General features: G+C 46.3%; 12 protein-coding genes, 4 long non-coding RNA genes, 1 other non-coding gene and 1 pseudogene across 55 annotated transcripts in view; 9 read left to right on the top strand and 9 right to left on the bottom strand.

The window, feature by feature from the left end:
* FOXO3 (forkhead box O3) overlaps positions 1-49,202 on the top strand; it is a 113,880-nt gene extending 64,678 nt beyond the window's left edge. The window contains exons 3-4 of the mRNA XM_051854457.2: positions 30,724-32,159; positions 44,490-49,202. Of these exons, the coding sequence (XP_051710417.2) occupies positions 30,724-32,124 (1,401 nt within the window). The 3' untranslated portion in view covers positions 32,125-32,159; positions 44,490-49,202. The remainder of the gene's footprint in view (positions 1-30,723; positions 32,160-44,489) is intronic.
* Positions 49,203-89,000: 39,798 nt separating this feature from the next.
* Positions 89,001-203,503, top strand: LOC138849624 (uncharacterized). The gene is made up of 3 exons (XR_011388594.1): positions 89,001-89,132; positions 166,511-166,647; positions 199,662-203,503. It is a non-coding gene; the product is annotated as an uncharacterized lncRNA (long non-coding RNA).
* An 8,137-nt stretch (positions 203,504-211,640) lies between these two features.
* On the top strand, positions 211,641-355,057 carry ARMC2 (armadillo repeat containing 2). Of its 10 annotated transcripts, none has more exons than XM_070073719.1 (18): positions 211,641-211,778; positions 221,272-221,532; positions 225,323-225,395; positions 234,950-235,121; positions 241,968-242,175; positions 257,478-257,641; positions 261,885-261,983; positions 265,618-265,793; positions 270,810-270,912; positions 272,138-272,361; positions 284,697-284,842; positions 291,854-291,953; positions 315,250-315,559; positions 322,456-322,578; positions 322,908-323,021; positions 325,914-326,046; positions 326,694-326,854; positions 353,533-355,057. In XM_070073719.1, the coding sequence occupies exons 2-18, from the start codon at positions 221,315-221,317 to the stop codon at positions 353,637-353,639; spliced, it is 2,631 nt and encodes an 876-aa protein (XP_069929820.1). In that variant the 5' UTR covers positions 211,641-211,778; positions 221,272-221,314; the 3' UTR covers positions 353,640-355,057. The 10 variants fall into 10 exon arrangements, with proteins under 10 accessions (XP_069929820.1, XP_069929816.1, XP_069929819.1 ...); XM_070073715.1 differs by lacking the exon at positions 353,533-355,057 and adding an exon at positions 331,481-353,125; XM_070073718.1 differs by lacking the exons at positions 225,323-225,395; positions 353,533-355,057 and adding exons at positions 241,429-241,604; positions 331,481-331,885.
* Positions 353,923-470,508, bottom strand: SESN1 (sestrin 1). 3 transcript variants are annotated; one of them, XM_070073725.1, is made up of 11 exons: positions 469,723-470,395; positions 381,393-381,462; positions 367,326-367,391; positions 366,348-366,548; positions 365,580-365,762; positions 363,656-363,898; positions 360,233-360,380; positions 359,353-359,465; positions 357,901-358,091; positions 356,152-356,296; positions 353,923-355,061 (listed from the first exon to the last, which is right to left on the bottom strand). In XM_070073725.1, the coding sequence occupies exons 2-11, from the start codon at positions 381,417-381,419 to the stop codon at positions 354,975-354,977; spliced, it is 1,404 nt and encodes a 467-aa protein (XP_069929826.1). In that variant the 5' UTR covers positions 381,420-381,462; positions 469,723-470,395; the 3' UTR covers positions 353,923-354,974. The 3 variants fall into 3 exon arrangements, with proteins under 3 accessions (XP_069929826.1, XP_008261562.2, XP_051710411.1); XM_008263340.4 differs by lacking the exon at positions 381,393-381,462 and having other exon boundaries at positions 469,723-470,508; XM_051854451.2 differs by lacking the exons at positions 381,393-381,462; positions 469,723-470,395 and adding an exon at positions 375,765-375,987.
* Positions 376,002-420,108, top strand: LOC138849623 (uncharacterized). Its single transcript, XR_011388593.1, has 2 exons — positions 376,002-376,167; positions 399,745-420,108. It is a non-coding gene; the product is annotated as an uncharacterized lncRNA (long non-coding RNA).
* Positions 390,248-395,179, bottom strand: LOC138849622 (large ribosomal subunit protein eL43-like; annotated as a pseudogene).
* A 536-nt stretch (positions 470,509-471,044) lies between the features above and the next one.
* Positions 471,045-532,529, top strand: CEP57L1 (centrosomal protein 57 like 1). 12 transcript variants are annotated; one of them, XM_051854455.2, is made up of 13 exons: positions 471,350-471,488; positions 499,947-500,109; positions 502,792-502,971; positions 505,243-505,364; positions 516,260-516,376; positions 518,346-518,423; positions 518,917-519,000; positions 526,062-526,139; positions 526,251-526,495; positions 527,313-527,457; positions 530,560-530,721; positions 531,736-531,790; positions 532,037-532,173. In XM_051854455.2, exons 2-12 carry the CDS (start codon positions 499,950-499,952, stop codon positions 531,763-531,765), a joined length of 1,401 nt encoding a protein of 466 aa, XP_051710415.2. In that variant the 5' UTR covers positions 471,350-471,488; positions 499,947-499,949; the 3' UTR covers positions 531,766-531,790; positions 532,037-532,173. The 12 variants fall into 12 exon arrangements, 11 of the variants coding, with proteins under 11 accessions (XP_051710413.2, XP_069929828.1, XP_069929829.1 ...); XM_008263348.4 differs by having other exon boundaries at positions 531,678-531,790; XM_051854453.2 differs by lacking the exons at positions 471,350-471,488; positions 531,736-531,790 and adding an exon at positions 471,045-471,181 and having other exon boundaries at positions 532,037-532,529.
* Positions 529,053-567,941, bottom strand: LOC103349861 (uncharacterized). 2 transcript variants are annotated; one of them, XR_001794273.3, is made up of 4 exons: positions 567,773-567,941; positions 549,449-549,567; positions 529,980-530,039; positions 529,053-529,268 (listed from the first exon to the last, which is right to left on the bottom strand). It is a non-coding gene; the product is annotated as an uncharacterized lncRNA (long non-coding RNA). The 2 variants fall into 2 exon arrangements; XR_517973.4 differs by lacking the exon at positions 549,449-549,567.
* Positions 567,942-569,428: 1,487 nt separating this feature from the next.
* LOC100346633 (uncharacterized) lies at positions 569,429-742,269 on the top strand. The gene is made up of 47 exons (XM_070073713.1): positions 569,429-569,588; positions 572,455-572,527; positions 572,790-572,900; positions 578,460-578,573; positions 579,417-579,611; positions 580,527-580,668; positions 582,637-582,794; positions 587,679-587,831; positions 590,827-590,928; positions 593,997-594,161; positions 606,267-606,379; positions 606,736-606,874; positions 607,562-607,744; positions 624,126-624,318; positions 626,239-626,366; positions 632,882-633,082; positions 633,759-633,886; positions 637,435-637,663; positions 640,884-641,086; positions 649,237-649,392; positions 651,845-651,938; positions 652,581-652,715; positions 658,367-658,506; positions 660,850-660,961; positions 662,398-662,447; positions 662,779-662,955; positions 663,778-663,780; positions 673,021-673,138; positions 675,265-675,430; positions 682,412-682,550; positions 690,163-690,316; positions 692,525-692,620; positions 694,617-694,772; positions 699,084-699,313; positions 700,174-700,312; positions 701,815-701,935; positions 715,516-715,625; positions 720,839-720,988; positions 721,545-721,598; positions 723,328-723,495; positions 725,584-725,736; positions 725,950-726,081; positions 727,727-727,879; positions 730,591-730,800; positions 733,986-734,091; positions 737,628-737,755; positions 742,070-742,269. The coding sequence occupies exons 1-47, from the start codon at positions 569,452-569,454 to the stop codon at positions 742,097-742,099; spliced, it is 6,447 nt and encodes a 2,148-aa protein (XP_069929814.1). The 5' UTR covers positions 569,429-569,451; the 3' UTR covers positions 742,100-742,269.
* A 12,523-nt stretch (positions 742,270-754,792) lies between these two features.
* On the bottom strand, positions 754,793-768,765 carry CD164 (CD164 molecule). Its single transcript, XM_017345316.3, has 6 exons — positions 768,430-768,765; positions 765,822-765,908; positions 764,642-764,710; positions 763,097-763,132; positions 759,527-759,574; positions 754,793-757,289 (listed from the first exon to the last, which is right to left on the bottom strand). Exons 1-6 carry the CDS (start codon positions 768,608-768,610, stop codon positions 757,123-757,125), a joined length of 588 nt encoding a protein of 195 aa, XP_017200805.2. The 5' UTR covers positions 768,611-768,765; the 3' UTR covers positions 754,793-757,122.
* Positions 768,766-769,033: 268 nt separating this feature from the next.
* On the top strand, positions 769,034-770,414 carry LOC138849788 (uncharacterized). The gene is made up of 2 exons (XR_011388959.1): positions 769,034-769,200; positions 769,874-770,414. It is a non-coding gene; the product is annotated as an uncharacterized lncRNA (long non-coding RNA).
* Positions 770,415-779,093: 8,679 nt separating this feature from the next.
* On the bottom strand, positions 779,094-817,556 carry PPIL6 (peptidylprolyl isomerase like 6). Of its 4 annotated transcripts, none has more exons than XM_002714890.5 (8): positions 817,274-817,556; positions 813,974-814,069; positions 810,133-810,321; positions 806,768-806,830; positions 806,517-806,664; positions 798,595-798,651; positions 787,500-787,635; positions 779,094-782,063 (listed from the first exon to the last, which is right to left on the bottom strand). In XM_002714890.5, exons 1-8 carry the CDS (start codon positions 817,406-817,408, stop codon positions 781,952-781,954), a joined length of 936 nt encoding a protein of 311 aa, XP_002714936.1. In that variant the 5' UTR covers positions 817,409-817,556; the 3' UTR covers positions 779,094-781,951. The 4 variants fall into 4 exon arrangements, with proteins under 4 accessions (XP_002714936.1, XP_008261578.1, XP_008261579.1 ...); XM_008263356.4 differs by having other exon boundaries at positions 817,334-817,556; XM_008263357.4 differs by lacking the exon at positions 813,974-814,069.
* Positions 817,557-817,608: 52 nt separating this feature from the next.
* On the top strand, positions 817,609-820,588 carry SMPD2 (sphingomyelin phosphodiesterase 2). The gene is made up of 10 exons (XM_002714893.5): positions 817,609-817,976; positions 818,193-818,289; positions 818,379-818,455; positions 818,760-818,853; positions 818,968-819,057; positions 819,276-819,358; positions 819,482-819,614; positions 819,698-819,802; positions 819,946-820,099; positions 820,186-820,588. The coding sequence occupies exons 1-10, from the start codon at positions 817,927-817,929 to the stop codon at positions 820,572-820,574; spliced, it is 1,272 nt and encodes a 423-aa protein (XP_002714939.1). The 5' UTR covers positions 817,609-817,926; the 3' UTR covers positions 820,575-820,588.
* Positions 820,589-820,720: 132 nt separating this feature from the next.
* Positions 820,721-831,735, bottom strand: MICAL1 (microtubule associated monooxygenase, calponin and LIM domain containing 1). 3 transcript variants are annotated; one of them, XM_051854441.2, is made up of 25 exons: positions 831,181-831,735; positions 829,369-829,697; positions 829,060-829,267; positions 828,719-828,823; positions 828,273-828,377; positions 828,001-828,156; positions 827,338-827,438; positions 826,462-826,719; positions 826,115-826,230; positions 825,803-825,929; positions 825,593-825,674; positions 824,987-825,134; positions 824,409-824,611; positions 824,205-824,293; positions 824,017-824,058; positions 823,749-823,832; positions 823,463-823,619; positions 823,114-823,190; positions 822,606-822,864; positions 822,388-822,482; positions 822,029-822,142; positions 821,814-821,907; positions 821,507-821,606; positions 821,321-821,394; positions 820,721-821,003 (listed from the first exon to the last, which is right to left on the bottom strand). In XM_051854441.2, exons 2-25 carry the CDS (start codon positions 829,624-829,626, stop codon positions 820,855-820,857), a joined length of 3,201 nt encoding a protein of 1,066 aa, XP_051710401.1. In that variant the 5' UTR covers positions 829,627-829,697; positions 831,181-831,735; the 3' UTR covers positions 820,721-820,854. The 3 variants fall into 3 exon arrangements, with proteins under 3 accessions (XP_051710401.1, XP_051710402.1, XP_051710403.1); XM_051854442.2 differs by having other exon boundaries at positions 829,369-829,694; XM_051854443.2 differs by having other exon boundaries at positions 824,421-824,611; positions 831,181-831,733.
* Positions 831,736-842,178: 10,443 nt separating this feature from the next.
* On the bottom strand, positions 842,179-859,516 carry ZBTB24 (zinc finger and BTB domain containing 24). 3 transcript variants are annotated; one of them, XM_008263359.4, is made up of 8 exons: positions 859,322-859,516; positions 857,422-858,410; positions 855,088-855,255; positions 854,483-854,566; positions 853,568-853,651; positions 844,593-844,674; positions 843,956-844,092; positions 842,179-843,818 (listed from the first exon to the last, which is right to left on the bottom strand). In XM_008263359.4, the coding sequence occupies exons 2-7, from the start codon at positions 858,380-858,382 to the stop codon at positions 843,993-843,995; spliced, it is 1,479 nt and encodes a 492-aa protein (XP_008261581.2). In that variant the 5' UTR covers positions 858,383-858,410; positions 859,322-859,516; the 3' UTR covers positions 842,179-843,818; positions 843,956-843,992. The 3 variants fall into 3 exon arrangements, with proteins under 3 accessions (XP_008261581.2, XP_002714942.2, XP_051710400.2); XM_002714896.5 differs by lacking the exon at positions 843,956-844,092 and having other exon boundaries at positions 859,322-859,514; XM_051854440.2 differs by lacking the exons at positions 842,179-843,818; positions 843,956-844,092; positions 844,593-844,674 and adding an exon at positions 847,170-849,470.
* Positions 859,517-862,649: 3,133 nt separating this feature from the next.
* AK9 (adenylate kinase 9) lies at positions 862,650-1,022,286 on the bottom strand. Of its 7 annotated transcripts, none has more exons than XM_008263360.4 (41): positions 1,022,203-1,022,286; positions 1,010,567-1,010,694; positions 1,008,912-1,008,975; positions 1,006,316-1,006,368; positions 1,006,120-1,006,216; positions 992,638-992,750; positions 986,576-986,764; positions 979,326-979,454; positions 975,038-975,112; positions 969,938-970,033; positions 961,874-962,013; positions 961,613-961,793; positions 948,096-948,240; positions 943,895-943,984; positions 943,732-943,806; positions 939,709-939,792; positions 938,049-938,194; positions 929,915-930,071; positions 928,453-928,567; positions 920,673-920,749; positions 918,575-918,724; positions 906,078-906,167; positions 903,343-903,543; positions 902,856-902,977; positions 898,379-898,591; positions 896,085-896,345; positions 894,542-894,666; positions 890,604-890,823; positions 888,467-888,532; positions 880,799-881,008; positions 880,259-880,477; positions 878,473-878,686; positions 875,325-875,526; positions 872,462-872,608; positions 872,146-872,366; positions 869,530-869,726; positions 867,776-867,945; positions 867,479-867,577; positions 865,399-865,501; positions 864,309-864,423; positions 862,650-863,376 (listed from the first exon to the last, which is right to left on the bottom strand). In XM_008263360.4, the coding sequence occupies exons 2-41, from the start codon at positions 1,010,681-1,010,683 to the stop codon at positions 863,174-863,176; spliced, it is 5,691 nt and encodes a 1,896-aa protein (XP_008261582.3). In that variant the 5' UTR covers positions 1,010,684-1,010,694; positions 1,022,203-1,022,286; the 3' UTR covers positions 862,650-863,173. The 7 variants fall into 7 exon arrangements, 6 of the variants coding, with proteins under 6 accessions (XP_008261582.3, XP_069929806.1, XP_069929807.1 ...); XM_070073705.1 differs by lacking the exon at positions 1,022,203-1,022,286 and adding an exon at positions 1,019,534-1,022,194; XM_070073706.1 differs by lacking the exon at positions 906,078-906,167.
* On the bottom strand, positions 942,033-942,313 carry LOC127493376 (small nucleolar RNA U85). Its single transcript, XR_007923429.1, has one exon. It is a non-coding gene; the product is annotated as a small nucleolar RNA U85 (small nucleolar RNA).
* Positions 1,022,287-1,023,012: 726 nt separating the features above from the next.
* Positions 1,023,013-1,148,911, top strand: FIG4 (FIG4 phosphoinositide 5-phosphatase). 3 transcript variants are annotated; one of them, XM_002714901.5, is made up of 23 exons: positions 1,023,013-1,023,369; positions 1,042,787-1,042,885; positions 1,044,796-1,044,919; positions 1,055,320-1,055,476; positions 1,063,546-1,063,596; positions 1,066,046-1,066,194; positions 1,068,578-1,068,706; positions 1,071,669-1,071,769; positions 1,072,980-1,073,142; positions 1,073,891-1,073,988; positions 1,076,408-1,076,541; positions 1,077,677-1,077,793; positions 1,081,582-1,081,627; positions 1,082,589-1,082,737; positions 1,086,095-1,086,261; positions 1,096,376-1,096,514; positions 1,100,029-1,100,087; positions 1,101,640-1,101,787; positions 1,104,249-1,104,332; positions 1,106,383-1,106,578; positions 1,107,489-1,107,571; positions 1,113,401-1,113,487; positions 1,148,596-1,148,911. In XM_002714901.5, exons 1-23 carry the CDS (start codon positions 1,023,304-1,023,306, stop codon positions 1,148,771-1,148,773), a joined length of 2,724 nt encoding a protein of 907 aa, XP_002714947.2. In that variant the 5' UTR covers positions 1,023,013-1,023,303; the 3' UTR covers positions 1,148,774-1,148,911. The 3 variants fall into 3 exon arrangements, with proteins under 3 accessions (XP_002714947.2, XP_051710399.1, XP_069929805.1); XM_051854439.2 differs by lacking the exons at positions 1,113,401-1,113,487; positions 1,148,596-1,148,911 and adding an exon at positions 1,109,256-1,109,507 and having other exon boundaries at positions 1,023,067-1,023,369; XM_070073704.1 differs by lacking the exons at positions 1,023,013-1,023,369; positions 1,042,787-1,042,885; positions 1,044,796-1,044,919 and adding an exon at positions 1,054,257-1,054,343.
* Positions 1,148,912-1,149,556: the final 645 nt, after the last annotated feature.

The following is a 1,149,556-nucleotide window of genomic DNA, read 5'->3' as shown; positions in this document are numbered from 1 at the left end:
CCTCATGGATTGGGAATAAGGAGGAAAGGAGTCTGACCTGCTGGTGGGACTGTTTTCTGCCCTGCACTCTGCTTTCGCACATTCCCAGCACGGACAGGCACAGGCTGGTCAGGGCTCGCTTGGGGCCTGAGGTGGAAGGAGCCAGACTGGAGGCCTGGGCAGGGCAGTGGAACTGGCAGTGAGGAGCTCCCAGCCATGGACACATCACACCAGACTCAGTGACTGATGACTCCCAGTACTGATGACTCAGTGAGGTACGAGAGGTGGTCCCTATGCCGGAGAAATGACACCTGGAATGTGGCAAAGTGAAACAGAAACTCAGGCAGTAAATTTTCAGCGTGGCCCAGTGACTAAGATGTTGGAGTCTGCATGCCTTGGTTTGAATTCTTGCTGTTCTGCTCGCCAGCTCTGTGACCTTGGGCAAGTCATTTAACAGCCAGTTCCTTCGGCCTCGTCACCTAGGATTAGCTGAGTCGCTCTGTGCGCATGTTTAAAGTGCTGAATATGGGGATTGTTACTTTACAGGTGGAGTCTTAGCCTTGGTTTCCTCTCTGGAATAGAGATGTTATGGGATTGTGGGAGTTTAGGGAAACGATATTGGTCAAGCATCCAGCAAAGTGCCCAGCGGAGGCCAGTGTAGTTCTTAGTTTGCTTCTTGCCCCTTGGTATGAGTTTGGCTCTCTCACCGCAGAAATAGGGGAGGATACCATGTATTTCAAACATCTGTTTTTGCTTTTGGTTTCAGAATCCACTCTTCAAAACAATATGCATCGGCTGCTGCTATGCCAAGAAAAATGGCAAAATTACCTTCACGTGCTCTGCTGCCCCCAAAGCTCCATATGAGCTTGTTTCCGGCGGTGCCTAGCCTGCATATTTAGGTCCTCACTGAGAACAGAGCTTGAGCCCACAGGGACTTCTATTGGCTGATCCACAGTCACCCATTTTAATATCTTTTTCTCACACACAAGAGCTCCATCAAGGACAGGACACTTTGGTGGCTATTTGAACAGAATGTCACTTGAGGGTTTTGGGGGAGATGGAGAGGAAGGAGCCATGTGTTGCCATTGGGTTTCTTTGCTCAGTGCACACTTCATCCAGAGTATGAGGCGAGATCAATAGGAGGAAGAAAGCAAAATGCTACGAGTTCAAACCCACTCTGCAGCCACTTACCATTAGGAAGAAGTGAAAGTTACTCTCCCCTGGGTTGGGGGGGTGGTTGACACCTCTTCCTCCCACACTGGGCACCTCGAGTCAAAAACAAAAAGTAGGGGCCAGCATTGTAGCATAGCAGGCAAAGCGAGCTGCCTGGGACGCTGCCGCCAGCATCCCGTGTGGGTACCTGTTGGAGTCCCAGCTGCTGCACTTCCAGTTCAGCTCCCTGCTAATGGCCTGGGAAAGCAGCATAAGATGGCCCAAGTGCTTGGGTCCCTGCACCCGCATGGGAGACGGAGAAGATGCTGCTGGTTTCGAATCAGCCCAGCTCTGCTAGTTGTAGCCATTTGGGCAATGAACCAGTAGATGGAAGACCTCTCTCCCCACTCCCCCTGCTCTGTAATTCTGCCTTTCAGCTAAATAAAGTCAATCTTTAGGGAAAAAAAAAAAAAAAGGACAGGAAGCCCTGTGAGTAGGTGGAAAGGTTTTCACGTGCTGATGGTCTTCTGACCCAGGTGCCTCTTTGCTTGAGGTCATGGAGTGGTTCAGAGTGTGGGCCCTGGAATGCGACAGGCCTGGATTCCTGTGTGAACTCCTTGGCCTGATGGCTGAGGGCCTTAAGCAAGTTCAGTCTCCTCTCTCTGCCCCATTTCTCAGAGGTAGTCTTAGTTGACGCTATGCATATTAAGTGCCTAGCGTGGTTGTTGGCAAAAAAGTTAAAAATGATCTGTTTCTGCCACTGGTGGTGGTGGGCAGAGTCCCCGAGGCTGAGAGGCGAGTTGCCTTCCGGCTTGGGCACCACCCTTCCGAGACTTCTCCCAGCCCTCTAGGAAAGGCCAAGAAGGTGGAGAGTAGGGGTTGTGTCGTTTTCTGTGTCATTTTCTTCTTCCCGGGGGTTCCTTAAGTTCACTGAGCCACAGTGACTCATGGGGGTAAGGTTTGTGGCTGGGGTGTCCATTTAGGGGAGGTTTTTGTCTGTTATTTCCCTTTTATGCCTACATCTATTCTGTACTTTGTCAAAGAATGATCATACTATAATCAAATAGTCTCTGTTTTCAGAGGAGATTAGGAGAGAAAAGCTTTAGTTAGGCGATATTTTTGCTTCCTAGCAAAACCTCTCTTTGAGCAGTATTATAATCTTAAAAAAGAAAAAAAAAACTTTTTTTTTTTTTTGGGCAGGAGACATTCAAAGAGTGAGATATCCACTCTTTTTTTTTTTTTTTTTTTTTAAAGATTCATTTATTTGAAAGGCAGAGTTAGGGACAGAGAGGCAGAGCTTCCATCTGCTGTTTTACCCTCCAAATGGCCACAATGCCTAGGGCTAGGCCAGGCCAAAACCAGGAGCTTCATCCTGTCTCCCACTTGGGTGGCAGGGGCCCAAGCACTCAGGCCATTGTTTGCTGCCTTTCCCAGGCCATTAGCAGGAAGCTGGCTGGGAAGTGGAGCAGCTGGGCTATGAACTGGTGTGCATATGGAATGTCAATGTGTCACAGGCAGTGGCTTTACCTGCTGTGCCGCAACACCGCCCTGTTAGACCTTAAGCTCTGCCACCCTTTGTTCCCTTTTTCTCTTCCCTTGCCACCAGAGACCATTGTATTCCTTCTCAAGGAGTCATTACAAAAAGGCATGTTTGCTAATTGATTAGGATACAGAAAATAATCCTGGGCTTTAGAATTCTTTATTGCTTTTCACTGGACACATGGTTTTTGATATTGTTGTTTTAAATGTATAAAGTGCCAAAGCCCATTTATTTTAGACATTTAATAGTCTTTCTAAAGCATGAAATTATTACTTTCTTGAACTTATTCTAGAACTTAGTTTGTCATTATGGACCACCAGTATTTTTTTTTTTTTTTAAGATTTATTTATGTGAAAGTGAGAGTTACACAGAGAGGCAGAGAGAGAGAGAGACAGACAGACAGAGACAGAGAGGTCATCCATCCAATGGTTCACTCCCCAATTGGCCACAACGGCCAGAGTTGCATTGATCCGAAGCCAGGAGCCAGGAGCTTCTTTTGGGTCTCCCACGTGGGTGCAAGGGCCCAAGGACTTGGGCCATCTTCTGCTTTCCCAGGCCAAGCTGGATTGGAAGTGGAGCAGCCGAGACTCGAACTGGTGCCCATATGGGATGCCGGCACTGCAGGTGGTGGCCCCCCACCAATATTTTCTAAATCTGTTTTTTCAAAACACAGAAGACTATGAAGGCTTGTGAGTTACATTTATTCACATTCAAGAGACACCAAACCTGCATAGTTAGAGGTCAATCTGTGGGTTCTGAAGGGTAGTGTGGACAGCTACAGTGTGGAAAGTGCCAGTCTGGGTTTCTGGATGGGATGGGGTTGTCAAGCTGCCTTCAGATAACGAATATTATTCTCTTAAGACCCTAGGTTTTCACATTTGGCCCTTTCTACCGCTGATTGACAAGTGCTTAGCCCCTTACTCCATTCACAATTTGAGGTTTTGTTTTCCTAGGGGTGGGACAGAAGGGAGTACATGTTCATTGACATGAAGGCTGGATAGTATTGATCCAGGATTTTTCTACTTACTAAATGATTATTCCCTAATCTATTTTTTTTTTAAAAAGCTTTTATTTCCTTGACAGAAGACATTACATAAGTAAGGATCCAGCTTTTGTATGTAGTTTTCTCAGGCTGCTTATGAATAGAGTAGAACTCGTCTTTAAGCACCTTTGATAGGAGTTCGGATAACCTGTGGCAAGTTTGGTTCTGTGCCTACAATAACTACCTTCTGATACCCTCTGCTGCGTGAATTCTGGTTTTTTAAAAAAAATACTCACTTACCTGAAAAGCAACATGAACTAGACAGACAGAGAGAGAGAGATCTCCCATCTACTGGTTCAGTTCCCAAATGCCAGCAAGAGCTGGGGCAGGTGTAGGTCAAAGCCAGGAATCTGGAATTCCATCTGGGTCTCCCTGCTGTGAAACAGGGATCAAGCACTTGAACCATCACTGCCACGCCCCATGGTGTGCCTCAGTGGGAACAGAGCCGGGACTGAAACCTTAGGAGTTCTGTTGTGGGGTGCAGTTGTCCCAGGCAGTTTCTTAACCACTGTGCCAAATACCTACCTCCTTCTCTTCTATTTTTGTCATCATCTGTCTTTCAGAGTCCCCTTATAAAAGGACCTGAGTATAATTGCTGTCCTTTCTGGTGTAGGAAACTGCCCAGTGGTCTGCTGAAGAGAGGGCAGAGAGCTCCTTCAAGGATTGAGCCTGCTGATAGAATCACTATCCATTAGTCACCAGACAGTATATAAAATGTTTTCTCCTGAGGCCAGTGCTGTGGCATAGTGGGTAAAGCCGCTGCCTGCAATGCCAGCATCCCACATGGGTGCCACCGGTTAGTGTACCGGCTACCGTACTTCCAATCCAGCTCCCTGCTAATGCTTCTGGGAAGGCAGCAGAGGATGACCCCAAGCCCTTAGGCCTCTGCACCCACGCGGGGAACCTGGAAGAAGCTCCTGGCTTTGGCCTGGGCCAACCTCTCCTTTGCAGCCATTTGGGGAGTGAACCACAGATGGAAGATCTCTCTCTCCCTCTCTCTCGCTAACTTTGCATTTCAAATAAATAAATCTTTATTTATTTATTTTTTGACAGGCAGAGTTAGACAGTGAGAAAGAGAGAGAGACAGAGAGAAAGGTCTTCTTTCCGTTGGTTCACTCCCCTAATGGCTGCCACGGCCGCACTGCATGCCAATCCGAAGCCAGGAGCCAGGTGCTTCTCCTGGTCTCCCATGCAGGTGCAGGTTCCCAAGCACTTGGGCCATCCTCCACTGCACTCCCGGGCCACAGCAGAGAGCTGGACTGGAAGAGGAACAACCGGGACAGAACCAGCACCCCAACTAGGACTAGAACCTGGGGTGCCGGTGCTACAGGCGGAGGATTAGTCTGGTGAGCCGCAGCGTCAGCCAATAAATCTTTTTTTTTTTTTTAAATTCCATTGGTGTTTCTTTTAAAAGGATCAATTGAAGCAAGGCCTACCCCTGGTGTTTGGATACTCTGTCTTTTAATCAAGAGCAGTTCCTAGCCACTCTTCCCTTTTCCCTGCTTTTGGCTTGTTGCAGAAACTGGGTCAGTTGTCCTGCAGAATGTCCCTCACCGTGGATATATCTGTTTTGTAGCAGTTGTTATCTTGTTCCCCTCTCACCTGAGTTTCCTGAAACTGGGAATTAACGCTAGAGGTTTGATTAGATTCAGGCTCAATCTTTTTTAGTTGAGAAGTGCTGTGCACCTGACATTGTGCAGCAACAAGGAAAGCCTCCTAAATTTAATTAAATAAAAATAAAAAATGTAGTGAGCCCTGATGGAGACAGGTTACTAAGTGCATTGGGAAGTTCAAAGATGAACAAAGTGTATGTAGGCCCAGTTGCCTTAAGTTTCTTTTTGGAAGCAGAATGTGACCAGCAGCATGACAGGGGATGAAGTAAGTGTGGCTGGGAAACAGGAGGGTGCCAAGAGCTAGCCAGTTGGTGGAATGTTTCCATATCTGGGAGATTGCCCTGGACGCCTCTGAAACTGTAGCACTCTGAAAAAAGTAATACGGAAATGTAATACTTCCCCACTCAGTAGCAGCTATCCTGTTTTCTACAACTAGTTTTATTCCATGCAGTTCCTTCTTGAGTAATTTTTCTCTCCTCTGAGCCACTGTGGGTTTCATTACTTGAGATACTGTAACATGGCAGTAGGTGGAATTCAGAGCACTTGGTTCAGGGTAGCACCTGCAGAAATCCCTGAAACTTCCTTATCTAGTCTGAAGCATACTGAAGGCAAGGGAAGTTCATGTCAGAGAGAAAGCTGGCAGCATGTGTGGTGGATTGACTGGTGTCAGCTCAACCCGGGTAAATCTAGAGAATAGGAATGGTACGTGCAGCCTGCCGGCCTGCCTTAGTGCTTTTTCTCTTGAGGGATATTATGGAGAGGTTCACACCTTACCCTACAGGAAGCTGGAATTTTAAAATAGTATTTGTGTGCATTATAAAATTGTTTTTCAAACCTGAAGAGTATGTTAACATTGTGGTCTTTTTACTTTCAAAGATTCTTTCATTTATCTGAAATGTAGAGTTACAGAGAGAGAAGGAGAGACAGAGATAGCTTTCATCTGCTAGTTCATTCCCCAAATGGCTACAACAGCCAGGACAGGGACAGGCCAAAGCCAGGAGCCAGGAGCTTCTTCTAGATCTCCCACGTGGGTGCAGCAGCCCAAGCACTCAGGCCATTTCCACTGCTTTCCCAGCCCCATTAGCAGGGAGCTGGATCAGAAGTGCAGCAGCCCAAGCTCAAACCAGTGCCCATGTGGGATGCCAATGTCACAGGCAGTGGCTAAACCCACTGCACCACAACGCTGGCCCCATTAAGCAGTCTTTTTAACCAGTCTGTCCTCTAACCAATCACTGCCTTGTAAATTTTTCTTTCCCACAAGAAGGTAAAATTTCAGCTGGAGGGTGTCCACTCAATTGAAGGCTCATAGGTCAGACATTTAAACAATAGAAAGAATTCCTCTGTATATTAAAACTGCAAAGCTCTGTGAGGAGTACCTTGTTTATTGTTGTATTTCAGCACTTAGTACAGTGTTCAATAAATACTGATTTAATAGATAAAATGAGATGGAGCAGTAATGTTTGTACTTGTTTAGAAATTGCAAGTAAACTGATCACAGGGAACAAGTCCTGCCTTGGATAAGGGAGCCGGGAGGCAGTGGGCCAGTAGAAGGATTTATCTTATCTACTTATTTTCTCAAGAAAGATCATATGCTTATTATTAAGAACATTGTTTTTGGGCTATACACAGAGAGAGCCTAAAAAGCTACTGAGAAGAATTCTGGATCTTGTTCATAAAAGAAAAATGACGTTTATTCCTTAAATCCCAGTGGCTATTATGAAAGTTATTAGGGGACCAGGCTTTGATGCAGTTACTGCATGAAGGTCAATTACTTAGGTCAGTATAACCCTGCCTCTTCTGTGCACGCAGCACAGTGAGCCCTTTGATTGGGCGGCACCACGTTCTCAAGATGAAGGAAGGTCCTGTGTTTCCAGGCATGAGGAGACTGCTCGACTCTTTCTCTGTTCCCTGTTATAAGTGGCTGTTGAGGGGAGAGGCTGGACTAATGAAAGGCTTTTGTCTACCTTTGTACTATTTTTTTCACTTTTCTTACACAGAAGTCAATTTGATGGCAGGCTCTTAAAGGAAACATTGGCTGTCAGAGCCGAGAACCCACTGCCCAGAGGAGTGCTCAGTTTCTCAGATGTTTATCATAGCCTTGCAGACAGCGTACTGATGGCCTCCAAATATCCAGCAATTATATGGCCTCTTCACATTTGCTGGAACTGGTCTTTTTACTAAGGTGGCAGTGTGATCCTTTCATGGGCCCTGGAGCCACTCCACCTGAGTTCAGTGCACCCTTCCACTTATTGGCTGTTTGAACTTGGGGGAACTGTTTAACTCCTATGCCACGGGTCTGTAAAATGAGTTAATAGTGAGGCCAGCGCTGTGGCATAGCAGATTAAGCCGCCGTCTGCAGTGCCAGCATCCCATATGGTTGCTGATTCAATTCCCAGATGTTCTGCTTCCAATCCAGCTCCCTGCTAAGATGCCTGGCAAAGCAGTGGAAGATGGCCCAAGCGCTTGGGCCCCTGCACCAATGTAGGAGACCAGGATAAAGCTCTTGGCTCCTGGCTCTGGTCTGGCCCAGCCTGGCCATTGCAGCCTTCTGAGGAATGAACCAGTGGATGGAAGACTCTTCTGTGTGTGTGTGTGTGTGTGTGTGTGTGTGTGTGATTTAGCCTTTCAAGTAAATAGATAAATCTTTAAAAAAAAAAAAAAAAAGTAATGTGAGGCATGAAAAAAAAATGCCTGACACAAAGGAAGCACTTGGTAAACATTAGCAACTGCTGTTAATGTGTGTCTGTGCAAATTTACTTAGAGGTGGTGTTCAGGTAGAGTGAGGACAGGGTTTCTCTCCAGGTGACAAGAGGATATTAGATGGATCAAGAATTCCGCGGAAAGACCGAGCTGGGGCGGGCAGTGGAAAGGTTTGGGGCTGGCCTCTTGCCTGCCCAGAGCCTCTGGAGGCTGGAGAAGGAGCCGCGTGTGCTCAGGGGAATGGGCCTGACCGTGGCCGGCATTCCCTTTGCCCTGTGCATCATCTGCTGATGGGTAGAGCTGTAATTGCTGGGGCGGTTGAGGTGCTGTGTTTAGACTTTTTCCCCTGTCTGCCTTGGCTTCTCTATAGAGTTCAGAGAAACCAGCTCTGATAGAAAGGCCGTTAGCTGTTTCTTGGATGTGGGACTTGTTTCTGAGCGATGAGAAGGCCAGAAGGGTGAGTGATGAGTGGGTTGGGAGTGGGTGTAAAAAATCTATAAGGGGCGGGGCCGGCGCTGTGGCTCACTTGGTTAATCCTCTGCCTGCGGCGCCAGCATCCCATATGGGCACCGGGTTCAGTCCCATTTGCTCCTCTTCCAGTCCAGCTCTCTGCTATGGCCCGGGAGGGCAGTGGAGGATGGCCCAAGTGTTAGGCCTCTGCACCTGCATGGGAGACCAGGAGGAAGCACCTGGCTCCTGGCTTCAGATCGGTGCAGTACACCGGCCGTAGCGGCCATTTGGGGAGTGAACCAACGGAAGGAAGACCTTTCTCTCTGTCTCTCTCTCTGTCTCACACTGTCTAACTCTGCCTGTCCAAAAAAAAAAAAAAAATCCATAAGGGACATAAGTTTTACCAGGAGGCTGGATCTTGAGTACCTGGGGACTTATTTTAATATTATTTCTGCTTTCGCATATGTTTAAAACCTTCCACAAGAAAAGGGTTTTATTTTAAGCCAAAAATGCAAGCTGCTTAACAATAAAGACAAGATGATAAAATATGAAAATAATAAATACTATAGGAGGTTTGTTAACTGGGAGGAAAATGGAAGAGACACACTGAGCATAGGTACAGAGAGTGTATCATCCAAATCTGTAATAGTTTGTTTCTTTACAAACATGTGTAAACCGACTATGGGAAAATACTGAGACTTGTTAAGGTTGAGCAGTGGGTAACATGGACATTTATTGCATTCCGTGGACATTTGTTGTCTGGTTACTCTTTTTTTATTGTGATATATTCTCAGGTGCCGCAGGTAGGTGACAAGAAGTGCTTTTAGACAGGCCTGGGACCAGGTGCTGAGAGGGGCTCCCCTCCTGGTTACCAGGGCCACCCTGCAGCTGGCATGATGAGTGACATGCTGTTTGGGAGGTAGTAGAGTTGGGGGAACAGCCCTCCAGGGCCAGGAGGGAAGGCGGAAGGTTGTGGGATAGAGCAGGATTCGGGGTCTCTGGTGCGGGCGACCTGCAGCCTTTGTCCGAGGGGTGGGGCGCAGTGCTGGAGGACAAGTCAAGTTGGTTACAGTGGCTCAAGTGTTTAGAGACAATGGAGAAAGGAAGGTTAGTTTTTAAAGCATAGCTTTTTTTTTTTTTTTTTTGACAGGCAGAGTGGACAGTGAGAGAGAGAGACAGAGAGAAAGGTCTTCCTTTGCCGTTGGTTCACCCTCCAATGGCCGCCGCGGCCGGCGCGCTGCAACCGGCGCACCACGCTGATCCGATTGCAGGAGCCAGGTACTTATCCTGGTCTCCCATGGGGTGCAGGGCCCAAGGACTTGGGCCATCCTTCACTGCACTCCCTGGCCACAGCAGAGAGCTGGCCTGGAAGAGGGGCAACTGGGACAGAATCCGGCACCCCGACTGGGACTAGAACCTGCAGCGCCGGCGAAAAGCATAGCTTTTGAATGTAACAACTAGTTCTGCTGATAAGACTTCTCAGGAAAGGGGGGAAAAAAGGCTGTTTCTACCCGATTGCCCAATTGGTTGCGTGTGTGGTGGCCTCGTCTGTCTTCCCTTACACAGCAGAGTGAAGCAGTGTCACGCCTTGGCTAGGGAGGAAGCCCCTGCTGTGGGGTGGGAGGAGATGCATCGTTCTGAGGGATGAGCTCTTAGACTACTTTCTTTTTTCTTTTCTTTGATATTTATTTAATTACTTGAGAGGTAGAGTTAGAGAATAAGAGACAGAGAGGGGTCTTCCATCTGCTGGTTCACTCCCTAGATGGCCTCAACAGCCAGGACTGGGCCAGGCTCAAGTCAGGAACCAAGAGCTTCTTCTGGGTCTCCCGTGCAGGTGCAAGGGCCCAAGCACTTGGGCCATCCTCTGCTTTCCCAGGCCATCAGCAGGGAGTTGGATCGGAAGTGGAGCAGCCGGGACTCGAAACCAGTGTCCAAGTGGAATGCTAGTGCCGCAGGCAGATGCTCCAGCACCCATAGACTGCTTTCAAAACAACCTCGGGGGAGGAGGACCTGGAGACTGGAGTTCTGTAGGTACTTTAGGTATTTATGGATGTTGGCGGTGATAAACAGGTGTAGTATGCACACCTGAAGTGTTAACTTGACCTCAGGGAGAGCAGGTATAAGATGTCCTGGTTTTTGGTATTTACTCACTAGGCCTCTCAACAAGTAATCCTTGTGTCACACTCTCACTTGGAAGAGCTCCTTTAGCAGAGAGAAAGGATAAACCCACTCACAGGGTAACCTTCTCCCAACTGAGCAAACCCTGTGTTGAGCCCGTGGAGTTGGAGGGGTACTTGAGGCAGGGGAGCAGGCAGGCGTCTCAGAGACCCTGCCTTTTTAGTGCTGAGATGCTGGTAAACGAGATTCTGAGGTCAAAGGTGACCAGGCCAGACAAGCCCTTGTCAGCCCTGGGCATCCTGGGAAGTAGCTTCAGTGTTCAAATAGGAATGGAGGTTTGCAGGGGTGTATTCTGAAAGTTTGTGAGGATGAGGACTGGAGTGAGTTCACCATCCAAGGAGGCACCTTCCTTTCGTGAGTGCCAGATGAGAGAGACCACCTAGACTGGCAGGTGCCGATGAGAGCAGTAGCTCATGTCCCCTACCAGTCCAGACTTACGTGGGACCCCGGTGCACTGGGCAGCTCTGTCTCCTGCTCCCCGGCTGAACTGCCGGTGTTTAATGCCTGCTCTCCAGAAGCAGCAGCCCTGTAAGAGGATCTGCAGGCCTCAGATGCACAGGGGTGACCTGGAGATAGAGGAAGACCCTCCACAGGGCGAGGGGCTTTCTGCGTGTGGCAGGAGTCTTTTGTCCTTTGTTTTAGTTTCCCACTTTGTCTTCCCTGAAAAAGGTTTTCCCCAAAGCTAGCAAACGCAAGATAGATTGATGGACTGAAGGAAGACACGTATTACAGATTATTTTTCTGTTACCTGTTTTTTTTTTTAATCTTTCTTTTTGGTTAGTTTCGCAGTCTCTCTGAAACAATGGTTTCACGTGTAAAGCTGATGAGATCCACATTCACGTGTGAATCGGGAGTTCCCAGAGTCAGGCAGCGCTCCAGGCAGAGGCCTGCCCTGTCTGTGCTCTGCCGTGGATTTTGAAGTACAGGAATGCAGCCCTGTTTCTCCCCTAGGAGAGTGGGGAGGCAGAGCTGGTGAGTTTTCATGAGTGAGGACATGTTATGCTAGAGTTATGCTAGCTGACTGAGGCCCGTGTGGGTTTATTCCACATACCCAGTTCCTGGCCAGATAGAAGTTGTTCATGTTAAATACCAAGTATTACATGAATAGGAGCCCTCTGCTGTAGTTCATTTGTCCTGAAATGAGTTTCCTGGCCAGAAACAATGTTGTGTGAAATACTATGATAATAAATAAAGCAATATATAAATTAAAAAAAAAAAAAAAAAGCGGTTCATGTTTCCAGGGCTGTGGTTCTGGGCGGCTCGTTTCCCAGGCGGCCCCTACATTGTCTCCCCACCTGGCAGTCGTCAGTGTGCTATTCCCTCCCGCCCTGTCTTTGCCTCTTCTCGCTCTCTGTCTCCTCTCCAGTAGCTTTTTGATCTTCTTCCACCATAGCTAATGTTATTCTCATTAAAATGCTTTCCTCCAGCTGAGTGATTATAATGTTCAAAATTTGTGTCATATTTCAGGAGGTAGTCATTTATCAAAAAGAACATCCTGAAACCCTCACAAGTATTAATAAAAATTTAATGTATTAGCAAATACATCTTCAGTGTCAAATAAGTAAAACAGGACAGAAAGTTGTGTCTTCAAATTTGTGAAACAAATAGAAGAAAAAAATGTATGGATGTCAACAGTCAAGTTAGAAGTGAAACATGAGAAACTTTCCCCTTGTGTGTTTATCCCCTGCTCACCTGCGGCATTGGTAGAAGTGAGGGGTCGGGGAGTGTGAGGTGGACCAGTAACTCAAGTTTCCTAAAAAAGCCCACAGATGCTTAGAGGGGCTTGGGGGCCTTCAGAAAGGAAGACTGAGTTGGAAGGAGGAAGCCCTATATCTTCCACCTCCTACTTAGGCATCACTTTGATCTGAGAGAAGGATTTTGCTACTGAACGCAAGGTGTGGTTTGTCTTCTGTTTTAAAGATTTATTTAAATCTTATTTAAATATTTTATTTAAATAAATCTTTAAAGTCTGAGTTGCAGAGAGAGAGGGGGAGAGACAGTGAGAAAGGTCTTTCATCCGCTGGTTCATTCCCCAAATGGCTGTGACTGCTGGAGCTGGGCTGATCTGAAGCCAGGAGCCAGGAGCTCACGTCTCCCATTGGGGGTACAGAGGCTAAAGCAATGGGGGCATCTTTCACTGCTTTCCCAGGTGCATTAGCAGGAAGCTGGATCAGAAGTGGAGCAGCCAGCACTCAAACCTGCAACCATATGGAATGCCAGAGGCTTAGCCAGTTATGCCACAGCACTGGCCTGGAAGGCAAGGTTTTAAAACCAGAACAGAGAAGAGAATATACCTGGGGTTTGAGATAGGAAACACGGATCCTGACCCACCTTCAGTGAGCAGCATAGCCCTGCCCGGTGTCCTTAGGTCTCTGGACACTTGCATCCCCACTTCTGCAGTGGCAGGCTTGTGCTGGGTGATGTTTTACGGTTACATTCAGGTGGTGGCAAAAGTAACTCCAGGTGACTCCTCCCACTGCCCCGACTCTTCTCAGGGCGCCTTGAAGTGGACAGCCTTGGCAAGCATCACATTGAGGAAGTTTTGCCTTTTTTAAAAAAACTTTGTTCTCTACTAGTACTGCGTCATTCTTGACAAGAATCACCAGCAGTCTAAGCCCCTGAGAAAAAGTGCTTGGTGATTTGACTTATCCAGAAGTTCTGCTCGTGAAAGCTGCAGGAAGAAGGGGGCCTGCAAAGTGGCACTGTGCTGGCTAGCAGTGTCCAGGGTACTCGCTTCCACGGGCTGCCACGGAACAGTCAGCACTGTTGAGATGGCCTTAGCTGGAGGCCGAGCTCCCTCTGGACTTCCAGCTCTGTAACTGGAGACCTTTCAGGTTAATGGACTAAGAGGAAAGATAACCCCAGGAACTGTGCTTTCTCCCTGGGATGCCCAGAGTCCTGTCTCTGGCTTGCCTGTCAGCCTACCTTTCACATACAAAGCATGATCCCTTCCCCATGACTCCCCAAGGAAGGAGACAGGAGCTCTGTGGGCTGCCACACTATCCAAGTGCTAGCTTTCTGACTTATGGAGAAAGATTTCATCTCCAGGTACTTAAAGTATATGGTGTTGTAAATAGAGTCAGCTGAGTTTGTTAGTCATAAGTGGGAGAAAAAAAAAAAAACAGATGAGAGCATCCTATTTTTTACTGTACTCTGCTCTCCACATTCCATAGTCTGAAAAACCCTGCTTAACCCTGTATGCAAGGACCTCAGGTGACAGCAAGGCCAGGGGCCTTCAGAAAGGAGCAGGTGGCTCTGGGTCCTGCTTCAGACAAGTTTGGATTTGCTCCTGGATGAGTTTAACTCCCGCCCTCTACTCAACCCCCTCCCCACCCTGCCGAAAACCAATCCATCTTCTGCAACCTCTCAGGTACCTTTTGTATTCCATTTGAATAAATAAATGAAAAGTACATATTAATTTAAGAGGGTGGAACTTGGATGATCAATACATGGTGGTGTCCCATAGCATAAGAAGCTGTCAGCTTCCTTTCTGAATGTTAAATTGAACACCACGTTCTCTGTTTGGCTCAAACTGTGTGGATCGCTTTGAGGTGCAGAAAGAGCAGACAGCTTACTCCTTGGAATTCGGCCAACTGTTGTTCTCAGGGGATGGCCCTGTCTTCAACACTCTGACTACAACCCAGCAAGTACAAACCTACCAACGAGTCCTTAGGGCTGTTTTCCCAGCATGTGTCTTACATATTGACTGAATTAGGCAGCAGAATTAAATACTTGTAATGCTGCTCTTGTTTTCTAAGTCTTCAGTATCCAGTGTATAGGTGTGAGAAATTGAGACAGTTTTATGGTCTCTTATTCTTGTATAGCATTTGTTATTCAGATATTAGAATAGCTTTATAACAGATTTCTTTTATAACAGATTTCGTCATTTCCTGCTTTTTGAAAATTCATTTTAGAGAAAAGTGACTTATATTTGGTTCTGTGGGAGAACAGAATTTTTTAAAGATGCTGTTTCTGGCATGGCCTACATGCCATCTCAGGATGTGTGGTTCGTGTCCCAGCCACTCAGCTTCCCATCCAGCTTCCTGCTGATATACAACCTGGGAGGCAGAAGGTGATGGCTCAAGTACTTGGGTCCCTGCTGCCCACATTACAGACCTGGATGCTTAGGTGGAGTTGCAGACTAAAGCCTAGCCCAGGCCTGGCTGTTGTGGGCATTTGGAGCATGACTCAGTGGCTAGAAGATTTTTTTTTTCTCTCTGTTTCTCCCTCTCCTTCTTCCACCCCCACCCACTCCCCCTGTGTGGGTGGGTGCTTTTTAAATAAAATGAGGAAAGTTAAAGAAAATACTGTTACTGGTGGTCATCCCATAACGTCCAGTATGAGGCTCTTCATTTTCTTACGGATAGCATTTTTATTCTTAGGATTCTGTGCTTGGGGCTTGAATGGACACTGCCTTTCTGCCCATTTCTTGTAGCTTCAAAGTCAGAAGAGCACAGCCTTTGTTCAGGTTTGCACATCGTGGTATGTCTTACGTATTCTGTGCCCCTTGGTCACTGGTGTTATTTTCTGATAGTTACATGAAAATTATTGCTAAGACAGTGGCGCAGAGAGGATTCTCATAATTGGTAGAAATAGTCTTATATGTTCTGTTACTATAAAATTAATTCCCAGTAGAAGTTAAACCATCCAAACCACCTTCCTAATGATTTATTGTTATGTCTTGAATCCTCCAAAGTGCTGTCTTTCTTGAAATCCAAGTTGACCACAAATAAGTATCAAGAGCCTCCCCGTAACACAGCCTTTACCTGAAGTTGTGCCGAGTTCCTGGCCTCAGAACTCGTTCAGCTTGGCGGCCAGGAGGACAAATGCCCGCCCTACCAGCCTGAGACACTGGAGGATAACAGCGTCCAGCCTGCGCACAGGCTTTCCATTGAAAAGTGCTCTCAAAGGCCCAATGGGCTGAGACCTGCACTACAGAGGGGGAGGGGAGGCACATAAAGGCCTCTCTTGCTGAGTGTTTCTGTTGCATTATCTGAATGTGTTCAGAAACCTCTGATTAAATAATTAATACTTGGAATGTTGTGATTCAACATTTTTGTTATAAGTTTATTATATGCAAAAGGAAAGAGAATACACACAGCTAATGAGAGCAGAAAGGTGAAGCTGTAAGGTGAGTTCCTAAACATAAAGTTGCTGGCAGGATTTGATTTGTCTGTGTTTGACGGACATTCCAAATTTGACAGTGAGTTGCTCTCACCTCAAAGGTGTCTAGAGAACATATGTTGCTGTAAAAAGTGCTCGAGGAGGGCACTGTGGCACAGCCAGTTAAGCCACACAAGGATGCCCACATCCCATGCTGGAATGCTAGTTCAAGTCCCAGCTACTCTGCTTCCAATTTTGCTTCTTGCTTATGTGCCTGGCAAGGCAGAAGATAATGGCTCAGGTGCATGGGTCTCTACTACCCACTTGGGAGAACTGGATGGAATTCCAGGCTCCTGGCTTCAACCTGGCCCAGCCCAAGCTGTGAGAGGCATTTGGGGAGCGAACCAACAGACAGAACATAGAAACATAGCATAGAATGACATTAAGATTGAGAGTTGTGCTTTTCTTAGCTATTTAACTCTGCCCTGTTTCTTTCTTACGTGATCTTATGTGACTTTTTTGTATTTTATGCACCTTTCCCCTCCCAAGAAATATTTTAACATGTCAGATAGAAGGACAGAAAAGGACTTTTATAGTATACAAGTGATATCTAAATTTTACACCTGGCTCTTTCTTCTATTTTTAGACCTCATCTATAGATGTAGATAAGCAAATTAAAACCTACTTAGTAAGAACGCTTCAGTGTAGCTTAAATTGTTGTTTTTAAAAATGGTGGATTTTGCCAAATTCTTTTGGCAACTACCCTGGACTGCAAGCACTGGAAATTGATCACTTGCAAGTTGTTTCTCAGAGTTCCTGATTTCTGCAGCCCTTGCCAACCAGCCCCGGCTGGGGTCCCTGGATAAGGCTTGTATCTGCGGTGCCTGCGCCAGTGACCTGCTGCCAAAGTGGAGTGCGTTGATGCTAATTTATCCCTGATGTGTGCATTCTTCTTCCATGCATGTTCACAAATAGCATCACAGCAAATTAACATAATTTTCTGATTGATGTATGGAGTGGAGTAACCCAAGAAAGCTTGTTGTGTTTGGTGGCCAAAAAAACCACACAGTGTGAGCTGAGTGGAACCACTGGCTCATTTTATAGCTTTCTAATTGATAATTATTTCTCAAAGAGCACATTATGTGACCATGTGGCAAGCATCCAGTATCGTTCCAGAGGCAGTGCACGTGAAGCTGCCTGCAAACACCGTGGTAAATGCACCCCTTTGGCCAAAATGGAAGTAGGTTATCCAAGAGGAAAGGAGAGGGAAAAGAAAATACCAGCTCCCACTGTGCCAGAACATGGCTGGCTTCAGATTGTGGCGTGTGGAATCTTAAAGGCTTTTCTATTTCATAGCAAAGGCTCCTGGTTCATAGTTAATAAGTTAGAGAATTAACTCTCTTCTTTGAGAAACATGGAGCCATATATAAGTACGTGTTGCATGTGGTTGCTATTAGTTCAGGGAGCTGCCTGATCTATTTCCGTTTTGTGGGTCTGAACTTGCTAAATGCTGTCAGGGGAGTGAAGGAAATTTATGTGGGAGAGCTAAAGTGGAAAGAGGAGAGAATTCCAGGTTTCTCTGTAGAAACCTGGAGCGTTCCAGTCACTGTGGTGAGGGCTAAGCCCTGAAAGGATTTCTACCAAGGTTAGATTGAGGTCAGCCCCACTGAGGAGAAATTCTTCCCCATGAGAGTGGCCCACGGCTCCACAGTGGAGACCTGGACCCTGTACAGACTCGACTGATGTTAGGCTGAGGATTGCCTTGACGTGGCCAGGGAGTCGGGGATTGCCGACAGGTGACCTGCTGTGTGTGGTAGCAGAGGGAGGTGAGGAGAAGGCAGCCTGCTCCTGCTGCTCCCGGTCTTCACAGGCCAACCTCAACACTGAGCAGGATCAGAAACCGACGGTGAGTGATGCAGATGAAAGCCAGCCGAGAGGCGGTATCTGGGTACCTCCCCCCAGCCCCGACACCCACACACACACACACACACACACACTCCATTAATGGGTTATTATCATAAAGCGAACATTCTGGGTGCCTCTCATGCCTGGTGGCCCTTTTCTTTTATCCGATTATCTTGTATTCCTTCTCCTTTATAAAGGACCAGAGGAGTAAGTTGGCCAGATACCTAGCCGTTTCATCTTTACAGTTAGGGAAGCGTTAGCGGTTTGTCAGGTGAAGCAGCAGACCATCAAGAACTGCAAGGGTCTGAGACTGACCCTGCCCAACTCAGGGCTCTGGGGCAGGGATTCTCTCAGGGCCCGGCACGCAGTGTGGGCGGCAGTGTGGTTTTCATCAGTTCCCTCCTTGCCCTCACATCCCAGGGGGTGACACACTGGGTGCAGGTTGATGCCCGCACACGTCATGCAGGCAGCGTGTCTCCCTCGCTCTGGAGGGAGACAGTGTCTCACAAGGCTGTTTGCTCTGCCCGTGCCGACCTGCTTGGAAGATGTTCCAGATCAAAGGGCCACTCGTACTGTGCTTGCAAGAACACAGAAACATAAGAGCTCCGTGGAGAACTGTCTCCAACGCACATTCGTTACCATTACAAGAAACTGGTACCCCACTTCCCTTTCTGTCCTCCAATTCACATCATAGCTCAGCTGTCTTGCTTACTTTGAAAGGCTGCTGAGGTCATAGCTGTTTGAAAGAACCAGTGGGATTTGTTTCTGAAGAAGCAGCGAATAATATTGGGGTCATGTTGTCCACAAGATGCCTCAGAAGGCTGGATGTGTGTTGCTGAAAATGGCTCAGCCATGTCTGCCCCCTCCCTGTGTGTTCTTCCTGCCTTGTCTTGATGTGAAAGGATCAATCTCACACTCCATGTGTGCGGTGAGTGGTGAGTTAAGCCTTGGATAGACTCACTACCCAGTCGCCCTGAATCGCACCGTCACCCCACACACGTTGCCTATTAGCGAATGAACAACCTAAGGAGAGAGCCTTGGAAACTTCCGGGATGATGGGCTCCAGGAAGTCGAGGGAGAAAAATCTAAGGGCTAAACCTGAAGAGTTACAGTCGATCAAGGAGGTAGGTACAAGTCCAGGGGTCCTGCACCCCCAGGAATGGCCTTGGACAGCCAGCAAGTAAGGGGACCAGTGAGCCTGGAACCCTGTGCTACCTGCTGTTTGAGGAGTGGACCCTCCCCATATTCTGGCCTCTCCTTTGACCCTCTGTGCCCTAAATACTGAGGCTCTGGAAGAACTGCCTCCCAAATTCCTTTAGCTCTTGAAGCTCCCAGTTACAGTCATTTTCCATTTCTTCTGTATGTTCAGCTTTTATCTCTCATGTGACTCTCCTTACCAGTTAATATTATCCCTCCGGCCCTGTGGGTGATAGACATTACACTACCAATACTGGCATTTCCAGTTTCTTAAGTGCTTTCAAGCTTACCTAGCACTGCACATGAAGTAGATAAAAGCTTAGTATACAGCAGTGCTAAAATACTGCATTCCTGTTGTGGCCTTTAGACAAGCTGTTATGCATCCCATGTGTGTTGAATCCGCTTCATTCATCCTAGTTTGGGGAGCAGTGCTAATGTTCACGTGCGCATTAGGGAGCAGCCTGGATCTTATGTTAAATTGCAGGGGTACCTGAGTGGCGGCTCAGGGGAGGCTTTTCCAGGAAAAGAGAACGAGTGCCTGGTTCCTCGGTCTTCTCCTGGTTTGATCATTTTGTGTGGACTTTGAGTGGTCTGGTGCTCACCTCAGTGTGTAATTGGCACCCAGGAGTGTCCTAGAAGACATGGTTGGTTCACTTTGCATTTGGCAATATCATTATATCGGCCATCAGCCACTTCTGCACCTTGTGGTTTTAAACAAGAAGAAAATCTTGCAAAGCCAGTACAGTGGAATATGCGCAGATAAGGTTTGAGGGAAAAGGAGGCAGATCAATTTGCTGAATTTCAGAGGAGCGTGGAGGGGACGGAAAAGCTGGCCTCGGTCATGCTGCAGAATCTGTTGTAGTCTTGATTCCCATAAAGAAAAAGTCTGCCGGTTGTTGTGTTTGCAGTAGCCAACAGGCAATGCGCTGGTAGGCGGCATTTATTTACTCTCTCTGATTCTTTCACCAGTAACACCTTGATGTATGGTGACTATTAAGATAATTAACACTGACATTTGGAAGGCAGACTGCTTCCAGCTGCATGCACACTTGTCTGTTTTGTAAATACCAGCCCCAGTTTTTCCCTTCCCTAGCTGAAAAACGTGTCTCCACCCATCCTACTCTTTGCAGGGTGTGGGCCTGTGCGTAGCTGGTTAACTGTGCCCACGCGCTGGCATGTGTTTCAGAGCTACCAAAAAGAAATTGATTGCTCTTTAAATAGCATGGGGGAGAAAAACGGGTTTTCTGAGCCATAACCTCTGACGAGCTAGAAGCCGTTGCGTGTGTATGGGTGATGCTAAAGCCAGTGAGTTTCCTGTGAAGGAAGGAATTGTAAACTAAAAACCGAAAAGCCGTTTTCCTGGATTTCAGATGTCAACTCTCAAGCTGTTGGGTTCACCCACTCAGCACCTCCACACCCATCCCTTCAGTGTGCTCGCATTGTCAGTGATTTGTGTTTCCGCAGGTTTTGATGCCAGAAGACAAATAATAAAATAGCATGCATATGCAGCCTGAAAGCAGTTTTCTCCCAGTTTTTAGTTGAGGTTAAACAGAAGCCTCCTGATCATGTTGTCAGTTGGCAGGCAAAAGGCATCATATTTTAAGATTCACATAGTTTTAAAGCAAGCTAATCCATTCTGGCTCAATAATAAACTAATTACATGTTTTAAATAGTATAGAGCTGAGTCCCTGTTTCAGATTAAGCCTCGTAATAGCAAGGTCCAGGCACTCACAGACATTTGTCTGATGACTCTGGCTGGAGGATCCATTGCGTGGTGCCAGCTGTTTGAAGGCCTGTGGCAGGCCTGCCAGGCACGACCAGGTACTGCCGGCCCAACTCAGTCCCAGGGGCTGCCAGATAAGCCACTGAGCAAGGCCTGGTTACTTCGTGGTTTCTTCACGTCATGTCTGGTCATTCCCAAAAAGTGGGGATTCCAGGTCGAGTTAGGGTATACTGGGAGTGACCCTTATGGGGTACGTCTGAGAAAAAAGCATCCATTCTGAAGCGGTTAGCTTTGGCAGATGGGCAGATCTGGTACCCACAAGGCCTGCTTCATGACCTGTCGTCCCCTCCCCTTTCGTAATCCCAAGGAACCACGTGCAGAACACTGAATTCAGGCCCAAGATCTTGCCGTCATCAAAACTTCATGTTTCCTCATCACCTGTATGTCCTTCCCTCCTTGGCCAGTGCATTGACTCCAGCAGGAAACGTGGTACTGTAGTGAGATCTTCGCCTTTCGGAGTTAACCTCAGGCCTGATTCCTACCCCTGCAGCCTGCTAGACAAGTTGTTTATCCTTTCTGCACCTCAGTTTCCCCTGACAGGCTACTGTGAACATACAGTGAGATGAAGTTTGTTGAGCACAAGGCAATGGCTGTGGTAGGCACCAAATAACACTAATTTCCTTCAGATTGCAGATGGATTTCCCTTGCTATCTGTGTGCTCACTGGGGGGAGCCTTGTACTCAGGGTTGGTTTCAAGTGAGCCTCTGAGGACTCCAAGCCAATACTTGTTCCCAAGTATTGGGGGCCCCGTGGCACCCCAGAACAGGCAAGCGGTCAGCTCTTTGTCATGGGCGGATCAGCAATGGCTTGTGCCAAGGCCTTGCTCCATCTTACAATTTCTCGTTATAGAAAACCATAAGCCTACTTGTTAAATTACATAGATCTTGTTTTTGGGAAATCGGGTTGCATAACTAGAGTTAACATCCAGAGCAAGACTAGCCAACTTTTTAAAAGAATTTTTAAATTTATTTTCATTTTATTTGAAAATCAGGCAGCCAGGACAGAAACAAGAGATCTGCCATCTGCTGGTTCATTCCCCAAATACCTAGAACACGAGGTCAAAGCCAGGAGCCCCAAGTCTCCTATGTGGATGGCAGAGGCCTAAACACTGGAGCCATCATCCACTGCTTCCCAGATGCATGGACAGGAAGCTGGATCTGAAGACTGGGACTGAACCGAACCAGCACTCCAATATGGGGTGCAGGTGCCCCAAGCAGCAGCTTAACTTGCTGCGCCACAGCACCTCCCCTGACCCTGTCCACTTTAAAGCAATCTAAATGCTACTTCAGGTTTCACAGTGGAGGCTAAATTCTGTGTTCACTCATGTGAAGATTAATTGGTATCGTTTCATCACATCTCTTTTTAAGAGCATAATTCAGGTCTGTTTTGTAACTGCTGCCCTCTCTTCCCCTAAATCACTGATTAATCAAAATTTATTTTTGAGCATCTACTATGTACCAGGCCCCAAACTGGGTGCAAAAACTGTAATAAGACATTTGGCTTAGAGGAGCTCAGATAGGTGCCTTAAGAGACTGGCTTCTGTTCTTCAAGTTACAAAGCAAGAAGCCTGAAGTGGAATAGGGCGCCTGGGATAAGTATTACCTACTCTGTCTCTTCAGCCGATGTGGAGATCCAGACGCCGGGGCTGATGCTGCATTTCCAGGTTTGCCCTCACTCCCACACCTCGAGGCCCCGAACCCTGAGTGCTCTCAGCTGTGTTGCCACACTAGCTGGTGAATTCACCTGTGACCCTGTGGCTCACTGTTCCTCAGCTCCCGTCACTGTAAAGTTAGGGTTACTGTCTCCCAGCACAAGAGAGTCCCAGTCCTCTTTTCCTGTCCTCATGGAGCCTCCTGCCCTGAATGCTTGTCTGATGTCCTGAAAAGGATTCTGCTCTCTGATGCGTGCCTGGGTTCTGGGTGTGTATCTCTAATGCCCTTTTCTTCTCCCCATTTCCATACACTGGAAAGAGGTGTGGCCTGATTGATTTTTTTAATCTAGGTGAATATTAGGTTAATAATAAAACTTTCAGCTCTTTGCAGAGTCAGTTTCAAGAATGTTCTGTAACTGCGTGGCTTTTTTAACCCTTTGAGGCACCCAGTGGCTTGGCCGACTGTGGGATCTCAGAAGGGACTTTCAGTAGATGGCGTTTGCCCAGTCGCTTACTGGAGGGGAAACATTGCAGTAACATCAGAGGGGAAGTTCAGAGAGAGGGAGCAGAGTGGGCCAAGCACAGCAGTTTTCCGGGGACTTGAAAAGCCGCCGGCTGCCTGCCCTCAGCTGCTGCCCCCTGTGTGGGGCGATGTGGGGGAGGGGCAGGCGCTGCAGGGAGTGGGTGTGGGCAGAAGCTGCAGGGCTGCCAGGGTTCGCTGTGTGCCGGAAGTGCAGGTTTGGCTGTGAGGAATGGAATGTTCCCTCCTGCCCTCCAAGAGCAGAAACAGCTGTGGAAGAGCTCAAAAAGATTGCTGGAAAAATAAAGATTAAAATGAGAAAACCCAGCAGAATGGCAATATAGCATAGCCATGGTGTGTGTGTGTGTACTGTTTAAGAGAACTTTTTTGCCATCTAGAATTTCTTCTTCTTTTGGAGGCAGGAAAAGTTGCCCAGCACCTCCCCTCACCCCTGGAAAGCCTAGGATTGTTTGGACAGTGAGTGGATTCCTCATGGTTATTATTTTATTCCTCCTAATGAGGGACCAGAGCCTGTCACTTGCCTACTGCATAACAACTTAAATGTTTAGTTTCCAAAGGAGATCTCTGTGGGTAGGGGATTATTGTCAACAAATTTAACAGGAAGTCTTGTTTCTAGCTGGAAATTTAGTCCTTCATCCAAGTTCTTGACAACATTTATTTTAGATCTTTTTTTAATAAAGCCTGTCCCTTAATAGTTTAACATTTCGAGAGTTTTAGACAAGAGTAAGAATGGGGCTCGTCTGGAACTTGTCTCACACTTCAGAGTTGGGTGTTCAGTCCTTTGTGTGGAAGTTTATTTATGCTTCCTTCTCCATCTGAAAGCCTCAGTCGTTTGCTGTTTTGCCATTATAGCCAATATTACATCTAAAATAAAAATCTTCTGACTTAAAGCCTATATTATGCTGTTACACTCTGTGTACTTACTTTTAAGCAACATGTTCATCCCAAAGTGGATCAAATCCAGACAAGAATAGGCAGCTAGACTCCGGCCCAGTGGCTGTCCGAGACAGCCTGTATCAGTTCCTGTGTCCTCTCCCACCCATGGCTGTGGCGGAGCATCCTGGGGCAGCCAGGTGGCTGTCCAAGGACAGTGCAAGGTCAAGGAGCCCTTCCCCCTGCGTCGTCACTTTCTAAGAAAAAGCAGATTCTGGCTTCAGTTATCTGGAAAATTGATCTAGTTCCCATTTTACCCAGTATAATGATTACAGCTTTCCTCTCCGACCGCAGTTCTCACCCTTGTCTTCTAACTGGGGAGAACTTGGACTTGAACGACAGCACTGTGCTGTGCCACCAGACCTGGGAAGACTGGGAATCATCAGGTTTTGGAACCAGATTCTCAGTGACTGGAAACGTTGAGGGGAAAGTTCCGATGGTTCCCGGCCCTAATCACATACCAGAATAATCTGTGGAGCTTTGAAAACCGTACCTGTGCCCAGGCCTTCCACCAGCTGAATCGAGAGCTCTGGGAATAGGGAGGGTTTAAAGCCTCCCCGGTGTTTCCAGTGGGCAGCCACCACTACTGAAGCAAGATCGCAGCACCAGCCCGGAGACCTGCCTGGGACTGTCCTCCTAGGCCGGGGGCACCCGCCCAGACCCTGCCCTGAAGCTGTCTCTCGGCCTCACTCTGCTCTGGCGCACAGGCCTCTGGGGCTCTCTGGGACTCCGATGGTTTCCACGGGGCCAGTCACATGACTGCTGTCGCCTGTGGCTTAGCAGAGGCCTGTGTTAGAATTCAGACATTTGGCAGCCTCATTCTGAATCACCAGTGCCCACGAGGCAGGCAGGGAGACCCACTTGAAACGCCGGTCCAAGACACAGGTGGATGAGCACTGTGTTTAAAGTGACCTGCTAAGGACCGAGAGAGGCCTACAGGCTGCAGGCTGCCTCCTGAACTGCCAGTCACAGCCCATCTTGCTACTCTCCAGGCAGCTTGAAAAAAGAAAGGGGAGGTGATAGTCTTTTTTTTTTTCCTTAAGAAAATGGAGGGAAGGGTGCGCTTTTAAGAGTTAAATTGCATAACTCCTTTTTATTTTTAAAGTGAGTAGATTTCTTGTTGCTGTTGCTGAGAAAGATAAATTGATACCACATGTTGCTTCCAGACAGAAACCTCTGTGTTGCAGGGGAAGCACATGCAGCTGGTGTCTGGGTTAGTGGACAGTCTCCACAAGGTAAACACGGCGTGGAAGGGGCCGGGGCGCACCGAGCATTGTGATGGTTGAGAAACGACCAGTTACTCTGCACTCGCAGAGCGCCTCTCAAATACTTTTGTAAAAAGTTCGAACTCCTTTCCTGTAAGGCACTGCCCCTTCACCTTCTGGCTTAAAGTACAGGACGCCCGGAAAAGAGTCAGTTCAGGTTGGTGATGCTTCCGTGCGCGGGAACCAGCAGCTGTCCAGGGCTGCTTTCATGCTTGGCGCTCCGCTGAGCACCAGTTTGCATGCAGAGCTTTTTTTTAATCTTCCCAGAGAACCTGGAGAGACTGTTTTTGTCCCCATCTCTTTCAGCAGTGACACGAGGCTGAGTAACCTGTGCAGGGTTGCTCTACCACAGAGCAGGCTGACAGCAAGGAACGGCGCATGGCCTCCCTCCATGGGCCACCTGAAAATTGCATGTGTGTTACCACTTTGCAAATCGCTGGTGGGATCCTTTTTTTATTGTTATGATTTCAGGCAGCTTCTTTTTGACGCCTGATCTGTTTTGGATCCATCTGTCTTTACAACCAACTGCCATATAGGTAGGGACCCTGGACACTTTAGCCTTAGCAATAAATGCATCTTGCGATAGAAAACTATACGTTATAGCAAGAAAAAAAAAAAAAAACTCATTTCCAGGTTCTGGTAAGTGCAGTCATCATTACGCTAGTGTCTTCAAGGTAGGCCAGGCAGTGGCCCACACGATGCAGTCACCATGACCGTGAGCTGTCACCTTCCTGTGCCTGCTACAGCAAACAGGGCTGCGGGTTACTGGTTCACTGCACCGTATGGGTTTCTGCCCCTGGCCCCTAGGCAGGACTTCGCTTCATTATAAACGGTTTTGTGAAAGAGAAGACTGACATAAACGAGAACAAGAAATACTCTTATTTCTGTTGTCCTTTCGTATGCATTTGTAACTGCATTGTTTTAAGGGTTCTCCACACCTTTTGGGGCCAAGTTGGGGAAAAGCTGATGTAGCTGTTCCTAGAGCTAAGGTCTTGGCTAGAGATGCATGCTTTCTCCTCAGTCAGCAGAATCTTGACTTCTAAATATTGGATCTCAATAAGCAGATGGCTTTGGGTTGGGGGTCGTAGTAAGGAAACATGAGGACAGGTGGCCTGCGCTGTAGCTGTAGAAGTCCCGGTTGGTGATTTGTACCTTACAATCTTGACAAAAGCATATCCCTAGTTCTTCGGCCAGTTAATCTTGGCCTGCCTCATGGGGTATTTCTAAATGTGCACCCGAATTTGGATGTGATGGGAAGAGTCAGTCTCCTTCTATCCGATTCCCAATTCCCACACTAATGTACATTTTGAGAAACTTAAGACCGTATCAGTAAGATAATGCACGAATCAGTAGAGACCATAGAATCAGTAAGATAATGCACGAATCAGTGGAGACCATAGAATACGTGCACGTACCTGTGACTGAGGTGGCAGAAGTTTTGTAGAAATCATATCCCCATTCTTTGTTACCAGGGCAGGTGTGGGGAAGGAACATTACAGCTCTGCAATGTTTATTTGTTTACTTTTCCTGCCTCACCAAGATTAGGGAAGGAAGCTAACCACCAGAATCCTGACCTCAGGAAAAAGCAATGCAGCATTTCTCCGGCATCTGACCTTGGTGTCTGCCCTGGGAATGGGCAGAGAAGCCGCCTGTGTTGGCCGTTGCCAGTGCCCCACTTTCAGCCGTGGACTTCCTAACTAGAAGGCCGGGCAGCCCGCGCTGCAAAAGCAGCACAGTGGTGGCACAGTTTCTGTCCCCACTGTCTTGGTTATGTAACTGGAAAAACCTGCCCGAGTGTTTTGTAGGTAATAAGCCTCGAGGAACGCATTCTGCCACTAATAAACCTCTGAGATGAGAGACCAGCCAAGATGGGACGCTGAAGCTAATCACGCATTTACGAAGTCGGGCTTTGTGTCCGATTCTGAGAGCAGCTAACGTGGGACATGGCTCCCCTCCTGGAATGAGTGTGGTGGTGGCTGCCTTCCTTAAAGGAAGCCACACATGTGCTGCAGAGCCAGCTTGTGCTTTTGGGTGTACTCTTCTCAGAGAGAGGCTGGTTTTGTTTTTGTTTTTGTTTGTTTGGTTTTTTTTAAGAATTTATTTAGTTATTTTGAAAGCTACATCTTCCACTCACTGGTTCAATCCCCAGATGACCACAATGGCTAAGGCTGGGCTGTGCCAAAGCCATCAGCCAGGAACTCCATCTGGGTCTCCCTCATGGATGCAGGGACCCAAGCACTCGGGCCATCTTCTGCTGCTTTTCCCAGGTACATTAGCAGGGAGCTGGATCAGAAGTGGAGCAGCTAGGACAAGAACCAGTGCCCATATGGGATGCTGGCATCGCAGATGGCTTTACTTGCTACACCACAATGCCGGCCCCAGGCTTTCTTTTTAGAAAATTCCTAGGGAAAAAAAATTTAAGGAAGGACAAATGAAATTATTACTACTATTTCATATGAAAAACAAAATTCCAGTAGTAGGATTATGTGCTTTTATATCCCTCTTCTTTCTGAAATGGTTGTTTCTTTAGATGTTTCTCTTTATTTTAATTGTTGGCACAAATAAATGAAATTAACTTAAATAATTTGGTGGTGGGCCTATGAAAGATTGTGGCAAAAGCCCTGGGTTAGTGTTGGGAAACAATTTCAGTTTTGGTTCATGTAGGTGCCAGCTGTGGGACCTTGTGTTAAGTTATTTAATATCTCAGTCTGGGCCTTCATATGTAAAATGCAGTACTGACCTATTAACTGCAGGTTTATTATGTGGATTGGAGACAATGAGTCTGAAAACCTGCTGATGCTGTCATCTGCCAGGCCCTTGCTGCTTCACCCTGGCAATTAGGGATCCGGATGCGTGGTCCTTCTCAGACCTGACACTCTGTGCTTCTGGTGCTGGATGTGGTTGTCCCAGCCCTTTTTACCATATGCCCTTCAACTCTTAATGTGTCTGAAAATCTGTCTGTAGATTTTAACTAGTTGTACCTTGCAATTGTATAAAATTATACACGTGTGTTGTTGGAGGTTAGAGTCAAAGTAGTAGATGCCTATCAGAAAATCCATATGGGGCATTTTAGAGTTGTATACAATGCCTGCCTCTCTCTCTCTCTCTCTCTCTCTCTCTCTCTCGCTTTGGAATTAATATTCTTATAAAAATATCATTCCCTAAACATTTTTAAGGAGGATGTGGCTGAATATAGCTGAATATTTACAACTGGTCTTCCTTGTTAATTCTTCCTTGTTAATTAGGGAGGGGTCCATATTCATATTGCCCCACATAGAATTTTTTCACCCAGAAGCTTAAGTTTTTGTTTAACATATCAAGTCATCTGAGTATGCACTTGCCTGCTTTCTGGACCCTGTAGAGTACATGATGATAACTGCGTGCTTCATACCTATTTCATAGAGAAAGTGTTTTTCTATTTATTTTTTTGAGAGGCAGAGAGACAGATAAAGCTCCCACCTTCTGGTTTCATCCTCCAAATACCCCTGATGGCTGGTGCTGGGCCAGGCTGAAGCCAGGAGCCAGGAACTCAATCCAGGTCTCCCACATGGGTGGCAGGAGCCAAAGTATTTGAGTCATCACCTGCTGCCTCCCAAGGCGCACATTAGCAGGAAACTGTAATGGGAACAGAGCCCAGACTTGATCCTAGGCACTCTGCTGTAGGATTCAGGCATCCTAACCAGAGTCAACCACCAAGCCAAACACCCACCCCTACTTTTTAAACAAATGTAATTTCTGGACCTTTGGTGGAGATGCCATTATTCTTTTTAAAAACCATTAGAGTGAAGGGGTGTGGAATATGTAGTCTCCCGGGCAACATTTGTTTCATCATACTCAGCACGTTGTCTATTTTCTTCTCTCAAATGGGTCTCCCTGGCAGTTGTAGGAATGCCAGCTTATGACCCGTGATTACTAATGCTCATTGCCTAGCCTGCACTGCAGTCCTGTCTTACACGGGAAACACTTTTGAGTATTTTGGGTTATTTACTTACGGTAAAATCCTGCTGACTTTCTGTGTTTTAAAAACATTCTGGTAGAACACATGTATTTGTATCTTCTACATAAATACAGTTGGTGATTGCCAATTTTTTTAAAAATATGGTAGCTTTTAGGATTGTCCATGTTTAATATACAGCATCAGGCAATAAATAAAGCCTCATCTGGCCTGCAGGTGCTGTTCCAGATGTGGTGAATACCATCAGCTGCTCTTTTTCACCGCATATGAGGCACTTTAGGGATTAGAGTGGCCTGCCCCAGGCCGTGGGCACTCTCCCCCATGGACTCTGTGCTTTATAAGGGCGGTAGGAACATTGTGGCTTCCTAGCGTGACTGGCTTCAGAAGTGTATTATCATCCATCGCCCTTACGTCATCCCTGTCAGGGAGGGGTGGTTGGGAGATGATTGTGACCATAATGAAGACGGGCACCGCAGCTGCGGCAGACAGATAAGCGATTTGTTCAGGGTCACATGGTTGGTCAGCGGCAGAGACGGGACTGAATCTGGGTCATCCGTCTCCACTGGGTGAGTCCACCATGTCGGGAGGAGGATGCTTGCAAGATGGGTGCAGCCATTAGAGTTGTGAGGGTGTTTTACCCTCCTGTGTTTTTAAAATCATAAACCTTTCATTTTAGAATAGTTTTACGTCTGCAAAAGTAGAGTGGCCAAGCTGCTGTGGAGTTCCCACATACCCAACATCGCACGGTCCCCTGTTGTTAACCTCTTACAGGATGGCACACTTGTCTCAACTGTTACTACAGGTCCCTTTCCTGTCCCAGAGCCTCAAGTGTCCCACAGTCCACACCACTGCATCTGGAGCCGCCCCTCCTGTCTCCTCAGGCAGCTCTTGGCCGTGACCGTTTTGAGGAGCACTGAACATACATTTTGTGAATGCTCCTCAGTTGAGGTCTTGCTCATGAGTAGACGGGGCCTGTGGGTTTTGGAAGCAAGACCACAGAGGTCAATACCATTTTCACCACGTCCCATCAAAGGCGCACGTGTGCTGTCAACAGGGTGCTGAGGCTGTGTGCGCAGGCCTCTCCGCTGTCAGTCCCCTTCCCCCACCCCCGTTCATATGGTACTCTGGGAGGAGCTGCTGAGCTCAGCCCATGGTGCTTTGCAGCGGGAGTGCAGCGGGAGACTTGCCTACCTTTTGTTGGCCCAACAAGTTCTGCTGGGTGTCACGTAACAAGGCGTGAAGTTGTGGCATGCTGAGATGGAGTGGTAGAGAGGGTGGGTAAAAATTTCGCACCAGTTCTCAACTCATGGAAGTGGTTAGGAAGAGGTGGCTGCTGCCCCTGGGTGCCTGGAGGAGGGGAGCAGAAGAGAAGCTAAGAGCCACCCAGGGGATGGGTTACCTTAAGGAGCCAGAGGGTGGTTGCAAAGTGCAGGGAGGAAGTGGTGTGCTCATAAATTACAAGTGGGAACCCCAGAATAGGAAATAGAGTGAAAGCTAGGAACTGGGGGGAGCAGCAGCTTTGCTCCGCAACCGTCTGTCCTTCTCCAGGATGGGAAGCCTTCCGTTTGATGTTGTTTTGGAGAGTGGTGCGGCTGTTGGTCTTCTCAGTTAAGCTTTTTAAGCCCCTGGTGTGAGAAGCGGCTTTTGCAAATAAGGAGTCTGCTGGGCTGGGGGTTCTGAGCCCTCAGTTCTGGACCGACCTGGCTCACATTCTGCGTTTTCCTTCTCCTCTGCAGAACTCCATCCGACACAACCTGTCGCTGCACAGTCGGTTCATGCGGGTGCAGAACGAGGGGACGGGCAAGAGCTCATGGTGGATCATCAACCCCGATGGGGGCAAGAGCGGGAAGGCGCCCCGGCGGCGGGCCGTTTCCATGGACAACAGCAACAAGTACACCAAGAGCCGTGGCCGCGCCGCCAAGAAGAAGGCGGCCCTGCAGACGGCACCCGAGGCGGCCGACGACAGCCCCTCCCAACTGGCCAAGTGGCCCGGCAGCCCCACGTCGCGCAGCAGCGACGAGCTGGACGCCTGGACGGACTTCCGCTCGCGCACCAACTCCAACGCCAGCACGGTTAGCGGCCGCCTGTCGCCCATCCTGGCGAGCACAGAGCTTAATGAGGTCCAGGACGACGATGCTCCGCTCTCCCCGATGCTGTACAGCAGCTCCGCCAGCCTGTCGCCTTCTGCGAGCAAGCCGTGCGCCGTGGAGCTGCCGCGGCTCACCGACATGGCGGGCACCATGAACCTGAACGACGGGCTGGCTGACAACCTCATGGACGACCTGCTGGACAACATCCCCCTGCCGTCCTCCCAGCCGTCACCCCCCGGGACGCTCATGCAGCGGAGCTCCAGCTTCCCCTACGCCGCCAAGGGCTCCGGCCTGGGCTCTCCGACCGGCTCCTTTAACAGCACGGTGTTCGGGCCGTCGTCTCTGAACTCCCTGCGCCAGTCCCCCATGCAGACCATCCAGGAGAACAAGCCAGCCACTTTCTCTTCCATGTCGCACTACGGCAGCCAGACACTCCAAGACCTGCTCACTTCAGACTCGCTCAGCCACAGCGACGTCATGATGACCCAGTCGGACCCCTTGATGTCTCAGGCCAGCACCGCTGTGTCTGCCCAGAACTCCCGCCGGCACGTGATGCTGCGCAATGACCCGATGATGTCCTTTGCTGCCCAGCCTAACCAGGGGAGTTTGGTCAATCAGAACTTGCTCCACCACCAGCACCAGACCCAGGGCGCTCTCGGTGGCAGCCGTGCCTTGTCGAATTCCGTCAGCAGCATGGGCTTGAGTGACTCCAGCAGCCTCGGGTCAGCCAAACACCAGCAGCCGTCTCCCGTCAGCCAGTCTATGCAAACCCTCTCGGACTCGCTCTCAGGCTCCTCCTTGTACTCAGCTAGTGCAAACCTTCCCGTCATGGGCCACGAGAAGTTCCCCAGCGACTTGGACCTGGACATGTTCAATGGGAGCTTGGAATGTGACATGGAGTCCATTATCCGTAGTGAACTCATGGACGCGGACGGGTTGGATTTTAACTTTGACTCCCTCATCTCCACACAGAACGTTGTTGGTTTGAACGTGGGGAGCTTCACTGGTGCTAAGCAGGCCTCATCTCAGAGCTGGGTGCCGGGCTGAAGGACCGCTGAGGCAAGGGGAAGTGGGCAAAGCAGGTCAGTGCCCAGTGCTTTGGTGGAGGTGATGGGCGGGGTGGGGGTGGGGGTGCCTGGGGGGAAGCCTGTCTTCTGTTTGCCTTGAACTTTACTCCATCTGGAGGCCCTCTCAAAGAGTCATCTGTTAAACCACACAGGGCGGTCCCCACAGCAACTCATAGGGACCCCTCCCCATGGTTTGCGGAGCTCAGAAACTTGCCTGCTAGTGAAAGCGCATACCATGGAGACACCTCACTCCTTGTATCCGTCCGTCCCGCTGGCCTAGGACACAGTCCCTCTACTTGATGGGTGGATGCATGAAAACAGAAGACAAGGGAGAGGAAGCTGGTGGGAGGCTTAGGCCATCCTTTAGGGTTAAAGACATGCAGCCAAAGGATCTTCTCAGAAAGATGCTCAGGTGTAGCACTGCTGTTCTCAGTCTTTGCTGTTATGGATTCTTCCTCTCTTTTTTCTGGTACAGTCATGATGTCCGGGTGCTTCTTTCTGTAGGATGTGGATTTCTGGATTCTTTCATATACAAAGGTTTCAATCAGAAGAAAGAGATGTCGGATCATTCTCATCATAGTGCTCAGAATCCTTAGTGCTCAGGCTCTAAGCATTTATGAAAACAGAAGAATTAAGCTGAAATCACAAGTTTCTGTGAGGGACATTTACTCACGGGCTACTCCTTGTTCCCCATCCTGTAAATAGTTTCTGATTTCAAACAGATTGACATGTCAGCTGTGAGAAGTGACAGGTTTTTTGTTTATTGTGGCTTTTAATGCTGTTGGAACCAGAAGGAGCAGGCACTGTGATGTGGTAAGAGATAAACTGGAATCAAGAGTTGGGGTTTTGGGGGCCTGGCATTGTGGCACAGTGAGTAGAGCCTCCGCCTGCAACACTGGCACCCCATACCAGAGCATTGGTTTAAGTCCTGGCTGCTCCACTTCCAATCTGCCTCCCTGCTAATGCACCTGGGAAAGCAGCTGATGATGGCCCAAATGTTTGAGCCCCTGCTACCCACATGGGAGACCAAGATATGAAGCTCCTGGCCACAGCCTGGCCCCACACCCGGCCAGTGCGGCTATTTGGGGAATGAACCAGCAGATGGAAGATCTCTTTCTCTTTCTTCCTCTCTCTATCACTGTGCCTTCAAATAAATAAAATGAATCTTTTTTTTTTTTTTTTTTTTTTTTTTTTTTTTTTTTTTGACAGGCAGAGTGGACAGTGAGAGAGAGAGACAGAGAGAAAGGTCTTCCTTTGCCGTTGCTTCACCCTCCAATGGCCGCCGCGGCCAGCGTGCTGCAGCCGGCGCACTGCGCTGATCTGATGGCAGGAGCCAGGTACTTATCCTGGTCTCCCATGGGTTGCAGGGCCCAAGCGCTTGGGCCATCCTCCACTGCACTCCCGGGCCACAGCAGAGAGCTGGCCTGGAAGAGGGGCAACCGGGACAGAATTCGGCGCCCCGACCGGGACTAGAACCCGGTGTGCCAGCGCCGCAAGGCGGAGGATTAGCCTAGTGAGCCGCAGGGCCAGCCCTAAAATGAATCTTAAAAAAAAAAAAAAAAAAAGAATTGGGGTTTCAGTCCCACTTCATCTCGTGCTGGCTGCCACTGTGGGTGTGTCACTTAGCCTCTGAGCTGTGAGTACGAGGATGGGGTGGGCCTTTAGCGCAGTGGTTGAAACACCACTGGGTCCTTAACAAGTCACAATCATGTTCTGGAGACACCATGCCTTCTAAAAGCTAAATACCTAAGGGTCTAAAATGAACGTGCGCCTGCGTTCCACGGGGGCCTGGTCTGCCTGGGAAGGCTGAGAAGGCGCAGCCTCACAGGGCTCCTGGCGTTCCCTTTCTACAGCTGGGGTGGGGGGGTGCTCAGTGAGCTCCCCGTGGGAGACCCTTGTAATTCCTTCACCAGGAGCAGAGGGTCCAACAGGAGAGGGTTTTTGTGACTCCAGCCTTCCACTTCTCTTTTATATCCTTCAAAGCAGGGGGGAAGCAGCTTGCTGAGACAGAAACAAAACAGAGAGGGAAGGGAGGGGATGAAGGAGGGAGAGAGGGCAGAGCCGAGCCCTTCCAGCCTGGGGTGTGTGTGGGGGGTGGGGGGCAGTGCTGCTGGCAGAAGACCTCAGCGTTCATCCTACTTCTTGAGGAGTGTTTCAAGGGCAAGCTCGCCTACTACTGCTCTGCCGGCTCCCGTTCTGAACACTTCCCAATTTCTAGGAAAATCAAGTGTAGTTCTAAGGAGACGCCCAAGTTCATCGGAAGGAACAAAATCAGAAAATGCACTGTCAGTTTTCGTCTGATTGTTCCAGCGAGTGTAGCTTTTCCTTTCCATTAACCAGCAGACCATTCTTGTGTATGTGTAATTATATAAGATTATACAAAATACCTTTTAAGGGAAATTAAGATACTTATGTGACAACCCATGGTTTTGATAATAATAAATTACTACTTTGGGAGTGATGCATTTTGTCAGGATGACCTGGTGGAACTTAGGGTCATTTAGTCACCTTTTCCTCAGAAGCTTGGGGGCACGCACCAAGGTAGTTTTGAGAAGTTATTTCTTCAGTTAAAAATGAAAATTACTTTTCCTGCAGGTTCCCTGGCTCAGTAGGACACCAGAGGAAGAATGTCCCAAGGACAGTGGGGCCAAGGACAGAGCCTGGTTTTCGGGATTTGGGAATCTCCCTTTTGTCTTAGAATGAATTGTTCCTCTAATCAGCCAGAAGCTCGCATGGCCCCAAGTGTATTTTTGTACTGTGAAATTTAACAGATAACTATCAGTCGACTAAAAACTCTTAAATATGCAAAACAGGCCTGAGGTCAGAATCTCACACATCTCCCAAGTTAACCAAACTGCTGTAATGATTATCTGGGTTTGCCCTCCCTTCTGCCCTCCCCTCCCCCCACCACCAGCTGTTTCCCAGACTGAGCCCGGCTTGCTAACAGGTCTGTGGCCCTGTTCTGCAGCCTTCCTGTGTTGTGGGTGGAGCAGTTCTGTCCTGGGGAGGACTGCAGTGCGCTGCTCCTCCAGTCAGCTGGGCATTTCACCCACGTCATCCGTTTCAGACACGTGTCAAAGTCCGCTGACCTGCGGGTCTGTCTGCAGAAGGAAAGATAGCCATACCTTTGTATGAGTGCCAGCTGCTGGGGTGTGTCAGGCGCTGTCTCCTCTCGGGGGCCGATAAGGCTGGGTGCACATGCTTGCATGTGGCTGCAAGGCCAGCTCCCAGTGAGCCCTCTGAGGTTGGGCTTGTCCCTCACCTCACTGGGGGAGGGGCAGCAGCTTCAGGCTCACCTTTTGATGGCAGAAGATGCCGAAATTCATAGGCTCGCTCATGCCTCTTCATGTTTTGACCTGCAGAGACCCTGCTGGGAGCAGGCCAGGATTTAGCTTTGTTTATTAAACTGCTTTATGATAAGGATTGGAAAACATCCTCCGGAGGGGTAGCTCTCTTCCTGTTTCTGCCACTGGACATGTCACTAATAAATCTCTGAGAATATCAAGTTCTTCCCTTGCTGAAAAGGGACAGAAGCAAGGTGCTTTGTATGTACAATTTTAAACTCAAAGCCCAACATTCTGTCTGTGTGTTGGCCCTAGTGAGGTGATACATGACAAAATATAGAACCACTCTGAAGCAGCAGTGATGTGCTTGTCTGGGAACCCCAGAGGCCACGTCTCAAAAAGTGGTAAATGTTGGATACTTGTTTGATATTTGAGTGCTGCAATTCTATTATATTCTTAAAATTTATGTTGGAAGATAGGACTAATGCTGACCAACTACAGGTAACAGAGGAAGAGTTCTATTTTCTCCTCCGTGTGGCTATTTCTGTTTTGGGGAATGTCACATATGGTAAACATACAGTAAATGTGGATCTATTGTGTATTGCACGTAGAACATACCCTGTTACTTGCACTAGTGACTAGGTTCTTCAGTTACAGTGTGCTGACCAGAAGAATTTTGCTCTGCAGGGATCATCTGAACTGTCACTCGCAGAGGGAGTGACTGTCAGGGTCTTTTTAGTGTTGACTGTTAAGGAAAATTTATACAGCTGTGAACAGGTGTTTTCTTTGTCAAAGCTGGTGCACTCCGCCCATGCGTTATTTTTTCCCTGGAAAGCAGTGACGTCTAGCACCAAGGCTCCTCTTCCTGGGCCTGTGGGTTTTGTAGTGCACCTGCACTCTCCTCTGGGCAGCCCGCTAAGCACAGGGACAGGGCCTGAAGGGCTCCTGTCTCAAGCACTTGCGTTTATACGTGACTTTCTGCAAGCTGTCTTTTGGCCACAGAGCTTAGGTTGAGCATAAATAGATGGGTGAAAAATCACCAGTTCTTGTCCAGTTTAAGTTCCCGTTGAATGCCATGCCCGCAATGCCCAACAGTCAACATCTTGTAAATAACATTCGCTGTAAGTGGATCCTGCCCCCTGGGGACCACCTGTGCTCCTCACTGGCTTCACCTGGTGTATGGAGATGGGGGCCACTTCTGCACAGAGCTCCTTCTCAATCTTGGGGCATGTGGCTGATGTTGCAGACTGCTTTATCCTCCCAGATTTGGAGATACAAGTTTTTTCATTTTCTTACCAAAATAGAGGTTGCCCACCTTGTAAAGACATCACCCACTCCACCCTGGTTTTGTCGATGTGTTCATTTGATTTCAAAACATTGCTTTTCCCCCTTCTTCAAGTTGGTTTTGAAGTTTAAAGTTTCAGAAAGTAATGTGAATTGGAAATTTGTTTTCTGAATTAGTACCTAGAGGTCCCAAAGCCCAAAATGTGTTATTTATCTTCTAAAAAAATTGTTTGAAAGGCAGTGTTCCCGTGGGCTGGCTCACACCCCGGCTGAAGCAGGGGGCTGGGAGCTCAATCCTGGTGTCCTACGTGGGTGGCAGGAACCCATTCCTTGAGCTATCAGCAGTGCCTTCCAGAGTCTACACTGCAAGGACACCAGAGTCAGGAGCCGGAGCCCAGCTTGAACTCCAGCACTCCAGTGTGGATTGCAGGCATCCCAACCAGTGTTTTAACTGCTAGACCAACGGCCTGCCCCCATTAGCAGTTTTATTTATGTATTGGATGGCAGAGTTAACAAGGAGAAGGAGGGAGAGACAGAGATCTTTCATCCACTGGTTCCCTCCAAATGGCTTCAATGACCAGAGCTGGGCCATGCTGAAGCCAGGAGCCTGGAACTCCATCCAGGCCTCCCACATAGGTGCAGGGACCCACAGACTTGGGTCATTTCCTACTGTTTTCCCAGGTGCGTTAGCAGGGAACTGGATCAAAAGTGGAGCAGCAGGGACTTGAACAGGCATCAATACGGGCTGCTGGCATTTTAGGTGGTGGCTTAACCTACTACACCACCACAAGAGCTGACCCTCCATTGTAAAGGATTGCTTCAGTTCTCCTCGGGTGGGTCCCTGGGGGGAGACCTCCCCTGCCTCTTCAGCTGCCCTGTAGCCTCCAGCCTGAGCCTGTCCCACTGATCATGACCCTTCCAGGCCACCCCAAGCCACTCAGAACTATATTGTTGCTCCAGTGCCTCTGGAGCTTTCTTGGAAGCTAGGGCTTTCCTGGTTTATGTAACACAGCTTGAGGTTCAAAAAAAAAAAAAAAAAAAAATAGTCACTGTACCTTTAAGGTCTCTTCCAACTCTAAGTTTGGTGAAAACCCAGAGCGAATAGGCTGTTCTCCAGGAGCTCTCCTAAAGCAGCAGCAGCCAGCCCCAGGCCTAAAATGTGCCCCTCTGTAAAGAGCTACTGGGATGCAGGTGTGTGTTTCTGTTTCTTTCTCTCCCAGTAATAGATGTGGACCTCACTGTAATTCTAGATTTTCTCTCTTTCTCTCTTTTTATTTATTTTTGGTAACTTTTTTTTTTTTGCTAAAATCTTTGACATTCATTTATTAAAGGATGGGAATGAGTTGGTCGTGAGGTTTCCAAGGGTAATTCCAGTGTTTCTGAAGGATAGAACTTAAATTGCCAGTCTGGGTTTGATTGAAGGTTTGCGTGTCAGTGTGTCTTTTCTCTCTCTCCCTTCCCTCTCCCTCCCTGATGAAGGAAGTCTGGGCCTCAAGATTTTTTTGTTGTTGTTTAAGTATTCATATCTGTGTGGAATGTTTGATTTGATTCCTCAGGGGAAATTGGTAAGCAGGAAGCAAAGGTCAGAGGGCGGAGTCTAAGAGTTCCAAAGTCAAAATCTTAAATTAATCCCCACTGAGCCTCCATTTGTATGTGTGGCACTGTAATTAATTGGAATTTCATGGGTCATCTATGTGTTCAGAAAGAGGCAGAAAGCATAGTTAGAAGCAGTCAGAAAACACATGTGGCCTGAAAGAAGGTTCCTATGCTTACCAGGAAAGGATGCCCACCGGCTGGGGCGGGGAGCTGAAGCACTCAGCCAGCATGTGCAGGCGGGGGCCGGGCAGCAAGCTGAGGCCCACGGGCCCCCACAAACACAGCTGACCTCACTCCCAGAGTCTGCACACCTGGCAGACCACCGACCTCAGAACAGGCTTCTGTCGCAGTCTGGGACCCACCCTCCAGTCCCTCCTTTCAGTTCCTCTTGGCCTCCTCGCCGCGGTGGGATGCTTGCTTCTTGGCCACCTGTGTATCCTGGTCTTACCCTACAGGGGGATGAGTGGCTCAGACTATCTGTGGGGCTCAAAGAGCTGATGTTGTGTGTTCAGTGTGAGTCAATCAGATCACTTCTCAAAACGCTGCCTACCTACAGCAGGAAAAGAGGACTTAGAGACCCCTCCCCCTTCTTTACTTGGTAGCCAGACCCTCAGATGGCTGGGGATGGCACCCACACTTCCACCCCCCCTCCCAGGGGTGCTGGGCATCCTGGCCTGCACAGTCCCATCATTTACCCTCTCCACTGCCCACACCCCAGTAGATGACGCAGTGAAGAGTCATGAAAGGCAGGGTTACACCCAGGGGACACACACGTTGTCACATTCAGGTCACGGGTTTGCGGCTGTGTTTCCTCCTAGACTTCAGTTCCCCTTTGTGTTTAAATAGGGAATAACTTTGTTAGTGGCAGCAAGTACGGCTCTTAATTTGGGGGCTGGACATAAAGTGGGGGTATGCAGTGGGATGTGCAGACAGGATGGGAGAATTAGTTGTTACTAAAATTACACCTTGGGGTGCTGTCATCTTTTAAAACATAGGAGTCCTAGAAACGTAATCATTTCTACCACCCACCCACCTAACCCCATAAGAACTATGACAAATCCTAGGTCTTGTCCCACAGACAGTAGGTTTTGCCAGGACTTAGTTAAGATGTGAGTGGATCATGGAAGCAGTAGCACCAGAAAGATGCTGCGTATGGAAATTGGCGGAGAAGAGCAGGCGCTTCTAGGAGGAAACTTCAGTTATTCTGCCAGCTTTTACCATGCATCTAGTTTTGCACTTTGAACTTTCCAAGCTGCTTGGGACATCAGGAAACCTTTTTGTTTCCCTGATTGGATTAAGTGCTGCTTTGAAGGCACACGCCATGCCCGGGACAGGGCTCTGAGAGCAGCGGGTGCTCCAGAAGTCACTGGTTCGATTTGAAGACTTCGCTGGCAAGGAGGTCTACCTGTCAGGAGCTCCAAGCCCAGGAGGAAGTAGCCATCTTGGGCCCTGTGTAATTAGGCGTCAGGTGCATGGCAGAGGAGTTCAGCAGAGGACAGCCTACTGAGGGTGGGGCTGGAAGAACATACCTCACACAGGTGTGGACCAGAGCGGTCCAGCGGTGGAGCTGAGCCTGACCCACCCGGTGAACAGAGGCTCCTTCCCAGTCCTGGGGGACAGAAAGGGTGGGTGAGAACTGCGGGACTCGATCCCCCAGGTCTTTGCCAGCTCACGTTTTTGGAGATTATAATTAAAGTTAAATTAACAATGAGGCCAAAGAGGATCCAAACCCCACATAAAGGCTTTTGCCTTAAAAAGGGTTCTTTGAAAGACAATAACCCAAAAGTCCTCATACTGTTCTCTGTGGTTTGAAGACCTGCAAATCTTCAGAAAAATATAAAATCTCTACCACGTTACTAATGACTATAGATAGATGCTTGTCCCGTCTCTGCCACATCGGCCTCCATGGTTATGCTGACTACGTGAAGAATGTTAGCCAAAATAGTTTCTACCCCATGTAGAGGCAGAGGCAGGACTTCCGAGTTCCGTTATCCTTCAGTCGTCACTAGGGTTGGGGCAGCAGGAAAGCTGGAAGCCGGGGCCTCTCGCAGGTCCCTGCACAGCTCTCAGGCTTTCAAGTGTGCTAGAGACAAAGGCTGCGGAGCGGCCCGTGGCCGACCTGCCCAGACAGGCCCACTGGAGCTCCTGGGAGGGGCCACAGACGGCGCTTCTGCTAGGCAAGCTTCCCTTTTACGCAAACTAAGTGTAGTTTTTTTGGTTTTATTTTTTAATTTTGTAGTAGTGTATCTAGGTGAGTGCCTTTCTTGTATTGTCCCAGCTGTCACCTTTGCCACTAAGAACTTTGCGTTATAAGCCTCACTCTCATACCTTGCTATCTCCATAAGAAAGGACCACGGGCAGGCCAGGTTTCCTGAAAATTAACTTTCCTTTTGGAGATTGGTTTTTCAGCCTCTAGCCGGGCTGAGGCTTCCCTACCTGTTCTGTTTCCCTCATAAACTATTCAGTACCTGAGATGGCAAGTGGGCAGCGTTTGCCAAAGTGCGTTTTTATAGAGCTTCCCCTCCTAAGGCTTTCTCTCTGGCCTGCCTCTCAGGCCGAGGGCTGGCTTTTCAGCAGCTGGCCTGCTGCCATCAGTGAACTTCCCCGGCTCCTCTTCATCACCTGTTCCGACCTGAAAGATACCGGAACCGAGCCGATGAGCCCAGAGTGCTGTGTTCTCCCGTGAAGATGCAGCACGGGGACCGCTGCCGTTCTGATGCTGGCCTCCACGCTCAGCACCAGGAGCAACCACGGTTCTCCCAGGGTAGCACCAATTGCAAAGGCCGTGGTGATGCTGGGACACAACTGCGGCCCATGATGGGTTTGTGTGTGTCTGTCCGTCTGTCCCCGGCTCCCTTGAATCCTCCTCGGAATGAAGCAAGCGTAGAGATGGTAGCCGGCAGGCATTGCTTTGCTGTGTGCTCAGGTGGGAACATTCAAAGCCTGAAACCCACACCTGTTCTGGGAACACCACATGAGGGTTCCCAGCCCAACTGAATGAGCATGGGTTCCTTTTCTATCCTAAATGTTCCGTGTGTAGTCCCCAGCTTGCCCGACGGGTCGCAAGTTTGACTTTTTTTTTTTTTTTTTTAAGAATGAAAAGAATGGTGTTTCACTTTAATTTTGTTTTTTAGCCAAACTTGCCTCCAAACATTTCTTAATTCAAACTAGGGCAACAGTGGATAATCTCCATGGGTTTGTAGATACGAGGGCTTCATCCTGCTGTCTCTTTTTTTTCCCTTCCACCTCATATTTCATACTGGGGTCTTGTTCTTTTCTTTTCTGCCAAGAGGATAAAAAGACTACTGGAAAATCTAAATGTTACACAATGGAATTAAGTTGTGGGAGGACAGCAAGCAGGAACATTTATGTTTTATTCCCAGATTAAAGTTGATCGGGGTTGTTAGGTTTTATGGAGTTTTCGGAGGCGTTTCCCTCTTAGAACGTCATGTGATTTAGTGGTGATCATTAAGGAGGAATTTGTCTTCCCCCCAGATGCCAAGGTTACAGAGGGCCTTACTCTCGCCAGAGACCAGATGACAGCCGGGTATTTTTAGACCAGGCCCCCTTGTTTGCATGGCCTCTGATCTCAGACTCAGTTGTGGGGCAGGCAGTGGGGGAGGGGGTGGAAGCCACTCAGGAGACAGGGCAGCCTTGTCTTGCTCCCTGCTGATCGGTGCAGAGGGACAGCTGTTACTGCACCAACTACACGTGCGTTTCCTTCCAAAAGTTCTACTTCATCTGATGGGTTTGTTAGCCAGAAGGGTATCAACATAGACACGCAAACCTCACAGTTAACAGACACATCAGACTCTGAACAGTGTTCTGAGGATGACATGAGCGTCCTTAAAATCCATGAATCTTGTCCCCACGCTAAAGATCCCTGAGTTCCCAGCTCAGTGGCTGCTTCCACCACTTGATGTGCTCCCACTGCTTTCCCCGTCCCTGATTTGAGTGGGTGAACACGTGGAGACAGGTGAGGTGCTGCCCTCCCCAGCATCCTCTTACTGCCCAGGCCCTTCGTGGTGAACTGGTGACACGGGTGTTCCGCCCAGGAGGGTACCTGTGTTTCTGCCCAGGTGTGTAGCCGGTTCCTTGATGCTGTCACTGTTTCCCTTCCACCGCAGACCAAGCCAGTCGGCGTCCCGTTCCGGGGAGTGGGAGTTTCTGTATTCGTCAGTCCCTTGTGAGAGCTGCCCCTGGGCCCTGGCTGCTGCCAGCCCAACCCGTGGGCACTGAAGAGGTTTCCCTGGGAGGGCATCTCAGAGAGCTGTCAGCAGAAGCTCTGGGATGCCGTGTCACCCACGGCCCAGGCCCTGTTCTGCAGGAAGGGGGAGGGCGTTGATGAGTGCTGCTGCTGCGGCTTAATGATGATGTTCCCTGAGGATTCTGGGCCTTTCGGGGAGGGAATGGTATTTGGCCTGGGGATTGTTGTTGCTTCAGATTGTCCCAAGTGGGCCTCCTGCCCCTGACTTCAGGGCTGATGGCCTGCTCTGCCTCAAAGGATGCCATGTCAGTGGCCTGGGCTCTCTCCCTCCACCAATGTCAGCCCAGCCCCAGCATGAGAGCAGACTGCCCACCCAGCCTGTGTCACTGGGGAGTGAAGTTTCCACTTCCCATTAGGTGCTGAATAATTAACACCAGAGGGAACCAGGGGTGGGGTCTGGATTAGGTAATCCTTCACAGCCTCTCCCTGGGCACTTACAGCAGGTCAGGACTGGGACTTGGGACCGAAGTCCCCTGGTGGCTAATTGCATAGTGATGTTAGGTGTCGTTTATTAGGTGTTACTGGGAAAGAAAAAGCCAGATCCCTTCCAAAGGGCTGTGTCTGCGAGCCCCAGTCCATTCGTGTGTCAGGGTCCCAGGTAGAGTGGTTAGAATAGCACAGGTTTTAGCAAGCATTCACGGACACTGAGATGTGGAGTCACTTTAGCTTTTTCTGCCTCCACTTTGTCGTCCAAGATAATACTGTCTAGAAGAAAGGCCCGCCTTTGCCCGCTCTCTGCCTCCACTGCAGCAACAGCAAAGGTAAATGACTGTGACCGTGGGGCTGTGACGTCCTGAATTCTGAGTCCTGCTGCCTGTGCAACTGTTGATTGGCAGCAAGTACAGAGTCACAAGCGCTGGCACACTTGTGAAACTCCCAGATGAACGCACATTCTCTCCTGCAAAGGTGGGAGAAGCAGGTGCCCCTGTAACGCATTTGTGTGAGTGAGCTCACCGCTGCTTTCCGCGGTGCGTACTTTGGTGAGAAGATGACGAGGTTAAGGTGCCACTCTCTACCCATTTCTTGGCCCAGAGCCAGTTTTTCCTCTCCCATGGCAGCCAGCACTGTATCCGTAAACAAAGGTGTTCTGTCGTTAAGCTGCCCCTTTAACTCTACCTCTGTGTGCTATGCTTCTATGCCAAGAAATGCACCCTTCCTGGGCTCAGTGCTCCTGTGGAGACCAATAAGCCTTGTATAAATTCAGATGCTTCGTGCCTTTCCCTTGAAGGCTGTTGGAGAAAAAACAATATTGTTTGTTGTTAATGGGATGGGGGGCGGGGGGCACGGTTGTTTGGCTGTGTGCATTCTATACTTTTTTTTTCACTATACATTTTTAGTATACAAATCACGTTGCTGATGCCCGCTCAGACATGACTCGCTGCTCTTAGGTAGGGGAAGCTGTTTATGCACAGCCAGCAGTGCAGACGACGACTCTAGAAAGTGGCTACTTCCTGTCCGCTGCTTACTGGGGTATGGTGGACAGGGTGTTGAGCAAGTTCAGTGAGTCCACACGGCCAGCAGAGAAGTACACCACTGCTGTCCTTAGGGCACACAGCCGTCCTGGCCTGGGCATGCAAGTCCCACATCCAGGAAATGCCTCGGTCCTAAAGCTGGAACAAAACCCCTCCGCAGCCTGGACGCCCCTAGCGTGCCTTGCCTTTGCTGACCTTCTAAACCGAATGACGTCGTTTCTTCTGGGGCTTTTCAACTTCAGAGCATTTTGTAATAAGGACAAACTAAGAAACGGGGTGAGTGACCATCCTGCCGCACCCTCAGATTTTCAGACCTCTGTCATTGGCACAGCCAAAAGGCTTTGCAGCTTGTGCCCTGGGCCGGGAAGCTGGTGGGGCAGGGCCCACTCTGGCTTGTCTGCACGCATTAATGATCTCGGGTTCTCTCTCTTTCCACCTCCAGACCCTCAGACTGACACACGATCTACAGAGAGAACCCTTTGCCAACTCTGCTCTCAGCAAGTGGACAGTGGTACCGTTTACAGCTTAACACCTTTGTGACGCCCGCGCGTTTTCCTGACCCAGCAGAGACTGCTCCTGGCCCCGACCCTGGGCGCACCACTTGCCCTGGAACAAAACTCTACAGTATGCAAAGCCTTCCTCAGACGGGGGCCGAGCCACCTGCCATCGAGGACAGCGCCCGCCCGTCGGCACCGCCCATCTGCCCACCCTCCTTCTCAGCACACCCAGAGGCCCCGTTGGCGAGTCTCTGAACACCGCGATGGTTGATGGGACATTTTAAGTGTTGTTTTTGTGTTTGTGTTCCTTTGACTTTCCGAGTCTCTCACATGCATTCACGTGCAGTGTTTCTCCGTTGCAAATGGTAACCGTCCTCCCCCTGGCCAATTTAAAAGCAGAAGGAAAATGTTGCACCAGTTACCGTTGCGGCTTTGGGCGCCACACGCTTTTGAGGCCACGGAACTCCATAAACTAGCACATTACATAAACCAGAGGGGGATTTTCTTTCTTCTTTTGTTGGGTAGAAAATTATCCTTTTCTAAAAACTGAACAATGGCACAATTGTTGGCTATGTGCGCCTGTCCAGGACTGAGCCGAGTGCAGGCGGGACACGCGGAGCACAGCGCCCTACCCAGTGAGTCTGCAGGTCTGAGTCAGGCTGGTCCGAGGACCAGACCCCAGCACCTGGCCTGCAGTGCCGGAGCAGTGGGGTGTCTGAGCCAGTGCAGTGAACAGCGTGGGTCTGTCAGTGAGGCACTAGCATCTTTTTCTTCAGGAAAGAAATCAGCTCAGCTATCCACTCATTGCCAAATGCCACTAAAGGGTTTAGTTTTAAGGAAAAAAGAAAAAGGGAAAAAAAAAAAAAAAGGTGTCCTGTGTTGCTTTGCAGAAGGGATGAGCTTACAGGGGAGCGTTAGGCTTGCAGTGAGAGATGCGTGAAGAGTACAAACCGAGTCCCTGCTAAGGCAGCTCTGACTTCCCTGTTCCTAGCTCCGTGTCCTTGGTGATTTTCAGCCTTGCTGTGTATGGTCTGATCTGCCAGCAGTGTATGAGTGAGAAGCAATAGCATACAAACTTCATATATATATATGTGTGTGTGTGTGTGTGTGTGTGTACATATATACATATATATATATAAAGCTTAGGTTGGAATACTACAAGTGACACAATGGAAGTACAAGATAAGGCAGTTTTAACTTTTTTTTTAACCTTCCTGCTTCTGTGGATTTCATTTATTTTCTTTTCAAAAAGTTATGGTGCTGTATAGGTGCTTTCTGTTAAACTTGGAAAGTGTGATCCTATTCGTTGCCCTCTTTGGTAGACAGAGTGGTTGGGCACACCTGCGGTACCTGGGAAGCTGGTGCAACAGCGCTCTGATTAGCACAGCGTAGGCATACTCCTCCAAAGCGATACAAAGACTCTTGGCACAGAAAGCATTAGGCATAGAAATGTATAGATATATTTTACCGTGTACAGTACAAAAACAGGCGCTAGGAACACAGGCTGGTTCTTTGAGCACAGACTCCCCTGCCTGAGGTCCCTCTGATGCTTGCAGTGTGGCCATGGACACCAACACAGCCGTGCCACCCTACTCCCTGCACCCGCCGCTGGCCGCCCGTGGCCCCCTGTGCACCTTCGCTTTATAACTCCCCTGGGGTGCTGTTGGTGGTGATCACAGCTCCTAGCACAATGAGCGTTCCATCTGGTGTTGTCACACGTCTCTTCCGCCTCACTTTGGATCCTCGTGTTTGAGCGATGGCCCTGTTGATTTTGCCCTGCCTTTTACCCACTCTGTAAATCGTCACACAGTTGTGGTTATCGTAGACCTGTAGCATATCAGCCTTTGTTAAACCGCTACATGTTTATAATCTTCATTTTAAAAGTATGTATAATTTCTAAAAATAAGTATTCCATTCCCATGTTCTGCTTGTCGGAGAGCCAGACCTGCTTACTGTATTGCTTTGTAACGATGCCAGCCGCTTGCTTGATTTTTCAGTAGTCTGCCATAGGCAAGAACTGTTAGGTGTCGCCTCGAGGGCTGCCTCCTCAGCTCCCCAAGTGCTGCCACTCTGGGCGGGACACAGTGCAAAGGCAGTGGCAGCAGCTGGGGACAGCGGTGGCAAGATACCAATCCAGGGGAATCCCAGTGCTTCCAGCCGAGGGCCGTCAGTACCAAGAAGAGACAAGCCAGTGAACCAGGGAAATAGCTCCATACCCTTGCCGTTTTGTTTTGCACCTGGCTGTTGCGTGGGGAGCGAGAGAGGCAGCCCTTCGGTGTGATTCAGGTTTAAGATGCTGCATTCCTTGCAGACCCGGGGCATCTCAAATGAATATTCTCTTCTTGGCCGTGTGTGTCGGGTTTCAGGCAGAACATCTTACAGAATGTCCCAGGACCAGACCACAGTTTCATCTGAAATAGGGGAGGGAGGGGCAGTGGGGTATGAGGACAGGGCAGCCACAGAACAGGTCAGGAAAATGGAGGGGGAATGCTTTGATTTTTGCTTGGTTGTTTGTTTCCTTTTTTAAATAACTCAGCTAGCATCTACGCAGAGAGTGTTGTGAAGAGCTGAGACTGAGACCGATCAAGGGCAGCATCAGCACTGTGAGCTCCAGCAGCCCCAGGAAAGGCTGGAATAAATCGTGCAGTGTCTCCAGGATCACACGGCATCCCCCCGCTCAGCTGGCCTCCCACACACACACAGAGGCCAGGCGCCCCTTCACTAGCCTGGGTCTGAGGCAGCCAAGCCTGGGCGCAGGTGTGACCTGAGCCCCTCCGGCCTTTGTAACAAGACCATGCTTTCAGCAAGGGCCAACTGGTTGCTGGCCACCATGTCACTCTCCAAATGTCATGGATCCCTAACGATGAGCTTTCTGATCGGGATCGTCTCAGCGGGGCCTGGCGGCGGGAGTGTCGGGAACTACCCAGGGCTACCCTGAACCTCTCCGTCAGCTGCTCCGGGGAACTGCCTGCTTGGTGGCGAGAAGTTAGAAGAGGACCTGCTGCTGGAGCTGTGACAGGCGCTCTGGGGCTCTGCGACTCTCCCGAGGGCTCCGGAACCTGACACCTTGTACCAAAGCTAGAGAAGAGCTCCGTCTCAAGCCTGCCCTGCCCTGGCGTGAGAACTGAGCGCCAGGCTCCCCACGCCCTGACAACTGGGAGTGAATCTGAAGCCAGCAGTGGAATGACGGGTGAAACGAACCTTCACGAGTCTGTCTGTCCCCTGAACGGGAGGGTCACGCGCACTTGCAGGGCAGGGCAGGCGTGGTGCTGGTTTCCAGTGTTGGTTTTTAGCACCGTGTGTGTGGCTTCCCCATTCTCAGGAGAAGACAGTGTGGCTCAGGACTCAGGACAGCTATGCCCTGTCTCAGGTGTGATTTCAGGTGGCTTTCAGACTTGCACACAGCTTAAGCAAGGAAGGAACAGACTTTGCCTCTGCCTGATGGTGAACGCAACCTAAGGAAAGAGGGACGTTTGACTCTTCGCAGAAAGACCGCCGAGGGCGAAGCTGTCTGCTCCACGTACTGCGCCAAGGACTGGACTGACGAGGGGAAGTAAACCATGGCCCTTTCTCCGTAAAGACGGAAAGAACCCCCTGACAGCTCAGAGCTCGGACTTTATTTTGCTTGGTGTATTTGGGGAACACTGTACAATTAGGTTTAATGGGTTTTTGGTTTTTTTTTTTTTTTCTTCCAGCAAATTTTTTGTAGAAATGCAATCACTGGTTAAGAGGTACGAAAAAACCAGCCTCTCCCCGGCGATTCAGGGGAGTCAGGGTACAATGAGGGGAAAGTGAAGTTCCCATGGGATCAAGTCTGTCCCACAAGATCCTAAAGCAGTCGCGCAAGTAACTGAAAAGAGCATATTGATGTGAATCTCAAGTGGGTAACACTTTATGCAGGTTGAATGAGTGGAGTATTTTCCTCTAGTTTAGCCTTACTTGTATGTATTTTTCTTTTGATGAATGATTGGTTACGAGGCCTCTGCCACACTCCAGAAATGCTCATGCAGCTGCTTTTAAAAACTGTGTGTCTGGTCGCTTAACGTCTCTCAAATTATACCATTGCCTGGCAATCAGTCTTCTCTCGTATACTTGTCCTAACACATTATGTACACGAGAAATGTGAACAGCTGTGAAGGTGGACCAGAAAAATTAGTTCTTATTAAAAAAAAATGTATTGTGCATTTTGGCTTCACATGTTTAACTTTTTTTTAAGAAAAAAAAGTTGCATGAATGAAAAAAAAATTCTGTATACAGTATCTGTAAAACTGTCTTATCTGTTTCAATTTCTTGCTCATACCCCTTACAAATTAGAAGTAAATATGGTGCATGGCCATATCCCAGCACACACCAGTCAAGCAGCCCGTAGTTTGGTTTGAAGCACCTCCTCCTTTCTTTCACGGGGAACACTATCACACTGCATTCTCACTGAGGATTCTGTCTAACCATCTGTTGCCACAAGTTAACTCCACCGCCTTTCTCCTCAAAGATCAAAACCAGTTTGATTTGGGAATCTCCCCCTTTCCAGATGAATTAGCGACGCAGTACTTACTTTCCTTGGTGTTTGTAGATAATGCCTTGTGTATTCCATTTAAAACCGTAATCTAGTTTGTAAAAGAGATGGTGACGCATGTAAATAAAGCATCAATGACACTCTATCTTACTCCTGAAAGTCTCCTTGTTCTCCCTCGCCTCATCTGTACCGCTGAGTTTATCTCAAGGTCTTCCTGTGGGATTTCTTCGCAGGCCGGGAGAGGCATGAAGCTGAGAGGCTGGTCACGAGATGGGTCAGCTCAATGAACCTTGCAAACTTGGCCCTGGCCCATCTTTCACCTTGATAGATCTATGGCCACTTAGGGTCTTTGGTGTACGTGGAATCACGTTGTCCTGGAGGCAGGACTCGGGCTCTGTCTCCGATAAGTGTCAGAGGCTTTAACCTGCCAGTGGTTGGACCCTAAGGAGGTCCTGGGGCGAGTCTGTCCCAGCGGCCATGCCTCCCCGTCAGGCCAGGGGAGCTCCACCCTGTTGTAAAACTATTTTTAGCCTAGGTGGTGGTTTTCGTTTTAATAGGCATAATATAAATATTATTCAGCTTATAGAACACTGCCCCCCCACCCCGCCCTGTCTCAGGATGTGGCTTAAAGAGCCCAGGCCACATGATGGGCCCTCATTTCAGATCAGGGAGGCAGGGAAGGCTTTCAGGTTGGTCCTTTGGGAGAGCCATGTTGTCACTTCCTCTGCCATTGTTTCAACTCCTTGGGAAGCACAGATCTCACTGTCTTCTAATGCCAAAGCCACCTGGGAAATGGTATTTCACTTGAGATTGCTTCTCAGTTTTGTCTCCCAAAAAGAAATGTTACCCCTGTTACCACAAGACTCTCAGTAGAGGATTCTGCAAAAGCAGGTAAAAGTTCATCCAAGAGCAAGGTCAAGTTAACTGGGTGATTGACAGTGATGAGAACGTCCAATGGGCAGACCTGTGGTGGGCACCAGGAGAGCTAGGACCTGGACCCTGCCCTCCATAAACCTGTGCTCTGTGTATAACCTACCCTCTCCACCTGGAGAAAGAGCCAGTTCTTACTGGCTGCCCTTCAACCTCTTGTTTGAAAAGAGGGAGGGTTTGTACTCATCCCTAAAACTCTTGAGGGATTTGATTTTGCAAATGGTCCAGTAGTGAGGACAAAACTTTCAGCCAGCTAAGTCACCTGTGCCATGGCTGGAAGAGGTGGATTTCACGCCACTGGTCCCCTGAGTCATGGAAAAGCATGGAGGGGCTGTGGGGTAGGGGTGGGCAGCGTTTGTCTGCATCCTGGATATGCCTCAGCTCAGCCTTGTGGGGTGGGGGTCAAGAGGGCAGCATATGGAACACGGTCCATTGGAGCCAGCATTGTGGTGTAGCCGGTAAAGCTGCCACCTACAGTGCCGGCATCTCATATGGACACTTGTTCGTGTCCCAGCCGCTCCACTTCTGGCCCAGCTTCCTGCTAATGCACCTGGAAAAAGCAGCAGAGGATGACCCAAGTGCCTGGGCCCCTGCACCCATGTGGAAGATCTGGCTGATGCTTGTGGTTTGGCTTGGCCCAGCCCAGGCTGTTGCAAGCATGTGGGGAGTGAACCAGCGAATGGAAGATGTCCGTCTCTCTCTAACTAACTTTCAAATAAATAAGTAAATATTTTTAAGGCAAAGGGCCCTCTAGCTCTGCCTCCATCTCTATCCAAGAGAGCAGCCAGGCACAGGGGAGCACACACATTTGGAGCTGGAGGAAGAAAAATCTTTCCCGTGGATTTTATTCATTTGAAAGCTGGAGATTGTCAGCAACGTTTAAGTCCTGAAGAAAAGTAGATTGGATGGGTCAGCCCAAAATCCATCACCTAGTAATGGCTCGGGACTGTTTTTGTCGTCCTCTGAGAATTTGCTAGTACTTCTCACTCCCACTTGGGGAAGAGAACGCTCAATGCCCTTCTTGTATTGGCACAGGTCTCCTCTGTGACTCCTGCATTCTTTCACCCACGTGCCAGCGCTGTGCTTGCCCCAGTGCGATGGCTAAAAGGACAGAGCTGAGATCTCCAGGCCTGCTGGCATGCAGTCTGGAGCGAAGGAATCCCACACATCCTGCTGAGGGTAGGATGGAGGGGCTTTGAACAGGAAAGCCAAAATGGGTCAGGCTTTCTAGCTGAAGTGATGAATCTTAAAGGCAGGAGACAAACGGTTGGAACAGGAAACGGCGGAAACTGGGCTTGTTCAGGACTTGAAGACAGCTGAGAAGCCAGGCTGAGAAAAGTAGGCTGCCTGGGCCAGCATGGTGGCTCAGCAGGTTAAGCTGCCACTTACAAGGCCAGCATCCCATATCAGAGTGCCCATTAGTCCTGGCTGTTCCACGTCCCATCCAGTTCCCAAATGCACCTAAGAAAGCAACAGAAGAAGTGCTTGGGCCCCTGCCACCCTCCTGGGAGACCCCAGATGGAGTTCCAGGCTCCTGGCTTCAGCCTGGACCAGCCCAAACATTGCAGCCATTTAGGGACTTGAACCAGTGAATGGAAGGTCTCCCTCCCTCCCTCCCTCCCTCTGTCTTTCCATTCAATCAATCAATCATAATAAAATATGCCACTGGAAAATTCGACATAGGAGCCAGGAGTGTTTGGTAGGAAAGCAGAACCCAGCAGGCCGGTGACCAGTTGGCTTTAGTAGACTGTGAGAGGCAGATTCTAGAAGAAGAATTTGAAAAAATGAACAGCCCCAGTAATCAAGAACTGTTTCCACAGCACGGCACCCACAGGAAATGATGTTGCTGTCGCCCATGGGCAAGGGAGAGAAGACCACTCTAGGCTGTCTCGGGCTGAGCCATCGGTGCCTTGCTCTCTTGTAGCTCCTCCACCAAGCTGAGAAGCCGCGGTGGAGAAGAACTCGCAAGAATCTTGGAAAAAATTCTAAGGGAAGGAGACCCTTGGCTTTGAGCTCTACCTTGTGTACTATTTCAACTCATCAGAATAGGGTGCTGCCTTCATAAAGACAAATACCTCTTCCGAAGAGTGGAGCTGGATTCGCTCTGACTGCTCTTCTGAGACTGGAGAGAAGAGGGAATGAGGTGAGAGGAGGGTGTTGAGGCCTGGAAGTGGAGACAATGAGATAGCTACACGGTTGAAAAGGAATTCGCTGATAGATTAATAGGACCATGGCAAATTTCTCTTCATAACTGAGTTTCCTTAACGGCTTCTTATTAATGTCTTGACTATTATATCATAGGAAGTACCTAATCAGAACAAAAGAATTACACATCTATTAAAACAATAATTATGCAAACTATTCATATATGAGGACATAGGAAATGCCATATCGGATGCACTCTTAGAAAATGTAATTATCTGTTGTTCTTGTAACCTTATATCTTGATATAATAAAAATAAGAGACGTGGCCGGTGTTGTGACATAGCGGGTAAGGCCGCTGCCTGCCGTGCCGGCATCCCACATGGGTGTCGGTTTGAGTCTTGGCTGCTCTACTTCCGATCCAGCCATCTGCAATGGCCTGGGTAAACAGCAAAAGATGGCCCAAGTCTTTGGGCCTCTGCACCTACATGGGAGACCCGGAGGAAGCTCCTGGCTCCTAGCTTCAGATTGGCCCAGCTCTAGCTGTTATGGCTATTTGAGGAATGAAACAACGGATGGAAGACTCTCTCTCTCTCTCTCTCTCTGCCTCTGCCTCTCTGTAACTCTGCCTTTCAAATAAATAAATAAATCTTTAAAAATAAAAATAAAAGGCAGGGGCTGGCAGTGTGGCAAAGCGGGTAAAGCCACCACCTGTGACACCGGCATCCCATATGGGAGCCTGTTCCTGTCCCGGCTGCTCCACTTCCGATCCAGCTTCCTGCTAATGCACTTGGAAAAAGCATCAGAAGATAGCACAAGCGTTTGTGCCAATGTCACCCACATGGGAGACCTGGACCAAGCTCCTGGCTCCTCGCATCAGCCTAGCTCACCCCTGGCCATTGCAGCCATCTAGGGAGTGAACCAGTGAATGGGAGAACTCTCCATCTCTCCTTCTGTATCTCTGTAACTCTAACAAGTCTTTTAAAAAAAACAGAAATAAATAAGCATAATACAAGTGCTATATACCAGTGTAAAGCTGTGGCTAGGGAGAAACACTGGAAGGGAAAATGTAGAAATAAACCTGTTTATTTTGGCCTCACCATTGGACTTGGGCCCTTGCTGTTGCCTAAAAAGGCGAGCACATCCGAGCCCCCTGTTGCCTGAGCCCCACTGGCAGCAGTGTCTTCAGTAGGGGGAGGGGCTCTTTTTCCAAGGGACACCTGTGGCAACACCCCCAAATGGGGCAGCACTCTTGCTGGACATGACCCCCAAAGGACACGTCCCTGGGATTGAAGCAGCTGGCCTGTGGACTCTCTCTTGTCAGAATTAGCTTCACTTTATCATACTACATTTTTTTTACAGGCAGAGTGGACAGTGAGAGAGAGAGACAGAGAGAAAGGTCTTCCTTTGCCGTTGGTTCACCCTCCAATGGCCGCTGAGGCAGGCACGCTGCGGCCGGTGCACCGAAGCCAGGAGCCAGGTACTTATCCTGGTCTCCCATGGGGTGCAGGTCCCAAGTACTTGAGCCATTCTCCACTGCACTCCCGGGCCACAGCAGAGAGCTGGCCTGGAAGAGGGGCAACTGGGACAGAATCCGGCACCCCGACCAGGACTAGAACCCGGTGTGCCAGCGCCGCTAGGCGGAGGATTAGACTATTGAGCCGCGGTGCCGGCCCATACTACATTTTAAAACTAGCTTTTGAAAGAGCAGACACTCGCAAATTCAACAGCTGGAGGCAGAAAAATGCACACACACAATGGGAGGCAGAGACAGAGAGAGAGAGGTCTTCCATCTGCTGGTTCAGTCCCCAAATGGCTGCAATGGCCAGAACTGAGCAAATCTGAAGCCAGGAGCTTCTTCCAGTCTCCCACGTGGGCACAGGGACCCAAGGACTTGGGCCATCCTCTGCTTCTTTCCCAGGCCATAGCAGAGCTGGATTGGGAGTGGAGCAGGCGAGACTTGAACCAGTGCCCATATGGGATGCTGGTGCTGCAGCCCAGGGCATTACTAGCTGCACCACAGCGCTGACCCCTCTGAAGTTCTTACACAGGTTCTTATTTTCCCCAGTTTATTATACAAATAGTTCATTATCCACAGGGTTGGGTATCTTGCTTTCTGAATGATTTTCTCCCACACAGAGGAGACAGCAGTATATAAAAAAAGAGAGAGAAAAAGAAAAAAGCCTTATCAATGGGAGACCAGGAAGAAGCTCCTGACTCCTGGCTCCTGGCTTTGAACAGGCCCAGTCCCGGCCATTGCAGCCATTTGGGGAGCGAACCAGCAGATGGAAGATCTCTCTGTATCTCTGTATCTCCCTCTCTCTCTGTAACTCAGATAAATAAATAAGTCTTTTTAAAAATATATATATAGAGGCCGGCGCCGCGGCTCACTAGGCTAATCCTCCGCCTTGCGGCGCCGGCACACCAGGTTCTAGTCCCGGTCGGGGCACCGGATTCTGTCCCGGTTGCCCCTCTTCTAGGCCAGCTCTCTGCTGTGGCCAGGGAGTGCAGTGGAGGATGGCCCAAGTGGTTGGGCCCTGCACCCCATGGGAGACCAGGAGAAGCACCTGGCTCCGGGCTTCGGATCAGTGCGGTGCACCGGCCGCAGCGCAACGGCCGCAGCGGCCATTGGGTGAACCAACGGCAAAGGAAGACCTTTCTCTCTGTCTCTCTCCCTGTCCACTCTGCCTGTCAAAAAAAAAAAAAAAAAAATATATATATATATATATAGAGAGAGAGAGAGAGAGAAATAAAAAGTCTTCTCATTCTTTTTTTTTAAGGGAAAAGGTTTATTGTTGGGCGGGGAAAAGCCAATAGGCTGCCTCCCCGTGCACAAGAGAACAGCCCTCATTCTTTTTTATGGTTGCATAGTAGTCCATTGTATTAATGTATCACCATTGATTGATTTATCAGAAGCCCTCTACTGATAGATATTAGGTTGTTTCCAAACATTTCTTATTCCCAGCACCCACCGCAAGGAATAATCATATATGTACTAGTTCATACATATGCAAGAATCCTTGTGATTTGCTAGGTGAGAATGTATATACATGAGTAATCTTTTTCTTCTTTTAAGACTTATTTATTTAAAAGGCAGAACGACATACAGAGAGGGAGGGAGTGTGTGCTTCGACCTGCTGGTTCACTCCCTATGTGATCACAACAGCCAGAGCCGGGCCAGGCTGAAGCCAGGAGCCAGGAGCTCCATCCTGGTGTCTGACAAGGGTAGCAGGGGTCTCAGCACTTGGGCCACCATCTGCTGCCTTTGGAGACACAATAGCAGGGAGCTGGATGAGAAGTAGAGCAGCTGGGACTTGAACAAGTGTTCCAATATGGGATGCTGGCATTACGAGCAGTGGCTCAACCCGCTGTGCTAGGACGCTGGCCCCTAGATTTGTAATTTTGATAGAGATTGACCACATAGCCCTCCGACAGGCCAATTCATAGCACTAATATATGAGACTCTCTTTCCTCACAGTCTCACAGGGTAATATTGCAAAAGTAAAATTGCAGATCTGTTCCTCCCGCTCTCCCTCTGTAGTTCTTTAAGTGCATACCTAAGGACCTGCTTGTGAAGGTGAGAAAGGGGGTGGAGGGTGGGAGGGAAGTTTAGGAGGTGGAGTCGGGTGACCTGGTGACTGCCAGGGAGGGCGGGCAGGTGATTTCACACACTGAGGAGTCCTGCTGGCAACCTGTCCATCCGGTCTGGCCACAGGCTCCTCCCCTCACGCCACCAGTGTGGCCCGCCCAGCGCCCAGCTCGGTCAGTAGCCTGGCCTCACAGCTGCGCTCCCTCACCTCCCAGGATTCCAGAGGGGAACTGTCACCCTAAAGGAAACAGTCTGGTCTCTTTGGCCCTGAACCACACACCCAGACCTATTCATAGCAAGGTTGCACAACCAGCTGGAGGACAGCCCAGCCGGGCATGGGAGAGCAGCCTGCTCCAGCGCCAGGCCCTGGCATCCGGGCACCCCCTCCTGCCCCGTGAGCCTGCCAACTGTCAGAGCAGGCTGTCACGGGGTTTGGGGGGTCTCATTGGCTCCTCCTCCCAAGTGGGGGGGATGTGCTCTTCCCACCTTCTCACTGCCCCACCTGGCAGGTTGGCACCTCGGGGGAGCACCCAGCTCACTGGTGCACACGGAAACCAGGTGGCCAGCTTATGCAGGAGAGCAAGCTGAGCCAGGGATTGGCCCCTTGCACCTGTGCGGAGCCCATGGCATGGGCGTGGGGAGAGATACTCAGCTTTGGGTAGAACAGATCTGCGGGTCACCAGCTGCTGACGGGTGGATCTCTGAGCTTCTCGGAGCCCGTCTCTGTCTTCTTCCTGGGTGACGTGCACGCTCCCTGGCCCACACTCCACAGGTGGCGCTGGTTTTGATCGTAGCACCCCAAACAGCAAGATCAATCTGCCACCTGTGAGCCCCATCAGTATAATTAGACTGCGCAGTAATTAAGGATGAAAGGTGACCAACTTGTAGGGTTCTTCTGCTCTGGTTGAGTCTGATGTTCTTCAAGATCTGCCTCCTGCTGCTTCCTCTCTGCTGTGTCCCAGAAATCACTGCGGTGCCCACACAGAACACAAAGGTTCTAGAAGAGAGGATTGGAAGACTCTGCCAGCCAAAGCCGTGCAGCCTCGGGCGCGTCACTCCCTTTCCTGGGTTTCGGTTTCCCCATTCTCTAAAGGCCGCTTTGTGGACATTGCACACTTCAGGAGCTGGACCTGATTTGCCCAGAAATGGAACACACACTAAGAGCTGCAAAGCAAGTGTCAGAACCACACACACCATCTGGAGCCTGGAAGTTGGCCAATGCTAATGCGTCCATTTTCCAGAAGAAAATGGGCCAAGTCCAAAGTGGACTCGGAGGTTCATGGTTCCTTGATGCCCGCCTTGCTCGGGGCCTCCAGAGCCATACGCTTAAGGCCGCAGGACCCTGGGGGAAGGAGATGAGCTACCGGGTTCATCCAGAGGGATGAAAGGGAAAGGGAATGGCAGAGGGAAGGGAAGGCTTGGAGATGGAGAGGGGGCAGGGAGGGCAGGTGGCGTTGGCGGGGGGAGGGGAGAACGGGGATAGGTCCAGGCTGTCTGTTTCAGAGGAGACGATGCACCTGCAAATGCGTGAGCTCCGAAACTCGCCTGGTGTTAACTCCGAGGCTCCTTAGTTCCTAACCTGAAGAAGAGAAAAGACTCAGGGGCCTGTCTCTTGCTGTAGGCAGGAAGTCAGGGTGATTTGCTGCGAGTTTGAAGGGGCAGAGAATGGCAGCCTGGCACTGCCCAGGGACAAGGGGAGCCCTGCACTGCTGCTGTTCTCCACGATGGGCCTGGACGCTGCTTCTCCAGCTTACCCCTTCCTTCCCGGGGCACTGGGGTGCCTGTGCCAGGTGTTTGCACAAGGCTTCAGCTAGAGGGACCTTCCAGGGTGGGTTTGCTGTATGTTTGTGCCTCCTGGGCTCTGCCCAGCACTGGCTCAACCTCTGGGGAAGTAAAAGCTTTTTCCCCAGGTACAGAATCCCCACTTGGGTCTGATGGAGTACAGCTGGGTTCTTTTTGATGGCAGCCACTTGTTAACCACAGAACCCAAAGCAGTTGAAGTTTTCTAACAGCGAGCCTCTTGAGCAGTAACAAATGCACAACTCCTTGCTGAGCTGAAGGGTGCGTGGGGCGGGGAACAGCATGTGGGCTCCGGAGCAGATCTGCTGTGGGGCTACATCCTCCCCAAGCTGCTGCATCCTTGTGTTTCATGGGGGATCATGATTAAGTCTCTTCCTTGCGGATCCTTGCCAACAGAGTTAGTGCATGTAAACCACTAAGTCTTCACCCTGTAATTCAACATGTATTCATTTATGAGAGCCTACTCTGTGCTGGCACTGTGATAGGGTTAGCGGTTGATGCTCAAGCTTTAGGAAAAGACAAGGAGGGTGATGGTCAGGCGCGTGTAACCATAAGTGGTTATCTGACATCCTGAGGTTTTATTGCCTTATCTGGAAACAGAGACGTTCAGAATAGCTTTGCCTTCATGGTGTTGTGGTGATGCACGGAGAGCACTTGGAATCCGGCACGCAGTCAATGACTGATAGACCCAGCTGCACTGGAATTGCCCGGTAAATCACCGATCACAGATTTTGCAACGAAGTTGCTAAAATGGAGCCATTGTGCCCTATCCAAAGACACAGGAAAGCAGATTTGGCAAATCGTGGGCTTTGGGTCATTTGTACCAGGAAGGCACAAGGGAGCCTGCCGAAACTTCAGATTCCCTGGGCCCATTCCAGAGCAGCACTGAGTCAGAATCTGGTGGCGCCTACCACTCCGTCTTCTCCACGCACTGCCGCCCCGATTCTGCAGAATTCTGCAGTCTGGAAATCTCTGGGGCCAAGGGATAGCCCCTGCCTGTGTTGGCAGAAAAATACCCCCCAGATATGGCCACCTAACCCCTGGAGCCCAGGGTTATTATTATTACTTTAAGATTATTTATTTATTTGAAGTCAGAGTTAGAGAGAGGAGGAGACACAGAGAGATCTTTCATCAGCTGGTCCATGCCCCAGATGGCTGCGACCAGCCAGCACTGGGCCAGCCTGGAGCCAGGAGCCAGCAGCTTCTTCCAGGTCTCCCATTGGGGTGCAGGGGCCATCCTCTGCTGCTTTCCCAGGTGTTAGCATGGAGCTGGATCAGAAGTAGAGCAGCTGGGGCTCAAACAGGTGCCCACATGGGATGCCAGTGTTGCAGGTGGCAACTTGACCCGCTATGCCACAATACCAGCCCCTGGGTTTGTTTATATAGCAAGTGGGAAGTAAGGTTGCTAGTCAACAGACTTTTCTTAAAAATAAGATTATGCAGGTGAGCCCCGTGTAATGGCAGGGTCCTGAATCGGGGCAAGGGAGGCGGAAGTGTTAGAACGAGAGAGATGGTGTTGTGCGCATGACCTGACTGGCCACTGCTGGCTTGGACGGCGGAGGAAGGGCCGTGAGTCAAGGACCAGAGCATGCCTCTAGAGGCTGGAGAAGGCAAGGATGTGGATTCTCACCCAGAGCCTCCAGAAACAACACAGCCCTGCCTACACCTTGAGGCTAGCCTGGGGAGAACCTTTCTCAATGTTTGGCTTATAGGTTTGTGAGAATGGATTTGTGTTGGTTTAAACCACAAAGTCTGTGACACTTTGGTGTAGGCACAGCAGGAAGCTTGCACCAGGCTGGATTCATGCCACTGAGTCTGCAAGACCCCCTGAGGTCCAGACCTGGGCTTGGGCCAAGGCCTTGCTGTGGCTCATGGCTGTGCTCATGGCTTGGCTGACCCTCCTCCACCATTTGTTCCTGTTCATTTACACACCAGCTCTCAGACATCTGATGAGCAAGACTCCTGGGCATGGAGAGCCTCAGGGGTCTCTAACCATCAACATCATGTCTCTCACCCCAACCTGAAAATGACCCTAGTGGCTCTTCCCAGACCCTCCCGACTGGAGTGGGGTACTCTCTTCCCCAACCCCAGATTCCCTTGATTTGAAAACATGGAGGGCAGCTCTCAAACCCATATCCCTGAGAGAGCAAGAGCCAGAGAGAGAAGGAAAGACAGAGAGAGAGAGAGAGAGAGAGATCTTCTATCCACTGGTTCACTTCCCAAAATGGCTGCAATAGCCAAGTCTGAGTTAAAGCCAAAGCCAGAAGCCAGGGACTCCATCCTAGTCTCCCACGTGGGTATCATGGTTCACCTTCCCAGGTACATTAGCAAGAAGGAAGCTGGCTTCTTTCACATAGCGTCAAACATTTAAGACGCATCCAAGTTTTTCGTGTAACAGTATTTCCTTCCTTGCTACTGCTGCTAATCCATTGTACCGTGGCTGCTTATCCATTCCCCAACAGGGGGACATTTGGGTTGTTTCTGCGTTTGGCCAACAAACTCCATGATCCAAATTTAATGAACTGACTCCTTTCCTTGGGAGAGTAAAATTCTCATTTAGTGCAAGGTGATGGGAAGGAGTGAGGAGTGGGTCCGAGAAAGTAGCTCAGATGTGGTTCTTGGCAATGGGTCACTGTTTAACCATCTAGTCTTCCAAAATCATAAAAATAGCAGAGTCAGGCAGGGGGCCTCCCAGCCCCTTTTTTCCAGATGAAATGGAGGGCTCTTGGAAGGTCAGTCAGGCCCAGATACTCACTCTGAGACCACCTGGTTAAGCCCCTCACCCTGCTGTGTTGAGTGTTGTCACCCTTCATCATAGCTCTACACAGTTTACAATGCTTTTGCCCACTAGGGTTCATTTGATCTTCCAACAAGCCCAAGAGGGGAAAAAAAAAAAACACAGATATTTGTTCTGGCACCATTTTGTTGAGAAGGAGGCCCAATCAAGGAGACTAGTACCTGCCCAAAGTCAGCAAACCCCTCTGGCTGTGGAGAAGCCCCGAGTCTCCCATCCTCAACACAGTGTGTTAGTTTTAAACTTTGACAACTCCTGCAGATCTGGAAGATGCTGGCCTCTTTGCTCCTTTGAGAGCATCTAATTTTGCTCCAGGTGATGGGGTGGGCAAAAAGGAAGAGGGGTGAGTTTAAATCCCTTCTCTGCTCGCTGGGCTACCCAGCCTCAATTTTCCCACTTCTGAGATGGGGGAAACAGCTCCCAATCCTGGTGTTGTTGCAAAGACAGAGAGGTGCCCCAGAGGGAGACTCATTTATGGACACTCCATGACTGGCAGCAATTATTACTGATTTGCTTTATTAAGAGACCCTGGCACGGGCACACCATTAATTCTATGTGTGTGTGTGTGTGTGTGTGTGTGTGTTGGGAGTGTGCTCTCTGCTTCTCAGCACTGCCCCGGCTTTCTGGGGCCTGATTTTTTTTTTTCTGGCAGAGATAGAGGACATCAAGGGGTTAACAGAGAAGCCTGGAAGTTGGCACAGCTGGGGATCATTAGTTCCTAAGGAGGGGCCAGCCCTGGGAGGGGCGTTGGGGGGGGAGGAGGGCCTACAGCTGTGAGGAGGGGCCAGGAGGGTGTCTCCCTTGCCGGAAACTTGGGCTGAAAACTTTGTTTTTCTGGTTTCTGAGTTCTGGGTGTGTGACCTCGGCCGGGAACCCTGGCGCTGGTGGTTCCCGCAGAAAATGCCCGGCCTCTTCTTGTGGGGCAGCGCTGCGACTGATGTGGGGCCAAGGTGGTTAGGAGAGGGATCTTCCGCTCTGGGACTGGGCTCCACCAGCACGGCCCGGCCCCAGGGCTGGGGCCGCCCCCACAGGGCGGGGCTCCAGGGTCCCTGGGTGTCTCCCCTCCCCTTTGATGCTGCAGGAAGAATGTTCCTGACAAGAGGCAGGCATTCAACAAGTTTGCAGAAAATGGAATGCAAAGAGAAGTTTACTTTGGTGAAAAAGGTAAAATCTAAGCATAGATTCCAAAAATGAATGGAAAATGCATGTTAGGGAACCAGTCTGCATGGGTTGCAATTTTATTTTTTTGCACTAAAATAAACTTCTTTTCATCCCATTTTCCATGGAATGTTTGAAGTGCCCTCATAGAAAGTGATGACTAAGGGGATCCTGCAAAGAATTAAAAGCATTTCAGCCAGGGGCCTCCAGTGCACCGGGTGTGGGGGAGGGGATGATGACTCAGGACTCCTGCCCCATGGGGTCCAGGGAGGTGGAGCTCAGTCTCGACCCAACAGTGTGAGAAGGAGGCAGGGGTGAGTGACAGCTGAGTTGCCCAACAGCAATACTGGTGACCACCCCGCCTTCCCCTCCCACCGCCCAGGCCTTCCCTTGCACCTGCTTTGTGTGGTTCCTTGCCTGCCCACCCGGGCAGGCTGACGTCTCTGCACACAGCGAGACTGGACGGGAAGATGCTCAGGACGATGAGGTCTCAGATCAGACTGAGCCGGTTACACTGGCGGCGGCAGCTTTTCTTCCACGCATCCATTTGTTGATGTTTTTCCTCATCCTCACCGCCTAAGAGGATGGTTCTGCTGAAAGTACGATGAGTGTTCTAGTATCTTCCAGAGGATTACCCCAGCTTTGGCCAGAGCTTGGCCTTCTCAGCTCCCTGGGACCCTGGAAGATGCGAAGGTAGTTCAAAGAGTTTGTGGGAAATCAAATTAAAAATGAGTTCATTTATGTGCAAAAAAAAAAAAAAAATCCATGCATTTGAGGTCATGGAACGTGTGTATTATGAAAAAAAAAAAAAAACCTATGAATGGATTTCAAAATTTTTTTTGCACCAAAATAAACTTATCTTCCAATTCCCTTTTCCATGAACTTTCGGAAGCCCCTTCACACTCTGCACAGGGCCCAGAAGTCCTGGATGGCAGTGCATTCTGGAGTCAGGGGCCAGGACGTCAGGTAGGAATGGGGGGACCGGAAGGTCCCAGCCCCTCGGCTTCTGCCACCTGCTTTTCTGCTCCTTGGCTCCCATGCTATCAGCCCTTTCCTCTCTTCCCCTCTGAGCTGGCAAAGGGGGAGACACCTTGTCACAGGCCAGGGAGAGGAATCCTGGGCCTATGCTATTTCCAGGACTGAAATTGAAGGCCATGGCTTGTTTCCTGGGCACTTAATTAGACTCCAGCAGCCTCCCAAGGCTGCCTCCTTCCCACCCACCAGGGAAGACCTGACCAGTGAGCGTGGAAGCTGAGGCCATGTTCCAGGCAGGAGGGCTGGGGCCTGGAGTATTTTTACATAGGGGAGGCTGTGCAGAACAAAACCACTTGGCCGCCTGCCAGGTAGACAAGTCAGTTGGGAGAGGGAGGGAGCAAGAAAGTTGATATATCATCCTTTCTCCTTTGAACTGCCCTCATAAGTCTGCTAGACAGGAAATGGGGGGCTGGGCTACCACCAGCCTCAGCCTGGTTCCCTGAGGCCCGGTCCTGGAGGTGGGGTGGGAGGGAGCTCCCAGGGGTCTGAGGACAGGCACCCTGGGCAGGTGCTGAAAGCCACTTGAGTCAGCTTGGGTATGGCTGACTGGATATGCCTATGCCTGCTTCAGCTCTTGCAACCAGAATCACTACCTGATTGGAGTTTCCAGGGCTGGAGGAAACCTCAGAGACCTTGTGTGAGGGCTTTGAGGACGACCAAGGGAATGTGAGTTGCCCATGGCGGCAGCTAAGGAGAACCGGAAGTAGGGATGGGATCTTTGGACTCTGTCTTCTTCTGGCTGCTGTTGGTTTTCGTGGGGGACACAAGCCCTTCATGCCAGAACGAAGGCAAAGCACAAAGTGCAGATGACCCTGGGCAAAACGACCAACACGGGCAGTCAGTTCACACTGACAGCTGAAGAGTTGATATTAGCACTTTACTGAGTAGATATTTTGATGAGCAGGGGGCGTGAGCTCTAACCCCAAGGGTGGGATGGCATCATCTACTGTAATCAGCCTTCACAGCCCAGACCTGTGATGTCCCTGGAACAGAACCAGTGCTCTCTCCCCAGCAGGAGTGGTCACAGGACACGTGCATAACAGCCACCACCCCCCCCCCATTCATAAACTTCACTCTAGATACCGGCCTTAGGAGCACCACTCCTATTGGATTCAACCGATGTCCTCCCGTGTGTCCATGAAAAAAAAGCTCTCATTTTCTTACCATGGCTTTCCCAGCTCCTCACAGTCCTGAGGCTGGCTCTCAAATGTGGGAACCACTCGGTGAGAACCGTGGAAGACCTTCCTACTCACTCCGGGACCCTGAATTAAGTTAAATAACAGCTATAGCCAACATTCATTTTGCTTTCATTTTTTGCCAAGCATGTCATGTCAAGCATGAACTTATGTCACGTTGATAACTATTATTATCACCATCCTCATTTCACAATGAGGAGATTAAGCTCAGAAGGGTTAAGAGACTTGCCCAAGATCACTCAAGTGTCAGGGCCAAGATCTGACCCCAGATAGACTCATTCTAGGGACTAAGCTTCAATTACCCTACACTGCTTCCAGGAGGGGAGACAAGACTCTGTGGAACACAGAGGGAGCGGAATAGAAATTTGGTCCAGGAGCAAGAATGAGGCACACCCAGGCTAGAGAGTTTTCAGCATGAGGTGTGTTGGTCCCCAGGGAGTGACCAGCTGGGACCTGAAGTTGGACTGGGGTCACCTGTTGAGTGCCGCGTGCTTGGGGTTTGGCATACATACCTGCTTTTCTGGGCGAACAGTCTAACTCTCTCCCTCTCTTCTCTTTGTCAGGGGCATGGGCCAGCAATACCCTATCACCCTTGTTGCATTCTTGTCTCTTTTCTGACACCTAACTCATTGCTATGGCCCACACCTGCAAGTAGTTGATGAACGCAAACAAAGCTGAATGCAAATAAAGCTGATTCTTGGTACTCAGGGAAAGCTGACACAAAGCCTGGGTGCTCCCTTGTCTCCTCCTCTTCATCCTCCTGTTATTTCTCTACTACTTACTTTACAGGTGTCATCGCCTCCCCTAGGCAGTGCATGGTGGAAGAAAAGCATGCTCACTGGCACTCCTTTGCTGTCGATTGATTTCTGCTTAGTGGTTCCCACTGCAGGGGCAGAGGGTTGGGGGACTAGTTGGGAGTAGCATGAGGCTTGGAGGCTACCTTTGAAAAAAAGATTTATTTATTTGTTTGTTTGAAAATCAGAGTAAGAGACAGAGAGAGATTCCATCTTTGTTCACTTCCCAAATGGCCGCAATGGCCAGGACTGGGCCAATCTGAAGCCAAGAACTTCATCCAGGTCGCCTACATGGGTGCAGGGGCCCAAGCACTTGGGCCATCTTCTGCTGCTTTCCCAGGCACATTAGCAGGGACGTAGATCAGAAGTGGAGCAGCCAGGACTCAAACCGATGCCCATATGGGATGCCAGCACTGCAGATGATGGCTTAAAACACTGTGCCACAGCGCTGTTACATTTTCACCTATGCGTGGCCTTTAACCTGAGAGTCTGGGCAATTTCTAAAGTTTTTCATGGTTGGGTGTTGGCTTTGTTTGTTGAATGACATGTCCCCTTTCACCTTTCACCCATCCTGGGTCAAGTTTTGTAACTAATGAATATGGATAGCACTAGGCTCTCGTTGCTTCTCATGAAATGAATTAATGTAAGGAATGTGTGAAGACATTGCCTGACCCAATGCAAGCACTCAATAATTGTTAGTTTTTGTTGATATTATGAGATGTGTTTGAAAAATAATACTCTCTATCCAAGGCATCAGTAATTTTTTTATCCTGAGATTTTTTTTTCATGATAGCAGCTCAGGCTGGATTTTAAAGCAAAAGTTACTACAGAGACAGGAACTGAAAAACATAAAATAGAGCAGCACCAGTTAACTCCCTAGCAGGAGGAAGACTTCTGCTTGTAGCCATGGACTAGCTTGCATCCAACGAATCCTCCCTGTGAGAACAACTAGAAAATCTAGGGTTTTAAAAGTGAGATGCATCTATTTGAAAGCACCAGAGAGCTACTAAGACAGGGTCTAAGGTGCTAGAGAAAGAAGAAACAGAGAAGTGAGCAGTGCGATAAAGCAGCTGCTTTGTCCATGAGGCATTTGCTGATTCGGAAGCTGTACGGAGATGCTAAGCAGCTGAGCTGGATTCTCAGTGGCCTTGCAGGGCCTAGGAACCAAATTTGGAATTCAGAGCTTGTCAAGAAAAAGGGGTCCTAAAAACACCCCAGTCTTTCAGCAGGGAACCTTGAAGGGCTATACACTGGTAGTAAAGTTAGCTGAGGAATAAACTCACACTCATAGATGCTGAATCTCGGATCTGAACCATTCCCACCGCAGATTAGATGAAGGGGTCATTCTAGTTAACTGACATGCCAGGAGCAAAAGTAAATCCACTCTGGAGGAGGAGATCATCTCTAGAACCTCAAATTATCATAATTTTTCATGCAGTCTCTGGCATTAAATTTTTAATAACTACCAGGCATACTATGAGATAAGACCAAATGACTGAAAACCAAGAGAAAACAATGTCATTTAAAGATACAATTGTGTGTCATTTAATGATGAGGTTCTGAGAAATACATTATTAGGTGATTTCATCATTGTGCAAATAGAGTATACCTACAAAAACCTAGAAAGCATAGCTTACTACACACCTAAGCTGAATGGTATAGCCTATTGCTCCAAGGTTGCACACCTGTACAGCAGGTTACGGCACAGAACTCTGTAGGTAACTGTAACACAATAAGTATGTGTGTATCTAAGCATAGAAAACATACAGTAAAATATTAGGTGATAGGAATTTTTCAGCTCCATTTATAGTCTATGGGGCCACCATAATTGCAGTCCATTGTTGGCCAAAACACTGTTGTGGGGCTCATGTGTGCATATGTAGAATCTGTTTTCAGAAGAATCCAATGTATATTCTAGGACTGAAATTAAGAATTCAGTAGAAAGACTAAAAAGCAGATTAGTCACAACTGAAGAGAAGATTCATGAAGTTGAATACAGGTCAGAAGAAGATACGCAGACTTCACTATAATTATAGCAAGATATAAGGTTCAGGATATACAGAAACAAGCCTAAGGGATATGAGAGACCCAGTGTACACATTTGCATAATTATAGTCCTGGAAAGAAAGGAGAGACCATGTATGAACAGTATTTAAAGATTTAAAAACTGACAAAAGTCATAAAGCCTTAGATTTGAGAAATGCTATAAAACCCCAATTAGATGAGTACAAAGAAAATCACAACTAGACACATCATAATAAAGCAGCTTAAAAACAAAGAAAAATTATAAATAAAGCTAGTATAAAGTAAAACAAAGAACATTATATGCAGAAACAATAGTTAGGCAGCTAAATTTTCCACAAAAGCAATGGAAGCCAAAGAATAATGAAGTGAAATCTTTTAAAAGCTAATAATAATAATAACTACTAACCTAAAATTCTATATTCAGAAGAAACATCATTCAAAAATGAAAGCTAAATAAAGACATCTGCAGCCAGACAAAAAACAGGTAATTCATAACCAGCTGACAGACACTAAAGGAGGAGCTATGATAGAGCTTCCAAAGTTTGTGGAAGATGTGAATTATCTTTTAATTCCGTTTTTCCACAAATCTTTTGAGGTACCCTCATGTTTTTTTTTTCAGGTGGAAGGAAAAGAATTCTATATGGAAGTAAATAAATGCAATAGGAACAGAGTGTTATAACAGGTGAATACATGGGGAAATCTACATCGACATTGACTGTATAAAGTAATACCTCCAGAGTTAGAGTATATGTGGAATACACAACAACAATAACTAAGAGATAAGAAGGAGGGAAATAGAGTTAGAGTGTTCTAATGTTTTTAACCTGCTCAAGAATTGAAAAATACACTAATTTCTATTGGAAAAAAAAGTCAAGAATGCACATTATATATAATCCTTAGGTCTAGGAGCGGCATTTTAAAAAAACTTGTGGAAAAATGAAATTGAAAGAAAATATGCATTTTCCATGAATGTTTTGAAGACCCCCTCATATTTAATCCTGTGGGAAGAGGAGACTCCTCTGCTTGTATTAGGAGGTAGCCTTGAGTCGTTGGCTTCCCTTGGAGAAAATTTCTTCCAACAGCCTGATTTTTGATGAGCACAAAAAAGATCAATCGAAGATTTTATTGCAGAAAAGAATTGACTGCTAGATGTCATTAACCCAAGTGGCAATGCAAGATTAAAAGATAAATAGGGTTCATTTAAAGTCAAGTTTTGGATAAATCTATGGATGCAAGATCCATAATCAAGTGTGAAAGAAAAGCTGGGATATCGGAGGTGTGGCTCCAAGCTTCAAAGTTGAGTTCCCTGAGAACAACCATGGGTTCCGCCGGTGTGGGAGGACTTTGGGTCTGACTCAGTGGAGCTGTTGGTAGGGCATTCAGAGTGAGCAGCCCAGCAGCCTGGCTCAGAAACACAGGCGTTTCAGCTACCTGGATGGAAGCTCCAAGTACCCAAGCATCAGCCGCTGCACAGCTATTGAATGAGTGGTATTTCACAGACTGTGTGTTTGCGTGCAGGAGAGCAGTCAAGGTCATGACAGTTAGCATGATGTTGGATTCGGTGGCCTGGTTATCCCTGGCGTTAGTGCCAGGTCTGCCCTTCACCAGCTGAGAGACACTGGGCACTGAACGTGCCATTAGTGTACCTGGGCCTCATCTGCGACCAGGGTGGGAAGATGGCTTCCCAGGGCTGTTTTGGGAGCTGAGTGACAAGTGGTACGGAAGCACTTGTTGAGGGTGAATTGCTGTCCAAATGGGAGGCATCGCTACTGGTTTAGTCTTCAAAGGCCAAGAAGTTGTGCGCCACAAGCCATGTTTTACTGTCAGAAATATTGGTCTGACTACAGTAGATGTCCTGGGATAGAAGGATTTGGTGATCAAAAAAGTCTTGGTGCACCGGTGCTGTGGTGTAGTGGGCTAAGCCTCCACCTGTGGTGCTGGAATCCCATATGGGCGCCAATTCAAGTCCCAGCCACTCCAACTTCCAATCCAGCTTTCTGCTGTGGCCTGGGAAAGCAAAGATGGCCCAAGTGCTTGGGCCCCTGCACCCATGTGGGAGACCCAGAAGCAGCTCCTGGCTCCTGACTTTGGCCTGGCCATATGGGGAGTGAACAAGCAGATGGAAGGTTCTCTCCCTCTTTCTTTCTCTCTGTCTCTCTCTCTCTGCAACTCTGACTTTTAAATAAATCAATAAATCATGGACAAAAAAAGAAAAGAAAATAGAAACTCCACTGTTCAGCCAGCCTCCTCACGTCCCTTCAAAAATGGAACTGTTGGGGCTGGTGCTGTGGCTCAGCGGGTTAACGCCCTGGCCTGAAGTGCCGGCATCCCATATGGGCGCCGGTTCGAGTTCCGGCTGCTCCTCTTCTGATCCAGCTCTCTGCTATGGCCTAGGAAAGCACTAGAAGATGCCCCAAGTCCTTGGGCCCCTGCACCTGCATGGGAGATCGGGAAGAAACTCCTGGCTCCTGGCTTAGGATCGGCGCAGCTCCGGCTGTTGCGGCCATCTGGGGAGTGAACCAGCGGATGGAAGATCTTTCTCTCTGTCTCTACCTCTCTCTGTAACTCTGTCTTTCAAATAAATAAAAATAAATCTTTTTTTAAAAAAAATGGAACTGTTTTAGTGACTTCTCCAAAGAGCTTCTTTTGCACTCCCGTGTAGATACATTTCAATGGTGGGTTGCCCACTGCCTGCCCCAGGGACCCACCCACCCACCGGGCTCTCAGAGTAGCTGTGACCCAGGACAGGAAGGCCTTATCTTTCATCTGTAAGTTAGTTAGGGGCGGGCGTATGGTGCCCCTGCATCCTGTATCAGAGTGCCTGGTTCTAGTCCCTGCTCCTCTGCTTCTGATCCTGTTTCCTGCTAATGGGCACCCTGGGAGGCAGCAGATGATGATGGCCCAAGTGCTTCGGTCCCTGCCACCCAGTTGGAGTTTCTGGCTCTTGGCTTTGGCTGTTGCAGCTGTTTAGGGGGATAAACCAACAGCTGGAGGCCTCTCTGTATCTCTGCCTTTCAAACAAAATGAAAGTAAATGAACCAACAAATGTAGGTGAATTGGGGGGTCTGTTGGTAGCACTGCTGCAGGTGCCCTTCTCCCACTGAGATCCCACCCTCCTGGCACACTGCAGGAAGGCGCTGAGGCCTCTGCTGGGGTCCCAGGCTGTTGTGAGAGCAAGCCCCGTCATGGTTCATTCCCTGCTGCTAACCTACAGGACACATGGGCAGAGGACCTTCTGCAGGAGGATAGACAGCTGCCCTGGCCTCATGGAGTTTCTGGTTCAGCGGCGGAGACTGTCATGAACCAAACACGTGCGTCTGCACACACATGGATGCAAACTGAGCGATGGCTTCACGGAGAGGCATGGGATGCCATGGAGAGAGAATGCAGCTGAGCTAAGTCAGGGTCTGGAGGAGAGGCCAGGGAACTGAGGCTTGAGGCGTGAGCAGGAGTCAAACCGAGTGGGGAGGAGGTGGGGCGTGGACGGGGTGACCTTGCTGGGCAGGGGAGCAGCCTGTGCTGGGTTCTCAGGCCGCCTGAGAACCGAACCTGAGCCAAGCAAGCCACAGTCCTCCACTGCACCAGGATCCAAGCAGAATGTTGGCCAGAGACCCTCCCTGCCATGGCCTGCCCTGCTCCCGTGATCCCTTACTGCTGTGCTAGTGGGAGGACTGGCAGTCCACACCTGCTATGGTGACCCCTCCTGGCCCCCCCCCCCTCGCTGACTGGCACTTTTGTTGGCTGTTCCCTGATGGGGTGACCCAGCCCTTGATCCCTGAGCAGTCGGGGTCCCTGCTTACCATGGCTATGGTTGCCACAGTGGCTGGGTCCCAGTTAATGTGAGGATGCTCTGTGCCTCACACATGGCCCCAGCCTCCCCCCACTGCAGCAAGGACAGCACCCCTCCCAGTGACCAGAACACATCATCCCTGCAGGTGAACCACTGCGAGGAGACCCCATATGCCCAAGTGATCGGGCGTCCTGGGCCCCTGAGTGCCAGGTGGAGAGGTCTCGCTTCTGCGGATTAGGACTTCCTGATCCACAGAAGCTAGGGTTGTGGCTATAGGAAGTACAGCGTCCCCCACGCGGGTCTTGGGTGACAACAGGAAGCAGGGCTGCCCCTACTTCCGCTGACTGCCCTTCAGGTACTCCTACCTCCTTGCTGTCCCCTCCCCCAGCACAGCTGACTCAGGCGTGTAAGCAGGGCCAGTCTGAGCTGCCCTGGGGAGCCTTCGCTGGGATCGTGCTGTGCTGGGCTTTCTGTCCTCCCCTGCTCCCTTCCCACCGCCATTACTTTCACCCCAAGTCTGCTTTCCCGGGAAGCCGGCCTAGGGCAGATCCGAGCGCCCCGGCGGAGAGCTGGGAAAGGAGCTCCAGTTCCCAGCACAGAAAATGGACTGAGGCCAAGGTTGAAGGGAAGAACTTTGAGCTCCTGGACAGACCTTGAACTTGGAAGTTGAGAGTCCTGCTACTGCTTCTGCACAAAAGCCAAAATCAGTGTGTGGAGGAGGGCTCAGCCTCTCCACATGTCTCACGGGGGCGGTGCTTTCAACTCAGAGCAGCGGAGAAGGGATCCCCTCCCAGAGCGCTTCTAGCACGCGTTTCTGTCGTGGGTTGCGAGACCGATGTGTTTGCAGGGGCTGTGTCAACAGCCAAGGCTTCCTGCAAGTGTTAGAAGCTCCACGGGCTGCTCACAAGCAGCAGGGATCGCGAGCTGCTGGTCCCACTCTACAGATGTGGAGACTGAAGATGGAATGAGCGCAGAGCCAAGATTAAACCCAGGCTGCCCCACCGCGGCAAGCAGGAGACGCCCAGGCCTTTCCCCTCTCCCTTCTGGAGGCACTAAGGATGTCTGTTCTGTGGAGGACCTTTGCCCTCACTGGGACCCGTGCATGCGCAGAGCCCCGGGTGTAGGAAGGGCTTCTTGGTTGGGCTCCCCAGAGCGGCTGGGGACAAACCCAGAACCTCCTTTGAGTCGACCCTGATACAGGAATCTGGCTGATACTGATATCAGCCGATAGAACTAACGGCTTCACTAGGTATTTCGTGAGGAAACCTTGGCTGGGCTTGCGGCTGGAGTCTGCGGTTGGGACTGGCATAGAGTAGGGCACACAGCGGCATCAACAGCTCCCCCTATCGGTACGGAGATTCAAAGGCCTCTTCCAAGGCCATTAAAACACAGCTTCCTTGGAGCCGTTTTGGTCATAGGAGATGCCCTGTGGGCTCCCGAGAAGTAGTTGGTGGTCAGCAACCTCTTGCTCACCAAGTGACTGCGACTTTGGCTTGGCCATTGGTGGGTCGGGACTCCCTCCTACACCGATTCACTCACAGGCGAGGCACGTGGTATCTGGAGTTAGCGTAGACTGAAGCTGCTGGCGGGGGAGACCTGTGTTTGGTTCACTGCTACTGGTGCCTCCTGCCAGCTAGCAGGCTCTCCATAACAGGCTGTTGGGTTAATCAGTGACCAAAAAGAAAGTCAGAGTGGTTTGCCAGTGAGAACCCAGACCAGACGCTGGAGCCACATACCTGGATTCAAATCCCAGTCGGCTATGTGACCATAGGCTGGTGACTGAACCTCTTATAGCTCGGTCTTGCCATCTGTTCAATGGGTATGACGTCAGTAAACCTCCCTCAAGATGAATGGGAGGATTAAAGAAAATTAACATTTTCAGAACAGTGTTCAGCGAGTTTTCTCCCTGCTAAGTGTGCCATCGGGGATGCCACACATCCTCCTTGCATTTTTTTTTTCCTTCTCTTCATGTAACACTGGAGGTAGTAGGTTTTGCTGGATCTATGTCAGCACAAACACTGTGGTGCTCATGGCTCATGTAAGTGTCTGTGTGTGGAGGAGTGGTTGGCCAACTGCAAGATCTCACTGTTTGCACCCAAAAGTGTGAGAGTCCTGAGGATCTCCCCATGAGTGGTGAGAAAGGATCACTCTTTTTCTGTTTAGTGCACCTGCCAAAACCGCCCTCAAAGGTACCACGTCAAAAACTTTTAGAACCCTCGCCCTGTCAGCCCGCTGGAATGACAGCATCCAGACGGGGTGGGATGGGGCCTGGAAGCCAGAAATAGGGCCACCACACCAGGGCTCACGTGCCACAGAGCCTCCCCGCCAACAAGTGGTGGCCATCGTGGGTCCCTTCAGCTCGAGGGGCTGCTTCCCACAGGCTTAGAAAGTGATTCAGTCCTTTATTTGCACAACCAAGTTTTATTGAGCACTTACTATGTGCCAAGAGCTGAGGAGGCAGAAGGAACCAGGGTCTCTGCCTGCCTGAAGCCTACGTTTTCCTGTCATCAGCGTTCTCTCGGCCTCCCGCTGAAAACACTGCCCGCGTGGGGGGCCCTCACTGAACACACAAGAGCTCCTCAGATGTTCCCCGAGACCAGGTGGCCATGTGCCCTTGGGCACACAGCAGGCCAGCTAGGATCACGTGGCTGCTTTGACCACGGGAAGAACATTCCAGAAACTCTTGCTGTCGTTTGCGACTGTCAGTTCTGGCACTGGACAGTCTGTGCAGGATTCCCTGCTCAAGAGTTACAGCGCCAGCCCTCAAATCTCTCAGGATGGCCACCATCAAAACCCCAAAGTAGCAGGCGCCTGCAAGGCTCTGCAGACGTTGGCACCCTGGGTACTGCTGCTGAGATTGCAAAATGGTGCAATGTCTGTGGAAAACATGGAGTTGCTGCAAAAAAGTTAAAAGTGGAACCACCATACAGTCCAAAAATCGCACTCTGGGTATGCAAAGGGACTTCAAGAACTTCATGGGGCCGGCGCCGCAGCTCACTAGGCTAATCCTCCACCTAGCGGCGCCGGCACACCGGGTTCTAGTCCTGGTTGGGGCACCGGATTCTGTCCTGGTTGCTCCTCTTCCAGGCCAGCTCTCTGCTGTGGCCAGGGAGTGCAGTGGAGGATGGCCCAAGTGCTTGGGCCCTGCACCCCATGGGAGAACAGGAGAAGCACCTGGCTCCTGCCATCGGATCAGCGCGGTGCTCCGGCCACAGCGCGCCAGCCGTGGCGGCCATTGGAGGGTGAACCAACAGCAAAGGAAGACCTTTCTCTCTGCCTCTCTCTCTCTCTCCCTGTCCACTCTGCCTGTCAAAAAAAAAAAAAAAAAAAAAAAAACTTCATGGAAAATGGAATTGAAAGCTTGAATTTTTTATTTTATTTTTATTTATCTATTATTCTTATTTTATTCCTAATGTATACAAAATACATATTATGACAAACTATGCATATTTTCTAAAAACTTTTTGCACCCAAACATACTTTAATTTCATTTTTCTGTGAATCTTTTTTTTTAAAGATTTATTTATTATTTACTTGAAAGGCCAAGTGACAGAGAACAATGGAGAGAGAGGGAGAAAAGAGAGAGAGATCTTCTATCTGATGGTTCACTCCCCAGATGACTGCCACAGCCAGAACTGGGCCAAGGTGAAGCCAGAAGCCAGGAACTCCATCCTAGTCTTCCACATGGGTGGCAGAGGCCCAGGCACTTGGCTTTCCCAGGTGCTTTGGCAGGAAGTTGGATCAGAAGCAGAACAGCCAGGACTCAAACTGGCACTCTGATGTGGGATGCTGGCAGCACTGCAGCTTACCCTGCTGGCCCCAATGCCGGGCGCCCCGCGAGTCTTTAGCAGGCTCTCATAGATGCGAAAGAAGTAAAAGCAGGGCCTCCGAGAGACATGTGTACTTTTGTGTTCATAATAGCACTGTTCACAATAGACAAGAGGTGGCAATCACTTACACAGCCATGGATGGATGACTACGTAGAGGAGATGCGGCCCAGCCAGACAAGGGAGAGATCAGCCTTAGAAAGGAGGGAGGTCCTGTCGCACGGGACAGCATGGATGAATCTTGGAGACATTATGGTAAGTGAAACAAGCCAGGCCCAAAAAGACAAATGCCGCATAATTGCACCCTATGTGAGCTATGTAAAGCAGTCAGATGCATAGAAAGCAGAATGAGGGGTGTCAGGGGCTGCGGGGTGGGGCGGGGCTGGGGAAGGAGAGGGCGCAGAGTTTCAGTTTTGTGAGATTAGACGCACGTGTGGTGCTTAATGATACCGCACCGTGTGCTTAAAAACTCCGAAGATGGCAATTCTCATCTTACGTATCTGTCACAATAAATCAATAAATAGATAAATAAATAGTTAAGGCTCAAGGGGCTGCAGCCTGGACCTCATTGGAGTGGGAGGGTGTGTGTGTATGTGTGTGTGTGTGTGTGTGTCTGGGTGTGAGAATAAGAGTGGGGGGCACATGTGGGAGCAGCGAGGGGCTGAGGGAGGCTCTGCCCTGCCTGCACCCTGCTGCCGAGGTCCTGGGAGCTCAAATGAAGCCGGTCACTGCAGGATTTGGGGTGAGTTTTCCTGGAGGAGTGAGCTGGGGCCAGTGGCTGGCATTGCTCCTGTCCAGTCCCCCGGAGTTCAGACCTCTTCTCCGGCATTTAGGCAGCTGTGTGACCTTGGGCGAGGTACCTGGTTTCTTCACCTGTCACCTGTCAATGCGGGCAGTGATGGTTCGCCCAGCACAGGCATGGGGTAGGGGGTCCCCTAAGTCATCCCCTTCAGCCCCCAGCCTCTGTAAGTGCTGGGAAGTTCTGGGGTTCTGGACAGGGTGGAAGCCCACATGAGTGGGGAAATTCACGTCGCAGGTAAAGACCTGGGCATCCAGGTGGCAGTGTGTTTGTTCATTATGCGGTCAGCAGCCTGAAAGGACCCTTCCCCAGTCACTGAGCGGAGTGGCACTGGACATTATCACAGCCAACCTGCTCGGCCTCAGAGACCAATCTAAGAGCAGAAGGAAGGACAGGAGGGTGGAGGGGTGCAGGGGCCGCCGCCAGGCACACTGCATCTGCTGCCTTTGTCCATGCCCACGCCCACAGCTTAGGAGTGTAGGACACGCCACAGCCACGTGCTGGAAGCTGCAGATGCCTGGGGCTGGGCTCTGGGGCCTGGCACCTCCCAGGCAGGCTCCAGTCTCCTCTGAAAACCCACCCCACCAACCTCCGAGGGCCACTTAGAAACCGGTTCTTCCAGCTCTTCCCCCCACCACCTCCCCAACCCTCCCCCACCCCCGGTCCAGGTGCAGCCAATTAGCGGGGGCTGGGCCATCAGGGACTCTAGGAATTCAGTGGCAGCCTCCCCCGCGGGTCACCCAGGGGCTGTGGGTGGGTGTCAGCTCAGAGCCCACCACTGCTGGGGGTGCTCTTGTCCTCTCACTGCCCCGCGAGTGTGTCCCCCCCCTCCAGCCTGCAAGGTAGGGACCACTGTGTGGTCATGAGGCTTAAAGGCCGGGACCTGTGAGCACTTCCACCATCTGTGATGCTGCGCCCCTGGCCTTCGTTATCTCCTGTGAGGCGAGTACAATGATTGTGAAAAACTGCTGAACTGGGATTCAGAGAGAGACCACACACGAGTGAGAAGCAAGCAAGCACTCTCATCTGCTGGTTTCCCCAAATGCCCGCAATAGCCAGGACTGGGTTGGGAGAGCTGGGAGCTGGGAAATCCATCCAGGTCTCCCACATGGATGGCAGAAACCCAATTACTTGAGCCAACACCTGCTGCCTCCCAGAGTCTGCATTAGCAGGCGTAGGGAGCCACAGCCAGGTATTGAACCCAGGTACTCTGATGGGGGACGCCACCATCTTAACTGTTAGGATAAATGCCCATACCAGTGGGTGTAATAATTATTCCCATTTTATAGATGAGGAAACTGAGGCTCAGAGGTGTTAAGGTGCTTATTTAAGGTCTCTTGCCTTTGAATTATGGAGATGGCATTTTTTTAGAGTTATTTTATTTATTTATTTATTTATTTGAAAGGCAGAGTTAGAGAGAGAGAGAGAGAGATCTTCTATCCACTGGTTCATTCTCCAAATGGCCACAATGGCTGGAGTTGGGCCAGAATGAAGCCAAGAGCTTCTTCAGGATCTTCCACGGGGGTGCACGGGCCCAAGGACTTGGGCCATCCTCTGCTGCTCTCCCAGGCACATTAGCAGGGAGCTGCAAGAGTGGAGCAGCCTGGACTTGAACCAGTGCCCATATGGGATGTCAGCACTGCAGGCGGCAGCTTTATCCTCTATGCCCCAGCGCTGGCCTCTGGAGGTGGTATTTAAATCCAGGTCTGTCAAGACTCCAAACCCCAGCGAGGGACGTTTTTAGTTACAAGAAGTCATGAGCAGCTGGGTGCGTAAACCTGACGCGGGCTGATCAATTGTAACTGAGGACGTCTCTGCGGCGAGGGGGAAGCAGTGCAGCTCTGCCCTGGGCCCTGCTGTTCTGGGCACTTGGACTGCATCAGATCGCGGCTCTGGGAGGGAGAATGAACAGCTTGGACCCAGGATCCAGACAGACTGACATAATGGACAGGATCCAGTTGCCCAAAATTTCAGTGGAACGCATGGAAAGTTCTAAACTTTGGTTTAATGATTCCATGGTACAAGGTGAAAAGGACTTAAGGTTTTAGCTGCCTAAAAGGCTCATTGCAAGTTCACAGACATCAATCCATGGCACACAGCTTGCCCTGGAGATGCCAGCTCCTGCCTTAGTGGGTGTGCAGCCTCCTCCAGGTGCCAATCGTTAGACAGGTTCTGGAATGTGCCCTGTGTTGGCCACCTCTGTACCTCTGTGCGAGGTTCGCTTCTCCATCTGCTTACCTGTGAGACTCCTACTCACTCTCTAAGCTCCATGCAGGGAGAGCTTCTGGGGGCCACCCACTCATTCATAAATGATGACGGGGTGGGGGAGCTGCCCCAAGACCATTCTGCGTTTGTACAGGAATGAGGGGCAGGACCAAGGTCCTGATTCGGCTCCGGGATGGCATCACAGGCCACACAACTGGAACAGGGGCTTCTGTTCTGGGCCTCCCACTTCAAAGGGGACAAAGAGACAGAGACAGAACAGGGCAAGGTTAGGGGCAAAGAACCTCACACAGGGAAGAAAGGGGGGTGGGGAGGTGTTTGGCGAAGGAAGGGGAAGGTGTGGGTGTTCACGTGAGTGTGGTCCTCAGCGGCCAGGGCCAGGGATTCCTTTGAGAGCTGGATGAAGCCCTGGGACATGGTGGGACGCACAGGTGCAAGGCAGGGCTGGGCGGTGCTGCAGAGCCTGGCTGGAGATTCAGCCCATGCATCTGGATCCCAGCTGTGCCACGGCTTGGCTCTGGGGCCTCGCCCAGTGCTCAGGAAGTTGAGCTGAGATGACACGGGCCACGTGTGCAGAGTGAAGTCTGCAGTGATCAATAAACCTCAGATTAAAATCAGAGGGCCTGCTGCTCCCCACCCCGGCCTCTTTTCCTGAGCCCCATCCTTTTGGAGCCCAGCCCCTGATTTAGTAAAAAAAAAAAAAAAACTAATTACATTTTAATCAATAATTAATAATTGTATATATTTATGGGGTACAGTGTGAAGTCGTCATACATGTATACATTACAGAAAAAATTAAATCAAACTAATTAATGTATCTATCACCTCACCAACTTATTTTTGTGTGTCTGTGAAAACATTTCAAATCTATTCTTGTAGCAATTGGAACTATACATTATCCAATCCCTGCTTTTCAAAGAACCCACTCCCTCTAGCCCAGGACTGCCCTTAACACTTATAGGGCCTGGAACAGGTGCACACACAGCAGCCCCCTGATACATGAAAGCTACAAGTCTTGTAAGATAGCCAACAGATGCTGAATAAAATGTGTTCGACGCTTGTAACTCAGCAGTTGCACCTCCATCAGCACATGGAAGGGCGGCTTCTGATTTATAGCTCTCAGCCTCCTCGACACTGGGTGCTGGATACCTGGCTCAGGAAGAGCTAAGCTCAGCCCCCAGCCCCAGGGCATGCAGCCTGCCCCCTTTCAGTCACACCTGCCAACACAGCCCTATCCTCCAGGGCCTTCCCAGACAGGTGTGTGGACTCCCAGTCCATGTGACGTGTAAGCTGCATTTCCAACCATGGACTTCCCCCTCAGATCCAAGGACACACCCTCTTAGGAGTGGCCCAGCCTGAGGAGGACAGACAGGGAGAAGGACCAGCTAAGACTTCGAGAGTGCTCGGTGCTATTTGGGCTGAGAATTCGGGTGTCCCAGACCCCCAGAGCAAGGGCCAGAGGTCTCCAGTTCTCCTTGGTTCTTGGAATCCTGGCTTTTTAAAAAAATTATTTGGGACCGATGCTGTGGTGCAGTGGGTTTAAGCTGCCAGTTGCAACCCTGGCATCCGATACTGGCATGCAGGTTTGAGTCTTGGCTGCTCTGCTTCCAATCCAGCTCTGTTGCTAATGCTCCTAGGAAATCAGCGGAAGATGGCCCAAGTACCTGCCACCCACACAGGAGACTCAGGTGGAGTTGCAGGCTCCTGGCTTCAGCCTGGCCTGGCCTTGGGTGTTGTGGCCGTTTGGGGAGTGAACCAGGAGATGGAAGATTTCTCTCTCTTCCTGATGCCCTCTTTCTCTCTGTCACTCTGCTTTTCAAAAAAAAAAAAAAAAAAAAAAGTAAATCTTTTAAAAAAATTATTTCAGAGAAACAGAGAGCTTGCCCAACTTCTGGTTCACTCCTAAAATGCCTGGCAGTGGTGGTGGGGGGGGGGGCCTGGAGCTGAGAACTCAGTCCAGATCTCCCTCCCCGGGGGCAGGTGATCTCAAGGTCTGATCAGCAGGATGTCAGAGGCAGAGCCAGAGCAGGGATGGAACCCAGGCAGTCCAGTATGGGACTTTAAAGGCGGGACCAGGGCCAGGGCTCCTCAGCCCAGGCCCAAGGGTAGCACTACTCTTTCTGGCCCTGGAGAGCCTATATGATAGGGCAGGGCTTGGCACAAGGGTGAAGATGCCACTTGGGACACCCACAGTACATATTGGAGTGCCCGGCTTTGAGTCTTGGCTCCACTCCTCATTCCAGCTGCCTACCAGTGCATACTGTGGGAGGCAGCAGGTAATGGCTCAGAAGTTGGGCCCCTGCCACCCACGTGGGAGACATGGATGGAGTTCCTGGCTCCTGGTTTTGGCCTGGTCCAGCCCTGGCTGCTGTAGGCATTTGGGGAGTGAACCAGCAGAAGAAAGAGCTCTGTTGGTCTCTGTCTCTGCGCCTTTCAAGTAAGAATAAAATTAATTTTAAAAAGAGCAGGGGCCAGCATTATGGTGTCTGGGTAAAGCCACCGCCTACCATGCCAGCATCTCATGTGTGTGCAGGTTTGAGTCCCAACTCCTCCACTTCTGATTCAGCTCCCTGCTGATGGCCTAGGAAGGCAGAGGAAGATGGCCCAAGTGTCTGGGCCCCTGCACCCATGTGGGAGACCAAGAAGATGCTCCTGGCTCCTGGCTGCAGCCTTATCCAGCCCTGGCCATTGCAGACATCTCGGGGGTGACCCAGTGGTTGGAAGGTCTCTTGCTCTCTGTCTCTCATTCTTGCTGTAACTCTTTCAAATAAATAGATAAATCTTTAAGGAGAAAGAGAGAGAGAGAGAGAGAGAACTAGCCTGTGCCTCCCCAGTAGCTGCTGCCCAGCATGGGGCTTTCGGGGGGAGGGGCTTGTGTTTGCCTTTGGGGAGTGCTGCTTAGAACAGGGTGACGGGACTGTTTGCCCAGAGTCAGTTTACAGGGACACCGAGGGTGTGAAAGCTTTAAACAGAAAGGGAGATCCGCAGCTGGGCTCCAGAGGGGCCCAGGTGGCCCCACGACTTCTGGTCTCCAGTGCGGGAGCCTGCAGATACATGCCCGGCCCTCCCTCTGCTCTGCACGGAGTGAGCCTGTGTTTCCCAGGATGCTGTGGCCAGAAGGGGGCTTTGGCAGGAGACTTGAGGGTGTCTGGGGTGGGGGAAGAAGCGCGGCGCTGGGGCACTGTGTCTGGCACCACTGCCTTTCCCTCCAAAGCTGGCTCCAGCAGGGGCTGCGGCATCCCACCCCACCCCGGCTCTGCTGCCTGGCCTTGGGGAGCCACCCTCGTCCCTGCAGCCTTGGGTGCTGGTGGTCACTGGGTGGCCTTCCTGCCCCCTGGTTGACTTCCTCAGTTTTCTGAATACATTGTCAATTCCTTGCTTTCCTTTCTGCCTGTTCTATGTCTGCAATTTCTTTTTTTTTTTTTTTTTTTTTTTTTTTTGATAGGCAGAGTGGACAGTGAGAGAGAGCGAGACAGAGAGAAAGGTCTTCCTTTGCCGTTGGTTCACCCTCCAATGGCCACTGCAGCTGGCGCACCTCGATGATCCGAAGGCAGGAGCCAGGTGCTTCTCCTGGTCTCCCATGGGGTGCAGGGCCCAAGCACTTGGGCCATCCTCCACTGCACTCCCAGGCCACAGCAGAGATCTGGACTGGAAGAGGGGCAACCAGGACAGAATCCGGCGCCCTGACCGGGACTAGAACCTGGTGTGCCGGCGCTGCAGGCGGAGGATTAGCCTAGTGAGCTGCGGTGCTGGCCCTGTAATTTCTAAATATTACCAGCTTCAGTGTTCAGAAGGATAGACATAGAGATCTATCTATATCTAGAGGATATAGATAAATTAGGGTTCAGAAGACCAATAACTGTCTCTGGTGATCAACCCACAAATGACAGGACAAGCGAGACAGGAGTCCCAGTTTACTTCCTCGCAAGTCTGTTCTTCTTCCAAGATGCCTCACCGCCTTCTGGAACTGCTTTTTTTTTTTTTTAAAGGATTTATCTATTTGAAATCCAGATTTACAGAGAAAGATGGGGGTTGGTGGGGAGAGAGCGATATCGAGATCTTCTGTCCCCTGGTTCACTCCCCAAATGACTGAAACAGCCAGGGCTTAGCCAGGCTGAAGCCAGGAGCCTGGATCTTCTTCCCAGTCTCCCAGTGGCTGCAGGAGCCCAAGCACTTAGGCCATCTTCCACTGCTGTCTCAGGCGCATTAGCAGGAAGCTGGATTGGAAGTGGAGCAGCCAGGATTCAAACCGGTGCCCATATGGGATGCTGGCACTGCAGGTGGCAACTTTACTCACTGAGCCACAGTGCCGGCCCCTGGAACTCTTTCTTAGTCAGCTGTCCCTGGGGAACATCCAAGGTGCTGTGAGAAGCCAGTAGAAGGCAATTGATGGAGTGAGGATGATTTCTGGCCCCCTAATATCATTCCAGCATTCATTTGCTCGTGGCTGGGGAGCCACAAGACTTTTCAAACGCCTACTTTAAATATTTTTGGAAAATCTGAATAGGAAGACATTTCACGGAGTCCATGGAGACTGTTACTGAGATGGCTGGAAACAGTCAGACGGTCAGACTTAATGGAAGTCTGGGTGAGACCCTATGGTTTCTTTGAGAAACAAGAAACCAGGCTGGAAGGAAATGCCTGCTATAACTAGACAATATTGAGATTTAATCCAGTTAATGCCAAAGCAAACAGCTCTTCTCTTCTCTCTGTGTGTGTTTTTCCCCTCACTTTTAAAACCTTAAACCAGTGGCTCCTTAGTGAAGGCTCTTCTTCACAAGCTCCATGGCGGTGGCTTGCTCCCAAGCTTGCAGTCAGTTTTAGTATTTAGGTCCAAATGCATTTTTCCCAATGTGTGTGTGTGTGGGGGGGGCATGGAGGGGTGAGGTGGGAGGAGAGTGCCCTAACCCCTGGTTTGGTTCAGAAAGCATCGTTGTTTTATGGAGAGGGAGCTGTGGAGGTTGGATGGGCCCCGCCAGGTTTGAGGTTGCTGATCTTGAGGCTGACCCAATCAATGTCTTCTTCCTCTCCATCATCCCTGGAACTCTCCCAGAGGCAGCCAAAGCCTACAGGTAGATGGTTAAGGCCCCTCAGTTTCACCTGCCCAGCCTGGGCACGGCAGGAAAGTAAACAGCAGCTCCAGTCCAGGGAGACTGAGGGAGACTGAGGTCCTCACTGCCCACGCCCCAGGACCCCATTGCCCCCTGACCCCTACTGCCACTGTTAGCTGGAAAAGACTCCCCTCAAACCAAGCACAACAAAGGCCCAGCCTCTCTAGCTGTGTGCTTCACCAAGGATGAAAACAGTCCCCCAGGAGGCAGAAACGGTGGCGCTTGAAGATCCCGTCCCAAAGCCCCATCTCATCAGACCGAGCCGTTGCGTTCAATATTTGCACCACAGCCAGGAGGGGTTAACGGGCTCTGAATCCATCCTCTAGGTGTCTTTTATCAATTCTAATAAGTCATCAGTATTGGCTCGTTGTAGGCCAATATTTTAGAGCAGCCAATATTTAACAGACTACTTCAGATGATCAAGTGCGATGATTTCTTGGAGTGGTCCCAGAGATAGATCTGAAAGTTGTCTCAGCTAATTATCTCACGACCAAAAGGGAGAATCATAGTGCCACTGGCCAGTTTCCATCTAGTGTCTGCTGAGATTAGGGCTTCTGAATCTAGGCTCTCCTTACCCAGAAAGCCCGTGGCTGGGCCACAGTGGGGGCGGAGCGGAGAGGCACACAGGAGCGCCTTAGATTTGCAAAGTTGTGTGCATCTTCATCCCCTTTCCGTGGGGTTCCCAAGTGAACCCGTCAGTCTACAGAGGATAAAACTACAGACCTGGATTTGGGTGCCATTTGTTTTACTCATCTGTTTCTCCAAGCTGGTTAATTTTTTATTTTGGTTTCTGCTTTTATCCTCTTCCTCTTGATGGCCTTTGCAGACGGGACACTGGCTCCAAGAAACCTAACTGATGGTTCATTCATTTTTTTTTTCCTTTTTTTTTGCAGCTAAGAAAGAGCATCATTTGTTTTGGATGCTAGCACCTCACTGGCCATTCTTCCCCGCCCCACAGGCCTGCCCAACGTTAACGCATTCAAAGCCGAATGTGCGAATAATGCGACGAGGTCCAGCGACTTCAAAATCAAGCCCTTCTGAGTTCCGAGTTCCCCCTCCCCTGACAAAGTGCAGTTAAAGCCAGATTGCCCAACAGCTGAGGACAGGGTCTGTTTCCCGTTTCAGCAGAGTTGCTCAATGACACTCAGCTTCCTCCGCGAGGTCTTTTCCTCTCCACACCCTGCTGATTACTTGCCAATTAATACAAGCGCGCCAGCACCTGGGGAACAACTGTAATTTCTGCATTCTCCCTGGCTCTCCCCCGCCCTAGGATGTCTGGAATTTTCAAGGCTGAGTTTTCTCCACGCCTCCTCTCATCATCAGCTTATGAGGAGACGGGGTGAGGGGTGGGGAAGAATACTCGCGTGTCCTCCTGTTCAAGGACTGCCGTCTGCTTCCTTCCTCCATGGCCGAGTCAGTGGCAAGCAGCAAGTCAGCGGGGACTGGGTCAGCAGCCGGAGAGATCTGGAAGCTGTGACATCAGAATGGCAGTTCTGTGTGACAGTTAGCCCCTGAAAATATCTGCCGGCTTTTGGTTCAGGGAACTCAAAGTTCTTGCACACCTACACATGCATTCCCTTTTCCCTCTAAACCCTGCCTGCGGCTGGCACTGTGGCACAGTGGGCTGGGCCTCTGCTTGCTGTACTGGCATCCTTTTTGGATGTTGGTTTGAGTCCTGGCTGCTCCACTTCTGATCCAGCTCTCTGCTGTGGCCTGGGAAAGCACTAGAAGATGGCCCAAGTGCTTGGGCCCCTGCACCCACGTGGGAACCTGGAAGAAGCTCCTGGCTCCTGGCTTCGAATTGGCCCAGCTCCAGCTGTTGCAGCCACTGGGGGTGAACCAGTGGATGGAAGACCTCTCTCTGTCTCTCTCTCTCTCTCTGTCTCTCTCTCTCTCTCTCTCTCTCTACTCTGCCTCTCAAATAAATAAATTAAAAAAAATCTTAAAAAAAAAAGTGCCACCTGAGAGCCAGGTTGGGTGGGGGCAAGCTACCTGCACCTGCACATTACTCTCTTACACGTGTCTGTCCATTTTTGTCCCTGTGACCTCACAGCTCATGGGTGCAGACCACTGTAAGGGCTCCGACTGCAGTGCCAGAAGCCTGGACATTTTTCTTCCTCCGCTACCAGCTATGTGACCCTGGACAATTCCTTCTATGTCCTCCCTCTGTTGACCAGTGGGGATAGTGATGCCTATGTAACAGAGACGTTGAGATGATTGATTTAGATGACATGCATATTCTGTGCTAAGTTTCTCCCTCAGGTATAAAATGGAGACAATAACACATACCTGTAGAGTTTCACACCTGGCAGCAGAAGTAATAGTGTCTATTGTTTAAGTATGTGCCAGATGCTAGGTATGTATTTTTTTAAATTTAGCCCTCACCATCACCTTTTAAGTTAGGTATTATTTCCTCCACCTTATAGGTAAGGAAAAGGCTGAGGCTCAAAGGTCAGATGTAGCACTGAGACCCAAAGGCCAGGTCAGCAGACTGCAAAGATTGTGTTCTTTCTAATCTGTTCATCACTGTACTGTACTGTTCCCCAAGATGTCTGGGCTTTCTATGGTGGTAATATTTTTTTAAGATTTATTTATTTGTTTGAAAGTTGGAGTTAGAGAGAGGCAGAGACATAGAGATGTCTTCCATCCACTAGCTCTTTCTCTAAAAGGCTGCAACGACCAGCGCTGGGCTAAGCCAAGGCCAGGAGCCGGGAGCTTCATGCTGGTTCCCACATGGATGGCAGGGACCCAAGCACTTGGGTCATCTTTCAGTGCTTGCCCAGGTGCATAAACAGGGAGCTAGATTGGAAGTGGAGCAGCCAGGACACAAACCTGTGCCCATATGGGTTGCTGGTGTTGCAGGCAGAGGCTTTACTGGCGAAGCCACTGCCTTTTCTTTTTTTTTACTTTTTTTTTTTTTTTTTTTTTTTTTTCTGACAGGCAGAGTGGACAGTGAGAGAGAGAGAGACAGAGAGAAAGGTCTTCCTTTGCCATTGGTTCACCCTCCAATGGCCGCTGCGGCTGGTGCACCGCGCTGATCCGATGGCAGGAGCCAGGTGCTTCTCCTGGTCTCCCATGGGGTGCAGGGCCCAAGCACTTGGGCCATCCTCCACTGCCTTCCCAGGCCACAGCAGAGAGCTGGTCTGGAAGAGGGGCAACCAGGACAGAATTCGGTGCCCCAACCGGGACTAGAACCTGGTGTGCCGGCACCGCAAGGCGGAGGATTAGCCTAGTGAGCCACGGCGCCGGCCGCCTTTTCTTTTTGTCCTAAAATTATATCTGTTCTTATAAATGAAGACAATCATTTGTGATCAATGAATGCGGAAAAAGCATCTGACAAAATTTTGCATTCAGTTATGATACAAACTCTCAGCAACTAGAATAATGTTCAAACTGAGAAAGGACATCCACAAAATAAAACCCCAGTCTCAAACATTGCACTCAGAGTGACAGATCGAATGATTTCTTCCTGAAATTAAGAACAGGGCAAGGATACCTGCTTTCGCTTCTGTTAAACATTGTGCTGCGGTCCTAGCCATTCCAATAAGGCAAGAAAAAAAAAGTGACATAATGATCAAGGAGGAACAAACGAAAATGCCCCTATCTGCAGGTGTTATGGGGTTTGTTGATACAATTTCAGAGAATCTACAAAATAACCAATAAAACTAACAAGCGAATTTAGTAAGATTGCAGGACATAAGATGATTATCAGAAAGTCAGTTGTCTTCTGTATGCTAGTAGCAAATAGCTTCACATTAAAAAAAAAACAATTCTATGGATAATAGCACCACAAAACAAAATAGAGATACCTAGTAAAATATATCCAAGGCTGCTGCACTGCCTTTTTTTTTTTTTTAAGATTTATTCGTTTATTTGAAAGGCAGAGTTACAGAGAGGTAGAGACAGAGAGAGAGAGAACTTCCATCCACTGGTTCACTCTCCAAATGGCCGCAATGGCCAGAGCTGGGCTGATCTGAAGCCAGGAGCCAGGAGCTTCCTCTGGGTCTCTCACATGAGTGCAGGGGCCCAAGCACTTGGGCCATCTTACAGTGCTTTCCCAGGCCAGAGCAGAAGGCTGGATCAGAAGTGGAGCTGCCAGGTCTTGAACTGGCACCCATATGGGATGTCAGCCCTGCAGGCGGCAGCTTTATCCACTATGCCACAGTGCTAGCCCCTACCCAAGGCTTCTACTGCAGATACAAATTATTGCTGAGAGAAATGAAATAAGACATAATTAAACGGAAAGTTATACTGGGTTCATTGGTTGGAATTATCAATGTTATTAAAATGACAGTTCTCCCCAAACTGATCTCAACATACTCTCAATAAAATTCCAAGATCTTTTGTAAAAATATTAGGAGCTGATTCCAAATGTATATGACAATGCAAAGGACATAGAACAACCAAAGCTAGTTTTAAAAGGAACAAAGTTGGAGGACTTTCCCTACCTGATTTCCAGGCTTTGATTTTAATTTTAAAGTAATCAAGACAGTTTTAGTATTGGTAAAAGACTGATGCAGAGATCAATGGAACAAAATAGAGATTGTGAAGCACAACTATACATATGGTAATAGAAGGCTCTTGACAAAGGTGCCCAAGCAATTCAGTAGAGTAGTGCAAAATGACTAAATGCTACCTATTTGTTTTAAAAAATCAGTGTCAATCCTTCCAACCACAAATAAAACTAACTCAAATGGACCATAGATCTAAGTGTAAAACCTAAAATGATGAGAATACACAACCTAAAACCCTTGGAGTCACCTGGGAGTAGCCAAAGATTTCTTGGATTTGTTACATAAATGACAAAATTAGTTGACTTCATCAAAATGTAAAGCTTTTGTTTTCAAAAGACACTGATGGAGCCAGCACTGTGGCGTAGTGGGTAAAGCCTCAGTCTGCAGTGCCGGCATCCTATATGGGCGCTGGTTCGAGTCCCTGCTGCTCCAGGTTCAAGTCCTGGCTACTCTACTTCCAATCCAGCTCTCTGCTATGGCCTGGGAAAGCAGTGGAAGATGGCCCAAGGGTTTGGGCCCCTGCCACCCACGTGGGAGACCCAGATGAAGTTCCAGACTCCCAGCTTCTAGGCTCCACCCAGCTCTGGCTGTTGCAGCCATTCGGGGAGTGAACCAGCAGATGGAAGATCCATCTCTCTCTCTCTCTCAGCCTGTCTCTCCCTCTAACTCTTTCAAGTTAATAATAAAAAAAGCTTAAAAAATAAATTTTTAGGACAAAAACTCAATTAAAAATGGTTACAATACTTCAACAGACACTTCTTGAAAGAGGACATAAAAATGGCCAATAAGTGCATGAAAAAATGTCCACCAGCATTAATCATTGGAAAATTGAAATTTAAACCACAGCAATTTACTGTTATGCTCCTATTACAATGACTAAAATTAAAGGTCGTTCACATTAAGTATTGGTGAGAGGTGGAGTAAATGGAGTTATTGTCCATTGTTTGTGGGAAAATCAAATAATGCAAGTACTTTGAAAAACAGTTTGGTAGGTTCTTAAAAAGTTAAATATCAACCGAATGACCCAGCCATTCTATTCCTAGGTAATTTTCCCAAGAAAAATGAAAACACGTCCACAGAAAGACTGTACATAAATGTTCATGGCAGCCTCATTCGAAATAGTCCCAAATGGGTGTCAACCCGAATGTCCATTACCAGGTGAATGAATAAATACATGTGGCATATGGATAAAATAGAAGGCTATTCAGCCATCAAAAGGAACAGAGCATTGCTCATGCAACAATATGGATAAGTCTAAAAATCATTATGCTGAGGGAAAGAAGTCACACATCTCCCAAATATATATAGTGTATGTTCCACTCATATAGAAATGCACATGAATCTATACCGTCAGAAAGTAAGTGCATGACTGCCCGAGGGTGGGGTGGAGAGGGGGGAGTGTTACAGAGGGGCACAGGGAAGCCTTAGGGGGAAGGAATTGTTCACTGTCTTGGGTGTGGTGATAGTTCATGACTGTGAGCATTTGCTAAAACTCATCAAATGGCATACTTTTAATTTTTCTACAATTTATTGATCGTCAGTTATGCCTTAATGAAGTTGAAAAACAATTTCACCTGCTCAGAACCCACCCAGTCTCTTGAGAATCAAATCACCAAGCGTTGAAATAATAAGAGGCTTTCGAGAAGTTAAGCAAGAGAGACCATTAAAAGCCAGGAAGGGCCATCAAGGCTAGGGCTCGTTTTCTCTTCATAAAAGGGTTCTTGGCTTGGGTTGGCAGAGGAGTGTGTAGACACAGGCGGAAGGGACTTCTGCAGGCATTCGATGTGTTCTTGTGGTACCTGGCGGACAAGAGCTGGAGGTAAGGAGATGCGTGTGGGCTGCATGTAGGTGCAGGTGGATGGCGTCGGGATGGTGAGTGACACAGGTGGTATAGATGAAGGCTCTTGTGTCCCCTGGAAGGCACCGTCTGCCCAGCTATCCCGCCTTGGCCCGCCTCTGCTCGACATTTGCCTCAGTGCTTGGATGAGACCAAGAAGGGATGGAGGGCGTGGGATCCAGGAGCTGGCGAGGGGAGGGTCCAGCCACTCCGGTTTGCATGTTTTAGTCCCCTCCAAAGTTCATTTGGAAGCGTAATCTCCTCCGAATTCAGGTGTTGCCAATGGGCTCAGCTTCAGAGGCGGGGCCTTTAAGAGGTGGTTGGGCCGCGGAGCGTTTCCCTGGTGCGTGCAATCAGGACTCTCTTGGGGGAATCTTGGCGCGGCCCTCGCTGGCCCAGCTCGCCGGCCTGCTCTTCCGCTGCCCAGCCACGCAAGGACGTGGCAGTCCTGCCCCCGACACCACCGAACGCCGCCCGCACCTTGATCCTGGACGTGCCAGCCTCCGGAACGGTAAGAAATCAAGTTCTGTTCTTTGTGAAGTACCCGCGGCGCCGACGGACTGAGGCACTGGTCTTGGACGACGGGGGTGGTCACATGGGTGGGTTTAATGAGTTTTCCTGAGAACTGGAAGGGAGACCTTGGAAGCCCAGGAGAAAGCGGACAGGCCCTGAGCTGGGCAAGGGGCGTGGCATGCAGGCACCACCCCCAATATGCGTCTCAGCCCTGGCTCACCAAGCTGCCTCTCAGGAAGGTGCAGGTGAAGACAGCAGCTCTCCCACCTCTTGTCCCCACCCTCTAGCCTTCTACTGCCCCTGTGTGGGGTCCCTCTGAGCGTCTGCCCCACTCCTCGGCCCCTGTGACAGCCTACCCAGGTGGCTGCCTGGAGAGCTGGGCTCCATCACTCACTAATTATGACCCAGGGCAAGCCGCTGAACTCACCCAGCCCGTTTCTCATCTGCACAACAGGGGTGAAAGCGTCGGTGTTGGTAGGATGATTGTGGGGGCTGCACAGGACACCCATGTGTCAAGTGCTGGGGAGCGCTGGGTTTCGGCACCGGGGAATCCGAAATACTGTGTCGATCCTCAGTTTTGGGGACAAGGAGGCAGGAAATGTTGGAAACGGGAAAAATCAGACCCTTCTAGGGCAAGGTGCCTGGTGCAAGCACAGTGTTCGGTGAGGATGAACATGGATCAGAATGCTTTGGGGGTGTCAAGGACCTCCGTGGTGCCCAGAGTGGGGACAAATAGGAGGGCAGTCGGGGGAGTCCCCTCCCCTGCAGGAGGGAGGCCAGCCTGTCTCGAGATTCGCTCACTCAGCGGTTCTCAACCAAGGGCCATCTTGCCCTCCAGTGTCACAGCCGAGGGGTGCTACTGGCTTGTGGTGGGTGGAGGCCAGGGATGCTGTCCACCTCCGCAAAGCACCACATGGCCGCCCGGAACCAAGAGTTCAGCTGCCAGACGTCCATGGTGCTGAGGCTGAGAAAGCCTGGGCCAGTAAGAAAACTGGGTTCAAATTCCAGCTCTGTCATTTAGAGCTGTGTGACTCTGGGTGAGTTCCTTAACTATAACTTGAAATCTATAAAATGAAGATGATAACGACAGTGTCTCATAAGGTTGCTATGTGCATTCACTGAGTTCATAGTCTGTGCTATATTTAGATCATAGCTGGGACATGGGAAAACCCCATGTTTCAAAAAAAAAACCAAGCATGTAGGAATTGGGTCTCACACGATCCCTCACTGGGACTTGCCACTGAAATCAATGCTGTCCCCCCAGGGACCACATCCTTGTCCCACCCATGGGTAAGTCCTCCCTGCTCTGAGCGGCACATCGCTGTTCTCATCAACTGACACTTTAGCATGCTGCTGTCTTTTCTGGAAGGCTCCTGGTACCTAAGCATCTTTAAAAATAATCCACCCAAGATCAGACCCGATAAACCCAGTGTTCAGAAGCCACAGAGGGGCCACACTGTCTCACCCCAGAGTAGGTGCAAGTCTTTGGTGAGTGTTGTCCAGCGTGGGATTGACTTTTGTTCCCAGAGTTGTGTGCTGCCCTTGGTTACTTACCCTTGGAGCAGCTGGTGCCTCCCAGCCTGCCCTCCGCGGGAGAGGCTGTCCTGGGAAGGCATCACAGGACGTGGCTCCCTGATGACACACGCCGTATTGAAGAAGCCTCTTCCACTTGGCCTGAGCGTTCCGTGAAAAGAGCTCTGATTCCCCAGAGTTGAAGGACAGCGAGGCTGGACTGGAAAGAACTTTCCAGAACGGCCGTCGCCAAGCAGGAGATGCTGCCGCCTGCGTGCTGCCCTCACCTCCTGCCCTCACCTCAGCTGGGTCGTTAGTCTGAGTCACCTGTGGATAGCATTTCCTAGACTCCCAGAATCGTCTCTTCCAAGGTCATAGAGGAGGTTCTCCTTGGCTAACAGCACCACCCCATAGCGGCCCGTGCCCCTGGTTGTTGGGTAAATGGACCAGGGGACCCCAGAACAGCCCCACTTCCAAACTTCCCCAAACCCTGGCGAAGAGCCACTCAAGTGTCCCCCATGACCTGCCTCGGAGGGAGCCTGGGAAGCCGTCATTTGGTTTCATTTGGTCTGACTGACCTCACATGGGGCTAACTCCTGCCCTTGGCTGTGTGTTGGCAACATCTGCTGACGCCAGGTACGGCAGTGGCCAGGAAACAGCAGAAAGGGCCTCGCGGTATTAGGGCAAGATGCTAGGTGCATCCTCCAAGCGTGCAGGGAATGAGGACCTGGCCAAGGCCTGTGGATGCACAGTGCACGCTCAGCCAAAGATGCTCCAGAAAAGCCCCCTCACGGGCAAAGTCCACGCCAAGTCGGCGTGCAAGGGAGGTGCTTGGTTCACGGGTTCGTGTCGCGTTCTCAGGTGTCCTTTATTTGTGGACTGTGTTGAATGGGCATTATCTGCCCCCCACCCCCACCCCAACTATAAACCTCAACCAGTTCCTTTCAAGTCTCAACAGCCTTCTCTTACCCGGTTCTCGTTGGGAATCCTTCACTCCAAGTTTCTTCTGTCAGTGAAAGACGGCCCTGTCCGAGCGGGGACCGGGAGGTGGTGCCCTCCACACGGGATTCATGCTCTTCTTCATGTGCCTTTTTTTTTTTTTTTTTTTAAGATTTATTATTGGTTAAGCTGCCATTTGCAATGCTGGCATCCCATGTGGACACCGGTTCGAAACTCCATTTCTGATCCAGCTCCTTGCCAATGTGCCTGAGAAAGCAGTAGAGGAGAGCCCAGGTGCTTGGGCTCCTGCACCTGCAGGGGAGACCTGGATGATGCTCCTGGCTTCAGACCAGTCCACTTCCAGCTGTTGCGGCCATTCCAACCAGCAGTTGGAAGATCTGCCTCTTCCTCTCCCTTCTCTTTCCCTTCTCTCCCCCTCTCTCTTTGTCACTCTGCCTTTCAAATAAAAAAAATCTTTATTTTAGAAAATTTTATTTTTCAATTTTTATTTGAAAGGCAAAGTGACAGAGAGGGAGAGACACATACAGAGATCTTCCACCTGCTGGTTCACTCCCTAAATGGCCCCAACCGCCAGGGCTGAGCCAGGCTGAAGCCAGGAGTTGGAACTCTATCCGAGTCTTCCATGTGGATAGCAGAGGCCCCGGTCCTTGGGGGCATCTTCTGCTGCTTTCTTAGGGAGCTGATTGGGAAGTCGGGTGGCTGGGTTAGAGCAGTGGTTTTGGAGGTTCTGGGTTGTAGCTAAGTCGTGGCAAATGGCAATAGAACGATAGGACAGGGATGGAGGTTTTCTGACCCAGCCTCTGTGCTGAATGGGAGAAACCAGAACCCAGATTCCCAATGATGCTCCCCAGAGGCCTGGGGTCCTTGGGGGGACCGAGGGGGATGCAGGAGGAGCTGAGCAAATTGTAGCCCCCACCCCACCCCGAAGCAGAGCTCTTCCACTTAGATTTGCAACTTTGCAGGCTTTGTGTTCATGCAGAAAGCCACACGGAGCCTAAATACACAGCTCAGGGCCTTTTTACAAACCGAACATTTCCTGCGCCGCCAACCCAGGTTGAGAGCAGAGCACAGCCAGCCCCCAGGACCCTGCCAAGCCCTCAAGTCCCTGTCCTGACTTGTAACACCATCTTATTGACACAGTTATACATGGGGGCGCCCATAATTATTTTGAAATAATTAAATTCATAGGAAATTGCAAAGAGTGTGCAAAGAAGTATGTATGATCTTAACAGTTTATTATTTTTTTTTTTAAATAAAAGCTTGGATACCAGCAGTGTAGTAGACAATGGATGAGTCTGGGACTGGGGGCTCATGGGACGGAGTCCAAGTTCTGCCACCAATATATGGCCCCAGGCTCACCCCTTAACCGTCCTGAGCTGTAGGTGAGCTTGCTATGCCTTTCCTGTGGTTGATAGGATTAAAATCGAAGTGAGGCAATGTGGGAGTGTGCCTGTGGGTGGCGGGGCGCTGCAGCCAGGTGAGGCTTCTCGAAGGCTCTAAGCAGAGGGAGAGATGGAGCAGGTGCACTCTGGCAATGCGTTTCCCATGGGCAGCTTCCCTTGGTTGCTGTGCAAGTACCCCCAGGCACTCAGTTGCCCAGCTCCCCCACCATTCCTCGGCCTCCCACGTCCGCAGCCCCGTCTCCCTCCAGCTGTTTGGCCAGGTGGGGTGTGGAGGCGTTCATTGTAGCCAGGGCAGGAGGACCAGGGAGGGCTGAGCAAGCAGGCCCAAGAGGTCATGTCCCTCCCCACCTGCCCTTGACCCCTCGCCTGTGCACTGGCCACTGAGAAGTTAGCCCTGCTCTCATGCCACGTGCAAAGGCCACCCCCCACCCCACTCCCCATTCTGAGGGCAAGGCGTGGCTCTCCACCCATTCCAGGAGACTTCCTGCTATGGATAGGTCACAAAAGGCAGGCCTCAAGGAGTGTCCTTACTAAATCCGAAGGAATCTGACCTCTTATTAGTGGGAGGGGAGCTGATGGCCACTGAGTCATCTCAGGGAAGGAGGCCAAGCTTGCATGACCCAGCTCAGAGGCCTGGCCCCGGGGCAGACAGGTGCCCGGAGCCACCTGGGAGAGCATCTGGGCAGGCTGGATCCACCAGCTTGAGCCATGGCCGTGGGCGGCTCCTCTCTGCTCAGCCCACCTCACGCTGTGCCTGCCACGCCTCCAGACCCAGGAAGGGGGCAGGTGAGCAGGCCCTCAGTGACGCCTCCCTACCAGCTCCTGTAAATCCTCACCATGGCCTGCTTCCCCTCCCAGGGCGGCATCCGGGTTCACCCCCTCAAGCTTTTCACTGGGCCCCTGGTTGCCATCCTGTCCATGTCACCTGTCCCTCCCTTCCACCTGCAGGAGATGCCCCTTTGTGACTCTGAGGGTGGAGCCTGGCCCTGCGTGCTTCCTCCCTGTCTCCAGGTGCCTTCTGCTTGAACAAGGGCCCTTGGGCCCGCCCTCTGGGGGCTGTCAGTCTCAGTGTGGAGGGAGGACCTGTTCTTCAGGTTGCCTGACGTCTTTCAAAATGTGGCACACACAAGTGCCACCCCTGGGGACCAGAGCGTGACGCAGCCTGCACCTTGAGGCAGCCCTGTCCTTCTAAGAAATTCTCGCCTTTCCACCCTTGGTGGTTAATGTCAAGGCAGCAGTTTGAAGCCTGAGGCCAAGAAGCTGTAGCAGCAGAGACCCTGGTGGTGGTGGTGGTGGTGGTGATAATCACAAGAATAATAGATAGGACAGCAGGGAGGGGCCGTGCGTGAGCAAGGCAGGAGTGAGGAGCAGTCCTGGGCTGTGGTCTCAGGCAGTGTGAAAGCTGTGCTACTAATGACGGGTTAGCTCATGGGACTCTATGAACCATGCATTGCGGCATGTCCTTTGCGTGTGTTGTGTCATTTAATCTTCTCATTAACTCCAGGGAGGTCATCATCATAGGGTTAGGATGTCCTTTAAGGAACCTGCCTGAGGCCATGCAGCTGCCGAAGCGTGGAGCTAGTGACTCCAAGCTCCTTTATCTCCCTCCTGGTTGCTCCTCATCCAGGTGGAGACTCTAAACCTCCCTCTCTCCTCTTCTGGAAAGGGCTTCTGCTTCCTTAAGCACCTGCTATGCCTCTTGAGAATGACCGACATCTGTTAAGGTTTAAGGCGTTACCCACCTTGGACCCCTTTGTGTTTGCTCCAGAGCCTTGAGTGACAAGACAGCGACCACCATTTGCGTAGAGCAGAGGTTCTGAGTGACACCGCACGTACTGTGGCCTGTCCACACTGCTCGTGGTCATCTTCTCCTGATTTCATAGCGGTGCTTCTCAAACTGTCAGCGGGGGCTTGTTGAAACACAGGTTTTCGGACCCCACCCGGAGTTTCTGGTGCTGTAGTTTTGGGGTGGGGCTGAGAGTTTGCATTTTATACCAGTTCCAGGTGATGCTGGTGATGCCACTCTGCCGTGGGAACCACAGGGCATTGTAGCAATCCCATTTGAGCATAGAAGACCAGGCTTTACTGCTTCTTTTTTTTTTTTTTTTAAGATGAAGAGATTGATGTGCAAAGAGGTTTGGTGTCTTGTGTTTGGGTGATGTTATGGTTGGGATGATAGCTTGAGTGGCTTCCCCCAAGGCCCGTGTGTTGGGGGCCTGATCCCCAAAGTCTTGTGTTAGTGGTAAATGGGTTAAGGGGGGAAGATTTGATCTTATGGTATCTAGAAAGTGGGCTGATGGGAGGTCTTTAGGTCACTGGGGCATGCTCTTGGAAGGTGATTGGAGAGTGAGGGTTGGTTGTCTAAGCTGAGTTTGACCCAGATTCCAGCACAGTGAGTCATTGTCCCTCCATCATCCTTTGGCCTCCCCAGATGCCTCAACCAATGGGGTCCCCTAATCTCAGATTGTGAACCTCCAAACTGTAAGCTCGATCATTAGATCCAAAGAACACAAATATTATCAAAGTAAAAAAGGTATTAAAAAAATCCCCACAAAGCACGAGGTGGCCTGAAAGGTGGTGGGGCAGGGAGGAGGGTGGCGGTGCCACCAAGGAGGACTTGGCTTTAGACGTAAAGGCAAAGGCGAGCTTGTGCCATTTCCAGCCACATGACTCCCCAGACAGCTCATGTAGCTTCTCAGCCTCAGTTTCATTGTCTATAAAGTGGGGATGGTGCGCAGAGCGCACAATTAAATGAGATAATGCAAGTGAAGCCCACGTAAGCGGTGACGTGCCAGACACGCGTCAGCCCTCTGCAGCTCTGCTTTCTGGAGATGCTTGCTGGCTGTCCCACTAGCTCTCGGAGGTCATGCTGCTCCCTCCCATCACATCCCTGCCCTGCTAGCAGTTGGAACTCCCCGCCCACCATGGGGGCTCGCTGCAAAGGAGCCACTTGCCAGGGCTCACCGGAGAGAGGCGATCCTATCTCGCTAGACCTGGGGAGGGGGTGTCTTCTGGTCCCCCCCCCCCCCCGCCCTGTAAGAGATGAGGCAGTAAAAGCAGAGACAGTGGATGTGACCATGGTCAGCGGCAGATCCCGGAACCTGAGTTCTTTTTCTAGGAAGCGCTCTCATTTTCCTGTTCTGCCCTTTGTGGACAAGGATAGGGAGAGGGGCCCAATTTTCTGGAGGCCTGAGGCCCATTGGGTGGAGAGGGAGGGAAGAGGCTGGCTGGCACCCACGGTGTCCAGGAGTGGGGGGAGGGGCAGGGGGAAGGGCTGGAAGGGCTGAGCCCCTGGAATGGTTCTAGGCCCTCAGAGGCCTCTGGGAAAAGGGCTGAGGCATTCCTGTTGAGGACTTACTCAGAACACCCTCTCTCCTTCCCTTAGTAGAGCTCATTTTTTCTTCTATTTTTGCCCATGAAAATGGTAGCTCCAAAAGATCACTTGCAAAGCGGGTGGGGGTGGGGGGAGGTCCTGAGAAGTGGAGTGAGTCTTCAAGAAAACTTGAATGGGGTGGGGGCGGGACTAATGGTCTGAAACAGGGAAGGGCCGGCCTTCTGTTGGTCATAGGATGTGTCAGTCATATCCCCGTGGCAAATGGTAATGAATCTTGAAGGACCCTGTCTACTGCAATCAGGAAGCTACTAAACCTTTGGTACATATTGAAGGTTAAAAGTTCTGGCTGGAAATTAAAATAAAAGTGAGTTGAAAGAGAAGCACTGGGATGTGCATTCGGCTTGGCAGCTGGGATGCCTGCCTTCCACATAGGAGCACCTGGACTGGGTTCCTGGCGCTGGCTCCTTGCTCCAGGTTCCTGTTGCTGCAGTTTGCAGACCTGGACTGAGTTTCTCTTGGCTTTGGGGAGTGACCCAGCAGATCAAAGACTCCTCTCCGTCTCACCCCTGCCCCCCCCCACTCTGTCTTTCAAATCAATCAATCAATCTTTGAGGGGGGAAAAAAAAAGAAAAGGAAGGAGCATTTAATTTCTTCTTATTTGTGTACCATCCCCAGGGGAACCTGTGTTTGGGCATTGCTGCTGCCTGACATTTTAACAGCAAGGGATTTTAGCAATTCAGATGCATAGATACATACATACACGTTGCCACGTGCCCACATGCATCTAGACCCCTGTCCTTCTGTGTTCATATGGGAAGCGCTCACCTTTCCCCTGCAGCCTCAAGTCAATGCATTCAGATGATTTCCAGCACAGCGAGAAGCTACGACCTGTGTTCTAACCGGATGGACGTGGATCCGAGGACTCCGCTTCCTAAACCTCCCAGGTTTCTGCAGCCCAACCCTTGCCTGCATCCAAATAGATGCATCTGCACACACTGTTAGGTCTTTCAAGTGCCCCCTAGACTGCTCAGGGGGGAGAGCAGGGGCATGAAAGAAACCCACCACCTCCATCACTTCCTCAACAGCTTTATTACCTGCGGGCGGCGTGCCCGCCATGCCCACCAGTCTTCAGAAAAGGATGTGACAGAAAACGAGCGCCCCTACCCATCAGGTGACCTCACTTTTTCTTGTTTAGGCCGACTATCTCAAATTTTGAGGGGTAAGCAGTTAGCTCCTGTCTAGTTTGTAAGCACTAATTGGCAAGGCAGTGGGATTTTGCTCAAAACCTCAGTCCTGACAGCCTGGTGGAGGTCTGAGCTGGGGCAGGAAAGTCAAATGCCTATCTGTTGGATGACCCTTCCTAAGGACCCAGACAAAGCAGCCACACCGTACTGGAAGGGGGATTGCAGCCTTTGTAACCGGCTGATGAACATAGCTCAGACAAGGCAGAAGAGGCAAGACCGGTGAGCCCCTGTCACGTGCCAACTCTGAAGAGCTGCTGGGGATTTCATGACAGCACTTGTCAAGAGGGTGCTGGGGCAGCCCGGGCTCACTGGAAAGCAGATCTGTGATTGTTTGGCTGAGTCTGCTGCAGGCCTGGGATGGAGAAGCCGCAGGGCTGGCATCCAGGTGTGCCTTAGACTTGAGTGAGAATTCTGAGACCAGCTCCTCTGGCAGCCAATCCAGACGGGATCTAACCTGGGCCCCAGTCTCTAGAGGTTTGCCTAGCATCCCACACCAACCAAGGGAGGCTACTTGGAGTCATGGATGAAGGAAAATGTTGGACGCCCATCACCTGCTGTGAGAGCTCAGGGGGAGTCTTTGAACCTTCTGAGCTTCCTCATACGAGTCACTCTCGGCACCCACCATCACTTTCCACGAAGGGATTGCCAGTAAGTCTTAAAGGGGAACAGATTGCGTATTTGCTTGCTTGAGGATGCGGCAGAAGACAGGAGTTGGGGAAATGGTGCCCCTGGCCCAGGAGCTGGTCCTGAGGGAGGAAACATACTCTTTGGTGGGGGTAGCAGTGTTTGAATGGAAAGCAAAGCAGGTCAGGTGGCTGGGGCCCCTGTACGGTAGAGGAGCTTGGAAGGTGACAGGTCATAGGGTGACTGCACAGGTGACAGTCTTGTGTGACTTTTTATTTTTTTTTAAAGCTTTATTTATTTATTTGAAAGTCAGAGTTACACAAAGGGGGGAGGCAGAGAGAGAGAGAGAGAGAGAGAGAGATGTCTTCCATCAGCTGGTTCACTCCCCCATTGGCCGCAACAGTTGGAGCTTTGCTGATTCGAAGACAGGACCAGGAGTTTCTTCCTGGTCTCCCACGTGGATGCAGGGGCCCAGGGACTTGGGCCATCTTCCACTGCTTTCTCAGGCCATAACAGAGAGCTGGATTGGAAGTGGAGCAGCCGGGACTTGAACCAGCGCCTATACTGGATGCTGGCATTGAAGGCAGTGGCTTAACCAGCTATGCCACAATGCCAGCCCCAACTTTTTTATTTTTAAGATTATATGGCACCTGTATGGGATGCTTGCACCACCGGTGGAGGCTTAGACTACTACACCACAGTGTTAGGCCTCTTGTGTGACTTTTAAAATTTCATTTTGCCAGCGCTGCGGCTCACTAGGCTAATCCTCCGCCTAGCGGCGCCGGCACACCGGGTTCTAGTCCTGGTCGGGGCGCCGGATTCTGTCCCGGTTGCCCCTCTTCCAGGCCAGCCCTCTGCTGTGGCCCGGGAGTGCAGTGGAGGATGGCCCAGGTGCTTGGGCCCTGCACCCCATGGGAGACCAGGAAAAGCACCTGGATCCTGGCTCCTGCCATCGGATCAGCGCGGTGCGCCGGCCACAGCGCGCCAGCCGCGGCGGCCATTGGAGGGTGAACCAACGGCAAAGGAAGACCTTTCTCTCTGTCTCTCTCTCTCACTGTCCACTCTGCCTGTCAAATAAAAAAAAATTTTTTCATTTTTTCATTTGAGAGGCAGAAAGACAGAAAGTTCCGATCCAGCAGTTGATTCCTCCATGTAAGAGCTTAGGGCTAGGCCAGGGGCCGAAACTGAGAGCTGGGAACACAACCCAGGTCTCCCATTTGGTTGGCAGGAGCTCAAGCTGCCTCCTGGGGTCTGCATTACCAGAAGCAGGACATGCCCTGGAGCTGAGTTGTGAACCCAGGTACTCAGATATGGGCTAGGAACATCTTAACTGCTAGGTCAACTGCTTGCCACTGGATGAATTTTTTTAATTGAAACTCTATTGAGACTATCTTCTGACTTTTCCCTTTATGATGATGAAAGGGAAATATTGATACTTTGATAATAAAAATGACCTGATCTATAGTTTAGGCAAAGAGGACTTCTGTGTAGGTGTGAAAATATCAGCTTTGCAATGGAAGAGTTTGGTTTTTCTCCTATGGAAATAGCTCCTAAATCAATGCATCTACACAACCACAGGAATGGACCACAGCCTGCTGAGGTGAGTTCTTCCAAAACTGAGAAACTCTGTGTTCTGGGGAAAACCATGAAAGCTACACCCATCTCTCTTTTTTTTTTTTTTTTTTTCACTCCTCTCTAATTGCACCATGAAAAGTTTATATTCCTGTTAAACTTGCTTTTTTTCATCATTCTATATTCCTTCTCAAGGCACAGTACCCAACTAGGTCTTTTAAGGAAATCCAGCATAATTTTTTTTTCATGGCCCACATGGTCTTTGAAGAAGGAAGAAAAACAAAATATGCCCATTTTCCTTGGAAAATTACCTGGATTATTTTATGAATTGAAACTCTTTTAAAATGAAATCATTTGGTTTGAAAGAAGCCAGAACACACACACTCATTCACAGACTTCCGGCCTCCTGGTGGCCACGTCCAGGGGCCCGCAGTGCCAAGTCCTCCACGTCTACGCTCCTCACACCCACGGCCCGAGCCTGCCCTGCAGTTGTTTGTGGAGACACAGGCCTTTCCTGGTACACGGGAACACGTCCAGTGTCAAGTTCCACGGGCTTAGCTCTAAAATTAGCAAGTTGAGGGCGGGAGGATGAGTGTACTTCCTTAAAAGCTCAGATGGGCTCGCCATCCGTAACTTGATTTCTGTAATATGTGTTTTATTTTCTCAAGAAACCCAGGGACTTTTGTAAGCAGAGCAAAGGAGTGATGGGCCCCCAGGGGTGTGAGGAGAAGCCTGTGGTCCTGGCTTGACAAACAAGAAGCACACCGTACCCCCATCCCTCCCGCCCCCAAAACACTCTGGACTGCCGCTTCCTTTATTTTTACTTCTAAAGCACAGTGAAAAGGGTGTGTGTGTGTGTGTGCGTGTGTGTATATAACTTTTGGCAAGTTTCTGAACACTTGCAGTTCTGCCTCTGCACTTTGCCTGCAAATCATCAACCTCTTACCGCCTGATTCTTCCTAGTGCACCTGTCCCACGGACAACAGCGGCGTGACTCCACCTCCCTGTGTTTCTGGGCAAAACCATGGAGAAGGGAGGGTTCCCATTGCCAGAGCCAAAGAGATGAGGCAGGAGAGAGGGAAGGACTCCTGTCCAAGTACATTCTGCTTTTGCGGGGGGCTGGGTTGCTGGTTCTCTTTTCCCTTTGTCTTTGCCAGATGGGGAAGAAGTCAGTAGAATAAGGCCTTGCCTGCATTCCCAGGAGATGTGGCCAGTTTTGCCCTGCCAACCAACACAAAGTTTTGCCAGACCCATACCATGCCTGTTCGTTTGCTGACTTCCTCTCTTGCTTAGGCCCTGGGTCACAGGACTGAAATGTTAGCTCAGCTCTTTGTGTCCTGTGTGAGTGTACGGGTTTCTGGAGTGCAGGCAGTAGCCTTTATTGATGAATCTTCTGTTCAGGGCTTGATACAATATCTGATACTTAATCTGGTGTTCAAGACACACCTGAAAGAGTGAGTTCTCTCTAGCGCAGAGTCACGGACACCCCCGGGGTGTGAGAGCCCTATCCCAGCACTGAGTCTGTGGTGGGGGAGGGGGAGCGGGGAGGGGCGAGCTCAGAGGTGACATAGGCAGCTGTGGTTGGCAAGGTCCCACAGGCAAGTGGCGAGGAGGACAGGGTTTCTGGTGCAGTGGAAGTGACACCCCAGTGCCTGCCCAGAGGTATGGGAGGAGGAGGTGCACTCCCATACACCCACACACACCAGTGCACACACGTGTGTTATTGAGTCTCTAAATCCAACACAGCGCTTGGCAACTAGAAGTAGATGCTTGTTCGTTACCTTTGCATGGTTTAAAGCCAAGACCTACTCACTTCTGAGTGGTGTTTCAGTTGCCAGGCTCCATGCTTTGGAAGTGAGCCAGCCACTGCAGAAGGTACACATGGCTGGGGCCTTTCTCTCACCAGTCTTCGTGGGCTTTTTTTTTTTTTTTTAAGATTTATTTATTTTTACTTGAGGGGCATAGATACAGAGAGAGGGAGAGACAGAGAGGTCTTCCATCGCCGGTTCTCTCCCCAAATGGTTGCAATGGCCAGAGCTGGGCTGATCTAAAGATAGGAGCCAGGAGCTTCTTCCAGGTGGGTGCAGGGGCCCTAGCACTTGGGCAGTTCTCTACTGCTTTCCCAGGCCATCATCCAGGAGCTGGATCAGAAGCGGAGCAGCCAGAACTCAGGTACCAGGATGCTGGTACCCCAGGCAGATGCTTAACCTACTACGCCACAGCGCTAGCCCCTTCAAGTGGGCTTTGAATGGGATCCCACAAATGGTCCCCTTGCCTCACCACGATTCTGGGGGTGCCTCCCCATTTCCTTTAGCAAAGAGCTTCTAATCAGCAACCTGATGCTAATGAGTTGTGCTGGCCACTGTTGGTTAGAGGCTGCAGTAGCACAGCTAAATCATCTCAGCTGGGGCCCGGGCATCGTTCGGGGAGCCTCTGCTGCTACTGTTGGTCTTTAGGACAGTGAGCTGGAGGCAAAGACCTGTAGGTCCGCCTGCTCGGGAAAGGCTGGAGGGCACGGGCTGAGCAGGAGAAAGCGGCCATGGATATCTTACAAAAGAGAAAATTGCAAACCTTCACTGGAAAGTTCTACCGTTTGCTGCTGGCGTGGTGGTAGGGGAGAGGCTGCAGTTTGCTTGGAGTCAGCGGCCAGCAGAGTAGAAGTCACTGGGAGAGTTTACTGCCTCGTTGGAAATGGTCGAGATGCTGCTGCCAAAGAAGCCGGTTAGAAGTTGCTCAGCAATTCTCCCTTCGTTCTTTGGATGTTCAAATGCAGTGGAAATAAACACCCCTGGTAGCTTGGGAACCTGGCTAGTGAAGATGGTCCCAACGGAGCCCCAGTCGGGTCCCAGGCTTCTCTCCTTTTCCTGTATGTATGTGCTTGTTTGAGAGGCAGCCAGACAGAGCAAGCTCCCATCTGCAGGTTCACTGTGCAAATAGCTGCGATAGCCGGGGCTGGGCTGGGCTGGGAGTCATAAATTCAACCCCATTCTCCCGCATGGATGGCAGGGACCCAGCTCCTCAAACCTTCACCTGCTGCATCCCTGAGTGTGCCTTATTAGGAAGCTGGAGTCAGAAGTCAGAGCCAGGAATTGAACCCAGGCACTCTGAAATGAGACTCAGGCATCTTAACTCCTAGGCTGAATCACCCCCTCCCCGCCCCGTCTCTATCTAAATGGCCAATATGCGTCCAGGGTGGGGAGCTCTCTGGCAGTCTTTTGTACCTGGCATTTGGGGTATAGATGGGGAGCTGGGGAGAAGGGTGGCTGTGAGCACCTCCTCCAGCCTGGCTGGGGAATGTGGTTCCAGAGCGATGAGATCTGTTCTGAGAAACTACCCAGAGTTATGGATGTATGAGGGATCTTCAAAAAGTTCATGGAAAATGTAGATTATGAAAGAACTAGATGTCGATTTCAAGATTCTTTGTACCAAAATAAAATCTTTTAAATCCATTTTACACAAACTTCTTTTTTTAAAGACTTATTTATTTGAAAAGCATAGTTAGAGAGGCAGAGGTAGAGAGAGAGAAGTCTTCCATCTGCTGGTTCACTCCCCAGATAGCCAAAACTGCCAGAGCTGTGTCGATCTGAAGCCAGGAGCTTCTTCCAGGTCTCCCATGCAGGTGCAAGGGCCCAAGGACTTGGGCCATCTTCCACTGTTTTCCTGGCAGGAAGCTGGATGGGAAGTGGAGCAGCTGGGACTTGAACTGGTACCCATATAGGATGCTGGCCCTGCAGGCTGGGGCTTTACCCGCTACACCAGAGCAATGGCCCTGTCTGCAAACTTTTTGAAGTACTCTTGTGTCTTTGTGGACACCCACGCGTACCCTTCATGACCATGGGAATGAGACAGTGTCAGAGAATTCAGGGGTCCTCTGGATCTATCCATGGGCCCCAAGAACTTCATCAGTTCTTTGCTTTCAAAGGTTATCCAGGCCCTGGCCATCACTCTAGAATCTAAGTAATTAGCACAGTTCAAACCTCCCATTGTACAGCCCCAGTATTCCCTCTGAGCCCAGGCCCCCCCTTGCATGTGCTAAGAATCTCGGAGCTGTTGACCACAGATAACCTGCGGTCCCACAAAGACATGAGAAGGGACTTGGTTGCCCGCAGGTGCCTGGCAGCACCCACCCTGCAGAGCCCCAGACCCCAGTAACTTGTGCAGGGCTAAAAGGCAAAGGAAAAATTCAGAGGATTCCAAATAGCATGAAATACAGTTAACAACAACAAAATGATATGCTTGTAGCGTACCTTCTTTGCACGTGGCATTGAGTAAAACGTTCTCTGGCGAAGGCTCCCACTGCTCATACTTCCTATAAACTCCAGCCCCATCCAGCGTTTCTGACTCTCACAGTCCCCTTCTCTCCTTCTCCAACCAAAGGCTTCTTTGCTCTTTACCAAACAATTTGGGCCTTGTTCTCATTTTTCATTCGGGATCTGAAAAATGCTCTTAGGGAACAGTCCTACCATTTAGAAATTCCAAATATATCCGTGAGCCTTTATTATTCTTCAAGGTTACAGGAATTTTCCTTGGAAACGCTTTGAATTTGAGTAGAATTTTTGCCTTTCATGTCTCCTCTTGCTTTTAAAATGAGTTTTGGTAAATGGAAGTCTCTGAGCTTATATTTACTGCTTTGTTTATTTTACCCGATTTAGTCTGTCTACATATGCTTTGTCCAAAAACAAAAACAAAAAAGGAATTTCAGGCCTTGCTCCTAAATATCCTTTTTCCGGCGCTGTGGCTTAGGAGGTTAAGGCATCCGCCTGTGGCGCCGGCATCCCTTATGGGCTCCGGTTCGAGTCCCGGCTGCTCCACTTTTGATCCAGCTCCCTGCTGCTGGCCTGGGAAAGCAATGGAAGATGGCCTAAGTCCTTGGGCTCTTGCACCTGCGTGGGAGACCTGGAAGAAGCTCCTGGCTTTGGATCGGCCCAGTTCCAGCTGTTGCAGCCATTTGGGGAATGAACCAGCAGATGGAAGACCTCTCTGTCTCTCCCTCTCTATGTGTGTAACTATGCCTCTCAAGTAAAAAAATAAACCTTAAAAAAAAAAAAAGAAAAAGGCACTTGGTGGCAGAGTCCAGTGTGTCATTTGTTACCTCCAGCATTACGCTGGTACTGTCATTGAAAAGTGAAGCCAGTTGAACCTGAGAAAACATCTCTGGGCGTTTCTTTTAACAATCTGAACAAAACCCTCAAAAGCCATGCCGCCTCCTGGTCTGAACTTCGTAAACCAGCCCCCTGAGTGTGCCGGATTCCAGGAGCTCCTTTATCTGTGAGCTGAGACCCTCCTCTGAAGACCACGAAAAGCACCAGAAGTCACCAGCAGAAGCCAACCACGCACGCGGGTGACACGCAGGAAGGATGCTGTGGGTCCCACTTCTTTTTGGAGCAGAAAATGACTGGGGCACAGTAGCCTCTCCCGTATGGTGAGTGTGTTCACCCTGGAGCTGCTTCTGGCTCCTGGAAGTCTGTCCTGTCCAGGCACAGTGCACGCCGTGGAGGTCCAGTTTGGAACTGGATTCGGCCCACGGGCTCCTGGGATTCAGGATGGTGCTGGAGCCACACTGTCACTCTTCCCAAGACCAAGAACCCTGCCTCGCTGGGGGCGGAGCTGAAGAAGCCTCTAGCAGGTGTGTGCAAACAGAAGGATGCCTGCCGTGCCACTGACCGAGAACTAAGGGGCATCTCGGCAGGGCCTGAAGACGCCCCCTGTGCTCTTGTTTGGTTGGACTTGACCAGGTGCGGCAGGTGAGAAGTCGCCATGCCTGCCTCCTTTAGCAGCCGAGAGTCTTCGAGCCCATTGTCTAGAGCCTGCCTGGAACTGTGGGGCGTGGTGAGATGTGTGCTGGGAAGAGTACCATGATGGCCGTGAAGCTGCTTGGCTGTGTGTAGACAGCACGAGGTGCAGGTGGTGGCATCATGGCCATCAGGGCTCTGTGCTTAGACTCTGTACTCTGAGAAGCACTCTGGCCTCCAGGCAGCTCACTTGCAGCTTGGGGGTGTGTGTGTTTACAGATTTATTTATTTGAAAAGAAAGGATACAGAAAGAGAAGGAGAAAGAGAGAGAGAGATCTTCCATTTGCCAATTCACTCCCCAAATGGCTGCAACGGCCAGAGCTGGGCCAGGCCGAAGCCAGGAGCTTCTTCCAGGTCACTCACGTGGGTGCAGGGGCCCAAGGACTTGGGCCATCTTCCACTGCTTTCCCCGGCATATTGGCGGGAGCAGGATAGGAAGTGGAGCAGCTGGGATTCGAACCAGTGTCCACGTGGGATGCCAGCACTGCAGGCAGAGGCTTAACATTCTGTCACAGTGCAGGCCCGCCGGCTTGTGTTGACTGGGACATTTGACTTCACTTACCGTTCCAGGTCCATCAGCCTGCTCCACCTCCTTCACCAAGGGACCATGGCCAAACTACCCACCTGCCTGGACCCCAGCCACACCCTCTGGAAAGGGGGTCTGGTAGCTGGGGAGCACCAGTTCATCAGCTGAGCCAGTGCACTTGGGGTGGAATGCTGATAGGACTCCTGCCTAGATGGAGACACAGATAGATGATTAGTCAGTGCCAGGGCCATAAAATCAAATGACAAAGGAGAGAAGGGGACAGGGCCATGGTGCTCCCTGGGAGCCCTGTCTTTAAATGGCAGGGTTGGAAGGGCTGTTCTTGCCAGCTTGATTTCAAGGATGCTGCCACCAAGAACTTGGGGAGAGAGGGTAAAAGTGGGATGCTGACCTCCCAGACAGGTGGGTCCCTGACAAACCACACAGCCCGGGGTGGGGGTGGGTTTCCACCCTCCCTACCATGTTTTCTGGATTATTGTCTAGGGAGCGTCCTGAGAAGCCCAAAGCAGAGACATCTTTATCCTTGTGTGGGACGTAGGGCCACGTCGCATCTGGACACCTGACTGACTTGTCCTCTGAAAGTCATTTCTTACTGGGGCCAAAGTGACACTGAGCTGTTATGATGTGTGATAAGGTGGTGGCGTACCTGGGAGAGGTCAGGAGCGGCCCGAGCTCCCCCTCCTCCCAGCCACACCTCCCAGGCCAGTGCAGCAGCCCCATCCTCCCCCTGGCTGCAGCTGGAGGGAGGATGTCCCCTGGGTTCTCGTCCTGTGCAGCATGGACAGGGACACTGACAGGTGGCCTTCGGGATGATCAAATCTGCAGAAGTTCGCTCATTCACTTATCGAATGGCATTGACTGTGTCGAAGGGGCTAGACCGGAGGAGAGAGAACCAGGAAAAATTAGCAGCTGCTTTGTTTTTCTCCTACTACAACCCTTCCAAGCTTCTCTGTCAGACCTTCTCAGTGCTCAGCAGCCCAGGCAGGTCCCATGACTGCTCAGCCTCTTCGGGGTATTAGGAACTGCTCTCTCTCGTTGGATTATTAAGGAAGCCCAGCCGAGGGTGCGTTTAAAACTGTTTCCCACCAAATCCAAGCCATTTTCCCTTGCCCAGACCTTAGGAGATTGCACCTGTCTCTTATCACTGCTCTGTCTCTTGCCTTTCACTCACTGTAGGGTAGAGAGGGGGAAAAGAAGAAGTGAAAGTGTCTTCCTCCTTAGCTGTGGCTGGTGCGACCTGGCCATTGGTGTCCCCTGAATACAGGTGTGCAGATACTGGCTCTTTGTCTTGGAAGGTGCTTCAGGGGGCTCCTAGGGTCCTCTCCCATCCCCCAGGCCCTGCGCCTTGAGAGCCCAGACTTGGAAGAGTATCCTCTCCGACAGTCACGATTCCCCTTCTGCTCAGTGCCGAGGACAGCACACGTGGCCACCTAATGCCAGGTTCTCCTCACCCGGGCAGTCGGAGTGCGTGCCTGGGCGTCTGTCTAGAGGGCTTCAAGCTCAACCACCATCGCCCATGGGAATACGCTCCACACACTGTCCCTGCAGGCTCTGAAGTGCCAGCCTGGGCCGAGGGCCTCTGCTCTCGCTCTGGCGGCAGCCAGGACAGGCCTTCAAGACCCCGAGAGCTGGCTTGGGGGACCCTGCCCCTGGCGGACTCCCCCGTCCTCTGAGGGATCCTCCTGGAGTCATCCTTGCCCAGCTCACCGGTGGGGGAAGAAGCCCAGGCCGTCCCTGTTGAGAGAAAAAGGAAAATAAATGCATGATACTACTTTCTAAAATGCCTTCCACCAAGCCCATACTGTATTTGTATCTACAGCTACATCCGTCTACTGTTTTGGTCAACAAGTCTTACAGGGAGGGTAGGTTGCACGCCTTTTTAGAACATGGGGCCGCTGGTTACCTGTGTCAGCTTTGGGCATTGGCAGGCATGGGAAAATTCCAACTTCCAATTCTCTGACTCCCTCATTGATTTCTCATACCATTCAGCAGACATTTGTCAGACTTGTACCACGTGCTCAGGACGCTGCCAAGGTGCACCCAGTTAGGAGCAGAAGGTACACAGACTTGCTCCTGTGCCAGGTGTGCCGGCCACCCCCCACCCCACTGAGGGCTGGCTGCCACTTGCAGACTCTCAAGAACATCTGCACCCTGTCTCCTGGAACTCTGGGAGTGACCGCAGACAGCTGCGGCTTCACGTTATAACATCTCTCTAGGCCGGCGCCGCGGCTCACTAGGCTAATCCTCTGCCTTGCGGCGCCGGCACACCGGGTTCTAGTCCCGGTCGGGGCGCCGGATTCTGTCCCGGTTGCCCCTCTTCCAGGCCAGCTCTCTGCTGTGGCCAGGGAGTGCAGTGGAGGATGGCCCAAGTGCTTGGGCCCTGCACCCCATGGGAGACCAGGATAAGTACCTGGCTCCTGCCATCGGATCAGCGCAGTGCACCGGCTGCGGCGGCCATTGGAGGGTGAACCAGCGGCAAAGGAAGACCTTTCTCTCTGTCTCTCTCTCTCACTGTCCACTCTGCCTGTCAAAAAAAAAAAAAAAAAAAAAAAAAAAAAAAAAAATTTTAAAAAATCTCCCTAAGCAGTAGAGGTCTCTAGCTGCCTAAGAGTCCTAAGTGCTAACTTCGTCCTCAGAGTTGTGTTAGTGCCGGGGATATTTTTGCTGATATCTGTGTCTTTAGCAAACTTAATTGTGCTTCCATTTTAACACTAAATAGACCCAGGCTACAGATAGAGAGACCGTTCTCTATAATCAGAATATTTGCTAGATACCATTTTGGTATTTGACCAGGCTGGGTTTAGAATGTTTTCTTCTTTGTTTCCATGTGGTTCATAATTTGGTGAAAGGTGAGTGTGTGTATGTGTGTGTGTGTGTGTCTGTGTCTGTACTTTTTTCCTTTTTTATGAATTTTCTCTTATGAACTGAAATTTCCCCTTTTATTCCCAAAAGTGCCCATTTTCCTGGTTTACATGGATAATTCACTGAGAAATGTGATTCAACTTGATTTTCTTTTAATCGCCAAGTCATATGTTTTTAAAACACTGCTCCTGTTCTTGGCATTGCCGATCAAAAACATTCAACTGAGAACGGCTGCCTTGTTCCTGAAGTTGGACTGGGGGTGTGTTGGTTTGGCAGGAGTTTTCTTTCATTAATGAAAAGTTTTGATCTCGTGCAGGGAAACACCAGAGAATCTATAGTTGCCAAATAGTACATTTATAAATCTTAATTCCAATCCCGGTTCCCTGCTGTAATGTATAAATCTTAACCTTATAAATACAATTTTTCAAGAGCAAAGAACTTCTCGTTTTATTATGTCTAATTTGCATACTAGCACATAATCCAAGTGTTGACAGATAATATTTTAAAGGGCACTCAAGTATAAGAATAACTACATACTTGCAGATGTGTTATGAAATATACTCATTAGTCACTACACATTTGAGAGGCAGGAAAACAGGCACCTTGTACCTCACGCCATCACTCAGAATTAGAGAAAAATCATTTTTTTTTTAAAAAACAAATCATTTATTTGAAAAGCAGAGTTAGAGATCTTCCATTCTTTGGTCTACTCCCCAAATGGCCACAACAGCCAGGGCTTGGCCAGGCTGCATGCAGGAGCCAGGAACTCCATCTGAACCTCCCGCCTGGGGCACAAGCACTTGGGCCATCTTCCAGTGCCTTCCTAGGTGCATGAGCAGGGAGCTGGTTCAGAAGTGGAGCAGCTAGGACTTGAACTTGTGCTCATATGGGATGCTGGCCTTGCAGGCCCTAAGAAAAGCCCTTTTACATCCAGGAGCTCTCACTCTCTTTACAGGAGTCCATGGGGAGGGATGTTGGGGAGGGGGGTTGCACCAGGCCAGTCCTTGGATTGCACGAAAGGCCCTCACAAAGAGACTGGGCTGTTAATTGTCTGCGTTTGTGGTGAATGGCAGTAATGCCATCCCCAAAGGATGGCTTGTGCCAGAGGAGCCAGGGCCCATGGGAAGCCTTCCAGAGAGGTCCCTGGGTCAGTCCTGTGCAGAGACCGGTGGCTCCTCTAGAGAGCTGCACTTTCCCTTCTGGAAGGAAGCCCACTCCCCCTCTCCATCAGGGCAAGGTCTGGGAGGGGATGAATCCTTGTCCCTACCCCCAACACTTAACCCTTTAATTTAAAGCTCAGGAGCTACATTTCCCAACATGCACTGGGGAGAGAGAAAACCTCAAGCCTCTGAGCTCACAGTAACACCCAGTCCAGTTGAATCTCCAGAGGGTTCTTTTCCCACCAGTTAAGACAGGTAGGAGGTGATAGGAGACAAGGAAAGGAGATGAAGAGGACGAGGTTCAAAACCTAACACAGGCCAGCACCGTGGCTCACTAGGCTAATTCTCTGCCTTGCGGCGCCAGCACACCGGGTTCTAGTCCCAGTCGGGGCACCGGATTCTGTCCTGGTTGCCCCTCTTCCAGGCCAGCTCTCTGCTGTGGCCAGGGAGTGCAGTGGAGGATGGCCCGAGTGCTTGGGCCCTGCACCCCATGGGAGACCAGGAGAAGCACCTGCCTCCTGCCATTGGATCAGCGCGGTGCGCCAGCCGCAGCGGCCATTGGAGGGTGAACCAAGAGCAAAGGAAGACCTTTCTCTCTGTCTCTCTCTCTCACTGTCCACTCTGCCTGTCAAACAAAAACAAAAACAAAAACAAAAACAAAAACAAACCTAACAGCTGGGGACAGAGTCCTTGGGGACCCTCTGCAGGTGCCGGCGTCTGGGCCAGGCAGTGCAGTGGGGAGTGCTGGCGGCTCTAAGACCACTCTGCAGACATGCACCGAACCCCTTGACAAATATGTGCACCCAGCCACTCGTAGCTCCCTTCTGTCTAGGAACTTAGCATGCGAAGAATGTCCCTGCAGACAGATATATTCTCATTTATTTTTTTCTCTCTCTCTCTGTCTCTGTCTTTATTAGAGACTTGGGAGCAAGCAGAAACTCCTGGAAGATCAAGGCAACCTCTTGCCTTCCCGTTTGGGCTCATGTTGGTCAGGCCAAGCGTGCAGAGCAGCACAGTGGGGATGTGCGTGCATGAGTGAGCCAGTGCTGGATGGAGACCCTTGAGCTTAAACAGCATCCACCAGAGTGCAGAACGGTGATTGTGGGGGTGAGAAAGGGGAGGTTGGATAACAGATGCCAAACACACATAGGAGGAACAAGGGGCAACGCTCCATGGCACAAGGGGGTCACCTCAGCTCACGATGAGCTCTTGCGTGTCTTGTGAAGAACTAGAAGGGAGGGCTGTTCGTGGGGTTGTAAACATAAGAAAACAACGAGGAGGAGACCGTGCCCGGAGTTTGTCAGTATGTGCCGTATGTCTGTGCTGAATTAGCACAATGTACCCAAGACATGCAAGTATGTGGAGTTAGAACATGTCAATCAAACGTCTGGAATTTGTGTGGAAGGAGAAAATGATCAAATAATGAGTTTCTAAGCACCACCATTGCTTTCTTTTTCTTTTTCGTTTTCTTTCTTTTTTTTTTTTTTTTTGACAGAGTGGACAGTGAGAGAGAGAGAGAAAGGTCTTCCTTTGCCGTTGGTTCACCCTCCAATGGCCACCGCAGCCGGCGCGCTATGGCCGGCGCACCGCGCTGATCCGATGGCAGGAGCCAGGTGTTTTTCCTGGTTTCCCATGGGGTGCAGGGCCCAAGCACTTGGGCCATCCTCCACTGCCTTCCCTGGCCACAGCAGAGAGCTGGCCTGGAAGAGGGGCCACCGGGACAGAATCCGGCGCCCTGACTGGGACTAGAACCCGGTGTGCCGGTGCTGCAAGGCGGAGGATTAGCCTAGTGAGCCGTGGCGCCGGCCACCATTGCTTTCATTTTGGCTTGTTTGTCTGCCTTTCTGTCTTCGTTCTGATGGGCAGGGCTGCGTGATTGTGGCGATGCGGCACCCCGGCTCCCTGGTGTTCCCCACAGAGAAGGAGTCACACGTTTGGTCTTGTGAGTGGCTTCCCCTTTTGACAGCCACATTCACAAATGGGACACTGTTTTAAAATCTGCCTTCTCATGTCTGACGTAGATGGTCCCGGGCTTCTTTCCCATGGAGGTACGAATACGATGGACTGGAGCAAGATTTCTCCCCTTGGATCTTTTCTCTATTCTCGGAATGAAATTGCATTCCTGGGAAGTAGATTGTGAGGATGACCAAGTCAGGTGGGGAGTTCGACATGAGTGACTGATGGAGGAGCAGCAGGGCCTGTCCCTGGGGGTCGACCAGGGACCCCTCTCTCTGCCTGGGTCTACCCCAGACCCTCCCCCCAACTCTGGGGTTTCCTCGTGCTTATAGAATCCTGTTAAAATGGGAGCTCAGCCAGACCAGGAAAATCCAGTTCATGCCACATGTGCAGAGTGTCCAAAAGTGTGTAATCCCCAGATGTCAATCACAAATGCCAGCCATGAGCATCATGGCCACATCACCAGCCAGCCAACACCCTTAAGCTTTAGGGCTAAGAGTCCCAAACCAGGAAAAATGGGTGCCATGTTTTCCCTGGGCTGGCCCATTCCTCTCTTGGAACATGCTTTAAATTTTTTTTTAAAATTTACTTAAAAGGCAGAGTGACAGAGAAAGCGAGCTTCTATCACTCTCAAATGGCTGCAACAGACAGAGCTAGGCCAGGTCAAATCCAGGAGCCAGGAGCTTCTTCTGGGTCCCCCATATGGGTGGTAGGGGCCCAGGTACATGGACCATGTTGTGCTAATTTCCTGGGTGCGTTATCAGGGAGCTGGATTGGAAGTGGAACAGCCGGGACTTGAAACAGCGCCCTGATGCGATGCCTGTGTTGCAGGTGGCAGTTTAACCCACTGCGCCACAGCTCCAGCCCCTGGGATGTATTTTAATAAACTTCACTATCCCTGCTTTTGTCCCACTGAACTGTAGTTCACGACTCCAGTGCAAAGTCTCGCCAGCTCCTGCTTCCGCCGTGGACTTTGTTTCCCAAGTCAGGCTCGTGCAGGCCACAGCCCCCTACTACTGAGCTGGAGCCGTCTTCCCTGTGAAGTATACGGAATTGCTTAGGCGTGCAGTCCGTCTCGTTGGATTATACCTTGGCGCCAGAGTCCCTTTTCCTGGAAAGATAACTCCAAGGTCCAGGGCTGTGGTGTGGCCTGGGGGACGCCTGCCTGCCTGCCTGGAACACCTGGATGAGCCAGCATGTCATCGCAGGGCTTCTCTGGCCATAAAATGCAGGTGCCACTGCCTGCCTGGCCTTCTCCTGAGAGTAGCGTGAGAAGCACAATCCAAATAAGATAATGCGAGAGTGAGCCGTGAATCACCGCCTTGGGGGAAGCTCCTCTGGGTGCCCCAGCACGTAAGCACAGTGGAAAGCATTGAGCTGGAAAGACAGGGAGACACCCCCCACACACACACCCCACAGCCGCGGCAGGAGGTAAGGCAGGGTCAGACCTGGGGTCTGGAGAGTGGACCTCCAGGCGGCTCACTCAGTGTGGCTCCGTTGCTTTCCATCTCTCTCCTCTCCCTCCCCCCTCGCTCTCCCCACCAGCCCAGCCCAGCGGCCGCTGTCCCCACCCCAGGGATGTCACCCCCTCCCTTCAAGCCACAGGCCCAGACTTCCGTGTCCCTTCTCTGTGGGTTCTTCCTGGGCTGGGTGTGCACTCCTTGTCCAGTGAGTCATGAGTGTGGCCAGGGGTCACACAGGCAACCTTGGTCATCGCTGACCATCCCTGTGGGTGTGAGCCGGTCACGACCAGGAGAGGTGCCTTTGCCAGACCTTAGGGCAACATCTAGTGGCGTGCGCACCACAGTCCATGGCAGAAGAGGAAGAAAGCTTTGATTCCAAGGACCTCATCTCCTGGGGCGGTGGGGAGGGGGGGCGGGCAGGGCCAGGTGAGCAGAGGCAAGGCTGGCGGGCCTCATTGCCGTGGGCACCCTGAGATCTGGCACCCAGTCCAAAGGGTGAGCGGGTTGTCCTGCTTGGGCCAGGTCTGTGTTCTGTCTCTCAGAAAACGTCCTGCAAATAGGGGGTGGGCTGGGGTGCTGCAAGCCACAGACACGCCTTTCAAGCTGCCTAAATGATCTTGGAGCCGCCTTCCCCGCCCCCTCCGCCCTGCGCCCTAGGAGCCGTGCTGTTGCTCCCAGCGTGCAAGAAGCACCAATGGTGGCCGATCTTCCCCTCCTTTCTTTTTTCTTTCAGTGCCTCTGGCCTGCAGCTACCCATTCCCGTCTTGGCCTTCATAGCTGTGAGAGGGTGAGCAGGCGTTGAGAGCAACTTTGTTCTTTTTGAGTCAATCTCATTTCTCTGGAGAGGCTCCAGCTCGCTCTGTGTAGCTGGCAGCCCCTCCGTGGCCAGGCCACTGGGCAGGCTTCCCAAGAGCTGCACTGGTCTGTTTGGTGTTGCAGGGGGCTCGGCCAGGCCTGCTGGTCTCTCCCCAACAGCTAGCTGCTTTTCCAGCAGACGTACACGTGATCAGACGCCCTGGTAGGCTGCAGCGGTGTCAGGAAGCAGCACTTGCTGCCTTGCCGAGAAGTGAGAACCCCGAGCTGAGGGCGCTCCTTCTGTCTCCTCATCACGTCTCCCCCACGTTGTCATCCCCTGTGGCCAGTAGCTGGGCCCCCTGGGCTTGCATGGAGATGCTGGTGTTGAGCAGGACATATGGAAGAGTGAAGAGAGGCATGCAGGAGACCTGGGGCCTTTTCCTTGTCTAGAACTTAACTGGGCAAACACAAGGCTGATTCCCGCAGAATTGAGCCCTCAGGGAGCCACAAAGATAAACAGCTACATGAGCACAAGGGGTCTTCAGGAAATTCATGGAAAATGCATATTATGGAAGCAAACTAGGCATGGATTTCAAAAAAGCTTGCACCACAATAAGCTTATCTTTGGATTTCATTTTCCGAAGTACAATTTATTTCAGAGATGGAGAAACAGAGTTCCATGCACTGGTTCACTCCTTCAGTGTTTGTGGTGAGTCAGGGTGGGAGCCAGGAAGGCAGTGCAGGTCTCCCATTCACCAGAGCCATCGCTGCTGCCTCCCAGGGTCTGCACTGGCAGGAAGCTGGAGTCTGGAGCCAGAGATAGGAGTGGAACCCAGGTCCTCTGATGCCATCCTAACCTGCCAGGCTAAACGCCTGCTTTCCTGTTTCATTTGGACATACCTTTGACCATGCATGGCTAGTTATTTGACAGTCATAGCTAGCACTGTTCTAATCAGCTTGCATTTGTCAATCCACTCAGTCCTCACCATGCCATGAAGTAGACTCTTCACTGTACCCTTTCGCAACCAAGAATGCTGAGGCACAGCTGGGCTAGACACCATGCCCATGTTCTCACAGCAAACTCCAGGTGTTTGAACCTGGCGATGGCAGCTCCAGGGTTTGAACCTGACAGTCCCTACGCTGACCCTCATCCCCCACCCCGCACTGTGTCAGCCTTGCAAGATGCAAATAACATACTGAAGACACAATGGTGTCAGCCTTTGCTCCTGAGTACTTGTGACCATTTTCATGACTAGAAGATCCCACTATCAAGACGACTTTTAAAAAGCAAATCCTTGGGAAAGCAAGCTTTAGGAGTATGCAATTCTCACTTCCTCCCTTGGTACAGCCAGCCGGCTGTTCCACTGCCGTGAACCTGCAGGGGCAGTGACCTCGGTGTGCAGGTGGCATCAGATGGGGGTGCTGGGAAATGAACAAAGGTGTGAATTATTCCGCAGCTGCTCACTCTGACGCTTATGGTGACTTTCAAATCTGGGAACATATGGTAATGGCTGGAAACACAGAGCAGCAGTTGGAGCCATGTAGACTGAAGGAAAAAAAAAAAAAACAGCCCCTCCTTCTCCCCACCCGGCTTCTCCATAGAGTAGTTGTCCTGACTGCCGGCTGTGCTCCCAAATCTGCAGACAGACCCTCCCTCTGGTTGACCCACCCCTCCCCATGCCCCAGCAGTGTCAGCATTTTTCTGGGCTGTGCCCTTCTTCCGGGTTTGTTGGGTCTTGCCACATCCCTCTCCTTTGTTTGCCTTGGCCCATGGGGAGCTGGGAAGGTTGGCACGATGTTCTGTTTGGGATCCGCAGGGATTCGGGCCAAGGGCTGCTTCTGTCGCCATCGAGGGAGCTCTACCTCGTGGCCAGGAAGCATTCACCCCATGCTCCCCTCCCCCTGCGGCCATCCATCAGACGCCACATCTTGTCCCCTTCTCTGAAAGCTTTGGGAGCCTCTCGAAGGTGCTGACTGCTCCGATCAGTCGGTTCTCCATGCCCTGAGCCACCCTGACGTCCCAGCTTACACGTCTCATCTCCCCACACCAGGAGATTCCGATGTCCTGTCTCCAGGAGCCATCAGCTGGTAGGGCCTTGGCTCCCTGCACCTGGTGGCTCTGGACAAGGAAGGAATCCACTGCTTTTCTGGGAGTGCCCCTCCCCGCCCCCATTTCCTGGGTCTCCTTTCCTATTCAGGTTTACAAAGGACTGGAATGGAAGTTAGCTTCACCGCCCTCAGGAGAGAGAGCCTTGGTGGTCAATTTTGTGGGTAAACTGAGGTTTGCTCCTCCCCCTCCTCCACATAACAAGCTCTTCCAGCAGGACCAGTTCTGGCTGCCTCTCGTCTGAACACCTCTCTAGAAAGCCCCGTGCACAGAGGTCTCATTTCCTCTCTGGCTTCGCCCGCGTCTTCTTTCTTTCTAACAGAGCCCGGTGCTGTTCTACTTAGCCGGTGTCCAGTGGAAAGGCTGTTTCCTTGCCTCTCTTGCAGGAGGTGAAAGTGGAAGTTGTGAGGTGGGAAAGCCTTGTTTGCCATCCCTTCCTTCTTAGCTCCTATTGTCTGGAATCTGGCTGTGATGGCTGGAGTTGCAACAGACGCATGGAGGCTAGGAAGAAAAGATTAACAGAGTCACAAAGACTAGCTCTGATTTTCTTGGGCCATTAAACCCATGCCAGCAATGACTCCTGGGTGCATTTCTCATGACAGGACCAAAAGAAACCTCTGTGCCACTGGAATCAGTTCTGTGTTCCTAGCAACCGGAAGGGATTCCTAAGTAGCGCAGTACGTTAGAGGGTGGGTTAGTGACTGTTCAAAGGCCTCAGCCACAGGGAGCTGAGCTCCATGAAGCTGCAGTCCTCAGAAGCCCTTCCTCTGCTCGCCCAGAGCCTGTCTTCTCTGAGTTCTGCAGGATGCTTTTCGCTGGTCCCAAATTTAACTGCTTCAGTGCAAGTGAAACCCGAAAGCCCCCAGGCTCCCTCCCTGCAAGCAGTTTTAGGAAAGCAAGTGAGCAGCTAGCTCCCTGTCACACGTGGTCACCTGCAGAAGTGTGGCTGGTACCGTGACCACGAGCTGCTGCGTGTCCAAGTTCTCCAACATCTGGCAGCTGAGCTGCTGCCTGCTTTTTTTAAGCACAAGTAAAACCAAGCATTCACATGTTCCCGATTTAGCATCGTGAGCAGGATGTCGGGCTCTCCTACCTTGGCCCACAGCTGCCAGCTCTTCAAAGCTGTCTCTCACACAGACATTCTCAGGCTTGGAGTCGGCGCTTTCTCTTCATCCCTGATTGGGAAGCCACAGCGGGAGGGGAGCCACTGCGGGAGGGATTCCTGTGGAGGCAGCCTCTGCTGGGTCTCGCCAAGGTAAAGTGTCCATGGGTTTCTTGGGAGCTGGGATGGCCATGGGAGAGGGTGATCCTCTCTGTGGCCAGGCCTCGTCTCCAGCAGCCATTGTCTCTGGTGGTGGCACATGGAGGTGGCGGTGCAGTTGGCAGGGAGAGCCAGCCCTGCCCCCCTTCTCCTTCCTGCCCAGGTCGGGTGAGAAGCCAGTCAGTGGGAGGGTGAACTCTGGAGCAGACAAATCCCATCCTCTATGAGCCCATTATGTGAGCATCTGCTCGCCTCTGCATGCTCTCCAGGACCGTCCCCCTTCCTCACCATTTCCTCCCGGCATGCCACAAGTTAGTGCAGCCTTCAGCAAGGAGTGTGGCAATCACAGGATACCAACAATGGCAGGGGCTTCTGACATTGTCTCGTCTCAAGTTCAAATTCAAAACACAGGTAAATCCAAATCTGTGGTAGATGGGAGATCTGTCTCGGGTCACATCACTTGTTAGTGGTCTAGCTTTGAGTCTTGTTTGGCACAGCCATAGCTTCAAGTTCATTGTGAAGTAACACCATGTGTGAGATGCTCTTCTAACCATGCATGAGCAATATAAGGCTGAGAGCACTAGGGTAACTTGCCCAAAGTCGCAGGTAGCAAGTGGCAGAGCTGGGATTTGAACCCAGGCATTGTGGCTCTGTTCTTGACCACTGCACCACCCTGATACATGGAAGCCTCTTTGGTGACTGTTGGCTGCAGAGCTGGGCGGGACGTCACCAATAAACCCCCGGGTCAGAGGAATCCTGGCTTAATTATCCAGAGGAGTAATTCCCCAAACATGATAGCAACAGTGTTCAACTCAGCACTGAGCACTTTGGACAAACATGTTTGCAACATTGTGTCAACTGGGTTTTTTCCTATGGAACTTCTCAGAGCCTTTAACATGTGACTAGACATGATGAATCCTCTAAGAGACTTAAAAGCACTTAACAAACCTTCTAGACCATAGATGTCTAGAAATAAAATGGATGTATTTATTGAAAAGGCAGAAGAGAGAGAGAGAGAGAGAGAGATCTTCATCTGCTTGCTCACTCCCCCAGTGGCCACAATAACCAGGTCCAGACCAGGCCAAAGCCAGGAGCCGGGAACTCCATCTGGGTCTCCCATCCCACTAGTTTCTTGTTTTTCTTTCTTCTCTAGTCATCCTATTTAAAAATCCCTTGTTCCGTAAAGGATATAAAGTAGCATAATGTTACTGTGCGCGTTCTTGTTGACAGATGTATTCTGTGTAGGTGCATGGTTTTATTGTAGGGGTCTCTTGACCTTTCACTCTATCTTGAAAGTTCTCCCCCACTAGCATCCAATAGGTCAACCCGAGACTCTTCTCATGAGCATTTTGTTTACCTAGTAAGGTCACGATTTTCTAGAAAGAGGCTAGAGTTGAGATAAGAGGCCAGAGTTGAGATACAATTTCCTTACAGGGAGTGCTATGAACACCTGTGGCTGCTCTCACCCCTGCTGTTCAATGAGATGAATGAGACTCGCACGTTAGAGTACCCTCTGCAAGTGCAAGTACCCCACGGTGGGTACTTGAATGGGGCACTAGAAAGTGGAGCGTCCTGCTAAGAAGTGGCCATTTTTTCCTTCTTAGGAAGGTGTTCAGCAACACACTGGATTTATTTAAGTTCACCTCAGACCTGCCCTTGATCAGAGGTCACGGTGTGCTCAGACTAGATCCGAGGTCTTTGACCCTGACCTAAGTCCTCATATCAAAATGCGGCATTTGTGACATCGCACTTGAACTGAAGAACGCAGAGCAGGTGGGGAAATGAAATGTGCTCCTGTGCTCACCAGGTAAGCAAACCACACGAGGGCCTCCAGCCAGCACCACCCAGGTCAGACCAGCATCACAGGCTGGAGGGACGCTGAGGCCTTTTCTGCCCCTGGACAACGCTTCCCATGCTCCTCTGTCTTTCCATCATGTGGAGGCCTGTCACTGGGCAACTGAGAGCATGTGCCTGCCAGGGCGGTGCCCACACCAAGCGCCCAGCTCTCGTTGGCACACCGCGTGCTGGTCCTCAGCTCTGACCGTGCACGAGATGTGCCCTTCCTTTGCCAGGAATGGGTCTTGCGAGGTTGATGTGCTCCTTGTCAGGGTGAGGCCGTGCGACTCAGGGTTTTATAAGCAACCAAACAGGTGTATCAGGAGTTTTGCACAGACACGAGTGACACAGGTGAATGTGAGCCAATTTGGAAAATACAGATTAGAAAATGGAGAAGTCATCCAGAATCCCGTCCCCAGAGGTCTGCGCAGGGTACTCTGCGTGTCAATCCTGCCATCCTCTTTCCAGCTCTTGCCTCACGTTGGCTGGGTGGGACCCTCATGTGGCCCAGGTTGGCACCTCCACACCCCAGCATGGATCGGCGGTGATGATTTGCTTAGGGGAAGAAGCTGGCTCTGTGATTCTGAGCAGAATTCAGTGCGGCTCATGCAGAACCAGGGCTCCGGTAGGCACGGCTCTCCTCTGCTACAGGAAGGGAGGAGCTGGGCATTTCTTCCCTTTTTTTTTTTTTTTTTTTTTTTTTTTTAGATCTATTTATTTGAAAGTCAGAGTTACACAGAGAGAGGAGAGGCAGAGAGAGAGAGGTCTTCTATCCAATGATTCACTCCCCAATTGGCTGCAACGGCCGGAGCTGTGCCAATTTGAAGCAGAGTCAGGAGCTTCTTCTGGGTCTCCCATGTGGGTGCAGGGGCCCAAGGACTTGGGCCATCTTCTACTGCTTTCCCAGGTCATAGCAGAGAGCTGGATCAGAAGTGGAGCAGCTGGGTCTTGAACCAGCACCCATCTGGGATGCCGGTGCTTCAGGCCAGGGCATAAACCTGCTAAGCCACAGAGCCAGCCCCGAGCTGGGCATTTTCAACCCATGCTGAAGCCGCTGGTTCCTGGGGGGCACACCCCTGTCCTGGAGGGGTCCTCGGGCAGGGCGCTGGCCAGTGTTCACCTCGCCAGTGCCTTGGGACCCTCCAGCGCTTGCCACTGATGTTGATTTGCTGTTCCTCTTATGTTTCCCAACGCGAAGTCTATATTTAGTCTCTTGAACATGCATTGCAGTTAAATAGGAAATCCGAGATGTCACGAAGCAGCAGCCTACTCTTCCCTATAAGAGGCGCTTGGTTTTCTCAGCTTCCCGCCATTGCTCCGGATTCCTCACGTTGTTTAGGGGAAGAGCCGGGCAGAGCTGGGCTCTTGCAAGGCAAACCCCAGCAGCCAGCCAGCCAGCCAGCCAGCATGAAGATGCTCTCTCTGCTGGCTCAGCTTCCCCCCAGGCAGCCCCTGCTGCTTTTCTGTTTATTTTGCAATTAGTGTTAGAAGGAGACCCACGGGGATATTTTTTGCTCGGGGTGGCAGGGGGAGGGGGGACCCATAATTTCTCTCTTGGAGCGCCTTCCCCTCCTCAGAGCACAGGCTCCACAAGGAGGGTTGGGAGACAACAGCTCTCAGCGCAAGGAGGCTCTTGATAACAGTCCTGGGTAATTTCGTTATCCACAATGCATCCCTTCCAAAATGCAGCCTCTAGGTTCCCCTGCTGGTCCTTCTCCAGCAACTGTGTCCTCCCCAGTACCTTGGCCACTCACTGCCATGGCTGGCCGTGCCCTTGGCCACAGCTGTGCTTTCTCCACAATCCTAATCTCAAACCTCCCAGTCTCCTGGCGGGGACTTCCTCCTTCCAGCTAGCAGCTTCTGTCTCCCATGCATCTTTGGCCACGTGGGTTCCGCAATTGACTGATTCTACCACCTGCAGGTGCTCCCTGCCCTCTCTACCCACTGACGTGCTGGGGTCTCGGCCTTTTGCTATCACCCTGCCCACCCATGTGCCATCAGCTCTCTTCTCTTCCTTTGTTGAACGTTCCTGGTGAAACTACAGCCCTGTGTGACTCCCACCCTCTGGCCACCATGTCTGTTACTGCCAAATTGGGTGTGGCTGCCTGGTCTTTTAAGTTCAGCCTCACTAACTGCAAGGGAGCCCCTGGGGTTGGCTGGCACTTCACTTCCTTTCTCTGTACCCCTTGTCCCGCTCTCCCTGAGACAGTCACTCTACCTTTTCTCTTCCTTCTTTGGTTCTGTACCGCTTTCTCCCCCACTTTTCCTCCACCCAATGACTGCTTCCTGATTCACTGAGCTAACAGAGCAGTCAGCTGCTGAGTCCCCTGCTCTGTCACCACCACGCCCACCAGCCACCTCCTCCCTACTACCCCCCCCCCCCCCAGCACAAAGACTGGATCTCCCAACTGCCCATGCGGACACTCAAATGCAAGCCCCAGCCCTGCCTGGCAGCTCCAGCTTCAGCAGGAGGCTGTCAGAAAGGCAGGTTCCCAGGTTCCCAGCCCCACCCAGAACTGCTGCATCGGCATCTCCCCTGGGGTTGGGCCTGGGAATCAGCCTCATGAGGCTCTCCCAGGGCTTCTTAGGCACCGGGCTGCTGGCTCCCTTTCTCCGTCACCAACTCAAGCATGTCCTTTCATGGCGCCCTCTCTGACCATTGCCACACTGCTCTCTCCCCTGGCTCATCTCTGTGGCCAGGCAGACGTGCTGCAAACAAAAAAAAATCCTCCTCTTCCTCCCAGACCCCACGTGGGCTGCCATCCCATCTCCCCACTTCCGTTTTCACTCTTGAACCCCCTTCAACCAGTGTTTAGCTTCTATCACTGCCCCCCACCACCACCAAACTCTTCCTGCCAGGGCTATCGTGGCCAAAAGGTCACCAACGGATTCCTCTCCCTGAGCACGCAACTGAAGGGCTTTCCCAAACTCTGTATCCAAGTGAGGCCGCATGATGGCTTCTTGCCACAGGAATGTGTGTGGAGGTGACATGCTGCCTCCAGGCGGAAGCACTAAAGCACAGATGTGCTATTATCCGCGCTGTCCCTTCCCCTTCCAAGGTGGCTGCATTGGCCAAACGCTGAAGATGGGAAGGCCCTGGGTACCCAAATCACCACACAGGAGGCCACCTACTGTCGCTCCCCCTCTTCGTGGAGGAACGACACAGGACCCTGCGCTGTTCTTTCGTCTGCTCGGCCTTCCCCGGGTTTGCTGCTGGTTCTTCCCGGGTTGGCTACTATCCCTTCCACCTCCGTGGAAGGGCAGTTCCCCCTGGCCACATTCCCCACTTCCGCAGGGGAGCAGCACACCGCCGGCTGGCTTTCTCGGGGGGCTGCACAGGTGTTCCTTCAGCCAGATGTTCCCCTTAGATGTTCCTCGTGCATGCCGTCTCTCTCCTCCTTTATAGTCCTCCTCCGCCAATCCCAACTCGGCTGCCCACACGCCGAGTACGCTGCTCTCCTCCAATCAGGAGCAGGTCCCACAGTTTATTGGTTGAACTGGAGGCAGCTGTGTAGAAGCTGTTTCCCTTCTCAGCGCCATATTGTGGGAAAGCAGATGCATAGAATAAGTCTTAATTCCAGTAACTTTAGTCTAGTCCGAGTTGCTCCCAGTTGCTCCCCACAACCTACTAAGTGGATTGCGACGTGAGAGAGAAATAAGCTTTCTTTGGTGTTAGGTTAATGCTTTGGGGGTTGTTAGAGAAGTGAGCCTGCCAGAATAAAATGACTGGTGACCTCCAAATTTCTAAGTCCAATGGTCAAATCTCAGTTTTTATCACAAATAGGAGTGTCGTAAAAACAAACGAAAACAAGTAGAAGTGTCTGGCAAACCTGGTCAATAGTACTTTTTTCTTTTAAGTTTTTTTAAATTTATTTTTAAAGAAATATAAATTTCATAAGTATAACTTCAGGAATGTAGTTATTCTTCCCAGCATACCCGCCCTCCCACCCACACTCCCACCCCTCCTCCTCCTCCCTCTCCCCTTGCCAGTTCCATTCTCCACAAGATTCATTTTCACTTACCTGGTCAATGTTAACTCCATCCATCCAGTTGCTAAGACCAAAAACGGTGGGCTCATCCTTGTGCCATCTCTCATTTCCCATATCCTGTAATTTATTATCAAATCCTCTAGGTCTCCTTCAAAACGTCCAGATCCTCGTGTCATCACTGCACGGTCATGGTCGCAGCCACCACGGTCATCTCTTGCCTGGGTTGTGGCATTGTCCCCCTCGTCGGCTCTCTGCTCTTGTTCCCTGCCTGCCTTGTCTCACTTCCTTCAGACCCCTGTTCAACTTTACCTAAACAGTGTGGCCTCTGCTGGTGCACACTCGTGCCCGCCCTCTCCTGCACACCCTGTGCTTCTCGACACTTGTCACCTGCTGGGTGCTTGTTGGGCTTCCTTGCTTGTTTGTCGTTTGTTCTCTCCCACCAGACTATAAGGAGGGCAGAGACTTTGTTTACTCTGCGTCTCCAGAACATAAAATGGTGTTAGGCACACAGTAGGTGCTCAATAAGCATTTGTAGGATGAATGAGGGAACAGGCAAATAAGTGGGTCAGCGGCAGCCCTGTTGGCCCAGGCAAGGAAGTCTGTTTTACCCGTTGAATTTGCAAGTGCGCTTCATTTCCCATGAGTCCACTCTCCTTTCTTGCTCTCCCAGTGACTTTCATCTCTAGAGTCTGGTCTTCAAAGCCTCCTGTGCACCCTGTCTGGGACTGTCCTGGGTGACGTGTCCATCTTCGCCAAGAGTTGGTTGCTGATGCCACAAGTGAGTCCCCAACACAGACTCCTGTTCAGGAGACTCCAGGAGTCGACCTGGCTGAGGTCTCACCGGGAGCACCAGGGGGAGGCATCTATCAGGTCTGACTTTTACAAAAGTGCAACATAGGAATCACAAAGCCGTCAGAGGAGAGGGCAGAGCCTGGAAGGCTGTTCTGCCACCGGATTCCTGAGGAGAGACGAGCATGAGTGGGCAGGTTTCTGAGCAGGTGCTGCTTCCTGAAGCCCCCAGCTGTCCCCGGCCTCTGACACTGTGTCTGGGAAAGGCGGCTGGAAGCAGAAAGCACATGGGCTTGGGTGGACGAAAAGTGTGTTTATTCCTAGTACACTGGACACTTTGTTCAGGAATAGTTCATCCATTAGAAAATGCTGCCCTTGGAATGGTGCCAAAGCCATTGCCTGCTGGGGTTATCAGCAGCATGTGTGCCAACTCCGACCAGGGTGTTTTAATAGGTGTATCACTTCCCTGCTGAAGTCATTGAAGAGCATTGAATAGTTAATTTGTGTTCAGCACTCTCCCTGCGTGACTTCTTAATATTTAGTTTTTGTTGGAACTTTAAGAGAAAGAAATGAATAAATAGGTTAGGATACAATGAACTCCTTCGAAAAGGAATTTTAAGTGGCACTGACTCACTCTGGAGTTCTCCGTGCCCACTTGATAATAACAATGTACCTGTCTTTGGAAAGCACATTGGATAGTTTTCAAAAAATTTTTATATTCGTTCCTTCCCTTGCTGCTCTGATCAACCCCTGAAAATTGAGGCTTGGGGAAATTAAATGGCTTCTGTCAATCAATCAAGGTCAAGGAATTAAGCATGATAGAGTAAGCGTTGGACTCAAGTCTCTTAAGGCATAGGCTGGACTATGTCCATCCCATCATGGTGAGCTGGTCAGGTACTGGGCAGTGGGGCATATGCAGGGGAAGAATCTGGCTGGACTTGGCCAGAGACTCTTGGGTTGACTGTAGAAGAGGACGCGATGTAGAACAACTTTGTCGTTGGTGATAGCCATCTAAATCAGCCAACACAAGGTGATAAAAGCAGCGTCTCACCCTGAAAAGCTTGTGGAGGCCCTACCTGCTGGATGAATGATGAGCATCTACTCAGGCGTGGCAGGTGTGAGGGTGGCAAACATCCATGCAGCAGCCCCATAGCATGGTGGGAAACTCCCCACCCTGGGCTTCAGATGACCAGAGTTCTAGTGCCAGCTCCTTGGTACAAAGATCCATTGTGTGGCCTTGAGCAGACAAGGGCTATAATCTGTAAGCCAGACTGAATCCCATCTGTTCACCTCCCTGCTATACACAGCCGAGTTTTCTTGCAATGTCTCAACAGCCGGAATAAAGAAAGAAAGAGCCTGCCCATCAGGTTTGTGAACACCACAAGGTTGGTGAGTGGAGCTAAGAATGTTACAAAGATAGATGTGATCTTTAGACAATCTCAAGACTGGTTGGAACACTCACACAAGACCTCCAAGGGATATGAACAGAATTGGACTTGGATTTAGCAATAATTGCAACAGAGATAATTGCTATATTCTTGACCCACGTCTTGCTTATCCATATAAAGGATTTGGGGAGGTTAAATACACTTGTCTGGGCTGGAGAAGAAGTAGGGGTATAGTGGATGTAAGGCTCAGTATGAGTGGGGCTTGACAGAGAAGTTAATGTACCTGTGGGCTCTCCCTGCAAAGGCCTGGGCCCCAGAAGAAAGGCCTGTGTTGGACTTGCACACACATGCAGGCGAGCAGCAGGCTCTGTAGGCTTGAAGTCACTGGCAGGCTGGAGTCAGGGTGAGTGGCTGGGGAATCATGGTCTGGTCAGGGTGATGTGATGACTGTTTTCATATCATTAATGGTCAGGAGAATGAGGACAGTCATAATGTTTGTGGCCAGCTCCAGGGCCAGAGTTAGGCTGGTGAATGGAAACAATGGGTGTGTGTTGGGGGTAGGGGGCAAGGTGTAGGGTTTATCTGCAAAGATGGGAAGAGGAAGCCTTGCAGGGCAATGAGCTCCTACCCGCCGAGACAACCCTCTCAGTGTGACAACCGCAGCCTGACCTCCTGGTGGGGGCTGGATGGGGCTTTCCTGTGCCTGTTAGGACTGGAGCAAAGAGAGGTCTCTGGACTGCACCAGCAATGTAGGAAATGGGAGACTGCGTGTGATGCAAAGGACAAGTGCCCTATGAACCTCAGGCTGCCCTGGCTGAGACAGCAGCTGCAGGGCTGGCTTCCCCCACCCCCGCTGTCCTCCTTCCCCAGGAGGGCACAGAATTATCTGTCTGCAGTCACTCTTCTCCATCTTACAGTTCGTCTCGTCTCAGTGCACTGCCCAGCTTCCACACATGTCTGGATACAATGATGTAGTTTGCTGAAATGTTTTTATTTGTTTGCTTACTTTATTTATTTGAAAGGCAAAGAGATAATGAGAATGCTCACATCTGCTGGTTCACTCCCCAGATGCCTACAGCTCAAGCCAGGTCTCCCACCTGAGTGGCGGGGGCCATCACAGCTGCCTCCCAGGAGAGACCATCCCCTGAGAACTGGAGCTGGGCCTGCCAGTCAGGGGGTCAGTGCTGGCTGAGGCAGAGCCAGGGCTGAGGCTGCCATTTTCAGACATGTGATTTCAGCCAAGTAAAAACTTCCCCCTGGGGGCAGCTTTTCAGCCTCTTAGTTAAGACACCCAGGCGCCACACTTAGTGCCTCAGTGCGATTCCCAGCTCCAGCCTCTGACTCCAGCTTCCTGCCAGTGCAGACCCTGGGAAGCCACAGGTGGCAGCTCAAGTAGTTGGATTCCTGCCACTGATATGGGAGACCTGAACTGAGTTCCTGGCTTCCAGCTTCAGCCCAACCCAGTCCTGATCTATTTGTCCCTGTCTTTGTCTCTGTTTCTGTCTCTTTCTCTGTCTCTCTCTCTCTCTCTCTCTCTCTCACCCTTTCATAAAAAAAAAAAAAAACCTCTCCAAAGGAGCCTTTTTTTTTTTAAAAAAATGATTTATTTGAAAGTTACAGTTACACACACACACACACACACAGAGTGAGAGAGAGAGGTCTTCTATTTGCTGGTTCACTCCCCAATTGGCTGCAACAGCTGGAGCTGCACTGATCTGAAGTCAGGAGCCAGGAGCTTCTTCTGGATCTCCCATATGGGTGCAGGGGCTCAGGGACTTGGGCCATCTTCTACTGCTTTCCCAGGCCATAGCAGAGAGCTGGACAGGAAGTGGAGCAGCCAGGACTAGAACCGGTGCCAATATGGGATGCTGGCACTTCAGGCCAGGGTGTTAACCCGCTGTGCCACAGCACTGGCCCCCCCAAAGAAGCCTTTGGGAGTTGATGAGGTTAGTCACTAACACAAGCCATTGACCCGGATGGAGGAGCCAGGACTCCAACCAGGCACTCCAATAAAGGATGCGGGCATCCAGGCAGCAGCTGGATCTGATGCACCACAACACCCTGCCCACTTGAGATTCGGAAGATGGTAGTCTATGTAGCACTGATGCTCATTATTGTGTTGAATTAAGCACTAAAGCTTTATTCTCGCTGCTATAGATTGAATGCTTATCTTTCCCTAAAACTGATGAGTTGCAATCCTAATCCCCAAGGTAGTGTTATCAGGAGGCAGTGGCCTTTTGGAAGTGATTGGGTCATGCAGGAGGAGACCTCATACATCTTATTACTCCCTTATAAAAGAGTCGCCACTTGCCACTCCAGCGTCCCATGTCATAATGCCAGTTCAAGTCTCAGCTACTCTGCTTCTGACCCGGCTTTCTGCTAATGTACTTAGGAAGGCAGCAGAAGATGGCTTCAATACTTGGGCCCCTGTCACCCATGTGGGAGATGGAGTTCCTGGATGGAGTTCCTGGCTCCTGGCTTCCACCTGGCCCAGACCTGGTTGTTGTGGTCATCTGGGGAGTGAACCAGCAGATGGAAGACCTCTCTCTCTCTCACTGTCTCTCCTCCTCTCTGTGTCACTCTGCCTTTCAAATAATTAAATAAATCTTTAAAAAAAAAAGAGAGAGAGAGAGAGAGAGAACCCAGAGAATTCTGTTCCCCCTTCTGCCATGGGAGGGCATGGAGAGAAGCTGGCCCTCATCAATGAACCAAGAGACAGGCCCTTCTGGACCTACCAGGGCCCCGATCTGCACCTCCCCAGCTGGCCGACTATGAGAGATGAGCATTTATTATTTAACTCACACAGTGTCTGGTACTCTATGATAGCAGCCCAAAATGCTTGCTAGCACTTACGCAAAACCCTAGAACTCATTCTGAAAGACTTTTTCTTTTTAATTTTTGAGAATGTGATTATACCAACACGGGCTTGCATGGGATGGAAGTTACAAGGACCTGCAAAGCAGGGCCATACACAAATGAGGGGCTAAATTTCTCCTGTTAAACAGCAGCCTTGAGAGTGGGCACGCAGGGCTTCATAAGGCTGTGAGGGCACTGGGTTCTCTCCGTCTCTCTTGCTCCCTTCCTGAGCCCGTATTTTCCATCCTCATGTCTGCCTCTTGGCCACCAGATGGCTACTGGGACGCTGGACAGCAAGTCCACCTTGAGAATGGGGAGGGTAGGCACAAACTCCGCACTCTAGTTGCCAAGTCTTTGCCCTTTAAAAAATTATTTATTTGAGAGACAGAGGGCTTCCATCCACTGGTTCACTCCTCAAATACCAGTACTGGCAGGGAGGCGGGGCAAAGCCAGAAACTCAATCCAGATCTGCCTGGATTGTGGGTGGCAGGGACCCAGGTACTTACGCCATCCCCTGCTGCCTCCCAGGGGGTGATGCGCAGTGGAGTTGGGACAGGGGATGTGAGCATTCCAAGCGGTGTCATGACTGCCCCTCCCCCTTTCAAGCAGCTTTCCCAAAGTCCCACCCAGCAGCACCTCTCTGGCTAGATTTAGTCCTGGGTCATTTGGAAAATGTTTCTTAAGAAACCACATCACATAAAATATCTGCTAGGGTTTCCTAGGCTGACCTACTGTTGCTTCGAACTGAAGCTACACGTTGTGTCACCGGGCCAACGCTTCCTGATTCGCTGATGTCCCTGTGTTGAAAGCCACGGGCCATTCTTTTCCACCCTCATCCTCATCTTCAGTCCGTCACCCATGTTGTCAGCCTGCTACTCGGGACATCTCTTGTATCTGTCTGTCCTTTTCTATCCCCGTATCGGTTGAACTGAATATCCACGGAGTAGGGCCCCGTGCTAGGCTCTGGATATGCAAAGATGGAGTTTCTATCCAGGGTTATGCACCTGTGCTAGGGGGCGCAGTTGGGTTTCCTCTCCCGGACCTACCACTCCTTGTTCGCATTATCCCTGCTCACTGTCCTTTTCATCCTGCAGGGTGAAGTCAGTATCTGTGCCCTTGTTCCCATTGTGATTGTGCTTCTCAGCTCTTCCCAGCCCTTTCAAGGGACAGTGGGTTCTAGAAAGATCCCTGTCCAGCCACTTGCTGCCACTGTGAGCTTGGGGCGAAATCTCCGGCTCCAAGCGGGGGTTGGACAATGGTGGTCGGGTAACAAGGACCGTGGAGTGAGTTTGCCAGAGCAAGCAGCAGTAAGAACATTTGAAAGCGCCTCCTGACTTAAGAAGGCACTTGAGCACCTCTGATCAATTCAGAGAGCCTTCAATGACTCTTAAGAGGATTAGGCAAAGGACTGTTGTGCTTTTGTTCCCCGGTGGGTAGACACCCTCCACAAGTGTTACACACAAAGAACACTTGGGATGGAGGAAGCGCTTTACAATGATTGGTCAAGGGGCCATAATACAATTCAGCATGTCCTTAGGGCTTCAGTCAAGTAAACATTTTCCAAATATCTCACTTAACCTTCCCAGGCATTGCAATGCTTGGAAACCACCCCCCCCCCCGCCCCGCACAGTTTAAACCACTTTAACAGCCATTCAAAAAGATGCCTGTCCCCATGTCTGTCCTCCTCTGCCTCTCCCTCTGTGAGACCGCCTTTGAGAGAGCTTTGCCCAGAATTAAGTAGAGTGGAGCGCATCGGCCCCATTTGCAGCGGAAGAGGCTGAGACTGGGAGGCACAGTGCAGGAGTCAGTGGTAGGGTTAGGAAGCTACACCTCTCCTCTACTCCCTGTGCTGTTGCGAAGATCAAGAGGGAAAAGGACATTGGTGAGACAGAGGGGATAAAAGCCTCCGGTCATTGCTAAGACCTCTGGGCAACAGCAGAACAGAACATGTCGGCCAGGTGGGGCTGGGGCTGGGAGAGCTGTGGATGTGTCCTGGCAGCCATTGGCATACAGCGTGCTGCAGAGGGAAGGCAGCAGGGGCCACAGCCTGTGGAAGAGACCTTGGAGGACAACCATGATCCTCCAAAGTAGCTTCAGGCAATGTGGTCGTAGATGGCAGACTTTTCCCGTGACGTGCACTTTTTACTCTTCGGCCTCCATTCATAACCCCTCACCACATCCCAGCTTGACGACTGCACCAACCCCATTTGTAGGGCACAGATTTCCACAGGAGCTGAGTCTTCCCCCAGCTTGGGAACTAGGAATGTGACCTGAGCCCAAGTGAATCAACCCATCTAACTTACCTCGGCAAAGTGATGGGCTCGGGCGTCGGCAGTGACCCAGTGAAAGCCAACGGGACAAAGATGCTCATCGCCGCTGAGCGAGGACCTGAAGGGTACAGTTCTGGGAGCTGCTGCCGTGGTCAGGAGCCTGTTGGAGAATGGCTTCAACAAACAGGAAGTGGAGCAGGGAGGCAGAGATAAGGTGGATCCTGGTGACGTCATTTGGAATCCTACATATGATGATTTTCCTTCTAAGCTCTTCAGTTATGTGAGCCGATACTTTTGCTTTGCTTAACCTGCTTAGGGTCAGGTCTTCTCTAAACCCTCCCAGAGTTAAGGTTTGTCACATAGATTTCTTAGCATGGAAATTTACAAAACTAGAATTGTGTTTGTGATGCTTGCAGAGGGCTCTGGTGCCTGAACAAAATGGAGGGGCGAGTATCATACTACTGTCTCGGCAAGAGCAACCATGAAAGCGGGGCGCACAAGGGCAGCTGTTTGATAGCACAGGGAGACGACAAGGCGGCCAAGCTCAGAGGAGACGGCGTCTCTCAGACAACATGACTCCAACCAAAAGGCCCGATTTGTGTGGAAAGTTACAAGCTAATCTTAAAATGTATTTGGAAAGGCAAAAGTCAAGAATAGTAAAGATGATCTTTGTTTTTGTTGTTTTTAAAGATTTATTTATTTGAAAGAGTTACAGAGAGAGGTAGAGACAGAATGACCTCCCATCTGCTGGTTCACTCCCCAAACGGTCGCAACAGTTGGAGCTGAGCTGATCCAAAGCCAGGAGCCAGAAACTTCTACTCAGTCTCCCACATGGGTGCAGGGGTCCAAGGAGCTGTGCCATCCTCCACTGCTTTCCCTGGCACATTAGCAGGGAGCTGCATTGGAAGTGGAGCAGATATGGGATGCCAGCACTGCAGGCCAGGGCTTTAACCTAGTACACCACAGGGCTGGCTCCTAAAGTCTATCTTGAAGATGAAAAAGATGTTTTCTTAACACTACCAAAAATGAAGATTATTACAAAGCTACAGTGACAGGGCCAGCATTATGGTTTAACGGGTTAAGCTGCTGCCTTTGATGCTGGCATCCCATATGGGTGCCGGTTGGAGTCCTGGCTGCTCCACTTCTGGTCCAGCTCCCTGCTAATGTGTCTGGGAGAGCAGAGGAAGATGGTTCAAGTGTTTGGGCCCCTGCACCCACGTGGGAGACCCGGAAGTAACTTCTGGCCCTGGATCGGCCCAGCTCGGGTAGTCACAGCCATTTGGGGAGTGAACCAGTGGATGAAGTTCTCTCTCTCTACATCTCTCCCTCTTTCTCTCTCTGTAACTCTGCCTTTCAAATAAATAAAAATACATTTTGAAAAAAAAAAAAAAAGCTACAGCGACTAAAACAATGGTATTGTCTCAGATATGGGCAATTAGACCCAGGGAACAAAATACAGAATCCAGATGAAGAAGCGCTTCTGTTCAGTCATTTGATTTTCAGTGGAGGTGCTGCTGTGGGGAAGAGATGGTCCTTTGAATAAACTGTGCTGAGTCAAATGAATACACACTTGAGGCAGAAAGGAGCCTTGACCCCTACCTCACACACGAATCATCTTCAGATGAATTATAGACCAAATGCAGAAGATAAGCAAGAAAGCTTCTAACAGATGTTAGCAAGGAGGCATTTAACCTGGCAGCTAAGACACCTGTGTCTCACACAGGACCGCCTGGGTTCCATTCCCAGCTCTGGCGCCAGCCTCCAATGCAGACCTGGGTGACAGTGGTGACACCCCAGCTGATTGGGTTCCTGACACCCACGTAGCGGATCTGTGTGGAATTCCTCCTCCTAACTTCACCCAGCCCAGTCCTGGCTGTTACAGGCATTTGGAAAGTAAACCAACAGATGGGCGTGCACTAGCGTGCTCTTTCTCTCTCTTCAAATAAATAAAAATGGTAACATTAAAGAATGTCTTGGGGTAGGCACTCCTTTCCCTCCCTCCCTCCCTCCCCCTCCTTCCCCTTCTCCCTCCCTCCCTCCCTCCCTCCCCCCCTCCCTCCCTCCCTCCCTCCCTTCCTCTCTCTCTTTCTCTCCCTCCCCCTTCCTCCCTCCCCCTTCCAGCCAGCCTGCCTGCCTGCATGCCTTCCTTCCTTCCTTCCTTTCTTTTTATTTAGTTAGTCACAGAGAGAGGGATTCCATCTGCTGGTTCACTCTCCAAATGGCCACAACTGGAGCTGGGCCAGTCCAAAGCCAGGAACCAGGAGCTTCTCCCAGGTCTCCTATGCAGGTGCTGGAACCTAAGCACTTGGCCTTCTTCTACTGCTTTCTCAGGCTCGTTAGCAGGGAGCTGGATCGGAAGTAGAGCAGATGGGACTTAAACCAGTGCCCATATGGGATGCTGGTCTCGGAGGCAGTGGCTTCACCCACTAAACCACTGTGCCAGCCCCCAGCACTCATTTCCAAACTGGCCAGAAAACACACTAATTATCTCAAAGGCAAATCATGGATTATATTGAAAATTTTTATTCAAAACACTGAGAAATCAGTCAACTGACTGAACTGGACTTCATTACAAACAAAATTTTTATTTATTAAAAGGAACAACTAAATGGAAATAGGGGCCACCACAGGATGAGAAATGTTTGCCATGTGTATATTTGAGAGTAGACTTGAATCTAGAGAGATTTGCAACCTTTATACACATATTGTACGTAAGTTTTTCCCGTGTGTTCATAAGCAGGTTGTAGATAGCTGTTTCAAAAACTGGAGAGAGGAGGCAAAGACTTAATTGCCTTTCACGAAAGAGAATATCTAATTGGTAAGCAAATATACAAAAAAATGTGCAACATCATTAGTCTCCAGGAAATGCAAATTTAAACCAAAAAGAGAGAAGATTCCACATGTGCTAGAATGTTTTGAGTTTGAAAAATGGATGACAGCAAGTATTGAAGAGTCCTTGAAGTCGCTAAGATACTCAGATGCTGCTGGCGGGCTGGGGATGAACACAGAGATCTAGAAAACTCTGCTGGTATCTACGGAGGCTGACAGTTCCTACGCATGCATCCAACGCATGCATTCAGCAATGATGTTTCACTTTCTAGTTCTTGTATTTTCTGTAGTTTTGCTTTGTGAGTCTGTTGCTGTGAGGTTAACTACCTATTTGTAAGTGCTAGATCTTCAGTGTGGTTTGTAACTATCTATTTTTCTTTTTTAAAAAGATTGGTTTATTTATTTGAAAGACAGAGTTACACAGAGAGAGAAGGAGAGGAAGAGAGAGAGAGATCGATCGATCTGATCAGTCTTCCATCCACTGGTTCACTCCCCAATTAGCCACAATGGCCAGAGCTGCGCTGATCCGAATCTAGGAGCCAGGAGCTTCTTCTGGGTCTCCCACGTGGGTGCGGGGGCCCAAGGATTTGGGCCATCTTCTACTGTTTTCCCAGGCCACAGAAGAGAGCTGGATCAGAAGTGGAGCAGCCGGTACTCTAACCAGTGCCTCTATGGGATGTGAGCACAGCAGGTGGCGGCTTTGCCTGCTATGCCACAGCGCCGGCCCCTGTAACTATCAATCTAAAGCACCATGTTTTGTCTTGCTTCATGCTTTGTGCCTTAAATTTAATCTTGTTTGTGTATATGCCAATCCTTATTTTTGTTGTAGTTATTTTCCTTTGCTTTTTTTTTTTTTTTTTTTTTTGACAGGCAGAGTGGACAGTGAGAGAGAGACAAAGAGAAAGGTCTTCCTTTTGCCGTTGGTTCACCCTCCAATGGCCGCCGCGGCTGATCCGATGGCAGGAGCCAGGTACTTATCCTGGTCTCCCATGGGGTGCAGGGCCCAAGCACTTGGGCCATCCTCCACTGCACTCCCGGGCCACAGCAGAGAGCTGGCCTGGAAGAGGGGCAACTGGGAAAGAATCCGGCGCCGCAACCGGGACTAGAACCCGGTGTGCCGGCGCCGCAAGGCAGAGGATTAGCCTAGTGAGCCACGGCGCTGACCCCTTTGCTTTTTTAAAACATGTATTTGTGTATTTGAAAGGCAGAGTTACAGAGAGAGAGAGGAAGAGACAGGGAGAGAGAGAGAGAGAACTTTCATCTACTGGTTCACTCCCCAAATGGCCACAACAACCAGGTCTGGGCCAGGCTGAAGCCAGGAGCTCCACCTGGGTCTCCCAAGTGGGTGCAGGGGCCCAAGCACTTGGGCCATCTTCCTGTGCTTTCCCAGGCACATTAGCAGGGAGCTGGATGGGAAGTAGAGGAGCTGGACTCAAACTGGCGCTCGCATGGGATGCCAGCCTTGCAGGCGGAGGCTTCCCTGCTGTGCCAAATGCCAGCCGCTGTGCTTTACCTTTCCTCTGAGTGTTTTTGGCAACCTCGCTGCCTCTGGATCCACAGCACCTTAGTGGAGCCAGGTCGTGCCCACCTCATGCTGACCTCACTGTCAGGTGCCGGGATCTCAGCCTTGACCTCTGGTGCTCACCTCTCTTTTCCACTGGTGGGAAAAGTTCCTTTCTCTTGTGTGTTCCTGCTCTTTGGGGCAGGATCTCCTAGCATAGTGGCTTACACCCCTAGTGATAAAGTTGTTCCTGTGTCATCACTCAGCTCTCCCTATCCAGGGTGCACAGGCATCTCCAGAATCCACGTCGGGGTGGACCTAGGTGGTCCCCTATCTGGATCTGCTTTTCTTCTTACTCTTCCCAGCCTTAGCTGGCCACCTGAAATGCCTTTCTGCCTCTTCCCTAAATCCTAGCCACCTTCTAAGGCACACAAGTGCCCTGTCTCACGGAGGAAACCACCCCTGATGATACCAAACCTTCAGAATCACTGCTTCCGTCATCCTCAGAGCTGCTCCTCCCCCAAGATTTTCTTAGGTGCAGGTAGTGGAAAACCCAGCTAAAATAGCTTAGGAAATAAGGAAAATGTCTCATATAACACACAGTCCAAAAGGACAGTGGTTTCAGAGTTGGTTAATTCTGAGCGTTAACCATGTCACCAAGCAGCCATATTCTCTTCATCTTTCCATTATGTCAACCTCAGCGTGTCGATCACTCTGCTCGTGGTTGCTCCTGAAATGAATCCAACAGGATCCAGTGGCCACAAGGAGAAGAGGTTGGGTACCTTTTAAAGGGAGAAGAAAATTTCCCAGGAGCCTCCAGCACACTTACCATCTCCCATCCATTAGCCAGAATGGCATCCACTGTGCATCCTTGGACGCACACTAGACACGGGGTGAAAGTCCCATACTTGGCTTGGATAAAATAAGATTAGACCAAGAGAAAGACCTAGACTCCCTTCGAGTACACAGACAAGCCAGTTTCTGAACCAAACTGTGGAGTTGCTAGGTAGGAAGCTGGGGGGAGGGTGGGCGTCAGATGAGCAGCAGTGGAGCCTGCCCAGGGTTTGTTGACTCATCTGTTACATTGTCACATCCGGCCTGCCACCATCTTCCAATGTTTCCTTGTGAAATCCTTGAAAACATGGACCAGGTGTCACCCTGCAGAGACTGGCACACATTCAGCACTTGGTAAACGGCCCCTACATGGACTGTGGAGTGGGGGAAAGTATGGCAGGGGGCTGGTGGGAAGACGGCACGGGCGGCAGTCATGGAGTCAGGAGAGAGGAGACGGTGCCTCGTCCCCGGGTGATTCTGAGTACAGAGCCACAGTCTTACATTTGGGAAAGTGGAAGCCGTGGCAGGTTTTGGGAAAAGGCGAACGTGGGTGAAGCCAGGGCGGCTCAGAGGCCAGCCAAGCCCATGGAAAGTCAAACAGTTCCACTTTCCCAAACATGCTGGGCTTTTATCTTCTGTAACTTCCTTCGAAACTTCTGTCCTTGTGTTTTGTAGCTATTTTAAGAGTTGGAATAACCTCACATTTGCCAATGCCTTAGTTCATTTTTCATTGCCATAACAAAATACCTGAGGTTGGGCACCTTCCTAAGGAAAAGAGTTTTATTTATCTCACAGTGCAGGGGATTCAAGGTCATGGCACTGGCATTACTCAGCCCTGGTGAGGACCTCGCGGCAGATGGCAGGAGCATGTGCTAGGGGGAGGGAGCACATCACCAGACAGGAAGCGAGAGAGACAGGCTTGACAAATCCCACCTGACGTAAGGACTTCCTACAGGGTCCCATCTCCCAGAAGTCCCTTCTCCTCCTCATGCCACCACAGGAGGGCCCAAGCTTCCAATAGGTGAACATGTGGAGGACAAACTCAATAACTCAATCATAATTCAAACCACAGCACTCAACAGCCTATGAATCTCACCCTTTCACCACCACTGCAGTTTCACTACCAATACGCAGTGTATGTAAGTTTGTATGAGTGTAAGTGTGATTGTATGTGATGGTGTGCGAGAGAGAGACAAGGTGAAAGTGAGGGAGAAGGTTAGACAGACCCCAGTGATAAGCAATGAGGAGGCTGGAGCTTTAGAACACGGCTGTCCATGCTTTGCTGCCTCTACTGTTGAGAGGTAGGGTGTATATCCCTTCCCTAGAATGTGGGCCTCACTGACTGATGACCAGCACTAGCACCTGGTTAGATAATGGAATAAGACAAAAGCTACACTGTCCATCTTCTGATACTCGATAAAAGGACAATGCAGGAGCAGGTGTTTGGCCTTGCAGTTAAACTACTCATTAAGATGCTGGCATCCTGGGTCAGAGTACCTGGGTTTTATGTCTGACCCTGGGGTCAAGGGAGAGAACTACATCATCCTTGAATATTTTTTTAGCACAAGATCCACAAGGCCAGCTCTGGGTCCTGACTCTAGCTCCCTGCTAATGCAGAACCTGGGGTGCAATGGTGCTAGCTCAAGTAATTGAATTTCTGCAGTTCACTTGGGAGACTGGACTGAGTTCCTGGCTCCTGGCTTCAGGGATCCACCCACTTCCCCTGTTGCTGTGGGCATTTGGGGATTGAACCAGTAGATGAAGGTTTGTTTCTCTTTCTCTCTCTCTCTCTCTCTCTCTCTCTCTCTTTCTCTTAAAAAAAAAATATGCTTTCGTCTAGTTCTCTGGGTGTACTTGGGAGCTGTGTTTGAAGTCCAAGGTCACCTAGCTTTGAGGCAGTCCTAGCCACACTGAGGGCCAAGTGTCAGTTTTGTGGCTAATAGGCCCAGCTGAACATTTGCCCAATCAATATTTGCCATAGCCCCCAGACACATGCGTAAAGATGGCACCAGATGATTCCTGTCCTCCAGTCGCTCCCAGCCTCCAAGTCTTTCCAGCTGAGACTCTAGGCAGCTCTGAAGGCAAGACGAGATGTCCCCATCTAACCTCTGCCAAATTCTTGACCCGTAGAATCTGGGAACGTAATACCATGCTTGTCTCTTCCAGCCAAGTTTTGGGACAGTTTGTTACACAACAAGAGGCATTTGGAACTGTTAGTTCAGTTAGTGAAGAAACTTCCATCTGAACAGTGTGCAGCAGCTAGAACTAGAAATAAATGATGACCGGGTATCTGAGCTTTTATTTGCCCTGAGTCAGTAGTCACCGATGACAACCTCAGGGATTCTGCACATGAAAAGGCACCAGACACAACGTCCCTTCCAGACCACATCCACTCCGAATGCCCAGTATGTGTACGCATGACACACGGGGTTTGTGTGAACGTTACTAGTGAGGCTGACGCAGGAGCACACCTATGAACCGTTCATACTTCTAACTGTTTTCACCCAGATCAGAGGGTGTGGATGGGGTCTAGCAGGGACCACGTGGGAAGGAGGCTGACGTGTCAGCTCACCTGAGATAGAACAGAAATGACAAGGGGCTGGTGGCGGAGGCAAGAGGGGAAGGGAAGGAGAAGGTTCCGGTGGTTTGGTTGGAAGTGGCCAGTCTCTGTGCTTAGATAAAAGAAAGCCTCAAACTAGATCTCGAAGGAATATATCCCATGGGCTACTCAGAAGACACACAAGTAAAATAACGTGCCTGTGAAAGCCTGAAAATGAAAAGATTGATTGAAAAAAATCATTCAAAGCAAAGAGCAAATAACAAACAAAAGGGGTTCTCATCCCCAGGAGCAAACATGGCTGGATTTAAGGCAGGCATTGAGTGAGACAAAATGGGATGTGTTAGAAACATAAACATGTAAACCACAATCTATTTATAATGTAGCCATTCTAAATAGATATAAGGTAAGACATATAGCAACAAATTCCTAAAACTGAGCTATAGAACATACAAAGCAAAATGGAAAGAAAAGTTGTAATGGTATAATATCTTAATTCTTCCATTTGAGCCCATGATTCATATATTTAAATAAGAGAATATTGAAGATCAAAATGTAATTAATAATATAGAATAAATGTTCAAATTCTATATTAGGAAGTATATCTTTTTTTTAAGAGTCACAAACTTGTGACTGGATTAGATTGAAACAATATTTATTAACTTGAAAAACATAAAAATGGTGCAGGTAAAATCCTTCTACAATCTTTCTATAAAACTGGAAGTTAATTTTTAAGTAATTATAAACTTTAAAACCTTACCACTTAGTGTAACCTGTAAGTTTTCGATTCTTCAAATATTTCAATGATACAATACTTATTCCAAAGTTACAATAAGTGACATATTTTTGTTCAATTTAAATTTTTTTAAAAGATTATTTATTTGAAAATCAAAGTTACGGAAAGAAAAGGAAAGACAGAGAAATCTTCTACCCATTGGTTCACTCCCCAAGTGGCCTCAATGGCCAGGGCTGGGCCAAGCCAGAGCCAGGAGCTTGTTTCAGGTCTCCCAAGTAGATGTCAGGGGCCAAAGCACTAGGGCCATTTTCCATTGCTTTGCCCAGGCCATTAACAGGAAGCTGGATCGGAAGTGGAGCAGTCAGGATACAAAATGGTGCCCATATAGGATGCTGATGTTGCAGATGGTGGCTTCACTTGCTGTGCCACAATGCCAGCCCCTCAATTTAAATCTTTATAGGTGTCCTATATGTAGGACAATGAGTTAAACTCACCATTAACTCTTTGATCATGGAGGAAATTTAAAAGTGTAGGAAATCTACAAAGTAAAGGCAGTACCTATATTTCAGAACCTATCAGACATAGCTACATCCAGCATTCAGAAATTCTAATCCTAAATGACAATAAGTAACAAAAATGAAATATCCACTTCTAGAAGTTTAAAAAGATAATAAAACTAAGACAAACGGAAAGAATATGCAATATAAAAGCTTCACTCATTACATTACAAAACAGGAAATGATAATAAAATCTAAGAACTAGCTCTTTGGGAGGGAAAATAATAAAATGTATAGATGTTAACAAAATCAAGACATAAAAGAGAGAAAGCATAAATACATAAATTTTAGGAAATTAAATTGAAGGAATCATAACTGGTTGCTCTACTCTGTAAATGACGGCTACTTGGATGTTTTCCTTAGGTAATAGAAATTGCCAAAATTGGCTATAACAGAAAGAAAACATAAATGGGCCAGTTAACATGGAAGAACTAGAAATGTTATTTTTTAAAATGATTTATTTATTTATTTGAGAGATCAGAATATTCTTTTAGAGTTACAGACAGAGAGGGACAGAGAGAGGTCTTCATCTGCTGGTTCACTCCCCAAATAGCCACAACAGCCCAAGCTGGGCTGACACGAAACCAGGAGCCTGGAGCTTCTTCCTGGTCTCCCACATGGTTGCAGGGGCCCAAGGACTTGGGCCATCTTCCACTGCTTTCCCAGGCCACAGCAGAGAGCTGGATCGGAAGAGGAGCAGCCAGGACTGGGACTGGTGCCCATATGGGATAGTGGTGCTGTAGACAGAAGCTTAGCCTACTGCGCCACAGCATGGACCCTAGAAAATGTTCTTAATGAACTAACCCCCGAATAGCAAAAGGCCCACCATGGAGTTTCTCAGACAAATGCTAGGAAGCTTTAAGGAGCTGGCCTCTTCACTGCTATTTAAACTGTTTCAGAACAAAGGAAACGAATGAAAGAATACAGGTTCTTATGGAGCCAGTGTAGCGTTGATATTAAAACCAAACAAATGACAACAAAAAATAAATCATAACCCAATCTCACCTATGAATTATTGATGTGAAATCGAGATATCAGTCCTATTAAAGTTGTAAAAGAAACATATATATGCTATCATCATTTTAACAATGTATTGGCAACACTAGTCAGCCCAATTAAATAAGAGCAGGGGTATAAAAACTTGAAAGTAGAAGATAAAATTATTATTTTTGGTAGATGATATTGTTTGGAGAATCCAAAAGAATAAACTAAAAATCTATTATAAGGCCGGCGCCGCAGCTCACTAGGCTAATCCTCCGCCTTGTGGCGCTGGCACACCGGGTTCTAGTCCTGGTCAGGGTGCCGGATTCTGTCCCGGTTGCCCCTCTTCCAGGCCAGCTCTCTGCTGTGGCCAGGGAGTGCAGTGGAGGATGGCCCAAGTGCTTGGGCCCTGCACCCCATGGGAGACCAGGATAAGTACCTGGCTCCTGCCATCAGATCAGCGTGGTGCGCCGGCCGTGGCGGCTATTGGAGAGTGAACCAACAGCAAAGAAAGACCTTTCTCTGTCTCCCTCTCACTGTCCACTCTGCCTGTCAAAAAAAATAAAAATAAATAAATAAAAATAAATCTATTATAAGACAATGTATTTAAGAAGTTTGGTACAGAGTTAATTAACATTAAGAACTAATGATCTAATTAGTTAAATAATAACCAGTTACAATGTGATGGGAAAAAAATGTCATGTAGGGGCTGGCACTGTGGCAAAGCGGGTAAAACTGCTGCCTGCAGTGCCAGCAGCCCATATGGGCTCCAGTTCGAGTCCTGGCTGCTCCACCTCTGATCCAGCTCTCTGCTATGGCCTGGGAAAGCAGTAGAAGATGGCCCAAGTCCTTGGGCCCCTGCACACATGTGGGAGACCTGGAGGAAGCTCCTGGCTCCTGGCTTTGGATTGGCGTAGCTCTGGCCATTGTGGCCATCTGGGGAGTGAACCAGTGGAAAGAAGATCTCTCTCTCCATCTCTACCTCTGTCTGTAACTCTGTCTTTCAAGTAAATAAAAATAAATCTTTAAAAAAAAATCTCATGTATAATAGAAGCAGAAATGTAAATTGTCCAGAACAAATTTTAAAGGAAATTGTGCAAGGTCTATGTGGGAAAAACATTTGTGAATTCCAGTGAAGACTTTAGAAATGGAGAGGTATATTATGTTCTTGGCTAAGAACATTCAACGGTGTAAAGATGTCCATTCTCTCTAAGTTCATCTATAAATGTGAAACAATAGCAATAAAAATAGGATCAGAATATTCTTTTAGAGTCAGATAAGCTATCTGGAAAACTAATTACTAGCCAGGAAAAATTCTAAAGAAGAATAGCTATAGGGGAGTATATTCATTTTCTATTGCTGCATAGAACATGAACACCAATGCAGTGGCGTTTTCAGTTCCCAGTCCTGCAGGTCAGAGGTCATGGAGGGCGAGTCAGGCTCCTGAGCTCAGGGCCTCTGAGAGTGAGATCCAGGCATCGGCTGGGCTTCCTTCTGTTCCAGAGGATGGACTGCGGAAGAACCATCTCCTGATTTCACTCCTTGTTGGCCAGATCTGGTTCCCTATGGGTCCAGGACTGAGGACCCTAATTCCTGGCTAATTGCCAGCCAGAGGCTCCTAGCTCCCCAGGGAGCTCCCATACTGCTGGCCACACAGTTCCTGCCATCTGTAAAGCCTGTGCCGACTGCCCATCACATCGTGAGTCTCCTGCAGGGAGGGCCGCCTGAATAATCTCCCTTTCCTAAAGCCAGCTGTGCCAGACGTAACCTACACATGGCCAAGGCTAATCCCGTCATTCAGGAATCCCAGGGATGGTAGGGGCTGTGTCTACCAGGGAGAAGGAATTTTGGGGATCAAAAAGCAACACACACCAGAATGCTGGAATGGTCACCGTGGAGTAATATTAGAGAGCAAACAGGAAAAGATTAACTGGTTGATAAATAGTAGACTTAGTACGTGATTACAGCTAGAGTGGAAGTCCAGGAATAAGTCGCAGGCTTATGGATACATAGAACATGGGGAAAGGTGATTTTCACAGTGAAGAAGATCAATTATTCTGTGAGTGATGTTGGAACAAATTGGTAGCCATCTAGAAAGCCATGATAGGCTCCTACAGCAGTGCTAAGCAAACAAACCCCAAGTTTCCAATGGTTTAAGACAATTAAGCTTTATTCTTGTATATGCAAAGTACCATTGGCTGTTTCTGTTTGTCTAGTCTTCTGTCTGGTCATTCAGGGACCTGAGCCCTGTTTATCTTGGCATTCTCTAGACCTGTGTTATTTGATATCTTGACCGATAGCCTCCTGTGGCCGGTGAGTGCTTGGAATGTGGCCAGTCCCAAGCGAGGTGTGCTAGGGAGTGTAAACAGTATATCAGATTTGGAAGATACAGCACGAAGAAGAGAATGTGAAATGGCTCATTAGGACCTTTTGTGCTGACTACTCGCTGCGTTGGTAACATTTTAGAATTGTGAGCCAAACTAAAATACAGTATTACAAATTAATTCCACCTGTTGCTTTTTTTTCCTGAATATTGCTACTAGAAATTTGAAGATTGCACATATGTCTCATGTTTATGGGCCACACTTTTCTCTGTTGCATGGAGCTGCCCTGGAGTCTCAAGCCTTCCCTAGTGTGAACTGAGGCAACAAGAGCAACACGATAACAGTATGTGAGGTATGGGGGTAGAGTGACATCTCGGAGAGGACCGAGAACTTGGACGGTGGTTGGGGCTGGAGGAAAGGGCTGCGGGACCAACTTCCCTTTTATAATATGTCTATTTTTAAAATGTCATGAAGCTTCTATGGTATTCCCCATTCACAAGAGTAAATCATATATATTTTTTTAAATTTTCGAAGCATATGCTCTTTGCCTCCTCTGAGAAGCAAACCTTAATTAAGATGGGCAAGTGACTTATTGGGGAACACGGCTGTGGGAGGAGTAGAAATACGGGAAGGAGCCAGAGATGGCAGGGGAGCCCTCAGCTCTGGCAAAGGTCTGAACCCTGAGAAGAGAAGGAAGATTGGACAAGGCCAATGGGAGTCCATGGGCCACAATGGCCAGTCAGAAGGGAATGGGTGTGCCTTAGTAACCCTGCCACTCTTCGTGGCTGGCTGGACAGCATGGTGTCGGCACTGGACGGACACCATGCAAGGCAGCAAGGCCCTTTACCCGTCATGCTCCATGCAGCAGGTTTCATGGCTGTGGAACTGCAAAACCTGAGTTTGCAAACACAGCTCTTACATGATGACATGCCTTGCCTTTACAGACTTTTCTGTTTCAACCATTCATTCATTTTTTTCCTTCAATCCTTCATTCATTTATTCACCCCATATCGATTCCAGGCTCATTACATGCCCTCTCTACACTTAGCTGAGTGGTGGGCCACAAAGATGAGTGGAACAGACATGGGTCCTAGATCTGTGGACCTTGTGGTGTATCAGTGGGCAGAGGTGAGTCAAATGTTCAGACAGCACATGATTTCCAACTCTCATAAATGCTAGAGAGGAAAAGTCTAGAAAGTCACAGTGCATTTCATACCAGTCTGGAAGGTAGAGGAAGGCTCCCTAAATAAAGGGAAGTCTTAGAAATGAACACTCATAGGGGCTGGCCCTGTGGCGTAGTGGGTGAAGCTGCCGCCTGTAGTGCCAGTATCCTATATGGGCACCGGTTTGAGTCCCAGCTGCTCCACTTCCAATCCAGCTCTCTGCTATGGCCTGGGAAAGCAATAAAAGATGGCCCAAGTCCTTGGGCCCCTACACCCACGTGGGAGACCCGGAAGAAGCTCCTGGCTCCTGGCTTGGGATTGGCGCAGCTCCGGCTGTTGCGGCCATCTGGGGAGTGAACCAGCAGATGGAAGACTTCTCTCTTTCTCTCTACCTCTGCCTCTGCCTTTCAAATAAATAAATAAATCTTAAAAAAAAAAAATGAACACTCATGAAGAAAACAGAAAAGGGTACAGTAAAGAAGAGTTTAGAGGGCAAAATTAAAATGACCTGTGATTCTAGAACCCAGGGACAAGCTCCCCTAGCAAATTCTTCATCTCTTTTTTTTAATGCAATTGTATAGTACAGCTCAGTCTAATAGAAATAGAATGTGAGCCACATGTGTAATACAAAATTTTAAGGCTCTTGAGACATTTTCCAAGGTTACTTTGGGAAGCGCTGTGCTCATATGCATTGCCAGCAGTCCTGGGAGTCTATGTCTCACTGCCACCAGTGCAATTGATGACTAACATAATTTCTTCTCAATTTGTTAATTTGATTTGCCAAAGCTGGCATTTCGTTATTTCCACAAACAAGTCTTTGAATTCTAGAGAAGCTGAGCATTCTGTGTCCCTCTCTTTATTAGCTAATTCATTTCTAGTTTTAAATCACCAATTTTCTTCTCAACAAAAAACAATGGTGCTTCTTACATTGAATGGGGTGGGAGTGAGCCTGATGGTTGTTGTTATTTTTGCAAGTTAACATGGTTTGACTTCAGATCCCACTGACATTTGCAGTGCTCCACCTGGAGGGTGTAGTTGTGCTGGGTATTAGAGGAAACACCCCGGGGTCATGCAGAGTGCACACAGGAAGTGCAAGATCCTGGAGGAGGAAGGCAGACACGCGTGCCACCTGCTGAGCCAGGAGGCTGGATGAGCAAAGGATGCCACAGTGCTTCCAAGAGTCAGGGCACCGAGTGGGTCTGGGGCACTCACTCCAAGGCATCAGGCTTCTTGTAGGAACAAGACTCTCACCAAGTCACCAAATCCAGTATCACGGGAGGAGCGCCTGGGCCGAGGTGTGGGCAGACACAGTGGAGTTGTGGAAATCCTCTTGGTTTTCAGGTCTGGGGTGAATGAGATGTTGGTGGGGGAAAGGAGGCTCTGCTGGACTCATGTCCCTGCAGAGTTCAAAGACTCTACCAAAGCTTCATTTGCTAGACGTTTTAGGGCTTAGTGATGCTTTTAAGCAGTTCTTTTCTTAAAAGATATATTTGTTTGAAAGGCAAAGGTACAGAGAGAGAGGAAACTTCCATCCGCTGGTTCACCCTCCAGATGGCTTGCAACAGCTGGAGCTGGGCCAAGCCTAAACCAGGAGCCAGGAGCTTCATCCAGGTCTCCCACATGGGATAGAGGCCTAAGCACTTAGGCCATCTTCCACAGCTTTCCCAGGCATATTAGCAGGGAGCTGGATGGGAAGTGGAGCAGCCAAGACTCCAATGGGTGCTCTTGTGGGGTGCTAGTGTTGCGGGTAGAGGGTTAATCTGCTGCACCACAATGTGGGATGAATTCACAGAGCCTTTCACAGGAAAGGGCCAACAGAGGGAAGACAGCTGGGGCTGGTGCTGTGATGCAGCGGGTTAAAGCCTTGGCCTGAAGTGCCGGCATCCTGTATGGGCAACGGTTCAAGTCCTGGCTGCTCCACTTTTGATTTAGCTCTCTGCTATGGCCTGGGAAAGCAGTAGAAGATGGCCCAAGTCCTTGGGCCCCTACACCCACATGAAAGACCCAGAGGAAGCTCCTGGCTCCTGGCTCCTGGCTTCGGATCAGCACAGCTCCAGCCGTTGTGGCCATCTGGGGAGTGAACCAGAGGATGGAAGACCGCTCTCTGTCTCTGCCTCTCTCTGTAATTCTGTCTTTCAAATAAATAAAATCTTTAAAGAAAAAAAAAGGAGAGAGTGTATGACATAGTGTATACTTCAAAATGGCTATGGAGAAAGTAGAATTAAAAGATGTCTTTTGGTGCAAAAAAATTGGAAATCCATACATAGCACTTTCATAATATGCATTTCCCATGCACTTCTTGAAGACCCTCGTAGGTTCTCACACCTTCTTCATCTTTCCCCACATTCGTGTGCACCCCGAAGTCAATGGAAGTGCAGAAAGGCAAAGGAGTTACACTTGACTGAGCTCTAGTTTGAATGGAAGGATGGAGTGAAAATTCTGTTTCTTTGCCTGTTTATTTTTTAAGATTTATTTTTATTTATTTGAAAGGCAGAATTACACAGAGAGAGAAGGAGAGGCAGAGAGAGAGAGAGAGAGGTCTTCCATCCGCTGGTTCACTCCCTAATTGGCCACAATGGCCGGAGCTGCGGCGATCCGGAGCCAGGAGCTTCTTCAGGGTCTCCCACGGGGGTGTAGGGGCCCAAGGACTTAGGCCATCTTCTACTGCTTTCCCAGGCCATACAGAGAGGTGGGTCGGAAGTGGAGTAGCCAGGATTCGAAACGGTGCCCATATGGGATGCCGGCATTGCAGGCAGCGGCTTTACCCACTACACCACAGCACTGGCCCCTGCCTGAGAGAGAGAGAGACAGACAGAAAGGTCTTCCTTTGCCATTGGTTCACCCTCCAATGGCCGCCACAGCCGGCACACTGTGGCCAGCACACTGCGCTGATCCGATGGCAGGAGCCAGGTGCTTCTCCTGGTCTCCCATAGGGTGCAGGGCCCTAGCACTTGGGCCATCCTCCACTGCACTCCCTGGCCACAGCAGAGAGCTGGCCTGGAAGAGGGGCAACCGGGACAGAATCCGGTGCCCGGACCGGGACTAGAACCCAGTGTGCGGGCGCCGCAAGGTGGAGGATTAGCCTAGTGAGCCGCGGCCGGCCCCTGCCTGTTTGTTAACCACCCTCTCGTCCACAGCAATTTTGCAAGCCTGGTTTCACAGTAATGATTTCCTGTGTCGTAAATTAATCTTGCCACAGAGACGATGGACCTTCCTGATCTCATAAATGACCACATCTTCTCACCTCAAAGTAACTAGTGTTGGCGGTGCGGTGACCTCAGCTCCCTTGTGGGTATGTGCCCAGAGACCACACTCCCTCCCCACCCCCGCAGCCTCCCAGGCTTCCAGCCACTCAGCTGCAGAGGAGGGAGGGTCTCCCCTGAAGCCCGCCCCAATGATGACGTCAGCTTGGCTTCCTCAGAAACACCCTGGGGAGTCGGTGTGTGTGCCACTGAGGCACACAAAGAGCTAAGACAGTGAGACTCTTGCAGACAACTCCTTGAGTGCCAGAGGCCCGCCCGTCGCAGCCACAGCTGCTCTCTGTAGAACTCCATCCAGAAGCAGGCTTCTGCGGGGTCTCCTTCCCTTCTACCCCACATCCTGCTTCCCTCCCTCCCCCTCTTCTTCCAACCCCTCCCACTGTACCTCCACAAGCCACCCCTCCCCCTCCTCCAAGACCTGTCCCTGTTCCTGTTCACCTTTATCACCAGACCATTGCCCCCCTCACCTACCCCAGGCTCCAGTCCTTGGAGGAACACGCTGACCCCTGTCTACCTCTGATTGGAGAATGCAGGAATGTGTGCTGTGACACCAGGACACCCTGCACCTGCTCTGCCCCATCACCTAAGCCCTGCGCTTGTCTAGGGAAGGGCCGGGGACAGCGATCCGGTGAGGGCTCTAGGCCGGAAAGGAGCAGGCAAGCTCCTTCTGTTGCCTTCAAAGAAGCCCCTCCATCGGGGGGGGGGGGGGGGGGTGGAGGTGGGTGCAGGACCCAGGTGTGAGAGATTTCAAAAGTATTCCGCCTGCTAATTCAACTGGAACTCACAAAACCTACCCCGACCTAGGTTCAACATTTTTTGTCAAGGCAGTTTTTGCAAATGCTAATGAACCACTCTGTTTGGCTTCTTAGGCGAGCACATTTTGACATTTTGACACTTGCTAATGGTTTAAACTCCCTTTGGCTCCATCACCAGTGGGGGGGGACCAACGTGTAGAGCTGGCTGATTAGAAACCCAAGGGGCAGCCTTATCCCCGAGGGCCTGGGGCTGGGGTCGAGGGCCTGGGGCTGGGGTCGGCTCCTCTCATGCAGGGGCACTTGCTTAAGGAATGGGAGAAGGTGGTGCTCCTGTTCTGACTCCCACAATCCTGGCAAATGAAGCGTAGGAGGGGCAGGAGGTTCACACGCACGCACACGCACGCTCCCTCTCTGCCTGTGACTGCTCTTGGGTTGAGTAGGCCCTGCCAGGGGCTGGGTGAAGGAGGAGGCCCATGGCAGGGTGGGGGTGGGGGCAGCGCCTGCTCTCACTCCTCTGCCAGAGGCGAATCCTAGACCTTGTGTGGGCGTGCTGGCAGGGAGGGAGGAGAAAGACTCGCATCAGCTTGATCGCTCTTCACAACTATGACAACTTGCAAAGGCTCTCCTCTCTGTTTGCAGTGAGAGATACTGCTTGCCGTTTACGGAAGAGTTCAGTGAGAGGGCTTTGGGGGAGATGCCAAAACTGTCCCCTGGAGAGGGGCACAGGCCACAGGTGCTGACTTCAGCGGGTTCCAGGTGGAGTTTCTTTTGTCATTTGCTCTACTCCCGTCATCTGGTCTCAGGCGGGGGTAGGGGGCGGGGAGAGAGATGGAGTTAGGTGGAAGGAACATTAAATATTAGCGCATCCAGAGAAAAGAGCCTAAGAACCCAGCGGCACAGGCTGCTGCTGAGTCCCACGGGCCAGGAGCCATGCAGGTAGCTGCCACCTATGGGCCAGGTTCCAAGGACCGCCCTTACCCCCCACCCCCCCCCCAAAAAAAAAAAAAAAAAAGCTCAGCGCAGCAGGGGATCTTTGTGGACCAGTCCCTCCGCGCCCCACTGCTTGCAGACAAAAGCCCTCTTAGCTCATTGGAGACCAGTGAGCATTTTCCTGATGTTTAAGAACAATCCGACGCAATCTTGGCAGCTAAGTTCCTGTATTCAAAGAAAATTAAACAGCAGACACCTCTGGACCTGTCATGAAATGAAGCAGGAACGCTAGGTGCCCAGACAGATTCCACTCGTGCACAGGACCCAAGATGGTATGGCTGTTTACTAGAAACCAATCGGCGGGATGAATCAGAGACTTGCTGGGCCAGCAACAAGCTAAGTAACAGTTGAGCAAATATCAAACCCATTGCAGTGATGCCTATGGGAGAAGGGGGTGGTTGGGAAATGAGAGTGGAATCGGGCACAAAGGGGAAAATAAAGTGAAGTATTAATAAAACCAGAAAGAGACTTCCTGTACCGTGATGATAATGGAAACAGAATGGAAGAGTTCAATGAAATCAACTCTGCTCCCAAAGTGTAAGAGAAAATGTCCAGGATTTGAGCTTAGGGGTAGGGGTGGTTGTGATGGTTCCAGGGGTGACATAGCATTGTTCTTTGGAATGTGAGATCTGTGTGTTCATGAAGAACATGATTCCCATTGTCTTCCACTGTAAGATCAGACCTGTCCCACAATATCGGATTTTGAGTGCTTACACTTCCCAGAAGGCTGCTGTGGAGAGGAGAGGGCTGTAGGTCCTTGTGTGTTTCCTGCAGTCTAGGAGTTTGTGCACATGTGTGCCCATGTGTTGTATGTCAACGTGTTTGCATGTATGTAGATGCAAGCGTGTGTATGTGTGTGTGATGGAGGAACTCAGGAACAGCTGAGGTTCTATCACTTCAAGCCAGTGGCACTGTGGCACCTCAAGGAAGTCCTCTCCTATCCAGGAGCAGTACAGGCTGCACCGATCGGAAAGGCAGAGCTGGGCTGTGGAGCCTTCCACTGAAGTCAGTGGGGTCCAGGCCTGCACTTCTGCTAAGTGCCTAACACAAGATGAATCCATGGGACGCAGAAGGGGGATTTTCCACTGCAAACCAGCCTGGGTGAGGGAGAAGCACCCAGGACTTGCAGAAGACAGGGGCTGGCCCAGAACCATTCCTGTAGCACCGGTGGTTGAGGCCTGTTACCGTCAGTCTTTAGTGAATTGGCGCTAGCTGTTGGTCCCAGACCCCACCAAGTGGTCTTCAGGGCTCTTTGTGCATAACCATGTACTGAATGCTCAGTGCTGAGTTCTCAGCTCTTCTCCCAAAAAGCCTATTTTTTAAAAAATATTTTTATTTATTTGAACCTCAGGGTTACAGAGAGAGAGAGAGATCTAATCTGCTGGTTCACCCCCTAGATGGCCACAATATCCCGGGCTGAATCAACCTGAAGCCAGGAGCCAGGAGCTTCCTCCGGGTCTCCCACATGGTGCAGGGGCCCAAGCACTCGGGCCATCCTCTGCTGCATCCCCAGGCCATCAGCAGGGAGCTGGATCATTAGTGGAGCAGTAAGGACAAGAACCTGGCAGCACTGGTGGCAGCTTTCCCCACTATGTCACAACGCCACCAGCCTCTCAGAATCCTCTCTTTGCCTTTGCTGAGTGTAAGTTCCAGGGCCCCTCCAGATGTAGCATTAGGCAGCTGGATCAGGAGTCTTCTCTCTCCCCTTCAGAGGTGTGAATCATAGCCAAGAAGATTTTGCTGTCATTAACATGTTGATAAATAATCTATATTATCTATGTATTAAGTTTCATGTATTTTGAATTTTGTGTAAGTTATATGCAAATTTCTTATTTTGCATCTAAATACTTACCATTCCCATGTACCTGGTACAGATCTCTTAGAACTGCTATGCAGTGTTGCACTGTAGGAATAACACACATTTTCTCTGCCAGTTCTATTCCTGAAGGTCAGATAACTTGCTTCCAGTCCGTAAATATTACACAGAGTGCTGAAAAGAACATTCTTTTGTATGTGTCTCCTTAGGCCCACGGGTCTCTTGGGAACTTCTAGACACACAGAGGTGGGATTGTGGGTCAGAGGTTAGGCGTTCACTCTCCCAGGAGTTGCCCAATGCTTGTAGCATTGCACACTTCCACTACCAGTGCTTGAAACTTTGTAGTTCTTCACTCTCGCCAACTGTTAGCATTGTCCGTATTTTTTTTTTAAATTCTGACTCTACTTGGTATGAAATATCATCCATTTGTTTTCATTTGCATCTCCTTGACAACTAATAAGATTGAGCACATTTTCATGTATCTATGAGCCATGAAATGGCCTTTTCTGCTAATTGCTTGCTTTTTACCCCTGAGTTCCAGTGCTTGCTTATTTCTCTTTCTCGTGCTTATTTGTAAGAACTTATGGTATGTCTTGGAGAATAATCCTTGGTTGAAAATGTAGGATGAATCCATAAGCTGTGCTTTGGAAATTTATATTCATTAAATAAAAGTTAAAAAAAAAAAAAAGAAAATGTAGGATGAAGCAATTTTCTCCAAGCTTGTGTGCTTCTCTTTTTTCTCCATTGGTACTGATCTTTGCTATTGAGAATTTTTAAAAAATTATGGGAGGCTGGTGCTGTGGCATAGTAGGCTAAGCCTCCACCTGAGGTGCCAGCATCCCATGTGGGTGCTGGTTTGAGTCCCTGCTGTTCCACTTCTGATCCAGCTCTCTGCTATGGCCTGGGAAAGCAATAGAAGATGACTCAAGTGCTTGGGCTCCTGCACTCATTTTGGGAGACCTGGAAAAACCTCCTGGATTCTGGCTTTGGATCAGCCCAGCTCTGGCTGTTGTAGCCATTTGGGGAGTGAACCAGTGGATGAAAGACCTCTCTCTCTCTCTCTGTCTCTCTGTCTTTCTGTCTCTGTCTCTGTCTCTGTGTCTCCCTGGCTCTTTCTGTAACTCTGACTTTCGAATAAATAAATATATCTTTTTTTTAAAAAAAAAGCCTTTAATAGTTTAAAAAAATTATGGAATTCAATCTATCACTTTCCTGTGATGAGTTTTGCCTTTGTCTTAGTTAAGAAATCTTGTCTGTCTTTGGGCCGTCAGTATTTTCCTACAGTTCTGTCTGAATGTTTACAGTTTTCCTTTAGTACATCTAAAATTTAGTTTTGTTCATGCAGTTAGGGAAGACTCTAATTTTTCCCTTTGAAAATATTATTAGCCAGTAGTCCTAGTGCCGCTAGTACTAGCCATTCCTCCCCCCTTTGATTTGTAATGTCATCTTGGTCCTGTTCCACATTCCTGCATATCTGTGACTGGGTCCAGGTTTTTCAGAAAACCGTCCCATTGATCTGCTGATCCAAATGCGGATAACAGAGTATTTTAATTATTATATTTCTGTCATAAGTTTTGGTATCAGGGCGACTCATTTTTCTTTGTACTGTTTCAAAATTGTTTTGGCTCTTCTTGGCAATTTATTTTTCTGAATGAATTTTTGATCTGCCTATCAGTGTCACTGGAAAAAAATCCTCAGGGATTTTGAATAGAATTTATTAACTCTATGGTGTAAGCTTAGGAAAGCTGCTGTCTTCCTGTACATGAGCAGTATGTGTCTCTCCATTCAGGTTACCTTTTATATGGTTCAATAAAGTTTTAAAAACCTGCTCCATAAAAGCTTTTCACATCTTTTGTTAGATTTATTTCTGGATATCCTATGGTTTTTTATGGTGGTATAAATGGTATATCTTTTCATTTCATCCTCAGCTCTTGAATGCTAGGTTAACTGCATACAGAATTCTAAGCTAAAAGTTATTTTCCTCAACATTGTAAATAGAATTTCCCTTTGAGAATGAAGATTAGGAGGACAATGCCTTAACCTGAAAAAAGGGCATCTATCAAAACTCTAACACAAATATTATTCTTTTTTTTAAATAGTTGTCTTATTTTTTTAAGATTTATTTATTATTTGAAAGCTAGAGCTACAGAGAGACAGAGCCAGAGAGAGAGGTCTTCCATCCACTGGTTCACTCCCCAGATGGCCACAGTGGCGGAAGTGAGGTGATCTGAAACCAGGAGCCAAGAGTGTCTTTCAGGTCTTCCATGCAGGAGCAGGGGCCTAAGGACTTGGGCCATCTTCTATTGCTTTCCCAGGCCACAGCAGAGAGCTGAATCGGAAGTGGACTTGAACCGATCCCCATGTGGGATGCCAGCACTGCAGGCAGCAGCTTTACCTACTAGGCCACAGCCCCACAAATATTATTCTTTTTTTTTTTTTTAAAAAGATCTATTTAAGTTATTTGAAAGGCATAGTTACAGAGAGGCAGAGAGAGGCAGAGAGAGGCAGAGAGAGGCAGAGAGAGAGAGAGAGAGGTTGGTCTTTCATCCGCTGGTTCACTCCCCAGTTGGCCACAACGGCCGGAGCTGCGCCGATCCCAAGCCGGGAGCCAGGAGCTTCCTCTGGATCTCCCATGTGGATGCAGGGCCCAAGGACTTGGGCCATCCTCCACTGCTCTCCCAGGCCACAGCAGAGAGCTGGATCGGAAGTGGAGCAGCTGGGACTGGCACCGGTGCATGTATGGGATACCAGCACTGCAGGCCGCGGCTTGACCCACTATGCCACAACGCTGGCCCTACAAATACTATTCTTAATAGTGATCTATTAAATGCATCCCACATGAAGTCAAGAACAAGATAAGGAAACATATTTGAATGCAATTGCATCCTAATTACCAGAAGTAAATAGTTAGAAAATGCAATTTTTTAAAAGCATGACATATAGCAGGATTTATTTAAAGTAAATCTGAGTCTCAGATGGATTCATTTGTGCTTTCTGTTCGTTTTTCTTTTTTCTCCATTTCTGCTTTCTATAGAACAGATCAGCTTTGTCCTTCAAATTATTATAGTTCTATTTTTCATGTTTACTTTTAAATTTAAGAAGTACTGTTCAGCAGTCATTTAAGTTAATCAATACCCCTTGCTTTTCTTCCAAACTTCGGTTAATTCCTAATAATTTGCATATTTCTTGTAATATTGCTATTGTTGCTCATAGAGCCAATGCTTGTTTAGATTTGACTCTCTCTCTCTCTCACCCTCCCTCCCTCCCTCTCTCTCCCTCTCCCTCCCTCCCTTTCTCTCTCCTTCCCTCCCTCCCTCCCTTTCTCTCTCCTTCCCTCCCTCCCTCCCTCTCTCTCTCTTTGAGATTTATTTATTTATTTGAAAGTCAGAGTTACACAGAGAGATGGAGAGACAGAGGGAGAGATCTTCCACCCGCTGGTTCACTCCTGCATGGCCATACCAGCTGAGGCTGGACCAGGCTGAAGCCAGGAGCTTCTTCCAAGTTTCCCACATGGGTTTACACACTACACCACAACGTTGGCTCCCTGACTATATATATTTTTAACTCTTCATTGCTTCTTTTTAAATCATCTTTATTGAGATATAATTCATATATAATTCACTCATTTAAAATATACAATCCAATGCTTTTAATATATTCACAGTCAACTTTAGAATAATTTCATGAACCCCAAAGGAAACCTCATGCCCATTAGCAGTCACTGCGTATTCCACCCCTCCCAGTCCTGGGTAACCATCTATCCACCTTCTGTCTCCCTAGGTTTGCCTACTCTAGATATTTCAAAGAAATGAAATCATACTATAGATGTTCTTGTGTGATTGTCTTCTTTCATAAAACATAACGCTTTCAAGGTTTATCCATGTTTTAGTATATATCAGTACTTCTTTCTTTTCTACAGCTGAATAATATTCCACTGTATAGATATGTTTCTATTTATTTATTCATTGCTGTGTCAATGGGCACTTGGCTTGTTCCTCATTCTTTTTTTTATTATTTTTATTTGACAGGTAGAGTTATAGACAGAAAGAGAGGCAGAGAGAAAGGTCTTCCTTCCGTTGGTTCACTCCCCAAATGGCTGCCACAGCCTGTGCCAATCTGAAGCCAGGAGCCAGGTGCTTCTTCTGGTCTCCCATGCAGGTGCAGGGGCCCAAGCACTTGGGTCATCCTCCACTGCCTTCCCGGGCCACAGCAGAGAGCTGGCCTGGAAGAGGAGCAACCGGGACTAGAACCCAACGCCCATATGGGATGCCGGTGCTGCAGGTGGAGGATTAACCAGGTGAGCCACGGTGCCGGCCCCTGGTCCTCCTCCTTGGCAACTATAAGTAATTATGCTGTGCACATTCATGTGCAAGTTTTTGGGAAGACATATGTATTTCCCCTCTTTGGTATATATATCTAGTAGTAGAATATTTTTTAAAGATTTATTTGAAAGGCAAAGTTACAGAGAGACAGAGGCAGGCAGAGGCAGCAGAGGAGGGGTGTCTTCCATCTGCTGGTTCATTTCTCAAATGGGCACAGTGGCCAGAGCTGGGCTGATCTGAAGCCAGGAGCCAGGAGCTTCTTCTGGGTTTCCCATACCAGTCCAGGGGCCCAAGCACTTAGGCCATCTTCTGCTGTTTTCCAGGCACATTAGCAGGGAGCTGGATCAGAAGTGGAGCAGCCTGGACTTGAACCAGTGCCCATATGGGATGTCAGCACTGCAGGTGGCAGCTTTACCTGTTATGCCACAGTGCCAGCTCCCTAGTAGTAGAATCAATGGATCAAATGTAACTCTCAATCGATGAGTATCTTTTCTCTTTAAAATTTTATTTACTTTCAGTTATTTGAACAGTGGAGCAAGGGGGTGGGGTGGGAAGATGTGCTGTCTGTTGGTTCACTCCCCAGAAGCCCTCAACAGCTGGAACTGGGCCAAGCTGAAGCCAGGAACTCCATCTGGGTGTTCCACATGGGTGGCAGGGTCCCAGATACATAAGCCATGATCTGCCGCATAGTGTGTGCACACCATCTGCTCCATGGTGTGTACCAGCAGGAAGCAGGATCAGAAACAGAGGCGGGACTCATCCTGGGCATTATGATATGGGATGCAGGAGTCCCGGGCTTAACCTGCTGGGCCCCAGTGCCTGCCCCTATGTGTTCATTGGCCTTTGGTGTGTTTTCTTCAGAGATTCAAATCCTGCGTGCATTTTTGAATCGGGGTTGTCTTTTTATTATGGAGTTGTGAGAGTTCTTTATATATTACAGATACAAGTCTGCTAGGATTAAGAATATTTTTCCCAAGGCTGGCGCTGTGGCACAATGGGTTTAAAGCCCTGGCCTGAAGCGCGGTTTCCCACATGGGTGCCGGTTCTAGTCCCGGCTGCTCCTCTTCCAATCCTGCTCTCTGCTATGGCCTGGGAAAGCAGTGGAAGATGGCCCAGGTCCTTGGGCCCCTGCACCCACGTGGGAGACCCGGAAGAAGCTCCTGGCTCCTGACTTCAAATCGGTGCAGCTCCAGCCATTGCGGCCATCTGGGGAGTGACCCAGCGGATGGAAGACCTCTCTCTCTGTAACTCTGTCTTTCAAATAAATAAAATAAATCTTAAAAAAAATTTTCTCTCATTCTCTTTGTTGCCTTTTCACTTTCTTAGCAGTGTTCTTTGAAACACTGAAGTTTTTACTTTTGAAGTCCAATTTATATATAAATTTTTTCTTTTGTTGCTTATGCTTTTTGATGTCATTTTTAAGGAAGCTTTTCCTAACCCAAGGTGAAGATGTAGCCTTATGTTTCTTCTGCAGATTTTATGGTTGGGGCTCTTACATTTAGGTCTGTGACCCATTCTTGGTGAACTTTCTGTGCACTGGACCGAGGAAGGGTTCCAACTCCATTCTTTTGCATGTGGCTCTCTGGTTATCTCAGTACCATTTATTGAAAAAGATTTTTCTTTCTCCACTGAATGTTGTGTATCTTTGTCACAAATCAGTTGAGTGCAAGCATAGGGTAAATCAAACAGGGTCAGCCTTTGACCCAGTGGCTAAGCCACTGCTTGGGATGCTTGTATCCCATTTCGGAGTGCCTGGGACTGAGACTTGGCCCTGCTTCTGGTGGCAGCTTCCTGCTACTGTACACCCTTGGGACACAGCAGGTGCGGCTTAAGTAGTTGGATTCCTGTCAGTTACATCAGAGAACTCAACCCAGAATGAGTTCCTGGTTCCTGGCATCAGCCTGCCCTAGCGGGCTGTGAGCATTTAGGGGGAGAACCAGGGGATGAAAGACCTCTCTCTGCCTTTTAAGTAAGTCTAAATTTAATAAACACATTTGTGATAAAATTTACTTTTATTTAAAATTATCTAATTGCTGTTCAAATAAAATTTTATTTAATAAAAATGAATTTTATACAAAAATAAAATATTTTGTACTTTAAGTCTATTAAATTGATTCATATGTTTATTTGTAGTCCAGTACCACATTCCCTTCCTTGCTATAAACCTGTAATAAATTTGGAAGTCTTGAAGTGTGGGTCCTTTAACTTTGTCCTTTTTTCTTTTTTAATATTGTCTTAACTTTTATGGGCCTCTTGCATTTACATCTGAATTTTAATATCATTTTCTCAGTTTTTGCAAAGAAAAGCCTGCTGTGGTTTTGGGAGAGTTTGAAACTAGGTAAACGTGGGAGAGTAGCCATTTTAACATCATTAAATCTTTTGAACCATGAACAAGGGCTGTCTTCTATTTACATTTAGGAATTTTTAAACTTCTTTCTGCAAAGTCTTATAGCTTTCAGAGTATAAATTTTGTGTTGCTTTTATTGAATTTATTCCTAAATAGTTCATTCTTTTTTATCTATTTTAAGTAGAGTTGTCTTAATTTCCTTTTCATGTTTTTTATAGCTAATTTCTTGTCTCTTGACTCTTTTCTAATGAGTTCATTTTTCCCATTCCCTGAAGTTTATCCTCCAGTATTTCTGTCAAAAAAAAAAAAAATCTATGGATGGAAAATTCCCTCAGCCTGTGTCTGAAAATGTCTTCATTTCAGTCTCCCTCTTGGATGGTCACTGAATTGGGTAGAGAAGTCTAGGTTGGCAGTTCTGAAGATATTTTCCTGTTACATGTTTGTCCTTAATTCTTTACTGAGGTGTCAACCCTCAGTCTCATTGTTATTCCTTTGTGGAAAATGTGCCTTTTTTCCTCCCTGGTTTTTCTATGGTTTATTGTTGAGTTTCTATAGCTTCACCATCTGCATCCAAATGAGGCTTATTTTATTTACTCTATTCAATGTTTGTTGTACTTATTCAATTTGAGCATTTGCGTTTTAATTCTAGAACATTCTCAGCTACTAACTTTTTATATATTGTACTCTCTCTCATTTCTTTCTTTATTTGAAAGTCAGAGTTACACAGAGAGAGAAGAAGCAGAGAGAGAGAGAGATGTCTTCCATTCGATGGTTCACTCCCCAACTGGCCACAACGGCCGGAGCTGCGCTGATCCCAAGCCAGGAGCCTCCTCTGGGTCTCCCATGCAGGTGCAGGGGCCCTCTTCCTCTGCTTTCCCAGGCCATAGCAGAGAGCTAGATCAGAAGTGGAGCAGCCAGGACTAGAACCGGCGCCCATATGGGATGCCGGGACTTTAGGTCAGGGCGTTAACCCGCTGTGCCACAGCACCAGCCCCTCATTTCTCTTTCTAGAACTCCTGTATTTCTTATTTTTGTCTCTCCATGTCTTTTTTTGCCATAAAAATATAATTCTGAAATTTTGAATACTTTTCAGTTCTATATTCTAGCTTTTTGTTGATTTTAAATTTAATACAAAATAAGGAAGTTAGCTCTCTTCAAAAAGAATAATAAACTTGAGAATGAAGACTGCAGCTTCATTTGAGAGAGAAAGTTCATTGCCATGAAAAGACCCTATTACCTCCCATAATCATGCTCTTTAAAAATTGAGAATTCTCCAAAGATGTTTCTGATGTTTTTTAATGTATATGTGTGTGTGTGTGTGTGTGTGTGTGTGTGTATTTGTTAAATGATTAGGATTACTCTAAGAAAAACTCTCTGACAGTGGTCGTGGGAAAAGATCACACATTTCCTGGTTATAATTCATGGTCCCACTCGCACTGTGGAAACTGGCAAGGCAGTAGGATACAAAAGAACGTGTGTTTTGGAGTCTACAAAATCTGGGTTCAAATGCCAGCTTTGCTATTAACTAGTTATGGAGCTTGGGCAACTGATTTCAACCTCACTGAGTTTGAGTGTTAATCATCTGTAAAATAAATCTGTCAGCATTGTCGTGGAGAACCAACGATATGTGTACGTGCCTTGGGCAAAGCCCAGCCAACTGCAAGTCCTTCGTGAAGGATTACCATTATTTATGGTATAAGACCCTTCATCAGAACTGATGACATCATGTGGTTATCTTCATTTAGTATTTGAGATCTTCTCATTAGTCCTATCCCATCCTACCCCTCTCAGTGATCCGACCTCCGTAGAATGCACAGATGAATAATTAATCCCCATCAAGGATAGAATAATTGCTTGTGGAAATGTCTGTGGTGAGTGATCTTTCACACACTTTTCTCCTGCAGTAGTCCCCTTGGACAGCTATTGAAGGCCTCAAATAAAACATTCTGGGGTCCTTCTTGCAGTAGATGGTATAATGCAAAATCTATCTGAGAGGCACACCCTGTAAGAAAGACCTCTAGGACTCTTAAAAGATAAATGCTCAGAAAATTGGCTCAATCAAAATGGAACTAACCGCTATAAACACACTTTCCCTGTAATTTTTCAAGCTAATATATTTAATTCTGTCTGGCAGTGTGTTTTAAATTGAATTCACATTAGATAGATGAGTCCACTGGAAGAATACAATATACGGATGACTCTGCCTTTGGTAGGATCAGTCAGTGTCTCCAAACACTGAGGCTGCCCCCTGCTTGGAGTGCAGTGGCAAATACAAGGCTACTTGAAAAAGTTTGTGGAAATGGAATGAAAAGACATCTATTTTGGTCCATCTATCTTTGAAATTTGTTTTTCACAATTCACATTTTCCAGAAAGTTTCTGAAGATTCCTTCTATGCATGGATTAAAAAAAAAAAAAACATATTCTGCTGCTTGCCCAGGTATATTAGCAAGGAGCTGGATTGGAAGTGGAGCAGCCAGGACTTGAACTTGCACCCATTTGGGATGCTGGTATTCTAGGTGGTGGCTTTACCTGCTACACCACAGTGCTGGCCCATTTTCATCTCTTAATAATGTGTCTGGAGGGGTGGCCGTTGTGGCACAGTGTGTTAAACCTCTGCCTGTGACTGGTATCAAATATGAGCACCTGTTTGAGTCTGGGCTGCTTATGGCCTGGGAATGCAGCAGAGGGAGGGAGAGACCTAGAGAGAGGAGAGAGAGAATCTTCCTTCCATCCACTAGTTCACTCTCCAGATAGCACAATGGCCGGGGCTGAGCCAGGCTGAAGCCAGAACCAGGAGTTTCTTCTGGGTTTCCCACACAGATACAGAGGCCCAAGCATGTGAGCCACCCTCCTCTGCTTTACTAGGCACATTAGCAGGGAGCTGGATTGGAAGTGGAGCAGCCGGGTCTTGAACTGGCATGCATACTGGATGCCAGCATTGTAGGCTGTGGCTCAACCTGCTATATCACAATGTCAGCCCCAATAAATAAATCTTAAATAATGTGTTGAGACGGCTCCCTCTCAGTCCAGTTGGAGCAGGCAACACAGTTTTCACCTGCATGGGTACTGCACCACATGCATACCAGTTCTTTGCAGAGAAGTTACAGGTTGTGTGCAATATTTTGTTATTTTTTTATTTGACAGGTAGAGTTATAGAGACAGAGAGAAAGGTCTTCCTTCTGTTGGTTCACTCCTCAATGGCCGCTACGGCCGGTGCTGCGCCGATCCGAAGCCAGGAGCTGGGTGTTTCCTTCTGGTCTCCTATGCTGGTGCAGGGACCCAAGCACTTGGGCCATCCTCCACTGCTCTCCTGGGCCACAGCAGAGAGCTGGACCAGAAGAGGAGCAATTGGGACTAGTACCCGGCTCCCCAACCAGGACTAGAACCCAAGGTGCCAGCACCGCAGGCGGACGATTAGCCAAGTGAGCCACAGCACCGGCCAATATTTTGTTATTATAAACAATGCTTTTATATATGTGTATCTATAGAGTAAATTCTGATAAGTGGAATTATTGGGTCAAATAGTACATAAATTCTAAACACTGTGAAATAGCTTACAAAAACTAAAAAATAACGTATCCAACACTCCACCCAGTGTTACTGCATCTCAACGAGGAAAGTCACATTTCCTTTAGGAAGCACTGAAGTGTCAAGTCACTAACTCATGGATGCATATTAAGTATTTGGAATAAGGAGGTCATTTGATTTTGCGCTCAGATCGAAAGCCTGCATTCAAAGTTTGCTGCATTGTAATGGATTCCATCCAGTGGCCTCCGCCACGTCCAAAGGGGGTTGTTGCTTCTAATCCATCACCTGCGTATTTCTGAATATGAGCGTGCTTTGGGATGAAATTCACAGCTTGTTTTGGTGCAGAAATGTTGAAGTCCAAGAATAACTTTTCATAATATGCAGTTTTCATGAATTTTTTTAACTTTTATTTAATATAAATTTCCAAAATATAGCTTTTGGATTACAGTGGCTTCCCCTCACCCCATAACTTCCCTCCCATCTCCTGCTCCCTTTCCCATTCCATTCCCATCAAGATTCATTTTCAATTATCTTTATATACAGAAGATCAATTTAGTATATATTAAGTAAAGATTTCAACAGTTTGCACCCACACAGAAACACATTCCATGAATTTTTAAAATATCCCTTAGATAGTTCTTGGGGTGCTGGACCTGGATCAAGGAGATTGTCAGGAGGCTTGTGTTGTGGGGGTAGCGGGTTAAGCCACTGCCTGCGATGCTGGCATCCCATATAGGCACCAGTTTGAATCCTAGCCACTCCACTTCCAATCCAGCCCCCTGCTAATGCACTTGGGAAAACAGCAGAGGATGGTCCAAATGTGTGGGCCCCTGCACCCATGTGGGAGACCTGGAAAAAGCTCCTAGCTCCTGGCTTCAGTCTGGCCCAGTCCTAGCCATTGAGCTCCTCTGGGGAGTGAACCAGCAGATGCAAGACCTCTCTCTGCCTCTCTCTGTTACCTCTGCCTTTTTTCAAAAAAAGAGAGAGATTGTTAGGCCTGGACAAGGTTGAAGGACCTGAATAAGCTAAGAGGTGGTGGCTTGGACCACGTGGAGTTCACCCCAAGAATCTATTCATGTAACAAAGTGGCTTTACAGGGATTGTTCTTATTCCTCATAAAATGAAATGAGCTTTCAATTTTATTCTTATCTTTGAAATTGGTTGTGGCTTAATTTCTTTGTGAAGGCATCCATGTGTGCATGTTCTGTAGTGCATCCACTACATTTATCTCATACTGCATGCCTTCTGCAAGGATTTGAATAATGGTTTTCTGAGCCCTCTCCCCTGCTCCCAATGTGTGCTTGTAGGGTTAAGGTTTTCCAGCTTTCCTTTGAATAACAATTGCAGTATTTAACACAGCCTCATAACTTTCAGCCTATTATTTGTGTAAATGGCTCTCCGGTGCTTTTAAATTTACTTAATTAAAATTCTGGAATGATATTGTTCCAATGGGTTACCTTTCTCTATTATTTTCTCTATTATATTTCTCTATTATTATTTCTCTATTATTTTCCATGTAGCCCTTCTCGTGGCCAGAGTTCTTATTGAAGACAATGACATCTGACCCATAATTCCTTACTTTAAAAAAAATGCTACAGCAATGAAAAGAGTTCATTGTCCAGCACAATGGAACGAAACTCTGCTTGATATTGATGCAATGTTGCACTGCCCCAACAATGTAGCCAACTTGTCCTTAAAATGAAAAGGGAAAGGCTGCAGTTTGGAGATTTCCTAGCCCTCTTTTATTTCTTTTCTTTCCTTTGTGCTGAAATTAGTCCATCAGTTAACCACTGAATTTGATTGTAATAACCCAGTTATGGCCGAATAGGAAGCAACAAAGGATATGCATATAGTAAGATGAACGCGACCCAGTTCATTGCCCAAAAATGCTGCCTCTTGTGCCTCTACATTTCTCCCTCCCTTAGTGACAGAAAGCCCAGGGGACTCCAAAAGCCAAGCTCCAGCAGCCCTTGGCCCCAAAGCTCCACCTGCCTTTCAGTAGCTGAGGCTCCCTGGGGAGGTGGTCGCTCAAGCAGTCTGCAGCCTGGAGAGCAGGGCCCAGGTCACTATTTCAATCCAGCTGGGAGGGGGGAAGCAGGCAGGACCTAAAGGGTTAGGAGAAAGGCGTGAGGGGAGGAGGAGTCTTGTCAGGCTGCATTATTTACGGTGAGCTGGCAGAGACTAAGCACTGCCACCTGTGCCCTCAGCCAACCTCCTGGCTGCCTCCTCCCAGCTCTCCGGAAAGGAGGGAATGGCTGTGGAATATCGTAAGATGATGCAAAATTACATGGGGATACGGGATGATAATATATATGTATATTATATAATGCATTTTTTTAAATGGAAGAACTGAAATAAAAGCACATAAAACTTGCTCTGGTTTGCAAATCACTAGGGTGTCACAGGAAAACCGGCCCCTGTCTTTCGCACTGATAAGAGCTTGCTTCTGTGGTCCTGATCACCCCGCCTGCGACTTTGCAAAAAAAAGAGGTCTCAGCTTGCATGCCGTTCTGCAGCGCGAGCATACGTTCAGGCGCAGGAAAAGACACGAAAGACCTTTGAAAAATGTACTACAGCTTGACAGCGCACTGGCACAGGATATGTGACGGGAAGCAGTGTGGGGAACAGTGATAACGGCTCCTGTGGCCAGGCAGAGCTGGTTTCACACCCAGCGCAGGTCTCCGAGGCGGAGGGGAGGCCCCCTACGCTGGGGCGAAAGCCCGGTCACCGCAGGGTGAAGGCGGAGATCTGGCCAAGTTAGAGGGACCTGGGCGGGCTAGGTGGGGGAGGCCCCGGAGAGCACTTCTGACCAGCAAGGACTTGCTGGCACAGGTGCATACACACACGCACACACGCACACACGCGCGCCTCCCCACCCCCGTCCTGCACTTGAAGAATTGTGAGCAGCTTGGTTGTTTCGGACCCACTCACACCTATTTTCCAAAGTACCTCCTGGCGACGGAGCTGGACAAAGCATTCGTCCTGGGATCTCTCAGAGAGGGGATGGCTAGGAATTAGGTGGACAGCACAATGCTGGGTTCTGTGCATGATGGGGTGAGTTAATAAAGGCAAGGTGCCAGTTTCTGGGAAAATGCAGCCCAAGGTGAGGGAAGCTGCGGCTGATCTGCCTAAGAGGGTGGCTTTTCTTCCAGGTGGCCATGGCTTTTGTATCACAAAAGGGCTTTCCTACCAAGTGTGGCGCTCCCTGGTTGTGATGCAGATTAGAAATTTTAGTGAACATGCTTCCTCCCCCCCCCCAAAAAAAAATTCTGAGCACATGAAAGAAAAGGCACTTTTCAATGCTGAGAGGGTTTTGCTTGTTGGAGTACATGTGGCAAGACCTTCTCTTAGATCATTAGCCCGCGTTCCGTTCCCGGCTGCAGCCCCAGCGTTGTTCTTAGAGAATAACCAGCGCTCGTGCCGTACGGCTCACACGGTAATTCATGCTGTGTAGCTTTTGCTTTTTAATGAAGGGAAAAGTGGACAAGGACGATGTGGATTTGGAGCACTGATGATATTTGGTTTGTGTTTCTCCTGCAGTACCACGGGAGTGACGAATCCCTATTTGCCATTGTTTTTTCCTTAATAGCATTCTTGCTGCTGTGATTCTAATGGCAATAGAAAAGCAGAACTATTCGAAAGTCCCTTTTGTCTGAATTCTGGAGAGGTGATCAAACTTAAATGACACAAAAGGAGCAACCCAGGCCAAGAAATGGCATGCAAAAAGCAGATTCCAGAACACCGGGGAATCAGCAAACGCCCTCCCACCTCCCTTGCACACTCCTAGGCTCGGAAAACAAGCAACTCACCTGCAGGTGCCTGCCTCCAGGTGCCCAAAATCTAGCAAAGGAAACAGAGATGTGTACAAATAATTCTAAGAAAGGCACAGATGTGACAAAGGGGAGACCACACGCAACGAGACAGCTGAGGAAGCAGGACTTGTCCTGATGATGAGGCCACCTGATCAGACTTTGAGATACAGGGGAGATGGCGCTCAGCGGGCAGAAAAGGGGTGCAGTCATCGCCTGGGGAATTCTACAGCCCTAAAATGAGGACCCTCTGCAAGGTATCAGTACAGAATGTGTGAGAAAGGATGCTAACCAGTGATAGGTACACAATTTCCTATTTTAGAGCTAAAAATACTGATGCATGTAGTTAAGCTTTTAAGCTCTGAAGACAGAATGGGTTAAAACTCCCAGCTCAGGACTTTCAGGGGATGGCGCTACTACGAAAAACTGTTTGCCCTTCTTCCTTGGAGGAGGGTTATCCTTGATCCCAGGCTGGACCTGTGACCTGCTTCGGTAATGAAATGAGAGTGGAAGTTGTGGATGCCCCCGCCGAGTAGCTGTTCCAAGAAGCCACCGTGTGTTTCTGTCCAGTTCCGTTTTCCCTGTAGTGCGATGCCAATCGGCGGGGCCCCAGAAAAAGTGCGTTCCTGCAGCCTGGGTTCTTCCGTGCAACACCGATCAGCCAGGCCCCCGACACATGGTGCTCCTGCGGCTCCCGCCTGGGGAGCAGAGCCTCAGCCGGCTCGCGGTTGACACGGTTCGTTCACACAAGCCAGAAACGCACGTGTGAGATTCTGTAGCAGCTTGCGCAGCTCAGCCTGCACTGACTGACACCTCTCCACTGGTGGGGTTTTACTTCACCTCCCTAAACCTCCATCTCCCCATTTATAAAATGAGGATAACAGCGCCTACTCTGGGGGGTGATCATGAAGCTAAAAGGAGTCACTTTTAAAGCCAATGGCACGAAGCTGTGCACTCTATAGTGAGAGTTTAATAAGGATCAGTGATCTTTAAATACTCACAGCACAGTGTCTGGAATAAGAGACAACAAGCTGTTGACAGTAGTTCTTTTTCTTCTTTTTAAGGATTTATTTATTTGAAAGTGTTATAGTGTGTGTATGGGGAAGAGAGATTGATTTTTTTAAAAGAAAGCTTTTTTTAATAAATATAAACTTCTTAGGTACAGCTTTTGGAATATAGTAGTTCTTCCTCCTATACCCGCCCTCCAACCCCCATTCCCATCCCACCTCCTACTCTCTCTCCCATCCCAAGACTGAGCCATACTGAAGTCAGGAACCAGGAGCTCCATCCTGGTCTCTCAGGTTGTGGCAGGGACCTAAGCACTGAGCCATCTTCTGCTGCTTTCCCAGGTGCGTTAGCAGGGAGCTGGTTCAGAACTGGAGCAGCTGGGATGTGAACTGGTGCCCATAAGGGATGCCAACATTACAGGCAGCAGCTTTACCACAATGCCGGCCCTGGCAGTTCTCTCTCGAATGTGAGATTACAGGTGAGTTCTTTTTCTTTTATTATTTGTTTCTTTAATAAAATTATTACATGGAGCACATTATTTTAATAGTCATAAGAAGTAGATATTTGGGGCCAGTGCTGTGGTGTAGCAGGTAAAACTGTTCCCTGCAGTGCCGGCATCCCAAATGGGTGCCAGTTCAAGTCTCTGCTACTCCACTTTCTGCTAAGGGCTAAGAATGCAGTAGAAGATGGCCCAAGTCCTTGGGCCCCTGCACCTGCATGGGAGACCCAGAGGAAGCTCCTGGCTCCTGGCTTCGGATCAGCCCAGCTTCAGCTGTTGTGGCATTTGGGGAGTGAACCAGCAGATGGAAGACCTCTCTCTCTCTCTTTCTCTCTCTCTCTCTTTCTCTCTCTCTCTGCCTCTCTGTAACTCTGCCTTTCAAATAAGTTAATAACTCTTTAAAAAAAAAAAAAGAGAGAGAGATGGTACTTCCACTTTGGAACTATAGCACCTTGTGCATTTATCTGTCACAATGCCTTTTGGTTCTCTGAAGGAAGGGGCAGTGCACACCGCCCTGTGCCGTTGGCCTCTGACCTACTGGATGGCATAGGACAGTTCCTCAGCATTCACTCACACGGGTGGAATTGCTCAGCTTCTCCTCCAGACCACCGGGTAAATCTGAACTGGGATGACCTACCACTGATGCTTCTTCTTTGAAAAAAAAAAAAAAAAGATTTATTTGAAGGAGAGACTTAAGAGAGAGAGAGAGGATCTTCCATCTGTAGGTTCACTCCCCAAATGACCACAATGGCTGGGAACAGGCCAGGCTGAAGCCAGAAGCGTGGAACTCCATCGGGCCACACACACAGGAGGCAGGAGCCCAGGTAATTTAAGCCACTTTCCTCTGCTTTCCCAGGTGCATTAGCAAGGAGCTGGATCAGAAGCGGAATAGACAGGACTCAACCGATGCCCATATGGGATGCCGGCATTGCAGGCTTGATGCAGTGCATCACCACACTGGCCCCGTGGCCTACTGTGACTAAGATGAGAAATACAAAAGGAGTGGGGTGTGAACTCAGAATGGGGGTTTTCTGAGCTTCTCATAGACATATTCATCTGGCAGCTAAAAATGAATTTAGAGATCCAAGCCATAGATGTGGGCTCATCTAAAATGAGGGGATTGGTTGAGTGTGTGGGTCTAGAGCAAGTGCATGAACCCCCTCTACCCCCGCCAGAATACACATTTCATGAATTTTTGAAGACCTCTCACATTTGGTGAAGTGAAGCTGATGTAATATGCTTGTGGATTTGCCATGACACATGAGAGAAAGAAAAATCAACATAACACAAGGCTTTAGCATTAGCGATTGGGAGGGTGGAACAGCTGGGAGGGGAAGACTTCAGGAGGGGCAGTGTGGGGCGGCAGGTGAGGACCTGGCTGTCAGACACAGTCACCTTGAGATGCCCTTAGATGCCCACGGACCGGCGCTGAGCAGTTGGTTGGCAGTGTTGGCAGTGTGTACCTGAAGTTCTGCGGAGTGACCTGGGCTGGACACACAGCATCTGAGGTTCTTAGCACTTCCCAAAGTATATGGTGGGGAAATGAGATTAAAAGAGAAGTTTAATTTAATGTAAAAGCATTTGCAAACTGTACATGTTTTTTTTTTTTTTCATAATATGCTCTTTTCATGAGCTTTTTGAAGATCTCTCCTAGGTAGTATTTAAGAAAGGATGAGATCACCTAGGGATACGAACAGGAGACAAACAGACCGGAGACTAAACCTGGGGGCTCCCCAGCATTAGCGCAGGGGAGATAGAGCAAAGAGCAAAGGAGAATGAGTGCGTAGCCAGTAATGGAGAATCCAAAGTGAGTAGTGACCCAAAGATAAGAGTTGGAGGAGGTGGGCATTTAGCCTAGCAGTTAGAACACCCACATCCCATGTGGGAATCCCTGGGTTGGAGTCCTGCTAATGGAGACTCTAGGGAGCAACGGTGATGGTTCAAGTGGTTGGGTTCCTGCCTGCCACCTACATGGAAGACCAGGATCTGGCTCTGGCCCTGGCCCAGCCCCACCTATTATGGGAATTTTAGGAGTGAACAACAGACAGGACACGTGCTTTCTCTGTCTCTCTCTCACATAAAGGTTTAAAGTGTTTCAGAGGCCGGCGCCACGGCTCACTAGGCTAATCCTCCGCCTTGCGGCGCTGGCACCCCAGGTTCTAGTCCCGGTCGGGGCGCCGGATTCTGTCCCGGTTGCCCCTCTTCCAGGCCAGCTCTCTGCTGTGGCCCGGGAGTGCAGTGGAGGATGGCCCAAGTGCTTGGGCCCTGCACCCCATGGGAGACCAGGAGAAGCACCTGGCTCCTGCCATGGGATCAGCGCGGTGCGCCGGCAGCAGCGCGCCGGCCGTGGCAGCCATTGGAGGGTGAACCAACGGCAAAGGAAGACCTTTCTCTCTGTCTCTCTCTCTCACTGTCCACTCTGCCTGTCAAAAAAAAAAAAAAAAAATGTTTCAGGAGGAAGACCAGCTGCTGCTGGGTCAGGGAGTAGAGGACCAAAAATTGTTCATCGGATTCAGCCAGGTGGCAGCCATGGTGGCCTGACAAGAACAGTGGCGCCATGGGCCTGGATGGGTAGAAGGCAGCAGGGTTTACTGCACAGCTGGAGAGAGTGGCCTTAGTCGGGTCCCAGCTCCCAGAAAGGAGACACAGAAGGGGGCTGCAGGTGTCTGGGCTTGGGGGTAAGTCTGTTGGCAGATGCAGTGGGAGGAGCATGGGACTGGGAAGCGTGCAGTTTCTCTACTGATTGTTTCTCTTTCCTCTGGGCACTAGAAAGCGAGGCCACCAGCTGAAAGGCAGGATGGGGTGCTGGAGATTTGAGAAGGGAGGAAAAGGTGTCCGTTAGTGACCCGGCCGAGGGAAGGTGCCGCTGGGTGAGAGTGTCAGGCCAGCCCTAGGGACTCCCCCAGTTCAGTGGCCACAAACTCACTTGAAATGGTCATCAGTTACTGCATGGGTGGAGAGGTAGATTTCAGAAGTGAGGAAATGACCTGAAAGACAGAGGCAGGAAAGGGATCGAGAGTAGGTGGGAAGGGCTAGGGAGCTGGAAAGAAGTGGAGGAGGCTTTTATTAGAGGAACACACCCGCCATCTACTGCTGTGTAACAAAACCACTACACCCTGAACAACAGAACACACATGGGACAGGTGTTCAGTCCAGCAGTTAAGATGGCCACATCCAGGGACTGGCCTTGTGGTACACCAGGTTAAGCCATCACCTGCAACACTGGCATCCCATAAGAGTGCCTGTTCAAGTTCCAGCAGCTCCACTTCTGAAACAGTTCCCTGCTAATGCACCTGGGAAAGTAGGGGAAAATGGCCTGAGCACTTGGGCTCCTGCACACTTATGGGAGACCTGGATATAGTTCCTGGTTCCTGGCTTCAGCCTGGCCCAGCCCTGGTCATTGTGACCATTTGGGGACTGAACCAGCAGAGGGAAGATAGATCTCTTTCTCCTCCCCTGGAACTAAAAATAAATAAATGTTTTTTTCAAAAAAATTTTTTTTTTTAAAAAAGATGCCCACTTCCATATCAGAGTCCCTGGATTCAATTCCTAGCTCCAGCTCCTGAGTCTAGCTTCCTGCTAATGTTGACACTGGGAGCAAGCAGGTGATGGCTCAAGTGTTTGGGTTCCTGCCACCCATGTGGGAGACCTGGATGAAGTTCCTGACTCTGACCCAGCTCAGTCCCACCTGTTGCAGGCATTTAGGAAGTGAACCAACAAATGGGAGTGCATGCTCTCTCTCTGGTCTCCCTCTCTATCAAATAAATAAACAAAATAAAACACAACCCCTGTTATCTCACAGTTTCTGTGGGCAAGTCAGGGTAGGACCTAGTGCGTCCTCTGCTCTGGGTCTCCCATGAGACTGCAATCAGATGTTGGCCAGGGGGCTGAGGGCGCCTCAGAGGCTCGGCTGGGGAGGGACCTTCTTGAGAGCTTGCATGGTCATCAGCAGGATTCAGGTCCTTGTGCATGGCAGACTGGGGCCCTTCCCTCCCTGCTACGTCAGCAGGTGCCTGTTCTCAGTTCTGGCCGTGTAGGTCTCTCCCTTAGTGTGGGTTATTTCATCAGAGCCGGCAGAGGAGAGGGCCAGCAGAGGCTGCCAGGGAGGCAGATGCTAGGATCCTGGTCCTGCAACCACACAGCGCCACCACCTGTGCCATGTTCTGTTGTGAGATGCAAGTCACAGGTGCCCCCACCCTGGCTTTACAAGGGAGCAAAACACTGGGAGCCTGGTAGGGGGGGTCATCAGGCACTCTCTGAGGATCTGTCTGCCAAAGGGGAAATGGATGGACTTCCAGGTTTTGAGCAGAAAAAGGCAGACTTCGGGAAGAAGCACAGCGGATGGCCCATCTCCCCTGGAGAGATGCAGGGCCTTGTGGGAGGGTGTGGGTTAAGCAGGAAGTTTCTGAGTGGCTTTGGGGCCCTGCGGATTAGATGGTGGGGATTTGGCACAGGGCCACGTGGCAGTTATGTGATTCACGCCGGCCCTTTGGGGCCCTGTTTTCAGTGAGAAAGTGAGGGGTGGAGGGTTTGGCCCAGGGTTGGGTGTGTGACAAGTTCAGGGTCAACAGCCTCTAGGGTGCTGGTTGAAAAAAAAAAAAAAGAGCAAAGCGAAACAAAAAACAAGTGACTGGGTCACTTGTGTACTTGCTGCATCCACGCTCTGCTCCACCAACTGTCCCAAAGTGTGCCGGGGGTTCCGGCCAGCCAGGCTCTGCCGTCCACGGGGTGCAGCCCCAGCTGCTGGCCCCACTTCCGGGCAGCCCTATGGGGGACATCGCAAAACCCAAGCTCTTTTTGTAGAGTCACCATCCCCCTGGGAGTCCTTGGGGTCTCCTCCCGGCCTCCAAGAGCTTCCTGGGGCTCCTGGGGCCTCCCCTCAAGTCTCTCCCTTGGACTGGGACAGCCTCGCTGTGCCCAGTGCACCTCACCCTCCACCTGAGCCACAGCATTCGCCGCTCTCGCTGGTGGCTGACCCCTTTCCGGATGTGGATTGGAGTGAGTTATTGACACAGTCAATCCAATGACCTCGGGCTCACACTGGCAGAGGAGGTTAAAAGGCTGAAGTGAGTCGGGGAGTCTGATTAGTCGGTTGAGAAATGTGGTTGTCAGGATGCAGGCTTAAGTGTGTGTGTGTGTGTGTGTGTGTGTGCGCGCGTGTGTGTGTCTTGTTATTGTGCTTTTGAATAGGGCTGACCAACGAAAGAGCCCCATCCAACGGCCCGTGCAGGTCAACCTGTGTAGCGGCCTTCCTTTAAGCGAGGACAGTACTTGAAATAATAACCCCACGTGGGAACACGGCGGCAGGACAGAAGCCCTCAGCAGCGTGAAAAGTATTTATTACAGCTTAGCATCCATGTGTTTTCTTGCTTCAGAAAAGTCTTAGAAAAAGGATCTTCATTTCCCACTACATTGTGCCCAGTGCCTGGCCCGCTGGGAGCCCACGACTCTAGTGTGGTAAGCATCTATGAGCTGAGCTGAGCTTATTCAATGGTGAGGCATTAGCGAGTGCTGAGCTGCCCTGAATGATGTCAAATAAGGGGAAATTAAAAGAAATCCGAGTGCTTCTACCAAGATATTGGATATTAACGCATGGAGACTAGCTCCTGTGTGGATTCACTGACAGCCTTCTTGTATAAGCCACTGCTTTTTTTGTTTAAGATGTATTTATTTAGTTGAAAGGCAGAGTTACAGAGAGCCAGAGGCAGAGAAAGAGAGGGAGGGAGGGAGGGGGAGAGGGAGAGGGAGAGGGAGAGGGAGAGGGAGGTCTTCCATTTGCTGGTTCACCTCCTAAGAGCTGCAATGCCCAGAGCTGGGCTGATCCAAAGCTGTGGTCTCCCACACATGTGCAGGGGCCAAAGGGCTTGAGCTGTCTTCCAATGCTTTCCCAGGCTACAGCAGAGAGCTGGATGGGAAGTGGAACAGCCAGGACTAAAACCGGCACCCATATGGGATGCCGGCACTGCAGGCGGTGGCCTAACCCACTATACCACAGCGCTGGCCCCGCCACTGCTTTTTAAAACACAGGGTCAGGAACTATTTTTAAGAGACTGAAATTTTGAGGGCCGGTGCTGTGGTGCAGCGGGTTAACGCCCTGGCCTAAAGTGCCAGCATCCCATATGGGTGCCAGTTCGAGACCTGGCTGCTCCTCTTCCGATCCAGCTCTCTGCTATGGCCTGGGAAAGCAGTAGAAGATGGCCCAAGTCCTTGGGCCCCTGCACCCATGTGGGAGACCAGGAAGAAGCTCCTGGCTCCTGGCTTCGGATCAGCGCAGCTCTGGCCATTGTAGCCATTTGGGGAGTGAACTGTTGGATGAAAGACCTCTCTCTCTCTCTCTCTCTCCCTCCCTCCCTCCCTCTCTGTAACTCTGACTTTCAAATAAATAAATAAATCTTTAAAAAAAAGAGAGAGAGAGACTGAAACTTTTAAATCCACACAAACATATAGATGATAACATTGATTACCCATATTCCCACCCTGCAGAATTAAGTACTGTTAACACTTTGGCATATTTGCTTCCTGCCTTTTAGTACTCTGTTTAAAAAAAAAAAAAAGATTTCTTTTTTATTTATTTGAAAGGCAGAGTTACAGAGAGGCAGAGGCAGAGAGAGAAGCCTTCCATCCTCTGGTTCACTCCCCAAATGACCACAATGGCCAGGGCTGGACCAGGCTGAAGCCAGGAGCCAGGAGCTTTTTTCAGTTCTCCCACCTGGGTGCAGGGGCCCAAGGACTTGGGCCATCTTCTGCTGCTTTCCCAGGAGCATTAGCAGGGAGCTGGATCAGAAGAGGAGCAGTGGGGACTCAACCCGGCACCCATATGGGATGTGGATGCTGCAGATGTTGGCTTAACCAGCTATGCCACAGTGCTGAGCCCAGTACTCTATTTTTAAAACCTACACAAAGGCAATTATGTGCTACAAAATATGCAGCATTTCAGTGCATGTCACACATGTGCATACTCTGGGACCACACATATATGTGCTCTCACAGTTGTACTTTTTGCTTGGCCTTCTCCAGTTTCTGAGTTTCGAAGGTGCTGCCTTATAAACTTCTGTGATGCTCATGGAATACTAAAGCCCTGGTTTTACATGTTCACATACTAGTGCCTACCCTAGTAACACATTTTGAAAGCATAAAAACTGAAAATAATGCATGCGCACACAAGAAAAAATTCCAACATGACCCTGTGGCCTTTGCTTTTTCTCTCCAGGGGCAACCAGCATTACCAGGCCCTTCTGAATGTTTCCAGAAATATTATTTGCATGCCCAAATGTGTGTTTTCCATTTTCCTACACAGATGGTCATATACGATATGTACAGTTTTGTACTTAAGCACAGGGTTTTGAAAATTGTGGAAGTGCTTTTTAGCCAAAAGCCATCTGAATGTGCAAATTAGCCAATCAAGGCCTTTCTTTGTGCCTTGGCTTCAGAAAAGGAAGTCAGGGACCAGACAGTGGTCTTCTCCTCGCTGGATAGGGCCTTTGGGATCACGACTTCCCCTGGCAGTGCTGGGCGCTGCGTTCTTCCTCACACTGGTGGAGCTTACCTACTCAAAAATTCGCAAGAGAGCCCTTTATATTTTTGGTCGCTGAAGCAAAATCCTGCAGAATACAACAAAGCCAAATGGAGGGAAATTTGGGGCTCAGCTTAAAATACAGCTGGCCAAGCCCACACTCGGTTGCTGGAATAACAACCAGCTGAGAGGGCTAAATTTAGCTTGCAGCCTGAAATCCGGTCCACAGCCCCCACATGGAGAACCCTACCCCGTCTGGAAAGTTGGTAGACCAGAAGGAACAATATTTGCCTAAAACGCTGACTTGGCAAAAACAATCTATTCAATCTGTGTGATTTAATAAGGCTGGAAAAGGTTTGATTTATAGGCAATTGATCCATAGGCAAGCAGTGTGATTTGTTTAAGGAACACAGGGCAAAGGAACCGAGATGAGGCCAAGCAGTGGGAAAGGTTGATTAACATTGTAATGTTCATTTTTAAGTTTTGGTTGGAAAAAAAGAAAGAAAAGACCAAAACAAACTGGGACTAGAAGGAGGTCCCAGGCTCAGGGCTGGCCTGAGGGACAGTGAACGGTGAGCAGAATCCATCTTCCTAGGAGCCTTCTGCACCTACAAGACCTTCTCCCCTAGGCGAGAGCTACGAAGGGCAGGAGACCCCCATACGTGGGCTCAAAACTTGAGTCTGTGGTCTGACTTGCTTTCCTGGTTTGTTCCAGTGGGGAGCTGGTACAGGATGAGCTCTGGGCACCCCCCCACCCCAACTCTCCAGATCTGCAGGCCTTAGTAATTTGTGCCTCTTGCGGGGGGCTTTCTCCCTACCCTCTACCACGGCTTTCGCCAGACCCAAGTGCCGGGTCAAGTGTTGAAAACCCAACCCACAATGGAGTTGCTTCAGGAACCTGAGAAGAGGCCAGCTCCTCCCTGGACCATGTAGATGGCACCGAGGAAGGCCTGGCACCCAGTCAGTCCCCCTAGGGTCAGCCTGCTCCTCTGGGGAGGCGTGGGGTGTCAAAGGGACGGGGACACCACATTCGGCCCATGGTTCTCTGACTCCCTGCGCTCAGGCGTACAAAGAAAACAGCTCCGCACTCCTGTGAGAGAGTCAGACACCCAGACTGATAAGCTAGGCTGAGTTTGACCATAAAAGACTGAGTCAGATACTGTGATTTAAATACTGCGAATCTTCTGTCTCTGTGGTTGAATTACTCAGTCTTCAAGATTCCTCCCCCCCACCTTTATTTTTTAAAAGATTCATTTATTTAGTTGAGAGGCAGAGTTACAGACGAGAGAGGGCAAGACAGAGAGAAAGGTCTTCTTTCTATCCTCTGGTTCACTCCCCATATGGCTGTGAAGATACAAAGCCAGGAGCCAGGAGCTTCTTCTGGGTCTCCCACATGGGTGCAGGGGCCCAAGGGCCATCCTTCGCTTTCCCAGGCCATAGCAGAGAGCTGGATTGGAAGTGGAGTAGCCGGGACTTGAACCAGAACCCATATGGGATGCCAGCGGCGCCACAGCTGGAGGATTAGCCTGCTATACCACAGCATCGGCCTCAGATCCGCCCCCTCTTTCCTCTGCCCCTCTCTTAGAAGGAATCTGGTGTGGGGGAGGTGTGGTGTGGATGGGGTAGGGGCAGAAGATTGGTTTGGTTGAGGTGGGAAGGGGCTCCCGGCTTCCTGCTGGTCTCCGTGTATGGACACTGTTGGCGACCCCCACGCCGGGATTGGGCCTGCTTGGTATTCAGCAGGTCCCAGCTGTCTGTGCACTTCTGGTGTGGTCCTTGCCAGCCTGCTAGGGGACCTGCCGGCCCTCCCTGTGTGTGCAGCCTCCCCCTGCCGCTGTCACTCATCACAGACCTGTGAGTCTGAGTTCCTGCCACTCTGTCCCTCCAGCCCAGGCCCAGGCTGCCCGCCATGGCCTTGGCTGTGGGGCTGTTTTGCTCCAGCCACCTGTCAGCCCTGGCAAGTCTCTGGCCCCTGGGAGCAAGAGGATGCCCATGAGTGCAAACTGGGGCCCCTCTTTCCCCCACTAGTGAGGCAGGGCTGTCCTGTTTGGGCCTCCCCAGCAGTTCCCTTCAAAAGCCCAGGTGCAGCGTGTGGCTTAGGCCTGCCACTCTCAGCGTAACATTCAAAATGACCTACCAACCTCAACCTGTGGGTCAAGAGCTGCGAGCAGCGGGCAGAGGCCGGAGCTGCCAGCCGGCCTTCCACTTCCGATTGTTCTTCTAGGTCCCAGGGATGGGATACAAGCAAAATAAAACCCTGCTCCTATCTACCTGCAGTTTCCATTATGCCAAAGTTCTCGATGTGGTATGCAACCACACGTGGCTCTTCATCCGCTCCACGGGAGCTGGCTTTTTTTTTTTTTTTTTAAGATTTATTTATTATTTGAAAGGCAGAGCTACAGAGAGGCAGAGGCAGAGAGAGAGAGAGGGAGAGGGAAAGGGAGAGGGAGAGAGACACACAGAGAAAGGTCTTCTATCTGCTGATTCACTCCCCAAATGGCTGCAACAGCCAGAGCTGCACCGATCCTAAGCAGGAGCCAGGAGCTTCCAGGTCTCCCACATGGGTGCAGGGGCCCAAGTACTTGGGCCATCTTCCACTGCTTTCCCAGGCCATAGCAGAGAGCTGGATCAGAAGTGGAGCAGCCAGGACTCAAACTGGCACCCATATGGGATGCTGGCACCGCAGGCCTCAGCTGCTACCCCTCAGTGCCGGCCCCCAGGAGCTGGCTTTTTAGAGGCAAACGACAATTGTTTTTAAGGCTTGACTTTCGAGTATGCTGTTTTGTTTCAAATCTTGTTGTGGATACTGGAAACTGAATTCTAGCTTTTTTTTTTTTTTTTTCTGTTTCATTCTTTGTGAAATAACCCTAATCCTTGGCTCCAGTCAGACATTAAAAAAAAAAAAAAAGTAAAGCCCATGAATCATTTTCAGAACATCCTTCTGCACGACAGTTTCGTGTGCTTATTTAAATGAAGCCTGCTGGGGTTGGCGCCATGGTGCAGTGGGCTGTCTCCTTCTGCGACACTGGCATCCCACGTGGGTGCTGGTTCAATTCCCGGCTGCTCCACTTCCGATGCAGCTCTCTGCTATGGCCTGGGAAAGCAGTGGAAGATGGCCCAAGTGCTTGGGCCCCTGCACCTGGGTGGGAGACCCAGAAGAAGCTCCTGGTTCCTGGCTTTGGCCTAGCCCAGCTCTGGCCGTTGTGGCCATTTGGGGAGTGAACCAGCGGATGGAAGACCTCTCTCCTCTGTCTCTGCCTCTCCCTGTAACTCTCTGCCTTTCAAATAAATAAAATCTTAAATAAACGAAGCATGCTGCCTGAGATGAGAACAGAGAGACATAACAGTGATAAGTTGGCCTCCTAAACAGGAGCCCAAAGGGATGGCAGGCAGGTGAGTGTGGACAGGGAAAGCTCGAGGCCCCAGGAGCGACTGGGAGAGGACGGTCCAGAGCTGACCAGACGCTGTGTTTACCCCGACAGCCGTGCGGAACGTGGCAAGGCTCTAGCGTGAGATCTGGCTCTACCATGAAGCAGCTAAGGAGAAGAGCAGGGACCTCCTCCGTTCTGGTTCCCCCAGTGGGTGCGTCTCAATCTTTAGCTGCCTTGAGGCCGCCCATGTTGGCTTGCTGAAACTCAGATTCCCGGGCCTCGCCCCGCAACTTCCGGTCCCTGGGTCAGGGGCGGGACCTGAGGCTCTGCAGGCTAAGCGTGTGTGTGCGTGTGTGTGTGTGTGTGTGTGTCCCCTTAGGGAAATGGATTAGAGACCAAGGCGGAGACCACAGAGGAGCCGGGCGCTGTGAGAGTTGCTGGAACCTTCCATTCTGCCAATTACAGGCAGCCGTTTGCATCCCACATAGAGAAAACAGAGACAGGATCGCGGAGGTGGTTTCCAGGGCTCTGAGAGGGGAGGAGGTTGTCGTGTCTGAGGGTCTGAGTCACGCTCTGGGCCGAGAAGCCATTCTTCTTCCCATAGCCCTTCTGAGAGGCGGTGGCTGCCGCTGGGCGGGGGAGGGGGGCTGTGTTGGGGGGGTAGGCGCTGCAGCTCAGGAAGTCCCTTTCTTCATCCTCATTGGTCTCCAGCTGGCAGAGGGGCGCTTTCTGAAAAGCAGCTGGAAGCCTGAACCATAGCAAAGTCTTCTGCCTGTGCCAGGGCACCTGGGGGGTGGTGCATGTGGACTGCTAGAGGCCATGTGCACACAGTGTGGGGGAGGGGTGGACCTCCCCCCCCCCCCCCCCAGTCGTGGGCCCAACCCCCAGGCCTGGCTGCACCGGTCTTTGTACTTGTCAGTGCTGTGGCTTTGTTTTTATTTAATTATTTGAGAGGTAAAGTTACAGAGTTACAGACAGTGAGTGGGAGAGGCAGAGAGAGAGAGGTCTTCCATCCGCTGGTTCATTCCTCAAATGGCCAGAGCTGCGCCGATCCGAAGCAGGGCGGGAACCAGGAGCTTCTTTCAGGTCTTCCACGTGGGTGCAGGGGCCCAAGGATTAGGGCCACCTTCTGCTTTCCCAGGCCATAGCAGAGAGCTGGATCAGAAGAGGAGCAACTGGGACTAGAACTGATGCCCATATGGGATGCCGGCACCACAGGCAGAGGGTTAACCTGCTGTGCCACAGCACCGGCCCCTTGCTCTAGGCAAGGCCTTCCCTGCTACAGAAGGAGCAGAACATGCGTGGTAGATGCCCTTTCCCACGGAGGATACCTTCCAGGAGCCCCAGCCTGGCACTGAACATAGCTTCGGACTATGTTCTGTCTGATACACACATGCCCATGATCAATTAAACCTGTCAGTCAGGCACCGTAAGAGATGAAGAACAATAATCTACTGTGGATCTTAGCAGCCTTTGCGCATGGTTTGTTTTTTCTTACTAACTGGAGAACTTTCTCCTCGCCGAAAAGAAGCACTCTTCACGGCTTCTCCCTGGCGCGTCTGAGCTGCCAGCATCACTACTCCTGTGCTTTGGGCCATCAGTAAGTGAAACAGGGGTTCCTTGGATGTGGCCACTGCAGTACCAGGACAGGCAGTCTGAGAGCTGTGAAGGCTGTGGAGTGGCCAGCGAGCAGGCAGCGTATACAGCCAGGAGAAGCTGCTCAAAGGGATGACTCACGTGCCTGGCAGCGCGCACCAGGACGGCGCACAATTAAAAACCTGCGAACTGTGGATTCTGCAATTTATCATTTTCAAACCCCAGCTGACTGCGAATAACGGAACCCACGAACAGGGAAACGCCTCAGATCCGGGGAGATAGCGGTAAGACCCTCCTTCCCAGGGACAGACACGATGACAGTAAGGGGACGTTTTCCGGGAAGCCTGTGGCTGCTGGCGTGAGGCGGCAGAGCTGGAGTCCACAGGAGAGCAGTGTCCTCTGCATCTACAGGGGGGCTACGGAGTGCTCCCTAAGAATCCTCATCTGGACTTTGACCCTGTTCCTGGGCGGCCTGCCCTCAGGGTGTGGCCAGGTTTTGCTTATTCTGAGTGCCTGTAATAATGTTTCAAATACTGATCTCTGATTGGTCAGTGAGTCCTCTGCCTCCACCCCCTTAACTGGGATGAAACGCTTGTTCTTCCAGGGAAGCAGTTTTAGGACTCAGAAGGGAGAGGTGAGGTCAGAGTGAGGTCTGGGCCAGTAGGTGTTTCTGGACTTGTCCCAGGCCAGGGTGACCTTGTGCCCTTTAGGGAACTGTGGGGGTGGGAGCCAGAGCGTTTCAGTTTTCTGCTTCCTCCAAGAAAAGTAGCCCAGCAGATGGGAGCCTGGTCCCCCAAAAGCCAACGAGAGGGAGAACTCCTGCCTCTTCCCTTCCAGCCTTGCACACGCACCTCCTTATCTGCAGACAAATTCATCACCTGCCTGCCCTTGACCCTGACACTGCTAGATGCACACATCAGCCTGCAGTGAGCACGCTTTAGATCTTTATTTAGTGGTCTCTGGGTGCCCAACTTCCTGACCTTCTTTCCTACCCCAACCCCACTCCCCTCCCCACATTCTTTTTACCCCTGAGAATGCAGTGCCAGCCCTGAAAGCTACTCTTGAAATCATCCTTCTGCCCACAGAGGGCTTCTTGGCACCGTGGGCATCTTGGGCACCTAGGATACAGCTTCAGTACCATCCCTAGAGCAGCAGGTTTGCCTGCAGAGTAGGAATCCCAGAGAGGATGAGAGACACACTGTTCCTCCAGCAGTGGTGGGAGCAGCTGAATTTCAGGGCTGCTCCCAAATTTGGTAGTGTCGGGAAAGCTGGGGATCAGAGGGAAAAGCCAGCAGGGCACCGGGAAGCTTGTGGTGTCACAAAACTATGACAGTCAGTGTCCCACCGGGAGGTTGACCCGGGCAACCCACACAAAAGCAGGGAGGTTAAAAAGTCGCACGACTGAGCTATGGGGAATGAACTGTCCTCCCAAACATGCTATTTGGCTTCTGCTTCCTTTGCTCCGTGATTCAAGTTATTTTTGTGCCTTATAGAATCAAAACAAGGCCTTGATGGCTCAAGATTAGAGCAGTTCATTCTCAGTTTGTAGGAGTAGAACTTGGGACGCCTGCTTTTCATTCCACTTCTCTTTTTTAAAACAATTTTTTTTATGGTTTTGGCATAAATCACGTAAAATCCTAATCCGGAACTAACGTGGCGTCTAAATCAAATAATGAGTTCTTTGCTGTCGGATTAAGCACGTCGATCTCCAGTAGCAAATTCCTCGGTGACTCCTGCCTGCATAACTGAGAACAAACGGGCTCTGTGAGAAGCCGAGGATCGCTGAGGCTCGCTCTTGCTGTTCTGTTTCTGTTCTTTGTAGGGCAGTGACAGCCACCTTCTCGGATGCTGCTGTGTCTGAGAAGCCGCCTCCAATGTCAACCGTCTTCTCTCTGCTTCCACAGTGCTCATCCGTCTCCCCGAGATCTCTCTGGTTTTGGCTTGCAATACTCTTCGTGCATTCGCTTACCTTCTTGTCCACCTCCCCCTACATACCACCTTCCAACTCCTACATTGCAGGCTCTTAAGGGGAAAGAATTGGGATTGCTTATCTTTGCAACCCCTGGAGTCCCGAGAATAATAGCTCAAACATAGTCAGCAGCTCACCAACATATGTGGATTGATAATGGGTCACAAAAAAAATGCAAGTATTTTTTATATGATATTATCAAGAGATTTGTGCCCAAACACTCTTGGGAATTGTTGGCACGAATAATCTCTCAAGCGTAACTTACCAAATAAGTCTACTGTTGAATAAACTTTTAGGACAAAACTTTCATTATTTTGGCAAAGCAAAGTATAATAGTTCTGCAATGTGTATCTTTTTTTTCTAACTTTAGCTTTCATAAAACTAGCATCTAGTTGATGCAAATAAATCAGCATTTTAAAAGGCTGGTAGAGCAATCTGGTCTAGAAAGACAAAATCCAAAAATGGCCAATTAGACTCAGCTTTGAGATGGGCAGGATACCACCAGGCACATTGAAAAATTGTTTTCCTATTTAAAAGCAAGGCTCGTGACTGAACCCATAATTCATTTGACAAAGGATACTGAACGGTTCCAGTTCTTCGTGCCAGATAAAGATGCATGCTCAGGCTATTAGAAGACCATCTAAAGAAGCCTTACTTATTTCCCTCACCTTATTCCCCAAGGGAGTTGAGTTGGCATTATACTAACACACACTATATAATCCAAAAACCATATGATCCAAAAACAAACCAAGAGACAAGGCAACAGAAAAAGATGGGTGAAATAGTAAGGTAAAGGCAGGAAAAGCCAGTGTGCAGCAGGGGATGCCGGCAAGTCTTGAGTCTCCAGGCAAGGCTCTGAATGTCCTGGTGGCCAGGGCAAAGAAGGGAATGTAGCTGATGGCAGATCCCACTGTGAGCTTAAGACCCAAACCTACTTCCCTAGTGCCTGTGTGCCAGAAACTGCACCCCATGTCTCCATGGCTCTCTTTAGTTAGGGTTAGCTAGTCTGGTGCCTGCCATGGTGGGCCACACGTGCCTAAAACCAGAGGACAGCAAGGGAACCCTCAGTTAAGCCAAAGCCATTCTCTTCTTGAGTCAACTGAACATTCTAGAACTCATCCTCCATGCTAGCATCCCATATGGCATTTTCAGCAGTGTTGGTGGTAGCAAGGCTGCTTACCACAGAGACCAGGGCAAAGTCCCATGCCGCAAAATAATCTTGAATGTATTCTTTTTTTTTTTTTTTTTTTTTTTTGACAGAGTGGACAGTGAGAGAGAGAGAGACAGAGAGAAAGGTCTTCCTTTTGCCGTTGGTTCACCCTCCAATGGCTGCCGCGGCCGGTGCGCTGCGGCCAGCTCACTGTGCTGATCCGAAGGCAGGAGCCAGGTGCTTCTCCTGGTCTCCCATGGGGTGCAAGGCCCAAGGACTTGGGCCATCCGAGTTGGAGGTTTTAAACAGTGGCACTCTCTGTGTTGCTAGAATCCCTTTAGTACCCACCTCGTCATCCATTGAAGGCAAGGGATTTAGCAACTTGACCTCTAACCTCGAAAAGCATACAGCCATGGCCCTAGTGGTATGGGAGACATAACCAGAGTTACGTAAGCCAGTTTTCTCTCTGAGCCTCAATCTTCAGTTGATAAAAGGGGAATAGTGATGGAGCATACCTGAGGATGTTTGACGTTGACAACAGTAGGCACTTGGGACCATTTCTTTCTTCTCCATCCCTCACTCCCTTGTCAAGTCTAGCAACTCGTGCGGTGCTTGGAACCATACATCCTTAAAAGCACTTTTCTTCCCATCCTGAGTGCAGTTGCTGTGTTTCTGGGTAGCATCTGGCGCCCGCTCAGGTATCACTCCACGGTCCCCCTCCCTCATAGGTCTTTTCTTTAGTGTTGTATCATCATGAAGGTGTCCGCCCACTGGCAGGCTGCTTCTGCGGAGAAGTTAGGTGTGGAATGCTCACCGCCCACCACTCAGGAGAGCCCAGCCACCTGCCCCAGACTGCGTTGTCCTACATCACCTTGTCAATAAGGGCAGAGCTACGGCAGCAACCATCAAGGGAAAGCTCCCTGTGAGGATATAGATTCTGTATATATTTTAGAAGATATTTATGGCCGGTGCCTTGGATCAATAGGCTAATCCTCTGCCTAGCGGCGCCGGCACACCGGGTTCTAGTCCTGGTCGGGGCGCCGGATTCTGTCCCGGTTGCCCCTCTTCCAGGCCAGCTCTCTGCTGTGGCCAGGGAGTGCAGTGGAGGATGGCCCAGGTGCTTGGGCCCTGCACCCCATGGGAGACCAGGAGAAGCACCTGGCTCCTGCCTTCGGATGAGCGCGGTGTGCCGGCCGCAGCGCGCTAGCCATGGCAGCTATTGGAGGGTGAACCAATGGCAAAGGAAGACCTTTCTCTCTCTCTCTCACTGTCCACTCTGTCAAAAATATATATATATTTATTTGAGAGGCAGCCACAGAGACAGAGAGACCTCCTCTGCCCTAAATGCCCACCACAGCTGGGGCTGGGCCAGGCTGAAGTCTGGATGTGGGAACTCACGCTGGGTCTCTCACATGGGTGGCAGGGACCCCTCTGTTTGAGCCATAAGCTGCTGCCTCCCCAGGTGCATTAGCAGGAAGCTGGAATGGGGAGCAGAGGCAGGATTTGAACCCAGGCACTCTGATATGGGATGCAGGCATCTTAACTACTAGGCCAAATGCTTACCCTGTGTTTTTTTGTTGTTGTTTTGATTTTAACCTGGGGTCTAAATGACACTTTATTTTGTCCTGTGTGCATCTGGGTTCCACATGTAAGCATTTGGGTAACTTTGAGCTTCTCAATAAACAAAGTCAATCTTTTTTATTTTTTATTTATTTTATTTTTTGATAGGCAGAGTTAGACAGTGAGAGACAGAAAGGTCTTCCCTTTCCATTAGTTCACCCCCCAAATGGCTGCTATGGCCGGCACGCTGTGGCCGGAGCACTGTGCTGATCTGAAGCCAGGAGCCAGGAGCTTCCTCCTGGTCTCCCATGCGGGTGCAGGGGCCAAGCACTTGGGCCATCCTCCACTGCACTCCCTGGCCTCAGCAGGGAGCTGGACTGGAAGAGAAGCAACCGGGACAGAATCTGGCGCCCCAGCTGGGACTAGAACCCAGGGTGCCGGTACCACAGGCGGAGGATTAGCCAAGTGAGCCACGGCGCCAGCCCAAAGTCATTATTTTTAACAGCCTTGGAAATACTAGCCAGTAGTGACAGGGTGCTTTGGTCAAATTCTCTCAAATTACAATTATGATACCTGGGGGGAGATGATAAAGATTACTGTTAGAAAGCACTAAAATGAAGCAAAATCTGTTAGAAACTAGACAGGAATCGACTCTGGCAAGATTTGCTGTTTTGCAGCAGAGTTTTACTGTAAATAACTTCTCAATCTGTGTTCAGCTTAGGGACAGCAGATATGCATGGACTTGCTGGGCAGAGTTGGGGGAGGGGAGATTTAGGGAGGGAGGGAAAGGAGACCCAGAAATGGTGAATACCCCATCTATGTAGTAGGATGAAATCTGAAGCTGACCATTGTATAATGCACGCGTGAGGAGGCCCCACGGTCCTGGTGAGAAACAGCAGCTGGAATTTAAATTTAGGCTGTTAAAAACCAAAATACCAGGGCCGGTGCTGTGGTGTAGCGGATAAGGCCACTGCCTGCAGTGCTGCCATCCCATATGGGCACCGGTTCAAGTCTCAGCTGCTCCACTTCCGATCCAGCTCTCTGCTGTGGCCTGGGAAAGCAGTGGGAAATGGCCCAAGTCCTTGGGCCCCTGCACCCATGTGGGAGATCAGGAAGAAGCTCCTGGCTCCTGACCTCAGATTGACACAATTCTGGCCTTTACGGTCATGTGGAGAGTGAACCAACAAATGGAAGACCTCTCTCTCTCCCTCCCTCTCTCTCTGCCTCTGCCTCTCTGTAACTCTGCCTTTCTAATAAACAAATCTTTAAAAAAAAAAAAAAAGCACACTACAGGAAACACACACTTTTCATCTGAAGTCCAGTTGTGTTAACTATCTTCTAAAATGAAAATCACTCTTCAAAATAACAGGTTCCCACGTTTGTCGTGTCTAGCTTGCAATTATAAAAAATTACCAGATATAAAAGAGGAAAATATGATCTGTACCTAACAGGGAAAAGGTAATAAATTCTGGTGCTGAGAAGAATCCAATGTTTTAATAGTACCTATTACGGCCTGCGCTGCGGCTCACTAGGCTAATCCTCCACCTGCGGTGCCGGCACCCCGGGTTCTAGTCCCGGTCAGGGCGCCGGATTCTGTCCCGGTTGCCCCTCTTCCAGGCCAGCTCTCTGCTGTGGCCCGGGAGTGCAGTGGAGGATGGCCCAAGTCCTTGGGCCCTGCACCAGCATGGGAGACCAGGAGAAGCACCTGGCTCCAGGCTTTGGATCAGCAAGGTGCGCCGCCCACAGTGCTCCAGCCGCAGTGGCCACTGGGGGGTGAACCAATGGAAAGGGAAGACCTTTCTCTCTGTCTCTCTTTCTCTCTCTCACTATCCACTCTGCCTGTCAAAAAAAAAAAAAAAAAAAATAGTACCTATTACAACTATGTTCAAAGACCAAAAGAAAAATAGATACGTAGTAAGCTCAGCAGGGAAATAAACTATAAAAATAAAATAAATGAAAATTCTTAAGCACAAAAACAAAGAAACTGAAAATTAAATTCATTCAACAGGCTGAACAGTGGATTGGCATTAACAGGAAAAAAACAGTCAATAACTTGGAGCTGGTTCAATAGAAATCTAATGTAGAGAACAGAAAAGAAAAATTGCAGAACAGAGAAAAGAAAAATAAACAGCTCCACAGACTTGTAGCATAATGTGAAGCACTTTAACATTTGTTTAATTGAAATTCAAGATAAAAAAGAATGAAGTAGAAGCCGGCGCCGTGGCTCAATAGGCTAATCCTCCACCTTGCGGCGCCGGCACACCGGGTTCTAGTCCCGGTCGGGGCGCCGGATTCTGTCCCGGTTGCCCCTCTTCCAGGCCAGCTCTCTGCTATGGCCAGGGAGTGCAGTGGAGGATGGCCCAGGTGCTTGGGCCCTGCACCCCATGGGAGACCAGGAAAAGCACCTGGCTCCTGGCTCCTGCCATCGGATCAGCGCGGTGCGCCGGCTGCAGCGGCGGCCATTGGAGGGTGAACCAACGGCAAAGGAAGACCTTTCTCTCTGTCTCTCTCTCTCACTGTCCACTCTGCCTGTCAAAAAAAAAAAAAAAAAAAAAAAAAAAAAAAAAAAAAAAGAATGAAGTAGAAAACAAATTAAGAAGCAAAAGTAAAGAAACTGCCCAATTTAGACAGCAACATCATTTTACAGATCCAGGAAACTGAACAAACTCTAAGTGGGATAAAGGCATAGACAACCACAGCTAAATGCATGAGACAAAACTGCTATAACCCAACTAGGAAGAGAAAGGTTTTGGAAGCTTCTGGAGTAAAACAACACGTTTCATACAGGGGAACAATAATATAGATGACATCTTCTAAGAGGAAGCAGTAGAAGCCAGAAGACAATGGAATAACATCTTTAATGAACTGAAAAGCGAAAACAAAACACAATCGCATTCTGGAGCCAGTACTGTGGCCCAGTGGGTTGAGCCACTCCTTGCAACACTGGCATTCCCATATCTGAGTGCCGGTTAAAGTCCCAGCTGCTCTGCTGCTAACCCAGCCTCCCGCTAGAGCACCTGAGAAGCAGTGGAAGTTGGTCCAACTACTTGGGCCCCTGCTACCTATGTGATAGACAAAGTTGGCTTGACTCAGCCCTGGCTGTTGTCATTTGGGGAGTGAACCACTGGATGTCAGATCTCTCTCTCTCATTCATTCTTTCTCTCTTCCTCTGTTGCTCTGCTTTTCAAATAAATAAATAAATAAATAAACAAACCATTTTTTTTAAAGGTCAGTGGTAGGGGCTGCACTGTGGCATAGCAGGTAAAGCCACCGTTTGCAGTGCCAGCATCTCATACGCGCACCGGTTCAAGTCCTGGCTGCTCCATTTCCAATCTAGCTCTCTGCTATGGCCTGGGATAGCAGTAGAAGATGATCCAAATGCTTGGGTCCCTGCACCTGCATGGGAGGCCTGGAAGAAGCTCCTGGCTTCTGGCTTCGGATCAGCACAGCTCCAGCCATTGCAGCCAATTGGGGAGTGAACCAGCAGATGGAAGACCTCTCTCTCTCTCTGCCTCTCCTTCTCTCTGTGTAACTCTGCCTTTCAAATAAATAAATAAGTCTGTGCCAATCTGAAGCCAGGAGCCAGGAGCTTCTTCTGGGATGCTAGCGCCGCAGGTGGAGGCTTTACCTACTATACCGCATTGCTGGCCCCTGTAATTGTTGTAAAGAAGGAAAACAAAGTAAAATTTATACATATTAGAAAAACCAGTAAAACTGTCTCTGTTTATGGTTATCGTGATTGTCTTAAATAGATAGAACCAAGGAGCTAGCAAAAATAATAGTGAAAATATAAAGCTACCAAGGAGTTTAACAAGGTCTCAAGATACAAACCCTACAAATAGAGATCATTGCTATCTTTCTTTTTCTTAAAGATTTACTTATTTTATTTGAAAGGCAGAGTTATAGACAGAGAGGGAGAGGGAGAGAGAGAGAAAGGGATCAGTCTTCCATCTGCCGGATCACTCCTCAGATGGCTGCAATGGCCAGAGCTGGGCCAGTCTAAAACCAGGAGCCTGGAGCTTCCTCCATGTCTCCCACATGGGTGCAGGGCCCCAAGCACTTGGGCCATCTTCTGCTGCTTTCTCAGGGGCATTAGCAGAGAGCTGGATCCAGCGTGGAACAGCTGGGAATTGAACAAACACCCATGCCGGGGCTGCAGATGGTGGCTTAACCTGCTGTGCCACAGTCCTGGCCCCTCATTTCTATTTCTGTATGCCAACAGAAACCAGTTAGAAAATAAAATTAAAATTTTTTTCATTTATAATAGCAATAAATTACAAAATATTAGGAATAATTTTAACAAAAGACCTCTACATGAATGTAAAACCTGTACACTGAAAACTTCAAAAGGAAATTAGGGGACCCATAAGGGAATGGAGAGTTGTACCAGATTTCCATATTTTGATGATTTCATATTTTAAGTTGTCAATTCTTCCATTTTTTTAAGACCTAAAACATCCAAACATTCATGAATGCGAACAAAGGATTTAACCTGTGGTCAACTGAACAGTGGCCCCAAAGATGTATGAGTCCTCATCCCTGGAACCCATGAATGTCACCTTCTAGGACAAAAGACATCTTGCAGCTGCACTAAGGATCCTGAGACAGGAGAATGTGCTGGATTGCTTGGTGGCATGAATCTGAAGATCCCAGAAAGAGAGAAGTGGCAGGATTAGAATCGGAGGAGGTAATCTGACAGAAGCAGAGATGGGGATGATGCAGCCATTAGCCAAGGAATGCTGGCAGCCTTTCGAAACCAAAAGAGCCAGGTTATGAATTCTGTTTTAAAAGATTTATTTATTTATTTAAGAGGCAAAGTTAGAGAGAGGGAGAGACACAAAGGTCTTCCATCCACTGGTTCATTCCCCAAATGACTGCAACAGCTGGAGCTGGGCTGATCTGAAGCCAGGAGCCAGGAGCTTCTTCTGGGTCTCCCAGGTAGGTGCAGTGGCCCAAGCACTTGGGCCTTCTTTTACTGCTTTCCCAGTCCATTAGCAGAGAGCTGGATTGGAAGTGGAGCAGCCTGGTTTCCAGCCGGTACCCATATGGGATGCTGGTGCCACAGGCAGGAGCCCTAACCTACTACACCACAGTGCTGGCCCCATTAATTCCTTTTTGGAGCCTCCAAAAGGAACCAGTCCTGACAGCTTCTTGATTTTAGTTCTTTGGCACTCACCTTAGACTTCTGATCACCAGAACTTTAAGAGGGTACATTACTGATGTGCTAAGTCGCTAAGTTTGTGGTCATTTGTTCTAGTGTAGCATTAGACTATGAATGCACCTGCTGGAGAGGATGTGGACATGAAGCTTCAGTCACGTAGACACTATGTTTTGACATAGAGTCTTGTCAACCAGTGGAATGGAGTGGGTTCTAGAAATAGAGCCCACACATGCAGTCTATTGGTTCTCCACAAAGGTGCCAGGGTAATTTCATGGGAAAAGGAAAGCATTTCCAAAACTGTACTTGAAAACTGGACCTCTGCACTTTAAAAATGAGCCTTGATCCCTACTTCACATAATACACAGAGGTAATTTTTAGATGAATTATAGGTATAAACAGAAAAGCTAAAACTACAAAGCAGGGAATCTTTACATCCTAGGACTAGCCAAAAATGACTCGGGCACAACACAGAAATTGATAGCCATAAAAGGAAATAATTAAACACTAGTCTTAATCAAAATCAGAATATTCAGTGCACCAAAAGACACCATGAAGAAAATGAATATGGGCAGGAACTTGGCTTAGGAGTTAAAACACAGGTCGGGATGCTTGTGTCCCACACTGGAATGCTTGGGCTCAAGTCTTGGCTCTGGCTCCTGATTCCAGCTTCCTGCAAACGTGGACCCCAGAAGGCAGTGACAGCTCAAGTAGTGTGTCCTGGCCACCCATGTGAGAAACCCGGGTTGAGTTCTGGGCTCCTAGATTCTCTCCCCGGCTGTCACAAGTTTTGGGGAAGTGACCCAGAGGATGGGAGCTCTGTGCGCTTGCTCTCGCTCTCGCTCTCTTGCTCTGTGTGTGTGTGTGTGCACCAGCCTCTCAAATAAAGAAAAATAGACAAACCACACACTACAAAATATTCATAAAATATGTATCTAACAAAGATCTTATATCAGAATTTATAAAAGAACTGCTACAACCAATAAAAAAGGAAACAAGGAAATATTTGGATACTTCACAAATGAAAATATACATATAACTGTCAACATATGAAATAGTGTTGAACTTAATTGTTTATCATGTGAATACAAATTTATTTATTTATTTTAAAGATTTACTTATTTATTTGAAAGGCAGAGAGGCAGAGGCAGAGAAAGAGATCTTCCATTCACTGGTTCACTCCCCAAATGGCTGCAATAGCCAGGGCTGGGCTGATCCAAAGCCAGGAGCCAGGAGCTTCTTCCAGGTCTCCCACATGGGTACAGGGGCCCAAGCACTTGGGCCATCTTCCACTGCTTTCCCAGGCCATTAGCAGGGAGCTGGATTGGAAGTGGAGCAGTGGGGAATTGAACCGGTGCCTATATGGGATACTGGCACTGCAGGCAGAGGTTTAACCTGCTATACCACAGTACCAGCCCCAGATTTAAAAAACAATGAGATGCTACTACATATCCACAGGTCTGGCTAACATGTAAAAGACTGATTAGCTAAGTGCTGCAAGGATGTGAAGTAGTAGAATTTGCATGTGTTGATGCATCCATGTTGGCATTGATCTATACAATGGTATTGATCTATACAATCAATATAGAGCTGCACTTTGATTTAGCAATTCCTTTCTGAGGTGTCTATCCAAGAGAAATTAAAACATATATCCACAAAAAAGTTTATACAAAAATGTACGAGCAGCTTTTTCATAACAGCCAAAGCCAGAAGCAACTCAGTGTCCATCCATCAGACAATAAGCAAATAGTCGTATACTAAAGGGAGTTAATACTAAAGAAAGAATGACCTAACGGCATGGATGAGCCCCACAAATGTTATGCTGAGCAAAAGGAGGAAAAGACTAATAACAGCACATAATGCTTCCAAAACAGACACAAATAATCAAAAGTGAAAATATAGAAACAGTGGCTGCCTGTGAATGGGGAATGACTGGGAAGAGACACAAAGAATCGTTCAGGGGAGATACAAGTGTTCTACATTGCCATAGGAGTGTGAGTTACATAAGAGTATTTGCTTGTCGGCCGGTGCCGCGGCTCAATAGACTAATCCTCTGCCTGCAGCGCCGGCACACCAGGTTCTAGTCCCGGTTGGGGCGCTGGATTCTGTCCTGGTTGCCTCTCTTCCAGGCCAGCTCTCTGCTGTGGCCCGGGAAGGCAGTGGAGGATGGCCCAAGTGGTTAGGCCCTGCACACGCATGTTAGACCAGGAGAAGTACCTGGCTCCTGGCTTCAGATCAGCGCGGTGTGCCGGCTGCAGCGCGCTGGCCGCGGTGGCCATTGGAGGGTGAACCAACAGCAAAGGAAGACCTTTCTCTCTGTCTCTCTCTCTCACTGTCCACTCTGCCTGTCAAAAAAAAAAAAAAAAAAGTATTTGCTTGTCAAAAGTATATGGTTCGAGCCAGCACTGTATAGTGGGTTAAAGCCCTGGCCTGCAGCGCTGCCATCCCATATGGGCACCGGTTCAAGTCCCAGCTGCTCCACTTCCAATCCAGCTCTCTGCTGTGCCCCGGGGAAAGCAGTGGAAGATGGCCCAAGTCCTTGGGCCTCTGCACCCACATGGCAGAGCTGGAAGAAGCTCTGGGCTCCTGGCCTCAGATCAGCCTAGGTCTGGCCATGTGGCCATTTGGGGAGTTAACCAGCAAATGGAAGATCTCTCTGTCTCTACCCCTCTCTCTGTATCTCTGCCTTTCAAATAAATAAAATAAATCTTTAAAAAAAATTGTATGGCTAGGATGTAACATCTTAATATATACAAATTTGCCTAATAAAACTAACACTAAGCATTAAAGTCACTGAGTCATTAAAGTCACTGAGTATATATGGAGTGGTGCGGGGAGAAAAAAATCATGCAAGAATGGCAGATTATGGTAATTGTTGAAGTTGAGTGTTAGGTTCATGGGAGTTCATTGCCTGCTTTGTTCATTTTTTATGCATTGGAAATTTTCCATAATGAAGTCTTAAGTATAACAGTTGATACATAATTCCTTTTGACAATAGCAGGACCTACTGAATATTATCTAGTATTTTTAATTGGCTGGAGGTTAAAAATGAGAAAATAAGTGGCTTTCCGCGGGAAGTGTGTCTCTATTTCTTGGATCGTTTTCAGTAGTTTCAGTGTTCAAAAATAGAAGCGAGGTCGTCTCTGTAATCATCTCAGTGTTAAGCTTTAGAACAACATTCTTCAGAGAACAGACTCTGAAGAATTTTTGTTTTATTTGAAAAATTCATAGGTCTTCGTGTTAGCAAATCATATGAGAGTATGTTTGATAAACCTGAAACATCAAATCCTCTCGTTTCTAGAAACTTTCTTGAGCTGTATACTTAAAAATGGTGCAGATGGTAAATCTTACAGTAGGCGTCTTTCACCGCAAATTTTTAAACATAATGTAAGTAGAATGAATTCTAAATGGAGGCATGAAATGGTTTTCCCTCCCCTCCATATCTCAATATGTATGTCTTTCGTCCTTGGAGGTCACCTGTTGCTCATTTTTACAATTGCTGGAAATCAAATACTTTTAAAAATGTTTCGAATAATTGTCCTTGAGTCCCCAGCAAGCAAACACTTTGAGATATTCCCCCAAATTGGAAATGCAGATGAAAGCCCACATTGAGGTATTATTTCACCGCCGTTAGAATGGCCGTTCTCAAGAAGAAAACCACAAATGCTGCAGACGATGTAGAGAAAGAGACGCTCTTATACAGTGTTTGTGGGACTGTGAGTTAGCACAGCCATTATGGAAAACAACATGGAAGTTCCTCAAGAAACATTGAGTACAACTGCGGTAGGATCCAACAACTCCATGACTGGGGGTATGTCCAAAGGAATTGAGATCAAAGAGACATCTACACTCCCATGTTTATTGCAGCACTACTCACAATAGCCAAGATGTGAAATCAACCTAGGTGTCTTTCAGTGGATGAATGGATTTTTTAAAAAGTGCGTGTGCACACACACACACACACACACACACACACAATAGGAAATATTCAGCCATAAAAAAGAATGAGATTCTGTCATTTGTATCAAAAGGATGGAACTGGATGATGCTATGTTAAGTGAAATGAAACAGACTCAGAAAGAAAAATACTGCAATAGTCTCACTTGTATATGGAAACTAAAAGGTTGATCTTGAAGAAGTATAACATAGACTAATGATAACCAGGGGCAGATGTTTGGCCTAGCAGTTAATCCCTCATTGTAGTGCCTGGGTTCATGTCCCGACTCCGTTTCTTGTCCAGCTTCCTGCGTATCCACATTCTGGAAGGCAGTAGGGACTGGCTGAAGCACTTGGCTCCCTGCTAGCCACACAGGAGATCTGGACCGGGTTCCTGGCTTCAGCCTGACCCAGCTCTATTGGCAGTCATTCAGAGGGTGAATCAATGGATGGGCAATCTCTCTCTCTGCCTGTCTCCCTCCCTCTCTGTCACTCTGCCTTTTAAACGAATTAAAACTTCCAAAATTTTGTAATTAAACAATTCCTTGAAATTTACAAGTATAAATGTTTCACGGACATTTGATTCAGCTGTACACTTGTCAGTGAGTTTATTTCATTTAGGCAGCTTGCTTTATGTCAGCCTTTCAGTTTCATAATTTGTGTACCCCCGATTTGATGGGAGGGTCAGAAGCAGAAATAGGAGAGCTCTCAGGTATAAAGAACACTTCAGTTTAAATTCACTGACGCTGTCCTTAGAGAAAGAGGTAGAACTGCACAGTTACATTTTCTCGAGTTTCTATCTGGATTTTCTGTAAAAAACGTCTCCGACTGGGCTGCTCGGGGAGGTTCTGAAACCTCTGTTTCCTAGGAGCACAGTGGCTGTGGAGGAGCACAGACATCCGTGCGGGGCAGCCCGGGGAAGGCAGGCCACTGGAACACGTCTGCAGGCGCCGCCAGGCACCAGGGCTAGAGCGGGAGTTTCCCGAGGTGAAGGAACTCCCCCACTCCTTTCTGTCCTGGAGTCACTTGGTTGGAGAAGTCAAGAATCTGGCTGACGGAACCTGCCCCTGGCTGCTCTGGGGCTGATAGGAGGAGTCTGCAGGACAGAGGCTCCGGGATGCTGACAGCCTTATCAGCGCTGGTGCTGCCCAGGAGCTGGAGATCCCACAGAGGGGCACAGGGTGTTGCTGCAGGGGGACGCTAGGTCCACCCGTGAGGACAAAAGCCTTTATAGCCATAGGCTCCTCGGGCCCTCGGAGATGGTTGTGCCCTGTGTTCCTGTCCATAGGGACCAACCATGCAGTGCTGGACAAGGAGCGAGCAGACCAGGATGCCCTGGCTATATAAGTGACAGGAAGATGCACATGACACACGTGCCTTGAACAGTGCAGAAACGTCTGCTTTCTTACAGAAGAAACATTTCTGAAATAGGACCAGACACAGACTGAGCCATCAGCCAGGTGATACCATCAAGGGTCCAGATCAAGCCCATCTTTCTGCTCTGTCATTGTAAGAGTGTCCGTCTTTGGATGGCTTCCCCAGATGCAGGCTTCAAATCCCCACACCCCACTCTCCGGAGGCAGAACAAAGGAATTAGTGTGTACTTGTGTCTCTTTTTAAGACCTAAGAAACCTTTTCTGGGAAATCCCTTGGTGATGTGTCTTCGTGACTCATTGGTCACAAATGGGTCACACGCCTCTTTCATGAGTTACCATCAAGGGAAATGGGATTTCCACAATTGGCGTAGCCAAGTTAGTTGGGAACCAGGCCAGGCTTCCCAAAGGCTCATGCCCGTAAAGAGCATAAAACTGATGAGCGGACAGAGTTGGATGATGTTTTCTTAGCAGATCGTGGAAGCTTGTCACCTGTGTGGCTCCCCGGGATTTGAGGAATGTCCCCCGCTATGAGATGGAAGCAGAAGTCACCGCAGTCGGCAGGTGCATTTGGGTGCAGAAATGTTACGGACTCCACAAACCAGACACACCTAGCTGCCTAAGACTGGAATCTGGAACAGAATCTGGAACAGAAGGGAGGAGTCAGGTGCCAGGCAGAGTCCCCTGCTTGGTGAAGGTGGAGGCTGCACTGTTTGCTTTGCAGGCCCAGCTGCGTGGCGACTTTTGTTCCCGGCATCTGTGTTGGAGGCAGCCCTGGATGCTGGCTTTCCGGGCAGTGGTTTTGGTATAGCGTGAGCGCTGCTCCTGGTTACGGAGCTTCCAAGCTTTGTCTGCCAGCCCTCCTGGGGACTCTACATGCTCCCCGTGCCCCTGAATAAATCCCTTTCCAGTGTAACTAGCTTGAGTGAGTTCTGCTGTTCCTGGCCAGGAGTTCTGCAAGGAGGAAGTGAGGGCTCACTGTCAGGTAGGCAGAACCCAGGCAGCCACAGTAGGGGTGGGTACATACGTGGCATTGCAGAATACCAGGGCAGACATGGGGATATGTGTCTGTGGAGCACCCGCTGAGCTCCTTACAGAAAGTAAAATATGGACTTGTACCCGGATCCTTTTCCGCCAGTATCTCCCTGGTGATGGCTCAACGACCTTTTTCTGGAAGTCCGCTCTCCTTGTCTCTCTGTCCTTAAGCATTGCCACTGAATGACACGATACTCTGAGGGGTTTCCCCTTGGCCTAAGGGGTGGCTGTAACTTAATAACTGTGTACAAGAAGTTACAGACCAGTCTAACCATGCCATGCAAGTCAAGTATAACCTTAAAAGTTTTAAAAAATGAAATACATAGAAGCTGGCATTGTGGCACATTGTGGCTGCTGTGTGTGATGCTGGCATCAAGTGCTGGTTCAAGTCCTGGCTGATACACTTCCAATCTAGCTTCCTATTCACGTGCCTGGGAGGTGGCAGGTGATGGCCCAAGTTTGGCCCTCTGCCACCCACATGGGAGACTATGACAGAGTTCTGGGCTGCAGGTTTTGGTCTGACCCAGCCCTAGCTGTTATGGATATTTGGGGAGTGAACCAGCAGATGGAAGCTCTCTCTCTCTCTCTCTCTCTTTTTCAATTCTTCTTTTAAAAAATGAAATGGATATGCTTGACTTGGTATCTTCATACATATAATTAAAAGATAATATATCTTCCCTGCAATTTATTTAACATTTTTATTAAACAAAAACCCTTATGGCAACATTAATGACACTTTAAAAAAATTTACTTATTTATTTGAAAATCAGAGTTCCGGGGGGGGGGGTGAGAGAGAGAGAGAATCTCACATCCACTGGTTGACTCCCCAGGTGGCTACAACAGCCAGTCCTGGACCAGGCCAAAGCCAGGAGCCAGGAGCTTCATCTGGGTCTCCCAGGTGGATGGCAGGGGGCCCCAGCACTTGGGCCATTCTCTTCTGCTTTCCCTGGCCATTCGCAGGGAGCTGTCTCAGAAAAGGAGCAGCCGGAACAAGAACCATTGCCCACATGGGATGCTGGCATTGGTGTTGCAGGTGGCAGCTTGAACCGCTATGCCACAATGCCAGCCCCTAATGACCCTTTAAATAACAGAAGGAGAAACCACATTTACAATTTCGGTCCTCCCCTTCCTCAACAGAACTACTTGTGCCTCTCAGTAGGGTAGCATCATACTATTATCTCCATGCCTCCACTTGACTTTGTAGACAAGTAAACCCACTGCCATCCTCATTGGCTATCTGGAGGTTTCTGGCTTCCAGACATTTCTATATTAATTTTGTATTAAACAGATTTCAAATATCATCCTTCTTGTGGATAATGCAAATCGCTGAATCATCCAAATATTTCTACTGGCTTTGCATGGCACTGTTGTTCTGCATTGCCACTGACAACGTGCCCATGGGTGAGCGTCCCCCACCACAGACAGCAACGGGTGCATCTTAACTATTTTGTTTCATAGAAGCCAAATGGAAGCTTATTACAGTTTGATTTTGTAGATTTGCATGATTACTGAGGTTTTCTTGTGATCCAGCTGGGAAAGGCCCCCTGGTTCAGCATCGTCACAGCCTTCCAAGACTTGCAAGGCTGCACCAGGCTCATGGTTTGCAAATGTAATAAAGATGTGCCCATGATCAAGAATGACTCAGAAAGTGCCATGTGGTTTTCTTCAGGAGCTGGTTTTAGGCAGAATTAATCCTTTCAGAGGGTGATTATGTTGGATTGTCCTAGTTATGTCCACGGAGGGCCTGGGGGAGGGGATTTCTTCGTTTGTCGAAACATTGCTGCACATTTCATCTCGAATTTTCTGCCTAGTGCGTGATAAAAAAAAAAAAAATCTCCACCAAAGTTGTGGCAGTCAGTGTAAGCTGTGTTCTCCGTGTTTGAAACATCTGACATGGATGAATGTCACAGCGCTACCTTGGCTCTTTGTGACATCTCCCCCCACCCCCAGGAGCAGTTGCTGGTTTTTTTTTTTCACCAGATAAATGCCTCCTCCTTTTCCCTCTTCTTTTCTGTGCTACAAATATAAGCAACCATTTTATGAAAAAAAATAGTCCTTGAAAGAAATTTACATTTTGGCAAATGTGGCTTGATTTAGAATGCTAGTGTAAAATTTCTCATACAAAGCCAGGGTCCTGGGAAACAGAATGTTCTCTTTTGAACTGCATTTGGAAAAACAAATTAATTGTAACCCTTGCTTTGCTCAGACCATGCTGTCCTGGGGGAGTACAGGCAAAATGTAGCAAAGATAGTTTTGGGCTCCAAGCATCCACTCCCTGCAAACACTGAAGGCCCTGTCCCTGAGTCCTTTCCTTCTCTAGCAGAGGAAGTGGCCCCTCCTGCGACACCGCACAGCATGGTGCCATTTAAGACACTGCCCTTTGGTACCCACCTCTGCTCCGCCCCCTGGTGGTCTCAGGCCGCCACTGCTGCCCCTCCCCACCCTCCCTATGGGCCTCAAGTGTCTGCGGAGGCTGTAGGGATGGAGCAGGTGCCACCTTCCTTTTCTCACCACCAAATATCCCTCGAATAAACTCTCCCGCTCAGGATCTTGCCATTTTCCAGTTCCCCTGGCCCTGCATCAAAGGACATTTAAGCGACACAACCTATGGTTGCCTCCAAAAAGTTTCTGCCTCTTCAACAGTGGGAACTCTTGGAAAGCTGCATGCAAAGAAATCAAGTTTGCCTGTTACCGACAGCATGTATAAGGGCACTTCAAAAACTTTGTAGAAAAATGGGAGTAGTATTTTGATGCAAAATTTTTTTGAAGTTCACACATGCCCTTTTCATAATACACATTTTCCATTAACTTTTTGAAGACTATTTATATGTGTGCGTTTCACAAATTCTTTTACACCAAAATAAACGTATCTTTAAATTCCACTTTCTGTAAACTTTTTTGAACTATCCTAATAGAAGAATTAACTCAAAATGGGTTAAAGAGTTAAGAAAGAGCTAAAACTACAAAACTTTTTAGAAGAAAATAGGAAAAATCTTCTTGAACTTGGCAACAAATTCTTACCTGTGATACCAAAAGCACAGCAATGCATTACAATAAAAGAAAAATTAGAGTTTATCAAAATCTAAAACTTTTGTGTATCGAAGAACACTATCAAGAAAGTGAAAAGAGGGGCCAGTGCTGTGGCATAGTGGATAAAGCCATTGCCTGCAGTGCCAGCATCCCATATGGACGCAGGTTTGTATCCTGGCTGCTCCACTTCCCATCCAGCTCCCTGCTAATGTACCTGGGAAAGCAGTGAAAGATGGCCCAAGTGCTTGGGCACTTGCAGCCACGTGGGAGACCCAGAGGAAGCTCCAGGCTCCTGGCTTCGTATCATCTCTGCATTTGGGGAGTGAACCAGCAGATGGAAGACCCCCCCCCCCTTTCTCTTTCTGCCTCTGTCTCTTTGTAACTCTGCCTTTCAAATAAATAAATATTTTTTTAAAAAGTGAAAAGAAAAACTACAGAATGAGAAAAAATATTTACAAATAATCTGTATGAAATGGACCTAATATCCAGAATCTAAAAAGAATGTGTATGACCAAACTACAAAAGACAACACAACCTATAAAAGTGGCCAAAAGACTTGAATTGACATTTCTGCAAAGGGGAGAAATAGATGACCAATATGCACATGAAAAGATACTCAACATTACTAGTCCTTAGGGAGATGCCATATGATCCAGAAATCCCACTCCTACATGGAATAAAGCCTCATGTCCACATGGAAGCCAGGGCACACTCAGTAGCGCTGCCCACAACAGCTAACACTTGAAACAACCCAAATACCCATCAACCCATGAACGGAAGAGCGCTATGTGTGTGTAGCCATAGAACAGAGTATTCTTCAACAGTAAAGAAGAGAGATGGTGCTGATAAGTATGCCACAATGTGAGTCAGCCTTGCAAACACTGTGCTAAGGGAAAGAAGTCGGACACAGGTCAGATACTGGTGGTTCCACTGATGTGAGATTCCCAACAGGTAGCTTTGTGCAGACAGAAAGCAGTTTGACCATCAGCCGGGGCTGAAGAGGAGGGGAAATTGGCAAGGACTGCCTAACAGATCCCTTAGGGGTGATGAAAACGTTTGGGAACCAGATAGGGGTAACGGTTGTACCGCATGGTGAAGGTACTAAATGCCACTGAAATATGTACTTTAAAATGGTTAATTGTGTCTTATTTAAATTTCATCTTAGAAAGTTAAAACCACATTTTTTAAAAATGGTTTCCTCCAGGGCTAGCATTGTGGTACAGTAGGTTAAACCACTGCCTGCAATGCCATCACCCCATACGGGTGCCAGTTCATGTCCCGGCTGCTCCACTTTTGATCCAGCTCCTGCTAATGTCCTGGGAAAGCAGCACCCACGTGGGGAGACCCTGAAGAAGCTCCTGGTTCCTGGCTTCAGCCTGGCCCAACCTTGGCCATTGTGGGGAGTGACCCAGAAGATGGAAGACCTCTCTCTCTCTCTCTCTCTCTCTCTCTCTCTCTCTCCCTCCCTCCCTCCCTCTCTCCCTCTCTCTCTCTCTCCCTCTCTCCCTCTCTCCCTCTCTCCCTCTGTCTCTGCAACTCTGAATTTCAAATAAATAAATAAATCTTTAAAAACCTGGTCTTCTCTATGATAGTATGATACTCATATTTTGGTTTTCATTCCTGGTTCCTAACTCGTAACTCTCATAGCCTTTTATTATTTCTGAACTAACTAGAATAATAATGCATTTGGCTTCCTGTCCTTAGCTCCTGAAGTCACTTCTCAGGGAGAAAGGTGAAAGACATGACTATTGGGGCACTTTGGGCCTCAGCAGCCAAAGTCTCTCCCTTTTTCAAACTCAGCCCTTAAAACTCTTCCTGTGCGGTTGGTCCTGCTGTGAGCACTCACAGCAACCTTGGTTTCCTTTCCCCCAGCGCAGGTGCAGCTAAGTCTCAATTCTGTGGTTAAAACTCAACAGAAAGGCAGGAACTCCAGGGCTGCCTTTTTATGGGCGGCCTTGAGAGCAGTGGAAGCGAATGAGTCATACCTGCCTTTCCTCGCTACACCTCTGAGGTGTCTGTTGCCTGTGCCCTTGCCATAGGCTTCCTTCTGTCTCCTGGGGTGGAAAGCCTCGTCCCCATCCACACAGTAAGTCCCCTGCCCTGCCTTTCTTGCCTGACCACTGAGCTTCCCACCCTTCTTCCTTCCTGTGCCTCCTGTCCTCTCTCCAGCGTCTCCTGGTGCCACAGACCCACAGGGTTCACCCAATCTCTCCCTGGCACAATGTGGTTAAGGGCAAAGGTGGAGGCTTTGCCCAGGAGGGAGGATGGTGACCCCTGCAGGTGCCTGTAGGCAAGAGAGATTTTGGCTCCAGCTGAGAGAACAGGAAACTTGTTGGTGTCTAGAGGAAGAAATGGAGAGACAAGAAAATGAGACAAATGTGTGGAGGAGGGATGCAGCCTGGCCTGTGTGAGGGAGAAGCCATGGGTACTCTGGCTGTGAATGGCTGACCCGGAGGCAGGTGCACCCAGGATGGAGAAAGCCCTCTCAAGGCTTCTCCCTCAAGGCATGAGGGTGGGGACATGGCCCTGCCCAAGGGCAGGAGCCGACTTGTTCCTGCACATAGGTGAGCTGGCATAGCCACAGACACTCCCAGAAATCACTGGTGGGAGACAGGAGTGGGGAGGCAAGAGGAGTCTGGGGGTTGGGTATCAGGGGAACCACATCCCAGGACATGTGAATGACACATTATGCACTCTGAGCCTGAATATCACATGCTCAAATTCACGTTCATTTGTTCACTTATTCAACAAATAGGTGTTGGGCATGTGTATTGAATAAACAAAGAGTTACTGACAATGTTCCAGCAGCCATCTTTGCATTGAGGGTGCCCAAAGGTGAGTGAGACGGGCACGCTGGCTGCTCCCAGGATGCTCCCCATCTCACAGGCTCAGCATCTCCATTCTCTTTCCCCCAAGCTCTCCCCTCAGGGACCCAATGTACAAAAAGTATAACAAATAATGGCCAGGGGTGGTGGTGTGGCACAGCGGGTTAAGCCACCACCTGTGATGCCAGCATCCCATATGAGTACCAGTTTGAGTCCCAGCTGCTCTACTTCTGATCCAGCTCCTTGCTAATGCACCTGGCCCAAGTGCCTGGGGCCCTGCATCCATGTGGGAGACCCAGATGGAGTTCCTGGCTCCTGGCTTTGGCCTGGTCCAGGTCTGGCCATTTGGGCCATTTAGGGAGTGAACCAGTGGATGGAAGATCTGTCTGTCTCTCTCTGTGTGTTATTCTGCCTTTCAAATAAATAAATCTTTTTTAAAATGGCCCTAACAGGATGCTTTGGGGCAGCTCTGAACCCTTCCTGTGAGACCATCATCTTTCTCCTTGGTCAGGTTCTGCGAACGAGGCCTGTGTCTTCGAGAAGCACTTCCTGTCCCGGGTGCCTGGCGAGCAGGAAATGATGCTGCTCCATCCCGGAAGAGCTTTTCTCGCGCTGCTGTGACATCAGGGTGGCTCCTGCTGGGAGACCTGCTGTGTGCTCTGTCCGGAGCTTTTCCAGGCGACCAGCTGGTGCAAGGTGCAAACGCATCGCTGCCTAAGAACATAAGCCACTTAGCACAAGGCCTGGCAGAGCTTTGAGTTGGGTGCTGGGCTGTAGTGAGAAGAGGCACATGGCGAGGGGTGGGGGTGGGGCCCGTGGTTGGTGGTGGAGGAAAGCTGGCCCAGCTGCCTAATTAGAGGACAGGGGAAGGTAGCACCAGCCGCAGATTGCAGCAGCTGCAGCCAATGGACAGCAGGCCACCAAGTCCTAAATTAGCCGGAGGTCTCTACTCCTGGTAGACAATGAGCTGCGTTGGGCACCAAAAATTCCTTATTTCCAGTGTGAGTTCTCCAAATTAAAATGAAAACAGAAAATTGTGTTTCCTTCCATGCCCTAATAAAAACAGCACTCAAGTCACCGTTCATGTGAACAATGAACTCAGGAAAAGCCCCGACAGAACAATTTCACTGAAGGACTTCAGTGCTGAAACTCATTTTCCCGGGGCAGCTGAAGCCGGTCTACAGGGCTTCCAGTCTCACAGAGAAAGTCTTACCCGCGTTGCATGGTGTGATAATCATCCTATGTGTTTCCCAAACAGTACTTCCTCTGTGTTTTCATTGCAACTTTTCACCTCTGAGCCTTGCAGGGGAAGCGAGAGTGTGAAATGGCTTATTTTAGACTTCTTATTTTGAGTTCACTGTCGAGTCCCGTGCGGTTGTAGGAAATAGTAGAGGGAGGTCCTGAAGGTCCTGAGCCCTCGTTGCTCAGTTTCCCCGACAGTAACTTCCTGCAGAACCACCGTGCAGGATCCACAGGCGGGATGGTGGCTGACACCTGCCCCTCAGCCGCATCTTGAGGGTCATTTAGTCCAACTTCCACACCTCCCCGACAAGAGAGCTGGCACAGGCCCACGGGGGAACAGCGTAGGGCTGCCAGAAGCGGCAGTGAAATTGAAGTCTCCTGCCTTCCAGCCCAGGACTCTTTCCACCAAGCCCAATCTCATTTCTCTTCCTCACATCACCTCCCGCACTGTACACCCTCGTACGCCTCTCCCTAACCTCCGAGATCATCCCTCTCTCTCCCTTTACTTCCCCGTGCAGCCTAGGCCTGCAGCCGGTCCCTTCAGATTTCTCCTCTGGCCACGCCCAGTCCAGTCATCCCCCTGTACATGATTTCTGCTCCTGGGCCACGGGGCGCTGCTCCAAAAAACCACAAAAGGTGGGCGCAATGGGACCCACCCACGAACTCGCCAGTGAAGACAGGAGGCAGGAGGCAATGGCAGACACACTCGATCCTCTCTCTCTTCTGGAGGCTACTCAGGGGTCAGTTCCTCTTTGCCATCCTTCCAGCTGGGTGCCCCATGCCAAGTCAGCTCCTTGCTGAGGCTCCTGGGGGGAGGGACCACCCAAAGCCAAAGCACGGAGCCGGAGATCATGTCCAGGGATGGGCAGCCAGCCACCGCTCTGGCTGAGCATACGGTGTCTGTGGGAACCTGGCTTGCAATGAGCCACGTTCAAGGTGGAGGAGTTGGGCTGGAACCACCTGTGTGACCCGGACAAGGAGAGATGCTAAAGCTTCATTTCCACGTGTGGGAGACGAGCGCAGCGGTAGTCCTGCAGGGTTGGAAGAGTTACTGATTTAAAGTCAGCGAAGCCCTCAGCTCAGGTCCCGTTACACCTAAGTCCCCTAAGCCCTAGTTACTATAATAAGATAGCAGTGCAGGCTCTCACGTAGGTCACGGAGACCTGCGATTTAGTTTGGTGGTCAAGGGGCTAACATTGAGGGCACCTGGGCAGTGGGGGTGGTGGGGACACACCCAGGACTGTGGTTCAGGGCACTCACTCTGTGGAGTGTAGGGCCAGCTTGGAACAGGAGAATCGGGTGGGGAGGGCGGGCCCGTGTAAGTCACGCGCACCATGGTTTGGTGACGGGAGGGGCAGCAGCCAGGACACATGGTGAGTCTGTGAGGTGGCTTCGCCCCTCTGGCTCCATGCATAATGAGGCTCTTCTCCTCGGGGAGCCAGGGGTACCTGTCACCGCTCTGCTGCCTGTCAGTGAAGCTGGCTTTGGAGCCCAGCTGAAGCTCTTCTAAGGGGAGCGCTGGCCTGCGCGAGAGCTGGGGTTCTCCATGCTGGCTGCGGCATGCTATGGTTTCCTCGGCAGCCCTAAAAGCCCGAACCCACCCTCCTGTGCCCCACTCCTCCAGCCACTGAATCAGAACATCGTGTGGGTGCTGGGCAGAGGTGGTCTCTGAGGTTCTCCAGGTGACTGTGCTGCACAGTCCATGATCATGGCCTCCCCTTGGGGGTCAGCACCAAGCCAGAGCACCCTGCCTTGGCCTGACACCCTCAGGGCTCTCGCTCCAGTCAGGATGAGCAGCTGTCAGCGTCTCTCCATCGTCAGGAGGCACTCTGCATCACTCATTCACCCAGACCAGCAGGGCAGTCACTGCTCTCTACCCAGCAGCCGCGGCCCCTTCTTCCTGCCTTGTTCAGGCAGTGGCAACAAAATGCCCAGAGAAAGTGGGCTCCTCCTCACAAACCCAGAGGTTGAACCTGCACTGACCTAAGTCAATCATATGATATGAACTTATATCAAAAATCCATGGAAAATGGAATCGAAAGATTACTTGGGGGGCTGGCTGTGGTGTAGCGGGTAAAGTCACTGCCTACAATGCTAGCGTCCCATATGGATGCCAGTTCGAGTCGCAGCTGCTCCAATTCCAAACCAGCTCTCTGCTGTGGCCTGGAAAAGCAGTAGAAGGTGGCCCAGGTCCTTGGGCCCCTGTACCCATATGGGAGACCTGGAAGAAGCTCCTGGCTTCAGATCGGTGCAGCTTTGGGGAGTGAACCAGCAGATGGAAGACTCCCCCCACCACTTCTGCCTCTCTCTAACTCTGTCTTTCAAATAAATAAATCTTAAAAAAAAAATTACTTGGGGCAGGCATTTGGCATAGCAGTTAAGATACTGCTTATCAGAGTGTCTAGGTTCAAGTCCCAGCTTGGGACTTTGAAATCTATGCACAGTTTTTTCAGAGTATGTGCTCTCTGTGAACTTTTAGAAGACTCTAGAATTTTTTGCATGAAAATAAAATCTTTTGATTCCATTTTCCTGGGACTTTTTGAAGTTCTCTGGTAGTAAGCTCTTTTTTTTTTTTTTTTTTTTGACAGGCGGAGTTAGACAGTGAGAGAGAAAGACAGAGAGAAAGGTCTTCCCTCCGTTGGTTCACTCCCCAAATGGCTGCCATGGATGGCGCTGCACCGATCTGAAGCCAGGAGCCGGGTACTTCCTCCCGGTCACCCAAGCGGGTGCAGGGGCCCAAGCACTTGGGCCATCCTCAGCTGCCCCCCCCCCCCCCCAGGCCACAGCAGAGAGCTGGACTGGAAGAGGAGCAACCAGGACTAGTACCCGGCACCCCAGCTGGGACTAAAACCCGGGGTGCCAGCACCACAGGCAGAGGATTAACCAAGTGAGCCATGGTGCCGGCCATAGTAATCTCTTTCATCACTGTCAGGGACTGGTGTGAGGCCAGGTGACATGGTTGAGGGGCTTCTGGGAAATGTTTTTCTTCTCAATATAGAGCTGTATATGGAAAAAGTCCTTTTCTCTGTCTTCCCTGATTAATTTTTTTAATTGGAAAGGCAGGAAGAGAGCGTTCCTGGTCACTGGTCCATTCCCCAAATGCCCACAAAATGGCTGGGGCTGGGCAGAAGCCGGGAGCCAGGAACTCAATTCAAATGGGTGGCAGGGACCCAAGGACTTGAGCCATCCCTTGCTGTTTCTCAGGGTGTTTGTTAGCAGGAATGCTGGAACTGGAAGCAGGGCTGGGACTGGGACCAGGCACTCAGATGTGGGCTACAACTGTCGTAGCCACCAGGCTAAATGTTGTCTTCCTCTCCCCTGAGTTTTGACAGTGCTGTGGGACAAGACACAGCTCAGCACTGCCATGGCTGGGCTGTGACCATGGTGGGAGGCAGGACCAACCCTGAGCACAGCCCAGTTCTGTTTTATTGTTCAACAAAACCATAAATGTCCTTAGCATTTCGGCTACTGTTGATGGGTTATTCTGCTATTTGCAGCCAACAGCTTTCAAATGATACAGGCACTAAGTAAAGACTCACAGGGAGTTGGACAAAGTGTGGCTTTCTGGGTGTCTTAGCCGGTCTCTTTGAACCTACAGGAAGTTCTTCAGCAGCTGGTTAGGACGAAGCCACCCAGAGTTACCGTCCCCGCTGACTCACCCCTGAGAACTAGACCCCTTCCCTCCCAGGGAAATGCCAGGTGATTAGGGACGCGTTGCCATCAGCTGGTAATTAAAGTGACCTTCGCACAAGAGCTTCCCTGTGGGCAACTTGCTGGTTCCAGGGAGCATAGTGGAGGTGACTTGGTAGGGATAATTTGCTTAAAAACAAGGCAGTACTGAAGATGCACAGGTAACATTTTAATGTACTCACGTCTTTAAAATTGTAAGCAAAGGTTGCATAGGTTATCAATTTGATGAGCTCCTCAAGGGATTGTATGATAAATATAATTACAGTATTGAAATTGTAAGGCCACCACAAAACACACCAAACCCCAGAGTTAAGGGAAAAGGTTTACTGACGGGGAAGTCTGATAGGCTGTAGGGAAGGGGCAAAGAGAGAGACCACGTGTACGGGAAGCAGGTCCTGTTAGACCTTTGCCAGGGGAGCAGGGAAGTAGGAGCAGCAAATCCCATTAGGGTGGGGGGCAGGTGGAGCTGACACCTGTGGTTTGGCCATCTGGTCACCTGGTGGCAGGGGCCAGCGCCTAGGATGGTGTCTGGGATGTAAACCGTGTGCCATTTTACTAACAGAAATTCCATATTGACAACAGCAGAATATTTTGAAATAACTATTACAGTTCTAAATTGGCATTTTTTTTCCATGCCAGAAACAAGTTTCCCCCATCACATCTCTGTTATAGTCATCAAAAAACATTGGGCAAACTTATATTAATAAAGTGTATGTTAAACTTCTATCTTTTCAAGAATATAGCTAATAGATAAATCAAGATGAGCCATAGATACTAAATATGAGATGTGTGACATAAACTACTATATAGGCTATAAAAACTAGTAGAATCTGGGGATAAATCTGAGTTTATCAACTTGTTTGCATTTTTGCATAACAATATTGTTACAATCTACTGCTTACATAATTCTTATCTTAACTCAAAATCCATAAATTCAGCAGGCATTATTTTTAAAGATTTATTTATTTTTAATAGAAAAACTTTTATTTAATAAATATAAATTTAAAAAGTACAACTTTTGGATTATAGCTGTTCTTCCCCCCATTACCACCCTCTCACCCACAAACCATCCCATCTCCTACTCCCTCTCCCATCCCATTCTTCATTAAGATTCATTTTTGATTATCTTTATATACAGAAGATCAACTCTATACTAAGCAAAGATTTCAACAGTTTGCACCCACACAGACACACAAAGTACTGTGTGAAGACTAGTTTTAGCTTTAATTCGCATAGTACAACACATTAAGGACAGAGATCCTACATGGAGAGTAAGTGCACAGTGTCTCCCGTTGTTGATTTAACCATTAACACTCTTATTTATGACGTCAGTGATCACCCGAGGCTCTTGTCATGAGCTGCCAAGGCTACGGAAGCCTCTTGAGTTCACAAACTGCGACCTTATTTAGACAAGGCCAAGCAGGCATTTTCAAGTGAGGGTAGAGACCCTGATCTTCCTCTTGACTCCTACAACCCCATACAAGATATGCTGTGGGACAGATGAGAGGAGAGACTAGAGACCATGTTTGAACCTCTTGATGCTGGGCACTAGCGCCGTTTTTAGGTATACAGCAGCAGGACGGCACCCCGGACTTGGGTGTCGAGCACGCCACACAGGGTGAACGTGCTCAGGCTTGATCCCCAGCCCCAGCTCCTGACTCCAGCTTCCTGCCGATGCAGACCCCAGGAGGCAGCTGCGATGGCTCAAGCCTCTGGGCTCTGCCACTCACAAGGGAGCCCTGGATTCATCTCTTGGCTCTTGGCTTTGGCCATTGCAGACACTGGGGCGTGCACGGTTTTGGGAGACTGAACTGATGGGGCTCTCTCTATTTCTCTCTCTCTCTCTCATAAATGAACAATTAAAAAAAAAAAAAAAAGAACATCCGGTCTCAGATCCTTTTCCTAGCTGTATGCCTGTGGGCAGACCACTTAGTCACTCTGAACTTCCATTTTCTCCGCTCTGAAATCAGACAATAATCCCTGAACTACCTCCCTCTCAGGCTCATTCCAAATTCCAAATAAGACAACAGACATGAAATGTTCCAAATTGAAAAGCAATTTGGAAACTATAAAGTGCTTTATAAATGTCAGATATTCAGAATTAGTATTTTGTCCTCCTCTTTCAGGTAATGTTGGCAATTTTGTTTCTTTTTTTTTTTTTTTTTTATTTTTGATAGGCAGAGTGGACAGTGAGAGAGAGAGACAGAGAGAGAAAGGTCTTCCTTTGCCGTTGGTTCACCCTCCAATGGCCGCCGCTGCAGCCGGCGCACCGCGCTGATCCGATGGCAGGAGCCAGGATCCAGGTGCTTTTCCTGGTCTCCCATGGGGTGCAGGGCCCAAGCACCTGGGCCATCCTCCACTGCACTCCCTGGCCATAGCAGAGAGCTGGCCTGGAAGAGGGGCAACCGGGACAGAATCCGGCGCCCCGACCGGGATTAGAACCCGGTGTGCCGGCGCCGCAAGGTGGAGGATTAGCCTATTGAGCCACGGCGCCGGCCGGCAATTTTGTTTCTAATATAATTCCTCTTACAGAGCTTAACTATGTAAAATTTTGTAAATTCTGTTAACCAGCCATCAGGTAACCACAGAAAAACTTCCAGGTCATTGCTGTGGGAGCCCAAATATTCTCCCATCTAGTGTCTTTCAGGGATGCAAGCTGGGTAGCTTTTTGCCTTCACGTAACTACTTTCCATAAAGCTGCCCCCTCCCTTTTTTTTTTTTTTTTCTTCCTCCTGTTCAGTTCTGACCAGCCTGGCAGGCACTTTCTGGCTGACTGAGCAGGTTAGCTTCAGGTTCCCGTAATGTGCTTATCGAAGTTTGTTCTGGACCAAACTCCTAGAAGCAAGACCATGGCTGGTCAGTGGTTGCACAACAGGTGTTTCAACCGGCGTTTCAGTTGGCATCAGTTCCAAGCCGAGGTGGAGCCGAGTTTCCATAGGGCAAGTCAAAGAACGACGAGGGAGTTCCAGAAAGTTCCAGGAAAATAGGATTAAAAGACAAGGCGGATTCTTCCATCAATTTTCTGAAGTCCGTCCTACGCAGCCTCCCCCGACAAGTCCAGACCCCTCACCCAGAGTGAGGCGGCAAACAAAAGGTCAGAGCGTGGAGACGGGAGCTGCGTGAGCTGTCTTTGAAGCATGAGGGTGCAGTGCTACTCCTTCTGGGCGGCAGCTTCCAAGGGAGCCTGCCACAGACTGCGGGCAGGGGGCCTGAGGCTTGGAGCCCAGCTCACTGCCGGGAAAGCTACAGCGCCATCCTGTGGCAGCACAGAGGAGTGCATGCGCAGGGGATCCGTGGGGTTTTCCTTTGGGACCCAGCTAAAAGGGCAGTGGCAACTGGAGTGGACCTGGATTTTTAGAGGCAAAGAAGTGGCCGCTAGCAACCAATGGCACCGCACTGCATCCACTGGAGTTCCCGGGAGAGAGGCGCCCCTCAGTGGGAGTCTCCAAAAGACCCAGGCAAGATCCACACGGATCACTTGGCTCCTAGGCCAGCACAGCAAGCTCCCGGCCGCTCAGCTCAAAGAAAGAAGTGCGCCATCTCCTTGCTCTCCCCTGCCTGCTCTGTGCCTACCTAAGGTTGGGCCTCACACAGCCTCTAGAGACCACACGAAATCCACCACATCCTTTTGGAAGGCCAACCACGGGCCTCCAGCCTGGCGTAGGGTCAGGCGATGCGGACTTACTTTCAAGCAAATCTGGTGCATATCTTGCACCCAACATTATAATTTTGGAATTTTGAGACGGTTGGTTATCTAAGAATAAACAGAAGGGGCAGGCCTGGTGGCGTAGTGAGTAAAGCTATCGCCTGCATTACTGCATTCCCTGTGGGCACTGGTTCTTGTCCTGGCTGCTCCCCTTCCAATCCAGCTCCCTGCTAATGGCCTGGGGAAACCAGCAGAAGATGGTCCTAGTGTTGGGGGCCTGACACCCAGTGGGAGACCCAGATGAAGCTCCTGGCTTGGGCCTGGCCCAGCCATCTGGGAAGTGAACCAGCAGATGGAAGATCTCTGTCTCTTTTAAAAATATATATAAAAATGGCCGGCGCCGCGGCTCACTAGGCTAATCCTCCGCCTTGCGGCGCCGGCACACCGGGTTCTAGTCCCGGTTGGGGCGCCGGATTCTGTCCCGGTTGCCCCTCTTCCAGGCCAGCTCTTTGTTGTGGCCAGGGAGTGCAGTGGAGGATGGCCCAGGTGCTTGGGCCCTGCACCCCATGGGAGACCAGGAGAAGCACCTGGCTCCTGCCATCGGATCAGTGCGGTGCGCCGGCCACAGCGCGGCGGCCATTGGAGGGTGAACCAACAGCAAAGGAAGACCTTTCTCTCTGTCTCTCTCACTGTCCACTCTGCCTGTCAAAAAAAAAAAAAATATATATATATATATAAAATGTTTTTTAAAAAAGAAACTTTCCATCCACAGGCAAACGATAACCAGCATTAAACATATTTTTAAAATGGCCGTGAGAGACCAATATAAAGTTGCATTTTATCAGCTCTCACAAGTCACAAATTCAATGCACCAGTTATGGTTTCATATGTGGAGTCCAGCGGGACTGGATATGAGCATTCAAGCTGACTCTGGAAAAGATGTCAGCCCTGAGAAACACTAAGATTTTGTTTCAGGTCCTAACATTAGCCAATCAATAATAAAAGTGTTTCTTGCTCATTGTGTTCAAAATCCTCTTGGGTACTCTGAGAATATTTGCATTCCTGTAGTAGAGATTCGCGTCATTGTCACTTAACACAATTCCTCCCACATAGTATATGTGGCTTAATTATTCTTTACAAGTGACTTCGCACCCAGGGAGGTGGCATCTTTCCAGCGTTGACAGCACTGGGGCCGACACATCTCCGTGTTTCTGCAAAGCGGCTGGAACGTGATTAACGTCTCCCTTGCACCTCCCGCCGTCAAGTGCTCAGGGAACACGATGGGACTTCTACCTTGACAGGTGCAGCATAACAAGAGAGGCCTGGCCTCGGCTCCGGCTCGCCTGTTATTAGCCCAGGGGCTCCCAGCTCCGCTGCAGCGTGTGCCGGCGGGCGCCCCTCCGCAACGCGGCAGTGCGGGCAGGCGCGGGGGCTGCCCGGGAGCCAGCCGGCCGAGCCTCGCGGATCGCAGAGCTCCTTACACCTCGCTCCATTTCTCCTCAACCCCAGATTTCCCTCCACTTCACATCGGAGGAAACACTGAGTCGCAGTCCGAACCAGTAAGTCCCGACTCGTACCCTCGGGTTCTCCTATCCTTAAGCCGCCGCCCTGCCTAGCGACACTTAACAGAGGCGCGGAGATGTCGCACCGGCTCCACCGAGGCGGTTCCCAAATTGCTAACTTGAAAGCAGACGCCGCCCCGCCGCGCGGGCCTCAAGCGACTATCCTCTTCCCTCTCTCCCATCTCGGAGCCCGCATCCCCGCCTCCAGCCCTCGCCAAGCTCCTCCCACAAGGCCGGCGCCACGCCCCGATGCTTCTACGCATGCGTTGGCGGCGCCGGCGCAGGCCCAGTGGCCCAGCGGCGACCCGCGACACGGGGACGACCTCGCCCCGCCCCGCCTCGCCCCGCCCTCTTCTTCGGCGCTGTCGCTCAGCTGGTAGCTGCGGCTGCTTCGGGAAAGCGGGAAGATGCGCTGAACCTCGGCTGCGGTGACCGTATCCAACGCTCCTCACAGGTGCTTTGCGTCCGGCCGGACGCCCCCTTCCCTGCGCCCCGGCTCGCCCAGTCCTCCCGGCGGCTGCCGGACTCTGCAGCTCCGAGGGCCCGGCGGTAGTTTGTGTACGGTTACCATGGAGACGCAGGCCGGCGGCTGAGCCGCGGGGCTGGCGGGCGCCGTGCGGATGCCGCCGCGCGGGACAGCCGGTATTGCCGGCCGTGGGCGAGCCGTGGTCCCCGCGGGAGGTGAGGCGTCCAGGCCGGTTCCCCCGGGGACCCCCTCCTGCAGGGGTTGGCTTTTCTGTCCCGGGAGGGGAGCGAGGCGAGGAGAGTATCCCGTGCGTGCTGTGCGGAGTCGGGCGCGGATGTCTTTAGTTCCACACATGCGTGGTGCTCGGCAGCTGGTGGGCAGTACTTGTTGAGTGAGGGGATGGTGGGCTGAGGGCCTTTGTCCAGGCAGGTGGTGACCTAAGGAAGGCCACGCAGATTGTGCCTGGACCCTTCCAAGCAGCAGCTAGGGCCTCAGCGGATGACCAGAAGCCAATGGACCACAGTGTAGCCAGTGCTGCTTATGATGCATTCCCAAGAGGATCACGGAAACCCTCCCATCTGCTCTGAAAGCAAGCAGCACCCTATTTGTATCCTGTTTTGTGAATCTATGAGATCCTCACTAGTTGATGAAGTTGATTTGGCATGGACATTCAATAAAATGCAGTAAATCCTTGTATAGTTTTTTCATGATACACATTTCCCATGAGCTTTTTATATAGAAGATTGATTTATTTGAAAGGCAGACCAACAAAGAGAGGGAGAAGCAGGGAGAAATCTTCCATCCCCTGGTTCACTTCCCCAAATGACCACAACCCGGCTGAGCCAGGCTGGAGCCAGGAGCTTCTTCCAGGTCTCCCACCTGGGTGCCGGGGCCCAAGGACTTGGGCCGTCTTCTGCTGCCTTCACAGGCACATTAGCAGGGAGCTGGACCAGAAGCAGAGCAGCTAAGACTGGAAACAGGCACTCCAGTTTGGGATGCCAGCATTGCAAGTGGCAGCTTAGCCTGCTGTGCCACAGCACCAGCCCCTCCCGGGAGCTTTTGGAAGACTCCCTATATGTGTGCATCTCAAAAATAAACAGCTTTCTTTTTTAAAAAGTATTTATTTGAGATGCAGAAACACAGAGGTCTTATTAGCTTGTTCACGCACCGAGTGCCTGTAATGATGTGACCCAAGCAGGAAGCTGGGAATTAATTCCACCCGTGTCACCCACGTGGATGCCAAGAACCCAATTACTTGAACCATCACCGCTGCCTCCCAGGGTGTGCTAATGTGGGAAGCTGGGATCAGGAGCAAAGCCAAGACTCGAGCACAGGCCCCTCCGGTAGGGGATTTGGGTCCCAAATAGCGGCTTGCCTGCTGAGCCAAATGCCCACCCCAACTTATCTTTTAATTCCTGTTTTTTGGTTTGTTTTTAATGATTTTATTTATGAGCCAGGAGCTTCTTCTGGGCCTCCCATATGGGTACAGGGGTCCAAACGCTTGGGCCATCCTCTGCTGCTTTCCCAGGCGCATCAGCAGGGGGCCGGATTGGAAGTGGAACAGCCAGGACTCCAACCAGCGCCTGTAGGGGATGCCGGCACCACAGGTGGAGGCTTAGCCTACTATACCATAGTGCCAGCCTGCCCATTAAGTTTAACAAGAATTCTCTGTTTTCATAAGGGAAAGCACCTCTCCCCTTTACATTTTAAAACTTACAAAATGTATGGAAAACTTGAACAAATGTCATCCTTTCTTTTGCAGTTTGGTTTTTCAGTCATGGAGGGAGTTTTTCCCCTGTCTTGGAACAGGTGGCCCCTGGGCGGTGGTTGTTAATATTTTTTTATGGGCCGGCCGACATACTGAACCACTTGGCATGGATTATTCCGACAGTTCTGTGGGGCAGATATTAACCCTGTGTACACCCTACAGATGAGGAAACCGGCTTAGGGATGTTAGAGGCCATGTGCGAGGTCACAGAAGACTGTGAGAGGGGGTATCAAGTTCAAAGGCTTTCCCAGTGCCTCCTTGTGTCTTAGGCTCTTGTTGACCCAGAAGTCATTCAGAGACCTGGAAGGGGCCCTGAGGATTTGAATAGCAGGGAAAAGAGTGTGGAGATGGCCAGCCTCCCCTGTGGCAGGCATTCTAATGGCGCAGTGTTGCATTTAGCAAGAAGGCTTTGTTTTAGATGGCTATGAACAGCAAAGATAAAGATAGGTCGTTATAGTTAGCTGTAAAGATCTATAAACGACTCTAAACGTCCCCCAACCCAGTAAGAAATTATGTGGGTTTTAAAACATTCTTCACTTTCCAAACTCTCCTGCTGCTGGCGGTGTTCAGCATCCCAGGGCCCAGTGGACGCCATAGACTCGGGGCAGCGTGCTGCAAGACAGAACTCGAGTTTCCTTCTTTCCCTTCCAAGCCTCCTCTCCTCTGGTCTTTGGGAAACTGCCCCTGCCCTCCGATCATCCCTTGCTTTGCCCGCCCGGTGTTGCCTCTGGCCCCCTCCTGTCTTCTCAGCCTGAAACCCTGTGAGTTGTCACTCTCTGTGCCCCTCACTCATCCTCGTGCCACGTCTTGCCCCTACGTGTGTCACCTTCACTCCCATGTCTCAGGCTTTCCATGCTTGATTCCTGACCACAACGTCCGCCCAGCCCTCACCCACACCAGGCAATCAGAGATAAAGTGAAGGAAGCCAACAGGGCAGGGGGGAGGGAGGCATCTGGACTCAGCTCACCCCATGGCGTCGTGAGTCAGATGCCGTGTGAGATCAAGTTCCGTGCACTCTCATAATCCACTGTGACATATGCCTTCGATTCAAGAAGCCATGCAGGCTCCGTCTGGAAATTCTTGGCGCCAAGTGTTGGCCTTCAGCTGTGGTAGGGAAGGGGGTACTGGGGGAGGGGGCTCTGAGTCTGGTAGGGCGAGGTCAGCTGCACGGTGGAGGGCTTAGGGACACAGGCCAGCTGGAACCCTCCTGGCGTCTGGAAGAGCTGCACTTGACCCAAGCAAGGAGAGTGGGCGAAGCTTCTGGGAAGTGACCTCCAGGAGTGAGGGGGGTGATTACCCAGGAGCCACCTGACCGCTCCTTCTGGCCTCCCTCACTAGATCACACCAGGCCTTAAAATCTGGTGGGTTGGGGGCAGGTAGGGAAAGGCTTTGTGGCACAGGGGATTAAGCAGCTGCTTGGGACTCCCTCGGCCCTGTCAGAATGCCTAGTTTGTGCCCTGGCTACCCTGCTTCCAATCCAACTTCCTAATAATGTATTGTGGGAAGCAGCAGATGATGGCCCAGGTGCTTGGGCCCCTGCCCTCACATGGGAGATCCAGATGGAGTGACAGGCTCCCGGCTTCAGCCTGGTTCAACCCTGGCCATTGAGGGCATTTGGGGAGTAAACCAGCAGATGGAAGATTTCTCTCTCTCTCATTTTCTCTGTCACTCTGCCTTTCAAATAAGTAAACAACAACAACAACAACAACAACAACAAAAATTACTTTTCTTAAAGTTACCCAGAAGTAATTTTTAAAAGAAATTTTTAATTTGTCAATTTTTATTTAACTTCTTGTCCTGTCATTGAGTTTAATTGGTCCAGATCCAATCTCTATCCATACATACCCAATATGTTCTTTATTTTTTTTTTAAAGATTTATTTATTTATCTGAAAGGCAGTTACAGAGGGAAGAGGGAGAGGTCTTCCATCCGCTGGTTCACTCCCCAGATGGCCACAACAGCCAGAGCTGGGCCAGGCCGATGACCAGGAACTTCTTCTGGGTCTCCCACATTGGTGCCGGGGCTCAAGGATTTAGGCCATCTGCTGCTGTTTTCCCAGGCACATTAGTAGGGAGCTGGATCAGAAGTGGAGCAACTGGGGTTTAACCAGCGCCCACATGATGCCTGCATCATAGGCAGAAGCTTATCCCGCTGCGCCACAATGCTGGTCCCGCCCCATATGTTCATGATGCTCTGCCCCAGCTCAGCCGTTGACTTTGCTGGAACATCCTCCTCTATGCCGTCCTCAGTGCCAGCCATGCTATTTGCTCACACTCAGCCCAGTTTTTCAGACCCAAGCCCAAGAGCTGCCCCTTCCAGGATCTCCCCCAGATGCCCTGTACTAATCAGAAATCTCTTCCTACTTCGTAATCACATGGCAATGCACTTCTGCTCTTTAAATTGCCATCATTAATGTCTTCCTTGTATTAAAATCACTTGGGTATAAGAAGTGCCGGTACTCAGCTGGTACATACCAGGAAGGCTGCTCCTGCTGTGAAATATTGATTTGTGTCCATACTGGTGGGTGAAGAGTTGCAGGCTCAGGGCTTCTCAGTACCCTGGCATAACTGGTCTGGTTGAATATCATCTCTAGGCATCTGTCTTTGCGTTTTGTTTTGTTTTGTTTGTCTAATAATACTTAAGGCTGTATCCACCTCAAACACTGTTGTGGGGATTAATTGAGATAATGTGGCAAGAGGCCTTAGCAGGGTGCTTGGTATTAAAGTCAGTGTGTAGTGTCAGGTATTAAAGTCAGTGTGTAGCATAGTGGTCCTTTTTGCTGGGTGTGAGGACAGTATCGTGTTCCTCCATGTTCCCAAAGATTTTGCACATAGAAACAGTTGATCAATACTCTTACTCAGGGCATTTGGTGCAGTGGGTAAGGCACTGCTTGGGATGCCCATATTCCATATTTTAGTGTTTGGTACAAGTCCCAGCTCTGGACCACTATGCTACACACTGACTTTAATACCAAGCACCCTGCTAAGACCTCTTGCCACATTATCTCAATTAATCCCTACAACAATGTTTGAGGTGGATACAGCCTTAAGTATTCTGATTCCCGCTTTCTGTTCACCAAAAAGAAAAAAAAATTCCCCAAAGCCCCACTTCTAACCTGGTTTGCTTGAATTATTAAATATTTCCATGTTTGAGTTAGTTAATAATGTATTAATATGACATCACTAGATTAACTGAGTAAATCTTATATTATTGTTCCAGTTTCTCATCTGTTTTTTTTTTTTAAGATTTATTTATTTATTTGAAATTCAGAGCTACACTGAGAGAGGAGAGGCGGGGGGGGGGGGGAGGTCTTTCATCCGATAGTTCACTCCCCAGCTGGCCGCAACGGCCGGAGCTGGGCTGATCCAAAGCCAGGAGCCAGGAGCTTCCTCCAGGTCCCCCACACAGGTGCAGTGGCCCAAGGAATTGGGCCATCCTCTACTGCTTTCTCAGGCCACAGCAGAGAGCTGGATCGGAAGGAGAACAGCTGGGACTAGAACCAGTGCCCACATGGGATGCCCGTGCCTCAGGCCAGGGCGTTAACCTGCTGCACCAAAGTGCAGGCCCCACAGTTTCTCATCTGTTAAAGTGAGATTTGGGTGGGGAGGGGAGAGGAAGGAGGATAGAAAAAACTGTACTAGAATTGGTGGCAGAAATTAATAACAAAAAAAGGTCTGTTAGCTCATTTTCTAGTTGGTCTAAATTCTGTATGCCAAAATAATTTACAAAACTTTTGGAATTTGACCTGAGTAACTGTTCCTGCTTTATTACTCTGAGAACAAGGATAGTTTTCAATGCAAACTAAAAGATAGCCAGAGAGAACCTTGGGCCAGGAATAGCAATACATTATTACTCCCCAGAGCACTCTCTCCCAATTTTATTAGTTTGACCAACTGCCTTTGGATGTCGCTAGACTGATTAGTGCCATATGAAGTCAAGGGGGTGGCAGTCCTGAAGCTCGTTCGTGTATGGGAACCTCTTCTCACTAAGAGGCATCATTTCTTACTGTAATGGGCCTTTTAAAAACAAGCCAACAGGGCCTTGCGTGGTGGTGCAGTGGGTAAAGCCTCTGTCTGCAATGCTGGCATCACATATGGGCACCAGTTCATTTCCCAGCTGCTCTACTTCTGATCCACCTCCCTGCTAATAGCTTGGGAAAAGTGGTGGGAGATGGCCCAAGTGTTTGAGCCCCTGCAACCCACATGAGAGAACTAGGTGAAGCTTCTGACTCCTGGCTTTGGCCTGGCCCACCCCTGGCCATTGTGGCCATCTGCAGAGTGAACCAATGGATGGAAGATCTGTCTCACTATGTCTCTCTCTCTGCAATTCTGACTTTCAAATAAATAAACAAATCTTTACAAAGAAAAAAAAGCCAACAGACCTGTCATGGCCACTTAAGTTAGATGTTGTAAGACTGTATTTATGTTATATATCCAAAAATAATAGATGTTGTAAGACTTTATTTATGTTATATATCCACAAATAGTATACCTATATACATACACATATAGGCATACCATATATGTGTGTGTATATACAGAAAGTTCATGGAAAATTCATATTATGGAAAAACTGCATGCATTCCAAAAACTTTTTATACCAAAATGTACTCATACTAACTTGTTATAATGTGTCTGAATAGGATCTAGTTTGAGGCACTAAGAAGCATAAGACATCAGCTTGAAAAAAGTCCCCTATCAAAGCAACATGAATTCTGCTAAATTTGAAGCAAAAACAAACATCCTATTGATAGAGAAGTTTGAGAAGAATGCTATAATCACTGATGCATTACAAAAAGTTTAGCGGGGGACAGTTCCCCCGACAAATCTGCTGTTTTACAAGTGGGTAATTTCAAGAAGGGAAGGGACATTGTTGAAGATGATGCCAATAGCCATAGGCCATCCACACCAATTTGCCAGAAAAAAATATTTGATCTTGTTCATATCCTAATTGAAGAAGACTGACAATTAACAGTAGAACAACAGCCAACACCATAAACATCTCAGTCGGTTCAGCTTGCACAGTTCTGACCAAAAAGTGGAAGTGGAGCAGTGTTTCTGCTCAAAATATATGAAAGCCCAGGTCAGCTGCAGACAAGAGCAGAGAGTATGATAGAAGTCTTCAAGTGAGAGCAAAGTTCTGGAACATTCCTTGGAAGAATTGCAACAGGAGGTGAAACCTGGCTTTACCAGTATGATCCTGAAGACAAAGCATGGTCAAAGCAGTGGCTACCAGGAGGTGAAGTGGTCCACTGAGAGCCAAGGTCACAGCAGATACTTATTTGAGATGCTCAAGGCGTTTTCTTGTTGGTTTTCTGGAGGGTCAAGGAATGACAACTCCGCTGAATAGAGAAGGTTCTGAGAAAGTGAGTGGAAGTTTCAGCAGAAAAACACCCAGGAAAGCTTCATTAGAGAGTCCTTCCCCACCATGACAATGCTTTCTGCTCATCACTCTCATCAGCAAGGGGGCTTTTCTGGGTTTTGGTCAGAAATCATTAGGCATCTACCATTTTAGTCTTCCTTTGGCCCTTTCTGATTTCTTTTTTGTTTCCTGATCTTAAAAAAACAATCTTCAGAGGGTACCCATTTTTCTTCAGTTAATCATGTGAAAACCACTGCATGACCTGGTTACACTGACCTGGCTACCTGAGGAATGGGCCCAGTGGTTCACACTATCACTTACAAAGGTGTCTTGAACTTGATGGAGCTTATGGTAAAAAATAAAGCTTATATACTTTTTCTTTTAGTTTGATTTCTCTGTGAAGTCCCCTCATACATTTTTTAAAAAGTAATTTTAAAGATGTATTTTTATTTATTTGAAAAGCAGAGTGACAGGGAGAGAGAGAGAGAGAGAATCTTCCATCTGCTTGTTCACTCTCAGAATGGCTGCAGTGGCTTGGGCTGGGCCAGGCTGAAGCCAAGAGCCAGGATTTCTATCTGGTTCTCCCATGTGGGTGGAAGGGGCCCAAGCACTTGGGCCATCATTTGCTGCTTTCCCAGGTGCATTAGCAGGGAGCTGGATCAGAAGTGGAGCAGCCAGGACTCCAGCCAGCAGTCCAGTCTGAGATGCTGGCATTGCAAGAAGCAGCTTAACCTGCTGCACCACAATGCCAGTCCCTAAAAAAAAATTAGCACTGAATATTGTTAAATATAGCCAATCATATAAAAAGTATTAGGAGTGAAACATGACTGCCATAGTTTGTAGTCATTAAGTATTAATGTATATAATTCTAGTCTTGCTTAAATTCAAAATTCTGTATCAGAAATTCCTAAAATACTATTGTGTATCCAATGGCTTTTCTGTTTAACTCAACACTTGGCCTTTGCATGTGAGAAGAATGACATATTGTTTGTAGTTTTCATCTTATGCTGTTCCCCAGAAGCTCTTCGGGTGGGGCCTGGGTGGAACTAAACAGATGTTCTTGTTGTCTGTGGTTGTGTAACAGTTTAATGCATTGCATCATAACAGGGCAAATCTTGGTTTGTCTGAGGACTCGCCTGTTGATTCTACTTATAGAAATGGGGTTTTTCAGTTTCCTTGGGCCTATATCACTTTTTTTTTTTGGCAGAAGTTGTTCTAAAATTGAGTAGCTGATATTTGTAAGTAATTTATGGGCCTCTGTCACTCTAGAGATAATCACATTTTTTTTAATGGGGTGAGAGATTTTTTTAAAGACATAAAAGCCTATTACCCTACTCTGATTAGAACTAAAAGTCTGCCCAGTTTTAAAGTTCATATTGTATTCGTTGGACATACTAGTATTTGAGGGGGATCTGTGTTCTCAAGGCCCTCGTACATTTCCTCTAACTGAGGAAAATGCACAGGGGAGGGACCATTTGATGCTGATATTGGACATATTGGTTTTCATTCAGGACACTTTTTTTTAATAAATTTTTTTTAAAGATTTATATATTTATTTGAAAGGCAGAGTTACAGAGAGGTGGGGGGAGGGGGGATCTTCCGTCTGCTGGTTCACTCCCCAGATGGCCACAATGGTGGGAACTGTGCAGATCCAAAGCCAGGAGCTTCTTCTGGATCTCCCACGTGGGTGCAGGAGCCCAAGGACTTGGGCCATCTTCTACTGCTTTCCCAGGCAGAGAGCTGGATGGGAAGTAGAGCAGCCAGGACTTGAACCAGCACCCATATGGGATGCTGGCACTGCAGGTGGCGGCTTTACCCGTTATGGTCAGCACCCCACCCCCCCCCACCCCCGGGGCACTATTTCAAACTAAAGGTGATTTGATTCAGTGGATTCAAATATATCAGGCAAATATGAGGCTGGACCATTCTCTAAGTTTAAAGTTTGTTGTAAAGCAGATGTAGGTTGGAAATAGGCCCCAGCTGTCTAAAATTTAACCTTATAGGAACATTTTGTGTGGAAGGCAGTGGGGAAGTGGAGGAGACCTTAGACACAAAATTTTAACAGAACCCCCAGCATAATCTTAGAGGTCGGAGATCTAAGGTGATTCCCAGTTCTTGTTCTGTCTTCTTTCCTGATCTGTCTTCCTCCCCAAGTTCAGCTTTGGTCTTGGTTTCTTCCCTGCACATCTCTCCCGTCCTGACCTTCTAACTGCCTGGTGGATTTGTAAGGAACACCTGTCCCTGAGTGTCTTCCAAGCTTGCTGAGGAGGACTGTGTGGACAGGGTTAAGCAGTCCTCTTAAAGTGCTGGATACAAATAGGTGATGTTTTTGTACCGTATCTTGATTCGCAGGGTGCGCTGTCTACCTGGAGAACATTTTTCTCTGAAGGAGAAGATGCTGTCCCCACATGAGAACAAGTTGGAAAAACTGGATCCATTTTATAGACCTTCAGCACCCAAACAGAAGACCAGTGCGGAGATCATAAGCGAAGCGCGAAATGCACTACGGATGGTTAAAACTCAAAGACCGTTTACCCCGCAGCAAGAGCAGAGAAAGCTGTTTGGAGCGGGATCTTCAAGAACGCCAGAAAACAGGCCTCCTTCCACCTTCAGGTCTGAGGACATTTCGCCTAGATGTGTGCTCAGAGATTTAAGTGCCAATAACAGCCTCCCTTAATGCTGGTTATGGATAGCTGTTTGTTTGTTTTTAATATGTTTGAGAGACAGAAAGAGACACACAGAGACAGAGGCATACAGATAAGAAAGGGAATTCTCATCTGCTCATTCAGTCCCCAAAGGCCCGTAACAACCAGAACCGAGCCAGGGCTAAAGCCAGGATCTAAGAACACAGTGGCAGTTTCCATTGCCTGGCAGGAGCCTCATTACCTGTCCTACTGCCTCCCGGGGTCTGCATTAGCAGAGGGGAGGTGGACCCTGAACCCTGGAATTCCAGTGTGTCATGTAGGCATCTTAACTCTGGCTTAACTGCTAAGCCAAAGGCTCGCCCTGGTGTGTTTCAGTTGTTGTTACTAACAGGCTTTACTTCGGAGAGCAGGTTTAGGTTCACAGCAAAATTTATGGAAAGTTATGGTACAATTACTCCCCACCCCGACACATGCAGAGTCCACCCCCTTGTCGACATCCCCCACCGGAGTGGTCCGGTTGTCACAGCTGCTGAACCTGTACTGATACGTCATTATCACTCAAAGTTCAGGTTCTCCTTCGGGTCCACTGGGCGTTGTGCAGGCCTTGCGTTTGGACAGCTCTATAACGACAAGAGGTGTGTACAGTGTGTTGCACTGTCCACTGTTGAGGTGTAATGCAGTGTAGTTTCACTGCCCTCAAAATCCTCTGCTAGTTATCCCACCCCATCAACCACTTTTTACTGCCTTTTCAGTTTGGCTTCTTTCACTCAGTAATATGCATTTAAGTTTCCCCTATGGTTTTTCATGGCTTGATAACTAATTTTTTAGTACTAAATAATACTCCGTTGTCTGGGTTTAGCACAATTTATTCATTCACATCTCCCTTGCTTTCAAGTTTTGGCAGTTACGATGCGGCTGCACTTATCCACGTGCAAGTTTTTGTGTGAAGTAGGTTTTCAGCTCCTGTAGGTGAATACCAAGGAGCACAGCTGCTGGGTCATGCGTAACAGTATGCTTAGTTTTGTAAGAAACTGACAGCAAACTGCTCTCCAAAGTGTCTATACCATCTTGGATCCCCACTGGCAATAAGTGAGAGGTTCTCTCCCTCCACATCACCACCACCGTTTGGTGGTGTTGGTGTTCTGGCTTTTGGTCATTCTGATAGGTATGTAGTGGTATCTCATTTTAAAATTTACATTTTCCGAATGACTTACAGTATGGAACTCCTTTTCATATGTTTCTTATCCGTCTGTATGTCTTTTCTGCTCAGATGTCTGATAAGGTCTGTGACCCACTTTTTAATTCATTTATTAAAAAAGGTTTATTTATTTATTTATTTGAAAGAGTTACACAGAGAGAGAAGGAGAGGCAGAAAGAGAGAGAGGTCTTCTGTCCACTGGTTCACTCCCCAGTTGGCCGCAACAGCCGGAGCTGTGCCGATCCGAAGCTAGGAACCAGGAGTTTCTTCTGGGTCTCCCACATGGGTGCAGGGGTTCAAGGACTTGGGCCATCTTCTACTGCTTTCCCAGGCCATAGCAGAGAGCTGAATTGGAAGCAGAGCAGCCTGGACTTGAACTGACGCCCATATGGGATGCTGGCACTGCAGGCGGTGGCTTTACCTGCTAAGCCACAATGCTGGCCCCAATCCATTTTTAATTAATTGTTTTCTTATCAAATTGTAAGAACTCTTTATGTGTTTTGTATAAGAATGCTTTATCTTACATATCTTATGCAAATATTTTCTCCCAGTTGGTAGCTTTTCTTCTTCTTCTCTTGGTAAAGCCTTTTGCAAAGCAGAACATTTTTAATTGTAATCTTAATGAAGTATGTCTAGATTACCACATCATTCTCATGTGGCTCATGCCTTTGGTGCTGTACATAGAAAGTCATCACCACACCCAAAGTCATCTGGACTTTCTCCTGTGTTGTATTCTAGGAATTTCGTAGATTCACACTTTACGTTTTGGTCTGTGATCCATTTTGCGGTAATTTTGTGAAGGTTGTAAAGTCTGCATCCGGATTTTTTTTCTTTTTTACATACATGTCCAGTTTTCTTGCCTTGTTAGTTGGAAAGGCTATCTTTATTTATTTATTTATTTTTTATTTTTGACAGGCAGAGTTAGACAGTGAGAGAGAGAGAGAGACAGAGAGAAAGGTCTTCCTTCCTTTTTGGGCCGGCAGTGTGTGGCAGGCTGCTCTTCTGTGCTGCTGGACACCGCAGGGACCCACAGCTTTCAGGCAGCCACACGGTCTCGAGGGTGCCAACCGAGTGGTGCTCTGTTGTGCTCTGCTGCTGAGCTAGGCTGTTCAGTAGGTTAGACGTATTGAATGCACCATGTCTTCACCTGATGACGGATCTGTTGGGACGTCACTCTGTCGTTCAGTTAGGGAAGATCCGTATTGCTTTTGCTGCTCTGTCAAAGTTCAGTTGACTGTGCCTATAGAGTAAATTTCTGGACTCTATTCCGTTCCATTGATCTGGGTGTTCTTACATCAGTACTGCACCATCTTGATCACTGTAGCTTTATACGATGTCTTCAAGTGCCAGTCCTCCATCTTTTTCCTCTCTTTGAATGTTGTGTTGACTCTACTGGGTTGTTTGCCCCTCTGTACTAACTTCAGAACCAGTTTGTTGAAATCTACACTTGCTTACTGGGGTTTTGATTGAGATTACATGAAACAAGTAGATCGGTTTAAGAAGAACTGACATCTTGACAATGTTTAGTCCTCCTGCCCATGGTTACTTTCATTGAGTCTTTTTGTTGTTTTCTTCAAACAGATCTTACATATATTCTTGCTAGCATTAAACCTGAGTATTTAATTTTGGGGGCACTAATATAAATGTTATGTATTTTCATGTCAGTTTCCATTTGTTCATCGCTGGTATATAGGAAAGCAATTTTTTGCATTAACCTTGTATTCTGCAACTCTGCTAAATTTATTTATTAATCCCAAGACTTTTTTTGGTCAGTTTTTTTAGTGTTTTCTGCATAGATGTCATCTGTGGACAAGAGTTTTATGTCTTCCTTCCCCATGTGTGTGTGTTTCGTTTCCCTCTCTTGTCTCACTGCGTTAGCGAGGATCTGCAGTGTGATGGTGAAAAGCAGTGGTGAGAGGACTGCAAGAAGGCTTCAGGGCATTACCCTGGAGTCTGGGGTCAGATCCGGACTTTGTAGTTATTCCTTAGCAAACTGAAGAAGTTTTCTTCTGTTCCTGCTTTGCTTAGGGTTTTATCATGAATGAGCATAGGATTTTGTCAAAAGCTTTTTCTGCCATCTATTAAAATGATCGTGTGATTTTTTTCTTCTATTGCCTGTTAGTTTGATAGATTACATTAGTTGATTTTCACAGTAGTTTTTTTTTTTTCCACTTTTTTTGGACTGATGTTCAAGGTTTTTGACTGATCTTCAAGTTTCCTAAAGGTAATTACAGACCTTGGGTTCAGAAAGTTACTTTGGAGAAAAATGGCTAATAATGGGTGTTATATCAGCTTTATAAAGTGATATGAACAAAGTTTTAAAATAATCTCTTTATATATTTCTTCTTTTCATTATTCAATACTCTAATCTTCCTGAAAGTGGTGAAAAGACTTGTGAATAGAGTGTTTTAAGTACTATAACATTTTTAATGTACTTTTTCCTCAAGTCATATGCATCAGATACTTTTACTTGCTTTCTAGCTGGAGTTAACTAACTTATAGTGGAAATAAAAGGGACAGTTCTCCCCAGACTAATACTCTGCACCATCTCTCATGCTAGCCTCCATGCGTCCAGCTTTGAGTCATCTGATTCCAGGCCTATCTCTGGCACACGTCTCAGCCCGCTAGAGCTGGTGAGTACTTTATATTACCACCAGTGCTGCAAAACTAAATTGACCAAAAATACTTGGAATCAGCACTAGCATGTACTAAGAAAATTATCATATGGACCTAAATGTACTGGTTAATGGAACACTTCTATAATTTACCTATAGTTCGATAATAAATTTCAAACATAGAAAGTAACTTGTAAACAGAATATTTAATGATATCTTTGCTTTCTAAGTAGTTATATATGATTATTTTTTATCAGTTATATATACATGTTTATACATAATTTATTATAAAATAATATATATAACTATATATATTATGATTAAGCATAAGTATAGCATTACATATAATATTATATATATTTATTCAAAGATTTGTTAAAAAACAACAACAAAGCCCAGTGGTCTCCTGTCTCCTTATTTTCCATTGTTCCTTCCCCTGTGACTTTCTGTTTACTGTTTTGGTCGTCACATCCACACTTTTGCAAATGCCACACAGGGTTGCTACTGTCCGGCAGGAGATTGAGAAATTCTCTAATGATTTCCTGCTATAGAAGATGAAGATTTCTCTTATCTGTCCCATCACCTCTACCACAACACATTCGCCCTTTCTGTCCCCGCTACTGCTCCCAAAACAGATACAGCGTAATTTTTGTCAGATCTGCTTTCAGTGTGATTATGTCAGTCCTGTTCATAGCGGATCCTTATTAGTGTTGATTAATGACGATTATTTCTTCATCCCTGTACCATCTTTTGTTTTCCCTGGCGTTAATAATTGCCTTACTTTTTTTCTGGAGATGGGGGGCTTTGTGTTACTACTATTTCAGCCACAAGCTCTTTGCCAGGGATCTAAATCTCCCTTGTGTGTTCAGACACAGGCAGTGTTCAGTGAGTTCACCTCCGGGGACTGCGCACACGTCTTGTCCACCTGCTGCCCTGGGCACTGGTGCACAGCTCCCGGGCATCCCTCACCATCATCTTGAGCAGGCGGCTCCTCCTTCTTGTGCTGTTTTTGTTTTTTCCTATTTCCTGTATCTCAGGTTCTTTTCTTTATTGATTTATTCTGGTGTTCATGGGGTATTCCCACATACAGTTTCTTGAGAAAGGGTGCACAAGGATGAATTATTTAAGACCTTGGTTCTTGTGTGTTACTCTCTGGAGGTTTGTAGAATGTGTTTCTTTGTCTCCAGTGCTCTGGAATTTCATAATGAGCCTTTCTGTGATTATATTTTCATCTATCATGCTGGTCGCTTGAAGGCCCTTTCTTTTTTATTTGTAAAAAAGATTTATTATTTAGTGAAAGGCAGAATTAGAGAGAGAGAGAGAGAGAGAGAGAGAGAGAGAGATCTTCCATCTGTTGGTTCACTTCCCCAGTGGCTGCAATGGCTGGACAAGGCTGGTACAGGCTGAAGTCAGGAGTCTGAACTCCATCCAGGTCTCATGCCAGTGACAGGGGCCTAAACACTTGGGACATCTGCTGCTGCCTTCCCAGGTGCATTAACAGGGAGCTGGACTGGAAGCAGAGCAGCCAAGACTCAAACAGGTCCTCTGGTATGGGGTGCCAGCATTGCAAGTGGCGGCTTAATCCCCTGCGCCCCAGCGCCTGCCATAGACGTGCCCTTTCAGTGTGGAATCTCATGCCCTCCAGCTCTGGAAGTTATCCTTGGATTATTTTGATGATGTCTTCTTCATTTTTTTTGGTATGTTTACTCTTTCTGGAACGTACCCTTCAGATGTAGGATCTCCTGAACCATGCTTCACTTTTCTTGTTTTCTCTCTTGGGTCTTTTTTGGAAGAGACTTTACATTCTAATTCCTTTATCGAGTTCTTTCATTTCTACTATTGTATTTTTAATTTCTAAAAGCTGCTTTTTCCTCTATAAATGATGATTTTTGTTTCATGTTTGCAGCCTCTGACCTGAGAATATTAGTAATCGTTTTGCTTTTTTTTTTTAAATGCAGTTTTCTCCTCCTTTGTAGTCTCTTGCATGTTTATGTTGGCTTTGGTCAGTTTTTCACACTGGAGGCTTGCTTCTGATGCCTTACACTGCTTCTCTGGCTGCTGCTAAGAGTGGGAGCATGTGGGTGGCGTTGGTAAGTGTGTAGGTTATGCCTTTGCACACCTGTGGTTGGAGGATCTGGCTGGACTGTGTTGTTGGTGACACTGCCGGTGGCATCATCTTTAGGACTAGGCAGAGCCCCATAGAAGAAGGATCTTTCAAACTCTTTCCTGGAGGAGAAAGGCTGGTTGACCAGCTTTCAGGTGGGGGAAGAAGGCAGGAATGCCTATTATTCAATATGAATATCTGTGTGTGCAAGTACCCTGACCCTCAACAATCAAGGTGCTGAATGTGGGGCAGGCATTTGACACAGTGGTTAAGATGCAGCTTGGGATGCCTGCATCCTATATTGGAAGGCCTAGGTTCCTACTAACTTCCGATTCCAGTTTCTTGCTAATATGCACCCTTGGAGGTGGCAGGTGGTATCTCAAATACTTGGGTCCCTGTCACCCATGTGGAAGACCCAGACTGAGTTCCTGGCTCCTGGCTTCGACCTGGCTGTTATGGGCATTTGCCAGGGAAACCAATGGATGGAAGTTCTCTGTCTCTGTCTGTCTGCCTCTGTCTCTCTTTGCCTTTTAAGTAAAATAAATCAGTAAAACTTTTTAAAAAGGGCACTTAGTGTAAGGTTACCCTCTACTTAGTGATCCTGCTTAGCGAACTACTGTTTTGTCCTCTTTAGGGAAGAAGCTTCCATCTTCTGGGTTCAGTAGTCTGGCTGCATGAGCTGGGGGGGGACAGAGGTTACCCAGACCTTCCGCTCACCCTTCTCATTTGTCTCCTCTCCCTTTATACCTCTCTTACCGGAAGTACTTGGTGACTTCTTTGGCTTCCATGGAGTTGAGGTGCTGGTCAAGCTACTCCTCAGTTTTTACTGTATTGTGCCTGTGTGTATGCATGCATGTTTGTTTATTTACTTTTTATTTATTTATTTGAGAGGCAGAGAGAGAGTGCGCGCTAGCTCCCATCCTGCTGGTTCACTCCTCAAATGCCCACAGTGGCTGGGGGGATCCTAAGGTAGGAGCCAGGAACTCAATCCAAGTCCCCCACGTTGGGGGCAGGGACCCAGCGACTTGGGCCATCACTGCTGCCTCCCAGGGTCTGCATTAGCAGCAAGCTGGAATCAGGAGCTGGAGGTGGGACTCAGCCCCAGGCACTGCAGAACACAGGCATCTTAACACAGTGTTTGAACTGCTGGGCTCAGCACTGCCCCTACGTTTGTTTTTGAAAATAAATTGCTGATATTTTGAAATTCATCCATAAAAACTTAAATGTGCATCTCATATGAATAAGGACAGTCTCCACACATAACCACCCTGCTATGATCACAGCTGCAGAAAATTAGCATTCCTTGGGACTGCTGTGTAATGCATAGTCCGTGTCCAAATGACCCTGATTGTCTCAAAATGCATTGCATATTTCTGAAGTATTTATCAGAACGTCTCTCTGAGGAACATTATTCTTATGTTACAGATAGCAAAAATAAGATCCCAAAGCAGTATGCAATGAATAATTTGTCTCCTGTTGTTGACCATGGCTTCCTCCATCTACAGCCTTGGAAACCATCTGGGTTTTGAGCCAGCCACACAGCAGGAGGGCACAGTGTGATAGTCTGTGGTTCTCCCTTATTGTATAGTCGCTCCTTATTCCATGGCGCTAAGAGTTGACTCCTATAAATTACTTTTAACGTTGCTATTATTTTGGCAGAAATCATTCAATTCGACCCACTGTTTCTTGGAGATGTCCATCTCTGGGGCTAGCTTGGTCCTGTTCAGGCTGTCTGGTTCTTAGACTCCATAGTTAGACATTAGGCTAAGCAGAGGCTGGTGTTTGCCTCTGCTTCTGGTCATTGATATTAAATTCCTATACTGTAGCATCACTAGGTTCCATGTTCAACATGAGAGGAATGTAGGAAAACCTCATATTATGTAAAATGACTCCTTTATTTAAGAGTTCTTTGTTTTTTACAGGGAGATACACAAAGGCAGAGGGAGCTCCTATCTGCTGGTTCACTCCCCAAATGCCCCCAGTGGCCAGGGCCATGCCTGGCTGAAACTAGGAGCTGGAAACTCACTCTGGGTCTCCCATGTGGATGGCAGGGACCCAGCTACCCAAACCACCATCTACTGCCTCCCAGGATTCAGGCCAGCAGGGATCTGGAAATGGGAACCAGAGCCTGGAGCCAAATCCAGGCATTTGAATTAAGATGCAGGCATTGCAACCACTAAGCCAAACATATACCCCAGAGTTCAGTTACTTAAGCCTTAAATATTTTCAGTCAACTTCTTATTGACACACAGAAGAGACACAAATCTTAAGAGCACAACAAGGCACAGTTACGCAAACAAATTGTACTCAATAACCAGCATTCACAAAGAAAAAATGGATCATTGCTGGGGTCTGAAACCACCCTAGGGCAACACCATGTTGACTTCTAACAGGGAAGATTATTTTGAGCTGTTTTTCATATTTTGCACTTGCCTGGCTCTAAGTATTTGACAAGAGTAAGAAAATTCAATATATTTTAGAAAGAAAGGGACTTAGGACCTCACACATGCCTTGGGGAATGAGAGGTATCTAGGGTAAGAAGAAGCGGAGTGAGGATGTCGAAGCCGCGTTTTCTCCTCGCGCTCCTTCTGAAGTGAACAGTAACACCACAGCAGAAGGTCCCATGGCTGAGGGTGACGGCGGATCCCAGAGTCCTGTGGAGAAAACCATAGCAGCAGAAATGCACAGGGGGCTGCCACATGGCAAAGAGATCTGCCTGGGAGCATTGCTGTTATCTGCTTTCTGACTTCTCAGAGCTCTGTGTGTGGCTGTGTGTGAATGTATGTATGTGTGAGTGTGTGTATGTGAATGTGTGTGTGGCTGTGTGTGAATGTGTGTGTATGTGTGAGTGTGTGTGGCTGTGTATGTGTGAGTGTGTGTGGCTGTGTGTGTATGTGTGAGTGTGTGTGTGGCTGTGCATGAGTGAGTGTGTGTGGCTGTGGCTGTGCGTGAGTGTGTGTGGCTGTGAGTGTGTGGCTGTGTGTGTGTATGTGTGTGTGTGTGGTGGTGTATATGTGTGTGTGAGTGTGTATGTATGTGTGTGTGAGTGTGTGGCTGTGTGAGTGTGAGAGTATGTGTGTGTATCTGTGTGTGAGTGTGTGTTAGCTGTGTGTGTGTGAGTGTGTGTATGTGAGTGTGAGAGTATGTGTGTGTGAGTGTGTGTGGCTGTGTGTGTGTGTATGTGAGTGTGTGTGAGAGTGTGTGTGGCTGTGTGTGAGTGTGTGTGTGTGAATATGTGTGTGTTTGAGTGTGTGTTTGCTTTGCAAATAAATCATGAGCAGCTTTCTGGGGTGGGGCATCCTTGACCCATCTTGACCCTTCTCGGTGTGGGATGCAGATAAACTTACCTTCCCTCTGGGGAACCAGAGGAGCCAGGGCCGCGGTGCCAGGAGGAGTCCTGGCCAGCACTTCCCGTAAATGTCCTATGAATTGTGTCTTTCTCGACTGGGTGCTCCAGGAAGGGAGCCGCTTCACCGAGTAGAACAAACCGGAACTCCAATCTTCCCCACGTCCCCATGACACCAGTCACGGATTAGTGTCATGAAATAGCGTGAGGGGGATAAGGTGCTCAAATGAAGACTTATTTAGACTTTGTTTAAATGTTTACAGCATTCTCTGGTTTCTAAAATGTTGTGGATTTTATAGGAAATACATACTTTTTAAGATTTATTTATTTGAAAGGCAGAGTTATGGGGGTTGGGGGAGGGAGGTGGGAGAGTCTTCCATCTACTGGCTCACTCCCCAAATGGCTGCAATGGCTGGAGCTAACTGATCCAAAGCCAGGAGCCAGGAGCTTCTTCTGGGTCCCCCACATGGGTGTGCCGAGGAAGCACTTGGGCCATCTTCCACTGCCTTCCCAGGCACATTAGCAGGGGATTGGATCGGAAGTGAAGCAGCTGGGACTTGAATTGGCACCCATATGGAATGCCAGTCTCATAGGCAATGGCTTATCCTGCGGTACCACAGCGCCAGCCCAGGAAAGAAAATTTTACTGGTTGTCTTCATAAGAGCCATTTTGCTCAACAAAGTAGAAGAACGTTTTATAGAACTTAGCTTGAGGGAAATCGCTAACTTGTCTGGTGTTTTTCTAAAAGCTTATTTTTATTTATTTGAAGAGTAGGGCGATGGAGGGAGGAAGGGAAGGAGACAGAGAGAGATCTTCATTCACTGGTTCATTTCCCAAGGACCCAACAACAGCCGGGGCTGGGCCAGGCTGGAGCTTAGAGCCAGGAACTCCATCTAGGTCTTCCATCCCGGTGGCAAAAACCCAAGTACTCAAGCTATCATCTGCTGTCTCCCACCTGTATTAGCAGGGAGCTGAATCAGAAACAGAGGTGGGATTTGAGCTGGCACTCTGATACAGGATTCGGGCATCCCAAGTGGTGGCTTAGCCTGCTGTACCATGTCACCCACTCCAATAATTTTCTTTCATTGCTTTTTTTTTTTTGACAGGCAGAGTTAGAGAGAGAGACAGAGAAAGGTCTTCCTTCTGTTGGTTCACCCCCCAGATGGCTGCTACGGCTGGCGCGCTGCGCCGATCTGAAACCAGGAACCAGGTGCTTCCTCCTGGTCTCCCATGTGGGTGCAGGGCCCAAGCACTTGGGCCATCCTCCATTGCCCTCCTGGGCCACAGCAGAGAGCTGGACTGGAAGAAGAACAACCAGGCCAGAATCTGGAGCCCCAACCGGGACTAGAACCTAGGGTGCTGGCGCCGCAGGTGGAGGATTAGCCAAGTGAGCCATGGCACCGGCCATATTTCATTGCTTTTAAAAGAATTTATTTTTATTTTATTTGAAAGGCATAATAACAGAGAGAGAGGGAGAGACAGAGAGAGAAAGAGATCTTCCGTCCTCTGGTTCATTCCCCAAATGGCTATAACAGGCAGAGCTGGGCCAGGCTGAAGCCAGGAGCCCAGAACTCCATCCGGGTCTCCCACAAGGGTGGCAGGGACCCAAGCACTTGGGCCATCTTCCTGTGCTTTCCCAGACCATTGGCAGGGAGCTGGATCAGAACTGGAGCAGTAAGGACTCGAATTGGTGTCCATGTGGGATGCCAATGTCACACATAGTAGCCTAATTCACTGCACCACAACTCTAGCCCCAGAGATTTTCTTTTGAAGAATTAAATTTTTTTAATTTACCCAAGGACTTGGGCCATCTTCAGCTTCCTTCCCAGGCACATTAGCAGGGAGCTGGATTGGAGGTGGAACAGCCGGGACTCAGTCCAGCACTCATATGGGATGCCAGCATTGTAGGTGGCAACTTAACCTGCTCTGCCACAACACTGGCCATGCAATAATTCATTTTCTCAAGGAGCAGTTATGAGGCTGCATCTTGCCCTCCAGAGAGAGTAAAAATACTTATCTGTTTGGTTGGGGGGGAATCAGCTTTGCACACCCTCTTTCCCTGTTTCACACAGTTTTTTTGGTCAGTCCTGGAGACATTGTGAGAGCTCCGGCATCTGTGGAAGGGGCGTTAGCTGTGTCTCTGCTATTGTTGGGCACACTTCTCCATCTCTGCATCAGTTTCAGGGCACCTGCAGAGAACAGACATTCTGAGCTAAGAAAATCTCCCATCTACCTTCGATATCAGCATTGTTCTCAGGTAGTTCATCTCTTTCAGAATTATACTTAAAGCACTTACTTTCCTAGATTATACTCTGAGCTTCTCTGTTCCTATTAGCATAAGTCATAACTTTGCAACCAACTAGAGAGACTAAAAAGTAGAATGACCACTTAATCAATGGGTATAGCACAATTTATAAGACAAATGAGTGTGCTCTCTGCATCAGAACCCATTGTCTCTGTGCCAGCAAGTTTGCATCAGAGGCTAAACCCTTGGCCTTTGGTAGATTAGCTGGGAGCAGCTTTCGTAGGAAACGGAGCCAGCACCTTCTGAGCCCTCACAGCCAGACCGTGTTTATGTCAGCCTCCCTGTAGGAATGGGACTGCTGTCTCCATGCCGTCACTGGGCAAGTGCAGAGAAGTAATGGTCTGCCCAAGTTCACAGGCGTGTCAGTGGATTACAGTCCAGATCTGTCTGCTCCCAAAGTGATTCATGTTTTCTTCTGTATTATTTTATTCACCCCTCCCTCCCCTTTTTAAAAGTGTATTTAGAAAAATGTAACTCTGAAGTCATAAAGACTAAAGTCTAAAAAACTAACTTCTTTGGACAAATCCATCCTGGATGCAAATGAACAGGAGGAAACAAAAAACGTTTGGAGGAAAATCATGGCTATTGAAATAAGCAACTTCTCGGCAGGAGAACTGTGGTGTAGATGTGTCTGTGTTCTGTGAGTATATGTGAGAACAGACATTTGGGCTGATGTGTTGTATATGCTATTCGACCTCACCCGTTGCTCCAAATTATCTCACTTAAATTTCACATTGGATTTTTTAAATTGTTGATTAACTTACTGGACAGTGAGTCATTCATTTCATGTGTTACAGAAATGACTTGACTTCCTTGTGATTGCGGTTGTGGTTGGAGAACTAAACGCATTCACTGCCATGAGGCTGCCCCTTCACAGGCCTGCAATTGTGCTGAAGTGGAGGCAGGAAGGGTATGACCATCAGGTGGAGAGCTTAGTCCCCTGGGAGGTGCTGGCACAGGGTCAAGGCCACTGCCATCTGGAGCTTAGACCAGAGGGGAGCTGCTAGGTTTTAAAATCTTTAAGGAACCAAATTTTGCCAGTAATGTTCCTTTTCTAAAAGGTGCCAACATAGAATTTTTGAAATATAAGAAATAAAACATTTTTATATTCTTGTTTCGTGACTTCTTAATCTGGTTATTTTAAAATGTTGACATCTAAAAAAATACTAAAAAAATACTTCTCATGGAATCCTGAGGACGTGAAGGTAACACTACTTAGATTCCACATAGTTCTTAGTACATGCAGGGAAAATGTTTTCCGAGCTGAATTGAACACAGATGTTTGTAACGTATGTTGACAGTACTGTACTTAATTTTACCATCTCTTTCTCATAATATTTGTTTGCCTGGTTTTTTTTTTATTTATTTATTTGATTGATAGATTTAGACAGAGAGACAGAGAGAAAGGTCTTCCTTCTGTTGGCTCACCACCCAAATGGCTGCTATGACTGGCGTGCTGTGCTATACTGAAGCCAGGAACCAGGTGCCTCCTCCTGGTCTCCCATGTGGGTGCAGGGCCCAAGCACTTGGGCCATCCTCCACTGCCTTTCTGGGCCACAGCAGAGAGCTGGACTGGAGGAGGAGCAGCTGGGACTAGAACCCGGCGCCCATATGGCACCATCTTCTGCTGTTTTCCCAGGCCGTAGCAGAGAGCTGGATGGGAAGCGGAACAGTCAGGACTCGAACTGGGGCCCATTTGGGATGCTGGCACTGCAGGCGGCGGTTTTACCTGCTATGCCACAGCTCTGGCCCCCTACAGTGAGTCTTACGTGAAACACAGACATTCTTGCCAATCCTTTCTTAAACTCTCTTCCCAGAAGCCGAAAGCTCCAGCATCTCCCAACACGGAGCAGGATCCCTGCCTGTCCTTTCCCAGACCCCCGGTGGACCCCGCGAAGATGAGACGGATAAGCAGCGCCCGGGCGCGCCTGTTCCGGGCGGCGTCTCAAGGGCCTCTGCTGCCGGACAGATCGCTTCCTCCCGCCGAGGGTAAGGCCACCTAATGTCCTTTGAACCCTGGCAGGGTGGGGGTGGGGGGCACCTGGAACTGGTGAATAAAACCACTTTCATACGATTTTTTCCCTCACTCTGGATGATTTTGACATGAAGTGAGACTTAGTGAATATTGAGCAAAAGGTGGTTAAGGATCATTGTTCATGCATTTCTCTGGGTGTTTATAAAGAACACCTAAACATCCTGGTTTCTTAAAAGCATCACCTGGCAGGAAAAGAATGCTAGGAAAAGCAATACGAGGACAGTCTCCTAATGGATGGTTCTCATGGATCAGAAATAAATTATTTTTAAATTGGAGTTGAAAAAGTTAATTCCATTATAAGTGAATGAGAATGAGAGTCTTATAATGCTCACTAAGCTTAGGTCTTTGAAATTACTTTTCTGATCTCATGTGAATATGTAAGCAAAGCTGGATGGGACTTTGCCAGAGATGCTGGCAGGTGTCTAACCTGGGAACATCCCCAAGGGTGTCATTGGAAGTTGGAATGCCTTCATCCAAGGCATCCAAAGGGTTTTTCAGACTGCCCAGAAGACCTGATAGAGAGATGGCAGCTTAGTGAACCACATCAGCAGTTTTTAAAAAAAAAAAAATGAGGGGCCGGCGCCGCAGCTCAATATGCTAATCCTCCGCCTGCAGCGCTGGCACCACAGGTTCTAGTCCCAGTCAGGGCACCAGATTCTGTCCTGGTTGCTCCTCTTCCAGGCCAGCTCTCTGCTATGGCCCAGGAAGGCAGTGGAGGATGGCCCAGGTGCTTGGGCCCTGCACCCGTATGGAGACCAGGAGGAAGCACGTGGCTCCTGGCTTTGGATCAGTGTGGTGTGCAGGCCGCAGCAGCCGTTGGGGGGGGGGGGTGAACCAATGGAAAAAAAAAAGACCTTTCTCTCTTTCTCTCTCTCTCACTGTCCACTCTGCCTGTCCAAAAAAAAAAAAAAAAAAAAAAAAAAAGAGGTAGAATAGAAATAGTGGAAGATAGGAGAATATATTGTAAAATATTGTCAAGTACTGCTGAGTTACATCAGTCTTCAGTGGGTGTTCAGGGTCTTGTTATAACTTGATTTGTTAGTGTGTGTGGTCACAAAAGTTGGGGAGCTCCCTCCCGAGGAGCTGACGGAATGGGCTGCCCCTCACCTGACGAGGGTAGGTGACCGAGGGAAGGCATGGGAAGGCAGAGTCAGAAGACAGATTCCTGGATGTCACACTTGTTTGACAGGCCTAGCATTTTCTTTTCATTAATCACCAAGAGTTGCAAAAGAGAAGAATCTGAGGAAAAATCCATATTTATGACTTCTTATGGGAAATCAGGAGATCTGGCAACACTGGGTCCCCATTCCGTGTAGCCTCAGTGGGAGTGATTGGCTCTGGGTGGTCCCCCCAAACCCCGCCCCCACCCCTCCATAGCCTGGGATCTGACTTGCAGCTCACCTTGTCTCCCCAGCCCACTTTACCATTCGCCTGTCCAGTGCTTGATAAAGGAGAGGGAGAAGGCAAGGAGCAAGTGCAGGGCATGTGCCTCCCTCTGTGACCTTGCAGCCAAGCGTATCATCAGGCGACTCGCCTTACCCCACCTCCCGGCTTGTTTCTTTCCTAACACAGTCAGTCAGTCTGGTATTTACTGAGCCCCTACTAAGTGCTAGACACCATCCCAGCCCCACAGAGCCCTCTCCTCTGTGAGCTTGCAACGCAGGGCAGGGAGAGAGACAACAGGACAGATGCCCAAGACCATTCAGGTTCTGAAGACGAAGGGAGAGAGTGACCGTGGCAGGGGTCATTTGTTTAGCACAGGTGGGTCGGGAAGGTGTCTTTGAGGAGGTGATCTCTGGGCTGAAATGTGAGCAGTGAGGAGGTGGCATTGTCTGAGTCTGTGGACCTAGTGTCCACACTGCAGGGAGAGCAGGTGTCAGGGCTGCACACAGGGCACACTCAGCCTGCCTGCTGGGAGGACACTGACAGGTGCTGCACCGGGGGTTGTGCAGGGCCCCAGAACGCTGGGAGTGGATGGGGCTTTACTCTGCTTGCAGCGAAAGGCCAGGGCCGGGTTTAAGTCAGGGGGACACCACACGGTCTCTGTGTTTTCTTTCCTGGCCGTCCTCCACTGCAACTGCACATAGGAGTCCCTGAGGAACTTTCCAGAAGTTCCACCTGCAGGGTTCCGTATCAGACCAGTGAGATCAGAACGAGCTAGTAATCACAGGAGTACAGGCTTGCCACCATGGGAGGGGACGGGCCCCGGAGCCAGGGTGCCTTTGCCAAGCTAGCGTCAGGGCTGCTGCCCAGGGTTTATGCCACATTCTTGCTTCTGAGCTTGAAGGTTGGGCACATGTTGGATGCATTTAGCTGGTGCTCCTTGTGCGTAGAACGATCGATCTCGCTGGGGCTCACAGGGATATGACGGCAACCACGAAGGTGGACACCTGCCCGCTGCCCTCGTGGTCAGCTCTGTGCTCCTGTCACACCCTAGCACGTCTTCTCTCCACTCGGTGTCTGCACATTCCTCCTCCAGACACAATGACAGTAAGCGCCACCGTCACTTCAAAGCACACCTTGCCCAAGTTAAAGAAACACCTGTACTCTCCCACCTTGGAATTCCCTTGCAAACAAGCGCCCTGGATTCCACAGCAGTAGAGTCTCTCTGCTGTTCCCAAAGGGCGGCTTCTGTCGGGTAACTGCCACTGCCAAGGCCCCCTGGTGCTGGAGACAGAGGGTGTGTCCCTTCCCTCGGTGGGTGGGTGTTATGTCATTTGTAGCTGGGGTTAGGGGTATGGCGGCAGGTTTAGAATCTCTGGTTTTAAGAAATTGAAAGGGGAGGAGTCCCAGGGGTCATGTCCACGGGGCTCATGTCCCTGTTGTTGCTTTGTGTTCAGATGGGGTCTGGGGCTGAAGGGGTACTGCTGCTGCTGCTGGAGGCCTCTCCCCCTTAACTGCAGCCAGACAGGGACCTTCAGTCGCCATCACGCTCTCCAACCACAAAGCCCTCCGCAGGCTTCCTGAGCCTATCCCGAGTCTGCTGTCCCCTTTCCCACTGCTGCCTTTCCTCTTGCTTCCTCCTTGTCTTGCTCCTCCCAAGCCTGCCCTTGGCACTCTGGGGTGCCGCAAATGGGCTGCAGCCCAGCAGAGCCTGGGGAAGCTAAGCTCCCAGGCCGAGGCCCCTTTCTCCCAGGGGACTGTGGAGAGCGAGCATTTTCTGGGTGTTTGATAAAGCACAAGCAGTCAGGAAGCACATGAATCAGAGCACCTGACCTCCTTGTTGAAACCCTGAAGCGCCCCCACTCAGCCTGTGCCATGTGGAGTAGTTGTCAAACTGAGCTCCGGGGGGTTCCAGGGAGCACTCTTGGCAAGATGTTCTTTGCTTTTCCTTGGAAAAGGGGGTCAGTGACCCCATGAACGTAGGGAAGCGCTCCCTCCTCCTCAGCACGCTGTGCACAGTTAAAGGGTGGGGGCAGCCCTCCAGGAACAAAGCCTGTTTAACTCTCATGTGTCACAAACTGGCCTGACTGTGGCTTCAGTTCGGAGGGAGCAGAGTTTGAGGAACACTGGCCTGCTACAGAGGCCAGCATACGTTTCTCTGTAAAGAGCCAGCTAGTCAATACTTCAGACCTTGTGGTCCATGGAGTCCCCGTTCAACCTGTTCAGCTCGGCCATTGCAGTGTGAAAGCCGCCATCAACTGAGAGCCACTGGAACTGGCATGTCATATACAGTCTTCACTCGTCACAAAATACTTCTTTTTTTTTAAATTCTTCCCAACTGTTTAAAATTGTAAAAACCAGGGTGATATTTGGCATAGCAATTGGGACTCCACTTAGGATGCCCACATCCCATCTTGGCGTGCCTGGGTTCGAGTTCTGCTTCCGCTTCCAAACTAGCTTCCTGCTATTGCACATCCTAGGAGGCAGCAGGTAATGGCTCAGGTGCTTGGGTCCCTGCCACCCCCATGGGAGATGAGAGTGGACTTCCTGGCTCCTGACTCCAGACTGGCCAGGCCCTGGCTGTTGTGGGCATTTAGGGGGTGAGCCGGCAGATACAGGAGCTCCCTCTCACTCACTCACTCTCTCTCTCGCTGCCTTTCATGTAAATTAAATAAATAAATAAAAATGAAAAGATAAAAACCGTTCGCATTTCACAGGCTATACAATAGCAGGAGGCGGGCCAGTTTCGGCCGGGGTGCGGTGTGCTGTGCTGACCCCTGGCCTCGGGGATGAAGGCCCAGCTCCTCCTCGTGCACAGCTCTGTTGAGATGTGGCCCCAGCCGAACGTCTCAGGCCCTCCTCCTGATGCTCAGAGAAGGGACCAGAACTCCTGCTCTTCCCCACACACATCCTGCCATCTCACGCCTCAGCTGTGTAACTGGCCGGGCCTGGTACAAGATGAAGATGTGGGGCTCCTTGTGCAGAAACCATTGCGAATCTCAACATGGCAAGTGTGCAGCATTAAACCATGTGTGGGGCCCTTTTAAAAGGAGGCACATGTGCGAGGCTGGCCTTAATTCCACACTTATATTCCTTTTTATTTGAACCATTTGCCTCCTGGGAACCCTGCCAAATGCTGCTCAGGCGCCACCTCCTCTGTGAGTCTATCCCCACCCATCTCCTAACCCCGCAGACTTCTCTACCATCTGTGCCACCTCCATACCTGGCTGGGGCCACACAGTACTTCATTGAAGTCTTCACCTCTGCCTCTGTGTCTCCCCAACTAGACCAAGAACTGCAGTGGATCTGTCATTTTCTGTATCTGTAATCTGAGAGCCTAAAACAGGGTATGGTATACAACAGGTGCCAAAGGAATGTCTACAAAATGGAGCTGTTCCTGTAGGGTAAATGCTGCTGCTAGCTCTGTCCTGTGGAGGTTTACCCACACTCCACTACACGACAGGTGCCATGTGCTGCCAGTGTCTGCCAGGGAGACCCAAAGCTTCACTACCCGGGGATGGCCATCTACAGGGAGTAAGAGAGAGCACCAGGACAGCTCTTCCTTGTGGTTGAAACCAACCAGCCCTGTCCAGTAGTTCGTGAAGATAGGAGGGTGCAGTTGTGTTTCTACCAGCTTTGTGATGGCTGGAACTTCTGGTTCAAGGTCAGCTACATGTGGAACAGCACCTGGTGCGTAGAGGGTGCCTACTCAGTACTTACAGAGTGAATGAATGAAAGAAACAAATGCTGCAACACAACAGCAGGCTAAGCACCCTCCCTTGGCAGTCTGAAACAGAATGTGTGCTTAGTAGCTCAAGAGTGAAATCAGCAAAGGGAGAGAGACCTGGACCAGAAGCGAGGCCTTTGGGTTTCTGTAACAATAATGACAACGACTTCTAGGTTTTGGAAGGGCTAGCACCATGTGAGTCACTGCGAGACCACATCTCTTCATTCTCACCACATCCCCAACAAGTGGGGACCACTAAAGAAGGTGAGAAAAAAGTTGAGCTGTCTGTTCCCAGCCCTCGGAGCTGGGGCCCCGGGAGTCTGCACTTGAACCCAAGTCTGCGGGATCAGAGGCCTCTGCTCTTACCATGACCTTTCCTCGCCTAAGCAATGAGGATGAGACCAGCCAGTCTACAGGTTCCTTTCAGCTATAAAATTCAGTGTTTTGGAAAAGGGGAGCTTGGTCAGAGGGGTAGAACAAGTGGTTTTGGATTTGGTTTGTTGGTTTCTAAATAAGCTCAGAAAAGGAAACCTTGAGTCATTCTGGAAAAGCTTACAAAGCAGTACTTTTCTATATGAAATTCCTTTCTCCCTGACCCCTCACTGCACCACAGGGGATCTACTCTCTTGTAGCCATGGACTTTGATAAGATCTTTTATCACAGACTGGAACCCAGTAGCAGAATAGCCGATAACCGACTTCTAGCATCAGTTTGCCACTGGAGTGAGTGTTGTTTTTACCCTAAGAATCTGCATTTAGAAGTGCAATGCATGTTTTAGTTGCAGGCAGGATGTTTTCTCTTATTTCTATCTTCTTCATCTTTAGAAAGCCTTATAGATGTTGTAGTGCCTTCCGCTTTCCATCACCTGGGAGTGGCCTACTGGGCCTCCACCACCTGCCCACTACTCCTCTGTCTCTTCTTCCCTTTGTCTTCTCTTCTTCCCTGCACACACTTCACTCTTGCTAATCTGCAAGCACCCCAAGCCCTCTCCTGCCTTAAGCCCTTCGCACCGGCTGGTGTCTGTCTGAGCATGTGTCCCGCCTCCATAAGGTTTGCCCTCCAGGTCCTACCAGGCCCAGCCTATCTTAGGTTGCTCCCTGTCCCCACTGCCATTCGGCTCTACTTACCTCTTCTTTTGCTTTTCTGCATAGACCTATTACATCATCTGCCTTATTTATCGTGGTCTATTGCCTGTTGTCCAACATGCCCTGTGGATGTAGACATCCCCTCCATGGCATGGAAGCTCTAGGAAGTCGGGGATTCCTGTTTTGCCACTGGTGCTCCCAAGAGCCCGACTCAGAGCCTGACGTCAGAGAGGGCCCACTCAGTAAGTATTTTTTGAATGAAAAGTTCAGGAGGAAGAGTTATTATTATGGGATACAGAAGTACTTATGTGGACTAGGTAGTTTATAAAACGAAGCTCAAGTTCTTTATCTTTTATTCCAGGTAGACCCTAAGCTAATGTAACATCCTATTCATTTTTACATGCAGAATTGATGGTGCCAAGCCTGAAACAGTTGATGAGGTCTCGTATGTTCAGAGAGATTTTGATTGTAAGATTCCGGACTTGATTATAGGCACTATATAACTGTTACAGAAGTCCTTTAAATTCAAAACAGAAAACCTTGAAAGGTAGTGATTCCTAAAATGACAATGCTTTGATAAAATACTTTCTTCTTGGTCATTACAGCCAAGAAGCTGGTGGAGTCCAAAGGAGCAGTTTTGATGGGGGACTCTATGGTGAACATTAATGGCATTTGCCTAACAAAACCAAAAACCCTCAGCCATGCCAGGAGTCACCCACTGCAGCTGACTTACGATGGAGGCTTCAGGGAAACCCAGGAGCAAGAAATGTTCAAAGAGGCAGCATCCTTGCCATCCCATCTCCAAAGCGGAGGGTCAGTATCCTGTTCACTTAGCTTTTAGTCCAGGTACTTGTATCATTTGTTCTGTATCTCACATAAATGATTGGTTTATCTTCCCTTCCCCTCTCCCTTTTACATAAGCAGAAGTGGACAAATGAGTAAGAGAAATTCCTGCCCGTGGCTGCGTGGAGGTGATCTCACAGCATCTCCTACTTAATCCTCAGGAAGCCCTTTATTCATAAATACCAAAGTGCAGCTCCAGTAGAACTGTCAGCAAAAGGTCTTGCAGGGCTGTGTCGGCCAGCCCTGAGTGACAGCCGATGCTTCTGTCTTTGTGTGACCTGGGACTCCTGCCCGCCCTGCAATCTTGGGTTTGGTTTGGTCAACTGTTGTTAATCCCACAAGAGTGAGCACTGATTTTCTCCTCTGGTAGAAATTCAGATTCAGTGCTGATTATGTAAAGTAGTGGTTAAAGTAGGAGTCTTTCCGGATTCCAGTTCTCTAAGATATCTCTGTAGTAACTGCTCATGTCATGTTCTCAGATGGGGCTTCCTTGAGAAGCAATTTTCCTACCATATTAAGGGTTCGTGGTCAGACATTCACTGTGTGGCCCATGTACCTTCTTACCCTGGTGTTTCACCAAAGTCTCGAATGATTGGAGCCAGGGAAAGGTAGGGGCTGGAGTAGGGAAACTAGGCTCTTTTTTCCAATTAGGACTGGAAATAGTGTTGCTGTAGGAAGAAAGTCTGAGACTGGACAGGTCACTCAGTTAAAGATTTTTTTTCTAGAACTTTCCATTGGGTCATCATGGACAATTGCCCGGTTTGAATTTGCTTAACAGGGCTCAATTCCATTTTAAGATCAAGTTCTCGTTGCTATCGCTTTAGATTCCGGGTCTGACGTTGCCTTGTACACATGTAGCGTGCATAAAATTTTTCCCTGAAGCGGCTGCTTGGCAGCTTGTTTAGCTGAACTGACCCCGTCTGCTAACACAGCCTCAAGTGTCACATATGCGGAATTTATATTAGGCAATTTGGTGGTCCTTGTAATGTCACATTGCGTTCAGAACATTTTTTAAAATTAAAGGCAAAATGAAATGTCTCCTTAAGTGGAAGAGAACAGCTTCAAACTGGGACGTGGGGACTTGAGCACAGAGCTTCAAACTGGCCACTGCTGCCCAGACCGGATCCTTTCCAGTGGGTGAATAAGAATAGGCCAGGGCCCTCAGTGCCCCTACATGAAAGGCAGCGGGGAAACTTGTGTTTCTTTAGAACTGAAGGAAGAAGGAAACATTTATCTTGCTGCACCCATCCTTACAGTAATGAAAGCTGACCAGAAAAGCCTGACCAGAGCGGCTTCATTGGTTTATTTATTTATTTTTTTTTGCAGACCTTCAGATGCTGCAGAATAGGCTGACAAGCCAGGGTTCGTTATGTTCTCTTCATTCAGACACAGCCAGGGCCTTTCAATTACGCAGCCCACCTCCCACCCTCTGAACAGCCGGGGACAGATCAATTAGGGACTGGGAGCACTCCTTCCTGCCCATGGGACGTGACAGTCACTGATTGTTTCCTTAAGGCGGCTCTGCCTCGTCCACTGGTTGTGTCTGAGCTGCCTTCACAGTCCACCCTGGCCAGTGCGACTTTCAACAGCACTTGTGCTTCCTGAATCCTTACCTCCTTTAATCACTGGGTGGAATGTTGTCGAAGTGGTGCCAAAATTAAAGTTTATACAGTAGGATTAAAACAAACCAGAAAGTGGAAACTCTTAGCAATCCTCTCATCAATTACATTTATGAATCAGTCTGGGACACTTGATAATTGTTTCTTGTAAACATTTCAGCGAATAATTCCAAGAAATGAGCTCTGCTAGTCAGTGGTGGATTCCCAGTTCTGATGCCAGAGCCCTTACCCTCAATTAACATTTGTTCATCTTCAGACCTTAAAGCGGGAGATGGAGATTTGTCAGTGGGAAGGGCTGTGGATGGGAAGAGGGAGAAGGGGACCGAGGTGAGAGGAGGCCAAGAAGGAGCCTGGGCAGATGGCAGAGAGGGGATGGAGCAAGGGAGGACGGCTCCCAGCACGGGCTCCCGCGGGCTGGTGATGCACAGGAGCAACGCCTCTGTGTTGAGTGGGTCTCCGGCTGGGGAGGGAAAGCAGCGGTTTCTTTCTGTGAGACTGCCCTGATGCGTACACCCTGAGTGTACATGAGGGGTAGTTCAGCGACGGGAGGGACCAGCATTTTGACCTTGTGCTCCTGGTGATGGGATTGCAGCAAGCTGTTGGGGGCCACTTAACCCTCCCGCAGAGGACACAGTGCCAAACACTCACAGAGCCGCCCCCTCGCACCGTGTGCCCATTACCTGCGTCTCCATGGGTCTGTTTGGCGACTCATTTGGACTTGGCAGGCCTGCTCCACGGCACTGCTCCACCGTCTCTCGCTTTGTGTTTCCAAATGCATTGGACTAAAGCCGCTGGTAACCAAAGGGGCCAGGGTCTGTCTCCAGCCAGCTGGTGGGCCCATCTGGTCGACCCCTCTATGGCGCTGCTTCAAAACCCCTGAAGGCTTTTGACGTAGGTGTCGCTCACCCTGTCATGGTCTGGAAATGGAGCCTGGGGTGGAAGCCCAAAACCAGTCCATTGTTGTGGAGAGTTGTGAGCTCTGCTGGAAGCCAGCATCTCTGGGTTTAGGTTTGGTTCTGTCCCAGCCACTTGATTGAGCTGTGTGCCTTTGGACAAGTCTCCTTAGCATTCAGGTTTCTAATCTATAAAGTGGAAGCGACTATGTCCCTTCACTCTCACCTCCCTCCAGCCCTCACCGTAGGTTGTGGAACAACCACTAACACGTGCAAGTCGCATTTGTAAACTTGCAAATGCCTTTAGTGGTGCTGCCATGAAAAGTTTTTAAAGGGAGCTTCTGGCTTAAGATGGCAAAGCAAAGCCATTCTGAAGAAACTCAAAGAAAGCAGCAAAGACTGGAAACCAGGGATAGGGGCCGGTGCTGTGGCAGAGTAGGCTAAGCCTCTGCCATATGGATGCCAATTTGTGTCCCAGCTGCTCCACTTCTGATCCAGCTCTTGGCTGATGGCCTGAGAAAGCAGTGGAAGATGGCCCAAGATGGCCCCTGCACCTGCGTGGGAGACCCAAAATAAGCTCCAGGCTGCTGGTTTCGAACTGGCTCAGCTCTGGCTGTTGCCGCCATTTGGAGAGTGAACCAGCAGATGGAAGACCTTTCTCTCTTTCTCTCTGTCTGCCTCTCTGTAATTCTTTTAAGTAAATAAATAAAATCTTAAACAACTACAAACTTTATTTTGCAAAAAAAAATGTTTATTTTCATGTATTTAAGAGAGAGAAAGAGAAGGATCTTCCATCTGCTTGTTCACTCCCTGGATGCTTGCCAACAGCCAGGAGCCCAAAACTCCATCTGGATCTCCCACATGGGTGGCAGGACTCAAGCACTTGAGCCACCATCTTCTGCCCACCCCACCCCTGCGTGCAATAGCAGGAAGCTGGATCAGAGTGGAGGAGCCAGGACTGAAGTCAGTGTGTGATGTAGGATGTTGGCATCCCCAGAGACAGCCTACGCTACTGCACCACGACACCCACTGCAACTATAGTCCACCTAAACATAAGGCACTTTTGGGCTTGATATTTTAACTGCCTGGCAGATTTCCATTGGGGAATTAGCCTCCTTGCACTGTATAATAAACTGCTCAGTCTGTGTTTGAAGTGGGTCACATGACCTTCCTTTCTGGGGCTGGTCATGTGACCCAGGGCTGGCCAATCAGAGACTTCCAACCCCCAGCTTCAGCTGTTGGTTCAGGGATGGGCACATGATCCAAGCTAGGCCAATTGAGTTCCTCCCTGAGACTTTTGCCAAGATCTTGGGAGGAACGTTCTCTTCTTCCAAGGTCACAAGCAATAGGAATGACGTGATCTTGAAGTAACACCAGTCCTTTCACTGCCTTGTGCAGGGAGATTCTGAGAGGGAAGTGTGTATAAACAGAGCCATGGAATGGAGATGCTGATCAGCTTCAAGGATAAGAAATAAACCCCTAGATCTACCTGTGTAGATCACGTCAGCACTGTAGACCTTCTGTTTTGTGAGCCGGGCTTCCTCTCTCTACTTTCTTCTTCCTGCCTGCCTTTATTTCCCCTCCTTCTTCACTCCGTTTTCTTTCTTACCTTTCTTATTTTTCTTCTCTTTCCTTCTTTCCTCTGCCTCCCTCCCTCCCTCCCTCCCTCCCTCCCTTCCTCCCTTCCTTCCTTCTCTCACCCCTCCCTCTCCTCTTTCTCTTTCTCTCTGATTCACTTATTTGAGAGAGTGACAGAAGGAGAGGGAGAAAAAGAGGTCTTCTATCTGCTGGTTCACTCCCCAGATGCCCACAACAGCCAGGGCTGGGCCAGGCTGAAGTCAGGAACTTTACTGGGGTCTCTCGTGTTGGTGACAGGGACCCAAGTACTTGGATGTCACCTGCTGCCTCCAAGGAATACCGATCAGAAGCATAGGGTAGCTGGGACTTGAACCAGACACTCTGATTTGGGATCTGGATGTTCTAGATGATGGCTCAACCCACTGTACACAATGCCCACCTTGCCTTTCTTCTTCTTTTCTTTCTCTCTTTTTTTTTTTTTTTCGGACTGGGACTTTTGGTGACATTTGTTAGGTTTCTGTTACTTAGAACATTGTAATCAATGTAATCTCATTAGCCTGCCAACTCCTTGAACTCTAGATGAAAGCGGGGGTAATTTGAAAGTGGACACATAGCTCTTGAGACTTTGGGGGGAGAAACAGATTTCACTCACTGTAAGCGAATCCTAGCTCAGAAAGGTGTACCTAACGGTCTGCTTAGAGATGAGGTCTGAGGCTGTGGGAGGCCTCCAGAGAAGTCAGGATACCCATCGGCTCTCCATTCAGGGTCCGAATCACAAAGTGGAGAGGCAGAGGGGTGCTTGGGGCCAAAGGTGGCCCCCGCCTCACTGCTTGTGAGCCAGCTAATTGTGTGTGTGTGGGTGGGTGGGTGGGTGCACGCGCACGTGCGTGCATGTTCTTTCAAGGAGATCATTTGATTGATGGGACTTTAAGGACCCTGCCACTTACAGCAACTTTCCTGTGAGTCAGTACAACCCAAACCACGGGAATAGCCACTCCCAGGTCCACAAAAATAGTGGATTTGGTGGCTGGATGTTCCAGAACACAGAGTACCGCAGCTCTCTCCCTCTGTGGATCCTATCCAGCTTCAACCAATGAGTGGCTCCATTTAAAGATGAGTCGCACTGGGACAAGAACTAACATGGGTCTCAAGCCTGGATATGTAAAGAACATATGACGGAACATATGACCCTCCAAAAACATGGAAACATGGAAAACAATTTCCCATCGCCTCAGAGAAATTACAGAATATGTGATCATTCCTTAAAAAAAAAAAAAAACTAAAAAGAGCTGTTTTTGGGGTTGCGAGAATTCATACTAGAGATTATAAGCCCAAGGAGATGAAAAAATAAGCTTACAGTACTCAAAACAGAAATCAAAGAATAGTGTATAAACTCAAAGAGAAAAGCTGTATTAGACATTTTTTAAAAAAAATGAAACACCAACAGCTGAAAATGCAGTGCGACATGATGGGCAGCCTAGAGGAAGCCAAATAAGAAGGAGCAAAAGTACTGTGAAAACGACTAGGAAGACTGGGGTAGCCGCGGAAACTGAAAACTCGCCTTCCTGAGGGAGCCAGTCCCCTCCTCCTCCCCGGCCTCTCCTGGCACTGCCTCACTTCTGACTGAGTGCCAGGCTCTCTTCTACATGATCTGCGTGCATTAACTCACTCAGCGGTCACAGCAATCCGTGGAGAATGGAAGAGATCAGAACAAAAAGAATGAGCAAAGTCTCTAGATGTGCTAGAAGACAACTTTCTGGAATAAAGGCTGACATGGACATATTGTATCTCCCCCTACATAGTATGGAATAATCCACACTAAGACATTTCCCACAGTGCTCAGCACTGGAGCACCCCCTAGTCCATAGTTGATAATTATTGACCGGATGGGTACATGGAGTGAAGTAACCTGTGACCATTCAGGCCGAACCAGCAAGGCACATCAAAGGAGGCAAAGGCAGGCTGGCCTCTGGCCTCACTCCGGCATCGCTCGCTGACAACACAGCGGAGCCACCTCTGTGAAATCCTAAGCGTAAGAAGAGATGATCCAAGAATCTCATCACCAGTGTCCTTCAGTAGAATAAGCACTTTCCAACAGACACTTTCAAACGTGGGTGGTCTGCTCACACACTTTCTAGGAAACCTTAGCAGCAGGACGAGTCAAAATTCAAAACCAGAACTGAAGCGCTCAGTGAAAGCACGCCTGGTGAGTATGGCCTTCGTCTTCTGGCTGAACTAAAAGCAGACAACTCTGACATGGTGGTTGTGGAACAGAAACCTTGACAGCGTAGGAGCAGTATAAATAACCCAAACTGGTGCTTGGGAGGAAGTGTGAGGACCGGTTTCTTCGCTTTCATAATGGAAAATAGATTTTTATCAGCAGCTACAGCCTAAAATTGAAATACGCAGTTTAAAAAAGAATGGTTTCAGCCTCCTAATGTTTCTCATTTTTTTTTTCCTCAACTTTAGAGAAATCTTTTAGCATCCTCTCTCTCTCTCTCGGGAAGACCCGCTCACCTGAAGTTCTGCAGCTCCTTCAGTCTCACCTCCGTTTCTGTTTCTCTCTTAAACTCAAGCAAATGTACACTGAATGATGCTTCACGATTAGTAACGAGGGTGATAGAGTATCACGTACATGGATCCACTTGCCTGCCCTCCCTCCCAGCCTTCTGTGTTTTTTAAAATTCTCCTTTTATCTGAATATATTCAAAAACATGTCTGAAATTATGTTTACCGCATATTAATGATGTTGATTTCTGGGTGGTGGGATGCTGGATGATTTTCTTAACCTCTTATTTGTACTTTCTTATATTGCCTAGCCTTGGAAATAATAATAAATATGTCATTTTTTCAAAAGCAGTGAAGTCGTTATTCTTTTTAAGGATGATGTGACTGAGAAACTTTCCATTTAGACAAAACAAGCTTTGGCGAGAATAATTTTGTAGAGGTCACCTTTACTTTATGGTAGTGTCCATTGGATTAGCATCCCTGGGTAGGCAAAGCTAGCTCTGTGTTGGAGGGTTTGAGAGATTAAAAGGACTCCTCCCTGTGAGATGCTTATGAATGTGTCAGGGCGTGCTGCTCAGGTGGTCCCCAGCCCAGCAGCGTTGCCATCTTCTGGGAGCTTGTCAGCAATGCTGGGTCTCAGGGCCAGCGCTGGAGTGCAGCAAGTTAAGCCACCCTTGGGACAAGGGCATCCTGGACAACCTGTATCTGCTCCACTTCCTATCCAGTTTCCTGCTAATGCACTCAGGAATGGAAGGGTAGATGGCCCAGGTCCTTGGGCCCCTGCCACTCCTGTAGGAGACCTGGACAGGGTTCTGGGCTCCTGGCTTTGGCCTGGAGCAGCCCCGGCCATTGCAGCCATTTGCAGAATGAAACTGCAAATAAGGGATTCATATTCTCCCTTCTCTCTCTCTCTCTCTCTCTCTCTCTCTCTCCCTCTCCCTCTCCCTCTCCCTCTCCCTCTCTCTCTCCCCTCCTCTGCCCTCCCCTCCCCTCCCCTCCGCTTCCTCCTTCCCTTTCTCTCTCTGCCTTTCAAGTAAAGTTAAAAAAAAAAAAAATCGAAAGAAAACAATGCCGCCTCCTGGGGCCCAGACCTGCTGAATTAGAATCTGCGTTTGTGTAAGTGTCCTGGTGATCGGAAAGCCTCTGAAAGCTTTGGAAGCACTGCTCGGTGGCGCACCCCAGTGCTGGAGGCTGGAGAGGAAACAGAGGAAAAGAGTTCAGCAATCAGAGAGAGCGCCCAACTCCGGCTTGAAGATCAGGGATTTCCGGGAGTGGGTGGGGTTTGCGGTGGCGCTCAAAAGCTGAGTTTCCTTAGGGACCGAGCCTTGTTCTCCCCGCCCCCCAGTAGGGGAGGTGGGATTTGAGGTGGTCCTGGTGGCAGGGCTACCCTGAGGCCATGAGCCTAGAGCCGAGCAGTGTGCCTGCTTGTGACGGCTGCCCTGCCGCAAGTGCCACACAGGCTGGAGAGTCTGCCCCCAGCAATGTGAAGGACCCCTGGGGGGGGCGGGGAGCGCCTGGGGCGGAGGAGACCCCTGGGAAGCAGCGGGGGAGGGGGGCATTCATGGGGTGGGGGAGTGGGGAGTGGTTGTGCTGCGGAGCCGGGTGCTGCGGCTGTGGGTGTGAGCGAGGGGGAGGGGGGAGTCGCAGGCCCGCGCGGCACTGGCGGCACTGGCACATCGTGTGTGCATGTGTGCGGTGCCTGCGACTATGGAGCTTTGAATGAATGTTAAGGGAGGCCTGAAGCTGGGCTTTCGCTCTGCGCCGAGGGAATTCACGGTTAACTCATTCAAGCTAACCTGGTTAGCTACAGAGCAGTCTCGAAATCAAGCTTAGAGAGAGAACGTAAGTAATAACCAGTTAGTGATATTGAAAAAGATTAAAGTGTGTGTGTGTGTGTGTGTGTGTGTGTGTGTGTTTAAATCCTGGGCTGTAACCCAACACGACCAGGATCTTGGAGAACTTTCTGAAAATTTTTCCTTGTAGATATCACTCTAAAAGTATGTCCTTTAATTTCATTGTGTCTATGTGTAACTCTTCAAGTAAAATTCTGTTTTTTCAATGTGTATTTTTATTTGAAAGGCAGAGTGACAGACTGGGAGAAACAAGGAGAGAGAGAGAGATCTTCCATCCAACTGGTTTACTCCCCAAATGGCCACAGCCGCCAGGACTGAGCCAGACTGAAATTGGGAACCCAAACTCCATCCAGGCCTCCCACGCGTGTGCAGGGGCCCACACACTTGGGCCACCTTCTGCTGCCTTTTCGGGTGCATTCTCAGGGAGCTGGATTGGAAGTGGAGCTGCTGGGATTTGAACTGGTGCTCTGATAGGAGACGCCAGCTTCAAAGGCAGTGGCTTAATCCTCTGCCCCACGACTCAGACCCTAGACTAGCATTCTGTTTTTAAGGTGAGTATTTGAGAAACAGTGGTAGGGCCAGTATTGTGACACAGCAGGTGTAGCCATTGCCTCCCAGATTAGAGCACTGGTTGCAATCCCGGCTTCTCCGCTTCCCATCCAGCTCCCTGCTAACGCGCCTGAGAAAGCAGTGGAAGACGGCCCAAGTACTTGGGCCCCTGCACCCACGTGGGAGACCTGGATGGAGTTCTGGACTCCTAAGTTCTTCCTGGACCAGCCCAGGTTATTTGTGGCCATTTGGAGAGTGAACCAGCCCATAGACGATCTCCTAGTCTTTCTTCTCCCCCTCCCCCCATCTGTCTATAATTCTGCCTTTCAAATAAATAAATGAGTCTTTTAAAAAAGTGATCATCTGTCTGGAAATGTTCTATCTGGTGCCGTGGGCCAGGATGACAAGGAAGCCACCGTCTCCCCAGCGCTCCACCTATCCCGGCGCTGGCATGCTCAAGTTGCACTCCAAGTCTCTGAGAGATGTTAAGGCAAGGATCAGCAGCAAGCTAAGGTCCACAGGCCGAATCCAGGCCATCACTTGCTTTTTGTGAAATAAGCTTTACTGGAACACAGCCACACTCACTTATTGTCCCTGGCTGAGCGGACACTCCTGCAGCGGTCGAGCTGAGTCTTGTGGCAGAGACCCCGTGACTACAAAGCCTAAAACATTTACCACCTGACTTGAGTCTGCAACTTGAACCCAAATCTAAAATTAAAGTGTCTTTTTCTTTAGGGCAAGGAAAAGTTCAGGATTTGCTAAAAATTTCTTTTCTTATAAGCATCCTTTAACATTTCCTTCTCTGTTTCCTTATGTGTAATTTTTTCCCAAAGTAGAAGTAAATTTGTTGCTTTGTTTCTTCATTCTAAATCTTTCTTGATTTTTTTTGTAATTCCTTTAAAGTAAGAGCAAACAAACTATATAAAACCCAGGAGCTGGGGTGGGTATTTGGCCTACCTGTTAAGATGCCAGTCAGGACACCCACAGCCCACTTGAAATGCCTGGTTTCAAATCCGGCGGCACTCCCAATTCTAGCTTCCTGCTAAACATGCACCCTAGGGGGCAGTAGGTGATGGCTTAAGTAGTTGGGTCCCTGCCACCATGAAGGAGACCTGGTCCAGCTCTGGGCATTGAAGGAGTGAACCACACATGACAGCATTGTCTCTCCCTCTCAAATAAATAAAATTCATAACACTAAATTTAAAAAGTTAAAGCCTAGAAGCCAAGTTTAGCCACCTGCCTGTTTTGTGTGTGTGTGTATGTGTGTGTGTTTTCAACCCTCAAGCTAAGATGGTTTTAAACATTTTAAAATCATTACTAATTTTAATTTTTATTAACTCATTTGAAAGGCAGAGAGACAGAAAGAGACACACAGAGAGAGCTCCCATCTTCTGGTTCCTTCCCCAAATGCCAGCAACAGCCATGGCTGCACCAGACCAAAGCCAAGAATTAGGAATGCCATCCAGGTCGCCTGTGTCGGTGGCAGCGCCCTAGTTATGTTGCCATCACCCATTGCCTCCTAGGAAGCCAGAATGGATAGCAGAGCTGGGACTCAAACCTAAGCACGCCAGCATGGGATGTGGGTGTCCCAAGCGGCAGCCCGACTGCTGTACCAAATGTCCACGCTAATCCTTACATTTTGAATGGTTAATAACCTTGACTTTGCCACCTGGCCCACTAAGTATAGAATATGTGTGTGATCTGGCCCTTTAAGAAAAAGTTTGCTGACCCCTGACCAAAGAACTTTCGGCATCCTATTTGGGAGGACACACCTAAAACCCACCCTCCCCTTCCACTCTGGGTTGTACAAGCTGATAAATTCCACTTAGGCCTAAAGTCAGTTAGAGTTAGGCTTTTGTTATTTGTGGATTGAGATGTCCTAACTAATAAAACGCTGTTGTGTTTCTCCGAAGAATTTTACAGAAGAGCTTTAAGGAATAAGTTCTGAAAATGTTTTATTTTGATGCATCAATAATCATGGTAAAAAATTTAATCATGGTCTTTAATAACATGGAACAGGAAGCTGGGAAGAACAGTTATACCGGATGACTAAATCAGGATCTAAAAACGTCTGATAGGCAGGAGCCCTTTGCCAAATGCAACCCTGTGGCATTTAGTAAGAGTGAGTAAAGGGCCAGTGTGGACGGGTACAATCTGCCCTAGCTGTGCACACAGACACCCAGGAGAACGGGCCACGGCAATGCGACCATCAAAACGGCTGCCGTGGCCTGAGGCTGCACCACTTAGGATATCTCCTCTGTGCTCCTTAGAGGCCATGCCTTAGCTCAGTACCGGGTCCCAGCCTTTGTAAGGGGTCCAGGAGGACTGACACTGAATAGGCAGGCCGGCAGAGCTGTGAAACCGTGACCTACTAGGAGCAGCGGAAGGAACTGCAGGAGTTTGTCAATGATGACAGCAGCAGCAACAGCTGACGTGTACTGCATGTACTGCATGTGTGCCTGCAGACCTGCCAAGCACGTCACATAATAGCGCGTGGTCCTCACTGGAACCTCATGCTGGGCGTAGTTATCTGCCACGCCCTCAAATAATCATAGGGATGAGGAAGCCGACGCTTGAGCTTATTCCCTAACCTGCACAGTTCTGCCGTCCTGTTCCTCCAGGCGCACCTTCTGTTCTTTCCTCTCCCTGGAATCTGCCACCAAGCCCTAGCAGCTCCTCACTGCAAAGGCTTTTTGAAACGCGTGCCTTCTGCTGCAGCCCCGCTGTCACATACCTCGAAAGATCTAGCCTCCTTACCTGAATCCAGGTCTCCTCCTGTGGTTGCCCAAGCCCCATCCTTGTGTGAGAACCTGTATCAGGTCTGTGCTCAACCCGCAGTTTCAGGCAGTCACTCTCAGTACTTCCCGGTGGAAACCTTTTGTGCCTTTCTCGCGGGCCCCAGGCCATCATCACCCCTGCCCTGGACATAGCACGGGCTCCCCAGGCCCCTCTGCGCCTCCACCCAGGCCGCTCACCTTCCGAGAGTGCTGTTGTCATTCACAAGTTTGGCTTCCTTCGAAGGCCCACGTGTGGTCAACTTCTCCCACTCATTCATCACTTCCTTCTCAGCAGCGGTTCTTGGATCCTGCGGAATTTCACATCTAGCACCCGGCTGGAGATCCTGTTGGACTTTTCTAGGTTAATATTAGGCTCTAAGTTCCTCAAAGATGATTTTAAACCTCACCAAGGTCACACCTTCTGGGCTCTGTAACTCAGCAAAATCCATCGCTGGACAGCTCAGACGTGCTTGTTGACTCAGAGGATGGAGAAGGATAATATTGACAGCTTACCAGGTTCTTCCAAGGTGCCAGTCACTGCACTAAGAGGAGACATTGCTGCCCTTGTTTTAAGATGTGGAAACTAAAGCCAATTAACTTGTCCAAGCTAAGTGCTGGACCCAGGATTTGAAGCCAGGCAGCTGGCGTCCAGAGCCTACAACCTCTGCACCCTGCTGAGAGCCACAACAGTGGCTCATCCCAGCCCCGGGGCCCTTCGTGAACACTGGCAGGTGCACCCAGCACTGCCAAGCTTTTACAAAAAATCAGAAACCTCCCCCCCGTTTTTTCTTTTATAAAAAGGGGTATACATGGATGTGTTTATGGAGGCAACCTCTTCTTTAGCCATGACCCGGGGAGAGTGTCTTGCAGACTTTGGAAGGCACTAAGTTGGAAACTGCCTGCTTTGGCTTCAGCAGTCATTGAGGACAAAATGTGTGTCTTGAAAGGAAGACCATACCTCTGTGGAGAAGTTTGTTCTCACTTCTAGCAGTGGCCGGTATGAGAACACCCTTGGCCTGGCACCCTGTGGAATGGTGTTTTACCTTTTGATGGGGTTCATCTCCTTCATGTTGGTCTTCGTTGAGAAGGCTCCCTCCCCTTATTCTTTGATTGGTCAGAGAAGTTTGCTACCAGATCTGTGTTTTTGTGGTGTGTAAGAGTAAAGCAGTTATTTCAGATTATTAATGAATTGGGCTTTTTAGGGGGAGGGAGGAGTTGCCTTGGTATTTTATTATAGCAGGAAGTGTTAAAGTCAAGTGTTTTTAAAAGGGCCAAGTTTCGGGTGGCATTCAGCCAAGCAGGTAAGACGCTGGTTGGGACAGCTGCATGCCACATTGGGTTCCTAAGTTTGATTGATGGCTCCGACTCTTGACTCCACCTTCTGGTGAATGCAGACCCTGGGAGGCTCTGGTGATGACTCAAGTAATTGGGTTCCTGGATGGTGTTCCAGCCCCAGGCTTCAGCACAGCCCAGTGTCTGCCGTTGAAGGCATTTGGAGAATGAACCAGCAGATGAGAGCTCTGTTTGCCTCTCGAATGAATAGATAAACAAAATTTTTTCAAAAGCCTGTTTATAGAAAAAAGTAATATTTGGAAAAGCTAAGCCTCAGGGCCCTGGTGGAGTGCTGACCATTTCACTGGGGAATCTCACTACTCGGGGAATCGAAGCACTGGATGTTCGCGGTCACAGGTGACCAGGACCTCGTGTGTGTGCATCCTTTGTGATGTCTAAAGCAAATATATTTGATGGCCATCAGAAATTTTGTTGTTGCCAGCACTGAGGCATAGCAGGTAAAGCCACTGCCTGCAGTGCCAGCTTCCCACGTGGGTGCTGGTTTGAGTCCCAGCTGCTCCACTTCCCATCCAGCTCTGCTATGGCCTGGGAAAGCAATAGAAGATAGCCCAAGTCCTTGGATCCCTGCACCCACATGGGAGACCCAGAAGAAGCTCCTGGCTCCTGGCTTTGGATCGCCCCAAGCTCTGTCCATTGCAGCCATCTGAGGAGTGAATCAGTGGATTGAAGACCTCTTTCTCTCTCTCTCTCTCTTTCTCTCTCTCTCTCTCTCTGCTTTTCCTTCTCTCTTTGTAACTCTTTCAAATAAATAAATAAATCTTTTAAAAAAATAAAAAATTTTGTTGTACAACCTGCACTCTCATGCTCTGTGGTTTTAAACTTTTATTTACTTTTGAAAAGTTTATTTGAAAGGCAGAGCAAGAGATGGACAGACAAATATGTCCCATCCACTGGTTCACTCCTCAGATGCCCGCACCTGCTGAGCTAGGCCAAGCTGAAACCAGGAGCCAGTAACTCAATCTGAGTGTCCCATGTGGGCGGCTGCCGTCACCTACTGTCTCCCGGCATGTGCATTAACAGGAAGCTGGGACTCAAACCCAGGCGTCTGATAACTGGATGCAGGCGTCTTAACCACCATGCCAAATGTCTGTCCTGCTCTGTATTTTTACCTTGGAATTTTGCTTGGATACTTAAAAATAAGAAAGCACCTTTTTAACTGTCAGCTCTAGCTAAAGGAAGGTTGTGTCCTGCAGACACAGACAGTCCCTATACTCAATGTGACTTGAAACAAGCCTGAAAACATAACCCTGCTTTGACTGGCCAGTGGTTTATTTGGGACACAGCATACTTGTCATCTGGGGGTCACTTGAATATACCTTTAATTTTTAGCATTTGAAATATTTCTAAGAAAATATTTTCAGAGAATATAAATCTATTTTAAAATAGAATTGACATACAGTGGTGTAGTCAGTGGAAAGAGCAGTCAGCTGAGAATTAATGAGACCTGGGCTCCAGGTCCGACCCTGCTGTGTGACCTGGGGCACATCGGAGCCAGTCTGCGACCTGTTCTCCATTGAGAGGGAAGCAGACAGGTCTCTCCCAGCTTTGGCAGGCCAGACTTCTTGAGTCAACTTTGCTTGAGTCCTTTCTCATTGAAACAGTGCCCCCTTGTGGTATAGACCCTTAATTGATTTTTAAAAATTATTTGCAAAGTAAACATTGGATGTATTCTTTGGTTTTCTATTAATTATATTTCGTATTGTTAAGCCAATATGACTTGCTTTTTTAGCGATTAATCTTATAAATCACAGATTCATGCTGGTGCTGTGGCAGAGCAGGTAAAGCTGCCACCTGCAGTGCTGGCATCCCATGTGGGTGATGGTTCGAGTCCCAGCTGCTCCACTTCCTATCCAGCTCTCTGCTATGGCCTGGGAAAGCAGTGAAAGATGGCCCAAGTCCTTGGGGTCCCTGCACCCATGTGGGAGACCTGAAGACGCTCCAGGCTCCTGGCTTCGGATTGGCACAGTTTTGGACTTTGTGGCCATTTAGGGAGTAAACCAGTAGATTGGTAGATTGAAGATATTCTCTTTCTCTCTCTTTCAAGTAAATAAATAAATCTTTAAGAAAGAAATCACAGGTTGATGGAATCAGGATATAGTGCGCAGATCCCATCTTCTAAAGTGTGCTCTGTGGTTCCTTCAGGAGCTGTAGCGAGCACACGCCCGTCACTTCCAGCAATGATGACGCTTCCGTTTTTGCGCTGAGTGTTTTCTGCATTCCTCCTCCTAGGGCCCAGGGGAAGAGGTGTGTGACGACTTCATCGTGCCTTGGCAGCTGGGACCTGGGCGGGTCAGAAACCAAAGCAGGTGAGGTGCTAGCGTTCTCAGGGGTCCTCGGCACTCCTCCACACCTCACCCCCTTCCGTAGGAAACACACCCGCGCGCAAGGTGTCTGCGCCGGGCTCCCGGTGTGACTAACAGCAGTCTTGCCATCCCTACCATCAGCCAGCTGCGATGCCTCTAACACCTGTGGATGACAGGCCACGAGGATTCTATAGGGATGTTGTAAAAGCAGAGCTGCCACATTAGACATCTGCATCAGTCTCGGGTCCACACCTTGAGGTCACAATTCAGTGCTCACTTAAATGAGACTATACTTACTATGGTGAGGCAGTCCACTGGGGTTCTCCTCTGGGAGGACATCATCCCCAGGCTGGAAATAATGCAGAACGTATTCATGCGGTGGAATAAAGCAGTTAGAAACCTGAGCAGTGTACACTGATGATGTTGAGGGAAAGGAGCGGGGACCTAAAACTAGAAGAAAAAAGTAAGTTATACAAACAGCGGCCTACATTGTGTATATACTTCTCTGGGCAGTAGACACATAAAGGCAAGTATGATAACAGTTACCGCGTGGGTCAGAAGGCTGGTAACATTTTGCTTTTTTAAAATAAGAGAAAAGATAGAAATAGGGCAAGCTGTTCATATTCAACCCAACCAGCTGTGAGTACACAGGGGCTTGCTGTGAGCTTTGATGACCCAAGACTAATACTAGGTTAAAAAGTACTACCTTAAAAATAATTTCTTATCAAGAAAAGGATTTCTGTGGCCTGTGGGGATTTCTGTAGTACCCAAGACCATCTTAAATATTTCCGACTCATCTCCGAGCCGGCAGTTGTTGCTAAGGATTTTATACTTCCGTGCTAAAAAGCGTGAGCCAGTCCTAACACGGTGTCAGGTTTGTGTGTCCAGAGCTGAGAGCTGTGGTTAACAGCTGTAACCACTGAGACAGCAAAATCTACAAAAACATGCTGAAATGGTCGCTCGACTTCCCCAATTTCCTGTCGAATCATAATTTTTATATTTAGCAAACAGTGGACCTAGATGAAAGTGCTTTCTGAGATATTAGATGTTTCCCCAGCTCCGAGACAAACTTGATGGTGGTGTGCGTGCGTATCCTCAATGGCACTCACAATTCCAGGCCTCAGTTTCTGCATTAACTTGGGGACAGCAGATAAATTGGGGGGTGGGAGGTCTGTGGGAGTGGGAGACATGGCTACCAGAGCCTTTCCTGGGAGAGGACAGGAACTCTCCGACCACAGGGTCTGGCTAACTTTCCATCCAGAAGAAACAAGTCTTAGAGATTTGAGCAGGACCCTGGAGGACGCAAGAAACTGTTCTGTGAGTTCTGGCCCACCTCTGTAATTCAGCTTCCTTGGGGTGAGCAAAGCTATTGATTTCACTTCTCCGATTTTTTAATAGAAATATTATATTAAAAATCATGTTGCATGGAAGGTAAAACATGCTGACTTGAACTTTTCAGTCTTAAAGTCTGTATTTCTGGTAAACTGAGGTGCATCATAAATATGCGTTCATTAAATTGATTATCTGTCTGACTTATCATCTGCTGGTCTTTCACTTGATAAGTGCTGGTTTTCTTCATGTACTTTGGACTTTGACTGGGTTAATTACCTGGGAATATCAGCGCCTCTGTTTTCTACTGCTGGAATACTGAGCTCACTTCGAGACTTCTGTATCTGTAATTTACTGAAGTTAAAGCAGACTCATCAAAGTTACAATCCCGAGGGTTGAGGTGGTGAATCCACACGCCTTTGTCTGCGGTTCTAAAAACCCCCAAAGCTGGAAAGTTGAAACACTCTTGAAGCTCATCTGGTGGCAGTACCTGACACAGGCTGATGGGAAGCCAGGTCCAAGGGAACTTCCACAAGTTCATAGAAAACTGGAATGAAAAGATAGGTTCATTTGGGTACCAAAAAATGCTGAAATCCATGCATTTTTTTTCCTAATACACATTTTCCATCAACTTTCGGACGATCCCTCATAAAGTCTTTGTTCCATCAGTATAAATAGTCAGTTTGCTGCAGGGGGCTGCCCCGGAAGACCCTGCCGAAGTGGTGGGTCACACACCACAGTGCCCTTCTCAAGTCAAAATGTTTCTGATCCGGCCCCAAGGGCTTTCAGATAAGCGGCTGTGGGCCTGACCCCATGTGGACTGGCTTTTGTTCTCAAGACAATTCAACTTTGTATTTTATGATGAAATCTTGCTTATGGGCCAGACAGATCCTGTGAAATCTCACTATTAAGACACAGCACCTTGGCCTTCGCTGTTTAATTACAGCTTTGTGGCCAGCCCCTCCCTGGACGCCCGGCGTGCGCCGTCCCCTCCCCTCTCAGCACCGACCCCTCTCAGCATGAGGAAGGTTTGGTAAAGAGGCCCTTTGTGGCACACGTGCGCGCTAGGGGCTAGGTGCCCATCCAGCTTCCCTGCCTCTCATGGGAGCCATCAGCATGGTCTGCTCGGAAGATTGCTCATTTGACGGCTTGAGGATTCATTTCTGCCGTCTCTGGATTCAAGTGAATCCAGGAACATATGCTGTTCTGGATTGCCCATGGATTTCTCTGCTTTTTAAACAGATAATTCAGAAGGGACTTTATTAAACTTTTTATTGCTGAGAATTTAATTTTAACTGTATTAAGAAAATACTAGATGGGGTGGGAGGGAGGTTATAGTGGTCTAGTGGGTTAGGCCCCTGCTTGGGGTGCCTGCATTGGTTCAAATCCTGGCTGTTCCACTTCTTTTTTTTTTTTTTTAAGATTTTTTTTTTATTAATTTGAGTTACAGACAGAGGTAGAGACAGACAGAGAGAAACAGAGGTCTTACATCTTCTGGCTCTCTCCCCAAATGGCTGTGATGGCCAGAGCTGGGCTCTGATGGCCAGGAGCCAGGAGCTTCTTCTGGATCTCCCACATGGGTGCAGGGGCCCAAGGACTTGGGCCATCTTCTGCTGCTTGCCCAGGCACATTAGCAAGGAGTTGGATTGGAAGTGGAGCAGCCAGGTCTTGAACTGGTGCGCATATGGGATGCCAGAGCAGCAGGCTGGGGCTTTAACCTGCTGCACCACAGCACCGGCCCTATGGCTGTTCCACTTCTAATCCAGCTTCCTGTTAATGCATCCTGGGAGGCATCAGATGATGGCCCAAGCACTTGGGCCCCTGAAAACCATGAGAGAGACCTGGATAGGGTTCAAGACTCCTGGCTTCAGCCTGTCCACCAGGTTGGAAAATCTCCCTCCCCCCAACCACTGTTGCTTTCCCTTTGAAGTATAAGAAAACATACAAATGAACAGTAAAAAATCAAGTACTAATATTGATATTTCCTAAGAAACATACATTGAATATTTGTTGTATATTCTTTTCTCTTCAAAAGTAACTCACCTGCTTTGGACAGCTTGGAAGGGCACATAAAAGAAATTGATAACCCATAATCCCAGCACTCAGAGGTGACTATTGTTGCCTCATTTCACAAAGGCGAGGCGAAGCACCTTGCCCAAAGCCAACCAGCTAGCAGGTGGCCCAGCTGAGGTCTACACCCACACAGTGACTCCAAACCTGCACCTCTGTGAAAGGCAGAGTGACAGAGAAATGGAAAGAGAGGGAGGGAGAGAGAGACAGAGAGAGATATCTTCCATCCACTGGTCCACTCCTCAAATAGCTGCAATAGCTATGGCTTGACCAGGAGCCTGGAATTCCATCCAGGGCTCCCACGTGGGTGGCAGGAGCCAAAGCACTTGGGCCATCTTCTGCTGCCTTCCCAGGGAGCTGGATCAGTGTCACTTGGCATGAATGACCCCAGCCCAGTAATCACGTGTGGACGTTTTATTTCCTAAAAGAAAAAAGTCCTTCTAGGTCTTCTGTTTAGAAAATTTTTCCCAAGGCATTTCTAAATCCTTCTTTACCTATTTGTAGTTTTCTGTTCTGTTTTCCAGAGGGATAAGTTTAGGTAAAAATAGTAATAATAATAATAGTAATAGTAATAAACTCCAAACTGTGTGCCTTCCTGGCCGTCATCAACATTTGCAGATCTCAGCGCTTTGAGCAGCACCCCAAGCTCACTTTCAGGTTTGGGCTTCTTGCATGATCTCTGAGTTCCGCTGGGGGTGGCTTGATGGGCAGACCTGCAGCCACAGTTGGAGTTTGTCGGGTACAGGGGCGAGGGATGGTGGCACCACGTGGTTATCAAGTCGACCGCGCTCTGTTACAGCTCCTTCTCACAGCCCTTCCTCCTCCTGTGGATTTCTTTCTTTTGCAGTCTCAAAAGGCAACTTGCGAGAGAAGGACGCCGAAAAAGCAGCAGACGAAGTCTTTTGGAATACAAGGATCATACCGCTTTTGCATGAATTAGAAAAGGGTAAAGAAAAAGTTCTTGTTTTAAATCAAAAATACCCAGAGTTATTTATATGTCCCCTTCCTTGCCCTGATATTTTTAGTACACTTTGCCTGTCATTTCTCTGACCGTGTTCAAAAACAACTGACGTCATCTATTTGTATTCAACATTATGTATAACCCGAATTTTTAGTGAGCAAAATCCTACTTTAAATGCTCCAGGAGAGCCCACTTCTAAAATTCCCCTCATGATACAAGCTAATTCCCACCTCCTCTGCTTGTGGAGGTGTTGGTTTAACCTCTCCAGGACGGCCGTTCCTACTCAACACAGTGGAAGCCACAGGCCTTGAAGCCGAGTCTCCTGGACCGGCACCCTGCACAGTTGAAATCCTGCTCTCCTAAGGTTGGGTCCAGCTGTTGGCGATGCCACCCCCAGCACAGGAAGTGGCCTAGGACATGCCCTGCCCTGGCGCTGGCAGCAAGGGCCGAGCATTGTCCAGTTCTGCAGGACTGGGGAAAGCTGTCGGGATGGCCTGCTGCTCTCTCCCCACTCGACAGCTCCCCTGGCATTCTTTTGCTGAAGTCAAACCAGCCTCTTCTGGGGCTGCAGCCATAGCTTCAGGGCCAAGGTCAGTGCCAGGCACTCAGCACACTGCAGACCCTCAGTAAGAATTGTCCAGTGACTGCCCCGCGGATGAGCAGACCGGCATGGTAGCCAGAGGAGCACTCTTCGAGAAGTGGGGGAATGAGGCCCTCCCAGCCACCCAACAGGAAGTGGTGCAGAAGACCCACTGCCTAAAGGGTTCAAATGACGTCACCCTTCCTTGTCTCCGCATTGCTGCTTGGCTGTGCTTGTGGTTCACGTGGGAGCCCTGAGCAGGGTTTCTGGTCCTGGTGCTGCTGTCCTCTGGGAATGTGGCCCTGGGGAGTCACCAAACTGTGCAAGTCAGCCGGGTGCAATGACCAGATCGTCTCCTAAGCCCCCTGCAGCTCAGAATCCCAGGAGTATGCAGTTGCTCCTCTGTGATTGCTAACCTCCATCCTTATAGTAATGTGCAGGGTAACACGGGCCCTTGCTTCCAGGAGGGCTGTGCAAAAGCCACTGAGGCGGACGTGGGGTCTGGCTGAGCTTCAGAAGGAAAGCCATTAGGAAAACGACCATGGACACTGGGAGTCAGGACGACAAAGTTCTCATTGGGAGGACACCTTCAGCCTGAAGGATTTTTAAGCGTGGGCGGGGGGCTCCGCTCACCCTGGAGCCCAGCAGAGAGAATCAAGGACCCCAAAAGAGGGGTGTGGGATTTGAGATAGGATGAATCTCCTTTCTCAGAAGGATTATTCAACACTGAAACATGGACTCTCTCTCCCTCAAGTATTTCAAGCACAACAAATAGTGATAGGGTTCCTTGAGCCTTTGAAATTCTTTTTAAAAACCTTTTATTTTGACATAACTTCAGACTTACAGAGAAGTTGAAAATCCCATATGTTCTTTGTCCAAATTCCCTTAATATTAATATTTTATTATATTTGCCTTGTCATTATCTCCCTCCACATCTCTGTCCTTCTCTCTCTACTCCTGCCCTGCACACACACACACACACACACACACACGCACACTTCTTTCTTTTTTGAGAGCAAGTTGCCAATGTATGCTGTCCAATATCCCTAAATACTTTGTCACATATTTTTAGAAACAAGGATGTTCTTCTCATGTATCTGGAAATTATCACACAGTACCATACAAATCCTACTCAGATCTTGTCAATTGTCCCTGTAATTTTCCCTATAAAAAAAGAAAATCCGGAATCTCCCATTTACATCCGCTGCTGGTCATGCTCTCAGGCTGATAGACTGCCCCACAGGTTGGGTGTGTCGGGGGATTCCTCACAGTGGGGTCCAGGTTAGGCACAGGGACAGACACACCACCAGTGCTGTGCTCTTGGCAGCGCTTTGTGTCAGGAGGCACCCAGCAGGCTGATTGGTTCTGTGACTGGTGACACGAATCTCGCTCATCTGCCTAAGGTGCCACCTGCCAGGTTTATCCTCCGTTAAGTTGCTCTGAGGTGATGCTGCTCACCCAGCTGTGTCAGCCCCTGCAGCATCCTCCTTGCTCTTGAACTCAGGTGGTCTCTCGAGGCTGTGTGGAATTCATGATAAACTGATCGGTACAAGGGGTTAACGTGAGTGATGGTTTAAAAGTTCACCCTTGAGACTTCCTGTCCAGCTCCTTTATAAGCTAACACAATCACTCTGGAGGAGAACTTAGCAGGCTGAAGAGTTTGTGAAGGAAAAGTGCCGGAAACATACCTGGATGACCACCCCTGCCCCTGAGCGACCCGGGGCCTGGATTTAGGGCTGAGGAAGAAGCCCACCAGTCACAGAAGAAGAAAAAAAAACAAACCCAAGTGCTCCGTACAATAGCGTTCAAGTCGGTCCCTTTATTTACAGTTAGTCTAAGTCATTTCCCACCAATTCCTTTATTTAAGTGCATGACTGAAAGGCATTGAAGGTTCCTTAGCTATTGAGGTTAAATGGTTTTTCTTAGATGTTATTGTTGAAAAGAGCTAAAAATGGCCCGAGTCGTTTCCTTCTGCAGGCACACGCTTCCTCGACGTGGCCTTCCAAGAGCACATTATGGTATTTATTTAAGATTGCTTTCCGACTTTTACATTTTGTGATGGGATCTTTTGGAGAGGATGTTTCAGCACACCTGGCTTCTCTCAGTCCCCTGTCACGTTCCATTGGCCCCTGCTGCTTTTCTCCCTTGTATGCCTATTAGCAGGGCTCTCTCTTTCAACAATTCCTTTCTCAGAGTCACAATTACAAAATAAGATGTTCCATGCCCCCTCCCCCCTTTTCCTAATTCAAACCTTTTTATTCTCGTTTCTAATAACCACCTCTAAACAGCGGTGCATTTGGGGGCATTGTGAGTTTTGGTACTGGAGCCCTGTTTTCTATTGTCGCCGAAGACTATTGATCATTGTTCTCATCAACAGCTGTATTAAGTTGATGCCGTGGACCTATGTGACAGGCTGTGCAGTATTCACACTGTACACGCGCTGTTGACACAGTGTCAGATGCGGCTCCTCCTCAGCTCCGCATGGCTTCCATCTGAGGGTACCGGGCATAGAACACAACACACACATGCCTGCATGAAACCCAAATGCGAGGCAACGTTTGCTGCATGTGCAGCAGTGCAGCCCGAAGGCCCAGCACTGGCAGGAACAAGAGAAGGAGGACATTCCCGAGCTTGGAACTGTGCCAGAAAGAGTTGAGGGTGGAGCCAGCAGGTTGTTTGCTTCCAGGAGACCCAGTAGAGCACAGGGCGAGGTAGAGGACAATCGGACTAAAGGAGATCAACTGAAGTGAAGTCGGTGTCGTTTCAATCTTTAACGGTCCCTTAGAAAGGCCGCCTATTCTAGATAAGCCAGCTGATTGATTGCGCCCTAAGTCATCCTGGTAGGAGATGGATCAAAGAAATGGGGGGATAAGCCAGAGATAGATGGAGGTGGTGAGGGGAGAGGATAACACAGTTCAGGAACCTGAAGATGTCTGGGGTGATCATGGGGTTTTTACTGCATGGCAGTGTCTGTGTCTAGGGTGCCTGCAAACTTGACCTTGATTAGTAAGTGTTGCCTTACTCTCTTTGCTCTGACAGAAGAAAACATTGAAACCATCTGTGCTGCTTGCACACAACTGCATCATGCGTTAGAGGAAGGAAACCTGCTTGGAAATAAATTTAAGAGAAGAAGCATTCTCCTGAAGACCCTATATAAACTAGTTGACGTTGATTCGGACTTGCTCAGCCTTAAACTTGCCAAAATTATTCTAGCAGTAAGTGTTGCTTTCCTCTGGTCTCGTAGACTGTGGCACATTCAAGCTTGGTGTAATTGCTCTATTTGTAAATAGTGCAAGGGATTGGGCGCCACAGCTCAACAGGCTAATCCTCCTCTTAGCGGCGCCGGTACACCGGGTTCTAGTCCTGGTTAGGGCGCCGGATTCTGTCCCGGTTGCCCCTCTTCCAGGCCAGCTCTCTGCTATGGCCCAGGAGTGCAGTGGAGGATGGCCCAAGTGCTTGGGCCCCACACCCCATGGGAGACCAGGAGAAGCACCTGGCTCCTGCCTTCGGATCAGCGCAGTGCGCTGGCCACAGCGTGCCGGCCGCGGCGGCCATTGGAGAGTGAACCAATGGCAAAAGGAAGACCTTTCTCTCTGTCTCTCTCTCTTTCTCTCTCACTGTCCACTCTGTCAAAAAAAAAAAACAAAATAGTGCAAGGGAGATTAGAGGTGCAGAACATTGTTTAGAATCTTGCAAAAAAAAAAAAAAAAAAAAAGGTAACGAACTGGCATCCCAGAATGTGACTGGAAAGTATCACCTAAGGAGCTTAAGGTTGAGTACTTAGAAAGTATTCAGATAAACGCTGACATCTGGGCTGAACTGAGCAGTTGCTCAAGTAGCTAACTGAAGATCGGTGTCACATGGCACAGGCTCTGGCTTCTGCCCTATAATATCTGCTGGAGACTCGATGCTGTCACATGATTTAATAAATAACCTAATGTAATTTGGGCCAAAAGACACAATGGCCAGGTGCTTTATGAACCAGTGTGAAAGAAGGAAAAAAACAATAGCTGTGTGAGGTCAAGGAAGACTCGGGCCCTCCACCAGGAGAGTCTGCTGACACCGTTTCCAACAGAACAGCACCATTGTCTCAGGGGAGCACCTTGTTGTCACAGCCACCAACAGTTGGGAGCAAAAGATAAGCCACACTGATTACAGAGGTTCTAAGAGAGCCGCTGGCCAATGTTTACCTGGTTTCCAAAGAGTACAAGCTTTGTGTTGACACCCTGGAATCGCTGGTGATAGTTTAGGAAGGGGGTCCGCTGAGGATGAAGCCCCTCACAGCCTCTGAGCCCATACTCCGTGCCATCTGGGGGCCAGGCCGCGTTCTGATTCAGCCATTGTCCTGAACATCCACTCTGAATGCAGTCTGCCTTTTGGGATTTCATTCTGTCTCACTCCCCAGCTCTGCTGGTGCAGCTGCCCTGGGCAGGACCCAGGCTGCTGGCTGCCCACGGATTGCCTTTGCTTTTTCATCCGGATCCCAGGTAGTTCGTTCCATGCCAAGCCCACAAAAGGAAGAGTGCAGGCCAGCCAGCCAGCCAGCCTGCCGGCCCTGAATTTATCAACACTTGGCAGAGAAAATGCTATCTTGGTTATAAATGGTGTCATTCAAATTAATTCTATACGTGGCACAATGTAACTATTTTAGGGCAAAAGGCTAAGTGACGTGCCAGGCAGTGAACACGTTCTGACCCAAGTGTGTGATTAGATACAGGCTTGTCCATGACATTGACTGCCTTGCTGGGTCCCAGGGCAAGGCTCTCCAGGGGAAACTCCAGCGAGCAGGTTAGAGCAGGGTGTGCTAAGCAGCCCCAAGGTCACAAGCAGCTCAAGAAGCTTCCAAGATAGTTTCCAGGCAAGACCCTTGTTTAGGTGAGGCCTTGGTTTACAAACCAAGAGAACCCTTCAAGAACCAGCCAGAAGTGCAGGTGCCCGGACTGAGCAGTGTTAACAAGTTGTCTTCCTTCTGCTCCTACGCCTTTCCTCTACTAATGCACTATTGTAATGCCGGCATTTAGAGAAACAGCACCTGTCCTGTTAGCTGTTCTCATTTCTTTGAGTAAATTGGGAGCTTGCCAGGCAGCTGTTGTAATTTTAACCTTTGTATCAAAAAGTCTGGTGAAAATATACAATCTATGTTAACAATTATTTTTTGAAGGCTTCAAACATACATACATACATACATACACACACACACGCACACACACAAATGCGCGTGCACGCAGTATGAATGCAACAAGATTCAGTAGGGAAAACCAAATCTAGCCCCTGTCTACGAGAAAAAAGAAAAGAGAAAAGCAGCAGCAGTATGCCCAGCATGACTGTGTGAGTATAGGGCGATAGTTAACTCCTCATGCTTTCCTTTAATTTGCCAAATTTGCTGTAAGAAGAATAAACAGCTGTTTTTCACGTGAAGAAGAAAACCACACCAGCTTGAGAACATACTTTGTGCCAGGGATTCCTCCTGGAACCCAGGGTTGCAGGCAAATAAAGTAGCTCCTGCTCCCCACATGCCCCTCATGGGGTCCAGCCCTGTCACATTAATGCAGCAAGTGACAGAGGGGTCCTGAGCCCCGAGGAAAGAAGGGAGGGGGTGGGGGGTGGGGAGCGAGCCCCTGTTTGTAAGGTAGTCTGAAGTCAGTACAGATACTACAGATAGAGTGATCAGTGCAGGGCTCGGAGGGAGTTGCTTTGAATGGAAACTGGGCATCTAGCAAGCCTGAAAACCATGGATGCCATCCTGATCCTTTGCTCTCTTTCTTTTCCTTAAAATCTTGATGAGAACGCTGCCCCTAGACTTATTTCTTTCCTTTGCCATTGTCCACTAAAAGTGTAAGACTTGGGTAGAGAGAGGGGTCGGCAGGAGGAGGTGGGCAGTGAGTCGTCTCTTTCATTCATTCAACAAGTTGCAGTAAGTGTAGACTGCACGCTGCACAGCCCATGTGCAAAGACATAGTAAGTCATGAATTAGCCCTCAAGCACTCGCAGCCCAGGGGAAGACAGGAAACTGGTTCCCACACCTCCCTGCATCTTAAGGACAACACATCTTATATTTCCACTGACATGCATGTCTTCTGTTTTCTTAAGTCAGCGTTACATTTTTTTTTTAAAGTTAACCTTCCCGTTTTCCACCTGAGAACAGAGGGGTTCTCCGTGCTACCAGGCTACAGTTTCTGAGGCTTCTGCAGCTGGGAGTCTCGTGAAAATGCAGTTTCTGGTTCAGTAGGGCTGAGGGGTGGCCTGGGATTCTGCATTCCTAATGCAGGCCTGGGTGATGCCAGGATGGCTCCCCAGCCCATCCCAGGAGCAGATGCCTCTGTTGCAAAATGGAAATGGCAACGTCTGATCCCCAGGCTTGTTCTGGGATCGCTTAGGCAGAGGGCTCAGGGCCCGAGAGCTGTGCTCCCCTTCCTCTGCCCACCAGCCTGGGACTTCCACCTTGGGACCTTTGCCAGCCACCAGCCAGGTGCCTGCCACACAGCAGGTGCTCAGACTGAACCTTTAACAGATACCCAACCAACTCTAGTATTGTTTTTAAAAGCAATCTGAAAGCTTTTAATTAATAAACAGTATTAAAGATAGTTTTAAAGATGGTTTTTTAATCACATACAAAAAATGGCCCATTTGCCATTCTTTTCCCACAGGAATTGTTCAGTTGGCCTCATTTCCAAAAACAGTTTTACACTGGGCCGGTGCCATGCCTCACTTGGTTAATCCTCCACCTGCAGCACCGGCATCCCATGTGGGCGCCGGGTTCTAGTCCCACTTGCTCCTCTTCCAGTCCAGTTCTCTGCTGTGGCCCGGGAGTGCAGTGGAGGATCGCCCAAGTGCTTGGGCTCCTGCAGCTGCATGGGAGACCAGGAGGAAGCACCTGGCTCCTGGCTTCGGATCAGCATAGCTCTGGCTGTTGAAGACATTTGGGGAGTGAACCAACAGAAGGAAGACCTTTCTCTCTGTCTCTCTCAAATGGTCTAACTCTATCTGTAAATAATAATAAAAAAAAAAGTTTTCCATTTTTAAACATAGTTTTCACATTTATGCTTTTTTTGTGACTACTTAGTATGAACAGTATCATATTATACAATTAAACTTTTTTCTAATATTGGCTGCTTAGGAGTTTTAAATAATTATCTTTATCTTTTTTAGATAAATTCATAGCTAGCTTACACCATCTGAGGCAGTCATCCCTCACTGCTTTTTCATGGTTAAAAAAAAAGTCTGTTTCCTCACTGCCTCTGTGCTTAAATTACTTAGTAAGCTACTTAGTTTTGTGTGGTTTAGAAGGTAATTTTCAACTTTGAACATTACTTGTGATTATCTCAGAGTGTTCCAGAAATAGCCTTAAAAGCAAATATATATGTGTGTTATCTAATCAAGCAGAATTAGTTTATTTTGTACAGTGATAAAGAGGATCCAACCTTTTCTCCTTCCCTGCCTTCCACTGTGTGGTCTCGTCTGAATTGGTTGAATCTGAAATTTTTGGTTCCCTGTCTTCCTTCACTCCTGTGTTTTAAAGCAGTCCCTCCATTTCATTCAGCTTGCTCACCTCGGCCTGCCCCACCCCTTCTTCCTCATACACTCTTGAAAAAGTTACTGATAACTTCACAGGTTTGTACAAGACACTGTAAAGTCAGAAATAAGTGATTGTCACCAAACTATCCTTATTCTAAAAATAGTTTATATTGCATTTAGTGTAACTGAGTTAATTGAATTCCATAGTTGGCAAATTTATGCCCCCCCCCTTTTTTTTTTGACAGGCAGAGTGGACAGTGAGAGAGAGAGACAGAGAGAAAGGTCTTCCTTTGCCGTTGGTTCACCCTCCAATGGCTATCGCAGCCGGCACGCTGCGGCCAGCGCACCGCGTTGATCCGAAGCCAGGAGCCAGGTGCTTCTCCTGGTCTCCCATGGTGTGCAGGGTCCAAGCACTTGGGCCATCCTCCACTGCCTTTCCAGGCCACAGCAGAGAGCTGGCCTGGAAGAGGGGCAACCGGGACAGAATCCGGCGCCCCGACCGGGACTAGAACCCCATGTGCCGGTGCCACAAGGCGGAGGATTAGCCTAGTGAGCCACGGCACTGGCCACCCTTTTCTAAAGTTGATTTCTTTAGAACTTTTCTTTGTGCTTAAAAATATCATCCTCTGCTTTTAAAATAGATGTTTGTGTTAAACCAAAACAATGCCCTGACTTTATTTCCCTCTGCAATGGGAATATTTTTTGTCTCTCTGCAGCTTAAAGTGAGTAGAAAGAATCTCCTTAACGCCTGCAAACTTATATTTAAAATTAGCAGGAATGAGAAGAACGATTCTCTGATTCAGAGTGACAGCATTCTGGGTGAGTATCATTGAGTGCCTCCCAAGTTTGGAGAGAAACGTCACAATGAATGATGGTGGGAATGGAGTCTTTTTTTTTTCCTAACAAAATGCAGAAGTTATGTGATGCTTATCTTTGCTTTGTCCTTCTCTGTGTTTTCCACGTTCTGTTTAATACATCCTTTGGGGCCTGGGGTGATAGTCAGCTTTAAAAGTAACAATGGCCTATAGTAACAGTAGGTGACTTTATTAAGTGCTATTTAAAAATTCATTTCCTGGACTTGGATGTACTTTTCAAAAAAAACACACTTGGGCAGGGTGCTGGGTGTAGCAGTTAAGACACCATTTGGAATGCCCACATCTCCTGTATATTGGAGTGCCTGGTCTGAGTCCCAACCCCACTTCCAATTCCGGCTTCCTATTTTATTTTATTTTATTTTATTTTATTTTTTTTATCTAAAAGCAAGATTGATTAAAGACCTCCAGCCAGAGTGGCATGGAGAGGGACTTCCAAGAGAAGAAAAAAGCCAAAGTAGTCCGTGGCAGTTTTTAAGCACAGTCTTGATTGACATTCAGTTACAAGGCAGGGACAAAATCCATCCAAAGACCTGATTTGCCACCCTTTATCCTGTCTGGCTTGTTCTGATAAACAAAGCGCCATCACAAGGGTGGGATTCCTAACTTGTTTACAGTAATCTGTGAGCTCAGGAGGATGGAAGCGCCACTTCCTTGCTATTCTTTTTTCTTTTTCTTTTTTTTCACTGAAAAATTATTTTATTTACATGAGCATTTTACAGTCAACTGATTAATTTAAACTGAAACATGATGAAATGAATGTTTACAGCTCTCATCATTGGTAAACCCCAATACATTTAAGTTAATATGTGATCATGTAAAATTATCTTGCCTTTTCTAATTTACTCCAGCAAATTTTACTCCAAAGCCATCAAATATATTTTTAAACATAGTATCAAAATTATGACTTAAAGGCAAGAAATGGCATTGGACTAGAAGAGTACTTTCTTATTTACATGTTCCTAATCCCATCTTTTCCTGTCATCGCTATTACACAGATGTGTTTTAGCTAAAATCAACTTCTCTCTTTGTCCTATGTGAATAATCCTTCATCACCACTCGAACGGAGGCTTTGGCAAACATATTTTACAAGCTGTATGTGATGTTCATGTACCAGTGCCTCAGTATTTCCCCAGCTGCCGCACATTGGCGATCGTTCGTCTCTCTGGCAGAGTCTCTCCTGGAGGTGCTGAGGAGTGAGGACCTGCAGACCAACACTGAAGCTTTCTTATACTGCACGGGAGCTATAAAATTTCTTTCCGGAAATCCAAGTTTCCTCAGTGAAATGATCAGCAGAGGCGTTGTGGAAATACTGATGAGTCTGATAAAGGAGATCAACGAGAACACGGTGGCGCGTGGCGCGTGTCCACCCGATTCGGGCCACTTGCTGGTGCAGGTAAGTCTCTGACTTGAAAAGCTTAGCTGTAAAGTGAGTTTGCACAGTACCATTTAAAAGAATGACAGAAGTTGTAGCCACACAGAGATGACACGTGGTCCCAGGGCTGGGCCACAGCCACCACACCACGTCTGCCCCACGGGTGTGCCCAGGCAAGGCCAGTCCACAGCTTCCCTCACCGTGTATTGTCACTGCCCAGGAGAGAAAGCATTCTTGGAAGAAGGAAAACAGTTGCAGGCCATTGTGAGACTTTAACAGGTAGTTTCCAGTTTTGAAGGCAGGGTGATTGGCAGTTGGTGTCCTGACTCTGGAGCCCAAGACAGAACTGGGCTTGACGCTGTGGCACAGTGGGCTAAGCCTCCACCTGCAGTGCCAGCATCCCATGTGGATGCCGGTTTGAGTCCAAGCTCCTCCTCTTCCAATCTAGTTCTCTACTATGTCCTGGGAAAGCAGAGGAGAATGGCTCAAGTGTTTGGGCACCCTGCACCCACGTGGGAGACCCGGAAGAAGCTCCTGGCTCCTGGCTTCAGATCAGCCCAGCTCCTGCTATTGCAGCCATTTAGGGAGTAAACCAGTAGATGGAAGACCTCTCTCTCTCTCTCTCTCTGTCTCTTCCTCTCTGTAACTCTGCCTCTCAGATAAATAAATAAAATTAAAAAAAGAATAGGCAAGCCTTACATTGTGTGGTTTGCACATTTAAACCAAAAGAAACTGAAGGTCAGCAAGTGGACAGTCGCTGAGTGCGTAGACAGCATCCAGGCCTGGGCTCCCGGGAAGGCAGGAGACAGAAGGGGCACGCTGAATTCATTCAGAGCAGGAGGAAAAGCTTTGCTACCTGGTAGAGTTCGATTACCTTTCGTGGTTAAATTATTTTTATTGGCACTGCTCTGGTGCTCGTATTCTTTTTCAGATGAGATTTTACTCTTTAATAGCATTTTTGATGTAGCAATTCATGAGATTTGAGATGTGCTGTCAGTTAATGAGGGCTGGTTGCACAGCCCGGGTGCTCTGAGCCACTGGGAAGAGTGTGTTAAAAATTAGATTTCGGCTCTGCTTTCAGGGTGCTCAAATATTGATGATGGTTATTAATTCTGGACTTCGCAGTCTGTCCCCATTTTGTAGAAAATTGTGAAAACCTCTTTTAGTTGTGAATGATGCAAAATTCTACTGGTGTGTTGTACTTTGGTGAAGAAGATTTAAAGAACATTATTTTCGTGTTCCCACCATCATTAAATCAATCAAATCTTTCCCTCATTAAAAATAGTTATTTCTGTTTCTTTACTAGTTATATTTCCAGTTAAAATGTAGGAAAGTATAGGGCAGAGTGTAAAAATCACCTGAAATATTTCCACCCTGAGATAACACCTGAACAGAATATTTTGTCAACCATTTATGTAAATGTGTATAATTTTATATAGTTCTTGCTTTTCAATGTAGGGCCTTTTTTTTAAAAAAAGAATTATTCTATTTATTTGAAAGTCAGAGTTGTATATAGAGGGAGAGACAGAAAAAAGAATGAGATCTTCCATCTGCTGGCTCACTCCCCATGTGGCCGCAACGGCCAAGACTGGGCCAGACCAAAGCCAGGAGCCACCTTCACTGCTTTCCCAGCTCATTAGCAGGGAGCTGGATTGGAAGCGGAGCAGCCAGGACTCAACCGGCACCCACATGGATGCCTGTGCCACAGGCAGAGAGGCTCTACCGGCTATGCCGAGATGCCCGCCCCGGGGCGTTTTTATTTTTAATAGTTTTAATAGTCACTTTGATTTTTTCCAGCACCTTCCTTCCTTCCCATTTCTCCCCCCAGTACGTGTTCCCGCTGATGTTCAGTACCTTTTCACGTTTCTGAAAATGGAAAATTCTGTGCATTTCTCTTTCCTCATTTAACAATACGTGGTAAAAATCTTGTGAGACACCTGTGTGGACTTATTTTATTCTTTTTAATGACTCCAAGATAAGGATAGAGCTCAGGTTCTCAGCCGTTCCCACGGCGAGATATTCACTCTGCTTTAAATGTCTATGCAGCAGCCTCTGTGCTTCTTGTCTAGTGGGCAGAAGCTCTTCCCAGCCCATCAGCTATGTGTGTGCGCATACAGGCACCCACAGGTGCCGTCTGGATACAAGCAGTTGGTATCCAGGAGCTTTGAGTGTTCCTGTGACCAGAAATGTATGAAACCAGGAAGCAGGACTTGTGATAAGCTGGTGGGACTGAGGGCAGCTCCCCGCACCCTGGTTTCTCCTACATCACAGTCACGCCCAAGCACCAACCCACTCCACCTGCCTCTCCCCGTGTCCCCTCTGTCCCCTGTGTCTGAAGAACATTGTGTACAGAGCCGCTCTGCTATAAATGAAAACCTCAGCAGAGTAACATTGACAGCTAGACCCCCACTGCATCAGCCCCCACTGAGGGCAACTTACATTTCTATTCAGTGGATGCTTTGTCTTTCCAACGTCTTTCCAACGTGTGTTCATCCTTGGAGAACTGCATCCTTTGCCTGCTTTAGCTACACCGTCTTTGAAGTTGGAACTCTTCTTAAGGGCATCCCTCCACGCCTCCCTCCTGGTCCCGCTCTCCCAGAGCTCCTGCAAACCCGAATCCACTCCCTTGCTCAGCCAAGCCTTCTTCCTTTTTTCAAATGCAGATCGCAGGGAGGTGGGTCATCCCACCTCATCAGGCTGGGCTTCCTTTCTTAACTGTGTTTAGAATTTTGGGGAAATAGGATTATTGGAGACTGGGTAATTAAGCAGAAAGAAGTGTTTTTTTGTTTTGTGTTTAGAACTTCTGTTCACTTCTCAAATGACTGCAATGTCTGGGGCTGGGCCAGCCCGAAGCCGGGAGCCCAAAGTGCTGTCCTGGTCTCCCTTGTGCATAGCAGGGGCCCGAGCACTTAGACTATCCATCATCCACTGCCTTACCAGGCATATTAGTGCAAGGTGTCCTGCGCGTAACAAATCTTCCCAGTCAGATGAACCAATTAATTCACAAGCTTTTATTGAAATGCTTAGAAACTTGTGGTACTGATGATCTCACGTCACAGCAACCTGTTGTCGTTGGTTTCTTTTGTGCCAAGCAGAGCCGTCCTCATCATGTCTGAGACTATATGAAACTTCTTGGGTTACCACATAGGTCCTGTTCTTGACACATGTGTGGTCTCACATAGGCACAAATCCAGAACCGGGCTGTGCTTCTGTTAATAGAGGGAGACGGGTTAGCCGGGGTTGGAAAACGCTGCGACTCTGGGCTTTACTGCGGCGGCTCTATGTGTCCTCGCACACCAGCGGCAGGAAGTGAGCCATTTTGCAGTTAAGATAAAGCTCAAGGGATTTTGGTTGTGGATATTCCACGTGACTGAGAAGTAAACTGAATGCGTTTAGAGACCCATGCCAGAGAGCGGCAGAGAGAACGGACAAGAGGTCGGGGTGCAGGACGCCAGCCCGTCCCGCAGCCAGCCGCCTGCTTCAGCTTTGCTTCCCTCACCTGAGAAATGAGCATCGATGCCTCCCTTGCCTGCCTCGTGGGGCGCGTTAGGGAGCAAACGAGAGAACATTCATGAGGTAGTTTTAGGTGGCGTGAAGTTGCTGCTCACATTATTTGCACAAAAGCACTCAGTGTAAATAAAACTGGATCTTGAGCTAGTTTTGGTTGAGGAGGCAAACCGTTAATGGTGCAGGTCTTTGTTGCTGTTGTTGTTTTAAAGATTTGTTTATGTTGAAAGTCTGAGTTACAGAGAGAGCAAGATCTTCTATCTGTTGGTTTACTCCCCACGGCCAGTGCAGGACCAGGCTCAAGCCAGGAGCCAGGAGCTTTGTCTGGGTCTCCCTTGTGGGTGGCAGGGGCCCAAACATTTGGGCCATCTTCTTCTGTTTTTCCCATGCCACTAGCAGGGAGCTGGATGGGAAGTGGAGCAACTAGGACTCGAACCGGCTCCCATATGGAATGCCGGCATCACAAGCAGTAGCTTTACCCACTATGCCACAACACCGGCCTCCATGGCAGTTTTCTTTCTTTCTTTTTTTTTTTTAACTTTTATTTAATGAATATAGATTTCCGAAGTACAGCTTATGGACTACATTGGCTTCCCCCACCCCACCCCCGATGACTTCCCTCCCACTTGCAACTCTCCCCTTCCATTCATATCAAGATTCATTTTCAATTTTCTATATATACAGAAGATCAGTTTAGTATACATTAAGTAAAGATTTCAACAGTTTGCACCCCCATAGAAACACAAAGTGAAATATACTGTTTGAGTACTCATTATAGCATTAAATCTCAATGTACAGCACATTAAGGACAGAGATCCTACATGAGGAGTAAGTGCACAGTGACTCCTGTTGTTGACTTTACAAATTGACACTCCTGTTTATGGCATCAGTAATCTCCCTATGCACCAGTCATGAGTTTCCAAGGCTATGGAAGCCTTTTGAGTTCTCCAACTCTTATCTTATTTAGACAAGGTCATAGTCAAAGTGGAGGTTCTCTCCTCCCTTCAGAGAAAGGTACCTCCTTCTTTGAAGACCTGTTCTTTCCACTGGGATCTCACAGAGATCTTTCATTTAGGTTTTTTTTTTTTTGCCAGAGTGTCTTGGCTTTCCATGCCTGAAATACTCTCATGGGCTTTTCAGCCGGATCCGAATGCCTTTAGGGCTGATTCTGAGGCCAGAGTGCTGTTTAGGACATCTGCATGGCAGTTTTCAATTGCATTATATTTCAAAGATGTCTTTGAAAGCTGCTTCTTCCTTGAAGTTGGGAAAATGTTTCTCTGAAGAATGATGTCATAATTGGTGTGAGGTTCCTGTGCTGCCCCCCAAGCTGATTTCATTTGGGACGCACCAACACCAACACTGGATAAGTTCTACTGTGGGCTGTGGGCTGTGGGCCCTGAGCCCCTCTCATCTGGAGCAGTGCTGCTGGCTGAGTGGCTACTAGCACAGAGTCTGGTGCATCCCCTAGGGGCTGAGGCCGCTGGTGGGAAGAGAGAGTCGTTAACTGGAGAAAGGAACAGGGTGCGGAGGCTTGAGTCTCCCCAGCAGCCCTCCCAGCTGGTCCCACGCCCTACCGCAGTAGAGACGGCCAGGAAATGGGCTCACAGCCTGTGTTCTGTTCTCAACTCCACTGCTTGGAATCCAGAAGGCCCTATGTTTTAAGACAAAAGTTTCTTACATTTACTAAGGTTTTTCAGTTAGTTCATCAATACAGGTTGAGCATCCCTACACTGAAAATCCCAAATGTGAAACTTTCTGAGCACTGACAGGACATCACAAGTGGAAAATTCCATACCATGAAATTTTGTTCCATGTGCAAAATTGTTTAAAATACTTTATAAAATTACTTCTAGGCTATGTGTGTAAGGTCTATATGAAACATAAATGAACTCTATTTTAGACTTGGATTCTATCCCCCAAGATGTCTTATTATGTATCTGCAGATATTCCAAAATCCAAAATAAAAAATATGAAATAAAAAAAGTAAAATCCAAAACACTTTTGGTCCCAACATTTTGGGTAACCTGCAGTTGCAAACAGAATTTGAAATATACAGTTAGGTATCTATCATCAACTCGAAAAAAATATGTGCTGAATGTTTTGAGTTCAAGTTTCCCTGTATTAAAATACTGTTTAAGGGCCAGCACTGTGGCATAGTAGGTTAAGCCTTGACCTGCAACACCAGCATCCTTATGGGTGCCAGTTCAAGTCCCGGCTACTCCACATTTGATCTAGCTCTTTGCTAATGATCTGGGAAAGCAGTGGAAGATGACCAAGCATCTGGGCCCCTGCACCCACATGGGAGACCCGGAAGAAGCTCCTGGCTCCTGGCTTCAGATTGGTCCAGCTCTGGCTCTTACAGCCATTTGGGGAGTGAGCTAGTAGATGGAAGACCTCTCTGTCTCTCTTTATCTGTAACTCTGCCTCTCAAATAAATAAATAAATCTTTAAAAAAATACTGTTTGAGCCTTTATAAGTGATCCAATCTCTTCTGAGTATAATCTTTCCCTTTAAAATGAGTCTCCCAATGTTGACTGCCCAATAGAACTTTGAGGCCCAACAATTTCCGTGAGACAGGCAACTCTGCCATCTTACCTGAGGGCATTTTCCCTGACGGAGGGTGGTTCCTCTTGGGCCAAGGAGTTCAGAGAGAAGAAGCTGTCTGGGAAGCAGGGAACTCTGGGCGGCTATTGGGGGCAGCTAGGCACCTGCCAGCAGATTCCTGAGCTAGACCACAGTGGAATATTCTTCCTTGATATCAACCAAAAATTTAGATGGCCTTTCCCCAGACATGCTCTAGTACCTGCTAATTATCAAGGACATGGACATGTTGATTAATCCTCTCTGTGGATTGTCAATTCCGTTACCACTTCATTTTTCTTCCCACCAGTGGAGCCTTCTGTCTCTGCCTCTCAGTCCCACAGGGCTGCAGATTAGGCAATGGGAGAAGTAAGAACCGGGATGTATGCTCTCTAGTTTGCCATTTCTTGGTAAAAATGACACCTAAGAGGTTGGGAATTGCTCCATTAAGGCTTTTAGGAGCCAAACAAGTATCTGTGTTTATTTAACTCATACTTTATATATACACATGTATATGATTTGAGATGGCTTCAAAGATTATTATATACAATAAAAAAGGAAAATGTATATTTAAGGAGTTCAGAAAAACATAAATCACAATAGGAATTTAAGAGAGATGTGGATAGATTTTTACCAAGCTTGAACTTGGATTCTCTAACTCCTGCTTCGGACATAGGCTGGAAAAGAGAACATAGGATTCATTCATGATTTCTGCAACTGTCCCACTCACTCTGTTCAACCAAGAGCTCGTCTTTGGGGTTGAATTTTCGTGTATATACAGTGAGCTCAGAAGCTGGAGTAAGGTTCCGAGTGAAGTGGGTTGACGATAATCTTGCCTTCACTGTGACCACACCATGTAGCTGGCGTCTTCTCCCACCGCCTACAACATGTCCCTAGAAAAGCTGGAGCACCCCGACCCCCAGGGAGGTTGGTGGCTCATAGATGAGTGGCACCCTCTGTAGCTGTCTCTGCCTGCCCATCTCTTCCTGGTCTTCAGCCCCAGGCTTTTCAGCTCTGCTGTACCCAGGTCTCTGCTTATCCCCTACACTTTCTTGCCAGGGGCTTCTTTTTTGGTTTTGGTTTTGTTTTATTTTCTAGGTACTTTTTTCTTTTCCCCAAAGAAACCTTTTATTTAAGGAATACAAAGTTTATGCATTTCATAAGTACAACTTAGGAATATAGTGATTCTTCCCACCATATCTGCTCTCTGTGGGACCCACAATCCCACTGCTCCTCCTCCTCCCTCTCCCATTTCCAGTCCCATTCTCCATTTTTAATTAACTTTATACACAGAAGACCAACTCTATACTAAGAGTTCAACAATGTGCACAAAAAAACAAAAACAAAACAAAACCCTGTTCCTCAACAGTCAAGACAAGAGCTGTTCAAAGTCATTGCATCTTTTTTTTTTTTTTTTTTTGACAGGCAGAGTGGACAGTGAGAGAGAGAGACAGAGAGAAAGGTCTTCCTTTTGCCGTTGGTTCACCCTCCAATGGCCGCCATGGCCGGTGCGCTGTGGCCGGCGCACTGCGCTGATCCGATGGCAGGAGCCAGGAGCCAGGTGCTTTTCCTGGTCTCCCATGGGGTGCAGGGCCCAAGCACTTGGGCCACCCTCCACTGCACTCCCGGGCCACAGCAGAGAGCTGGCCTGGAAGAGGGGCAACCGGGACAGAATCCGGCGCCCCAACCGGGACTAGAACCCGGTGTGCCGGCGCCGCTAGGCGGAGGATTAGCCTAGTGAGCCGCGGCGCCGGCCAATTGCATCTTGAAATTAATTTCACTTCCTTTTTTTTTGAAACTTAATTAACTTTATTTTTTAACTTAGTTAACTTTAAAGAAGCACCCAAGAATAATACATCTTTTGCAAGCACTTAGACATAATTATAATACAACTCTTCGAGGACAGAGGTCCTGCATGGGAAGTTAGTGCACAGTGACTCCTGTTGTTAATTTAACAATTAACACTCTTATGTATGAGGTCAGTGATCACCCGAGGCTCTTGACATGAGCTGCCTAGGCTATTTTTGAATCCACAAACTCCATCAGTATTTAGACAAGGCCATAAGCAAAGTGGAAATTCTCTCCTCCCTTCAAAGAAAAGTACATCCTCCTTTAATGACCATTTCTTTCCACTGGGGTCTCACCCACTGATGTCCTTCCTGTAGAACATTTTTTGCCACAGTGTCTTGGCTTTCTATGCCTGAAATGTTCTCATGGGCTTTACAGCCAGATCAGAATGCCTTAAAGGCTGATTTGGAGGTAAGAGCGCTACTTAAAGCAGTTGTCATTCTATGAGTCTGCTGTATGGACTGCTTCCTCTGTTGGAGCATTCACTCCTTTTAATTCTATCTGTCGTTATTACCAGACACTTAATCCTATCCATATGATCACTTCAACACTTCAGATGGTATTTTCACCACCCAACTTAGAGGAATTTGTGGGACACCAGGGGCTTCCTAGAGGGAAGACTTGCCTTTCCCTTCTCCCTGCCCCACCTGCTCTTCTTCCCCCTCCCTTGCCCCTCGTCCTGCCGTGCTTCCTGTGCCCAGACAACCTGCCAGCAGCTGAACACCGATGAGCTTCTTAGCGCCACTGTCTCTGTCCCCAGAGTGCAAAGAGCAATAAGAAATGGTTTGTGGCTCCCAGCAGGGGAGAAGCATGTGAGACTGGTGCTTCTGGTCTGGTGGGGGGTGCTGTGCAGGGTGTGAACAGGCTGGTTTGTCAGCACAGAGGCGGAGGCAGGGGACTCACCACTGAAGAGTTTTCACAGGGAAGAAAGGTGTTGGAGTGGGGTGGAGGGGATGTTCTGAGCAGCCAGGAGACCATGGTCTGTTCAGAGGTGTGCACTGGTGACGTCCTGGGGTGTGTACTCTGAATGCTGGCCTGTAGCAGGGAGAGGAGGGCCAGGATGGGAGCCCTGAGGGATGGAGAGGACTGAAGGGGAGGGAAGAGCTGCCCACTAGGCCCTGGGAAGTCCAAGGAGGGCTTTGGACAGGAAGGCTGGGCATGGAAATGCTTCCCGTGGTAGCAGGGAGCAACCTGGCAGGGGAGAGACTGTGCAGGGACCCCCACTTCAGGGCTACACCTGAGCCAGCCCCAGTGGTAGAGGGAACAGGCAGAACCTGTGACCATGCCATCCTGGAAAGCAAAGGGTGGAGTTTAGAAGTGCAAGGGAAGGAGCAGCAGTCATGAGCCGCTGTTGCTGTTGTGAATGAGATGGACCCAGAATCCTCCTATTATCCATTATTGCCAACCTCCCTCCCTGATCCCTTAAAGTCATCTCAAAACCTAGGTACCACAGAGACAGCGTCCTGCCCTTTCTGGTCACACCCAGTCTGTCCTTCGTGGCTCTTCATCCAATCATTCCTTTCATCAGCAAATGCCCTCTGAGTCAGGTGCTCAGCCCAGGACCTCGATCACATGGTGAATGACAGGGAAAGCACACACCCTCCCTGAAGTCCTGGGGCCAACTGCACCTGGCCCCGAGGTGCAGACAGGTGGGGGCAGGCGGAGATGACCTCTGAGCAGTTGGCCGGGACCAGATCACTTGTAGACAGGAAGCAGGGAACTGGATCTCAGCCAAGGAGCAGTAGACAGAGAGCCAGCAGGACTTCAGGTGACAGGAAATAGAGAGGCAAGAGTCTGGGACTTAGGGTTGGTGGCAGTATCACATATTTTGTGTATTAGTATGTGGTATGTGTCACACAAGCGACTTCTACCAGCGCCAGCAAATCTAATTTTCAAGGTGTCCCATCTTACTCAGTTGTGCACACCTCATACAAGGGGACACAGGCAGTAAATGGGGACTTAAATCAGACAACAGATCATGTGGGAGTGTCTGCCTCCACTCCTGATTTGGCCCATTCAATAAAAGTCAAGTATTTGGCACAGAAGAACCTTGCACTGTCCTTTTTCTTTTCTTTTTTCTTCTTCTTATTTTTTTTTTGTGGGGGGTAAATATTTATTTGTTTATTTGAAAGACAGGTTACAGAGAGAGAGAGGCAGAGAGAGAGAGGTCTTCCATCCGCTGGTTCACTCCCCAATTGGCCACAATGGCCGGAGCTGTGCCGATCTGAAGCCAGGAGCCAGGTGCTTCTTCTGGGTCTCCCACGTGGGTGCAGGGGCCCAAGCACTTGGGCCATCTTCTACTGCTTTCCCAGGCCACAGCAGAGAGCTTGATCAGAAGAGGAGCAGCCGAGACTTGAACTGGCACCCATATGGGATGCCAGCATTGCAGGTGGTGGCTTTACCCGCTGTGCCACAGTGCTGGCCCCGTCCTAACTTTCTCTAATGAGGTGAACAAAGGGGTTGCAGGGGAGCCAAAAGTGAGGTTGGAGTTAGAGAAGCCTCTAGTAAACTGTGACTCCTTCTGCGGCCGCTGTCCCTTGCTGGAGGTTGATCAGGGGAGCAGGAAGCCTTGAAGCCCCGGGCACCAGGGAAGGGAAGCTTTGGTGCACGCAGTGCTGGCGATGAGTGCTCCATGGTTACCCGGGCCGAGGCTCGGGCCGGGAGGCCCTCTGGCTTCTGTGTGGTTTGGCATCCATGGAGAGAAGTTGGCAAGTCTTGCGTTGGCCTGAGTAATGCCTGGCCTCTCCGGGAAGGGGAAGAGCAGGCAGAGCCAGGGTTTCCCACCTCCCTGTGGCAGTGGCCTGGAATTGCTAGAACAGCTGGTGAGTCTTCACTTAGCTTCGAAGTCGACCTTGTAGATGCAGCAGTGGAAGGAGCTGTCTTCCCCCTCAGTGTCTGGCACGCTGGCGTCTGCGGGGAAGAATTTGCAGAATTGCTTCTCACCGAATTGACTACAGATGACGGGTACACATTTATTTGGAAACACGTCAAAGTCTTCTCTGTATTTTCACTTGCAGCATCTTGTTCATTGTTTTTACAAGGGAAGGCTAATCCAAGATACGTGTCATCTTAGTCATTGTTTTAAAATGTTTATTGACTATGGCTATAGTGATGCTGTAGGTTTACATAATGTCTCCTGGGATACAGAAGCCTGGCTACAGATTTTCCCTTTGATGCACACAACTGCCCTGACTGTGGGCAGGGAGGGCAATGCCCTTTTTTCACAGGTGAGAAGATGAGGGATCCTCTCCCTCCCAACCCCCGCCCGGCTGTGTGAGTGGGAAGGAGGTTGGGTTTTGCTTCCCTATCCTCGACTGTCACTCCCTAGAAGTTCCTCTGTGAAGGCAGAGACTCGCTGGGAGCTGTGAACCCCCTGTCTCAGTGCCATTCACACACTCAGGGCGGTGAGTCCTCACAACCACAGAACTGCTAGCACCGCCTCCACTCTAGTGGTGGTGAGGCTGTGCCCAAGGAGGCTGCCTACCTCCCCTGGCTAGTGAGCTGAGGGGCTGAGCTGCCGGTGCCATCCCACGGCGTCTCAGAATTATCCAATACCAGCCACATTCGTGTTATGAGCTTACTAAATTGCGCTCTTTTTGACTCTTAGACAAAGGCTAAAGTAGGAAAGTTTCCTGAAATTTGTTTTCACAGTAAGACAGATTTGCAAGATCTGAGTACTTTGCTCTTGGAAGAGAATGAGACTAAGTGTTTTTATTTATTTGTTTGTTTTTAAGATTTATTTGAAAGTCAGTTACAGAGAGAGAGAGAGATCTTGTATCTGCTGGCTCACTCCCCAAGTGCCCACAACAGCCAGGACTGGGCCAGGCCAAAGCCAGTGGCCAGGATCTAGGAGCTTCTTCTGGGTCTCCCACATGGGTGGCAGGGCCCAAGCACTTGGGCCGCCCACTGCTGCTTTTCCCAGACTATTAGTAGGGAGCTGGATCGGGACACAAACGGGGGCCCCTATGGGATGCTTGCATCACAGGTGACGGCTTTACCAGCCATGCCAGAATGCTGGCCCTGAGACTAACAGCCTTAAGCATTTCTTGGCCACATCATTACTTGATGCTTCTTAGAAGAAGATAGAATGGGAAAATTCTAACCTGTGTGGCTCATTCAAGGTCAACTGAAGGTCTTAGCCACCATTAACAAATCCAGACATTAATTGGTTTCCCCCTAGGTTTGTGATAAACGAATTGCTTGTGCACGCTAATGCTCTAATCTACCTTTGAGCCAAGTCACGCTGGCTTTGTCTTTATTTCACGCTGCCTGTGCCTAGGCCCACAGCCTCTGCTGAGAGATGCACGACAAGACGTGGTCTGGCTGGTGATGTAACAAAAGCTGTGGGATGCACTGTGGGGTACTGCACAGTGTTGGCTCTGTCTTTGCGTTTCAAAAAACCACCCATGCTTTGACCCTAGGTGACAGCGACACTGAGGAACCTGGTGGATTCACCACTGGCAAGAACCAAGCTCCTGGGGATCAGCGCCCTGCCCCAGCTCTGCACAGTCATGGAACTGTGCATGGGTGACAAGGACGTCTGCACCAACGTCGCCAGAATATTCAGGTAGGTAGGCCAAGGGAGGAGACGCAGCCTTAGAAAAATGCTCAGGCTTAGATTTGGAGTTGTGAATATCTGTGTGTGTGACTGACAAGGAATCCTTCATTTAAAATGTTTTTGATTTTTCTTTTTTTTAAAAGATTTTATTTATTTATTTGAAAATCAGAGTTACACAGAGAGAGGAGAGGCAGAGAGAGAGAGAGAGGTCTTCCATCTGCTGGTGCACTCCCCAGATGGCAGCAATGGCCGGAGCTGGGCTGATCCAAAGCCAGGAGCCAGGAGCTTCCACCAGGTCTCCCACAAGGGTGCAGGGGCCCAAGGACTTGGGCCATCTTCTACTGCTTTCCCAGGCCATAGCAGAGAGCTGGATGGGAAGTGGAGCAGCCGGGCCTCGAACCGGTGCCCATATGGGATGCCAGCGCTTCAGGCCAGGGCGTTAACCCACTGTGCCACAGCGCCAGCCCATTTTTGCTTTTTCTTCACCTAGCAGGAATGATAAATCGACTGGCCTAAGATTGAAACAAATTATTTCGGCTGATGCTCTTTCCTGTGTGACTGTGGTGAGACTCTGAACTCACCGACCACTAGGCCACTTTAGCGCTCCCGCGAGTTGTAAGCTCGCCTCGTGCTTCTGTTTGTTTATGTGCAACTTCCCCTCCACTAATTGGAGATGCAGAACGGCGCAACAAACACGACAGCTTTCCAGTACACTTGGAAATGTCATTGAGTTGTAGCTCAACAGGGAATCCCTGATTAGGAAGCCTGCTCTGACTTCGTTTGTGACAGAAGGTGGTTTTATTTCAGCCGCTTATCAGTAATGTTTAGACTTTTGTTAGTGTGGAAGTGTTGGTTATTAGAATCCAGGTTCCCTCAAAGCAGTGGGATTAAATTTCAGAATTAAATTAAATTAAATTTCAGAACCGTCTTTAAATTTTTCATAGTTACCCTTCTCAAGAGAACTGGCCCCCCCCTTTTAAAAAAAAAAGATTTATTTATTTGTTTAAAAGGAAGAATTACAGAGAGACAGAGGCAGAGACAAAGAGAGGTCTTCCATCCACTGGTTCACTCCCCATATTGCTGCAACAGCTGGAGCTGAGCCAATCCAAGCCAGGAGCCTGGAGTTCTTCTGGGTCTCCCACATGGGTGCAGGGCCCAAGCACTTGGGCCATCCTCCACTCCCTTCCCAGGCCACAGCAGAGAGCTGGATCAGAAGTAGAACAGCTGGGTCTCGAACCAGTGCCCTTATGGGATGCCAGCATTGCAGACAGTGGCCTCACCTGCTACACCACAGCACCGCCCCCCCCCTTTAATTAATTAATTTGAAAGGAACAGCAAGACAGAAAGAGGGAGAGACAGAGAGTGAGATCTTCTATCCTCTGGTTCACTCTCCAGATGACTGCAATAGGCAGGGCTGGGCCAGTCCAAAGCCAGGAGTCAGAAACTCCATCAGGGTCTCCCACCTGGTGGCAGGGACCCAAAGTACTGGGGCCGTTATCTGCTGCTTTCCCAAGTGCATTAGCGGGGAACTGAATCAGAAGCGGAAAAGCCAGGTGCTCTCATATGGATGCCATCATAGCAAGCAGTGGTTTAGCCCACGGTGCCACAACACCAGCCCCCTGGACCTTTCTTGAGCTACAAAGTTGTAGTTGTTTAAAGAAATCCAAAACTTCATGAAGACAGAATTGGTAGCTGAGCCCCTGTGAGGGTATGAGTCCAGATTTGCTCTTCCCACATCCCATGTTCCCAAGCTTTGCTCTGGGTACTTACCCACTCTCGCTCTGAAGCGCTGTAAAACCATGAAGAGTTGAGTGGCATGTCAGAGTCCCATATACTTTTTTCCTTGGGGACACTCGGTCGTCGGGGCACCTGTTATTGAATACACCGTCCTTTTCTCGCTGACCTTGTCAGCCACACCTAAGTTTCCCCGACACCTGTAAGTCTGACTGTGGGCCTTCCATCCCGGTCAGCTCTACGCTCGGACCACACTGCTTTCCCCGTGATGGATCAAAGTCCTGATCCATGACAGATCCCTTCCTTTTTTCTATCTCCCTCACACTACAGATTCATCATGTTCTGCTCTCTTCCTTAGGAAGGGAGGAATCAGCTTAAGATCCAGGATTAGGATGTGAGGGCTTTTAATGGAACTCTGTAGAGCAGACAGAGGAATTGGGGTTGGTGTGAATTGGCATCTATATAATAATGAGTCTTTCATCCATAGACATGTATGAAATCTTCTTTTATGTCCTTCAATAAATTTTATATTATATATATTATATATATTTTATATATATTATATATATATTTATATATATATTTTAGCCAATATAATTTTCTCCGTAAAGGTCTTGCACATCTTTTGCTGGACTGGTCTTTCATGGTACTTGCTGTGATTATGAATAGAATTTTTAGAAAATTATTTTCTCATAGGTTGTTGCTGATGTATGTGAAGATTATCTATGTTTGCTTGCTAATCGGATACCCAGGAATCTTGATGTTCTGTTGAAGAGTTTGCCTTTTTAAAGATTTTATGTATTTGAAAGGTAGAATGACAAGGAGAGAAGGAGAGAGACAGATGGAAGGAGATCTCTGTCTGCTGGTTCACTGTCCAAATGGACACAATGGCCTGGGCCCAAGCTAGGAGTCCAGAACCTGCTCTGAGTCTCCTACAAGGGTGGCTTGGGCCTAAGTTCTTGGGCCATCTTTTGTTGCTTTCCCAGGTATATTAGCAGGAGCAGGATTGGAACAGAGCAGCTGGGACTTGAACCAGTTCTCTAATATGTTGCAGGCAGTTGGCTTAACTGATTGCACTACAACACTGGATCCAAGTTTGCTTATACATTCTCTTGGATTTTCGCTGCAAATTGTCTGCAATTAGAAATAATTACTGCACCCCCCTTCCAGCAATTCCTGAACCCCACCTCCCCTGCCATTTCCCCATCTTTGTTAGCATACAAAGCTGGGAGTGTGTTGGGTCTGCTGCCATTCTCCTGACTTTGAAGGAATTATTGTTATGGTCTCACCAGTTGAAAATAATGTTTGTTGAAGGCTTTCTTACAGGGGTGGGGAACCGATTTGCTGCCCAGAAACATCTGGATAATTGTAACATCATTCTCAGGCCATACAGAATTGCCGACTTAAAAATAAGCCTGCTAGAGATTTATTGAATTTCGAGTCCCGCCTACAGGTGCCTTGGCAGGGCCAGTCCAGATGATTTTGTGGGCCTTATACAGGCCAGGCCTGAATGTTTCCCATCCCTGCACTAAACGGTGAAGAAGGATTTTTTTCCTATTAGCAGATGTCAAGTTTTCTCGATGCCTCTCCTGAACCTCTATTGATTATATGGATTTTTTTCTTTAATCTACTAATGTAGTAAATGATAGTCATAGATTTTTCTCATATTAAACCATTATAAAAGAATATGTCAAAAACTTTGTGGAAATAGAATTAAAAGATTAGTTTAGTGCAAAAATTTTTTGAGATCCAAGCATAGCTTGTTTTAATAATGTGCATTTTGAGGCCGGCACTGTGGCATAGCAGATAAAGCCACCGCCTGTAGTGCTGGCATCCCATATGGGCACCAGTTTGAGTCCCAGCTGTTCCTCTTCCAATCCAGCTCTCTGCTATGGCCTGGGAAAGCGTAGAAGATGGTACAAGATAGCCCCTAATAGTCCCTGCACCCATGTAGGAGACCTGGAAGAAGCTCCTGGCTCCTGGCATCGGATGGGTGCAGTTCTAGCCACTGTGGCCATTGGGGAGTGAACCAGCAGATGGAAGACCTCTCTCTGTTTGCCTCTCCTTCTCTCTCTGTGTAACTCTTTCAAATAAATAAATAAATAAGTCTTCAAGTAAATAAATAAATCTTCTAAAAATAATATACATTTTCCATGACATTTTTTAAAGAAATATGAATTTCATAAGTAAAACTTCAGGAATATAGTGATTCTTCCCACAATACCCTCTCCCCATCCACACTCCCACCCCTCCTCCTCCTCCCTCTCCCCTTGCCAGACCCATTCTCAATTAAGATTCATTTTCAATTAACTTTGTACACGGAAGACCAAGTCTATACAAGTAAAAATTTCAACAATTTGCACACACACGCACACACACACACGAAACTATTTCAGAAATAGTTTTACAGTTAACTCCCATAACACAACTCATTGAGGACAGAGGTCCTGCATGGGAAGTAAGTGCACAGTGACTCCTATTGTTAATTTAACAAGTAACACTCCTATATATGAGGTCAGTGATCATCTGAGGCTCTTGACATGAGCTGCTTAGGCTATGGAAGCCTTTTGAATCCACAAACTCCATCAGTATTTAGACAAGGCCATCAGCAAAGTGGAAGTTCTCTCCTCCCTTCTTTGATGGCCACTTCTTTTGCTTGTGTCTCACTCACAGAGATTCTTCATGTAGAGCAATTTTTGCCACAGTGTCTTGGCTTTCCATGCCTGAAATGCTCTGATGGGCTTTTCAGCCAGAAGCAGGTGGCCTTAAGGGCTGATTCTGAGATCAGAGTGTTACTTAAAGTTATTGTCATCCTATGAGTCTGCTGTGTGGGCTGCTTCCCTCCAAGAACTTTTAAAAGATTCCTCATATATTGCTGACTTTGGTTAACTAATATTTTGTCTAGGATTTTTCATCTATGGTCATGAGTTAGACTGACCTGTGCTTGTCCTTTCTTATATTGTCATTGTCTGTTTCTGTGGCAAGTTCAAACCAACAATTTAAAGTGAGTTGGGAAGTATTCAATTTTTTTTCTCTTTTCTAAAGGAATTTGTGAAAATTAAACTTACCTGTTTTTTGGAAAGTTTGTAGAACTTGCTCAAAAGCTGTTCGAGGCTGGCGCTGCGGCTCACTAGGCTAATCCTCCGCCTAGCGGCACCGGCACACCAGGTTCTAGTCCCGGTCGGGGCGCCGGATTCTGTCCCGGTTGCCCCTCTTCCAGGCCAGCTCTCTGCTGTGGCCAGGGAGTGCAGTGGAGGATGGCCCAGGTGCTTGGGCCCTGCACCCCATGGGAGACCAGGAAAAGCACCTGGCTCCTGGCTCCTGCCATCAGATCAGTGCGGTGTGCCGGCCGCAGCGCGCCGGCCGCGGCAGCCATTGGAGGGTGAACCAACGGCAAAGGAAGACCTTTCTCTCTGTCTCTCTCTCTCACTGTCCACTCTGCCTGTCAAAAAAAAAAAAAAAAAAGCTGTTCGTATCCTGGTGTATTTATGTGTGAATCTTATTGGCTATTTATTTAATTTCTTTAATATTTATGTATTTACATCTACCCAGAGTCAAATATTCAAGTATTTATCCATAAATCAACTTCTTAAAAATAAAGATAAAGCCGCACTAAGTCTTCGAGCAAGGTTTTATCATTTTGAAAACATAGCAATGATATAAACACAGACAGCTCTCTGTCATCGACTCATATTTCTTATTTCAACTTGGATCTCTGTCTGCAAGTTATATTTTTATTTGTTAAATTTTCAAACAGTATGAAGTTCTAAATATTATTATTGTGCTTTAATCTGTTATCTTTAATTGTGTTCCCTTTTATTTATGTTACATAATTAACAAATATTTTATAGTGCTGACGACAAGCCAGACAATAAACTAATTCATTTAATCTTCACAACAGCTTTTTTAAAAAAACTTTTATTTAAGTTATGCAAGTTTCATATATTTCATATATACAGATTTAGGAATATAACGATACTTCCCAATCTACCTTCCCTCCCACAGATGCTCCAACCCTTCTTCCTCTTCCCTCTCCCATTCCCACTCTTATTTTTTACAAAGACCTACTTTCAGTTTACTTAATGATGGTAAAGTTAACCCTGCACTAAGTAAAAGTGAAGGAAAAAAAAAAACTGTTCCTCAACAGAAAAGACAAGGGCTGTAAGCAATCATCAAATCTCCAAATGTCCATTTCATTCCAATTCATTACATTTTAGATGCTCTATTAGTTACTTCAGATCAGGGAAAACATATGGATCTGTCTTTTTGGAACTGGCTTATTTCAGTAAGTTTCTAGTTGCATCCATTTTTGTTGCAAAAGACAGTATACAACAGATTTTTAAAAATAAGTACTGCTATTGTCATCTTCATGTGCTATTGAGGACACTGATTCACTCCCCCAAATGCCTACAACAGCCAGGGATGGGCCAGACCTAAGCCAGGAGCCTAGAACTCCTCTGAGTTTGAGTCTCCCACATGGGTGGCAGGGATCCAAACACTTGAGCTGTCACCTTCTGCTTCCCTAGATGTGCATTAACAGGAAGCTGGATTGGAAGCGGAGGCAGGACTTGATCCCAGGCACTCCAGTATGGAATGCCAAAATTCCAAGAGGTAGCTTAACCTGTTGTGCTACAAAACCTGCCCCTGAAAATGTATTTTTGAAGTTGGTTTCCAATTAAAACACAGTCTGACCAGAAAATACGGCCTATGAGAAACCAATGATCTGAAAATTTACCTAGACTTACTTAAAAATATTGATACTTACCTACTAACCTATAAATTAATAGGAAATTCATGAACATCTCCCAGTTTGGTGTGGGTTTGTCAGTATTGCCTTGTGGGTTTTATTTGTTGGTTTGCTTGCTTTAGAAACGTTGAGGCTATTTGCAGGGATTTTTGCCTTCAGGTCTATTTTGACTGAGTTTAGTGTTGCACCACCAACCTTGTATATTAGAGCAGGTTTACACTGGCTTCTAATGGGGTCCCAGGGGAGTCACTGGCATCCAACAGGACTCTGAAAATTTCTTACCTTGCGCTTTCTGAATCACAAGTATGGGGTAAGGTCACACCACATACGTGTCACAGGCTCCAGGGTTCTGGTCCCCTGTGTCCAGAGCAGAGATCAGGCCTCCTTGCAGGTTGTCTGGGCGGTGTGTGGAGTTATCTCTAGGTTTCTTATCATGAACTAGGCAACTCTTTGAAGGTCTGCATTTCAAAATGACACTATGTATGCCTACATTCCATAGAAAAATGCTGATTTCTCTTTCCCCATTTGCCATTCTGCAGCAAGCTCACCTCCTACCGTGACTGCTGTGCAGCCTTGGCCAGCTGTTCCAGATGTTATGCTTTGTTTTTGAATCTGATAGACAAATACCAGAAGCAGCAGGTCAGTTCTTCATGCATGTCCTGCTTCAGCGTGGTTTTGCACTGGTATGTTCATGTAAGGCCGTGTTGCGTGACTGTGTTTTGAGTGCCTGGATTTCTGCAAGGAGTTCCTGTAAGCTGTCTCCTGGGCTTCCCAGTAGGCAGTGAGTTACCTAGAAGGGTTGAGGAGGGAGTAGTTTGAGGCAGAAACGTCCTCACTGGGCTGCTGATGTCCCAGGAGGACTTTGAGTTAGGAAGAAGGAAGGTGGACTTCAGCAGCGTTGTTCCGTCTGAGTCAGCTAAGTGGGTCTGGGCCTGGACATATGACTTTTAACATAAACCACAGGGATTTCTGGCATAAATTTCAGCTTGTTCTAACTGTACCCTCGATGTGTTTAAAAGTTCTCATAGCCCTGGAAATCTGTAATTCTTTGGTCTTGCTGTCCTTAGAAGATGAAATTTCTAGGTGAAGTATTCAAATGAAATAATTTAGCTTTAATGAGTTGGGGGAAAATGTATATAGTTTTTTTGTCTTTATATGTATTTTATTTTATTTTTATAGTCAACTTTTAAAAATTTTATTTAAGGAATACAAACTTCATGCATTTAATGTATACAAATCTGGGAACATGGTGATTCTTCCCCCTCCTCCCTCCCACCTATACTCCCACCCTTCTTCCTCCTCCCGCTTCCTTTCCCATTCTTATTTTTCATGAAGACTTATTTTCAGTTAATTTTATGCTCATAAGATTAACCCTACACTAAGTAGAGAGTTCACTGAATAGTATGAAGAAAAAAGAACAAAAACAAACAAACAAGGAAAGCATTGTTCGTCAACAGTCAAGACAAGGTCTGTTTAAAATCATTGCATCTCAAGGTGTCAGTTTCACTCCTATAGATTACATTTTAAGTACTCTATTTGTTACCACAGATCAGAGAGACCATATGGTATTTGTCTTTTTTGTGACTGGCTTATTTCACTAAATATAGTGGTTCCCAGTTGTATCCATTTTGTTGCAGATGATAGGATTTCATTTTTTTATATATTCCATAGTGTATATATACCATAATTTCTTTAAACAGTTGATTCCATATATTAGCTATTGTAAATAGAACTGAAATGAATATGGGGGTATAGATCGTTCTTTCATATGTTGATTTCATTTCCCTTGGATAAATTCCCAGAAGTGGGGTGGCTGGATCACATGGTAGGTCTATATTCAGCTTTCTGAGGTATCTCCATACCGTCTTCCACAGTGGCTGCACCAGTTTACATTCCACCAACAGCGGGTTAGGGCACCGTTTTCCCCACATCCTCGCCAGCATTTGTTTGTTGATTTCTGTGTGAAAATCATTCTAACAGGAGTGAAGTGAAACCTCATTGTGGTTTTGATTTGCATTTCTCTGATGGCCAGTGATCCTGAGCATTTTTTCATGTGTTGACCATTTGAATTTCCAGTCTTAAAAAATGTCTGTTCAGGTCCTTTGCCCATTTCTTAACTGGGTTGTTTGTTTTGTTGTTGTTGAGTTTCTCGAGCTCTTAATAGATTGTGGAAATTAATCCTTTATCAGTTGCATGGTTTGCAAATATTTTCTCCCATTCTGTCCCTTGCCTCTTCACTTTGCTGAGTACAGAAGCACCTCAGTTTGATGTAATCCCACTTGTTAATTTTGGCTTTGATCGCCTATGCTTCTGGGATTTTTTCCAAGAAGTCTTTCCCTATACCAGTGTCTTGTAGGGTTTCTCCAATGTTCTCTAGTAATGTGATGATATCATCTCATAGATTCAGGTCTCTGATCCATTTTGAGTGGATTTTTGTGTAAAGTGTAGGGTAGAGGTCCTTTTATATTTTTAAGATTTATTTATTTATTTGAAAGACAGAGTTACAGAGAGGCAGAGGCAGAGGCAGAGAGATATCTTCCATCCACTGGCTTACTCCCCAAATGGCTGCAATGGCTGGAGCTGGGCTGATCTGAATCCAGGAGCCAGGAGCTTCTTTCAGGTCTTCCACGCTGGTGCTGGGTCTCAAACCAGCATCCATATGGTATGCCAGCACTGTAGGCAGTGGCTTTACCTGCTATGTCACAGCACCGGCCCCCAAGTTAGGGGTCTTGTTTCATACTTCTGCATGTGGAAATCCAGTTTTCCCAGCACCATTTGTTGAAGAGGCTGTCTTTTTTCTAAGGATTGATTTTAGCTCCTCTGTCAAAAATAAGTTGGTTGTAGATGCATGGATTTCTGGAGTTTCTATTCTGTTCCATTGGTTTATACATCTGTTTCTGTGCCAGTACCAGGCTGTTTTGATTATAATTGCCCTGTAGTGTATCTTGAGAGATGGTATTGTAATGCCTCCAGCTTTGTTTTTGTTTGATTGTTTTAGCTATTTGCAGTCTCTTGTATTTCCATATGAATTTTAGTATCATTTTCTTCTAGATCTTAGAAGAATGTTGTTGGTAATTTTGATTAGTATTGCAATGAATCTATAATTGCTTTCAGTATTATGGACATTTGGATTATATTGATTATTCCAATCCATAAACATGGAAGATTTTTCCACTTTTTAATGTCTTCTTGTATTTCTTTCTTTAATGTTTTGTAATTTTCATTGTAGAGATCTTTGACATCCTTGGTTAAATTTATTCCAATCTATTTAAATTTTTTTGTGAATGGGATTGGTCTTAGAAGTTCTTTCTCAGCTATGGCATTGTCTGTGTATATAAAAATATATATAGTTTTTAAAAAAGTAGAACTCACAGATGGCTTATTAATGAGATTATAACAGTACATATACTGAATTTATTATAAATTTTAAATATCCATTTAACACTACTTGTGTTCAACCTTATAAGAAATTAACATGCCATCAACTCGTCAGTGAAACATTTTGTATATGAATACAGTATTTATTCATTTCAAATGCGATAAATTTTCAAAATCACATAGTATGTTTCACCAGTTTGAAACCAAATAATTTATGTATATAGCAAGAATTAAAGCTAAAGGTTTGTGTTTGTTTATGTTAGCCACACAAAGACCACCTGCAAACATAATCCTTATTTGCCATCAAACATAGCACTGAACTTATTTTACCCAGCCAGTTACTTCTGCTGAGAATGACTAAACTTGGCAGATTTTGCACTATATTAGGTATTTATTAAAAGGTTAGTAGTCTGTTTTTAGTTATAGAAATGATAGGGAAATGTCTGTGCTCAAATCATTATTACATTTTCAAGGCTAAAATCTTGCTTGAAGAGTTAGTAAGGTTTTATCTATTTCTTTTTAATAAAGCTGATTTACAGATATGCACTTTGAATATTTGATTCTGGGGATTTAGATCACAAATACCTATTCCTATATATTTTGTATTTTCTGTAAATTACATACTCCTGAAGATGTTAAGGCACAAGAACTTTCCACATTAAGAATGAATTTCATGAATCTAATAAATTATTTACAACATGCTGTTCATTTAAGTGTCTGTTAAACATTAAGTATTAATTTAGATATTGGTACAATATGTTCTCAGAACTGTAATGTTTAAACAAATTAATTAACTTGATGAAAAACTTAGACATTTCTATTCCTGATTTTTTTTATATATATTTATTTATTTGAAAGTCCGCGTTAGAGAGAGAGAGGGAGAGACATATATTGAGACAGAGATCTTCCATCCACTGGTTCACTCCCCAACTGGATGCAATACCTGGGGCTAAGCCAGGCTGAAACCAGGCACCAGGAGCTTCATCTAGTTCTCCCACATGGATGGTAGAGGCCCAAGGACTTGGGCCGTCTTCTGCTGCTTTTCCCAGGCCATTAGCAGGGAGCTGGATCAGAAGCAGAGCAAGTTCTCGCCCCTCCCGATTTTTTTTTTTTTTTTAAGATTTATTTCTATTTGAAAGAATTACAGAGAGAGAGAAGGAGAGGCAGAGAGAGAGGTCTTCCATCCACTGGTTCACTCCCCAGTTGGCCGCAATGGCCAGAGTTGTGCCAGTCCTAAGCCAGGAGCCAGGAGCTTCCTCCGGGTCCCCTACATGGGTGCAGGGGCCCAAGGACTTGGGCTGTCCTCTACTGCTTTCCCAGGCCATAGCAGAGAGCTGGATCAGAAGTGGAGCAGCCAGGACTAGAACCGGAGCCCTGTGGGATGCCGGCACTGCAGGTGGTGGATTCACCCACTATGCCCCAGCGTGAGCCCCTTGATTGTTTTTTAAGGAAAAAACTTTACATGGTAGCAACGATAGTTTATCACAGCCCTAAAAGAAGCCTTTTCTTTATTTTTTTTTCTTCAGAAACCTTTTATTTGAGGAATACAAACTTCATATATGTCATTATTACAACTTTAGGAACATGGTGATTCTTCTCACTATACCTACCCTTCCACCCACTCTCCCACCCCTCTTCCTCCTCCCTCTCCTATTCCCATGCTTATTTTTTACTAAGATCTATTTTCAATTAACTTTATACACATATGATTAACTCTGTTAAGTAAAGAGTTCAACAAATAGTATGAAAAAAAAAAGTGTTCCTCAATAGTCGAGACAAAGTCTGTTCAAAGTCATTGCTTCTCAAAGTGTTAATTTCTACAGATTGCCTTTTAGATGCTCTATTAGTTATCACAGGACAGGGAGAACATATGGTATTTGTCCCTTAGGGACTGGCATATTTCACAAAGCATGATGTTTTCCAGTTTCATTAATTTTGTTGCAAATGACCAGATTTTGTTTTTTGGGGTGCTTTTTTTGTTTGTTTGTTTGTTTGTTTTTACTGCTGTGTATTGTGTATATCTCATCATTTCTTCATCCAGTCTTCAGTTGACAGGCATTTGGGTTGATTCATATCTTAACTATTGTGAATTGAGCTACAATAAACATAGGGGTACAGATAACTCTTTCATATGCTGATTGCATTTCCCTTGGGTAGATTCTTAGGAGTGGGATGGCTGGGTCATATAGTAGGTCTATATTTAGATTTCTGAGGTTTCTCCATAATGTCTTCCAAGAAGCCTTTTACATGTTATACTTAAAAAAAAAAAGATTTATGTATTTATTTGAAAGAGTTACACAGAGAGAAGAGAGGCAGAGAGAGAGAGAGAGAGAGAGAGAGAGAGGTGTCTGGTGCCTTCATCCGATGGTTCACTCCCCAATTGGCCACAACAGCTGGCTGCTGGAGCTGCGCCGATCTGAAGCCAGGAGCCAGGAGCTGGGAGTTTCCTCTAGGTCTCCCACGTGGGTGCAGGGACCCAAGGACTTGGGCCATCTTCTACTGCTTTCCCAGACCACAGCAGAAAGCTGGATTGGAAGTGGAGCAGCCGGGTCTTGAACTGGCGCCCATATGGGATGCAGCGTTTCAGGCCTGAGTGTTAACTCACTGCGCCACAGCGCTGGCCCCTAGATGTTATACTCAAATGAGATTTATGGGGACCAGCGGTGTGGCACAGTGGGTTAAGCCCACCACCTATGATCCAGCATCCCTTATGGATGCAGGTTCAAGTCCCCAGTGCTCTGCTTCTCATCCAGCTCCCTGCTAATGACCTGGGAAAGCTACAGAAGATGACCCAAGTGCTAGGTCCCCTGCCACCCATGTGGGAGACCCAGATGAAGCTCCTGCTCCTTCCTTCAGCCTGACTTAGCCCTGGTTGTTGCAGCCACTTTGGGAATAAACCAGCAGATGGAAGATCTCTCTCTCTCTCTCTCTCTCTGTAACGCTGACTTTCAAATAAATATGTAAACCTTAAAGAAAAAAAAAAAAGAGGGTGTGGGGAGCAACCGGACTAGACTGAGTTACTGGAATTAAGACTTATTCTATGCATCTGCTCTCCCACAATATGGCGCTGGGAGAGAAGTAAACAGCTTCCGCACAGCTGCCTCCAGTTCAACTAATAAACTGTAGGACTTGCTCCTGATTGGAGAGCAGCGTACTCGGCGTGTGGGCAGCCGAGTTGGGATTGGCGGAGGAGGACTATAAAGGAGGAGAGAGACGGCATGCACCAGGAACATCTATGGGGAACATCTAAGGGGAACATCTGTGCAGCCCCCAGAGAGCAGGCCGGCGGTGTGCCGCTCCCCTGCGGAAGTGGGGAAAGTGGCCAGGGGGAACCGCCCTTCCACGGAGGTGGAAGGGATAGTAGCCAACCCGGGAAGAACCAGCAGCAAACCCGGGGAGGGCCGAGCAGACGAAAGAACAGCGCAGGGTTTAGTGTCGCTCCTCCACGAAGAGGGGGAGCGACATAATGGTGCCGTGACTCGGATATGAAGCCTAGGCAGGGTTTAGTGTCGTTCCTCCACGAAGAGGGGGAGCGACATAATGGTGCCGTGACTCAGATAGGAAACCTAGCTTGGATAGGAAACCTGACTCGGATAGGAAACCTAGGACGGATAGCAAACTTAGGAGGGAAGAAATGGGAAGAAATGGGAAAATTACCGGAGAGAGAGACTAGCAAACAGCCTAGGGAAAATATCGGAGAGAGAGACTAGCAAACAGCCTAGGGAAAAGCCGGACGAAAAAGGTGCCGGAAGAAGCTATTGAAAGCCTAGGCATAGACTCAGATACGGACTACGGGGGGAAGCTGGGAGAAATCTCTAAGGTCGAAAGCGAAAGTGAAAGCTAGAACAAACAGACTCGGATACGGACTGTGGGGAGAGGCCAGGAGAAATGAGGGAGGAGTATTGTTGGAGGAAAGCTTGGGGAAACATACCGGGTAGAGAAAAATGTTAGGGAAATTGAAGCCGCGGGGGGCAGGCCGAGGCGGATACGAAAGCCACTTTGGGATTCTCAAGTTAGCCCGGGAATAGGGGGCGAAAAGTTGAAACCAGAAGCTGAAACGTAAGCCAGATTGGGATCTGTCTGATTAGCCCGGGGAGCAAAGGACGGGAAGCCAGATCGTGGGGCGGAAACGTGAGCTGGGTTGAATTCGCCAGGCTAGCCCGGGGAACTTAGATTGAATGCTAGTGGTGGAGACGTAAGTGACGCTGTGTGACTCGCGGAGGCTGCCGCGCGCAGACAGAGCGTGCGGGGCTCAAGTACACAGGGAACGCGGGGCTAGCGCGGAGACCGCGGAGTGTGCGCGCAAAGCCGAGCCGCGCAGAGCCGCGAAGCCGCGCGGAGCCGTGAAGCTGCCGGCAGGGCGAGGCGCCGGAAAGCTGCCGAGAAGCAGCCTCGGGGCGGGCGCAGCCGGGAAGCCGCGGGGATAAGAGAAACAGAAGTTTAGAAATGGAATGAGAGCGGGAAGCTGCGGGGATAAGAGAAACAGAAGTTTTAGAAGTAAAGTGAGAGAAATAGGAATGCTGGAAGATAGAAGTGGAATGGGAGAAATAGGAATGCCCGGAGATAGAGAAATAGAGAAATAGAAAGGCCTCCCCTCAACATGGCAATAAGAAAGCTTGGATTCGGTCTGCCTGATTAAGTGAGGCGATGAGCACCTGCGGCGGCTAGCAGCTTATGCGCCGCAGGTCACCGAAGACAGGCACGAATTAACATCAGTAAGGCTTCCCCCACAATACAACAATTAGGAGGCTTGGATTCGGTCTGCCTAATTAAGGCGGTAAGCGCCAGCAGGCGGCTCGACCAGAGTGTGAGCCGCAGGTCACCGAACACAGGCACGCATCAGCGCCTAAAAACCTCCTCACAACATGGCGAAGAGAGGACCCGGATTCGGTTTGCCTGATTGATAGGACTTGTAAGAGCCTGTGGCAACTCTAGCAAGTAGAGCAGAGTGTGTGCCGCGGGACACCGAAGACAGGCGCGTATCAACGCCAAAAATAAAAAGAAAGGGGGATCTGTGGGGAGCAGCCCGGACTGGACTGAGTTACTGGAATTAAGACTTATTCTATGCATCTGCTCTCCCACAATATGGCGCTGGGAGAGAAGTAAACAGCTTCCACACAGCTGCCTCCAGTTCAGCTAATAAACTGTAGGACTTGCTCCTGATTGGAGGAGAGCAGCATACTCGGCGTGTGGGCAGCCGAGTTGGGATTGGCGGAGGAGGACTATAAAGGAGGAGAGAGACGGCATGCACCAGGAACATCTATGGGGAACATCTAAGGGGAACATCTGTGCAGCCCCCAGAGAGCCGGCCAGCGGTGTGCCGCTCCCCTGCGGAAGTGGGGAAAGTGGCCAGGGGGAACCGCCCTTCCACGGAGGTGGAAGGGATAGTAGCCAACCCGGGAAGAACCAGCAGCAAACCCGGGGAGGGCCGAGCAGACGAAAGAACAGCGCAGGGTTTAGTGTCGCTCCTCCACGAAGAGGGGGAGCGACAGAGGGGAGTGGGTTTGGCACTGTGGATAGCAGGTAAAGCTGCCGCCTGCAGTGCCAGCATTCCATATGGGCACTGCTTTGAGTCCTGGCTGCTCTACTTCTGATCCAGCTCTCTGCTACGGCCTGGGAAAGCAGTGAAGATGGCCCAAGTCCTTGGGCTCTTGTACCTGTGTAAGAGACCTGGAAGAAGCTCCTGGCTCCTGGCTTTGGATTGGCCCAGCTCTGGCCCTTGTGGCCAATTGGGGAGTGAACCAGCAGATGGAAGACATCTCTCTCTCTCTCTCTCTCTCTCTCTCCCTCCCTCCCTCCCTCTCCCTCTCCCTTTCTCTCTCCCTCCCTCTTTCTCTCTTTCTCTGCCTCTGCCTCTCTGTAACTATGCCCTTCAAATAAGTAAATAAATCTTTAAAAAGAAAAGGAGAGGAGAGGGAAGGGAAGGGAGGGGAGAGAAGGAAGGGAGGGAGGGAGGGAGGGAGGGAGGAAGAAAAACAAGCAAGAGGGATTGATTTATGAATCGGGGTGGTGTTATGACACAGGAAGTTAAGTTGCCACTTGTAGTGCCGGCATCTTGCATCACAGTGCTGGTTCGTGTCCCAGCTTCTCTGCTTCCAATCCAGCTCCCTGCTAATGGCCTTGGAAGGCAACAGAAGATGGCCCAAGTACTTGGGCCCCAGCCACCCATGTGGGAGACCCAGGTGGAATCCTGGCTCTTGGCTTTGGCCTGGCCCGGACCTGGCTGTTGTGGCCATTTGGGAAGTGAATCAGCAAATGGAATCTCTCTCTCTCTTGCTTTCACATACTGTCTCTTTCTCCTCCTCCCTTTGTCTCTGTCTCTTCCCACCCCACCCTGCCATGCTCTGCCTTTCAAATGAATAAGCAAATAAATCTTTTTTAAAAAACAAGATTTATGTATTTTATGACAGTACTTGAAGAAAAAGTTCGTGGAAAATGGAATTACAAGATAAATTTATTTTGGTGCAAAAAAAATTGAAATCCATGTAGCTTTTGATAGGACACACTTTTCATAAACTTCTTGAAGAGTGCCCGTGTTTTATAATTTAATCATGCTTTCCCTTTGTCAGCATTATTCTCTTTGCACTGCTGTTCTGACCTTGAGTGATGCCTGAGTCACTTCAAAAGCCCTTACTGGAGCAGCCGGCTCTGCCTTGCACTAGGATTTTCAAATTTCCAAATGAAGGTGGGAGAAACACTTTGACTTAACAGCTTGATTTGAAGTTATGTCGTAGCCTATAATTTTCTAAAAGGAAAAAAAATCCATTAGCTGGTTATACTGTCAAACAATCCTAGTGCTTTATTGCATTATGCGTAGATACTGTTTTGTTTCTGTGGCTGTAGCTTGGATGGTGGTCATTTCAATAAACAGACCAAATTCCTGGCATCACACTAATACGAGAGGCTTGAATTAGTGTAGGGGTAAGAATATGCTTCTTCTGGCTCGAGGGAGCAAATGTCCTACATCACAATTTGCATGAAATTTTTTACCATACTTCTTATTGAACTAGTTGTCACCTTACTTTTATTTGTTATTTAGTTTGAAAGATTAAGAGAGAGAGACATACAGAGAGATTCCCTATCCACCGGTTCACTCTCCAAATGCCCACAACAGCTGGGGCTGGGCCAGCTCAAAGCTGGGAGCCAGGAACTGCATGCAGGTCTCCTACGTGGGTGACAGGGACTCCACCACTCGAGCCCTTACCTGCTGCCTCCCAGGATGGGCATTGTTAGGGAGCCGGGGATGGGGGGGGGAGGCAGGACTGGAACCCAGGCACTGCCGTACGGGATGCAGGAGTCACAAACTATGCCAAACAGCCATCCCTCCTTTTCACTTTAGACTGATAGTTATCTGTAAAGCAAAACTGAGGTTCAAACACCACACTCTTTTCTATTGATTTGAACAATTTTGTATTCCTATTGAAATTATTTGAATTTCCAAAGGAGAAAGAAGAGCATCTTGCTAACCATGTACTGTGGCGTGTTCATTGAGAATCTTCAAAGAAAAGCTTATTTTATCCCTTCAAACTCACTTGAATCATTGTGGTGGAAGTCATAGTCCAACACTTCGCAATCCGGAAGATATGACAGTGAACCTGACCCCTTTGGGTCAATTGTTGCTCCAGAGACTGTTTGTCTCATGCTGGGAGCCTGGCTCTGGGTATGAATTTCTTTCCCTGTCTCCCTTCTGTCAATTTTCTCTCTCTTCCCCTTCTGTTGGTTACTTACCTGTGCCTTTGCGATTCACCTGTCCTTATGGAACGATTGATTGGCTTGCATTTAGCAGGGGAACTGGGCCTTCCAGCTGATTGAAAGCAACACCTGCAATGTCTAAAACAACAGGCTCTTAGGGGTCAGGCCCGAGAAGGAAGGACCGGGATGAAATTTGTGTCGCTGCTTCTCATCTTCAAAAGCCAACTCATGTTTCAAGATGTAGCTCTCTTGTCCTCTTCCCAGTGAAGTCTCCGAAGACACGTCCATCCATTCCTCCTGCATCGGAGCATCGTTTTAAAGACTTTGCAAACACAGCTAGTACAGCTAGTGCTAAGGAACCAGCCAGCGTCCTCGCTCTTCTTAAGGAAACTACCCCAAGCTTAGAGGTGGGGTGTGGTGGCGGAGACAAGCCCTGGCAAGGTCACCCCGGGGCATTGCTTAATGCTCTGCCTGAGGTGCAGTTCTCAGGATCAGGTATCAGTGTTTGAATTTGCTATTTACCATTTGATTAAAACCCAGACACTATGAAGTCACACATTTAATTTGTAGATTTCTGTCTGGTACACAGGCGCACCTCAAAAGTTGTGGCTTTGTGACCTTATAGGCTATTAGCCAGGCGTATGTCTAACCTAGAAATTGTATGCTAAAGTTCTTCTAAAGGCATGTGAACTCCCAGTTCTGCAGTTGCTACTGGAATGAACTCTACCGTTGTATTGCTTCCCTCATTGATAACATAAATTTTTTAAAGATTTATTTATTTATTTGAAAGGCAGACACAGAGAGAGAGAGAGGTCATCCATCTGCTGGTTCACTCCCCAATTGGCCACAATAGCCAGAGCTGGGCCAATCCAAAACCAGGAGCCAGGAGCTTCTTCCAGATCTCCCACAAGGGTGCAGGGGCCCAAGGACTTGGGCCATCTTCACTGCTTTCCCAGGCCGTAGCAGAGAGCTGGATTGGAAGCAGAGCAGCCGGGACTAGAACCGGCACCTATATGGGATGCTGGCACTGCAGGCTTTACCCACTACACCACAACACCGGCCCTGAGATAAATAATTTTTAAAGGTGCTAGCTTTATATTTTAGAGCCATGTTTTTCACTTTTTAAAAACTTTATTTTGGATTCTGTACTGTCTTTTGCTTATCTGAAAAGCTGAAATGTTACAGGCTTTGAGCCATCACTTTTGTTTTTTTCTAGTAAGAAAAATATGTAATGTGTCATTGCCTCAAAACCAAAATACTTCAGAAGAGCAGGGAGAGAGCTCAGGCTGTAGGGAGGTGGTGAACGTGTCCCCAGTACTTCCTGAAGTCTGGCACCAGAGCCCCCGGAGTCTTTGTGCCCTTCTGCCTCCCGTCCCAGATCCCGGGCAGATTGCTACTGAGAGGGCTAGAATGTTATCTCTCCCATCTACTATTATTTTCCATTAAATGGGGAAATTCAGAATTATTCGAGAAACACCCACAGTAGAAAAGTATCCCATTATTTCGACAAGTTCTTCTGCGAGGTGAAGTCTGATTTTGGCATAGGAGAACAGGCTTTTTGACCAGACTTAGTCTGTTTCATTACCATCCCACTGATAATAAAGGGTAGGGAGGAGGCTGTCACTTTGTCACTTTTATTTTCTACACATATGTGTTGTAAGAAGCACTTACCCAGAACATGATTTATATTTTTTAAGGTTTTTTTAAAAATTTATTTGAAAAGCAGAGTTACAGAGAAGAGAGAGAGAGAGAAAGAGAGAGAGGAAAATCTTCCATCTGTTGATTCACTCCCAGATGGCCTTAACAACCAGGACTGGGCCAGGCCGAAGCCAGGAGACTGGAACTCCATCCAAGTCTTCCACGTGGGGGCAGGGGCTCAAGCACTTGGCCCATTCTCTGCTGCTTTCACAGGCGCATAAGCAGGGGGCTTTGGTTGTCTGGGGAGTGATCCAGCAGATGGAAGATCTCTGTCTCTGTCTCTCTGTGTCTGTAACTCTGCCTTTCAAATAAATAAACAAATCTTTCAAATAAAATAAAGTATAAAAAGCAATATTATAATACAGATCAAGGGTGTTAAAGTAGTGAGCTTTCTAAATTTTTTCCAGTTTTAAACCAGTGGCTCTCAGACATGGTCTTATCATCAGAGTCACCTGGGGAGCATTAGGGTCTGAGGCCCCACCCTGGGAGGTTCTGATTCACGTCTGGGAGGGGACCCAACGACCTGTTTAGAAAAAGCTCGGCAGCTGATTCAAAGGAGCCGCAGGTCTGGGAGCCCACGATATAAATTATTAAGGAGACCCCTTAAAAATGCTTTTCTCCAGTGTTGACAACAGAGGGTTCCCCCGCAAAAGCACAGGGATGTTAAAGTGAGGAATCCGTCACACATGGCTGGCGTGTGTGCACAGGCTCGGGGCTGGCGGCACTTCCCCCTGACAAAGCAGGAATCAAATCAAGCAGTGGGCCGGCCAGGTATGGATGGATGCTTTCCTGGGCAGCAATGGTCACCGTCTGCTGTTTGCACCAGCAGGTGAGCGACAACGTCTTAGCTGGAGACGATGGGAAGCTGCAGATTTCCTCAGCCAGGCTTACGTCCAAGCAAGTCACCTGCAGCAGGTGGCTCCCTGCCACCTGCATGGGGGACCTGGACTGACTTCCTGGTTCCCAGCTTCTGATCAGCCCAGTCCTGACCTCTGTAGACATTTGGGGAATGAACCAGCAGGTGCAAGCTCTCTTACTCCATCTCTCTGGATCTCAAAAATGAAGGGGGAAAAATCTGCAAATATTCCTACAGATGTCCTGTTTTGAGAGAGTTCCTTATGTCCCCATATACCGAACTTTGCAAGTTTGCAGCAATACATGTGAGAGTGATTGATTCATTTAAAATAAAACATGATCTGGCTTAAGCCACCTCCCTCTGAATGCAGTCCTCAATGCGTTCACAAGCCTCAGTCTGTCTGGAATGGCTGCGGGGGGCAGCTGGGGGCCTGGCTCCTCCACCCACTCTTCCCAGCCCTCGTAAAAGATCTCCGAAAGAAGTACAAGAGAAACATTGTGGGCTCCTACCTAAAAGGTTAATAATTTGTCCAAGGTCCCTGATACAACAGATAACTCCAGGGCCCATACATATGAGAATGGAGACAGAAACAGCATTGCAATCCCCTTGACACAGCTTGAAAGGTGAACTTCAGAGTTGGATCAAGTCCCTATCATTAAAAACGCTGACCAGAATCCAGTTACATGACAAATCTCGTTTAAGAGCTATGCGCTTTATGGTGTAAACTATGCACAGATGGACTTAATAACAGAAAAACAAGTCAGGCTGCTATCAGCCTTTGAAAAACAGAGCCTGCCTTAGGAGGTGCCTCTGACGTCAGTGTTGCTACATTTAGCATCCCAGCAAAATACGCTGGGGTTTGTTTTTTGGAAGAACATGAAGGGATTTCCCTCCCCCTCCCCCCACCCCCATTTCTTCTGTAAATATCTACTGGGCAAGAGATCTGGTGAAATGCCTCAAAAAAGTCTTTTACAAGACAGGCAATAGTTTGCAAAGGTCACCGTCCAAGAAGAACGACCTTTATCTGCATTTCCATCCCATGGGTCCACTGTCTGCTTATCCTTACTTTTAGATCTGGTTAGTTTCTTGTGTGTGTGTGTGTGTGTGTGCGTGTGTTTTAAAGCAGAACTCCTAGATGCAGAGCCATCCCCGGCGCTTTTGCAAACACTGTGTGGGAACGGCCAGCCCGGTCCTTGCCTCTGATGCTTTCAAAGTCACACCTCTGTCTCATTCCATGCAGACTCCCTCCAGGGCTGGCGGTCGTGTCTGGCCGCTGAGTCCCTACAGCGAATGCTGGTCTGGAATGCTTAGGCATGGTGGTGTCCGAAAGGAGACCTGACAAGTCTGGCCGGTGTGGGCAGAATGCGGGAACTTGCCCAATTTTCCCAGATCTCTGTCGCTAACACAGCCACAGCAGTCCAGCAGTCAGAGAGAACATGACACCCCCCCGCCCCCCATCCCCCGACCGGCCCCATCCTCTTAGGGACCCAGGAGGATTGGTTTAGGAATCCGCCTCCACCCCTTCCCCTGGCGCCTTCACAGGGCCGCCTCGCTGGCAGGAGCGTGCCCTGTGGCTGTCTTCCCAGCCCCTCTGCAGGCGCATTCCCAGTGGGTGCTGAGAGCATTTGGCTGAGCTCACTTTTTTTTTTTTTTTTTTTCCAGCCTTGGCCTTGGTCTGCACCCCTGACGGGCCAGGCAACACAATAAGCCCTGAGCTTGCTCATTCTTTCCAGCTTCTGTCTTTCTGCCCTTGTGGAACTGGCTCTTCCCCCGCTGAGCACAGAACCCAAATGCCTGATTTATGTCCTCTGGCTTTAAGGAGAACTAAGCACAGTCCTTATCCTGTTGAATGACAGCCGCGCTCAGAGGCACAGAGCGGGCGCTTGGTGAATGGTTGCTGGTAGAACGGATAGAGGGATGGAGGAACCAAGTATACTCCCTGGTGGTTTTAGCTTGGTTTTCTACCTGAATTCTGGTGTTGAATCTCTGACAGTTCAGCATTTCCCATTTCATGGAGCTAACCACTTATGCATACTGTGGACCCACTTTTGGTGCCCTGGGTTAATCAGCATTTTTACAGGAGAGCGCAGTCTGTCCTCCAACCTGGTAAAACATACCTGTTCTTCAGGCCGCCTGTAAGCTCAGGGCATGTTTGGGTTTTGGGCAAGTGTGGGAAGTTGAATAAACGATGCAGACTGCCAGTCCTGATCCAGCCCTTTGGCAGGAGGAGTTTGTGTGTGTGTGTGTGTGTGTGTTTAAAGATTTATTTACTTATTTGAAAGACAGAGTTAAACAAAGAGAGGACAGGTGGGGGGGGGGGTCTTCCATCCTCTGGTTCACTCCCCAGTTGGCTGCCACGGCCCAAGCTGCACAGATCCAAAGCCAGGAGCCAGGGACCTCCTCCGGGTCTTCCCACGTGAGTACAGGGGTCCAAGGACCTGGGCCATCTTCTGCTGCGTTCCCAGGCCATAGCAGAGAGCTGGATCAGAAGTGGAGTAGCTGGGACTTGAACCAGCACCCAAATGGGATGATGGCACTTCAGGCAAGGGCAATAACCTGCTGTGCCATAGCGCCAGCCCCAGGTGGAGTTTCTAATCACATTTTATGCCGGGCATTTTAATTCACTTGAAGGTTAAGACAGGACTCAGGTTTTAAGCCCCTTTACACTGTCTTCTATTCACTTCCATGCCATTCTTAAAATCTAAAATGCTTTCCTTCACTTAGAAGTAGTAGTCCCCTCCTGAGTAAATGGAGCCTGTTGAACTTGATTTATTCCTTGCCTGACAGCCTAATGCCATTCCTTCTCCCCAGTCAGCATTCTGCCCATAAGTCATCTTAAGGGACCGTGGGAGGGCACGGGACTGGGGGAGAATGGCTGTGGGCGGGGAGTGCACGGGTAGTCCCTCGGTGTATTAGGGGCTGGCTTTGCCATTTATGTCTTTATTTATTTATTAATTTATTTGACAGGTAGAGTTATAGACAATGAGAGAGACAGAAAGGTCCTCCTTCCATTGGTTCACTCCCCAAATGGCCACCATGGCCGGCGCTGCGCCAATCTGAAGCCAGGAGCCAGGTGCCTCCTCCCGATCTCCCATGCGGGTGCAGGGGCCCAAGCACCCAGGCCATCCTCCACTGCCCTCCCGGGCCATAGCAGAGAGCTGGACCAGAAGGGGAACAACCGGGACTAGAACCTAGCACCCATATGGGATGCCGGCACTGCAGGCGGAGGATTAACCAAGTGAGCCACAGCGCCAGCCCCTGCCATTTATGTCTTAAGCTATGGATGTTTCTGAGCGAAGGGCTGATGTGAGAGCTGTGCTCCTCTGTGGGTGGGCAGGAGAGGAGACTGCAGAGGGCCTCTGAGCACAGTCTGCGAGTTCCCAAGGCTGGGCTCGGGGAGCAGGGGGCTGGGGCAGGCTCTCAGATGGCACAGCGGAGGGGACTTGGTGAGGTGAGTGAGACAGAGGGGAACCAAAGATGGCGCTAGGGCCGGGGGCAAGGGGGAGGATCCTCGGGAAGAGTGCGTTGGGAGCCGCCTGTATATGTAGATTGTCCAAGTCCTGCCTCTTCCCCAGCGTCGTGCTGTGTGGTCAGTGAGTCTCCTGCAGCCTCAGTTTCCACATCTCTGATCAGGGGAGAAATGTCTTTGGCTGGCCTGACGGTCAGTCTCTCTGCCCCTGGAGCTTGACACGGCCCATTCTGTCCAGCAGGCTCCTGCTTCTTGTTTTGTTCCAGTTAAGAGTCTTTTCTTCCCAGGCCTGTACAGCCTGTCCACACTGACTCACAGGCTTACTCATCAGGGCCCAGCACACGCTAGACCGAGGACCGTATCCCACGGACTGTACCTGGAACGCTCGGCTGAAGTCAGGCCTCCTACAGGTGTGCCTGTTTGTCTGCACTCTGGTTGGCTGTAGCTGTTGCTAGGCTGATTCCATCTCGAGCAAAATTAGAAAGTCAGTATGAACGGGTTATACGAGACTGCCTTGTTTAGAAAAAAAAAAAGTGAATTATCCCGATTCATCTTCCTTCTGCTGCAGCAAAACCACATAGCTGCCCTATGAATATGCAACTTTGTGCTACAGGAAACAAAAATGCTATAAAAGAGGAGAGTGGATGTATAGATGCTGCTCAGATATTGTCTAGGAATAACAGAGACGCGGTGCCTTGATGGAGAACTGTGTGTTGGCGAAAAATGGCTCTCTGCCGCGGAACTGGTGACTCCGCAGATGGATGGCTTTGGTCTTGGTAGAAATGGCAAGGATATTTATAGGATATTTAGTGAAGTGATGTTTTGCAGACTTGAGATGGATTGGGCCATGGGATAATGGGCAATCTCTCCATGACCCTGCCCAAGGCACACCTCAGTTATGGGGGAAAGGATGGGGGACTTGGAAGGCAAGATTGAGGTACAGGGGTCACCCACAGGGAGGTAGAAGGGCCATGCAAAGCCCTCTGGCTTGGCCCCCTTCCCCAGGATTCCAGCAGAGTCAAGAGCAGCCCCAGCGTGGGAAGAAGGAAGCAGGACCCCTGCCAGGCTCCCGGGAGGCTGCTTCTATTTTGGCCGGTGCGGTGCTCCGTGGGTCCAGGGGGGAACGGATTGGAGAAAGGTGAAAAGAAAGGGTGCCTCAGCCACCACCCCGTGCTGGGGACAGAAGCAGTGAGCGTAGCAGTTGCTGAGAGGCTGGTGCTGCACACAGTGCAATCTGCCGTCCCATTTGCTGATCCCGCGTGCCATCCTGCAGTTGGCACTGTTGCTGCCAGGAGCCACCCCCTCCTTTTCCCATCGGAAGGCTGGGAAAGAGGGATTCGGTGTGAACTCTTCCTGCCCCTCGCCTCCGCGTTCTTCCCTCCCCACTTCAGGCATCCTCATCTGTGCGCCCTGGGACCCACAGAGGTGTTTGAGAAGTTTGCAAATGGGAGGGGCCCTAGGGAATGTTTAGAAAAAAGAAAAGCAGCATTTAGGTTTCCCAGATTACACCACATAGGGCTGGGGGTAGGGGTGGGGAGAGGGCTAGAGGAGGAGCCTGCGGGTGAGAGGAAGAGGGAAAGAAGCACAGGTAGGCGCAGGTGAAGCGACAGGGCACAGGAAGGGGGGGGGAACATCAGAGCCAGCTGCGCCCCCTCAGACAGACATTTAAAGTCACTCCTGATGTCCTCCCCGTCCTGCTGAATGTGTTCCTGGGGAGACGAGCACGGCCCAGGGCACACAGCAGAGCCGCAGGTTGTTCCCATAGCTGCTGCCACCCAGCTTGCAAGGGTGACTGAGTAGCTCTGTCCACATCACAGGAGTGGAAGTGGTCGCCTTAGTGAACCGGCTAATTTGCTACATAAAGGCTCAGCCCAGTGCCTGGCGCTCCCAAGTTCTGTTGTCTGAGCTGCTGCTTATTGTTCCTGTTGTTGCTATTGTTTCTGTTGCTGTTCTCAGGAGTAGAATTTGTACGGAGTGTCTTTCATCAGGAAACATCAAAGTCCACGTGAAAATGGGGCTCATAGTCCTCGCCTTAGAAAACGCAAAATGGGATTTTCCTTCAAGGAACTCTGTGCTTGGGAATCCCCTCTGTCCTGGTTGGAATACTGCTTTTCTGCTTTTCTGTTGGGTCTGCCCGGGCCATGGGAGAAGCCACTTTATAGGTACCCTCCTTTTAGAGTCTGGGAGAAGCCTCACTGTGGGGATTAGCTGCAGGAACCACTGGCTCAGTGTGAAGTGGGATTCAAGTGTCACAATCAAATTGTGTGCTTATTTCATTTATTTAAAGATCTTAGTTTATTTACTTATCTATTTATTTATTTATTTGAAAAGAGTGATAGAGACAGGGAGAGAGGAGAGAGAGAATCTTCCATCCATTGGCTCATTCCCCAGATGGCTGCAATGGCCAGGGCGGGCTTTGTCCAGGCCAAAGCCAGGAACCAGGAGCTTCAGTCGAGTCTCCCACATGGATGGCAGGAGCCCAGGCACTTGGGCCACCTTCTGCTGCCTCCCCAGGCACGTCAGCAGGGAGCTGGCTCGGAAGCAGAGCGGCAAGGACTTGGAGCAGTTATGGGATGTGGTGTCACTGGTGGCAGCTCACTGCGCCACAGCGCCAGCCCTGTGTGCTTGTCTCTCCCCACCTCCCCGCCATGGCTACCAGAAGTTCATAGCCTTGTCCAGGTTGAGCCCAGACACGTTCCACATCACTCTGCTGCCCCCTCACTGTTCCCTGAGCACCCTCGTTCCTGCCGACTGCAGCGCCATCCGCACCCTACTGGTGATGCACTGGCGAGGCCGTGAGCAGCGCCGGGATCGTGCTGTAGCCGTTTGATCTCCCCTGCTCTCACAAGCAGTGTTTTCCCCATTCTGCAGACGAGGTTACAGAGGCACAGGGGCTACGTCACGTCGCCCGTGCGAACCCAGACTGCCTGCTCTCGAGCCGGGACTCGTGTGTCTTGCGTGTCTCCCTTCTGGCTGAGCCACCTGCACCTGCTGTGTCCCCTACACTCACTGGCCCTCCTTCTCACATGGGTTATGAATCTTTTTATTTTTCCCAAAGAAACCATTTATTTAATGAGTACAAATTTCATGAGAATTTATATTCCTAAAGTCTTAGGAATATAGCGATTCTTCCCACCATACCTGCCCTCCCACCCCCACCCCCACTCCCATCCCACCTCCTTCTCCCTCTCCTATTCCCAGTCCCATCTCCATTAAGAAAAAACAAACTGTTCCTCAGTAGTCAAGACAAGGGCTGTAAGGCTGCTACAAAACACACCAAACACCGGAGTAAGGGAAAAGGTTTGTTGTCAGGTGGGGGAAACCCCCACAGGCTGCCTCCCCGTGCACAGAGAGCACAGCAGCATGTACTGAGAGTGCAGGGCTTCTATAGCTTTGCAGAGGGAAGGAAGAGGGAGTGGCAAGTCCGATAGGGTGGGGTGGAGCTGACGCTTGTGATTGGGCTGTTTCGTCACCTGACTTCTAGTAAGCCAGGCTGGGTGTAGAATGCTTATTGGGCTGGTACAATGGGTTCTAGTCCCAGTCGGGGCGCCGGATTCTGTCCCAGTTGCTCCTCTTCCAGTCCAGCTCTCTGCTGTGGCCCGGGAGTGCAGTGGAGGATGGCCCAAGTGCTTGGGTCCTGCACCCCATGGGAGACCAGGAGAAGCACCTGGCTTCTGGCTTCGGATCAGTGCGGTGCGCCAGCCACGCGGCGGCCATTGGAGGGTGAACCAACGGAAGGAAGACCTTTCTCTGTCTCTCTCACTGTCCACTCTGCCTGTCAAAAAAAAAAAAAAAAAAAAAAAAAAAGAATGCTTACTGTACAAAATGGCGACAGGGCCAGAGCCTAAGATGGTGCCACAGATAAGACCATATCATTTTACTAACAAGGGCTGTTCAAGTCATTGCTTCTCAAAGTGTCAATTTCACTTCTACAGATTGCCTTTTAGGTGCTCTGTTAGTTATCACAGATCAGGGAGAACATATGGTATTGTCCCCTTGGGACTGACTTATTTCACTAATTATAGTATTTTCTGGATGCATCCATTTTGTTGCAAATGACTAGGTTTCTTTTCTTTTTTACTGCTGTATAGTGTTGCAGAATACATATCCCATAACTTCTTTATCCAGTCTTCAGTTGGATTATGAACTCTTCAGAGCACTGTATCTCATGCTATTTATGTGTGTTGCTTCTGCAACCCACCAAGCACTCAAAAATGGTCTCTGGATGAATATTCTAGTCCCCAGGGTGCAGCCAGGGGCAGGTTCTCCTAACCGGACAACTGCTGGGATTAGGTGAACACTGGTGAGCGGGAATGTTTCCAAAAACAAATTCTGATGGTCCGGCTCCAGAGCTTGGGGCAGTGTTAGGCTCCGTCCGTTCTCAGTGTTGACCAGTGGTTCCCAGCGCTGCAGGCCGCAGCCTTGCTTCTTTGCCAGTGAGTGTCAGGGAAAATGTTTTTGTGTGCACACAGATAAGCAGGAACAGGTTGGCATTGGCAGAGCTGTCCTGGGCAAGTCCGAAAGTTGTCCTTTGTTCTTTCTTGGTCCTCACTGTCTCCCTGCCACAGCCTCTACCCTGTCCCGGCCCCTGGGATCCCCCTGGGCCTGTACTCCTTGAAGAAAGTGTGCCCCGCCCTTTCCCTCCCTTTCATTTTTCTGGCTGCTGATCTTTCCATACCCTTACTAATCTGATGAACTCAGTCAGGTTTATGGTAATCCCTTCTGCATATTTGCATTTTAAAAGGAGATAATTTCTTAACTGTTCTGCAAGGAGGCAGGAAGATAAAGTAAGTGACGCCCTGCTGTGGGAGATGGTGTGGACTAGAAAGGACTCTGGAGTCAGCTTAATCCTGGGTTCACATCCTGGCCACGCCCTCATCAGCTTCTGGCAGCTTCTCCAAGCTCCAGTTTCTCTTTCTTCTTTTCTTTCCTTCTTCCTCTCTACTCCCCTCCTTTCCCCCAACTTCTTTTCCCTCCTGAGAGAGGGAGATCTCCCATTTACTTCCCAAACCCCTGCAACACCAAGGGTTAGACCAGGCCAAAGCAAGGGTCCAGGAACTCAGTCCAGGTCACCCACATGGGTAGCAAGGACCCATGTACTTGAGCCATGGCCTGCTGCCTCCCAGGGTGTGCATGAGCAGGAAGCTGGAATCAGGAGCAGAGCCTGGACTTGAACCCAGGCACTCCAATATGAAGCACAGGTGTCCTAAGCACCTGTTAACGGCTTTGCAAACACCATTCCCCAACCCCTTGTTTCTTGCTAGTTAATATGAGCCCCTAGGCCAGTTGCAGTTCTTTAGTGTTGTGGCATAGTGGGTAAACCTGCTGCCTGTGATGCTGGCATCCCGTATGGGCACTAGTTCATGTCCCAGCTGCTCCACTGCCAATCCAACTCCCCCTAATGCACCTGAGAAAGCAGTAGGACATGATCCAAGTGTTTGGGCCCCTGCGCTCACATGGGAGACCTGGATGAAGTTCCTGGTTCCTGGCTTTGGCCTGGCCCAGCCTTGTCCATTGCAGCCATTTGGGGAGTGAACCAGCAGATGGAAATTCTCTCTCTCTCTCAAGCTCTGATTTTCAAATAAATAAATCTTATATATAATATAAAAAAAGGCTCCTCGTCCCATGACCTCAGCACCCATAAGGGAAGCATGAAGCTGATCTTAAGTCACATGTTTATGTATTATTGTCAAATTAGGAATCTAATTATATTTGTATCTTCTTTTATTTTAAAATGTTATCAGTTAAAAAAAGCTTATTTAATTGGATAATGTATCTTGCATAGAGAAAAGTGTATAAAGCACATATGTACAACCTAACAAATAGCTTTAAAAGTGTCCCTCGAGGCCACCACTCTGCAGAAGTGGCAGGGACTGTTTAAAGTGTTCTGTGTGTGTAACGCAGGAGGATTTTCAAAACGTTCCTGGGAAAGTGGAATTAGAAGATGAGTTTGTTTTGCTGCAAAATTTGAAACAGATGTCTGGTATTTGCATAATGTGCATTTTCCATGACCATTTTGAAGCCCCTGCGTCGGGGCTCTCCACTGGAGACATGTCCCCAGCACAAGATAGACATTGTTGGTTGTCACACCTGGAACAGGTACAGCAGGCAGCCGATGGGGAGAATCAAGGGGTGCTGTGCACGGCCCACAGTGACACCCACGGTGCCCAGGAGGCTCCCGCAGCTAAGACTTGCCTGGTCCAAAATATCAACTATGCAAAACATTCAGCTGCTCAGAGAGGACTCCTTGGTAGAAGCACTGCTTTCATTGGAGGTGAATTTTTAGGTAAAGATTTTGGATGCTCCAGAAATCTCTGAGAGGTGGGCATCCAATGTGAGCACCAGCCCGAGTCCCGGCTGCTCCGCTTCCTCTCCGGCTCTCTGGCAAGGCACCCGGGAAAGTAGTGGAAGATGGCCCAAGTGCTTAGGACCCTACTACCAACGTGGGAGACCTGGAAGAAGCTCCTGGCTCCTGGCTTTCTCCTAGCCCAGACCTGGCAGTTGCAGCCACTTAGGGAGGGAACCAGCAGATGGAGGACCTCTGTCTCTTTAAATCTTTAAAGAGAAAGCAGGCTGTGAGTGTCCCTACAGGTGGACGGGAGACAGCCTCAGAAACGCCATCCCACTCCGCTAATTGTTCTCTGAAGAAAATGGCAGGGGCGGCGGCCAGAGTTTCAGAGCCAGGCTCTGTGGTCTAGACCTTGCCTATGGCCTCAGTCCCTGTGTCCCCTTTCAAATGCTGCCTGTTCTGGGGTGAATGACTCAGACGCGACCACCTTCCTCCCAGCACCTGCCCCCCGCGGGCGCCCTAGCCCTCATAACCTTGTCTTTGTCCTCTGCAGGATGTCGTCGTCCGCGTCGTGTTCATCCTGGGCAACCTGACAGCCAAGAGCAACCAGGCCCGCGAGCAGCTGTGCCGGGAGCGCGGGAGCGTGCGAAGCCTGCTGGCGCTCTTCCGCGCCTTCCACCGCCTCGATGTGCGGGCCTCCCCGGCGCGGGCGCAAGGCGCCGCAGTGCCCAGGCCGCCATCCGAGGCCGAGGCCGTGCTCGTCAAGCTGACCCGCGTGCTGGCCAACCTGGCCATCCACCCTCGCGTGGGCCCTGCGCTGGCCGCCGACCCGCGCCTCGTGAGCCTGCTCCTGAGCACGCTGGGTGAGAGCCCCCACCGCGGCCCCCGGGGCCCCAGTGCCGAAGCTGTGCTTCTGTTCAGATGGCCTTGAACATCATCCCGATTTTTTTTTTAAGGAAAACACAGTAAGGTCTTGCATTACTAAAACCCAGTGAATTTTGCGGTTAGTAAATCATATCACATTTTAGAACCGTTCTACCCACCTAATGGGCAAAAATCGGTCAGGCTAATCACAGAGAGTTTAAAATACCATATCTTCCCTGGGACAATCCCCCTGGCTAAAGCTATTCTCAGCGTTCATCTTCAGCTTCCTAGAATATCCGTGATTTTGTCCCCAGTCATCCAGGCCCCCCCCCCCCCCACCCCGTTATTGGCAGCGCCAGCAAAACACGATAGGTTGGGCGACTGACACGACAGAGGTAGAGTTCTCACACCTGTGAGCTGTGGAAGCTGGGGAGGTGCAGGTGCCAGGCAGTCCAGTCCGTTCCCTGACGAAGGCTCCTCCTGGCATGGGGATGGCTGCGGACTGGCTGTGTGCTCGCCCGGCCTTTCCGAGATGAGAGCGCAGGGTGGCCGCTAGGTGTCTCTCTCTCCCCCTCATCCGGTCCGACTGGGACCCCCTACCTGGGGGCCTCCCTGAACCTCACACAGCTCCGAAAAGCCCCAGGTCCGCACACAGACATACTGTGGGTGAGGCGTCAGCGCAGGGGCGTGAGGGGACACCCATGCAGCCCATCGTACCCCGTTCCCCCTTCACGCAGCCATGTGGGCAGACTCACCGCCATCCGGGCCGTCACTTGGCGCAGAACTAACTAGACACGGTTAAGATTCCGTTGTTCAAGTGTATTGCCAACAAGAATGATGTGAGCTTCCCCTGGCCGCTAGTCAACCGAGGAGCCCTGTGTTGGGTCCTCACTGCGGGGTTGGCCCTCTGGGTGTGCCGCAGGTCTGAGTCTGCTCAGGCTCCCCTCGCAAACACCGCACCCCGGGTACTCAGGCAGCAGAAACGTGTTCTCCCGAGGTTCTCCAGACTGCGAGTCCAAGGTCAGGGTGCCAGCAGGGGCACTGCTGAGGGCTCCTCTCTTTCTGGCCTACAGACGCTGCCTTCTCACTGAGCCCTCACCCGGTCACCTGGTGAGGAGAGGACACCTTAGTGGCTCCTCCTTGTCTTCCTTCCTTCCTTTTTTTTTTTTTTTTTTTTAATATTTATTTATTTATTTGAAAGTCAGAGTTACAGGTAGAATAAGAGAGAAAGATCTTCCATTCTGCTGGTTCACTCCCTAGATGACCACAATGGCCAGGGCTGGGCAAGGCAGAAGCCAGGAGCCAGGAGCTTTATCTGGGTCTTCCATGTGGGTGGCAGGGACCAAAGCACTTGGGCCATCCTCCTCTGCTTTTCCCAGGCGCATTAGCAGGGAGCTGGGTCAGAACTGGAACAGCCAGGACGTGAACTGACTGACATTGCAGGTGGTGGCTTTACCCACTGCGCCACAAGGCCAGAAGTTCTTTTTTTTTTTTTTTTTTTTTTTTTAAGATTTTATTTATTTGAAAGACAGAGTTACAGAGAGAGGTAGAGGCAGAGAGAGAGAGAGAGAGAGAGTCAGAGGTCTTCCATCCGCTGGTTCACTCCCCAAGTGACCACAACAGCCAGAGCTGAGCTGACCTACAGCCAGTAGCCAGGAGCTTCTTCTGGGTCTCCCACACGGGTGCAGGGGCCCAAGGACTTGGGGCATCTTCTACTGCCTTCCCAGGCCATAGCAGAGAGCTGGATCGGAAGTGGAACAGCCAGAACTAGAACCGGCATCCATAAGGGATGCCAGCGCTGCAGGCTGCAGCTTTAACCCTCTACACCACAGCACCGGCCCCTTCCTTTTCTTGTAAGGACACCAGCTCGGTGGGATCAGGTCCCCATTTTTATGACCTCATTTAAGCTTTGTCACCTCCTCACGGGACGTATTTCCAAATAAAGCCACAGCCGGAGTTCGGGTTGGGGCTTTCACATAGGAATTGGTCAGCCCACTACAAGGTTGTAGAAATGTGGGCTGCTGTCTGCTTCAAGGAACTCAGTGTCTACAGCGCAGCAAAGTCAGGTGCACAGACAGGAACCATACAGATCACAAAAAGGTGCCAGAAGCAAGGTGCACCAGGGCATGAGGCGAGAGCCTGGAGGCGCAGAGCCCAGCTGTGGTGGTGTGATGTGTGGGTGACAATGCCCTACTCCCCACGGGGCATTAGGGTTTGGAAAGCACTTTGGTGTCTGGTCTCACAGAACAGTGTGAGGGTAGGGTTTTGCTGTTTCATCATTTTATAGATGGCATATAGTGACCTCACAGGTAACAAAGTTGGTAAATGTTAGAGTCACCCAGTCCCAAGTCTGTGTCCTCTGTCCAACATGTCACCTGTCCCAACAAAAGATTCTCACATGGAGATCTGCCCCCATGACTTACCCACTTATAATAGCTTGAAAATCTACGTGTGTGGCCTTGAACCCTCTCCCAAGCGGCTGGCTGCACGTGAAACCATCCGTGAGAAGGTGCGTCTGGCTCTTGCAGAAATGCCATCTCTGGAACCCCCTCCAATGTCTCAGCTTTTGGTTGTAACACTTCGCTATCTGCTGACACAACTTCGGGCAGCGCTTCTCCACCTGCCTGCAGAGAGGGCCCAGGGCTGCTTCGGACTATCCACGGCACACAGTAAGATGCCTTTGCGATTAGAATCTTACGGCCTGCCCCTGGTGAGTCCACTGTCCTTGACATGCCAGGCCCTAGTGCTTCAGGGTATATTCCCAGCCTCTCTGGCTCCTGAGGAGTGGTTGGAAGCTGAAACCCACTGGGCGAGTTCTCATCTCCTGCAGGCTCAGTGCCTTACATGGCTACAGCTACCAGGCGGGACTTGAACACCAGAGCTCAACACTGGATCAGGGCACGTGATCCTGAGCAGCCAAGTAAAGTAGTGTCGATGCATGCCTCATCACCCCACAGTTGGTGATATTCATGTATAAAATGCAGGAATTCCTCGTCTTACACAGTTTATGAGCTTGGCAATTTTATCTCTAGGGGCCAGCATCATGGCACAGCAGGTTAAGACACCACCTACAACCCCAGTGCCCCATAGGAGTGCCGGCTTGAGTCCCTGTTGCTCCTCTTCTGATCCAGCTCCTTGCTAGTGCACCTAGGAAAGCAGCAGAGGATGGCCCAAGTAGTTGGGCCCCTGTCACCCATTTGAGAGACCAGGATGGAGTTTCTGGCTCCTGGCTTCGGCCTGGCCCAGCCCCAGTCTCAGTCCCAGCTGTCATGGGCATTTGGGGAGTGAACCAGCGCATAGAAGATCATTCTCTCTCTCTCTCCCTCCTGCTCTTTCAGTGTAACTCAACTCTTTCAAATAAATACATTATCTTTGAAAAAAGAAATTATATTTCTATCTATAAACTTATTTGTTGACATTCTAACTCACAATATGATTAGATAGAAAGGTATTTGGAGGAGCAGTGCTGTGGCATCCCATATGGGTGCCGGTTTGAGTCCCAGCTGTTCCACTTCCAATCCAGCTCCCTGCTAATGGCCTGGGGAAGCAGTAGAAGATGACCCAAGTCTTTGGGTCCCTGCATCCACATGGGAGACCTGGAAGAAACTCCTGGCTCTTGGTTTCAGATCAGCCTAGCTCTGGCTGTTGTGGTCATTTGGGGAGTGAACCAACAGATGGAAGATCTCTCTGTCTCTCCATCTCTCTATCTTCAACTCTGCCCCTCAAATAAATAAATAAATCTTTTTAGAAAAGGATTTGGCCCTTGTTAGATAAGTGTAGATGAGGCCGTGGGGTAGGCTCCCAGGCATGGGATTCACGTACTTATGACATACAGCAGAGTTCTCTGTCTCTCTGTGCTGTGTGAGGACTCGGGAAGAAGCGACTTTCTGTGAGCTGGAAGGCGAGCCCTCACCAGAACCTACCGTGCTGGCACCCTGATCTTGGACGTCAGCCTCCAGAGCGTGAGAGAAGAAGTTTCGGTTGGTTCAGGCCACCTGGTTGGTGGCATTTTGATGCGGTACTTTGCGATGGCTGAGACAGGTGCACTCAGAGAATTAATTACTAGGGGTTTAAATGCTTGCAGGTGCACTTAAAGCAGTATTCATTATAAAGTTGTGGGGGTCAGATGCAGGCCAAGTGCTTGCCGCTGCTCTGTGTGCTAGCTGCTTAGTAGCCAGGAGTGCTTACCTTCTGGCCCCAGACATCAGATGTCATGCCATGGCATGCCTACCACCCGAATCTGCGCCCCTGCCTCTGGGGACACCTCAGAGGCTCCCTCATCACCTGGGTGAACTAACGAATCCCCTTACCAAGGCAAGAGGAGAAACAGGTCCCCAGACACACCCAAGATCGAGCATCATCGGGAAGGGCGTGTGGGCAGTAGACCAGACTTGCAAGGTGCACACGAGCCACTGGCCCAGAATTGTCATTCCGGGGCACCCGACATTTACTGAGTGTCCACTGTGTGCCACAGCCCCTTCGTAGCCCCTTACAAAGAACACCTTTCAGCTCCCTAGCAGTTCTCCCACCCACGTGTCAGCCAGGGGAGGTGGGGCCCAGGGAGGTGCTGCAGCTGGAGTCATGGAAAGCAGCAGGCTTCTGGCCAAAGCAAGCAGGAACACTTTTTGTAGGGGGTGGGGGAGATGTCCTGCATCCTTTTTTTTTTTTTTTTTGACAGGCAGAGTGGACAGTGAGAGAGAGAGACAGAGAGAAAGCTCTTCCTTTGCCCTTGGTTCACCCTCCAGTGGCCGCCGCGGCTGGCACGCTGCGGCGGGCGCACCGCGCTGATCCAATGGCAGGAGCCAGGTACTTATCCTGGTCTCCCATGGGGTGCAGGGCCCAAGCACTTGGGCCATCCTCCATTGCACTCCCGGGCTATAGCAGAGAGCTGGCCTGGAAGAGGGGCAACTGGGACAGAATCCGGCACCCCGACCGGGACTAGAACCCAGGGTGCCAGCGCCACAAGGCGGAGGATTAGCCTAGTGAGCCGCGGCGCCGGCATCCTGCATCCTTTTTTAAACATTCTGTCCCTCAGAACCAACAGAGATCCTTTCGTAGGTCTCCCCTAGATGCCTCAGACCACCAGGATATGTCCTTGCTGGGGAATGCATTCTGAAATCCAACAAAAGCTCAGTTCTTCATGCCCTCCGCATAAGCAGGCTGAAGAACCAGGACATGTCTCCCGCAGCATGACAAATGACAGAGCCCACTAGCCTCGTAAGGAGACTGTCTCTTCGATGAAGAGGAAGAGGCAGCCAACGGGCCAGCACAGTCCTCTCCCTCAGCCCCAAGTCCTCTCTTGTTCCCTGAGGAACTCTGCTTTCACACTGGAAGTAAGAGGCACTCCCTGTCCAACGAGATGCAGTGGGTGAGGCACAGCTGCAGATGTGCACAGGCACCCAGGCGGCCTCCCTCCCAGGCTTGGGTGCAGCTTCCCAGGCCAGGTGATGGGCAGGTGCAGGGGGCAGCGAGGGCCCCAAGCCTCAGGCAGACCCGTGCAGTGGGGGAGGTGAGAGGCAGAGCTCATTTGAGTTGCTGTGATGGGTTTGGTTCCCAGGCTCGGACTCTTCCTCTGATGGCCAGGCCCTTGCACCCACTGCCTGCCCCTCCTCTCCCAGGGCTGCCTCAGAGGCACCTCCGGGTCTCTAAGCTGACCTGTGACTCCCCCCAGCTCGGCCCTCTTCCAGAGCCCTTAGTTCAGAGAATGCGGTTGCCCTCCAGGTAATTACGTCAGCCCCAAACCAGGGACATCAGGGTGGGTCCTCTCCTGCACACCCCGACTGCTGCCTGTCCCTCGGCTCCATCTGTGTTGTCTGCCACGCCTGTGCCGCGTCGACACATGGCACACTGCGGTAGGCTCCAGCTGGCATCCCTGCACCTGCCCCTCTCTGGGCTGTGGCCAGAGCCATCGAGAAGCAAGTCTGATTGGGTGGGAGGCAGGCACATGATCGCTAAGCGCCTTTTGTGCCAAGGGAAAACTTTCGCCCATTCCTTTGTCCGTCCTCACCCTCAGCAACCATTCACTGAGTCCGCACTAAGTGCCAGCTGGTGAGGGGAAAGAGTAACAGGTGTAGTTTTACCTAGGGTGGCTGAGGAAGATATGTGCTCTATAGGCAGCGCTTGAAGCACGTGAGGAGTGAGCCGGGTGGATGCCCGGAAGAAGAATACCTGGGGTGGCACTGCAGAGGTTCCCAGGCAGGGTCCTGCCAGTGCACTCCAAAAAGCAAGGAGACTGGTGCAGTTGGCACAGGGGCCTGGAGGCTGGAGTAGCCAGGGAGGCCAGGGAGGCAGGGGCGGGGGCAGTCCAGCCAGGGCCTGTGGGCCAAGCGAGGTAGGACCATTGGTAGGCCGTGAGAGATGAGCGACTTTACCTGACTTCCGCTTAAAGCATCACCATGTTAAGAATAAGCTTATGGAGGCGAAAATGGAAGAAGAGAGGCCATTAGGAGTAAAGAGATGGGCCAGGCAGGTCGTAGAGGAGGTGAGAAAGGATCAGATTCTGTGCATCAGAAAGGTGGAGTGGATGGTTATGAATGGACCATGACCCAGGGATCCTTCTTTTGGGAGGTGGGGAGTGCAGATGCCCCAGTGCAGCCCAGGGCCCGAGGCAGGGTGAGTTGATGGGATCAGAGATGGCTCAGTGTACCGGGGCATCAGATTCCTAGCTTTACTTTGGTCACAGGGCCTAGCCCAGCCTGCTTTCCCAGCCCTCCTGGCTGCAGAGCTTAAGCTCAGAGCATCCTGCCTGCCCTGGCCCGGAGTGGGCCCTTGCATTTGGTGCACGTGGCTGCAGAAGAGTCGCTCCTCCAGCGGCCTGGCACAGATCCCACTGGGACAGAGGCTTCCTGCGGTGGTATCCCGGTTCTGCCCCTCCCTTATCCTCCTTTTGTTTCAGAATACAAGTCACTTGAGGATTGTGAGGAGCTGGTGATCAATACCACGGCAACGATCAACAACTTATCTTTCTACCAAGTGAAGAATTCCGTAATCCAAGACAAAAAACTCTATATTGCTGAATGTAAGGCTCACCCTTGGGTTTGGATAAGTGAGCGTTTGTTTAAAGTTGCGTCTTTATCATACAAGCACAGAACTGGAGGCATTCATATTTTCTCACTTCTGATACCAATATCTTAGAGCCTGATATGCACATGGAGAGATGAAAATACGGGTTGGGGGGAGGAATTCATTTTTTAGTTCTTACAGAAGTCTCTTACAGTTTGTACTTTCTTATCATTTTAATTTTATTAGCATTTGAATTTATCAGTGTTTAGTATGATATTGGTTTCCATTCGCCTTTCAGTTAAAACAAAAAGTCACTGATTTGATTTCTCTGCCCACCAAATCCAGTGCTCTTAAAGCTTCTTGGGAGCAGGAACATGGATGGCGTCCTGGAGGCGGTGCGTGTTTTTGGGAATCTCTCCCAGGACCATGAAGTCTGTGATTTCATCGTGCAGCACAATGGTGAGTTAAGGCCACTTGAGTTCGTAAACACACACTTCCTACCGCTAACCAGCTGCTAAGTGGCTTTGGAGCTTGGGTCATTGCAACGTGAAGCTGGTTTCTGCTTTGAGATGTGCGGGACTTTTTACTCCGATCCCAGCTCGGGCCGGTGTCCATGATGGAGTCCCAGGCGGTGTCCCCCTCTCCCTTGCGAATGGCCTTCCGAGTTCTAGGAGGATGGTGGTGACAACGATGGTGACGGCGCAGACGCGCGTGTGTTTCCCAGAAGACGTCCCCGCTCAGCATCTCCGCCCGTGGGAATGGGCACAGGAGACGTTCTCCTTCAAGCACCAGAATGTCCTTTACATTTGCTTGTAGGGGCAAAATGTGGAGCCAACTGCAGTGTCCAACAGACGAGAGGGTGAATGCGTTGTGATATCCATGCAGCCATTCAGATAAGTGAGTCAGGCATTCATGTGTCAACAGACATCCACCTCAGACACATCACGTAGAAGCAGAGAAGCTAACGGCAGCAGGATACACAGTCATGCCACTCACGTGGCATGGAAAACCACCTTGGGCGTTGATGTGCTCGTGTGTGTATTCATGCAGTAATAGTATAAAGCATAAACGCTGCTTGGAAGACAGAAGCTCCACATTTAAGACAAGAGTTGACGTTTGGAGTCGAAGGCATAAATTTGGATCTGTAGTATTTTATTTGTTTTTAATTGAAAAATAAGAGTTGTATGTATTTGTCATGTACCACGTATTATTTAATCCATAATGGCTTTTTAAAATATGTGAGTTTTTTTTAAATTTTATTTATTTATCTGAGAGGTAGAGTTACAGACAAAGACAGAGAGAGAGGTCTTGCATCCACTGGTTCACTCCCCAAATGGTCACAACAGCCAGAGCTGGGCCGATCCTAAGTCAGGAACCAGGAGTTTCTTCTGGGTCTCCCATGCAGGTGCAGCGGCCCAAGGACTTGGGCCATCTTTCACTGCTTTCCCAGGCCATCAGCAGGGAGCTGGATTGGAAATGGAGCAGCCGGGACCCATATGGGATGCCGGCACCGCAGGCAGAGGCTTAACCTATTATACCACAGCGCCGGCCCCATGTTTTATTTCTTAAATTTCAATGAGCAGGTACCCAGGTGTTTTTACTAACTCTACACTTTGTCTCAAATATTACATGTGGAAACAGTAACTTTTTTAAAAGGATTTATTTATTTGAAAGGCAGAGTTAGAGAGAGAGCAAGAGAATAAGAGAGGGATTTCCCATCTACTGGTTCTCTCCCCAAATGGCCAGGCTGAGCAGGAGCCTGTCACTCTATCTGGGTCTCCCCCATGGGTGCAGGGGCCCAAGCACTTGGGCCATCTTCCGCTGCTTCCCCAGGTGCATTGGCAGGGAGCTGGATCAGAAGTGGAGCAGCCAAGACTCAAACTGGCATCTTTGTGGGATGTCAGTGTTGCAGGCGGTGACTTAACCCAGTGTGCCACAACACTGGCCCCTGAAATAACAATTTTTAAAACCTAATTATCGGCCGGCGCCACGGCTCACTAGGCTAATCCTCCGCGCCGGCACACCGGGTTCTAGTCCCGGTCAGGGCGCCGGATTCTGTCCCGGTTGCCCCTCTTCCAGGCCAGCTGTCTGCTGTGGCCAGGGAGTGCAGTGGAGGATAACCCAAGTGCTTGGGCCCTGCACCCCATGGGAGACCAGGAGAAGCACCTGGCTCCTGCCTTCGGATCAGTGTAGTGCGCCGGCCGCAGCACGCCAGCCGCGCGGCGGCCATTGGAGGGTGAACCAACGGCAAAAGGAAGACCTTTCTCTCTCTCTCTCACTGTCCACTCTGCCTGTCAAAACATTAAAAAAAAAAAAAAACCCTAATTATCAAGAAAAAAACACACCTCTAATTATCCATGTTTCAGATGGAAAATTTGGAGAGTATAGATAGCAAATGCCGCCCACCCCCCTGCAGCCCAAAGATGACTCAACACATTGGGGTGCGGCCTTGAGATTCTTTTTGTCCCCCCACAACTTACGTATATTGATTTGAAAGGGAGAAAGAGAGAGATTCTCTGTCTGCCAGCCTATTCAAATGGATACAACAGTGGGGTCAGGCCAAGCTGAAGTCAGAAGCTTCCTCAGGGGCTCCCCCGTGGGTAGCAGAGACCTAACCGCTTGGGCCATCCTCCCCTGCCTTCCCTGGCGCATTAGCAGGGAGCTGGGTCAGAAGCTGGGTCAGATGCGGGCCTGGCAGCAGCCCTCTGATCTGGGCTGCGGGTGGCCACTGGGCCTCAGGGGGTTGGAGCCTTTGCCATGCTCACTGCCTGGCCCGGGCTGGGACAAGTGCTCAGAGCAGGAAGGGGCGGAGCACACGCTTTATCCTCTCCCCTCCAAGCATCTCCTCAGCCTCCGCCCTCGGGGTTGGAAAGGAGCCAAGCCCACGCATCTCCAGTACCATCTCCAGGGAGCGAGGGGCCCCGTCCGGGAGGTCCTGTCGTCCTCGTGGTCTTGGAGCCTCCTCCCTCTCCCCAGGCTGCGTGTTGGAAGGGCTCTTGCTGGAGGTTTCTAAGGTCGCGGAGGACCAGACGCTAGAGCCGAATAAGTGGCAGCTGTGTTCCTCCTCCCCCACCCGCCCCGCCACGGCCCGACTGCAGGGGCTCCATCACTGCCCTGGAAAGAGAGCAGCCGCCTGGGTCAGGGGCAGGCACGGGGCCAGACTCCCAGGGTAGTGGGTGCCACGGAACCCACTGCTGGCACGGATAAAGCCTGAGGCAGAAGGGGCAAGTCCTCCAGCAGGGTCCCCAGGGTCGCTAGCCACTCCCGGCTTCCTCTAGGCCATTTGTAGAAGGAGATGCACCTGGCAGTCCGGAGCCGCCGTCAGCGCATGCGTGTTCTCTGTCCTCGCAGTACACAAGTTCATGATTGCTCTGCTGGAAGTGAAGCATCAGGACGTCTGCTTTTCGGCCTGCGGCGTTCTCCTCAATCTCACCGTGGATAAAGACAAGCGTGGCCTCCTGAAAGAGGGCGGCGGCATTAAAAAGTAAGTATCAGGGCGTGGGGACCCAGCACACCGCTTTCCAGGGGGCTCAGGCCCCTCTGGTCTTTCCTCTGGGGCAGAGGTCATGTAACATCTGGAAGCCCCGAGCTGGTTCCATCCGACACGTTGAAGAATTCAGAAGTTGGTTTTGGCCCCTTAAATCTGTATATACAAAGTTACTTTAAATGATCCTTGAGTCACCTTTATCTGAGATGCCACAGAACGCCAATGAGCATCCTGCGAGAAACATAAACATTAAGACACATTCTAACCTTATAACTTTTTTTTTTTTAAGATTTACTTACTTATTTCAAAGTAAGAGTTACAGAGAGGGAGGGAGAGACAGAGAGTTCATCCGTTGGTTCACTCCTCAAATGGCTGCAAAGACCAGAGCTGGGCCAGGCCTAAGCCTGAAGCCAGGAGCTTCCTCCAGGTCTCCCACATGGGTGCAGGGGCCCAACCACTTGGGCCATCTTCTGCTGCTTTCCCAGGCTATCAGCAGAGAGCTGGATCGGAAGTGGAGCAGCCAGGATGTGAGCTGGCGCCTATATGGGATGCAGCAGGCAGCGTCTTAACTCGCTTTACTCCATGACACCAGCCCCATAACCTGATGACTTTTCAATTTGACTTTTTTTTTTTTTTTAACTCAGGTTAGTGGATTGTTTAAGAGAGTTTGGTCCTACTGATTGGCAGCTGGCCTGCTTGGTTTGCAAAACTTTATGGAACTTCAGTGAAAATATCACAAATGCTTCACTGTGTTTTGGAGATGAAGACACCAAGACACTCTTAGACCTGTTGTCCTCGTTTTTAGGTAAGACTTCCTATCAGCCTGTGAGTTTTCTCAGAGTAAGAGTAAGAAAGCTGTTTTCTGTGACCTGAGTGAACCAAGATTGGGATGTGTGAGGGTGGCTGGGTTTCTGTGAGCAACAGAGTATGTGAGAGAGGACTGCAGTTTGGAACTTTCTGGAAGAGGCTGGGTCTTATGGGAACAGAAGGACTTTCTAACTCACTGGGTACTGAGTGTTTTTATGTTTTGTGTGTGTGTGTGTGTGTTTTTTTTTTTTTACATTTTCTATAGACTGTGTAAATGCAAGTTCTCAGCATAAATATTTCTGTTACTTAAAGTATATAGAGAAATGTTGTAATTGAGAAAATACGGCCGAGAGCTACTTGGAATGAAGTCGCACTTTCAAAGGAATGTATAGATTTTCCTAAGTGGCGGGGGAGGGTCTGCAGAGCTGGCCTGGAAGGGGAGGGGGTCACCAATACAAAGGAAAGAGAAGTGTCTCTTCCGTGAGAAGAATATTTTTAGGACAATTTTTTTCACTCTGGCTTAAGTATAGAATCAGTGATTTGGGTCCATCAGGGAGCTGTTTTCCAGAACCCTTTTCCCACAGTGGCGGAACGTGCTGTCACTGCCATCCCAGCAGTGGGTCAGCGAGGTGGGGGGGGGGGGCTCAGAAAAGCTCAGGAGACTCCGGCACCAGAGGATCGCTAAGACGGGGGCACCTTGGTCCCTGTCCTGCCCCAGGGAGCGTGTGCCTCAGACAAGCATCCTGGGAGCAGAGTGGGGAGACCGAGCAGGCTGCTGCTCAGCCCTCACAGTGTCCTTGGCAGGTTTTCAGCCCTTGGGCTTGACCTCCACACATCTGTATGTTATCATCTCCTACGCGGAGGTAAAGAGTGCTCACCTGCAGGGTTGCTGACCTGGGAAGTAAGCAGATGGGAGCCCAGAGCCTAGCCCTCTCTGCAGGGTCATTGGCTAGGTGACAGGGGACTGTGGTTCTAGGAGGGTTGAGTGACTTGCCCAGGTTCACTCTGTAGAAAAGCCCCAAATCAGAAACCACCTCCCCCCACCACCACCAGGCCTGTGTTTCTCTGCTGTTGTATCACACAGAACACTTCCAACAGGAACCAGCACGGGGCTATCAGGGGCCCAATGTGCAGGACCTGGCATCACAGACCACATCCCATGGTCAAGAGCTGCTCCTCATCACCCCGAGGCCCAGGCTCCGTGGGCTCGGGGGTCTGCGCGCCAGTGTTGTCCTTCTGATGGGGTCGGGGCTGTGTGATGGCTGGGCAGCAGCAAGCAAAGGGGACTGTGGGTGGGGCAGCTCCTTTACAGGCTGAGCTGTGACGTCACAGGGGCTCGCAGTCAAGTGTGGGCTCAAGGGGAGCTATTGATTCAGCCTGACTCGGATGACCGCTCTTTCTTGCTGATGGGGTGGGGGTCAAAAAGCAGAAAAAAACAGCCCTGCACCCGGTGGGGATGCTGCCGGCCTTTCTGGGAAGTGGCTTTAACAGGACGTCGTCTTGAACACGCAGCCGTGCTGCAGTCAGCGCTGGTCTGCACGTTCCGACTGGTGGGCCCTGGCACCTGCTATGACCCCCTTGTGGGTGTTGGCGACTGGGGATGGGTGTGTGCAAGTTGTTCTTGTTCTGAATGTAAAGAGCACCAGGGACCCGTGTGTGGTAGTAAGGTGCTGGGGCGTGACCAGGGTACCTGCATTGGGTCCCGTGTTCCCACTGGAAGATCCCATCCCTCATCGCACCTAAGCCAGGGCACATTCAGGCACTTCCGGAACACGTGAGCTGTGCCCCTTAGAGCAAGCAGGGCGCTGGGAGCTCCTCACACAGCTCACAGCGGTGGTGCTGGGCGGCGAGCGAGGAAATACCGTGGCAGTGAGTAAGGAAGCTTGTGAACCCTGGAACTGGGAGGCTGACCGTGTTGCAATGCTCAGCGATGCATGTGTTGTTTTGAGTCTTTTACTCATGTCTAACCTTGCCCCAAATTTTCATACTGGGAAGTCTGCTGTGGACAAAGAAAGCTAAAGCACCTTTGTCATCGAACCCAGGGTTTTGCGGCCTCTGAGTTAGGAGATCCTTGTAGTTGGTTGTGATCAGCATCTTTAAAAAGAAAGTAGCAGAGAAGGCAAATATGAGTGTATTATGTGTAGGAAGGGTAAGTATTCTATTGTGAAGTATTCATTGTTGGTGTATGAATATCTAAATACGTATATTCCGAGTCATGATACAAAATGTTTTTCTTCTTACTGTCGCAGAGTTTGAAAACCATAGACCTAAATTGTCAAGGAATTAACCCCTGCCGCTCTTTGCAGTCCAACTTGTAAAATTCAGTGTGCAGTGTGATATGGAACTTTTTTTAAAAAATGTATTTTCTGTATGTTCTTTGAAACTTCAAACTACATTTCTCTTGCCTGGAGTCACTTGGCCATTTTTGTCCAGCCCAATCTAGAATTAATACAGCCCCAGGGTACATTAGCTTATTCTAGACTGGGCCCCAAGGAAAATAACGTAGTCGAATGTTAGATTTAAAAACAATCCAACAGATTTTGCTAAACTCATCAAATCAGTCAAGGCCATGGTCAGAGAAGGGGTCATGACTGCCTGGGCCACACTGCGTAGCCCTCAGCAGCTTGGGAAAGGAGGGCAAGAAACAAGAGAACTCAGATTTCAGCAAGCTCCCGGCTCAGAAAGTCCAGAAAAGAATGAACGGAAATACAGTCTTGAAATCTGAAATCTCCCAGTCCAGGGGCCCTTCTGGTCCGAAGTAGCCACAGAGGAAGGGCTATGGAGGCGTCCAGCCTGCTGTCTGCGTTCTGCTCCCGCCTGGGCCCGGGGCCTCTCGGGGGTGGGGAGTAAGGTGGAGGCTTGTGGAGCGCCTAGCTGAAGCAGTCTGTGGCTGCCTGGAGCTTACTTATCTCAGAGCTGCATGGCTGTCCCCTCGGTTGTGAGGAAGGGAGGGGACTGACTGGATTCAGAATCCCTTATCTTATTCTGGGTGCTGATGTGGAGACACACGCTGCCCAAGTACCCACGGAGAGGAGAGTCCTCCACTCCCCAGCGAGGGCGTCTGCTATCAACAGTGTAATGAGGCATTTTATAGCAGGGTTTCACTTGGCCTGGGGGGGGAAATGTGTGCACATTAGGAAGGGTGCAACATTGGTGGTCCCTTTAGGACCTGACGGGTTTTGAGAAGCCTGCCTCAGGCCACACACCTAGGACTTGGCAGGGCCAACCTGCTGGCCGGGAGGCCAGTGCACCTTCCCGAAGGCTGTCCCACGGGGTGTGCGGCCCGATATCCACAGGTGAAACTGCGGCGGCCCTAGGCCCAGAACCCTTTTGGCCATTTCTCTTGCTACGTGGGTTGGCCATTCTTAAGGTGTTCATGGAATTCCAGGTGCCCTGGATCAGAATCAGTTACAGTTTTGCATTTTACTTTTAGAATTTGCTTTTCTGCTTAATCCACGGGATCTTTCTTATCCTCTTAATTCAAAAGGGCAGTAACTTTTTTTTTTTAATTCTGGATTGAATTGAGCTTTCATTTCATTGAATGCTTTGGATGCAAACTCACATATAAAAACCTAAAAGATTATGATTTCTCCTAACAGTCAGTGCAGGAGTGAGCTACTTTTTCACACATGCATTAGAAATGCTTACTGCCTCATGGTTGACAGATACAAAGGAAGCCAGGAAGTCTTCGGGGATTCTTCCACTCCTTGGGCTTCTCCTGGTCCCCCAGTGTTGGAGCAAGTGGGATGGGACAGTTGTCTTTTTAAAGAAATCTATCCTGATGCTGTGAAGCCAGCAGAATGGTGATTTTTTTTTATGAGTTTGAAAGTGTCAGATTCAGCTGAGCTACTTTCCCTGAAGATTTCTTGTCTCCTTTTATATCTGCCAGCCATGGAAGTAATAACTTTTTATTTATTTTTTAAAGATGTATTTATTTATTTGAAAGGCAGAGTTAGAGAGGAGAGACAGAGATCGCCCACCCGCTGCTGATTCATTCCATCTGAAGGGGCCGGGCCTGGGCCAGACCAAAGCCAGGAGCTTCTTACGGGTCTCTCACATGGTACAGGGGCCCAAGGCATTGGGCCATCCTCCACCACTTTCCCAGGCACATTAGCAGGGAGCTGGATGGGGAGTAGAGCAGCCGGGACTCAAACTGGCACCCATATGGGATGCTGACGCTGCAGATGGCAGCTTAACCTGCTCTGCCAAAGTGCAGGCCCTGATATAATAAGCATTTCTAATGTACATGTAAGAAAGTAGCCTACTAATGCTTTGCTTCTAGTGAGGAATTGTAATCTGACTTTTGGTTGTAAACTCACATACAAAAACCTAAAGGATTCACTGAAAAAAGAGCTCAATTCAATCTAGAATTTTTAAAAAAGTTATTACCCTTTTGAATCAAGAGGTTAAAATATATTCATTGAAAAATAATTGTAAAGCCCAAAGGAAAGGAAAGCAGTTCTCCTGACAAACAAAACACAACAGAAAGCGCCTTTTAACCCACAGGTCTTGTCTTGGGTCTTGGTGCTTAGAGTGACCCAGGATGAGTTTCCCTCCTGTCTTCAAAACTTAAAGTCTCTTGCGTTTCCAAATAATTGCTGCAATTTAAATTTTTCCGATACAGATGAAGAATTAGCGCTGGATGGCAGTTTTGACCAAGACCTAAAAAACTATCACAAACTCCACTGGGAAACAGAGTTCAAACCTGTGGCACAGCAGCTTCTGAGCCGCATTCAGAGGCACCACACCTTCCTGGAGCCCCTGCCCATCCCTTCCTGCTGATCCACCCAGACTCGCCCCGGGAGCAGCAAAGCAGGTCTCCCCCTCGTTCCCACGAAGCGGTCACAGACGTGAACATTGTCGTCCACATTCACAAACACGGAGAGGTTTTCAAGCGCTGACGTTAGTAGGCTAAGTGTTGTGAAATAACACAGCTCTTGTCTCTTGTCGGGTATTACGGAGAAATGAACACATGTTATGTTTTCTACTATGAGAAGTGTGAGATGATAATATATGCACGTTTAAGTCAGAGACTTTTTCCTCGATTCCCTGTGAAATAATTTATTTCTAGCTTAAAAATCCTTATGTAACAACTTCGGGATCTGAGTGCCTGCCGGTGTGGTGGTTACATGGGCTGCCAGTGAAGACTGTTAGCTTTTGTGTAGGGAAAGATTGGCAATCAACATGAACGAACACGGCACTGAAGTTGTAATTCTGAAATGTATGAAGTTTGCATTCCTTAAATATAAGGTCTAATATAAGGTTAAATATAAGGTGAGCATCTGGATGGCTTCTTACTGCTTTTGAAACTACGTTTTCTGATCAGATGATGCTGGTCTTCAGGCTAGGAGAAGGAGCAAGCAGGAAAAAATAGAAGGATGCTTGGGACCTTCTACTTCTCATGCCATGAGTAAAACAGATGAAAAGGGGGAGGATTTTACCTCTTTGTTTTCCTTTAAAATAAATGGACCAGACCATTCTTCTAATTCTCTGTGTCTAAAGAGATGATAGAATGTCTTAGAAAGATTGCAGGCTTCTGATGGAATCCTGGGCCTCCCCCCTGCTGGCCATGTGGGCCTGGGGCAAGTGGCTTGCTCTCTGGTAAAACGGGAATGCTACCTATTGGTCATGGTGAAGTTTAGAGCAAACCATCCAATGGGAAAGTTGCCCAGCGCCCTGTGTGACGTGATTGGGGACTCGTCCTGACGTAAGACACCATTTGTCGTTGGAGACATTTGGCCATTCAATCCATGATTAAAAGAACAAATTGCAATTACCACTGCTATCCTACGCCAGCCAAATCAAAAAGATTTGGAAATAAAAGCAAATTTCCTCCTGTGTTTGGAGAGAAGCTGTTATTAACGGCTCATTTCAAATCCGAGACACATGCCATGAGGGCAGGCACTCCAGGCTGCATGCGGCTCTTGAAGCCTGTTAGAAGAAACCTGTATCCCCAGACCAAATGACTTTCCAGGGCGTGATCCTTGTCTGGGCCTCATCCCTGGTTGGGACTCAGTAAAATCCTCTAGGGGCATTCACGCCATCGTAGTCTGTAAGCCCTACGTGGTTGTTAGTAGTCCCACCAAAGATGGAATGTGTTTAAGGCTATAGGGCTAATCTCTAGAAAATGTTTAAGGACCTAAGTCTGCATTTTATTATTAGTAAACTGTATTTTCTACTTGCAGTGGACAAAAGAAAATGGAACTCATTCTCCTCCAGCCCCCTCCTCAGTATTTATAACTAACGCTGTAACTCGTGGTGGGATGCCATGGCACCTGTTCAGCCCCAGTGCCACCCCCTCTCCCTCAGGCTCGGGTGCCAGCTGACCTCTGTGATAAACACGTAACGTCAAATTTACCATTTAATCACTTCCAAGCAGTGGTAAGTATATTCACATTGCTTGGCAACAGAGCCCTAGAACTTTGTCATCTTGTAAACGGAAACTCTAAACCCGTTAAGTAACTCTTCTTGCTCCTCCGCCAGCCCTTGGCAAGCAGCAGCGGCCTTTCTGTTTCTGTGAATGTGACCGCGTCAGGTGTCCCACGTTAAGTGGAAACATGCCACATCTGTGTTTGCGTAACGTAGCTCATTCCCTCAGCACAGCGTCCTCAACATGCGTTCGTGCTGTAGCAGGGACGGCGTGTCCTTTCTTTTGAAGGCTGAATGTATACACCACGTGCTTATCCATTCATCTGTCTGCGGGTCCTTGGGTCGCTTCTGTTTCACTGCTGCCGGGAAGAACGCTGCCGTGAATATGGGCACAACAATACCTCTTTGAGATCTTCCTTTTATTTCTCTTGTAAATGCACCCACACCAGAAGTGGTTTCTTATTTCAGGCTGCTATGCCATGAAGACCACAGTTCAAGTGGCTTAGACAATGGAAATTTACTCCTCTCACCTCTGAGGGCTGGGCAGTTCAGGATTTAGGAGCTGGCTGAGGCAGGTCCCGGTGAGGGTCCTGTTCCTGGTCTGCAGAGGGATGCCTTCCTGCTGTGTCCTCACATGTAGAGAGACGGAGAGGTCCCGTCTGATCAGGGCACTAATCCTAATTACCTTGCAGAGACCCCACACGGCTTTAGCATGTGGATGTGGGAGGGCGCGTGCATGCGAGGGGGATAGCTGAGTCACATGGTGATTCTACAGGTCTTTGTAATTTTTGAGGAATCTCTATACTGTTTCCTGTAGTGACAATTTCATTTCACTTGTCTACCAACATGTGTCCAAAGGGTCTACTTTCTCCACATCCTCATCAGCACTTGTTATTTTTGTTACTTTTTTTTTTTTTTTTTGTATTTGAAAACATAAAATGTATTTATTTTTGGTTCTGTAGTCTGACACTGGCTCATTCCATGTCTGGTGAGTGCCCAAGTCCTGATTCCTAGACCATTGTCTGTGTTTTCAAGGTCTCTCTCTCTCTAACTCCAGAAACCTTATATTTAAGGAATGCAAACTTCATACATTTCAGAATTACAACTTCAGGAACATGGTGATTCTTCCCACCCTCCCACCCACTCTCCCACCCCTCTTCCTCCTCTTATTCCTATCCTTATTTCATTATTATTATTTTTTTTTGACAGGCAGAGTGGATAGTGAGAGAGAGAGACAGAGAAAGGTCTTCCTTCTGCTGTTGGTTCACCCTCCAATTGCCGCCACGGCTGGCATGCTGTGGCCAGCGCACTGCGCTGATCCGAAGGCAGGAGCCACGTGCCTCTCCTGGTCTCCCATGGGGTGCAGGGCCCAAGCACTTGGGCCATCCTCCACTGCCCTCCTGGGCCACAGCAGAGAGCTGGCCTGGAAGAGGGGCAACTGGGAAAGAATCCGGCGCCCCGACCGGGACCAGAACCCGGTGTGCCGGTGCTGCTAGGTGGAGAATTAGCCTATTGAGCCGTGGCGCTGGCCCCTATCCTTATTTTTTATAAAGATCTATTTTCAACTAACTTTATACATATGTGACTAACTCTATGTTAAGTAAGGATTTCAACTGAAAAACCTGTTCCTCAACAGTTGAGACAAGGGCTGTTCAAAGTCATTGCTTCTCGTAGTGTCAACTTCATTTCTGTAGATTATCTTTTAGGTGCTCTATTAGTTATCCCAGGTCAGGGAGAACATATGGTATTTGTCCCTTTGAGGCCAGCTTATTTCAGTAAGTATAATGGTTCCCAGTAGCATCCATTTTGTTGCAAATGACTGGATTTCTTTTTTTAACTGCTGTGTATGGTATACATATCCTATAATTTCTTTATCCAGTCTTTAATTGACAGGCATTTGGGTTGACTGCATATCTTAGTTATTGTGAATTGAGCTGCAGTAAACATGGGGGTGCAGATAATTTTTTCATATGCTTTGGGTAAATTCCCAGGAGTAGGATGGCTGGGTCATATGGTGGGTCTATATTCAGATTTGAGGTGTCTCCAGAGTGTCTTCCACAGTGGCTGTTCCAGTTTACATTCAGTGGATTAGGGTGCCTTTCCCCCCATATCCTTGCTAGCATTTGTTGTTTATTTCTGTATGAAAGCCATTCTAACTGGGGTGAGGTGAAACCTCATTGTGGTTTTGATTTGCATTTCCTTGAGAGCTAGTGATCCTGAGCATTTTTTCATGTGTCTGTTGGCCATTTGGATTTCCTCTTTTTATTTTTTATTTTTTTAATTTTTTGACAGGCAGAGTGGACAGTGAGAGAGAGGGACAGAGAGAAAGGTCTTCCTTTGCCATTGGTTCACCCTCAAATGGCTGCCGTGGCTGGCGCGCTGTGGCCGGTGCACTGTGCTGATCTGATGGCAGGAGCCAGGTACTTATCCTGGTCTCCCATGCGGGTGCAGGGCCCAAGCACTTGGGCTATCCTCCACTGCACTCCCTGGCCACAGCAGAGAGCTGGCCTGGAAGAGGGGCAACCGGGACAGAATCCGGCGCCTCGACCGGGACTAGAACCCGGTGTGCCGGTGCCGCAAGGCGGAGGATTAGCCTAGTGAGCTGTGGCGCCGGCCTGGATTTCCTCTTTTGAAAAATGCCTGTTAAGTCCTTTGCCCATTTCCTAACTGGGTTGTTTGTTTTGTCGCTGTTGAGTTTCTTGATCTCTTTATACATTCTGGTGATTAATCCTTTATCAGTTACTTAGTTTGAAAATATTTTCTCCCATTCTGTTTATTGCCTCTTCACTGTGCTGAGTTTTTTGTTTGCAGTGCAGAGCTTCTCAATTTGATGTGATCATATTTGTCAATTTGGGCTTTGATGGCCTGTGCCTCTGGAGTCTATTCCAAGAAGTCTTTGCCTATACCAATGTCTTGCAGGGTTTCCCCAGTATTCTCTAATACTTTGATGATTTCAGGTTGTAGATTTAGGTCTTTAATCAATTTTGAGTGGATTTTTGTGTAAGGTGTAAGATAGGGGTCTTGCTTTGTACTTCTGCATGTGGAGATCCAGTTTTCCCAGCACCATTTGTTGAAGAGACTGTCCTTGCTCCAGGGATTGGTTTTAGCTCCTTTGTCAAAGATAAGTTTGTTGTAGATGCATGGATTGTTGTTTTTTTTTTTTTTTTTTTTGGCATTTCTATTCCCTTCTATTGGTCTATCCATCTGTTTTGATTATAACTGCCCTGTAGTGTGTCTTGAAATTTGATATTGTGATGCCTCTGGATTTGTTTTTGTTGTGTAAGATTGCTTTAACCATTTGAGGTCTCCTGTGTTTCCATATGAATTTCAGCATCATTTTTTCTATATCTGAGAAGAATGTCCTAGGTATTTTGATTGTTATCACATTGAATCTGTAATTGCTTTTGGAAGAATAGACATTTTAATGATATTGATTCTTCCAATTCATGAACATAGAAGATTTTTCCATTTTTTAAACTTCTATTTCTTTAATGTTTTGTAATTCTCATCATAGAGATCTTTGACATCCTTGGTTAAGTTTATTCCAAGGTATTTAAATTTTTTGTAGCTATTGTGAATGGGATTGATCTTAAAAGTTCTTTCTCAGCCGTGGCATTGTCTGTATATACAAAGGCTGTTGATTATTGAGTATTGATTTTATATCCTGCAACTTTACCAAACTCTTCTATGAGTTCTAATAGTCTCTTAGTGGAGTCTTTTGGATACCCTGTATATAGAATTATGTCATCTGCAAATAGGGATATTTTGACTTCCTCCTTCCAAATTTGTATCCCTTTGATTTCTTTTTCTTGCCTAATGGCTCTGGCTAAAACTTCCAGGACTATACTGAATAGCAGTGGTGAGAGTGGGCATTCTTGTCTGATTCCAGATCTCAGTGGGAATGCTTGCAGCTTTTCCCCATTCAGTAGAATGCTGGCTGTGGGTTTGTCATAAATTGCCTTGATTGTGTTGAGGAATGTTCCTTCAGTACCCAATTTGCTTAGAGTTTTCATCATGAAATTGTATTTTAGGTATTTTATTTATAAAATTGTATTTTATCAAATGCTTTCTCTGCATCTATTGAGATGGGGTTTGTTCAGCAGTTTGTTAATGTGATGTATCACATTGATTTGCAAATGTTGAATCATCCCTGCATTCCAGGGATAAATTCCACTTGGTCTGGTTGAATGATCTATCTGATGTGTTGTTGGATTCAATTGGCTAGAATTTTGTTGAGGATTTTTGTGTCTATGTTCATCAGGGAAGTTGGTCTATAGTTCTCTTTTCTTTTGCATCTTTTTCAGGTTTAAGAATTAAGGTGATGCTGGCTTCATAGAAAGAATTTGAGAGGATTCCCTCCCTTTCAATTGTTTTACATAGCTTTAGAAGAATTGGAGTTAGTTCTTTAAATGTCTGGTAGAATTCAACATGAAGCCATCTAGTCCTGGCCTTTTCTTTATTGGGAGAGTCTTTATTACTGATTCAGTTTCCGTTGTGGGTCTGTTTAGGTTTTCTGTCTTCATGGATCAATTTAGGTAGGTTGTAGATGTCCAGGACTCTATCCATTTCTTTTAGGTTTCCTGGTTTGTTGGCATAAGGCTCTTTGTAGTAATCTCTGATGATTCATTTTATTTCTGTGGTGTCTGTTGTTACATTTCCTTTTTCACATCTAATTTTTAATTTGGGTCTTCTCTGTTTTTGTTACTTTGGGCAAAGGTGTATCAATTTTCTTTTTATTTTTTGAAATAACCAGCTCTTTGTTTTACTGATCTTTTGTAATTTTTTTGTTTCAATTTTGTTGATTTCTTCTCTAATTTTAATTATTTCTTTTCTCCTACTAGTTTTGGGTTTGGTTTGCTGTTGTTTTCTTAGATTCTTGAGATACACTGATAGCTCATTTATTTGGTGCCTTTCCAATTCCTTGATGTAGGCACCAATTGCTGTAACCATTCCTGTTAACACTTTTTTGCTTTATTCCATAAGTTTTGATACATTGTATTGTCATCTTCATTTGTTTCCAGAAATTTTTTTTAATTTCTCTTTTGATTTCTCCAATGGCCCACTATTTATTCAGGAGCATGTTGTTCAGTCTCCATGTATTTGCATATGCTCTAGAGATTCCTGAGTTGCTGATTTCCAGCTTTATTTCACTGTGGTCTGAGAAGATGCATGGTATGATTTCAATTTTTTTTAATTTGCTGAGACTTCCATTATGTCCTAGTATGTGGTCAATCCTAGGGAAAGTTCCATGCACTGGTGAAAAGGATGTGTATTCTGCAACTGTAGGTTGGAAAGTTCTGTAGATATCTGTTAGGTCCATTTGGTCTGTAGTGTTGATTAACTCTTTTGTTTCCTTGTTGATTTTCTGTCTGGTTGATCTGTCCATTGCTGAAAGTTGGATATTGAAGTTCCCTATTACTATTGTATTGGAGTCTATGTCTCCCTTTAGATCCCTTAACATTTCTTTTAAATAGCTAGGTGCCCTGTAATTAGGTACATATACATTTATAATAGTTATATTTTCCTGTTGAATTGATCCCTTAATCATTGCATAGTGCCCTTCTCTGCCTCTTTTAACAGTTTTTGTGTTGAAGTCTATTTTGTCTGATATTAGGATGGCTACCCCAGCTCTTTTTTGGTTTCTGTTGGCATGGAATATCTTTTTCCATCCTTTCACTTTCAGTCTGCCTGTATCTTTGTTGGTCTTGTCTATTAGGAATTGTATGTGCTTCCTGCACCAGAACATCTCTTTCTCCAAATTATAGAAGTTTTCTATAATTATTCCACTAAAAAGGCCTTCTAATCCATTCTCTCTTTTCACGCCTTCAGGAATTCCTAAGTCCCACATGTTGGGTCGTTTGATAGTATTCCATAAATCTCCAAGACTGTATTTTAGTTTTCTACTTTCTTCTTTCATTTTGGTCTGACTGTAAAATTTACACATATTTGTCTTCTAAATCAGATATTTTTTTCTTCTACCTTACCGAGTCTGTTAAACCTTTCAACTGCATTTTTTATTTATTCTGTTGACTTCTTCATTTCCAAGATTTCATTTAAAGATCTCAGTTTCATGGGAGAAGTCTTCTTTCATGTGATATATGGATTTCATTAGTTCATGGATTTGCTTCTGACTACTTCTAAGTAATCCTGTGATCAATTTTTTGAATTCCATTTCTGGCATTTCTTCAGTCTCTTCATCTTTGCATTCTAGTATTGAAATGTTGTGTTCTTTTTGAAGCATAATGTTGTCTTCCTTATTCTTATTTCTTGTATTGCTGCGTTTATTATTTGACATTTGTGGAGATGTTGTTGGTTTCTTTTTGTGTTTTCCCTGTGATGGCCTTAGTGGAATATCCACTTTTTCATTGAATACCCAGAGGTGTGTGGTGGGTGTGGCTAGGGGAGCTCTGTTCAGAGCTCTAGGGTGAAGAGAGTCTCCAAGGTGACACCCAGGTTGGGCATGCTAAATCTCTCTCTCTCTCTTTTTTTTTTTTTTATCAGAGGGAAGTTTGTTCTACTCTGTTGACATTGTCTCACTCTCTCCTCAGATGAGACCAGTGCCTGGGCACTAGCCCCATTGGGTACAATATTCATCCTTTATGCCCCAAGAACCACCCAAAGGATCTGTGCAATCCTTGGTGTGAACATGGATCCCACAACAACGACCTTCACCAGGGAATCAGGGAGCCCCAAACATGTGGAGCCGCCCACAGACCCAGTCACACCCTACGCCCTCCCACACAGCCACAGTGTTTTCACAGCCCCAGCACACAAGACTCCCACAGTCACAAGCACCCAGTCCCTCGTCAGTTCTCCCAGCCGGATTCAGGCCTTGCATCTCTACTGGTCGCTGGGTACATGGACATGAGCTGGCACGGCTGTTGTGTCTGTTCAAATTGGTGGTCACCCTTTCTTAGCTAGTTACAGGATGCCAGTGCAGGGTGGCTGGGGGGAGAGAGATGTGCCCCCTTTTTTTTCTCCTCTAGGTTGGCAGGTACGCTGTCTCCCACAGAGCTCCAAGCCAGATTCCCTCCAGGCTCTTCCTGCAGCTTTATCGCTGCTGGCTCGGGTTGCTGCAGGCCAGTATCGCCTGCTCCAAAGCTGGTGCTGAAGCTCTCAGCTGCTGGGGTGCTGACTTGTGCATGTCCACACCCTCCACATAGCTCCACAGGGCCCCTCTAATTTGTGTGGAGTTTCCTCTGCTGTTTTCTCTCTAACTCTTGCCTGAGACTGCACTATCTCCACTTTTTAAAAACTGTCTTCCTGTAGATTAGAGCAGCAGGCTCCCTCCCAATTCTGCCATCTTGGATCTCTCAGCTTTTTTTGTTTTAATAGTTAACTGACTTAATGGTTGTGAGATGATCTTATTGTGGTATTGATTAATTTCTCTTATAACTTGTCATACTGAACATCTTTCATATTTTTGTTTGGCCATTTTTTATATCATCTTTGGAGAAGTGTGTATTAGTCCTTTGTCTTTTTTTTTTAATTTGAGAAGCACACACACACACACACACACACAGAATTTCCATCTGCCAGGTCCCTCACCAAATGCCTGCAAGAGCCAGGGTTTGACAAGGCTGAAACTGAGAGCAAGACATTCAATGCAGATCCCTTATACAGAGGACAGGAACCCAACTACCTAAGCCATAATCTGCTATCTCCCAGGGTGCACAGTGGCAGGAAGCTAGCGTTGGGAGTGAAGCTAGGACTCCAACCTAAACATTCTAACGTGGGATGAAGCCGTCCTAAATGGCAGGTTAATCGCTAGGTCAAACACCCACCCTACCCATTTTTAGTTAGGTTAGTTGTGGGGTTGTTTTCTTGTTGTTGAGTTGTAGGCATTCTTTATGTATTCCAGGTATGTGAATCCTTCGTCAGCCATGTGATTTGGAAATATTTTCTCCTATCTCCAGGTCGCCTTTTCATTCTGTTGGGTCCTTCCCACGAAAGCTTTAAAGTCGTATGTAACTCCATTCGCCTAGTTTTTCTTTTGTTGCCTGTGTTCAGTGTCATATCTAAGAAATCATTGCCAAATCCAGTGGTAAGAAGCTTTCTCATTTTGCTTTTTCCTGGAAATTTTATACTTTTAGATCTTACATTTAGAACTTTTTTTTTTTAAATTTAAGATTGATTTATCTTATTTGAAAGGCAGAGTTATGGAGAAGGAGAGAGAGAGAGAGAGAGAGCGAGCAAGCAAGCGCACGAGAGAGCACGTGCAAGCGAGCGAGCTTTCATCCTCTGGTTCACTCACCACGTGGCTGCAATGACCAGGCTGAGCTGGGCCAGGCTGAAGCCAGGAGCCAGGTACTTCTTCTGGGTCTCCCATGTGGGTGGCGGGGAAATACTTGGGCCATCTTCTGCTGCTTTTCCAAGCGCATTAGCAGAGAGCTGGATAGGAAGTGGAGCAGCCAGGACTTGAACTGGCACCCATATGGGATGTTGGCAAGGCAGGCAATGGCTTTACCCACTATGTCACAGCAGCAGCCCCACATTTAGATCTTTATGTTGAGTTAATTTTTATGTGGTGTAAGGTAAGGATCTGACTTCCTTTATTAAGCGTGGATATGTAGCTTTCTCAACACCATTTTTGAAGAGGCTGTCTTTTCCCCGTTGCATGGTTTTGACACCCCTTTCAAAGCCCCTTTGACTGCACCTGTGAAGGGTGCTTCCTAGGCTCTCTGTCCTGTTCCGTCGGTCTGTATGTTTGTCTTTATGCCAGTGCTACACTACAGTATTTTTATTATTGCTGGCCCCTAGCAGTATGTGTTGAAATCAAGAAGAATGAGACTTCCAGCTTTGTGCTTTTTCAAGTCCTGTTGGCTACTCAAGGTCCCTTGAGATTCTGGGTGAATTTTAGAGTGGGACGTTCCAGTCCTACGAAAGATGCCGCGGAGACTGCTGGAGACTGCATTTGCTGTGTAGACGGCTGTGGTTAGTGTCAGCCTCTTTGAAGTATGAGATCTTCCGATCCAGGAGCGTGCGATGCCTTTCCATTTATTTGTGCTTTTACTTTCTCGCAGTGATGCGTTACAGTTTTCAGAGTACAAAGTTCTCATCCTGTCTCAGTCCATTCAGGCCGTTTAACAAACTACCGTGGACTGGGTCACTGAAATTACAGTAAAAATGTTCTGCTCATGGTTCTGAAGGCTGGGCAGTTCAAGGTCTCAGATGGTGCCCTCTGGCTGTGGCTTCCAAGGTGGGCAGGCAGAATAAGCTCCCTCAGGCCTCTCCCACCTTGGGGGCAGGACCCTGTTGACCTAACCATCTCCCAAAGCCACACCTCTCAGGACTGCGGGGTGGGGTGGCGATTAGATTTCAGCACAGGAATTTGAGGTGGGGGAGAGGAGAGGGTCACAAAACTTTAGCCCACAGCACATTTTCATCCTTTAGTTTATTCCTAAGTTTTGTTTGTTTGTTTGTTTGTTTTACTGAATTAGAATATTTTAAAAGGTAAGAGGGTGGCATCATACATCCTTTTCAAAATGAAAATTCGGAAGTCTTAGAATTTAGCAGCGGGTCTTCAGTATCACGAAGCTGTTCCCAGCAGTGGGGATAATCCTTGTGAAAGGTGTCGCAAAATCCAGATCACCACTTGGATCTCCAGTGTGTCAAGTGCTTTACCTTAAACAGTCAATTTTCAGGTAAAATTCCTCCGTTCCCGCCATCAAGGGCTCCCATGGTGGGATCCCTGTTGTGGCAATCCCACAGTGGTCATCTCATTGATGGTTTCTACGTAGCCGCCTGAGCCCCACTGTGGACCCCAGCTGTCCCTCACAGTCCAGTATTTAGTGATACCGGAAGTTGGTTCTTTGAAAGCCATAGGCAACCACCGGAAAGTCTCAGGTCATGGTGTTGTCTGCTGCCTGATCCACAGAACTACACGGACACTGGCCTGCAGCAGTAGCAAGAGCCACAGGCTCTGTGTGGCCATGGCCTTCATGGGGGCTGTCTCCCGCCCAGGGATGTCCACAAAGCCAGTGTCCTTAGCCACAGAATCGTTAGGTCACAGGTTTCACCCATGGCTTCCTGTGGGCGGGGTTCCTCCGCGTCCAGGCCTCAGTTGTCCTTGATGTACTGGAAGGATTGCGTGATTAGGCCACCGTCACAGCCCCGGCTGCCCTGCGGCCCAGAGCAGTGCACAAGGCTCTGCCCGCTCAGTGAGACTATGGTACCTGCTTTCCAGAATGGTGCTTCTTCTAGGGCATCAGTTGCAGTAAAATCCCAAACAAGAACCACGCTGCCACGGATTCTTTGCTGGAGTCACATGGCCTTTCTCCAGTCTACAGGGATGGGGACACGAAGCAGCAGGGATTCACGAAACACGTTCCCCTTCTTATGTGTCTGGTCTGGAGTGCCCGAGTTCACTGGTCATGTTGCCAGAGGAGTTCATTCCCATCGGGGAGCTGGATTTCAGTCATCTTCACGTTCTTCTCCCCCACGGCTCTCCTCCCTGCACCTCTATCCATGCCATACGGTCTCCTGTATGTTGCCCTCCACCAGTACCGTCGTGCATGTAAACTTTGATCAAGTTTGGAGTAGCCAAGACCATTCCCCAACGAAAGGCAGCGAGGAAGAAGAAAGGGCTCAGGGTTCAAACCCCTGGGGCACCCGCAGCCTCGCAGGTGCACCCTGCACATCCAGTCTGCAGAGGTCGCGGAGGTCCAAGGCTCTGGCCCTGCTGCCTACGTACTTTTTTATGCTAATGTAAATAGGATTGGACTGTTCATTGCTAGAGTCTACAGATGCAAATGAGGGGCTGCTGTCTGACCTGGAGGTTGAGACACTGGTGAGGACACTGCCTCCCACATCCAAGTGCCTGGGTTCGATGTTGGGCCCTGGCTCCTGGCTCTAGCTTCCCACGAATGCAGACCCTGAGAGAGAGAAAAAAAAAATGAACTTATTTAAAAGAAAAGAAAAGAAAGGCAGCTGATTTCTGTGTGTTGGTTTTGTATCCTGGAACCTTGCTGAACTTGTTTATCATCACAGTTATTTTGTGCGATCTTTGAGGTTTTCTACGTGTAAGATCACATCATCTGCATAGATTTCACTTCTTCCTTTCCAGTGTGGAGGAAGTGCTCTGACCAGGACTTCCAGGAGTGGGTTTTATAAATGAGGCGAGAGTGGGCATCCTTGTCTTGTCCCTGATCTTAGAGGAAAAGCTTTCAGTCTTCCACCATTGAATATGCTAATTGTTAGCTTTCCACATAAGGCCTTTATTATGTTGAGGTATTTTCTCCTACTGCTAGTTTGTTGAGTGTTACCATGAATGAGTGTTGAATTTTTTCAAATGCTTTTTCTCTGTCAGTTGAGAAGATCAACTGATTTTTTTCCTCCTTTATTTTAATATGATATACTATATCAACTGGTGTTTGTATGATGAACCATTCTTGCATTCCAGAAATCCCACTTGGTTATGATATATAATCCTTTTAACTTATTGTCGACTTCTATCTGCTAGTGCTTTTAAGGTTTCTGCATCAATATTCACCAGGGATGTGGGTCTACAGCTTTCTTTCCTGATAATGTCTCTCTCTGGCTTTGGTACCACGGTAACACTGGCCTCCTAGAATGAGCTTGGAAGTTTTTCCTTCTCCAAGTTTTTGGACAAGTTTGAGGATTGATCTGAATTCTTTAACTGTTTGATGGAATTCCCCAGTGAAGCCATTTCAGCCTGATTCTTTCTTTTTTGGGAAGTTTCTGGTTATTGATTCAACCTCATACCATTCAGATTTTCTATTTCCTCATGATTCCATCTTGGTAGGTGATATGTGTCTGGATTATCTATTTTTTGGTGTACAAAATACTCTCTCATAGTTTTTATTTCTGTGACAGCAATTTGTAATGTCCCTTCTCTCATTTATGGCTTTAGTTACTTGAATTTTCCTTCTTTCCTTTTCTTAATTTAGCTAAAGTTTGTCAATTTTGATCTTTTCAAAGAACTCAATGGTTAATTTCATTGATTTTTTTTCTAACTTTAAGAAAGGCAGAGAGACCATGAGTGAGCAAGTGTGAGCAAACTTTCTTCTACTGGTTTACTTCCCAAATGCTTGCAGTAGCTAGGACTGGGCCAGGTGAAGCCAGGAGCCCGAACACAATGACAGGGACCCTAGTACTTGAGCCATCACTTCCCAAGGTGCACAACAGCAGGAAGCTAGGTTTGGAAGTAGAGCCCAAACTTGAATCCAGGCACTCCCATATGAACCACAGTTCCAAGTGGCATCTCAACTGCTGTACCGAATGCCTGCTAGTTGATTTTTTTCCTGTTGTTTTCCTATTTCTTTTAAAATCAGTATTATTTCTTTCCTTCTGCTGACTTTGTTCTTTCTCTAGTTCCTTGAGATACAAAGTTGTTGATTTGAGCTGTTGTTTAGTGTTTTTTTTTTAAAAGATTTATTTATTTATTTATTTATTTATTCATTTACTTGAAAGGCAGAATGACAGGGTGAGACAGAGAGCAAGGGATCTTCCATGCAATGGTTCACTCCACAAATAGCTACAACAGCCAGTGCTGGGTGTGATCAGTAACCAGAAACTCCATCCAGGTACCCTACATGGGTGGTAGGAGCCCAAGCACTTGCGCCATCATTCACACATTAGCAAGGAGCTGGATCAGAAGCAGAGCAGGTAGGACTTGAACCAGCCTCTGATGTGGGATGTCAGAATTGAAAGCAGTGGCTTAAACCATTGTGCCACAGTGTCAGCTCCCTTCTTTTCTCATGGGGCTGCAAATTTCCCTCTTAGCACTGCTTTCACTATATCCAGTAAGTTCTGCTATGGTGTCTCATTTTTCTTTCATCTGGAGATATTTTCTAGTTTCCCTTGTTATTTCCACTTTGAGTCATTGTTTGTTTTAGGATATGTTATTTAATTCCTATATTGTTTCATTATTTTTTTTTAAGATTGATTTATTTGACAAGCAGAGTTACAGAGGGAGGGAGGGAGGGAGGGAGAGAGAGAGAGAGAGATCTTCCTTCCACTGGTTCATTCCCCAAATGGCTGCAACAGCCAGAGCTGGACTGGCCCAAAGAAAGAAGCCAGAGAAGCCAGGAGCTTCTTCCAGGTCTCTCATGCAGGTGTAGGGACCCAAGCACTTGGGCCATCCCCTGATGCTTTCCCACACACATTAGCAGGGGGCTGGATGGGAAGTGGAGCAGCTGGGACTTGAACTGGTGCCCACAATGAATGCTGGTTTTGCAGGCGGCAGCTTTACCTGCTATCCTACAGCGCCAGCCCCTCATATATGATTATTCAGGAGTCCTGACATTTGGTGCAATTATATTTATAAGTGTTGCCTATTTCTGGTGGACTGGCCTTATCGTTGTATACCAATCTAACAAGCCCCTCTTTGGCTTTTGTGACAGCTTTGACTAAAGTCTGTTTTGTTCAATGTGATGTAGTCACCCGACTCTCTGTGGCTGACATTCATGCAATTGTAGGCTATGTGTATTCTTGGCTCTAAAAATAACTATCTTCTGGTTAGCATATAGTTGGATCCTGCTTCCTTTACACATTCAACCAATCTGTGTCTATTTTTTAAAAGATGTGTTTATTTTTTCATTCCTTATCTACGGACACAGATTCAATCCACTTCCATTTAAGAAACTACGGAGAGGGAAAGACTTGCTGTTGCTGTTTTGTTCATTGTTTTCTGTATGTCTTGAAGATTTTGGTTCCTCATTTCCCCTCTCGTGCTTCATTGATTTTTTTTAAAGATTTATTTATTTATGTGAAAGGCAGAGTTACAGAAAGAGGGGGGCGGGAGGGAGAGAGAGAGCAAGCAAGCAAACTAGCTTCCATCCACTGGTTCACTCCCCAGATAGCTGCAATTGCCAGGGTTAGGCTAGGACAAAGCCAGGAGCCTAGAACTCCTTCCAGATCTCCCACATGGATGGCAGGGACCCATCACGTGTGCCATCTTTCACTGCTTTCCCAGGCACATTAGCAGAGAGCTGGATTGGAAGTGGAGCAACCAGGACATGGACCAGTGCCCATTTGGGATGCTGGTGCCACAGGTGATGGCTTAGCCCACTGCACCTCAATGCCAGATCCAGTTCATTTTTTTGTTGTTGTTAATGATGACATACTTTGATTCCTTTTTTGTTTTCTCTTAGGAAGATTCTAAGGATATTTTCTTTATGGTTATCATGGCGATTATATAAAACCTAAAGTTATAGTAATTGATTTTAAAATGGTAACACCTTAACTTTAACTTTAATTGCATATAAAAATTCTACTCACAACTCTACCTTCTCCAAACTTTTTTTTTTCTTTTTTTTTGGCTACACTTGTTATAGAGCTCTCCAACCTTGTGGGAGACACCATTTGTTTTCCTCCAGGATGCTTTTCAGTTTCATTGGGTATATTCCTCTGGGGAATTCATCCCCACTTTGTGTGGGACTGTGAATCAGGGTGTGTGCCTGTAATCACAACCCTAGCCTCAAACAGGCATGCAGGTACCACAGCTGGGGTAGAGTCTTTTTCAAGTCTTCTGGTTCTTTTTTGCTAGTGAGGTCTGGGGTCTGAGTGGCTAGGCTTTCTGTTACGCAGTATGGGAGAATAAAGCCAATAAAATGTAAGAAGTGAGGTAAGCAGAGCAGAGAGAGAAAGAGAGTAGGAGAGATGGAGCCTTACCACAGAATGTTAATACTAGATCTAGTTAATACTGGATACTCTACCTAAGGCCAGTGACTTACAACTTTCTTTTTAATTTGTAATTCCTATTTTTTATTTTTATTTTTGTTTGCTGGTGCAATAGGGCTTTTTTATAGACTGTATTTTTTTATTTAGTAAATATAAATTTCCAAAGTACAGTTTATGGATTACATTGGCTCCTTCCCCCCATAATTTCCCTCCCACTCACACCCCTCCCATCTCCCACTCCCTCTCCCATTCCATTCACATCAAGATTCATTTTCAATTATCTTTATATACAGAAGATCGATTCAGTATATATTAAGTAAATATTTCATCAGTTTGCACCCACACAGAAACACAAAGTGTAAAATACTGTTTCAGTACTAGTTGTAGCATTACTTCACATTGGACAACACATTAAGGACAGATCCCACATGAGAAGTAAGTACACAGTGACTCCTGTTGTTGACTTAACAATTTGACACTCTTTTTTATGGTGTAATCTCCCTAGGCTCTAGTCATGAGTTGCCAAGGCTATGGAAGCCTTTTGAGTTCACCAACTTCAATCTTATTCCGACAGGGTCATAGTCAAAGTGGAAGTTCTCTCCTCCCTTCAGAGAAAAGTACCTCCTTCCTTGATGGCCCTGTTCTTTCCACTGGGATCTCACTCGCAGAGATCATTCATTTAGGTCTTTTTTTTTTTCCAGAGTGTCTTGGCTTTCCACGCCTAAAATACTCTCATGGGCTCCTCAGCCAGATCCGAATGCCTTAAGGGCTGATTCTGAGGCCAGAGTGCTATTTAGGACATCTGCCATTCTATGAGTCTGCTGTGTATCCCGCTTCCCATGATGGATAGTTCTCTCCCTTTTTGATTCTGTCAGTTAGTATTAGCAGACATTAGTCTTGTTTGTGTGATCCCTTTGACTCTTAGACCTATCAGTGTGATCAATTGTGAACAGAAATTGATCGCTTGGACTAGTAAGATGGCATTGGTACTAGTAAGATGGCATTGTATTGGAATCCCCTGGCGCATTTCTGACTCCACCATTTGGGGCAAGTCCGATTGAGCATGTCCCAAATTGTACATCTCCTCCCTCTCTTATTCCCACTCTTATATTTAACAGGGATCACTTTTCAGTTAAAATTTAAACACCTAAGAATAATTGTGTGTTAATTACAGAGTTCAACCAATAGTACTAGAACAAAAAAAAAATACTAAAAGGGATAAAGTATTACATTGTATTTCAACAGTCAGGACAAGGGCTGATCAAGTCACTGTTTCTCATAGTGTCCATTTCACTTCAACAGGTTTCCCCTTTGGTACTCAGTTGTCACCAATCAGGGAGAACATATGATATTTGTCCCTTTGAGACTGGCTTAATTCACTCAGCATAATGTTTTCCAGATTCCTCCATCTTGTTGCAGATGACCGGGTTTCATTGTTTTTGACTGCTGTATAGTATTCTATAGAGTACATGTCCCATAATTTTTTTTATCCAGTCTACTGTTGATGGGCATTTGGGTTGGTTCCAGGTCTTAGCTATTGTGAATTGAGCTGCAATAAACATTAATGTGCAGACAGCTTTTTTGTTTGCCAATTTCATTTCCTTTGGGTAAATTCCAAGGAGTGGGATGGCTGGGTTGTATGGTAGGGTTATATTCAGGTTTCTGAGGAATCTCCAGACTGACTTCCATAGTGGCTTGACCAGTTTGCATTCCCACCAACAGTGGGTTAGTGTCCCTTTTTCCCCACATCCTCGCCAGCATCTATTGTTTGTAGATTTCTGAATGTGAGCCGTTCTAACCGGGGTGAGGTGAAACCTCATTGTGGTTTTGATTTGCATTTCCCTGATTGCTAGTGATCTTGAACATTTTTTCATGTGTCTGTTGGCCATTTGGATTTCCTCTTTTGAAAATGTCTATTGAGGTCCTTGGCCCATCTCTTAAGTGGGTTGTTTGTTTTGATGTTGTGGAGTTTCTTGATTTCTTTGTAGATTCTGTTTATCAACCCTTTATCTGTTGCATAGTTTGCAAATATCTTTTCCCATTTTGTCGGTTGCCTCTTCACTTTCCTGACTGTATCTTTTGAAGTACAGAAACTTCTCAATCTGATGCAATCCCTAATGTTAATTTTGGCTTTGACTGCCTGTGCTTCTGGGGTCTTTTCCAAGAAGTCTTTGCCGGTACCTATATCTTGCAGGGTTTCTCTAAAGCTCTCTAATAATTTGATGGTGTTGGGTCATAGATTTAAGTCTTTAATCCATGTTGAGTGAATTTTTGTGTAAGGTGAAAGGTAGCGGTCTTGCTTCATGATTCTGTACATGGAAATACAATTTCCCTAGCACCATTTATTGAATAGACTGTCCTTACTCCAGGGATTGGTTTTGGATCCTTGATCAAATATAAGTTGGCTGTAGATGTTTGGATTGATTTCTGGTGTTTCTATTCTGTTCCATTGGTCTATCCATCTGTTTCTGTACCAGTACCATGCTGTTTTGATAACAACTGCCCTGTAGTATGTCCTGAAATCTGGTGTTGTGATGCCTCCGGCTTTGATTTTGTTGTACAAGATTGCTTTAGCTATTTGAGGTCTCCTGTGTCTCCATATGAATTTCAGCATCATTTTTTCCAGTCTGGACCTTACTTCCTCTCCGCCTTCCAAGCAGGAGCTGGGGCCTCTTCCTGCACTGCACAACGTGGCGCCCTGTTCTCTCATCCGGCTTTCTTAGCAAGCTCTTGTGAAGGTGGCCTGGTATGTGAATGACCCTGCAAGGTGGGGTCCCTGTGGGAGCTGCTGGCCGGAGCATGGAGCATCTGGGCTGGTCACTGTCTTGCTCTGCCTCTCCACTTTGATTGTTCATCCTGCTTGCAAGTGCATTGGGCTTCATGAGTTACTGTGTCTGCTGCTTTCTTCAAATTTGGGAAATGTTTGCCCATTATTACTTTTATTAAAATATTTAATTAATTAATTTGAAAGGCAGAGATGGGGCAGGAAGAGGTAGCATGAAACATGACATCTGTCAGTTCACTCCTCAAGTGGCTGCAACATCCAGGTCTGGACCAGGCTGAAGCCAGGAGCCAGGAACTCCATCCTGGTCTCCTGTTTTGAGTGTCAAGGGTCCAAGCACTTGGGCCACCTTCTGCTGCTTTCCCACGCACATTAGCAGGGAGCTGGATCTGAAGCAGAGGAGCCCAGACTTGGCCGGGCACTCTGAAAGTGGATGCCAGTATCACAAGCATCCTAACTCTGCACCATGGCCTGGCCCCTGTGCTGTTTCTTAGATAAGCTCTCTAGCTCTTTCTAGAATTTCCCATAATGCGCACATTAGTGCACTTGATGATGTTCCATAATTCTTGTAGGCCTTGTCTCATTCTTTCTTTGCTCTGACCTGATTTCCAGTGACCTGTCTGGTTCGCTCTTCTGTATGAGTTCTGCTATTGAATCTCTTGTGAATTCTTTCAGTTCAGCTATTGTATTTTTCAGCTGCAGAATTTGTTTGCTTTTTTAGTTCTCTTTATTGACATTCTCATTTTGCCCATGCATTCTTTTTCTGACTGCATTTAATTGTCTCCATTCTCTTTTAGCTGACTATCTTCAAGTGGTCGTAGGTTTTCATTTCTGCAGGGTTAGTTTCTGGAGATCGGTTCCTTCGGTTGAGCCACATTCCCCATTCCTTTGTTTGCCTTACAATCTTCTGCTGAGATGTGGGCACTTGAAAAAACCACCACTCGCCCCAGTTTTCACAATCAGCTTTGTGCAAGGGGAGACTTGTACCCACGAGCCTGCTTAGACCTGCTGGAACCTCGCAAATCTTTTCTGGGGTGTGTCTTCTCCAGGCTGTGTGTTTCTGCTCCAGTACGGGGGGGTCTTACTGAAAATGAACCTTATCATCTAACGCTATTTTCCAGGATATTTTTGAAGTATCCTTGACCATATGGCTGCTTTGAACTGTCTCCACTCCCTTAAGCAGCTCCCTCCTGCCGCTTCTCAGGAGCTGTTTCCATTTCTGCTTCTAGGCCTCTGTCCTCTCTTCCTCCCCCAACACCACCTGCAGGACTGCACACTCCAGGCTGGTCGCGTGGGCCCACAGCAGACTCCAGGTGGCGAACCCTGCCACCACTCCCCGACCCACAGCTCCGAAGGAAGACAGAAATCAGTCCCTCAGGCTGCCCCCTGCCACGTCAGAACATCCAACAGAAATTCTATTTGTGTTCTGTCTCGAGGGAGGAACTGAGACTTGGGAAGATTCCTCCCGGTCACACAAGGCAGTGTTGAGAATGGTGAGCAAAATGCTGGCGCTTTCCAGCCATCTGCTGCAGCCTCCTCCAGGGCTCTGCCTTGGCCGGTTTCTAGAGTGCGCACAAAGGCTCGGGGTCTGCGTCTACTCAGGGTCTGGTGGAGGATGAGGACAGAGCTCAGTCTGCCTGCCATCTTGCTGCCCACACCTCCCTGCCCCCATCGACCTGCCTTGTACTGTCCCTTGACAGCTACAAAGATATGCTAATAAGCGTCTGGAGTATCTTGCCAATGGAAAATATGATTATCCACGAGCTGTAGTTACCTACCTACCTGCCAACAGTAGCAAAGTGGATTCAAACTGATATGGAATAGCTACACTCAGAATTAACACACCTTCACTATTAATTGTTAAAACATCAGCACTTTATGTATGAAGTTAAGCCTAAATAATTGGGAATAAATATGTCTTTGGAATTTAATCCACTTTTATAGTAAGACATACTTAATTAAGGTTGAGCTAATAATAAAGTTCTTCAAATTTTATCAATGAACGTAGATACCCAGATTTTAAGAAATTGAATTCTAGGAACTTCAGCCAGAAATATTTTCATGATTATTTTAGATAAGAATTTTCCTCTGGTCGGGGCGGGTTTTGATATCTCTTTAGAGCATTCTGTCTTCCCCAATTACCTTGGAAACTATTTGTTTCAAAAGATTCCATAGTAACATTAGAAATCCTGCATGCTGACTTTGAGAAAACAGAGTTAGAGGAAGCACCTGTTCCGTGGGAGGCACTGAAACATCAACTTCGTATCCCGAGCACTTTCATGGCCTTAGGTATAAACACCCTTTGTTATTCATTACAGTTTTTGGTTCCACTTTGGCTTCTTGAAAAGGGATCATAGGCATCAGTGAGCTAAGATGGCACAATCTATTGATCTCGTCCTGTTATCATTCTGTTGGTTAGAGCCTCTACTAAGTAGTCTATTTCCTAATGAATAAAAAGCAAGAGCAAGAGTACAATTCTGTGTCTGTTCGGTGCAGTTACTTGTTGGGTTCCCAGGTTTTGCTGTGGCGAGGCAGCCTGGCGGCAGACAGAACAATGGCGTGACACAATCCCGTGTACAGGACCACACATGTACTGCTGCTGGCTATCAAGAAACAGTTCTTTAAATATAAAATCTAATGACGAGAATACCGTTACCAAGGTCATAGTCCTGTCTGCTCACTGGCGTGTTGAATATGGTTTGTGTCCCCACAAGTTCATGTGCAGTTGCAACCTTAATTCCTTATTGCAGCTGTGCTAGGAGAGGGGGCCTAACGGGAGGTGCTGGGGTCACGATTACTCCTGTCCTCCAGGAATGGGTTAGCTGTCTGTGGGAGTTTGGCCCCTTTCTCTCTGCCCCATACCCATTCCCTTCTTTTTCCAGCACAAGTTGACATACCATACACCCATCACCAGAGGCAGCCATTGGATCTTGGACTTTCCAGCCTCCAGAACCGTGAGCCGAAAGACACTGCTTTTCTATGTAAATGAGCCAGTCTCAAGTAGTCTGCTACAGCAACAGAAAGCAGCGAGCACAGGACAGGCTCTGCCTCCACCTCCATGTTCTCGAAGCTCTGCCCATCCGCTCCTAAGCACGCAGCCCTACACCCAGCTCTCCTTGAGTCTTAGTCTGGCCCCAGGAGCTCTGTTTCCCAGAAGCCTCTTCCTCTGAAGACAGTGTGACTCTGCTCGGCTTAGGAAAGCGAGTAGAAACTCACCACCATTACTGATTTGGAAGTCATGACTTCCTAAGAGATTGAGACAGCAAATAAAATTGGAGAAACATTATTCTTTATTGAAAAATACCAATAATACTGACAGACTTCAAAAGCAATTCACGCTTCCAGAATACAAAGTTCTTAATACATTTTTTTCCAAACCTGTATTCCAAACAAAGTTAGCTTTTTTTGTAAATCAAATTTGATAACCTGACTAAAAATATTTTCCAGCTTTATTATTTCAGGAGCTGCATGCCCTTTAAAGTAGGGAGCACGGGGTGGCGCGCCCTGGGGCTGCACAGCAGTCCGCAGCAACGCTGCCGCGAGGGGACGCTGCCACCAGCGTCAGAGAACCTCGTGGAACAGCGTATCAAAAGATAGCCAGTTTTTCTTATAATGTGCATACTTTCATTTTTCTCAAAAAGCAATCTTAAAGAATGCCACTGTAATGTAGTTATCAGTCAATAACTGAGTTTAAAAAAAAAAAACTACAGAGAAAGAAATGAACTGTTACCATCAAAACGGTCTTTGCTGAGCTGTGAGTAATAATTCTATGCATTTTTCAGATGCAAAAAAATTAACATGTATGCGAGTTTAATTTGAAACCACACAAATTATGTATGAAGGCTCAGATAGTAGCAGTGTTCACGTCTATTACTAATAGCTTAACTGGAACAGCCATCTGTTCATTCCACCAGCCAGAGTAGCAGCACCAAATCTTCTAGAATTCTTTATGTATAAAGCTTGAGTCATTATCCAAGTCCCATTCTTTGCATGCTCCAATTCTTGTTATCTTATTTAACACAGAAGCAACAGGATTTGGAGTTACTGTCTGCTGTATTAACAGCTGCACAGCATCTTATACTGTCAAAAAGCAAAAACACTGGACGGCAGCTCTTCTTCACAGCTCGACACTTGAAGCTGCCAGGCACACACTGCTCGTGCCAGCAGTGGTATTTCCACAGTAAAATAGCAGAAACTAAAGGAATCGTGGCACAATGGATTTCTGAATTCTTTTGATCTACCATTGGTCCTGGGGCATGGTACCTTCCCCTTGTACACTATATCCGCTGATCACTCCCCACTCATCTTCAGCGAAGGAAAGGCCTCAGGTCATATAGCGAGTAATGGCTCTCAGAGCATAAAGGAGTTCTGCTTGCATCCGAGCTTCTATAAGAAGCAGATTAACATGAACCTAAATATGAAACACAACATCACATAAGGGAGAGGTGTAAGCATTCAGTTTCTCAATGCATCAGTGAACACACACCACAGATCAGTACAGGTGTTCCCTCAGGATCATGGCAAACTCGTTCCAGGACCCTGAAGTCTGTAGCTGCTCCCATCCCTCGTGTAAAAGGGCAAAGGGTTTGCACGGAACCCACACCCATTCTCCTGCATAGTTTACATAATCTTCAGCTTGCTTAGACATTTGTGGAAGATGGCTATTATGAAGAAATTTCATGGCTTTCAAAACTTTTTTGCTCCAAGGTAAACTTCTAATTAATGCCATTTTCCACCACTTTCCGAGGTACCCTTGTCCGATGTGAATGCTACGTACACAGCTGTCATACTGTCTTGTTTAGACACTGGCAAGGAGGAGAAGTCTGTGTATGCTCTATCCTTGAGAAGCGCACCACCAATCAGCTTCCACATCTTGGGTTTAGTGAAGAAAAACAAAAGCTGACTGATGTTCTTTTTAGATGGATGTTTTCAGCCTTTGTTTATATTGGGTATCTCTTTTCTGGGAGAGCTGTGACATTTCAGAAAACCTCGACACTGCTTTATGAGAACACCAACTTCCCTTGCCAAAACATCCTTCAGTAACGTCCACAAAGATATTTCAAAGAGCGTGGACACTTTTGGTTATACAAGGTAACTTATAGAATGGAATGACAGGTTTATTTTGGTGCAAAGAAAATTCTGAAATCTAGAATTTCTCTAAGACCCCTTATATGCATGGATTTCAAAATATTTTTGCACCAAGATAAATAGCTTTTGATCACTTTTTCTATAAACTTTTTGTTGTGGGCATCTAGGGAATCGGCCAGCCGATGGAAAAATCTGTTTGCCTTTCAAATCAATTAAGAAGAACTCTAAAGCAAAATAGTTTTCTTCTTCCTAAGTAGCAGCTCTGCCAGCTCTTGGACAGTGAGTATGCCCTCCTGCCTTTATTCTCCATCGCCACAATGAGGTTCCCTTCCCAGGGAGCACTGAGAGCCGACGACGTGTCAGGTGAGGGGGTGTCACAGCGTAAATGAGCCACGACGGGCACGGGCACGTACCTTCTCAGAGTGCTTGAACTGCCTCCAGAAGCTGTCATACATTCTTTTGGTAACCTTTTCAGGAGTGCAAACAACAGTTTTGATATAAACTTTAAAGCTACGATCCAAAAGCTGGTTAATTTCACCATAGTCATAGTCATCATACCTGTTAAAAGACATAGTGGGAATAACACGATTTTCAATGCATTATCTTTTTTCTTGTGAAATTATGTACATAAATAGAAAGTGCTGTATTCTTTCTCCCTCTCTGTGTAGGCAGCTACTGCCAACAATGATATCGCTTTCCGATGTTTAATTAAGGATGGATAAGTGAGTAGGAAGGGGATAAGAAGCAGAGTACATAGGGAGGGGAACAGAAAATTGTGCAGTGCCCAAGCAAATCACTGCTGGAAGTTGACACTGTAGCACTGGGTACCAAGCAGTAGTGTGTATTTACAGTCATGTGCAAGCAACCACATTGTGATGAACAAATTCTGGAAACAGAGCTTATGAGTACTGCTGTAAGAAATTAACAAATTATTACTGCTATTACCAATATGTTATAAAAATTAGAATTTTTTTTTGACAGGCAGATTTAGACAGTGAGAGAAAGAAAAGTCTTCCTTCCATTGGTTCACCCCCCCAAATGGCCGCTATGGCTGGCGCACTGTGCTGATCTGAAGCCAGGAGCCAGGTGCTTCCTCCTGGTCTCCCATGCGGGTACAGGGCCCAAGCATTTGGGTCATCCTCCACTGCCTTCCCGGGCCACAGCAGAGAGCTGGACTGAAAGGAGCAACTGGGACAGAATCTGGCACCCCAACCGGGACTAGAACCTGGGGTACTGGCACCACAGGCGGAGGATTAGCCAAGTGAGCCACAGCGCTGGCCCAAAAATTAGCATTTGTAAACTCACGTTTCCAGGAGTTTCTGTAGTTAGAACAGAAAACATTGTGGGGCAGGGGATGTGGCCTGGGTGTGACCTCAATGTCTACACTAAGCAATGGCTGTTCTGCTTCAAGTCAGGAGGTCACGTGCATCACCACTTGCCCTGCCCCACCAGGCGCTAGATTCTTGATCACACAGGCCCTAAGGTCGCCTACTGGGTTTTTAGTGGAAAAGGGGGAGAGTTCTCATCCTACAACCATTCGGGAGACTAAAAGTCAACAGTCTTGCCACTGATTCTGGAACTCGGTCTAAAATTGGTCAGATGTGCTTTAAATGCCGGAGCAGTTTAGAGTAGGTTAAATGGAGTTTGTAGATTTTGACCAGAGTCACTGATAAAGTCAAGCTTTCCTTGCTATTCATTTCATAGCTAAGATAACCAGGAGGCAGTGCAGCAAGGAGCTTGTGTACACACGTGAGTAGGCAGGCGGCTGCATTTCCTACATAACGTGGGGATGTGGCTGAGACCTAGGGGGAAGGACGATCCACAGGAATAGGAGCATGTCAGGAGATCAGAAACATGGAGTCGCAAGCCTGGCCTCTTCATCAGCTCACGGACCAGGCTTGCCTAGAGACAGCTGTCATTTAACTCTTGTCACTGTCCCTATCTCTCCCTGCTGCCTAACTAGGAGAGAGAAAGGAAAAAAAATATATATATATACACACACACACACACAGCTGCAGCCCTGTGGTTCTTTGAAGCATAAGAAACATAAAAATAAGCTTCTGGGGAGGGGATGGTGGTGTCTGTGCATGTGTGTTCTGTGTGCCTGCGTCATTGTTCCTAGCGGAAGACAGCTCTTTATAAACATAAGAAAACAGACTGACCTTATGCCAAACATGCAGTGAATATAGTTCCAAATAGCCCGTCTAAGCATTGAGGTATCAACATCTTTGTGCATTGCCATTGTGTTATAAGTAAGATTGTAAGCGATGTGAAATTTTTCATCAATCAACTGTCCCACGTCAGGGTAAAGGCGATTTACCAAAGAATAGCCGTGGTCTTCCCAGCAATAGTCCTAAACACAGGGGACAGAACAAACATGAGTCATCAAAAGGTGCCAGGTGAACGTCTGCAGCCCTGCAGGACGCCGAGCCTGAACCCAGGCCTTTCTCCCAGGCTCCCAGTCCCTTGTTCTCAGTCTCCATGTAGCAGCATTCAAAAGGTCACGTGTAGTAACTCTGCAAGTTTAAAAACCAGTGGAGGCCCTCTCTTCCCCTTGAGCCCAGGCCACTAATTTTGGGCTGTAGTTTTCACTGTCTTTCCACTCAGCAGCCAGACGAGGCCCATCTTGGACGTCCTCTCCTTTTCCATTGCTATAGCCTTTCAAATGGTCCTCAGATCTCTAGTTCAACTCCTCTGTCACTCAGTCCTCCTACCGCCTCCTGATTTCTGCCTTTTCACTGAGTCTCCTAGTTTTCCTACATAAAATTTCCTTGCTTCTTTTCACCTCAAATAAAACGTAGCAACCTCTGACTACTTCTGTGTTGCTCCTTACTTATTAAAATATCTCTGGCATTATGCCATGACTCTGGTCAGAACCTACAAGCCCCATTTAACCTACTATAAAATGCCTAACATTAAGGCACCCCCTCACTGATTTTAAACTAATTCAGCACTACTAGAACAATAGGATTCCTTGAAGTTCTCAGTTGCCCTGCCACTCTCTTTCTCATCCCTCCTCTCACTCCACCCCTCAATTTAAGCTTGGTTGTTGCCTATAATCTCCTCTACCTACAATACCCTTGGTTGCTGGCCACCCTAATCCGAATCTCTTTCCATAAGATTTCCAGCCCGGACAATCTCTTCAATTTCTGTTATATTTCATAACACAGTTAAACTATCAAAGACAAATATCCTGCAACTTTTTCTTGTGCCTAAATTTTACTCCTTTAAACAACATCTTAGTTTCTTGGGAAGAGAAACAAAAATGTTATGGTTCTCAGATGTTATAGTTCTAGGAAAAAACTTATTTAACATAGGCCTCTAACAATATTAATTAAATATTTTGACAAAAAGGATTTAAGGTATACATTGAAACTACAGTATGATTCTAATGATGGAATAGAAGTAATATTACAAGATTAGAAATAGAATAAATATTTGCTAATTAGTTGATGGGTCTCAACTTTTATCCAGTAACTGGAGGATACGGCTACTACTGCCCTTGAGCTACTTCTTGCAAGGCACTTAGCACAGTTCTCAAATCTAGATGGCTCTTATTTGAAGTCAGATGGAGCTATTTTTAATTGATCATGTACAAAGAGTTGCAGTTCTACCTGGACTCGAAATGTTGGAACATGCATCCCATGTCGAGAGAAATCTTTATAGCCATAACTAGTATCCTCAAAGTGACGAGACACATCTCTTGCTGGTGAAACTTCTTCATCATCTGAAATAAACAAACAAACAAACAAACAACATTGAAAGCTTTTCCATTACAGGTGCTAGTTAAAATTCATTTTGCCTATAACAAGTAAAAATAGGATAACCCTTTCTCTGACACCAAGTAACCAGTATCAGTCAAAATAGTCTGGAAACCATAAAAGGAAGTAGCTTACTTGCCAGTAAACAGTGTACTAAAAGGAGAGCCTCTCTATAAAATCCCCGCCCCTGTGTCCCAACTCTGATTTATAGATGTCAGGTTCTACTTGAAAAAAGTATGTAAAGTATGGACACCTCTCTGGATCATCATCATGTTTAGGAGCTGATGAGATAATGGTTTCTTATAAGGACAGTATCATATGGCAACTCCACAACTTCACGCACAGGAGAGAACAAAAACTCCTCCTTAGGAAAAACAAGTTAACACCCAACTTATTATGTCAGTTTAATGCTTCTTTGCTATTAAGAAATATGGTGCTTTTAATACTACTACTCTTTCTCCCATTCTATTATTGTCAATGTCTCCAAATATATTTTTTCCTTTTAAAAAATCCTGTAGTCCGCTTATAGATAAGGGCTAAAGGATTTAGGTTATTGGTAATTTAAGAAATAGTTCCTTTTAACGAATCATAGAATTTCAAAGCTGGAAGCAATCTGAAGGCTTTATGAACTGATAGAGGAGAAAAAAATGGACACTAATATTTAAGTGACTTACTCAAGTTTAAAAGCTCATTAGAACCCAAATTATATCGACTCTGTAACGACTGCTCTCACCTGATGAGAGGACCAGCATGCTCTCTCTCTTTTCTATTTCAAAACGTGAAGCCATCTCTTCTTGGCTTGCCTCCTCTTCATCTCTGCATTCCTGTAACTGCTTCATCTTTTCCATGAGGGCTTCCACCTCAAAGAAGGAATCACTTACCTACAGAAGAAACACAATCAGTGTTACATACGGCAAACACAGAATGAAGCTGGTGGGTATTCTTTTATTAAGTCTGGCTCATACAAATTTTTACCTTACAGAATACAGGAAACAGATTTTCTTACAATTAAAAAATCTTTATTTCTGTCTGTTTTTCAAATAGACAAAAAGAGGTCTTGCATCTGGTGGTTCACTATGCAAATGTCTACCAGTAGCCAGGGCTGGGCCAGGCAGAAGCCAGGAACCCAAGTACTTGGGCCATCACCTGCTGCCTCCCAGGGTACACATTAGCAGGAAGCTGGAAAAGGCAGTAGAGCTGGGACTTAAACCGAGCACTCTGATAAGGAATGTGGGTATCCCAAGTGGCAGCTCCATGACTGTGCCAGACACCCACCCGATTTTCTTCTGATTTTAATGTATGTGAATAGAAAGCAATTACATTAGTCTATTAGGTATACAGATATTCAGACTTTAAACTGTAAGAGAAAAAGGACTTTAAAAACACATTCTGGGGCCCGCATTTGGTGTAGTGGGTAAAGCCCTGCCTGCAATCCCGGCATCCCATATAAGTGCTATATGTGCTAGTTCATGTCCTGATTGCTCCACTTTCAATCCAGCTCCTGCTAATGGCCTGGGAAAGGCATTGAAAGATGGCCCAAGTATTTGGGCCCTGCTACCCATGTGGGAGACTCAGATAAAGCTCCTGGCTTCAACTTGGCCCAGTACTGGCCATTGCGACCATCTGAGGCATGAACCAGCAGATGGAAGATCTTTCCCTTTCTTTAACTCTTTGAAAATAAATGAATCTTTTAAAAAACACATTCTAATGCTTTTATAAAACTGATGTCATTACTATTTATACTGTGTTAGAATTATAAGTTGGTGTTAAATTGGAAACTAAATACTTAAAAGTCAATTTCTGGAGCTGGCGTTTTGGCATAGCAGGTAAAGCCACTGCCTGTATCCCATATGGACTGGTTCATGTCCTGGCTACTCCACTTCTGATCCAGTTCCATGCTAATGGCCTGGGACAGGCAGTGGAAGATGCCCAGTGCTTGGAACACTGCCACCTACATGGGAGACCTGGATGAAGCTCCTGGCTTCAGCCTGAACCAATGCTGGCTGTTGTAACCATCTAAACAGTGAACCAACAGATAGATGGAAGACCTCTCTGTCTCTCCCTTCCTCCCTCTGTAACTCTTAACTTTTGAATAAATTATATTTTTTTAAATTTCAACTTCTACTTACACTTTGTAGATCTTGTTGAACTGAGTAAGTGGTTTTGCATCTAATATGAGCATTGGGCATATTGTCACCTATGGCCATCTTTAAAATAGTAGTCCTATTATTAAAAATGAAACATTCTTACATGGCTAGGGTTGGCCACTAGACAGAGGCAGCTATCACTTCCTGGGATGACTACGGCAGTGTCGCATCTGTAAGTGGGGTCCAACACGTGAGAGGACTGGCCAGGTGACTAGTGAGCTGGCTGAACCACTTACATTTTTTATGTCCCATGTATCTTTTCTATGAAAGCTGATCAAATCCATGGACTGTATTTTATAAAATGGACAGACAACACATCTAAAAATCTCAACTCTGAGTGTTCAAATAAAGAATTACTGTTTCTCTTTTTTCAAATGTCATTTCCTTCCCCAGGAATGTCCTCAAGATCTCTTATCTCCCACTGTTTGCCTGGCTTCTACACACCGATCCTTCGGTGTGGCCTTATGTACCTCTCCTGGCCACCTGCCCCTACTGCACAGCTGAGAATTAACTCTCATGCAGCATTCTCCTCACTCCTTCAGAATACCAATCACAACCTGCAGTTGTTCTCCACATGAAACTGAGTCAGTGCTGCCCGCCCCCAACACACACACCCTGAACAACCTTTCTGAAGGGTAGAGAACCTGCTGTTTTATTAGTACATACTCAGAGCCCAGCACAGTACCTGGTCCACAGTAGATAGACAAGGAATACTTGCTGTAGAATGACTGCAGTGTCATTCCCTATTACGAGGCAGTCTGTGCTGCCTGTGCTTTATATTTTCATATGACCCAAACAGTTAGACCACAATACCCAGTATGAGTCCTTTTTCTAGTAATGTTATGATGGCAAGTCCTCCTGTGATGGTACTATTTTCCTAGGGCATACATTTCCATATTTATTGCCCTGATTGAGTCAGTAATCAACCCTCCACCCCTAGAATCCTCCTGCAACCTCCAGACTTTGAGACCCATCCAGTGGTTATAAGCAGGTCTGCTATGGAGGATGAAGCTGATGGTACTGAGTCCTGTCAATACAGTATTCCAGGATCAACCATGGTAAAATTAGCTTTCTTCATCTGCTGATTTCACTATGTGTAAATGCTACCTCTTATTTAGCACCTGATAAATGCCAAATGCTGAACAAGGCATTTCACCTCTTTAGAGGCACTTTTAAATCTCACGAAACTATGTTTCACCTTTAGACATGAAAGAACTGATGGGGCTCAGAGAGGCTCCGTGACTTGCCCACAGTCAAATATTTAAGTTGAAGGCAACTCAACGTGTCTGTTTCACAGTAACAGTGCAACTAAGGGCATGTCTGCAAAGTGTTCAGATGACTGCGCTGCTTCTCTGGTTTCTTCTGCAGTATAAAATAAAGCCTTGCTTTTACACGGCAGCAAAAGCACACAGAGGGAATTGACACTCACTGTATACAGGAATTAAAATGTGCTCACAGAATATTCAAATTGTTCTGTTTCAAAGGAGCAACAAAACTGAGGATAAAAGCCAGAGGGGAGAAAGGGTAAGGGTGGAAGTATTTAACAAATTTACCTTCTATATTTGGGCAACGTTGAGCATGAAAAAGAATTTTAAAGGGAGAAACTTCCAGATTGAAGCCAACTAAATCTTCTGAAAGAGGAAGAATTAAGAAGCCAGCCTGTTTCATTTGTGCAAAAGGGAAGAAATGAAATGTGACTGGCATCCCAGACTCCGCCACTGCCAGGCCACACTGCTGTAGCCATTCACTACTAGCTGGCCCTGATGGGCACAGGCTGTTGGTTCCTGATCCTAAAATTACTGGACTGCAATCTCCAGGGGGGGGGGGGCATGTCTCAGGATTTTGTACATCCCTCAGCACCTGGTGAAGGGCTTTTATCCTTAATGAATAAATAGAGGGGTCTAGTATCTCTGTGGACTTAGCAGGGTTGATTTTCTAAGAAGCCAAACAAAGAAATAATATCACAGCAATTATTGTGATTAGTCTCATAACAAATAATAGATACTTACCGAAACATTTCCTGCTGAGTTGACCTGCGTCTCATCCACACTGTGATTGCCATTTGTAATATCACAGATGCAGTAGTTACTCACAGAAGGAGGTCTGAATGTGTGGCCACCATCACAATGAATTTCTGGACTGATTCCACAGCCAAACGTGAATGAGGCAAGAGAATGGTAGTGTGTGAGCAGAACCACCGCGTGGACCAGTTCTGCAAGGGACCAGCTGTGCTCCTCAGCTTTTAAAAGTCCCTCAAAGGAAAAAAAAAAATTTTTTTTTTCTTTATACTGAGATCTGGTGCAATGAAAGTACAGATTTCATCTTAGTTAATCTATCTAAAATAGGATTAGTCACCATACAAAGCCTAGCACAAATTACAATTTGAAACATATAGAACCTATAATTTGCTAATTTTTATGAAAATGTATTCACGAATAGAGCTTACCATGTTAATGACACATTAGTTTGATTTTCTGAAATACTGATTTAAAAATTAATAGAATGCATATCTGTTAAAAGCAGTTGCTGCATTTCAGATGCTGGGTTATGAATAAACTCCTGTATTGTTAGTTCAAACTCTCAAACCAAATGTAATAAATTTGTGTTTTAAGAGCAAGTTACTATGTGAGTGTCATGTTTTGTTTATTAGCAGGCTTCCTTGAGGAATTTTTATGATGTGGCTTGAACAGCTTGACTCTGATTATTCCTAAATCATCAAATTAGTTTAAAAGTTACACATAAATTCTGTATTTTTTTCAGATTTATTCATTTTCTTATATTGTGTAATTTTTTTCTTACTTGAAAATACAGAATAGGCACTGTATTAATCATTCAAATTTTATACCTTCTGAATAATACCTTCAATTATATAACAATATCTAAAATGTTTAATAATAAAGAAAGACAAGACCAAAAAGATGTATTTTCAAGAATTTCTACTGCACGGTAGACCTTCTAATGAATATCAATCAATCCGCTTTTACTCGGTCACCTTTTTAAATAATTAGAAACAGAAGGAACTAGTTTCAGGTGCCATTTTAGAAATGAAGATGCTCCATGGTGAGATGCCACTTCACGTCTCAGGACAGCTTTAAAATCCATAACACCTGACCCCAGTGCTGGCAACAGTCTGGAATAACAGGAATGTAAACTGGTATAGCCGCTTTGGAAGACAGTTTCATAGTTTCTTCCAAAGTTAAAAACAGCCCTCCCATGTGATCCAGCAGTCACACTCCTATTTATCCAAATAAACTGAAAAGTTTGTCTACAAAAAAGCCTGCTCACAAATGAACATAGCAGCTTTATTCATAACTGCCCCAAGCTGGTTTTAACCAAGATGTCCTTTAGTAGGTAAATGGATGAACGCTGCTGTGTGCCGTCTAATGGAGCGTTCTTCAGTGATAAGCGAGTGGCTATGTCACAGAAAGAAGTGCGGGCACTTTAAATGAAAGAGACCAATCTGAAAAGGCATCATACTTTGATTCTACCTATATGACATTCTGGAAAAGGCAAATCTGTGAGACAGTAGAAAAGTTAGCTGTTTCAGGAGGAAGGGAGATGGATGAACCCGCTGAAGCAGGGGGCACTTTCAGGCAGTGACTATTAAGTATTTTGCATATCAGCATTAGGACATTGTAACATTCTGCACTTGTCAAAACCCATAGAACTGTCCAAGGTAGAGTGAACCACGGACTCCAGTTCATCGTAACAAATCAGTGTTCATTCATCTCTTACAACACATCTATCACACAAATCCTATAGGTTAATAACAGAATATGTATGTCTAGAGCAGAAGGCTGAAGCGGTTAAAGGTGGGGGGGGGGCGGTGTGTGAATTCTGTACCTTTTGTAACCCAAAACCGCTCTTAAAGAAGAAAGTCTGTAAAAAGTGTTTTTGAAAATGACACCTGAGATGCATTACTTCACTGCTTACCTCAATGTGCTCTTTGGTAATGAGCCAGGGTCTATGGGCTAACACTTTGTTGAGTTCTCCTAAGTTCTGCAGTTTGGGAGGCGCATTTTCTAAGCCGTTGAGCCACTTGGGGTCCCCACCAACATGGAGGAAGTCGCTCACATGCAGGTTCACTAGGTAGGAGCACCGATGTCTTGCTGCAGCCTGAAGAGAAAACAAAAGAGATTACGCTAATTCTAAATAGTGCAATCTTGAAATGCTACTCATCTTTTTTTCTGTAAATGTGCAAAACAGATGAGTTTTATTGTTTTCAAATTTTCCATTAACTACAGAAACGGAAGTTTTCAGATTAACATTTAAAAAATGCAAAAAACACCACAGAAAAGACCTCAGAAATATTCCAAGAACAAATTATCTAATAAAAAGTATTTGAACTTTAGAAACTATACCTATATAACAACTTTCAGGAACCTCAGATTAAGAGGAAAGTTCAATTAAAATAATGGAATATTATTTAGATTGGCTAGGATTAACACTTTTTGTCAATATAAACTTTGTATAATAATGAAATAGGTATTGTATTCCCTTAATGGCAAGTGTTTTTTCAGAATTGTATAAATATTTCTTTTTCTGTTATACTTGAAAGCAAGTGTACTTAAAAAACAGAGGCTAACAGGAATCCTAGTATAAGTCAGAATATAAGTATTTATTCCTGTGTTTTAAGTACTAACTGTACCTTAAAGAGGTTAATAAAAGCAAGCTGAAATAATTTTTCATTGATTTACAAACCATTATTCCAATGTAGTGCCGATAATGTAGGGGTAATGGCCCATCCATTTGCAGTAGATAGTGTTGAGTTTTTAAGAAACTTTCTAAATATTGTGGGTGGAAAACCATCACTAATGTGATGTTATCCAAACGACCCAAAGCAGCAAAAGAATCTGCAAATAAAGCATGCATCTGTGCGTCTTCACTCCCCACTTGGAGAATCTGTATAAATGAGAGAAAACTCTGGTTATATACATTGTGAGTTAGTTTTAAAGAAAGAAAATGTGTGGACTGAACTCTAAGTATCATTTAGAAGCAGATTAAATTAGGTTTAAGAGAGCAGAGTTTCATATTTAAACTCAACTGGTAGCAAGATAGAAAAAACAGGCAGTCATAGATCACATATTATCCAGTAGGGGCTAAACAACAAAGGCTGAACCTAAAGGCCATCTAGATAGGCTGCTTGCAGGCTTGGCCAGAATCCAGATATAGAAGCAGATTTAGATTATCAAACTTGCAGAGCCTGCAAACAGACAACTAAAGAATTTCCTGACAACACTTCCTACTCTCAAGTTACGCAGAACCAAAACTAACTACTTAGCAATCATTCTAAAAACTGAAGCAGAGACGCCTTTACAGATACAGCATCACAGGTGGGAGCTGGTACTGTGGAGATGGTCGAGACTAAGGATCTCTGTTTACAGGCAAACCTAAATGACATTCAAATGTAAGTGTTCGCTATGTTATTAGTCAAAACCAAGTCTTGGCTGCACTTGATTGAATGTGGGTGTTTAAAAAAAGCATCATGAAATACTAGAAATCAACACAAGCACGAGAGCTTTCCAATCCCACAGATTCACTGCCAAAGCATGATTAACTACAATCAGCTCTGCATAAAACAAGTCGCTGACCAACAGTTGCTCAGATGCCAAGATGCAGGTCATGAAAATTTTTCCTTAGAAGCATACAGCTCACTGTGTTCTTTCACAAACAACATACCTCCTTTTCTGGGATGAATCTGCTTGGTCCGTGTCCTAGTGGTCGAGGAATTCTAATTCCAAGTTCCTAGAGAAGAAAATGACACCATCTCAAGCCTCCAGCAGTAAACAACATGAACTCAGACTACAGGAATGGGAGGGAAAAACAACCTGTTACACAGGGACAGGCTTGTTTTGGTGGTTGGTTCTCATGGCCGTATATACATACCGCTCTTCTATTCGCATCACCTAGTTAACAACAACTTAGAATACGACTGACTAAAAACAATAAAACCCGTTTCACTAAAACCAGAGTTTTGCATAAAGTACTTGGCAGAAAGTCCAGAACAGAAAGTTCAGCACACAGCAGCCAACCCTGTGGGTTGTCAGAGAGACAAAATAAGACCAACGTGTTTGTACGTCCCAAACTCAGCCAAATACCAATCCCGAGCATCTTGTGAGGAAATGAGGCAGCAGCATCTCCACCTAGATGCTCTGACCTGGAAGAAGTGTAGTTATTACTACAGCCCACAGTAAGACCTTATGGAAAGGAGGGAAACATTATGAAAAATGAAAACAAAAGAGAAGGTATGAAAAGACGTCTGTCCCCGCTCACTAAAATAATTTCAGAGAAAACTCATTTTGTCTCCTAATTTGCCTTAAATTAAGCTTTGTGTATATGGGATATCATCAATTTTATATATTTTAGAAAAACTCAAGTATTTCAGTAATGGTTTTCTGCCTTTGACATAGTTAATCTGGAACTCTGTACCTCAGGTTGACAATGCAGTGTGGTCAACAAAAACTGATAACCTACTCTTAGCATCTCTCCCCATAACACCCTCAATATGATGTGCTATAGGAAAAAAAGGGGGTGGGGGTGGGGGCTGGTGCTGTGGCATAGTAGGTTAAACATCTGCCTGCAGCACCAGCATCCCGTGTGGATGCCAGTTCGAATCCTGGTTGCTCCTCTTCCAATCCAGCTCCCTCCTGATGGCCTCAGAAAGCAGTAGGAGATCCAGAAGAAGTTGGATCCTGGCTCCTGGCTTTGGATTAACTGGCCATTGTGGCCATTTGGGGAGTAGTTGGCAGATGGAAGACCTCTCTCTTGTCTCTCCCTCTCTGTAACTCTGCCTCTCAAGTAAATAAATAAGTCTTTATGAAAAAATAATTTTTTGGCTTGCTTTGAGGTCTAGATCGTATCAATCTTATTTTTCAAAAAGTTAATAGTTTATACAAGCAGAGAATAACTCTTCCTTATCTAATTACACAGAAATATTATTCCTATTTTCTCCCTACTGTATATAAAGGTTCTTCGTGATACAAACCAGATGCCCGCCTTTTAAAGAAAAAAAGGCAGGGTGAGGGGGTGGTAGCAGAGAGAAGTACATGTGGCAGCAGTTCAAGAAATCTGGTCCAAGTAAATGAAAGCCTTTTAACAAAATGGATTTTTAAAAATTAAGCAGGCAGGACAAAGTTTAGGAGAATCTTCATTAGTAGAAATCAAGATTCAAGTTCAAAGGAGGCTGTGGTTGCCAACTGAGTGTATAAAATAACACAATGAATCTTGCACTATAGATTAGTGATGTTTCACCCTGACTATTCCACACTTATACAGAGGACAGCAATATTTTAACCATATACTCTTCATTAAGGGAGGCACTTAATTCACTAGTCTGGCCATGGATGTGTCTTGATTTCAATATCCAGTAGTAAATGCCAAAACACATTCTTGTTACTGAATACATCATTTCAGTACAAATGCAGTCATTTACATAAGATGATGCCTTTCAAACTGCTGAATTTCTGATAATTACATACCTTTTTAAAGATTAATTTTTTAAAAATTTTATTTACCTGAAAGAGAGAAGTGGGGGCAGGGAGAGAGGGAGGGAAGGAGAGTGAGTAAGGGAGAGATTGATACTGATTTCCCATCTGCTGGTTCACTCTCCAACTGCCTGCAATACTGAGAGTTGGGCCAGGCAGAAGCCAGGAACTCACTCTGGGTCTCCCACATGGATGCCAGAGCCCCAACTACTTGAGACATCATCTGCTGCCCCCGTGCACATTAGATGGAGGCTAGAATTGGGAGAAAAGCCAGGACACAAACCCAGGCAACTCCAATATGAGATGGGGACATCAACTAATAGGCTAAAGACTGCCCCTACAAACAATTTTTTAAAAATATCTATTTATTTGAGTTACAGAGAGAGGGAGGGGGAGAGGAAGAAAGGAAGGGACGGAGGGAAAGGAGAGAGAGAGAGAGAGAGAGAGAGAGAGAGAGATGAATAGATCTTGATCCATCTTCTGCAGCTTTTCCCAGGCCATTAGCAAGAAGCTGGATTGGAAGTGGAGCAGCCAGGATGGGATCTGGTGCCCATATGGGGTGCCAGCGTTGCAGGCAGCAGCTTTACCTGCTACGCCACAATGCTGCCCCCTCTTCCCCCCACCACACTTTTTAAACAAAATATATTGGACAAAACTCTAAGGCTAAAATCAACATTATCTGATCTGATTTCTTTAATCTTTGGAAAATATCTGATTTAAACAAAATGTTTCAAGGAATTGTTGCTCATTTTCAATTAAGACATTACACTTGGCACTTCACTATATGACAACGTGTCATTTCAAACAGGGCAGAACTGGATTATTCAACAAATAATCCTGGGACAACCCAAGGGAGGACTGGAGTCTCTGACACTTGAGACTCTCATTACAGTATTTACCCAAGTTTAGTTCTAGGTGAAGTAGAATTTACCCAGCTCACACCTGGATTACTAGAGTCAACTTCCAACTACACTGAAGAAGTTGTGAGATGCCTGAGTCATCCCAAAAAAGCAGAAGGGGAAATGCTGGGGGTGGGGAGAGAAAGATAGAACAGTAACAGGAAAGATTAGGAGAAGAAGAAGGGAAGAGAGATGCATTATCCAAAATCAATTCTTCCTCAAACAGAAAGGGTTAATCAAGACTAACAAAACAAGAAAGTTACTGTAGTTCTAAAATCAAATAAATGCATATTCTTATATTTGGGGGCTAGAGTCAAAAGAGATTCTCCCCTTTTCTCAGCAGACACACTGGGTCATAATGGGACAAAGGACATGGTATGACTTTTCTACCTTATCTCAGACCCAGCAGAAAACAAAGGACTAATCTGGGTGTTCCCAGAGAGCTCTGAGATTGCATCCAAATTCATCCTAGTCCATACACTGGCAGAAAGTAGAGCACTGACTCCATCCAGCCTCCCACTGCACACAAATTAACCTCTGGGAAAAGTAAACAGGTGACAATTACCTTTAGATTACCCAATGGGTCTGGTTCTCATTGAAATTTTTTATAAAGACTCCTTATCTTGGAAAAAGTATAGAAAAACAAAACGAAGCTAAAAAGCCAGGACAAAAATGGAATGGTGTATCAAGTATGGATGGATAAAAATTACAGAGCAATCTTAGTCAAAGGGTTGGGTCAAAATCAGGAACCTGATGTTAGTAAGTGCACAACTGCCAAGACAGCATGTAACCTCTAAATTGAAGGGTTCTCTGTAACATATGGGTGGTGATGATAAAGAGCAATAATGTCATCAATCCCAACTACCTTATGAAAGACAGAACATTTTACAGAAGCTGGTGTTGTGGCACAGTGGAGGAAGTCACTGCTTAGGATGCCCAGAGTGCTGGCTTGAATTCCTGCTACTCTGCTTCTAACCCAGCTCCCTGCTAATATGCCTGAGAAGCAGTGGATGGAGGCACAAATACTTCAGTCTCTGCCACCCATTTGGGATACCAGGATGAGGTTCCTGGCTTCCGCCTGACCTAGTTCCAGCTGTTGTGGTGATGAGGGGAGTGAACTAGAGGATGGAAGATCGCTCTCTCCATCACTCTGCCTTTAAAGTAAAATAATACATTTTTAACAGTTGACTAAGGGGCCAGCTCTGTGGCACAGAAGGTAAAGCTGCCACCTACAGCTCCAGCATCCCATATGAGTGCCAGTTTGAGTCCCAGCTGCTCCACTTCCAATCCAGCTTCCTGCTAAAGTGCCTGGGAAAGCAGCAGAAGATGGCCCAAATCTTTGGGCCCCTACACCCACATGGGAGACTTGGATGAAGCTCCTGGCTTCGGCCTGTCTCAGCCCTGGCTGTGGTGACCATATGGGAGTATATCAGTGGATAGATGATCTCTCTCCATCTCTGCCTTGTCTTCTAGGTTGCTTTTTTAAATAAATTATCTTCTTTAAAAAAGTTGACTAAAAAAAGAGTATCTTACAGATTATACACACATGCATGTGAGTGCTTTAGATCTAGTCTGATTTTTAGTTGTTTTTATGTCTCAGAGGTGGAGGGGCTGCTGCACCCTGCAGTGCCAGCCTCCCATATGGGCGCTGGGTCAAGACCCAGCTGCTCCACTTCTGATTCAGCTCTCTGCAATGCCCTGGGAAAGCAGTAGAAGATGGCCCAAATCCTTGGACCTCTATATCCGTATGGGAGAACTGGAGGAGCCTCTGGCTCCTGGCTTCGGATAGGCGCAGCTCCAGCTGTTGCGGCCATCTAAGGGGTGAACCAGCGGATGGAAGACCTCTCTCTCTTTGCCTCTCCTTCTCTCTATGTGTAACTTTGACTTTCAAATGAACAATAAAAATAAATCTTAAAAAAAAAAAAAAGTGGAAAGAGTGGGACACATGAGCTGGTGTTCCCTGACTGTGACACCCTAATACTGGTCAGTGATACCAAAGATCAAACTGCCAGTTAGCTTTTTGCTTATTACTTAGCTTACATAAATGGGAAAAAAGCAAACTAGGGCTAATAATAGTAACAACAGCAACAGTTAGCACAAAGTATTTACTATGAATTAGAGCACTGTTTTTAAAGTTCCATTATCTGTAAATAATGAGCACAAGATGTACCCATGATACTTAAGTCTAGAAAGACTATGAGGCATTCTATAATTTCCATGAAAAAAAGTCAGTTTTCTAGACTGATCTTTACATTAGTGTATGAGGCAGGTACTATTACTAATTCTATTCCATAGCACACAATGATCAAAGCACTGGAATCTGAACCCAAGTTTTCTAACTCTAAGTGAGTACTAGTGAGTGTAGGATGGGGATTGAATCCAGGAAGTCTAGTTCTAGTGCTGGAATCTTTAATTATTAGTCTCAAGTCCATTTAAGAGCTCTTGATAACATGGAGATCCCTTTAGACACAACTGTAGCTGTATGATTGTATTAAGTTTTTATTTATTTGAAAGGCAGAGTTAGAAGGAGAGAGAGTGAGGCAGACAGACACAGATGAAAAGATATTCTCCATTATCTGGTTCACTCCCCAAATGGTCACAATGGTGAGGCTGAAGCCAGGAGTCTGAAACTAGATTTGGGTCTCCCACATGGGGCCCAAGCACTTGAGCCATCTTCTGCTGCTTTCCCAGGTACATTAGCAAGGAGCTGGATGGGAAGTGGAGCAGTATGGATTCAAACTGGTGGGATGCAGCTTAACCTGCTGCACCACAACACCAGTCCCAATATTCTCAGTTTTTAAAAGTTTAAAAGTTACAGTTTTCTGCAAAACTCACTTTTGAAACTCTTCTTAGTTACATGACTAATTACAACTTTATTTCTGGCCAGTGCTGATAATAAAAGGCATGGCAGGTGCAGGTGTTGTGGTGCAGTGGGTTAAGCCAGTGCTTGGAACACCCAATCCCATATTAGGGTGCCTGGTCTGAGTCCCAGCTTTCTGCTAATGTGCACCCTGGTAGGCAGCAGGTGATGGCCCAAAAACTTGGGACCCTGCCATCTATGTGGGAGACCTGGATGGAGTTCCTGCCTGGCCTGGCCCTGGTTGTTGTGGGCATTTGGGGAGTGACCAAATGGATGGAAGAGTTCTTGTTCTTTCCCACTCTCTGTCCCCACCCTCATCCCCACTTTTTAAATAAATGCATCTTAAAAGGCAATGCAGATATTCAACATGGTGACTATAGCCACACAAAATGCATTTCTTAAATTCCTATTTAGGTTACTTCAATTATTCTTTCATCTGTAGCTGTAAGGAACTGAATTACAGACTCTGAACAAATATTGGCCAATCTGGACTCTAGGAGGCAGAGCTGCCAACAGCAAATGGCTTTGGTGGAAAGCAGATGTAGATGCTAATCACAGCACAGACCTCACAGGCTCTCTGAAGGTGTGGCTGGAAAAACTATCCTGAGAACCAAAAGTCCTGTCCCCTCAACAACCCTCACAGCCATCTCAGAGAGCCAGCAACAGCCTCCACATCACAGTGTCGCTTCAAATCTCTGATCTCCTGTCTGTTTCCTCATCAGGGTCTAATCGTAACACATTGACTTTCAGAGCATGAAAACTCTCAGTGGGTGCTGACAGCACCACAGAAGAACTATGTATGTTTTGTATCTCTGCGTGAATCAGTGCTTGTGTACTGAAAGTACTGTTCTAATCAGATGTTTCAAGTTTGTTTATGGATCTGCAATATCCTTAAGAGAAAGGATGAATGACTTGCCACAAATGCAAAATTAAATCATTTGTTTGAGTTACGCTATCTACCCACCTGCAAAATTAGCTGGAAAGTAAAAATAAGCAAACCATTTGAATCATTTTATTTTTCTCACAGCACTTATCGGTACATCTTGCACAAAACATGTCTAGATGCTTCAGCATATTACTGATAATCACAATAATATATATATTTCTAAATCAAAAAAGCAGTATGTGTTTTTGGAATACATTTCAACAAAGTAAAGATACATTGTGTAAAAGGTGCAAATTCCCTTCCCTGGGAGAATCATTCCCATAGCCTTTTGACATGTAACCATTTTAAGTAGAAATCATTTTAAGTAGAAATGAAGAGATCTAGAAGCATTACAAAGAAATATCCTCACCATAACAAAATATACTAGCACTTCTCTAAAATTGTCATAAACACTACTACTAGAGAATTTAGATATACAGAACATCCAGGTGCCTCCCCCCCCCCCCAGGTTGGTCTTCCTGTGAACTATATTTTAGAAAAAATAAAATCCACAGATTTCAAAGGACTGCATTTGTAAGGCTGACATAGGCCTATGAGCGCTCCACATCCTGCTCAGGAATTCCATTCCTGGAAAGAGTTTGATTTAAAAGCATTATGGAAGCTTGCTCTTTGAAAGAATTGTGTTAATTCTTTTGTAAATGAATGGTTTTCCTGTAAAGCACTACTTCCTAATTTATCTTTGTGCATGTTGGGTGTATTAAAAATGAAATACAACTATATACAAAGTTTCCTGGTTTCCTGAACACAATCCCCTAGGCACTGGAATGCGCATGCAAGCTAACATGTCTCTCTTTATATTCCAGTTTACACGGCTATATTTAGCAATTCTAGATCTGGGCAAGAACCAGGATTCTGCACATCAACATCACCAGAAATAACACATCTATTCAGGCACCACGGTTGGGGCGCATTTCTACTCAAAATGAGAAAAGATCTGTTATGGTCTGCACACAGAAACCATACATGCTAATTCAACACTTTCCCACTGTTTTCTCTCTTAGGTAATAAGTGTTCTCAAAACAACCTTACACAAAATGTATAAAGGCTGTTCTATTATCTGTAAACGACGAGCATGTCATGTATCCACGAAGGTTCAAATCTAGAAAACATATTTGGTGTCCTATTATCTTCATGGGGTCCATTTAAGTTTGTATAAACATACTGATAAGAGACTACAGTTACCAACCAACCAAAATAACTATGGAACCAGAGTCATTTCAGTAGGCAAAGCTGCATAGAAATTAATTCATCTTCAGATTTCTTGAACCAAGGCAATACGAAACGGCATTCTGATTTCCATTCAAATTTTAATTGTGATTTTTCTACTTTCTCCCTTGTCATCTTCGGAATCAAAACGTTTCAAAGGTTCAAAGGCTGTATGAGCGATTCCCAAATGGTGTCCTGTTTGCGACCACTCAGGAAAACACAAAATGTGACAACTCAACAACTCTGAGGGCCGATTCGGACACAAAAGGGGCGGTTTAATCAACAGGGTAAACGCCGTGCACAATGTCACGGAGCTCGCCCAAGGCGTTTATTCCAGGCAACATCGTCTCGTAACGGACTCAGAGGGATTTCCCCCTGGTCTGAAGCAGGCAGCGAGGGCCCAGGCGGAATCCACAGGCTGCCCTGCGCCGCCGCAGCACGTCGCGGGCCCGGGCTTGCGGAGACTTGCACGGGGGACGACGTTTGCCTCTTCGGAGGCTTCCACTGGCAGGACTGAGGCGGCTGTGCCCGGGGCCGGCTCCGGTGGGGACGGTCCTCCTACCACCGCCAGCTGCCCCTGCCCCTTCCCCTCTCCCGGCGCCCGTCTCCTCTGGGGGCGTTTTCCGTGCGACCGCGGGGGAGCGACGCGATTCCGTGCAGCCCCAGGCACCTCGGCCGGGCGCCCGCCCACTCACCCAGCCCACCAGCCCCTCGCCCGGGTACCTCGTTCTGGCCGCGGCCCCCGCCGCACTGTTTGCAGCTCAGCAGCTCCGAGACGGCCAGCGAGGCCGTGTACGCCTCGTTCGCGGCGGTGGCCAAGCGCATATCGGCGCACGGACGTCTGCGGGCGCGCGGGGAAGGCGAGCGCGGGGCGTCGGGCCGCGACTCCGGGCTGCAGCGCCTCAGTCGGCGCGGACGGCGAGGGGGCGGGGCGGCACCGACAAACAAGCCGCGCGGTCCCGCCCCGCGCCCGTCACTCCGCCACCCTGGCGGCCATGCCCGCCAATGGGGGCTCGCGGCGCCGCGGAGCCCCTCCCCCCAGGCGCGGGAGGCGGCGGGTGGTCTGACGCCGCCGAGCGAAAAACAACCTGGAGGGCCCTGCTCCTGGCCATGAGCTAATTTTCAGGTTGGCAACAGGCTTGGTGGGTCGGGAGGGGGAGACTGCACCGAGGCTGGCAGGTGCAGTGCGCCATCGGGTTCACCTGGAGCCAAATAACAACTAGCTTCTGGACTGACCCTGGCAGCACAGGACAACCCTGTCCCCTCTAACTGTCATCAACGATTGTTGCTTTCCTACTTCCTTCCCAGCAATGCCCAGACTACGCTGGATGGGCCCGTCGCCTATATTCAATGTAAAGTTTATTTTTGGTAGGCTATTTCGAAACTATAAATATCACTCTCCTACATGGTTTGCCTGAGATCTCTTGAGTTGGCTTTTCTCGCCCTAAGTTTATTCGAAGGCTTTACAGTTTCTCATGTTCCTTCATGAATGCCCTAGGTTAAAAAGAAAGCATTTCTCTCTCTGAAATCTGATGAGGACCTTGGAAAAATCTAGATTATAAAACAGCTCACATAATTGACAGTGTTGGATCCATTTCTCTCAGGTTCTGTGTCAACACTATTTAAGTACCTCTACTGACTTTTTTTTTTTTTTAATAAACCCTGAATTACATCTCTTTTTTGCAGGTTTGCCCTTGTGTTTTCCAAAGCTTACATGCTGAGTCAGAACAAAAGGGTTGGAACTTTCTGAGAGAGGGAAACAAATGAAGTTTAAAGCAATAAAAACTGACAGACACTGAACCAGGACTTGAAAATAAGTTTCAGTCTTAGGAGCAAGATGTTACAATGTCTCAGAGAAGACTAAGTTACTCTTTTAGCTCTTGAATGGTCATATTTGTAACTCAGCAAGTTAAAAATGGTTACTTGTTATGTATCTCGTCAAGATGTTACCTGTTCTTATAAACTGCTTTTTTTAAACAGCTAAAGCACCCCAGTTTTTATTGGTTAAGAGAAGCAATTTGGGGTTAATGTTAACATAGAAGAAAAGGCTATAAAATAAACAGTCTAATCAAATGCCCACTCAGCCATAAACAAATACAGAAACAAACAAAACCCAGTTAATCATCCAATTTGTAGCCATATGACATTACCCTCCAAGATAAACTGGTTGTAAATTAATAACTTGCAAACATAAATGCACTGGCTATATGGGACTGTCAGCTATAAAATACTAGATAGAAAAAGAGGGAAGTACAGGAAAAATGATGACTCTGGTTCAGAAGAATTGAGCTGTGATTTCATTTTCCAAGGGAATAGAATAGTTCTAATTGTCTAGTAGGGCATAACCTTGTTTGTGACATTAAAGTCATGACATGTGTAAAATGGAGAATGCTTACCTTTCTAGTTCCTAATGAGAAGCAGTGGGGACAGAGGCCTTCCACTGACCCAAAGGTGGCTTAAAATGATGTAATACAAGTTAAAACTGCTAACTGCATACATAGGGACATGTTTAACACTTAGAGCTTGATAAATATTGATGGAACATTTCAGATATACTGAACTTGTAGAAGCAGCTCCAATTAGGATTTTCCCTTTCCCAGAAGTTTCAATCTATTATTTGCTTTAAGGCTGCCTTACATGAAAAGAAACTTGATTTTAACATATTCTAATTCAGTGGTTTACTAAGAACCTTCAAGCCATTAAATGTCAAGATTCCTTTATGGCTCTATAAAGACTGACCTAAATACTTCAAAGAGTACTAATTTCTGCTCTTGCATTCAGCAGTATGTGAACTAGTCACTCTATTCTCCAACATAAAAAGGTTGCTTCCAAATACATCTATAGTAACCAAGAGTTCCAACAAATGTATTAATTGGCCTGTAAATACTACTGTGTGGATTTCACTTCTGGAAATGTTTTCTTCCAAGTTCAATTAAACATTTTGTATTTTCCAAGGATTTTACTTCTGGAGTAGTCACAGGTCCTACTCTTATCAACAACCAGTACTGGGCACATCCAGGCACACTGCTGACATGGCAAACACAGCAGTGACTGGAAAGGATATGCTTTAGACACAGATCACAGGTTTGCAGAATAGACCAGCAGCTATTTGACAGAGCCTGCTTTTTCAACATTTTCTTTAAGGAATGATTCTAACACCTTATCCAAGAAGTCACAGTAATTTGGAAACATTTCCTTGACTATGAAAATGTTTTGGACCACATATCAGATCAAAGTGAGGTTTACTATGCCTGCATCTGTTCTTCCCAGGAATACTCTCCGCCTTATTTTCTTCAGTAACAAGTGGTGCATGTATTTAAAAAGCAGAGTGCTACAAAATGACTTGTTCTTACCAGAGAATTATGAAATATTAGGGGAGTCCTGAGTTGCAGTGGTGGTTCAAGCTAGGCTTCTTGGAGGAAGAGACGTGAGCTGGAGCTTACAGGATTAGTAGTAGTATTGAGGTCTTGGTAAGAGAATCAGAGGAAGGCTTGGGAAAGTAGAGATAGTGATCTAAGCAATGGATCTGGCATGTGCAAAGGCCCAGAGACAGGAGAAAGAGTGTGGTTCTTTAGGAAGGCTAAATAAAGGGAGTTCATTGGGTCTGAAGCAGAGTCATGGAAGGAGTTGAGGTAAAAGCTAAGCAGTAACAACCTGAAACATGTTGGAGCTTCATTAAGGAATATGACTTTAATTCTTAAGGGTGGTGGGAATTGCTGAAGCTCAGTTTTAACCAGTAGGGTGGTACCACATTTGCATTTCAGCTAAGGTTTAGAAAAATTAGTGGGAAGGGGCAAAACTGGAGGTGGGGAGACTTTTTGGAGGCAATCTCATCCAGGCAAGAGGGTGGTCTGAAGAACAATGGGAACCGAGTCAGGTATGGGATGATGGTACATTCTGGCATTATAGCAAGCACTCTGTTCCTTGAGGGAGGCAAGCATGCCTTCCCTTAAACTTGTTTTTGAAATTGAGGAGACAGATTTCAAGCTATCTGCTCTCCTGGCTAAGTGGCTTCCCTGAACCCATTTGGTCTCTAAAACAGATGATCAGTTTGTGAAAAGGAATAGATATATTTTGGTAGAAAGAATACTAATCAGGCTAAATAGCATAATCATGCTCTTATGGACTACATGTGAAACCTTTAAGTTTCTCATAAGGAGTTACATGAAAGTGCTAAAGATTCGCACATCTATTCATTGAAATCAGAATGATATTTAATAATTGTTCTAAAAACACACAGCAATGGTTTCAGCTATTAAGCCCCAAAACTCCTTGATTAAGAAGGAATGAGGGACCGACGCTGTGGCATAGTGGGTTAAAGTTCCAGTTTGCAGCACCGGCATCCCATGTGGGCACCGGTTCAAGTCCTGGCTGCTCCACTTCCAATCCAGCTCTCTGCTAATGTGCCTGGGAAAGCAGTAGAAGATGACTCAAGTCCTTGGGCCCCTGCACCCATGTAGGAGACCTGGAAGAAGCTTCTGGCTTCGGATCAGCTCAGCTCTGGCCATTGCGGTCATTTGGGGAGTGAACTGGTGGATAGAAGACCTCTCTCTCTCTTTCTCTGGCTCAGCCTCTCTCTGTAACTCTTTCAAATAAATAAATCTTAGAGAGGAAAAAAAAAAAAAAGGAAAAGAAAAAAAAAAAAGAATGGGAATGGGATTTGTTAGGTTTCTGTGGCTTAGCCATTTTCTTTGAAAAAAAAAAAAAACCCTCTTGTTACCTAAAACATTTCATTTAGAAATACATACGGGCTTACAAGCTTACTTCTGCTTACTAATTTTGTCAAGATTTTCCCCCCCAGTTCATATCTTCCTGTTTTTATATATACAGTTTGTCTGCGAAGCACTTTTTTTTTCCTTTTCAACATCATGTTTTGGGTACATTAAGATCCTTTTAGCACTGAGCTTTATATTCTCTTATTTACTCTCTACTTTTTCCACTTCTTCAATTTAATTTTTAGAAGTCTATTACTTTAAAGAAGCAAAAATGTTGACACACCTTTGGTCTCATCCTCTCCTTTGAGATTTCTTCCTTTAGAAATGCAGTGTTTAAATCTCTACATGCAACTTAGAAATATGGACCACCATGCATATTTATAAATAAGCAGTCTTCCAAAAAGTCTGGTTTTAAATTAGAATATTACTTTCACTTTAAAAAACCGGTGTACTAAACAAACAGTGATCAGGTTTTTCCAGGCTGATTATATTAAGACCAGTAATGCATCAACTCCTGCCTATCAGACACTAAGCACATTACATGCATAAAGCAGATCTAATTGTTTTCATTTTACAAATTGATGATACAGAAACATATAAGGCATGGGTAGCTTGTTCAAGGTTATGAAATTAAATGCAGCTTAGGATTAGAATCTAGGTTTGTCTGAACCCAAAGCAGCAGTCATTACTCCAGGCTGGTTCCTTTAATGAACATATTTCTTAAAATTTTTTGATAACTCTGTATTAGCCTAAGTTCTTGATTATGGGGGCATGAAAAGAGGGCAGTAAGAAAGTAAAATTTATCTCCTCTGTTTATTCTCAAGGTGAGATCTGATTCTTAAAAAGAAGGAAGAAATCTCAGAATAGGTGATCCTTGGTCTTTGAGAGCATCTCACCTCCATTTCTCTATCTCTGTCACTCCTCCCAGGGTCTTTCCATGCCCTTGGTGATCCCGGCTTTTCATAGCTTCCTCATTATCTTACCAGAGTCCACTGGATCTTCTAAGTGTTCCTAGCATTACCTCATACTTCTTAGAATAGGTGGTAGGCTTTAGGAAGAAAGCAGGTTTCTTAAACTGAATCACAATATTTATCATAAGGGACTGGTATCTCATATTTATTTATTTAGTTTGTCTTAACAGAATGTAGGTCACATAAAATCAGAATGTTTGCTTCTTTGTTCAATGCTGTATTTCCAATGCCCAGTGCCTAGCACAAAGTAGGCCCTCAAAAAGTTTTATGTTGAATGGAAGAACTGTGAAGAGATATTTCCATTAAAAAACAAATAACAAAATCCTTGAATCAATTGAAAGCATAATAATAAATTTCAAGTTCAATATTGTTTTTGAAGATACAGGCAATTAGGACAAATGTTTTTAAGAGACTGGAGGGCCACTAGATGTGCAGGCAGGCTTTGTGTGGGAATCAGCTTGTTCTGGGGTCAGATCTGCTCAACAACTTCTGCTTTTCAGAGTCTCTACCCTGCTTCTCTGTGGGAACCCACAGCCACTCCCAGGCTTGATGTTTCTGTGCCTACACCACCAGGACAGTAGCTGCATGGGTTCTGGCAGTGGCATGGATGGATCACTTGGTAAGTAGGCAGGTGTGCACAAGTCAGACACTGCCTGTATACATACCATTGTTTGACAAGCTCCATGGAACATTTTGTAATCAGATTGGCTTTAAATATCCTCAGAGCCATCTAAGCTGAAATGAGAGGAGAGAATGGCTGTCAAGATATCAAAACTAAGTGGGAGAATCCATTTAGAAGTATTGTTAACTTTTTGAAGGCTAATTATTTTTCAGCATCACTGATTTTTTAAAATTTATTTACTTATTTGACAGAGTATTCTCATCTGCTGATTTACTTCCCAGATGCCTGCAATAGTCAGAGCTGGACAGGCTAAAGTCAAAACTGGGGGCAGGGGGAACCACAAGCAGGGTCCAGGCAGAGGCCCAATTACTTGAGCCATCACTACTGCTTCCAAGGGTCTGCATTAGCAGGAAACTGGAATCAGGGAGCCAGAGCTGAGACTTGAATCCAGGAACGCCAGTGTAGGATTTGGACATTTTAACTGCTAGGCTAAATGCCTGCCCCAGGATCAATATTGAGTTAAAAAAAAAAAAAAAAAAGAAATGGATTTAGTATGGTATATTATGAGCTTCAGAAAGAAGGTGAGTGTGGAGGGACTCTATACCACATGTTCTTAGGAGCTACTAAAGGTTTTAAACTAAGAGAAGGGAATACTGAAAAAAATTCAAGAAGAGAAAACTGAATATATATATACTATATATTATAATATATGCAAGTAAAAATATAGTTATTCAACTATTGAATATACTATAGTATAAAATTTTGAAAATATTTTGAGGGGCTACATTTCATTTGTACCTAAAAAATGTGACCATATATGAAATATTTTTTAAATTTTCATACTGCTTCTGGTTGTGGGCAGAAGCATGTAACCTATGATTTCAGATACAAGGAGTTACACAGGCAGAATATAAAGAATTACCTTTTCAGAGTAGATTAAAACCAACCCCAATTATCTTTAACTTATCCACAGTCTTGATGGAAGTGAACTCTCAAGTTCTATTTCCTCTATAAAACTGATTTTACCCCTGGTTAAAATGTTTGGGCTAAATGCATACTAATAAGTCATTAGCATAATCAGGTCAGAATTTTAAATGCTTTACTCTGCCTCTCAAAAAATTTTTTTTTAAAAAAATTCTAAAGGCTTTATTCATACTAAAGATAATTCTGACTCAAAGAACAAAATAGTAATGACAATCTTCCAGGATTCATACATCAAGTTCCCTGTGGCTTGTGCCAGCATCCCAGTGCTCCCTCTGGAGGCCGCGGCCAGGTGGTGAGCAGAGCTCTCAGCATGTGCTCTCCTTGCGGGGCTCCAACAACGCCCACTCAGCTCTTTGGTCATAATCTTCTAATTGCAGGTTCTTTAATCCTTTAAATCACCTTCTTTCTTTGCCTCCTGAGGTCTCTGATTCTCCAAGAGGGTATTAGGTTGTAGATCTTTAACCTGGGCACAAAGTCCAAGGCCACATCTGGAGACTACTTGCATGTTGTTTTGCATCTTACAAAGAAAAAAGACTGTCCACCGAGTTTCCCATCTACTGTCCTCCCAAATCCTCACTGTGCCTCTGTGAGCTGCTTTCCCTTTGCCCAAAGGGTATGGGTATATTCAGAGCACTGGAGTTCAACAAATAAAAATGTTTATTTTTGCTTATCACTGCTAGCTTTCTGTTTAACTAAACATACTCTCAAAACACAGAGATAATACCACTTTACAAGCTATGCTTTTTACTGAATTTAAACTTGGACAGAATTCAAGATTATTCTATTTACAGTAAGAGTGTGGTTTTCCTAATTTTTGTGATCTTATTTTTTGGCAAACAATTGAGAAATACTAAAATAGGATTTTATTTGGATGATACAAATTGGAGAAGATAATATTTGCATTTAATTTCTTAAATTCCATGAAAAGCAGAAATATCTTGAGATTGAGATGTAATGTCTGATTTAGACTTAACCTCTCACCTAAATCATATAGATTGGCAGATAGCTTGGGACTCTGTTATGCAGAATTAACTGAGGAGTCATCTAGTTGATTACCAAACTATACAAACACATACACACACAACAACAACAACAACTCAGGTTGGAAATATCTTGACTAACTAAACCCTTCGGACTGTAGTTCCTCAAATTTAAAATGAACGATAATTTTTTTTTTTTGATAGGCAGAGTGGACAGTGAGAGAGAGAGAAAGAGAGAGAGAGAAAGGTCTTCCTTTTCCATTGGTTCACCCTCCAATGGCCGCTGTGGTTGGCGCGATGTGACCAGCGCACCGTGCTGATCCAAAGCCAGGAGCCAGGTGCTTCTCCTGGTCTCCCATGTGGGTGCAGGGCCCAAGCACTTGGGCCATCCTCCACTGCACTCCCGGGCCACAGCAGAGAGCTGGACTGGAACCAGCATCCTGACCAGAGCTAGAACCCAGGGTGCTGGCGCCGCAGGCAGATGATTAGCCTAGTGAGCCACAGCGCCGGCCAAAGGATAATTTAAGTTCACAATCTTTCAAACTTTATTTTAGTTCTTATATTCTACTCTTTTATATAATTCCTGATGATGTAAGCTTTAATCTAACTAGAACTTGCATCCTCCTATACTCTGGGCTTCCTTGTACATTTTCAGCAGCTTGAAATTATACTTTATAATGAAGCATTAGATTTGAATATTCTTTTTCAAAATAGCCTGCAAATATTTAATATTAAGTCCCATGGAGACCATCAAATAGTACTAATAATTCAGCTATTGGGTTAAATAGTTTCTTCCACCATCTCTGTAAGCATCTATTAAAAGTTTTGTTGGGGCCAGTGCCCTGGCTCACTTGGTTAATCCTCTGCCTGCAGCACCGGCATCCCATATGGGCACCAGTTCTGGTCCCGGTTGCTCCTCTTCCAGTCCAGCTCTCTGCTGTGGCCCGGGAGTGCAGTGGAGGATGGCCCAAGTGCTTGAGCCCTGCACCCACATGGGAGACCAGGAGGAGGCACTTGGCTCCTGGCTTCAGATCGGTGTAGCTCCGGCCATAGTGGCCATTTGAGAGGTGAAACAACGGAAGGACGACCTTTCTCTCTGTCTCTCTCTCTCTAACTCTGTCAAATAAATAAATAAATAAGTTTTGTTAATCTATCAGTAAGCAGGAAAGGTATAGTTAGTGTGCTCTAGTTTTTTAAAAAGATTACACCTGTCTACCTCTGCATCAGTGAATCTACAGCAGTGAATGGACTGTTACAGCAGGTGGGTACTTTCCTTTGAAAGTGCCAGAAGGGGTGGGCATTTGGATAGCCATTATGATGCCATTTGGGATGCCTGTATCCCATATTAGAGTGACTGGGTTCAAGTTCAAACTCCACTCTCTATTCCAGCTTCCTGCTACTGAGCACCCAAGGGAGGCAGCAGAAGATGGCCTAGGTAGTTGGGCCCCGGCCATCTATGTGGGAGTTCCTGGTTCCTGGCTTTGGCTTGGTCCAGCCCTGATTATGGTGGGCATTTGGGGAGTCAAGCAAGGGATGATGAGAGATCTCTGTCTCTTTGCTAAATTAATAAAATTAAAAATTAAAAAACTTAAAATAGAAGTGCTGGGGGAGGCTCAGGTGTGTTCCTGAAAGAGGATAAGTCAGTGTTGTAAATGTCAAAGGAAAAGATGGCACATCTCATTACAGTTCTTTAGTGTATACTGTACAGTTTGGCACTTCTTAATTTTTACATTTATGATGAAGAATGCAAGTAGTTGTTTGATATTAGTAATTCTTTTGATGTTTTTGTTCAAGTTTCAAGATGAATTTAACTATAGATTATCTTGATTATGCAAGGTAAATAAATTTTTTTAAATTTAAAATTACTTATTATTTGTGAATCCAGACTGTTTTGATTCTGTGCATCCAAAAAATATAAAAATAAAACCATGGCTACAATCCACTGCCCTTTAATTTCAAGTTTATTTAAAATCTGAAATAACCTCTATTGTTGTCACTAATTAACCATTTTTTTAAAAATTTTTTGACAAGCAGAGTGGACAGTGAGAGAGAGAGACAGAGAGAAAGGTCTTCCTTTGCCATTGGTTCACCCTCCAATGGCCGCCCCGGCCGGTGCGCTGCGGTTGGCACATCGCACCGAACCGATGGCAGGAGCCAGGTGCTTCTCCTGGTCTCCCATGGGGTGCAGGGCCCAAGCACTTGGGCCATCCTCCACTGCACTCCCGGGCCACAGCAGAGAGCTGGCCTGGAAGAGGGGCGACCCTGCTCAGTAGCCCTGAGCAGGGCTACTGGCTCCAGCAGAATTCTGGGGGGAATCTAGTTTCAAGTTCCCATCAGTGCCAAACAGAGCCTTCAAGAAAACAAGCTGAATTTCAAACCAGTTCCCCTTCCAGCAGAGCTAAACTGTCTTGTACCTGGCTCTGCACCCAAAAGGATTATCAATCCTTGGAGGCCTTCTCAGGAAAATGTGAATAAAGTCAGTTTCAACCTTCAGTGACACACATGCCAGTATGGCCAATAAATAGCCTTTTTCCCAAATCACAAAACTTTGGCCTAATAAACAACTATTTTCACATTACATTTTAATTGAGAAAAAAATTAATGAAGTTCTTTGGATTTGTTCTCATTTACAAGTTTATTATTGATATGCAGATAAGCTTTAATTCTTATAATAAGTAGGTTTTAAAATAATGTATTTGCTCTCTACAAGTTGCATTTGCTTTATGTCCATAAATTGAACTTTCAGGTATTCAACCAGGTTTTTAAAAATTAAACCACAATACTTTAGTTTGTGCATCACCCACATAAAATTTAGACCTTAAAATCTTAAAATACTGCACACTAAATTTACAAATGGATAGATTAAAAAAAAAACTAAACTTCAAAAGATGCCAGAAAAAAATGTAGTTCAGGGGAAAGAGCAAAGCGGGATCAAAATAGCAGGATGCAGTTCAAATAGGTCACACTCAACTTTTAACTTTCCCTAAGAAGAAAAAAATAAGCTTAGCAACAGCATTCAGCCAATCACAAAGCAGACAAACAGGTAATGCCTCAACTGCTGCAGATACCAATGAGGAACAACCTCCAATTTTTTTTTTTTTTTTAATGAAACAGTGTGAGAGAAGAACACAACAAAATATAAAACAGGATATATGGTCCTAGTTTACAACTAACTGATAAAATCTCTTCATCAGCCCTTAACAATATACCAGATTATAATATTGTTGTGACAGTTTATTTCATCTTATGTCAGACAGTATATAAAGTTATCATCAAAAGGTTATAGTATTTTAGTAAAATTATAGAATTTTGTGGGAAATACTTGTCTTTGCTGTGGACAAATTCCTGCACACCCAGTTTCCAAAACCTATAGGGGAGAAAACCCAAGAGTAAAAAGCCACAGTCCAAATTAAAAAATATAAAATAGGAGCATAACTAAGCACATAAAAATACAGCCTTCAAGACAAACACAGGATCCAGCAAGCTGAACACACTGCACAGTGCGATCCTATATAATACATATCCTTCTTTGAGAGAAGCTTTTCTGAGGATTTGAAAGAGATTTTAAGGAATTACAGATTTTATTACTGTCATGTTTAGTTTAAACTTTAGTATTTGCTCAAATTGATGGAGTTTGACTTGCAATACACTCACAAAAACACTCTGAAACAATAGTCAGCAGTCTTCTACAATTTTGCTTTGGCGGCCGGCGCCGTGGCTCAACAGGCTAATCCTCCACCTAGCGGCGCCGGCACACCGGGTTCTAGTCCCGATTGGGGCGCCGGATTCTGTCCCGGTCGCCCCTCTTCCAGGCCAGCTCTCTGCTGTGGCCCGGGAGTGCAGTGGAGGATGGCCCAAGTGCTTGGGCCCTGCACCCCATGGGAGACCAGGAGAAGCACCTGGCTCCTGCCATCGGATCAGCACGGTGCGCCGGCCGCCGCGCGCCAGCCGCAGTGGCCATTGGAGGGTGAACCAAAGGCAAAAAGGAAGACCTTTCTCTCTGTCTCTCTCTCTCTCACTGTCCACTCTGCCTGTCAAAAAAAAATTTTTTTTTTGCTTTGGCTTGCCAAATTCAGTCTTCTGAAGCAATTTCCAATATTTTCTGTAGAAACCTCCAAGAACCACTTTTTGTTTTCAAGAACTCGGACAGACTTTCAAGTACTGCATTGTGGCATAGCTGGTAAAGCCACCACCTGTGATGCTTGCATCTCATCTGGGCACCAGTTCGAGTCCTTGCTGCTCCAGTTCTGATCCAGCTTCCTGCTAATGGCCTGGGAAAAGCAGTGGATGGCCCAAGTGCTTGGGCCCCTGCTACCCACATGGGAGACTCGAAAGAAGTTCCTGGCTTCTGGCTTCGGCCTGGTCCAGCCGTGACTTTTGTGGCCAGGGAATGAACCATCAGATGGAAGGTCTCTCTCTGTCTCTCCCTTTCTCTAACTCTGAATTTCAAATAAATAAGTAATTCTTAAAAAAAAAAAAATAGGGCTTAAACCATTAGCTGGTTCTAGTTCCCTAAACATATATACTTGAAGTGGATCATCTTGACTTAACATTATGTCAGTATCTCCTAAACTCACCATACACTTGCTAATAATACTTGGCTTGCTAATAATATTAAAGAATATTGTCAGTAATACACCTGTGAACATTTTCCCTCAAGGGTTTATTGAACTCTGTACACTCTTAGAGGTGCGGGAAATTCACTCCTATTTGGGGAAGAGCCCTCATTTTTATTTTTTAAGTGATTTCCTTACTTCATCCCTCCACATTATCCTCAGTTGTAACAGATAACAAAGCCACCTTGAATCAAGAAAAGAAAGTAGTTTCAGTACATCATTTGGGAAAGGGATACTCTATACCACGCTCAGGTTTTCTTTGGGCTCTTAAACTCTAATAATTTAGAACAGTATCCATCCAAATACTGCTGAATGCTTCATCAGCAGATGTCAGATCTATATATCAAAGACTGGTTAAATTCACAAACCTGTTTGTATTAAAGGAGACATCGGTCCAATTTATTCAACATTTGTTCAGCCAATGCTACTTCAGCTCTTACTATGTGCCAGACATTTTTTTTTCTTCCCAGTCTACATTCTTTGAAAGCAAGATTTGCAACTTCTTCCTTTCCTTTTTTAAGATTTATTTTATTTATTTCTAATACAGAGCAACACAGAGAGAAGGAGAGATAGAAAGTGAGATCTTCCATCTGCTAGTTCACTTCCTGAAATGGCTGCAATGGCCGGGGTTGGGCCAGGCTGAAGCCAGGAGACAGGCACTTCATCTGGGTCTCTACGTGGGTACAGGGGCCCAAGTACGTGGACCAACCTCCATTGCCTTCCCAGGGGCATTAGCAGGCAGCTGAATTGGAGGCATAGTAGCTGGGACTGAAACTGGCTCTCCAGTATGGGATGCCAGCAGTATTGTAAGCAGTGGCTTAACTTGCTGAGCCACAACTCCAGCTCCTAAGCATCTTCTTCCTTTCTCCTCCCTTTTCCTCCTCATAATTTTCCATAGTGATTCACCCACTTAAATTTTTTGCTCCCAAAGGGGCACCTGGACAGAGGAATGCTTTGAACCATAAAGACAAACAAGGATAAAGGGCTTGGAGAACAGGATTTCTTGTTATGCTGAAAATTGACTTTTTACTGCAATAGATAAATGAGTGCCAATTTACACAGAGCTCCAAAACCAATAACTCAGATTTTTATCTAAGTTTTATTCCAGAAGTAAACAGATGCTATACTTCATGGTTTCAGACATAATATTAATATAAAAGCTGAAACATGCTGTGGTTAGTAGGCATCAAGTGCTATTCAGCATTTTACACATATTTTTAACTGGTTAACTCTCCTAATAGCCTGTTAGGTATCTGCTTACTTCATTTTAGAAATGGAACACTCTAAGAGAGACAGGTTAAGTACCTAGCCCAAGGATACACAGCCAGCAAGGGGACTGTGAAAGGTTAAAACTCAAGCAGAGCTGATTCCAAAGGCATGGTCTTCTTATTAGCATTTTGTGATGTTACCCGGTAATGTTTTTGTTTCCTTTCTCACCGTTGATGTGCCAATGACTGTGTGCCCATCAGGAGAGAAGCCCAAAGACCATAAGCTCTTCTTACTATCCCCTCTGACCTTCACCCACCTAACTGCTCACCCACCTTCTGTGACCACTCTCATCATTACTCCTGTTCCAGAAAATCTGGACAGGCCCCTCACCAAGCCCACTATCAAAATTAAAAATGTTCCAGCACGTCTCTTCATATCCCTTTGCCTTGGCTACTGCCCTTTTCAGGCCTGTGAATCCTACTCCAATTTCCTTTATTTCATTTACCGACTTGTGGATTCTCTGAACCTTTACCCATTGCTCTGACCCTTGAAGGCATTCCTTTTTTAAAGTTTCACAAAAGAGGGGCTGACACTGTGGTGCAGCTGGTTAAGGCCCCGGCCTGCAGTGCCAGCATCTCACATAGGTGCTAGTTTGAGTCCTGGCTGTTCCACTTCCAATCCAGCTCCCTGTTAATGTGCCTAGGAAAGTAGCAGAGGATGTCCCAGGTCCTTGGGGTACTGCACCCACATGGGAGACCCAAAGGAGGCTCCTGTCTCCTGCTTTTGGGTCAACTCAGCTCTGGCCATTGCAGCCGTTTAAGGTATAACTAGCAGATGGAAGACCTCTCTCTCTCTCTCCCTCCGTAACTCTGTCTTTCAAATAAACAAAATAAATCTTTTTTTAAAAAAAAGTTTCACTAAAGATACAGTATTATAACTTCCTTTAAAAGTTTTCCAAAATTTTACCTTCTGCACAAAAGCTGGTGAATCAGAAGTATCTTCCACCACTCGACACTTTACCATGCTAGTACTATCTCTGAACCTCCAAAATATAAACCATCCACTCTGCTTTATTATTTGTGGATGTGCCTATGTTGTGTGCATTGCCAGGGTACAACCACAAATATCTGTAAGTTCCTTCTATGTTAAGTACATTCTGTTTCAGATACAAGGATCTGGAAAAGCATATTTGTGGATGTATGTTCATCTTGCTTCTAAATTATAACTACAGCATACCACAGAAAAACAGGTAAAGGCTTTGCACATGGGACACTATTAAGAAAGCAACATGTTTGAATCTAACAAAGAAAAAAGTAAAGCTTTTTAGCACAAAATATAATATTTTGTGTAAAAGAAAAAATGAAAACATAAATAAACTGGCAAATAATCATTCAAAAAATTTAACTAATTTTTTTATTTGAGCAGCAGAGAGACAGGCAGACATAGTCAGCCAGCCAAAGAGTGCCAACCTGCTGGTTCCCTCTCCAAACACCCACAATGGACAGAGTAGGATAGACTGAAGCTGGGAGCTGAAACCTCAACCCAGGATTCTCATGTGAGTAGCAGATACTTAAGCTATCACTTGCTACTTCTCAGATGTGCATTAGCAGGAAGCCGGAATCAGAAGTAGAGCTGGGACTTGAACCCAGGTATTGTTACACAGGGTGTGGACATTCCAACTAGCATCTTAACTGCTAGTCCAAATGGCGATCCTGAAATAATCACTATTAAAGTACTTTTATATGCTTAAATGTAAGAAAACTGTCGGCTTTCCTTAGTGACTAAATGTAGTAATGTCTACTCAAAAAAAATGATAGGGGCAGTTGTTTGGCCTAGTGGTTAAGACACAGATTAAGATGCCGACATCTCATACTGGAATACCTGGGGTTTGATTCCTAGCTCTGGTTACCAATTCCAGCTTTCTGCTAATGTGCACTCTGAGTAGCAGCAGGTGATATCTCAAGTAACTGGGTCACTGCCATATACATGGGAGACCTGGATTGAGTTCCCAGCTTTGCCCCAGATGTTTTGGGCATTTGGGGAGTGAGCCAGTGAATGGGAGCTCTCCCTCTGTTTATCTGTTTTTCTGTCTCTGAAATAAACAAAAATATGGACAGAATTCAGAGTGATTTTTTTGGTATAATTAAACCCAATGATGACACATACAGACCCTGTGAAATGTTTTCCTGCACATTTGAAAACTAGTAATTTTAACCAAAATAGCCACTGACTATTGACATAGCAACATTGCACTATATCTGAATTGGCTTTTTTGACAATCTTATAAACTGATGCTAGGATAGGTCAAAACAAAACAAAAACAACAAAAACCAAAAACAAGGGAGAGTGAGAGACACAAAATAGAAGCCCCAAAGCTAATATGCCTAAGTGTGTGTACTGTGCTCAGAGGAAGCCTGGCTTGCCTCTCTTCAAGACAACCTTTTTACTTGGTAGAAAATTATAACAAGCTTGCATATATGGTTTCTCAGTCCACAGTAATTTAGAAGGGAATAGGGACTACCGTTAAACTAACAGCAGGGAGAAAAGGGATAGTTGACCATTTAATCACTGGAGAAGGATCAGAAAAAATGCTAGAAAGAAGAACTTGGACAGCACTGTAGAAGGAGGCCATTGGTTATAAATCGTGTCTTAAGCTTTAAGGAGCCCTGACAGCACTGTGTGCTAACATTTAGGTGTTTTTTTTTTTTTAAAGATTTATTTATTTATTTGAGAGTCAGAGTTACATAGAGAGAGGAGAGGCAGAGAGAGCGAGAGAGGTCTTCCATCACTGATTCACTCCCCAATTGGCCACAATGGCCGGAGCTGTGCTGATCCAAAGCCAAGAGCCAGAAACTTCTTCCAGGTCTCCCATGTGGGTGCAGGGGCCCAGGGACTTGGGCCATCTTCTACTGCCTTCCCAGGCCATAACAGAGAGCTGGATCAAAAATGGAACAGCCGGGACTAGAACCAGCACCCATATGGGATGCCGGCACTTTAGACCAGGGCATTAACCTGCTGCACCATAGCGCCAGCCCCCACATTTAGGATTTAAAAACTGATCTCCACACATGATTCCTATTCATAGCATGAAACACCCAGAAATATGTTACAAGAGATATCATTTAAAATGGCTGAACTGGTAAAGTAATAGAAATCCTGAGAAGCCACAAAATGACTGAAAGGAGAAGGTAAGCAAGGAGGCTGGCAGCCAGGGGTCCCCAGTAACTTTGGACAGCAGCATTGGCCATAAACCAGAGAACCCATCATGAAGCTGAACTCTCAGGGATTAAATGTTTCATGAAAGCAATAACTGGGAAAAACACCCCATCTTACAAATGAATGGAGAAAATCTGCCTGCTTCCACTGTTATTCTTGTTGGGAAGGGATCCTCCTGAAGTATTCAAAAACCTAAGATGAGTCACACATGAGGAGTTGGAGGCTAAATTAACTACTTTGTCTTAAAATAAAAACAAAGCAAGGATTTACTGAATCAGTTAAGGCCTTTAGGCTCCAGCCAGAAATTCTCTTCGAAGAAGACAAAATTCCAATGAATATAAGCTTATAATCATGAAACATACTATGTAACAAGGCACTATTGGTGAGGGTGAGAAGAAAACAATTCATTCCTCTAATAATTGCAAATATTAGAATTAGTAGATACAGAATACCAGTTCAATGTGTTTTAAAATTTTTAAAAATGAACAAGAGAATACCAAAAAATAATCAGAGTTGAAAATGAATCAGGGCTGGCATTGTGACATAGTGGGTTAAGCCACTGCCTGTGATGCTGGCATCCCATATGGGCACTGGTTCAAGTTCCAGCTGCTCCACTTCTGGTCCAGCTCCCTGCTAATGCACCTGGGAAAGCAGTGGAGGATGGCCACGTGCATGAGCCCCTAACACCCACATGGGAGACCCAGAGGAAGTTCCTGTCCCCTGGCTTTGGCCTGGCCCAGTCCTGGCTGTGTGGCCATTTGGGGAGTTAATCAGTGGATGGAATGTCTCTCTCTGTCTTTCCTTCTCCCTCTGTAAATCTGCCTTTCAAATAAATAAAATCCTTAAAAAAAAAGAAAATGAATCAAATACAGTTTTTATAATAATTGCAACTTAGAATTCAATTGATAAGCAGTATATTCAGCATAGATGAAGAAAAAATTACTAGTAAAACAGAAAGTAAATCTGAAGAAAAAATCCAGAATGTAGCACGTGAAGCACAGAAGTGGAAAATTTGAGTCAGAAAATAAAAGATATGATAAAGTAGAAAGTCTAATAGAAATATAATTGAAAGGAGAAATCAGAAGAAATGCACTAAAAGTAATATTCTGAGATGGTGGTTGAGAACTATCCATAAAAATGCCAATTCTTATTTTTTCAAGATTTACAAATGCAATTCACATACAGCAAAATGGAAAAAATCTCAAGAAAGAGGAAAGATCTTAAAGTCCACAAAAGAGAAAAGCCACATTCCTCACAAAGGAAAAAATAAACTGACATAGGGCTGGCATTGTGGCATAGCACATTAAGCTGCCATCTGCAATGCTGGCATTCCCTATATGTGCCAGTTAGAGTCCCAGCCGCCGAAGGCAGGAGCCAGGTGCTTCTCCTGGTCTCCCATGGGGTGCAGGGCTCAAGGACTTGGGCCATCCTCCACTGCACTCCCGGGCCACAGCAGAGAGCTGGCCTGGAAGAGGAGCAACTGGGACTAGAACCCGGTGTGCCAGCGCCGCAGGTGGAGGATTAGCCTAGTGAGCTGTGGCGTCAGCCTTAATTGCTCTAAATCTTCACCAACACTTGGCATGGTCAATTTAAAAAGTTTTAGTCAATATAATGGGTCTTCTAGGGTGGGTGGTAGGGATTCATTTACTTGAGCCATTACCTGCTGCTTTCTTGGGAGCATATTAGAAGGAAGCTGGAAATGGAAGCAGAGCTAGGGCTCAAACCCAGGCACTCCTATATGGGATGTGGTCATCCCAAGCAGTGCCTTGACCACTGTGCCAACTGCTTGCCCCTGCCCATTTTTTTCTGTTGGTTAGCTGTCTGTTCAATGGATTATAAGTGTTCTTTGCATATTCTGAATATGAGCACTTTTTTTTGTTTTAATTTCTTTTTTTGCTGTGTGATTTTTTTGGACTTTTTAAAAATACAAATACTTTGATATATGTGTTGCAAATATTTTCTTACAGTCTGTGGCTTTTCATTTTCCTAATGGCATCTTTTGACGATCACAAGTTTTTAGCTTTGATATGGTCCTATTTATCCATGTTTTCCTTAAAGTCTCATGATTACTGTGTTCCATCTAAGAAAGCTTTGCCTACTTCAAAGTTGGAAATAGTTTTCCTCTGTTTTTTTTTCTTAAAGTTTTATAGCTTTAGCTTTTAATTTAATAGACCATATAAATTTTACTACATCTAAAGACCAAATTGCTAAAGTATTTCTCTCTAGGGAATGGGATTACAGGTGGATGGCATTCTCTTTGTTCAATCTATGAGAAGTGACTATCTTCCTACCATAATTTTGAAAAATCCTAGAGTACACTTAGCTTTTTGGGGGTAGAGGAAAGAATAGGAGGGAAAATGACAGCTATAACAGGGCTATTTTTATTTTTTCTTGCTCTAGGGATCATGTTTGACCTTAAGCCCTTCTGGCACATTTGCATGTATGCATGTGAAATGAAGTACATTCTGATGATTTTTTTTTAATATAAATTAACCCATTTATTATAGGCTGCTGATGTCTCATATGGCACCTCTACTGGTCCTTCAATTCTTTCAGTCTTCTGATCGCAGACTTCACTGTGATGGCAGAAGTGGTGTTATATGTCCAGGCACCACCAGCCACTGTTTTCATGCAGGAGCCACAGTGCCAGATCCCCACGGCTCGTCTCTTCATCTTGGTTTTGCCGCAGAAGGAGCAAGTGTACTTGGCATGCTGGCTGATCTCAATCTTCTTCACCATTTTCCGGAGGGAGGCGCCTTAGCGGTCCCGTATTTACCCATGATCCCAACCTTCTTGGTGTGTTTCGCCATAGCGCTGCCACCTAGGTCCAAGCCCAGAGACTCTGATGATTTTCTATTACATTAAGTTCATGAAGCAAAAAAGTAGTCTTCCAGACTAGAGCAGTCAAATACTGGAGCGAGACAGGGCTAAATGAAATGGATCTACTTCTAGGAACCTTGGGTCCCGAAAAAATAATCTGTTAAGAGCAGTATTAGTTGATGTCATACAGAAAACTTGGCAGCATATATCACAGTGGCAAAGAATCCTCCACTTAATGTTCATTTGGTAAGTCTAAACTTCTTACTACTCAGTGTCCTCTCTTGGTATATAAGATGATTTCAGGATACTTGTCTGTCCTCTGCTGAAGGACATTATTGTCCGTGGAAGATTTGAAATAATGGAAGCAGTAAGTGGGGGACTACATGAGCAAGAATGGTTACATATTATAAGGAATTTCAGAAAGCTCTGATTCCTAATCATTACAGAGTTCTCTGTGTCCTAAAAAGACTTTTCCTGGCCACTGATGACTATGGACACTGATGACTATTAGGACCAATGAAAACCATCATTTAAAACACAATAACTAAACCAAAAAGTTGGTCTCCTGATTAAATGCACTTGCTTCATGCCAATTGTGTTACTCAGAAAAATTCTTATAAGAAATAGGGATGATTCTATTAAATCATTTTCTTGAGTGTGAATTATTGCTTAAGATACTGTGAATACTGAATATATAATGTGGCTATCTTCCTACACTGCCCCCTCCCAACCACTTCTTCCTCCCAATAACAAGCAGATTTGTCTGTGTGTCTTCTCAAGTGAGAAAAGAAATGTTCAAATTATTTTCCTATATAAATTTGTATCGAATTAAAGTCTATTTTGCTGAACTGCTTCAAATTCTCACTGAGGTTCTTAGATATAGGAAGACTGACAAAAGTTCTTAAGATATTTAGGTAAGCAGCCCTCAGACTGCTAGAAATCTCCCTGTCCCTCCAAATAAAGGTGACCAGCAAAAATGAAATGGCAATTTCACTTGCCCATAGCTTTTCCAGATAGTTGAGTCCTAGAGACCTGTGTTTGTTTTCTCTGCATCTCCACTGACAAACAATAGCATGAGCAAGAACCCTTAGTTCTGAAACACTCAGAATCGGAGCCTTAGTCCATGACCAGAAAGCCATTGCTAGGACTCCCTGACTTGGTCTAAGGACAGAAATGACAATCAAGAATAAGAAGAATGCATCTAGGAGAAGCAAGAATATTAGAAAAATTTCTTAGAACTGTGAAGGCCCATAAAGACATGACATGATCAATGCTCCATGCCCAGAGCACTGACGTCAAGGTACAGGTTGCTAATAATAATTTCCTTCCTATGCATGCAGAGTATGGCAGGGGAGAAAGACAGTGGGAGATTTCTCCATGTGCCAATAGATGAGGCACCAGCACTTCTTTTTCATGTCTCAAAATATTCTATTCTCAGCTGCCTAAAATTATTTCAGCTATAAGTTGGAAGATAGGGTGGGAATAGGTGAAACAGAGGAAGAATAAAAATAACCAGGACCTGAGTTAGAGAGGACTGAGTCACAAAGGGAAAAAAAAAGTCCAGAATTCTCAAGATCTTAAGATCTTGAAAGGAACCATAAAATCTCGTGTTAATTAATGAATATGGTTCTTCCTAAGAATTGTGGAGCAAAATATAAAATGTATACAGGGTTTTGCGGCCCATAAGTTAATTTCACATGGAGTGACTTGTACACTTTCAAACAACCCTGTGAGATGGATCTCTCTATTCCTGTCTCGCCCAAGAAGGAACCTGTCATACAGCTGAGCAGGGGCAGATGCAGGTCTGGTGCTTCAAATCCTGTGCCCGTTCCTTCCCACGACTCAAACGCAGTGTCAGAGCAGCTGTTAGGGAGCTTACAATCCAGCTAATTACAAGAGACTCAATCAGAGAACAGCTCTAGGCAAGGGGTGATTCTGTGTTAAATTACTCATACGTGCTGTATACTGCAAATATCCTGTAATGTCTTAAAAAGATGGGTTGAGGGGAACCCACACAGGGGAGAGAAACATCTGAATGAACTCAAAAGAGGCAGTGAGGAGGCTGCCTTGGTTCTGGCAGGGGGTGTGAGTTATCAGGTGCATGTTGGGAACCAGGGTCAGTTTTGGGGAGCCTAGAAAGCCAGTCAAAGAAATTGGACATGGCAAGGGGCAGTAAAAGAGCCACAGAAGACTTCTGAGCAGTGGGATGAAGTAATGAGAGCAGTGACCATGCCTGGTGGGCTCAGGGCAAAGGAACTCTGCACTTCGGTGGAGAACACAGAGAGACCCACTACCCTCCTTTGCCTTCAGCCTGCACACTCCACAGCCCACCCACTGGAATCATTCCTGGACTTGTTCAAGGACTCTTCCCTTAGACAACACATGCTGCCTCTCTAATCCCAGCCCACTCCTCAATTTCAGCCTAAAGTTAGAAGTCACTGCCTTGGAGAATCTTTCTGTGACTCCTCCCCCTCCCTGGTTAAAGTCCTGCCCTCTGTAAATTTCTCCTGTGATAGCATCACCTCTGGACTCTGTAATTACCATGGGGCTGGTCAGTCTCCATTATTAGACAGAAAGTTCCAAGGGTAGGAAACAGCTCAGCATTTCCAGTATTGAATTCATTTGTACATAATGGGTTAAATCAAAGTTAGTAAAAAGGAGTATATGATCAGGAAACAGATTCAAAGGTTAACTTCCCCCATGATAATATATGCAATGAGAAGATACACATACAGGCATGCCAAAATAATGGGGAATACTAATTGCAAGATGGCTTCAGTCTCAGTGAAGTGGACATTCCAAGCCTTCTTTTGTCTGCTCAAGCCCCTTACTGTAAAGGAAGATCAGATCAAAGTCAGCATCAAAGTAGGAAAAAGATAACCTTTATAATCATTGCCTGAGAACAACAGGCTCTTTTTTTCACACATTTTAGTTAAAGGGGCAAAAATATTCAACAAATTTCATTTAACAAATATCTAGAGAGCATAGTGCTTTGTAAGAGCCCACACAAGGCATTTCAGAGTATACAAAAATGAATCACAATTCCAGCTCTAAGGAACTTTACAATACACTAAAGAAGCAACTAAGGTAGAGTTACTTTAAAGATATAACCAGTGCTATGTATTCTGAGGCAGGGGATAAAGTCAAAGGATCATAAAACTTAACTGTTTAAAGCAGGGATACAAAGTGATTGAACTATGGTTTTAGAAGATTGGGATAATTTCTTTAGGATGGTCTGAATCATAGGGAGAAGCTAAAGGCAGGTACATTGTAAACTGAAGACAGTGTGGTGGTCTGGGGAAGAGGTAACGGGGGCATAAACCATAGTGATATGGTGGAAATAGAATGAAGGAGATACTAGATTTCAAAAGGTAGATTCTTAAAAATTATTACAAGCACTAATTATATTTCCTATGAAATGTTTTGCTTCTTTCCACTTTATGCCTAAATATGTATATAAGGCAAAGTGTTACTGACAAAGGTGGTTTTGATGGAGATGTTTATGAAAAGGGTTACTGAGGGTATTTTCACTTGAACTTGTTCACTTGTGGACACATACCTCCAGCTATTTTTATTCCTTAATGTCCCTCTGTAATTATCTTCAGGAATTAAGGCAGTACAGAGAAGTAGAAAGAATCTGAACTTAAAATGAGAAAATCTGGATTCTGAGACCCTGCATGTTATTTTATCTCCTCATATCTTAGATTTGTCATTTGTCAATGGGAGTGGTTCTAAGAACACAATTTGACAGCACAACCATAGCTGGAAACAAGAAAGCTACTCCATGACAGTCCCAAAATTTTGGCACCTTCCTATTATCAAGTTGCCATCTGAACTGGGGAAATATTTATAATAAATCAAGAACAAGCATTTTTGAAACATTTCTTCTCATAATTGATTACAGCTGTGTTTGTTTAGCAATAAGATGGCAATCATGTTATTAACTATTTATAAAGAAATAGAAATGAAGAACAGTGGCTAAAAGTATTGTCATTAGAATATAACAATCTGAGTTCCAAGGATAAATCCAATCTCTCAGACTTAATGTTGTCACCTATAGAATGGGAATGATAAATTCAGGGGGCTTAGAGTGCTACAGGAATACACGGGTAACAGTGAGGGGTCAGTGAATGTGCTGTGAGAGCTCCATGATAAAAGCTGTTGAGCCAATGCACTGTCTTACTTGGAAAGTAAATCAAACACCTGTTTAGTGTGGCATTTGTGAAATACCCATAATTTGCCCCTTGTGTGTTTTGGGCTTGAAATAACAAAGATTCTAGGAATTGATGTACTTTCTAAAATTTGGTATTTATAATGATATTCATTACTTTTCCTAATTATGTGTATTTATTAAATATCTGTAAATAATTTAGTGTTAAGTACAACCTAGTCTGATTTCAAATACTATACCCATAATGGAACCTATATTTTAAAAAGTAATGTTGAATATTTTCTCTAATTTAAGAGTCCTCTGGCTAGCTTTTATTATTGATGTATTTCCAAGAAAATCTATCATGCAACATGGAAGGGATAACTAGTTGTCCCCATTGTCCCTATCTCATGGTCACAGATACCTTCTCCCCAGAAACTTTACCTGGACAACTTGCCACTCAAGACAAGACTGCATTACCCAGTTCTCCAGTTCTCCTTGAAGTCAGGTATGACTCAGATACTGAGTTTGGCCAATGAGATGTGAAAGGAAATGGAGTGTGCCTAGAAATATTACTAAGATGAAAAAGCAGGTTCATTCTCCCAGTCAGTTTTCCCTTTTCTGAAATGTGGATGTGATGGCCACAGTTGGGACAGCCCTCCTGGACATCTGTCTCAGTGATGGAAGCCACTTCTTCAGGCTGTGGGAACACAGAAGGGCTTTGAGTTCTGGATGATTGTGGGGCTTCTTTTTTTAATAATTTTTTTTTTTGACAGGCAGAGTGGACAGTGAGAGAGAGAGACAGAGAGAAAGGTCTTCCTTTTGCCATTGGTTCACCCTCCAATGGCCGTGGCGGCCAGCGCGCTGCAGTCAGCGCACCACACTGATCCGAAGGCAGGAGCCAGGTGCTTCTCCTGGTCTCCCATGGGGTGCAGGGCCCAAGATCTTGGGCCATCCTCCACTGCCTTCCCGGGCCACAGCAGAGAGCTGGCCTGGAAGAGGGGCGACCGGGACAGAATCCGGCGCCCCGACCGGGACTAGAACCTGGTGTGCCGGCGCCGCAGGTGGAGGATTAGCCTATAGAGCCACGGTGCCGGCCAGTTGTGGGGCTTCTAACCCAGTGCCCTGGACTGCCTTCCTCCATGTGAGACAGAAACAAATGTTCCTGTTTAAGAACTTTCTGTCACTGGCAGCCTGATGTAATCCTAAATAATGCAGATATAATGAAATCTATGTTTCAAGTTCAGTTATCTTTTTAGTAAGTTTTTTCTCAACTTAACACACACCTGGTCTTTCTTCCCATCCCCACTGCAGACCCCTGGACCCCCATAGTTCCTGTGATTCATTTCGACAGTGTTAAAGGAGTTAGAAAGGGGCAAACGAATTCAGTCAGTTGTCCCACCACTGCCAGAGCTCCAATGGTGTTCCTAATCTATCCTTTATTCCACCCTGACTCATTCCAGGGCCCATTTTGCTCTTTTTCTGGTAAGTTCATCTACAAAATAGAACTGCTCTCAAAACAGCATTCATTTGTTCATTACTCACTCAACAAACTTCGTCTGAGTGTCTACTGTGTGCTAGGCATCGTTAGAGAGGGATGAGATAGACTAGGAAAGCCAAGTCAGGCACGCTTAATAAATTTAGATGGGTGAGGGAGGAGCCTGACGCAGCAGTTGACTTGCCACTTGGCATGTTACATCCCATGTTACGGGGTGGTGACTGGTTCAAGTTCTGGCTATGCTGTTCCTGTTTCACTTTCCTGCTACTGCCCTGGGAGGCAGCAGATGATGGTCCAAGTACTTGGGTTCCTGCCACCCACATGGGAGACCTAAATGGAGTTCCTGGCTCCTGACTTCAGCCTGGCCCAATCCTAGCTACTGTGGGCATTTGGAGGGTAAACCCGTAGATGAACAATCTGTATGTATGTGTGTGTGTGTGTGTGTGTGTGTGTGTGTTTGTGTCTCCCTGTCTCTCTGCCTTTCAAATAAAATCAAAACAAATATAATAAACATTTTTTAAAATGTAGATCAAATTTTGTCCTGTTAACATGCATATTATACCTCTATGTTCCCAAATTTTTCTGTAGGATCAAAGTGAAAGGTGACATAAGGGGTGGTAGGAAGAACCTTAATAGAGGACAGAGGCAAAGATGCAACACACGGCACAGGAGAAAAGGAAAAATGAAAGGAACACACATTCAGTGACTTTTCCTGGGCATCTCAGATGCTCACAACCTCTCACACATACTAATGATTAACACGGACAAACTTTTTTGTTAAACTTCTGGAACTTCCAGAGCATAGCAATTGCCTCTGTATTGTTACATCTGCTCTCTGCATTGCTAAAATCAAAGACCTTCATAAACCTTCCAAAGGCTTCCCACTTCTTCTCCTAATTCTAGCCCCATTCAGAATTACAAGCCCTCCCCCAGCCTCTCATTGGAACCTTCTACCAGGCCAGTGTCCTCCAGGGGAAGAGGTGATTCAGCAGAATGGAAAGAGAAGAAGTGCTGTTGGAATCGCCAGGTAAAAGGGAATTTGAAGGTTCACATAGAAAGTGTACTAAAATTCATGTTGCCAGGTCCACAGTTCAACAACCTCATGCAACTGATGCCAGATTTTGTGGGCTGGCTACAAGATTTGCCTAAGTGAGAAAACAAGTTCATGGTTTCAAAAGCCTAAATATAAATTTGAACTTTGGACTGTAGTCCTTTTGTGAGACTGGAAAGCTCAAACATCACTCTGCCTGTTATAAAGATGGCACCACCATTGTTAAGGAACAAACACAGCTTTCAAGGCTGGCACAGTGGCACAGGGGGTAAATCAGCCACCTATGATGCCAGCATCACATATAGGAGCCCCTTCCTGTCCTGGCTATTCCACTTCCAAACCAGCTCCTTGCTAATGTACCTGGGAAAGCAGCAGATGATAGCCCAAGTGCTTGGCCCCTGCACCCACCACATGGGAGACACAGCCAAAGCTCATGGCTCCTGGCCCAGCCTCAGCCATTGCCCCAGCCCCTGCTACTGTGGTCATGTGGAGAGTGAACCAGTGAATGAGAGATGTTTCTAACTCTCCCTTTCAAATAAAATGAATAATTTAAAAAAGAGGAGCCAGGCCGGCGCCGCGGCTCACTAGGCTAATCCTCCACCTTGCGGCGCTGGCACACCGGGTTCTAGTCCCGGTCGGGGCGCCAGATTCTGTCCCGGTTGCCCCTCTTCCAGGCCAGCTCTCTGCTGTGGCCCGGGAGTGCAATGGAGGATGGCCCAGGTGCTTGGGCCCTGCACCCCATGGGAGACCAGGATAAGTACCTGGCTCCTGGCTTCGGATCAGTGCGGTGCACTGGCCACGGCAGCCATTGGAGGGTGAACCAACGGCAAAGGAAGACCTTTCCCTCTGTCTCTCTTTCACTGTCCACTCTGCCTGTCCAAAAAAAAAAAAAAAAAAAAAGAGGAGCCAGTGCTGTGGCATACATAGTATATAAAAGCCACTGCCTGTCATGCTGGCATTCCATATGGGCACTGGTTTGAGTTCCACTTCTGATCCAACTCTCTGCTATGGCCTGGGAGAGCAGTGGAAGATGGCCAAGTCCTTTGTCCCCTGCACCTGTGTGGGAGACCCAGAAGAAGCTCCTGGCTCCTGGCTTTGGATTGACCCAGCTCCAGTTGTTGTGGTCTCTTGGGGAGTGAACCAGCAGATGGAAGATCTCTCTCTGCGCCTCTGTATAACTCTGCCTTTCAAATAAATAAATAAATATTTTTAAAGAGAGAGAGAGAAGAGAGAGAGAGAGAGAGGAGGGAGGGAGGAAAGGAAGGGAGGAAGGGAAGGAGGAAACATTGATTAGGAGGCCCACATCCCATGTAGAGAGCCTGGGTTCCATAACTGCCCTGGGCTCCTGCCTCCAGCTTCCTACTGATAAGACCCTGAGAGGCAGTGACAATGACTCAAGTAGCTGGATTCCTGCCACCCATGTGGGAGACTTGGATTGAGTTACTGGCTTCTGGTTTCAGCCTGGTTCAGCCCTAGCCATTGCTGGCATTTGGGGAGGGAACAAGCAAGAAAGGAATGCACTCTCTTTCTCCTTCCTTCACTCCCTTCTTTCCTCTCTCTCAAATAAGCACTTAAGAAAGAAAAGAGAGAAAAAAAGACAAGAGAGAAAGGAGGGGAAGAATGAATGAAAGGAAAGAAGGAAGGAGGGAAGGAAGGAGAAGGAAAGGAAGGGGGGGGGGTCCAAAAGAAGGAAAAAGAAAGCATCCACTGAGGTTGGGACATGATAAGCTTTGTGTTTGTACTTTATCTTAGGTTTGAGAGAAAGTGTACCTACTACTACTAAACTGGTCTGCAACATGTAGTTCTTAATGTTCAATAATGTGACATTATGAAAAACATTTTTTCTTAGACTGTGGTTTTAACACTTCACAAGCAGTTTCTTTTCCTGTGAACTTTCAGACTACTTTGCTTAAGCATGAGTTAAGTACCTGGAGGAAGTGCTGCCACAATTTTAGCTTTCTTGTTTCCAGCTGAGCTATTATTCTCAATTTTTTTACATTTGTAAAGTATCCTATGTTTGTGTACAGTTCTCTTTCTAACCTCATAAAAATGCTCTTAAAATAACTACAGCAAAATAATCAAGCAATCATAAATCTTAAGAGAAAAAGAAGCACACTGCCCCAGCAGCACTAGCAAAGGCTTAGAGACATTTCCAAACTGGCTCTGGTTCAGCACCTGAATCAAGAAATTTACTGATTCTTCCCTAGTCTTTTCTCTATAGGGCCCCTGCCCATAACATGCAGCCAAAAGACAACTTGTATTATACTGTATTTCTGATTCAGCATAAAAAAGCATGAAACATTCTAAGCAGTAAAGACAATCTTTCCCTCCCCAATGGGCCATAAGTCCAGAAAAACAAGTTACCTCATTTATGAACCATGCTATTTAGGACTTTATGATGCAACAGTATTACACTCTTTCTTATAAAGATGTACTTTTTTTTCCAATGAAAATCTTAGCAACAATGTTGTCCAGCAAGGTTCTAAAAATCTTGTTTTTTTCTCTTAACCTTTTAAATTAGATTTAAGGCAGAGGAAAAAAACTATGTTTTTATTTCATCTGGAAACCATCAGTAGGCCTTAGACACCATACATCTCAATGAGTATCTTTGCATATAATGTTTTATATTATATTCAGCACCTAGTCCATATCTAATATAATAATCATAGGATTTTAGAGATAATTATAAAATAAGGTGAAGCTAGAATAAGAATTTGAAGTGTCTAAGTGTTGATATTCTCTCTATAAAGAATTTGAGAACCGGAAGTAACATACATTATTTTGATGTTACTGAATTTATTATACGCTTTAGAAATTTGGACAACCATGTGTAAAAATCAAGGCTTGTCTTAGAATTTGCTAGAGTATATGTCTGCTTGCTTAGTATAATATCAGAAGTTCTATCTTTAAAAAAGCCAAAACACATAAAAACATGTCACTGGAAGTTTCCTTGGTGGTGAAAACGGTAAATGAGACTTGGTCTCCTTTCCTTCATGTATTTCATTGAGGGTCGGTGATGCCTGTAATTTTCTAACCAGATTGTTCCTACTGTCAAAATATAAATGCTCGATAAAAGAGAACACTCACTGTCACGGTGTGGATGGGGCCCGCCTCCCAGAGTCCCACGTGCCAGAAACCTGGTCCCCAGCATGGGAGTGGTAAGAGGTGAGGCACCATGAAGAGGTGGTATCTGGTGGGAGTGATGGAGTGTTTAGGCAGTGGGGCCCCGGCCTTGTTGATGGATTAGCACTGTCACAGCAGGGGCTCAGGTGTCCTGGGATCACAACAGCTCTCTGAGAGTGGATGGTTACAAAGCAAGGCCACAGCATGCCTTGGTCCCTCATATATACACTTAGTTCCCTTTCTGCTTCTCCGTCATGTTCTAAAGTAGCCAGGAAGCCTTTGCCAGGATGCAGGCACCAGCCATGATGTTTGGGCCAAAAGGTATCACAATCATGAGCCAAATAAATTTCAGAAGTTAGTTACCCACACTCAGGTATTTTGTTATAGCAACACAAAGCAGACTAAGATGATCATTAAGCTATATAAAGGTTTCAAATTTTATGTAGGCATGTAAGATCAAAATCATGTACATACATTAACTTAGAAAATCTCTCAGAAGGGAGCAGGCTGCAGACTGACAAAGTACTTCTCAGTAAACCTGAAGCAGACATTTAATCTTGCAGCATTACAACAGATGATTTTATTTCCTTTAGCATCTGTTGAAGGCCCTGGCTTGTGTTTAAGGACCTTGAATAAAAACGCATACACGGTTAAACCTGAGTTAACCTCAGGACGGTGAGATGCTCAGCCTGTAAGGGGCAAGCAGGAACTTGGACCAAAGGGAGTCAGCGGATTTGTTTCGCATTTCACACTCACTTGAAGGCATATGCTCATAGAGTGGGATGCTGGGCAGAACTGCCTACAGTATCTATATTACAAATATTTTCTGACCTACATTAAAAAACATTTGTTGAGCAAGAATAGTGAAGTGTGTGGAACTTAAATGTGTGACTGCTGTTAACTCCAGTGTAGGGATTAGCACGTTTCTGAAGCATAAGTTTTGATAGCACATTGCAACACCCAAAAAAGTCTTTGTGCCTGAGAGTAAAAAGGAGATTCCCTAGAGGGTAGAAGAAGACCGTAACTATGGTCAAAGATGAATTCTACCTACCTCACAAATTTTTCAGGATTTTAGATTGCATCTGATGCCCAAGACCTTTAAGTCATAATCACTTAATAAGAGCACCATCCTACATTTTCAAACATGACAGATAATTGAGAATTTTTTGTAATTTCTCTTCACTTTTGCAAATGATGACTACTAATGTCAAGGTGTCACTGCTATGCTACATTCTCATGTTTTCAGTTAAGGTGAATCTAGTTTAAAGCAACTGGAGAGACAGACTTTGGCACAGCAGTTAAGATGTTGCTTGAAAGCCCATATCCCTTATTGGAGTGCCTGGGTTCAAGTCCTGTTCTGTTCCCAATTCCAGCTTCCAGTTCATGTGCATCCTGGGAGGCAGCAGATTATAACTCAATTAATTAGGTTTCTACCACCCACCTGGGAGACCTGACTGAGTTCTGTGCTTCTGACTGTGGCCTGGCCAAGTCCTGGCTGTTACCCGCATTTGGGGAGTGAATCAGTAGTTGGAAGACCTCTGTTTGTCTCTTCAGTCTCTCTGCCTTTCAAATAAATAAATGAACACTTAAAAACATATTCATAATGCAATTATTTAAAATAAAATAAAGCATCGGAAGGCAAGAATCTCAGCTGTGCAAGTGCTAGCAGTGTCTTGTTATTTTTCTTACTGAGCACTGCCAGCAAGCCTGGCTATCTGAGTCTTGATAAGCACTGCTGAAGCAGCTCAAGTGTAGAGGTCATGGTCCTGTCACTGGCATTAAAAACCCAGTCACCAAGTTACATAAAGATGATTCACATTGGCAGATTCTACACTGGTGGACACAAGAGGCAACATGAGTCACTAGGAATGACAAGAAGTATTTTCATGAATTTACAAGCTGAATTTCTTATTAAGAATTCTTTGGCTACTAATTCAGTTTTTCAAAAATCTTGCTGATTTTTCCTTTTTCCTAGCTAGAACAGAAAATAAATTGAGTGAACTGCTGTGGCTTCACATCTGAAAGGGAAGCAGGGATGGCAGGGAGGAGAAAGCACAGTTGAGGAGGGTTGCTTCACCGCTGAGGACATCCCTGCTGGCACTGGGACTGCACAGATGTGTGTGCACCATCAGTCAAGTGGAAGACAGTGAGAATGGGGATGACTAAGCTCACCCAGGAACCACGATTGGGAAAGCAACTAACTGGAAACACATAGCCTATTGATACCAAGAACTATCTCTAGCATTAAGACCCCAGTCATGGGATTATAGGCTATTATTTGAATTGCTAGTCCAACAGTAGTTCTACAGAAAGTTATTTAAGTAACAACAAAACAACTGTCCCTTTCACAAAATAAATAATTTATTTGGCAGGTCTCTCATTTACATAATTTTTTTTAAATTATATTTAAACATACAATTTTGGAATTAATTAGGCACAAAAGGCTGAGGGCTGAGGGATTGTTAAAAGCTGAAAGGTTGTATTTAATATTTGGGCTTTTGACTTCCCCATCAACATAGTTGTTACATATGAAAAAGATTATGAGTTTATCAATTTGGCTGCACCACACTCATTCTTTATGTAAACATTTGTCCAAAGACTCTTGGGACAACTACAACAAATTACAGCAGGTGTTCTGCTACAATGATTGCATTAAAAAGAAGAATCACTAGTATCATTTCCTCAATTTTAGCTTCTTCTTCTTTTTTAATTTTCAATTATCTTTATATACAGAAGATCAATTTAGTGTATGTTAAGTAAAGATTTCCACATTTTGCTCCCACACAGAAACACAAAGTGTAAAATACTGTTTGAGTACTAGTTATAGCATTAATTAAACACCTAAGAGTAATTGTGTATTAATTACAGAGTTGAACCAATAGTTTTAAGTAGAATATAAAATGCATCTTTTGTATTGTTGTGGCTTCCCCCCTGACCTCCCTCCCTCCCGTGGCCCTCCCCTCACCCACACCCTCTCCCATCCTGCTCTTCATCACGTTTCATTTTCAATTACCTTCATATACTGAAGATCAACTTAGTATATACTAAGCAGGGAATTCAACAGGCTGCACTCACACAACCGAACCAGGTATAGGGTATTGTTCGACTAGTAGTGTTGTTTTTGAGTTTCATAGTTAAACATATTAAGGACAGAGATCCTGCGTGGGGAGCATGAACCCAGTGACTCCCGTTGTTGATTTAACAATTGGCACTTTTATTTATGATGTCAGCAATCACCCGAGACTCTTGCTATGAGCTGTCTAGGCTATGGAAGCCCCTTGAGTTCACCAACTCTGAATTTGTTTAGTCAAGGCCATATCACAGTGGGGGTTCCTTCCTCCCTTCAGAGAAAGGCGCCTCTCTCCTTGATGGCCTGATCCTTCTGCTGGGGTCTTGTTCACCAGGATCCTTCATTTAGATTGTTTTTTGCCACCGTGTCATGGCTTTCCATGCCTGCGAGACTCTCATGGACCTTTTAGTCAGATCCGAGTGTCCCAAGGGTTGATTCTGAGGCAGAAGTGCTGTTTTGGGCATTTGCCATTCTATGAGTCTGCTGTGTGTCCTGCTTCCCCCGCAGGATCATTCTCTCCCTTTTGATTCTATCTTTCATTGTTTGCTTACACTGGTCTTATTTGTGTAATCTCTTCGACACTTACCCTATCTTTTTGATCAGTTGTGTATTTATATTTGTCACTTTACCAAGTGTGCTGGCATTGGTACCTGCCTCCTTGGTAAGGTTGAATTGAAATCCCCTGGCACATTTCTAGTTCCACCATTGGAGGTAGGTCTGAGTGAGTATGTGCCGTCCTATATATCTCCTCCTTCTCTTATTCCCACTCCTATGTTTCACAGAGATCAATTTTCTGTTAATTTTTAAATGCTTAAGAATGGTTGTGCATTGATTGCAGAGTTCAACCAGTGGTCTTGTGTAGAGCAAACCGAGCAACAACAACAACAACAAAAATACTAAAGGAACAAAATAGTAAGTTGTTCCTCAACAGTCTAGACAAGGGCTGCTCATGTCATTGTCTCTCATAGTGTCCATTTCACTTCAAAGCAAATGAGGCCGGCGCCGCGGCTCAACAGACTAATCCTCCACCTAGCAGCGTCAGCACACTGGGTTCTAGTCCCGATCGGGGCGCCGGATTCTGTCCCGGTTGCCCCTCTTCCAGGCCAGCTCTCTGCTGTGGCCAGGGAGTGCAGTGGAGGATGGCCCAAGTGCTTGGGCCCTGCACCCCATGGGAGACCAGGAGAAGCACCTGGCTCCTGCCTTTGGATCAGCGCGGTGCGCAGGCCACAGCGCGCCAGCCGTGGCAGCCACTGTAGGGTGAACCAACGGCAAAAGGAAGACCTTTCTCTCTGTCTCTCTCTCTTACTGTCCACTCTGCCTGTTAAAAAAAAAAAAAAAGGCAAATGAATTGCTAACCACAACATGACAAACTAGCATACATTTTTAAGTAAGATATCACCAATTTACAGTGTGTATCATTTTAAGTTGAAACATAAAAGAGGCAAATAACCCTTTGTTATTACTCTTTCATCAAGAATAACTCAGTAACTATCTACCAAAACTCACATGAGCAAATACTTGGGCTACTAACAAGTTAATTATTAAGCCAAAGGAGGGATTTTGGAGGAATGAAAAAGTGGTAAAAATTTCCAGAATACAAGGAATCAAAGTTCAATACAAATTTTCTCATGTCATAGAAGACAATAGGACTCATAGTTAATACGTGAATACTATCAGTTACTTTAATAATGTAGCCATGATCAGTTTGGAGTAGATTTCTTAACTAAGAATACTGGGAGATCTTTTTTCTCTTAGATGTAATTGTTTAGATATTAAATTTCGTAACAAAATATTCCAATATATCGGGGCCGGCACTGTGGCATAGTGGGTGAAGCCGCTGCCTGCAGTGCCAGCATCCCATATGGGTGCCTGTTTGGGTCCCGGCTGTTCCACTTCCGATCCAGCTCTGTGCTATGGCCTGGGAAAGCAGTGGAGGATGGCCCAAGTCCTTGTTTCCTGCATTCACGTAGGAGACCTGAAAGAAGCTCCTGGCTCCTGGCTTTGGATCAGCACAGCTCCAGCTGTTCTGGCCAGTTGGGGAGTGAACCACCAATTTCATATAATATTCTTTTGAAAATGAGGTAGTGATACTTACAAATTCATTTTATGAAGCTAACAGTTACCTAATAGTACAAAATAGTACAAAAAGAAAGAGAGAAATGTAGCCCTCATGAATGTGGATGCAGAAGTCCTTTATGAAATATTAGCAAAAAGAAATCAGCAACATATAAAAACACTATATACCATGACTTAGTGGGATTTATTCCAGAAATTTAAGACTGGTTCAATATCAGAAAACCAAAGAACATACTCAATTATGTGAACAAGTTAAAGTAGAAAAATCCATTCAATCATATTAATTGATACAGAACAAGCATATGAGTAAATTCAATACCAATTCTTAATTTTAAAAACTTTCAGAAACCTAAGAATAGAGGAGGAATTACTTTAATAATAATAGTATTATTATTACCGCTGATTTTATACCTAATGGTGAAAGAAAATTACATAATAGGAATTAAATGTCAAAGCAAATATAAGCACCCAATGAAAAAGAGGTAAAAACTATATGCCTGACTTTAGTTTGAAACCTTTAGTAACAGCTTTAAAATAATTGCTAAAATTAAGCTGGCACCGCGGCTCACGAGGCTAATCCTCCGCCTGTGGCGCTGGCACCCCAGGTTCTAGTCCCAGTTGGGGCTCCGGATTCTGTCCCAGTTTCTCTTCTTCCAGTCCAGCTCTCTGCTGTGCCCCAGAAGTGCAGTGGAGGATGGCCCAGGTCCTTGGGCCCTGCACCTGCATGGGAGACCAGGAGGAAGCACCTGGCTCCTTGCTTTGGATCGGTGCAGTGCGCCGGCCGCAACACGCTGGCCGTAGCGGCCACTTGGGGGGTGAACCAACGGAAAAAGGAAGACCTTTCTCTCTCTCTCTCTCTCACTGTCTAACTCTGCCTGTCAAAAAAAAAAAAAAAAAGAAATGCTAAAATGTAAATTCAAAAACAAAACCATGTTATAGAATACCACAAAGGAGGGGCAGTAAGTATAGAAACAACTGATTTTTAAAGCCCTGTATTTGAAAAATTTGGGGGGCCAGCTTAGTGAAAAAGCCAAACTGGTTATTAGGTTATTATATTTTCACTCTCCACCAGGCTTTGTGGTATGTCACAACCTTGTTCTATTCATGGAAAGAAAAGAACTTCAAATCTAAACATGTCCGAACACAGCAATAACCAGCCCAACAGGGAGCTGCTCACAGAATAACCACTGTCAGCCGAGGGCCCATCTGCCTATAGCAGCACCATCAATGAACAGTAAACATGTTTGGGGTTCAGGAGTGATCACACCCCCAATGTAGAAAAGACACACAGAATGCTTTTTTAAAATTATTGGTTAAAAAAATTTTCTCAATTTGTAATGAGTCACAGATTTAACATCTTGCTAAGGATAAAGACAATATGGTAAATGTTTAAACACTAAAAATAAGACTTTAAAAACATAAAAGTTATTGAAAGAGGGATAATTAGCTGGCCCGAAAGACTGATGAGGTCAGCTTTCTAAGAGACGCAGGCAAATGCCTAGAAAGTCCAGGACTTTCCCCCAACAAGTTATCTATGCAATGGGCAAGCAGCAGCAGAGAGGTTCTATCCCATGCACCCAACCAGAACACAGATTTACACAATGCTTAGCCAAGGTCTCTCAGCCTAAGGGCAAATCCTGTTTTCTGGTCTGACCACAAGAAGAATAACTTTTCAAGAGATGTGTCTTGTAGAAAGCATAAGGAATGAACAAAGTATACACTGGTACCAACTAATAAGAAGTCACTCACCACTGGCCTCCTTTCCCCTCCATACCCACTTACCAGTCTTGCTATCTCAGTATAGCATGGGAAGGTGAGAAGGAACAGACAGAGTTTCTACTACTTAGGTGTGGCAAATATGGTCCTGCATATATACACACTTCCAGAGAACCAACACTGTAAGTGGTAGCTTGTTACAGCACAACTTTTCAAGTAAAAACGGGTTGAATACTTTGTGAGCTGATCCCTGGAGAAGTTGATTACCAGGTACTAATAATGCTTATACAGAGAAATGGGATCTGTGTTTTAGACAACTGACTTGCAAAGTAACTTCTGACATAAATGAGAAATCTCTTTTAAGAAAACAGAGGAACTCATTTCAGAGATCAGTTTCACCATGGTTTAAAAATTCTTTTGGATCAGCAGCTTTAAAGTTGATTTTATGAAGCAGAAAGGTATCATTAAGTTTCAAAGAGGATCAAAATATTTTATTAGAAAGGTTTAAACATTTTTTATTTACTGAACATTGAAACTGAGTCAGAATGGAATGGCACTACTTTAGTGAAAATGTAACAAATCACTTAGTTCTTTGTAACTTAAAAAGCGTTACAAGCTGCAACATTGTATATTAATGAGTAACACTACATGAATCTACTCTTTGAAGAAGAAAATGTAACTCTCTAAAGAATGTTTAAACTGGGTGCCTCTTATCACCTTTATGGTCACTGCTAGGTACATGATAAGGTTCTAAGGTATGCAAAATGTTCAAGAGTTTGTAGAATTGCCAAAAATCTGGGAATCTCATTTACTAGTTTTGTTCTATGAAAACAAGATTGAAATAATAAACCATTAATATCTTAGTCTGTTTTGTGCTGCTATAACATAATACCAGAGACTGTATAATTTATAAAGAACAGAAATTTACTTCTTACAGTTCTGGAGGCTGGAAAGTTCAAGACCAAGGAACTGACATTTGGCTTGGGGTTAGGGCCTTTTTTGCTACATAGAAAGGCAAAAAGCAAATTACCAAATGCTGTGTGATGCCTCTGCCACCAGGATCTCAATCTCATTTAGGAGATAACAGCCCTCATGGCCTAATCACCCCACCCCACCCCCCATACATATGGGCCTTTTTTTCCCCAAAAGATTTACTTTATTTATCTGAAACGCAGAGTTACAGAATGAGAGGAGAGAGATCTTCCATCCATTGGTTCATTCCCCAAATGGGTGAAACAGCCAGGCATTGAAGACAGGAGATTCTTCCAGGTCTCCCACATGAGTGGAGGGGGCCCAAGTCCTTGGGCCATTTTCTGTTCTTTCTCAGGTGCATTAGCAGGGATTTGGATGGGAAGTAAAGAGCCAGGAACTCCAACTAGATGCCCATAGGGGATGCCAGCACTGTAGGTGGTGGATTAACCTATTGTGCCACAATGCTAGCCCCCAACACTTTTTTCTTAAATAGATTTATTTATTTATTTGAAAGGCAGAGTTACAGATAGACAGAATAGTTTCTTCTTTTTTTTTAATATTATTTACTTATTTTTTGACAGGCAGAGTTATAGAGAGACAGAGACAGAGAGAAAGGTCTTCCTTCCGTTGGTTCACTTCCCAAATGGCCGCCACAGCAGGTGCGCTGGGCCGATCGGAAGCCAGAAGCCAGGTGCTTCCTCCTGGTCTCCCATGCCCATGCAGGGCCCAAGCACTTGGGCCATCCTCCACTGCCTTCCCGGGCCACAGCAGAGAGCTGGACTGGAAGAGGAGCAACTGGCGCATCCAGCACCCTGACCAGGACTAGAACCTGGGGTGCCGGTGCTGCAGGTGGAGGATTAGCCTAGTGAGCTGTGGCGCCGGCTGACAGAATAGTTTCTATTTGCTACTTCATTCCCCAGATGGCCACAATGGTCAGGGCTGGGCCAAAGCCAGGAGCTTCATCTGGTCTCCCATGCAAATGGCAAGGGCCTAAATACTTAGGTCATCTCCTGCTGCTTTCCCAGGTGCATTACCAGGGAGCTGGATCAGAAGCAGAGCAGCTGGGACATGAACCAGTGCTGTCGCTCCCCCTCTTCGTGGAGGAGCAACACTGAACCCTGCGCTGTTCTTTCGTCTGCTCGGCCCTCCCCGGGTTTGCTGCTGGTTCTTCCCGGGTTGGCTACCGTCCCTTCCACCTCCGTGGAAGGGCAGTTCCCCCTGGCCGCATTCCCCACTTCCGCAGGGGAGCGGCACACCGCCGGCCGGCTCTCTGGGGGGCTGCACGGGTTCCCTTAGATGTTCCCCATAGATGTTCCTGGTGCATGCCGTCTCTCTCCTCCTTTATAGTCCTCCTCCGCCAATCCCAACTCGGCTGAGTACGCTGCTCTCCAATCAGGAGCAAGTCCTACAGTTAATTGGTTGAACTGGAGGCAGCTGTGCGGAAGCTGTTTACTTCTCTCCCAGCGCCATATTGTGGGAGAGCAGATGCATAGAATAAGTCCTAATTCGAGTAACTTAGTCTAGTCCGGTTGCTCCCCACAGATCCCCCTTTCTTTTTATTTTTGGCGTTGATACGCGCCTGTCTTCGGTGTCCCGCGGTACACACTCTGCTCTACTTGCTAGAGTTGCCACAGGCTCTTACAAGTCCTATCAGGCAAACCGAATCCAAGCCTTCTCATTGCCTTATTGTGGGGGAGACTTATTAGTGTTGGTTCGTGCCTATCTTCGGTGACCTGCAGCTCATACTCTGGTCGAGCTTTGCTGGCGCTTACCGCCTTAAATCAGGCAGACCGAATCCAAGCTTAATATTGTTGTATTGTGGGGAAGCCTTACTGATGTTAATTCGTGCCTGTCTTCGGTGACCTGCGGCTAGCCGCCCAGGTGCTCATCGCCTCACTAATCGGGCAGACCGAATCCAAGCCTTCTAATTGGCATGTTGAGGGGAGGCCTTATTTTTCTCTATTTCTCTATCTCCGGGCATTCCTACCTCTCCCATTTCACTTCTATCTTCCAGCATTCCCATTTCTCTTTTACTTCACTTCCAAACTTCTGTTTCTCTTATCCCCGCAGCTTCCCGGCACCTCGCCCCGCCGGCGGGTTCCCGGCTCTGCGCCGCTTCAGCCCGCGCGCCTCTCTCATCTGCGCAGCTTCCCGGCTTTGCGCGGCTCGGCTTTGCGCGCTCCGCGGTCTCCACGCTTAACCCTTTCGCGTCTGAACCACGGCCTACGCCAGCGTTCCCTATCTATTCACGCCCCGTGCTCTCTCTGCACGCGGCGGCTTCCGCGAGTAACACAGCGTAGCTTGCGTCTCCGCCACTAGGATTCAATCTAAGTTCCCCGGGCTAGCCTGGCGAATTCAACCCAGCGTACGTCTCCGCCCCACGATTTGGCTTCCCGTCCTTTGCTCCCCGGGCTAATCAGACGGATCCCAATCTGGCTTACGTCTCAGCTTCTGGTTTCAACTTTTCGCCCCCTATTCCCGGGCTAACTTGAGAACCCCAAAGTGGCTTTCGTCTCCGCCTTGGCCTGCCCCCCGCGGCTTCAATTTCCCTAACATTTTTCTCTACCCGGTATGTTTCCCCAAGCTTTCCTCCAACGATATTCCTCCCTCATTTCTCCTGGCCTCTCCCCACAGTCCGCGTCCGAGTCTGTTTGTTCTAGCTTTCACTTTCGCTTTCGACCTTAAAGATTTCTCCCAGCTTCCCCCCGTAGTCCGTATCCGAGTCTATGCCTAGGCTTTCAACAGCTTCTTCCGGCACCCTTTTCGGCCGGCTTTTCCCTAGGCTGTTTGCTAGTCTCTCTCTCCGGTAATTTCCCAATTCTTCCCGTTTCTTCCCTCCTAAGTTTCATATCCGTCCTAGGTTTCCTATCCGAGTCAGGTTTCCTATCCGAGTCACGGCACCATTATGTCGCTCCCCCTCTTCGTGGAGGAACGACACTAAACCCTGCCTAGGCTTCATATCCGAGTCACGGCACCATTATGTCGCTCCCCCTCTTCATGGAGGAACGACACTAAACCCTGCCTAGGCTTCATATCCGAGTCACGGCACCATTATGTCGCTCCCCCTCTTCGTGGAGGAGCAACACTGAACCCTGCGCTGTTCTTTCGTCTGCTCGGCCCTCCCCGGGTTTGCTGCTGGTTCTTCCCGGGTTGGCTACCGTCCCTTCCACCTCCGTGGAAGGGCAGTTCCCCCTGGCCGCATTCCCCACTTCCGCAGGGGAGCGGCACACCGCCGGCCGGCTCTCTGGGGGGCTGCACGGGTTCCCTTAGATGTTCCCCATAGATGTTCCTGGTGCATGCCGTCTCTCTCCTCCTTTATAGTCCTCCTCCGCCAATCCCAACTCGGCTGAGTACGCTGCTCTCCAATCAGGAGCAAGTCCTACAGTTAATTGGTTGAACTGGAGGCAGCTGTGCGGAAGCTGTTTACTTCTCTCCCAGCGCCATATTGTGGGAGAGCAGATGCATAGAATAAGTCCTAATTCGAGTAACTTAGTCTAGTCCGGTTGCTCCCCACAAGTGCCCATACGGGATGCTGGATTTGCATGTAGTGGCTTTACATGCTAATGACACTTTGCTGACCCCTAATCATTCCTTAAATGTGCTGTCTCTTCATACTATCACATTGTCAACACCTGAATTTTGGAAGGGACATATATCAGGGTTTTTTTTTCTTTTTTCTTTAAGAAAAAAACACAGAAGAAAAGTTTAAGAACAAAGTAAGACAGGTAGCTGCAAATACATCAGAATGGAAATTCTACAAGGATTCTGCCAATTTTTATAGGCTCATTTCCTTGGTTTTTGAATAGTGCTTAATGCTCAGCAGATGCTCAGTAAATCCTTGTTAAATAAATGAATAAAAAGTGGTTTTCCTATAAATAGTTTTAAAAGCTTTAAAGATAATTTTTGTTAATATAAAACCAAGTTTTGCTGCAAGATAGTATAAACTCCATGTGGGCATTTGGCCTAGTGGTTAAGTTGGGATGCCTGGATTCAAGCCCTTGCTCAGCTTTTGATTACAGCTGCTAATGTGCAGCCTGGGAGGCAGCAGGTGACAGCTCAAGTACTTGGGTCCCTGCCACCCATGTGGGAGACTCAAATTGAGTTTCTTGCTCCTGGCTTTGACCTGGCCCAGGCACTGGCCACTGGAGGGCATTTGGGGAATGAACCAGTGGATTGGAACTCTCTCACTCTTTTATCTCTATGCCTCTTAAATAAATAAATTTTAAATGTATAAAAAAACAAAGTGATTAAAACTGATGAAAATATTACTACACAGAAAAATCATGGTTAACACACTGATTTATTTACTTTAGGCTTGTTTCATTATGCATATTTTTAGACAACTGAAATCAAGCATTACTTAAAATAGCTTAGCCTTCATTGTTCACTTAAATTTTTAGTGTAAACCATTTCCAATGTTATTGAAAATCAAGGTTTTCTTTATTTAACATCTTAAAAAATGTTACAATCCAAAAGGCCTGAAAACAATCTTTAGTGACAAGTAAATTTTAAATAAGGTACTTGTGCTAGGTCATTCTTAGTCATTGGCATGAAGTTTGTGATTTATAGGCATAAAGACAAGACTATCCTACAGGAAACACTGTTACTACCACGTAGGCAGTCCTGAAAGGAGACAGAACATGCCTCGAGTTTACTTGCTCACCCACTCAATAAATATCTGTTGTTGATTTAATATGGGCAGGGTACTGAGGACCTGGTGAACCAAACTACACAGGAAGACACATATTAATCAACCAAACTAAAAATTCATTTAAAAATCACAACTGTGCTAAATTGTAAAGGTTAGGAGTAACAGGAACATGGTCATATGTCACTACAAAATAAAGCAGTTGCACTGGACTGGTAGTGATATGAGTGTGTGAATTTGTGTCCATGTGTGCAGCAGGGAAATGGGAGCAGGAAATAGGTTGGCAATAATTCTATCTAGCATTTATTGAATACTTTATTCAATACTGGTCTGGCCCTGAGCGGAGTACTTTACATGGTTTATCACATTTAATAATCACAGTATCTTTTGAGTAAGGATTATTTTCCCTCATCTTACAAATAAATTCAGGCTCAGATACTTTCAGACTATGTAGCCAGTAACTGAACAGCCAGGATAGAAATCAAGACAATAAAACAATCAATCATATGCCATATATCCCACTGCCCTGCATAAATGACATTCATACAAAGCTGCAAAGGATAAGCCGATGTTGATACTACATGATTGAGGTAGAGTTCCATGCACACGCAGAATCCTGAGAAGGGCTCTGAGACAGGAGGGACTGCAGTGAATTCAATAAGGAGCAACAAGAACAAAGTCTGTGAACCAAGTAAGGGTACAGAAAGCATTGGGAAACATGGAGGTGAGACTGGAAGATGAGGCTGTACCACCTTGAGGATGCCGGCATTCCTAAGTGCAATGAGAAAGCAGAGGATGCCTTTACTGCTTTTATTTTATTCACTTAAGGGGAAGAAAATTCATAAAGGATAGATTTAATGAAGCAAGGACTAGAAGAATGACTGCTATATGCTCCATGCTCAACTTTGAAGTTGTTTTCGGGACCCATTATGTTAGAGTACTGCAAAAAAAAAAAAAAAAAAAAAAATCAATGGAAAATGGAATGAAAAGTTAAGTTTATTTTGGTGCAATTTTTTTGAAATCTATGCATAGTTTTCTCATAGCATACATTTCTCACAAACCTTTCAGAGTTACACTGAGAGAGGAGAGAGGAGAGAGGAGAGCAGAGAGAGAGAGAGAGAGAGAGAGAGAGAGGGAGGGAGAGAGTGAGAGAGTGGTCTTCCATCTGATGGTTCACTCCCCAATTGGCCACAACTGCTGGAGCTGTACCAATCTGAAGCCAGGAGCCAGGAGCTTCTTCTGGGTCTCCCACATGGGTGCAGGGGCCCAAGGACTTGGCCCATCTTCTGCTGCTATCCCAGGCCACAGTAGAGAGCTGAATCAGAAGAGGAGCAGCCGGGACTAGAACCGGTGCCCACATGGGATGCCAGTGCTTCAGGCCAGAGTGTTAACCTGTCGCACCACAGCACTGGCCCCTCTCATAAACCTTTTGAAGAAACCTGATATGCATGGATTTCAAAAAATTTTGCAGCAAAATAAGCTTATCTTTTAATTCTATTTTCCCATGAACCTTTTGGCATACCCTCTTTTTTTTTTTTTAAAGATTTATTTATTTATTTGAAAGAGTTACATAGAGAGAGGGGAGGCAGAGAGAGAGAGAGAGAGAGAGAGAGAGAGGGAGGGAGAGAGGGAGAGAGAGAGAGAGGTCCTCCATCTGATGGTTCACTCCCTCAAAGGGCACAATGGCTGGAGCTGCACCGATCCGAAGCCAGGAGCCAGGAGCTTCTTCTGGGTCTCCCAGATGGGTGCAGGGGCCCAAGGACTTGGGCCATCTTCTACTGTTTTCCCAGGCCATTGCAGAGAGCTGGATCAGGAGTGGAGCAGCCAGGTCTTGAACCAGTGCCCATATGGGATGCTGGCACTTCAGGCCAGGGCGTTAACCCACTGCGCCACAGTTAACAGTTCTTGCATACCCTCTTAACTGAAGTATTTTTATTAAAGATTTATTTTATTTTTTTGAAAGATAGAGTTAGAGAGAGCGATAGAGCCAGAGCAAGAGAAAGGTCTTCCATCTACTGGTTCACTCCTCCAAATGGTCTCAGTGGCCTGAATGGCACTATTCTGAAGCCAGGAGCCAAGAGCTTCTTCCTGGTCTTCCACACAGGTGCAGGGGCCCAAGGACTTCCCAGGCCATAGCAGAGAGCTGGATAGGAAGTGGGAATTGAACTGCTGCCCATGTGGGATACCAGTACTGCAGGAGGCAGCTTTACCCACTATGCCACAGCACCAGCCCTTGTCTGAAGTATTAAGTCTGAATACTTCTGGAATAAAAGTGGTGGCTTTTTAAATACCATTTAAAATAAATTCAAGTGGCTAGTGCTGTGGTACAGCAGGTAAAGCCTTGGCCTGCAGCATGGGTATCCCATACAGGTACTGGTTTGAGTCTTGGCTGCTCCATTTCTGATCTAGCTCTCTGCTATAACCTGGGAAAGCAGTAGGAGATGGTCTAAATGTTTGGGCCCCTGCATCCACGTGGGAGGCCCCAAAGAAGTTCCTGGGTCCTGGCTTTCAATTCAGCTCAGCTCTGGCCATTGAGGCCATTTGGGGAGTGAACCAGCAGATGGAAGATTTCTCTCTCTCTCTCTCTGGCTCTACATCGTTCTGTAACTCTTTCAAATTAATAAAATAAATCTTAAAATAAATTCAAATATAGACAAATACTTCAGGAATAAAGGTGGTGGCTTTTTTTTTAAGGTTTTTTTTTTTAAGGTTTTTTTCTTTTTTACAGGCAGAGTGGATAGTGAGAGAGAGAGACAGAGAGAAAGGTCTTCCTTTTGCCATTGGTTCACCTTCCAATGGCTGCCATGGCTGGCGCGCTGTGGCCAGCACACCGTGCTGATCCGATGGCAGGAGCCAGGTGCTTCTCCTGGTCTCCCATGGGGTGCAGGGCCCAAGCACTTGGGCCATCCTCCACTGCACTCCCGGGCCACAGCAGAGGGCTGGCCTGGAAGAGGGGCAACCGGGACAGAATCTGGCGCCCCAACCAGGACTAGAACCCGGCGTGCCAGCGCCGCTAGGTGGAGGATTAGCCTATTGAGCTGCGGCACCGGCCAAGGTGGTGGCTTTTAAATATCATTTAAAATAAATTTGAATAGACAAATTTAACAGAAGTTTGGTTTTTTGTTTGTATAGCACTGTGTAGCAAAGTGTCAACTACCAAAGAGAATTCTATAAAGAGAAAGAAGTAAACACTGGTTTTGGGGTAGGTCATGACAGGCGCAGATCTAACAGTCCCACAGCTGGTCTATAGTAGGGAAAGTTGATACCAACTCCACCCATGGAAGTAGTCCGAGAAGCTAATGGATGGCATCTTAACCAAAATGTGAATTCACAAGAAAATGTGGGTCTTAATGAAGGAATTTTTCTTTTATTTCCCACTGGACTAAAAGATAAGGAAGATAAAATCATCACCAAGACAGAACAAAATTTTCCAAATAAGTACAATCACAGGGCCACGTTGCCAGTTTAACTCTTTCTCCTACTGAACACAAAACACAATCTTTGCCCAGCCCTGTGTATTTTTCATAGCCTTGGTGACCCGAGATACACCTCTATTTTGGAGCTACTTGGTAGCAGACATATTTTAAAACCTCTGCAAGCTAGCAAAACTTTTTAATCTATTACAATGCCATTAAAAGGAGCACTGGTGCAAAAAAGGAGAAGTAGTTTGATGGTATTAAAGTTAAAATAATGGAAACCATGAACACACCATATAGAATAAGCTGGAAAAACTTGGGTTATTCATCAAAACATGAGATTACAGGAAAAGCAACAAAAAGTCTTTCCAAAATACAGTCTGAAAACATCCTCTCAAGATACCAACAATCATAGCAATGACAATATTGTATACCTTGTAGAAACCATGTCACTTTCACTAGGTTTGACCCCTGGACAATAAGCCTTTTGTAATCCATGTTAACATGCATGTATGTTGCAATATTCATTTATTTATGCAGTTCTTTGAATCCCATAGGTTCAGAATATTTTACTTCATTTTTATGCATTTTATTAATTAGAATTATACCCATAATAATTTCAACTAGAAAGTATTCTGTGAAGCAAATGAATTTTAGATTTTTTATATATAGTAACATTATATTCATTTTTCAATGCATAAATAAATATTTCAATTTTGTTTCCCAAAATTACTTTGGTTAAAATTTGTTCTTTTCCCATCAATTTCACAATGAAGATTTGATTCATTCATCAATTTTTTTGGTCTATATCAAACTTGATCAGTGATAGGCTGTAGTCATTATCCATCTAGGTTGATTTCACCAAATATGATGAGAAATTTTGATTTGTTTTTCAACTACTGGTAATAAGTTTATAGTATACAGTTATATTAATTTTCTCCCTTATTGTGACTATTTCTTTTTAAATATTTATTTATATAAAAGGCACAGTGACAGAGAAACAGGCAGGGTCTGAAAGAGAGGGAGAGATCTTCCATCTGCTAGGTTACTCCTCCAAATGGCCACAATACCAGGCCAGACTGAAATAAGGAGCCAGGAACCCATGCAGGTCTCCCCCAAAGATGTCAGGGCCCAAGTACATGGGCCATCATTTACTGCCTTCCCAGGCACATTAACGGGAAGCTGGATTGAGAGTACAGTGGCTTGGACTTGAACAAATAATCTCATATAAGATGCCAGCATTGTAAGAGGTACTTTAACCCACTGCACCATAATGCCAGAGTGAGGACTATTTCTTACCCTAAATTTATCCTTGTCAATTTGTCCTATTTTTAATTTTACTGGCAATATGTTTCTTTTGTAATTTATTTGACAGGTAGAGTTATAGACAGTGAGAGAAAGAGACAGAGACAAAGGTCTTCCTTCCATTGGTTCACTCCCCAAATGGCCACCACGGCCAGCACTGCGCTGATCCAAAGCCAGGAGCTTCTTCCTGGTCTCCCATGCGGGTATAGGGGCCCAAGCACTTGGGCCATCCTCCATTGCCCTCCCGGGCCACAGCACAGAGCTGGACTGGAAGAGGAGCAACAGGGACTAGAACTCAGTGCTCATATGGGATGCCGGCACCATAGGCAGAAGATTAACCAAGTGAGCCACAGCGCTGGCCCCTCTTTTTTTAAAAAAATTATTTTGAGGATCTAGGCAAAACTCCCTGAACACAGTTCTAATTTATGGTCAATTTAATTTTCTGATTATTCATGCCAATGCTGAGCAATTAATTTACTTAAATATAAAACTAAGACTAATTCTAAGAGTCATGTGTATGAAATAGAATTTAAATGCTATATATATATATATATATATTTTTTTTTTTTTTTGACAGGCAGAGTTAGTGAGAGAGAGAGAGAGAAAGGTCTTCCTTTTTCCATTGGTTCACCCTCCAAGTGGCCGCTATGGCCGGCGCATTGTAGCCGTCACGCTGCGCCGATCCAAAGCCAGGAGCCAGGTGCTTCCTCCTGGTCTCCCATGCAGGTGCAGGGCCCAAGCACTTGGGCCATCCTCCACTGCCTTCCTGGGCCACAGCAGAGAGCTGGCCTGGAAGAGGAGCAACTGGGACAGAATCCAGAGCCCCAACTGGGACTAGAACCTGGGGTGTCAGCGCCGCAGGTGGAGGATTATCCTAGTGAGCCGCGGTGCCAGCCAAATGCTATATATCTTAAGAATGAATAATAATACAGCTAACAAATATATAAGGCAAGAAAGAATGGGTTTATTAATATTTTCAGTTTATAAAGTTGAAACGGAATTTTAAAAGACTTTTTGTAATCCTTTAAAAAGAGTTAAGGAATTCCTTTAGTGATCTATTGTGAAAAAATATTATTTTTACTGGGGCCGGCACTGTGGCATAGTAGGCTAAGCCTCTGCCTGCAGCAGCAGCATCCCATGTGGGTGCCTGTTCATGTCCCAGCTGCTCCTCTTCCGATCCAGCTCTCTGCTGTAGCCTAGGAAAGCAGTAGAGGATGGCCCAAGTGCTTGGGCCCCTGCACTGGTGTGAGAGACCCAAAGGAAGCTCCTGGCTCCTGGCTTCAGATTGTCTCAGCTCCAGCTGTTGAAGCCATTTGTGGGAGTGAACCAGTGGATGGAAGACCTTTTTCTTTGTCTCTCCCTCTGTTTGTAACTCTACCTCTCAAATAAATAAATAAATATTTTTTTAAAAAAGAAATATTATTTTTGTTTTAAATGGAATTACTGAATAAAAATATATGGACAATTATGATGCTTTATCAATTATATACTTTTATGCAGTATATGAGAAAGCCTATCTTATAACATCTTGACCTACAGGGAAATTATATTTAAAAATAAGACAAAAAAATTCTGCCGAGGTCGAAAAAAAAAGTCTTCTTTAAAAGTTACTTTTAGTTATGTGAAATTGAAATTATTTGCATATTTACCAGAAATTTTGTAATTTATGATATTTTTCTGTTTTTTGATTTTTCTTGCTAGTTTTAAGAATTATTATACATTAGGACAACTATATATTACTTAATTTTTCCAATTAGTGGCTTCATTTATTTAATGGTATTTTTTTCATGTCCTTAATAATTATCAATTTAAGCTATCTTTTTTGTTAAAGATTTCTTCCTTCTTCCCTTTTCTTCATGCTTTTAAAGATCATCCCTAACTGGAATGACTAATTAGCAGTCATATCTGTTGGTGTGAGGCAGGTTCAGTCTTCACTAGTGTTCCCAGAAAAGAACACTTGTTCTTTTCTTTTTTTTAAACTTACTTACTTACATATTTATGTATTTATTTAAAACACAGAGTTACAGAGAAAGGAGAGACAAAAAGAGACACAGATCCTCCATCCACTTCCACTGGTTTACTCTCCAAATGGCCGCAATAGCTGAGCTGGGCTGATCCAAAGCCACGAGTCAGAAGCTTCCTCTGGATCTCCCAAAGGTGCAGGGGCCTAGAGATTTTGGCCATCTTCCACTGCTTTCCCAAGTGCATTAGTAGGGAGCTGGATCAGAAGTGGAGCAGCTGGGACTCGAACCAGTGCCCATATGGGATGCTGGACTATAGATCGTTGCCTAACCTGCTGCACCATAGCACCAGCCCCTGAACACTTATTCTTATACATTGATGGAACAAGTTCCCTGTACCAATGGGATATGTCTCTGAGGCATGATCCCATTCACTTTAGGGTGAACTTATTTCTACCTGCCTGATCTCTTGAGCACAAAGGGGAAAGTCTGAGGATAGGATAACTATGGTTCTTACCACCTTTTAATTTATTTTTTGCTTCCAACTTCCTCCACTATCCTCTGTAGTTTAAGTTCAGATTCTACTTTTCATGTTTTCAAGTTGCATGTTTTTCAGAAATGTAATTTGGTACTAACTACTGAAAGAATATATAGAAAACAGATTTGGTTACTCCAATCAACAGTACGGTTCTCAAAAGTCTAGTAATCATTACAAAGGAAATAATTGTCAAATGAAATAGTGCCTTGCAAAAATTATTGTGAATTTTCCAAACATTTTTCTAAGCTTTAAACTAACTGTATACAATTTATAGTAAGCACTCAATAATTGTTCATCATTGGGAAGAATTTATCTTTTTAAGTCTGAAAAGTATAGATATTGGATGTTGTTTCACATTTCAGAATTTCTACTGACAAATATCTTATGTAAACAAATGTAAAAGAATACAGAGGAGAAAATAACTCAAAATTTCCATATAAGAAACCATATTACAACTCATAATTTAATAAACTTTTGATATTTTATAGGAGCTATTCACCAGCAAGAGTTTTATTTCTATAACAATTAGAGAAATCTCTATACTAAAAAATAATAATTTTCAGTGATTCTTTTTTTTAAAGATTTATGTATGTATTAGAAAGAGTGACAAAGACGGGGTGGGGGGTTGGAGATTGATCTTTATTTGCTGGTTCATTCCCCAGATGGTTACAACAGCTGGGATTGGTTCAGGTCAAAGCTAGGAGCCAGGAACTCTATCCAGGTCACCCACATGGGTGATAGGAACCAAAGTACTTGAGCCATCTTCTGTGCTGTCTTCCCAGGCCCATTAGCAGGGAGCTGGATGGGAAGTGGAACAGCCAGGAGTCAAAAGCAATGCTCATATGGGATGCTGGTATCTCAAGTGGTGGCCTAACCCAATGCCACAACACTGGCCCCCAGGGCTCCTTTTAGTCATGTTCTTACTGATTGAATGTCACCCTAGGAAGCTAATTCTTAGTTCTCGGTGTAGGGAGTACAGGCAAATTCTAACCTGTCACCATTATCAAGTGCCCTCGTAGGGACAGACAGTGAACATTAGGTTAACCCAAATTCCACTTCCAATTCCCTTCTCCTGCCTGTCTCTGCTACAGAGGCTGTTCAAGTTATCAACACTTGATTTTCCGACATCCCTATGGAGACCAAGTTATACAGTTCCAGCCAATGAGATAACAAACAAGCACAAGTCCGCTAGAGCTGTCTCTTTCATTTCCTTCTTAGTACTTCTTGGAACATTTATGTGATGTATTGTAGGCAACCTCCAAGATGGCCCCAAAGGATCCCTGCCTCCTGACATCCATATCCTTGTGGAATCCTCTCCCATACTGTTACAGGGTTATATGACCAACAGAATACAGCAGAAGTGGTATCTCCCATCCAAGAGTAGGTTATAAAAGACATAGTTTCTTTCCCCACACTCCCCCTACTCTCTTGTACTCAAGATCTCTCTCTTTCACCTCATTGTCTCTGAGTGACGACCACTGCCACAGCTTGAGCCCTATGGAGAGGTCAATGTGGTGAGGAGCTGCATCTCCTGCCAACAGTCATGTGAGTGGGTTTGGAAGCAGACCTCCAGCTCAGCCAAGCCACAGCCAACATGTGAAAAGCAACCTCATGAGACCCAAAAAACCAGAACCTCCTAGCTAAGCCACCACTGAATTCTCAACCTTCACAAACTGGGTGACACAATGTTTATTGTTTTAAGCTGATATGTTTTGGGGTAATTTGTTACACAGCAACAGACAGCAAATACAGGGCTTCCTGAAGTCACAACAGCTCCCTGCAGCCTTGCACAGGAAACATACCTAAGGATGGCAGAAGGCCATATTTACATATTGGGCATCAGCAGCAACTCTGGGCTGCCCAATTAAGACTTCTTGTAGAGAGAGATCCATTATCCCTTTAATCACATAGTAGGTTTTCTGTTATTTGCAGTCAAGCACATTCCTGACTGACACACAATTCCCAAAACCCAATTACAGTTTCCAAAGGAAGATTCCTTTTAGTTAAGGATCTGCCTCTGCTCAGAAGTTCCTACTTCTCTTATCTTCTGGAACCTGACTGTTCATTTCCTGATCCAGAAAAAAATACCCAGGCTGTCCTGCGGGCACTCCTGGTATTAAAGGCAGAGGCTTGGATCATCCCTGTCCTTCAGCAAGCAATGATAATTCTTTCAGCAGAATGCCTACTTCTGAAAACATATCTCCCTTGGACACGTCATTTAAAAAATTCATTCAGCTATACCCCAAAACACAAAGAATTCAGGAATGGGTTCAAGTTGCTAGGTTATCTCATCCATAGGAAACTGGGTTTCCTTTGATGATATTCTACTTTAACATAGGATTCTAGGAACATGTTTCCCTCCAAGAGCAGAGCCTGCCTGTCTCACAGAAAACCCGCAGTGCAGCTCAGAAAAATCTCCTCTCCAAAAATCCCACACCCCTCTTCCTAACTTCAAATCACTTTCTAGATGCCAAAAGATGCCAAAGACTGTTAACACTTAACAGAAGGAGCATTTCACTTGGCACAGAAGTAACAGTAATTTAGATCCAGTGACCTTGCTTTGTTTTTTCTTTCCAAGTGTACAATTGCTTAGAGATAGAGGCAACACAGTCCCAGAAGAGGAAGAAAAATTACAGGAAATCCTGATCCATGCTTGTCCAAAATCATCAAACAATCTAGGCAACTGGCATTCACTCATATGATAGCTTTTAAGTTGTCAGCAATTCTTGGCAAATACAAGAATAGAAAATAATTTCAGTAAGACTCTGACTCTAACAGGCTTAACATTCTCACGGGTCTCTTGCCCTTGAAGAGATCAGGTGTAGGGTGCCTCAGAGAGGAAATTTAACCAGAAAATAAGCTTTCTGCTATAAGAGAACATGATCTAAGATATCAAGTACGTTATCTATTTGAGGAAACACTACATTTAATAAGGAATTTCCCAAGATTAACTCCATATATATCATTTCACATATATAAACTTCGTAAGTTTAAATATTTAATCAACTTGAGAAAGGCCTTTCTCTAAATGTAGTTGTAAGAAAATTTCATTGTAACTTCAAGACATAATAAAACTGTCTAGGATCTTTGAAGCCAGCTGGAGTGCCGTCCTGGGTCCTAACAGTAGAGCATCCTCATGGTAAAGCAGGCACAAGATGCTGTTTCACAGAAATCTGAGAGTTGCTGATCCAAAGGTCAACAGATTTGCTCTTACTGTTTTTTCAATTGTATATGTTCAGAACTAATATGCCACACATTACTAAGTCTGGAACAGATCCTTCATTCTTAAACAGGGGCACCTCCAGAATGGCTGCACTGTATAGAAAAAGGCAAGGCAGATGGATGAAACTTGAAATGCCAGTGCCCATCCCACAGAGGCCCATCCAGCACACCTTGACTTGTCCTCATGTACATTTTTGCTTCTGTGGTACGGAATACATCGAATTAGATTCAGTTCTAATTTTTATTCTTTCCTCTGCTGCCCCTATTGGCCCTCCCAGTAACTGACAATAACACTGTCAAAAGTTACTTAGGATATGCCTGAGACTTTTCTGCCATTTGAGTATTTCTCCCATTCACAGGAAGACAGGCCTAGACCGTAACAATGAAAGTGGACTCCACCAAAGGTAAAACAATGAGTAAACCCAGGGACTTCCCCTGTGCGACGCCATGGTCCTCTCTGACCTAGTTTGGTTTTCTACAAATCAACCCTTTAGTTCTTGGTGTAAAAGCACCAAAGGTGGGCCTCTGTAAATCGCTGTGCATTAATAACAAACAATAACAACAACAAACAAAAAGAACATATGTGTGTATGCACATACACATTTACACTAAGGAATAAATGCCATCTAATCTCTGGGAAAAGCCACACCACTGAATAAACCATTAACAAAGGGTGATTGAGGGTTTTTTGTTTTGCTTTTTCCTGGAATAGATTTTAAAACACTTAAAAGAAAACTTTTAAGAATTATAAGACATGCTGTAATAGCATTTAAAATGAATACCCTGTGTATGTGTTCCTGATCCACAGATTCCACTTTTTGTTAAAGCAAAACTACAGTTCCCAACTGGAATGTGAAGAGAACTCTGGCCTGCCTAATTTGACCTGCCAAGTCTTTTCTCCTTTGGGAGAAGATTAATACTGCTTTTTCCATTGATTAGTTCAGTACTGTGGAATCTTATAAAAATTTCATAAAAATGTCATATGAAAATAAACAGCAATGGCAGTGAACTAATCTATTTTAGCGGGAAAAATCCCTCAAAGGCAAAGCCAATTCTCTCCCTCATCTACCTTTATAGGTCAGAAAAAGTAGGCCACCAATGCCTATAATTAGAACAACTTCTGTAGGATGCTCAATTCTACTTTAAATACAGAGAATAATTTAATCTCATTTAAATCATGATTAAGTGAGATAATCAATGATTGTGTCATGGAACCATTAGGATGCCTCAGAAAATTTGTTGTTGCAAGGTAGAAATTTTTCTACCTAAGAGAATCAGCAATAACCACAAGCCCCTTTCCCTTTGTTAAATTTACGCCAGGTACCTTTTAGGTCTCAAGAGGAAAAACAGACACTGCCCTTTCCATATTACTTCCCCAATCTTTCTATCAGCACAGACTGACTTCTTTATGATTCAACTTGCTACTCAGGGGGTGGGCACGTGGCCTAGCAGTTAAAATGCCCATGTTCTGTGTCAGAGTACCTGAGTCCAACAGCCAGCTCTGGCTCCTGATTCCAGCTTCCTGTCAATACAGACCCTGGGAGGCAGAAGTGATGAATCAAATAATTGGATTTTTGCCACTCATGCGGGAGATATGGACTGATTTCCTAGCTACTGGCTTTTGGCCTCACCCAGCCCAGCTACTGCTAGCATTAAGGGAGTGAACCAGCAAATGGGAGCCATCTTAGTCTATTTATTTGTCTCTCAAATAAATTTTTTAAGAAATTGGGACTCAGAAAGTTAACATTTTCTTTATAAATGCATTTTACTGTTTGAAATAGTTCACACATATTATTTATAGGTCAGATGTACATCTGATTTTAAAATGTACATAATATAAAATTAAAACAAAGCAGTATGTTTCCTAGTTTGTACAATTCCCTTAGGGGGAAAAAAATGAACTAATAGAGACACTTGTGATCTACAACTGATTCCTTGGATAAAAACCACATCTGATTCCACAGAAAGGCTGGGGTAGGTATCTGGTGCAGTGGTAAAAATGCCTCTTGGGACACCTGTATCACATATCAGAATGCTTGGGTTCAGGTCCCAGTTCCACTTTTGATACCAACTTCTGGATGTGAATTCTGGGAGCAGCAAGTCTGCCCCAGCTTTAGCTATTGCAGGCATTTGGAGACTGAAGGAAGATCTCTCTATGTAGCTCTCTTTCTCTCTGCCTTTCAAATTTATCAAATACATACATATATACATACCTAAATAGAACATTGAAAGACATGTTATATAAGGAAAAACCAGCCTTGATCAAAGATTTTTTTCAATCATTTTTTTAAAAAAGGTTTGTTTGCTTATTTATTTATTTATTTATTTGAGAGGCAGAGTTACAGACTGAAGGGGGTAGGGTGGAGAGAGAGAGAGAGATCATCTATCTGCTGGCTACTCCCCAAATGGCCGCCAATGGCTGGAGCTGGGTTGATCTGACACCAGGAGTCAGGAGCTTCTCCTGGGTCTCCCATGTGGGGTCAGGGGCCCAAGTGCTTGGGCCATCTTCTACTGTTTTCCCAGGCCATTAGCAGGGAGCTAGATCAGAAGTGGACCAGGGCCGGCCCAGTGGCTCCCTTGGTTAATCCTCCACCTGTGGCGCTGGCATCCCATATGGGCACCGGGTTCTAGTCCCGGTTGCTCCTCTTCCAGTCCAGCTCTGTGCTGTGGCCCGAGAAGGCAGTGGAGGATGCCCCAAGTGCTTGGGCCCCTATACCCGCATGGGAGACCAGGAGGAAGCACCTGGCTCCTGGCTTTGGATTAGTGTAGCTTTGGCTGAAAGCGGCCATTTAGGGGGTGAATCAATGGAAGGAAGACCTTTCTCTCTGTCTGTCTCTCTCTCTCTCACTGTCTAACTCTGCCTGTCAAAAAAAAAAAAAAAAAAAAAAAAAAAAGTGGACCAGCCAGGACTTGAACTGGTGCCTATGTGGGATGTTGGCACTGCAGATGGAAGCTTAACTTACTATGCCGCAGTGCCAGCCTCCAAATAAATTTAATGAGTATATAATATATAACATATAAGAAGAAAATTTTCAAATTTTGAACACTTTCAACTGTAAATTTAAAACGTATTACTTATTTTAAGTAAACATTAATGAGATATATTTTTCATTTATTTATTTATTTTAACTTTTTTCATTTATTTGAAAGGCAGAGTTACAAAGAAAGGGAGAGATCTTCCATCTGCTGGTTCACTCCTCACATGGCCACAACAGCTAAGGCTGGGCCAGGCCAAAGCCAGGAACCAGGAATTTCTTCCAGTCTCCCACATAGGTGCAAGGGCCCAAGTACTTGGGTCACCTTCTGTTGCTCTCTCAGGCACATTAGCAAGTAACTGGATCAGAAATTGGAGCAGCTGAGACTTGAACCAGTGTCCATATGGGATGCTGGAACTGCAGGTAGTGGCTTAACTACTGTACCACAGCAGCCCCAGTCATGAGTACTAAGAAATAGCACATGAGAAATAATTCTACCTAAATATTTTGGCATACGCAACTTGATTTTTATTCTTTCTTAAATAACGTAACAAATATGATTTGGCTTTCACTGTGTGCCTATGGAGTAGCAGTGCAATAAATAATGAGAGATGGGACTGGCATTGTAGTGCAGTGGGTAAAGCCACCACTCCATATGAGCATCACTGGAGTCCCGGCTGCTCCACTTAGGATCCAGCTCCCTGCTAATGCATCTGGGAAGGCGTGGAAGATGGCCCAAGTGCTTGGGATCCTGCACCCATGTGGGAGATCCCCAAAAAGCTCCTGGCTTTGGTCTGGCCCAGTCCTGCCTGTTGTGGCCACTTAGGGAGTGAACCAACAGAATGAAGATCTTTCTCCCTCTCTCTGTAAGTCTGCCTTTCTAATAAATAAATAAACCTTTTTTTTAAAAAATGGAAAAATCCTGATATGGTCCCTAGTTACAACAAGACTCACTCTAGGGGAGGACAGACATTAACCCAAAAACCATCTAAATGTGAGAAGGAATGGAGTGCTGAGGAATAACAAGAGAGAATGGGTGTGGTCAGAGAAGCTAGAACTAAACAATACCAGAAAGATAAGGAGTTTGTTAAAAAGAAAGGTGAAAAAGAGAGCAGCTTTGACCAGGTAGGGAGAGGGAAAAGCTCATGCAGAGGCTCGCTACCATGAGTTATGCACTAGGAATCACAGTGTGCTTGAAAAAGGGACAGAAGAGGCTTGGAAGTCTAGAGCACGGAGCAAGGAAGAGAACATTGCAAGACAAGGCTGCAAGGCCAGCAGCAACCAGGCCGTGTCAGGCCTTAGCGGGAGGGGAAGTTCATCCTGGTTCATTCCTGCTGACCTGGAATAATCCCTTCTCTCACAAGATTCCAGTTTGGACAATAAATTATGGGAGGCCATATATAGAATGAGAGTTCATATATGAGAATCTTAAGGCATGTGGGGATGGACAGAAGGAAAGAGAGGGAGAGACTGACTGCACATAAAGTTACAGCAGAAACTCAAATATGAGAGTAAATAGAAGATGGTGGAATAGAGGGAGTTTACTGCTCTAGTCTAGGGGAAGATAGTTAAAAAAAAAAAGTGAAGACAATGCAATCTCCGGGAAGACTTAGGGAGAAAACTGCAGAGGAAATTCCCTCAAATTAGAGGGACACTATGGATCTACATGGAAGATATGGATGTGCACAACTCAGCACCCCAGCAGCCAAGAGCCTCAGCATCAGCTTTGGAGAGTGAGGTACCCTGTGGGGGACAATGTACCTGCCAACCCAGAAGGAAAAAAAAGGGGGCACTTTTGTCTTTCCCCAATCACCCAGGACTGGCATCCTGTAGCTAGCCAAGAGAGGTTAGCACCATTTTGGACATATGTTAACAGCTGTGCCAGCTCATGTCCATGCTCCCAGCAACAACCTGAGAGGAGATGCCTGAGTCTATCTCAGAGAACTGACAGAGAGCTGAGTGCTCATGACTGTGGAAGCCTTGTGCACTGGGACTGTGTAAACACTGTGACTGTGTGGGAGGATACAGGGTGTGGCTGGGTCTCTGGACAGTCACTGTGGGCGGCTCCACACACTTGGGGCTCCCTGATTCTCTGGTAAGGGTCCTTGCTAAAGGATCTGTGCTCACATTAAGGACTGCCCAGATTCTTTGTGTGGTTCTTGTGGCAGCATAGATAAAGACTGTACCCACTGGGGCTAACACCCAGGCATTGTTCTCCTTGGAGGACAAGTAAGCATGAGACTATACCAACAGAGCTGATTAAACCTCCCTTCTGATTAAAACAAAACAAAACAAAACAAAACAAAACAAAACAAAAAAAACACAAAATAAAACAAAACAAAAAGGTGCTAGGTTCTAGTCCCGGATGCTCCTCTTCCAGTCCAGCTCTCTGCTGTGGCCCAAGAAGGCAGTGGAGGATGGCCCAGGTGCTTGGGCCCCTGCACCCGCATGGGAGACCAGGAAGAGACACCTGGCTCCTCGCTTCGGATTGGTGCAGTACCGGCTGTGGCAGCCATTTGGAAAGTGAACCAACGGAAGGAAGGTCTTTCTCTCTGTCTCTCTCTCTCTCACTGTCTATAACTCTGTCAAATAAAAAAAAAATTTACTATGCCCAACTTGGGTGTCACCCTGAACATTCCCCTCACCCTGGAGCATTGAACAGAACACCATGGCCACACCCAGCACACACCTCAGGGTATTCACTGAGAGGGCAGACACTCTACTAATCCATAGAGGCATAGTCCAAAGATAAAAGCCATCACGGGGGAAAAAAAAAAAAGCAAGTATCTCCACAAATGCCTACAAATAAATGCAGCAATTCAAGAAACAAGAATAAGGAAGACAACATGATGCCCTCAAAGGAACACAACAACATGTCAATACTAGAATGTGACATGTGATGTGAATGGAAGGGGAGAGGGAGTGGGAAAGGGGAGGGTTGTGGGTGGGAGGGACGGTATGGGAGGGAAGCCATTGTAATCCATAAGTTGTACTTTGGAAATTTATATTCATTAAATAAAAGTTAAAAAAAAATAAAAAAAATACTAGAATGTGAAAATGAAGATTGAAGAAATGCCAGAAAAGGAATTAAAAAAATTGATTGTGAGATTACTTAGAATCAGAAGCAAATCCATAAATTAAAGAAATCCATACATGACATGAATGAAAATTTTTCCTATGTATGAAACTGAGATTTTAAAGAGAAATCAAAATGAAATATTGGAAATGTAGAATTCAATAGGTCAAATAAAAATGTGGTGGAAAGCCTTAATAACAGACTTGGTAGGGCAAAAAAATAGAATATCTGATTTAGAAGACAAATATCTGGAAATTTTAGTCAGACCAAAAAAGAAGAAGAAATCAGAAACCTAAAATACAGTGTTATAGAGATTTATGGGATACTATTGAATGACATAACATACAGGACTTAGGAGTTCCTGAAGGCTCAGAATGAGTGAATGGATTAGAAGACCTTTCTAGTGAAATAAAAACAGAAAACTTTCCTAATTTGGAGAAAGGAAGGAATGTTCAAGTACAGGAAGCACATAGAACTCCCACAAAACATGATCAGAAAAGACCTTCACCATGACATATTGTAGTCAAACTCTCCACAGTAAAACATAAAGAAAAGATTCTAAAATGGGCATGAGAGAAACACCAGATTACTTTCAGAGGATCTCCAATTAGACTCACAGCTGACTTCTCATCAGAAACCCTATAGGCAAGGAGAGAATGGCAAGATGTATTCCAAGTCTTAAAAGAAAAAAACTGTCAACCCAGAAAACTGTATCCTGCAAAGCTATTATGAATGAAGGCGAAATAAAGTCCTTCCATAACAAACAGAAATTGAAAGAATTTGTCACAACTCGTCCAACATTACAAAAGATGCTTAAGGATATGCTACACACAGAAACACGGTCATCACAATGAATGAAGGTGAAGACAGAAAACCTCTCAGTAAAAGTACAAAGGAAATCCAAAGTAAACAATAGGATCATTTATGGGAAAATGGCAGGGCCAAGTTGTTACTTATCAATAGTCACCCTGAATGTAAATAGCCTCAACTCTGCAGCTAAAAGATACAGAGTGGATGAATGAATTAAAAAACAAAACCCATCTATTTGCTGCCTGCAATTCACACATCTCACCAACAAATATACATGCAGACCAAAAGTGAAAGGATGGAAACAGATAGTCCATGCCAATAGAAACCAAAAAAGAAACGATGTAGCCATCCTAATATCAGGCAAAATAGACCATAACACAAATACTGTTAAGAGACAAAGAAGGGCACAATGTAATGACTAAGGGATCAATTCAACAGGAAGATGTGACTATAATAAACATAGATGTACCTAATTACAGGACACCTGGTTATTTAAAAGAAATTTTAAGGGATCTAAAGAGCGAGATAGACTCCAATACAATAGTAATGAGGGACTTCAATACCCCACTTTCAGCAATGGACAGATCAAGGAAACAACAGAGTTGATTGACACTATAGATCAAATGGACTTAAGGGATATCTACAGAACTATTCATTCTACAGTTGCAGAATACATATTCTTCTCACAAGTGCATGGAACTTTCTCTAGGATAGACCACATGCTAGGCCATAAAGCAAGCTTCAGCAAATTCAAAAAAATTGAAATCATACCATGCATCTTCTCTGAGCATAATGGAATGAAGCTGGAAATCAACAACTCAAGAATCTCTAGAATATATGCAAACACATGGAGACTTAACAACATGCTCCTAAATGAACAGTGGATCATACAAGAAATCAAAAGAGAGATAAAAAACTGTTGAGGAACAGTTCTCTTTTTCGTACTACTCGTTAAAATCTTTACTTAGTACAGAATTAATCTTATGTGTACAAAAGCTAATTGAAAATAGATCTTAGTAAAAAATATGAATGGGAATAGGAAAGGGAGGAGGAAGAAGGGCAGGAGTGTAGTAAGGTAGGAAGAATCACTGTTCTTAAAGTTGTATTTATGAAATGCATGAAGTTTGTATACTTTAAATAAAAGGTTTCTGGGGGTAGGAGGAGTAAATATGTGCTTTCTAGATCCCTTAACCTGCAAAGTCTGAAACACACTTCACAGCTAATCTTAGGGAGAACAAGACATCTGAAATTGTATCAAATTAGTGGGAAACAAACGCTTCTCCAGAAAAAGAGCAGTGCTTGAGCACTTAGTCATGGCCCTGTCTGAGTCCCCACGGCACGGGGAAGTAGGAATCAGTAAGCCAGGGTAGAGGAGGCACCTCCTGAGACAGAAGAGGAAGAGAAGACTGCTAGGAGCAGCCTGGGAGCAAACAAGTGAAGAGAAACAAGTGGGGGTGGGTGGGAAAAGGAAGCCTGCGCTTGGGCAGGGGTGGGGAGAGGCCAGCAGCTGCAGGAAGTAACAGACCCATGACTGGCCCTGAATTCTGCTGGGCCTTCCTCAGTAGGCAGTTCAATTACAGTGATGTGATGTGAGGGGATGGAGATGATATGGATATGTTCCCAGAGACAGGGGTGACCAGGAGAAAGGTTAGGGACCTATAGCTGAGGAAGTATCTGCACATCCTCACTGAGAACTCAAATCATGCCGATGAAGGGGAGTTTGCTTAATCCTTGAATCCTAAGGTATTTGAGATCAATACTGTTTACTTTTGTTTTCCCTTTGCATTTCCCCATGTACTTTTCTGATCCTTGTGTTTTTAGTTTTTTTTTTAAAGTCATTTATTTATTTACATTTGAAAGGCAGAGAGAGAGAGAAAGAATATCTTTCATCTACTAGTTCAATCCCCAAATGCCCACAACAGTTAGGCTGGGCAAGGCCAAACCCAGGAGCCAAGAACTCCATCTGGATCTCCAATGTGTGTGGCAGAGACCCAAGTACTTGAGCCATCATCTGATGCCTCTCAAGGTGCACATGAGCAGGAAGCTGGATCAGAACTGGAGGTAGCCACTCTGATATGGGATGGAGTCATCATGAGCAACCATTTAATCCACTGTACACCTGCATCCACCTCTGTTTTTAAGCTTTTGAGGACACTTTGTATAAGTTGTTTTACCATCTTTTAATCTGATAATCTTTCCACTCAATCAATAAATTCCTTAGTCAGGGAGTTTTATTGTTTTGTACACAAAACTGTTCATTATATAACATCAAGTTAATAAAGTACTTTGGGGGGGGGGAATTCCTTCCACAAGTTATTTGGTACCTAGGAAAACCTGAAAATAAATATAGTTTGAAAGAGAAATAATAAGTCTGAAAATCTAAAAGATTTCTGTTTTCATTTATTTCACCCCAACTTCCAGCCTTTTATTTTGTTCATATTCATGATGAATTACATAAAAGAAATAAAATTGATCTCTATGTATAATTTTGGATTAAAAAATTAATTGAAATTCATGACATGGAAATTAACAATGAATGGTAAAGAATAAAACATGGGAGGCTGGCATTATGGTGCAGAAGGTTAAGCTGGCATCCCATATTGATGGATATATTGTTGGAGTCCTGGCTGCTCTGCTTCTGATTCACTTTCCTGCTAATGGGACTCAGAGAGATGGCCCAAGTGAAAGGCAGAGTTCAGAGAGAGTTCTTCCATCTGCTGGTTCACTCCCCAAATGGTTGCAACAGACAAAGCCAGGAGCCAGAAACTTCATCTGGGACTTCCATATGGGTGCAGCACTTGGGCCATCTTCTGCTGCTTTCCCAAGCCATTAGGAGGGAGCTGGATCAGAAACGGAGCAGCCAGATTCAAACTCAAAGCCCATGTTGGATGCTGGCACTGCAGATGGCAGCTTTACCCACTGCACCATGGTGCTGGCCCCAAAAAATTCTTCTTTTAATTCCAGTTTTCCAAGAACTTTTTGAAGAATCCTTGTATTGTTATTTAGTTTCTCCCTTTCCCGCTTCCATATACTCTTCAATTTTTGGAGATCTGTTTCTATTACTAAATTTTAAAGAAAGAGCAATCCACTGTGATTTAAGTAATCAAAATGTAAACTCATTTGGTTTTAAGATCATGTTCTTCCTTTCTATGTGATTGTAGGGACATGGGCAGGAGAGTCTGAAGCTGAGTAGTTCTTTTTGAAGCAGCTTCAAAGGTAGAACAAGATTACCAGAGGATAAACAAACAAGCAAAGAGAAAAGATTACTGGACTTAGTAGGGACATTCTGCAAGCCAAAAAAGAGAGTACACATGTGTTCAAGTGTGGAGAAGGCTCTGGGTGACAGACTTGCCTTGCAGACATTTGTGGACACAGTGGTTCCAACATTCTTGGTGTCTTAATGTACTGTTTATTAATATCAGAAAAATATAAAGCAAAAATATTCTTTCTTTAAAATAAAGACCAAGGATGAGATCACTCTTAAATCTTGAAAAGAGTTAAGTTTAGGATGGCTATGCAAATTACTGATATACACCCAATGAAAGGCAAAATTACAAAACTAATACAATACTTTGGAAAATATAGCTTTGCATCAAATTAATTTTTTTTTGACAGGCAGAGTTAGACAGTGAGAGAGAGAGAGAGACACAGAGAGAAAGACCTTCCTTCCGTTGGTTCACCCCCTAAATGGCCGCTACAGCCGGCGCACTGCACTGATTCGAAGCCAGGAGCCAGGTGCTTCCTCCTGGTCTCCCATGTGGGTGCAGGGCCCAAGCACTTGGGCCATCCTCCATTGCCTTCCCGGGTCACAGCAGAGAGCTGGACTGGAAGAGGGGCAACTGGGACAGAATCCAGCGCCCCAACCGGGACTAGAACCCAGGGTGCGGGCACCGCAGGTAGAAGATTAGCCAAGTGAGCTGCGGCACCGGCCAACATCAAATTAATTCTGACACTCACACTGATAGGTCATAAGAACCATTCACTAGATGCTCTAACTTGATTTTTTGGCTTAATATCTGTAAACTAAGAATAAAAATATAAAAATTTATAATTTTGACCAAAATTTCTCTCTCCCTAGAACCTTTGCTCTGGCTTCTGAATGGAGAGAGATGCAAACCATAAGCCTGCTTGGGTTTGATGTGTTGTGGTGGGAGTGGGAGGGAGCCCTCTCTCTTTTTCCCCATGAATCTCTCCAGAAGAGAATGAGAAACAAAGCAGGTTTGAGTCCTACGTGGATCTACTCTATTTCCCTTAGGAAACTGTGACCACTCCAAATAAAGAAGATCTGGACACACTGTATCACAGCACGGGGGTCATCACAGGGCATTTAACTTTCAATAAAAGTGAGATGAGGCCAAAGAGGTGAACTAGACAATCTTCTGTTCTCAGGGATGTGTGCAAAGACTGGAGAAGAGCGGTCCAGGAAGACACCTCAAATGACAGAAGCTCCTGAGCATTTGAATAATCGACAGATACGAATGAATACTATTTTTAAAAAGCTTAAAATAACTAATAATGGCTACCCCCTCCCAAAAGGAACATGTGCCACAGTGAAGGACGGTGCTAAACTTTTAAGTTTTAAGGAGTCCATGCAGAGAAACATTGGTTTTTCTCGGTCAAGTGTCAAGGGAGACCTGCAGTGCAGCAAATCTAAGTCACAGCTCAAGCAGCCCAGAGACACCAGAATACAAAAGAGACTCACAGATCAGGAAGGAAATGTGAAAAGCCAACAGCATCTCATTATCTCACCAGGCCTAGTTATTCTGGTGTAATATTAACAAAATCAACTAAGTTTCCTAGAACAGGTTTATTTTTAAAGTGTATACTTCTTAAACCATTAATACCATTTCAGCTGGTTGGTTTTCTGAAGAATAAAAGGTTATATAACTCCCAAAGCACGCAGTCTAGATGTCCCACAAATCTCCAGTCCCTATTATTCAACAAAGCAGTGTGAACACCGAAGCCTCCTCCCCACCCAAACTCCCTCCCTATCTGCAGCCTGCCTGGGCCCTTCCACACTGGAACCCCTCACTTGAGCTCTCCCAGTACCCTTCCTGTGCAATGTCCATGTAGCCATTCAGTGTAGCAGTCTTTGATGGACATTTTAGAAGTAAAACATAGTTACAATGGTGGGGGTGGGGAATCCCCTAAAGCTGAATGCTAAATACGACAGTCCCCCAAATTTAAAGAGAACAAAACAGAATGTAAACCCTTCAGAGGGCTCCATCTTATTAGTGGAGCCTCATTCCCATTTCTTTCCTTGTCTCTGTGTCCTCAATCCTTTAAGAAATTTCCCCTCAGAACACTTGATTGCTTTTACCTCAACTACTCACTCCCCAGAGCAATTTATTTTTGCTGCTGCTTCCTTCTACCAGATCAGCCCCAAGTGCTGCTCTTGTCACAGCTTCACTCCATCCATCAAGATGACTTCTTATGGCTCAAGCACTTGGGTACCTGCCCACTCAGGAGACTCGGATGGAGTACCTTGCTCCTGGCTTCAGTTTGTCCACGCTCTGACTGTTATGGGCATTTGGGCAGTGAAGTAAACATTTTTTTTTAAAAGATGTTTTCCTAAACATCATGAAGTAGATACATGCCAGACCATCCTTATCTGCCTCTCCAAATCATCTCTCTACCTTACTCCATTTTGTGCAACCAAATGCTCACCCCTGTGGACTCTATTGTTTGGGTCCCTCATCACTGGGTTTAGGATGAGGTTCTTCCAATGGGAGGTACTCACAGATTTAAGGAAGGGGGAAGGAGGTCAGGATGTTTATTCTCCCAATTATCTTCCATCAGCCTGAGCCCTAGAGGCAGGGCTACTTCCTTATTGAAGCCACAGTCCCTACCAGGCAGGCAGCCTTCTCACAAGTATGGCTCTCTTCAGGCACTAGGAACAACTCCCAACCCTTGCCCCTTGAAGTTTGGGAGTGACAATGACTTTCAGCTGTTATTAGTTCCAAAGGCTTACCATCCCTTTTTGGCTGCCCTTAACCCTGCCTACACCTTTGTAAATAGTTCTTTCGTTAAACTCGTGTCAGTCACTGCATTTGAGTGCGCCATCCATTTCCTGCCAGGATCCTGACTGATTCAGCACGTAAGGAAAAAAGACAAATAAAAATTTAACTGACATTCTCAGAGAATAAAATGCTCATAATATAAGAATTGGCTTCTCTGAGAAAGGAAGAGTCATAGAATAAGAAAGAATTCTTGAAAATTAAAAACATGGCTGCTGAATAAACATCAGTAGAAGCTATGAATAGCAGACATGGCTAAAGGGCAAATTTGTAGTTGAAAATCTTTAAAAGCTTTTTTGTTGTTGTTGTTAATTTGAGAAGCAAAGAGACAGAGACAAAGACATGCAGACAGGAAGATCCCATTTGCTGGCTTACTCTCTAAATGCCTGCAACAGCTTGTGCAGGGTCTGACCAAAGCCAAGAGCCAGAAACTCAATCCCGGTCTCTTACAACATGGATCACAGGGCCCAACCACTTGAGCCATTATCACCTGCTGCCTCTCAGGGTGTGTGTACACCAGCAGGAAGGTAGAATTGGAGTAGAGCCCCAATGCAGAGGATTCAGAGCACATAGTCTGACATATACTAATGAAATTTCTGACTCTGAGGGGAAACAGAAAGAGCATCAGTTCCCAGAGTATCCTTGTTCATAGGTAATGTGTGATAAACTATTTAGGGATGAAAAGTTTGTAACTTTGCAACAGTTCAACGAAAGGAAAGGAAAAAAAAAAAAAACAGAGAAAGTCATTATACCAAAATTGTAACAATATGTGAATCTAACTGAAGGGTATATAATATTCATTGTACTATTCTTGGAACTCTTCTACAGGTTTTGTTTTTGTTTTAAAGCAAAAATGGGCTTCATACCAGAATGAGAGTCAGACTTGCATAAAACTTGTTATAAATACTAGCTGCTAGAGAATGAAAAAAATGTCCTCACAGGTGTTGACCTAATGATTTTTAACCTCATAGTCTTTCTCTTTATTTTTAAAGACTTATTTTATTTATTTGAATGGAAGAGTTACAGAGGGAGAGGGAGGGAGAGGGAAGGAGAGGGAGGGAGAGGGGGAGAGAGGGGGAGGGAGGGCTGGAGGGCGGGAGGGAGAGAGAGAGAGAGAGAGAGAGAGAGAGAGAGAGAGAGAATCTTCCATCCAGTGGTTCACTCCTCAAATGGTTACAATGGCCAGGGCTGGGTAAGGCAGAAGCCAGGAGCCAGGAGATTCTTCTGGGTCTCCCACATGGGTGCAAGGGCTCAAGTACTTGGGCCATCTTCCATTGCTCTCCCAGGCACACTGGAAAGGAGCCGGATCTGAAGTGGAGCAACTAGGACTCGAATTGGCACTCATATGTAGTGGGCTTGACCCACTATGCCATAACCCTGGCCCTCTAACCTCATATTCTGATATAGTAAAAAAAGAACCAAGTAATAAATATTTCCAACTTTAGTTTTAGTTCCCACAAATTCCTTAAAAAAAAAAACTGATAACACTGAATTTATGCAACTTAAACATAGCAATGAAATACTTAAAAACTAATCAAAATTGCATATTGATTACTACTACTCCAAGCATTATATCAACTATTGATGAAACACTGCAATAATCTTCTATTTATTTATTTATTTAATTTTATTTGAAAGGCAGAGAGAGACAGAGATGGAGAGCCAGACAGAGAGGTCATCCACCTGCTGGTTCAGTCTGCAAATGCTTGCAACAGCAGGATTGAGAACAGGCTGAAACCCAAAATCCTTAAAATGATCAACATGTTACTTCTCTAACTATAACACGCATAATTACCCAGGGATTCAAGTCTGATTTAGTGGAGAGTTGGGTGGGGCCTGCAATTCTTCATTTCTCATACCTCCCAGTTGATATGGATGGTGCTGGCCTGTAAGCCATACCTTTGGTAGAGAGGTCCTGGGTGACAGCAGTATTCCTTTTGAAGCTATGACTTCAGCTATTCAGCTGGGGAAGGAGACTCTCCTCCTGGCCTACCCATGTCACTGAAAAAGAGGAAGCTGCAGCTGGTCCAGGCAGATGGGAGGGAGGGTGGGTGGAAATTGCCAAGTAATAATAGCTAACATTTATTCATCCATTCAACAAATATTTATTGGACATCTGTTTGCATGTGCTAGCACTGGCCTGGGTGGGGGGCAGCCATGTACAACAACAAAAAAGTCTCCATCTTCATGGAGCTTTCAGAATCAACAGAAGCAGTGTCATATGGTGTCTGAGGCTAAAAGGATCAATCAAGGAGCTGGAGAGTAAGAAGAGGTGCTATTTTAGACAACTAAGGCATATACAAGGATATATACAAGTACCTTAAAGAGATCGGGATGCCATTAATAATGAAACTCAAGCTTAGAGGTAAGTGGCTTGCCCAAGGTTAGACAGGCGGAACCAGGATATGTACTCTGGCAGTCTAATACTAATTTCTTTATTAATATGTATTTCTTGCCCATGTTACATAAGGGCTACAGCTCTGCTGCGGTCATCTGGGCTCCTGTGTCATTTTCTGGAAGCCAGACTTGAACTTTCAACCAGTAAGCTGCCTGGTGTGGGCCTGCCAGTTTATGATCAGTATCATAAAAAAACTCAAGTACAAATAAATAATCACCAGACACCTCACCAGAGTATCAGCAGAGTGAGAGCAACAAGGTAATGTTTAATCAACAAAATTTTCCATTTGCTGGCTAAAAGCTCCCAAATTTCAATCACGTAAAGTATTCTCTTATTCTCTAAAGTTTAAGGAAAACACATGTAATTTGCAGCAGATCACCCTGGTTTTAGTGGTAGTTCTTAATTTTCTGAGGACCAAAATTTCTCTGAAAATCTGATAAACTTGGGTTCTCTCCCAAGAAAAATGCAGTTAATTATATATAGCTTTTGCATGCAAATTAAGGGCCACAGAAAACCCTTACACTGTAGCATCTTTCAAAATAAATCTATGTTCTTAAATTCTTCTTCTACTCCTTGTAAATTAGAGTGATTCTCATTTACTAATTATTCATTTAAATAATTATTTGCATATCAGAAACATACTTTTGTCATCTGAAACAGTTCTGCAGCAAAACAAAAAAAGGACCTAGCCAGTTGTTAAGAAGTACTTATTTCACAGGGGCTGGCCTTGTGGCGCAGGGGTGAAGCCACAGCTTGCAAAGCTGACATCCTATATTTGAGTGCAGGTTCAAGTCCCAGCTACTCTGCTTCCAATCCAGCTTCCGGCTAATGTGCCTGAGAAGGTAGCAGTTGATGGTCCAAGTGCTTGGACTCCTGCCAAACATGTGGGAAACTTAGATGGAGTGCATGGCTCCTGGCTTTGGCCAGGCCAACAAATGAGCTTGCTTTGTTTTTAATGAGATTTGTGGCATGGTCATGAACACAAAAATGATTCATTATTATTAACAAAGTAATTAAGTGATTATGACCTGGGAGGAAGAATAGAATCTTTTTTTTTTTTTTAAACAGATCTGTGTTTGTTTGTTTGTTTGTTTTCAAAAAGCAGAGTTACAGAGACAGAGGGAAACAGAGAGAGGTCTCCATCCTCTGGTTCACTCCCCAGATGGCTGCAACACCTGGAGCTGGGCCGATCAGGAGCCAGGAGCTTCTTCTTGGTCTCCCATATTGGGAAATGGGTCCAAGCACTTGGGCCAACCTCCATTGCTTTACCAGGCACATCAGGCACATCAGCAGGGAGCGGAATTGGAAGTAGAACAGCTGGGACCCGAACTGATGCCCATATGGGATGCCAGCACTGCAGGCTGAGGCTTAACCTTCTATGCCACAGTGCTGGCCCCTATAAATGCTTTTTTTTAAAGATTTTATTTATTTGAGAGGTAAAGTTACAGAGAGAGGTGGAGACAGAAAGGTCTTCCATCTGCTGGTTCACTCCCCAAATGGCCACAACAGCTGGAGCTGGGCCATTCTGAAGTGAGGAGTGGAGAGCTTCTTCCAGGTCTCCGATCTGGGTGCAGGGGCCCAAGTGCTGAGCCATCCTCTGCTGCATTCCTAGGCCATTAGCAGGGAGCATGATTAGAAGTGGAGCAACCGGGACTCAAACTAGTGCCCATATGGAATGCCAGCGGCACAGGCAGGAACTTAATACCTTTCTAAGCCATAGATCCAGCCCCTATAAATATTTTTTAAGAACTATTTATTTCTGCTTCCCTGAAAGCAGGTTTTATTCTCCAATTTTCTATACATGAATTAGTCATAAACATTTTTATTCTATGATAAGTGATTTTACCTCTATACTCAATGGCTTACAACAAAGATGTTGAATACAATTCTGATCCTTGAAAAACACAAATATAATTTCCTTAAGTCACAAATAAAATTTTTTAAGAGAAAGGTAAGCGTGTTCTTCCTCTAACCCATAGGTCATGAAATACATCCTTAGATTAAAACATTATTAAGGGTTCTATATTATTTTTCAACTTCATGGTGTGTTCTTGGCCTTAATCTATTATTACTACTACACAGGAGAGAGTAGGCAAGCAAAAGAGTAACTTTTGATATTTCATGCCCCATGTTTCATTATATAACAATTGAATCATAGCCTGGTAGAGTTGCCATTAATATAACAATTCCAAATTATCACATGGCTTATATAAAGAGTTAAAAATAAATACAGCTATGAAAAATGCGTATTATGAAAACACTATTAATGGGTTTCAAAAAATGTTTATGCTAGAATAAACATATCTTTGAATTCCATTTTACTGAAACTTTTTGAAGTACCCTCTTACATACTTAAACAAGACTAGCTGTCTGTGAGTCAATCTGAATTATAAGAGGCTAAGACAATATGAGAATATAAGAACAAAATGAGAATCATTTGAAAAGTACATTCGAGGGTCGGCATTGTGGCATAGCAAGTAAAGTCACTGCTTGTCATGCCCATCCCAAAGGGGTACCAATTCGAGTCCTGGCTACTCAACTCAGTGTACCAAGAGATGGAAGACATCTCTCTTTCTCTTGCTCTGCCTTTCAAAAAAAAAAAAAAAAAAAAAGCACACTATATCTAGTTGGTTTTTTTAAAAAATATTTTATTTATTTATTTGAGAGGCAGAGTTACAGAGAGAGGAAAAGACACAGAGAAAGGCCTTCCATCCACTGGTTCACTCCACAAATGGCCACAATGACTGGAGCTGGGCCAATCCTAAGCCAGGAGCCAGAAGCTTCTTTAGGGTCTCCCACATGGGTGCAGGGGCCCAAAGACTTGGGCCATCTTCCACTGCTTTCCCAGGCCATAAGCAGAGAGCTGGATCATAAGAGGAGCAGCCAGGACATGAACTGGCGCTGGTATGGGATGTTGGCACTGCAGGCAGAGGTTTAGCCTGCTATGCTACAGCACCAGCCCCATCTTGTTGATATTTTTTCAATATAAACAGTAACATTTGAATTGAGCAGAAGTAGGAAAATTATAAATAGGTAAATTTATAATATTGCATTTGATATAATCAATAACAATTTTCTTTTCAAAAGGCAGTATAGCATTGAATTTAATGGGACATATTCTGGAGCCCACATGCCTGGGTTTAAACACCAGCGCTGCCGTTTACATCAGTCAGGTGAACAGGGGAGTTAGGTGACTTCTCTGTGCTTCAGTTTTCTCTGATTAAATAGCTGAGCTCAATGAATCCACCTACAGAGCTTGGAACGGGACGTGGAAGAAAACCCCCAAGTGCTAGAAGAGAATGTAAGCTCTTTCAAACAGTGTTTTTTATTATTGTTTTAAAAGATTTATCTTTTGAAAGGTAGAGTGACAGGGAGAGCAAAAGCCAGAGAAAAAGAGATGTGATTGTCTCTTTTTCCAGCTGAGGTGTGTGTGTACCTATGTTCTACAGACAGTAGGTAGTTAAATACTTATGGAACGAACAACTGACGTCTCTTTGTTATTAATATAGCTGTTTTCTGGGTAGATGAAAAACTCAACCAGTTAAAGTCAGCTACTTAAACTTGGAAACTTTCCCTCTCTCTCTTGTTCCTCTAAAACAAGATATTCTTAAATTACACACCCAAGTCTTCTCCTGAGGCGTCCAGAATCAAAATGGGATTGGTAAAGATTTCAGCTGAGCAAGGGTGCCACCTAGTGCTCATCAAAGCTATAACAAGCTGAGAATTCAAAATAAATTTAATCCAGTATGATGGAAGACAAAGTGGGGGGTGGGGGACAAACCACAGAGATGCAAATTCAATTAGAAAAAATTTTTTTTCCATTAGCAGCCAAAGTCTTTAAAAGAAAGGTCTCCCTAAATGAAATAAATTAATTTTACCTTTTAAAATAAGCATAAAATTGCAGCTTAAAAAAATTCCCCATCAGAGGAAACATTTCAGAAAAGTATACTGAAGTTCTTCTTACCAGAAAGGCCATTTTCCTATGAACAGAAAATGGTGTATAGTCCCTATCTGCAGTCTTGCTTTTCATAGTTTTGGTTATCTGCCCAGAAATATTACATGGAAAATTCCAGAAATAAACAATTCTTGAGTTTTAAACTATGTGCCACTCTAAGTAGTGTGATGAAATCTCACCCTGTCCTGCTCCATCCTGCCTGGGACATGAATCATCCCTTTGTCCAGTGTATACGCACTGGACATGTTACTTGCCCGTTAGTCACTCAGTAGCCATCTGGGTTACCAGACTGTCAGGGACCGCAAGGCTTGTGTGCAATAATACATCACAAAGCCTGCCATTCACCTCACCTCACCTCACCACATCACACAGCACTATACCATGTGACATGATCACAAGAACAAAGATGAGTACAATATGATATTTTGAAAGACACCATGTCCACATACTGTTTATTAAGCCTATGATTGTAACTGTTCTCTATTATTGTTATTGTTAATCTCTTACTGTCTCTAAAAGTTTATCCTAAGTATGTGAGGAAAAACATATAGCGTTTAGTACCGTCTGGTTTCAGGCACCCACAGATGTCCTGTAACTTTTCCCCTGTGGCCAACAACTGGGGGCTGTGGTATTCAGTTTATTCTCTTTTAAATGTCATGTATTTGGTTTATAAAAAATAGATGTGCTCATTACAAAAATTCTGAAGAAATGCAGAAAAATATAAATCATTGCCAAGAGAGATAACATCTGTTAGGGGTGTGTGTGTGTGTGTGTAAAAATCTCCTTCCTAGATTTAAAATATACATTAAAATAGTTTGATAAGATATTTGGCCAGAGTACTAAAAATGAAAAAGTATAAATAACTAAAATCAAGAGCTTTCCCTATAATTGAAAAACTCTAGTCTTAACTCTACATTGTATTAAATGAGGTAAAATTAAAAAGAAAAGATTGCCCTCAATTATTTCATTATTGCTATATGGTTCTGCAATAGTCAAAACCGATAAGGATTAGACCTTATAAAATAAAATTGTTTAATCTGTTCCCTTTCAGAGAACACTAAATTGACAGTAAAGTATAGTCATAAGTGCTATATGTGGAAGATCTGAATAGAAATATGGGTTTGCACAATATTTAATTTCATTCAGTATTCATTTGAGAATGCCATAGAAGTCTTGGGATCTGTTTCATTTTTCTCCCTTCCCATCACAGACACAGGTAAGATTTGATTCACCGCTCACTGGACAATCGTTGAATGATGAAAGCAGCTCTCTGCCACTTCCTACCTTTTGGATTAATGCTGCTTTACTTTCAGTGTAAAGAATGGGAAGCAGGAAATTTCCTAGGATTACACAGGAATCATGAGGGAGAGAAGAGTCACGGGGGGAGGGAGAAGAAAGAGGAGGTGAAAAAGCTCTAGAGGCAGGCAAGGCCTCTCCCACTGAGACTTGGTGGACCCCAAATAATGAGGGAAGGGAGTCCATTGCCAGGAGGGTCCATCATCTGGAGAATGCCTGAAGGGCTGGCAGGAGTCAGAGACTGGGCTTACACATCACTTCTGGGATATTATTTTGGTTCCTGAGCATATATCCTAAATCACAATTCTTCCCAGGCCCCTTTCTCTCAACACCTAGCTTCAGAAGAGGTTACTATGGTAGGCCACTTTGAAAATGGTTTCCTGGGACCGGCGCTGTGGCATAGCAGGTAGGGCTGCCACCTGCAGTGCCAGCATCCCATATGGGTGCCGGTTCAAGTCCCAGCTGCTCCACTTCTGATCCAGCTCCCTGCTATGACCAGGGAAGGCAGCAGAAGATGCCTCTGTACCTGCGTGGGGGACCAGGAGGAACCTCCTGGCTCCTGGCTTAGGATCAGCACAGCTCCGGCTGTTGTGGCCAAGTGGGGAGGATGGAAGACCTCTCTCTCTCTGTCTCTCCTTCTCTCTCTCTCTCTCTCTGTGTTAACAGTTGACTTTCAAATTAAAAAGAAAAAAGAAAAAAAAAAAAAAAAGGTTTTCTGCTCCAAAACAAAAATGGCTCCCAGTGATTCCCACCTCCTGGTGTTCATCCCCTGAATCACTTCTCATGACGTGCTTCTAATGAAAAGATTAAGGCAGAAATGATGGGATGCCTCTCCCAAGATTAGGCTACAGAGGCTGTGACTTCTGTCTTGCTGATACTATCTGTGACTCTTACATTGCTTCTTCTGATGAAGCAAATGGAGAGGCCCACATGGCAAGGTTTCCAGCCACCTGCCAACAAGAAATTGAGACCTTTAAATCCATCCACCCTAAAGGAACCAATTCTGCCAGCAAACACTGAGTGAGTTTAGGAGTGCATCCTTCACTAGTGGAGCCTTCACATGTGACCACGGCACTGGCAGGCACCTGAATGCAACCTTGAGAGATCATGAACTTGAAGCCGAGATCCCCGCGAAACTCGTCAGATTCTGCAGCCACAGAAATTATGAGAGAATGTGGATTGTTTTAGGATGCCAAATTTGTTATGAAGCAATAACTAGTTCAGTTGTTAATTTAAAAAAAAAAAAAAAAGGCTCTTCAACATTACTAGACCATTTCAAAGGGTCCTCTGGCTTGTGGTGCCAACTGTAGTCACCACCTAAACCTGAGAGCCATTTCTCGCCCATGTCTCCCCTTAGCACATCTGCCTTTTTTTTTTTTTTTTTTTTTTTTTTGAGGAGTGGGTTCACAGATTAGGTTCTCCTCAGTTCATATGCATGGTCTTTCTTTTCTATCTGAGGATGTACCTTCTCCAACATCTGAAATAATTATTAATAGGATACCTGAGCAAAGTTCCTAGCTCCATGCTTCAATGAGACCAGCTTGAAATATTAGTGCCTGTGTAGTTTTTAAGATAACCATCCGGGGCCGGCGCCATGGTGCAGCGGGTTAAAGCCCTGGCCTGAAGCACTGGCATCCCAAATGGGCGCCGGTTCTAGTCTTGGCTGCTCCACTTCTGATTCAGCTGCTATGAACTGGGAAAGCAGTGGAAGATGGCCCAAGTCCTTGGGCCCCTGCACCCATGTTGGAGACCCAGAAGAAGCTCCTGGCTCCTGAATTAAGATTGGCGCAGCTATGGCCACTGCGGTCATCTGGGGAGTGAACCAGCGGATGGAAGACCTCTCTCTCTGTCTCCACCTCTCTCTGTAACTCTTTCAAATAAATAAAATAAATCTTATTAAAAAAAAGATAACCATCCATCTTCACTAAGTATTGTTAATTTTTATTGTTTTTTCTTGTACTTTCTATTTGCTATTTAGCAACTGGTATTAACAGGTCTCACTATTTTAACAAATATTGCAGTACCAATGCCTACAGGCTGAACATCAGTCCCAGTTCATGCTGCAAGGTTAACTCATTACACAAGAATCAAGATCTTAATTCTACTGCCTCTCAGTGAGTTTTAAAGTGCATGAATTTGATATTTGAGGGAAATCTCACTTATTTAATATAATTTTTACAACTTCCTTTAGCCATGCCAATCTTTAAGTTAAGATGGATAACACTACATTGAGAAGGAGCTGTGACAAAAGTTAGAATTACATGTCCATACATGAACTGACAGATGGGACAAGGAAGATAAAAGGGGGCCACTAGAAAGGAAACAAAAATGAGGCCAAAACTGTGTGCAGGAAAGCACAACAGAGCACTCATTACTTCCAGCCAGGCATCAGAGACTTGGTCCGGGCATGCTGGGGATAGAGGCAGTGTACACTTGTGTAAACGAACAGATAAGCTGAGAAGAAAAGTTAATTATTACATTAAAATTTATTTGCTCTATTTAACTGTCTTTTTTTTATCCCAACTCATCCTGATCTTTCCTTGCTCCGAATCACTTTAATACTCTAGATAGTATACAATTTTTCCACAATGATTTTGTCTTCTAATATAAAATACGTGCTCACTGCAAAAATAAAAATGAAAATAAAGGCAATTATAAGAAAAAAGATTCATGGTTAAAAAGAGACTTACAAATCAGAAATGGCTCCCGAGTCCAGAACTCACTATCTGAGTGAAGTTACTGGTTTTCTGGGTCTGTTTTCTCAGCTATAAAAGATAAAGCTCACCTCACAGAATTGTTGTAGCAATAAAATTACAAAGTACAGGGAAATGGGCCTTTAAAGGAAGTGCCCGAGAGCAGTGAAAATTCTCCAGAATACGACTATAAACCACAAATATTAAAAAGGCAATAGTATAACAAAGACTGGGTTTTGTAGGTGTGGCGTGACGCCTCCCCCCCACTACTCCAACCTCATGCCCAGACAATGTCACTGGCAGCGGTACCCCTTCAGGGAACCTGGGGATCCAAGGGAAGCAAGGGCAGCACAGGCTGCATGTGCTTCTTTTCTGTAAGAAACACCTAGCTTTTGAGAAGTTCCTGTGTCCTTGGCCAAACACATCGGGAACTGAATTTAATCTTACAGTGAGCAGGGGCATGCTTGTGCTTACTTGTTCTGTGTGGGGAGGATCTCTTCCTCCAGACCTGCAACCCACTCAACTGCTGCAAACGTTACATGCAAAATGCTTGCCCCCATGCTTAGCATATAGTAGACACTTAAATCACCCCTAACCCCACCCCAAAGAGCACTATCAGTAATACTTTGATGCATGAAAGCATCCTACCTTTCCCCAATAAGACATGTATAGTAGGCTAAAGCCCACTATTTAAAAAATGCCTTTCCCACTTTTCTTCTCAGATAAATATACTTCAAAAAAATTGGGGGGGGGGCAGTGTTATAAGCAGGTAAGGCTGCCACCTGCAGCACTGGCATCCCATATGGGCATTGGTTTGAGACCCGGCTGCTCCACTTCTGATCTAGCTCCCTGCTGATGTGCTTGGGAAGGCAGTTGAAAATGGCCCAAGTGCTTGGGACCCTGCACCTTCTGGGGGACCCAGAAGAAGTTCCTGGCTTTGGTCTGGCCCAGCCTTGGCTGTTGTGACCACTTGGGGAGTAAACCAGATGGAAGATCTCTCTCTCTCTCTCTGTAACTGTACCTTTCAAATAAATAAATCAATCTTAAAAAAAATTTTCATGAACAAAAGTAGTCCTTTATATGCATACCATAATTTAATTATTGCCTTACTATTGGGTATTTAGATTATTACCCATGATAATACATTTCTATCATAAACAGAACTATAGTGATTATCCTCATGTACAAATCCCTTTGAGATGGCTTCTTAGAAGTGGAATTACTATGGGCAGACTTTCAAGGTTTTGACGAATATCTAAACTGCCCTCTTTCAGGCTAGCTATATGATACACTTTCCCATCAGCAATTGCACTGTTACTAACATATTACCCTAAAATTTTACATTTTTGGTCACAGTCTTGATTTGTCCTTAATTTTTCCCTCTAAATCATTATAAAATATTTGAGGGAGGTGATTGCTTTTTTTTCCCCCTCCGAAGTGCCAGAAGAGTGTCAGACACAAAGATTTTTTTATTTTGACAGGCAGAGTTACACAGTGAGAGAGAGAGACAGAGAGAGAGAGAGAGAGAGAGAGAGAGACAGAAAGGTCTTCCTTCCGTTGGTTCACCCCCCAAATGGCCACTACGGCCGGCGCACCACGCCAATCCGAAGCCAGGAGCCAGGTGCTTCCTCCTGGTCTCCCATACGGGTGCAGGGCCCAAGCACTTGGGCCATCCTCCACTGTCTTCCCGGGCCACAGCAGAGACTAGACTGGAAGAGGAGCAACCGGGACAGAGCCGGCGCCCCGAGCAGGACTAGAACCCAGGGTGCCAGCGCCGCAGACAGAGGATTAGCCTAGTGAGCCGCGGTGGTGTCAGCCTAGACACAAAGATTTAAAATGACTTCTTGTGGCTGGCATTGTGTTGTGGAGTAAAAGGTTAAGTTGCTGCCTGCAAAACTGGCATCCCATATGGGCATCAGTTTGTGTCCCTGATGCTCCGCTCCTGATCCAATTCCTTACTAATGTGTCTAGGAAAGCAGCAGAAGATAACCCAAGTGTTTGGGCCCCCGCATCCACATAGGAGACCTGGATGTAGCTCCTGGCTCCCATCTTTGGCCTGGCCCAGCCCTGGCACTGTGGTCATTTGCGAGTGAACCAGTAGATAGAAATTTATCCCTCTAGCTCTCTCTCTCTTTCTGTTACTCTGCCTTTCAAATAAATAAAATAAAACTTTGGGGGCCGGCTTGTGTCATAGCAGGTAAAGTCGCTGCCTGCAGTGTCGGTATCCCATATGGGCGCCAGTTCAAGTCCTGGCTGCTCAACTTCCCATCCAGCTCTCTGGTATGGCCTGGGAAAGCAGCAGAAGATGGCCCAAGTCCTTGGGCCCCTGCACCTGCATGGGAGAACTGCAAGAAGCTCCTGGCTCCTGGCTTCAGATCAGCGCAGCTCAGGCTGTTGTGGCCAATTGGAGAGTGAACCAGCGGATGGAAGATCTCTCCCTCTCTGCCTCTCCTTCTCTCTCTGTGTAACTCTGACTTTCAAATAAATACATAAATCTTAAAAAAATTTTAAAAATAAAATAAAACTTTTAAAAAATGAATTCTTATTTTAATAAAGGAGATTGATTTTGGTTTTCGATGGAGAGGTAGATGAGCTATCAAGGTGCTATGGGTTTCAGGGTAAAAATGACAACCCTGTCATTAAGGATTTTAACAAAGGAGAAGAAACTAGCCATAATTTAGTTTCCAACCAGTAAAAATAAATATGTAGCACAGAAATGAAAGAATAGTTATCTCAGAGTTTGCATGTTAATATGTTACTACACATCTCCCTCCAAAGTTCAAAAAAGAGAGCCATCAAATACTAGTGTAGATTGGAATTAGTCCTTAAAATGAATAATTAGTACTAAGAGAATAACAATAAAACATATCTCTTATTAAGTCTCACTGTTTAATGGAAAGGTCAAGTAAAATTGAAGCCTGGGGTCAATTTTTGTTTAGAAAATTATTTTCTAGGGTGGCACTGTGGCTTAGCGGGTAAAGCTGCCACCTCCAGTGCCGGCATCCCATATGGGCACTGGTTCGAATCCCGGCTGCTCCACTTCTGATCCAGCTCTCTGCTGTGACCTGGAAAAGCAGTGGAAGATGGTCCAAGTCCTTGGGCCCCTGCACCCATGTTGGAGACCCAGAAGAAGCTTCTGGCTCCTGGCTTCTGATCCACACAGCTCCGGCCATTGCAGCCAACTGGGGAGTGAACCAGCAAATGGAAGACCTCCCTCTCTCTCTGCCTCTCCTTCTCTCTCTGTGTAACTCCGACTTCCAAATAAATAAATATTTTAAAAAAATGAAAATTATTTTCTATGTGATACTGAAAAAAAAAAAAAAACTAAAGTGTTTGCCTCCCGTTCATATTCCAATATCAACATGAGCCCAGTAATGCAAGTTATCTTTAAATCCTCAACATCTGAAGAAGCTGAACTGAGCTTTAAGGTAGCACAGTTATTCCCCAGTATCCACAGGGGAATGGATTAGTTGCAGGAGTCCCCAGGATACCAAAATTCACAGATGCTCCAGTCCCTACATGGCACCTACAACTATGAGTTGAAGCTATTTTATGCTTAGTGATACATCTACAATAGGATTTACATTTAGAAAATATGGAGTGTTCAAAAATCTACAGCACAAAACAGGCAACAAAGTTAAAAGCACTTGAACAATTCTCTTAATTCAGATATCCACTTCAAATTGCATAATTTGTTAAAATCATCACATAACTTAGGTGAGCTCACAATGTCAAACATCAAGATTAAACTATTCCAATTTAAGCAGGTAAATGCTGAATTCTGGAAAGGACATGGAAAAACTACTTTTCTACAACTGTTTAAACAAACACAATCTTTTATGTTTTTAACAACAATTTTCCAAAATAATTGAAAAAAAAAAAAAAAACAGAAGAATCTGAAAACTTTTAAGTATGCCTGGGAGACAATACAAATGGAAAAATCATTTCTATATGAGCTCAAGTGTAATTATACAATCTGGGCTTGATTTCTAAAAAAGACAATTGAGGCTCCTTTTCTTTTTAGCTGTAAACAACTTACTGTATGACATGTAATGCAATACCATATTTTGGGAGATTTTAAACATTCATAATCCACAGGAAAAATACTCAACACTCCTACACTGTTTTTTTTTTAAGCCCACAATAGTGCAGTCTTTCAGCTACAAAACTAGAAGCCAGCTATAAAACCAGTACTTTTCCACTAGAGTCACTTGCGGGCGGGGAAGGGGACGTTCAGCCCTGCAAACGTTAGGGTCTAAAATAAGATCATTGCAAGGAGTTACTACAACACTTGCACTGCCAGCACTGTCATGGCAACAATGAACTAGCTAGGAGAATGCTCTTTTAACATTCAAAGCTAATCTTGAGTCTATTACTCATGGAAATATACCAAATTTTCTTTGGGGTAGTGCATTAAAGAAGTCATCCTGCTTAGAATCTCTACAAGATAAATCTTTTATATACCCTATTTCCAGGATCACTGTCCAGACTCCTGGCAATCAGCTGAAATTGATAATGACAACATAATGAAAAGTACACACCACAGAGAAACAGGAAGATTCAGTAGGGTTAAGCTACAATTTCAGATGGGTCAGTGTTTAAATAAGAATTTGATATGCAATTTAACAACATCTGAGATTGTGGTTTCTTCTAGAAATATCAGAATTTTGAGTTTCATCTTGAAGGAAAAATAATATGGAAAAAGAGCAGTATATTTTCACTGTTAGGAATCTTTATTTATTAAATTTGTATTCCAATAATGTGATTTAATGATGAACAGACGGATTCTTCAGTCCCATGAATTGGGCTTGAAATTTGGCTCTTCATTTACTATGATATCTTGTGCAAGTTACTTATCCAAATTCTGTGCTTTGATTTTTCATAATACACAAATGGGGATAATAATATCACCTTTATAATGTGAAAACTGGATAAAATATGAAAAGGGCTAAGAACTAGGCTTAATGTACAGAATGCCTATTCTTTTTATAGCCAAAAGCATACAGACCACTGAAGACGATTTAAAATAACTTGGCACATTTTACAGTAGAAAGGAGTCAACTGCTACCACCACACTGCTCCTCATACTCCCCCAAGCCATATATCCACCCCGATATGTAAGAGATAATGAGACATGCATGGGAACTTAGGAGGGGCCCCAAAGGCACCTGCCACATGCTATTAAACAAATCTTAGATATCAAACATGAATACAAAATCTCAAGTCCTGTCACCTATTACAGGGTATATTTTTGGCAATGTAATCTTTGCTTACTTATATCACTCTAAATTATATCAAGTTCTCTGGTCTGGTGAGAGTGCAAAAACTGTTTGGGGGACTTTCTGCTTAATATGCCAGGCCCTCACTGGCAGCTCTTGTGTCCTAAGTAGACCCTCCAGGCAAGCACTGCCTGTAGACAGTGACTTGCTGGGAGTATTAGACATGAATCCACCAGCCTCACAGGATTACTGACAACACTGGCATACAAGCCCTCACTTGCTTTCCTATATCGTGTGTCCCTGAAGACATACTGAAAAAAAAATTTTTTTTATGTGAGTGGCAGAGAAACAGAGAAAATGAGAAGGGAGGAGGATAGGAGAGGGAGGGAGAAGGGCAGAGAGAAAGACAGCAAGAGCACTCCCCCATTTGCTGGTTCATTCCCCAAATGCCTACAGTGGTGGTGGTTTTGGTTGAGGGGGTAAGAGGTGCACTTAGTTAGGAGACAAGTACTCAATCCAAGTCTCCTATGTAGGTGGCAGGAATCCAACTACTTCAGCCACCACTGCATCCTCCCAGCATCTGCATTAGCTGGAAGCTGGAGTCAGGAGGTGAGTGTCAAACCCAAGTACTCTGACATGGGATGCAGGTGTCCTAACAGGCTTTTAACTACTAGGCTAAATGCCCATCCCTGATGATAAATTGGAAAGTCAAATGTTTCTAAGTGTAGTAACAGACATTAAATAAGGAGAACCCAGTCCCCAGAGAGCTAAAATATTTATGAAATCATTAATTTATGGTTCCTATGGGGTGCTATTTCTCCTAAGACAAGACAACTTGAAAAGCAGGTGAAAACTGTCTCGGTTGCTGGAGACTTGGGAAACTCGAAGGGCATACTGAGCCAGAGGGTTCAACTTCCCAGCCCCTCCCTCAGAGGGAGTACTAAGAGTTAACATTCCCTGAGCACTTACTGGTTTCCAGTAAGCACTGCACATGTTACCTCACAACTCTGTGAGAGAATTAAGGCTTAAGGAGGTTACGTAACTTGCCCCAAGTCACAGACTTTGGCAGAGCAGCACTTAGACCCAGGGTTGACTAATTCCAGCCTGTAGTCTTGCCTATAATCCTCTAAAGCTGTCCAGGCACTGAGGAGCAAGCTTTAGCCATGGACCTCTCAAAGTGTACTTGGCCATCTGGATGACACATGCAGCTGCCTGTTACCCCTTCCCACTGGTGCCATGCTGGCATACCAAAATGCTGCTAGCCCTCAATGAGGGAGTGGCTGTTACAGATCTGCCATCAGCCCATCAGCCCTACTGTAAACTTCAGACAGTGCTGACGTCCGTGCAAGTCCAACACTCACCCTGGGGCAGTGTCTGGTTAGGAAGACCCCAAGACACAGCTGGACATCACATCAGCATTATCAGCTAATGTACGGAAACTGAATTTAATGTGACAAAAGGCAATTAGTGGTATTGATATACACAGATACAAAATGTGGGATGTATGAAAATAGAATACATAAAAGGCAAGGCTGACCATTCCTAAAGTAATGCCAGTTTGGAATCCAGCTCATTAGCTCTAAGACTTAAGCTAACCATCATCACCATCACCAGTATTTATTGAGCACTTATTGTGTGCCAGGCCCACTTCTACATGTTCATTTTATTCCTTTTTCTTTTTTAAATATTTATTTATTTGAAAGGCAGACTTAGAGACAGAGAGAAAGAGTATGACTCACTCACCAAATAGCCACAAAATACTTCAGAGTGGTTTAAAGATCATGGGGGTTTACCAGCCATGTGCTCATGAATAAGTAATAAATAAACCTCCATCATCTCAGTTTCCTCATCTGTGAATTGACATTTTACTATCTACCTTGTGAGTAGATTGTAGAAGTTAGAGATGATATTGGTACAGCATTCTGTAATCTTCAGAATACGGTACAAGTTAGTTATGACTAACTCTTTGAACTTCTGTTTACTTATCTGCAAAATGAAGATGGCAATAACTCTAACCTCACAGAGTAGTTTTAACAATCAAATAAAAGGGGTCCACGTTGTGGCATAGTGGGTAAACCCGCCTGTGATACTGGCATCCATATGGGTGCTGGTTTGTTCCAGCTGCTCCACTTCCAATCCAGTTCTCTGCTAATGGCCTGGGAAGACAGCAGAGAATGGCCCAGGTACTTGGGGCCCTGCCACCCATGTGGGAGACCTAGATGAAGCTCTGGGCTCCTGGCTTCGGACCAGCCCAGCTCCACCCATTCCAGCCATTTGGGGAGTGAGCCCCTGGATGGAAGACCTGTCTCTCTCTAACTCTGCCTTTCAAATAAATTAATTAATTAAAAAAAAAAAAAAGGCAACCCTCAGGACCAGTGTTGTGGTATAGCAGGTAAAGCCTCAGCCTGTGACACCAGCACCCCATATGGGTTCTGGTTTGTGTCCCAGCTGCTCTACTTCCTATGCAGCTCTCTGCCAATGTGCCTGGGAAAGCAGAGGAAGAGGGCCCAAGTGCTTGGGCCCTTGCCAACCATGTGGAAGACCTAAAAGAAGCTCCTGGTTTCTGGCTTCAGATCACCCCAGCTCCGGCCTTTGTGGCCATGTGGGGTATGAATCAGTGGATGGAAGATGTGTGTGTGTGTGTCTAACTCTACCTTTCAAATACATAAATAAATAAATCTTAAAAAAAAAAAAAAAGAAACCTAGAGTCTGGGAGCATGCATTTGATTTAGCAGTTAAGACACCACTTAAGATGCCTGCATCCCATATTAGAGTGCCTGCAGTTAAGTCCTGCCCCTGCTTCTGATCCACTTTCCTGCTATTGCACACACTGGGGAGCAGCAGATGATGGCTCAAGTCTCTACTATCCATGTGGGAGAGGTTGACTGAGTTCCAGGTTCTTGGCTTTGGTTTGGCCCAGATGTCTAAAGCAAGTGGGGAGTGAACCAACAGTTGGAAGATCTTTCTCCACCTGTCTGTCTCTCTGCCTTTCATATAAGTAAACAAGTAAATAAAATTTTTATAAATTTTTTAAAGATGTATTTATTTATTTGAAAGGTGGAGTTACAGAAAGGGAGAGGCAGATAGAGAGAAAAGTCTTTCATCCACAGGCCCACTCCCCAAATGGCCATAACGGCCAAGCCTGGGCCAGAGCAAAGCCAAGAGTCAGGAGCCTCCCCCAGCCTCCCACATGGGTGCAGGGGCCCAAGCACACAGGCCATCCTCTGCTGCCTTCCCAGGCACATTAGCAGGAAGCTGGATAGGAAATGGAGCAGCTAGGACTCAAACTGGTACCCATATGGGATGCCAGCACTGCAGGAGGCAGCTTAAACTGCTATAGTTCAGCCTCATAAATAAATTTTTTTAAATGTAAAGTAAAATCTTTGTTAAAGGAAGTGAAACTTTTATTTCCTATGTCAAAAAAATAGTGTTTGGCATATAGTTGGTATACAATCAATATCACATGAATGAAATGAGAATAAATAATTCAGTAGGTTCAATGGTAAAATCTAAACGGCCCCATAACATTGCAATTATTTTTCATACTCAGAACCTCTGTCATAACAAAACTGAATAGATAGGTTATATTTCATAATTTGTCAATGTATTAACTTGTTAGATTAAAAAGCAGATAAATCTTAATTTAAAAAGTAATCAGTATCAATGATTTTGACATTTAATTTTATAAAAAACTGCATCATTTAATTTGCTTTTTACTTTTGAAAAGTTTCTCTTAAGTATGTCCTTCAAAACTATTGAACATATCACCCTACCACTATTTTGCAAGGCTTAGTCTTTATCACATGATCGGAAGAATTTCTTGCTGTGTTTAGGCTATGAATAGCATTTGAAAAATTACTCAGTTATAATTATAGACAGCTAACACCTGCCAACTTGCTAGAAAATGAAATCATTTAAAATTTAAAGACAAGTGTGTAATCCTTGTCAAACTGAAGTACCAAAACAGTCAATGCTCACTTTTTGTAGGGCAAACTAAGATTCTAATTAGACTTTACTGAATGTTACACACAGAATTAATAAATCATCCCAGCCATATGGCTTATTTTTAAAAGGCATATATATTTGTTAGCTTGTCAATTGAAACTATTTTTCTGTTAAAACACTGTGTGAATACTACTCACTAAATGAATGTTTAGTAAACAAATACATATGAAAGTTCATTTGGATAATGTAACTCACAAAGCTCACATATAAATTTTATTTCTCATTAATATGGCTTAAAAGTTTAAGAAGTTATCTTCAGATCACTTGATAATATATGAGTAAGTAATAATTTATAATTCTAGGAAGACCTTTCATTTTTTAAATTATAATTAGGGTAAGGAGTAGCCATTTAGCCTACCAGTTAAATGGCTAATTAGGATGCCCATTTCTGATGTCCCACATCAGAAGGTGAGATTTCAATACCTACCTTCTTAACTCCAGCTTCCTGCTAAGGCAGACCCTCAGAAGCAAGGTGATAGCTTAAGTAGTTGGGGTTCTGCCACCCATGTGGGAGATCTGGATTGAGTGCCTGGCTCCCTGTTTTGACCACAATGGCTATTTTCATCATTTGGAAAGTAGGCTAGAAGACTGAACATCTCTCCCCTCACCCCTTGAATACATAAAATTTTAAAATAGATTAAGATTGGGGTCAGCACAATGGTACAGTAGGTTAATCCTCCACCTGCGACGCCGGCATCCCATATGGGCACTGGTTCTAGTCCTGGCTGCTCCACTTCCAGTCTAGCTCTCTGCTATGCCCTGGGAAAGCAGTAGAAGATGGCCCAAATCCTTGGGCTGCTGCACCCATATGGGAGACCAGGAAGAAGCTCCTGGCTTCGGATCGGCGCAGCTCCAGCCATTGCGGCCAATTGGGGAATGAACCAACAGACGGAAGACCTTTCTCTCTGTCTCTCCCTCTCACTGTCTGTAACTCTACCCCTCAAATAAATAAATAAAATCTTTAAAAAAAAAAAAAGGGTAAAATTAAAATAAAATAAAACTGAGGCCAACACTGTGCTGTGGTAGGTTGAGCCATGGCCTGCAAGTCTGGCAACCCATATGAGCACTGATTTGAGTTCTGGCTGTTCCACTTCTGATCCAGCTCCCTGCTGTTGCACCTGGGAAAGCAGCAGAAGATGGCCAAAGTGCTTGGGCCCCTGCCACCCATGGGGAGACTTGAAAGAAGCTGCTGGCTTTGGCCTGGCCCAGCCCTGGTCGTTGTGGCCTTTTGGGAAGTGAACCAGTGGATAGAAGATCGATCCCTTCCTCTCTCTCTCTCTCTCTACCCCTTCTCTCTGCAAGTCTGCCTTTCAAATAAATCTTTTAAATAAATCTTTCAAAAATAAAAATATCTAGGTTTTCCAAGATAATTACATATTTCATTGCATTCCATGAGATTTTTTTACAAAGTTAAATAAAACATTAGAGCATGAAAAGATACACTTTTTACGTTGTCAAAATTCATTTTTTTTATAAATTCAAGCTTGTTTTTAATCTATTTGAAAAGTATGTCACAAACTGAGTTAAGCAGTAACACACACACAGCATTTAACAATAAGATGTCAATTAGGGTTGTTGAGATGGCAGGCATGGGTGTTGTGGCATAGCAGATTAAGCTCCAGCTTAAGGGACCCAAGTCCTATATTGGAATGCCTGGTGCAAGTTCTGGCTACACTGTCTTCCAGTCCAGCTTTCTGCTAATGCACCTGGGAGACAGCAAATGCTGGTCTATGTACTTGGATTCTTGCCACCCACATGGGAGTTCCTGGCCCCTATCTTCCGCCTGACCTAGCTCTGGCTGTTGAGGGAATTTGGGGAGTAAACCAGCAGATGGAACATGTCCTTCTCTCTTTGTCTCTCCTTCTCTGCCACTCTGCATTTCAAAAAAATAAATAAATATTGATGGGACACTGGAATCAGGAGCAGCTGATTATGGGATATGGGCATCTCAATAAGCATCTTAACCACTAGGTCAAACACTAACCTCCAAAACAAGCATCCTTTGAAAACTTTTTTCCTCTATATGCTAGCTTTATGGTAAATGTATCTTTATCAACAATTATTTAAGTGGGTATATTAATGAAATTTGTCAACATTGGTTTAAGTGAGTGTAGGAACCAAAAAAAAAAACAAAAAAAAAAAACAGCCAAGGATGAAATAATGTTCCCACACCGTGACTATCTGAACCATATAGCTTAATGCTTTATTTATTTATTTATTTTCATTCACTTGAAAGGCAGTGAGAGAAAAAGAGAGGGAAAAGGGGAAGGAGATGGAGAAGGAGGGGGGGAGGGAGAGAGGGAAAGAGAGACAGAGATATGGGATCTTCCATCAGCTGGTTTACTTCCCAGATGCCCTCAACAGTCAGGGCTGGGCCAGGCTAAAGATAGGAGCCTGGAACTCCATCCTGTCCCTCACATCGATGGCAGGGACCCCAATACTTAGGCCATCATCCACTGCCTTCCCAGACCCATTAGCAGGAAGCTGGATCAGAAGCAGAGTATCAGGGACTCAGATCTTTGCTCTATTACGGGATGCTCATGTCCCAAGGAGTGGCTTCATTCACTGTGCCACAAAACTGGCCCCAACCTGTTTATAAACATGAAAAATTCTTATGACCAACATGTAACAGTAAACAGAACCTATACTTTTCAATTTTTAAGTGATTTAGAATATTTTATTATATCCAAGATTCCACAGGCACTCTCTGCCAGCTCCAAGTTTCAATACATCTTTAAGTTGGTTGTTTGAATTATTTATTACCTATTCAAATGGTAAAAAGATACTTTACAAAGTTCTAAGGCTTGGAAAAAGGAAAATAAATATAGCTGTGAAACAAACAGAGCATCACACTTACTTTCTGAATTGTCTATTCCAGAAATAATCTGTATATATGGTACTTTAAAGGCTTATAACTAAAGGTGAAAAAAATTCTAACTAAGCAAAACTATTGTTTCAGAGGATCTCACGTGATGTCATGAACCACCCATTAGCTGAAAGGTAATACATGTTTAACATCTAATTTGCATATAAAATAGTGCATCCCATTTATAAGCAAAATTATGTTAGAGAAATATTTTTAAAATTAAACATTTTGGTTTTTTCATGTTAGAAGTTATTTGGGGCATGGAATAGAAATAAAATACACGAAATCTGAGAACTTGAAAAGGTTTCCTTGTTTCGATGTTTCTGAAGAGTCCCAACAAAAGAGCAGGATATATTTATATATATAAAGAGGACAGTAAGGGTAGACACTGCAGATATGATTCGTCCTGTATGCCAGAGTTTCTGGTTTTTGTTTTTTAAAGACTGCTTCTTTACTGAGTCTTCAAACCATTTAGGGGGAATAAAAAGATTTACTTTCAGTTTCTTCACACTGTCTACCCAAAGAACAACACCCCCCCCCCACACACACACACCTTCAAAAACAAAAACAAAAACAAAGCCCTAAGAGTAAACGGTGTTGTCCTCTAGCTCAAAAGCAGGGAAAGAAAGTGACCAAGGAGAAGGAAGAAGAGAAAGCACTGATTGGACAAGTAAGCCACGGGCTTTCTGAGGAAAAAAGATCAAGTTTTTAGGGCATCCATAAAATAAAAAAGGCCAGAAAACAGTGGATACAGAAGAGAGACACAAAGCGTAAATATTGAAAAAGGACTCTTATATTTGCTGTGATACCTAAGAGTCAGCAGTGAATGTTTGAGATGCACAACCTTTAGCTTTTGGCTTTGAGTAGATGGCAGTAAAAAAGAAATCAAAGCAAAGCAATCATTTCAAAAAACCAAGTTTGCTTCTAAAATGCCCCTATTCTGTTACAGGTTATATTTCATAGCTCTATTATAAATAAATGAAGTGCACTTTGAACAAAATCTAAATGACACCTAGATCAAGTGATAAATTAGTTAGATACATGTATAGCTTTGAAAAGGACACCTCTAAGTAGACCTTCTGTCCCCTTCCTTTCTCACCAACAGAATTCTCTGTTAAAGCAATCAGGGGTTGGCGGAGAGGGTCTCCTAGCCCTTAGGGTTGAAAACTCATTCGTCCAAATTAAAAATAGAAATGTTCAATTTCCTTGCCAGTGACTGGCTTTAAAAGGACACATGACCCAATCCTGGCCAATAGAAATCCAGAGGAAGTCTGCTGGAGGGTTTCTGGGAACAGCTTTTCTTCTTTGATAGACACAAGGGAAGAAATTATTTTCTTCTTAGCTGCAGATGGTCATGACTGCATGTGGGCCTGGAACTGCTGTAGCAGCCTTGCAACCATGAGGAGAGACATCAATTACCAGGCTGAGCAAAGGAGAACAAAAACAGATGGAAAGCAAAAGGGTAATGTAGCTGAGCCACTGAATCAATTAATCAAGCACAGAATTGCCCAACCTCCAGATCTATTTTGTGAAATAAACTTATTGTTAGATCTACAAACTTGAATTATCCAACTGGATACCAACTAGATACTCCAACTCCACCTGCAATTCTAACAACTGCAGAAGTACATCAAACTCAGCAACTGTTTCAATTACTTCACTAAATGACAGTCTTCCTACCCACCAAATAAAATATTTTGCTACTATCCTCAACTCCAAAACTTGAATCTATTGGCCCAATGTGCAGCAAGCCAATCACTGACATCAGGTTGGTGGAAGAAAGTAGTTATTTATTTGCAAAGTACACAGCAAGGAGTACTTGCAGCTGTCATTTAATTGCTGACTCCCTGAGATGTTAAGGATATAAAATCTTATAGGTTGAAGCTGGGGTTGACAGGTGCATGTTCAGTTCATGAATGGGTGTCTGGTTGGCCCACAGTACTCGTGTTCCTCCTTCGATTGGGCAGTGAATGAATAGCCATCCTGGTCTTTTGGGAATTGTGATGATGGCAAAGTGGGCTCCAGTGGGTCTGAGGGCTGTGTGCAGGTAATAGTTACTTTTTGCTTAGTGCCTGGGGTTCCCGAAAAAGAACGCCCAAGACAAGACCTAACATCAAGATGTTATCAATAGAGGAGATAAATGACCTTATGAGAGACCCTTATCTGAGATCCTATGGGACCAGCTGGACCTAATGCACTACTCCCTCAATTTGGTGAATTAATTTTAGTAGAGGTTGGTTTGCAATCATCAAAGCAGTGCAAAGAAAACTCATTAGTCAAGGGGAGCTAAGGGAATGAGACAGACACTGTGGAAGACTAGGGTCTGGTGGTGTGTAGTATCTGCATCAGAGGCACTCTATAAGGGCTCACTTTCATTACTTAAGTCAAAATTTTCTATTGTAAGCCAAATTACTTCCAGACAGTGCTAACTGCTTGCAAGTTTACACGAAAACTTAAGAGTTGTCCTTTTTCATACTATAGAAAAATGATTGAATGATTATTCCTGGAAAAGGACTTGGTTATTTAGGGTACTCATCATCTTGTAATACTCAAATGTACTTACATTTTCCCCATAATTATATGCATCACCAACACTATAGTTCACCAATGAATTATATTAGTAAAGTGGGCCAGTGTTATTATTTCTGATCCTTTAGGCAAGTAAGAGTATCAGAAAGGTGTTATGATTTTAGGTTTTTTTTGTTTGTTTCTAAATCCAGCATAAAGTCTCCTCTGAGAATAAAGGACCTTCAGTAACAAATAATGATCTTCCAGTCCTGACTACATTGGCACAAAACAGTTCTCAAAAATATGTGGGATGGATTTATATGTGTTGTTGATGGCAAGTCAATAAATTAAGAACAGGTGTTTAAACAGATGACACTATCTCCAAATGTGCCAATTCTTTACAGGGTAAGCTATTTGGAGTTGAATCCATCCTACCGCCTCTCTCCCATCTCCTCCTTCTCTACAGTGACCTAAGGCAAATAAAGCCTCCGGCAACAGCAGCAGAAACTACACATGTAGCTTAGCTTTTGCTGCGTTACTAATGAATAACAGAACGCATTATGGAGTGTACCTTTGGATTAATATTCCATTTCCCACGTGAGGCTGATGCTGGAGTGTGGGCAGTGAAGTTGGACAGGTAGTGAGAGTCAGATGATACTAAGCATTATGTGACATTCTCAAGAAGTCCAGATTCTATTCCGGTATAAAGGGCTTTAGGCAGGAAAGTATTATAGTCATTTCCTCACTTCAGATAAATGACTCTGCATCCATGTGGAGGATGGCTATAAAGGTGGTGTAAGCCTGGAGAAGTGAGAGATGATAAAAGGAAAACTAGAACAATTGGTAGTGGGGTGGAGGGTAGAAATCCACTTGCGAGCTGTTTCTACTCAGATGTCTCACAGGAGCCTTAACTGCAACATATCTAAGACAACTAATCTTTTCCTTAAGTGGGCCCCTGCCATTCTTGTGTCAGGACATATCTGCACTGTCCACCAACCAGTTCAAGCCAGAAACTTCAGAGCCATCCTTGATTTTATTTTCCTCATCTCCCTACTCCACTTAAATACTATATCCTGTGAATTCTAACTCATTGCTATCTCCCAGGCCCCTTCACCTTTTTCCACTTCTCCTACTACATCCTAGTCCATCATCATTTTTACCATAGACCAGCAGGACAACCTCCTAACTAAAGCTGCACCTCCATTCTTGACCCTGGACTCTAACTAGCTTCTAAAGTGATCCTTCAACACACCATCAATTATATCATCATCTTGCCAAAATCTTCATGGGCTTCTCATTGCTCCTAAGGTAAAGTCTACAACCTTGATTGTGGCCTACAAGCCCCTCTGGAGTCTAGCTCCTGCTTAATAAGAGTAAGACTAGTTGACATTACCAAGCATTTCTCATGTGCTAAGCACCATGCTATGATTTGCAAGCATTATTTTATTCTCACAGCAACTCTGCGAGGCAGGAATTATTCATCATCATACTCATTTTCAGATGAGGAAACTGAGTCAAGGAGAGATTATGTAGCTTATCCAGGGTTGGAGATCTAACAAATTACTGGATCCCAGTCTGCCTGACTCCACAGCATGTGCTCTTAAACTTTCATACTCCCCTCAAACTGCTTGTTTCAACCATACTGCATCCCCCCAGTTCCTAAAACTCATCTGATCTCTCTTGCCATGAGAGCCTCATACATGTTGTTCCCCAGGTCTGGAACATCTCCCTTACAAACTACACTTTGGTATGGATAGGATTTACTCACCAAGTCTCTGTTTAAATGTCACTGCCTCAAGGAAGTCTTCCCTATCTAAAACTAAATATTTTTGTTTACTTCTTTATGATCTGTCTTCTTTCGGAAGAATGTCAAGATTGGAACCACTGGTCCAGTCACCAGAGGTTTAATAAACATTTGTTGCATGAATGCACACATGAATGAATGATGTGGGGTGGAATCTCCCTAAACTGGAAACTTCTTCTATTCAGACTGATAAGAAACAGGAAGAAGGCAAATATAAACTCATTCATCCACTTAAATAATATTTATTTATTAGCTTCCAGGTCGCAGTCAATACTCTTGAGAACTAATAGCCCTCCTGGGGGAGGCAGACACATAAACATGTGATGCTAGCACAATATAACTGCCTGTTATAATTGTGGCAGGACTACAGTACAATAGAGGCAGACATGAAAAAGAGTGTAAGTCTATCAGAAACCTTCACAGCAGAGAAAATTCTTGAATCTTTTTTTGCAGGGTGAATGAGTCCTGAAATACATATCACACAGTTCATGTATTTCATCTCTGATAGAGGAGGGGAGCATCCACCATGTCTCATTTAATTCTCACAACAGCTCTGTGTTGTCACTCCCATTTTATAGATGTGGAAATCCAAGCTAAGAAAGGTCAAGAACCTGGCCGAAGGTTATGCAGTACATTAAAGAAGGAGTAGAATTTGATCCTAGGTCTGACTCAGGTACCCATTTACTTACCATAATATTGCAAACCCTTTACACTGTACTGCACAGACCTGCTTATTTTTATTTTCAATATAACTCTTAAAAATCTGTTATCTGGTTTCCCACTCTGCTATAAATTAGCAGCAAAATGAAAGGTCAGGAAAAGACCAACGTGAAGTAAACTGACAGCACGGGAAAGGACAGAAAACCTATAAAAACTGGTTACAAAAGTCCAAAAAATATGGTACAGTTCTATACACTTCTAAGCAGCACTTGATGTGCATAATGATGACCCCATTGTGAAAAAAAATGGTTGTTACACTCACTAGAATCTGATAGAAAAATAACTTTGTATGCTTAAAGGGGGTAAATTTCAGGTATCTAGAAAATCAATTCCTTTTGGTAACTTTGGATAACTGAACTGTAATAAAGTGTTCGTTAGAATAAACACCCCAAGACCTTAAACAATCTTCACCTGTGGTTATGATTATGTTTCTGTTGCTTTCAGCTAAATTCAAGCCATTACAGAAAAACTGGCAATTTTAGCTTACATACATACCCACGTTAATTATAAAAAAATCTGAAAACTCATACATGACTTTGAACCACATGTATGTGTGGATTGAGCAAATTATAGATTGACAAACAGATAAAGCATCACTGAACATTCTTAATACCTAAAAAACATTATTTTGCTTAAAGAAAAAAAAACCCTCCTAATAAACTTTCTAGTAAGACAGGATAAATTGAGTACAAAATGTGGGGAAATGAAATGGTTTTAATCTGCTGGACTCACAATATAAGTAGGTATGTACATGAAAAAGAAACAACTTAGGCAGACACAGAGAAAGCTGGTCAAGTAATTTATCATAAAAGTGTTAACTACCTTTCACCCTATTTGGGTCCAACTTTGCAACCTGAAGATGTTAGCTTCTTTATAACCAGAGGCTTTGCTATTTTCTATAATTTTTTTTCCAAAAAAAAAAAAAAAGAAAGGCTGCATTTAGAGCCTACATCCTGGCTTCTGGGGGTTTGTTTTCTTAACAAGAGAAAATTGTTCCACTAATTATCTTGCACAAGCTGACTAAGAAACATTTAATAAGCTTTATCATTTTAGAGGCTTTTCAACCTGAAACTTTCCACACATAACTGTAACAATGTGCAAAGCATATTGGCTACACTTGCTAGTAACATGTAAAAAGAAACAGAAAAACTAATCTGTGCTTGCAATTAACTGTAACTTTCAAGTGCTTTTTTTTTTTCCCCAGGAGCAATGCAGCTTCTGCTTAGCTCGCCCTACAAACAATACTTGTTTACTTGCACTTAAAAATCATTTTTACTTTAGCCCATCTTGTCCGGTTTGGGCCCCACACTCAATGTGCCACCGCACACCCTACTTTTCAGAGGTAGCGTCAATTCGTGAACTCACCAAACGACCCACGGGAAGCGACGGCCGAGGGAATGACCAAGAATAAAATGTCCCTGGACCACAGAGACCAACGTACTTAAAGTGCGCTTCCTTACCTGGGCGCTCTTCAGGATAAACTCACTCCTCTCTCTCACGTCTTTAAAGGGACACCTTTTGGAAAGCATCAGTAGCCGAGCGAGCAGCTTATTCAGCCCGTCCACAGAGGCGGCGTCCGAATGCCCGTCGGGTGGACGAGAAGGTGGCCCCTCCAGCGAACGCAGACACTCGGTCTTTCGCAAAACGATCTGCCTAATGTTCTCCAGGGCCGTCTCTCGGACAGCGGGATCTCGGCTGCACAGTCCGTCCCACCTCACTTCATTCTCCCCTTCAGCCATGGCAATCGGGCTTCTGCCTGGACGGTCTTCAGTCCCCCTTCGGCATGCCCCCCAAAGCGCCCCGCAGCCCTTACATGGGGCACGTGCGGCTAAAACCGGGGCGAAACGCAGCCGTCATAACACGACGTCTGCGAGACGCTGGGAACCAGAACCGATCTGCAAGACCGAGCACCCTTTTCACCCTTCTCCTTCACCCACGGGGCGCTCTTCGGGTCGGAGATGGAAAAAACAAAAAAGTTGGGAAGTCGCAGTCCGCCCAGCGCCAGCCTCGCGGCACGGGGAGTCTCGGGGAAGTGCTCTCGGCCTCGCGGGGTCAGCGGATATCCTCACGTCGTCGAGCTGTCAAATCCGCGCTCTGCCCAAAAACGCTGCTGGCAGCGGAACGCGCTCCAGCCATTCGGTTTTTTTTTTTTTTTTTTTTTTTTGTCTGTGCGGCCGCACGGCTCGCCCCGGCGTTCCCACCCCGCCCCTCCTCCGGCGCCTGGTCCCGCCCTCCGCGCGCGCCGCCCAGCGCCTCAGCCGCTCGCTGGACGCCGGCGGCGAAGGTTCGCCGGACCCCGGGCCCGGTGGCCGGCCCGGCCCGAGACTCGGGCGCTCCCGGCAGGGGGGCTCCCGCAGCCCCCGTGCAGAAGGGCAAGGAGAGCGGCCCGGGCCGCGGCCGATTCCGGACGCCCGGGAAGACGCCGCTTCTCCGGCCCCTGTGCCCTCGCCTACCGCCCGCCCAGCCAGAGGGCACGGGGCGGCCTCGGCAGTCCTCGGAGCTGCGGGAGCGGCTGGGCCCCGACCGAGGCGCAAAGCCCGCCCCTTCGTCCAGCCCCATCTGTGGGGTTCGGCCCAGAAGGCGGGAGCAGGGAGGGGAGATGGGGTCCTCACCCCCCAGCCCCTCCCCTTTCTCCGCCCGGCACTAACCGGGAGCCGCCTGCCCCTGCCCCAGCGCCTTCTTCCCCGCCCAGGCAGCGGCGACCCGCCGTGGCAAAGCCATTGGAAAAAGCCCCGCCCTCCGCCAGGCTACCTCTCCAGACCCCAAGTCCGCTGCGCGCGGCCGCCAAACCGCTGCCGGGTGCTACGCATGCGTGACCGCGGGCAGGGCGCATGCGCCTTCCCAACCACTTGGCGCGCGCCGAGGGGCGTTTTCCGTTCCTGAGCGTTTGGAGTCTGTCCTGGAGAAGAGGGAGGAAAAGTAAGGAGCAGGAATGTGCTGAGACTTGCTCACACACGAGTTATACACAAGCAGGGGAGGAGGACACGGACGCGCCCTTGGAAGAATTTAAAAATTTAAGATTAGCCTAAAAATAGCGCCGGCGAGCTCCAGGTTTAAGGAGGCAGGGCACTTTCGCATTGACTTCTGGGAAATGTGGTTCTGATGATGCCGGCGCTGTCTGTGTGCGACAGAAACTACAACCCCCAGAGGCCACTGCGACCTGAATGTGGCAGCCTGTGAACCAACTGGTTAGCCGAGGCAGCGGCTGCCCCAGGGCGTCGGTCTGGTAAGCACTGCGCGCTTTTTCGTCATGTTCCCCTCGATAGGGTTTTCTCCGTCCTCCATTTCCTCTGGAACCTGGGAAACCAAGCCGTCTAAGGTTGCGGTCCTTATCCGGGGACTTTTCCCAGTGACCTGCGAGAGAAGGACTGGTGCAGGTGCCCCGAGTCCGGGGGCGTGGTCAGGCGAGGCTTTGGGGGTCGCGATCCCGAGGGTCTGTGGGAGCGGCCTGATTAAGACCACGACGGAAAGATGCGTTGGAAAGGGGGCCCCGCGCTGCTGTCTGTTTTGCCGGTTCCTGTGGACACGCGCGGGATGGGTTAAAAATCCCTGTGCAATTGCACTGTTTTCTGCCTTTCTCCAGGGGTGTTCTGTGGGCTTATTTGTTTTGTTAAATAAGATCTGGGGTGGTGCCTTGGAGTAAAGCCGCCGCCTGCAGCACCGGCATCCCTTATGGGCGCCTGTTGGAGTCCCCCCGGCTGCCCCACTTCTGATCCAGCTCCCTGCTGAGGTGCCTGGGAAAGCCGCTGAAGGTGGCCCAGCGCTTGGGTCCCTGCACCCACGTGGGAGACCCGGAAGAAGCTCCTGGCTCCTGTCTGGTTGCGGCCATATGGGGAAGTGAACCACTGGATGGGAGATAACTCTCTCTCTCTCTCTCTCTCTCTCTCTCTCTCTGCCTCTCCTTCTCTGTAACTCTTTCAAATAAATCTTTAAAAATTTCAACAGCGCTTTAAAAGCAAGTAGTCAAATGTGCCTTATATAAGACTGAAAGGAAAAGTATCCTCAATATTCCTAAGTGTGAATTCTGGGAAGGCCATGAAGATGATGCATAACCCCACCAAGTTTAGTATCTTTAAAAGAGTCATTCTTTAAAAAAAAAAAAAAAAAGTCATTAAGCTTGAGAAAAGTTGAGGTTTGAAAGGCCATGAGTGGACCAATAATCTGAGTCGATTTTAATTCATCGTATTGCAGAATAGATGTATTTCTAAAATTTAGGCTTCCTAAGCATTGAGTATTTACAACTGAGAAAGGAACAGTCCTATCTAGTTAGAGAACCAGTGGTTAAATATGCACTTGCAATGCAATCTGGTATTGCTAGGATGGCTAGAAGGAGATCATGTAGCCCAGATGTGCAAAGTTAGGGAAATCTTTATTTCAAGGGAGGTAAAGGCCAAAAGAACAAGCCAGAAATGAGAGATAGGGTGCTTTGAGGAAACTGCAGTAAGCCAAATCGTATGTATTTGGGAGATGGGGACAGAACAGCCTTTTGAAGCTGCAGAGAGGTACTGTGAATTGAATTTTTTTAGACAGTTTGAGTAAGTGATCTGCCCTTGAGCCAGTTCAGCTAATTGACCTAATTTGGCTTTACTTTCTAAAGCTACTGGTTTGAATAATAAATTTAAAAGGGAATAACTTCTTAAGACTGATCTTCAAAAGCAAAACCAAAGCCATTTGTCACTCCCCCTCTTCACGGAGGAACGACACTAAACCCTGCCTAGGCTTCATATCCGAGTCACGGCACCATTATGTCGCTCCCCCTCTTCGCAGAGGAACGACACAGGACCCTGCGCTGTTCTTTTGTCTGCTCGGCCCTCCCGGGTTTGCTACCGGGAAGGAGGTGGAAGGGCGGTTCCCCCTGCCACTTTCCCCACTTCCGCGGGGGAGCGGCACACCGCCGGCCAGCTCTCTCGGAGGCTGCTCAGATGTTCCTCAGATGTTCCTCAGATGTTCCTCAGGTGTTCCTTCAGATGTTCCTGGTGCATGTTGTCTCTCTCCTCCTTTATGGTCCTCTTCCACCAATCCCAACTCTGCTACCCACACGCCGAGTATGCTGCTCTCCTCCAATCAGGAGCAGGTCCTGCTGTTTATTGGTTGAACTGGAGGCAGCTGTGTAGAAGCTGTTTCCTCCTCTCCCAGCGCCATATTGTGGGAGAGCAGATGCATAGAATAAGTCTTTTTTTTTTTTTTTTTTTTTTTGACAGGCAGAGTGGACAGTGAGAGAGAGAGACAGAGAGAAAGGTCTTCCTTTGCCGTTGGTTCACCCTCCAATGGCCGCCGCGGCCGGCGCGCTGCGGCCGGCGCACCGCGCTGATCCGATGGCAGGAGCCAGGAGCCAGGTGCTTTTCCTGGTCTCCCATGGGGTGCAGGGCCCAAGCACCTGGGCCATCCTCCACTGCACTCCCTGGCCACAGCAGAGGGCTGGCCTGGAAGAGGGGCAACCGGGACAGAATCCGGCGCCCCGACCGGGACTAGAACCCGGTGTGCCGGCGCCGCTAGGCGGAGGATTAGCCTAGTGAGCCGCGGCGCCGGCCTAGAATAAGTCTTAATTCCAGTAACAGTCTAGTCCGAGTTGCTCCCCACAGCCATTCCCTTTCTGTCACCTTGTTGAGCTTACTGTTTGTGCAGTTGCAAATGATAGGGTAGTTTCTTAAGGCAAAGTACCCTTTTTATGGCATAGATGGATGTGATCTCGATCTCATCCATACCCGTCTCATGGCTTCACCACCACTGATGACCATATTTCAGTTAAGGACACTACCATCCATCCACTTGTGAAAATTTGAAAACCAAGCATTATTCTTTTTTTTTTTTTTTTTTTTTTTTGACAGGCAGAGTGGACAGTGAGAGAGACAGAGAGAAAGGTCTTCCTTTGCCGTTGGTTTACCCTCCAATGGCCGCCGCGGCCGGTACGCTGCGGGCGGCGCACCGCGCTGATCTGAAGGCAGGAGCCAGGTGCTTCTCCTGGTCTCCCATCGGGTGCAGGGCCCAACGACCTGGGCCATCCTCCACTGCACTCCCTGGCCACAGCAGAGAGCTGGACTGGAAGAGGGGCAACCAGGACAGAATTCGGCACCCTGACTGGGACTAGAACCCGGGGTGCCAGCGCCACAGGCAGAGGATTAGCCTATTGAGCCGCAGTGCTGGCCCAAGCATTATTCTTTATTTATTTATTACCAAGTCCTGCTAGTCTCACCTCCCAAATATCCCTGATGTTATCCTTCCCCTCTGTCTGCGTAAGCAGTTTTGTTCCATACTGCCATGATCTCTTAAAACCACTACAGTATATTATTCCCAGTGGTCTTCCACCATTAGTTCCTGTAGCACCAGAGTGACCTTTTGGACATGCAGATCTGATCAGATTTTTCTCTTGCATGAAACTATCCAGGAGTGTCCCACTGCTCTTAATGTAAAGGCAATGCTCCTTTATAAAGCCTGTGAAGACAAAGGCAGTGGAGAAAAATGCAAACCAGCTGGGAAGGAGAGCAGGGAATGTCAGGTTGTGGGGGCATGGTTCACTTAAACAAGGGGGTCAGAGAAGACCTAATCATTAGGGGCCCTTTGAAAAGATATGGGAGGCCGGCGCCGGCTCACTAGGCTAATCCTCTGCCTTGCGGCGCCGGCACACCAGATTCTAGTCCCGGTTGGGGCACCGGATTCTGTCCCGGTTGCCCCTCTTCCAGGCCAGCTCTCTGCTGTGGCCAGGGAAGTGCAGTGGAGGATGGCCCAGGTGCTTGGGCCCTGCACCCGATGGGAGACCAGGAGAAGCACCTGGCTCCTGCCATCGGATCAGCGCGGTGTGCCGGCCGCAGCGCGCCGTCCGTGGTGGCCATTGGAGGGTGAACCAACGGCAAAGGAAGACCTTTCTCTCTGTTTCTCTTTCTCACTCTCCACTCTGCCTGTCAAAAAATAAAAAAATAAAAAGGAAAGATATGGGAGTAGGAGTGGGAGTAAGCCACGGAGATGCCTGGGGGAAGAGCATTCAGGTGCGGAGACCAGCCCAAGCAAGGGCCTGTGTGCAGGAGCTCTCCCACCCGTGCTGGAGAAGCAGCCAGGGGGCTACTGTGGCTGGAGCACAATGAGTGCAGGAGAGGAGGTGACAGTAAGAGGTCACATAGGTGGCTCAAAGGACTTTTTTTTTTTTTTTTTTTTTTTTTTTAAGAGTTAGTTATTTTCCAGAGTCGGAGTTAGAGGGAAATAGATCATCCATCTGCTGGTTCACTTCACACATGGCCACAATGACCAGCGCTGGGCCAGGCTGATGCCAGGAGCTTCATCCAGGCCTCCCACGTGGGTGGCATGGGTCCAGGGAAGCCATTGGAGGGTTTTGAACATGATCTGACTTTTTGAAATGATTACTTCATGTCTATTGTTGACACTAGACCACAGAGAAGCAAGGGTAGAAGCAGAGACTGGTTAGGAAGCTAAAGTAATAATACAGGTGAGAGAGAACTGTGGTGGTTTGAACCAGGGTGATAACAGTGGAGCAATGAGAAGAGGCCTGAATCCAAATATTTTGGTAGTACAGCCAACAGACTGAAGGCGAAGTGTGAGAGTCAGTGACTCCTTGTTTCTAGCCCAAGTAAATACAAGTAAGGAGTTGCTGTTTATTGTCCTAGGAAAGTCTTCAGGTTTGCATATGGGGAGAAGGGAAGAGGTCAATAGTTGAGTTTGTCTGTTATGTTTGTGATGCCTCCATTATGTTCAAGCTGAGGCATGGGGAAGGCAATTGCATAAGTGAATCTTGAGGGTGAGGAGGAACACCTGACTATAGATGGAACTTGGGGTCTCACAGTAGTGCTTTGGTGGTAGTTGTTGCTAGCACCAAAGGAAATACTCCATGGGGTTTGGGTGGATTTGGAGTTACCTGCAAGGGTGAAGAGAGGAAAATGCATAATGTAATATCCTAGAAGCCAAGTGAAGAAAGTAGTTAAGGAAAGAGTGATAAGTTGTCCTAAATGGTGCTGTAGGTCAAGTGAGATGGGCGTTTATATTTAGCAGTGTGGACGTTGTTAAAAATTATAGGAGACCATTGTTTTGGATTGAGTTCCTGCATTGGACCTCAAAGAGGTCAGACTAAAAAACAAGTGGGAATCACCTATGCTAATGTTCCGTGTCACCAAACTGAAGCCAAGTTGTTAAAGTGACTTTCTGAGAAATCAGGAGAATGGGAGAGCCAAATAGGCCAATGTGCCTTCTTTAATCCTTACAAAAAGTAGCCTGAAGATGATATAACCAGTTGTTTTCCTGTTGTTCTAACTCCCTGTTCCCACCCTACAGGAAACGTAAGATTTAAATGATCAATCTGCTTTGTATTCTTTGTATCTGCTCTCTTCTACCCTTGTCTGTCAATCAGTTCATCCTGTTTTGCGTAACCCATCAGAATAGTTATTCTATTTTAGGGAATAAAGTGTTGCCTGATTCTAGAATAAAAAATAAATCCAATGAAGATCCATAAACAACATTGTTGTAATTTTGTCTTTTGACAAGGTGGTTGGTGATATTGTTAAGAAGAGTTTTAGTGGAAGGAAAAGAGAATGAGACATAAGCTGGAGACAGTGAATATGGGTGCGGCACCTCTGCTAGCTAACTGCTTTCTTTGTCCAAACTGTGTTTGCCCCAGTCCTTGATTTCTCATCCTACTGATCTGAGCTCAAATCTGCACACAAGATCAGTGACTGTGGTAATTTCTCCTCATTGCATCTCTAGCACCTAGTGTGAACTTAATAAATGATGAATGAATGAATGAGTGAAGAAAAATGTCATGTAGAATTTTCAAAGGTATTGCATATTTACCTATCATCTACACAAACACAAGGTATTTATGGGTGGAAGAAAGTACTGTACAGTGGAAGCATTTTAGGGAATCTGTCTTATAAAAGAAAGCAAAACTTTTATTGCTAGTGAACGATAGTGCTTACCCTGATGAAATAGGATTTGCTAATAATTTTCCGTGTTCCTGCACACCTTACCTAGTTCAAGAAGTGAAAGGATGTTGCTGCTTTAAATGAGTAGTGTTCTAGTCAAAGAAAAAGCTGGTTGGTTGGTCTCCCAAGAGGTCTTTTATAGTGCCATTCATTATGTAAGTCATTGATCAATTTACTACTAAAAAAAAGAAACAGAGCTTCTAAGTCTTAAAAGCATAGAAACACAATCTTTCTAGTTCTCCAAAGTTTGTGACAGTTGGAAGTGTGTGTTCATGTGTGTATGCTGCACATGAGTCATGTATGTGTATGTACGAGTTACATTCACAGATGACTGATGAGTTTATCAGTGTGCCAACATATGTACTTTGAGATGTTTGCCAAGGAGGTAGCATACTGATTCTCTGACCAGGTTTTTCTGTTTGTTTTCTGTAGGAGAATTACATGAGCAGTCAGCAGGTTTGCTAGCTGCGTGGAATCAGAACAAAGGACATTAGATACGTGATGTGGTCACTCAGTAGTTTTAAACTGAGAGCTACAGCGGAGATTTAGCTATCTCCAGTTTTTGCCACCTGAGTTGTTTTTTGTCCACTCCCATTACTGACTAACTCTTCTTTTGAAAGAAGACATTCCTTCTTTAAATAAGTTCATTTATATGTATTGCTACCTGGTTTCTGTTCTTAGAGCTATTCTATTTCTGTAAAGTAACTTTGCATGTTATCTATTCTGGTCCATTATATGCTGATTTATAATTTAGCCTTCAGAGGTGTCAAAAGAGAAAATTTCAGCAAATTTAGTTAAATAATCCAGTTGGCTTTTATTTACAATTCACAAATTAGATAAAATGGAGAGCTGCTACACTGGACTTGTAGAACAGTTAGTCTTTATAAGATGTCTAGATCAGGGTGCTGGCGCTGTGGCACAGTGGGTTAAAGCCCTAGCCTGCAGTGCTGCCATCCCATATGGGTGCCAGTTCGAGTCCCGGCTGCTCCTCTTCCAGTCTAGCTCTCTGCTGTGGCCTGGGAAAGCAGCAGAAGATGGCCCAAGTCCTTGGGTTCCTGCATTCTCATGGGTTACCTGGAAGAAGCTCCTGGCTCCTGGGTTCAGATCAGCTCAGCTTTGGCCATTGTGGTCATTTGGGGGGTGAACCAGCGGAGTGGAAGACCCCTCTCTCTCTCTCTGGCTCTACTTCTGTATCTCTGTCTTTCAAATTAAAAAAAAAAAAAGTCTCGATCAGGAAAGTCACATGTGCAGGAACAGGAAATGGAATAATGCAAAAAGTAGATTGGTTAGTATGTGATCACTTTAATTCCTTGTAAGGGTTAAAGTAGAGGGTTCCTTATCATACTAGCCAACACTGGCCTGTTTGTAGATTTGGATATTACCTTTCTCTCTTTTCTTTTTTTTTAATTTTTAAATTTTTTTTATTTTTATATTTTGACAGGCAGAGTGGACAGTGAGAGAGAAAGAGAGAAAGGTCTTCCTTTTCCGTTGGTTTACCCCACAATGGCCGCTGCGGCTGGCGCACCACGCTGATCCGAGGCCAGGAGCCAGGTGCTTCTCCTGGTCTCCCATGCAGGTGCAGGGCCCAAGGACTTGGGCCATCCTCCATTGCCCTCCCAGGCCGTAGCAGAGAGCTGGACTGGAAGAGGAGCAACTGGGAAAGAATCCAGCGCCCTGACCAGGACTAGAACCCGGTGTGCCAGCGCCACAGGTGGAGGATTAGCTTCTTGAGCTACTAGGGCACCGGCTCTCTCTTTTCTTGAGAGGTCATTTCTTTTTATTGCTGATACTAACCCATTGTGTGGGTGTATCACAGTTTGTTTATTCATTTGTCCTTTTTTTTTTTTTAAAGGGTTGTTTATTTATTTGAAAGGCAAAGTTACAGAGAAAGAGATACAGAGAGAGATCTTTCATCTACTGGTTCACTCCTCAAATGGCTGCAATGGCCAGAGCTGGGCTGATCTGAAGCCAGGAGCTGGAAGTTTCTTCTGGGTCTGCCATATGGGTGCAGGGGCCGAAGCATTTGGACCATCTTCTGCTGCTTTCCCAGGCACATTAGGAGCTGGATAGGAAGTGGAGTAGCCGAGACTTGAACCAGCACCCATATGGGATGCTGGTACTGCAGGCAGTGGCTTACCCTGCTATGGCACAGCTCCAGCCTGTTCATTTGCCTTTAGAAGGATGGCTTGGCTGCTTCTAATTGGGACAGTTATGAGCAACCTGTTGTAAACATTCATGTGCAGGTGTTTTGTGGACATAAGTTTTCATCTCTTTTGGGTAAATAAGCACATAGTTGCTGGCTCACCTCCTAACCTTATATTTAACTTTACAGGAAACAGTCGTGTCTTCCAGAGTGGCTATGCCATTTTGTATTTCCACCACCAATGAATGAGAGTTCCTGTTGTTGTACATCTTGCTTGTTTTGGTGTTAGCCATGTTTTGGATTCTAGCCATTCTTCTAGAGATATAATGGTATCCAAATATTGCTTTCATTTGAGATTCCCAAATAATATGTTGAACATATTTTCATGTGCATATTTGCCACCTTAATATTATCTTTGGTAAGATGCCTATTCAGATCCTTTTCCCATTTCTTAATTGGGTTGTTTCTTAGTGTTGAGTTTCAAGATTTCCTTGGGAGAAAGCTTTTGGCCTAGCAGTTAAGATGTGGCTTGGGAAGCCCACCCTCCCTATCAGAGTGCCTGATTTTGAGTTCAGCTTATCAACTTTTTTCTTCCACGGATCATGCTTTTGCTGTTGTATCTAAGAAGTCATTGCCATATCCAAGGTCAGCCAGATTTTCTTTCATGTGATCTTCTAGAAGTTTTATATTTTTTGTTGTACACATAGATCTGTGATCCATTTTGAGTTAATTTTTTATGAAAAGCGTAAGATGTGTGCCTAGATTTATATTTTTCTTAGTAGTTTCTGCTGGGTCTGATTGATTATTTTGATCAATAATATTAAAAGGTAAAAAACTTCAAAAACAGCGTACTGAACCTTTAAAATTATGTAAGAGTTATTCTTCAAAACTGTTTCTTGGGAGAGAGGCTTGAAGTCAGCCAGGGAGAGCTTTATCAGGAACACATCAGGAGACAGGACTAACAGTTCCATTTCAGTGCTGCTTTGCTCTTATCTGTTGTGAACATGTGCATTTGGCTGAGTGCTGTAAGTGCAAATTGTTAGTGAGGGACACTTCCTACAATTAGGAACATTATTCTCCCATTGAATTACCTGATTTGTCTCCATTGCTATTTCTCTGCTACTTTTCTGCTTGGTCATGTCGAGTTGTAAAAATCCACCTGTGGTTTCTCCCCAGTCGTTTTGACCCTTTTATACTCTGGAGCAGTGAAGCTGTCTGAACCTGATGGCCACATACCCTTGTGTGGTGACTGGCTTCAAGTTTTTAAAGGGAATTATCTTGATTATCAACCATTTAATTACATAAGCAGTTCTGTGTCAAATGCTTCCTTGAGTTTTCTTCTTTTAGTTGTTAAAGGATATCTTGTCAACCGTGTATTTAAAACGTACCTTTGTATGTGTCTGTTGCACAGAAATCCTACAGGCTATTCCATTTTGAATCTTCAGATGTTATTTTGAAGGTTTCCTTACCAAGATCGATTTGAATGAGTTATTTTCAGCCTTTCAAAAACCTACTTTCTGAAACAGCCTTTCACAAACCTACTTTCATTCATACTATTCTCAGAATTAAGGATTTTTTATTATGTCATTTTGCTACCATCTTTCAGTAATAATTGAATAAACCACTTAAATCAAGTTTATTCTTTATTTTATCTAGTTTTTCTGTTTTTGATGTCCCCAAATTTATTGTACTGTTCTTTGCATGTCTAAATCCCCAGTATTACTGATTTAAAAGTCTAATGAGTAAAATTTTTTTTTTTTTTTTTGACAGGCAGAGTGGACAGTGAGAGAGAGAGACAGAGAGAAAGGTCTTCCTTTTGCCGTTGGTTCACCCTCCAATGGCCGCTGCGGCCGGCGCGCTGCAGCCGGTGCACCGCGCTGATCCGATGGCAGGAGCCAAAATTGTATTTGCTAAATCTATATTTATTTTGCCTTTCTTGAAATATTTGTGAACCAATTAAAGCACTTACACACAATTTATACCACGCATTTTACAAACCAGTCTCACTACTGACTTAGTTCTTTTTCTACTCATTTTCTTTATCTACATATTTTACATGAATATATAAGTAAAATATATATAAATGCATTAATATATGCATTAAATATACATGTATTAATGTATTAGAGGCATGATAATAAAATTCTGTATCATTTTAAAAAACATTAAAAGTTTCTAACAAAATATAATAAACAGCCTTTCATGCCACCCCTGGAATGAACAAATGTTCACATTTTGCCTCACTTACTATGTATTTTTTCAGTGAAATAAAATATTACATATGTTGTGGAAGTGTCTTTGGCACAGTAATGTATTGTCTTTGTGTTTTCAAAAATTTTTACATAGGAGACATCTTACCATAGCTTAAACTTGCTTTTTCATTCAACAGTATGTTTGAGAGCTTCTCTACGTTGGAAATATGGATCTAGTTTTTAAGTTTTAGCTGCTGTAGGTGTTTATTTTAGGAATATGACAATTTACTTATCCAGTCCTGATTAATGATGTTTAGTGTTTTTTTTTTTTTCATTTATTTCCTCTGTTGTAAACAACAGTACAGTGAACATCATTATCTCTCCAAAAGACATTCCATTTCTGCTAGGGTTCACTTATGAATACTTATGTGGAATTGTTGAGTTATAGGATATATACAGCACCACGTTTTCAAATTGTCCTTCAAAATTTTATACTGCTTCATATTCTTACCAGCAGTTCATGGGAATTTTCATTTTAAGTTGCCAAATCTTTCTTTTTGCATTATTTTTATTTTATTTTTTCTGGCTTTTTAATATTTTCATCTTTTCACCCCAATTTCTATCATTTGTCTGTTTATTAATTGAACAGTGTTATTCTTTCTTTTCTAACTTATTTGAGAGGCAGTAAGAGAGAAACAGCATGAGCTCCCATCTGCAGTATATTCCCCAAATGCCTGCAACATCCAGGACTGGGCTGGGCCAAAGCTAGGAGCCCAAAACTCAATCCAGGTCTCCCACATGGGTATATAGGAACCCAATGGCTTGAACTATCAAAGCTGCCTCCCAGTGTCTGCATTGCTGGAAATGAATTGGGAGCCATAGCTGGGAATCCATACTAGACACTAAAACCAAAACAGCATGCAGGCCTGTTAACTGCTGGCCAAATTGTACCACCAAAGCTGTGTTTTTCATCTGTTACATTGGGTGCTCTTTTTAAATTTTTCAGTTTGTTATTTTGTTTTATAGAAGTTTTAATTTTAATATAGATCTTTCTATTCTTCATGTAGAAATTGTTTAAGGATCTCTTGTTACCCAAAGTCTGAAACACATTGTATATTTTCATCTAAATAGTTAAAGTTTGTTATTCATATGTAGCTGTTCAGTCTAGCCAGAAGCTTTTTTTTTTTTGCATCAAGTAAAGATATATTTTTTTACAATGAAAATAACATGTATTTGCACATTGCAAAGAGCCAGTCTTCCACATGAAAGTGCCCTCTTTTTTTTTTTTTAAAGATTTATTTATTTATTTGAAAGAGTTACACAGAGAGAGGAGAGGCAGAGAGAGAGAGGTCTTCCATCCGCTGGTTTACTCCCCAAATGGTTGCAATGGCCAGAGCTGCGCCAATCCTAAACCAGGAGCCAGAAGCTTCCTCCAGGTCCCCCATGCGGGTGCAGGGGCCCAAGGACTTGGGCCATCTTTACTGCTTTCCCAGGCCATAGCAGAGCTGGATCAGAAGTGGAGCAGCCAGGTCTCGATGAACCAGAGTCCATATAGGATGCTGGTGCTTCAGGCCAGGGCGTCAACCTGCTGTGCCACAGTGCCGGCCCCATATAACGGATCTTAAAAACTAGAAAGCAGTCTCAGCTGCTTATTCTTTTTCTCAAAGAACTTACAACTTTTTATTATTATCCCTACGATTCCTGTGGTATCTGAACCTATTGTGTTGAATGTATGTTTTAAAATTACATTTTCCAGATTATTATCTTGGGTATTTTATGTTGGAAATCATATTATCTGCAGATTATAATTCTGTTGCTCCCTTTTCCATTCTTGTATATTTTATTTTCTTTTTCTGTTTGCATTGCTTTGCCAAGGTTTCCAGCTTGGAGTTCAGTAGATCTACCAGTGATGGGCATTGTTATCAATTGGTATTTTAAATATCTGAGGTGGACATTTCTTTGAAAAGGAATACTTTTAGTTTTTTTTAGTTAATATTTAGGGGCTGGCACTGTGGTGTGGTAGGTTAAGCCTCATCCTGCAGTGCCAGCATCCCATATGGGTGCTGGTTCGAGTCCCTGCTGTTCCACTTCTGATCCAGCTCCCTGCTAGTGACCTAGGAAAGCAGTGGAAGATGGCCCAAGTGCTTGGGACCCTGCACCCACATGGGAGACCCGGAAGAACCTCCTGGCTCCTGGTTTAGGATCGGCGCAGCTCTGGCCATTGCAGTCATTTGAGGAGTGAACCAGCAGATGGAAGACCTCTCTCTGTGTGTCTCTCCCTCTCTCTGTCTGTAACTCTGCTTCTCAAATAAATAAATAAATCTTTTTTTTTAAAGTTAATATTTAGCTTATTAAATTTTTAATTTTTTATTTTTAAAGAGTATTTATTTATTTGAAAGGCATAGTGACACATATCTACTAGTTCACTCCTCAAATGGCTACAGTAGCCTGTGGTGGGTCAGGCTGAGCCAGGAGCCAGGAACTCTATCCTGATCTCCTACATGGGTGGCAGGAGCCCAAGCACTTGAGCCATCATTGTCTGCCTTCCCAGACATATCCTCAGGAAGCTGGATTGGAAGCGGAGTAGCCAGGATTTAAACCAGCACTCTAGTGTTTAATGCTGGCATCACAATGGGTGGCTTAACCTGCTGTACCACAACAGGATGCCCTCAGGTTGTGATTTTTTTAATGTAATTTTTCCTAAACCCTTGTGTTTAACTTACATATTTTACTATATATATATATATATACTATAGTATATATACATCATTTTGTATATATTACTATATATACTATAGTATATATATCATTTTTATATATAAATATTTTATTTAAAATAATCTATATATTTTATTATGTGAGAAAGTATTACAGTATCTACTGTATGACAGCTATATCATAATTCTGTCAAGTATTTTTGTAGGTACATCATTTTTATACTTTTTATGTGTCATTTGGTCAAATACACTAGAATGGTTATTTACTAAATCAAGTGAGCTGAGCTACATGGACACTACAATCTTAGCTAGTTTTTATAAGACAATCTCTTTATTTCTCTTTCTTTACTCTCCGGCACTAGAAAGGAATTTCCATATAGTCTGTGGCAAAGATGCTTTGGACAACTTATTAGTTTTTTACTATTATCAGTTGTTATTTCTTTAAAAAAAAAAAACAAATTATTTATTTGAAGGTCAAAGTTACACAGAGAGAGAGAGAGAGAGAGAGGTCTTCCATCTGCTGGTTCACTCCCCAATTGGCCACAACAGCCGGAGCTGCACCGAACAGAAGCCAGGAGCCAGGAGCTTCCTCTGGGTCTCCCACATGGATGCAGACGCCCAAGCACTTGGGCCATCTTCTACTGCTTTCCCAGGCCATAGCAGAGAGCTGGATCAGAAGTGAAGCAGCCGGAACTCTAACCGCTGCCCATATGGGATGCCGGCACTGCAGGCACAGGCTTTACCCGCTGCGCCACAGCACTGGCCCATAGTTGTTATTTCTTGTTATCAATTACGTAGTTACCGTGTAGAGCCTCACTGAAGAGTCTGCAGATAACACCTGAAGTCTGTTTTCTGGCATGCTAATCTCTCAAGAAAAGTTTCAAAAAAAAAAAAAAAAGATTTCTGTTGCAAATAAGTTTGGGAAATGCATGCTTCATTCCACTTTGGGGATTCTGTTTAGTAACATATTAAAGATACCAGACTACACATAAAGAAACTGGTTAATTTTGTTTTACCTGTTTCCTCAAACGTATTTGCCTAGAAATTAAATTATGAAGTAACACCACTTAACATCCTGCAAAACTAGTATTTTATGGAACATGGTTTTGTAAGTATTGCTTAATGGTCTGAATCTTCAGTGGGCTGCAGATCTTAAAATATTAGAGGATGGGCAGGTGTTTGGTTCAGCGGTGAAGTTGCCTCTTAGAACACCCACATCCCAGTGCGGCTTCCTGCTAATGTGGCTGGAAGGCAGCAGATGATGACTCAAGTCCTTGCATCCCTACCACCCACGTGGGAGACCTGGACTGAGTTCTGACTTCTTGGCTTCAGTCTGGCCCAGCTCTGACTGTTGCAGATATTTGGAGAGTAAACTAGCTGATGGAAGATCTCTGTCTCACTGCCTTTCCAAAAATAAAAAAATAAATAAATAAATATCAGAACATAAGTATGAAAAATAAAAAAAAGAACATAAGTATGTTTTTATTTATTTAAGTCAACTTATAATCTAATTGTCTTTGTAGCATGGATTGTCTCACCTCTCCCCAACTTTTCCTCTTCTCAAATTGAAATTTTGTAATGCATTTCAAAATTTAGCTCATCTATACTGAGCCTTTAGCAGCACATACTAGAAATACAAAATGAATAAAATGCAGTTCAACCCCTGAAGACCTAACAATGTACTGTAAATCTATAGTACCAAAAATGTTAAGTTTTAGCATTATCTTATTACTGTAAAGAAAGAATGCTACCAAGTAGAGAGTTTAAAGATGAATCCTCATTTCAGAAACGCTAAGTGTGGGAAAATATATGCATCAGACACAGCAGTTTTTGTGAACTATTTGATGCACCTAGTTTTATGTATCTCTACTGCATTGGTTGGATTCATTGCAACAAATGCTTACTGATTGACTGCCATGTAATAAGTCTGGATAAGAGAATAATGAGTAAGATATGGTCCCTGCTGTTTAGGAACTTTAGGGAAAGGCACATGTAGTCAGACATTGCTAAATAAAGCTATATTTGTTAAAGCAACTAAAACAAAAAAACTATATTGGATAAATAATTAAAATATTGCTAATTTAATGACAGTTTGATGACTTTGTAAAAGTTATAAATCAACCTAACTTCCAAAAGCATCTGTTGCTAATTTTTATTCTTTCATTGTTAGAATAAGCTGGGGGGGTACAGCTGTTGGTTAGTGGATAGGAAGGAGAAATGGAAGGAAATATTTATTTATTGGTGAATATGTGTTGTTGTTTTTTAAGGATTAGAACAGTTTCCTCCAGAGTGTCATTTTATGTTTTTCTCGGTTGTGATCTCCACGGTAGGTCTATTTGTCAGGAAAACAACTCTAGTGGTTGTAATATTTGTTTTCTTTGGAAAATTTACAAACTGAATAATCTTAGCCAAATGTGTTTCTCTGTGTTGATTTCCATAATGGAAAAATGTTAACCTTAAGCTGGCATCAATCTGCTATCAGTGGTTCTGTTAGTTGGCCCACCCACTGTCAGTGTGTCCACTTAGGGATTTTAAATGTCTTTCAATTTTGGCCTGAATAAATAGCATTAAGGAAATTAATGTTACTTTTTGTTTAAAAAAAAAAAAAACTGAGGCCGAATCTAGGGAGAATTGGATTATCCACAATTTATGAAAAGCAGTGCAGAAACGGAAAGGCACCTCATTTAGGGTATGGAGACCCAAGTTTGAATTCTTTATTTTTTTCCTAAGATTTATTTATTTATTTGCAAGGCAGAGTTACAGAGAGGCTGAAAGAGAGAGAAGTCTCCCATCCACTTGTTCACTCCCCCAGATGACTGCAACGGCTGGAGTTGGGTTGATCCAAAGCCAGGAACCTGGAGCTTCTTTCAGGTCTCCCACATGGGTGCAGGGACCCAAAGACTTGGGCCATCTTCCATTGCTTTCCTAAGCCATATCAGATAGCTGGATTGGACATGGAACACCCAGGATCCAAACTGGTTCCATATGGGATACTGGCACTACAGGTGGTGGCTTCACCTGCTTTGCCACAGTGCTGGCCCCTTAAGTTTGAATTCTAGCTTTGCCATTTATTGGATGTGTGACCTTAGCTAAGTCACTCATCTTTTTGCCTTAGTCTCCTTATATGTTAAAAAAAAATTTACACTTTTTAAGTTTCTTAAGGCTAAATTTGAAAGATTTTGTCTTTAGTTACAGATATGTGGAACACTTGTATAATAGGTAAGACTATATATTTTGTAGAATTGAGTTCAACAGTTTTGTCTGTAAGTATTTGAGCTTTACTCAAACAAAGGAATATAAATTTATATATTCCTAGAATTCCAGTTTCTTATTATTTTGTATTTAGTAATTAGTTAATTTTATTTATTTTTTATTATTATTAATTTATTATTTTGTATTTTGTAATTAGTTAATTTTCATTTACTTGAAAGGAGTGTGATGCACATGTGAACACACACACAGAGATCTTCTGTTGACTCCCCAAATGCCTGTAACATCCAGGGCTGAGCCAGGCTGAAGCCAGGAGCCTGATATGCCATCCAGGTCTCACTTGTGAGTGGCAAGGGCCCAAACACTTGAGCTATCATCTGTTGCCTCCCAGGGTGCATTAGGAAGCTGGATCAGAAGTAGAGAGGCCAGTATTCAAACCTCCATTCTGATATGGGATGTAGGCATCCCAGGTGGTGGTATAACCCAGTACACCACAATGCCTGCTCCCCTATGAAGCAGTTTAGAGATTTTGTTGATAGTCTTGTAGGCGAGTTGATATATATGTTATTCTATTAATGCGTGTATACTTTCAATTTTTTTCTAGAATCTGGTTGTCATAAAGCTTTTGCTAAGAAGTTAACCAAGAGAATCTTTGTCTAAAATAGATTGGTATTGATTGGAGAAGTAATCTCAGGACATGCTAAGAATGTGAACTTTTAGGAGTTTTGTTTAAATCAAAAAAGCTCCAGAAATACCTTAATTTAAAACAGTCTCAGGCAATTGGATAATATCTATCAAAAGCATTAAAACTGTGCTTGACGTAACATATAATTTCTAGACCGTATCAAAGTGAAGAAAATTGTTAATTTACATAAACATTTATGTACTGTCATTAAAGAAACTGTCCTTTAAAAGAATGATACAAGGGGCTGATGCTGTGGCTTAGTGGGTAAAGCCTGTGCCTGCAGTGCCGGCATCCCCTATGGGCGCCAATTTGAGTCCCGGCTGCTCCACTTCCAATCCAGCTCTCTGCTATAGTCTGGGAAAGTAATAGAAGATGGCCCAGGTCCTTGGGCCCCTGCACCCACATTGGAGACCCGGAAAAAGCTCCTGGCTCCTGGCTTCGGATTGGCACACCTCTGGCTGTTGCAGCCATTTGAGGAGTGAACCAGCAGAAAGAAGACCTCTCTCTCTCTGCCTCTCCTTCTCTCTCTGTGTAACTGTGCCTTTTTTTTTTTTTTTAATTTGACACATAGAGTTAGACAGAGAGAGAGAGAGAGAGACAGAGAAAGGTCTTCCTTCCATTGGTTCACCCCCCAAATGGCTGCTATGGCTGGAGCTATGCTGATCCAAAGCCAGGAGCCAGGTGCTTCTTCCTGGTCTCCCAAGCGGGTGCAGACGCCCAAGCACATGGGCCATCCTCCACTGCCCTCCCAGGCCACAACAAAGAGCTGGACTGGAAGAGGAGCAGCCGGGACTAGAACTGGTGCCCATATGGGATGCCGGCCCCGGCCCCCCAACTGTGCCTTTCAAATAGATAAATAAATCTTCAAAAAATAAATAAATAAAAGAATGATACAAGAAAGCATTTATCTGGATCATCATGTAGCACAGTGGGTTAAGCAACCACCTGCGATGCCATCAGCCTATATGAGTACCGGTTTGAGTTCCAGGTGCTCCACTTCTGATCTAGCTTTTTACTAATGCGCGTGGGAAAGCAGCCAAAGATGGCCCCAGTGCTTGGGCAACTGCCACCCAGGTGGAGTTCCAAGCTCCTTGGCTCAGCCTGGCCCAGTCTTGGTCCTTGCAGCCATTTGGGTAGTGAACCAGCAGATGGAAGATCTCTCTCTCTCTCTCTCTGTCTTTTCAAGATTGTTTTTACTCATGTAGTGAATATCATGAGGTCACATATAATGTAAGTATAAGAAGTTGTAGACAGTGTTCATGTACATAAGAATATTACTTATGATTGAACTTATTGTGAATTCTTTTGCTGTGCCTTTTGGCTTTGCCACTGTATGGCCTTTCTTTTTTGATGGACTATAATTTGTAGCTGATAGGGAGTGTTTAATTGAAGGATAAAATGTGATCACATTTAAGGAGGCAGAGGCTATATTAGCCAGGGCTAGTCTGGGTTAGTTTAGCAAACTGGGCGAGTTACAGTGATGAAAACAGCTTTGGAGGGTCAACTCCACAAAAAGTATTTGTGGAGTATGAAGCTTTTATTGGTTTAGAGCAAGTTCATAAAATCTTAAGTTAGTCATGGTATTGGTTCTGCTCCCCACTTCTTTCTCCTCCCCTGCCCCCCACTCTTTATCTTTCCACCTGCAAATCTGAGCACAACGTTTGGCACATATTAGGCACTTAGCAAACAGTATTGGAATTGATATGGAGTAAAAATGGAAGCTATACAGATTTCTTATTGTTTTACTGAAAAGTCATGAAGTATATTATGCAGACGCAGTCACAGACAGCCTATATAAATGCAAGTGAAGTTCAAAGAGCAATAATGATCACATGGTTAGCTCACACAGGGCCTTTCTATGCCATTTCTGTTTCAGCTGCTAGGAGCACTTGGATGGCACTCAGTACTTTCAGCTAAGTAAAATGTGCAATTGGAGTCTGATGAAGAACTGGGACATTTAAGAGGAGGGTAATATAAATTTTTGTAGGTACATTTTATGTAACATATAGTCTGTCAACTTTATTTAGCTTTCTCTTCAGCTAGGCAGAGAAACTAGGGTTATGTCCTTTTGCCCTCTGTGTTGTTCAACAACATATGCTACTTTTCCTGTTAAGACCTTAACAGCTGTGCCAACAAGTCTAGCTTGACAAGAAGTAAGGGCTTAATGGTGTCTCTTTACAGATCAGCCTGTCAGCATCTCTGTCCATCAGTAGATGACTGCAGCCTGTCAGAACAGTTGTTCCCCTCAGACATCTGGGTCAAAAGTCAGTGTGATAAAGATCCTGCAGCTTGCTGATAGGAATGAGAATCAGGAGTTATGAGTTGGGAGCTCTCAATACGAAAGAGAACAATGTTATGACAAACCTACGTGTTTGTGTTGCTTTCTCACAGAATTGTGTAGACATTATGGTTGGTAGGTGGAACTCTCTCTGGTTTCAATGACATAGTCATCTTCCTTTTACCTCACATTGATGTGTCTTTTCAGTAGAATTTATCTTGGTTCTCTGTGTGGTTTTTAATTCAGTTTCACAACTATTAATCAAGATTTGAGTTAGGTACTAAGGTTGCAAAGATGAAAGAAACTTAATCCATGTCCCCAAGGCTTGCAGTTTAATGGGGAAGTCATGACCATTTTGTTTCAATATAATATGTTAAACATATAGGTATACACAGAGGAAAATTAATTAGCCCAACCTCAGGGAGACAGGAAAGGATTAAAAAGCTTCATGGACCAATTAACTGATAAACTACCCGGCATTAAACTACCCGGAAAAGAGAACTAGACACGTGTTCACGCAGTAGAGACAGGAGCAAGAACTAGACGGAGAACAGGTCATAGAGAGCTCTGTATGCCCTGATGAGGTTCTTGGTCTTTATTCTTGAGGCACTGAGAAGTCACTGAAGAATTTAAAACATTGAAATAACATGTCTAGATTGTAATTTCAGCTACATCACTCGAGAGGAACATTAAAGGATGGTTTTAGTTGACAAGATTAGTAGCAAATCACCTTAGAGGCCATTGCAGTGGTCCAGGCAATAAATGATGAAGGCCTTATCTAGGGCACATAATCAGCGATGTTGAAGGTGAGAGAGGGTAGAGGATTCAAGATGTGTTTTAGATAGTAAGGTTCTCAGGACTTGAGGGTTAGGGAGTAGGGGGTGGTATCATTAAGTGAGGAAAAAAGCTTTTAGGGGGAAGTTTTGAATATAATGTCAAGATGCCTTTAGGACACTCAAGTATATATGAACTCTGTAAAAATTCAGAGATAATTAGGAAAAAATAAAGAACAAATAAATCAGAGTAAAAAGATATAAAAAAAAAAGATATTGCCACTTAAGAAGGACTGGGCCAGAGTGGGCATTCAGCTTAGTGGGATTTTTTGTTTAAATTTTTGTTACTATAAAGAGAACAGATTTCATGTATTTCATAGGTACAATTCTAAGAAGATAGCCATAATTCCTTCCCTTCTTCTCTCCCTCCCTCATTCCCCTCCTTCCTTCCTTTCTTTTCTTTAATTTTTGCAAAAACATAATTCCTGTAGCTTAGTGGTTAAGGTGCCCATGCCCTATATCAGAGTACCTGGATTCAATTCCCAACTCTGAAAAATAAATTTTAAAAAAATGTAATAAGAATGGCTGGGCCTAGAAAAGGCATTAAGTGTAAAAATTGGCTTTGTGCAGTAGTAATGTAAAATTATAGATATTATGGGGATCAATTTTCTACTCTGTAAAAGTCATTATATATATAGTTTATGAATCAACTTTTGGAGACATTGAGATTATAGTATAATATAAATTAAAAAAATACTGGATATAATTTAGTTTTTCATAATTCAAATGAGATTTTTTAGATTCTGTGATTTCTTGGTATTGTGATTATCAGTGATTTTAGTGACAAAATTTTGTGGGTTTTTTTGTTTTTGTTTTTTTGACAGGCAGTTAGACAGTGAGAGAGAGAGACAGAAAGGTCTTCCTTCTGTTGGTTCACCCCCCAAATGCCCACTACGGCCTGCGCACCACACCAATCCGAAGCCAGGAGCCAGGTGCTTCCTCCTGGTCTCCTATGGGGGTGCAGGGCCCAAGCACTTGGGCCATCCTCCACTGCCTTCCAGGGGCACAGCAGAGAGCTGGACTGGAAGAGGAACAACCGGGACAGAATCTGGCACCCTAACTGGGACTAGAACTTGGGGTGCCGGCGCCGCAGGCGGAGGATTAGCCAAGTGAGCCGCAACGCCAGCCAAGTGACAAAATTTTGAATATCCAAAACATATAAAGATTTTTGGATGTCAGTAATATCTAACATTTATTGTGTGCTCAATAAGTAAATTACCCAGCTCTATTTTAGTACTTTCTGATGATGAATTACATATAATTCTCTGAATAGATGGATAGTCTTATTTTTCCCATCTTATGGATAGGAAATAAATTTAAAAACATGTCTTAGGTCATACAGGATTCATCATCAAGGAGTCTTACTGCATACTGTGCTATAAGTATTCTGTGTTATAAAATAATGTAAGTTACAGCACACTGGCTCATTAGGGAGAATGGAAGCATAAAAGTACTTTAACAAAAGTCCACATAAAGGCAACATTTCTAGAAATAGAAAGTTATAAAAGCTGAAGGAATAATTTAACATCAAGAATATATATTTAAATTCCAAGAGGGATTATGTTGCCTACTAGGGGGAATGGAAACCTAAAAATTCAGAAAAATTAGGAGAATAGAAGAAGGAAGTTGAATTATTATAGGGAAGGAAGGGAAGAGTTTATGCCAAAGATTGATATTTAAAGGCTGAATTCTAAGGGAACTGAAACTCCCAGAAAAAATAAATAATAAAAGGGTTTATTATCACTGTTACTTTATATAAAACTTTGTGTTTTTTAACACTAAAAGAAAGGAAGTGACTTCACTAAGATCACACACCGAGTGTCAGAAATAGGAAAGAACCCAGGTCTTCTGACTCAATCCTGAACCTTTTCCATTACATCATTTGCCTTAATGAATCCACAGATTCATTCCTGCCTCCAGATCCACAGAAATGCCTAAGAACAGGTTTAGCCCAGCAACACTGAATCCGAGAGAGTAGTAGCAGCTCAGAGGAATGTGATGGTGAGAATGAGCCAGAGGTACTCTAATCAAGAAGATTGCCATGCTTCTAGAATCTGAGCAGTCTTCTGCATTGCCTGCTGATTGGAGTATGTGATAGAAAAGTTGCCAGAAGAAGAATAGTTAAGTATATAAATAATTGTTTTTCTTCCTGTTTTTAATAACTGCTGGAGGTAGTTATCTTCAGAGAGTGGAGAACAGTGAGTGTAGCTGGGAATCAACAGTCCACAGTGGAAAATTTTTACTTTTTATTTTGTGCCTTTCTGTGCTATTTTTGTTACCTGTGGATAAATAAATTTAAAAAAAATGAAAAATGTTAAGGATTTACTGAAAAATGTTACTGAAAAAAATGTTAAGGATTTCTGTAAATGAGACTATAGGTCAGTTTTTAAAATACAAGATTACTTGAAAAAGTTTGTAGAAAATAGAACTAACATAAATGTTTTGGTGCAAAAAAATTTTAAATCCATTCATAGTTTTTTCATTAACTTTCTGAAGACCCTTGTGTATGAATGGATTTCAAAGTGTTTTTGCACCCAAATAAACTTACCCATTAATTCCATCTTCCACAAACTTTTTGAAGTATCCTCAAATTTTTAATTAAATATCATTTTGTACACAAATTGTGCTAGCAGATTTCATCCCAGTAGTTACTGAGAAAGTTGATGTTGACATTCAGAGTGAATTTTCCTCAAATTTACATAGAAAAAATAATGTTATGTAACATAGTAATATAGTTTAAAAAGCGATGGCATTATAAAGCCATTCCCTTCTTTCTGTGGGAAAGTACTTTATAAATTATAGCCAGGGATGTGGGAAACATTACTTCATTTTCTACAGAAATGAAGAAAGCCCCTCCTCTCATACGCGTACATACATATGTGTGTAGATACATGTGTGCATTTGTTCTTGGACTAGGACACAGCTTTCTTGAGTGAAGAAATGCTCTGGCAGGGAGCAGCAAGGATGGATGTCAGATTAGGATTCTTCTATCAGTTGCTTTTGGCAGAACTGTGCTGGGTGGAGGACTCAGCCTATCACCCACTAAAAGCAAGGAGAAGCTAGCAGTGGTGGTTTATATAGCTGGTTTGTTTGTAAGTCAAACAGTGATGAATTGGAGGTTGCTTTTACTCTAAAGCAATTTTAGTCCTCTAGCGATTTATTTGGATGGTGTGTGCAAGGTGTCCGACGCATAACAAATCTACCCAGGCAGACAAATAAATCAATTCACAAGCTTTTATTAGGATCCTGCTACCGGGCCAGGGAAGTCACAGGTCAGAGGTTGGGAGGGCTCCTTTTATAGATACAGGGCGTGGGGGTTAAAGGTTGAGGCAGGTCTGATCCTCATTGGTTGACCTTTAGGCACCCGTGGGGACCTTGACAAGGACTTTTCTTCCCTGGAAGTACAGGAAGGGAACTCTCCATTCCCGGAAGTATAGGCCTTCACTCCTTGCAGATCCCAAAGCTACCGTCGTGCTTGCAATACAATGAAATGTGCTGTCTTTTAAGATCCCAGAGCAACTATGATGTGTAATTTGTGCAATATTTATATTACTCTGAAAAGAGATGGAAAATGTATGTTTGAACTAGGAATTATAATGTTTTTCTGGAAAATTATAAAAATGCTAAAAGATTTTTTCCCATAGTGTCATTGTTGAAGATGAATTTTTCTTTCTTTTTTTTAAAGATTTATTTATTTACTTTGAAAGTCAGAGTTACACAGAGAGAGGAGAGGCAGAGAGAGAGAGAGGTCTTTCATCTTCTGGTTCACTCTCCAATTGGCCGCAACAGCTGGAGCTGTGCCGATCTGGAGCCAGGAGCCAGGAGCTTCTTCCAGGTCTCCTACTTGGGTAGGAGGGTGCAGGGGCCCAAGGGCTTGGGCCGTCTTCTACTGCTTTCCCAGGCCATAGCAGAGAGCTGGATTGGAAGTAGAGCAGCTGGGTCTTGAACCGGTGCCCATATGGGATGCCAGCACTGCAGGCAGCGGCTTTACCCGCTACGCCATGGTGCCAGCCCCCAAAGATGAATTTTTCTTACAAAGAACCAGGATAGAAGTGGATGCTGTGGTTCAGTGGGTTAAGCTGCCACGTGGAATATCCGCATCCCATACTGGAGTACCTGGTTGGATCCTGGCTGCTCCCTTCCATTGCTGCTTCCTGCTATTATTAGCACCTGAGAAGCAGCTGATGATGACTTGGATACTGGAGTGCTTGCCTCCCATGTGGGAGATGCGAATGGAGTTCTTGTCTCCTGCCTTCAGCTGGGCTGGGCCTTGACTGCTGTGCACATTTGGGGAGTGAACCAGTGGGTGGAAGATCTCTGCTTCTCTCTCTCTGTCATTCTCCAATAAGTAAAATAACAATAGTGAGGATATGATGAAACTATTAAGTCAGCATTTATGGCCTGTGAGGAAGGAAGTATTACCAAGAGTCAGACTAGGACTGTATATCATCATCTTGGCAGGAGTACAGTTTGCTCTTGATCCTGTTGCATGTGGAGTCCCTAAGCAGCTATGAGTATGAGTAGACTGATCTTGCTCTTCATTTTTACATGGAGGAGCCTTTTTAGGTTTAGAGGAATTATAAAAATGGTTACATGTGATAGGTAGAAAAAGGATTTAAATTTTTTAGTAGCCTGTTTATAATTCTTTTTAAAAGCAAATCAACATATGGAATATACTTGAGAACTGAAAAATAGCTCCTCCTTCATAGATTCTGGACATTCAGAATAACATGTTTTGCTTACAGAAAGTGAATACTTTGCATTTATAAACTGTGTTAAGTGGTTTAAATAACTCTTCTCATTTTATGTCATTGCAGAGACCTCATAGGATATTACAATCTTAAAGAAAAAAGTTGAAACCAAGAGAAGTAAAGTTTTCAGAAGGTCAAAGGATAGTGAGAGAGCTAGGATTTGAGCTGAGGTTCAACTCCATAGGCTTTACTTTTGAATCTGGATATAACTGCTTCTTGAACTTATTGTTCATTGACTACATCCTTCTGTGAATTAATACTTTATAGCCCTTTACCATTTTTTAATTTTGATGTTAGTATTTTTATTTATAAAAGCTCTTTCAGTAATAATGATTTTAACCCTTTATCCTACATTGTAAATTTTTTTTTGGTTTTGCCTTTTAATTTTTTTTGTGTTACAGTATTAATTTTAATGTAGCTTTTGCTATCTTTTCCTCTACTTTTAAACATAAAATATCTTAACCATTGTAAGATTAAATATTCACTGATTTTTATTTATTTTTTTTTAAAGATTTATTTTATTTATTTGAAATACAGAGTTACAGAGAGAGGTAGAAACAGAGTGAGAGGTCTTCCATTTGCTGGTTCATTCCCCAGATGGCCACAATAGCCGGAGCTGCACCGATCCAAAGCCAGGAACAGGAGCTTCTTCTGGGTCTCCCATGTGGGTGCCAAGGACTTGGACCATCTTCTACTGCTTTCCCAGGCCATAACAGAGAGCTGAATCAGAAGAGGAGTAGCTGGGACTAGGACTGGCACCCTTATGGGATACCAGCACTTCAGGCCAGGGCTTTAACCTGGTACACCACAGCACCGGCCCCTCTTCACTGATTTTCATAAAATTACTTAAAAAAATTTTTTTAAACCTAATGTATCTGAAGTTTGTATTGATGTATGGACTGAAATGAAGGCTTAACTGGATTTTTTCTCAAATTTTTATAACATCATTTATTGAATGATCACCTAATGAATCATTTGTTGAATCCCGTTGAAGTTCCTTGACCATAAGTTATCCTCAGTTGTAAGAGTAGTTTTTAAAGAAGTATCTATTGGTTAGCCCAACCTTTACTGTATTTGCTCTTAAGGTGAGCAAGATGCATACACAAAGAAAAAACCTCAGATAAAAGAAACTGAGTTATTGCTTTCTCTGGTTTCTCTAAGGAAAAAAAAAAATCCAAACATGGAAGACTTCATTCTTTAGGAAATGGAGATTCCCCTATTCTAAGAATCTGTTATACTATCTCTGACTGCCTCCTAATGACATCTCCCTAATAGTCTCATGGAATTATGCAATATGTATTTTCTTCCAGAAGGAGTGACAATCTTTACAGCACAGTATTTCTATCCTGAAGGGTAGTTGCTTTATGTGGTTTCTCCTTAGTTGCAGCTGTTAAGGTCACATAATTTTATAGCCCGTGGAGACTGTGGGTAATTTCCCTGGTTGTTCACAAGCTGTCAGGAATGGTTCCAACAATAAATTGTGTTTCCCTAGGTTTTACCAGCCTTGATCCAAATGAGACCCACATTTTGCAAGCTTTTGTCCCCTCTTGCAGACACATAAAATGAAAATGTTCCACAGCAATTCCTGAGGTCTCTTCAGCTACCCACTAGTGAGGCCCCATGTCAGGCATACCAGAGTAGAGATTGGGGTTAGGTAGTCTTCTTTATTGTCAAAAGTTTCTCTAGAAATTTCTTTCATACATGCTTTTGACTATGTTCCTTCTAGTGATGTTCTTTCTCCCTCTGTGTCTATCTCTCTGTCTCATCTTGCTCCCTTACCATGCCCAAGAACCCTCAAGATGCCCAAGCTGTGTTAGTGGGTCTCGGACAACTTCTCATTCTGTTGGAATATAATGTCTTAAAGCAGGGAGCTGATGCCACATTTTTTAAAAGAGATACTGCTGAAATATTTCTAAGTTTTCATTTGTATCCCTCTCTCTTCCTAGAACCAATGTATGAGTCCATGGAACTAGGTCAGAGATAAATTAGAATGAACATCCCTGTACTGTACTCAGGATACCGTCCCTTCTTGAACAAGTAGGCTTTTTTTGGATCCAATTTTTTTTTTTTGCACATATTTCATCTTCCTTCAAAGTGAGTTTTCCCCCAGGGTGCATCTGTTCTTTATGCAGATAAACTGCTAGTGAGCTTACGTACTTGTTCATGACACAGGACCAGATTGTAAGGTTAAGCTGAGACCGCACTGCAGTGCGAACCCTTGAGCTGTACGTCACAGCACAGCCTGTCTTCTCTCATTTCTTATTGTTTCTTTTCTTTCTCCTTACCTTATTTGTATCTTCTCAGTGAGTTGTTGCTCTACTTATGACCACTGTATTATGTATTTATACAGTTAATTTAAATATGCAGTATAATTTGTAACTTATCAGTAATCTTACTGGGTATTACTTCATATACATTTAAAAAACTCAAATTTGAGCCATTTTTAACTGATACACAATCCAGTTTATACAATAATATTATAGTGGGTTGGAAGAAGCAGAATCCTTTCAAGGACTGCAGTGTATAGCAACTAATGGCAAAATGTCATTCTTTGTGCTGTTGGAGAAAGTCTTCAGGAGCTGAGAACTGAGCAGAGAGCTTAGTAGCTCCAATGTCCTTGAGATAGCTTCAAACACATCCTTCTCCCTGAAGATGTAAAACCATCTTCAGAACTTAGGTACCTCATACGTAAGTGGAGGCCCTACCTTCACTCAATAATGAGCCAGACATGACTAACTTTGATCTCTTATTTTTTTGAAGGAATAGCAACTTGGATAGATGCAGGGTCCCATGGGAACAAACACTGTCAGAGCAGCAGCACCTTGGAGGGATGGAGAAATGATCAGTAGATGATATCTAGTGCTAATAACAATAGCAAGAGCTCCAAGTATTTCAACAGACTTTCTAGGTCTATATAGCCTCTCATTTACACCAGTCAGAATGACCAATCATGGCAATGATTAAAGCAAAACAGCCCTAGGGCATGAAGTCTTCCCCCTGCCCTTCCAGAAGTACTGTCATGGGAAGTGCCTTCCTTGTAAATGGAATCAAGGAAAATGCCCAATTCTAAAAAAATCAAAATAGGCTATTTTTATAATGCAAATATTGGGTTTATATTTCAAATTTTGCTTTCTTGCTTAAAATTGTGCCAGTGAGTTTTTTTTTTTTTTTATGTGAAGAATTGTTACCTTGTTTCTTCCATTGTGGTTCTGAAAAAATTTAATTAACATTGGCTAGAATCTATTAAGGATATGTTTCTAAAATATTTCAATTGTGGGAGGAAAATAAAATGATTTGGAAGAGTTAGATAAAAAATTACCTGCTAAAATTATTTTAAAAACTATACTACCAAAAAGAGAGAAAAACAAAAATAAGGATACTTTAGAAGAATCTTCAGATTTGGAACCTTTCTAAACTAGATGGTTAGAATGCTTTTGAATTAAGTAGAGATGTATCTTATTCAAGGGTTAGATTCAGAAATTTCACGCACCCAAAATTACCCTTGAAAGTCTTTTAGGAAGCCAGAACGTCAGAGGCCAATGAGTCGATATTAGAGAATCACATTATATTGTTGGCTTGTGTTTAAAAACTGTATTATGTTTTAGATTATGTACTTTCTCTTTAAACCCTAGAATCACACGGGTTGTGGAGAGGTACTGGAACTACGATAGGTAATGTGGAACTTAATAGTTACTGAGAAATCAGCAAGTTCATGTCACCCATTCATGCTTACACCGGAGTATATGTTTATTGAGAAACTGTCCATTCTGTTTACATAGTAAATACTCATTTATTGCAGAGCTTATTATAGTTGAATTTATGTTTATGAAGATATAAGGCTACAGCATATGATTATGCTGTTATGTTAATTTCACCCAAATTTTTGTACGTTTTTGTTCTTCAAATAGGAAAGAATGACACTATGCTATATCATTCCTTTATTCTTTTCAGATAATGGATTCTGAATTAATGCATAGTATAGTGGGAAGCTATCTTAGACCACCAGAAAGGGGGTTTATTCCATCATTCACCCAGAATGAGTCACTTCAGAATCACTACTCTGTGAACGAAGAAGTTACCTCTTCTAAAGTGCTTCAAAGCCCGAATAGCCAAGGTAATATTAATCCAAAATTTTCACATTGGTTTATAACAAAGTGGGTAACGTTTGCTGTGAGATGTGTGTAACCTATCATTAACTATGTGGTCTAAAGTGTCTAGCTGTCAAACCAGACCCCTTAGAACAGATCTTTTTGTCACTGAAGTTCTGAGCTAAACCTTCGTGTTTAAGAGAAAAATACTTGTTAAAATGGCTTGAATTTCATCTTATAACCTTTTAAACTTCCCCTATAGTTACTGTACCTGCATGTATTTATCCTCTAGAAATAGGTTAAACTGAAACAACTTAAGGGAAGAACTCTCCACAAGGCTTGTTTTCCAAAGTATTGTTAAGGGGAACAAAATTATAAACCTACTGAGGTGTGTTGTAAAGCTCTTAAAAGTAAGCCACCAAGGTTCGTGGATGGAAATGTAGTGCCCAAGTCATTTTTCTTTAAAAGGCTGTAACAAATACAGATGAGTCGAAAAGGTGTAATATATATATATTATGTATATAATATATGTAATATATATTATATATTATGCATATAATATATAATTATATAGGTAATATGAATATGTAATATAAAATATATAATATATAATATAAAATTAGAGGAATGGTACAAAGTATGTTATAAAAACATCACTTTTATGTAGAAAATTGTATGTGTATTTAATTCTAGATTCTTCATGTCACTTCTGTTGCTAAGTTTCTATGAACTTAGACAAGTCAATATTTTTAATTTTAACTTCTTTAGCTATGAAGATTAAGATAACCAGTTGGGTACATGTCACAGGTTTATCATAAAAACATCATTACAAAACATGAAAATACTCTGGAGAATGAAAGATCAGATTTGGAATCATTCTGAACTAGTTGATTAGAATGCTAGGGAATTAAATGAAATTGTGTCTTACTCAAAGATTAGGTTCAGAAATTGCATATATCCAAATTATCTGTGAAAATCCTTTAGGAAGCCAGTATATCCAAGTAACTACAAAATACTAATATTGTGACTTTAAATATGCACTTAGGAGAATCTTAAAATGGGATCAGGAAAATATTTATGGCTCTAGGCATAACTTAATACCATACAGAATACTTTCATAAACACTAATTTTTTCCTTATTTTTAATATGCTATAATAATGGTTATCATCTAGCTTTGTGGAATAAGCCACAAGAAATAATAGTCCAATTAATGAGCCAGCTACAGAATCTGTGTGAAAAGCAATAAATATGATCTTTATCTCATTTGTAAAAATCAAATGATAAATGTCTAGCAAACTTCTTTCTATTTGGATAACAACTATATGAAAGTTAATTTATAATATTTACATTCCATTCATCGCTAGTTTTATAGTTTGAACTTATAACTGAATAGAAAGTGTAAAATAGTATCTGAAAATAATTTCTTTATTTCTTTTTATTTATTTATTTTGACAGGCAGAGTTAGGGAGAGAAAGAGAGACAGAGAGAAAGGTCTTCCTTCCGTTGGTTCACCCCCCAAATGGCTGCTATGGCCAGCGCACCGCGCCGATCCAAAGCCAGGAGCCAGGTGCTTCCTCCCGGTCTCCCATGCAGGTGTAGGGCCTAAGCACTTGGGCCATCCTCCACTGCACTCCTGGGCCACAGCAGAGAGCTGGCCTGGAAGAGGAGCAACCGGGACAGTATCCGGCGCCCCAACTGAGACTAGAACCCGGGGTGCCGGCGCTGCAGGCAGAAGATTAGCCTAGTGAGCCACGGTGCCAGCCCTGAAAATAATTTCTTAAAAAGATTGATTTATTTATTTGAAAGGCAGAGAGAGAGAGTGAGAGATCTTGCATCTGCTGGTTCACTTTCCAAATGGCTGCAGTGGCTGGAGCTGGGCCAGCAAAAGCCAGGAGCCAGGAGCTTCTTCCAGGTCTCCTGTGTGGGTGCAGGAGCCCAAGCACTTGGGTCGTCCTCCGCTGCTTTCCCAGGCCCATTAATGGAGCTGGATCAGAAATGGAGCATCCAAGACTCACTTGAACCAGGGTCCATATGGGATGCTGGTGTCGCAGGCAGCAACCCAAACTGCTATGCCACAATGTGGCCCCGTGTATTTGAAGATTTTTAACTTTGGACTTAGCTGAGTCAGGAAGATATTATTAGTAAATTGAGTAAAAATCACAGTAGCACATGTATGTTACTGGCATCATAAAACCATTACATTTTAATCATTTTTCTAATGAAAGAAACTGATCTTATCTGTCTATATTTTTATCACAATTTCTTGGACAATTTAATATATGGTTGTACTTTGACTAAAAATGAGCACAAGAACTGAAAAAAACCTTTAGCTTTGAACCAAATTGCCATGTTAACTAGTGGATTGTACGTTTTAATTTTCTTCATCTGTACTCAGACTCCTCTGCCTCCTAGATCAGGCATTATCTTACATTTAAGAAATATTTATCTTCTTCAATTGTGTTCATTCGCTATCTCCATCCTAGAAATGACTAAATACAGTCATGCACATATTTATTAACAAGATATGTTGGAGAAAATTTGTTCCTCTTTAGAATTTTAGTCCTTATTCTCCATTATTTTGACAAATATTTGTTACTTGAATAATTTTTGACTCACTAACAAAATGTATTGCTCTTTTTTTATGTTACTGTAATTGTAAATGTTCAAAAGTTTTCACTCAAAGCATCAAACAATTTTTTTTCAACAGCTCTTATTTTAGCCTTAAGAACTCTTCAGGAAAAGATCCATCGTTTAGAGCTCGAGAGAACACAAGCTGAAGATAACCTGAACATTCTTTCCAGAGAAGCGGCACAGTATAAAAAGGCCTTGCAGAATGAAACAAATGAAAGAAATCTGGCACACCAGGAACTGATAAAGCAGAAAAAAGGTAAAAGCACGCAAACAAAAACAGTAGTTCTTAGAAATGAGGGGTTACCATAGTTTACAATTTGAAACAATGAATTTCAGTAGATTTACTCAAATACCTTTGTTCTAATAGACATTCAGACCTTGTTCTCAGATGTTTCTTTATTTGCAGAAAATGAATGTAACTTTGAATTTACTGCTATTATACCTATTATCTTAGTTTATAAATTCTTCAGACTAAAAGAAAAATTAAATTTTAGACATTGTATATAGAAATTAAAATATTTTCAGAATAACCAACAAAATCCAATTTAACCCATAATATAATTGAGATGCTTTACATTTTTGTTAATACTGATTTTCAAAATTTGAAATATAAAGTGACACTAGAAATTAAATGACATAAGAAACAAAGTGATTCAAAAATAATTTATCTACTTTGAAAGGAAAACAAGGTTAATTAGAGGAAATAGGTAGGTTGTGGCATCTGTGGAAATTAGGAAGCGACATCTGGACACAAGTTTTAGAAATGTGGAGGGCATGGCCGGCGCTGTGGCTCACTAGGCTAATCCTCCGCCTGTGGCGCCGGCACCCCAGGTTCTAGTCCTGGTTGGGGCACTGGATTCTGTCCCGGTTGCCCCTCTTCCAGGCCAGCTCTCTGCTGTGGCCCGGGAGTGCAGTGGAGGATGGCCCAAGTGCTTGGGCCCTGCATCCCATGGGAGACCAGGAGAAGCACCTCGCTCCTGGCTGCGGATCAGCGCGGATCAGCGCGGTGCGCCACAACGGCCGTTGGAGGGTGGAACAACAGTAAAGGAAGAAAGACCTTTCTCTCTGTCTCTCTCTCTCACTGTCCACTCTGCCTGTCAAAAATAAATAAATAAATAAATAAAAATTAAAAAAAAAAAGAAATATGGAGGGTATGCTCTCTATAGAATTTTACTTCAACACTTGGGACTTTTTCTTTTCTTGTAACATATAAACTTATAAATAAGTCTTGAATTTGTGTTTCAGCTTATAAGTAGAATAAAAGATGGGGAGAAAAAAATTCTGAGATAATTGGATGAAATTAGAGCTGAGGGAAGTAAAATGTTAAAGGATTAGAAAAATGTTGTTTAGGGGCCGGCGCTGTGGTGCAGCAGGTTAACGCCCTGGCCTGCAGTGCTAATATCCCATAGGCTCCGGTTCGAGACTCGGCTGCTCCACTTCCTTTCCAACTCTCTGTTGTAGCCTGGGAAAGCAATAGAAGATAGCCCAAATCCTTGGGCCCCTGCACCCACGTGGGAGACCCAGAGGAGGCTTCTGGCTCCTGGCTTCATATCTGTGCAGCTGTGGCCATTGCGGCCAATTGGGGAGTGAACCAGTGGATGGAAGACCTACCTCTCTCTCTCTCTCTCTCTCTCTCTCTCTCTCTTCCTCTCCTCTCTTTGTATAACTCTGATTTCAAATAAATACATAAATCTTTAAAAAAAAGAAAGAAAAACATTGTTTATCTCTGTGAAGGTAACCTGCTGTCAGTAGTCAAAAGCAAAGGAAAATGGGAATAATGGAATTGCATATTCCTGAGTTTCCTGGAAGAGAAGAAATGTATTGATAGGTAAGAGACTTGATAAAATAGGTTTCAAAATTGTTTTGTACCCAAATAAGCTCGTCTTTTAATTCTGTTTTCCATGACTTCTTCAAGTACCCTCATAAACCTTGTTATTTCCCAGAACATCTTGCAAGTCACTGTCATCCTCCTCTTTCAGAAATATGCCCTCTGGGTTTTGAGGGAAGGCAAAGTTAAATCAGTAACAGATAGTTAATGAGATACAGCATGAGGGCCAGCGCTGTGGCTCAGTAGGTTAATCTTCTGCCTGCAGCGCTGGCATCCATGTAGGCACCGGTTCTAGTTCTGGCTGTTCCTCTTCCAATCTAGCTCTCTGCTATGGCCTGGGAAAGTAGAAGATGGCCTAGACACTTGGGCTCCTGCACCCAGACCTGGAAGAAGCTCCTGGCTCCTGGCTTCAGGTCAGCTCAGCTCCGGCTGTTGCAGCCATTTGGGGAGTGAACCAGCAGGTGGAAAACCTTTCTCCCTGTCTCTCCCTCTCACTGTCTGTAACTCTGTCTCTCAAATAAATAAATAAAATCTTAAAAAAAGAAAGATACAGCATGTATATTCATAACTCTCAAGAGTCAGTACTGACAGCTAAAAGAAGCCTTGAACTTTCTGTTCTTGATTAAATTACCTAATGCGTTTCTCATGATAACCAGATATGTGATAATCAACTGACTCATTATTTTTTCTTGTTCATAGATATAAGTATACAGTTAAGCTCAGCACAGTCTCGTTGTACACTTCTCGAAAAGCAACTGGAATATACAAAGAGAATGGTTCTCAATGTAGAGCGGGAAAAGAATATGATCCTAGAACAACAGGTGAGCATGCTTTCTATAAGGAATGATAATGTAATTTAATATGTTTTTTGAAAAAACATCATGGGAAAATTGTCATAACCTTAAGTAAAGTAGTATATAGATGTCCACTTACAGTATTGGCAGAATAGATCATTTGGACCATTTTATTCTGCAGAATAAAATAAGAAAAAAAGTAGATAAGGCCAGCCTCGTGATGCTTGGGATGCCTGCATCCCATATTGGTGTGCCAGTTGGAGTCACGGATAGTCCACTTCTGAGCCAACCTCCTGCTAATATGCCTAGGAAGCAGCAGGTGATAAGTCAAGTATCTGAGCCCCTGCCACCCGCATGGGAGACCCAAATGAACTTTCTGGTTCCTGTGTTTGGTCTGGCCCAGCCCTGGCTGTTGCAGCTATTCAGGGAGTGAACTAGCAATGGAAGTTTTCTCTGTCACTCTGTCTTTCAAATAAATAAATATTTACAGGAAAGACTAGGTAGAATATTAAAAAAAAAAAAGAGAGAGAGAGAGAGATACACAAATGCATTAGAGAACTAGTAAGACACTAAAAATCACCAGTTGAAATCCATGTGTAGACTTAAATCCAGGGAATTCAGACTCCTTTCTTCTGAGGGCATTTTGGATTCCAGAAAAGATAGTTTGGAGACTATGCCTTTGACAGCCACCCTTCTGGAGCTAAGGCAATCAAAGTTAGGGTTCAAGGCCTACCAAGAGTAGAGGGGCCAGCGCTGTGACGTCGTGGGTTAAGCTGCCACCTGCAGTGCCAGTATCCCAAATGGGTACCGGTTCAAGTTCCAGCTGCTCCACTTCTGATCCAGCTCCTTGCTATGGCCTAGAGAAGCAGTAGAAGATGGCCCAAGTGCTTGGGCCCCTGCCCATGTAGGAGACCTGGAGGAGGCTTTTGGCTCCTGGCTTTGGCCTGGCCGAGCCCTGCCATTGTGAACATTTGGGGAGTGAACTAGCAGATAAAAGATCTCTCTCTCTCTCTCTCTCTCTCTCTCTCTCTCTGTAATTCTGACTTATAAATAAATAAATCTTATAAAGAAAGAAGGAAGGAAGGAATGAAAGGAGGAAGGGAGGAAGGAAACCAGATTACAACTCTGCTCCAGCATGTCTAGGTGGCCTGAAATTGGCCTGAAATATTCCTGAAGTACTAATATCCCCAGGGTCCCCAAATTATTTCTACAAATATTTCTTCTTCACTGCAGTGAGCAACTTTCAATCAAAGATGACCAGGCATAAGAAAGTAAGACCCTGTAAACAAGAAATAGCATATAAAACAGACTATATGGACATTCTCACAGCTACGTACTAGTTTGAATAGACTGATTTTAAAATCATTATGCTTGCTGTGATTAAGAATATTTTTAAAGGGTTGAAAATTTCAGCAGAGGAGCCTCTGTTGTGTGCAGTGAGCTGATAAACTACCATCTACAATACCCAGCATCCCATACAGAAGCGCTGGTTCAATCCTAGCTACTCTGCTTCCAATCCAAGTCCCTGCCAGTGCTTCTAAGAAAGCAGTGGAAGATAGCCCAAGTGCTTGCGCCACTACCACTAACATGGGAGACCTGAATGGAGTGCTGGGCTCCTCGCTTCAGCCTGACCTGTCCTGGCAGTTGTAGCCATGTGAAGCATGGGCCAGAGGATGAACGTTCCCTCTGTGCTCCCTCCCCCGCTTCCCCTCCCTATGTCCCTCTCTCCCTTCCTTGCTTTCTCCTCCTCTCCCACTCTCATCTCTCCATCTTTGAAGTAATAAATAAATCTTTAAAAAAATTTTCAACAAGCATTGGAAACCATAAAATGACAAAGCAGATTTGAGAAAGAACCAAGCAAAATTACAGTAACTGAAATTTATAACTCAATGGGTGTTTGTGAACTAGCAAGAGAAACCATGTAAGCCACTGAAAAGACAAAATGATAATAAATTTAGAAAACAGGAAAAGTGAGAAGGTTTAACTTATGTGTAATTGGAGTTTCAAAAGGGAAAGAAGAGGAGAACAAGGCAGAAGCAATAGCTAATGATATAATGGCTGAGAAATTTCTAAAACTGATGAAAAGGTAAGTCACACCACAGACTTACGAAGCTCTGAAAACTCAAGCAGGATAATTATAAATAAAGCTATATCCACACCTCTCAAGCAAAGTAAACAATGAAACAAAAATAAAATCTTATAAGCAGCCAGAAACATAAATCACATTCACATACAATTAAATAAATATAATAAAAACATAAAAATACAATAAAAAATCACATTCACATACAATTAAAGTGGTAATTAACTTCGCAGCTGAAAGTGCTGAATTGAGAAGACAACAGACTGATAGAATTAAGGTTTTAAAAGAAAATAACTGCAATCTAGAATTCTCTGCTTTAGAAAAATTTTTTGAGGAATAAACATTTCAAGACTCAACAGATACACAACTTGTTGCTAGTAGAGCCACTCTCTAAAGGGAACACTTACTGGGCATTATTCAGACAGCAGGAAGGTTCGAGGTGCAGGGAGGCATGAAGAGTAATGAAGGTGCTAAATACAGGGCTGGTGTCATGGCACAGCGGGTTAATCTGCTACTTGTGATGCCAGCATTCTGTATCAGAATGCCAGTTCAAGTCCCAGCTGCTCTACTTGTTCAGCAGCCTGCTAATGTCCCTGAGAAAGCAGCGGAGGGTGCCCCAAGTCCTTGGGCCCCTGCCACCCACATGGGAGACCTGGATGGAATTCTGGGCTCCTGGCTTTTGACCAGCCCCCAGCCTTTGCAGCCATTTGGAGTGTGAACTAATGGATGGAAGAACTCTCTCCCTCTCTCTCTCCCTGTCAGTCTGCCTTTCAAATAAATAAGTAAGTAAATCTTTGGGGGAAAAAAAGATGGTAAACTGGTAGATAAATCCACATGGACATTATATAAACTAATAATAATGCTTCATGTTGTTTAAATATATATACGTAAAGGATTAAAATCCATCAGAACAATACCTGGTAAATTAGGAAGGAATACATGTAGTTTATAGTGTTTAAAGTACATTGTCTTGGAGACACATGAATGGTGAGTCAAATATGTAATAGGTTTTTAAAGAAAGAGGTTGATCATAAAGTTTATGTGGAAAAGCAAAGGATCAAGAACAGCAAAACTATTTTGACAAAGACTGAGGGGAGAGTCTTGTTCTGCTGGATATTGAAACCAAGTATAATGCTGTTGGAATTGAGATACTGCGGTATTTGTGTGGCTAAAGAATGATAAGAAAGGAATGGAATATAGTCAAGAATACCCTCACTCATGTGGAAACCAAATATACAGCAGAGATGCCGTTGCAGACCATTAGGGAAAAGATGGAACTAATAAATTGTCCTAGGAAAATTAGTATCTGTGACAGAGAAAAAAATGCAGTTAGATCCCTATCTCACATTATATGCAAAAATCATTTCCAGATATATTAAAGGTTTAAAGGCCATTCTGGAAGCAAATGTCAAACAATGTCCTTTTGACCTCTTGCCAGGGGGTATTGCTTACACAAGACTCTAAATCTAGGAGGGTAGGCATGTGGCACAGCCATTAAACTGCCCCTTGGGATGCCCACATCCCATATCAGAGCGCCTAGGTTCCAGTACTTCCTCTGCTTCTGCTGCAGCTTCCTGCTAGTGTGCATCCTCAGGGAAGGCAGATTATAGCTCAAGTACTCAAGTCTTGCCACCCACTGGGAGGCCAACATGGAGTTCTGGCTCCTGATCCAGCGGGCTCAGCCTGGCTCTTGTAGCCATTTGGGAATGAGGAAGTGGATAGATCCCCCCACCTCTTGCTCTGCCTTCCAAATGAATAAAATCTTAAAAAATAATAAAAATTACATTTAAAAAAAGACCTCAAAACTAACAAAACAGTAGAAAAGTTTATGAAGAAATGTTTCACAGGAAAAGGGGATAACAAATGATTAAACATTTATAAAAAAGAAGATCCTTTTCATTAGGAATGGTGGGAAGTGCAAATTGAAGGCACAAGAAACTACTTTGTGTCTACCAGATTGGAAAGAATTTAGAGTCTGACAGTTCTGGGATAAATGAGGATAAGAGAACGACAGGAGTAACTACTTTATCTTAAAAAGTTCAGCATGCAAACTCTAATGACCTAGAAATTTTTGTTCTTGCCAAATAATGAGATCAGTGATTTTTAACAGGTTTAAAAATGTTTTCATTGAGGTGTAATATTCATACAGTGAAGTGCACACTGTAAATATACACGTCTGTACACTAAATACACACGCCTCATGGAACCTACATTCTTGTTGGCTCATAGAAATTGTTCATTCCCCTAAGGATTCCCCATCTGTCTCCCAATCCCCAACAAGACAACTACGTTTATTTACCTTAGATTAATTTTGCCTGTTCTGAAACTTCACACAAGTTGAATCATAGAGAATACATACTTTTTTATCTGGTTCTTTCACTCAGCATAAAGTTTTTGTGATTCATCTGTACTGTATGTGTCAGTAGTTCACTCCTGTTTATGCTGTATAGAATTTTAACATACATATGCCACAGTTTGCTGATTTCCCTTGTGTAAATATCAAGGAGTAGAATTGCTGAGTCATATAGTAGACATATGTAGATGTATGTTTAACTTTATAAACACTTTTCCAGAAGATTTTCAGTTTTTACTTTTCAATTTAGGTCTGCAATCCATCTGGAATTAATTTTTATACAGTGAGAGAATGTGCTTAATGTTTTAAAAACTGTAGACGTCCAGTTGTTCCAGCACTATCTGTTCAAAACTTTCCCTTTTCCCACCAAATTGCTATGGCAACCTTTTCAATCATCAGTCATCTGTATAGGTAGGGTCTGTTTCTGGGACTCTCGTGTATTGCTGTCTCCTTATGCCAGTACCATGTGACTTGGAATCAAGTAATGTGAGTCTTCTGGGTTTTTTGGTTTGTTTGCTTGTTTTTTTTTTTTTTTTTTTAAGATTATTGTGGTTGTTACAGGCCCTTTGCTCTTCTATATAAACTTTATAACAAGCCTGAAAAGAATTTTTTTTAAGATTTGTTTCTTTGAATGGCAGAGTTAGAAGGAAGGAGGCAGGAAAGGAGAGAGAGAGAGAGAATTTCTTCCATCCGCTGGTTCACTCCCCAAATGACCACAGTGGCCAGAGCTGAGCCATGCCAAAGGCAAGAGCCTAGAACAACATCTGCATCTCCCCCATGGGTGGCAGAGGCCCAAGGACTTGGGCCATCTTCCACTGCTTTTCCAAGGCACATCAACAGGGATCTAGATCAGAAGTGGAGCAGCCGGGAGGGGAACCAGTGCTCATATAGGACGCCGGCATCATAGGCTTAATCCACTGCACCACAGTGCAAGCACCAGTCTGGAAATTTTTACAAATAAATCTGCTGGGATTTTGATTGTAATTTTATTAAATCTATTGATCATATAGGGTAAAACTGACATCTCAAAAATACAAGCATGGTCTATTTGTCTACTTTCTCTTCACAGTAGTTTGTAGGTTTCTTTGTTTTTTAAGATTTATTTTGAAAGTCAGAGTTAAAGAGGATAAGACAGAGAGAGAGATCTTCTATCTGCTGGTTTACTTCCTAGATAGCTGCAATGGCCAGCCACTGGGCCAGGCCAAAACCAAGAGCCTGGAGCTTCATCCGAGTCTCCCACCTGTGTGACAGGGACCAAAATGTTTGGGCCATCTTCTGCTTTTTCCAGGGTATTAGCAGGGAGCTGGACAGGAACTGGAGCAGCCAGGACCTGAACCAGAGCCTATAAAGGATGGGAACATTGTAAGCAGCTGCTTTACCCACTGTACCACAATACTGGCTCCTGTAGAGTTATTATTATTTTATTGATTAACCAATTTTTTTTAATTTGAAAGAGAGACAAAGAGACAGAGAGAGATGATCCTTGCATCCACTAGTTCACTTCCCAAATGCCTAAAATATCCAGGAGCCTAAAATCTATGTCTCCCATGTGGATGGTAGGGAGCCAAGGACCTGGGCCATCACTCACAACCTTCCAGGGTGTGCATTAGCAGGAAGCCAGAATCAGAAGCCGAGCCAGGACTCAAGCCCAGCATTCCAATATGGGATGCAGGTGTTCCAGATGGCATCTAACCTCTGAGCCAAACACCTGTCCTGAGTTTGTAGTTTTTTGTTTGTTTGTTTGTTGTTTTAATTTTTGACAGGCAGAGTGGACAGTGAGAGAGTGAGACAGAGAGAGTTTGTAGTTTTTAATGAGAGGTTTTGGACCTCTTCTGTTAAAGTTATCTCTAAACATTTTATGGTTTTGGATGCTATTATGAACAATATTGCATTTTTATTTCATTTGTCTATTACTAGTACATACAAATATAATTGATTTTTGTGTAATCTTGTATTCTGTGGTCTTAATAAATTTGTTAGTTCTAGTATTTTCTAAGGATTTTTTATATACACAGTCATCATCTGTGAATAAAGACAGGTGTATTTTTTCCTTTCCAATCATTATTGCCCTTTTCTCACTGTGTGGTACTGGCTGTTACAGCTAATACAGTGCTAACCAGAAGTGGTAAGTACTGACATTCTTTCTTTGTCACTGATCTTTGGGGGAAAGCTACTAGACTTTTACTATTAAGAAGATTAGCTTTTCATGGCTACCTTTTATTTATTAAGTTTGGAAAAGTTATGTTCTATTCTGTTTTTTTTTTTTTTAAGTTTTTATAATGGTTTATTTGGTTTGCTGTTAACATAGTAAGTAAGTTACATTGATTGGTTTTCAAATCTTAACTAACTTTACATTCCTGATGTGGGCCCCCCATTGATCTTGATATAGTATTATTTTTCTGCATGGCTTGATTCAATGTGAGGAGATTTTGCTTACTTATTTTTATAACTTTTCCATGGGGGATCTCAGTGTGTAATTTTCTTGTCTGAATTTGGTGTCATGATTTTTCTGGCCTGATAAAATTAATTGGGAGGATTCCTTCTATTTTCTGAAAGATTTTGTGTAAGATTAGTATTATTTCTTCCTTAAATGTTTGACATAATTTAAAGTTTGATCGAAACCATCTGGGACTAGAGATTTCTTTTTGGAATGTTTAAAATTATGAATTCAGTCTCTAATAGATCGAGACCTACTCATATTTCGTTATCTTCTTGTGTCTTTGGTGATATCTCCTTGTTCATTCCCTATATTGTCAAATTGTATTTTTGCCTTATTTGTACCTATTACTTTATATTTTTACTGATTTTTCTTAGTGAAACTTTTTTCCTTTTTTTAGCTTTATTAATTTTCAATTGCATCAATTCCAACTTTATTCTTTTTTTTTTTTTTTTTTTTTTTTTTGACAGGCAGAGTGGATAGTGAGAGAGAGACAGAGAGAAACGTCTTCCTTTTGCCGTTGGTTCACCCTCCAATGGCCACCACGACTGGCGCGCTGCGGCCAGCGCACCGCACTGATCCGAAGGCAGGAGCCAGGTGCTTCTCCTGGTCTCCCATAGGGTGCAGGGCCCAAGCACCTGGGCCATCCTCCACTGCCTTCCCGGGCCACAGCAGAGAGCTGGCCTGGAAGAGGGGCAACCAGGAAAGAATCCGATGCCCCGACCGGGACTAGAACCTGGTGTGCCGGCGCCGCTAGGTAGAGGATTAGCCTAGTGAGCCGCGGCGCTGGCCTCCAACTTTATTCTTATTATTTCCTTCTGTTTCTATCAGGCTTATTTTTCTCTAGCTCTCTGATTGAAATCTTAGGTTATCAATTTTAAACCTTTTCTTTCCTTTTAAATATTTTGTGAGTAAAGCTATAAATTTCATGATACTAGCATTGTGGAAATAGAGGGTAAAGCCACTGCCTGTGACGCCGGCATCCCATATAGGTGCTGGTTCATGTCCTGGTTGCTCCTCTTCCGATGACACGCCCTGCTCATGTGGCCTGAGAAAAGCAGCTGAGGATGACCCAACTTCTTGGACCCCTGCATACATATGGGAGACCTAAATGAAGCCCCTGGCTCCTGACTGTGACCTAGCCCAGCACTGGCTATTGCACCATCTGAGGAGTGAACGAGTGCATGGGAGATCTCTGTCTCTCCCTCTCTCTCTGTAATTCTTTCAAGATAAATAAATCTTTTTTTTTCTTTTTTTCAACTTTTATTTAGTAAATATAAATTTCCAAAGTACAGTTTATGGATTACAATGGCTTTTTCCCCCCCATAACTTCCCTCCAGCCCGCACCCCTCCCATCTCCCGCTCACTCTCCCATTCCATTCACATCAAGATTCATTTTCAATTATCTTTATATACAGAAGATCGATTTAGTATACATTAAGTAAAGATTTCATCAGTTTGCACCCACACAGAACATAAAGTGTAAAATACTGTTTCAGTACTAGTTATAGCATTAATTCACATTGGACAACACATAAAGGACAGATATCCTACATGAGGAGTAAGTACACAGTGACTCCTGTTGTTGACTTAACAATTTGACACTCTTGTTTATGGCGTCAGTTATCTCCCTAGGCTCTAGTCATGAGTTGCCAAGGCTATGGAAGCCTTTTGAGTTCGCCGACTTCGATCTTATTTAGACAAGGTCATAGTCAAAGTGGAAGTTCTTTCCTCCCTTCAGAGAAAGGTACCTCCTTCTTTGATGGCCCATTCTTTCTACTGGGATCTCACTCACAGAGATCTTTCATTTAGGTCCTCTTTTTTTTTTTTTTTTTTCAGAGTTTCTTGGCTTTCCATGCTTATAATACTCTCATGGGCTCTTCAGCCAGATCCGAATGCCTTAAGGGCTGATTCTGAGGCCAGGGTGCACTTTAGGACATCTGCATTCTATGAGTCTGCTACTTTATCCCTTTTAGTATTTTTTTTTCTAGTTAATACTATTGGTTAAACTCTGTAATTAACACACAATTATTCTTAGGTGTTTAAATTTAACTGAAAAGTGTTCCCTGTTAAATATAAGAGTGGGAATAAGAGAGGGAGGAGATGTACAATTTGGTACATGCTCAATTGGACTTGCCCCAAATGGTGGAATTAGAAACGTGCCAGGGATTGCAATTCAATCCCATCAAGGTCGCATGTACCAATGCCATCTCACTAGTCCAAGTGATCAATTTCAGTTCACAATTGATCACATTGATAGGTCTAAGAGTCAAAGGGATCACACAAACAAGACTAGTGTCTGCTAATACTAACTGATAGAATAAAAAAGGGAGAGAACAATCCAACTTGGGAAGCGGGATACATAGAAGATAAATAAATCTTTTTAAAAATTATAAATTCCCTCCTAAACATTCTTTCACCTACATCCCACAAATTTTGCTACTTCATATTTTCATTATCATTCAGTTCAAAATATTATCTGACATCCTTGGATATTTTGTTAAAACTTTTGTCATCTTCCCTTTCCTTTTTAATTACTGCTACGGATGCTAAAATATGGATTCTGAACTTGCCACAGGCTGTCATGAATTAGTATTAAAATAGTTTGCATGTAAGGTTGAACATCCCTTATCTGAAACACGTGGGATGGAAAGTATTTCACATTTTGGAATTTCTTGGATTTTGAAATATTTGCATAGGCTTTACTGTTTGTAATTCCCTAATCCAGAAATCTGAAATGCTTTGAATTCAAAAGTTTTTGGATTTCATATTTTTGGATTAAGGATGCTTACCCTGTGTAATGCAAGACCCTTACTACAGTATGAGTCCACTTAAATCTCTCTGTGCTGCAATTTTTACTAAATATGTTATAAAACCCACATTATTATTGTTGCTTTTAATGATTAATTATCCTTTAAAGAAAATCAAGAAACAGAAAATATATGAGACTTTGTGTAGATATGATTTTCAGTCTGGGATCATTTTCTTTCAGTCTGAAGGACATCTGTGAATGCTGAGAATTCTCTTAGCATCTGTTTATCTGGAAAAGACTCTTTCGCCATCATTTGTGAGAGAGGTTTTTGCTGGATATAGAATTCTATATTGAGAGGGTTTTTTTCCTTTCAGCATATTAAAAATTTTGTTTTAGTTGTTTTGTTTCAATTGGATCGGAAGAGGAGCAGCTGGGACTGGGACTGGTGCCCATATGGGATGCTAGCAGTGCAGACGGAGGCTTAGCTCCCTACAGCACAGCGCTGGCCCCAACACTGTTTATCAACAGTATGATAATGATGTGCCTAAGTGTGGCTTTCTTAGTATTTATTCTGTTCGGGCTAGTTGATATTCTTTTTGGTAGTATTTTTCATTAAATTTGAAATATTTTTAATAATTACACTTCAAATAATTATTCTCTCCCACCTACTTCTCTCCTTCTCTGAGTCACCAAGACTGTGTTTATTAGTGAGTTTTTTGTTTTGTTTATTTTAATTAATAGACTTGGTTTTCTTAGAGCCATCTAAGATTTATAGATAATTGAGTAAATAGTACAGAGAGTTTTTCTTTGTCCCCTATTAGTTACCCCCATTATTAATATCTTCCATTAATGTGATATCATTATATCACAGTATTTAGATATGCATATCTGTGTATAACTTTTTTCTTTGTTCTCTATGCTTCATGTCTCAAATGCATGTTTTTCTTGTTATTAGAGAGAAAGTCAATGAGTTTGATCACTTTGTAAAGTTTTTTTTTTATTTAACACAGATTTTGCCAATGGTATATTCCTTCAGTAGAATTGTTGTGTAAAGATGTGTAGAAAAATTTGTTTCATTGATACTAAGATAGCTATCCTTTTTTGGCACATTGTATTTGTTACCTTAAAGTATTTGATTTAAGTCTTGTTTTTTGCCTATATGCACTTAAAGTATGTACATGTGTGTACGCGTTTCTTGTGAAAGACTGAAATTGTGCTTTGAATTCCCAGAAATTGTGTTATTCTTGATCCACTGGCATCCTTTGCCAAATCCAGGTTTTGTTTTTATCCTTTCTAGGCCCTACTTCAAAGAGAAAAAGAGCAAGATCAGATGAAGCTGCATGCAAAACTTGAAAAGCTTGATGTCTTAGAAAAAGAATGTCTTAGACTTACAGCAACTCAGAAAACTGCCGAGGTAAGCTGCCCCTTGTTTCTTTGAAGTGTTGATACCAGGAATATATATTTAGTGTTCAGCATAATTGGCATTGTATGTGAATGTACAGCAAATCTTAGCTTTATAAGGCTTCATTTGCAACAATCCAGATGTGAATGCCTGCCTATAGAGAGGAAGAGGTAATGCCAGTCATAGCATGAATGAACTTGTCTTTTGATGTGAAAATGGGATTTTGACTTCTAAGATGGCAGGACATGCTCATACCTAAAGGATGTTGAAAAGATTGCCTTTCACCAGTTGCAATCAAGTTAAGCCTGTCCTAGGTGTTCTCCCTAGCCCTTTACCTCCATACTCTTTCCATTTCATAGGATTTTTCTCTAATGAAGCCTTCCTTGAGTGCTCCCTCTGGAACAGTACAGTCCTTCTACTCTAAGATGTAATACTTATGGATATAAGGTCATATGGCATCAAATCATGTCCATTGCTTTTTGTCTTACTGTTTCATCTAAGTTACTCATGTTTCCCTAAGTACAATATAACCTTTTAAGTAACAAAGGCCATATCTTATATTTCTCAAATGTCTTCCTGCTCTTCTCTTCCCCAACAACTACCCCCTTTTCACATATGCAAGGTGGACACGGATTATTGTTCCCTGATTTGAATAAAACATTGAGACTCAAGCTATTCACTGTTGAACCTCTTAGACCTCAGCAGTGGCATCACTATGGCTTTGTTGCCGCAGGTTAATAAATCTTACGTGTGTGTCTGTTTTTGTGCTTTCCCTTTGTTTCCTTTATGTAATAGCGGGGGAAGCATAGAAAGAAAGCCAAGAAGAATACTAGCACCTTTTGCCATTCCTTTTTCTTAATTTTTGCTTTAACTTGTAAACTCTTAAGAATCAAGATCCAATGGGACTGGCACTGTGGCATAGTGGATAAAGCTGCTACCTGCAGTGCCGGCATTCCATATGGGCGCCAGTTCAAGTCTCAGCTGCTCCACTTCCAATCCAGCTCTTTGCTATGGCCTGGGAGGGCAGTAGAAGATAGCCCAAGACCTTGGGCCCTTGCACCCATGTGGGAGATCCGGAAGAAGCGCCTAGCTCCTGGCTTCAGATCAGCCCAGTTTCAGCCATTGCGACCAACTAGGGAGTAGGCCAGCAGATGGAAGAACTCTCTCTCCCTCTCTCTCTGTCTCTCCTCTCGCTGTGTAACTCTGGCTTTCAAATAAATAAAAAAGAAAGAAAGAATCAAGACCCGGAGGCTGGTGCAGTGGCGTAGTAGGCAACACCAGCATCCCATTTTGGCACTGGTTCATGTCCTGGCTGCTCCTCTTTCAATCCAGCTCTCTGCTGATGGCTTGGGAAAGCAGCAGAAAATAGCCCAAGTGTTTGGGCCCCTGTATCCATGTGAGAGACCCAGAGGAAGCTCCTGGCTTCAGATCAGCCCAGCTCTGGTGGTTGCAGCCATTTGAGGGGAAGGAAGACCTCTCTCTCTGTCTCTATTCTCCCCCTCTAATTTTACCTTTCAGTTAAATAAAAATAAAGTTTTTAAAGATTTATTTATTTATTTGAAAGTCATAGTTACACAGAAAAGGAGAGGCAGAGAGAGAGAGAGAGGTCTTCCATCTGCTGGTTCACTCCCCAATTGGCTGCAACGGCCGGAGCTGTGCCAATCCGAAGCCAAGAGCTTCCTCCAGGTCTCCCACATGGGTGCGGGGCCCAAGGACTTGAGTCATCTTCTACTGCTTTCCCAGGTCATAGCAGAGAGCTGGATCGGAAGTGGAGCAGCTGGGACTTGAACTGGCGCCCATGTGGGATGCTGGCACTGCAGGAGGTGGCTTTACCCGCTATGCCACAGTGCCAGCCCCATAAAAATAAATCTTTAAAAAGAAAAAAAGAACTAAGATGTTTCTGTTTGGAAAAGGAACAAGGCATATTTGGCTCTAGTTTTTATGTTAATACTCTCCCCCCTTTTTTTTTAAACTTTTTCAGGACAAGATAAAACAGTTAGAGGAAAAACTTAAGGAAGAAGAACATCATCGAAAGCTGTTTCAAGACAAAGCTTCTGAGGTAGTTAGACACTGTGTGATCTATCACAGTAAACTGTGTGTTTTATTCGACTTTGTTCTCATTAACTGAAGCCTATAATCTAGAATCTAACTGCTGCCTCCTAGGTTGTCAGTTTTGTCACTCTTTGCTATAATGATAAAATTCTGAGTCAGCCAATATATTAGCGTATCTTTGGATGCACTGCCAAGAAATCTTGCAGTCTTTTGAAATTCTGACAAATCCATATATTTTTAATTGAAAGAACTACTAGAATAAATTGTTTTCACCTTGGTAGATTTATGCATGTACTTAAAGAATTTATTCTCTTATAATAACAAATGATTATAATTACCCATAGACTTCATGACCTTCACACACACAAAATCCTATTTGTGGGTTTTTTTCCTTCCTCAAAAAACATTTCTCTATTTATAAACTGAGACTTGATTCATTAAAGTGTTTTGAGGAAGCTTGTTAGAAATCAGCTTCTTAAGTTTTTTCTTCGATATTATAGCTTCAAACTGGACTTGAAATCAGTAAAATTTTAATGTCTTCAGTTTCTAATTCAAAAATCTGCAAGGAAAAGAAGAAATCAAAGGTATGCATATATAAGAGTGGGAATAAGAGAGGGAAGAGATGTACAATTTGGGACATGCTCAAGCTGACTTGCCCCAAATGGTAGAGTTAGAAACATACCAAGGGACTCCAATTCAATCCCATCAAGGTGGCATGTACCAATGCCATCTCACTAGTCCAGGTGATCAATTTCAGTTCACAATTGATCATAATGAAAGGACTAAGAGTCAAATGGAGCACATAAACAAGTCTAGTACCTGCTAATACTAACCGATAGAATAAATAAAGGGGAGAGTGATCCAACATGGGAAGCGAGATACTCAGCAGACTCATAGAATGGCGGATGTCCTAAACAGCACTCTGGCCTCGGAATCAGCCCTAAAGGCATTCTGATCGGGCTGAAAAGCCCGTGAGAGTATTTCAAGCATGGAAAGCCAAGACACTCTGGCACAAAAAACAAAACAAAAAAAAAACACCTAAATGAAAGATCTCTGTGAGTGAGATCTCAGTGGAAAGAACCTCCTTCAAAGAAGGAGGTACCTTTCTCTGAAGGGAGGAGAGAACCTCCACTTTGACTATGACCTTATCTAAACAAAATAAGAGTTGGAGAACTCAAAAGGCTTCCATAGCCTTGGAAACTCATGACTGGAGCATAGGGAGATTACTGATGCCATAAACAGGAGTGTCAATTTGTAAAGTCAACAACAGGAGTCACTGTGCACTTACTCCTCATGTAGGATCACTGTCCTTAATGTGCTGTACATTGAGACTTAATGCTATAACGAGTACTCAAACAGTATATTTCACTTTGTGTTTCTATGGGGGTGCAAACTGTTGAAATCTTTACTTAATGTATGCTAAACTGATCTTCTGTATATAAAGAGAATCGAAAATGAATCTTGATGTGAATGGAAGGGGAGAGGGAGTGGGAAAGGGGAGGGTTGCGGGTGGGAGGGACGTTATGGGGGGGAAGCCATTGTAATTCATAAGCTGTACTTTGGAAATTTATATTCATTAAATGAAAGTTAAAAAAAAAAGGTATGCATATAAACCTTTTTCCCAAACAAAATTTTCCTATTTGCTAATTCATAATTACTTACCCTTTTAATGTGTATTACTACCCATTTCCAGAAAGGATCTGAAGAAATTTATAATAGTAAATATTATAATAGTAAATAATATAATATAATAGTAAATAATGCTGTGAAATGATGGAAGCCATTATGATTTGGGGTGTAAAGACAGAAAATTTCCTAGTGCCTAGATTAAAGAGAGTAACAGTGGTCATAGACAAAACTTAGCCCCTAGTTTGCTTGATAACCAAAGCAAAAAAGATCATAGAGTGGGTGGAAGAGCTGTCTCTGTGACCTATCAGGAAGCATTCCAGTTGTTCTAGAAAAACAAACATTTCCCTAGTTTCAGACTCTTAAAGAATATATTTTGTGATATTTAAAAAGCGCTAAGCACAATGGATGCTGCCAACACAGTAGATCTTGAAAGCTGTCTTATGTAACACATACACAATAAAACAGGATGTTGTTTTTTTACAGTCCTATGAAGTTCTAGGCGTGTGAAGCCATTCATGTAGAGAATTTATTATTTATTCTTTCTAGTCTCACGTCCTTTGAATTTATGTAAAAATAGTGGAGCGTTACTACTTTATAAATTGCCCAGTGCTTTGTTTTAGATATGACAGAATCTACTAAAAGTTCATGGAAAATAGAATTAAAATGTTTATTTTAGCGCAAAAAATTTTGATGCCCATACATATGAAGATCATCAAAATCTCATGGGAAATGCATAGATTTCCAAAATGTTTTCACCATTATTTTTTAAATTCCATTTTTCATAAACTTTTTGGAGTATCCTCAAATGTTGTATTAAATAAACCTTCTTAATTATATTTAGTGGTAGGAAAATATCTTAATCCCGTGTAGTCTTATAATTCTGGAATTATATTTTGATGACCATTATTACTATTTATTCAATAGGCAGGAAGTGAGTATTTCTGTGTGCAGTTGCTATGGAAGTTAGGGATGTTATTTGAGATATTTTGCCACTGCTGTATAATTATCTAGTGAATATAATATTAGAGAGAACATTATACTTAACTGTGGCTACTCTTTTACTACATAAATAAGAATTGCTAATCTTGATGCGAATGGAATGGGAGAGGGATCGGGAGATGGGAGGGTTGTGGGTGGGAGGGAAGTTATGGTGGGGGGAGCCATTTTAATCCATAAGCTGTACTTTGGAAATTTATATTTATTAAATAAAAGTTTTAAAAAAAAGTCACTTTTGGGTGAGCCTTTAAACCAAAAAAAAAAAAAAAAGAAGAAGAATTGCTTATTACTTATTTAGCACTGTGAGTAGGGTGCACTTTGTGGTACAGTGGCTTAAGTTGCTGCTTGGAATGCCAACATCTGATTTGGGAGTGCTGGTTCAAGTCCAGCTATTTTATGCTTCCCATCCAGCTTTGCACAGATGATGGCCCAAGTACTTGGGTGCTTTCCATCCATGTTGGAGATCTGAATGTAGTTCCTGGCTTCAGCCTGGCCCAGCCTTGGTTGTTGTGGCCCTTTGGGGAGTACACCAGCAGACGGAAGATTTCTCTCTCTCTTTCTCTGTCACTCTGTCTTTCAAATAAATTAATAAATAAATCTTTTTTAAAAAGAGGGGGCTATATTTCTCATACTTTTTTATTTTAAAGCACTTTGTAAGTATGATCATGAAAAAACATTTTCCCAGTGCAACTTTAAATATATACAGATACACATATATATCTTATTTTCTTCCCTAAATGTTGTTTTTTGTGCAATGAGATTCAAAGCTGCAAAGTCAAATAGTACTTGCAAAGTAATTTTTAAGTGGAACCAATACTGAGTTTGATGTTATTTATGTATGTATGTATGTATGTATGTATTTTTATGGCATTCTTTGATGAATTAGTGGAATTTTTTTAAAATTTACCTATTTGTTGTAAAAATTAACTAGGGTACAAGAGGAAGATTAAAGAAATAAAGGAAATAAAAAGTAGCTCCTGAAAGAGAAGAGAGTAATTAAACAAAAAAATCCCTTTATAAAAGTACTTAATTCAAATCCCAAGTCTGCAAATAATAATGTCTCCCTTTAAAGAAGGAAGGAGCGGGGTCAGCGTGGTGGCACAATGGGTAAAACCACTGCCTGCGATGCCAGCATCCTATATGGGCGCCAGTTCATGTTCTGGCTGCTCCACTTCTGATCCAGCTACCTGCTAATGAACTAGTAAAAGCAGCAGAAGATGACCCAAGTGCTTGGGCCCCTCCCACTCACTTGGGAGACCCAGATGAAATGCCTGGCTCCTAGATTCAGCCTGCCCCAGGACTGGCAGTTACAGCGATCTAGGGAGTGAACCAGCAGATAAAAAGAGCTTTTCCTTTCTCTGTAACTCTTTCAAATAAATAAATAAATATTTTTTTTAAAAAAAATGAAAGAAAGGGGCCAATGCTGTGGCAGAGCGGGTAAAGCCACTGCCTGCAGTGCCTGCATCCCATGTGGGTGCCAATTTGAGTCCCAGCTGCTCCACTTCCAATCCAGCTCTCTGCTGTTGCCTGGGAAAGCAGTGGAAGGTGGCCCAAGTCCTTGGGTCCCTGCAACCTGCGTAGGAGACTGGGAAGAAGCTCCTGGCTCCTGACATCACATTGGTGCAGCTCCGGCCATTGCGGCCATCTGGCGAGTGAACCAGCGGATGGGAGACCTCTCTCTCTCTCTCTCTCTCTCTAACTCTGCATTTCAAATAAATAAATAAATATTTTTAAAAAAAAGAAAAGAAGATGGAATGAACACTTTCAGCGTGGGATCAGATTTTAAGTAGCCTCTATGAGAGACTTCTTTGTTTCTCCTTATTCTGGACGTAATTCATTCAACTCATGCATCTTTCTCTCTCTCTCTCTCTCTCTCTCTCTCTCTCTCTCTTTCTTTTTTTTTTTTTTTTTTTTTTTAATTTATTTGAGAGACAGAGAGAGTCAGGGAGAGCTCCCATCTGCTGGTTCACTATCCAGATTCTTAAAGGCTGAGCTAGGCCAAAGCTGGAAATTGGGAGCTCAGCCCAGGTCTCCCATGTGGGTAGCAGAGACCCAAGTATTTGAATCATCATCTGCTACCTTCCAGAGTGTGCATTGGCAGGAAGCTGAAATCAGAAGCAGAGTCAGTCTCAAACCTCAACACTCAGGTGTGGGACACTGGCATCTTATCTACAAAGCCAACCGCCCATTCCTATTCATACATCCAAATGTACTTACACTGGTATCTCTAGATGATCTAAATAATTCTGGAATTTATAAAAAATAAATATACAAATATAAGACAAAATATAATGAAATTTAAAGTGGCAGTATTTTATAGATTAAGGAATATGTTAAGGGTGATGAAAGAAGCAGCATTGAAGTCAGCCTTGGAGAATAAAAGGGATTGATGGAGTGAGATAATGGGAAATGCAGTACAAGGTGAACTTCTCTGATCTGATAATCCCAGATCCACAATGCTCCCAAGTCCAGAACTTTGAGTACTGACATGCCCTAACTGGAAAATCCCTCATGTGACAGGTCACAGTCAAAATGCAGGTGCACTAAAAGCACTGTATAAAACTTACCTTCAGGCTGTGTAGATGAGATATATATGAAACAAATCCTGCGTTTAACTTGAGTCTCATTGCCAAGATACCTTATGTATGTATTCAAGTATGTATATTCCAGGACTGGCACTATGGCGTAGCAGGTAAAAAGCAGCCACCTGCAATGCCGGTGTCCCATATGGGCATCCCATATGTTGCAGTCATCTGGGGAATGGACCAGCAGATGGAAGACCTCTCTCTCTCTCTCGCTCTCTCACGATCTCTCTCTCTCTCTCTCTCTCTCTGTTGCTTTCTCTCTTTGCCTCTTTGTAACTCTGCCTTTCAAATAAATAAATACATCATTTTTAAAATAAAAAATATTTTTAAAAGTATGTATATTCTGAAAAAAAATTCTGAAATGCGAAACATTTGGTCCTCAGCATTTTTAAAACATTTTTTTCAAAAATTTATTTATTTATTTGAAAGAGTTAGAGAGAGAGAGAGAGATCTTCCATCCACTGGTTTAACTCCCCAGATGGCTGTAACAGCTGGACCTGCACCAATCCAAAACTGGGATTGATGAGCTTCTTCCAGGTTTCCCACATGGGTGCAGGGGCCCAAGAACTTGGGCCACCCTCTAGTGCTTTCCCAGGCCACAGCAGAGAGCTGGATCAATAGTGAAGCAGCTGGGACTCTAATCGGATTGCATATGGAATGCCAAAGCACCAGCTCCAGGTCCCCAGCATTTTGGATAAAGGTTCTCAACCTGTAAAACCTGAGGAAACTGTTGGTTTTTCCAGAGACCCAGACGTGAAAGTACAGTAGTGGGATCATAGTAAGAGTTAAAGTTGAAAATGTAGAGGTGAGCATTTGCCATAGTGGTTAAGATGCCACTTGGGATGCCTGCATCCCCTGTTAGAATGCTAACTCAACTTTTGACTCCAGCTTCCTACTAATGTGGACCCTAGGAGGCACCAGGTGATAGCTCAAATACTTGGGTCCCTGTTACCCATGCAGGAGACCTAGATTGAGTTCCTGGCTCGTGGTTGTTAAGTGCATTTGGAAAGTGAACCAGCAGTTAGAAGGTCTGTCCCTGCCCCCAACTTTTGTGTGCCTTTCAACTGAATGAATGAAAGAAAACATGACTTAGAGTGAGACTGTGGCAGCCCTTCAGTGCCATGTTAAAAAACTGAACTTTTATTCTGTATGTAGTTGGGAACTATTGAAGGTTTCTGAGATGAGTAGACACAGGATCAGAGCTGTACTTCTAGATGGTAACTAATAGCAGTGAGACTTTTAGAGTTTTATCACATGTTGATTCATGTAAGCATTATAACAATCAAGATACAAAACTCTCCCACTGCTGTAAGGTTCCTTTATACAATCCCTGTATACAACATGTCCCCCTTCCTGACCCTGGCAGTCACTAATCTGTTCACCATCTCTATCATTTTGTTATTTCAAGAATGTTAGATAAATGCAATTATACAGTATATAAGCTTTTAGGCTTGGCTTTTTTCCCATGAGATCATCCAAGTTGTTACATGTATCTGTATATTCCTTTTATTTCTGCATGGTAGTCCATGTTACAGATTTTACCATTTACCTTTCTGGTTCTTACAAACAAAACTGCTGTGAAATTTTATATGGATTTTTGTGTTAACTAAGTTTTCATTTCTTTGGGATAAATGGCCAAAGGTACAGTTAGTTGTTGGGTCATGTGATAAGGAAATGTTTAGTTTTATAAGAAATTGCCAAACTGTCCTCCAGAACTCTTCCAATGCTGTACCATCTTGTGTTCCCAGCGACAGTGTATGAGTGATCCAGGTTGTCTGCATCCTTACCAACACTTGGTGTCATCACTGTTTTCTGTTTTGGGTCTTCTCATAGTTATGCAGTGATATTACATTAGATGTTTTTGAAGTTTATTTTCATCTACTAGAAAGACTGAGAGGGAAAGAGGGGGTGTGGGGAGAGAGAGAGAGAGACAGAAAGAGAGACAGAGACAGACAGACAGACAGACAGAGAGATCTTCCATCCAGTTGTTCACCAAATGCCCACAACAGCCAGGGTCTTCAGGGCTAAAGCCAGAGTTCAGAACTCTACCTGGGTCTCCCATACAGGGTGGCAGGAACCAAGCACTTGATCCATCATCTACAGCCTCCCAAGCTGCATTGGCAGGGAGCTGCCTCAGAATTGGAGGAACCAGGACTCAATCAGCACTCCAAAAATAGAAGCAGGCATTCCAATCAGCAGCTTAAACCACTTTGCTACAATACCCCACCTCTGCATTGTGATTTAACATGTTTTCCCTAAAAGGTATCTTTTCGTGTTCATTTTTCCACCTCTGTGTCTTCTTCAGTGAAATGTTTGCATTTCTTTTGCCCATTTTCAAATTGCACAGTTTGTTGACTGTTGAGTTTTGAGAGTTTGTCGTATCATAAATATCTTTTAAAATAATTTTGTTTACTTTTTCCCCTGTCAATCTTTAGACAAATAAATGTTTGAAGAGAGGGCCACCTCAGCCAGTTTATTCAAAGTGTGGAGCACTGCCTTTTGAGACTGAAAGGGTAAGAGGAAAACATGAAGATAATTGTTCAAAAAAATGCCTGCTTTATTGTAAGTACTATTTAAATAGCACCATTCATTTAAAATTCTCAGCTATTTCTTTTTCCCTTAAGTCTGCCAGTGCAGGCAGTTCTGTGAATGCAAGTATGCAAAACCTTCTGCAAACAACGCGACGATCTGGGCCACGGATCCTACAGAAACCTTCTGAAGTCACTGAGCATAGGTGTTTGTGCAGGCCTACTAGAAAAACCTCATGGTGTAAAGCTGTCCCTTCTGACTCAGAAAAGTCTGATTCCTTTTGTGACAATTTGTCTGAACTTTTGATGGCAATGCAAGATGAGCTGGACCAAATGAGTGTGTAAGTATTTTTATTCTCTGTCAGGAGAACCAGTAAGTGATTTAGATGCCACTTGCAAATTCTGAAAGGCCTGACTTCATTATTTGTATTTATATATTTTTTTTGGTCTGCAAATTTATTATCACTGATTTTTCATTGTGTTTATTGATACTAAGTTTTCAAGTGTGCATAATTGCTGCTTTTCCATTCTACAGAGTTTCTGTATTCTCAAAATCTGGACTGACAGACAGATATTATTATTATCATTCTAACATCTATGGTATGGTGACCTTAGATTACAATTCACAAAGCTTTTAAAAGAAAAGCTCTCAATTTGTTTTTAGAATTTTGTAGTTAAATGAATGATTTCATTAAACAAGTAGAATGTAATGCCTCGTCTTAGGCCTGGCTGATCTGCGTTACACATTTTGCAGCATCCATAGTAAGGAAGATTCTGTATAGGCTACGTTAGATCATGCCCCATGTTTAAATGTATATCCAGAACCATGTGATTTGGCTGGCTCACTACTTGAACTGAGACCTCTGTAGAAGCTATAACTAGTTCTGTGAACAGTATTTCATTGACAAGGCCAAATCCTTCAGCAGTAATTCCAGAGTTGGAACTGAAGAGCCCTTTAATGCCTCCATCCAAGGACACCAGAACATTTTACTACGTGTTGCCGGGAGCCTCGAGAACTCAGATTTTTTTAAGGTTATTTGGCCATCTAAGTCAAAATCTAAATGTATCTAATCTCAGATTACAAGGGCTTAAGATTATTATTTAACTCTCAGTGAAACTTATGCTACAACTGAATTGTTTTAAATTTGCTTTTTCTAGGGAGCACCAAGAACTACTGAAAGAAATGAAGGACACTGCAAGCCATTCAGTCTATGGTGACATAGAATGTGAACTAGAACATTTAGTCAAGAAGATGGAAATTAAAAGAGAACAGATTTCCAAACTGAAGAAGCATCAAGACAGTGTAAGAAAGCCTTAGTAAAAAATTGCAATGAAAAGATAACATAACTGGTGTCAATGTTACATCTCCATGTGACCTTCCAAATATGAGGTTCTTATATGTGGTTTTGTGACAAGATAGACAGATAGGAATCACTTAGGCCTGTTATATACAGTACAGCTAGCCATCCCATTGGAATAACATGGGTTTCCTACCTGACTCTCCATGATAATGTAGAGAAAAAGGAGTAGGAAAAGTAAATTATGTGTTCAGAAACAGCTCTGGGAAAATTGTGAGGAGGAGAAATTTGACTGAGCAGCCCTCTGGTTACTCTTTTCTCCTGTTCCCCTTTTCTCCTCCCATGCCTTAATGATGCCCCTTTGTGTTAACAGATTTTTAATTTCCTACCACCCATAAGCCTGGCTTCTCAGGAGTACCCTATTCCTAAACTCAATGTCAACCTTTCCCAAAGCAAGCTGTGCTGTTTTTTGCTTTGGGGACCTGCAGTCAGCTAGCTATAATGAGTAGGATGGCGTTGGAGAGAACTCTGAATTTGGATGTAAAGTCTTAATAGCTATGACTGGCATAACAGCTTTAATATTTGAAAAAAGAACCCTAGAATATAATATTTTATTCCATGACAGTGACTCCATAGGTTGAACTTCGAGCACTCCTACAGCACAGGAGCAGAAGGCAGAGGGATCCTTTCCAGGAGCCGTCAGGTCACATCAGATAGCTCCCTGCTGTGGATCTAATCATCTTTCATAAAAGTCTGCAATGTGTTAACCTCACAGATATGAGTAAGCCTCCCCTGCCTCTTGTAGGAAAGTATTAAACAATGCAGAACATAGCTGCCTTTATTCTTCTTATGGCCTACTTTTGAAGCAAACATTTTCATTTTGCTAGCTTTTAAAGCTATAAGTACAAAGTTTTGTATGGATGTATTGGAATAAAGATTGTACAACTTCTGCACTTTCTTGGAATTACATAGGGGAAACTTGAAAGAAATGGAAAAATAAAAACTTTAACAAGTTAGTTCATACAGACTATATTTTGAAGGACATGATTTATATTCCATAATGACTATAGCAATATGCAGACATTTTATTATGATACATTTCATATTTGTAATAAAAATAGCCTCAAAGGCAAATAGACAACCCCGCACTCAGTGTCTAGGCTAGCTGTACCAATTAGAGCCATGTGTAAGTGAAAACAGACTATGGAATAGGTTCGCCTTTGAAGAAATTCAGCTAGTTGATAGATAATTATTTGTTTAATTCTATCTACCCCACTTTTACCAGACATTCCTGATGGCAATAGTTAGTCCTTTGATTTTTTTAAACTGACATTCAGTAGTACTTTATTGTTTAATTCAGAGATATTTTTATTATGATGATGATTATTATTATCATCATTATTATTTTTTAATTTGAGAGGCAGAGACCTCCTAAATGACTGCAATAGCCAGGGCTGTGCTAAGCTGAATGCAAGAGCTAGGAAGGCAATGCAGGCTCCCCACATGGGTGGCAGAGACCCAATTACTTGAGCCATCACCTCTGTCTCCCAGGAAGCTGGAATCAGGAACCAGAGCCAGGTATTGAACCCAGGTGCAGACATTTTTTTAAAGATTTATTTTGTTTATTTGAAAGATAGAGTTGCAGAGAGAGAGAGGTCTTCCATCTGCTGATTCACTCCCCAAATAGTTACAACAGCCAGAGCTGAGCCAATCTGAAGCCAGGAGCCAGGAGCTTCTTTTGGGTCTCCCACGTGGATGCTGGGGCCCAAGGACTGGGGCCATATTCCACTGCTTCCTCAGGCACATTAGCAAGGAGCTGGATCAGAAGTAGAGGAACTGGGATTAGAACTGGCATCCATGGGGGATGCGGAGGCTTTAACCCACTATGCCACAGCACAGGCCCCCAGATATCTTAAGTGACATCTTAACAAGCATCTTAACTGCTTAGCTAAACACACACCCCAGAAATACTTTACATATATATATATATATACTTTATATATAATATAAATATAAATATATATGTAATAATATGTATATAATTTTTATATAAATAAAATACTTTAAAATATATATATATAGGTACTTCAGAAAGTTCACAGAAAATGCTTATTATGAAAAAAAAACAATGCTTGGATATCAAAATTTTTAATACCAAATTAACTTACCTTGAGGCCAGTGCTGTGGCATAGCAGATAAAGCCACAGCCTGCAGTGCTGGCATCCCATTTGGGCACCAGTTCAAGTCTTGGCTGCTCCACTTCCTATCCAGCTGTCTGGTATGGCCTGGGAAAGCAGTAGAAGATGGCCCAAGTCCTTGGGCCCCTGCACCTATGTGGGAGACCTGGAAGAAGCTCCTGGCTCCTGGCTTTGGATTGGCCCAGCTCCAGCAGTTTCAGCCATATGAGGAGTAAACCAGCAGATGGAAGACCTCTCTATCTCTTTCTCTCACTCTCTCTCTCTCTCTGCCTCTCTGTAACTCTGCCTTTCAAATAAATAAATAAATCTTAAAAAATAAATAAACTTACCTTTTAATTATATTTTCCCACAAAGTTTTGGAAGGATCCTCATGGGTGTGTGGGAGACACCTTCAAAAAGTTTGTGAAAAAATGAATTAGAAGATAATGTGCATGTCTATGACCTGTTTGCAGCCCCCTCATACATGTATGTATACATTTTTTACTGTATAGATTCTGCTCATTCACTTTGCTGTTAGTGTCACCTGGAAAATCCTCTCCTGTGGCTTTTACAGTTTCATGTCACAACCCTTCCTTCAACTTCCCCGGCCTTTGTGGATCTTGTCCTACTTTGGCCTTCTCAAATAATACACCTTTTGCCCTACTCAAAATTAATCCAACTGAAGTTGCATACTTTTTTTTTTTTTCCTAATAATAATACCAAGCTCCTTGAAAGCAGGGACTATTTGATTCATTTTGTTTCTACCTGACTAGCGCAGTGTTAGGTATGTGATAGGTGTTCCATAAATAAAAACTCACTGAATTGAACTTTAAATTTAAGATAATTGGTAAACTTTCAATCCAATCTGTCTATTTAAGAGTACACTTTTTAGTGTATTTCTGACTAAAATTAGATTTTTTTTCTCTCCAGGTCCGTAAGCTGCAGCAAAAAGTTCAAAACCCAAAGATGAGAACAGCTCCAGGCGTTCAGCAAGAAGATAGCCAACCTAACGGATCAAAGAACAGAAAAAATAGCCCCAGAAAATGTTTGAATGAAACTAACTCTTTTCAGAAAAACAACAGCTTTCATCCAGTACGAGTTCAAAATCTTAAAGTGAAATTGAGGAAAGATGATATCATGTGGGAACAGTAACACAATAGCAAGGCTATCACCTTAAATGAACTTTGTCAATGAGACCTTGAATTGTCTAGAGTGGTTTTAATTTAATAATACCTTTGTGAAGTTTTGAATTATGTTTCTAGCTTCTATAAGGCCTGAAGTTGTAGTGTTTTAAAATTAATGCCCAGTCACCTAAGAGTCCCAAATGATAAATGATTGGTTTTTTGTTTTTCTTTTTGAGTAATATCCGTAACCTCATCATGTTATAGAAACATTGTTCACCTTGCAGGTATCTTAAACTAAAGTCTATGAAATTGTCCTTGATTAACAATATTCAAAGTTCTGTTAAATCTGAGGGATAAGTACTAGTCCACGTTTTCGCATAGTAGGCTTGTAACTTTCAGAACCACTGTTCAGTGAACATAAAGGTCTTTTAGCTTTCCTGATGCTTGCTTTAAAGCTGTGAAATGTTTTCCTTCCTTGGAGAAGGAACAGCTTAATAGTTCTTCAGTTTTGCTGAAGATGCCTTTGATCCAGGTTTTATACAGTTACAGATGAGAACTTACTGTGTAGTTTTTAGAAGTCAGTAACTCAACTGCAGAAATTTTTCTCTGCTATTCCCATTTTCTTTCACAAATATAGATGTTCTTAACACCAGTGATCTATTTTATCTTACTGCTTTATAATTTTTGATGAGTTGTATTCTTTGCATTGTATATAACATATTCATGAGGACAGAGTGTGAATTTTTAGGACCCATAAAAGTGGTGTTTTTTATAATGAAAGAAAATTGGGCATTTAATTACCTCATCCAGCAAAAATTCAGGACAGTGTGTTACACTTTTATGTTTTAAAATCAGTGATGTTGTAGATTTCCTTGTAAATGCATACTTTATAATAAATTTACACATGTTGACCTATCTTTCCAGAAGCCTTTGGAAACTAGCACAGCCCTTTTGAACCCTTGGTTTCTCTCTCAAATCTCAGGCAACTGGAGAGGTGGAGCCCATCAGCTGAAGGAGAAATAGAGGACAGACAGCAGGTGTAATAGAAGGGGAGGAACTCTGAGTTCAGGAGAGCTGTTCAAGAGCTCCCAGAGGGCCAGAGGTGGAGGGGCCCATTTACCAAGTTGGCTGAATTCTCGGTTGGAGGTGGGGTGGGGTGGGAGGCAGTGTGGGACAGGCAGATGAAGTTCAAGTTACAGGTGTGAGAGAATTTTTAGGTCTGGATCCCGGGATGCTAAGAAGAGCAGTTTTTTTGAAGATAGTCTTTCTTTCTGTTTCCCTAGGAAATTCTCAGAAAGTGTGTTAGGAGAAAGTGGGTAATTATGGACCTGCTGGGCAGGAAAACCAGATTCATGCTAACGGTGAGAAGAGCTGCCATGGAAGAGACCTTTCCATACCTGCAAGTGGGAGGCGACTGGAAATGGGCAGACTGAGACTTGAAATTCTCCTTGAAGGGCATTAATGGCAGAGATCAGGTTTCTCCCCTGGCTTAAACAGGATGTGTGCCCTTGGCTCTCTGTCACTGCCATGCTCACTAGCAGCTCAGACCTGAAGACGTTCCACAGGCATTTTCGCCTGAATTTCCTTGTATAACCTTACCTGTTTTCTCTGCTTTTCCCCTCCTCCTCAAGGATATGACTTCCACACTTTAAACTTTGCCAAAAACCCATCTAGTCCAAAATGCAGCCCTACATGTCTGTACCTACATTTCTGTACCATGTACTAGAAAAGTGGCAAATATATTTGGCTTATGAATAAAGGCATTACTTGTGAAAATGATTCCTAAAATAATTCAGTTAAGAAGTGAGAATTTTCTCATGAAATTAAGTATAGTACATTAGAAAAAAACACAAGACTTCAAGTTAAGAGATGAGTTCAGGGGCTGGCGTTGTAGCCTAGTGGTAGCTGCATCGTAGCAGGTAAAGCATCTGCCCGCAACACCAGCGTCCCTTATGGCTCCCTGTTGGAGTTCTGTCTGCTCCATTTCCAGTCCAGCTCCCTGATAATGCACTTGGGAAAGCAGCATGAGATGGCCCATGTACTTGGGCTCCTGCATGCAATGGGAGATTTGGATGAAGCTCCTGGCTCCTGGCTTCAGCCTGGCCCAGCCCTGGCTGGTGCAGCCATTTGGGGAGTGAACCAGCAGATGGAAGTTCTCTGTCCCTCTGGGTGTCTCTCCCTCTTTCTAACTCTACCTTTCAAATTAAAAAAAAAAAAAAATATCAGTTCTGACTCCATCCTGTAGTAGCTTGGACAAGTCAAGTCAAATATTTTTTTGAAGCCTCAGTTTCTCATCTGTAAAGTGGGGATTCTATTAATACCTACCTCGTGGGGTTGTTGTGAGGAGTAAATGAAGCAATACACGAAGGCACCCAGCCAGAAGGGTTAACTCAGTAAAACTCAGTAAATGTGTTTTGAATCTGAGTGACAAAATATATACACACACACACACACACACACACACACACACATATATATATATAAGTGTGTGTGTGTGTATAGAACACAAGTTTGCATGTGTTTAAAGCCTAAAAGCAAAACCCCAAATTTATTTGTGTTTTTGTCTTTGTTTTTCTCTGTGCCTAGAGAGAAACTGCTCTGGCTAGTTTCCTGGCCCAGGCTTCAGATGGGAGGGGTGAGAATACAGTCCTGCCATGGTGCACACTGCAGCTTGGCTTGGAGTCTGTTTTGCTTGTCGAGGTGGCATTTAATACCAAGAGACAATAAAGAATGGTGTCTTGTTGCCCCATCACAGCTGCTGGACTAAAAGTGTATCTCTGCGCAAACCCCACCTGCTTGCCATGGCCTTTGACTCCTCAGGGTGGAGCGAAAGATTTCTTTCCTGGAGCTGGGGGAGGGGGAGCAGTCTGTGATCAGTGTACAACAGTTGCTGTAGCAACCCCACAGCCCTGCTCCGACTAACAGAAGCGTGGTATGATTTCATTTTATTCACTAAAGTGAAAAGTAGAGTTGTTATCTATTTAATCAATTGGAAGTTGAAAATGGAATTGGAACTTTCTAGCCAAGGCAGATCTCAACTTTGATGAAATTTTGATATCAGAAAGTTCCATTGTTTAAGGCAGTAGGTATTGTGAATACTGTTAACACTGGAAATGGGAGTTGGAATCTGGAATTAACTGTATTTGGGTGGGTTGTTGCAAACTAGCCAATTTTTTTTAGGTGGTAGCTGAGGGTAGGAAGATCAGAGAGAAAGGGTATTGTCCAACAATGTGAGATTCAGGTGAGAGATACTTAGTATCATAAGCTGACTGGGATGGTCTGCCTGGCAATTGTATTTGAAATTTGGGGAAGTACCTGTCTTTCTTTAAAAGTATTTTAAGTATAAAGTAGTATTCCTAATTTGTGGTAAAATGTCAAAAAATGCAATAAGAATTTGACTTGTACTCTCATGGGAAGAGCCCATTGGTTATATTCAATGGGGTAAGTGTGTATCGTGGCCGAAAATGCACCAGCTGCCATTATTGCTGTAGAGTAAATAATGGAACTCCTGATGGAGCTTCCTGGAACTCTTTTCAGCTATAACTAAAGCTGTTCCTACTGAGAACATTTAGTTGTATGTGAAGCTGAGATAAGTCCAAGCTGACTCCCAGACAGAGGACAAGACAGACCTCGCTAAGGAAAAATAGCATCCGTGCCATAGAAAAGCTGTCTAGATGAACTGCAGTTTTTAATTACAGTGAGATGAGGCTAAATAAGATTAATATTGACTGCCTCTCATCTGAAAATAAATTTACTTCTTGGTCATTAAATTGACATTGTCAGTGCCTCAGCCTTTTTCTTCATGTCCTCACTTTTTTCCAACAAACTCTCCATTTTTGGTTTCTTTTGGTTTTGTTTTTTGTATTTTGTCATGTAAGGAGAATTGGGAAAAATTTATAAGCTTCAAGCTTTAGATAATGTTTGGGCCAGCATTTGTTTTTATAGCTATAGATTGTTTACTTAAAAGAATAGGTTGTGGGCCTGCGCCGCAGCTCACTAGGCTAATCCTCCACCTGCAGCACCAGCACTCCGGGTTCTAGTCCCGGTTGGGGTGCCGGATTCTGTCCTGGTTGCCCCTCTTCCAGTCCAGCTCTCTGCTGTGGCCCGGGAGTGCAGTGGAGGATGGCCCAAGTCCTTGGGCCCTGCATCTGCATGGGAGACCAGGAGAAGCACCTGGCTCCTGGCTTCGGATTTGCGCGGTGCGCCGGCCGCACTGCGCCGGCTGCAGCAGCCATTGGAGGGTGAACCAACAGAAAAAGGAAGACCTTTCTCTCTGTCTCTGTCTCTCTCTCTCACTGTCCACTCTGCCTGTCAAAAATAAAAAAAAAAATTTTAAAAAAAGAATAGGTTGTTTGTCCCCCCCACCCCCAATCCCTGGTATGTTTATTTAGAGTCTTATTGATACAGATTTTTTGAATTGCTACTTGGTGAGAGATCCTACTAGATGTCTTAGGCAGACATTGGAGATTCGCACCCCACCACTAAAATGTTTTTGTTATACATGCATGGTCCAGTGTGTAACTATGTGCTTAGCAATTTCAGCAGAAAATAGTAAAGAAAACTGATCTCTCAGAACTTTATCCTCTGGGGCAGCTTTGTGACGGACGATATAAAACCTGTTAATGGGTTGGGGAAGGGCTTGGGTGTTGTCTGTCAAAGGGCAGATAAAGGTTCTATGAGTGATAGAATCAGCTTTCTAGAAGCATCTTTGAAAACAAAGGCGGAGCTGACCATCACATTCTGCCTAGGTTTTTTTCCTCTTCCACCTTTACTCATCTTGCATTCCCCCTTCCATCTGGTCTCAGTTTACTTCCTCCTCTAAGAAGCCCTCTTAAAACCTCCTCTTACCCCATTGCCTCCTCCCAAAACTAACATGGCTGCCCCACCTAGGTTGTGGGGAGCAATCCGGACTAGACTAAGTTGCTCGAATTAGGACTTATTCTATGCATCTGCTCTCCCACAATATGGCGCTGGGAGAGAAGTAAACAGCTTCCGCACAGCTGCCTCCAGTTCAACCAATTAACTGTAGGACTTGCTCCTGATTGGAGAGCAGCGTACTCAGCCGAGTTGGGATTGGCGGAGGAGGACTATAAAGGAGGAGAGAGACGGCATGCACCGGGAACATCTATGGGGAACATCTAAGGGAACCCGTGCAGCCCCCAGAGAGCCGGCCGGCGGTGTGCCGCTCCCCTGCGGAAGTGGGGAATGCGGCCAGGGGGAACTGCCCTTCCACGGAGGTGGAAGGGATAGTAGCCAACCCGGGAAGAACCAGCAGCAAACCCGGGGAGGGCCGAGCAGACAAAGGAACAGCGCAGGGTCCTGTGTCGTTCCTCCACGAAGACGGGGAGCGACATAATGGTGCCGTGACTCGGATAGGAAACCTGACTTGGATAGGAAACCTAGGACGGATAGCAAACTTAGGAGGGAAGAAACGGGAAGAAACGGGAAGAATTGGGAAAATACCGGAGAGAGAGACTAGCAAACAGCCTAGGGAAAAGCCGGATGAAAAAGGTGCCGGAAGAAGCTATTAAGCCTAGGCATAGACTCAGATACGGACTACGGGGGGAAGCTGGGAGAAATCTTTAAGGTCGAAAGTGAAAGCTAGAACAAACAGACTCGGACGCGGACTGGGGGGAGAGGCCAGGAGAAATGAGGGAGGAATATCGTTGGAGGAAAGCTTGGGGAAACATACCGGGTAGAGAAAACTGTTAGGGAAATTGAAGCCGCGGGGGGCAGGCCAAGGCGGACACGAAAGCCACTTTGGGGTTCTCAAGTTAGCCCGGGAATAGGGGGCGAAAAGTTGAAACCAGAAGCTGAGACGCAAGCCAGATTGGGATCCGTCTGATTAGCCCGGGGAGCAAAGGACGGGAAGCCAAACCGTGGGGCGGAGACGTACGCTGGGTTGAATTCGCCAGGCTAGCCCGGGGAACTTAGATTGAATCCTAGTGGCGGAGACGCAAGCTACGCTGTGTTACTCGCGGAAGCCGCCGCGTGCAGAGAGAGCACGGGGCGTGAATAGATAGGGAACGCTGGCGTAGGCCGTGGTTCAGACGCGAAAGGGTTAAGCGTGGAGACCGCGGAGCGCGCAAAGCCGGGAAGCTGCGCAGATGAGAGAGGCGCGCGGGCTGAAGCGGCGCAGAGCCGGGAACCCGCCGGCGGGGCGAGGTGCCGGAAAGCTGCAGGGATAAGAGAAACAGAAGTTTAGAAGTAAAAGAGAAATAGGAATGTTGGCAGACAGAAGTAAAATGGGAGAAATAGAAATGCCCGGAGATAGAGAAGTAGAGAGAAATAAGGCCTCCCCTCAACATGCCAATTAGGAGGCTTGGATTCGGTCTGCCTGATTTAAGGCGGTAAGCGCCAGCAAAGCTCGACCAGAGTATGAGCTGCAGGTCACCGAAGATAGGCACGAACCAACACTAATAAGTCTCCCCCACAATAAGGCAATGAGAAGGCTTGGATTCGGTTTGCCTGATAGGTTTTGTAAACACCTGCAGGCAGTTCTAGCAGAGCAGAGCATGCGCTGCAGGACAGCGAACACAGGCACGCATCAGCGCCTAAAAACCTCCACACAATGGCGAAGAGAGGACCCGGATTCGGTTTTCCTGATTGATAGGACTTGTAAGAGCCTGTGGCAACTCTAGCAAGTACAGCAGAGTGTGTGCTGCGGGACACCGAAGACAGGCGCGTATCAACGCCAAAAAATAAAAAGAAAGGGGGATCTGTGGGGAGCAATCCGGACTAGACTAAGTTGCTCGAATTAGGACTTATTCTATGCATCTGCTCTCCCACAATATGGCGCTGGGAGAGAAGTAAACAGCTTCCGCACAGCTGCCTCCAGTTCAACCAATTAACTGTAGGACTTGCTCCTGATTGGAGAGCAGCGTACTCAGCCGAGTTGGGATTGGCGGAGGAGGACTATAAAGGAGGAGAGAGACGGCATGCACCGGGAACATCTATGGGGAACATCTAAGGGAACCCGTGCAGCCCCCAGAGAGCCGGCCGGCGGTGTGCCGCTCCCCTGCGGAAGTGGGGAATGCGGCCAGGGGGAACTGCCCTTCCACGGAGGTGGAAGGGATAGTAGCCAACCCGGGAAGAACCAGCAGCAAACCCGGGGAGGGCCGAGCAGACAAAGGAACAGCGCAGGGTCCTGTGTCGTTCCTCCACGAAGACGGGGAGCGACACTAGGTATCCCCACACTTACACACTTTGTTATTGCTGCTCTGTGTGTCTCGTAGACTAGAAGCTGTATGAGGGCAATTTCCTTCTTTGCCACCGCTGTAGCTCAAGCACCTAGCACAGTACCTGGCCTTAAAACAACCTCTCAGTCCATATTTATTTGATAATTAAATATGTTAAAATTACACGAGTCTATTGCTTTAGACTAAGTTCCTGCACTAGGCCCCAGTAGACCATTCTGAAAATGAAACTGGAAACATGCATAGTAAAGTCATCAAACCAAAACTAAGTTGGTACTTGCCCTGAGAAATGAGAAATTGGAAGAGAGAATCGCCACATATCCACCAAAGGGCCAGTTTTCATAATGATAATGACAATCAACTTCCTCTGCTTTAATCCTTACCCAAGAAAAAGGAGCCTGAAGCAATCTGATGTTAACCAATATTTTTCCATTCTGTCTTACCTGTCCTCACCTGCCAAGAAAAGTAGCTTTGAAATGATCAATCTGCTTTTTTGTTCTTGGTTCCCGCTTTGTTCATCCCTTTTGTGTCTATAAAACTAACCTGTGCTGAGCCTGTCAGAATACTGCTTCTGTTTTGTGGGAATGAATGTTGCTCAATTCTAGAATCACAAGTAAAATCAATTGAGATCTTGAGATATGCTGTAATTTTGTCTTTTTTGAGACACTGCACATGTTACTCTCACGTGGTGGTCTTGTCTAAGTGTGCATATTGGATCGGCCACCACCGTCCCAGGCACCAGTTCAGCGGCTCTGCTCTCACCTTTCGGGGACGTGTGACTTGATTTCACATAACCATGGGGTAAGAATAGCCTGATATTTTTTGTTTGGGAAGGGAAAGGGAGTGGTTTCACAGGCAACAAGTACTTGTAATAATGCTTTCTTTGATATAATGGTGCTATGAGGAAGAAGGATGAGAGCCAAGGGCTCTTTATTTGTGCCTTGGTATGTTTGACGTGTCCATTCTGCAAATATTTGTTGATCTCTAATAACCAAGTAGTTATTGATCTGAAAATACATACTGTGCTAAATGCTATGGGAGATTGAAAGATGAACTATGGACTCTGTCTTCAAGGTGGTTACAGTCTGAAAGTGGAAATAATTTCAAAATAATAGGTGATTAGGTGATGTAAGAGCTATAATGACAGCCACAGAACAGATATTCAATAAACATCGGTCCACTAGATGTTTGTTCTCATCTGTTAGTAACATGTTTTGAGAGTTAGCCTGTTCATGTAGCTCTCACCTGCTTTTCTGTTTAGTGGCAGTACTGTTCTAAGATTCTCACTTCATCAGGCTTGTGGATGGAAGCTGCCAATTTGTTCAGTAATTTCTTTCTGTCTTTTTTTTTTTTTTTTTGATAGGCAGAGTTCGAGAGAGACAGAGAGAAAGGCCTTCCTTTTTCCGTTGGTTCACCCCCCAAGTGGCCGCTATGGCCAGCGCATTGCGGCCAGCATTCTGCACTATTCTGAAGCCAGGTCCAGGTGCTTCCTCCTGGTCTCCCATGCGGGTACAGGGCCCAAGGACTTGGGCCATCCTCCACTACACTCCTGGGCCATAGCAGAAAGCTGGACTGGAAGAGGAGCAACCAAGACAGAATCCGGCGCCCCGACCGGGACTAGAGCCTGCGGTGCCGGCACCGCAGGCGGAGAATTAGCCTAGTGAACCATGGTGCTGGCGCCTCAGTAATTTCAAACACATGTTGTCCACAGCCAGTCCATAACCAGTATCAAATTGAAAGGCCTATGTGGGAAAAGGATGTGAACCATTGAAGGAAGTGCAGAGTAAGGGGAGAAAAAATCAAGCAGCAACAACTCAGGCTAAGATAGAAAAACAAAATAAATAAATATATATATATATGTGTGTGTGTATATATATATATATATACACACACAGATACAACAGTCATACTCTAGAGGCCAGTTATTGACCTGTACAGAATTATGCAAATGATCACCACTCCTCTTACGAACTTAAACCACTTGATTTCATCATACTTAAGCTTCCTCATTGGTTGGATCAAATCAGTGATTTTATAACTACAGGTCATAACCTATTGGCCATTGTCTGAGCCACTCCCTGCATTTTTAAAAATAATACAGAATAGCATTGCAAATCTCAGAGTATCACATATAATAACAGTAGATAACGTTCTATGAAACTTACTGGCACCCACATGGGATGCCAGTTTCACAGGCGGTGGCTTTACCCTCTATGCCACAACGCCGGCCCCCTGCATTGTCATATAAGTGTAGCCCTAAATGTTTGGGGAAGAAAAAGTCAGCTTTTAATATATACTCAGTGAGAATGAATTTGGAAGATGTGGGGGAAAGTAGGATAGCCAATTTGAAATAGCAAGACTCCCAAATCCCTTATGATGGCTTGTGGCCAACTACCAGTTTTCCTAGAAATACTATCATGAATCTGTTTTGTATGTTTTGCAGATGCAAGTCCCTATTAAATCAGTGCATTATATTTCTTGGTCTATAGAAAATTATTTTCAAACTCTAGCCCACCTATTGTTGCTAGAAATGTTGTTTTCTAATTAGATTTAAAAATATTCAACATGGATCCCTTAATAAATGATCTCATTATTCTGCCTCTGTGTCAGATCTAACCAAGCATGGGGTCTTATGGTTAGGAAAGATATTTGTTCTGCAGGTGCCTTAGGCTGTTTTACAGTTCATAAAGATGTGAGATCTGTGGCAGAAAAACTATGTGCATGTCTCCAATCAGAAATGAGCAAAGATTTGTCATTTGTGCAGCCACCGTTAGCAGCACCATAAAAATGAAAAGCCTAATAATAACACCAAGGTAGCATTCTACAGATAAGTCATTTTGCTATGCAATTAAATGGGGAAAGTAGATGAGCATGCTGCCTGTAAAATAGTTTTGTTAAATAAGGTGCTGAGAGGAAACTTGCGTTTCTGTGGCTTTTAATCTCCTGTTAAACAGATTCCTTTGTAGGCATTTTGCAACATCACTTTGCTCACAACATAGGATCTGCTGAAGGGAAGCAAGTCATAAAATCATGTTCATCATAATGCAGTTCTCCCCACTTGTAAAAGTTTACTCCCCGTGACAAGAGTTACTTGCTAAAGTTGCTTAAACTGTTAAAGAGATCTCAGTCATTCTGAAAAGAGGATTGTAAAGTCAGCCAGACCTTTCAGTCGTAACGAAAATAATGGACTCTTGTCCTGACTTTGCTTAATCTGATTAAATAAGTTTGGGGATAGGCTCTGTACAGCCTGGAAGATATTTTGTTTGTTTGTTAGTTTGCTTTCAAGTTAAACATTGACTTGTAGGCTGTTTCTTGGAAAAATCTATTACTGCACTAGTACAGAATGTGAATCATTTCTTGTCTGAAATACAAGATTGATGTTTACAGGGCAGCTGTCCAGAATCTTCGGGCTGAACTGGGAAGTAGTTCACTCTTCATCACTGTGTGTGCTTTTAGAGCATAAACCATTTTGGTACACAGGAAACCCACTTAAAATTAAATTTTAAGACACTCTTGAGAATTCTATGGAACATTTATGGTTTTGTGACTTTTAATTTCTAGCAGAACAAAAGAATCTTTACTGCCTTAAAAAATATGTTTGGATGAGAAATAGCTCATCCAAAATATATAATACATATAAAGTAATAGCACTATTTATATTTTAAGTATTGAAGTACTTGGACACGTAAAACCATTATTGCATATATTTTTGTGAAGGTGAGCCAAGATACAAATATGAAGATGAGAGACCTAGTACCAGAGTTAAAAGAAGTTATTTCTATATTAGGCACATCTGCTTTTTACTTTAGTCTCAAAAATAGCATCTTTTAAAAACTTATTATGTGTGTGTGTGTATGAAATTACTCTGTTCAGTAAGTCTGGAAGAATATATATATATCAGAATAACATACTTTGATTTTTCTCTTGTGGTATGATTTTAAATAGGGCTCTTTTTACTATGTTCTTTGGTCAAACAGCTCCCAGGTATTCAGGTAGGATTTTTTTTATTCTCAGAACATTCTTGTACATATGCTTCAAAAATGTAGAGCTTAAGCCCCTTAAACCATTCTACTGGGGCCAGCACTGTGGCCCAGTAGGTTAATACTCTGCTTGCGGCACCAGCATCCCATATGGGCAGAGGTTCTAGTCCCGGCTGCCCCTCTGGCAATCCAGCTCTCTGTTATGGCCTGGGAAAGCAGTAGAAGATGGTCCAAGTCCTTGGGCTCCTGCACCCACGTGGAAGACTGGGAAGAAGCTCCTGGCTCTGGCTTCGGATCGGCGCAGCTCCTGCCATTGTGGCCATCTGGGGAGTGAACCAACAGAGGGAGGACCTTTCTCTCTGTCTCTCCCTCTCACTGTCTATAACTCTACCTCTCAAATAAATAAATAAATATTTAAAAAAAAATTCTACTAAAATACTATTGGTTCATACTACCATCTACTTAAATAAAAGTAAAAATGGCTCAGGCTAAAGCATTTAGAAGAGAAAAGGGAAGGGGGTGGGTATTTGGCATGGTGGTTTAAAAGGCCACTTGGGCACATACACATACCCCTCCCTGTGGTATTGTGGCTTAGTGGGTTAAGCTATGCCTGGGATGTCAGCATCCCAAATGAGTGCTGGTTCTGGTCCCGGCTGCTCCACTTCTTCCTTTTTTTTTTTTTTTTTTTTAAGATTTATTTATTTATTTGAAAGCCAGTGGCAGAGAGAGTGAGAGAGAGAGGTCCTCCATCCACTGGTTCACTCCCCAAATGGCTGCAACAGCCAGAGCTGGGCCAATCCAAACCCAGGAGCTTCTTCCAGATCTTCCACATAGGTGCAGGGGCCCAAGGACTTGGGCCATCTTCTACTGCTTTCCCAGGCACATTAGCAGGGAGCTGGATTGGAAATGGAGCAGCCAGGACACAAACTGGCACCCATATAAGGTGCCAGCACTGCAGGCGGCAGCTTTACCCATTATGCCGCCCCACTCCACTTCTGATCCAGCTCCTTGCTAATGCACCTAGGAAAGTAGTGGAAGATAGTCCAAGTTCTTGAGCTCCTGCACACACATAGAAGACCCAGATAAAACTCCCGGCTCCTGCCTTCGGCCAGGCCCAACCCCAGCCATTGCAGCCATTTTGGGAATGAACCAGTGGATTGAAGATCCTTTTTCTGTGTGTCTCCCTCTCTGTAACTATGCCTTTCACAAAAAAAAAAAAAAAAAAAAGCCACTTGAGTCACCTCCATCTCATCTCAGCACCTAGATTTGAGTTCCAGCATCCTGTTAATCAGACCCTGGAATCAGCAGTGAAGGCTTAAGTACTTGTGTCCCTGCCACTCACAGGGGAGAGCTGGATTAAGAACCAGATTCCTGGTTTGGACCTGGTATAGCCTCAGTAGTTGTGGGCAATTTAGAGAGTGATCCAACTGATGGAAGGTTCTCTATGTGCCTTTCAAATAAAGTAAAAATAAAATTTAAAAAATTTTAAATATGAAGAGTATTTAAAGGGAAAAAATTATCAAAGTCACCACATTTAGTTATTCTCAATGGTAAAAAACAATTTACTCGAATAACTACTATATCCAAAAAGGTCATCATGTCCCTTCAGACATCAGCGTTGCCAAATCAGGAATATAGTTATTAGTAATGTATAGGAAAGACATGAGGTTTCATTAGCTTGGGGAATGTGGACTACACAGGGTGACTTGGTGCTGCCACTTGATTTCTGTGTTTCATCTCAGGTGGTCCCCAAGACCACACTGGGGTTCAGCAACTTACTAGAAAGGACTCAGCGAAGCCGTCATACTGCCCATGGTGCTATGTTGTAGCAGAAGGTTACAGATTAAAGCCAGAGAGTGGACAAAGGCACATGGAGCGGAGTCCCAGAGAGCAAGCAGGAGCTTCAGTCGTCCTCTGGGGAAGTCCTCCAAATAGCCCTGGGTTCTCCCAGCAACATACGTGACGGGGTGACTCAGGGCACCTCCCATTGGGGGTGCTCCCTGAAACCTTGGGGTCCAGATTTCTTCAAGTCAGTCCAGTAGGCAGGGGTGACCACATGACTGACTGACCTGCAGCCTCTCTGGGGCCTGCTGGCAATGGCCCAGGCCCTCACTGTAGTTCACTTGGTTGGCTTAGTCTATCTAGGCGTGGACTAAGGCCCCCCCCCAGGTAAACAAAACCACTCATACTAGATAGACAGGCTAGTCTAAGGATTTTGAAACTCCAACTTTAACTCTGGTACTGGATTTCCTGGCTTTATATTTGTATCCTGCTTCACTTTCAGAAAAATTAAGGCAGTAGTGGTTTTTACATATGTAAGATATTAACCCTTTATCTGTTGCATAGTTTGCAAATATTTTTCCCATTCTGTCGGTTGTCTCTTCACTCTCCTGACTGTTTCTTTTGCAGTACAGAAATTTCTCAATTTGATGCAATCCCAATAGTTGATTTTGGCTTTGACTGTCTGTGCCTCCCGGGTCTTTTCCAGAAATTCTTTGCCTGTGCCAATATCTTGAAGGGTTTCTCCAATGTTCTCTAATAACTTAATGGTGTCAGGACATAGATTTAGGTCTTTAATCCACGTTGAGTGGATTTTTGTGTAAGGTGTAAGGTAGGGGTCTTGCTTCATGCTTCTGCACGTGGAAATCCAGTTTTCCCAGCACCATTTATTGAATAGACTGTCCTTGCTCCAGGAATTAGTTTTAGATCCTTGATCAAATATAAGTTGGCTGTAGATGTTTGGATTGATTTCTGGTGTTTCAATTCTGTTCCATTGGTCTATCCATCTGTTTCTGTACCAGTACCATGCTGTTTTGATTACAACTGCCCTGTAGTATGTCCTGAAGTCTGGTATTGTGATGCCTCCGGCTTTGTTTTTGTTGTACAAGATTGCTTTAGCTATTCGAGGTCTCTTGTGCCTCCATATGAATTTCAGCATCAATTTTTCTAGATCTGCGAAGAATGTCTTTGGTATCTTGATTGGGATTGCATTGAATCTATAAATTGCTTTTGGGAGAATGGACATTTTGATGATGTTGATTCTTCCAATCCATGAGCATGGAAGATTTTTTCCATTTTTTGGTATCCTCTTCTATTTCTTTCTTTAAGGTTTTGTAATTTTCATCGTAGAGATCTTTAACGTCCTTGGTTAAGTTTATTCCAAGGTATTTGATTGTTTTTGTAGCTATTGTGAATGGGATTGATCTTAGCAGTTCTTTCTCAGTCATGGCATTGCTTGTGTATACAAAGGCTGTTGATTTTTGTGCATTGATTTTATATCCTGCCACTTTGCCAAACTCCTCTATGAGTTCCAATAGTCTCTTAGTAGAGTTCTTTGGATCCTCTAAGTACAGAATCATATCGTCTGCAAAGAGGGATAGTTTGACTTCTTCCTTCTTGATTTGTATTCCTTTGATTTCTTTTTCTTGTCTGATGGCTCTGGCTAAAACTTCCAGAACTATGTTAAATAGCAGTGGTGAGAGTGGGCATCCCTGCCTGGTGCCAGATTTCAGTGGAAATGCTTCCAACTTTTCCCCATTCAATAAGATGCTGGCTGTGGGTTTTTTATAAATTGCTTTGATTATATTGAGGAATGTTCCTTCTATACCCAATTTGCTTAGAGTTTTCATCATGAAAGGGTGTTGAATTTTATCAAATGCTTTCTCTGCATCAATTGAGATAACCATATGGTTTTTCTTCTGCAGTCTGTTAATGTGGTGAATCACATTGATTGATTTGCGAATGTTGAACCATCCCTGCATACCAGGGATGAATCCCACTTGGTCTGGGTGGATGATTTTCCTGATGTGTTGTTGCATTCTATTGGCCAGAATTTTATTGAGGATTTTTGCATCTATGTTCATCAGGGATATTGGTCTGTAATTTTCTTTCAGTGCTGCATCTTTCTCTGGCTTAGGGATTAAGGTGATGCTGGCTTCATAGAAAGAATTTGGGAGGATTGAGAGATCAAGAAACTCCACAAAAACAAAACCAACAACCCACTTAAGAGATGGGCCAAGGACTTCAATAGACATTTTTCAAAAGAGGAAATCCAAATGGCCAACAGACACATGAAAAAATGTTCAAGGTCACTAGCAATCAGGGAAATGCAAATCAAAACCACAATGAGGTTTCACCTCACCCCGGTTAGAATGGCTCACATACAGAAATCTACCAACAACAGATGCTGGCGAGGATGTGGAGAAAAAGGGACACTAACCCACTGTTGGTGGGAATGCAAACTGGTCAAGCCACTATGGAAATCAGTCTGGAGATTCCTCAGAAACCTGAATATAACCCTACCGTTCGACCCAGCCATCCCACTCCTTGGAATTTACCCAAAGGAGTTTAAATTGATAAACAAAAAAGCGGTCTGCACCCTAATGTTTATTGCAGCACAATTTGCAATAGCCAAGACCTGGAACCAACCTAAATGCCCATCAATGGTAGACTGGATAAAGAAATTATGGGATATGTATTCTTTAGAATACTATACCACAGTAAGAAACAACGAAATCCAGTCATTTGCAACAAAATGGAGGAATCTGGAACACATCATGCTGAGTGAAGTAAGCCAGTCCCAAAGGGACAAATACCATATGTTCTCCCTGATCGGTGACAACTGACTGAACACCAAAAAGGAAACCTCCTGAAGTGAAATGGACACTATGAGAAATGGTGACTTGATCAGCATAGCCCTGACTGCTAATGGACAACTTAATACATTATCCCTCATAGTATTTTTTTTTTGTCTGTTCTACTTAATATGGCTGGTTTAATTCTGTAATTATCACACAGTTATTCTTAAGTGTTGAAAATTAACTGAAATGTGATCCCTGTTAAACATAAGAGTGGGAATAAGAGAGGGAAGAGATGTATAATTTGGGGCATGCTCGGGCTGACTTGCCCCAATTGGTAGAGTTGGAAACATACCAGGGGATTCCAATTCAATCCCATCAAGGTGGCATGTGCCAATGCCATCTCACTATTCCAAGTGATCAATTTCAGTTCACAATTGATCATAATGAAAGGACTAAGAGTCAAAGGGAGCACATAAACAAGTCTAGTACCTGCTAACACTAACCGATAGAATAAATAAAGGGGAGAGTGATCCAACATGGGAAGTGAGATACTCAGCAGACTCATAGAATGGCGGATGTCCTAAATAGCACTCTGGCCTCAGAATCAGCCCTAAAGGCACTCGGATCTGGCTGAAAAGCCCATGAGAGTATTTCAGGCATGGAAAGCCAAGACACTCTGGCAAAAAGATCTCTGTGAGTGAGATCCCAGTGGAAAGAACAGGTCTTCAAAGAGGGAGGTGCCTTTCTCTGAAGGGAGGAGAGAACCTCCACTTTGACTATGACCTTGTCTAAACAAGATAAGAGTCGGAGAACTCAAGGGGCTTCCATAGCCTTGGAAACTCATGACTGGTGCATAGGGAGATTACTGATGCCATAAACAGGAGTGTCAATTTGTAAAGTCAACAACAGGAGTCACTGTGCACTTACTCCTCATGTAGGATCTCTGTCCTTAATGTGCTGTACACTGAGGCTTAATGCTATAACGAGTACTCAAACAGTATATTTCACTTTGTGTTTCTATGGGGGTGCAAACGATTGAAATCTTTACTTAATGTACACTAAACTGATCTTCTGGAAAAAAAAAAAAAAAGAAAGAAAAAAAAGAAATTATCAATTCCCAACTTGACTCTCACTGGGATTAAACATGACAATAGGTCTGATCTGATTTCATCATCATTTAAAAAAAATCATCTATTATTTTTCACTTTATGTTTCTGTGTGGGAGCAAACTGTTGAAATCCTTACTTAGGTATACTAAGCTGATCTTCTGTATATTAAGATAATCGAAAATGAATCTTGATGTGAATGGAAGGGGAGAGGGAGTGGGAAAGGGGAGGGTTGTGGGTGGGAGGTACGGTATGGGGGGGGGAAGCCATTGTAACCCATGAGTCGTACTTTGGAAATTTATATTCATTAAATAAAAGATAAAAAATAAATAAATAAATAAATAAATAAAAAAGATATTAATGAACTGTTCCTTCATATGCACTATATATTTTAGATAAGCTATTTCTCAAAATACTTTTTGAGGATTTAGAGATTTCCTCCCAGGAGCTGAGTGAGGACCAACCATTTCTTTGGAATGCAAAGGGTTTACGCAACCAGGGCCTGCTGTGTGGACCCTTAACTGTGGCTTTTAGTTTTCTGACTGTGGAATGTTATGTGCACGTTTACTTACGATGGCCACTAGTTGAAGTGTCGTATTTGCCACCAAGTTTCCTTCTAAAGCATGGGTTTCACCATTTAGTTGCTTACTAATTTTTGGATTTATTATCCTGATGTTCAGTTTTATGATGTAAGTGTGATAAAAGGTGATGCCTAGTACACAGGGTCCTTGTGGATAATAAAGCTAGAGTCGCGTGATTTGGAAACACAGGAGTTAACTCCGTCTGGAGGCTTTGTGAAATCTGTAAGATTGTCATTATATTATATGGAAGCTATTTCTGCTCATTCACATAGTGAAATCATGAACCAACAACCATCCACTTTGCCTCCACCATGCTTGGGCCATGCTGCTGACAAATGGGCTTGCTCTGACTGCTTGCATGAGATCTGTGGCATGGTCATGAATGCAGAAGTGATTTGTTAATTATACCTGGGAGGAAGGAGAACAGAATCTTTTTTTAGATAGGTATGTGTTTTGCTTCATTTTAAGAGTTGTTTGTTTATTTATTTATTTATTTATTTGACAGGCAGAGTTAGTTGGTTCACGTCCCAAATGGCTGCTACAGCCAGCGCGCTGCACCAATCCAAAACCAGGAGCCAGGTGCTTCCTCCTGGTCTCCCATGCGGGCGTAGGGCCCAAGCGCTTGGGCCATCCTCCACTGCCTTCCCGGGCCACAGCAGAGAGCTGGACCGGAAGAGGAGCAACCGGGACTAGAACCCGGGGTGCCAGTGCCGCAGGTGGAAGAATAGCCCAGCGAATCATGGCACTGACCAAGAGTTATTTATTGTATTCAAAAGGCAGAGTTAGAGATCTTCTATCTGTTGGTTCACTCCCCAGATCAACCCCGGGCCAGATCTGGAGCCAGGAGCTTCTTCTGGGTTTCCCATGTGGGTGCAGGGGCCCAAGTGCTTGGGCCAGCCTCAGGTGCTTTCCCAGGTGTGTTAGCAGGGATCTGGATCAGAAGTGGAGCAGCTGAGACTCAAACGGCGCCCATATGGGTTGCAGGTGATAAAGGCTAAGGCTTTAATCCACCATGCCACAGCACTGGCCTCAGAGAGCAGAATCTTACTGATCCTATGCACATGGCTATGAAGAGTAAAGGAAATTAGTGAAGGCACTTTTTATAATATTTAACCATTTTTACTATTGTTTTTTGTACTTTTATATTTTGTTCTCTACTGAATTAATTTTTTTAATTTTCCTGACAGTTGTTACTTATATTCAGATTTTCCAATGAATTTTTTCTGAATTCTAAAGGATCCATGGAACATACCATTTACAAGAGTGTTTTATTCCAGTTTAATCGACTACAGCCAGATAGAGAAGAAAAATTTTTCTTATCTGTCCTTTAGAAATAGAATTTTAGCCACATGCTATGGTTTGAATGTGTCCCTGCAAAAAAAAAAAAAATGTGTTAGAAACTTAGTTCCCAAGGCAGCAGCATCGAGAGGTGAGTCTACTGAGAGGTGATTGGGCATCAGGGCTGCGTGCTTGGGAGGGGATTAATGTCATGGCTGGTGCAGTCCTTACAGAAGGACGCATTTTGTCCTCTTTCTCCCTCCCTCTCCCTAAGTCCCTCACTCTGGCCCTTCTGCCTTCTGCCACGAGAGGACGCGGCAAGAAGTCCCTCGTCAGATGCCAGCACCTTTACTCTTGGACTTGAACTGAAGAGCTAAATCCAAGTTCTTTATGAATGACCCAGTCTGTGGTATTTTGTTACAGCAGCACAAAACAGACGCAAACACTGTACCAAACCCATTGAATCCTCGGTAACTTTAGAACTAGCCTGGAGGTAGCTTCTGATTTTGAATGAAACAATCAGTTTTCATAAAATCATCTGCTTCTGATTTTAAAATATCCTAGAAATTCTGGCTGCAACCATGGGTGCTCTGACAGGTAGTGGTTTGTCATGCTAACCACCAGCTTGTCCTGAAAAGTCTGTTCCCATGAGTCTACTCACTGCAGTCAGTCACAAATAGGATCAAACATTTAATGAGACTTTCTTTGATGTTTCTTCCTGAAGACTGAATTAAAAAAAAAAAATCAGAAGCTATCTATGGATGACATGACAAAACGATTGAGATGAACCTATAATAGCTAATAATACTAGAATATAACATCCTTTATTCTAAAATGACAGTTGTTGTATAAGGATTAGTCAATAACTATAACTGAAAGGAAAAATATAAATGGACAGAGCAAACATCTAAAAATCTCCAGATTCTTCAACTTCGTAAAATACTTTTAGATTATCATCCTGAAACAAAATATTCCCTTAAAAAAGAATGAATTTTTTAGCAGTTATTGTATCGAACTTTGTATATGGACTTCAGTAGACTTATGTCAAACCTGAGAGTTACACAGAGAATAAAGTATCTTGATTTTATATTTATGTTTATAGTTTTTACTCATATAATTAACAGGCTACATTTCTCTACATATTTGTAAAGTTCATATTGAGGACTTGTCAAAAGCAGAATGTATTTAATAGTTTTACACTAATAGAAAAACCTGCAGTATATCGAACTTTTTTTTTAATGTCTTTGAAAGAGTTAGAGGCAGAGAGAGAGAGAGAGAGAGGCAGAGAGAGAGGGGGAGAGAGACAGAGAGAGGCATTCATCCACTGGCTCACTCCCCAAATGGCCGCAACAACTGGGGCTGGGCCAGACTGAAGCTGGGAGCCAGGAGCTTCATCCTGATCTCCCACGTGGGTGCAGGGGCCAAAGCACCTAGGCCATCCTCCGCTACTTTCCCAGGCACGTTAGCAAAGAGCTGGATTGGAAGTGGAGCAGCCAGGATCAAGCTGGCGCCCATAAGGGATGACGGCATTGCAGGCAGCGGCTTTACTCTCTATGCCACAACACTGCCCCCCCCAAGCATTTTAAACATTTCAAATTAGATTTGGGAAATCTAAAAGACCATTTTGATATCAAAGCTATAGTAAAAGTGTTATTTAGAATCTGGGAAATGCAGTATCAAAAAAAGCCAACAGAGGAAGAGAAAGCTACAAGAAACCACAGAAGAAAAGTTGCAGGAAATACTAAACTAAGCACTAGGAGAGGACAGGAGTAGGAGTTTTGGAAAGATGAGAAACTTTTGTTTAGAAAAACATTTCAGAGGTAGGCGAGTGGTGCAGTGGTTCAGTTGTTGCTTGGCACTCTTGCATCCCATATCTGAGTGCCTTTTAATACTTTTGCGTTCTGACACAAGCAGACTGAATTAAATTTTTACTTTAAGACAAAAAATCTATTGTTTTTCATACTCCTATAGACACACAAAATTATAGTTCTTTTTGAAAAACAAAAAGCCTGAATACTAACATTTATATATAATTTTTTTTTTTTTTGACAGGCAGAGTGGACAGTGAGAGAGAGACAGGTCTTCCTTTTGCCGTTGGTTCACCCTCCAATGGCCGCCGCTGCAGCCGGCGCACCGCGCTGATCTGTTGGCAGGAGCCAGGATCCAGGTGCTTTTCCTGGTCTCCCATGGGGTGCAGGGCCCAAGCACCTGGGCCATCCTCCACTGCACTCCCTGGCCATAGCAGAGAGCTGGCCTGGAAGAGGGGCAACCGGGACAGAATCCGGCGCCCCGACCGGGACTAGAACCCGGTGTGCCGGCGCCGCAAGGTGGAGGATTAGCCTATTGAGCCACGGCGCCGGCCACATTTATATATCATTTTGTTACCGGGCAAATAATGGAGCCCTTGCTGCTAGCCGCTTAGGTAGCCAATTCACCAGTGAGGAGGGCTGCTTAGAGGAAAGAATTTATCTCAAGAAGCCAGGAGTGTTGGAGAAAGAGAGAGAGATCGCCTGATCCAAAATGTGCTCCTTCCCACCCAACAGGGCAGCAAAAAGGATTTGTGAGGGAGGGGAGGTTAGAAAAGGACATTGAGGGGGTTGGCACAGTGAGTTAAGTCTCCACCTGTAGCACCAGCAACCCACATGGGCACCAGTTCCAGTCCTGGCTGCCCCACTTCTAATCCGGCTCTCTGCTATGGCCTGGGAAAGCAGTAAGGATGGCCTAAGTGCTTGGGCCCCTGCACCTGCGTAAGAGATCTGTAAGAAGCTCACGGCTGCTGGCCATTTGGGAGTGAATCAGTGGATGGAGGACTCTCTCTCTCTCTCTTTCTCTCTCTCTCTCTCTCTCTTTCTCCCTCTCTCTCTCTGGCTTTCAAATAAATAAATAAATCTTTAAAAACTCAGTTGGTAACTAGGCAGAGTTTTCTGGCTTTGCCCTGAGGATCCAGGGCATCAGGGAGGTGGAGGTTTCCTGGACCTTATCAGCAGTCAGCTGAGCCAGGCGGGAGCTTCTTTCTGAGCCAGGGGTGGAATCTTCCCCTGCAGGTCAGTAGGCCCCTGACATTCTTCTGCAAACATTGTTATTCACAAGACTAATCACGGGTAGCTCATGAGACTAGTCACAGATAATTCACGATGCTTGTAATTGGATTCTCTGAGTTAAAACATGGAAAGGGAAAAACTTATGCCCTTATTACTGTTATGCTCTCAATGCAGTAACTGATCACTTACAATGTATAAAAGCAAAAGCAAGGTTCTATTAAAACTGCATTTGATCTCTCAGTATTTTTCCTTACCTACAAATTACTTAGACATTGTAATGTGTATCCAGAGATTATTAAGTGATAAACCTGATATAAGTTTAGAAATTAGGAAAATTTCTATGCAATTTAGTTAAGTAGGTGTTCTGTGGGAACATAAATTCAAATCCTGCATGTATTAGGCTGGTATGCTAACATTTTAGTTCACATTGTGATAGAACCAGGAAGGAGACAGAGAGCTATTAGTTATTTGTTCCATCTCCTTGAATCAAGAAATATTTATGGAGCATCTCAAAGATTTCAGAAGGTTGAATATTCAAAAATACAAAACTGCACAGGAATCATTTCTTTAAAGTCAAAGGGTGAGGAACAGAAAGAGAGAGTGCAGGCAAACACAGCAGGGCAGGGAGGGTCTCGGACATGAGCCAGGGAGCCAGCACTGTGGTGCAGTGGATAAACCCACCACCTGTGGCAGTGGCATCCCATATGGGTGCCAGTTCAAGTCCCAGCTGTTCCACTTCCAATCCAGCTCCCTGTTAATGCACCCGGGAAAGCAGCAGCAGATGGATGGTCCAAGTCCTTGGGCCCTTGCCTCCATGAGGAAGACCCAGAGGAAACTCCTGGCTACTCCTGTAGTTGAGACCATCTGTGGAGTGAACCAGCCGATGGAAGAGTCTTTCTCTCTCTCTCTCTCTCTCTCTCTCTCTCTGTGTGTGTAACTTTGACTTTCAAATAGATAAATAAATCCTAAAAAAAAAAAAAAATTAGACAGTGACAAATCCCCCATGTCCTTATTCTGACATTGGCCATCAAGATCCATGCAAAGAATTCTGATTTGGGGAATTTTAAAGAAGTTCCCAGTGGGAAATTTGTAGGCCCCTTGGGTCATGTGAGGGAGGAAGTCAAGTTGTCTAATTGAATACTGCCTTCTAAACTCCATAAATAAAACAACCAGTCCCATGATGCTCAGATTTTTAAAAAACACATTGTAATAGCTAATTGTATCAGCTTGGCCGGGTACCTACAGCTGTTTAAAAAAAGCATTATTAAATTAGTTTGTCTGAGGCATTCGGATCTGGCTAAAAGGTCCATGAGAGTCTCACAGGCATGGGAAGCCATGACACGGTGGCAAAAAACGATCTAAATGAAAGATTTTGGTGAACAAGGCCCCAGCAGAAGGAACAGGCCATCAAGGAGGGAGGCACCTTTCTCTGAAGGGAGGAAGGAACCCCCACTGTGATACGGCCTTGACTAAACAAGTTCAGAGTCGGTGAACTCAAGGGGCTTCCATAGCCTAGACAGCTCATAGCAAGAGTTTCGGGTGATTGCTGACATCATAAATAAGAGTGCCAATTGTTAACAACGGGAGTCACTGAGTACATGCTCCCCACGTAGGATCTCTGTCCTTAATGTGTTTTACTATGAAACTTAAAGACAACACTACTAGTCGAACAATGCCCTATACCTTGTGCGGTTGTGTGAGTGCAGCCTGTTGAAATCCTTGCTTAGTGTATACTAAGTTGATCTTCTGTATATGAAGGTAATTGAAAATAAAACTCGATGAAGGGCGGGATGGGAGAGGGAGTGGGAGAAGGGAGGGCCGCGGGAGGGAGGGAGGTTGGGGGGGGAGCCACAACAATACAAAAGCTGCACTTTGTAAATTCACATTTATTAAATAAAAATCAATCAATCAATCAATAAATAACTAGTTTGAGGATTCACCTTGACTAGGAATATGATAACTTGAACTTTTTAAAAAAATTTTTTATTGATTTATTTGAGAGGCAGAATTACAGACAGAGAGAGGGACAGAGAGAGAGGTCTTCCATCCGCTGGTTCACTCCCAATGACTGCAGTGTCGGAGCCTGGGCAATCTGAAGCCAGGAGCTTCTCCCAAGTCTCCCATGTGAATGCAGGGGCCCAAACACTTGGATCATCTTCCACTGCTTTTCCCAGGCTATTAGCAGAAAGCTAGATTGGAAGAGGAGCAGGTGGGACACAAACTGGCGACCATATGGGATGCCAGCACCACAGATGGTGACACCATAATGCTGGCTCCCTTATTCTTTATATTAAGTAAGAACTCTACAAATGTTTAAAAATACTAAAGTTTTCTTAATATTTTAGTCTATGCTATAAATTTACACTTCTATAAAATATTTTTTAAATTTATTTGAAAGGCAGAGAGAAAAAGAGAAACCTTCTATCTGCTAGTTCACTCCTCAGATTCCCACATAGCCAGGACAAGGCCAGGCTGAAGCCAGGAACTTTGAGCTCCATCCAGATATTCCACCTGGGTGGCAGGGGCCCAAGTATTTGAGCCATCCACCTGCTGCCTCTCAAGTACTAATTAGCAGGAAGCTGGAATTTGAAGAGGAACCTACACTCAAGTACTCTGATATGCATTTCTTATCTCATCAACTTGTAAACAAGCCGATTCATTTAACTCTTGGCTAACTTTTTTCTTCTGCCTGTAAACTTTATTAAGAGAAATTTCTCGTTAAGAATCAACAAGCTGAAAGCAACAAAAATTCAACATGGCTTCCTTTTCTAAAAATTCTTAGTTACAGAGGCATTTAATCATCTCTACAAGCTAACTATTAAAAAAAGACAGAATTTAGGAGAATTTTAAGTAGTTTTTCCCCAAAGCAGAGCTTCTCAGTTTCCATTCTGTTCACATTCTGAACAGATCCTCTGTTGTGCTTGTGTTTGGACGGCAGTGTGGCAACGTCCCTGACCCCTTCCCACTAGATGTACACACAGTTGTGAGAACCCACAACGTCACCAGGGCAGGAAGGGTTCAAAATTACTCCCTGTTGAGAACCAGAGAGAGGCAAAGGCACTCAAAAAAGGTATATTCTTCCCTTCCAAATGAGTTGTAGTGTTCTGGGCAGGCTTTGAACCGTGGCCAGGTAACAGCTGCAGTCCCCATTTTGTCCATATGTTCCTCTAGCCTTGCTTATCCGGTCATATGTGGGTTGAGCTCGGGACACAACCGCATCTTCTGGGATACCTTGTTTGTGCACACAGAGCTCTTTCTCACGTCTTTGCTCAGCTTCTCTGTGTATTTATACCCTGCTTGGTTGAGGGGAGAGAGTAGTTACATGCTGAGGACCTAGCAAATGGCAGGGTCTTGTCGCTCCCACCACGCCCCAGGCAGTGCTTCCCAGTGCATCTCACATCCACGCTCATTGTAGAATAATAATGCGTTAAAGCCCCAGTAAACCAATTTCAGATCTTATTCCATTCGGGTGCAGGGCCCAAGCACTTGGGCCATCCTCCACTGCCTTCCCAGGCCATAGCAGAGAGCTGGACTGGAAGAGGGGCAACCGGGACAGAATCCGGCGCCCCAACCGGGACTAGAACCCCGTGTGCCTGTGCCGCAGGCGGAGGATTAGCCTAGTGAGCCGCAACGCCGGCCAAAATGACAGCTTTTCTGACTGACGAATCTCCAACACCTTCCCAAGGAGAGAGAAAGTCAGCTTCAGAGAGTGAAAAGTGTCTGGCTGCAAATGGACAATTATAAAAACCCATGCCTTCCTGTCTGAAGAGCAAAAATGGCTGTCTAGAAATTCAGACATTAGGGTACCTGGGTTCAGTGTCCAGCTCTGCCTCCTAACTCCTCCTGCTAATGCACACCTCAGGAGGCAGCAGTGATAGCTTGAGTGATTGGGCTCCTGCCACCCAAATGGGAGAATTGGATTGGAATTCCTGGCTCCTGGCTTTGGCCTGGCCAAGCCCCAGTGTTGCTGGCATTCAGAGAATGAACTAAAGGATGGGAGCTCATTCTCCCTCCCCTCCCCCACTCAAGTGAATTAAAAAAAAAAAAATTCCATAGGAGAGACGTATTGACTACAGTCAAGCAGTCAAACATATATTGAAGTGCCAGAAGAAAAAGAATGAGGAAGGGGGCAGAAGCAATATATTTTTTTAAAGATTTATTAATTTACTTGAAAGACACAGCCACAGAGAGAGGGAGGGACGGGAGACAGAGAGAGAGAGAGAGAGAGAGAGAGAGAGATCTTCCATCTGCTGGTCACTTCCCAAATGGCTGCAATGACAGGGGCTGGGCCAGACAGAAGCCAAGTGCAAGGTTCCAAGCTCTTGGACCACCTTCCACAGCTTTCCCAGGCATATTAGCAGAGAGCTGGATCAGAAGTGGAACAGCTAGGACTCAAACCGGTGCCCATATGGGATGCGGCACTGCAGCCAGAGGCTTAGCCTACTTACCACATAGCGCCGGCCCCTGGAGCAATATTTGATGAGATAATAAATGAAGAAATTTTCAAGACTGATGAAAGACATCAGACATTAAAGCAGCTCAGTAATCCCTACAACCCAGCAAGGATGTATATACAAAGAAAATCATAACGTAAGCATATCATAGCTAAACTCTTTAATGACAAAGATTAAATCTTAAAAGCAGCAGGAGAAAAAAACCATTTTTTTAAAAAGGCTAAAGTAACCATGATGACCATGATGTTTTGACTGAAAAAAGTGGAATCCAGAAGGTAATGAAATCACATATTTAAAGTACTGAAAAAAAAAACTATCAGCTTTATGTCCTATTAAAATTTCCTTTATAAATGATGGAAAAATTAAATTTATTCATACAAATAAAGGCTGTGTGAGTTAATCAGCAGCAAAGCTATATTAAGAATATTAAAAGAAATTCTTCAGGCTGGAGGAAAATGAACCCAATGGAAGTATGGATATTCAGAAAATAAAAGCAGCAGAAAAATGTGGGAGAGGATTTTTTTTTAAAGATTTCAAAGCAGCAGTAATAAAATGTATTATGGGTTTTATAACGTGTAGAAGTAAAATAAAAGCAGCTGCACAAATTGTGGGAGGGAGATGAATGGACCAAACCATCATAGGTTTATTTTTTTCTTTTTAAAGATTCATTTATTTATTTGAAAATCAGAGTTACACAGAGAGAGGAGAGGCAGAGAGAGAGAGAGGTCTTCTATTCTCTGGTCTACTCCCCAGTTGGCCACAACAGCCGGAGCTGAGCCAATCCAAAGCCAGGAGCCAGGAGCTTCTTCCAGGTCTCCCACATGGGTACAGGGGCCTAAGGGCTTGGACCATCTTCTACTGCTTTCCCAGGCCATAGCAGAGAGCTAGATAGGAAGTGGAGCATCCAGGACTTGAACTGGGGCCTATATGGGATGCTGGCACTGCAGGTGGTGGCTTTACCCGCTTACACCACAGCACCAGCCCCAATCATCATAAGGTTTTTAGTTTTTGGATAGTGTTTTTTTTTTTTTTTTTAAAGATTTATTTATTTATTTAAAAGTCAGAGTTACACAGAAAGAGAAGGAGAGGCGGAGAGAGAGAGGTCTTCTATCCTCTGGTTCACTCCCCAAATATCTGCAACGGCTGGAGCTGAGCCAGTCTAAAGCCAGGAGCCAGGAGCTTCCTCCAGGTCTCCCACATGGTTACAGGGGCCCAAGGACTTGGGCCATCTTCTGCTTTTCCAGGCCATAGCAGAGAGCTGGATAGGAAATGGAGCAGCCGGGACTTGAACCGGCACCCATATGAGATGCTGGCACTGTAGTCAGAGGCTTTACCCACTACGCAACAGCACCAGCCCCTGGATAGTGTTTTTAAAAATGGCTCACTATCCAACTAACTGAGCACCTAAAAGGAAACCTCTGGAAGTGAAATGGACACTATGAGAAACAACGACTTGATCAGCCCTTGTCCTGTCAAGGAACAACTTACTATTTTATTCCTTTTAGTATTTTTTTTTTTGTTCTACTTAATACCATTGGTTGAACTCTTTAATTAACACACAATTATTCTTAGGTGTTTAAATTTAACTGAAAAGTGATCCCCATTAAATATAAGAGTAAGAATAAGAGATGGAGGAGATGTACAATTTGGGACATGCTCAACCAGACTTGCCCCAAACGTGTTAGAGTTAGAAACGTGCCAGGGGATTACAATTCAATCCCATCAAGGTGGCATGTACCTATGCCATCTTACTAGTCAAAGTGATCAGTTTCAGTTCATAATTGAACATAATGATATGATTAAGTGTCAAAGGGATCACATAAACAAGACTAGTGTCTTCTAATAACTGAAGAATTAAAAAGTAGAGAATGATCCAATGTGGGAAGCAGAAGTGGGATACACAGCAGACTCATAGAATGGCAGATGCCCTAGACAGCACTCTGGCCTCAGAATCGGCCCTTAAGGCATTTGGATCCGGCTAAAAAGCCCATGAGAGTATTTCAGGCATGGAAAGCCAAGACACTCTGGCACACACACAAAAAATGATCTAAATGAAAGATCTCTGTGAGTGAGATCCCAGCGGAAAGAACAGGCCATCAAAGAAGGAGGTACCTTTCTCTGACGGGAGGAGAGAACTTCCACTTCGATTATGGCCTTGTCTAAATAAGGTCGGAGTTTATGAACTCAAGAGGCTTCCATAGTCTTGGCAGCTCATGACAAGAGCCTCAGGTGATTACTGATGTCATAAATAAGAGTGTCAATTGTTAACAACAGGAGTCACTGTATACTTGCTCTCCATATAGGATCTCTGTCCTTAATGTGTTGTGCTATGCAAATTAACGGTATAACTACTACTCAAACAGTACTTTATACTTTGTGTTTCTGTGTGGGTGCAAACTGTTGAAATCTTAGTATATACCAAGTTGATCTTCTGTATATAAAGATAATTGAAAATGAATTTTGATGAAGAATGGATAAGAGAGGGAGTGGGAGATGGGATGGTTGCAGGTGGGAGGGAGGTTATGGGGGGGGGGGAGCCGCTGTAATCCAAAAATTGTACTTTTGAAATTTATTAAATAAAAGTTTAAAAAAAAGGTTCACTATCTTAGGGTAGTTTGTGACAAGTCAAAAAAATATATATTATAGTCTGTAGGTGAGTGTGGTCCCTTAGTTAGCAACATGTGCATCATCTGGGAATTTATTAAAAGTGCAGTTTTGTGTGGCAAATTCTCAGGTCTCTAAGACCTATGAAATCTGAAATTCTGCAGGTGGGGCCAGCTGTGTATGTGTAACAAGTCCTGCAGCTGATTCTAATGCACACTATTGTTTGAAAGCCACTGCTCTCGATAACTACCCAAGGAAACATACAGGTATCATGAAAAATCTAATAGAAAAGGTAAATATAATAATAAAAATATATCAGACTAATCTGAAACAATATGGTAACAGTGAATAAGGGGACAAAGAACAGGTGGAGCAACTTAAAAACTAAAATAAATACAACAAATAGAAAGACAGTGCACTTAAAGCCAACCATAACAGTAAACACATTAAATGGACATGAACTAAATGCTCCAATTAAAGACAATTATTTTTTAGGCCAGACTTAAGAGACACCCTTGAAGATACGGCCAGTGTTGTGATGCAGTGGGTTAAGCTGCCATCTGCAACGCTGGCATCCCATATGAGCGCTGGTTCAAGTCCTGGTGGTTCCACTTCCAATCCAACTCCCTGATAATGTACCTAGGCAATGGAAGATAGCCAAGGTGCTTGGACCTCTGCTACCCACATGGGAGACCCAGATGGACGTCCAGGCTCTGGCTTCCACCTGGCCCAGTCCCAGTCATTGTGGTCATTTGGGGAGTAAACCAACAGATGGAAGATCTCTCTCAATCTCTCTCTCTCTCTCTCTCTCCATCTCTCCCATTCTCTCTGTAACTCTTTCAATAAATAAATACGTCTTTTTTTAAAAAAGACACACTTAAAATATATATCATGCAAACACTAATTCCCCAAACAAAAAAGTTTGTGTGACTGTATTACTAATAGTAAGTTTGACTTTAAGAAGTCTTAGTAGACATGAAGAACAACAAGTTAAAATGATGAAAGTCTCATTTCAATAAAAAAGCATAATCTATGGTTGATGTACAATGTAATACTTTATCCATTTTAGTATTTTTTTTTGTTCTAGTACCATTGGTTGAACTCTGTAATTAACACACAATTATTCTTAGGTGTTTACATTTTAACTGAAAAGTGATCCCTGTTAGGAATTTGGAAAACATTATGCTGAGTGAAATAAGCCAATCCCAAAGGGACAAATACCACTTGTTCTCCCTGATAGGTGACAACTAACTGAGCACCAAAAAGGAAACCTGTTAAAGTGAAATGAACACTATGAGAAACGGTGACTTGATCAGCCCTCACCCTGACTGTTGATGAGCAGCTTAATATGTTATCCCTCTTAGTATTTTTTTTGTTTGTTCTACTTAATACTATTGGTTGAATATTGTAATCAATATACAATTATTCTTAAGTGCTGAAACAACTGAAAAGTGATCGCTGTTAAATATAAGAGTGGGAATAAGAGAGGGAAGAGATGTGCAATTCGGGACATGCTCAAGCTGACTTACCTCAAACGGTAGAGTTAGAAACATGCCAGGGGGGCCGGCGCCGCGGCTCACTAGGCTAATCCTCCGCCTAGTGGCGCCGGCACACCGGGTTCTATTCCCGGTTGGGGCGCCAGATTCTGTCCCAGTTGCCACTCTTCCAGGCCAGCCCTCTGCTGTGGCCAGGGAGTGCAGTGGAGGATGGCCCAGGTGCTTGGGCCCTGCACACCATGGGGAGACCAGGAAAAGCACCTGGCTCCTGGCTCCTGCCATCGGATCAGCGCGGTGCACCGGCCGCAGCGCGCTGGCTGCGGCAGCCATTGGAGGGTGAACCAACGGCAAAGGAAGACCTTTCTCTCTGTCTCTCTCTCTCACTGTCCACTCTGCCTGTCAAAAAAAAAAAAAAAAAAAAAAAAAAAAGAAAGAAACATACCAGGGGATTCCAATTCAATCCCATCAAGGTGGCATGTACCAATGCCATCTCACTAGTCCCAGTGATCAATTTCTGTTCACAATTGATCATAATGATAGGACTAAGAGCCAAAGGGATCACATAAACAAGAATAGTGTCTGCAAATACTAGCTGATAGAATAAAAAAGGGAGAGAACGATCCAACATGGGAAGTGAGATACACAGCAGACCCATAGAATGGCAGATGTCCTAAACAGCACTCTGGCCTCAGAATCAGCCCTTAAGGCATTCAGATCCAGCTGAAAAGCCCATGAGAGTATTTCAGGCATGGAAAGCCAAGACACTCTGGCACAAAAAAAAAAAAAAACCTAAATGAAAGATCTCCGTGAGTGAGATCCTAGTGGAAAGAACGGGTCATCAAAGAAGGAGGTACCTTTCTCTGAAGGGAGGAGAGAACTTCCACTTTGACCATGGCCTTCCCTAAATATGATCAGAGTTGGTGAACTCAGGGGGCTTCCATAGCCTTGGCAGCTCATGACAAGAGCCTAGGGTGATTACTGAGGCCATAAACAAGAGTGTCAATTTGTTAAGTCAACAACAGGAGTCACTGTGCACTTATTCCTCATGTAGGATCTTTGGCCTTAGTGTGATGTACATTGAGATTTAATGCTATAACTAGTACTCAAACAGTATTTTTCACTTTATGTTTCTGTGTGGGAGCAAACTGTTGAAATCTTTACTTAATGTATGCTAAACTGATCTTCTGTATATAAAGAAAATTGAAAATGAATCTTGATGTGAATGGAAGGGGAGAGGGAGTGGGAAAGGGGAGGGTTGCGGGTGGGAGGGACATTATGGGAGGGAAGCCATTGTAATCCATAAGCTGTACTTTGAAAATTTATATTCATTAAATAGAAGTTAAAAAAAATAAGCACCCAATAACATGGCTTAAAAATATACAAAACCAAAGTGTCAGGATAACAGAGAAATAGATAAACCTGAAGTCATTATTGAAGATTTCAATGCACTTATATCAATATGTCCTAAAAGAATCAGACTGAAAAGTTAGTAAGGACGTAAGAGATTTGAACAATGTGACTGACTTCACATAAATAACCTTTAGGGAGGCTGGTGCTGTGGTGCAGCAGATTAAAGCCCTGGCCTGCAACGCCAGCATCCCATATAGGTGTCAGTTTGAGTCCCGGCTGCTCCACTTCTGAACAAGCACTCTGCTATGGCCTAGAAAAGCAGTTGAAGACAGCCCACTGGGCCCCTGAACTCAGTGGGAGACCCAAAAGAAGCTCCTGGCTCCTGGCTTCAAATCGGCTCAGCTTCAGCTGTTGCAACCATTTGGGGAATGAACCAGCAGATGGAAGACCTCGCTCTCTCTGTCTCTACCTTTCTCTGTAACTCTGTCTTTCAAAGAAATAATAAAAATAAATATTTAAAAAACCCTTAAGACAACACTTGCCTCATCAGAATACATTGCTTTTCAAGTGCACATAAGCATTTATCAAAATGGATCTTATGTTGGGCCATAACACAAACTCAACATATTTTTAAAATTAAAATCATGCAGAAAATGTCCTTAGGCCATTTGGAATCACATTAGAAACTAATAACAGGAAAACACAACTATTTATAAATGACCCATAGGTCAAAGGAGAATCCCAATGGAAATTAGGAAATATTTAAATAAATCATGAAAATACAATATCCAACTTTAGTGTGACACAGCTGAAACAGCACTTAGAAGGAAATTTATTACAAGAAAGGTTAACAATTATTGGTCTAAACTTTCATCTCAAGACCTGGGGAAAGAAGAGCAAATTAAATTCAAAGTAATAAAAGCATTGAAATAGTAAGTGACTTGGGGCCAACGTCATGGTTTAGTGGATAAAGCTGCGGCCTGCAGTGCCAGCAACCCATATGGGTGCCAGTTCGAGTCCCAGCTGCTCCACTTCTGATCCAGCTCTCTGCTATGGCCTGGAAAAGCAGTATAAGATGGCTCAGGTCCTTGGGCCCCTGCACCCACGTGGGAGACCCAGAAGAAGCTCCTGGCTCATAGCTTCAGATCAGCCCAGCTCCAGCCGTTGTGGCCATTTGGGGGAGTGAATCAGCGGATGGAAGATTCTCTCTCTCTCTCTCTCCTTACTGTAAATCTACCTCTCAAATAAATAAATAAAATCTTTAAAAAAAGGAAATAAAATATGAAAGGATGACCTACAGAACGGGGGATAATATTTGCAAATCAATAGACATATATCTAGAATATAGTTGTATACCCTCAGCTCTCATATCTGTTAAAAAATTAAATCTGTTATTAGAAGCATTCCCATAAAGAAAGCTCCAGATCAAGTGTTTCATATATGAATTATTCCAAACATTTAAGGAAGAAATCATACAAATTGTAAATCTTTTTTTTTTAGAAAATAGAGAATAAAGCACTTCAAAACTTGTTTTATGAGGCCAGCATAACCTGTATGCCAAATTCTGACCAAAAAAAAAATTACAAGAAAATAACAGGTCAATTTCTCTCAGGAACCTAAACACAAAAACAAACAGAAAAACCCTAAACACCTAAACATCATTGTAGACAATTGAATACACTCAAATATATATAAAAAATGACTACTAAGAGGAGTTTATTCCAAAGGCACAAATTTTGGATTAACATTTAGAAGTATGAAGTTCAATTAACACGTATATGAGGAACAGCACAAGACCATGTTAATAGATCCAGAAAAACATTTGACCCCAATTAATACCCTTTCAAGAAAACAAACAAACAAACAAACATAAGACCTCAGCAAAGCAGAGGTAGACACAGCTTGTTAGTCAGTGCAGACCCCCAAGTGTATCTGCCTGATGTGCGCCACCCCCAGGGTCATGCGCTACAGTCACACTGAAGGGAAGGGCTGGAATGTTTGCCTGAACAACACCTAGCAGGTGGTGGGCAGACCTGGGAAGAACCTGAGTCCTTAAGTGACCAAGAGTGTCAGAGCCTGCTTCACTTCCCTGGACCATTTACATTAGCATCGTTGTGTTAGAGAAACTTAAAAATAGTTGTTCTTTTGTAAAATTTTCAGCTTATTTATTTTCACTTTATTTGAAAGGACTAGAAACAGAGAGGCAGAGACAGAGAGGAAGAGATCTTCCATCCACTAGTTCATTCCCCAAATGCCCACACTAGCTAGGGCTGGGCTAGAGTGAAGCCAAGAGCCTGGAACTCCACCCAGGTCTGTCACATTGGTGGCAGGGACCTGAGGACTGAGCATTACATGGTGCTTCCCGGTGTGTGCATTAGTGGGAAGCCGGGTTGAAAGTGGACCAGCGGCCGTCGCCGCGGCTCAATAGGCTAATCTTCCACCTAGCGGTGCCGGCACCCCGGGTTCTAGTCCCAGTCGGGGCGCCAGATTCTGTCCCGGTTGCCCCTCTTCCAGGCCAGCTCTCTGCTGTGGCCCGGGAGTGCAGTGGAGGATGGCCCAAGTGCTTGGGCCCTGCACCCCATGGGAGACCAGGAGAAGCACCTGGCTCCTGCCTTTGGATCAGCGCGGTACGCCGGCCACAGCGCGCTGGCCGAAGCGGCCGTTGTCGGGTGAACCGACAGCAAAAGGAAGACGTTTCTCTCTGTCTCTCTCTCTCACTGTCCACTCTGCCTGTCAAAAAAAGAAAAAAAAAAGTGGACCAGCTAGTACTTGGACCAAGCCCTCTGAGACGGAGGGTAGGCATCCCAAGCATAACTTAGCCACTAAGACAAATGCTTGCTCCAAAATATCTTTGTTCTGGGTGTGTCTTTTTTGCCAAAACAGCTTTGCTATACCTCTACTGATGCAGAAGTTAGCATGCAATATGAAACAGAAGAAATTTCAGTTGAAAATAAGAATATTTGAGGGACTGGTGCTGTGTTGTAGCCGGTAAAGCTGCAGCTGCTCCACTTCTGATCCAGCTCTCTGCTGTGGCCTGGGAAAGCAGTAGAAGATGGCCCAAGTCCTTGGGCCCCTGCACCCAGGTGGGAGACCTAGAGGAAGCTCCAGGCTCCTGGCTTCGGACTGGCACAGCTATGGCTGTTGTGACCATTTGGAGGGTGAACCAGCGAATGGAGGACCCCCCCCCTTTAATTCTGCCTCTCAAAAATAAATAAATATGTATATTAAAAAAATTTAATGATTGTGTTGGCCATGTAACAAAAATGTTTCCCCAAGGATGTTACAGAACCTCTATCCTGTATAGATCTTCGTGAAGAGGGTTGAGTCCCCCTGTAGTGATAGTGGGGTCTGTCTGCTTAGCAGTGTAAATTCTAGCATTTGCTAGAATAAAAATCATTGCTTTATGTTGCTGTATGTCACAGTCCCAAATCTTAGGGTCCTTGAACACACTTGGAGCTGTGCTGATTTATTTCTTTGGATAGGTAGGCTTCATGCGTTTATATTCATTATAATCCCCAAGCTACTTGACCTCATTTCTACTCTATTCCTTTTCGTTTCCTTTTTCCACCTCTTTCCCTGCTCTGGATTGAGTCCTGTCCCTCTGCCCTCATCGCCACTTGTCTGGGAAGCTCCAGGTTGCATTTCTGTCCTTCTAACAATCACCTTGACATTTGTAACATGAAGTACACGTTTCCAGGCAGAGTCTAAAGTTACTCAGTATTTCTCTTCTAAACATGCCTGCTTTATCTCTGTCTGCCTTGTCTATTTTATGTTGCTATGCGCAGATATCAGAGGCTGGGCACGTTATTTAAAAACAAACAAACAGAGGCTTAATTTGGCTCACAGTTTGGGAAGCAGGCTCGTTGAAGAGGGTGGCACCAGCGTCTCCTTGGTTTCTGGCAAGGATCTCGTGCTGTGTCACATAGTGGTGGAAAGGCAGGGAGGGGAAGCAGGCGCGTGGAGAAGGAGCACGGGTTTCCAGAGAAGGAAGCGAGGGACAGCTAAGCACGCTGAACTCGCTTCTAGCAGTCACCCCTCACGGTAACCAGTCCAGCTCCCAAGAGCAAGCACTCATTCCCTAAACTCCCCTGTTAACCACCTGACCCCCTCTCAACGCTGCCACCTTGGGAACCAAGCCTCACGAGGAGTTTTAGTGGCAACACAGCATCTCTAAGCCGTGGCACCATCCAAGCCCCCTCTCACCACCCATTAAACACCCTAGCCTTATCTTTCTAGCTTTGTCTTACAGTTAAAATGTGCCACTTTTTCAACACATAAAACAGGATTTTTATATAATTTTTATTTTCATTTTAGTTTTTAACAGATTCAGTGTGATTTGTAGGTATAATTCTAAGAACATAATGATATTCTTTCCTCACTCCCTCCTACCCTCTCCCTCTCTCACCCTCCTTCCTTTTCTCTCTTTATTTTAGTTTCTGAGGTAGTGTACTTTATTTTTTAAAGATTATTTATTTGAAAGTCAGACTTACACAGAGACAGGAGAGGCAGAGAGAGAGAGAGAGAGAGAGAGGTCTTCCATCCAATGATTCACTCACTCCCCAATTGGCCGCAACAGCCAGAGCTGTGCTGATCCAAAACCAGGAGCCAGGAGCTTCTTCCAGGTCTCCCATGTGGGTGCAGCGGCCCAAGCACTTGGGCCATCTTCTACAGCTTTCTCAGGCCATAGCAGAGAGCTGGATTGGAAGCGGAGCAGCTGGGTCTCAAACTGGCACCCATGTGGGATGCTGACACTGCAGGCCAGGGTATTAACCTGCTGTGCCACAGCGCCAGCCCTGAGATAGCATATTTTAAATACATTATAATAAAATACTTCTCTTAATAATGCTTCACTTATAATACTTCTCTTAATAAGAAGTTTAACAGGTAAAAAGCAAAAAGAACCTAGTTTCATGGGAATATGAACAATTGCTATAAACAATAATTGAATGGAAAAATGATCATTTCACCCAAATATTAAAATATTAAAGTAATCACAGATCATTACAACCATAAAAAAATCAGTATTTCTTTAATCAAGTTAGTTACATGTACTGATTTTTTAAAAACACGATGGAAGAAATTCCTGAGAATCTCTTTTCTGGTACTAAACGAGGGCCCACGGCTTGCCTGGCACACAGTAGGTGCTCAATAAATGAACCCCCCCATCCTTAGTCATTTGTCTCTTGGAAGTCGAACCTGCCCGCTCAGCAGGCGTGGATTCCTCTGGGTTGCTACCATTGTCCAAGACTAACTTTCTATGTTAGTTTTCTGAACACTGTACTTGACTGTGTAGCAAGCTAAACAGTGCCGGATTCAACGTTCTCGTTTCTGAGCCGTCAACGTGGACACTCACCAGGAAAGGAAGGCGGAGGGTCTGCGCTGGGGAGGAGGACCCGCCAGGCTGCGGGGCTGCCGCTCTTGGCTGCCAGTTGGAATGCAGCTGTCAAGGCAGCTGTTTCACTGTTTGTCCAACTTGAGCGGCCACTGCCAAGTGGCAAATATTTTTCCTGACAACATTTCACTTTTGCTAGGAACAATAACAATGCATTGTATCGCGGCCAAACGGGGCAGGTCTGTGACTCAGCAGGTTCACGGCCTGGGCCAAACATGGATGTTCCTTTTCGTGGCCAGTGCTTTTATGAAAAGAATAAATGGGCCCCCAAAGGAAGCCTGGACACAAAACAGCTTAATTATTTGTTGAAATGACAGCAGAGTGGAGAAACTGACATATCCCTGGAAGGAAAAAGTGACGATCTAGAAATTGGGGAAAAAAACCAGTCTCATTGCTCTCTGTGTAGTGTGACCTAGGAGTGACTTTACTCCAACTTGTCCAGGACAAGTGCAGGCAGCAGCAACGTGAGGAAACGCATCATCTGTTGAATCCCATGCAGCTGACAGAGCTCAGGACTTCTGGGTCACACAGTTAATCCACACTGTAAATTAGAATACCACAGCCTAGTACTTAGCAAACAATTATGTTGAACTTGACAGGGTGGGTGAGGTGAGAAGTCAGCAGCTATTTTTATTTAATGGTAAAATCAAGTATGCCAAATGTAGGCGAACAAAATTAAGAAAACATGCTGTGGCACAGCGGGTGAAGCTGCCATCTGCAACGTGAGCATCCTCTGTGGGCACCAGATTGAGTCCCAGCTGCTCTGCTTCCAATCCAGCTCCCTGCTGATGGCCTGGGAAAGCCGTGGAAAACGGCCCAAGTGCTTGCACCCTTCCACCTCCTTGGGAGAACTGGAGGAGGCTCCTGGCTCCTGGCTCCTGGCTCCTGGCTTCAGCCTGGCGCCAGCTCTGGCCATTGTGGCTACTTGAGGGGAGGATGAACCAGCAGATGGAAGATTCTCTCTCTCTCTCTCTCTCTCTCTCTCTCTCTCTCTCTCTCTCTCTCCTTTATAACTCTGACTTTCAAGTAAATAAATACATCATTAAAAAAACTGCATTCAGATGCGTAAGTACAAGTTCTTCCAAACTCAATTGTGCGTGGATCACAGTCAGGTTAGGTAACTCTCTGTCCTTGCTGGACTCTCCCTTGCCAGAATTGTGCACCTTCAGAAAAGCTCCTGGAGAAATTCTCTAGGTGTATAGAGAGTTCCTGTACACACTCGTTGCCTGCTCCCGTTGGAGTGATGTTGGAAGTCAGCTGTAACTGCTATTCACAGCCTTGAGTGTGTGACCCCTCCCCACCCCTGCCTTTGTGAAGACTGCAGAGGTGGGGAAGGGGATGAGCTCCCTTTAATAAACCCCTATGGTCAAAGCTGGAGCAGGCATTTCTGAAGATGAACTGGGCTGCGTGGTCGCTGGAGATTCCAACCTACTTTTTTTCCCTCTATACAACTAAATTGTCATACACAACAGCAGTCTGGCGGTTTCTTTAAATTGCAAACACACATGTGTCTACAGAGTTGACATAGCTTTTTGGACAAAGATCAAGTCCCACCCACTGGCTAGTGATCGCCGAGGAAATCCATCACAAGTTTCATGCTCTTGTTTTCCAGGGATGCAGAAAAACAGCCACCACAAGGCATGGATGAAACTCACAAGCTCGCATCCACGGAGAGGACCCAGCTGTTGGAGAAAGAACTGGCCGTGCGGCTGGCCGAACTGAAGTCTGAGCTAGAAGGGCAGGGGCCTTTCTGGGGAACATCTAACAGAGCTTACAGGTAGTCGCTGGCGGTGGGCAGGCGGGGGCTCAGGGCCTGTTCTCCGTGTGCTCTCCATCAGCCCCTGGCTGTCTTCGCGTGGACGGTGGACACCATCTCAAGCTCAGTTAAGTGGCATCCAAACAGCAGCGGCATCCAGTGCCCCTGAGACCTTATGGCATTCTACAATAGTCAGGGTGGACTGAAGCAATGTCTCACCAAAGAAAACCGCAAAGTGCTTCTGGCTTCAAATTCCAGGAGCTGACACACCGATCCTACTCAGTGCAAAGAGATCTCACTTTACCCAATGGTATTTCGAGCTTGACCTTGATGTTGATGAGAAATTTTGAAATCTGAGATAATGCTAGGGACCTGCTCATGAATTCTTTTAAGAGCTAGTCCATCATAAATGCTGCCAACGACAGCAATGAAATTCTTTTATAGAACGTGGCACCCAAATCAGCCCCTAAGTGACAGGCCTCCTGGACCTGCGTCCATTGTGTCTCTGTTCACGGTACGACCACTGTTGATCAAAGCAACACTGCTAGGCTGAGCAAGTGTGACGTGGATGGGGGAAGGGTGTGAGAGGTCAGGAGAAGAGGCAGGGAGCAGGTGAAGTGGCCCACCATCCTGAAGATGATTCTGAAAAACCAGCATTTGGCATGTTTCTGAGATGGGTATTTAAAGCCATTGGGTGCCTGATGTGTTCCCAGCACTGCCAAGCCTTGGGGTGTGTCTGACACAAAATCAGGAGAGCCGCGTTCCTGGGCCTGGGGTCCCACAGCCCAGTGCAAGTCCATGGTGATGACTGTGCCAGAGGCCAGAAAAGCTCCCCCAGGGCTAATCTCTGAAGAACCAACATTCAGTGTGTTTCTGTGATGGGTATTTAAAGCCATTGGGTGCCAAAGCAGAAAGTATGCTTAGGATCATTTCCAGAAGATTCCATGTTTTTTTTTTTTTTTAAAGACTTATTTTATTTATTTGAAAGGCAGAGTTACAGAGAAAGAGAGAGGTCTGAGAGAGATCTCCCATCCACTGGTTCATCCCACAAATGGTCACAATAGCCAAGGCTGGGCCAGGCTGAAGCCAGGAGCCTGGAAATCCATCCAGGTCACCCACATGGGTGGCAGGGACCCAAGCACTTGGGCCAGCAACTGCTGCTTTCCCAGGCACATTAGCTGTAGCTGGATCAGAAGTAGAGCAGCCGAGACTCGAAATGGCGTGCATATGGGATGCCAGTGTCACAGGCAGTGGTTTTACCTGCTCCACCACAGCAACGGCCGATCTGTGTTTAATATTTAAGGGTCGTTTTCATCCCTAGGTAATTCAGGAAGAATAGCAAGATAAAAACATTTGACTGCAATGACCAGATGCGGGTTTTATGTGTCAACCCAGATGAGAACGAAGTAAGGTTACGTGGGGCAGACAGATGAGGGAAATACAGCTTCCCATCACATGTGCCTCCCTGTACTCTGGAGTAGGAAACTGTGTGGTAGATCCGGGCCAGCAGGGAGGTGAGAACAACTGGCCCAGAGAAAGTTTCAGCAACCGTGAGGCACACCTGAGAAAGACTGTGACCAAGACAGAAGATCGTGGCCTTCCTGAGCCCCTGAGAATCCTGTGTAATTTGATGCCAGGGGACTTCTGAGAGCTCGTGGTAATGTGGAATGAAAAGACAGGTTTATTTTGTTGCAAAAGATGTTTAAATCATGCAATATTTTCATTATTTGCATCTTCATTTTAAAAAAGGATGTATTAATTTATTGGAAAGGCAGAGTTACAGAGATAGAGAAGAACAGAGAGATCTTCCATCTGCTGGTTCACTTTATTTTTTTGAAAGATTTATTTTAGGAGGTTGGTGCAGTGGCATAGCCGGTAAAGCCGCTGCCTGCAGTGCTAACATTCCATATGGGCGCTGGTTTGAGTCCTGGCTGCTCCTGTGCTGATCCAGCTCTCTGCTATGGCCTGGGAAAGCAGTGGAAGATGGCCCAAGTCCTTGGACCCCTGCACCTGCATGGGAGATCTGGAGGAAGCTCCTGGCTCCTGGCTTCAGATCGGTGCAGTTCCAGCCATTGTAGCCAACTGGGGAGTGACCCAGTGGATGGAAGATCTCTCTCTGCCTCTCCTTCTCCCTCTGTGTAACTCTGACTTTCAAATAAATAAATACATCTTTTTAAAATTTTTATTTTATTTATTTGAAAGAGTTACAGAGAGAAGCAGAGACAGAGAGAGAGGTCTTCCATCCGCTGGTTCACTCCACAAATGGCCACAATGGCTGGAGCTGTGCCGATCCGAAGCTGGGAGCCAGGAGCTTCTTCTGGGTCTCCCACATGGGTGCAGGGGCCCAAGGACTTGGGCCATCCTCCGCTGCTTTCCTAGGCACATTAGCAGGGAACTGGATCAGAAGTAGAGCAGCCAGGAGTAGAACTGGCACCCATATGGAATGCCAGCGCTTCAGGCCAGGGCTTTAACCCACTGCGCCACAGCACCATCTCCTGGTTCACTTTCCAAATGGCTGCAACAGCTGGGACTGAGCAATCCAAAAGCAGAACTTCCTCCGGATCTCCCATGTCAGTGGCAGGTCCCAAGCATTTGGGCCATCTTCTACTGCCTTCCCAGGAGCATAGCAGGGAGCTGGATTGGAAATGGAGCAGCTGGGACTTGAACACATGCTCATATGAAATGCCAGCATTGCAGGTAGTGGCTTCGTTCGTTGCACCACAACCTTGGTCCCCATTATATTCATTTTCTACAAACTTTGGTGATTTCTGATATTCCTATTTGTAAACAGGCAGCTGTGAAGTTATGGGTTATCCAGGGCCTACCTAAAACCTGCTCTAGTATACTCTCCATAATTACAGCTTCCATTGTATACATCTTTCTGCAGCTCTGTTCAGATACCGAAAGACATTTCTTACTTTAGAAGAGAACGGGAACTGGCACTCCAGAGAACCTTACAGGTGAGTAGGACAGAGGGCTATTTTATCCAAGAATGAGTTCAATTTTGTTAACATGTTGGGAACTTTTAGCAGGAAATGTTTATTTGTGCCAACATACAGGCAATGTTATTGGCAGTGGGTTCTAGAACAAGACAGCCCAGTATTCAGCTCCCTGCTGGGTTAGATAGGTCCACTACATCCTTGGAGATGGCTGATTTTTGTGATGTTTGGCATTTTCTGGTTTCTTGACCTGAAATGTTAAAGACCAGTTATTTGGGTTTAGGTGGCCACGGCGAAGCCCCTTGTTATTCAGGCAGATGTCCTGCAGAGGGAGCTAGAGAGCTGCCTAAGAAGAGAGTACACTCCGGAAAACCTACCTTTGCTTCTACTGCAGGTAAGGGTCATTTTGCAATCTGAGAAACACATCTGGAGTACAGCAGATATATGAACAAAGCTGGCTTCCTGGTGTATCATCTGGCTAGGGTAGGGTTTCCTCTAACATGTAGTTGGCAGAACTCGTTTAGTGCAAATATTATTATTAAAGAACAATACTGTAGTTCACTTTAAAGACACCAACTGGTGGACTGAGTCTCCACTGAAGGTTCCCTCTGTCCTGGGAGTTCCGGGCAATACAGCACAGGCTAAGATAGTCCCAGCCCTCAGAAAGCAGTTGCAGCCCAAGTCCTTGGGCCCCTGCACCCACGTGGGAGACCTGGAGGAAGCTCCTGGCTCCTGGCTTCAGATTGGCGCAGCTCCGGCCATTGCGGACATCTGGGGAGTGAACCAGCAGATGGAAGACCTCTGTCTGTCTCTACCTGTCTCAGTAACTTTGTCTTTCAAATAAATAAAATAAGTCTTTAAAAAAAAAAGAAAGCTGTTGGCTCATCTTGGGAAGGCATATCCTGTGCTGAGTTCTACCCTTTCTATGGACTCAAATTGGTTCTTTAGCAGCTACCTGTGGTTAGCAATTAACAAAGAGACAAAAGGTATTGAGGTTCTGTTTGCAAGTTCAGCCACTCATTGTTCAGGATTCTCCTCTTTGATGCTGGCATGCTTCATTCCTTTTGTGTCAGAGGTTCCCAGGGGAGAGAGGGGGAGGACTGCCCTGGAGGACATTGTGGTCCTTGGGGACCTTCAGCAATGTCCGGGAGAAGTCTTTGGCTCTGAAGATTTGGGTGGGGGGCTTTGATTGTTTGCTACTGGCATTTACTGGACTGAGACAAGGGACACCACTAAACAGTGCACAGGGCAGCCTCGCACACAGAGGTTTCTGGTCCCAAATGTCAATGGCATCAAGGTTGAGAAATCCAGTACAGTCTAAAGCCCTGTGTGATATCATTTGCTTCTTGTCTGAAGACCTTCCTTGAACATGGTCTGCCGGGGGAAATTCTCACCGACTATGCGGTTTTTTTGCTTTTTCAATGACAAGAGTCAATATATACTTTTTTATTTTTTAAAAGATTTGGTTTACTAATTTTTAAAAAAGATTTATTTATTTATTTGAAAGTCAGAGTTACACAGAGAGAGAGAGGTGAGGCAGAGAGAGAGAGAGAGAGAGAGAGAGGTCCTCCATCTGCTGGTTCACTCCCCAATTGGCCACAAGGGCCAGAGCTGTGCCAATCCAAAGCCAGGAGCCAGGAACCAGGAGCCAGGAGCCAGGAGCTTTTTCCGGGTCTCCCACGCAGGGGCCCAAGCACTTGGGCCATCTTATACTGCTTTCCCAGGCCATAGCAGAGAGCTGGATCAGAAGTGGAGCAGCTGGGACTAGAACCAGCACCCATATGGGATGCCGGCGCTGCAGGTGATGGCTTTACCCACTAAGCCACAGTGCTGACCTCGAGATTTTATTTATTAACTTTATTACAGAAACCTGGGGTGGGAAAACTCCCTCCATTCAAACAGGGGCCAGAAACAGTGGAGGATTCAAGCAATTTATTACGCCAGTGGGCTTGGCTGGAATCATTTCCCGAGAACTGAGCAACATTCCCAAGTTTCTTACAATATTTACAGGTTCATCAGCAACATACCTTAGCTGTTACAGCATTGGTGGGTTTAAATTGCAGCCTACATGACTTAGGACCACACTTCCAATGGTCGGTGGGCACGGTATGTTTGTAGAAGAGATACCAGGGGCAGATTTATTAGGACAGATTTATGACTGGAGTTTACAGAAGCAGAGCTTAGGACTTCTTCCCTCCCTAGACAAGATAACAGTGGGCAGCTGCTTCACTAGTTAATTGAGAGCAGCTACTTTTCAAGGTCTGTGTTGGGAGGAGGGGTCTGCTTCTCTTTCTGTGTCTCTGGTTGCAGCTGTATTTCCTCTACAATTTGAGAGGTGGAGTTACAGACAGAGAGAGGTAGAGACAGAGAGAGAGGTCTTCCATCCACTGGTTCACTCCCAGGACGGCCGCAATGGCCAGAGCTGCACCAATCCGAAGCCAGGAGCCAGGAGCTTCTTTCAGGTCTCCCACAAGGGTGCAGGGGCCCAAGGACTTGGGCCATCTTCTACTGCTTTCCCAGCCCATAGCAGAGAGGTGGATCGAAAGAGGAGCAGCTGGGACTCGAATCAGTGTCCATATGGGATGCTAGTGCTGCAGGCAGAGTATAGCCCCCTACGCCACAGCGCCGGCCCCCAACTCTGCTATTTTGAAAGAGGTATTTTACTCCCATTCCAGAAAGATACTTTCATTCAACTTAGAATTCTGTGTTGATGGATTTTCTCTTTCATCGCTTTGGAGATGTTGCTCCGTTTCCTTCTGGTTTGTACAGTTTCCATTTCTGAACAGAGTGTGTCTTGCTGTTCCCTGCTTGTTTTTGAGAGTTTTTCTGAATGATTTCTAGCCACTTTATCATGACACGTACGAATGTGGCTTTTCCTTGTGTTTCTCTCACTTGAGGTCGGTTGAACTCGGATGGTGGGTTTTGTTTACATCCATTTTTGCAAAATTGCAACCATTGTTTCTTCAAATCTATTTTCTGTCTACATCCCTCCTTCAGGTCTTCCAGTTACAGGTGTGTTAATCCACCTCGTGTCATGCCACGAGATTAACATTTTTTCACTGTTGTTTCTCTCTGCCTCATCTTAGATAGTCATTATTTCTCTGTCTTCCACTTCACTGACTTGTTCTCGTGCAATGTCCGATCCGCTCTTTATCCTGTCCAATTAATGTTCCCTTTCAGATAGCATGGTTTTCATTTCTAGGAGTTCCATTAGATTCCTTTTGATATTTTGCATGTTTCTCTTCAGTGTGTCTAGTGTTTCCTTTCCATACTCGGGCATTCTGTGCACGTTTATAGTAAGTCTTTAACAGTTCTTATTCGATCATTTCTTGACCTCTGTTGCTTCTTGGTCTGTTTCTCATGACTATTTTTTTTTAAAGGTTTATGTTATGTATTTGAAAGGCAGAGTTACAGAGAGGCAGGGGTAGAAAGGTGGAGGAAGAGAGAGATCTTCCATCCGCTGGTTCACTCCCCAAATGGCCACAAAGGCCAAGGCTGGGCCAGGCTGAAGCCAGGAGCCAGGAGCTTCTTCTGCACCTCCCACATGGGTGCCAGAGTCCAAGCACTTGAGACATCCTTGGCTGCTTCCCCAAGCACATCAGCAGGAAGCTGGACTGGAAGCAGAGCAGCCGAGACGTCAACTGGGGCCCATATGAATTACAGGCATTGCAGGCAGTGGCTTTATCTGTTTCCCCACAATGCTGGCCCCATGTGACTGATTTTTCTTCTGTGTATGGATCATTCCTTTTTTCTTCTTTGCATATCTAATACTTTCAAAAGTCATCAATTTTTCATTATTGAATGCCAGCTTTTTTTTTATATTCCACCCATTAGCTTACTTCTTTCAAGTCTTGATTTTAAACTTTGTTAGAATGAATTCACATTTATTGATTTAAGATTTATTTATTTATTTGAAGGGCAGAATGACAGAGGGAGACACACACACACACACACACCTCACACAGATCTTCTATTCACTGGATCACTCCCCAAATGGCTACAACATCCAGGGCTGGGCCAGGCTGAAGCCAGGAGCCCAGAACTCCACCTGGGTCTCCCACATGGGTGGCAGGAACTCGAGTACTTCATCTGTCATCTGTTGCTTCCCAAGCACATTGGCAGAGAGCCAGATGGGAAGCCGAGTAGGGACTCAAACTGGCTCTCTCCTATGGGATACCAGTGTCAAGGGTGGCAGCTTAACCTGCAATACCACAACACCTGCTTCTAGAAGGAGTTTAGAATGAACTTTATTCCAGGCATCATTTCCCATTGTTCCTAAGGCTGTTGGCATCTCCCTGAGGGTCCCAGGTTTCAAGGAAGACCCTTCACTCTGTGAACTTGGAGAATTACTCAGCGTGCAAGGTCTCAGTCACTTATTCTCTGCACACCTCCTGGAGCTCCTCCTTCTGTGTGCCCGGCTCAGAGCTCAGCCACAGGCTGAGAGGGAGCTCCTGCAGGTTTCTGGAGCCCTTTGTCTGCCTGACTTCCTCCTCCCCGACACTCTGCCCTGCAGGCTGCTGCTCACTCTGCATCCCAAACTTCTGTTTCTCTCGGATTAACTCAGAGATGTCTCCCACTCTGCCTACGATTCCCTTTCCTGCTCCAGGGCTCAGAAACCGCCTTCAAGAAGAAAACCAGTGTGATCACAGCAGCTTATATGATTGGTTTCCCTTCTGGCCCGGTCTTCCCCTTCCCTCCCAGGCCCCCATCTCAGTAAATGTCGAAAGTGATTGTCATGTATATGATGTTGAGGTTTCTGCTTCTCTAGGATGGAGGGCTGAGTCTGGGCCTAGCAATTCTATCATAGCCAGTGTTGTTTTTATTGTCAGAGAGAAAGCATTTTTAAAGAGTTGGCTTAGGGCCGGTGCCGCGGCTCACTAGGCTAATCCTCCACCTGTGGCGCTGGCACCCCGGGTTCTAGTCCCGGTTGGGGTGCCGGATTCTGTCCCAGTTGCTCCTCTTCCAGTCCAGTTCTCTGCTGTGGCCCAGGAGGGCAGTGGAGGATGGCCCAAGTGCTTGGGCCCTGCGCCCGCATGGGAGACCAGGAGAAGCACCTGGCTCCTGGCTTCGGATTGACACAGTGCGCTGGCCCTAGCGGCCATTTTGGGGGTGAACCAATGGAAGGAAGACTCTGTCTCTCTCACTGTCCACTCTATCCAAAAAAAAAAAAAAAGTTGGCTTAACTCTTTTTGAGGTACATAAAATTTGTGATCTGAGGTTACATGTTATAATCTTATCTGTAATATATTTTGTATTTTGACTAATTGTTTAAGTTTTTTTTTAGAGATTTTTTAATTTATTTTGAAAGAGTTACAGAAAGAGAGAAGGAAAGAGAGAGAGAGAGAGATCTTCCATCTCTGGTTCACCCTACAGATGGCCACAATGGCCAGTGCTGAGCCAGGCCGAAGCCAGGAGTCAGGAGCCACGAGCTTCATCTGGGGGCCCCCCCATGGGTGGCAGGGGCCCAAACACTTGGACCATCTTCTGCTTTTTCCAGGCCGTTAGCAGGGAGCTGGATTGGAAGGGAACAGCTGGGACACGAACTTGTGCCCCTCTGGGATGCTGTTGTCACAGATGGTGGCTTTACCCATTATGCCACAGTGCTGGCTCCACCATTTCAGTTTTTAATACAAAATGTTAAGTTCAGCTTCAGCTACTCTGACAGACTTTTATGTCAGGTTTAAAACTGTTGACTAACTGATAAATGAGCTTACAATCTACTGACTCAGCATCAGATCATAGAGATTTAGAAATGCCTCCTCGCTTTATTTAAACCTGAATCACATCCTGAGTCATGCTTCTCAGTTTTATGGTCTACACATAGGAAAATACACGTGTGCGAACCAACCAGTCACTGGTCTGGTTTACCTGTCGTTGCCATTCTTAAGAATTAACTGTCTCCCCACTGTAATTGTGTCGTGCCAAGTGTTTATTTTTGCTGTTGTTGTTAAAGCATTACACAGCGAGAACCGCCCAGCTGGTTCAGAGCAAACGCCTCCACGTGCTCAGATGGAAGAGGTTTTGCCGGCGCGGTCAGCCCATGGAGCAGCTTTTTCCGCTTTACAAGGTAGGAAGCTCACGGACAGAACGCTGGGCTGCTCTTCGGAATGCAGCCAAATGGCCGATGAGCTTGTCAGGTGTTTCAGGTCACGGCTGGGGATGGGCAAGGAACTGAAATGTGTATTTTCTTGCTCCTTCTGCCGGTGGTAGAAGATAATGCTTCCCTTTTTTTTTTTTTAAGATTTATTTATTTATTTGAAAGTTAGAGTTACACATAAAGAGAAGGAGAGGCAGAGAGCGAGAGAAAGGGGTCTTCCATCTGCTAGTTCACTCCCCAGATGGCTGCAACGGCTGGAGCTGTGCCGATCCGAAGCCAGGAGCCAGGAGCTTCCTCCGGGTCTCCCACATGGGTGCAGGAGCCCAAGCACTTGGGCCATCCTCCTTTCCCAGGCCACAGCAGAGAGCTGGATTGGAAGTGGAGCAGCCAGGATTCGAACCGGCACCCACATGGGATGCCGGTACTGCAGGTGATGGCCCCACCTGCTACGCTGCAGCACCAGCCCTCTGCTTCCTATTTTTGAAAAAGGCTGACAAGATAATGTTTTATATGATGGGAAATAATTTTCTTTTTATAGTCTTGGTCTCCTCTGTGCCAGGGAAAGGGCCCAGAAGCTAAAGCCAGTTCCTAAACCTCCTTGGGCACTGACTCTCTATTTGGGGTCTCTCTCCTTCCAAGTCCTAAGCGTAGAACCACTGCCCTTGTCAAACTCAGGAGATGGAGGAACCTTGGGATCCCAAGAGTCCCTTCTCTGGCCCCCAACAGCATTCCCCTACTCTTGGAAGCCAGTGATACAGAGACTAAGGAAGGTGGGCAAACACCAAGCTCTTCCCTTGTAACCCTTTTAAATAGAAACAAGTTGGCTACATTATGCAGGAGTGCAGTGATGCTGCTCAGAGAGCTGAAAGATTGTCTGTGGCTCGAGAGAACTTCCTGATGGGAAAAACCAACCCTCCTGAGTTAGTAACCCTGGAAGACCTAACCATCTACACCAAGTGGCTCGTGTGTCACCTGCACTCTCTCCGGACTGTCCACCGCTACCTGCAGGTAAGTGAAGCTTGGGGATGCCGTGGTGCCCTCCCCGGGAGTGGTCAACACGTGGTTTTCTCGCACTTGTTCTCTAGTTTGGGGTTGTCACAATTGTACACTCTACCTGCCCTACAAATGACAGGGAAGCGACAGTCACTGGCCCTTCTCTTGGAAACTTCTTGTTGGGAGAGTTTGCTCTCTGGACGTCACTCCGTAAGTCAGCTTTCTCATGAGGATCTAATATGTGCCCGGTACTCGTCCCAGACCCCACAGCAAAGATACAGTCTTTCTGAGAGACGGAGAGGTCTCAGGCTAGTGGGAAGACAGGTGAGGGCTTGCAATGGAAATGCAGTGGCCTAGGAAGGCGTAGAGGAAGCCAGAGCACAGGGCAGGGAGAGGCCCTGACTCCGGTGAGCAGCATCACAAAGCCCTACCAGGACTGCATTTCCATTTTAGACAGACTGTTGCTTCCCTACCTCAAGCTTTTCCTACTCAGCTCCGTGTTACACCATCCACAGAGTCAGCCAGCTCAGGAAGCCATCGCTGTGATTTGTGCCTTCCCCACGGCCAGTCCCACCCAATGGGCTCCACCTCCAGCCCATCTCTCCCGGGTCACACAGGCTCTAAACACCTGCTCACAAGTCCAGGTCCTCCATACTACTCACACCGAGGGCTCTTTGGGGTTGCCCCAGTCTGATCCCTTTTTGTAGCCCTCACCCCTCCACAGGGCCTTGTCTGCCTTGTGTGTTTGATCCCTGTGGACCGTGCTGGAGGTTGAGGCCCCCAGAGTGAGTAACAGGCACAAACTCAGCTCCCTCGTCCCTGGGCAGCTCACTGAGGTTCTGCCCCTCTCCTGCTCATCATGGGAGCAGAGTGCTCCTGACCCTACAGCCGGAAGCTTGACCATGGTGTCTTGGTTGTGCCTTTCTGCAGGCCCTCCAGAATCTACCCATCTCCAAGGTGCTGAGTGACACTGAAAAACAAGCCCCTGAAAATGAGAAGGTCAATGTCAATGACATCAACCCCGATGTCCAGGGTTCTGCATCTCCTGGCACTGTGGATACCAGCATTGCAGGTCAGAAACAGTCTTATTTCACCTAGGGTATTGGCTCATTCCCCAAATGTCCACAACAGCCAGATCTGAACCCAGGAGCCAGACACTCCATCTGGGATCCCACATGGGTGGCAGGGGCCCAAGTCCTTGAGCCATCATCTGCTACCTTCCCAGGCACATTAGCAGCTGGGACTCAAACTGGTGCTCCAATACAGAATGCCGGTGTTGCCAGTGATGGCTTAACCCACTGCATCACAACACTGGCTCCTGTCTTCATCTTTAGAATTAGATAATCAAGAAAGAAGGGGGGCAGTGCTGTGGTGCAATGGGTTAAAGCTCTGGTCTGTGGCACCAGCATCCCATATGGACATTGGTTCTAGTCCCAACTGCTCTTCTTCCGATCCAGATCTCTATTATGGCCTGGAAAAGCAGTGGAAGATGGCCCAAGTCTTGGGCCCCTGTTCCTGGCTCCTGGCTTCAGATCAGCTCAGCTCTGGCCATTGCAGCCATTTGGGAAATGAATCAGCAAATGCAAGATCTGTCTCTACCTCTCTCTGTAACTCAAATAAATAAAAAATAAGTCTAAAAAAATAAAAAAGAAAGACGGCAGGGCAATGGGCTTAGAAGTCATGAGTGCTGGGCTCAGGACTCCAGGCCCCACCGTGGGCCTGCATGTGGACTCCTTGGGCCTCAACCGACTCATCTTCAGAACCAGCCTTTCGGAGTACGCCATCCCTAAGGTCCCTTCCATCTGCATGTCACACAGTTCTCAAAGACTCCTCATCTGAGTCAGCACAGCCCCCCTGCCCTTCCCGGGGGTTCCAGGTGCCTAAGAGACATGAACAGGTCTCTACTCTGAGCAGCGTGCTTGCTTGCACTATGTACAGGGTCTCAGAGGAACACCTGGGAGAGGCAGCCAGCTTCTCGTAGGACAGCATGCCAGACGGGGTCCTCAGACATGAGTGGGAGTTAGAGGAAAGCAGAGGAAGACTGCTTCCAAGGTGTTGGGAACTTCTCTTTTTTTTTTTGGTTCACCCCCTAAGTGGCTGCTATGGCCGGCGGACTGCGCCGATCCAAAGCCAGGAGCCAGGTGCTTCCTCCTGGTCTCCCATGCGGGTGCAGGGCCCAAGCACTTGGGCCATCCTCCACTGTACTCCCGGGCCACAGCAGAGAGCTGGCCTGGAAGAGGAGCAACTGGGACAGAATCCAGCGCCCCAACCGGGACTAGAGCCCGGGGTGCCAGCGCCGCAGGCTGAGGATTAGCCTAGTGAGCCACCGCGCCAGCCGGGAACTTCTCAATAATATTCTCTCTTTACCCCAAAGGGTTCTCGTCAGTTCCTCTCCCACTCAGTCATTCTACAAACCTTCTGCTGGGTTTCTCCTACAGGCCGCGAGCCAGGCGAGGAGTCCCTGCTGCCTTCCTAAGACACCCAGCTCCAAGCACCTGTCAGACGTACCTGGTCAGGTGTGGCACAGACTGTCAATCATGGCAGGGCAGGCTGGGCAAGGAGCAGAGGGGCTTCCCTCGGCAGAGGGGGGTCCTAGCCCCTGTTCTCTTTCTCTCTCTTTTTTTTTTTTTTTTTGACAGGCAGAGTGGACAGTGAGAGAGAGGGAGACAGAGAGAAAGGTCTTCCTTTTGCCGTTGGTTCACCCTCCAATGGCCGCCACGGCCGGCGCACCACGCTGATCCGATGGCAGGAGCCAGGTGCTTCTCCTGGTCTCCCATGGGGTGCAGGGCCCAAGCACTTGAGCCATCCTCCACTGCACTCCCTGGCCATAGCAGAGAGCTGGCCTGGAAGAGGGGCAACCGGGACAGAATCCAGCGCCCCGACTGGGACTAGAACCCGGTGTGCCAGCACCGCAAGGCGGAGGATTAGCCTATTGAGCCACGGCGCCGGCCTAGCCCCTGTTCTCATAGGACTCCCTGCCCACTCCTCCAACTGCTCTTCATTGGTCTTAATGCTCTTGGTTTGGGATTTTTTTTTCCAGGTTCAAGGAGAGCAGAGGCTGCTTGTGTCTTGCCCCAACACACAGCAGAAGCAGAAGACCTGAAGCCTCAACTGAAGTCCCTCCTCTCCCATTTCCACATCCCATACGACGTCAAAGAGCTCAGGGATGCTGCAAAGGAGATGCAGCTGTTTTTCTTGGTACTTGGTGTATTCTTGCTTAATGCCAGCCTAGGTGTCCTTGAAAGAAATCAGTGGTATTGGCCAAACATTTCGTAGTTTTACAGCCAATGATTGTTTCCAGAGTGAGGAGATAGAATAGTAACAGGTGGAATTTAGATTGGCACTTAGGAGAATTTATTCTCTGAGCTATGGGACCCTCAGAAGCAAACCTCAGTGGCATAGTGGGATGCATTTTTTTTTCTGCAGAATTTGAAGAAAAAGGTAGGCTACAGTGTATAGTAGAAGATGTCAATGTAGCCAAGATTTGGCAAGTCTGCGTGGTGCAATGATCAGGTGTCTAAAGCCTTCCAGTTCTCAGAATGTGCTGCAATAGCTCTCCTGAGTGACAAGATGCCTCGTATTCAGAGTGCACACCTGCACTTCTGTTCACAATTGCACAGTCTGCTCTGCTGTAACACAGTTGCGCTTCCTTTAACAACTGGTGTTAGCAAAAGCAAAGGGAAAAATAAGACTGTGGGTAGAGAGCCCAGATGCATTGTAACAAATTATTTTAGCAGGAGTTTCAACCATAGAGATGTTTTTCCAGAAGCAGGTGCATTTGATTGGCAAGTATGCATACAGTCACTGGGTGGAAATAACAAATGGATTTATTCAAACAGGCAAAAATCAAATCTGAATGGTTTGGAATGCTCTGCGTGTCAGAAGCAGCCACCGTCTCCACTATCACCATTTGCTTGGCCTTGAAGGTTCACTTGCGTTTGTATTTGTTCCATTCACACCGACTCATTTTTTTTTTTTTTTAAGATTTATTTATTTGTTTGGAAGTCAGAGCTACACAGAGAGAGAAGAGGCAGAGAGAGAGAGAGAGGTCTTCTAACCACTGGTTCACTCCCCAACTGGCCACAACAGCCGGAGCTGGGCCAATCTGAAGCCAGGAGCCTGGAGCTGCGGGTGCAGGAGCCCAAGGACTTGGGCCATCTTCTACTGCTTTCCCAGGCCGTAGCAGAGAGCTGGATGGGAAGTGAAGCAGCGGGACTAGAACATGGGATGCTGGCACTGCAGGTGGCAGTTTTTACCTGCTATACCACAGCACCAGCCCCCACACAGACTTTTTAAGTTCTCTGGAACCAATGGTAGCATGTGCTGTGGGTTCTCTGCAGTTGGTGGGGTTTCGCCTTTTTCTCCCTTTCTAGGTGGGCAGCAGCAGCATCTTCAGCAAAGAGCTTCTGCGGCAGTGTCCTCAATTTTCTTATTGCCGAGTAGTATGACAGTAGAATCAACGTAAGATGCTGTTTACAAAGAACCCAAATGAAAGAATACATTCTGGTCGAGTGGGCTATATACATTATCAATCGGAAACAAACAACTAACTACAGGTTTGGCAGGGCACCCAGCAAAGCAGCCTTGTTCCCAAAGAGCAACCTGTCTCCCTTCGTGGTGACAATTTCTACTCTAATAAAAAAAATTCAGGGGCTGGTACTGTAGCGTAGTGGGTAAAGCGCTGCCTGCAGTGTCGGCATCCCATATGAGCGCCAGTTTGAGTCCCAGCTGCTCCTCTTCTGATCCAGCTCTCTGCTATGGCCTGGGAAAGTGGTAGAAGATGGCCCAAGTCCTTGGGTCCCTGCACCCACGTGGGAAACCTGGAAGAAGCTCCTGGCTCCTGGCTTTGGATCAGTGCAGCTCCGACAATTGTGGCCAATTAGGGAGTGAACCAGTGGATGGAAGTCCTCTCTTTCTCTGCCTCTCCTTCTTTCTCTGTGTAACACTGACTTTCAAATAAATAAATAAATCTTTTTTTTTTTAAGATTTATATATGTAGTTGTGTTTTTAAAGACAGAGAATGAGGTGGGGGGAGATCTTCCATCTGCTGGCTCACTTCTCAAATGCCTGCAACAGCCAGGGCTGGGCCGGGCAGAAGCCAGGAGCCAGAAACTCCATCCAGGTCTCCCACGTGGGTGGCAAGAAGTGCCACTTCTGCTGCCTTCCTAGATACATTAGCAGGAAGCTGTACTGGAAGCAGAGCAGCCAGGCCTGGAACTGGCACTCAGGGGATGCTGGTGTTGCAAGCAGTAGCTTAACCCACTGTGTCACGACACGGGCTACTATTTTTGATTTTCTTATGACAGTGTTATATGAAATCCCAGCTTCTCCCAAAGTAGCCAATCACATGGAATGGCTTTTTGTGTAGGAAGAGTTCCTGTATTTAGGTTCTGTGCTGGTTCATAATGCCCTAGAGCAGGGTTAGCAGGTGACAGCCTGTTGCTGCCATGTGTGTGTGTTCTGTTGGAATTATAGCTGTTATTTCAGCTGTTATAACCAAATGCCATAAACTCATGCTCATAAGCCAGAAACATATCTTTTATAGTTCTGGAGGCTAGAGCTGGATTGGGTATCTGGTGAGGGCTTGCTGTCTGGGTCAGAGACAGTACCTTCTTGCTATGCCTGCACGTGGGAGAAGGGCCAGGGTTTCTCTGCAGTGTTTTGTTTTTTTTTTTTTTTTTTTTTTTTTTCAGGCAGAGTGGACAGTGATAGAGACAGAGAGAGAAAGGTCTTCCTTCATAGCTGGTGCGCTGCGCCGATCCGAAGCCAGGAGCCAGGTGCTTCCTCCTGGTCTCCCATGCGGGTGCAGGGCCCAAGGACCTGGGCCATCCTCCACTGCACTCCAGGGCCGCAGCAGAGAGCTGGCCTGGAAGAGGAACAACCGGGACAGAATCCGGCGCCCCAACCGGGACTAGAACCCGGTGTGCCAGCGCCGCAGGTGGAGGATTAGCTTAGTGAGCCACAGTGCTGGCCCTGCAGTATCTTTTATAAGGGCACTAACACTATTCATCAGGCTCCATCCTCATGACCTAATCACACCCAAAGGCCCCCACCTCCTAATACCACTCCTCTTGGGGGTTGGGATTTTTTTGTTTGTTTGTTTGTTTTTTTTTTTTTTTTTTTTTTTGACAGGCAGAGTGGACAGTGAGAGAGAGAGAGACAGAGAGAAAGGTCTTCCTTTGCCGTTGGTTCACCCTCCAATGGCCGCCGCGGCCAGCGCGATGCGACCGGCGCACCGCGCTGATCCGATGGCAGGAGCCAGGAGCCAGGTGCTTTTCCTGGTCTCCCATGGGGTGCAGGGCCCAAGCACCTGGGCCATCCTCCACTGCACTCCCGGGCCACAGCAGAGGGCTGGCCTGGAAGAGGGGCAACCGGGACAGAATCCGGCGCCCCGACCGGGACTAGAACCCGGTGTGCCGGCGCCGCTAGGCGGAGGATTAGCCTAGTGAGCCGCGGCGCCGGCCTGTTTGTTTGTTTTTAAGATTTACTTATTTGCCTGAAACTTAGAGTTACAGAGACTTGGAGACAGAGATAGAGATGAGAGAGAGAAATATCCACTGGTTTACTCCCCAGGTAGCCACAATGGCCAGGGCTGAACCATGCTAAAGCCAAGGGCCAAGAGCTTCACCCGGATCTCCCACATAGGTGGCAGGGCCCAAAGTACTTGAGCCATCTTCTGCTGCTTGTCCCAGGCCATTAGCAGGGAGTTGGATGGAAAGTGGAGCAGCTGGGACTTGGATCAGCATTCACAAGGGATGCTGGTGTCGTGCCACAATGCTGGTCCCCTGGGGTTTGGGATTTTTTTTTTTAACACATGAATTTTATGCAGACACAGTAACACAAATACTTAGACCGTGCTCATTCATTTGTGATTTGTCTATGGCTGCTTCTACACTGCAATGGCAGACTAGAGTAGCTGCAAGTGAGACCCTGAGGTCTGGCAAGGCTAAAATATTTACTATCTGAAATATTGACAAGAATGTTTGCCATCCCACATCTAGACTAGCCATGATGGATACGTTCAGTCTCTGACCAACATGCTAACTGCCAGTCACACATGGCTACTGAGCATTTGAAGTGCGCCTAGTGCACCCGAAGCATTAAATCTTCAACTCTAGGTCATTTTAACAGATTCACATTTAAGTGGTAACTGGCCATGTGTGGCTGGGGGCGACATGTTGGGTAGCACAGCTTTGGAGATACCAGCATTAACTAGGAGATTCTTCAGCTTTGTGGCTCAAGTGCTTGCTCACCCTTGCAGACACAGCTTAGCAATGCTAGCCCCGTTGCAGGTTCTCTGTGTGTCCGTACGTGTATGTATGATGTGTGGTGAGGTATGTTTTAACCTGCTACCTCCCAGGGTGCACATTAGCAGGAAGCTGGACTCAAAAGCTGAGCCAGGACTTGACCCAGGTGCTCCAATACTGGTTGTGGATGTCCCAGGCAGGCTCCTTACAGTTGCGTCAGGTGCCTGCCCCTGTGGTGAGTTCCTGTGGGTCACAGTCTGTGGCCTTGAGTGGCTCATCATATGGTGGGAACATCACCACGCAGTGTGGGCCACCACCAGCTCACTGGCCCCGCCCACTCAGGTGGAGGTGGGGTTCTGGAAGCTGGACACATGTGTAAGGGAGCTGCGGAGGGAATGGACCAGGCCCCCGGAGGAGTTTCAGCAGCTCCGACAGCTGCACTCCTGTCTCTTGAAACAACCCAGTCAGGCTCTGGGAGCAGGATGTAATCATCCTTGCATTGTTTCCTTCACCAGGTGACCAGAAAAAGTGAACCTGTTCCCCAGAGTGGATCATTGTGTTCTCTCTTACCCTCAGAGTCTGGGTCAAAATACTACTCAATGAGTAGGCTAATCCATTTCCAAGTTTGGAGCAGGCATTCAGGATCAGTGCACACCCACGATGATGGTAATGAGCTGACAAACGCGCCTTTTTGAGCCCCCTCTTTCTCTCAAAGGCAAGCTTTAGGAATTAATTTTGGTCACAGGCTACTTCAAAGGCAATCAGCAGCTGTTTTCAGAAAGGCCTAATGTCCGACACTTTTTTTTTTTTTTCCGGGGCTCTCACTCCCATGCAGGTTTCCCAAAAATTTCAAAGCATCTTCATGGAGCAACAGAAGATGCAGACGTTTCCCGACTATGAAGCTCGGAAGGCAACTGCAGAGAATCTGGGTCTGGCAGGACCTCCTTCAGCCCTGAAAAAGAGAGCCAATTGGATTCCCTTTATAAAGGTAAGGGGGCCTGTGGTGACAGGCCCCTGGGGGTGGCATCAGCTGTGTCACTGTGCCCTCCAACCAGGCCAGGCTACCTGGCAGCACCAGGGTGGTCTGTCCCTGGTGGGCCCTCTCCTCACTGCCCTCTGGGACCAGTAGAGACACCTGCTTGTTGTCAGGTGTAGCCACTCAAGAAGTTGGCCTTGAACTATTGGCCAGGCTCTGCCAGCTCGCTGCCTGCTGGGACTCCATGCAGAAGTTAGCTGTGCTGACCCGCCTTCTCTGGGCGTTCCCCAGTCTCCCGTACCCTGCTCGATTTGATCAACACTCCCTTCCTGCTTTGGCAAGAATAAAGAGAAGGGTAATATGCAAAGGTGCAGCTGACTTTTTAGCTGAAAACAACTTGTTGGGTGTATACTGTGTGTTAGGAATGACCCTTGGAACTAGAGACACACAATTCACAAAGCAGGCCTGAGTAAGCAGAGTAAAGGATATAGTGGTGAGCAGGGCTAAATGCAACGCATTTTCACCGGACAAGGTAGTTGTGTTCTAGAAAGTTACCGAGAACTTTGCTCTAGTAAATACTGAATCATCTCTAGGGGAAATAGCGGGTTAGGTTTCCTGTGTCTCTGCTCACAACATTTTACTGATTTTAAAAGAAGTTTCATTTATTTGAGATGAGAGAGAGAGAGAGAGAGAGAGAGGGAGAACATTCCCATCTACTGTTTTATTTCCCAAATGTCTGCACTGTGGGACCAACTGGGCCAGGCAGAGAGCTGAGAATTCAATTTAGCACTCCCGTGTGAGTGGCAGGAACAGAATCACTTTAGCCTTGACAGCTGCTTCCTTGGTCTGCATTAACAGGAAGCCAGAGTCCAGAGCTGGACCCAGGCATTGAGCTCAGGTACTCTGATACGGAATGCAGCTGTCTCAACCAGTGTCTTAACCACTAGACTAAATGCCTGCCCCTGGTCACAACATTTTAATCGACTGATCGACACATAGCCTTGTCTTGGGTATGCTTCTGTTTAAAATTATCTAACTGAATATACATGGCTGACTCATTCATGCTGAACTCCTGGCCAACACCCTAGGCATGCCTGCCTCCAGGAGGCTTATCTAACACACCTGTTGTCTCTGTAGGCACGTCACGGCGGCCTTGTGTCCAGCAACACTAAGCAGCACCATTTGCAGCAGTGAAATCACCAACAAACACACACACATATGAAAACTGTTAATGCTACATCACAAGCAGGACACTTACCTGCAGGGTCGCCCTGGCCAGCCTTAGCTGGGGACACGATTTTTCACACTCTGCAAGTGTCCATGAAAGGTCCACCAGAGTTGAATTTGCAAGCACAGAACCCACAGACGGTGAGGTTTGATTGTGTTGTAAAGGGAAAAAAACATATGATTGTTCAAGTCTATTCAGGTTACTTAAACACACACACATTAAGTTGGGTATCTTATAAATGAACAAAATTGACCTCTCATTGTTCTGGCAGTTGAGAAATCCAAGTTCAGGGTGGCAGCATGGTTGGGTTCTGGCAAGGGCCCTCTCAGGGGCTGCAGAACCATGAACGTCTGGCTGTGTCCTCGCATGGTGGAGGGGATGAATAAGCTCCCTCTGGCCTCTTTCCTGAGGACAAAGTCCTATTCATGAGGGCTCTCTTTTCCAGATATACTCATTTTCCAAAAGTCCCCCGTCTAATACCATCACCTCTGGGACTTTGGAGGGGCACAATCATTTAGCCCATAGCAAAGCTGGACCAAGAGAAAAGAGGGGTATCACAGGTTATTCCTAGGGCTGGGGCTGGGGCTGGGGCAACAGGGCAGTTTTCCATCTGAGACTTTTACACTCGATGTTGCGTTACAGGTATCAAGGAGGCGGTTAACTGAAGCTTCAGGCTGAGATATAAATTTGAGAATTATCAGCAGATTGATGGCATTTACCACTCAAGAACCAATTTCTTTTTTTAAAATGAATGAATTAATTTATTTGAGAGGTGGTAGAGTTACAGACAGTGAGAGGGAGAGACAGAGAGAGAGAGAGAGGACTTCTATCCGCTGGTTCACTCCCCAGATGGCTGCAACAGCTGGGGCTACGCCAATCCGAAGCCAGGAGCCAGGAGCTTCTTCCAGTTCTCCCATGCGGGTACAGGGGCCCAAGCATTTGGGCCACCTTCCACTGCTTTCCCAGGCCATAAGCAGAGAGCTGGACAAGAACCAGCACCCATATGGGATGCTGGCACCACAGGTGGAGGATTAACCTACTGCGCCACGCACAGCACCGGCCTCAACCAATTTCTGAAATGCAGTTTATTAATGAGAAAGATGATATTAAATAGAGAGTCACGGCCGGCGCCGCGGCTCACTAGGCTAATCCTCCACCTTGCGGCGCCGGCACACCGGGTTCTAGTCCCAGTCGGGGCGCTGGATTCTGTCCCGGTTGCCCCTCTTCCAGGCCAGCTCTCTGCTATGGCCAGGGAGTGCAGTGGAGGATGAACCAGGTGCTTGGGCCCTGCACCCCATGGGAGACCAGGAAAAGCACCTGGCTCCTGGCTCCTGCCATCGGATCAGCGCGGTGCGCCGGCTGCGGCGGCCATTGGAGAGTGAACCAATGGCAAAAGGAAGACCTTTCTCTCTGTCTCTCTCTCTCACTGTCCACTCTGCCTGTCAAAAAAAAAAAAAAAAATAGAGAGTCACAAGGAGTCTGTGGATAACCTCTGTTGACCATAAAGCAAGGACAATGCCCAACACTGATGGGTTTTAGGATCCCTGCTGCTCAGTCACTGCAGTATGGCCCTGGGCGGAGCAACGGCGACTCGTACACCAGACACTAGCAGGGAGCCGCAGACTCGTGAGCCCAAGCAGCCTCGTGTGCTCCAGCAAACCTCCCAGCACTGAGGACAGGGCTCATTGCAGAGGATTTTGGAATCTCCATGCTTGCATGGAAACTTTATTGAAAGCCACTGTGTTAGGTTGTAGCTTTAGGTGAATGTTTGCCTCCTAGATCAAGCCAAAATGTGATCCCTGGCAAAGGAAACTTTTGATCAGACTAAAAGAACGGAGACGAATAGATGCACTAATGCACCTGCAAGCCAAGTTTTTGAAGGTAAGAAAATGATGTTCCCCTCCTGATAAGATTCTTGTGAAAATTGTCCTCCCCAAAATGGATTTTTTTTCCTTCTACTTAAAAAAAATAAAAAAGATGTTGGTATGGATTCATTCTGAAGTCTTCCCTTGGAATGTTCTGATCTTATTGCTAAACTTTAAAAATCTTGTTAGATTTCGGGGAAGAATAGAAAGTTGTCAGAACTGGGTTTTAGTTCAGCTTCAGCACCAAGTCTCTGTGTGAGATTGGGCTGGTAATGAAACCTCTTGGTGTCTTAGTCTCCTTGTCTGAAACAAAAACACTGCACAAAATGATGGTGTTTTTATTGTGGTAGAAACGCACAACATGAATTTCCCATTATGATCAGTGTTGCTGCCTCACAGACGTGAACCTCTGTGCTGGTAGGCCACTCCCCTCTGCCTCTACCAAGCACCATTCTACTTCCTGTTCCTAGGAATCTGGCTACTTGAAATACCTCGTATACATGGAATCACACAGTGTGAGTCTCTTGATGACTATCTGGCTTTACTTAGGGTGATATCCTAAACAGGTCCGAATTCCTGCTTTTTAAAGCTGACACATTCCCTTGTTGGTATCCACTACATTTTGTTGATCTTCTCATCTACTGATGGAAGGTTGAGTTGCTGTCACTTTGAGGCTCTTGTGAATGATGTTGCTATGAACATGAGTATGCAAATATCTCTTCAGGATTCTGCTTTCAATTCTTTTGAGTGTATGCCCAGAAGTAGAATTGCTGCATCATATGGTAATTTTATTTTTAATTTTTAAAGGGAAACTGCACTGTTTTCCATAGCACTTGCACCATTGTGCAATCCTGCTAAGAGTGCACAAGGATTTCAGTTTTGCTGCATCCTCACCAACAATTATTATTATTATTATTTTTACTATTTAGTTAGATTTTTTAGAGGGGAGGATGGAGGGAAGGGAGAAGAGAGACAGAGTGAGAGAGAGACAGAGCGCTCCCTACCACTGGTTCACTCCAGGTGAAGCCTGGAACTCAATCTAAGTTTCCCAGGTGGGTGGCAGGAACCCAACTATTTGAGCTGACACCTGCTGCCTCCCAGGATTCACATTAGCAGGAAGCTGGAGCAGAAGCAGGGTAGCTGGGACTCAGACCCAGGCATTCTGATACGGAATGAGGGTTCCTAATGAGCAGCTTAACTAGTGAGCCTACCAACCCCCCACTCCGTGTTCTTAATAGTAGACTCTTGGTGGGTATGAGATGATTGATATCCCACTGTGAATTGATTCACATTCTCTTATAATTAGTCATCTTGAGCATATTTTCACATTTTTGTTTCATATTTTTTATTTGGTTACCATTTTATATCATCTTTGAAGAAATGCCTATTCAAATCCTTTGCCCATTTGAAAAAAAAAAAAAAGCTATTTCTTTATTTGGAAGGCAGAATTACAGAGAGAGAGGGAGAGACACACAGGGAGGGATCTTCCATCTGCTGGTTCACTCCCCAAGTGGCCGCATCAGCCAGGGCTGAGGCAGGCTGAATCAGGAGCCAGGAAATTCATCCAAGTCTCCCATCTAGGTGCAGGGGCCCAAGGAGTTGGGCCATCTTCCCTGCTTTCCTAGGCCATTACCAGGGAGCTGGATTGGAAGTGGAGCAGCCAGGACATGGCGTCCATATGAGATGTTGGTGCTGCAGGCAGTGGTTTAGCCCACTGTGCCACAATTCTGCCCCCCTTGCCCATTTTTAAAATTGGATTCTTGGTGAGTTATTTTGTTGTTGAGTTGTAGGAGTTGTTCATATATTTTGACTACTAAACACTTATCATAAGTATAATTTACAAAGATTTCCCCCTATGCCATCAGTTACCTTTTCCAAGTATTGATTATTTCCTTTGGTGAACAAAAGTTTTTTTTGTAAATTTTGATGTAGTTTAATTGTCTCTTCTTGCTTTTGTTGCCTGGGTGTTAGGTATCATATCTATGAAATCACTGCCAAGTGTAATGTCATAAAGCTTCTCTCTATGTTTTCTTCTAATAAATTTATAGTTTTAGATTTTATATTTGTCTTGAATCCTTTTTGGTTCAATTTCTTAAGTGGTGTAAGATAAAGGAAAGACTTCATTATTTTGCATGTTAATATTGAGTTTTCTTGATATCATACATCAAAGATACTATCATCTCCTTCCTGAGTGGGCTTGGCACCCTGACCAGACATCTGAGGATTGAGTTCTAGGCTTGCTATTCTGTTCCACTGGTTAACATCATCTGTCTTTATGCCAGCACCACTTTTTTTTTTTTAATTACTCCAACTTTGTAATATTTTTTGAAATCAGGAAGTGTGACTGTTCTAATTTTGTTCTTTTTCAAAATTGTTGTGGCTATTTGGGACCCCTTGAGATTCCATATTAATTTTAGGATGAATTTTTCTATTTCTGCCAAAAGTGCTTCTGGGATGTTGACAGAGATTAGAATACACGATCTTTGAGGTTCTTGGTAACATTGAAATGACTGAAGGATATGTGCATCACTGAGGTAGAACTTGAAGTCTGGGGCCATCTGCCAGGTACTATCACAGCAATTTGAGGAGAAACACCCTTAGTATTCTTGGGAGATTGATCCACTGTGCTGTGAGTGGATCAGCCAGGACCCCTGCAGGGATGTCAGTCCTGGCCTGTGTCCTTAGGATGCCTGGGATCTGCCTGAGCTACCCTGCAGCCTCCTCCTCCATCGCTGGCAGCTTGCCCACAGCAAACACAGTCTGCACCCAATGTGATGAGTGTGCCTGTCTCCACTGATGCCACAAGGCTTTGAGGAGAGCACCTGCTATTGTCCGGACGGGGTTATCATGGAGTTTTAAATGAGTTGCTGTGGATATTTGAACGCATGTAGTGTTGCATAAACAGAGATATTTTGGGAGTCAGAATATTTGAGTTTAATTTAATTTTATAGATTTTTTGAGTTTAATCTTATTTTTTAACTGCATGCAGCCTCATTAGGACTTCACCTCTGCTCACGCATATGTGATCAGAGAAGAAGGAATGCTGCATTGCTTAACCATTCCTCCTCCTCTGTTCCGCCTGAGATTTCCGACCCTGAGCAAGTAATGCAAGCGCTTCGCGATCACGCTGCAAAGACAGCCACGCTGGCGCCACGTCATCACCCGTCTTTCGTGACTGCCCAGGGTGTGCCTCAGCGCAGCTATGACCAGATCTGGGAGAATATTTACAGCAACGTCCGTCTCTACCAGGTACAGGGGAAGAAACAACCCTTGTGTTGTTCTGTTCAACTTGCTACCCGAGCGTAGCCCTTGGCGATTTCCTTTGAGCGGTTTTCCTGGACCTAGAGAGTCTGATGAGGGGCAGTGAGTCGGTCATACAGCTGGGGTGTGGCATAGCACAGATCTCTCCAGCCTTTAAGGGTCCTGGCTGGCATGTGCCTGCCAGTGACATGCTGTCCTCAGCCAGTGTCCTGGAGGGTTCGGACACAGCCACATTTTTCCTGTGCCATTGCCATTCCACTGGGATGTAGGTGACCCTTCAGGAAGACCTTGTGCTAACATTGGCACATTTAAAAAACATCTGACTTTCCTGCTTCTGGGACCAACATCAGGGACTAGTGGGGAGTGGAGGAGGAAATGGGTAGGGGAGGCACAGTCAGCTGTGGCACCCCCAAACTCCGACTCTGCTTTTAGTTGCCCTGGGCAGTTTGGCCCTGATGTCCTTTATCTGGGTAGTTCTGGTAGAAGTATCAGGTCCATCAGCCAAATCTCTTTTCCTCCTTGGCTGAGAGAATAGGGTGAGTCCAACCCCTGGGGGTCAGTGAGGTGGGGGTTAGGGGGAATTGACCAAGAGGAAGAGAGAAGGAGGAGGAGGAGGTTGTTGGTGGTGTTTCCATGCGCTATGTGGCACAGGGGCCAGGGCGCCGCCAGGGACGTATCCGAGTAGCCGAGGACATGGTCAGCTTGGGGATGGACATGCAGGAGGCAGCTGCAGCCCCGGGCAGGAGGAGAAATGTGCTTTGAAGTCGGGCATGCTGCAGTGTGTGCTTTCCTTGCCCCCAGGGTGGGTCCTCAGGCTCTGACTGTGTCCCTGACACCCACCCAAGGCAGCAGCCTCTACCCCAAAGTCCACATCAACCAGTGGCTATAGACTTGGTCAAAGGCTTGTCACCAAGCTTGAAGGAAAAGTGGATCTTCCGGTGTTTCACCACCCCCCCCCCCATCACCTGCCCCCTGGGTGATTCCGTCACGGAATAGAGGTGGTTTGGGCTGGTGGCAGAAGTGATCATGAAGTCACAGATTTTCCCCCTAGCGACAGATCTACTTTCCCCAGGAGGAGTCTTCTGTTTAGTTACTGTGAAACAAGAGACGGGAAGCAGGTTTTGAAAGCGGTGAGGACAGAAGGTCTGTGAGGGACCACGGCATTGACATTTTCCAGGCACGCAGGCTGAGCAAGCCTTTCAGTGCTCAAGTTCGCCCAGCCCAGATGGACATGTGCATGGACGCTGTTAGAAGCTGAGTGCATTCAGCCAGTTTGGAAATGGAAGTCATTCCTTGGCTAGCAAGGGATTTTTTTTTTCAGAAGATATTGTAAAGAAATGAGGTGGGACATTGTGCCAGGAAATGAGGCCTGCAGAAGTACTTGCACAAGGGCAAGGCCACACGAGTATAATACTTAAGGTTTGCATTTTGCGGATGACAGTTCTGTTTCTGTTAGGTATGCAAGAACGCTCATTTCAGCATTACTCATAATAATAATAATAAAAAGCAATGGCACCAAACAAAAGGTCCACCAGAAAGGAGACTGGTTAAGTAAATGACAGTATATGCATTTCGCAGGGCGGGAAATGTGAGGCAGGGGTGGGGTGGGGAACGAGGCAACAGAGAATGGAGCACGAGATGAGGGGCTTCATGGTTGAAACTGTGGCAGCCACGAGGTCAGGGTGTGACTGAGTAGCACTGCCCCTGGGCACCTGGCGAGCAGAGGAGGTGACCTCGGTAGGGCCACTGTGGCAGTAAAAAGCAGAAGACATATGGTGAGAGCAGGAAGTGAGGGCTCCAGTAGGTGCTGAGTGGCAGAAAGCACCCAGTGCGGGTGACAGCATGAGACACTGTGGTAGGAGTGGAAGCAGGGATGGTTCCTGCAGCCCCTGGCCCAGCTGCGCAGAGCTGCAGGGGAGCCAGCCCTGCTTGCGGGTATCTCTGTGCTGCTTCCTTTCACTTGTGGTGCAGGCGGGAAGTTGGGGCTGCTGGGATGCAGGCTGGCCTTTCCCCAAACCCTGGTGCAGGTGTACTTTTCCAAAAGCTAAGCTGAGGGGCCGGCACTGTGGCGTAGCCGGTAAGGCTACCACCTGCAGTGCCAGCATTCCATTCAGGTACCACTTCGAGTCCTGGCTGCTCCACTTCTGATCCAGCTCTCTGCTATGGCCTGGGAATGCAGTAGAGGAAGGCCCAAGTCCTTGGGCCCCTGCACCCATGTCGGAGACCTGGAAGAAGCTCTTGGCTCCTGGCTTCAGATCAGCCCAGCTCTGGCCATAGTGGCCAACTGGAGGTGAACCAGCAGATGGAAGACCTCTCTCTGCCTCTCCCTCTCTCTCTGTGTAACTCTGCCTTTCAAATAAATAAATAAATCTTAAAAAAAAGTTAAGCTGGAAAAGGGAGGAAGGAGAGAAAGAGAGAGGAAAGAGACTGCTTCTTCTGGAAGTTTGCTGACTTGTCAGTGTTGTTCTTAGCATTGACTGAAGGGAGTAAGCTATGAGCATGGTGGATTCGGGTTGACATGTGGTAGAGACTCCATGAAGAGACTTAGCATATCTGCAGACTTTCAGATTCCAGAGATGATACAGAAAACAGATACACAAATCGCCCAACATATTAGCGCTCATGGAAGCTTTTCAGTTTCTCATTCGTTCAGCGATTATAACATAACGCTGCCTTTGTGCCAGGGATTGTGCTGGGCTCAGGGAGAGAAATGGACCAGACCTTGAGCCTGGGTCCAATATGCACTAACAAATGTGCAAAGAAGCAAATCTGTGTCCCTAACATGTGGGTGCCTGGGGCAGAGGACAGTAGGTGGAGAAGGGCACACTATTTTTTTTAAAGATTTATTTATTTATTTGAGAAGCAGAATTACAAAGAGAGAGAGAGAGAGAGTCTTCCATTCGCTGGTTCACTCCCCCAAATGGCCTTAATGGCCAGAGCTGGGCTGATCCGAAGCCAGAAGCCAGAAGTTTCTTCCAGTCTCCCAGGTGGGTACAGGGTCCCAAGGACTTGGACCATCCTCCACTGCTTTCCCAGGCCACAGCAGAGAGTTGGATTAGAAGTGGAGCAACCGGGACTCGAGTTGGTGCCCATATGGGATGCTGGCGCCACAGGCAGAGGCTTAGCCCACTATGTATCGTTCCAGAGGGGCACGCTTTGATAGAGAAAGGTCAGCCTAGGTCTCTTGGTGGGGGACAGAGGGGCATCTGAGCTGAAACTTAGTGAATGAGAAGGAGCCAGCAATGCAACCAGCCTGGAGCAGCAGAAAACAGCACCGGGTTTATGGAAAGAATGTTGAAGGCAATAGCCAGTCTTTCCCACTTTCTGTCACATTTTCCTGCGGGTGTTAATTGTGACCTTCTCAAGTATTTCTGTCACTTTGCGCTGTATCCCAGTCCCGGAGGTAACAGATAGCCACTCTGGAGGCTGGCTTCCAGTTGGATGAGATTTCGGATGAGGTAAGAAATGTGGCAGCTGGGCGAAGTGGCAGGAATGTGGGGCTGAGTCTTTGGTCGCTGCTTTGCAAGCCCACGGCAGTCAAGTGTGAATTTCAGCATCTGTGTGTCCCTCAGCGTTCTGATTCAGTGACAGCCGGTACCCGGTGGTAGAAAGCGTTCCACAGGGGAGAGCAAGCCGCTGGGGACTGTCCATCTCCCTGGCTCCGAGAGAGAAAATCAGAACATCTTCTGAGCACTTCTTTTGGGGCGGGGTGGGGGAGGACTTTTAAATTTTTCTTGAAGTTTAGAAAAGGTTGAGATTACGGAGAAGTTGTAAAGGGAGTAGAGAGTTCCCCGTCTACAGCCCACACCGACTTTCTCCTGTTAACATCAAACAGTTGACTGTGCTACGTTCGTCAGGCTGCAGGAACCCAGGCTGGGCCGCTCCTGTGATGCAGCTGCACCTGGAGTGCCCCCCTTATTCCACTAATGTTCTGTTTCTTTTTTAAGATTTGTTTATTTATTTGAAAGTCAGTTACACAGAGAGAGAAGGAGAGGCAGAGAGACAGACACAGAGAGAGAGAGAGAGGTCTTCCATCTGCTGGTTCACTCCCCAATTGGCTGCAATGGCTGGAGCTGGGCTGATCCGAAGCCAGGAGCCAGGAGCTTCTTCCAGGTCTCCGACATGGGTGCAGGGGCCCAAGTACTTGGGGCATCCTCTACTGCTTTCCCAGACCATAGCAGAGAGCTAGATCGGAAGTGGAGCAGCCAGGACTTGAACTGGCATCCATATGGGATGCCAGCACTGCAGGCAGCAGCTTTACCTGCTATGCCACAGTGCCAGCCCCTAATGTTCTGTTTTTGTCCCAGGAGCCTACCCAGGGATCAACACTGCATTAATCTCCACCCTACCTCCACACCAGCTGCTTGCTGTGTGACAATTTCTCACTCTTTCCTGGGTTGTCATGATCTTGACAGTCTTTAGGAGTAATGGCCAGCAAGCCTGCAGACTGTCCCCTGGTGTGAGCTTGTCTGATGTTTTTCTCGTGGCTACACTGGGGTTTTGAGTTGGAGAAAGAGGAATGCCACAGAGACAAGATGCCCTTCTTGCTGCATCCTTTCAGGGGCCATCAACATGACACCACTGATGATGACAGCTTTGCTCCCTTGGGTAAATTTGTGGTGTTTCTCAGTTTCTCCACTGTAAAATTACTATTTTTATCTTTTTTTAATAATTTTTTAAAGACAACGTTACAGAGAGAGGGAGAGACAGACAGATCTTCCATCTGCTGGTTCACTCCCCAAATGGCCACAACAGCTAGGGCTGGGCCAGGCTGAAGCCAGGAGCCAGGAGCTTCTACCAAGTCTCTCATGTGGGTTCAGGGGTTCAAGGACTTGGGCCATCCTCCACTACTTTCCCAGGCCCATTAGCAGGGAGCTGGATCAGAAGTGGAGCAGCCAGAACTCCAACCAGCACCCACTTATGATGCCGGCCCTGCAAGTGGTGACTTAACCCACTAGGCCACAACGCCAACCCCACCATTTTTCTCTCGGAGGAACTTTTAAAAATTCATTTGAAAGCACAGAAGTAGTAAATCAATGTGTCCTCCTTGTAAAACATTTGAACGCAAGTGCAAAGCGAACTTCCCCTTTGATTTTCCTTGCCCTTGAATACAATCCCTTCCATCTGCTCAGAGGGAAACACTGTTGCTGTTCCAGGCCTCTTGTCTGCATTTACATGCATATGCTTGTCCCCATAAACCATACACAGGGTAACTTCCTGTTTTAGTTTGCCATAGAAACAATATGTCACACCATGTGCATGTCTTTGGGCAACTCGCTTTTCCACACAACGACATGTCTTGAAGATCTGTCTCTGTTGCTCTTTTTTTTTTTTTTTAAACAAACGTTTTGCAATATTTCCTTGTTGACTACAGATTGTGCAGCAACCCTAGTGGGTTGTTGGAGTCAACAGTGGTGCCAACTGAACTTTGTTGTGCCTGTGTTTCTTGAGAGTGGATGCACAGAGTATTTGGGGTAGAGTTTCTGGGTAACAGAATATACACATTCAAGAGTTTTTCACAGATGCTGCCAAGATGATTTATATCATTCCCCCACCAGCCACTGCACAAGAGTACCTGTCTCCCCAAAAAAGCTATTTCAACATTGAATCCATTTGTCTGATCATTGATGATGCTTGCAATGTTTCCATCACAGTTGGAATTGGCCTCTTCCTTAGCACTAGCACAGAAAGATGGCCCCTCTCCTTTGTAAACACGACTTTCATTCCAGATGTACAAAAGATATGGATTTGGGGAAGAAAGAACAAATGCCAAATGATCTTACAATTGTTCATGTACAGCTAGCAAGAGGGGACCCTGGTCAAGATGTACCACATCTGTTTGGATATTCCTTTGGAAAAAGAAATTGTTTAACTCTTGTCCTGATCAGAAGAAAGAATGACCGATTTAGGCTTGGATGGAAACTCGCAATCTGTGCTCTGTTGGATCAGTTTACTTTGCCCCAAAGGAATCAGCTCTTTATTAAAATAGCTGTGCACGGTCATTCCATGTTGCTGTCAACCTCTGTGTTTTCTAAGTTCTGGTTTGAGTTGGTCTCTACTGTTTAACTTTATGGAGTGAATGGCAGAAGCTGCTCTCTGCAGGCTGCACAGTCATGGGTCCATGGTAGAGCCATTTCCTCGGCCTTGTCTCTGTCCCCACCAAGGAGGGCCGACAGAGCCAGCCACAGTACTTCCCTGTCTATGTTCCTCCTGCCCTCTGTTTCCAGGAATAAGCAACCAGTGAGCACACATGCATTTTCACTAACGTGGTGGTGTCCACGGGAACTCTAGTATGCACAAAGTACAGGAGAGCAGAAACCCTTTTTTCTGGGTTTCCTCATCCAACTCAGTACATTTATTTTTTTTAGGCATTAATTTCATTTATTTCACAGGCACAGAGACACAGAGAGTGCACATTCCCATCTATCTGCTGGTTCCTTCTCCAAATGCCCACGAGCTGGGTCAGTCCAAAACCAGGAGCTGGGAACTCAATCCAGGCCCCCCATGGCAATGGCAGGGACCCAAGTACCTGAGCCGTCACTTGCTGCCTTCCAGGGTGCGCATTAGTGGGAAGCTGGAGTCGGCAGCAGAGTGAGTCAAACCTAGATCCTCTGATCTGGGATGTGGGCGTCCCGGCCAGCAAGTTAACCACCAGGCCAAATGCTCACCCCACATTTACGATTAAAAATGAACCCTTGTTAATGACAATAGAAAATGTTGTGAATTGCAGAAAATAAAACTCGCCTGTTGTTGGTGCCACCCCAAATAACACACACTGTTGTTAATATTCCCTCTGTATCCTTCTCACCCTTGTTTCCTGCAAGTTTTGGGGCTGGGAAATGCATGCTAGATTTACTTTTCCTCTAATCATTCCTCCCACCCTATCTCCTAATCCACTGTCCCTGACAACTTCCCGGGGCATGGGGGGGTGGGAGAGATTTGCAGTCAGTGGGACTCTCTGACCTGTCAACATATATGAGTTTAGCCATGCTGATGAAGACCCAGGCAGAGGCAGAGAAAGGTCAAAGGATTTGGCGACCTGGCAAGAAGGAACAAACACAGACGGCTGCTCACCTGCCTGTCTGCAGCTCCCTTAGGAGAACACACCCGTGGGCTTTGGGTACTTCCTGTGCAGTTTTCCTTTTTGGGCTGTGTTTGGTTCTCATTTCCCCGAGGAGGCTGGGCTCGCTCCCTTTCCTCGTCCCGGCCGGCTGTGCCCCTTCCTTCCTGAAAATCTGCCCGTCAGCCAGTACTTATGTGGCTCGCTCAGTCACTCCTTCAAATGTCCTTCCTCGTAACCTCATGTCACCTTCTGTCCCTTCCCATGTAATTCTGGTCATTTGAGGAGCAGCTGAAAACGTCACCACCCCATCCGAGAAAGGATGCGGGTTAGAGTTTTCCCCCTGGGACCACATCAGACTGTCTGATGGGGAGTTGCAGCCTGAGTTCTTGCCAGGCCGGAAGGCAGGGGGCTCCATAGAGCTCCTCCCCAAGTTCAACAGCATTGTCAACTTGCAGAGGGTGCTCATGCTGTCCTGAGACTGTTTTTAAATAGTAGCAATTTTCTTCACTTTGGGATGATGATCTTCTGTTTCTGTTGTAAGGGGCAGGAGAGCTCCACGCCACCTCCCAGTGTCCTTTCCAGCCCTAGTGCTCTGGGAAGTTTGCCCAGAAATGCTCTGATGTGCACACTGACCTGCAGCAGGCGGGAGCTGACTTTATCTGCAGGCAGAACGGCCAACCTGTAGCCCTCTCACCTGTTCTTTCTAACATCCCTGTCAAAATCACCCTGTCCTGCTTCCTGCAGTGGAACCTGATGACCTACTGTAGTGTCTGGGGAACTGTATTTTTTTTTTAAGATTTATTTACTTATCTGAAAGTCAGAGTTACCCAGAGAGAGAAGGAAAGACAGAGACAGAGAGAGAGAGAGAGAGAGCGAGAGAGAGAGAGAGAGGGAGGTCTTCCATTTGCTGGTTCACTCCCTAACTGGCCACACCAGCCAGAGCTGTGCTGATCTGAAGCCAGGAGCCAGGAGCTTCTTCCAGGTCTCCCATGTGGGTGCAGGGGCCCAAGGAGTTGGACCACCTTCTACTGATTTCCTAGGCCATAGCAGAGAGCTGAATGCGACATGGAGCAGCCAGGACTTGAACCGGCGCCCATATGGGATGCCAGCACTGCAGGCAGCAGGTTAACCCACTACGCCAGAGCACTGGCCCTGAGACTGTATTTTTTTTTTTTAATTTTTTGACAGGCAGAGTGGACAGTGAGAGAGAGAGACAGAGAGAAAGGTCTTCCTTTGCCGTTGGTTCACCCTCCAGTGGCCACCGTGGCCGGCGCACCGCGCTGATCCGATGGCAGGAGCCAGGTGCTCATTCTGGTCTCCCATGTGGGTGCAGGGCCCAAACACTTGGGCCATCCTCCACCGCACTCCCGGGCCACGGCAGAGAGCTGGCCTGGAAGAGGGGCAACCGGGACAGAATCAGGCACTATAACCGGGACTATAACCCGGTGTGCTGGCGCCGCTAGGCGGAGGATTAGCCTAGTGAGCTGCGGCGCCAGCTCCGAGACTGTATTTTTAACATTCGGCTGGGCTGTTGACCTTGGAAAGATAAAATCACCCAGGGTTGCAGAAGATGGGAATCTAGTCCAGAGCCCGTGTGGCAGCTGCGTTCCAGGGTGTCCTGGGAGGGTGTGGGTGGGGGCTCAGCTCCATCTCTCCTGGGGCCCAGCAGATGCAGCCTCCACACATTGTCACAACAGCTTATCGTTTTCCTCCATCATGCCAAGTTGCAAGCATGGAAATAGGCTCAAGACTTTCAACTAAATCATATCACTAAGGAGCAGAGGGTTCTAATGCATTGATCTCTGTCTACATAGAACAAGTCCAGACTAGAGAGGTTTGGGGTTCCAAACATACACGTTCTTGAAAAAAAAAAAAGTGTGTATCCACCTTTTGTAAAGCGAATCCCATAAAAGGGGGTGGCTGCTACTTAAGAAATGTTAATACTTCCATCAAACAAAGTCTTGGTAAGTAAACAGTGACCCCTCATTTATAGTATAAATCTGGATTTTCATTTATTTATTTGAGCAGCAGAGAGACAGAGGGACAGGCAAGCACACACACAGAGCTCCCATCTGCTGACTCACTCCTCAAATTCCTACAGTGGCATTTGGGCCAGGCACCAGCTAGAACCCAGAACTCAACGTAGGTCTCCCACATGGGTGGCAGAAGCCCAAGAAACCCAACTACTCGAGCCATCACCACCACCTCCCCAAGTGTACTTTAGCAGGACTCTGGAATTGGAAGCATGTCGCTCCCCGTCTTCATGGAGGAACGACACAGGACCCTGCGCTGTTCTTTTGTCTGCTCGGCCCTCCCCGGGTTTGCTGCTGGTTCTTCCCGGGTTGGCTACCGTCCCTTCCACCTCCGTGGAAGGGCGGTTCCCCCTGCCACATTCCCCACTTCCGCGGGGGAGCGGCACACCGCCAGCCGGCTCTCTGGGGGCTGCACAGGTGTTCCTTCAGATAGATGTTCCTGGTGCATGTTGTCTCTCTCCTCCTTTATAGTCCTCTTCCACCAATCCTAACTCTGCTACCCACACGCCGAGTATGCTGCTCTCCTCCAATCAGGAGCAGGTCCTACAGTTCACTGGTTGAACTGGAGGCAGCTGTGTAGAAGCTGTTTTCGCCTCTCCCAGCGCCATATTGTGGGAGAGCAGATGCATAGAATAAGTCTTAATTCCAGTAACTTAGTCTAGTCCGAGTTGCTCCCAGTTGCTCCCCACAGATCCCCCTTTCTTTTTATTTCTGGCGTTGATACGTGCCTGTCTTCGGTGCCCCGTGGCACACACTCTGCTCTGCTTGCTAGAGTTGCCCACAGGTGCTCACAAGCCCTACCAATCAGGCAAACCGAGTCCAGGTCCTCTCTTTGCCATGCTGTGAGGAGGTTTTTAGCCGCTGATGCGTGCCTGTATTCGGTGCCCTGCAGCGCATGCTCTGCTCTGCTAGAACTGCCTGCAGGTGCTCACAAGCCCTACCAATCAGGCAAACCGAATCCAAGCCTTCTCATTGCCGTATTGTGGGGAGACTTATTGGTGTCGATTTGTGCGTATCTTCGGTGACCTGCAGCTCATACTCTGGTCGAGCTGCCTGCTGGTGCTTATCACCTTACTAATCAGGCAGACCGAATCCAAGCCTTCTCATTGCGGTATTGTGGGGAGACTTATTGATGTTAATTCATGCCTGTCTTCGGTGACCTGCAGCGCATAAGCTGCTAGCCTCCCGCAGGTGCTCACCACCTCCCTAATCAGGCAGACCGAATCCAAGCTCTCTCATTGCTGTGTTGTGGGGAGGCCTTACTTTTCTCTATTTCTCTATCTCCGGGCATTCCTATCTCTCCCATTTTACTTCTATCTTCCAGCATTCCCATTTCTCTCATTTTACTTCTAAATGTCTGTTTCTCTTATCCCCGCGGCTTCCCGGCGCCCGCCCCGAGGCTGCTTCTCGGCGGCTTCCCGGCTCTGAGCCGCTTCAGCCCGCACTTCTCTCATCTGCGCGGCTTCCCGGCTTCGCGCACGCACTCCGCGGTCTCCGCGCCCCCTCGCGCCCACACCACGGCCTCGCGCTAGCCCCACGTTCCCTATCTATTCACGCCCCGCGCGCTCTCTCTGCACGCGGCGGCCTCCGCGAGTCACACAGTGTAGCTCACGTTTCCGCCACCATTATTCAATCCAAGTTCCCCGGGCTAACCTGGCGAATTCAACCTATAGCTTACACGTCTCCGCCTTATGGTTTGGCTTCCCGTCTTTTGCTCCCCAGGCTAATCTAACGGATTCCAACCTGGCCCACGTTTCCGCCTCTGGTTTAACTTTTCGCCTTTTGCTCCCTGGGCTGACTTAAAGAATTCCAAGCTGGCTTACGTTTCCGCCTCGGCCTGCCCCCGCAGCTTCAATTTCCCTAACTTTTTTCTCTACCCGGTATGTTTCCCTAAGTTTTCTTCCAACAATATTCCTCCCTCATTTCTCCTGGCTTCTCCCCACAGTCCGTATCCGAGTCTGTTTGTTCTAGCTTTCACTTTCGCTTTCGACCTTAGAGATTTCTCCCAGCTTCCCCCTGTAGTCCGTATCCGAGTCTATGCCTAGGCTTTCAATAGCTTCTTCCGGCACCTTTTTCGTCCGGCTTTTCCCTAGGCTCTTTGCTAGTCTCTCTCTCCGGTATTTTCCCACTTCTTCCCGTTTCTTCCCTCCTAGGTTTCCTATCCGAGTCACGGCACCATTATGTCGCTCCCCGTCTTTGTGGAGGAGTGATACTAGACCCTGCCTGGGCTTCCTATCCGAGTCACGGCACCATTATGTCGCTCCCCGTCTTCATGGAGGAACGACACAGGACCCTGCGCTGTTCTTTTGTCTGCTCGGCCCTCCCCGGGTTTGCTGCTGGTTCTTCCCGGGTTGGCTACCGTCCCTTCCACCTCCGTGGAAGGGCGGTTCCCCCTGCCACATTCCCCACTTCCGCGGGGGAGCGGCACACCGCCGGCCGGCTCTCTCGGGGGCTGCACAGGTGTTCCTTCAGATAGATGTTCCTGGTGCATGTTGTCTCTCTCCTCCTTTATAGTCCTCTTCCACCAATCCCAACTCTGCTACCCACATGCCGAGTACGCTGCTCTCCTCCAATCAGGAGCAGGTCCTACAGTTCACTGGTTGAACTGGAGGCAGCTGTGTAGAAGCTGTTTTCGCCTCTCCCAGCGCCATATTGTGGGAGAGCAGATGCATAGAATAAGTCTTAATTCCAGTAACTTAGTCTAGTCCGAGTTGCTCCCAGTTGCTCCCCACAGAAGCACAGCCAGGAATTGAACCCAGGTGCTCTGATAGCGGATATGGGCAGTCCAACCCAGCCAACATCTCACCCACTGGGTCAGACTCCTGCCCCAGCATCCAGATTTTCCTATGTCAGCGTGAAATGCGTCAAGATGCTCTTCTACTTATTTGTCTAAATTTGCTCTGGCTCATGAGGTTTAATTTTGCAATGACTCAACTATGATTTGTTAATAATACTGCAAGTGCTTATGTAATTAAACTAATGCTAATGTTTTAACAGAATGGAAACACAAAGGATGATGACCTTTCTGTGGAACAAAATGAAAATGAACTAGCTCAAAGGAGTCCCAGCCAATGGACTGATAGGCCTGTCAAGCAGAGAGAAGAGACAGGGTAAAATTAAATCATTTTATTGGTGACTGGGGGAAATGGATTAGAACGCCGGGGGAAAGTTGAGTGACTGATTAATATGTAGCTTCCATGTTAACTCAAATACATTTGAAGTCAGAATGCAAGCAAGGCTGTTAAAACAGGTCAGACAACTAAATTAATGTTTCACTCTAAGACTGGGTCTTTAACAAGAGTAATTGCTAAGAGAAATGTCTTGTTGTATTTCTAGAGTGATGATTTTCCCTCCAGTGCATTTGTGAAGGGCAGCTGTTATGAAATGGTCTTGCATTTGTGTAGGTGAACTTTTTGAACCGCTTTGAGATGCAAGGTCTGTGTTATCTTTCTACTGCCTGCTCAAGGTACAACTACGCAATGACCCTACAACTGCTGGGCCTGGATGATGAGGGGGCTGAGCCCGGTGCACGGGATCCTGTCCTGATGAGAGGGGCCTACTTGTCCTTTCTGTATCTGCGCCACCTGCGGATCAGGGAGCTGCAGGTGGGTGGCCCCCCACACTGGTTTTAAGCACCTGGAATGTCTGGTTGTCTGTTTTCTGTTGCTAGAACAGAATGCCTGAGGCTGGGTAATTTGTAAAGAAAGGAGGTTTATTTATAAGCTCACAGCCTGAGAGTGTCAAGGGCATGGTAGGGCATTGGCTTGGCGCTGCTGAGGGCCTCACAGGCAATGGCATCGGCATATCACCCACAGTGGGAGTGTGTGCAACAGGAAGAGATGACATGGCGATAAAGGAAGCCAGACGCAGGTTCAGAGAGCAGTTTCACTGTTTGATAGCAACTCACTCTCAAGGGAACTAACCAGGGTCCATGAGGACTGCATTAATCCCTTCCAAGGGCAGCACCCCCACCTCCCCCAGGCCCCACCGTGTGGAGGGTCTACTGCCTCTCACCTTAACACACTGGGGACCAAGCTTCCAAGACGCAACACCCTGGGGGACAAACCATATCCCAAGATCAGGTGCTTGCCTGCTATTCCAGTGCAATGCGTTTCTATACTTTTGCTCTTTGTTCTGAGGTTTCCCATGAACTCAGCCCCTTTCTGGAGTGGTGCACTCCTCTCTCCACGGCAGGGGTGACCTGCCACCCTTGAGGCCCCCATCCAGCGTCGCTCTGTAGGCTGGGACGAGGCATAGGGCAGTGTCCTGATTCTGTTCCTTCTCTGTTTCAGCGCATCTGCTTGGGAATTCTGAACTATTTCAGATCCGTGGAGCGAACCTTGACCATCAACACTTCAGGCCTTACTGTGGCTTCAGGGGACATGGTCCCCACCACGGAAGACAGTTGCTGGGCAAACGTGGCCAAAGAAGGCTTGGGCGCCTTGCAAGGCCGCGGGTCCTCTGCCGAGCACAAGGTGAGGTATTCTGTCAGTTTTTCTTCCTGATGAGTCCCATCTCCCAAGCCATTTTTTTCCTAACACCTGGAATCCGATAACATGATGGAGTAACAGGTGGTAGTGGTAGTGGGTGTCATTTTTCTTATTTTTAAGATTTATTTTATTTATTTGAAAGGCAGAGTTACAGAGAGAGGGAGAGGGAGAGGGAGAGAGAGAGAGAGAGAGAGAGAGAGAGAGAGAGACCTGGAGCCAGGAGCTTCTTTCTGGTCTCCCATATGGGAGCAGGGAGGGAGAGGGAGAGGGAGAGGGAGAGGGAGAGGGAGAGGGAGAGGGAGAGAGACCTGGAGCCAGGAGCTTCTTTCTGGTCTCCCATATGGGAGCAGAGGCCCAAACACTTGGGACTCTTCCACTGCTTTCCCAGGTGCACTAGCAGGAAGCTGGATCAGAAGTGGAACAGCTGGAGCTTGAACTGATGCTCATATGGGATGCCGGTGCTGTAGGCAGCAGCTTAATCTGCTGTATCACAGTGTCGGCCCTGATGGGGTGTTCTTAGCAAAAAGGCTTTCTAAAAAATTATAGAGGGGTGGACACTTGGCCTAGCAGTGAAATGGCCAGTTAACAGGACTGCATTGCATGTGGAAATACCTGGGTTTGAACCTTCCTCCAGCTGCTGATTCCGGCTCCCTCCCAATGAGGACCCTGGCTGATGTCATGAGGTCCTGCCATCCACACAGGAGACCTGGATTGAGTTCTACCCAGCGCTAGCGCTGGCTGTCGTAGGCATTTGGCAAGTGAACAAATGCATGGGAACTAATGAATTCTGTCTGCACCACACCACCCCACCGATCTCTGTGCCTCTCAAAAGTAAATATAAACTTAACACAGTAGCAAAAGGGGAAATGGCTTTTTTAGCCACAATAAAATGCCGTGTCCATCTTATAGTGGGACACAGGAAGAAAGCACTCCGGGGGCCGCAGTAGGCAGGAAAACATTTCAGCTGCTGGTCCGTTGACTTCATAGTGAAGGGAGTGTGAGGGGCCCTTTCTGTTGTCCCAGCCTGAGAAGCAGCTGCCCCGACAGACAGGCCCTCGTGAGACCTTGGCATTGCCACAGGGACCTTGTTCTGTCTTCCAAGCCCGAATGAGAAAAACAAAGGCAGAAAAAATGGAAAGAGATCAACAATAAGAAGTCATTTATTCTGCCAACAACCAGTTTGTCCTTTGACGCTTTTGATGTCTCTTGAACATATTTTTTTTTAACTTTTGTTTAATGAATATAAATTTCCAAAGTACAGCTTGTGGATTACAATGGCTCCCCACCCATAACTTCCCTCCCACCCGCAACCCTCCCCTCTCCCGCTCCCTCTCCTCCTCCATTCACATCAAGATTCATTTTCAATTCTCTTTATATACAGAAGATCAATTTCCATTCACATCAAGATTCATTTTCTATTCTCTTTATATACAGAAGATCAGTTTAGCATACATTTAGTAAAGATTTCAACAGTTTGCTCCCACACAGAAACATAAAGTGAAAAATACTGTTTGAGTACTAGTTATAGCATTAAATCTCAATGTATAGCACACTAAGGACAGAGATCCTACATGAGGAGTAAGTGCACAGTGACTCCTGATGTTGACTTAACAAATTGACACTCTTGTTTATGGCCTCAGTAATCACCCTAGGCTCTTGTCATGAGCTGCCAAGGCTAGAGAAGCCCCCTGAGTTCACCGACTCTGATCATATTTAGACAAGGCCATGGTCAAAGTGGAAGTTCTCTCCTCCCTTCAGAGAAAGGTACCTCCTTCTCTGATGACCCATTCTTTTTTTTTAAAAACTTTTATTTAATGAATATAAATTTCCAAAGTATGGCTTATGGATTACAATGGTTTCCCCCCATAACGTGCCTCCCACCCTCAACCCTCCCCTTTCCCACTCCCTCTCCCCTTCCAATCACATCAAGATTCATTTTCGATTCTCTTTATATACAGAAGATCAGTTTAGCATACATTAAGTAAAGATTACAACAGTTTGCTCCCACACAGACACATAAAGTGAAAAATAGGCCGGCACCGCGGCTCACTAGGCTAATCCTCTGCCTTGTGGCGCTGGCACTCTGGGTTCTAGTCCCGGTCGGGGCATCGGATTCTGTCCCGGTTGCCCCTCTTCCAGGCCAGCTCTCTGCTGTGGCCAGGGAGTGCAGTGGAGGATGGCCCAGGTGCTTGGGCCCTGCACCCCATGGGAGACCAGGATAAGTACCTGGCTCCTGCCATCGGATCAGCACGGTGCGCCGGCCGCAGCGCGCCAGGGCTGCAGCGGCCATTGGAGGGTGAACCAACGGCAAAAGGAAGACCTTTCTCTCTGTCTTTCTCTCTCACTGTCCACTCTGCCTGTCAAAAAAAAAAAAAGTGAAAAATAATAGATGATTTTTTAAATGATGATGAAATCAGATCAGACCTATTGTGATGACCCATTCGTTCCACTGGGATCTCACTCGTGGAGATCTTTCATTTAGTGTTTTTTTTTTTTTTTTTTTTTTGCCCCCAGAGTGTGGGAGCAAACCGGACTAGACTGAGTTACTGGAATTAAGACTTATTCTATGCATCTGCTCTCCCACAATATGGCACTGGGAGAGAAGTAAACAGCTTCCGCACAGCTGCCTCCAGTTCAACCAATAAACTGTAGGACTTGCTACTGATTGGAGGAAAGCGTGTGGGCAGCCGAGTTAGGATTGGCGGAGGAGGACTATAAAGGAGGAGAGAGACGGCATTCACCAGGAACATCTAAGGGGAACACCTGTGCAGCCCCCAGAGAGCCGGCCGGCGGTGTGCCGCTCCCCTGCGGAAGTGGGGAATGTGGCCAGGGGGAACTGCCCTTCCACGGAGGTGGAAGGGATAGTAGCCAACCCGGGAAGAACCAACAGCAAACCCGGGGAGGGCCGAGCAGACGAAAGAACAGCGCAGGGTCCTGTGTCGTTCCTCCACGAAGAGGGGGAGCGACATAATGGTGCCGTGACTCGGGTATGAAGCCTAGGCAGGGTTTAGTGTCGTTCCTCCATGAAGAGGGGGAGCGACATAATGGTGCCGTGACTCGGATAGGAAACCCAGGACGGATAGGAAACCTAGCTTGGATAGGAAACCTAGGATGGATAGGAAACCTAGGACGGATAGGAAACTTAGGAGTGAAGAACTGGGAGCCAGCAGGCGGCTCGACCAGAGTGTGAGCCGCAGGTCACCGAACACAGGCACGCATCAGCGCCTAAAAACCTCCTCACAACATGGCGAAGAGAGGACCCGGATTCGGTTTGCCTGATTGATAGGACTTGTAAGAACCTGTAGCAACTCTAGCAAGTAGAGCAGAGTGTGTGCCGCGGGACACCGAAGACAGGCGCGTATCAACGCCAAAAATAAAAAGAAAGGGGGATCTGTGGGGAGCAAACCGGACTAGACTGAGTTACTGGAATTAAGACTTATTCTATGCATCTGCTCTCCCACAATGGCGCTGGGAGAGAAGTAAACAGCTTCCGCACAGCTGCCTCCAGTTCAACCAATAAACTGTAGGACTTGCTACTGATTGGAGGAGAGCGTGTGGGCAGCCGAGTTAGGATTGGCGGAGGAGGACTATAAAGGAGGAGAGAGACGGCATTCACCAGGAACATCTAAGGGGAACACCTGTGCAGCCCCCAGAGAGCCGGCCGGCGGTGTGCCGCTCCCCTGCGGAAGTGGGGAATGTGGCCAGGGGGAACTGCCCTTCCACGGAGGTGGAAGGGATAGTAGCCAACCCGGGAAGAACCAACAGCAAACCCGGGGAGGGCTGAGCAGACGAAAGAACAGCGCAGGGTCCTGTGTCGTTCCTCCACGAAGAGGGGGAGCGACATAATGGTGCCGTGACTCGGGTATGAAGCCTAGGCAGGGTTTAGTGTCGTTCCTCCATGAAGAGGGGGAGCGACACCAGAGTGTCTTGGTTTCCATGCCTGAAATACTCTCATGGGCATTTCAGCCAGATCCACATGCCTTAAGGGCTGATTATGAGGCCAGAGTGCTGTTAGGACATTTGCCATTCTATGGGTCTGCTGAGTATCTCACTTCCCATGTTGGATCATTCTCTCCCTTTTTGATTCTATCAGCTAGTATTTGCAGACACTATTCTTGTTTGTGTGATCCCTTTGGTTCCTAGTCCTATCATTACAATCAGTTGTGAACAGAAATTGATCACTGGGACTAGTGAGATGGCATTGGTACATGCCACCTCGATGGGATTGAATTCGAATCCCCTGGTATGTTTCTAACTCTACCATTTGAGGTAAGTCAGCTTGAGCATGTCCCGAATTGCACATCTCTTCCCTCTCTTATTCCCACTCTTATATTTAACAGCGATCACTTTTCAGTTAAGTTTCAGCACTTAAGAAGAATTGTGTATTGATTACAGTATTCAACCAAAAGTATTAAGTAGAATAAAAAAAATACTAAGAGGGATAACATATTAAGCTGCTCATCAACAGTCAGGGTGAGGGCTGATCAAGTCACCGTTTCTCATAGTGTTCATTTCACTTTAACAGGTTTCCTTTTTGGTGCTCAGTTAGTTGTCACCTATCAAGGAGAACAAGTGGTATTTGTCCCTTTGGGATTGGCTCATTTCACACAACATAATGTTTTCCAAATTCCTAACAGGGATCACTTTTCAGTTAAAATGTAAACACCTAAGAATAATTGTGTGTTAATCACAGAGTTCAACCAACGGTACTAGAACAAAAAAGAAAATACTAAAATGGATAAAGTATTACATTGTACATCAACCTGACGGTTGAACATATTTTTTATACAGTGTATAGAAGTTAAACACTGCCTGACAAAAGACCAATGAGACAAATGTGTTAAGTTCCTTTCTTCTTTTTTTAAAGAAATTTATTTATTTATTTGAAAGTCAGAGTTACACAGAGAGAGAAGGAGAGGCAGAGAGAGAGAGAGAGAAAGAGAGGTCTTCCATCCACTGGTTCACTCCCCAATTGGCTGCAAAGGCCAGAGTTGCACCAATCTGAAGCCAGGAGCCAGGAGCTTCTTCCAGGTCTCCCACGTGGGTGCAGGGGCCCAGGGACTTGGGCCATCTTCTACTGCTTTCCCAGGCCATAGCAGAGAGCTGGATCGGAAGTGGAGCAGCCAGGACCAAAACCAGCACCCATATGGGATGCCAGTATTTCAGGCCAGGACGTTAACCTGCTGTGCCACAGCACCAGCCCCATGCTCCTTTCTTTGAGAACAAGTTGCAAGTGCCTTCATTTTAAGACTATTGTTGACACTTTTGCAATATTTTTGTCACTGTCTCTAGAAAGTTTATTCCTCAATAAGAGCTTAATATGAATTTTATCTTCTTGAAAGATGCTAGATTGCCAATATGAAAAATATTTAGCCACTAGATCAATCCAATTCTAACCTGGTGTGGCCCCTCTCCTGCTGGTCATGCCTGGAGCAGCAGTGTCCTGTAGAAATACAATGTGTGCCACATACATAATTCAAGGATTTAGTAGATACATTTTTAAAAGTATAAGGGAACATATGAAATTAATGTTAATAATGTAACCAAATTTATGCAAGATAGCACCCTTTCCTTATGTAATCAGTATTAAGAAGCCAATTATGCAGTATATGTTTTTGTCAAAAGTCTTCAAAATCTGGGGTGTATATATATTTATATATATAATTTTCATTTATTTATTTGAGACACAGAGAAAGACACACAAAGAGACTCCCATCCACTAATTCACTCCCAAAATACCTACAATGGCTGGCACTGGGAACTCAGTCCGGTTGCCCACATTGGTGGCAGGAACCCAATCACTTTGTCCATTGCCACTGCTTCCCAGGGTCCTCGTTAGCAGACGCCTGAGTCAGGACTGGAGTCAGAACCCAGGGACTGCAATGTAGGATGCTGCCTTCCCATTCGGGGTCTCCACTGCTAAGTCAAACCTTTACCCCTGCTATAGGTTTTATACAGAAGCCACATTTCAACCCACACAAATCTTCTCTCTCCTTGGTAAATCTCTACTGTGGTTGCAGAAGCCATTCAAAGATCACCTCTCTTTTGAAATCCATGTCTATGAGGGGGTCTTCAAAAAGTTCATGAACAATTCATATTATAAAAACACTTTAGACTGGTGCCGCGGCCCACTAGGCTAATCCTCCACCTTGCACGATCAGCACCTCAGGTTCTAGTCCCGGTCGGGGCACCGGATTCTGTCCCGGTTGCCCCTCTTCCAGGCCAGCTCTCTGCTGTGGCCAGGGAGTGCAGTGGAGGATGGACCAAGTGCTTGGGCCCTGCACCCCATGGGAGACCAGGATAAGTACATGGCTCCTGTCATCGGATCAGCGCGGTGCGCCAGCTGCAGCACGCTGGCCGCGGCGGCCATTGGAGGGTGAACCAACGGCAAAGGAAGACCTTTCTCTCTGTCTCTCTCTCTCACTGTCCACTCTGCCTGTCAAAAAAATAAAAATTAAAAAAAAAAACACTTTGCATGAGATTAGAAGGTTTTGGCATCCAAAGAAACCTACCTTTTGTTTCCATTTTCCATGAACTTTAGAAACAATTTATTTGAGAGGCCAAGAGAGAATGAGAGATAGAGAGAGCCCCTTACCAGTCTGTGACAACAGGATCAAATGCACACAATGGCCAGGGCTGAGCTGGGCTCAGAGCCAGGAGCTGGGGTGCAACCCAGGCCTCTCACAGAGGTGGCAAGAACCCAACTACTTGGGTGTCACCCCGTCTCTCAGGGTCTGCATTAGCAGAAAGCTAGAGTCGGGAGCTGCAGCTGTGTTCTGAATCCAGGCACTCAGACATGGGATGTGGGTTTCTTAACTTCTAGGCCAAACACCTGTTCCCTCCATGTACCAGGTACTGTTCTAGGAACTGGGGACACCATGGTCAACAAACCCAACACAACTTCTTGCTGTCATGGGACTGATTCCTAGAGAGAGACAGACATTATAAAACAAGTAGCCTATATAGAATGCCAGGTGGTTTGGCACTAATGCTTCCCAAGGCTTCCTCACCACTTGCATTAGGCTGGGACCTTGTGACTAGCTTGGGCCAATGGGCTGTGAGCAGAGATGGCATGTGTCACTTCTGGTCCAAAGTACTTTGGAGCTGGTCCTTGACCTTCTACCTCCCTTCTCCTGCTGCGGCTGGTGGGAGGCACCTGTCGAGATGGAGGTCTCAGAGGGACATGGCAGGGTCATGGGGCCACTGTGGCCAGACAGCTGCTTAGAGAGCAGTGGGTCCTGTGGCAGGTTATACACAAGTGACATGAGTGATAAATCCATTTAAGTGTTAGGTCACTGAACTTTGGGGTGGTTTATCACAGAATGACCTAACCTTTGTGGACTTGGGAAGGTAGCATAGGTGCTGTGAGGAGACACTAAATAGGAAAGGGCACTAGAGAGAGCCGGGGCTTAGTGATGGGAGATTAAAGTTGTTGGATATCAGGTGGTCAGGGAAGGCCTTACTGAGTAGAGTCCTACCTTGACATTTGGAAAAAGAGTGCCACACAGGAGAGAGCCAGTGCAAAGGCCCTGAGGCAGGGCCATGCCCAGCAATGTTGCAGAAAGGGCAAGGGGCTCAGTGTGACCAGGGTACACCCAGGAGAATGCGGTGAACACGGAGCCTTGAGAGATGGGAGGAGGCTCTGTCAGGCCTTGTGGGCCACTGTGAGGACTTTGTTTCTGACTATGAGTGAGAAGGGAAGCCCTTGCAGGGCTCTGAGTGTACAAGTTATGTGATTTGATGGACATTTTGACACTCGTGCTGCTGGCTTAGGCACAGACCTGAAGATGGTCTCGGGCCAACGCGGGGAGACTAGCCAGGAGGCTATTGCATTCACCAAACCAGAGCCCATGTGTCTGAGAGGAGAGCATGGTGAGAAATGGTCAGGTTCTGGATGTATTTTATGTGTGTTTTGGTGGCAGAGCAAGGGAGCGACAGAGAAACAGAGACAGATGGAGACCGAGAGAGAGAAGAGACAGCTCCCATCTGCTGGTTCACTCCTCAAATGCCTGCAGTAGTCAGGGTTGGAGCTGGGAGCTAGCAACCCAACCCAGGTCTTCCATGTGGGTGTCAGGGACCCAGTTATTTGAGTCCTTAGTGCTGCTTCGTGGGGTCTGCACTGGAAGGGAACTGAGTGGGAAACAGAAGCTGGAAATCCAACTCCAGCTCTCTGATACGAGACACAGACATCTTAATTGCTAAGCTAAAAGCCTGCTCTCTGGATATATGTTTTTAAAGATTTATTTATTTGAAATGCAGAGTGACAGAGACAGAGACATAGAAATGCTTCCATCTGTTGGTTCACTCTGCAAATGCCTGCAACAGCCAGGGCTGAGTTAGACCAATGCCAGGAGCCAGGAACCCCATCTGGGTCTCCCATGTGGGTGGCAGGGACCCAAGCACTTCAGTTGCTTTCCAAGAGACATCGACAGGGAGCTTGATCAGAAGTGGAACAGCTGGGTCTCGAACACATTGCAGCACAGCGCCCGCGCCTCTGGGATGTATTTTAACTGAAATATGACTGCAGTAGATTTTTGGGAAGATCAGGGGATCTCAGTTCAGGACATGGGAAGTTTGTGATGCTTACTAGAGATGCAGGTGACAAAAGGAAGTGGAGAGCTGGAAATGTGTTGTTTGCATAGTGGATTTAATAAGTGTTTATTTGACAAGAGACGGATTGAGAAGAAGGTTAACTCAGCAGAGAAATATTATCTATATTGGCAAAAGGACTAAAATTCGCATTAGCAAGTGAAGGCAGAGGAGACTAGGGAGAAAAGAACGAATGATGGGTGATAAACTTCCCTGTGTTACTTTATTCAGAAAATAGGTATTTTGGCATTGGATCAAGTTCAGTCTTAAAAACATATGAATCATTCCAAAATCATGTTTCTCACCCAAACAGATCATTACTGCCCTCTCCCTCCTGCTACTACTCCGAGCACAACGTTCAAGGGCTGGCTCTGTAAACCCCAGACCTGCAGGAGGAGGGTCTTCCCCACAGCCATGGGGAAAGCTAGAATGAAAAGTGAACAAGCGGCCGGAGCCGCGGCTCACTAGGCTAATCCTCCGCCTTGCGGCGCCGGCACACAGGGTTCTAGTCCCAGTTGGGGCGCCGGATTCTGTCCTGGTTGCTCAGATCAGCGCGGTGTGCCCGCCACAGTGCGCCGGCCGCAGCGGCCATTGGAGGGTGAACCAACGAAGCTTTTCTCTCTGTCTCTCTCTCTCACTGTCCACTCTGCCTTTAAAAAAAAAAAAAAGTGAACAAGGAAGCATCGCAGGGACCGGACGCTCTGGCTGCCTGGTCTTCAAAGTGCATCTCCTGCACATTTCAGACGGTCCGAGGGAGGAGAAGAGCAAAGGACGGCAGAAAGAGAAGGAACATGGGTGGTGCCCGAACAATCAGCATGGGAGGGGAGACTGGGAAAACAACTATTTAAATAGATGACTGGGGCCTGCGCTATGGTGCACGGGGTCAAGCCCCTGCCTGCAGTGCCAGCATCCCATAGGGCCACCAGTTCAAGTCCCAGCTGCTCCACATCCAATCCAACTCCTTGCCAATGTGCCTGCAAAAGCAGTGGAGGATGACTCAGGACCTTGAGCCCCTACACCCACATGGAGACCTGCAAGAAGGCTTGTGGCCATTTGGGGAGTGAACTAGTGGAGGGGTGATTCTCTCTCTCTCTCTCTCTCTGCCTCTCTGTACTTTGCCCTTTACATAAATACATAAATAAATAAAGGTCATCAACCTAAAAATAGATTATATTAGGGCAGGTGTTTTGCACAGCTGTGAAGCACCTGCTCAGGACACCCGTATTCCATATCAAAGTGCCTGGGACCAGTTCCTGGCTCTGTTTCTGATCCCAGCTTCATGCTAACACACACCCAGGGAGGCAGCAGGCGAGGTCTTGGGCACTTGGGGCCTTACCATCCATGTGGAAGACCCAGACTGAGTTCTAGGTTCCTGGCCTTGACCTGGCCAGCCCCAGCTGCTGCAGGCAGTTGGGGGGTGAACCAGCAGATGGGAGATCTCTGTCTGCCGTATTTCTCTCTCAAATAAGTAAGATAATTTTAAGTTCATTACAGCATAGATAATGACATTAAAGTCGGCATCTTACTCTACTGTTGCTTCCATCAGCATCGGAACTCAACTCAGGAGCCATTTCTTTATAGACCTTGTAAAATCCCCCTCTATGGGAATATCAGCAAAGACTTTTATTGTAAAATGCTTAAATAATTTTTCCCTCCAAGAAAAGAGCTCATTATGCATAACAAGAGACAGGAGCCCAATCCCAACCCCGTAGTTTACAAATCTAAGAGAGCTGTGTATGCGTCATTCACGACATGTCATTTTCTCAGCACCTGTTCTGTTTCCCCGGGTACCGCTCCCTTTGTAAGAAGCAATCATTTCACTTTTGCAGTTCTAGTTAAAGGAGGCTCTGAATTATGAAAATGTTTTGTGACTAAAGAACAACAAAAAGCAAAGCAAAAGCAAACAAGCTGCTAGAAGAATGCTTTGCTATGAAATATCCCCTTGATAGGCCATTACATGCCACGATCACACGTGTACTTAGAAGGGTTCCAAGTTTCTGCTTGAATGCTTATGAGTCTAATTCATGACAGCACATAAGAACTAAGTACAGACCATGGGACGGAGGGGCCCAGAGAGTGTCCTGTCCACCTTTCTAATATTGGCCATCACCCACTTGTGTTCAGAGAGTGTCCTGTCATGTGCAGTGGGCAGTGCAAACCAAGCGACAGGCCTATAGAGAGCCAGGCACTGATGAAAATGTAAAGATAAATGGATTCCATACAATAAATGGTTATGGAGCAAAGTGTTTATGTTGTAGAATGAATAGGGGCCAGCATTGTGGTGCAGTGGGCTAAGCCATAGCCTGCCACTCCAGCACCCCAATGTCTGATATGTGCTCCCATGTGAATGAACCTTGAAGGTATTATGCTACATGAAACAAACCTCACCTATATGAGGTACTTAGAAGTGATAAAATTCGCAGGGGCTGGGGAGAGGAAGAAACTGGAGGCTACTGTTTAGTGGGGGACAGATGTTCAGTTTTGCAAGATGGAAGAACTGGAGATGGTGGTGGTGTTGCCTGAACAACATGGGGATGTATTTAATGCCACTGAGCTGCACACTTAGAAATTGTTGTAACATTTATGTTCTGTGTTACATATATGTGGCTTATATCCAGCCCAATGTTTCTTTTTTTTAAATATTTATTTATTTGAAAGGTAGAGTTTCAGAGGCAGAGAGAGAGAGAGAGAGGTCTTCCATCCTCTGGTCTACTCCCCAAATGGCTGCAACTGCTGGAGCTGGGCCCATCTAAAGCCAGGAGCCAGGAGTTTCTTCCAGGTCTCCCACGCGGGTGCAGGGGCCCAAGAACTTGAGCCATCCCCTACTGCTTTCCCAGGCCATAGGAGAGAGCTGGATCAGAAGTGGAGCAGCCAGGACTTGAACCAGTGCCTATATGGGATGCTGGCACTGCAGGCACCTGCTACACCATAGCACTGGCCACCAGTCCAGTGTTTCTTAAGCTTTTTTACATCATGGATCCCCCAGTGAATACCCTTTTTAAGCATTTTTCCCCCTAATCACTACTACCCAAGGAAATGTTGAAACCAGAGATAGGCCATCTGTTTGCATATGCACAGTATGTAGGTCTGCACATTATACATAAGATAATAAGAATTTTTTTAACCCTCCAAGAACCAGCAGCATTATCATTCCCGTAGAGAAGTGATATATATGCTGCAGGGACATGAGAGCAAAATCTTTGAGGGCAAAACACAGGATTCTTGACTATAGATATTAAAAGTACAGGTAGAAAGCCGGCGCCGTGGCTCAATAGGCTAATCCTCCACCTTGCGGCGCCGGCACACCGGGTTCTAGTCCCGGTTGGGGCGCCGGATTCTGTCCCGGTTGCCCCTCTTCCAGGCCAGCTCTCTGCTATGGCCAGGGAGTGCAGTGGAGGATGGCCCAGGTGCTTGGGCCCTGCACCCCATGGGAGACCAGGAAAAGCACCTGGCTCCTGGCTCCTGCCAGGATCAGCGCGGTGCGCCGGCTGCAGCGGCGGCCATTGGAGGGTGAACCAACGGCAAAGGAAGACCTTTCTCTCTCTGTCTCTCTCTCTCTCACAGTCCACTCTGCCTGTCAAAAAAAAAAAAAAAAAAAAAAAAAAAAAAAAAAAAAAGTACAGGTAGAGATCATAAATCATAGACTTGAAGAAAGCTATGTGCAAAAATAGCAAAAAAGCACTCATGTATTCATCCTTTCTCTTATTTAACAAGTATTTTCTGAGTGCCTCTATATGTAAGATGAGAACTAAGCAATAACACGGCCCTCACCCTTCCCATACTTTATAACCCAGAGGGAGAGGTAAATGTTAGAAGTCACACAGCGGCATCACTAAGAGTCTTCAAAGAGTGATGGTGAGATACATGACGGCCCAGGCAGGCGGTCGGCAGGGTGGGGTGGGGTGAAAGTGACAATTGAGCTGAGGTTGGAAGATAAAGAGAGTTTTTAGGCAGAGAGGAGAGGGAGCCTTTCCACTGACCGGGGACAGCCTGTGTTGTGGACCTGTGGCCAGTGCAAGCGTGACATCCACAAGAAACCAAAAGAAGTTGTGAGTGGCTGGAACACAGCAAGACAGGACAAAACAGGTGCAAAATGAAACAAGCCCAGGGTTTTTCAAGCCTGGCTCTAGTGATCAAAGATCTAGTGATCTTTGCTGTGAGAGGCTGTTCTATGCATTAAATGATATTTGGCAACACCCCTGGCCTCTACCTCTGTCAGGGGCGGGGATTGTCCAGGCTGTGGGCCATAAAAGGCCTGTGAAGTCATTTGGTCTGGCCCTGCTGAGGCAACTGTAAACAGGATTCAAAATTCAATAAGTCTACAGCAGTTTAATTTTTAAGTTGATAATTTTGTATGACCCACCAAAGATGTCATAATTAGGGCATATATATATAGTTGTGCCTAGATGCTACTCCCCACCACATGTCCTTAAGTTGTGACATTCAAAGTATCTCCACACCTGGCCAGATTTCTCTGGGGGATGTAAGCTCCCTCAGTTAGGAAGCACTGGACCAAAGAGACAGCTACAGGCCGGATCCTGCAGGCCTTGTTAAAAAGTGCTTTGTGGTATTCTATGAGCAATAGGAAGCCTTTCAGAATTTTTAAGGAGGCCTGGGATGACATAATCAGAAATGCATTTCTAGAAGATCCTCTGCCAACAGGGGGTGAGGTGGAGGGGATGTGGACCAGGCCAGAGGGGATGTGGACAAACCAGTTAGGAGGCCAGACCAGTTTAGACACTCCTAGAGGAGTCCCAGGGAAAGATAATAACAGCTTGGACGGGTGGTGGGTGGCAGAGATGGAAAGAAGTGGGTGGACGTTGAGAAATAGGAAGGAAACCCAGCAGGACTTGGTGATAGATTGGACATGTCGGGAAGGACTCTCACCAGAGCAAGTGGCCTAGCTTTGTAGGGGAAGATTGCACTGCTTGATCATGTTAAAGCTGAGGGCTGGGGCCAGGGCCAGTGCTGTGGTGTGGTGGGTAAGACCTCCACCTGCAGCGCCAGCATCCCATATGGGCGCTGGTTTGAGTCCTGGCTGCTCCACTTTCAATCCAGCTCCCTGCTAATTTTCCATGGGAAAGCAGTTGAAGATGACAATTCCTTGGGCCCCCGTACTCACATGGGAAACGCACGAGAAGCTCCTGGCTTCGGCTTGGCCCAGCCCTGGCTGTTGCGGCCATTTGGAGACTGAACCAACACACTCCCTCTCTTTCTGCCTCTGCTTCCCCTTCTCTGTAACTTTTTCAAATAAGTAAATAAATCTTTAAAAGAAAAAAAAAAAGTTGAGGGACTCCTGAGTTGCCCCAGAAAGGATGCCACAGATGTCACTGGGTACCCGGGTCCTGAGCTCCAAGAAGTCTGAATTAGAGATAGGAATTGGGGAGCAGATGACACAGGGTGGTGGTCAACTGAGCTATGAACGCAGAAGTAAGATGGGAGGAAAAGGTGAGGTTCAAGGACTGGCACCTGAGGGGGCCCTGAGACAGAAACACATGCTTCAAGGTGTCGGGGAAGGAGAATGTGGAGTCGCAGCTGCCCCAGGGGGAGAGTGAGTCAGGCGGCACGGAGCACTGAGCTGTGTCGGTCCTCCGTGGAGCCCCTGGGGATGACAAAGAAGTCTGTGGGTGGAGAGCGAAAAAGGTCACCGTCGGCCTTGGCCAGAGTGGTCTGGAGGCTTGGCAGGGCCGGGGACGGGAGGGAATGAAGGGGTTAAGGAGAAGGAGGTGAGGAAATGGAGTAGAGGAAATGGGATAGCCTCTTGGAGGCAGACCACCCGGAGGCCAGACCGGAAGCTGAGCGAGGGTGCGAGTGTGCTTCTCTGTCCGTGGGGAAGAGTCTGGTGGAGAGGAACTGGATAACCGAGGAGGACATGGGTGCTTCCAAGGGGGAGGGGACGGGATTCAAAGCACTGGGAGGAAAGTGGCCCTGGGAAGGGCAGTGGCTCAGTCCTATTGTGAGGAGGGAGGGAGGGAGGGGGTGATGTGGGGAGCCTGGGGAGTCAGCATGGGAGCGGGGGCGGTCAGAGGGAGTGTGAAACCAGGAGATGGTCACGCGGAATGATTCCCAGGAGCAGGGGTCTGAGCTGCCTAAGAAAATGGTCATTGTGCTGGAAGCCCCTGGCCTCAGTGAGTGGCGCAGAGCTGCCAGGACAAAGCTCCCCAGGCTGAGTGGCTCCCAGCAAGCAATTTGCTCTCTCACAAGTCCAAATGCGAGGTGTCCTCAGAACCACGCTTCTTCCGAGGCTCGAGGCTCGGAGGAGATCCTGCCTTACCACACCCAGCTTCCGGGAGTTCCCGGAAGTCACTGACCCCGCTTCTGGGTGTTGCTGGCCGACTCTGGCATTCTCTGGCTTGTATATGCATCACCCTAGTCTCCACTGCTGTCTTCCTGTGGACTTCTTCCCTGCAGGCCTGTCTCCAATTGTCCCTGTGTTTTTTTTTTTTTTTTTTTTTTTTAAGATTTATTTACTTGAAAGGCAGAGTTACAGAGAGGCAGAGAGAGAGAGAGGGAGAGATCGGTTGGTCTTCCATCTGCTGGTTCACCCCCAAATGGCCGCAATGGCTGGAGCTGAGCTGATCTGAAGCCAGGAGCCAGGAGCTTCTTCCGGGTCTCCCACACAGGTACAGGGGCCCAGAGACTTGGGCCATCTTCTACTGCTTTCCCAGGCCATAGCAGAGAGCTGGATCAGAAGAAGAGCAGCCGGACTTGCACTGGCGCCCATGTGGGATGCTGGCACTGCAGATGGCAGCTTTACCCACTACTCCATGGCACTGGCCCCCAATTTTCCCTGTTTTTATAATACCAGGGGCAGGCATTTGGCTTAGTGGTTATGATGCTGCTTGGGACGTCACATCCTGTATTAGAGTGCCGGGCTTCAAGTCCCAGCTCTTCTTCGGATCCCAGCTTCCTGCTAGTGCACACCCTGGGGGGCCGCATATGATGGCTCAAGTCGTTAGGTCCCTGCCACCCACACAGGGGACCCAGACTGCATTCCCTGCTCCTGGCCTTGGCTTATCCCAGCACCTGCTGTTGCAGGCATTTGGGGGAATGAACCAGTGGATGCAGCATTCTCTCTCTCTCATAAAAACTCAAAATCAAAATACCAGTCATTGGATTAGGGCTCACCGAAATCCAGTCTGACCTAATTTTAAGTTTCTTGCATCTGTGAAAACCCCATTTGCAAACAAGAGCTCATTCACAAGTTCTAAGAAGATGTGGATTTGTTGGGTGTGTGTGTGTGTGTGTGTGTGTGTGTCACCATTCAACCTGGTACATTAGTGAGACTCAGACATTGCTGATGCATATCAGAAGTACTTAGAGGAAGGAAATGAAAATGTTCACAGCTGAAGTCTGCGGACCCTACGTGCCTCACCTGCGTAATGTCACATCCCCCGCGACAGCTGTGGTAGTGTACATGGTCTCTGTTGTTCCCATGATACAGGCAAGGAAACGGGGGTACAGCCAGGACCTGAACCCAGGCACTTTAACTCCAGAGACCCCCTTTAAGACTAGGCTGGCCTGGCTGCCTTTTCCCAGTGACTTATAATTCATCAGAATAAGAACCAATCCTCTGTAGCTACCTACTTCAGGAAGTACGTCTCCCACCAACATTCTTTGTCCTTGTATTTTCTCTGTACGTGGCTTTCCAAGTACTTGCAGCTCCACACTGACCGCCAGATGTCTGGGGTCAGACGCCCCCTGCCTGGGCCTTTGGGGCTGGTGGATCATAGCCCTCCTTTTCCAGTAACTCCTGGACTGGCTTTTCTTTCCCCAGGCCCACAGCACCCAATTCGGGGAGTTCTCTGAAGTGGAGGACCAGGATGACTATTACAGCATGGCTGCTGGCTGCATCCACAGCCAGGACCAGCACGGGGTGTACGTCATGTATGATGAAGCCCTGAGTGACCTGCAGGGGCTGGAGGCTGAGCTGCTGCTTGTGGCCAGCCATTACATCCAGAAAGAAAAAGGTGAGAAGTCGGATTTTAGAAAGTCATCTGGGCAGGCAGACTGAAACCACGGAGGGTTCCACAGAGCACTCCCCACCCCAGCGTATGACATATATCCAATAGTATCTAAAAACTCAACAAAGCACACTCCACTACCAGCAGCACACACTCACTCTAGGAAAGATGCGGTTCTGTCTGCAGCTCCAGCTGCCTGCTGCCAGAGGAGACTGTGAGTACCCCCTCAGGCTGCACTGTGATTCTTGCTGGTGTGCAGACTCTGATGCCCCAGGGACCTCTCTATGTCCCCCACTGGGTGCAGGGTCCTTAGGGGAGCAAAGCAAGCAAGTGAAATGAGGGACTTTTCTCTAAGCAGCTGACCTTGAGGAAACTGACCCTGAGAGCACAGACATCCCTGGGTTCATAACGGCAAGTGCCCACCACACGAGCAGATCTGGATAGGACAGTGCCAGACCAGCCCGCAGGACAGGAGTATTGTGCAGGGGACTCTGGTAACCTCTACTCTGTGTTCTTCCTTTGGACACCAGCATCAGAAATTTCCAATTTTAGAAATAGATGAGGTAAGAGTTTTTTTTTTTTTTTTGGCAGGGGAACATGATAGCATTCAACTTACATTTGGAAAGAACTTAGAATTTCTAGACACATTGCAACACCTCAAGGGAAATTTAGCAAGAGTTTGAGCTATGGTGAAATATATGCAGACTGTAATTAGGGATAATTCATGTTCATATTGTTATAAAACACTTATCAAAGGGTTTAGACTAAGCAACTTTCCCGGTCCCAGACAATTAATTTAATATAGGATGGGACTCTTTGTCCTGTCTTTGCCACAATCATTGCTATCTGAATCATGGGATACAGTGATGGCACCCCACATTCTGGGGCATTTAATTTCAGTCACTAGCTTTTATTGTTATTGGTGACCCTACACACTAATGCATCATTGCTGTCTGTGCTAATTTATTATGCAACTGTTTCTAGCTGCAGAGAATTTAATTTGATTGAAACACTTAGTCACTTAGCCACACGGGCGTCTTTCAGTGCAGCTGGTCAGACCCTAGTCGTCCACTGTGACTTGATTTCTCGTCTGCTGAGAGAGCAGGTCCTGGTTAGAGTGTTGCCCTCACTTAGTGTCCATCGGATGTGTGGTAATCACTGAACTCACATCTCTTACTTCCTGCTATTTCATCCTCAATAGGCCACTGAAAAATTTAAAACAATAGCAATACTGGTACTCAAAACTAATATTAATATAGTAGAAAAATACTTCAGATAACAACACATAATAATCTAATGAAAAAATATTTTTAAAGCTCATAGAAAATGTAGGTTATGTAAAAACTAGGCATGGTTGTCAGAATTCCAATTTTAATTCCATTTTTCCACCACCTTTTGGAAGTACAATGTATTTCAGCTGAATAATCATGGTGATTACCTTTATTAAGTTAGCAACTAGCACATTTAAGAAATATCCTGGAAACAGCTCTGAAAAAATTTGACTTAGCTAATATTAATGGAACTACAAGGTTAAATTGGATTTATTGTTAAACCACCAGGGGTCTGTTTTTAGAAAAGGAGACATTTATGCTTTGCCTGAATATTATGGGTTTGAAGACATTTTAGCATCGATTTCACGTTAACTGAATTTTGGTTTCATGTCTAAAATTAGTCTTTCAGACTCAAATTAGAAATGAAAACAAAAACTTGGGTTGCCTTGGAAGTCTTCAGGTCTCAAGGCACTGAGGGCTTCTTCGGGCCTCTTTGTAGAGAGTTCCAAGGCCGGGTGTTAGGAGTCCCAGTGACTGGTTCGGTGTTTGCATCCCGAACGTGGAGCTGAAAATCCGAGGGGCCCATTTCCAAGGGGAGCAGCTTTGGTGAGAGGCCTGTGTCTGATCACTTCCACCTGCTCCCCCTTCTCCCCAGGTCACAAAGAGGGCAGTGAGGTGGAAAGTGGCCAGCACTGGGGATGGGCCCACGCGAGTGTGGACAGGTTTGCAGTGCTGTATCACCTGTGGACTTGGGAAGCCACTCTTCTGGAAAACAAGCGCCAGGTATTTTTTTTAAAATTAAAAAAGATTTATTTATTTATTCGAAAGGCAGAATGACAGAGAGAGAAAGACAAAGACAGAGAGGGAGAGAAATATCTCCCATCTGTTCATTCAAGACCAAAATGGCCATGATGGGCAGGGTGTGGCCAGGCCAAAGGCAGAAGCCTGGAACTCCATCCAGGTCTCCCACATGGGTGCTCCAGGTGTTTTTCATTAGAAGGCACAACACCTGTTAAAAACCAGTCTTAAAAACAAAGCCCGATAGTAATTGCTGTTGTTAAACCCAGTGGGAGCTTCAGGTCAGCTGTCAACAACTGAATACTTATTTTATTTCAATCATCTCAGCAAATTATGAGGACGTGAGTAGCAAGTTTTCCTCCCTGTGATTCTGCCTCACACACACACACACACACACAAATACAACGTGAAGGATGCACCTTTATCTTATGGTGTAACCTGTGAGATTGCTGTACAGTTTAGGCCTTTCTCATAAGATGTGTGCTTTAAAAAAAAAAAAAGATTTATTTATTTATTTGCAAACCAGAGTTACACAGAGAGAGGAGAGGCAGAGAGAGCATTTTCCATCCTATGGTTCACTCCCCAGATGGCTGCAACGGCTGGAACTGTGCTGATCCGAAGCCAGGAGCCAGGAGCTTTTTCCAGGTCTCCCACATGGGTGCAGGGGCCCCAGGACCTGGGCCATCTTCTACCACTTTCACAGGCTGTAGCAGAGAGCTGGATGGGAAGTGGAGCAGCTGGGAGTAGAACTGGCGCCCATATGGGATGCTGGCGCTCCAGGCCAGGGCATTAACCCACTGCACCACAGCAGTGGCCCCATGTGTGCTTTTAGAGAGGAGGGAGGATGGTTCCAAACGTGCCCATGGTCTAATCATAAGGACCAGCCTCACTTTGCAAGATGCAAGCTGACTGACCTGTTCGTGGCCTTTAGAAATACATGCGACGTGTGCGTGGGGGAAAGGAGTTGGACAAAGGGTGCTGAGTGCAGTGAATTACAAGGGATGCGTTTAAAGCCAGGAGGCAGGAAGTTACTAAATCATCGTAGCATCAGGAATGGCTCATGGTTCAGTAATAAATGCAGCACTACAGGTGTACTGCCCTTTGTTTGTGTGCTTAGGATGGATTGTTGGCCTCTCTGATGATCACCCGATGTTAGGAATTTCTCTATCAAGCACGAGTTTGTATCCTACAATGTGCCTTGGCATTAGGCACATGTGAATAAGAGAAGACTTAAGGAATTTTATAGCTTATGAAAGTTGATCCAATCTCTCAGCAAAAATTGCAACCCAGTGGCTAACAGTTTGTAACTGAGGCACATTTGAGGACCATGGGGAACATAGCAGAGAGAGGGGACACAAGGCACTAGAGGTAGAGGTGCAGGTTTGTAGTTGACGGGCAGGCCGTGGAACAAGAAAGGGTGGTGGAGTAGACTGGAGTAAAGCTAAGGAGGCATAGTCTTGTGAGCGCCAGCCCAGAGCTGTAATTGAGAGGGGGTGTTTACTAGTGTGGAACGGCATGAAACGTTAAGATGACTTGCAGCCCATGCAGTGGGGTCAGCCCTCAGGCCCCACAGGGCAGCCTCTGGGGTCTTTCCGGAGAGCACCAGGGCTGGGGGCCAGAGTGCAGCACCCTGCAATGTGGTCAGAAGATGCGGAAGTGGAAGTGTTTTCTCTGAATGGCTGTTCTGGTAGAATATCCAGCTTACCGTTTTGTGTCCTCTCATGGAGATGTAGGTCACTTGATTATTGTAAAAATAACTGGCTGGCCCCCAAAAAGTACGTGCCTGAAGCTCAAAAAAAAAAAAAAAAAAAAGTTCCTCTTTCCAAAGATAACTGGTCTCTACCAGATGTGTCTGCAACCCTGATCTGCCGGTTAAAAGCCTGTTTTGATCAACTAAGTAAAGCAGAGTTTTTAGACCCACAATGCACTCACCAGTAAGGCTGGGTTGGGTGGAAAGGAAACAAAATCCCTGGGTTACACAAGATTCTCGGTCCAGGCTTGAGTTTTAAATGCCACCCGCCTCTTCCTGTGCTGCCTTTCTGTCACTGCCTCTGGGAAGGTCTCGATGATCTTCAAGAGCAGAAGGGCAGAGAGGACTGGAAAACGAACCGGTTTCTCCACGCTTCGGTCCATGGTTCTGTCTGTGCGAAGCTATGAGGGATGTCCACTAGGTCCTTCTGTGGTTAATGAAACTGCTTTAACTGGAAGCATTCGTTGAGAATACCTCCCTCCTTTCTATCCTGAGAATAAGTTTCCTAAAGCAACTGAGCTGTTTGTGCCAAAGCTGTAAAGTCTGGCCTTCAAGTCAGAAACTGTCAAAAGAGCCCATTTTTAATGGACACACCAGATTTCTACCCAAAGCACAATTGATTTCCCCCAGACCCAAGTCTGCTGCCAAGTTTTCTCAGCTGTTTTTGATTGTTAAATATATTGGACTCGCTATAGTTAAGAATTGCTTAAACATACTCCGTCCCTTCAAATCTTCCAAACAATCACATTATGTATGAAAGCTCATAAAATTAGAACGGGTGTGAACTGTGGTGGATTAAGAGACTCAGAGAAGCCAGACATGAGCCTCACCTGAATGAACACGGCACCTTTTGCCGGTTCTCTCCACAGACACAAAAGATACATTGTTGCTCATTTTCACGTGTATTCTTTTGAAAAGCAAATATACAGTGACAGTTTATGTCTAGCATAGATTTTCTGTTTTGTGTTTTCATTCACTCTAAAATATGATTTTAAAAAGTTTTTAAGTCCCGGTGTGGCAGGGGCGGGGGAGGGGCTGGAATGTTAGTGATAAAAGTAATATAAACGCAGCAGGGTTTGGGATTATTCATTTAGTCTGTTTTCTCAATATATCATCCTTCCAACAGTGTGTACCCCAGGTAATTTTGTGGGAGAGCTGGCCCTTGACACACACAGGTGGCATCTGACAGGTTAGGAAGACATCTTGGATAAACACCAGCCCAGAGGTTAAAGGAAATGGGCCAGTTAGCAAACAGATAATAAATAGAACCCAGGAGGTGGAAAGAACCCAGTCCCACCCCTGCTGGGAAAGCATTCGTAATAAAATCATGCAAAGGCCCACCTAGGAGCACAAAGCTCCAGAAAGCCTGCTCTGCTTAAGCAGAGAGCCACGATTTCCTTTCCAGCAGCTCCCTAGGTCAAATATTGCAATATCCAGCACACACTTAATTGAAAAAGAATTTCTTTTACCTGAAACTCAAATTTGACTGGATGCCCCGTGTTTTCATTCGTGCAGGCTGACACCTGTCACCTGTCAGCAATAGTGAGCATGGCCACTGAACCTGGGCCTCGGCACTGTGGCAGGCTGGAACCAGCGAGAACCTTCCTCCCTCACTCCCTGTGACCTTCCCCTGCCAAAGGACCAAACAATTGGGCCCTTTGTACGGAAACAGGTCAAGGATGTATCAACGCTCTTAGCCAGATCCGGGGATTGCTCTGGCCCAGCCAAAAAGGTTCAAGTTAGCCCAGAATGAATTAGGAAAGTAATTGTTCCCTTCCTAATCTCTCCCTAGAGCCACTTCTTATCCCATCCATTCATTCCTGCCTTATCTTCTGCTATTTAATAATTGGACTTAATTCTAGAGCTTGGCAGGTGGAACAAGGCCTCAGAACACCCTGCTTGTTTCATTTTCCCCAGAGCTCCCTTAAAGAAATGGGATCCCCGCCTTCCGCCTCCACAGTTGGACCCCTTCCACTCATGTAGGGACCAGGATGGAGTTCTAGGTTCCTGTCTTCATCCTGGCCCAGCCCTGGGGAGTGAACCAGTGACTGCAAGAGCTCTCTCTCTCTTTCCTCTCTCTCTTTTTCTCTCTCTGTGTCTCTCGGTTACTGTGCCTTTTAAAGAAAGAAACCTTAACAAATTATTATGAATAGTGGTCCTCAGGTTTCACCAGACTGTCAAAGGACCCTTGACTTAGGTCAAGAATGGCGGATTTGGATGGCTGTGGCGCTGTGGGCCTGAGGTGGTCTGTTGGCTGCTGCAGGCTACTCAGGTTTCAAAAGCCTGGCACCCTGGGAGTCTGTTGTCGGTGTCTTCATTTCCTCCTGCTGCTTTTCCTGCCAGGGGGTCCTTTGCTCCCCTGTGCCTGTGTGCACTGTTGCCTGCATTCAAGTGGCACTTCCTCCTTCCCACTCTTTTTCCTGGCACTGCTGTCTTGCTCCATGGACTCTCCCCACAATGCGAGGGGCTCTCTTATCTTTTTTTAGGAAGTTCCTTTGTTTGTTAAGCGGAGGCCCGACTTCCTGGCCTTGAACCACCAGGACCAGCTTCCCAGGAAACAAGTGCGCTCTTTCTCTAGGGAGGCTGGGTTCCCAGGGTGGTTGGAGTGGCAACCTCAGCACTTTCCTGGCAGCCACAGCATGGCCGAGCCTGCAGACGCCTTTCCCAACAAGAGCGAAGCCTCTGGAAAGGAAGCAGCCGGCCAGGGAAGACCCCTGAGGGAGCGATGTCCCGGGGACAGTTCTGCGGAGGAGGCCTGTTAGATCGGCCAAGGAGAGAATGGAGTTGTGGAACCGGGAGAGGTCAAAGGTTAGGAGCTTCCAGGCAGGACCTATTCAGGTGCTAAGGTACTCAGGGTCTAGGAGCTTTTCAGGTACTAATTTTTTTTTCAGGTACTTTTGAAAATATTTGAGATCTGAGCCGGCGCCGCGGCTCACTTGGCTAATCCTCCGCCTAGCGGCGCCGGCACACCGGGTTCTAGTCCCGGTTGGGGCGCCAGATTCTGTCCCGGTTGCCCCTCTTCCAGGCCAGCTCTCTGCTGTGGCCAGGGAGTGCAGTGGAGGATGGCCCAAGTGCTTGAACCCACATGGGAGACCAGGAGAAGTACCTGGCTCCTGGCTCCTGCCATCGGATCAGCGCAGTGTGCCAGCCGCAGCGCGCCGGCCGCGGCGGCCATTGGAGGGTGAACCAACGGCAAAGGAAGACCTTTCTCTCTGTCTCTCTCTCTCACTGTCCACTCTGCCTGTCAAAAAATAAAAAAAAAATAAAAAAAATAAAAAAAAAATAAAATATTTGAGATCTGAAAACAAAACATGCCTGACTCTAAAATATGAAAATACAAGATAGGTGACAATATATCTTAATCGCATGTCTATACAATGTAAACACTTCAGCTGAGCACTTAAAAACATTTTACTGGGGCCGGCACTGTGGCATCTTCAGCACCACATGGGCGCTGGTTCAAGTCCTGGCTGCTCCACTTCTGATCCAGCTTTCTGCTATGACCTGGGAGAGCAGTAGAAGATAGCTTAAGTCTTTGGGTCCCTGCACCCACATGGGAGACCTGGAAGAAGCTCCTGGCTCCTGGCTTTGGATTAGCCCAGCTCCGGCCGTTGCAGCCATTTGGGGAGTGAACTAGTGGATAACCCCCCCCCCCCAATTTCTCTGTAACTCTACCTTTCACATAAATGAATCTTTTTTTAAAAAAAGTTTGCTCAAATTTCACCTACATAGCAATGATCAGGGCAGTAGAATGGAGGGTGAGGATGGCAGGTCCTCCTTCAGACAAAGTGGTGCACCCCAGCCCAGGCTCCTCTGGGAAGGGCCTGGCACACAGGGCTCACAGAGGCACCAAGTGTGCAGAGATCTAGCGGGGCTCCTGTGGCAGTGGCAGTCACATTACTTTGACAACCCGAAGAAAACTTCCAGACACTAGCAGTGGAAGGGGTCCCTTTTAATCCTGCTTTTACAGTGGTCTGTGAGCTGAAGGGATTTCTGTTCCATGCGTGAACTCTGTTTGTGTGTGGTTGGTCATGAGAATCAGAAAAGGCTCCCCAGAGATCACAGAGTTGAAATCCTAAGCTGGGACCCTGCTGCTATAGGCAGGCAGATAGGATTAAATCAGATTTGTGAACTGGAGACCATGCCTTCACCCTGCCCCCTGTGTGATCTCGTACCCTTATCTGATCTTACCTGCATGGAACCATGCCCCTTTGGAAGTAAATAAAAGGGTGGAGCACAGTGGGCCCCTCCCTTGTTGCCCTGCAGCCCCCTGGGCAAATGCTTAAAAAGAATGGTCAGAAATGGGGCCCAGGATGTGGAAGATGGGAGGAGACTCGAGAGGGAAAAATGCAGAGGAGGGTTTTTGGAGAAAGGTGTTGGAGTTAAATACATTTGGTGAAAGGCCTTTGAATGTGCTGCCCCATTGGCATATATAATTATGACACATGATTAATTATACAACACTTCTATTTGGGGTGACAGAAGGGGGAAAGAGGGGACAGAACCAGAAGCTTGGACTGCAGTGTGGTTCCTCTGTCTGCAAAGCCAGTGATTGATCTTTCCCTTGACCTGCTGGTTCTGCCTGGGGTTTCCTAACCACACTGATTTGTACTGGTGATGCACTGGCCTGCACCAGGGCCACTACCCAGAGGCCCCAGGCTTTCCGAAGCATAGGATAGGACCTCCCTCCTCCTTTTGAGGGATCCTAGGGCCACCTCTGCCCTTCCCTGACCATCTGCCTGGCTTGCAGCTTCTTGATAGCTACTTCGAAGCGTACCAGCACACGCTGGATCCTCAAGAGAGGTTGGCCTTAGCTCAAGTGATGACTGACATCATGCACCGGCGCCCCAGGTTCGATCTCGGCCACGCCTATTTCATTAAGGCCTACCAAGAGGAGTGCACCTGCCTGAGGTTTCACCTGCAGCTAGTGAGGTGCATCCTCCACCAGCAGGTAAGTGCAGCTGGGTCTTCAGCTACCCCGTGCGACTGAGGGGTGGGAAGCATGGGCCGGAAATGAAAGGGTGCTTTCTTCCAGGCAGTGTGTGCAGCATGTGTTTGTAGGCTCATTTGCATTGTTGAATTCCAGGCATAACTGTGACCTTAAAGGAAGGTTTCCGACCCTAATTACAGTTAATGGTCCACAGGGAATTCGATCACAGTGTTTTCCGGTGGTGGAAGAAGAACTAGCTAGTGATAAATCTTTCTCCAAGCCTGATTGTGCAAGTGGCATTTCTTTTTAAGCTTTTTGGGACTATTTTTCGGACCTGGAAAGAAATGATCCCATTCTCAGTCCTCCAGGGAAAAAGGCTACAGTGGGAAGCAAACAGGAGACGCAGGATATTAGAATCTGGTGGGAAGTTTTTTCCCAGAGAGTGAATGATGTGACTGAAAGACGTTTTCTTTTGCTCTTGACATTGGTTGCTGTTGCTTCCCTGGGCTGACCCTGGGCTCAGACTGAGAGTCCAGCAGCTCCATTGCAAATGACCTTCCAAGTAGTGTCTGGGTGAAAATTCGTCAGATGGTAAAGACGTGCGAAGGGAGATACCCTTCTCATGTCAAGGCTCATAACTCACACCCCTGGGAGGGCTCAACCTTTTCTAATTTTAATGCTCATGCTGCATTTATAGATAGAGTGTCAGCGGGAATATGTCCAGAGGCTTTGGCGAGAAGATCATCTCGATCTTGATGATAGGAATAAATTCGGCCTTCCCCTCAACATTATTTGCAAACAATTGATTTCCATCAACAATAGCTGGTAAGTTGGTGTTGGCTTAGGCGCTTTGCATTTTCTCTTCTAGATTGATTTGAAGGGGTGGTGTTAAATCTAAATATGACTCTAAGGGCCGGCATGGTGCCACAGCAGGCTAAGCTGCTGCCTGTGATGGACACCGATTTGAGCCCTGGCTGCCCCACTTCTGATCCAGCTCCCTGCTAATGCTCCTGGGAAAGCAGCAGAAGATGGCCCATGTGCTTGGGCCCCTGCACCCATGTGGGAGATATGGATGAAGCTCCTGGCTTCAGCTCAGCCCAGCCTTGGCTGTTGTGGCCTACTGGGGAATGAGCCAGCAGATGAAAGATTGCTTCCTCTCCTCTCTCTCTGTAGCTCTGCCTTTAAAATAGAATAATCTTTAAAAAAAAAAAAAGATTTATTTATTTGAAAGAGTTACACAGAGAGAGGAGGATAGGCAGAGAGAGAGAAAGAGAGAGAGAGGTCTTCCATCAGCTGGTTCATTCCCAACTGGCCACAATGGCCGGAGCTGCACTGATCTGAAGCCAGGATCCAGGAGCTTCTTCCAGGTCTCCCACACAGGTGCAGGGGCCCAAGGACTTGGGCCATCTTCTACTGCTGTCCCAGGCCATAGCAGAGAGCCGGATTGGAAGTGGAGCAGCTGGTACTCGAACTGGCACCCATACGGGATGCCAGCACTGAAGGTGGTGGCTTTACCTGCTAAGCCACAGTGCAAGCCTCAGAATAATTCTTTTAAAAAAAGTAAAATTTAAAAATATTTTGACTCCAGAAAGCACCCTTAAGTTTTGAGGTGATAAGAGACATGGGGATAAAAACCACAGAAGAATTCCCCTGTATATTGCATTTCTGTCTGTTTCGTAAATAACAAAGAATGGGAGGCTAGGATTTATGCTTGTGCCACGCACGCAGGACCATCATTACCTTGGAAAGTCCTAGGGGGAAAAGCAGGTGCTCTTGACACAACGAGAGAATTGAATCAGAGGTACCACATAAGCCCACAAATAATTCATGGAAAAATGGAAATAGGGGCAGACATTCGGCACAGCTGTTGAGGTGCCCCTTGGGATACAGCCCAGTATCACAGTGGCTGGACTCAAGTCCCAGCTCTACTTCCAATCCCAGCTTCCTGCTGATGCACACCCAGGAGGCAGCAGATGATGGCACAAGTGCTGGGCTCCCTGCCACCCATGGGGGAGACCTAGATTGAGTTCCAGGGTTCTGGCTTTGGCCTGGCTCAGCCCTGACTGTGGGCACTGGGGGAATGTAACAGCAGATGGAAGATCTGTGTGTGTATGTACCTTTCAAATAAGTACATTTTAAAAAAATTTTAGAGAAAAATGCAATTAAGAAGTAAGCTTATTTTGGTGCAAAACTCCTTGAAATCCATGCATAGTTTTTTCATAATATGCATTCTCTATGAACTTTTTGAAGACCCCCCTATATATGAAACTTGTGTGTGCTTGAAAGTTTCTCAAAAAGGAATTAGTTGATTCTAGCAAGCGTCACTAAAAAGGCGTCTGCAGAGTTGTCTTGTGACCAAGACTTCTCCAAGGAGCAGGATTACGTTTGCTGAGACTGCTCAGAGAGGGCACAGACCTTGTCACCCCCTTGACGTGACCAGCCCCAGCCTTACTCCCTTCCAGCCTTTGGGGACAGAAGGGACTGGGAAGCGAATGATAAGGCCTGGGTTGATCCATGTGGCTCTGGGTCTGCACCTCTTGCCTCTGAATTTGGGGAGAAGTTGTCCTGCTCTTTTCAACACCCAGCAAACACTTGTTGAGCACCTACACGTACCGGGAGGTGTGCTGGGCCTGGGGACCCAGAGGTGAACAGTGTGGGCATGCCCTTATGCCTCTGTGCAGTGTCCAGTCCAGCCATGATGGCAGACGACACATTGCTGTTGTGGATTGTGGTGTCGTCTTGGGGACAGGCAGCGTGCCGATGCTGAGACGCTCTCCTTGGTTCTGGTTGAAGAGCGCTGGGAATTCTAGGCACAAAACTCTGCGTTTTCTACATAGACCTTTCTCAGGACTGACTCCTCCACTGTACTGGAGCCAACGCACCAGCTGTGCGTGTGGGTTTTGGCAGAAGAGGCTGGGACTGTATGGCTGCTAAAATCCATCGAGAGAGTCTCAAAGGCGAATGTTATTTGCTTGATGAGATTCCTTGGCAGACTGTGGGCCGATGTCTTAGGGTGCAGGAGTAAGAAAAGTCCCGTTTGCATGGTTTAAAGGGCGGCATCCATGCTCTTCAGCCCTGTGTTGGTACAGAAGGGGCCATAACTTGGCCTCTGTCCTTTATTTCCAAAGGAAAAGCCTGCAGGCAAGTGTTGTGTTGGTTCTGGCCACATCCATTCCTAAAATACAGTATCCTCACAGCAAATATGAATGTTTCTGGCAGTTGTATACAGAATGTAAAAATTGTCTTTGTCTCTTAATATTTGGGGGGAAATGAGATGAATATTCAAGTGGAAAAAAAACCAGTAGCCATGAAAATTATTATTATTTTTCTAAGATTTATTTATTTATTTGAGAGGCAGAGTTAGAGAGAGAGAGAGAGAGAGAAAGAGAGAGAGAGATGGAGAGATGGAGAGAGGTCTTCCGTCTGCTGCTTCACTCCCCAAATGGCTGTAATGGCCAGATATAGGCCAATCCAAAGTCAGGAGCCGTGAGCTTCTTCCAATCTCCCACACAGGTGCAGGGAACCAAGCACTTGGGCCATCTTCTACTGCTTTCCCAGCCATAGCAGAGAGCTGGATCAGAAGTGAAGCAGCCAGGACTCAAACCAGCACCCATATGGGATGGTGGTACTGCAGGTAGAGGCTTAATCTACTATGCCACACTGTCAGCCCCAGAAATTATTTGCTTTTTATTTAGTCACCTTTATTTTAAGTTATTTTGTTTTCAGATAATTTACTAATTTTTAAAATAAACTTTTCATCTCAGGATAGTTTTGAATTTCTAGAGTGAAAATTGTGAAGAAGCACAAAGACTGCTCATATAACTCACACTCAGCTTTGATTACTACAAGGTTGACTGTGTTGCCATCCATGTATAGCCTTAATCTGATTCTTCTTGGGCTTTAAGAAATTGAGAGAGAGAGAGAGAATCTCCTATCTGCTAGTTCACTTCCCAAATGCCTACAACAGCCAAATAGGGCAGAGTGGAAGCTGGTAGGTGGTGACTCAATCCAGGTCTCCCAGGGACCCAGCTGCCATTGCTGTGCCTTTTACAGTGTGCACTGGTGGGAAGCTGGAGTCAAGAGCGAGGGTCAGGAGTTAGACCCAGCACTTTTCTTGGTTTTCAGACTACTTGCCTGTGTCTTGCAGCTTTAAAAGTGTTCAAATGAAAGCAAAGAGCATACTGTATAAGCCAGGGGGTCCACTGGATGGATTCTGAGGTCCCTCTGGGACCCCAGGTTTTTTTTTTTTTAATAATGCTCTGGACCTATAGAAACTATATTAGGGGTCTTTAAAAATTTCAAATTCAAATTATCTTCAGACGAGGTTCAAGTCTTCCTTGTGTGAATCTCACTTGCAGTTCCTCTTCTTCTAGCCCAGCTTTGGAAGACATTTATCTGCTGGAGTTCCATCCTTCTCTTGGCCTGGCTGCACTCATCCCCAAAGCCCTGGACTACCTCCTCCAGGAAGCCTGCCGGGCCTCTAGACCCACAACAGCCAGCGGCCTCGCCCTGCTAGAGCGACGCATCCTGCGGCTGGCCCTGGACCTGTGCTTCGTCCCGACCCAGCCTGAGACCTGGTACAGTGCACGGCTCCAGACAGAGGTAGGTCCTTTCCCAGGGGGTCTCTGGCAGAAAGAGTGTTTCCTTCCAGATGTTACTACTTAGCTTTGTTTTCTGTTTGGCTCTGTTCCCCTCTATTTGGCCAGAGAGGAATCATAGTCATAGGCTTTGCCAGAACTTTTATGTGATCCCCCACCCCCACTTTGGTCAATGTTTCTCATTTTATAAGGATATCGCTGCAATTAAAATTAAAAGTGGGACGTAGGCATGTAGGAAATGTTTTCTGGTTCATTATTGACATACATTTTAACAATGTCCATTTTAAATAAACAATTATGCATTTTCTCTTCCTGAAATTCCCTTTTTCCCCTCGTCTTGAGACAGGATCTGGGAGAGGAGACAAAACGCTGAGCACGGAGCTCAGTCCTGCCGTTAGCGTGCTGGGTGGCTCTGAGCAAGCATCTTAGCTTCTCAGAGCGTCTCTTTCTCTACGCCCTGTCCAGCTCTACCGCCCAGCAGCTCAGACTGGTTCAAACTACCGATTTAAGCGGTGTCTGCAGTTGAATTTCGATACCTTTCTTTGTCCATTAAGGCTGTTGGAGTTGAGCCTGGATTTCCAAAGAACTGAGCTCTGCACGAGTACTCGCTGTGGCGCGAGAGCTCTTTCAAGAGACCCAGAGGCCATAAACATCTGCTCTGTGGGGCTGCCCCAGCCTCCCAGCCCTTCCCACCCAAACCCAAATTCTGTTGTATTTCAGATCAATTTTAAATGGATGAAAATTACATAAAATTACAGAGAATCCAAGCACAAGAGGAAAGAGAGACGTATAACCTAAACACAATCACTCAGATATCTTCATGATTGTTATTTTGCTGCATTCAAGTGCACATTTTACATAGTTCTGATCACATCCTTCATATACCATCATCTCCAAGTTTGACCCATTCAGCATTTATATCTGATATTTTCATATTGCTCACAAGTCTTTGTGTTCCCTGCTATGGCCCAGTAATTCCCTTAAAGGATGAGTCATCACTTCTCTATCCATTTTCTTATGGATGAGCATTAGCGTGGTTTCAAATTTTTCATTATTATTTAAAATGCCGTCAGGGACATCTTGACGCTTATAGATTTTCCCCTATATTTTGAATTGATTCCTTTTGATAGGTTCTTGGAAGCAGAATCACTAGAATGAAATTGAAATCTCTGGATGCACATGGACAGAGTGCTTTCCAAAAGAGCTGTGCCAGCTTCTAACGCCAGCTATATCAGAGTGCCCAGACAGCACTGGGCAGAAGCATACCGCGCATGTGCTAGTGCGCTCAGAGGCGTGAGAGGTGGCCTCGTGCTGCTAATTTACATTTCCTTGCTGTTCACAGAGATTATGTTTTCTCCCAATTGTTCTGTTGCTCGTTCATTTTTTCTGTTCTTTCCTTTTGTTTGTTTGTTGGTAAATATTAACATCTGTCCTATCTACTTATATGAGTTTTTCTTATTCGTGTCTATCACATTTTCTGCTCCTATTTCCTCTTTGTCTAATTTTTAACAGAAACTCCTTACTTTCATATAGTCTGTCTGTGGTCATTTCCTTTGTGACTTCCACTTTCCTCCTAATTTCAGAAGGAAAATCTTCCTGTCAATGGTATATTTCTCTTATTCTATTCTAATTTTAAAAGTTTGATTTTATTTTAAAAATATTTAACTCCCTTAATGTTCCACTGGAATGGTGCTGGTGTGTGTGTGTGTATGTGTATGTATGTTGTGGGAGGTATAAGTTAAAACAGAATTTTCCCCAAATTATTGGCCATTTACCCTGTGATCATTTATTGAGGATTCATTTCACATTGTCTTACAGTACTGTTTCACAAACATAATTGAAATTTTCTTAGAAATTTACAGTGAGTGTCTGGGAATCCTGTTTAGTCTCTCACTGATACAACACAGTCTTTATTTATTTATTTATTTGAAAGGTAGAGTTATAGAGAGGTAGAGACTGAGACAGAGGTCTTCCATCCGCTGGTTCACTCCTCAGATAGCTGCAACAAGACCAGGGCTGGGCCAGGATGAAGCCAGGAGCCAGGAGCTGCCTCTGGGTCTCCCATGTGGGTGCAGGAGCCCAAGGATTTGGACTATCCACCCCTGCTTTCTCAGGGGCATTAGCAGGGAGCTGGATCAGAAGTAGAGCAGCCAGGACGCAAATGGCGCTCAGATGGGACACCGGCACTGCAGGCTGGGGCTTTAAAGCCTGCTGCGCCAAGCGCCAGTCCTGCCTCACAGTCTTAATTCAGATTATTTTTGAAATGTGTTTGAATTTGGGCCTGGAAATATGAATAAAAAAATGAATAACATTTGGACCAATCTTTTGTATTAGGTCAGAACATGAAGGGGCGTTGCCTCCAGTAAGCTACAGGAATTCATTGAATAGGTCTCTTGGCTACCACTTTGGAAGACTGTGAGAGTCTAGAAATTGCGTCCTTGAATAGGCAGGTCCTTTGGCTGAGAAATGGGTGGCTAAGGGGACTTGTGCCCCCTTGCGGGATCACCAGGACAGGCAGACAAGGATTCCCCAAGTGAGGTCCTTGCTGGGAGTGCTCCATTAGAACACAGGTGCCCACCAAGACATTACAGGACAATGCGGTGACTTTGTGAGTCACCCAGAGCCATTACAGCAGCATGGGCTACCACAGAACTCATGAACCTGGAATTAGGAAACCTGGTACTGCAGGGTGATCCCGGAATGCCTCTGCCTTGGGTCAGACCCCACCTTGCTAAACAGGTGTCTGTGACACCAAAGAAAAACAAGTTAGTAGATGTGAAAAAACTTGGAAATTTGAAAATTGCAATTAGAGGGCTTGATTTAAAAAAAAAAAAGTTGTTTTTCTTGGCCCCCAAAATACTTTCCAAAATCAGGAACTAATATTTCCATTTAGTTTGTCTTTGTCCTATTCTTCATTTATATGCAAACTTTATAAAAACAATAACAGTAACTGCAGGTATTAGCTCACTTCACATCCCGCTTAGGTAGTTATTGTCTGTGAGTTTTAGTAGGTATTGGTTATCATCTTTATGCCTACTTTACAGATGGAGAAACTGGGAGACGGTGGTATTGTGTACATTGTCCAAAACCTCACAGGATGTAAGTGGTAGAGCCAGAAAGTGAGCTCAGGAAATCTGGACCCAGAGTCTGTGCCACTGCCGATACTTTTCTGATATGCCAGATTTCGTCCTTTCTGTGTTAAAGAGAAGTGTGCTTTCTTGCAGCTGTTTTCGGCTAAAGTGATGGGAGATCCCTTTCTCGTGGAAGAGATAGGCCTGCTGGCTCTCCAGCCTGCAGCAGCAGCAGGACAGGAACGAGGGCCGGGGCCTCCTGTGCTGCCCCTGGACACGTTCGCCAGACTCCTGGAGCTCTTGACCCTCCGCCACCGGCTGATAGAAGCGAGTCTGCAGAGTGCGCACTTAGCTCGGTCAGTAGAGGCGTGGGTGCCGGGGCACCAGAAGCTCTGTGGGGAGCTGTAGACCACGGGGCTCCCTGTCCACAAACCTTGCCCCACTGCCCTGCCCCAGAACAGCCACAGTGGGTCATTTATTCATTTATTAAAGTTGTTATATAGGAATTACACATATTCATGGGTACAGTCACATTTCAATACCGTATATGATGTGTAATGATCAGATCAGGGCCATTGGCAATTGGCATGTCTGTCACGCTAGACATATATGTTTGTCTTGGGGACACATTCAAAATCCTCTCTTCTAGCTATTTTATCGTATTTCATTGACTGTAGTCAACCATCATTCTGCACTATGGAACTTGAAGTTATTCCTACTATCCAACCGCATCCCTGTACCCATGAATCATCCTCTCTTCATCCTCCCCTCCCTCACACCCTTCCCAGCGTCCGTGACCACCCATCTACTTCTTTGAGACCAACTTTTTAGCTTCCACATAGAAGTGAGATCATGTGGTATTTGTCGTTGTCTGACTTATTTGACTGAACACAGGGCCCTCCAGTTCCATCTATGTTGCTGCAAATGGCAGACTTTTGCTCTTTCTTATGGCTGAATAATATTCCACTGTGAATAAATGCCTGTTTCTTTACCTCGTCATCTGACAAAGGACACCTAGGTTGCTTCCATGTTTTGGTTACTGTCAGTAGCGCTGTAGTAAACATGTGCGTGCAGATGTCTCTTTGAAATACTGGTTTCAGTTCCTTTGGATATGAATCTAGAAGTAGCATTGCTGGGTCATACGGTAGTTTTGGTTTTTTAAAGATAACCCATTTTCTAAAAAGTTTCATATATTTATTTTATGCATTTGAAAGTCAGAGAGTAGGCCAGTGCCGCAGCTCACTTGGCTAATCCTCCGCCTGTGGTGCCGGCACCCTGGGTTCTTGTCCCGGTCAGAGCACCGGATTCTGTCCCGGTTGCTCCTCTTCTAGTCCAGCTCTCTGCTATGGCCCAGGAGTGCAGTGGAGGATGGCCCAAGTGTTGGGCCCTGCACCCCAGGGGAGACCAGGAGGAAGCACCGAGCTCCTGGCTTCCTATCAGCGCAGCACACTGGCCACAGCGCACCGGCCGGAGCAGCCACTTGGGGGGTGAACCAATGGAAAAAGGAAGACCTTTCTCTCTCTCTCTCTCACTGTTTAACTCTGCCTGTCCAAAAAATAAAGAAAAAAAAAAGAAAGAAAGAAAGAAAGAAAGAGAAAGAAAGAAAGGAAGTCAGCGAGATCAAGACAGAGACAGAGATCTTCCATCAGCTGGTTTACTCCCCACATGCCCATGGAAGCTGGGGCTGACCAAGACTGAAGCTAGGTCCCTCATGTGGGTGACAGAGACCCATCACCTTCTGCCTCTCAGGGTGTACGATAGTAGGAAGCCAGAACTGGAAGCAGAGCTGGGGCTTGAACACAGATCCTCTGGTATGGGATGTGGACATCCCAAGCAGCATCTTAACTGCTGCGCCATATGCCCATCCCATATGGAATTTCTATTTCTAGTTTTTTCTGTGTGGAAGTTTCATACTGTTTCCTGTAATGGCTAATTCATTATTATTATTTATTGCTTATTTTTTCTATAATGGCTAACTTATGATTTACTGTTTTCTATAATGTACTAATTTTTATTCCCACCAAGAGTGCAAAAGGTTCCTTTTTCCTCCACATCCTATCCAGCATTTATCTTTTTTGTATTACCCATTCTAACTAGAGGACGGTGATATCTCATTCTGGTTTTGACTTTCGGTTCCCTGATGATTAGAGATGCTGGGCATTTTTTCATATGGCCATTTGCGTATCCTCTTTGGAAAATGTCCATTTTTTAAGAAAATATTTATTTACTTGAGAGGTAGAGTTATACACAGAGAGAGGGAGAGACAGAGAGAAAGGTCTTCCATCCACTGGTTCCTTCCTCAAATGGCTGCAATGGCCAAGGCTGGGCCAGGCTGAAGCCAGGAACCAGGAACTTCTTCCAGGTCTCCCACTTGAGTGCAGGAGCCCAAGCACTGGGCCACCTTCCACTGCTTTCCCAGGCCATAGCTGAGAGCTGGATTGGAAGTGGAACAGCCGGGACTAGAACCGGTGCCCATATGGGATGCTGGCACTTCTGGCCAAGGCTTTAACCCAGTGTGCCACAGCACCAGCCCCTCTTCACTCTTTTGTTTACTTCCTTTGTTGTGCAAAATCTTTCTAGTTTGATATAATTTCATTTGTCAGTTTTTACTTTTGTTACCTGTGCTTTTGGGATCATATGCAAAAAAAAAAAAAAAAAAACTTTACACAGAACAATCTTCCAAAGAATTTCCTCTATGCTTTCTTTTAGTAATTTTATAGCTTTTGAGTCTTGCATTTAAGTTTTTGATTCACTTTGTGTTAATTTTTGTATATGATGAGAGATAAGGGTCTAGTTTGATTTTTTTTTTTTTTTTTGCCTGTGAATGTCCAGTTTTCACAGCATCACTTTTTTAAAAAGATTTATTGTTTATTTGAAAGTCAGAGTTATGCAGAGAGAGAAGGAGAGGCAGAGAGAGGGAGAGAGGTCTTCCACCCACTGGAACATTCCCCAGTTGGCCATAACAGCCGGAACTGTGCCCATCCGAAGCCAGGAGCCAGGAGCTTCTTCCCGGTCTCCCACACGGGTGCAGGGGCCCAAGGACTTGGGCCACCCTCCACTGCTTTCCCAGGCCACAGCAGAGAGCTGGATGGGAAGTGGAGCAGCCAGGACTCAAACTGGTGACCATATTGGATGGTGGCACTGCAGGTAGTGGCTTTACCCACTATGCTACAGCGCCAGCCCCCCAGCATAATTTTTTTAAGAGACTTCCCTTTCTCCATCATATGCTTTTGCTGTCTTTGTCGAAACTAAGTGGGCTGTAAACATATGTTCATTTCTGAGTTCTCTATTCTGTTTCATTGGTCTATATATCTGTTTTTACGCCAGTGCCAGGCAGCTTTGTGGCTTTTGCTTTCTAGTATGTTTTGAAATTACGTATTGTAATACCTTTGTTCTTTTTGCTTAAGATTGCTTTGACTATTCAGGGACTCTTGTGATTCTACACAAATTAGTAGTATTTTGCAGTTTCTGTAAAGGATGTCATTGATGGGGTCAGTGTTATGGTACAATTGCTTAAGCTACCTCCCACAGTGCCAGCATCCCATATGAGCACCAGTTCAAGTTCCAGCTGCCACATTTCCTATTCAGCTCCCAGGTAATACAACAAAAGATGGTCCAAGTGCTTGGGTCCCTGCCCCCACATGAGAAACTCAGAGGAGTTCCAGGCTCCTGGTTTTGGCCTGATCCAGATTCAGCCATTGTAGACATTTGGGGAGTGAACCAACAGATGGAATCTCTCTCCCTCTCTCTTTTTCTCTCTCTGTATATGTGTGTGTGTGTGTGTGTGTGTGTCTCTCTCTCTGTAACTCTCTCAAATAAATAAACAAATCTTTGAATAAAAATGAATGTCATGGGTATTTTGATAGGAATTCCATTGAATCTGTAGATTGCTTTGGGTACTATGGACACATCAACAATATTAATTCTTCTAATCCATGAACATAGGATGTCTTTCTATTTTTTGAGTTCTCTTTAATTTCTTTTATAATTTTCATTGTATAGAAAAATTCACTTCCTGGATTTAATTCATCCCCTAGAAGTTTATTTTGTGGTTATTGTAAATTGTGATTGCTTTCTTGATTTCTTTCTCAGCAATTTCATTATTGGTACATAAAAAAGCTGCTGATTTTCATGTTGATTTTGTATGTTGCACCCTTACTAGGTGTATCAGTTCTAACACCTTTTTTCCTGTGGAGTTTTTAGGCTTTTGTATATATAAAATCATGTCATCCATAAACAAGGATAACATGATCTCCCCCTTTCCTATTTAGATGCTCTTTATTTTTTATCTTATTAGTCTGGCTAAGACTTCTGATATGATATTGAATATTTTCTTGTTCTTGATATTGGAGGAAATGATTTTAGCTTTTCCCCATTCAATATGATGTATGTTATGAATTTATCATTAATACTTAATGTTTTGAGGTATATTCCTTCTATATATAATTTTTTGGGAATTTTATTGTGAGGAGCTATTGAGTCTTATTGAATGCTTTTTTCCTATATCTACTGAGATGATCAGGATCATGATGTATTGTATTTATCAATCTGTGGGTGTTAAAGTATCCTCAGTTCCCTGGAATGACTCCCACTTGATCCTGATGTACAATCTTCTTATTGCCATTAAATTCCATTTACTAGTATTTTGTTGAGAATTGTTACATATATGTTCATCCAGGATATTAGTCTGCAGTTTTCTTTCTTTCTTATGTGTTTGTCTGATTTGGGTATCTGGCTAGTGCTGGCCTCATAGAATGAGTTTGGAAAGATCTCCCCCCTTTAAATACTTGAGGAATAGCTTGATAAAAATTGGCATTAGATTTTTAAAAATATGTATTTATTTGAAAGGCAGAGTTATAGAGAGGCAGAGGCAGAGAAAAAGAGAGAGAAAGAGAGAGGTCTTCAAACCCCTGGTTTATTCCCTAAATGGCCACAACAGTCAGAGCTAGCCCAATTGGAAGCCAGGAGCCAGGAGCTTCTTCTGGGTCTCCCACACTGGTGCAGGGGCCCAAGGACTTGGGCCACTTTCGCTGCTTTCCCAGGCCATAGGAGAGAGCTGGATCAGAAATGGAACAGCCGGATCTTGAACTGACACCCATGTGGGATGCTGGCACTGCAGGCAGCAGCCTTACCTGCTATGCCGCAGCACTGGCCTTGACACTACATCTTTAAAAATCTGGTAAAAATCAGCAGTGAATCCATTTGGTTCTGGGCTTTTCTTTGTTGGGAGATGTTCTATTACTGATTTAATACTGTTACTTGTTATTGGTCTAATCAGGTTTTCTGTGTCTTGAAGTTTCAATTAGGTTATTTGTGTCCAGAAACGTATCCATTTCTTCTAGAGTTTCCAAGTTTTTGGTGTAGAGATGTTCATAATGGTCCCTAATGATCTTTGTATTTCTGTGTTAACGTTTCCTTTGTCATCTCTGATTTGTTTCTTTGGATATTGTCTCTTTTTACAATTTTTATTTGAGAGGAAAAGAGAAAGAGAATGAGAGACAGACAGACAGACATACTACCTAGGCTTGTCATTCTGTCATTGTTTTCCTGGTTATTTTGTGATCCTGTTTCTTCCTGTCTTGTTCATCTTTGTGCTTTGATGGTTTTCTGCATTGACAGCGTTGCATCCTGTTCTCTTTCTCATTCACGTGTCTGCTCCACTGTTGAGTTTCGTGCGCTCGTTCCCCTGTTTCCGTGGTGGAAGCCGTCATCCTTTCAGGTCTAGTGAGGGCCTCCTTACGCCTTGCTGGTGGGGCTGGTCTGCTGGGGACGAAGATCATTCACCTCTCTGACACTACCACTCCTTGCTCTCCATTGAGCTCTTGTAGAAAAAGTACCCAGAACTTGGAGTAATCTTGATATTCTACTCGTATTTTGTTTGTTGTAGGAAATCTTTACTTCTCCTTCATGCCTGAAAGATAGCTTTACTAGCTATAAGTATTCTTGGCTGGCAGTTTTTCCCCTGAAGACTTTGGCTATATCACGCTGTTCTCTCCTGGCTTGTGAGGTTTTTGCTGAGAACAGAATGGGTTTTCTAAATGGCCAAAATGATCAGCTCTCTGCTTTGCTTCTTCCTCCTTCCATGCCCCCTGACACGTGTCCTGACCACTCACCCGGCCCAGGCCCTCTTACAGCATCTGGGTTTTCTCTCCATTCAACACATTTCCGTTTAATTGGATGTTTAATTTTTTTAAGATTTATTTATTTGAAAGCAGAGAGAGAGAGAGAGAGAGAGAGAGAAACTGTTAATTCACTCCCCAAATGGCACACAGTGGCCAGGGCAGAACTCCAGCCAGGTCTCTCATGTGGGTAGCAGGGGTCCAAGCACTTGGGCCAGACACTTAATATTGGTGGATCCTGCTAGCATTATCTACTATTATATCCGCTTGCCTGGTATGGGCCCTGAGCCACCCCCCAGCACTCAAGGAATATTGGTTGAATTTTCCTTTGGATGTAATAAAGTTGAGTAGCAGAGGGCCTAAGGAGAGGAGTCAGAAACAGCACCCAGATCCGACAGAGTAGGGAAGGGAGAGATGAGTAAGTCACGGTGCAGGGGTGAGTGGGAGATGAAGGCAGAACCCCAGTGGGCGTGTTCAGTGGGCAGAAAACCAGGTAGAGTGCTGTTGGGTTCCGATCCCCCATGAGAGGCCAGCTGTTCACCTCCAGCCAGTGTCAGTGTTCTGGGCTTTATGTGTATCTCCTTTAGTTCTCAGAATATCGTTTATCCACAAGGAAATAGAGGTTGAGAAAAGTTAAGTAATTTGCCCCAGGTCATATAAGTAGCAAAGTGTAGAAGCAGCATTTGAACTATTAGTCAGGATATCATGACCCTCTCTGACACTGCCAACCCAGAATTTATGATCCTTGCTTTCAGGGAGCTCGTGATGTAAAAGTCACTCCAAATTTAGCATAATCATAATATTCTACTCTTATGAACGCAATAAAGAAGAGCACATGAGTACTTCATTCTTTCTGATGGGTCAGGGGAGTCTTCATGGAAAAGGAGCTACTATGGCAGGAGTTGTGTCCCTCCAAAATCCAAATGTTCAAGTCCTAACCCCTAGCACCTTAGAATCGCACGTGGAGGAAGGATTTTCCCAAAAGTAATCAAGCTAAATTGAAATGAATAGCGTGTACCCTAATCCAATGTGACTGGTGTACTTATAAAGATGGAGACATTTGGATACAGGCAAACGCAGAGGCAAGATGATGTGCTAGCACAGGGAGAGAACGGCCACCTGCAAGTCAGGGGGTGAGGCCTGGAGCAGATCCCTCCCTCACAGCCCTCAGAAGGAACCAGCCCCACCGACGTCCGGATCTCAGGCTTCTACTCCAGAGCTGTGAGACAGCACATTTCTGTGGTTTAGGCCACTCAGTGCTTTGTGTGTGCCTCCGTAACTCGTTAGAGCAGCCCCAGCAAGCTAACACAGGCGTCAGTAGAACCTAGCCTTATTGTGCCAGCTTCTTAAGAAGGAGAAGTCTCTTACGCTGGGGGTGAAGGTAAGTGGGGCAGCATCATGGACACGTGAGGCTGAGATGTAGAGGACATCTGAATGGAGCCCCCCACCCCATGCCATGGAAACGTGGGACTGAGCTCATAGTCAGTTCAGACAGAGGCAAGGGTCTTTTCTCTCTCTCTCTTTTTTTTTTTCCCCAAGATTTTTACTTACTTATTTGAGAGGCAGGGTTACAGAGAGACAGAGAGAAGGGTCTTCCATCCACTGGTTTTCTCCCCAAATGGCCACAACGGCCAGAGATGGGCCAATCTGAAGCCAGGAGCCAGGAGCTTCTTCTGGGTCTCCCATGGAAGTGCAGGGTGCCAAGCACTTGAGCCATCTTCCACTGATTTCCCAGGGCATTAGTGGGGAGCTGAATCAGAAGTGGAGCAGCCGGGACAGGAACCAGCGCCCATATGGGATGCCGGCGCTGCCACCAGAGGCTTATCCCACTACACCACAGCACCAGCCCCAGGTCATGGATTCTTACACAAGAGAGTGGTCTTAGGCCTGAGATTGGACAAACTGGCCAAGAAGGGGTATAAGAGATGAGGAGATAACCAGGTTTAGAACCTCAGGAGACACCAGAATTTGTAAATCAGGAGGAAGAGAAGCCGTGAAGAGGTGGTCCTGAGGCAGGAAACAGTGGAAATCCTGCACCCAGGAGGCTGCTCGGGGGAACAGAGAGGCCGCTAAGAGCAGCTCCGGGAAAGGTGATGAACGCTGCCTGAGGACAGCACCGGAGGGCTCCGAGGCCAGAGCTGGCTCGCTGCAGGCGGGAGCTGAGCAAGTGCCCAGCGCATCTCCTGCTGTAGCTCTGCAGCTGTCCTGGCGAGGGCTGAGCACGTGACCCTCGTGACTCACCCACTCTCACTCCTCTTGTTTGCCTTCAGCTTTGTTTGCTTATTTGGGTGTTTCGGTTTTCTTCCCACTTACTTGCCTTTCAGGATAAAACACCAACAAGTGTCCTGGGCTCTTTTTTTTTTTTTTTTCCTTTTCTTTTCTTTTAGGCTCTATAAGGAGTTGGCACAGGAGATGGGGTTTGAAGGGTTCCATTTGCACCTGAGGCCTGTTCCCTTTGAGTTTGCATCACACAAGGATGAGGTGGATGGATCACCGCCTGCCTTTGTAACTTCCCTGCTGGAGGACGCTGGCCAGCTGGACAGGTGCGACTTGGGAGAGACAAAGTGACCACAATGTAATGGTAGAATGCGTAACGAGTGAAAAATAATTCCTATCATTATTGGGCACTGTTAAATTCTCGCCCTTATATTCCATCGGCCGTGTTGCCAGTTTGTCTTTCTGTTTTTAATAGGAGGCAAAAATGAATAAGTAAATAAGATCTTGGGCAAGGGAGATAATGGAGTTTGCAAACACAGAGTCACGGAGAAGTTAAAGACCCAGATAAGAAAACTCCAATGAGATGAGATTGCAGGCTCAGCAGCCTGCCAAGTAGAACATGTTGCCTCCAGGCAGGAAAGGGTTAAAGGGTTGGCCGGCTGGAGAAGAGCAAGGCTGCAAAGTCCAGAGCTGCTTTCTCACTTTGCTTGGGACTAGGAAGAAGTCACTTCCGTCGTCGGGGTAGGTGCTGCGGCACAGAGGTTGCACTGCCACTTGAGATGCCTGTGTCCCGTGTTGGAGTGCCTGGGTCCAGGCCCTGGTGTGGCTTCTGACCCAGTGCTTGCTGATGTGTATCCTGGGAGGCAGCAGCTGATGACTCAGATGCTTAGGCCCCTCCGCCCCTGTGGGAGACCTGGATGGAGTTCTGAGCTCCTGGCTTTGGCCTGGCCCAGTGCCTGCTGTTTTAGGCATTTACAGGAGTGAACCAGCAGATTCAAGCTCTTTCTCACTTTCTCTGTCATTCACTTTCTGTGTTGCTCTGCCTTTCAAATAAAAATAAATTAACTTATCTTTTTTTAAAAAAGGAAAATCACTTGCATTTTCTAAGCAGCTGTTTTTGGGAGCTATAATGCAGGGTTTCAGTCAAGCTCTTTCTTTCTTTGGTTAGTAACAGAAACCGACTCAAACCAATGAAACCTCTGTCTCATGCCCCACGGGCTCAGCCCAGGCTCGGAAGGAAACACTCTGACTGGTAACAGTCACAAATGCACTCTCTGGGGCAGGACTGTTCCTCACGCATGCTCAGCTGTGATGCGGGTGCAGGCGAAACTTCTCTTCCCCTCCTTTCCCTCTCTGCTCCATCGCTTGCCTTTCCTCCCAGGGTCCTGGCTCTGTTCCTGGGGTTTCCTGGGACTGCCTCTGCCCCAGAGACGGCAAAGGTGACTCCCAGGAAGAAGAGTCACCATTGGTTGTTTGGCTAACGTGGATCACTACTCAGAACACAGCTCTCGTGCATTGGTCCCCAGAGGACCCCCTGGAGCATGGGCTGGGATGACAGGGGATAGGGGGCAGATCGTAGCAACCCTGGATTCCTCTACTGGACATGATTGGAATTGGGGGATGGGAAGTCTTAGTTATGGGAAGGGGGCATTGTCCTATGTGTCTTACACACATGGCTTCCACCCAGGGGATGCCACCCCCACCCCCTCCCTTCCATTCTGAAACTGGGCCATGTGTCAGACACTGTCTACCATTCCCCTGGAGGCACACCCTCCCCTGTTCTATCCCATCACGTAGGCTGCCCCCAAACCAGAACCTGCTGTCGGGACACAGAACTAGCTCACAGAAGCCAAGGGTTCTAACTGGCAGGGAAACATCCTGCATCAAGCTGTTCCCTGGGTCTTTGAGGGCCTCCTGCTGGAGCTGGGGTTACATATGGCTGCGAAAGTAGGACACACTTTTGTTCAGGCTGATCCACCAATCAGCAGAGACTGCCTGAGGGCTCTACGGTCTGGCCAGGCAATGATTAGTCCTTCCAGTGATGGCCCAGAGAGCTGGATGCTATGGGAAGCCTCTGGGTCTGCTAGGGCAGACTTCTGCAGCCAAGGAACTTGTGTTTTGAGTTCACATTTCTTGCGTGTATGTTCAGTCCCTAAAGTGATCACTCTGAAGTGCCATTATAGCCACAGCATTTACCAAACATGATTACAGATACTTGGATTTTGAAAAGTTCATGCATGCTTAGCATCCCACTTGATGTTTGCCATAACCTATGAGAGAGGCAATATCTCCATTTACAGATGAAGAAACAAAGCTTGATAGAGGTCAGATTATTTGGCACAATCTCAGAGGTAGGGACAAGGAGCATGTCCCAAGGAGGAGATGTGCCTGCAGATGATTAGGGGATTGTTGGGAAGCCCAGGAGAGGGCAAGCAGCGGACAGCAGGTAGGGAGTGTTCAAAGGAGGAGGTCGGAGAGCCACCCTGAGCAGGTGTGGTCCAGAAGGTAAAAGGAGAAACAAGAGCGAGCAGTGATCAAGAGAAATGAGTTTTAAGCACCATGGGGTGGTCACCCCACCCAATTGCAGAGAGAACGAGTCCCTGAAGGACGGAGGACGGCAGAGAAGTCACCGTCTTTGGGTTGAAATGTCAAGCTTTGCATGAAACCTACACTTGGCCTTCCTGTTGGCATTCCTGCCCTAAGACAACAATCCTGGCCTTAACTTCTGTGGCACCACCAGAAAGTCGCATTGCAGTCATGATGTGTTCCTTCCTGCAGGTATTCTCCTACTGCTCTCGTCTTAGCCATCTCCGAAGTGGACGACAACCAAATCGGCAAATTTAGTTTTTATACGAAGGAAGCCATCCTTAAGGTACCTTACAAATTTTTTTTTTTGAAAATAAACTCAAATAAGGCATTCTATTCATATGTGCTTTTAAAAATCATATTTAATTCATAGAAATATGACTCCCGTATTTAAGAAAGGCTTCATTTCATAAATAGTGATGATGGCCTTGCTTTATTTGATGTCCCAGTGCCCTGAGAAGCGCATGTGCTGAACCATTCTTGCGTCACATTTTTTAAACCTACACTTGTTACTGGAGTTGTTTAGTTGAGTTTTTTAAGCCTGGTACTGTGTTTTTTTTCCCTGCCACTCAGATTTATTTGATTTTATTTATTTATTTATTTTTTCAACGTTATCTAGTCTCAGCTTCTAAGAGCTGGCTACCGAGCACCTGTTTGCTAGTTCCTAAGACCCTGCTCCGTTCCTGATCATCGGGAAAACCAGATGGAGCAAATCAGCAAAGCAGGCCTGGTGGTGGCTGCTTTCCTAGATTAAAATGCTTCCTACAGAGGGGTAAGACCCAGCCTTATGGCTGAGTAGCCAGGATCCCAGTGTATCCTGCAGTTTGATTCATATATTGACATGTCGAGGGAGTGGCTGTCTCAACCCTTAACTTCACCTTTCCTTATAGGAGAAATTTGTAAACACTTGCACGTTTTCTTCCTTTAGCTCTTGTTCCATTCTGGAGTGGAGAATATGCAGGTGACCCTGGCATGCCAGGTTGCTCAGAAAAATGCCCTGATGGTGGCTGTCCGGCAGGCATTCTTATATCACACTCCTCGAAGGCACTGTGCTGAGGCCAAGGTGAGCCACCAGCCAACACCAGGCTCCTTTCCCTCCTGTCCCTCTCCCAGGCCCCCTTCTTCCTCCCTGCCCCTCCTCTTCTCTTCCTCTCTCCTTTCCTTTTTCTCTTCCTTCCCTTTTCCCATTTGTGGTCCGTGTGTGACCAGATCCTTAACGGTCTCTCTAAGTTTCAAGGATTTACTAACAACACTTCCTTTGCGTATAACTCTAATGTTGACTTGGCTGGAGTCAGCAGCAGGAAATTTTCAGGTCCCCAGTCCCTACACTTTGCAGGTAAGCAGTTCCATTGTTTTTCTGTTGATCCTTCCTGGAACTTATTTTTGCTGTTGCAAAAGCAGACAGATATGGGGCCAGCGCTGTGGCATAGTGGGTAAAACCACCACCTGCAGTGCCAGCATCCCATCTCCCAGCGTTGGATCAGGCCAGCTCCAGCCATTGCAACCATTTGGGGAGTGAACCAGCAGATGGAAGATCTCTCTCTCTACCTCTGCCTCTGCCTCTGGCTCTCTCTAACTCAGCCTTTCAAATAAATAAATAAATCTTCAAAAAAAGTTGGCAGACACCTCTGACTCTTTTTTTCCACAAAACATACCAAACTATACAAGAAGGATGTACTCTTTTCTGCCTCCAGATTTGAAATTTTTGGTTATGAGATATAATTCATCTAACATGAAGTTTACCCCTTCAAAGTAAAAATTAGGTGGGTTTTGGTCTATTCACAAAGTCATGTAACCTTGGCCACTGTCTCATCCCAAAACGTTATAATCACTCCCTGGAGAAACCCTGCACCCACTGGCACTCAGGCCCCGTTCCCTCCTCCCCTCCATCCCTAGCAACAGCTCTTCTGCCTTCTGCCGCCCTAGACTGGCCTGCTCTAAGCATCCTAGATAAATGGGATCGCACCACATCGTCGACTTCTATGTCCAGCCCTTTCACTTAGCATGATGTTCTCAAAGTTTATCTGTGTTATAGCAACTACCAGCGCTCCTTTCCCTTCATTGTTGAGTCGTATTCAGTTGCACTGCCTTTGCTTTCCCATTCATCAGTTGATGTGTGTTAGATTGACATTCTGGCTATTAGGAGTAATGCTGTGCACGTTCCTGTCCAGGATTCTGTGAGGACATACTTTTTCATTTTTCCTTGGACGTATATATAGAAGTGGAATTAGTAGGTTGTATGGTAATTTCATGTTTCACACTTTGAGGAATTGCCAAATGGCTTTCCGTAGTGGCTGCACCATTTTACATTCCCATCAGCAATGTCTGAGTGTTCCAATGTCTCGGCATTTGAGCCGGCACCTGTTATTGTCTGCCTGTTTCGTATTAGCTGTCCTAGTAGAGGTAAAGTGGTAGCTCATTTGGTTTTGATTTGCATTTACCTAATTGCTATGATTTTAAATATCTTGTCATGTGTTTATTTGGCCATTTCCATACCCTCTTTAGAGAAATATCTATTTAAGTCTTTCTCTCTTTTATAAAATTGGTGGATTTTCTTTGGTTGTTAGTTGATGAATGTAAGACTCAGGATTACAAGTTCCGTATAAGCTGTTATCTGTGAAGATTTTCTCCCATTCTGTAGGTTGTCTCATGAGTCCCATTTGTCTACTCTCTCTTTTGCCACTTGTGCTCTTGCTGGCATACGTAAGAAACTGCTGCCTATTCCAGAGCCAGAAAGATGTACTTCTATGCTTTCTTCTAAGTTTTCTACAGTTTTGGCTCTTGCATTTAGGTCTATGGTCCATTTATACTTAATTCTTCATTCTTTTGCCTGTGGTTATCAAGTTGTTCAACACTGTTTGTTGAAAAGATTCATCTTTCCCCATAGCATTTTCTCAGAACTCTTGTCAAAAATTGAGGATAAATGTGAGCACTTGTTTTCGGACTGTCAGTTCTGTTTGATTGATCTAAATGTCTTTTTATGCCAGTATCACAGTGTTTTGATTACTGTAGCTTGGTAGTAATTTTTGAAATTGGGAAATGTGAGCCTTCCAACTTCATTCTTCTTTTTAAAGATTGTTTTAGCTATTTTGGGTCCCTTGCATTTTGGTATGAATTTTACCATCAAGCCTGTCAATTTCTGTTAGAGGAAAAGGCATTTGGAATTTTGACAGGGATTGTGCTGAGCCTGTGGAGCAGTTTGTGTTATTGCCGTCTTACGTTTTCCTATTCAGGAGCACCAGTTATATTTCCACTTATTAAGGTCTTTAACATTTCTCAATCATAGTTTATAGTTTTCAGTGTCCAACTCTTATACTTCTTTTTTAGTATTAATCCCAAATATTTTATTCTCTTTGATATGATTATAAGTGCAATTGAGTTCTTAATTTCATTTTCTTTTTTTAAGGTTTACTTGATAGGCAGTTACAGAGAGAGGGAGAGAGAGGTCTTCCATCCACTGGTTCACTCCCCAGGTGGCTGCAATGATCACAACTGGGCTGATCCAAAGCCAGGAGCCAGGAGCTTCATCCTGGTCTCCCACATGGCTGCAGGGATTTGAGCTGTCTTCGGCAGCTTTCTCAGGCACATTAGCAGGGTGCCAGATTGGAAGTGGAGCAACCAGGGCTCAAACTGGCGCTCATACGGGATGCTGGTGCTGCAGGCAGTAGCTTTACCTGCTATGCTACAGCACCAACCCCCTTAATTTCATTTTCTGAATGTTCATTATTAGTATACAGAAATAAAATTATTTGTATATATTGATACCATATCCTATAACCTTGCACAACTAGTTTATTTGTTCTAGTGATTTTTGGGGGTATGTATAAGGGTGTGTGTACACACATGTGCATGCATTTCTTCATATTTTCTTATATAGGTCCATGTCATTTGCAAGTAGAATATTTTTACCTCTTGCTTTCTTTTTCTCCCCTAATTGCCTTCACCAAGCTTTCCAAGACAAGGCTGAATAGAAGTAAGGGTAGCAGATATTACCGCCTTCTTCCTGATTTTAGGGGGAAAACGTTCCTACTTTCACTATTAAGTATAACGATAGCTATGAGTTTTTCATCAATGCCTTTTGCCAGGTTGCATCCTTGCATTATATTCCTAGTATGTGGGATTTTTTTTTCTCAACGTGCAAGAGTTTTGGGTTTTATCTGTTTGCATTCTCCGGTGCTTTTTCCTTGATGTTATGTCCTTGCAATCAGTTGGATCGGTTTGTGGAGATTTCCCTCCCTTCTCTCTTCCAGCGGCGTATTTCCCTCCTGTGCGTATGCCAGGGAACGTAGCTTAGGTTTAAAATTAAATACGGTTTTCAGAGGTCGACTTTCCAGATGGTCTTCATTCTTCAGGCCTCATGCATTCTATCAGTTACTACATTCTTCTCTTATCACATTTATATCCTCCCTGCTTCTCCATTTCTCCTTGTCATGACCATAGGAGAGCACAAACATATGGGGAAGGCAGGAATACTCAGTCCCCACTTCTACTGCCAAGTCCTATGTCCCCCAGAAATTCGAGATAGAGTAATTATATTGATTCTTAAAAATCCACACCCCTCATCTTAACTGCTGTAAGTTAGACTCATCAGCTAATGTGGAGGTGCAGTTCTTGCTCCCAGAGAACTTACAGGCCAGTGTGTGACAGGGGGCCAGGCCCACTCACAAGTGGCTCAGATACAAGGCATGAGAGAGGCTCAGAAGGTACATACGGAGCTTAAAGTAAACAGAGGCCACGTCGGGGGAGCCAGGAGGGGCAGTGCAGAGGAGCGGCACTGGGATAGCCTGAGGGCTGGGGTTTGGACAGGCAGAGAGGGCCCTGTGACCACTCCGAGTAGAGATAAGAGAAAGGAAAGAGCAGCATCGGGCGGGGAGGGGACCAGGAACAAGAGAGGAGCCCTCTGACGACCAGCTGAGGCGTCCGTGCACAGCTGACTTACAGCTTACGGGAGCTTGTGAGGAAGTTAACAGCTAAAGCAGGTGTAAGCGGGCTGTTTTGATTGATGTGACTGTTAGAGGCTTATGCCTCACCGCCTGAGCTCTAGCCGAGATACACGTGTTGAAAGACGCTGGGCGGAGTACAGGACTGGGGTGGGAAGCTCTGAGATGATAGTCTGGACACACTGGGAGTGCGGGGAGCCATGGGGAGGCACTGGGGTAGCAGCCTGCAGAGGCGGGTGAGGGCTGTACCGTGGGTGTCTGAGAGACCGAGCTCTAACTCTGTTTGCCCAAACACTCCTGTCCTGGCTCTTAGATCCCTCTTACCTGGCCTCCCTGGTCATCTCATCAATTCTTTCCCCCACCAAAGATTTATTTATTTATTTCAAAGGCAGAGTGACAGATAGATAAACTTTCTTAAAAAAGATTTATGTATTCACTTGAAAGGTGGAGTTACAGAGAGGGAGAGGGAGAGGGAGAGGCAGAGAGAGAGAGAGAGAGAGTGAGAGAGGTCTTCCATCTGCTGATTCACTTCCCAAATGGCCACGATAGCTGGAGCTGGGCCAGTCCAGAGCCAGGAGCTTCTTCTGGGTCTCCCATGTTGGTGTAGGGGCTCAAGGACTTGGGTCATCTTCTACTGCTTTCCCAGGTCACAGCAGAGAGCTGGATTGGAAGTAGAGCAGCCAGGTCTCAATACAGTGCCTGTGTGGGATTCCGGTGCTGCATGCTATGCCACAGAAATGGCCCTCAGAAACATTTTTAGAAGAATAGTAAAGGGGCCGGAGGTACGGCTAACTCCTGGTTTCTCTCCTTGACAAAGCATGGTCTTTCCTTTGAAGATTTGGCTTTTCCTTTTAGTTAGCAGTTTAGAGACACAGGTGAGACTTCAATCTACTGTGTCTTGCAGCTCCATAACAAACAAAGCTGGGATACTGGAAGCCAGCAATTTCCCTCTTCTCTTCCCTTCCTTTCCCTTTGCCCCTCGTCCTTCTTCCATCATCACACCGTGCAGAGCAGCGCATGCAGTCACCTCCATCTGCCTAAGCATCTGACGGAATTTCACAGATCTTGCAGCTACGCAATCCATCAGCACTTCGCAGAGAGCACTCCAGCGAGGCACTCTGTAGAATGGGGAATTTGTCTTAGAGCGCTTGAGACAATTGCGGTCTATCCTGAAGACAGTCACACTTAGTGCCTCACCCCTTCCTTATGCCAAGTGTTAGTCTCGCCCTTCCCTCCTGCCACTCCCCTCCCCTTCTCTTATTGCCACTCTCCCCCTGCCATGTACCTGGGCATTTTTGTGGGTTTTTGGGTCAGTTGTAGTTATGAGACTATTTAATAACCAGTACTATAGCCGGTGCCGCGGCTCACTAGGCTAATCCTCTGCCTTGCGGCGCCAGCACACCGGGTTCTAGTCCCGGTCGGGGCGCAGGATTCTGTCCCGGTTGACCCTCTTCCAGGCCAGCTCTCTGCTGTGGCCAGGGAGTGCAGTGGAGGATGGCCCAAGTCCTTGGGCCCTGCACCCCATGGGAGACCAGGAGAAGCACCTGGCTCCTGCCTTCGGATCAGCGCGGTGCGCCGGCCGCAGCGTGCCAGCTGTGGCAGCCATTGGAGGGTGAACCAACGGCAAAGGAAGACCTTTCTCTCTGTCTCTCTGTCTCACTGTCCACTCTGCCTGTCAAAAATAAAAAATAAAAAAATAAAAAATAATAATAACCAGTACTATAGGACTTACACACCCAACAGGTTTAATTGACTTTGGTTTGAAATGCTTTAGGAAGTAAGTCCCGATCCAAGGACTCCCAGAAGAAGAAATTCCAGAGCTGTCAGTGGCACGGAGAGTTTGTTGGTATCCCCAACCCCAAAAGCCCCAGATGTGCTCGCTCATTCTTCAGAGAGATTTCAGGCTTCCAAAAGGTACTTGGGGGGGGGGTACTGTTTCAAATAGCAAAAGTGTCCTGTTTTAAGCCAACTATAATATAATGTTTATAGTGGGCTTGAAGGAATGTAGACTGAGTGGCTGGCATGTGTTTACAACCTTATGTGAAGACCTTGTGCAAACTCTGAGAAGGCTCAACTCCTTTTTTTTTTTTTTTTTAAGATTTATTTATTTATTTGAAAGAGTTACACAGAGAGAGGCAGCGGCAGAGAGAGAGAGAGAGAGAGAGAGAGAGGGGTCTTCCATCCAATGGTTCACTCCCTAATTGGCCAGAACGGCTGGAGCAGCCCCGATCCGGAGCCAGGAGCCAGGAGCTTCTTCCGATCTCCTACACGAGTGCAGGGGCCCAAGGGCTTGGGCCATCTTCTACTGCTTTCCCAGGCCATAGCAGAGAGCTGGATTGGAAGTGGAGCAGCCAGGTCTCGAACTGGCACCCATATGGGATGCCAGAGCTTAAGGCCAGGGCATTAACCTGCTGAGCCACAGCGCCGGCCCCTCAACTCATCTCAATATACTCCAGTCTGCAAAGAGAAGCCAGCAGTTCCTAACTTTACCTCTCTCCCTTTCCTCTTTCTCTTCCCTTCCTTCTTTCTTCCTCTCTGCATATTTTCCAAACTCCAAACATGGCAGAGCACAAGGAAGAAGAGTTACAAGTCTCTACAGATCTCCCATAGCTATCTTGAGAAGCACAGAACTGTCCTCCCTAGTCTAACAAAGGTTTTGTCTATTATATGATAGTAGAATGGTGAGTTGGCAGAAAGTCATGGTCTCTACAGAGATACATCTGTAAATCAGGGGTGACCTATTATGTCTTGATCTCTTTTAGAAAGAGATATTTGTATTCCGGAGTAATTCTGAGTATCTTATTGGGGCATACCAATGACATTTTAATTTAATTCTGACAAGCTTAGAATGAAAAATAATAACAGGGGCCAGCACTGTGGTGCAGCGGGTTAAAGCCCTGGCCTGAAGCGCCAGCATCCCATATGGGAGCTGGTTCAAGTCCCAGCTGCTCCACTTCCTATCCAGCTCTCTGCTATGGCCTGGGAAAGCAGTGGAAGATGGCCCAAGTGCTTGGGCCCCTGCACCCACATGGGAGACCCAGAAGAAGCTCCTCACTCCTGGCATCAGATCAGCTCAGCTCTGGCCGTTGCGGCCATCTGGGGAGTGAACCAGTGGATGGAAGACCTCTCTCTCTGTCTCTACCTGTCTCTGTAATTCTGTCTTTCAAATAAATAAAATAAATCTTTAAAAAAAAAAAAGAAAAATAATAACAGATAAAGGAACTCTGGATGCCATCAGGAGCAGATGCTTAGCCTCACTGTTAACACACTGGTGAAGATGCCCACATCCCCCAGCTCTGGATCCTGACTCCAGCTTCCTGCTAATTCAGTCTCTAGGAGGCAACAGGGATGGCTCAAGTAACTGGATTCCTGCCACCCACGGGGGAGACCTAGACCAAGTTCCCATCTATAATCAGGCCCAGGCCTGGCCATTGCAGGTATTTGGGGGGGGTGGGCCCAGCACTATGGCACAGCAGCATAAGCCCACCACTTGCGATGCAGGCATCCTGTATCGGAGTGCCAGTTCCAGTCCTGGCTGCTCAGCTTCACTGATTCAGTTTCCTGCTAATGCTGCCGGTAACACAATGGAAGATGGTTCACATGCTGGTCCCCTGCCAGCCATGTGAGAGGACTGGCCCAGCCCTGGCCATTGCAGACATTTGGGGAGTGAGCCAGCAGATGGAAGATCTACCCTCCCCTCTTTACCCTCCCTGCCTCTCCCCATCCTCCCCACCCCCATCTGTCTCTCTGCTTTCCAAATCAGTTGATTGATCAATCAAAAAAAATTTGGGAAATGAGCCAGTGGATGGGATCTCTTTTTCTCTCCCTGTATCTCTCAAATAAAATAATTTTTAAAAAAAGATGCCTTGAATCTGACACATGGCCAGGGCTCAAGTGCCTTCCATCCACTTTCCCCCTTTGAGGGTGAACGATTGAAGACCAGTGTGCCTAGGTGAGAGTGGCCTCGTGAGCCCGTTTCAGTCTCGGCCTGGGTACAGCTAGTGGCAGGAGGGTACACTGGGCCAGGCCATGATGTCTGGGACTAACAAGGGACTGCTGATGTATTTGAGGCACATGGGGGCATCCCCGAGGAAGATGGTGGCACATTACCATCCCTGGTGAATAATCAGAAATGCTTGAAGCAGGTGAGAGCCGTGGAGACAGGGTCACCGCCCTCCTGCCGCGGCGCCCAGCTCGGCAGCCAGCCTCGTGTCGCTGTCCACTGACTTGGGCTCAGGTGCTCTGTTCTCTCGGCAGAGCTGCGGAGGCCTTCGTGTCGATTCAGCTGGAAAAGGCGGGGCTGCGGGACCTGATGCTGAATGACTTCCTCCTCAGGAAACAGGCCCTGGCCGACAGGATGGAGAGCCCCGTGAGTGTGCAAGGGGAGGAGCTCCCCAAGCCATGGTCATCTTCTGCATTGGAGCAAATGAAACTTCCTCTGTTGCTTTCAACTTCTTTGTATGATGCCATTAAAAACGCACTGTAGAGAACGGGAAACAAAGAAGTGCAAGAAGGAAAGAGAGGGGCGGGCACTTAGCACAGCTGCTGAGACGCTGCCGGGGACACCCACATCCCGTCTTGGAATGCGTGGCTGCGAGCTCTGGCTCCGCTCCCAATTCTAGCTTCCTGCTAATGCGCACCCTGGGATGCCACGGATAATAGCTCAAATACGTGGGTCCCTGCCACCCTCACAGAAAACTTGGACCGAGTTCTGGGCTCCTGGCTTCAGCCTGGTCCCGTTCTGGCTGTTGCAGGCATTTGAGGAGTGAAGCAGCATATCGGAGATCTCTCTCTGTTTCTCTGCCTTTCAAATAGTGGTAAAATAAACAAAGAGAAAAAATTTTAAAACAGATAGAAAGGAATCAGTGCAAGCAGATGACAATCACAGTCGTTTTCAAAAATGCATGCATTTTTCCAAGACCACTTTCTAAATGAGAAAGTTTTAGCAGCTGCCCACTCCTCGGTGGACCCATGGGGACTCAGGTGACTTAGGCAAGGTGAACACCTTCCCGTCTGGTTACCTGCTACCTTGCGTTTTCAGAAGCTCCCACCACGTTACTGTTTCAGCCTAGTCTGTTGCAAAATCCTTCAGGATTATCTAACACCTATCAGATCAGAAAGAGCGCAGGCAGCACAGTTATCAGTTATCAGTTGTGTTGGTTAGAGTTATCAGTTAGTTCTAGTCATCAGTTGTGTTAGAGTTATTGGTTCTAGTCATCCGTTATGACAGGGTCAGGGATTTTAGCCTATTTTACTTTTTAAAGATTTATTTATTTATTTGAAAGGCAGAGAGACAGAAGGAGAGACAGAGAGGTAAGTTAGCCTGTAACTGCTGGCAGAAGAAAACGACTCCGAAGTCACAGAGGAAGAATGTAATTACTCACCGCAGAGCAGGCAGCGTGAGTTGCATGATTGTGCCAGTTCCTCTGTGTACCCTGTTCCCTGGGGACGAATGGAGGAGGCTACAGGCACGTGACAGTAGAGACACACCAAGCTTGGGGAACCCGCCTCTTTTATAGCAAGCCTGCCCTTTTCCCGAGAGGGAGACATTACCCTGTCCCTCAAGATTGTTCTCGGGAAACACAACCCCGAGCAGTAGTCAGGACCTTGCATTTTGGGCATGCTCAGAAAGATGGCAGAGCCGCAACAAAAGACTGTCTCCAAATGTACCCCCTGAAAGAATGTCTCAGTTCTGTGGGTTGTTCCTGCTTAAACTTTGCTGTAAGTTTGTACCTGTGTATTAGGGTGGCTACATTCTGCTAGTCAACTACTCCATAGAAGCGCGGTCATTCTCCTTTATCACAGGATGAAATTGGAAAAGTCAAGAGGGACGTGATAACCGAATATTGTCAGAAGTAAGTATATTACACCTGAATAACACACGCTGATTTCTCTGACCCGGATGGCGATGGATGACCAACAATGTTACACAGAAGTCAGATAGTCAGGTGGTCGGGGTTTAAGCAGAGCACTGTCCTGCTGGACAGAACCAAGTGTCCCCTAACACACAGAGGAGCATCAGCTGTGTAGGACAAGAAGCACCTGGGAGAGGTGGGTGCCCACCTGCCCCGCCCGGACGTTGCTTCTGGACAGAAACGTCCTTCGGGGAGGTAGATGCTGGGAGTCCTGGGCCGGGTGGGACCCGTGGATCCTCCGCAGGTTCATCGTGCTTTGTGCTGACTTTAGGTTTAACCGCCGCATGTGTCACCACGCTCTCCGGGGCCAGATTGTGGCCTACTACAGCAGCCTGAGGGCGCTGCTGGAAGACTTCCCCACCATCAGGGATACCTTTTTCATGGTGGGCCGAGCACAGGAAAAGAAGGGGCCGAGGGACCCCGAGGAGGGCCTCCAGGCCGACCCCAGGTGTGTAACTCCTTCCCAGCCCCTCCCTCCCCTTGGGGAGGGGCATGTTAAGTTGCCATGGAAATCCTTGCCCCCTTTTCTGCACCGCACCTTGGTCTTCTGGTCTAGAAGGAAAAAGCAAGTGCCAACGCGCCAGCCATAAGAGTATCTTCTTACTGGAACTCAGAAAACATTCTTTGTGTAGGGGGCTGTTGGACTGTTTTGCTAACCTGTGCTTCGTTTTCCCTGGGGAGCCCAGAGGTTTCATCAGTCCCAGCCTTTTACATAAGCCAGCATATGAAATAAACAAATAAATGAGTAAACTTGACCTTGAGCTACTCTAGCTTCAAATCTACTCAATGGAGAAGAAATATTCAGGAAAAAAAAAATGAAAAACTAGTGTCCTGGATAAATCAGCATCTCCTATTTTATCTGATAGGGAAATATATACAGATATAGATATTAAGTGAAAAGAGCAGAGCTGCTTCCATAATTCCTTACCATTTTTAAAGGATTGATTTATTTATTTGAAGAGGAGAGTCACGGAGACAGAGAGCAAGACCTTCCATCCATTGGTTCATTCCCCAAATGCCTGCAGTGGCCGAGGCTGTTCCAGGCAGAAGCCAGCAGCCCGGAGCTCCATCGCAGTCACCTACATGGGTGGCAGGGACCCAAGCACTTGGACCATCTTCTGCTGCTTTCCCAAGCCATAAGCAAAGAGCTGGAAGTGGAACAGCCAGGACATGAACCACTGCCCATATGAGATGCTGCTACACCACAACATGGGATGCGAAGAGGGAGTTTTTAACTCTACCCCAGGATGCCTGGGAGGAGTTCAAAGAGCAGGTGACAGGGAAGTGAGAGCACATCAAGAGAACGAGGATAACAGAGGCTAGGGGGTGCGAAGACATGAAAGAAATTGCCATCCTCAAGCTCTTGACTGGCAGATAGCTAACCATCAAACTACGGCCAGTTCCACGCCAGTGCTTCCAAGGTGCCCACTTTGTGGAGAGCAGTGCTGAGTTTCGTGAATTCAGCCAGGGCACTCCCCTGGGTAGACTTCAGGATTTACCTACTGGAAGATGCATGTGAGAGAAGAGTGGGCCAGGTCTGTGCCAGAGGATTTTGCTGACGCCGGCTGCCCAGAAAGGCCACGGGTGTCTTTCTTTCATGTGAGGCATCAAGGCTGGATGAATCCTCTGCGATTTCTTACCTCCATTATTTCATCACTTGCTGGTCAAGTAGAAACCCAACCTGCATTTGGGATCAGACTTGCACAGTAGTTTCCAGAAGGTTACCCGTGAGTTCCCTGCCTTTGTGTTTAGGACAAAATGTGTTCAGGATTTTTATTTTTCATGAGCTCGATTGGCAGCAACCAAGAAAGGGAGTCAGAGTGTGAAGAAGTGGGATGTCTCTCTAATTGACAGGTCTTGCTCAGTTCCTTTGTAATTTCTCATAGATGACCATGTGTTTACTCCAGGCTAAGGGAAACATCACTTATGCTGGGCAGAGGGAGGAGGGGGCATCATCCCACAGAACTGGTCTCTGTGCATTAGGGGAGAGTATCCCATCCTCTGGGAAGGTGTGGTGCTTGCAAGTATAACACAGGCTGGCTCTCAGGCTGATTGCCTCAGGGCACAACCTGAAAAACAGTACATGGCAGCATTGGTGCCAAGTGCTGTGCAGTAGAGAAAGAGACAAAAGAGAGGGTCCTTCCCAGGCAAGGAGAAGTAGACAAGTCTTACAAACAGTGTAATAAAGAATAAGATAGAATAACTGTTGAATGGAAGCACCAATAATTGGTTGGGATTAGCTGAAGGACTGGGTAAATGGGGCTATGGATCATGAAAGGCTTCCAGGGTGAGGAGCTGCTTCACCTGGGTCTTGAGTGATTGTCGCTCCCCCTCTTCGTGGAGGAACGACACAGGACCCTGCGCTGTTCTTTCGTCTGCTCGGCCCTCCCCGGGTTTGCTGTTGGTTCTTCCCGGGTTGGCTACTATCCCTTCCACCTCCGTGGAAGGGCAGTTCCCCCTGGCCGCATTCCCCACTTCCGCAGGGGAGCGGCACACCGCCGGCCGGCTTTCTCGGGGGCTGCACGGGTTCCCTTAGATGTTCCCCATAGATGTTCCTGGTGCATGCCGTCTCTCTCCTCCTTTATAGTCCTCCTCCGCCAATCCCAACTCGGCTGCCCACACGCCGAGTACGCTGCTCTCCTCCAATCAGGAGCAAGTCCTACAGTTTATTGGTTGAACTGGAGGCAGCTGGGTAGAAGCTGTTTTCTCCTCTCCCAGCGCCATATTGTGGGAGAGCAGATGCATAGAATAAGTCTTAATTCCAGTAACCCAGTCTAGTCCGAGCTGCTCCCCACAGAGGAGAGCAGATGCATAGAATAAGTCTTAATTCCAGTAACTTAGTCTAGTCCGAGCTGCTCCCCACAGATCCCCCTTTCTTTTTATTTTTTTGGCGTTGATACGCGCCTGTCTTCGGTGTCCCGCAGCACACACTCTGCTCTACTTGCTAGAGTTGCCACAGGCTCTTACAAGTCCTATCAATCAGGCAAACCGAATCCGGGTCCTCTCTTCGCCATGTTGTGAGGAGGTTTTTAGGCGCTGATGCGTGCCTGTGTTCGGTGCCCTGCAGCGCATGCTCTGCTCTGCCCGCAGGGGCTTACAAAACCTATCAGGCAAACCGAATCCAAGCCTTCTCATTGCCGTATTGTGGGGGAGACTTATTAGTGTTGGTTTGTGCCTATCTTCGGTGACCTGCAGCTCATACTCTGGTCGAGCTGCTTGCTGGCGCTTACCGCCTTAAATCAGGCAGACCGAATCCAAGCTTAATATTGTTGTATTGTGGGGAAGCCTTACTGATGTTAATTCGTGCCTGTCTTCGGTGACCTGCGGCGCATAAGCTGCTAGCTGCCCGCAGGTGCTCATCGCCTCACTTGATTAGGCAGACCGAATCCAAGCTCTCACATTGCAGTGTTGTAGGGAGGCCTTTTTATTTCTCTATTTCTCTATCTCCGGGCATTCCTATTTCTCCCATTTTACTTCTATCTTCCAGCATTCCTATTTTTCTCACTTTACTTCTAAACTTCTGTTTCTCTTATCCCTGCGGCTTTCTGGCACCTCGCCCCGCCGGCGGGTTCCCGGCTCTGCGCCGCTTCAGCCCGCGCGCCTCTCTCATCTGCGCAGCTTCCCGGCTTTGCGCGGCTCGGCTTCGCGCGCTCCGCGGTCTCCACGCTTAACCCTTTCGCGTCTGAACCACGGCCTACGCCAGCCCCGTTCCCTATCTATTCACGCCCCGTGCTCTCTCTGCACGCGGCGGCTTCCGCGAGTAACACAGCGTAGCTTGCGTCTCCGCCATTAGCATTCAATCTAAGTTCCCCGGGCTAGCCTGGCGAATTCAACCCAGCGTACGTCTCCGCCCCACGGTTTGGCTTCCCGTCCTTTGCTCCCCGGGCTAATCAGACGGATCCCAACCAGGCTCACGTTTCAGCTTCTGGTTTCAACTTTTCGCCCCCTATTCCCGGGCTAACTTGAGAATCCCAAAGTGGCTTTCGTGTCCGCCTTGGCCTGCCCCCCGCGGCTTCAATTTCCCTAACACTTTTCTCTACCCGGTATGTTTCCCTAAGTTTTCCTCCAACGATATTCCTCCCTCATTTCTCCTGGCCTCTCCCCACAGTCCGCGTCCGAGTCTGTTTGTTCTAGCTTTCACTTTCACTTTCGACCTTAGAGATTTCTCCCAGCTTCCCCCCGTAGTCCGTATCTGAGTCTATGCCTAGGCTTTCAATAGCTTCTTCCGGCACCCTTTTCGTCCGGCTTTTCCCTAGGCTGTTTGCTAGTCTCTCTCTCCGGTAATTTCCCAGTTCTTCCCGTTTCTTCCCTCTTAAGTTTGCTATCCGTCCTAGGTTTCCTATCCGAGCTAGGTTTCCTATCCAAGCTAGGTTTCCTATCCGAGTCACGGCACCATTATGTCGCTCCCCCTCTTCGTGGAGGAACGACACTAAGCCCTGCCTAGGCTTCATATCCGAGTCACGGCACCATTATGTCGCTCCCCCTCTTCGTGGAGGAGCAACACAGGACCCTGCGCTGTTCTTTCGTCTGCTCGGCCCTCCCCGGGTTTGCTGTTGGTTCTTCCCGGGTTGGCTACTATCCCTTCCACCTCCGTGGAAGGGCAGTTCCCCCTGGCCGCATTCCCCACTTCCGCAGGGGAGCGGCACACCGCCGGCCGGCTTTCTCGGGGGCTGCACGGGTTCCCTTAGATGTTCCCCATAGATGTTCCTGGTGCATGCCGTCTCTCTCCTCCTTTATAGTCCTCCTCCGCCAATCCCAACTCGGCTGCCCACACGCCGAGTACGCTGCTCTCCTCCAATCAGGAGCAAGTCCTACAGTTTATTGGTTGAACTGGAGGCAGCTGGGTAGAAGCTGTTTTCTCCTCTCCCAGCGCCATATTGTAGGAGAGCAGATGCATAGAATAAGTCTTAATTCCAGTAACCCAGTCTAGTCCGAGCTGCTCCCCACAGAGGAGAGCAGATGCATAGAATAAGTCTTAATTCCAGTAACTTAGTCTAGTCCGAGCTGCTCCCCACAAGTGATGATCCATGTTCCTGGTAGACAAGGGAGAGCCACCCATGCAGAGGCACAGAGCTGTGACACAGCAGGTGGACTTGTGCACAGCTCTTGTCCATGACCTCTGAGAACAGCAACGGGGAGAGAAGGGAGTGAGACCCAGAAGGCCGGCGCTCGTCCTGATCACGGAGAGAAGAGGAGCAAGATGGTTATCAGTGACACCATACAGGAAGCTACTATGATTGTCTAGACTGGGGATGGGCAGGGATAAGAGCATCCAGGTATCAGACTTAACGTGGAGCTGAGGGAGCAGGAGTCCAGATATCAACCAGTGCACGGCTTGGGTGGACAAAAAGAGTGCAGTGCCATTATTGTTTAACAGGTGTGGGGTTTCAGTTTAGGAGAGATGGATGGTGGTGATGGTTACACGGCAACGTGTGTGGACTTAGCACCACTGAAGTATGCACTTACAAACGGTTAAAATCCCGAGTCTGGCTTACATAGATTTTCCCATGGCAGGTGGGGTGGGAAGGTGGCAGTGCCGTTAGAAGGCAGAGAAGTGGAGGGAGATGATGACGCCCAGCACGGAAGCTTCCGGCCTGAGTTTCTGCCTCCTTCTCCCAGCGAGTCTCAGGGGCCTCTTATTCCCAGTGTTTTCTGTGTGTTCATGGACTTCCACTGCATCACGCTCCTGCCACAGTGCCATGTGTGCCCTGGAAAGCAAGATCCTGGAGCCCAGAGGCTGTCCTCACTTTGTATCCCCTGAGCAGCCCTCTGACTCTGACCCAGATTGAAAAGGAGGGTGTGAAGGGGAGGGGATGGGCCACTAGGAAGTGGAGGGGTTCCAGCCAGGGGCCTTTAGTCATCATCTGCTGGCCGCTTTGGTGTGGGCCTTGGAGGAGGCCTGGGATTATTAAACCAGGACATGGACACGAGAGCTGATGAGAGGAAAGAGAAAGGAGTGTCCCAGGGTGATATAATATGCTCAGGCTGGAAATCATTTATGTGTTGTTGCATCAATTTAATCAGTGTGATTTCCTCCAGCTGTGCTGAACAGTGTGCATCTGGAAACAGGAAGCTGAGGACTTGGGGGGGATGCAGAATTGGGGCTTTGCCGGGCCCCTAGGTCATGAGTACAAAGAAGCAGCGCACTATAGGTGCTGGAGACAGGGCGCTTCTTGTGCTTGACTGTGAGATCTGGCCTGGGTAGGGCAGGGAGTGAGGTCAGAGAGGCACTGCCCACTGGAAGGCGACAGCAGAAGGCTGGGTGAGGTCAAGGAGCGTATTTTGTGGTGAGGAAAGAGGTTTTCTGGGAGTGAAGGAGTGAAAGAATTGGGGGTGGGGGGATACAAGCTGGGGCTGGGAGAGTGAAGACTGCAGAGGTGTGGTGGGTGCAGGGGTGCAGCCCCAGGAGTGGGCTGCTTAAGGGGCTAGAAGTAAAGGGGGGATGGTGAGCAGCTCAGGGAGCTGTCTGGCTGGATAGCTGATGGGCCGTCCACAGAGGGAGGGCTGAGAAGTGGGCTACACTCCCTGCCCGCTCCCTGCACTGGGCACAGAGAGCTTTGTGCTCGGCTAAGGGCTCCTCAGTTGGAGCAGGAGTGGAAAAGGCAGAAAATAATAGTCAAGCACTTAGTAGAAGGTGCTGAGCCCCCAGGGGCAATTGTGTTGGTCCAAGGCCAAGGACTGGGCTCAGTCATGCTGCCAGGGTGCCCTGGCCAGCCACCAGCCAGCAGATCCATTCGCTCAGATGCAGACCTTGCAACTTTCAAAAACATTATTAGAGAGTCAGAGAGAAAGAAGGAAAGAGAGCGTGCGAGCTGTCTACAGCCATTCCACCCTGAATGAGCCTGATCTCATCTGATCTCGGAAGCTAAGCAGGGTAGGGCATGGTTAGTACTTGGATGGGAGAGAGAGTGAGCTTCCGTCCACTGGTTCACTCACCACAAGCTCCTAATGGCTGAAGCTAGGCTAGGCCAAAGCCAGGAGCAAAGAACTCAATATGAGTCTCCCAGATGGGTGATAGGAATCCAGTTACTTGAGCCATCACTGTCCCTCCTAGCACTGGCAGGAAGTTGGAGTGAGGAGTTGAAACTGGGTCTTTTTTTTTTTTTTTTAAGATTTATTTATTTACTTGAAAGTCAGAGTTACACACAGAGAAGACAGGCAGAGAGAAAGAGAGAGAGGTCTTCTATCCACTGGTTCACTCCCCAGTTGGCCAAAACTGCCAGAGCTGGGCCGATTGGAAGCCAGGAGACAGGTGTTTCTTCTGGGTCTCCCGCATGGGTGCAGGGGCCCAAAGACTCGGGCCATCTTCTACTGCTTTCCCAGGCCATAGCACAGAGCTGTATCGGAAGTGGAGCAATCGGGACTCGAACCGGCGCCCATATGGGATGCTGACACTGCAGGAAGCGGCTTTACCCGCTATGTCACAGCACAGCACTGGCCCTGGAACTGGGTCTTGAACCCAGGCACTCTGATGGGAGATGTGAGTGTCTTAACAGGCATCTGAACTACTGGGCCCAATGCCTGGCCTGCTACTCTTAGTTTTCGATAGTCGGGTTTCTTTTGGATATCATTAAACACTGTGAACTACATAATAGAGATGCGATTGGATTAGGCTGACTTTGATCTGCCCCAGGACAGGAACAGTCTGACTTTGTGGTTGCAAAGAGAAAGGGAGAAGGAAGAATCTAAAGGCGATGCACCCTGATGTCTGGCCTTGGGGACTGGGGTTGTGGCTCCTCTGCCCCAGGAGAAGCACAGAGGTGAGAGCTCAGTGCTTGACCTTTGTGATTGGGCTGGTGGGAGGCACTGCCAGCCAAGAGGAAGTGAGCTGGAACTCCGGCACCTGGAGGGGCCCAGGCCTGCCCCTGTGGCTTCAGGAGCTGCTGGCAGGTGGATGGAGATTGCGGCCAGGAGAGTGAGTGAGATTACCTGGGACCAGGGTGTAGAGGGGGTGAGCAGGGGCCAGCCCCGGGTGCACTGGGTGGGAGCCTCCACATCTAATGCACACTTCCTTCTGCTGGTTTGTCTCTGCAAAGTCAAGGTGGCACTGGTCTCTGGCCTTTGCACATAACCCTCAATTCCAGGACATCCCCTCATTAGCATGTGCAAGTACCCAATACTTTTTTAAAAAAATATTTATTTGATAGGCAGAGTGACAGGGAAGGAGAGAGAGAAAGACATACACACATAGAGAGACTCTTCCATGTGCTAGTTCACTCCCCAAATGGCTGCAATGGCCTGGGCTAGACCAGGCTGAAGCCAGGAGCCTTTGACTCCATCCAGGACTTCCACATGGGTGGCAGGGGCTCAAGTCCACTGCTTTCCCAGGGGCATTAGCAGACAGGTGGCTAGGAAGCAGAGCAGCCAGGACTCCCAGTGTCGCAAGTGGCGGCTTACCCATTGCACAGGAAGGCTGGCCCTAAATCTCCAGTTCTTAACAGATTGGTTGGTGCCAATGCATTGGACAGTGCCACATGCATTCCTAAGGTCCCCTCTACCCTTGCCACTTGGCTCCAGGCAGATGCCAGACATTTTAGCAGAACAATAGCAAACTTTGTATGACAACTCAAAGTTTCTGAAATATTTTTCACACACATGATATTTTTTCTTTTAAAAATATTATCTATAAAAATGCCCAAGTATTACATGTTAATCAAAAACTTTATTAAAAAGTCCATTTGAATGTAGAATAGTGATGGCTAGAGGCTGAGGATGGGAGAGGTGGAGCTAAAGGGAGGTTGGATAATGGGCCCCAAAACACAGTTAAAATGGAGGCCACAAGCTTTGGTGTTGCACACTGGGGTGACTACAGTTCACAATAACCTGTTATAGACTGATCGAGAACTGGAAGAGAGGAGCTGGTAGGCTCCAAACATAAAGAAACAAATGCTAATCGCCGGTCTACCCAATTTCCACCATACACGTGTGCTGAGATATTGCACTGGGGGTCGTCGTCGTGGCACCGGGAGCTAAGCCGCTGCCTGCAAGGCTGGCGTCCCATATCACAGTGCTGGCTCAAGTCCCAGCTGCTCTGCTTCTGACCCAGCTTCCTGCTAATGCACCTCAGAAAGCAGCAGAAGGTGGCCCGAGTCCATGGGCCCCTGCACCCACGTGGGAGACCCACGTGGAGTTCCGGCATCCGGGTGTCAATCAAGACCAGCCCTGGCTATTGTGATCATTTGGGGAGTGAGCCAAGCAGAAGAAAGATCTCTTAGTCTCTCCCTCTCTCTGTCACTCTGCTTTTCAATAAATAAATAAATCTTTTTAAAAAAATATTTTAAAAAGAAATACTGCATGTACCCCACAAAAATGCACATGTATTATAATTAAAAAATTATAATTATTTCTTATTTCAAACCTGTGAATTAGGAATCATTACCCCTACATATGGATGAAAAGACACAAAGAGGTGATTGTCTAAAGCCACACAGCTGTGGGAAATTGGACTTAAAATCAGGTCCTCTGATGCCAAAGTCCATACCCTGTTCCCTGCACACGTCGCCACTTCCCACACAACAGATGGACACAGCACCTTAGACTAGATGGCATCACATCTGTTCAAGTGGTCTCACGGTGGCTGCCCATCTCCCAGAATGGCGCAGACACCAGCCAGGGCACCGCCTCCCTCCACGGGTATCACAGAAAATTCACGGGCTTCCATTTGCATGAAGATCAAGAGATCTCTTCCTGCCATGTCCATTTTTGGTAAAACTACAACAAAAAGCAAGACATCGATTCAAGTAAAATTCAGGATGATGGTTCCTCTGGGGACCAGGGAAGTGCACCTCGGGCGTCACCTGTGCAGATGACATTCGATCGCTCAGACAGGCTGGTGGTGGCTGCGCTGGTGAGAAGCTGGTGAGAACCCTCACACCAGACACACATGGGGTGTGTACTTGCAAATCAGCCTGCCACAGAGACATGGCTGAACTGCTGCCCAAGAAAAGGCAAGGGAGCTGCAGGAGGAGGAGGGGAACAGAGAGGAGAAAGAAGGAAAAGAAAGCCAGAGTCTGGAGAACCTGGAAAGAGGTTCTTCTCCTCCTGGAGGAGAGGGAGGGCCTGGGGTCTACAGCCTGGGTTCCGGGGCTGGTTGGATGATCACTTATATGCACCCAGTATCGTCTTACGGGAGCCCACTAGGCAAGACCTGTGTGACCTCTGAGGGCCTCAGCTGCAAAACAAAAATCAGTGCAGCCCAAGGGTGTCGGAGGATTAAGGTACACGCCACAGGTAGCACCCAGGACAGCGCCGGCCAGCTCCTTCCTGTCCTGGCTTTTTCCTGTCCCTACCCCCGCACCACCCTCCTCCACACCCAGTCTAAAAGTAGCCCAACCACTCAGATCCCTGGAGTTATTTATACCTAACTCTGGCCACCTGGGAGCCAGCCTGCAAAGGAGACTCCGCTGCCCTTGGCCTTGGCCGCTGAGCCCTGCTGACAGGCTTACACAGTGCACCTTACTCTGCCTCTGACCTGCAGGGAACCGCTGTGTGCTGTGTTTCCTTCCAACTGCAGGAGCTTCCAGCCCCGGCCTCGGTGTTTGCTGTCCCCTGATGGAAAAGTCTTCCTCAACTTGTGGTTCCTGCCCCACCCTTCCGAAGTGCTGGCGATGTTCAGAACTCTGCCAGAAAAGGTCGGTATTTCCCCCCAGGTGCCAGAATGGATGCTGGCTGCTTTTGTAGGGCTCACGGTGACGCAGGCATCTGCAGCTGTTTGGATTCGTGTCTCGTGTCCACGGAGAATGAGAACGCGGACAAAGGAGGCCAGGCCAAGCTTCCTGAAACAGAGAAAAGGCTCCCGCAGAGCAGCGAGGGGGCAGGCTCCTGGCAGGCAGGCTGGTGAGAGGAGGGGTCTGGCTCTCCCGTCCTTGCTACGGGAAGTTTCACACAAGGATCTTTTAAGCAGGGTATCAGGTGTCCAGTGTCCTCCCCAGCCTGCTGCCCTCCCACCTGTGGCCCTATCTCGCCTTCCTCCCACCTGGCTAGTCTCCTAGCAGGCCTTTACAAGACCTCTCTCTCCACAAAGGCCTTTTTTGTCCCTTACTTTCTACCTCAACCTAACTGCCTCCTGGTTCAGAGATGGTCTCTCTGTCAACCCCCTCCCCCATTTTCCCCCAGGCACCAATAACTAAAATCTTTTCCCAGCTCCTAATACTTCTGCCTGCTTTACTATAGTTTCTCTTGGGCCTCATTATTTCATGAGTTCTGTTTTTCCCTGGTTATTAAGGAACACCGATTCCGGCTTTCTACATCCCCTATTAGTCTTCAATTTCCTCCCAAGCCCTCAGGGAAGCTCCACCCTGATGTCCTGAAGCCAATAAGAGGTTGAGATTCCACGTGTAGGTTATCCAGCTAACTGCTGGGGGTTGTTCTGTGTAGCTGCCTTACCAACAGAGAGTAATATTGGTAACCACAGACCAGAAGAGCGGTGGGCGGGCTTTTGGTACAGTGGCTAATACCCGACTCGGGATGGCGGAATCCCATATCAGAGTGCTTGGTCCAAGTCCTGGCTCCTCTGCTCCCCATCCAGCCCTCCGCTCGCGCACAGCCTGGGAGGCAGCAGGTGATGACTCAAGCAGTTGGGTTCTTGCCACCCACATGAGATCTGGATTGAGTTCCCAGCTCCTTGCTGCAAGCTGGCCCGGCCCTGGTTGTGGCAGGCATTTAGGGAGTGACCAGCAGATGAGAGATCTCTCTTTCTCTCACACTCTCTCTCTTCCTTTCAAATAAAATAAAGATAGCTAATAAAGATTTGTTTAAAGTAGATTTAGAAACACTTTCAAATAAATAAATAAAATTTAAAAAAAAAAGCACAGAACTCTCACCTGGGTCCAGCTGTTGTCCCCTGGTGACCACGGGACATTTGCCTCAGGATTCCCCACAGACGTAAAATCTGCAGAGGCTCAGGTCCCTAGATAAGTCTGCTGATAGCACGTGCACTTCCTCCTGTGTACTGTAAACCATCTCTAGATAATTTATGATGCATGATACGAAGCAAATCCATGTAAGTGGTTGTTACAGTCTGTATTTTAGAGAATAATGACAAAAAAACCTTTATGTGTTCACTATGGATGCAATTTTTTCCCAAATATTTTGGATCTGCAATTGCTTGAATCCATGGACAGGGAACCAGTATGGGGCACCCGCTACACTTGTTAAATAAATTAAAGAGCAATGTGGGGCTCTCCTGATTTTTCCAAGTAGAAATCTGTTTAGCAACCTCAGTTTCTCACCCTTTCTTTCATTGAAAAATTTTCAGTTTTTTTTTTTTAATAGATGAAAAGCTCATTTCTGTATAGTTAGATGATGGCTTTTCGCTTTCCTTCACTTGGGTGTTGATGTTCAAGAACCAGTGTTTGACACGGAGCCGTGTGTTAGTTTCAGCCGTGTTGGTCAGGCACTGTGCTTCTAGGTATCCACTCAGGACAGTGCTGTCTGAGTGTGGGGCCCTGCTGCGACTCCATCTGTGCCACTTGTCATTCACTGATGCTCATACAAGCACAGTTTCATCCGTCCATGGCACCAATGACAGCAAACAAAGGGAAAGGCATTGCTGTAACTCCACCCACCGGAGTTCCTAGTACCTGGTCCATGACTGGTTAGCTATTTTCTTCCTCACATACCAGCCTGTGTACCCTATGAAAATAGTTGCCCAAATATTCTTGCTTAAAGCCCTTGTCTCTGATCAATACTCGCGTATTTCAGTATGCCTGTCAGAAGCTTCCTCAAACGCATTTCCTCTTATTGATTTTTCCCACAGGCAGCGTTCAGAGCCTTACAGCTCACTCTGCGGCTGGTGGCACCTCTGCACGACATTGTGGCCTACCTTCTCAGCTTTGCAAAACTGGGCAATGGCCCAGCATCTTTTGAGTGTCCTCTGAGCCCAAGCGCTTGGAGGGGTGACTGGGGAGGAACGGAGGGCATTGGTGAGTGATTAGAGATCATTAAAATCACCTTCTGTATTCAATGGCAATTCTGTGAAGCCCTTACTAGTTGGAAAGCAGAACTACAATATTTTCTCCCGATAGACAGTGATGAGAAGGGAAGAGGAAAAGTCCCATTGTGTACTGTCTCTGAAATGCATGTTGACCTGATTGGTTCCACGTGTACAGGCTACACCACAAAGTATGTTAAGTCAGGAGTCAGGTTTTCATCCTGTGTCTGCCACTTGGTTACTGGGAACTGGGCACTCGACTCTCTGGGTCTCTGGAAATCTGTGCAAACATTCTGGAAGGATGGAGAAGGCCCTGCTGAAGACTGGTTTTCTTTTACTCCCATTTCCTTCCTGGCCTCCCTTCCTCCAAGGTTCGAGCCGGGCCCTCCGTGTTAAGATTGCAACCAGGCTGGGTGTTTAGCACAGAGGTGAGGGCTCCACTTGGGACACCGCATCCTATATGGGAGTGCCTGGGTTCAAGTTCCAGCTCCACTGCTGATTCCAGCTGCTTGCTCGCTCCTGCACACACTGGCAGGCAGCTGGTGACGGCTCAAGTGATTGGGTTCCTGCGCCTATGTACAAGATTCAGTTGAGTTCCAGGTTCTTAGCTTTGGCCTGGCCCAACCCCAACTGTTGTGGGCATTTGGGGGAGTGAACCAGGGTATGGGAGAGCTTTGTCTATCTCAGTGTCTGTCTTTCAAATAAAATTTTTAAAAAGATTTGTTAATTGAAAACCAGGGTTACAGAGAGGGACCCAGAGAAAGAGAGAGAGAGAGAGAGAGAACTTCCATTCGCTGGTTCACTCCCCAAATGGCTGCAATGGTCAGAGCTGGACGAGTCCAAAGTCAGGAGCCAGGAGTTTCTTCTGGGTCTCCTTCATGGGTACAGCGGCCCGAGCACTTGGGCCATCCTCCACTGCCTTCCCAGGTGTATTAGAAGGGAGCTGGGTGGGACGTGAGCAGCTGGGACTCAAACAGGTGCTCCGGTGGGATGCGGGCACTGCAGACAGTGTACCTGCTACGCCACAGCATTGGCCCCTCAAATACATTTTAAAATTTTGCATCCAACAACAACTGAAAGAGTCTTGTAGTAAGAATAACTGAGGCTTTTGTTTGATACATCAGGTGCTGATCAGTGAACTCTAACAGTACCCGATTATAAGATCAAAATAGGATTTTAGTATCCTACAGTGTTGATAAGATACTGCATAATTTTTGTATTTTTGAGTAGTAAGTTGGGTTTATAGGAAGCAGAGAAATTGATTTTGATCATTTGATTCACATCCAAATTATGTCACTAGTCATGTCAATATTCATTAGTAGCGAAATAGTATAACATAGTAGTCAGGGATTTTAAAGAATGAGAAGAGCCTAAGAAATGAGGCCATGGGCCTGTTTAAACCTGCTGATTTAAAACAGATGTGATGTAATCCAAATCTTCACTCTAGCTGGTACATATAAGAATTGTGGGAAACCCTGGGATGGGTGGCCAATACATTCATACAATAAAGAGTTAAGGGGTCTGTGACCATTCTGCTGTGGGGCAGGACCCTGACGGCCCCTGGGGAAGAAGGTGAAGTCCTGTGTGAGGACAGGCAGCACCGAAGGGGCAGGGCCAGAGCCACCTTGGCAGAGAGCACAGAATTCTTGCTGAGCCATGAGCTTTCCAAACGGTTAGCAAGTATTCTGGAGAAGCTCCCAAAGCAACTGTGCATCCTTTCCTTTGTCTAAGCTGGAGCCCATTAGCAATGGGGCTTCCTCAGACAGTGAGCTAAGACGCTCCTGGGGTGGGCTTCCGACAGGATGTGGAGAGAGGGGCACAGCCCAGGAATAGCACCTTGCTTTCCTTTGGGATCAGAAGGCAGGTGCTGCATGGAGGTGAGAGAAGCCCAGAGTGCCAGGGCCCAGCCCTGTTTGCAAACAAAGTCACTGCACAGGAAGTCCTGTAGCAGCTGGGGCAGACAGTGCCCTGGGGCAGAGCTGCGTGGACACAATCTGGGGGCACCTTGAGCAGGTACGGGGATCAGTCAGCTTGGATCACAGGAGACAGGAGGGACAGCCCTGGCAAGACGAAGGTGACAAAGCAGGACTGCAAGGGGTCAGCCTAGAGGTGTGAACCCCCTTCCCACCAGTGTGGAGCTGAGGAGCCGTGGGCCACGAGGCCCAACTGCCGAAGACCTAGGATCCAGGAGCAAGGGAATTGGCTCTGGCTAGTTACACGCTGCAAACCTGGAAGCCACAGATATATACTGGGGCCCTGGCTTCTCAGGTGCATGTCTTCTCCTGGGGCAGGAAAAGCTGTGCTACAGCAGAATGTGCTATTCTGAAAATAGATAAAGAGCGAACTGAACTAAAAAAAAAAAAAAAAAAAAAAGCCCAGGGCTTTTGAAAGCTGCTGGGCTGATCCTTCCTGGCCCGGCTCCCAGCTGAGCAGAACACAGGTGAGCAAGGAGACAGGAATCTGTCCCTTTAAGCATCTCAGAGCTCTTTGGAGGCAGATAAAAGGACTTTGGTGGACTTACCTGCTCTGAAGCATTTTGCAGACGGAGACTCGGGATTTCAGCTTTTGATCCTGCCCCCCCGTTGATTGACGGCAGCGGCTCTTAGCCGTGGCCTGAGCTCTGGGGGCCCCACCTAGCCAGCGACCCCCTTTCGAGTCAGTGGGTGTCAGCAGATGATATCATCAGAATGCAGGCGCTGGCCTTGTGATTTTCTTAGGAAAGATTAGGAAGCCGATCAAAGCCCACGTCCTATGCACAGAACTAAGCATTTCGGAAACTCACCAGGCAAATGAGAAGCAAACCACAGCCTCTAGGGCCGGTGCTGTGGCACAGTGGGTAAAGTCACTGCCTGCAGTGCCAGCATCCCATATGGGTGCCAGTTCGAGTCCCCACTGCTCCACTTCTGACCCAGCTCTCTGCTGTGGCCTGGGAAAGCAGCCAAGGATGGCCCAAGTACTTGGGCCCTCTACCCATGTGGAAGACCCAGAAGAAGCTCCTGGCTCTTTGGACCGGCCCAGCTCTGGCCATTACAGCCATTTGGGGAGTGAACCAGCAGAGAGAAGACCTTGCTCCCTCTTTCTTTCTCTCTGTAAACTCTGCCTTTCAAAAATAAATAAATCTTCTAAAAATCAAAATAAAAAAGCACATGTGTTCTGACCTCACATCTGACCACAGCTGCTGTCAGTGCTATTTATCTCTCTCTCTCTCTCTCTCTCTCTCTCTCTCTCTGACTTCCCAGACAGGACCCTGAGAAGGTGTGAGAAAAGGGCCCTTTCCTGACATTTCCTGGCCCCAGGGCCTGCCCCACCGCCCCAAACCCTGACCCCCGCCAGCACCACCTTAGCTGGCTCCTCCTCATCCTCGCAGATGGGAGGATGCTGGCCCTGCCCCAGCCGGCCCCCTCCCCTCCCCCTGGGCATCAAGGCTGCACAAAAAAAAGGAAAACCCAACAAGGCAGGGTTGTCCCAACCTCCGCCTCCGTGTTAATGGTCGATTGAAGTCCACCCATAGCTATTTTGCCGGGAACTGAGCATATGCAAAAGTGTACGAGCAGCACTATGTCAACAGCAGAAACACCAGAAAGAGAAAAATCACCTCGATCCCCCCAGTCGAGTGCAGAAATATTTGTGTCCCTCTGTACTCCCCTCTAGCCCTTGCCCAAATGCATCTCACCCTCAGACTTTACAGAGCTCTAGTCGGCGACTGTGCAATTTCATATTCTCCTTGTCTCAGTGTCATTGCACCAGCATCCCATATCAGAGCACCGGCTCAAGTCCCGGCTGCTCTGCTTCTGACCCAGCTCCCTGCTAATGCGCCGGGGAAGGCAGCCAAAGATGGTCCAAGTGCTTGGTCTCCTGCAACCCACATGGGAGACCCGGATGGAGTTCCAGGCTCCTGGCTTCCAGCTGGCCCAGCCCCAGCCTTTAAACACATCTGGGCATCTGGGGAGTGAACCAGCAGATGGAAGATCTCCTCCCTCTGTCTATCCCTTTCATTCTCTCTGTCACTCTGCTTTTCAAATAAATAAATAAATCTAAAAAATAAATAAATAACCAAAAAGCATTTCTCTGTGGTTGCTGCTTAGCCTGATGGAGCACATTGCTCATAGACCAACCATGAGGCCTTGGGAACGAGGCCCACTGACCACCACCACCAGGAAAGTTCTCGTCCACTTTGCTCTAATGCCACACCTCTTCAGGTGACATTTTTCTCGCAGCCTAGTAAGATCACCAGATTTTAGAGGAGTCATAAAAAGGTCTGATGATTGGATCCAGTTTGTAGGGGAGGGGGACTGGCACAAAAAGCACTTCTTGTGTTGTAAAACACTGGACGTGGTAAAACCTCAACTGGATACAAAACCTGGACTGCCCCATCTTCCTCTAAAGTCCAGGGAACATGCTGCAAGTATGGTGGCCGTTCTTAGCATGGCTGTGTCCTGACCAAGGTCCCAGGGCAGCTTGCCCGCTCCCACCATCCTCAAGTGCAAACAGAGGAGCACCACACATTGATAAAATTTGACGGTCCGTGGTTGCTGGCAGTGGAGAGCGGGCTTATGCCCTAAAGGACTCTCAACCCCGAAGTTCAAAGCAACAGGGTTTATAAAGGCAAAAACCACAGAGAGGGGAGGGGGAATATGTGGTTACTAGGGTCAGGCTGACCTAGGGCCTATGCGAAACTAATATCAATTACAATCTTTTTTTTTTTTTTTTTTTTTTTTTTTTTTTTTTTTTTTTGACAGGCAGAGTGGACAGCGAGAGAGAGAGACAGAGAGAAAGGTCTTCCTTTTTGCCGTTGGTTCACCCTCCAATGGCTGTCACAGCTGGCGAGCTGCGGCCGGCGCACCGCGCTGATCCGATGGCAGGAGCCAGGAGCCAGGTACTTTTCCTGGTCTCCCATGGGGTGCAGGGCCCAAGCACCTGGGCCATCCTCCACTGCACTCCCGGGCCACAGCAGAGGGCTGGCCTGGAAGAGGGGCAACCGGGACAGAATCCGGAGCCCCGACCGGGACTAGAACCCGGTGTGCCGGCGCCGCTAGGCGGAGGATTAGCCTAGTGAGCCGCGGCACCGGCCAATTACAATCTTGACAATAGACAAATTACAATCTTAACATCAACCAGGAGCAGCCGATCTGTTTTTTTTTTTTTTTTTTTTTTCCTCTTGACAGAGCGGAGTTAGACAGTGAGAAAGAGAGAGACAGAGAGAAAGGTCTTCCTTTTTCCATTGGTTCACCCCCCAAATGGCCGCCATGGCCGGCGCACCTGCGCCCATCTGAAGCCAGGAGCCAGGCGCTTCCTCCCAATCTCCCATGTGGGTGCAGGGCCCAAGGACTTGGGCCATCCTCCACTGCCTTCCTGGGCCACAGCAGAGAGCTGGACTGGAAGAGGAGCAGCTGGGACTAGAACCCGGGGTGCCGGCACTGCAGGTGGAGGATTAGCCTAGTGAGCCTCAGCGCCGGCCCAACAGCCAGTCTGTTTTAAGCTTGAGCGCTCATGCTAGGGAGTTTCTGTGTTCTGCCAAGTGGGATGCAGTGTGCTGATAGATCATAGCTTCAGACCAGAGTCTCAGGATGGGGGGTGCTTTCTCAAGATGGAGTCTTGAGTGCTCTAAACTGGGGTCCCTCTTTGTCAGGGGGTCCCTTCACTAGCCAGTGAGTGCGGGAGGAGGCCCAGGGCCTGGCCAGGTAGGGCACAGAGAAGGCTGCTTGGGGCTGGAGGGGCTGTTGAGACAGAGAACTCCGGAAATGCCCCGTGGGTCTCCCAGCCCACTCCTGCCTTGGGTATGGTCCTGCTCCCCAGAACAGGGCGGTCCTCTAAGCACAGAAAGTCACTGCTATGCTCCTGGGGGTTCCCAGGGATTCAGCCCAGCTGACATTCTGGTGGCTTGGTTAGCGCGTCCCCCTCGGTATTCCCTAAGGACACACTGTGTTCTCCCACTGTGATCAGCTCCTTCCATGGGCCAGTAACAGGCACAAAGTCCCGATGCCTCAACTCACCAGGGGGTGCCTCCGAAGGCCTCTAGGGAAACGTCTGTCTAAAACTTGCACAGAGGCCGATGTTTGGTGCAGCCAGTGAGATGCTGCTAGGGATGCCCGCATCCCATATCCAGATGTCTGAGTTCAAGTGCCAGCTCTGGCTTCCAATTGCAGCTCCTGCTAATGTGCACCTGGGAGGTGGCAGGTGTTGGCTTAAGTTGATGGGTCCCAGGCACCCCCAGGGGACACCCAGGAGACTGAGTTCCTGGCTCCTGGCTTCAGGAGAATGGGGAATGAACCAGCAGATGGAAGGCTCTGTGTGTGTGTGTGTGTGTGTGTGTGTGTGTGTCTGCCATTCAAATAAGTAAATATAAAAAAAACCAAAGTGTATAAATACACACAGCCTATTTTTATATGCAGTATGGATCCAAAGCCAAAGCGAGGCCTCTCAGATACCCCTGAAACGATCCTTCTGGAGGGCTGTGTCTATGAATGTACGCACTTCTGTGCGGATGTCTCCACGAGTATCACACACACAGAATGCTTTTCCTTCCAGCTGTCCTTGTGTGATCTTGAACCTCCCTCAGTCCACGAGCTGGCGATGGGAGGCAGGCACGAGTGCTGGTCATCACGTATGGCCAAGTCCCTAACGGCTGTCCTGAGGATGGCACTTCCCTGTCCTTGTTTCCATTTTTCATTCTGTCTCGAGACTGTGTCCTTGTCAAGTTTAAAACTCTCCTTCAAAGGCACGCTTTTATTGTGCTGAAAGCAAAGTAGGTTTCTATCTTCCCCAGAGAGGAAGGAAGGGGAGATAAATCACACCGCATGTTCTAGAGCAGAGGGCTTTGCTGGTCTTGCAAAACCTAGAGTTGGCACAACCACAGACAGAGAAAGGGAAGTCTGTGCAGGCAACAGGGCAGCTTCGGAGGGCAGGGATGGTGTCGGGTTAGCTAGAGTTGTGTGTAATGCACACTGTGACTAAAATGCTGTCCCTCCCATAGGGTCCGAGCTGCGAGAGCTGCAGAAAATGCTTGACAACCTCCAGAGCCCCCGGGACCCCTGCCAGGTTTCCCAGGCCCTGCTCCTCCACAGGGAGATTCTGTTGCTGCAGTTCGACACGGCCGTGCGGCACCGCATCAGGTAAGGGCTGGTGCCGAGCCTGGCTGGTGCATTCTGCCGCACAGGTGTTCGCTGAGCCCCCATCCGGGGAGGCTCCTCTTGGTGACATTAGGAAACAGAGCTTAAAATAGTCAGGGGCATAATGAGACCCAGAACCCTGTGGCTACCGCACGTCACGTGGAGCATGTTCCTGGCAGAGAATTATAGCCTTGATTTTATTCAATGTAATTCCAAAACTGTTGTATAACACCTGCTGCTTTCAATGTTGTTTAATCCAGAGTAATATATGTATACTTCTGAAGATTATTTCTAAGGGCTTTGTTTATTCTCAACTTCTAAAAAACAATTTTCATTGCATTTCTGAGGCTAATGGAACTGGCTATTGGAGTCCAGTTTATAAATAAATCAATCTGTTTCTGCCTTGCTAGGTACCATCATGTTAAGTACTCTGCAAAAAAAAAAAAAAAAAAAAAAAGTGCTTCATTTGGCTAATTAGTCATTATTCTGATGGGAGAATTTATTTGGAGTAAGGTTCACAATGTTGGGCTAATGTTGGGGTACAACAGGTTAAGCCACTGCCTGCAACACCGGCATTCCATAAAGGAGCACCGGTTCAAGTCCTGGCTGCTCTGCTTCCAATCCAGCTTCCTGCTTGGGAAAGCAGTGGAGGATGGCTCAAGTGCCTGGGCCCCCGCCACCCATATCAGAGACCCTGATGGAGTTCCAGTTTCCTGGCTTTGGCCTGGCCCAGCCCTGGCTGTTGCAGCCATTTGCGGGGAGTGAACCAGGGGATGGATGATCTTTTTCTCTCTCTCTGTCACCCTGCCTTTTAAATCAATAGAACAAACCAGTTTTTAAAAATAACTATGTTTCCATTATAAATGAGTTCTGTTTGAGAGGGGAATGACCTCAGGCCTGAAGCTCTGCTTGTTTTGAAAATCCATTCACTTCTTCTGGTTAATTTCAAGTGTATTTCGCTCATGGGTGGAGAACTTTTTTTCTGCCAAGGGCCATGTGGATATTTCTGACATCATTCACAGACCATACCAAATTAGCAACTGAAAAATTAGCCTGCTATCAGTTTACTGAATTTCAAGTCCTGCCTGCAATCGCCTCGCCAGGGCCAGACCAGATGATTTCGTGGGCCTTATACATTCACGGGCTGGACGAGCCCCACGCCTGACAGCCAATGGAGGCCCTCAGTGGGCTGCACCTGTGCTGTGACGGCCCCTCCCACCACTGGCACTGGGTGTCCAAGGATAATGGAAATATGGTGATTGCACAGATGTGTATTTTTTCTCTTTCTGTTCTGCATTTTCTTTTTTTAAAGGTTTATTTGAAAGGCAGAGTTACAGAGAGGCTGAGGCAGAGAGAGAGAGAGAGAGAGAGAGAGAGAGAGAGAGAGAGAGAGAGAGGTCTCTGTCCACTAGTTCAGCCCCAAGATGGGCTGCAACGGCCAGTGCTGGCCCTTGAAGCCAGGAGCTGTCGCTCCCCCTCTTCGTGGAGGAACGACACAGGACCCTGCGCTGTTCTTTTGTCTGCTCGGCCCTCCCCGGGTTTGCTGCTGGTTCTTCCCGGGTTGGCTACCGTCCCTTCACCTCCGTGGAGGGGCGGGCCCCCTGCCACTTTCCCCACTTCCGCAGGGGAGCAGCACACCGCCGGCCGGCTCTCTCGGGGGCTGCACAGGTGTTCCTTCAGATAGATGTTCCTGGTGCATGTTGTCTCTCTCCTCCTTTATAGTCCTCTTCCGCCAATCCCAACTCGGCTGCCCACACGCCGAGTACGCTGCTCTCCTCCAATCAGGAGCAGGTCCTACAGTTTATTGGTTGAACTGGAGGCAGCTGTGCGGAAGCTGTTACTCCCCTTCTCAGTGCCATATTGTGGGAGAGCAGATGCATAGAATAAGTCTTAATTCCAGTAACAGTCTAGTCCGAGTTGCTCCCCACAAGGAGCCAGGAGTTTCTTCTGGGTCTCCCATGCGGGTACAGGGGCCCAAGGACTTGGGCCATCTTCCACTGCTTTCCCAGATGCCTTAGCAGGAAGTGGAGCAGCCGGGACTCACACTGGCGCCCATATGGGATGCTGGCACTGCAGGCAGGGGCTTTACTTGCTATGCCACAGCGCAGGCCCCTCTGCGTTTTCTTTACTCTGACCACCATGGGGCTCTTGTTCTTAGAAAGGAAATACAGCAGACCAAACATCATGTGAATTTGTTTCCTCTTTATTGACAAACAGCTTCCTAAGGCGTAGCTGGGGTGGAAAAGCTCTGAGAAATGGTCGGGCTGGCCATTGGTTAGCCCTCTGGGCTCTGAAAACCCGAGGTCAGAATTTGGGAGGAGCTGACAATTGGTGCAGACCCCCGGAGGGCCCCCAGGGGTCCTCTGTGGAGCCCAGCATTGCTGCAGCCTCAGGTTTGGTGCTGCCCTCCCAGGGGAAGCACTGGGCTTCCCACTGAGTTGCTTCGCCAGGGCTTCCTCCCCCTGATCTGCAGGGGTGGAGGACACTGTGTCCTAGATCTGCTTGCGGAACACTTTTCAGAGGCCTGCAGAGGGAGCCCCCAGCCGCTCCGCCCACCTGGGTCCTTTGCTTGCTGCGGTGCCTCGGCCTGTCTTCTCCAGAGGTCTTCAGGTTTTATGTGTTGGGGGTCGCACAGCTGGTCAGTAGCAGAGCGGAACTGGAAGCTAGCTGTGTTTGGCTCCAGAGCCTGAGAAGTGCCATGGCTCTCCAGCACCAGTGTGCATAAGGAAGGGTGGAGGAGAAGAGAGGGCGGAGGCAGAAGAAAAAGAGACACAGAAAGGTGAAGGTCATCCCTCTTGGCCTTGTTACTCAGTACTGAACCTGCAAGCGAAGGGAACTCCTTAGAGGATCAAGAATCAGGAAGTGTGTGGGTGTTGGGTCTGGTGGCTAAGTCATCCCTTAGGACACCCGCTTCCTAGGTCGGAGGGCCTGGCTTCAGCTCCCGGCTCTGGCTCTGAATTCCAGCTTCCTGCTAATGTGCACCCTGGGAGGCAGCGGGCGATGGCTCAAGTAGTTGGGTCTCTGCCACCCTTTGGGGGATGTGGATTGAGTTTCTGCCTCCCAGCTTTGGACCTGCCCAGTTGGAACTATTGCACTTGGGGAGTGAACCAGCATATCGCAGGCCCTTCCCAGAGCTCTCCAAGGTGGAGCCAGGGACTTTGTACAGTGAAAGCTTATCCAGAGGTGGCAGAGAAAGAAGTGAACTCTTACCTGGAATTACAGCAGGAAGCTCCCAAAGCTGGGGCGGCATGGGGAAGAAGGAAGGAGGTGGCTCCAGGACAACAGGACCGCGGCCTGCAGAGTCACCTACAGTCTGGCTCCTGCTTCTCTGAGCCACACATCTGTTCAGGTTGCTAGAGAAATGCAGGTTTCCAGGCACAAAGCGTTTCACTCTGCCCCTGTTGACCTGCTGTGGGCCAGCCCTAGCCAGGGCCTGATGGAAACTGGTGGCTGTCCTCAGACTGGAACTGCACTCCCCAAGCGCCCAGCACTCACCTCTGGCCAGGTACACCAATCTGCAGGAGTTATTTAGCCAATTCAAGAAATGCCTAAGGGTTAAACTTAAGTGGTACTTCAAAGAATATATGGAAGGGGCTGGTGCTGTGGCACTGTAGGTAAAGCCATGGCCTGCAGTGCCAGCATCCCATATGGGTGCCAGTTCGAGTCCTCACTGCTCCACTTCTGATCCAGCTCTCTGCTGTGGCCTGGGAAAGCAGTAGAAGATGGCTCAAGTCCTTGGGCCCCTGCACCCATGTGGGAGACCCAGAAGAAGCTCCTGGCTTCTGGCTTCGTATCAGCACAGCTCCAGCCTTTGCAGCCAACTGGGGAGTGAACCAGTAGATGGAAGACCTCACTCTCTCTTTCTCTCTCTCTCTCTCTCTCTCTGCTTTTTCTTCTCTCTCTGCCTTTCCTCTCTCTCTAACTGATTTTCAAATAAATAAATAAATCTTTTTTTAAAAAGTACATGGAAAATGGAATTAAAAGTTAAGTTTATTTTAATGCCAAAAAAATCTTGAAATCCATGCGTAGTTTTTACATGATATGCGCTTCTATGAATGTTTTGAAGATCCCACATATCTTTAGTGCCAAGTGAATGCATCATTTGCACTGAAGATGTCAAAGAACATTGTTACAATTTAGTTTAATAATTTTAATTGCATTTTAAAAAATTATTCAATGTATTTGAAAGGCAGAGAGACAGAGAGATCACCCATTTGCTGCCTCATCCCCAAATGCCCACAACATCCAGGGCCAGGCTGGGCCAAAGCCAGGAACCGGGAACTCCATCCAGGTCTCCCGTGCGGGTGACAGGGACCCAAATACTTGAGTCATCACCTACTGCTGCCCCCCAGGGTGCGTGTTAGCAGGAAGATGCAATGAGCAGAGCAGGAACTTTCTCTCTCTCTCTCTCTCTCTCGCTCGCTCGCTCATAAAACTAAATGAAGAAAATACCACTAATCTGAATGGATTGTTGAAGTTCCAGGTGCTTTGGGTATCAGGGGTACTTGAAGGGACGGCCCGGAGCTGTCAGAAGGCCCGGTGGCAAGGCTGAGTTACCAAGAGGTCTCTTAAGAGAGCTTCTGAGTCTTTGAAGTTTGTTTGAATTCATTTTTGTTTTCATGCCACCTAGTTTAAGTGTCTACACACGCAGATATTAAAGCGTGCTCACAGCCAGCTGAGGATCTCTGCAGACACACAGATGGCCTGCCTCACGACTGCGTCTTGAGAAACAGAGAACCAGGCCTGGCCGCCTCAGGGCCACTTTGCAGGTTTTACTGAATCCTTGCTCCCAAGGAGAATGGTAGCACAGGCCCCCACTGCTGAACCAGCTGGCCTGGAGGCGGTGGGGGAGGGGCCCTTTCTCACCCCAGAGGGGACTGGCCCTCTGGGAACCCCTGCCTGCGTACTGATGGTGACACAGCAGGAGTATGGCAGAGTGCTTGGGAGAATTCCAGTATTTTGTGGGCTGCCGGGGAGACCTGACTGTAGGGAGGGCCTGGGAGGTGGCAAGTGTGCCACTGGCCCAAAGCTACCCTTGCTACTCTGGCTGCTCAGAGGGTCTTGGGTGCCCAGGCAAACTCTGCTCTTTAGCCCCTCACTCACAGCAGGCACCGGCCAGCCATCACCAGCTGAGCGTCTGAGTGGGCTGTCACAACCCATGTGGGTCACTTTCAGTATTCCTAAAGGCTTGATGGGAAAGCATACTTGGGAGCCAGCGTTGTAGCACTGTGGATTAAACCACCTCTTGTGATGCCAGCATCCCATGTAGGAGTGCTGGTTCGAGTCCCGACTGCTCCACTTGCAATCAAGCTCCTAGAAAAGCAACAGAAGATGGTCCAAGTGCTTGGGTCCCTGCCACACATGTGGGAGACCTGGATGAAGCTCCAGGTTCTGGGCTTTGGCCTGGCCCAGCCCTGGACATTGTGGCCACTAGGAGATTTAACCAGAGGATGGAAGATATCTCTGTGTGTGTGTGTGTGTGTGTGTGTCTTATTCCTTTCTCTGTAACTCTGTTTTTCAAATAAATAAAACAAATCTTTTTTTAAAAAAAAAAAATATTTGCTGAAAAGACCCCAAAAACCCAAAAAAGGTCAAAGTCCTTTTCTTTATCTTTTTTTTTTTTTTTTTTTTTTTTTTTGGTTAAACTGAAACTATAAGAACTGCAGGAGATCAGGGAAGCAGGAACTGGCTTTGGTGGAGTTGCCACCATGTGCCAATTCTGTGGTTTTGACAGGTGTCAAGGCAGGCCTTGGTTTTAGACCTGATGTCACAGCTTCCTCCCTTCGTCCTTCTCAAAGGTGATGTAGTTCTGGAGGTGATTATAAATCACCCTGGACGTCAGAGGGGAGCTGCTGTGGGTTAGCAGGTTCACCCCAGGCTTCTTGTGGTTGACCTACCATTCAGCACCCTTCCTGGGCAATCACTGTGGAAGACCAGGCACCCCCAGGTCTTTCTCCCACACCTTCAGGGTCTGCTGGTCTCTGGAGGCCATCTCCTCCCCATCAGTGTTGACATCTGTCCCAGCCATTGCTAATTGCTCTCTTTGTTGTTTGCTGTACATGTGACTTAGGCCACAGCCATAGAGAATCCAGACAATAAGATCCTTCTGTTCTGCAACATCTCCCCCGACCCCCTCCACCCCACAAAATTATCCTCTCTCAACATCTTTTCTTAGGCATCCATTAGAACGAAGCTCTAGAAATAATCTTGCTTGCTAAACTCTCATTTCCTTTTGGGCAAGAAAATCACCCTAATTTATCATGCATACCTTCTTCTCCTTGACTTATGGTATAAATTTAATGCTGTAGTCTTTAGGGTTTGTGGTTCTTGATACGCAAAGCAAAACTTTGTTTAAAACAAAACAAAAATCTTTCTCAAAACCTGAGCTATTTTTTAATTTAAAATTGGTTTTCTATATCAAGAACTGTTGTCTCTGCTGTTGGTCTTGAAACAGTCCTTTCTACAAACAGTGGACATGTTTGTTCTAGAGCTGCAGCAGCACTGTCTAATTCAGTAGTAAGTTAATACTAATTTAAATGAAATAAAGTTTAAAATTCGACCCTCAGTCACAGTAGTGACATCTCAAGGGCTTGAAGCCACAAGTGACCAGTGGCTACCATATTGAACACTGCAGATAAAAATGTTCCTACCACCCCTACCACTAATGGGCCTTGTGGGTCTAGGGTATATCAGCCCCTGAGAATGAAGGGCAGGGTGTAAAGAAAGGGGAGTGGAGGATGATGCGGCTGAGTAAATAACCTGTTAACATCTCAAAAGTGGCGCATTGGGACACAGCTGGTTAAGCTCCTGCGTGCAACACTGGCATTCCATGTGGGAGTGCTGTTTGAGTCCTGGCTGTTCTGCTTCTGATCCAGCTCACTGCTAATGCACCTGGGAAAACAGTGGAGGATGGCTCAAGTACTTGGGCCCCTGCCACCCATGTGGGAGACCCAAATGAAGTTCCTGGCTTCCGCCTGGCCTAGTCCTGACCGTTGCAGCCATTTGGGGAGTGAACCAGTGGATGGGTTATCTCTTTCTCTCTCTCTCTCTCTCTCTCTCTCTCTCCCTCTATCTCTGTATCTCTGCCTTGCAAATGATAGATAGATGCACCTTTAAAAAAAAAAAGCTTTTTTAAAAGAAAATCTTCCCCTCTCCCCTTTTAAAGATTTATTTTATTTATTGGAAAAACAGAGTTACAGAGAGAGGTAGAAAGAGAGAGAGAGAGAGAGAGAGAGAGATATCTTCCATCTGCTGGTTCACTCCCCAAGTGGTTGCAACGGCTGGAGCTGAGCCGATCCGAACCCGGAGCTTCTTCCAGGTCTCCCACGTGGGTGCAGGGGCCCAAGGAATTGGGTCATCCTCTGCTGCATTTCCAGGCACACCAGCAGGGAGCTGGATTGGAAATGGAGCAGCTGGGACTGGAACCGGTGCTCCTATGAGATGCCGGTGCTTCAGGCCAGGGCTTTACCCCACTGCACCACAGTGCTAGCCCCTTAAAAAAACATTCTTAAAAATGTTATTTTGGTACCATAAATATGAAGCAAATTTTGAGTTTTAGATCCTTAAATAACTACTGTTATTGAAATCCACCCCCCCACACTCCATATTTTGATAGAAACACATTTTTGGCAGCTGGAAATGTTCGCGCCTACCAATCCGTCACCGCTGGCACGTGCCATGGGCTGCCACCCCTGAGCAGCTGTCTCACGAAGAGCATATTCGCTTCGCAGCTCGGTGTGCCCCCGCCACTGGATCCACGGAGCCTGCAGGTGTGTGGCAGAGGTATTCTGACACCTACACGAGATGCATTGTGTGCAGGGGCTTTAGTCCATGGCGTTGACATTTTGCAGGGGTCTCCACACTCAGGGAAGACTCCCTTCACTCCCACCGTGGAGCAGTCTGGTCCCCGGTGGGTGGGGGGTGGGGGCAGCTCTTATTTCCAGCCAGGGTCCTGTCTGCAAATGCTCAGCAAGCTGACCATGGGACTCCTGCTTGTCTGCTTACTGCTGCTAGCAAATCAAGCACTTAATCTTTTCCATTTAAAAGTAATGATGGCAATTACAATGAATGAATTAGGTCAGCAGGGTTGAATAGCCCCGGTTACCACGACATGCACTGTCAAGTGTAAGCCTAGGGACTCTCCCCGGAGAAGGAACAGCGTTGCCGCCTTCCACAATTAGAGTTCAAGGTCCTGGAACATCCTGGCAGCACCAGGTCACGGACTGTATTCAGTAGCTGTTGCCGCAGAACTGATCACCCCCGAAGTTAGCAGGTTTAAACAATAAACGTTCATGATCTCATATAGTTTAGAGTGAGTGGTTCAGGCTCAAGGTCTCCTGCAAGACTGTGGTCAAAAATGTTGGCCAGGGCCACAGTCATCTTAGGGCTTGACTGGAGGATCTGTGCTTCTACCGCCTGCAGGCTCATCGTGCGGCTCTTGGTTGGAGTCAGAAGACCCACTTCTGTGCTCATGCATGTGCACTTGTCTACAGAGCTTCCTCACAGCATGTCATGGCTTTCCCCTAGGGGAAAAAAAAAAAAAAAACAACCCTCTAGAGAGAGCTCAGAACAGAAGTCACAATCTTTTTATCACGTATTTTCAGCCGTGCCATCCCCTCACTTCTGCCATATTCTCTTCATTAGAACCGTATCACTCTGTCTAGCTCATACAAAGGTGCCAAGGGGACGAGTATCAAAGAATCTGCAGACATCTCTTTAAAGCTACCTCTCAAGCCCAGGTCCTCTGACTCCAAAATCTCTAACTTAATGTTCTGATGTTACCCAGCTAAGCCAGCTGGCACCAGCATCAACCCCAAGGCAGCCCCATCTTTTTAAAAAAAAAAAAAAGATTTATTTATTTATTTGAAAGTTAGAGTTACACAGAGAGAGGAGAGGCAGAGGTGGTGAAAGAGGTCTTCCATCACTGGTTCACTCCCCAGTTGGCCACAATGGCCGGAGCTGTGCCAATCCAAAGCCAGGAGCCAGGAGCTTCCTCCAGGTCTCCCACGGTGGTGCAGGGACTTGGGCCATCTTCTACTGCTTTCCCAGGCCATAGCAGAGAGCTAGATCAGAAATGGAACAGCCGGGTCTTGAACAGGCACCCACAGAGGATACCAGCACTGCAGGTGGCAGCTTTACCTGCTGCGCCACAGCACCGGCCCTGCCAGTCCCATCTTTACATGTTCCATAGCTACAGAGTGATTCTTGGTCCAAGCTCTGACTGTCCTTGGGACCCAGCATATAGGCCTTGAACTGGGACTATTGCACCTGCTGCCACTATTGCACCTGCTGCCGCTGCCTTTGGGCTTTGCCTTGGATGAGGTGGGTGCTGGTGTTCTAGCTCCCTGCTACCAAAATCAACTCCAGCTCCAGGTCTGGAATTGTAGAATGGGATCATATAGGCAGGCCCACCAGATCCAGGGCAGCATATAGTACCACAGAGGATAGGGGACCAATAGCCTTGGCTATTGGACAGGAATGTGGAGAGCGCCAGATTCTGTCCCGGTTGCCCCTCTTCCAGTCCAGCTCTCTGCTGTGGCCCGGGAGTGCAGTGGAGGATGGCCCAAGTCCTTGGGCCCTGCACCGTATGGGAGACCAGGAGAGGCACCTGGCTCCTGGCTTCAGATCAGTGCGGTGCGCCGGCCGCGGCGGCCATTGGAGGGTGAACCAACGGCAAAGGAAGACTTTCTCTCTGTCTCTCTCTCTCACTGTCCACTCTGCCTGTCAAAAAAAAAAAAAAAAAAAAAAAAGAAAAAGAAAAGAAAAGAAAGAAAGATAAGAAAAAAGAATAGAAAAGCCTTTACATATGGGTTGTTACTCTCTCTCCTATCCTATCTATTAATACTATCCTATAGTATTATTTCCAAATAACAAAGAACTTGTCCAACAGTCGGCTTTGGGCAGTGCCGACCAGACATCCTGTTCCTACACAAAGGTCTGTTGCAAGTGGACATGAGCACGCGCATTTGGTTCTTTAGGCGTCTCTGCTGTTCCCGTGGAGAGCGCTGTTGGAGGACGGAGGACTGTTTCCCGCTACGAGCAGCAGCCCGGACAGCCTGGAGCACGGCATGCAGGTGAGCAGAGAGCTGAATGCAGGCTGCACAGCAGGGGCCCACGGCCACACCCTCCACACCCCTGCCAGTGGTGAGTGGTGTGTCAGCCAGTCAGGGTGTTTGCTGAGGGAGCTGCAGACCTGAGGTCGCACGGTGAGTCATGCCTCTTTCAACAACAGTGTGCGGTCTCAGCTGGTGTGAGTCTTGGTTTCAGCTGCAGCTCCTTGGCAGTAGTGATCCCACTGGCAGGGAGGTCATCCGTCTCCAGTCACCTCGGGCCTCCTGGAGCAACCTCCAGGCCGGCAGCTCAGAGGTGTGTGGCTCCTGACCGTCCACCAGCAGTGGTAGGAAAGGAACGTCTCTCTTTCAAGTTTTATTTATTTAGCTGAAAGAGTGACAAGAGAGAGAGAGAAAGAGAAAGAGAGAGAGAGCGGAATAGATAAATAAATGATAGATCAATTAATCCATCGATCTTCTATCCACTGGTTCACTCCTCAAATGCCCACACAGCTAGAGCTGGACCAAGCCAAAGCCAGGAGCCTGGGACTGCATCTGGGTCTCCCATGTGTGTAGCAGTGGCCCAAGCACTTGGGGCCATCTTATGCTGCTTTCCGGGATCATTAGCGGGGAGCTGGATTGGAGCTGGAGCTACCAGGACTTGAACCGGTGTTCACATGAGATGCCAACATCACGGGTGGTGGCTTAACCTGCCCTGCCTCAATACCAGCTCCTTTAATTCTTTTTGAATTATTAGCTTTCTTTTCTAATTATCATGTGTTTTCCTCTGATTGGTTAAGTAAATATTGTGTTCTTAATTATAAAAATAGAAAGTATAGAAAAATGTCAAGAATGGTGTGAAAATCAACCATAAATTTGCTTCCAAAAATATGGAGGTGGGAATGGGGATAGGACTGGAGTTAGGTTGTTTGTTGTAGCTCAGTGATGGGAACTTGTTTGCTTTGGTATATGCTCAAAATTCTCCATAAATAGATAGTTTTTTAAAAAAGATTTATTTATTTATTTGAAAGGCAGAGTTACAGAGAGACAGAGGCAGAGAGTGAGAGAGAAGTCTTCATCCACCGGTTCACTCCCTAGATGGCTGCAATGGCCAGAGCTGAGCTGACCTGAAGCCAGGAGCCAGCAGCTTCTTCTGGGTCTCCCACACAGGTGCAATGGCCCAAGGATTTGGGCCATCTTCTGTAGCTTTTCCAGGCCATAGAAGAGAGCTGACTTGGAAGTGGACTCAAACCAGTGCCCTTATGGGATGCTAGCACTGAGGGTGGCAGCTTTACCTGCTATGCCATGGCACTGGCCCATAAATAGTTTTTTTTTTTTAATAGAATTGTTTTAAAAAATCATAGTTCTACCACTAAGAGACAATCAGATCACATTTTGGGTATTGTTTTTTAGTATTTTTTCCTGAGCATGAATATGTTTATGTCTACACATTTATTTACTTTGAAAGAGTTAGAGAGAGACACAGAGAGAGAGAGAGAGAATCTAGCATCCTCTATTCATTCCCCAGTTAGCCACAACAGCCAGCAATGGGCCAGGCCGAAGCCAGGAGTTCCTTCTGAGTCTCCCACGTGGGTGCAGGGCTCCAAACACTTGGGCCACCCTCTGCTGCTTTTCCCAGGCCATTAGCAGGTGCTGGATAGGAAGTGGAGCAGCCAGGACTCAAACGAGCACCTATGGGATGTCAGTGTCGTGGGTGGCAGCTCTGCCTGCTAGGCCACAGCACCGTGCACCGTATCTGCACTTTTAAAGGAAAATTGACACCACACTATGAGCTCACTACAGATCTGCCACAAGGGTAGGAAACAGCTCTTCCCCACAGAGCCTGAAGCCTGCCAGGCACAAGAGGGACTTTTGGTGGGAAATGTTATTCTTCCTTTTACGGGTTCTCTGAGAGGAGACAGTGGGGCTTGTGAGCAGTCACTCTGAGTTTGCTCGCCCAGAACCGTGTATAAAGGATGCAGAGAAGTCTTCGAGTGAGCATTGGTGTCGGTTCTTCCAGCTGTGCCTCTGTGGGCTGAGTGACCGTGACCGCAAGGTGGCTCATGGAGAGCTGGTGGCCGTGCAACTGCTCCTGGAAGACGTGCTTCTGCGCAGTGATCCTGTGACCACGGGGGCTCCCCCTGGACGGCAAGCCACCCCGGACAAAAATCCACAGGTATTCCTGTCTTGGCAAAGTACACAGGTGTTCTTGTCTTAGCTCAAGCAGTGGAGCTACTCAGCCAGGGCTGTGCTGCCCTGAAGGTCATTCCCACTTGGGAGATGCATTAGGGACCTACATTTTCCAAGTGGGTCCCAGGGCTGTGCTACTACCATAGGGGAGCAACAATGAGGCAGGGCTTCCTGTGAGAGCCACACCCAAACGCTTTCTTTCACAAGAAGTCCCAGGACCAGCGGTCTATCCATTTCTTCTCACAAAGATTATGGGAGTCCGGTGAAAGCAGTACTCCAACCAGGTGCTCTCCGTGTGAGTCACACCTTCCCCCTGGCAGTTCAAAGAGCCAGAAGGGAGTCGTAAAGGCCCCAGGTGAGCAGCTCCGGCCTGGGCTGTCCTCATCACTTGACTAGCCCTGGACGCCCAGGCATGCACTCCCTCCTGTGGGCTTACCCCTCTGAAACTCCCACTTACAATATTTCTATTTATTTATATTATTTTAATATCGCTCGAATTTGCCTGCTTTCTCCATCCTATCTCACCTTCCCCACCACCAGGCTAAACCATCATCCTCCCCCGTAGCTGGGCTCTGATCATAACCTCCTGTCGGATTCCATACATCCATTCTTGCCTCCTGCAGTCCGTTCACCAAGGTGATCATTCGCAATGCAAGGGTAATTATGTCATTTCCTTCCATACAACCCTTCAACGGCTTCCAAATGCCCCAAGAATGAAGTCCAAACCCTAGAACCCTACCTGTTGTCTTGGTCTGTGCCAGTTATATTTCTGTACCCACCTTCTTTCAGTTTCCCAATACCCGCGCTCTCTGCATGCGAGCTGGTTCTTCTGGTGGAGAACTCGCCTCGCCCACACGCTCTCCCTCTTCCCCCGAGCTGCTCGCGCTTATCCTTTCCATCTCAGCCTTCAGGACTTGTGTTCTGGTCCCCCACCTTTGAGCCAGACTCCTTGCTGATTGCCACGGCGCTCCTGCTGCCCTGGAGTAACAGGCTACCCCAGTAGCCGTGACTTCATTTGGCGAAGGCATTAACCTTCCACCCAGGAATTCTAGAAGGTGGCAGTTCTCCGGCCACCTCAAGGACTTAAGCTCAGGTCTGGGTTGTCAGCAGAACGTTTCCTGCACCCTCGTAAGATCTAAACAGGAGCAAAAATGCTTTTTCCTTGAGGGGCTCTGTCTTCTCCCCGAGGAGGAAACTCTTCTCCAGAGCCTCTCATAGATTTCTCTTTAATTTCGGCTAAAACGGAATCGCGCGTCTACTTTAGGCCACTCAGTGGGAAAAGAAGAGCGATCGCGTGTGCCGCCCAAATTCCACAGCAGACTTTGATGACCCAGCCAGAGGGATCACTCGCAAAACTCAGTGTAGACAAGCAGTGCCAAGTCAAGAAGCATGTTGGGGCCGGCGCCGTGGCTCAATAGGCTAATCCTCCACCTTGCGGCGCCGGCACACCGGGTTCTAGTCCCAGTCGGGGCGCCGGATTCTGTCCCAGTTGCCCCTCTTCCAGGCCAGCTCTCCGCTGTGGCCAGGGAGTACAGTGGAGGATGGCCCAAGTGCTCAGGCCCTGCACCCCATGGGAGACCAGGATAAGTACCTGGCTCCTGCCATCAGATCAGCGCGGTGTGCCGGCCGCAGAGCACTGGCCGCGGCGGCCATTGGAGGGTGAACCAACGGCAAAGGAAGACCTTTCTCTCTGTCTCTCTCTTTCACTGTCCACTCTCCACTCTGCCTGTCAAAAAAAAAAAAAAAAAGAAAAGAAAAGAAGAAGCATGTTGGGGTTTTGGTTCCTCACTTTGCTGCTTTTTGGCCGATTTCTGATAGATGACCATCTTTTCCAGACACACTGCCCTCCTCCACCTATTATTAAACCTGTCCCTTCTCCCATCCTTCATAGCATGTAGGTAGAAAAGACTTTCTCTCTCTCTCTCTCTTTTTTTTTTTTTTTTTACAGGTAGAGTTAGACAGAGAGAGAGACAGAGAGAGTAAGGTCTTCCTTCCCAAATGGCCACTACAGCCGGCACGCTGCGCCAATCTGAAGCCAGGAGCCAGGTGCTTCCTCCTGGTCTCCCATGCTGATGCAGAGCCCAAGCACTTAGGCCATCCTCCACTGCCTTCTCAGGCCACAGCAGAGAGATGGACTGGAAGAGGAGCAGCTAGGACAGAAATGGCACCCCAACTGGGACTAGAACCCGGGGTGCCAGCGCCACAGGCGGAGAATTATCCTAGTGAGCCGTGGTGCCGGCCCAAGACTTCTCAATATGAACACGTTAACAAGTAATTTTCTACTAACCTTATTTCTAGTATAATTAGCTTTATTTTATGCTGTGTGTTTCTTTAGAGGTATTTAACCATTCATAAACAACAGGAAGTCCTGGAGTTTATACTGCCCCCCGCGAGTTAGGATTCCTGGGTGCCTCGCCCAGCTGTGCCACAACTCCGATTGTCATTCTAGACCTCAGTCCCCAAAATGCCAAAGGGAAGGTGCTGGCCTAGCTCAGGTCCTTTAAAAGTATGTCTCGAGGAGCCCTGGACTCCTCAAGGTACTACAGCGCCCCTTGTACAAAAGGGGCCAGGGATGCGGCCTTGAGGACCCCACCCCACGTCCTGTGCTGGACCTTGGTCTGACGGATCCTTGGACCCACTGCCTGCAGTTTTGTTTAATGAAAGCATTCGAAGCATGGAGTAAAATTTGGAAATCTACGAACTAGCCAGTTACTGAGGAGCCAAGCTGCGAGGTGGGGGGTGGGGGTCAGCGGTGTGCAGCTCACTGTCCCCTGGGTCCTGCTTGCCACCTCCTCCTTGGACGTTGACCAGCGCTCCGGCAGGCAGCCACACGTTTCTCTGGATATGGTTATAGCAGATCTGGGATCTAATTACACCAGGTTGTTCCCGTTTTAGCCAGGAAGCATGAGTGCCTAAGGCACGGTCCCCTGGATGTTCTCTGAGACCATGCTGGTCTCCTGTGCAGACAGTGCAGTCAGCTGAGTGAGTAGATGCAGGTCCCCATTTTGACTGTCACTCACCTGGGGACCTGCCACTCGAGCCCCTGACTCCTCGAGGGCAGGGACCTGAAACCTCGTTCCCTCTACATCCTCCAGGGCTCATAGCAACCCCTCGGCAAATACTTGTTTAAGGAAAGCATCAATGAACAAACCTCAGGTTGTAAAGCAAGGTTGCCTGTTGAACAATCAATTCAAATTAAGACAGATGTTCTGTGCCCAGTCTAAAAGACAACAGGAGTAACAGGAGACAGGAAAAACTTAGATTTCTTATTTTTTACCCATAAGATGGGTAAACTCCCCATGAGAATTTATGTTAGAGCCCTACTCTGATGGGAACCTCAACTCAAGTGTATTGAAGAGCGCTTTTGGAGAATGTAGATCCTGAAGGCTGAGTTTTTAAAATATTGTTTACAATGCGTATGTATAAATGTATGTTTTCAAAGGCAGCCAGAGAAGGGGGAGGCGGAGGGGGAGAAAGAGAGAGACTGCTCTTCTGTCTGCTCCTGCAACTCCCCAAATGGCTGCAAAAGCAGCGTACAGACCAGGCAGAAGCCAGGAGCTGGGAACTGCATGCGCGTCTCCCTCAGAGTAGCTGGGACTTGAACCAGCCTTCTGATAGGAGATGCAAGCGTCTAACACCATTTAACTGGCTGGGCCGCGACACCCTCCCGCAAAGCCTGGATTTTTCAAAGGTAGATACGACGTAGTATGCAAGGAGGAAAGTTTAAAAAATGGAGGGGCCAAGGGGCCTGCGTCGTGGTGCGGCAGGTTAGGCCGCCTCCTGCAACACGGGCATCTCATAGTGGAGTGCTGGTTCCAGCCCTGGCTGCTCCTCACTCTGATGAGCTCATGCACCCGGGGAGGCAGCAGAACATGGCCCAGGTGCTTGGGTCCCTGCCACCCATGTGGGAGACCCAGAGGGAATCCCTGGCTTCTGGCTTGGGTCTGGCCTGGCTCTGGCTGTTGTGGCCATTTGGGATGGGCGATCTCTCTCTGTATGTCCACCCGCCTCCACCCCCTACCCCATCACTCTCTGCCTTTCAAATAAATAAATCTTTTTTAAAACAAATGGATCAAGATCCATGCAGAAAGCTGCAACTGAGACACTTCTCTCCTTTGCATGCACTGCCTGTTCAGGATGCGCAACCCCACTCAGCTCTACGTGTGCTGCAGGCCTGTACAACCATCGTTCTGGGGAGAGAATTCATCCTCCTGGACTTGATTTTGCAGGAGCTGCACGTAAAAATTATCCTGTGTCATCCAAGGTCAATAAACATGGACTTCTGCAATGCTTTCAGCCAACTCGGTCCGGAGGAGCAGGATCCAGAAGTCAGTTCCCAAGCAGCACCAAGACCGCCCTGCTGCTGGAGGGCCCACGTGATGTCCTCGCGTCCCTGGCTTTGCTGAGATCATTTCTAATGGTGTGGAAGCAGCTGGAAGCGCTGAAGGAGCACTGGGGCCAACTCAAGCTGCGAGGCCGGGACGTCGACTCCGTGTCTGCCCACAAACAACTCTCGGAGCTCTACCAGTAAGTGTCGCCCAGGTGGAAACTCCCCCCAGGGAGCAGAACCTCGGGGTTGGCGGATGCAGGCCCCCTTGATCCCAGGCAAGTTTGGCCCACGGATCTTGGTGTGCCCCGCCCCAAGTGCACCCCAGTGGCAGTCAGCTTCCTTCTCTGTGGACAGTGCTGTAAGGGGAGAGCCGGGCTGGGTTAACCCAGGGACAGAGCTGGATCCCTTGTGCTGCACTGCCTGTCCTTCACCTGTCCCCAGGAGCTTGTGTGGATGACATGACCCCACAGTGCTGTTCACAGGTCCCCGAACACTGGGTAGAGGGCTGCTGCTGCTGCTGTAGCTCCTCACTCGCTGGGCCCGGTAGACTCAGGTACTGAGTCGGTGAGAGCTTCAGGCATTGCAGCCAGAGGCTGAACACAGCACATGTAGCAGGAGGCCTGGGGTTGGCGGGATGGTGGGCAATCAGCTGCAGGCCTTGGCTGGGGATGACCTGGCTCAGGGGAAGGGCACATGGCTTCTGCCCTGTGCCTGTCCCCAAACTCACCAGCCGGGACCTTACTGAGCTCGGAAGGGTCCCCTCAGACATAGTCAGAATTGTCTGTCTCCTGACGGTGTCCTAGCCAGTGGTCCTGGTGAGTAGGGAATGAGAAGACGTGGCAATATTTGGAAGGAGGAGGACCTGAATTAGACATTCCAATGGGAGAAGACTTGGAAGTGAATCTTGGCTACCTTGTAGGACTGAGATGTGAGTGTGGGGTGCTGAAGAGGCTGGGGGTCCACCCATGACAGGAAACAGAAAGCCAATGAAAATACCTGTCAGAGCATCAGCAGACAGAAACAACATTGGCTGATCTCTTTCTCTCTTCTTTAATAGGACCGACATTCTGTACCCCAGCATGAAGGCCATAGCTAGGCAGATGCGGAAAGAAGATGAATTTGAGGGACTTACTGTAAATTGTCAGTCAATATTTCCCCCTCAAGGGGCCTCAGAAATGGAAATAAAAACGCAGCAGGTATGAGAGAGTTATTTTGAATTTGCCTTTGAAAACTTACTTTGAGGCATTACCACATCAGATTTCAGGTTTTTTTGTTTGTTTTGTTTTGTTTTTGTTTTTGTGTTTTCTTTGTCTAAGAAGTTCCGTGTGAACGTAAGAGCTGCAAATTGCTGAACAGACTGGGGGAGGGGACTTAGTATTTAAAAGCATGAGGGGCTCCCATTAAGCAAAGAATGAACCCTTCCCATCTCAGCGATCTAACTTCAGATGTGCATTCTGTCGGTTCTCCTTCAAGTGGGGTGCACCTTCATGAGAAAGATGATAGAAGAAATAATCATTCCCATCGTAAGCATAAGGCCCAGGATGTACAGATCCATATTGAAAATAGCTCCTTGTTGCCAGCGCCATGGCTCACTAGGCTAATCCTCCGCCTTGCGGCGCCGGCACACTGGGTTCTAGTCCCGGTTGGGGCACCGGATTCTTTCCTGGTTGCCCCTCTTCCAGGCCAGCTCTCTGCTGTGGCCAGGGAGTGCAGTGGAGGATGGCCCAAGTACTTGGGCCCTGCACCCCATGGGAGACCAGGAGAAGCACCTGGCTCCTGCCATTGGATCAGCGCGGTGCACCGGCCACAGCGCACCAGCCGCAGCGGCCATTGGAGGGTGAACCAACGGCAAAAGGAAGACCTTTCTCTCTGTCTCTCTCTCTCACTGTCCACTCTGCCTGTCAAATAATAATAATAATAATAAGCAAATAGCTCCTTGTAACTGTTTTTCTGAGAATAAGAAAATGCAACGTGTACTCCAGCACATTCGGTATGTGGTGGATGACGTGTGGAGGAGCTGTTTTCCAGTCTTAGCTTTGCCTGATGGGCCCCCTGAGGCTGAGCTCGCTGTGACAGGCAACAGAGCCCTGGCTGTTTGGTTGTCGGTGCACAGAGGGACATTCCTGTGTGACAGGAGAGCTCAGCTCCGACTCCTGCCCCAGGAACAAGGCCATTGCTACCCCTCTGAGCCCAGGCTCCTCGCCAGCACCTGGTTTCCTCCAAAAGGGAAAACTGTGGGCTCTGTAAACACAAGAGGTGGACTCGGGGTTCATGGTCGTTGGGACACAGATTTCTCTTGGTTATGTATGGAGTTTTTAATCTTCTTGTAAAATCTTCCTTGGTATCCAAGGGCTTGTCATGCAACGATAGATCACATAATCCTGGCTACATTTGGAGACCCTAAAAAAAAAGTAACATGAGCTTACTTTGGTCATTGAGAACTTGGCAATTTAGCAGAACTGGGTGATGAAGGTTGCATTTTGTCTGTCAGGACAGGGGCCAGGCAGATGCTGGTCTCCAGACAGGTCACGTACCTCCCAGAAGCATGTAGAAGTCCAAGAAAGGAACCACTCTCTTCCCAGGGGTGGGAACAGGTGAGGGACAGGCCGAGCTCCGAGCCCTTCTGCAGTAAGTGACTGCTGGGGTCCAGGGTGTGAGCTGAACCTGGACCATGACCTCTGACCTGTGCTTGCTCTAGCTCCAGCAGCTTCTGGAAAATGTTGAAATTCACATGATCCAGGAGGTATTAAGAAAAGTGAACAGAGAGATGACACTGGTTTTATCAGAAAAGTCCAGGAAAGAGTGTCCTCTCCCTACAGGTAAGGCAATTATTTTATTATTTCACAAAAGAACATTTATTAGTTTTTTCTCATTTTAAAGGCAATCCACATATCCATATTTATAGGTAAAAAAAGAACCTGCAATGCCCAGAAAATGATAATACCTTTTGCACCTTCACTCAGAGGGAAATACTATTCACATTTTGCTATATTACCTTCGACCTAGCAGGCATTTTTCCCCCCTTTAAATTTATTTGAGAGAAAGAGAGAGAGAGAGAGAGCTCCCATCTGACTGTTCATTCCCCCAAACACCCACAACAACCCCAGGCCAGGAGGCCAAGAGCAGGAGCTGGGAACTCAATCCAAGTCTCCTAGGTGGATGGAACCCAATTATTTGAGCTATCATCATTGTTGCCTCCCAGGGTCTGAATTAGCAGGAAGCCCAGGAACTTCGGCTGAATTTTGAACCCAGGCACGCAGATGTGGGGTACAGGTGTCTTAACCACTAGGCCAATGCCTGCCTCAGTGGTTGGTTTTTTTCTTTGTTTGTTTAGTTAGTTAGTTAATTAATTTATTTGAAAGGCAGAGAAACATAGAAAGAGAGAACAGGCATTTAAATAGAAAGCAAAGGCTGACATTGTGGTGCAGTGGGTTAAGTCACTGCTTGAGACAGTAGCATTCCCTATTGCAATGCTGGTTTAAGTCCCAGCTGCTCCACTTCCAATCCAGCTCCCTGCCTGTGCACCTGAGAAGGCAGGAGAAGAGGGTCCGAGTACTTAGGCCCCCACCACCCATGTGGGAGACCAGGATGGAGTTCCTGGCACCTGGCTTCAGCCTGACTGAGTCTGGCTGTTGAAGCCATTTGGGGTGTGGACCAACAGATGTAAAATCTCTCTCTCTCTCTCCCTCTTACTCTCTCTCTCTCCCCCTCCCATTCTCTCCATTGCTCTGCCTTTCAAATAAAAAATCTTGGGAATATATATTATGAAAAAACTACACATGGGCCGGCACCGCGGCTCACTAGGCTAATCCTCCGCCTTGCGGCGCCGGCACACTGGGTTCTAGTCCCGGTCAGGGCGCCGGATTCTGTCCTGGTTGCCCCTCTTCCAGGCCAGGCCTCTGCTGTGGCCAGGGAGCGCAGTGGAGGATGGCCCAGGTGCTTGGGCCCTGCACCCCATGGGAGACCAGGAAAAGCACTTGGCTCCTGGCTCCTGCCATCGGATCAGCGCGGTGCGCCGGCCGCAGCGCACCGGCCGCAGCGCACCGGCCGTGGCGGCCATTGGAGGGTGAACCAACGGCAAAAGGAAGACCTTTCTCTCTGTCTCTCTCTCTCACTGTCCACTCTGCCTGTCAAAAAAAAAAAAAAAAAAAAAAAAAAAAAAAAAAACTACACATGGATTTCGAAAGTTTTGCACCAAAGAAAATGTATCTTGTAATTCCATTTTCCAGGAACTTCTTGAAGTACCCTTGCATGCTACATATATATGTCAGAATCTCACATAAATATATATCTATTCATTCAGGGTGGGAAGGCCAGCAAAACCATTCCTCTCATTTGAGGTTTCACTCAGGCCTGCCTCTTGTGACCGGTGCCCTTGCACAGGCTACAGAGTCCCACTAGGGCTTAATGTTCTGCGGGCATCCTCTTGAAACTCATGATAATTTAAACAAAGCAGTGTCTGGTAAGTGAAACCCGCTGAGTCCATGGAACGTGCACTGAGGGTTTGCAGGCTTGGCTCACACCCAGTCCCACTGTTTCAGGAAAATGGCAGCAGAAAAATTATTGTTACCTCAGTTCTTTGTCTCACATGGAAGAAGAATTTCCAAGCGGACGGCAAAGAGATTTAAAAGTATTTATTATAGTCAAAGGCCTCCAGCCAGAGTGGCTGGAGGAATAAACCCAAAGGGACTGGTGGTAGTGGATTTTTTAAGTACAATTTCAAAGGAAAAAAAAATTGACAATCAGATTGGCATTCAGTTACCAGGCGGGGACAAAAGCCATCAAAAGACCTCATTTACAAATCTCCATTCTGTCTGGCCTGCTGAGGGTGGGATAGGTAACTTGTTTTCTTTTTATTATTATTATTATTATTATTATTATTATTATTTGACAGAATTATAGACAGTGAGAGAGAGAGACAGAGAGAAAGGTCTTCCTTCCATTGGTTCACTCCCCAAATGGCCGCTACAGCCGGAGCTGTGCCGATCCGAAGCCAGGAGCCAGGTGCTTCTCCTGGTCTCCCATGCAGGTGCAGGGCCCAAGTACTTGGACCATCCTCCACTGCCTTCCCGGGCCACAGCAGAGAGCTGGACTGGGAGAGGAGCAACCGGGACTATGGGATGCCAGTGCCACAGGCAGAGGATTAACCCAGTGAGCCACAGTGGCTCAGGAAGAGCTCCCTTGCTATTCTCATGGCAAATTTGGAGACTCTGAAGGAAGGAGGGCTGCCTGTTTGTTCTTGCTAAAGATAAAGCAAAGGAAGTAAATATTTTACACCCCAAATTCCATTGGGATCCCTTATCTATCAACCCATCTGACTCCTCACACCACCCCCTGCTGCCTCCCTACCGCACAGGAGGGGTCCACAGCCACCTGCTCCTCTGCTTTCTGGCCCCCGTGGGCCCCCTGTCCCTCCTCACTCCAGCCCAGCTGAGTACTGGCAGCATGGCCGGGACCCCAGGCGGGCAGCAGCATGGTGTACTCAGTGGATGAGCCTTGTGCACACCCCTGGCTTCCCTGGCTGCCCCAGGACAGAGGTTGCAATGTCCTTGGTACTCCCCTGTCCCTAGTGGATCGGGGTGGTGGTCTCTGAGCAGAGGAGATGTCTGGCTTGTTCCTCCACCCCTGACCAAGGCCCCGTGCCTCAATCTGGCAGCTGGCAGGTCTCAAGCCTTAGTGCCCTGAGTCTTGGGCAGGGCCACTGGGTGCTCGTGAAGGTCTCCCCTGCTCAGGGCGTTGTGTGTGCACCACTAACACAAATAGAAACACCCTGACAGATCTGGAGCAAAAGTGGTGAAGAAAGGATGCAGCTTTGTATTTTCGCACTGGTTGGGGCACTTTTCCCTGTTGTTTGCCCAGTAGGTCCTGCATTTGCCCTTTGTACCAGGCCTCACAGATTATGTGACCGAACTCTAGGAATCCTGGAGGAAAACCCATAACCTTTGAGCTCTGAAGGAGTTGTCAGAACTGACAAAATGCATTGGGTGTTGCAGGTGGACAAAGCCACAGACATTGTCATGTTAATGAGTAAGCTGGTCCCCAGGCAGGGCGGAGAGAAGTTGTCATTTGGTCAGTAGCTGGATTCTGGGAACAGGGCTTGGAGGAAAGGTGTGCCAGGAGAGGACAAGCCACTCCCCAGCAGGGCAGCTGGCCGTCCCTGTCACCAGAGAGAAAAGGGTGGCTGGGCTCCAGCAACAGAACGCTGAACAAGATACACAGCACCTGCTGTCTGCGTGTGTGTGCCGTAACCAGGCAGCTCCCCTTGGAGACCAGCCTGCACGTCTCAGGGCTGGAGTTCCTGGCTGCGGCTGGGGGAGGAGGTGTCTGTGCTTGTGGCTGTGGCGCCTTGGGCAGAGGGCCTGTCACCTGTGCCTGAAAAGTGCCCTCACTAAGGGCAGTGGGGATCAGGCACAGGGGTGGAGTTGTTAGTGATGTGGTTATGTGGATAGTTCCAGCTTACTTTGGTTATGGTATTCTGGCCACTTCTAAACCCAAGTTTAGATTCTATACTTCGAAGATGTTAAAAAAAAAAACTTCTCTCTCTTTTTTTTTTTTTTTTTTTTTTTTGTTGTTGTTAAAGATGTATTTACTTGTTAGAGAGGCAGAGGTAGAGAGGGAGAGAGAGAGGTCTTCCATCCTCTGGTTCACTCCCCAAATGGCTGCAATGGCCAGAGCTGGGCTGATCTAAAGCCAGGAGCCAGGAGCCTCTTCTGGGTCTCCCACATGGGTGCAGGGGTTCAAGGACTTGGACCATCTTCCATTGCTTCCCCAGGCACATTAGCAGGAAACTGGATTGGAAGTGGAGCAGCCTGGACTCAAACCGGCACCCATATGGGATGCCACCACTGCTGGTGGTGGCTTTATCTGCTATGCCACAGTGCTGGCTCTAAAACCTATTTCTTTATTTGAAGGGGGCAGAGTGACAGAGAGTAAAAGAGATCTTCTGTCCCCTGGTCCAATCCCCAGATGGCCACAACCAGAACTCCATCCGAATCTCCCACATGGACGGCAGGAGCTCAAGCACTTGGGCCACCCTCCACTGCTTTCCCAGGCACGTTAGCAGGGAGCTGGATCAGAAGCAGAGTAGACGGGCATGCAGGGGTCATTGGCTGTGTTTGTGTTCTTTGGCCCGCCAGGCATGAGTCGGTGGGGAGATCCCTGCTCTACTGAGATCTGCAGTAGGAGTGACTGAGTGCCCACTATGCACCACCTGTGCTTTGGGCCTGTTTCTTGCATTTTGTCTTCTTGGGACCTCTGTGGGATGGGTGCCTTCAGAGAAGGCAAAACACTCTGGAGTCCCCACCCATCACATGTTCACCTTGGCAGCAGGAGGGTGCCGCGGGGGTCGGGGCTGCCCAGCAGGGACTGCCTTTCTGTGCACAGGATCCCCTCTGCGGGCGGGGTTAGCCTGGGGCTGGGGGTTTTCTCAGCGGGAATTAGGAATGAGGGATGTTGAGAGCCTGGAGGCCAGCAGAGCATCTTGTCCTCCCCCTCAGCTTCTCCTCTTTCCTCTGGCCAGTGCTCGTGTCCACGTTTCTAGCAGCCAAAAAGGACGTCTGGAATCTTCTGTCCCCCAGCTTCCTCCCACCTTGTCTTGGAGACTCATCTTCTCCTGGGGTTTCTGGCTGAGTCTCCAGGTTGCTACGGGGCCTCCAGAGCTGTGGCATCAGTCCCTGGCCCTGGTGTGAGCTGTAGAAGCTGAAGTAAGCTGCCCTGGGAGTTACCCACAGCAGCTCCAGGCACCCTCCTTCAGCCCCAGGGCTTGCACAGAGAGACAGGCTCCATTGCCAGCCTCCATCCTTGGCAACTTTGCCTTTGAAGTGACTTTGAAGTGGTTCTCATGTCTCCTCTGAGCAGTGATAAGGCCAACAGTGTCCAAAGGGAAACGGGTAGAACCCAGGAGTGTGGGAAGAAAATACCAGAACTCCCACGTAGATAAAGACAACAAGTAGTGAGCAACAGGTCACACTCCACATTGAGGTGTCTGGAAGTGAAGAAGAATCTGGCAGAGCTGACATCTGTAACACTGGCGTGTTTGTAACATGCCACAAGCATGTAACACTGACATACTTGTCCCTAGCCAAGTTATAAAATTGAGAAAGAAAATCAATGGGGCTGGTGCTGTGGCATAGCGGGAAAGCCTCCACCTGTAGTACCGGCATCCCATATAGTTGCTGGTTCAAGTCCCGGCTGCTCCACTTCCGATCCAGCTCCTTGCTAATGCATCTGGGAAAGCAGCAGAAGATGGCCTAAGTGCCTGGGCTCCTGCATCTATGTGGGAGACCCAGATGAAGCTCCTAGCTTCTGGTTTCAGCCTGGCCCAGCCCTGACTGTTGTGGTCATTAGGAGAGTGAACCAGCAGATAGAAAATTCTCTCTCTCTTTCTCTCTCTCTCTTCCCTCTTTCTCTGTAACTCTGCCTTTCAAGTAAATCAATCTTTTAAAAATATATTAAAAAAGAAGAAGGAGCATCCAATCAGGTCTGATAAGAAGGCAGACAAAAAATGTTGAAAGGTCCAGGGAACTGTTAGGAATGCCGATAGCCAGCCATTTGCAGGATTGAGAGCCTCAGCCTGCAGACATTTCTATAACAAAATACGCACGCAGCAAAGGGGAGGGGTCCAACATACTTTCTCCTGAGGGGAGTATGAGGAAACCAGTTAGCAGAGGGTGGGCTAGGCCAGCCCTTCCCCCCCGCAGTGAGCTGTGGAGTACAAGTTCTTTGAGGTACCCCTGCAGCTCGGCTCCAGCCGCCCTCGGCTAGCAGCCCTGGCTGCCTCGTGCTTTGGCTCCCTAGGTAACTCAAGCTCACTCATCCCGGTCTCTGGGCTGTGTGTGTTTACTTAACATCACTGATCCTTGTTTGCTCCAAACCTGTTTGTGCCGGTTTTATGATCGTTGTACTTGCAGTCGTTTAATTAAAAATTACATAGACCAGTGAAATAAGAGTACAGAAAGAAAAGGATCCGTTGGGTCTCTAAACACTAAGTGGAGGGAGCTGGCGTTGTGGTGAAGCAGGTTAAGGCGCCACCCGCAATGCAGCAATTCCATGTGTTGATGTCCTTGCTGCTCCAGTTGCGGCCCAGGTCCCTGCTAACATGCCTTGGAAAGCATCGGAGGATCGCCCAAGTGCTTGGGCCCCTGCACCCACATGGGAGATGCAGGTGACACTCCTGACTCCAGCCTGACCCAGCCCCAGCCATTGCAGCCATTTGGGGAGAGAACCAGCAGATAGAAGATCTCTCTCTAACTTTGCCTTTCAAATAAATAAATATTTTTAAAAAACAAAGTTGAAGTAGATAAGCTGAGATACTGAGATACATCTAATCAGTGGAAGTTTATGCTGCAATAGAAAGAAATGCGTTATCAACCCATGCAGAGACATGGAGGAAGCTTCAATGCCTATTAATAAGTGAAAGAAGTCAATTTGAAAAGGCAACACATTGCATGATTCTAACTACATGACATTCTGGCAAAGGCAAAACCATGGAGACAGCAAAATGATTTGTGGTTGGGGCAGGGATTGTGACACAGTGGGCTAAGCTGCACTTGGGACACCCGCAGTCCCTATGGGAGGGGCTGATTTGAGTCTCAGCTACTCCGCTCTGCTAATTCAACCTCCTGCTAATGCGGCAGTGGATGGTGGCCCAACGGCTTGGTTCTTGTCACCCATGTGGGAGACCTGGATGGAGTTCCTGGCTTCTGGCTTCAGCCTGGCCTAACCCTGGCTGCTGTGGACATTTGGAGAGTGAATCAGCAGATGTCTCTTCCCCACTCCCCCGCCACCTTCTCTCTGCCTTTGAAATAAATAAATCTTACAAAAAGAGGAAAGATCTATGATTGCTAGGGGCAGTAGTGGTAGAAGAGAGGGGCAGGCAGAGCACAGAAGATGTGTAGGGCAAATGAAACTGTTCTGTATGATACTACAACAGGTCACTATACCTTTGTTAAAATTCATAGAATGTGCAGCCCCAAGAGTGAACCATAAGGCAACCCATGGGCTTGGGAAGATGTGAGCTCCTTGCCTGTAACAAATGTACCATTCTGGTAGGGGTGTTGACGGAGGAGACTCTGTGTGTGTGAGGACCAATGGCTTCGGGAAATTCTCTGCTTGCCTCTCAGTGTTGCTGTGAACCTAACGCTGCTCTAAAAATTTAAGTTTATTTTTACAACGTTTTAAAAACTAAGTTAAAAGTTATGGGAAGACTCAATCAAAGGCAAGCTGTTTAGAAAAAGAAATACAGATGACTGAAAAGATTGGGTGAAATTGTAAAAATGGACGAAATGGTGACACTGATCATGGTCCTTAAGTTTGCTATCCAGAAACGAACACAGCTGGAAATTGTAGACCAAGCACCTTGTGTCATGATTTATGAAAGAGAGACAGTCCAGAACTCCAGTCAGTGGATATAGCCAAAGAAAACAGGGTTGACAAATGCCTGGAAAATTGTGTGCTTTGAAGTTAAATAAAACGATTGAGATAATGCATGCCATTTGTAGAGCATTCTCTGCGTTAACTAACTTTAACTGACTTCTTTTGACTAATCAACCAAATCTTGGTCTTGACTGCATTGGATAGGAGGATTTCTAATGTATTTTTAAAGTGTAGTGAGATGATTTAAAGAAAGAGAGAGAGAGAGAGAGAGAGATGTGTTTTATTTATTTGAAAGGCAGAGTTAGAGAAAGAGAGATCTTCCATCCATTGGTTCATTCCCCAGATGACCACAACAACTAGGGCTGGCCTAGGTTAAAGCCAGGAACTGTAAACTTTGTCTGGGTCTCCCGCATGGGTAGCAGGGACCCACATATTTAAGCCATCATCTGCTGCTTTCCCAGGTGCATTAACAGGGAGCTGTAACAGAAGCAGAGCAGCCGGGACTCAAACTGGTGCTCACGTGGGATGCTGGTGTCACAGGAGGTTGTTTAACCTGCTGCGCCACAGAATGGTTTTGTTGATTTTTTTTTCTTTCTTTCTTTCTTTCTTTCTTTTTTTTTTTTTTTTTTTTTTTGAAAAAATAAGTTTGGACAACTTAGAGTAATTAATGTTTAAAAACACCCTTGCAGTATATCCCCAGACTGGAGAGACTACACGATGTTCTTTTTTTTTTTAACATTTTTTTGACCACAGAACCCCTGGCTCCCTTTGGGACATTTCTTATCAACTCAGCACACTGGTGTCCCAGGGAGAAGTTTGAAGCACACAGGTGTCTGAGGCACGTACATACGCTTGCCCCCACTGAGGCGTTCTGACCCCCCACATGCTAGGGCCCCTGCTGGCTGTGGTGAACAGCTTTGATTGGCAGCTGAGTGCCTTCAGGTTTCAGTTCTGCTGTGGCTTAGGACCCAGGGACCACTCAGGCACAGAGAGCAAGTGGTTGTTAGGGAAGTGAAACGCTACCCAGAGGTCCTTCCTAGAGGCAGGAGGTTTCATGGGGGTGGGGCTCAGAGGAGGAGGGAGGGAAAGTGGTTTGGCCAACAGGAAGTCAAGTTTCCTGTAGTCAAAATACCTAGGAACGGAGCAAGAGGGGAGAATAAAATCCTCACGTAACCTGTCTTCCGCAGGCTTCTGGCAAAACCTGCAGGAGCCATGGCCACCCACCCACACACACTGAAAATGGCCACATTTGGGGACAGCTGGATCCTCTTTGCTGGGAATTCTTCCTCTCGGATGAATCCCATGCTCCCTGGCTTCCCCCCACTGCTGCCTGCAGATGCAGAGCCGAGTCTGAACATGAGCTGGTGTGAATTCTTCCAGCGCTCTGGTGATGCAGTTCCCCTTTAGCTGAGACCGGAGCTACACCCCACACTGGCTCACTGAGTATTGGCCAGATGATGGTCCCCAAACTAGAGATGTGTGACAGATGTGGGCCTCACCTGATCCAGACACCTGCCCTAACCCAGCCCTGGGAAAAGCAAGCAACCTCCTGTCAGGAAAATATCTGAAATCTACACAAGCTGTGTCTTGCCTAAGTTTAGGCTTGGGAGAGTCTTAAACCTTCAACACTCGAAGAAGCGTGGACTTCCGGACACACGGCCTCGGGTTTTCCCCTGCACTGTGCTGGGACAGTGGCCATGGGGTTAATCACCTTCATTTCCTAAAAGAAAAGCAAAACCAGATTTATGGGTTTCTTATGGAAAGCAGCCCATAGCCTGATGAGTGTGAATTGTTAGGCTCCAGCTCCATCGCGTCCACATTTCTGGGCAGACTGTGCTGTGTGCTTCCTCTGAGACGCTGCTGGGGTGGGGAGAGGGTTGGCAGGTGTTCCGGCTGATGGCCAGCACCCACGCCACAGCAAAGGCCGCCAGGTGGGGCTTGGCTTCTACGTCCAAGTCTATAGGACTCTGCTTTTCCAGACTTCCCGGGAACCACGTTCCAAAGACGTGGGCCTTGTCCACGCGGGTCTTATCCACGTGACTGACACACTCAGGTGCTTCTGCTCCTCCATGTGGGAGCTACGGAGTGTAGATATTCGCCCGGCATTCCCGCACTGCCCTGTTGTTTTTAAATTTGATTTTATTGTTTTAAAGACTTGTATATTTACTTATTTGAAAGGCAAAGTGGAGTGTGTGTATGAGAAAGAGAAAGAGAGAGAGAGAGACAGAGAGACAGAGAGAAAGATCTTCTGTCTGCTGATCCACTCCCCAAAGACCCACAGCCAAACAGCCAGGGCTGGGCCCGGCCAAAGCCAGGAGCCAGGAACTCCATACTAGTCTCCCTCACGGGTGGCAGGGGCCCAAGTACTTGACTGTCTTCTGCTGCCTCCCCAGGTGCATTAGCAGGGAGCTGGATGTGAAGAGGAGCAGCTGGGACTTGAACTGCACACTGATGTGGGATGGTGCTGTTGCACGGGGCAGCTTAACCTGCCGCGCACCGCAGCGCCAGCCCGAATTTTTTAGTTTTTTTTCCTAGCAGGCTACATAAATGTTTCAAAATGTTTATGGAAAATGGAATTTAAAGATAAGCTTATTTTGGCACACACAAAAAATTGAAATCCATGCATACAAGGGCCTTTAAAAAGTTCATGAAAATTATGTATTATGAAAACAATATGCCTAGATTTCAAAATCTCTTTGCACCAAAATAAACTTTGAATTCCAATTTCTTCAGAAGCATTTTGAAATATTTTACATGCTATAAAGCTCAAAATGACAAATATAAATATACATTTTACATACAATATATAATGTTACCCACCATCCTGTCACCTATCTGTAGCCACTTTTTTATATTAGTTATACATCTGTATATAGTTTATATATTAGTTATACATCTGTATTAGTTATACCTCTGTATATAGATTCTTCATGCATATTAATTTATTCTTTTATTGGATAACTATTTGCTGAGCACCTACTATGTTCTAGGTGACTATATTTTAGGCACTGGTTTAGGGATATATCCTTACTATCATGAACGTAAAAATCCTTTCTCTCATGGTGTTTATAATCTAGAAGTTGTAGACAATGAGCACTTAACATAAGAAATAAGAAAACAATGGAGTTAGGAGATTAATGTTGTAGAGGTCTAAGGGGCACACTGCAATTTGAAATAGGGTGATCAGGTTAATTCTCATGGAGTTAATGATATTTTGAGCAAAGATTCGAAAAGGATGAGAGATTCAGTTATGAGGCCATCTCATTCCAGACAGAAGAATAGCCTGTACAAAGTCCCTAAGTAGAGAAACAGCAGAGTCCCAAGCACAACTGGGGTGGAGACATTATGCGGAGAGCAGTAGGAGAGGAACTTAGAGAGAGTGGGGTGGGAAGCAGAACAGATCCTGCCAGGCACTGGAAGGAGTGTCAGTGCTCGCCCTGACAGCAGTGGGGAGCCCGGTCCAGATGCAGCGGCACATTCCGGCTCATGTGTTAATAGACTCTCTCTGGCTGCTGTGCAGAGAGTGGGCTGTGCAGGAAGAAAGGGTGAAAGGACAGACAGGCTGGTTGGAGGCTGCTTGCTCCTCTGAACAAGAGGAGATGGTGACACAGACAAGGCTGGGAGCAGTGCAAACAGGAATTGGCCAGCTTCTGGGTATATTCTGAACTAGGCGTTAGGGCTGGGTATTGGAGAAAGAGAAGAGTCAGGATTTTTTTTTTAAACTCGAGCCAGTGGGAAAATAGAATTTCTATCACCTAAGGTGGGTGGACTATAGATGAACAAGTTGGGGTGGGGGGAACGGGAAATCAGTAATTTGTTTATGCACAAATGAACTTTCAGAGACCATTTAGATATCTAAGAAGAGATGCTGTCAGTTTGAGGGGTCTTCTAAAAGTTCATGAAAGATGCATATTACCAAAAAATCTATGCATGCATTTCAACTTTTTTGCACCCGAATAAGCTTATCTTTTAGTCCCATCTTTCGGTGAACATTTTGAAGTCCCCTTGGATTTAGCTGTGGGACAAGAGGAGGTGAATAGAGTGAGTAGACTCAGAAACAAGGAGGTGGACCCAGGCCTGAGCTCTGGGTCACTCTGATGGCAAGAGCCAGGGCTGGGGTCCAGGAGAACCAGTAGAAGAGACCTGGCAGGAGCAGACAGTGAGGTTGGAGGACAACGCGCACATGGCCTGTCCCCCGTCTACTCAAGGAAGTTCTCAAGCAAGAGGAAGTGACGGGTGTGCGAAATGCTACTCCTAGTCAAGTGTAGCTACTGGGGTTAGCCATGTGGAAATTGCTGGTGTTTGTGACAAAACCCGTTTCAACAGAGTGGTGGAGGTGAATGCAAGTGAGCAGGTTTAAGAAGGAATCTGAGCCGGTGCCGCGGCTCACTAGGCTAATCCTCCGCCTTGTGGCGCTGGCACACAGGGTTCTAGTCCCAGTCGGGGCGCCGGATTCTGTCCTGGTTGCCCCTCTTCCAGGCCAGCTCTCTGCTGTGGCCAGGGAGTGCAGTGGAGGATGGCCCAAGTGCTTGGGCCCTGCACCCCATGGGAGACCAGGAGAAGCACCTGAATCCTGCCATCGGATCAGTGCGCCGGCCGCGGCAGCCATTGGAGGGTGAACCAATGGCGAAGGAAGACCTTTCTCTCTGTCTCTCTCTCACTGTCCACTCTGCCTGTCAAAAAAAAAAAAAAAAAAAAAAAAAAAAAAAAAAAAAAAGAAGAAGGAATCTGAGGGGCTCGTGTCACGGTGCAAGAGGGCAAAAAGAGGGCAAATCTGTCACCTGCGACGCTGGCATTCCATATGAGCCCTGGTTCGAGTCTCAGTTGCTCCACTTCCAATCCAGCTCCCTGCTAGTGCACCTGGGAAAGCAGTAGAAGATGGCCCAAGTCCTTGGGCCCCTGCCACCCACTTGGCTTCAGCCTGGCCCAGCACCGCCCATTGCAGCCATTTGGGGGAGTGAACCAGCAGATGGAAGATATCCCCCACCCCTATCCTGCAACTCTGACTTTCAAATAAAATCAATAAATCTTTCAAAAATAAGAAGCAGGAGAAGGAATCTGGGAGAAGGTGGAGACAGTGGAAGTGTAGACGTCTCCTCCTGGGAGTTTGCTTACGAAAGGGTGAAAATAGATGAGGCCGTAGGTGGTGAGGGAAAGAGGGTGGAGGATCGTTATGAGCTGAGGGAAGTACCAGGTGCCCTTGTGAAAGACCCAGATTGGGGGCAGAGATGGTGACATAGCAGGAAGAGGAAGTTCTGGGGCTGGGACTCTGAGTGGACTGGAGAGGACAGCATTTTACACGCACCGTTCTCCCCCTCGCCTCTCTCCCCTAACAACCTCTGGCTCTTTCCCTCTCAGCAGACAGTGGGTTTCTTCTGCTCATTTTCTTTCCAGCCATGTGCTATTGCTTTGTTTAAGTGACCAGACCCTGAACAGTGGGCACTGCGGTGCTTCCGGGCTTTTGCTGCAGTAAACAGCAGTACTGCAGTGATGCTGTGTATGCCCGGTCTCCAGTGTGTCTGCCACGCGCCTGCTTTGATCCCAGAACTAAACTTCATTCCCGGGCTGTCTCGGTTTGTGACTCTGCCTCCAAGCTTCCAGATTTCCTCCCCTTTATTAATTACTAAGTATGCAAATTAGTTTTGCCCTGTAGCACTAGACAAATACATCTTCATTTATTTCTGGTATTTGTGTTAGACCAAAATCCTTGTTCAGACGCACGGGCAGACTTAATGACAACATTGGATTTGGGGGTTTTAGTTATGGTAACAAAGCAGTGCTCACTGGACTTAGAAGATGCTTTTCCACATCTTCTCATTCGGAATCTTGTAGGAGGTCTTTGGGTGGTGCAGAGGGTGCCGAGTCCTCAACCCCTCCGCCCCTCCCATCCCCCAGCCCTGGTTTTTGTGTGTTTGAAATGACTCCTGTGGGTCCAGGGCTGCACCTCAGCACCTGCCATTTCTCATCAGCTGATGACTGTTTGCTGTTCTGCGAGCCTAGCATGGGTGTGGTTTTTTCCCCTTAGATCTCTGGAAACACCAAGCCATGAAAGAAAACTTTTCAATCTCAAGACCACAAATAGTTGAAAAATTCATCCAGAGATTAATGGAGAGCTACAAAGACGGTGAACACGAGGTATGTGTGGACAATCTGTCATTCTGGTTTTGTTCTTCATCTCTAGCATCAACCCAAATGAGGACTGCTTTCCCATCGAACACATCTCCTAACGCTGTCCTTACTCCCCAAGAGTCATGATGGGAATACTGAGGTTGAACCCCAAAGAGAATCATTTGTTACAAGCTGATTTTTGGGAAAAAACTGACATCTTGCAAGAAATCCAAATAAGTAGTACATACTTATTGACTAATTTCAAATTTGGTCAATTTTTTTCAAGATTTATTTTATTTATTTGGAAGGCAGAGTTTCAGAGAGGGAGATATAGAGACAGATCTTCCATCCACTGGTTCTCTCCCCCAGAAGGCTACAATGGCAGGGTCTGACCAGGCCAAAGCCAGAAGCAGGAGTTTCATCTTTGTCTCCCATATAGGTGCAGGGACCCAAGCTCCTGGGCCATCTTCTGCTTTCCCAGGTGCATTAGCAGAGAGCTGGATTAAAAGTGGAGCAGTGGCCGGCATTGTGGCATAACAGGTTAAGCTGCCTCCTGCAATGCTAGTATCCCATATAGGCATCAGTTCAAGTCCCAGCTGTTCCACTTCTGATCTGGCTCCCTGCTGGTGGCCTGGGAAAAGCATCGGAAGTTGGCCCAAGTGTTTGGGCTCCTGCCATCCACATGGGAGACCCAGATGAAGCTCCTGGCTCCTGGCTTTGGCCTGGCACAGCACTGGTTGTTTGACCAGCAGGTGGAAGATATCTGTGTGTGTGTCTCTCTCTGTGTAACTCTGACTTTAAAATAAGTAAATAAATCTTTAAAAACAAACACAAAAAAATGTGGAGCAGCTGGGACTCAAACAGGTGTCCATATGGGATGCCCTGAACCCATTACGCCACAACCCTGGCCCCAGTAAGTTAATATTTAGAAAAATTTCCTGTTGTTCATTTGTTAGTATAAAATACTTAAAGGAGAAAAACCTGAATCACTTATAATACCATTACCTACAAAGTATTTTTAAATGTCCAATATGATTTAAAAAAAAAAAAGCAAACAGCACAGAAAAGTAACATTTTCTCCTTCCCCACACCACTACCCCAATTCCTCTCCACCAGGGAAGCCAGCATGAGCAGGTTTTCTGGGTGTAATCTTCCAGAAAAATATTTGAATCCATAGCAACTGTGTAGAGTAATATATTTAGCAATAGCACATATTAAATACACGTGCATGTACACAGTCCTTGGAATTGTGAAGCGTGTTGACTCTTGGCAAGAGTGCCTTGCTAAGTCAGAAGAATCTGCTGAGAAGGCAAGATAATGGATATATTGGATGTCTGCACATAACAGAGCTTTTGGGATCACTAAGGGGCAGGCATTGGGTGCAGCAGGCTAAGCCACCAGGCCAGGCACCTGCATCCCACATCCGAGTGCCTGGGATCGAGTCTCGCCTCTACTTTTGATCCAGCTTCCTGCTCACACACCCCTGAGAGCCAGCAGGCGGTGGCCCACGTACTTGGGTTCCTGCCACCCATGTGGGAGACCTGGATGGAGTTCTTGGCTCCTGGCTTCAGCCTGGCCCAGCCAAAGCTGTTGCAGGCATCCGGGGGAGTGAACCAGTAAACTGGAAGACCTCTCTCTCACTCTCTGTCACTCTGCCTTTCAAATAAATTAAAATCAATAGATTTTTTTTAGTGGCAAAAGTAATTTTTAAAACAGAAGTGGTTTAGGTAGTGTGAATCCATTTTTCCTTTGAAATTTAGTTGTTTTGGCAGGCGCCGCGGCTCAATAGGCTAATCCTCCACCTGCGGTGCTGGGACCCCGGGTTCTAGTCCCAGTTGGGGCGCCAGATTCTGTCCCGGTTGCTCCTCTTCCAGTCCAGCTCTCTGCTGTGGCCCGGGAAGGCAGTGGAGGATGACCCAAGTGCTTGGGCCCTGCACCCCATGGGAGACCAGGAGAAGCACCTGGCTCCTGGCTTCGGATCAGCGTGGTACGCCGGCCGCAGCGCGCTGGCTATAGCGGCCATTGGGGGGTGAACCAACGGAAAAGGAAGACCTTTCTGTCTCTCTATCTCACTGTCCACTCTGTCTGTCAAAAAAATAAAAAAAAGAAAAAAGAAATTTAGTTGTTTTAACAAAAAAAACTTAACCTAGCAAAATGTACTCAATTTTTAAGATATTATTTTCTCCAAATGTACATTTCTCTAAGTTCTTCAAATGTGTTCTATCATCTTATAATTGAGTAGAAAAACTAAATCCCAGCTCATCCTCACTTTCTCCTCGGCTGTCACAACACATCACTTCCTTACCCACCCACCACGCCAGCCAACAATTCCACCGGTGACAGCTGTGTATCTGCCCATTCTGTTCGGTTCTGATACTGTCCACCCAAAGCTAGTGTCAGACCTTGCAGGTGAGGGCCCAGGCCCCAGGACCGCCACACCTTCAGATGCCAATCACAAGCCCCAGCGTGTTTGACCTGTGTCTCCAGTGGCCGGCTGGCTCCACACTGGAAGTACCACAATGCCTTACTCTGGTTCTAGTTGCTGGAGCAGCTCACCAAATACATGGAAATACTTAGGTTTGCTGGTATGAAAAGACATGAAAAGTGTACAATGAAGAAATGCATGTGATGAAGTATGGGGGAAGGGTCCAGTTATCCAGAAACTGTCCACATCCTGGCCTTTGGGGTTTCGCGGAGACTTAATTGCATTAAAATGAGTGAAGCATGGGTCGGCACCCCGGCTCACTAGGCTAATCCTCCATCTGCGGCGCTGGTACTCTGGGTTCTAGTCCCGGTTGGGGCACTGGTTCTGTCCTGGTTGCTCCTCTTTCAGGCCAGCTCTCTGCTGTGGCCAGGGAGTGCAGTGGAGGATGGCCCAAGTGCTTGGACCCTGCACCCCACGGGAGACCAGGAGAAAGCACCTGGCTCCTGGCTTTGAATCGGCGCAGCGCGCCAGCTGTAGCACCCATTTGGGGGGTAAACCAACAGAAGGAAAACCTCTCTCTCTCTCACTGTCTAACTCTGCCTGTCAAAAGAAAAAAAAATGAGTGAAGCATGGACGGCTGCGGCCAGCTGTGATTGGAAGGGTGGTAGGCTGGGCCAGATGCTGAACGGTGTAGCAGAAAATGAGAAAAAGCACTCACACTCTTAGCACTCATGGAAAACCACCATTGTTATTTTGGCACATTTCTTTCCAAACTTTCTGAATTTTTTCCTATTCACACACATTTTTTTTTCACAAGTAAGATTTCTGTGTCTGGCCTTTTTTTTATTTAATTTTACTTCCCCTCTTTTTTAAGATTTCATTTACTTATTTGAAAAGCAGAGTTACAGAGAGGCAGAGAGAGAAAGAGAGGTCTTCTATCTGCTGGTTCACTCCCCTAAATGGCCACAACAGCCAGAGCTGGGCTGGCCCAAAGCCAGGAGCCAGGAGCTTCTAAGTCTCCCATCTTCTACTGCATTCCCAGGCCATAGCAGAGAGCTGAATCAAAATTGGAGCAACTGGGACTCGAACCAGTACCCATCTGGGATGCCGGTTCTGCAGACAATGGCTTTACCCGCTAAGCCACAGCACCGCTGGCCCCTGAATGGCCTTTTTTAAAAGGTGCTTTTCCCCATGACTATGTGTTCTAGGCCTCTTTCCTCACCACTGCACACCTTTATGACTGCTGCCCAGCATTTCCTCGTGTAGGAGAGTCGGATGGCTTCAGTTCACTTCCATTGTCAGACACATTAGGCTTTTCCCATTTTCATTCATTGGAAAAAAAAAAAAAAGAACACCTGCTTACATATATTTTGGTAGACAACTTTTATCCTTCCCTAAAGATAAATTCCTGGAAGCGAAGTGACTGGGTCAAAGAGCACCCGGGTGTAGAACCTGCGCCACGGCGCCGCCAGCCTCACCCTCCAAGTCCCCAGCCTGCTGCACTCCCACCCGCCACGGGTGACCCAGCGCTGTCCCTACTCCTTCGGCAGTGGCGCTCTGTCCTACCATCCCGCCCGCTTTGCCTCCCTGATTTGCCTTGAGAACCCACTGTGAACTTTCCCTGGGGTCAGTGAGGCCCTGAGGCTGCACTGGCAAGACAAGGGCTTCCCAGGACAAGGAGGGCAGAGCCAGGGGCTTCTCCCCAGGCTCAGGGCAGCCCGACCTCAGCAGCAGGCTGCTGGTAAGCCGGGAACTGGCCTGGCCCTGGAAGTGTCACAGACAAAGCTCACGCCACAGTTAGTCCAGGTCTTGGGTTTTGGCCCCGTGCAACCCCAGATGCAACAGACATGGTCCCTGATGCATGGAGGCATGTGCGGGTCCTGCGTGGGGAGGTCTGTCCAGCCAACCATCTGCTGGCTCCCTTTCCTCCACGGAGCTTACGTCTAAATTGCAGTAGAGCTGGGCTGACCCAAAGCCAGGAGCCTGGAGCTTCTAAGTCTCCCAGGTCTTTCCCTCCATGGCTCAATGGCCACCTCTTCCCAAGGCAGACCCAGTGTCCGGAGGAAGGCAGGGAGTGGGGTTGCCTGGGAGTGAGTTGTGTGGCCCTGGGATTCAGCGCCCGATGGATTCGGTTCACTGCTATTGTGGGACACTGGCACAGGGGCCCCTGCAGAACGACCTCCCACACGCCAGGGCGCCCCTCTCAGGCCCTCCTCCAGCCCTGCCCTCCCCTACCAAGAATGCATCCTCTCAGCTCTGGCCTTCCTTCTACAGCATGCTCCAGGTGCCTGGGAGTCTGGAAATCCCCGAGTCCAGGGCTGGCATGGGCCTCCTGCCCAGGGGTGGTCCAGGGGCAACCACAGTTGGGTGTGGCTGGAGTTGGACGTGAGCCCAGAGGTGGGAAGAGAAAGGGGCCACACAGTAAACTCGGAGCCAGGGACCAGCTCTCCTGCCCAGGTCGCCGCACTTCAGCGTAGTGCAAGAGTAATAAATCCAAACCTGGCCTCGCGGGTCGCTTGGGAGGGCTAGTTCTCAAGACGGGGGAGTCAGGCATCGCATTTCAGTGGCTTGTTCATTTGACTTATAACCTTTCAATATTTAGACCCGGTGTACAGGCCTCCACGTGTGCTCTGCTCCCTGGCCTTGCCAACGTGCAAAGCAGGGCTGAGAGAGAGGCTGGTGAGGCGAGGGCTGACCTGTAGGCGCAGAAAGGACACAAAAGCCTGTCTGTGAGCCACGGCCACGTGTGCCCTGAGCCCTGGCCCGGTGGGGCTGCCATGCTGGACTGTTGAGGCTGAGGTGTCTGCCTTTTCAGATCACTTTCCGAAGGGAGCATCTGGAGGCCTGCCTCCTGTCCCTGGGCTGTGATGTGATGGCGCGAGAACGCAGCAGCTTCGAGGCCTACTCCCTGTGCTACGAGCAGGTGCTGCAGCACGCGAGGCAGAGGCTGCGCCAGAAGGAACAGGTGGGTTCCCAGCGACAAGAACCCCAGCAGGTACTGGGGGTGCACAGGAAGGCCCTGGGGCTGCCCCAAGGAAGGATGCAAGACGGAGTCTTAAGCCAGACACGAGGGGACCGGTACCCACTAAACTTCTCTTCCCATTGGCTCTGTTTCTTGGGCGCTGGTGGTCACCGCGGGGTGATGCAGTCCGGGGAAGTCCAGTGGGCGGTGCCAGAGAGGAACAGCTAAGGGGCTGGACCACCAGGGGCAGGGTTGTGGCTGACCTCCCGCCCCCAGAACACAGCAGGTTCCTTGTGCTTCCCTGGGTTCCAACGAGGAACCCAGGATCTCTGAACAAACACCGTCATCAGAAGTTTGGGGCAATTTGAGTTTATACCTGAAAAAATGTAAAAATCCAAAAGAGATGGTCAAAAAACAAACCCAAACGGTGTGCTAGAGCTTCATGCAGTGAGTCTTGGATTCGCCCCACTTGACTTCTCCCCGTCCCCAAGCTCTCTGCGTTGGACTGAACCATGTTTGGAGGAACACACGTTTACGTTTCCTGCTTTGTCCTCCCCAGGAGTTAGAGGTCCTACAGAGAGGACAGGAGCCGCCCGAAGACGTCGCTACTCAGGTGGGTCCAGGCCAGTGCTGTCCACGGGGGAACGTCTGGGCAGCATCTGCTCTGTCACCTGTCACAGCCCTGCCCACCAGCAGTCTCCTTACAGCGCTCTTCTGGCTTGAGCATTTTGGGTTATTTTTACTATTGCCTAGTATCTCTGGGTTTGTGGTATTTTGGAAGGGGAGCATTGTTTGTTTTCTTTGGAGGCCAGTTAAAGTGCATCCCAGAGAAAAGAGGGGGTGTTTGGGCCAAGGTGTCCAGACAAGGCTAACCTAGAGATAGAGACCCAGACGGCTGGAGTAGTGTTTCCCGCTGAAAGGGGCTCAAATAGAGTTTCTTGCATTTTTTTTAAAGATTTTATTTATTTATCTGAGAAGTAGAGCCACAGACAGTGACAGGAAGAGACAGAGAGAAAGGTCTTCCTTCCATTGGTTCACTCCCCAAATGGCCGCCATAGCCAGAGCTGTGCCAATCTGAAGCCAGGAGCCAGGTGCTTCCTCCTGGTCTCCCATGGGGTGCAGGGCCCAAGCACTTGGGCCATCCTCCACTGCCCTCCCGGGCCACAGCAGAGAGCTGGACTGGAAGAGGAGCAACTGGGACAAGAACCCGGTGCCCATATGGGAGGCCGGCGCCGCAGGCAGAGGATTAACCCACTGAGCCACGGCGCCGGCCCCTCTTGCATTGTTGAGCACTGGCTATATGTCCAGCTCTGTTCTAGGATCGCAAAATCAATCTGAGCTTCTCCAGGCCACATTTGCAGAGCAGGAACTCATCCTTTTTGTTGGATTCAAAGCAGAAATGAACGTTCACTACTAATCCTATAGCAGTCTGCAATCCCTAAGTTGTTTTATGTATATGGAAATATAGATAGATATAAATACATGTATACAATGGATGGATAAACATATTTCAAAAACCTCATGAAAAATTGAATTGAAAGCTAAATTTAAGGACAAGCATTTGGCTTAGTGATTGAGACACCACTGGGGACACCCACATCCCACATCAGAAGACCAGGGTTTGAGAGCCAGCTCCTCTTCTGATTCTAGCCTCATGCTAATGAGCACCGCTGGGGGCAGCAGGTGATGGCTCAAGTACCTGGGTTCTTGCCACCCACATGGGAAACCTGAGTTGAGCATCTCGCTCTCCACCTTGTCCCCGCCCAGCTCCAGCCATTGCTGGCATTTGGGGAGTGAATCAGTGGATGAGCCGTCTCTCTCTGTCTTTTTCCTTGTCTCTCTGCCTTTCAAATAAATTTATAATAAATCAATAAAAAGTTTGCAAATAAGTTTCTTTTGGTGCAAAAAATTTTGAAGTCCATGCATAGTTTTTTTTTTTCATACTATACATTTGCCATGAAGCTTCTGAAGTACCCTTGTGTATTTATTTATTTATTTTAAGAGTTATTCTTATTTATTTGAAATACAGAGTTTCAGAGAGAGATAGAGAGGTCTTCTATCTGCTGGTTCACTCCCCAAATGGCCACAATGGCTGGAACTGAGCTGATCTGAAATCAGGAGCCAGGAGCTTCTTCTGGGTCTCCCACGTGGGTGCAGGGCCCCAAAGACTTGGACCATCTTCCACTGCTTTCCCAGGCCATAGCAGAGAGCTAGACTGGAAGAAGAGCAGCCGGGACTCAAACCAGCACCCATATGGGATGCCGGTGCTGCAGGCCAGGCTTTAACCCACTGTGCCACAGCGCCAGCCCCCCGTGTATTTATTTATCTAATTCTGCCGGTAGGTTGCAGAGCTTAGTCACGATATGATCATGGAAATCACTGCTCTGAGAGCCCAGCTCACAGCTTTGGAAGAGGAGAATCTGAATCTCAGAAACCAGATCAGAAAAGAAGTCCAGGAAGAATACGAAGCGCTCGTCCAAGCTTTGTTTGTGACCTGTTTACACATAAAAGTAAGTGCCCCGTGCCAGCTGTCTGGGCCGCCTGGTGGCTGGGCACCGAGGGATCAGTGACAGAATGCACTTCGTGGTAACCGGAGACTCTTGGGCCCGAGAATTCTCCAGCTCTCAGCTTTCACTGCAGAGGGAGAGTCAGCAGTGGGCTGCCATCATTTTCCCGCAGGAGACACTGCCTTTTGGATAACTGAGATGTTTCTTTTTCATGCTCTACTGCCAGTTGCCGTTGTAGCCATCTGCTTGCTATTGAGAGTAGGGGGTGGGAGTGGGGTGGGGTTTCTGCTCAAAATCCCCACCAGTTGCTGTCACTATTATGTCTACTGAATGTGACTGTCCAAACGAGAGAGCACAGGGCCTGGCCAAGGCCAGATGCCAGGGCAGGCAGCGGCAGGTTCCTCCTGAGAGCTTGCTGGGCAGGTTCAGAATTTGAGCCCGTTCTCATTTCCCTAACCCTCAAAACGCCCGCCAGACTTTCTTTCAATCCAATGTCAGGGAGCAACCGGCCTGTTAGTGCAGACCTATCCCAGCAGGCAGAGCGGCGCAGCGCCCATGGGCCTGCAGCATGGGGGAAGCCGCTTGCTCTCCTACGAGGTCTGAGCAGCTGTGAGTCAGATGCCCCTAGCCACCAGTGGGCCCTTGGTTGTCCTACAGGTGCGATGCCAGTACAGACCGACCACCCAAGGCCGCAGCTTTCCCCAACTCTGCCTCTTGCCTGCTATGGGATGCTACACCCCGAAGTGAGCCCCATTTGAGTCTCCCTATCTCTCTGTACCTCCTCATCTCTCCCTTGAGGGTCCAGAGTGGTCCTTAGGGTTTTTCGCTAACAGGCACTCTACCCATGGCCATGGTCATTCCAGAGAGAACCGGAGATTTCCTCGGACTTGCCAAGTCCAAGTGCTTACAGATCAAAGTCCAAGTGCACTCGGCCTGGTGCTGGAGGAGAGGGCTGAGCAGAGTGAAGGCCAGAATTTGCCAAGCACTCGGGCATGAGATCATTGAGAAATTTCTGGAATTCCTATTAGCTTCTGCCAGGTTCTGACTTCTCCCAGGCTAACATAGCTCCACCAGGACTCCCAAAGCGGGGAATCCCGGTTCTGCTCCAGGGGCCCAGGAAGACACTGGAGCTTCCGCTGTGTGGCCAGCAGCTCCTCACTGGGTACTACCTTCCTCTGCAGGGAAGTGGCCCCTGCCTCTTACCTCAAGCACACTGGGCATCTTAGCTCAGGCTGCCCTAACGAAATACCCTAGCAGAAATTTCCTCATGGTTCCAGAAGCTGCAGGTCTGAGGTCAAGGTGCCTACATGGTCTGTTTCTGGTAGGGCTCCTTCTTTGGTGCCCATGACCAACTTCTTGCTGTGTCCTCACGTGGTCAGGAAAAAAGAAAGATCTCTCTTTGCCTCTTCGCATAAGGCCAGACTTAACCAGAATAGACCCTATCCTTGTGACCGACCTCAGTTTAACCTTAACTACCTGCTAAAGCTCCTGTATCCCTAGTCATGGACGCAGAGGGTGTTAGGGTTTCAACATATGAATTTGGGGGCGGGTGGAGACAATGCAATCCATGGCACCGGGTCTGCAGTTGGACTAACCATTGATCATCAGCCATGAGTCGTAGCTGTTGAGAACGGGAGGTTTCTCGGTGAAGCTGCATCCCTCCTCCACCTTCTCTCTATTTAATGGGCTTGCTTGTGAGCAGCTCATCTACGATGTCTTGTCTGGCCAGATTCTGCTTTGACTCAACCTGGCAAGAAAAATCCTTGGTTCAGCTCCCAAGTAATCCTCCCCAAGGTGGGGGCGCATTTTGGTCAGCAGCTTTTCTGCCTGTGACTTCTTCACTGTCCCACTCTCTATCCTACTAAGCTCAGTTCGCCTGGCTCCAGACAAGCGAGACACACGCCGGGATGGGCGGGTGTCCGAAGGACAAAGCCCTCTGGACACAAGACAGTGCTCAGGGTGCCACTGGTGTGACGTCCAACATAATGCAGAGTTGCTATCTCACTCCCGAAGGTTAGGCTTGTAGGTTTTGGCCCCTTCACGCCAGCCAGACCCCACTGTACTTCCTTGACTCGGGCATGTGGTTTGCAGGAGAAGCTGGATGAGAATCAGCTTAATTTGATCCAGAGAGTGTACCAGCTCATCGGCGAAGTGAGAACAGAAGGGATCGCCACTATGAAGGCCCTAAAGAAAAAGTGGGGCTCTGCCGGGTCGGAGGAAGGGATGAAGGAAAACACAGCCCAAGTACGTGATTCTGTTTAATCTTGGGGTCTCAGCGGCTGCCGCCCGTGGCCTGTTAACTCTCCAGTTGGCTCCCCACCACCCCACCCCGAGGAAGCCTCAGCTGCACGCCTGTGTCCCCTTCTGGAAGGCGCGTCTCTGATGGGAGGATTTGCACCCTTCCTGGGAAAAGCACAGGGCCGGGAGGCCTCTTCTGAAACCGAGCCTTCTTGGCAGGAGCAGCTGCTGGCCTCGGAGCAGGACAACTGCAGCCTGGCCGCCCTGGTGTGCAAAGCGAGGAGCCTGGGCCGCTGGAGGCTGAGTGCGCAGCAGGCGCACTTCCAGGGCCAGCTGAGCCGGGCAGAGAAGGTGAGCGCCAGGGGGCAGGGCCTCCTCCAAGCCATAGCCCCACAGCCGGCAGCTGGGCAGCTGCCTAACCGGTGTCGGGTGGCAGGGCCAAGCATCCGAAGGACCTGGGCTGTTGGCGTCTTCCCTGGGAACAGGCAATGTCAGGGCCTCGGGAGAAATCCAAAAGAGGCAGAAACAGCTGGCGAGGGAGAACCGGTCAGAGCGTTGAGCCCGAGGGAAGCGATGAGATGGAGGGGAGGCTGTACTGAGGGCTTGCAGCTGCTTTGTGAGGATTCTGCAAATCTTAGCATTGGGCGCATGATTATCCGAGACAAAGGCAGTAACAAAATGAGTGGAAAAATCCACTTTAAAGCAAAATGAAACAAAAAGCGTGTATTGACAGTGGTTTGGAAACTCACTCACTGCTTCTGAAAGCCTTTACTTCCTCTGATCTGTCACACTGCTCATTTCTGCAATAGATTAAAAACCTCTCTTTTTGAGAAAGAGACAGAGTGAGACAGGCAGAGAGAGAGTTCCCACTTCCTGGTTCACTACCACCCCCCCCCCCCCCAAAAAAAAAAAAAGCCTGCAAAGGCCAGAACTGGGCCATGCTGAAGCCAAGAGCTGGAAACCCGATGCAAGATTCCCTCGCGAGTGTCAGGAACCTGGTTATTTGAGCCATCACTGCGGCCTCGCGAGTGTCTTTCAGCAGGAAGCTGAAGTCAGGAGCCAGGCCCAGGGAGCGAATCCAGGTGCTGCACTGTGGGGCACCGTGTCTTCACCACTAAGCTAAACACTGGCCCCTGTTGCACTAGTGGTAGTTAAAACCAAGCAGGAGCTCTGTTCTACCGAAAGTTAAGAAGATGGGGTTAGGCAGCATGGCGCAGCTGGTTAAGCCGCATCTCGTATCAGACTGCCGAGTTTGAGTCTTGGCCACCCTGTGCTTCTGGTCCAGCTGCCTGCTGACGCACACGCTGGGAGGCAGCAGCTGATGGCCCAAATACGTGGGTTCTTGCCACCCACGTGGGCAACCCAGATGGCTGGAGCCAGCTAGCTCCTGGCTTCAATCTGGCCTATCCCCAACTGTTGTGGGTATTTGGAGAACAGACTAGTGGATGGAAGATACCTCTCTCCCTCTGCCTTTCAAATAAATAAATACTGTGTTTTTTAATAAAGAAGAGGGGCTGGTGTTGTGACACAGCAGGGTAAGCTGCTGCCTGCAGCGCCAGCATCCTATATGGACTCAGGTTCAAGTCCTGGCTGCTCAGCCTCCATTCTGGCTCCCTGCTAATGTGCCTGGGAAAGCACTGGAGGATGGCCCAAGTGCTTGGACCCCTGCACCTGCATGGATGACCTAGAAGAAGCTTCTGCCTCCTGGCTTCAGCCTGGTCCAGCCCTGGCTGTTGTGGCTATTTGGGGAGAGAACCAGCAGATGGAAGATCTCCCCGCCCCCAACTCCCTCTCTCTCTGTAACTCTGCCTATCAAATACATAAAATAAATCTTTTAAAAAAGAGGCAATAAATATAATTCAAGCAGTGTAATAAACTCTAACCCTTTCAAAAAGAAAGAAAGAAGGAAGAATGGCTAAGGAAATAGCTTAGCTACTACCTGTGAAATGTAAAACATGGCAAGGAATCTAACTTACTACGTTTTGGATGTTTACAGGAATCTATGCAAAGTAAGAAAGAGTGTTTGAGCATCCAGCTGATGGCAGAACAGGAAGTGAGTTTACTTCGCCAACAGTTACTGGGTCTCAGGCAGGCCCTAGCCAGGGCTCACGATGACAACGCGAGGATGTGGAAGCAGCAGGACAAGCAGGTAGCTGAGCTGCGGGCCCCCCCCCCCCCCCCGCCTCCCTCGGAACACGCTCTGCAGAACTGAGTGTGGCCACCAGAAGTGGCGCCATGGCTGCTGGAAGTCGAGCGGGTGGCGCGGCCAGGAGATGGCTCTGACCCCCGTTTCTCTTCTCTCTCCCTTCCAGCCCAGAAGCCGAGGGCAGTGGCTGAAAGGTGGTTGCTTGCTCCTTCCTGTGTTTGAATGAGATGATAAATATTACTCATTTGCAGCGTCATCATGGATCACTCTGTGTGTGTGTCTGTGTGTGTGTGTGTGTTCCCGTGTGGATCTTTTTACCAAAGCTATCTTAGGAGCGAAGTATCTGCCTCGTACACAGGCCCCTCATGGGGCAAGCACACTTTCCAGAGACAGCCACCCAAGCATGCCATGTGTGGCCCCGCCTTGGGAATGATTCCCCAAATGGAGAGTCTAGGTTCCTTCCCTGATGATCTGTGCTGAGTGTAGCTCCCAGAAGTGACTCAACAGGGACTGGCAACAAAATAAAGGTGCACATAAATAAGAGTGTCAATTGTTAAATCAACAACGGGTGTCGCTGTGCACTTACTCCCCATGTAGGATCCCTGTCCTTAATGTGTTGTACTATGCAAATTAACAGTAAAACTACTACTCAAACAGTACTTTATACTTTGTGTGTCTGTGTGGATGTAAACCGTTGAAATCTTTACTTAGTACATACTAAGTTGATCTTCTGTATATAAAGATAATTAAAAATGAATCTTAATAAAGAATGGGATGGGAGAGGGAGTAGGAGGTGGGATGGGAGGGCGGTTATGGTGGGAAAAACCACTATAATCCAAAAGTTGTACTTTCAAAATTTATATTTATTAAATAAAAGCTTAAAAAAATAAAAGGTGCATGAGGCCAGTGCTGTGGTGCAGCAGGTTAAACCACCACCTATGAGGCTGGCATCCCATATGAGCACTGGTTCAAGTCCCAGCTGTTCCACTTGTGATCCAGCTCCCTGCTAATGCACCTGGGAAAGCAGCAGAAGACAGCTCAGGTGCTTGGACCCCTGCCACCCACATGGGGGACCTGGGTGGAGTTCCAGGCTCCTGACTTCAGCCTGGTGGAAAACTGGAAATTGCGGCAATTTGGGGAGTGAACTAGTGGATAGAAGATTCTCTCTCTCTCTCTCTCTCTCTCTCTGCCCCTCTCTATCACCCTCTTTCTGTAACTCTGCCTTTCAAATAAATAAATAAATAAATATTTTTAAAAAATGAAGATGCTATAGCTCTAAGCTTTTTATAAACTGTGCCAGTCCTCTGAGCGTGAATGAAGCAGAGAGACCCTAGGTTTACAATCTAAACCTGTTTAGCTGAGTTTCAGTAACAGCCTGGGGAAGCCGGGCATATTTAAAGCATGAAATAGAATTTGCCTGTCTTGAACCCTAAGACTTCCACGATAGATTGCTTTGGTGAGTTAATTATGTAAAGTACTTGATAAACTGTAAAATCATCATTCAACCATGAATAATTCCTATCGCTATCGCAGTTAAGGACTGGCCATCTGGTACACAGGCAGCTACTTGTTGGAAAAACTTTGGAGCAGAGCTAAACGATCTCTCCTCTTTTCTTTCTTTAACCGTCTCAGATCTGGCTTCTCCAAAGCTGTCTTGGAAGTCAAAATGGAGCCACAATAAGAATCTCCCTTCCCTTTCAAGGCTTGTGCTGGAGGACCTGACTCCCTGGAGTTAAATCCTTCCACTGCTAGCCCGGCATCAGTGTTCTTTGACAATGCAAATATAGTTTGTGATAGATAAAATTAACAAGCTAATTGCTTTATCATCCAATCTTAACATCCTAACAGACAATTATTTGACCTGAGGTTGCCGTCCTTTGCCTGGCTTTTGCTGTGACTGCTCTGATTATTTTGTTTCCTCTGACGCTTGCCCAGGGCTACGGTAGAAACTCCGGGTCAGGCAGGATCCTGCAGGTCTTGCTGCGGGCTCACAGCCCAGAGCCCCTGTCCCTGGTGCCCCCGGCCCCACAGGAGAGCACTGTGGTCTGCGTCCCCCTTGCTGCTCCTTGAGCTCTCTCCTTCTGTCGCCGGAGAAAAGAGCCGTGGAAGCCGTGGGGTTCTTGTCTTCACGCAAGAAAGAAGTCAGGCACGAGACAGAGAGCGAAGTAATACGGTTTTATTGGGATCCGTCAGAACAGAAGGGACAGATAGAGCGCCAATCACTCGGACTGGGGGAGAGCGAGGTGACGCAGTTGAACGGAGAGAACACACTGGGCAGGCCAGGCGGGCGGCGCCGCGGAGAGCAGAGGGCTGAGCACACAGTCTGTTTGGACTCCGGTTTTTAAGGGAGTCTCTTGACCCATCTGCCCCTCTCCTCCAGGACAAAGGATGCTGGGTGAAAATTAGCAAATTCCTCCCCAGGTGTGCTGGTGCTGGGCAGAGCAGAGGGGCTTCCCTTAGGGTGCCTGTGAAGGTTTTATTGCCCCATGTTATCAGGGCAGGTGACACGTTTGGTCCTGAGGACAGAGAATCCTCCTGGGGGCTTTCCTTGGGGGAAGGGCTGGCTGCTGGGGCTTCCAAAGCAGGTGCTGGTTCTTCAGGCCCTTTCTCTCTCTCTCTCTCTCTCTCTCTCTCTCACACACACACACACACACACACACACCGGCTAACTCCTAACCTCCGACCTAAGACGTCCGCTGGCCTCCCCTCCGCAGGCTCGAGCGCTGCAGGACCTGCGGAGCAGAGTGGCGCAGGAAGCGCTCCACCGGCGGCAGCTGGACGCCGTGAGAACCTGCAGCGTGGAGAAGCTCCTGGAAGACGTAGGGCTCAAGGAGCAGCAACTACAGCTCCTTACCGAGGAGGCCCAGAGGGCTCGGAGGCGGGGCCAGCTGCAGCAGAAGGAGATGACGCGAGAACTCCGCCAGGTGAGCGCAGGCGCCCTGGGTGCTCCAGCGACAGCCCAGGCCTTCTGCCCCTGCATTTCTAGGCCTCTCTCCCCCACCTCCGCCAGGCGGGCAGGTGCACCCGGAAGTGGCCTGGCCAGCTCCACTGCCTGGAGGCTCGAGATCTCTGCTTCCTCCTCATCCTCCTGAAAACCTTGTTTCCACCCAGCTACGATCTCTGACTAGTGATCCTTTAGGATCCAGCAGGTGGAAGATCTCCCTCCCTCTCTCTCTCTCCCTCTCTCTCTCTCTCCCTCTCTTTCTCTGTTTCTCTCTCTCTCTCTCTCTGTCTCCTTCCCACCCCCATTAGTCTGCCTTTCAAATAAATAAACAAACCCCAAAAAAGAAGAAAAAGGAATACCTTATGGAGCAGGTGCGTCACACATACCCATTGAGTGAAGGAATCATTTCATTCATTCCCCAGAGACAGTGAGAGATAGAAAGGTAATTGGAAACGTAAGGGAAGTTATTGGTCAAGTGTTACAAGTGCTCAAGGAGGAGGTCGGTAAGGAGAATTGTACAAAAATAAATAGCAAAAAAAAAAAAAAAAGGCTAAAACTCGAGGGGCTGAGGCTGTGGCGTAGTGGGTAAAGCCTTAGCCTGTAGTGCTGGCCGGCATCACATATGAGTGCCAGTTCGAGGCCCAGCTGCTCCACTTCTGATCCAGCTCTCTGCTGTGGCCTAGTAAAGAAATGGAAGATGGCCCAAGTCCTTGGGCCCCTGCACCCATGTAGGAAACCTGGAAGAAGCTTCAGGATCCTGGCTTTGGATTGGCCCAGCTCTGGCCATTGCGGCCATTTGGGGAGTGAACCAGCAGATGGAATATCTCTTCTCTCTCTCTCTCTCTCTCTCTCTCTCTCTCTCTCCCTATCCCTGTCTGTAAGTCTACCCCTCAAATAAATAAATCTTTAAAAATAAATAATAAATAAATAAAAACTTTGAGGGCATGCAAAGCAAATATTTCTGGAGAAAATGAGAAAGTAAATGAGTAGCTTTAGAATAGAAGTTCACATTTATTGCATGAAAAGGAAACTAGAGTATGATGGAAACTGCAAGACAGATTCAGCATCCGACACTAATTCTGTAATTTATGCTTTTCTAAAACCACAAAAAGAGTGGTTCAGAGATGTGTTTCTCCAAAGTTCTCTCTAGTTAACATTTGATTATTTGTTTAGTGGCAGAAATTGTAGAGGGAGTAAAAAATGAATATTTTGAGGTATCTCTCAATAAATATACTTTTCTACCACGTGTGTAAAAATATCGGTTCTTTCTGAATTACCCCTGCAACTCTCAACAACTGAACAGCAATCCTCGGCCAACGAGAGCTGCCGTCGCCAGGGCGACTTCTGTCATTTTTATGTGTTCATTTATTTATTTGAAAGGCAGAGCAACAGAAAGAGGAATGTGTGCAACGGCTAAGGCTGGGCCAGGCCAAAGCGAGGAACCAGGAACTCCATCTGGGTCTCCCATATGGGTGGCAGGGGACCAAGTCCTTAGGCCATCTTCCTCTGTTTTCCCAAGCACATTAGCAGAGAGAGAGCTGGACTGCAAGTGGAGCAGCCGGGACTCAAACTGGCACTCTCATATGGGATGCTGGTGTTGCGAGCCCCCGGGGGGCCTTCATTCATTCCTTGACCATCTGACCTTGGACAGGACCCCTGGCCTGGCCTGCCCCTGCCCCTGTACCTGCTGAGGTCACAGCAGAGGCCCTGAAGTCAGATTCTCTGGTCCCTACTCCTGATCTCCAGCCCCGTGACTTTGGGCCAAGACTGTGGCCTCTCTGGTCTTTACTTTCCTTGTCTGTACAGTGGAGATAATGTACCCACTTCGTGGAATCTGGGGAGAATTAAATTAGGTCATTAGAATAAAGCCATCAGGATGGGCCTGGTAAACAGCTCTCAGTCCATGTGGATTGTTAGGAATGTGAGTGAACACAGCCTTGGGAGCAGGAAGACAGACCTGGCCGGAAACCAGCTCTGTCACTTTGTGGTTGTGTGGCCTTAGGCAAGGCACTGACTGGCACCCACAGGAAATGCGCATCCTACTCTCCTGAGCTCTAACTCTGCAGCCCAGGACAATCTATTGAAATGCAGGCTACACACACACACACACACACACAAGCCTGTGGTCACAGCTGCAAGGGTGCAGGGAGTGTCTGTTTGGGTCTGCACCGCAGGCTTGGGATTTAAAACATCTGCAGCTGAATTTTGAAGACCAGCACGTGCATTGGTTTCCTGGGTTGCCTTAGCAGATCACGACAAGCGGGAAGCTTAGAACAACAGAAATGTTTTCCCTCGCAGACCAAGAGGCCAGGAGTCTGGACTTGAGGTCCCGGTGAGGCTGCTTCCTTTAGAAGGCTCCGCAGAGGCATCTGCTCTTAGCTTCTGGCACTCCTTGGGCTTTCCTGGCTTTGTGGTTTCATCCTCCATCACCTCTGTGTCCGCCTCCCTACCATAACCCTCCTCTGCTTATCTGGACAGCACCCACTGTTGTCCTGGTAAGTTCCACCTCACCTCTTCCTAGCTTAATTATATCTTCAAAGACCTGATTTCCAAACAAGGGCCCATTCTGAGGTTCCAGGAGGACATGAGTTTGGGGGGGGGGAGCACTATTCAACTCACTATCATGTTTATTCTTTATAATTAAGGAGACTTCTGAGATGTTACATCTAAAAATAAAAAAATGCCCACCATCTGTGCAGGTGACACACACTTTGGACCCAGCGACTCTGTGGCTGGGGGACGGTGGGTCAGCACAGCCAGGGTCAAGCCCCCGGGGATGGGCCTTCTGCCAGGCCTCCCACTGGGGTTGCAACCACCCAGGGGCTCCCGCAGAGCCTTTGCGAAGGTGCTGCAGCTTGGCCACCCTCCCCTCCTCCTGTACCTACTCCGGGAAATCAAGACCCCAAAGACACAGCGCCGTGAAGAAGCACCAGCTGTCATAAGAAGGGATTCCAGGCATGGCCTTGTGTTCTTCTCCCATTAAGTTCTTGGTCTTCCTCGAGCTCTTGATTCTCAAGAGGCTGGATGGGGCCCACCCAGAGCTTGGAATGCACTTGGCGTAGCCTGGGACGCTCCCCCCACCCACCGCCTCCAGCCCTGCTGGGAGCCCCAGGAACTGGAGTGAGCTGTGTGGAGGCCCATGCTGCCCATGTGCTGTCTCCACAGGTGAGGAGCCAGCTGGCCCGGGAGCGCAGTGCGAAGCTGAGCGCCTTCCAGCGCCTGGAGGAGCTGCAGAGTCAGCTCCAGGACGCCCCACCTGGCTCCTCACAAGGTAAGCACCCCTCCTCTGCGGAGCTCGGGGTCTGAGCTGGGGGAGGGGGTCCGCGGCTGGCTGTGACAGCCCGGTGGTGATTGAGGGACCCCTTCACCATGGTCGCTGGATGAATGAATGACGCGTGCAGGGACAAACCCTGCTTCTGGTTTCAGGAATAGTGAAATGTGCCACTTAGCACCGAGGACTCCCTGGATTTGGGAACACACTAGTGCTTTGGGACCCCAACGACCACATTTCTCTGATGCTGTTTGTACAGCACGATTCTTGGTCCTGGGGGACCAGGGGTTCCTGTGACTCTGGGCAGGCAGCATGGAGCAGAGGCCAGACCCTAGGGTGTCCCTGAATTAGCTCCCTTCTCTGTAGGATGAGGCCTAAGTAATAATTCTAAGTTCTCTACTAGATCTGACTCTCAAATGTCACTCAATGTCAGGAGCCGTGATTGGTCTGCTGGTAGGATCAGCCACGCCCCCTTCTTTCCTGTCCCGTAGCACAGCATGGAGCAGCCACGACTTGAACCGGTGCCTATGTGGGATGCTGCCATTGCAGGCAGTGGCTTTACCCACTACGCCACAGCACCAGCCAGGATCCAGCCATCTTTTAATCTCCTTCCTCCTCCCCATGACCCGGGAACTGCCCTCTGTGTCCTCCAACACCTGCACGTTTCTGAAGGAGAACGGGAGTGAGGCTCAAGGCAGATGGGGGCAACCCTGACTCCCAGGAGGGAGGGTGAGGCCTGAGGGGATGGGCAGCCCAGCCTCAGCCTCACTGTCCCCTCTGCAGTGACTTCCTCCCTGTAGACGCCCCAGCGGCTCCTGGCTCCTGGCTGTGGTGTGCTACCCAGCGCTCACCTCCGCCATTAGTGCCGACGGGTAGAATTCCACCACTTTGCTGCTCCTGCTTCCCCAGCCCTTGTCCGGCAGGGGTCTCCCGTGACCCAGGCCTATCCTCTTGGCAGCGGCCACAGTGACAGCAGCAGCATCCCTGCTCCCCGGGCTAGAGGCACAGGCGAGGGGTGGGCACTCTCCTTGACTTTACTGTGGATTCTCCCGGAAGTGTGTTCTAGAACAGTTGTTCTCAAAACTGCTTCTCAAGGAAGAAAGGGAGGGGCTGGCGCTGTGCTGCAGCAGGTGAAAGCCCTGGCCTGAAGTGCCAGCATCCCATATGGGCGCTGGTTCAAGTCCTGGCTGCTCCACTTTCAATCCAGCTCTCTGCTATGGCCTGGGAAAGCCTTTGGGCCCCTGCATCCATGTGGAAGACCAGGAAGAAGCTCCTGGCTCTGGCTTCAGATCGGCTCAGCTCCAGCTGTCGCGGCCATCTGGGGAGTGAACCAGCGGATGGAAGACCTCTCTCTCTGTCTCTACCTCTCTCTGTAACTCTTTCAAATAAATAAAATAAATCTTTAAAAACAAAGAAGAAGAAGAAGAAGAAAGGGAGTGAGCTGGTTCACAAAGCTACAAGGTGTTCGAAGGTGGACTGGCGAACAGGAGTTTGATCAGACTTTGAAAGGTTGCCTGAGGACTGGCTTCTCTCCATCCCGGGGCTCTGGAACATTCCTGAGGCTGGGAAGGAGAAGGACACGGTTTCCTTGGGAACCAGGTGGCTGCCACCTCTGTGGCTCCCACATAAACGCTCAGCACGGCAGGAGTGGGGTGTGCAGACGGAGCAGTTAAAAAGGACTGAGTACTGACCGCACTGACTCGGGTCAAGTGCCCAGGACTGAATGGATCAGCGAAGCCAGAGCCTAGGAGGTGTGGCTGGCTTGACAGCACCTGCGTCCCCGCCTTGAGCTGAGGGTGGCCTCAGCTCACTCCCCTCTTTTCTGCAGCGACTATTTTAATATTAATTCTTCTTTTTATTTTATTTTTTGACAGGCAGAGTGGACAGTGAGAGAGAGACAGACAGAGAGAAAGGTCTTCCTTTTGCTGTTAGTTTACTCTCCAATGGCCTCCGCGGCCGGCGCGCTGAGGCCGGCGCATCGTGCTGATCCGAAGGCAGGAGCCAGGTGCTTCTCCTGGTCTCCCATCGGGTGCAGGACCGGGGCCATCCTCACTGCACTCCCGGGCCACAGCAGAGAGCTGGCCTGGAAGAGGGGCAACCGGGACAGAATCCGGCGCCCCGACCGGGACTAGAACCCAGTGTGCCGGCGCCGCAGGCGGAGGATTAGCCTATTGAGCCACAGCGCCGGCCTTTGCAGCGAATATTTTAAATCTTCCACGTCTCTGTCCCTCACCGCACTCCTCAACCTTCACCCCCGACTTCACGGAGGAATGAACAGCAGTCTCCCTCTACGTCTTGTCTCTGTGCCCACCTCCATCTGCACTCAGCTGAGTCTCCTCCCTCCTGTGAAAATGGAAGAAGTGCCCCATTTTCCTCAGTCTAGGATACCATGTATCTAATAAAACACCTGAGGTTCTATTTCTAAGGAAGGAATGAGGAGGGCCCTGTGTTGCGGTGCCGCAGGTTAAGCCGCTGCCGGTGATGCCACCCTCCCAGAGGAGCGCTGGTTCAGATCCCGGCGGCTCCACTTCCGACCCAGCTCCCTGCTCACTTGTCCGGGAAAGCAGAAGCTGGCCCAAGCGCTTGGGCCCCCTGCACCCATGTGAAGGATCTGGATGAAGCTCCCGTCCCCTGGCTTTGGCCTGGCCCAGCCCCAAATGTTGTGGCCATCTGGGGAGGGAGTGAACCAGCAGATGGAAGAACTCTTTCTCCTCTCTCTCTGTCACTCTGCCTTTCAAATAAATGAAACAAATCTTTAAAAACAATTAGAAAAAAAATTAAAAATAAAAATGAACCTCTGGGCCAAGCCCTTGGTCCCAACTTGAGCCATGCATCCTAGAGACGGAGCGAGTGACCCTCTTTGGCTGCGTCTCCTGTCTGCTTTTCCAGTTCCTCCGTCTCTCTCCCACCCCTGAAGGGTGCCGTTGCTCAGGACTCTGGCCTCCTGTGTTCCCAGTGCGCAGTTTCTGGATAATTGCACATGTTCTCACAGCTTGAGTCACTGTTGGCCAAGTCCGCACCTGCAGCTCGAAACGCTCCTCCGAGCTCCAGGCCGACAGAGCTAATGACTACCTGATGTCTGCGCTCCTGTCTCTCAGGCTCCCACGGTCATCAGGGTCAAACAGAGCCCGGCTTCCTCTCCTCCTCCCACACCCACTCCTTTTGCGGCAGGGAAAGCACCATTGCAGCAAACCATGCTGTCAAATTCCAGTGGCTTGAGTGAGAAATTCAGAGGCTCTTTGTCCTCACCCTGCAAATCCAGCTCATGACCAAGCCCTGTTAATTGGTGTAGCTGTCTGTCTGTCTGTCTGTCCGCTTCCACCTCCCACGGTCCACGTCTCCTGGCTCCTGTACTTTGCCTTGATCAAGGGAGCCTTGGGCAGAAAACTGCATTTCGATTTGGCCAGTTTCCCTTGAAACTGACGAAGCAGGAAGGGGAAAGTTGGTGAAGGTGGCATAGACTCCTGTTTTAAGCTCTGAACTTTGGACATAACACCAGAGACATAATTTAAGTTTTTTTTTTTTTTTAATTATAGGCCTTCTGTCCCAGGCTCACTGCTCCCTAAGTTCTGCCTCCACACCATCCAGGCACTCCCAGCTCCAGTTTTTAAAGACCAATCTTATGGACAGTACCCTAACAAGAAGGATACAGCGGCCGAAGACTGTAAGTACCGATAAGCTTGATCACATGTCTCGAACAGGGAGAGTTTGAAGCTGATGTTGTGGTTTCACAGTCACTTCAACGTTACACTGGAAAGATTATGTATCAGAGGCTTCTCTGGATAGCAAAATTCTGGTGCTGAGATAACTAGGCTGAACGGCACCTGCTCAGTCCCAGCTCAGTCAGTGGGTGTGGCAAGCAGCACCAACGCCTCGCTGTGTGGCATCCCTGCATTTCTCTCGTTTTCCCCAAGCATCTACAATCAATCCTGGGCAGCATCGGATTCTGAGTTCCCTGATAGAAACAGAGAATTTCAGAAGCCGTTTTAAAACAGGTGAGAAATCTAGTGTGCAAGACTTTCTTGGAAGGCGGATTCGCACCAATGGAAGGATTTTTAGAAATATTTCAGCTTTCAGGTTATGGTAAAGTGATAGTCACAGCCTCTTCGCCTGCCTTCTCTGCACGACTTTAATCAGTAGTTTACCCTTTGCTTTGTGATCTTTCAGAGTCTCCATTTCAGTTCTAATCAATATATTTAAGAAGTATTCCCCTCGTCCCTTCAGAAAACTAGCAGGGAAAGATGTAATCATTCCCGCAGAGAAAACGATCTCATTCTAAGAAGTCATTTGAAGGTGTAATTCTGCAGCTGGTAGTTTGGATATTGGGTCAAAAGTTTGTTGCGGTACTAAAAAAATTATCTATTTTATTTTATTTGAAAGGTAGAGAGAAAGGAGAGAGAGAGAGAGAGAGAGAGAGAGAGAGAGAGAGAGATCCTATCCATTAGTTTACTCCCTGAGATGTCCACAAAAGCTGGGACTGAAACCCAGGGCCAGGAATTCAGTCAACCCACACCCTATGTGGTGGCAGGGACTCAACCACTTGAACCCACCGCTGCCTCCCAAGGCCTGCATGAACAGAAAGCTGGAATTAGAAGCAGAGCTCGGACTTGAACTCAAGCCCTCTGGGATGAGATGCAGGTACCCCAAATGGCATCTTAACTGCTACACCAAAAAGCCTGCCCCTCCTTGCAGTATTTCTAAACATGCTGTTCAGAGAGAAGAAGCCAGCTGGAAAAAATATCTACTCTCAATCTTGACCAAGAAAAGGCCACCTTATCAATTAATAGCTACTATTTGCTGGACTCACCAAGCTCTGTACAATCATCCTTCCCCGAACATGAAGTTCGAGCACAGCTACTCGTCAGTATCCGTGGAGTACCGGTTTCAAGACCCATCACCCCACCCCCATACCAACATCTGCAGGTCCTGAACTCCCTTTGTAAGACGGTTTCAGGGCAGATGTGTTTGGTCAGGGGTTAAGATGCTCCTTGAGATGCCTGCATCCCATATCAGAGTGCTGGGCTCAGTTCCTTGCTCCACTTCCGACTCCAGCGTCCTGCTGGCACACCCTGGGAGGCAGCATGTGATGCTAGTTCAAGTAGCTGGGTCCCTGCCACCCACAAGGGAGACCTGCAGTGACCTCCAGGCCCCCCCGGCTTCGTCCTGGCACGGCCCTGGCTGTTGCAGGCATTTGAGGAGTGAACCAGCAGGTGGGACATCTCTGTCTGTCTCTCCCCTCTCTCTCTCTTTCTGCCTTTCAAATAAATAAATAAATATAAAGTGGTGTGGTATTTGCCTATAATCCATGGAAATCTTCCCATATGTTTTAAATCATCTAGATTATAGTATGTAATAAAGTATAAATGCTGTGTGAGTAGTTGTCACACTGTCTTGTTTAAGAATAATGACAAGGGAAGAAGTCTGTGCGTATTTAGAACAATGCATTTTTGTGGATTTTTTAAAATTTTTTTTTTATTTTTTGACAGGCAGAGTGGACAGTGAGAGAAAGAGACAGAGAGAAAGGTTTTCCTTTGCTGTTGGTTCACCCTCCAATGGCCGCCGCGGCCAGCGCGCTGTGGCCGGCGCACCGCACTGATCCGATGGCAGGAGCCAGGAACCAGGTGCCTCTCCTGGTCTCCCATGGGGTTCAGGGCCCAAGTACCTGGGCCATCCTCCACTGCACTCCCTGGCCACAGCAGAGAGCTGGCCTGGAAGAGGGGCAACCAGGACTAGAACCCAGCACCCCAACCGGGACTAGAACCCGGTGTGCCGGCGCCACAAGGCGGAGGATTAGCCTAGTGAGCCGCGGCGCCGGCCGTGGATATTTTTTTACCTGTAGTTGTTTTAATCTGGGAATGCAGAACCAGAATATGAAGGTCAAGAGTGTATGTCCATTTGTTTCTGACAAAGCCTTTTCCCAAAGGAAGTAAGGTTCATTTTGGGGGCCGGTGCTGTGGTGTTAGTGGGTAAAGCTGCCACTTGCAGTGCTGGCATCCCATGTGGGACCTGGTTCGCGTTCTGGCTCCTCTGCTTCTGATCCAGCTCTCTGCTGTGGCCTGGGAAAGCAGTAGAAGATGGCCCAAGTCCTTGGGCCCCTGCACCCACGTGGGAGACCCAGAAGAAGCTCCTGGCTTCAAATTGGTGCAGCTGTGGCCATTGCGGCCATCTGGGGAATGAACCAGCGGATGGAAGACCCCTCTTTCTCTCTCTGCCTCTTTATATCTCTGCCTTTCAAATAAATTTATAAAAAAGTTCATTTTGTATGTGTGGGTCCTCAAGACTTCCAAGGTTTACTCCATTTCACCTCTGACAGCCCTGGGTGCCATGGGGTGAGGCTGGTAACCACAATCCTTGTGGCTGAGAAGGCTGCGAAGTAGCTCAGTGTGTGAGGGGAGACCCTCTGTATTTGAGGCATTTAGAAGAGTGATGGCCCAAGGCTAATTTGCTCGTTGGCCATTGTTCAACTAAATAAGGAAGCCCCATAAGAAGTGCCTTTGGGCCCACTGGCTTGTGTGCAACACAGGAAGCCCAAGCAAAAAGCTTATTAGAACCTCTTTAAATCTATTCTGACTTTTTGAAAAATTTTTTAAAGATTTATTTATTTATTTGAAAGGCAGAGTTGCAGAGACAGAGGCAGAGAGAGAGAGAGAGGTCTTCCATCCACTGGTTCACTCCCCAGATGGCCACAATGGCCAGAGCTGGGCCAAATCTGAAGCCAGGAGATTCCTCTGGGTCTCCTATGCTGGGTGCAGGGGCCCAAGGCCTTGGGCCATCTTCTGCTTTCCCAGGCCATAGCAGAGAGCTGGGTCGGAAGTAGAGCATCCTGGACTCGAACCGGCGCCCATATGGAATGCTGGCACTGCAGGTTGGGGCTTTAACCCGCTGCACCACAGCGCTGGCCCCAGTTCTGGCTTCTTAAGCAAAGCCTATGAGACATGTCAGATCTGTACTGACTGAAGAGGAATTTATACCTCGCAGGAGTGTAAGAACTCTTAAGTGGTTTTCTATAAAATACCACTGCACTGATTGATTAAAAATATTAATGAATTTTTGGATCATGCAAATTTTGAGATGTCTGCTTCCATAGTTTTCCATTAATGGATTTATCTTTTTAAAAACATTACTTACTTTTTGAAATACAAAGTTACTGAGAGAAAGGGAGACAGAGACAGACAGACAGAGAGAGAGAGAGAGAGAGAGAATCTTCCTTAAAAGGCTGCAGGCCAGGCTGAAGCCAGGAGCCAGGAACTCCATCTGGATCTCTTACATGGCTACGTGGGCCCCAAGTATTTGTACCATGTTCTACTGCTTTCTCGGGCACATTAACAGGGAGCTGGGTCAGATGTGGAACAGACGGGACTCGAACCAATACCCATGTGGGATGCTGGCATCACAAGTGGTGGCTTTACCCACTACACCACAGCGCCAGCCCAGATGGATTTATTCTTGGCCGATTCCCCTTGTAACAAGTGGCAGCATATGGACAAGAAGTCACACCAGATGTCCTAACCCGGAGAGAACAATGATCTTGCTCTCAGGAATAGCAGTGACCTTTTGTAATGCTGTAACAAGAACCAGTCATCAATTAATTTTAATTGGTGATTAAAAATTACCAATGTCAGGGCTGGCGCTGTGGCGCAGTGGGTTAACGCCCTGGCCTGCAGTGCCAGCGTCCCATATGGGCGCCTGTTCAAGACCCAGCTGCTCCACTTCCAATCCAGCTCTCTGCTATGGCCTGGGAAAGCAGTGGAGGATGGCCCAAGGCCTTGGGCCCCTGCACCCAGCATAGGAGACCTGGAAGAAGCTCCTGGCTCCTGGCTTCAGATTGGCCCAGCTCCAGCCATTGCGGCCATCTGAGGAGTGAACCAGAAGAAGGAAGACCTCTCTCTCTGCCTCTCCTCTCTCTCTGTGTAACTCTAACTTTCAAATAAAGAAATAAATCTTTAAAAAAATTACCAATGTCTACTTAATATTACAGGTGCCTGTTAAACACAGAAAAATGGATTGAGGATTTTCTTCCTATCTGATGTGGCAGAAAATGTTCACCCTGACAGCTTTTCAAGGTCAAACATCTTCCTCCAGAATGCCACCGGACAGACCCAACTGGTAACCATCTCTGCTTTTTCCAAGTTTTATTTCCATGAGGATGTGAGTGAATAAAAATGGCTGTAAACTCCAGTAAAGCGTTTGTCTACTTTTCTTACGAGTACTTGGGATATAGTGCTGAAGGGCTAGGCTGATTGTCCCAAGTGAAGGAGGGTTTGGCTCTGGCTTTTAAAACACAGATGTCAGAGGTAGGTGTTTGGTCTAGCGGTTAGGATGCTGGTGGGGGCACCTGTGTCCCATATCACGTGCCCAGATTCAAGTCCTGGCTGCGACAAGTCCAGTTTCCTGCTAATGCACACCCTGGGCAGCCAGCGATGGCTCAAGACATTAGGTTCCTGCACCCACGTGGGACACCTGGCTCCCAGCATCTGGGGAATGAACTAGTAGCTGCGATCTGTGTGTGTGTGTGTGTGTGTGTGTGTGTGTGTTTCTGCCTCTCAGGTGAATAAAAATCTACAAATCCACAGGTTTCGACTTGCATTCTTACAATATATCCCTTGTTTCTGGTCAGCCAGCAGCCTCTCGATGTGAGTTCTAGAGCTAGGTGGCATGGCAGTATTTATTAATAAGTGAAAAACCACAGTATTTGTATAGGGATTCACCCAAGTAAACGTCAAAGCATTTGTTCCTGTTGGGTTCACACTCAAACATCATCCTCTCTCCACAGTCTTTGCATTCTTCCTACAGGAGCCACAGTCTTCAGATAAGCCCTAATGCAAAACTGGCACTGTGGTGCAGCAGGCTGAGCCACAGTCTGCAATGTCAGCATCCCATATTGGAGAGCCGCTTTGAATCCTGGCTGCTCTGCTTCCAATCCAATTCCCTGCTAACCCTCCTGGGAAAGCAATGGAAGGTGGTCCAAGTGCTGTGGACCCACGACCGATGTGGGAGACTCAGATGGAGTTCTGGGCTCCTGGCTTCAGCCTGGCTCAGCCCTGGCTGTTGTGGCCATCTGGGGAGTGAGCCAGCAGACAAAGGATCTCTCTCTCTCTCTCTCTCTCTCTATCTCTATCTCTATCTCTATCTCTATCTCTAACTCTGACTTTCAAATCAATAAATAAATGTTTAAAAAAAACCCTTGGACTAGCGCTGTGGTGCAGCAGGTTAAAGCCCCAGCCTGCAGTGCCAACATCCCATATGGTCGCTGGTTGAACTCCCCACTGCTCCACTTACAATCCAGCTCCCTGCTAATGCACCTGGGAAAGCAGATTGGGGCCGGCACTGTGGCAAAGCTGGTAAAGCTGCCACCTGCAGTGCCGGCATCCCATAGGGGTGCCGGTTTGAGGCCCGGCTGCTTCACTTCCAGCCCAGCTCTCTGTATGGCCTGGGAAAGCAGTAGAAGATGGTCCAAGCCGTTAAGTCCCTGTACCCATGTGGGAGACCTGGAAGAAGCTCCTGGCTCCTGGCTTCGGATCAGTGCAGCTCTGGCCATTGCAGTCAACTGGGGAGTGAACCAGCGGATGGAAGGCCTCTCGCTGTCTCTCTTTGCCTCTCCTTCTCTCTGTGTGTAACTCTGACTTTCAAATAGATAAATAAATCTTTAAAAAATTTAAGGAGAAACTTGAGTCTACTCAGAGTGGATTAAATCATCACCATACACGATACACAATGAATTTCAAATAAAGATGTAAATGTATGCATGCATACACATGGGCACACACACTTAATTCTGAAATAGCTTATAAAAAATAAAAGCCAAAGGAAGATTGATAAGTTTGATATGAAAACTACACCTTCAACTTGACAAGATACGATACCGTTTATGGATTTGTTACCCTGCATTGTATGTTCTAGAATAATGACTCTGGACCTTATAAATGTTTCCTTTTGCTGACTAGCAAGATGTCAAGCTCTGTGAGTAGAGGATGCTGGTGGGCCCCGGTGGAAGAAAGAAGCCTTTCTCATCCAGACCCTGTGTGCCCCTCTAGGCAGGCCCCTGCAGCGTGCCTGGCTCCTGCAGTGCATGCACTGTGTAGTGGGCTGCCTCTGGCATGGCCCCGGTTGTGAGGCCCCCACTACCAGAACCCCTCTGGGGGACTTTGCACCCTCAGTGAACCCCTCTGCCTCCCAGCGAGCCTTGACCAAGTCTCCTCCAGTGAAGCCTGGATTTCAGCCCGGAGGGTAATGGCTCCTCCCTGCACCTGCCGTCCCTGAAGTACGCTTCCAGGCTGTCTTCATTGCCTACCAGCCCACCCCCCATAATGCCCATCCTTTGTCATGGTTAATAATTCTTCAGAGTAAATGGTCCTTATTGGAATGCCTATGGTTTTCTTTCTCCTGATTGGTCCGTGACTAGGATAGCACTGGTACCAGGAGTGGGTGTCACCCCAAAAATAGACCCCTGAAGACAGGCTGTGAGGATGTGGTTGCACCATTAGGCATGAGCCCAGTGCTGAGTTCCTGGCCAGTAGGACATGGGATGCTAGTAATCCATTGCCTGCCGTGGCACCACAATTAAACAAGCTATTGCCTGTGGCGGATTGTGACAGAGTGTGCATCACAGGACCTGTGTCGCCAGCACATTGACTGCTATGGCAGTAATGATGACTGTCAAGGCTATATTATGCGATGGGAGTTTTGAATGCAATTCGTCAGTTCCAGAAGAAAATGACAAGCCTTTAATTCCAAGTTCAAATCATGGTCTGAGAACCAGAGAGCATCGAGGATAGCCTTAGAAGAACCTTTTATTCTTGTAGTCATAGGGATAAAACTGCTAAGAATCAAACACATTTTGATTATGGAAATACTAAATTATGGTGCTAATTGTATCCACAATCTCATCAAGTTTCTATTGGCATTGAGATAGGTGTTGATTTAAATGGTGATGATGCACTCTCAGGCTGGCAAAGCCAAACGGTGGGATTTATCTGCCAAAGACAAGCTGGGCTCTTCCATTAGGGCAGGAGGAGAATATCAGTAATCAGCTGCCTTGACTGGCAGAGATCTTTGGTAGTCGGTGGGTATCCCCAGGCACGCACACTTAGAGGGCCTACTAAAATGTCACTTGATGTATACAGCAGGACAAAACTTAGGTCTGGGAGCCAAAACCTGGCTAGAGTTGCCACAGTGGAAGAGTCGCCACCTCTGACCCAGATCCCAGACCTGGACTGAAGGAGAGAGGATTCCTGACCCTGCTGCCCCAGGTACACACCATGACTCTCCATCCACACTTCCCCCTGAGGGTTCTATAATTGCTAGCAAAAATGGCTACTTTTCAGATAAATGGAAATATTCGGACATCTTCGTGATTATTACACACTGGCTCTAAATGAATGCTAATTCCACGGCATCCAAAACACCGCTGTGGCTCAGCAGCCAGCATGAAGGCTTACAGTGGTCAGGGGATAGAAGGACTCTTCGCTCAAGTCTGAAACACAGTCCACCGCGACGGCCTGGACCCGTTCTGGGGCTGTTTCCCCAGTTCTGAATGTGTCCTTGGAATAGACGTGATTGGCCACTGCAAGAATTCTCACACTGCTTCTCTGACCTTTGATTTGGGACCAACTATGGTAAGAAGGGGTAACTGGAAGCCCCCAAAACTTCCCTCCCTGTCAATAAAATGCATCAGAAGCAATATCACAACCCTGAGGAACTTGTCCTGTGGATCAACGCCACCATTGACATGGCTTTCACTTGCACAGAAGACAGATAAGGGCTTAGAAATAGCTAGCAAGTATTGGGTCCATACCATAACGAACAGGTAGCGAAAATTGCAGCTGCTGTCCCAGATGTACTGTCTTTAAAATACATATAAGTTATTTGAAAGGCAGAATTACAGAAAGAGGGAAGCAGAGAGACAGACAGAGACAAAGAGGATATCTCCCATCCATTGGTTCACTCCTCAAATGGTTGCAATGGCCAGGACTGGACCAGGCCTAAGCCAGGAGCCTGAAACTCCTTCTAGGTCTCCTCTGCAGATGGCAGGGGCCCAAGCACTTGGGCCATCTTTCACTGCTTTCCCAGGCGTTTAGCAGGGAGCTGGATTGGAAGTGGAGCAGCTGGGACATGAACAAGTGCCTCTGCGCAGGGCCGGCATTGCAGGAGGTGGCTTAGCACCACAACACTGGCCCCAGATGTACTATCTTAACTGGAACGAGTTAATGTGCCTGTAGAACTTGGTATACAGTTATTGATATATCTTTTGCTCCTTAGCAATTTGCAAGGCCCACAAGAAGTTTGCTTTTCCCTGGCAAAGTCATAATATATTTTGACTCTTGCCTGAAGACTGTGTCAGTTCTCCTGCCCTCTGCCAGGAGACAGCTCACAAACCTTGACCATCATGTTAGTCCACAAATATCCCGTTGCTGCGACATTGATGACATCATGCTGCGTGGACGTGATGAGCAGAAAGGAGCATGGACTTGGGTGCCTAATAAAACATATGAAAACTGGAGGATGGAAAAAAACACTACAAAAATCACAGCCCTTAATTTTAATAAAGTTTCTAGGGGTCCAGTGGTTTGGAGTACATTAAAAAAAATTAGGCCAGCGCCGCGGCTCACTAGGCTAATCCTCCGCCTTGCGGCGCCAGCACACTGGATTCTAGTCCCGGTCAGGGCACCGGATTCTGTCCCAGTTGCCCCTCTTCCAGGCCAGCTCTCTGCTGTGGCCAGGGAGTGCAGTGGAGGATGGCCCAAGTACTTGGGCCCTGCACCCCATGGGAGACCAGGAGAAGCACCTGGCTCCTGGCTTCAGATCAGCGCAATGCGCCGGCTGCAGCGCGCCAGCCGTGGCGGCCATTGGAGGGTGAACCAATGGCAAAGGAAGACCTTTCTCTCTATCTCTCTCTCTCACTGTCCACTCTGCCTGTCAAAAAAAAAATCCACTCAAAAATGAGAGTTAAGTTGCACCTCATACTAGGTACCGTGGAAAATGAGACATGATGCTTGGTAGATCCTTGTGGATTCTGAAGGCAATATATATTCTATGTGACTGTGCTATTTCAACCCATCTCCAGAGTCACTCTTTTTTTTTTTTTTTTTTTTTTAGAAAGAGTTAGAGAGGTAGAGACAGAAAGAGAGGTCTTCCATCCACTTGGTTCACTACCCAGATGGCCACCACAGCGCAAGCTGTGCTGATCCACAGCCAGGAACCAGGAGCTTCTTCTGGGTCTCCCACACAGGGGTAGGGGCCCAAGGACTTGGGTCATCTTCTACTGCTTTCCCAGGCCATAGGAGAGAGCTGGATATGAAAAGGAGCAGCTGGGACTCAAACCGGCACCCATATGGGATGCCAGCACTTCAGGCCAGGGCGTTAACCCGCTGCACCACAGCGCCGGCCCCGAGTCACTCTTTTTTTTTTTTTTTGACAGGCAGAGTGGACAGTGAGAGAGAGAGACAGAGAGAAAGGTCTTCGTTTTGCCATTGGTTCACCCTCCGATGGCCGCCGCGGCTGGCGCGCTGCGGCCGGCGCACCACGCTGATCCGATGGCAGGAGCCAGGTGCTTCTCCTGGTCTCCCATGGGGTGCAGGGCCCAAGGACCTGGGCCATCCTCCACTGCACTCCCTAGCCACAGCAGAGAGCTGGCCTGGAAGAGGGACAACGGGGACAGAATCCGGCGTCCCGACCGGGACTAGAACCCGGTGTGCCGGTGCCACAAGGTGGAGGATTAGCCTAGTGAGCCATGGAGCCGGCCCCAGAGTCACTCTTAAGATGAGCATTTTTGAGTTGGGACCAGAGAAAGAGAGGACCCGTAGCTGGTTTGAATTACAGAGGAGCCTCCACAGCACATCAGGCTGATGGTCAGCTGCTCCAATGATACTCAGAATATGGCGTAAGGGATATTATGTGCAGCCCCTGTCAGGCTCTCGTAGGAGAATCCCAAGATAGTAATGAGGAGAAAATTGATATCCTTTTCTAAAGATAACTATTCTTTTAAGAGACAGTTTCTTGCTTGCTGCTGTGCCTTGGTAGGCACTGACCGTGGCCTAGCAGGGATCACATGGCCTGAGCTTCCGCTCATGGTCTGGGTGTTGTTAGACTACCTGGTCGTGAAGCTGGGCCTGCCCAGCAATGATCTGTCAGGAGACGGCAATGGTGCACAACAGACCTAGCATGCTGGGGCAGGTTTTAGAGGTGGAAGCATCATGGTGTGTGAACTGGAGGCGCCCACGCTTGCAACACCAAACCCTGTTTTACTGCTTCTTTTTCCGAAACCCATACTTGTGGCCTTCAGGGGTGTTCCCAACAACCAGCTGGCTAAGAAATCAAGTCTGGTTTACAGATGGGTCTGTTTGACGTGTTGCTTCCACCCAAAAGTGAACAGCTAAAGCACCATAGCCCTACCTGAAGGTGACCCTGAAGGATGGTGGTGGAAGCAGCTTCCAGTGGTGCCTGTGGTTGCCCAGCGTGTCTGAACTGAGAAATGGCTGGGGAGCCCCCTAGTCTGCGGCTAGTTGCTGGCATTCGTCTACATAGTGAGGGACTTGAAAGAAACAGAGCTGGAAGATGGGTGACAAGCAAGTCTGCAAGGATTCTGTGGCTGGCTCTCTCAGGATGGGCGCAGATTGTAAAGGTATTCCTGTCCTATATTAATGCCCACCAAAGGGCATCCACAGCAGAGGGGGTTCTTATTAATCAAATTTACAACCTACTGATTGGGTCGGTAGCCTCATTTCTCACATATCCCACTGGTTGTACAGTGGGCCTGTGGATAACATGGCCATTGAGGCAGGCATAGAGGCCATGTATGGGCTCAGCAGCATGGACTTCCCCTTGGCAAGGCTGACACAACTACTGCTGAGTGCCTAATCTGTCAAGAACCAAATACTGAAACCGCAACATGGCACCAACACTATGGGTAACAGCCATCTACCTGGTGACAGGCGGGTTATACTGGACCCCTCCCATCATGAAGGGGGCAGATTTGTCTTCATGGAAAGAGACACCTATTCTGGATAGGGAACACCTTCCCGGCTTATGATGCTCCTCCCAGCACCACCGTCCAATCCACATACTCACAGAGTGTCTTCTCCATGGCGACATTTCCCATTGCTTTGCTTCTAAGCGCGGAGTCAATTTCACAGCAAAGGAGATGGTGACATAAGTGCATGCCCATGAAATTAGCACAGCTCAACACCCAGAAGACGTTGATCTAACTGAAGGATCGGTGGTTCAGTGAAGATTTGGTGGTGATGGTTGGAAGACATTACCTTTAAAGCGCGGAATCCTAGCTTATGGCACGGCCAGGGTATAGGTGCCCAGGGACCCCAGGGTGGTAGTGGGAGTAGTGCTTCTCATCCTAGCCATCTTGAGCAGTGATAGTTTGGAAGCCTTAGTTCCCAGAAGATGTTTCAGCCAAGGACCCTACCACGGTTTCTCTGTTGTGTGACCTATAATAGACCAGTGCCTTGGGCTTTGTATGCCCCTAAGTCAATGGGCAGCAAAAGTGTAACCACTGGCTGGAATGATCAATCCTGAGGACCAGTGGTAGATTGTATTGCTGGAACATGAAGGAAGCCAAAAGGGCTTTTTGGAATAAGGATTACTTCCACACCCAATAGGAAATTAAGGTTAATGAAAAACCTCCAGCAACCAAAACAGGTGGGACAATTGAAGGATTCAGACACTTTGGTAATGAACCTGACCAGCTGAGGTTCTGCCTGAATGGAAGAGGAAGGTCATGTATTTCCAGAAAGTAGGACTGTAGGGGTGTTGAACATTTTCCTCATTTGCATTCATTTGTATATTCTAAACATTTTTGTTTTAATTTGAGATACAAGTTTTTAGAGGTTAAACTTACAATTTAGTCTTTAGGTTTCAGAATATTTGATGGAACAGAGACAAAACCTGAGGAATAATTATTACAGCCAACAATGGAAACTGATTCTTGGCATTGGGCATCTTCTCATTTTGGAGAAAGGGAATGAACTTGACCTGTCAGAAGTATAACTGTATCTTGTGAGATGGAAATGTACAAGGGCACATCAACTAGTTTGTGGAAAGTAGAATTAAGAGATAAAAAATATAAACTTTATTTCTAAAGACAAACTCCATCAAGTTCAAGACACTTTTTTAAAAAGATTTATTTTATTTATTTGAAAGAGTTAGAGAGAGAGAGTAAGAGTTCTTCCATCCACTGGTTCACTCCCCAAATGACTGCAATGGCCAGAGCTGAGCTGATCTGAAGCCAGAAGCCAGGAGCTTCTTCTGGGTCTCCCACACGGGTCCAGGGGCCCAGGAACTTGAGTCATCTTCCACTGCTTTCCCAGGCCATAGCAGAGAGCTGGATTGGAAGTGGAGCAGCAGGGACTCAAACCGGCGCCCATAATTGGATGCCAGCACTGCAGGCTGGGGCTTTAATCTGCTGCGCCACAGTGTCAGCCCCCAAGACACTTTCCAAAGTGATGATTTAGTGAGGGTTCTGGGAATTGACACGTTTCAGTGCAGTTCCTTTTACATCATTAATTAAAGAGAAATGGATGCCCTTCAAAGATTCTTTAAGATTAGGAAACATAGGGGCCAGCATTGTGATGGGGAGTGTAAAGCCACTGCCCGTGATGCCAGCATCCCATATGGGCACCAGTTCACGTCCCAGCTGCTCCACTTCCAATCTACTTCCAATCCAGCTCCCTGCTAATGGCTTTGGAAAAGCAGTGGAAGAAAGCCCAAATATTTGGGCCCCTGCCACCCACATGAGAGACCTGGATTAAGCTCCTGGCTTTGGCCTGGCCTAGTGCTGGCCGTTGCAGCCACTTAGGGAGTGAATCAGTGGATGGAAGATTCTCTCTCTTTCTCTCTCAGTCCTCTCTCTCCCTCTCTCTCTGTATCTCTGACTTTCAAAATGAATAAATAAACCTTAAAAAAATCAGAAAACATAAAGAAGTCAGGAGGAGTCAAATCAGGACTATACGCTGAGTACTTAATGATTTTCCATCAAAACCTCTCAAAATTGCCCTTGTTTGATGAGAGGGAAGGGCAGGACCATCGCTGCAGTGGAGAAGGATTCGCTTGTGATTTCCCGTGTTTTATTGCTGAAGCTCTAACATCCTCAAAACATGCTCCTACTAAGCAAGCAGTTACCATTCTTTGATCTTCCAGAAAGTCAACCAGCAAAGTGCATTGAGCGTCCCCCAGAATGTCACCGTGACCTTCACCCTTGGCTGGGTCCACTGTCCTGTGACTGGACCACTTCCACATCATGATCTTCATTGGGCTAAGCTTTGTCTCCAAGACCGGACTGCTAACAGACACGTTCCACTTCCTGTTATAACTCTCCTAAGAAATGCTTCAAGAGCTCCATCTCACTTGTTTATAAAATCTCCATTGAAAACTCTAGTAATTGGTCCTCTTCAAATGGGGGCAAAAATAAGTTTTTTGTTTTGTTTTGCCATATAACGGACTTAATCCACTTTATTTTTCTTGTGTAAAAACCTATGTTGTGGGGCCAGCACGGTGGCCAGTAGGTTAAAGCTGCCACCTGCATTGCCGGCATTCCATATGGGTGCTGGTTCGAGTCTCGGCTGCTCCATTGCCAGTCCAGCTCTCTGCTATGTCCTGGGAAAGCAGTAGAAGATGACCCAAGTGCTTGCGCCTCTGCACCTGTGTGGGAGACCTGGAAGAAGCTCTGGCTCCTGGTTTTGGGTTGGCATAGCTCCAACTGTTGCGGCCACCGGGGAGTGAACCAGTAGATGGAAGACCTCTCTCTCTCTCTCTCTCTCTATGCCTCTGCCTATCTGTTACTCTGCCTTTCAAATAAATAAAACTTAAAAAAAAAAAAAAAGGCAGGAGCATATTTGGGTGCACAAAGACTATGAAATCCATGCAGTTTTTTCAAGATACAAACAATCCAGAATTTTCTGGACACTTCCTAGACTTGTTTCATTGTTCAAAAGTTTCAAACTCTGCAGAAGGGCGCATATGAAAGTGTGGACTGAGACTGCTATCTATGGATTGACCCTCAGTTCCTAATGCACTTGTTGCCTTCTCTGCGATAATGGAGTGGACCCCATGAATCAGTCTTTCTCCCTGGCTAGGCGGTACTGGGCTCTGGGGGTGCTTCTTTTCCAGGTAGATGCCCACAGTGCCCGGCTGCAGCTTCCACAGCTGCGGGCCACTTGTGTGGCACCTCCCATGCACGGCTTACCTCACATCCCCCTGAATGACTACCCCAGACACTGCCACTGGCATGCCACGTCCCCGCGGATGGCTCCCCTGGCACCCTCTCAGATGGATCTGCCCCTACCACAAACCTCAGCACACAGGGAGCCAAGGTTGCAACCTCTGTAAAGAGTTCTGGCCTTCGGCTTGAGGAAGTGGGGAGCGGCTGCTTCCTGTTATCCCTGTATTCTTTAGAAGTCTCTTTAGGCTGGCGCTGCGGCTCACCAGGCTAATCCTCCGCCTTGCGGCGCCGGCACACCGGGTTCTAGTCCCGGTCGGGGCACCGGATTCTGTCCCAGTTGCCCCTCTTCCAGGCCAGCTCTCTGCTGTGGCCCGGGAGTGCAGTGGAGGATGGCCCAAGTACTTGGGCCCTGCACCCCATGGGAGACCAGAAACACCTGACTCCTGCCATCGGATCAGCGCGGTGTGCCGGCTGCAGCGGCCATTGGAGGGTGAACCAACAGCAAAGGAAGACCTTTCTCTCTGTCTCTATCTCTCACTGCCCACTCTGCCTGTCAAAAAAAAAAAAAAAAAAAGTCTCTTTACTGTTCTTCAAGTTTTTAGGTTTTAAAGTTCTACAAATATGTCCCACCGCTCCAATCCACTGTTACAGTTCAAGTCAAACTTTCACTGTTCATATCGTGTGGCTGCCTCTCCTGATTAAATCCTGTTAGGCACAAAGCTATAATCAAACACAAAGACTTGAAGAAAATATATTACTAATGGATTAGCATCCAGCATATATTAATTTTAAAAACCCTGTAAGTTGAGGGGCTGGCGCTGTGGCGCAGCGGGTTAACGCCCTGGCCTGAAGTGCCGGCATCCCATATGTGCACCGGTTCGAGACTGGTTCGTGCTGAGGTTTGTGGTAGGTGCTCCACTTCCAATCCAGCTCTCTGCTGTGGCCTGGGAAAGCGGAAGATGGCCCAAGCACTTGGGCCCCTGCACCCACGTGAGAGACCCAGAAGCTCCTGGCTCCTGGCTTCAGATCGGCACAGCTCCAGCCATTATGGCCAATTGGGGAGTGAACCATCTCTCTCTCTCTGCCTCTCCTCTCTGTGTAACTCTTTCAAATAAGTAAATAAATCTTAAAAACAAAGCAAAACTATAAGTTGAAAAGAAAAAAAATAGAAAATTTGACAATTTTCAGAGGGAGTAGGTAATAATAGTAACCAAGGAAATCATTTCATTCAATGTTCAAATTTAAAAGCTTGTTAATACCAAGTGGTAAGATATAGAACATACTGATAGCCTGCTGGTGGGAATCCGAAGGCTATCTCAGACTCAGAACACTCAATGTGGGGGCCGGTGCTGTGGCACAGGTTAAGCTTCTGTCTGTGGTGCCAGCATCCCATATGGATGGAACTTCCAGGCTCCTGGCTTTGGTCTGGCCCAGCCCAGACATTCTGGCCTTTTGGGAGAGAACTACTAGATGGAAGCTCACCGCTCGCTCTCCCCCCTTCTCTGCAACTTTTTCAAATAAACAGATCTTTAAAAAAAAAAAAAAAAAAAAGCCATGAAATGAAAATGAAACAGTGGTTTTCCAGTACATTGAATGTTATGCCAAGAACAGTAAAACCTGGAAAAATCAACTGACCTAACGTACTGCCTAGAATTTCTAGGTCAAGTTGCTGGGAGGGCGAAATCTAGACAGAGCCCAATGAACTTCAGGAGTTGAGAAGATGGAACTGAGGACTACGGGAGATGAAGGCAGCCAGTTTCCTGAGCAGAGGAGAGGCAGATCAACTCCAGAACTCTGCAGGTGTACTGCAGCGTTCAGCAAGACTGCCTAGCACATGGATGGGAAGAGACCACCTGACAGGGGCACCTGTGTAGCCTAGTGTTGACCATCTCCACGCCCCTCCCCCCTTCAGAGTATCTGGTTTGGAAACCTCAGGCTCCTGACTCCAGCTTCCTACAAATGCATTACCTCAACTCCTGGTTCTGATCTGGCCCAGCTGTAGCCAGGGCAGACAGTTGGGAAGTGAGTCAGCAGGTGGGAGCACACTCTTTCTGCCTCTCAAATGACAAAAACATCATCAAGCAAGCAAATCGGAAGCCACCACCACTGATGGGCATCAAAAAACTGACACTGTCGTGAGCAGAGCCAGATTTTGCATGTCAGCCTGTGGCCCGGCAGTCAATTATCTGTACCATGTAAGCGGAAGCCCAATCTTACTTTGCATGCAATCTGAACTAAAAAGGCAAAGTCACAAAATGATTAAGCTTTCAGAAATAGAAAAACAAGATAGTGTTCTCATAAATTCTTGGTAAACAAGAGCATGATGGCTACTCCTCTGTGGAAGATCAACTTGCACATCACCCCCACTCCAGCTGGGATTTCTAAGGCTGGAACAATACTATCAGTTTACCACCGGCCCTCTGAAAGTAAAAAACTGAGGACACTGCCCACCCTGCCCCCAAACTCAAGTAGATCTTTGCGTGACATTCTATAACCAAAACACAACGCACTGCAGACAATAAACGAGGAGCTGAATTCAATAAACACGTAGATTTATTTTAAATCAGTTTGGTACATGATACAGATTGGTTTTGCAGTTTTTACTGAACAAAAATAGAAATTTCTAAATACAGCAGTGTCTGCCTGTGCAACAAACATCTGTAAGGTAAAATAAGGTATTTGATAGAACTACATCTGCATGAACAAATCAGATGAAAAATCTGAAGAGGTTTCTACATACCTTCTGGATTAAAAAAAAAAAAAACTTATTAATGGCTCAAGATACCACATCACTAAAGGAGGGTGGGGGAGAAAAGGCTGTGAGTTCTGTTACAAGAGCTCATTTGTAGACCTGCAAACTCGACTCAATTTCATGTTCTGCTTTTGTTCTCAGAGCAGTGCTCAAAATTGGAGAAGCCTCAAATCAAGTTACGTTTTCACAAAATTTGCTCCATGTGTGGCAAGGAATTCATATTCACGTACATGACAATTACACTGTAGCTAATTTTGCCACCTTGGGAAGAATGGAAATTCTGCATATTTTCAAATGAATCTTGTAGCACTCACTAAAAAATAACAGCCATGGCACCATAATAAATTTTGTGAGGTACCTAAATTACTACTAATGGAAACACAAAAATGTGAGGTAAACCTACCTTTCCCAAAAACCTTTGAAGCCAGAGATTTTAAACAATTAAGGCACTTGAAAACATTAGGTGTATGTACAAATGTGCAAGTAAAACAAACTTCAGCTGTACCAGCAAGTAACAAAAGAAACAGTAAATCTTCATTTAAGAACCTTTAATATCACTATCTAAATGCAAGGAGTTTCAGTTTATGAAACGAACCAAAGCAATCTGTCATTCCTTACTATAAAATACGAAAACCAAGTGCTAAACTCAGCCACTAAAGGCTAAAGAAACTAACACAATGAAACTTTATAACCTAGAAAAGCAAAAGTCCATTTTAAACTAAGTAAAGCCTCTGAATTAATCCAATGTGTCAAAGGCAAGGGAGAAGTTACCCTCTACAACTGGGGGGGAGGGGGGAGGGACTTGAAAAAACTAGTACTTTATGAGAAAGCTACAGAAATGAAAAGTATGCATCCCTATTACATTAAAGGAATCAAAACCAAGAAGGGAGGGAAGAAAAAAAGAACAGTCCATGCATTCAGAGAAACCATCCTTAAAAATCTACAATCTGATCAACCAGAAATCCTTATGGGTTCTGAGATTACACTGGTTACATTTGCTGTCTGGAAACTTAAAATGATTGTCGCATGTAAAGAGTAATTCTGAAACTGATTTCTTTCTTGCCTGACTTCTCTAAGACTGATGGGAATTCTTTCAAGGAACAACAGTGTTGGGATACTTTTTTGAAGAGTAAAGAAAAATAAAACTAAATGCATGTTAGCTCCATACTTTTCATTAGCCATTAAGGAAAATATTGGGAGATTCAGTATGTGAAGGCTTTCAACTTTGTATAATATCCTTTAGTTTAATTTCTCAGCTCTGAAACAAAGTAGGTATGCTTCAATTAAATATTAATAGTATGATATCTAAAAGCAGGTTTACAACTGCTCATTTCCAATTACATCCTCAGACATTTACCTTTCTTAACGTGAACGAAGAAATCACAAACATTTTAAGTTACCTTCCAGTCTGTCTTGTAAGGCACTGTTCTCTATTTCTCAGTGATATAAGGTGCTTTACGTACATGAACAATAACCTGTCATACTTGTACGTCAATGGTTTGTATCCTTCCCATGCATTTCTTTTAATCTGGAATGTAATTCCCTGTGTGGCATCTTATTTCTAATGTAGAAAAAATAACTTATCAAGCACATTTTTGAGTCTAAGGATACAATTCAGTTCTACTAGATGTATAAATTTATTCTGAAGTAATAACCAAAAATCCACCTGACTGATGCTCGTTTGGCACACACTCTTCTCAATTCTGGTCACTAAATTATACCTTGGGTTTAGATAAAAATAATGCAGCTCTGAGGTTTTAAGATGACTAACCTGCCAAGACTCGTGCGGCTGTCTGCAGGACAGCCTTTTCCATCGCTTACAGAAAGTTACATTTGGCATGTCAAGGAAAGAAACAGAATCCCACAGCAGCAGCCATTTAAAATAAAAGAAGACAGCACAAGGATTCATGCAGAATATTGTAAATATTCCTGTTGAGCAAATGGTTTAACTGATTTTCTTCAAGAACGACGCTCCGTGACATCCTGTATGCGTCCTCTGGAAATGGAACGATGCTGGACTAGTGTCTTCCACGTGGGACCTCTTCAAAGAGTATTTTGGTTTCAGTGGGTTACACAAACGAATCGCCAGTCCTTGTTAAGTTAATAGGTCCGTTTACAGAGTGTGGTAATTTCGTTCTTTAGATTTGCAGAATTTGTAGAGAAAGAAAATTACAGCCTGCAGACCCAGGACAAGGACGATTCCTCCAATGAAGCTGGCTGCATCAAAGGTGGACTTCCGCCCAGGTGATGAGGTTGGGGTCAGAGTGGTATTTGCCGTACCTGTTAAATATGAAAAAATAACAATTTTTAATAAATCTCACGACCCTCTACCGTAATTCAAGAACTCCCCGAGAGCTTCTATTTTGTCACATGTTAAAAATCTGTAAAGTATTTCTGCTTTAGTCAAATCTTGATGGCTAGACTTCACTACTACTGAAGATAACAAGCATTTATCAATGTCATTCTTCATTTCACCCAGGGACAGCAAGGGGCCAAGGCTGCTAGAATACTTCAAATATGAAAACAACAGAAAAAGATTTTTCTGGTACCTAAATTATGTCCTGGGAATTCATCAACCAATTTAAAGATATGTAATAATTTCTTTAGACTACAAATTTTTGGTTGTCAGAGTAAACATTAGCATTTGAATTAAAATATTCAAGACACTTGAATTTCACTAGATTCACAAGGCAGATTAAAATTTAATTGCAGGGCCTGGCATTGTGGTGCAGGGGGTTAAGGAGCCACCAGCAGCAGCAGCAGCGGCAGCATCCTGTACCAGAGGGCTTGTTGAGTCCCAGCTGCCCCGCTTCCCATCCAGCTCCTGCCCACACACCTGAGAAGGCAGAAGACGGTCCAAGTACTTGAGCCCCTGCCACCCGTGTGGGAGCAGGATGGAGTTCCTGGCTCATGGCTTTGGCCTAGCTGTGGCTGTTGTGGCCACTGGGGAAATGAACCAACAGACAGAAGATCTATTTCTGTCTTTCAAATAAATAAAGCTCTAAAATTTTTCAAATTAAAAAAAGAATCTAAACAGTACTTTGTCAGCAAATTTTATATTATGACAAAGTATTACCAAATTATATGCAAAAAGAACACAAAGATTAGAATTTTTCAGAGATGAAAACATCTTAAGAAGAAACAAAAAGACTAAGAAAGTACTACCTGTTTTAACAAAAAGTAATTTCATACTTTAAAATAGACTTTTGGGGCCTGCATTGTGACGCAGAGGGTAAAGCTGGCCTGCAATGCTGGCACCCTATGAGGAAGCCAGCTCAAATTCTGGCTGTTCCACTTCCAGTGCAGTTCCTTGCTAATGGCCTGGGAAAAGCAGTCGAAGATGGCTCATGGGAGATCTGGATGATGCTCCTAGTTCCTAGAGGCCACTTGGGGAGTGAAACAGTGGATGTAAGATCTGTCCCTCTCTCTAAATCTGCCTTTCAAATAAAATAAATCTTCTTAGGATTTATTTATTTGAAAGAGAGGGTTACAGAGAGGCAAAGGTGGGGGTGGGGGATGGGGAGGGAGGTATTCCGTCCTCTGGTTCACTCCTCAGATGGCTACAAGAGCCAGAGTTGGGTCAATCAAAGTCAGGAGCTTCTTCCAGGTCTCCCACGTGGGTACAGCGGTGCAGGGGCCCAGGACTTGGGCCATCTTCTACTGCTTTCTCAGGCCGTAGCAGAGAGCTGGTTCGGAAGTAGAGCGGCCGGGACTTGAACCATCGCCCATATGGGATGCCAGCACTGCAGGCGGCTGCTTTACCTGCTATATATAAACAAAACAAAACAAGAGACTTTCATTTTTTTCTTAAATGGAGTAGCAAATGACACTGGCTACTGTTGTTGTGCACGCTTGCTGGCTTTCAATGCCCAGTGTTGTGTATTCCTTCTTGTAGAGATGGATTGGCGTCACTGCACCTGAAAGACCGTACCTGCATCCTGCATGCAGCCAGACGAGTCACTACAAACAGGTCAAAGGACTCCACAACCTTAACTGTTTAGTTTAAATATGGCAGGGGGAACAGTCACTAACTTGTACACTTTGCATCTTATGGCATAACCTAAATGTGAGGTACTTTACAAAATGTCCAATCACTAGCTAATAAAAAAAGTTAATTTTTACGTGCATTTTCAAGAGTTGCCGAGGAATTTAAGAAACGGTAAGGAAGACGCTGAGGGGCACATCTGAGTCCTGGCGTTTCAGTGCAAAGGGACAGATACATTCAAACTGCCATGCTCTCAGCCAGCACTCAGCCAACTCATGACCATAAGCAGTAATCACCAGATTTCACACACAAGTTGTAAAGATTTGAAAAACAGTATTACTGAATTCTACAGTGTCATGCTAAATATGATTTTGTATTAAAGAACTGGAGGAGGATCTCAGCAATGCTATCACTATTGCTTTAATAGCACACTCCACCTTGGCCCCCATCATTCATGAATCAAACTGGAAAACGGTGGTAGAAACAGTAAAAGGCACATGTCTGACACCACTGTTTCAGCAGCATCAATTACCTGATGTAGTAACTGTGGCAGAAGTTGTAGGCATAGTTGTGGTTTTAGCTGGAATAAAAGCAAAATATATTTTAAAACCTTAAATTTCTAACTTCCCAGTTATCTAGCATCTACTTTTTGAAAATGAGACTGATGTTAATATACTTTCAAATTTTTAGAGAATAAAACCTAAATGTTAGTTAATGGTTCACTAACATACACTTTAAGAAACACTAGCATTTAAACTTATTTTAAAACCTTAAGCTAGCATAAAATTTTATCTATGATGTATATATAAGTATAAACTCCATGCGTTTTTCAAAAATTTTCAAAAAGTTTTCAAAAGTTTTCAAAAAGATACAGAAAGAGGCAAAATATTTAGATGAAGGTAGTATAGGTTTTTTTATAAATCTTGCTGCAAAGACAAAGACGATTAACTTAAAAGTCATGGTAAAAAATAAATACAGCTTGGTATTTCTTATGTGGACATTAAGATTTATCTATCTTTATCTTCTGCACTTTAGGGATTGGCAAACTTTTTTTAAAAGGGCAAACAGTAGGGGCCACTACTATGGCAAAGTAGGTCAGGCTACTGCCTGTGACACTGGCATCCCAAATGAGCACTAGTTCAAGTCCCAGCTGCTACATTTCCAATCCAGCACCCGGCTATTGTGCCCAGAAAAGCAGTGGAAGATGGCCCAAGTGCCTGGCCCCCTGCACCTACATGGGAGACCCAAGTGCCATTCCAGGCTGCTTGTACGGTACAGCCATTCGGGAAAGGAACCCGCAGGTGGAAGAGCTCTTCCTCTCTGTCTGCCTTTCAAATAAATTAATCTTTTTTAAAAAAGAAAAAAAGGGCAGATAGTAAATACTTCTGGTTTTGTGCACTATGTAACACAAAAGCGGCCAAAAACAACACGCAAAGGGCACAACTGAGTTCCTGCAAAACTTTACTCACAAGAACAAGTGGCCTGGGGCCATAGTTTCCCCAGGTAGGACACACAGTGTGAGGCCAAAATACCTGTACTATCTAATGATGCCTCTAAAGAAACGCACGCTGTGTCTGAGAAGACTGGTTTGAATGTAAAATCATTTTAGGAACTGAAGCATTCTATTATGAAAGGAACGTCAACCTGTGCCTGTCTAGCACCAGGTGTCAGCTATACGGGCTCTCACACCTCTACTAGAAAGCAAGGCCCTGTACACAGTTTACACAAACTACTTTTTTCTGGTGTCAAATGACCACAGAGCTACCAAATGAGTTCACAGCATTGGAGCATGTGAGATGGACTTCATTAAGGAATACTCCTGAAGGGTTAGGGGTCAAAGTTTTGGGAAGAGGGCACCACATGGGTAAGGGGCTACAGGAGTCACTGAGGACAGCTCCTTCTGGTGGTGTCAGTTTCCTGGGCTCGTCAGGCTTCACGATGAGGGGCTTCAATGTGAAGATGTGCTTGCTACAGGGGGCAGCCGCGGAGGGTTTGCAGAGGACGATAGGAGGATGAGTTACACGAATCTTACTTGTTTATGAAAAATGCAAAGGGTTATACCGCATTAGGTCTTTAGCTGTTTCATAAAAATAGGATAGGAAGGCTAAAGAGAATTAAAAACTATTTTCTGTTGGTATTGCCACCAACAGAAACCACTAGTCTCTGATATGCTGAGGCTACTGATGGACACAAGTGTTCACATGTGCACTAGTACCCTTTTCTCAAGCACTGTTGTACGCGTTCATCTGCCCTGCTCTTCACTCGCGCTTCGTGCCTCTCCACCCTAGGACACCTTGCAGGGAGATTTCCAATTTCCCCTCTGACAGGCCCATTCTCACACAGAGGCCAGACACTCGAGGGAATGACTACTTAAGGCTCACTATCCTCTTCAAGGTTCTTGTTGGTTGTGTAAGAGCACTTTTTGTGTAACCAGAAAAAAAAAATCTACAAATTAAACTCGTATCAAATTCTCTTCAATTTTAAAACACTAACCAGGCAAACACGCATTTTCAATACTGAAAAAACTATTACATAGATATTTTCAAAATAAGGCACTACCTTAGGGAACACACCTCTATTGATCTACTTTATATAAAAATATCTACTAAAATAGAAAAATGTTATATATATTGATCTACATTTAAAAATCCGTAGGTGTTTATAAAAACTATTAGTGACATGAAAATATTTATATAATCCCATCACTCAGAGTAATGTCACTTGCCACAAAACTTTTCTTTAGGCTTATATATAACAAAAACTAAAACAGTACTAAAATGGCTTATACAGTTTATAACAGTTTGTCTTCACTTAATGTACTAGGAACATTCCTATTTTATCTCTCACATAATTTGGTCATTTCATTATTATTTACTTCTATTATTTACACAGGGGAGGGCTAACATAATTAACCCTATTGCATACCTTTCTACATAAATCAGATTCTGTCTGCACTGTTTCCTTGGCTTCCCTTAACTTTCCACTTGCCCTCTTGAACAAAAGCAATGTACAAACACCAAGAAAGAAATCACCTAAAGGCTTGTGTTTCAATTAGAAACTTCCAGTTAACCACTGCATTGTCTGCAGGCATGCCCTGACTTCCTTCCCGTCGGCAGAACCAGACAGGTAAGGGGCTCGAGGTAGTTTCCAGGAAGGAACTATGGCAGAGAACTATACCAACAGGGACTCCCAGGAAAGAAATGAAAAGTGGACTCACAATGGGCCCGGGGAACTGCCTTTACTCTCTGCCTTTCTGTTCACATCCGACCTTCTGGGAATTGGTTTTCTCCTGACACCACCGCTTGCATCAACCTTAACATCCTCCATAATCCATGACATCTATCAGGTGCTAAAGTTTATGAGTACACTATCGTGTGCCGATCAGCTCAAATTAAGTTTCGTAGCCATTTGCAACTGCCCAAGCAGGATTATTTCTACTACAGCTCATGTCAAGTCACCAAGCTGGTGTCTGGAGTTGAGAAGAGCTACGTACAATCAACTAGCAAACGCTAGCCAAGCAAACTCTAAAATATCACTCCCAAATCCTTTGAAATTCTTGTCCTTGTCACAGTTTTGCCTACTCTCTCCTTTGAAAATCTACACTCACACCCACACACTGACAGTATTTTTGGACACTTCTCTAGGATGCCTTACTTCTAGGCCCACTCTTACTGAGTTTCTTCTCATTCCTGAGACATTATTCTTCTCTGAAGTTTGGTTCTCAAGCCCAAAGCCCACTCTCTCTGCTCCTCCAGTGTTCTCTAATTCTACCTATGCTGGCTGATTTATCTGCGTTTTTAGCCAAGAGCTCTTTCCAGAGTTAAAATTTCCAGAATATTGAAAAGACCCTACAACATCCATAAGAAGTATGTGAACTCAATACTCCAATCTGCTGAAATCTACTGAATGTCAAACAGCAGAGATGTGTGTCACTGTCATATACAGTATATACTAGTGCAACTCTCTAGTCCAGGATGAAGTCTTCACCAACCTTTAAAATTATACTAACTTCCAGGCATTTGCTTACTAAAAAATTAACCAACAAGAGAGTGTAAAAACCCTGAAAGATAGTGGGAAGTAAGATTTAATCATATTGAATTACCTGTAGATGTGGTTGGCACCAGAGTGGCAGTGGGCACTGTTAAGGAAAAAGAAACCACATACATCAAAGCTGTCTATAACACTGCAATACAACACTACTGCCCAACCTGCAGTCATCTGAGTATCATTCTTACAATTGAGATAATACTTAAAACCTAAATGAAGTCCAAGTTCCTAATGGCTGTAGAGCTCCAGTCCAGCCCTCTAGCTGCACCCTAGCCCCGACTTCCTTTATAGGAGATAGAAGTAAATTTACCCACTGTTTAAACCATTGTAAGTGGGATTATATAATCTGGTTATGACCTTTACAACCAAGTTCATTCTAGGTGGTATCTTATCAAATAAGCAGCATTATGTACTTAAGTTTTCCTCACATCAATGTTTCAAAGAATTTTGTACTTAATCAGGTCTCTAAGAAATGCCATGAGATCCAAAGTCGGAGAGTTTTTTCTAATACATATTAAAATAAGTAACTAATAAAAATGTTTATTCAGGTACCATCACCTAACCTATACCATGAACCTTACATAAGGCATAACTGATCTAACACTAATGAAATCTGTGGTCACAAAGTTCATACCGGGATGGGGAAACCCCATCAAAATCAAATACTCAGAGGCAGTCTTTGAAAGTTATTGACACACTCCACAAAAATCTCTCTGGTCAATCATTATCTATGCTTCAAATTAAGAGCTTGAGTTTCTCATTAATTTATAATCTTGTTAAGAAAAATCAGCAATTTCAACTATAAATTTTAACAATCTGCTAGGCAAAGAGTAAAGGTTAAAGATAATCAAGTGGGGGCCAGCACTGTGGTGAAGTGGGTTAAAGCCCTGGCCTGAAGCGCCAGCATCCCATATGGGCGCCGGTTCTAGTCCCGGCTGCTCCTCTTCTGATCCAGCTCTCTGCTATGGCCTGGGAAAGCAGCAGCAGATGGCCCAAGTCCTTGGGCCCCTGCACCTGCATGGGAGACCCAGAAAAAGCTCCTGGCTTCAGATTGGCCCATTTCCAGCTGTTGCGGCCATCTGGGGAGTGAACCAGTGGATGGAAGACCTCTCTGTCTCGATCTCTCTCTGTAACTCTTTCAAATAAATAAAATATTAAAAAAAAAAAAGATAATCAAGTTTCTCAAATTAGTACAAAAAAAAGGGGATAGAGAAAGTTCCCTTAATCACAGCACAGACTACACTAGAGAATAAATGTGACAATCACTAGGGCCATGACTCAGAAAGTGCCGGAACAAAGTCATCCAGGCCTGTAACATACAAATAAGTTAGGGTCTAAATGACAGTGAATTCCTGAGAAAGTTAAAAAAAAAAAAAAAAAAAACAGGAAATGAAGGATCTGTATTTACAGTGTTCTACAGTACAGCTCAATCACTAAATTCTGCTTCAAAACATTACTCCTTTGTGGATCAGTATGAACACATATCCAAATTCTAACAAGATCAGAATCAGGACAATGCTTCAAACACCACAAAGCGATCTGAGGCAACGCTCTTCCTCACCTTTCTGTGTCTTCCCCAGCAGTGGACGGGAATACTTACCAGAACAGAACTCTGTGCTGTTCACCACGCTACACTGAACTGTTGAGTTATTTGAACAGTAGCTCTTCTCTGTTATAGAAACCAAAAACAAAGACCACCAGTCACTTACTTGTATTATTGCTGACCGTTGCTACTAAGCTCTAGAGTAACTTTTAAAACAACCACACCCAAACACAACCACAGACCAACACACTGTCACCTTTTCCCTTACTATACAGGATCCCTGCAACCCTTATCCTTTTAAAATTCATGTAAATATATGTGATAGAATTCATGTGAATATACTGTACAGAGACATCTACAAAAGAGGCGGCGTCCAGAGCAGCAGCAGACTCTGTCCCAGAACTCCCTTCTCCTTTACACTTTCTAGAACAGATTTCTGGGATAAGCAGACTTTGGAGCTGGAGGAAAAGAGCCTTAGCCAACAACTCAGAGCTCTCTCTCCAACTCATTCTTCCCCGTATCTATGCATTTAACACAGTCCAAGGCCTCTTCATAGTTCATCTTGTAGGAACTCAACAGATAAATGCCTCACTCTCCAGGGGAAATGTCATGACTTTCTTTCATAGCTCATCTGGCATATTAATGTGCTCTTAATCCTAATGCCCAAGACAACCTCTCTTCCTTTATTTATTGAGCTTTAGTTATCAAGTCTAAGCACGGGAGAAAAGATTTTTCAGGGGAAGTGCCAATCAACTGGCATTTTAAATGAGTAATAGATGTGCACACTATCCTAAATGTTAAGAATTTTCGGGGCTGACACTCTGGCATTTAGCAGGTAAAGCCCCAGCCTGCAGTGCCACCATCCAATACAAGTGTGGGTTCAAGTCCCAGCTGCTCTAATTCCAGTCCAGCTATGACCTGGGAAAGCAGAAGATGGGCCAAGTCTTTGGGCCCCTGCACCCACATGGGAGACTTAGAAAAAGCTCCTGGGTTTGTATTGGCTCAGCTCTGGCCGTTGCAGCCATTTGGGGAGTGAACCAGTGGATGGGAGACCTCTCTTTTCCTCTCTCTGCCTCTGTAACTCCACCTTTCAAATAAATAAATAAATCTTTAAAAAAATGTTTCAAATTTTCAGGACTATTTTTTCAACTTAAGATTTTATTTGGATTATATTTTTAAATGTTATAACAAAATAGTTTTGTACTCTCAAAATCAGAGCAACCCCCAAACCTCTTACCTTTACATTCTATCCAAAAGCAGGTATTATTAATAGCACTGCTAATATTAAAACAGGAAGCACAGCTGTCATGGCTCTCACACGTTTCTAGGGAGCAAAATGTAGGAAATTGATGAATTAATTGGTATCTCATTTGGGTTTGTTCTACTTATCTTTTTTGAATTAGCACTATATACAGTACCAGAATTAGTAATTCAGAGAAATGGTAGAACTGTATATATGGTTTACCAAGAAACTGCAGTCATCACAAATTATGAAGCCTTAAGTAAACACAACAGGAAAACAAACAAGTAGCAGGCACACTTGGCACCTGCATGTACCCATCTAAACAATCCTTTTTCGCAGGGCTGCTATTTGAAAGATGCCCAGAGCCGCTCGCGGTCATGCAGCATTTTACAGCATCCTTAAACTACAAAAATTCTGAGAAAAAGGCTGTTACACAACCAGCAGGACACGTAGGGGAATACCTGCCACGATTCAGCAGGTGGAGGAGACACTGGGATTTTTAATAGCAATGATTATGTATTAAGCTCCGATGCTGCCATTCTGAAATGAGGTGCTTTTTCAGAGAATCAAGATTCTTCGATATGCTATTTACACAGTCCACCACGACCTTTAACAAGTCTGAAAGGTGTCTGCCAAAAGTTTTAAGGGGCCAGCGCTGTGGCACAGTGCTTGCCAGCATCCCATATGAGCATGGGGTCAAGTTCCAGCTGCTCCACTTCCGATCCAGCTCCCTGCTAATGGCCTAGGAAAGCAGCCATGGACAGCCCAAGTCCTTGGGTCCCTGCACCCACGTAAGAGACCCAAAGGAAGCTCCTGGCTCTGGATCGGCCCAGCTCCTGCCATTGCAGCCATTTGGGGGAGTGAAGCCAGTGGATGGAAGATCTCCCTCTCTTTCTTACTCTCTCTGTTACTCTACCTTTCAAATAAACGAATGAATCTTTAAAATACAAAGTATGTCTAAGCCAAACAGTACAGGAACAAACTCAAGGAAAGCTTCCAACACACGTTCTCATTTGCCCCCTCCACCCCCTCAAAATGGTCCTGCAGAGCTGTGGCATTGTAATATCTTATTTCTAGTAGGCATGGAAGGCCTACTGGGGTAGAGGACTGACAAAGCAGGAAAGTCTTGGAAAACAGACGTTATCTTTCACTAGAGGCACCCTTCAAAGTCCTTTACTACTCCCTCTAGTCCTTCACACTTGATGTTGGTTGTAGCTGAGGGAATGTTAGTTACAATAAACTGAACCTGCTACTTTGCAGGCTGCAGCTTATCAAACTATAATTTCCAGAAGATACAAATTATCTCCTTTGCATGCATTTCAATTACACAAAAGCAATTACTTGGTTTCCAAGCCTCTCTTTAAATTAAAAAAAAAAAAAAAGGGAAAAAACCACACACATTACAAACTGCCAAATAAGCAAGAGACAGAAAATATTCTGCTCTATCATGGTAAAAACAGTGCGGTTAGAATTTCCAGCACTGAACTGCAATTTACTTTCCTCGCTTTTAAATGTTTGAATCCTACCATTTAATCTTCCTGAATGTAACAAAACACGAGCTATTACGATTGCTGACTTCTTAAACTCAGCGACTGTACGATACTAAGGCCAGGGAAGACGCCGCAGAATATGATCAGCATGAGAAAAATGCCTTGGTCAAGTCGTTCCACCTCAGCCAGGCTTCAGTCCAGTGAGTTCCTCCTTACCCAGTAACAACCAGAGTAACCAATCGCACTACACTGCGGGCTTTGAACATCCAGTTTCTTCTCCTTAATACTTCCAATGCACTTTCCCTCCCTCTTCTGCCTTGTCGAAGCACACGCCAATTTCTGCCACGATCCGTGTACGGCTTCACCCGTCCTCCTCTCCCGCACAGCTGAACAAAAGGTGTGTTCCAGAAAACCTACAGGCCTGGCTTCCAAGCCAACTCCACAACCTACGAAACCCAACGCCCCCGAGGACTCCCTTCCCCGTCCGCCTTCCGGCGGTGCCCCGAGCCCCGAAAGCCGCACCTGCAGAGCGCACGCGGGCACGCGCTGGGCACCACTTCTCTGCACACCGCACGGTGTCCAGTGTTCACGATCTATGTGCTGGACCTCAGATACCGCCCGCAGAGACCCGCAAAACCAGGGCAATCACACCTCCAGCGACTCGCACACTCGGACCCCAGCCCGACACCCAAGCGAGCGCTCAGCGTTAAGTTTCTCTTTCCGTCTTGCGCCCACTTCCGGAGAAGCCTCCCTCGGGAGACGGCCCCGGGGACAGGAAAGTTCGGTCTCGCCGCCAACTCCGGAGGCGTCGCCTCGCCCCATCACCAACCCCACAGCTGCCACCGCGGAAGGAAGCCACGTCCCCTCGTCCGCGCCTAAGGTCAAGCTAGGGACTACCACGCGGTTTTTAAAGACCACCGCAGCGTGCGATGCTCTCGGGGGTCGGAAACAGCCCGATGGCGCCCGGAGCGCGCCCCGGCCGCCCCGCGAGCGGACTCGGGGCGGGCCGCCATGTTGTCGGAGTCGCCGCCACGGCCGGACCCGCGCGCACGGGCGAAGGCGTGCGGCCGGGAAGGGCGGGCGAGCGCGGGACTCCCAGGGCCGGCGCCCACCTAGTGCTGGAGGGGTGGTCGACGGGGAGGGCTTCAGCGACGTCGGCACTATCTTGGAGGGCGTTAAAGTCGGAGTTTCAGTCCCGTTCGGGGTCACGGTGGTGTTCGAGTCCACGGACAGGACGCAGAGCGCGGCCAGGCAGGTGGCGGCCCAAAGTAGCGGGCGGGAGAGGCCTGACATCGTGTCCTCGGCGCTGGTGTCCACGCGAAAGCTGCAGCGCACTACGCTGGCTCAGTCCCTCCGTCCCCTGCGGCGCCGCCTCCAAGACTTGGCTCCCCTGCGGGAGCGCGCTGAAGTCACGTGAGGGGCTGCGCCCACGGCGTGGGGGCGGGGCCAGGGGAGGCGGGGCTCGGGCTATACCAACGGGAGACCTAAGGGGGAAGAGCATGGACGTCCTGAAGCAGCCGAGGCAGGCTGTCCCTCAGGGAAACTGTAATAAAGCAAGAAATAGGTACAGAAGCTGGAAATTGTTTTTCTTGGCCTCCGATTATCACGCAGGATGTGACTAGGCTTTTCTCGTACCTCCTATAGGAAAGCTCCCCCCACCCTGGCTTGGATGGAACGACCCACGTGACGTGGCGTAAGGCCTCCACCTGAGCGCCAGGAGAGGCCGGGTGTCCGCGTCCCCACGTGACCTCAGGGCCGGTCCTCCCGGACCCGCGGCCCAACGGGCGGAAGTTGTTTCTGGGCGGCGCTCGCCGAAGTCAGGGAAGGAGTAAGTTCGCCCTGTGCTGGCGTGTCCCCAGATAGGGGCCGTGCCCCATCGGAAGGTGGGTTTTACTGAAAGTAGTCCTCATTGGGACTCCCCGGGGAGATGGGAGACACCGCCTGGTTAAGGAGTTTGTGCTCTGCCGCCCACGCAGTGCGAGCGGCTCAGATCTGCAGCCTCCCAGCCAGGGCCGCCCACTGTCCCGCCTCTGCTTTCCCGCTTCGCCGGCCTGACTTTTCCGAGTTGCCGTTTGCGTTGGCGGCAGCCGGGGCCGGTGTGTCCCTCTTGTACCGCTGGAGTCAGCATCCAGGGCGGTGCAGTTGGAAGGCCGTCGGGTCCGTCCCCACCCCCCACGTTCCCGGTGAGGAAATCGAGACTGAGAAAAGTGACCTCTACCCGCAGAGCTGGATTGTTGAATGCCTGTTACAGCGGTCCGACGCTGCTGTGCCTTTCGGTGAGGGTGAGCGCCATCTGACGTCCACTCTCGAAAAATAGCGGCGGTATTGGAGATGCTTATATCCGATGCTGAAAGTTAGACTTTGATAGCTGGATTTCATGCCATCTGTTTCAGCTGCTTTATATTTATCATGTAATTTTAATCGTGGGTGTGTTTCCTCAACACAGACTGCTTCCGTGGAGGTCTGTTTTGCCGTGTTTCAAACACCAGAAAGATGACAGCATACCCGAGTTAGCATTTGTTTGGCGTCAGGTTTAAAGTTTTTATCTCCACATAGGATCTGGATCAGTGGGGTCCTCCTGCACGCTCATGACTGAACGTTCTGTTGGCTGCACGGCTTGGAGGTTTGCTCGGATGTAAACAGGAAAGTGCTGGTTTCTGATCAGTTCTGTGAGCAGAAGCATGAGAAGGCAGTCAAGTATGTGAGATCCCTCCATCAGCCTTTCAACCAGACATCTGCTCTGCTCTCAGCACACCCCACGCACTGTATTTGGCCCATGACCGTCAGACACCCAGACTAAATGAAGGCACTAGTCAACCTTTTTTTTTTTTTTTTTTTTTTTTTTAAGATCATCATAGAGGTGGGCTTTAGCAGGGCAGTTAGGACAACTGCATCCCATGCTGGAGTGTGTTGGTTTCAGTCCCAGCCGCACTCACTCCAGCTTCCTGTTAATGTGCACCCTTGGAGGCAGGTGCTGGACATTGGTGTGAAGGCCTGGATTGAGTTCCAGGCTCCTGGCTGCAGCCTGGCCCACTTGCGCGACAGAGTGGAGCTTTGTTTCTCTGCTTTTCAAATAAAATGAAAATGAATAATTTAAGTGTCTGTGTACTAGAAGTTCTGCTTCCTCTTCATACCTCAGTGGGTTATCTTGTTTCCACCCTAGAATGAACACACCCCACTCCGGAGGCCATTGTTTAAAAATTTGTCACCTGGATGTTCAGCTGTAGTCCGCGGATTTTCCTTAGTCCTGATAAAGGAACATTCCACTCTTAAGACTAGAAAAACATTGGTTTATTTTATTTTACATTACATGTATTTTATAGAACCAGATCAAGGAGGAATCCCAAAGTCATTCTCACCATTCCAGAGAAACAGCCTGATTTCCATTTCCTAATGGGCAGGGTTTCTCAGCCTTGCCTCTGCTGAGATATTAGGTTGGCTAGTTCTTGCGTGTCTTATGCATTAGAGGATGTTTATTTTAGTAGCATCCCCTGCCCTGTACCCAGGAGGTGCCAGAAGCACCCCCCCCCACCCTTCAGTTGTAACAACATTAAAAAAAAAAAAAAAAACCCACAACTTCCAACATTACTGTATGTCCTCTAGGGAAAAAATAGTCCACAACTGGGAACTGCCAGCCTGGAGGCCTCTGTCAGCAAGGTCAGCTGCCGCTCGGGCTTCCTCCTCTAAGAGACCTTGCCTGCACTGCAGTCATTATTGATTGGTTGTTAGAGTCTCCTTTTCTAACTATTGAAAGCAACAAGCAGAATGCTTCTGTGAGTCCTGGCAGGATGAGTTCCTCTTAATTTATTTTTTAAATATTTAGTTTATTTATTTGAAAGAGTTATATAGAGAGGTAGACAGAGAGAGGTCTTCCATCTGCTGGTTCACTACCCAGATGGCCACAACAGCCAGAGCTGAGCCGATCCGATCCAAAGCCAGGAGCCAGGAGCTTCTTTTGGGTCTCCCACATGGGTGCAGGGGCCCAAGGACTTGGGCCATCTTCTACTGCTTTCTCAGGCCATAAGCAGAGAGCTGGATTGGAAGTAGAGCAGCCGAGACTCGAACCGTTGCCCATATGGGATGCCAGCACTGCAGGCAGTGGCTTTAACTTGCTGCACCACAGCGCCAGCCTCTGCTTCTAATTTTTTTTTTTTTTTTCTGACAGAGTGGACAGTGAGAGAGAGAGACAGAGAGAAAGGTCTTCCTTTGCCGTTGGTTCACCCTCCAATGGCCGCCGCGGCCGGCGTGCTGCAGCCGGCGCACCGCGCTGATCCGAAGGCAGGAGCCAGGTGCTTTTCCTGGTCTCCCATGGGGTGCAGGGCCCAAGCACCTGGGCCATCCTCCACTGCACTCCCTGGCCACAGCAGAGGGCTGGCCTGGAAGAGGGGCAACCGGGACAGAATCTGGCGCCCCGACCGGGACTAGAACCCGGTGTGCCGGCGCCGCTAGGCGGAGGATTAGCCTAGTGAGCCGCGGCGCCGGCCTGCTTCTAATTTTTTAAACAGAAAATCAGATCGTTTGGATTATCATCTCCCAAACACACACAGCAACACTGCGAACAGGATACCACCTTAAGGATCAGTAATATGCAGGGGCCCCTTCGGAATCAGAGTTTGGCCCCTCTACCTGACAGCACGGTGCAGAAACTGAAGCAACCTGTGGTAAAGGGGAAGCCGTAAATACAGCGCTAAGGGGCTGGGAAACCAGGGACGTGGCCCGTGGAGACTTGAACTTAAATAAGGAATGCCTGGCAGATGGACCTGGTGTGCGAGGGTGGCCCCATGGCCCTTGCCAGCTCTAGTCCCCACAACTAACCCTCTCCTTTGCCCAGTCTTCCAGGCATGCTTCTTGGATGAGAAAACTTGACTGTCCTACAAGGACTTCTCGCCCTGCCTACAATTAACCTCTCCGACCCCATCGTATGAAATCTATGCTAGAGCTTTATGAACCTTCAGTTCTCTTAGCTGCTTGTATTTTCTTTGGCTGCCGGATCTTCGTATATGATTTCTTCGGCTTAGACCACACACACACCCTTCTGGCACCTGGTCAGTTCCTACTTCTGCTTTCAAGTCTCAGCTCAGTTGTCACTCCTGGAAAGCCATCCTTAAAATCTCAAATGACCGGGACGGGGGTTTGGGGCAGTGGTTATGAGGCTGCATTGGGTACTGGTGTGGCTGGAGTTCCTGGCTCCTGGCTTTGACCTGGCCCGGCCTGTGCCATTGTGGCCCTTTGGGGGAGTGAACCAGAAGATGGAAGAGACTGTCTTCCTCCACCCCACCCCACCATAACAGTTTTTCAAATAAAAATTATCTTTAAAAGATAAAAAGTCTGCTTGGAACACTGGCATCCCATATAGGAGTGCTTGGGTTTGAGTCCTGGCTCAGCCTTTTTTTTTTTTTTTTTTTTTTTTTTTTTGGAAGAGTTACAGAGAGGAGAGAGATCTTCCAGCCTCTGGTTCACTCCACAAATGGCTACAATGATCCAGGCCAGAGCCAGGAGCTTCTTCCAGGTCTGCCACGTGGGCCACAGGGGCCCAAGTACTTAGGCCATCTTCCACTGCTTTCTCAGGTATATTAGCAGGGAGCTGGATCAGAACTGGAGCAGCTGGGACTCCAACCGGGGCGCATATGGGATGCTGGCCCTGCAGGTGGTGGCTTAACCTGCTATGCCACAGTACCAGCCCCTCCTGGCTCTGCTTTGATTCCAGCTTTCTGCTGATGTGCACTGTGGTGGGAGTGGGGCAGGAGGAGGCAGCGGCTCAAGTACTTGGTGTCCCTGCCAGCCCCATGGGAGATCCTGATGGAGTTCCTGTCTTCTGGCTTTGCCTGGCCCAGATGTTGGTGTCATTTTGGGGAGTAAGGCAGATCTCTATGTCTCTCTCTGCCTTTCAGATAAAAAATGTAAATAAATTTTGAAACATTTCTTTTAAAATCCCAAACAACCCCTTCGTCCATCCCCATGCCCAGACCAGAGGAGTGTTCCTGCTCTGTGCACACGTGTACCTTGAACTTGCCCACAGCAAAGCATATGCCACATTTTACAGCAACTCCTGGTCTTCCTCACTGCACTGCCAGCTCCCAGAATAGGGACAGTGCTCACCCACTTACTTCCTGCCGTAGTCCTGATGCCGGGCTCGTGGTAGGTACTTAACATGATTTAGGGCAGGAAATAAATGAACAAACTGGCTGACTTAAGTCAGTTGTCCACTCTTGCCAAAAATAACTGTGCTAAGAGCACAAGAGCTGCTATAAAACTGCCTTGTGTGGGTCAGGGCAGCCTTGCGTCGGAGGTACAGATGGGAGACAAGGCCTGGCATCTATAGTATAGTTACAACATATTCAACTTGGTGTAATATCTAGATCAGTTTCAACAAAGAAGGATCATAGCCAATCAAAAATGTATGCCGAACTAAAACTGTTAAGATTCTTACTAATGGGGGCTGGTGCTGTGGCGTGGCGGGTAAAGCTGCCGCCTGCAGGGCTGGCATCCCATATGGGTGCTGGTTCGAGTCCCAGCTGCTCCACTTCCAATCCAGCTCTCTGCTATGGCCTGGGAAAGCAGTGGAAGATGGCCCAAGTCCTTGGGTCCCTGTACCTGTGTGGGAGACCCAGAAGAATCTCCAGGCTCCTGGCTTCAGATTGGCTCAACTCTGCCTGATGCAGCCATTTGGGGAGTGAACCAATGGATGAAGACCTCTGTCTCTCTCTCTCTCTCTCTCTCTCTCTCTCTCTCTCTCTGCAACTCTCTGCCTTTCAAATAAATAAATAATTCTTTTGAAAAAAGATTGTTACTATTAACACTGTGGTTGGGACTGGCAGTGAAATATTAGAAATACTGTCATTTGGAAGCCCTCAATTTTGACTAGCTATTTTTGATAAGGGCTCCAGGGCTTCAGCAGGGAATTTTACCTTCAGAGAAGTTGTTCTTAATTTTACCTGCACATTGGAACCACCTGTGATGGCTTGAAAACGAGATGCCTGGGTACTGATTTAATTTGGAGTAAGACCTGGGTCTCATGAGTTCTGAAAGCTCCCCAGGTGCTTCTGATCCACAGCTCTGGTTGAAACCCACTGCTTTGCTCTTGTCAGTGTGGTCCACCAACCAATATCCTTTATACCACTAGGAAATGTGTTAGTGATGCAGATCTCAGGACTCCGCTTAGACCCAAATCAGAAGCTGCATTTAGAAACGTCCTCAGAAGACGCAGACACGCGTGCACTCTGCAGGTCTGAGCAGGCTGCTGCTCAGGAGGACCTGGAGAGATCTGTACTTCCTCAGTTGCTGCCTTTCTTCACGGTGCTTCATCTACAGAACATCACGTTGTGTGAGAGAACGTTGAGCTTTATGTAAGCTCAGTGGAAGTCGGGAGCTCAGCTCCACAGAGACGAGGTTCGGATTAGGAGAGGCCAAAGACCCATTTTGGAGCCTTTTGCAGATTCATGCCTCTTTCTTCTTGCAGTGGGAAGTGAGTATGCACAGGGAGCCTTCCATTGGCCTGTGGCAGCAGTCAGTCTACAAAGAGGCCCTCATCTAACCATGCCCCCCTCAGCTTTTTGTTTCTTTTAAGATTTATTTGAAAGGCAGAGTTAGAGAGAGGAAGAGTTCTTCCATCCACTGGTTCACTCCCCAAATGGCCGCAACAGCCAGAGCTGCACCGATCTGAAGCCAGGAGCCAGAAGCTTCTTCTAGGTCCCCCACGTGGGTACAGGGGTCCAGGGACTCAGGCCATCCTCTACTACTTTTCCAGGCCACAGTAGAGGGGGTGGGTTGGAAGTGGAGCAGCCGGGACTCGAACTGGCACCCACATGAGATACCAGCACTGCTACGCCACAGTGCCAGCCCTCCTCAGCTTCTTATATGAGCCCACAGACAGTGGTGGCCAGCTGCCAAGCTGTTACATAACAGAGCTACATGAGTTTCTGGTCTAGTGGTTACCACATGACACCAGTTACCATAGAAGCATGGAAGAACGGGATAGAGGTGTGGGAACCTAATAAGCCTCACTTTCCCAACAGGTGGGGGGACAAACAACACAAAACTCCTGGACACGCAGGAGTCATAGGACCCAGCCCAGGTTCTCATCATGACACTTCAGATGCATGCTTCTTCTTCTTCTTCTTCTTCTTCTTTTTTTTTTTTTTTTTTTTTTTTGACAGGCAGAGTGGACAGTGAGAGAGAGAGACAGAGAGAAAGGTCTTCCTTTGCCGTTGGTTCACCCTCCAATGCGCTGAGGCTGGCGCACCGCGCCAATCTGAAGCCAGGAGCCAGGTGCTTCTCCTGGTCTCCCATGTGGGTTCAAGCACCTGGGCCATCCTCCACTGCACTCCCGGGCCACAGCAGAGAGCTGGCCTGGAAGATGAGCGACCAGGACAGAATCCAGCGCCCCGACCGGGACTAGAACCCCGGGTGCCGGCGCCGTAGGCAGAGGATTAGCCTGTTGAGCCGCGGTGCCATCCTGCTTCTTTATTCTGCTTCAAACCCGGCACGTGTGAAGGCTCTCTTCATTGTATCTCTTGGTCCTTTAGAAAATGGAAGACTTTGTTTTTCACTGTTCCTTAGGGATAATTTCTGAGTTCAAGCATAAATGACAGCCCAGGCAGCTTTCTGACATTGTGCATTGGCTGTGACCACCCCTGTATCCTGGAATCCACTGTGCTCCTTTCTAACACACCCAGATGACCCCTCTGGTACAGATACATTCAAATACCTCTGTACTGATTGGCAAAGAGTATGCCCTTGGATTGGACACAATCCAAGTGTCCCAGTCCCTCCTCCAGGACCCCAGACTGCCTTATTGTCACTATCAGGAAGCTGAAGGGCTCACATTCATCCAGCCCAGGACCCCAGAACCTTGCAAAAGGGCTCTGGTCAAGGTCTGGTGCACTCTGATTGGTCCATGTTTGCATACTTTCTCTGCAGCCTCGATCAAAATCTAAGTTTGTCGCCCCATTTGTCTCCATCCATTATTTTATTTACTTATTGTGAAGGGCAGCAAGAGAGAGATCTCATCTGCTGATTCTGGTTCCAAATGCCTGCAACAGCTGTGAGCGGGCCAAGTTGAAGCCAGGAGTAGGAATTCAATCCAGGTCTGCTATGTAGGTGGCAGAGACCCAACAGCTTGAGCCATCAAGCCTCCCTCCCAGGGTCTGCATTAGCAGGAAGTTGGAGTAGGAGCTGTAGGTGGGACTGAAATCTAGGCACTCTGCTGCAGGATATGGGCATCGCAAGTGGAGACTTAACCACCATGGTACCATTCATTATTTTCTGCTGGGGGTCGTAGTTTAGTGTTTTACTATTTTTCCTTTCTACATACCTGTGTGCCACAATTCTCCCATAGATCTGCAGCTCTAAAACATCCCAGTGGTTCTGAAAGTGTCATCCCTAAGCCAACAGAAAAGGTATTGCTTCAAACAGATTAAACACACAGATTCTCCAGCCTGCCCCAGACCCACTGAGTGAGACTCTGGGAGACTCAAGAATCTGTGTTTTGACAGATCTCAGTGTTCTGATTCATGCTGAAGCAAAAGAACCCATGATTAATCACAACATTTACAAATCTCTCCATCAAATGCTCAACTTGATTTTCTATGTTTTATATGTTACTACTGAGTTTGTTATCAGCATTGTGTTTGATGCACTGAGATTTTATACGGACCGACTTAAAATTTCCCAGACTAAAGTGATGGTGATTCCTTTTTGGGGAGGGTAGGTGACATTATGACCAGTGTGGCTTAAAAAATCAGTTTCCAGGGGCTGGGGTTGTAGTGTAGCAGGTTAAGCCGCTGCCTGTGACACCAGCATCCCATATGGGCGCTGGTTCCAGTCCATATGGAGCTCCCTGCTGGAGTGCCCAGGAAGGCAGTGGAGGATGGCTCAGGTGCTTGGGCCCCTGCACCCACATGGGAGATCCAGAAGAAGCTCCTGGCTTTGGCCTAGCACAGCCCTGGCCGTTTGGGGAGTGATCCAGCAGATGGAAGATTTCTCTCACTGTCTCTCCCCCTCTCTAAGTTCACCTTTCAAATAAATACAAAATAGCCGGCGCCGCGGCTCAATAGGCTAATCCTCCGCCTAGCGGCGCCGGCACACCGGGTTCTAGTCCCGGTCGGGGCACCGGATTCTGTCCCGGTTGCCCCTCTTCCAGGCCAGCCCTCTGCTGTGGCCAGGGAGTGCAGTGGAGGATGGCCCAGGTGCTTGGGCCCTGCACCCCATGGGAGACCAGGAAAAGCACCTGGCTCCTGGCTCCTGCCATCGGATCAGCGCGGTGCGCCGGCCGCAGCGCGCCGGCCGCGGCGGCCATTGGAGGGTGAACCAACGGCAAAGGAAGACCTTTCTCTCTGTCTCTCTCTCTCACTGTCCACTCTGCCTGTCAAAAAAAAAAAAAAAAAAAAAAAAAAAAAAAGGGTCAAATAAATACAAAATAAATCTTAAAAAGTTTCCAAGGGCTGGCATTGTGGCATAGCAGGTAAAGCTGCTGGCTGCAATGCTGGCATCCTATATGGGTGCCACTTCATGTCCAAACTGCTCCATTTCCAATCCAGCTCCCTGCTAATGGCCTGGAAGGCAGCAGAAAATGGCCCAAGTGTTTGGGCCCCTGCTACCCACATGGGAGACCTGGATGAAGGTCCTGGCTTTGACCTGGTCCAGCGTAGGCCATTGCGACCATCTGGGAGTGAACCAGAGAATGGAAGATTTCTCTGTCTCTCTCTCCCTCCCTCCCTCCCTCTCTCTCTAACTCTGATTCTCAAAATAAATAAAAATAAATCTTTAAAAAAATGAGTTTCCATAAGGGAGAGAGTATCACTAGGTATAGTGGAAAATAATTTTAATTTGAAGGATATATCTTTGAATTAGATCAGTCAATGGAATGTTAATACAGTGTTAGTAAGAATGACTAAAACTCAGAATAGCAGGAACTTGATGTTTCTTGAAATGCTGCTGCTGTTAATTATTTTTTAAAAAACATTTTATTTATTTATTTGAGAGGTAGAAATACAGACAATGAAAAAGAGAGAGATTTTCCATCTACTGGTTCACTTCCCAAATGACTGCAACTGCTGGAACTGGGCCAATTTGAAGTCAGGAACTAGGAGCTTCTTTCGGGTCTTGCAAGCAGATGCAGGGACCCAAAGACGTGGGCCATCCTCCACTGCTTTCCCAGGCCACAGCAGAGAGCTGGATCAGAAGAGGAGCAGCTGGGACTAGAACTGGTGCCCATATGGGATGCCGGTGCTGCAGGCAGAGGATTAACCAAGTGAGCCACTGCACCGGCCCCTGCTGTTAATGATATTCTGTCAGTGGCAAAGGTTCTTTTTTTATTTTTTTCTTTTTTGTGTGTGGGGAAACACTTCAGAAAGAAATTAATTTTTATGGAATATCTGCTACGCACTGAGCATCACTAGAAGAGTCTTCACCTGTGGTTTCAATCGTCAAAAAACACTGTGATAGATGGACCCCCATTTCACTAATGAAAATGAAACCCAACAGTAAATGAAGGTATAGGTATTGACTTTATAAATTCACTCAAGAAACTTCCTAAAGTTTTGAAGCCAGAAGGAACCTCATAATTTATGTACTTCATTATTTTCAACAAATGAGGACAGTGAAGGGTTAAGATTTCAGACCATCACATTACTGGATAAATGATTCTAAAACAAATATGCCCAATTTGAAAGAAATGTAAAAACTCAGAAAGTCTAGTTTCATTCAACCATTGCATTCACTAATAAATAACTTTCTGCACTTGGGGCAAACAAAGTCCTTAAACAGAAATTCAGGCTTTTTTTAAATATATAAGATTTGTTTATTTTATTTGAAGGCAGAATTACACAGAGGACAGACCAAGAAGGAGAGGGAGATTCCATCTACTGGTTTACTCACTAAATGGCTGCAATGACCAAGATGAAGCCAGACTCAAGTTTGGAGCCAGGAGCTTCTTCCACTTGGGTGTGGGGGCCCAAGCACTTGGACCACCTTCTGCTGCTTTCTCAGGCTCATTAGCAGGGATCTGGATCAGAATTGGAGCAGCTGAGGCTCAAACCACACTTATACGGAATGCTGGTGTTGGAGGTGTTGTTGGTGTTGGCTGCTACACACAACACCAGTCCTGAAATAGAATTTTCAATGTCTACCTTAAGTCTCCCCAAACAGGAAACATGTTTAGCTACCAAACTCCCTTATTCACACGGCCTAGCTTAAGATCCAGCATATGTGCCTGATTTTGCCCTGTGAGTGATTAGGGCAAGGTTAGTCACATGACTAACTTTTGTATAAGTCATCACAATGCCCTTAGTCTCGTATTTATAGACTTGGAAAACGCTAGAACCCCTTCTGTTTAATTAAATCAATCTTTCAATTTGGTTCAAGTCTTACATTTAGAGTTCACTGGAAGATGCTTTTGAGTCCTTTCTAACAATGTTTCCTCTAGTGCCAGTTACATGCAGAAGTCATGCTGACACAGAAGCATCCCTACAGGCACTTTTACGTGGTGGTAGGAAGGACCACTGCAGAAACAGACCTGTGACTGAAGTGTCCACAGCCTGGAAGTGGGAAGTTAGAACCCAGGGACCGTGAACTCCTCATCCTTGAGCAGACTGGCAGAGTTTCACCTTTGCTGCTGAACTCACAAGCAAAGGGGGCAGGAGTGAGCTTCTTGCAGCCATACAAATACCCCGGTTCCTTCACAGTATCCAAGAAAACGCTTAATGCCGCGAACCTACAGGTTCACCCCAGGAAGCACCACGCCGCGGCTCGTTACTGCAGGACCACCATCGCTTGTCGTCCGTTTTCTCCAGGATTCCTGCAAAGCATTCATTTCCATCCACTGACTGCTCTACTAGTTGGTGAGAGTCTTGGTGGCAAGCCCAGCTCCCTTCTTCTGGGATGTCCCCAGGGTGAGCTGATGAACCCAGACAACAGCCCTGGGAGAGAGCCTTCTGGAGACTTGGAGTAAGGCAGCCTGAGTTCTCAAGTTGCCCAGAGCTCTATAGACAGAGGAAGAGGAGACACCGTCACTTCAGTGCTCCCCAAATCTTGGCTGTCTATCTGGGTCACTGGAGAGCTTCTGAAAACTACAAGTTCCGAGGCCATCCTCAGAAGGTTATCCATGCATCAGTAATTCATTGAGCATGTAAACTACTGAGCTCACACTGAGCATCCCGGGCCCAGCCTTCAGGTGCTTTCCACACATGGATTCACCGAACCTTCACAACACCCTGGTGTGGTAAGTAGCACTCCTTTCTGGGCGAGGAAACAGAGGACAGAGACTTTCTGGGTGTTGGGAAAGTTCTGTCTTCACTGTGGTATGGATGAGATCAATCTCCTGGTGATGAAATGGCCTCATACATGCACTGGACCGAGGTCAACTGCCTGGGTTTGATGACCGCTCTACAGCTGTACAAGATGTAACCGTGGTGGAGACTGGGTGAAGGGTGCATGGGATGGCTCTGCACTATTCTTACAGCTTCCTGGGAATCTATAATTGTTTCAAAATAAAAAGTAAAAAAGAAAATCATATGCTTACCTTTGGCAGAGCCTAAGTCAACCAGAGGCCTGTCTCCTTTAAGACTGGCTGAAAGAGGCCATTCTCGGAAGATGAAACCCCGCACCTCTGGCAAGAGAAACCCAGGGTGTGGGCAGAGCAGGGACACGGGGTAGTGGTGGCAGCAGGAGCCGAGCAAGGTCACCAGGAACGGCCAAGCTAAGCACTTCGCTTGCTACACCAACAGGGCTAGAACTTCCACCTTGCAGTGATTCCCAAATGAGTAGAGCCTTGCTGTCTAAGAACCACCAGAGAGAGGGCTAACCCAGCACAAAAACCCTGTCCCAAGCCAAGGACTGAGTAGGTCAAGGACAGGGTCCAGGAGTCTGTCTTTAAAAAGCTCCCCAGGTGGCATGGGTTACAAAACCTTAGATTAAGGGGCAGCTGATAAAACTGGACCTTCAGTAACATCACAAGGGTCAGACACCCTGGGGACCACGACGCACACCCTTGTTATATGGATGGTTTGGCTGAGACATGGATCACGTTTGTGTCATTAAAACATCCAAAGTGTATATCCCCTTTCTGAACGCTTTGTTTAACAATGAAGTATTACACTGAGTTATTTTTTCTACTGACTCACTCCATTTGATTATTTACCAGATTTCTCAGGGAAATGTACAAACAAACAACAGAATTCCATTACAAACGTTTGAGGATTCAAAGACCACTAGGTACGCTGCGAGATGAAGAATGTGTGTGGCGACAAGTAACAGGCTAACCAGGCGCAATAGGAACAGCACAAGCCCAGAGCTGGCGTCTGCCCCTGCGGATACCTGCTGGCCTCTCTGCAGCTCTCCTGACCTTTCCTCTCCTGCTGCGCCAGCCGCTCTCGGCTCAACCCTGCAGAGAGGGAAGACAGCACCACTGGCACTCCAGGCTGAAAAGGAGGCTGCGAAATCGAGTATTTCACTTCTGCGGCCTCTATGGTGGAGGCAGGAGAGGAAACGGGGCAGGGCTGCGTGTGAGGCAGGCCAACCTGCAGTGTCTGCCGCAGCTTTCAAATTAAATTCTATCAAGTGCTGTTTAATTAGATCTAGAAACAGTTGATTAGATACAGAGTAGCAGGTTACCCTAGAAAACAGGGGTGGGTGGGATCAGGTATAAAGATCTCCACTGTCCATAATGGTACACAGGTATATCGGTCTTTCATTCTGTGTTGGAACCAATTCTAGTTGTTTAAGAACTTCCGTTCCTTCGATCAGTTGCCTACACAGGAGAGAGGGAGGAGAAATGCAGTTAGTTGTTAGGTTTCCATATTTAGCTCACGTTCCCGACAGCAGCCCTACAGCCAACCACAGCCAAGGCTATTTCCTACACATGAAATTGACATCAGTCACAGTATCTCAACTGGCTCCCAGTGTTTTGTGCTGCACCCACAAGCAGCACCCCACCCAGACTGCCGTCCCCTTCCGCTGAGAGGCTGCCCTGCCGCAGCAGCTCCTGGCCGGCTGCCCACACCTGCTCTGGCACTGCCTGCAGCCCTCCTCATGCAGCGTGATCCCTGAGATACCAATCAGACGTCACCTCCCCACTAAAACACTCCCGTGATTTCCCATGATCCTCTGAGAAAGACCAGAAATCCTGACCGTGGCCTACTAGGGCCTGCACTGCTGGCCTGCTTGCCACAGGCACTGTCCTGCTCTCTCCCCCAGCCAGCCCAGCTTCCAGTGCGGAGTCCTGTGCTCCCTTCCCGCCACAGCGGTCCCCTTTGCTCTTGCCTTCAACCCCACCCAGTCTGCCTGGTCTTCGCCAGCCCCTCGGCCAGTTTCCATTTGCTCAGGATTGAAATCTTACATTTATTTGCATCCTCCTTTGATTCATTTCTGATTCTCCATGGAGGTAGGGATCAAACATTTGCCCAGTGCTCAACCCAGTGCCTGGCGTGTCCCAGGCACTCACTGAGAGCAGGAACAAGTGGCAGTTCTAAGCCATGCCAGTTTGCAGCTCTGCACACTCGGCTGGCCATGAGCCAGAACTCCCTGAGGCATGGAGCTAGACTTCTGAGGAGTCTCTCAATTAAAAGAGGACAGCACGGGCAGAGAGTCAGGTCCAGAACAGGACCGATGCCTACACCTGGGCGGAGGAACTTGGGGGAGGGAGAGGGGGAGGGGGAGGGGGAGGGGGAGGGTGCAGTTCCCATCTCATGGACCTCTGAAAGGGCATGGTGAGCACTAATACCCCAGCCCTCCTTTTGTCTCTGGACTCTGCTTTTGCCATCCTGACCAAAAATGATGACACAGGGTGCTGTGGCTTCAGTGTCCCCTCCGAAATTCCCACTGTGCTGGTCCTGAGAGGTGATGAATGCCATTAGGGTGGGGGTGGGCTCCCGACGCAAGGCTGAGTTCCAGGACCCTCTGCCTCCTGCTCGTTCTTGCTCTCTTCGTGTGCTCGCCTGCCTTGTGATGGCCCTGCCAGGTTACGATGCAGCAAGAAGGCCCTCACCACCAGGTGCCAGCACCGTGCCCTGGCACTTCCCTGCCTCCAGACGCAGGGACCAAATACATTCCCACTGTTTATGAATCAGCCAGTCTACGGTATTCTGTTGTAGCAACATAGAAGGGATGCAGACACAGGGCCATGTAGAGCACGTTCTGAGGATGAAGAGCAGAGGACAAATGGGCAGCTTCGTTTCTGGCCAAAGAAGGCTACAAAGCCCAGCCTCCAAGTGGGTCTCGTCACACCGACTGAGCACTTGGTGTGTGCCTTTCTCCAGTGTGACGGGCGTTAGGGTCCAGGATGAATGAGACTCAGTCCCTGCTTTAACTTGTTCACAAAATACCAGAGAGGACCAAGAAGCCATTTGCTTTCGGTAACCAGGGAGGTTTCTGATCTAAGCCTTCAGCAGGATTTCGGCATGCCAAAGGCAGGCGGAAAGAAACAAGATAAGCAAAGGCTGAGAGAGATGGTCTGGCTGCAGCTCAGCCACCAGTCTACAGACTGCTTCCAAGTGTACATCTCCAGTCCTGACCCAGCTTGGATGTCTGCCTCCTGGGACACTGTCAGCTAGCGATTCTGCAGGTGTCTTAATCTAAAGCGTACAGCACAATGCGTCCAGCCTGAACTCCCAACCTTCCCTCTTCCTCCCTGGATTCTCTGTTTCGGCAAATAGTATAAACCATGCACTCAGTTTCCAAGTCCTAGGAGTCACTCCTGATCTGAACTGCCCAGAATGGTAGTCACTAGCCACATGTAGCTGTCTGAATTTAATTAGAAAATACAGTTCTTCTGTTGCACTAGCTTCAAGCAGTCAATGGCCAGGTGTAGGCTGTGACTGCCATACTGGACAGTGCAGATCATAGGACATTTCCATTACCACAGAAAGTTCTTTGGGCCAGCACTGCTCTGCACCGCTGCCATGCCCTCAGCCTCAGCACCCACACAGTTGTCAAGTCCCATGAATCTAACTTCTCAGTACTGCTTGGATTTGTCTGTTGATAGCTGGCTTGTCTGTATGCCAGTGCCTTAGAGCAGGACATCACTTATGGCATTTATGGTCATTTATTTATGTTATAGCCAGAGCTTCTTACCTGGCATCTCTGCTTTCATTTTCATCCTCCGCCAAGTCACTCCTTACTTCTGCTAAAGAGGTTTTTTTGTTTCCCAAAAAATGAGAAGCTGGTCCCATTGCTCACAATTTAAAATTCTTCCCTGACCTGCCATCACCTTCGGTGAGGTTCATGTTCAGCAACGTGGCACCCACGGCCCTGGACACGGCCCCTGGCTGTCCCCCACTCTCTCCGTTCCCCCCTGGGCACCAAGCTCCAGGGGGCCCAGATGACGTGTAGCTAAGATGCTCTCCTTTCCTCCTGGCTGTGACCTCCAGCCTTCCCCGTCTCTCTGATTTCCACTTAGCACGTCCTCCTCTGCTCATCATCTTGTGACTATTTCCATGACACCCCTCCTCCCCCAGCAAGGGCCCTTAAAGTGAAATTAGTTTCCCCTGCCATTGTCCCCAGCATCAACCCCCTTCCACCGAGGGCAGGTTGTGAATTAGGACCTCACAGACTAGTATTTTATCTTCTTTCTGTGTGAGACCACTGAGCCAGGCCATGCTCTGTGGATTGCTGCGGCATCTCCTGAAAGGCATTCCCAGTGTCAGCCACCTGAAGAAGGGACAGGTTCACGTGCCAGAAATCAGGGCTTGCAAAAAGGGCCTCTCTCAGAGAGGTGAGGGGACTCCTGTAGCTTCCAGGAGCTCGGAGGTGACAGGGAAGCAGCAGCCCTGCAACTGGGAAGGAAGGGATCCCTGGAGGAGAAACGTCTACGTGAACAGGTTATCCAGGTGCCTACGGTGTTATTTCCTCCAGCTTCTCCCTTGGTGTTCAGTGAGGTCTTGTTTAAATATTCCAGCTCTGCCTCAACTGTGATTTGGAGATTGAAGGGATAAACTGAAATCATAGCTGGGCCAGACAATAAAAGGGATACAGTGCCTCCCTGAGGCTAGAGCGGTGATGACAGTAAAATCTAAGAGATTTCCTCAAGGGGAAGGTCAATCATGGAGACTGGGAATCGCCAAAAAAGACCAAGTTCCCTGCACTCCACTGCCAGCCTGCAGGGAGCTGCGTTCAGCTTACTAAAGGGGTTGGGGTGTTTTCTGATCCCCTTCTGCTGTATCCCCAGAGTACCCTGGACAGACATAGCCCTGTCACACTGTCCTGTACTTGCTGGCTTTTTAAAAATCTGTCTTTCCTTATACTTTAAGTTCCCTGAAGAACAGGAATTGTGCTTTGTCTTTCTTTCCAGTGCTCAGCGCCCCTCCCCAGCTGGCACACCGCGGCTGCCTAATAAAATTCTGGTTGGATGAATCCGGAAGATCACAGAGGTGGAGGCTGGAGACGCCATGCGGGGCCAGCAAGGGAAGGACGGGGAGTGCAGCTCCAGACTTCAGGCTGTCGCCTCTGGGCCTGGGAGCCTGGGGGTGCTGATGCAGACAGTCAAGTGCTAGAGCAGCCCTGTCTGTGTTTGAGACCGGCGCCTTTAGCTAAGATACACGGGGTCACCGACAGCTGCCAGAAGACAGATATCAGTACGATGACAGAGAGATTTACATGAGCCAAGTAAAGTGGGGATTATTTGGATTTAAAACTAATTCACGAATGCATTTTCAAAATCAAATACAGTTTACTTAGGGCCAGGAGAAACTGAAGAAATGCATTCTTTTTGGTTATGCAGCTATTAATGTAAAGTCGTTTCTTCAAAGATATTGGGAGGAAAATATGCTTTCTACTGTTTTCAACCTGGACATATCACAGAAAGGAACACAATGAAGAATTACTGTTAAAGTTAATACTTCATGAGCTGACTTGTCAGAAACTATCCCTGTGGAGTGCCTGGAATAATCTAATAGCTATTCAGGAAAAAAAATCTAATGTTTCTTCATTTCAGGGAAGAAAAATTAACTCCACCTCCTATTCTCTTTAGCAATCAAAGGTGAAAAGCACTGTAGTTATGAAAAATATATACCTCTCCCACTTTAGGTCCACATACCTATGTGCACCTAATAATATTCTAATGTTAATTATTATTTGGGATATTTTCATATTTTAAATTGTTCAGCAAAAAAAAAGTTACATATAAGTTGGACAGTTTTCATCTATCTCTTCACAATGTTCATGGGCTGTTACTTAAATGGCTTTCTTTCCTAACCTACATGTATAAATATATCCACATTCTTAAGCATGAAGGTGTAATTTGTAGTAATTAAGAAATTTTTTTTGACAGGCAGAGTTAGACAGTGAGAGAGAGAGAGAGAGAGACAGAGAGAGAGAGAAAGGTCTTCCTTCCATTGGTTCACCCCCCAAATGGCCGCTATGGCCAGCATGCTGCACTGATCCGAAGCCAGGAGCCATGTGCTTCCTCCTCGTCTCCCATGTGGGTGCAGGGTCCAGGGACTTGGGCCATCCTCCACTGCCTTCCCAGGCCACAGCAGAGAGCTGGACTGGAAGAGGAGCAACCGGGACAGAATCCGGCACCCCAACCGGGACTAGAACCTGGGGTGCCAGCGCCGCAGACGGAGGATTAGCCTAGTGAGCCGCGGTGCCGGCCAAGTCGTTAAAAATTGATAATATCCTTGAGGCTGAGGATAACTATATAGATGGAGGGTTAGATGGTTGCATGCATAAACTGAGAAACAGAACATTATCATGGCTGGGCCTCACTGATTTCTATGTTTTGTTTTATTTACTAAAGAGGCAGAGAGAGACAGAAGGAGAGTTCACATTCACTGGTCTACTTTCCAAATGCATGCAATTTCCCTCTAGGTGGAGCCAAAGCCAGGAGCCAGGCACTAAATCCAGTTTCCGCCACATGGGGGAGGGGGGTCAGGAAGCGTCACTTGGGCTATCATGCTGCCTCCCAAGATCTGAATTAGCAGGAAGCTGAAGTCAAGAACAGAGCTGGGTATGGAGCCCAGGCACGCTGAGATGCCATGGCTGGCTTACCACTGGGCCGGACATTTGCCCCTGGCTTCTGTGTTCTTAGAGAGAGCAAGAGGCTTTATGAAATATTTATTTCTAAGTATGCTTATCTATATATTACTCTTTCTTTTAGGCCCTATCTTTAGCTATTCATCTACTATATACAATACTTCCCCAAGTCTTTAGAAGAGTATTTTCATATCTGTGACTGTTACAAGGTACATACCCAAAAGCCACATATTTTCTGTCCAGGTAGGGGGTTGCTTGCAGTGTGATGTAGAACTGCGACCCATTGCTGTGACGGCCTTTGTTGACCATTCCAAGAACGCCCCTTTTATCATGAGGGATTGAAAAGTTTTCGTCTAGGAAAGACAACAATCAGGTCACTAAACTACTGCTAGCTCAACTGAATGTAACATATAAGGAACAAACAGAAGTCTCAATAATAATCTCAATCATCTAGACCAATATATTCCAAAGTGTAAATATTCTATAAATTCTATTTGTTTCATATGCTTTGTAGACACTCAAATGGACTGGTAAAAAAAATTTTTTTTTTTTTGACAGGCAGAGTGGACAGTGAGAGAGAGAGACAGAGAGAAAGGTCTTCCTTTGCCGTTGGTTCACCCTCCTATGGCCGCCGCGGCCGGCGCGCTGCGGCCGGCGCACCGCGCTGATCCGATCCGATGGCAGGAGCCAGGAGCCAGGAGCCAGGTGCTTTTCCTGGTCTCCCATGGGGTGCAGGGCCCAAGCACCTGGGCCAAACTCCACTGCACTCCCTGGCCACAGCAGAGAGCTGGCCTGGAAGAGGGGCAACCGGGACAGAATCCGGCGCCACGACCGGGACTAGAACCCGGTGTGCCGGCGCCGCTAGGCGGAGGATTAGCCTAGTGAGCCGTGGCGCCGGCCTGGTAAAAATTTTTTTAATGAATGCTTTTTTTAAAGTGAAATTTCTTTGTTGTTACTGTATATGTACCCAGAAAGATATAACTTACAGTTTGGCATTTTGGTTTGTTATTTTCATTTAGTATGTTTTATATATATATTTACAAACCACTCCTATATATATATATATACACACACATATATATACATATATATATATATATGTTGTGTGGGCTTTTTCTAAAGTAACAAAATTGTAACAAAATTGTGTGTGGGCTTTTTCTAAAGTTCAGTTTTCCTTGTCCAAATTTTATATTCTCCGAATAAATGTTTTTCACAAATGTTAAAAAAAAAAAGATATTTTTAAATCTTAGAAGCTATTTGAATGATAGCTCCAGTTTATCTTTACCAGAGCTAAAAACAAGTATGCTGAGAAAATTAATCATGTAAAAGGAAGCATACACTTTGAGAACAAAGGGCTGCACATGCTCTTGTGCTGTTAGGCAGTGGCATTTCATTCCAATGACTACGTGGTCATTATGAACACCTCCTCCAAGAAGCCTTCTGTGCACACGACTCCATCTTACACACGGCTCTCTGACAGGCCATACAGTACCCTATGAAGCTGTTGGGTTACAAGGTGCTTCCTTCCTGTGTGGGAAGGCAGGGACTCTGTCACTGAAGCTTTACTTGTAGGCACACATATGGCCCTAAATGTTGATGATGAAAGGAAATTAACGTATGTTTATTTTTAGTGACCTACAAGTAAATTTTAACCTCAAATCTTATATACATAGACCAAGATTTTGTGGGGAGCAATACTTTTTTAGGGTAAAGTTAACAAGTAGAAGAATTGTAGGGTGGTTAGCAATGGCTACCATTTTTCAGGAAATATCAGCCCCAGCACTGCCTTGAGTTCATTTATGAGAAAGAAGTAAAAGATGAGAAATTCAATAAAAGTTTCCATCTGGGACAGTAACCATCTGGGACTAACTGGGAGATATAAATATTAACTGTTAAGATTTTATTAAACTGCATTTGCTGACTGTTCTTATTAAGTTTGAAAACAAAGCAATTAAGCCATATTGGCGGTAGTGACTTGCAGGTTGTTAACTTGCAAACTGAATAAAAGACTTCTAAAAGCTCATGAAATGCAAACTAAGGCATTTCTGTAGAAATGAATCCATCTGATTACCTCAGGGCTCCACAATCACTTCAGTGGACTCTACAAACAGCCACTGATTTTACAGAAAATAACATGGGATAGAAATCTGCTCCTGGCTGGCGCCACGGCTCACTAGGCTAATCCTCCACCTGCGGCACTGACACTCCTCCAGGTTCTAGTCCCGGAGTGCCTGCCCTGTCTCTCTGCCTGGTCTTTGATCTGCCCCTCCTTACACTCTCCATCCTCCAATGCATCTTCCTCCCTCCTCCCTCCTTATGGTTTAAAGCATCAAAAGCTACAATTTTTTTTTTTTTTTTTTTTTACAGGCAGAGTGGACCTAGAGAGAGAGAGACAGAGAGAAAGGTCTTCCTTTGCCGTTGGTTCACCCTCCAATGGCCGCCGCAGCCGGTGCTCTGCGCTGATCCGATGGCAGGAGCCAGGTGCTTCTCCTGGTCTCCCATGGGGTGCAGGGCCCAAGCACCTGGGCCATCCTCCACTGCACTCCCTGGCCACAGCAGAGAGCTGGCCTGAAAGAGGGGTAACCGGGACAGAATCTGGTGCCCCGACCGGGACTAGAACTCAGGGTGCCGGCGCCGCTAGGCGGAGGATTGGCCTATTGAGCCGCGGTGCTGGCTAAAAGCTACAAATTTTTAAAAAATTATTTACTGGGGGCTGGCGCTGTGGCACAGTGGGTTAAAGCCCTGGCCTGAAGTGCTGGCATCCCTTCTGGGTGCCAGTTCTAGTCCTGGCTGCTCCTTTTCCGATCCAGCTCTCTGCTATGGCCTGGGAAAGCAGTGGAAAATGGTCTAAGTCCTTGGGCCCCTGCACCCATGTGGAAGACCCGGAAGAAGCTCCTGGCTCTTGGCTTCAGATTGGCGTAGCCCCAGCCGTTGCAGCCATCTGGGGAGTGAATCAGCAGATGAAAGATCTCTCTCTCTCTCTCTGCCTCTACCTCTCTCTGTAACTCTTTCAAATAAATAAAATCAATCTAAAAAATCATTTACTGATATGAAGTTCCTTGTTTTTTTCCAAATATAAATAGTAAATGGTGGGCATGTTTCATTTATCACTTCAAACACTAAATTAAGTTATTCACACTCCTTGATAGGAAGCTGTATCCTGTGGCAGTGTGCAGCACTGTTGAAGGGAGTGAGTCACATTAAGGTTATTTAAATAGGATGAAGCCCATGGAGATGGATTTTTATCTTCTCTGGTGAGCAGTGAGACCAAACAGTATACACCTCTGATTTGACCCAGTTTCTTCTGAGTTTCTGCCAGTGATAAAATATGTGTGGGAACCACCCACCCATAAAACAAGAAGAAATTTGCCCAAGTAGAAAGAAAGGCTATTTACTTAGAACTTCAAACGTTATGATTAGGGGGCCAGCGCTGTGGTGTAGTGGGTAAAGCACCGCCTGTGATGTCGGCATGCCATATGAGTGCCAGTTCAAGTCCGAACTTCTACACTTGATCCAGCTTCCTGCTAATGCTCCTGGAAAAAGCAGGAAGATGGCCCAAGTGCTTGGGCCCCTGCCACCCATGTGGGAGACCCAGAGGAAGCTCCTGGATCCTGGTTTTGGACCCAGCTCCAGCAATTGCAGTCAACTGGGGAGTGAACCAGTAGATGGAAGATCTCTCCCTGTCTCCCCCCTCTAAACTCTGCCTTTCATATGAATAAATAAATCTTAAAGTTATGATTCAAATGAAAGCAAAGTCAAGTTTTAAAAAATGTTTAACCAGCTTATAAAATAGTCATCAAATTAAATTATGTTATTTATTTCATTAAAAATATATTTATTGGGGCTGGCACTGTGGCATAGTATGTTAAGCTTCTGCCTGCGGTGCCAGCATCCCATCTTGGTACCAGTTCACATCCAAGCTGCTCCTCTTCTGATCCAGCTCTCTGCTAATGGCCTGGGAAAGCAGCAGAAGATGGCCCAAGTGCTTCAGCCCCTGCACTTGTGTGGGAGACCCAGAAGGAGCTCCTGGTTCCTGGTTTAGACCTGCTCAGCTCTGGACTTTGCAGCCATTTGGGGAGTGAACCAGTGGATGGAAGACCTGTGTGTGTATGTGTGTGTGTGTGTGTGTCTGTAACTGTGCCTCTCAAATAAATAAATCTTCTAAAATATATACTTATTGGGTCTGACACCTACAGTGCCATATCCCATATGGGCACTGGTTCAAGATCCAGCTGCTTCACTTCTGATCTCACTCTCTGCTAGGGCATGGGAAAGCAGTAGAAGATGGCCCAAGGACTCTGCACCCACGTGGGAGACCTGGAACAAGCTCCCAGCTCCTGGCTTTGGATGGGTGCAGCTCCAGCTGTTACGGCCATCTGGGGATTGAACCAGTGGCATTACAGGCTAATCTTTCTATTCAAAATTCTTGATATGCCTTTTAAAGTCTCTTTAATCTTCAGGTTCTATTTCCATCCCTGTCTTTTCCTTATGCAAGGATACCTCAAAAACCTCTTGGAAGATGCATACCGTGAAAAAACTATGCATGGATTTCAAAATATTTTGCACCAAAATAAACTTTTAAAAAATGTGTTTATTTGAAAAGCAGAGTTACACAGACAGAGAAAGATCTTCCATCTGCTGGTTCACTCCCCAAATGGCTGCAACAGCTGGAACTGGGCCAAAGCCAAAGCCAGGTGCCTGGAACTCCATCCGGGTCTCCCATATGAGTGGCAGCGGACCAAACACTTGGGCCATCTTCCACTGCTTTCCCAGGCACATTAGCAGGGAGTTGGATGGGAAGTGGAGCAGCTGGAACTTGAACTGGAGTTCATATGGGATACCAGCATCACAGACAGTTAACAGGCTGTACCACAAAGCCACCCCCTAGTTCCATTTACATGAATTTTTAAAAGTACACCTACATGGGGCTGCCATTGTGGTACAGAGGGTTAAGCCACAGACTGCAGCACCAGCATCCCATACGGCTGCTGGTTCGAGCCCCGACTGTTCCACTTCTGATCCAGCTCCTGCTAATGCACCTGAGAAAGCAGCAGAGGATGGCTCAAGTGATTGGGCCCCTACACCCACGTGGAAGACCCAGAAGAAGCTCCTGGCTCTTGGCTTCAGCCTGGCCCACTGCTGGCTGTTGTGGTCATCTGGGGAGTGAACCAGCAGATGGAAGATCTCTCTCTCTCTCTCTCTCTCTCTCTCTCTCTCTCTCTCTCTCCTTCTCTCACTCTGTAAATCTGCTTTCAAATAAATAAATAAAAATTTTTAAAAAATTACACATACTTCATATGTTCATGAACTTGAGCTACTGGATGCTAGAATTTCCCCTGGAGTTTCCTGATTGCATACACATAGTGCACCGGCCACTTGTCTGTCCTCTGTCCTTTCAGTTCTGCTAGAATATTGTTTCGCAATGCAAGTTTGTTTCAATCTGAGTGATACATTAGTGAACATTGAGCATTATGAAATTTACCCCTGCATGCACATTCCTGCAGTGGGGGGCTCTAGGTGAATGAAACTGCACCCACCTGCAGAGAGCCCCAAGAGCACAGCACCAGCTGCCTCCTGTGGTGTGAGGGGCCACCCCCACCCCCACCCCTGACTTCCTCCTCCCTCTTCCACCATTTCAAAGCCACTGGGAAACTGTCCTTCCCACACATATCTTCCCGAACTTCAAGTCTTTTCAAGGTCAAGTTCCATACTTATTACGGGATTTATATGTTTCTTCGCCACTTGACATATGTAAAACTATGCTATTGATGTTTTAGGTTACTATCTTGTTTTCTGATGTGTCACTTGGGATTTTCACCTCATTTTTGCCATAAACCCTAAGGATTTTTTGGTTTTGATTCTTTTTAGAGATATTTGATTGACAAACTTTTCATTTTTATTCAAAAGCAGAGAGAGAGAGAGAGAGAGAGAGAGAGAGAGAGAGAGAGAGAGATTCCATCTGTTGTTTCACTCCAAATGCCTGCAATAGCCAGAGATGGGCCAGGCAGAAGCCAGGAGCCAGGAACTCAATCCAGGTCTCCCATGTGGGTGGCAGGAACCCAAGTGGCTGAGCCATCATCTGCTGCCTCCCAGGAAGCACATGAGCAGGAAGCTGCATCGGAAGTAGAGTAGCTGGCACTACAACCACTCTGATATGGGACACAGGCATCACAAATGGCTACTTAACTGCTGTACTAGATGCCTGCCCCCAGCCATTAATGCTGCACCGTGCAGAGGTTTTTAGGAACACATGTCATGCTATAAGAGAACTGACTCTATTTCTTGCAAAGTGGCAGCTGGGCCCAGAAGCTTCCCCAGACTCATTTCCGTCCCATCCCCTGGGTGCTGCGGTCTTTCAGCAAAATGCTCAGAATCCCTGGTGGTCTCCACTTCTGTCACACTGACAGACACTGATGCAGCAAATGCCTAGATCCACTAGAACACTGGAGGCAGCAAAACGGTGCTGTTCTAATTCTGTCACTTCCTTCTCATTTATTAATTAAAATTCTTTTTTAAGATTTTTATTTATTTATTTAAAAGAGTTTTAGAGAGAGGAGGAGAGAGATCTTCCATCCACTAGTTCACTCCCCAGATGGCCACAATGGCCAGGCCAGGGCTGGGCCAGGCCAAAGCCAGGAGCCAGAAGCTTCACCCAGGTCTCCCATGTGGGTAGCAGGGACCCAAGCACTTGGGCCATCTTCCCCTGCTTTTCCCAGGCCATTAGCAGGGAGCTGAATTGAAAGTGGAGTAGCTGGGATACAAACCAGTGCCTATGTGGGATGCCAGCATCGCAGGTGGCAGCTTTACCCACTACTCCACAATGCCAACCCCTACGATTCTTTTTTTTAAGATTTACTTATTTGAAAGGCAGAGTTACAGAGAGGCAGAGGCAGAGGCAGAGAGAGAGAGGACTTCCATCCAATGGTTCACTCCCCAGTTGGCCGCAACGGCCAGAGCTAAGCCGATCCAAAAGCAGGAGCCAGGAGCTTCTTCTGGGTCTCCCACGTGGGTGCAGGGGCCCAAGGATCTGGGACATCTTCTACTGATTTCCTAGGCCATAGCAGAGAGCTGGATCAGAAGTGGGGCAGCTGGGGCTCAAACCAGTGCCCAAACTGGTGCCCATATGGGATGCTAGCACTGCAGGCAGCAGCCTTACCCGCTACGCCACAGCACCGGCCCCTAGAATTCTTGTATAAAGAGATGTTTCCTCTTATTTACAATTTGGTACAGTTCATATAGGAAAAGCAGGATAAATGCTTGATTCTTTGTGTTTGTCAATTTTCAAGATAATAATTTTTTCCTGTTATGCCTAGGAGGTAAACAATTAGGCTTTATTTCATAATATCATTATGAACTCAAGGATTTAAAGTACTTGTTCAGTTTCGATCAATGCAATTACTATTCCTTGTGAAGCTCAAATTACTCCATCTTTGTACAGTAAGTGCCTCTTCCAGTTGGCTCCCGAGGCCTTCTGATATGACCCTAGCAATCTCTAAGAGCATTCTTGCTGATGGAACACAGGGTTCCAGGCTCCTCTTGTACATTTCCTGCCTGAGATCTGGAGGTGGTCATTTCTCCCGGAAGCCCTGGTTTCTTTGAGTGAGAAGTGATTATTTCAAAAAAACAGTCGAAATGCTGGGGGTGCTCGTGGCTATTGGTCAGTTCTGTTTGTGGGCCTCCTCAGTGGACAGAGCTATATGTATAGAAAGGAACTCGTTGGATTTAAGGTGATATTTCCAATTCCCATTAGGGAATTATCAGCCTCAATTATATTTCATCAGTCTCTTCTTTCTTTCACATTGAAAAGTCCTGATTGGGCCAGTACCACAGCTCACTACGCTAATCCTCCGCCTGTGGCGCCGGCACCCCGGGTTCTAGTCCCAGTTGGGGTGCCAGATTCTGTCCCGGTTGCTCCTCTTCCAGTCCAGCTCTCTGCTGTGGCCCGGGAAGGCAGGGGAGGATGGCCCAAGTGCTTGAGCCCTGCACCCGCATGGGAGACCGGGAGGAAGCACCTGGCTCCTGGCTTCAGATCAGTGCAGCGTGCCGGCCGCAACACATCGGCTGCCGCAGCCATTTCGGGGGGTGAACCAATGGAAAAAGGAAGACCTTTCTCCTGACTCCTTCTCACTGTCTAACTCTGCCTGTCAAAAAAAAAAAAAGTCCTGATGGTAAATGACAAAGAAGATGATGGAATCAGAATCAGAGACTTACTCACTGACCTTACATTATGTCTACAACAATCTCAGAATAACAATCCTAATAATGTCATCATCAGTACAATTATTGAGAAGAGTTTCCTAATATTTTTGCACGTATTCTTCATTTTCTTCCATTTAAAAAAGACTATCTCCACTGCTCAAGCAGATAGTAATTGCCTTTTATGCTCTTAACCTTTGCCTCTTCATTGAATTTTAGTTCTCCAAGTGATTATGGGATTAATGCTCACCACCAGTCCTATGTCAAGGTCTCTTATAATCTGTTGTGTGAATGTCCTCAAGAAAGGGGTTGGCGCTGTGGTGTACTGGGCTAAGCCTCTGCCTGCAGCACTGGCATCACATATGGACACTGGTTCGAGTCCGGCTGTTCCTCTTCCAATCCAGCTCTCTGCTGTGGCCTGAAATAGCAGTAGATGATGGCCCAAGTCCTTGGGCCCCTGCACCCACGTGGGAGACCCAGAAGAAGCTCCTGGCTCCTGGCTTCGGATCAGCGCAGCTCTGCCCATTGTGGCCATCTGGGGAGTAAGCCAGTGGATGGAAGATCTCTCTCTGTCTCTCCCTCTCTGTTTGTAACTCTGCCTCTCAAATTAAATTAAATTAAGAAAAAGAATGAAAGTGCTCAGGAAGGGATTAGGTAACACTCTTCCCTGAAGTTTTGCATGCTGGTAGCTCTGCATGCCCTCTGTAATTCAAGGTCACTTTGGCTGGACAGAAAATCCTTATTTCACATTCATGATATGAGCATCATAAATAAATTACTCTTTTTCTTCTGGCATGTTGCTATCAGAGAATGTGGTAATCACCTAATTTTCTTTCCCTTATTAGTTACTCTTTTTTTTCTAAAGGTACAAATAATTTTTCCTTTTCCTCAATGCCTCTTAATGTTACTAAATTAGGTTTCAGTGTTGGTTGGTCTACTTCAATATTGCTGGGAACATGGTATGCTCTCTCAAGAAGTAGTTTCAATTTTTTATACTTATGTGAGGATTTTTATCTGAGGTATGAACATTTTTACTTGCGATATATAAATATTTTCACTCAAGGCATAGACATATACTTGAGGTATACATAGTAGTCAAGATCAATCAAACATCTAAGATATATAATTTAATAAATATAATTTCAGGTATTTCAGCATGATATTGTGTAACCCACACTTAAAATAGCATATAGAACATTAAATTCTTTTACATATTTCAGGGATGTTTTCTTTCATTACAGTTCTTAGCCTTCATTCTGCTCCTTTGCACTAATTTAGTTCCTCAGGGATACTTGTTGTCTTCCATATGCCACCTTTAATTTTTATCACTTGCTTGTAAATTCTTTTCATCTTTCCTCATTTCTGTTTTTAAAAAGCCCCGCCTTCCTGGGGCCAGTGTTGTGGTGCAGCGGATTAAGCTGCCACCAGCATCCCACACAGGCACTGCTTCAAGTTCTCCCTACTCCACTTCTGATCCAGCTCCCTGCTAACACATGTGGGAAAGCAGCAGCAGGTGGCTGACGTCCTTGCACCCACATGGGAGACCCAGATGTAGTTCCAGACACCTGGCTTTGGTCTGGCCCAGCCCAGTCTGTTGCAGACATTTGAGGAATGAACCAGCAGATGGAAGATCTCTCTCTCTCTCTATCTGTTGTGTTTTTTGCTCTTGTTATTTCTAGTTTCTTCATTTCCAAAATTGCTTTTCTTCAATTGCTAATTCATTCCTCAGTCTGTCACCTAATGGGAGTTTTTCTAATTGTGACTGAGTTCTTTCACGTCCTATATCATTTTCATATCGTTTTGCCTGTTTTGAGACAGCCTGTGACAGCTCTGATCTGTAGGCATGTCCCTCTAGCGTGGATTTGTTATCTAGAGTGATGTCACTCTGCTTTTTGACCCTTTTTATAACCCTGGAATTTTCATTGTTCATTTTTAAGTAAAGCTCATTTTCCTAAGTGTGTAGAAGGAGGTGTGGCTTTAGAAGGAGGGCAGATTTTCCAGTTTCACAGAGCTCCCTTTTGTGCTGTTTTCCTCTAGTGCTGGCTTGCTTTCTGAGATTTCCTGGCTCTGTTCCCACCCTTTTTTCATCTATTGTCCCTTTATCCTTTTACACTTCTGATTCCATTCCTGGCAGTTCTTCCACAGTTGAGCCTGCCCTGGGAGAGAGGCGGTCAGATCCGCTTTGAGAGCTCACAAGGGTTACATTGCTCTGCTCTTGTCAAACCTCACCTAGGTCCCCTCGCACTCCCCAATAAATGGCTATTCTCTGATTTGCGGGCCCACCACACGCCCTGCTTTCCTCACACAGATGCTGCTTCCAGATGGATCCATGGCTACTGCCTGCTTGTCCTCACCCCTGGGATTTTGGAATTCGTGTAGATACACAGTCATCTATTTTGTTGTGAATATTATCCAGGGTTTTCAGTTTTTCTATTATTTCATCTGTTTTTATGTTGGGCTTTGGGAAAAGTTAAAAGCTATGATGCTAATACTACCATTGTCTCAAAATCCCCCCAAGAGCAATATTAATAGAATGATGATAAGGTGCCAATTCCAAATAATAGCAGGGCAAGTTACAAGCCTTAAAATATAAATTCCCAGGACCAGTGTTGTGGCACAGCAGATAAAGCTGCTGCCTGGGGCACCAACATCCCATATGGGTGACAGCTGGAGTCCTGGCTGCTCTATTTCCGGTCCAGCTCCTTGCTAATGGCATGGGAAAAGCAGCATAAGATGACCCAAGTACTAGGGCCCCTGCCATCAATGTGGGAGATACAGAAGAAGTTCCTGGCTCCTGGCTTCAGCCTGGCCCAGCCCTAGCCATAGTGGGCATTTGGGGAGTAAACCAGCAGATGGAAGATCTCTGTCTCTCCTTCTCCCTCAAATACGTGAATATATAAAAATTCCATTGACACCACAATCCTCATTCAATGATTTATCCTAAAGAAATAATATGCTTTAGCAAATAGGAAAAAAAAATGTGTATACAAAATCATTCTCTCCTGGAGTGCCTTCCCTTCCCTAGTCTTCCCTCCCATTGCCCCAACACTCCCTTCTCTGGAGCTGTGAAACTAGGCAGGCCCCCTGAGTACTCAGCTGGCACAGTTCAGGATTACCTTCAAACACGGGTCCGTAAATCGACTCTCCGTCGTTTCCTCTTCCCGCAACTATATCTGAGAAACAGCAAGAAAGACCCATTAGAATTCTGAGACTGAAAAACAGAGTAGAGTAATGCGAGGGAAAAGATGACAGTTTCAGCCGGCGCCATGGCTCACTAGGCTAATCCTCCGCCTGTGGCACTGGCACCCCAGGTTCTAATCCCGGTTGGGGCACCGGATTCTGTCCTGGTTGCTCCTCTTCCAGTCCAGCTCTCTGCTGTGGCCCGGGAAGGCAGTGGAGGATGGCCCAAGTCCTTGGGCCCTGCACCCACATGGGAGACCAGGAGGAAGCACCTGGCTCCTGGCTTTGGATCAGCGCAGCACGCCGGCCGTGATGACCATTTGGGGGGTGAATCAACAGAAGGAAGACCTTTCTCTCTGTCTCTCTCTCACTGTCTAACTCTGCCTGTCAAAAAAAAAAAAAATGATACTTTCAATTATGATTCTCCATATGCCAGAGTAAGTTACCTATCTGTTCGATAGCTAAGCCATGGAATATGTCTATAAGGATTTCCCTCGTGTTTTCTAGGCCCTTTTCCTTTCATGATCCCATTTTGCCCCCCTCAGAATAACTGAGTTATGTCTAATGAAAAGGCAAAACCTTTAAAATGATGACGTATTAAATTATGATTATACACATGATTTTAGGGAAGCTTATTCATGTAAATTCTGTTTACTATACAAATTATCCCAGAGTCCACCTTGCTTTTCAGAAAAATGGAAAGATTAAACTGGAAGAGTTAAGTTTGGTTTAGAACATGAAGAAAAACAGGTGATCTAAAACAATTTCCTGTTTCAATTTTCATTCCTATATTTACCCTATGACATATTTACCCCATAAATGATAATATTTATTTATTTTCAAATATTTATTTATTTGAGAGATACAGTTACAGAGAGAGAGGCAGAGAGAGAGAGAGAAATTTTCCATTCACTGGTTCACTCCCCATATGGCCTCAACAGCCTGAGCTGAGCCGATCTGAAGTCAGGAGCTAGAAGCTTCTTCCAGGTCTCCCATGCAGGTACAGGAGCCCAAGCACTTGGCCCATCTTCTACTGCTTTTCCAGGCCACAGCTGGATTGGAAGCGGAGTAGCCGGGACTAGAACTGGTGCCGTGTGGGATTCTGGCACTGCAGGTGGATGCTTAGCCCACTACACCACAGTGCTGGCCCCGATAATATTTATTTACCCAGTATTTCTGAAATGGAACAACTTATAATGGAATGAGGTACGTTTTATAGGTGATTATACAACATGCATATTTTGGCTAATATCATGCTCCCTGCACAGTAAGACTCCATGCACAAGTCATAGCTAAACCCATCTACAGGCAGAAGGGAGGCAAGCCACTCCTGTGGCAGCGGCAGTCTCAGGTCCGCCCGCTGTGCCCAGCCTCCCCATTAGTCTCCTGGACTTCTCTGGCTCCCCGATCCACCCCTACCTGTAACACAGTGTTTCAGAATTTCTGCGGAAAGACTCTTATTTTCACTCAGTACAAGCAATTCATTAAAAAAAAATTATTTATTTGAAAGGCAGAATTTCACAGAGATAGGAAGAGACTGAGACAGAGAGATCTGAGATCTACTTTCAATCTGCTGGTTCACTCCCCAGATGAATGCAATGGCTGAAGTTGGGCCAGCCAGAATTCCATCTGGGTCTCCTAAGTGGGTGCAGGGGTCCAAGGACCTGCACTGTCTTGTGCTGCCCTCCCAAGCACATTAGCAACCAGGACTTGAACCAGGGCAATTATGGGATGCTGTCTTTGCAGGCAGTGGTTCAACCCACTGCTGCCACGCCGGCCTTACCTAGCATGTTCACTCTTCCAAGGGCTGCTGTCTATCACTGTGCAGCACCACATGCTTATGGAACACACCCTCTCATAGTCATCACTGTCACCATCATCACGCTCAGTGTAAGGATGACATAATAAAAGGTATTAAATTATATCTTGAGGGGCCAGAGCTGTGGTGTAGCAGGTAAAGCCGCTGCCTGCAACGCTGGCATCCTATATGGATGCTGGATCAAGTCCCGCTGCTCCTCTTCCAATCCACCTTCCTGCTAATGTGCCTGGGAAAGCAGTGAAAGATGGCCCAAGTGCCTGGGTCCCTGAACCCATGTGGGAGCCCCAGAAGAAGCTCCTGACTCCTGGCTTTGGTCTGGCCGAGCCCTGGCCATTGCAGCCACTTGGGGAGTGTACCAGTGGACGGAAGAGCTCTGTCTCTCGCTGTCTTTCCCTGTAACTGTGCCTTTCAAATAAATACAAATAAATCTTTTAAAAATAAATAGTAAATTATATCCTGAGAGACTGAGATATTTCTGAATGTAGAAGGCCTATGGGAAGTACAGAAGGGGAACCCAACCAAAGTGCTATAATACCTTCTTTAACTTTGTAGTTTTTTTTTTTACTTCAACTTTTTTTTTTTTTTTTTTTTTGACAGGCAGAGTGGACAGTGAGAGAGAGAGAGAGAGAGAGAGAGAGAGAGAGAGAAAGGTCTTCCTTTTCCGTTGGTTCACCCCGCAATGGCCGCTGCGGCCGGCACGCTGTGGCCGGCGCACCGCGCTGATCCGATGGCAGGAGCCAGGTGCTTCCTCCTGGTTTCCCATGTGGGTGCAGGGCCCAAGGACTTGTACCATCCTCCACTGCATTCATGGGCCACAGCAGAGAGCTGGACTGGAAGAGGAGCAACCAGGACAGAACTGGCGCCCCAACCGGGACTAGAACCGGGGTGCCGGCGCCACAGGCGGAGGATTAGCCTATTAAGGCGTGGCGCCGGCCTAATTTTGTAGTTTTTAAATAAAGAGAATGTACGTTTCCTGTTTAACTTTTCATTCATTCATTCATTCAACAAATACTGAGAACCTTACTATTTGCCAGGCACTATTCTAGAAGGTGGGATGCAACAGTGAACAAAATAGATAAAAATTTCTTCCCTCCTGGAATCTATCCTCTAATGAAGAGAAATACACAATAAATAAACACAGTAAAAAGTATGTAAGAGTATGTCCAGAGGAGAAAACTGCTATGAAGAGGGATAGGCACTATGGTGTAGCAGGTTTTGCCATTGCCTGTGACACTGCCCAGCATCTCCTAATGCGATGGTGTGAGAGCTGGCTGCTCCACTTCTAATCCAGCTTCCTGCTGATGGCCTGGGAAAGCAGAGGAAGATGGCCCAAGTGCCTGGGCCCCAGCACCCATGTGGGAGACCCAGATAAAGTTCCAGGTTCCCGGATTCAGCTTGGTCCAGCCTTAGCTGTTGTGACCATTTGGGGAGTAAACCAGTGGATGGAAGATGTCTGTCTCTCTCTCACAGTGTGTGTATGTGTGTGTGTTTCTTTCCTTTTCTCTGTAACTGTGCCTTTCAAAAGAAATATTTTTAAAAAACTATTATGCAGAGTAATACAACAAGGTAAGGTGATAGGAGAATACCAGGGGAGGGCTGAGAAGAGCTATGTTAAGAGGGCACAGCGGCAGATTGAGCCAGCATGGTCAGGAAGATCCTTACTGAAATGAACTCTGGGCAAAGATCAGAAACAGATACAGGGATGAAGCAAACAAATATTTGTGGGGATATCTGGGAGGAGTGTATCCAAGGCAAAACAAACAAAAAAGTCCTCAAAAAAATAAAGGATGACCCATGCCAGACGTGCCTAAGGAACAGCAAGGAGGCCAGTATGGGGCAGAGCGGGCGGAGGAAGATAGCAGGAGATGGGAAGTAGTAGAGGGCGTGCTGTGTAGACAGTGTAGAGTCTACTGGTTCCAAAGGCCAGAAGGAGCACACAGCCGCATCCTAAGGTATAGCTTGAAACCACGTTTAGCTCCTGTACCCAAAATGCTACTTGTGCCTATGGGAATTTGACATCTGAAGAAAGAGGACTGCTTCTAGAAGTTGGTACTTTCAATACACCACAATGTTGAATTCTCACCACATCCTGTGATATTGTGATAATATTCTAATTATCTCTACTTAAAAAAAAAAAAAACTGATTTACTTGAAAGGTAGATTTGAGGGGCCGGCGCTGTGGCGCAGTGGGTTAATGCCCTGGCCTGAAGTGCCAGTATCCCATATGGGTGCCAGTTCGAGTCCTGGCTGCACCTCTTCCAATCCAGCTCTCTGCTATGGCCTGGGAAAGCAGTGGAAGATGGCCCAAGTACTTGGGCTCCTGCACCCGCGTGGGAGACCCAGAAGAAGCTCCTGGCTCCTGGCTTTGGATCACAGCTCTGGCCATTGCAGTCATTTGAGGAGTGAACCATCGAATGGAAGACCTCTCTCCCTTTCTCTGTTTCTCTCTCTCTTTCTGCCTCTCCTCTTTCTATGTAACTACTCTGACTTTCAAATAAATAAATAAATCTTTTTTTTTTTTTTAAAAAAAGCAGATTTGAGAGAGAGAGAGAAAGAGACAGATCTTCCATCTGCTGGTTCATTCTCCAAATGGCTGCAATGGCCAGGGCTGGGCTGGGCTGGGCTGAAGGCAGGAGTCAGGAGCTTCATCCAGAGAGCCCATGTACTTAGGCCACTGCCTTCCCAGGCATATTAACAGAGAGCTGGATCAGAAGTGAGGCAGTAGAGACTTGAACTGTTGCCCATATGGGATGCTGGCATAGCAGGTGGCAGCTCAACCTGCTATGCCACAGCACCAGCCCCCATCCCCATTTTATGATAAAGAAACGGCTTCAAAGATGCTAAGTGGCCTATCCAGGTGGTCAAGTTTATTCCAGTATATGTCAGAGTTAGGATGTGAATCTAACAGTGAGATTTTAAAAATTAAAAATTCATTTTTATTTACTCAGAAGTCAGAGAATAAAACAAAGACTGACAGAGAGATCTGCCATCTGCTGGTTCACCTCACAAATGCCCACTATAGCCAGGGCTGAGCCAAACTGAAGCCAGGAGCCAGGAACTCCACCTGGGTCTCCCACGTGGTGGCAGGGACTCAACTACTTGAGCCCTCACCTGTTGCCTCTTAAGAGTATGCATTAGTGGCCGGCGCTGCGGCTCAATAGGCTAATCCTCCGCCTTGCGGCACCGGCACACCGGGTTCTAGTCCCGGTCGGGGCGCCAGATTCTGTCCCGGTTGCCCCTCTTCCAGGCCAGCTCTCTGCTGTGGCCAGGGAGTGCAGTGGAGGATGGCCCAAGTGCTTGGGCCCTGCACCCCATGGGAGACCAGGAGAAGCACCTGGCTCCTGGCTTTGGATCAGCGTGGTACACCAGCTGCAGCAGCCATTGGAGGGTGAACCAATGGCAAAGGAAGACCTTTCTCTCTGTCTCTCTCTTTCACTGTCCACTCTGCCTGTCAAAAAAAAAAAAAAAAGAGTATGCATTAGCAAGAAGAAAGAGAGTAGCAGAGCTGGGATTCGAACCAAGCACTTTGATATGGGAGGTAGGCATCTCAAGCAGCATCTTAAACACTCTAGCAAATGCTTGACCCTGACAATCTTATTTTTCTACCAAATTGATTTTACTTGGGCCAGTGCTGTGGCATAGCAGGTTAAGTCTCTGCCTGCAGCGCCAGCATCCCATATGGGTGTCAGTTCTGGTCCCGGCTGCTCCACTTCTGATCCAGCTGTCTTCTATGGCCTAGCAAGGCAGTAGAAGATGGCCCAAGACTTTGGGCCCCTGTACCCGTGTGGGAGACCAGAAGAAGCTCCTGGCTCCTGGTTTTGGATCAGCCCAGCTCCAGCAATTGAGGGCATTTGGGGAGTGAACCAGTGGATGTAATACCTCTCTGTTTCTACCTCTCTCTCTCTGTAACTCTACCTCTTAAATAATTAAGTAAAGTCTTTAAAAAAAATTTATTTCACCAATGCCTTACTGTCTCACCTGTGCACTTTACTATTGGGAAGGTTTACCTCAAATAAATATACACACACACACATATACACACATATATATACACACACACACATATATACACACACACATATACACACATATATACACACACACATACACACACATATATACACACTTACACACACACACACACAATAATGTGACCTACTTTCTCCAAATCTTGCTCAGGGGGTAGAGTGAGACAAGGATTAACCAAAAACCAGGACACAACACAGACCAGCACACGACTCAGCAATGAACTGAATATCAGGAGACCCTAATATTGGCCCCTTAGAGGATTGCTTTAAATTAGCAAAACATCTAAAACAATCTAAAGGCTCACCAATGGGGAATTAACAAAATTGGCATAGCAATACTACAAAAAACTAGGAAGACAAAGATTGTTTGTGTTTATTGACAGGAAAAAATAAATACCACATTTTAAGTGGAAAAACAGGAGGTGAGGTAATAGTACTTGTGAAAAGATCTCACTTCGGAGAAATGGTGAGAAAAATTGCTGCTTGGAAGTCTGTTTTCCCCCCTCATTGCCCTGAGAATGGTCCAAATGACAAAAAATGAAATTAAATATCAAAAGAAGTTTCTGTATATGTCAAGTTCAAGCAAATCTCCTTCCATATTAAGCCAGTTATTTTAAATTGCTGCCTTATTGCCCCCTATGGAGTATCTCCCAAAGAGCTCTAAAATGTAATTTTGTGGTACCGGCATTGTGGCATCATAGGTAAAGTTGCATCCCATATGGACACTGGTTCGAGTCCTGGTTGCTCCACTTCTGATCCAGCTCCCTGCTAATGAGCCTGAGGAAAGCAGTGAAAGATGGCCCCAGTGCTTGGGCCCCTGAACCCACATGGGAGACCCAGGTGCAGGGGCCCAAGGACTTGGGCTATCCTCTACTGCTTTCCCAGGCCATAGCAGAGAGCTGGATCAGAAGTGGAGCAGCTGGGACTCAAACTGGCGCCCATATGGGATGCTGGCACTGCAGGTGGCAGCTTTACCTGCTATGCCACAGCACCGGCTCCTTACTATGTTTCTTAAAAGTCCTGTATTTCTAGTTCCTTTTATTTACTTAGGTAAGTATTTAAAATTACATTTTGATTTTAAAAAATGCTACTGTGGGGGCCGGCGCTGTGGTGTAGCAGGTAAAGCCACCACCTGCAGTGCTGGTGTCCCCTATGGGTGCCGGTTTGAGTCCCAGCTGCTCCACTTCCCAAACAACTCTCTGCTATGGCCTGGCATAGCAGTACAAGATGGCCCAAGTCCTTGGGCCCCTGTACCCGCATGGGAGACCCAGAAGAGGCTCCTGGCTCCTGGCTTAGGATCGGCTCAGCTCTGGCCATTGCGGCCATCTGGGGAGTGAACCATCGGATGGAAGACCTCTCTCTCTTTCTCTCTCTCTGCCTCTCCTATCTCTGTGTAACTCTGACCTTCAAATAAATAAATAAATCTTCAAAAAATGCTACTGTGCTTTCCTATATGATTTTTTAAAAGATTTATTTTATTTACTTGAAAGGCAGAGTTGGAGAGCCAGAGAGTAGAGAGATCTTCCATCTACTGGTTCACTCCCAAACGGCCACAACAGCAAGGGCTGGACCAGGCTGCACCCAGGAACCTAGAGCTTCTTCTGGGTCTCCCACATGGATGCAGGGGCCAAGTTCTTGGGCCATCCTCCACTGCTTTCTCAGGCTGGATAGGAAGAGGAGCAGCTGGGTTATGAACTGGTGCCTATATGGATGAAGGTGTTGCTGGCTGTGTCTTTACTGGCTATACCACAATTTCTGGCTCTACCTGTACAACTTCTTAATTTAGAATGTTCCTGGTGACATAATTTAGATTTGCTTATTTTATTAGGGATTTAAAAAAATACAAAAATGGAATTTGAATTCATCATTTGGCCATATAAAATATCATCTAAATATGTGTATTTAGTATTAAGTGTTTCTAATTTATATATTTTATAAAGATACACTGATAAAATTTCAGACATTCTGATCTGATGCTTTAATTAAGTTGTATTTAAGATTTTGAACTCACCTCCTCCTTGTATCCAACCATTTGGTACTATTTGATGGAAAATTGAATCTTTGTAATGTAGCCTTACACCTCTTTGAGAAAACCCTGCTTTTCCTGTGCACAAGAGCTGAAAGTTTTCACATGTTTTGGGACATACATCAGAGTATAGCTACAAAATAAAGATAGAAGGTTTCAAAGATTAAATATTTAAGTTTTCAACAGATAGGGATCCCACCACTCTCAACTTATAAAACAACAATAATATCTCTTACCTCAAAAACCAGTCTTCCAATTGGAACAGAATCAATAGCAATGTCCAAGAACACAAAATCATGCTATTAAAAGTAGAGAAAGAAAGATAATACAGATCACTGCCTTGTATGGAAGTTTTAGCAATGACCAAGAATATAACAGGTATAATTTTTTTAAAGATCTGTTTCACTTATTTGAAAGGTATAGCGACAAAGAGATAGGAAGAGACAGAGGGAAAAATAGATCTTCTGACCACTGGTTCACTCCCCAAATGCCTGCAACAGCCAGGGCTGGGTCAGGCAGAAGACAGGAGCCAAGAACTCCACCTGGGTCTCTTGCCTGGGTGGCAGGGGGCCTATGCACTCAGGCCATCTTCCACTGACTTCCAAGGTGCATCAGTAGGGAGCTGGGTCAGAAGCAGAGCTCCCAAATGGGATGCCATTGTTGCAGGTGGAGGCTTAACCTGCTGTGCCACAATGCTGGCTCTAGACATAATGTTTTCAGTGATAACATTTCAACACCATCACCAGTGTATAACTGCTAAAGAAAATGAGTGGGAGACAGCACATATTAGCTAACCAGGAGGGAGGGAAAATAAGGCCACTATATAGCCATAAGGAAGTGTGGTACCATGGGTGGGGAAGAGAAAGATGCTGTGCTTTTTCAGTCCTATGCATTACCACCTGTGTGTGCACAGGGGCCCCTAGCTCTTGTTTTCACTTGATTTCCTCTCTGGCAGAGATGAACATTTGTGAAACATTTCTCACCCTATTAACACATTTCCAAAATGGAAACCCTAATCTTGTTCACAATAGTGTTTATTTAGGGACCAGAGCCATCTAATGGAGTATCTTTCAAATCCTGGGAACCACTCTCCTATGTAAAAATACCACCTTATTTAACAAGGGGCATATGTCTTAAGAACCTGGGTACCATAAGTGAAGCCACTTACAATGTATAACAATCAAGGTCAGCAGTGTGGCATGGCAGGTTAAGCTGCAGCTTACGATGCCAACATCCCATGTCAGACTGCAGGTTTGAGTCCCAGCTCCTATGTTTTAGATCCAGCTTCCTGCTAATGCACCTGGGAAAGCAGTGGAAGATGGCTTAAGTTCCTGCCACCCGTGTATGAGACGGTTGGAGTTCTAGGCTCCTGGCTTCAGCCTGACCCAGCCCTGGCTCTTGCGGCCATTTGGGGAGTGAACGAGCTAATGAAAGATCTGTCTCTCCCTCTCTCTCTGAAGCTCTTTCAAATAAATAAATAAACAAATACTAAAATAAATGCACAGTATTATTTTGTGTAAACCTACCTTTCTTTTAATTAAAAGACTGAAATACTATTACATCTACACCAATTATAATTAGGTTGGTTGTACTCTCAGCTTCCCTATCCCCAGCTCTTAATTATAGAAGAAAATATTTTAACTAAAGAATAGAAGGCATAAACATTAAACTTCATAGGCTTAGGAGGAAACAGTGGGTATACTGAAAATCACAGTTAACCTAGGAAATGAGTAAGTTCATTGAGGCATCATTAAACTCCCCTCAGTATATTATCCTTATGGAGTTGTCAAGAGTGGATCCCTCTGCCAATGCTAATGAAAAGAGATCAAATGAATGAAACACAAGGTGACAAACACGCAAGTGTCCTTATCTAGCACGGAATTATTCCAATTGGAAGTTGATGAGTTCTTGGGTTTTACTCAGCAAGAGAAGCCCTGGATTTCTCTGGAATCTGACCTCTGCCCTCACGAACAACAGTTCCTTCAGCCTCGCATTTCCTAGGTTAACTATGATTTTCAGTGGACAAGCTCTCCTGGTTCCTGCCTGCTTCCCAAAGCTAGCTCTCCAGCACGCCTATCCATTGTGAGATAGCCAACGCCCTTTCAATCCGTCACTTTGCTCTCTGAGGTAATCAGAGTAGCTTGGTTCTCCTGGCACCAAGAACTGTGAGCGAGCCTCATTCTCCCAGATTCAGTTCTCACCCATTCTGACCCCCGTGCTGTCCCCCGCCATTCCGAAAGTACACCAGGTACTTCTAGACAGCTGCCCCTATGGATATGAAATTCCTCCCAGCAACCTAAAGTTTCTAGCATTTCCAATGGGTGCTGTTTATTCAACCAAACATCACTGAACACCTTCTGTTTCATTTCTGTTCAAGGCAGGGGTTAAATGAGGGCTGACCAGAGCAAGAACTTTGCTTTAGCACAGCTCAGATCCTGGCACTGAGTCGTCCTGTGGGCACAGGCCACCCTGGGCAGAAAAGGACTCTCAGCACGTGGCAGCTATTGCAAAGAGACGGGTGAGCAAAATTACCAAGTACTTTTACTTGGACTGCCATCCCACCCTGGTGTCTCTCTCCTCCCCCGCCCTCCTGCTGCTCAGTATCCTCGGCCACAGGAAAATGCCACAGCATGTCTGTGCCTGCTCTTGCCAACGAGGTGGCAAGCTTTGAAACATTACAAGGTATTGCTTATTCACACTACATATGGATAAATGATGGATTTGACTGTCTCTGAAGGGGTGGGGTGGTCTTTCTAATTTTTTTAAAGATTTATTTTATTTGAAAGGGTAGAGGTAGAGGTAGAGGTAGAGAGAAAGAGAGAGCGTCTTCCACCTGCTGATTCACTCTCCAAATGGCTGAAATGGTCAGAGTTGAGCCGATCTGAAACCAGGAGCCAGGAGCTTCTTCCAGGTCTCCCACATGGGTGCAGGGGTCCAAGGACTTGGACCATCTTCTGCTGCTTTCCCAGGTACATTATCAGGGAGCTGGATCGGAAGTGGAGCAGCCAGGACTCAAACCAGCGTCGGGATGCTTTCACCCACCGCGCCACAGCTCTGTCCCTGGTCTTTCTATTTTCAAATGGAGAGTTCAGGGCAGGTGCTATAGTGTAAGTTAAGCCTCTGGCTGCTCCACTTCTGATCCAGCTCCCTGCTAATGCACCAAGGAAAGCAGTGGAAAATGGCCCAAGTGCTTGGGCCTCTGCACCCACGTGGGAGACCCATTAGAAGCCCCTGCTTCCTGGCTTCAGTCTGGCCCAGTTCTGGCCATTTGGGGAGTGAACCAGCAGATGGAAAATTCTCTTTCTCTCTCTCTCCATCTCTCTCCCTTTCAAATAAATAATAAATAAATCTTAAAAAAATAAAATGCAGAGTTCATGCAAATAAACCTCTAATGGGGAGCAGCAATGTTAGGACAAGGACACTAGCTATTCACACCACCAAGTCAAATCTCACCACGCTGGGTCATATTAAGGTCAGAGGCCTTAAAATCTAGTCTCCTACACTTTTAAATCCCTTTTGTTAGGTTATCAACAATTAATGCTAAATCAATACAAATGATCAAAAAAGCCACTATTTATCTTTAAAAATTAATGCAACTTGCCTTGGTATCTCTTAAGAATTGAGTGGAATAATCCAGAGTCAGTGCATCGTAAAGTGCAGGCGGCTTAACATCAACGATGTCCCACATCTTCTGGGCCCATTTCTGCAGATCACACGCACCGCCCAGGAGCTGGTCGTTAATAAAACACATCACTAAGGCAGAATATTCCCAGGTTTTACCCTTGAGTTCCTATAAAGGAAAAGGACAATAGGAGAAAAAGTGATGAGAGGGTTAAAGAACTGAAAAACTTGCTAAATCCACAAACCAAGAGCCTAGGTTCAATTTGAGAATCAAATTTAGCTCTAGGGTTCAATCTTTTAAAAAATGTATTTTTACCATCTTTCAGAATTTTGCTCAAAAACTATTTAATAACATTTTTAAGAATCTGCCATCAGTTTAAGTACAGAATTTTATAAAACATACTCTTGGGGTGGCACTGTGGCATAGTGGATAAGGCTGCAGTGCTGGCATCCCATATGGGCGTTAGTTTGAGTCTTGGCTGCTCCACTTCTGATCCAGCTCTCTGCTATGGCCTGGGAAAACAATGAAGGATGGCCCAGATCCTTGGGCCCCTGCACCCGTGTAAGGACCTGGAAGAAGCTCCTGGCTTTGGATCAGCCCAACTCTGGTCACTGTGGCCATTTGGGGAGTGAACCAGTGGATGGAAGACTTCTCTCTTTCTCTACCTCTGCCTTTCTATAAATAAATAAATCTTTTTTTGAAAAAAGTACTCTTAAAAATGCTACAATTGTGGGCAGGTATTTAGCCTAGAGGTTAAGATACTTCTTGAGATGCCTATATCCCATATCACAATGCTTGGGTTCAAGTGCCTGGCAGGCAGAAGGTGATGGCTCAAGTACTTGCCACCCACATGAGAGACCTGGATGGAGTTCCTGGCTTCTGGTTTCAGCCTTGCCCAGCCCTGGTTGTTTGGAGTTTTGGGGGAGTAAACCAGCAGACAGAAGAGCTCTCCCTGTCTCTCTGCCTTTCAAAGAAGTAAAATAAATAATTTCCAAATGTTACAATTGTAGAAGATAGATGGCAATCTGGCTATTAAACTCATTGTGTGGGGTCTGGCATTGTGGCACAGCAGATTAAGCTGCTGCCTGCAATGCTGGTCTCCCATGTGATTGGCATTCCATATAATCACTGGTTTGAGTCCTGGCTACTCTATTTCCAATCCAGTTCCCTGCTAACCCGCCTGGAAGGGTAGCAGAAGATGGCCCAAGTACATGGGCCTCTCCCACCCATATGGGAGACCTAGAGTTTGTGGCTCCTGGATTTGGCCTGGCCTAACCCAAACCATTTCAGACATTAGAAGAATGAACCAGCAGATGGAATATCTTGCTCTCTCTGCCTCTCCCTTTCACTCTGTCACTCTGCCTGCCTTTCAGATAAACAAATCTTAAAAAAAAAAAAAAAATCAGGGCTGGTGCTGTAGCACAGGTTAAGCCACTGCCTGCAATGCCAGCATGGTGTATGGACGCTGAGTTGAGCCCTGGCTGCTCCACTTCTGATCCAGCTCTCTGTTAATGTGCCTGGGAAAACAGCAGAAGATGGCCCTAGTACCTGGGCCCCTGCACCCATGTGGGAGACCTTGGTTTCAGCCTGGACTAGCACCAGCTGGTGTAGCCATTTTGGGAGTGAACCAGCAGACAGAAGCGCGTGCTCTCTCTCTCTCTCTCTCTCTGTCTCTCTCTCTCTCTGTAACTCTTTCCATTAAATAAATAAATAAATATTTAGAAAGAAATCACAGATTTCCAAGACCCCCTGATTTGCTGGGTCTGGGGCCTGGGAATCAGCATTTCTCACAGCATCCCAGGATGCTGCTGGTCTGGAGCCTGCATTTGGAGAAAAATCAGTTAGGGGCACGGCGAGCCTTCAATCTGCCAACTTGTTCGTTACTCGGGAGACTTAATACCCTGGTGCTTGCTGCTCATCCCCTTACTGACATCTGCTTCCTGGCAGAGACTAGAGTTCACACTGAGCTGTAAACCACTGAGGAAATCCAGGTGCCAGCACTCCCTGGGGTGTTTAACACGGACCCGTGTTTTATTTTATAGGACCCCGAAGTTTTTTAAAAATGGCAGAACAACTTAGGTTGTAGGCATTTCCGTTAGCCTGATGAAGACATGCAGTCAGAAAGCACACTTTCCCCAGGGCTGCAGATGCTCTGTCTCTGCTGTACTAAGGAGGCCCCCTCACCTGTGGTGTGGACCCGAGGGTTTCCTGGGCTCTCCAGTACCAACAGGTATGATGCTACGTTCCCCAAAGCCCCTTAGAGTGGCCGTAGGTTCTGCTGCAGCATGAGGCCAGCCAGGCCTACCGAAGTAAGGCCCAGAGACCGAACGTGCTGAGAAGCTCCGTGTAACCAAGATGCAATGAGTACGTTGAAGAACTACCAAAAAACGGTCTCTGAAAGGTGTTAATTATCCGGGCGATGAAAGGGGACAGGGAAGAGAAGCCCGAGGAATAATGGAAAGATGCAATGACAATGACACAGCCTCATTCAAGACTCAGGAGACAGGCAGTAGGGAAGAACTGGAAACCTCACAGGAACCCAGGCCGCAAAGGGAGGGAAATGGGATGGACTCTCAGCCTTCTTTAAGAATACGAGCCACAGGGGTGGGTACACACTGTGAGACTGTGGTCGTTCCTCTAGGTGGACAACATGATACTGCTGGGCAGTATGATAAGTCTGATGATTGATTAAAAAAGAAAAAAATACTGTTTTATGTTAGGGTGACCAACTGTCCCAGTTTGCCTAGGATTGCCCTAGTTTTAGCAATAAAATGCCCACATCCCAGCAAACCCATCAGTCCCAGGCAAACCAAGGCCACTGGTTCCCCTAGTTGTTATATGATTAGAAAACACAACACACACACACACAGGACCTTCAAAAAAGTTCATAGAAAATTCACAATTTCTTTTAATCCCTTTTCCACAATTTTTTTGATGCACCTTTCTGAAGTATGTGTGTATCTCTGTGTGTGTATGTATATGATTAAAAGTGTCCAGCATATTAAAAACACTGTAAGTGTGAAAACATTTTATGGCTGTGAAAGTAGGAGCCTCAACAAATGGTATTCTTGACTCAGTCTTGCACCATTCATGTGACTGAGTGGATAGGGAAGCAGTCTCACAAAGCCACACTATCAGTACCAAAGGCCATTCTTGTGCAACCAAGCACTCACAATGGAAACTGCCCTGGCTGGCTGGGGGAATGAAGAAGGGTAGGGCAGGGAAACCAGCCCCAGGACCCTCTCTGAGACCAGGCCAGGAATGACAAGCAGGAGGCATACCCCATTCCACCCTCGGAGCCAGAGGCCACCTTCACATTCTCCTTATCACACACCCCAGGCAGTGCTGGCCAACTGCACCCTAGAGGAAACCATGCTATCACCCTGAACAGGCCCTGCCAGCCCTAAGGGTTTGGCTATCCAAGTTCACTGTTAGAGAAGTGTCAACTAGGACAAGCTTGGCACCTGTCATCAGAGTTCCTCCGGGCAACAGCCCCTTCTGTGGCTGTGACATACACCACCAACTGCTCCAGTGCCACAAAGAGTGGGTGACGGGCAGGCAGAGGGGTAACCCTCCTCACAGGTAACCCCCACTGAGAGATTAAAAGTTACCTTTGTAATAAAAATCCTGCAAATATTTTACTCTTAAAAAAACAGCCCAGGAAAATGATTGAAATAATTTAGGAAAAGTACATAATTTAGAGAAATAAAAACCTAGTTGCATGAGAGTTACCTCCTGCAGTCTTTCTAAAGCAATGCATAGACAAATTCAGACAAAGCTGCTAGTTGTCAGTATCCCCCGCACCCCAAGGATCTTTTACCCGTTTTTTCTCGTGTAGATACTGATCCCAAGCAAATTCTTGAAGCGGAACTATTATAGGATCTTCAAATTTGGCTGGGTAATTATTCTTCAGACTCTAGGTTTCAAAATGGAACAGTTACTTTAGAGTGGGTTCTCTTGTAATGTTGCAATCATTTCCTCCAATTTTTACAGGCTCTTAGAAGTTTCATACAACACACACCCAGGGCACACTGGCTGATGGAGATGCTCCTGGCCTGTCCCCAGGGCTCTGTGCTTCCTTGCAAGTCACTCGCCAGACCACACTGGGGCCTCTGGCTTGTTTGTCTCTGACCTCTAGAGAGTAAGTGTCTTCAGAGCAAAGACTAGGTTTTAGTCAGCCTATATGCACACCTGCCATCACACCTGGCACAGAGTGAACGCTCCATACATAGCAAATGAATAAATGGATGAACAAATAAATGAGTTTATACCAATAGTTTGGGGATCAGCTATGTTTTTATAGTGTAAGTTCTTCCCTACATTAAACTCTTGCTATTGTTAACCTACTGGATCCACAGATATCTTCATTGTAACTAGAATAAATAAATCTTATTCCTTTAGTTCACTGACGCATGACAAATGACTGAAAAGATACTGCTGTGGTTTTATCTCTTAGGAAAAAGATAATACTAAAAATGTTTAGGTTGGGGCTGGCACTGTGGCACAGTGAGTTAAAGCCCTGGCCTGAAGCACTGGCATCCCATATGGGCGCTGGTTCTAGTCCCGGCTGCTCCTCTTCCAACCCAGCTCTCTGCTATGGCCTGGGAAAGCAGTAGAAGATGGCCCAAGTCCTTGGGCCCCTGCATTCATGTGGGAGACCTGGAAGAAGCTCCTGGCTTCAGATCAGCGCAGCTCCAGCCATTGTGGTCATCTGGGGAGTGAACTAGTGGATGGAAGACCTCTCTCTGCCTCTACCTCTCTCTGTAACTCTTTCAAATAAATAAAATAAATCTTTAAAAAAAACGTTTAGGTTTAGATATTGAGTATGTCTTAATTTAACATACATTCTTTTATCCATACAAATCAGAAATTACTTACTGGTTAGCAATCCCTGACAAAAAAAGTTCTGGTTCTAGTTCTTAGTTATTTTGCTTTTCTGTAAAGCAAGGGGGATGGCAGTATTGTGGCACAGCAGGTTAAGCCATGGCCTTTGACATGGACATCTCATAAAAGAGCCCCAGTTCAAGTCTTAGCTGCTCCACTTCTGATTCAGCTCCCTGCTAATGTACCTGGGAAAGCATCAGAGGATGGCCCAAGTACTCGGGCCCATGCTACCCACATGGAAGACCTGGATGGAATCCTGGGCTCCTGGCTTTGGCCTGGCCCAGCCCTGGATTTTGTAGCCATTTGGGAAGTGAGGCAGAGCATAAAAGATATCTCTCTCCCCATCTCTCTCTCCATCTTTGCAACTCTCTGCCTTTCAAATAAATAAATCTTTTTTTAAAAAAATCATCCTGTTTAAAAAATACCTAACTATACACTAGCATGTCTTTATAGCTGAACAGAGATACAGTAGGCAAAAACTGAAGAAAGGGGAAATTAGAATGTTCAATACAGTAAAGATATTCTTTTCTTGACTTAGAGTCATCTACAGCAGCGAATGGTGAACTGTGGCCTCTAGGCCTGGTCCACTGCCTATTTTTATAAGACCTGAAAGTGAAAAATATCTTTAAATGTTTAAACAATTGATAAAAGTTAAAAGAAGAATCACATTTCATGTTAAGTAAAAATAACACACCAAGTATATCCATAATAAAGTTTTATTGACACTCTGCCATTCATTTACACTTCTATTTCTGCTTTTGGAACACAGGAACAAAGCTGAATGATTGTGACTGAGACTTTATGGCCCAAGACTTTATGGCCCAAAACACCGAATATATTTACTATGGCTCTCAGTTAAAGGATTTGCCAATACTTTCTCTACATTGTGGAGCAGGCAGAGAAAACACGTGCCTTCAGAAAAGGAGCGAAGACTCCCTCAAACTCATTAAATACAACTTTGGCCATAAGACCATTGTCAAACCCATGTGCCCATCCAACAGTCCATAACGTCTACTTCTTTTGATGATCCGTGTCTTTGTTCACAGACTTTGGATTGCTTTCTTCATCTCAATGTAAACTTTACCTATTTTGCAAATTAGTTATTTCCTGATTTGATAAAATTAGACACTTTTCTTTAACTCTGTTAAACAGGCAAGGTGGCATGGATTTCATGAGAAAGTCTATCTGGGAACATTCTGTTGGGCAGTACCAGCAGGGAAGACGCACGTGTGCCTCAGGCATGGTTCTGGGGGCCCTGAGGTTCTGGCAGAAGCTTGGTGTGGATAACTTTGCTGGAGCAAACCCCAGAGACTGGCTGAATGGCACACATCTGGTTTTCAGGTTGGTGTGCTGCAGCCTGACAGACCTGGGCAAATTCTTGTGATTTCTCCAAGGGTTCTCCTTTCTGCATGTTTGCAATGAACTCTCAAAAACACTTGTGAACCATTTATTAAAAGAAACGTGTGAAGCCTCTAATTCGAATGGAATCCAGTGACTGCCACAATAACCTCAGAACTGTGACTGGCCAACCAGCAGCTGGACACCCACATCCCTATCCGAGGAGTGCCTGGGTCCCAGTCCCGCCCAAACAGAAAGCACTGCCAGCCTCTGGTTCACTCTCCAAACGTCCAAGAAGCCAGGACTTGGGAGCTCAATCAGCCTCCCACGGGGCAGGCAGCGTCCCACGCTCTTGAGCACCTGCCGCCTCCCAGGACACACCATTAGCAGGAAGCTGGGATATGGGATGTGGGCGTCCACAGCGGTCAACCGCCAAGCCAAATAAATGCCTGTCCCTAAAAAAAATTTTTTAAATAGTATTTAAAAAAAAAAATCTTGGAGGAAAGAACCTTTCTTGACTGACTTTCAGAAATCAGTCACGGAGAGAATTTGTAAAAAAATCCATGTGGTTATACGATACCACTTCCCCCCATCATTCTGAGGGAATTTTAAAATCTACGATTCAATTAAACACCACAGGGAATCAAATGTGCGGGTATGGAGAAGATTCCCCTGCAATTCTTTATGCTTCCGTCGCTCAGCCCTTCCTTCGAACTCCAGCGGCCGCTCGGGACTCGCATCTGTGCCCTACACGCTCCTCGGGCTCCCGCGGACAGCGCCCTCAGCCCCCGACGGGCCGGCCCCGTCCCCTGCGCCCCCTGCCCGCGCCAGGCGCAGCGCGCGCCGCCGAGACCCGGAAGCGGCGAGGCCGCGCGCACGCGGGGCTCCTCGCGGTTACCTCAGCAGCGCTTTTCGCAATCTGAAAGCTGGAGCTTTTGAACAGCCCCACCACTTTCACCTGCAGCGGCCCTTCGGGCGGCGACTTCGAGACGCACCCGGTATCTCCGGGCTTCCCCGGCTGCTGGCTGGCCATGGCTGCGCTCGGGCACTGCCCGGCAGCGCGCAAACACAGCGTGTCGCTACGGCAACCGCGCGGCCCCGCCCCCGACGCCCGCAGGAGGCTGGGCCGAGGGCGGGGCCAAGGGTGGGCGGGCCCTCGCCTCAACTTTGCGCCTGTTGCTGAGGCAGCAGTGAGCGCCAGGCTGGAGCGCGCGGACGGCGGGGCGGGAGGCGGGCTTCCGGGCCCTGGAGCGTGGGGACGCCTGCTCGGGCGCCGTCTCGGGAACCCCAACGCCGTCGCCGGCCAGTGAGCGCCTAGGTTTCGCAGCCGATCGCCTTTCCAGGCTGGCGGGCTGCGGGATCTGGGCCAGCGCGCGGGAGTCTGGCGGGCGCTTGCGCCGCTGGGTCGCGGGGGCCGCGGCGTCCCGGGGAGCGCGGAGGCGGGGCCGCCCACCGGCGCGCACCGCCCGGTAGGAGGTGCGGCCCGCTCGCCCCCGCCGCGCGGCGTCGCTGGGAGTCGGAGCCGGCCGGCGTCGTCGGAGCGTCCCCGCCATGAAGCCCAACTTCTCGCTACGACTGAGGGTCTTCAACCTCAACTACTGGTGAGTGCGCCCGCGGAGTGCAGCCGGGGCGGGGGTGGGGGTGAGGTCCCGGCTTTCCACCCGCACCCACGCAGCCCGGGGAGCGAGGCCTTCTCACCGCCGGGCCTCGACTCTGCCGCCCGAGGGCCGGGGGAGGTGGGGGGTGGTGCAGGGCGATCCCGAGCCGGCCCCCGGCCCCAGCTCCGATGGTGCCAGCAGCCCCCGTCTCCTCCTCAGGGGCATCCCCTACCTGAGCAAGCACCGGGCCGCCCGCCTGACGCGCCTCGGGGACTTTCTGAACTTGGAGAGTTTCGATCTGGCCCTGCTGCAGGAGGTGGGCTTGTGCGGCCGCGGTGGGCGCGGAACCCGGCGGGGAGGAGGGCAGCTGGGGGCGCAGGCAGCCATCGTCTGCCCTCCTCCCAGGTGTGGAGCGAGCAGGACTTCCAGTACCTGAAACAGAAGCTGTCACCCACCTACCCAGCCGCGCACTACTTCCGGAGGTGAGGGGCCTGCCCTCCGACCAGGAGGCACCTGGCTGTGCCAGCCCTGTCCTCAGCCTGCCCACTGGCTTCCTCCCTCTCTCTCTGCGGCTCCTGGGAGCAGAAGATAACCTGGAGAGATCCTATCTCTTCCGCCTATCGCAGGCTTATTTGCCGCCTTGTCATCCTCTTGTTGTGGGACTGGTCTCAGAAGCAGCAGGAGGAAAAAGGAGGTGCTCCGAGCTGGCGGGCAAGGGAAGGGAAGGGAAGGACCGGGTATTTCCCTCCCCACTTCTCCGGTTATTAAGCAGGGCTTGGCTTTCAGCGGAATCATTGGCAGTGGCCTCTGCGTCTTCTCCAAACACCCAATCCAGGACACCACTCAGCACGTCTACACCCTCAATGGCTACCCCTACATGGTACGCCAGGCCTTGGGCCTCTTCTGCCTCCCTTCCGCACCTGCTAGGGCTGCAGGGGGTGGGCAGGAAGAGGGTGGCAGGGCCCTGAGTTGCTGCCTCCCCCCGCCCCTGCAGATCCACCACGGAGACTGGTTCTGTGGGAAGGCCGTGGGGCTGCTGGTGCTCCATCTGAGCGGACTGGTGGTCAATGCCTACGTGACCCACGTGAGTGAAGCCCGCAGTGCTCAGGGCTGGGATGGAGAGACAGGGCTCCTCCAGCCGTGCTGCCTGGGGTGAGGTGTTGGGGCAGGGTCTCTTAAGACAGCAGTGGGCAGGGGTCACCCATTCTTTATCATAAGCACTGTGCCAGGTGACAGAGTTTGCATTAGACCTGCCCCCGGGACCCTCAGCTTACCGGGGGTCCTCTCCTCCATCCCGCTCAGCTGCATGCCGAGTACAGTCGACAGAAAGACATCTACCTCGCACATCGTGTGGCCCAAGCTTGGGAACTGGCCCATTTCATCCAGTGTGTGAGCCTGGGCTTGACAGGGGAAGCGGGGTGGGGCGCAGGGGCTGATGGGTGGCCGGGGCCCCACTCTCCAGAAGCGGGGAGAGACGAATTCCTGCCTCACCAACCCGGCTCCCCCAGCCACACGTCCAAGAAGGCAGACGTGGTTTTGCTGTGTGGGGACCTCAACATGCATCCGAAAGACCTGGGCTGTCGCCTGCTGAAGGAATGGACAGGGCTGTTTGATGCCTACCTTGAAGCCCAGGACTTCCAGGTGAGAAGCTGTTTTCCCACCTACTCCCCATTCCCCACCCTCCCCTCACCCCCGATCTTGGCATGCGCCCTGTGTTCCCCTAGGGCTCTGAAGAAGGCTGCACCATGGTACCTGGGAACTGCTACGTCAGCCAGCAGGACCTGAAGCTCTTTCCCTGTGGCATTCGCATCGACTACGTGCTCTACAAGGTCAGGCACCTGCTCCCCCGGGCCTTCACCTGCTGGTCTCTTCCTCTGTCAGCAGCTTGGGGAGAGTGGGATAGAGCTGGGAGCCGGTTCTCTGAAGAGAGGCCCTCCCACCTAAGCGAATCTGCGACCCCGACTTTGCCTAGGCGGTTCCTGGGCTCTGCATCTCCTGCAAGACTTTCAGAACCACCACGGGCCATGACCCTCACAACGGCAGCCCCCTCTCGGATCACGAGGCCCTGATGGCCACTCTGTGTGTGAGGCACAGCCCTCCGCAGCAGAACCCCAGCCCCACCCCTGGTGAGTCCCCCTTCCCCTGTGCCGTGGCGCTTGCGCTCCTCAGGACAGCCCCTCCACTCTCCCCTCCTCTGCCCTCCTCGTCCTAGGACCAGCAGAGAGGTCGCCGCTGGTCAGTGTGCTGAGGGAGGCCTGGACAGAGCTGGGGCAGGGCATGGCCCAAGCTCGCTGGTGGGCTGCCTTTGCCAGCTACGTGATCGGTGTGGGGCTGCTTCTCCTGGCATTGCTGTGTGCCCTGGCGGCAAGAGACGGGGCCAGAGAAGTGGCCGTCCTGCTCTGGACCCCCAACGTAGGACTGGTGCTGGGGGCGGGCGTGATCTACCTCTTCCACATTCAGGAGGCCAAAGGCTTATGCAGGGCCCAGGCTGAGCTCCAGCACGTGCTGGGAAGGGCAAGGGAGGCCCAGGACCTGGGCCCGGAGCTTGAGGCAGCTCCACTCCTGGGGCTGCAGGAGGGGAATGGAGTGAAGGACCAATAAAGTTTCACACTTGAGTGGCTCTCCCCTCTTTCTGGTGGAGGTCGCGATGGGAGCCAGCGCTCGGCATGACTCACACAGGGGAGCCCGTCAGGCTCCTACACGCCCATCTGGCGCCGGCCTCTCACCTGCAGGCAAGGCAAGCCCTGTTTGTGGCAGACACATTTTTATTGAAAACAGTGCAGCTTTCTCGCAGGCAGCCCAGCCGGGCAGGGAGGATGCGGTCCTGGCTGGGCCGAGGTCGTCGGCCTTGTTGGGAAGCAGGCGGGGAGCCCGTCCTCGTCTAGCCCTGGGCCCCTGTCCCGGATGCCAGCTCGCTGAGCCGGCGTTCCTCCTGGAAGCGGATGAGGGCGTCCCGCTGGTTCACCACGTCCACCAGCTTCTTCAGGACCTGGTCCTCGGCCTGCCGGTCAGCAGCAGTCTTCAGGGTTTCTGAGGAGAGAAGGGGGACGGGAGAGGCAGCACCCAGCCCCATCCTGGCTGATGTCTGCAGCCGCGCCTGGCTCCCTCCTCTCTGAGATTCGGAGGTTGCTCGGCACCAGCGCGTTCCTAGCACTGAGCAGCAGCAGCTCTTCGGGAGGAAATCCTGCAGAGAAGCCAACTGTGTGGCCCTGACTGGATTAAAGGGAGAGTGGGGGCTTTGGAGCACCACCCACGGGTTTCCTGTGGCTCGGCCCCGTGCCTGAGATCCCCAGGCTTGTTCAGCACCGGCCCTGCCATCTGTCCACCGCTCGCCACATCACGCCTACCTTCCCGGTTCATGTAGCCCCGCAGCTCCTGGTCCAGCTGCCACTGTTTCTCCTCCAGGTTCAGCTCCTGCACCCTGTGGAGGTCAGGAACGGGGGGAGGCACAGCTGTCCAGGCTGCCCACAGGGCGGGGCCTGGCTCGCCACGCCCCCATCCCTCCCGCGTGCCCCACGTGCCCCACTCCCTACGTGATCATGAGCTCCGCCTCCTCCGCCACCAGGCTGTTCTTCTTCTGAACAAGCTGTAGCAGCTGTTCTAACCACAGTTTCTTCTGCTGTTCTGGGGTGCCTGGGAAGAAGGAAGAGGGGCCGGTGGTTAGGAAGCCTCCAGCCGGGCTCACGGGCGTCAGACTTAGGGGCGACAGGGTCCAAGGACCAAAAAATGCTGCAGGTGTGGCGGTGGGCCCCAGCCCAGGGGGCTGAGGGATGGCTAGGGGCTGGACGCTGCTGGAAGCAGAGGGGCGTCCCAGCCTGTCCCTTGTCTGCTTTCACTCACTGTGCTGGCTCCTCAGGGCCAGCTCCAGCCGCACGCCCTCGGCCTCCAGCTCCCTCAGAGAAGCCTCGATCTCATTTAGTCGCCGCTGCACAGCCTGCAGGGTACAAAAGAGGAGGCCCAGGAGTCTGGATTGCTCTAGAATAAAGCACTTAAGGAACTGATTGCCATCTCAGGACTTGGACCCCTTCCGAACTTCTGGGACCCCCGGGCCTCACCTGAGCCTTGCAGAACCTCTTCATCTCCTCCTCCTTAGCACGGCGCAGTAGCGTCCGGCGCCACGTTGGGTACTTGTTCATGGTGCCCGAGGTTTTGGCCAAGGTCATCAAGGCCTATGGGAGGGTCAGGCCGATAAGGGACAGGGCACGAATGATCCCCCGGTGGATACGAGTTAGGGGAGCTCTGCTTAGAAGGGTGGAAAGTGGATAAGGTCTGGTCGGAAAGATGGAGGCTGAGACATCAAAGACTGCGTGAGAAGACTCTGCAGGGGCCCAAAGGAGGGCACAGGGGGTGGCTTTCAGCTGGGGTCCCGGGTCCTGGCTCGGACAGAACAGGCAGCTAGGTTCCTCCCACTCACTTGCTCCAAGTCTGAGTCAATAGGCTCTTCCTCTTCCTCCTCTTCCTCTTCGCTGGAGGAGGGACTCTCTTCCTCCTTCTCCATGGCCACGAGAACTGAGCAGAGGAGAGGCAGACATGGCCTGGGATCCTCAGGACCCCCACTGGGCGTTCCCCCAGAGCCCCCTGCAGGAGCCCCACTACTACCAGCCCCTCCCCACTCCAGGTCAGAGCAGTTACCTTCAGGGCTCTGGGCTGGTATCCCCCACCCCACAAAGCTGCCCTCCAGGGCCTGGCGGGCCAAGGCAGCGCAGCTGCGGGGAGGTTTGGGGGGAGCTTCTACTTCCTGGTCAGGGGTGAGGTTAAGTGATGACAGCCGCTGGCGTTCTGAGCTGGAGAGGCGGATCAGCCGACGGGTAGGCTGCCTGGGCCCCTCCTGTGGGGCTGCGGGAGCTGAGGGGCCTGGTGGTGTGCTGTTCTCACCGGCTGCAGGGAGTTCCTGAAAAGGCACCATGCGGTCTGGGTTGAGGCTACCCGTCTGGAGCACATGCAGACCCTGGCATTCATTCACTTGCCTCCAAGGCTTAGATGCTTGGGGATACGGCAGTAAAACTACAGTCCTGCCCTGAGTCTACATTCCAGCAGAGGGCAGCATTCTGCTACTGCCGGCAAAGTCTGGCTGGAGAGCCCCTTCCCCTCCTTCCTGATCTCTCCACCACCCCAACCACCGCGCACTGTCAGTTTTTACCAGAGTCTCAGAGTCCCCGTCCATGATGTCCTCTTTGCGGTCTGGCTGGGGCAGGTGCTGGAGGCAGTAGAAATGTTCTGGAAGGGGGAGGGGGAGGGGGAGGAGGCATCATGTATGGGGAGCCCAGTGCCAAGATACTCAAGTTTAAACAGGGAAGGCAGCACCAGGACAGGGGGTGTGCAGGTGAACTAAAGCCTCCTGGTTCCTTAAGTGCCCATCTGAAGCGCAGGGTGGGACAGAAGACCCTGAGCCATCTTGAGCCAGTTTTCATCTTGTGCCTAGCACCCTCTTCCCCTCCCTCACATTCCTTGTCCCCCAAGTCCCTGGAGAGGTTCCCAGGCCCACTTACTGTCTTCGGGGTGCTGCGCGTAGCTGCCTGGCCACAGTGTGGCTTCACAGCTATGACAGCGGAAGCAGCTTCGGTGGAAGAAGCGGCCATCAGCACAGAGGCGCTCCAGGACGTAGAGACGTTCCCCACAAAGTGCACACAGGTCCCCTGCATCGGCCTGCAGGGACCCCAGGACAGGGTCAGCCAGAGCTAGGGCACCTGCAAAGTTCCTCCTTCCCCTGAAACATCCGCTCCCTGTCCTCCCCGGGCCCGGGCCTCTGCCTGCAGACAGAGCCCTGGCTCTCACCTCCGGCTGTGGGGATGGGGGTGTCAGGGGCACACTGGGCTCTGGGACAGGTGCTTCCTCAGTCTTTGGGGTCTCAGCCTCTACCTGCAGAGGTAAATGCTCAGGCTGAGAGGCCGCAGGGAAGTGGAGCGGATGTGTGCAGATCATAGAATGGAAAGGGAGTGAGGCCAGGCAGGGAGACAGGCTGATGGGCTGTGGGGCCTGGGGTGGGGAGCAGGACACAGGGAAGGGTAACAGTAGGGGGCTGTGCAGTCCCGGCTGCATTTACCGTCAAGCGAGGCTTCTTGCCACCGGCGTCCTCCCCGTTTTCCTGCAACAAGTCCTGCAGATCTGAGCATGCAGCTTTAAGCCCCCGGTCCACCCCTGCCCTCACTCTGAATGGCTACCTCATTGTCACCCTGGGCACCTCCGCTGGGCACACACCCCCTGGCCCCAACCCCGCCCGCTCTCTTCCACCTTAGCCCGGGTCCGCTGCAGCGTCCTCTGGAGCTTGCCAAGGAAGAGCACGGCGTTGGGGGTTCCTGGAGAGGTTTGGCTGGCGGGGCCTGCAAGGAGAGCTGGGGTGTCAGGGTAAATGCGGGGCCGCTGCTGCACCCCTGCACAGCCACTCTCCAGCCTGGAAGGATGCCTCTCCACTCACACCCCCCACACACTCCCTACCTTCCGGTTCACCTGGTCTAGGGGTCATGTTCTTGAAGGCACTGTGGAAGTGGCTGAGGTAGGCGATGAGGCCCAGCGGGTCGCTCCCTGCCACCACAGCCTGTGCAGGTAACATCGGCGCGATGCCCAGCTCATGCTCTGCCACCTTCAATGCCCTGGCAGCTGCTTCCACGGCCCCCACCCCCTGCAGCTCAGATGGTTCCCTAGGGGGTGTTGGAGAGGAGCCAATGAGAGACAAGAACCTGGCCCCACGGAGGACAGGAAGGATGGCAGGTAGGGCTGGAGAGAGGCAAGGGTGACAGGATGTGGCGGTTCTCTCTGCAACCCCAACCCGCCAACCGCTGTGGCCCTGGGGCCTCCACCACTCAGAGCTTGCCCCTTTCTGAGTGCACTGGATTCTCAAGACCCAGCTGTGTGGGCGTGCAGGCAGGGACACTGTCTCAGGGGTGGCAAAGACACTGGGACAGAAGTGTGGAGCTGGGACTCAACTGGGCGTCCTAACTCCTCCATTGTGATCCCCTTACTGTGAACAGGGAAGCATGGCCTGCCAGGGACCCCCGTGCCCAACCCCAGCTCACAGCAGGTCGGGCCGCAGCCGATGCACCAGGGCACACAGGGCTAGCCCATCTGCCCAGGAAGAAGACAGGTCTGTGACATGGACTCCCGGGTACCCAGCCGTCTGCTCCTGGCACCAGCGGAGCAGCTCCTCCTGGGTGTCTGCCGCCCCTAGAAGAGAAGGCTGGGCTTGCCCAAGGCCTCTGTTCCCTGTGGCTCACACCCCATTGCAGGGTGGGGGAACAGGGTCTGCATGAGAGGTGGAATCAGGGATGCTCCTGCCCCCTCTCTGGGACACCACCCTGGTGCTGTCAAAAACATTTTTTTTTTCTCTCCAATTCTCTCATTTAAAAAATCATTTGGGAAGAAAGTGGGGGAATGACTAAAGCCCCATGAGGGCAGCAGGCTGTGAACCAGAGGGAGCAAGGCAGGCCTGGGGTTGGCAGAACATCCGAGAACAGCGCCCCACGGCTGCCACTCGGCACTGCTGCTGCTGTGGCGGTCATTCAAACTCTGAGATGCACCGACACAAAGCTGGCAAACGGCCGCTGCTCCATGCCCCACCACCCCTCTGGCCCCCCGGAAGGCCCCCACCCAAGGAACGTCCCCTCAGAGGGTGGCATGCTCACCAGTGGCGGGCTTCCCTGTATCTATCTTGTCACTCTTCCTCTGCACGGGCTCCTTGGCGGCCACGTCGTACAGGTCTCGTACCTAAGGCAGGCCCTGTCAGATCTCAAGGCCTCCAGGGGCAAGGGTCTGCCTGGGGTACAACTCCCTCCGAGGGGGTCCTGACCTGGGAAGCCTATTGTGGGTGCTGGGGGGCAAGGGAGGGGTCTGACCTGATTGGGGGTCACAGCCTGGAGGTTCAGGTTGGGGTAGCGGGTGGCTGGGTCCAGCCCATACTGCGCCACGTTGCGGTGCATGTTGTCTGGGGACGTCTGTGACAGAAGCTGGTACAAGCTCTCACTGAGGGGTGGGGCGCCGGCAGGGGAGAGAGGGAAGGCCCCCGTCAGCACCCACCCCTCCAGATCCGCCAGGCCTGCCTCTTACTCCCTCAGCCCATACCCCAGCTGCTCACCCGGCACGGCCTGCCCCTTTCCGACACTTGCCGCGTGTCCCCCTGCTGCCCGTACCCCTCAACTCGGCCTCACCGCTCAGCTAGCACCTCCAGGGGCCCAGCGCCTTCTGCCCACCGCTTCACCATCCAGCCTGCATCCAGGGCTGCCAGGAAGCCCCGAGCCACTCCAGTGCCCAGGGGCCAGAAGGGCTACAGGGTTGGACAAAGACAAACAGCTCAGTGAGATTCCACCCAGGGCATCCCAAGCCTAAAGGCGCTCCTCCCCTCCAAGGTCAGTGCAAAACAGTCCCCGCCCTACACCAGGCAGCGCCTGGCCTCCATCTCCATCAAGCCGCCTTCAGCTCCTCCTCTCAACAAGCAAGCTTCCATTCCTCCTTCCTCTGCCAAGGATGAGAGTCCTGTGCCTGCTGGAGCGCTCACCTCCACCAGGCAGTCCCCCACCAGTCCCAGCAGCAGACGGGCACCGTGCTTCTCTTGCACACGAGCAGAACTCTCTGCTCGCATCATGCTTGTGAAGTCGAAGGCAGAGACGTCAGGTTGCCCACGCGCATCCTTGGCAAACTCCAGTTTCCCGAGCTTGCCGTGGGTGGCGAAGTCGGCAGCTGCCCGGGCAAAGCGCTGCAGAGCCTCGGGCGCCACATTGGCACTGCCCAGCAGCCGATCGGTCTCCGGCCAGTCCTACGTAGCCAACAGATCAGAACCTCTGAGCCCTCCCGGAAGACAGTCACTCGGCCAGCCCCGTCCGGTTGGGTGCAGAAGATGTACACGCAAGGGCCCCGAAAAGGGAAGGGGCTGCCCCAGGGGATGCAGTGGGTGAAGGCTGAGCTGAGACTAGGATGCCAACGGCCTGCCTTCCGAGCTCAAGCCCTTTGCTCAGCACTCACCCTGAGGCCGGGGGCTCAGCTCTGCCTCTGCCCGTGAAGGCCATGGTCATTTCCTGACATCCCCTTGCCCTGAGCAATCAGAGAATTAACGCAAAGTAACCTCTCCACAGTAGCACTCAGCTAGTTCAGGTACTCAGCAAATACACAGGGGGTGCTTACTACATACTAGGTGCTCTTGTAGGCACTGGGAAGGAGCAGTCAGCAGGAATGGAGAGACCAGACTCCCAGCTCTCACGGACCTCCCAGCTGTAGTACCGTGGCTGGTGTGAAGACCATGGGATCGGAAGAAGAGCTTGTACGGGTGGAGTTAACGCCAGGGCAGAGGCAGGCGAGGATGGGGTCCTCCCGCCCCCAGAGACAGAGCATGTCCAGGCCTGGCCTCTCCCTCCCAGGGCCCACCACCCCAGCCCACCTGGCGCAGCACCCCCAGCCGCAGCAGGCACTGCTTCTTGGCTGTCATCACAAAGTAGTGGGTGTCATCTTTGTAGTACACGATATTCTCCAGATCAATGCCTGCGTAGACAGAGCAGGGGACAGGCACTGGGTCTCCTCCTGGTGGTGCAGCCATCACCTCTTCAAACACCCCTGTCAAGGCCTGGCCTCACTGAGTCCTGATGGCACAAAGCACCAGGCCTAGGAGGCCTAAAGGCTTGGAGCAAAAAGGAAAGCTTGGTAGTGGTGGCTGCTGGGAGACCTGGCCCAGGTGGGCGCACGGCAGCAGGAGGCCCAAGGAGACACAGGGCATCTTCTAATGCCACTTCCAGTTTCAATTTATATCACTTTTATACAAAAGCATAAAGGAACACAAAGCAAAACGGCTGGACAAGCCGTTTGTTGTGAGACGTTTCTAGGGTTTTGCCTTGCTGGTGGCCAAGTGGGGCTATGGCTGCTGAATCCCTGGGGGCCAGGGTGTTTTTTTGTTTTTGTTTTTGTTTTTGTTTTTCTCTTTGCTGCCAGCAACATGAAGATGGGGAAGCGTGGGATTCCTTGCACTGAGGACAGGTGCAGGGAGAGACAGCAGCCAGCCAGCACACAGGCAGGCAGGAGCAGGGAAAGCCAGTGAGAGGGGCCTGACCTGTGGCTTTGAGCAAGCTCTGGAAGAAGCTCTGGTTGTAGATCCTGGCCACGCCGCTGATCTCAGGCACCTGCGTCTCCTCCACTGTGCGCCCATTCACAAAGTTGGCCGTGATGCCGATGGCCAGTTTGCCACGCATTTCTCGCACCGTGAAGCCTGGGGGGGGGGGGGGAGCAGGTGCGAAGTCAGTGGGAAGTCGGTGGGAGTAACTGCCTCAAAAGTCCCAGGGGGAGCCCGCAAGGCTGGCGTCTTTTGGGCAAGAGCTCACTCACCTTCAGGGACGAATTTGCCTCCTGCAGCTGAGATGAGGACATCAAATTCATAGTTGCTCAGCTGGGCTGGGGGGCTGGGCTGGAGCTGGGCTCGCCAGCCACACCCTGGAGCAGAGGGTATGAGAGGCACAAGGCAGCGAAGTCAGAGGGCTCCTGCACTTCCAGGACAAGCCAGGGAAATAATTAAATGTGTAAACCGTTCTGTGCTTCAGAAAACAGTGACACGGTGTCTATGGCTACACCTTCCCAGCAGCCACGGAAGGCAGGCAAGGAAAGAAATGCTGTGTCCATTGTGCCTGGCGCAGAATGAGGCTCTGAGTGGTTTGCTCAAGGCCACATAGCTGCAAAAGGAGGCTCCAGTAGCTGCCTCCCAGTTCTGCCCTTTATCACCCACTGGCCAGGGCCCCCTAAGTGGCTGGGGGCTCCCAGGAACCCAGTGTACTCACCCTTCCTGGGCGGGGGCTGGAGGCCCGTGAAAGCGACACCCCAGTGAATTTCCACCCCCAGCAGCAATGCCACTTTCAGCAGAAGCAGCTGAAGCTGCCGGATGCCTGGAAGAAAGCCAATGTTAGGAAGGAACAAGGATCCCAGGGCTGTTCTAGCCTCCCTAGGTACCAGGGTGTGTCTGGTCAGAGCCGAAGAAGAGATCAGTCCGTCCCACTGCCCATTTCATAGATGAGGAGTCTGAGTCTTCAAGGGCACATGGCCGAGGTACATCTCGTCCACTCTGCCCCTTGGCTGGGAGCCTCTAGGAGCCCGCCCCTCCAGGTCACCAGCAGGTGCTCACTGATGTGGTCCAGGGTGCCGGTGCAGAAGCGCCCATAGAACTTCTTGGCGCCGAGGGCCCGGAGGTCGTGGATGGTGAAGGGCCAGAGGTGGAGCACGTTGTGGCGAGAAAATGTCGTGCGCTTTTCCACCAGCACCACGCGGGCCCCCAGCATCGCCAGCTCCACAGCGGCCCGCAGCCCGCAAGGTCCAGCACCCACGACCAGGCACTGTGGACAGACAGGGTAGGGCCGGGCAGGTGTGGTGTCCCACCTCCCTCCTCCCAGCCACCCCGCTCCCAGGGCTCCAGCCCCCCGCCCCGAGCATCCACCTTGGTGTTGGGGCAGGCCCGGCCCTGCTGGTAGACGGGCTGGCCTGCTCGCTTGTCCAGCTTGGCCCACAGCGACTTGGCACTCCAGTAGTTGAGCTGTGCTTTGATCTTGTGGTACAGGGGCAGCCCCCCACCAGGCTCCAGCCCCAGGGCCTCACAGAGCCCCTGGAAGCTGCTCAAGACGTCTCTGCACAGCTGGGCCTGCAGGAAGCTCTCAAAGTGAGCGTGCGCAGGGTTGCTGGAAGTAGGTGAAGCCATGGCGGTCTTGCGGCTGCAGCCGCTGCCTGGGCTCCCCAGGAGGGGAGCTGCTGAGCTGAGGCCGGCAGCTGCTGGAGAGAAAGCAGGAAGAGAAGAGGAGGAGGATGGAGACAGGAGGAGGGGGAAGAGGGGGGAGCAGGCTGCTGCCCCAAGGGAGCCCCGGGCCCACCCCCCAACTGGCTCTGCTCCTCCTTCCCAGCCCTCGCCCCTGCCTGGATCTGTTCCAGGGACAGCTGCTATCCCATCCACCCCAAGTGAAATTTGCCAAACTTGGGAATGAAAAAACAGCAGGGCACACAGGGCGCATGGGAAGCTGTGGGAGCCTCCAGCCCAGCCACCCCAGGGTCCAAGGATCTCAAAGCTAGACCAAGACCCTCCCAGGCCCTGGAAACTGGGCTTGGGGGGAGGGGGTTTCAGACACAAAGGCAGGCCACACACAAAGGTTTCCTTTGCATGCATGCAGGCACCCTCCTAAAATCAGCAGCCCTGGCTGTTGGGCACACAATACTAGCCACCTCAGCCCCAGGTGCCAGGCTGGTTTGGGGGCAATGCCCGCCTGCTCAGGGCCAAAGTGTCCTCCTCAGTGTGCTTCCTGACACGGGGGGAGGGGGAGTTTCAGCCTGCCTCAGTTCCACTTGCCACCACCCACACCCCTCACATCAGCCTGAGGATGTTGTGACTGTCTGTGATGGGCCCCTGAGTCTATTTCTGACTCACTGTGGTCAAAAAGCACTTCCCCCTGCCATCCTGTCTGCGCTCCAGGGGTTCTTGGGGAGATGAGGCAGGGTCTGGCAACCAGGCTCACCCCTCCCAGGTTCCCCCCACCACAGCCGACTGCCGGCCCTCGCCCTCATCCCCTGGGCGCTCGGGAGTACACTCCCAGGAATCTCCCAAGACAAGGCCTGCTTTGTCCCCTCTGTCCTCCCGCTCCGGCCGCTACACAAGTTGAAGGCTGATGGAAGAACTTTCTCACGCAGGCACAGGCAGAGATGGCAGACACGGGTGGCAGCACGGGGGTGGGGTGGGGCAGGTGCGTGTGAGCTGAGCCCCCTCCGCACTCCTCTCCAAGCTGTCCTCCCCCAGCTGCCCCGCGTGTCCCCCACCACCACCACCACGCCAGCTGCGCCACGGCAGCAGACTAAAGCCACGCGCCTCAGTTTCCAGGACGAGGGCGAGGAACCCGAGGGCGCTCACAGGCCCCTCTTGGGGTGGGGGTCGGAGTGGAAAGAGGAAGTCCTCCGCAGAAGGGGAGGAAGGGGCGATCCAGCCTGGAAAGGCCAGGACAAAGGATGGGCGAGGGGCGCAGGATGGAGAGCTGAGCCGCTGGCGGCGAGGCCGAGGCACCCGGCTTCGGACCGGGAAGACTGCAGAGAGGCTAAGGGCAAAGGGCAGTACCGGCCCGGCCCGCCCCGCCAGGCCGGGCCAGGCGTGGTGCTCGCGCGCGGGGCCACATTGCCCCGGAAGCGCTGCCAACCCCAGCCCGGCCCAGCTCGGCCCCCAACCCCGGCCCGGGCCCGCCAGGGGTCGCACCGCTGGCGCCGCTGGGCGACTTACCGTGCAGTTCGGGACCGGGAGGGGCCGCTTCCTGCGGGCTGACGAGCCTGGGAGGGCGGTGGGAGGGCGGAGGCGGAGGAAGGGGAGTGGAGGGAGGGCAGTAGAGGAGGCGCACGGGCCAGCGGGGATGCCGGGTGTGCCGGGCCCGGAGTCCCGCGGGGCGTGGGCTGCGGCGCTGGGCGCGGCGCCCCGGGACGCTTTATTCGCACCTCATTAGCATCTCATTACCCCGCGAGCCCCCAGCTCAGGACGGCCCCGGGCCCGCCCAAGCCTGCAGGGTGGCGTCCGAGGGCGTGGCGCCGCAGGCACCCCGTTCCGCTCAGGGCCTCCGAGCGGGTCAGGCCTGGCGGATTTGGGGTTTGCACCAGCATCCGGGGTGCCTGGTGCCTGACCTTTCATGTGAGCGCGGCCTCGGCCTCCGCTCCCTTGGGCGAGGCGAGGACCGCCGATCCCCGGTGCGGTGCCAGCAGGGCGGGCCGCCTCCCCGCGCCGAGCGGAGGGGGCTCTCCGGCCGCAAGAAGTTTGGAGATGCTTGCGGGACTGACAGTGTTGCCGGGACGTCTGCGCCTTCTGCACCTCAGCAGCCAAGGAGATCCACTACCCGGACTCTCCACGATGGATCAAAGTGCAGGGTCCGCCTCCGCTGGGACGGCTGGGCCCTGGGCTGAGGACCGAGGCCGCGGAATGAAGTTCTGGAAACTTGGGGGACCACTACTGAGAAAGTGGAAGAGAGAAGGGTGTGTGGGAAGGGCTAGAGGAGTCACCAGACTGTCAGTGTTAACCCCGGGCTGGGCGCGGGGGAGCTTTGGGATCAACTTCTTCCTATCTCCGTTAAGGAAACCGCACCAAAAGCGAAGGAACTGGGCAAACTCATTCAGCTAATAATTAACGCTAATAAGACAAGCAGGCATTTATCGAACCCCGTACTCCGGCTATAGCTTTAATCTCGGTGTTCACAGCAGTCTCATATTACCAGAAAGGAAACCGATGGTCAATTTCTGTCACCTGCACAAGGTACACACAGCATGTGGCAGAGCTGGCCAGTGTCCCACTCTGTCTATCTGAGCTCCACCGCACTAGCGCTGTTCTAACAAGGCAATTGTGAGCAGCTGTTTCTTGTTTAGAGGGAGTGACACTCTAACACCAGAAAACCAAGGAGGAAATAGGATGGTCGCTCTGATTGGTCCAGAAAGAGCTGGGGGAGGGGGTGGGTGCCACAGCTCCATTCTCCTTTTGCATGCTGTCTGGAGGTCCTCTGAGGTCCAATCAGACCTGAACAGCCACTGCTCCCAGCCCCTCTGGCTGAAAGGCAGGCAGCATGGACGCAGTGCCTGCCCTCTGCCAGGAGAGGCATGGAGTGCAGCCAGGTCACACTGGGGAAACCAGAGCTGCCTCCCAGCTGGGCCCATCCTAGCTCCTGAGTGTGACACATCATTTGGCCGAAATGAATTTACCGAATATCACACACACCCATATTTAAACACATGATGTAAAAACGTTCTAAAGTCCACAGTAAACGGGTTACCAGGCTTGGGGAATCATCCATCAGCAGATGGCCAACAAGGCGCCTCTGCAGCTTCCTGTGTTTACAAAGGTCCAACAGGCTCTGGTCTATTCAGTGACATACAGTTGCAGCCAACCAGGGTGACACAGCTCCCGAAACAACCAACGGTACCATTTGCCCTTAAAACAGATCATGGAGGGGCCAGAGCTGTGGCACAGCAATTCAAGCCACTGCCTGTGATGCCAGCACCCCATAGAGGCACCTGTTGGAGTCCTAGCTGCTCTACTTCCAACCCAGCTTCCTGCTAATGGGCCTGGGAAAGCAGTGGAAGATGGTCCAAGCCCTTGGGCCCCTGCTACCCACATGATGGACTTCCTTGCTGCTGATTTTGGCCTGGCCCAGCCCTGGCTGCTGCACCCATTCGGGGAATGACTCAATAGATGGAAGACCTCTCTCCCTCTGTGTGTGTGTGTGTCTATCTCTTTCTCTCTGTGTCTTTCAAAAATAAATAAATAAATCTTAAAAAAAAAACACATGGCATATTAATGAGTTCATCAACGCTAAAAAAATAAACACAGCTCACCTGGAGTCCTGCTTTATGCTAATTAAAGACAAAAGCAGGGCATACAGCTATGGGGATGCACTGGTCTGGAATCTGGAAAGTCCGGTCAGCTCCTAGCTCTGCTTCACACCAGTTCAGTGTGACCTTAGGAAGATCACCAACCACCACGTTTGTCTTTTCATCTGTAAATGCAGGCAGTAACTGACTCACCCTCTTCAGCCCGTCTCTAGTCTAAAAGCCTATCTTTTTCAATGTTGCTGGTCCCAAGAAATGTACAGATGGGAGCTGGCATTGTGGCCTAGTGGGTTAAGCCCGTCTCTAGTCTAAAAGCCTATCTTTTTCAATGTTGCTGGTCCCAAGAAATGTACAGATGGGAGCTGGCATTGTGGCCTAGTGGGTTAAGCCGCCACCTGCAATGCTGGCATTGCACATGGGCTCCAGCTGGTGTCCCAGCTGCTCCACTTCCAATCCAGCTCCCTGCTAATGGCCTGGGAAAGCAGCAAAGGATGGCCCAAGTGTTTGGGCCCCTGAACCCACATGGGAGAAGTTCCTGACTTCAGCCTGGCCAAGTCCTGGCCATTGTAGCCACTTGGGGGTATGAATCAGCAGATGGAAGAGCAAACTCTGCCTTTCAAATAAAAAGAAAGAAAGAAAGAAAGAAAGAGAGAGAGAGAGAGAGAGAGAGAGAGAGAAAGAAAGAAAGAAAGAAAGAAAGAAAGAAAGAAAGAAAGAAAGAAAGAAAGAAAGAAAGAAAGAAAAGGAAGAAAGCAAAATATAGACTAGGAAATCCAAACCAAATTCTACTTGAAGAATTTCTTGGAAGAAAAACACAGACCTCTACTAATGGTCAGAGAATGCTTTTATAATTAGAATCTTGAGTCATGATCTGTCTTATTTGTTTAAATAGAACTAAAAACATCCGTGCTGGCCTTGTGGTACAGCAGTTAAGCCTCTGCTTGTTACACTGGCATCCCATATTGCAGCACCCGTACAAGTCCTAGCTGTGCCACTTCTGATCCAACTTCTTGCTAATGTACCTGGGAAGTCAGCAGATGATGCCCAAGCACTTGGGTCTCTGCCAGCCACATGGGAGACCCAAATGGAGTTTCTGGCTCCTGGTTTTGGTCTGGCCCAGCTATGGCTGTTGCAGGCATTTGGGGTGTGAACCAGTGAGTGAAAGATCTTTCTCTGTTTCTTACTCTCTTTTAAATATATCTTTAAAAATAATGGAACAAAAACATTGGCACAGTCACATTAGTCAGTTCACATTAGATCAAATAAGTAGCTGATACATGAAAACTCAGTTTTAAAACATCCTCAGTCTGTTTTTGCAAGTAATCACAACAGCCTTGGCTTACGTTCAAAACATGAGCCATTGGGATAATTAGGATCCCCTTACCTCTGACCCACACCCTGTTCTGTCTTCCTGAAATACCATCCTTACCTCATCTCCTAACTGATCCTCTCCTGGGCCGGAGCCAGAAACGAGGTCCCTAGCACCAAGGTAACAGATCTAAGCTATCCTATAAGATGACCTTGTGGGGCTGGTGCTATGGGTTAAAGCCCTGGCCTGAAGCACTGGCATCCCATATGGGCGCCAGTTCTAATCCCAGCTGCTCCACTTCTGATCCAGCTCTCTGCTATGGCCTGGGAAAGCAGTGGAAGATGGCCCAAGTCCTTGGGCCCCTGCACCCACATGGGAGACCCAGAAGAAGTTCCTGGTTCCTGGCTTTGGATTGGCGTATCTCTGGCTGTTGCAGCCATCTGGGAGTGAACCAGCAGATGAAAACCTCTTTCTCTGTCTCTACTTGTCTCTGTAACTCTGTCTTTCAAATAAATAAAATAAATCTTAAAAAAAAAAAAAAAGATGACCCGTGTTTGGGGGTGGCACTGGGCTAGCCTTGATTCAGGTTCTTACCTGCATGCAAGAAAGAATTCAAGGAAGAGGTGGAGGTCAGCAGAGAAGCAAGATCACAGGCAAGGAGAGAGAGAGAGAGAGAGAGAGAGAGCGAGCACAAGCCGCACTTAACAGTTTGCTGCTGCCCTCCTATAGCGTCAGGAGGCATAGGGGGTGGAGTTTGGGGCAGGGCTCACTTGGATATTCCAAGGGGGCAGAGTCTGAGGCAGGGCTTGAGTGCCACCTACTTTCATGGCCTTTTTTGGAAACCTCAGAAGTGTCAAGGGTCAGGGGCATGATGGGCGTGGCTATGTCAGCCCTGGTAGTTTTGTTATCATGCCATTATTATAACGATCAGAAAGTCACCGCAGGAAGCCAGCCTGCAGCCACATTGGATATTTCCAGCTGGTTCTTAGGGGGAAAGCCCAGGCATCCTGCACAGTCGCTGGTGGGGTTGGGTGGTGCTGGGATGGTGGCAGTGGCTGCCGGGCACATGCTATGATCCTCGGTTCCTCTTAGTCAGCCACCTCCCTGCCCACGGCACTCACACCTACACCAACAGACCCATGGCCAGGGTCAGGGCCAAGGCCAGGGCCAGGAGCCGGATGGCTACAGACACATGTGTTGTAAACCTAATTCCACACGGGCGAAGGTGTAGAGTGCTTGGAGAGTGTGACAGGGTGGTGTGATTACCATGAGAGGGCCTGGGAGGCCTCCCTGAATTCTGACAGATGAGTAGTCATGACTCAGATGGGGGTGGACACCTTCCAAAGCTGAGAAACCTCTGCTACAAAGCCCGTGGAGGGCTGGAAAGCATTGAGTGTGTTTGGGGAACAGCAAGGAAGTCAGAGGGGCCTGGGAGTGAGAGTGCGGAAGAGGGTCCAACAGGAATTTTATTCTACACACAGTGGGAAACTGTAGGGTTTTAAGCAGAGACATGATCATATTTGCCTTAATGAATCATACAAATCCATTAATTTAGCAAGACATTCTGCCTGATGCTAAGCTAAAGGCACAATGGTGACCAAGATCACCACTTCCTGTGGAGGAGGGGTATGAAGAACCAGCTGGGACTCCTAGCAGGAGTCCAAGCAAGTGAGGATGGAAGGGGATGGATTGAAAAGATATTCTGAGGGGTGGGTACTTGGCTCAGTAGTTATCACTCGGGACACCCACATCCTGTGCCTGGGTTTGTGCCATAATTCTGCTTCCTATTCCAGCTCCTGCTAATGGACCCTCTGGGAGATGGCAGGTGATGGCCCCAGTACTTCGGTCCTCGCCACCCATGTGAGAGACCTGGATTGAGTTCTAGGCTCCTTGTTTTAGCCTGGCCCAGCCCTAGCTGCTGTGAACATTTGGGGAATGAACCAGCAGATGGATGATCTCTTTCTCTGCCTTTCAAGGAAATAAGGCAAAAATTTATTAAACCTATTTTGAGAGGACGCTAGTTGAACTTGGTGAACCAGGTGTGGAGTGGGAGTACACAGGGCCCCACAAACACAGCAGCTGGCCTTCTCTGTTGGCATCTTTCCTCATCTGCCCACTCTCTGACTGCTGCTTTCTACTTCATACCTTCCTTAGGAGTCAAAGGGACTCTACCCCGAGAGGCTGCAAATACAAACAGGACCAGGGATGGGTTACAATTTGAAGATACTTCAAAATTAATGGAAAGATAGAATTAAAAAGTAGGTTTATTTTGGTACAAAAAATTTTTGAGGGGCAGAGATGCTGTGGCACGGTGGTTTATGCTGCTGCTTGCAATGTGCCCATTTCATACCAGAGTGCTGGCGCAAGTCCTCCCACCGCTTCTGGGTCAGCGCCCTGCTGTGGTGCACCCTGGGAAGCAGCAGGTGGTAGCACCCACTTGGGAGACCTGGATAGAGTTTCTGGTTCCTGGCTTTGACCTGACCCAGTCCTAGCTGTTGCAGACATTTAGGGAACAAACCAACAGATGGAAGATCTGTCTCTTTCAAATAAATATATTTTAAAAATGCAAAACAAGTAATAAACGCACGCTCCAAGACCCAGAAAGTTATGTGTCAACCCCTACTGAAGTAATTTCCTCTGGGGCTGGTATTGTAGTAGCTTAAGCTTCTGCCTTTGACACCAGCATCCCATATGGGTGCTGGTTGGAGACCTGGCTGCTCCACTTCTGATCCAGTTCCCTGCTAATGAGCCTGGGAAAGTAGCAGAAGATGACCCAAGTGCTTGGGGCCCTGCCTCCCAAGTAGGAGACCTGGAAGAAACTTTGGGCTCCTAGCTTTGACCTGGCCCATCCCCTTGTGGCCATTTGGGGGAGTGAACCAGTAGATAGAAGATTCTCTTTCTCTCTTCCTCTCTAGGTCTGCCTTTCAAAATAAAAAAATAAATCTAAAAAAAGAAAAATTTCCTCTTTCCACATTTCACATTTAATATAGTATTATTTTTCAGACTCATGTAAAAAAAAACTTTAAGATCCCTTGCTATTGCCTAAATGTGTTCAAGTTTCTACTTTTTTGGGGGCGGGGGCCAGGCTGAAGCCAAGAGCCTGGAGCTTCTTCCGGTCTCCCATGTGGGTGTGGAGGTCCAACCACTTGAACCATCCTTCACTGCTTTCTCAGCCCATTAGAAGGGAGCTGGATTGGAAGTGGAGCAGCCATGACTTGAACCAGCACCCATATGGGATGCCGGCACTGCAGGTTTTATCTGCTACACCTTAGTGCAGGCCCCTATATTTCATTTTGAAATGTGATTGAATGAGTTTCAATTTTAAAAGTTCTCCCAGTGTGGTATGTTTTAAGTGAGAATCAAATATATATTGCAGTCAATTAATTGTTGACTGTGCAAATATATATTGCAGTCAACTGATTTTGTGCAAAGAATTTGAAAACAAGATAAACTATCACAATGACATTCCAGTCTCTTTCAGAGGCCACTCCTTGACACTTGCTATTTACAAAAGAAAGGCAAGGGAGAATTTTTGCTAAAGGACAGTCCTCCATTCCAAAGCAAAAGGTTTTCTTTCAATTCGTTAAGAATTTAGACACAAGTTTGGAAACTCAAGGTGTAGATGTCACTTTTTTTTTTTTTTTTAATTATCTACTTGAAAGTCATAGTTAGAGAGAGGTCTTCCATTTGCTGGTTCATTCCCCAAATGGCTGTAATAGCCAGGGCTGGGCCAGGCCGAAGCCAGGAGCCAGGAGCTTTATCTGGCTCTCCCATGTGGGTGCAGGGGCCCAAGTAATTGGGCCATCTTCTGCTGCTTTTCCCAGGTGCATCAGCAGGGAGCTGGATCAGAAGCACAGCAGCCGGGATTTGAACTGACACCTACATGGGATGCCGGTGCTACAGGTGGCAGCCTTACTGGCTACATCACAGCGCTGGCCCCAGATGTACCTTACTACTTATCAAGATAGAACAAATCTGCTGTACACTTAAAATATTCTCAGTGTTTGAAAAGACGGCTAGAGATTCATTCAGCTGACACTTTCACCCACGTGGTACATTTTGATTATGGGATAAGTCAGGAGTTGTGAATCCCAATACGCATTATGAAACTGGTAGTTACGGGGGTGGGCACTATGGTGCAGAGGGTTAAGCCGCTGCTTGGGACATCCACATCCATTACCACAGTACAGGATTCAAGTCCTGGCCACTCAGCATTTAAGATCCACTTCCTGTTGATGCACCTGGGAAGCAGGGGATAATGGCCCAAGTTTCCTGCCAGTCACGCAGGAGACTTAAGGACTGAGTTCCTGCCACATGGTCTAGCCTAGGCTGCTGTAGGCATTTAGGGAGTGAGCCAGTAGATGATGAAAGAACTCTTTCTGTATCTCTTCCCCCTCTGCCTCTCTGCCTTTCAAATACATACATGGTAGTTACTGTATTTCTGTAGGAGAAAGAGCATAATTTTTACTTACTGTTGTAAAAAGTTTGATTTAAATTTCAGGCATAGCCCCTCCTTGTTAGCTAGAAAAGTTCTATTACACCAAGCAGATCATAGATGAGAAATGCAACTTAGTTTCAAAAGTTGGGCACTGGCATTGTGGTGTAACCGGTTAAGCTAACATCTGCAATGTTGGCATGTCCTGGCTGCTCCACTTTCAAACCAGCTCTCTGCTAATGCGCCTGGGAAAGCAATAGAAGATGACCCAAGTCCATGGGCCCCTGCCCGCACATAGGAGACCTGGATGAAGCTCCTGGCTTCAGCCTGGCCCAGCCCTGGCCATTTGGGGGATGAACCAGCGGGATGAAAGCTCTCTCTTTCTCCATCTCTGTAACTTTTCCTTTCAAAAACGGGATCAGGCAGCTCTGTGGCCCAGTTCTGGCTCTGCCACTCACTGTATGACCTGGGGCAATGCACTTCATCTCTTTGGGCCTTGATGTTCTCAGCTGTAAAACAGCCACAAATGATACTACGTACCTCATAGGAATGTCATGATTAAGTGTTCAAATGGGTAGCAGGTGTGTCCCAGAAACTCCCGCCCCTCCACCCTCCCCCCCCCCACCATGCTGGGTATTACAGCTTATTGTGGTTCCCTCCCTCCAAATTAGCATGTTGCTATCCTGACCCCCAGTGCCTGAGAATGGGTCTATATTTGGGGATAGTGCCTTTAAAGAGGTAATTTAGGCAAAATGAGGTAATTTGGGTAGGCCCTAAGCCAACACGACGGGATTCCTTAGAGGCTGGGACATACACATGTACATGGTTAACACAAGAGGACACAGTGAGGCGGCATCTACAGGCCAAGGAGTAAGGGTACAGAAGAACTAACCCTGCTGACACCTTGACCCTGGACTTCCAACCTCCAGGACTGGTTAAGAAAATAGATTTTGGGGGCTGACACTGTGGCGTAGCAGGTAAAGCCGCAGCCTGCAGTGCTGGCATCCCATGTGGATGCTGGTTCGAGTCCTGGCTGCTCCACTTCTGGTCCAGCTCTCTGTATGGCCTGGGAGAGCGGTAGAGGACAGCCCAAGTCCTTGGGCCCTTGCACCTGCTTGGGAGACCAGGAGGAAGCTCCTGGCTCTTGGCTTCGGATTGGTTCAGCTCTGGCCATTGTGGCCAATTGGGGAGTGAACCAGTGGATAGAAGACCTCTCTCTCTCTGTCTCTCTGCCTCTCCTTCTCTCTGTGTAACTCTTTCAAATAAATAAATAAATATTTTTAAAAAATAGATTTTGTAGCTTAGGCCACCCAGTCTGCGCTGTTACAGCAGCCAAAGCAAACTGCTCCCTAAGTCCCGGCCACAGGTCTGCAGCCGTCTAACCACCCTGGCTTGTGGGGTGCCACGGCAGGGAAAAGGTGTGAGCACAACCTAGGTAGGACACACACCTGCTCCTCAGCCCCCCTTGGAGAAGACTCCATGCATAACTGTTAGGCACTAATGAGAATCCCCTGGTCCTCGGCACCATGCACAGTAGCTACGACATAAGAACGAGCTGTAGGAAACAGAGTGGAGGCAGAAACCCCGGGCAGGCGTGGGAAGAACTTACTTGGAAGCTCCCAGTTCCAGTCATACCAAGGCTAGCCGGGGCAAACTGGAGTCATCTTCAAAACAAGCTGTGTCTCAGAAGCCGAAAGCTTAACCTACACTAGTGCCAGAGGGGCACACTCTGGTGTCTCTGTACTTCAGCTGACTTCCAAAATGGTACGCGTTTAGCGCAATGTGAATTGTGAAACGCTCCACTGGCTGTGATACGAGAAGCCTGTTCACGCACGTGGCACATTTCCTTTACCTACAGGCTCTACTGAGCTTTTAAAAGAGGAACTTCATTCAAAGGGGCAGAATGTGTATTTGGGACACAGAGGCTAGATTGACAAAGCTATCGATTTCTGTTCCCCTTTGACAGCTGGTCAAATAACCCACTTACGGCTGGGACTGGATCTCAAGCTGCCCAGTGCAGGAGCCAGCAGCCACTATGTGGCTCCTGAACACTTCCAACATGGGTTGTACAACTGGGCAACCGGGTTTGAATTCTGATAAAAATTAAAAGCTGATAACTTGTTTCAGTCCTTGAAAAAAAAAATTAAGTATGTCTGCAGCTACCTGATACCTGGATTTGCCACTGTAAATTGTATGACATCTAAACATAAGTCAGGTACTAGTCAATGAACATTAATGTTCAATTAAGAAGGGGCAGGAAGCATAAAATACACCCCAGATTTTGAAGACCTCAAATGTAAAAGAGGATACAAAGTATCTCATTAGCAGCGGACATTTAGCCTAGCAGTTAGGAACCCAGCATTCATATCAGAGTATCTGGTTCTGCTCCTGACTCCAGCTTCCTGTTCCTACAGGTCCCGCTGGGCAGGCAGTGGTGATGGCTCAAGTGCCCACTGGGAAACCCAGACTGAGTTCCCAGCTCTCAGCTTTGGCCCAGCAGGGCGGCTCAGGGCAGGCAGATGTCTGGCACAGCGGTTAAGGGAATGTTTGCCTCCCATTATCAAGAGTGTCTGGTTTGAGTACCAGCTCCACTTCCAATTCCAGTTTCCCGCTAACTAAAGTGCACCCTGGGAGGCAGCAGCTCAGGTCCTCGGGTCCCTGCCACCCCTGTGGGAGAGCTGGGTTGAGTTCCTGGTTCCTGGCTTCAGCCTGGTCCAGTCCTGGCTTTTGTGGGCATTTTGGGAGTGAACCAGCGGGTTGGAACTGTGTCTCTGTGCCTTTCTAATATAAACCTCATGAACACATGTTTTTTGGTTTCCTTTATTTGAAAGGCAAAGAGACAGGGTTGGGTCAGGCCAAAGCCAGGGGTTGGGGACTCAGGCCATCTCACTTGTGGGTGGCAGGGTCCCAAGCGCCTGAGCCATGTTCTGCTCCCTCCTAGTGGAAGCACTGGCAGGAAGCTGGAACTGGAAACGGAGCTGGGACTCAAATCCAGGCATTCTCATTTGGGATACAGACGTCCCAAGCAGCAGGCTGTGGCCTGGGATCACAATGCCCACCCCAAAATAATTTAAAAACTGATGTGCCCATTTTGTGGGATTTAACCTAACCTGCAATGCAAATAAGTAATAAATTTCCATCTCCAGAAAGTTACCAGGCACCACACACGGATCAACATTTTTGGAGGTCAATTTGACTTCTGTAGGGTATGTTTATCACTTAAATTACACTGGATAAAATATTCATTTCAGGATAATTAAGGCATTTGTCTTTCTCATGAAAATCAAGGATTATTTCTGCCAGAAATTCAGAATTTACTTGGGGTGAACGCCATGATTCAATTTCATACTTTAATTAGACCTTTTAATTAAAAGTTAATAGTTTGCTTTTTAAGAAATAAATAGACCCATGCTTTTTCAGAAAAGTTGAATTTACAGTTAAAAAAATCTTATATTTTTGGCTTTGATATATGAATTTTTGAGCTATAAATAAGCCTCTGGGTTGTAATCCGTCTAATGGGCCCCCTGTACTGCACACACAAAGATCAGACATCAAGAGATAGCTAATATGTCTCAGGGGACTGGACATTATTAAGAAGGCAAATTCTCCAAAGCTCGTGAGCCGTCACAGTCAGTCCTGACCTGGAGTAGCAATCGTGTTGCCTAAGAGAACAGGGAAGGCGAACCAGCCACTCAACTCAAGTCAACCTGTGAATGACTTTCTTGGTTCTAAAACACTGAAACCGTAACTGGAAAGATCAGCAAGACCATGGCCTATGGCTGTGAACATTTTATAGAGAGCCCCCAGAGAAGGACCCGGTCTTTACACTTGATCTCAGCCAAAAGGCCAAGAAGCGACGGGACCTGGTCTTTAAGAGACGCAGTAGCTGAAAATGAGATGCCTTCATCAGCAATGAAATGCTGTCCTACAGACAGGACCTCTCTCTCTCTCTCTCTCTCTCACCCCCAAGCCTTGCTGCTGTCCCGTCTCTGTGAGGATCTGTAAGTCAGCCCTTCAGAGAACCTGCCTGCCAGTTCTTACAGTCTGCTCAGAGCCAGCTTGCGGGGAAGCAGCCTGAGTGCTCCCGGGTCAGCTCTGCTCCTGGCCCAGCGGCGTGGGTGGGGGCACGTGGTGCGTGGGAGGCGGTGGATCTGGCTCCTGTGTCAGCTGCAGGTGCTGAGCCGCATCGGAAGCACTTGCTGCTAAACGCAGCTCCTCTGTTTGCTCCTGATGGGCGTGAAGGTGTTCCAGGGTTTCCTTGGACAGTGTGATGACGTGCACCGGCTCCGTCTGCGAGGGCGCCATCTGGCTTTCAATCATGTTGAGGCCCTGGATGTGTCCTGTCTGCTCCGGCTGGGCTGAAAGAATCAGATTCTGCAGCTGCTCCGGCTGCTGTGTGAGCAGGGTCAGGTTGGCGGCCTGGTCTGCGGTCATGTTCTGGGAAGTCTCTGCAGTGACGATGCTGATTCCTTGGTTGGGCCCTGGCATGAAATTGATGTTGTGCACGGAATCGGTTACGAGCAGCTGGATCTCCTGCTCCCCCGAGGTAGAGAGTTGATACGGCTGGAGCTGAAGGATATTCCGGACCTCTTCTGCGTTGCCGCTGCTGGGAGCGCTGCCGGCATCTGACGCCTGTTTCTCTTTGCTGTGGATTTTCAAGTGGGCCTTCAGGTTGTCCAAGCGCGCAAACTGCAAGTTACACTCAGGGCAGGAGAAGGGCTTCTTGCCGGTGTGGAGAATGCAGTGTCGCCTCTTGGCGCTGGAGTCAGAGAAGGATTTGCCACAGATGCCGCAGGAGTAGGGCTTCTCTCCTCTATGGGAAAAGACACGCTATATTTTAAAAGCCGGAAGACCTGTTCGCGGCTTCCTGATTATTCAGGGAGACGCAATCAAGGCTAAGAGGAAAAGGAACTAGACCGTGAGTCACCAGTCACAGGTTCTCCTACTAACCTAAGGATGTGGGGCAGGTCACCAGAACGCCAAGGCTTCAGTTTCTAATCTTAAAAGGGTGGGGCCGGTGCTCGAGGCAGGGCGGCAGGTGGGGCTGGGCCAGATGCGATGAGCAGCTTATGATTTCACCACATGCACTTCAGATCAGAAAGTAAACATACACTACACTGAGTTTGCAAAGCCAACTCTGAGGCTCGAATGCCACGTACGTATATGTGATTAATATCAATATTTCAAAATTTGAGCAGTGCTTGATTATTTAGGATGTAGGTGGAAGAACTCCTAAATCCAACCTGGCAGTAACTCTGGTGAACAAGAACACCTGGCAAATGTCGAATTTGATAGTTATTTTTGATTGAAGACTTAAGCTTGGGACAGGCCCTACCACCCTCCCCTCCGCCGTCAAAATCCAAAATGTGAAATTAATAATGGGAACTTTTACTGGCCAGACTCAGTATCGCTAATTTTGCCTGGGTCCGAAGCTTCATGACTGAAAAGATAAAACACGGCAATAAACTACTGGGGAAATTCTACCACAGCACACGTCTGGGAAAGGGGCCCTGGGGGTGTCCATGTCTCCCCCCACCCCTGTGCCAGCATAGTGTGGGGCCTTGGCGAGGGAACGCCTGCACGTTACCGGTGGATTCGGATGTGCGTCTGCAGAGAACTCTTGGCTGTGAAAGATTTGCCACAGATCTCACAAGTAAATGGCTTCTCACCTAGGCAAAAAAAAAAAACAAAAAAAAAAAAAGGGAAAGGGATCAGAAACATCCACACAGCACAAAATCCAGAAACTCCCCCTGCCACTTCACAAGGTAAAAAACCATGGCCATGCCCTCCTTGGCTAAGTACCTGCCCTGCACCTGCGCACTGCGTATGAAGCGCAAGGTAAAAATGTGCAAACTGAGACAAGGGGGTTGGTTTGATGGGAACAGGCACACGGCGTGTCTACTCGTGTGTCTGCTACTCTTCGCCCTTGGGCCGCCCGCACTGCTGGTGAGCTGGCCGGCTGGACCCTTAGGAGGGTGCCTGTGCACCAGGGGACTTGCTTCTCCCTCACATTCCTACCTGCCTTCCAAACACGTTCAGACTCCTCCTCTCACTTCCTCCATTGCCACCCACAACCCTCGCCTAGCCAGGGTGGCCACCCACTATCCACACGGCAAGCACAGTGAGCCTGGATGCGGGGTCCAACCACGCTGCTTCTGCTGCAAACGCTCTGGTGGCTGGGGCTCCCTGCAGCCCTATCAGAGTGTCTGGGACTGCGGCCCAACTATACTGCTTTGGACCCAGCTTTCTGCTACTGGGCCTGGGAGGCGGCAGGTGCTTGGGTCCCTGTCACCCATATGTGAGACACAGGTGGAGTTCCTGGCTCCTAGCTTCTGCCTGGCTCAGCCTTGGCTGTGTAGGCATTTGGGGAATGAACAAGTAGATGGAAGATATGTGTGTGTGTCTCTCTGTTGCTCTGCCTTTAAAATTAATACACATATTAAAAAAAAAAAAAAAAAAAAAAAAAAAGAAGGAAAGCCAAAGGCCTTTGGTTTCCAGAGATTCCTTGGCAGGGACCCTAGCCCAGCACTCCTCACACCCGGCCTCCCTGACCTCATCCCAGGGTGCTCCCAGAGCGGCTCACTCGCCTCGTCTCCTCCAGCTGCCTGCTCACCTCCTCCCAGGAGCCCCACAAGCCCTCCTTAGTTCGCTTCCTGCTTTCCATGTCCACCGTGCTACGGGCAGCATGTCATCAGCTGTCCCCCCTTCTTCTGGAAGATCATCTACTCCTAGCACCTGGCCTGGCATGCCGTTCCAGAACCCCCTGCGGAATGAACAGATTTTGCAGGGTGTGGCTGCTCCGTACCGCGCTATGCTTCATTCATGCCAACTGGTGCTTATTCAGGGTTAGCCTGCACATGGCAGTGTGCAAGTGGAGTGACGGACTGTTAGTGCCCTCCAGAACCGAAACTAAGAGATCCTAAAGGCAGACAAGAAGCAAGTAGCAAAATCCCCACTAACTAGAGGCGAGAAGGGGCACTGTGCCTGGGACATGGCGGCTGGATGGGCTCTGCAGCTTCCCGCAGCTGGAGGACCCCTGCGATACCGACACTGCCTCCGCACATCTTTGACTTTTTTGACTGCAAAGGTTAAGGCGGAGGCCACTGCCAGTACCTGTCTCCGAGGCTCTCTCCCTCAGAGCGGGGGCTACTCTACCTTCAATTCAGAGTCCTCTGGGGGAAACTCACATGACAACACCAATTTTGCAGCTGGTGATATGGCATAGCAGGTAAAGCCACCGCCTGCAGTGCTGGCATCCCATATGGGTGCTGGTTTGAGTCCTGGCTGCTCCACTTCCCATCCAGCTCTCTGCTATGGCCTGGGAAGGCAGTAGAAGATGGCCCAAGTCCTTGGGCCCCTGCACCCACATGGGAAACCCAGAGGAAGCTCCTGGCTCCTGGCTTCAGATCGGTGCAGCTCCAGTTGTTGCTGCCAATTAGGGAGTGAATCAGCGGATGGAAGACCTCTCTCTCTCTGCCTCTTCTCTCTCTGTGTAACTCTGATTTTCAAATAAATAAATCTTTTTAAAAAAAAACACACACTAATTTGGCCAGGCAGAAGCCCGGAACCAGGAACTCCAGCCTGGTCTCCATCATAGACGGCAGGGGCTTTCCCAGGTGCCTTAGTAGGAAGTGGAGTAGCCAGGACTCGAACTGGCGCTCCAATACCGGATGCCAGTCTCGCAAGCAGTGGCCGCCCCTTGAAGGTTTTCTCAGGACACGTCTACATTCTCCCCGGGTAGAGCGTGCTGCAGCCGCAGCTCTTGCAGGAGTGAGCAGGGCAGGAAGAAGACACATCCTCCTGGCCAGGGTGACTCTGGGGCAGGTCTTCCGAGACGCTGGTTTCTGATTGGTGGCCCACTCTTCCCGAAGCTGGCTCAGTCCCAAGACACAGAGAGGCCACAAAACACAGAGCCACAAAATAGACAAGGCGCAGGGGACAGGATCATGGCCTCCAAAAGAAGGTGGGGCCGCAGCACTGAGACAGTGCCTGCAGTAGTGAGCAACATAGCGGGTGCCGAGGGAACAAGCAGGGCGTGGCAACAACAACCAGGGGGTGTAGACAGGACCGGGCTGGGGGCGGGGTAGGAGCAGGATCAGGCAGGTCGGACAGAAGCCTCGACCAGGGCGCCAGGATAAGCGGTGCGGCTGAAAAGCCGGAGCTGGGGACGGCCACATGGTATGGACCAGGAGTGCGGAGGAGTCACGGTGAAGGGATGGATGAGCCGTGAGGTGAGGCCACGCTGGGGGCAGCCGGGAACTGTGGGCAGACATGGGGAGGCCCTGGAGGGTGTTGGGAAAGTACGCCTGGGAGTGACAGCGACGGCAGTCCACGCCCACGTGCTGGGGCCTGGACCAGGAGGCAGATGCACAGGCTGGAAGGTGAATGGCAGAGCCTGAGTAGCAATGGGAGCAGAAGAAAGTTTTCTTTTCTTTTTCTTTCTTTCTTTCTTTTTTTTTTTTTTTTTTTTTTTTTTTTTTTTTTTTTTTTTTTTTTTAGGATTTATTTACTTACTTGACAGGTACAAGCTCCTGGCTCCAGAAGGAAGTTTTACAAGAGGTTTACACAATGGCGACTAAAGCACAGGGCAGAAGTCAGGGTGTGGCCGGCAGGGCTCCACCCAGGGATGTCCACAGAAGGGCTGGGGCAACTCCCGGCTGCTTCTGACACAGCCTCGCCCGCCCCACCCCTGCTCCAGGACCTCACGGCTGGGCCGCCCCTCCGCCCTCCGCTCAAACCTAAAATAACTGGGCAATGGCAGTGCCCGCCGGCCCCTGCGCCAGCTGGGCACGACACAGTGGCGCCTCCAGTTCTCTCCATGTTCACGTTTAACCTGCTACTTTCTCCCTCCCAAGTGTCCTGCTTCCTGTTTACACGACAACTTTGCTTTTCTTTACAAATCATCCGTGTTCAGTGTAAAACAATCAAAAGATGGAAAAGTACAAAGAAAGTTCCACTTTCTCTCTTGAGGTGAGCAGTTAACATTTCATAAGCGTGCAAGGATAGTTGTATGCACACCACGTCAGCCAGTGCCAGTTAAAGCCACACACCATAAAAAGGCCGAGTCATGTCCCGCTGGACACACTGCCCAAAATTTTCCTATGGGGCAAGAGTTATGTGCAGCAGGTTAAGCCACGACTGGAGGTGCTGGCATCTCGTATCACAGTGCCTTGGATCTAGTCCCACTTCTGCTTCTGTTTCTGATCCACCCTCCTCTAATGCACCTGGGAAGGCAGTGGATGATGGCCCAAGCACTTGGGTCTCTGCCACCCATGTGGGAGTCCCAGATGGAGTGCCGGGCTCTTAACTCTGGCATGGCCCAGGCCCAGCTCCTGCAGGCATTTGGGAAGTGAACAAGCACATGAAAGATCTCTCTCTCTCTCACCCTGGCAAATAAATAAGTGAATGTCTAAAAAAAATTTTTTTAACTTAACTTGTCTCTTACCAAAGAACACTTAGGTCGTTTTGAAGCTTCTGACATTACAAACAATCCTGCCTACGATGCATATCATTCTGCAACAATCTGATAAACATCGCCAAAGTTTCTTTCCAGGAAGTTCCCAATTATATTCCTGCACCAGCACAGAGAGAGGCCCACTTCCGCACAGGCTCTCCAACCTGAAAGGCGAGAAAGCACACGTTCCTTCCTCCTCGATGACTAGCAGGGTTCCTGTGGATTCTTTCCTGTCTCTCCACCCTTCCTACACGGTCTTCTGTGCCGAGCCCTTCCTGTCCAGCGCTTTCCTTGTGGGGTACTTGCTTTTCCTTATTCGGGATATCAACACTTTGCCATTTACGCGCCGGTGAGAATACATTTATGTATACTTTGGGCTCTGTTCACGGCTCCTGGCTCGTAACTTCCTCTCCAACTCAGGCCACAGAAAGGAGAATTTCTTTTCCCCAAGGCAGGTCATTCTCTGACCGACCCTGTTTGACAGTGGATGCTGAGACCCCAGTTCAGTAGGGGTCCTGTCCCATACTGAGAGGAAGGAAGCTCACTGACAGGCTGGAAGGTCTACTAGCTTCTGGACAGCTGACCAAGTGGAGGCTCCTGGAAGAGGGGCAGCGCCCAGAGAGAGCATGGCAGTTTTGCACCCCTGCACCTCAGGCCACATGTCTCCTCATCTAACATCCTCTAGAACAAACTGGTGAACCCAAGAAAGGTGTTTCCCTAAGTTCTACGAGCTGCTCGAGCAAATGAACAGAACCTGAGGAGGGGGACACGGGAACCCCAGTTTCTAGCAAGTTGGTCCGAAGCACGGGGTATGAGTGCAAGAGCCCACTGCTATCTACCACCACTCAAGGGGCAGAGACGCCGGAGGGGAGGGTCTGCACTGCGGGGTCAGAGGTCACTCACCAGGCTTCTCTGTGACCTGGGCTAAGTCCCTCAACTCGCCCCAGCTCACCAAGCCATCTTCTGCTCACTAGCCTGGTTTTCGGGTACATTGCTATCAGGAAGGAGGTACTGCAGGCAACAGAAAGGAGTGAGCCCTTCGTTAAGCGAATGCCTCTGCTGCTTTATCAGCATTCCGAACGCTTGGCATGGCCCAGTGCCTGCAAGCCTGAGCAGCTCCAGGCTCAGGGACAAGATCTGCGCCCCAGAGCCTGAGCCATGGTGACCTCACTTGCACTGTCCTGCCTGCCTGACGCTTTGCCTCCACTTCCGGCACTGGGGACCCAATGACCCAGAAGAGTCTGCAGGTGCAGAGCCCCAAGGGGAGTGCCAGCCTCAGTTCTGCAGCTGAGCACGGCCTTGCTGGAGCAGCCGGTGCTGCCAGTGCTGGCCTCTCAGTGCCCATAGCAGGGCTGTGGCGGTGCCTTCCGACACCGAAACTGAGCAGGCTCTGCGCGAGGGGTGGGGACACATGGCCCCGCGTCCCTTCCTGCACACTGCCTGCCCAGATTTCGGCTTGGCTTGCTTTCTCCTCTTCTCCATCATGGCAATGACTTCACCCGGCCCTTTTTTTTTTTTTTTTTTGACAGTCAGAGTGGACAGTGAGAGAGAGAGACAGAGAGAAAGGTCTTCCCTTGTCGTTGGTTCACCCTCCAATGGCCGCCGTGGCCGGCGCGCTGTGGCCGGCGCACCGCACTGATCCAACAGCAGGAGCCAGGTACTTATCCTGGTCTCCCATGGGGTGCAGGGCCCAAGCACTTGGGCCATCCTCCACTGCACTCCCTGGCCACAGCAGAGAGCTGGCCTGGAAGAGGGGCAACCGGGACAGAATCCGGCGCCCCGACCACCCAGCCCTTTTTTTTTTTTTTTTTTTTTTGACAGGCAGAGTGGACAGTGAGAGAGAGAGACAGAGAGAGAAAGGTCTTCCTTTGCCGTTGGTTCACCCTCCAATGGCCGCCGCTGCAGCCGGCGCACCACGCTGATCCTGGCAGGAGCCAGGAGCCAGGTGCTTTTCCTGGTCTCCCATGGGGTGCAGGGCCCAAGCACCTGGGCCATCCTCCACTGCACTCCCTGGCCATAGCAGAGAGCTGGCCTGGAAGAGGGGCAACCGGGACAGAATCCGGCGCCCCAACCGGGACTAGAACCCGGTGTGCCGGCGCCGCAAGGTGGAGGATTAGCCTATTGAGCCACGGCGCCGGCTCAACCCAGCCCTTTTTTACCCAAGCACACACAGTCAGCCTGGGGAGGAAAGAGCCATTCTCTCCCCTGTCACTCCCACTGCAGGACCCATGTTGCTCCTAAGGACCAGAGCGGGACGGAGCCAAGGCAGGCGAGCGTCTCCTCTCAGGCATCCCAGCTCTGCTCCATCCCGATCCCGTGGCCAGGGCTCCACCACAGCCTCACGTGCAGGCCTGTGGGTCTGTGTGGAAGCTGCCAGCTCTGCCCACACGCTCCCCCTGAACTCCAGACTCTGTGTCCTACTGCCTGCTCCACGCCCGCACCTGGATGTGAAGTGGATGCAGCCGAGACCCCACAAGCTGAAACTCACCGTGACTTGCTCCTCTCAGTCTTGCCCAGTCTGTCCTCCTCCTGGTTGCCTTAGCCACCACACATCCAGTTAGGAGCAAACCATGTGAACTCTTCCTCAGAATCTACTGGCTCACTTGCCACCACTTACACAGCTATGCCGCCCTCACCACCAGGCCAGGCCTCGTCCCCGCCCACCCATACAGTGGCTGCAGTGACCCCAGGCCAAGTTCTAGGTTACGTCACGTCATGCCATCCCTGTGGCTAAAGCTGCCTCACCAGGAGGCAAGCCCATCCTCACCATGCCCTCCAAGTGCTCAAGTCTGAACACACAGTACAAGCACTGAGGGGCACTTTTAAAAGTACCAGTTCCGGGGCTGGCTTTGTGGCACTGTGGGTTAAGCCAATGCCTGAAATGCCAGCTTCCCATATGAGTGCTGGTTCAAGTCCTGGCTGCTCCACTTCAGATCTGTTTCTGCTAATGGCCTGGGAAAGCAGTGGAAGATGGCCGAGTATTTGGACCCCTGCCACCCATGTGGGAGACCCAGATGAAACTCTAGGCTCTTGGCTTCGGCCTGGCTCAGCCCTGGTTACTGTGGCCATTGAGAATAAACCAGCAGATGGAAGGTCTCTCTCTGTTACTCTGCCTTTCAACTAAATACATAAATCATTTTTTAAAATGATTTTTTTTTAAAAAGACTTAGTTGAAAGGCAGAGAGTTACAGAGAGGCAGATGCAAAGAGAGAGAGAGAGAGAGAGAGGTCTCCCATCCACTCGTTCACTCTCCAGATGGCCGTAACAGCCAGAGCTGTGCTGATCTGAAGCCAGGAGCCAGGAGCTTCTTCCAGACCCCCCAAGCAGGTACAGGGGCCCAAGGACTTGGGCCATCTTCCACTGCTTTCCCAGGCCACAGCAGAGAGTTGGATTGGAAGTAGAGCAGCCAGGTCTCAAACCGGCACCCATATGGGATGCTGGCACTGCAGGCCGCTTTACCTGCTATGCCACAGCACTGACCTCTAAATACATTAAATCTTTAAAAACAAAACAAATAATTCCAAGGCTCTACCCCAAAAGAATTCAGTCAGAGCCTCTGGGTGGGACTGGGCTGTTTTCATAAAGCCGCTCAGATTGACAGCTTCCGGACTACTGCGACGCTTGGTCCCTGTCGTCCACCCACTCCCGGGTCCTTGCCCTGCCTTGGCCATCCTGCCTCCCGGCACCTCTCGATGCCCGTAATGGCTGGCTCGCTCCTCTCCACATCCTGAGTGTTTTCAGCTCCTGCCAGGAGCCACTTCGTCTGCGAAGCCCTCCCAGACCAGACCCCTGTAAGAAGGCCGTGCCCTTCCCATGTCCTGGCCCGAGCCTGCGCTTTATTTCTTGGCAGGTGCCGCCGCCTAGCACGCACGTGCTTGCCTGCTCTGCCTCTCTGATCGCACGCTGGCTTCTCCCCAGCGGGGCTCTGCCCCTCCCACTCGCCGCGGTGCCCTCTGGGCCTGAGAGAGGGCCAGGTCCTTAGACGCTGCTCTGGAAACAGGGCTAAGTGGCTGTGCCCCATTCCACAGGCCCTGTTAACCACAGTGTCTGCGGAAAGACTGTGGAGGGACCTTCGTCACGGAATGCACCCCCGGGAGACGCTCTACTGCCTGGAGGAGGAAACAGCTGCACGGGTTGAGTGACCCTCACCCAAAATGCTGGAGACCGGAAGTGTTTCAGATTCTGGAATGCTCCTAACCACACGATGGGGTATCTTGGGGATGTGCTCCCCGTCTAAAGATGACATTCATTTGTTTCATGCTCACCATACACACAGACACCATACACACAGAGCTTTACACCATATTTTTAGCGCACCTGTATTTGACTTCGGCCCATAAGATGAGGCATGGCATTTTCTACCAGGTATCATGTGAGTGCCCAGAAAGCTGCAAATTTCATAGCATTTCAGTTTTTGGATGAGGGATGCTCAACCCATACACGTAAAAACAATCTCTAAAGTACCATAAACTCACGTGAGACGTAATTTGAATTGACAACTGAACATAATCATTAAATAGCCAACCTACAATGGGAGATTTCTCCTAGAAAATCTAACAGGCCTATTTTCAAACCACGCTACTTACCAGAAGATTCTAACAGGCCCCCACGTTCACGTCTCTGCTCGTCAATGAAAAGAAAACAAAAACTCTGAGCTGCCCTAAGCAACCTGCCCTCTCTTCACCCCCGCGGCTCAAGCGCCAGGCTGAAGCTGGAGGTGCTGGTTCTGGGGAGAGAGGAGACAATGTCCCTCGTGTCCAGGCTCTCCTGCCCGTGTGCCGGTTTTCCTTCTTTCCTAAAAAGAAGTCGCTGGAGAGGGACGTGCAGGGCCCCAGCAGCCTGCGGCATGAAGTAGGTTTTCCCATATAAACAGTGCTCGGTCAAGGATCTCGCTTTGCTAAGCTACAAAGAGAGGTGACTTCTGCCCCACAGAACAACGCTGCCAGCTGCTGCCCTGTGCTTTCAAAGGCGCTGCTTATCAAACTTCCACCCGCTTCACAAGGAACACTCCGAGACACGGGCGGGCCCGGCGTGGGTGGGGAGTGCTCCCCACTCCCCTGAGGACGTCAGTGTGCTGGGGAGGAGGGCGGCCAGGGCGGGGGTCCTACCTGTGTGGGTTCGCAGGTGTTTCTTTAGCTGAGACACATCCATGAATTTGCGGTGGCAGTGGTTGCATTCCGGCAACGAGTGACCTTGGCATGACAATAAAAAAAAAAAAAAAAAGTGTCAGCGCACCTGCGGGTTCCCTGCATTCCTCCAGCGATTTGTGCTAGAGCACTTCCCTGAGAGAATCCCTGGGAATATGGCGCTTTGACCGCGAGAGCTTTGTTCATACACGGGGTGGCAGTAACCATTCTCCTATGCATCTTAGCGCTCGGCTTTCCCAACAGAGCAGGGGCCCTTCTAATCCTGCCAAATGTCATCTTCTCTCCTTGAAGCACTGCTCCGAGTGTGGCCAAGGGTCTCTGTGCGTGGCATCGCAACGGTGGCATAAGAATTAAATACAGATGACACAGCAGAGTAACACGAAAACCTCTCATTTAGATTGCCTTTTTAAGACCCTTCCCACAGGGCTGGTGCTGTGGCGTAGCAGGTTAATGCCCTGGCCTGCAGTGCTGGCATCCCTATGGGCACCGGTTCAAGTCCTGGCTGCTCCACTTCTGATCCAGCTCTCTGATATGGCTTGGGAAAGCAGCAGAAGATGGCCCAAGTGCTTGGGCCCTGCATCTGTGTGGGAGTCCCAGAAGAAGCTCCTGGCTCCTGGTTCCGGATCGGCCCGGCTCTGGCTGTTGCGGTCAATTGGGGAGTGAACCAGTGGATGGAAGATCCCTCTCTCTGTCTCTCTCTCTGCCTCTCCTTCTCTCTCTGTGTAACTTTGACTTTCAAATAAATATATAAATCTTAAAAAAAAAAAAAAAGACCCACCCCTAAACACTGCCCTGTCTCCTGCAATCCGCACCCAGGTACAAACTGTACCTGAGCTCCCTCCCCACCGACCCCAGGCTTCCCCCAGGCCTCGGTACCTGTGTGAACTCGGTAATGGCTCTTTAGCTGTCGCTTCTGGCTGAAGTATTTTCCACACTGATCACAGGTGAAAGACTTCTGTCCTGCCGGGTGAAAAACAGAACACTCAAACACACACCCCCGACCATTAAGGAGCTAGAACGCTAACAACGGTGAACACCCCACGGGCCCAGACCCGCGTGATTTGTCTGTGGGGCCTGAAGCCCCGAGTCCCCCACAGAAGCATATGTGTGCAGAGGTTTGTAAGGCAGCGGGAGGGGCTGGGCACTGGGATAGAACTGGAGAATTGACCCTCCCTGCCCCCACCCAAGCCAATGGCATTCAGAGTAAAACAGCTCTAAACTCTGGCGCTTAAATCAAGTGTGTTTGCACACCGAACTCCAGGCAGGCAGCTCGTAAGCTCTCGCTCAAGGCTTAGTGCTGTGCCAAACTCCCAATCACCTTCTGACAGGTGCACGGCCCTGTCATCCGATGACATCATGTGGGAAACGGCACCAGGCCGGGAAAGCATCACTGAGATCCCGGTCACGCGTCTCTACCGGGACGTCCCACCCTGGGAACGGGCACGTGCTGGCGGCGGGCCCTGAGGCGCGAGCCCGGCTACCTGAGTGCAGGCTCATGTGCTCCAGCAGCGAGTGCTTGGTGGTCAGAGCCTTGCTGCACACGGTGCAGGTGTATGGCCGCTCGCCCGTGTGCATCCTCGTGTGCACCTGCAGCGAGTGCTTCTGCGCAAAGCCTTTTCCACACTCGTTACACTTGAAAGGTCGCTCACCTGGAACGAGAGCCATGGAAGCCTGGGATGAGCCAAGAACCACACAGCCTTCTGCTCCCTCCCAAAGTGAAAGGACAATCAAGGCATTTGTCTAAAAAGACACTCATTGCAAGGGCCAGAGAAGAGGATGGGATCAGCAATAAAGCTTGGGGAGCTGGTGCGGATGAAGCTGGATCCTGCAGTGAGAGCTACTGAGATGTGGCCTGGGATCTTTGCCAACAGGGGTGAGGGAGGCTGCACGCCTGCTGGAAGCGGAGGGAGACCCCCGGGCCCCGGCTCCCACCACACGTGCCCAGGACACAGGCCCCTCTCTCCCCAGCTGATGGTGACTGCTCCCTGAAGATGCGAAGTTAGGGGTCTCTGGGTTAGGGGCCGCCACACGCAGCCAAGCGGGACTCCGTCAGAGAGAGGACGTTCACGGGTGGTGTAAGGAGACCTCCTTTCCTGCTCACACCCGCAACCAGGCTTCCCCCGGGCTGGAAGGTGAAAGGCCTGAGCTAAGAGAACCCAAGGTACAGAGAGCCAGGCACCAGCAAGGCAGGGGTGTCAGGCCACGACCCCCTCAGTCCCCGCTCCCTCCCAGCCTCTCTTCATGTACACCTGCAGAGTTGCCAGTAGCTTTCTTCATAACCCCCTCTGACATTCGATGAAGCAGGCTATTTTACAAAATCCCCAAGCACTCAAGGAAGGCCCTTAGCAGCGGAGACAGATACGGGGGCAAAGAAAATCAAGGAGTGAAGTGGCTTCCAGAAAAGATTGCCCAGGGAAAAGAAAGCATTAGACACCAGCAACAAACAAAGTCACTGTCATATGTAACAATCTCCCAACAGATATTACACCCTGAGCCTAACAAACAGGACGCTAAGAGAAAAACATTTTGAACATTTTGAGAACAGAAAGAGCTGCTAGAAGTATAAAAAGAGTAGAAACAAAAAACCTGCAGGGGCTGAAAGGGCAAAAGAAGCCTCGTGGAAAAGGCAGAGGAGGGGTCCAGAAGGTGCCGCGTCCACACAGTCAGAGCTCTGGAGGGAGGCGTGGCGAGCGGGTCACTAAGAGATGACTGAAGATAACGTTAGGAGCTGGACCCGCCGCTTGCAGGAGCTGGACCCGCCGCTTGCAGTGCTAGCATCCTTATGGGCGCCGGTTCAAGTCCTGGCTGCTCCACTTCCCATCCAGCTGTCTGCTATGGCTTGGGAAAGCAGTAGAAGATGGCCCAAGTGCTTGGGCCCCTGCACCCATGTGGGAGACCTGGAAGCAGCTTCTGGCTCCTGGCTTTGGCCTGGCACAGCCCCGGCTGTTGTGGCCACCTGGGGAGTGAATGAGCAGGTAGATGATTTCTCTCTCTCTGTGTCTCATCCTCTCTAATTCTGCCTTTCAAACAAATAAATTACATCTTAAAAAAAAAAAAAAAGAAACAGCAGCAGGTCCCTAACGAGCAGGATGACAGCCACCGCACAGGGTGCTGCAGGGTCCCGGAAGACTTAAGCACCAGCTCTGATCTGAAGCTTACAACTAGGCTGAGGGATATGTAAGTGCTGCCTACGGCCTAGCCCAAAGCCAAGTGAGTCGAGCATCTTAGAGACGCCAAGGGGAGGACTTTCCAGTCGGCACCACGTGAATCTAAACGGCAGCCACCCGCCACACGTGGAGGCTGACACTCAACCGACACCAAACGGACACATCCAGTTTCTCAGTCACCTGCAATTTAAATGCTCAAAATCCACGACAAGCTAGCGGCCCTCACCCTGAACAGCACAGACAGCACAGACAGCGTGTCTGGGCTCAAGGGAACAAAAGGGAGTGAGTTTAGCCTTCCCGGCCAGCTGGCCCAACGAGAAAGCCACCCACATGGACCCAGGAAAAGATGAGCAAAGCTTGAGAATCAGAAAACAGAGCCCAGCAGGGACTTGAACCCAGAACTCCACCTGAGAGGGCTTCTGCCTTCAGGGCCCTGGGGTCCAAACCCTGGCTGTCATCTGGGCACACGGCCCCGGGCATGTTACTCCCGAGCTGGGGGCCTCAGATCCCTCCCCGCCGCAGTGGGCGGGATCGCCTGGCGGCAGCAGCACCTGCAAAAACTTTATTACAATGCCCGCGCACGGAGGCTGCACAGGGCACGGAAGCTGTCACGGTGATGGCTGCAGCAGGCCGCGAGCGCGCGATTACCCGTGTGACTCCGCTGGTGGATCGCTAAGAAGTGATTGTACTTGAAGACTTTGCCGCAGTCTTTGCATCGGGCCTCGGGGCCGCGGGCGCGCTTTTTCCTCCCGCAGATCCTCTTGGCGGCGCCCTGGTCCTCATCGTCCCCCCCCACGAGTTTGTAATCTTTCAGCTTCACGGATCTGCGAATCCTGCGCTTGCTGTAGCGACTCTGGCTGTCCTGCCCCTCCTGGCTCTTGGGATCACAGTTCTCATCCTTCCTGGCTGGTGTTTCCTCCACGCTGCCCGGCTCACAGGCAGGTGCCGACCCTTCCTTTCCTTTCGCCGGAGCCTGCTCGCCCAGGACACCACCGGGGGCTCCCTCTGTGACCACAGAGTTTTGTCCATCCTGAGCCGGGCCGTGCAGTCTCAGCTGTATCTCCTCGTCTGCAGCCGAGGCTGCCGTCCCCTCGGGCACACTGTTGACTTTTCTTGGTCTTCCCCGCTTCCGTTTTGGTGGCTCATTCTTCTTGTTAGAAATAACCACCACTGGGGCACCGGCAGTGGCCAGAGGCGTGGGCTTCGGGGACCTGGGATCATTCTGGAAGTCCGTGTAAGCCTTGACCAGGTCGGAGACTTTTAAGAACTGAGCAGTCGCCAGGATCTGTTCCGTGCTCTTCTCGCTGGCGTGCAGACAGCCGGTGTAGATGAACTCCAGCAGGATGCCGAAGGTGTCCGCCACCATGCCTTCCAGCATGTAAATGGACTGGCCGATCTCCCCTTCTTCTGCAAACATCATGGAGAAATACTCGCTGCTGGCGGCCAGCAAGGCCTTGTGGGCTCGGAAGTGCACGTTCTCCACGATCAAGGTGATGTCACAGAGGAAGCCCTTCTTCCTCTGATCCTCGAAACTGGCCAGGACAGTGTCGCTGTGCGTGTCCGAGTGGACCACCAGCTGCCGGGGAGGCGCTGGGGCTGCGGCGGCCATGTTCTTTGGAGGCCACGAAGGTTTCGATCTGAAAAGAGAAAACAATGTCCCTGGAGTAGGAGGCCTTGGTAAGGGGGAGACTCCCAGCTCACATGAACCCACTGTTCTCTGGATTTTACCGTTACTTTTTTTTTTTTTTTTAATATTTATTTTATCTGAAAGGCACAGAGAGGCAGAGAGAAGTCTTCCATTCACTGGTTCACTACCCAAACGCTGCAACAGCCAGGAGCTTCTTCCAGATCCCCCCACGCAGGTGCAGGGGCCCAAGGACTTGGGCCATCTTCCACTGCTTTCCCAGGCCATAGCAGAGAGCTGATCAGAAGTGGAGCAGCTGGGGCTTGAACCGGCGCCCATATGGGATGCCAGCCCTGCAGGCGGCGGCTTACCCGCTACGCCACCTTAGAAGCACTTCACTCTGAGCTCACACCCCGGCTGCATCTGGCTCGAGGGGCTGCCCATGCCCACGGACCCCTTCAGGGTCTGTTTTCTCCTCTGCAAACTAAACGAAAGGGCTGGATATCCGAAGCCTTTCACAGCACTAACTTTTCTATGGTTACACAAATCCTGCAATGGGGACCTCAATGCCTCACTCCCAAGCAAGACCAGTCGCGTCGTCTGGGGGTGGGAGGTGGGGTCACACACGAGAAAGGCGGGGAAAACGGACGTGTGCAAGCTGCAATAAGATAAGAATCAAGGAAGCCGCACGGGGCCTCGCATTAAAGGGAGACGTGCAAGGGCCCGGCTGGCGCCAGACCGCGCAAGGAGCGGGACCTCCGGAGCTACAATCCCCTGGGGCCCGCTGAGCGGGAAGCCGCAGAGCGGCGAGGTCCTCGGCATCCGTATCTCCGCCGCGCGGGCCCGCCAGGGAGCGGACGGCTCGGGAGAGGGCGACGCGGCCGCGGGTCTGCAGCCCACGGATGGCGAGCGCGGCGGACCTACCTCTCCCGGCCGCCCGGCGGGGCCCGGGTCGCAGATCGTCCACCGGGCGGGCGCCCCTGCGCTGGGCTCCCCTTGCCCCTCCGCCGGCCCAGCCCGCCGCGGGGGCTCCCGCGCTGCTCCGGCCTCAGCTCCGGCCCCCGAGCCGGTGCCGCCGCCGCCGCAGCCAACCCGGAAGCGCGGCGCCGGGACCACAGCCAGTGCGCGGACGCAGCACCACGTGGCCCGCCAGGCGCCTCCACCCGCGCGGCGGGGCGGGGCAGGGGGCGGGGCAGAGGCGGGGCCTGGCAGGAGGGCCCGCCCCGGAGAGCCCAGACAGGTGTGGATTGGGGCTGGGATTGGGAATGGCGTTGTCACCGTGCTTGGGAAGTTACTGTATTATACCGTTAGCTCCGCACATGCCTGAATCCTGTCTTCCCGGACGCCAAATCCGAATGTGTGGTGAGCGGATGAAATCACTTTTACCCCCGTCATCATCATCATCATCATCACCACATCTGCCTCCGTTTCCTTCGCACCTCCAATGCCTCTGTCCAAGGGACCGAGGAGAGCGCTCTAGGCTCTGAGACATCCTGGCCAAGTTACGTATCTTCAGGACTTTGTTGACCTTACCTGGAAAATGGAGATGCCATTGGTGCCAACTTAGGAGCATTGCTGTGGTGTGAACAGGAGTGAGTGAGGAGCTTAGTACGTACCTGGCTTAATTCATGTCTGTATGATCAGAATTATATTATCCAGACTTTCCCGTTGCTTCAATAGACTCTTAAGGGTTTCTGCAGTCCAGCGGCTGTGCTGTTCCCTCCAGGGACACAAGGGAACGGGTGAGTTTTCCAATTACAAGTAAGGTCCAGAGACTACCGGCCCGGCCCTCTTAGGAGCCATTATGGCTTTACCCCTGCGTAAATTCTAAGCTTCCCAGTGTGGCCTACGGCCCCACCCAAATCCCCTACTCTCCCTAACTTCCACCTATCTCTTTCAGCATCCCCCCCCCCCCCATGCTCCACCAACACATAATTGCTTGGGATTTATTTTCCCTTGCTTCCAGATCCCAACGTGCTGTGTATGATTTTGAACTGGCTCTTAATTTTTACTACTTTTTTTTTAAATAAATGTTAGCAAATCACATATCCTCCTCCTTTTTGGGGTTCCCCTTTTTCCTGAATTGTCTCTAAATAAATCCCCAGAGTTTGTGAGGTCCCAGGGGGTGTGGGGGCATCCCCGGCATAGCAGGGAGGGGTGGGCCCTGGGATGTTGGTGCGCTGGTGAAGATGACCCTACACCCGCCCAAGCCAGGCCCAGGCTTTGCTCACTGGAGCGCAACCTCTAGAGGAGCTTTCAGGAACGGCCACCTGCAGCAGAGACTAGAGTTTCATTCAGGATCCTTATAGCTTTTCTTGACACTTTCTGTTGTCATCGTAAAGCCAGCTGCTCTACCGCCCACAGATCTGCTTAACTTTAGCAGTGCAAGGTTTGGGGTGTCATTTATTCATCTAACAGATATACATGGAGCGTCTGCTAAGGTGCCTGGGGATACAGCATCTGGCACTCTACTTACATTCTAGCCTACCTTCTACTACGGGAGACAAAATACAGGCAGCTGGGGGTGGAGCTGCATTGCAGCAGGTGAAGCAGCCACCGGCGATGCGGTCGTCCCTATGCGCACCGGTTCAAGTCCCAGCTGCTCCGCTTCTGATCCAGCTCCCCGCTAATATGCCTGGGAAAGCAGCAGAAGATGGCCCAAGTATTTGGGTCTTTGCCACCCCTGTGGGAGACCTGGATGGAGTTCCTGGCTCCTGGCTTTGGCCTGGTCCAGCCCTGGCTGTTGTGGGCATTTGGGGAGTAAACCAGCAGATGGAAAATCTCTCTTTCTGTCGCTTTGCCTTTCAAATAAATATGTAAATCTTAGTGATAAAGAGAGAGAGAGGGAAAGAGAGAGAGAGAGATGCAAACCAGAATGAGGATAATTTAGAATATAAACAAATTACAATTCCAGATGGATAGACTAGCAAAAATGGGACAGGAATAATACTTAATGATGAAAACTTTCTAGAATTGGTGCAAAACAAATCCACAGATTTGGGAAGCTTAACAAATTCCCAAAGAGATAATTAATAAGCAATTCTACCCAGATATACTGTAGTCAAACTTCAGTGTGTGTGTGTGTAGGGGGACAGCTCAATTTTCCAGCAAAACTCCATAGCTACTGGAAACTCCCAGTCTCCTGAAAGACTTGTGGGAATTATTCTAATTCTAATTATAGGCTTCTAGCCTGTGTTTAAGAATTATTTTATTATGAAATATATAATAAAAAGTTACATAAAACAGGCTTCTAGTTTTTAATTATTGAAGTTATAGAGATCAAAGAGATTAAGAAATCAAGGCTCAGAGAAATTGAGATTTACTGGAGGTTACACAGCTGATGGTTGTATTTTAGATTTTTTTAAAGATTTATTTGTTTATTTGAAAGGCTGAGGGGCCACCGTTGTGGCTTAGTGAGTTAAACTGCCACCTACAATGCTGGTATCCCATGTGGGCACTTGTTCATGTCCTGTCTGCTCCCCTTTCTGACCAAGCTCTCTGCTAATGTGCTCTGCCACCCACATGGGAGACCCAGCTGAAACTCCTGGCTCTTGTCTTTGGCCTGGCCCAGCCCCAGCCATTGCAGCCATGTGGGGAGTGAACCAGCAGATATCTTTCTGTCTGTGTCTCCATCTCTCTCTGTAACTCTGCTTTCAAATAAATTTTAAAATCTTTTAAAAAAGTGAAAAGATGAGTTACAGGGAGATAGAAAAAAAAAAGAGAGAGAAAGAGAAGGAGAGGGAGAGAGAGGTGTCTTCCATATATTTCCATCTGCTGGTTCACCTCCCAAAGCCAGGAGCCTGGAACTCCATCTGGGTCTCCCACGCAGGTGACAAAGGCCCAAGCTCTTGGGCCATCTTCTGCTGCTTCCCCAGCAGAAGCAGGGAGCTGGATTGGAAGCAGAGCAGTCAGGACTCGAACAGGCACCCATATGGGATGCTGGTGTCCTGGGCAGGAACTCTACCTGCTAGGCCACAGTGCTGTTTGATTTTTATGAAGATCCAATCTTGCTGTTGCTCATCCTACATTTTTTGATGCTGCTGTTTAAAATTTGTATTAATTATTTTTTAAAAATCTCATTCATATTCAAGTTAGTAAGTTTTCCACTGGCACGGCTTTTTTGATAAATGTTGTGTGATAAGACTCTCTAGAGTTCATCCTTATTAAAGCTCCAGGTGATTTCTAATAACCAAACAACCTTAAAAGCATGCTTCAGGGAATGCTTAAGAAAAGGAAATGAGACAGCCAGATAGTTATGACAAAGCGCATTTATTTTTTGGGGAAAATGATAGTACTTTATGTTCGCAAAGCATACAAACAATTCCTTATGTAAAAAGTATAGCCAGTTTTTCTGTTGTATTCATATCAATGTGAGCTTTGTTTCTTGAAGCTAACACTTAACGAGTGATTTTCTTTAACAGAGACTGATTTTTCTACTGGAAATGCTAGGAAAATGAACAGTGAATTTATTACGTGTAATACATAAGCTACTTAAATGTTGTAAATGGAATTCTAAATGCAAGGACTCTTTCCTGAGAACATCCAAGTTCAGGCTAAGAGCTGCAAACTTTAAAACTGTTTTAAAACCTAACCCTACGGAAGAGCGCTCCTTGCAGGCCCCGGGATCTGAGTCCATTTGACTCGTGGCCACCAGGGGGCGTGCCTCAGTAGAGAAAAGGACTTCACGGCGGCCAGATTGGTGACACATTGCCCCTCCACTCCCTTCTACCACTTAGCGGTAACTCTTGGGATGCAGCCTGCAGTTCCGGAAGCAAGCTATCCATTAACAGGGTCTATATTTCTGAGTGAGAGGAACGTCTGTAACTTGTGATCAAAGTCAATGGCTCTGAACTGCGGCTCCTTGTATTTTTTGGTCATCTTGGCACCCAGGTATGTTATGAGTTCACATCTCTCTACAAACTGCTCCATCTTCTTCTTGTACTTCCTTCTTGTATATTCAGAGCCTTTGGGGTTAAATGCTGTAGAAAATGACAGAGAGCTGTGACTGTTTTTGGTTAGGCTGGGGGACCTGGGAGAGACACAGGGCTGGCCGTGTGCCTGAACTGCACGGCTTCGGTTGAGAACAAGTCTAGATCCCAAAGAGGAGCTGGGGATTATTCTCCTTTAGGCTGTGATTGCCAGCGCTCGCCTTTCCCCATAACGTGCAGAACTGGGAGCTGACCTTTTAATCCCAGTCCCTGCTTTTTTCAAGCTAGAAATTCAGTTTTGATAGTTTTGTTAAAATATTTGCCCCATATTGCATTGCATATCTCACCAACACACACACGCACACACTCCAATCAAGCAACCACCCCAACTTAACAAGCCTTTTTATATTTGACAGGCTTTCAAAAAGTTCATGGAAAATGTCTACTCAGATACTTTGTAAAATTTTTGGGAAATGTAACTAAAAGATAAATTTAAAAATGTTTTGAAATCCATGCATAGTTTTTTCATAACAACATTTTAATGAACTTTCTGTATACTTTTTGTATGCTACAATTAATGACACATTAATTCTGAGTACCATATAATGAAAAAGCCACACTTTGGGGCTGGCATTGTGGCACAGTGAGTTAAGCTACTGCTTGCAATGCTGGCATCATATACGGGCACTGGTTTGAGTCCCGGCTACTTCACTTCCGATCCAGCTCCCTGCTGGTATGCTTGCGAAAACAGCAGAAGATGGCCCAAGTCCTTGGGTCCCCGCATCCATGTGAGAGACCTGGAAGGAGTTCTAGGCTCCAGGCCTCAGCCCAGGTCAGCCCTGGTTGTTGTGGCCATTTGGCGAGTGACCAGCAGATGAAGATCTCTCTCTCTCTCTCCCTCTCTGTGTATGTGTCTGCCTTTCTTTCTGTGACTTGGTCTTTCAAATAAATAAATACATCTCTAAAAAAAAAAAAAGACGTACCTTTTAGATGAAATGCTATATACAGCAGCGCAGATCTCCTCACACTTAAGAAGGGGAATTTGGGCTTTAAGCATCCTACTGCATTCATGGCTTTAATCAGAGACGTGGCAATACCCTGTGGGTGGGTAGGCAACAGTTTAAATCATGTGTGTATCTGAGTTTGCTTTTTTGGTGCAAACAGATAAAGTGGTCACCCAGGTAGCCTCGGGGGTTGAAAATGGGGTATGATACTTAGCCAACAGGAAGGAAACACAAGATGCATCTAATTGGGATGCATGGACATTACAGATTGGCTGAGTGCCAGGTGGGTGATGGGTACCTGCACATAGCCTCTCTGGTTTTGTCTGTTTGCCATAGTCCATAACAAAAAGGAAAAACAGAGAGAGCGGGAGGCAGGCCCTGCATCATCCTGGCCCATTTCTGCTTCCTTTCTTTTGCCACCCAGTCTGCAGGCTCCTGAGCCACAGTGAGGACTGCAGGCAACAAGAATTTGTGACTGTGGTAAGCAGCTGTGCCCCAGGCCTTCATCTTGTAGAATTCAAACAAACAAACAATGAGGACAACAACAACAAAAAACCCTAGCTTTAAAAATAGTAGTTGGCTACTGATAAGTTTTATCATTTAAACAAAAATATTCTATTTGGGTAAATGAGATGTGGCTTGAATAGGCGGTTTCACTGGGGTTTGGAGCAAGTCCCCAGCTCTGGGGTTCACTCATCCTGGCATTGCAACTCAGAGATTTTGTGCAGTGAATGAGCCTCTGATTCAACCTGGGTCTTTCCTGTTATGAGGAAGTTTAACAGATACAGAATTTCAAAAAATAAGGACCAAGCTACCGTCAAATGGCAGAACAATCTCCCCTCCCTTCATATTAGCGCAGCTCTGTTTGGGAATTAGCTATGAAAGCAGGAGCTTTTCACACATTCTGTTTTAACAACCACCATCCGCAAATAGGGGAAGAGCGGTTTTGCAGCTGAAGAGCAGAAAGCTCTGCCTTGAATTTCATTGTTACCAAAATCAAAGTTGTGAAAAAGCAGGGAGCATGGTGCTTTTTCCATAGGTTTCCTAGACAGCAAGCCCTGGACAGCACCTGCTCCAGGTATCCAGGCAGAGGCAGGCTGGTGAGAGAGATGGGCTGCTTCAGCGGGGGCAGCTTGTGTGGAAGCTTCTGGTCCCAGTACTTCTGTGGCGACCTAGGACACAAAGGTCAGTACGTGGACGCCCGCACACGTCCTCGTGTGTGCACCTAGGAATGTGCATGGCCAGGGGCCAGCCAGAAGCTCAAGTTCTCCACCTGTTTCTCGCCCCTGGAGAATGCACAAGTGGAAGCACTGGAGTTCCCAGCCACCCACTTCCCTGGCCGCCAGGTGGCTCTGCTCACCTGCCCTTGGTCTCCGTGTTTTTCACAGCAACCGTAGGAAAGTTTCTGTATTCTCCCCAAACTTCTTACTCCCCCCCCCCCACAGTAACCCCCTCCCCACCCCAGGGAGATGCTGCACACAGGACAGAACTTGCTCAGCTGCTCAGCACAAGCCGAGCCATGCCCACCGGCCTGTGCCCGCCACACAGGCACCTCCCAGCCAAGACCCCTGCCTGCCCAGGCGTCCACCTGCTTCCCTGTCTCCCACTTGGCTTCCCACCGAGTCTCCAGTCTAGGTGTCTTATTCTAGCACCTTCTTTCTCCTTCTCTCCCCCATCTTGGCGTTTCCTTCTTCATTGGATCCCTCTCATGCGTCTGCATTTAAACGTGCTCACAATTCTTCCCCCACCACCTCCCCCAGCCCGAATAAAGGGAAAAAGGAAAAGCTACCTCGATTCCCTCAGTCCCAGATCCCTTCCATCAACTCGCACCTCTTCCCTCTCTGCACAGCCACCCTGTGGCCAACAGTGCCCTGGGACTGCACACTACAGCAGAAACGCATTTGTGGCTGTGACTCGATCCACACGGTATTTTATTTTATAAGTACTCGGCAGAATGTAACAAGAAATGTGGTCTCCCCACAAGAAATGTGTGGCAGCTGAGAAGGAGGTTGTGCGTGGTCTGCTTTATGGTGGTCTCCCTTCTCCCGCTGGTTTGCACCTAACCTGCTTCCAGCTGCTGCAGGTGTCTGTCATCCTGGACTACGGGCAGGGCCTCTTATTTCCTCCTCTCTCTTGTCCACTCCTCGGAGCCCACCTGACTATGGACCCGTTCTCGCCAAGATCACCAATGCCCTGCCACAGCCTCCGCCACACACCTCTGCAGCCCGTGTCTTGCTTGATCCCTGTGCAGCATCCAAGCCTGTTGGCCACCTGCTCCTAGAACCTCCCGCTCATCCCTCTGCCTCCCCATCCTGGCTCTCCTGGGTCCCGCTGGGGTTCTTTTTCAGTCTCCCAGTATGCTCTCCTGACTTCGGGGTGTTGGGGCTCCCATGCCCGCTGCGTTCCCCGCATGCCGCTGCATGGGCCAGCTCCAACATGTCGTGTGATTTGCAGTAGGGTCACTTGGCAGCTCTTGCCTCCAGCCCACTGCCAGCACCCAGTGCAGGGAGTCAGTCCAGAGCGCATGGAAGTCTCACGCTGACCTACCTGGAGCCAGTCAGTCTTCCCACACTGCCCGTGGGATCAACCCCACGCAAGTTCAGGTGGTTTCACTTGACCTTCCTGCCACCTACTGGCCCCGCTCACCAGCCGCGGCTCTCTCTCTCTCTCTTTATCTCACCAGCCCCAGCTCGCTCTCTCTCTCTCCCTCTCTCTCTCTGTCTCTCTCAGCAGCCCCGGCTCCCCTGTCCTCCTCTCTGCCAACCCCGTGGCCAGCCGGGCTGTTTCCTGCAATCGGGTGGTCCCTGGGCTCCGTTTGCTGTGGGTCTCTCTGCTTGGAACCAGTCCCTCTCCGTCTTCATCTATCCGATTCTCACTGCTGATTGAGGCCTAGCTCTGACAGTTCAATCATGTTTTGGGCTTTACTCTGCTGGGATCCCCACAATTCAGCACCCTAAGTCTCCTTCCGTCTTGTTCTTGTCAGGTACCTGATAGGCAGCCTTACTCTGGCCTCTAGCTTTGGGACTGGCAGGGCTCGGTTTTGTTCTCCTCCTCCATCATCATCATCATCGTCATCACGTATGGATCTGCCTCCCTCCCCAGGCCCTGGGATCTCTTCAGTAAACGTCTGGGACAGTGAATGATCTCACCTCAGAAATTTCTCGAGCTTTTCTTTAGTCTCAAAAATATAGATGCGATCGCGGTATTCTACAGCGTGGTTAATGTTACCAGGAACCAGAGCTTCGTATCTGTAAGACCAAACAACAAAGAACAAACAAAAACCCGGAAAAGCTGTGTAGACAGCGGAAGGATCTTGATTTTCTACCTGGGCAGCTCAAGGAGGAGGCAGAGCGTGTTCCCAGGCAGACAGCAGTGAGCAGTGAGCACCGCTGACCCAGACCCCCAGAGGGGACATCCTCGGGGCTCCCGGCAGGGCGGGCACTTGCCTTTGCTTTCCATCCTGATAGGTGACCGGACAGTAGCCCTGGAGCTCGGCACACTTAGGGAACCTGTGCTTCAGCTCGGACAGTGTCAGCCTCTTGGGGATCATGTCAGCAGGTGGGAGAGGATGCGGTGCTAAGGGAGGCACGTACAATTCTGGGTTCACCAAGAATTTCTAGGAAAAAACAAATCACAGCAGCAAAGCCATTTAAGACAGGAATGCCACACCAAGCAAAAGTCCGCGGAGGTTCTTTGTTCTTCCCGGCAGGAGCACCTGCCGGTCTTCAGACCATCCAGGGGCAGCTGCCAAGTGGTCACATCGGAGGCCCTTGGGATCTCATTCATTCATTCACACGCAATGCTCTGCCGAGCTCCTGCTATGTGACACTGGGGAGTGCCCAGTCACTCGTGGCCGGCCATCCTGCCCTCATTGTGGGATAACTAGGTAGTTGGACAGGTGAGTTAGCTTCCCTAGTTTCAGTTACCACTTTAAAGTGCAGGGGCCAGATCAGATTCATAATATCTAATCTCGTTTTCCTCTAAAAATTATGTTTTCTTCATTTTTAAGCTTTTATTTGATAGGTGGCGGGGGGCAGGTCGGGGAGAGATTTATAGAGAAAGAGATAGAGGTATCTTCCACTAGCTGGCTCACTCCTCCACAGCAGCTGAGCCTGGGCCAGGGTGAAGCCAGGAGCCTGGAAGGTAGTCAGGGTCTCCTCCATGGGCAGCAGGGACTCGAGCACCTGAGCCATCTTCTGCCGCTTTCCCAGGGTGTGCACTTGCAGGAAGCTGCAGTTGGAAGTGGAGCTGCGACTCAGACCCGGGCTTGTGTTACAGGAGGTGGGCATCCCAGGCAGAGGTGGAACTGCTGCACTAAGTATCTGCTGCTTTGATGACATTTTCTGTTCTAAAATTCTGCGTCTACCATTTAAAGAAGTGGGAAGAAATAAATAGCTCCTCAACAAAGGGATTGAAAGTTGAAGTTCCTCCAAGGAAGATAAAATACTTAGAGGCATCTGATGAGTTTTGAACCCCCAGCCAACCTGCTTATGTCATCAACTCGTGGGCATGACAGTATCAGCATGGCCAGCCCTCTGCACCTGCAGAGTAGACCAGCTGCAGAAGGCCCAAAGTCCTGGAAAGCAATGCTCTGGGCAAGCACAGACTTTTCCTCTTGTCACTATTCCCTGCAAGGCGGCTCACTACAGGGCAACAGACTGTGTTAGTTATGAACAGTTTAGAGGTGGCTTGAAGTATAGGGGAGGATGTGCCTACATTAGCGCGAATACGAGGCCTGAGCAACCCCGGATTTTGATGTCCACAGGTGTCCTGAGCCCTGATGGGTACCAAGAGATGATTGTAAAGGTATCCCGGGAATTCTGGTGATGCAAAGCTGATTCAAAGCACAGAGGACTTTTTTTTTTGGGGGGGGGGCAACTTTCATTTCCTTTAGGTGCCTTGGACTTCTTTTCTGAAGCCCTTGGAGCTGAATCTCCCGGATGCCCACCTGAGGGCCAGACCCTTGATGCTCCGGACCCGCCCCGTTGGTGGGGCTCACGCTGGCTCTCCCCTACCTGTTGGGCTAGCCCAGGCTAAGGAGCCATCAGGGATGGCCGGCTTGTGCCGTGTTTCCAGACAGTCACAGGCCCAGTGGTGGGGCTCCTGGCCTTGAGTTTCTGGGTGCTCCCAGCTGCACCCACCCTTTCCTATCTGATGAATTCCAAGAATAGCACACATTTGCGATGAGGAGCAAACCCACCTGTAGTTTTTCCCACGAATGCATTTTATAATAGTGCCCACGGAACTCTGCTGCAAATTCCAAGGATTCATTTACAGAGCAGTCAAACAGTTCATTGGCTTCTGCCAGGCTGACAGGGCAGAACTGTCCAAATTCCCCCAGGCGAGAAACCAGGTCTTGAGGTGTGATGCATAGGTTGTCAATGCAGGCGGCTTTTCCTGTTATTAACACATGAATTACTGCGGTTTTAACAGTTAACATACTTTCAGTGACCTGGCACCATGCCAATACGTACCCACTGTAAAATTCCAAACAATAAAACACAAAGTGGAAGACACAGAAGGTCTAATCCATACCTCCCTCCTCTCAATCCTGCAGCTCTCTGGCATGGTGACCCCTGCAGGTGCAGATCCTCCTCTCACTTTTCCTACACATTTCCCTAGATCCATGTATCCTGCACGTGGTAGGCTTTTGCCACTCTATTGTAAGCCTTATTCTGCAGCTTGCTTTTTTTTTATCAGTTATTAGTATTTTTGACATCTTTCCATATCAGTTTACATAATTTACCTAATTCTTTTTCACTGATGTACAGTATTCCACTGTATACATAAAATTTACTCAGTCATTTATCTGTTGATGAGTGTTTTAGTTCTTAGTATAAATGATATGTATCTGTTATAAATAATATTTATATGTGTACATATACAGAAATGTGTGAATACATTTTAATGAAGAATTCATGGAATATGTATTTTACGAAAACACTGAATAGATTTTAATATTTTTGCACCAAAATAAAATTACTGATTATCTTTTAATTTTTACAGACAGGCAGAGGCAGAGAAAGAGAGGTCTTCCATCCACTGGTTCACTCCCCAAATGCTTGCAGTGGCTGGAGCTGTGTCGATTCGAAGCCAGGAGCCAGGAGCTTCTTCTGGGTCACCCATGTGGGTGCATGGGCCCAAGGACTTGGGCCATTTTTTTTTTGACAGGCAGAGTGGACAGTGAGAGAGAGAGAGAGAGACAGAGAAAAAGGTCTTCCTTTGCCATTGGTTCACCCCTCAATGGCCACTGTGGCCGGCACACCCCGCTGACCCGAAGCCAGGAGCCAGGTGCTTCTCCTGGTCTCCCATGCGGGTGTAGGGCCCAAGCACTTGGGCCATCCTCCACTGCACTCCCTGGCCACAGCAGAGAGCTGGACTGGAAGAGGGGCAACCAGGACAGAATCTGGCGCCCCGACTGGGACTGGAACCCAGGCTGCCAGCGCTGCAGGCAGAGGATTAGCCTATTGAGCCATGGCGCTGGCCAACTTAGGCCATCTTGTACTGCTTTCCCAGGTGCATTAGCAGGGGGCTGGATCGGAAGAGGAGCAGCCAGGACTCTAACCGGAGCCTATGGAATGCCATTGCTATAGGCGGTGGCTTTACCCACTATGCCACAACTCCAGCCTCTCCTTTGTTGTTCTTTAGTGCAAATGTGCTGAACCTCACTAATCCTAAGCAGTTCAGTGATTTAAATCACAGGTTTAGTAATTTAGTCTTGAAAGGCACCTAAATATCTCTTTCTGATTCTTGGGATATTCTTAATGACATCTGACAATGTTCACATCTTGTTCTGGAATGTGGCAGAATGACGAGGAATCTCATCTTTTAGCCCTGGCCTTGCCCCATCTCACTGGGTAGAGTAAACCTTGGGCCCCTGACAGGGAAACATCATTTGAACAGCATACAAAAGAAATACAGAATGCAAATAAATAAATAAATAAATAAAACTGACTTCAAATCCATCAGATACAGGTGGCCCTGAAGCAGCAAAGAACACGGGCAGATGCCCATTGGATTACAGTGTTTGAGGACAGGGCTTGGTCCTGGAGTAATGTGCTGGATGCTGTGGCCCCCTCCTCAGAGCCCACGCGCTCCATTTCCCAGCTACTAAGAAGAATGGCATGCAGAGGCGCCCTTTCATGGGGGAGTGGTGGTCCCCTGCGAGTCTCTTTTAAGAGGGCACTAATTGGCCGGCGCCGCGGCTCACTAGGCTAATTCTCTGCCTAGCGGCGCCGGCACACCGGGTTCTAGTCCCGGTTGGGGCGCCGGATTCTGTCCCGGTTGCCCCTCTTCCAGGCCAGCTCCCTGCTGTGGCCTGGGAGTGCAGTGGAGGATGGCCCAAGTGCTTGGACCCTGCACCCCATGGGAGACCAGGAGAAGTACCTGGCTCCTGCCATCGGATCAGCGTGGTGCGCCGGCCGCGGCGGCCATTGGAGGGTGAACCAATGGCAAAGGAAGACCTTTCTCTCTGTCTCTCTCTCTCACTGTCCACTCTGCCTGTCAAAAAAAAAAAAAAAAAAGGCACTAATCCCTTTCCAGAGAGCGGAAGCACTCATATGGCCTAGACACCGCCCACAGGCCACACCTCTTCATACTATTGCACTGGGGGGTTGGCTTCAACCCAGGCATGCTGGGGGATCACGGAGCCTTCAGAGCATAGCGCGCCAGTAACTGAATGGTACTCTGGATTTGAAATACTTGCTAAGATCGCTGGGACAAACATTCAAACAGGATGAGCTACAGGAACACGAGCTAGCTGCGTTTAGACTTCAAATTCACATTTTACTCTATACCTTTTAAAATGTTTCCTCACCTGCTTTTATTCTTTCCAGGTATGTTTGCATGTAATTGTTCACCATTTGAATATTTTTCATGACTTCATTCCACACCCACCATTTGCTGTGAAATCCGTCAATCACACACCAGTTTCGGTGCTGCTGCTGGTAATATTGCCGAATCTCGACAACATTTTTGCGGTACTTTGCATTTTTGACAGCTATAATTTGTGCACTGTTGTGCAACGGATACGGGAAACTAATAGGGGAACAGAAGGAATGGAAAGGGCTGTGAAAAGCAAACTTTTTTTTCCCTTGGATAATTACAGTTCACTTTTTCATTAGGTACGTTACCTCTGCTCCATTTTTTTATCCAGGATCAGCCTTTTGAAAATCTCTTTGGAAGGCACATCCAACTCAAAGATGATCATGGGAATGATTGACCTGGCTTCCAAGAGGTTCATTTGGTGTGGAGTTACAGGGTACCCATCGATGACGACACTGACCGAGAGAAACGTGAAAACAGAAGTTCTAGGACAGGTCTGTGATGCAGCGGTGAGGACACGGCTTGGGACACCCGCCTCCCGTATCAGAGCGCCTGGGTTTGAGAACCCGGCTCCGCTTCCAGTTCTAGCTTCCTGCTAATGCACATTCTGGAAGGCAGCAGATGACGGCTCAAGTACTCAAGTCCCCGCCTCCCACATGGCAGACCTGGCTTCAGCCTGGCCCAGTCTTGGCTGTTGGGGGGCCTTTGGGGAGTGAACCAACATATGGGAGCACACTCTCTTTGTCTCTCTTGGTCTTTTAAATAAATAAAATATGTAAATTTAGAAAACAAAAGTAAGAATTCTATATTTTTTTTTGACAGGCAGAGTGGATAGTGAGAGAGAGAGACAGAGAGAAAGGTCTTCCTTTTGCCGTTGGTTCACCCTCCAATGGCCACTGCGGCTGGCGCACTGCAGCCGGCGCACCGCGCTGATCCGATGGCAGGAGCCAGGTACTTATCCTGGTCTCCCATGGGGTGCAGGGCCCAAGCGCTTGGGCCATCCTCCACTGCACTCCCGGGCCACAGCAGAGAGCTGGCCTGGAAGAGGGGCAACCGGGACAGAATCCAGCGCCCCGACCGGGACTAGAACCCAGTGTGCCGGCGCCGCTAGGTGGAGGATTAGCCTAGTGAGCCGCGGCGCCGGCCAAAATTCTACATTTCTTTCCTTCAGTCTTCCAGAATGAGTTCCTCTCTTTAGCAGTAGCCCTGCGCCTTTGCTTTATGTAACTCAATGTCTCTCCTTCCAGTTTGGCTTTTCTTGAACTGCTTCGGTCTGCTCAGGCACTGAGTCAGGCAGTACATGGTTCAGAAGGCAGAGGCAGGAGAGAGCTGGGGATCCATCTGTTGGGCATCATAGAGCAAGGCTTTGGCACAATTCAAGAAGTGAACAGTATGTTCAAATGGCTATTCTAACCGCAAAATGGTACCCAGGACAGGTTTCAGCGGCATACAGATCTAGATCTGAAACCTGATTTGAGTTCCCTGAGTCCCACTTTAACAACGTTAAACCCTTGGGGTTGTTTTAAAGCTTGGCAATCAGGTATGTGAAACAATTAGAACAGGAGCCGGCACAGGTTAGATGCTCAATACAAGTGTCTTGGTGGTGGGCTGAGCAAACAGGGAAAGGTGTTCTAGGCTTGCTTTTGAGCTGAGGGCCTTGCGAGGAGGCTGGGGATGCAGACGGGGCTGGCGAGAGGGGCTTGGTGATACCCAGGGGAAACTGTTCCATCAGGATCCTGCACACACGGCTCTGAGCGGACACAATGGAGACGGCGTAAGCAGTCAGAGGGAGCGAGACTGGGACTGTCAGGCTGACAGCAGGAACACAGGCTGTGCATGGATCCCCACCGTGAGTGGGGAGCAAGCAAGGGCGCTGGACGGGCGTCCTGAGTCTGGGCTGCTGTGGTCTGAGACAGCTCCACAGAGGTCTCTAGGTCTAAACTTCACGGCAGGGATGACTGCAAGTGGGCACCTGCAGGCCAGCCTACGAGAGGGTGGCTGTGGGTGCCACTGGGGTTTCCAGTACACAGCAGCTCGGCTCCTGTGCCCTGTGAAGGGTCTTACGTGCAGCTCTCAGGGTTAGGGGAATTCAGAGTGGGTGAGCAGTGCACTGAGATTAAGGTGGAGTAAAACCTCCACAGCTCTACGAGGACTGCCCTAACTGAGCTCTCTGCTGTGCAAAGCTGAACACCTGAGGGAGTAACTCAGTTTTAAGTCCCAGTGCCTTCTCCGGGGAAAACGTCTGATGCCCTGCCCTCCACCACAGACTTAGGAGAGCTGTCCAGGGACTTGGTTCATGGCCAGTGGCAAGGAAGGGCAAGGAAGCTTCTAATGTGCACCAACCTAAAGGACGCTGCGGGAGCCTAGGTCAGGGAACCGTGCTCAGGCCCCGGGCGGTGCTGGTGCTGGGAGCACTGGGCAGGTGGAGGGCTGCAAACAGGAGGGAGAGCCCAAGCACGCAGCTGTCTTGTCCAGAGGTAGCATTAAGGGAGGGACATTGCTCCCTGTGCAGAGGGCTGGGCCAGCGAGAGACCATGTCCACAGGAACAGCAGAGGAGGATACCCCTCCTCCATTATTGATTGACTTGCAAGAGAGGGAGAGAGAGAGAGGGAGAGAGAGAGAGAGAGAGAGAGAGGATATCTCCCACGCACTGACTTGTTCCCAAAACGCCTGCAGTAGCTGGGGCTGGGCCAGGCTGAAGCCAGGACCCTGGAACTCTGGGTCTCCCATGTAGGTGGCAGGGACCCAACTACCTCAGCCGTCACTGCTGCCTCCCACGGTGCTCATTAGCAAGAAGGGGATTGGTATTGGAGCTGGGAACAACCCAGCGACTCTGAGATGGGATGTGGGTGTGCCAAGTGGCGCCTTAACTGCTGTGCCAAACCCCCGCCCCAACCATTATTTCACGGGCTGGTGAGAAGCTCCACCCGGAGCTGGAAGTCACGTGGGCCTCCTCTGTGGACTGTGTAAGCCTGGAGGCTTTTGGACAGCGCAGGGGTTGCGCTGGGACAGCAGAGGCTTGCCGGCTACTCTGGCCTCTGAGTGTGCAGCCGGGTTGTTAGCTGGAGGGAAAATCAAGCTGTGCAACCACCCAGCGGCTCACAGCCCAAGAAGTGGATCCCACCCTCAACAAACGCCGGTGGGCGTTCCAGAACCCTTCAATCACGTACCCCGCTGTATTGCACACGCTTTCCATCAGAGACAGTTCCAAGGCCTGAATGGCCAGTTCGTCCGGTGCTGCCTTGCCTTTGCAGAGATGCCAGTTCAGCATAAGGGCCAGCTCTGCCTCTTGGTGGTGGTTTAACACGGACCGCAGAGCTTCCCCCATAGACAAGCGCTTTAAGCCGTATTCATTTGCAATTTTTTTGGCCACTGAAAAACACAAAGCATTAACACCTGGTTTCAAAAATTCCCCACTCAAGCTCACTTTCAGCCTCTGCCGAATGACATCAGCAGGCAGCTCATCTTCCCGTGACTCAAAGAATTTCCTAAAGTTAAAATCGCCACATTTTACCGCATGAATAATTGCCAAAGATCAGCTCCTGCCAGTCCTTCGGGTATGTGGCTAATAGATCTGGCTAATGAGCCAATTCTGGGTTGTTGTTTTCTTCTTCTTCTTTTTTTTAATAACCAAACAGATGCTTAAATGTTTTCTTCCTTCTGCATGAGGTAACAACGTTTCTGAGGGCTCTGCTAGATATCCTATGTATATTTTTAAAGATTCTAATTGATCCACTAAAAATTGCACATATTTCTGGGGCATCATGTTTTTTTTGTTTGTTTGTTTTTGTTTTTTTGTTTTTTTGGACAGGCAGAGGTTAGACAGAGAGAGAGAGAGAGAGAGAGACGGAGAGTAAGGTCTTCCTTTCCGTTGGTTCACTCCCCAGATGGCCGCTACGATGCGCTGTGCTGATCTGAAGTCAGGAGCCAGGTGCTTCTCCTGGTCTCCCATGCAAGTGCAGGGCCCAAGCACTTGGGCCATCCTCCACTGCCTTCCTGGGCCACAGCAGAGAGCTGGCCTGGAAGAGGGGCAACCGGGACAGAACCCGGCGCCCCGACCGGGACTAGAACCCCGGATGCCGGTGCCACAGGCGGAGGATTAGCCAAGTGAATCGCGGTGCCGGTCATGATCATCATGTGATGTTTTGATGCAAATACATAGTATGGGCTTTAAGCTACTGTGCCACAGTGCCAGTCCCAATAATTAAGCTTTAAAAGTGCACATCTTGGGCCGGCGCCGTGGCTCAATGGGCTAATCCTCTGCCTTGTGGCGCTGGCACACAGGGTTCTAGTCCCAGTTGGGGCACCGGATTCTGTCCCGGTTGCCCCTCTTCCAGGCCAGCTCTCTGCTGTGGCCAGGGAGTGCAGTGGAGGATGGCCCAAGTCCTTGGGCCCTGCACCCACATGGGAGACCAGGAAAAGCACCTGGCTCCTGGTTTCGGATCAGCGCGAAGCGCCGGCCGCAGTACACCGGCCGCAGTGGCCATTGGAGGGTGAACCAATGGTAAAGGAAGACCTTTCTCTCTGTCTCTCTCTCTCACTGTCCACTCTGCCTGTCAAAAAACAAAACAAAACAAACCAAAAACGTGGACATCTTGTTTAAAAATGGTGCTTGTGGCGTAGTAGGCTAAGTCTCTGCCTGCAGTGCCAGCATCCCATATGGGTGCCGGTTCAAGTCCTGGCTGCTCCACTTCTGATCCAGCTCTCTGCTATGGCCTGAGGAAATCAGTGGAAGAAGGCCCAAGTGCATTTTCCATGAACTTTTGGAACACCTCTCATATACTATTTTAGTAAACTATTATTGTTAATTTCATGATGTTTCACTTAGGATATCTGACTACAAATACAAATGATATTAGCTTTGATTTCTTTTATTGTATTATCTTTCATCTTTTTTTTTTTTTTTTGACAGGCAGAGTGGACAGTGAGAGAGAGGGACAGAGAGAAAGGTCTTCCTTTTGCCATTGGTTCACCCTCCAATGGCCGCTGCGACCGGCGCGCTGCAGCCGGCGCATGACGCCAATCTGAAGCCAGGAGCCAGGTGCCCCTCCTGGTCTCCCATGCGGGTGCAGGGCCCAAGGACTTGGGCCATCCTCGACCGCACTCCTGGGCCATAGCAGAGAGCTGGCCTGGAAGAGGGGCAACCGGGACAGAATCCGGTGCCCTGACCGGGACTAGAACTCGGTGTGCCGGCGCCGCAAGGCAGAGGATTAGCCCATTGAGCCACGGCGCCGGCCGTGTTATCTTTCTTATGTATTTATTTAGTTACTTACTTGAAGGAGCGACAGAGAGAGGAAGAGACACACAGAGAGGGACAGAGATCTTTCAGTTGCTGGCTCACTCCCCAAACAGCCACAAGAGCTGGGGCTGGGTCAGGATGAAGCGAGGAGCCAGGAGGTCCATCGGGGGCTTTCACATGGGTGGCAGGGGCTCAGCACTGGAGCCATCATCTGTTGCCTCCCATTTATGTTAGCGGAAGCAGCAGACACAAAGGCAGGACTCTGATCCCAGGCGCTCCGATACAGGCACAGAGGACCTAAGCGGAGGCTTAACCCATTGCACCACAGCGCCTGCCCCACTGTATGATCTTTAAGTCCTGATATCAGGCTTATGTTAACTTAAAGATGGATTTATATCCTTTGTTTCTTTTTTCATTATACAGACTACATTCTTAACAAAAAATAAATTAAAATAAACTAGAAGGCTTACTCTTTTTTCCTGGTATGGAGAAGTTTCCAAAAACATAGGCATTATCTTGAGTTTTTAATTCATGGAAAATTCAATGTAATTTTTCTCAAAAAATTATTTGATCCTGGGCTATTTTATAATTGTGATACACACACATTTTTTTTTTTTTTTGAAAAGCAGAGGGACATAGGAAGAGAGAGACTGACAGAGATCTCTCATCTGCTGCCTCCCTCCCCCACCCTCTATGCCTACAATGGCCAGGTATAGTTCTGGCCGAGGCCAGGAGCCAGGAACTCAATCCAGGTCTCCCATGTGGGTGGCAGGGGCCCCACTACTCAAGTCATCAGCAGCTACCTCCCAGCAGGTACATAAGCAGGAAGCTGGAGTAGGAGCGAAGTTGGGACTCAAGCCCCAGACACTCTGATATGAGATGTGGCCTCTCTAGGGGCATCTTAACTATTAAGCCAGATGCCCGCCCTCGTTAGATGTTTGAAGGCCTTCTCTCCAGTGGTTATTGGTCCATGCAGGTTTGCTTGTCTTTTTGAGTCAACTGTGGTAGCTGGTTTCCTGAACAAGGGGCCCTGGGGATCTTCTTGTGTCCAAGGAAAACAAAGACAAGCCCATGCTCACCTGTGGTTTTTCCGGATTTTGGAGGCCCCACAATTACAATCCGAATGGGCACGGTGGGCTTAGGTTTGGGTTGGCGGATATATTTGATGGGGTTTTTCATAAACTTTTCTTTAGTTTCCTTACTAGACAAAAAGTAAATATACTGGCGATGGATTATAGGATAAATTGGGCTCTCTGCATTTTCAGCTGGCTTGATTGTCTCTCCTTCACTCAGCTGTAACACAATTGGATTTGTGAGTTAGCTTTCATCTGGACATTTCCCCCACATACAGTGGAAGGGGTGGGAGTGGGGGTGGGAGTGGGGTACGATGGGAAAAATCACTATGTTCCTAAAATTGTATTTATGAAATGCACGAAATTTGTATTCCTTAAATAGTTTCTGGGGAAAAAAAGTCTATAATATAAAAAAAATTAAGAAAAACCTCTTACAGTGTAGGAAAACTATTCTAATCAAATATTAATATCAAGTAACTGTGAAAAGTATAAATGCTACCCACATATGATCAGTGCAACATATCTTAATTGGCTTTCACCTTATTACGACTAGAGATGGCCTTCTTTATAATGTCTTTAGCATACATTGAGTGTTTCTGTCAAGGGGCTATGGGTTACGTTTATTCCTGGGCTGGCTGATCGCTACAAACAGGCTGGCTCCTACAGCGGAGCTGTGGAGTGAACCCCCCCTCCCCCATAATGCATGTCTTGGAATCCCAATCCCTAGACATTGTGTTTGAAGACAACGTCTTTCAGAAGGTAATGGAGATTCAGCAAGGGCATAGGATGGGGCCCTAACCCCACAGGACCAGTGCCCTTAGAAAGGGGAAGAGGCTGCAGGGGCGTGTGTGGGGGAAAGGCCGCAAGAGCTCACCCCAGAGCAACCGCCTGCAGGCCAAGGGGCGGGGCCCCAGAGCAGCCAAACCTGCCAGCACCTGCATTGCAGACTTGCGGCCCCAGAACCGTGAGAAAGTGCAGTTTCACTGGCTAAGTCGTTGTGTCCCTGCTGTCTCGTGTGGCAGCTGGAGCACGCTCATGCAGGTCGGTTCCAGGGTGATCTTTTGGGATCCACTGGTGGTACAACTCCCACCTAGCTCCTTTCCACATTTTTGTCCAGAGGCAGAGCCACTCCCAGGGACATTAGCAGCAGTCATGAAAGGAAGACGGAACCACCCAAGGCAGCCTAGGGTGTGGGTCTGCAGTGGAGCGGAGCAGTGTGGGCCCACGTTTTTTTGCAATGGGTGCTTAACTGATGGCAGGTTTGGAAATCTTTGCGTGGCATCCGATGGCCCAGCACCAGCTGTGCCTGCATTTGGCAGAGCAGGTGTGCAGCAATATGGCTGTAGGGCTCTCCCTGAGGGTACAGGCAGATGTACAGACGCACAGCGGCCACAGGGCACCATTCTAGGGCTGGGGTGGGGGTGAAGTTCATGGCTGAGAGTAAATGCTAAGGATGAGGAGAAACACAGGTGTACATGCAGGGGGTGGGAGTCGTGTCTGCTCTGGGTTATATGCTTGGTAATAAGAGACAGGATGAAAGTTTAATTTCATTTCAAATCCCTTAGGATTTTTAGAGCTGGTTAAGGATACTACACAATGCTTAGTTTTTGAAATTAGCTGTTCTTTCTGGATATATGAAAGAAAGGAAGAAGGGAAGAAGGAAGGAAGGGAGGGAGGGAGGAAGGAAGGAAGAAAGAAGGAAGGAGGGGAGGGAGGCAGGAAAGGAGGGAGGGAGGGAAGAAGGGAGCGAGGAGGGAGGAAGATGGCTTTCAGGCGCATTTGCTGAAATTACCTTCACAGGGTCCCAGTAGCCAAAAGAGCTCATGTGCCTGTAGGTGAAGGCGAGCATCTTCTGGGCAAGGTGCAGCGGCACTGGGTAGCACTTCTCAAAGATGCTCTCGCGCGTCTCCACCAGGGACTTCAGCTTCGTATTCAGCATATACTGTACAATGTGCATTTTCCGAGACCCGTTAATGAGAATGATTGGGATCAAAAACTTCTCAAATTCGTCCTGATGAGAGAAATCATAAAACCAAATAGATTTACTGGGGGTGGGGGGTGGGGGGGAGGCAGTCAGCATTGTCACTGCACGAGGACTCTGTTGGTGACCGACCACTTCTAGTCCAGCCAACCTCACTCAGGCTTCCACGGGGCTCTCCATCTGTGGGCTTGTGAAGGGGTACAGACAAAAGGGAATCTAGCCCTAAAATAGACATTTCCATTGGAATGCTATAGACAAACAAACAAACAAAAAAGGCACCAATCAAATTGCCTTTGTTCCACTCTCAAATGTTCTGTGTTGAATTTTGAACAATAAGGGGAAAGGGACAACCTGGATCATCTGTGCGTTGTTTAAGTCGCTCTCGAATTTCTCTCCCAGTTCATTTTTCAGGCGCTCGACTGCCTCGGTTTCCTGTTCTTCGTCTTCCTCACTCATCTCTTCCTCGTCTTTCGGGAACTCTTCCTCGAGGATGTTCTCAATGTCGTCTTCTTCGTCCTCAGGCTCCTCCTCGCTTATGTCCTCATCTTCCCTCAGACCCATCTAAGGGAGAAAACACCGCCTTTCACCGCACGGACCGACCGCTGCCCCAGCCACCCGCAGGAATCCGTGATGACTGGGTGTTTGGTTGCTATCACGTGGCAACATTCATCTAGCAACACAGTAAGGTTTTATCTTAATTAATTTTGAAGGTCAGAGTTACAGAGAGAGGGGGAGAGATGGAGAGAGAGATCTTTCATCTATGGGTTTACTTCCCAGATGGCTGCAATGGCCAGTGCTGGGTCAGGCTGAAGCCAGGAGCTTCATCTGGTCTCCCACGAGGGTGCAGGGGCCTAAGCCCTTGGGCCATCCTCAGCTGCATTCTCAGACACATCAGCAGAGAGCTGGATTGGAAGTGGAGCAACCAGGACTCAAACTGGTGCCCATATGGGATGCCGGCACTGCAGGCGGCGGCTTTACCTGCTATGTCACACGCTAGCCCCAACATAGTAAGATTTTAAATGCTTAGTACTCAGAAACTTAACATCTTCCAGACTCTGACACCACGACGATCCCATAAGTAAATAGATATTACATGCCCCTTATGTCTATAGTTGTTAGATTGTTGTCTGTTTATGGTGGTCTTCAGAAATAATATTCAATGTAGTTTAAAAAGCATAAAAACATTTGCCAGTTATACTAACTAGGTCAAGATTAGTTTCCTTACCTGAAAAACAATAATAAAAGCACCTATCTCACTGTGTTGTTGGAAGCATTAAATTAATTAACACACTTAAATAAATAAGTTTTAATGGCAGAGTGACACAAAAAGAGGAGAGAGAGGGAGAGAGGTTATCTTCCATCCGCTGAATCATTTCCCAAATGGCTGCAATAGCCAGGGATGGACCTGGCCTTTTTTTTTTTTTTTTTAAAGATTTATTTATTTATTTGAAAGGCAGAATTAGAGAGACAGAGAGAGAGAGAGAGGTCTTCCATGTGATGGTTCACTCCCCAAATGGCTGCAACGGCCAGAGCTGAGCCAGTTCGAACCTAGGAGCCAGGAGCTTCTTCCGGGTCTCCCACAGGGTGCAGGGGTCCAAGGACTTGGGCCATCTTCTACTGCTTTCCCAGGCCATAGCAGAGAGCTGGGTGGGAAGTGGAGAAGCCAAGCCTCGAACCGGCACCCATATTGGATGCCAGCACCGCTGTGCCACAGCGCCAGCCTCAGAACTGAGAGATCTGGAAAGCTGTAGCCCATCCTCTGCTGCTTTCCTAGCACATTAGTGGGGGAGCTGGATCTGAATTGGAACAGCCAGGAATCGAACTGACACTCACATGGGATGTTGGCATTGCAGATGGTGGAATAATCCATTGTGCCATAGCACTGGCCCCTGAATACATAAATCTTAACAAAGTTAAATTGTATAATTTTTTTTCAAAAACCTATTTATTTATTTGAAAGTCAGAGTTATACAGAGAGAGAAGGAGAAGCAGAGAGATAGAAAGAGGTCCTCCATCTGCTGGCCCCAAATGGCTGCAATGGCCAGAGTTAGGCTGATCCGAAGTCAGGACATTTTTCCGGGTCTCCTACATGGGTGCAGGGGCCCAAGGACTTGGGCCATATTCCACTGCCTTCCAAGGTGACAGTAGAGAGCTGGTGGGAAGTGGAGTAGCTGGAACTTGAACCAGTGCCCACATGGGATGCTGGCACTGCAGGTGGCGGCTTTACCCACTATGCCACAGTGCTGGCACCAAATTGTATAATTTTTAAGAGAATTATTTTGGTTATAAAGAAACCAAGTTATCTTTGTCCCTCCCTGTCATTCTGCCTTTCAAATAAATAAATCTTTAAAAAAGAAATCAATTTATATAGAAATATACAGTATAAAAATTGAAAGTCTCCTATTTATATTGCCACCTTTATTTCTACTCTCTCACCTGGAAACAGTTTTGGTTAACAATCTTTTGGGACACTTTTCTACATATATATATATATAATTATATTTTATTGTAAAAATAAATGGGGTAATTTTATTTTCTATACTTAACAATATATTTAAATTTCTTTCCCTATCAGAATATGCACCTTATTATTTTTAACAGCCATGTCGTATTTCATAGTGTCACAGTTCATATAACCATTCTTCTATTTTAAAATATGCTTTTCAAAAATTCGGCAAATTTACATTTCTCTTTTGCCTATTTCCCAGTTTTAGTCAATTTTGAGTCTTTTTTTTTTCTTTTTAAAAATTTATTATTTATTTGAAAGGCAAAGTTACAGGGGAGAGAAGAGAGAGTTCTTCCATCTGCTGGTTCACTCCCCAAACGCTGAAGCCAGGAGCCAGGAGCTTCTTTCAGGTCTCCCACGTGGGTACAGGGACCCAAGCACTTGGGCCATCTTCCACTGCTTTTCCAGGCACGTTAGCAGGTAGCTGGATCAGAAGTGGAGCAGCTGGGACATGAACTGGCACCTGTGTGGGATGCAGGTGTCACAGGCGGTGGCTTAACCTGCTGTGCCATGACACTGGCTCCTCAATTTTTATTCTTTTTTTTTTTTAAAGGCAGAGTGAGACAGTGAAAGAGAGAGAGAGACAGAGAAAAAGGTCTTCCTTCCGTTGGTTTACCCCACAAATGGCCGCTATGGCCGGTGCGCTGTGCCAATCTGAAGCCAAGAGCCAGGTGCTTCTCCTGGTCTCCCAGGCGGGTGCAGGGCTCAAGCACTTGGGCCATCCTCCACTGCCTTCCCGGGCCACAGCAGAGAGCTGGACAGGAAGAGGAGCAACCGGGACAGAATCCGGCGCCCCAACCGGGACCAGAACCCAGAGTACCAGCTCCGGAGGCGGAGGATTAGCCTAGTGAGCCGAGGCGCAGGCCAATTTTTATTCTTAATTGTGCATCTGAGTGCCTGTGACTTTGAACACTGTCTCCAAGTGTCTGTTTATTGAGTTAGCACCTTCAGCCGTATGTCTGGATTCCCCGCGATTCGAGAGTTTCTTTCTGGGTCGCAGTACGTGTCCCCCTCTTCAGTTTCCAAATGTTTCTCCACAATAGTTGTACATTTATATCTCTGTTCTGACAGTAGTCAGAATTACCAAACAAGACTTCCTTTCATTAAAACATTTAAAAAATTTACTTGAGAGGCAGAGAGAGCGAGCGAGCAGGAGAGAGACGGAGAGGAAGGGAGAGGGAGCTCTCCATTGCTGGTTCACTCTCCGAATGCCTGCAATGCCTGCCCCTCTCCCCTGCAGGGACCAAAGCTGGGAGTCAAGAGCTCCACGCAGGTCTCCCACGCGGATGGCAGGAGCCCAGTCACTTGGGCCATCTCTGCTACCTCCTTCATGCTCCAGGAAGCTACGGGAAGGAGCTGCAAGTGGGCGCTCTGCTGTGAGAGGCTGGCACCGTAAATGTAAAGCCGTGATGATGACCATGATCTACAAGGAAAAGGCAAATGCGCTCATAATAAACTAACAGAGAACTCCCGAGAGGGAAACAGCAAAAATGAAAACAGGCCAAAGGGAAAATTTAGATCTTAAAAATATAGTGTTTGAAATTAAAAAAAAAATCATTGGATGAACTTAATAGTAGAATGTAGAGGAATAAGCAGTGAATTTGTAGAGGAGAGGAAAAAATATTGAAAAAATTCACAGCCCAGGGCCACGTGGAGCCCCAGCGAAGGTGTAACTTAAAGTTCAGAGTTTCAGAAGATGGACAGCAAAGGAGGCAGAAGAAATAGCTGAAGAAGAAGTATCTGACGTTTCCCCAAATATAGTAAAAAATATACATTTATGAAGAGGCTTAATGAACCCCGCACTAAATAAATAGAAACAAAGTACGCATGTCCCAATCAAGGAAAGATGCGGAGAACACCTCGAATGCAGCCAGGGATGGCCACAGTCTTCCCATCAGAAAGACACGGGAAACCGTAAAGCTGCCTGGACGGACGCAAAACAGGAAGTACTTCCCTGAAGTTTTTGAAGACAGGTCTCTTTAAAACTGTCACCCTTTCCTGCGGGGCTTTGGCGTTTACTTGTAAGCGTAAAGGAAATTGGCAGGTTAGCAGGCGGCGGCGCCGGCAATGGGACGGAGAGTCCCAAGCGCGGACCCAGGCGTCCAGACGCTGCCTTCTCCGAGGAGATCCGACAGGGCTCGGCCTGGTGCTGACTCCCCACCCTTGCTTCCGCCTCATTTGGACCGCGACTTTGGCTTCTGCCGAGTACTTCGGCTCGGTATCTCCGTTTAGCATCCACTCAGACATAGTCTAACAATTCTCACGGTCTCCCCTGGCTCCCTGCCCTGGTTCCTCCCGACTTTCTCCTTCTGATGGCGGCTCAACACTTGAGAGACCCGGGCACACTGGAGAAGGAGCCAGTGGACAGGAAGACAGCGGAGATTCTGGACAGAGGAGAAACAGCAGACACAGGGGCTGGCTTAAATACATTCTTGCAGCAGACTCTGAGACCAAATGTCCACAAGATGGCGATGTTTCCTATGAGATTAATACAAGTAGTCGGGTGTTGAAGGGGTTTCTCTTAAGTGTTTTTTTCTACTAAAAAGTCAGGCATTAAGGGCAATAAGAGAGAGAGAGGGGAGAGGCAATATCCCATGTGCTAGTTCACTCCCCAAATACCAGCAACGACGGGGACTGTTCCTGGGCTGGGGCCCTGGCCAGAGCCAGAGCAGGGAATGCAACCCAGGTTTCCCCATGAGGGTGGCAGAAACCAAATCATTTGGGCCATCACTGCTGCCTCCAAGGACTCACATCAGCAGGATGCTGGAGTCAGAAGCCAGCGCCAGTTATCAAACCCAGGCGCTCTGATAGGGGATCCAGGCCTGTTAACCACTAGCATAAGTGCCTACTGTGGCAATGGTTTTTGTTAAAGGTAGGAAGACCAACCTAGGATTTATGTGATTTTTTTTTAAAGATTTATTTATTTATTTGAAAGTCAGAGTTACACACAGACGGGGAGGCAGAGAGAGAGAGAGAGAGAGAGAGAAGAGGAGAGGAGAGGTCTTTCATCTGCTGGTTCACTCCTTCATTGGCCTCAATGGCCAGAGCTGCGCTGATCTGAAGCCAGGAGCCAGGAGCCAGGAGCTTTCTCCAGGTCTCCCTCATGGGTGCAGGGGCCCAAGGACTTGGGCCATCCTCCACTTATGCCATTTATTTATTTGTGAATGTTGAACCTCCCTTGCATCTCAGGGATAAATCCCACTTGATCGTCACGCATGATTTCCTTGACATAGTATTGGATTCAGTTTGCTGATACTTTGTTGAAAATTTGTGCTTATCAAGGACATTGGTCCGTAGCTTTCTTTTCCTGTTGCGTCTTTGTGTTTTGGTGTTAGAATAATGCTGGCCTCATAAAAACAGTTTAGCGTTGTCTCATCCCTTTCAAGATTTCGGAACAGTAAAGTAGTGGAGTTAGTTCCTCTTCAAATGTTCTGTAGAATCCAGCTGTAATTCTATGAGGGAGCGAGTGGTAGAATGGCGCCCGGGGTTCCAGTAGGCGTTACCCATGGCTGATTTGCCAGTGTCTGACACCGTCTCAGGCACAGGGCTCCGTTGGTTTGCTGATGGACTGATTGAGTGAATGGAGATTTTAGGTGGTGCTATGGTGTTCTCAGCCTAATGGTTTTAAGTCTACTTCGGGTTTTAAGTACTTTGTTCTGACAAAGCAGCCACTCCCCTGCAGCGTGTCATGCCCAGGCAGGGTGGCTTCGCTGCTTTGCCGTCAGCAGTCCTGGGTACCCCCACCTCCCAGCAGGGTGTCTGGTGCTGTGCTTGGAGGAGTTGCTTTGACTCAGATTCCTCTCTCCTCTTTCCCCCTGTTTGCCGGGACATTTTTATGTAGATGCGAAGCAGATGACCTGAGGGTCAGCCTATAGGGAAGGGCGCAGGCTCTCGGTCACAGCCTCACTTTCAGGCTGCTTCAGATACTGACAGAGCCAGCCGGCCCGCCGCTCCCAAGGGGATTCGATGCCCTGGATTTACTCGGGTCAGCCAGGCCACTTGGGAATAGCTCATGTCTACACAGGACAAAATCCGTGATCTTCAAAGTTCATCTTTTTTAGAGTAAGCAGATGGGGACGGAGCTGTCCCAGGCATGCTGCACGGTACCTGAGTCTGAGGGTCAGAGGCTCTGCCCCTTCTGACCCCCAGCCCGGGAGAGCAGATAGCTCCTTCCCTCCTCCCTCCCTCCCTCCCCCCCCCTTTTTTTTTAAAGATTTATTTATTGTTTTGAAAGAGTTACACAGAGAGAGGTGAGGCAGAGAGAGAGAGAGAGAGAGCGCGAGCGCGCTCTTCCATCAGCTGGTTCACTCCCCAGTTGGCCGCAACGGCTGGAGCTGTGCCGAGCCAAGCTGCTTCCTCCAGGTCTCCCATGTGGGTGCAGGGGCCCAAGGACTTGGGCCATCTTCTACTACTTTCCCAGGCCACAGCAGAGAGCTGGATCGGAAGAGGAGCAGCTGAGACTAGAACCGGTGCCCATATGGGATGTCAGTGTTTCAGGCCAGGGCGTTAACCTGCTTTTCAGAGTGACTTGCAGCCTCTGGATACCCTCACCTCTCAGCTCCTTGCCTGTGAGCCTGGGCTTTTGGCTTGAGGTGTGAAAAGTAAAGCTATTCATTTAAAATGTGTTTTTCAGTGCAGGGTTGCATCCATATTAAGTTATTTAAAAAGCTTTGGTGGGTTTCTTTCTTTACAAAGTATTCATTTTTTCTGACTATAAATATAATGAAACTTCACTAGAGATAGCTACAGAATACTAAAATTGATGAAAAATAAAAATGTTTAATTTCACCCATCATACATAAACTGTATTTCCTTAAAGATTTTTTTAAAATGAAAAACCTGGGGCTGGCGCTGTGGTGTGGCATGTAAGGCCTCCGCCCGTGGTGCCAGCATCCCACATGTGCCCTGGCTGCTCCACTTCTGATCCACTGCCATTTGGGGAGTGAGCTAGCGGATGGAAGATCTATTTCTCTCGATCTCTCTCTCTAGTTCTCTATCTCTCTCTCTCTCTGTAACTGCCTTTCAAATAAATAAATTTTTTTTTTAAAAAAGAAAAGCCTTTTTTATTAGAATAGTTTTTTGTAAATAAAAAAGTTTACTTATTTATTTGAAAGGCAGATCACGAGAGAGAGAGAGAGAGAGAGAGAATCTTTGATCTGCTGGTTTACTCCCCAAATGCCTGCAACAACCAGGGCTGGGCCGGGCTGAAAGCCAGAGTCTAGGAACTCTGTCTACATCTCCCTTGTGGGTGGCAGGGACTCAGGTACTCGAGCCATCAGTGCTGCCTTCTGGGGCGTGGCCTTAGCAGCGATGCTGCACCAGAAGCAGAGCTTCCGCCGGAACCCAGGCACTCCAGTTTGGGGTGTGGGCATCTCACAAGGCAGCTTTGCCTCTGCCATGTTTCCTGCCCCTCCCTTGCGACTCTTTAAGTGTGCCTTTTCCTTTACATTCTTGGAGGGCGGGTGACAGCTGTTCCACTTGCCTTACGACGAGAGCCCACTTTGCTTACTTACCTCCCCTCTCCTCCTCCTCTCTCTGTCTGACACAAGTTCAGCCCGTCTTTTAGCAATCATATCTGCCTGTTAAAGAAAGAGACATTTCAACATTTTAATAGCTAATGTAGAAAGGATTTTCTTTTCTGACAAAAATCACTTTCTACATATTTGTAAACTTCTTTTCCAAAGTGGGAGTTATATTTGGGTGGAAGACAGGTGCACATCCCAGGAAAGCACGTGATGGTGGTGGTGGCGACTGCGTTGTGTGCGTCCTTGTCTCTTGGGCCCTTGGTTGGCTATTCCTCTCCAGAGGGATGAACAGCGCTCTGATGTGGGATGCTGGCGTTGCAGGCAGCAGCTTAACCTGCTGTGTGCCACAATGCCAGCCCCAGCAAACAGACCTGGGAGATGCTCACAGACCTGGCATATGGATTCTGTAAATTTATCTGTTTTGTTTTCAGCTTCTTTTCATTTGAAAGGCAGAGAGAGTGCTCCCATCTTCTGGCTCACCCCGTAATGCCCACAACAGCGAGAGCTGGACCAGGCTGAAGCCAGGAGCCTGGAACTCAATCTAGGTAACTCGTGTGGGTGGCAGGGACCCAGGCACTTGAGCCATCACCCAGGGTGTGCAGTAGCAGCTGGATTGGGAGTAGAGTAGCTGGGACTTGAACCAGGCTCTCTGATATGGAATGTGGGTTTCTCAAGAGGTAACTTAACTGCCGCATCAAACATCCACCTTGACACTGTCAGTCTAATGCAGTGGATCCTTTATATGTCCCCAAGGTTTGCATAAAAACTAATGAGCTCCCCTCAGATTTGGGGTCTGATTAGCTTAGGCCTCTGTAAATCAGAGGGGCCTTTAAATACTCAATACTCATGAAACACGCATTCTGAGTCTACAAGTTTAATTATTGTGCATCTGCCAGCACTGTGCACTGTAATTAATATATATATATATATATACAGTTTTATGTTGAGAAATATCTGCAAGGCAGGTGGTATTATCTCACTCTACAGGTGAGTTAAGAGAAATTCAGAGGACTTCACTCCTATGTCACACAGCGGGCATGAGGCTAGCTTATGAAACTCCAGGTTAGGAAATGGAAAGGCGTATGGCGTGCCAGCTGCTGCAGACAAATTGTGTGTTTGTTTCCACCGAGAAATACAGTTAGGAACAGGATGCAGAGCTCAGACCTTATTGGGGTGCCTTGGTCAAGTGGATGCTTAGGGAAATTAGCCTGGAACATGGTGCAGGGATGGCCTCCCTCCAGGGGTGAAGCCACAGGGGTGTGAAAGGGAAGGAGCAGGTGCACAAGGCTGTGGCTTGGCTCCTGAAACCTGCTGCCCTCCTGCGGCAGGCCCCTGAGGTTCTAAGCCTGCGGCATAGGCAGTGCTCTGCCCCTCTGCTCCTGTGTCTCTCACAGGGAAGCGGGGGTCCTACCACTGTGTTGTCTTTGCCTGGGAGAGGCAAGCATGGGTGTGTACATCATTGTGGGGAGCAACCCGGACTGGACTGAGTTACTGGAATTAAGACTTATTCTATGCATCTGCTCTCCCACAATATGGCGCTGGGAGAGGAGAAAACAGCTTCTACGCAGCTGCCTCTTGCCAACTTGAGTGCTGACCTCCAGGAGCTGATCTTGCTCCTGATTGGAGGAGAGCAGCGTACTTGGCGTGTGGGCAGCCGAGTTGGGATTGGCGGAAGAGGACTATAAAGGAGGAGAGAGACAACATGCACCAGGAACATCTATCTGAAGGAACACCTGTGCAGCCCCCGAGAGAGAGAGAGCTGGCCGGCGGTGTGCCGCTCCCCCGCGGAAGTGGGGAATGTGGCAGGGGGAACCGCCCTTCCATGGAGGTGGAGGGACGGTAGCCAACCCGGGAAGAACCAGCAGCAAACCCGGGGAGGGCCGAGAAGACAAAAGAACAGCGCAGAGTCCTGTGTCGTTCCTCCACGAAGACGGGGAGCGACACATCATCACAAAAGTCTCAAGTCATTCTTAACTCTCATGATAAACAGTCTTCGTGTTGGATGGCGATGTTGTCACGCTTACTGTGGCATCTAACCAGAAAGTTACGTTTTTGAGAAGCCCACTTTACAATCTAACTGCATGCCCAGCAGGTTTGCTTCCATTCGTTTGTGCTGGATACACACCCTGATTTTTGCCTTCATGTCCTTGATGAGTTTTTTCCTTTCTAATTTCTTCTGTTGTTTCAGTTTCCACTTTTTAATTTGGGAAGGAAGGAGGCGATCAGAAATATCTTGATCATCAACTTGTATGAAAACCGCAGCATCTGGGAAAAATCCGTGTTCCCCAAGAAACTGGGCCTCTTCTAGATAGCGTGGGAAACCGTCGAGTATGAAGCCTGTAGAACTAGGTGGACATTTCATTATTTACTTTATTTTATTTAAAATATCTCATCATAAATGGCTCTAAGAATGTAAAAGTTGATGAATCTCAATGATGTATAATGAAAAATTTCAAAAGTTTACTGTGGTAACTTCAATTTTCCAATAGTATACAAGGTATTTCTCCTCTCAAATATACCAAATTGTATTAAATGTATAATATTTTACATCTATATTATAATACAAGTGTACTTCAAAAAGTTCATGGAAAATGGAATTAAAAGGTAAACTTCTTTCGGTGCAAAAAAGTCACCAAGTGAGATGGTTTTATTCTTCAAAAGGTTCATGGAAAATGTGTATCCTGAAGAAACTATGTCTGGATTTCAACAATATTTGGCAGCAAACATATCTTCACACACTTGATCTTAGCCAAAAGGCCAAGAAGTGATATCTTTTCATTGCATTTCCATAAACGTTTTGAGTTCTCCTCCGAGTAAGGACATCCTAATAGATACAGGACAGTCATTTCTCCTGTCTCCACTGTGGCTTTTCTGGGCGACTTCCAAGTCTTCACCTCTACACCCAACCTCTCTTCAGAGTTTTCATTTAGACTTTCCAAAAAGCTGCTTGTTTTCCCCATTGAATGCCCTTCAGGAATGAAGGGTGCATTGTACTATCAAAAATCACACACACACCGTTACCCCTCCAACTGCTCTTCCTTCTAACTCTTCTAACTCTTCCTTCTAACTTTTTCTGATCATAAAAACAATCAATCTCACTATAGAAAAATACAAAAGTAGAGGAAAACAATGAAAAGGTAAAATTATCCATAATCTCATAACCCAGAGATCACCAGCATTTGTTTTATTTATTTCTAGTTTATTCCTCTTGTATCCATCTCTTTATCATATTATAAATAGTTTGCAACTTTTAAGATATAACTAAAAAGCTAGTTAAAATTATTAAACATTGTACATATTTATGAGATTATTATGTAATGTTTCAAAACTCATATACTTTGCATAATGTCCAATCATGGTACACATATATTTATTTCCTAATTTATAATTTTTTAAGTGAAAAGATTCAAATCCATTCTTCCAGTTTTTAGGTTGGAAAAATTTACAGCCCACTATCTTTATCTATAGTTACCCTACTGCATGACAGAACATCAGAACTAACTCCTAGCTAGCTATAGTCAGTACTCAACCTGCAGCTTCTTCTTCTTTTTTAAAGCTTTAGTTATTTTGAAGGTCAGAGATCTAGAGAGAGAGGAAGAGAGAGAGAGAGAGAGAGAGATCTTCCATCTGCTGGTTCACTTCCCAAATGGCCACATGGGCCAGGGCTGAGCCAGGCCGAAGCCAGGAAGCAGGAGCCTCATCCATGTCTCTCACGTGGGTGCAGGGGCCCGAGCAGTTGGGCCATCTTCTGCTGCTTTCCCAAGTGCATTAGCAGGGAGCTGGATTGGAAGTAGGGCAGCTAGGACCAGAACCAGCCCTCATACGGGATGCCAGCATCACAGGCAGTGGCTTTACCTGCTACTCCACAACCCTGCGCCTGCAGCTTCTTCTTGAATCCAACATTATATAATAACATTTTCATGCTATTATAAAGTCTTCATTATAATACATCTTAATGGTTGCGTAATATTCAGCTATTTTATTTAGGCTTTAGCAGCTTCATTTTTTAACTTCAACTTCTTTGATCCCTATCCGTATTTATCTACATAAATGCTTATAGGTATCTATCTAGATACATGTTTCAGTAAATAAATACATATCTCACTAAATTAATGAACCCACTCATGGTTATATAGCTGCAGGTCACCTGAGTTTCTGACAATTATTAATTTCATTTAGGAAACAAGAAATTAAAATAAAAGAAGTTGATGACTAATAATGAATCCCACTCAGCTGTTTCAGTCATGGACTAGGTGAGAGAGTGTGTCCAGACCCCTCAGAGGGCCCCGGGAGTGGCCGGTTATCTAACTTCTCTATGGTTCAGTTTCCTTTTGTGCACTCAGTAAGTTCCATATATGTGTGTACTAAAATCAGTATTGTAAATACCATTTCTTTTTTTTCTTTTTCTTTTTTTGACAGCAGAGTGGACAGTGAGAGAGAGAGAGAGAGAGGTCAATACCATTTCACTTTGGTCTGGTGGATATTGAGGCGAGAGACTCTGGTTAGGCAACCGAAGTGACGTTTTAAACTCTGGGTGGCCTGGAGATTTGCCCTGGTTGGGCTGGGGCGTAGTTTATTTTTATTTATTTTTATTTATTTATTTATTTATTTATTTTTTAATTTGACAGGTAGAGTTATAGACAGTGAGAGAGACAGAGAGAAAGGTCTTCCTTCCGTTGGTTTACTCCCCTAATGGCTGCCATGGCCTGCACGCTGCACCGATCCAAAGCCAGGAGCCAGGTGCTTCTCCTGGTCTCCCATGGGGTACAGGGCCCAAGCACTTGGGCCATCCTCCACTGCACTCCCTGGCCACAGCAGAGAGCTGGCCTGGAAGAGGAGAATCTAGTGCCCCAAGTGGGACAAGACCCCGGGGTGCCAGCGGAGGCGGAGGATTAGCCTAGTGAGCCGGAGGATTAGCCTAGTGAGCCGCGGCGCCGGCCTGGGGAGTAATCTTAACCGTAATTGTTAAGTGGCTGCAGGAGAAAGAGTCCAGCACTTGACTGGGTACATGGGTTAGAACTTGGGTTCTCCAGCACGACTGTGTATTAGAATCACTGGGGAGCACTGAAATACCAGCACTGGGGCCCAGTCTCCTATTCCTAGAGTCTTTTTTTTTTTTTTTTTTTTGACTTGAGAGGGAGAGGGAGTTGGGGAGAGGGTAGGGTAGGAAGGAGGGAGGGAGGGGGAGAGAGAGAGGGAGGGAGGGAGGGAGGGAGAGAGGGAGAGAGAGAGAGGGAGGGAGAGAGAGAGAGAACAAGCACCAGAGCTCCCAGCAGCTGACTTCTCTGCTACAGCTGGGGCTGGGCTGGAGCCAGGGAAGCAGGAACCCAATCCAGGTCTCCCAAGTGGGCGGCAGGAACTCGACTGCTCGAGCCATCACTGCTGTCTCTCAGGGTGTGCACTGGTGGCAAGCTGGAGTCGGCGGCCAGAACCTGGAATTGAACCTAGGCACACTGGCATCTGAGCAGCTAGGCCAAAAGCCTCCTACTACTCCCGCAAGAGCTTCTGATCCAGTTGTTGTGGGGTAAGACGCTGACCTCAATGTTTTTTAAAAACTCCACAGATATTTTTAATGTGTAGCTCAAGGGAGAATCGCTAATTTACATGAAGGTAAAGGGAAAATTGTTAAACTTGAACAATATTTTTGCCTTTAAGAATAAAGCAGAGGTTGGCGCCGCGGCTCACTAGGCTAATCCTCCGCTTTGCGGCACCAGCACACCGGGTTCTAGTCCTGGTCGGGGCGCCGGATTCTGTCCCAGTTGCCCCTCTTCCAGGCCAGCTCCCTGCTGTGGCCAGGGAGTGCAGTGGAGGATGGCCCAAGTGCTTGGGCCCTGCACCCCATGGGAGACCAGGAGAAGCACCTGGCTCCTGCCTTCAGATCAGCGCGGTGCGCTGGCCGCAGCGCGCCTGCCACTGTGGCCACTGGAGGGTGAACCAACGGCAAAAAGGAAGACCTTTCTCTCTGTCTCTCTCTCTCACTATCCACTCTGCCTGTTAAAAAAAAAAAAAAAAAAAAAGGCAGAAAAAGGCAGTATGTATATAATCCTGTATAAAGTAAGATACCGTATAGGTTCCTTAAACCACCATTCGGAAAGAATTGCTTCAAGAATTTCAGAAGGCAATGGCTCATTTTCCATTAGGCTTGTTTTGATTGCTTCTTCTTCTTCTGTAAGGTGTATGTCAGGAGGCTGGAAACAAAAATCAAAGTAAAACTACTTTCAAAACTCTGTATTAACGAATGATACCATATTGCATGGTGGTTAGGATGAGGCCTACTTGTCTCTGAGGTCATTCTCTGATGCTGTGGCTTGTAAACATTTAAAAACGTGTGAATTCTTTTCTTTAGACCATTACCTAACATGGTTATAAACAGTGAATAATATCTACTATAGCTAAGAGAAGGTACTAGTGATAGCACGATGCATTCTGCATTCTCATACATGGCCTCACGGTCAGATTGTGTCTCATTACTTTTTGCTAAAACCTTGTTAATTTGTCTCAAGGCTTAACTGACTTGCTGTCTATCCTACAATTCTACAACTATCCCCCAGCCTACAGCCTGGTCCGGATATGGGTCAATGCAGACAGACATCTAAAGTACAGTCTCCCTGGGGCTGCTGCATCGTAATAACATAGAAAACATTCTCCTAACCAACCCAGCTCAACGCCACCTGAAGCAGGATTGCCCTTGGATGGACACTAAAACGTAACAGTTCCTTCTAGAACGAAACTATTTTAAGTGAGTGCTTTTTTGTTGTTGTTGTTAAAAAGTCTGAAAATGAGTAAGGTCTGATGAAATGCTGCTTATCAGGAAGTAGGATTTCATTATCTGCAAATAAAATCCTATCATAGGCCTCCTGAGAAGCCAAATAGTTCACAAAACAGCCAAAGAAAACCAAACGGCAACAAAAAGCAGCAAGTATTTTGTTGCCTTAGGAGATCCAGACCCGTTCAATTTACAAGTCCGGATTCATGTGTGCTTTGTAAGCTGGTAGAGTGTCAGTTTCTCCCTGTCTCTACCCAGCGTGGATGGGAAACAATTACAGAGTATGTCTGCAGGGGTGCCGCAATGCTTACTGGGACACCGTGTGTCTCTGTTCAGCCGGGCTCCAACCTTCATCACACTTAACTCCTTGGGGCCACCGACTCGAGGTCACTTGAGAATCAGATGGCTTTGCCTCATCAGAAATGGTTAAAAAGAGAATTAGGATTAAGAACTTATTATTTTTACAACTCAAGATCGAAACCATCTAAGAGACACAAACTTTCTCATGAGGCATACTTAGAAATTAATCTTTTGAGATCCTCACTGGCATTAGGACAGATTTTTATGCTGTCTGATGGCAAACAGAGAACAAAACAATGGAGAGACTTGAGAGTCCAGGTCAGATATAGAATAACGGGACTCCCACGTGACTGCTGTGCGACAGTGTTGCCAGGAAACGCTCTCCTGATTTTTACTGGAGTTGGTGCAACTCAGTGCTTTGGGTGCTGTAGGAGCAGGGAGCTCTGTATGTAACACCTGGGGAGAATGACTCATTTGATGGCTTTTATGGGCTAATGGCTTCCTCTTCTTACTGGAGTTCCGAGGGACGCCCCCCATCACCTGCTGCTTTGTTTTTTCTTCCTCGATGGTGACATTGGCCTGCATCGCCAGCTCCTCCAGCTCCTGTTTTGCAGCTTGCTCCTCCTCCAAATCTTCCTCAAATTCAGGTCCCACTCTTTTTTCGATTTTGAGCAGCAGTTTCTCTTGAAGAACTTCGTCAAACTGGATGTGGAAGAGGCCGAATTTCTCTGCTGCCTGCCTGCCACACACAGTCTTGCCGGCGCCTCGGGGGCCCAGGAGGCAGATTCTCAACGGAGGGGCCTGCCAGGGTGCAGCGGGGTGCGGAGGCCGGGGGTGGGTGGGGGGAGAGGGCGGGAGACAGGGGTGCAATGGTTAGAACACCTCCGGCTTTTTCTTTTTCGCTGCTCTGCCTAAGGCTGGGAGCGAGGAGCCCTGGGCCAGCTCAGGGAGGTATGAGCAGGGCTCAGCGCCACTGCCTTGGCAGTGGTCCTCAGGGTGCAACCCACCCAGGTCAGCTGGATCTGTCGCGCGGCCGGCCGCCGACATCTCATTCCATTAGTTCTTTTAAAATTAACTGTGGTCAACAGGGAAAAGAATGGGAAGACACTTTCCTGGTGGGCGTTTAAAGCGCCCTCCGCCAGACGGGAACTCGAACTCCGTAGTCACCGCCTGCCATTCTGCCTTCCTGTAGCTGGGAACTCCCACACCGCAGGGAGCACCCCTGGATGCAGAAATCAGGCATGTTTTATTTCCAGAAATGAATAAAATGCCATTTGGAAAATTCTGGCAAGACAGACACAGCATAAAATTTACCATTAAGACCATTTTTAATTTAAGTGTATGATCCAATGGCATTAAATACATTCAGAATGTCGTGTACCCATCATCATTATCCAGCCCCAGAACTTTCTCATCAGCCTAGCCTGGGACTTAACCTGCACTCATTGTTAAACAACAACTCTAGGGGCAGCATTGTGGTGGAGCTGTTGAAACCTCTGCCATACCGGCGCCGATTCCATTCCAGCTGCTCCACTTCTGATCCAGCTTCCTGCTAATGGCCTGGGAAAAGCAATGGAAGACAGCCCAAATGTTTGGGCCCCTGCCATCCATGTGGGAGATCTGGCAGAAGCTCCTGGCTTCAGCCTGGTTAAATCTTGGTTGATGCGGCCATCTGGAGAGTGAACAAGTAGATGGAAGATCTCTGTCTCTCTTTCTGTAATTCTGACTTTCAAATAAATAGGTAAAATCTTAAAAAAAAAAAAAACTCCTATCCTCCCTCCGTTTGGCCCCTGATAACCACCACTCGATGTTCTATTTCATGAATTTTCCTACTTTAGGTACCTCATATAGTTGTATCTGCTTTTGCGTCTGACTTTAATAAACATTCTTAAAGAGAAGATAGAGAACGGTTCCAAGGGTGACGAACAAGCAAGAATTAGAAACTGTCCCCACGAATGTAGGAAGCAACAGAGTACTCTATAGCTATGTAACAGTACGCACTCCAGCAGCTGTAAACTGGTTCAGTTCATCAGGGACAACTCATCTCAGGCAATGTTTTTTTTGTAATCCAACCAATCAGTGTCAGCCCTTACCCTCGAAAATCAACCAATCAGGGGTGGACTTCCCCTGAAAACCGCCTCTGGCTGTGAACTTGTCAGCAGCAGTCTCAGCTGAGTGGGCTGCGAGTCTTCAGTGGATGCCCACCCACTTGTGTCTCCTGGAGCCTACCGCCCGAGTCCCACACTTCCCCCAGCCTTCACGGCTGTTAGCTGGCTCTTCTTTTGGGGGGAACTAAGGTGGCTGGCCCTTACTACAGGAAGTAACACATTCGGCCGTGTCTTCTTACTTCTGCTAAAAAGTGCTGGTTTGACACAAGCCTTTACTGCAGAAATCAAAGTAGGAATTATGTTATATTCCAAAAGGTTGTTCTTTGAACCCAGACAGCTTTTCACTATGTCGTTATATCCAACTGAGGCTTCATCATTCATGAATAAAATGATGGAGGTTGGTAACAATAAAAACATTATTTTTTTGTTTATTTGAAAGCCAGAGTTAGGAGAGAGAGAGAGAGAAATGGAGCATTCCCTGGTTCACTCCCCAGATGCTCGACTAGGCTGAAGCCAGGGCCAGGAACTCTATCCAGGTCTCCCACATGGTGGCAGGGGCTCAAGCACTTGGGCCGCTTCTGCCGCTTTCCCAGGTGCGTCAGCAGGGAGCTGGATCCGAGGTGGAGCAGCTGGGGCTCCTGTGGGATGCCCGCGCTCTAACACCAGCCCCAGCCATTCCTCTGAAAGCACTCAGGGGCAATGGTCAGGGTGCGACAGTGGTTTCACCTTCAGTGGTTCCTCATGAGCCACGTAGTCCTCAGGGTGCTCCAGGAATTTGTCTTTGGCCTCTGCACTTGAGAAGTAGTAGATCTTTTCTCGATATTTCACTGCTTCTTCCACGTTGCCTGGGTGTAGGACGAAGTTTTCTTTGAGAACCACTGGACAAAAGTGCTTTGTATCTCCCAAATGCCTCTTTTTCTCTTTAATTCTGTCTTCATTCTGGAAATAGCATTCAAAATTGGAAGAATATCATCAGAAAGTATTTTGATAAAACACCACAGAGGAATTAAAAACATTCATCTTGAGTAATATTTAATCTATGACAATACAATGTAATACGCAAAAGGTCAGTCTTTATACTAATTTAATTAGAATATCAATATCTTATATCTTTAAATTCACATCCTCAGTTTTTCTTTACTTTAAAAAAATCACTTATTAAACATTTTGTATTAACATGCAATCCTTTTACATTGGTGTGGATACTGTGCAATATTCCAACACACAGAGCAGTGCTTTGAATTAAAGTGTCCCCAGTGTCTATAGACATAGGTGTACTGAAACCCCCCAGGAGGTCAGTTTGTAAAATAAAATTATTCTAAGAAATAAATGCTGAGTCAGGGTCCAATTTCTTACTCTTTGTGTAATAAATGCCTCAAAGTTTGCTTTGTTTCCTAAAAGTGGCTATAAGATCAAATAATTATTTGAAAATGTTTTATTTAGTTCATTTTTATCTGTGATAAAGAAAATCTGTGTGAATATTTTAAGGATTGTTGTAACTTATTTAAAGCAATGAGAGTCTTTTTTTTTTTAATTTTTTTTTATTTTTTGACAGGCAGAGTGGACAGTGAGAGAGAGAGACAGAGAGAAAGGTCTTCCTTTTGCCGTTGGTTCACCCTCCAATGGCCGCCGCGGCCAGCGCGCTGCGGCCGGCGCACCGCGCTGATCCGATGGCAGGAGCCAGGATCCAGGTGCTTTTCCTGGTCTCCCATGGGGTGCAGGGCCCAAGCACCTGGGCCATCCTCCACTACACTCCCTGGCCACAGCAGAGAGCTGGCCTGGAAGAGGGACAACCGGGACAGAATCCGGTGCCCCAACCGGGACTAGAACCCGGTGTGCCGGCGCCGCTAGGCGGAGGATTAGCCTAGTGAGCCGCGGCGCCGGCCTAGAGTCTATTTTTAAAAATAGTTTTTTATGTTACAAAATGTTACTATAAAATATTCAAAATTTGTGACATTGTGTAAGAGTGAAAATCTCTCAACTTTGTCCTTCCAATATTATGTCAACAAAGCTAACAGTTTTTTTTTAATTTTTTAAAATTTTTATTTATTTGACAGAGTTAGACAGTGAGAGAGACAAAGAAAGATCTTCCTTCCATTGGTTCACTCCCCTAATGGCTGTAATGGCCAGAGTTAGACTGATCCTAAGCCAGGAGCCAGGTGCCTCCTCCTGGTCTCCCATGCGGGTGCAGGGGCCCAAACACTTGGGCCATCCTCCACTGCCATCCCAGGCCACAGCAGAGAGCTGTACTGGAAGAGGAGCAGCTGGGACTAGAACCCGGCGCCCATATGGGATGCCGGCGCTGCAGGTGGACCATTAACCAAGTGAGCCACGGTGCTGGCCCCCAACATAGGTAACAGTTCCTTCCAGGCCCTGTTTTCCAAGTAATTCTACTAATATACTTCATTTTTTTCTTTTTTTAAAAGATTTTATTTATTTGAGAGGCAGAGTTATAGGCAGTGAGAGGGAGAGACAGAGAGAAAGGTCTTCCTTCCGTTGGTTCACTCCCCAAATGGCCGCAACGGCCGGAGCTGTGCTGATCTGAAGCCAGGAGCCAGGTGCTTCTTCCTGTCTCCCATGCAGGTGCAGGGGCTCAAGCACTTGGGCCATCCTCTACTGCTTTCCCAGGCCATAGCAGAGAGCGGGATTGGAAGAGGAGCAGCAGGGACTAGAACCGGCGCCCATATGGGATGCTGGTGCTGCAGGTGGAGGATTAACTCACTGTGCTATGGCGCCAGCCCCTACCAATATACTTTCAAACAGACATAAATTAGCACAATATATAGTATTGTAAACATACAAATGGGATGTCTTACATAATTATTCTATAAGATACTTTTCATAAAACAAGAAATAATGAACAACTTTCTGTAAAGTTACAAAAATAAGACTATTCTGTACCTTGTACCATTTTTGCTCAATTTTTATGTCAGGGTATTCTAGCTTCAAAATAAGCTGGGAAGCATTGATTTTCTTCTGTGATGTGGAAGGGTTTACACATAGGAATAATCAATGATCAATTATAATTATATTGATAATTATAAATGATCAATCCACTTTAAATTCCCCCTTTATTTTTTCTTGGGGTACTTCTATTTTTCTTGAGCAAATTTTGGTAAATTGTTTTGGGGGTAAAATCCTTTCTATCTTGACTTGCCTTATAATTTAAAAGAATCCTCTTTTAGAAGGAGTTACCTTTCTCTGAAGGGAGGAGAGAACCTCCACTTTGACTATGACCTTGTCTAAACAAGATAAGAATCGGAGAACTCAGAGGGCTTCCATAGCCTTGGAAACTCATGACTGGAGCATAGGGAGATTACTGATGCCATAGACAGGAGTGTCAATTGGTAAAGTCAACAACAGGAGTCACTGTGCACTTACTCCTCATGTAGGATCTCTGTCCTTAATGTGCTGTGCATTGAGATTTAATGCTATAACGAGTACTCAAACAATATATTTCACTTTGTGTTTCTATGGGGGTGCAAACTGTTGAAATCTTTACTTAATGCATACTAAACTGATCCTCTGTAAAAAAAAAAAAGAAATTATCAACTCCCAACTTGACTCTCACTGGGATTAAACATGACAATAGGTCTGATCTGATTTCATCATCATTTAAAAAAAATCATCTATTATTTTTCACCTTATGTTTCTGTGTGGGAGCAAACTGTTGAAATCCTTACTTAATGTATACTAAGCTGATCTTCTGTATATTAAGATAATCGAAAATGAATCTTGATGTGAATGGAAGGGGAGAGGGAGTGGGAAAGGGGAGGGTTGTGGGTGGGAGGGACGGTATGGGGGGGAAGCCATTGTAATCCATAAATCGTACTTTGGAAATTTATATTCATTAAATAAAAGTTAAAAAAAATAAATATGATTGGAAAAAAAAGAATCCTCTTTTAAATCTGATTATATTCATATAATGTTATTTATTGATGCTTTTTTATCTGACTCAGCTTGGCAGAAGTTTATCTATTTTATTGCTCCTGTCAGTAGATCAACATTTTGTAAAATTAGGTCTACTCTTCTTATTTTATCTTGTTTTCCTACTTTGTTATTTTTGCCTTCATCAATTTTTTTTAAAGGACTTATTTTATTTATTTGAAAGGCAGAGCTACAGAGAGAGAGGGAGAGAGAGATCTTCCATCTGCTGGTTCACTCCCCTAATGGCTCCAATAGCTAGGACTGGGCCAGGCTGAAGCTGAGAGCTAGGAACTCCATGTGGGTCTCCTGCATGGGTGCAGGGGCCCAGGTACTTGGGCCATCCTCTGCTGCTTTCTCAGGTGCATTAGCAGGGAGCTGGATCAGAAGTGGAGCAGCCAGGACCTGAATCAATGTCTGGTATGGGATTCAGGCATCACAGGTGGCGGCTTCCTCTGTTCCACAATGCCAGCCTTCTCTTACCCACTTTCTTTGGCTCATTTAGTTGCACTTTTTTCCATGTTCTTGAGTTGTATTCTTATTCTTTCGCAATCTTTCTTGTTTTTCAATAAATGCACATAAAGTAAGGTTGCCAGACTTAGCAAACAAAAACACAGATTCTCCAGTTACATTTGAATTTCAAATAAAAAAATAACTTTTAGTTATTCATTTGTTTTAAATCCAAAATTAACTGGGTGCTATATATTTTATCTGGCAACTCTAAATTTCTACTTCTGCTTTACCACAAAAGTTTTATGTGTGATCTTAAGTTAATGTAGTCACCTAAAGCACTTCAGCAACAGATCTGATCAAAACTCACAAAAAGAGAGAAAGAGAGGGAGAGGAGGGAGAGGAGGGAGAACTGCAGACCAAAAGATCAGCTGGATGGCGCAGACCATAAACCCTGCAACACTTGGCGAGGGGTCCTCCAAAAAGTTCATGGGAATGCATACTATGGAAAAATCATGCATGTATTTCAAAATTCTTGGCACCAAAATAAATTTATTTTTTAATTCCATTTTTTTCCCATGAACGTTTTAAAATACTCTCATATTTTTTCCAAGGAAAATTATTTGTTTCATGGGCATATGTTTTCATACTGTCTAAGTAGCCCTGGCATTTCAGGGGGTCAGATGGAGCTGGAGTAGGGGGCAGAGTGTGTGTGAAAATGCTGATTTCTGAGATGGAAATGTTTGTCCAAATGTGACAGCTACCGCCCCAGAGCTGTTCACTGCAATGACTTGCCAAATGAGAACAAGTAGTAATAAAAGAATCCTGCCTCTTCCTCCTCCTCTTCCTCCTCCTCTAGCTCCTCTTCAACTTCGGCTTCGGCCTGATAGTCTTCTGCTTCTTCATCATAATCGTCCACAGTTAACTCCCAGCCAGTGTATTGAAAAGATTCTGTTTAAAAAAGAAGAATCATTGCAGAAAGTAGTTTTAGAGGAAGAAGTTACTAGCATATTGTAGCAGACAAAGGTTAGGAACATTAATTACTATTGTTGATCTCTTGGTTTAGATACGTAATGCAAATAGGCCTTCACAATTCTTTATGGGACTGTTGGTCAGTATGGACAATGCTGTAAGTGGGTCATGGCTCTCTCTTTTGATTGGCCAGATTCTGCACTATCATTTAGTAATTTACAAATTCAACATATCCTTGGATACATCAAATGCTTCACTACATAAACTATCAAGTAAGGTTTTAAAGTTTCAAAATGCCTTTAATACTATGACATGATAAGAAATGTTAGGATGACGGCCCATACTTTCCATAGTCTCAACTACTTTTTGAAGGAGTTCCTTTGGAGTCTTGCTGGCAATGTCTAAGTATAAAATTTGAATGGAAGATTCATGGAACAATGGTTCCAGCTGTTTCCACAGGAAGCTGTAGGAGTTAATTTTCTCTTTGAATGGCTCCATTTCGGGAACATCAGGGTACGCGTCTTCTGGGAACTCTGGTAATACAACTTTTAAGGGAAGAAAAGATAAAAAGAGATGTTAAAATCATATCTCTAGTCTTACTGCCAAAATTATCTATACTTCACAGTATTTGAAAATAGCAGTTAGGATGCTTGTTGGGATACCCAGAGTCCATATTGCAGTGCTTAGTTTGTTTATCAAATTAATTAATTAATTTGAAAGACAGAGTTACAAAGACAGAAGGAGAAACAGAGAGAGAGAGAGAGAGAGAGAGAGAGTGAAAGAGAGATCTTCCACCTGCTGGTTCACTCCCCAAATGGCCACCATGGCCAGGGGTGGGCCAGGCTGAAACCAGGAGCCAGGCCTCCCACATCGGTGGCAGGGGCCCAGGGACTTGGGCCATCTTCTGCTGCTTTTCCCAGGCCATTAGCAGGGAGCTGGATGGAAGTGGAGCAATTGGGACTGGAATTGGTGCCTCTTTGGGATGCCTGTGTTGCAGGCAGTGGCTTAAATCTGCTGTGCACAACAGCGGCCCCTGGAGTGCTGAGGTTTGAGTCCTGGCTCTTCTCTTGATTCCTGCTCGCTGCTAATGTGCTCCCAGGGAAGCAGTAGTGATGCCTCATGTAGTCAGTCCCTGCCACCATGTGGGAGACCTAGATTGGGTTCCCTGCTCCCAGCTTTGGCCTGGCCCATCCCTGGCCATTGTGGGCATATGGGAGAGTGAGCCAGTGAATATGAGTTTTGTTTCTGCCTTTTAAAGGAATAAGTAATAGGAGAATATTTGAAAGAAGTAAACAATACTCCAAGCAAGAACACACATCCATAAATTCACATTTTAATTATGCTTTCTTCCTTATATTGACTATAGATAAATTATTATTAAATAAACACAAATTATTTGGATAATTAATGAATTTCATAGGGAAACTTTAACTTAAAATTCCTAAAACTATAAAATCAGTATTATAAGCTGGCTAGATACACCTTTAATGGAATAAATTAAGAAGATATAATGTATATCAACTGGCATACAATGTAGAAAAAGAAAATGAAAGCAGGAACTATGCCTGAAATAAGGGATTCAGCCTTTTTAAAGAAAACATGAAGGGGATGAAGCCAAGATGGCGGTATAGGGAGGGAGCTTACTGATAGTCCAGGAGAAGACAGATTAATGAAAGTGAAGATAATATAGTCTCAGAGATGAATTAGGGAAAAAACGGCAGAGAAAACTCTTCCGTAATTAGAGGGACATGGTGGATCTACGTGGAGGGCACGGGTGCCCATGGCTCAGGACCCCAGCTGCCAAGAGTCTCCGCACCAGTGCTGGAAAGAGAAGAGACGAAACCCCAGTAGCCCAACACGCTGGCAGAAAAGCAGCAAGAACCTAGAGGGAACAAGGCTTGAAGCCCCGCGGGGGAAAGTACATGAGCCTAACTAGAGGAGAGAAAAAAATAAAAGGGATGGTATGGACACGATTCTCTCTCTCCACTCACCTTACGAGCCTACAAGCCGATAGAGCAGGCACCATTTTGGACATACATTAACAGCTGCACCAGCTCAGGGCTGTGCCTGGCAGTCAGCCAAACAGAAAAACCTGACTCTGGTGGGGAGTAATAACAGGAGACTAAGACCTAGTGAATGTATGGAGCTTATGAACTGGGACTGTGAAAAAAAAAAAAAACAAAACAAAACAAACTGAGGGTGTGTGGAAGAACTCATGGTGTGGCTGAGACGTGGGTAGTCTTGGTGGGAGATGCCACAAGCTCGGGCGGCCCTGGCTACCCGGTGAGAGACACAGCAGGGGAATCTGAGATCTGAGTTTACACTGAGGACTGCACAGATCCTTTGTGTGGTCCTCGGGACAGAGCAGACGAATATTATAGCCACTGGGGCTAGCGCTCAGGCACTGATTGCCATCGAGGAGAAGAGCTCAGCTGAGCGGAACTACTTCCCTTCTGATTAAAGGAGAGATTAAGGTCGGAGTTTGTGAACTCAAGAGGCTTCCACAGCCTTGGCAGCTCATGATAAGAGCCTTGGGTGATTACTGACATCACAAATAAGAGTATCAACTGTTAAATCAACAACGGGAGTCACTGTACACTTGCTCCCCATGTAGAATCTCTGTCCTTAATGTGTTGTACTATATAATTAATGGTAAAACTACTACTCAAACAGTACTTTATACTTTGTGTATCTGTGTGGGTGCAAACTGTTGAGATCTTTACTTAGTATATACCAAGTTGATCTTCTGTATATAAAGATAATTGAAAATGAATCTTGAGAGGAATGGGATGGGAGATGGGATGGTTGCAGGTGGGAGGGAGGTTATGGGGGGAAAAGCCGCTATAATTCAAAAGTTGTACTTTTGAAATTGATATTTATTAAATAAAAGTTTTAAAAAAAGAAAACATGAAAAACACTTTTAGGTACTATCTACTTTAAAAAGCAATTTTTAAGCTAACAATAACTGTACTTATTTAAGAGACACAGACACATGCATCTAATCTGTACTGATCAAATCAGGGTAATCAGCATTTCCCCCTTTTGACATTACTTTATGAACTTCTTTTAAGAGTCTGACCTGTTTCACCTAATTCCTCCATCTCCAGGCTCTCTTTGGATTTTTTTGGAATTTGTTTTTCAACTGTAGCATCCTCAGTACGCTTGGAGACTTAAGAAAGAAATCTTGTGGTTAACATTTGGATTTTAAAACATTGTTCTATGAAAGTTTTGGTGCAAAGAAAATTTCAAAACATAGCTTAAACTGTATATAGCATGAGGGTAATTCAACTTTTATGGAAAAGTGGAAGGAAATGTTGTTTATTTTGGTTTGGTTTAAAGAAAATTTTGTAACAGTTTAAATTGTATATAGTGTGAGGGTAATTCAAAAGTTTCATAGAAAAATGGACTGAAACATTAACTTTCTCTTGGTGCAAAAACATTTTGAAGGGCAGGTATTGTGGCAGAGTGGGTTAAGTGGCTGCTTGTACACCTGCATCCCATATTGGAGCCTTGCTTCAAGTTCCTGCTGCTCCACTTCCAACCCAGCTCCCTGCTAATGTGCCTGAGAAGGCAGAAGATGATGGCCCAAGTGCTTGGGTACCTGCTACTCATGTGGGAGACCCAGATGGAGCTCCCGGATCCTGGCTGCAGATTGGTTCAGCCCCAGCTGTTGCGGGCATTTGGTGAATGAACTAATGGAAGGAAGATCTCTCTGTCCATGTAATTCTGCCTTTCTTTTTTTTTTTTTTAATTTTTAAAGGTTTATTTATCTGAAAGGCAGAGTTATACAGAGGCAGAAGCAGAGAGAGGGAGAGAGAGAGAGAGAGAGAGAGAGAGATCTTCCATCTGCTGGATCACTCCCCAAATGGCTGCAACAGCTGAAGCTGAGCAGAACTGAAGCCAGCAGCCAGGAGCTTCTTCTGGGTCTCCCATTTGGGTGCAGGGGCCCAAGGACTTGGGCCATCTTCTACTGCCTTCCCAGGCCATAGCAGAGAGCTGGATTGGAAGTGGAGCAGTCAGGACTTGAACTGGCGCTCATATGGGATGCTGGTTCTGCAGGTGGTTGCTTTACTTGCTATGCCACAGCTCTGGCCCCTGTAACTCTGCATTTCAAATAGATACATATTCAAATTTTTTTGAAATCCATGCATACTTTTTTAATAATAGGCATTTTCCACAAACTCTTTGAAGAGCTTTCATTTCATGGACATGGAAAAGCTAACTAACCTGATTTTATCATCACATATTGAATACATGCATTGAATTATCATACTGTACTCCATAAATATGTATAATTAAAATAATAATGAGGCCAATGTTGTGGCATAGCAGATAAAGCTGCCGCCTGTGACACTGGTATCCTATATGGGCACCAGCTTATGTTTCTGCTGATTCCACTCCACTTCTGACCCAGCTCCCTGGTAATGGCCTGGGAAAAGCAGCAGAAGATGGCCCAAGTGCTTGGGCCCCTGTCCCCATGTGGGAGACCTGGATAAAGCTCCTGGCTCCTGGCTTCAGCGTGGCCCAGCACAGGCTGTTGTGGCCATTTGGGGAGTGAACCAGTGGATGGAGGATCTCTGTCTCTGTCTCTGTCTGTTACTTTCAAAGTAAATAAATAAATAAGTCTTAAAATAATAATAAAAACCCCTTTATCTTGTAATTCCATTTTCTACAAATTTTTTGAAGTACCCTTGTGTGTCTAATCGAAAACACAGTTCTTTTTAGGTAATGTACAGCATAAAAAATATAATAAGGCAGAAATAAAGAATATTCTTAAGTATTATAAAGGACATTTGCCAGAATAATTAATTGACATACAGTACACACAATTCTGGTTGATAATGATTGTGTAATATTATTCAAACTTCTGTTGAAATGGCAACAGACTACCAGTGCCTGACACTGCTTTCAATTTCTCTCAGAAACACCCATGAAGCTCCACCCAACGTGGCAATGGGAGCTGACACTGGCCAGTCCCGGTGGGGGGCCTCGGCATGGAGAAAGCGGAATGAATTCTCGTTAATGGCACTGCTGACTGTCCAGCCGGAAACCATCCTCGTGGAGGATATAAGGCATGCTTCACACGACTGCTCTGATCAGCCACGTGTTGAATGTCACACTGCACACCATAAATGTGTATGATTATTGCTGGAAAAAAAAAGACGTGCTTCCCATATGGATCCCAAGTAAATGGCTTCAGTGAAGGCAGGACTAATCATTTATCACTTATCCTTCCCTGCCCCGCCCCTGCAGTGTGCGCCCCGTTCTGAGACAAAAGTTGTACAGAGACAACACACACACACACAAACACCATATATACAGCCATTCTGTAACACTGTGGAAACCGCCTTCTAAACTTGCTGAAGTAATACTTGGGTTCTCTTTCAGCAGGATCTATAATGTTGGATATTCCACAGAATAAGAAGCAGAAGGTGACCAACCTAGGGCTTGCCTTGTGGTGGGATGTTTAATTCTAAGTTTCTTCAGTAGGAAACACACTGTAGACCATGACCGAGAGAAGAGCACTGAGCACACAAATAAATCCAAAATGCCTTAGCTTTCCTGGCCTAATCCGAGAAAGCAGTGGGTGGGGATGAAGATGATCTAGCCTTAGTCTAGAAGAGCCGTAGGAGATAAATACTCACCAAAGGCCACCTGAGCTAGGCGGATGCCCTGGCTTATACCAGATATATCATGTCTGTACCTGAGAGTGCCTGGCAAGAAGGTGAAGTGAAGGGGTGGATGCACACACACACACGCATGTACATGTGTGTGTACGTATGTGGGCTTTTTTGTAAATACTTTATTCTGTTGGTAAACACCAGGGTTGGATATACACGGCTTCATTTAAGAACAAGCCAATAACAAAATAAAACCTAAGGAAAAGTGTTACATTGAAGGGAAAGAGAGAGCTGGCCCAAAGATTGAGGTGAAGACTTTGTCTCTGACAATGGTTTCTTTTTTTTTTTCTTTTCTTTTCTTTTCTTTTTTTTTTTTTTTACAGGCAGAGTTAGAGAGAGAGAGAGAGAGACAGAGAGAAAGGTCTTCCTTTCCGTTGGTTCACTCCCCAAACGGCTGCTACGGCTGTCGCGCTGTGCCAATCCGAAGCCAGGAGCCAGGTGCTTCTCCTGGTCTCCCATGCGGGTGCAGGGCCCAAGCACTTGGGCCATCCTCCACTGCCTTCCCGGGCCACAGCGGAGAGCTGGGCAGGAAGAGGAGCAACCGAGACAGAATCCGGCGCCCCGATCGGGACTAGAACCTGGTGTGCCGGTGCCGCAGGTGGAGGATTAGCCTAGTGAGCCACAGCGCCGGCCGACAATGATTTCTTATATAAAACAGAGAACATTTTTCCTGGTGGACGCGTGGGGGACCTACAAAAAGCACAAGAGGACAGCAGGACTCATGAGAGAAGGAACCACAGACATAAAGGCAGATCAGTTTAAAGGCAGAAAAATCAGCAAGCTAGCTGAAACAGGAAAACAGTGCCAAGGAATCCAAAACGCTGGAGCAGAATGAATGAATGCTTTAGGAGAAAGGCAGCTTTGGGAGCAGAAAATAAACCAGTGGTGTGGAGGAGGACAAGTCTCCAATGCATATGGAGAGAAAGGACAGAGATGAGAATTACCCCAGGGGAAAGAGGATTAATGCACCTGAGAAACCAAAGTGACCTAACCGAAAAATAGTAGTGATGTTAGAAAGGAATCTGAAGCAATAACTGAAGAAAATCATCCTGCGTAGACAGAGGTTAAAAAAAACTCTCTGAATTCCAGGGAAAGTTGCTCACAAGACAGAAACAAACCTAAGAAACAATGCTAGTAAAAAAATACCCTTTGCTGGCCGGCGCCGCGGCTCACTAGGCTAATCCTCCGCCTAGCGGCGCCGGCACACCAGGTTCTAGTCCCGGTTGGGGCGCCAGATTCTGTCCCGGTTGCCCCTCTTCCAGGCCAGCTCTCTGCTGTGGCCCGGGAGTGCAGTGGAGGATGGCCCAAGTCCTTGGGCCCTGCACCCCATGGGAGACCAGGAGTAGCACCTGGCTCCTGCCTTCGGATCAGCGCGGTGCGCCGGCCGTGGTGGCCATTGGAGGGTGAACCAACGGCAAAGGAAGACCTTTCTCTCTGTCTCTGTCTCTCTCTCACTGTCCACTCTGTCAAAAATAAAAAAAAAAAATACCCTTTGCTGGGGCCAGCATGGTGGCATAGCAGGAAAAGCAGTTGCCTGTGACACTGGCATCCATATGGGCACCAGTTCATATCCCGGCTGCTCCACTTTTGTCCCAGCCCCCTGCTAAATGGCCTGGGAAATGCAGTGGAAGATGGTGCAGGTGCTTGGGCTCCTGCCACCCATGTGGGAGACCCAGAAGAAGCTCCTGATTTTGGCCTGGCTCATTGTGGCCATATGAGGAGTGAACCAGCAGCTAAAAGACTTTCTCTCTCTCTCTCTCCCTCTGACTTTCAAATAAAGATCCTTTGAGCATTCCTTCAGGAAAAACACAAACACTCACACCAATCAGACTTCTCCTTGTGTAGAAGACAATGAACCAATGTTATCATTAAACTTTAAGAAGAAAAGGTGATGACCATAATTTAATAGCAATTGAGTTGTTATTCATGTTTGAAAGCAATAGGGTTGTAGGAGCTCAGAAAACAGGCCACCCTGGGTGCTTAAAAAAAAAGACCTCAGAAAGTGTTGAGCAGATGACTAAGAGATGAGTCAAAATTACAAATCTCAAGAATGGAGAAACTGTAGAACCTGGGAGAAATCCCAATAGACTTAGCAGCATCACATACGTCACATGGCTACAGAAACCCATGGCTCATTATAATGCACTGGGAAGGACTGCTGGGCACACCAGTAGGCATTCAACACTTTGGAGAATTGTGCTCCCTTTCAATACGTTGGAGAAAGTTTATAAAATAATTTTAATATAAAGATATTATTTATGAGAATAACTCTTTAGTAGGATTTAAAACAAAATGTCCCAGAGAGAACATTTCTCTCAGGCTAAAATCTAACTAGATCACAATTTGGTACAAATTAAACACCTGCTTTGAATAAAATGAAGGGAAATATATCAAAATGGCAGAACCACAGTTATTTCATCCCATCTTCATTTGTATGAATTCTCCCTTTTCTATAAGTCGACTTATGTGAGGGGTCCTCAAACAGTTCATGGAAAATGTGTATTATGAAAAAATACACATGGATTTCCATTTGTTTATGTGCCAAAATAAACTTATATTTTAATTATATTTCCCACGAACTTTTTTGAAGTACTCTCATGTTTTATCAAAACATGAGAAAAACATGATACCATGGCTGGGTATCTGAATGACTGAAACACGTAACTTCACTTACGTCAGAAGGATGTTTACTGTCTTTAGCAGATATTTTCTGAATTTTAAGTGGTCTATGATCTGTTTATTACATCAATTCTTTGCAACCTGTGCACTGATAGACGGTACAGCTGAGTCATCCTAGAGTTTATGTTTCAGGGCCAGATTTTTCCCAGGCACAATACTGAATTTTCCCATACTATAAGAGGATAACTTATAAAACTTTTATCTTCATGAAAAAAAAATTTCCCTAAGGCAGTCCTCAACTGCTGGTATGTGTAAGAATCACCTGGGGTGTTCATTAACAGATTCGTAAACTCTACCCTAGTCTTACCAAACTAGGACTTCTCAGAGCTAAAGAGCTTTTAAAATAAGAAGTCTGAGTGATTCTGATGTGAAAAGCCTTTTCTTGGTGCTAAGGAACTCTGAAGTTTCAGTTGAGCGCTCACTTAAAAATTTGAGCGGATTTATTGCTTATTTCTTATGCAAAATCCTGCCCCTGCCCCTGCCCCTAGGCATTCCTGCAGCCTGCCTGAGTGCAAGTGTGGTAGACACTTGCTTGGCTCCACCAACCCTCCTTCCTTCTATTCCCTTGGCCTCTACCACCCAGGCAAGGAAGCCCGATCCAAGTCCCAAGATTCCCCGAGGAAGGGATGTTCAATGAAATGTAGGGAGAAGTCCCTGGGGGCTACTGATTTCTGAAATTAAAGTTGAAAGTAAAGACTCACAAGGGAAAGCTTTATCTTTAAACTTCCTGCTTTTTCAAGCCCGCAATGTAGAGCTGATGCCTGGACACACCTGCTATCTTCTGACTGTGAGAATGGAGTCATGTAGTGGATGGAAGAACGGGAAGAAAGAAGGATGCTTGGGGCTTTGATGAGGTCTTTAAGCTATCAGACCAGCCCTGGACGCCTAAATAAAACAAATCCCTTGGGACAGTGTGTTTGCTGTTTCTGTTATGTGTAGACAAAAGCAATCACAGTGGATACAGATGGAATAGCTGACCTTCCATTTATGCAAGGTCAACAGCTATGCTCCTTAAGAAGTCACCACTGCCAGTTAGCTGCCTGACCGCCTAAGCACCTGGCCACCTCCTAATCGACAACAATGAACGTCAGTGCTCCAGAATTTATCAGAAGGTAAACCCGGGATTGTCTGCTGCTTAAACCTGGTTAGGAGCCTGGCTAAAAGGGTGTTGGGAAGGGACTTGGAAGATGTTTGGTAAGTGCTCATGCAAGGTGGTTCAGCCAGGCCCTGATACTTGGCATGGGAAGGTTAGGCTTTATCTGAGAGGCTTGTAGTAGTGGACGGGGGAAACCTTGATGAGACCCGCACTGGTGTGTGGGCAGCCATTAGGAAGCACTGGTCACAGGGTCACACTAGCTGAGCAGGATGTGTTAAGAGTAGTTTTTTTTTTTTTTCTGTCCTAGACGTCTGCTGTCCCTGTTTGTTTTCTGTTTATATTCCTTGTGATGGGTTGAGTTTGTGTCCCTCTAAAAAATATGTTCATCTCTCCATACCCACTGCCTGTGAATATGACCTTATTTGGAAATGAGGTTCTTGTAGATGTGAAAAATGATAGGGATCTCGAAATGAACGATCCTGGGTTGAGGGTGGGCCCTAAGTCCACAGAGAACCCAGCATGAAGACAAAGGTGGAGAAGGAAGCCATGCAGCTGTAAGCCCAGGAATGCCAGGGGCTGCCCACAGGAGCAGAAACTAGGCCGAGGCAGGGAAGGATTCTCGACAGTCTTGGGAGGGAGCACGGCCTTGTGGACACGGTGACTGTGGACTCCCAGTCTGTAGGACTGTGAAGGCATGAATTCCTCCTGCTGTTTGAAGCCAGCAAGTTTCTAGTCCTTTGTTACAGCAGCCCTGGAAAGCTGTTGGGCTCCCCAGTGTTAGAGCCCGAGGTGGAGTTTCTGAACACTGAGCAGGCGGGGGTGGGGGTGAGGACAGCCCTTAGACGGTTCGCCCCGCTGCAGGCCCTGTTGCTAACTCCGGAGCCTCCCCCCCGCCCCCCATCCTTGGTCCTTCCCGGCAGAGCTGTGCTTTGCTCTTCTCTTGGCCCTGTCACCACACACCCACTTCCAGCTCCAGGAATGGACCCTGACTGCTCTCTAAACCCCAAATGTTCCTTCCTCTTCTGATGCTGGGGGAGTGACAGCAACTACTGATTTGGAGAGTGCTAAGGTTTAATTGAGGTTACTTTTGGGTAGCCTCTTCAGCTCTGGCCTTTTCATGATTTACAAAGGCGGATGAGGAACAGTGACCTGGGCCTAAGCCTGCTACTAAGGATGCTCAGGCATGAGGTGCCCAGACTGTGCTGGGTGCTTTAGATACAACGTTCCCATCCCTACTACCACCCTGGGGGGAACCTCCCCTAGCCTTGTTTTACAGCTGAGGCCATGGATGCCGGCAGCCAAAGAGAATTGTGAAAAATGATAACGAGACCATATCAACCACTTAGGCTCAGAGAAAACGCCCGCCTCCCTGAGCCTCTGGCCTCTGCCTCCTGTCCGATTTTCCTTCCACTTCTCTCTTGCTCCTGACGCTCCGGCGTCATGTGGGTTCTCTCTGGGCTGTGCTGAGCTGTGGCCACTTTGGAGCCTCTTCCACGTAGTGATCTTTGCTCAGGTCTTCTTCGGTCCTTCTGACTCCCCTCATGTATCATCTTCACAGATGACACCTTTCTTGGGCCAAAATGCTTGGTGTTGCCCCCTTCAAACCAGCTCCCTGGCCTCTGCTTCCTCACTTTCAGCAAGCATTTGTAGAAGACCTACTCCACCCCTGGCATTGCTTTAGTGCCTTCACGTTTTTTCTTTTTTAAAGATTTATTTATTTATTTAAAAGTCAGAGTTACACAGAGAGAGGCAGAGAGAGGGAGAGAGGGAGAGGGGAAGAGAGGGAGAGAGAGAGAGAGTCGGTTTTCTATCTGCTGGTTCACTCCCCAATTTGCTGTAATGGCCGGAGCTGCGCTGATCCGAAGCCAGGAGCCAGGAGCTTCCTCCTGGTCTCCCACGTGGGTGCAGGGGCCCAAGGACTTGGGCCATCTTCTACTGCTTTCCCAGGCCACAGCAGAGAGCTGGATTGGAAGTGGAGCAGCCGGGACTCGAACCAGTGCCCATATGGAATGCTGGCACTTCAGGCCAGAGTGCTGGCCCACCTCCATGTATTTTCTTCAGTGCACTTAATCACTCTCAGAATGTGTCTTGGTCACTTCCTTGTTTTTTTTCCTGTGCTTCACTCCAACAGGTGATCAGCTCCTTGAGGATACAGGCCTTGGCTGTTTTGATCACAGCTGGGTCCCGGTACTGAGGACAATGCTATTGCTTTGCCTGAACTGAGAAGGAGTTCAGTAAATATCTGTTAAAGGAATGAATTCCTCAATGTCTGTAACAGCTGGCTGTATGACATGTCCATAAAGTCCTTGGAACAGAGTGCTGTCAGGTGAACCAGTGCTTACTCCAGGCTCATGTTCTGGCAAGTTCCACACAATTAGTACACAGTGAATAAGCTGGGGAGAATCCAAGTGCTCACTCCCAAAGGTGCTGACTGCACAGGTTGCTGGCCATGCAAACATCGATTCCAAGCAATATGCATGTCATTCATTCCTTTCTAAGAAGTCTAGAGTGACAACAGGGTTGGAATGAAACTTCAGTCATTCTATTTGACCCTTGACTAAAGTACTGATTGTCTGTGGCTAAATTCCAAAGGAAAAGAAGTGTTTTCCGCAGTAAGGCATACGAACTCTATTTTGGGTTTATTATGTTTCAGTTTCCTGCGGCTGCTGCAACAGATTACTGCAAACTTCAGGGTTTCAAACAATAGAAATTCATTCTCTTAGAGTCCTGGAGGCCAGAAACCAGACATCAAGGTGCTGGTAGGACCGCACTACCCCCGAGGCTCTGGAAGACACTCCTCCCTGCTTTCTCCAGCCTCTCCTGACTGCTGCCACTGGAGGGCTTGAGGCGGCGTCACCGTGATGTCTGTTTCCACATCACCTTCTCTGTATGTGCGGTCTACCTCCCTCTGCCTCTCCCTTATGAGGCCACTTGTGATGGATTTAGGGCCCACCTGGACTATCCAGGCTAATCGCCCTATATCAAGAGCCTTAGTTTAGTTCCATCTGCAAAAGGCCTTTTTTTTTTTTTTTTTCCCAAATCAGGTGACACTCACATGTTCTGAGAAAGAGGGTATGGGCATAGCTTTGGCAGCCATCGTCAGCCTACCACAGGGAACTCTGGATAAATTTTAAAAGCCCAAGAGTAATGGGTTCATGTTAGATGGTGTAGTTTCACATGAAACAGCAGCAGCAACAACAAAGCCTGTATCACAGTTCTGACGAGAAGACTTTGTAGATGGGGACCCTTCAAGGAAGAGGCAATCACTAGCTCAACCAGATGCAAATCTTTCTGTGAAACAGAATACGGTGTAAGGAGGCAGAATGGACCCAGGATTTCACTCAAGTGAACCAGCCCTGGAGAAGCCAAGTCATATCTACGGCACTGGTCCAGTCCTGAACCGGGCTTTAGAAACAGCCAAAGTAGGTTACCTAGAGAAATACATTTTCTTTTACTTCCTTTGGTATTTTAGGACCTGACTTCTTGATAAAGGTAGATGGGTGCAGAGAACTGCTGTCAGCCTAATGGTTGGGTGGTAAAGCCAATAATGAAGTTTGTGAGTGTGAACTCAAGACTATAGTCTTGAATGATCTCTTTTGAACTCAAGGCTTCTCGTTGTAAAACTCTCTCTTAGATCTGCTTCTTTTACCAGCTAAGAGCAGGTTCCCGGTCCCTCACTGCTCCCGGCTGGCACCTAGCTGCAGGTATCTGAAGACTTTGAGTTCACAGAACTAGTTTCTAACTCAACACTCACTGTGTTGGAAGCACCTCTCAGCCCCACTCTCGCCATGGTGGGCTGCCTCATGTTGCTGCTTTCAGCCCACTCCCCACCCAAGAGTGACTTCCATTGCTCATAGACTCCTTCTTGCCCTACCCAAGCCACCAAACTAGACCTCTGCAGTGGGGCTGCCGTTGTGAGTGTGTTATCCGTGCAGTTCCACAGGGTCTTCCATGTTTTGTTTAATGCTCCTGGGTGGTTATTTTGAAACTTGAAATAATTTTACCTTTGAATTTGTGTTCTGTAAACATAAAGTCTAATGAGACCCCAGTGGGACACTGGAGACATGCACAGTGTTTGCCTTTTTCTTGTCATCTCATTCTCATAAGCATTCTTGGTGCCCCAAGGGAGTCCAGAATTCCAATGGATCCATCGTGTGTGGGATCTGAGTGGATGGAGGGGGAAACACTGACAGCCCTGAGAAATCATGCTCTCCTTTTGAACTAGAATTTGCGTCAAATGCAGGAAGCAAACAATGGCACTCAAAGAAACACAAATGACCAAGAACTTCCATCATATCCCTTTTTAACTTGTGTTATTTCCCTGTATTATCTAACTACTTAACAGAAAATAATGACATTGGAGCAAAGGCAGAGATAGGGCAACTCAGAGTTTCTTTTCCTTTTAGCTCTTCCTTAATCATTAGTCACCTAAAGGCAGAGAGCACTGGAGAATATGCACAACTTGGGAAGTGAAATAGAACGTGGAGTTAGTTTTGTGTGGTTAAGTAAACTTAATATTCTGGTAAAAATGAAATATCTAAGCAAAGATGAGCTGCAAAATATGAATTGTGCAATTTTGCTGATTTTACATATTTATTAAATACTCTTATATTTGCATTTAAAATGGCATTGCATGGCTGGCGCCATGGCTCACTTGGCTAATCCTCTGCCTGTGGCGCCGGCACCCCGGGTTCTAGTCCCGGTTGGGGCGCAGGATTCTTTCCCGGTTGCTACTCTTCCAGTCCAGCTTTCTGCTGTGGTCCGGGAAGGCAGTGGAGGATGGCCCAGGTGCTTGGGCCCTGCACCCACATGGGAGACCAGGAGGAGGCACCTGGCTCCTGGCTTTGGATCGGCGCAGCACACCGGCCGTGGCAGCCATTTGGGGGGTGAACCAACAGAAAAGGAAGACCTTTCTCTCTGTCTCTCTCTCTCTCTCTCTCTCTCTCACTGTCTAACTCTGCCTGTCCCCCCCCCCCAAAAAAATGGCATTGCATAACATAAAGGTGAACTGTAAAAATGATGCTAATGATTTGAAATTTTAATTTTTCTTTACTTAGTACAACATAAAATAGCAAATCAAAAACATCAGGACAAGGTGGGAAAGAGACCATGGAAGAAAGGAAAAAGCTTTATATTTTGGTGTCTTTAGTAGCAATTTTTCCCCTTGCTTTTTTTTTTTAAGATTTATTTATTGCTGGTGCCGCAGCTCCTAGGCTAATCCTCCGCCTAGCGGCGCCGGCACACCGGGTTCTAGTCCCTGTCGGGGTGCCGGATTCTGTCCCGGTTGCCCCTCTTCCAGGCCAGCTCTCTGCTGTGGCCAGGGAGTGCAGTGGAGGATGGCCCAAGTGCTTGGGCCCTGCACCCCATGGGAGACCAGGAGAAGCACCTGGCTCCTGCCATCGGATCAGTGCGGTGTGCCGGCCGCAGTGGCCATTGGAGGGTGAACCAACGGCAAAGGAAGACCTTTCTCTCTGTCTCTCTCTCTGTCCACTCTGCCTGTCAAAAAAAAAAAAAAAGATTTATTTATTTATTTTACTTGAAAGGCAAAGTTACAGAGAGAGAGAGACAGAGATAGAGATAGAGATCTTCCACCCTCTTGTTCACTCCCCAAATGGCTGCAATGGCCAGGGCTGGGCCAGACCAAAGCCAGGAGCCAGGAGCTTCTTTCAGGTCTCCCACATCGGTGCAGGGGCCCAAGTGCTTGTGCCATCCTCAGCTGTTTTCCCAGGTACATTAGCAGGGAGCTGGATCTGAAGTGGAGCAGCCAGGACTTGAACCAATGTCCATATGGGATGCCGGCATTGTAGGTGGCGGCTTAACCCACTGTGCCACCATACTGGGCTCCTCCTTGCTTTTTAAACTGGTATCTGAAAATCTGTGGTTTGAAGGGTTAGGTACATAGTCGACGCTGCTCCAAAGGGCCAGTCCCAGGCTACAGCAGACTTAGCTTTCCTGCCATACTGCACACCAAGTGATTCCGGCGAAGTGGCTGCTCTCCGGGTGCTCACCTCTCCCCTCACAGCCGTCTTCCATTCCACCGACGTGTACACGTCCATGCACATGTGCCCACCCAAGCACGCACACGGACGCTGAAGGACCTGGCCTTTGAGGAAGTCTCACCTGACTCAGGTTCTATTTCCTGGGCGTCAGACTCTTCTGGCAAGGATCCTCTGGTCTCCTTGGACACGTAAGGAGCCTCTGACTCCTCATGGGCTTCAGACTCTTCACCTTCAACCTCGTCTTCCTCCTCATTATCACCCTCATCAATCTCTACAGAGAATTAGGAGAAAGAAATTACCATTTGGTTGAAAGCAACAGATATTTATTGGGTGCCGATGAGTGCTGAGGTCCACACTCTCCTGGAGAGTGTGGCTTAATGGGGAGACTGATAAACCATCTCTATATTATAGCCACTAAAATGTAGTAGGAAAAGAGGACAGCTACCCGCTCAGAGTGCTGAGGGAGCCCTAGCATAAGGGTTCATTCAAAAGAGAAAATGCTTATAGCAGTCCCAAATACTGTAACAAAAAAGACTAGAAACAGCCCAGTGTCCAACAGTAAGGGGATGGTTAGATTTGAATTATCTAATATGGTAGCCACTAGCTATATGTGGCTACCGAGCACTTGAAATGAGGCTAGCCCAAACGGAGATATGCTGTAAGTATAAAATATACAATGGACTTCAATGAAAAACCAAATATAAGATTGGTGGCTACTAGAAAACATGAAGTTACATGTGTGGCGTCCATCGCATTGCTACTGGGTAGCACTAGGCTGGATGATACTAGAATGAGAGATTTTCTTAAAGATATTTGAAAGTCATTAATCATATGGTATGTTAACATGCTGAATGCAGATTTGGAAAGCAGAGCTCCAAGTTTTAGGTAGCTGCTGGTGACCACCATAGGAAATACTTGCATGGGAGTCTTGGAGGAAGAAGACGGCATGAACGGCAGTGTCAGAAAACCCATTTGCCCAATTCCCTTTCATGCGTATCTGAAAATGACCTCATCTTTTTATGAAAATGGAAAGCAAATGTATGTACAAAGAATATCTGAAAAACTCTAGGAGTTTGTTTTCTGGATTTCTGTGTGGATTTCTTCCTCCAGTGAGTACCTCCAAGGATCAGGTGGGACAGATCTCTGACACCTGAATTTTAATCTAAACGTGAATGATTAAACACTCAGGGGAAGAACACTAAGGTATCCTTAGATCTAGGTCTGAGGCAGGACTGCACACATGGCTTCACAGCATGGAACTGGGAATGTGGTGGATCCTTCTGTGTTACACGGAGGGTTTTAAAGGTAACACACACGAGCATGAGACAGCATGGACTCCTCCTGCAGTCTGCTGAGACCTGGTTATGAACTCTCCTCCGGCCCACTGTGCTTTCAGACTCACAAAGCCAAAGACACAAGGAACCACCACTTACATTGAAATAGTTACCAAGGTATATAAAAACATTTGCACTATAGGAACTTTGTGCATCTTGAGCAATATATTAAAGAACAAGAACTAGAAGCTGGCTTAGTAGCCACCTACCACAGCTGTGGAATAGTGATAAGCACAGACAAGATGGATAAAACTAGTGTCATATGATAATATCTTCATTTCTTCTAAAGCCACTGGGGATTGGTGCCTGTATTAATCAGTAGTTGAAGGAAATACCAATTTTCAAGTGAAGTGCTAGTGAAAATAAGGTTGGAATTATTTTCCCATAGAAAATATTAACAGACCCCTGAAGTGTATCCATGAACCCTAGGTTAGGAACTCCAGAACTGAGAGAAAGTTAAAAAGGGAAGTCCTTCTGTAACGGAGATGGAAGTTCTAAGTGTAAAGACAATGTATTCAGAGCTTGTTCTCTCAACTCTAGCAGAATCCTTCTCATAGAAATGATCCTAAGAACCATGTGTCCTCCATGATGAGAGCAACCATTTAAACACATGTTGTCTATCCCTCTCGGAGGGTGCGCAAGTTGACATCTGTGTCACGAGTCTCTCCCTTTGAATCCATTAGTCAAGTAACTTATCCAAATTGGAACACTCTGAGAATGAAAGAGGGTCCTATCCATACTGTGAGACCATAGGCATTAACTGGACTCTCACAGTACACTGGGAAACGTGGTCACCCTGTCTACAATTCACTTGAAATGCTACAGCTGTTTGCAGTCACAATACAAAATCACATATCACATCATCAGTCGTGTCAATCTGTTTGCCTTTTGCTTTCTCATTCATAGCATTAATCAGCCTTCGGTTTTCTTCTTCTATTCTCAATGCTTCTTCCTTGGCTTTTCTGAAATGAAAAGACCCAAAATTTAGTTATCTTGGGAAATTAGGCATCTTATAAAACTAAGGTCTTAAATGCTTCTAGTGGTAAAAATAAAGAGTAAATAGCTTATAATTTTTATTATACATTTTACTTTACATGGAAAATTTTAAATTACTCATATTGGTGCCAGTTAATTATCAGGGTTTGTTTGTTTATTTTTGGTAAGGAAAAAATGAAATGTCACTCCTTGAAAAACTCTGGCTATTAATTAGGAAACCTGTCAAAATTAATAGAGGATTGCTGTTAGTTATTAAAAACTCCTATCAGCCACTTAGAAGATCCAAGGACAATTATGACAGAAATCATCTTGCCATTTGACTGCCATTTCTGAAACTGATGTCTCATAATTTCTAGAGTTTAAAGAGTTTCCTAAATTCCAGCTCAAATTGCTAATATCTGAAGAGGGAAAGGAAATAGCATTTGAGGAAGCCTCTACAAGGGAGAGGGTACCTGACTAGCACTTAAAACACTGGATTGTGATGCCAGTGACCCATTAGGAGTGTCTGCTTTGAACTGTGCCCCACTCTTCATTCCAGGTTTCTACTAGTGCACAGGAGGCAGCAGGTGATGGCCCAAGTCACCTTGGGTCCCTGCTGCCCAGGTGGGAGATCCGGATTGAATTCTGGGCTCCCAGCTTTGTCCTGACTCACCTCTGGCCATTGTGGGCATTTGGGGAGTGAACCAGTGAATGGGAGGTCTCTGTCTCTCTCACTTTCTGTCTCTCCTTTCAGATAAATAAAATAGATAAATGCACATATAAAAAGAAGGCCCCTGCTTCTCTCTCTCTCTCTTCTCTCTCTGTAACTCTTTCAAATAAATAAATAAATCTTTAAAAAGGGGGGGGGGGCAGTGCTATGGCGCAGCGGTTAATGCTCTGGCCTGAAGCGCTGGCATCCCATATGGGCGCTGGTTCTAGTCCCGGTTGCTCCTCTTCCAATCTAGCTCTCTGCTATGGCCTGGGAAAGCAGTAGAAGATGGCCCAAATGCTTGGGCCCCTGCACCCGTTTGGGAGACCTGGAAGAAGCTCCTGGCTCCTGGCTCCTGGCTTCGGATTGGCGCAGCTCCGGCTGTTGTGGCCACGTGGGGAGTGAAACCAGCGGATGTAAGACCTCTCTCTCTCTCTGCCTCTCTCTCTGTGTAACTCTGACTTTCAAATAAATAAATATTTTTTTTTAAAAGAAAGCCCCTGTAGGTATCATCATCAGTAGAAAGTTTAGTGAATCTACATACAGAAATTTAGTTCTCAAGTGTCCGGGCCATTACTGCTTTGAGAGGCAGGAATTGCATTTGAATTTGAAATTTGAAGTGTATGTTTTATCAAGGAAGAATAAACAGAAAATTAAGCAACTGTTTATTTTTGTATTTTATAACCAGTCTGAAGAACCTTATGAAGGTTTAGTCTTGATCTTAGGCATGAACAGATTAATATGTGTTCACATATTTTATTTTAAGATCTATTTATTGGGGTGGGCACTGTGGTGTAGCAGGTTAAGACGCTGCCTCCAGTGCCAGCATCCCATATGGAATCCAGTTTGAGTCCCAGCTGCTCCACTTCTGATCCAGCTCTCTGCTATGGCCTGGGAAAGCAGTGGAAGATGGCCCAAGTCCTTGGGCCCCTGTACCCGTGTGGGAGACCTGGAAAAAGTTCCTGGCTCCTGGCTTCGGATCAGTGCATCTCCAGCCATTGTGGCCATTTGGGGAGTGAACCAGTGGAAGGAAGACCTCTCTCTCTCTCACTCTGATTCTCTCTCTCTCTGTCTCTGTAACTTTGCCTTTCAAATAAATAAATAAATAAATCTTAAAAAAAAAAAACCTCGCTGTACTACAATGCCCACACCATCCAACATTCTTAAAAAAATTTATTTATTTATTTATTTATTTGAGAGGTAGAGTTACAGACAGTGAGAGGCAGACAGAGAGAGATGTCTTCCATCTGATGGTTCATTCCCCATATGGCTATAACAGCCAGATCTTGGCTGATCTTTCATTACTTTCATTATAAGTTCAAATGTAAGAGTCAATCTTGTTCTTTATGTAAATTTTAGTTAGGCTTTAGGTTTTAGTCACATCATACAGTTATTTATTTTTTTTGACAGGCAGAGTGGACAGTGAGAGAGAGAGTCAGAGAGAAAGGTCTTCCTTTTGCCGTTGGTTCACCCCACAATGGCCACTGCGGCCGGTGCACTGCGGCCGGTGCATGCACTGATCCGAAGGCAGGAGCCAGATGCTTCTCCTGGTCTCCATGCTGGTGCAGGGCCCAAGCACTTGGGCCATCCTCTACTGCACTCCCAGGCCACAGCAGAGAGCTGGACTGGAAGAGGGGCAACTGGGACAGAATCTGGCGCCCCGACTGGGACTAGAACCCGATGTGTCGGTGCTGCAGGCGGAGGATTAGCCTATTGAGCCGTAGCGCTGGCCACGTCATACAGTTATATTTTAATTTCCTTCCTATTAGTAATTTCTAGATACTAGCTTGTAAAATAGTCACAGATACATATGGTAAAAATATCTTACTTATTCTGCATACTTTTTTTTTTTTATTTGATAGGTAGTTATAGGCAGAGAGAGAGACAGAGAGAAAGGTCTTCCTTCTGTTGGTTCACTCTCCGAATGGCCAGTACGGCCGGAACTCCACCAATCCAAAGCCAGGAGCCAGGTGCTTCCTCCTGGTCTCCCACACGGGTGCAGGGGCCCAAGCACTTGGGCCACAGCAGAGAGCTAGAATGGAAGAGGACTAGAACCTGGCACCCATATGGGATGCTGGCACTGCAGGCGGAGGATTAACCAAGTGAGCCTCTGCATACATTTTTAATAGAACATACATCTGTCTTGTTTCATTTTATCTTCAATATATAGTCATTTATTTTTTATGAGATCTGATGTGATGTTTTAATGCATGCACACCTGTGCAGTGGGCTAATTAACTAGCATATCTATCCCTTAACCATTTATCCTCTTTTGTGATGAGTGTATTAAAAATCCTGTCTTCTAGGCCAGTGCTGCGGCTCACTACGCTAATCCTCTGCCGGCGGCGCTGGTACTCTGGGTTCTAGTCCAGGTTGGGGTGCTGGTTCTGTCCTGGTTGCTCCTCTTCCAGTCCAGCTCTCTGCTGTGGCCTGGGAAGGCAGTGGAGGATGGCCCAAGTGCTTGGGCCCTGCACCCATATGTGAGATTGGGAGGAAGCACCTGGCTCCTGGCTTCGGATTGGCGCAGCGCACCGGCAGTAGCGACCATCTGGGGGGTGAACCAACGGAAGGAAGACCTTTCTCTCTGTCTCTCTCTCTCTAACTCTGCCTGTCAAAAAAAAAAAAAATCCTGTCTTCTAGATATTTTGAAGCACACTATTGTCAATCACAGGCACCATCCTACCCAGTAGGACACCAGAACTTGTTCCTCCTATCCAACTGCAACATTGTACCCACTGATTAACCACTCCCAATTTTCCTAGCCTTTCTCCCCTCCCCCTCTGATAACCACTGTTTTATTCTCAACTTCTATACCTTGCACATATGAGTGAGATCAGGTGCTACTTTTCACTTTCTGTGCCTGACTTATTTCACCTAACATAATGGCACCTAGGTTCATCCATGTTGTCACCAGTGACAAGATTTGGACATTTTTATGGCTGAATAGTATTCTACCATGTGCATATACCATATTTTTTTTATCCATTCATATGGTTATGGACACTCAGTTGATACAATATATTGGCTATTGTGAATAGTGCTGCAAAAAACATGGGCATACAGATGTCTTGTGAACAGATTGATTTATTTTGTACATATACCTAGTGTGATTGGCAGATCATGGTGTAGTTCTACTTTTAAAAATTTTAAAGGATGTTGAGCAATTTTATGTTAACAGTTTTGGCAACTTGAGTGACATGCATGTATTTCTTCAAGAACACAACTTCAGAAAACTGGTAAGCAAAGAAAAAATTTGAAGTCTCACCTGTATTTGAGAAATTAAACACATTTAAAAATCTTCCCCAAGAGATAACTAAAGGCCTAAATAGTTTTTCTGGTGAATTCCCATAAACATTTAAAGAATAACAAAATGTTCATTCAGAAAAATAATCAAATGCTTTCCAGTTCATTTTAAGAGACCAATATAACCCTTATATCAAAACCTAATATGTACAAGGGAAAAACCAGAACTTTAGTTCCAACTACTGTAGGTATCCTTAACTAATTATATAGCAAATAAAATCTGGAAAAAAGTAAAATAAAATATAGTATTAGATTTTTCTTCTCTTGTATATCTGCTCTACTATTGGTATTTGTCTTTTTATGTATTTTTATGGTTATAGTTATCACCCTTTCATGTCTAATGTAGGACACCTGTAAGCATTTCTTGTAGGATCAGTTTGGTAGTGATGAATTCCTTCAGGTCTTTCTTGTCATGGTATGCCTTTAATTCTCCAGGATAGCTGGGCTGGGTATAGAATTCTTGGCTGGCATTTTTTTTCTTTCAGGTCTTTGAATATTCATTCCATGTTCTCTTAGTTTGCAATTTCAGCTAAATCTGCTCTTAAGCTGACAATAGATGGTTCTTTAAAAGCATGCTGATGCTTTTTTCTTGCTGTTTTTAAAATTCTCTTGCTCAATTTTTTTTGACAGTTTGAGTATAATACATCTCAGAAAGGGTTTTTTGTCAATTATGTTACAGGTCCTTGGGACTTCTAGAACCTGATGTTTAAATCTTTCCCAACATTTGGAAAATTTTCAGCTATTATGTCACTCAATAGGTTTTCTATGCCTTTTCCTTTCTCTTCTCCGTTCTGAACACCCATCATGAAAATATTTGTTTTCTTAATGGTTTCCCATAAGTCTTGAAGGTTTACCTCATTATCTCAAATATTTTTTTGCTCCTTCTTGTCTAACTTATTTCAGAGGACACTATCTTTAAGATCATACATTTTCTTCTGCCTGATCAATTCTGCTTTTAAGACTCTCAACTGTATTTTTTCATTTCATGTTTTCAGTTCTTTCATACCAAGATTCTTTCCTCTTATTGCTATTTCTTTGTTGAATTTCTCATTCTTATCATGAGTCATCTTCTTAATGTCAATGAATTATCTGTCTGAATTCTATTTATCTTAAATTTCCTTAAAATTATTCATTTGAATTCTTTGCTAGTCAATACATTGATTTCCAGTTCTCAGTGGTCAGTTATTGTGTAACTTTGGAGGAATCCTGTTACTTCATTTTTCACTACATTGTGTGTGTGTGTGTGTGTGTGTGTTTTAAAGATTTATTTATTTTTTGAAAGGTAGAGTGACAGAGAGAGAAGCAGAGACAGAGAGAAAGAGAAATCTTCCATCTGCCGGTTCACTCCCCAAATGGCAGCAACAGCTGGAGCTGGTCCAGGTCCAGAACTCCATTCAGATCTCCCACGTGGGTGTCAGAGGCCCAAGCACTTGGGCCATCTTCTGCTGCTTTCCCAGGTGCATTAGCAGGGATTTGGATTGGAAGTGGAACAGCCAGGACTTGAATCTTAGCTCTGATATGGGATGCTGGTGTCATAGGCAATGGCTTAACCTGTTGAATGACAACATTGGCTGGTGATGTGTCCTAGGGTGCTGGCTGGATTTGCTGCATTGGCAGGACCTCCCAGTTGCTTCAGTTGTAATCACTGCTGGTGACGTCTGCATGCATCTCAGTGGCCTAGACTATGGGGGCTGTGGGACGGCACCAACAGCTGAGATGTAGTTCTTCAGCAGGGGCAGGTTCCCTGACAGCTCTCACCCAGCTATGCAAGTGGGACATGCATCAGTTTCTGTGGATACAGTGAGGCAGCCCAGATGTTTGTACTAGAGTGTGCTCCGTAGTGAGAGGGGGTCCTTGTGTGTCTGAGTGCCACACAGGGGCTGTTCTTCACCCACAGTCCCAGACAGGGTACTTGTCATGTATGAGGGCTTCTGGGAGGTGACCAGCTCAGGTCAAGCATCTGCTTTTCAGGGATTAACTGAACTGAGCTGAGAAAAGACTGTTTCCTGGGGCCATAGGAGGCTGGGCAGGGCCACCAGCTGCTTTCTGGGGGGTCTCAGCAGGCTGAGCCACTCAGGGCTGGCTGTCCAGTTGTTTTCTGGACTGAGGCTGTATTGGTAGGGCTACCCAGTTGCTTCTGGGGCAACAGGGGAGTGAGTTGAACCATCCAACTGTTTCCTGGGGGTTTCTGTAGGTCAAGCCCTTCAGAATGTATTGCCCAGGTTCTTGCTGCAGCTGTGGGAGGCTCACAGGGCTGGCCTTGGGGTGCTGCCAGGAGCAGTGACTTTACAGGATCCCTGGCGGGCAGGGTCTCATGATAGCTCCATGCAGCAGGATCCAGGGTGGAGCCAGGTGGAATGCTGGGGACAGCCTGCAAACTTTCTGTCCCATAGGTGCCAAAGTGTTGCACTCAAATCAGCTGCAGAAAAGAGCAGAACTTTCTTCTTTAAACTTCATTTTAGATTTTATTTTTAATGAATTCTTAACAGACTCACATAATTTATAGATACAAGAGCAGAACTTTCTGTTGAAAATTTTAAATAAGTGGAATCGAAAGTGTTTTTTTTTTCAAAGAATTGTACTAGAAGATGGAACATGGCTTTATCAGGATGATCCCAGAGGAAGAGGAGGTCCAGTCAAAGCAAAAGAGCAAAGGTCATAGCAACAGCTTTTTAGGATGTTCAAGGCCAAAGAATGATAACATGTGTCTGTGATGAGTGTGTTCTGAGAACATGAGCCAAAGCTTTGGCAGCAAACCGTCCCCAGAGGGTCCTTCTCTACCCTACAACACTCTTGTTCATTCCTCTCATCAAACAAGGGCGATTGTAGTAGGAAATCACTAGGCATCCCCCTTACAGTCTTGATTTGGTATTTCTGACTTCTTTTTGTTTCCTAATCTTAAAAAAAATCTTTAAAGGGTACCCATTTTTATTCAGTTGATAATGTAAGAAGGACTGCACTGACAAGTCAAATTCCCAAGACCTCAGTTCTTTAGGAATGGATTAAATAGTCGGTGTCATCACTTAAGGGTGTCAAAAACTGAAGCTTGTATTTTCTGTTTTTATCTTTTAATTAATTTTGTTTTCCACAATTTATTTAAAGTCCCCTCATATGTCTTTCTATACATCTTATCTTGTTCATTATAATTTTTTTATTTACTTGAAAGGCAGACAGAGCTCCTATCCACTGGTTCACCATACAAATGCCCACAATGGGTCAATCCAAAGCCGGTCCAGGAGCTCCATCTAGACCTCCATGTTGGTGGTGGGAATCCAATCACTTGAGCCATTACTTGCTGTCCCCCAGGGTACACATTCACAGGGACCAGAAGCAAGGTGGACTTGCACCTCAGCACTCTGATCAGGGGTGCAGGCTTCCCAAGTGGCATCTTAACTGCTGTGGCCAAAGCTGGACCCCTGTGCTGTTTTTGTTTTTATTGTCTTTGAGAATAGATATTTTGATTTAGAGTAAGTTTAAGACGGGCTATGAAAATAGCTGTGTGCTCTAGATTCTAGAAGTACTTGTGAAATTACTGTTTCTCTTAGAAATAATTAGATTGGATTTAGTTACTAGGCTGCCATTTTGCTATTAAAGCTGTTTCTAGTAAAATTTGTAAGAAGATATTCAACAGCTATAAAAGATACATGATTCTGTTTTATTACTCTAGACAGACTTTACCTTGCTGCTGCTTCTTCTCTTTTTTTCTTTCGTATATCACCTATTAATCTTTCTAAAATCTTAGCATCAATTTCAGATTTATTCTTCAAATATATTCTATTATATAAACATTTTCCTGAAATACAGATAAAGAGAATAATATTATTTTGAAAGTCTATAAAGTAGAGTGAAGTATATTTTGAAATTTAATAATAGAAATAATTTGTCTATATCCAAATATATTTTCCTTTAAGCATTTATCTCAGTAGAGCCTGGCTTTCTGAAGATATTAATAGACCATTTCAATTATTTTAAAAAGTATAAATAACTAAAATATGAAAATATGTGGCATATTATATTCTTCCCTGGAAACTCTCATTTCAAATATATTTGCTTAAGAAACAAAGTAATAGGGCAATTAAAATTTAGCTCTGCTATCTTTCATACTTAATTTTTCCCACTTGATGTAAAGGGCTAGTACATAGTCTTTGGCCTAAGTCTTACCTGTATTTTAAAAAAGACTTACTGATTTATTTGAAAGAGAGAGAAGGGGAAGAAGGGAGAAGGGGAGGGAAGGAGGAAGAGGGAGAGAGATCTTCCATCCACTGGTTCATTCCCCAAATGCCTCCAATAGCCAGGGCTGGACCAGGCTGAACTCAGGAGCCTGGAATGCCATGCTGGTCTTCCACATGGGTGGCAGGGCCCAAGCTCTTAAGTCATCATTCACTGTCTTTCCAAGCATATTAACAGGAAGCTGAATAGGAAGCAGAGCAGCCAGAACTTGAACAAGCATTTTAATATGGATGCTGGTGTCATAAGCTATTGCTTAACCCGCTGTGTCACAAGGCCGCCCTTGCCCTGCCCCCCCGCCCCTCCCCACTAAGTGTCATCTACTGCTCATTTAGAAATTAAAGCTGCCAGGGCCGGCACTGTGGTGTAGTGGGTAAAGCTGCCACCTGCAGTGCAGGCATCCCATATGGGCGCCCGTTCGAGTCCCAGCTGCTCCATTTCCAATCCAGCTCTCTGCTGTGGAGAGCAGTAGAAGATGGCCCAAGTCCTTGGACCCCTGCACCCATGTGGGAGACCCTGAAGAAGCTCCTGGCTCCTGGCTTCAGACTGGCTCAGCTCTGGCCCTTGTGGCCATTTGGGGAGTGAACCGGTGGATGAAGACCTCTCTCTCTTTCTCTACCTCTGCTTCTCTGTAACTCTGCCATTCAAATAAATAAATAAATCCTAAAAAAAGTTATAGCTACCAACTGAGAAGGGATGTTAAATTCTCAGCTCCAATCACCAATTCCAGAGGCCTGCTGGAAGGATCACATTACCCCTGGCCACCTGCTCAGGTGTGTACCTGCAGTGACTGCTGGGGTGGTACTTATATCCGGGGAAGGTGAAGAGTTTTCTTTTATATATACATCAACCAAAAATATTACCAGCAATAAAAAACTTCACTTTCAAATTTACGAGATAAATATTTACCAACCATTGTTTTCGAAATCCGATAAATAGACGATCAAATCTGGTACCAGTCCTCTCTCTGCTAAGACTAGCCACAGTTCTTTTGCAATAGGGCAGTTGTCCAGGATCCATCCTCCGTACTTTGGGGCACCAGGAAATCTATTCTGATTTTCCTCCATTACCTGTGAAAGATTGCACCCAAATATTACCACCATAATTTGCCAAGTCAAGGCTGTTACTTCAATGTGTCATTTTTGTAGATCTTAAATATCTTTTGAGTTCTTCTGACTTCAGAAGGAAAAAAATCCTGAATAAGTTAATTAAAAAAGATTTTAAAGCAATAAAATTGTGATGTTTTAAAAGTTAAGATGGGAAGAAAGGGCTTTATCAAATAAACGTAACAGCACATTGCTGCTCTATGTTATTTGGTATCACAGAATGTACACCTTGATTCAGCAGGTCTGGGATGAGGGTCTCAGAGCCTGCAAACAGGCTCCCAGGAGACGATGGTCCATGGGCCACTCTGAGTGGCAAGGTTATCTTTTGAGGGATAACATCCTTCAGTTTCCTTTTGCTTTTCATTTCTCAGTGTGAGAACTAAAGAAAGTGAGAAGGTTATCAATAGCAGTGGGAGGGAATGGGGTCAAAATGAATCTCGCAGGTGCTTAGTTCTGAACCCTTGTCCACTTTCCTAAAGCAAAAGCTTCAGCACCCATCAGGATACTTGTAATGTGGATCTGCACACACCAATTCTGAGGGCTTTAAACCAATTCCCATGCCATCAGGTGATCACAGAATGTTAGAAGTTAAAGGGGAAGGGATGTCAAGAGGGCCGGTACTTGTGCAACTCTCTGGCCTATGCAGAATTTAAGCTTGCTTGCTTTTTGAATTTTTATCTGAATAAATATTTTTTTGAAATAAAAGAATTTTAAACACTTTGAAAAATTTTACGTAGGAGAATTAGGGAGAAAAAGGAAAGTTATATGGAAGAAATAAAATGGCTATAAAAATTTTACTGCCCAAGTTTGAAAGTTTGTATATAATGTATAAATATATCATACAAGTTCGATATAATGTATATATCTGTATATTTTACTGTATAAACATATCATATAATATGATATAATGTATAAATATATATTTATATGGTATATTTTAATGTATAAACATATCATATAAATATGATATAATGTATCATAAAAGTATCATATAATGAATAAATATATAAGTATCAAATATGTAATAATTCCTCCAACCCATGTAATTTTTTTGAAGGATATTTAGTGGTTTCATAATGTTTTCTTGAGTAAATTTTAATTTGTTTAATCATCCTCTTACTGCTAAATATTTATAACTTTATTATAGCATCGAGATGAACATTTTTATATAAAAATTCTTGTGCAAGTATTCTACAGTTCTTTAGATTCATAGAAGATGTATTTGTAGGGGAAAGGGAATAAAGGGGAGAACATTTTAAAGGATTTTCATACACATTTTCATGTTGTTTCAAGAAACATCTAAATTAATTTTCATTCTTTCAAACAGTGTTTGAAAGTGACTAATCATTACAGTCTAATATTGACTGTTTTTTTAAAAGATTTATTTATTTATTTGAAAGTCAGAGTTACACAGAGAGAGAAGGAGAGGCAGAGAGAGAGAGAGAGGTCTTCCAACTGCTGGTTCACTCCCTAGTTGGCAGCAACAGCTGGAGCTGCTCCAATCTAAAGCCAGGAGCCAGGAGCTTCCTCCAGGTCTCCCATGCAGGTGCAGGGGCCCAAGGACTTGGGCCATCTTCTACTGATTTCCCAGGCCATAGCAGAGAGCCGGATTGGAAGTGGAGCAGCTGGGACTCAAACTGGCACCCAGCATTGCAGATGGCTGCTTTACCTGCTACACCACAGCACCAGCCCCTAATATTGATTGTTAAAAGATGTTTTCACTAATTTGATATATGAGCAATTATATCTCATTATTTTAATTTCCATATTTTTAATAAAACTTAAACATTAAAATTTCCATTAAATATTTACATTTCTTCTTTAATGACACATCTGTTTATATCTCTTAGCTGCTTTTATATTGTGATATTAGATTTTACCATTGATTTATAAGAAATTAGTAATTTGTTATGAATAAATAATACATATTTGACCTTTATCTTAAAATTTTAACTTTCTGGGGCCGGCGCTGTGGCATAGCAGGTAAAGCCGCTGCCTGCAGAACCAGCAAGCCATATGAGCGCCGGTTTGAGTCCTGGCTGCTCCACTTCCGATCCAGCTCTCTGCTGTGGCCTGGGAAAGCAGTAGAAGACAGGCAAGTCCTTGGGTCCCTGCACCCACATGGGAGACCTGGAGGAAGCTCCTGGCTCCTGGCTTTAGATTGGGGCAGCTCCAGCCGTTGCGGCCGACTGAGGAGTGAACCAGCTGATGGAAGACCTCTCTCTCTCTTTCTCTCTCTCTCTCTCTGTATAACTCTGACTTTCAAATAAGTAAATAAATATTTTAAAAAATTTTTAACTTTCCTGATTTTTTTGTAGAGAGACATTCATTATTAAGTAGATTTCCTATTGAGATTTCCTTCGAGAGTTCTTCCATTTCGATTGTGCTAAGAATTCTCTACCACTGCAAGACGATTTCAACGTAAGTAAACCTTCTTCAAGTTAAAAAAACCAGTTTTACATTTAAGTATTTACATTATATGGAATTTATTTTTTATCTTAATACAAAATGGGAATTCAGATAATCATTTAGTACTGTTAAATAATTCTCTTTTTTGTTTGGATTGTGTTGTAACCTTCAGCATATAGTACATTTTTATCTATATTGCTATATTGAGGTCTGTCTGCGCCTCCTCTGTGGTTCCGTAGATCTGGTAGAATTTTAAGGCTCACACGCCCCTGTGACACCACAAGGGTGTTCACTAGCTTGACAGCAAATTTCCCTCTACCAAACTTCTTTGACAAGTTGATCTCAAGTTTCAACCACTGGTTCTTTGTTGTTGTTGTTTTGTTTTTTAAACATATCAGATTTTTAAAAAAGATTTATTTATTTTATTTGCAAGGCAGAGAGAGAGAGAGAGAGAAGAGAGAGAGGTCTTCCATCCACTGGTTCACTCCCCAGATGGCCCCAACAGTGGGAGCTGCACTGATCCAAAGCCAGGAATCAGGAACTTTTTCAGCATCTCCTACATGGGTGCAGCGGTCCAAGGACTTGGGCCATCTCTTACTGCTTTCCCAGGCCACAGCAGAGAGCTGGATCATAAGTGGAGCAGCTGGGACTTGAACCGACGCCCATATGGGATGCCAGCACTGCAGGTGGTAGCTTTACTTGTTAGGCCACAGCACCGGCCCCATCAACCATGGGTTCTTCCAACTAAAATTTAGAATCATATTGCCAGTCCCTACCCTTCCCCTGCACTGAGATTTTTATTAAAACTGTATCAAGTGGCCGGCGCTGCGGCTCACTAGGCTAATCCTCCGCCTTGTGGCGCCGGCACACTGGGTTCTAGTCCTGGTCGGGGCGCCGGATTCTGTCCTGGTTGCCCCTCTTCCAGGCCAGCTCTCTGCTGTGGCCAGAGAGTGCAGTGGAGGATGGCCCAGGTGCTTGGGCCCTGCACCCCATGGGAGACCAGGATAAGCACCTGGCTCCTGGCTCCTGGCTCCTGCCATCGGATCAGCGCGGTGCGCCGGCCGCAGCGCGCCGGCCATGGCGGCCATTGGAGGGTGAACCAACGGCAAAGGAAGATCTTTCTCTCTGTCTCTCTCTCTCACTGTCCACTCTGCCTGTCAAAAAAAAAAAAAAAAAAAAAAAAAAAACAAAAACTGCATCAAATCTATAATTTGAGAGAGACATAAGAGTAAGATTTTATCTTAACATACATGAAATTGTTATGTCTCTATTTGACATCCGCTTATGTTTGTATATAAGCAGAGTAGTTTTGGGATGGGCATTTGGTATAGCGGTCAACATGCTGCTCGAGACAACCACGTCTCGCATCAGAGTGCCTGGGCTCAAGACCCAGCTCTGCTTCTGAGTCCAGCTTCCTGTGAATACACACCCTGGAAAGCAGCAGATGTTGGCTCAGGTGTGTGGGTCCCTGCCGCCCATGTGGGAGACCTGGATTGAGTTCCTGGCTCCTGACGTTGGCCTGGCCCAGTTCAGATTGTTGTGGGCATTTAGGAAGTGACCCAGCAGATGGGAGATCTGTGTCTGTCTCAGTGCTTTTCAAATAAAAACTTAAAAACAAAGCTTAATAAGCAGTTTTATTCTTACAGATCCCTTATCTTGACTTCAGGCTAGTATCAATAATGTTACATTTATGTTCCGGTCAGGTATGGATTTTTCACTTCTTTGATTGCCTTACTTCTGAACATGTCTACTGGCTTTTATTGTTTTTTAGATTATTTTCTTGGCTATTAGTAGAACAAACAGTATCAACTGCAAAAATGAGTACATTTCCTCTCTTTTCCAGTAGTTATTCCTCTTATTTATGTTTCAAGGCATTTTGGGTGGCTAAAATTTCCATGAGTCAATATAGATGGATGTGACAGGAACATGACAGTCTTGTTTGTGAGCGTTATAAGTTCTGTAGCCCTAGGAGGGACCTTCTGAATCATGTTTAAAAAGTATTCTGCTATACTTCTTGTGGCCAGGTAATTTACTGAGATATTCATGTTTGTTCTTGCTGTATTTTCCCTTCTTCATTATAGGAGTGGAGCCAGGTTGGGACCGGAGCCCTGGTGCAGGTTAATCCTCTGCCTGCGGCGCTGGCATCCCATATGGGCACCGGTTCTAGTCCCCGTTGCTCCTCTTCCAGTCCAGCTCTCTGCTGTGGACCGGGAAGGCAGTGGAGGATGGCCCAGGTGCTTGGGCCCCTGCCCCCACATGGGAGACCAGGAAGAGGAACCTGGCTCCTGGCTTTGGATCGGCACAGCTCCGGCCATTGCGGCCATTTGGGGAGTGAACCAATGGACAGAGACCTTTCTCTCTGTCTCTCCCTCTCACTGTCTGTAACTCTACCTCTCAAATAAATAAATAAATAAATAATTTTTTTTAAAGAAAAGAATGGAGCCAGGCTCTCTGGGAGAGCTCCTTTCTGGGAGAAGCTTGTGGGACAGGGATGAATGTGGAAGTCATCTTCCAGCTTTAATTCACCCCAAATGACACTGCTGCAGATGGAAAAAGATGGAGAAGAAAGAAAGATTGGCATGCTGGACAAGACAAAACCAACAGTATGGACCCAGCCCATGGCTTCAGCAAAAGAGGCGGCTGGGAGGCGAGGCGCTGTGGTCACTGGCACAGCTCGAGCTGCTCTGGTCCAGGAAAATTCAAAGCTGAGGGGAGGGGCACGGTCTGGGGGCATTAGAGGGTGCCAGGTTTGGGTGTAGCAGCGACAACAGCTTCCGTTTAGGAGTCTCTGGAGGGTGACTCCACAGTTGGAAAAGGCCATGGGGTGAGGCCAAGCAGAGGGAAAGTGAGACTTCGTGGAGATTCTGGGGACAGAGTGGCAGGGAAGAGAGCCACGGGGAGCCCGTACATGTGCTATGTGCCCAGCTCAGCTGACAACAGAGTCACGGACTGGGCTCCCAAGTGCTTGTCCAGCTGAGAGTAAAGTGGTTCTTTCGTTTCACATCCTCAAGAGGAGGGGTGAGGGAGAGAAAATACCTTATAAAAATGATACATTTTTTTTTTTGACAGGCAGAGTGGACACTGAGAGAGAGAGACAGGGAGAAAGGTCTTCTTTTGCCGTTGGTTCACCCTCCAATGGCCGCCAGCTATCCCCTATCATTTTGTGATTTTTAATTTCGCATGTCTGTTTTTTCTGCAGTGAAACATGCCATTTCTGTATTGTTATTTTATATTACTCATATTGTTACTTGTGAACACGTAGAGAAGGTCGAGGTGATAAAAGACAAGGAGACTGATGATAGAGATACACAGAGAGACTGATAAGATGGGAGAGAGAGAAGAGAGGAGACGAGACTGAGGGAGTCAGAGGAAGTAGGACAAGACTCAGAGGTGTGGGAGGCATGGGGAGACACGACTGTGCCAAGTACACAGATAGGCTAGTACTTCAAAACCTGTGTGGGAAGAATAGAATTAGAAGATAATCTGATTTGGGTGTAGCCATTTTTTGAAATCTACTAGTTGTTTTTCATAATAGGCATTTTCCATGAGCTCTGTGAAGACTCTGCATATGCATGGATTTCATATTTTCTTTCATACCCAAAACGAACATCTTTTCATTCTGTCTTTCAGACATCTTTTGAAGTCCCTTCATAGAAGGGCAGAAACACAAGAGCAGAGACGCAGAGCTGTTAGGGAGCAAGCAGTCCGTGGAAGAGCTCTCCCGAGCCAGTGTGCAGAGCAGCGGGAGCGGGGGCAGCTGCTGCTGACAAGGGTGCCCGGGGCCCTCCCGTGTGCCTCCTGTGTGATCCATAGCTAGGTCACGGCAGCAGCCACGGTTTGTCCTAGGAAAAAGTACCTTTGCATCTCCATGACAAGGGAGTGACTCTTCCTTTGGTAGAAATGAGAATTATCATTGTTTCTGTATTTTTAACGGTTTAAAATATTTTTTAAAAGATTTATTTATTTATTTGAAAGTCAGAGTTACACAGAGAGAAGAAAGGCAGAGAGAGAGAGAGAGGTCTTCCATCCCGTGGTTCACTCTCCAGTTGGCCGCAATGGCCAGAGCTGTGCCGATCTGAAGCTAGGAGCCAGGAGCTTCCTCTGGGTTTCCCATGTAGGTGCAGAGGCCAAGGACTTGGGCCATCTTCTACTGCTTTCCCAGGCCATAGCAGAGAGCTGGATCAGAGGTGGAGCAGCCGGGTCTCAAACCGGCGTCCATATGGGATGCCAGCGCTTTGGGCCAGGGCCTTAACCCACTGTACCACAGCGCCGGCCCCTAGGGTTTAAAATATTTTAAAACTATAATTCTAAAAGATTAAGTTACAGATGTAACTTCAGAATCCTCCTTAACCCAGAACTTCAAGGATCCATGATTCCACTGATCAATTAGCAAGTGAAATAAAGGCTATCTCCTTTATGCTGTAAAAGCCTGAGTTTGGGCCTGCCCCTCTGCTTCCTGTTTGCCCTATGATCCTTCCTCTGCCATCCCCTGCCCTCATCAGAGGCTAAGCCCGTGGGGCTGCCTAGTCTTGGACTTGAGCTTTCAACACTGTGAGCTAAATATACCTTTATTCTTCACAAGGTTAACTGCCTCAGGTATTTTGCTGTGGTGATAAAAAGCTAATGCACCCATGTGATCAACAGGTTCTTGAAGGCAAGGGCTGTGTTTAATCAATCTTCAGGAGCCTATTATTTAACACAGTTCAGGGCAAAAAGTAGGGGCTTGTGGTGTTTCTGAAGGAACCAACTGATGACAGAACGACCTGCAGAGGTGCAGAAGTTGCAAGGTCCTGATGAGGAAGCCTTGGAAACCCGAGACTCAGGGAGGCTAGAGGAGGCCGGGACGGAGGAAGTCCACCAGCTCTCACATACTAGTGTTTTCCCTCTTACATAATGCAAATCACAGAGCAACACGGAAGCTCATTCAGAGTCCACGGCTGACCCATTCTTGACTTTCGCCCTGAGTGCTTACCTCAGAGCTCTGCACCAAACAGCGCCACACTGACACGACGCCATCACCAAAAGACCAGCCTTGTGCTGTGCCGTTAGCGGGACCTAGCATTTGAGGCTTTCCTGTTCCTCTGGGACAGGAAAATCTCTAGTACGTCCTCTTCTCTCCCCCATGAACACACGTTCCCAGTGACTGGGTGAAATTAATTAGCTGTGGAGCAAAATGTGCCCCCATCCTTGACTCATGGATGAAATATCTGACTTTGGTTCTGGCTTCACAGGCACTCTCTTTACCAATGGAACTGAATCACAGACAACGGAAGTTAATGGATGAACGTCAAAGCTATGAAATTATATAACACAATTTTGTTGCTAACTGAAAACTTAAAGAACATCCGCAATTGTTCACTGGACTATTTCATACATAAGCATGTGGACTACAAAATGTGTGTGAATTTTAAGGCTATACATTTCAATACTGTAAGATAAGACTAAAATAATTATATATACAATAGATTAATATTTTGTTAGTTATAGTTATGTCAATGACAGAAATTAGCAGGTTGGATTTTTTTTTCTTACCTCCCTGAGGACTTCCTCCAAGATTTCAGCATGTTTTTCATATGGCTGTTCAAAGTTCAAGTCTTTAGTTGTTTTTATAGTCTCCTCAAGTATGGAAATAACTGCTGGATGATTAGCAGTGACTTCTACTGAAACTTCTACTGGGGCTAAAGCAAATCAAGTTAATAAATAAATGCCATTTACACCTTGAGTGGACAATACTATTTGCAATAAAGCATGACTGTCAGTTCCTGAGCCAAGAAAGATTATCTTTTTGGTACTGCAACACAGGCTATGGAAGTGGAACTAAGCCCAGAGAGGGGAAATGGTAAGTTGGGCACCACGGAATCCCAAATCAGCAGGACAGTGATTTAAAGGCAGTGCATCAGAAAGTGATAGAGGAAGTCACTTCACAGTGGACACCTAGACTGGGCATGGTAAATCTTCTTTTTTTTAATTGGAGGGGAGGTTGGTTCTGCTCTGTTGGCATAGTCTCATGCTCATGTAGTCTCTACTTTGAGACCAGGGCCTGGTTGGTAGCCTCAGTGGGTACAGTATTTGTCTGCACTGCCACAGGAACCACACACAGGATCTGTGCAGTCCTTGGTGTGAGCATGGATTCTGGAGCAACGACCCTCACCAGTGAATCAGGGAGCCCAGAGTGTGTGGAGGCACCCATAGTGATTGCCCAAAGTCCCAGCCACACCCTGGGTCCTCCCACACAGCAACAATGTTTTCACAGTCCTGGCGCACAAGCCTCCCACAGTCATGAGCACCCAGCCCCCTGTCAGTTCTCCCAGTAAGGCTTGGGCGTCTCCACTCAGCTAGTTGCTGGGTACGCAGATACAAGCTGGTGCAGCTTTTACTTATGTCCAAAATGGTGCCCGCCCTCTCTCTGCCTGTTACAGGGTGCAGGTGCCGGGTGGCTGGGAAGACAGAAACGTGCCTCCTTTTTTTTCTCCTCTAGTTGGGCTGGTACACTGTCCCCAACAGGGCTCCAAGCCAGAATCCTACCAGGCTCTTCCTGCAGCTTTATTGCTAATGGCTTGGGCCGCTGCAGTCTGGTCTCACCTCACTCTCCAAAGCTGGTGCTGAGGCGCTCGGCTGCTGAGTTGTGCATGTCCACACTTAGGTCTAGTGTCCCTTGAATTTGTGTGGACTTTCCTCTGCCGTTTTCTCCCTAACTCTTCCCTGAGATGCACTCTCTCCACTTTTTTTTAAAACTACCTTCTCTTAGACTCGAGCAACTTTCCTTATAGCCTGGATGGTCAAAAAAATGCAAACATATTTTTTTCCTTCAAGTCTTTCTGTCATTTCTTTAAGGGAGTTAATTCAGCAGGGTAGCGTACCAGTGTTTGTCCCTTATTTCCCCCCCTCTTCGTGAAATGATGGTTGAAGCTCCAGAAGCCAGCTTGTGAATTTCTATGGTAGTCACATGCCAGGGATGGAAAAGCAGAAAGATAGTTTTCCTGTATTCCTAATATTTTTTCCACTAAAATGATAAATCATGCGTCACCTCTTCTGTGTTCCTGTACATCAACCTATTCATAATAGGGTAGCCTTTAAGATAAAGTTGAATACTGATACTTTATACAAAAAAACTCCCCAAATTTCTCCTTCTAAATTCTGAAGGTGCTACCTGTGCTTTTCAGAACCACAAAATGCCCAAATATTAATTTACCTTTGTCTGAATATGTCTTCAGATCTTGACTATGGTCTTGAGAACTCCTTTTAAATGTGGATGTTTCACTGACATCTTTTTCATCTGTGGATAAAACATTGTTAATATCTAAAGAACATTAAAGAAAAATGCAGGTGCATTTCCAGGGAATATTGTAGTAGGGGCCCAGGGACCCAGGACTCACATTCCCCATTTTTAATTAACATAAAAACCAATAATATTCAAACAGGTAAACATATCTATTAGCAAGGGGAAAGTAAAGCTAGAAACTTAAGCTGTAACAAAACCAGGAGTAATTCCAGTTTAATATGATGCCAGTGGTTCCAAAGGGAAAAACATCGACAGCGCTCTTCCTAAGAATGCCAGCAGCCTCCTGACCCCAGGAGGTAAAGACTGCAGGGTAGGGTGGCTGCCTTGTCACTCCCATGTGCTGGCAATCCTTGTAACACTCCAGCAGTGGGGAAAGGCACTGATGAGTGCTTCCCACTTGGACTGCCTCCCCCAGTGAGGAAACTGTCTTGGGGAGGGTCCCTCTTTGTGGGTTAGTGCTGGAAACTCCATGGTGGCAGAGAGTGGACTCCCAGCTGCCACTTGTTGGCCAACATTTTAATGCACAGGGTTGTGGTCCTTTGGAAGGTTTTAGGTGTTGTGTTGGGGGAGGAGGGGAGACATCTGTGAGCTGCTGACAATGTCCTGTTCACCTGCTAGGCTTGAAATAAACAGCAGGCAAACATCTGTCTAACTTGGTAGGAGGAACTGAACAAAACATTAGATCTACATTCTAAACAAATAAATTATAGATGCATGTACAAATGGATATAAAAAGGGTGGATTAATTTGAAGAACAGATTTAAGAATGTGTGTGTGTCAATGTGTTTGTGTGAGAAATTTCTTTTTTTCTTGGTTACTCTTCCTTGCTTTATTTTTTCATGGCAGATATCACATTCTAATACTCTACATGTTTTATTTTATTTTATTTATTTCCTATCTCTCCCTACTTGAATATAAGCTCGATCATGACAGATATTTTGATGTCTTTTGTCCAGAAAAGTAGTCAGAACAGTATAGGTATTTAATAAATATGTTTTGGATGAATTAATTCTTAAAGTTTCTTGTTCCAAATAGATGAGGTAATATTTGACAAATATGGTTGAGAATTTACTTAGTGTAAAAAAGTTGCTTAAGTTGAATCTCAAAATGTTAAGTAGGATCTGTAGGCTTGAAAAGTCAATCACACATACTGATGATGTACTGTTTTTAGTTATTCTTAGCCTATTCCTACTTAAAAAGTAATATTCCCTTTTTTTATTTTTTGACAGGCAGAGTGGACAGTGAGAGAGAGACAGAGAGAAAGGTCCTCCTTTGCCGTTGGTTCACCCTCCAATGGCCGCCGTGGCTGGCGCGTTGCAGCCGGCGCACCGCGCCTATCTGATGGCAGGAGCCAGTGCTTCTCCTGGTCTCCCATGGGGTGCAGGGCCCAAGGACTTGGGCCATCCTCCACTGCACTCCCTGGCCACAGCAGAGAGCTGGCCTGGAAGAGGGGCAACCGGGACAGAATCCGGCGCCCCGACTGGGACTAGAACCCGGTGTGCCAGTGCCGCAAGGCAGAGGATTAGCCTAGTGAGCTGAGGTACCGGCAATATTCCTTTAACATCAAATATGAGGAATGGAGAAATTAGGTCTGTATCTACATATGACTAGATTCAGGTAGCCTTTTTTTTTTTAAACAATATAATACTAATTTATCAAAGAGTTCTCCATAATGCTAAATGGCTAATGCTAATTGGTGATTAGAAATTCTAAATAACTGATAGTTAATAACTAAGTACACTGATATAATTTGCCTTCTGGCAATAATCAGATGTTTCAGCGACAAAGTACCAATAAAATTCTCTTAACATATTTCTATCATTTTGTCACACTGTCAACTTGAATCCATTTTTGTGATAATGTGTTTGATAGACCTAGAAGAAATTTCTGGTTGAGAGGAAGACTTTTTTTTATTTTATTATTTTTTTTATTTGACAGGTAAAGTTACAGACAGTGAGAGAGAGGGAGACAGAGAGAAAGGTCTTTCTTCCGTTGGTTCACTCCCCAAATGGCCACTATGGCTGGCGTTGCACCGATCCGAAGCCAGGAGCCAGGGAAGACATTTTAAGAAGAAAAACTACCCAATTTGGAAAAAAAATGAAAAATAATAGACTAAACTGGAAAGTTTATACAGAGAACATATAATTGATACAACACAGAAAATTTGGCCAAAGACAAAAAATGGTCACCTCAGAAAAGAAGACATGTAAATGGTTAACAAATAGTAAAATAGTAAACTTCAGAAGTAAAAATTATACTAACATTGAGAAAGAGCAAACACTGGTATGTGATCTGTACGCTAGTGAGAGGAACATAATTTGGAACAACCTTTAAAGATTCATCATCTCTACTGAAGAGAGGTAGTTGAAAAACAGGACAAAGGTCTTGTTGCTATGCCTTTACAGTGGACACTGTAACTGCACTGTCCACCAAGGTTTCAGACCTTAGGAGGTCAAAGGTCCTCAGGTATAGCCAAACCACTTGAATCACAGCAGCCTTGATATCATGATGTGGCTGCAACAACTTTCATATGGAACCAGTAGCTCATGTGTATCACCTCATATCCACTAATCTGGTAATTTCACATAGTTCAATGCAGACAAACTTTATATAAAAATTCACTGGAGTATTATTTGTAGTAGCAAAAAAAGATAAATAACTTGATAAATAACTTAAATTTCTAGCATAAAGAACTGCTTAAATCTACTATCTAACAACAGGGAAATTGGACAATAATTTAAAATGAAGGTTAAAGTATTTCTAATTAAGTAATGCAAATATGCTACATCATAAGTCAAAAAGGTAAAAATAGGTGGGCATTTTGCCTAGACGTTTGGATGCTGGTTAATATTCCTGCACCTCACACTGGAGTGCTTGGGTTCAACTCCTGATTTCAGCTTCCTTCTAATGCGCACCCTGGGAGGCACTGGTGATGATGGCTCAGTTAACTGCGTTCCTGCCACCCATGTGGGAAACTTGGACTGAGTTCCTAGTAGGCATTTGGGGAGTGAACCAGCAGATGGGGTTGCTCTCTCCCTCTCTTAGTTAAAAAAAAAAGGTAAAACTAGTTTAAATTATAGCTATTATGTAATGTTACATTACATATAGCATAGGGGTCTTCAAAAAGTTCATGGAAAATGCACATTACAGAAAAACTATGCATGGATGTCAACATTTTTTGCATCAAAATCAACATCTTTTAATTCTACTTTCCCTGATACCCTAGTATAGTTACAATTATGTAATGCAATACTGTATGGTCTTAATTATGTTAAATTACAAATAGAAAAATTTTGCAAAGGTTTTAAAGAGCACAATATGTAAATGACAAAATTTCAGTTAAAATTATATATTCATGATCTGATTCTAATAAATTAAAGGAAGAAGAGAGCTTTTAAGAAGGTATCTCTAATTACATGATAATGATTGTGTCACACTTAGAAACAGACAAAAGCACTTCTTTGGGCTCTACTTGTATTTGACTCTCTGTTTTCTATATTCTGTTCTTCAGTATATCTATTTCTGTTCCATAGATGTTCAATTTACTTTTTATTTTTAAACAGTTTTATGTATTTATTTACTTGAGAGACAGAGAGTTCTTATCTGCTGGTCACTCCCTTGCAATGGCCAGGGCAGGGTTGGACCTAAGCCAGGAGCTGGAACTCAATCCAGGGCCACCATGTGGGTGGCAGAGTTTCAAGTTCTTGTGCCATCATCTGTTACCTCCCAGAGTCTGCATTAGCAGGGAGCTGGAATCAGGAGGTGAGATGAACCCAGGGACTGGTAATCCAGTGTGGGACACTGTATCCCAACTGACGGCTTCACTGCTAGGCCAAATGCCCACTCCCAAAGCTGTTCAGTTTAGTGGAAAACCAGATCTGCAAGCACGATGCTAGCAATTCATTTTGTTACTGTCTTCATCAGTATTCGCACCTTGGTCATCGAGGACATTTTCTGACTTCGTTTTGGCTTCTTCAGCTACCTCTAAAAGGCTGTCATGAATGGAAGCTGCAGTAAAAGAAGACTACACTTTACCAACTGATCTTTCTAGATTAGGAAAGCTCTGGCCAACACCTCTAGCAACATAGTTCTTCACCTTCTTCACCGAATGAGGAATGCAATTCTGAAAACTCTTCAAACTCTTTTCTTCCAAAGTGTTTTTGAAATTCTCTTAAAGTTGTCTCAGCTGAAAGAGAGTAATCGCCATGTTAGAAAGAGGTAGTTGGGGGATATGGAGATGAGTCTAGTGGTTTAAACGTTACTGCTTCAAAGTCAGAGAGACCTGGGTTTGAGTTCTGTCACTTAAGAGCTGTGTGACTTCGGTAAATCACTTGATCTCTGTGTCTCAGTTTTAATGAGGATCATTAGACTCAAAGCATTGCTGCAAGGATTATACATGGTCAGGGATGTCAACATCTAGCTTGGAAACTGGTGGGCACACAGGAAGCCAGCACCATCTTAGCTCCCATCTTCTGAATTGTGCGACTTTTTCTGTTAAAAATCTCTAAATTCTCCTCTGACAAATTTTCCTTAAAAATAAATTGAGTTAAATTCAATAGCCAAAAATTCCAATATTTTAAATTTTAAGAAAGGTGAACCCTGTTACTGTCAGATTTAGAATCATCATGGAATTTGAGAAAAAAAAGCAAGAGGCTTTTAGTTTGAATTGTATGGAAGACAGCATCTATTTCTACGTTCCTATGGGAAAAGGCAATTTGCAGAACTCCAAAATCTACAAAGTTACAGCTTTTATAATTATTCATTTGGCTTCCACCCAGTCCTTTATTGAAATGTGAGCACCAGTAGCACGGGGTTTCATATGTCTTGATCGTTTCTGCACTCCTACTGTGTAAAATCATACACAGCATATGCTCAAGATCTATTGAATGCATTCATGAATTCGTTTGGTTCGGTCTTAAGTAGGCTGAATAACAAGCCATCATGGTAGACTGAGCTAATTTCTTCAGTTTCTGTTTGTAAGTTGCCTGTAATTTTAAAATTTTTGATTTTCATTTTGAAGACATACTAAAATATATTTTACATTCTAGATCACACACACACACACACACACACACACACACAGAGACAGAGAGAGAGAGAGAGAGAATAAATTTTTTCCGTGGTTCACTTCCCAAATGCACACAACAGCTGGGCTGATTGTAATATGAGATGAGGGTACCTCAAATTAACCAGCTGTACCACAATTCTCACCCCAATTTTTTTGTTGTTAGTTTTTGTAGTTTCATGTGTACCAAGATGGATTCTTCTACTTGTTTATAGGCTAATGAGAAAGAAGAGGGGGCAGATTTATCAGGCAAATAAAGTACTCTTGTCTAGCACCCTTTGCCATGTAGGAAGAGATACTTTCCTTGTTACTTACAAAGTTTTGAGCACAGAAAATGGTGGGAAAATTTCCAATTTGGGTAAAAAAAAAAAAACAAACACCTGATACAAAAATCTAACAAATAGAACACACACACACATAAAAGAAAAGTATGAATGAATCACACTTATAAATGAAGGGAGAGTGTAAATCAGCAAGCAAAAGTGAAAAAACAAATCTTATAAAATAATACTCCAGGGGTCGGCATTTAATCTAGCGGTTAGGAAGCCAGTAAGGATGCACACTTCTCAAAATGGATTGCCTGGGTTTGATTCCAGGCTCCAGCTTCTGACCCGCTTCCTGCTAATGTGGACCCTGGGAGGCAGTGGTGGTGCTGACTCAGGTAACTGGATTCCACCACTCATTCGGGAGACCTGGATTGCATTCCCAGTCCCCGGCTTTGGCCCTTACTGAGGGCCACTGCAGACATTTTGGGAGTGAACCAGTGGATGGGAACTCTGTGTTTTTTTTTTTTCTCTGTGTCTCTCCACCTCTCAAATAAACAATAAAATTAAAAAACCAAAAATAATGAAAAAATACACCATGACCAAAAAAGATTTATTTCATAAATATAAAAATGATTTAATGTTAGAAAACACATCAGTATAATAAATAAGTCAAAAGATTAAAAAGTTTATGATTATCTTCAAAAGATTCTGAAAAGGCATTTGATAATTTTATGCAGTAATCCAAGATCAAAATATTCAATAATTTTATATAGCAAAATTGGCAAGGATCCATTTAAATAGGTTCACTACCACTATCATTATTTGACATCATAATAGTACTACCAGTCTACATAATTATTCAAGAAAGGATACAAGCACAAAAATTGGAAAAAGAAGTTGATACTATACTTTTTTTCAAATGCTGTGAAAAATCCCAGAGAACCAATTAATAGCATTCTGTAAGAATTAGGAAGCAAGTTTAATGAGGTGGATAGTTACAGATAAATATATAAAAATCAAATAGCCTATCAATATACTGGTAATTACCACTTAGACAATGTTATAGTAAAATGATGCTATTTGAGAGTAACTGAATGACAAAATATCTTGGAGCAAACTTATTGACAAAAACATGGACAATTTGTGAAGAGAGCTACAAAATGTTATGGAAAGCTACAGAAACAGACCAAAGGGTTGAAGAGAACTCTGATTTAATATTACAGGTGAAAATTCTTCCTTCCTTATTGTGTAATAACACAATCCTCCCAATGAGTTTTGTTGTAGAACATGACAAAATTATAAAAGCTTCTTGTAAGGACATCAGTCAGATCAGATCAGAGTTCCATCTTTATTAAATCTCATTTAACCTTAAATACTTCTCAGACCCCCTACAGCCACAGCTTAGTATGTAGGTCTTCAACAAATGTGTTTTTGAGGAACATACACACTCAGTCCATAGCATCTTTCATTCTTTTTGTTTATTCCTTTTCATATATCAATTTATTTCCATTTGTGTCTTATACATATCTGCATTCCTTCTTGTGTCTCTTTTCTTTTTTTTTTTAACTTTTATTTAATGAATATAAATTTCCAAAGTACGATTTATGGATTACAATGGCTTCCCCCACATACCGTCCCTCCCACCCACTACCCTCCCCTTTCCCACTCCCTCTCCCCTTCCATTCACATCAAGATTCATTTTCGATTATCTTAATATACAGAAGATCAGCTTAGTATACATTAAGTAAGGATTTCAACTTTTCTATTCTATGTCAAAAGTCTTCCTCAATGTTTTCTTGAAGTCTCTGATCTGATTTTCTTGCTCTTTCATTTATCCTCCAGCTCTATCCATTTTGCTATTTGAATGTCCAGCTCTACCGTTTTTGCTAATTGAGCCCACCTCTATTTTAAGGCAGAAGGGAGAAGCTGGGAGATTTGCTATCCCCTTAAGAGGACACTCAGCTTCCTGTTTCCTGGTACACTAATCAGTATTCAGGTGAGAGTCTTTACCTAGGGAGATTACTGATGCCATAAACAAGAGTGTCAAATTGTTAAGTCAACAACAGGAGTCACTGTATACTTACTCCTCACGTGGGATCTGTCCTTAATGTGTTGTCCAATGTGAAGTAATGTTATAACTAGTACTGAAACAGTATTTTACACTTTGTGTTTCTGTGTGGGTGCAAACTGATGAAATCTTTACTTAATATATACTAAATCGATCTTCTGTATATAAAGAGAATTGAAAATGATTCTTGATGTGAATGGAATGGGAGAGGGAGCAGGAGATGGGTGCGGTGCAAGTGGAAGGGAAATTATGGGCGGGAAAAGCCATTGTAATCCATAAACTGTACTTTGGAAATTTATATTTACTAAATAAAAAATAAATAAACAAATAATACTATCTGGAAAAAAAAAAGCTTCCTAATATCTAGTACAGTTCCTGGTCCACACAAGCACTCATTTTATGGAATAAACGAAAGGAATAAAAAGAGAAAAATTATAAAACAAGCTATTTTCAGGAGGAATTTATATTACTAGCTTTAAAAAGTATCATAAAACTTTGATAATTATATTCTACATTAAAGTGAATAACACAAATACAGAGATCATTAGACTACAAAGCTCAGAAGCTTATACACACACACACACACACACACACGCATGCACAAACATGCACCCTTAATTTAATATCAAGATAAAGTTGGCATTTCAAGTCTAGAGTAAAATTATGGATAATTTTGTTGCTTGTTACTTGTAACACTTGCACACCATTTAGAAAAAAATGGATTATGATACCTATCTAACACAAAATGTAGTACAGTGATCATCTTAATTAGAAAAAAACCACATTATTTTAAAATGAATGTATGTAATTTTGCATATACCACAGGACTGCCATTAATCATTACAAAGATGAATAGAAAAAAAAGACAAACTTCACACATTTTTAAAAGATGGCTCACCTTGAATTTTAGCTTGTTGTTCTGCTAGAAGTCTTTCTTTTACAGTTCTAATAGCTGCTTCAGTGGCTTCAGTAATCGTATTTTCTATTAACATCTCACGGGCTTTTTCAAAACGTGGTTGAACAAGCGTGCTATAGTCAACTACCTACAAAGAACATTTGAGAAAGTCAACATAAGCACATGGTACTGTGAATGTTAAACACATTCTCTGTCTCACACTCTCTTCCAAAAACATTAACACTGTCTGAAGTGCCTTTAGAGTTACATTCAGAACTCATGGGTTGATTCCAAGATGGTTGAATAGGGAATTATGTACTTCGCTAAGCTAAATAGTAAAAAAAAAAAAAAAAAAAAAAAAAAAAAAGTAGGAGTTGCACTTTTAGGGGAGAATCAGAGAGAAAATCACAGTGGAAATTCTACATAAGGAAGAAGAATGCCATGCACCTGTGTGGAAGGGGTGCGTGTGCAGCATGAACACGGACATAACACATAATTCCAACAGCTGAGAGCTGGAGAGGGTGCCAGCTTGGAGATGGAGGTGAGGTCAGACTGCAGCAACCGTGGTGATATCATTGGAGGGAGAGTGTGGTGTGAGTCCGGCCTGCAGCCTTAGGGGCTAAAGGGTACCTGTGGACCCAGTGGAAGTAAAAGGAGCATGTTTCTCTCACCCTATCCTCCCCACAATGGCACCCGAAGCCATTTTGGGCAAAAGTGGCAGCCGTGAAAGCCCCTGTGTGTGTGTGGACAGCAGCTGGCTGAGACAGGATGCCATCTTCTAGTAGTACTGGCAGCAGTGCTCTTGTGTACACGTGTTATCCAGAGATTCTAACAGAGGGAAAAATCATGATCCCCACTGGCTTTGAGCTTGGCTGGGAGGGTTGACAGGGGGCTGGGCATGCACTTAGGACTGTGAGGCACTCCCAAAATCCCAAAGGCTCTGGGGTTCAAGCACCCACAGATAGCTGGCTTGGGGAATGTCTGTCTCTCTCTGGCCAGGCTGGTGGGGCAGAGTGGACTCTCTGCACCCAGCAGCTGTGGGAGCCTTGGGTGCTGAGACTCTGGGGACTTTGTGGTGGCATGAGAGTGTACAGAGGATAGATGGGTCTCTGGGCAATCACTGTGTGTGGTTTCACACATTCAGAGCTCCTTGGTCGTGTGGGGTGGGTCATTGCAACAGGATCCGTGTTCAGAGTGAGTACTGTGCAGATCATTTGTGCAGTTCACATAGCAGTGTGGATAAATGCTGCACCACTAGGGGCTAACACCTGGGCATTGATCACCTTAGAGGAGAAATGACAGTGTGACCACACCAACAGAAGTGACAATTCCCTTCCTTCTGTTAACAAGAGGAGATCTACCACGCCCAACTTGGGTTTTACTCTGGATACTTGCTTCACCCTAGAACATGGACCAGAACTCCCTGGCTACACCCAGCACACACCTGGGTATTCACTGAAAGTATAGACATTCCACTAAGCCACAGAGGGATAGTTCAAAGATAAAAGCCATCAGAGGAAAAAACAAATATCTCTATAAATGCCTAAAAATAAATGCAGAAATTCAAGAAACAAAAATAAGGAAGCCAACATGACCCTCTCCCCACCAAAGGAACATAACAACATCTCAATATTAGAATGTGAAAATGAAGAGATTGATGAAATTTCAGAAATGAAATTTAAAGATTAACCATAGGATTACTCAAAAGCGATCAGAAGAAAATCTACAAATTAATCCATACAGGATATGAATGAAAATTTTTCCCATGAAATTGAGATTTCAAAGAGAATCAGTATCAAATATTAGAAACGAAGAATTCAACAGATCAAATAAAAATGTGGTGGAAAGCCTTAACAACAGACTTGGTAAGGCAGAAGAAAGAATATCCAAACTAGGAGACAAATCTTTGGAAATCTTTCAGTCAATTAAAAAAAAAAGTTCTTAGAAAAATTAAAAAGAATGTTGGAGATTTATGGGATACTACCAAACAACCCAACATATGGTTCTTAGGAGTTAATGAATGTGTGGAAACAGAGAATGAACTAGAAGGCCTATTTGTGAAATAAGTAAAGAAAACATCCCCAATTTGAAGAAGGAAGGAATGAAAGGAAAGTATAGGAAACACATAGAACTCCTAATAGACATGACCAGAAAAGATCTTCACCATGACACATTGTAGTCAAACTTTCAACAGTAAAATATAAAGAAAAGATTTTCTAAAATGTGCAAGAGAGAAATGCCAGATTTCTTTCAGAGGATCTCCAATTAGATTCACAGCTGACTTCTCATCAGAAACTCTACATGCTAGGAGAGAATGGAGAAACATAATTCAATCCTTACACAAAAATCCACTGAACATGGACTAAAGACCTAAATCTACGACCCAACACCATCAAATTATTAGAGAACATTGGAGAAACACTGTAAGTATCGGCACTGGCAAAGACTTCTTGGAAAAGACCCCGGAGGCACAGGCAGTCAAAGCCAAAATTAACATTCGGGATTGTATTAAATTGAGAAGTTTCTGTACTGCAAAAGAAACAGTCAAGAAAGTGAAGAGGCAACTGACAGAATGGGAAAAAATATTTGCAAACTATGCAACAGATAAAGGGTTAATAATCAGAATCTACAAAGAGATCAAGAAACTCCACAACAACAAAACAAACAACCCACTTGAGAGATGGGCCAAGGACCTTAGTAGACATTTTTCAAAAGAGGAAATCCAAATGGCCAACAGGCACATGAAAAAATGTTCAAGATCACTAGCAATCAGGGAAATGCAAATCAAAACCACAATGAGGTTTCACCTCACCCCAGTTAGAATGGCTCACATACAGAAATGTACCAACAACAGATGCTGGCGAGGATGTAGGGAAAAAGGGACACCAACCCACTGTTGGTGGGAATACAAACTGGTTAAGCCCCTATGGAAGTCAGTCTGGAGATTCCTCAGTAACCTGAATATAACCCTACCATACAACCCAGCCATCCCACTCCTTGGAATTTACCCAAAGGAAATTAAATTGGCAAACAAAAAAGCAGTCTACACCTTAATGTTTATTGCAGCTCAATTCACAATAGCTAAGACCTGGAATCAACCCAAATGCTGATCAACAGTAGACTGGATAAAGAAATTATGGGACATGTACTCTATAGAATACTATACAGCAGTCAAAAACAATGAAACCCGGTCATTTGCAACAAAATGGAGGAATCTGGAAAACATCATGCTGAGTGAATTAAGCCAGTCCCAAAGGGACAAATATCATATGTTCTCCCTGATTGGTGACAACTAACCAACCACAAAAAAGGAAACCTGTTGAAGTGAAATGGACACTATGAGAAACAGTGACTTGATCAGCCCTTGTCCCGACTGTTGATGTACAATTTAATACTTTATCCATTTTAGTATTATTTTTTGTTCTAGTTAATACTATTGGTTGAACTTTGTAATTAACACACATTTATTCTTAGGTGTTGAAATTTAACTAAAAAGTGATCCCTGTTATATATAAGAGTGGGAATAAGAGAGGGAGGAGATGTACAATTTGGGACATGCTCAATCGGACTTGCCCCAAATGGTGGAGTTAGAAATGTGCCAGGGGATTCCAATACAATCCCATCAAGATTGCACGTACCAATGCCATCTCACTAGTCCAAGTGATCAATTTCAGTTCACAACTGATCACACTGATAGGTCTAAGAGTCAAAGGGATCACACAAACAAGACTAGTGTCTGCTAATACTGATAGAATAAAAAAGGGAGAGAACGATCCAACGTGGGAAGTGGGATACACAGCAGACTTATAGAATGGCAGATGTCCCAAACAGCACTCTGGCCTCAGAATCAGCCCTTAAGGCATTCGGATCTGGCTGAAGAGCCCATGAGAGTATTTTAGGCATGGAAAGCCAAGACATTCTGGCAAAACAACAACAACAACAACAACAACAAAACACCTAAATGAAAGATATTTGAGAGTGAGATCCCAGTAGAAAGAACGGGCCATCAAAGAAGGAGGTACCTTTCTCTGAAGGGAGGAGAGAACTTCCACTTTGACTATGACCTTGTCTAAATAAGATCGAAGTCAGCAAACTCAAGAGGCTTCCATAGCCTTGGAAACTCATGACTAGAGCCTAGGGAGATTTCTGATGCCATAAACAAGAATGTCAAATTGTTAAGTCAACAACAGGAGTCACTGTGTACTTACTCCTCATGTGGGATCTCTGTCCTTAATGTGTTGTTCAATGTGAATTAATGCTATAACTAGTACTGAAACAGTATTTTTCACTTTATGTTCTGTGTGGGTGCAAACTGATGAAATCTTTACTTAATACATACTAAATCGATCTTCTGTATATAAAGATAATTGAAAATGAATCTTGATGTGAATGGAATGGGAGAGGGAGCGGGAGCGGGAGATGGGAGGGGTGTGAGTGGGAGGGAAGTTATGGGGGGGAAGCCATTGTAATCCATAAACTGTACTTTGGAAAATTATATTTACTAAAAAAAAGTTTTAAAAAAAAGAAAATTAAAGCTTTGAAATCTGAAAAAAAAATTCTGGAAGTGAATGAAGATGACAATGCAACATATCAAAACTTATGGGATAGAGCAAAAGCAGTGTTAAGAGGGAGGTTTATAGCAATTGGCACCTACATGAAGAAATTGGAAAGGCACCAATAAACAAGCTATCAATACATCTCAAGGAACTAGAAAAACAAGAAACCAAAATTAGTAGAAGGAAAGAAATAGCTAAAGTTCAAGAAGAAACAAACAAAACAAACAAGAAACAATACAAATGATCAGTGAAATGGAGAGTTTTTTTTTTGACAGGCAGAATTAGACAGTGAGAAAGAGAGAGACAGAGAGAAAGGTCACCCCCCAAATGGCTGCTACGGTCGGTGGGCTGCGGCTGGCGCACTGCACTGATCCAAAGCCAGGAGCCAGGTGCCTCCTCCTGGTCTCCCATGCAGGTGCAGGGCCCAAGCACTTGGGCCATCCTCCACTGCACTCCCGGGCCACAGCAGAGAGCTGGTCTGGAAGAGGGGCAACCGGGACAGAGTTTGGCGCCCCAACCGGGACACAACTGACACATCATTGGCCCAAGTAAACAAACAAACAAACAAACAAAAAAAGGAGGGGACAGAAATCAATAAAATCAGAGGTGAAAAAGTAAATGTAACAACACATACCATGGAAATAAAAAGAATTCTCAGGAATTACTACAAAGAACTGAATGCAACAAATTGGGAAACCTAGAAGAAATGGATAGATTCCTTGACAACATAATCTACCAAAACTGAGTCATGAAGACATAGAATACCTAACAGACCAATAACCAACACAGAGGTTGTTATCAGTAATAAAGACCCTCTTAACAAGAAAATGCCAGGACCAGATGGCTTCACTGCTGAATTCTACCAGGCTTTTTTTTTTTTTTTTAAGATTTTATTTATTTATTTGAGAGGTAGAGTTACATACAGTGAGAGGGAGAGACAGAGAGAGGTCTTCCTTCCGTTGGTTCACTTCCCAAATGGCCGCAACAGCTGAAACTGTGCTGATCCGAAGCCTAGAACCAGGTGTTTCCTCCTGGTCTCCCATGCAGGTGCAGGGGCCCAAGCACTTGGGCTATCCTCCACTGTACTCCCGGGCCACAGCAGAGAGCTGGATTGGAAGAGGAGCGGCTGGGACTAGAACTGGCGCCCATATGGGATAGCAGTGCCACAGGCAGAGGATTAATCTACTGCGCCACAGTGCCGGCCCCTCTACCAGACTTTAAAGAACTAATTCCAGTTCTTCTCAAGTTATTCAAAACAACTGAAAGGTAGGAAATCCTCCAAAATTTTTTCTATGAAGCCTGCCTCACCTTAATTCCTAAACCAGAAAACAATGCAACAGACAAAAAGAACTGCAGACCAACTTCCATGATGAACACAGATAACAAAATACTAGCAAACTGAAGTCCAACAATGCATCAGAAATATCACTCACCCAGACCAAGTGGGATTTATCCCTAGTATGCAGGGATGGTTCCACAATGGCAAATAAATTTTAAGTATATAGTTTGATGAGTTTTTACAAATATATACAAATAACCACCACCACAATCAAGGTAATTTTTCTATCACCCTCAAAAATCCCCTCTTGTTCTCTCTGTAGTCAATCTCTTCCTGTTCCTTCCTTTGTCTCAGGTTTCATTCCTAGCCCCTGGTCACTACTTCTGTTTTCTGTCATTCTAGATTAGTTTTGCCTTTTCTAGAATTTATATAAATGAAATCATACACTATGTGTTGTTTTTTTTTTTTTTTTTTTTTTGGCTTTGCTCCATTAACACAATGCTTTTGGCATTCATCAGTGTTATTCCAGGTATCCTTTTTATTGTTGTATGGATGTACCTTAGGTTTTCTTTTTTTTAATATTTTATTTATTTGGAATGTAGGGTTAAGACAGAGAGAGAGAGAGAGAGACAGAGACAGAGAGACAGAGATCTTTTATCTGCTGGTTCACTCCCTAAATGGCCACAGTGGCTGGGGCTGGGCCAGCCTAAAGCCAGGCGCCAGGAACTTCAAGTGGGTCTCCCATGTGGATGGCAGGAGCCTAAGCACGTGGGCTATCCTCTGTTGCTTCCTCAGGCACATTAGCAGGAACCTTGCTTGGAAGTGGAGAAGCCAGGACTCAAATCACTGCTCATATAGAATGCCAGCAAGAGAGGCAGCAGATAAACCTGCTGTTCCACAACGCCAGCCCCATACCACAGTTTTTGTCCACTGATGAACATGTGGGCTACGTCCGGGTTTTGACTATCATGAATAGACCAGTGGTGAGCATCTGTACAGTGTCTTATTTTTATTTTAACATTTTACTTTAGAATAGTTCTAAATTTAATAGTTCTAATAGTTCTAAATTTATAAAACAAAACTTGTGAAGTCATGATATAGAGTTCCCATACATCCCTCATCGCATTTCCCCTACCAATATTTCATTTTAGTATCTCTGTCATAACCAATGAAGCACATGTAGCTTACCCCACTTTTTTTTTAGATTTATTGACTTATTTTAAAGGTAGAGTTACAAAGAGGGAGGGGAGGGGCAGAGGCAGAGAGAAAGAGAGAGAGAGAGAGAGAGAGAGAGGTCTTCCACCTGCTAGTTCAATCCCCAGATAGCGGGAAAGGCTGGAGCTGAGCCAATCCAAACCCAGGAGCCAGAAGCTTCTTCCAGGTTTCCCAGATGGGTACAGGGGCCCAAGCACTTGGGTCATCTTCCACTGCTTTCTCAGGCCACAGCAGAGAACTGGATTGGAAGTGGAGCAGCCGGGACTCGAGCCGGAGGCCATATGGGATGCCAGCACCACAGGTGGCAACTTTACCCATTATTACCACAGCACCAGCCCCTCCCCTAATTTTTTTTATCTGAACTCCTTTTATCCTGTACAGAAGTCTGTTTGTGAATATATGTTTCCATTTCTTTTGAGTACATACCTAGGGGTGGAATTAATGGGCCATACAGTAAATATAATAACTTTCCAACTATTTTCAATGTATTTGGACTATTCTACAGCCTTACTAGTAATGTAAGAAATTTACAGGTCTTCCATACCCTTATCAACATCTGATTTTGTCAATATTAAATGTTTACCATCCCATTGGATGAAGAGAAGTATTTCATCATAGTTTAAATTCACATTTTCCTAATTATTAATGATCTTGTGCTTATGAGAAATTCACTTTTCTTTTCAAGCATATGTTCCAACTCTTGCATATTTAAAAATTTGAGTTATGCATTCCAGGTGGCCCAATAGAGACAACTGTAAGTGACTGCCAGGTTAAGAGCACCAAGCTCAGTAAACAAAAGTGGGAAAGTGGTAGGACACAGAGCAGGGACAGCACCAGGGAGAGAGGAACAAAGCCAACCAGCAAGGGAGTCCCCAGCCCAGTGTGGGATGGGGAAGGGGGATTCCTGCTGCAGGGGAAAGGGTGGGAATGAGAGCCACAATGGAGCTCATGGGTACCAACCCCTGACACGGACACTCCTCGCCAGAGAGGAACCCAGTCACCACACACCCGTAGCTCAGTGAGGAGCTCCCTGGAGGAGTCGCTGCCACTCTGCTTCAGAGAAGGAACTCCCAGCGTCTGCTCTCCACAGCCCCCACAGCCCCCAGGGCACAGGCTGTGGCAGTGTGCTGCCACCATTTTTTTTTTAAAAGAGTTATTTATTTATTTGAAAGTCAGAGTTACACAGAGAGAGGAGAGGCAGAGAGAGAGAAAGGTCCTCCATCTAATGGTTCACTCTCCAGATGGCCGCAATGGCTGGAGCTACACCGATCTGAAGCCAGGAGCCAGGAGCCTCCTCCAGGTCCCCCACAAGGGTGCAGGGGCCCAAGGACCTGGGCCATCCTCTACTGCTTTCCCAGGCCATAGCAGAGAGCTGGATCAGAAGTGGAGCAGCCGGGACTCGAACCGGTGCCCATATGGGATACCGGTGCTTCAGGCCAGGGCCTCAACCTGCTGTGCCACAGCGCCAGCCCCAGTGTGCTGGCATCTTGAGAAAGGAGTCATTGTTGGAGTCCACACTGCCTAGGAGACAGAAGCTCTCGCATATCTTCTTCCCAGGGGCCCCACAGACTTTTCTGCACTTGGTAAGGAAGACTGAGCCTCACAGATTCAATTGGGACCAACAAGGCAAGAACAGTTGCAACACCCTATCCCACAGAGCATGTCAGGGGACAGTGGGTGCATAGCAGCGGGGAGATCTAGCCCCTGAGATCCTAGAAGCAGGGAGCCTGTCCCCACACCTCTTGGCGACTTTTCTTTTCCCGTCTGCTTCCCCTCCCCACCTGCCTGCAGTGCATCACTCTTGCAACTGCAACCTGTACCCACTGGGACTCCATGCCAATGTCAAGGTCCTTGTGGTCCCACCCAATCTGTCTACATGGCCCCTGTCCCTCTTCCTACAGTGCCTGGTCTAGTACAGTGCACACTAGCTTGGGGCTCTGGCCTGGGGTTTCTGGGTCCTGCCACACCCAGTGCAGGGCTCCTAGCTCAAGCCCCTCCCACACGCGCATGGCTCAGCCTGCTTGATTGCGCTCTGTGCTGGGATTCCTGTGCCCCAGGCAACCCACAAGCAGCCTACAGGAGAGTGGCCTGGGAGTGTGTGCTCTGCCCTCCTAGAGCCGAGGCCACTTTCCCTCTGCCAGCACTCGGGGGCCCACCTGCCCTGCCCAGCACCAGCAGTGCTCTTGGAGCTCTGCAGACCGAGTGCAGGTGGTTTCTGGTACCAGCCATACCTGCCCTCAGTACCAGTGCTGCTCTTGCAGCTCCAGCTCCTGACTTGGTGGTGGCTGGCAGTCTGCGGGCCAGGCTCCTTGCAGCATCAGCAGAAACTGCTCCCAGTTCTCTCATTCAGGGATTCTAACAACTATAGTGGGTTCTAGAAGCACCCCACAACGCCACTACTGCTGCCATCAATGACAGCAAAAAAAAAAAAAAAAAAAAAAAAAGTAAAGGGAGACTAAACTAGAGCATACAATTGGAATGACAGCCAAAGTAGCCAGCAAAGTGGCATCCAGGAACGTTACCTTCAAGATAAAGTCTTTGGCCGGCGCTGTGGCTCAATAGGCTAATCCTCCGCCTTGCGGCGCTGGCACACCAGGTTCTAGTCCCTGTCGGGGCGCCGGATTCTGTCCCGGTTGCCCCTCTTCCAGGCCAGCTCTCTGCTGTGGCCCGGGAGTGCAGTGGAGGATGGCCCAAGTGCTTGGGCCCTGCACCCCATGGGAGATCAGGAAAAGCACCTGGCTCCTGGCTTCGGATCAGCGCGATGTGCTGGCTGCAGCGCACCGGCCGCGGCCCGCGGCGGCCATTGGAGTGTGAACCAATAGCAAAGGAAAACCTTTCTCTCTGTCTCTCTCTCTCTCACTGTCCACTCTGCCTGTCAAAAATTAAAAAAAAAAAAAAAAAAAAAAAAAGATAAAGCCTTCAATCCACAAAAACCATCTCCTAAAAGTGACAGAAACAACTGATGTCCAAAATGTGCAAAAATCAGCATAGGAACATGAGAAGTATGCCAAAGCAAGTCAATATTGATATGGGATAGACAGGGAGCTGGTTAGTAAACAAAGGAGCCCAGAGGCTCCCAGCCAGCTCCTTGTGGTAGCCCTGCACTGCTAAAACTCCAACCCTGCCCCTGTAGATTCAGTACATCCATTTTCCCAGGGTGCATCTGAGCCTCCTCTGTTATGCGGAAGATGCCATGATGAACACATGAATGTCAAGCTCCACGTGGAGATCCTGTGAAACCTTCCCAGAGATCACCATGCTCACTGAATCTCACCCAAACTCCACCCCATTTGTATATCAATTAGGTTACCACCCCTGATGGAATAAAGGGGACAACCAAACTGGGGAGCGTGTGATTCTCTCTCATAAGGCTGCACACATTCACTTCCGAATGTGTGCTTTCTCTTTCTGGTTCTTTAAACAAATCCTGCTCCTGTTCTTGCACTCTGTCTCTACTTTGAATTCTTCTCTGATGCTGAGACAAGAACTTGGAATAAATCCATCAGGGAACCCCCCCACACCCCTGTATCCCCAAAACAATATGATACCCCCAAAGGAACACAATAATGCTTCAGTATCAGACTAAAAAGAAAGGGAGACTGATGAAATGTCTGAAAAAGGATTTAAAAAATGATTATAAGGTTACTCAAAGAGATACAGGAGAATACAGACACACAGTTAGAAAATCAGTGTATCATGTGAATGAGAAATTCAGCACAGAGATAAAGATATTGAAAAAGAATCCAACAAAAATATTATAAATGGAGAATCCAAGAAGTCAAATAAAAAATGCAACACAAGCCTTAACGATACATTAAGTCAAGCAGAAATAAAGAACATATCTGGGCCAGCGCCGCGGCTCACTAGGCTAATCCTCTGCCTTGCGGCACCAGCATACCACGTTCTAGTCCCGGTCGGGGCGCTGGATTCTGTCCTGGTTGCCCCTCTTCCAGGCCAGCTCTCTGCTGTGGCCAGGGAGTGCAGTGGAGGATGGCCCAAGTGCTTGGGCCCTGCACCCCATGGGAGACCAGGAGTAGCACCTGGCTCCTGCCATTGGATCAGCGCGGTGCGCTGGCCGCGGCGGCCATTGGAGGGTGAACCAACGGCAAAGGAAGACCTTTCTCTCTGTCTCTCTCTCTCACTGTCCACTCTGCCTGTCAAAAAAAAAAAAAAACATATCTGATCCTGAAAAGGGTTTTTTTGAAATATCTTATCCCTACAGAAGAAAAAAGATGAAAATATTAAAAAAAAAAACCAGCATTTTTAATCTCTGAGATAACATCAAACAAACCAACATTTGCGCTTGGAGAGTTCCCAAAAGAATGGAAAAGAAGAATGGTTTAGAAAACCTATTAAATGTAATAATAGCTGAAAAAGTCTTTGATTTGGAAGAAAATATATATGTTCAAATACAAGAAGCTGATAAGACCCCAAAAAGACTCAGTCAGAAAAGAACCCCACTTTGACGTTATAGTCAGACTTTCAGAAATACAACACGAAGAGATAATTCTAAAATTTGCAAGAAGTAAGTGCCAGATCATGTCTAAAGGAACTCCTATGAGATTGATAGAAGATTTTCAACAAGAAAAAAAGAGTTGGTAGGAATATGGAATGATAGAGCTCCTAGACACTGCTGACAGGATTGTAAATTAGTAAAATTGGTTTGGGAAACAGTTTAGCACTAAAAACACCAGCTGAATGTATGCATACTCCATGTCCCAGAAATTGTCCTCCTTGATGTACCTCCAAAATATATATATATATATATATATATGTACGTGTGCACCAAAAAAAACACATACAAGTATGTTTATAGCAGTATTCATAATGTTCCCATCTAGAATCAATCCAAGTTTCATTAACACTCAAATGTAGCTAAATAAATTATGATATAATTCAATCAACACAATATGATAAAATAAAAATAAATGACAGCTATTTGTAATAATACTAGTAGGTAGCACAATCATAATGTTAAGTGAAAGAAAGAGGCACAATACATATAAATTGTTTAAGACCATAAAGTTAAGTAAAACACATAAAATTAACCTACCGTATTATGCTTCCATGGTGAAATGGTCAGGCATAGAGTTAGATATGACTGACTCAGGTGGGCACAAGACTCTTCTCCAGGGCTGGACCCAAGGACACTGCTCTCTGCCCAGGGCCACCCAAGACTGCCCACTGTGCGGTTTAACTTGTGGTTAAAGTATCCTGATGAAACAGGAGCTCAGCCAAGCCAGAAAAGTCTGATTTGTAGCCACATGTGCAGAGAGCCCAAAGCTATGAAACTCCCAGATGCCAATCACAAATGCCAATCATGAGCATCATGGCTACATCAATAATCAGAACCCTTAAGCTTTAGGGATAAAACCCCAAAGCCAGAAGAAAGGGTGCCAAATTTTCTCTCTTGGAAACTTTAATAAACTCTGTTTTACTATCCATAGTTTTGTCTCACTGAGCTGTAATTCATTATCTGTTGTGAAAAAGACTCAAGGCAAGCTGGTGGCCACCAGTGAGAAAACCATTACAGAAAAGTATGGTGGTGAATACTGTAAAATTCAGGGCAATGGCTACCTCTGCAGGGGGACTGGTGTTAGGAAGAGGCATGCGAGGGCTACTAGGGTGCTAGCAACACTCCATATTTGACCCGAGTGACAGTTATATGGGGGTTCATTTTGTGACAATTCAGTGAATTTCACATTTTACAATAAAAAGTTAGGAGCAAATAGAAAAAAGGTTACTCTGGTGCTTATAAATATTCAGCAGCCCTCTGAATAACCCTTCTCGTTGGTGGTCTGCACTGCCCTGACTACATTTTCAACCCTCATCCTGTGCCATTCCTCCATTCACATGTTCTAGCCACACTAAATTTCTAATTCCTCTACCTTCCAATTCTTCATCAAACCCTTTGGCTCTGCCTTCATAGGATATCCCAAATATGCCTGCTTCTTCACTGCTGTCACTCTTGTCTAAGCCCAAAATTGTATCTCTTCTCTCACTGAGAGAGGAAAACAAGGTAACTGGGGGAGAAGAGGTCAAGAAACTGACTGGGGGGGCGGGGGAGGGGAGTGATGGGAGGGCTGTCTTTGTAGATATTAAAGTCACCAAGAATTAGGTCGGAGTGAATATGTGGGCAGAATGGTGGGGGGAGCCCAGGAAACAGATGAGTCGAACCAAGGAAGTAATGGGTGGCATTGGTTGGGATGACACAACACTCGAATCCAAGGGCCTAACAGAATCAGTGTGGTCTGGAAGCAGCAGTAACAGCAAGGGGGCGGCCTTCCCCATGCCAAGCCCCGTGGAACAACAACCCCACTGTCAGTGTACAATTCCGCAAACTCAGAACAAAAAAAATTCTACAAATTAGAACCAAGGGTAGACAGCCAGATGAAAAGCAGGAAGAAAAAGATGGATAGATGGATGGAAGGAAGGAAGGAAGAAAGGCAACCGAGTAAGTAGGCAGTTACCTTTCCTTTGTAATGTTCTGCAATCAAATCGGCAAGCGTTGTTTTCCCAGCGCGCTGAGGTCCACATACGACTACTTTGCACGGTGGTGCCGGCATGGGAGGAAGAAGATAGCGTCGTGGATTCAATGAAAATGCTTTTAAGGCTTCTTCTGATGAAAGGCAGTACAATTTACCTAAAAAACTTTTCAAAATGCCAAAATAATAAACAACTGAAAAGATGGAAGGGTACATTTTAAAATTAAGTTCCAAAATCTGACTTACCTCACAGAAAAATCTGGTAATCCTGGATATATGTTTCCGTCTTTTAAAGCAACAGGACAAGCCCGGCCCCATCTGCTCCTCTGCCACCTGTATCTCGGTGCGATCATTTTATAGGACGCGAGGACTCGGAGCAGCTCCTCCTGTGGGTCACAAACCCTGCCTTAACATGTGGGCATGTGTTCTGGTTCCAAGGCTGTGGCCACCTCCTAGCTCTGGGGCGGTCTCACACCATCTAGAGCTCACAATGGCATTGCCCCCAATTCTCAGCCTGGACACCTCAAGCAGTTTCTCCCAAGGGACCTTTCTGAAGTGGCTTTCTGGATCCAGGGCCATGGGGCAGCTTGGAAGAGAAGCTGGGAAGAGGGGTGGGGACTCCACAGCATCCCTGTGGCTTCTGAGTGTAGCTGCCCTGGGTATCCCGGCTCCAGCAGCTCCGGCGGTTCCTCCCCTGCCCTGACTTCACCCCCACCCACTCTGGGCTGAAACAGCAGCAGCGGATCCCAGCTGTGCAGGGCCTTGCGGGTCGGAGCACCAATTTATTATTTTTTTTCTTAATTGCAGCTTTCTTCTTGTGGCCTAGATTTGGTAAGACTATTTTCATTATATTAGAAAATCTTGTTTAAATTTTACTAAGCATTTTCTATCAGATGGTAGAATGAGCACAAGACAGCTACAGCCTTTCCTATCATCTTCAGAAAATACATCTGGGAAAAGTCTTCCTGAAAAAGTCTAAAAATGTACCAGACTCTTAGCCATTTAATCTAAGTATTTAAATAGTATGATGTTATAAACAGAGTGTTTTTGCATTTACTTAAGTATGACTCTTCCATTCTTAAAATTGAAAGTCCTCTTCAACAATCCTTCCTGCTGGTGACCTCCAAAGAAGTTAAATATGAAGGTACTTCAGAAAGATTTTGAGAAATGGAATTAAAAGATGCTTATTTTGGTTTATTTTTCTTTCTTTTTTTTTTAAGATTTATTTATTTATTTGAAAGGCAGAGTTACAGAGAGGCAGAGGCAGAGACAGAGAGAGGTCTTCTAGCTGCTGGTTTACTCCCCAGATGGCTGCAATAACCAGAGCTGGGCTGATCTGAAACCCAGAGCCAGGAGCTTCTTCTGAATCTCCCCTACACATGTAGGGGCCCAAGGACTTTGGCCATGTTCCGCTACTTTCCCAGGCCATAGCAGAGAGCTAGATTGGAAGTGGAGCAGCCAGAATTCAAACCGGAGTCCATATGGGATGCTGGCACTGCAGGTGGTGGCTTTACCTGCTAAGCCACAGTGCCAGCCCCAGTTTATTTTTCAAACACGTTGAAATCCATGTGTAGTTTTTTTTTCCCCCATAATTCAGGTTTGCTGTGAACTTTGGAAAGACTCCTTGTATTTCTCTACAGACCGCATAGATTGCTGAAAAGTTCACCTGTTCTTCTGCTACCTTATCTGGGGACGACAGAACTGGAGAGTGACGGCATGGTGGGCAATGCCAGGGTCAAGGGGTCCGGGCTGATGTGATATGCATGTGCTGGCTCCAGAGTTGACAGTTAAGCACAGGAGAGATTGCAAGCTATGGTCCTGCCTGGACCACTGCAGTAGCCTCAGAGAGCAAAGGAAACCACACAGAGAGGGAGAGAGGGATGCTGCCTGGAAATCTGCCCTCGCCCCGCCAAATGCTAAAAGTGACAGTTGAGCATTAAGGCAGCCTTCACTTCTTAGGAGAGCTGTGTAAGTCCGAGGGCCTTGGCGGCATGACACATTGCGCTGCCACCCTTCTCCCTGGAGCCCGTAGACAGCGAGCTAGGGACTGAAGCCAGGTGAGCGAGGAGGCAGCCACTCTTTCCTTACCATCCCTACTTCCCGTCCAAACACGGGCAAGTGTGTGAGTAGCAGACAAGTGTCCCTCTCAACCTCACGACCCTCCAGCCACACTTCTGGCAAGTGTTGAGGGTGGAGAAGATGACTTTCTGGATGGGTTTGATACGACAGTCTCGTAAGTGATCAGGACTGCCTCCTGGTTAAGCGGGCAGCTTCAACACATGCATTTATGTTTGCTGCTTCTACAGTCCTTGCTGAAATGCTAGAAGAGGATTCTGAAAAGAAATGAACTCATGAGGGCACAGAGGATGGAAGAAGAGACCAGAGATGCTGGTCAGCACTGACAGCTGACCTGCTATGGCCACACAATTTTGTAAGCTAGAAAGCAGATGGATGAGTGGAAACTGGCATCAGAGAAAAGAAGAGAGCTAAGTATCTGTGCTGGCAAGGACAGGGGTGGAAATGGGTAGGATGCCAAGAAGCCACGTGGTTTACTCTGCAAAATCCTAGAAAGACACAGGACCTGGTGATACTGGAGGCCTCTGAAGCGGGCTGAACGGAGAGCAGATTGGTTGAAAATCTTTGAAAGGAGGTTCAGTGGCCCGAGTCACTCCCCACTGCACATGGTCAGCCAACTCCCCTTCCCCTCCAGCCTGCCTCTACCTTGCAGTCAATCAGAAACATGGAATCATACTTTTCTGGAGAGACTGAGCCAGAGGGTCACGGGAGAGGGACCCCAGACGTGGCTGGGGAGGCACAAGGACACTGGTAGCTTGCAGCCGCGTCCCTGGAGCTCTGCTCCCAGCTGAGCCTCTCCTGGAGGAACCTGTGGACCTTCCCTTAGGCAGCATGGACACAGCTACTCCCTGGCACACAGGGGTTCTCAGCTCTACCTCCAGCTCTGCTGTGATTGGTGAATGCTTTTGTATGGAATAAGTTAGTTTACCAGATTCAAGACAAAATGGTACAGGGCTCTTCTCAAATTATTAAGAATTTCCAGACTGTAACAATAGAGCATTAAACTAAGCATGGAGCCCATCCAACTGTGTGCTCCTGCATGAAACCCATGAGGCCAGCGTTGCTCCTGCTACCCAGCTGCTGGATAGTCTGAATATCACCATTGGCTCTAGGCACTTTAAAATATCATCTCATGCAGTTCTTATGGAAACACTATGCTCTAGGAGCAAGAGTCCCCTTTTTAAATAGCCATTGATAGGGTTCGGCGCTGTGGCGTAGTGGGTTAAAGCCCTAGCCTGAAGTGCCAGCATCCCATATGGGCACTGGTTCTAGTCCCAGCTGCTCCTTTTCTGATCCAGCTCTCTGCTATAGCCTGGGATAGCAGTAGAAGATGGCCCAAGTCCTTGGGCCCTTGCACCCACATGGGATACCTAGAAGAAGCTCCTGGCTCCTGGCTTTGGATTGGCACAGCTCCAGCCATTGTGGCCATCTGGGGAGTGAACCAGCGGTTGGAAGATTTCTCTCTCTCTCTGTCTCTACCTCTCTGTGTAACTCTTTCAAATAAATTAAAAAAAATAAAATCTTTTTTTTAAAAAAGCCATTGAATTGCAACTGGTGCTATGGCATGGCAGGTTAAGCAGCTGCCTGCAGTGCCAGCATCCCATACGGGTACTGGTTCGAGTCCCAGCTGCTCTGTTTCCAATTCAGCTCCCTGATATTGCACCTGGGAAAGCAGTGGAGGACAGTCTAAGTCCTTGGACCCTTGCATGCACGTGGGAGACCTGGAAGAAGCTCTTGGCTCCTGGTTTCAGCTTGGCCCAGCCTCAGCCATTATGGCTATTTTAGGAGTGAACCAGCAGATGGAAGATCTCTCTCTCTCTGTCTCTCTCTCTCTCTAACTCTGCCTTTCAAATAAATAAAATAAATATTTTTTTTAAAGAAAAACAACATTAAGTAAAAGGCAAAGCTAAGGAAAGTCGCAGATCTGTGGAGCTGGCATTCAAACCCAGGTCCATCTGATTTGAAAACTAAATCTATGACCTGCTCAGCCTGGTACAGTCCTTCTGCCTCCTCCCAACCCCACCCTTGCTACACACACACATCCCTTCTTCCCTAACCACTCCTCAGGTGTCACAGTCCTCACGTTCCTCACCACGGGGCTGGCATTCACAGGAAGGGCTTTGTGCCTCTTCTACCCCCTTACAGGAAAGTCTCCTAGCAAGGCTTTTGGTTTTTATCATTGTGACTATATATATAAAAAATATAAAATTTACTACTATCACCATCTTTAAGTATATAATTCTGTGGCATTAAGTACATTCACAGCGTTGTGCAACAATCACCATTATCCATCTCTGGAACTTTTCCATCACTCCAAATAGAAGCTCTGTACCCCTAAACAATACTTCCCTATTGTCTCCTCCTCATCCGGTAACCCCTAGCCTACTTTCTTTCCCTATGAATTCACCTACTCTAGGTACCTCGCATATGGAGAATCACATAATACTTGTCCTTTTGTGTCTGGCTTGTTTCATTTAGCATAATGTTCACATGGCTCCTCTTCATTTTAACATGTGTCAGCATTTCATTTCCTTTTTAAGGATGAATAATATTCCACCACACATGGGATATATTTTATTTCTCTTTCACCCATTGACTGACATGGGATGGTTCCACCTTCTGGCTATTGTAAATAACACTGCTATGAACATTGTTGTAACAAGCATCACTTTGAGTTCTTGCTTTTGGTTTTTTGGGGGAAATACCTAGAAGCTGAATTGGCAGATAACATGATAATTCTGTGTTCAATTTTTTGAGGATCCATCATGTTTTCTTAAACAGTAGCCGTACCATTTTACATCCCCACTGGCAACACAAGAGGGTTCCAATTTCTCCTCAACCCTACAACATTAGTTATTTTCCCTTTTTGGGGGGAGTACCAGTCACTGTAATGGGCATGGAGTGGTGTCTCATTATGGTTTTGATCCACATTTCCCCAGTGACTAGTGACATTGAGCATCTTTCTGTGCGCTTATTGGCCACTTATACATCTTTCTGGAAAAATGTTTATTCCAGTTATTTGCCAATTTTTCTTTTTAAAATAAAGATTTATTTATTTATTTGAAAGTTAGAGAGAGTGAGAGAAAGAGATATCCGAGGGAGTTACCTTCTATCCATTGGTTCTCTTTCCCAATGGCTGCAATGGCCAGGGCTGGTCCAGGATGAAGCCTGGAGCTCAGAATTCCATCCATATCTCTCACATAGATGGCAGGGGTCCAAAGTACTTGGACCATCTGCTGCCTTCCCAGGGTGTATTAGCAGGGAGCTGGACTAGAAGTGGAGCAGCCGGGACTCAAATGGGTGCTCTGATATGGGTTGTTGGCATTGTAGGCTGCAGCTTAGCTCACTGTGCGACAATGAAGTCCTTTTTTGTCCATTTTTCAATGAGTGGTTTTACTGTTGTGGGATTGCAGGAGTTCTTTATATATTCTGGGTATTAATCCCTTCTCTAATATATGATTTGCAAGTATTCTCCTTCCTTTGGTGGGTTGCTTTTCCTCTGTTGTTAGTGTCCTTTGAAGGACAGAAGTTTTTCATTTTGATGAAGTCATGTGTACCTGTTTTTTTCTTTTCCTGTGCCTTTGATGTCATATCCTGCTTTGTTTTGTTTTAACAAATGCTAGAGCCTTACCTCAGACGTTCTATTTTAACTATTCTGGATACTGGTATATTAGTAAAGCTTCCAGGATTACCTCATCATGCAGTCTGGACTGGGAATCACTATTTAAAAATTCCCATTATGTTGTTCCTCTAAAAATCATCTGGGTTTAGTTGACAGGCATCCATCTAAAGTCCTTCAAGGGGCCAGCACTGTGGCATAGCGGGTAAAGCTGCCACATGCAGCTCTGGTATCCCATAGGGGAACCAGTTAGAGACCCAGCTTCTCCACCTCTGATCCAGCTCTCTGCTATGGCCTGGGAAAGCAGTGGAAGATGGGCCAAGTCCTTGGGCCCCTGCACCCATGTGGGAGACCCAGAAGAAGCTCCTGGCTCCTGGCTTTGGATCAGCACAGCTCCGCCCATTGTGGCCAATTGGGGAGTGAATCAGCAGATGGAAGACCTCTCTCTCTCTCTCTGCCTCTCCTTCTCTCTCTGTGTAACTCTGATTTTCAAATAAATAAAATAAATCTTAAAAAAAAAGTCCTTCAAAACACACAGGAAATTGCAGATCAACCCTCTTTAATTGCCCAGGCTCTTTTAGTGTCCCAAATATGAAAGCAGGTGTTCCCAAACTTAAATGGGCAGAGCAGGCAGTTTTGGACCAGGCGAAAAAGATTTCTATGTCCCATTTTCCAGACATTCTGGCTTAACCAGTCTGGGATTTGGAGGTAAGGAATTTAAACATGTAGTCAGCTTCCCAGGAGTTGTTTGGAGGTGGTCTGCCCTGCCAGGAGGAAAAACTGCTTAGGGGATGTGAATAGAGGCTCTGGTGTATGACTCTGACATGAAATAGGGGGCAGATACACTTGGTCATACATCTCATGAACTACAACAACCTTATTCTCGTGTGTATAGAATTTCCTAAAAGCCAACTTTCTAACTGGGGAAATTCCCATAGGATTTGTGGGGTATTTCCTTTTTTTCCTTCAATAATGATGTGGAGTAGGGGAGGTCACCTCTGTGGTGGTCACGCCCGCCTTTCTTCCCTCTTCGGCACCTGTTCATGCTACACTGACCCTCTGAAATCTCTGGGTCCACATGGTATGGGTAACAACATGGCCTCTTTCTTCAGAGGTTATTTTAAACCTTTATAATTCTGGCACTTAAAAAAATTCTATTCATATTGTTGAAACTAAACTTGCCAGAATAGGTTAAATATTCTTTTTAAAAATATTTTATTTATTTATTTTGAAAGGTAGAATTACAGAGTAAGAGAAGGAGAGACAGAGAGAGAGAGGTTTTCCATCTGCTGGTTCACTCCCCTAATGGCCATAGTGGTCAGAGCTGGGCCGATCTGAAGCCAGGAGCCATGAACTTCTTCCAGGCCTCCCATGTGGGTGCAGGGGCTCAAGCACTTTCGTCACTTCTACTGCTTTCCTGGGCCATAGCAGAGAGCTGGGTCAGAAGAGGAGCAGCCAGGATTGGAACCGGTGCCCATATGGGATGCTAGTGCCACAGGCAGAAGCTTTAGCTCACTACACCACAGCATCAACCCCTAGGTTAAATCTTAAAAGTCCTTGTGATCCTTTTAGTACTTGGCAATTATAACTTAATCACTATCATATCCACAGTACATCATTGCCAGTGACATAGTACTTACTTAAAAATTAGTTGAATGATTTAAGGAATGAATGAGTGTTTACAGAGCTGACAATTTTATGTTTTGCTCTCATTGGTGCTAGAAAAATTTTAAACTTATCTTGGTTCTTTTCATTATTCCTATGGTTAATTGTTCTGATTTTATTGTTTTTCTTTGTCTCAATACTTTTGTTGTGTTTAGTGTCTAAAAAAATATTTTGCAATGCCATCTTGTTAAATTGATCACATTAAGTGTTAAAGTGAACATATCGATAGGATTAAGTGTTAAAGTGATCATATACTGTGGCAAAAAATGACCTACATGACAGATCTCTGTGAGTGAGATCCCAGTGGAAAGAAGGGGCCATCAAAGAAGGAGGTACCTTTCTCTGAAGGAAGGAGAGAACTTCCACTTTGATTACGGCCCTGTCTAAATATTGTTGGAGTTTGTGGACTCAAGAGGCTTCCATAGTCTTGGCAGCTCATGACAAGAGCCTCGGGTGATCACTAACGTCATAAATAAGAGTGTTAATTGTTAAATCAACAACAGGAGTCACTGTTCACTTGCTCCCTATGCAGGACCTCTGTCCTTAATGAGTTATGCTATGAGAATTAAATAGTTCTCAAACAGGTGTGTGTGTGTGTGTATGTGTGTGTGTGCAAACTGCTGAAATCTTTACTTAGTACAGAGTTGGTCTTCTGTGTACAAAGTTAATTGAAAATGAATCTCAATGGAGAACAGGACTGACAAGGGGAGAGGGAGGAGGATGAGAGCTGGGAGTGTGGGTGGAAGGGTGGGTATGGTGGGAAGAATAAGTACATTCCTAAAGTTGTACTTAAGAAATCTGTATCCTTAAACAATAAATTTTTAAAAAGTGTCCAAAAAAAGAGAACATGTTGCTAATACTATGGTTACTCCTTTTAAATCTTGAAATGATAATTAAGACCACAAGATATATTGAAAAGGTAGGATTTTAAGTGGTTAATTATAACTTACATTTTCCATTATGTCAATTTCTTCTTCTGCACTTTGAAGTTTGGTTATAATAGCTGCTCTTTTCAGGTTCAGATGTTTAAGACGTTCTAAAACTGTCTAAAGAAAAAAATGTTTAAATACAATGGTAAGTGATTACTACAAATAGTCTGAAGAAGCAATAGGCTGGGTAGAATTCCTGCTTGAATATACCTGGATTCTGGTGATGTGTTGGGACCCTCTTTGTGTTTCTGGGTTTGTATGCCAGTGCTTCAAAAAGTTCACAGAACATGGAAGACAAGAAACTTTACTTTGTGCAATATATTTTGAAGTTCAGGCATAGTTTTTTCATAATATCTATTTCACATGAACTTTTTGAAGTCCTCACATAAATGCATCACTCTAATCTCTGTCTCTTATTATATAGCCATCTTTCCCACATGTATCCGAGTTTCTTCTAATCCATATTGGACTACCACTCACCTTAATTCAGCATGCCCTCATTTGAACTTGACTATATATGCAAAGACCCTATTTCCAAATAAGGTCACTTTCAGGGCAGGCGCTGCAGCATAACGGGTAAAAAGCAGCCACCTGCAGTGGCAGCATCCCATGTGGGCACCGGTTTGAGTCCCCAGTCCTGGCTGCTCCACTTCCGATCCAGCTCTCTGCTATGGCCTGGGAAAGCAGTAGAGGACGGCCCAAGAGCTTGGGCCCCTGCACCCATGTGGGAGACCCGGAAGAAGCTCCTGGCTCCTGGCTTTGGATTGGCGTAGCTCCCGCTGTTGCAGCCAATTGGGGAGTGAACCAACGGATGGAAGACCTCTCTCTCTCTCTCTCTCTGCCTTTCAAATAAATAAATAAATAAATCTTTGAAAACAAAACAAAACAAAACAAATAAGGTCACATTCACAAGCATGTATCATTTGTTTCAACTCCCAGTAATCTGCCCACTGGCCTCCAACAGTCACCTTCTTGGAGGGCTGGGTCTACAGGCTGTTTTCCAGCCAACGGAAGACAGGCATGTGGGGATGGAGGCACACGTTGCAGTGGTGCTGCTGTGAGCCAAGAAACACTGAGAGCCATCAGAAGCTCGCAGACGCGAGGATGGATTCTCCCCTAGAGGCCACGGAGGGAGTGTGGCCCTGCGGAGACCTGGGTTTTGAACTGCTAGCCTCCAGAACTGTGAGAGAGTAAGTTTTTGTCTTTTTAAGCCACTGAATTTGTGGTACTTTTTCACGGCAATCTTAGGAAACTCGATACAGAAACTATATGAAAAAAATATTAAAAAAAAAGAAGTGAAAATAAATAAAGAGGAGGAGGAGAAGGAGAAGGAGGAAGGAGAGGATGGTGGCAAGCATAGAGAATCTGAGATGAAAGATGGTGAAAAATGGCCGGTACCGTGGCTCACTTGGCTAATCCTCCCCCTGTGGCGCCGGCACCCCGGGTTCTAGTCCCAGTTGGGGTGCTGGGTACTAGTCCTGGTTGCTCCTCTTCCAGTCTAGCTCTCTGCTGTTGCCCAGGAGGGCAGTGGAGGATGGCCCAAGTGCTTGGGCCCCGCACCCACATGGGAGACCCGGAGGAAGCACCCAGCTCCTGGCTTTGGATTGGCGCAGCGCTGGCCATAGCGGCCATTAGGGGAGTGAACCAACGGAAGGAAGACCTTTCTCTGTCTCTCTCTCACTGTCTATAACTCTACTAATCAAATAAAAAAAATGAAAAATGGTGAAAAAACAAAAACAAAATCCTCCTGGTATGTGACAATCTATGGTAGATTGCATTATTTATTCACAATTCAACCTTCCTGCCCTTTGTTTGTGAATTCGCTCACTGCCTTTGTTCCAGTACAATTCTCACTCCATTGATGTTGAGCTTCTCTGTCCAACTTGCTTTCATCAATGCCATGTGGGCAGAAGTGTTAGAGTAGTTGTTCCAAGCTGGGGCCTTAACAGGACTGGCAAGTGTCAATTTGGCCTCTGGAAGCTTCTACCGTCCACCTTGAAGATAGCATGTTTCAGGTAGTAATAGTGGTAAAACTCAATATATGTTGAAGGAGAAGCCTGCTGTGTAGGCTGACACATTCGATGTGGGATGAGAGGGCAAATGCAGAAGAAACTCAGCTGGAAGGTGTCGCTCCCCGTCTTCGTGGAGGAACGACACAGGACCCTGCGCTGTTCTTTTGTCTGCTCGGCCCTCCCCGGGTTTGCTGCTGGTTCTTCCCGGGTTGGCTACCGACCCTTCCACCTCCGTGGAAGGGCGGTTCCCCCTAGCCACTTTCCCCACTTCCGCGGGGGAGCGGCACACCGCCGGCCGGCTCTCTCGGGGGCTGCACAGGTGTTCCTTCAGATAGATGTTCCCCTTAGATGTTCCTGGTGCATGTTGTCTCTCTCCTCCTTTATAGTCCTCTTCCACCAATCCCAACTCTGCTACCCACACTCCGAGTACGCTGCTCTCCTCCAATCAGGAGCAGGTCCTGCTGCTTATTGGTTGAACTGGAGGCAGCTGTATAGAAGCTGTTTCCTCCTCTCCCAGCGCCATATTGTGGGAAAGCAGATGCATAGAATAAGTCTTAATTCCAGTAACTTAGTCTAGTCCGAGTTGCTCCCCACAGGAAGGATGGTTTTGACATTTACTGGAAGAGAAAAACCATGGGAGTAGCATATTTTGGCCCAAGTGGTGGTGGTGGAGTTTTACCTTGCACATTTAAATTGGAGATGACTATTAGACATCCAATTGGATATACAGGAGTTCGGCAGCAGCTGGGTTTACAAGTATGAAATTAGGGGGCGATCTGGGATAGTGACATGAATTTAAGAGTTGCCAATGTGGGGTTGGTGCTGTGGCATAGCGGGTAAAGCCACCACCTGCAGTGCCAGCATCTCATACGGGCACCAGTTCGAGTCCCGGCTACTCCACTTCTGATCCAGCATTCTGTATGGCCTGGGAAAGCATTGGAAGATGGGCCAAGTCCTTGGGCCCCTGCACCTGCATGGGAGACAGGGAAGAAGCTCCTGGCTCCTGGCTTCGGATCGGCATAGCTGTGGCCGTTGAGGCAATTGGGAAGTGAATCAGTGGATGGAAGACCTCTCTTTGCCTCTCCTCCTCTCTCTGTGTAACTCTTTCAAATAAATAAATAAATAATATTTTTTTTTTTAAAAAAAGAGTTGCCAATGTTGAGAAGGCAGTTAAGCTGTCAAGCTGGTGCACTGGATGAGGTTTCCTCAGGACAGAGAGTGGATGGAGAGAAACCCACAGTGGGAGAACCCTGGGGTCCTCAACTCTAGAGGTTAGAGATTTTGAGTGTCTCATGAGGAGAAAGAAACTACTGTGGTGTGGGATGGAGAAACCAATGGATGCGTGGAGGCTGCAGGAAGGGAAAAATGGCCAGCTGTGGCAAACGTTGCCTGTAGACTGAATTAGATGGAGAACTGAAAAATGACCACTGGCCTTGGTCAAGAGGAGACCACTGGTCTTGGCAAGGGCACGCCTCAAGCAAGGAGTTTTTCCCTCATTTGGCTCCATGCTAACATTTATCAGCATGTGCCCACTAGAGAAATCAAGCCAGAAATCAGAGCACTGTCTTTGCCTTTCCTCCCTCATGTGATTCCTACACTAGATTACTCAACTGCAGACCTCTTAGATCTCTCTCAGACCTGTCCTTGTCCTCTTCCATCTGCTCCTAGGATCACTAACCTAGGTAGGGCCATCATCACTGACCTGATGGACCACAAAAGCTAAAAACTAGTCCTCCTTCCACTAACTTCTCTTTCTGCCTTCGCTTTGCATGGCAGTCTGAGCAATCTTTCCCAAACAGAAACAATGATCACTTCTGTTCTCTGACCCCAACCCTTTCACTGACTGCCTACTCCCTACCGAGGAGTTGTGAATGCACAGGTGCAACCCCTGTTTCCTCCCAGTCTGGGTGCTGTTCTGCCCTCCTCCCCAGCCCCTTACACCCCTGTCCCACATTCGGTTCCCACAACTCTCTAACTCTCTATGCTCTTTCTTACCTCTGGGTCTTCATTTGTACAAGACCATTTCTGTATCATTGAACACAATCCACCTCTTCTAATGATTACTCACCCTTTAGGTTTCAATGCAAAAATGATTTCAGAGAGGTACCCTCCTAACCAGACGAGCTTTTGTCTTTCTGCCTGAGCTCCCGTAGTATTATACCCCTCGTGACTATAACACAAATTGTTCTTTAAATGTTTATGTACCTCTATATATTTGATACTACATGAAGGGAGTCATCTATGGATGCATTTGCCTACTGCTAGCTGTAAACCCAGACCTTGTCATAAAGCCAGACACCTATCAGGTGCATACAGCTACTGTATTTTTGTATTAGCTTACTCATTTTTGTAAAATATCTTTGAGTTCCAAGTTTTCTACATCCTTATCAAGACTTGCTATTATCTTTTGTTGTTGTTTCTGTTGTTGTTGTTATTGTTACTTTGGCTATCCTAGTGGGCACATTTTGGATTCATGTTTCTCTAATGATTAATAGTGTTAAGCATATTATCATGTGTTCAATAGTTACCATTTGTTTTCTTTGAGACACATTTTGTCATCTGGAGATTTTTAAGTTTAAATGTAGTTTTGATTTAATATGGAAAAATGAATAAATAGGATATCACGTTTTTTAAAGTGTCAGTACAAATGTTTCAAGAAAAAATGGTGTTAAAATGTCAATATAGGGGGCTGGCAAAGTGGCGTAGTAGACTAAGCTTCCGCCTGAAGCACTGGCATCCCATATGGGTGCCAGTTTGTGTCCTGGTTGTTCCACTTCTGATACAGCTCTCTGCTATGACCTGGAGAAGCAGTGGAAGATGGCGCAAGTGCTTGGGCTCCTGCACCTGTGTGGGAGACCCAGCAGAACCTCCTGGCTCCTGGCTTCAGATTGGCTCAGACATGGCCACTGAGGCTACTTGGGGAAGGAACCAGAGGGTGGAAGACCTTTCTCTCTGTCTTTGCCTTTGTCTGTGACCCACCCTCTGAAATAAACAAATAAAACATTAAAAAAAGTAAATATATATTTCCATTTATGGCAATAACTACAATACTGCCAAAGAGCTCTGGATGTTCCAAACCGTCAACATTCTTTACGGACCACACACTTACCATGTAGAGCTCCTCTGGTGGCTTATTTCCCTCGAGTTCAATGAGATACTGGGGGTTGTGCTCAGCCATTACTTCCTGCAAGAACAGAAAAGAAGCCTTCAAATCCAGGACCCCTGGGAAACCTGAATATAAGATCAGAATCTTGATAACCGATGAAGAAATGTCTAAAGCCAAACTGTTTCTCTTACCCATGTTATAATGGATGTTATTTAAATCACAGATGGTCTTCATTTTTTAAAAAATGTAACACATTTTTATTAAGATATATTTTTCTTATAGAAAATTAAAAAAACACCTAGAATCCTACCACTCCAAAGTAGTTGCTATTCATTTTCCTCCCATCTTTTATTCCATGAATTTTTTTTTGCCCGTTCAAGATTATCATGTACAACTTTTGAGCTTACTTTTTCACTCAACATTGCAATTAATCATCTCCTTTACTTTAGCAAGATCATTGTCAGGATTTTGATGGTTTGATAAAATTACAGAGTGTGGTTACAGTACCATCTACATTCCTCTGCTGCTTGCCATTAGGTAGGTCATGATATTTTGTTAGTTATTCTCAAGCATTTCTTTTTATTTTAAAAAAGTTTAAAAATTACATTCTTCTTCAGTAATCACGAAAGTAACTTGTGCTAACTGCAACCAGTGAAGGAATGCAGACAGTGCATAGAAACCGGTAATCCAACCCTTCCTACTCTTCTACTCTGCCTCTCCAATCAGGTGTGTCTTTCCTCGGCACTCTCCTCGCTGACTTAAGTGTATGCACACACAGAAATGCTAGATAATGCTGAATAAGCATCCTCTGGCTAGATCCTGACATAAATCAGACCCACAGGCCAGACTTCCAGAAGTAGGTGTTCCTATTAATGGGCATTGCTGGTTAATTTTCCAAGAGGTTGCAGCAGTCAAAACTCTTAGCAGCAATGTATGAGAATGCTCACCTCTTCCTGCCATCACTGGCCACTTTAGTTTTGTTAAACTGAGTTGAAAAACAGGATTGGCTTGTTTTACCTTTTATTCCCTTGGTGAGGTTCAGTATTTAGACATCTGTCTCTGTGAACTGCCTATTCATAACCTCTGTGCATTTTACTATTAGATTGATTTCTCTAACATTCATGGAAAGTCTTTAAGCCTCACCTGTGACATGGATTGCATATATTTTATCTTTCTATGATTTATCTTTGTTTTTAAAGATTTATTTATTTGAAAGAGTTACGGAAATAGAGAGGGAGAGACAGAGAAAGAGATCTTCCATTTGCTGGTTCACTCCCTAGATGGTCACAAAGGCCAGGGTTGGACCAGGCTGAAGCCAGGAGACAGGGGGCTTCTTCCAGGTCTCTCACGTGGGTGTGGTTCAGGGCCTAAGCCCTTGGGCCATCTTCTGCTGTTTTTCCCAGACACATTTTATAGAAAGCCATATCAGAAACAGAGCAGCTGGGATACGAACTGGCACTCATATAAGATGCCAGCATTGTGGGCACAGCTTTACCTGCTACACCATAACACTAGCCCCTCTTTATCTTTTGACTTTGCTTATGGTGCTTTTTACAATATAAAATATTTTTATAACCATGTATATATCTGCTTCCACTGGATTTGTCTTTTTGTTCAAATTAGATTTTGTCTATTTCAAGATTAAACCAATAGTCTTCTAAAGTTTCTTGCACTGCTTAAGATCAGGTGGATTTAGCAAAGAGCCAGATGGGAAGTGGTTAAACCACTGTCCTGAAGGCCGGCATCCCATATGAGTGCCTGTTGAAATCCTGGCTGCTCCACTTCCCATTTGGCTCGTTGCTAAATGTCTGGGAAAAACACAGGAAGATGGCCCCAGTGCTTGGGCCTCTGATGCTCATGTGGGAGACTCAGATGGAGTTTCAGGCTCATGGCTTCAGTCTGGCCCAGCCTTGTCCACTGGGGCTATCTGGGGAGTGAACCAACATATGGAAGGTCTCTCTCTCTCCCTCTCTCTCTGTTTCTCCTTCCCACTCTATAACTCTGCCTTCCAAATAAATAAATACATAAATAAATCTTTAAAAAAAACAGCCATACTCATTTATTAGCAGGGTGCTTTACTATATTCTTGCTATTATTAAGAACACTTATGCACTCATAATTTAAAATTGGATCATGAAAATGCTAGTTCAGTACTTCCATGGGCATTTCTTTATCAACAATGAAGCTGAACATTTTTCTAGAAGCTTGTAAGCCTTTGTCTATCATTTTTGTTAATTGTGTGCTCTTATTTGCTGTCCATTTATTTTAGGAGAATGTGAACTTATAGATCTTAAAAGATAATTTCTTTAAGATTTTAGTATATCAAAACTTCAAATCCTTTATCATAGTCAATGGGGGATATTTTTGCTGTCTTTTAATCTGAGTGAAGATTTGTTTATTTATTTACTTTCTAGAAGTTTCTTACTTTATGAAATGGAAGCTTTCATTCCTTCTCCCTTGTGATCTTGTCATGTGATCTGCTGACCTCTCTAGCAGTTACTGCTTGCCAGACTTTGGGCTCACACGGGGCACTGGAAATGTGAGAATGGATGACGTAGTCCCTGTCCTTGAAGAGACTACCTTTGCATTTTTGCCCTCATTAATACAGATTTCTAATTTTCTGAATCTTATTCTAAGTTTTTTGAAAGACTTATTTATTTATTTGAGAGGTAGAGAGAGGGTAAGACAGAGGAAGAAGTCTTCTATCAGCTGGTTCACTCCCCAAATGACTGCAATGGCTAGAGTGAGGCCAATCTGAAGCCAGGAGCCAGGAGGTTCTTCCAGGTCTCCCACATGGATGCAGGGGTCCAAGCACTTGGGCCTTCTTCTACTGCTTTCCCAAGCCATAGCAGAGAGCAGGATTGGAAATGAAGCAGCTGGGACTTGAACTGGTGCTCTTATGGGATGTCAGTGCCACAGGCAGAGGACTAACTTACTACGCCACAGCACTGGCCTGAATCTAATTCTAATTAAATTTTATTTTGTGTTCAGGGCTGGCCACTTAAAGAATACATAGGATACTTTTGTGGAAGGAATAATGTTATTGTTTTATAATTTCTTCAAAAATTATTTATTTTTATTTTATTTGAAAGGCAGAGAGGCCCAGAGACAGACAAAAAGAGATCTTCCACCTGCTGGTTAACTCCCTAAATTCCAACAATAGTCAGGACTGGGTCAGGTTGAAGCCAGGATCACTGGAACTCAATCTAGGTCTCTCTCATGAGTGATAGGTACCCAAGTACTAGATCCATCATCTCCTATCTCCCAGGGTATGCATCAGCAGGAAGCAGGAAAGAAAGCAAAATGGCCTGGACTTGAACCAGGCATTCAGATATGGGGTACATGCATCCCAAATAGTGACTTAGCCAAAAGTTTCCCAGCCCCATTCACATAATTTACTCTTAAGTAGCTCTGTTTAAAGACCAATGGTAGAAGACATGGGGACAAATAAAAGCCATATACAAGAAAATGAAATTTGACTCTCAGTTAAGGAGATGGATTACAATATACGCCACACATTTGGCTTTAAAATATATAAGTATTATATAACAGCACCAAAGAAAATCATTGTTTCTCTATCAGATGAGAAGAAGCAATTTGAGGATTGTTTTTTCGCTTTCCATAGTCTATTAATTGGGACGGCGTCTGGCCACATACCCAAGTTCAATAGATGCCTGGAGACTAAATCTCCAACACAGTTGATTGTATCTGGCCGAGTCTTCCCTGGATTTTTGACCATATAAAATGTGATTTTCATTAACTATAATCTCAACAATCATACTTTAAAAATGCCAATTGATTTAATTAAAACTTATTACAATACATAATGACCTTATCATGTTTATATATGATCAATTTTGAATGGAATGGCCATGGAAACAAATCCAGGACTAATAACTGCAATTTAACTAAGGAAGAATCCCTTTTAGAACAAAAGGTCTATCTTAAATGCACCTTTCTTCTGTTAAATCCATAAATTATGGATTGAAAGTGCTTTAACGAAATTGTTTCTTAATATAAAGTTTTCAACTACTATCCATAAATGTATTCCTCCTAAGGACCTGTGAAAAATTCGGTTCGTCTGTCACTTTCAGAAACAGAGTTCCTTTTCAGAGCCCAGGAACTTCGCTGGGGGAAATTGCCTTTGCGGCAGAAGGCTTCTTCTAACATTGTTCCACCACACTCGGGAGAATAATCAGACACCGGAGGGGACGATGACATGTGAACTGCTTAATCGTGGTAAAACACAAATGCCTCTATCTCCATATTCAGCAAAATATCTTGTTCTTACTTCCAAAACCTGAAGAGTTGTTTCCTTGTAAAGTTTAACAGTGTTCTCAACATTTTCCAAATAATCCTCAGGCCTCTGAACCAGGTGTTGAAGAATTTCAGCCACCATCTGCATTTCAGCAATAAACGCCTAAATGGAAGAGATTTTTAATATTTTTAGGCAAACGATTATTCAACTAACAAGACACATCCCTACCTCCTTACACCTAGAGGCCATTTTGGGGTGAGAAGCAGAGGGAGGAAAGGATTAGAGACTGAGGGTGTTTTATTTAAGAGTAAGTGATTGTACACTTTGAAGGTTTTTTTTTTTTTTTTTTTTTTTTTTTTTTTTTTACAGGCAGAGTGGACAGTGAGAGAGAGAGACAGAGAGAAAGGTCTTCCTTTGCTGTTGGTTCACCCTCCAATGGCTGCCGTGGCCGGTGCACCGCGCTGATCCGATGGCAGGAGCCAGGTGCTTATCCTGGTCTCCCATGCAGGTGCAGGTGCAGGGCCCAGGTACTTGGGCCATCCTCCACTGCACTCCCGGGCATAGCAGAGAGCTGGCCTGGAAGAGGGGCAACCGGGACAGAATCCGGCGCCCTGATCAGAACTAGAACCCGGTGTGCTGGTGCCGCAAGGTGGAGGATTAGCCTAGTGAGCCGCGGCGCTGGCCTGAAGGGGTCTTTATCAGCTGAAATAAGCTTTAAATTGACTTGGATGATCACTGACTTCCTTTTGCTCCCAATAATTAGTGGAGAGTAGGAGAGGAATGTCAAATTTTTAGACACAAAATACAGAAACCAGATCTCTTCTCTGGATACTTGTTCCTTCTCCCCTCATTCATTTATTGAGTGACTACTATGTGTGAGGCACTATCATGGAAGTTCAGATTCTGCAGTGAACAAACCAACTTGTACCCTGGGCTCACAAAACCCCCACTCCAACTGGGGAAGACAGAGCATAAACTAGTAGGCGTATAAACATATAACATATTAGATGAGACTAGAAAGTACTAGGAAGGTGAGCAAAGTTGGGGGGAATGGATGGAGAGTGACAGGGAGAAGGTGCTACTTCATATCAGGTGCTCTGCCTGAGTAACAAGTGAGTGGAATCCAGGAATAAACGAAGGACAGAGTCACCCAAGTCTCTGGAGAAAGCACATTCCAGGCAGAGGGAACAGGATACACACGTGAAGGTTCTCGGCCCTTGGCCTGGCACAGTCTAAGGCTTCTGTATCATGTTTATTACCATCTTTCTCTTTTTTCTAGCTTTTATCAATGCTACAAATACATAGTTTATGCAACTTGAATCATATTACCTATGTAAACCATTTAATCATCTGTTTTAAATGTGATTTTCATGACCAAATCATATAATTCATTGAACATATGATTATTTAATTACTACATCCTAGTTGGACAACAGGATGTTCCAGATTTTTATTTTTTTATAATTTATTTTTTAAAAAGATTTATTTGAAAGATAGAGTTACAGAGAGAGGTAGAGCCAGAGAGAGAGAGAGAGAGGTCTTCCATCTGCTGGTTCACTCCCCAAATGACGGCAACGGCCAGAGCTGAGCTGAGCCAAAGCCAGGAGCCAGGAACCAGGAGCCAGAAGATTCTTCCCAGCTTCCCAGGCGAGTGCAGGGACCCAAGGACTTGGGCCATCTTCAACTGCTTTCTCAGGCCATAGCAGAGAGCAGGATCAGAAGTGAGCAGCTGAGACTCAAACCAGTGCCCATATGGGATGCCGGTGCTGTAGGCCAGGGCTTTAACCTGCTGCACCACAGCGCTGCCCCCCCCCACCAGATTTTTCATAATTATAAATAATGTTGCAATAAATAGCCTTGTTGATAATTCTTCATGTTGCTAATATTGCCCTTAGAATCGTTTCTAACAGTAGAATGACAGGACTGAAGGTGATACATTTCAAAGTAGCTCAATACACACTGTCATTTCCAACATCTGCTGTCACTCCTGTCTCTCTAGCAAAGAGCTTTCCCAGCCTGCTCCCATTCATGCTAGTCAGCTATTATGCAACTTCATATTAAGCACCTACTATCTGCTAAGCACTGTTACAGGCGCTGGCCATGGAGTCCCTGATGCACTGAGTTTACATCCAGTGAGTAGTTGGACAAACAGTAAGAAAGTAGAAGAGCAGCACCATTTCAGAAAGTGGTAAGTGCTATGAGGAACATAAAGCAGGGTAAGTGGTTAGACTGGTAGCTGTTGGCCACATGCATCTACTGAGAACGGAAATTTGGTAAGTATAAACTACAGGGTGCTGTATGTAAACACGCCAGATTTCACAGACTTGGTATGAAAACAGAATGAATCATTCTTAGAATTAGTTTTTCACTGTATTTATGTATTTGATAGAGAGAGACAAAGAGACAGAGAGAGAGAGAGAGAGAACTCCCATCAGTTGGTTTACTCCCCAAATGCCTGCACCAGCTGAGTCTGCACTGGGCTGAAGCTGGGAGCTGAGAATATAATATAGGTCTTCCATATGGGTGGCAGGAACTGGATTATCTGAGCCATTGTCGCTGCCTCCCATTAGCAGAGAGCTGGAGTGAGGAGCTGGAGCTGGGTATCAAGTCCAACTGTGCCACTGTGGGACCATGGGCATCACTAGGTTAGAATGTCTGCTCCCATTCTTACAATTTTTATGTTGATTGTAGGTTGAAATAAAATATTATATATATTGGATTAAATAAAATATATTCTTAAAATTACATTTGCTTGTTTCTTTTTTACTTTTTAAAAGCATGGCTTCTGTCACATGGGAGATGCAGAGATGGAAGTCCAGGCTCTGGGCTTTAAAGCCTGGCGCAACCCCAGCTACAGTGAGCATTTGGTGAGAGAACCAGTGGGTGGAAGATCTCTCTCTCCCTCTAGCACTCCACTTTTCAAATAAAAGAATTTTTAATAAAAGCAAGACTTCTAGTAAATTTATTTTTTATTTGCCTTTCATTTTTTTTTCTGGTAAATTTAAAATCACATATGGCTTGTACTATATTTCTATCACACAGTGCTGAGTTAGAGCAAATTGCCAGCTGGTCTCTTGAGGATGAGCTACCTGCAGTTAGAGTAGGCAGGGAGAAGGGGGCAGCAAGTGAAACAGACCTGGAACAGAGGGCTGTGGGCCGAGGGAACAGTGATGCAAAGGCGTGGGGTCCAAATGAGCTTGGTTAGAGCCCTCGAGACTAGCTAGGAGGCTAATGTGGAACGCAGTGAGCAGACAGGAAGACAGCAACCAGGGTCAAGATCAGAGAGGCTGGGTCTGTGGCTTTCTAAACAGCGTGAGGGTGTTTGGATTTTCATCTAAAGGCAATGGGAAGTTACCAAGGGTTACATTCCTCTAAAATGGCACTGGCTTCTGGAAAGTATGAAAATGGGATGGGGAATATCGAGGAGAGCAGAAGCCAAGAGCACATTTACAAAGCATTGCAGCAGTTCAGGGAGTTGTCTAGATTTGTGTGTACACAAGGATGAACACACTGTAATGGGGTTACTGACCATGGACTTGAGGGCAGCAGATCCACAAATCTAAACTCTGGATGTGGCTGTGCCTGTAGGCTGGGATCCCAGCCACCTGGACCCAGGAGGCTGAAGCTAGCCTAAGGACACAAGTTGATTATCTTGCACAGCATTGGCTTATATTGGGTTTTGGACATTTCAGATGAATTACCAACTTTTTATTATTTAACTCTCATCTCGGTCTTCTCTGGGAAAATCAGACTACCTTGTAAAAATGGGCTAGTATCTGGTGTCTGGCAGCCATTGGCTGGGCTGGAGCTGTTCTCGGGAGAGGGGGCATGTACTCTCTAATTGTCCCGCAGAACTTTCTGTGGCCATGGGAACACTGTATACCCATGTGGTCCAACTAGGAAGACACAGCCACATTTAGTTACTAAGTGCTGTCGAGGAACTAAATTTTAAATTGTAATTGATTTAAATTTATAATAGTCACCTACAGCTAGTGGCTCCCGTATTGGACAGTGTAACTCTAACCTAAGCTAGTTCCCATTCTTCTTGATTATATCCCTGGCCAACATCACCAAATGACAAAACTTATTTGATCCCTGGAACTAAGGGAGTTGTGACCCCTGTATCTTACCATGGGAGGGTTCTTCAAAAACTTTGTGGAAAATTGAATTTAAAGGTAAGTTTATTTGGGTACAAAAATGTTTTGAAATCTATGCCTATAATGAATCTTCAAAAAGTTCATGAAAAATGTGAATTATGGAAAAACTATGCATGAATTTCAAGGATTTTTTGTACCAAAATAAGCAATGTTAATTCCACTTTGCTGTAATTCTGAAGTACCCTCATATGAGTGCTACATTGGCTTTAAGATGGTTGCTCTGTTTATACCAAGAGGACACATTTTATTACTTCTACTTTTTGCTATGAGGTTTTCTCTTTTAAAATTATTATTTTTTTATTTGAGAGAGAGGAAGAGAGAAATTTCCCATATGCTGGTTCACTCTCCAAATGCCTGTAGCAGCCAGGGCTGGGCCAAGCCAAAGCTGGGAACTGGGAACTCAGTCCAGGCAGGAACTCAGTCCACGTGGGTGGCAGGCACTCAACTCCTTGAGCCATCATCTGCTGCCTTCGCAAGGTGCACATTAGCAGGACGCTGGAATCTGGAGCAGAGTCGGGACTTAAACCCAGGCACTCTGGTCGAGGATGCAGTCATTCCAACTGGCTTCCTAACCACCGCATCAAATGCCTACCCTGGTTCTCCTTTTCTTAAAAATAGCTGGAATATATTTGTTGGCCATTTGTATTTATTTTGAGAACTGTCTATTGTAGTCCTTTGCCAATTTCTCACTGGATTGGTTGATTTTTTTGTTGTTGAGTTTTTTAAGTTGCTGATATATTTGAGATGTTAATCCTTTGTCAGGTGGTTTGCAAATATTTTTTCCCATTCTGTTGGCTGTCTCTTCACTTGATTGATCGTTTCCTTTGCTGTATAAAGCTTCTGAGTTTGACCTAGTCCCATTTATTTAGTTTTGCTTTTGTTGACTATGCTTTGGGGGTGTTGTCCAGAAAGTCACCCCCTACACCAATGTCTTGGAGTGTTTCCCCTACATTTTCTTCCAACAACTTAACAGCCTCAGGTCTTAAAGTTAGGTCTCTGATCCATCTTGAGTTGATTTTTGTATATGGTGAGAAGTATGGATCTAATTTCATTCTTCTACATATGTATATATCTGGTTTTGTCAGTACCAGCTATTGAAGAGATTATCTTTACTCCACTGCATGATCTGAGCACTTTTGTCAATAATCAATTGGCTGTATGTATGTGGATTAATTCCTGGGTTCTCTATTATGTTCCATTGATCTATGTATTAGTTTTTATGCCAGTATCATCCTATTTTAATTACAATAGCTTTGTGGCATGCTTTGAAGTCATGTACTGTGATGCCTCTGGCTTGATTTTTCTTGTTCAGGATCCCTTTGGCTATTCTGGGTCTTTTGTGATTCCATATGAATTTCAGGCTTGTTTTCTCAAATGGCCAACAAAAAGATGAAAAAATGCTCAACTTCACTAGCCATCAAAGAAATACAAATCAAATCTACAATGAGATATCACCTCACTCCTGCCAGAATGGCAAAAATCCAAGACACAGAGAGTAACAAATGCTGACAAGAATGTATAAATACATAATGGAATATTATTCAGCTATAAAAAAGAACAAAATTCTATCATTTCCAGCAAAATGGACACAACTGGAGGACATCATGTTGAGTGAAATATACTGGACCCAGAAAAACAAACACCACATGTTCTCCCTTATATGTGGGAGTTAAAATTTAAAAAGCAAACAAAAAAGAGAAAGAAATGTCTATGTGTATCAATATTGTATAGTTTCATAAAACTCTTTCATACTTTTGTGGAACCAATGGTTAAGAATGTTATACTACTATAGATTTAATGATCTGTGATTACTCTAAAATTTACTGTATATGGGTGAAATGCTCATTTTTCCATTCAATTATTATTTATAACTGTTGTCTATATTCCTTCTTTACTAGGCTCTTTTTGCTTTTTAATTGTTAAACTTCTTATTTGGTAAAGTATTAAGCCTTTTTACCATAGTGTAAATTTAAAGCATGTTATCTCAAAAGCTAAAAAAAAAAGAGAGAAGGAAGGAGGGTGGGAGGGAGAGAGGGTAAGGGAGGAAGAGAGAGAGGAAGGGAATATCATTACGTGTTTAGAATTGTATCTACAAATCACATTGAATCTGTTAAGAACTAATTAAAAATTTTAAAAATGGCTAAAAAAATCTGGAATAGATGCTGGTTATTATCCAATGCTTTCTTTCCACAAGTGAGATCATATTATGTTTTTAAGTGGGCTAAAAGAACACTTGTCAAAGACTTATTTAACCCATTAGTGAGGGAACCAACAGGATAGCAAAGCAGAATTATTTATAATCTCTGAAATAAGACTGCAAAAGTTATAGTTACAAGGCTACTTACCGCCTTATAGGGCAGTAAGACTGTGACCTATGGGGGTTATCGTTCTACTAGACAGATGATTTGCAATGTCTCCATCTACAGGTTAACATTTGATTTCACAGAGTCTAGACCTAAGAAAAATAGCTAATAACAGACACATTTTCACTAGAGCAGGGAATGGTAAACAATGGCCATTTACACCCATGTGGGCCAAATATAGCCCATACTTGTTAACAGATTTCAAAATTTTCTCTTTAAGTCACAGTAGAAGATTCTTGACATATATTGTTTACTAGATTTACTTTAGGTTTGTTCCAACAACCACACACACACATATACACACACACAAATATCTACACATATACAGACACATATATGGCCACAGATTTCTTTTCATAAGCTCTTTGTAAGAATTTGGAACCAGGAATGTGTTAGCCCCAGAGATTGAATTATGCCTGGGCTACTTTGCTCCACATATTATACTTCATCTTTTATTGTTATTCCCTAACTCCTAATTCTAGTTTACATGGAGTTTGACACATAGCAGGTGACCAAAAACTGTGGCTATGAAATGAGGCAGACAAGCTGTTAGAATGTAGAAGAACAATTAAACTTGACCTCAAGATTGTGATACAATAGTTTTGGGGAACATGAAATTTTTTTTGCTTATTTCCTCCAGACTCAATAAAAATATAATGTAACTTTCTCTTGTATCTGTTATTTTCTATTATCCATGTTATCATTTAATGTAATTATAGAATATTAAAAGAGTATGGTATGGAATGATCTATTGGGATATTACCTCTTCTTCTTCTTGTTCCTCTTCCTCTTCTCCCTCATCTTCTCCTTTTCCTTCTTTTTGTAATTCTTTCTTCTTTTTCCTACGACTCTCGATAACTTCAGGATCCCAGTGGTCTCTAGTATATATGTACCCCGTACTACTGTGCTGTCTTTGTCCAGAAATTCTTTGGCATAAATCATAGTCAGGGCACTAAGGTACAATATTATTTAATTACTTAAAATATTCTGATAGGCTTTTAATTCCTATTCACATATTATGTAGTACATAAACCTGAAAACATCTTAAAAACTTGAGCAAGTGCAATTGGTGGCTGGCATATGGCATCATGTCTCACTATATGCCAGGAGAGGCAAAAGCTGCAGCCTATATGCTACGCCAACATTTTCATTTCTCTGATATTAAAACACAGAACAAAGTACCAGAAGTTTTAAGATGAAGAAAGAAGGTTAGAACAGTAGAAAGAGTGGAGAAATAGCATAGACAGTTTAATCTTCTAAGGTACACAGAAAGATTCTATAAAATTAGCTTGAAAAGTCTGAGTGGAGGAAAATGGGGGAAGAGCCACATATTTCCAACAAAATAATATTGTGCAATGGCAACATTTACAGCTATATGGGTGAAGTATTTCATAAAATGCCCACCATGAATGCTACTTGAAAGATCATCTATTCTGGGTTAACCTCTAAGTTTTCTAAGTCAGAAAACTGAGTTCTAGACAGTTAAAGAAAAAGAAAGCCCAAATCAAAAGTATATAAGGAATTTTTGTTTCAAAGTTATTTCATGTGTGTAATTAATTCTATTTCATTCTCAAACTACCCCCACAAGATGAAATAATTCAAGATTATGATGAAAGCCATTTTGCAGATCAAAGAAGTATAGCTCTGGCAGGGTGAGAGACTGGTCTCGGATCAGTGTCCTATGGAGGATCCAACTTGGAGCCAGGCCTCCTGATCCACAGACCAGGCTCGGTGGGTGCTTCCCTGGGGATAATGATTTGGGGCTGTAAATCCTGCTCTGAGTATTTTTCAGGGTGACCAAAGTGTGGCTGATACTCTATGGCAAGGATTCACTAGCATTCAGGTCTAACTGGATATGACTCACCTGGAGAGCTTGCCAAATAATGATTTCTGCTCCTCCTTGGAACGTACTAAGTTTGGAGAAAGGACTGGGCACTTTCATAGGCATTCTCATGATTCTGATGCCAAGAGCTCATACACCACACTTTATGAAACAAAGGAAGCAAGGATCTTTGGAACCTTTCTTGCTCATTTTTTGATGTCTTCTTCTCACCATTATGTGGACATGGGATGGGTATTTATTAAGCCAGACTTTTATTTGGGGTTTATAATTTATCACAAAGAGGATTTCAACTAAGGTAATTTTTTTTTTAAGATTTTTTTTTTGACAGGTAGAGTTATAGACAGTGAGAGAGAGAGAGACAGAGAGAAAGGTCTTCCTTCCATTGGTTCACTCCCCAAATGGCTGCTATGGCCAGCACTGCGCTGATCCGAAGCCAGGAGCCAGGTGCTTCCTCCTGGTCTCCCATGCGGGTGCAGGGCCCAAGCAACTGGGCCGTCCTCCACTGCCTTCCCAGGCCACAGCAGAGAGCTGGACTGGAAGAGGAGCAACTGGGACTAGAACATGGCGCCCATATGGGATGCCAGCGCCACAGGCGGAGGATTAACCAATTGAGCCACGGCGCCAGTCCCCTCACTAAGGTAATTTTAAAACATAGGTACAAGGGTATCTCAAAATGTCTGTGAAAAATTGGAACTAAAAGATAAGTTTATTGTGGTACAAAAATATTTGAAATCCATACATAATTTTTTCATAATATGCATTTTCCATGAACATTTGCAGATCTCTTATATGCATGGATTTCAGGTTTGGGTTTTTTTGCACCAAAATAAACTTTTAATTCTATTTTCCATGAACTTGTTAAAGTACCCTATATTTGCAACCCAAGATATTCATATTCTGCATCCCTGACAAAGTCCCCTTGGCAAAGACCCTCAGCTGTCTCCTGTTTTCACTTGTAGGCCATGACCTTATAAGGAGTCAGTCTAAGGACCAGAGCAGGGGTCTTGAACCTTTAGCAGGCTTCAGAGTCACATGGCCGACTCTGCAACACATATAGCTGGGTACTATACCTCCACTGTGCCTGGTTCTCAGTTCTGGGGGTGGAGGCCTGAGGTTTTGCATTTTGAACAAGCTTCTGGGTGCTACTGATGCCACTGAATCTGTGACAGCGCTGTGAGAACTGCTGTTCTAGCAGGCTGCTGGCCCTCAGCTCTCTTCCTTCCCTCCCCTCTTCTCCCCTCTCTTTCCCTCCCTCCCCCACCCCTTCTCTCCCCTTTTCTCCTCTCCTCTCCTCTTCCCTTCCCTTCCCCTCTCCTCCCTCTCTTCCCTCCCCTCTCCTCTCTCTCTCCTCCTCCCTTCCTTTCTTCCTCCCTCCCTTCCTTTTTTTTTTTTTTTTTTTTAATATATAACACAGACCTGTCTGGCCCTCATGAAATCATTTGGACAGGTGGGACTTGAAATTCAATCAATGTTTAACAGGCTAATTTCTAAGTTGATAATTTTGCTTGATCTGTGCATGATGTTACAAATATCAGAATGAGACTTGGCAGGTAAAAAGTTCCCCACCCCTTACAATGTGATAAAAGCCAAAGGTATTTACTTTGGAAAAATGCACATACATATAAGATCTTGCATATAATTTCAGAGGTTTATGGATGCTGCTATGGTTTGAATTTGGTTTATCTCCAACAAAGCTGACTCTGAGGTTTGGTCTCCAGTATAAGGGAATTGAGAGGTGGTGGCACCTGTAGCAGGTAATTGGGTCACAGGGGCTATGCTTTCTTGAAGGGATTAATGCAGTTCCCTGGAGAGTGGGTAAGTTAGAGGGAGAGTGGGTTGTTATAAAGTGAGGCTGGGGTTGGCACCATGGCATAGTGGTTTAAGCCACTGCCTGCAGTGCTGGCATCCCATATGGGTGCCGGTTCCAGTCCTAGCTGCTCTACTTCCAATGCAGCGCCCCATTAATGCACCTGGAAAAGCAGCAGAATACGGCCCAAGTGTTTGGTCCCCTGCAACCACACGTGAGATCTGGAAGAAACTCCTGGCTCCTGGCTTCGGCCTGGCCCAGCCCCAGCTGTTGTGCCCATTTGAGAACTGAACCAGCAGATGGAAGATCCTTCTTTCTCTCTCCCTCTCTCTCTCTCTCTCTGTATGTAACTCTAACTCTGTCTTCCAAATAAATAAAATCTTTAAAAAAAAAACAAAAAAGTGTGGCTGGCACCAGCACTCTCTCTCTCACATGTGCGCCTCTCTTCCCATGCACCCACCTGCCTTGGGCCATAAGGCTCTCACTGCAAGCAGAGCAGGTGCTAGACGCTCTTGGGCCTCCAGAACTGTGAGCTAAATTATTCTCTTTATGATTGCCCAGCCTCAGGTATTATTTTATTAGAGCAACAGGAAATAAACTAATACAGATGCTCAGGGATTCATGGATCCCCAGCCCCAGAATTCCAGGCATATTCCCAAAGAGGCCAAACCATCCAAGAAGTGTTGTGCTAAGTGTGTCTCACATCAGGTCTTCCGGTTACCCTGCAGACACTGCCCCAGGACACTCACTCTTATCTTGACAGCATGATGGGCTTAAGCACTCCACTCACTACGTTGATATCCATGTAAGGTATTTATCTCATTTTTAGTGGGAGTTTTATTTCTTCAGGAGGACTGCTTTATCTTCTAATGGACAATATGAATTTTATACTGGTCATATTTCCTTTTTCACTTTGGCTCACAGAACATATGACCAAATTGGTGACCCAAACTTAGTAATGCATTTGGGGGCCTTCTGCCCTGTAGGAGGGAGGGGACTTCAAAAAGTTCATGAAAAAATGGAATTAAAAGAGAAGTTTGTTTTGGTGTAAATTTCTTTTAAGTCCAAGCATATAAGAGGTCTTCACAAAGATCATGGAAAATGTATATTATGAAAAAACTATGCATAGGGGCCGACATTGTAGTTTAGTGGGTTAAGCTGCGCCTGCAATGCCAGCATCCCATATGAGTGCTGGTTTGTGTCCCAGCTGCTCCACTTCTCGTCCAGCTACTCGGTCCCCTGCCACCAACTTGGGAGAACTGGATGAAGCTCCTGAGTTCGGCCTGGCTTGGCCTTGGCCACTGTGGCCATTTGGGGAATGAACCAGCTATGGAAGATCAATCTCTCTCTCTCTCTCTCTCTCTCTCTCTCTGCTTCTCCCTCTGTAACTGCCTTTTAAATAAATACAAGAAAAAAAAACTATGCATAGATTTCAAAATGTTATTACACTAAAATAAACTTATCTTTAAACTCCAGTTTTCCACAAACAGTGTGAAATATCCTCATGTATCTACATGCTGTCTTTCTACCTGGTTTTACTTTCCTATTTAACCCATATTTTCCCTGGCTTAGACTTTATATTTGGTTTCAGTTAATTGAGATCTTCTCTTCATTATGCACATATTCACACTTGTGATAGTCACAACATTTTCTCAGGACCTTTAAAAATTACTTATTCATTTATTATTTTTTTAATTCATTTGGGAGACTGACAGAACTCCCATCTGCTGGTTCACTCCCCAAATGCCTGCAACAGCCAGGACTGAGCCGTGCTGAAGCCAGGAGCTGGGAACTCAATCCAGATCTCCCACGTGGGTGGTAGGGACCCAGGCACTTGAACTGTCAACTGGGATGCACATTGGCAGGAAGCTGGAATGGGGAGCAGAGCTGGGATTGGAACTCAGGCACAATACAGGATACAGATGTGCAAGTGATGTAACTGCAGCTTCTACTCTCTGCCCCCCTGGGGAATGTGGCCCTTGGTCCTGTGTTGTGCCTGGAGCTGGCTAAGCTCTGCAAGGCCACCTGTCTCTCACAGCGATCCTGACACTCCAGTGAGTCCTGAAACCTGAGCTAAGGACCATCTAATTTACTTCAAAGTGTCATAAACCCTTTGGGGAGTCAGGTAGGGTATGAATACAAAAGCTTTGTGTTCATTTTCACGTTACCATGTACATGTCACCTCTCTGAATTCTTATCACAACCCCAGGAAGCAGCTATAGTCACCTTTGAAAAGAGAACTGAGGTTTCTAAATGTGACTTACCAAATTCTAATAGTTAATAAAAGAGAGAATCAAGGAAAGGACCTAGTCTTGGCTCTTAATCAATGTAGTAGTATTCATTAACATCCACATAGCTAAGTCCTTTGTCTGTTCTCTCATTTCATTTAATTGGTAAACTTATTAGGGCTCACTGATGACCATGCAGTGTGCTGGCTATGAATAAGATATGGTTCCTGCCTTCTGGTAACACAAATGAGTCCAGGAGAAAACTGGACGACTGAATACAGTGAGCTGAGGAGTACGGTAGAAGAGAGCAACAGGAACTGTGATCAGAGAGGCAATTAACTCTCCTGTGGTTGGTGACAGAGATGGAGGGGCAGAGGGAGAGAGAAGGAAGAGAGGGAGAAGGAGAGGCAGAGATAACACACACACAGAGGGGAGGGGGGAAAGAGAGAGAGAGGGAAAGAGAGAGAGAGAGGGAAAGAGAGAGAGAGAGGGAAAGAGAGAGAGAGAGGGAAAGAGAGAGAGGGGGAAAGAGAGAGAGAGAGGGAAAGAGAGAGAAAGAAGAAAAGAGAGAGAGGGGGAAAGAGAGAGAGAAGGAAAGACAGAGAGAGGGAAAGAGAGAAAGAGAGGGAAAGAGAGAGAGGGGGAAAGAGAGAGAGAGGGAAAGAGAGAGAGAGGGAAAGAGAGAGGGGGATAGAGAGAGAGATTGTCAGGCGAATTTCCAGAGGTGATGCCTGGACTAAACTCTCAAAGGACGGCTATGATCATGCCTGCTGAAGAGGCAAGTGCTTGATGTGGATGGAGCTGCAGAATACCAGAAAGCAGAGCCCGGCCCCTGTGGTTGGTGCACAGCAGCACAGAAACTTGAACAGTTCTGAGGACATTCCTCGAATTCAACTGCTTTCAAAACGAGGCTTCACTATCCTAGAAAAAACAGCTAACATCCTTACCTTAATATTGATTATAACATCAGGCTTGAATTTTAAGTTTTTAATTAATTCTATTTGCTGCAAAGCAGTCATGGCGTCCTGAGAAAGTGATGGTATTTCTGTGATGATATAACCTATAAAATATAAATTTTAAAAGCTTAATGAAATTATCAACTTATGAGAATACGGATTCATTATTATTTAACAAAAGTAATCAGGTGACTAATGCAGGTCATAAAACTATCTGTCAATAACTTTATCAGCTAAGGTTACTGCCACATGAAATGTAACTATGAATGTTTTTCTGATAACAAAAAAATATCATTGGGCTATGAGGAGATATTTAAAAAAATTCCATATCTATTTATTCTAGACAGACGAGGTACTTAAGGAAGGAAATTCCATGCTAGTAATTATTTTTAAAGATTTATTTATTTTCATGTTATTTACAATGCAGAGAGATTGAGACACACATAGCAAGAGAGAGAGAGAGAGAGAAAGTGAACTAGAGAAAGGGAAATCTTTCATACACTGGTTCAGTCCCCAGTTGCCCGCAATGATTTTCCACATGGGTGGCAGCTGGGCCATCTGCTGCTGCCTCCAAGAGTGTGCACTGGCAGAAAGTTGGACTGGAAGCAGAAGAGACTTGACTCAGGTTGCTGATGTGTGCCGTTGATGCCCCAAGAGGTGTCTTTACTACTGTTACAAACACCTGCCTAACTTGTGTTGGGAGAGCTCATGTGATGAATTGTAGGAATATATAATAGGGAATGCATGTATATGGTCTTATTAACTTAATATTTGATAACAGAATATATGTACCCAAGGCTTACATGAGCTGTAGAGTAATAAAACACCCCTGTATCTACCAGTTTGAGAAGCAGACTATTATCAACATGATTTCTGCTTGGAACATTTATTGGCTTGCATCCCAGTGCAAACCCTGAATCTCTTCATTGAAATTCAAACTTTCTTATCATCATCACAAGGATTTCCTTAGTATATTTCTTTAATTATGTCACTCTCTGGCTCAAGCAACTTTCCTCTTATTAACAGAATAAAACCTCAATTCTCCCTATGGGAATTATAGGCCCTCAACCTATATTTCTGCAATTGTCATAGAACAGTTTTTTTTTTCTTGGAAGAACAACTCAAAAACTATGTTTATTCAGCCTCAGATATATGGCAGAACTTTAACAAAAATTGAATGGAGTAACCTGTCACTTCAAGGGCAATACTTGATAGTGTCTGTTGCCAGTTATAAAATTCAAGTGAAAATTTGAATTTTGTAAAACTTGTTTTCACTGCCATAAACTTTATGGCCTCCCAAATCTTAAAGCATTTCCTGATGATATTGGTGGTGATATTAACAAATGTGACTTTTTGTTATGATATCATGATATATGTCACTCTTTGTAAGATCCGCATAACTCGGTGAATCATTAGTTTATAAATAACCAATGAACATTACCACAAAATCATGCACAGGTAAAAGATTCATTCCAAGTACAAGATTAGACAAATAGATTTAAAAAATTTTTTAAACTGATAAAAACTGTACATATTTAAGGGGGACTATGTGATGTTTTGATACATTACATAATGTTCAAACCAAGATAAATATATCTATTTCCTCAAACTTTTATTAGTTCTTTGTAGTAAAAACATTTGAAATCCTTTCTTCTAGACTTTTTTTTTTTTTTTTTTTGACAGGCAGAGTGGACAGTGAGAGAGACAGAGAGAAAGGTCTTCCTTTTGCCGTTGGTTCACCCTCCAATGGCTGCCGCGGCCGGCGCGCTGCAGCCGGCGCACCGCGCTGATCTGAAGGCAGGAGCCAGGTGCTTCTCCTGGTCTCCCATGGGGTGCAGGGCCCAAGGACTTGGGCCATCCTCCACTGCACTCCTGGGCCACAGCAGAGAGCTGGCCTGGAAGAGGGACAATCGGGCCAGAATCCAGCGCCCCGACCGGGACTAGAACCCGGTGTGCCAGTGCCGCAAGGCAGAGGATTAGCCTAGTGAGCCGCGGCGCCGGCCCTCTTCTAGACTTTAAAAGTAAATATACGGTCCCTTGTCATTGTCTATAGTTACCATACTGTGCAATATAACACCAGAATTTCTTTCTGCTATCTACTTGGAACTTGGTACCTACAAATCATCCTTTTATCATCCCTTTCCTGAATCCCTCTCACCACCATTCTACTCTCAGCTTCTGTGGGATCAATGTCTTGAGTTCACATGTGAGTGAGATCATGTGCTATTTACTTTTCTGTGCCTGGGTTATTTCACTCAACATAATGACCCCTAGGTTCCACCCATGTTGTCACAAATGACAGGATTTCATCCTTTTTAATGGCTGAATAATATTCCATAGTGTGTATGTATACATATTTGCCCCACACATTCATCAGTCGATGGACACTGGGGCTGTTTCCATTTCTTAGCCATTGTGAATGGTGATGCAATGAACATGGGGGATGGAGCTGTCTCTTTGACATACAGATTCCATTTCCTTTGGATAAATACCCAGTAGTGGGAATCTTGGATTATATGGTAATTTTATTTTTAGCTTTTTGAGGAACCCCAGTACTGTTTTCCACAATGGCTCAAGTATTGTTTTCCATAAAACAGTGTGCAAGGGTTTCCTTTTCTCCAAGTCCTTGCCAGCACTTGTTATCTTTTGTCTGACTGAGTACAGCCATTCTAACTGGAGGGAGGTGATATCTCACTGGGGCTTTGATTTGCATTTCTCTGACGATCAGTCATGCTAAGCATTTTTTTCAAGTACCTGTTGGACAGACCTTGTGTGTCTTCATTTGAAAAACGTCTGCTTGGGGCTATTGCCAATTTTAAAATCAGGTTGTTCTTTTTTGTTGTTGTTCTAGAGTTGTTTGTGTTTCTTATATATTCTGATTATTAACCTCTTATCAGATATTTCACTTGCAAACATTTTCTCTTCACTTTGTTGATTGTTTCCTTGGTTCTGTGCAATCTTTCTAGTTTGATGAAATTCCTTATGTCATTTTTGCTTTTCCTTTCCTGTGCTATTGAGATATTATACAAAACATCCTTTCCCATTACAACATCCTGAAGTACTTATCCTTTGTTTTCTTCCAGTAGTTTCATGGTTTCAGTTCTGACAATTAAGTCTTTTATCAAATTGGAACTGATTTTTGTAAATGGTAAGAGATAGGGGGTGAAAGGAGACCTAATTCATTCTTATACATGTGGGTATTCGACTTCCTCGGCACCATTTATTGAAAAGACTGTCCTTTCTCCAAAGCATACTCCTAGCACCTCTGTCAAAAATCAGTAGGCTTCACACACGGGTGTTCTTCTACGCTCTAAATTCTCTTTCACTGGGATATGTGTCTGTTTTCGTGCCAACTCCATTGGACTCTCATCACTATAACACTGTAGCATATTTTGAAGCCAGGTGACAATAATGCCACCTGCTCTGCTTGTTTTGTTTAATATTGCTTTGGCAATTCTGTTTTTTTTTTTTCCCCCATTTCTAAAATGAGTGTTAGGATTTTTTCCCCTAACTATGTGAAGCATGTCATTAGTTTTGATAGGGGTTGCTTTGAATCTGTAGATGTTTTTGGTTGATATGGACATTTTAACAGTACTGATTCTTCTAATCTGTGAACAGGAGATGCATTTCCATTTCTTTCTGTTCTCTTAAGTTTTCATGAATGTTTTATAATTTTCATTGTAGAGATACTTCATTTCTTTAGTTACATTTATTCCTAGGTATTTCAGTTTTTTTGGAGGCTATCCATTGAAAATTGATTTCTTTCTTAATTTACTTATTTGAGAGGGAGAGAAAAAGTAGGAGGGCCTTGGGGTGAGGGCTGAAGCAGAAGCCAGGAACTCAACAGAGGTTTCCCGCGTGGGTGGCAAGAACTCAGACACTTCAGTCATCACTGCTGCTTCCCAGCGTCCACATTACACACAGCTGGAATCAGCAGCACAGCCGGGGTCTGAACCCACAAACTCCAATACGGGACATGGGCATCTAACTGCTATTCCAAGCGCTTGCCCCACCTTCTTAATATTTCTTTCAGACAACTCACTACTGACGGATAGCAATGCTACTGATTTTGTAACCTGCAAATTTGCTTAATTCATTTATTACTTCTAATAGTTTTTGGTGCAGTCTTTGCTTTTCTGCATAGAAGAACATTATCATTTGCTAACAGTGACAATTTGACTTTCTCCTTTCCTATTTGGATATGCTTTATTTCTTCCTCTTGCCTAACTGATCTGGCTAGGACTCTGAGCATATTGAACTAAAACAGTTAGAGTAGACATCCTTATCTTTTTTTTTTTTTTTTTTTTTTTGACAGGCAGAGTGGACAGTGAGAGAGACAGAGAGAAAGGTCTTCCTTTTTTCTGTTGGTTCATCCCCCAATGGCTGCTGCGGCCGGAGCATCGTGCTGATCTGAAGCCGGGAGCCAGGTGCTTCTCCTGGTCTCCCATGCGGGTGCAGGGCCCAAGGACCTGGGCCATCCTCCACTGCACTCCCAGACCACAGCAGAGAGCTGGACTGGAAGAGGAGCAACTGGGACAGAATCCGGCATCCAGACTGGGACTAGAACCCGGGGTGCCAGCGCCGCAGGCGGAGGATTAGCCTAGTGAGCCGCAGCGCCGGCTGATATCATTATCTTGTTCTACAATTCAGAGGGAAAGCCTTCAGCATGATGTTAACTGTTGGTTTATTATATATGGACTTTGTTATGTCCATACTGTTTATCATGAAAGAATGTTTAATTGTATCCAATGTATTTTCTGGATATATTGAGATGATCATATGGTTTTTATTCTTTTTTTAATATTTTATTTATTTATTTATTTATTTGAAGGCAGAGTTCCAGAGAGGCAGAGGCAGAGAGAGTGAGAGAGGTCTTCCATTTGCTGGTTCATTCCTCAGATGGCCGCAACGGCTGTAGCTGGGCCGATCCAAAGCCAGGAGCTTCTTCCAGGTCTCCCACGCAGGTGCAGGGGCCCAAGGATTTGGGTTGTCTTCTACTGCTTTCCCAAGCCATAGCAGAGAGCTGGATGGGAAATTGAGCAGCTGGGACTTGAACCATTGCCCACATGGGATGCCAGCACTGCAGGTTGCAGCTTTATCTGCTACACCACAGCCCCAGCCCCAGATTTTTATTCTTATTTCTGTTTATGTGGCAGATCAAGTTTGTTAATTTTTTTTGTATGTTGAACCATCTTTGCATCCTGGGATGAGTCCCATTTCATCACAGTGAATAAGCTCTTAATGTGTTGAGAGCTTCAGTTTACTTGTATGTTGTTGAGGATTTACTTTTAAGGATTTTATTTATTTGAAAGGCAGAAAGAGAGAAAGAGAGTCTTCCACCTGCTGGCTCACTCCCAAATGGCCTCCAAAGGCCAGGGCTGGGCCAGGTCTCCCACGTGGGTGCAGGGGCCCACATATTTGAGCCATCTTCCACTACTTGCCCAGGTGCATTAGCAGTGAGCTGGATTGGAAGTGGAGCAGCTGGGACTTGAACCGGTGCCCATATGGGATGCTGGCACTGCAGGTAGAGGTTTAACCTTCTATGCCACAGCACTGGGCCCTGTGGAGGATTTTTGCATTTATTCATGAAGGATATTGGTCTGTAGTTTTCTTTGTTGTGTGCTTGTCTGGTTTTGGTATCACCATGGCAATGTTGGCCTCACACTGTGAGTTGGGAAGATTTCCCTCCTCTTCCATTTTTTCAATTAATTAAAGAAGAATTGGTATTAATTCTTTAAATGTTTGGTGGAATTCAGTAAAGGAGTTATCTGGCCCTGCGTTTTTCTTTGTTACTTGTTACTAGTCTGTTTCGGTATTCTGTTCCTTTATGATTCAAACTTGGTAAGGTACAGGGGTCCAGGAATTTGTCCACTGTTCTAGGTTATCAAATTTGTTGGCATGTGGTTGTTTGTAATAGCCTCTCATAATCTTTTGTATTTCTCCCTTTCACCTCTGACTTTGAGTCTTCTTTTCCCAGTCCAGATAATAATTTGTCAAGTTTATTTTTTTTTGAAAAACCATTCTTTCTTTCATTCATCTTTTGTACTTTTTTGGTCTCTATTTCAGCTCTGACATTTATTGCTTCTTCATTTCTAGTAATTTTGGGTGTTATTACTTTTCTAGTTTTTTCTTTAACCTTGAAAGTAATTATTTATTTTAAAAAATTTTTATTAATATAAAGAGAACAGATTTATTTATTTTGTATCTTTTTGTTTATTTTGATGTAATTACTGCTTGCTATAAGCTTTTCTGTTAGTATTAAGTTGGTTGTATTGCATATGTTTTGATGTGTTGTATATCCATTTGCATTTGTTTCAGTAAGTTTTAAAATTAACTTCATAATTTCCTCCTTGTCCATTGTTTGTTCAGGAGTAAGCTGTTTAATTTCCACATATTTTTAAACCTCCCAATGTTTTTCTTGTTATTGACTGACAATGATTTTCTTTTTTATTGATTTATCAGTCTGCAAAGAGATCCAATATATCAATTTTGAAGAATTTATTGAGACTTGTTTTGTGACTATCATATGATCTATCCCAGAGCCTTTCCCAAGTGCTTTTGAGAAGACTGGGTATTTTCCAATCTTAACAATCTGGCTTTGTATTCTCGTCCCTTTAGAAGTTGTAAGCAGTCTTCTATTTTCTCTGAGCCCATGGACAGCTCTGGTATTTTGGCGTTGATGGCACCCTAAGTCTGGGGTTGCAGCAAGTCGGATATTGGTGTGTTGTTACTGTTTTAGGACTGGTGGTTGCCGAAAGCTCAGGTTTGTCCCGAATCTGCAGTTGCAGCATAGTTCAGAATGAACTCAGGAAGTGTCCAAGAGGGAAGTCCGTCCCCGAAAGGCTCTATATGGGGTCAGGATAGGCCCAGATAACTTAATCACAGTCACAGGCTGTGGACAGGCACCAGGGGATTCTGCCTAGTCCTGGGCCTCACCACAGCGGTTTCAGCCCTGGGCTCTTATGCAATGAGTTACCATCCACTTCCCTTTTCTTCTCCCAGAAGGCAGTTATTCTCTCTGTGTGTTGTGCCCCTTAGGGTTAGCAGTGAAATAGCTGGGCAGTCCCATGGCCTCCAATGCCACAACGTGTAGCATAGCGATAGGACAAGTTCCACACTACCTGGGCTGCCTGTTGCTGAGGGGGACTTAACAGCCCTAGCCTGCTGCAACCAGCTACAGCTGAAGCTGGCTGGGACGTAACTCAAACAACGGGTCATAGGTGTCTCCTTGGCACTGGGATGGGACAAAAGGCTCTGCACACAGGCACGTTGGGTCTGCCCAGTGTTTTAGGTTTTGCCAGCCTGGCAGTAATTTCCAAGACAGAGTCCCGTGCTCCATTTCCTGTCCTACTCCCAGTGACTGGAGTCTTATTCCTTGCTGTCTCAGGGATGCATGTCAGGCCTCCAAGTGGCTGGTGGTGACACATGTGAAACACTAGTCTGTCCCACTAGGGTGAATGTCTCTGCCTATTGCGAGGGCAGGTCTACAGGCGCTGTGAGCCCTGGATTGGTGATAGGGGCTTTTGTGTTTTACCTGGTGCTGAGTCTCACCGTGGTGGGACCTGCAATAACCTCCAAAGCCAAGTCTTTCGCTCCCTTTCCTGCACTATTCTCCAGAAGCTGGAGCCTTATTCTTTCCTCTCTGTTGCCCGAGGCTGGGGGTGGGATGGTGAAGTTAGTTCTGTGGCTTCCGAGGCTGACACCAAGCTAGACTGCCCCTGAGTCTCACAGTTACAGGGACTTGTGTTTTCTCAGGGGTGCACGCCAGGTGATAGGATGGTCACTTGGCTTGGTGGATAGGTATCAGCCTGGAAGGAGGGCCCAGTGCCCAGTCTAGCACTGCATTTCACTGTGGTGGGCTTCCGACTGGGTTTCAAGTCTAAAGATGGCACCTAATTCCCTCTTCCTCTCCCAAATGGCAGGCATCTCTCTGTTTGGAGCTGGGGAGAGGTGAGAAAAGCAGTTCTTTTTCCTGTTTTCTTCAATGTATCTTTTCTTATTGCACTAAAACCAGACACTGTGATCTATCGCCTGCCTTCCTTAGTTCTTGTCAAGGTGATCTGGTACACGCACAGCTGTCCAAATTGATGTCTGTGAGGAGACAGCTGCTGGAGTATTCTACTCAGCTGCAATCTTGCTCGACCTCCAGACCTGTGGGTTTTCATGCAAGTTTGAAAAGCTCACTGATGTGGTTTCAGATTCCACAATGTGATTAACGTTTATAAAAACTTCCAGTTGTGGGGCTGGCGCTGTGGTATAGCGTGTGAAGTCTCTGTAGCAACAGCATTCCATATGAGTGACAGTTCGAGTCCTGGCTGCTCCACTTCCAATCCAGCTTCCAGCTAATGTGCCCCAGAAAGCAGCTGGAGGATGGCCCAAGTGTTTGAGTCCCTGCTTCCATGTGGGAGACCCAGACAAAGCTCCTAGCTTTGGCCTGTACCAGCTCCAGCCATTGCAGCCATTGGGGAATGAAGCAGCGGATGGAGGATCTCTCTCTTTGTCTCTACCTCTCTGTAATTCTTTCAAATAAATAATTAAAAAACAAACCTTCCAGTTTCTAGGTGTAGGATCAAGAATATACACTATTATTCCAAAGTCTATTAAAATACACCTCTCCTTTCTAACTCCACGTCTGTGTGAAGCTGTATTTTCTTCATATACTTCTATGAAAGCAATGTGGCTAGGGGAGGAGGTGTAGGATAGACAGGCATGTTATTTAAGTTAGCCTTGCCATTGCAGAGGTAGACTGGAATAACCTAGTACTCCAGATCCAATTCTGGAAAGATCTCAGGGGCACACTGCTTAGTAAACAGATCAGAGCTTCTGAGCCCACTGTCAACTCCTTCACTCCCAGACACATGTGTGAGATGGAAGTATAGGTGCCACAGTCAGAAAGAGAAAGACTTTCCATCTTCCATGAAGCTGATGGTGGCAGGTTCCTGTCTTCAGACTAAAGTGATAAGAGATTTGCAGAAATCAGGTAGTATTATGTCTAACCAGTCTTACTACCCATCTGACCTCAGGCCACTGACATGGCTAGGTGCACTGGCGACTGAAGACTTGCAAGACCATTCACACAGTGACATTCCTGGGGCAGGAGTGCCCAGACTAGGGCCATCCATTATTCACTGGGGAAAATGAATTTTTCCCGACTCCAGAAGCAGGAGTCAAGGGAGTTTTTTCTCTCGGATGAGGATGTCATTCTCACAAATTGACTTTGATTAAAGGTCAGCATAGCATGAAAGATTGTAACTGTAGGTTACATAGGTCCTTTAAAAATAGTAATGGAGGGGTTGGTGCATGGCATAACGGGTAAAATCGCTGCCTGCAGTGCCAACATCCCATAGAGGCGCTGGTTCGTGTCCTGGCTCTTCCACTTCCAATCTAGCTCCCTGCTATTGTATCTAGGAAAGCAGCGGAAGATGATTCAAGTCCTTGGGGTCCCTGAACCAATGTGGGAAACCCAAAAGAAGCTCCAGGTTCCTGGCTTCAGATCAGTCCAGTTCTGGCCGATGCAGCCATTTGGGGAGTGAACCAGTGGACGGAAGAACTCTCTCTCTCTCTGCCTCTGCCTGTCTATAATTCTGCCTTTCAAATAAATAAATAAATACATCTTAAAAAAATAGTAATTGAAACTCCAAGTACAAAATGTTTCTGGTACAGAAAAAATAATTCAAGTTGAATCTGGCAATACTCTACTGTGCACTATCTCTGGCAGAATACCTCTCTGAGAGTTTGGAATCATCAAGTATCCAGCCTCGGCCAGTCCCTGTCTCAAGTTGTTAACTTTCAGCTGTGTTTCTACCCTCTATCACACTGCTAAGACCAAACATCAGAATGAGAAGCCTTGCTGGGAATCCTAACTGAATTCCAAACTGCGGCCAGCAGTGTGTCAGGCTCCACAAACATTTCCTCAGGGATGCTCAAGGATGGCTCAGGGGAGGCTATGCAGAAAGGGCTCCAGGTTCTGTCTCCACCGCAGCCCTCACCTGAGCCCAGCTGTGCATGGTGAGAGCGGCCCTCAGACTCGAGAAATCATCAAAACCTTTTTCTTTATCTGACAGCTCCCAGGACAAGTACCAGTGTACATAATTATTGGGAACAGAGGAAAACGTTACATGATACCAAATCCGGAATGTGAGAAACTGCAAAGCCAGTTCCTTCAGCAAAGAAACATAAGAAGATAGAGATAGGGGAAACATTCAGATTACCAAGACTTAAGATATACTAGTAATTGCAGTATGTAAGACCTGGTTAAATCCTACTTTAAAAAACAAAAACAGGGGCTGGTGCTGTGGCCCAGCGGGTTAACGCCCTGGGCTGAAGCATCGGCATCCCATATGGGCGCCGGTTCAAGACCCGGCTGCTCCACTTCCTGCCCAGCTCTCTGCTGTGGCTTGGGAAAGCAGCAGAAGATGGCCCATGTCCATGGGCTCCTGCACCCATGTGGGAGACCTGGAGGAATCTCCTGGCTTCGGATCGGCGCAGTTCCAGCTGCTGCGGCCAATTGGGGAGTGAACCATCAGATGGAAGACCTCTCTGTCTCTCTCTCTGCCTCTCCTCTCTGTGCAACTCTGACTTTCAATAAATAAATCTTTAAAAAAAAAATAAAAAACAAAGATGAAAACAAAACCCAAACCTGAGGCAATCCATGAAATCTTAGACTTGTTAGTGGATGATATAAAACAATAAGTAACTTTTAGGTGCGGTAATACATTTTAAAAGTCACCTTCTTAAAGATACATTCTGAAAAACTTACAGATGAATTGATATGATATGGATTGGCTTCAAAGTAAAATATTTTGGGAGAGGAGAATAGGCAGAGGTATAGAAGAAATAAGACTAGACAAGAGCTGTCATGGCTGAAGCTGGGGGATGTGCCCATGTGTTGGGGATTTTTATATTCATCTATTTTTGTCTGAGCTGTTCCTTAATAAGAATTTTAAAAGGTTATGAACAGTGTGACTGACACAACTAAGTTTCTTTCTGCATGTTGGTTTTTTTTCTTTCTCTTTTCATCAGTGCTTATATGTTTTCGTAGCCATGTAAGCCACTCTAAATTTTTAAAGGGTAAGTGAGAGAAAGTATAAACAAATACATAGTTGCAGGCTGCTTGGTTTGGATATGGTTTGGGTGCGTCCTCCAAAGGTTCATGTGTTGGAAGCCTGGTCCCAGGCACAGAGTTGGAAGGTGGTGGAAGCTGGAAGAGGTGGAGCCTGGCAGGGGATGACTGGGTCATCGGGGAGCTGCCCTAGGAAGGAATTATTGTAGTTCTCGAGGGACTATAATACTACTGCTAATTGTTAGTCTATGAGAAGGTTGTTTTTTAATATATATTAAAAATATATATTTAAATATATAAATATATATAATATAATATAATATAATATATATTAGACAGTGAGAGAGAGACAGAGAGAAAGGTCTTCCTTTTCCTGTTGGTTCACCCTCCCCCCCCAAGTGACCGCTACAGCCGGTGCATTGCGGCCGGTGCGCTGAGCCGATCCAAAGCCAGAAGCCAGGTAGGTGCTTCCTCCTGGTCTCCCATGCAGTTGCAGGGCCTGGGCCATCCTCCACTGCACTCCCGGACCACAGCAGAGAGCTGGACTGGAAGAGGAGCAACTGGGACAGAATTCGGTGCCCTGACCGGGACTAGAACCCGGGGTACCGGCACCACAGGCGGAGGATTAGCTTAGTGAGCTGCGGCGCCGACCGAGAAGGTTGTTATCAAAGAGCAGCACTGGCCCTGTCTTGCATGTGATCTCCCCCTGCCCCACCTGCTCCCACCATGATAGGATGCAGCCAAGGTGGGGGAGGGGGTGCTGAATAGAGCCAGCATCAACTGTCTGGACTTTCCACCTCCAAGGCTGCAAACTAAATAAGCCTCTTCTCTACAAGAGTACCTAGCCTCAGGCATTTTGTCATAGCAATGGAGAGTGTAATAATATAGCTACCTACCCAAATGGAAGCTTCAGTTTCAATTAATATGCTTAAAATTATTTTTCATTTTCTTTGAGAGGTGTGTAGTGTGTGTGTGTGTGTGTGTGCCAAATGCCCACAACAGCCAGAGCTAGGCCAGGCCAAAGCCAGGAGCCCAGAACTCAATCTAGGTCTCTCATGTTGGCGGCAGCAACTCAAGTACTTGAGCTGTCACTACTGCCTCCCAGGATCTGTATCAGCAGGAAGTTGGGTCAGAATTGGGATAGCTGGACTTGAACCAGACACTCTAATATGGGATGCAGGCATCCCAAGCATCTATTTAACCACTAAGCCAAAGCCCACTGTATCAATTAATATGCGTTCTGAGGTCATTTAGTGACCTAATTTAGAATTTTGTGATTGCCCTTTTACCCTTTTGTTCATCTAACCTCCTACATTCTGGGTATTTCTCCCTGCTTCATCATCTTGATCACTGATGCATGGATAGATGGTTTACAGATAAGCTCTATCTGCCTGTCTGTGCCATTATGTATCTATATTACAGAGGTATTTATAATATACATAGAAAAGTCATATATGTATTATATATATAATTATGAATTATAGAGGTCTATATGTACATGGATAAATATAATTCATTCTACGGACCATCTACATACACATGTGATCTATGTAGACAGCGAGCTTTTGGTCTACGGAGACTATGGTCACACATTTGCACTGTAAGTCTGCTTCTGCTGCTTCCATTATTGATTTACTCTGGCAGTCTTGGCTTTACTTTACCACACGGTATTTTCATCTGTATTCTTAACAGTTACAATGCACTCTTCTAACTTACTGAGACTATAAAGCAGCTAAGATTTCCTTCTTTCATTTAATAAGCCTACTTCAGGTAGATGATTTTCTCCCAAGCTCATCTTCATTTTTTTCCCTTTCTTTTGCAAAATGTCTTAGAGTTTGCTCTTTTCTTTTTAGTCATTCTGAGCTCCAGTGGTTTTGGTCTTGAGAAATCACAGACCCCAAGCCCTTGCTCAGCATCCATCCATACTTGAATTTTCACATTCGGAGTTGGAGGGCTGACTGTTGAGACAGGCTGAAGTCTGCCAGGATCTGGAGCCAGATGAAAGTTGGTGCTGTTCCTATTCCCATTCCTGCCTTGTGAGGGTTGATTTACACAGAGAGACCCACCCAACGACAGGACTGAGTCACAAGACTCGGGGTGAATGTGGCAGTGCTAATCAGCGGCTATGAGCATTACCAGGTGAGCCACGGAAGCTTTCTGATGCTTTTGTTGAATGACACAATGCTAAATAAAACCGGGCCATATAAAGATAAAAGTAATGTTTTCTTACATGTATAGAATAAAAACCAAGTAAACAAGCAAATAAAACTATCTGAACTGCTCAGCTGAATCCAGATACCCAGTGTTTGTGCCGAGACAAAAGAAAGAGCAACCCCAGCAACTATCTGTGTCTCTGACACAGCCCTAGTGTTAAGGCGGTTTTACCGGTGGCAGGTGTAGAACATGCATACCAAAGTGAGACACTTCTGGGGAGTTGATCTTTTCCAGTATTAGCTTGATGACAAGTTCATCTGGAATGCTTTGACCACTGAACAGCATCGATTTCAACTAAGGACAGACACAGACATTGTATGTTACTCTATAATACATCTGTGACACAGGGCTTTTATTGTAATTACAGTAAGTTTGAAATTTAGATTTGTTTACCATACTTCCTAATTCGTTTTCGACAGCAATGTATTCTTCCAAAACTGGTAATGCTAAAAATGAATTTGAAATATTAGCACAAACTGGTATTAGGATAGTCAAAATAAGAAACACTTTTGAACATCTTGTGACTGGTAACAAAAATTAACATCTGTAGGTAACTATGATATACGATACACATCCACACACATTATGTAGTTTAAAGACTAACCAAAACAGGAGCAGAAGAATCAAATTCATAGAGAAGTTGTCGCCGCCAGTTGCTGGCTGAAGACACTTGGGGAGCTAACTCCCTACACACCTCTGGGCCTGGGATGGATAGGCCCTGTGTAGTATACAAGAGATTGGAAGATGGAATGAGGTGGTGCATTTGACAATGGTTTGTAAGTTGTAAAGTATCACACAGAAGTGTACATTAGGGGCTGGCGCTGTGGTGTAGTAGGCTAAGCCTCTGCCTGCAGTGCAGCATCCCTCATGGGTGCTGGTTTGAGTCCCGGCTGCTCCACTTCCAATCCAGCTCTCTGCTATGGCCTGGGAAAGCAGTAGAGGATGGCTCAAGTGCTTGGGCCCCTGCATCCACGTGGGAAACTTGGAAGAAGCTCCTGGCTCCTGGCTTCAGATTGGCTCAGCTCCAGCCGCTGCGGCTATTTGGGGAGTGAACCAGAGACCTCTCTCTCTCTCTCTCGCTCTCTCTCTCTGCCTCTCTGTAACTCTGCCTTTCAAATAAACAAATCTTTAAAGAAAGTGTACATCAGTGTATGAGTATTTGTTCAGAAACTTTTGGAGACATACAGTTATGTCCAGAGCCCATTAACTTTGCACATTGATGATATAAAGTGAAAGTATGCATCAAGAAATATTAAAATAGATAAACACTCATTAGAAAGTGGGGTGCTGGGCTGAAATTCCAGTGATTTATTTCCTTTCTGAGATGATATATGCTATCCCTTCATGGAGAACATCAGGAAAGACAGAACCTTGACCTAGGGGAGCACCCAGAGGCCAAATGATATCACTATGTCACTGGTATTCTTTAAGATTTCCTAGAGGAGAAATATTTTGTTCAAGGGAAGAGGCAAATTTTGAAGTTCTGTGGGTGTGCTATGTATTACCAAATGGTTCTCCACCCTGTCACATCCCTACTATACCAGATCACAATTTTACTAGCAGTATGGAATGCCTACTTCATAACACCTTCTCCAACAATGACTATAGTAATTTAAAAATTTATTTGTTGGTGGGGGGAGAGGGATATCTCCCATTGACTGGTTCCCTCCCCAAATGCCTGCAACAGCTGGGTATGGGCCAAAGCTGGGGGCCAGGGAGTCAATTCAGGTATCTCCAGGGAACCAGCTACATGGGCCACCACCTGCTGCCTCCTAGGGAATGCATTAGCAGGAAGCTGGAATTGGCAGTGCAGCCGGAACTCTATTCCAGGCACTCTGACAAGGGATGTAGGTGTCCCAAGTGGCATCTTCACCACCAGGCCAAGAACATACCTCGGCTACAGCAGCTTTAAAAGATTCACTGCCAGTTGACAGGCAAATATGGATCAATATTATTTCAATTAAGATTTCATTGACCAACAATGAGGTTAAACTCTTTTTTCTTATATAGTCTTTTTATTGTTACTTTTATGAATTGCCTAATCCTTCTTTTCCTTCTGGTATATAATTTTTTTTCTGGCATATAACTCTACTGGTGAGGATAATACTTACATATTAAGATATCAACCCCTTGTCTTATATACTGCAGAGAATGCAAGGATATAAACAAAAATATACTTTATATACAAAAAGTAAAATTTAGCATTGAAAATAAGTTCTGGCAAGTGGTTTCAAGAAAAGTTGTGAGAGTTCTTTCCTTCTCATGCTTCCTAAGAAGATATGCAGGCTGGCGCCACGGCTCACTAGGCTAATCCTCCGCCTTGCAGCACCGGCACACCGGGTTCTAGTCCTGGTCGGGGCGCCAGATTCTGTCCCGGTTGCCCCTCTTCCAGGCCAGCTCTCTGCTGTGGCCCGGGAGTGCAGTGGAGGATGGCCCAAGTGCTTGGGCCCTGCACTCCATGGGAGACCAGGAGAAGTACCTGGCTCCTGCCATCGGATCAGCGTGGTGCGTCGGCCGCAGCGCGCCGGCCGCGGCGGCCATTGGAGGTGAACCAACGGCAAAGAAAGACCTTTCTCTCTGTCTCTCTCTCTCACTGTCCACTCTGCCTGTCAAAAAAAAAAAAAAAAAAAAAAAAAAAAAGAAGATATGCAAAGCACACATTTCCCAAATAGTTCTAAATCAGGCAATTCAAGGGTCTGAGTCAGTAAGATGGAGTCAAGGCCATTTCATAAGCCCCCTAAATCCTATAAACAAAACGAGGACTAATAGAAGGGTGAGGCATGAAGGGATTGATACTATTATAAAGATAACATGGTAATTGCTGGGTTGATAGGTGGATAGAGGTATGCTAAAGCAATTAGAGCAAAATGTTAATCATAGATTCTAGACGGTGGTGGACAAAACAGGTATATGATGTTCATTGTATAGTTCTGTTATACATCTTTACAAGTTTTCATAATAAGCATTTGGGGAAAAAGATAAAGTTTACCTTCAACACGAATACATTTCCATGTTTGTGCAATCTGATTGGCTAATGTTGTCTTTCCAACTCCCTTTAAAAAGAGAATGACCATTTAAAACCCAGCAGTACAGTCATCTGACAGTGAAAGAGATATAGCAATTTTTAAAGATCCTGTTATAGTTACTATCATATCAATGTTACAAAGTATTTTTCCTGTAAAAAATGAGGAATAGACTGCAGGCATTTACAGCTTTGTTTCTTCTACTAACCCTTGCATTGGCCACATTTCCAGAAGTGATTTAAATAAAATCTTTTAAATTAGGAAAATAGCTCTGAAATCAGGAAGCTGAAGCATTATGGAGGTAAACTCTTTCATTGTAAAATTTTGTGATTTTAATTACAAACCACTGCAATTCTATTGACATTCATCAACTTATTTCCCTAAAAAAATTTATAACAACAAATGTTTTGATGGCAGAAAAAATCCTTAACTGACATCTTTGGAAATTATATTTTTAAGATAAAAGGCCATTATTCATGAGGTAATATTTGCATTTGATTGCATTATAGTTGACTTCTCAAAATTATATTTATAGAAATAATAAAAGTTGTTGGAACTCTCTTTGTGCTTGTCCTAAGGTCCCTATAAAATTAGAGATCCAGCCGGCGCCGTGGCTCAATAGGCTAATCCTCCACCTTGCGGCGCCGGCACACCGGGTTCTAGACCCGGTTGGGGCGCCGGATTCTGTCCCGGTTGCCCCTCTTCCAGGCCAGCTCTCTGCTATGGCCAGGGAGTGCAGTGGAGGATGGCCCAGGTGCTTGGGCCCTGCACCCCATGGGAGACCAGGAAAAGCACCTGGCTCCTGGCTCCTGCCAGGATCAGCGCGGTGCGCCGGCTGCAGCGGCGGCCATTGGAGGGTGAACCAGCGGCAAAAGGAAGACCTTTCTCTCTCTGTCTCTCTCTCTCACTGTCCACTCTGCCTGTCAAAAAAAAAAAAAAAAAAAAAAAAAAAAAAAAAAAAAAAATTAGAGATCCAGGAATCATCTCTGGTGCTCTGGAGAGGCTGTTTCATTAGCCAGCTCAGGGCCCTCTGACGCCAGCCATCAGCTAGCTCACAGGCTGAAAATAGCACTGTCTATAGGTCATTGCCAGAACTGTCCAGAAAGGCAAACTTCTCTGACAGCCATTTTTGGTTTCTTTCTGTTTTGTGGCAAGATGATACGTGGATCCTCTAACACACTGTACGTAAAGACCCAACATTGCCTCTTATTAGCTTCAGGTGTTAACATGACAAGCTCTCAACTTGTCTTGAGAGTGTCCTATCATCACAAATCTGGAGAGTCTCACAACAATTTCAAAGAAAGTTGTAGAGGCAAATCCAGTGTGACATAACTTTAGATCACATACTGCTGACAATGATCATGGAGCAGTGTTTGGGTGAATTAATTTCCTCACATTTAAAAATGAACATAAATACATCCTAGGCTCCTCTTAAATTACAATGTATAAAAAGTTATAAATTTATAATCAATATTATATCACATTTTAAGTTATACAATAAACACCTGTCATACACTCTATTAGCATACTATATAGTTTTCATTTGTATATGCTAACTTATAAGATTATGGTTTAAAAACTAAATAAAATACTGAGTAATAGGCCAGAAGAGATGACTTACTGGTTTTCCAAATACAGCAAAGCAAACAGGTTTGGACAATAAAAAATTTCTTTCAATCTCATCTTCACTAAATATATCAGCAAAAGGATACTCCTCTGTCTTCTCTTGAGAAGTCATAATGCAAAATACTAGAAAAAGAAAGAGTAAGATTGTTAAAGAACCTAATTTGGTTGGAGTAGGCAGACTAGAGAGAGCTGGAATAATGTGTGAATTCACATGGTCCGAAAGCTGCTCCGTACCACTAAACACGTGGGTTTTTGTCAGAAATTGAAAATAAAATAAACTCATCTATTAAAACAGTAACAGTCTCTTAGTTTGAGACACAAACAGAAGTGCAACTACATGCTGTATAAAATAGAACTCAAATACACTGTCCTGAGAAGATCAGATTAAGGAAAATAGTACATCCATATATGTATAAATACACATATGTCCTTATGCTTACATTAAGTATATTATATATACATACATAGGAGTATATATATGTTTTGCCACAAACACAAAAGACAATACTAACTAAATATATTAGATTCATATTTTTACATTTTAGGAAACTTTGGCTAATGTTTATAGGAACATATAATGCCTATCAGAATATATATTTATTTATTTTAAAATTATTTATAGAAATGTTTTGTTATTTTGAGTATTAAATAGATTTCTAAGCACAGAGCCCCAATTTAAAACATTATAAGAACTAAGTTTTCCACTTACAATGGTTCTGTTGGAATCAAACAGAAACAAAGTAGGTAGTAGTACTGAAAATTTGTTTTTACATAAAGACCATTCTTGTCGTCAAGAACTTTTATATTATTTACATATTTATACTTACAAAATATTTACATATAATCTAGAATATTTCAAATATGTAAATAGTAAAAATAACATAGGTCATAGCTCCCAACCATGATGAAATAACATTAAAAATAATTATAAAAGTACTTTTTAATTTAATTTATTTGAGAGGTAAAGTTACAGTGAGAGGGAGAGACAGAGAGAAAGGTCTTCCATCTGCTGCTTCACTTTCCAAATGGCAGCAACAGCCAGAGCTGAGCTGATCCGAAGCCAGGAGCCAAGAGTCAGGAGCTTCTTCTGGGTCTCCCATGTGGGTTCAGGGGCCCAAGGACTTGCGCCATCTTGTACTGCTTTCCCAGGCTATAGCAGACAGATGTATCAGAAGAGAAGCATCTAGGACTAGAACTGGTACCCCATGGGATGCCAGTGCTGCAGGTGGAGGATTAACCTACTGTGCTACAGTGCCAGCCCCATAAAAGTAATTTCAAAAATTCTAATTCTTGGGCTGGCACTGTGGTACGGTGGGTTAAAGCCCTGGCCTACAGCATTGGCATCCCATATGGGCGCCAGTTCAAGTCCTGGCTGTTCAATTTCCGATCCAGCTCCCTGCTGATGCACCTGGGAGAGCCGTGGAGAATGGCCCAAGTGCCTGGGTCCCTGGACTCATGTGGGAGACTTGGGAGAAGCTCCTGGCTTCTGGCTTTGGATCAGCTCAGCTCTGGCTGTTGTAGCCATCTGGGGAGTGAATCAGCAGATGGAAGATCTCTCTCTGTCTCTACCTCTCTCTGTAACTCTCTTTCAAATAAATAAAATAAATCGTTAAAAAATTCTAATTCTTGAAAAGTAAAAAGAAATAATGTTTTTCCAAATATTATATCAAAGTAAAATTATAAAATATTAACAAATAATGATAATGTTATTATTTATTAGCACTCTTAAATACTATAATTAAGATGATATACAATTTTTTTTTTAAAAAGTAATTCTTTCCTTTTAGACTAGCAATAACAACAAAATCTCACAATTGCACAAAAACTATACAAGAAACAAATACATTTAGTAAGAAATATGTACTAATTATAAAATCTTGCTGGGGCTGGCGCTGTGGCGCAGTGGGTTAACGCCCTGGCCTGAAGTGCCAGCATCCCATATGGGCACTGGTTCGAGACCCGGCTGCTCCACTTCCGGTCCAGCTCTCTGCTGTGGCCTGGGAAAGCAGAGGAAGACGGCCCAAGTCCTTGGACCCCTGCACTCATGTGGCAGATCTGGAGGAAGTTCTTGGCACCTGGCTTTGGATAGGCTCAGCTCCAGCCGTTGTGGCCAATTGGTGAATGAACCATTGGATGGAAGACCTCTCTCTCTCTCTCTCTCTGCCTGTCCTCTCTCTGTGTAACTCTGACTTTCAAATAAAATAAATAATCTTTAAAAAAACTTGCTGATGGATATTAAAAAACCAATGAAGAACCATAATATGTTTCTACATGGAAAGATTGAATTTCGTCAAGATATCAACCATATTCAAATTAATACATATACTTAAATTATTATTATAATCTGATTCTTTGTGTGTGTGTCACATAGTAAGGTGTGCCAGCCCTACCAAATACAAACTCACCTATAATATTGTAAAATATAGTAGAGGATGAATCACTTAGGAGAACTGGCTATACATAAAGAACTCTCAAAACTCAACAGTAAAAAAAACAAAAAACAAAAATAAACAAACAAAAAACCCCATGATCCAATTAGAAAACAGGCCAAAGATCTGAAGAGACATTTCACCAAAGAAGTTATACAGATGACAAAGAAACACACAAAGAGATGTTAAAGATCATTCGCCATTAGACAAATGAAAATCAAAACCACAATGAGATATCACTATACACTTACCAAAATGGCTAAAAAAAAAAAACAAGGACAACACCAGACGCTGGTAAAGGTGCGGAGGAACTGGACCCCTCACATACAGCCAGCAGGAATCTAAAATGGCACAATAGTGTGGCAGTTTCTTAAAAAACCAAAACACACAATAACCATATGACCCAGCAACTGCACTCCTTGGCATTTATCGCAGAGAATAGAGGATTTATGTCCACATAAGAATTTATACATGAATATTTATGGCAGCTTTACTCATAACAGTCCCCAAATGGAAATAATCCTGTTGTCCTTCTGCACATGAAAACGTAAACTGGTCCATCTCTATGGAGTGTGACAGTAACAAAAACAAATGAATTATCAATATACAGAACAATCTGGATCAACCTCTGAAGAGTTATGCAGAAGAATAACAAGAAAAAGTTAAGCCCCAAAGCTACATATTTTGTGATTTTTATAAGAGGCAAGTCCAAGATGGCAACATGCAAGACCCACAGAGATCTGTGACAACGGCTGATAAACCACGGCATTCTACAGGGTGAGACAAATGAGCAGCCGAGACAGTGATGAACTTACACACCTGAAAAGGACAAAGAGCAAATGAAGCAAAAGCTGATGTCAGCCATCACCATGGAAAATCACGATACCTTGCTCAGTTTTCAGGTCCAGAGCCCATGTACTACAGGGGGGTTTAGGAGCCCTGAAGAATGATCTTACAACCCTGCAAGTATTTACAATCGTGATCTCCCAGTCCTGTTCCAGGAGAACCTACAACCACTCACAGGAGAAATGCACAGTATGAAAACTGGAATATCCTCTTTAAAGGCTGTTGGACACAGGGTCTGAGCTGACACCACTGCCTGGAGATCCCAAAATGCCATCATGCTCCCCTGTGACAGTGAGGAGAAATGGAGAGCCAGTAATACATGGAGTCTTGGCTCAAGTCTGCCTTACACTGCGTACAGTGGGTCTGTGGGATCATCCCAGGGTTAATTTCCTGGTCCTTGAGTGCATAACTGGGACAGCAGATGGCGAAACCTTCACAGTGGTTCCCTGTCTAGGGAGTTAGATGTCAGTGTGGTAGAAGAGACCAAGGGGCTGGCGCTGTGGCACAGAGGGTTAATGCCCTGGCCTGAAGCGCCTGCATCCCATATGGGCACCAGTTTGAGACCCAGCTGCTCCATTTCCAATCCAGCTCTCTGATATGGCCTGGGAAAGTAGTAGAAGATGGCCCAAGTCCTTGGGCCCCTGAACCCGCGTGGGTGGCCTGGAAGAAGCTCCTGGCTCCTGGCTTCGGATTGGTGCAACTCCGGCCATTGTGGCCAATTGGGGAGTGAACCATCAGATGGAAGACCTCTTTCTCTCTGACTCTCCTCTCTCTATGTAACTCTGACTTATAAATAAATAAATCTTTAAAAAAAAAAAAAAAGAAGAGACCAAGTGGAAGCTCATGAAACCTGTGGGCAAGATAAACCATAGTAAATCACCGTGGATGAAGAGTGTTACTCGAAATTATTTAAAAGATGCATGGTCCTGCTTAGTTCTCCAGCCTGGCTTGTGCAAAAGCCAGAGAGAAAGAGAGTGAAAGGGGACAACAGATGAGGGCAGCCCACTGTAAATCTAACCAAGGTCAGCCCAACTGCAACTGCTGCGCAGATGCGATCTTTACCAGATCAGCACAGCCTCTTGTACTTGGAATGCCAAGTCTGATGTGGCAGATGCATGCCTTCATTTCGATCCCCACCGAGAAAGAGGATCTGAGCAGTCTGTATTCTCTTTGAAGGCTCAGCAGTGCACATTCAGTCACACCGAGGACTCACACAGTCACACAGTGCAGAGGTGGCTTGCTGATACACAATACTGACAATATCAGAGCTGGTGAGCAGGCAGTGGCAAGCATTCTGGATGCCCTCAGGAGCACACGAGCAGAACAAAGTGGGAGGTGAACCTTGCTGCTTTGGTGAAATTTTAAAGGGCCAGTGACATCTGGAGACATTCTCATAAGGTAAAGGATAAGTTATTGCACTTTACACCTTCTCCCTTTAAAAAAAGAGAGGCACAGTATTTTGTAGGTCTATTTTGTTTTTGGAGACAGCATGAAAAGCATACTTGAAAATGCTGTTCTGGGGCCAGTGTCGTGGTGCAGTAGGTTAATCCTCCACCTGCGGTGCTGGCATCCCATATGGGCGCCTGTTCTAATACTGGCTGCTCCTCCTCCAGTCCAGCTCTCTGCTATGGCCTGGGAAAGCAGTAGAGGATGCCCCAAGTACTTGGGCCCCTGCACCCGCATGAGAAATGGGAAGAAGCACCTGGCTCCTGGCTTCGGATTGGCGTAGCTCCGGCCATCGCGGCCATTTGGAGAGTGAACCGATGGTCAGAAGACCTTTCTGTCTCTCCCTCTCACTGTCTGTAACTCTACTTCTCAAATAAATAAAATCTTAAAAAAAAGAAAATGCTGTTCTGACCCATTAACAGGTAACTAGAAAAGCTCTGTTTTGTGGTGCAGTCAAAGCAAGAGGAAGCTCTCTAATACTTCCAAGCTACGGCAGCAGGGGCTTTGCTTCCTGGGCCATCCACCTGGCCAGATCTCACGATGCTATAGGTATGCGATGTATGTTATGGAGTTAGAGGAAAGCCACAGCCGGAAGCTCTCTGTGTAGCTCCTTGCAGTCTGCAGCAGAGAGCTATTCTCCAAAGAGCAGCTCTTGGCATGCTCCTGGCTCTGGTAGAGAATGGATTTCTGGGAATAGGCTACGAAGGAACTGCACAATTCACCTGCCCATCATGAGCTGGGTGTGTCAGACAGACCAAGTCCTAAAGTTGGGTAGGCGGAGCAGCAATCCAGGGAATGGTCAAAATAAAACATTGGGTTCAGCATTCCTCAATATAATCAAAGCAATTTATAAAAAACCCACAGCCAGCATCCTATTGAATGGGGAAAAGTTGGAAGCATTTCCACTGAAATCTGGCACCAGGCAGGGATGCCCACTCTCACCACTGCTATTTAACACAGTTCTGGAAGTTTTAGCCAGAGCCATCAGACAAGAAAAAGAAATCAAAGGAATACAAATCAAGAAGGAAGAAGTCAAACTATCCCTCTTTGCAGACGATATGATTCTGTATTTAGAGGATCCAAAGAACTCTACTAAGAGACTATTGGAACTCATAGAGGAGTTTGGCAAAGCGGCAGGATATAAAATCAATGCACAAAAATCAACAGCCTTTGTATACACAAGCAATGCCATGACTGAGAAAGAACTGCTAAGATCAATCCCATTCACAATAGCTACAAAAACAATCAAATACCTTGGAATAAACTTAACCAAGGACGTTAAAGATCTCTACGATGAAAATTACAAAACCTTAAAGAAAGAAATAGAAGAGGATACCAAGAAATGGAAAAATCTTCCATGCTCATGGATTGGAAGAATCAACATCATCAAAATGTCCATTCTCCCAAAAGCAATTTATAGATTCAATGCAATCCCAATCAAGATACCGAAGACATTCTTCGCAGATCTAGAAAAAATGATGCTGAAATTCATATGGAGGCACAAGAGACCTCGAATAGCTAAAGCAATCTTGTACAACAAAAACAAAGCCGGAGGCATCACAATACCAGACTTCAGGACATACTACAGGGCAGTTGTAATCAAAACAGCATGGTACTGGTACAGAAACAGATGGATAGACCAATGGAACAGAATTGAAACACCAGAAATCAATCCAAACATCTACAGCCAACTTATATTTGATCAAGGATCTAAAACTAATTCCTGGAGCAAGGACAGTCTATTCAATAAATGGTGCTGGGAAAACTGGATTTCCACGTGCAGAAGCATGAAGCAAGACCCCTACCTTACACCTTACACAAAAATCCACTCAACGTGGATTAAAGACCTAAATCTACGTCCTGACACCATTAAGTTATTAGAGAACATTGGAGAAACCCTTCAAGATATTGGCACAGGCAAAGAATTTCTGGAAAAGACCCGGGAGGCACAGACAGTCAAAGCCAAAATCAACTATTGGGACTGCATCAAATTGAGAAGTTTCTGTACTGCAAAAGAAACAGTCAGGAGAGTGAAGAGACAACCGACAGAATGGGAAAAAATATTTGCAAACTATGCAACAGATAAAGGGTTAATAATCAGAATCTACAAAGAGATCAAGAAACTCCACAAAAACAAAACCAACAACCCACTTAAGAGATGGGCCAAGGACTTCAATAGACATTTTTCAAAAGAGGAAATCCAAATGGCCAACAGGCACATGAAAAAATGTTCAAGGTCACTAGCAATCAGGGAAATGCAAATCAAAAGCACAATGAGGTTTCACCTCACCCCGGTTAGAATGGCTCACATTCAGAAATCTACCAACAACAGATGCTGGCGAGGATGTGGGGAAAAAGGGACACTAACCCACTGTTGGTGGGAATGCAAACTGGTCAAGCCACTATGGAAATCAGTCTGGAGATTCCTCAGAAACCTGAAGATAACCCTACCGTTCGACCCAGCCATCCCACTCCTTGGAATTTACCCAAAGGAGTTTAAATTGATAAACAAAAAAGCGGTCTGCACTCTAATGTTTATTGCAGCACAATTCACAATAGCCAAGACCTGGAACCAACCTAAATGCCCATCAATGGTAGACTGGATAAAGAAATTATGGGATATGTATTCTTTAGAATACTATACCACAGTAAGAAACAACGAAATCCAGTCATTTGCAACAAAATGGAGGAATCTGGAACACATCATGCTGAGTGAAGTAAGCCAGTCCCAAAGGGACAAATACCATATGTTCTCCCTGATCGGTGACAACTGACTGAACACCAAAAAGGAAACCTCCTGAAGTGAAATGGACACTATGAGAAATGGTGACTTGATCAGCATAGCCCTGACTGCTAATGGACAACTTAATACATTATCCCTCTTAGTATTTTTTTTGTCTGTTCTACTTAATATGACTGGTTTAATTCTGTAATTATCACACAGTTATTCTTAAGTGTTGAAAATTAACTGAAATGTGATCCCTGTTAAACATAAGAGTGGGAATAAGAGAGGGAAGAGATGTATAATTTGGGGCATGCTCGGGCTGACTTGCCCCAATTGGTAGAGTTGGAAACATACCAGGGGATTCCAATTCAATCCCATCAAGGTGGCATGTGCCAATGCCATCTCACTATTCCAAGTGATCAATTTCAGTTCACAATTGATCATAATGAAAGGACTAAGAGTCAAATGGAGCACATAAACAAGTCTAGTATCTGCTAACACTAACCGATAGAATAAATAAAGGGGAGAGTGATCCAACATGGGAGGTGAGATACTCAGCAGACTCATAGAATGGCGGATGTCCTAAATAGCACTCTGGCCTCAGAATCAGCCCTAAAGGCACTCGGATCTGGCTGAAAAGCCCATGAGAGTATTTCAGGCATGGAAAGCCAAGACACTCTGGCAAAAAGATCTCTGTGAGTGAGATCCCAGTGGAAAGAACAGGTCTTCAAAGAGGGAGGTGCCTTTCTCTGAAGGGAGGAGAGAACCTCCACTTTGACTATGACCTTGTCTAAACAAGATAAGAGTCGGAGAACTCAAGGGGCTTCCATAGCCTTGGAAACTCATGACTGGTGCATAGGGAGATTACTAATGCCATAAACAGGAGTGTCAATTTGTAAAGTCAACAACAGGAGTCACTGTGCACTTACTCCTCATGTAGGATCTCTGTCCTTAATGTGCTGTACACTGAGGCTTAATGCTATAACGAGTACTCAAACAGTATATTTCACTTTGTGTTTCTATGGGGGTGCAAACAATTGAAATCTTTACTTAATGTACACTAAACTGATCTTCTGTAAAAAAAAAAAAAAAGCAATTATCAATTCCCAACTTGACTCTCACTGGGATTAAACATGACAATAGGTCTGATCTGATTTCATCATCATTTAAAAAAAATCATCTATTATTTTTCACTTTATGTTTCTTTGTGGGAGCAAACTGTTGAAATCCTTACTTAAGGTATACTAAGCTGATCTTCTGTATATTAAGATAATCGAAAATGAATCTTGATGTGAATGGAAGGGGAGAGGGAGTGGGAAAGGGGAGGGTTGTGGGTGGGAGGGACGGTATGGGGGGGGAAGCCATTGTAACCCATGAGTCGTACTTTGGAAATTTATATTCATTAAATAAAAGATAAAAAAAAAAAAAACATTGGGTTCAGGCCCAAGATGGTTTCCAGGACACAAATAAGTTTCATAAAAAGCAGCCCTGACCCCTTATCACCTGTCTCACGTACCACTGGCTCTCTTTCAGCTCACACCTCATGCCCAGTTCCTTGGGAACAGTTGACAGAAAATGACAAAGTTTCATGGAGAATGATGTTACGTTGGTGCAGGCTATGAATGGAACGTGTCCAGACTCTAGTGTAGCTCACAGGGGGCCCTGAACGGTGGCTGCTGGAGGGACTCCACCTGGCAGGCAGAGCTTTCAAGCAGTACTCTTGATCCTCAGTTTGAAGGACCATGCAGAGTGGCTTCGTCAAAGGCCTCAAAGAAGTCAGATGAGAAGAGAAAAAGAGTTCAGGGGAAGAAATGTGTGACTGGACTTAGAGTTTGGCAAACACACTCTTAGCACTCCTCCAATGGGTCACACGCTTGTAGAATCCCCTTCCCTTGAGAGCAGGTGGATCTGCGCCTTGCTTCTAAAGACAGCAAAGGCCTAGGAATATCATGCCGAGCATGCGGTGTGGTAGGAGACTCCAACTTAGTAGACTGGAGGGAAACTTCTTGTTGGCTTGGGAAGCAAGCTGCCATGTTGTGAAAGGACCACATAGTAAGGGGACAGGGGGTGGCTTTCAGGACTGAGAGCAGCCACTGGCCGAGAGCCAGTAAGAAAACAGGGACCTCAGACCCACAGCACAAACAGGTGACTTTAGGCAGCAAAGTGAGTGAGCTTGGGAGGGCCTTCTTCCTGAGCTGAGTGTCCAGAAGAAAACAGAGCTTGGCCAGCAGCTGACTGCTGCCTCATGAAGACCCTGAATGGAGGAGGGCCCTGCTGAGCGACCCCAGGACTCCTGCCCACTGAAACTATGAGGTCATGAATGTGTGTTTTAAGCCACTAAATTTGTTATGCAGTATAGAAAACTGACACAAACTGGGCACAAAATCTGCAGATCTCAGAAGAGGCACTGAACAATATGATGGCAGGATGATTCCCTGGTAGATGCCAGTCATTCTTTGACCTTGGTCTTGGTGCTTGCATAATGGGCTCCTAAACAGGCAGCAGGGACGGAGGCAACGGAGGCTGTGCACAGGCTCAACAATGGGCTCCCTCTCACCAAACTGATCTAGCTACTCGTGCTGCCGACTGCTGCAGTACCTGCAGCCAACACAGGGGACAATCCCTTGGAAGGGACAGAACATCCACTCAATGACTTAGGACACAGGACCCTTCATCTTAGGAGGGGCACACAACATGTCTACCTGGTATAGGTTTGCCTTCCCTACCCACAGGGCCTGGGCCATTGCTGCTATCTTAGAGCTTTGTGTCTCATTGACTATCGTGGGATCTCATATAATATCGTCTTGGAGGAAAGCACTTGCTTTATAGAAAAGAAGTGAGAAAGAGGCAGGTGAACATGGCATCCACAAATGCTGCTACATGCCACCTCATCCGGAAGCTGCTGGTCTGACCATATTGGAATCATCTCTTAAAGGAATAGTCAGTGCACTAGCTTGGGACGGTGTGAAGAGTACACTTGGCACCAAGTATAGTCCTTCCAAGGTGAGGAACGTCCTTCGAACCAAGGACTGAAAGTATGAGGGGCCTCTCACACCATCACTCTCAACGACTGACAGATATGCCGTCTGCTTTCCTCACAGTGCAGGCTCTGCTAGACTGGAGGTACTGGGCTTGGTGGAGAGCAGAGCCGCTTCTATCAGGGGACCCAGTAAAGGTTTCCCTAAACCTACATCTACTGCTGCCTCCCAGTCATTTCTGGCTCCACAAGCCCATGAGGAGGAATTGCACTGGCAGGCGGAGACAGGCTTGCTGCTGCACGACTGGATGAGGACTGTATATCAGCAACTCAGGGGCTTCTCAGAGACATCTCTTGATTGCTTTCAGAACGGCGAATGGGTAATCGCAGCCACCAAGGCCTGGCAAGGCCACAGGAACCAGGGTAACACAGTAACGTCCCTTAGGGATGAGAGCTGGTTAACCTACTGGGCAAGCAACTTATACTAGGGGAAATGGTGGTCAAGGGTAGGAAAACCTAGAATGGGCTACAGTTACTTGCAGTAGCAGATTCTGCAGTTTGTCGCATTAATCTTCATTTTGTAAGTCTTTCTTTTTTAGAAAGTGGGACTAGCCACTATCTTAAAGAACCAGAGATGGTTTCCGTTATGAAATAGAACAGAGTTAAATACTCGTCTTTCAAAGACCCAAGTCAAAGCAAAATGCCATAACCGACATGGCCATATTCTATTTCTTACTAAGCCATTAAAGAAAATTTCGATAATAAGCAAAATTTCTTTTTTAAATGTTGTAATTTCTCAACTCTGAATTTACAATCCAACTGCTAGTATCACTTCATGCTAAGCGTCTGTGCTACGATACCACACTTTCTTAAAAGTTTCAGCCCGCTACTAGCCGTTGGGAAACCTTCTCAGGGCGGACTCGGATCCACACAGGTCTTGTGTGCATCTCCTGGGAAACCCAGCCCTTCTGCCTGGGCTAGGTTAGCCGCCCCTCCAGGACAGCGGAAAACAGCCCTGGCCGGTCAAATACGGGAGTCGTTCAAAGGAAAAGTGGTTTTAAAGAAGCAGATTTACGAAGAGTCCTTGAGGTTTCGTTTTGCGAGACAAAAACTGGCCTGGGGTCCCAGCAGGAGGTGAGGTTCCAAGCCACCGATACCAAACTGCCCCCGCGCGGCGGACATGGAGCACCTGGAGGAAGACTGCTTACCTGCGGACGCTCCCGGAGCTGTTGAGCGGTTGCCCGGGAAACCTCGCGCGCGCCGCGCAGGGCATCTCGGGGCGGGGCCTCGGGGCGGGGCCTCGGGGCGGGGCCTCGGGGCGGGGCCTCGGGGCGGGGCCTCGGGGCGGGGCCTCGGGGCGGGGCCTCGGGGCGGGGCCTCGGGGCGGGGCCTCGGGGCGGGGCCTCGGGGCGGGGCCTCGGGGCGGGGCCTCGGGGCGGGGCCTCGGGGCCGGGCTGGAATTCCGCGGCTTCTTTTCTCACCCTCCACGTTTGCGTTTGAGTGTCATTTTGGATTGACCATTACGACGCGCGCCTTTCCACACGTGTGGAAGGGGATAATCAGAGAAGGCACAGACAGTGCCAAGCGGCCCGACCCCGAAGCCGGGGCTTGCGGTTGACACGCGGTTAGCCGCAGGCCTTGCTCTGAGGCAAAGCCGAAAGCTTGGACTTTGGGGGTGATTTTTTCTTAATTCCCTGCACCACACAGCCATTACACAACAGGGATTTTGCTGACTCTCTTAAGGATAAAATAGCTAACAGAGGAAAACCACCGATCCTCGCTGAAGGGTCTGCCAAGAGCCGGTTTCCAGGAAAATAAGGGCGGAAGTAGGGGGAAAAATCAGGCCAGTTTGGGAATGGATCTATCAGAGAACTCCCTTCAGAAAATCGCAAATCTTCGCCGCCCTTTTCCAAACAGGGGGAGCAGATACACAAGAAACTTCGAATCTGGCCACTTTATCTCCGCCCACATTCCCTCTTGCCCGCACCAAAGATGGCGCCCACAGCTTCTCATTTTAGCAGCACGCAGGTCCTGAGAGCTTCTAGACGGCCTCTCCACGGTACGTCCTCCAGTCCCGCCCCCATCACGACTGGGGCGGGGCTTGCCTGGAGGCGGGGCTCAGGAATCCGGAAACACCTGAACTGCAGGCGGTCGTTATAGCTGTAGCGCCCAGGCGGTGTTGTTTCCCACAGGACCTGGGATCCCGGCTCTGAGGTGTCGTCTCGCCGCGTCCCCGGGGCAGTCCGGCGGCTGCCACAAGCTGAGCCGCGGCCTGGTGCCCTGTTGCGGGGCCCTCATCGGCTCGGGCCATGCCCACAGCCGCCGCCCCCATCATCAGCTCAGTCCAGAAGCTGGTTCTGTATGAGACCAGAGCCGTGAGTACCTGGCGCGGCGGGACGCGGGCTGGAGGAAGGCGGGAGCGGGGTCCTGGGGCGGGGTCTCCCCCTGCCCTGCCCAGTTCTGGAGCGGGAGCCCTGGGCCGTGCGCGGGGGTCTGCACCCTGTGTTCGCACCCAGGCCGCTGCTGCATTTGCAAGTATTTGGCAAGTGCAAATATTTACACGTTGGAGCCTCGGCCGGGACGCGCTGGAAGCAGGTGCCTGCGGGACCTCAGGAGCAGTTGCCGAGGTTCCGTGGGAGTCACTGGGCTCTTTTCAGCGTTCAGAAAGTCTGTTGAAGTTCTGGGGTTCATGGTTCCACACCTTACACGCGGGAGTATGGGGAAAAAAAACTTGACCAATGGCTCCGTCACTTTCCTGTTCCTATTTCGTCGTTGTGATTGATGTTCATCACGTGGACTTTGCTGAATTTTCTGGTTCTCCTTCCCCCTACCCCCGCACTAACTTAAAAGGAAAGAAAAACTTACTTTATTTAAAGATGGTTAGTTTATTTGGGTAACATTAGCTTGCTTTTTTTTTTTAAAGATTTTATTTATTTATTTGAGAGGTAGAGTTACAGACAGGGAGAAACAGAGAGAGAGAGGTGTTCCATCCGCTGGTTCACTCCCCAAATGGCCACAACCACTGGAGCTGAGCTGAGCTGACCTGGAGCCAGGAGCTTATTCAGGGACTCCCAAGTGGGTGCAGGGGCCCAAGGACTTGGGCCATCTACTGCTTTCCTAGGCTGTAGCAAAGAGCTGGATTGAAAGAGCGGCAGCCGGGACTAGAACTGGCGACCATATGGGATGCCAGCACAACAGGTGGATGATTAATCTGCTGCACCACAACACTGGCCCCATAGCTTGCTTTTCACTTTACATTTTTTCTTTTTTTTTTTAAACAAGATTTATTTATTTTTAAATTTTAAAAAATTTTTTATTTATTTATTTTTTTGACAGGTAGAGTTATAGACAGTGAGAGAGAGAGACAGAGAGAAAGGTCTTCCTTCCATTGGTTCACTCCCCAAGTGGCCGCTACAGCCGGCGCTGCACCGATCTGAAGCCAGAAGCCAGGTGCTTCCTCCTGGTCTCCCATGCGGATGCAGGGCCCAAGGACCTGGGCCATCCTCCACTGCCTTCCCCGGCCACAGCAGAGAGCTGGCCTGGAAGAGGAGCAACCGGGACTAGAACCCGGCGCCCATATAGGATGCCAGCGCCACAGGCAGAGGATTAACCAAGTGAGCCACGGCACTGGCCCCCACTTTACATTTTTTCAACATGTTTTATTTTAAAACTTCTGTTACTTCAAAATGTTACTTGAATGGCTTCATAAATAGTGAATAAGCACATGGATTCCTAGTTCTCTGATTTGGGGAATGCTGTTGAAAGAACTACATACTTTCTGTGATCTCTTTTTGTTTTTTAAATATTTATTTATTTATTTGAAAGGCAGCGTCATAGAGAGGCAGAGGCAGGGGGAGAGAGAGAGAGAGAGGTCTTCCATCTGCTGGTTCACTCCCCAAACGGCTGCAACGGCTGGAGCTGAGCTGATTCGGAGCGAGGAACCAGGAGGTTCTGGGTCTCCCTCGCAGGTGCAGGGGCCCAAGGACTTGGGCCATCTTCTACTGCTTTCCTAGGCCTTAGCAGAGAGCTGGAGCGAAAGTAGAGCAGCTGGGACTTGAACCAGCACCCATATGGGATGCCAGCACTGCAGGTGGCGGCTTTACCTGTTACACCACAGTGCCAGTTCTATGTTTAAGGCTACTTGCCTCATGGTAATATGACCACAAAGGCTGGGTTCTTGCTTAATACTTTCTACAGGGCTAGAAAGTGTCTTCAGGGGGACATGGAGGGGACAGGTTGTCTCCCATAGAGGTAAACCACACAGTACCTGTCTGAAGTGTCTCAGTTCCAGTGCATTCCTAATAGCCCGTCTTCCTCAGTCATCATGAACATGCAACCCTTGTGGATGCTAAGTGAGCTTTGCTGACAACCTCACTGGGTTAGATCCCGACCAGAACACGAAAGGATCTCATGGTCTGTATTCGTAAGGCTGTGCCTTTCTCTGAAGAGAGTCCTGCAGGTTTATCATGTTGTCCTTGCAATGAAATCTTCCCACTTTCTATAAAATGTGCTGGTAAGCATCCTTGGTTCTAAATAAAGTACAGAAGTTTCAGCCCGATCAGAAGCCACACGCGTGAGGCCTGGCTGAGACGCTAGTGTTCTTTCTAAAGCGCCGTCACGGTACAGGGATCTCCTCAGCCATCTGTGTGGCCCCCATGCTGAAGAGAGGACGCTCAGAACCCCTCAGTCTGGCACTCAGAGACATATCTGGTGCACCCTCAACTTACCGTCTAGTCTTACATCTCCTTTGGTGTCAATTCGGCGGACGTGTATTGAAGGTCAGCACTGTGCCTTGTTTGGCAGTGAGCTGCATTGCTTTCAGTTCCCCATATGTACTCAGTGTTTTTCTGCTGTTCTCTTCCTGTAATGTCTGACTCAGTTAAAACCATGCTGGTACTCACAGGGCAGAGCTGGCAAATGCCTTTGCAAATGTTAGGCTCTCAATAGACACTGGTTAAGGGCACCTAAGGCAAAGAGATGTGCACTGTGAAACTCTGGAAACTGAAGCTCACTCTGGCCAGCTAGGAGATCGAAAGGACGTTTATCAGAAGGATGTTTGGAGAGCCACTGAATGGAATCCTTGGGGGATCCTGTCTCCCCAGCTTCTGGAAAAGCAGGAACAAGATGGCAGGATGGAGAGCCCTCCCTGAGTGCTGCCACAAACATAGGGCAGGTACTGGGAGTGAGAACCTGATTGGCTCAGGTGTGCTTGGGCACCTGCACCTGGCTACAGGACACCTGGCAGTGGGCTGTGGACACACCCTTCCCTTACAGGGACTGTTGGGGGCCAGGCACCCACCCTGCCAAATGTCTAGTGCGTTGGTTCTCTGAACCACGGTTTCCTTATCAGTTAAGTAGGTGATTCTTCTTGTTGATACTTATCTTAAAAAGCTATGAACAGCTGGCACCGCGGCTCACTAGGCTAATCCTCCACCTTGTGGCGCTGGCACACCGGGTTCTAGTCCCGGTCGGGGCGCTGGATTCTGTCCCCGTTGCCCCTCTTCCAAGCCGGCTCTCTGCTGTGGCCAGGGAGTGCAGTGGAGGATGGCCCAAGTACTTGGGCCCTGCACCCCATGGGAGACCAGGATAAGTACCTGGCTCCTGCCATCGGATCAGCGCAGTGCGCTGGCTGCAGCGTGCCGGCCGCGGCGGCCATTGGAGGGTGAACCAACGGCAAAGGAAGACCTTTCTCTCTGTCTCTCTCTCTCACTGTCCACTCTGCCTGTCAAAAAAAAAAAAAAAAAAAAAAAAAAAAAAAAAAAAAAAAAGCTATAAACAGGGGCTGACACTGTGACATAGTAAAGGTTATACCTCCACCTGTAGTGCCAGCATCCCATATAGGTACCAGTTCGTGTCTTGGCTGCTTCACTTCTGATCCAGCTCTCTCCTATGGCCTGAGAAAGCAGTAGAAGATGGCCCAAGTGCTTGGGCCCCTGCACTTACATGGGATACCCAGAAGAAGCTCCTGGCTCCTGGCTCCTGCTTCACATTAGCTCAGCTCCAGCTGTTGAGGCCATCTGGGGAGTGAACCAGCAGGTGGAAGACCTCTCTTTCTGTGTCTCCCTCTCTCTGTGTAACTCTACCTCTCAAGTAAATAAATAAATCTTTTTTTTAAAAAAAGCAATAAACACAAAGACTTTTTGAGTAGTAAGCTCAAAGTTTAAGGAATACAAATAACTCAGGAAAAGATATAAAATTGCTGGCAATGAAATAAATCCTAGCAGTTAAAAAAGATCTGAAGTATGTTGTATCGTGAGAATAATAGCTAATGTTTCAGAGTATTCAGTCAGGCACTGTTCAAAGGATTCTACAGATATTTTATTTTATTTTATTTATTTTTACTGTGATGCCCCCATACTTTGCCAGACAAAAGCAAATGTCTTTCTCTCTCTCTCTTTTTTTTTTTTTTTATTCTTGAGAGGCAGAGAGAGAGAGAGATAAGAGAGTTGGTTTCCATCTACTGCTTCACTCCCCAGGTGTCCACAGTGGTCAGGGGTTGGCCAGGCTTCAGCCAGGAACTGGGAATTCCACTCTGGTCTCCCACATGGGTAGCAGGGACCCAGCACTTGAGTTATCACTGTGGCCTCTGGGGTCTGCATTAGCACAAAGTCAGGAAGCAGAGCCGGCACTCAAACCCAGGCACTCTGATGTTGGACACAGGCATCTTAACCCCTAGGCCGAATGCCTGCCTGTTATTACTTCATCTTCATAAAACCTCTATGAGGTCGCTGATGTTACTGCTATGACTCCAATGGCTAATATTTTTATTTAGTGAAAGATAAAGACAAGGCAAAGAGAGTTTAGGACCATGTTACATGAGGTGTGGTTGGACCTGCGGAGAGAGAGATTTATAACTGAACTGTGACAAATTGCATCTAGAAACAGATTAAATGGTTGGAAACTTTTTTTTTTATTTGACAGGCAGAGTGGACAGTGAGAGAGAGAGAAAGGTCTTCCTTTTTGCCGTTGGTTCACCCTCCAATGGCCACCGCGGCCGGCGCATCGCGCTGATCAGAAGCCAGGAGCCAGGTGCTTCTCCTGGTCTCCCATGCGGGTGCAGGGCCCAAGCACTTGGGCCATCCTCCACTGCACTCCCGGGCCATAGCAGAGAGCTGGGACAGAATCCGGTGCCCCGACCGGGACTAGAACCCCATGTGCCGGTGCGGCAGGCGGAGGATTAACCTATTGAGCCATGGCGCCAGCCTGGAAATCCAGTTTGTGATTTGAATTTCTTTGCCTTTTTTTTTTTTTTTTTGGTTTTTTATTATAGGAAGTTAAGCATATACAAAGTAAACAAAATAAAAATTCCTGTGTATCCATTTCCCTGCTTTAACATTACCAGCACCCTGTCATTCTTCCTATCTATAATTCATTTCACTCCCACCTAGTTTTTCAAGTTCTTTTCCTTGAGAGAGAATTGACGAAGTTTGAGACGCACAAAGCAAAGTTGTAGAATTTGGACAGAATGGGATGGGGGTTTAGTTCAAGATGGCACACTGTCATGCGTGGCAAGTTGAGCTGACTGTGAGCAAAAGACTTTGGTTTCTCGCCTCATGAGGTTTCCATAGAACTCCTTGAATGTCCTAGTGATGTGGCAACCAGCTTCATCCAGAGAAAGTCATTCAAGAGCAAAAAGGACAAAGCTGCAATATCTTTTGTGTCCTGGCCTCTGGGGTCACACTCTGTCATGTCTGCAATTTGTTACTGATTACACAGGTCAGCCCTGCTCAGACAGATGGGGCAAGTAGCAGGAGATGAGAGGAAGGGCTCTTAGAATCTGACCACTACAGAGATTCGGTTCACTTTTTTCCATACATCAGTTGTTCAGCATCATTTGTTGAAAAGATTATCCTTTCTCAGTTGAGTTTCTTTGGCATCCTTGTGAAAAACTCACTGAATAGATGTGAGTCTACTCCTTAACTATTTTGTTTGGTCAGTTTTCTTTTGTAACATCATTATCAACTTGATCGTTGTAGTTTTACAGTAAGTCTTTTTTTTTTCCTTTTTTTTTTTTTTAAAGATTTATTTATTTATTTGAAAGTCAGAGTTACACAGAGAGAGGACAGGCAGAGAGAGAGGTCTTCCATCCGCTGGTTCACTTCCCAGATGGCCGCAGCGGCCAGAGCTGCGCTGATCCAGAGCCAGGAGCCAGGAGCTTCTTCCAGGTCTCCCACGCGGGTGCAGGGGCCCAAGGACTTGGGCCGTGTTGTACTACTTTCCCAGGCCATAGCAGAGAGCTGGATCGGAAGAGGAGCAGCTGGGACTAGAACCAGCACCCATATGGGATGCCAGCGCTTCAGGGCCCGTGCTGGCCCCTTACAGTAAGTCTTAACATCAGAAAGTTGCCCAACTTTATTCTTTTTGCAAATTATTGTAGCTATTCTAGATCCTTTGTGTTTTCGAATGAATTTTGTAATAGGCCTGTCCATGTCTGTTGAAAAGGAATTGTGATTATGATTTGGATTTTACTGAACCTGTTAATCAATTTGAGAATTGAAGTTATATCACTTATTTATTAAAGAGTTATGTATTTATTTGAGAGACTGAGTGAGAGAGAGAGAGAGAAAGAGAGAGGGAGCGCTCTTCCATCTAACTGCTGATTCACTCCCTGAGTGGTCACAATGGCTGAGGCTGGGCCAGGCTGAAGCCAGGAGCCAGGAATTCCAACTGGTTCTCCTATTTGGGTGGTAGGGGCCCAAGTACTTAGACTGTTTTCTGCTGCTCTGCCAGGTGCATTAACAGGGAGCTGGATCAGAAGCAAGCAGCTGGCGCTCTGATAGGATGCTCGCAACTCATAGTGTCAGCCCCAAATCTTATCATTTAGAATGAGAAATACTTCTTCCTTCCCCATCTGGATGCCTTTTATTCCTTTCCTTGTCTTACAGCACAGACTAGGACCTTTTATGTTGCTATAACAAAATACCTGGGTCTGGGTAATTTAGAAAGAAAAAAGCAGTTTTATGGCTCATGGTTACGGTGGAAAAGCAGAAGGCAAGCAGACATGTATGAAAAAAAGGCAAAATTGGAAGCCAGATGTTTATGGCTATATGCTCTTGTGACAATTAATCCTTTCCCTTGAGCACCAATCCAGTCTCACAAGAAAGACCTTAATCCTGCTTAAAGGCCCACCTCCCACGTGACTACACTGGCTGTAGAATTTTTATGTGAGTTTTGGTGGTGTCACACCTCTTCTAAACCATAGCAGACCCCTGGTATAAAGATGAATACAAGTAGCCAAAGCACTGGTTGTTAGAATTAGTTTTGTGGCAGAGATGCAATGGGACAGATAGCCAAAGAGAGACAGACAGAGGAAGTTCACATCTGCTGGTTCACTTCCCAAAGCCAACAATGGCCAGGGGACCACAGCTAGGAGCCCAGAACTCAATGTATGTCTTCCCTGTGGGTGGCAGGAGCCCAGCTACTGGAACCATCATCTCATTGCTTCCCAGCGTTTGCAGTAGCAGGAAGCTGGAGTCAAGGCTGAACTCAGGTACTCTGACATGGGACATGGGCCTCCTAACTGACGTCTTACGTGTTGGGCTAAATACCCACCCCCAGAGCTGACAGCCCTATCTTGGTCTTGATGTTAGGGGAACTATTTAGTCTTTCACTACTTAGAGTAATGTTAGCTATTGGTTTTCATAGATGCCTTTTATCAGGTTGGGAAAGGTTCCTCTTTCTTCTTACTCACTGAGAGGTTTTTTTTTTTTTTTTAATTGTGAATAGTTGAATTTTGCTCAATTTTTTTTCTGTATCCACATATGGCATTTCCTTTATTTGCTTACTATGATCAGTTACATTAATTCATTTTCAAATGTTAAACAAGCCTTAAGTTTTAGTTCATGCCATATTACTGTTTTCATGTATTATGAGATTCTATGTGCCAATATTTTGTTAAGGATTTTTGACTTTATGAATGTGTTCAGGATATTGGTCTATCATTTGCTTTAACATCTTTGTTTGATTTTTCACATTAGAATAAGTTTAGCCTCATAAAATGAGTTGAAGTGTTTCTTCTATTTTTCAAAAGAGACTAGATATTGTTTCTTTTTTTTTTTTTTTTTGCTAGAATTCCTAATGAAATATTTGGGGCTGAAGTAGCTTTTTGGGGTGAATTTTGATAATGAATCAGTTTCTCTAAGAGACACAGGGCTATACAGATTTTCAGTGGGTTCTGAATCAGTTTTGATACATTGTTTTTTTGAGAAATTTGCCCATTTCATCTTGTTTGTTGAATTTATTGACATCAAGTTGTTCCTAATACATCCTTATATCCTTTTTTTTTTTTTTTTTTTTTTTTTACAGGCAGAGTGGACAGTGAGAGAGAGAGACAGAGAGAAAGGTCTTCCTTTGCCGTTGGTTCACCCTCCAATGGCCGCCGCGGCCGGCGCGCCGCGCTGATCCGATGGCAGGAGCCAGGAGCCAGGTGCTTTTCCTGGTCTCCCATGGGGTGCAGGGCCCAAGCACCTGGGCCATCCTCCACTGCACTCCCGGGCCACAGCAGAGGGCTGGCCTGGAAGAGGGGCAACCGGGACAGAATCCGGTGCCCCGACCGGGACTAGAACCCGGTGTGCCGGCGCCGCTAGGCGGAGGATTAGCCTAGTGAGCCGCGGCGCCGGCCTTCCTTATATCCTTTTGATGTCTGTAGGATTTGTGGTAAAATTTTCTGTTTTATTCCTGACATTGGTATTTTGCATTCTTTCATTTTTCCTGCATCCATCTTGTTAGAGATTTATGAATTTTATTCACCATTAGAAAGAACTAGCTTTTGACTTTGATTGCTTTTCTCTAATGTTTGCTGTCTAATCAATTTCTGCTTCTAAGATTTTAGTTTCTTCTTCTTAATGGATTTTGAGTTAATCAGTGTCTTTGTTTGGGCTGCTATAACAAAATATACAAACGAGGTGGCTTATAAACAACGAAAACTTATTTCTCATGGTTGTAAAGGCTGGGAAATCCAAGTTCAAGGCACTGGCGGCTTCAGTGTCTGGTGAGGGCCCCATATGCCCTCCCATAAGAGTGTGAAAGGGGCGGGCAAACACCCTCTGGCCTCTTTTATAAGGGCGGGAATTCCATTTGGGAGGGCTCTGCCCTCATATCCTAATCACCTCCAAAAAGCCCCACCCTTTCAAAATTTTATTTATTTATTTGAAAGGCAGAATCACAGCCAGAGGGAGGGGAGAGGAAGAAAGGAAGGGGTGGGAGCGGGGAGACAGACAGATATTGAAGTCAAGATCTCCCATCTGCTGGTTCACTCTCCTAAATGATCACAACAGCCAGTGCTGGGCCAGGTTGAAGCCAGGAGCCAGGAATTCCATCTGTGCCTCCCACATGGGTGGCAAGGACCTGAGTGCTTGGGCCATCTTCTGTTGCCTTCCTGGGTGCATTAGCAGGGAGCTGGATTGGAAGCGGTGCAGCTGGGACTTGAACTATCACTCCGATATGGGATGCTGGTGTTGCAAGTGGTAGCTTAACCCGCTCTGCCACAATGCTGGCCCTAGCACCACCTCGTAATACTATTGCATTGGGGATTTGTTTTTAAACAGAGAAAGACAGACACAAACACACAGAGTTCCCATTGCACTGGTTCACTCTGCAGATGCTTGCAATGGCCAAGACTGGGCCAAGCTAAATCTGGGGGCTGGACTCCCAATCCAGGTTTTCTACATGGTTGTCAGGGACCCAACTACATGGGGCATCATCCGCTGCCTTCCAGGGTATGAATTAGCAGGAAGCTGGAGTCGGGCCAGAGTCTGGCATTGAACCCAGGCACTGCAATATGGGTTGCAGGTGTTCTGACTGGCATCTTAACTGTTAGGCCAAAGCCTGCCCCAGGGGATTAGGTTTCAATGAATGAATTTTGGGGGATATAAACATTTATACCATAGCAATCAGTTCATTTTTTTTTCTAGTTTCATAAGGTAGAATTTTAGATAATTTACATAGTTTTTTTATTCTAATAGGAAGCATTTAAAACCATAAATGTCAATAAAATAATAATCAAAAAGCCAACAACAGGGGGCCAGCATTGTGGCATAGTGAGTAAAGCTGCTGCCTGTGATGCCTCCAGCATCCTATATAGGTCAGTTCAAGACCCAGTCTTCCACTTCCGATCCAGCACCCTGCTAATGCACGGGAAAGCAGCGGAAGATGGCCCCAGTGCTTCAGCCCCTATACTCATGTGGGAGATCTGGAAGAAGCTCTTTGGATCAGCCCAGCTCCAGCCTTTGTGGCCAATTGGGGAGTGAACCAGCAGATGGAAGATACGCCCCCCCCCCCCCTTTCTCTGTAACTCTGATTTTCAAATAGATAAATAATTCTTATTTAAAAAGGCTAACAACACAGATAAAATAATAATTGCATCAAGAGCAGATAAAGCATTATATCCTTACATGCAAAAATCTTTTATAAATGGATATGAAAGGGGGCTGGTGCCATGGCTCACTTGGTTAATCCTCTGCCTGTGGCGCCAGCATTACATATGTGCACCAGGTTCTAGTCCCGGTTGCTGTTCTTCCAGTCCAGCTCTCTGCTGTGGCCCGGAAAGGCAGTGGAGTATGGCCCAAGTGCTTGGGCCCTGCACCCGCATGGGAGACCAGGAAGAAGCACCTGGCTCCTGGCTTTGGATTGGCGCAGTGCTGGCCGTAGTGGCCATTTTGGGGGTGAACCAACGGAAAGAAGACCATTCTCTCTGTCTCTTTCTCTGTCTATAACTCTACCTTTCAAAAAAAATTGATATGAAAAATAAAACACCCAAAAGAAAGGAAAGGAAATGAAAAGGTAATTCATCAAAAACCAAGTAAGAATATAAAAAGATACTGAACTTGCAAGCAAAGCAACAAATGAAAATAGATTATAATTTTCACCTATCAGAATGGCAAAGCTTGGCCAAAGTTGTTGGCAAGAATGTGAAAGAAATGGCATTTGCTGGGGTCGGCGCTGTGGCGCAGCAGGTTAATACCCTGGCCTGAAGTGCCAGCATCCCATATGGACGCCGGTTCTAGTCCCGGCTGCTCCTCTTCCGATCCAGCTCTCTGCTATGGCCTGGGAAAGTAGTACAAGATGGCCCAAGTCCTTGGGCCCCTGCACTCGTGTGGGATACCTGGAGGAAGCTCCTGGCTCCTGGCTTTGGATCAGCACAGCTCTGGCCACTGCAGCCATCTGAGAAGTGAACCAGCAGATGGAAGACCCCTCTCTCTCTCTGTCTCTACCTCTCTGTAACTCTTTCAAATAAATAAAATAAATCTTTAAAATAAAAAGAAATGACATTTGCTGTGGTTGATGGGCATGTATGAGTATTAATAGATTACTAAAGGATGAGGAGATGTATTAAGTGTCCAATGGACTATCTCTTGTCCCAAACCTTCATTTAGAAGGAAATTTAGAAGGGTGAACTTACTCCCAAGATGAAGTGCAGGTTGTCATTATCACCTGTGTTTCGAGGTGTATTTGTGGACTCTTTGGAGAGGGAAGGGAGTTAGGTTTGTAGGAGGCATGCAGGAGGTGTGTTTCCGCTGTGAAGGGGCAGCCCCTCACAGACACAGCTGTTTTGTCTGGCACCCAGCACCGTCCTGTGGTCCTTCGGCTCCTGTGACCCTGCTCTGGTCTTTGTGTACCCTGTGGCTTAGGACTGATCCAGCCCAAAGCGACCAGAAGTTGCCCACAGGAGTTGTACCAACTTGAAGTTATCATGGGTGAAATTGCAGTTTGCCTTAGATGGTTTCTAACTTATGGGTATCTGCCCTTAAAATGTGATGCTCTAGGGGTATTACCGTCACAGTAAGTGACCATTTCATACCAAAGAGATGAGCACATGGCAGTTGACTTTACCCCAGTTGGACTCTGTGGGTGTTGTGGTCCAGCAGTTGGGATGCTGCTCGGGATAGCAGCATGTCATATCAGAATGTGTGGGTTTGAGTCTCCATTCTGCTTCCAGTCCAGCTCCCTGCTAATGTGCACTCTGGGAGGCAGTGAGTGATGGCTTCCGCACTTGGTCCCTGCCACCCAAATGAGAGATCTGGATGGAATTTCTGGCTCTAACTTGGGCCAGCCCTGGCTGTTGCAGGTATCTGGGGAGTGAACCAGTGATTGGCAGATCTCTAGCTTTCTTTCTCCTCCTTTGATCAATCAATAAATAAACAAAAACAAGTAAAAATAAATGCAACTGGTAACTGAATAGAACAAGGATTGCTTGTGTCTGTGTGTGTTTTGTGAGAATAAACTTTACACTTATAGTTCAAAATTGTTAAATTGTATCAATTAATTAATTAATTAATTCCTTACCTTGCATCAGAAGGGTTTAAGGAGACTTCTTCCTCCATCACCCCCTACCCTGATGTCATGAGAACCACATCAGAAATGATGATTTTTAGTTAATTAACCTTGATTTGTGGACTCAGGAACAGGAGAACAGTTTAGGGTGTGGTGGGGTAAGGGATTGGAGCAGGGAACCAAATGGTATGGAGTCGGAGAGAGAAGAGTGGTGGTTGTAGCTGGATTAGGAGGCGTGGCCGGGGTGACAGTTTGACACGTGTTCCTGCAGGGCATTTGAAGCCCTAACAGGGGGGCCTGGAGACATCCCCTTAGACTAGGAGACTCCTCCCTTCCCGGCTGCATGCTGCCTGTTGGACTTGCTTGCCTGGTGAGTGAGGCATAGGCCTGCGGTGGTATTAGAGTGTGAGAAGTGACTTCCTGATGTTCTTTAAAAAGCAGACATTTAATCTGAAAGTTCAAGTGAAGTTTAACATTAATCGAAGCTGTCGTACAACCTAAAATTTCCTCCATTTCAAGAAGGTTGATTTTCCTCCCTCGGATGAAAAGTGAATGATTAATTAGCCTGTCATTATAAAAGGAGATAATAATGTAGTAGATACTGAATTTCCTGTTAAATGGATTAGCTATTGTATTCCATTTGGATCTCATATACATACTTTAGAAACGCATTTATCTTTATACCCAGTCACCACTATTAAAGCTACATGCTGAAGTGTTGAGCTTTTTCTAGAATATTGATGCTTAACTTTTGGAAGGGAGCCAGCTCAGAGCATCTTCTTTATCTTTTAATATAGCTTTTTTTGGTATCCTAATTCTTCACCCCAACTCCTTCCAAACCCCTAATTCCCAAACCCTGGAGGATACTTCAAAGGGTTTGTGGAAAATGAAATTATTTTATTTTCTGTGTAAAAAGTTTTTGAAATCCATGCATATGAGGGGGTTTTCAAAAAATTCATAAAGTCATGATGATGAACACATTATGGATTTCATGTTTTTTTTTTTTTTTTTTTTTGGTTCCACAAGAAACTATCTTGGGTTCATTTTTACATGAACTCTTTGAAGTACCCTCTTATCTACCAACACACATTTCCATCAGCAGTGTTGCTGCACACACACCTAATTGCCTGTGTATATTCATTCAGTCTGGTGTGCGCCTGATTTTTTTTTTTTTTTTTTTTTTGCCAGGTAGAGTTAGACAGTGAGAGAGAGACAGAGAGAAAGGTCCTCCCTCCGTTGGTTCACTCACCTAATGGCTGCCACAGCCGACGCTGTGCTGATCCGAAGCCAGGAGCCAGGTACCTCCTCCCTGTCTCCCACGTGGGTGCAGGGACCCAAGCATCTGGGCCATCCTCCACTGCCTTCCTGGGCCACAGCAGAGAGCTGGATTTGAAGAGGAGCAACCGGGACTAGTACCCGGCACTCCAACCGGGACTAGAACCCGGTGTGTCAGTGCCACAGGCGGAGGATTAGCCTAGTGAGCCATGGTGCGCCTGATTTATGGAAGCCTCACATCCTCCAGTGACTGCTCCCTTTCCCTCCTGTTGCTCTTGGACATCTCATTTATCTCTGTCGCCTTCAGAGTGTGAACTATGATCCCATCACTGCTTCAAACCCTGCCACCATTTGAGGTGCCTTTTTTCCCTCCCTACAATCATAGTCCTCACTATGAGTGTATAATAAATTGAGCTCTGGATTTCCTCCAGATCCATAACTCTCCTCTCAACATACCTGGGGTGGCCTACTGGCTGTGCTTTTGATTGCTGTCATGGGCATTCAGCGAGTGAACCAGTGGCCGGGCGCTCTCTCTCCACCTGTCTGTGTCTCTACCTCTTAAATAATTAAATTATAATAATAAAACTTTTGACACATTCGCATACCTTAGGTGTTGTTGGGGAGGGTCTCATCTTGGAGCAATGGCCGCCATCTTGGGATGGTCCCTCTCCCTTGTCCTTGTGATGATTTGCCTCTCTCCAGGATCCCATAATTCCCTCTTTCTGGATTTATGCCCTCATTTTGGTAGTGTGTCTCCTTCAGTTTTTTCCCTGGGAAGTGTTCATGGAAGGTAATAATTTTTCGAGCACATGCATATCTAAAAATGTACTTCTGCCACCCTAAGGCTTGACTGATAAATGTAATGTTGAAATAAATAAACTGAAACAAATTTCCCCTTGGAACTGTGAAGGCATCACATCCCTGTCGCCCGCCTTCCAGTGTCGCTGCTGAGAATTTCTAATGTCGTTCTCTTCATCTTTCCTATGGAGCCGCTTTTCTCCGTCTTTAGAAGTTTATGTTATCGCCGGCGCCACGGCTCACTAGGCTAATCTTCCGCCTTGCGGCGCCGGCACACCGGGTTCTAGTCCCGGTCAGGGCGCTGGATTCTGTCCCAGTTGCCCCTCTTCCAGGCCAGCTCTCTGCTGTGGCCAGGGAGTGCAGTGGAGGATGGCCCGAGTACTTGGGCCCTGCACCCCATGGGAGACCAGGAAAAGCACCTGGCTCCTGCCATCGGATCAGCGCGGCGGCCATTGGAGGGTGAACCAACGGCAAAGGAAGACCTTTCTCTCTGTCTCCCTCTCTCACTGTCCACTCTGCCTGTCAAAAAAAAAAGTTTATGTTATCTTCGTTTTGAGCTATATTCTTTTTTATTTGAGAGGTAGAGTTTACAGACAGAGAGAGGTAGAGACAGAGAGAAGTCTTCCATCCGCTGATTGACTCCCCAAATGGCTGTACCGGCTGGAGCTGGACTGATCTGAAGCCAGGAGCCAGGAGCTTCTTCTGGGTCTCCCACGTGGATGCAGGGGCCCAAGGACTGGGAAAGCAGTAGAAGATGGCATTTGACCTGAGTGTGACTGCTCCCATGGCGTCTTCTGCCTTGGCTTCTATGAGGGCATCCTGGGCTCTGGGGGAGGGCGGAGGGCAGAGGCGAGAGAGTTTCCTTTTCCATGTTCGCTCCTCTTGGTCTTCTCAGCTTCTTCCTTCTCTGTGGCTAGCCTCTCAGTGATGGAGCTCCTCAAGCTAGGCGTTTGGGCTTTCATTTCTGTCTGTACGTCCCCTGGTAGGTTCAACCCAGTCCTCAGGCCGTAAATGCAGTGAGTGTGTTTATGACACTCAGGTCGCCAGTTCCTGCTTCACCTCTTTGGGCATTTTGTGAACACAACTCTTAGTGTCTCATCAAGCCTGTTTTTTTCTTTTTTTTTTCTAAATGCGACACCATTTAGCTAGTTGCTCAAACACACATAATTGGATTATTCCCTTTCCCAGTCAAATCCATTAGTAAATTATATCTTCAAAATTCATATTCAGTTATCATTTCACCCAGGTGGCTGGCTCAGTGCCTGATACAGAGGCATTCACTGGTCAATGGTCAAATGGACATCAACTGAAAACAAGGATTGGTGTGAAAAACAGTGTGGGCTCTTTACAGCTGTGGGGTCCACAAATGACAAAGGCAGGGGATTATTCTAGATTAAAAGGTAGGGGCTGGCATTGTGGCATGGTGCCAGCATCCCATATGGGTGCTGGTTTGTGTCCCAGCTGCTCCGCTTCCAATCCAGCTCCCTGCTAATGGCCTGGGAAAAGCAAAGATGGCCCAAGTGTTCAGGCCCCTGCCATCTACATGGGAGACCTGGCTGAAGCTCCTGGCTCCTGGCTTCAGCCTAGACCTGTGCTGGCTGTTGCAGCCATCTGGGGAGTAAAACAGCGGATGGAAGATCTCTCTCTTTCTCTGTTTCTCTCTGTCTTTCCCCATACCCCCCACCCTGTAACTCTGACTTAAAAAAAACAAAAAGGATATTTAAAAAGATATGGTACCAAATGCAATGCATGATCTTTGATTAGATTCTGTTTTTTAAAAAGCCAGCTATAAAGGACATTATAAAAGACAGCTGGGGAAATTTGAAAACCTGGTGCTACAGTACCAGTGGAGTTACGATACGTGAGAGGATGGCCTTGCTTTTAGGAAATACAAATTAAGGGTCTAGTAGTGATGCGTTAGGATGCCTGCAGCTCATTTCAAATGGTTCAGAAGAGGACAGCTGCTGTCAGGACGGAGAGAAGGAAGGAGGAAACGGGTACAGTAGAACATCAGCCGTTGGGGAATCCAGGCAAAGGATACGTAGGTGGTCATGGTACTGTTTTATCTTCCTGGAGGTTTGAGAGTTTTTTTCAAAATAAACAATTGGAGGAAATCAGCAGTGGAGAATTTTTAAAATTAATTATTTTAAGGTATACAAATTTCGTAAATATAACTTTAGGAATATAGTTATTCTTCCCAGCATACCCGCCCCCTCACCCACACTCCCACCCCTCCTCCTCCTCCCTCTCCCCTTCCCAGTCCCATTCTCCATTAAGATTCATTTTCAATTAACTTTGTACACAGAAGACCAATTCTATACTAAGTAAAGATTTCAACAATTTGCGCACCCACACACACAAACACACTGAAACCACTGAAACTGTTTGGGAACAAGTTTTACAGTTAGCTCTCATAATATAACTCATTGAGGACAGAGGCCCTGCATGGGGAGTTAGTACACAGTGACTCCTGTTGTTAATTTAACAATCAACACTCTCATGTATGACGTCAGCAGTGGAGAATTTAATGAAAAATATTTCAGGGCCGTATTTAAACCCCCCACAGGTACTATTAGATGTAACATACTATTGCATGTAGCAAGTTCTTATTACATTAAGCATACTAGTAAATGTAACAGAGTCTAAGAATACACATAGTTAGGATTTTGATGTATTGAACAGGTGGTGGGGGGGTGGGGGTGGAAACACACCAAGTGGAAAAGTTACCACTTTAAAACAATGGGTATGAAAGTAGATGTTCAACTGCCCACCAGAGGGCAGTGCAGGCAGTCATTCTGCTGTCCAGGCTGTCCCACACTGGCTTCGCGTGAGGTCGCTATTCTCTGCACAAAACGTTTTTAGGGTTCTTAGACCGACTTAGTAGAGAGAGTGGGTGGTTTATACTGCCTCCCGTTTCTTTCTCCGCACTCAGATCTGGTCATAAATCCCGTTGATCTTCGCTTTTGCTTCCTGTGGCTTGTGGCATCTCTGTGGGGTTTGGAAGGTGCTGGCTATGGGAGGTGTAGATCTGCCTTCTTATGTGTGCCACAAAGGCCAATAGCACATTTTCTCAGTAGCATGTCAGGATTTATGTTTGTATTTCAGTCTATTTTGTTTTGCATACTGCCAACTCATAATCCTATTACAGTTAAGCTTTAGATTTCCTAGCATCTGTTAAAATCCTAGGAGTTCCGTACAGGGATTTTATGCCCTTTTAAAGCCATGATGTGCCTTCTTTCTAAGCAGTTGACTTAGAAGAGCCTGCTTAGTGTGGCTGTTGTGGAAGATTCCCCCACTAAATGCTGACCTTGTGGTAGACGGTGGTTCTTCCACAAAGCAGTCGCCAACGCCTGTGGAGCTACATGGTGCCGGGAGACACAGAGGCAGGCAGGTGGTCCCAGGCCCGCCACTGGGGGAGGGGAGAGCCGAGCCACAGAGAGAAGGAACCCGCACTCGCTGGTGCCCTTTTCCCGTGGACCGGGCAGACCCCACGCTTGGGGCACCTTGTGAGCTTCTGTTCCTTCCTCTTGCTCCTCCCACAAACACCAGCTTCTTCCCATCAGGCTCCCACTTGCTGTCTCCTCTCCTGGGAACTGCTTTCATTCGTGTCCTCAAGAAGCTGGCTCCCTTTTCTGCTAACTGGCATGAATCCTTCGTGGGTTCGTTCTGTTAGCTTGGCTGCCCCTCTCCTCCCAGTGCTGGCTAGGGTCGCAGGGACAGGAGTAAGCTGGGCCCAACTGAGACTCTTTGACCTGTTCCCTCTCGGTGTCCCTGCCTGCTTGCTGCCCCCCGCCCCCAGGCCCTTGAGTCCTGTCCCTGAATGCCCCAGCTTGGTTTACTACTTTTTACTGCAGTCACTTCATTGCTGCTTCATTGCAGCTGGAAGTGTTCCCCAGGCTCTGCCTCTCCTGGCAGACAAGGTGCATAGTTTTGGTTAGCCTTCCTCTTGACACTGGCAGGCCCTCATCTTCCTATGTTCAGTGTGGCTCTTCTTCCTAACCTGCGAGTGGATCAGATCAGATCTGTACCAGATACATATCCAACAATCATGATAAAAACCCCATCTGTATTTCTACAAATTTAGAGTTAAAACATTGTAACCAAGTGCTCATATTCTGATAGTAAAACCTTTTAAAAAAAGATTTATTTAGTTATTTGAAACTACATTGACAGTGAGGAGAGAGAGAGAGAGGTTGTCCATACACTGGTTCACTTCTCAGATGGCCACAACAGCTAGGGCTGAGCTAGGCTGAAGCCGGGAGCCAGAAGCTTCCTCTGGGTCTCCCATGTGGGTGCCTGGGCCCAAGGACTTGGGCCATCTTCTGCTACTTTCCCAGGCCACTAGCAGGGAGCTGGGGCAGAAGTGGAGCAGCCGGAACTCGAACCAGTACCCATATGGGATGCAGGTGCCCCAGGAAGAGGCTTAGCCTACTACGTTATAGCGCCAGCCCCTTAAATGTTATTTTAAAATAATTCATCACATCTAGATTTTTAAAAAACATTTTCATTTAAATACAATTATTTTCCCACAATAGTAATTTTTATATTTGAAAAGCAGAGAGGGAGATTGAGAAGGCGAGGGAGAGGGATAGAGGAAGAGGGAAAGAGGGAGAGATTTTTCATCTGCTGGCTCGCTCTGCAAATAGCCATGGTCCAACTGCTTGAGCCATCCCCTGTTGCCTCCCAGGCTACGCACTAACAGGATTCTGGAATGGAGAGGAGCAGGGACTGGAACCCAGGCATGCAGCTATAGGGTGGGTCATCCTGCCCCTCCCCTTCCCACACTTTTATTATTCATTTTATTTACAGTACTCATTTAAGAAGACGAAATATTATTGTGTTCCAGCATAATACTCCAAGGAAGTGTTTCAGGAAAGAGAGTAGTCATTATTTCCTATAGCTTATCTGTAAAAAGCCACTTGGGAAAGTACAAGCATTTTATAGGACTTTGGGGTAGATTTTTATGGTTGCTGTATTAAAGTCACTTTCAGAATTTAATTTCTTTCTATAGAAAAATTTTAAAGATTGATTTGAAAAATTGTCACTATTTTAATAGTTGTACCTTTCCAAGCATTCCCAATTGTGTGCTGAGCCTTCTGATGCCTACAAGAGCTGCTTTTGTCCTGGCAAAGCTGAAACATCAGTCTCCAATCAGTTAGGTTAATCTCTAATTTTGTAATATAATTAAATGCATCTGACCTGGTTACTAGGCACATTTCAGATATCAGACTGATACTTATCGCGAAACCACTAAGAATATTTCAATTTAAATTGCCCTTTTGGAATTAGCCTTTCTATAATTTGCCAAAAAAAAAAAAGAAGTATTTCTTTAAAAAGAAAAGCAAGCTGCCTTTATGAATAGGTTTAATTTCAAAACCTGAAGTGGTTCTAAAATGTGTGCGGGGCAAGGTGCCTTAAGAAACTAATGCCATTTCTTTTTATTTATAGAGATACTTTCTCGTTGGGAGCAATCATGCGGAAACGAAATATCGTGTCTTGAAAATTGATAGAACAGAGCCCAGAGATTTGGTCATAATTGATGATAGGGTGAGTACCATCCAAACAGCTACAGAAACTTCCACATCCGTTGTTTAAAGGACGTAAAATATCCTTAATGATGCTTTTTTTTTTTTTTTTTTTTTTAGCATGCATCAGAAAGTTAGTTACTTTTCTTGGTTGGATAGAATTTGAATCTCTAATCTGCTTTCTCGAAATTATGATGTCAAGAAGTATGCCAGAATTAGACCTGTTCATCATTTTGATTTGTTTGCAAAAGCACTTTTTGTGGCTAAGATAATAAAGACATTTCCTTGAAGAGCTAATATTTTAAGGATTCAGTATAACTTGATCTTACCTCTCCCAAAGAGATGACCCATTGCTGTGCTTTAATGCAAAACTCTTCGTGGCCAGGGGAGACTCCTATGCTACGACTTCATTCTGTTCAAAACTCTTAGGACCTGTTCTGATAACTTGCTAGACACTTAAGACCACTTAAGCTGTTTTTATTTTTAAGATTTATTTATTTGAAAAGCAGAGCTCCAGAGAAAGAGAGAGGGAAAGACACAGAGAGAGAGAGAGATCTTCCACCTTCTGGTTCACTCCCCAAATGACCACAATGGCTGGAGCTGGGCTGGTCCAAAGCCAGGAGCAAAGAGCTTCTTCTGGGTCTCTCACGTGGGTGCAGGGGCCCATGGACTTGGACCATCTTCTGCTGCTTTCCCAAGCCACTCTCAGGAGCTGGATCTGAAGTGGAGCAGCCGGGACATGAACCAGCACCCATATGGGATGCTGGCGCCACAGATGGCAGCTTTACCTTCTGCGCCACAGTGCCGGCCCCCACCCAAGCTGTTCTTATCCAGACACTATAGTATCCAAAGTCAGGAATACAGACACTTAATTCAAGTGACACAAAAACATGAAACTATTAGTCATAGTTCTCTACAATGCATTGGGTATAGACCAGTTAATTTTAACTTTTGCAAATGGGAGAACATAACTTACTTTTTGTATTGAAGTTGCTGTCTGAGAATATTTTTGAATCCATGTGGATTCCTGGTTGATTCCTGAAGCATATTAGTAGCTACATTGTGGGACCCATTTCCATTAAGCTCTTTGCCAAAATATTTTCTGTGGTATAATAATTTCTTTTAAAGATGTTTTTACTTGAAAGAGTGGTAGGGACAGAGAGAAAGGGGGAGAGACAGAGATAGAGAGCTCCTTTGTCCACTGGTTCATTTCCCTGATGGGCACAATGCCTGGGTCCGGGCTCGGCTAAAGCCAAGGAGCTAAGAACTCCATCCAGTCTCTTACATGGATGACAGGGACCCAAGCACTTGGGCCATCTTTTGCTGCCTTCCCAGGTGCATTAGTAGGGAGCTAGACTGGAAGTGAAATGGCATGAATTTGAACTGGTGCTCCAGTATGAGATGCCGGTATCACGAATGGTGTCTAAACTCACTGCACCACAGTGCTGGTCCCTGTGCTGTAATAATTTAAGATAAATTCTTTATTGTGACTTCCTGCATTACTGAGTGTCCGTACCCCTGCCACCTGCCTGGGAGTTCCTATTAATAGAGTGCAGTGGTTCTTGGATGTATTTGGAGTTGGGAGTAGTTGATCAAGGAGCCCTGTGAGAAGCTAAGACAAGCAATGGGCCTTCTCATAAAAATGCACAAATAGCCAAAACCTTATATACAATTTTAGAGGATTCACAAACTTCTTGAAAGTTTTCTACAGATCTCTTAAGTCCCTGAATGTCTGGTTCAGAGTATAAGGTTTTGGCACAATGCTTAAGTATAGCAGAAAAAGTGATCTAATAATGAAAGAACTTGTTGGCTTTTTAAAACCGTAGCTGAGCCACACGTTATCACATACTTCTCTGTGAAGCTAATGGTTCTGGTGGGCTTTCCGGGGGTAAGTCATAAATAATCATAAATAATCACTGTGCTTCTGTTCAGCACGTGTATACTCAGCAGGAAGTGAGGGAGCTTCTTGGCCGCCTGGACCTGGGCAACAGAACGAAGATGGGACAGAAAGGATCCTCCGGGTTGTTTCGTGCCGTCTCGGCTTTTGGTGTTGTGGGTAAGAAGCATGCGACCTCTTACTGCATTCTTTTGTTTTCTTTCTCTTTTTCTGCATAGAACAAGTGAAGAGAGTTTTCAGGCTATCTAGCTTTGTACTTAAACCCATCATCTGTGGGCTTTGGTTGTTTGACACTTCATTATTCACCAATCGGATATTGAACAGCATTCATATAGTATCTGCTTTTGTGCTCAGCACTGCTTAGTTTTATATAGAATACAAACAAATATACACAGAGTTTCTTGCCTTTGAAGATTCTGCTGTGTGGCTTGCTGTGGAATGAAAAAGTAAAAACTGGGGACAGGCATTGTGGCGCAGTGGGTTAATGCCTCTGCTCACGACACCTGCATCCCATATCTGAGTGCCTGGTTGGAGTCCTGGCTACTCTGCCTCCCATCCAGCAGGAATATTAGTTTTCCTGGGAAGGCAGCAGATAATGGCTCAAGTGTTTGGGTCCCTGCCACCCATGTGGGAGACCAGGGTAGAGTTCCTGGCTCCTGGCTTTGGCCTGGCACAGAACTAGCTGTTAAAAGCATTTGGGGAGTGAACCAGTAGATAGAAGATTCTCTCTGTCTCTCTCTTTCTCTCTCTCCTTCTCTTTCTGTCTCTCCTTCTCTTTCTATCTCTCTGCCTTTCACATACATAAACCTTGAAAAAAACCTATAGGTTAGCTGGCATTGTAAACATTTGCCCTGTCATTCATTGGTTGGAATGACAGATGCAGTAAGATGAGCTTTAAAACAATTTCTCCTAAGGACAGCTCACAGCTGTGAGGTATCACAACCTCCTTCCCCTGGGTGTCTGCTGTGTTCTGTCTCACTGGGAAGCTTTGTTCTTGAAAATCACAGGCAGGCAGAAACTTTGCTGCTTGACATTGTTATCAGTAAAATAAAGCATCTTATTCTTCCTGGGCAATGTAAGTCATTTTGACACAAAGAAGCAGCTTCAATGTACAATTCTAGTGCAGAGGCTCAAGTGAGAAGTTTCTGGAAACACAATATTCAGTAATTGTGCTAACTTTGTCCTGTTTTCAATGTTAAACAGGACCCTGGGTCTGCTTCCTTGTCCATACTCGATAGTGGTCTCTTTAAGTACTGCTTTGCTTTGGTCTGAGCCCCTTCATCTAAGTTTTACCTGAGCTTCTCCTGACCTGGAGTGCTCTACATACTCCCTAACTGTGGTGAGATGCTCTGCCTCACTTGCTGGGGGCAGAAAGCCTGTCTTTCCTCTGTTATGGGTTTGGCTCTGATTGCTGTGGACAGAGGACAAAAACCAGTGCTCAGGGAGCAACTGGAAAATTATAATTAAGAGCCAAGCCCTACTGTTCAGTGATGCTGGAAGGTACGATTGAGTTTTAGGATCCTGGCTTTAGCCTGGCCCTCCACAGCTGTTGCAGCCATTTCGCTGTGAGCTTGTAAATGGAAGATCTCTCTCTCTCTCTACCCCCAAGTGTATGCCTGTGCCTTTCAAATAATAAGTAAATAAGTAAAAAATTAAAAACTACTGTGATAACATTAGTAAAATTAATACTTGAAAACTTTTTTAAAAAGTTAGTTTACTTGGACCTGGAATGGTCAGGAAAGATTGCATGGAGTAGATGAGACTCAAGCTGGAGTCTGAAGGAGGAGTAAGGTATAGACCAAGGCGGACAAGAAGGGAGGGATCTCCAACAGCAGAGGCATAAGCATGAAGATGCCCCCAGGTGCTGGAAGGTTGAGCAGCAGGGGGGGAAAGCTAGATTTCTTGGGGACTTGGAAGCCAAAGCACAGCATCTCTGCTACCATTGCCTTATTTGAGTCTGTTTATTTTTTCTTTTTTTAAACACTTATGAATTTACCCCTGTGCTTCTTTTATTATTTTATACATGTGTACATTCATACAAATCTGTTTCTCTTTTTTTTGCAGGTTTATTTTTTTAAAGACTCATTTATTTGAAGTACAGAGTGGCAGAGAGGGAGGGAGGTGGGAAGAAGGGTGGGATGAAGAGAGAGATTGAGAGAGAGAGAGAGAGAGAGAGAGATCTTCCAGCCACTGGTTCATTTCCCAGGTGTACACAGGCACTTCATTCGGCTCTCCCACATAAGGGACAGAAGCCCAGGTACTTGGGTCATCATATGCTGACAGCTGCATCAAGATGAAGTTGGATTAGAAGTGGAGGAGCCGGGCTGTAGGTGTCCCAAGCAGGAGTTTAACTTGCTGTGCCATACGCCTGTTCCATCTCTGTGCTTCTTAATCCCACTGCATTGTGTATAGCTGTTAACCAAGGTAGTATGAATGTGACAATGCTGTAAGTTTTCTAATTCTCATGTTAGGTTTTCTGATTCAGATTTCCTATTTTGTGACTGTGTTTGTTGGAACTTTGATTCTATTCTGCCGTATTTGGAATTTTTCTCAGAGTGCTCTCATGGCCATTCATGTGGCACCCATTTAGGCCCATGTCGTGTCTCAGGTGACTGCCTGATAGGTTTTTTTCCTTGGACCTGGCCCCTTTTATATGCCTTCTGCTTGCCTTTGAGGGTACCTGTTGGTTGGACAAATGTTATAGGCATGTTATGTCTGCATATGTCATCTGAGGTGTGTTCCATAAATTCCACATATGTCTAATTCTACTTTAAGTACTCATTTTAAATTTAAGATAAAGGAAGCTCAAAATAAAGTATGTCTTAACTGTGATAGGCTTTACTCTTACTGCTTTAAATGCTGATACTTTATTATTAACATTTTTTCATGGAAATTTCCTAAGGTATATGTAGTACTGAATTCCTCTTAGCCAAGGTTTATTATTCAAAATTAAAACTTCCTTGATGATTAAGCCATAAGGAAGTGAAGATCAGTTATTGAACTTTGTTTAAAAAATAGCTGCCCTTGGGTGTTCTGGAGTTGTTTTGGGGCTGTTTGACTTTACATTAAGTAGCCTTGAAGACTGTTGTGTTTTTATGGTACTTCTGTCATTTTTCTTATTCTTGACATGATTGCTTTTGGCAATATTTCTTGCCTCTCTTTTTTTTTTTTTTTTTAAGATTTACTTATTTTGAAAGTCAGAGCTACAGAGAAAGAGGGTGAGAGAGGGCTTCCATATACTCTCCATTCTCCAGATGGTAGCAATGGCCAGTGTTGAGCCAGGCCAAAGCCAGGAGCCAGGTGCTTCTTCTGGGTCTCCCAAATGGGTGGCAGGTACCCAAAAACTTGGGCCATGTTCTGCTGTTTTTCCCAGGTCATTAACAGGGGGGCAGAATTGGAAGTGGAGCAGTTGGGACATGAGCCAGAGCCTATATGGCTTAACCTGCTATGGCACAAAGCTGGCCCCTTTTTAATCTATTGATAAGCAAACTTGAAAGACCAGAAGTTTTATTTGAACCAACTGATAGCCAAGTTTGTAGTAGACATTATTTTACAACCAAGTATTAGTTAACAAACTCTGGTGAGGTCTGAAGTGTCTCCGTGTTTCTCATAAGGTGACATTCTTAAAGGGGACTTCTCTGCTACGCGTCCTACAGGTAGAAACCTCTTGGGTTTGAGACTTCTTGGATGGGAGTCACATAGTCATGCACTGACTGACGTTCATTGTTTTTATGGCTATGCGTTTTATGTATTCTAGTTTAACCATGTAGATACGGTTTAGAATCCCTGACAAATGAACAGAGAATTAATAAAGTCTATGGTTTTCCTGTTACTATCTCATAAACAATAAAGGACACTGAAATCATAAAATACAGAATACTTATCTTTGAGAAATGTGTAGTCAAGTTGTCAGGATAATGCATGTATGACGTGACTATGATTGTCTTCTGTTCTCTACCAACTTTTCCGGCATGCCTCATGTGTGCAGAATGTTTTTGTTGGGATGTTTTAGACTATTATCATGGCTAATTTAATACATACTCTATAAGACTCTAGAGCAACGCTCCACAACTCTGTGTAATGAAGAACCAGGTTTTCTCCCAGTATACTGCAGACCAATACACAAACCTGCTATGCAGCACTTGTTGCAGCTTGTACATGTGTGACTCAGTGCGCAAGTCCAGTAATGCTCAAACCGGCCTGTTTCCTATTCCAGGCAGGTTTATTGATCATACAGTCAGGTGAAGCTGATTCAAATTGCTTCAAAGTTTCTCAACCCTGACTCTCAGCTTGTTTATAGGACTGGAAGCTCATGGGCCAGCACTGGTTCCAAGACCGTATTTGAGTATTAGGTACATGAAAGGCTTTTCTTTGCTAAGATATGGATTGATCCAGTCCTTTGGCTACACTGCCAATTCCTGACCTGCTGCATTGCTATTTGACAGCCAGTGGGACATTTCAGAAAACACTTGATGGGACCATGAGCGCCTGTCCTGGAACCCTTTGACCTGGTCCCAAGTCAGATGAATGAAGCCAATAGCTGCTGGTCTGCAGTCCTGACCCCTCAGATCTCTTTTTTTTTTCTTTTAAAACTTTTAATGTCACATACAACATATTCTAACATAAAATATATATGCATAAGTTAAAAACTGACACGTTACCACATCCAATTTCTTCATTCCTGGGAAAACAGAAAACTTAGGGTTTCAAAGGAAAACCTACCACCTTTAGCTAAACCCTAATTTCCTTCTTAGGTGAAAAGGAGTCTGGCTCTGTGTTAGACTCACCTGTCTACCTGCTAAAGACATGACTTTTGGGGTACAACTTAAAAAAATTACCTGAATTATGACTACACAGAAAATTAAAATTTTCTATTTAGTGATAGCCCAACTGTCACTAAAAACCCTGAATTTCAGGAAATAAGCATGGCTCAAATTTCAAACAGATAATCATAATGATCGTGTAGGTCAACCACCACTGCAGAACCATCGCTGCTCAAGCTGATGCAGTCGTCCACCAGTGACCTCATCACGTCTTCATTAGGGCAGATGCAGTACAGTTTGGGATAAGCCATGATTCTTTGCAGGGGCACAAAGAACTTCCTTCCCGCCACAAAGGGTTTGGGAGAATTCTCTATCCTGGCTTTCTCCACGTCGATGAAGGCCAGCCCGAAGGAGGGGAAGTTGCTGTTGTTCTCGGGTGGCTGTATCCCCAACAACCCCTCCCCCTCTCTCAGCCTTCGCAGATGCTTCAGCCGCAGCTCTCCACCTGTCGGGACACTTCATTCACTAGGACAAGTCTGAGAAACTCTCCTGCTGTAGACTTGGGTAGGACGCTGTGAAAACAGCTTTGTACACATGCTCGTCGTGCCTTTTCAATACATAGCCCTCAAGTCTGCGTCTTCCCTGCCCGTGTCGGCTGTCAGAGGACACTCTTTTGAGCTACTAGTACATAGGAGAAGTGTCGTTGTAGCAGACTGAGCTGTTATTTAAAGCAACACCTTTGGGGCCGGCACTATGGTGCAGCGGGTTAATGCCCTGACCTGAAGCGCCGGCATCCCATATGGGCGCCGGTTCAAGACTCAGCTGCTCCACTTCCAATCCAGCTCTCTGCTGTGGCTGGGGAAAGCAGTGGAAGATGACTCAAGTGCTTGGGCGCCTGCACCCACGTGGGAGACCCTGAAGAGGCTCCTGGCTTCGGTTTGGCACAGTTCTGGCTATTGGGACCAATTGGAGAGTGGACCATTGGATGGAGACCTCTCTCTCTCTGCCTCTCCTCTGTGTGGCTCTGACTTTAGAATAAATAAATGAATCTTTAAAAAAAATTAAAAAAAGATTTTAAAAAAAGCTAAAACAACACCCTTAAAGATAGCTTGAAGACCCAGTGTAGTGACATCAACAAGTCTGGGCTCTAGAATTTGATGTTAGAGGTGTCACTTTGGTTCCAGAAAGCTCCGATGTACAAAGCCCCTGTGATTTCATTTACAGTGTGCCATAAGCATTTGAGCTCGAAGAAAAGAGTCTCTTTTGTGCATTGTATTTACTTTCTCACAAGTTATGAAAGGAAATATAGAACGATACAAATAGACTGGCTCTAATAACATAACATTAAAATTCAATTGGAAGGCAGGTTGAGAGCAATTACTACAGAGAATTTTGTTTAAAAATATATAGCAAGAATAAAAGGAACGCTAATTTATTTTGGAAATGTTTATTACTTAAACACAATTGGATTCTCTCTTAGAGATTTTTTTTTTTAATAATGCTTCCAAGAGCCTTACTTTTGTAAGTTTTATCTTTCTAAAAGAACAACTACTTCTTAACTTGCCTTTTATGAGCTTGTCTTCAGCTTTTTCCCCTCGCTTCTCACTTCTGTGTCCTTTGGCTTTAATAAGGGAGTGCTTGGCTTGTCTCCAAGAGGAAAATAAGCATAAATGAACTTTTTTTTTTTAAAGCACTTTGGGCTTTGTAGATCTCTAAAATACAAGTATTTGTTTTTGTTTTACTCGTATTTTTTTTCTCAGTCACATGGCTCATAAAGTCCTCAAGACATCTTTCCATTATAGATTTCAACTCATTTATGTTAATGTATTCAATTAGTAGTTGTTTTTTTTTTTTTGTCGTTGTTATTGGCTGAGAACAAGAAGACATAGTCCATTGATATTTGCCAATTCTAGACCACAAATCCACAGCACAGGATCCTAGGTTTTATAGAGTGTGTGTGTGTGTGTGTGTGCATGCGCGTGTGGAGAGAGAAAGAGGGGGAGAGCAAGAACAAGCATGTGCAAACACTTATGTGTGAGAAATTTGTTTTGAAAATAGTTGTGCTAGATTTGAGATTCTTGGTTGACAATTTTTTCTTTCAATACTTGGAATATGTCACCTTAGTGCCTCTGGCCTCCATTGCTTCTGTAGAGAAGTCAGCAGTATGTGACTGTGCACTTGTTCCGTGAGTGACCTGGAGTGGAGGCTGCTGGGCCCAGCATCCTCCCTCTGTCCTGCCTGGGGGCAGAGCCTCCGCTCTGCAAGTAGAGCTAGGTAGAAGATGGGAGGCCAAGCCTCAGCCACACTTGACTGGAATAGAGCTTCTGCAACAGCTGGAGGGGATGAGAAATGCAGGCGGCCTGCCCCTCATGAGCAGAAACCTGTGGTCCTAGACTGGGAACTGGGGAGAGGAAGGAGCCCTGTTTTAGTGGCTGCTCCTGCCTGGAGTACCCAGCCTGTCACAATGGCTGGCAGGGAAGCAGACCATGATTCATATGCCACAAACCTGCTGTTCTTAGCAAGATCTACTGGATTTTTTTTTTTAACTAAATATTTCCCTACTTGCAGTATACTCTTAGGACAATTTCCAGAAATGTTCAATGTTAGGTTTGCTTTTTTAATTTTCACCAGTTATGCTGTTTCACTGGGGAAAGGGTCTGATGAGCTTCTCATATTGCCTTTTCAGAAGTACTCTCCTCCTACCCACCACCAAAGTAGTTTTAACTCCCAAAGCAAAAGTTTGGGAGGCAGAAAGTTTTTGATAAAGACTGTTATGGTGGGGTCGGCGTTGTGGCGGGGTAGATAAAGCCACCACCTGCAGTGCTGGCATCCCATACTGGCACTGGTTTGAGTCCCCACTGTTCTACTTCTGATCCAGCTCTCTGCTGTAGCCTGGGAATGCAGTAGAAGATGGCCCAAGTCCTTGGGCTCCTGCACCTGCATGGGAGACCTGCAAGAAATTCCTGGCTCCTGGCTTTGGATCTGCTCAGCTCTGACATTGCAGCCATTGGGGTGTGATCTTTCTCTCTGTGTCTTCTCTGCCTGTAGCTCTGCCTCTCAAATAAATAAATAAACTTTAAAAAAAAAAAGACTTTATGGTAACTAGTGTGTTGCTGAGAATTTTATGCTACTGAACATCAACACATTTGAGTCTTTTTTAAAGCTTTTATTTATTTGAAAGAGCTAGAGAGAGCAAGAGCGAGAGCGAGAGCGAGAGCGAGAGAATCTTCCATCTGCTGGTTCACTCCCCAAATGGCCACAATGCCTAGGGCTGAGCCAGGCCAAAGCCAGGAACCAAGAGCTTCACCCAGGTGTCCCACATGGCTACAGGGGCCCAAGCACTTGGGTTATCTTATGCTGCTTTTCTCAGTTCATTAGCAGGGAGCTGGATCAGAAGTGGAACAGCTGGGAAATGAGCCAGTGCCCATGTGGGATGCCAGTGTTACAACATTTCCCAAAATAGCTTCCTCTGAATGTTTATCCATTAATAAGTGTGTGTAGTAGGGGGGCCGGGAGACTCACGGTCAAATGATTCTAGAAAGGCACTTAGTCTGTTCCCCATCAGGATTCACAGTACTATAAGGTTCTGAGATTTTATCTGTTTTTTTTTTTTTTTTTTTTTTTTTCCTTTTTAGTCCAGTGTTTCTCTCATTTGCTCACAGGTAGTCCTCCCCTCACCTCCACCTCTGGAATCTGTTAACTTGTGTTTCATGGGTAACACATTTAGGAAAATGCTACCATAGATATTTAAATTTCATGTTCAAATGGAATTAGACCATCATTCAGCTGTGTGCCTTGCCTGAATCCTTTTAGTTTGCAGAGAGCGGCATTTCTTGATTGGACTTTGACATCTGAAACAGCCTTGTGCAATAAATGTACGCTCGATACTGCTGGAGAATTCTCCTTAAACACACACCCTGTTAGGAGGTCTCAGGCCAGGCTTACCTCTCAGTTCTTAGAACTGGAGTAGCTTTTCCAAGTAACTGACTTGGATTTTGATTTCAGCTATTGTTTATGGAGTAATTGGATGCATGGTCGTTCCTCTTTGCTTTATCTATTAGGAAATGCAGAGGCAGATGTGGGGAATAGTACACAGGGCCTTAAGATGCCTTCTTACGTGTTGCCTCCACTTCTTGGCTTCATTTTACTTTTTTAACATTGTTTTCCTATACTATAATTTCTTCCCTCTTCATCAGTTGTGTGTGTGTGTGTGTGTGTTTGTGTGTATGTATGTATGTGTATGTGAATATATTTAATTTTGATAAAAGCACATAACATAAAATTTACCATGTTAATCATTTTTAAGTGTTTAGTGCAACAGTGTTAACTATATGTACCTCAGTGTGCAACAGATCTCTAGGAATTTTCCATATTTGTAAAACCAAGCCTGTCTCTGTCTATCAAACATTACCTCTCCTTAATCTCGTACAGATATCTTCAAAAAGCTCGTGAAAAAACTATGCACGGTTTTCAAAAAGCTTTTGTACCAAAACAAACATATTTTATTATTATTACTATTTTGAACCATGTAAGTATGCTTCAGGTAGAGTTATAGACAGTGAGAGAGAGACAGAGACAAAGGTCTTCCTTCCATTGGTTCACTCCCCAAATGGCCACTACGGGCGGCGCTGTGCCGATCCCAAGCCAGGAGCCAGGAGCCTCTTCCTGGTCTCCCATGCAGGTGCAGGGGCCCAAGGACTTGGGCCATCCTCCACTGCCCTCCCGGGCCACAGCAGAGAACTGGACTGGAAGAGGAGCAACCGGGACTAGAACCCTGCACCCATATGGAATGCCGGCACCGCAGACAGAGGATTAACCAAGTGAGCCACGGCCCCAATAAACATATATTTTAAAAAATCTTTATTTGACAGACAGAGAATGAGGGCTCCCATCTCTAATTCACTCCCCAAATGCCTGTAGTGGCTGTCAGTGGGCCAGGCTGAAGCCAGGAAATGGGAATTTATCTGAGTCTCCCACAGGGGTGGCAGGAATCCAGCTACTTTCACCTGTCACCTGTCACCTGCTGTCCCCTAGGATCTGCATTACCAGGAAATTGGAGTCAGCAGTAGAGCCAGCTATTGAACTCAGGCTCTGATATGAAATACAAGTGTCTGAACCACTAGGTTAAATGTTTGTCCTCCTATCTCCAACCTTTAAAAGATTTAATTAATTAATTAATCTGGCACAGAGACAGATAGACAGAAAGGGAGAGCAAGCTCCCATTCATTAGTTCACTCCCTCAAATGCAATGTCCAGCACTGAGCTGGGCAGAAACTGAGAGCCAGGAATTCAATCCGGGTCTCCCATAGTGGGAGTCAGGAACCCAAATACTTGAACCATCAGAGCTGCCTTCTAGGGCTACATTGGCAGGAAGGAGTCTGGAGCCAGAGCTAGGTGTGAAACCCAGATACTCGGATGTGGGATATGGCCAGCTTAACTGGTGTCTTAACCACTAGGCTAAACACCCACCCCAATAAACTTAGCTTTTAATTTCATTTTCACATGAACCTTTGACGTACCCTATGTATATACTTGCTTAAGGTTCCTCAGTTGTATTTGGAATGGGACTAAAAGGAATGACTAAATAAAGTTGTTTAGGGTTATGTTTTTTTGGTGAGATAAATGTTAGTAAAATGGTGTTTCTAGAGAATAATTCTAACACAACTTAAAATTTAAATGGCCATAAATTAAAAAACTAGTGAAGTAGGAAATGGGTAAAAAATCTTTGGCATTTAAAATTTGTATCCAAATGTACTAATAAGTTTATAAAACTTTGTCTTTCTTTTTGTTGTCCAGGGTTTGTCAGGTTTTTAGAAGGCTACTATATTGTGTTAATAACTAAACGGAGGAAGATGGCAGATATTGGAGGTCATGCAATATATAAGATTGAAGATACAAATATGATCTATATACCCAATGATTCTGTACGGGTTACTCATCCCGATGAAGCTAGGTACGTACTTGTGGTAACTGCTTGTTTTTAATGTGGTAGGTCGAAATTGTCAGTGTTGTGGGACAAGGTCACGTGCTGACTCAGAAGTCAACAACCTTTGCTCCAGGGCTTTTACAGACCCCCATCGTAATAGCTGAGTCAGGTAAGGAACAACAGTGGCTAGTAAACCATTAGTGAGGGGTGGGTATTTAACCTGACAGTTGAGACGCCTCTGTCCTACACTGGTGTACCTCAGTTAGATTCCTGGCTGCTGACTCCAGCTTCTCGTTAATGCAGACTCTGGAAGACAGTGGTAATGGCTCAACTAATTGGGTCCCTGCCACCCACATGGAAGATCTGAGTAGATTTCCCAGCTACCAGCTTTGGCCCTGGCCCAGTCCTGGCTATTGAGGACATCTGGGGAGTGAACCAGTGGCTGGGAGCACCTGCTCTCTGTCTCTATGTTTTTATCTCTGCTTCTCAGATAAATAAATATTAATTAAATGTGCAAAAAAACCTCAAATTATGTGAGAGGTTATTGAAGAACAGAATATTCACATGTATTAATGTATGAAACTCTATTGAACTCTTTAATATTTACAAAGGAAAAAGTATTTTTATAATAAAAAGAAAAGCAAACATACTTAAATGATCAACCTTGTCACTAATAATGATACAAAACTGACATTATTTGCTTCTTGACATGAAGCAGTGATCTTAGTTTTCTTACTAAAAATAATTAACTTGAATCTAAGTATGAGGAAATAATCAGGCAAATTGGTATTGTAGGACTTTTTTGCAGGACAGCTGACTTGAATTCTTTATTTTAATATTATTTATTTGAAAGTCAGAGTTACAGAGAGAGAGGGAGAGACTCAGACAGAGAGCTCTTCCATCTGCTGGTTCACTCCCCAGATGGTTGCAATGACCAGGTCTGGGCCAGGCCGAAGCCAGGAGCATCATCTGGGTCTCCCATGTAGGTGGCGGGGGCCCAAACCCTTGGGCCATGTTCCACTGTTTTTCCTAGGCTATTAGCAGGGGGTTGGATCAGAAGTGTAGCAGCTGGAATATGAACTGGGGCCCATGTGGGATGCTGGTGTCTCAGGCAGTGGCCTTACCAGCTATCCCATATCAGGCCCACACCTGAACTCCTAAGAAAATCTAAGAGTCATCAAAAACAGGGAGCAGCTTTTAGATTTAGATTTAGATTTAGGAGCAGATATGATTAATAAAACATGGAAATTTCTGTTGAATCCTCGGTTAAAATGTGTGCGCGTGCACACACACAGTTGTAAGACACTTTTGGGGACAGTTTGTATATGAACTGGATTCTAACAATATTGAATCAATACTAAATTTGGGGTATAATAATAGTATTGTAGTCACTTAGGAGGTTGTCCTTGTTCGTAATAGATAGCTACATGCCAAAATATTTGTGAATATATTTGTGAATAGTTTGTGAATATTGGTAAAGTGATATCTGATACTTATTGTCAGATGATTGAGAAAAATAAAATGTGTATTTAAAGAGAAAAATGTATGTGTATGTTTTAAGAGCTTTTACAGTGAATTTAGAGGAAGGACATACTGTCTGGTGTTTATTATACAGTTTTTTTTGGTTGCAATTTTTCTGTTGATCTGAAATCTTCCAAAAGTTGGGGGGGCGGTTATTGGAGCTTTGAGAATGTGGAAGGAAAAATTATTAAAACTGGTAAATTTAAAATTATAAATGTTCAATTTATTTAATGTCTTAATGCTTAAAATCAAACATAGGTGTACTTATAAGTTTTTATAGTACGTAATGATTTCGATTTTAACTGTGCTCTATACTTGTATGGTGTTTTCCGATACATGAGCCACAATTTAAAAGTGAGTGGGTCTTGTGGTTGAGACTTTCTTAGATAGTGGCTTTCTGGACCTTTGTGACTTTGTCCCTGATGGCGATTTGGAAGATAGTTGTTGAATAATTTGTTCCAGGTTAGGATAAATACAATTGACCAGATAAAGTAAACATTTGTCTTGTACTAACTAAGCCACTGGGGGAAAATACCCCAAATGGCTCGCAGGAAGACATCAATTAAAGGTGAATCAGACCAGCTTTTACAAATCCAAGGGATGGGAAAAAGTTGAAGAGGTTTGTATTATTCACAAATTCTGCCCTTAGGATCCTTTAGCTGAGAATAGTAAAGCCAGTTGTGTTGTGCTATGTGGTGATCTGAATGACTTCAAGAATGAAATCATATTATGGTTAATACGGTGTACTAAATGGAAGTTATCCAAAATAAGATACAATTATATTAATAGTTTGTTATAGGTGGACTAAAATAATATTACTAGATAGAAAAATACTTTCAACAGACTTATAAAACTATATAATATAACAATACATTTAAATAAAGATACTTGGTAAAATGTCAAATAATACAATGACAAGTAGAGGTTATCCCTGTGATGCAGGATTGCATCAACACTAGAAGATTTACTAGAGCATCTTGCCACATAAAAGTATGATCATCTTAATATTTGTAGAAAATATATTTGGCAATAATCAATAGCTATTTGTAGTCAAAAGTCTTAGCAAACTAAGCATCTAAGTGAAATTTCTTAATTGGAGAAATGATACTCATTAAAAACCTACATACAAAATTATTTTAGAAGCTCTTAGCATAGAGTTGGTCCTCTGTATATAAAGTTAAACTAAAAATGAACTATAATGAAAAATGGGATGGGATAGGGAGTAGGAGGTGGGATGGGAGTCGGGGTGGGAGAACAGGTATGGAGGAAAGAACCACTATATTCCTAATGTTGTACCTATGAAAAATGCATTCATTAAATAAAAGCTTAAAAAAAAGAAGTGAAACTTTAAAAGTGTTACCTTTAATTAAAGTAAGGGACAATATACAAGTATTTGCCATCACTCCTAATAGTTGACATTGTATTGAAGGCCCTAGATAATGCAATAAAATATAAAAATAAGTCATAAAGTTTAAAAATAGGCAGACATTCAGTCAGCATGATTTTATACCTGGAAAATCCAAGAATATCTACAAACTCTCAGAACTAGTGGAAGAATTTTTAAAAGTGACTGAAGTAAAGATCAGCACATAAGAACCAGTAAGGTAATTTTACACATTATCAATAAGTTATTGAAAATTTAATGATGATCCCATTCAGAAAACACCAAAGATTATAAAGTACTTGGAAAATAAATATAACAGAAGCCATATAAAATCATAGAGAGAATATTAAAAACATTACTAAAAGACTTTTTAAAAATCCCTGAATGATTGGAAACATGTCCCTTGTTCATGAATGAGAAGATTCAATATCATGAAAATCTCTTTTCTTCAGATTTAATTCACCAACTTAATGTAATTCTAATCTAAATTCCAAGAGAATTTTTAAAAAATGGAACTTGACAGGCTGATTTTAAACTTCATATGGATGGGTGGGTACTTGGTCTGTCAGTTAAGACACCACATGGGACACCTGCCTCCCCTATCACCATGCCTACATTTGAATCCTGACTAAGCTTCCAGTTCTAGCTTCCCGCTCATGTGCACCCTGAGAGGTGGCAGGTGATGGCTCGAATATCTGGTTCCCAGATATTCCATGTGGGAGACCTGGATTGAATTCTTGGCTACTGACCTGGCACACGCCCAACTGCTGCAAGCATTTGAGGAGTAAAGGGAGTACGCGTGTGTGCTAGCACATGCACGCACTCTCTCTCTCCATCTGCCTTTCAAATAAATAAATAAAATTAAAAAAAAAGAGCACCTGAGACTCAGATATACAAGAAACAAATTCATATGAAAAAACAAAAGTCTAAGGATCATCCAGACAGTTTTAAAAAAGAAAAATGAGACAGTATCAGTGCAACCAGACAGTAACATTTATGGTAATTAAGGTAATCAGATAGTAAACTAGAGTAAGATTGCTCTGCTACTGGTAGAGGAACTGACATTGATCAATGAACAGAGTTGAGAAAATCTGGGAAAAGATGTATTTTATGTGGGAAACCGGAATATGATAAAGTAGGAATGACAAATAGTTGGGGGAAAGAGGGAATAAATAATGCTGGTTTTCCATTTGGAAACAAAATTAAATTCTAATCTGTGATAAGAGGCAATTCTAGAAATAGAAAGAAAATTTTAAATAAAAACAATATTTTTATGACCCTCAATGGAGAATATCATCAGAAAAATAAAAAATTATAATCAATGGAAACAATGATATATTTGATGCTATCAAGGTTAAGATATCTTCACAATTAGATTTCAGGAGATAGGCAGCAGTCTGAAGTCAGGTATTTGTAACATATCATAGAATATATGAAGAATTTCTACAGATTAGTGAGTGAAAGATTAGTAGCCCAACTGAAAATGGTTAAGAGTTAGGAACTGGCATTATGGCATAGTAGGCTAAGCCTCCACCTGTGGTGCTGGCATCCTGTATGGGCACAGGTTCGTGTCCCACCTACTCCTCTTCCAATCCAGCTCTTGGCTTATAGCCTGGGAAAGCAGTGAAAGATGGCCCAAGTGCTTGGGCCCCTGCACCCATGTGGGAGACCTGGAAGAAGCTCCTGGCTCCTGGCTTCAGATCTTCCCAGCTTTGGCAGTTGTGGCCATTTGGGGAGTGAACCAGTAGATGGAAGACCTTTCTCTCTGTAATTCTACTTCTCTAATAAATATCTTTAACAAAAAAAAAAGTGACACTAATTCTCTCTCTCTCTCTCTCTCTCTCTCTATATATATATATAGCATTACATTGTGTGATTAGAATATCTGTGTAAGGATGGGTGTTTGACCTAGATGTTAAGATGCTGGTTAAAACGTTCCTGTAAGCCGGCGCCGCGGCTCAATAGGCTAATCCTCCGCCTAGCGGCGCCGGCACACCGGGTTCTAGTCCCGGTCGGGGCGCCGGATTCTGTCCCGGTTGCCCCTCTTCCAGGCCAGCCCTCTGCTGTGGCCAGGGAGTGCAGTGGAGGATGGCCCAGGTGCTTGGGCCCTGCACCCCATGGGAGACCAGGAAAAGCACCTGGCTCCTGGCTCCTGCCATCGGATCAGCGCGGTGCGCCGGCCGCAGCGCGCCGGCCGCGGCGGCCATTGGAGGGTGAACCAACGGCAAAGGAAGACCTTTCTCTCTGTCTCTCTCTCTCACTGTCCACTCTGCCTGTCAAAAAAAAAAAAAAAAAAAAAAAACGTTCCTGTACATATTGGAGTACTGAGGATCAACTTCTGATTCTACCTTCTGACTCCAGCTTCCTGTTTTTATATATATATATATATATATATACACATATATACACACATATATATACATATATACATATATATATGAATATATATAAAAGAGGAACAGCAGAGACAAGATTCTGAGTCTAAAAATGCAGTTTTAAGAGGTACCGTTTCATTCTCATTAGTCAGATTGGGAATAATTAAAATATTTGCTGTCAGCAGCAATGTAGGCAATTAGTTGCACATGATGAGTATAAATGGGCTAGACACTATGAGATGGAGTGATATTATTTTAGCCACTTGGGAGAATTTGACATATTCTGGCAAAATCGAAAAATACGTATTATCTACAGCCCAGTGATTCTATATATATGCATGTGCCCTAGAGAAACTCCTAGACATGTGTCCAAGAAAACATGCATGACTTCCTTGGCAGCACTGAACATATCTGTAGTGGCAGAACCAGGAGGGATCTAATGGTCTCTCAGGAGAGGAATGAGTAAATATGTATCATATGATGACCGAGCATCACTTAAAATGAACAAATTAAGTCCACAGATTTCAGCATAGCTAGATTTCAAAAACTGAGTGAGAAGAGAGTTGTAGGATAATAGTCAAAATTTGAAATGATTTGCATAAATATTTACTTTAAAAATAGTGTCTGCTAATACTAACTGATAGAATAAAAAAGGGAGAGAATGATCCAACGTGGGAAGCAGGATACACAGCACACTCATAGAATGGTAAATGTCCTAAACAGCACTCTGGCCTCAGAATCAGCCCTTAAGGCATTTGGATCTGGCTGAAGAGCCCATGAGAGTATTTTAGGCATGGAAAGCCAAGACACTCTGGCAAACAAAAAAAAGAGGACCTAAATGAAAGATCTCTGCGAGTGAGATCCCAGTAGAAAGAATGGGGCCATCAAAGAAGGAGGTACCTTTCTCTGAAGGGAGGAGAGAACTTCCACTTTGCCTATGACCTTGTCTGAGATTGAAATCGGCGAACTCAAAAGGCTTCCATAGCCTTGGCAACTCATGACAAGAGCCTAGGGAGATTATTGACACCATAAACAAGAGTGTCAACTTCTTAAGTCAACAACAAGAGTCACTGTGTACTTACTCCTCATGTAGGATCTCTGTCCTTAATGTGTTGTCCAATGTGAATTAATGCTATAACTAGTACTCAAACAGTATTTTACACTTTATGTTCAGTGTGAGTGCAAACTGTTGAAATCTTTACTTACTATATACTAAATTGATCCTCTGTATATAAGGATAATTGAAAATGAGTCTTGATGTGAATGGAATGGGAGAGGGAGTGGGAGATGGGAGGGGTGCGAGTGGGAGGGAAGTTATGGGTGGGGGAAAAGCCATTGTAATCCATAAACTGTACTTTGGAAATTTATATTTACTAAATAAAAGTTTTTTTAAAAAAATTTGTATTGGTTTATTAGAAAGAGAGAAAGAACAAGAGCAAGAGCACACTCCCATCTGCTAATTCACTCACCAGATGCCTGCATCAGCTGGATTTGGCCAAAGCCAGGAGCTGGAATGGGAGGGACACAGCTATGTGAGCCCTCATTCCCTGCCCCTCAGGATCCACATTAACAGGAAGCTGGAGTCAGAAGGTAGAACCAGAAGTTGATCCTTAGTACTCCAATATGTACAGGAACGTTTTAACCAGCATCTTAACATCTAGTAGGTCAAACACCCATCCTTACACAGATATTCTAATCACACAATGTAATGCTATGTATTATTTATTTAAAAAAACTTTTTTTTGAAGATTTATTTATTTATTTGAAAGGCAATTACAGAGAGAGAGGTAGAAACACAGAGAGAGAGACCCTCCATGCACTGGTTCACTCCCCACATTGCAGCAACAGCTAGGGTTGTGTCAGGCCAAAGCCAGGAACTTGCAACTCCATCCAAGTCTGCCACATAAAGACAGGGGCCCAAGGACCTGGGCAATCACCTGCTGCTTCCCCAGGTGCATTAGCAAAGAGCTAATGGAGCAGCTGGGACATGAATCAGTGTCCATAAGGGATGCCAGTGTTGCAGACGGTGGCTTAACCTGCTGTGCCACAGTACTGACCCCTACACATTGGTTAGAGTTGTCTGTGGTGTGAAGCTAGGGGGCATGTGTCCTGGGAGGACTCCTACCAATACCAGGAAAGTGGTGGCTTCTAGGTTCTAACAGGGATCTTAACCTTTGAAATCATGTTTTAGTTATGTCATCATTTTAGTAGAGTTGAACTGAATGTACAAAAATGTGAACGTGTATTAATCCTGAGTGGTAAGTACATGGATTTTTTTTTATTCTGTACATTCCTTTCCACTGAAAAGCTTTCCAACAGACATTTTGCTTGTGTTATATTCCTCTCATCTTCAGCACACTGACCAAACACATCACAATAGCAAAGGCAGGCTTTGCTTTTGTCTTGCCCACAATGTAAGTGTCCCATACGTGCCCAAGGCATGACTTTGCCTCCCACTGGTCAAGCTCTAGAGTTCAGGGCTTCTGAAGGAACCATCAACAGACTCAGAGCTGTTTCAGATGAAATCCCTGTCATCTAAATGTGTAAATGAGCTTATGTTAAATTGCGAAAGATAAAATAATTTGAGTATCCCTTACCCAAAATGCTTATGACCAGAGAGCTTCAGGTTTTGGAGTTTTGGGCATTTTGGAATATTTGCATAGATTTTATCAGCTGAGTATCCCTAATGTAAAAATATGGAAATCTAAAATGCTCTAAAACTTAAAATGTTTTCAACATCATTCAGAGTTTCTGATTAGGAATGCTCAGCCTGGAGTATTGTAAGAATGTAATATGCTTTGCTTTTTTTTCTTAAGGTATCTTCGAATATTTCAAAATGTGGACCTGTCTAGCAATTTTTACTTCAGGTGAGTGAGTTTGGTTTTGTTCCTCTTGATCCCTGAAATGTTTATATTATTTTCCAGGGGGCAAAAATAAAATCAAAGCATACAAATAGTACTTTACTCTATTTTTAAAAATAAGATAGATTAGTTCATCTAAAAGTATAAAAACACAATTATTTGTTCTTTTTAAAAGTCTGATACATGAAAATCCAAATAGATAAATTAAAGAGTATTTAGTGTCACTATAAAAATCATGTTTATCTTGGATACAATTTAATGTATTTTAAAGAAATATTCTCATTTTGGAATTTTTAAGTACAAAAATGAAATTCACATGTAACCTCGTAACAGTTTCACAGTTGAATTTTCAGTTAATAATCCAGTAAAAGTCAGTAAAAATAAGCTCAAAAAAGAATATAACTGTTTCAAAATACCAATGTACTGTTGGTGGCATTGTGAATTAATAATTTTCCTGGATAGGAATGTAGCATTAGGCTCCTATGGCAACATTTCCTAAAATATCAAGTAGGAGGGAAAATATGAATTTGCTAGTAAAGAGATACTTGTGCCTTCTCTGTCTGTGATAGCTCAAATAAGCAAACAGGCCAATCCAGGGACAACCCAAATGTCAATAATTGAGGAAAAGGCAAGCGAATTAAGATTGAGTGTTATGATAAAGTATTACACCTCCATTGATATGACCAATATGTAGGCCTGGTGGATACAGTTACTGTGACGGGTGGAAAACTCCACCAGCTATAATATCTAAGCTATAGAGGAGAAAACAGCATGCAGCAATAAGGACTCGAGTCATAAAAGACTAAAAGAGGACCCAGAGCATTTGTTGCTATTAGTGTTATAGACAGACAGGGCACTTTGCATTAAGAAATTTATTTTCAATTATTAATATAGTTGACATTTCTCAATGTAGAGTGTATTATGTTGTCACTGAGGTAAAACTGAAGTTCTTTTAACGGAAGTGGAGAGGCCAGTGCCGTGGCATGGTAGACTAAGCCTCCGCCTGCGGTACCGGTATCCCATATGGACACAGATTCCTGTCCTGGCTGCTACTTTTCTGATCCAGCCCCTGGCTTCAGATTGGCCCAGCTTTGTCTGTTGCAGCCATTTGGGGAGTGAACCAGAGAATGGATCTCTCTATCACTCTCTTTGTAACTCTACCTCTCAAAGAAATAAATAAAAATCCTTAAAAACAATGGTAGTGGAGAAGAGCTCCTAGAGAAAGGATTTCCACTTCCACAAGTATTTCTTTAATGTGTATTTCCATTGTTTTGTCTCTCCTTACTTTGCAGAAGGCTTCATTTTGTGTTTGCAACATCTGTGAGTTATTAGTTTTGTCTGTACTCCCATACTGAGTTCAAGTTATCCCATAAGTAAAAATATGTAGGTTAATGTTTTTGTGTCTTATGAGTAGACTATGAAAAGGCTATACTACTTTTTACTACTCAGTATGGGGGTACAGACAAAACTGAGACACATGAAGCCCAAGTCCCTGAGCTTTTGTGACAAATTGCAGACTCAACTAGAATAAAGCAAATGTTTTAAATAGGAAGAATTGATTGTTAAAAGTTAGAAACAAACTTCATAATACAATTTTCATCCCTTTGAGATTAGATGCTATTAAAGTGAATCCATCCAGCAAATGTGGTAAAATTGAATTTCACAGATGATACAGAAATCAATTTTAATCAAATTATATAAATTGAAGAAATAATAATTTAATAATGCAACTTCACAGATGAAATTGTAACTATCTTAAAATATGACTCAAATATTTAAATAACATATTTGCATAAACCTAACATATACCTTCTGAAATTCTGCACTAAAAACATACAGCTAGAAATACTTATAAAATTATTAATCATGTGATAATCAGAATTATAGCAGGTATTTTTGGCCCAAAGAAATTTTATTTGCAAAGAGATTATTAGAATTTTGGAAAGGGCATTTATGGTCCTAAGCCATGTTTCACTGCAGTGGCCTATGTTATTTTCTTATTTTTGTGTTATTGTACTCACTCATGATATCACCATTAATAACTCATAGAATTATTTTTGTTTTTGGGTAAACAAGGGTATAACACCATACACTGTTGCAGTGGATATTGTATCTATCAAACCTCATGCAGATACATCTGAAAGTATGACCTCTTTGCACAAGATTTATGTCAGTATGAAACAAGAAATCCACCTTGTACAGATCAGTGAATGTAGGTCACCCAGATCATATCATGTATTTCTAGTTATGCGAATGCCTAAGACATGAAATGAATTTATAATTTTCACTTACGTTCATATTCTGCTGTTTTACAGCACTTGTTTAAACAGTACTGCATCCAAGTAAAGTAACAGGTGCTAAGTAATTTAGTTCACAGGTTTTAATTCCATATGGGATCTAAGACTGTGAAATGTACTTTGCTCTTTTATTTCTTAAATTTCAATTCTGTTCTCAGTTACAGCTATGATTTATCACACTCACTTCAGTATAATCTCACTGTCTTGCGAATGCCCCTGGAGATGTTAAAGTCAGAAACAACCCAGACTCGCCAAGAGAGTTTTGACATCTTTGAAGACGAAGGGTTAATTACACAGGGTGGAAGCGGTAGGTGGTTTTCAGCATATTTAATGTGTGTTAACGTGGGCTCCATGAAATGACATTTCATTAAATTTACCCACATTTCCCTCATATTTCTCTATCGCTCATTACTCTCTATCCCTACCAGGGTTGTTTTGGGTGCATGAACTTGACCAATTTATTTTTATAGAGATCATTAGTCACCGTATGATTTCATTGGTAGGCCAGCCAGAAAATTGTATGCTGACATTTTCCAGCAATTATTCGTGCACTTTTTTGTGGAATGCATTCAAGTCCAGACTTCTGGTGAGGTTTAAATGGAGAATTGTTTTCATGTTTGTTTATTTTGTTATGCTTTTTGGATATTAGAGAATATACACCATCTCGTCCTTCTTAGAGACCAGCTCACCGTGGCCCAAGTTTTGGAGAAAAGTTACGATGGCTTACCTATTGTTTGCTAGACATTTAACATATAAAACCTCTCTCTACTCCTCATAAAAACACTGCCTGTTTTCTAGCAGAATAGCTTGGTTAGGGAACTGAGGCCTAAGTTAATGTGGCCCATGTCCAGGGCCATCAGTACAGCAGGCCAGAGGCTGTCACTGCTTGCTTTGGTCCCAGCTGGACCCTGCTTCTATCAGGACCACTGTAGAATCCCTGTGGGACTGCGGGTTGCCCCTGGAGATCCTGCACAAAACCAGATACACGGTGCCTTTGCCCCCCTCTCTCAGCACCTTTATCACCAGTTCCTTAGGTTGGTCTAAAACAACGAAGCAAGAGACGTGTCTCATGTGGGTGTTGTGAAGAAATCCTTGCAAGCTGAAGTTCAGGGACTTTTGTTGAACTGAGCTGTCAATGTAGTAAGTCAGTGGTATCTTTATGCTCCTTTCCCCATGCAGCTTAAATGACTGTGGTGAAGATGTGCCTACAGAGGTAGAACCCTATCTAAAGTGGACCCAGGATATTTGTCCTAGCAGACCACTCAGAAGAGGCTGTTTTTGTCTTAGTGCCTTGTGTTTCACTCTAAGAAGGCTGTTACTTCAACTGAATAGCATCCCTGGCATTGCCCTAGGCCCTTGTAAATTTACTTGATTGGTTATCCCTGAACCTACGGCCACAGCCAGTGCATCCTTCCTACTCAGAGATCATCTGGATCACGTGAATTTGCCTGGTTCAGACACTTGAATTTTAACGCCTTCTGTGTTTTTCATTCTGTTGTGCAATGTGTGGAAAGGTCAGGGAAAGTTCAGCTTTTGTGAATCAAATTGAAGAGTATTTGTCATAAACACTCTTCACAGATCAGTTTTGAGAAAACAAAAAAATCACGTTGGATAACATCTAGAACTTTAATAATCTTTTCAGCCTAATCTTATAAATATGCTTATTTCTTATTTTTCACTTCATATACATTTCATAAAAATAATTTATGTATATTTGGATATACTGAAATCACATTTGATGAAATGGATTTTTTTTTCAAATAGAAAAGGCCTGATATATTAATAACTACCACTTATGGGGCTATTACTGCATCAGGCCTGTTCTAAGCACTAAATGTGCATTATTAACCCATTTCATCCGTATAACAACCGTACAGTACAGGTCCTGGTGAGGAGAAAGGGGCTGTAAGGCAGTAAAGAACACTCTCAGTCATGTTGGTCACCCTGCCAGCGTGAGGCAGAGCAAGGACATTGACCATGCACTGTGACCCACAACTGCGTTCCCTGGACCACAGTACTCTATGCTGTCTCTTGGCTTTGTTAATATATTTGTACACGTGTCCTTCATTTCCCTGTGGCTTCCTTTTCTCCTCAGTTGAAAACTCTCACACATCAGAAAACGTGTTTATTCCATAGCTACAGAATTACCACAGTGTTCTGAGTGCTGACTGAGTGATACATGTGGAATTAACAATAGTGCGATTCATGAGGCATCTCATTTTGAAGTTAAAGACAGAAGTCTGAGAACTTAAAGATGAGTTGAATTCCGGCCGGCGCCGCGGCTCACTAGGCTAATCCTCCGCCTAGCGGCGCCGGCACACCGGGTTCTAGTCCCGGTCGGGGCGCCGGATTCTGTCCCGGTTGCCCCTCTTCCAGGCCAGCCCTCTGCTGTGGCCAGGGAGTGCAGTGGAGGATGGCCCAGGTGCTTGGGCCCTGCACCCCATGGGAGACCAGGAAAAGCACCTGGCTCCTGGCTCCTGCCATCGGATCAGCGCGGTGCGCTGGCCGCAGCGCGCCAGCCGCGGCGGCCATTGGAGGGTGAACCAACGGCAAAGGAAGACCTTTCTCTCTGTCTCTCTCTCACTGTCCACTCTGCCTGTCAAAGAAAAAAAAAAAAAAAAAAAAAAAAAAAGATGAGTTGAATTCCAACCAATTTCTTCCTCTTTCTGATACTAACTTTTATTTTTCAGGTGTATTTGGGATCTGCAGTGAGCCTTATATGAAGTATGTGTGGAATGGTGAACTTCTGGATATAATTAAAAACACTGTGCATCGTGACTGGCTCTTGTACATTATTCATGGGTTCTGCGGGCAGTCAAGTATCCTTTGTGTAAAACTTAAGATACTTATTGTTAAACTCATGCTGTACTAATATGTAGAAAGCTACATACAGATCATGAGATTATAATTATCACTTCAGGTGCCCCACAAGGAAAACTTACCGATGATGCCATGTAGTAGAAATACAAAGAGGAATACAGACTACTTGGGCAGAAGACATTCAGAAAGATTAATAAATAACAAGGAAGACAGTGCTAAGTGCATAGTAAGTGACATCCACAGCCAGGGTCATGCTTATCTGGGAGCAGGAGCAGAACCACGTGCAGGTGGGGAGGATGGGACAGGCTCATGAGAATAGTAGGGCTTGGCCTGGGCCCTAAACAGACCTCAGACCGTAGCAGTGAGGTGAGAGAACGAGGGAAAGAGAGAGCGATAAATCCTGGGGTGGGATGCATCACGAGGGTAGAGGTAGAAAAGAACTTGTACTTGGCTTGTGTATGATCAGTGAGAAGGAGATTGGTGGTGGAAGTTGAAGGTCGAAGGACTGCCAGTCACCAGCTTGCCTTGGTGGTCAGGCTAAGTAAGAACTTTGGATTTGGTGCTAAAACTTTTAAAATTTTTTGTTTAGGAAGATGTCATATTCAAAGTAGTGTTTAGGGAGCTTAAGTTGACAGCTATTTTCAAGTTGGGTTGAGTAAAATGAGACTAGAACAAGGGACACAAGTAAGGAAAAGCTTGCAGTGGTTCAGGAGGAATGTACTGAAGCCAGCGTAGTAGATTGAAGAGTTACAGGTGGAGCCTTGGATTAAGATGCTGAGTTCAGTTTGATTAAAATTTTTTTTCCCTTCTATAGATTCAGTTTTCATTTCATTTCCAGCTACTTTGGAACCTTTCAGTGCAGAGCTGTTGTGTTACAAGACTTAGGAAGATAGTGTTTACTATCTCCCAGTGGAATTTACGTCTCTCCATCACTTTTGGAGACATGTAGGACATTTGTGCAGCCTGCATGTTTTCTAGTTGATATTCTTCCTTGTATCATAGACTTTTAAAGGCCTCTGGTAAGAACTATAAAGGAGTGATTGTTGGAAGACTGTTGAGTGGGTGAGTGTGAGTAACCACTATGAAGTTTTCTTGTGCCAGAGCATTTGGGGAGAGTGAATCAGAGGGCACAACCGGAGAGGTTAGTCTTGGAGAGCGGAAGTACTGCCTACCTTGTGGCACTTGTGGGAGAGGAGAGGCTAGATGAAGACACAGGGTTTTGATGTGAGGAGGAGTGAGATTCATGTGCCATGTTTGAGAATTAGGCTCATTGCTTTAAAGTCACTTCCAGCTAGTGACTGAGGTTATCTGCTTGATCGTTCACTGCATAGCAAGATTTGGCCCTGAATGACTTTTGTCTTTCCAAAAATAAAATCTACCTGGGAAAAACACAGGGTTTTCACCACCAAGAATACCAAAAGGAATGTGCTAGTGTCTAGAGGCTGCTCCTAAACGGTAGTTCTAGATTGTTTCATATTTCCAGTAGCCAGCTCGGAACCTGGCGTGTATTAAGCATAATAAATGTTTGTTATTTACAATAATGAGCATCATCATAGATTATAATTTTAAAGCTCATTAGTTTAAATGATGACTCTAGTCCCTGGTTATCAAGCATTTAATGAATTCTGGAATCTATTTGATGATAAGAGTAATTGCTATTTATTGAACATTTACTACAGGCAAGGCACTAAGAGGTTTATACGTGTTACTTTATCTGGTCTTCCTAGCCACCTAGGGGAAGTACAGGTTGAGTATTCCTTACTTGAAATGCTTGGGACCACAGGTGTTTCAGATTTCAAATTTTCTGGGGGAGATTTTAGATTATTTGGATATAAATAGTGAGCTGTTTGGGGGATGGGACCATTGTCTAAAGATGAAATCATTTATATTTTATATATACTATATTATACACACTGTCTGAAGGTAGTTCTATATGGTATTTATATTCTGCCTACATTTTGACCGTGACCATCACATGAGGTCGGGGATGGATGTTCCCACCTGTGGCATCATACTGATCCTCAAAACATTTTAGATTTTGGAGCATATTGAACTTTAGATTTTGAGATTAGAGAAACTCAACCTATAACTACTCTATTATTACTTATTCCATTTCACAGAAGATGAGATTATGGCCCAGAAAGTTAAATAGAGATGACCTAACTAATGAAAAAGATGTATGTTGGTTAAGCAGTTGACATTAATTCATTCAGTGTTCAGATTTTCAATTGCTATTTTTTTTAGAAAGATTTATTTATTTATTTGAGAGGCAGAGTTAGAGAGAGAGAAAGACAGACAGACAGAGAGAGATAGAGAGGTCTTCCATCTGCTGGTTCATTCCCCAAATGGCTACAATGGCTGGAGCTGGGCTGATCTGAAGCTAGGAGCCAGGAGCTTCTTCTGGGTCTCCCACGGCAGTGCAGGGGCCTGAGAACTTAGACCGTCTTCCACTGTTTTCCCAGACCGTCAGCAGAGAGCTGGATCAGAAGAGGAGCAGCCAGGACATGAACCGGTGCATATATGGGATGTTGGTGCCACAAGTGGAGGCTTAGCCTACTACACCACAGCACTGGCTCCCTTTAGTTGCTCCACTCCCTCAGTATTACATGTTACTTCATGTTTTATACATCCCATTAAATGGCACAAGCTCTCTGAGAGGTGTATGGTCTCTAAATACTAAAGGAGGATTAGGTGTACTTGTTCACAACCTATGCATGGCTACAAAGGAGGGACAGGTCATCCCCTGGCCAGTAACTGTGCACTTGGTTACCATTTCCTCTGAAATTCTTAGAAACCATTCCATAGGTAGGGCATTCATATCTGTATGACCCAATGCTCTTCCATTCTTTGGTGGAACTTTTGGTGTTCTTTAGTTCATTGGACCATATATACTTAAATGTGTATTTCTGTTCATCTTATCTGACAACCATAAATGCTAAACAACTTAACTTGATTTCTAAGAACTGTTGATCTATGGACGACCAGTGTATGTCACTCTAATAGCTAGACGATCCAGTAAGTTTGCTGGAACCCGCTTTCTCAAGAGAGGTGCAAACTGTGAGGTAAGATGACAAGCAGGATTACTGCTGACAAGTAACCTTTTACATCAGCTAGACTATCATAGATAAAGCAGTGTGGAATCTTAAGTAGTCTCAGTATGGGACAATATCAAGAATTACTCTCCAGAGTAGCTGAAACTTAGGAGAAATATGACTAATCTACAGGTGTTCTGAGAAGCTGGCTCTCCTAGAGTTAGGCAGTGTTTTAGGGAATTTAGAAATGTCTAATGTTTTGTAGGATGAGCAGTTTCTGTTATATATGAAAATGTAATTGCAATGTAGAGATAAAACATCTTCACCCAAGGAGTAAGCAGAAGGCAGCACTTGTCCGTGGAAGGGCATTTCTGAGAAGGCAGAGTAGAACAAAGCCTGGGAAAACCTTTGCGCTCTTCCCTTTGTTGCCCAGATTCCTTTTACCATTCACTACCAGAAAACGAGCGTGAAAATCCACCCATCCTGCGGCAGCCATGTCCTCTGCTTTGAGCCTGCCATCTCTATTTGCAATAGACAGCCTGAGTCTTGAGCAGATGTGTGACTGAACAGACAGATTGAATGAGGCATTGAGTTTTGACCCTGACTTAAAATAACAATATTGTTCTTAAAATTGTATCAACAATGAAAATTGTTATAGCTGGTACTTTAAGAAAAGTCAGAATTTTTGCCACTCTCTTATTTGCTTTTGAATATTCACTGGATAATCAAACAGACATGTTATTAATGCATCTAAAATTATTCTCTGTCATATCCATGTATGGTTTTATAGATAATGCTGTCTCAAAGCCCTCCCTTCCCTTCTGTTCATTAGGTGTTATTTGAATCTCATTCCTTTGTGCCATCATTCCTTTTTGGCTTTCAGAATTGAATTCTGGTAGTCCGGTTTTCCTCACCTTTTGTCTAATTTCATGTAATTATTTTTCTTTTCTCTCTTCCCCAACCATTTATGCCAGCCTAGCTGTTCTGTTTTCTACTTGCATTATTAGCTACTTAATTTGATTCCCTCCCCACAGTGTATTCCCTGCTACTTTTAATTACCTTCCTTTATTGCATTTTAATGGTTTTGCTTTTCTAATGTACACATTGAATATTGACAGTATTTACCTTTCTTAAGATCTTTGATGAGTAGGAATTGTAATTTCATTGTATACTTGAAATTTTTTCCATTAAAAAAATTCTAAAGAACATAGACCATCTTTAAATGTACCTTTCTTTCCAGGGTGATGTTGCAAATGAAGTGGAGACTGAACAAATACTCTGTGATGCTTCTGTGATGTCTTTTACTGCTGGAAGTTACTCTTCTTATGTGCAAGTTAGAGGATCAGTTCCCTTATACTGGTCTCAGGACATTTCAACTATGATGCCTAAGCCGCCCATTACATGTGCGTAGAACAGTATTTTTTCTATGCTTACATTTAGAGATAAAGAATTGTTGTCACAAAAATCTCATAAATCCTTAGGTTGCAACAGGATTTTAATCCTGAAAACTAGATAATTTAGAAGAAATACTTCTACTATTTATGCAATAGATGTATGCTTAATTCTGACTGTTAGTAAGTTACTTATACTTCACTTTGAGAATCTAAGACTCATTCAAAGTTAATAAATGAGTGATGAGAGCCGGCGCCGTGGCTCAATAGGCTAATCCTCCACCTTGCGGCGCCGGCACACCGGGTTCTAGTCCCGGTCGGGGCGCCGGATTCTGTCCCAGTTGCCCCTCTTCCAGGCCAGCTCTCTGCTATGGCCAGGGAGTGCAGTGGAGGATGGCCCAGGTGCTTGGGCCCTGCACCCCATGGGAGACCAGGAAAAGCACCTGGCTCCTGGCTCCTGCCATCGGATCAGCGCGGTGCGCCGGCTGCAGCGGCGGCCATTGGAGGGTGAACCAACGGCAAAGGAAGACCTTTCTCTCTCTGTCTCTCTCTCTCACTGTCCACTCTGCCTGTCAAAAATAAAAATAAAAAAAAAAATAAATAAATAAAAAATGAGTGATGAGTGACGGTCCAGTGAGGAATTTGGGAAGTGAAGCTACTAGATTAGTTGAGTTGTGTTTCTTAAGACATCAAGAAATAACCCCCCCCATGCTTCTGTGTAAGTTCCCGTCTGCCGCTTGTCCCCCTCTTCCCTCCTCAGTGGATCAGGCAGACCCGTTTGCACACGTGGCCGCCCTTCACTTTGACCAGATGCTTCAGAGGTTCGGCTCCCCCATCATCATCTTGAATTTAGTGAAGGTATGATGTGTTTTTCTGTCACTTATGAGATCCAAACGCATTTTTCTGCAGCACAAAGGGGGTTAACAAGCTGTGCTTCACTTCTCTCCAGAGGAAAGTGTGCAGATTAGCTTGGTATGATGGCTCCCTGTGTCCCCGATGTCTGAGCTACTGTCCTCTGGCCTTGGATTCTACATGGTCTCTTCCCTGTGTACTGAGGAATCCATTGCATGTTTCCAAGGCAGGAGAATGAGTCTGTGTGTCAGGCTCCTTACTGCCTTGTGTGGATTAGGTGTGGATGAAACTTCTGCCTTAGTTTCTGTGAGAAGAAAGCTTAGAGCTACATCCAGCTCCCTTGACAAGCCATGGGAACTCTTGGGGAGATTAATACATAGTAACAGGATCAAAGAGCTGGATGCACACATCGGGGTACCCTTGTGACTCAGGAACCAGGTGGTGACATTGGCCTCAAAGTTCTCTGTTTCCTTGTCAGAGTGCACTGCTCCACAGATCATGTGTATGTGAGTGGGCATCCACATGAAAGGCCAAGGATGGAGAGCAGGGATACTGAACAACTTTATCTGCCTATTGCAACCAAGTGAATTGGAAGGATCAGTCAGCAGCCAAGAAGCTACTGAGAGTTCGAAAAAGAAAGATTTTGTTATGTTATGATGTGGCAGTGGCCAACAACCTAGTAGTATCTGAGATTACTCTGAGAGGTTGCTTCATAAATGTAATTCAGTTTAATTACAAAACCAAAGGAACATGTTGTCTATTTAGTCAGTCACTTAACAAGTGTTTGTGAGGGTTTCCTGGGTGCCAGGGCATTGGTGAAACAGTTTCTGCCTTCAGACTAGCAGAGGAACTGGGGAAGTTATGCGGATGAACCAGCATGGGTTCCATAGAGAAGGCTCCCTTGAGGCATGGGCTTGATCAAGCGGAAAGAGAACAGTATTCAACTTGGAGAGAACAGCATATGCCTTCTTCAGTGCTGCTGTTGGAAATCAACAGGAAATCATCCTAGAATAGAGTGCAAACCGGACACCAGAGAGTTTTCATCTGGGGCCATGGATGGCAGTTAGAGGGCTCTCTGAACTCTTTGAAATGATGTGCAAAGTCACCTGTGTACCTCAAGTGTTGCTTTGATCTCTACAGGAGCCTGTGGTCCTAAGGAAGTAGACTAAGCAATCCATTAACACTGATTCACTGTGGACCAAGATGCATAAAGCACCATGAGGGAAGGCTGACTGAGTAACCTTTTCATCTCCTGAAGCCACAGATTTGCTAGCAGAATTTCAAAAAACTTTATTTCCCTAGTTACTTTAAAGTGTTCTTAAGAAAAGTTCCACATACATAATTTAATTTTCTCCAATATTAAAAATAAGCCAAATATGTTTTCATCCTGAACTGATTTAATTTAACATCTTTCTCAATCAATTCTTATCAAATACTTCCATTTGATTTATTCAGCTGTGCAAAATACGTACCCTTTTTGCTTCCACAGTAGTTATCTAATTAAATTCGTGGTAATTGGAAAGCAATCTCTGTGACTGAAAACAGCACAGACTTGTTTTGGTGTCAGCAATTAATGCTATTTCCATGTCAATCTTGCAGAATTTATTCTGTTTGTTTCTAAGTCAAGTAGTGATCAGATAACAATAAAAATAGCTAAATTTATTGAGTACTTACCACATGCCAGATGCTGTGCTTGATCTCATTTAAATATTGCGTCAGTGCTGTGAGGAAGATGATATTGTCACCCCATTGCTTCTGTGAGGAAGTGGAGAGGCTCACCCAGGGCCACGTGGCTCGTGAGTGGAATGCTGACATGCCAGCCACAGCACTGTTCAGTAAAGCACTAGCGCCTGTTGGATGAGGGCCAGTGCTGCAAGCAGGGAGGCAGAAGGGAAGGTTTAGTCCCACGAGCACCTCTTAACCTCAGTTCATGTGGCCGCAATGTAAAAAGGAAGAAGGTGCCTGTCTTGGCTATCTCACAGAGTATTTTGCAAGTCAAATTTAAAAGTCAGTGAAGGCTATGAACGAATTCTCTGCCATGCCAGTCTGGGAACTGTCTGTCCAGACCCAGGGGACCTGTCTGGCCTTCAGCTGCCTGGATGGGATGTCCCTTCCCCTGGTCCTCTGGGAGGTGTCTCCTTTCCCAAAGTAGAGTGTGGAGAGTGTGGGCCAGGCCTGTTTGGGACAAACTGGGCTTCTCCTGGCTGAAGAAGTTTACCAGGAAGAAACCTGACCTCCTTGGCTCTGTAAAGCCCATTATCTGTTGTCTTTAACTCAATGAAGTGTTTGTTTATTTGCATTTATATTAATTTTGTAGGTAGGTTTCATTTCAGGTTATGCAAGGTGGGGTTTTTGTCTTACTTTAGCTGAAAAGTAAAAATATTAAAAGGCTGTTCCTCTGATTTACGTTTGCTCTGTTCTAAAGGAACGAGAGAAGAGAAAGCATGAGAGGATTCTGAGTGAAGAGCTTGTCGCTGCGGTGACCTACCTGAATCAGTTTTTGCCTCCCGAGCACACTATTGTTTATATTCCTTGGGATATGGCCAAGTACACCAAAAGGTAAACGGTGCTCACCTGTCTGGTTGCGATGGTTTCCTTTTCTTATCATGACAACCAGCAGGAAGTTGATCTCTGCAATAAAGTAAATGGTGCTGCTTTAATTTCCTTCATGGAGCTGTGGAGGAGCAGTTCAAGTCAAGTGCTTAAATGAATCAACCAGACTCTCTCTCTGCCTCCCATTTGTCCCTTTTGTGAATTCTGTTGACATACCTGGTCACTTCAGAACATCTCTACCGCTGGTCCATAAAGGCGTTAGAGTAGTCACTCTCTGTTTCATCCCATCTCATGGTTTAAACACTTGTTCCCAGGTACCACTCTCAGATTCTCTCTCTCAAGGAAGAACTTGCAGTAACTCCCTATTGTGCACAGTAAATCTAAACTCCTTAGTGTGATGTGAAAGCCTCATCACCTGGTTAGCTCCAGGAAGCAGTAACTTTTTATTCCCAGGAATACTCTCTTCCAGAAAAACCTAGTCTTTATGCTGGACCCCAGATGGAGCAGCCAGAGTCCCGTCCCTGAACCTTGGTGCCTCTTGTTTGCCATCACTTTTTTCTTTCTCGATCTGATTCAGAACTCATCCCTTCTAGGGGATCTCTATCATCAGACCTCGCATTGTCTTTTTACTGATTCTCCATGCATTGAACAAGCATTAGGTTTATTTGTTTTTAAAAGCTCCTGTATCATTTTGTATTTATCTCATTGTTCGTTTTCCTGATCCTTTTATGTATTTGGATATAGGCACATACACTTTCTCGGAGAGTAGCTAGATTATGCTTGCTATCATTCATAATAATTTATTTTCCAGTTTCCTCTTCATCTCATGAATGTGTGTTGACTTGACTGCCAACTCCTGGGGAGTGAAAGACTTTAGAAAAAGTCCTGAAGGGATATCCCATGCCAAGATGAGGGATTGCCAGTATTTGACATTAAGTTCCAGGCCCTTCCTGTCCCTTTTGCATCAAATGTTAGGGAGTTTATACTGTATTCTGGACATTAGCTATTACAGTGTTCCAGGAGTTTTAAGTAATGAAATCGCTGACTGCCATTACTATGGGCTTTATGTGCTGTGGATGTTAGTAATGTGTATTAGAAATTGGGTCCTTCTCTCTCTTCTCATTCTTCCTTCTCCCCTCAGCAAGCTGTGTAACGTTCTTGATCGACTGAACGTCATTGCAGAAAGTGTGGTGAAGAAAACAGGTTTCTTTGTCAACCGCCCTGATTCTTACTGTAGCATTTTGCGGCCAGATGAAAAGTATGTATGGTATTTAAAATTTTAAAGTAAGTCAAGATTTTTGCTCTCATGGATAAAAATACTCTAAATGTGAACAGTGCATTTCTTGGAGTGTGGGCAAGTTTAGCCCTTTGGGGAGGCAAGCTGCTCACGTCACTGGGTAATGGATGTTCACCATGGGCATGGCGATGCCTTTGGTGGTATATACTTTGAGATGGAAGCCATGGGATTGAGAAAAAAACTTTTTAAAGATTTATTTATTTACTTGAAAGAGTTACGGAGAGAGAGGGAGAGACAAAGAGGTCTTCTATCCAGTGGTTCACTCCTCAGATGGCCACAATAGCCGGGGCTGGGCCAGGCCAAAGCCAGGAGTTTCATCCAGGTCTCCCACATGGGTGGCAAGGGACCAAGTACTTGGGCCATCTTCCACTGCTTTTCTCAGGTCATTAGCAGGGAGCTGGATGGGAAGTGGAGGAGCTGGCACACCAATTGGTGCCCAAATGGGTTGCCATCATTGCAGGTGGTGACAAAGCTGACCCCTGAGAACATTTTTAAAAATTTATTTATTTGAGAGAATGAGAGGGAGAAAGATGGGAGGCTGGGGAATGGAGGGAGGGAAAGAGAAAGAACAAGGGAGCAAGAGTGTCTCCTGTCCTCTGGCTCACTCCCCAAATGCTTGCAAAGCCAGTGGCCAGAGCCAGGAGTTGGGAACTGAGTCCAGGTCTCCCACAAGGATTTCAGAATCACAACTACCTGAACCATTACCTAATGTGCTTCCCAGGGTGCACATTAACAGGAAACTGGAATCAGGAACTGAAGCCAGAAATCCAACTCCCAATGTGGCACATGAGAATCTTGATTGGCATCATTTAGCTTTTCAAGATTTATTTATTTCTTAGAAAAGAATAGTAATAGAAAAAGGAAGAGAGAAATCTTCTATCCACTGATTTATTCCCCAAATGGCCCCAGCGGCCAGGGCTGGGCCAAGCTGAAGCTAGGAGCCCAGAACTCTATCCGAGTCTCCCACTTGGGTGGCAGGGGACCAAGTACTTCAACCATTTGCTGCTGCTTTCCCAGGCACAGTAGCAGGGAGCTAGATAGGAAATGGGTCAGCTGGGACTTGAACTGTCACTCCGTCTCAAGTGGTGGCTTACCCTGCTGTGCCACAATGCTGGCCTCCATAACTGACATCTTAACTGCTAGGCCAAACTCCCGCCCGCATGAGATCTTTATCTCCAGCTTCATGGAATAAATACTCCATAAAATATTTCTGTAAAGTAAAATTGTACAGTGAATTCCATTTTGGGTATTAATTAGGAGCAGCATCTTATAGATTAAGTACTAATATTTTTATGAAAATAGTTATATCATTGTATTACAGTAATTTTTACTCACAAATCTTTCTTCATGACTGCTTTGTTAGCCTCCTCAGATCAAGGGTGCATGCTTCATGTATCTTTTTAAAAAAATTATTTTATTTATTTGAAAGGCAGAATTACAGAAAGAGGGGAAGAGACAGAGAGAGGTCGTCCATCTGCTGGCTCACTCCCCAAATGGCCACAACAGCCAGAGCTGGGCCAGGATGAAGCCAGGAGCCAGGAGCTTCTTCCAGGTCTCATAAACGGGTGTAGGGGCCCAAACACTTCAGCCATCTTCTGCTGAATTCCCAGGCCATTAGCAGGGAGCTGGATCAGAAGTAGAGTAGCTGGAACTCAAACCTGCGTCCATATGGGAGACCAGTGCAGAGGGCAATGGCTTATCTTGCAGCACCACAGTGTCCGCCCCACTTCATCCCTTCATGAATCTTTTAATGAACCAATATTGTTTATTTCCAGCATTGTATTTTCAGTGTAACATAGTTAACTACAATGATAAAACAGCAAAAAGCAAAAAAAAAAAAAAAAAAAAAGTGCTAGTGTGTATATCTTTGAAAGTGTTCCTTTGGTTAAAGTTGGCATTGTTTGCTTTTGTTGTATTATGAATTTTAGGGTACCTGTGAGGGAGTCCCCAAGACCACTGTCAGGTTCAGTGATTCATTAGGAGAACTCCAGTGACCCAGTGTATTGCACTGTGGCTGTGATTTAGAATGGTGAAAGGGTACAAAGTGAAATAAAAAGTGCAGAAAACCAGGCACAAGCTTCTAGAGTCTTCTCCCAGTGGATGCACATGGAAACAAATTATGACAGCCTGTGTGATGTGTTGCCACACAGGGAAGCTTTTAGAGTCTTAGGGTTTTATACTGGAGGCTAGTCACACAGAGAACTTCTGCCTGGTACATTCCAAAAGGAAAAATGGTATTCAGGAGAAGACATATCGTTTCTAGAAAGAGCATTGGCCCATGAGCGAGTGGGAACCCTTCTGAAATCCACTTCCTCGATGCCACCCAAGGGCCAGGCTTGTAAGCTTTCTAAGGGCACAGTCAGCCTGGTTATGTTCATTCTTGTCTACACAGCGCCTTCCTTTGCATTATTAAACAAAAATATAACATCATCATGTAGCATTTTCTAACAAAATACATTCTTAGGCATTTATTAGTGCATGGGGAGAATAAGTAGCCTTTATCTGCTCCCCTCCTTGGGCAGGCTTATTAATTTTTTTAATAGAAAGCTTTTGTTTAATAAATGTAAATTTCATAAGTACAACTTTTGGATTATAGCGATTCTTCCCCCCATACCTGCCCTCCCATCCCAAACCATCCCACCTCCTACTCCCTCTCCTATCCCATTCTTCATTAAGATTCATTTTTAATTATCTTTATATACAGAAGATCAACTCTATACTAAGTAAGGATTTCAACGGTTTGTACTCACATGGACACACAAAGTATAAAGTACTGTTTGGAGACTAGTTTTACCGTTAATTCTCATAGTACAACACATTAAGGACAGAGATCCTACATGGGGAGCAAGTGCACAGTGACTCCTGTTGTTGATTTAACAATCAGTGATCACCTGAGGCTCTTGTCATGAGCTGCCAGGGCTGTGGAAGCCTCTTGAGTCCACAAACTCTGATCTTATTTAGACAAGGCCATAATCAAAGTGGAACTTCTCTTCTCCCTTCAGAGAAAGGTACCTCCTTCTGTGATGGCCCCTTCTTTCCATGGGGATCTCTCTCACAGAGATCTTTCATGTAGGTCATTGTTTGCCACAGTATCTTGTCTTTCCATTCCTGAAATGCTCTCATGGGCCTTTTAGCCAGATCTGAATGTCTTAAGGGCTGATTCTGAGGCCAGAGTGCTGTTTAGGGCATTTGTCATTCTGAGTCTGCTGTGTGGCCTGAATAAGTAGCCTTTAAAAGGGAGTCTGGCTGTGGCTCCAGTTGCACAATCAGTTAGCGCGCGGTACTTATAAAAGGGAGTCTGCAAAACAGTCAAAGGAATGAAACAAAGGCACCATGCAGAAATGCTGGAGAGGGGAGAGAATCCTAATGTTGAGTAGAAAAGGTCAAGGCATGAAAGAATTTGTTAGAAAGATGTCTATAATTATTGTTAATGTCTATAGAGACCAGACTGGACATAGGGTAAATGAAGACAGGGAATGCTTTGGTTGAACATAGGTGACAAAGAGCCAGTCTGGGGGCACTGGAGCAGGTTAAAATGCCCTTTTCCTGGGCAAGCCATTCACCTCAGCTTTTTGTATATTCACTTACATAGACTTAACAAAGAATGAGAACGCACGGAATTGGCTGACTTTTTGGGCTATTTAGCTCTATTACTTTGATTCTTTGGTACTTAACAAAGAACTACTATCAAAAGTAAATAGATGTATGCCATTAAACTTGTTTTTTAAAAAACTTATGTTTAAACACAGGTGGAATGAACTAGGAGGATGTGTGATTCCTACTGGTCGCCTACAGGTATAGACAATATTATGTTCATAATGAATAAAATCTATATCCATAGTATAAAGTTTTCCCAAAATCAACCAGAGATACTTCTTACTTAATGCAGAATTATTGCTCATTTGAGAATGATTTTTATTTTACTATTTTTAAAGATTCATCTGTTTACTTAAAGGCACATATAGAGAGAGGGAGAGAGAGAAAAATTTTCTGATGGTTCACTCCCCAAATGATCGCAACAGCTAGGGCTGGGCCAGGCCAAAGCCAGGAGCCAGGAACTCCATCTGGGTCTCCCACATGTGTGACAGGGACTTAGACACTTGAGCTGGCATCTGCTACTTCAGATAAGAAATAGAGCAGATGGGACTCAAACCACGCGATCCAATGTGGGGTGCAGGCATCCCGAGAAGTGGCTTAACCTGCTTAGTATTCGTGTTTAACTTTCACAGAAGGATGTGAGCAGAAGTACAATGGACTATGGATCTTTTTTCTGTATATTAAATTTTATTATTGGAAATACAAACACAAATGAAAATGTGAAAAGAATAAATTAAAATGACTTTGAAAAAAGTCAGGTCATATACTATATATGTTAATTATGCTTTACAAATGATGTTGCTTTACCCACTGAATAATTAGTTTTCATAGTAAAAAGCCCCAATTTTACTAATTGGCACATGTGTTAGCTGTTTGTTTTGATCTTGTCAAATTAAAGATGTAAATTCAAATGTAGACCAGGTCTGCTGATGCTGTTGAAGCAATAGTAGCTGAGCAACAAATAACTTACATAATTTTTAAAAATCTTTTCACTCTTTTCACTATTAAGTTTACATAAAAGTCAGTGGTTGATGTTTGTTCAGGAATAACACCTGCTTACAGTCTTTCTTCTGCTTCTCAAAGAAAAGCAGCCTAAAGTAGTAATGGGAGTAGTTTGGTGCTGAATGGTGACTGAGAATCTTAGGATGTTTCTCTTTAGACTGGCGTTCTGCGAACCAACTGTGTGGACTGTTTGGATCGCACCAACACAGCCCAGTTCATGGTGGGAAAGTGCGCTCTGGCTTATCAGCTGTATTCCTTGGGACTGATCGACAAACCTAACCTACAGTTTGATACAGATGCTGTGCGGTAAGCCTGCCTTTTGCCATTTGAATGCTGGTAATGACTGAAAGCAAGTCTGATTAATAATAATGACTTTTATAAGCTCATTTCTACTTTTAGCTTCTCAAAAATTATGTTGGTAGAAGACATTATTCAAATTAATTCTGTATAAGTTTTTCTATTAAGATTTGTGTGCTATTGACATGTTTTGTTTTGGGTCTGTTTGCTTTTGTTAATTATCAATAAATATTGTGTTTTTTAGATATATTCAAAGTACTTAGACAAAGCAGTAATTGAAATATTTTAGATGACATTTGAAACAAGTATTATGCCTTCATACATTTTAAAACTAAGAAAATATAAACTATATTACATTTTTTGAGATATAAAGGATTTATTCTTCATTATTGATTATTCACTTCCCCTTGGATCTGTGAAATTATATGCATTATTATTTCTTGAAAATTCAATGATATTGGTACAGTTGGTCATCTGAAGTTGTCATAAAGGCTCATCTAAGGAAGTTATCAGCTTGCAAATAGCCAGAGCCAGAGAGAACACTGCACCGAAAATATTGACAGGCACTGGAATAAACCCAGGTTTCCAACATGTATGTATTCTGGGAAAGAATATGGTCTGCCTGCCATGGGCTGAATGTCTGTGCTTCTCCCAGATTCATATGTGGAAATCCTAACCCCTCAAGTACTGGTGCTAGGAGGTGAGGCCTTTGGGAAGTGATTGGATTTGTGGAAAGAACTTTCATGATTGGCATTTCTATCCCTAGGAAAGAGACACAGAGAGCTGGCTTTCCTCTTCCTCATGGAAGGATACCAGGAGATGGCACCATCTATGAACTAGGTAGCAGGCCTTTACCAAACACAGACTCTGCTGGTGCCTTGATCTTGGCCTTCACAGCCTCCAGGACTATGAGAAATCAATGTTTGTTGTCTATAAGCCACCCAGTCCATGGTGCTTGGTTAAACCAGCCCAAATCAACTCAGGCACTGTGTATGACAAGAACACATCCTTTTTCAAAGACATTTCAGAGAGAACAAAATTTCTACAGAAATTCAAGAGTGTTTATTTTTTTCATCTCTCTATATTTTTAATTTAAAAACTAATTATATGTATTTATGGGCCATGGTGCACCATTTCAATATGTGTATACAGCTGTGTACAGCTAAATCAACATGATCAGCATTTCCCCTTCCCTGACATGTCTGCATGATTGCGACCTTAGAGCTCCCCTCCTTCACTTGCTCATCAAGTACGTACAGGCTGTTGTGAACGATAGTCACCCAACACTGCATGCAACACCAGGAACTTACTCCTCCAATCTCTGGTTCAGTGTTCATGATCCAAATTCACTCTACCCACCTCCCCCAACCCTTAAGTAATCACCATTTTGTGTTCAGATTGAGTTTTTTTTTTTTTTTTTAAAGCTTCCACATATAAGGGAGAACATGCAGTGTTTGTCTTTCTATGCCTGGTATATTCACTTAACATGGTGTCTTCCAGTTCCATCCATTTTGTTGCCAATAACAGGATTTCATTCTTTTTTATGGCTGAATAATATTCCATTTTGTATATGAATCTCATTTTCTTTATCTGTTCAACTGATGATGGACACCTTGGTTGATTCCATATTTTGGCTACTGTGAACAGTACTACTATAAACATGGTGGAATAGATATCTCTTTTTGTACTGTTTCTTGTCTTTTGGAAATATACCAAGTATTGAGATTGCTGGATCATATGGCAATCCTATTTCTGGTTATTTAAGGAATCTCTTTACTGTTTTCCACGGTGGCTGTCCTAATTTATATTCCCACCAAAGGTGTAAAAGAATTTCTCTATTTACACATCTTTGCCAGTGTTTGTTACTCTGTCTTTTGGATAACAGCCATTCTCTCAGGGGTAAGGTGATATCTTACTGTGCTTTCAATTTGCTTTTCTCTGATGGCTAGTTATATGAGCATTTTTTCATCTATTTGTGACCCATTTGTATTTCTTCTTTTGAGAATTGTCTATTCAAATCTTCTGCCTATTTCATTCTTTTTTTTTCCTTAAGATTTATTTATTTATTTGAAAGTCAGAGTTACACAGAGAGAAGGAGAGGCAGAGAGAGGGAGAGAGAGGTATTCCATCGGCTGGTTCACTCCCAAAATGGCCACAATGGCAGGAGCTAGGCCAACCCGAAGCCAGGAGACAGGAGCTTCTTCTGGGTCTCCCATGTGGGTGCAGGGGCCCAAGTGCTTGAGCCATCTTCTACTGCTTTCCCAGGCCATAGCAGAGAGCTGGATAGGAAGTGGAACAGCTGGGACTCGAACCAGCACCCATATGGGATACCAGCACTGCAGGAGGTGGCTTTACCTGCCATGCCACAGTGCCAGCCCCATCTGCCCATTTCTTTACTGGGTTGGTTGTTTTTTTGTTGCTGAGTTTTTTTAGTTCTGTATGTATTCTAGATATTAATCATTTGTAAGATAAGTGGCTTGCAAATATTTTTTCCTGTTCTGTTTGATGTCTCTTCACACTATTGACTATTCCCTTTGCTGTGCAGAAGCTTCTGAGATTGATATAATTCCATTTGTCTAATTTTGCTTTTGTCGCCTGTGCTTTTGAGGTCTTATCTAGGATATTGCTGTCTATACCAATGTCTTGAAGTTTTTCACCTAAGTTTTGTTTAACAATTTCTTATCTTCAGATCACATATTTAGGCTTTGATCTATCTTGAACAGAGTTTTGTATATGGTGAGAAGTAGGAATCTGATTTCATTTTTAAAATATGTATTCCCAGTTTTGCCAGCACCATTCGTTAAAATATCCTTTCTACACTTTATGTTCTTGGCACCTTTGTCAAAAATCAATTGGATGTATGTATATGAATTAATTTCTGGTATCTCTATTCTAGGCCATTGATCTCTGTGTTGGTTTTTATGGCTGTACCTTGTGATTTTAATTGTGATAGCTTTCTAGTATGCTTAGAAGTCTGGTATTGTGATGTCTCCAACTTTATTTTTCTTGCAGGATCTCTTTGGCTATTCTATTCTTTTGTGGTTGCCTATGAATTTTAGGACTTCTAAAATAATTTTGTGAAAAATGTCATTGTTATTTTTGATGGAGTCTGTCTATCTTTGATGGGTTAGGATTTGGTGTCCCTGCTTCCAATTTAGGTTTCTTTTGTCTGCTATGCTTCTTGGAGTAACAGTGTGAAAAATAATCCATGTTGTGTTTGCATCATCTTCAAGATGTTGAGGCATATACTTGAAAGGCTCAGAAGAATTCATAAAGTTTAAGATTTTTTTTCAGTCTATGGCTAATTGAATATCTTACGCAATCATTTTGGAAAAATGCTTTAATGAAAGTTTTTCTTTTGCTTAGGTTATTTGAGGAACTCTATGAAGATCATGGTGATACCCTGTCCCTTCAGTATGGTGGGTCTCAACTTGTTCATCGTGTCAAAACCTACAGAAAGATAGCACCATGGACGCAGCATTCAAAAGACATCATGCAGACCCTGTCTAGGTATTACAGCAATGCTTTCTCAGGTAATTCCGGAGTAATAGACATTTCTATGTCTTACCTCGGTGTTTCTTTTTCTCCGTATTTAAGTACTTTTTTTAAAGGTATCCGGTTAAATGAAAATAAATATTAAAAAACTTTAAATAAAATAATGTCTGTCACTTAGAAGGTGCTTAATAAATATTTGTTCTGTAAATGAATGAACAAACGCTTTGGGATATTTAAATATGGCGTTTTTGCATTTTGGCATCCAGCCTGAAGTTTTCACATTATATAACATGTTTTGATTCGTTGGTTTCTGTCTCCTTTATTTCTACTTGTAAAGTGCTGGTCAATTTGTTTGAAGATGTTGAATTATTATTTTTTTAAAGATTTATTTTATTTATTTGAAAGACAGAGTTACAGAGAGAGGGAGAGACAGAGAGAAAGGTCTTTCATCTGCTGGTTCACTCCCCAGATGGCCACAATGGCCGGAGCTGCGCCAATCTGAAGCCAGGAGCCAGGAGCTTCTTCCAGGTCTCACATGTGGGTGCAGGGTCCAAGGACTTAGGCCATCTTGTACTGCTTTCCCAGGCCATAGCAGAGAGCTGGATTGGAAGTGGAGCAGCTGGGACAGAACCGGTGCTCATATGGGATGCTGGTGCTTCAGGCCAGGGCTTTAACCCACTGCGCCACAGTGCTGGCTCCTGAATTGTTATTTTTTTAAAAAAATAGGATTTAAACTCTTAACAGCTAAGAACATAAATACCACAAAGGAGACCTGGATGAAGCTTCTGACTCCTGGATTCGGACTGGCCCAGCTGTGGCCTTTGGGGCCATTTGGGAAGTGAACCCATATACAGAAGCGCTCTCTCTCTCTCTCTCCCCTTCTCTCCCTCCCCCCCCCCCCGTGTGTGTGTGTGTGTGTGTGTGTGTGTGTATTGCCTGTAATGACTGCCACCCATCTTAAAACAAAAGAGGGCTTCAGCAGGACTCTGGATGCATTTGCTATGGTGTCCTGCCATCATAGGGACCCCCATGTGAAGGCCTTGGACTGCTATGCAGCAAATCAAAGCAGAGGAATGGGCTGAGGACAGTACTGCCATGTTGGGAACTGCCTTACTCCTGAGCTGGTTGGGCCAGGGATCCTTGAGTGTTTACTTGTAACCAGATGGGGCCTCATGGGAGAGGATGCTGGCATGGGTGTGTCCTAGGTGCTGGCCAGTAAGTCCCCTTGAGAGACAGAAAGATCTAGCAATGAGAATCAGGAGGTAAATACCATGTGACTGAGGTGCTGAGGAAGGAGTGACAGGAAACTGCCTGAAAAAGATGCATGTGCCCAGCTAAGGGAATTGCAAGAGGCACCGCTTGTGAGAGGCTTGGAAGCACCCATGAAAGGATCCCCAGAGTCAACTTTCGGTGTTTTCTAGAAATGTGCTGTTTTCTGTGTCATTAGTAGCTTCACACAGCACACATTCATTATCTCACCATTGCTGCGGGTCACAAGTCCAAGCACAACTTAGCAGGGGCTTCTGCTTCTCGTCTCACAGTGGCGCAGTTAAGATGCAGTTGTCTCATCCAGAGGCTGTCCAGAGAAGGATCCACCTCCAGCTCTTGGGTTTGTTGACAGAATTCAGTTCCTGGCGACTGTAGGACTCACAGGGACTTGCTTCTTCACAGCTGCCATGGGGAGGGGTCTGAAGAATGAGTCTGCTAGCAAGATGGAGTCTTATGTAATGTAGTGTCATCATCGGGGTGACAGCCCATCTTTGTCCTATTCCATTGGCCAGAAACAAAGCACAACCCCCTCCCTACTGAACACACACACACACACACACATACATGCACGCGCAATAAGTTCACATCAGTTTTCTTTTTTTTCTTTTTTTTTTTTTTTTTGACAGGCAGAGTTAGACAGAGACAGAGAGAAAGGTCTTCCTTTTTCCATTGGTTCACCCCCCAAATGGTCGCTACTGCCAGTGCTGCGCCGATCCGAAGCCAGGAGCCAGGTGCTTCTCCTGGTCTCCCATGCGGGTGCAGGGCCCAAACACTTGGGCCATCCTCCACTGCCTTCACGGGCCACAGGAGAGAGCTGGACTGGAAGAGGAGCAACTGGGACAGAATCCGGCGCCCCAACCAGGACTAGAACCCGGGGTGCCGGTGCCACAGGTGGAGGATTAGCCTAGTGAGCCATGACGCAGGCCTTCACATCAGTTTTCTAGGATGCCATAACAAAATAACATTAACTGATGCCTTAAATTAACTGAAATATGTTGTCCCACAGTTCTAGATGTTAAAATCTGAAGTCAGAGTGTCAGCAGGGCCATGCTCCCTCTGAAACCCATAGAGGAGAATCCTTATTTGTTTCTTTCTAGCTTGTGGTGGCTGCTGGCCATCCTTGGCTGGTAACTGTAACACATAAACCTGTGCCTCTGTCATGTGGTGCCTGTGTCACGTGGTGTACTCTCCTGTGTCCTTGTCTTCATGGTGCTCTCTGCCTCTCTGTGTGTCTCCCCTCCAACTCAGTTACATTGAATTAAGGGCCTGTCGTACTCCAATGTGACTGTATCTTAACTGGATGTATCTGCAAAGACCCTATTTCCCAATAAGGTCACTTTCACAGAAACCACAGATTAGGACTTTAATGTGTCTTCTTGGGAGATGCCTTCAACCCCCAAGAGCCATGGAGGAGATGAAGGGTGTACTTATAAGCCATGTGCCAACAAGTGCCTTCCTTCTGGGTGTGTGTTCCCATGAACAAGGTTTAGAACTGCCCTGATGAGAAGGGCATCCATCCGCTCTCCCACCCCTCTCCTGTCATCATTGGCCACATAGCAGGAGTCATTACTAATACTGTAGGACAAAGTAATATGCTTTCCAACAAGGACACAGAGAATGAAATATAGCTATAAGTGATTTAAGCAGAAAGGAGTGATATGAAAAGATAAAGATGGTTCTGAGAAAAGTAACATTCACATGATGGAAAAGGCAAAACTATGCACAAGCGAAAGTATAACTACTATGAAAGGAATTACTTTATGAATAATGAGGCTAAAACAGACTTTTTTATTTTAAGAAGCATGGTATTGCTGGGGTGTACAACTTCTTTTAAAATTACAATAGATATTACATAATGATGACAATTTTCTACAAAAATTTATAGAACAATTTTCTGTAAAGTACTCAAGATAACTTTGCAAAAGTTAATTCATCTCCCATGTTATACCCGTGGGCTGGGCAGGAAGATTCTTGCTGATAAAGAACTAGAATTGTGAGGTCAGGTGGTTAGGAATTACCCCTAGTTCGTCTCGACAGGTGGATGCTACATGGGCAACTCACCTTGCCCACTTGCAAGCTCATTTTGAGAACTGTTCTTGTTCTGGAGTTTGCCTCTAGGAAGCACCTGTTGGTGTCTAATGTAACTGGTAAATAGGCAGTTGGAGCATGCCTCACGGGGAGGGTATAGGAACCTGCATCTCTCCTGCAGCCAAAACAGTTAGACCTGGCAACAGAAAGAGCTGCTTCCAACTACCCTCAGTTAAAACTCACTGCGCTTCTACACAGGACACTGAAAACCACTGACCATCCTACTACATTTCCCCAGTAGATTCATTCTCCCACTCTCCAAAGTGACCGTTTCATACCCTGGTCTCACTTCTTAAACCTCAACACCCCACTCTCAGCTGATGACCCTGTTTCATACCTCATTGAGAAAATCAAAGCCACTGGAAGGGACATCCCTCTTCTTACCACTGAAGGCAGAGATTGTTTTTATCTGCACTCATAGTTTCTACCTTCTATTGTATTCATTAAATGTCCCACCCCATTCCAAGCCAACCCATTTGCAGTGTTATGAATCACACTCTTTCCTGCTCTCCTTTATAATTATATGCTTGTAGCTGTACATCATCAATTTCTTCTTCTTTGCTGCATGATTTCCATTAGCATAAAAGCATGCCTTAGTGTTTTCCATCCAACATTTTCATGTGTCCCTAATGCTGCATCCCCCTCTGGCTACAGCCCTGTTGAACCACTCTCTTTTGCAAAGTCTCTCTCTGGTTTCTTTTTTTTAATGATTTATTTTATTTGAAAGTGAGAGTTACAGAGAGAGAAGAAGAGACACACATACACACAGATCTTCCATTGCTGGTTCACTCCCCAAATGGCCTCAATGACCACAGCTGGGCCAGGCTGACGCCAGAAGCTTCTGGGTCTCCCACGTGGGTGGCAGGGGCCCAAACATGTGGGCCATCTTCTTCTGCTTTCCTCAGTCCATTAGCAGGGAGCTGGCTGAGGAATTGGAGCAGCTGGGACAGGAATTGGTGTCCATATGGGATGCCTGTATCACAGGTAGTGAATTTACCTGCTATGCCACAACGCCAGCCCCTGCAAAACCTCTTAAAAGAATTATCTACCTGCCCGTTCCTCCATCACATCCTCCATCTACCTGTTCCACCTTGTCTCTGCTCTGTCAGGACTCTGAAACTGCTTGTCAAGGTTACCAACAGTCTCCATTGCCAAATCTAAAGGTCACTTTTCTGGCTCCGTCTTAACTCACCCGTTTCAACAATTTGTAACAGTTGACCACTCCCTTTTTCTTAAATCTCCCTCTGTTACATCTATTTCAGGTCCCCTATTGATTTCCCTGCCTTGTTTCTAAACTCCCCTCTTCTCTTCTCTTTCTGTACTTACAAAAATATTTCTTTTCTTTTGATTTATTTGAAGGACCAAGAAAGAAACAGGGAGAGATCTGCTGTCTATGGGTTCACTCCCTAAATGCCCGTACCATCCAGAGCTGGGCCAGATTGAAGCCAAGAGCCAGAAACTCCATCCAGGTCTCCCATGTGGGTGGCATACCTGCTGCCTCCCAGGGTGTACATTAGCAGGAGGCTGGATTGAAAGCATGGAGTAACCAAGACTTCAGCCAGAAACTCTGATACAGGATGCACACATCCAAAATGGCAGCCTGATACGCTGTGCCACAATACCGGCACAGTCCTTTTTGTTATTTAAAATAAAATATTCACGTGTATGACTTTTGGGATCATAGGTCATTGGTGCCAAATTTCTTCCAGTGATAGCATCATTTCCGAGATGGAAATTCTTGACCATCTCAAACCTGATTCTCCACTTATTTCTTCTTCTACCTCAACATCCATGTCTCAATTCAGAAACCTAGAATGCATTTTTGAATCCTTTGTTTTCTGCATCACCCACCCTGCCAAATCCCAAATCTTGTTGGCTCCACCTCCAAAATATGTCCCAAATCCTCCCACTGTTTTCATCCTTCTGCTACTGCACTGGTCCACACACCCATTGCCACTGGAGGCTGCAGTGTGGCTCCTGGCTCGCCTCCCCGCGCCCCCTCTCCCCTATCTTGCTCTTCACAGCAACCAGAGTGATTTTCTCAACATTTAAATCAGATCGCATCACCCCCATTTTAAAATCCTTTCCAGGTTCTGTAACAAGACCTACAAGGCCTTGCGTGTTCCAGCTCCATCCGTCTCTAGTAGGTTACTGTTCTTCCTTCACACCCCCCTCTAGCCTCCCTGGCCTCCTTTCTGTTTCAGAGCTGCCCAGCCTGTTCTCACGTCAGGACTTTGCAGCTTGTGTGTCCTTCTGCTTGGGCACAGCCTGAGCTTCATGCAACCACCTCCTTACCCTTCCTGTTCAAATGTTACTGCCTGGGACACTTCAGCATAGGCTTCTTCCCTCGACCAGCCAGTCTCAGTATCACTTTCTCTCTCATGTCAATGCTGAACTTACATCCTCTGAAAATACCTTGTCCATTATTTGTTTGCATATTGTTTCCTTTATTACTTCTATATTGTTTCCTACTGTGAAATATCAGCTACTGAGAGCCAGGTCTTTGTCATTCTCATTGTGGGATATAATAGGTTCTTGAATGAATGAATTTTTTCCAATTACTAAAGTAATATGTGTTAATTATAGAAAGTACAGAATATCTCACAAATAAGCCATATAATCCCCACCTTCCAGAGATAGCCACTTATTCATATTTAAGAGAACATAGCCCTTTTGGTTTTACTATACATGTAGTTTATAATCAGCTTTTGTCCTTTTAGATAATGAGTAATCTTAATGGCCTTAAGTATTTTTCTACAGTGTGATTTTTAGCAGCCCCATGGTACTCTATCCATTAGAAGCATCATAATTTGGTTATCTGTTATGCATTTAGAGTCTTTCTAAACAAATACCTTTGAACATACACCCATTTTTTTGCATAGTTTTGATTTTAAGAAAATTCTGGGAGCCAACCTTGTGACATAGCAGATAAAGTCACCATCTGCAATGCCGGCATCCCTTATGGGTGTCAGTTTGAGTCCTGGCTGCTCAACTTCCAATCCAGCTCCCTACTAATATGCATGGGAAAGCTGTGGAAGATGGCCCAAGTGCCTAGGCCCCTACACCCATGTGGGATACCTGGAAGAAGCTCCTTGCTTCTGGCTTCAGCCTGGTCCAGCCCTGGTTGTTTTGGCCATTTGGGGAGTAAACCAGCAGAAGGAAGATCACTCTGTGTCGCTCCCCCTCTTCGTGGAGGAACGACACAGGACCCTGCGCTGTTCTTTCGTCTGCTCGGCCCTCCCCGGGTTTGCTGCTGGTTCTTCCCGGGTTGGCTACCGACCCTTCCACCTCCGTGGAAGGGCGGTTCCCCCTAGCCACTTTCCCCACTTCCGCGGGGGAGCGGCACACCGCCGGCCGGCTCTCTCGGGGGCTGCACAGGTGTTCCTTCAGATAGATGTTCCCCTAGATGTTCCCGGTGCATGTTGTCTCTCTCTTCCTTTATAGTCCTCTTCCACCAATCCCAACTCGGCTACCCACATGCCGAGTACGCTGCTCTCCTCCAATCAGGAGCAAGATCAGCTCCTGCAGCTCAGTCAATCAAATTGGCGAGAGACAGCTGCGTAGAAGTTGTTACTCCCTTCTCAGCGCCATATTGTGGGAGAGCAGATGCATAGAATAAGTCTTAATTCCAGTAACTTAGTCTAGTCCGAGTTGCTCCCCACAACTCTGTCTCTCCCTCTCTCTTTCTCTCTCGAACTCTGCCTCTCAAATAAATACTAAATCTTTAAGAAAAAATTCCAGAAACATATTTAAACATGTTTATTAGGTCAAAGGGTATGGATATTTTTCAGAGCTTAAACACACACACACACACACACACACACCCCTCTACCTGTTTTAAGCTCTTGTCCATATCCAAAGTATTAACATCTTCCTGGAGGTGGTGTCTTTTTTTTTTCTGATTTATTTATTTATTTGAAATGCAGAGTTAGAGAGCGACTGAGAGAGAGAGAGAGAGAGCGAGAGAGATCTTCTATCCACTGGTCCACTCACCAAATGGCTACAATGGCTGGGACTGGGCCAAGCAGAAGCCAAGAGCCGGGAGCTTCCTCCAGGTGTCCCACATGGGTGCAGGGCCCAGGGTCTTTGGTCCACCTTCCACTGCTTTTGCAGGTGCATTTACAGGGAGCTAGATTGGAAGTGGAGCAACTGAACCTCAAACCAGCACAAATATGGGATGCTGTCACTGTAGGCGGCAGTTTAACCCACTGTACCACAGCACTGGCTCCTGGAGGTGGTGTCTTATTTGCAATGAACATTTTCCAGGAACAGATCCTCAGGCTCATTATAGCCAATGTCACAGCACAGACTTAAGTGACCATAAACCTCATGGATATATTTTAAGTTGCAACAGCAATACATTCAAGATACCCTCTTTATGATCCTCTGAAGTATCCTTTTGAAAGTTATGTTTCTCACCTCTTTATCATACTTGCTAAAAATTAAATGGGCTTGTATGAACTTTTTAAAAAAATTTTTTTTTAAATTTATTTATTTGAAAAAGTTACAGAGAGAGAGAGAGAGAGAGAGAGAGGTCTTCCATCCTCTGGTTCACTCCCTAATTGGCCGCAACGGCCGGAGCTGTGACGATCTGAAGCCAGGAGCCAGGAGCTTCTTCTGGGTCTCCCATGGGAGTGCAGGGGCCCAAGGACTTGGGCCATCTTCTGCTTTCTAAGGCCATAGCAGAGAGCTGGATTAGAAATGGAGCAGCCAGAACTTGGACCGGCTATGCCACAACACTGGCCCCATGTTTGTATGAGCTTTAAAGACTGAAAGAAAGTCTTTGAAAACGTGGCTGAAAAATGGAAGGCTTCTCTGGTTAATGTGGAATTATTTCGAGGTTCTACATGGAGTAGACTACTAAGTGCCATTAAAACTATTTAAGAAGGAAAAAGGATATAATTATGGTAAGAGCTGCGTGTTTACTTTTGTATTGTGTAAAGAGGGAGAAAACTGGGGCAGTAATGTCTGCATTATTTCATACTTGATGTTTTATCTCAACAACGGGGAAAAAAAAGCCCCAAACATGCTCAACACGCAGACTTATCCCTTTTGTCTATTACCTTGAGCCTGAAAGGTGAGTGCTGTTTTAATGGAATAATTCCTGGCAAAAATACTAACACCTGGGATACACGCTTGATGTGTTACATTACATTCATCTGCTTTTGCTGAAATGATCAAATAATGTGATGAGAACAATGTTGCTAATTTCAAGTGTATCTGTATTTATTATAGCTGTTGGAAGAAAATTGATTTTATGATAAGTACTTTCTTGTTCTGAAAGCAGTCATTTCCCCTGTGTTATCTTCTTCGTCCTGTGCTCATTTTCAGAAGGAGATGTTTACATTTTGGATGTCTGCCACAGACTTGAGTCTGCAGGGCTCTCAGACGAGGATGGAGAGAAGGAGACGAGAGGAAAGAATGAAGGGTTTTAGGGAGGAGGACGTGTAAAATGCAGAGGGTGTTTCATGATACCACTTTGGTGCTTATTATCCTTTTTAGCAGAATTTAAGGAGGAAAAGGAAGAAGAAAAATATATAATCAGTTTTATTAGTTCTTAGTACAGTTTGAAAAGGTAATTTTGGAGTGGCTGAACAGTTAGAATAAGGCTGTTACTCTCGTGCCCTCTCATTGTTAACCACACAGGCTCACAGATGTCAAAGAACCAATGTCTTTTCAAGGAGAAAAAGTAGAAAATATGCACCTGGCTTGTTTAAGATTGTACAACTCAATAATGATAGGAATTGGGACGTTTTATTTGTTTTGAAAGCTTTTATTTAATAAATATAAATTTCATAGGTATAGCTTTTGGAATATAGTGGTTCTTCCCCCATACCCACCCTCCCACCCCCAAAACTGTCCCACCTCCTACTCCCTCTCCCATCCCATTCTTCATTAAGATTCATTTTAAATTATCTCTATATACAGAAGATTAACTCTATTCTAAGTAAAGATTTCAGTGGGCTGTTCTATTTGTTTCTGATGTCTCTGCTTCTCTTTGCAACAAAGTGAAGATGCTTGTACTTCAGGTGACAAATAATGATGATATGTTTCATTTTAAAAATAAAATCATGGGAGCTGGCACTGTGGCATACCAGATAAAGCCACTGCCTGCGGTACCGGCATCCTATATGGGTGCTGGTTCGAGTCCCGGCTGCTCCACTTCTGATCCAGCTCTCTGCTATGGCCTGGGAAATCAATGGAAGATGGCCCAAGCCCCTTGGCTCCTGCACCTACATGGGAGACCCGGAAGAAGCTCCTGACTCCTGGCTTCGGATGGGCACAGCTCCAGTTATTGCTGCCAACTGGGGAGTGAACCAGCAGATGGAAGACACACTCTCTCTCTCTCTCTCTGCCTCTCCTTCTCTCTCTGTGTAACTCTGACTTTCAAGTAAAATAAATATTTTTAAAAAATTTTTAAAAATGAAAATAAAAATAAAATCATGATCTGAAGTTATTGTAGAATTTCTTAAAGATTTTTAGAGGTCTTTGAAAATTCAAGCAATTTATGTTTGCTATCCTCTATTATGAGAAGTCCGAAACAAAAAGGAAACATCTTGAAGCAAGATTTTGATTCTGCTCGAAATCTTGTTTTTTTTTTTTAATTCTATATATGTATATAAAGTTAATATCTATAATATATATAAAACTTGAAGTATAAATACTACTTTTATTTCCAGAGATATGTCCCATGAATTCACAGTTGTATCACTATCCTCCTGAGAAAGCGTTCCTCTGAGTTGTATATGTCAGTACTGTAATGGATTTTCTAAAAGCTGTGTTTTTTCTTTTTAGATGCTGATAGACAAGATTCCATTAATCTTTTCCTGGGAGTTTTCCATCCTACTGAAGGGAAACCTCATCTCTGGGAACTCCCAACAGATTTTTATTTGCATCACAAAAATACCATGAGACTTTTACCCACAAGAAGAAGGTATTTTTCTTCCTAGTCTATTGTGTGAACTCAGAGTTGATATGATTTCAAATATGAGATGATTCTCTTTGAGAATTAATCATACAGGCTGAAGTAGACTATCTTACTGCACGTTTGCCATGTGTTTAGTGATGTGGAAGTCCTGATAATAGGTTGGGGAAATTGTGGTTAGCAATTGCTGTTTTGTATTTTTCCTAAGTCTCAGAACTTCATCCTTGGAAATGCGTTGTAGCTCCACTAAAGCAAACCAATAGGGTTTTTTGAGAACTTCCTGAAAGTGTGAAACTCTATAGGACTCTAATGGTCAAGGAGTCTGTCTATAGTTCTCAAGCGCTACATCTAAGCAACATCTTCTTTGTAAGTGCAATGTTCTTTCCTCCAGGAAGCTCAGCCATCTGTCAGTGATACAGTTAAAGACAGCAGACTAGAGCAGTGATCCTCGTGGCAGGTAGCCATTCCCATCACTCTCCCTAGAGTTTATCTGTACCAGGTCCTCTTGAGCCAACTCCTTCCTTCTTGTCATGCTCATTTATGTAGTGTCTGCTTCCAAAACGAGTATTCATATTTTAATCTTTTTGTTAACTAATATTTCTAATTTTGTAGCTTCCTCAGGTTTAATCAGCTGGCCATCTTTCCTAATACAAGTCCTAGATGAAAAATGTGAGCAGAACAGGGGAGATGGAGAACCCTGTGGTAAACCACCAGAAAGCTCCTTCCACCTAACATTGCTTAGTGCTTTTGGTTGAAATCGTTTAAACAACTGTAAGTCTCCCTGCCCTGCCCACAATCCCCTGTCTTGTTCACAAACATGGATTGATTTGCTAATCTTCGTGTATGTTTTGCATGCATACACGATGTCTTCTCTAGTTTCCTCCTCCTAGGCTCAGGTCATCACAGAGTAGAAGTCACACACATTCCTCTTAAATGATTAGCCCACACATCTTTTCCATCCCCTTGATTTGACAGTTGGATGCTCTTTTCAGAAAAGAAAATGAGATTAGTCTAGTGAGGCTGGTTTCAGCAAACATACATGGATTTGTAGAATTCCCCAGTCATCTTGTTCGGTCATTCACAAGCCATCACTATCTAACACTTGATTCTGTTATCATGCTTGGATTGACATCGTGCTCATTCATGTATGGTTTTTGGAATCTGTTACTCTCTCGCTTTTGAGCACCAGGACTGCACTTGTCCATTTCCAGTGTATGTTCCCTTCTTCACTAGGATGAGTGACCTCGGCTGCACCGGGACACTTGCATGCTTTTAGGTTGTACACAGTTTCCTCTTGTGGGTAGGGTGTGTGTGTGTGTGTGTGTGTGTGTGTGTGTGTGTTAGTTTGTCATTTCTGATGAAGATAGAAAAATATTGGAATTTAGTAGCTCTACCTTCTCTCATTATTTCATCTTAGCACTATAGTGCCTGACACACAGTCGGTACTTAATAAATGTTGAATGATTACATGGGTTCTGTGTAAGCAGGAGGTTTATCCTTTCTCTGTTCCTTTCACGCTGTAAAGCAGGGGCGGGGAACATCCAGCCTGCGAGCTGGAAAAGTCCTGCGAAGTCACTTGGTGTGGCCCTGCCAAGGCAACTGCAGGTGGCACTCAAAATTCAGTAACCTCTAAAGCAGGCTGATTTCTAAGTTGATAATTTTGTTTGGCCTGAGAATGATGTTAGAAATATCCAGTGGCCCTTGCCAGAAAAAAGGTTCCCCGCCTCTGCCTTAAAGCCTTGCTATTGAAAAAGCAGCTTGAGGGCCAGCCCCTTTGGCATCACTCATACCTGTCATAAATGCAGAATCTCAGGCCCTACCTAATGAATCGGCTTCTCCTTTCAACAAGGTCTCCAAGTGATTTGTGTGTATACTGAACTTTGAGAAATACTGCTCTGAAGCATAACTTCAGTCAAGCACCCCCACCCCCAGCTCCGTGTTAGGTTCTGTGTTCCTTTTTGTCATCCTTGGTCAGTGTTCTGCTTGCTGTCACTAGGAGAGGCCCTGATGTTGACAGTTTCATTTGGATGTCCCTTCATTTCCTCATAATCAGGAATTATTCAAGATTATAACTTCAACCTTTATTTTTTAGAAACCCTTCATATATATTGTTTTCTTTTTAGCATTTTAAACTCCTGGAGGTATGTTTTATTTAAAAATTTTTGAGACTCTCTTTTCGATTGCTTCCTCTGTTAGCCCTCATGAACCTTGACATTGTACTCTCCCCCGGAACATCCATTTCATCCGAGTTTGATTGAGATGTAGAACCAGCACTCAGAAAGAAGGCAGTTCAGGCTTCCTTCAGATTCTCTGCCTATAGCAGATGAGTCTTTTGGCAGAAATCTAGACAGTTGAGATTCCCTAACTTTACCCTACTGGCCTCTGCGATCAAGTAGTGAATATTCACAGGTAAAGATGAACAGTCTATACTGTTTCCTAAGGGGAATGGCTCGTTAGGGCTATCCAGCCCATTCCTGAGTGATTTTGCTCAACTGTCTAATTGAGTATACACGCAGGTGCATACACATATAGCAGACTAGGAAAAGTAATTTCACTCTCAAGTAACTACATGAGAGGGACTCCAGGTGGTGGGACTTGGGTCAAGGTCCCAGTGTTCATCTAGTAGACACTGTAGGCACAGTCCCCCTCAGATAAGTAAACAGCAGCTCCTCAGGTTGGCTTAGTATAGCCTGAGTGTCCCTTATGCAAAAATGTCTCAGATTTCGTTTGTTTTTTGGATTTTAAAATATTTACATAGACTTTGCAAATTTACACATTCATTGAGAAATCTTAAATGTCCCCAAATCTGGAACTTTCTTTTTGTTTTTATTTGTTTGAGAGGGAGGGAGGGAGGGAAATAGAGAAGGTAGAAGGGGGAAAGGAAAGAGAGCAGGAGGGCGAGCAAGAGCAAGAGAACTCTGATTCAGTCCTCCCAGATGCCTGCAGTCTGGGTCAGGGCCACAGCTGGGAGCCGGAGGCTCTATCTGGGTCTCCCGTCAGAGACCTGATTAGTTGAACCATCATCACTGCGGCCTCCCAGGGTCTGCATTAGCAGGAACCATGGTCAGAAGCTGGATCCTGAAGTTGGACCCAGGCACTCTGATGTCAGATGCAGGTGATCTAAACTGCTAGGCTAAATGACCACTCCTGGAACGTTCTGAGTATCATGATGATCAAAACCTTTTGGATTTTGAAACATTTCAGATTTGAGATTTCTGGATTAGAGAAGCTCAACCTGTGTATCCAATCTTTTTTTTTTAGCTGACAGTAGATAGCCTCAGAGCATCTTGACTGCCAGGCATATGCATGCCATTTTGTAGGCCTGTGACAGAATTGACACCAGAAAGGGGTTGGGGAGGGATTTTACATGCTGAAGACCTGCTGTGTCAAAAATTTTGCAAACATCTTAAAAAATTTCGAAAGTAGGAGACAATATGTTACCATGGTCCAAACAACTCATCTGTTAGTTTGTCGAAAACCAGTGTTTACATTTGATGTCCTTATTTTTGTTTTAATTTTATAGTTATACTTACTGGTGGACACCGGAAGTAATAAAGCATTTACCATTGCCTTATGATGAAGGTAGGTAACTGTTTCTCTTTTGATTTTTACACTAAGGTGTTTTGGAATTATACCTAAATAAACTTGAAGCACAAATCCTTTGCAGATAATATTTTATTAGAAAGAAATAAATGGCTACTCAGTGTATGCTGATATGATATATAGAGGATTGTTACTTAGCTTCACAAAACACAAAGATTATGTTATACTTCTTTTATATAAGTAGACCAAAACCTTATATTGTGTTTTAGTTATTAGGTGTGTCTCTCAGACATTTAGTCGATATATTTTTGAGCATATCAATCATTTTAAACTAGTCCTGATTATATTTCCATCTGTTTTTGAGAGAATGGGGAGAAAGTAAAGATCCATTCACTAGAAGAAGTGAAAACGTTTTCCTAGATCTAAGCAGTGAAGTAAAAAGCGTAGCTGGGTATATGAACGTATATTTTAGACACATTTAAGTTAATTTTTAATAATTTGTTAGAGGCAGAAAAATTTCTGTTTTGGGAATACCCTCAAATGTATAATACAATGGGGTGATGTTTCCAAATGTAAATGATTGCTCAATTTTAGATATAGTTTTGTCTTGGCCCTCTTATGATTCCTCTGAACTCAGAGAAGCCAGTTTTCCATTTGTGAAAGGGTGCCTAGTAAGATCTCCTGCCAACCTGGAACGCACAGCTAGGGACTAGATGTAGTCCTGGTTCACCATCCCAGTTTTGGGTGTTGAAAGCCTTAAAGTAAGGAGATAACAAAGGATTTTTAATTCTTAATAAATTATGAGTTCATCTTGGAAAAGGTTTTGTAACTTGATATACCGGGCAAAATCATAAATATCATATAGCTGAGATGGTTTAGTTGTTCTGGGAGAAAGAAATAGTTTTAAACTGTCTAACAATGGCCATTAACAGGATTTGAAATATAAAGGAAACTTAGTGAAATAGCTATGTGTTTTTTAGATTAAATACAGAGAGTATATATTTAAGAGCAAAAAGGAATTTAAAGGGCCGAGTAATTTGATTTATAAGTTAACTCCCTGCTCCCTCCCAAGCCCCCCTTGCCTCCCTAGAGCTTGTCACACTCAACTTTGCACTGAGATTTATTTAAAAAGGCGGGGGTGGAAGGGGAGGAGAGAGATAGAGAGAGGTCTTCCATCTGCTGGTTCACTCCCCAAATGGCCACAATGACCAGGGCTGAACCAGGCTGAAGCCAGGAGCTTGGAGCTTCTCCCAGATCTCACAAGTGGGTGCAGGGGCCCAAGTACTTGGGCCATCTTCTGCTGCTTTCCCACGTGTATTATCAGGGAGCTGGATTGGAAGTGGAGCAGCCAGGGCTTGAAACAGCACCCACATGGGATGCCTGTACTACAGACGCAGGCATAATGTTCTATACCGCCAAAGCACCAGTCCCTGCACTGTGTATTCTGTGCAGAGTGTGCCCTATTCAGTGCTGTGTCCCCCACCCCCATCCCGAGCTTACCACAGTGTTGTCTGAGCACAGTTGGCACTACATAAATGTTTGCTGGATGTAATCTAAAGACCTTTAGAATAACAGGCAGCATCTCTCTTAGTTATCTGTGCTGCAAACTTAAAGAAGTTGATAGTGAAGAAATTTCACAGATTTGAAGAAGAGATTGATATCCACAATGAGTTCTTCCGGCCATATGAGCTGAGCAGTTTTGATGATACGTTTTGCTTGGCTATGACAAGTTCCGCACGGTATGTTCTGAGTCCTCTGTAAGTATTTGAGAGCTGTCCTTTCCCTGGTTGATATACATGGGTCTTACTTTCCCAGAAGTGCTTTCTGCAAGCCTGCTCCCTGATGGGTATTGAGCCTCTGAATGCCTTTGGTAATGGGGAGCCTGCTATTTCAAGAGGCAGCCCCTTTTCTTGTTAGTCAACTAGAGTTCATTTCTCTCCCATTAGTCCTAGTTTGCCATTTGAAATAAACTCAGTTTTGTCATTGAATCTAGAAATTGGAAGTTAACATAAATTAGAAGAAATAGCATCATCTTTGATACTAAAAAGGCAGGGATATAAGTTTTATATTAACCACTGCCTAACTGTATAATCTTAAGAACACTATGCAGCTTATCTGTTATCTTAGGGTTCATGTGCTCATGTGTCCACACATATATACACAGACCAAGTGCACTTGTCACAAGAAGTGATTAATACATAGTAGCTATTATTCTATTACTATTTTTTAGACACAGAACAAGTCTGGTTCCTCTACTTATCAAAGCCCTCAGGTACTAGAGAGAACAGTATTTATGTTTTTTGTTTTGCTTTGAGAACAAACCTCCTTCATTCTTTCTTCCATAGCTCATGTGATGTGGTTTCCAGATTCTCTCCATCCTGAGGGTCACCTTTGGACATATTCCATTTTTCTGTGCCTCTGTTAGAATTAGGTGGGAACTTTTAGGAAATATAGTGGTACTAGAATAAGAAAATTGGACAAAGCAAATCACTTCTTGATTATTAAACTTTATAAAAAAAAGTTTAAACTTTCATATCTTGTTTTCTTCAGCTGAGGTGTATTTAAAAACATATTCTATGGTTTTGTCTCCTACAAATCACTCTTTTTCTTCCATTTCAGATGGTAAGTAGAAGTGTGAAATTTTTAGTTTCTTAATTTTTCAGTTAGAGTTAAAATTTAGTGGTTTTAACTTTTTCATTTCTAGAATTTTTCAGCTCAGCAAAGCTTAAATGGCATGCATATAGGAGCATATAGCTATATAGTTGCTTTTATCTCTGGTAGTTTTGTTCTATAAAGTTGCTGCGAACACTGAATAAGTGACTACTTAGCCATGGCTCCTAGCGGGAATACAGGATTAGGTTTCCATAGGCCCCTAATCAGAGCATGCTGGGACATAACTTAGTTTTTGGCGTGTTTCTGATTAGACTCCTTATTTAATATATAGTTGATTGGCTAACCCTGCACTGACAGGCTACAACACTAGAATGAAGTTTATCTCACACATGTGTTTTCCTCCATAAGGCGCATCGCAGTTTTCTTGTGTTTAGAAACATCAGACAGCTTAGCACTATGCTTGGAGACCACTGTACACAGCGAGGTCACCAACAGAACACACATAAAACAATGTGAAAAGGATGGCACCACACAGATCATGTAAAAGGTACTTGTTCATTGTATGGAAGCAGAAATCAACAGGCAGAACACCACTTGTGTGACCTCAGCTGGGAACATTGGTGTCGGGTGACTGACATTTTTACTGTGGTGTGCCTGTGCATGTGCGTGTCTGTGAGAGACTGCAAAAGCACCACGAGCGTTGACGTGGGGCTGACACATGTGAGTAAGCACATTCGCAAATGTGGAATCTGCAGGTGATGAGGATCAGCTGGATACGTTCAAAAAGATGGAAAATTAAACCAATTGGGTTTTAAAAGAATGTCAAACTGTTAAAGTAGGTATCTTGAGTCAGATTCAAGTTTACTCTCATTTCCTGTAAAAATTCAGCCACACACTTGGAGTGATCTCGTTGCCACAGGTCACAAGTGCCAGCATAAATCACGAAGCACTTGTCTTTTTGGCACCTGTTAGAGAACTGGGTCTGGCCTCAGCAGTTAACAGGAAGGTAGCTCTTGTGTCATGAGAAAGAAATCCCACTTATCTCAGTAAGTGGAAAATTACAGTAGTTTCTATTTGGTGTTCCAGCAGTGTTTAAATGAGTTAACTTCAGTCCACTGAGGTAGATACTGATATTTCATTTCATACCACTGTATTTTGATCATTAATATCTACCTCCTCGGAGGTAGCTTAAAAATCTTGCCTGTAAAACTAAACCGTTTAATGTTTGCCATTGGTTGTGATGAGTTTACTTTCACCTGAGAATTAATTGTGACATATAACCAGATGGTATATGTTTTCACCATAGTTCAGATATCAGCACTGTTCTAGTAAACAGAATCTTAATTTCAAAATGATTGGGCCTTATAGAGATTCACATTGACAATGACACTGATGCTGCCCAGTGCCGTTACTTCATGGAGTTCCTTGGTCCTGATCACCGGAAGCTCCCCTGAACATCTGGTGCAGAATATATGTAGCTAAGAAGGAATATTTATAAGAGTGTGAACCAAGAGGGAAGCCAGTTTCGTCTGATAGACAGTGATTCATGTAAGATTTTTGATTTGTTTCATCTATTTTATTTTTTAGTGACTTTATGCCAAAGACCATTGGCATTGATCCAAGTCCATTTACTGTGCGGAAACCGGATGAAACTGGAAAATCAGTATTGGGGTGAGATTTGCATATAGAATGAAATTTTAAAGATTCATGTAAAATAATAGCATGTAAAATACAATTTCCACTAAAACTGGTAACTTCAAGTCACCTCGTTTGGGGCACAATTCATTTATTACATCCTTACAAGTAGTTTATAGCAACTGGGATCCCTAAAGTATTCAACACTGAAAATGGGATTTGGGGGAGTTTCAGTAAGGCAGAGCCTCCTGTAATTTTAAGTTGGAAATATAACAGATGGCATAAGGGCAGGTAACAGAAATTAAGTGTTATGTCCTGTAAATAATTCAGCATTCTCTCTTTCCAAACATAAAATACTTAAGTTCAAATTTATATTCATTGTATTTTTGTTGGCATCCTGAGGAACATAAAAGCAGATTTACTCTGACAGAGAACTGAATAGATTTTCGGCGTATCACTGTAACATTATTTTGGGGAGGACTGTTATTTTATTATATCCAGTATGAGGAAGAAACATACCCCACCCTCATCTTTGTGCTTAGAGGCTGGTGTGAAATGTGCTGTGCTCTGGTGTTAGATTCTTGTTCACCTCCCCTGACCTGCCTTGTCCTGATGATAGGATTTCTTCTATACTCTGACCAGGAACCCTGGCCAGACTGTAGATTTGGAGTCCTAATTGTATTTGGGAATGTATATGGGATCTTAATCGGATTCTCTCTGCATATGATTTATACAATGTGATAGTTATTCATCCTTTCCAGATATACCATGTCTGGGGCTTAAATATGTAGCCTTTAAATAGCTTTATGTTAAGCCCTCAGCAGAGGCTAAGAGGAATTTCAAAGAAAGTCCTCAGGAGTTTAGAATACAGGGAGTTCCCATGACAAATAAGTGAATGATCAGCTGTGTTACACAGCGTGTAGCACAGAAACTCCATCAACTTTAGTTTTGAATTGAAGACAGTCAAAGACTAATTTCTGCAACACCTAACTCATGGATAAGTAATATCACCTTTCCCCTTCATAGAGCAATATTATGGCACTTTACTCAGTGTTGTGGTGCAGTAGGTTAGGCCACTGCTTGCAACACTGGCATCTCAAATTAGAGCCCTGATTTGAGTCTCAACATTTCTGCTTCCAGTTTAGTTTCCTGCTAAGGTGCCTGGGAAAGCAGCAGATGGTGGCCCAAGCACTTGGGCCCTGCTGCCCCTGGGGGACACTAGGATAGAGTTCCTGGCTCCTGCTTCAGCCTACTGAGACCTGCCTGTTGCAGCCAACTGGGGGATAAACCAGTAGATGGAAGACCTCTCTTGTCTCTCTCTCTCTCTTGCTCTTTCTCTCTCTCCTCCCCTCATCCTTTGCCTTTCAAATAAATAAGCAGATAAGTAAATCTTTTTAAAAGCATTAAATAAAAAATTAAAAGTAAAATATTAAACATTTTTCATAAACGCCAAAAATATTACTCTAAAATATTTTCTGAATTAAGAATAATTATTATTATTCCCAAATTTGGCACTAAAATAAAAGGAAGTACTTTTGGAAGAGCACTGTTTGTTTTTTTTTTTTTTTCTGTGTTTTTATCTCATCTGGTCTCCGCTGTTGGAGGGTGTGTTTAGCAGATGTGTGTGTTTACTAATAACACAACAGATTTCAAATTTTGTGTTCATCAAGTTGTTCATTATTATGATATGCTCATTGATACCTGGATTTGACTCTTGGCCTTTTCTTTAAATTTTTGCAAGTTATAGGCAATTTTGCTAATTATCTCAAACATAGTCTTCCATTATGACACCATATGTTTTGAAAATGCTGATTTTAGTTCCAAAGATAGGCTTGGTAGCCAAGTTGATGAGAAGATTTTTTGGCAGTCTGAAAGTACATTTTAAAAAATGTATAACAAGGCTTAAATTCAGATGAAGTCAGTACTACACGGGAAATCTCAAAAGATCTCTCTTTTTGCACAACTTGAACCCAGAAACCAGTTTCTCGTAGTCGTTTTCTTATGCTTGGGCTTCGGGGTAGAAAGACGGACGAGTGTTGAGGGTTCAGTCTAACGATGCTTCTCAGCCACAGTCATCTCTTTAAAGAAACAAAACAAACCGAGAAGAAACCGTGCTGCAGCGGAAAACAGCGGCCAGCGCGCCGCCGCCCCCCAGCGAGGAGGCCCTGTCCAGCAGCTCGGAGGACGACTCCGGGACCGACCGGGAGGAGGAGGGCTCCGTGTCTCAGCGCTGCACGCCCGTGAAGATGACCGACACGGGGGACAGCGCCAAAGCCACTGAGGTGCGCGGGGGCGGGCTCTGGGGAAATGCCCCGTTGTCTCGCTCCTGCCGTCTTCACGTGTGGTGTTTGGGGCGCCTTCTGCATAGACGTCGGAATGGTGGTTTTGGTCCCTGTATAATAGTGAATTCCTTCTCATTTTAGAAATCTTAAGGGAATCCTGCCTCTCTTTGAGCAGCCCTGCCCTTGAGGTCCGTGTATTCCTCCTGCAGCTTTCGTTGGGCTGCACGGTTTGGACCTTGCCCTCACAATCTTCCCCCAGTGGGAAGCTCATCCCTTCAATTCAGTATTACTAACGTATTAGGGGAAGGAACTAAAGGACCAAATCTAGCTTTGGGGATGTTGAGTAAGCAGCCAAAAAGTCATTTAGAGATAGATAAGTCAAACGAAACTGATAATTTAAGGAATAAATACATTATGACAATACATTATGACAAACTATGGCCCATCAGCTAAATCCAGCCTGCAGCCTGTCTCTGTAAATAAAGTTTTACTGGAGCCCAGCCACGTTTACATGTCATATATGGCCTCTCTAGTACTCTAGCCACAGAACTGAGCTGCAACAGAGATGGGATAACTCAGAGAGCTGAAAGTGCTCACTATCTGGCCCTCCTACAGAAAACGTTTGCCAACCCTGCCTCATACCAAAGCAACTGGTAGTTACTTAACAAGGTTTTACCTTAAAATAAGCTATTTTTAGTGGAAGTGGAAATCCAATTTTTAAAAAGATCTCTAACTGAGGGATATAATAAACAGGTTGAAGAAACACTGTGGTTACTTTTATGGAAAAATTCACAGGTTTATTTGCTTCATCTTTGGAAATTATTAATAAGCTAGATATCTAAATATTGCTTCTTAAGCAATATTTTTTCAAACTTTTATTTTTCAAACCTTTTATTTTTTCAAACTCCAGAATGTGGTCCAGCCCATGAAAGAGGTCTATGGGATTAATCTCTCCGATGGCCTTTCAGAAGAAGATTTGTCCATTTATTCAAGGTAAGATACTTTCATATGGAGATTAAGAGAAAAATAAAATTATAATAATTTATATCTAATATAACTTAAATCAAAGTAGCAACACAGAAAGAAGTGAATTCTACTTGGAACATGATAGAAGTGAAATTCTGAAACACTAATTTATATTTGGAGTTAAAAGACTGAGTGCTTAAGAATTCACTCTCAATCAAAACTTATGAAGCATGAATGCATTTTCACTTCTCATACAAGACTACTTTAAAAAGATCATGGAAAAAGGGATTAAAGGATAAATTTATTTTAATGCAAAGAGTTTTGACATACATGCATATGAGGGGATCTTCAAATGTTCATATTCTAAACAAACTATGCATGGATTTCAAAATTTTCACTAAAATAAGCTTATTTCTTTTTTCAAAATAAATATTTATTTATTTGAAAGAGTTACACAGAGAGAGGGAAAGAGAGAGAGAGAGCTTCTATGTACTAGTTCACTCCCCAGTTGGCCACAATGGCCAATCTGAGCCAGGCAGAAGCCAGGTCTCCCATGTGGGTAGCAGGGTTCCAGACACTTGGGCCATCTTCTGGCATCTTCCCAGGCCATTAACAGAGAGCTGGGTCAGACGTAGGGCAGCAAGCATTCAAACCAGCGCCCATATGGGATGTAGGTGTCCCAGGCAGTAGTGTTACTCACTGTGCCACAGTGCCATCCCCAAGTTTATTTTTTTTAAGATTTATTTATTTATTTAAAATTCACAGAGAGAGGGAGAGACAGATACAGAGAGATCTTCCATATGATAGTTCACTCTCCAGATGGTTGCAATGGCTAGCACTGGACCAGGCTGAAGCCAGGAGCCAGAAGCTTCATCCAGGTCTCCTATGAGGGTAGCAGGGACCCAAGCACTTGGACCATCTTCCGCTGCTTTTCCCAGGCCATTAGCATGGAGCCGGATGGAAAGTGGAACCTCTGAGACATGAACCAGTGCTGATATAGGATGCTACCATGGCAAGTGGAGGCTTTATCCACTACACCACAATTCCAGCCACCACCAACCCCTACCCAGGCTTATCTTTCAATTACATTCTCCACAAACTTTTCTGAGTACCCTCAAGTATAGCTGCAAACCAAAGTACAACTACAGTCCTGTTTTCTCCCATCCTCAAGATCAAGGTAACTTCTTACAGAGTGACTATGGAGCATTGATGGTTGAAGACCTTGCATTAGCTTTAGCTCTGGAATGCTGGTGGGGTTGGTGGCATAGGAGGAAAAGGAAAACATTGGTGCAAGTGTACCACTTCCCCAAATCATGTGCATAATTGTGTGTGTATGTGTATCCTTTTGAGGATAAGATTCAGAATTGTCATTCTCAAAATAATTCTTTACCTGTGCTCAAGTCCCAGCTCAACTTCTGATCTAGTTTCCTGCAAAGGCACAAATTCTGTTAGGTAGCAGGTGATGCCTCAAGTAGTTGGGTCATAATAGGAGACCGAGATTGAGTTCCTAACTCTTGGCTTTGCCCTGGCTGTTGTGAACAACTGGGAAGTGAACCAGCAGATAGAAGATCTCTCTGTCTCTCTGCCTTTCAAATAAAAATAAATAAACTGGGGCTAGCACTGTGGCATAGTGAGTTAAAGTCCTAGCCTGCAGTGCTGGCATCCCATATGGGCACCAGTTTGAGTCCCAGCTGCTCCATTTCTGATCCAGCTCTCTGCTGTGGCCTGGGAAAGCAGTGGAAGATGGCCCAAGCCCTTGGGCCCCTGCACCCGTGTGGGAGACCCGGAAGAAGCTCCTGGCTCCTGGCTTTGGATCAGCTCAGCTCTGGCTGTTGAGATCATCTGGGGAGTGAACCAGCGGATGGAAGACCTCCCTCGCCCTCTCTTTCTGGCTCTACCTCTCTCTGTAACTCTATTTCAAATAAATAAGTCTTACATAAATAAATACAATTAAAATTTTAAAAAAAAGAATTCTTCACCCAGAAATTCTCGAGAGCCCAGTGAGCCCACTGTAAGCACTTCCTCAGCTCTAACGCACGCATTCAGAAGACCTGACTGTTGCATGTGAACACAGTCCCACTTCGTCCATGTAATTTCAGCTTGAATAAAAGTTCTGCAGAAAAATAAGCACTAATCTTCAGTTAGTTTTTAAGGATAATCCATTGAACTGGGTCATATCAACTTTTTATTTCAAACTAATAATATCTACTCTGAATATATGAAATATAAAACGCACAGCATTTCTGGACTGTAAAAGCAGCCCTCGTAACTTACAGTCCTAGAATCACGTATCGCCATCTAACCAGAAGCCGTTGTAGTCATTCAGAACTCAGCTACACTTCCTCACCGTTGGATGCATAAACACAGCAACTTATCTACTGCAGCTGTTAAAACTGTAACTACACTCTTTAGTAGGTGATGTGGGTCTTTATCACCAACATGGTATGGAAGAATGAATGCTCTGGGTTTTGTGGCTGGCCATTAGGACTTCTGCTTATTGAAGAGAGCTGAGTCTATATATTCAGATGAAATGTTGGCTCTGGCTGATTAAGCAAAAAGAAGGTGTCCCTTGCATGAAGGATTACTTTGACCTGGAGCCTTATAAACTCAGGGCCACTCAAACCTCTCCCTTCTCAGGGGTGAGATCCAGCCTTGTTCACCCACAGCATCCCCGGGATGCTAAGAAAGGAGCAAAGGCAGGTCTGTAGGCAAGAGATTGTTACAGGGGAGGGAGGAGTCCATGTCCTGGAGTAGGAGTTTGTGTTGATGTGTTGAAAGGCTGTCTGCTACAGCAGATTGAAAATGCACTGTTATCCCCCTTTGTGGGCTCAGTGTGCAGAAAGATAGAGCCCTTCAGTGACTTGCCCAGGAGGTAGCCTGTGCTCTTAGGTATCTTGTGATTTTTTTCACTCCTCTTCATTCTCTTATCAGGAGTGGGAATTAATTTTTTTTTTTTTTTTACCAAGGGCCATTTGGATATTTATCACATCATTTGCAGGCCATGTAAAATTATCAACTAAAAACTCAGCTTGCTGTAGATGTATTGAATTTTGAGTTCCACCTGCAGTCACCTCACAGGGCCAGACCGAATGATTTCGCAGGCCTTTTGTGGCCTGCAGGCCGGATGTTCCCCACCCCTTGCTCTTGATCACGTCAGCTGCCTCTGCTTATGATACACAGTCCGGGGAAAGGGGGAGGAATAGAGAGACTTGGCCATTCTTTCCTTCTCCGTGAGTAGCCCTTTGCTGTGGGCACACTGCCCCAGGAAAGCGGGCTTCCCCCTCCCCTGCTTTCCTGCCCAGCATCTCCTTTCTCCATCTACCATGGGTATTGCTATAGGGAAAGGAAGCCCCCTCCATCAGCATGTGTCGGTGGGTGTGCCAGGGACTAACTGGTACCTACTCTGTCCTAGCTGGGCACTGGGGCTCCTTAGCACCTCCTCTGATTCAGAGTGCAGGATGAGAGCCCATTGGCAGGTGCCCCTACCACCCCCATCCCGCACCACCTGGCTGGTACCCAGCCAAGTTCACGCACATGAGAGAGTACAGCTCCTAGCAGGGCCACCCAAGAGCGCTGTGGGAAGGGAAGTGATGCAGGTGGAGCTGATTCTGCTGCCCGTTCTCCTCCACTGGGCCGTGGCCACCTCCAGACTCCTGAGGAACTCTGGGGACTGCTTTGCAGTTTTGTTCTAATTCCCGAGCCCTTTTCTGTCTTCCTTTCCACTCATCCTTTGTAGCATCTTTGACTTAACTATCTTGACGGGACCCGGAAGCCTCTGTTTGCTCTCTCTAAGTCTCATTCACCTGCCACATCATTGTTTTGTTTTGTTTTAAATAAACTTTATTTGAGATCCTACTTTATTTGGGAAGTTTAAACTGCTGTACAAAAATTGGTATTATGTGACATTCTTTCAAAAAATGATAAAATTATCCATAGTTATTGCAAGGTGGGGCTCAGGGAGACAGAGCCACCTGACTTATTCCAGGCTCCCTCCCAAGACTTATTCTAGGCACTTGCCTCCACTTGTGAAAGAATTCAAGGAGGTAGAGATAAAGGGGAGTAGGAAAGATTTCCTTAAAGGGATAGTACACACTCAGATGCTAGCACAGGCAATCTTGGGGGAAATCAGTGCTGTAATTTATTCCAGGTCATCCGTTTTATAGGGTGGTGCCCAGGGCAGGGCCTAATTGAATATTCAAAGGAGGTGGAGTTTGGAATGGGGCTTCAGCCTGCTTGGCGATCTCTAGGAGGGCCTTGGCGTCTGTGCTTGAGAAGTGAGTCTCAGGTGCATCCTGGGGAATGGGTGCCAAGCACTGCAGCCATGTTGATTTCACATGGAAAGGGTGGAAGTTTGGGGGTTGACTACATGTGTGTGTCTTGGATTCTGGCAGTGTCTAGCTCCTGCCTACCTCATAGTCATCAGAAGAAAATATGTTAAACGGTTGACAAATGGAAAGGAAATCAGCTCTTTACTTGTGCCCAGCTCCCTACATGGGCACATTAGGACAAAACTACAGAACTGCATCCCTGAAGGGAAGGTGGGTCAGGCAAGTGTGCACTTCAGGAATACCTGCTAGGTATCCTCTTAGCCGCTGAGCTGCCCTGGTGCCATTCCCTTCGGCTCTTAGTGTAAAGCCAGGATTAGTGCTGGGAAGTCTGCTCTGTGGACGTGGAGGGTGGCAGTGGTCTCCTCTGCCTTGGCTGCAGTGCTGCCCTGAGGAGCGGCTGCAGTCTACTTGGAGGGGGATTCTTATATCCTCGCTCCCTGTCTGTAATTCTCAGCAGCGTCGCTGCTTTGGGAGGTGGGCCCCTAGCCTCATCCTGCTCATTCTGTGCCATTCCTTTGACTGTAAGCACCTCCCTGCATTCCATGCATCCGTAGTGTGTCTACCTAAGGCCTGTGAGACCCTGCAGTGTCATCTCCAGGAACACTGCTGTTCGAGTCTTGCGTAGTGTTAAATTAATGGAAATGCAATAAGTACACATTTGATCTCATTCTTAAATCCATGGTGATGACCTACTTCTATAGCAGAATCCCTTTATTTCTTTATTTGAAAGTCAGAGGTACAGAGAGAGAGAGATCTTTCATCTTTGGGTTCACTCTCCAAATGGCTACAATGGCTGGAGGTGGTCAGTTGGAAGCCAGGAGTCATGAGCTTCATCCGGCTCTCCCACATGGGTGCAGGGGTCTAATCACTTGGGCCATCCTCTGCTGCTTTCCCAGGCACGTTAGCAGGGAGCTGGATCAGAAACACAGCAGCCGGGATTTGAACTGTTGCCCATATGAGATGCCAGCACTGCAGATGGTAGCTTAACCTGCTACACCACAGTGCTGCCCCTCCCCCCTTTTTTTATTTTTAAAAAAGATTGATTGATTTGAAAGGCAGAGTTACAGAGAGGCAGAGAGAGACAGAGAGGTTTTCCATCTGCTGGTTCACTTCCCGAATGGCCACAACAGACAGAGGTGGGCCAGTCCAAAGCCAGGAGTCAGCAGCTTCATCCAGGTCTCCCACATGGGTGCAGGGGCCCAAAGACTTAGGCCATTCTCTGCTGCTTTCTCAGGTACATTAGCAGGGAGGTATACCAGAAGTAGAGCAGCTGGGAATCTAACTGGCGCCCACACGGTATGCCAGCGTCGCAGGCAGCAGCTTTTACTCACTATGCCACAACGCCGACCCCACCTTACAAACCTGCTCTAAAATCAGACTGAGTGTTGTATTACATGGGGTACTCTTATGTGCTTTTCTGAGCCAAGCGTGCACTGTCATTTAGAAGCTTGCACCATTTTGAGTAATCTACAGAATTAATTGCAAGTACTTCCTGCTTCAGCTTACTTCTGTCCAATGTCCTTCATAGATTTGTTCAGCTGGGGCAGAGTCAACACAAACAAGACAAGAGCAGCCAGCAGCTGTGCTCCAGGTGCTCAGATGGAGTTATAAAATTGTAAGTATGAGATCAAAGGTTTAAATATATCTTTGTGTTAATGCTATTTATAGTGCTTTTTAAAAGACTTTTTAAGAAAAATGTTCAGTATTGCCACCGAATTAGTAGAAGCACTAAAACTTCTCCTCCTGGTACTTTTAATAGAGGAAAACTGGATCTCCATGGGGTTGAAAAAGATTTGCAGCCTTGCCTGTACTTGGCATGCCCTCTTTGGAAGTGGGATTGGAGTTGGGAGAGGCTTCCTTCCATGAACCCCCTCCCCCCCCCCCCCCCCCCCCCCGGCAGAGGTGGGATGATAAGAGAGCACTGACCCTGGAGACTTTCTCAGGTTCAGTGCAGGCCCCTTGAGGGCGTAGACAGGTTTGTCTGCTAGATGCATAGCCAATCAGTTCCCATAACTTGTTACAAGTTAAATAGGTGTTTGGTAAGTGCTAAAATAAACAGAACTATTCAGATCATACCACTTCCTGCCAGCTCCTGGACTTTTACTTTGAAGGAGTAACTTGAGTGCTGTGGCACAATCTCCCCCTCAGCAAAAGGGGGTCACAATAGCACCTCCTTAGGAGGGTGATGAAGCTTAAACAGCACCCACACAGGGCTTGCACAGCACGTGGAATAAACACCTTCATGTTCCTCATTAGTCGCTGCTGGTTGGAACCACACAAAGCCAAGGGTTGGGACCAGGAGAGGCTCCTGGGTGTCGCGTACTCGGTTGAGTTTCTTCTATAAAGTTAGTCGTTGTGGAGATCCGTGAGGTGGTGTGTGTCTCACGTGCAGTTCACACTTACTAAATGTTCTCTCAGGCCAGCTCTGTCAGGGTGGTCAATGAATTGTGTATGTGATGGGTACTGGCTTCCTTACTGCTGGCTCTGCTGCACCTGCAAGCTTCTGATTGACTGTTCAGAGGCTGTTACAGTAAGCCAGGCAAGCACTGGTGTCCGAGAGTAGTGCTTGCGAGGGTTTTGAGAATGGGATGGATTTGGGAAGTACTTATCAGGTAAAACAGATGGGACATAGGTTCTGAAGGAATAGGCTGTCATCCTCTGGTGTTTCGATTTATGTGACAGGCTTCATTCATTCATTCATGTATTCATTCAGCGGATGGATCTTGATCATGTTTATTAGGGTCATTCAGAGCTGCCCTTTACCTAGGTGAGCGGCACTGCGGGAAGCCGCGGTGACCTTTAAACTTAGAGCAGAGGCGTTCAGGAGGTGCTCAGAAGAGAGGCTGTGCTGGGGATGCGAGTGCTCGGGAGTGACTGTGAAAGCCACAGCTGGAGAATGAGACTGGGGTGAGAGTAGTCCACACTGATTCTGGAGGGAAGCGGGGTCTGATGCTGGCACAGAAGAGAGAAACCAGCAAGAAGACAGGGCTGGCTCATCAGAGGAGCGGAAGGGAAATGAAACAGTGCTTTATCCCAGCCTCAGAAAGGGCTGGCTATCCCTTTCTCTCCCCATCACTGTTTTTAATTGTTTCCTCTTTTACTAATTTAGAGGCCATTTTTCTTTGTTGTACCTATTTAGCATGTGGGAAGTAAGGGCACCCAAATGAACTGAAACATGTGGTCGAAGAAGGAAGCATTTAAGTGATAGTAGAATAAGAAATCCTGTTCACCAAATTGTATTACACAAATTGGTCATTCCATTAAAGTGGTATGATTCTACTTTTGAGATGATCATGAAGTAACTACAGCATACAGGGTAAAATTAAAAGTCTCATGTTTTCTTCAATGACTTTCCACTTTGACCTGTAATCGTCTTACAGTTATTATTTTCACATTCATTTTAAATTTTTTTTTTTTTAATTTGCTTGAAAGGTTACAGAGAGAGAGGGAGAAGGAGAGACAGAGAGAGAGGTCTTCTGTTGGTTCACTCCTCAAATGGCCACAACGGCAGGGGCTGGGTCAGGCCAAAGCCAAAAGTTAGAACTTCTTCTGGGTCTTCTATGTGGGTACAGGAACTCAAGCACCTGGGCCATCTTCTGCTGCATTCCCAGGCACATTAGCAGGGAGCTGGATCAGAAATAGAGCAGAGCCGGTGCCCGCGGCTCACTAGGCTAATCCTCCGCCTTGCGGCACCGGCACACCCGGTTCTAGTCCCGGTCGGGGCGCTGGATTCTGTCCCGGTTCCCCTCTTCCAGGCCAGCTCTCCGCTGTGGTCTGGGAGTGCAGTGGAGGATGGCCCAAGTACTTAGGCCCTGCACCCCATGGGAGACCAGGAAAAACACCTGGCTCCTGGCTTTGGATCAGCGCGATGCGCCGGCCGCAGCGCGCCGGCCGCGGCGGCCATTGGAGGATGAACCAACAGCAAAAGGAAGACCTTTCTCTCTGTCTCTCTCTCACTGTACACTCTACCTGTCAAAAAAAAATAGAGCAGCCAGGACTCAAACTAGAGCCCATCTGGGATGCTGATGTTTTTAGGTGGCAGTTTAACTCACTGCACCACAATGCCAGCCCCCTTTTTTTTTTTTTTTTTTTTTTTTTGACAGGCAGAGTTAGACAGTGAGAGAGAGACAGAGAGAAAGGTCTTCCTTTTTCCATTGGTTCACCCCCCAAGTGGCTGCTACTACCAGTGCGTTGCGGCCGGCACGCTGTGCCAATCCGAAGCCAGGAACCTGGTGCTTCCTCCTAGTCTCCCATGCGGGTGCAGGGCTCAAGCACTTGGGCCATCCTCCACTGCCTTCCCCGGCCACAGCAGAGAGCTGGACTGAAAGAGGAGCAACTGGGACAGAATCCGGTGCCCCGACCAAAACTGGAACCCGGGGTGCTGGTGCTGCAGGTGAAGGATTAGCCTAATGAGCCGCGGCGCTGGTCACCAGCCCCATATTTTCACATTCTTTTAAAATTTGTTTTTCTTTTTGAGAGGCAGTCAAATGAAAGAGAAAGAGATAGAGAAAGGGAGGAAGTGGGAGAGGGAGAGAGAGAATCCCATCTACGGGTTTATTTCCCAGAAGACCACAACAACCAGAGCTGGGCCGGGGCCAGGACCAAAGCCAAGAGCCAGGAACTCAATCCAGGTCTCTCACATGAGTGGCAGGAATCAAGTTACTTGAGCCGTCATCACTTCTTGCCAGATGGGCATTAGCAGGGAGCTGGAGTCAGGAGCTGGAGCCAGGAATTGGATACAGGTACTGTAATATGCAATGCAGGGTGAACGCCCACCCCTGCTTTCACATTGTTTTTCTTGAAATATTGAGTATTTGCTTTTTCTGAGTCCTAACTCAAATGAAAACCATGTAGAGCTAGAAATTTTAGCCTTTTCCATCTAATTAGTGAAGAATCTATCATGAGTGTGTTTTTGTGCTGCATCTTCAGCAGGATAACAAAGAGCTGGTAGGCTCTGCATTGTGTTGCCATGGTAACTGCCCAAGAATGTTTTTTGGGGTGTGTGTGTGCACTTTTAAGTTTCAAATCTATAGCCAGGTTCTTGAAATGTCAACTATTCATTTTTAGGTTTCTAAAGCTATACGTAATCCAAGAGAAATTAGATTTATATGAGATTCTTGAAAGTCTCCTCTTATATTTAGGCTCTAGTATATTTTAAAATGATAATAAGTTTTATTTGAAGTTCATTTACATATGCATCTACTCATCACCAGATAGTTCATAATCTTACCAGTTTTTATTGAAATCATGAGGCAACTCCATTTTCCTTTTCTGTATATGAAGTAGTTACAATACCAAATGTAAAAACTACTGGCAGTAAACAACTGACAAGAAGCCTGTGTAACAGGAGCTCCAAAATTGGGGTGCAGAGACCTGGATGGGGGAGCTGGACACTTTCATTCAAGGTCTTATAGGACCCTGCCTATAAATAGATGTTAAACCCCACACCAGTCAATGTCTACACTGTTAGTCCTCATACCCAGCGCTGTCTTTTGTCAGAATGTGACCCCTCCCTTGGATTCCCTCTTTGAGGTCAGCCCACATTTGTCAGCAGGTCACTAGAGTGTAGTGGGAACTGTTCCCTGTAGCTGTACCTATGCAAACCCAGTTTCCACAATAACCCTAGGAAATAGACCTTATTTTCAACTCCACAAATGGAGAAAGTGACACACAAATGGAGAAAGTGATGCAACTTGCACAAAATCAAACAGCTAACAAGTGGAAGAACCAGGGTGCAAACCCAGACAGGCTGGCCCCAGAGCCTGTGTTCTCCTTTGCCTAGCTATCCATGCTGCTTTTATAGCCATTGGGGTAGAGATGCTGGATTGTTAGTATTAGCAGTCTTCACTCTGGTCCTCTGACATGACCTGGGGTTATGGATAGCTTGATAGGCAGACATAATATCTCTGCTCTGTTGATCTTGATTTAAAAAAAAAAAATAGCTACGGACTGGTGTTGTGGTGTAGTGGGTAAAGCTGCCACCTGCAAGGCTGGTATCCTGTATGGGCCTAGGTTTGAGTCCTATCTGCTCCAGTTCCAACTCAGCTCCCTGTTGATGCTCTCAGGAAAGCAGAAGATGGCCCCAGGCCCTGGACCCCCACACCCATGTGGGAGACCCAGATAAAGCTCCAGGCTCCTGGCTTCGGCCTGGCCCAGCCGTGGCTGTTGTGACCCTTGGGGAGTGATCCAGTAGATAGAAGATCTCTCTTTCTCTCTCTGTAACTTTGCCTTTCAAATAAATCTTTAAAAGAAAAATAGTTATAGGGAATGTCCCTTGAGTCTTTCCCGAGGACTCAGCACGTTGGCCCCTCACCTGAGCATACCGGAGCTTCCTGGCGAGCCTGCTTTGCTTGACTGATTTGGGGACATGGTGCGGAGGTTGTTGAGCCATCACCAGTGCAGCATTGCTAATATTTGTTGAAATGTGCTTCCTCCTGTCTTCTCCCATCCCACCCAGGACTCTGAGGCCCCTGAGTCTCCATAGTGCTCCCCCAGCACCTGAGTGGTTAGCATCATCTCACAGGAGCTTCCTTGGCCTCTATCCCTGACCACTTTATAGTTCTTGCCCAATTCTGTTTCTTCCTCATAGGCCCTCTGCCCCCTCCTGTTTCTTCGTTTCTATGCCACCTTCTGAAAGAAGAAAAAAGTAAGCACACAAAGTTTTCAACACACACCCTACCACCTTCCGCTTTCTTCCTCCTCCTCTGCACCTATAAGCAAATGCTGAGTGAGAAGGACCGGAGTGGAAGGACTGGCGGTACCCAGTGGACAGGATCCCGTAGGCTGAGGGTGCTGCACTGTGTTCATGCAGGACCAGCGTGTTCTCCTTTTCTACCCCAGCCAGTTCTCTGGGCGTTCTTAACTGAGCAGTAAATGCCAATCAATAGTAGGTTAAAAAGACATGAACACACATATTATTTGTGCCTGCTATTTTGTGGCTCACTTATTCCAGGAAGATGGCTCAGTCACTTAAAAATTACCTCTAAGGGTCCAAAACATACACAGTTTGTATGAATACTGTGTAATTTAGGATTCTTCTTGCACAGGGTTAAGTTGAAATGTGATGCAAGATAATAATTGTGCTTACTTATTCCCTAAGTATATCTCATATAGCTCATTATTAAGTGGCATTTACTGACCTTAGAGTGAATGCCTCTTGATACAGGCTTCTGCTAGGGAAAGTGTTTTACAAGTCAGAGCATACACTTGTGCAGTTAGTATTACAACACTTCACTCTGATGAGATGTGCATGGCACAATGGCCGTGATTAATTCAACCTCACTTACTTTTCATGATATAATTTCCAATGATGTGTTTGTTCCCCACATCCCAGTCACCCTCTGGACTGTCTCCTCCCCCGCCCCATTGATTTCATCTGCTGGGTAGCTCATGCTCTGCTCTCTGGTGCTGCAGGCTAAATAAGAATCTCTATCTTTTCCAAACACCCAGTATGGTCTTTAAAAGCTTAAGGATTAGAGCAGCTGGGAGGCAGTGATCAACGATTAATCAGCTAATTCCCTCCACAGGGTGGGAGATAATAGGTGATAACAACTCCTCAGTCCCAGGAAACTAGGATGTGATCCTTTCTTGGAAGTTACAGTCATTCTTCTCTCCTTCTGGCCTTGGTTTTTCTTTTCTTTAACACTCTCAGACTTTCCCTGAATGTGTCTTCTATTTTTAGTTGTCTTACAAACCCTCCCCCATTTTATTGTCTAACTTCCTCTCACTTTCCCTTTCTCCTTGTCCATCCTCTCTCTAGCCCTCCAGAGTGTTATTAGTGTGTGTGTGTGTGTGTTTTAAAATACAATAATCACTCCCAAACACAAGTTCCCTTTATGTATTCTAGGACAGCGTTTTGTGGATTGCAATTCTTGACAAAGCGGTGGATCATTAATTAACGTAGTAGTCTCCAGACAATGAAATGAAATGGAATTGAACTGAATACAGTAGCAACTGCCAGTGCACAGCACATGTGCCTGAGTCTTATTTCATGACACTTTTGTTTCAGGGCACAAATGGGGGTATAGCATGTGCATATTGGTTTACCATGTAAAGTGTATTTCTTACTGCAGTAGCAGTCACAGTTAGCATTCAATATATTTGTACCTTTTCTGGGATCATACAAATTTTTAAAACTTAGCTCTATTCTTGGCACCTAGACACTTAGTAGTTGTTTGCTGAATAAATGAAAGGATGTGTGAGTGATTTCTTTTGGGGATAATTAGCAAAGGAGAAAAAGAGGGATTAGGAAAATATCCGTGGTGTATCCATTGTGGATCAAATAAATGCAGCTGTTGGGAAAGATGTTCCCGTTACTTCTAGTGAATTGGGATCTGGGATAGCACATGAGAGAAGTAGGTAGCAGGAAGCCTCAGCCAAGGGTCAAAATGAACAAGCCATCAGACAAGTGGAGGTTCAACTAAGAAGAGTAAGTGCCTCTTTATTGGAACAGTATCTGCAATTACATCTGTTATTTTTAAACAAAGTACATTTATTGAAACAAGGTAAATGTCTAAAAAAAAAAAAAAAAAAAAAGGCCGGCACAGAGGCTCACTAGGCTAATCCTCTGCCTTGCAGCACTGGCGCACCGGGTTCTGTCCCGGTTGCCCCTCTTCCAGCCCAGCTCTCTGCTGTGGCCCAGGAAGGCAGTGGAGGATGGCCCAAGTGCTTGGGCCCTGCACCCCATGGGAGACCAGGAGAAGTACCTGGCTCCTGCCATCGGATTAGCGCGGTGCACCAGCCGCGGCAGCCATTGGAGGGTGAACCAATGGCAAAGGAAGACCTTTCTCTCTGTCTCTCTCTCTCACTGTCCACTCTGCCTGTCAAAAAAAAAAAAAAAAAAAAAAAGCACACTTCAGGGAAGAGCTAATCCCAAAATGTTTTCAGTATATGAAGAATAAACTGACATTTATTTATAGAGACTTTAGTTACCAACCAAAAGTCTCCAAAAGGACAATTGAGAAGAAAACCTGGGCCAGCGAGCGGCTCACTAGGCTAATCCTCCTCCTGCAACACCGGCACCCCGGGTTCTAGTCCCGGTTGGGGCGCTGGATTCTGTCCCGGTTGCTTCTCTTCCAGTCCAGCTCTCTACTGTGGCCCGGGAAAGCAATGATGAATGGCCCAAGTGCTTGGGCCCTGCACCCGCATGGGAGACCAGGAGGAAGCACCTGGCTCTTGGCTTCAGATCGGCCTAGTGCACCGGCTGTAGCAGCCACTTGCCGGTGAACCAATGGAAGGAAGACCTTTCTCTCTGTCTCTCTCTCACTGTCTAACTCTGCCTGTCAAAAAAAAAAAAAAAAAAAAAAAAAAAAAAAAAAAAAGAAGAAGAAGAAAACCTGGTGCATTGCCTGTTTATTTTGGTGAGTACAAAGCACACCATTTTGGGGGGCTTCCACAGATTCACAGGCGGTCTTAGGCCTCATCAGCATGGATGAGTGGTCCTGAGCCTCTGTCTCAGACTTTTGGAAGCCCCTGAGTCATCCATTGTATCTGGTACAACAGAATAATAAAAAAGATGGCTGAAGACAGAGACAACAGAAGACTAGGAAGAAGTTCTGCTACAGAGAGTCTGACTCTTCTCTTGAATGCTCTGTTTTAATCATGGGAGTGATAGGCTTATATTTGCATTTCAGAAAGGTCAGTCTACAAATAGTGCGGAGAATGGATTGGAGACAGGGAGATAAACAGCCCATCTGCTGGAAACATCAGGATGAGAAAGTGCTGGGAGGAGGCTATTGGCCGTTGAAATAGAGAAGGGGAATTACCTTATAAAGGTGGTGGGTTGGGTCTCAGGGCCGCGTGAGAGGCCAGGAGTTTTAGAGCTGGTTGACTAGATGCAATGGTGAGTTTCCAGGAGAGCAAATACACAACAGTGCCCAATGTGGGGGCTAACGTGGTGAAATTCAAAGGGTAACAGGACATTCGAGATATGTTTGAGGCTCAGTAATTTAGTTTTTTCTGCCCTTCATTTAAAAGTCAAGTTAAATTTCTCAGCTTCCTTTGAAGAAGTCAAAGTTAAATAGATTATTATATGTGCTCTTTAAGTTTTCTGGGAGTCTGTGGTCAGATTAAGAGGAAAAATACTTCAATTATAGTTAGAGATGAAGAATTTGTTATGGCTTTAAAATGTACCTTTATCCCATAAAGCGCTGTCTTACTTTTTATATGAGCAAGCAGCTAGTCCTTGTGGGAGGTGGGGGCAGATCTGGATATCTAGTATGGTCATACATGGGGTATTACTCACTGATTTTTCTCTTTTCTGTACTTTATAACAGTTTTACCTTTTGCTATTTGGTCAGTTTGCCAAATCATCATCAGTTTTGTGTGTGGAAGGTGGGTGGAATGATTTTGGGCAGATGGGCACTGAGCCTTGCGCTTTGTCACCATGGTGTCCTAACCACCACTTCTTTGGCATGATGAGGGTGAGTGTCCAGGTCTGATGTATTTAGAGCCCTTGTCTCCTCTGAGCACAGATCACAAGTCTTTTCCATTAAGGGAAAAATTCTGAAATACAAGAAAACACATTTCAGTTTCATATTTAAATATAGCTCTACTATCCTACATGTGATTCAGAGCCCTGGGGGCTTTTACATATGATTTTTAAAAGTACAAACCTCATTAAGTCCTAATTTTGTTTAAAATTCACCCACAGATCTTTTAGTATTATATAAGTTATTTTCCATGTTTGATACTTTAAATGCATTACTCATTTTTCCCCAGAGTCTTATGAAGGACTTTGGAAAACAATACCGTGGAAATCAGTTGCCTTGTATTCATAATTAAAGATCTGCTCATAAAATATAAGCATCCTCTGCCACCCTTCCCAATTGTATGGGAACAGAAAGTCCATGATAAATGGAACCCACTATATGGTATTTCCAATCTAAAACTCATCTACAAAGATCATGAATTATTTGAGAGTTGAGCTCAACTGTCCTTATATCCCTAGTCCTAGCGTGATACCTGGTCTACAACAAACATTAAATAAATTGTGAGTGAGCAATATATGGCATTTATTAGGTTCACCTCTTATAGGAATATTATGCAATAATTAAGAGTGAGGAGGCTGGTGCTGTGCAGTGCCGGCATCCCATATGGGCGGCTGTTCATGTCCCAGCTACTCCTCTTCTGATCCAGCTCTCTGCTATGGCCTGGGAAAGCAGAAGATGGTCCAAGTGTTTGGGCCCCTGTATCCATGTGGGAAACCTAGAAGAAGCTCCTGGCTTTCAGCTTCAGATTGGCTCAGCTCTGGCCATTGTGGCCATTTTGGGAGTGAACCAGTGGATAGAAGGGAGACCTTTCTCTCTGTCTCTCCATCTCTGTCTATAGCTCTATCTCTCAAATAAATTAAAAAGAGAGAGAGAGAGTGAGAGAGTGAAGGAGTCATTCCAGAGTTAACAAATGGAAGCAAATAGTAGAAGAAGTGATAAGTATTTGTAAGTTTTTATTTTTCTGTGACTTACTTTCAGTGTTAGGTAGGAACTCAGAGTTCTTGGCAGGCTTCTCATGATTTTCTCGGTTGACAACTGATTGACCTTACTAATTAGCTTATATAGTAGAACAGGCTAAAATAGACCATGGTGTTCTGATTTTTTATTCCCCGTTGCTGCTACCAACTTGCTGAAGCTCTTGATGAGAGATTTTCCTCCCATATATAACCAGCTCTTGGAATCCCTCTATCCACATGCCTGGAAGGGAACCATGAGTTCCTGACTTGGGTTTGCCTGTTTCCAAATACAAGAAGATCAAAAAGAAGATGGCTTTGCTTTTGTATTGACGTTCCTCCTAGAATCCTGTCATTTAGAACAATTACTGTGGTTTGATCTCAGGGAAAGTGGAAATTTTTACATTCTTAAACACCTTCCTTTTCAGACTCACTTCCCATTAGTGTGAAAAACACTCTTTTTAAGATGGTTTATATTCATTACTAAAGGGTCACAGTTTCTATTCTGTATGTGTGATGTCACCAAGATATGAATTAAATTCTGAAATGTCTATCTAAATGAAGTGTATCTTGTCCTTATGCAGGAAAGAAGAAAAGATTGAGATTATCTTGACTTGCTTAGCCATTTTGTTTTATTCTTCATAATTACGTTATAAATTCATTACTTAATGTCAAAATAAAGTCAATTACTGCTTTTAAGCATTGTACATCAGAATAATGTATTGCATCTTTAAAAATAAAACTCTTTTAGGCTTGTTTCAAAGGATAAATAGCTAGCTATATCAGTAGCTCCTTTATAATGTGATTTGAAAACAGACAAGTAAATAACTAAATAGAGCTAGTGTGCTTGAATACATTTATTTTATTATTTTTAAAAAGATTCTTTATTACTTATTTGAAAGAGTTACAGATGGCAAGATCTTCCATCTGCTGGTTCATTCCCCAGATGGCCACAATGGCTAGGGCTGGGCCAGGCCAAATCAAGGAGCCAGGAGCTTCTTCCAGGTTTTCCATGTGGGTGGCAGGGGCCCAAGCACTTGGGCCATCTTCCACTGCTTTCCCAGGTGCATTAGTAGGGGAGCTGGATCAGAAGTGAAGCAGTCAGAACATGAACCAGCACCCATATGGGATACCAGTGTCACAGGTGGCAGGTTTACCCACTATGCCACAACCCCACGCCTGAATACATTTATTTTTTATAAAAATAGAATACAGCATGGAAAAATAGTTGGATAATGTCAGAAGTATCAGTAAATGTTTAGCAGACATAAAAGAGCAAAACATTTTAATCTTTAAAATTTAATTTTAGGTGTCTTATGGCTACTCTAAATAAAACTGTCTTTGAGACTTCTCAGACCAGTAACTGTTTCACATACTCTTTTTTTTTTTTTTTATCTTTTATTTAATGAATATAAATTTCCAAAGTACGACTCATGTGTTACAATGGCTTCCCCCCCATACCGTCCCTCCCACCCACAACCCTCCCCTTTCCCACTCCCTCTCCCCTTCCATTCACATCAAGATTCATTTTCGATTATCTTAATATACAGAAGATCAGCTTAGTATACCTTAAGTAAGGATTTCAACAGTTTGCTCCCACACAGAAACATAAAGTGAAAAATAATAGATGATTTTTTTTAAATGATGATGAAATCAGATCAGACCTATTGTCATGTTTAATCCCAGTGAGAGTCAAGTTGGGAATTGATAATTTCTTTCTTTTTTTTTTTTTTTTTTTTTTTTACAGAAGATCAGTTTAGTGTACATTAAGTAAAGATTTCAGTCGTTTGCACCCCCATAGAAACACAAAGTGAAATATACTGTTTGAGTACTCGTTATAGCATTAAGCCTCAGTGTACAGCACGTTAAGGACAGAGATCCTACATGAGGAGTAAGTGCACAGTGACTCCTGTTGTTGACTTTACAAATTGACACTCCTGTTTATGGCATCAGTAATCTCCCTATGCACCAGTCATGAGTTTCCAAGGCTATGGAAGCCCCTTGAGTTCTCCGACTCTTATCTTGTTTAGACACGGTCATAGTCAAAGTGGAGGTTCTCTCCTCCCTTCAGAGAAAGGCACCTCCCTCTTTGAAGACCTGTTCTTTCCACTGGGATCTCACTCACAGAGATCTTTTTGCCAGAGTGTCTTGGCTTTCCATGCCTGAAATACTCTCATGGGCTTTTCAGCCAGATCCGAGTGCCTTTAGGGCTGATTCTGAGGCCAGAGTGCTATTTAGGACATCCGCCATTCTATGAGTCTGCTGAGTATCTCACTTCCCATGTTGGATCACTCTCCCCTTTATTTATTCTATCGGTTGGTATTAGCAGATACTAGACTTGTTTATGTGCTCCCTTTGACTCTTAGTCCTTTCATTATGATCAATTGTGAACTGAAATTGATCACTTGCAGTAGTGAGATGGCATTGGCACATGCCACCTTGATGGGATTGAATTGGAATCCCCTGGTATGTTTCCAACTCTACCAATTGGGGCAAGTCAGCCCGAGCATGCCCCAAATTATACCTCTCTTCCCTCTCTTATTCCCACTCTTATGTTTAACAGGGATCACATTTCAGTTAATTTTCAACACTTAAGAATAACTGTGTGATAATTACAGAATTAAACCAGTCATATTAAGTAGAACAGACAAAAAAAAAATACTATGAGGGATAATGTATTAAGTTGTCCATTAGCAGTCAGGGCTATGCTGATCAAGTCACCATTTCTCATAGTGTCCATTTCACTTCAGGAGGTTTCCTTTTTGGTGTTCAGTCAGTTGTCACCGATCAGGGAGAACATATGGTATTTGTCCCTTTGGGACTGGCTTACTTCACTCAGCATGATGTGTTCCAGATTCCTCCATTTTGTTGCAAATGACTGGATTTCGTTGTTTCTTACTGCGGTATAGTACTCTAAAGAATACATATCCCATAATTTCTTTATCCAGTCTACCGTTGATGGGCATTTAGGTTGGTTCCAGGTCTTGGCTATTGCTGTTTCACATACTCTTTTCATTATTATTTCCATTGGACCAAAGATTTTACTTTTCCTTGTCTTAAACAGTTTTAACTCATCTTCCACCTTGTCACTCTGGTGACAGGATCAATTACTGGTTTGTTTATAAATCATATAGATGACATAATTGAATTTATTGTTTATTAAGTTTATTGTTTCTTTTTAGTGTTTAATTTTGTTTTTACATCTGTAACCTTGGATCTGTTTCCCAATAGCTTCATAAGTTAGTGTTGTCTGAATTCTTCCTTTTCAAAGTCTGTATCTAATGAATTCTAGAAATACAGAGATAAAATCCTACTTGTTTGGAAGGTGTGTTCTTAGGTTGTCCTATTGGGGCAGGAGAGCTATGTTGGGACTATGAAATTTGAGAACTAAAAGATGTTTAGAGACTGTATGATTCAGCCCTCTGATTTTATAAGAAAAGAAGGCCTGTAGAGGGTCAGTGGCTCATTCAGAGTTGTAGAATTTTGAGGTGATCAAGAAATCTGGGTCCCCACCTCATTTCTTTGAGACTCAAATCCAGAGTCCAGTCTAACATGAGTTCCTGTGCCAGGCAGCTTGAATTTTCCTAATCCATGTACCTGTTGTGTGCAGCCAAAAGTGAGAGAGCAGGTACAGGAAGCAAAGATGATAGCAGCCGTCCATGCTAGCAGGTGGACCAGCAGCTCATCACCAAAGGAGCAAAAGGGAAAGACACCAAGCTTAGAGCACTGGCCCTCAAACTGTGATGACCCCTGGGGGTTCCAAAACCATTTCAGTGAGTCTGTGATATTAAAGCAATGTCACAAAACTACTGGTTACGCACTCACAGCAAAAGGGGGGCAGAGAGAGAAGGAAAAATACCATTTATGCTTAAGGAAGCTTTGGATGAAGCTGTAAAATTATTAAGTATCAAGCCTTACATGCAGTCATTTTCATGTTTTCATGACTAAATAGGAAATACAGTATACATAAAGTGTATATGTCACAGACTGAAGTCCTGTGGTTGTCTTGGCAAGAAGGGCTTGTGCTGTCTAAGCTTTGAGCTGAAGCCACCGCTTCCTTCAGGGAACACCCATCGAAATAATGACTGACAGGCTAACTGTGGTTCCTCAGATACTCCCATGAATTTGCCAGGCACTTTCTTGCAAATGAACAAAGCAAGCCTGTCATTTTGAGGAGAACAATTGACAGCGTTTGTTGCTGGCGATAAAGTTAGATCCGTGAAGTGAAAATCAGAATTTTGGAAAACTTGCATCCGCCGCCATGAGCAGTGCTTGAAGATTTTTCAAATAACAATCTTCACAGCTGTGATTTTTTTTTCACGTTGTGTAATGAAACGTGCTGCCATTTGGAAGATCTTTATAACTTAGTGAAACAAAATTTTTCACATGACCTATGCATACTGTTAAAAAAATGCATGGATAAAAAAAATCATTCCCAGTGCAAGCTAGAGTAGTGCGCTTTAAGATAAGGGGATATGAAAAGTTCAGTGGTGGGGTTTCAGTGCCACACCTTCAAGAAGCTCGTCAGATTTTGTCCTATCGATGAACACTGCCTACAGTTAGGTGGAAGGCTGTCAAAGTGCTCCTTTTCCTGCCACAGTCTCTGTGAGGCCCAATTTTCTTCATATACTTCACTCGAACAACTCATTGTGATAGAGGAAACAGATTTGGGAACCAAGTTCTACTCTATTAAGCTATATGTAGAAAAGATTTGGAAATGTAAAACGTTGCTTCTTTTGTTATTTTTTTTTGGCTTGGGAAAATATAGTTGTTTTTCATTTAAAAATGTTATTTATATCAACACTTATTGGGTCCTTTTAAATTCATATTTTAAAATTTTCTGTTTTGGTAAATATCAGTTGATAAAATCCATATAAATCAAAGTTTATTGGGGTCCTAAGTAATGTTTTTAAGAGTGTAAAGGGGGCCGGCGCCGCGGTTCACTAGGCTAATCCTCCACCTTGCGGTGCTGGCACACCGGGTTCTAGTCCCGGTCGGGGCGCCGGCTTCTGTCCCGGTTGCCCCTCTTCCGGGCCAGCTCTCTGCTGTGGCCAGGGAGTGCAGTGGAGGATGGCCCAAGTACTTGTGCCCTGCATCCCATGGGAGACCAGGAGAAGTACCTGGCTCCTGCCATCGGATCAGCGCAGTGCGCCGGCCGCGGCGGCCATTGGAGGGTGAACCATCGGCAAAGGAAGACCTTTCTCTGTCTCTCTCTCTCACTGTCCACTCTGCCTGTTCAAAAAAAAAAAAAAAAAAAAAAAAGTGTAAAGGGATCCTGAGACTAAAAAGTTTGAGAACTTGTTGGCATAGCGTATTTGACAATTTATGTCAATAGGCAGCCTGAAACAACCAAGGACATTATTGTAATATATAATATGATACATAGCCTTGGGCCGTTGCTGTGGCATGGCAGGTAAAGCTGCCGCCTGCAGTACCAGCATCCCATATGGGCACTGGTTCTAGTCCCGTTTGCTTCTCTCCCAATCCAGCTCTCTGCTATGGCCTGGGAAAGCAGTGGAGGATGGCCCAGGTCCTTGGGCTCCTGCACCTGCATGGGAGACCTGGAGAAAGCAACTGGTTCCTGGCTTCAGATCAGCCCAGCTCCAGCCATTGTGGCCATTTGGGGAGTTGTGGGGAGCAACTGGGAGCAACTTGGACTAGACTAAGTTACTGGAATTAAGACTTATTCTATGCATCTGCTCTCCCACAATATGGCGCTGGGAGAGGAGGAAACAGCTTCTACACAGCTGCCTCCAGTTCAACCAATAAACTGTAGGAGCTGCTCCTGATTGGAGGAGAGCAGCGTACTCGGCGTGTGAGTAGCAGAGTTGGGATTGGTGGAAGAGAACTATAAAGGAGGAGAGAGACAACATGCACCAGGAACATCTATCTGAAGGAACACCTGTGCAGCCCCCGAGAGAGCCGGCTGGCGGTGTGCCACTCCCCCGCGGAAGTGGGGAAAGTGGCAGGGGGAACCGCCCTTCCACGGAGGTGGAAGGGACGGTAGCCAACCCGGGAAGAACCAGCAGCAAACCCGGGGAGGGCCGAGCAGACAAAAGAACAGTGCAGGGTCCTGTGTCGTTCCTCCATAAAGAGGGGGAGTGACATAATGGTGCCGTGACTCGGATATGAAGCCTAGGCAGGGTTTAGTGTCGTTCCTCCATGAAGAGGGGGAGCGACAGGGAGTGAGCCATCAGATGGAAGATGCACCCCCTCTACTTCTGCCCCTCTTTAACTCTGCCTTTCAAATCTCTCTCTCTCTCATTCATATATATATATATATATATATATATACACACACATATATCCTTGCTCAGGATTTACCAGCGGAATATCTCTAACTAGCTGAAGAAATGTTTCGTTATTTTTAGAGCTTTTTTTTTTTTTTCAAGGGTTTTATTTTTTCCCTAAAATGTGGCCTAAACTTCTTAGGATGCTGTCAGCTGTGGTTAACAGTACATCTAACTCAGCTGGTTTAAAGGATGCGGTAACTTATCATCTTAGTTCAATGCAAGGCTGCAGGTAGGACGGTTTCCAGGGTAGGCCAATTCAGGAATCTCCCATGAGCCTGAGGTCTGCGGCTCTTTCCAGGTCTCTTCCTTCCCATCGTTAGTGCAGCCCCCTCCTCAGATAAGCAGCAGTATCTCCCAGGACCACGGGAATGCACGGGGGCGGGGGGATGGGGGACTTTTTCCCTGTCTCCTCTTTAGAAGCCAGGAATCCCAGAACCCACTCAGCAGACTTCTCCTGCCTTGACGGCTAGGATCAGGGTATGTGCCAACGCCGCAGGTGCCATGCAGGCCATGGGCTTACTGTGATTGGCTTAAAACAATATTTGAGAGCACATGGATGTAGGGAAATCAGCCACAAGGGCTTAATTATTAGAAACAAAACAAAACAAAACAAAAATACCCTTCTTACCTGTTCAGCTAACTGGAAGTTCTTTTGTATAGGTACCCAGTGGAGAGGCAGAGTGAGTCTGTGGGAGGCATTCTGAGCCTGAGAATGAGAGTCCTAGGAGCTGGTCCCATGTGTGGCTCTGTTGGGCTGTGAGTGGTTGAGCCATGGCTCCCTAGTCTGTAGCAAGGCTGAGTTAGTGCATTAACTCTGCAATCCTTTGGTTTGTTGGCCCATTTGGTCACTTACTCCTTCATTCAGTGGTAATCATTGAGTGCTTACTCTATTATGTCAGTGGCAGTGAAGGATACAACTAAAATGTTGCCTGGTTAACCACAACAGATGTTTTTCCTTCTGCAGTACACACATTGAAAGCTCAAAGTGGAGTTCGATCCAAACTCGTTTTTTTTTCTTTCATAGAATACTCATTTAATAAATTGTTTAATGCCCTTGGCAGAGAGCCCTTGCACAAAGCTCTTTAGTGAACAGTTAATTAACGTCTTGTTAATTATGTTAACATAATTTGTCTTGTTAAAATGTTAAATTTATTCAGAAGTTAAAGTACAAAGCCACACGTGTGTCCTGGAAAACAAACCAACCAACCTACCCAAGACTGTGTCTCAGGAAAGATGGCCGCAGGCCTGGCTGTCTCTGATCCTTTCAGTTCCCTCTGGATCAGGAGTGAAACACAGAGCAGCAGCTGCTCAGGGAACAGGAAGACAGCCATGAGAAATGAGACTGTGCTGCGAGTATCCAGGGATGCTCTTCTGTTGAAGTTTCCAGGGAAGATGCTTAGAAAGGTTTCATGGGTAAAAAAGAAAAAAAAAGAAAAAAAAAACAGGCTGCTAAACTTGGGCACAGCTTTCTCATGTGCAATGCTGGCTAATTTTTCACTCACATCAAGTGTTGACATAACCGGGAGTATTTATATTGGAGGAGAAGAGATTTAGGAGTCATGTGATCATTCCTGCATGTAGTATTTGAATTGCTGTCAGGCAGAGCAAGGCTTTTTGAGTTGCTTTGGGGACTGATAAGTGGAGCATGCAGGAAGGAAAATGTCGGGCCCCTGGAGAGAAAAGCTTTCTCGGATTAGAATGGTCCACGAGGACACGGAAACATCCAGTTATTGAAAGCCGTGAGTTCCCCGTGACTGAGGGAACTCGAGCGCGGGCTGCCTCATTTTGTGAGGGGTTCTTCATTTGGCTGAGGTTGGACAAGATGAGCTGGAATAAAGGATGTTTCTAAGATTATGTGATCACCATTGCCACAGTCTTGAGTCATCTAATAGCTGGCAGCGTTCACAGCTGGAGACAGAAGGCAAAGGAGTCCTTTATTCACCAGATATTTGTTAAACACCTACTATGTGTAAGATCCTCGACTCTGAGGATCCAGTAAGGAAACAGGACCGTCAGGGTCCTCCAGGGCCTTCTGTTCCAGGGTGGGCAGTCGGGCATTGAACAAATGAACACATAAGTCAGACAGTGCACAGAAACCAGGGGACTGGAGAGAGTGACTGGACCGCTTAAGTGTCGGGGCTTTGTTGGATGAGGTTTGGAGGGAAGATTTTTCTGAGGAGTGAGCGTCTGAGCTGAGACTGAATGGAAGGGAGTTGTCCGCCAAGAGGTGACTGGGGAGAGTGTTAGAAGCAGAGAGGACACATGCAGAGGAGCACAGCAGGAGCAGGCTGGGCATTGCTTGCTCCTGGGCATTGGAGAAGCAAGTGGACGATGAGGTGAGAGGCACAGAGGAACGTGGTACGGGATGGAGCCAGCTGTTGCAAGGAACCAGGTCTCCAGGGGCCTCTCTGGGGCGCTTAACTGGAATCAGCCCCCTGGGGAACCACTGGAGGGCATTCAGTAAGGAGTGGCTGGCTCTGATTCGCTGCTCTAAAAGACCACTCTGGGCGCTTCCTTCGGGATGAAATGTAAGGCACAGGGAAGCAGGAACAGAGGGAAGCAGGAGGAAATGCAAGAGGAATGCAGTTTCTCAGAAGCCGAGAGGAGCACGTGTTTCAAGAAGGAAGCAGTGGGCGAGGGGGTTGAACACAGAGAGATTCTTAGTTGTAAAGGCAACACTGACGGCCTTGAGAAGTGAGTTTCTGTGGGTGGCAGCCTTGCGAGCCCACCTGGAGTGAATTTAGGGGGAAAATGGGAAATAAGTAAGAAGAGCACCTGGGAATAGAAACTATTCTTTAAAAAAAAAAAAAGTGCTTCTCTGAGGAGGTGCACAGCAATAGGAGAAGCGGCTGCTGGGGGCGCTGGACAGAGGGAATGATTGCAGGAGAGACCCTCCTCCAAAGGGCACTGTGTATGGTTTTGCATTTTTATTGAAAGCCAGAATGTCATTCTTTGGTGTCGATTAATTTGCTGAGGTTTCCTTCTATTAAACTGAACCATGTGAAATTACCAATATTCACCCATTTCTGACTTACAATAACAGTAGTCTCATAGAATTCTACCTCATAGTTTAACTTGCAGAATTTTAAATTTCTTTCATAGATCTTTATCATTTATATACATTTTTCATTTGGAAATAATCTCAAACTTATCTGAGAGTTGCAGTTACGGAACAGAGCACATTCCCTACCTTCCAAATCGTGTGAAAGTAAGTTATAGGACTGATGGCCTAACACTTTTTAAATATTTGTATATATTTAAGTTTTTTGAGAGGCAGAGAGACATGGAGACTGACAGAGGGAGAGAGAATAAGAGAGCATTCTCACCCAGTGGTTCATTCCCTGAATGTGTGTAACTGCAAATAATATCAGAATATGCGGTGCCGATTGTGATATCACCGTGTGCTTATTAATAAATTCCCAGATTAATAAGCCTGTGTGGGTTCTTGCCCAATATTCAGAGAAGAATTCTGAATACCAGCATAAATGAACGAGGCAGCATGACAAGTTTTTAAGCTTTTTATTTAGTGAGAGAAATGCATAGGAGAGTGAGGGCGTTAGTCTAATCTAAGAAGAAGGGAAAGTATGGAAATTAGGTTGGAGTCCATAACAAGCAGAAAGCAGGCCAAAAGCCATGTGCAGCAAGTGTTTTGAGCAGCTATCAACAGCTTATCACTGGCAATTAAGCAGAGGCAGAGAGCGATTTTGGGGTGCTCCTTGCCTTTTGTATGTTTTTCAAAAGGGTGTAGTTACATGGCCTGGTGGGCAGGAGGTCACCCAGGTGTGGTCAGGTGGGGACGTGAGATCACACAGGGGGTGTGGTGAAGGGTGTGGTCTCCAGCTTAAAGACCTAATAGGTGTTGTTCTATCTGATAACACAAGGGCTAAAGAGAAGAACACAGTCCAGGTCTCCCACACATGTGGCCAGAACCCAATCACTTGAGCCATCACTACCACCACATTAGCAAGAAGCTGGAGTCAGAAACTGGAGCCACGACTGGAACTCAGGCACTCTGTTATGGGATATGGGTGTCCCAAGCAGTATCTTAACTGCCAGGCCAAACACACACACACTTTAGTGAGTCTGTCATGTAAATAAGAATACCCTCCTACAAAAATCACAATCCAATGAGTGAACTCAGAAACTAACATCAATACATCGCACCCATATAATCCTCAAAATCCATTCACATTTTTGCTGGTTGTCCCAGTAACGTCCTTAACTGCAGTAGGATCTAGTCCTGCATCCCACATTCCATGTACTTGGTAAATCTCTTTAGTCTGCTTCCTTCCAGAACTGTTCCCCACTCTTCCTTGTTTTCTGTGGCACTTTAAAGAATGCTGACTCATTCTCTTTGTAGATTGGCTATTGATTTGGGTTTGTCATGACTGTTTTCAGATTAGGAGATAGGTTATGGCAGAGGAGCAACGAGCCTTCCAATGCCAACCTCCCCATATCCCCTTACTCAGACCCTTATGTAATCTCCTCATTGAACCAAGGTTAATCATTGTGATTAAGTTGTGAAAGTGATCTCTTGGATGGCTTGCCGTGGGCCAAGCAGTCTTGTGGATAGACCCACAAGAAAAGATGCATCTCACCAACAGCAAGCAAGAGCTTGATGCCCATCAATTGAGGGAGTGAGCTTGCAAGTGGATTCTTCAGCCCCAGTTAAACCTGCACTTAGCAGTAGCAGTAGGTGACAGATAGACTGCAACCTTGTGAGAAACCTTGGACCAGAACCACCAAAATGAGCCACGCCCAGATTTCTGACCCCTAGAACAAACATTTGTAGGTTTGGGTACATAACACATGCAAGCAGGAATATCACAGAAGTGATGGGGAGTTCTTTACACTGCACCCTAGCTGGGGGCACAGACTTTATTCCCGTCCCTTCATTAAAGTGCTGTCTGTTGAGCTTTGCTACTGGAAAGTTGCAGGCTCTGCACTTCCATTTTCATAAATGAATAGCTCATGGAGGGTACTTTGAAACTTTGCAGATATCCTTTCTTCATCAAACATTGAACCTTTCGTTCATTTTTCTTGGCATGAGGCCTTGATTTCCTGTTTACCCGGTGGGACATAACCTGGTACTGTCATTGTTTACTTCAATGTTCAAGTTGTTCCAGATTTCGCCAGAGTCCCTTCAGCTTTGGATGTGTCCTCATCATTCTGTGAGCACTCCCCTGATTTCTGGCTCAAGATGTTCTGGGCCCATCATGTTCTGTGCCTGTCCCGGTCTGAAATCAGTCATTTCTCTAAGAAACTCTGATTCTTTTCTAATGGAAAATGATATTATAGCCAAGATATGGTCACCAGGTGTACTGATTCCCATTGGAGGGTCACTTCTCCCAGGCCCACTCAAAGCACACTCACCCATTTACATGTCCTTATAAGTGTAAATGTGTAAGTATATACATATGTATCTAATTTATATATTATATGAGTGTGCATTTAATTTATTTTTACAAATACAAGTAATGTATATATTTTTTAAAGATTTTATTTATTTATTTGAGAAGTAGAGTTACAGACAGTGAGAGGGAGAGACAGAGAGAGGTCTTCCTTCCGTTGGTTCACTCCCCAATTGGCTGCAGTGGCCGGAGCTGTGCTGATTTGAAGCCAGGAGCCAGGCACTTCTTCCAGGTCTCCCATGCGGGTGCGGGGGCCCAAGCACTTGGACCATCCTCTACTGCTTTCCCAGGCCACAGCAGAGATCTGGATTGGAAGAGGAGCAGCGGGACTAGAACTGGCACCCATATGTGATTCCAGCGCCACAGGCAGAGGATTAACCTACTGTGTCACCGTGCCGGCCCCTAGTAATGTATATATTTAAATAAATAAGCTCATACTGATTGCTCTAACTGTAGGGAGTCCAAGTGATATTCTGTCCTCCCTTTCCATGTTAACAAGTGCCACTCTAACAGTGAGAAATGAGCTCCCAGTACATATATTTTCTTGATTAATCCCCACATATTAAACCAGTTCTCCATCACTCCGCATCTATTGCGTCTACTCCTTTTCCCACGTGGACACCTATACCCAGGCCCTGATTCCTACTGTGGAGATACCCCAGCCCCAGGTCCGCCCTCCACATGGAGGGCCACTCTTCCATGTGGAATCCCATGCCTGAGTCTCCCTACTCAGGATATGCCATAATCTCTGGATGCCCCTACATATAGACACCCTCTGCACCCTATTCCAGTTGTAACTGCCCATCCTGCATGTACCCAGGGTGCCAGCTTCACCCTCCCAGATCTTTAATTCCCCACCCCAGGTGCTACTCTCACCTCGTGTTGCTCGAGCTCCAGCACCCCCTAGACTGGCACAGGCTGCCTACCTGTGCAGATGTCTACGTATCTAATAGATGCAGGGCTGGCTTCTTTGGGAGGAGAAGGGGAGAAACAGGGCTTTACAATTTTTATAATGGATGTCAGCATTAAAAGGGGCATTCTATTCCCCTTCAGCTGAATTTTTTCTTTCTTTTATAATAGTGGGAATAGTGGTTTTTTTTTTGTTTTGTTTTGTTTTGTTTTGTTTTTTACATGCAGAGTGGACAGTGAGAGAGAGAGAGAGAGACAGAGAGAAAGGTCTTCCTTTGCCAATGGTTCACCCTCCAGTGGCCGCCGCAGCTGGCACGCTGCGGCGGCGCACTGTGCTGATCCAATGGCAGGAGCCAGGTGCTTCTCCTGGTCTCCCATGGGGTGCAGGGCCCAAGGACTTGGGCCATCCTCCACTGCACTCCCGGGCCATAGCAGAGAGCTGGCCTGGAAGAGGGGCAACCGGGACAGAATCCGGCGCCCCAACCAGGACTAGAACCCAGTGTGCCGGCGCCACTAGGTGGAGGATTAGCCTATTGAGCCGCGGCGCCGAATAGTGGGTTTCTAATTTGTGATTATACTGAAGTATATTTGAAACTTGTTGAAATACAAATCCCAAAGCAAACAAGCAACAATGAAAACAGGAACAACTACATTTTCCCTAGAAAATGGTTAAATAGGTTATGAAAGCATTTTTGACTTTTGCTTACTCTTTAAAAATTTGCACATCTGTACTTTTATTTATATTAATGGTACTAATAGAATATGGGCTATGTTTTTTATATAAATATTTATTTATTTATTTGAAATTCAGAGTTACAGAGAGGCAGAGAGAGAGAGAGAGAGAGAGAGAGAGAGAGACAAAGGTCTTCCATCGCTGGTTCACTCCCCAGATGGCCGCAACAGCTGGAACTGTGCCTATCTGAAGCCAGGAGCCAGGAGCTTCTTCCAGTTCTCCCACATGGGTGCAGGGGCCCAAGCACTTGGGCCATCCTCCACTGCTTTACCAGGCCATAGCAGAGAGCTGGGTGAGAAGTGGAGCAGCCGGGACTCTAACTGGTGCCCATATGGGATGGCAGCGCAGTAGACGGGGTCTTTAACCCACAGTGCCATAGCACCGGGCCAGAGCTATGTTTTTATGAATTTCTATATTAAAAATGTAATTAGCTTTATCATTTTTAAAGGGGATACAAAATACAGAGTTTAGGCTCTTTTGCTACAGATTCTTTTTTTTTTTTTTATTTTTTTATTTTTTTTTATTTTTGACAGGCAGAGTGGACAGTGAGAGAGAGAGAGACAGAGAGAGAAAGGTCTTCCTTTGCCGTTGGTTCACCCTCCAATGGCCGCCGCTGCAGCTGGCGCACCGCGCTGATCCGATGGCAGGAGCCAGGAGCCAGGTGCTTTTCCTGGTCTCCCATGGGGTGCAGGGCCCAAGCACCTGGGCCATCCTCCACTGCACTCCCTGGCCATAGCAGAGAGCTGGCCTGGAAGAGGGGCAACCGGGACAGAATCCGGCGTCCCAACCGGGACTAGAACCCGGTGTGCCGGCGCCGCAAGGTGGAGGATTAGCCTATTGAGCCACGGCGCCGGCTCTTTTTTTTTTGTTTGTTTTTTGTTTTTTTTGTTTTTTTTTTTTTTGCTACAGATTCTACACAGTACATCTGGGCTAAGAACTGTGTGTTGGTCAGCTTTTCATCTGTAAGAAATACCTGAGAGAAGCTACTTATGAAGGAAGGAGGTTTATTTTGGCTTATGGCTTTGGCAGTTCACAGTCCAAGATCAGGTTCCACTGGCTGGATCTCTGGTGAGGATGGTGAATGGGAATCATGGAGCATGGGCAGAGAAAGGACAATCCCGGAAGCAGAGAAGGACTGGGCCCAACCCACGCCTGCATGGCCAGCCCGCCAATGGCACACCACCAATGACCCAAGGACCTCCCACCAGGCCCACTTCCCAGACACCATAATTGGATCAAGCCTCCGTCCTGCTAATAACATCAGTCCATGACTTTGGGACAGTCATCTACCTGAGCTGGGAAGCCAAATCATGCTCAAACTATGACTTCCCACCCCTGACTCCTTGAAACTCATGTCTTTCTCACGTACAACCTATAATCGTTCCATCTCCAATAGCTCCAAAATCTTAATTTAGTCCAATATTAATTCAAATGTCTAAAGCTAAATCTGAGACCCAAAGCAGCACTTCCAATTATGAACTTGTAAAAATCCAAGTTATGGGGCCAGTGCTACATGTGGTGCCAGCATCCCATATGGGCACCGCTTCCAGTTCTGGTTCCGTTCTGGCCCCAGCTGCTTCACTTCTGATCCAGCTCCATGCTAACGCACCTGAGTTCTGGGCCCCTGCACCCACATGGGAGACCCGGAGGAAGCTCCTGGCTTCAGCATGGCTCAGCCCCAGTCATTGTGTATATTTGGGGATTAAACCAGTGTGTGGACTCTCTCTGTGTCTCCTCTCTCTCTCTGTAATTCCACTTTGAAATAAATAAATATATATATATTTTAAAAAATGCAAGTTATACACTGACTACAGTGTAATGTCGAGACAGTATCTACATTTGTGTTCCAGAAGGGGCACATGGGGAAGTAGAAAGGATCAAGTGGACCAATGCAGGACTGAAAACCAACTGGGCAAACACCCAGTCTTGAAGCTCCACATCTGGCAGCCTGGCACATTTAGCGGGGAAGTCCCCCTGCCATGGCTTTGCTGATGACAGCCCATGCTTCAGTTCTCACATGTCGGAGTCTTGTTCTGAGTAGCTCCATTGGACATTGCTCTGGTGGGAACTCTGCAGCATCTCCAGCCCCATGCTTCTGCGGGGCTTTGCCTGGGGAGGCTGGCTGTTGTGGCTCCGTTCCATGACGGGTGTTCCATGCATAGGCTCGGAGATTGTCCAAATCATCCTTTGAAGTAAATGGGTGGAGGCCTCCGTGGCTCTGTTGGTCTCTTCTCACACAGCACCTCTCTGAGGATGCATGCTGATGGCTGCAGCTTTCCCAGGCTGGCCTGCCATGCTGCTTGCAGGTTTCCTTAGTGGGTATCTCCTGTTGCTGGTCCCTCTGCATTTGTGGGCTTCACTCCCACAGCTCCACAAGGCATTGCCTCTTATGGGGCTCCATGCAGGGCCTCCGAACCTGCAACTCTGTCCTATCAGGCTCTCCTTTGAAATCTCAGTGGAAGCCACCATGACTCCATCACGCTGGCGTTCTGCACACCTGCACATCCAGCAGCAGCATGTCTGGTGGGTGACCAGTAGGCCCAAGGACGAGGTGGCCCCGCATATAGGCAGGGGAAAGGGCAGACAGTAGGAAGAGCAGTGACATTCTTTGCCCTTTGAAGAGAGCTGCTGTGTGCTGATGTGTCCCCTGTCTTTTAAGGGCAGAAATGCCCTCTCAGTGTGTGTACAGCCTAACCAGTCCCTCTACCTGTGGCTCAAAGCCAAGTGCTCTCATTAAGCATCAGTTGAATTGTCTGAGTTACAGCCTGCAGAGCAACGCAGCTGACCATGGTTGGCTGCTTCCCTGGTGTCTGTATCAAGCACAGCTGAAACAGAGGACAGGCGTCAGGCGTCTTCTACCAAGGTAGATAACACATCCTTCAAATAGGAGGGAAACCATGCAGTTTGTAAATTGAATTCCAAATAGGAGGCATTTTACCTGCTTCAGATCAGAAAATCATGCTGTTTCATTTCTTCAAAAGCAATACTTCTTTTAAAAACACATCAGTGACATTTTTATTTTGGAGCTGAGAGAATGTAAAAAGGGTGCCATTCATTGCCATACGTAGACCAGTAAACATTATTAATGGCTATGTCTGCAGCATGAAAGGTACCAGCGTGGCCTCACATAGGTGCCTGGGGAGACTGTTCCTTCTGTCTTCTTGGAGAGCAAATGTGTGTGCCTCAACAGCTAGAAGCATCCCCTTCCTGCCAGAACTGTCTAAAACAAGGTCCCTGATCCTGGTGAAAGTAGAGCCAGATGTGCTGCAGCCATGGCCTGCCTGTGTTGGTCGGGGTGTGGTTGTAGAAAGCAAACAGCAAGTGATGTGTTACGGGGTTTGGGTGGCTTTCAGAATCACTGGGAAGCTGAAGTGAGGCAGTCAGCCAACAACTCTCCAAACCACAGGGCCAGCTCTCAGAGCATCTGCTGAGTCAGCCTGAATCAGGAACCCATCACAGCGGCTGCTGGCTCCAAATCCAGCCACCCCAACCGTATTAAAAAAGCCCCCTTGGCAGTGGCTCATCAAGAACATGTCCCCTTTGCCACAGTCTGCAATATGGCTTCTTCCTACAGGACTCTGTTCCAAATCAAAGAACGAATGATACACGCAACCTAAAGCTCACTTTGAACCCGAACTGCATGGGAATCTGGAATACTGTGGTTTTCTTTTTTTTTGCTTTTTTCTGTTCTGCATGTTCACAGGGATGCTGAGGAATCTAATCTATGTTGGCTGTCGCAGTGTGTCCTGGTAGCTACCCAGTTACCCACGCATGCTCTTCTTGCTGGGGGAGACCTTAAATGTTCAGGATCTCTGATGACATGCAGCTGTGGTCCTCAGGTCCACACAAGACTCCTTGTGCTCTGGTGACCTGCAAGCAGAAAGACACCTGTCTGCCCCCAGACACAGTGGTGGCAGAGGGAAACGAAAGCTCTTGTTAGACAAGGGAGATAAGATAAGGGGCTACCATTTGGGGGGTGAACCAATGGAAGGAAGACTTTTCTCACGGTCTCTCTCTCACTGTCCAACTCTGCCTGTCAAAAAAAAGATAAGGGGCTACATCTGGACATCTGCAACACAACGGTACCCCAAGGAGTTCATGGAAAATGGAATTCAGATAAACGTTTATTTTGGGGGCCAGCGCTGTGGCGTAGTGGGTAAATCTGCTGCCTGCAGTGCTGGTATCCCATATGGGCACCTGTTCGAGTCCTGGCTGCTCCACTTCTGATCCAGTTCTCTGCTAATGTGCCTGGGAAAGCAGTGGAAGATGGCCTAAGTTCTTGGGCCCCCGCACCTGTGTGGGAGACCTGGAGGAAGCTTCTGATTCGTGGCTTTGGACTGGCCCAGTTGTGGCCATTGCAGCCATTTGGGAAGTGAACCTGCAGATGGAAGATCTCTCTCTCTCTTTGCATCTGCCTCTCTGTAACTTTGACTTTCAAATAAATAAATAAATCTTTAAAAAAATAAAAGTTTATTTTGGTGCAAAAATCTAATAGAAGCCACATGTCATTTTTTTATAATATACATTTTCTTGAACTTCTGAAGAACACTCGTGTGCACACAGTGTATAGTAGACCTGGGAATCAAGCAGGAAAGAACTGCTCTTCCAGCGGCCCTGGGACAAGGAGAGGCAGTGGAACCACGCATGCAGTGGTACATCAAATTTAGGGGCAGTCTGAGAGCCCGGAATACATTTGCCTGGGAAGAACACCACTGTACCATATTTTAAAAAATCTCTCTGAATCATCACACAAAAACAGAATAACCAAGTAGCAAAACCAATTGCCATAGACAACATTTACCTCAAAACTGCAGAATGAAGTTTTCCCACAATCCCCTAACTTTGGGCAAGTGGTGCAGAGGAACCACCAGCAGCCCTGGGACCTGCATGACTTGTGTTTGTGCAAGGGGAAGAAGTGTGCAGGGAGCCACGAGGCATCCGACAGGCCTGCCAACAGGGAGGCCCCATGAGAGCCAAGGAGCACCCACGAGAAGCTGCAGGGGACTCATCTGATGGGTAGCCCCAGATTCGGCACCAGGTTAGTGCAAGGGCTTCTGGGTGAGTTCTCAAAGGGGCAAGAGCGGGCCCCAGAAACTCTGGCATCCAAGCAGGCAGGCAAAACCGCCTTCATCCGCAAGGGATGCAGCTGGGGAGAAAAGGCTGACAGTGGGGTCAGAAGTGAGCAGGACAGTGACAAGAGATGAAGGGAAGAAAATCCCAGATAAAGCAGGGAAGGCGAACAGGAGGAAGTCTCAGAGAGCAAGCTGCCGTGGCTTCGATCATTTCAGTAAAACGCAAAGGAGGGACTTCTGGGAAGTTAGTAAGGCTTTCCCGGGTGACACCTCCTTCTACAGGTTCTGGAGAACTAATCTCACAAAATGAGCAACGAAAGAGCATCAAGGGGCCAGTCCCATATTGGGTTATCAGGAGAACAGAACACCAGGCAGAAAAGCATCCCTGCGGACAGAGAGCACAGCAGAGAGAAGAGGCAAGGAAAGAAGACAAGACTGCAGCACACTGCTTCAAGAAGAGCTAGAACACAAAGCTTTAACAGCCAGAGAGGAATGAAGCAAAGCAAAGAGAATCCAGAGGAAGTGTCAGATATTGACAAGAAGCAACTAAGATTTAACCTGGGTTAAAAAGAAAACTAAAGCAAGGGAACAGAAAAAATCCCAAAGATAATAATGCAAAAAATTTTGAAAGAACTACTTAAAACTAATACTGAAAGAGTGCATCACATATTCGAGAATACTGATCCAGAATCACCAATGCCAAGATACAGTGTACTAAGTTAACTGGACTTTTAAGGGGAAAAAAATCCTTTAGATGTGTAGACATGAAGAGCAAGTGACTTTTTTTTTTTTTTTTTTTTTTTGCCTGGCAGAGTTAGACAGTGAGAGAGAGAGGCAGAAGAGAGAGAGGTCTTCTTCTGTTGGTTCACTCTCCTAATGGCTGCCATGGCTGGCGCTACGCCGATCCAAAACCAGGAGCCAGGTGCTTCCTCCCAGTCTCCTATGGGGGTGCAGGGACCCAAGCACTTGGGCCATCCTCCTCAAGCAAGTGACTTTCAAGAGCAAGAAAAGAAAAAATATTTTGAGATGCTTTGGATATGGCACTCTTTAGGCCAAAAAATAAGTGGAATAATATATTTAATATCTTTTGGAAAAGAAAATGTGCACATGTAAAAATTGAACTATAATTTCTAAACCTTTTAAGTGTAAAGGAGAGACAGTTTTGCTGTTAATGAAGAGGAACTCATGGAATGTTGTTCCCATGAGCCCTCCTTGGAGAATCTAGTGGAGAATGAGCTTGCGAAGAGTAAATATGTGTTTTCTTCCAGGACTGAAGTAAATACATTACAGGAATAGACTTCAGTGTGTGAGTACCTTGTGGGAAAGATACAAGCAATCTATTTAGGAACTAAAGACAAGACATAGACGTTAACAAGAAAATGTTAGAATGTCACCCACAAGCTGCAGGCTAAGGCCAGTAAAGCAGCATCAAAGCCAGGAAGTCATTCCGTGTGAAGTAGGTCTCAGCCGCCTCTCCCGCTGTTATTTCCTAAAAGAAATCACAAAAACCAGCAGAAAGACAAGTAGCATAATACAACGCAGACATTTACCGGGGTGTTGCTTCCCCGAGGTCACCCGGTCTGGTAGATTGTGAACCTATCTTAATTATAGCATTCCCCAGAAAGTAGGGGTAATGGTGAGGGAAATGAGCTAACAGCGGCTATCTTCTGCAAATGAGAGGGTTGGACAAGGTCCAGATCCTCTCTGAGATTCTCTTCAGCAAAGAAATTCCCTTTGTTCTGTGACTCAGTAACGGCCAACAAAGAACAGTCCAGGGATGTGAAGGGAACCACCTTGCTGGGGGAGGGGGTAGAATCTGGAGTTGGTGGCAGCAGCAGAAAGGATCGCTGGGAAGAGAAATATATCCTATAACTAGAACACATGCTCAATTTTCTGGAAATCCCAAGTGAGGTTTCAAGTATGCCAAACTGCCCGTCATGAAAAAAGCAGAAGGTGTTAACAGGTGGAGAAGTGTCACCTATATAACATTATTGAAATTAGACATGCAGATATTGTCTGGGTTTCCATTCGCCATCATCATGACACTGTTACAATTCAGAAAACATTTCACCACTGCCTCCAAAGTAAAATAGTTTCTTGGCAAACAAGTATTTGTTTATTGGGTAGCCAAAATGTGCAAGTCAAAAAAAAAAAAATCTCAGCAGGAAATTGAACTTTTATAAAAGGGACTGAACCATTACTTCTGCATCCAAGTGTAAGGTATGGTTATTACCAGACATGGTCATAGTACAACCAACCAAGTGAGTAATGCCACATTTAAGAGAGAGCATAAAAGGGCACCAGTAAGGGCTTTCTTTTCAGAACATCAGGTGTGTCTAATGAATTTCTGCCTGAAGACTCCTCCTCCATGAATGGGAACTGCAGTTAAGACTAAGTGTTCTCAGTCCGTATGTTTGAGTGCACCAAGCAGTGCGGGTTAAGCACCCCATGAGTGAACTGGCAAATGCATCATCCTAAATAAGACTGCAACGTTCCTCCAGGGGAAACACTGAGCTCTCCTTGAAGATGGAGCTAGGTTTTGTAGATAAAAGGAAATGAGCCTGCAAAGCTGTAATTAGGATGTTTTATCTGCAGGCGTGCTACTAACAGTTGAATGAAGGGCAGTGGGGCTTAGGCGTTTAGGGGCTGTTGAGGAAACGCTGGAACAAACATTCCCTCTGTTGATGGCCAGGGAGAGAAATGAGAGGCATTTTTGGACCATGAAAGTGCAGTGACAAGCTATCTACTAGAATGACTAAGAGAAAGTAGCCTCACAGCGTCCACTTTGTTTGATGTTTAAATCCTGGCCTTTTCATGTAGAAGCAGAGGCCAGGTAAGCGAGTGCAGACTTCCTGTTAGTGTTGGGAACATCCTTGGGTTTCCCTCTGTCTTTTCCAGTGCCTAGGTTACAAGGGAGAGACTGGCAGCTGCTGGTGAGGTCTTGGATGTTTTTGTCTTTCCCACTTTGGAAATGTCTATGTCAACAGGGCAATCTAAACTGTCTCTTCATTAGGAATGGGTGATGAATCTAATATTGCTCCTGTGTTTTATTTAAAAAATTTTATGAGAAAGGCAGAGCTACAGGGGAGAGACAGAGACAGACAGACATTTTCTATCCACTGGTTCATTCCCCAAGTGGAAATGGGCTGGACTAAGCTGAAGCCAGGAGCTAGGAACTCCATCCTGATCTCCAGTGTGGGTGGCAGGGGCCATCTTCAGCTGCTTTCAAGGCTCATTAGCAGGGACCCGGATGGGAAGCAGGGCATCTGGTTCTGGAACCATCACTCTAATATGGATGGCTGGCATCCACATGTGGTGGCTTGACCCTCTTGTGCTAGAATGGCCAGTCCCTGCTGCTCATATTTTAAAATTAAATATTAAGTTATCCCTTCCAAAATGTAGGATGAGTGGTATATTATTTAAAAAGAAAGTTCACGCTGGTTGATGCTGTGAAGTAGTGGGTTAAGCCACCACCTGCAATGCCGGCATCCCATATGGGCACCAGTTCATGTCCTGGCTGCCCACTTCTGATCCAGCTCCCTTCCAATATGCCTGGGAAAGCAGTGGAAATTGGCCAGAGTGCTTGGACCCCTGGACTCACATGGGAGACACAGATGAAACTCCTGGTTTTTGGTGCGGCCCAGATGCAGCCATTTTGGCCATTTGGGGAATAAACCAGCATATGGAAGACTCTCTCTCTCTCTCTCTTTTCCCCCTCTCCCTCTCCCTCTCTCTCTTTCCTCCCTCTCTCTCTGTAACTGTGCCTTTCAAATAAATAACTCTTTTTTTTTTTAAATTTATGCTTAAAAATGCTCAATGCTGCTACAGTGACCACAAATAAGCTCTTATCCAGTATTTCCATACCTCACCCACACAACTGCAGTGTTCTCTGGCCACAGGAAGTTCTTAAACTTTGGCAAGTGTTAGAATCATCTAGAATATTTGTTAAAACGCCTTGGCCGGGCTTTTCCCCCAGAGTTTCTGATTTAGTAAGTGCCGAGTGCAAGCTGGCAATGTGCATTTCTAGCAAGTGCCTGGATGCTGCTGGTAGTCAGAAACCACACTTCAAGAACCGCTGCCTTGACCCCCAGGAGCTCGGCGCGACGGGCCCCTTGACACCCGAGTGAAAATGACACACACTTTTCCTTTTGAATCCATTTCTTCCTGCTCCTTCTGATCACACCAGCAATGTCGGGAATGTCCGACTTCCTTCTGGCCCACATCTAGGAACGGACATTTTAACATCACAATTTTGTTGTTTAATGCAGACTTCATATCCAGAAGAATAAAAAGGACAAAGGGAACAGCTGAGGTCTCTTCCGACTCCCCTGCTTGGTAGATTATTCTGAAACCAGTGTAAGGTGGTATTGGAACCCTAAACCCACCTGCTGCTTGAGGCCGATAATGGGCACCTCATGTTTATGGTGTTGTAATCCTCACTCTCCATTGCTCCGTGTGGCACTGAAGCAGTTTGCTGAGAAGTAGGGTGAGGGCTCCTGACTGATGTGTGGATCAGAAACTCAAGGTAGAAGTGGTTCGGGTGTGAGCCGGTTCATGGTTGTCCTGCCCCTGGGTCACTGAGCGCTTGCTGAGCCGGGTCTGCTGCCTCCCTCTGCCTGCCCCACACAGCTGTGTATCACCTAGGCTGCTGCACAGCGACGACCTGGGGACCTAGCACTGTCCCTTTCCCAGCTGAACCTCATGGGTTTTTGCAGAGGCTGTCTTTTCTACATCCAGTGCATGTCTGGGAAGATTGCTGTCAGAAACATCTGTGTGAACGCGCACGGAGTTCAGGGCAAAGGTCTGGCTTTGGAGACAGAACAGAGACCGTTAGTCCTGTTTTACAAATAGACATTAAACCTCTCATCTGTAAAATCTGGAGGGGTTAATCACTGCGCTTCCTGCTCCCGAGGCAGATGTGCAAAATCAGCCCAATCACGTATGTACAAGAGCACAGAGAAGGCAAGGTAGCAGCAGACAGGTGTGGATGATGCGCTTCAGTCGAGTGGTTGCCGCTCCGATGGCCGTCTCTAGGAACGCAAATGGAGTCACCTTTATAAAGGTTTCCCATGAAGTGCATTGGCCCTGAGTGTTACCAAGCGTCCAAGGACTCCAGCATCTCATTTTGCATTCTGTAACCGACTACAGGGTTGCTCTGTGTGTCTGAGGGAGAAATGAGAAGAGGTCACATGTTAATTACCCCAGCCACTCACCATCATAATGTTAGCCACAGATGCTTGAATAATGATAATTTCTGGGCTTTGAACAGCAGCCCCGCCGCCACAGGCTGGCGTCCATGTGGTTGAGACATCTCAGGAGTCTTTTTTTAAGCCCATAAGTAACCTCCTGTACCTCTTGGTTTTCCTTGACTTAAATAAGGATGCATTCTCAGAGGGTGTGAAATGGAGTGCTAAAAAAAAAAAAAAAAAAAAAAAAAGGAAGGGGAGCACCTCATAAAGTGTATGCCAAACTGGAGTTGAAATGTGTTACCCTGAAGTGGAAACAATTGAGGTTGGCTTCCAGAAAGAGTAGTCCACCTCCAGTGTTACTGCAATACAACTTAATATAGGGTCTCCAACCAGCTGAGGGTGTGTTAGTGTTCCAGATAAAGGCAAAGTTCCTGGAAAATGCATGTTATGAAAGATATGTGCATGGATTTTTGAATTTTTTGTGGCACCAAAATGAGCTTTTGAGTCCACTTTCAGTGAGTTTTTGGAAGTCTCATACAGTGAGCTTCCTTGACTATTTTCTGGGAGAGGAACAATGCACACGCTATGAAGAGAGAGCCCTTTGGGGTTTTACTGTCCAACGTCAGTCTTCCTTTGTGTGTCACTGCACCTCCTAGTGTCCAGCGGAAGGGTGACATTACAAGCATGGAGCCAGCTGGCTCTGAGGCGCCTGCTCTGGCTGGAGGAGTCTGCCCAGCTAAGCAAACAGCCGGGCATCCAGCATGCCCTTCTGATGCCTCTGCTGAGGTGCACGGGAGCAAGGCTGAGGGTCCAGCCCAGCAGAAGGAATTCTTCAAATTTCCTCTCCAGGCCAGCCCTGGGGCAGCTGATGGAGTGAGTGTGTTGTCCTGGAGGCCTAGTCCCATCTGATGTCTTTAACATCCATCCTCCCCGAGGGGCCTCTTCATTTCCTTCCTGGGTGCACACACAAGGACAGTCCGCATTCTGAAAGGACAAGCGCGTGCTCTGGGTCACGCCTCCTCCCCGAGGGGTCCCCCAGCTAAGAACGCAGTGACCACTGGGTGTCCAGATTGCCTCGCCTTGACGGTGTGTCAGATCAGAGCGGCATTGTGACAAGGTCTTTCTAGAGCCAGTGCCTTCCGCCAGGGGTGGATGGAAATTTTAAGCACTTTAGCAGACTGGGTGGGTGGGAATAGAAGGGTATTTTTGAATAGAGAGATTCTTGGGTGTGTTTCAGATCAGCCCGGAAAAGAAGGAAGATGCCTGTTAGCCGCAGTTGTTCATCCGAAAGCCTGCAACCAGCCGAGTCACAAAATTCAGACAGGGCGTTAGCCCACCAAGAGGGCCCAGGCGTCTTGTCCTAAGACCTCCAGCCACGTGGCTGGAGGCTGCATCCATTAAGGAAACACAGGCGTATTCACGCGAGGTGGCACGAGAACTGTCAGCTTGGGTTTCGGGTGCGCCGCCTATGAGTTTCAGCTGGATTAGGCTTCCCCGGGCAGGTGCTAGTCCAGCCGCGAGGGGCCTGTGGAGCATTCGTGGCGGCCGCTTGTTAGCAGGAAGCCCCTCTTCTCCAGGTCGGCAGCTCTGCCCTGCTCTATGAGACTGTGGCTCCCTGTTGCCCTCTGCTCCGTTTTCCTGAGCGCAGTTCTCTCTCTCTTTATCTTCTCTAGAACACCCATCTCGGCTTTCTCACAAGACAACATCTATGAAGTCCAGCCCCCGCGCGTGGACAGAAAATCGACAGAGATCTTCCAAGCCCACATCCAGGGCAGTCACGGGGTCATGCAGCCGCTGGGGAAAGACGACACCGCCATGTACCGGGAGTACCTCAGGAACCGCTACCTGTGAAGCGGGCGGGGGCCGCGGGGCGGCCCTGAGGGGACCACAAAGGTCGCCTCTGCTTAGGCTGTCATCCATTTTATCTTAAAAAGGTCATTCCTCAATGTTCCTTGCAAAATATGGGTCATAAAGACATGATCAGATGTCCTACTGTTGTTCATTTTACAAATGCTGTGTTTAGAAGTGTGGACGCTTTGCTTAAAGCACAGTCCATGCTGTGTCACACCAGCACATTCAGAAATCAATTCAACAGGTGTTCACTGAGCGTCTTCTGGGTCCCAGAAATTATGGTAAGATCTGGAATATTCGGGACTGGCACTGTGGCATAGCGGGTAAAGCCGCTGCCTACGGTGCTGGCAAGTCATATGGGCGCCATTTTGAGACCTGACTGTTCCACTTCCCATCCAGCTCTCTGCTTTGGCCTGGGAAAGCCAAAAGTAGAAGTAGAAAGTAGAAGATGGCCCAAATCCTTGGGTCCCTGCACCCACATGGGAGACCAGGAAGAAGCTCCTGGCTCTTGGCTTCAGATTGGTGCAGCTCTGGCTATTGCAGCCATCTGGGGAGTGAACCGTCGGATGGAAGACCTCTCTCTCTCTGCCTCTCTGTAATTCTACCTTTCAAATAAAATAAATAAATCTTTAGAAAAAAAAGATCTGGAATATTCTAATAAACAAACCAGGTCCCTAAATTCCTCTCTTTTGAGTAACGAAGGCCAAGGTATTTTTTCTTTATATTTAGCATTTTTAAAAATTTCTCTTATTAATAGTTTTTATGTTAATTTTGTTTAAAAAA

This window comes from Oryctolagus cuniculus, chromosome 5, assembly GCF_964237555.1.
Source record: "Oryctolagus cuniculus chromosome 5, mOryCun1.1, whole genome shotgun sequence".
Lineage (NCBI taxonomy): Eukaryota > Metazoa > Chordata > Mammalia > Lagomorpha > Leporidae > Oryctolagus > Oryctolagus cuniculus.
The sequence above is the reverse complement of the archived record's forward strand: the minus strand, read 5'-3'. Positions and strand labels throughout refer to the sequence as shown.

Coding starts and splice junctions, on each gene's coding strand:
- SMPD2 (XM_002714893.5), top strand. CDS start 817,927: ATGAAGCCCAACTTCTCGCTACGACTGAGGGTCTTCAACCTCAACTAC. Junction 817,977..818,192: donor GTCTTCAACCTCAACTACTG/GTGAGTGCGCCC, acceptor TCTCCTCCTCAG/GGGCATCCCCTACCTGAGCA. Junction 819,058..819,275: donor TCAATGCCTACGTGACCCAC/GTGAGTGAAGCC, acceptor CATCCCGCTCAG/CTGCATGCCGAGTACAGTCG.
- MICAL1 (XM_051854441.2), bottom strand. CDS start 829,626: ATGGCTTCACCTACTTCCAGCAACCCTGCGCACGCTCACTTTGAGAGC. Junction 823,191..823,462: donor CGCGCAGCACCCCGAAGACA/GTAAGTGGGCCT, acceptor TCCCCCTTCCAG/AACATTTCTACTGCCTCCAG. Junction 821,607..821,813: donor GGCCCTGAGGAGCCAGCACA/GTGAGTGAAAGC, acceptor CCTTCTTCCCAG/GCACCCCAGAACAGCAGAAG.
- LOC100346633 (XM_070073713.1), top strand. CDS start 569,452: ATGGATGAAACTCACAAGCTCGCATCCACGGAGAGGACCCAGCTGTTG. Junction 633,083..633,758: donor GGTGCATCCTCCACCAGCAG/GTAAGTGCAGCT, acceptor CTGCATTTATAG/ATAGAGTGTCAGCGGGAATA. Junction 682,551..690,162: donor GCCGTGCGGCACCGCATCAG/GTAAGGGCTGGT, acceptor ATATTTTGATAG/AAACACATTTTTGGCAGCTG.
- ZBTB24 (XM_002714896.5), bottom strand. CDS start 858,382: ATGGCCGCCGCAGCCCCAGCGCCTCCCCGGCAGCTGGTGGTCCACTCG. Junction 855,256..857,421: donor CCACCAGCGGAGTCACACGG/GTAATCGCGCGC, acceptor CTCTCGTTCCAG/GTGAGCGACCTTTCAAGTGT. Junction 853,652..854,482: donor CCATTACCGAGTTCACACAG/GTACCGAGGCCT, acceptor TGTCATGCCAAG/GTCACTCGTTGCCGGAATGC.
- SESN1 (XM_008263340.4), bottom strand. CDS start 470,001: ATGGCTGAAGGGGAGAATGAAGTGAGGTGGGACGGACTGTGCAGCCGA. Junction 366,549..367,325: donor GATTCATCCCAGAAAAGGAG/GTATGTTGTTTG, acceptor TCATTTATACAG/ATTCTCCAAGTGGGGAGTGA. Junction 360,381..363,655: donor ACTCAGCAGGAAATGTTTCG/GTAAGTATCTAT, acceptor TTTCTTCTGTAG/GTAAGTGATTCCTTCTTTGA.
- CD164 (XM_017345316.3), bottom strand. CDS start 768,610: ATGTCAGGCCTCTCCCGCCCGCTACTTTGGGCCGCCACCTGCCTGGCC. Junction 765,909..768,429: donor GACCACCCCTCCAGCACTAG/GTGGGCGCCGGC, acceptor TTTGCTCCCTAG/AAACGTGTGAGAGCCATGAC. Junction 757,290..759,526: donor TGCCACAGTTACTACATCAG/GTAATTGATGCT, acceptor CATATTTAACAG/GTACGGCAAATACCACTCTG.
- CEP57L1 (XM_051854453.2), top strand. CDS start 499,950: ATGGATTCTGAATTAATGCATAGTATAGTGGGAAGCTATCTTAGACCA. Junction 526,496..527,312: donor GAGCTGGACCAAATGAGTGT/GTAAGTATTTTT, acceptor TGCTTTTTCTAG/GGAGCACCAAGAACTACTGA. Junction 527,458..530,559: donor TGAAGAAGCATCAAGACAGT/GTAAGAAAGCCT, acceptor TTTTCTCTCCAG/GTCCGTAAGCTGCAGCAAAA.
- AK9 (XM_008263360.4), bottom strand. CDS start 1,010,683: ATGACTTCTCAAGAGAAGACAGAGGAGTATCCTTTTGCTGATATATTT. Junction 930,072..938,048: donor TGGAGGAAGTCCTCAGGGAG/GTAAGAAAAAAA, acceptor AATCTTTCACAG/GTAATGGAGGAAAATCAGAA. Junction 906,168..918,574: donor GGAAATAGAACCTGAGTCAG/GTGAGACTTCCT, acceptor TTCTTTCTTAAG/TCTCCAAGCGTACTGAGGAT.
- FIG4 (XM_002714901.5), top strand. CDS start 1,023,304: ATGCCCACAGCCGCCGCCCCCATCATCAGCTCAGTCCAGAAGCTGGTT. Junction 1,071,770..1,072,979: donor AGAGAGGTGCAAACTGTGAG/GTAAGATGACAA, acceptor CTTTCTTTCCAG/GGTGATGTTGCAAATGAAGT. Junction 1,107,572..1,113,400: donor GATTTGTCCATTTATTCAAG/GTAAGATACTTT, acceptor TGTCCTTCATAG/ATTTGTTCAGCTGGGGCAGA.
- PPIL6 (XM_002714890.5), bottom strand. CDS start 817,408: ATGGCCAGCCAGCAGCCGGGGAAGCCCGGAGATACCGGGTGCGTCTCG. Junction 806,831..810,132: donor AATTCTTAAGAGATACCAAG/GCAAGTTGCATT, acceptor TACTTTTAATAG/CATGATTTTGTGTTCTTGGA. Junction 787,636..798,594: donor TTACGGACCCGTGTTTGAAG/GTAATCCTGAAC, acceptor TGTCTTTCCTAG/ACGAAAACTTTTCAATCCCT.
- ARMC2 (XM_070073715.1), top strand. CDS start 221,315: ATGCTGTCCCCACATGAGAACAAGTTGGAAAAACTGGATCCATTTTAT. Junction 221,533..225,322: donor AGGCCTCCTTCCACCTTCAG/GTCTGAGGACAT, acceptor CTCTCATGCTAG/CCTCCATGCGTCCAGCTTTG. Junction 326,047..326,693: donor GAGGGCGGCGGCATTAAAAA/GTAAGTATCAGG, acceptor TTTTTAACTCAG/GTTAGTGGATTGTTTAAGAG.